The sequence below is a fragment of the Phyllosticta citribraziliensis genome (assembly GCF_038025025.1).
Source record: "Phyllosticta citribraziliensis strain CPC 17464 chromosome Unknown J3D65scaffold_13, whole genome shotgun sequence".
Classification (NCBI taxonomy): domain Eukaryota; kingdom Fungi; phylum Ascomycota; class Dothideomycetes; order Botryosphaeriales; family Phyllostictaceae; genus Phyllosticta; species Phyllosticta citribraziliensis.
The window spans coordinates 58,445-978,261 of record NW_027117350.1 but is presented as its reverse complement, the minus strand read 5'-3'; the positions used below and the strand labels follow the sequence as shown (position 1 = coordinate 978,261).

General features: G+C 55.0%; 330 protein-coding genes and 6 non-coding genes across 336 annotated transcripts; 179 read left to right on the top strand and 157 right to left on the bottom strand.

The window, feature by feature from the left end:
- Positions 1-2,403: 2,403 nt before the first annotated feature.
- Positions 2,404-3,013, bottom strand: J3D65DRAFT_141220 (uncharacterized protein). Its single transcript, XM_066793993.1, has one exon. It carries the CDS (start codon positions 2,894-2,896, stop codon positions 2,546-2,548), a length of 351 nt encoding a protein of 116 aa, XP_066650970.1. The 5' UTR covers positions 2,897-3,013; the 3' UTR covers positions 2,404-2,545.
- Positions 3,014-3,070: 57 nt separating this feature from the next.
- J3D65DRAFT_648288 (uncharacterized protein) lies at positions 3,071-6,057 on the bottom strand (the record flags this gene model as incomplete). The annotated part of the gene is made up of 6 exons (XM_066802379.1): positions 3,071-4,561; positions 4,620-4,759; positions 4,806-5,333; positions 5,380-5,707; positions 5,761-5,786; positions 5,967-6,057. The coding sequence occupies 6 exons, from the start codon at positions 6,055-6,057 to the stop codon at positions 3,071-3,073; spliced, it is 2,604 nt and encodes an 867-aa protein (XP_066650969.1).
- Positions 6,058-6,901: 844 nt separating this feature from the next.
- On the bottom strand, positions 6,902-7,589 carry J3D65DRAFT_141323 (uncharacterized protein). Its single transcript, XM_066793997.1, has one exon. The coding sequence runs from the start codon at positions 7,465-7,467 to the stop codon at positions 6,988-6,990; it is 480 nt and encodes a 159-aa protein (XP_066650968.1). The 5' UTR covers positions 7,468-7,589; the 3' UTR covers positions 6,902-6,987.
- A 3,210-nt stretch (positions 7,590-10,799) lies between these two features.
- On the bottom strand, positions 10,800-11,999 carry J3D65DRAFT_560491 (putative chromosome condensation protein; the record flags this gene model as incomplete). Its single annotated transcript, XM_066797471.1, has 1 exon — positions 10,800-11,999. The coding sequence occupies one exon, from the start codon at positions 11,997-11,999 to the stop codon at positions 10,800-10,802; it is 1,200 nt and encodes a 399-aa protein (XP_066650967.1).
- Positions 12,000-12,850: 851 nt separating this feature from the next.
- J3D65DRAFT_639913 (uracil phosphoribosyltransferase-domain-containing protein) lies at positions 12,851-14,044 on the top strand. Its single transcript, XM_066801759.1, has 2 exons — positions 12,851-13,227; positions 13,396-14,044. The coding sequence occupies exons 1-2, from the start codon at positions 13,051-13,053 to the stop codon at positions 13,909-13,911; spliced, it is 693 nt and encodes a 230-aa protein (XP_066650966.1). The 5' UTR covers positions 12,851-13,050; the 3' UTR covers positions 13,912-14,044.
- A 1,212-nt stretch (positions 14,045-15,256) lies between these two features.
- On the bottom strand, positions 15,257-17,920 carry J3D65DRAFT_560733 (regulator of chromosome condensation 1/beta-lactamase-inhibitor protein II; the record flags this gene model as incomplete). The annotated part of the gene is made up of 2 exons (XM_066797480.1): positions 15,257-15,469; positions 15,959-17,920. The coding sequence occupies 2 exons, from the start codon at positions 17,918-17,920 to the stop codon at positions 15,257-15,259; spliced, it is 2,175 nt and encodes a 724-aa protein (XP_066650965.1).
- Positions 17,921-18,047: 127 nt separating this feature from the next.
- On the bottom strand, positions 18,048-19,231 carry J3D65DRAFT_639908 (uncharacterized protein). The gene has a single exon (XM_066801758.1). It carries the CDS (start codon positions 18,980-18,982, stop codon positions 18,359-18,361), a length of 624 nt encoding a protein of 207 aa, XP_066650964.1. The 5' UTR covers positions 18,983-19,231; the 3' UTR covers positions 18,048-18,358.
- A 674-nt stretch (positions 19,232-19,905) lies between these two features.
- J3D65DRAFT_671812 (uncharacterized protein) lies at positions 19,906-21,026 on the bottom strand (the record flags this gene model as incomplete). Its single annotated transcript, XM_066803423.1, has 4 exons — positions 19,906-20,456; positions 20,509-20,671; positions 20,717-20,953; positions 21,006-21,026. 4 exons carry the CDS (start codon positions 21,024-21,026, stop codon positions 19,906-19,908), a joined length of 972 nt encoding a protein of 323 aa, XP_066650963.1.
- A 922-nt stretch (positions 21,027-21,948) lies between these two features.
- On the top strand, positions 21,949-24,310 carry J3D65DRAFT_648287 (pH-response regulator protein palH/rim-21; the record flags this gene model as incomplete). The annotated part of the gene is made up of 4 exons (XM_066802378.1): positions 21,949-22,020; positions 22,085-23,499; positions 23,557-23,943; positions 23,983-24,310. 4 exons carry the CDS (start codon positions 21,949-21,951, stop codon positions 24,308-24,310), a joined length of 2,202 nt encoding a protein of 733 aa, XP_066650962.1.
- A 755-nt stretch (positions 24,311-25,065) lies between these two features.
- On the top strand, positions 25,066-28,106 carry J3D65DRAFT_141090 (sorting nexin Mvp1). The gene is made up of 5 exons (XM_066793992.1): positions 25,066-25,783; positions 25,843-26,565; positions 26,615-26,760; positions 26,810-27,403; positions 27,464-28,106. The coding sequence occupies exons 1-5, from the start codon at positions 25,312-25,314 to the stop codon at positions 27,671-27,673; spliced, it is 2,145 nt and encodes a 714-aa protein (XP_066650961.1). The 5' UTR covers positions 25,066-25,311; the 3' UTR covers positions 27,674-28,106.
- Positions 28,107-28,221: 115 nt separating this feature from the next.
- J3D65DRAFT_639893 (Cullin binding-domain-containing protein) lies at positions 28,222-30,283 on the top strand. The gene is made up of 4 exons (XM_066801757.1): positions 28,222-28,440; positions 28,506-28,549; positions 29,120-29,368; positions 29,431-30,283. Exons 1-4 carry the CDS (start codon positions 28,354-28,356, stop codon positions 29,879-29,881), a joined length of 831 nt encoding a protein of 276 aa, XP_066650960.1. The 5' UTR covers positions 28,222-28,353; the 3' UTR covers positions 29,882-30,283.
- Positions 30,284-30,783: 500 nt separating this feature from the next.
- J3D65DRAFT_140862 (uncharacterized protein) lies at positions 30,784-31,294 on the top strand. The gene has a single exon (XM_066793990.1). It carries the CDS (start codon positions 30,867-30,869, stop codon positions 31,164-31,166), a length of 300 nt encoding a protein of 99 aa, XP_066650959.1. The 5' UTR covers positions 30,784-30,866; the 3' UTR covers positions 31,167-31,294.
- Positions 31,295-31,440: 146 nt separating this feature from the next.
- J3D65DRAFT_560996 (Bestrophin/UPF0187) lies at positions 31,441-32,559 on the top strand (the record flags this gene model as incomplete). The annotated part of the gene is made up of 2 exons (XM_066797495.1): positions 31,441-31,809; positions 31,906-32,559. 2 exons carry the CDS (start codon positions 31,441-31,443, stop codon positions 32,557-32,559), a joined length of 1,023 nt encoding a protein of 340 aa, XP_066650958.1.
- Positions 32,560-32,875: 316 nt separating this feature from the next.
- On the top strand, positions 32,876-34,418 carry J3D65DRAFT_140860 (uncharacterized protein). The gene has a single exon (XM_066793989.1). It carries the CDS (start codon positions 33,193-33,195, stop codon positions 34,183-34,185), a length of 993 nt encoding a protein of 330 aa, XP_066650957.1. The 5' UTR covers positions 32,876-33,192; the 3' UTR covers positions 34,186-34,418.
- An 829-nt stretch (positions 34,419-35,247) lies between these two features.
- Positions 35,248-36,002, bottom strand: J3D65DRAFT_639887 (uncharacterized protein). The gene has a single exon (XM_066801756.1). It carries the CDS (start codon positions 35,775-35,777, stop codon positions 35,556-35,558), a length of 222 nt encoding a protein of 73 aa, XP_066650956.1. The 5' UTR covers positions 35,778-36,002; the 3' UTR covers positions 35,248-35,555.
- A 1,316-nt stretch (positions 36,003-37,318) lies between these two features.
- Positions 37,319-38,292, bottom strand: J3D65DRAFT_140856 (NO signaling/Golgi transport ligand-binding domain-containing protein). The gene is made up of 2 exons (XM_066793988.1): positions 38,040-38,292; positions 37,319-37,993 (listed from the first exon to the last, which is right to left on the bottom strand). Exons 1-2 carry the CDS (start codon positions 38,267-38,269, stop codon positions 37,486-37,488), a joined length of 738 nt encoding a protein of 245 aa, XP_066650955.1. The 5' UTR covers positions 38,270-38,292; the 3' UTR covers positions 37,319-37,485.
- Positions 38,293-38,374: 82 nt separating this feature from the next.
- Positions 38,375-39,764, bottom strand: J3D65DRAFT_662363 (WD repeat-containing protein-like protein). The gene is made up of 2 exons (XM_066802625.1): positions 39,572-39,764; positions 38,375-39,522 (listed from the first exon to the last, which is right to left on the bottom strand). Exons 1-2 carry the CDS (start codon positions 39,656-39,658, stop codon positions 38,533-38,535), a joined length of 1,077 nt encoding a protein of 358 aa, XP_066650954.1. The 5' UTR covers positions 39,659-39,764; the 3' UTR covers positions 38,375-38,532.
- A 297-nt stretch (positions 39,765-40,061) lies between these two features.
- J3D65DRAFT_607105 (putative mitochondrial oxaloacetate transporter) lies at positions 40,062-41,205 on the top strand (the record flags this gene model as incomplete). Its single annotated transcript, XM_066798478.1, has 5 exons — positions 40,062-40,078; positions 40,135-40,209; positions 40,266-40,395; positions 40,429-41,064; positions 41,119-41,205. The coding sequence occupies 5 exons, from the start codon at positions 40,062-40,064 to the stop codon at positions 41,203-41,205; spliced, it is 945 nt and encodes a 314-aa protein (XP_066650953.1).
- A 513-nt stretch (positions 41,206-41,718) lies between these two features.
- Positions 41,719-43,684, top strand: J3D65DRAFT_639874 (uncharacterized protein). The gene has a single exon (XM_066801755.1). The coding sequence runs from the start codon at positions 41,953-41,955 to the stop codon at positions 43,312-43,314; it is 1,362 nt and encodes a 453-aa protein (XP_066650952.1). The 5' UTR covers positions 41,719-41,952; the 3' UTR covers positions 43,315-43,684.
- J3D65DRAFT_639873 (mitochondrial 37S ribosomal protein mS47) lies at positions 43,451-45,507 on the bottom strand. The gene is made up of 2 exons (XM_066801754.1): positions 45,215-45,507; positions 43,451-45,163 (listed from the first exon to the last, which is right to left on the bottom strand). Exons 1-2 carry the CDS (start codon positions 45,317-45,319, stop codon positions 43,778-43,780), a joined length of 1,491 nt encoding a protein of 496 aa, XP_066650951.1. The 5' UTR covers positions 45,320-45,507; the 3' UTR covers positions 43,451-43,777.
- Positions 45,378-47,727, top strand: J3D65DRAFT_140697 (elongation factor Tu GTP binding domain-containing protein). Its single transcript, XM_066793986.1, has 5 exons — positions 45,378-45,891; positions 45,944-45,972; positions 46,020-46,282; positions 46,329-47,008; positions 47,057-47,727. Exons 1-5 carry the CDS (start codon positions 45,729-45,731, stop codon positions 47,242-47,244), a joined length of 1,323 nt encoding a protein of 440 aa, XP_066650950.1. The 5' UTR covers positions 45,378-45,728; the 3' UTR covers positions 47,245-47,727.
- A 1-nt stretch (position 47,728) lies between these two features.
- Positions 47,729-49,581, top strand: J3D65DRAFT_140698 (uncharacterized protein). Its single transcript, XM_066793987.1, has 4 exons — positions 47,729-47,876; positions 47,927-48,406; positions 48,454-48,773; positions 48,821-49,581. The coding sequence occupies exons 1-4, from the start codon at positions 47,805-47,807 to the stop codon at positions 49,509-49,511; spliced, it is 1,563 nt and encodes a 520-aa protein (XP_066650949.1). The 5' UTR covers positions 47,729-47,804; the 3' UTR covers positions 49,512-49,581.
- A 48-nt stretch (positions 49,582-49,629) lies between these two features.
- On the bottom strand, positions 49,630-52,165 carry J3D65DRAFT_579007 (uncharacterized protein). Its single transcript, XM_066797690.1, has 3 exons — positions 51,696-52,165; positions 50,211-51,631; positions 49,630-50,161 (listed from the first exon to the last, which is right to left on the bottom strand). The coding sequence occupies exons 1-3, from the start codon at positions 52,095-52,097 to the stop codon at positions 49,651-49,653; spliced, it is 2,334 nt and encodes a 777-aa protein (XP_066650948.1). The 5' UTR covers positions 52,098-52,165; the 3' UTR covers positions 49,630-49,650.
- A 523-nt stretch (positions 52,166-52,688) lies between these two features.
- J3D65DRAFT_639857 (uncharacterized protein) lies at positions 52,689-53,494 on the bottom strand. The gene is made up of 2 exons (XM_066801753.1): positions 53,187-53,494; positions 52,689-53,128 (listed from the first exon to the last, which is right to left on the bottom strand). Exons 1-2 carry the CDS (start codon positions 53,473-53,475, stop codon positions 52,833-52,835), a joined length of 585 nt encoding a protein of 194 aa, XP_066650947.1. The 5' UTR covers positions 53,476-53,494; the 3' UTR covers positions 52,689-52,832.
- A 2,771-nt stretch (positions 53,495-56,265) lies between these two features.
- Positions 56,266-57,590, top strand: J3D65DRAFT_639856 (uncharacterized protein). The gene has a single exon (XM_066801752.1). It carries the CDS (start codon positions 56,455-56,457, stop codon positions 57,379-57,381), a length of 927 nt encoding a protein of 308 aa, XP_066650946.1. The 5' UTR covers positions 56,266-56,454; the 3' UTR covers positions 57,382-57,590.
- Positions 57,591-58,042: 452 nt separating this feature from the next.
- J3D65DRAFT_140684 (uncharacterized protein) lies at positions 58,043-59,070 on the top strand. The gene is made up of 2 exons (XM_066793985.1): positions 58,043-58,363; positions 58,416-59,070. Exons 1-2 carry the CDS (start codon positions 58,268-58,270, stop codon positions 58,977-58,979), a joined length of 660 nt encoding a protein of 219 aa, XP_066650945.1. The 5' UTR covers positions 58,043-58,267; the 3' UTR covers positions 58,980-59,070.
- Positions 59,071-60,741: 1,671 nt separating this feature from the next.
- J3D65DRAFT_639850 (uncharacterized protein) lies at positions 60,742-64,832 on the top strand. The gene is made up of 8 exons (XM_066801751.1): positions 60,742-61,621; positions 61,671-62,497; positions 62,546-62,797; positions 62,854-62,974; positions 63,021-63,091; positions 63,139-63,329; positions 63,385-63,882; positions 63,941-64,832. Exons 1-8 carry the CDS (start codon positions 60,919-60,921, stop codon positions 64,539-64,541), a joined length of 3,264 nt encoding a protein of 1,087 aa, XP_066650944.1. The 5' UTR covers positions 60,742-60,918; the 3' UTR covers positions 64,542-64,832.
- Positions 64,833-64,840: 8 nt separating this feature from the next.
- J3D65DRAFT_139842 (uncharacterized protein) lies at positions 64,841-65,741 on the top strand. The gene has a single exon (XM_066793979.1). It carries the CDS (start codon positions 64,903-64,905, stop codon positions 65,629-65,631), a length of 729 nt encoding a protein of 242 aa, XP_066650943.1. The 5' UTR covers positions 64,841-64,902; the 3' UTR covers positions 65,632-65,741.
- A 4,439-nt stretch (positions 65,742-70,180) lies between these two features.
- Positions 70,181-71,426, bottom strand: J3D65DRAFT_560538 (G-protein alpha subunit; the record flags this gene model as incomplete). Its single annotated transcript, XM_066797472.1, has 4 exons — positions 70,181-70,224; positions 70,274-70,830; positions 70,914-71,256; positions 71,309-71,426. The coding sequence occupies 4 exons, from the start codon at positions 71,424-71,426 to the stop codon at positions 70,181-70,183; spliced, it is 1,062 nt and encodes a 353-aa protein (XP_066650942.1).
- A 4,570-nt stretch (positions 71,427-75,996) lies between these two features.
- On the bottom strand, positions 75,997-77,774 carry J3D65DRAFT_139880 (uncharacterized protein). Its single transcript, XM_066793981.1, has 2 exons — positions 77,105-77,774; positions 75,997-77,034 (listed from the first exon to the last, which is right to left on the bottom strand). The coding sequence occupies exons 1-2, from the start codon at positions 77,624-77,626 to the stop codon at positions 76,162-76,164; spliced, it is 1,395 nt and encodes a 464-aa protein (XP_066650941.1). The 5' UTR covers positions 77,627-77,774; the 3' UTR covers positions 75,997-76,161.
- Positions 77,765-79,062, bottom strand: J3D65DRAFT_139927 (uncharacterized protein). The gene has a single exon (XM_066793982.1). It carries the CDS (start codon positions 78,605-78,607, stop codon positions 77,924-77,926), a length of 684 nt encoding a protein of 227 aa, XP_066650940.1. The 5' UTR covers positions 78,608-79,062; the 3' UTR covers positions 77,765-77,923.
- J3D65DRAFT_140167 (uncharacterized protein) lies at positions 78,969-80,462 on the bottom strand. The gene is made up of 4 exons (XM_066793983.1): positions 80,194-80,462; positions 79,940-80,136; positions 79,288-79,887; positions 78,969-79,208 (listed from the first exon to the last, which is right to left on the bottom strand). The coding sequence occupies exons 1-3, from the start codon at positions 80,284-80,286 to the stop codon at positions 79,410-79,412; spliced, it is 768 nt and encodes a 255-aa protein (XP_066650939.1). The 5' UTR covers positions 80,287-80,462; the 3' UTR covers positions 78,969-79,208; positions 79,288-79,409.
- Positions 80,249-81,277, top strand: J3D65DRAFT_139858 (uncharacterized protein). Its single transcript, XM_066793980.1, has one exon. It carries the CDS (start codon positions 80,640-80,642, stop codon positions 81,180-81,182), a length of 543 nt encoding a protein of 180 aa, XP_066650938.1. The 5' UTR covers positions 80,249-80,639; the 3' UTR covers positions 81,183-81,277.
- Positions 81,278-81,587: 310 nt separating this feature from the next.
- On the top strand, positions 81,588-84,581 carry J3D65DRAFT_560475 (uncharacterized protein; the record flags this gene model as incomplete). Its single annotated transcript, XM_066797469.1, has 4 exons — positions 81,588-82,154; positions 82,203-82,956; positions 83,128-84,271; positions 84,431-84,581. Coding segments are annotated over 4 exons (2,616 nt in total), but the record flags the coding sequence as incomplete, so codon positions are not given.
- Positions 84,582-84,789: 208 nt separating this feature from the next.
- Positions 84,790-87,309, top strand: J3D65DRAFT_639816 (uncharacterized protein). The gene has a single exon (XM_066801750.1). It carries the CDS (start codon positions 84,814-84,816, stop codon positions 86,899-86,901), a length of 2,088 nt encoding a protein of 695 aa, XP_066650936.1. The 5' UTR covers positions 84,790-84,813; the 3' UTR covers positions 86,902-87,309.
- Positions 87,310-88,752: 1,443 nt separating this feature from the next.
- On the bottom strand, positions 88,753-91,788 carry J3D65DRAFT_671787 (pheromone-regulated membrane protein; the record flags this gene model as incomplete). Its single annotated transcript, XM_066803422.1, has 1 exon — positions 88,753-91,788. One exon carries the CDS (start codon positions 91,786-91,788, stop codon positions 88,753-88,755), a length of 3,036 nt encoding a protein of 1,011 aa, XP_066650935.1.
- Positions 91,789-93,830: 2,042 nt separating this feature from the next.
- J3D65DRAFT_140657 (uncharacterized protein) lies at positions 93,831-97,252 on the top strand. Its single transcript, XM_066793984.1, has 3 exons — positions 93,831-94,020; positions 94,072-96,103; positions 96,284-97,252. Exons 2-3 carry the CDS (start codon positions 94,084-94,086, stop codon positions 97,063-97,065), a joined length of 2,802 nt encoding a protein of 933 aa, XP_066650934.1. The 5' UTR covers positions 93,831-94,020; positions 94,072-94,083; the 3' UTR covers positions 97,066-97,252.
- Positions 97,253-97,782: 530 nt separating this feature from the next.
- Positions 97,783-98,890, bottom strand: J3D65DRAFT_671785 (uncharacterized protein; the record flags this gene model as incomplete). Its single annotated transcript, XM_066803421.1, has 3 exons — positions 97,783-97,803; positions 98,575-98,724; positions 98,828-98,890. The coding sequence occupies 3 exons, from the start codon at positions 98,888-98,890 to the stop codon at positions 97,783-97,785; spliced, it is 234 nt and encodes a 77-aa protein (XP_066650933.1).
- Positions 98,891-100,664: 1,774 nt separating this feature from the next.
- J3D65DRAFT_139810 (uncharacterized protein) lies at positions 100,665-103,441 on the top strand. The gene is made up of 2 exons (XM_066793978.1): positions 100,665-101,258; positions 101,308-103,441. The coding sequence occupies exons 1-2, from the start codon at positions 100,831-100,833 to the stop codon at positions 103,154-103,156; spliced, it is 2,277 nt and encodes a 758-aa protein (XP_066650932.1). The 5' UTR covers positions 100,665-100,830; the 3' UTR covers positions 103,157-103,441.
- Positions 103,442-105,160: 1,719 nt separating this feature from the next.
- Positions 105,161-106,023, bottom strand: J3D65DRAFT_139775 (uncharacterized protein). The gene has a single exon (XM_066793976.1). It carries the CDS (start codon positions 105,888-105,890, stop codon positions 105,240-105,242), a length of 651 nt encoding a protein of 216 aa, XP_066650931.1. The 5' UTR covers positions 105,891-106,023; the 3' UTR covers positions 105,161-105,239.
- A 589-nt stretch (positions 106,024-106,612) lies between these two features.
- On the top strand, positions 106,613-108,925 carry J3D65DRAFT_139783 (general substrate transporter). The gene is made up of 2 exons (XM_066793977.1): positions 106,613-108,078; positions 108,161-108,925. Exons 1-2 carry the CDS (start codon positions 106,805-106,807, stop codon positions 108,489-108,491), a joined length of 1,605 nt encoding a protein of 534 aa, XP_066650930.1. The 5' UTR covers positions 106,613-106,804; the 3' UTR covers positions 108,492-108,925.
- A 1,384-nt stretch (positions 108,926-110,309) lies between these two features.
- J3D65DRAFT_139252 (uncharacterized protein) lies at positions 110,310-114,098 on the bottom strand. Its single transcript, XM_066793974.1, has 3 exons — positions 113,568-114,098; positions 111,702-113,518; positions 110,310-111,658 (listed from the first exon to the last, which is right to left on the bottom strand). Exons 1-3 carry the CDS (start codon positions 113,664-113,666, stop codon positions 110,569-110,571), a joined length of 3,006 nt encoding a protein of 1,001 aa, XP_066650929.1. The 5' UTR covers positions 113,667-114,098; the 3' UTR covers positions 110,310-110,568.
- A 696-nt stretch (positions 114,099-114,794) lies between these two features.
- On the bottom strand, positions 114,795-115,897 carry J3D65DRAFT_139250 (uncharacterized protein). The gene is made up of 3 exons (XM_066793973.1): positions 115,575-115,897; positions 115,413-115,524; positions 114,795-115,354 (listed from the first exon to the last, which is right to left on the bottom strand). Exons 1-3 carry the CDS (start codon positions 115,695-115,697, stop codon positions 114,876-114,878), a joined length of 714 nt encoding a protein of 237 aa, XP_066650928.1. The 5' UTR covers positions 115,698-115,897; the 3' UTR covers positions 114,795-114,875.
- A 303-nt stretch (positions 115,898-116,200) lies between these two features.
- On the bottom strand, positions 116,201-116,879 carry J3D65DRAFT_578979 (uncharacterized protein; the record flags this gene model as incomplete). The annotated part of the gene is made up of 1 exon (XM_066797689.1): positions 116,201-116,879. A coding segment is annotated over exon 1 (363 nt), but the record flags the coding sequence as incomplete, so codon positions are not given.
- Positions 116,880-117,635: 756 nt separating this feature from the next.
- J3D65DRAFT_139247 (uncharacterized protein) lies at positions 117,636-120,198 on the bottom strand. Its single transcript, XM_066793972.1, has 4 exons — positions 119,362-120,198; positions 118,406-119,125; positions 117,989-118,349; positions 117,636-117,929 (listed from the first exon to the last, which is right to left on the bottom strand). Exons 1-4 carry the CDS (start codon positions 119,942-119,944, stop codon positions 117,755-117,757), a joined length of 1,839 nt encoding a protein of 612 aa, XP_066650926.1. The 5' UTR covers positions 119,945-120,198; the 3' UTR covers positions 117,636-117,754.
- A 595-nt stretch (positions 120,199-120,793) lies between these two features.
- J3D65DRAFT_139467 (uncharacterized protein) lies at positions 120,794-123,157 on the top strand. Its single transcript, XM_066793975.1, has 2 exons — positions 120,794-120,973; positions 121,028-123,157. Exon 2 carries the CDS (start codon positions 121,121-121,123, stop codon positions 122,969-122,971), a length of 1,851 nt encoding a protein of 616 aa, XP_066650925.1. The 5' UTR covers positions 120,794-120,973; positions 121,028-121,120; the 3' UTR covers positions 122,972-123,157.
- Positions 123,158-124,088: 931 nt separating this feature from the next.
- J3D65DRAFT_560599 (phospholipid-translocating P-type ATPase) lies at positions 124,089-129,388 on the top strand (the record flags this gene model as incomplete). Its single annotated transcript, XM_066797475.1, has 3 exons — positions 124,089-128,285; positions 128,336-128,993; positions 129,045-129,388. The coding sequence occupies 3 exons, from the start codon at positions 124,089-124,091 to the stop codon at positions 129,386-129,388; spliced, it is 5,199 nt and encodes a 1,732-aa protein (XP_066650924.1).
- Positions 129,389-131,577: 2,189 nt separating this feature from the next.
- J3D65DRAFT_639772 (nucleoside phosphatase family-domain-containing protein) lies at positions 131,578-134,228 on the bottom strand. The gene is made up of 3 exons (XM_066801749.1): positions 133,532-134,228; positions 132,096-133,473; positions 131,578-132,029 (listed from the first exon to the last, which is right to left on the bottom strand). Exons 1-3 carry the CDS (start codon positions 133,857-133,859, stop codon positions 131,969-131,971), a joined length of 1,767 nt encoding a protein of 588 aa, XP_066650923.1. The 5' UTR covers positions 133,860-134,228; the 3' UTR covers positions 131,578-131,968.
- Positions 133,970-136,388, top strand: J3D65DRAFT_639765 (putative thioredoxin). Its single transcript, XM_066801748.1, has 5 exons — positions 133,970-134,291; positions 134,343-134,357; positions 134,407-134,494; positions 134,544-134,712; positions 134,762-136,388. Exons 1-5 carry the CDS (start codon positions 134,256-134,258, stop codon positions 136,221-136,223), a joined length of 1,770 nt encoding a protein of 589 aa, XP_066650922.1. The 5' UTR covers positions 133,970-134,255; the 3' UTR covers positions 136,224-136,388.
- J3D65DRAFT_639764 (mitochondrial PGP phosphatase) lies at positions 136,261-137,478 on the bottom strand. Its single transcript, XM_066801747.1, has 4 exons — positions 137,169-137,478; positions 136,885-137,037; positions 136,652-136,837; positions 136,261-136,562 (listed from the first exon to the last, which is right to left on the bottom strand). Exons 1-4 carry the CDS (start codon positions 137,397-137,399, stop codon positions 136,476-136,478), a joined length of 657 nt encoding a protein of 218 aa, XP_066650921.1. The 5' UTR covers positions 137,400-137,478; the 3' UTR covers positions 136,261-136,475.
- A 61-nt stretch (positions 137,479-137,539) lies between these two features.
- On the top strand, positions 137,540-138,501 carry J3D65DRAFT_639760 (LSM domain-containing protein). Its single transcript, XM_066801746.1, has 4 exons — positions 137,540-137,710; positions 137,817-137,877; positions 137,940-138,069; positions 138,134-138,501. The coding sequence occupies exons 1-4, from the start codon at positions 137,663-137,665 to the stop codon at positions 138,237-138,239; spliced, it is 345 nt and encodes a 114-aa protein (XP_066650920.1). The 5' UTR covers positions 137,540-137,662; the 3' UTR covers positions 138,240-138,501.
- On the top strand, positions 138,441-139,998 carry J3D65DRAFT_639757 (uncharacterized protein). The gene has a single exon (XM_066801745.1). The coding sequence runs from the start codon at positions 138,813-138,815 to the stop codon at positions 139,662-139,664; it is 852 nt and encodes a 283-aa protein (XP_066650919.1). The 5' UTR covers positions 138,441-138,812; the 3' UTR covers positions 139,665-139,998.
- A 1,061-nt stretch (positions 139,999-141,059) lies between these two features.
- On the top strand, positions 141,060-141,994 carry J3D65DRAFT_139124 (uncharacterized protein). Its single transcript, XM_066793971.1, has one exon. It carries the CDS (start codon positions 141,306-141,308, stop codon positions 141,906-141,908), a length of 603 nt encoding a protein of 200 aa, XP_066650918.1. The 5' UTR covers positions 141,060-141,305; the 3' UTR covers positions 141,909-141,994.
- Positions 141,995-142,612: 618 nt separating this feature from the next.
- J3D65DRAFT_529327 (uncharacterized protein) lies at positions 142,613-143,113 on the bottom strand (the record flags this gene model as incomplete). The annotated part of the gene is made up of 1 exon (XM_066796658.1): positions 142,613-143,113. A coding segment is annotated over one exon (501 nt), but the record flags the coding sequence as incomplete, so codon positions are not given.
- Positions 143,114-144,012: 899 nt separating this feature from the next.
- Positions 144,013-145,358, bottom strand: J3D65DRAFT_639749 (60S ribosomal protein eL32). Its single transcript, XM_066801744.1, has 4 exons — positions 145,268-145,358; positions 144,721-144,845; positions 144,498-144,619; positions 144,013-144,442 (listed from the first exon to the last, which is right to left on the bottom strand). The coding sequence occupies exons 1-4, from the start codon at positions 145,305-145,307 to the stop codon at positions 144,334-144,336; spliced, it is 396 nt and encodes a 131-aa protein (XP_066650916.1). The 5' UTR covers positions 145,308-145,358; the 3' UTR covers positions 144,013-144,333.
- A 1,375-nt stretch (positions 145,359-146,733) lies between these two features.
- On the bottom strand, positions 146,734-148,758 carry J3D65DRAFT_138975 (2-methylcitrate dehydratase). Its single transcript, XM_066793970.1, has 2 exons — positions 147,599-148,758; positions 146,734-147,482 (listed from the first exon to the last, which is right to left on the bottom strand). Exons 1-2 carry the CDS (start codon positions 148,404-148,406, stop codon positions 146,944-146,946), a joined length of 1,347 nt encoding a protein of 448 aa, XP_066650915.1. The 5' UTR covers positions 148,407-148,758; the 3' UTR covers positions 146,734-146,943.
- Positions 148,759-149,120: 362 nt separating this feature from the next.
- Positions 149,121-151,660, top strand: J3D65DRAFT_138881 (serine palmitoyltransferase-like protein 2). Its single transcript, XM_066793968.1, has 2 exons — positions 149,121-149,186; positions 149,352-151,660. The coding sequence occupies exon 2, from the start codon at positions 149,507-149,509 to the stop codon at positions 151,577-151,579; it is 2,073 nt and encodes a 690-aa protein (XP_066650914.1). The 5' UTR covers positions 149,121-149,186; positions 149,352-149,506; the 3' UTR covers positions 151,580-151,660.
- A 1,049-nt stretch (positions 151,661-152,709) lies between these two features.
- Positions 152,710-154,147, top strand: J3D65DRAFT_138969 (uncharacterized protein). The gene is made up of 2 exons (XM_066793969.1): positions 152,710-153,777; positions 153,843-154,147. Exons 1-2 carry the CDS (start codon positions 153,107-153,109, stop codon positions 153,895-153,897), a joined length of 726 nt encoding a protein of 241 aa, XP_066650913.1. The 5' UTR covers positions 152,710-153,106; the 3' UTR covers positions 153,898-154,147.
- Positions 154,148-156,212: 2,065 nt separating this feature from the next.
- On the top strand, positions 156,213-157,738 carry J3D65DRAFT_639731 (triosephosphate isomerase). Its single transcript, XM_066801743.1, has 4 exons — positions 156,213-156,654; positions 156,733-156,803; positions 156,894-157,102; positions 157,220-157,738. Exons 1-4 carry the CDS (start codon positions 156,617-156,619, stop codon positions 157,643-157,645), a joined length of 744 nt encoding a protein of 247 aa, XP_066650912.1. The 5' UTR covers positions 156,213-156,616; the 3' UTR covers positions 157,646-157,738.
- On the bottom strand, positions 157,691-158,357 carry J3D65DRAFT_639729 (mitochondrial 54S ribosomal protein mL43). Its single transcript, XM_066801742.1, has 2 exons — positions 158,279-158,357; positions 157,691-158,209 (listed from the first exon to the last, which is right to left on the bottom strand). Exons 1-2 carry the CDS (start codon positions 158,315-158,317, stop codon positions 157,832-157,834), a joined length of 417 nt encoding a protein of 138 aa, XP_066650911.1. The 5' UTR covers positions 158,318-158,357; the 3' UTR covers positions 157,691-157,831.
- A 138-nt stretch (positions 158,358-158,495) lies between these two features.
- Positions 158,496-160,199, top strand: J3D65DRAFT_138617 (U1 small nuclear ribonucleoprotein 70 kDa). Its single transcript, XM_066793965.1, has 4 exons — positions 158,496-158,926; positions 158,979-159,106; positions 159,153-159,255; positions 159,351-160,199. The coding sequence occupies exons 1-4, from the start codon at positions 158,671-158,673 to the stop codon at positions 159,980-159,982; spliced, it is 1,119 nt and encodes a 372-aa protein (XP_066650910.1). The 5' UTR covers positions 158,496-158,670; the 3' UTR covers positions 159,983-160,199.
- Positions 160,200-162,178: 1,979 nt separating this feature from the next.
- On the bottom strand, positions 162,179-163,968 carry J3D65DRAFT_561046 (Metalloenzyme, LuxS/M16 peptidase-like protein; the record flags this gene model as incomplete). Its single annotated transcript, XM_066797499.1, has 2 exons — positions 162,179-163,792; positions 163,849-163,968. 2 exons carry the CDS (start codon positions 163,966-163,968, stop codon positions 162,179-162,181), a joined length of 1,734 nt encoding a protein of 577 aa, XP_066650909.1.
- A 350-nt stretch (positions 163,969-164,318) lies between these two features.
- Positions 164,319-166,958, bottom strand: J3D65DRAFT_138741 (FHA domain-containing protein). The gene is made up of 2 exons (XM_066793966.1): positions 165,605-166,958; positions 164,319-165,558 (listed from the first exon to the last, which is right to left on the bottom strand). The coding sequence occupies exons 1-2, from the start codon at positions 166,573-166,575 to the stop codon at positions 164,670-164,672; spliced, it is 1,860 nt and encodes a 619-aa protein (XP_066650908.1). The 5' UTR covers positions 166,576-166,958; the 3' UTR covers positions 164,319-164,669.
- Positions 166,959-167,051: 93 nt separating this feature from the next.
- Positions 167,052-168,874, top strand: J3D65DRAFT_680921 (uncharacterized protein). Its single transcript, XM_066803722.1, has 7 exons — positions 167,052-167,448; positions 167,513-167,671; positions 167,748-167,903; positions 167,965-168,078; positions 168,130-168,300; positions 168,365-168,519; positions 168,614-168,874. The coding sequence occupies exons 1-7, from the start codon at positions 167,305-167,307 to the stop codon at positions 168,831-168,833; spliced, it is 1,119 nt and encodes a 372-aa protein (XP_066650907.1). The 5' UTR covers positions 167,052-167,304; the 3' UTR covers positions 168,834-168,874.
- Positions 168,875-170,528: 1,654 nt separating this feature from the next.
- Positions 170,529-171,606, top strand: J3D65DRAFT_671762 (cell division protein Cdc14; the record flags this gene model as incomplete). The annotated part of the gene is made up of 4 exons (XM_066803420.1): positions 170,529-170,736; positions 170,793-170,843; positions 170,905-171,011; positions 171,091-171,606. The coding sequence occupies 4 exons, from the start codon at positions 170,529-170,531 to the stop codon at positions 171,604-171,606; spliced, it is 882 nt and encodes a 293-aa protein (XP_066650906.1).
- Positions 171,607-172,094: 488 nt separating this feature from the next.
- Positions 172,095-172,826, top strand: J3D65DRAFT_138807 (uncharacterized protein). The gene has a single exon (XM_066793967.1). The coding sequence runs from the start codon at positions 172,259-172,261 to the stop codon at positions 172,715-172,717; it is 459 nt and encodes a 152-aa protein (XP_066650905.1). The 5' UTR covers positions 172,095-172,258; the 3' UTR covers positions 172,718-172,826.
- Positions 172,827-173,995: 1,169 nt separating this feature from the next.
- On the top strand, positions 173,996-175,041 carry J3D65DRAFT_639712 (EF-hand superfamily Ca2+-modulated protein). The gene is made up of 2 exons (XM_066801741.1): positions 173,996-174,107; positions 174,159-175,041. Exons 1-2 carry the CDS (start codon positions 174,105-174,107, stop codon positions 174,816-174,818), a joined length of 663 nt encoding a protein of 220 aa, XP_066650904.1. The 5' UTR covers positions 173,996-174,104; the 3' UTR covers positions 174,819-175,041.
- A 122-nt stretch (positions 175,042-175,163) lies between these two features.
- J3D65DRAFT_561043 (translation initiation factor eIF 4e-like domain-containing protein) lies at positions 175,164-175,931 on the bottom strand (the record flags this gene model as incomplete). The annotated part of the gene is made up of 1 exon (XM_066797498.1): positions 175,164-175,931. The coding sequence occupies one exon, from the start codon at positions 175,929-175,931 to the stop codon at positions 175,164-175,166; it is 768 nt and encodes a 255-aa protein (XP_066650903.1).
- A 1,585-nt stretch (positions 175,932-177,516) lies between these two features.
- J3D65DRAFT_687449 (uncharacterized protein) lies at positions 177,517-178,332 on the top strand (the record flags this gene model as incomplete). Its single annotated transcript, XM_066803846.1, has 1 exon — positions 177,517-178,332. One exon carries the CDS (start codon positions 177,517-177,519, stop codon positions 178,165-178,167), a length of 651 nt encoding a protein of 216 aa, XP_066650902.1. The 3' UTR covers positions 178,168-178,332.
- A 546-nt stretch (positions 178,333-178,878) lies between these two features.
- J3D65DRAFT_687445 (AAT family amino acid transporter) lies at positions 178,879-181,527 on the top strand. The gene is made up of 5 exons (XM_066803845.1): positions 178,879-179,561; positions 179,614-179,785; positions 179,834-180,150; positions 180,218-180,368; positions 180,416-181,527. Exons 1-5 carry the CDS (start codon positions 179,346-179,348, stop codon positions 181,216-181,218), a joined length of 1,659 nt encoding a protein of 552 aa, XP_066650901.1. The 5' UTR covers positions 178,879-179,345; the 3' UTR covers positions 181,219-181,527.
- A 514-nt stretch (positions 181,528-182,041) lies between these two features.
- Positions 182,042-184,090, bottom strand: J3D65DRAFT_138556 (uncharacterized protein). Its single transcript, XM_066793964.1, has one exon. It carries the CDS (start codon positions 183,748-183,750, stop codon positions 182,302-182,304), a length of 1,449 nt encoding a protein of 482 aa, XP_066650900.1. The 5' UTR covers positions 183,751-184,090; the 3' UTR covers positions 182,042-182,301.
- Positions 184,091-185,109: 1,019 nt separating this feature from the next.
- Positions 185,110-186,491, top strand: J3D65DRAFT_639694 (Translin). The gene is made up of 8 exons (XM_066801740.1): positions 185,110-185,321; positions 185,387-185,423; positions 185,475-185,528; positions 185,579-185,712; positions 185,764-185,872; positions 185,928-186,013; positions 186,071-186,220; positions 186,270-186,491. Exons 1-8 carry the CDS (start codon positions 185,235-185,237, stop codon positions 186,336-186,338), a joined length of 726 nt encoding a protein of 241 aa, XP_066650899.1. The 5' UTR covers positions 185,110-185,234; the 3' UTR covers positions 186,339-186,491.
- Positions 186,492-186,575: 84 nt separating this feature from the next.
- J3D65DRAFT_639691 (GPI biosynthesis protein family Pig-F-domain-containing protein) lies at positions 186,576-188,145 on the top strand. Its single transcript, XM_066801739.1, has 3 exons — positions 186,576-187,038; positions 187,230-187,516; positions 187,666-188,145. The coding sequence occupies exons 1-3, from the start codon at positions 186,589-186,591 to the stop codon at positions 187,781-187,783; spliced, it is 855 nt and encodes a 284-aa protein (XP_066650898.1). The 5' UTR covers positions 186,576-186,588; the 3' UTR covers positions 187,784-188,145.
- On the bottom strand, positions 187,968-190,437 carry J3D65DRAFT_639689 (complex proteins associated with Set1p component shg1-domain-containing protein). Its single transcript, XM_066801738.1, has 2 exons — positions 190,211-190,437; positions 187,968-190,163 (listed from the first exon to the last, which is right to left on the bottom strand). Exons 1-2 carry the CDS (start codon positions 190,403-190,405, stop codon positions 188,181-188,183), a joined length of 2,178 nt encoding a protein of 725 aa, XP_066650897.1. The 5' UTR covers positions 190,406-190,437; the 3' UTR covers positions 187,968-188,180.
- A 111-nt stretch (positions 190,438-190,548) lies between these two features.
- On the top strand, positions 190,549-191,294 carry J3D65DRAFT_639686 (uncharacterized protein). The gene is made up of 2 exons (XM_066801737.1): positions 190,549-190,706; positions 190,806-191,294. Exons 1-2 carry the CDS (start codon positions 190,673-190,675, stop codon positions 191,030-191,032), a joined length of 261 nt encoding a protein of 86 aa, XP_066650896.1. The 5' UTR covers positions 190,549-190,672; the 3' UTR covers positions 191,033-191,294.
- A 304-nt stretch (positions 191,295-191,598) lies between these two features.
- On the top strand, positions 191,599-193,141 carry J3D65DRAFT_648244 (uncharacterized protein; the record flags this gene model as incomplete). The annotated part of the gene is made up of 4 exons (XM_066802377.1): positions 191,599-191,794; positions 191,843-191,860; positions 191,910-192,189; positions 192,238-193,141. 4 exons carry the CDS (start codon positions 191,599-191,601, stop codon positions 193,139-193,141), a joined length of 1,398 nt encoding a protein of 465 aa, XP_066650895.1.
- J3D65DRAFT_138386 (Alpha/Beta hydrolase protein) lies at positions 193,034-194,550 on the top strand. The gene is made up of 2 exons (XM_066793963.1): positions 193,034-193,041; positions 193,172-194,550. Exon 2 carries the CDS (start codon positions 193,487-193,489, stop codon positions 194,516-194,518), a length of 1,032 nt encoding a protein of 343 aa, XP_066650894.1. The 5' UTR covers positions 193,034-193,041; positions 193,172-193,486; the 3' UTR covers positions 194,519-194,550.
- Positions 194,551-196,767: 2,217 nt separating this feature from the next.
- Positions 196,768-198,680, top strand: J3D65DRAFT_671750 (uncharacterized protein; the record flags this gene model as incomplete). Its single annotated transcript, XM_066803419.1, has 4 exons — positions 196,768-197,285; positions 197,364-197,475; positions 197,522-198,323; positions 198,388-198,680. 4 exons carry the CDS (start codon positions 196,768-196,770, stop codon positions 198,678-198,680), a joined length of 1,725 nt encoding a protein of 574 aa, XP_066650893.1.
- Positions 198,681-199,218: 538 nt separating this feature from the next.
- On the bottom strand, positions 199,219-206,208 carry J3D65DRAFT_138231 (polyketide synthase module). Its single transcript, XM_066793962.1, has 3 exons — positions 205,623-206,208; positions 204,386-205,565; positions 199,219-204,332 (listed from the first exon to the last, which is right to left on the bottom strand). Exons 1-3 carry the CDS (start codon positions 205,910-205,912, stop codon positions 199,455-199,457), a joined length of 6,348 nt encoding a protein of 2,115 aa, XP_066650892.1. The 5' UTR covers positions 205,913-206,208; the 3' UTR covers positions 199,219-199,454.
- A 1,288-nt stretch (positions 206,209-207,496) lies between these two features.
- Positions 207,497-208,205, top strand: J3D65DRAFT_639675 (EthD domain-containing protein). Its single transcript, XM_066801736.1, has 3 exons — positions 207,497-207,687; positions 207,755-207,951; positions 208,008-208,205. Exons 1-3 carry the CDS (start codon positions 207,535-207,537, stop codon positions 208,072-208,074), a joined length of 417 nt encoding a protein of 138 aa, XP_066650891.1. The 5' UTR covers positions 207,497-207,534; the 3' UTR covers positions 208,075-208,205.
- A 2,273-nt stretch (positions 208,206-210,478) lies between these two features.
- On the top strand, positions 210,479-211,770 carry J3D65DRAFT_639669 (ERG4/ERG24 ergosterol biosynthesis-like protein). The gene is made up of 2 exons (XM_066801735.1): positions 210,479-211,372; positions 211,421-211,770. The coding sequence occupies exons 1-2, from the start codon at positions 210,620-210,622 to the stop codon at positions 211,484-211,486; spliced, it is 819 nt and encodes a 272-aa protein (XP_066650890.1). The 5' UTR covers positions 210,479-210,619; the 3' UTR covers positions 211,487-211,770.
- A 748-nt stretch (positions 211,771-212,518) lies between these two features.
- J3D65DRAFT_639664 (adenylosuccinate lyase) lies at positions 212,519-215,115 on the top strand. The gene is made up of 11 exons (XM_066801734.1): positions 212,519-212,739; positions 212,815-212,828; positions 212,878-212,897; positions 212,969-213,230; positions 213,415-213,577; positions 213,626-213,641; positions 213,689-213,718; positions 213,770-213,839; positions 213,892-214,711; positions 214,773-214,836; positions 214,884-215,115. The coding sequence occupies exons 1-10, from the start codon at positions 212,722-212,724 to the stop codon at positions 214,800-214,802; spliced, it is 1,443 nt and encodes a 480-aa protein (XP_066650889.1). The 5' UTR covers positions 212,519-212,721; the 3' UTR covers positions 214,803-214,836; positions 214,884-215,115.
- Positions 215,116-215,319: 204 nt separating this feature from the next.
- J3D65DRAFT_639655 (ATP-NAD kinase-like domain-containing protein) lies at positions 215,320-217,729 on the top strand. Its single transcript, XM_066801733.1, has 6 exons — positions 215,320-215,627; positions 215,698-216,122; positions 216,178-216,322; positions 216,374-216,716; positions 216,792-217,068; positions 217,137-217,729. The coding sequence occupies exons 1-6, from the start codon at positions 215,589-215,591 to the stop codon at positions 217,303-217,305; spliced, it is 1,398 nt and encodes a 465-aa protein (XP_066650888.1). The 5' UTR covers positions 215,320-215,588; the 3' UTR covers positions 217,306-217,729.
- Positions 217,730-218,060: 331 nt separating this feature from the next.
- Positions 218,061-219,653, top strand: J3D65DRAFT_662308 (uncharacterized protein; the record flags this gene model as incomplete). Its single annotated transcript, XM_066802624.1, has 1 exon — positions 218,061-219,653. The coding sequence occupies one exon, from the start codon at positions 218,061-218,063 to the stop codon at positions 219,651-219,653; it is 1,593 nt and encodes a 530-aa protein (XP_066650887.1).
- Positions 219,654-219,808: 155 nt separating this feature from the next.
- On the bottom strand, positions 219,809-225,109 carry J3D65DRAFT_639652 (histidine phosphatase superfamily-domain-containing protein). The gene is made up of 4 exons (XM_066801732.1): positions 224,389-225,109; positions 220,637-224,339; positions 220,484-220,588; positions 219,809-220,393 (listed from the first exon to the last, which is right to left on the bottom strand). The coding sequence occupies exons 1-4, from the start codon at positions 224,753-224,755 to the stop codon at positions 220,159-220,161; spliced, it is 4,410 nt and encodes a 1,469-aa protein (XP_066650886.1). The 5' UTR covers positions 224,756-225,109; the 3' UTR covers positions 219,809-220,158.
- A 234-nt stretch (positions 225,110-225,343) lies between these two features.
- J3D65DRAFT_680901 (WD-repeat protein-like protein) lies at positions 225,344-228,929 on the top strand. The gene is made up of 3 exons (XM_066803721.1): positions 225,344-225,583; positions 225,636-227,456; positions 227,507-228,929. Exons 1-3 carry the CDS (start codon positions 225,452-225,454, stop codon positions 228,704-228,706), a joined length of 3,153 nt encoding a protein of 1,050 aa, XP_066650885.1. The 5' UTR covers positions 225,344-225,451; the 3' UTR covers positions 228,707-228,929.
- A 61-nt stretch (positions 228,930-228,990) lies between these two features.
- Positions 228,991-231,379, top strand: J3D65DRAFT_137963 (regulator of chromosome condensation 1/beta-lactamase-inhibitor protein II). The gene is made up of 2 exons (XM_066793961.1): positions 228,991-229,560; positions 229,617-231,379. Exons 1-2 carry the CDS (start codon positions 229,275-229,277, stop codon positions 231,152-231,154), a joined length of 1,824 nt encoding a protein of 607 aa, XP_066650884.1. The 5' UTR covers positions 228,991-229,274; the 3' UTR covers positions 231,155-231,379.
- Positions 231,380-232,358: 979 nt separating this feature from the next.
- J3D65DRAFT_607046 (glycine dehydrogenase-like protein) lies at positions 232,359-235,635 on the top strand (the record flags this gene model as incomplete). The annotated part of the gene is made up of 2 exons (XM_066798477.1): positions 232,359-235,476; positions 235,532-235,635. 2 exons carry the CDS (start codon positions 232,359-232,361, stop codon positions 235,633-235,635), a joined length of 3,222 nt encoding a protein of 1,073 aa, XP_066650883.1.
- A 2,902-nt stretch (positions 235,636-238,537) lies between these two features.
- On the bottom strand, positions 238,538-239,280 carry J3D65DRAFT_639642 (uncharacterized protein). The gene is made up of 4 exons (XM_066801731.1): positions 239,150-239,280; positions 238,897-239,036; positions 238,660-238,785; positions 238,538-238,573 (listed from the first exon to the last, which is right to left on the bottom strand). The coding sequence occupies exons 1-4, from the start codon at positions 239,219-239,221 to the stop codon at positions 238,549-238,551; spliced, it is 363 nt and encodes a 120-aa protein (XP_066650882.1). The 5' UTR covers positions 239,222-239,280; the 3' UTR covers positions 238,538-238,548.
- A 2,403-nt stretch (positions 239,281-241,683) lies between these two features.
- J3D65DRAFT_137791 (uncharacterized protein) lies at positions 241,684-242,552 on the top strand. Its single transcript, XM_066793960.1, has one exon. It carries the CDS (start codon positions 241,778-241,780, stop codon positions 242,402-242,404), a length of 627 nt encoding a protein of 208 aa, XP_066650881.1. The 5' UTR covers positions 241,684-241,777; the 3' UTR covers positions 242,405-242,552.
- A 559-nt stretch (positions 242,553-243,111) lies between these two features.
- On the bottom strand, positions 243,112-244,325 carry J3D65DRAFT_137789 (uncharacterized protein). The gene has a single exon (XM_066793959.1). It carries the CDS (start codon positions 244,068-244,070, stop codon positions 243,267-243,269), a length of 804 nt encoding a protein of 267 aa, XP_066650880.1. The 5' UTR covers positions 244,071-244,325; the 3' UTR covers positions 243,112-243,266.
- A 5,359-nt stretch (positions 244,326-249,684) lies between these two features.
- Positions 249,685-250,868, top strand: J3D65DRAFT_137609 (uncharacterized protein). Its single transcript, XM_066793958.1, has one exon. It carries the CDS (start codon positions 249,775-249,777, stop codon positions 250,618-250,620), a length of 846 nt encoding a protein of 281 aa, XP_066650879.1. The 5' UTR covers positions 249,685-249,774; the 3' UTR covers positions 250,621-250,868.
- Positions 250,869-251,352: 484 nt separating this feature from the next.
- On the bottom strand, positions 251,353-252,117 carry J3D65DRAFT_639622 (uncharacterized protein). Its single transcript, XM_066801730.1, has one exon. The coding sequence runs from the start codon at positions 251,903-251,905 to the stop codon at positions 251,456-251,458; it is 450 nt and encodes a 149-aa protein (XP_066650878.1). The 5' UTR covers positions 251,906-252,117; the 3' UTR covers positions 251,353-251,455.
- A 4,374-nt stretch (positions 252,118-256,491) lies between these two features.
- On the bottom strand, positions 256,492-257,459 carry J3D65DRAFT_671737 (uncharacterized protein; the record flags this gene model as incomplete). Its single annotated transcript, XM_066803418.1, has 2 exons — positions 256,492-257,114; positions 257,225-257,459. 2 exons carry the CDS (start codon positions 257,457-257,459, stop codon positions 256,492-256,494), a joined length of 858 nt encoding a protein of 285 aa, XP_066650877.1.
- A 231-nt stretch (positions 257,460-257,690) lies between these two features.
- J3D65DRAFT_639611 (Tom37 C-terminal domain-containing protein) lies at positions 257,691-259,418 on the top strand. Its single transcript, XM_066801729.1, has 3 exons — positions 257,691-257,867; positions 257,928-258,066; positions 258,126-259,418. The coding sequence occupies exons 1-3, from the start codon at positions 257,717-257,719 to the stop codon at positions 259,309-259,311; spliced, it is 1,476 nt and encodes a 491-aa protein (XP_066650876.1). The 5' UTR covers positions 257,691-257,716; the 3' UTR covers positions 259,312-259,418.
- Positions 259,419-260,383: 965 nt separating this feature from the next.
- On the top strand, positions 260,384-260,472 carry J3D65DRAFT_t146. Its single transcript has one exon. It is a non-coding gene; the product is annotated as a tRNA-Asp (tRNA).
- A 578-nt stretch (positions 260,473-261,050) lies between these two features.
- J3D65DRAFT_639609 (luciferase-like domain-containing protein) lies at positions 261,051-263,561 on the bottom strand. The gene is made up of 4 exons (XM_066801728.1): positions 263,072-263,561; positions 262,671-263,022; positions 261,750-262,554; positions 261,051-261,694 (listed from the first exon to the last, which is right to left on the bottom strand). The coding sequence occupies exons 1-4, from the start codon at positions 263,163-263,165 to the stop codon at positions 261,167-261,169; spliced, it is 1,779 nt and encodes a 592-aa protein (XP_066650875.1). The 5' UTR covers positions 263,166-263,561; the 3' UTR covers positions 261,051-261,166.
- Positions 263,562-271,780, bottom strand: J3D65DRAFT_639606 (uncharacterized protein). Its single transcript, XM_066801727.1, has 3 exons — positions 270,014-271,780; positions 264,178-269,964; positions 263,562-264,128 (listed from the first exon to the last, which is right to left on the bottom strand). The coding sequence occupies exons 1-3, from the start codon at positions 271,470-271,472 to the stop codon at positions 263,797-263,799; spliced, it is 7,578 nt and encodes a 2,525-aa protein (XP_066650874.1). The 5' UTR covers positions 271,473-271,780; the 3' UTR covers positions 263,562-263,796.
- Positions 271,781-271,938: 158 nt separating this feature from the next.
- J3D65DRAFT_671733 (uncharacterized protein) lies at positions 271,939-274,657 on the top strand (the record flags this gene model as incomplete). The annotated part of the gene is made up of 5 exons (XM_066803417.1): positions 271,939-272,139; positions 272,188-273,405; positions 273,462-273,534; positions 273,596-274,371; positions 274,562-274,657. The coding sequence occupies 5 exons, from the start codon at positions 271,939-271,941 to the stop codon at positions 274,655-274,657; spliced, it is 2,364 nt and encodes a 787-aa protein (XP_066650873.1).
- Positions 274,658-275,284: 627 nt separating this feature from the next.
- Positions 275,285-276,546, bottom strand: J3D65DRAFT_639602 (uncharacterized protein). The gene has a single exon (XM_066801726.1). It carries the CDS (start codon positions 276,223-276,225, stop codon positions 275,569-275,571), a length of 657 nt encoding a protein of 218 aa, XP_066650872.1. The 5' UTR covers positions 276,226-276,546; the 3' UTR covers positions 275,285-275,568.
- Positions 276,547-278,832: 2,286 nt separating this feature from the next.
- Positions 278,833-282,751, bottom strand: J3D65DRAFT_639593 (WD40-repeat-containing domain protein). Its single transcript, XM_066801725.1, has 2 exons — positions 281,842-282,751; positions 278,833-281,751 (listed from the first exon to the last, which is right to left on the bottom strand). Exons 1-2 carry the CDS (start codon positions 282,286-282,288, stop codon positions 278,932-278,934), a joined length of 3,267 nt encoding a protein of 1,088 aa, XP_066650871.1. The 5' UTR covers positions 282,289-282,751; the 3' UTR covers positions 278,833-278,931.
- A 1,655-nt stretch (positions 282,752-284,406) lies between these two features.
- J3D65DRAFT_639589 (uncharacterized protein) lies at positions 284,407-285,245 on the top strand. Its single transcript, XM_066801724.1, has 2 exons — positions 284,407-284,789; positions 284,837-285,245. The coding sequence occupies exons 1-2, from the start codon at positions 284,455-284,457 to the stop codon at positions 284,928-284,930; spliced, it is 429 nt and encodes a 142-aa protein (XP_066650870.1). The 5' UTR covers positions 284,407-284,454; the 3' UTR covers positions 284,931-285,245.
- Positions 285,245-288,572, top strand: J3D65DRAFT_680889 (HORMA domain-containing protein). Its single transcript, XM_066803720.1, has 11 exons — positions 285,245-285,527; positions 285,579-285,601; positions 285,651-285,837; positions 285,891-286,149; positions 286,203-286,368; positions 286,423-286,951; positions 287,003-287,275; positions 287,322-287,547; positions 287,597-287,772; positions 287,824-287,911; positions 287,969-288,572. The coding sequence occupies exons 1-11, from the start codon at positions 285,339-285,341 to the stop codon at positions 288,298-288,300; spliced, it is 2,448 nt and encodes an 815-aa protein (XP_066650869.1). The 5' UTR covers positions 285,245-285,338; the 3' UTR covers positions 288,301-288,572.
- A 117-nt stretch (positions 288,573-288,689) lies between these two features.
- On the bottom strand, positions 288,690-290,691 carry J3D65DRAFT_639583 (RNA polymerase II-associated). Its single transcript, XM_066801723.1, has 2 exons — positions 290,223-290,691; positions 288,690-290,156 (listed from the first exon to the last, which is right to left on the bottom strand). The coding sequence occupies exons 1-2, from the start codon at positions 290,476-290,478 to the stop codon at positions 289,063-289,065; spliced, it is 1,350 nt and encodes a 449-aa protein (XP_066650868.1). The 5' UTR covers positions 290,479-290,691; the 3' UTR covers positions 288,690-289,062.
- J3D65DRAFT_639581 (uncharacterized protein) lies at positions 290,670-293,743 on the bottom strand. Its single transcript, XM_066801722.1, has 4 exons — positions 293,542-293,743; positions 293,393-293,471; positions 291,578-292,838; positions 290,670-291,527 (listed from the first exon to the last, which is right to left on the bottom strand). The coding sequence occupies exons 1-4, from the start codon at positions 293,582-293,584 to the stop codon at positions 290,742-290,744; spliced, it is 2,169 nt and encodes a 722-aa protein (XP_066650867.1). The 5' UTR covers positions 293,585-293,743; the 3' UTR covers positions 290,670-290,741.
- Positions 293,744-294,095: 352 nt separating this feature from the next.
- Positions 294,096-296,398, top strand: J3D65DRAFT_671726 (amidase signature domain-containing protein; the record flags this gene model as incomplete). The annotated part of the gene is made up of 2 exons (XM_066803416.1): positions 294,096-294,678; positions 294,732-296,398. 2 exons carry the CDS (start codon positions 294,096-294,098, stop codon positions 296,396-296,398), a joined length of 2,250 nt encoding a protein of 749 aa, XP_066650866.1.
- Positions 296,399-296,763: 365 nt separating this feature from the next.
- J3D65DRAFT_137261 (putative ADP-ribosylation factor) lies at positions 296,764-298,231 on the top strand. The gene is made up of 6 exons (XM_066793957.1): positions 296,764-297,202; positions 297,258-297,296; positions 297,400-297,483; positions 297,556-297,585; positions 297,734-298,027; positions 298,100-298,231. The coding sequence occupies exons 1-6, from the start codon at positions 297,128-297,130 to the stop codon at positions 298,124-298,126; spliced, it is 549 nt and encodes a 182-aa protein (XP_066650865.1). The 5' UTR covers positions 296,764-297,127; the 3' UTR covers positions 298,127-298,231.
- Positions 298,232-301,852: 3,621 nt separating this feature from the next.
- Positions 301,853-302,277, top strand: J3D65DRAFT_560842 (nucleosome binding protein; the record flags this gene model as incomplete). Its single annotated transcript, XM_066797489.1, has 3 exons — positions 301,853-301,934; positions 301,976-302,071; positions 302,129-302,277. The coding sequence occupies 3 exons, from the start codon at positions 301,853-301,855 to the stop codon at positions 302,275-302,277; spliced, it is 327 nt and encodes a 108-aa protein (XP_066650864.1).
- Positions 302,278-302,686: 409 nt separating this feature from the next.
- J3D65DRAFT_137210 (uncharacterized protein) lies at positions 302,687-303,699 on the bottom strand. Its single transcript, XM_066793956.1, has one exon. It carries the CDS (start codon positions 303,568-303,570, stop codon positions 302,935-302,937), a length of 636 nt encoding a protein of 211 aa, XP_066650863.1. The 5' UTR covers positions 303,571-303,699; the 3' UTR covers positions 302,687-302,934.
- Positions 303,700-304,059: 360 nt separating this feature from the next.
- J3D65DRAFT_648225 (uncharacterized protein) lies at positions 304,060-305,230 on the bottom strand (the record flags this gene model as incomplete). The annotated part of the gene is made up of 2 exons (XM_066802376.1): positions 304,060-304,802; positions 305,038-305,230. 2 exons carry the CDS (start codon positions 305,228-305,230, stop codon positions 304,060-304,062), a joined length of 936 nt encoding a protein of 311 aa, XP_066650862.1.
- A 197-nt stretch (positions 305,231-305,427) lies between these two features.
- J3D65DRAFT_639556 (uncharacterized protein) lies at positions 305,428-306,918 on the top strand. The gene is made up of 5 exons (XM_066801721.1): positions 305,428-305,519; positions 305,573-305,599; positions 305,675-305,711; positions 305,772-305,849; positions 305,987-306,918. The coding sequence occupies exons 1-5, from the start codon at positions 305,511-305,513 to the stop codon at positions 306,496-306,498; spliced, it is 663 nt and encodes a 220-aa protein (XP_066650861.1). The 5' UTR covers positions 305,428-305,510; the 3' UTR covers positions 306,499-306,918.
- On the bottom strand, positions 306,877-308,983 carry J3D65DRAFT_639554 (uncharacterized protein). Its single transcript, XM_066801720.1, has one exon. The coding sequence runs from the start codon at positions 308,844-308,846 to the stop codon at positions 307,209-307,211; it is 1,638 nt and encodes a 545-aa protein (XP_066650860.1). The 5' UTR covers positions 308,847-308,983; the 3' UTR covers positions 306,877-307,208.
- Positions 308,984-309,018: 35 nt separating this feature from the next.
- On the top strand, positions 309,019-311,582 carry J3D65DRAFT_137071 (WD40-repeat-containing domain protein). Its single transcript, XM_066793954.1, has one exon. It carries the CDS (start codon positions 309,136-309,138, stop codon positions 311,419-311,421), a length of 2,286 nt encoding a protein of 761 aa, XP_066650859.1. The 5' UTR covers positions 309,019-309,135; the 3' UTR covers positions 311,422-311,582.
- Position 311,583: 1 nt separating this feature from the next.
- J3D65DRAFT_137052 (uncharacterized protein) lies at positions 311,584-312,931 on the top strand. The gene is made up of 2 exons (XM_066793953.1): positions 311,584-312,513; positions 312,581-312,931. Exons 1-2 carry the CDS (start codon positions 311,883-311,885, stop codon positions 312,649-312,651), a joined length of 702 nt encoding a protein of 233 aa, XP_066650858.1. The 5' UTR covers positions 311,584-311,882; the 3' UTR covers positions 312,652-312,931.
- On the bottom strand, positions 312,755-314,513 carry J3D65DRAFT_639550 (uncharacterized protein). The gene has a single exon (XM_066801719.1). The coding sequence runs from the start codon at positions 314,409-314,411 to the stop codon at positions 313,212-313,214; it is 1,200 nt and encodes a 399-aa protein (XP_066650857.1). The 5' UTR covers positions 314,412-314,513; the 3' UTR covers positions 312,755-313,211.
- Positions 314,514-314,601: 88 nt separating this feature from the next.
- J3D65DRAFT_639548 (uncharacterized protein) lies at positions 314,602-316,217 on the top strand. Its single transcript, XM_066801718.1, has one exon. The coding sequence runs from the start codon at positions 315,081-315,083 to the stop codon at positions 316,083-316,085; it is 1,005 nt and encodes a 334-aa protein (XP_066650856.1). The 5' UTR covers positions 314,602-315,080; the 3' UTR covers positions 316,086-316,217.
- J3D65DRAFT_639543 (uncharacterized protein) lies at positions 315,792-317,691 on the bottom strand. Its single transcript, XM_066801717.1, has 6 exons — positions 317,617-317,691; positions 317,522-317,567; positions 317,350-317,453; positions 317,183-317,296; positions 316,896-317,126; positions 315,792-316,841 (listed from the first exon to the last, which is right to left on the bottom strand). The coding sequence occupies exons 1-6, from the start codon at positions 317,683-317,685 to the stop codon at positions 316,260-316,262; spliced, it is 1,146 nt and encodes a 381-aa protein (XP_066650855.1). The 5' UTR covers positions 317,686-317,691; the 3' UTR covers positions 315,792-316,259.
- Positions 317,692-318,651: 960 nt separating this feature from the next.
- Positions 318,652-321,087, top strand: J3D65DRAFT_136992 (uncharacterized protein). The gene has a single exon (XM_066793952.1). The coding sequence runs from the start codon at positions 318,759-318,761 to the stop codon at positions 320,868-320,870; it is 2,112 nt and encodes a 703-aa protein (XP_066650854.1). The 5' UTR covers positions 318,652-318,758; the 3' UTR covers positions 320,871-321,087.
- Positions 321,012-322,157, bottom strand: J3D65DRAFT_671713 (uncharacterized protein; the record flags this gene model as incomplete). The annotated part of the gene is made up of 1 exon (XM_066803415.1): positions 321,012-322,157. The coding sequence occupies one exon, from the start codon at positions 322,155-322,157 to the stop codon at positions 321,012-321,014; it is 1,146 nt and encodes a 381-aa protein (XP_066650853.1).
- Positions 322,158-323,644: 1,487 nt separating this feature from the next.
- On the top strand, positions 323,645-323,733 carry J3D65DRAFT_t147. Its single transcript has one exon. It is a non-coding gene; the product is annotated as a tRNA-Tyr (tRNA).
- Positions 323,734-324,311: 578 nt separating this feature from the next.
- J3D65DRAFT_136946 (uncharacterized protein) lies at positions 324,312-326,946 on the top strand. The gene is made up of 2 exons (XM_066793949.1): positions 324,312-325,125; positions 325,190-326,946. The coding sequence occupies exons 1-2, from the start codon at positions 324,551-324,553 to the stop codon at positions 326,721-326,723; spliced, it is 2,109 nt and encodes a 702-aa protein (XP_066650852.1). The 5' UTR covers positions 324,312-324,550; the 3' UTR covers positions 326,724-326,946.
- A 701-nt stretch (positions 326,947-327,647) lies between these two features.
- On the bottom strand, positions 327,648-329,781 carry J3D65DRAFT_136941 (putative adipose-regulatory protein-domain-containing protein). The gene is made up of 3 exons (XM_066793948.1): positions 329,593-329,781; positions 328,622-329,475; positions 327,648-328,560 (listed from the first exon to the last, which is right to left on the bottom strand). Exons 1-3 carry the CDS (start codon positions 329,662-329,664, stop codon positions 327,948-327,950), a joined length of 1,539 nt encoding a protein of 512 aa, XP_066650851.1. The 5' UTR covers positions 329,665-329,781; the 3' UTR covers positions 327,648-327,947.
- A 509-nt stretch (positions 329,782-330,290) lies between these two features.
- Positions 330,291-332,640, bottom strand: J3D65DRAFT_136988 (HEC/Ndc80p family protein-like protein). The gene has a single exon (XM_066793951.1). It carries the CDS (start codon positions 332,539-332,541, stop codon positions 330,433-330,435), a length of 2,109 nt encoding a protein of 702 aa, XP_066650850.1. The 5' UTR covers positions 332,542-332,640; the 3' UTR covers positions 330,291-330,432.
- A 285-nt stretch (positions 332,641-332,925) lies between these two features.
- J3D65DRAFT_671709 (uncharacterized protein) lies at positions 332,926-333,295 on the top strand (the record flags this gene model as incomplete). Its single annotated transcript, XM_066803414.1, has 3 exons — positions 332,926-332,944; positions 333,016-333,111; positions 333,198-333,295. 3 exons carry the CDS (start codon positions 332,926-332,928, stop codon positions 333,293-333,295), a joined length of 213 nt encoding a protein of 70 aa, XP_066650849.1.
- Positions 333,296-333,676: 381 nt separating this feature from the next.
- Positions 333,677-335,540, bottom strand: J3D65DRAFT_136916 (uncharacterized protein). The gene is made up of 2 exons (XM_066793947.1): positions 335,277-335,540; positions 333,677-335,056 (listed from the first exon to the last, which is right to left on the bottom strand). The coding sequence occupies exon 2, from the start codon at positions 335,044-335,046 to the stop codon at positions 333,964-333,966; it is 1,083 nt and encodes a 360-aa protein (XP_066650848.1). The 5' UTR covers positions 335,047-335,056; positions 335,277-335,540; the 3' UTR covers positions 333,677-333,963.
- On the bottom strand, positions 335,489-337,443 carry J3D65DRAFT_136743 (uncharacterized protein). The gene is made up of 2 exons (XM_066793944.1): positions 336,270-337,443; positions 335,489-336,150 (listed from the first exon to the last, which is right to left on the bottom strand). The coding sequence occupies exons 1-2, from the start codon at positions 337,308-337,310 to the stop codon at positions 335,815-335,817; spliced, it is 1,377 nt and encodes a 458-aa protein (XP_066650847.1). The 5' UTR covers positions 337,311-337,443; the 3' UTR covers positions 335,489-335,814.
- An 863-nt stretch (positions 337,444-338,306) lies between these two features.
- Positions 338,307-338,939, top strand: J3D65DRAFT_607017 (cytochrome b5-like heme/steroid binding domain-containing protein; the record flags this gene model as incomplete). The annotated part of the gene is made up of 3 exons (XM_066798476.1): positions 338,307-338,322; positions 338,378-338,408; positions 338,465-338,939. 3 exons carry the CDS (start codon positions 338,307-338,309, stop codon positions 338,937-338,939), a joined length of 522 nt encoding a protein of 173 aa, XP_066650846.1.
- A 1,082-nt stretch (positions 338,940-340,021) lies between these two features.
- J3D65DRAFT_136812 (acetyl-hydrolase) lies at positions 340,022-341,907 on the top strand. Its single transcript, XM_066793945.1, has 2 exons — positions 340,022-341,789; positions 341,904-341,907. The coding sequence occupies exon 1, from the start codon at positions 340,113-340,115 to the stop codon at positions 341,700-341,702; it is 1,590 nt and encodes a 529-aa protein (XP_066650845.1). The 5' UTR covers positions 340,022-340,112; the 3' UTR covers positions 341,703-341,789; positions 341,904-341,907.
- A 1,332-nt stretch (positions 341,908-343,239) lies between these two features.
- J3D65DRAFT_136815 (acyltransferase) lies at positions 343,240-345,475 on the bottom strand. Its single transcript, XM_066793946.1, has one exon. It carries the CDS (start codon positions 345,243-345,245, stop codon positions 343,512-343,514), a length of 1,734 nt encoding a protein of 577 aa, XP_066650844.1. The 5' UTR covers positions 345,246-345,475; the 3' UTR covers positions 343,240-343,511.
- A 4,319-nt stretch (positions 345,476-349,794) lies between these two features.
- On the top strand, positions 349,795-351,340 carry J3D65DRAFT_136707 (uncharacterized protein). The gene is made up of 3 exons (XM_066793943.1): positions 349,795-350,627; positions 350,677-351,020; positions 351,070-351,340. Exons 1-3 carry the CDS (start codon positions 350,178-350,180, stop codon positions 351,101-351,103), a joined length of 828 nt encoding a protein of 275 aa, XP_066650843.1. The 5' UTR covers positions 349,795-350,177; the 3' UTR covers positions 351,104-351,340.
- Positions 351,341-351,442: 102 nt separating this feature from the next.
- Positions 351,443-353,006, top strand: J3D65DRAFT_639504 (uncharacterized protein). Its single transcript, XM_066801715.1, has 3 exons — positions 351,443-351,997; positions 352,068-352,390; positions 352,449-353,006. The coding sequence occupies exons 1-3, from the start codon at positions 351,612-351,614 to the stop codon at positions 352,874-352,876; spliced, it is 1,137 nt and encodes a 378-aa protein (XP_066650842.1). The 5' UTR covers positions 351,443-351,611; the 3' UTR covers positions 352,877-353,006.
- On the bottom strand, positions 352,965-353,527 carry J3D65DRAFT_639502 (uncharacterized protein). Its single transcript, XM_066801714.1, has 3 exons — positions 353,396-353,527; positions 353,207-353,303; positions 352,965-353,080 (listed from the first exon to the last, which is right to left on the bottom strand). The coding sequence occupies exons 1-3, from the start codon at positions 353,461-353,463 to the stop codon at positions 353,012-353,014; spliced, it is 234 nt and encodes a 77-aa protein (XP_066650841.1). The 5' UTR covers positions 353,464-353,527; the 3' UTR covers positions 352,965-353,011.
- Positions 353,181-356,012, top strand: J3D65DRAFT_639499 (biotin-protein ligase). The gene is made up of 4 exons (XM_066801713.1): positions 353,181-353,633; positions 353,686-354,325; positions 354,370-354,978; positions 355,030-356,012. Exons 1-4 carry the CDS (start codon positions 353,597-353,599, stop codon positions 355,868-355,870), a joined length of 2,127 nt encoding a protein of 708 aa, XP_066650840.1. The 5' UTR covers positions 353,181-353,596; the 3' UTR covers positions 355,871-356,012.
- A 2,718-nt stretch (positions 356,013-358,730) lies between these two features.
- Positions 358,731-359,634, top strand: J3D65DRAFT_136275 (uncharacterized protein). The gene has a single exon (XM_066793941.1). The coding sequence runs from the start codon at positions 358,935-358,937 to the stop codon at positions 359,400-359,402; it is 468 nt and encodes a 155-aa protein (XP_066650839.1). The 5' UTR covers positions 358,731-358,934; the 3' UTR covers positions 359,403-359,634.
- Positions 359,635-361,269: 1,635 nt separating this feature from the next.
- Positions 361,270-362,217, top strand: J3D65DRAFT_560979 (glyoxylate pathway regulator; the record flags this gene model as incomplete). Its single annotated transcript, XM_066797494.1, has 3 exons — positions 361,270-361,785; positions 361,836-362,074; positions 362,124-362,217. Coding segments are annotated over 3 exons (849 nt in total), but the record flags the coding sequence as incomplete, so codon positions are not given.
- Positions 362,218-362,278: 61 nt separating this feature from the next.
- Positions 362,279-363,291, bottom strand: J3D65DRAFT_136569 (uncharacterized protein). Its single transcript, XM_066793942.1, has 2 exons — positions 362,943-363,291; positions 362,279-362,887 (listed from the first exon to the last, which is right to left on the bottom strand). The coding sequence occupies exons 1-2, from the start codon at positions 363,031-363,033 to the stop codon at positions 362,340-362,342; spliced, it is 639 nt and encodes a 212-aa protein (XP_066650837.1). The 5' UTR covers positions 363,034-363,291; the 3' UTR covers positions 362,279-362,339.
- Positions 363,292-364,246: 955 nt separating this feature from the next.
- J3D65DRAFT_671697 (bola-like protein-domain-containing protein) lies at positions 364,247-364,731 on the bottom strand (the record flags this gene model as incomplete). Its single annotated transcript, XM_066803413.1, has 4 exons — positions 364,247-364,418; positions 364,465-364,475; positions 364,529-364,624; positions 364,654-364,731. The coding sequence occupies 4 exons, from the start codon at positions 364,729-364,731 to the stop codon at positions 364,247-364,249; spliced, it is 357 nt and encodes a 118-aa protein (XP_066650836.1).
- A 506-nt stretch (positions 364,732-365,237) lies between these two features.
- On the top strand, positions 365,238-367,127 carry J3D65DRAFT_560425 (uncharacterized protein; the record flags this gene model as incomplete). The annotated part of the gene is made up of 3 exons (XM_066797466.1): positions 365,238-365,460; positions 365,517-365,812; positions 365,859-367,127. The coding sequence occupies 3 exons, from the start codon at positions 365,238-365,240 to the stop codon at positions 367,125-367,127; spliced, it is 1,788 nt and encodes a 595-aa protein (XP_066650835.1).
- Positions 367,128-370,582: 3,455 nt separating this feature from the next.
- Positions 370,583-370,984, bottom strand: J3D65DRAFT_639481 (uncharacterized protein; the record flags this gene model as incomplete). The annotated part of the gene is made up of 1 exon (XM_066801712.1): positions 370,583-370,984. The coding sequence occupies one exon, from the start codon at positions 370,979-370,981 to the stop codon at positions 370,598-370,600; it is 384 nt and encodes a 127-aa protein (XP_066650834.1). The 3' UTR covers positions 370,583-370,597.
- A 1,715-nt stretch (positions 370,985-372,699) lies between these two features.
- Positions 372,700-374,721, bottom strand: J3D65DRAFT_648216 (multicopper oxidase; the record flags this gene model as incomplete). Its single annotated transcript, XM_066802375.1, has 2 exons — positions 372,700-374,447; positions 374,589-374,721. 2 exons carry the CDS (start codon positions 374,719-374,721, stop codon positions 372,700-372,702), a joined length of 1,881 nt encoding a protein of 626 aa, XP_066650833.1.
- Positions 374,722-375,239: 518 nt separating this feature from the next.
- J3D65DRAFT_560819 (phosphoesterase-like protein) lies at positions 375,240-376,666 on the top strand (the record flags this gene model as incomplete). Its single annotated transcript, XM_066797485.1, has 6 exons — positions 375,240-375,426; positions 375,476-375,590; positions 375,642-375,738; positions 375,784-375,865; positions 375,916-376,038; positions 376,086-376,666. 6 exons carry the CDS (start codon positions 375,240-375,242, stop codon positions 376,664-376,666), a joined length of 1,185 nt encoding a protein of 394 aa, XP_066650832.1.
- Positions 376,667-377,173: 507 nt separating this feature from the next.
- J3D65DRAFT_662265 (uncharacterized protein) lies at positions 377,174-377,982 on the top strand (the record flags this gene model as incomplete). The annotated part of the gene is made up of 3 exons (XM_066802622.1): positions 377,174-377,250; positions 377,339-377,397; positions 377,438-377,982. 3 exons carry the CDS (start codon positions 377,174-377,176, stop codon positions 377,980-377,982), a joined length of 681 nt encoding a protein of 226 aa, XP_066650831.1.
- A 661-nt stretch (positions 377,983-378,643) lies between these two features.
- Positions 378,644-379,630, top strand: J3D65DRAFT_687309 (glutathione S-transferase; the record flags this gene model as incomplete). The annotated part of the gene is made up of 2 exons (XM_066803844.1): positions 378,644-378,973; positions 379,022-379,630. The coding sequence occupies exons 1-2, from the start codon at positions 378,911-378,913 to the stop codon at positions 379,628-379,630; spliced, it is 672 nt and encodes a 223-aa protein (XP_066650830.1). The 5' UTR covers positions 378,644-378,910.
- A 333-nt stretch (positions 379,631-379,963) lies between these two features.
- Positions 379,964-381,516, top strand: J3D65DRAFT_671692 (nicotinate phosphoribosyltransferase-like protein; the record flags this gene model as incomplete). The annotated part of the gene is made up of 3 exons (XM_066803412.1): positions 379,964-380,016; positions 380,068-381,245; positions 381,296-381,516. 3 exons carry the CDS (start codon positions 379,964-379,966, stop codon positions 381,514-381,516), a joined length of 1,452 nt encoding a protein of 483 aa, XP_066650829.1.
- Positions 381,517-382,070: 554 nt separating this feature from the next.
- Positions 382,071-383,635, top strand: J3D65DRAFT_687299 (t-SNARE; the record flags this gene model as incomplete). The annotated part of the gene is made up of 4 exons (XM_066803843.1): positions 382,071-382,179; positions 382,242-382,705; positions 382,790-383,072; positions 383,125-383,635. 4 exons carry the CDS (start codon positions 382,071-382,073, stop codon positions 383,187-383,189), a joined length of 921 nt encoding a protein of 306 aa, XP_066650828.1. The 3' UTR covers positions 383,190-383,635.
- Positions 383,636-384,191: 556 nt separating this feature from the next.
- Positions 384,192-385,108, top strand: J3D65DRAFT_687289 (uncharacterized protein; the record flags this gene model as incomplete). Its single annotated transcript, XM_066803842.1, has 3 exons — positions 384,192-384,223; positions 384,285-384,460; positions 384,523-385,108. 3 exons carry the CDS (start codon positions 384,192-384,194, stop codon positions 384,762-384,764), a joined length of 450 nt encoding a protein of 149 aa, XP_066650827.1. The 3' UTR covers positions 384,765-385,108.
- A 340-nt stretch (positions 385,109-385,448) lies between these two features.
- On the bottom strand, positions 385,449-387,474 carry J3D65DRAFT_136178 (uncharacterized protein). The gene is made up of 5 exons (XM_066793939.1): positions 387,321-387,474; positions 387,033-387,267; positions 386,881-386,976; positions 386,710-386,826; positions 385,449-386,621 (listed from the first exon to the last, which is right to left on the bottom strand). Exons 2-5 carry the CDS (start codon positions 387,084-387,086, stop codon positions 385,761-385,763), a joined length of 1,128 nt encoding a protein of 375 aa, XP_066650826.1. The 5' UTR covers positions 387,087-387,267; positions 387,321-387,474; the 3' UTR covers positions 385,449-385,760.
- A 3,882-nt stretch (positions 387,475-391,356) lies between these two features.
- Positions 391,357-396,887, top strand: J3D65DRAFT_135586 (uncharacterized protein). The gene is made up of 11 exons (XM_066793938.1): positions 391,357-391,890; positions 391,939-392,910; positions 392,957-393,248; positions 393,296-393,680; positions 393,727-394,342; positions 394,393-394,500; positions 394,550-394,893; positions 394,940-394,997; positions 395,048-395,622; positions 395,673-395,990; positions 396,047-396,887. The coding sequence occupies exons 1-11, from the start codon at positions 391,778-391,780 to the stop codon at positions 396,730-396,732; spliced, it is 4,467 nt and encodes a 1,488-aa protein (XP_066650825.1). The 5' UTR covers positions 391,357-391,777; the 3' UTR covers positions 396,733-396,887.
- Positions 396,888-397,041: 154 nt separating this feature from the next.
- Positions 397,042-400,306, bottom strand: J3D65DRAFT_607000 (ankyrin repeat-containing domain protein; the record flags this gene model as incomplete). The annotated part of the gene is made up of 7 exons (XM_066798475.1): positions 397,042-397,243; positions 397,291-397,541; positions 397,595-398,826; positions 398,867-399,431; positions 399,588-399,914; positions 400,021-400,226; positions 400,252-400,306. The coding sequence occupies 7 exons, from the start codon at positions 400,304-400,306 to the stop codon at positions 397,042-397,044; spliced, it is 2,838 nt and encodes a 945-aa protein (XP_066650824.1).
- A 1,566-nt stretch (positions 400,307-401,872) lies between these two features.
- On the bottom strand, positions 401,873-403,869 carry J3D65DRAFT_560874 (uncharacterized protein; the record flags this gene model as incomplete). The annotated part of the gene is made up of 2 exons (XM_066797491.1): positions 401,873-403,064; positions 403,112-403,869. The coding sequence occupies 2 exons, from the start codon at positions 403,867-403,869 to the stop codon at positions 401,873-401,875; spliced, it is 1,950 nt and encodes a 649-aa protein (XP_066650823.1).
- Positions 403,870-404,077: 208 nt separating this feature from the next.
- Positions 404,078-405,671, bottom strand: J3D65DRAFT_639436 (uncharacterized protein). Its single transcript, XM_066801711.1, has 3 exons — positions 405,453-405,671; positions 405,295-405,396; positions 404,078-405,244 (listed from the first exon to the last, which is right to left on the bottom strand). Exons 1-3 carry the CDS (start codon positions 405,545-405,547, stop codon positions 404,215-404,217), a joined length of 1,227 nt encoding a protein of 408 aa, XP_066650822.1. The 5' UTR covers positions 405,548-405,671; the 3' UTR covers positions 404,078-404,214.
- Positions 405,672-405,835: 164 nt separating this feature from the next.
- J3D65DRAFT_648210 (pseudouridine synthase) lies at positions 405,836-408,011 on the top strand (the record flags this gene model as incomplete). Its single annotated transcript, XM_066802374.1, has 4 exons — positions 405,836-406,068; positions 406,117-406,317; positions 406,369-407,781; positions 407,828-408,011. 4 exons carry the CDS (start codon positions 405,836-405,838, stop codon positions 408,009-408,011), a joined length of 2,031 nt encoding a protein of 676 aa, XP_066650821.1.
- A 353-nt stretch (positions 408,012-408,364) lies between these two features.
- J3D65DRAFT_135553 (uncharacterized protein) lies at positions 408,365-409,658 on the bottom strand. The gene has a single exon (XM_066793936.1). The coding sequence runs from the start codon at positions 409,527-409,529 to the stop codon at positions 408,549-408,551; it is 981 nt and encodes a 326-aa protein (XP_066650820.1). The 5' UTR covers positions 409,530-409,658; the 3' UTR covers positions 408,365-408,548.
- Positions 409,659-413,017: 3,359 nt separating this feature from the next.
- On the bottom strand, positions 413,018-413,368 carry J3D65DRAFT_639424 (uncharacterized protein; the record flags this gene model as incomplete). The annotated part of the gene is made up of 1 exon (XM_066801710.1): positions 413,018-413,368. Exon 1 carries the CDS (start codon positions 413,319-413,321, stop codon positions 413,019-413,021), a length of 303 nt encoding a protein of 100 aa, XP_066650819.1. The 5' UTR covers positions 413,322-413,368.
- A 549-nt stretch (positions 413,369-413,917) lies between these two features.
- Positions 413,918-415,392, top strand: J3D65DRAFT_560620 (velvet factor-domain-containing protein; the record flags this gene model as incomplete). The annotated part of the gene is made up of 2 exons (XM_066797476.1): positions 413,918-414,438; positions 414,741-415,392. 2 exons carry the CDS (start codon positions 413,918-413,920, stop codon positions 415,390-415,392), a joined length of 1,173 nt encoding a protein of 390 aa, XP_066650818.1.
- Positions 415,393-416,076: 684 nt separating this feature from the next.
- Positions 416,077-418,460, top strand: J3D65DRAFT_639419 (CTP synthase N-terminus-domain-containing protein). The gene is made up of 6 exons (XM_066801709.1): positions 416,077-416,147; positions 416,200-416,232; positions 416,300-416,340; positions 416,410-416,471; positions 416,524-416,995; positions 417,056-418,460. Exons 1-6 carry the CDS (start codon positions 416,123-416,125, stop codon positions 418,178-418,180), a joined length of 1,758 nt encoding a protein of 585 aa, XP_066650817.1. The 5' UTR covers positions 416,077-416,122; the 3' UTR covers positions 418,181-418,460.
- Positions 418,411-419,798, bottom strand: J3D65DRAFT_135407 (NUDIX hydrolase domain-like protein). The gene is made up of 3 exons (XM_066793935.1): positions 419,580-419,798; positions 419,463-419,497; positions 418,411-419,254 (listed from the first exon to the last, which is right to left on the bottom strand). Exons 1-3 carry the CDS (start codon positions 419,619-419,621, stop codon positions 418,642-418,644), a joined length of 690 nt encoding a protein of 229 aa, XP_066650816.1. The 5' UTR covers positions 419,622-419,798; the 3' UTR covers positions 418,411-418,641.
- Positions 419,799-422,330: 2,532 nt separating this feature from the next.
- On the top strand, positions 422,331-424,101 carry J3D65DRAFT_560433 (putative carboxypeptidase S1; the record flags this gene model as incomplete). The annotated part of the gene is made up of 6 exons (XM_066797467.1): positions 422,331-422,632; positions 422,681-422,805; positions 422,856-423,527; positions 423,580-423,650; positions 423,738-423,933; positions 423,995-424,101. The coding sequence occupies 6 exons, from the start codon at positions 422,331-422,333 to the stop codon at positions 424,099-424,101; spliced, it is 1,473 nt and encodes a 490-aa protein (XP_066650815.1).
- Positions 424,102-424,822: 721 nt separating this feature from the next.
- On the bottom strand, positions 424,823-426,357 carry J3D65DRAFT_639406 (putative extracellular polygalacturonase). The gene is made up of 3 exons (XM_066801708.1): positions 425,962-426,357; positions 425,441-425,903; positions 424,823-425,387 (listed from the first exon to the last, which is right to left on the bottom strand). The coding sequence occupies exons 1-3, from the start codon at positions 426,229-426,231 to the stop codon at positions 424,951-424,953; spliced, it is 1,170 nt and encodes a 389-aa protein (XP_066650814.1). The 5' UTR covers positions 426,232-426,357; the 3' UTR covers positions 424,823-424,950.
- Positions 426,358-430,019: 3,662 nt separating this feature from the next.
- On the top strand, positions 430,020-432,767 carry J3D65DRAFT_639400 (uncharacterized protein). Its single transcript, XM_066801707.1, has 7 exons — positions 430,020-430,314; positions 430,394-430,487; positions 430,534-431,028; positions 431,077-431,507; positions 431,667-431,878; positions 431,932-432,200; positions 432,254-432,767. The coding sequence occupies exons 2-7, from the start codon at positions 430,398-430,400 to the stop codon at positions 432,293-432,295; spliced, it is 1,539 nt and encodes a 512-aa protein (XP_066650813.1). The 5' UTR covers positions 430,020-430,314; positions 430,394-430,397; the 3' UTR covers positions 432,296-432,767.
- Positions 432,768-433,329: 562 nt separating this feature from the next.
- On the top strand, positions 433,330-435,547 carry J3D65DRAFT_639395 (uncharacterized protein). Its single transcript, XM_066801706.1, has one exon. It carries the CDS (start codon positions 433,601-433,603, stop codon positions 435,047-435,049), a length of 1,449 nt encoding a protein of 482 aa, XP_066650812.1. The 5' UTR covers positions 433,330-433,600; the 3' UTR covers positions 435,050-435,547.
- J3D65DRAFT_639388 (40S ribosomal protein uS14) lies at positions 435,525-436,520 on the bottom strand. Its single transcript, XM_066801705.1, has 4 exons — positions 436,482-436,520; positions 436,270-436,365; positions 436,032-436,131; positions 435,525-435,919 (listed from the first exon to the last, which is right to left on the bottom strand). Exons 2-4 carry the CDS (start codon positions 436,329-436,331, stop codon positions 435,911-435,913), a joined length of 171 nt encoding a protein of 56 aa, XP_066650811.1. The 5' UTR covers positions 436,332-436,365; positions 436,482-436,520; the 3' UTR covers positions 435,525-435,910.
- Positions 436,445-437,396, top strand: J3D65DRAFT_134834 (uncharacterized protein). The gene has a single exon (XM_066793930.1). The coding sequence runs from the start codon at positions 436,678-436,680 to the stop codon at positions 437,251-437,253; it is 576 nt and encodes a 191-aa protein (XP_066650810.1). The 5' UTR covers positions 436,445-436,677; the 3' UTR covers positions 437,254-437,396.
- On the top strand, positions 437,362-438,150 carry J3D65DRAFT_135053 (Apc13p protein-domain-containing protein). Its single transcript, XM_066793933.1, has 2 exons — positions 437,362-437,543; positions 437,615-438,150. Exons 1-2 carry the CDS (start codon positions 437,541-437,543, stop codon positions 438,011-438,013), a joined length of 402 nt encoding a protein of 133 aa, XP_066650809.1. The 5' UTR covers positions 437,362-437,540; the 3' UTR covers positions 438,014-438,150.
- Positions 438,151-438,362: 212 nt separating this feature from the next.
- J3D65DRAFT_135252 (uncharacterized protein) lies at positions 438,363-440,475 on the bottom strand. The gene is made up of 2 exons (XM_066793934.1): positions 438,537-440,475; positions 438,363-438,483 (listed from the first exon to the last, which is right to left on the bottom strand). The coding sequence occupies exons 1-2, from the start codon at positions 440,184-440,186 to the stop codon at positions 438,454-438,456; spliced, it is 1,680 nt and encodes a 559-aa protein (XP_066650808.1). The 5' UTR covers positions 440,187-440,475; the 3' UTR covers positions 438,363-438,453.
- Positions 440,476-441,200: 725 nt separating this feature from the next.
- On the bottom strand, positions 441,201-443,060 carry J3D65DRAFT_639377 (uncharacterized protein). Its single transcript, XM_066801704.1, has 5 exons — positions 442,942-443,060; positions 442,687-442,829; positions 442,320-442,379; positions 441,665-442,271; positions 441,201-441,618 (listed from the first exon to the last, which is right to left on the bottom strand). The coding sequence occupies exons 1-5, from the start codon at positions 442,990-442,992 to the stop codon at positions 441,391-441,393; spliced, it is 1,089 nt and encodes a 362-aa protein (XP_066650807.1). The 5' UTR covers positions 442,993-443,060; the 3' UTR covers positions 441,201-441,390.
- Positions 443,061-443,541: 481 nt separating this feature from the next.
- On the top strand, positions 443,542-445,184 carry J3D65DRAFT_134948 (guanine nucleotide-binding protein-like protein subunit beta 1). The gene is made up of 4 exons (XM_066793932.1): positions 443,542-443,920; positions 443,983-444,695; positions 444,744-444,833; positions 444,881-445,184. Exons 1-4 carry the CDS (start codon positions 443,806-443,808, stop codon positions 445,046-445,048), a joined length of 1,086 nt encoding a protein of 361 aa, XP_066650806.1. The 5' UTR covers positions 443,542-443,805; the 3' UTR covers positions 445,049-445,184.
- Positions 445,185-446,148: 964 nt separating this feature from the next.
- J3D65DRAFT_560884 (thioredoxin-like protein) lies at positions 446,149-447,025 on the top strand (the record flags this gene model as incomplete). The annotated part of the gene is made up of 2 exons (XM_066797492.1): positions 446,149-446,727; positions 446,786-447,025. 2 exons carry the CDS (start codon positions 446,149-446,151, stop codon positions 447,023-447,025), a joined length of 819 nt encoding a protein of 272 aa, XP_066650805.1.
- A 1,305-nt stretch (positions 447,026-448,330) lies between these two features.
- Positions 448,331-449,471, bottom strand: J3D65DRAFT_133618 (uncharacterized protein). Its single transcript, XM_066793922.1, has one exon. The coding sequence runs from the start codon at positions 449,164-449,166 to the stop codon at positions 448,366-448,368; it is 801 nt and encodes a 266-aa protein (XP_066650804.1). The 5' UTR covers positions 449,167-449,471; the 3' UTR covers positions 448,331-448,365.
- Positions 449,472-452,549: 3,078 nt separating this feature from the next.
- Positions 452,550-453,900, bottom strand: J3D65DRAFT_639357 (uncharacterized protein). Its single transcript, XM_066801703.1, has 3 exons — positions 453,858-453,900; positions 453,334-453,796; positions 452,550-453,082 (listed from the first exon to the last, which is right to left on the bottom strand). The coding sequence occupies exons 2-3, from the start codon at positions 453,422-453,424 to the stop codon at positions 452,925-452,927; spliced, it is 249 nt and encodes an 82-aa protein (XP_066650803.1). The 5' UTR covers positions 453,425-453,796; positions 453,858-453,900; the 3' UTR covers positions 452,550-452,924.
- A 1,831-nt stretch (positions 453,901-455,731) lies between these two features.
- On the bottom strand, positions 455,732-457,699 carry J3D65DRAFT_560789 (serine/threonine-protein kinase-like protein DCLK1; the record flags this gene model as incomplete). The annotated part of the gene is made up of 2 exons (XM_066797483.1): positions 455,732-457,150; positions 457,238-457,699. The coding sequence occupies 2 exons, from the start codon at positions 457,697-457,699 to the stop codon at positions 455,732-455,734; spliced, it is 1,881 nt and encodes a 626-aa protein (XP_066650802.1).
- A 1,257-nt stretch (positions 457,700-458,956) lies between these two features.
- Positions 458,957-461,365, top strand: J3D65DRAFT_133801 (armadillo-type protein). The gene is made up of 7 exons (XM_066793925.1): positions 458,957-459,112; positions 459,163-459,248; positions 459,308-459,428; positions 459,492-459,605; positions 459,659-459,904; positions 459,968-460,717; positions 460,763-461,365. Exons 1-7 carry the CDS (start codon positions 459,064-459,066, stop codon positions 461,089-461,091), a joined length of 1,695 nt encoding a protein of 564 aa, XP_066650801.1. The 5' UTR covers positions 458,957-459,063; the 3' UTR covers positions 461,092-461,365.
- Positions 461,366-462,793: 1,428 nt separating this feature from the next.
- On the top strand, positions 462,794-465,316 carry J3D65DRAFT_671668 (uncharacterized protein; the record flags this gene model as incomplete). Its single annotated transcript, XM_066803411.1, has 5 exons — positions 462,794-463,358; positions 463,514-463,649; positions 463,941-464,470; positions 464,534-465,105; positions 465,269-465,316. The coding sequence occupies 5 exons, from the start codon at positions 462,794-462,796 to the stop codon at positions 465,314-465,316; spliced, it is 1,851 nt and encodes a 616-aa protein (XP_066650800.1).
- Positions 465,317-465,459: 143 nt separating this feature from the next.
- Positions 465,460-466,816, bottom strand: J3D65DRAFT_639341 (uncharacterized protein). Its single transcript, XM_066801702.1, has 3 exons — positions 466,614-466,816; positions 466,106-466,533; positions 465,460-466,055 (listed from the first exon to the last, which is right to left on the bottom strand). Exons 1-3 carry the CDS (start codon positions 466,683-466,685, stop codon positions 465,746-465,748), a joined length of 810 nt encoding a protein of 269 aa, XP_066650799.1. The 5' UTR covers positions 466,686-466,816; the 3' UTR covers positions 465,460-465,745.
- A 44-nt stretch (positions 466,817-466,860) lies between these two features.
- On the top strand, positions 466,861-469,050 carry J3D65DRAFT_639336 (uncharacterized protein). The gene is made up of 5 exons (XM_066801701.1): positions 466,861-467,335; positions 467,393-467,536; positions 467,588-467,635; positions 467,694-467,991; positions 468,043-469,050. Exons 1-5 carry the CDS (start codon positions 467,183-467,185, stop codon positions 468,897-468,899), a joined length of 1,500 nt encoding a protein of 499 aa, XP_066650798.1. The 5' UTR covers positions 466,861-467,182; the 3' UTR covers positions 468,900-469,050.
- Positions 469,051-469,263: 213 nt separating this feature from the next.
- J3D65DRAFT_639332 (Oxo-4-hydroxy-4-carboxy-5-ureidoimidazoline decarboxylase) lies at positions 469,264-470,996 on the bottom strand. Its single transcript, XM_066801700.1, has 3 exons — positions 470,528-470,996; positions 469,793-469,892; positions 469,264-469,681 (listed from the first exon to the last, which is right to left on the bottom strand). Exons 1-3 carry the CDS (start codon positions 470,914-470,916, stop codon positions 469,622-469,624), a joined length of 549 nt encoding a protein of 182 aa, XP_066650797.1. The 5' UTR covers positions 470,917-470,996; the 3' UTR covers positions 469,264-469,621.
- Positions 470,997-471,703: 707 nt separating this feature from the next.
- Positions 471,704-475,619, top strand: J3D65DRAFT_133891 (uncharacterized protein). The gene is made up of 5 exons (XM_066793926.1): positions 471,704-471,884; positions 471,952-472,139; positions 472,191-474,871; positions 474,921-474,992; positions 475,093-475,619. Exons 1-5 carry the CDS (start codon positions 471,811-471,813, stop codon positions 475,294-475,296), a joined length of 3,219 nt encoding a protein of 1,072 aa, XP_066650796.1. The 5' UTR covers positions 471,704-471,810; the 3' UTR covers positions 475,297-475,619.
- Positions 475,620-477,925: 2,306 nt separating this feature from the next.
- On the bottom strand, positions 477,926-480,031 carry J3D65DRAFT_133665 (P-loop containing nucleoside triphosphate hydrolase protein). Its single transcript, XM_066793923.1, has 4 exons — positions 479,026-480,031; positions 478,683-478,975; positions 478,540-478,614; positions 477,926-478,491 (listed from the first exon to the last, which is right to left on the bottom strand). The coding sequence occupies exons 1-4, from the start codon at positions 479,627-479,629 to the stop codon at positions 478,390-478,392; spliced, it is 1,074 nt and encodes a 357-aa protein (XP_066650795.1). The 5' UTR covers positions 479,630-480,031; the 3' UTR covers positions 477,926-478,389.
- Positions 480,032-480,430: 399 nt separating this feature from the next.
- Positions 480,431-482,496, top strand: J3D65DRAFT_133771 (glutamate-rich WD repeat-containing protein-like protein 1). Its single transcript, XM_066793924.1, has 3 exons — positions 480,431-480,780; positions 480,833-482,075; positions 482,126-482,496. The coding sequence occupies exons 1-3, from the start codon at positions 480,579-480,581 to the stop codon at positions 482,148-482,150; spliced, it is 1,470 nt and encodes a 489-aa protein (XP_066650794.1). The 5' UTR covers positions 480,431-480,578; the 3' UTR covers positions 482,151-482,496.
- Positions 482,497-482,841: 345 nt separating this feature from the next.
- Positions 482,842-484,656, bottom strand: J3D65DRAFT_606975 (uncharacterized protein; the record flags this gene model as incomplete). Its single annotated transcript, XM_066798474.1, has 1 exon — positions 482,842-484,656. The coding sequence occupies one exon, from the start codon at positions 484,654-484,656 to the stop codon at positions 482,842-482,844; it is 1,815 nt and encodes a 604-aa protein (XP_066650793.1).
- Positions 484,657-485,109: 453 nt separating this feature from the next.
- J3D65DRAFT_134260 (uncharacterized protein) lies at positions 485,110-486,704 on the bottom strand. The gene has a single exon (XM_066793929.1). The coding sequence runs from the start codon at positions 486,663-486,665 to the stop codon at positions 485,562-485,564; it is 1,104 nt and encodes a 367-aa protein (XP_066650792.1). The 5' UTR covers positions 486,666-486,704; the 3' UTR covers positions 485,110-485,561.
- Positions 486,705-486,742: 38 nt separating this feature from the next.
- On the top strand, positions 486,743-487,825 carry J3D65DRAFT_639316 (4-carboxymuconolactone decarboxylase-like protein). Its single transcript, XM_066801699.1, has 2 exons — positions 486,743-487,040; positions 487,097-487,825. The coding sequence occupies exons 1-2, from the start codon at positions 486,889-486,891 to the stop codon at positions 487,536-487,538; spliced, it is 594 nt and encodes a 197-aa protein (XP_066650791.1). The 5' UTR covers positions 486,743-486,888; the 3' UTR covers positions 487,539-487,825.
- On the bottom strand, positions 487,708-489,394 carry J3D65DRAFT_639313 (iron permease FTR1 family-domain-containing protein). The gene is made up of 4 exons (XM_066801698.1): positions 489,159-489,394; positions 488,982-489,106; positions 488,492-488,934; positions 487,708-488,447 (listed from the first exon to the last, which is right to left on the bottom strand). Exons 1-4 carry the CDS (start codon positions 489,349-489,351, stop codon positions 487,958-487,960), a joined length of 1,251 nt encoding a protein of 416 aa, XP_066650790.1. The 5' UTR covers positions 489,352-489,394; the 3' UTR covers positions 487,708-487,957.
- On the top strand, positions 489,267-491,791 carry J3D65DRAFT_133537 (putative ferrooxidoreductase Fet3). Its single transcript, XM_066793921.1, has 5 exons — positions 489,267-490,000; positions 490,050-490,544; positions 490,608-490,828; positions 490,875-491,236; positions 491,313-491,791. Exons 1-5 carry the CDS (start codon positions 489,653-489,655, stop codon positions 491,648-491,650), a joined length of 1,764 nt encoding a protein of 587 aa, XP_066650789.1. The 5' UTR covers positions 489,267-489,652; the 3' UTR covers positions 491,651-491,791.
- Positions 491,792-492,698: 907 nt separating this feature from the next.
- On the top strand, positions 492,699-494,383 carry J3D65DRAFT_133531 (uncharacterized protein). Its single transcript, XM_066793920.1, has one exon. It carries the CDS (start codon positions 493,143-493,145, stop codon positions 494,229-494,231), a length of 1,089 nt encoding a protein of 362 aa, XP_066650788.1. The 5' UTR covers positions 492,699-493,142; the 3' UTR covers positions 494,232-494,383.
- A 688-nt stretch (positions 494,384-495,071) lies between these two features.
- On the top strand, positions 495,072-497,701 carry J3D65DRAFT_671656 (ferric reductase like transmembrane component-domain-containing protein; the record flags this gene model as incomplete). Its single annotated transcript, XM_066803409.1, has 7 exons — positions 495,072-495,244; positions 495,295-495,622; positions 495,673-496,055; positions 496,104-496,336; positions 496,383-496,435; positions 496,482-496,603; positions 496,648-497,701. The coding sequence occupies 7 exons, from the start codon at positions 495,072-495,074 to the stop codon at positions 497,699-497,701; spliced, it is 2,346 nt and encodes a 781-aa protein (XP_066650787.1).
- A 724-nt stretch (positions 497,702-498,425) lies between these two features.
- Positions 498,426-500,119, top strand: J3D65DRAFT_606969 (uncharacterized protein; the record flags this gene model as incomplete). The annotated part of the gene is made up of 3 exons (XM_066798473.1): positions 498,426-498,462; positions 498,516-498,885; positions 498,952-500,119. 3 exons carry the CDS (start codon positions 498,426-498,428, stop codon positions 500,117-500,119), a joined length of 1,575 nt encoding a protein of 524 aa, XP_066650786.1.
- Positions 500,120-500,532: 413 nt separating this feature from the next.
- J3D65DRAFT_639301 (Cullin family-domain-containing protein) lies at positions 500,533-503,860 on the bottom strand. The gene is made up of 5 exons (XM_066801697.1): positions 502,933-503,860; positions 502,420-502,885; positions 501,306-502,364; positions 500,879-501,239; positions 500,533-500,812 (listed from the first exon to the last, which is right to left on the bottom strand). The coding sequence occupies exons 1-5, from the start codon at positions 503,779-503,781 to the stop codon at positions 500,752-500,754; spliced, it is 2,796 nt and encodes a 931-aa protein (XP_066650785.1). The 5' UTR covers positions 503,782-503,860; the 3' UTR covers positions 500,533-500,751.
- Positions 503,861-503,938: 78 nt separating this feature from the next.
- Positions 503,939-507,465, bottom strand: J3D65DRAFT_639299 (P-loop containing nucleoside triphosphate hydrolase protein). Its single transcript, XM_066801696.1, has 4 exons — positions 507,427-507,465; positions 506,886-507,379; positions 504,623-506,835; positions 503,939-504,571 (listed from the first exon to the last, which is right to left on the bottom strand). The coding sequence occupies exons 2-4, from the start codon at positions 507,214-507,216 to the stop codon at positions 504,329-504,331; spliced, it is 2,787 nt and encodes a 928-aa protein (XP_066650784.1). The 5' UTR covers positions 507,217-507,379; positions 507,427-507,465; the 3' UTR covers positions 503,939-504,328.
- A 456-nt stretch (positions 507,466-507,921) lies between these two features.
- On the top strand, positions 507,922-509,272 carry J3D65DRAFT_648188 (nucleophile aminohydrolase; the record flags this gene model as incomplete). Its single annotated transcript, XM_066802373.1, has 5 exons — positions 507,922-507,936; positions 507,984-508,079; positions 508,132-508,864; positions 508,916-509,096; positions 509,122-509,272. The coding sequence occupies 5 exons, from the start codon at positions 507,922-507,924 to the stop codon at positions 509,270-509,272; spliced, it is 1,176 nt and encodes a 391-aa protein (XP_066650783.1).
- A 712-nt stretch (positions 509,273-509,984) lies between these two features.
- J3D65DRAFT_133401 (uncharacterized protein) lies at positions 509,985-512,152 on the top strand. Its single transcript, XM_066793919.1, has 2 exons — positions 509,985-511,209; positions 511,254-512,152. The coding sequence occupies exons 1-2, from the start codon at positions 510,070-510,072 to the stop codon at positions 512,130-512,132; spliced, it is 2,019 nt and encodes a 672-aa protein (XP_066650782.1). The 5' UTR covers positions 509,985-510,069; the 3' UTR covers positions 512,133-512,152.
- Positions 512,153-512,732: 580 nt separating this feature from the next.
- Positions 512,733-513,516, top strand: J3D65DRAFT_606964 (O-methyltransferase; the record flags this gene model as incomplete). Its single annotated transcript, XM_066798472.1, has 2 exons — positions 512,733-513,246; positions 513,311-513,516. The coding sequence occupies 2 exons, from the start codon at positions 512,733-512,735 to the stop codon at positions 513,514-513,516; spliced, it is 720 nt and encodes a 239-aa protein (XP_066650781.1).
- A 171-nt stretch (positions 513,517-513,687) lies between these two features.
- J3D65DRAFT_639291 (uncharacterized protein) lies at positions 513,688-514,227 on the bottom strand. Its single transcript, XM_066801695.1, has one exon. It carries the CDS (start codon positions 513,970-513,972, stop codon positions 513,745-513,747), a length of 228 nt encoding a protein of 75 aa, XP_066650780.1. The 5' UTR covers positions 513,973-514,227; the 3' UTR covers positions 513,688-513,744.
- A 1,584-nt stretch (positions 514,228-515,811) lies between these two features.
- J3D65DRAFT_596575 (uncharacterized protein) lies at positions 515,812-516,526 on the bottom strand (the record flags this gene model as incomplete). The annotated part of the gene is made up of 2 exons (XM_066797841.1): positions 516,496-516,526; positions 515,812-516,434 (listed from the first exon to the last, which is right to left on the bottom strand). A coding segment is annotated over exon 2 (606 nt), but the record flags the coding sequence as incomplete, so codon positions are not given.
- Positions 516,527-516,732: 206 nt separating this feature from the next.
- Positions 516,733-520,049, bottom strand: J3D65DRAFT_639285 (uncharacterized protein). Its single transcript, XM_066801694.1, has 3 exons — positions 519,769-520,049; positions 519,339-519,719; positions 516,733-519,011 (listed from the first exon to the last, which is right to left on the bottom strand). Exons 1-3 carry the CDS (start codon positions 519,911-519,913, stop codon positions 517,192-517,194), a joined length of 2,346 nt encoding a protein of 781 aa, XP_066650778.1. The 5' UTR covers positions 519,914-520,049; the 3' UTR covers positions 516,733-517,191.
- Positions 520,050-521,511: 1,462 nt separating this feature from the next.
- J3D65DRAFT_133327 (uncharacterized protein) lies at positions 521,512-523,069 on the top strand. The gene has a single exon (XM_066793918.1). The coding sequence runs from the start codon at positions 521,672-521,674 to the stop codon at positions 522,827-522,829; it is 1,158 nt and encodes a 385-aa protein (XP_066650777.1). The 5' UTR covers positions 521,512-521,671; the 3' UTR covers positions 522,830-523,069.
- Positions 523,070-524,182: 1,113 nt separating this feature from the next.
- Positions 524,183-525,480, bottom strand: J3D65DRAFT_671648 (transcription initiation factor-like protein subunit; the record flags this gene model as incomplete). Its single annotated transcript, XM_066803408.1, has 6 exons — positions 524,183-524,271; positions 524,338-524,476; positions 524,560-524,834; positions 524,970-525,121; positions 525,361-525,401; positions 525,472-525,480. 6 exons carry the CDS (start codon positions 525,478-525,480, stop codon positions 524,183-524,185), a joined length of 705 nt encoding a protein of 234 aa, XP_066650776.1.
- A 375-nt stretch (positions 525,481-525,855) lies between these two features.
- On the bottom strand, positions 525,856-527,324 carry J3D65DRAFT_639271 (putative Ran-specific GTPase-activating protein 1). The gene is made up of 4 exons (XM_066801693.1): positions 526,907-527,324; positions 526,563-526,827; positions 526,379-526,507; positions 525,856-526,326 (listed from the first exon to the last, which is right to left on the bottom strand). The coding sequence occupies exons 1-4, from the start codon at positions 527,186-527,188 to the stop codon at positions 526,235-526,237; spliced, it is 768 nt and encodes a 255-aa protein (XP_066650775.1). The 5' UTR covers positions 527,189-527,324; the 3' UTR covers positions 525,856-526,234.
- Positions 527,325-527,453: 129 nt separating this feature from the next.
- Positions 527,454-530,509, bottom strand: J3D65DRAFT_639268 (uncharacterized protein). Its single transcript, XM_066801692.1, has 2 exons — positions 530,066-530,509; positions 527,454-530,005 (listed from the first exon to the last, which is right to left on the bottom strand). Exons 1-2 carry the CDS (start codon positions 530,068-530,070, stop codon positions 527,740-527,742), a joined length of 2,271 nt encoding a protein of 756 aa, XP_066650774.1. The 5' UTR covers positions 530,071-530,509; the 3' UTR covers positions 527,454-527,739.
- A 629-nt stretch (positions 530,510-531,138) lies between these two features.
- Positions 531,139-532,897, bottom strand: J3D65DRAFT_671645 (mannosyltransferase; the record flags this gene model as incomplete). Its single annotated transcript, XM_066803407.1, has 5 exons — positions 531,139-531,480; positions 531,537-531,957; positions 532,006-532,092; positions 532,141-532,548; positions 532,617-532,897. The coding sequence occupies 5 exons, from the start codon at positions 532,895-532,897 to the stop codon at positions 531,139-531,141; spliced, it is 1,539 nt and encodes a 512-aa protein (XP_066650773.1).
- Positions 532,898-534,104: 1,207 nt separating this feature from the next.
- J3D65DRAFT_671644 (uncharacterized protein) lies at positions 534,105-534,818 on the top strand (the record flags this gene model as incomplete). The annotated part of the gene is made up of 2 exons (XM_066803406.1): positions 534,105-534,135; positions 534,229-534,818. 2 exons carry the CDS (start codon positions 534,105-534,107, stop codon positions 534,816-534,818), a joined length of 621 nt encoding a protein of 206 aa, XP_066650772.1.
- A 1,573-nt stretch (positions 534,819-536,391) lies between these two features.
- Positions 536,392-539,622, bottom strand: J3D65DRAFT_133039 (uncharacterized protein). The gene is made up of 2 exons (XM_066793916.1): positions 537,010-539,622; positions 536,392-536,960 (listed from the first exon to the last, which is right to left on the bottom strand). Exons 1-2 carry the CDS (start codon positions 539,453-539,455, stop codon positions 536,599-536,601), a joined length of 2,808 nt encoding a protein of 935 aa, XP_066650771.1. The 5' UTR covers positions 539,456-539,622; the 3' UTR covers positions 536,392-536,598.
- J3D65DRAFT_133030 (SNF7 family protein) lies at positions 539,622-540,930 on the top strand. The gene is made up of 5 exons (XM_066793915.1): positions 539,622-539,792; positions 539,848-540,062; positions 540,117-540,177; positions 540,229-540,486; positions 540,551-540,930. The coding sequence occupies exons 1-5, from the start codon at positions 539,787-539,789 to the stop codon at positions 540,683-540,685; spliced, it is 675 nt and encodes a 224-aa protein (XP_066650770.1). The 5' UTR covers positions 539,622-539,786; the 3' UTR covers positions 540,686-540,930.
- An 898-nt stretch (positions 540,931-541,828) lies between these two features.
- J3D65DRAFT_578713 (protein phosphatase-like protein 2C) lies at positions 541,829-543,924 on the top strand. The gene is made up of 3 exons (XM_066797688.1): positions 541,829-542,843; positions 542,904-543,244; positions 543,296-543,924. Exons 1-3 carry the CDS (start codon positions 541,886-541,888, stop codon positions 543,683-543,685), a joined length of 1,689 nt encoding a protein of 562 aa, XP_066650769.1. The 5' UTR covers positions 541,829-541,885; the 3' UTR covers positions 543,686-543,924.
- A 296-nt stretch (positions 543,925-544,220) lies between these two features.
- J3D65DRAFT_561120 (uncharacterized protein) lies at positions 544,221-545,635 on the top strand (the record flags this gene model as incomplete). The annotated part of the gene is made up of 6 exons (XM_066797502.1): positions 544,221-544,415; positions 544,503-544,650; positions 544,687-544,836; positions 544,889-545,245; positions 545,295-545,404; positions 545,453-545,635. 6 exons carry the CDS (start codon positions 544,221-544,223, stop codon positions 545,633-545,635), a joined length of 1,143 nt encoding a protein of 380 aa, XP_066650768.1.
- A 634-nt stretch (positions 545,636-546,269) lies between these two features.
- Positions 546,270-547,095, bottom strand: J3D65DRAFT_132951 (uncharacterized protein). The gene has a single exon (XM_066793913.1). It carries the CDS (start codon positions 546,862-546,864, stop codon positions 546,415-546,417), a length of 450 nt encoding a protein of 149 aa, XP_066650767.1. The 5' UTR covers positions 546,865-547,095; the 3' UTR covers positions 546,270-546,414.
- A 522-nt stretch (positions 547,096-547,617) lies between these two features.
- Positions 547,618-550,072, top strand: J3D65DRAFT_639233 (AAT family amino acid transporter). Its single transcript, XM_066801691.1, has 5 exons — positions 547,618-548,073; positions 548,135-548,166; positions 548,217-548,471; positions 548,562-549,091; positions 549,202-550,072. The coding sequence occupies exons 1-5, from the start codon at positions 547,895-547,897 to the stop codon at positions 549,892-549,894; spliced, it is 1,689 nt and encodes a 562-aa protein (XP_066650766.1). The 5' UTR covers positions 547,618-547,894; the 3' UTR covers positions 549,895-550,072.
- A 199-nt stretch (positions 550,073-550,271) lies between these two features.
- Positions 550,272-551,815, bottom strand: J3D65DRAFT_132964 (putative UPF0676 protein). The gene is made up of 4 exons (XM_066793914.1): positions 551,310-551,815; positions 550,944-551,224; positions 550,738-550,895; positions 550,272-550,664 (listed from the first exon to the last, which is right to left on the bottom strand). Exons 1-4 carry the CDS (start codon positions 551,667-551,669, stop codon positions 550,396-550,398), a joined length of 1,068 nt encoding a protein of 355 aa, XP_066650765.1. The 5' UTR covers positions 551,670-551,815; the 3' UTR covers positions 550,272-550,395.
- Positions 551,816-552,048: 233 nt separating this feature from the next.
- On the top strand, positions 552,049-554,477 carry J3D65DRAFT_639227 (permease for cytosine/purines, uracil, thiamine, allantoin-domain-containing protein). The gene is made up of 6 exons (XM_066801690.1): positions 552,049-552,276; positions 552,342-552,936; positions 552,986-553,611; positions 553,662-553,721; positions 553,790-554,079; positions 554,148-554,477. The coding sequence occupies exons 2-6, from the start codon at positions 552,511-552,513 to the stop codon at positions 554,429-554,431; spliced, it is 1,686 nt and encodes a 561-aa protein (XP_066650764.1). The 5' UTR covers positions 552,049-552,276; positions 552,342-552,510; the 3' UTR covers positions 554,432-554,477.
- A 518-nt stretch (positions 554,478-554,995) lies between these two features.
- J3D65DRAFT_606949 (uncharacterized protein) lies at positions 554,996-555,921 on the top strand (the record flags this gene model as incomplete). Its single annotated transcript, XM_066798471.1, has 5 exons — positions 554,996-555,031; positions 555,056-555,210; positions 555,266-555,425; positions 555,465-555,611; positions 555,664-555,921. The coding sequence occupies 5 exons, from the start codon at positions 554,996-554,998 to the stop codon at positions 555,919-555,921; spliced, it is 756 nt and encodes a 251-aa protein (XP_066650763.1).
- A 3,136-nt stretch (positions 555,922-559,057) lies between these two features.
- J3D65DRAFT_687186 (uncharacterized protein) lies at positions 559,058-560,804 on the top strand (the record flags this gene model as incomplete). The annotated part of the gene is made up of 3 exons (XM_066803841.1): positions 559,058-559,282; positions 559,335-559,545; positions 559,604-560,804. The coding sequence occupies exons 1-3, from the start codon at positions 559,165-559,167 to the stop codon at positions 560,802-560,804; spliced, it is 1,530 nt and encodes a 509-aa protein (XP_066650762.1). The 5' UTR covers positions 559,058-559,164.
- Positions 560,805-562,573: 1,769 nt separating this feature from the next.
- J3D65DRAFT_639220 (uncharacterized protein) lies at positions 562,574-565,227 on the bottom strand. The gene is made up of 4 exons (XM_066801689.1): positions 564,888-565,227; positions 564,786-564,821; positions 563,602-564,733; positions 562,574-563,553 (listed from the first exon to the last, which is right to left on the bottom strand). The coding sequence occupies exons 1-4, from the start codon at positions 565,027-565,029 to the stop codon at positions 562,983-562,985; spliced, it is 1,881 nt and encodes a 626-aa protein (XP_066650761.1). The 5' UTR covers positions 565,030-565,227; the 3' UTR covers positions 562,574-562,982.
- Positions 565,228-569,883: 4,656 nt separating this feature from the next.
- On the top strand, positions 569,884-571,414 carry J3D65DRAFT_132813 (anticodon-binding protein). Its single transcript, XM_066793912.1, has 3 exons — positions 569,884-570,044; positions 570,096-571,172; positions 571,239-571,414. Exons 1-2 carry the CDS (start codon positions 570,039-570,041, stop codon positions 570,984-570,986), a joined length of 897 nt encoding a protein of 298 aa, XP_066650760.1. The 5' UTR covers positions 569,884-570,038; the 3' UTR covers positions 570,987-571,172; positions 571,239-571,414.
- A 1,093-nt stretch (positions 571,415-572,507) lies between these two features.
- On the bottom strand, positions 572,508-573,797 carry J3D65DRAFT_132780 (uncharacterized protein). Its single transcript, XM_066793911.1, has one exon. It carries the CDS (start codon positions 573,531-573,533, stop codon positions 572,793-572,795), a length of 741 nt encoding a protein of 246 aa, XP_066650759.1. The 5' UTR covers positions 573,534-573,797; the 3' UTR covers positions 572,508-572,792.
- A 10,824-nt stretch (positions 573,798-584,621) lies between these two features.
- Positions 584,622-588,128, bottom strand: J3D65DRAFT_560698 (uncharacterized protein; the record flags this gene model as incomplete). Its single annotated transcript, XM_066797478.1, has 1 exon — positions 584,622-588,128. One exon carries the CDS (start codon positions 588,126-588,128, stop codon positions 584,622-584,624), a length of 3,507 nt encoding a protein of 1,168 aa, XP_066650758.1.
- J3D65DRAFT_653643 (uncharacterized protein) lies at positions 587,931-588,817 on the bottom strand (the record flags this gene model as incomplete). Its single annotated transcript, XM_066802470.1, has 2 exons — positions 587,931-588,412; positions 588,525-588,817. Coding segments are annotated over 2 exons (522 nt in total), but the record flags the coding sequence as incomplete, so codon positions are not given.
- A 160-nt stretch (positions 588,818-588,977) lies between these two features.
- Positions 588,978-590,072, top strand: J3D65DRAFT_687183 (uncharacterized protein; the record flags this gene model as incomplete). The annotated part of the gene is made up of 1 exon (XM_066803840.1): positions 588,978-590,072. One exon carries the CDS (start codon positions 588,978-588,980, stop codon positions 589,836-589,838), a length of 861 nt encoding a protein of 286 aa, XP_066650756.1. The 3' UTR covers positions 589,839-590,072.
- A 5,193-nt stretch (positions 590,073-595,265) lies between these two features.
- On the bottom strand, positions 595,266-596,552 carry J3D65DRAFT_132549 (uncharacterized protein). The gene is made up of 2 exons (XM_066793908.1): positions 596,545-596,552; positions 595,266-596,442 (listed from the first exon to the last, which is right to left on the bottom strand). The coding sequence occupies exon 2, from the start codon at positions 596,158-596,160 to the stop codon at positions 595,330-595,332; it is 831 nt and encodes a 276-aa protein (XP_066650755.1). The 5' UTR covers positions 596,161-596,442; positions 596,545-596,552; the 3' UTR covers positions 595,266-595,329.
- A 1,902-nt stretch (positions 596,553-598,454) lies between these two features.
- Positions 598,455-599,462, bottom strand: J3D65DRAFT_639180 (uncharacterized protein). The gene is made up of 2 exons (XM_066801688.1): positions 598,671-599,462; positions 598,455-598,614 (listed from the first exon to the last, which is right to left on the bottom strand). Exons 1-2 carry the CDS (start codon positions 599,351-599,353, stop codon positions 598,551-598,553), a joined length of 747 nt encoding a protein of 248 aa, XP_066650754.1. The 5' UTR covers positions 599,354-599,462; the 3' UTR covers positions 598,455-598,550.
- A 780-nt stretch (positions 599,463-600,242) lies between these two features.
- On the top strand, positions 600,243-601,499 carry J3D65DRAFT_132458 (uncharacterized protein). Its single transcript, XM_066793906.1, has one exon. It carries the CDS (start codon positions 600,491-600,493, stop codon positions 601,208-601,210), a length of 720 nt encoding a protein of 239 aa, XP_066650753.1. The 5' UTR covers positions 600,243-600,490; the 3' UTR covers positions 601,211-601,499.
- On the top strand, positions 601,500-603,372 carry J3D65DRAFT_132473 (HAD superfamily hydrolase-like protein). Its single transcript, XM_066793907.1, has 2 exons — positions 601,500-602,141; positions 602,190-603,372. Exons 1-2 carry the CDS (start codon positions 601,789-601,791, stop codon positions 603,091-603,093), a joined length of 1,257 nt encoding a protein of 418 aa, XP_066650752.1. The 5' UTR covers positions 601,500-601,788; the 3' UTR covers positions 603,094-603,372.
- Positions 603,373-606,710: 3,338 nt separating this feature from the next.
- On the top strand, positions 606,711-607,773 carry J3D65DRAFT_132442 (uncharacterized protein). The gene has a single exon (XM_066793905.1). It carries the CDS (start codon positions 606,866-606,868, stop codon positions 607,565-607,567), a length of 702 nt encoding a protein of 233 aa, XP_066650751.1. The 5' UTR covers positions 606,711-606,865; the 3' UTR covers positions 607,568-607,773.
- A 5,159-nt stretch (positions 607,774-612,932) lies between these two features.
- On the bottom strand, positions 612,933-614,730 carry J3D65DRAFT_132435 (mating-type alpha-pheromone receptor PreB). The gene is made up of 3 exons (XM_066793904.1): positions 613,577-614,730; positions 613,206-613,529; positions 612,933-613,128 (listed from the first exon to the last, which is right to left on the bottom strand). Exons 1-3 carry the CDS (start codon positions 614,337-614,339, stop codon positions 613,094-613,096), a joined length of 1,122 nt encoding a protein of 373 aa, XP_066650750.1. The 5' UTR covers positions 614,340-614,730; the 3' UTR covers positions 612,933-613,093.
- A 710-nt stretch (positions 614,731-615,440) lies between these two features.
- J3D65DRAFT_560783 (putative RING finger ubiquitin ligase) lies at positions 615,441-617,946 on the top strand (the record flags this gene model as incomplete). The annotated part of the gene is made up of 3 exons (XM_066797482.1): positions 615,441-616,111; positions 616,161-616,978; positions 617,042-617,946. 3 exons carry the CDS (start codon positions 615,441-615,443, stop codon positions 617,944-617,946), a joined length of 2,394 nt encoding a protein of 797 aa, XP_066650749.1.
- Positions 617,947-617,956: 10 nt separating this feature from the next.
- Positions 617,957-619,396, bottom strand: J3D65DRAFT_639156 (uncharacterized protein). The gene is made up of 2 exons (XM_066801687.1): positions 618,267-619,396; positions 617,957-618,199 (listed from the first exon to the last, which is right to left on the bottom strand). The coding sequence occupies exon 1, from the start codon at positions 619,087-619,089 to the stop codon at positions 618,331-618,333; it is 759 nt and encodes a 252-aa protein (XP_066650748.1). The 5' UTR covers positions 619,090-619,396; the 3' UTR covers positions 617,957-618,199; positions 618,267-618,330.
- J3D65DRAFT_639155 (Alpha/Beta hydrolase protein) lies at positions 619,386-620,481 on the bottom strand. The gene has a single exon (XM_066801686.1). The coding sequence runs from the start codon at positions 620,415-620,417 to the stop codon at positions 619,530-619,532; it is 888 nt and encodes a 295-aa protein (XP_066650747.1). The 5' UTR covers positions 620,418-620,481; the 3' UTR covers positions 619,386-619,529.
- Positions 620,482-620,638: 157 nt separating this feature from the next.
- Positions 620,639-622,578, top strand: J3D65DRAFT_639153 (uncharacterized protein). The gene is made up of 3 exons (XM_066801685.1): positions 620,639-621,300; positions 621,792-622,147; positions 622,205-622,578. The coding sequence occupies exons 1-3, from the start codon at positions 620,691-620,693 to the stop codon at positions 622,208-622,210; spliced, it is 972 nt and encodes a 323-aa protein (XP_066650746.1). The 5' UTR covers positions 620,639-620,690; the 3' UTR covers positions 622,211-622,578.
- Positions 622,579-622,685: 107 nt separating this feature from the next.
- J3D65DRAFT_639148 (uncharacterized protein) lies at positions 622,686-623,176 on the bottom strand. Its single transcript, XM_066801684.1, has one exon. It carries the CDS (start codon positions 623,058-623,060, stop codon positions 622,713-622,715), a length of 348 nt encoding a protein of 115 aa, XP_066650745.1. The 5' UTR covers positions 623,061-623,176; the 3' UTR covers positions 622,686-622,712.
- Positions 623,177-624,425: 1,249 nt separating this feature from the next.
- Positions 624,426-627,442, top strand: J3D65DRAFT_132271 (uncharacterized protein). The gene is made up of 5 exons (XM_066793903.1): positions 624,426-624,762; positions 624,905-624,988; positions 625,091-625,144; positions 626,006-627,049; positions 627,104-627,442. Exons 1-5 carry the CDS (start codon positions 624,430-624,432, stop codon positions 627,272-627,274), a joined length of 1,686 nt encoding a protein of 561 aa, XP_066650744.1. The 5' UTR covers positions 624,426-624,429; the 3' UTR covers positions 627,275-627,442.
- Positions 627,443-628,012: 570 nt separating this feature from the next.
- On the bottom strand, positions 628,013-628,527 carry J3D65DRAFT_639137 (uncharacterized protein). The gene has a single exon (XM_066801683.1). It carries the CDS (start codon positions 628,330-628,332, stop codon positions 628,117-628,119), a length of 216 nt encoding a protein of 71 aa, XP_066650743.1. The 5' UTR covers positions 628,333-628,527; the 3' UTR covers positions 628,013-628,116.
- Positions 628,528-629,090: 563 nt separating this feature from the next.
- J3D65DRAFT_132210 (uncharacterized protein) lies at positions 629,091-630,980 on the bottom strand. The gene is made up of 3 exons (XM_066793902.1): positions 630,626-630,980; positions 629,790-630,572; positions 629,091-629,740 (listed from the first exon to the last, which is right to left on the bottom strand). Exons 1-3 carry the CDS (start codon positions 630,854-630,856, stop codon positions 629,195-629,197), a joined length of 1,560 nt encoding a protein of 519 aa, XP_066650742.1. The 5' UTR covers positions 630,857-630,980; the 3' UTR covers positions 629,091-629,194.
- A 316-nt stretch (positions 630,981-631,296) lies between these two features.
- On the top strand, positions 631,297-635,210 carry J3D65DRAFT_639128 (P-loop containing nucleoside triphosphate hydrolase protein). The gene is made up of 6 exons (XM_066801682.1): positions 631,297-631,474; positions 631,524-631,544; positions 631,611-632,542; positions 632,631-634,181; positions 634,232-634,967; positions 635,040-635,210. Exons 1-5 carry the CDS (start codon positions 631,412-631,414, stop codon positions 634,929-634,931), a joined length of 3,267 nt encoding a protein of 1,088 aa, XP_066650741.1. The 5' UTR covers positions 631,297-631,411; the 3' UTR covers positions 634,932-634,967; positions 635,040-635,210.
- A 199-nt stretch (positions 635,211-635,409) lies between these two features.
- On the bottom strand, positions 635,410-637,758 carry J3D65DRAFT_680778 (uncharacterized protein; the record flags this gene model as incomplete). Its single annotated transcript, XM_066803719.1, has 2 exons — positions 635,410-637,079; positions 637,131-637,758. 2 exons carry the CDS (start codon positions 637,756-637,758, stop codon positions 635,410-635,412), a joined length of 2,298 nt encoding a protein of 765 aa, XP_066650740.1.
- A 1,693-nt stretch (positions 637,759-639,451) lies between these two features.
- Positions 639,452-641,419, top strand: J3D65DRAFT_606927 (uncharacterized protein; the record flags this gene model as incomplete). Its single annotated transcript, XM_066798470.1, has 1 exon — positions 639,452-641,419. One exon carries the CDS (start codon positions 639,452-639,454, stop codon positions 641,417-641,419), a length of 1,968 nt encoding a protein of 655 aa, XP_066650739.1.
- A 392-nt stretch (positions 641,420-641,811) lies between these two features.
- On the bottom strand, positions 641,812-643,199 carry J3D65DRAFT_131686 (uncharacterized protein). The gene has a single exon (XM_066793899.1). It carries the CDS (start codon positions 642,942-642,944, stop codon positions 642,204-642,206), a length of 741 nt encoding a protein of 246 aa, XP_066650738.1. The 5' UTR covers positions 642,945-643,199; the 3' UTR covers positions 641,812-642,203.
- J3D65DRAFT_131766 (PLAC8 family-domain-containing protein) lies at positions 643,198-645,084 on the bottom strand. Its single transcript, XM_066793900.1, has one exon. It carries the CDS (start codon positions 644,861-644,863, stop codon positions 643,454-643,456), a length of 1,410 nt encoding a protein of 469 aa, XP_066650737.1. The 5' UTR covers positions 644,864-645,084; the 3' UTR covers positions 643,198-643,453.
- A 285-nt stretch (positions 645,085-645,369) lies between these two features.
- Positions 645,370-650,222, bottom strand: J3D65DRAFT_578676 (armadillo-type protein). The gene is made up of 3 exons (XM_066797687.1): positions 650,042-650,222; positions 646,699-649,978; positions 645,370-646,650 (listed from the first exon to the last, which is right to left on the bottom strand). Exons 2-3 carry the CDS (start codon positions 649,915-649,917, stop codon positions 645,853-645,855), a joined length of 4,017 nt encoding a protein of 1,338 aa, XP_066650736.1. The 5' UTR covers positions 649,918-649,978; positions 650,042-650,222; the 3' UTR covers positions 645,370-645,852.
- Positions 650,223-650,374: 152 nt separating this feature from the next.
- J3D65DRAFT_639109 (uncharacterized protein) lies at positions 650,375-651,750 on the top strand. Its single transcript, XM_066801681.1, has 3 exons — positions 650,375-650,671; positions 650,808-651,258; positions 651,309-651,750. Exons 1-3 carry the CDS (start codon positions 650,478-650,480, stop codon positions 651,483-651,485), a joined length of 822 nt encoding a protein of 273 aa, XP_066650735.1. The 5' UTR covers positions 650,375-650,477; the 3' UTR covers positions 651,486-651,750.
- Positions 651,751-653,678: 1,928 nt separating this feature from the next.
- On the top strand, positions 653,679-654,773 carry J3D65DRAFT_131851 (uncharacterized protein). Its single transcript, XM_066793901.1, has 2 exons — positions 653,679-653,867; positions 654,006-654,773. Exons 1-2 carry the CDS (start codon positions 653,865-653,867, stop codon positions 654,495-654,497), a joined length of 495 nt encoding a protein of 164 aa, XP_066650734.1. The 5' UTR covers positions 653,679-653,864; the 3' UTR covers positions 654,498-654,773.
- On the bottom strand, positions 654,602-657,832 carry J3D65DRAFT_639100 (uncharacterized protein). The gene is made up of 3 exons (XM_066801680.1): positions 656,826-657,832; positions 655,697-656,669; positions 654,602-655,637 (listed from the first exon to the last, which is right to left on the bottom strand). Exons 1-3 carry the CDS (start codon positions 657,346-657,348, stop codon positions 655,049-655,051), a joined length of 2,085 nt encoding a protein of 694 aa, XP_066650733.1. The 5' UTR covers positions 657,349-657,832; the 3' UTR covers positions 654,602-655,048.
- A 762-nt stretch (positions 657,833-658,594) lies between these two features.
- Positions 658,595-660,087, top strand: J3D65DRAFT_131619 (uncharacterized protein). Its single transcript, XM_066793897.1, has one exon. The coding sequence runs from the start codon at positions 658,702-658,704 to the stop codon at positions 659,755-659,757; it is 1,056 nt and encodes a 351-aa protein (XP_066650732.1). The 5' UTR covers positions 658,595-658,701; the 3' UTR covers positions 659,758-660,087.
- On the bottom strand, positions 660,087-662,210 carry J3D65DRAFT_131601 (uncharacterized protein). The gene is made up of 4 exons (XM_066793896.1): positions 661,589-662,210; positions 661,446-661,541; positions 660,954-661,354; positions 660,087-660,885 (listed from the first exon to the last, which is right to left on the bottom strand). Exons 1-4 carry the CDS (start codon positions 661,763-661,765, stop codon positions 660,417-660,419), a joined length of 1,143 nt encoding a protein of 380 aa, XP_066650731.1. The 5' UTR covers positions 661,766-662,210; the 3' UTR covers positions 660,087-660,416.
- On the top strand, positions 661,581-662,597 carry J3D65DRAFT_131622 (uncharacterized protein). The gene is made up of 2 exons (XM_066793898.1): positions 661,581-662,352; positions 662,419-662,597. The coding sequence occupies exons 1-2, from the start codon at positions 661,807-661,809 to the stop codon at positions 662,536-662,538; spliced, it is 666 nt and encodes a 221-aa protein (XP_066650730.1). The 5' UTR covers positions 661,581-661,806; the 3' UTR covers positions 662,539-662,597.
- Positions 662,598-663,616: 1,019 nt separating this feature from the next.
- J3D65DRAFT_t145 lies at positions 663,617-663,701 on the bottom strand. The gene has a single exon. It is a non-coding gene; the product is annotated as a tRNA-Glu (tRNA).
- A 559-nt stretch (positions 663,702-664,260) lies between these two features.
- On the bottom strand, positions 664,261-666,798 carry J3D65DRAFT_639082 (DNA polymerase alpha subunit B N-terminal-domain-containing protein). The gene is made up of 4 exons (XM_066801679.1): positions 666,345-666,798; positions 666,134-666,295; positions 664,718-666,086; positions 664,261-664,665 (listed from the first exon to the last, which is right to left on the bottom strand). Exons 1-4 carry the CDS (start codon positions 666,665-666,667, stop codon positions 664,489-664,491), a joined length of 2,031 nt encoding a protein of 676 aa, XP_066650729.1. The 5' UTR covers positions 666,668-666,798; the 3' UTR covers positions 664,261-664,488.
- Positions 666,799-666,841: 43 nt separating this feature from the next.
- On the top strand, positions 666,842-668,349 carry J3D65DRAFT_639079 (CRAL-TRIO domain-containing protein). The gene is made up of 2 exons (XM_066801678.1): positions 666,842-667,815; positions 667,862-668,349. The coding sequence occupies exons 1-2, from the start codon at positions 667,038-667,040 to the stop codon at positions 668,158-668,160; spliced, it is 1,077 nt and encodes a 358-aa protein (XP_066650728.1). The 5' UTR covers positions 666,842-667,037; the 3' UTR covers positions 668,161-668,349.
- Positions 668,350-668,718: 369 nt separating this feature from the next.
- J3D65DRAFT_560902 (uncharacterized protein) lies at positions 668,719-670,244 on the top strand (the record flags this gene model as incomplete). The annotated part of the gene is made up of 2 exons (XM_066797493.1): positions 668,719-669,282; positions 669,330-670,244. 2 exons carry the CDS (start codon positions 668,719-668,721, stop codon positions 670,242-670,244), a joined length of 1,479 nt encoding a protein of 492 aa, XP_066650727.1.
- Positions 670,245-672,156: 1,912 nt separating this feature from the next.
- On the bottom strand, positions 672,157-672,774 carry J3D65DRAFT_671608 (uncharacterized protein; the record flags this gene model as incomplete). Its single annotated transcript, XM_066803405.1, has 1 exon — positions 672,157-672,774. One exon carries the CDS (start codon positions 672,772-672,774, stop codon positions 672,157-672,159), a length of 618 nt encoding a protein of 205 aa, XP_066650726.1.
- A 902-nt stretch (positions 672,775-673,676) lies between these two features.
- J3D65DRAFT_131532 (uncharacterized protein) lies at positions 673,677-674,586 on the top strand. Its single transcript, XM_066793895.1, has 2 exons — positions 673,677-673,771; positions 673,835-674,586. The coding sequence occupies exon 2, from the start codon at positions 673,886-673,888 to the stop codon at positions 674,561-674,563; it is 678 nt and encodes a 225-aa protein (XP_066650725.1). The 5' UTR covers positions 673,677-673,771; positions 673,835-673,885; the 3' UTR covers positions 674,564-674,586.
- Positions 674,587-675,041: 455 nt separating this feature from the next.
- Positions 675,042-675,967, top strand: J3D65DRAFT_639069 (uncharacterized protein). Its single transcript, XM_066801677.1, has one exon. The coding sequence runs from the start codon at positions 675,200-675,202 to the stop codon at positions 675,815-675,817; it is 618 nt and encodes a 205-aa protein (XP_066650724.1). The 5' UTR covers positions 675,042-675,199; the 3' UTR covers positions 675,818-675,967.
- J3D65DRAFT_131466 (uncharacterized protein) lies at positions 675,964-677,526 on the bottom strand. The gene is made up of 5 exons (XM_066793894.1): positions 677,291-677,526; positions 676,941-677,243; positions 676,556-676,849; positions 676,432-676,500; positions 675,964-676,370 (listed from the first exon to the last, which is right to left on the bottom strand). The coding sequence occupies exons 1-5, from the start codon at positions 677,381-677,383 to the stop codon at positions 676,143-676,145; spliced, it is 987 nt and encodes a 328-aa protein (XP_066650723.1). The 5' UTR covers positions 677,384-677,526; the 3' UTR covers positions 675,964-676,142.
- A 2,268-nt stretch (positions 677,527-679,794) lies between these two features.
- J3D65DRAFT_639063 (uncharacterized protein) lies at positions 679,795-681,223 on the top strand. The gene has a single exon (XM_066801676.1). The coding sequence runs from the start codon at positions 679,863-679,865 to the stop codon at positions 680,871-680,873; it is 1,011 nt and encodes a 336-aa protein (XP_066650722.1). The 5' UTR covers positions 679,795-679,862; the 3' UTR covers positions 680,874-681,223.
- Positions 681,224-681,914: 691 nt separating this feature from the next.
- Positions 681,915-684,649, bottom strand: J3D65DRAFT_606913 (alpha-1,2-mannosidase, putative subfamily; the record flags this gene model as incomplete). The annotated part of the gene is made up of 5 exons (XM_066798469.1): positions 681,915-682,772; positions 682,820-683,198; positions 683,246-684,258; positions 684,311-684,453; positions 684,508-684,649. The coding sequence occupies 5 exons, from the start codon at positions 684,647-684,649 to the stop codon at positions 681,915-681,917; spliced, it is 2,535 nt and encodes an 844-aa protein (XP_066650721.1).
- An 806-nt stretch (positions 684,650-685,455) lies between these two features.
- On the top strand, positions 685,456-689,082 carry J3D65DRAFT_639055 (glycoside hydrolase family 3 protein). The gene is made up of 6 exons (XM_066801675.1): positions 685,456-685,717; positions 685,976-686,041; positions 686,093-686,144; positions 686,189-686,585; positions 686,643-686,886; positions 686,947-689,082. Exons 1-6 carry the CDS (start codon positions 685,525-685,527, stop codon positions 688,851-688,853), a joined length of 2,859 nt encoding a protein of 952 aa, XP_066650720.1. The 5' UTR covers positions 685,456-685,524; the 3' UTR covers positions 688,854-689,082.
- Positions 689,083-689,129: 47 nt separating this feature from the next.
- Positions 689,130-690,510, top strand: J3D65DRAFT_578650 (uncharacterized protein). The gene is made up of 3 exons (XM_066797686.1): positions 689,130-689,439; positions 689,506-689,757; positions 689,818-690,510. The coding sequence occupies exons 1-3, from the start codon at positions 689,155-689,157 to the stop codon at positions 690,220-690,222; spliced, it is 942 nt and encodes a 313-aa protein (XP_066650719.1). The 5' UTR covers positions 689,130-689,154; the 3' UTR covers positions 690,223-690,510.
- On the top strand, positions 690,408-691,968 carry J3D65DRAFT_131337 (S-adenosyl-L-methionine-dependent methyltransferase). Its single transcript, XM_066793892.1, has 2 exons — positions 690,408-691,133; positions 691,211-691,968. Exons 1-2 carry the CDS (start codon positions 690,592-690,594, stop codon positions 691,689-691,691), a joined length of 1,023 nt encoding a protein of 340 aa, XP_066650718.1. The 5' UTR covers positions 690,408-690,591; the 3' UTR covers positions 691,692-691,968.
- A 193-nt stretch (positions 691,969-692,161) lies between these two features.
- J3D65DRAFT_131231 (small GTPase superfamily) lies at positions 692,162-693,286 on the top strand. Its single transcript, XM_066793891.1, has 7 exons — positions 692,162-692,275; positions 692,329-692,382; positions 692,466-692,561; positions 692,616-692,795; positions 692,847-692,891; positions 692,941-693,043; positions 693,094-693,286. Exons 1-7 carry the CDS (start codon positions 692,246-692,248, stop codon positions 693,201-693,203), a joined length of 618 nt encoding a protein of 205 aa, XP_066650717.1. The 5' UTR covers positions 692,162-692,245; the 3' UTR covers positions 693,204-693,286.
- A 678-nt stretch (positions 693,287-693,964) lies between these two features.
- Positions 693,965-695,331, top strand: J3D65DRAFT_561041 (uncharacterized protein; the record flags this gene model as incomplete). The annotated part of the gene is made up of 3 exons (XM_066797497.1): positions 693,965-694,054; positions 694,114-694,473; positions 694,582-695,331. The coding sequence occupies 3 exons, from the start codon at positions 693,965-693,967 to the stop codon at positions 695,329-695,331; spliced, it is 1,200 nt and encodes a 399-aa protein (XP_066650716.1).
- Positions 695,332-695,767: 436 nt separating this feature from the next.
- Positions 695,768-697,491, bottom strand: J3D65DRAFT_662169 (pseudouridine synthase). Its single transcript, XM_066802621.1, has 2 exons — positions 697,370-697,491; positions 695,768-697,316 (listed from the first exon to the last, which is right to left on the bottom strand). Exons 1-2 carry the CDS (start codon positions 697,455-697,457, stop codon positions 695,875-695,877), a joined length of 1,530 nt encoding a protein of 509 aa, XP_066650715.1. The 5' UTR covers positions 697,458-697,491; the 3' UTR covers positions 695,768-695,874.
- A 122-nt stretch (positions 697,492-697,613) lies between these two features.
- On the top strand, positions 697,614-700,199 carry J3D65DRAFT_596479 (uncharacterized protein). Its single transcript, XM_066797840.1, has 2 exons — positions 697,614-699,511; positions 699,589-700,199. Exons 1-2 carry the CDS (start codon positions 697,722-697,724, stop codon positions 699,722-699,724), a joined length of 1,926 nt encoding a protein of 641 aa, XP_066650714.1. The 5' UTR covers positions 697,614-697,721; the 3' UTR covers positions 699,725-700,199.
- Positions 700,200-700,418: 219 nt separating this feature from the next.
- J3D65DRAFT_662167 (uncharacterized protein) lies at positions 700,419-702,972 on the bottom strand. Its single transcript, XM_066802620.1, has 2 exons — positions 701,999-702,972; positions 700,419-701,949 (listed from the first exon to the last, which is right to left on the bottom strand). Exons 1-2 carry the CDS (start codon positions 702,669-702,671, stop codon positions 700,760-700,762), a joined length of 1,863 nt encoding a protein of 620 aa, XP_066650713.1. The 5' UTR covers positions 702,672-702,972; the 3' UTR covers positions 700,419-700,759.
- Positions 702,973-704,892, bottom strand: J3D65DRAFT_639036 (myo-inositol-1-phosphate synthase). Its single transcript, XM_066801674.1, has 2 exons — positions 703,314-704,892; positions 702,973-703,261 (listed from the first exon to the last, which is right to left on the bottom strand). The coding sequence occupies exons 1-2, from the start codon at positions 704,772-704,774 to the stop codon at positions 703,124-703,126; spliced, it is 1,599 nt and encodes a 532-aa protein (XP_066650712.1). The 5' UTR covers positions 704,775-704,892; the 3' UTR covers positions 702,973-703,123.
- Positions 704,893-706,847: 1,955 nt separating this feature from the next.
- J3D65DRAFT_606904 (uncharacterized protein) lies at positions 706,848-709,612 on the bottom strand (the record flags this gene model as incomplete). The annotated part of the gene is made up of 3 exons (XM_066798468.1): positions 706,848-707,221; positions 707,285-709,285; positions 709,345-709,612. The coding sequence occupies 3 exons, from the start codon at positions 709,610-709,612 to the stop codon at positions 706,848-706,850; spliced, it is 2,643 nt and encodes an 880-aa protein (XP_066650711.1).
- Positions 709,613-709,822: 210 nt separating this feature from the next.
- Positions 709,823-710,650, bottom strand: J3D65DRAFT_687095 (uncharacterized protein; the record flags this gene model as incomplete). Its single annotated transcript, XM_066803839.1, has 1 exon — positions 709,823-710,650. One exon carries the CDS (start codon positions 710,648-710,650, stop codon positions 710,033-710,035), a length of 618 nt encoding a protein of 205 aa, XP_066650710.1. The 3' UTR covers positions 709,823-710,032.
- Positions 710,651-711,320: 670 nt separating this feature from the next.
- On the bottom strand, positions 711,321-712,095 carry J3D65DRAFT_131099 (uncharacterized protein). The gene has a single exon (XM_066793890.1). The coding sequence runs from the start codon at positions 711,977-711,979 to the stop codon at positions 711,506-711,508; it is 474 nt and encodes a 157-aa protein (XP_066650709.1). The 5' UTR covers positions 711,980-712,095; the 3' UTR covers positions 711,321-711,505.
- Positions 712,096-713,404: 1,309 nt separating this feature from the next.
- J3D65DRAFT_639023 (uncharacterized protein) lies at positions 713,405-714,465 on the top strand. The gene is made up of 3 exons (XM_066801673.1): positions 713,405-713,885; positions 714,014-714,169; positions 714,197-714,465. The coding sequence occupies exons 1-3, from the start codon at positions 713,815-713,817 to the stop codon at positions 714,438-714,440; spliced, it is 471 nt and encodes a 156-aa protein (XP_066650708.1). The 5' UTR covers positions 713,405-713,814; the 3' UTR covers positions 714,441-714,465.
- A 2,481-nt stretch (positions 714,466-716,946) lies between these two features.
- On the bottom strand, positions 716,947-718,298 carry J3D65DRAFT_131024 (arylamine N-acetyltransferase 1). Its single transcript, XM_066793888.1, has 2 exons — positions 717,620-718,298; positions 716,947-717,559 (listed from the first exon to the last, which is right to left on the bottom strand). Exons 1-2 carry the CDS (start codon positions 717,976-717,978, stop codon positions 717,001-717,003), a joined length of 918 nt encoding a protein of 305 aa, XP_066650707.1. The 5' UTR covers positions 717,979-718,298; the 3' UTR covers positions 716,947-717,000.
- Positions 718,299-719,067: 769 nt separating this feature from the next.
- Positions 719,068-720,062, bottom strand: J3D65DRAFT_131078 (uncharacterized protein). Its single transcript, XM_066793889.1, has one exon. The coding sequence runs from the start codon at positions 719,686-719,688 to the stop codon at positions 719,191-719,193; it is 498 nt and encodes a 165-aa protein (XP_066650706.1). The 5' UTR covers positions 719,689-720,062; the 3' UTR covers positions 719,068-719,190.
- A 1,537-nt stretch (positions 720,063-721,599) lies between these two features.
- J3D65DRAFT_639008 (general substrate transporter) lies at positions 721,600-723,702 on the top strand. The gene is made up of 4 exons (XM_066801672.1): positions 721,600-721,927; positions 721,986-722,618; positions 722,671-723,007; positions 723,061-723,702. The coding sequence occupies exons 1-4, from the start codon at positions 721,690-721,692 to the stop codon at positions 723,461-723,463; spliced, it is 1,611 nt and encodes a 536-aa protein (XP_066650705.1). The 5' UTR covers positions 721,600-721,689; the 3' UTR covers positions 723,464-723,702.
- A 2,622-nt stretch (positions 723,703-726,324) lies between these two features.
- On the top strand, positions 726,325-727,405 carry J3D65DRAFT_606900 (signal recognition particle 9 kDa protein-domain-containing protein; the record flags this gene model as incomplete). Its single annotated transcript, XM_066798467.1, has 3 exons — positions 726,325-726,753; positions 726,816-727,152; positions 727,236-727,405. 3 exons carry the CDS (start codon positions 726,325-726,327, stop codon positions 727,403-727,405), a joined length of 936 nt encoding a protein of 311 aa, XP_066650704.1.
- Positions 727,406-728,429: 1,024 nt separating this feature from the next.
- On the bottom strand, positions 728,430-730,815 carry J3D65DRAFT_130840 (kinetochore protein-like protein Mis13). Its single transcript, XM_066793887.1, has 5 exons — positions 730,432-730,815; positions 729,701-730,318; positions 729,470-729,631; positions 729,237-729,402; positions 728,430-729,182 (listed from the first exon to the last, which is right to left on the bottom strand). Exons 1-5 carry the CDS (start codon positions 730,694-730,696, stop codon positions 728,474-728,476), a joined length of 1,920 nt encoding a protein of 639 aa, XP_066650703.1. The 5' UTR covers positions 730,697-730,815; the 3' UTR covers positions 728,430-728,473.
- A 631-nt stretch (positions 730,816-731,446) lies between these two features.
- Positions 731,447-734,979, bottom strand: J3D65DRAFT_561062 (phosphatidylserine decarboxylase proenzyme; the record flags this gene model as incomplete). Its single annotated transcript, XM_066797500.1, has 5 exons — positions 731,447-731,611; positions 731,660-732,411; positions 732,459-733,964; positions 734,015-734,642; positions 734,731-734,979. The coding sequence occupies 5 exons, from the start codon at positions 734,977-734,979 to the stop codon at positions 731,447-731,449; spliced, it is 3,300 nt and encodes a 1,099-aa protein (XP_066650702.1).
- Positions 734,980-737,847: 2,868 nt separating this feature from the next.
- On the bottom strand, positions 737,848-740,541 carry J3D65DRAFT_648151 (quinate repressor; the record flags this gene model as incomplete). Its single annotated transcript, XM_066802372.1, has 2 exons — positions 737,848-740,294; positions 740,412-740,541. The coding sequence occupies 2 exons, from the start codon at positions 740,539-740,541 to the stop codon at positions 737,848-737,850; spliced, it is 2,577 nt and encodes an 858-aa protein (XP_066650701.1).
- Positions 740,542-740,927: 386 nt separating this feature from the next.
- Positions 740,928-743,748, top strand: J3D65DRAFT_130753 (fungal-specific transcription factor domain-containing protein). Its single transcript, XM_066793886.1, has 2 exons — positions 740,928-740,994; positions 741,051-743,748. Exon 2 carries the CDS (start codon positions 741,171-741,173, stop codon positions 743,589-743,591), a length of 2,421 nt encoding a protein of 806 aa, XP_066650700.1. The 5' UTR covers positions 740,928-740,994; positions 741,051-741,170; the 3' UTR covers positions 743,592-743,748.
- A 472-nt stretch (positions 743,749-744,220) lies between these two features.
- On the bottom strand, positions 744,221-745,859 carry J3D65DRAFT_638984 (3-dehydroshikimate dehydratase). The gene has a single exon (XM_066801670.1). The coding sequence runs from the start codon at positions 745,362-745,364 to the stop codon at positions 744,300-744,302; it is 1,065 nt and encodes a 354-aa protein (XP_066650699.1). The 5' UTR covers positions 745,365-745,859; the 3' UTR covers positions 744,221-744,299.
- Positions 745,860-746,449: 590 nt separating this feature from the next.
- J3D65DRAFT_680748 (uncharacterized protein) lies at positions 746,450-747,951 on the top strand (the record flags this gene model as incomplete). The annotated part of the gene is made up of 2 exons (XM_066803718.1): positions 746,450-747,497; positions 747,596-747,951. The coding sequence occupies exons 1-2, from the start codon at positions 746,747-746,749 to the stop codon at positions 747,949-747,951; spliced, it is 1,107 nt and encodes a 368-aa protein (XP_066650698.1). The 5' UTR covers positions 746,450-746,746.
- Positions 747,952-748,491: 540 nt separating this feature from the next.
- On the bottom strand, positions 748,492-750,404 carry J3D65DRAFT_560747 (general substrate transporter; the record flags this gene model as incomplete). Its single annotated transcript, XM_066797481.1, has 5 exons — positions 748,492-748,780; positions 748,830-748,929; positions 748,985-749,340; positions 749,453-749,529; positions 749,583-750,404. 5 exons carry the CDS (start codon positions 750,402-750,404, stop codon positions 748,492-748,494), a joined length of 1,644 nt encoding a protein of 547 aa, XP_066650697.1.
- Positions 750,405-750,821: 417 nt separating this feature from the next.
- J3D65DRAFT_638977 (uncharacterized protein) lies at positions 750,822-752,624 on the top strand. Its single transcript, XM_066801669.1, has 4 exons — positions 750,822-750,946; positions 750,999-751,246; positions 751,359-752,002; positions 752,229-752,624. The coding sequence occupies exons 2-4, from the start codon at positions 751,054-751,056 to the stop codon at positions 752,382-752,384; spliced, it is 993 nt and encodes a 330-aa protein (XP_066650696.1). The 5' UTR covers positions 750,822-750,946; positions 750,999-751,053; the 3' UTR covers positions 752,385-752,624.
- A 241-nt stretch (positions 752,625-752,865) lies between these two features.
- On the bottom strand, positions 752,866-754,658 carry J3D65DRAFT_130568 (inositol monophosphatase). Its single transcript, XM_066793885.1, has 5 exons — positions 754,183-754,658; positions 753,960-754,011; positions 753,428-753,880; positions 753,156-753,359; positions 752,866-752,998 (listed from the first exon to the last, which is right to left on the bottom strand). The coding sequence occupies exons 1-5, from the start codon at positions 754,367-754,369 to the stop codon at positions 752,890-752,892; spliced, it is 1,005 nt and encodes a 334-aa protein (XP_066650695.1). The 5' UTR covers positions 754,370-754,658; the 3' UTR covers positions 752,866-752,889.
- J3D65DRAFT_638971 (catabolic 3-dehydroquinase) lies at positions 754,616-755,519 on the top strand. The gene has a single exon (XM_066801668.1). The coding sequence runs from the start codon at positions 754,948-754,950 to the stop codon at positions 755,398-755,400; it is 453 nt and encodes a 150-aa protein (XP_066650694.1). The 5' UTR covers positions 754,616-754,947; the 3' UTR covers positions 755,401-755,519.
- A 247-nt stretch (positions 755,520-755,766) lies between these two features.
- J3D65DRAFT_638968 (cathecol 1,2-dioxygenase) lies at positions 755,767-757,240 on the top strand. Its single transcript, XM_066801667.1, has 3 exons — positions 755,767-755,982; positions 756,039-756,793; positions 756,846-757,240. Exons 2-3 carry the CDS (start codon positions 756,075-756,077, stop codon positions 757,114-757,116), a joined length of 990 nt encoding a protein of 329 aa, XP_066650693.1. The 5' UTR covers positions 755,767-755,982; positions 756,039-756,074; the 3' UTR covers positions 757,117-757,240.
- A 339-nt stretch (positions 757,241-757,579) lies between these two features.
- On the bottom strand, positions 757,580-757,678 carry J3D65DRAFT_t144. The gene has a single exon. It is a non-coding gene; the product is annotated as a tRNA-Leu (tRNA).
- A 538-nt stretch (positions 757,679-758,216) lies between these two features.
- J3D65DRAFT_638961 (uncharacterized protein) lies at positions 758,217-760,668 on the top strand. The gene is made up of 14 exons (XM_066801666.1): positions 758,217-758,297; positions 758,352-758,436; positions 758,487-758,594; positions 758,643-758,785; positions 758,841-758,858; positions 758,911-758,977; positions 759,025-759,085; positions 759,142-759,235; positions 759,287-759,389; positions 759,437-759,536; positions 759,586-759,994; positions 760,046-760,116; positions 760,169-760,240; positions 760,290-760,668. Exons 1-14 carry the CDS (start codon positions 758,257-758,259, stop codon positions 760,364-760,366), a joined length of 1,449 nt encoding a protein of 482 aa, XP_066650692.1. The 5' UTR covers positions 758,217-758,256; the 3' UTR covers positions 760,367-760,668.
- Positions 760,669-760,837: 169 nt separating this feature from the next.
- On the top strand, positions 760,838-762,936 carry J3D65DRAFT_638956 (P-loop containing nucleoside triphosphate hydrolase protein). Its single transcript, XM_066801665.1, has 3 exons — positions 760,838-761,294; positions 761,370-761,785; positions 761,841-762,936. The coding sequence occupies exons 1-3, from the start codon at positions 760,978-760,980 to the stop codon at positions 762,494-762,496; spliced, it is 1,389 nt and encodes a 462-aa protein (XP_066650691.1). The 5' UTR covers positions 760,838-760,977; the 3' UTR covers positions 762,497-762,936.
- J3D65DRAFT_671579 (uncharacterized protein) lies at positions 762,730-764,328 on the bottom strand (the record flags this gene model as incomplete). The annotated part of the gene is made up of 2 exons (XM_066803404.1): positions 762,730-764,015; positions 764,073-764,328. 2 exons carry the CDS (start codon positions 764,326-764,328, stop codon positions 762,730-762,732), a joined length of 1,542 nt encoding a protein of 513 aa, XP_066650690.1.
- An 811-nt stretch (positions 764,329-765,139) lies between these two features.
- Positions 765,140-766,588, top strand: J3D65DRAFT_560867 (ATP-NAD kinase-like domain-containing protein; the record flags this gene model as incomplete). Its single annotated transcript, XM_066797490.1, has 1 exon — positions 765,140-766,588. The coding sequence occupies one exon, from the start codon at positions 765,140-765,142 to the stop codon at positions 766,586-766,588; it is 1,449 nt and encodes a 482-aa protein (XP_066650689.1).
- A 267-nt stretch (positions 766,589-766,855) lies between these two features.
- J3D65DRAFT_130512 (putative serine esterase-domain-containing protein) lies at positions 766,856-771,170 on the top strand. The gene is made up of 2 exons (XM_066793883.1): positions 766,856-767,360; positions 767,418-771,170. The coding sequence occupies exons 1-2, from the start codon at positions 767,179-767,181 to the stop codon at positions 771,052-771,054; spliced, it is 3,819 nt and encodes a 1,272-aa protein (XP_066650688.1). The 5' UTR covers positions 766,856-767,178; the 3' UTR covers positions 771,055-771,170.
- Positions 771,171-771,694, top strand: J3D65DRAFT_130513 (uncharacterized protein). The gene has a single exon (XM_066793884.1). The coding sequence runs from the start codon at positions 771,286-771,288 to the stop codon at positions 771,649-771,651; it is 366 nt and encodes a 121-aa protein (XP_066650687.1). The 5' UTR covers positions 771,171-771,285; the 3' UTR covers positions 771,652-771,694.
- On the bottom strand, positions 771,527-772,644 carry J3D65DRAFT_638951 (uncharacterized protein). The gene has a single exon (XM_066801664.1). The coding sequence runs from the start codon at positions 772,604-772,606 to the stop codon at positions 771,737-771,739; it is 870 nt and encodes a 289-aa protein (XP_066650686.1). The 5' UTR covers positions 772,607-772,644; the 3' UTR covers positions 771,527-771,736.
- Positions 772,645-773,156: 512 nt separating this feature from the next.
- J3D65DRAFT_638949 (uncharacterized protein) lies at positions 773,157-775,668 on the top strand. The gene is made up of 2 exons (XM_066801663.1): positions 773,157-773,313; positions 773,366-775,668. Exons 1-2 carry the CDS (start codon positions 773,268-773,270, stop codon positions 775,330-775,332), a joined length of 2,013 nt encoding a protein of 670 aa, XP_066650685.1. The 5' UTR covers positions 773,157-773,267; the 3' UTR covers positions 775,333-775,668.
- A 1,242-nt stretch (positions 775,669-776,910) lies between these two features.
- Positions 776,911-782,040, bottom strand: J3D65DRAFT_648138 (Phosphomethylpyrimidine kinase-domain-containing protein; the record flags this gene model as incomplete). Its single annotated transcript, XM_066802371.1, has 15 exons — positions 776,911-776,957; positions 777,035-777,193; positions 777,243-777,371; positions 777,801-777,908; positions 777,964-778,078; positions 778,118-779,120; positions 779,348-779,540; positions 779,980-779,993; positions 780,035-780,060; positions 780,115-780,410; positions 780,480-780,654; positions 780,699-781,363; positions 781,413-781,532; positions 781,616-781,797; positions 781,988-782,040. The coding sequence occupies 15 exons, from the start codon at positions 782,038-782,040 to the stop codon at positions 776,911-776,913; spliced, it is 3,285 nt and encodes a 1,094-aa protein (XP_066650684.1).
- Positions 782,041-783,399: 1,359 nt separating this feature from the next.
- Positions 783,400-783,492, bottom strand: J3D65DRAFT_t143. The gene has a single exon. It is a non-coding gene; the product is annotated as a tRNA-Lys (tRNA).
- A 1,658-nt stretch (positions 783,493-785,150) lies between these two features.
- On the bottom strand, positions 785,151-788,205 carry J3D65DRAFT_671571 (uncharacterized protein; the record flags this gene model as incomplete). The annotated part of the gene is made up of 5 exons (XM_066803403.1): positions 785,151-785,197; positions 785,297-785,567; positions 785,636-785,704; positions 785,751-785,881; positions 787,059-788,205. The coding sequence occupies 5 exons, from the start codon at positions 788,203-788,205 to the stop codon at positions 785,151-785,153; spliced, it is 1,665 nt and encodes a 554-aa protein (XP_066650683.1).
- Positions 788,206-788,782: 577 nt separating this feature from the next.
- Positions 788,783-790,095, bottom strand: J3D65DRAFT_648137 (cyclin-like protein; the record flags this gene model as incomplete). The annotated part of the gene is made up of 3 exons (XM_066802370.1): positions 788,783-788,925; positions 789,214-789,745; positions 789,793-790,095. The coding sequence occupies 3 exons, from the start codon at positions 790,093-790,095 to the stop codon at positions 788,783-788,785; spliced, it is 978 nt and encodes a 325-aa protein (XP_066650682.1).
- Positions 790,096-790,472: 377 nt separating this feature from the next.
- On the top strand, positions 790,473-791,575 carry J3D65DRAFT_638920 (mannose phospho-dolichol synthase). Its single transcript, XM_066801662.1, has 2 exons — positions 790,473-790,732; positions 790,791-791,575. The coding sequence occupies exons 1-2, from the start codon at positions 790,629-790,631 to the stop codon at positions 791,410-791,412; spliced, it is 726 nt and encodes a 241-aa protein (XP_066650681.1). The 5' UTR covers positions 790,473-790,628; the 3' UTR covers positions 791,413-791,575.
- J3D65DRAFT_638918 (ribosomal protein S5 domain 2-type protein) lies at positions 791,490-793,459 on the bottom strand. The gene is made up of 3 exons (XM_066801661.1): positions 793,143-793,459; positions 792,636-793,093; positions 791,490-792,587 (listed from the first exon to the last, which is right to left on the bottom strand). Exons 1-3 carry the CDS (start codon positions 793,305-793,307, stop codon positions 791,636-791,638), a joined length of 1,575 nt encoding a protein of 524 aa, XP_066650680.1. The 5' UTR covers positions 793,308-793,459; the 3' UTR covers positions 791,490-791,635.
- A 1,381-nt stretch (positions 793,460-794,840) lies between these two features.
- On the bottom strand, positions 794,841-796,537 carry J3D65DRAFT_596399 (major royal jelly protein-domain-containing protein; the record flags this gene model as incomplete). Its single annotated transcript, XM_066797839.1, has 2 exons — positions 795,186-796,537; positions 794,841-795,134 (listed from the first exon to the last, which is right to left on the bottom strand). Exons 1-2 carry the CDS (start codon positions 796,164-796,166, stop codon positions 794,841-794,843), a joined length of 1,275 nt encoding a protein of 424 aa, XP_066650679.1. The 5' UTR covers positions 796,167-796,537.
- Positions 796,538-799,252: 2,715 nt separating this feature from the next.
- On the top strand, positions 799,253-802,441 carry J3D65DRAFT_671566 (uncharacterized protein; the record flags this gene model as incomplete). The annotated part of the gene is made up of 1 exon (XM_066803402.1): positions 799,253-802,441. The coding sequence occupies one exon, from the start codon at positions 799,253-799,255 to the stop codon at positions 802,439-802,441; it is 3,189 nt and encodes a 1,062-aa protein (XP_066650678.1).
- A 2,410-nt stretch (positions 802,442-804,851) lies between these two features.
- On the bottom strand, positions 804,852-806,762 carry J3D65DRAFT_130227 (uncharacterized protein). Its single transcript, XM_066793882.1, has one exon. It carries the CDS (start codon positions 806,597-806,599, stop codon positions 805,148-805,150), a length of 1,452 nt encoding a protein of 483 aa, XP_066650677.1. The 5' UTR covers positions 806,600-806,762; the 3' UTR covers positions 804,852-805,147.
- Positions 806,763-807,100: 338 nt separating this feature from the next.
- Positions 807,101-807,898, top strand: J3D65DRAFT_606871 (DASH complex subunit Duo1-domain-containing protein; the record flags this gene model as incomplete). Its single annotated transcript, XM_066798466.1, has 2 exons — positions 807,101-807,367; positions 807,431-807,898. 2 exons carry the CDS (start codon positions 807,101-807,103, stop codon positions 807,896-807,898), a joined length of 735 nt encoding a protein of 244 aa, XP_066650676.1.
- A 655-nt stretch (positions 807,899-808,553) lies between these two features.
- Positions 808,554-811,192, top strand: J3D65DRAFT_638904 (fungal-specific transcription factor domain-containing protein). Its single transcript, XM_066801660.1, has 4 exons — positions 808,554-808,739; positions 808,807-808,881; positions 808,934-810,068; positions 810,129-811,192. The coding sequence occupies exons 1-4, from the start codon at positions 808,722-808,724 to the stop codon at positions 811,046-811,048; spliced, it is 2,148 nt and encodes a 715-aa protein (XP_066650675.1). The 5' UTR covers positions 808,554-808,721; the 3' UTR covers positions 811,049-811,192.
- Positions 811,060-813,539, bottom strand: J3D65DRAFT_638903 (uncharacterized protein). Its single transcript, XM_066801659.1, has 6 exons — positions 813,329-813,539; positions 813,050-813,274; positions 812,853-812,995; positions 812,651-812,801; positions 811,667-812,604; positions 811,060-811,497 (listed from the first exon to the last, which is right to left on the bottom strand). The coding sequence occupies exons 1-6, from the start codon at positions 813,505-813,507 to the stop codon at positions 811,457-811,459; spliced, it is 1,677 nt and encodes a 558-aa protein (XP_066650674.1). The 5' UTR covers positions 813,508-813,539; the 3' UTR covers positions 811,060-811,456.
- Positions 813,540-813,705: 166 nt separating this feature from the next.
- Positions 813,706-815,311, top strand: J3D65DRAFT_671562 (Rad9-domain-containing protein; the record flags this gene model as incomplete). Its single annotated transcript, XM_066803401.1, has 6 exons — positions 813,706-813,819; positions 813,878-814,015; positions 814,067-814,205; positions 814,253-814,468; positions 814,527-815,242; positions 815,294-815,311. 6 exons carry the CDS (start codon positions 813,706-813,708, stop codon positions 815,309-815,311), a joined length of 1,341 nt encoding a protein of 446 aa, XP_066650673.1.
- Positions 815,312-816,279: 968 nt separating this feature from the next.
- J3D65DRAFT_671561 (uncharacterized protein) lies at positions 816,280-817,217 on the top strand (the record flags this gene model as incomplete). Its single annotated transcript, XM_066803400.1, has 2 exons — positions 816,280-816,449; positions 816,506-817,217. 2 exons carry the CDS (start codon positions 816,280-816,282, stop codon positions 817,215-817,217), a joined length of 882 nt encoding a protein of 293 aa, XP_066650672.1.
- A 445-nt stretch (positions 817,218-817,662) lies between these two features.
- Positions 817,663-819,819, top strand: J3D65DRAFT_687005 (uncharacterized protein; the record flags this gene model as incomplete). The annotated part of the gene is made up of 3 exons (XM_066803838.1): positions 817,663-817,713; positions 817,765-818,399; positions 818,452-819,819. 3 exons carry the CDS (start codon positions 817,663-817,665, stop codon positions 819,401-819,403), a joined length of 1,638 nt encoding a protein of 545 aa, XP_066650671.1. The 3' UTR covers positions 819,404-819,819.
- Positions 819,820-820,616: 797 nt separating this feature from the next.
- J3D65DRAFT_638885 (uncharacterized protein) lies at positions 820,617-822,842 on the top strand. Its single transcript, XM_066801658.1, has 2 exons — positions 820,617-820,753; positions 820,803-822,842. Exon 2 carries the CDS (start codon positions 820,833-820,835, stop codon positions 822,621-822,623), a length of 1,791 nt encoding a protein of 596 aa, XP_066650670.1. The 5' UTR covers positions 820,617-820,753; positions 820,803-820,832; the 3' UTR covers positions 822,624-822,842.
- A 198-nt stretch (positions 822,843-823,040) lies between these two features.
- J3D65DRAFT_129932 (uncharacterized protein) lies at positions 823,041-824,667 on the top strand. Its single transcript, XM_066793881.1, has 4 exons — positions 823,041-823,426; positions 823,480-823,664; positions 823,723-823,905; positions 823,956-824,667. Exons 1-4 carry the CDS (start codon positions 823,243-823,245, stop codon positions 824,286-824,288), a joined length of 885 nt encoding a protein of 294 aa, XP_066650669.1. The 5' UTR covers positions 823,041-823,242; the 3' UTR covers positions 824,289-824,667.
- Positions 824,668-825,045: 378 nt separating this feature from the next.
- Positions 825,046-828,172, top strand: J3D65DRAFT_596376 (glutamate carboxypeptidase Tre2; the record flags this gene model as incomplete). Its single annotated transcript, XM_066797838.1, has 4 exons — positions 825,046-825,668; positions 825,716-826,717; positions 826,768-827,509; positions 827,564-828,172. The coding sequence occupies 4 exons, from the start codon at positions 825,046-825,048 to the stop codon at positions 827,894-827,896; spliced, it is 2,700 nt and encodes an 899-aa protein (XP_066650668.1). The 3' UTR covers positions 827,897-828,172.
- Positions 828,173-828,543: 371 nt separating this feature from the next.
- J3D65DRAFT_129620 (uncharacterized protein) lies at positions 828,544-830,700 on the top strand. The gene is made up of 8 exons (XM_066793878.1): positions 828,544-828,729; positions 828,949-829,077; positions 829,135-829,140; positions 829,199-829,359; positions 829,759-829,835; positions 829,883-829,979; positions 830,040-830,488; positions 830,534-830,700. Coding segments are annotated over exons 1-8 (972 nt in total). The 5' UTR covers positions 828,544-828,677; the 3' UTR covers positions 830,535-830,700.
- An 843-nt stretch (positions 830,701-831,543) lies between these two features.
- On the bottom strand, positions 831,544-833,372 carry J3D65DRAFT_129670 (ATP-grasp domain-containing protein). The gene is made up of 5 exons (XM_066793879.1): positions 833,215-833,372; positions 833,051-833,134; positions 832,927-832,999; positions 832,780-832,879; positions 831,544-832,719 (listed from the first exon to the last, which is right to left on the bottom strand). The coding sequence occupies exons 1-5, from the start codon at positions 833,269-833,271 to the stop codon at positions 831,699-831,701; spliced, it is 1,335 nt and encodes a 444-aa protein (XP_066650666.1). The 5' UTR covers positions 833,272-833,372; the 3' UTR covers positions 831,544-831,698.
- Positions 833,324-834,270, top strand: J3D65DRAFT_129845 (uncharacterized protein). The gene is made up of 2 exons (XM_066793880.1): positions 833,324-833,649; positions 833,695-834,270. Exons 1-2 carry the CDS (start codon positions 833,474-833,476, stop codon positions 834,098-834,100), a joined length of 582 nt encoding a protein of 193 aa, XP_066650665.1. The 5' UTR covers positions 833,324-833,473; the 3' UTR covers positions 834,101-834,270.
- On the bottom strand, positions 834,128-835,573 carry J3D65DRAFT_638857 (beta ketoadipyl CoA thiolase, TH2). Its single transcript, XM_066801657.1, has 2 exons — positions 835,337-835,573; positions 834,128-835,271 (listed from the first exon to the last, which is right to left on the bottom strand). Exons 1-2 carry the CDS (start codon positions 835,481-835,483, stop codon positions 834,177-834,179), a joined length of 1,242 nt encoding a protein of 413 aa, XP_066650664.1. The 5' UTR covers positions 835,484-835,573; the 3' UTR covers positions 834,128-834,176.
- A 97-nt stretch (positions 835,574-835,670) lies between these two features.
- On the top strand, positions 835,671-838,171 carry J3D65DRAFT_638855 (voltage-dependent anion channel-domain-containing protein). The gene is made up of 3 exons (XM_066801656.1): positions 835,671-836,334; positions 836,400-836,715; positions 836,765-838,171. Exons 1-3 carry the CDS (start codon positions 836,025-836,027, stop codon positions 837,693-837,695), a joined length of 1,557 nt encoding a protein of 518 aa, XP_066650663.1. The 5' UTR covers positions 835,671-836,024; the 3' UTR covers positions 837,696-838,171.
- A 320-nt stretch (positions 838,172-838,491) lies between these two features.
- Positions 838,492-839,539, bottom strand: J3D65DRAFT_129602 (uncharacterized protein). The gene is made up of 2 exons (XM_066793877.1): positions 838,843-839,539; positions 838,492-838,751 (listed from the first exon to the last, which is right to left on the bottom strand). The coding sequence occupies exons 1-2, from the start codon at positions 839,367-839,369 to the stop codon at positions 838,559-838,561; spliced, it is 720 nt and encodes a 239-aa protein (XP_066650662.1). The 5' UTR covers positions 839,370-839,539; the 3' UTR covers positions 838,492-838,558.
- Positions 839,078-839,174, top strand: J3D65DRAFT_t148. The gene has a single exon. It is a non-coding gene; the product is annotated as a tRNA-Arg (tRNA).
- A 523-nt stretch (positions 839,540-840,062) lies between the features above and the next one.
- Positions 840,063-843,290, top strand: J3D65DRAFT_638847 (kinase-like domain-containing protein). The gene is made up of 4 exons (XM_066801655.1): positions 840,063-840,981; positions 841,029-841,246; positions 841,295-842,556; positions 842,604-843,290. The coding sequence occupies exons 1-4, from the start codon at positions 840,332-840,334 to the stop codon at positions 842,811-842,813; spliced, it is 2,340 nt and encodes a 779-aa protein (XP_066650661.1). The 5' UTR covers positions 840,063-840,331; the 3' UTR covers positions 842,814-843,290.
- Positions 843,291-844,828: 1,538 nt separating this feature from the next.
- Positions 844,829-847,246, top strand: J3D65DRAFT_606856 (uncharacterized protein; the record flags this gene model as incomplete). Its single annotated transcript, XM_066798465.1, has 7 exons — positions 844,829-844,989; positions 845,049-845,131; positions 845,309-845,658; positions 845,714-846,154; positions 846,306-846,743; positions 846,811-846,920; positions 846,970-847,246. 7 exons carry the CDS (start codon positions 844,829-844,831, stop codon positions 847,244-847,246), a joined length of 1,860 nt encoding a protein of 619 aa, XP_066650660.1.
- Positions 847,247-848,313: 1,067 nt separating this feature from the next.
- Positions 848,314-850,086, bottom strand: J3D65DRAFT_560825 (cytochrome P450; the record flags this gene model as incomplete). Its single annotated transcript, XM_066797486.1, has 3 exons — positions 848,314-848,841; positions 848,890-849,656; positions 849,705-850,086. The coding sequence occupies 3 exons, from the start codon at positions 850,084-850,086 to the stop codon at positions 848,314-848,316; spliced, it is 1,677 nt and encodes a 558-aa protein (XP_066650659.1).
- Positions 850,087-850,360: 274 nt separating this feature from the next.
- Positions 850,361-851,348, bottom strand: J3D65DRAFT_638836 (S-adenosyl-L-methionine-dependent methyltransferase). The gene has a single exon (XM_066801654.1). The coding sequence runs from the start codon at positions 851,193-851,195 to the stop codon at positions 850,461-850,463; it is 735 nt and encodes a 244-aa protein (XP_066650658.1). The 5' UTR covers positions 851,196-851,348; the 3' UTR covers positions 850,361-850,460.
- Positions 851,305-853,361, bottom strand: J3D65DRAFT_129098 (cytochrome P450). Its single transcript, XM_066793874.1, has 5 exons — positions 853,090-853,361; positions 852,796-853,044; positions 852,575-852,743; positions 851,847-852,511; positions 851,305-851,785 (listed from the first exon to the last, which is right to left on the bottom strand). Exons 1-5 carry the CDS (start codon positions 853,241-853,243, stop codon positions 851,415-851,417), a joined length of 1,608 nt encoding a protein of 535 aa, XP_066650657.1. The 5' UTR covers positions 853,244-853,361; the 3' UTR covers positions 851,305-851,414.
- Positions 853,362-854,594: 1,233 nt separating this feature from the next.
- Positions 854,595-855,914, bottom strand: J3D65DRAFT_560586 (peroxisomal membrane anchor protein conserved region-domain-containing protein; the record flags this gene model as incomplete). Its single annotated transcript, XM_066797474.1, has 4 exons — positions 854,595-855,317; positions 855,370-855,454; positions 855,533-855,776; positions 855,881-855,914. 4 exons carry the CDS (start codon positions 855,912-855,914, stop codon positions 854,595-854,597), a joined length of 1,086 nt encoding a protein of 361 aa, XP_066650656.1.
- A 721-nt stretch (positions 855,915-856,635) lies between these two features.
- On the top strand, positions 856,636-858,846 carry J3D65DRAFT_638821 (major facilitator superfamily domain-containing protein). Its single transcript, XM_066801653.1, has 3 exons — positions 856,636-856,946; positions 856,997-857,221; positions 857,268-858,846. The coding sequence occupies exons 1-3, from the start codon at positions 856,701-856,703 to the stop codon at positions 858,612-858,614; spliced, it is 1,818 nt and encodes a 605-aa protein (XP_066650655.1). The 5' UTR covers positions 856,636-856,700; the 3' UTR covers positions 858,615-858,846.
- Positions 858,847-859,368: 522 nt separating this feature from the next.
- On the bottom strand, positions 859,369-860,941 carry J3D65DRAFT_129134 (uncharacterized protein). The gene has a single exon (XM_066793875.1). It carries the CDS (start codon positions 860,779-860,781, stop codon positions 859,453-859,455), a length of 1,329 nt encoding a protein of 442 aa, XP_066650654.1. The 5' UTR covers positions 860,782-860,941; the 3' UTR covers positions 859,369-859,452.
- Positions 860,942-862,922: 1,981 nt separating this feature from the next.
- Positions 862,923-863,826, bottom strand: J3D65DRAFT_129371 (uncharacterized protein). The gene has a single exon (XM_066793876.1). The coding sequence runs from the start codon at positions 863,607-863,609 to the stop codon at positions 863,019-863,021; it is 591 nt and encodes a 196-aa protein (XP_066650653.1). The 5' UTR covers positions 863,610-863,826; the 3' UTR covers positions 862,923-863,018.
- Positions 863,827-865,362: 1,536 nt separating this feature from the next.
- Positions 865,363-867,180, top strand: J3D65DRAFT_686975 (kinase-like domain-containing protein; the record flags this gene model as incomplete). Its single annotated transcript, XM_066803837.1, has 2 exons — positions 865,363-865,945; positions 866,000-867,180. 2 exons carry the CDS (start codon positions 865,363-865,365, stop codon positions 866,725-866,727), a joined length of 1,311 nt encoding a protein of 436 aa, XP_066650652.1. The 3' UTR covers positions 866,728-867,180.
- J3D65DRAFT_128697 (uncharacterized protein) lies at positions 867,181-868,161 on the bottom strand. Its single transcript, XM_066793872.1, has one exon. The coding sequence runs from the start codon at positions 868,015-868,017 to the stop codon at positions 867,289-867,291; it is 729 nt and encodes a 242-aa protein (XP_066650651.1). The 5' UTR covers positions 868,018-868,161; the 3' UTR covers positions 867,181-867,288.
- Positions 868,162-868,356: 195 nt separating this feature from the next.
- On the top strand, positions 868,357-869,161 carry J3D65DRAFT_638805 (uncharacterized protein). Its single transcript, XM_066801652.1, has one exon. The coding sequence runs from the start codon at positions 868,390-868,392 to the stop codon at positions 868,762-868,764; it is 375 nt and encodes a 124-aa protein (XP_066650650.1). The 5' UTR covers positions 868,357-868,389; the 3' UTR covers positions 868,765-869,161.
- An 11-nt stretch (positions 869,162-869,172) lies between these two features.
- Positions 869,173-870,669, bottom strand: J3D65DRAFT_638801 (uncharacterized protein). Its single transcript, XM_066801651.1, has 3 exons — positions 870,468-870,669; positions 870,243-870,411; positions 869,173-870,107 (listed from the first exon to the last, which is right to left on the bottom strand). Exons 1-3 carry the CDS (start codon positions 870,584-870,586, stop codon positions 869,460-869,462), a joined length of 936 nt encoding a protein of 311 aa, XP_066650649.1. The 5' UTR covers positions 870,587-870,669; the 3' UTR covers positions 869,173-869,459.
- On the top strand, positions 870,647-872,263 carry J3D65DRAFT_128870 (hemolysin-III related-domain-containing protein). The gene is made up of 4 exons (XM_066793873.1): positions 870,647-871,448; positions 871,513-871,743; positions 871,794-872,168; positions 872,223-872,263. Exons 1-3 carry the CDS (start codon positions 870,936-870,938, stop codon positions 871,983-871,985), a joined length of 936 nt encoding a protein of 311 aa, XP_066650648.1. The 5' UTR covers positions 870,647-870,935; the 3' UTR covers positions 871,986-872,168; positions 872,223-872,263.
- A 742-nt stretch (positions 872,264-873,005) lies between these two features.
- J3D65DRAFT_671540 (glycoside hydrolase superfamily) lies at positions 873,006-873,890 on the top strand (the record flags this gene model as incomplete). Its single annotated transcript, XM_066803399.1, has 1 exon — positions 873,006-873,890. The coding sequence occupies one exon, from the start codon at positions 873,006-873,008 to the stop codon at positions 873,888-873,890; it is 885 nt and encodes a 294-aa protein (XP_066650647.1).
- A 99-nt stretch (positions 873,891-873,989) lies between these two features.
- J3D65DRAFT_638793 (uncharacterized protein) lies at positions 873,990-875,254 on the bottom strand. Its single transcript, XM_066801650.1, has one exon. The coding sequence runs from the start codon at positions 874,919-874,921 to the stop codon at positions 874,229-874,231; it is 693 nt and encodes a 230-aa protein (XP_066650646.1). The 5' UTR covers positions 874,922-875,254; the 3' UTR covers positions 873,990-874,228.
- Positions 875,232-877,505, top strand: J3D65DRAFT_662106 (Abscisic acid G-protein coupled receptor-domain-containing protein). Its single transcript, XM_066802619.1, has 2 exons — positions 875,232-876,269; positions 876,323-877,505. Exons 1-2 carry the CDS (start codon positions 875,538-875,540, stop codon positions 877,202-877,204), a joined length of 1,614 nt encoding a protein of 537 aa, XP_066650645.1. The 5' UTR covers positions 875,232-875,537; the 3' UTR covers positions 877,205-877,505.
- A 377-nt stretch (positions 877,506-877,882) lies between these two features.
- On the bottom strand, positions 877,883-879,775 carry J3D65DRAFT_638789 (uncharacterized protein). The gene is made up of 3 exons (XM_066801649.1): positions 879,202-879,775; positions 878,669-879,062; positions 877,883-878,617 (listed from the first exon to the last, which is right to left on the bottom strand). The coding sequence occupies exons 1-3, from the start codon at positions 879,447-879,449 to the stop codon at positions 877,907-877,909; spliced, it is 1,353 nt and encodes a 450-aa protein (XP_066650644.1). The 5' UTR covers positions 879,450-879,775; the 3' UTR covers positions 877,883-877,906.
- Positions 879,765-881,592, bottom strand: J3D65DRAFT_596332 (ribosome associated DnaJ chaperone Zuotin). The gene is made up of 2 exons (XM_066797837.1): positions 881,265-881,592; positions 879,765-881,212 (listed from the first exon to the last, which is right to left on the bottom strand). Exons 1-2 carry the CDS (start codon positions 881,562-881,564, stop codon positions 880,166-880,168), a joined length of 1,347 nt encoding a protein of 448 aa, XP_066650643.1. The 5' UTR covers positions 881,565-881,592; the 3' UTR covers positions 879,765-880,165.
- A 53-nt stretch (positions 881,593-881,645) lies between these two features.
- J3D65DRAFT_128666 (leucine zipper protein 1) lies at positions 881,646-885,410 on the top strand. The gene is made up of 5 exons (XM_066793871.1): positions 881,646-881,851; positions 881,936-882,389; positions 882,438-884,841; positions 884,999-885,121; positions 885,174-885,410. Exons 1-4 carry the CDS (start codon positions 881,843-881,845, stop codon positions 885,012-885,014), a joined length of 2,883 nt encoding a protein of 960 aa, XP_066650642.1. The 5' UTR covers positions 881,646-881,842; the 3' UTR covers positions 885,015-885,121; positions 885,174-885,410.
- Positions 885,411-886,526: 1,116 nt separating this feature from the next.
- J3D65DRAFT_686965 (serine/threonine-protein kinase SRPK2) lies at positions 886,527-888,718 on the top strand (the record flags this gene model as incomplete). The annotated part of the gene is made up of 5 exons (XM_066803836.1): positions 886,527-886,705; positions 886,766-887,622; positions 887,654-887,780; positions 887,833-888,076; positions 888,132-888,718. The coding sequence occupies 5 exons, from the start codon at positions 886,527-886,529 to the stop codon at positions 888,570-888,572; spliced, it is 1,848 nt and encodes a 615-aa protein (XP_066650641.1). The 3' UTR covers positions 888,573-888,718.
- Positions 888,719-919,817: the final 31,099 nt, after the last annotated feature.

Genomic DNA, 919,817 nt, shown 5'->3' with positions numbered 1-919,817 from the left:
GTAGTAACTTCATCGGCACCACCATCGTCGTCGCTGTCGCTGTCATGAAGCAGATCCTGAACAGCGACTCTCTCTTCAAACGAGCAAACAACATGATGTGATCAGAACATGACGTGATCAGGATAATGTGTAAAGTGAACTGAAAGGTGTGTGCTAAAGCGAAACTGCAGGCCAGGAAGTACCAGAGGATGGGAATTCACTAACATATCCTATCAGCAGCACAGTGTCAAAAAAATGTCGACATGCGTGAGAGGTGCATGCTCAATTACGCAACGTGCGCTGGGCAGAATCAGTCTCCCATGCAAATTTAACACCAAGGGTAAGACGAACAAAGACATTTGCTTTTGAGCCATGACATTGACTAGTTTCTACTCTGCTTTCCGACAATAAAGACAGCATCAGAAAGACTAAACCAAAAGGAAAACAAGCAAGTCCAAGAAGCAGTCCACACTCTTCTCAATCCCTGAACTCCTGACAGCCTGAGGGCTTCCACTCGAAAAATTCAACAACAGTCGAGAGTATAAATACAGCCAGCACGTCGGTACCCCCCTGTTTCGTCGTAAGCAGGCAGTACGGGATAGGACAGGAAATTAGAAAGTCTCACCACAGGACAGACCCTCCTCGTCTTCATCCTCCTCCTCCGCTCTAGGCACTCTCAGTGGAGTCCGAAGCAGTCTCCTCATCGTCCTCCATGGGCGCAGCCTCCAGGTGCGCAAACTGCGCCTCCATCTCGCGAGTGCGCATGTTGAAGCGATGAAGGTCCTCAAACCACTGCAACACGTGGCCGATCGAGTGCGCAAGAATGGAAAAACGCTCGTCGCCGTCATCTGCGTCCTCATCACCATCAACGCCCTCAGGACCTTCGAACGTGGCGTCGCCCTCGACAACCGCGCGGGCGAGCTCTTGGTTCTCGGGGCTGATAAACTCGAGGTTCACCACGCCGGAAGACATGAGTGCTCGCAAGGCGGCGAGGGCTTCGAACTTTGTGGTGTGCTGCTTCCAGTCAGTTTTGGCGCAAGACATGAGTAGTGGGTGGGGACGCGACGTACCTTGTAGTCCTCGGGCTCACCATTGAGTTCGCTCGCTGTGGCGCTGGTCACCAGGGGAGCGTCCTACAGACACACGATCAGTCTGAGCTCATGGCACTGTGGCAGTGGGGAGGGAGCAGTGGGCAGAGGAGAGAGGCAGTGCTTACTTCGGTCTGCTTGTGAGCGCGCGGGGTCGCGACGCTGCCGGCCATGGGAACGGCTGCGTTGAAACGGGTAGACGTGTTGGATTCCATGTTTGAGGAAAGAAAGAATGGTTCGAATATAATAGTTTTTGAAGCAGTGGGTGTGGATGTGTATACACTGAGTAGTAACCAGAAGAAGCTTCAGGGCAACAAGAGGGAGGCGTGAAGGAATCAAAGTCTTTGGTAGAACAGAGAGAAAGCGACGCGACGAGTATTTATACTCCCCAATCAATCGGCGGGGCTGCTCCAAATCACACAATCACAACAACTTGCGAAGTGAACTGATGGGAAAGTCTTGACTTCTTCTTATTCGCCCTGATATTCCGCCACGTGTGGCGTTTTGGGGACTCTCGCGTCCACGCACGCGTCCGCGCTCCGGAAGTTTCAATCGGGTCATTTGGCAAGACGCGGCGCGGTTCGAGACAACACTGGTGGATTTTGGAAGAAGCAGTGATGAAGAGAACTGTATATAGAGAGAAGATGAATATTAAGAAGAATTGGAAAAGGGGAACGCCCTCGCTCGTGAAGTCTTGATGCTGTGGCGAAGGGTTGGACGAAGCGCCGTCCGAGTCGTCGTCCGTGTCAAGGTCCTCGTCGAGACGCTTCTCCAGGACCTCGATACGGGCCTGAGGCCGTGTTTCACGATCTTCTGCCGGATGGACCGCGTCAGAGACGTTTCTTTGGCGGCCCTCGAGACCTCTGATTCTCCAACTCGGCCTGGGAGCTTTTGCAGACAAAGACGCAACGCAACGATAAACGCGCAATGTTTCAGCGACGCAATGTCTGCCGAATCGCCCTCCTCTACCTCAAAAGCAGATGATCGTGGGAGCTCTGCAATTTCCGTGTCCGTCAGCAAAAACATATAGGAGCAGGTAGGTAGGGAGGAAGGATAGAAAGGGGGGGTCGGGTCTGGCAGACGGGGACGGAGAAGGAGGAGGAGGAGGAGGGCAGGGATGGACTTACATAAGGTATGTACATACGTCGCCAGCCAGCCAGCCAGCCAGCGAGGACCAGAGCAATTGCCAGAGTAATTGTAGTTGATTAGACTAATTGATGATTAGCAAAGCAATCAATCACGCAAGCAAGCAAGCGGGCCCGCTTGCTCTCGACAGAACAGAAGACACCAAACAAGCAGCAATGACGATAGCGAATCCCCCCCGGCGTTGGTTGCTTCTCTGCTCATTATCATTGTCAGCAAACAATCACACCAAACACAGTCAGTCAGTACGCAGTATGGTCCACGACATCAAGCATCAGAGTCGCACACCATTTTCAGCGAAAGAATTACAACCAAAAAAGAGGTCTCCCTTGACACTACTGTACTGATGATGAATGTCTGCCTGCCTTACCCATCCCCGCCCGGCACCCACCATCGGCTCGGATATTCCACCACATTACGCTCGACGGACACCAACACGACCCATCACCACCGCCGCCACCACCATCAGCATTACGGCCAAATCGCTGGGAAGCGACTTCGTTCCTCCATCCATAGTGAGAAAAAGCGAGAGGAAGGGAGAGGGAGAGGGAGAATCGAAAGAAAAAGAACAGCAATCCTGTGTACCTTTTTCGCGCTCGTGGTATCAAAAATAAGAAGCGGCAAGACCAACATCGAGAGGAAAAAGCGACGAGGTAAAAATGAAACAAAAAAGGGGGTGGGATCATGAATAGTACAAAGGAAAGAAAAGTGAGAGAGGTTGGAGAGGAGTTGTGGAAAATGAACTACAAAAGAAAGTCTTGGGCAGGCCAGAAGGGGTATTTTCCAATCCGTCACCCGTTCATCTTCCTTTCGCCGTGACGACGCATCCTCTTACCTCATCTGTCACTCGATCGCGTCGCTCAAGGCTTGCCATCAGTCGGCAGTCCGTTGACACCGCCCTCAAACGCCTGATTGACCTCCTTAGAGAATGAAGACTGGCTCTGCACACCAGAACCGTTAGCATTGGCTGCGCCACTCTCGATCTTCTCTGCACCGGGGCCGCGAATACCGCCAGTGTTGACGCCGTGCGGCTTGCGCGCGACAGCCTGGATCTTGGGCAGGTTGGTAGTCTCCTTTGCGTTGCCGATGCTGAAGACGGGCGACTCCCACTTGTCACCCTGGCTGGCAAGGTCCCTGAACTCGGTGGCCTTGTGCGAGATGCCGCCTGGCAAAGCAATGTCCTTGAAGATGGACTCGTGCTGGGTCATGGCGATGTTGGCCTTCTTGTCCGACGTAGCCTCCTTCAGCTGCTCCTTCTTCGCCTTGGCCTCGGTCATGTGCTTCTGCAGGACCGACAGATAGCGCTTGTACATGTTTTGCGCGTTCTCGGGGTCAGGGTTCTTCTGGAATTCGATCTTGGCGCGTTCAGCCTCCTGGTGGACCGAGTAAAGGACAGCGTCGGCCTCGATGAAGTTCTGGCGAATCTGCTGCTCAAGCACCTTTTGCAAGGCGGGGCGGATGACCTTGAACAATAGGGGCTTGACGAGGGTGAAGAGCAACTTGTGGCTAGACTTCTTGAGCTTGATGTTGAAGTTCTTGACATCAACATCGACCTTGGAAACCTTGAAAAAGTGCTGCTTGTCGGACTTGTCTGCAGTCTCTGCCAAAACCTTGAAGCTGAATCCTTCACCACCGAGGAAAATGTCCAGCACACCCTGGTCCTTGAGCGAAGGGAACCCTTGCTTCTTGTTGACGTAGTAGCTGACGTCGCGAATGTCCATCTGAATGCCAGAGACGGACAACATAATCTTGTTCTTGTTGGTGTTGCTAATCTTCTTACGGCCCCAGCGCCAGTGGTTGTCGGTGGCAAACTCGAAAACGTTTGGCGCAAGGTTGTCACCCTCAATGACCAGGTTTTCGACAATGGCATCAATCTGGGGGTCAGAGTATTCGATGCGCGGCACGGGAATGTAGCGAATGTTTTCAAAGATGCCGGGGAGAACGACCTCGGACAGATCCTTGAGGAGGTGCGGCTTGAATGAAGCGTTGCCAGACTCATCCTGGCCCAAGTCCTTGAAAAGCTTGTTCAGGGAGTTGACAAAGGCCTTGTTCTGCGCATCAGCGTCGAACTGCTGGCCGATGAACTTGATCTCGTCGAGGATGCGGTCGGTGTGGTTCCTGTAGCGGTCGCGCAGCAAAAAGCGGCCCTTGTCGTAGATCTCGTTCCACTCCTCGGTGGCAGCATCTTGCATGATGAATCCTTGCTCCTTGAGGCACTTGCGGATGTACGTGTCGAGGTGCTTGAACCAGCCCCTCAGCTCGGGGTCCTTTTCAGCGTCCTTGTAGATTGTGTTGAGGGCATCGAAAAAGTCGTCGAGGGAGGTACTGTTGGCGAGTCGCTCAATCAGTGTCTTAAGGTCTGTCAGCCCGGCTTTGATATTCTCGTTTGAAGTGTATCCTAATACGCACCCGCAAGTCAGTCTCAGCTAATTGCAAACTGTCGTCAGAATGGGCACCTTTGACGGCTCCACTACCCTGGCTAGCAACAGTCTTGCCATGGCCAGCATACTCCTCAGCCAAACGAAGAAGGGTCTCGATGGCGCGCATGTCTTATCCAGTTAGCATAAAACTCGTGCGGTGCAGGACGAAACTTACAGTCTTGGTGAGCTTGAACCTCGACGACCATCTTCTTCAAACGCCAAATGGTCTGCTCGCGCCTTTCCTTGGGCATCTTGCTCTTCAGGTAGTTGGCGCTTCGCTCACGGTACTCCTTGGCACGATCCTTCTTTTCGTCTGGAATCTTTTCCTTCGCATCTTCCGCCACGGTCTGCGCTGCTGCAGCGGCACCCGAGCCGGCGTCGAGTCCAGACTCGCCTCCAGTCTGCTGGTCTTGGGCAGCCAAGTCAGCAGCGTCAGTGGGGTCGCGAGAGCCAGCCGGGTGAGCCTCCTGAGTAGCGTCTCCAGCGGCCTTGTCGGCCTCCTTCTTGCCAAAGGTCTTGGCCTTGTTGACGCGCTCCTGAGCCTTCGCCTTGATGGCCTTGATGTCTGGGGCGTCATGCCAGGTGTTGTCGGCAGCAGCCTCGTCAATCTGCCTCAGCTGGTCTTCCGTGGGGTTGACCTTGCCCGCAGTCTTGGTGGCCGCGTCGCCAGCCATGGACCGGATGAGGATGGTGGCATCGTTGACTGCAGTCGTTAGAAATGATTGACGCTTTCAGGGTCGAGTACTCACGAAGCTTTCTGAATTGGCCGTTGGTGATGAGGAGCTGGCCAAGGGTCCTCAAGCCTTCCAAGGCTTCGTTGTACTGCTGCTTGGCGCTCTGCTTGTCAATGGGAACATTGGGCTTCTCTGCAGTACCGCCGCTGATTTGCTGAGTTTGCCAGATGAAGTCTTGGAAGAGGTTGCCGTCATTCTTTGTGAGAATCAGGATTTTGGCGGCCTCGATGACGTCTTTGATGTCGGCAGCAATCTTTTGTCCCTCGGGCGACAGCTTCTTAGACGGCGTCGCAAGCACCTTGGACTCGAGAGCGCTATTCAGTGCAACATCGACTTGCTTGTTCTGTCGACCATGTTAGCGTCGGCAAGTGCAGGGCGATGTTTGTTTGTACTTACCGAGGGGAGCTTGCGCTTGGTAAAAGCTGAGATGGACTGTCAGTCTAGGCTCAATTGAATTTGCAGAAGGTGGTGCGACGCAAAAACAGGTGTTTGGCGCCGGGGCAAACGCGTTGGCGCAGGTTTTGGAGGAATGCGCCCTCGCGTGACATGAGAATGCGACGGGGAAGTCGCACGGGTTGTCGCATTGCGTCAAGGAAACTTACCTGAGTAGATGCCGTACAGCTGCAGCTTGTTGTTGACGTCCTTGTCGCGCTGCTGGGGGTCGGTCGGCCTGTTGACAGAACTGGTTGCCATGATTGCCGTATGAATGGAGAAGGGGAGGGGAAAGAGGTGGAAACGGGTGGGACTGGGGTAAGGTTTGGCTGGGGTATCTGGGTATCTCAAAATCCAAAACGCAAGAACAACAAGTGGAGATTCTCGGCGATGGCGATGTTAGTCGTCGGGACGAGAGTGGAGGGTGTAGAGTAGAGTAGAGTAGAGTAGAGCAAGAGAGAGAGCGGGCGACGGGTGCGGGAGGCGGTCGGTAGCTTTAATGCGGGCGCAGGGTGGCACAAAGCCTCTCCCAGCCACAGATGTAGCGTGGGAAATTGCGAGCAGGCGATGACGGAAGCAGGCGCGAGAAACTGGAAACCAGAGAACCGGAAGTCGATGTCCTGGAGCTGCTGCTACCACCAGACAATCGTCGACACCAGACCTTGCGCGCGGCCTACGTCATCATGGTCCAACGCGCACCCAGCTGAGCACCACCACCACCGCAACAACTGAAGCAGACCCCCTGACTCTGCTCTCGCCCTTCTCATCTCCCATTACTGACGACGCGTTGACGACATTTGGATTCCGCTGCCGATCGCTTCCCCTCCTCACTTCCCTGCTGTCGGCCAAGACACGCAAGCCAGCAGACGACGACAACAAGACGTCCACGGTACCTCAGGTCTCTCACATGAGCCCGACCTTTTCCTTCCCTCCCCATCTCCGTCTCCCCCACGCGGCAGAGCAGAAATCCACCACCGCACCTCACAGCTCCGTCAGGTCGACCAGAGTCTATTGCCATTGCCCCCAGCCCGTGCGCAACCGGACAATTGGGATCCCTTCATAGCTGGCGCCGAGCCGTCACCTGGCGAATCGAATCCGTTTTCTGTTCCGTTTTGTCTTTCTGACTGTGCGCACTTTGTTTCCCCTGGCGTCTCTGGCCCAGGCTCCTTCGTTGGCTGTCATGCCGTCACGCTACGCCTTCCTGCCGGACGGTACTCTACCATAGCGCAACCCGGCGCAAAGGAGATGAGCGTCGGTCACGCTCGCAATCATTGTTTCGCAGATGGATACAGCCGGCCCGACAGCGCTCACATCGGTACCGGAGGCAGTGTTGGACATCACCAACAGGTATGACGGGCCGTTGCACCGGGGGGTTGGGGATCCCGGAAGGGAGCGAGCGACAAGAGCAGAGAGCACCCAGCAAGCATTGCCGGTCCCGACCAAACACGCTCCAAGACCAGCCCAGACCCTCGACTCGCCGTCCCTTTCCCTGCCCGCCTCTCGCTCGACCGACATGAAGACCGACCCGTTTCTGTCTGTCATTCGGTAGTCACCACCTCCCGTCGACGCCCAAGGCACTCCGATCCAGTAATCCAACCCTCGTCCTCCCGCCGTCGATACGATTTGATTTGTCCCATCACTCGATGCGCGACCCCGCCTACGCCTCCTCATTGGCTGCCGCCGCCATGTATGGTACTTATTCAGTCGCCCAACCGACGGCACACGACCGGGAATCAGCCACAGCACCACCACCAGCCGTCATGAGAAGATTTCCGTTTGCGCGTGGCGGAGCCTGCGAGCGGTGGCGCTGCTGCCGCCCCATCATCATCATCACCATCATCGTTGTCGTCACTGAACAGACACCGCCACGCAGCGCAAACTACTCCTAGCACTGTCTGTTGCCTTGCTCTGTGCATGCCGCGCACCGATCTGCCAGCGTGCCGTCCGCGTCCATGTTTTCTGGGCCAATTGGCGCGCCGCGCCCCGCTTTTGCGGGAAGGCTATCGCGCGTCCGTCCGGCGGCCTGGCGTGCGTGCGTGCGTCCGTGCGTTCGCGATTATTCTTGGAGACTACGGACGGCAGCACTCTCGCAGCGAGCTTCCTTCCTTTGCTCAGTTGCAGCAGCAGTACAGTACGCACACACCAAGTCACCGCCTCAATTCTCGAGCAGAGCAGTCAGCCAACATGGTGCAAAAACCAAGCGCGACTCCTGGGCTAGGCGCACGCAATCCCCCGACGTCGCCGCGCATTATCAACGAAGCGACTCGCCCTCCGCAACTTAAGCGCGCCGTCAATTTACCCTTATCCGCACTTTGACCCAGCGAGCCCAGCCCAGCGCGCGCCCACCAGATTAGGTTGGCCGGCTCAATCAAGATCGAGAAAGAGGGCGCACTGCACCGCTGCCTTAAGCGAGAAAGCAAAAACGCTACGGAATATCGAAGGTTGGTTCGGCTTCGTCGCTACGCCGAGGGCGACGGTACAGCACAGCTCGACGAGGTAGGTCGACATAGTGCGGCTGATCAGGTACATACATGTAGGTAAGGCAGGTAGGTTGAAGAGGACCAGCAGCCGCCGCCCGCCGCCGCCGTCGACGCACGCGCGCACGCGTCAAGTCGAATGCCTGACGAACTGACAAGCAGCCTTTCCCGTTCAGCTGCGCAGGGAGGCAACCAACTGCCTACTTTCTGGGCCGACGCCGGACTGAATCGCGTGCGCACGGGTGCTCTACACCATGCGTACATGGCTGTCAGTGCGGCCGTCGCGCATAGCCCTGGCCAGATGGCTTTCTCAAACCACTCGTGGCGCTCGCGCTCTCGACGCACGGCTTCACTGTCTATCTTCCAATAATGCGCAAGGCGCTCAATACTGGAGCGCGTGGGTGCGCGGGCGCGCGGACGTGGCTTCAGGAAGCGCTACACACACTACGGCGATGTCCCGGGGGGAGTAGCGCGTGGGGTTGCTGGAAGCAGTTGTCGAGGTAGGTAGGTGGACAAGTGGACAGGTAGGTCGGCAACCAGATTGAAGGAAGAGGAGAGAAGGGAACGACAACTGCTCGTACGATACGGCGGCTCATTCCATCACTATGACGCTCTTCTCAAGTAGCATCGACTAGGTAGCAACCTAGTACTCAGCCAAAAGTACGTCTCGAGTGCTGAGGTAGGTACCTAGGTAGCTCTCTACCTCGATAGACTATCCGTCTCCTTCTCTCTACACATAAGTACGGTGGTTGATGGATTATTTCATAGACAACGCCTTTAGGCAGCAGTGCTCTTACTTCTTCCCCTCTCCCTCGTTCGTTTTACCCTCGTGCTTTCTACACTCCATGTGCCTTCAGTACATCTTCTATCTATGCATCTATCTACCATCATGACTTTGACCACACCGTCGTCCCCATGGCGTGCTGTTTTAGGAATTTGTCCTGAACACGGTAGGGAGGGCATAGGCAATGTAGAGAACATGTCGCACGCACCTCGCTAAGGTAGATGGGAGACAGACAGACAGACAGACACACAGCAGAGGACAGCCGTGAGATAAATAGGCATGCGGCGGGCTGGACATGCCCCCCCACCCCTCGCCGCCATGTACGCACGCGTGTACGTGCAAAGAAAATAACAGGAGAAACGGCAAACGCAAACGCAAACAACAGGGCGAATAACGAGGTACGCAAAGTACCATGAAAAAAAAAAAAATTTGAAAAAAAAAGGAGCTGTGTCTATCTATCCCGTCATCCAGTCACCACGCCATACGAACATGGTGGATGGAGCGTAGGTAGGTAGAGAAGATGTCACACGTGCCTAGATAGTAGACAGACGGACAGACAGCCGTGGAATAATTTCAAGCACGGGACCAAGTTGGGGCATGTATCGCCACTGCCGCGCTACGCGCGAGTATGTATGTATGACTACACGTATGTACAGGAGACGCGCGAACCGAACCAAACCAAACCAAACCAAACCACAGGGGCGAGTAGTGAGGCACAGGGAAAGAAAAAAGAAAAAAAAAGGGAAAGGAGGCGCTCCGTCTTTTCTTACATTTCACCAGCCATCCAGCCAGCAAACGGCGTCAAGAGATCAGCCGTCCACCAATATGACACTAGAAGGAGTCGCAGCAACACCACCACCACCGAAGAAAAAAGAGAGAGAGAAAGATAGAAAAGTAGAAAGAAGGAAGGGAGGAATAACGAGACAGAGGAGCAGAACGGGGTATGATGCGAAGCAAGCAGCGAAGCAGCAATAACACTAAACGAAACAGAAAGAAACGGGAATGGAAAACTGCGCAGGAGGTATCCACAGTAGATAGACAGATTGTAAACAGACAGCAGCGACAGTAGCGGCGGCAGCGGCAGTGACGGCCAGCGAGGAAGTGGGTGCGTGGCGCCGTGTCGGTACGTGAAGGTGTGTCCGTATCCATCGCTTCGATCGACCGACGCGTCAATGAGGTCTGTTGGTTTCGTGTCGTCCGGCTATGACGGTGATGGCGATGGCGAGGCGAGGCGAGGCGTGGCGTGCCATTGGGCTGCGTCGAGGATGGCTGTGGAAACATAACACAAAGGTGTTGCTTCCTCGCGCCACCGTCCGGAGAAGAGTGGCAGAGCGAAGAGAGTTCTGTTGTCGCTGTTGTGTTGATGCGTATATGCCAGAATGGATGGATTGACGGATAGATGGGTGGATGGAGAAGGCAAGTCCTTTGTTTTTTTTTTTTTTTCCTCCCGCCGCCTCTTGCGCAAACATCTGGCTTCTTCGTTCGATCCTCTCTCCATCCATCTGATGGTGATCATGGATATGCCTTGGTGTGCGGCCTCCTCTTCTACTCGTCTACCTCCACCTGATTGCGCCAGGCCAGACCAGACCAAGCCCCTGGCCGCCAAATACAAAGATCCCACCCCGTCCGTCCAAACCCAAAAGATGACAATCCCAATCGCGCGTGCTTTTAGTGACCTATCAACATCAGCCCACATGTATATTTATTGATAAACCCTTGCTCTTCCCACTTCCACAGCATCATCACGACCACCGCGTCGTCTTGCACACGGCGCTCTCGAAGCCCGTGCTCCACCTGACGCTGCCCATGACGACAATCAGCACGCCCAGCCCCGTGAGCACGCTGGCGGCGGCATACAGGTACGCCTGCTTGGTGCGGAGGCCGCGCAGCTCGGCGACCCACGTGGAGACGGTGGTGAGGCAGCCGCAGAAGCCGTCCATGACGCCCTCTAGCACCTGGCAGCCGACGCGGCCGCCGCCGACGACGCCGCCGCCCCCTCCGATGCGCGCGTGCTGCAGGTCGAACGCCATGCCCAGCACCGCCGTGCCGAAGATGTTGACCGCGTACGTCCCCAGGGGGAACGACGGCACGCAGGGGTTGAGCCGCGCTGAGAGCCACCACCGCAGCAGGCACCCGAGCGGCGCGAAGACGCACGCAAAGAGCGCCTGCCCGCGCCACGACTCCGATGCCCACGACGACGACGTGGCGGCGGGTCCGCCGGGCCGGTCGGGCGGCACGGCGGCCATGATGACGGCGGCGAGCCAGGAAAGAATGGCAAGAGGGACGAAGAGGGGGTCGATGATGCGGCGGGAGACGCGAAAGGGAAGGGTGGGCATAAAGGGGTGCGTAAACATGGCAAAATGGCAGCCGACGGTGTAGGCCGACGTGCAGAGGGCAATGGTGGTGAGAATGACGCCAATCAGCGCAAGAAACGAGTAGCCGCCGTTGCGATGCACCGTTGACGAGTAGGATGGGCGCGGCGACCCCGTGGGATAGGGGTGGTTGAACGGAGCGGGCGCGTCGTTGGACAGCGCAAGAAAAACGTCGCGGAGAAAGGACGAGAAGCTGGTAAAGGAGCCGCAAAAGCCCGTCGCCAGGCCAATGTACAGCGGAATCGTCTTCTTGACCTTGGAGTGCTGGACGGCCATGTCGGTCACGACCGCCGACTCATCTTTGGCGTTGCGCGGCAGAGGCGCGCCGTTCCCCCATTCCTCGCGAAAGATTTGACGGTCTTCGGCGAGGAAGCCCATGACAAAGGAGCCGCCAACGTTGGCCCACAGCTCACTGAAGACGACGGGGGCGCCGGGGTAAAAGGTGAGCCATTGCAGGCCGAGACGCGCCAAGGTGCCGAAGATGGAAAAAAAGATGAGGTAGGAAATGGTGTAGAGGCGGGTTGCGAGAGCCGAGACGGGAGCGGCGCGCGGACCTGGGGGTGGCGGCATGGCATTGAGGGCGTAGCAGGACGAATTGGCAGAATAGTCAAAAGGACCCTCTTTATTGGCGTGCAGGCTGGTCATGCGCGAGAGGCGCGAGGCTCTCGACTTGGTGTCGCGGCTTCGGGGTACGACGGGGGGGAGGGCGCTGAGTTCTTCGTCGTCCTGGTAGGCGGTAAGTCTTTGTCGTTCTGGCGGTAGGGCCGCTTCATGATCCAAAGTGCGATCTCTTCTGGATCGTCGGTCCGGACTTACGACTGGCGCGGGGGCGGCGCTCTCGTCCAGGTCCAGGTAGCTCAGCGGCAAGGAGCACGAGTCGTCCATTTTGGGCGTGGGCGTGGTGCCCAGCGAGCGCGCAATGTGGATGCCGCTGGCCTGGCCTGAGAAGAGGCGGACGGAGGGCTGCGTGGTGGAGCTCCCGGCGCTGGCATGCTTGCTGCGGTCGTCGTCGGAGGGCGAGTCGGTGGTAACAAAGTACGAGTCTGGGTGCGACAGGTGGGATTGACGGTGTGGGGTCGGTGTGAAGGAGGCGCGCGCCGAGTGGAAGCTGCTGGCGTCGGCATCGCTGCGGGAGTAGGACGAGGATTGCAGGTTGAAGCGTGAGTCTCGTCTGGAGAAGCGCGCGGCTTGGCCGTCGGCCATGATCAGCAGAGACGATGGCGTCGAAGCAGAGGGCTGGGCATGGAGTTGAGTCTTGGGTGAGAGGTTAGTGGTGAGTGGTGAGTGGCCTGGGGATGAGAAATTCGAATTGCGAAACGCCGCAGCAGGCGGTACCTGGGGCTAAGGTTATTGTAAATGGGCATCTGGCCTCTGGTCTGGGGTGTCTCGTCAATAATTTGCACATCTGACGCTGCTGCTGGGGCCATGCCTGATCGCCGCCAGGGTCTCCCGCCGCCGGCCAGACCTCCCGACCTCACCTACGCCGTCGCCCATGACCTTATCTCGATGCGGCGTCACCACCACAGCTCACCAAACAATAAAGCCATCGCTCTGTCTCGCAGTCTCGTTCCAATTCAACCTCAATTGACCACTTTCCCCGTCGTCGTCCTCCACCTCCGCCATGGCTCTTCCCCACAATGCCCACGTCTCAGCGCATCCCTGCCTGCGGGCCAAGCTCTCCCAGCTGCGCTCCAGCAGCACCAACGCCCGCGACACCAAGGCCTTGATTCACGAAATCGCCACCATCGTCTCCGTCGAAGCTCTGGCCAAGGCTCTCGACGAGAAAGAAGCCGGCTCCGTGAGTTTCACCCGCTCACTTCCCGTCTCTCACGTCGTCGAGAGCTCCTACACTCCGCTCAGCTCAGCCCCACTACCCCACCACGACCCAACCACGCCTCGGCCTTGCAATTCCACCACCACCAAAAACAAAAGACACGACAACTGACAAACACCATCATTATCGCAGGACACGTCGCCGCTCGGCTACTCCTTCCCCGTGAGCTCCATATCGCCCTCGCACGTCTCGCTCGTCCCCATCCTGCGCTCCGGCCTCTCCATGACCGACGCCGTGCTCTCGCTGCTCCCAGACCCGGTCCCCGTCCACCACCTCGGCCTGTACCGCGAAAAGACGACCCTGCAGCCCGTCGAGTACTACAACAACCTGCCATACCACGGGCCGTCGGCCGCGCACCCCACCACGGCCCCGGGGCCCTCGGACCTCGCCATCGTCGTCGACCCGGTCATCGCCACGGGCGCCACCGCCTGCGCCGCCGTCGACACGCTGCGCGACTGGGGCGTCAAGCGCGTGCTGGTGCTGTCGGTGCTGGGCAGCGAGGAGGGCGTCGCGCGCGTCGCCGAGAGCTGGCCCGAGGGCGTCAGCGTGTGGGTTGGCGGCGTCGACAAGGAGACGGACGGCCACGGCATGATCAAGCCCGGCTTGGGCGACGTGGGCGATCGGTTGTTCTTGACGCTGGGGAAATGATTGATGCGTGCCGTTCACATGGGCAGAGCGAAGGGGAAAGAAGAGCATTTGGCGTTTTGTTGTATCCATACATACCTTACTAAAGCTAGAGGCATCCATCCATGCACACCACCACCACCACCACAATAACCATCATTTCTCTTCACTTCTTCCCATCTCTTTTCCACTTGATGCTCCATGCCCATAGCAGACTGCTGAGCACCGTCCAAGCCGAACGACGCCCTTCAGCCGCCACCCATCGATACCCCTGCCACAGCCCGAGCCTCTTCCCCCTATCCCGTGCGCCAGGAAACGTCTATTCCTCCCTCCGTCCCTCCCTCTCAGCCGCAACATCCTTCAGTCTTTCTCTCCCCAACAGCGCGAGCGCGCACGCGAGTCGTGCATCTCTACGCCGACGCACACCAGGGCCCACCGCCGCCGCCGCCGCGTGACTCGCGGACACAAAGCTTCGCTTATATTTAGATATAGAACATGCGGCGGCTTCCCGATAAATGTTGGCCGCACGCGGCTCGACTAGGTACCTGTTTACCTGCCTTACTTTCTCTGCGAGGCGAGGGGGGAGGCTCAGCTGCGTCAAGAAGGTTAAGTTACAAACGAACGAACGAACGAACGAACGTATCCGCCGCGAGCCAGAGTGGCCGGTATGGTTTAGCTTTGGTGTTGCTTAAGCGTATCTCGATGCTATTTTTCTGTTTTTGCTTTTTCTTCCTCTTTTGATTTTGGTTTTTTTGATTGTGTGGGGGGGGCTGGGTGCATGTATGCGTGCGTGGTTGGGTTAAGCTTTAGAGGCTGGCTGGCTAGCTGGCTGGCTGGTCATCTGGTCTACCCTTTTGCTTGTGTCTCTTGGCTACTTTGTGTTGATATGGCTGCGTTGAGGAGAGGTAAGTGTGTGAAAATGTGTGTTATGTGCATCCGCACCTACACGACCTGCTCAGACCTCGCGTGTTTTATCTATTAATCAGTCCATCAGTACGTCAGTTCATCAGTCCGTTAGTTAATTCGTCAATTAGTTCGTCAGTCTTCATCAGCACGAAATCACACAAGATCTGGCGGGATGTGTGAGAAAGTGTGGTTAGTATCGCAAGAGACCACGCTCAGTACTGCAATTAGTCGCCATCCCCGTTTTTTCGCCCACGAGACCGCACACGTCACGGCGAGTTCGCAGTGCTCGCGGCGTGTTCTCCGCTTATCCGTCCTCTCGTCCGTCAGCGTCAGAGGAGAGAGGAGATCGCTCGTGAGCAGGAGACCAAGTAATCATAGTTCATACAAACCACGCCCCTCTCAACCGCCTCCTCACCAACCCCACCCCTTCTCCCATAAGAGACCCAGAAGCAGCCAGCACCCCCTATCTAAACTCCTGATCCAGCACCCAGTTCGGCCTGACGCCGCCCTTCCACTGATCGATCGGGACGCCGCGCTCGCTGGGCAGCACCACGCCATTCGACAGCTGGAGGCGCGGGAAGTGGTGGTCGGCCCAGCGGTACCAGAAGCCGGGGCCGGGGGACGCGCCGTGGTTGACGGGGTCGACGAAGGCGGAGGGATCGATGCGCGGCGTGGTCTGCGAATTGTTAACGTCACTGATGCTGCGGCGGAAGCGACGGCGCGGGACGAGGCCCTGCGCTTTTAGGTAGCGGAGATAGGATGGAGAGGTGGGAGAGTAGCGCGACGAGTAGTTGCCCGCCGCCGAGAGTTGGATGTTGGGGCCGGTGCGCCTGCTGCTGGCGGTGAAGAAGAAGAAGGAGCGGACGAGGAGGAGAAAGGGGGAGAGGGTCGTGGACAAGATTGTGCTGAACATGCTGCTGGCTGTGCTCAAAATGCGGCGAAACCACAGGCGAAGGAAAAACTGAAAGAAAGTACTGACTTTCTGGAAGACCTTGGCTTTCTTGCCTTTGTCCAGGGCAGGAGCTTCGTCGTTGGTGGTACTAGCGTCGGCAGGGTGTGCAGCGGCGGAGATGTCGTCTTCGTGGGGATCGACGTTTTCAAGGGATCGTTCACGGGCGTTCTCGTCTTCGATGTCCTCCTCTGCAATGATGCACTGCTGCTCAACGCGCTTGGCAAGCTCTTCGTTGACGAGCACAATAGCACCGCTGTGCCAACCAGCCGCCGTCACGGTCAGCGCAAAGTGGGAGCCGAGACCGTCTTCGTTGGCGTCTGCGAGATCAGGGTGCTTGTCCCAGTCTCTGCCTTGCTGTTCGATCCACTCGCTGACTTCGGCGAGGGCGAGCGAGCGGGGGTGCGCGGTTTCGCGGATGCGGGCTTGGGCGTCTGCTGGGTCGTATCCGCCAGAGGAAATGTACGTTACCCACTTACGCTTGACCTCGTCGAACCAGACTTGACGGCCGGTGGTGTAGGCGTGCTGGACGAGAAGGTTGTCAATTCGGTTAGTGTCAAAATACTGACCACGGAGGCGCTTCTCCGCCTCTCCTTCACCACCAAGGCCGAGAGAACCGCAGGCCTGAGATTCCCTGCCAAACGAAAAGATCGATCCATCTTTCTTGAGCGCGTGGTAGTGATGGTCGCCAAAGGCAAGAGAGATGACGCCGCTGTTTTGGAGGGCTGGGATGCGCTTGAGTCCATCGATATGGGCATTGTCGGGGCCGTGATCGAAACAGGCGTTGAGGTAGTCCTGGGAGCCTGTAATGACTTCATCATGTCGAAAGGCTGCAAAAGACCTGAACGAGCCTTGAATGTCAACCCTGTTCCTCTTATCGGTGACGGTGCTGAGAGCAGCGAGCTCAACAATGCCCGTGCAGTTGCCGCCATTTCCATCCGCATCCCATTCCAATTGAGCAGCAAAAAACTTGCCAATGTCGGTGACGAAGACGACAAAGTGCTCAAGAACGACAAAGTTGATGACTTCGCCGACGTTCAATCCGAGCTCGCGGGTCGCGTCGTCAGGCTCGCGGGCAGTGCCAAGTGGGCGGGTGTACGTAGTGTTGGGGACTTGAACCGAGTCTGCAATTTCGATCGTGTCGGCAGTCCTGTCGTCGGTTGCGTTGAAGCTGCGGCTGTGGGGCTTCCACAAGATAATGCCACTGCCAGTAACATAGGCGGAGCTGGCGTTCCATCCTGCGACCACCTTGCGAACGACGCCGCGCTTCTCGTGCTTTAAAGAAGCATTCTTCGTCTCAATGGTGTCGACGTGGAGGAATGTAATGCGGCGACCATGCTCCTTCACAGAGTACCAGGACCAGATGCGGCCATTGTCCGAGAGACCAAGAATGTGTGACCGTCCAGACGAGAATTGGCGAATCGTCACAGCTTCATCTTGGCGCTCTGTGGGCTTAGGGTATCCAGGAGGGTAGTTCAACGGCTGGAGGTTGTTGTGGGAGACGAAGTCGTTGCCAATGGTTCCGGAGGTGTGGAGGGAGCCGCGTGATGTCAGCAGCGTGGTCGACCATCCGCCGCACTGCATGTCGGAAATGACGCCCAGGTCCTTGGACTTGACCATCTCGAAAGGATAAGCACGATGATCAAGAGGGATGCGCATAGGATGGCGGCCGCCGCGTCGAAGAATGGGGCCTCTCAGGCGTGGCCATCGAGGGCGAGGGGGCTCGTCGGTCTCGTTGTCGTTTTCTTGGCCCAGGGCGCCATGGTCATTGTTTCCCCACGTGTATACATGAGTCTGGGTAAGGAGGCGCTTGTAGAGGCTTTGCCAAAGCGGGCCGTTGAAATCGACCGCAGGCTGGTTGGGCAACCTGAACGTCTCGCGCGTGATGAGGGCCCAGTACGCGGGATCAAGGCGGAAGCTCTCGTCGTAGAAGACCTTGCACGTCCTCGTGAGGTTGATGAAGCTGCTGGCGTCAAGGTGCGGTACAAGGAGGAGGAGAATGTCAAGAGGCCTCTCCGTGAGAGGCGTGATCTTCTGGGTCGACGGCGGCGCGGGGGCCGAAGGCTGCTCAGACGCCTGGCGGGCCGGCGAGAGCGGCTCCTGTTGTGTCTGCGGTGTAGAGGACGGATGCTCCCGGTCTGCTGCTGGCGCAGCGGACGACTGCTCCCTGTCAGCCATCACGAGTCGTTTGTGGTGCTGTTGCGGTGGTGCGGGTGGTATTTGGCCGAGGTTCTGCCGCGCTGTGACGTAGCTGGCGGTGTGTCGGGGATGCTGGCGCTGGTGTTGACGGGAGCTTTTGGGGCCAGCTAAGCGGACCAACTCCAGGCTACCGCGACTGGCAAGCACCGGTCCACGCCAGACCCTTACCAAAACGTGGGATGACGTCGCCCCACGTGTACTTCACGCAGAATCCCCATTCACGGTGGCTACGACCTCAGGGCTGACGTGAATTTCATCAAGGACCATGCGGATCGATTTCTGGCATCGCGACGGACCAGACGGACCTTGATGTTGTGTGCAACCTCTGGAATTGGAATGCTGAACGACACGCGAATCACCCAGGCACCCTTCCAAACCTTCACGGAGAACATCCTCAGCCTCGGGCCACGGTCAAACTCAAGGTGCTCCAGTCTGCGCGCAGTCTTCGCTGCATTCCACCTTTGGATGTCCTTCGTCTTTCGCATACTTCAAATTTACACACGTACACACTTCAACCCCCCAAAACCCATTTCCAGACGCGTCCTTCCTGGGCAGGACAAGAACCCAAGTCGCGCCGTCTTGAAGGGTGTCGGACGAAAACTCCCCGCCATCGCATTTGTCGTTGGGTCCCAGCTTCTTCACATGTCCTCTCAACCGGATCATGGATGGGTAGACCATGAGACTACAATGCCAGCGGCCGACGGGACACGTTAATGAGCCTGTTTCGGCAATCGAGTCTGTGACCGTTTCGGCGACGGAAATGCTAATGGCAGCGGCAGCCGACACGATGTAGCTGATTCCGATGCTGAGTTCCTTGCCCTGCTCCCAGGTCGTGCCGACCTCGTGCTGCTCTTGGACTTGGATGGCTTTGGAAAAATCAGTGGCAAGTTCGACGTATGAAAGACGCTGTGGAAAGGGAAGCGCTTGGTCGAGCATGGGACATACATCCTCCGCCGGGAACGCTGACCCCGACTTGCCACGCCTTTCCCGGTATTTCCTCCTGTTTGTCGATAACGGGGCAAAAGTGCGGCGGCTCGTCATGATGAGAGCCGTGTCCAGGAATGATGTTAGGGATATTGATATGGGGATGGGGTATATTGATGGCGAGTGATGGTAGCAGACTAGCCAACAGAGAGACAAGAAGAACGACCATTTTGTTTGGTCACAAGAACCAGAATGTGGGTTGGCAGGCCCAGAGTCGAGCTTTGAAGAGGACTTGGTCTTGATGCTGTGGGAAACAAGGTTTCTAATAACTTCACGACAGACTCTCGCAATTTTAAATGTCTGACCACATGGTTATAAGCGCGCGCGGTGTAGCTACGCCGAACGCCTAAAATGAGAATAGAATCAGTGCCCCAAAGGTGGAAACAGTTATCCAACGGTCTCATCTCTGGTCTTGCGGAAATTTCCATACTCACCCTTTCCCTGAAGATCTCGGTCTAGACAAGAATGTGGTTCAATTACCTGTTGCCGCCCTATTATGAGCTCCTCGACGAGAGGCGGCTCGGAGGAGCTTGGGAATGATTTACGTTGCCGATTTAGGACCAAACTGTGATGTTTTTGAAGCAGACGCACAAATGCAGAAAGCTAGAGCTAAACGTTTGCCATTGGTCTGTGTAGATACTCATTGGGGACAACTAGTCTTCGAGAAAGCAGATCGAATGGTTTTCAATATCGCACAAGAACAATTGAAGAACAGGAAGCGCGAAGGTGGACGGAAATCTGATCTACAAATATGCGCTTCTAGTCTTTGACAAGCCTGCAGAAGACCGTGTTGTTGCAAATGGGGCCAAAGATGCAAAATAGACATGACAAGCAACGCCTGATGACATGATTAGTACATGGATAGGTAAAAAGAATGCTGTCTTGCTAAGGGGTGATGGGATGAAGGATGATATTGCCGACTGCGGACCGTAATGTGGTAGAGCATTAAACGTACCTGGTGATGCAACAGTGTCCAACACTCACAGCTTGCTATTTCCAAGCTGCTGTTCAACAACCTCCGAGACAGCCTCTTTCCAGTGCCTCCATTTCATGCCCAGAACTCGTTCAGCCTTGGAACCATCCACCGGGAAAATCGCCGGCCCCGAGGACGTCCCCACCTGCACCGAAGGATACCGCTCCTTGACAAACTCCTTGACCTCGTCCCAGTCCAGGGCTCCAGCGTTGGCAAGGAACTTTTCGCCGCTTGCAATGTCAGGTCTCAAGGCCTTGATATGGGCCTCGGCCACATCCCGTACGTGAACCCAGGCAGCCCCAGGGAGCGATTGATTTTCGCTGGTCAACGATTTCCAGAGGCCGGCGTTTGTGCCGGAAATAGCATCCGGGGAGGTTTGCAAGAGGTTGCGACCCAGCACAGTGGTGGGATGAATGCTGGTCAGACTGAACTGCGGTTTTTTCTCGGCCAAGAATTCATGCGCTGCTTGCTGTGCGAGGACTTTGGAGGCGCGATACGCCAGGAAAGAATCCTGGAATTCCTCGTTGGGGTCGGCCGTGACTTCTTCTTCGGGGTCCTCTGTTTCGGCATTAGTTTATATGAGACCAAGGACTTTTCAAGTAAGTCGTACCGACAATGACACCGGGATTTGCCATAAATGAAAGGGGGACAAGATCAATGACAGAGCCCGTAAGGACCACTCTTTTGATGCTGGGAATTTTGGAAGCAGCCTCAAGGATGGTCGTGGTACCAAGCACCGCGGGTTCGATCAAGTTCTTTTTGAAGTCGGTTGCCTGTCTTGGATCAGCAACAGTCTTATTTTCAGAAAAACGACTGACCTGCGAGGGCAAGGGAGAAGCGACGTGAAAGACGTAATCGACGCCCTCGAGAACTCCATCGTAAGCACCTGGCTTGGTGATGTCCCGAACAATGACAAAGTCGGCTGCTTTGGACTTGAAATGGTTCTGGAGTTGTTCGATTTGGGACTCTCGACGAACACTGCCGCGGACGCGGAAGCCGGCTTTGAGCGCAGCATCGACGGCATGCGTGCCAATAAAGCCAGCAGCTCCGGTTACCTTTTGGAGGTAGTCAGTAACCCGTGTTTCTGGAAAGCTGACATCGGCTCACAAAGACGAGTTCTCCAGTCATGATGACACGTTTCTTTCAGTAAGGGATGATGGATTGAAGTTGATGCCGTAGAAGCTGTTGATGCTATTGCAGCTATTTTTGCGCCAGCTCTTTATACCCACGAGCGCCATTTTGCATTACTCATAATCGCCATTTCTCGTGTCCATATGGTGATTGCAATCCGTGCGGAACATTGGTCCGGATCTCGGTGGTGCCGAGTGCGACGAGCGCATCTTGTGGGGTAGTAAGCTGCCTGAACCGAGAGGGGGATAGTGGTGTTGGCATCCAAGCCAGGACGGAGATATCAGTAATCTTGGCAACGTCTCCGCGAGAGCACAGCAGAGCACGAGAAGCATTCCGTCGGGCTGTGTACATTATCTGGGTGGTGAGAACGCCAGGGATTAGTGAACCGTCACGACGTCAATCAAGTCCCCAAGCTGACCGCAGGCAGACGGCTAAAGACGCTGGCGCCGGACAAACCAGTTCCTCTTGCACATTGAAATAGACCGAGTCTGACAAACGGCGGCCCCAGACAGGATTGAAGCAAAAAGAGTGGCGGTAGGCGGCTGCGGCTAACTGTGGCGGGGCGCGGCTTGCGAGGCGGTAGTTGTCTTTATGGGCTGGCGTGGGAGCGGTGTGGAAGGCTAGACAAGGCCCTGACCAACGCTTGCACCAGCTTGGCTCCGAAGCTTGCTCGTTGGCGCGAGCCGTGTGTCTGAGGCAGAGGTCAGACATCGTGAGGCGGCTTGAGGGGACTTGACCAGGTTCCGGGCCTGCCGGGCAGCAGATCGACGCGCCTCTACTCTCGCCTCTCAGCCCAAGCATTCTCCCCCTCAAGCCTCGCATTCTCTCCATCCGCAAATGGCCTCCAACAACACCATTGTCCTGCTCTGCCTGCACCGGCCATGCCTTTGCCTCTGAATCTCGTCCGACGTCCTCCAAGATGCCGTGGCGCGAGTCCATGTTTGGCGACGTGACGTCGACTTCGACTCCGTCGGCCTCGATCGCCCCATCCGTGAGTCCACCAACCTCTCCTGTCTTCCCTCTGCGCCTCTCGTCACTGCTGACTACGACTGCAGCTGTGCACCCCGTTTACTCTGCCCTCCGACGGCGTCATTATCCTGAACCCCTCGTCCACCATCACCCTGACCGCCGATGCCCTCTTCACGCCCGCCTGCACCGCCGTGCCGACCGACGTGCGCGAGAATACCGATGTCATTGACATGCAAGACCCGTTTTACGCATCCGTCACTCCCCAGGTCTACGCGACCGGCGCCGCGACCGTCATCGCCTGGATGCTCGTTATCATGCTCCTCATCACCCCACGGACCTTTTTCCTCGGCGGTCCCGGAGGGCGGTCCGGCCTGATGGGCAGACGCGGAATGATTAGTGGCGCCTCGGGCGGCGCATCCCTCATTGGAGTCGGCTCGCGACCTTGGTTGCAAAAGGTCGCTGCCTTGACCGTCGCCATTTCCATGACCATTGCGACGGCCGACACCTTTCGCGTCGCCGAGCAGCAGTATCGCAATGGCTACATGGACGCGACGGCGATACGACAAGAGGTGGTCGGCGGCCTAGAGATCAAGATTTCCCGCCTCATTTCCGACATTTTCCTCCTGCTGGCACAGGTCCAGACGTTGATTCGACTGTTTCCTCGACACAAAGAAAAGGTCATTATAAAATGGGTCGGTTTTGCGCTCATCATTCTAGACATGACATTCAGCTCCATAAACAACTTCATGGGCGGAGACGTCGGCCGGCCTCGTCAATTCAAAGATGCGATTCCCGCGCTCAGCTACCTCTTCGAACTGGCCTTGAGCATGCTCTACGCTGCTTGGGTTCTTTACTACTCATTAACCAAACGACGCTACGCCTACTATCACTGGATGATGTACAACATCACCCTGGTCGCGCTACTTTCCATCGTGGCCGTCATGACACCGGTTGTCTTTTTCGCGACGGATATTTCGGACTACAGCGTCGCCGGATGGGGTGATTACTTCAGATGGGTGGGAGCAGCCGCCGCCAGTGTCATTGTGTGGGAATGGGTAGAACGCATCGAAGCTCTGGAGCGCGAAGACAAAAAGGACGGGATCCTTGGACGAGAGATTTTTGACGGCGACGAAATGCTCGACATTTCGCCATCGGAAGAGGTGGCTTGGCCTGGGCTGCGCCGGAACTTTCACGACAATGACGGAGATGGCAAAGGAAGCCAAGGAGGCCGGGCGTCTGGCAACCGTGGCGTCAACCTTGGAAACCTTTCGAATCGGGCTAGCCGCGTGCGGTATTCGCAAATCGTGGACCGCAGCTACGTTCCCCTTGGACTAATCCACTCGAAGCGCAAGACTCCCTCCGAAACTCCGATAGTAAATCCCCCAAGAGATCCGCAAGCGCCACCACCAATTGCGACGCCAATCAGCAGAGCAGACACTACCAGCGCCGACAGCACCGTGTACGCTGTTCGCTACCACACTGCTGCTGACGAGCGTCCAACGTATGCTCCTTCTGTGAGTACGCTTGACGACCGAATCCAAGTCGACACATCTTTCAGGGAGAGGTCCACAACACTAGGACCGGAGGAACATCCGCTGCCAGCCAATCACTACGATGTTGAAGATCAGGCTCCGCCACAACACACCGTCACCATGTTTGGTCGTCTCAGCCCGCTCTGGAAAACAGTGCTCAACCCTTTCAAGAGACGGAGAACCACACCGCCTCCGGAATTGGTGAGAGCCCAAGTGATTCAACCAGCAGTCAAGGAAGACCCCTCGGACCAAATACCTCCACACAACTGTTCTCGATGGGACTTGAAAGGCCGGCTAGGCGCATTCGTCGCTGAGCACAGCGAGAAGCTCTTTGAAGTAGTCGGCAGTCAACATGCGGACACACACGCGCCGGTTACTATTGTCCCGGCGCAGCCTCGTGGCGGGCGAACGTGGTCACCAGATACCCTCACTGCTTTTTCAAATGGGCCTAGGGGGAATCATTCCGTCTCTCACCACACGTCCATCGATGACATGCTTCAGAACCAGGGTCAACCGGGTGAAGTAGAAGACCTGTCATCACGGCGATCAAGTCCGGCTCCCACGCCTGGTGTAATTGTCATTCCTGCACCTCCTCGATCCCAGTCCCGATTACGGCCACAAACTTCTTCACCAGCCCCCAACGTTCACGGTCCCTTTGACACACCCAGCAATTCAAACATGTCGGGGGCGGTGACCACACCAGGACCATCGAGTGGTGCTGTCAGTGGTGCTGGTAATGCCCGCAGTGAGGCCACCGCATCAGAGGCTGGGAACGAGTGAGGAGCGCAATGCATTTCTGGAACGAATCACGAATAGAAACGAGATCCCACGACCTTGACGAGGGCGGTTCAATCACGACCCTCGGACACTATACCACAACACGCCAGCGGAGTTTTTGGGGTACTTTTTCATCGCTTGCAATTGATGCAAAACGTCCTGGCCAGCGTCCAGGAGCAACAAGGTGGCGCAAGTCTTTGCTTGGATATGGAGCATTTTATTCCTTTTTCTGTTTTTTTGCAAGTAATGATACCCTTGGATTGGCTTTGTATGTAGGGGGAGAATCTCTACACGGAAATCGGCGCGACACCGTGGTTGGCTGAAGTCGTTGAAAAGGCGAGACGCTGTTCCAAGCCGTAGTTGAATTGAAAAGTTAGCCTCACAGCAAATTTTCGGCATGAGTTTGGTGATATGCCCTGCGGCGTTAGTGGTTTCAGTTGTTTTCTTGAACACGTGGACCCGCAACATGTTGAAGCGGAAAAGCAGAGTTGTGGTGACGCAGAGTATGTGTGCCGTCCGGGTCCAAGGGTAGGGGACTTAAAAAGGTACGGTACCTTGATGATGGCAAGACAGGACGAGTAGGATTGCTTGGCTAGTTGTCGTCGCGTTGAGGGTAGCGGCGCTATTCCACCCAAACCGCATTTATACCTGCTTGATGAGAGGCTTGATCAATCAAGCAATGCGCAAGACTTTGACGTGGAGGTAGCGTTGCCGTGCGGAGCGAGTCAGCACGTCAGATGGACGTTGGGTTGGGTCGCGACAGACGTGAGCTTGGAAAAACAACTGGCCCGAGCTTCCTAGCGGCCGGCGATTGCGTAGGACCCTCAAGCCGGTCGAGTGCTGCGCCGCGCTGTATCTCGAGCACACGACCCTTGACGAGCCCATCTGTTTTGCCCTTGGAGGCTGGAGACTCTCCAGAGCCTTGATTTGTTCATCCACACATCAATCTCCATTTTCACCACCCAAACCGTCGTCCCTTGGCCATCGACCCCGTCCTGACCGCCATGTCGCTGTTCGGCTCGTCACCGGACGAACTCCCGCCTGCGAAACAGTCGGCGCTGTTCGACGAGGAATCAGCGCGTCAAGACAAGAAGGGCTCGAGTCTTTTCGCCGATGACCTAGATGGTTCCGATTCTCCTTGGGCTCTGCCTACCCCCAAGAGAGCTGCTCGAAACAACCTCGTCAAGACCTTGCTATCCAACAACGAGGTGCCCGAGAGATATGCCGACGTTTACGACGCGCTGATCGAAGACGACGACGAAGGAACAGTGAGCTTTGAAGGCGTCAAGAAGCTGCTGAGCGAAAGCGGCCTCGGCCCCCAGTCGCAGGGCAAGATCCTAGAAACCGTGTTCCCCAATGGACAGGAGCCGGTCGAAGGAGTTGGCCGCGGCGAATTCAATGTAGTGCTGGCTCTCATAGGGCTGGCGCAAGAGGGCGAGGACATCACTCTTGACGGGGTCGACGAGCGCAGGAAGAGTAAGTCCTTTCAATTTCGCTTCTGAGACAGCGCAGTCTCACAGTGCACCCACCTTCAGATCTCCCAGTACCGCGCCTCAACGTCCGCAAACCAACAAATGCCCAAGAAACAGCCATGGAAACGGCTCCTCCGCAGTTCCCCGCCACGCCGCCCACGCCAGCTGCAAAGGCACCGCCAGTGACCCCTCCCAGTCGCACCAGCGACATGCGCAAGACCTCCTTTGGCCTAGACGCAGACCCTTGGAACAGCCCTGAGATGCACAAGTCCCACGATCACTCTCACGTCACGCCCCCGAGGCCCAACGGCGCGGTCAAATCTCTGCCCGTGAGGACCACGAGCGCCTTTACGACGGCAGGCGGCGACGATGAACATACCAGCAACGGCAACCAAGCCAAACATATAGGGTCCAACGGGAATACTGGGAACGCGTGGAGTGGCTACGGGGGTGTTCCTGAAGGGGGATTTGGCGGCGAAGGCCTTGGTCAAGGTTTTGGTGCCCCCGCGGGATCTGGCCAGGGGGACGACGATCCCACGGGCCTGGGGAGGTCTCTTGGAGGAAACCCAGTGGTGAACATCGGAGCAGACGACATCATCACCATCACCACGATACCAGAGAAGGAGGGGATTTTCCTGTTCCAACACCGCAACTACCAGGTCAACAGCGCGAAGAGGAACAGCAGCGTGGTCAGGAGATATAGCGATTTTGTTTGGCTTTTGGATTGCTTGCACAAGAGATACCCCTTTCGTCAGTTGCCGTTGCTTCCGCCAAAAAGGCCTGCCAGTAAGTTGCATTCCGCGAGGCCCAAGTGTGAGATGCTGACGCAGCCCAGTAAACGGAAATTACATTGGTGCCGATGCGCAGTTTGTCGAGAGACGGAGAAGGGGCTTGAGTCGCTTTGCCAATGCGCTCGTCCGGCACACTGTACTGAGCCAGGAACAACTCGTGATAATGTTCCTCACAGTCCCTACGGTAGAAGTCGGACGCATTTAGTTCCCTCAACGCACTTGTGCTAACTGATGAGTAGGAATTGGCAGTCTGGAGAAAGCAGGCGGCCATTTCAGTCCAGGACGAGTTTACCGGACGAATTCTGCCACCCGAGCTCGAAGAGAATCTGCCACCGCAGCTGCAGGACATGTTCGACACGGTCAGGATGGGCGTACGCCGTTCTGCCGAAATGTACATCAACCTTTGCCAGCTCATGGAGCGCCTGTGTAAGCGCAATGAGGGCGTGGCTGCCGACTACAAACGCTTTGGCCTCGCGCTGCAAGCCATTACCGAGGCTTCGAGCGACACGTATGCGTACGACACCAATGAAGTACCTCTGCTGAATGATGGCCTCAACTCGACGGCAAAACATCTCCACGCCTCGCAGAGTCTTTTGGAGGATGAGGCTAGGGCATGGGACGAAGGTGTGCTGGAAGACTTGAAGAGGCAGAGGGACTGTCTGGTCAGCATGCGCGACCTCTTTGACCGCCGGGATCGTCTCGACCGCGATAACATCCCGCAACTGGAGCGTCGGATCAAGTTGAACGAAACCAAGCTGCAGGGGATCCGCAACAAGCCTGAAAATTTGATCAAGCCGGGGGAAATAGAAAAGGTAGAGGAGGCGATTGTGAAGGTGAGCATCATCAACACTTTGGCATGGCGTGTTCAAGACTAACGGGATATTGCCTCGCAGGACAAGCAGTCGATTGTCAACCAGCACGCGCGCGGCGTCTTTATCAAGGAATGCCTCCGCGATGAAATCACCTTTTTCCAGACGTCCATGTACCACGTCAGTCGCCTCCACCAGGATTGGAGCCAGGAGCGCGTCAAGTACAGCGAACTGCAGGCCGACAACTGGCGCGCGCTGAGCGAGGAGGTCGACGGTATGCCCTTGGGCGACTAAGGAGCGCATGGCGAAGTGTGGACGTCTGAGCAATGTACGATTTATTGTGGATACCACGAGGCAAAGGCTGTTTTGAAGTTTTGACCAGCGAGGAGGGCAGCGTGATGGAGCATTTCCCTGCCGCCACAGCAGCACTCCTCTCTCCATTCTCTACCAAGTCCCTACACGCACCCTTGTGCCGTCGTTTCCCCATCTCGTTTCTGTCTGCTGTATCCTTTGTACGTAGCTAGTCTCCTTGTTTGGTTCTTGACGCAAGCACGCTTGCACGGCTGACTGGAGGAAATTGCATTTGGTGGTCGGTCTGGGATGGCATTGCAAGAGGAATGTTGGTTGGGCTAATATCTGCTATTCTCTCCTTGGGCATGATTGCTTTGTCTGAGCATTGGTAACGAGGAACGCATGCCGGGCGAGAAGGAATGGACTGTCGTTTATGAATGGTTCAGTTCTTGTAGATGGACCGATCCTTGTGGGGCGAGCTCGGAGCCGATGGTATCTTATCAAAATACCAGCAGCCGGTGCGTCACCGCCCGCGAGGGGCAACTCACTGTCACCACCAACCCAACTGCCGCTATCCCGGCAGCCCTCCGCTGCTCTGTTGCGCTGCGTTTCTTCGTCCTTCTTCTCCGTACCGCCTGCAGAGTGCTCTCCCCAGTCCTTTCCGCAGCCCCGGCCAGCTCACCATGCCTCCCGCATACACGGCCGCGCAAAAGGCTGCCATCCAGCAGGTCGTGAGCTTCACAAACAGCGATCGGACCACGGCCGCTCGAGTACGCCTGCCCCTCGGCGGATGCCCACCTCACGACCGTGTCGAGCCCGCTGCTGACCGTCGCAGATTCTGAGGAACCACAACTGGAATGCGGAGCAAGCCATCAACGGGTACGTGCCTCTTGCTTCGTAGTAGCCCACACATACACACACACTGCATTGGGGGGTCGTTTGGAGATGGCCGCCGCGCACAGCACGAGGTGAATTGGACGTGGACAGGTTCATGTGGTGGGGAGATACAAGAGCGTATCGTAGGCACCTTGGTGCTTGCTCTCTCCACAATTACAAAGCTCCTGCATGCGCGGCGGTTGCCACCTATTCGGGCGCACTTTTCATTTCGAGGAAACTGCAGCGGCGGGCTTTGGTTTGGGTGCTGGTCGCGTCGCTCCTACCGCATCGCCAACTGCACCACACCACGGGCAAGGCAAGGCAAGGCAAGGCACCACGTCAAGGACAGACCAACACCACGACAAGCACGCCTCCGCCGTGGTGCTCCTCCTCGCCCTACCCGACCGCACACCACCACCACCACCACCACTGCTCGCTGCACCTATCTATCCACCTGCCTTCACTTCTTCCCCAACAGCAACACCCTCCTCCACTCTACCCCACCATGTCTCGACCGCGCCGCAAGGCCACCAACTCGCTGTCGACGAGCGGCACTAAGAAGATGCGCACTAGTTACTTCAACCAGAGCGGCAGCGCGAGCAACAAGACTCTCGAGACGAACCTCAACCGAATATTCGACACATACCTCGACAACCCGGCCGAGAAGGAGACGATTGGCGTCGATGGCACCATGCAGTACCTCGAGGCGCTGGGCGTGCCGCTGGACGACATTGCCGCCCTGGTGGCCATGGAGCTGGTGCAGAGCCCGACCATGGGTGAGATAACACGCAAGGGCTTCGTCGACGGGTGGTCCGCTCGCCAGTAAGTAGTAGCTCGAGGCGTCGTCCAAGTGTGATCTGTAGCTAACCCTCAAAAATCGCCAGAGCCGACACGCTCGACAAGCAAAAGTCGGCCATCTCGCAACTGCGCGGCTCCCTCAACGACCCGTCCTCGCGCTCCGTTCTCAAGCGCGTCTACAAGCACACGTTCGTCATTGCGCGGCCGCCGGGCCAAAAGGCGATTCCGCTCGAGCAGGCCATCGAGTACTGGCGGCTGCTCTTCTCGTCGAGCGGCCTGCACTGGACGACGGCGACGACGCCCTGGCTCGAGTGGTGGATTGAGTTCCTGGAGAGCAAGTGGCGGCGCACCGTCAACAAGGACATGTGGGAGCAGCTGTTCAACTTTGCAGAGAAGAGCCTGCAGGACGAGACGCTGGGCTTCTGGAGCGAGGACGCGGCGTGGCCGGGCGTCATCGACGAGTTTGTCGACTGGGTCAAGACGGACAAGGGGAGAGGGGCCAAGGCTGACGGCGACGAGGACATGGAGGAGTATTAGGAATTGGTTAGAAGATGGAGGCGATGAGTGTTGGTCAAGAGGGTGGATGCGAATACCCGGCGAGTGTCAGGGGTCAGAAATGGTCTACGAGGAGAGGTCGTGGTGGCTGGAGGGATTTTGCTTCTTACATTTATCGGGCATGGGCACCTGGACGACGAAACTGCATCATCAGGGACAAGAGAGCAAAAGCGCTGGGGAGAATGGTAAGGTTAGAAGGGAGCTGCTGGGCGCGTGAGGTACAGACAGTTGGCCAGGGCAGGAGTCGAATAAAGATTCAAGATTATCCAAAGCTGTAGTGACGTTCGTCGAGTGATGTTGTTGTTGCAGAGGAGGCATGTGTCGTCGTGTCGTGACGTGCGGTTGGTGGGTGCTGTGCCATGCAAACTAAACTTTTTAGAGGGGGGCTTACAGGCTTGGCTGCTTTACAGCATTCCCTGCCGCGCGTGGCGCCACACGTTCTTTTTGGGTAGCGGTGCAGCAGACGGAGGGATGGCGAGTAAGTACAGTATAATGTACCGTCTGCGATTGCAGGGGTAGGGGGCCTCGAGGTCATTGTGTGAGGGCTTTCGGTGGCTGGCGGCGGCACACAGTATTTTTTCTTGTTTTCTTTTGCTTCGATTTCTTTATGAATGTCTTGAGCTGGATAAGGGTACGTAGAGGTGATTGAGAAGGTGAAGTAGGAGAGAGAGAGAACTCTTGGGTGATTGGTAGGTATATGTAGACGGACGGGGTCTCCAACTCGCAAGCATTGCTGCAAATGTTTGTCTGTTCGAGGAGGAGAACAACCACAGATGCAGGGTCAGGCACAGCCGTCAGCTGCACGCGCCGCATGGCTCGCACACGACGCACAAACATCAAGCATGAGTTACACCAGACAATAGCTTCAATTCTTTTGAGAGAGGGCGAGAAAAGACATGGCGATCATCACATGCCGGCGCGGGGCACGATCCGATGCTGAAACGTCTCCGGCACCGCCAAGTGGCCCATGTTCCCTTTCCCTCTCCCCCACGTTTCCAAACATTCTTCGGTGCGCTGCTGTGCTCTGCTCTGCTCTGCTCTAGGCTTAGCTGCTGCTGCAAGCTGTGGGCACCCTTATCGAGGCGTCTCTCTCCATCGTCTGCCTCTTCAGCCTGAAGAACTGATCATCCAACTGACTCGACCGACGATATTGTCTCGCCTGGTTGGCTTGCTTCTCTGTCGCTCACCGCTCCTCTACCCAACCTCCATCTCTCTCGGCTCCTGTCCACCAAGACGACGGCTGTGCTGCTGCGAGCTACTGACTTGACTGGGTTGCTTGCTCAAACAGACTGGGGTCGTCAGTAGACGGACGGGACGACCTGGGTACTTACATACAACGTTTCTGCTTGTTTTCTGGTTGCTTTGACTGCTCTCTGCTCGACGTTTGCTTTTTGCTTTTGCCTCTCTTTCTCTATCACACGCAATCTCAGTCCCGTACTCTCTGCTCTCATCCATCCCATCCCCCCTTTCAATTGTCTACCGCCCAGAGCAGCAACAACAACGCCAATTGCTCGAGCAGCATCATGTCACCCCCACCAACCATGCTCCCGCGGGACCTACCGCGCGACCGTCCACGACACCACCGCCGCACCTCAACCCACCCGCTCTTCCACTCGTCGCGAGCCAAGCCGCGGCGCTGGCCGCTGGTGCTGCGCTTCATCAAGGGCGCCATCCACGGCAACATCTTCGTGCCCGTGTGCCTGCACGCCCTCTTCACCGCGCTCATCGTGTACCTGGACCGCTACGTGGGCGAGCTGGGCCTGCCCAGCAGCATCATCCCGAGCATCAGCATCGTCATCTCGCTCATGCTCGTCTTCCGCAACCAGACCAGCTACGACCGCTTCTGGACGGGCCGCAACTTGCTGACTGAGTGCACGACGGCCGTCCGCAATTTGACCCGCTCGTTTCTCGTCTCGGCTACTGTGGCGAGCTTGGATTTGTCCAGCAGCCAGACCACCACGCTGGTTTCGACCACCCCGACGACGCCGGGAGGGGGCAATCAAAAGGCAAATGGCCACGCGCCCTTCCTCGCCGGCGACGCCTCGTCCCCCGAGCGCGCCGACACGGAGCGCGCCGTCCGCATCCTGCTCGCCGTGCTGTACGCCATCAAGCACAACCTGCGCGCCGAGTACGCGCTGTCAGGCTCAACACCAGCCGCACTCTACCCGGACCTCTCGGCGCTGCTGCCGCCGGACCTCTATGCACACGAAGACCGCGGCCTTGGCCTGCCACTGCAGCTGCTCGTCATGAGCGAGGCGTACGTGCGGCGGGGCGTTGCGCGCGGGTGGTTCCACGGGCCGCAGGCGTCGCAGCTGTCGGTGCAGCTCAACAGCATCACAGCGGCGTACGGGCGCATGGAGACGATCCGGCACACGCCCATCCCCGTGGCGCACCTGATCCACATGAAGCAGGTGCTGGCGCTGTACAACACGATGCTGCCGTTCTCGCTCGTCAACGAGTTTGGCTGGTGGAGCGTGCTCATCGTCGCCCTGATCGCCTTTACGCTGTACGGCATCGACGGCATCGGCCATCAGCTCGAGGATCCGTTTGGCTATGATCGCAACGACATCAAGATGGATAGCATTGTTGAAGATGCTGCCGTCGAGTGCATGGTGTTGCTTGACGAGTGGAAGAGGGATGGTGCCGACATGTTTCAGTAGGAGGCGGTCGAAGAGGGGGAGTGCTTGGCAGGGGAAGGGGTCCAAGGGGGACCTATCCCTTTTTCTTTTCATCTTTTACTTTTTACACCTCTGTGTCCTACATGAGCCAAATCAATTGTTCCTCTTTTGATTTGTCCCTCTGGCGTCCTGGTGGTCACGAGTTTTCCCTTATATATATTTCCTTAGATCAGTCTGTACAATTTCTTTCAACCCCTTTGTTCAGAGGATACTGGCACGAATGGCTCTCAACAGAAGATGGACATCAAGAAAGACCTGCTCGGCAGAACGACGGGAGAGATAGTGAGAGAACAGAAGAGCCTTGGTGGGATCGTGGCGGGGATCGCAATGGGGATCGCGGGATCGCGCGGATCGCACTCCACACACTGACGACGTTCTCGCGGCGGAGAAGAAGACTTGAGCAAAAGAGCACAGAACATGAAAGGGAATACTCCAACCCATCCGCACACACAGCAGCACTGTCTACCTTCCTGGTGGAGGTGTCTGGGTGGTGCCCGCCGTGCGCTGCCGTTCTGAGCGCTGACCACCACAACGGACGTCCCAAAGTGGACGAACGACGACAAAGATGCCGTCGACGCGACAACCACCAGGCCTCGGCGATGCGGCCTGTGTGTCATGCCCTGCATTTATTTCTCCAGCCGATTCGATCTTTTGCTTCCTCTTCACACTCGCACCTTTCGTCTTTCAATCGTCATCTCTGCGTTTTTCCCCCTCGGCCCCCCTAACTTCGCACCTTTTTCGACCTCAGACACCATGTCCGACGAACGCAGCGCCGCCCGTCGCACCATGGAGACCGCCTTGGTCGTGTTCAAGGACCCGCGGCTGGAGCTGCACCACCCGGTCCCCTCCCAGCCGAAGGAGATCGTGGCCATGAGGCACCTGGCGCGCTACGAGCAGCCGGACGACAATGCCACGTCGTCCTCAACCTTGACCGCCACCACCGCCGCCCCCGCCACCCCCGCCCAGCACCGCCGCGCCCCTGACCACGGCGAGCCCCCTGCCGCCGGCTACTTCGCCCATGACTTCAGCTGGCGTGCCGAGTTTGGCGCGCGGCCGGACTGGTGCCCCGGCCAGGACCCCGAGCCCGAGCCTGAGCCTGAGACCTCGTCGGTCCCGCTGCCCCTGACGCCGGACGCGGATCTCTTCGACGGCCTGTACGGCGTCGGCGAGCTCCCCAAGCGCATCGACAGCGCGGCATACGTGAGCCAGGGTGGCCAGCAGCACCAGCAGCACCACCAGCAGCCGCAGGAGCATGAACGCTCCCAAGTGTACGCCAGCGGTGGACAGGGCCATGGAGCCTCCCAAACGTACGCCTACGCCGGACAAGCACACGGAGCCTCCCAGAGCCGCCCCCGCCACCACCACTACGAAGAGTACCGCCCGTCGTACTCCGACGGTGACTACGAGTGCTCTTTCTTCTCCCGTCGCTCTGCCGCGCCTCCGGCCGCCACCACCGCCACCTCCACCTCGCACCACCACCACCAGCAGGACGCCCGTCGCCACCAGCCCTCCAACTCTCTGGTGCTGCGCAACGTCCATGGGCAAGACCGCCTGAGCCCATTCGAATGGCGCGTCTTTAACGAGACCAGGATCCACGAGGACGAGTGAGCGTCGAATGAGATGGGATGGGATGGGATGGACGCTCGGCTCGGCTCGGCTCGGTTTGGTCTGGTCCGGTGTCTGCTCTTCGGCTGGCTCTCTCGCTGTTCGGCTGGTTGCTGCGCTTGTTTGGCACGTCGGCACGCCCCATGGGCTTTTTTCTCCGTCTTTTGCTTTGGCTTTCCGTCGGTATGTTGGCTCTACTCGCTGCTCTTTGCTGCGTCTCGGCGTGCGCTTGCTGACTTACGCATGGCTGGTACAGTGCAGTACCTCAGTGCCTTGCTTAGGACCGATGCATACTCCATTGGCACGCCATGGCAAACGAGCGGGAGAGAAAGGCGGGTGTATCACGTTTGGCCTCTGGCATGCCGGGAGGGAGTGCACTCACTCAATGTCTGGCTGGAAAGAGAGATGGTGGCTTACTTCGTCTCTAATGGCACGTGTGTGCGTGCGTGGATGATCGGATGGGATGGGACAGAATCGACAGACAGACATGGCACCCACGGTACGGTCGCCACCATACCATAGAACAGAGCCAGAACGAATTTGACAGCAGATTGCGGAATGCTTGCTTCGCTTGTGAGGAGTGAGCAATTGAGCGCTGGAGAGTCAGAGGTACCGTTGAGATGCCGGCGGAGTGCTCTGTGATGTAAAAGTCAGTGAGCACGGATGACGGGAAAATATGGAAGGGCACCGCAAGGGGAAGACTTGGAGGACATGGTGTTAGGTTTCCCTTCTCCCTCTCTGTAAGGTCGATGATTGGTTTGGCCATGACGATGCACTCTCTACACTCAGCACATCTCTCTGCTCTCCTCGCCACCAGCTCGTATGTATCAGAGAGAGACGGTAATCGGTACATCTGATGGATAAGGTATGTACTGGTGGCAGGACACTGCGTCATACTAAACTCCATCCATCTCGCTCGCTTGCTTGCTTGGCCGAATGATTGATAGCTGACGATTGACAAGCAAGCAAGTAGTTTGCTTTGCTTTGATTAGCTGCACACAATATTACCTTGCCTTGCTTGCCATCACAACGCCTGTTCACCTGTCTTCACTCCCTCCCTCCCTCCCTCCGTCATGCCCATCTCCATCCCGTGCAAAGAGAGTTGTTCGTTGGTAGGCACAGGCAGGCAGGTCGTCGCTCAATAACGGCTCTACTCTTTGTTTCGCCCGGCAACGCTTCTCTTCGCCCCGCTCCGCTTCTGGTTGATTGACCAAGGAATCGACCGCGTGTGTGCGTCTCTCTCGCGCCATCACAAACCTATGTGTCTAGCATGCCGCAAACCGCTGACCGGGACGACAACAAAAGCAACAATAGGCTGGCCCACCTGCCTCGACTGCACCCGCCTACCTCCACGTCCGAACACACCCGGCATCTCAGCTACAGCGGCATCGTCGCGCGCGAGATAGACATTTCACTGGCGGCACCACAACCCGCACCACGACCACGAATGCACTCCCAAGCCGCAGCACCGCCCTCAAAACCTCTCCTCTCACCGTTACCGTTCCTGCCCAAAGCAACGACACCAATATCTCTACCCAAAGCAGCAACACCAACACCAACCGCACAAACACGTCCAATGCCTCCACGCCCCCCATTCACCCCCTCACCAACCTACAGCACAATAATCGCCACCGAAATCGCCCTCTCGCTGTGCGCCGCTACGCCGTTTTTCCTCGTCCCGGCGCTGCATCAGAACCCGACGCCCGGCGCGGTGGGGTATTGGGCGCCGCTGCTGAGAGGTGGGGAGGGGTTGTATCCGCTGGTGCCGACGGGGAGGATGATGGAGGGGATGTGGGATGGGGAGGGAGAGGGAGAGAGGGAGGGGGAGGGGGAGGAGGAGGAGGTCATATTCCACAGCGACACGGGCACGTTTGAGGTCTTGCGCCACGGCCATCAGCAACACCACCATCACCAAAACACCGCCGCGCCGCCAGCTGCCTCAGACGAGCCGTCCGCACGGTCGACGGAAAGAGAAAATCGCCTCGATGTCAATATCGATGCCTCAAACACCCTTCTCGCCGCCAACACGCAGCAGCAGCAGCAGCAGCAGCAGCAGCAGCAGCAGCAGAAGGACAGCCCGCCGTCGCCGCGCAAGCACCATCGCCGTATATCGAGGCTTTTCGCGTGGGGACGCGACGGCTCGTCAAGGAAGGAGAGGAGCGGGAGGAGGAGGAGTGTGGTGTGAGCGGCTTGTCAGGCACGTTTCGCCCGGTCATTCAACAATTTGACGATTGACTGACTGTGACAACCGCAGAAACAGAGAGACGACGCGATGGAAGAACGAAAGATGGATGGCGCAATCGATCCGGCTTCCGAGCTCTTTCTTCACACTTGCGCGTCTCGCCGCTTACCACAAGACGTCTCGTCGCTAGAACGACGGCGGGCGCTTGTTCTGCTCTTACGCTTGCTCTTCAGCGGTATTCCTTTCTCGACACCGGGGAATCACTCGGACGAGAGGGAGAGACGGGACGGACGAGGGTGGATTGGGCGAGAGATGCAGCTTTGACGACAGACAGACGCGACAACGTGCCGGGACGGGATGGGGGAAAGATCAGGAACTTAAGAAACTCGTGTCTTTTTGGAAAGCATCGAGCGATGTTTTAAAGCACCTAGGGTGACAAACGACTGTTGAAGAGACGCGTATCAGATTGGAAAGAGCTAGGTCCAAGGGGCTCGGCTTGACAGGTGCTTTGGGAGCGAAGACTGGCTGGCCGTTGGATGGTAGTGGAGCTGGATGAGGGATAGCACATGCTCGCCAGCAAGCGGTTCCTTTGGTCTGGGCGATCCTAGGGAGGGCTCGAGAGGGCCAAATCTATGCGCGTAGATGTCAATTCAAGTCTTTGTCGGAGGAGGCTTCATACTCTCACACTCCGTAGGGTCCTCGTCCTTTCAGACCTGCCGACACCTTGTCCTGAGGTTTGTTCCGTCATAGTGACAATTTCCTGATTCTTGCAACCCGTTGAGCTCATGCCATCCCATTCTGGCTTCCCGGAAATCGAAGACCAGCCAGAGACCACGTGTTTTGAGTCGTTCAATTCGTATGTACGTGCTGAATTCAATGATTCAAAATGCCCAAGCCCATGGCAGCCCGCGCGCTCCGCAGAGCGTCCGGCAAGGTAAGGTGAAAAAAGAGTATCAGATGGCACGCCCAGAGGCTGCTTCGAACCAGAAACCAACCGTAGCCGCCCGCACAGGCGTAGGTATGTATGACCATAAACGCCGAGAATCGTGATAACGCCAGCCCATGCCCTCAGCCGCCCTCGCCTCGCCCTATCATCTGTCCGTCTATCTTGACCTTGTGTCTCACCTCCCCCGCTCCAAGAGCTCCTCCCTCTCAATGACCCGCTCGTCAAACTTGATCAAGAAGATAGTCTTGCTGGGCCACATGTCCTTAACCGGGGCAGCAGCCTCACCGGGTGCGGCTGCCGCCGCCGCCGCCGCTCCGTCTTCTGCCCAGTGCGCCGTGACCCCCTTGGTCGGGAAGCCCGCGCCGTCGCAGACGCCCTCGACGATGCCGGCGACGAACGCGGCGACATTGAGGCTGCTCATCTCGCGCGGCGTGCTGACGTACTCGACGACCAGCGGCGCGTTGTCCGTGATCATGTAGTCGGTGACGGCCGACGTGGAGCGCTCCAGCGCGTCGGCCGGCCGGTTGAACAGGTGCTTCCACAGCGTCGTCGTGATGAACTGCAGCAGCGGCAGGATGCGCGTCGGGCGGGTCGGGTTGGGGTTTGCGGTGAGCGACGACGGCGAGCGCGCTGAGAGGAGGTCGAGCAGCTTGAGGCCCAGGTTGTAGCCCTGCGAGTTGAGTCTGCGGGCGTCAGAGGTGCTCCATGAGGCTGGTGAGTGGCAAGTACTTCTTTTCGAGGTCCGCAATGCCCGTCACCTTTCTCTGGGCGTACGATATCATCTCCACGAAGAGGTACGCAAAGGCGGCGCGACTGAGCTCCGCATTCTTGCTCCTGCCCAGGTTCCGGTCGTAGATGGTTTTGCGATTGGATGGATAGCGGAAGCCCGTCGTCATGGACCGCTGCTGCTGTTGGAGCCCGGCATTTGGAGCACCTTTGTAGGATTGTGAGGAGCTCATGGTTGTGGAGTGGACATGTGGTGGGAAGCTCCGAGCCAGGAATCGTCGTCTAGCACGGTGTTGGTTCCCACCATGGGTACCGGCAACAACTTTCCACCCCGCAATCCAGCTCCACACCTCAACTTTCTTCGTGAATTTGCGTCTGGCCCTTCTAGGGTATATATTATTCTCATATTTGCTATGGATCACTCCTTTTAAGCCTTTGCGCCCCATTTCCAAGTCTCCAAACAATGCACCGTGGCTCTGGACGGCCATCCCTCAAATCATGCAGCATCAGGATCTGGCAGCCACATCATAAAGTCCTTGTCCGCCGAGCACAGCAAATTCATTCGCTGGTTGTAGCCCACAATGGCGGCCCTTCCGCGGCCCGGGAGATCTGTAAAAGGCCTCAAGATTCGATTGTCCGGCTGTCTGGAGTGAATATCCCAGACGAGCAATTCGTCGCTGCCGCAGCCACCAATCACGTACTGACCGTCGGGGGAGACGCAGAGATCGCCTTGCCCAGCAACTGTCTCTGCGGACGAATACTCGCCAGCAGCACGGCGTCCAGAGGGACCCGAGTCCCGCGCCAAAAAGTATGAGAGGGTGCCTTCAAACGCATCTAGCACAAAATGACCGACACCAGTGGTACCCAATACCAAGTGTTTGCCGTCATTGGTAAATTCCAACTTGGACCAATTGTGGCCCCCTGCGCCAGGGGTGTACTGCTGTTCAATGTCGTGGAGATCAAACGTGGCAAAGGGCGCCTTGTCAAAGTTGCGGAGGTCGTAGAGGAGAATGCTCTGTGTCGGGGGAGAAGCAATGGCAAGGACGCTGGCCGAGGGATCGTAAGCTGCCAAATGCGGCGCGTGCAGTTTCAACAGACCCTGAGCATGGGGGGAATTGAGCGCCCATAAGCGAACGGTGTTGTCAGTGGAGCACGAGACAAAGGTGTCGTTGGACGGGTTCAAGGAGAGGCAGGTGACGGTGTCGGTGTGGCCCTTGAAGTAGCGGATGAAGGAGTTGTCGTGGGAGGAGAGGTAGCGGATGCCGTCGTCGACCTTTGTGCTGGCGTAGATGATGCTCTGGGCATGATGGGTGAAGCGCGCCAGGTGCACGCCGTACTTTTGACTCCTCAGCTCCTTGGCGTGCTTGCCTTCCTTGCAGTTGTAGATTTGCAGCGTGTCGTCGTCGCGGGCGACGACGGCGAGCTCGCCCGAGTCGTCAAAGTCGAGCGATGTCACCGAGGTCTTGGGGCTTTCGGCGCGGAAGAGCTGACAGGTTAGCGCGAGGTCGCAGATGGAGACGGGCTGGCGGGCATACTTTGGTGGGACGAAAAGAGGCGACGACTTCGCTGACCTTTTGCGTCTGCGGAGCTCCGCCGGGAGTGGAGGAAGCGCCAGCGGCCATGATAGGATTGGCGTCAAAGAATTCAGATCATGGCGGAGACTGGGCGAGCGCGTGGTGGAGCAGGGGGACGCGTTCCTCGGCCTGAGGGCGGAAAGTTGAGAGTTGCGACGGGAATGACCTCACGGCTGCGGTTGATCTGCGCATCGATTCTGCACAACCTCACCGCCCGGCCCGCCGCTTGCCGAGCACCCAGCTCCGACATCGGCCGTCCAGCTACCAGGCCCGCTCCGCTGTCATAGATCCTCTCTCCAGCACCTATTTGGTAATCAGTCAATTGAATATTATCCGCCGCCTTGTCGCCGTCATCTCTCCCCCTACATATTTCCGCTCTCTCGCCGGAGGACAGCCTGACGTGTCAAGTTCATCCAGTTCTCCGGCGTAGAGCATTCAACTGTTCTGAGCCATGTCGACAACTGCTGGGTAAGCGCCTGCGCGCCCAACTGCGACATCATTCGACACCCAGCTGATGTCTCTAGATCCTTCATTGCTGGCGGTATCGCCGCTTGCGGTGCCGTCACCGTCACCCACAGCTTCGAGACGGTCAAAATCCGGTGCGCCGTGTCCTTTGCCCGCCGACGACGACAGAGGAGCTGACGAGCTCCAACAGCCTACAATTGCAGGGAGAGCTCCAAGCCAAGAAGGATGCCCCCAAAATGTACCGCGGCGTCTTGCACGGAATCTCCGTAATCCTCAAGAATGAAGGACCCAAGGGACTCTTTCGCGGAATCAATTGCGCCGTGAGTTGACCGTCGCACTCGATCCTCCGGCAGCTGACGGAAACCACCCAGTACATATACCAAATTCTGCTCAACGGATGTCGGTTAGGCTTCTACGAGCCTATTCGTGGGACCCTTACGCATCTTCTCTACCAGGACCCAAAATTTCAGTCTTTTGGCATTAACATCTTTTCTGGCGCGTCTTCCGGTATCCTAGGCGCAATGGCTGGCTCGCCCTTCTTCCTCATCAAGACCCGCCTGCAGTCCTATTCCCCCTTCCTGCCTGTGGGAACGCAGCACAAGTATAAAAATGGTTGGGATGGCATGAAGCAGATTTATGGACACGAGGGAGTTAAGGGTCTGTATCGCGGAGTTGGGCCCGCCATGGTTCGGACAGGCTTTGGTAGCTCTGTCCAACTCCCAACCTACTTTTTCGCCAAGCGCCGTCTCGTGAGGCATTTGGGCATGGAAGAAGGCCCGGCCCTCCACCTCGCCAGTAGCACTGCATCCGGCTTCGTCGTGTGTTGTGTCATGCATCCCCCAGACACCGTCATGAGCCGCATGTACAACCAGACGGGCAACCTGTACAGTGGCGCGTTTGACTGCCTGTTCAGGACTGTCAAGACTGAAGGTCTTTTGGCAGTGTACAAGGGCTTCTTTGCGCACTTGGCCAGGATCCTTCCTCACACGGTCAGTCTGCTCTTTTCCGGGCGGACCGGACCCTTTGACTGACGTTTGTTACAGATTCTGACTTTGAGTTTGGCTGAACAAACCAACAAGGTCATGCGGAAGATCGAGGCTCGTTATTTCTTAAAGGACGACGGAGCATAGAATCATACTTGAAAGCCGCATTGCCGGGCGGCCAATAGAGCAATTGGTGTTTACATTACGCTCCCCATGACTGGATGAGGTGGGTTGGTATCGATACCCCAGACCATCTTTCTTTGCTATTTACGGTGGCTGCAAATGCTTGTTTCCCCTGAGCTGAAGAGCAATGTCGCCCAGATGCTAGAAATGGCATGGAAAAAAATTCTCTGCATTGCTTTCTTTTTTGACACTTACTTTTCCTTGCGCCAGCTCGCGTTTGACCACAGAGCACGTCCAACGAGCATCAAGCGCGAACTGTTCCGTCCAACGTCAGCTTTTTCGAGCCGGGATCGTCCATGCCCAGAAACTCCTTTGAGTGGTCGAAAAGGTTGCGCCAGCAGCGGTTGCGCGCCGGTCCAGCTGGTGTGTTCCCCGCATCTTCAGCATCAAGCTTCTCCGCGACCAGCTTAGTCCGGGTATGTGCCACCTGACAGCCGTGAGTATAGAGCCTCGCCACACTGCTGCCGTGTTGAGACGTGCATCCTGTTTCCTTGACTTCCTCATCGTCCCGTTGTTCCTTCTTCTCCTACTGTGTCTCAATATCTCAATATCTCTATATCTCTCACACGTCTTCTTCCAACCTGCCTCTTTCCTACTGAATTGCGGCTTCGTTTGCTGCAGGAATGACTTTACATCTCGCCACCATCAAATGCAAGAGCTCTCGTGACAAAGCTCGACGTTGATGTAGCGAAGCCCCACCGGAGAACAATCATGTCTTTCTCAACGTCGTCGTCGCCCATGGCGTTTACATTCGGAACACATCAATCAACTCCGCCATTTGTCTTCTGCCGCGAGATCAACGGCTCATCCACGCTCTCCCGAAAGCGCGCTCTCGCAGACCCGTCACCCAGCGGTCCCAGCCGCAAGAAACGGCGCCTTCGTCTGTCCCTAACGACATCGCCCCTATCCCTCCCTTTCTCAACACCACGCGCCTCGTCCCAGCCGGACCGCACCAGCAACCACCACCGCAGAACCGCCATCTTAATCTTCCGTCCCTCGCAGCGTCTGCCACAGCCACCTATCTCCGCATCTTCTCCATCGCCGTCGTCCTCCTGCTTGCTCCTGCGCAAAGCCGCCGTCCTCAACCGCGTCCAGCAGCGCATGGACGCCGCGTGCCAGCGCAACCCCAACCTCCGCTGGGAAAAGGAGCAACGCCAGGAGCGCGAGCTGCTGCTGAAAGAGGGCGTCCAGATGCGCCGCATGGCTGCGCTCAAAGACGGGCTTCTGAGCCCCGTCACGTCGACCCGGCCGGTGGCAAGTCCTGTCAACGACGTCGTGCCCGGACATTACTCAGACCCGCGCCGGCGCCTAGCTGCCACGAGCCACGACGTCGAAGACTGCGAGCGCCGCTGCGCCGAGGAAAAGGAGTGTACAGGTGGACCACAGGCCGCCGCCGCCGCCGCGCCAGTGTGGTTCTGTAGCAACACCAGCTATCCATCGCCGCCGCCCAGTGCCGTCGGGCTGAGTAACTACGACGCGCTGGACTCGGAGGAAGAAGAGAAGGACGACGTGGCGGCACCGCTGCCATCGATGCCGCAGCAACATGGCGACGCTGCTACATCCATACCCGAATCTGCCGGCGTGGTTGACGAGGGCATGCGCGATATTTTCGACTTTCTTACGCCGCCGGCGATGCACCGGTCGTTTCTCTCGGATTTTGATGACGGCCAGAGTGAGGATGATGCTGCTGCTGTCCCTGGCCCTGCTTCCGTTTCCAGGTCCGTCCACCCCGACGATGATGCAAACGACACCGACAACGACACCAGTGCCGTCGATGAGTCTGCTGGCAACGCGGACAGAGATGAACTTGTGCATGTGGATGCGCAGGGCCGCCTGGACCAACACCACGCGCGCGCCGTCCCGCTCAAAGCCGGACCACACTGCACTTTCCAGCGCTGCCAATCTGCGCCGCTGGTGTCTCGCCACCTCCAACACCACATGCCGCATTATCATCATCACCATCATCACCATCGCCGTCACGATCGCCAGCACCACTGCGCGATGGCGGCGTCGGCGGCGGCTTTTGTTGCGGTGCCGCGTGCTTACCAGGGGAAGAGGAAAGGAAGAGATTAAGCGGGCGATGGGTAGGTGTGTTGATGGGACAGCGTGTTGGATATGTGTGCGTGTATGTTTTGTATGTGTACGTGTAGTGCTGTTTTATTTGCGGGTTTGGCGGCTACGAGCAACTGCGTCCAACGTAAACTCTTCTGCTTCTGCTTCTGCTTCCGCTTTGCCATTGCACTTGTTCGTCTTGCTTTCGTCTTGGGAATGAGGGCTGGACCATACGTGAACAGTAAATGAGGATCAAGGGAGCAAAAGGGGATGGTTTGGATTGGCCTGTTTCCCGCCGATCGAGTAACAGGTGGGAGGTTGGGAGGCGTTGGCGGTTGCCTGTGATATATACACGCTTGAGCCAATTGAAAAGACGTCCTTGTCATGTGGAATACATGGATAGGCAGTCATTGTGTTGGTTATTCCATTTCTTGATGCACCGCGCTCTTAATCGGCTCTATACACTACAAGCATATTTCATCTTTCATCTTTCTTCCTCGGGCAACAAGTTCCTCCTCTCCAGCACCTCCAGCACCTTCTCCTTGACTCCAAACTTGTAGTTGGTGCTCGCCAGCACGGCCCTGAGGCACTGCTTGTCGGAGTCGTGCTTCTTCCTCTCCTCCATGATTGTCTTTTCGCTCGGCAGACCGAGCCACGCGTGGGGATACTCGGAGTAGTCCTGACCCGCAGTGTTGAGCAGCGTCAGCTCGGGCTGTTGGGGGAATTTGAAGAACGCGGCAATGTCTTGCTCGGCGAGGTCGGCGATTTGCGAGGGCTGCCACGACGGGCGCTCCTTGGTCTTGCGCACCAGCCGCGCATTGACGCCCTCGACGAAGTCGGGGTGCTCCATGAATCTGGAGGCGATGGAATGTTCGCGCTCAAACGTCTCCGCGATGCTCCAGCGCTGGCTAAACCGGAGCTGGGCAAACGTCACGGCCAACGAAGTCGGCGAGCGCTCTTCCATCGTAAACAGCGTTCCCTTTGCCCACTGGACGATGTCTGGATGGAATTTCGACGACGGGTCCGCCACCCGGCGCAGCGCGTCCATGATCTCCGCGACACTGCCCATCTTGGGGCCGAAATATGTGTCAATGGCAAAGCGGATGTAACCAGATTGATTCGGTTTCGGAAGCTCGGATTCGGTGACGTATTCCTCGACGGTGTTGTTGATGATGCGGTAGCGCTCGTCGTTTGAGGCGTAGTCTTTGAAAATCAGCTCCCCAAGACGGCTCTCGAGGTCAGGAAGTTGGGCCGAGTTGATGTAGTGCGTCGCAACGCCGTGATATAAACAATCCCAGCCGTTCAGCGTCTGGCTCGTAAGGGCGAGGTACATGCCCATGCCTCCGTCCATCTTGGGGAGAAAGAAGCTCGCGCCAACGTCGGGGAAGAAGCCAATGGTCGTTTCGGGCATAGCAAAGACAGTGTTTTCGGTTGCGATGCGGAAAGGTGCGTGGATACTGAGGCCGACTCCGCCTCCCATTGTGATGCCGTCCATGAAGGACATGTAAGGTTTCGAGTACGTGGCGATGAGATGGTCGAGCTTGTATTCGAGAGCAAAGTAGTCCTTTGATTTCTGCTGGCCCTCAGGACCCTCGCTGTTCTGCTGAGCCAATGCCGCAACGTCACCTCCGGCGCAAAGAGCACGCCCCTTTCCCTTTACAATTACGACGTTGGTCATTTGGGACTTGCTCCATTCTTGCAGTCTGGGAATAATCTTGCGGGCCATGGAGCCGTTCAACGAGTTGAGTTTCTTTGGTCGGTTGAGCTCAATTGTGCGCACGCCGTAGTTTTTATCGAACAGAACATCGTCGGGGTCGTCTTCGGGCTGCGGCTGCAGGAGAGGGTCGTCGGACTGCTCCATGGTGGAGAACTGCAGGGCGAGTTAGCTCTGCGAAGATGCGACGGAGAGCTTCAGTAATACGGGTCTCATAATTTTCGCCCTCAGCGGCATCGCGGTACAAGGCCAGGTCCGCAAGCTGCAGCTCGTCGGAGAAAAGGCGCGTCTTGAACAAGCTCGGAGGAACATGGGTGCTGGTGTTGACGGAGGACAAGATATGGCAGACGGGCTGCGGGAAGCGGGACCTCGGGTATTCGGTAGGCGTGTGGTGATGACGAAGACCAGGGCGCGTGCCGATACAGGGAAAGATGGAAGCGATTGGAGGCGAAGCGTCAGCTAAGAGCTCCGTCAGAGGCGGGTTTCTGGTGGAATTGAGGTTGATGGGTTGGCACCGGCGGTGGATTATTCTCCGCATGGCTCTTCCGTCGCCGCAGACCTGATCACGTGTCGCCATCGCGCTAAGAAATTGTCATGTTCGAGTGCCACCCAACGACTCTCTGTCCGTCGTCAAGCAGCTTCTTGCATCCCCGTCCCCCAATTCCTCTCTCCGCTCCTCCACCGGCAAGCTCGAGGCATCGCGGCCATCGCCATTGCAACCATGTCGGCCTTTGCACGCACTTTCATGCGCTCTTCCCGCGCCGCCCTGCGCGTGCGCTCTGGCGTCAACCCGCTGCAGTCGACTCTGGGCCTGAACGGATCGTCGCAGTTCGTCAGGAACTATGCCGCTGCCTTTGAGCGTAACAAGCCCCACGTTAACATTGGTGCGTAGTTTCCTAGACTCTAGTCAATATTCTAGATGCTGATTTATCTCAGGTACCATTGGTCACGTCGATCACGGCAAGGTACTCGACCTTCAATTCCACCCATGAGCTTGCTCTAACAACACCAGACCACCCTGACCGCTGCCATCACCAAGCGTCAGGCCGAAAAGGGCTACGCAAACTTCCTCGATTACGGTGCCATTGACAAGGCTCCCGAGGAGCGCAAGCGTGGTATCACCATTGCAACCGCCCACATCGAGTACCAGACCGACAACCGCCATTATGCACACGTCGACTGTCCCGGTCACGCCGATTACATCAAGAACATGATTACTGGTGCTGCCAACATGGATGGTGCCATCATCGTTGTCGCTGCTTCGGATGGTCAAATGTAGGTGGCAAAACAGCTCAGGGTGGACATTTTTTGACAAACGCAGGCCTCAGACTCGTGAGCACTTGCTGCTTGCCCGCCAGGTCGGTGTCCAGAAGATTGTCGTTTACGTGAACAAGGTCGACGCCGTCGAGGACAAGGAGATGTTGGAGCTCGTCGAGATGGAAATGAGGGAGCTTCTTGGCACCTATGGCTTCGACGGTGATGAGACCCCCATCATCATGGGCTCGGCTCTTTGCGCTCTCGAGGGCAAGCAACCCGAGATTGGTGTCGAGTCGATTGACAAGCTGCTCGAGTCCGTCGACACTTGGATTCCCACCCCCGAGCGCGCCCTCGAAAAGCCCTTCCTCATGGCCGTTGAGGATGTCTTCTCCATTGCCGGCCGTGGTACCGTCGTCTCCGGCCGTGTCTCGCGTGGTGTCTTGAAGCGTGACCAGGAGATCGAGCTTGTCGGCAAGAACAAGATCCCTCTCAAGACCAAGGTTACCGACATTGAGACCTTCAGGAAGTCCTGCGAGCAGTCCCAAGCCGGTGACAACTCTGGTCTTCTCCTCCGTGGTATCAAGCGTGATGACGTCAAGCGCGGTATGGTCGTTGCTGCTCCCGGCACTGTCAAGGCCCACAACAAGTTCCTCGCCTCTCTCTACGTCCTCACCAAGGAGGAGGGTGGCCGTCACACTGGCTTCCACAGCAACTACCGTCCCCAGGTTTTCATCCGCACAGCTGGTAAGACAAGATCCCTCAAAGCAACTTACTCGTCACTAATGTTTGTAGACGAATCCGCATGCCTGACCTGGCCTGAGGAATTCCCCGAGCAGGACAAGATGATCATGCCTGGCGACAACGTCGAGATGGTTTGCGAGGTCCACCACCCTTCCTGTGTCGAAGTTGGCCAGCGCTTCAACGTCCGTGAGGGCGGCCGCACTGTCGCTACCGGCCTCATTACTCGCATCATTGAATAAGCGAGAGTTGGATCGATAATACATATACCAAAATCTCCGCCGCAATGACTAACGAAAGGGGTCCGCGCTGCGCCAACGATTGGCTTCGCCACGCTGCTCCACTGTCCGGCCTGTTCAAATATCAACCCATCGAAAGTTTCCTCTCCCCTCTTCCTCTTTGATCGGATATTATCCGTACTTTGCAAGGCGTCGTAAGATAGTGGACACATGGCATTCAAAGGCGTTTGATTGGCGGCGGCTTGTACCAAACGTAGAAAGGAAATCCAGCTCATGATTCTTCGGGAACTTTTTTGGAGTTGATGTCAAAGCTTCTCCGCCGTAAGAGAAGCTTTGCTAAGACTATTAGCATGGCTTAGCTTCATGCAACCCTGCACCCCGCTCGAGATCCGACCAAGATGATCCATGTACGGACTCATCGGATCGAATCGCACGTGATCTGTTTCGAGAGCCGTTGGTATGGCCAAGTCGACCGCCAGGCAACGACGCCGACTTTCTGTCTTCGCTACCAGAACATCTACGCAATGTCCAAGGAATGATTTGACTTGGCCAAATCTGATCCCATGCCTTGTGGATCTCGTGATGGTCGCCGCGGTGGCCACCGCTGCCTGCGCTGCCACAAAGACCACGTCAAGGTGAGTATCTAGACACACCGCCCGTCTTTTGTTTGCTAAAATTCGACCAGTGCGATGGGCAACGGCCCTGTGCATCTTGCAAGACGCGAGGTGTTGAATGCGTATCCCGTCCTTCGGCCCAGAATGCCATCACAATCATTGAATGCGGGCCCAGGAGGTCAACCAGCACCGCCATTCAAACCGTTCAAAAGAAAGCCATTCAAAAGCCTCTTGTGCAAGCATCGTGGCGCTACAACACAGTCTTTTTCCAAGCCATCGGACTGGCTCCTTCTCCCATGATATCCATTTTCTCCTTTGGCTCCATTGGCCGTCTGTCGCAGCAAAACGAGCTCGTCAGCAAGACCGTCTCTGTCGTTGGCGGCGTGTATGCCAGCCGGACTGGAAAGCTGTTCCTCTCGCTCGACGAGCTCCGCCAGCTGCGCAAGTCGTGGGAGGAGATGAGGCAGCTGATCACAACCGAGATGTGCGGTGCTCGTCCTGCCAACTACAACACTGTGCTGCTGTGCGCTCTCCTGCTCGAATTTGCCGAGGTAAGTGATGCCGAAACCGTAGCTTGCTCCAACTCACCAAATTCTAGCTCTTTGTGGACAAAAGTGGCGATTCTTGGATGCGCATGGTCCGAAATATTTCAGAATACATTCGGCTCAGTGGGAGAAGCACGCATGGCCAAAGTGCGTTTGAGTCGTCGCTGTACAAGTACTATCGCTCGAGCGACACGATTGGCGCCATAGTTTCATGCAAAGATGTCGTTCTTCCGACTACATCTGATTGCAGCTTCTTGCGCCCCGAGCCGCCGACTGGCATTGAGTTGGAACCTGGGGACCTAGACTTTGCCTCAGACAAGGACCTAGATCGACTCCTCGACATTTTGGAGCAGTGGGCCAGGCTACAATACCGGTAAGACTCCGACCTTGACAACTCCACGTTTCACTCACTCGGCATAGGGCACTCGGGTGGACATGGAAGAGCGACCGCATCAACTTCGAAGACGCCGTCTCCAAGAACTCGCCCATCCCCGACGACCAAGTCCTCGACGGCGCCGACCTCCCCTCCCACGTCGCTGCCGGCATCGAAATCATCTGCACGGCCTGCCGCCTGCAACGCGAAATTATCTCCATCATCCTCTCGGCGACCAGCTCTGCCCAGCTCGAGTCGGCCATCACCATGATGCTGCCCTACTACCACTGGGCGCTCATGGGCATTTGTAGATTGTTCATCCACCCCGCCTGGTCGCATCTGCAGTGCGAGTTGCCCGTCCTACAGGACGACATGATTCAGGGGCAGGCTCTGGCGGCGCTATCGCATGCCGAGGGCATCATCAGCCGCATCGATCTGGGCTCCGTGCTCTACATGCCGCTGGCGTACCTGATCGGGCTGGAAATGACGGACGAGGTCGAGCGACAGCGAGTCATTACCTTTCTGGAGACGATCAAGGCCAAGGGGTTTGACGTGGCGTCGGGCTTCATCACTGAGCTGAAGGAGTCGTGGGTCGAAATGAGCAAGACGGACAATCGGCAGACTGGCCTCACAGCCCTCTTGAGAAGCCAAAGTCAGCTGGTCATCGGCTCCCAGGTCGACGGCTTCGACATCCCGCTCAGGCTCGGAGACAGGGGCAGCGGACAGCAAGCTGAATAGACAAAATTGTGCTTTCCTGTTTGGCGCGCGGTGCACTGGCGTTTCTTTGGAGTTGTTGAGGAAAAATGGATTGATTTTAAGATAGAAGGGTTTCTGGCTATTCCAAGGATACAATGCTCCGCTCTTCTTTTTCTTCCGATCACGGCACCATGTATCCATTCTTCTTCAAGTTCTGCCCTCGCAGATCCGTGTACACGTCCAGGGGGTAGTCATCTCGCCTCGCCCGCTGACGAATCGGAACCGACTCGATTACAGCGGGCCGGCTGTACCTACTGGCAACATTTGCATGCATCCGCACGGTCGAATTGGTCTTGACGCTGCCTGCAACACACCAATCGGTGCTCCCCCAAGCCGAATCGGCGACCGCCTTCCACGCCGCAGTAATATCGACTGTCATGTCTGGCGTCCAGTAGATGCGGCAGTCGGCCGGCTCGTACACAAACTGCAGCGGCGTCTGTTCCTCGAAGTCGCCAATCTTAATTCCGTCGCGGAAATTGATGTTGTACGCCGTGTCGTTGGCGGCGCGCAAAAAGGGGATCTGGTCGTTAAAGTCGGCGAAAGACGTCGTGTTGTAGTACGTCTTTTGCGTTGCGTTTGCGTTTTCGTACGCCAAAGCCACCAACTCCTGTATGTAATCCCAGCCAAAGTCACTAAAGATTGTCAGCAGGTCTTTGAGCTATCGTTGGGAGCGAGGCGCACTTGGTTCCTTTGACGCCGCCGATGGCTTGGGTGATGCCTGACGTTGACCGCCCGCCCATTGCGACATACTTGACCCCTGCGAGATCTGTCATGAGTCTCGAAAAGATTGTACACGTCGAAGCGCAATAGCCATCAGTGAGAACGACAACATTCTCGGTGGCGAACGGCTGTGTCAAATTCGTTCTGTACCCGTCATACCCCTGAATCTGGATTCCACCGCTGTTGATGGGCGTGAGCACGTCGCTCAGGTTCCAGCGGAAGAGACTCGAAAATTGATCACCGTTAAACTCATGTGGGCCAAACTTTTCAGCCCACGAGTCAAAGGATTGGCCTTCAGGGGTCTCATCTGTGCGATAGTTGAAGTTGCTGGAAACAATGTCTCCCTCGAGCTCCTCCAACGTCTCGTTTTTGCCCCAGTCAAGCGTGCGAGGGACGGTGCTCGAAATTTCGGAGAAGGACTGGCCGAGCAGGTCGATCGATTCGAGCGCCCGCGTGCGGTCTGCCGCCGCGAACGCGTCCATGGACGGGAAGAGTTGCTTGAACAGATCGTAGCCTTGCAGGATTGTTCCGCCGCCGTTGGCACTCAGGTCGATGACGAGCTTTGTCTTGCCTGCTGCGACTGCCTCGGCCAAAAATCTCTGGCTGGTTTCTTGGAAGCTTATCTCGGCGTCGGAAGAGCCGACGAAAGAAGGAACGCTCAGAACTGCAATGTCTGCGTAGTCTTCACCGTCCAGGTAGTAGCCGCCTATGAGATTGTTCTCCTGGCGCACAACTGGGGTCGGGTATCCTGGAGCTGGTGTACTCTTTGAACTGGTTGAAGTTGAAATTGAAGTCGGAGTCGCCGTTGTTGTTGTGGTGGTGGCGGTAGTAAGTGCTCCATTTTGAAAGTAATGGTCTGCCGGGACAGTAAACTTCTTTTTGTACAGAGCTTCGCCGCTGTCAACACCATCAAATTCGGTCAACACTTTGGCAAAGTTCTTCAGGACAACACTGGTGCCGTTCTCGAACTGGAGAGTCGTGGTCGCTCCTGGATAGATCCACCTTCCGCGGCCTCCGCCAGTAAAGGTGCCCATACCGGCACTGGAACTTCCCAGGGCGACAATCGCGAGCTCGTAGAAGACATTGTTGTATAACGCGTCTCGATCTTGGAGGGATCCATATTGGCTCCAGTGTTCAAGCCAAGAGGTGGCGGGTTCTCCATCTATCTTGACGATGGGTGATGGAGTAAAAGAAGAGTCTCCGAGGGAGGCTTCCAGAACGTCTGAGTAGGCGTAGGGTTGAGGGATGGCTTTTCCGTCCAAGGATACTGACACCAGGGGAAGCGTGCGTCCAAAATTAAAGATGCCTCCAACGGAGTCTGGTACGTAAACAAAGTGTCCGTCGTGGGTTGATTGGAGCAGTCGGTATATGCTGAAACCAAACTGATTGAATCATTAGTATAGTTGAACAGCGTAGAAGCTGGAAGCGCCTTCTAGCTCCTCTTACCTCATATTCGCTCGCGAAACTTCCGTTTTTCACTTTGGACTCTATGATATCCAGCTGGCCAAAAATATCGACAGGATCCTGAATTTTCTCAACATACTCTGCCGGAGGATTCTTGAGATACGCAATCGTGCTTTGCCACCCCCAGTATGGCTTCACCGTCTCAATGAGATCCAACGCAGCGCTGACGTTCAAAGGGACGCTATTGATGCATTTGTAAGCCAACTCTGCGGGTACAGTCGCCGTTGCACTGGGAGAAGCTGATGTCTGAGAAGCTGCCAAGTAAGAAACAGATGCGCAAGCAGAGCCAGTATTGTTGTTCAGGGTCTTCCAAACTGGATCAGAGTATCCAACGGCCGACTTGGTGAAGCCGGCGACCACGAACAAGAATTGAAGAAACGGCATCGCGCAAAGACGAGCATGGCGACACTACGACCGTTGACGTCCACATTATATCGCGCACAGAGTGGGTGCGGTGTGTGTGGCGCGAAGCCATGTCGCGATAAGCACAAAGACTGGAGTATTTCTGGATGAGGAAGTTGCAGCAGTCAGGCGTTCAGCAACTCGGGCAAATAAATTGCACTACGGAGTGGATCTTGCACGACAGATGCCGGGTGGGACGCGGCGCGGTTGGTCGTACCTTCCCGATCGGGTAAAGCGAGATGGAGATCTAGGTGTTTGCAGGCCTCTCTCGGGGTCACGCATATCATCTCCGTCCCCATTCCGTAAGTCTGGTCTCACAGAGCGATAGGCTGGTTGTTCCAGATCTGTGAACGGGCAGATTGTGCAATGCGGCGGATTTTGCACGCTTCAGGTACGCTCACCGCCTGCGGCTTTCACGAAAAGACTTACGCGCACCTGAAAGACCGACTGGAGCACAGAAAAAAATCAGAATGTAAAGAATCGCCGCCGTCAGTTTGGCGTTGAAAGTTGTCATGCTGATGAGATCATCAAAATTCGTTCATCAGAACCGTCACACGGCACACCCGGTACGAGTCGCTCAAAGACATTCCATAGATCTGTTGTACAATTTTTGACGACATGTCCACGTGGAAACCAAACGCCTACCCGAACGCTCCATGAACAGCGCGCAACACGCAAAGACACAGTCACCAGCCACGAGTAATCCGCCTCCAGATGCTACCTGACAACATCAGACGACCCCGTCTCGGCCATATTCTGAATAAGATTTTTGCTCGCGCTGTCCACCGGCATCACCGAGGTCCTCGGAGAAGGTCCAGAGTTCATGGATGCAAACGACAGCCGGAAACTGGATCTGTTCGCCCACGACCGCCTCGATCTTTTGGGAGGTCGGATGTCTTCAGTCTGCTGTGGCGCGGCGGGCTGCGAAGGCCCGTCCAGCACCTCGGAGACATTTGGCAGTGCGAGTTTCTTTTGTTCTTCCGAAGTGTCTGGCGTGGGCGGGATCACAGACACTGCATGCAGTCAGCACAAGCATTTCCAAAGAGCTCCCTCCCCCCGGATCATCCTCACCTTTTGGCGCGAAGGAGAAGTTTGCAGAGAGACCCGCTGGCAGGATCGAGATTTCGGATGGACGAGGTCGAGAGGCATCGGAGCAAATTGAGGCTGCCCTCTCTCTCTTGTATGCTCTGCGACGGATATATATCCAAATGAATATGCCAATAAAGATGGAACCACTGATGCTGCTCACGACAACAGCGCCGATGACCCTCTGGATATGACGCTCGTCCTTGTCTGGTGGGTTTGCCGGGTGCACTGAAGGGTGGACTGAGTTCTCAGGGAAGCCTGTCGTAGTCGACATGTCGAAGCTGAACGTGTACTGCAGGTGTGGAGAGTAAGTGTGCTCAGCCGCGATTGGAGTCTTTTCATCCCTTCACTTTGTTATTCAGCAATGGTCTATTGAGTTCCAGCTGTGGTGGCAGTAAACAGCTTTGTTTGGAATCAAGGGTTTGTTGTGGCGTCGCCTAGCAGTAAGTGGCAAAGCACTGCATTTCCCAAGCTACTTTCGTCCCTAGTCGACTGTCAATCGGACAGTGTCTAGATTTCAGGGCGATTTGTCTATTTCTTGGAACCACTTTTGCTTTGGGTCTCCAAATAATTACTAGCCGTTTTCCGCAAGTAAATGCAATGCCCAGGTCCCAGACTTGACTCCATCACGTCCTCAAGTTGTCGCTCTGGGCCAGCTCTGGACGTTGGAACAGTGCAGACCTGCTATCCTCGCATGCAACTCTAGAAAATTGGAGATTGCGAATCAAATCCTACTACATGTTGGCAGCAATGTCTTCGACCAACGGATCGTTACACTCCTTCCACACGTCGACAGGGCAACATTCACGACGGCTCAGTCTCCAATGCTTTTCGGCCGCATTCATTTTTCTTCACTAATGCATTGATTAGGTTGACTGGAACAATGGACGTCATCCCAAGAGCAAAATGTGACGGGTCGATGGTGGAAGTGGAAGGATTCGGCGGATTTCGGTCAACGCTTGGCGTGCTCGCTTGATCCTAGTACTCACTGTACGGTGCCTCACCTCCAAAAATCCGCAGCTGTTTGAGGCCGAGCTGCGATGAAAAGAATGGCCACTTTGTAGACCACTTCGGGATGAACTTCTCCTATAGAGGCTTCGACGATATGCAACTCGGATTTGACTAGACACCAAGGCCAGTGTCAGCATCACGATTTGATTTGATTTTCTTGTTCTTGTTCTGTTCATCAGCCACTTCAGCCCAGTTGGCAGACTGAGGATCGCTACTAAAAGTCACTCCATACTGAAACACAGAAGAAAAAAAGCTGGCTGCGAGGATTCCCATCACAAAGGGGACGCAGATGGTGAATTGTTCCCGAGCTCATCTGAGACTCAGTGAGCATCCACGCTCTCTAAGCACGAACCCAGGGACCATTAGAGTGGTCCTGCGTGGCCCGACTGCCTTGCTTTGGAGTCTTGGGCTAACCTCATGTGCGCGGGAGGAAAACTAGTCGGGAATTTATCAGCGGCTGCTTACATGCAAGCACAACGCTGGTTCCCATTCAGCCATCATGATATTCCATTTTGTCAGTTCTTGTCCGACGCACATTCACGTCCGACTGGAATTGACTGGGGTTCAGTCCATGTCTTTCACTCCGCTGTTGCTTCACGCAGGGAAAAAAAAAATACACCAATCGCCGCTACGTGAAAATTTGAGTAAACTCAGGAGGCTTCCTGAACGTCCGTGTGGGAGCTTTCTTGCAAATGTTGACTCGCTTGGATCACAGTAGTCCGGGTTCTCATGGAATTATCGTGACTTGAAGACCCAAGGCGGCGATGGCTCGATCATGGACCGAGTGGCTCTCAGGAGCTTCCAAAATCGAAGCGAAGGAGAGTATCTGCGTCGCTGCAGTACATTGCGTTGACGCAATCCAGATCCGCTGATCGACCTGATCATGAGTTCCCCGGATCCAGGGGAATTGCAGGTTGTGGGTTCCTTCAAGGCGGAGGCAGCGTGGGGGACATTGGTCCGTCTCCAATTTCCGCTGGCCTGATAAGTACTACACGATTCTGATATGCTGCTAGATCAACCTAGGAGAACTGCTGCGCATGGGCTATCAATACGAGACGGCCGTGGGCCTTGAGGCGGGGCTCTGGAACTCCACCCAGTGCGACTACAAATAGAACGTCGTGCTACACTCTCTTGATTTCTTCGCGGACCGCATTCAGCAACGGATTGCGCTTTCGGGTCTTGATATGCCCGCCAGATTCGACCAGATTCACCAGGATAGCTCATGAGTTGAACGCTGCAAACTGGGCGTGGTCGCATAGCCGCGGCGTTCAATTCCAGAGGAGCTTAGTGCTGAAACTCGAGTGCGGTAGATTGCCCGTCCGTGGGAGACCTGGGATGATCACTCTGGGGCCACTGACTGCTCGGACAAAAACGGATGGGCTAGATAGATACAAAATATGTGAACATCTGGTAGCGCGTGTCAGCCGAGTGTGGGAAGATAGACGACGGAGCCGTGCAGGTCTCAAAAAGAATTGGCATGTGGAACGTTCTTCGCGGAGCCAAAGGCGATTCAAGCTCAACTGTAAAGCTTGCATGATGATTAGTAGATGCCCTCGGAGCCTAAGTAGATATAGAGATGAAGCTTAATTGGTGATTAGTATTCAACAATAGGACGTGGGGAATGGAAACTTACCGACCCGGTTTTCTTTCAGCGCTCCTTTCCTATCGGCCGGTACAAGTGTCGTTTTGAAAATTTCGGCAATTTTGTTTTTGAAGCTCCCGTCTTGTTAGAGAGCGATTGAGCATGAGCAAAGCCAGAATGCTGCAGAAGCACTCTTCAGGAAAGAATGACGTCTGAGTCTCCAAGTTGCAGCCCTGTGGTGAAAAGTACCCGAGGCACTTGAGGAATTGACATAAAACTTCAACTGTACAAGTACAATAAATGAATAGACTTGATGACGCAGTTGGAAACCCAAAGCACAATTGTGCAACTGTTCGGCTAGTTAAGTCGTGGCTTGCCGGTCAGCTTACAATAGTGTCGCACTGTTGGCAGTCCGACAGTCCGACGACAGAACTTGCTTGGATAATCAGCACTAGGGCCGTGCGTCATAATGGACTCTGCGGCGACTGACTCCCGTATGTAGTTAGCATAAAGACCTTTGATTTCCCAGCTTGTCATGTTGGGTGAAATAGCAAGCAACCTAGTGGCTCCTTTTGTCCCGCTCTCTTCCAACCCCGCATTCACCCCCAGCCTTCTCAGTATCTTGTCACTTTTCAAGTTCAAAAATCGACTCTGTTCATCATGCCCAAGGCTCTTCTCATTACTGGAGCGACTGGAAAGCAAGGCAGCGCGGTGGTGGACGCGCTCCTGGCCCAGGGCTCCAAAGACACCATCTTGGCTGTCACCCGCGATCCAGAGAGCGCATCGGCCAAGCGGCTCGTCCACAAGTCGCCGATAATCAAGCTCGTCCAGGGCGATCTCGACGATGTGCCGGCAGTCTTCGAGGCCGCAAAAAAGATGGCCAAGGGGGAGCAGATCTGGGGCGTCTTTTCCGTCCAGCTCGCCCTTGGCAAAGGCGCAACCTCTGAACGCGAGACCAAGCAGGGCATTGCGCTGGTTGACGAGGCGCTCAAGAACGGTGTCCAGCACTTTGTCTACAGCAGCGTGGACCGCGGTGGCGACGAGGTCTCGTGGAACAATCCAACAGACGTCCCCCACTTCGTCACCAAGCACAACATCGAACACCACCTCAGGAACTCCGCTGGTAGCAAGATGGGTTGGACGATATTGCGACCCGTGAGTTTCATGGACAACCTTGAGCCCGCCTACCCAACCAAGGTTTTCCTGGCCGCATTGAAAAGCTCGATGAAAGACAAGCCGCTGCAGTGGGTCGCGACGTCCGACATTGGCTGGTTCGCCGCCCAGGCCTTCTCCAAGCCGCAGGAATACAACCACAAGGCCATCGGCTTGGCGGGCGATGAGCTCACCTTTGACCAGCTGAGCAAGGCCTTCGAGAACACAACGGGCCAGCGCGCGGGCACTTCGTTCTCCTTTATTGGCAGCACCCTGATGTACCTGATGCCCGCAATGGGCAAGATGATTACTTGGTACGCAACGGAAGGTTACGGGGCGGACATCAAGGCGCTGCGGAGCAAGCACCCCGAGCTGCTGGATCTGGAGTCGTGGATTACGCAAAAGAGCAGTTATGAGATCAAGGCGGACAAGTGAGGGACACATTTCCCCAATTAAATGTCGAGAGATGTCCCGTCTTGTCGCCGCGGATGGATTCCAGGAGCAAGTCATTCCAAGCTCCTAATACGCTCAGAGATCTTTGAAAACCACTCTGCCCTCACTTTGTCGATTTATGTAGTGGCTTGCTCCTTTATTTAGCACTCGACGACAGTGACAAGTTCCATAATCATAATGTATTACGTCTTATCTAGCCCGCTCGAAGAGCGTCTCTGCGCAGGATCTTCATGACAGCGATAACGATAGTGGCGATATTTACACTGTGGGCATCAGTGTGGAGAGCAGCATCGCTTCGACCGAAGACAATTGAGATGCCAAAGTTCTTTTGCGCTTGAAGTGAAGTCGGACGGTGACAACGATTTCGAGGATGCCAAGTACGAAGGACTGTTTTTTTGTCTGCAAGAGCTCCGACATTAGCCTGCGAGAAAGGGAGCAGTCTATTGACTTGTGGTCTTGTGTTCTTCGGTTCTTGAGCCAATTGGCGGGAGCGCCTTGAATGTGCAGGGGGTGCCTGGGTCTTCAGGTGGCTGCTTTGGCTTGACGGTTTTTGTTTCGGCTTTCTTCCCTTGTTGCGGTAAGATTTATTCCGGAGGTCAACTCGGGTTCAGAAGGGGATTGCGGAGGCAAAATGGAAGGGGAAGATGTGGGTATTTGGATCTTGCGCAAATGACGGCTGCGTTGAGCAAAAGCGCGCGTGAAGCGAGAATGACCAATCTCATTCGCTGGCATCGATCTTTGTCCGACACCCTCGGCTTCGCTGGGTATTGCGTGTTTAGTGAGTACTTTGACACTTAGAGCATATCACAGTGTTAATTCCGTTGCGTCCTTCAGTTCGGTCGTCTGCAGTGCACAGGCCTCTGGTCCAATGCTGGCGGACTTCCTTGTATCCTCCGCTCAGCTTACCTTAACCCATACTGTAAATCGTCCACCTCAGAGATCAACCACGTCCCATGTGTCCAGAGTAAACGCTGTCAGCCATCTACAAGGTGCAAGCCAGGGCTCACAATCTGCAGGAAATCCATCGCTGTTTGCACACAATGGCTGCAATAAACCATTTTCCCGCGAGTCAATTGGGTGGAAAAGCTACGACAGTCGACGAGAAAACGAGTTTTTTTGCCACCGAAGACCTCGAGAAGGAAAGCGCGTCGAATTTTTCTCTCGGCCGCTCCCACTCGGCCTCGGTGACCTGCACTCATGAGGTCGAGGGCCAGGGAGACGACGCGGACCTGACCACAACATTGCAATCCGGCACGTCTCACAACACAACCACGACGACTTCGATCAATGAACGCGACGAGTCTGACTCCAACTCCGACGACGAGACACTCGCGACGCCAAACTGGCTGTCCGACGAAGACCTCGTCGAGATCGTCCAAGCACTCATCGAAAGCAAGGCAACAGATCTCCTCATCGATATCTACACAGCGCAGCGGCGCTGGGAGAAGCGGCAGCGGCGGCAGCAGCAGCAGCAGCAGCAGGTCTCGACGGCGTACGGCTTCGAGATGGCCACGGGACGCCAGGTTGCGATTGACGACGATCGAGTGGGTGGAGAGGGCTGGCGGCTGTGCTGTGAGTAAAGGTGGCACAGCCGGCGACGACGAGGGGTGTAGGCGAAGGAGCGCAAAAGCATGGAATTGGCGTTGGTACTGTTGATAGTTGATGTTGTTGTTCCTCTTGACTCAATGAGTGCTGATGAGAGGACACGAGTCGGGGCTGGAACGATTTGTAGCGGGCAGGATCTAGGACAGCCGCTCTGAAATGCGTCGTCTTCCAGTCTCATCCGCTTGCTTGCATTATGAGGCAGTGAACTACCACTGGCACCCGGGTTGCCTCGTCGCGAGGGCTGGCTCACCAAGCATCAATTCAACACCAACGCCCGACTACCCGTTTTGTCTGCCGTCATCCCGCCAGCGTGATTCTCTTCCGCAAAATCGTCAGCATCCACCAACGATCAAGATACCTCCTACCACACTTGCGAGGCCTTGCATCCTAGGGAAGTAGGCCTTCACAACAGGACGTGGATGCTCAGGTGCTGGCAAGATTCCTCTTCAACCCATCCCGCTCTGCAGCAGCCAGCCAGCCAATCGGCCACCCTCCATCACTCAGTCCTTCAACCAAGATCCAGGTCGGCCAGCCTTCGGCCAGCCCACTAACCGGTCTGCGAGCACTGCCAAAAGCACCGCGTCTTGCTTGCCGCAACCGAGGAATCGACGAGCCCGAGACCCGGCGCAGTGGGTAGAATAAGACAACGTCACTTCCTGGGTCTATTTGCGGTGGTGAACGACGGCTCTTTGGGCTTAGCTGTAGTAGCAAACGAAATCTCCCTAGCGATATCCATTGTGGGTACTGCATGCTCTCCCTGAGCGCAGCAGTGGCGCCAAACGACAGCTCTTAAGCGCGGCCACCGTGGTGATCAATAATACTTGAATGATTGGGTACCATGCCTCTTCGCTAATTCAAGCGAGGAACATGTGGAGTTGGAAGTGCAGTTCGTTGCTGGCCATGCAGACGCTCGGTCCTTTTCGTCGTTTGCACATATCAGTCCTTCAACCTGCGATAAACAGAACGTGGGAGGAAAATTTTCAATTCCACTGAGGTCGTGGAGTCTGGAAGACCAACAAGCGCTGAGAAGACTGTGGCATATGCGAAGACGATCCATGGGGCCCACATGAGTAACTTCCAGCCCATTCCAGACGGTGACCAAGACCTGTGCTTCCACGCTCTTGACGCGTCGCGGCGCTTTCTCAGACATGATTCAGCGCGATTGATCTTGAGCCATTGCAAGAGCCAAGACTCGAAGATGTGTCGCACATTTCTGGCCTTCAGCGAGGCCACAAACACGACGTCGTGAATATGAACACCTAAGACGCCTTATCGCGCGCCCCGTCCGAATGTGGGGTTGTTTGGCAAAAAGTTTCTTTTTCTTCGCAGCGGCAGTCGTAGGACTCCGAGACACGCATTGAAACAAGGCATGTTTGGTACTGCTAGGACCCTGCTCATGTGGTCTTGGACGTGCATAGTGTCGGTGACTTGTGATGGCGTTGTAGGAAAAGATTGACGGCGCTGTCAGAGGCTTTGGTCATGAGGCGCTGCTATCGCGCCTGTCGAGATGCGTTTGCAGAGCACCGAAAATTTTTGCGACGCGGCATGGCCTGGGCGATTCGACGAGCAGCAATCTGCGGGACGCGCGATGAGTTGTTGTTGTGATTGAGTGCAGTCGAAGATGGAGCTGTGGGGAAGAGAAAGCGATAGTAGGGCTGAGGCGGGCTACGTCACATGGTCTTATGGCCCTTGCGCTCGAGTCTCGACGCCCAACTGAGGCCAAAGCGCAACGCTCCTCTCCGCCTTTTGTCGCCGCGTTTTCCTCTGACTTGCGCTGTCGACTCATTCTTCACTTCCGCGCCCTTCTTTTTGGCCTGTGCAACCTCGAGACCATGCTGGTCACACCGTCGTCCTTTTCATCTTTCGACGCCCCTTGAACTCCCCGTCCGTCTTCTCCATCATTCCTCCGCCAACATGGAAGAGATTGATAAAGTCTCCACCGCGACTGCCGATGCCGCTAGCCAATTAGGCCCCTCACGTGCCCGGAGGGTGAGCACCATCGGCTCCTCGTTCCGCAAACAAGAGAAGAAGACCTTCACGACCAGAATCAAAGAGCTGTATAAAAAATACGGTCCTGATCTTGATGTGCCGACAGTATTGCTCATGGCCAAAGGCGGCCTTCCACCCGTCATTGCCATGGCCATGTATCAAGCCGACGATGTTTCCGAGGTTTACACCACAGTGGGCTATCTCATAGCCATCATCTCGATTTTTGGCTTTGCGGTAATGCCCCGAGCAAAGTTCATGCAAACAATGTTTTTGGATATCATCGCCACGTGCTTGGCGACCTGTCTGAACTTGCTCATGTGCTATTGCGCAGTCAAGGCTCGTCAGCACTCGGGCGTCGATGCAACATCGAAATATAATTCCTCGGCGTCGGCCGTTTGTGGTGTCTTCTTATTCTTCCAGACATATTTCGTCAACATGATGAGAGCAAAGTACCAGCCTACCCTTCAATTCCCTGGCATCATTTACACCGTGTTTGTCGTGGTTGCGTCGACGAATGCTCCTCGATTGGTGACAATGACCGCATCCACATCATTCATAATGCGGCTCCTCAAAACGTTCATGACCGGCTTCGGGATAGCCACCGGAGTTTCACTCTTTATTCTTCCAAGTGCGTCATCAAACTCTTCCTCGGCTCCCTTTTCCTAACATGACAACAGTCACGTCGCGTAAAATAGTGCTGGGCACTATGAATGGCTACATTGGGGCCCTCAGGAAGTCTCTTCAAGCCCACTCTGATTACTTTCAAAGTATGGAAATCAAGGACATGTTCTACCGGGTCTCCACAGGCTTGTCTGGAGACAAGCAGCGCCAGCCCGAAGCTCAAACAGTGAAGAAATCCGTTGCCGCCATTCAGGCACTCCAGGGCAAACTCCAGCAAGATCTACCGTTTGCAAAGCGCGAAGTGGCCTACGGATATCTCGGCCCTGATGATCTTCAGACCATGTCGAAGATGTTGCGTGGTGTCATGCTGCCGCTGGCCGGTCTGAGCTCCGTAGTCGATATATTCGAACGCCTCACCGAACTCAACGGCTACCAAGATCCCAATTATCAAAATTTCGAAATCGGAGCTCGCGAAATGGATCGGAGGAGACTAGTCGAAGATTGGAACGACATCATGAGGACGGTTCACGAGCCGTTCCAAATAGTCTTCAAGGCCATGGACGATGGCCTTGCTCACGTACAATTACAGACCAAGATCAAGAAGTTTTCTCGAGAAGAGAAGAAGGCCAAGAAAAAAGCAGCTGGAGACGTCGAGTCCAAGGGGAATCATGTCCGACCTGGAGAAGCTGGCTTCAGCGAGTACCTTGAACAGCAGATTCAAAGTTTCTACGAAGGGCGACGGATTGCTTTGAGCGAATGGTGTCTTCGCAAAGGCATTCAGGTTCCACAGGGAATGTTTGACGACCCGAACAAATTCGACATTTGTGGCGACAAACTGAAAGCCGGCGAAGTAAGCCAAAGGTCGCTCTTCGCTCTGCTTTATGTGGGTAGCCCAACTTGAGGGAATTTGTACATGCTGACGTCTTCTCAGATGGAATACCTCCTGTATTCGACGGCCAAGCAAGTTCTTGAATTTGTTCGGTGGGCCGACGATCGAGTGGCCTATGGAAAACTTGATCACAAGCGTATCATTGTCCCCGGACACAAGCGGCTCAGGAAATGGTTCCGCAACCTCCTCAAGGACGAAGATGCCGAGCATGGCGCAGACAACATGATGGGCGACGTCAATGGCGGAACTCAAGTCCACTTGGGCGACGCATTTAAAAAGCGAAAGGATCCCGAGGTGCGTGCAAGCCAACGTCCCTCTGATTGCGGTTCAAGACTAATCCAGTGCGGCAGCATCTCCCTCCTGAGAACACTGTGGAGAAGATTGGGGATAAGATCAGAGCCATCCCTAACTTCCTAAGATCAAGGGAATCCGTCTTTGGCCTCCGTGTGGCTTGTGCTACAATGACTATTGGTACGTTTCTTTTGCTTGAGCGGGATGCTGTTGCTGACGGGCTCAGGTATTGTGAACTTCTTGTCTACAACCCAGACATTCTTTATTAGGCAACGTCTTTTATGGGCAATGATGATGGTAAGGTCAAGTCCTTGAAACCACTGCGCTCTGCTCACCCGCAATAGGTCGCAATTAGTATGAGCCCTACGGCCGGACAGAGCCTCTTCAGCTTTTCGCTGCGAATCATTGGGACATTCGGCGCCATGTGCGCCTCGTTTATCGTCTGGTACATTGTCGACGGCCGCATTCCTGGTGTGATCGTCTTTTACTGGATCAGCGCCGCCAGCTACTTTTACATAATTTTGAAAAAGCCGCGGTATGTGCCCCGGACCTCGTTGCTACGTGTAGCATGATGCTAACGACAATTTCAGATACGTCATCATCGGTTTGATCAGCGTAATGACGCTGACTACTATCATCGGCTACGAACTCCAGGTCAAAAAAGTCGGAAAAATCCAGGCTGAGAGCAACGGTCAGCCCTACTACCCAGTCTACTTGCTTGCACCCTACCGTCTCGCCACAGTCTGTGGTGGTCTGGCAGTGGCTTTCATCTGGACCTTCTTCCCCTACCCCATCTCGGAACACTCTGAACTTCGCAGCCAGTTGGGTTCGGCGCTCTACCTTTTGGCCAACTACTACTCAATAGTTCACGAAACGTTCAGGGCGCGCGTGCGGGGCGAAGAAGGCGACTTGACTTCAAAGACCAGTCCCGGACGGAAAATGCAAAAACAGCGTCTCAAAGTGTATTCAAAACAGCTTCTTTTGCTAACGAATCTCCGTGCGACGTCGGAATTCCAAAAGTGGGAACTCGCAATCGGTGGCAAGTTCCCGCGGGAGAGATATACACTGATTTTGAACTGCGTCGAAAAGTAAGTGCCCCTGGTCTAATACAATATCATCGCAATTTCTGACGCTTCTGCTTTGCAGCATCACTCGCTACATTGCACTCCTGGCATTCGCCTCACAAACCTTCTCCAACCCCGTCACAACATCGGAAACTGCCTGGGCCCACGACTTCCGCCGTCTCCTATCCAACGTCAACCTCACAGCGCACGAAATCACATCGCTCCTCGCACTCCTCTCGGCGGCCATCAAGAACGGTCAACCCCTGCCCCCGTACCTCAAACCCCCGCAACCATACGCGCTGTCCAACCGACTGGAAGAACTGGATCAAGACATCCTATCGCTTAAGCACGTCATGGAGCCGGGCTACGCGGCGTTCGCCGTGATCCAAATCGCGACGCGCTGCGTGACCATGGACATTGAGAAGCTTCTGCGCGAGGTCAAGGGCCTGGTCGGCGAGATGGACTTTAGCTTCCACGTCAACTCGGTGGCCAGCTCGCGCACGAGCATGGCCATGCTGAGTCGCCGGACGTCGTTCACCGGCGCGGCCACCGAGGCGGAGAGCGAGGACGAGAGTGACGAGGAAGACGAGGAAGACGAAGACGGAGATTCCGATGCTACGGATCGGGAAGGCGATGAGATTCAGGTGCACAAGAGCAGCAGCGGCAGTGGAAGCGGGAAATAGCGCCGTCTGGACTAGGCGGCGGAACAAATTGACAATCACAGCACGCGTGTATGAACAAGAGGAGGGCGGTTTTCTCTTCTGTCTGGGTGGAATATCTTCTTTTTGGTTTCTGGCGGCGTCTTTGCATGGCTTGCACGATCTCACGAAAACTGCACAGTTTCAAAAACTTTCTTGTAATCTAGTTCTCGTCACTGGCCTTATACCTATTCGGCGGATTATATAATGGGCCTTTTTTTTCCGATCCACTGTCACTTTGTCATCTAGCTATCTTCAAGTATTGATTTTTCAGCGCAATGAGTATCTATTGCAACAATGTCTCCTGAGACTGCGGCTGCGCCTATGGAGAATTGAATCACTGTCCATGGATGGAGCGAAGGAGCTGCCGTTATCACGGCAGACAGCCCTGGTGAGCATTGTTTCTCTCACCACGCACTTCAAAGAAACATGCCAACGCCATGGCGCACCAACTTCTAGTACCCATCCAACATCAGACATCTTCACTTCATACATCCTCAGCGTCGAAGAAACCACAAACCACCTCCATCAGCCAGGCCAAGCGCCATTCCCCCAGCTACGCGCCCGTGTAACCACACATAGCAGTCTCTCGCACCCATCCGCACCAGCCAATCAACTCGCAACCGCGCCGCGGCATTTGCGGCCAGCATTTCCGCCTTTTTCCCCCTTCGATCGATCCCTCTTCCAGTGCCGAAGAAGGGAGCGCCGCGCCCGCCACGCCGTCGGCACCGGAAATCCAGCGACCCGACCCGACAGCAGAAAAAGCCCCGGTGATGCCGGGGGTGATCAGCAGAGACCCATGTCCGCCCGCATATGTATGTATGTATGGTGTGTGATGTATGTAGCTGTGCGACACGCGCATCCAGCCACCCCACCGTGCAGAGAGCACCCAGCGTGTCTCTCCCGCCGCCCATCATCTTTGTCCAAGTGCCGGCCGTGTGTGTTCGTCGCTTCGCCGACCTGGGCCGGGCAGCCATTCGTTTCAGCCATGTGTGCATCGCAAGTTGGCAGACAGGACTGGACAGTGCAGTATCTCACCACTTCCAGACAGGCCCAGCTCGCTTGCGCCCCGTAGCATCGGTAAGCGTCTAGTGTAAAGTAGTTGGCCATTCATCCACTTGCTCTCTCTCACAGGTCTCGCTCGCGCGCCGTCTGTCAATCAATCCGACGCGCATGGAGTCCATCCAGCCAGCCCAGCCGCCTAGCCAAAATCCACCCCATCAATCCAGCCATCTGTCTGTCTGTCTATCTGTCCATCTGTCGTGCCCGCCGCTCCAGCAAGCCGTCAGCCCGCATGCCTGCACGCACGCATGCACGTCCTATACTCGCCGCCGCTGGGGCCTGGACGCTGCCGCCGTACTGTATGTCCTGTACTGTACATGACGCACGAAATAAAATGCCCTACCTGCATGTACAGTACACACACCCATGGATACACCCACTGATACATAAATATGCACGAAGCCCAGACGGCGATCTCGGCGTTTGGGATGCGTTTGGGGATGTGTGCCGGGTTCGCTGGGGAGTTGCTTTTGCTGGGTAGAAAGACAAGGTGTGTAGACATATAGGTGCTGCTTGTGCTTCTCGGTAAAAGCGCTATAGGTGCAAGAAGGGCGTGCAATATAGTAAAGTACGTGTATATTGGTAATGGGGGGTATGTACCGGTAGTCAGCCAGTCGGTCAAAGCAGTCGGTCAAAGCAGTCAGCAACGCGATGTCGAGCTACCTCGGTACAGGCACAGCAGTGCACCTGTACATATGTAGGTGTGTACACCACAGTAGCCAGCCAGCCAGCCAGCCAGCCACTCGGCGACACAACACCACGCATGTACTGTACAAACGGGCGCGACTGCCGTTTCCAGCACTACTTACCTAGGCACTCACCTACTGACCTGCCTCCTGGCCCAAGGCACGCGAGAAGGAGAACTAGACCGCGACGTCTGTGTGTGTGCCGCACGACACCAGTACATACGTACATAGTCCAGCTCAGCATGCAAAATCGGGCGAGTTGAGCTGCGTCGCGTCCGGCTGTCTGCCCGGCTGTCTGGTTGGTTTGCTCCGTCTTTCTGTCTAACCTAGTTGTCGCGTCCAGCTCGCGTAGGCAGGTCGCCGCCGCCGTCGCCGCTGCTGTCGTTGCTGCTGTGCGCACCGAACGGATAGGTGCTGGCTGGCAGGCTGGCAGGCAGGCTGGCTGGGCAGTCGTCGGTCAGATACATCATGCCGCTGACCGCCTCAGAGCAAGCGAGCGTATGCAGAAGCCAAAACCAGAGCGCGCGGGCGTGGGATATTCTCCGCGCATAGTACCCGTAGCCATAGCGTCGTCGTCGTCCTGGGCGGTGATGGCACATATGGTGGTCAAGACCGGCCGCCCACGGGCAGTCAGCCGTCCACTCGGGCAACAGAAGCAAAGACAAAAGACGGCATAGCGTTTGGTCCGTCAAGTCCCTCGTCGCCGGCGATGACTCGCGTGAAATTGCATGGCGGCGGTGGCGGTGGTGTCGTGACGAAGGAGCGCCACTTTCCAGGGAATGAGCGAACTGTAGGCGAACCTTTTCTGGAGAACGGCGGGAGAGGGAGACAGACTGGTATGGAGCGAGACGTACCGGATGAGGGGATGTACGAGGGTATGGTTTTAGACAAGGTACGCCAGGGACCGGTGGGTAGGGTTCTGGGGCCTGGGGTGCATGTGCGGCGGACAGACAGACAGCGTTGTTGACTCGCTCAGAGCGTGAGCGGCGTTTCAGCTTTCAACACCACGAAACGGCCATCACCATGTTCGGCCCTGGGCATCATGATCGCCGTTGTCGCCTCCTCCTTGCCGTTCGACGTTTATTTGGTTGCTTATTGCTGATCTGCTGGTGGTGGTATACGATGTGTCGCTTCCTGGTGGTTGCCCTGGGCAGCTTCTCTCAGGAACCGGGGTTCCATGGTCGCCCATCTTTTCTCTTCTTCTTGTTCCTCTTCGTCATCGTTTTCCTCGCGCGCCGCAACTTTTTCCATGCCATTGTCAATCCGCTTCTACTAGACCAACACACCCATGGTTTTTCCTCTCCCACCCCTCTCACCCCTCCTACACCTCGACTTGCACAAACGCACTTCTTCCTCCCCGGACACCCCCATCCTCTGCCCTACCCACCACCGCATGCCATCCAAACGCTCGCACCACGCAGCGCCCCCCTCCCCGTCCATGCAACCGCAACGCCAGGGCAGAAGAAAACCAGCAAGCCGGACCGACCGACCGACAAACGGCGAAGAAGGAGCCCGCGGCCGCCGCGGACCCTCGCTTGGTCTGCCCTGGTCCAGCGCGCACGGATGAACCACACGGGCGCTCACCAAGCTACTGCTGGCGGGCTGGGGGCGTCCCCTGGGCACGGTAGGGGTCTGCGCTGCGGCGAGGCGCTGATACGAAAAGACGAGCGACGACGAGCGACGGAGCAACGAAATGCTCGTTCGATGCGACGAGACGAGACGAGGCGCTGATAACTGTTAGATGTGGCCGCCGGGCAGACTTGTCTGGCCACCCGCCCACCGCGTTGTTCCTAGACAGATACGTGCGTGCGTGCGTTTGTGCGTGAGTTCGCCCTTGGGCGGTTGGTGCGTCGATGGAGGAATGGAGGGGTGGTGATGGGTGCACAATGACGGCGTCGCGGCGCGGGGCAGACAGAAGAAACGGAATGGGATGGAGAGATGAGACGAGTGGAGCGGACGGGCAAAGAAAGAAAAGAAGGAAACATAGCAGCGGTAGGTGTATGTCCCATGGCTTGGCATGACAGGAAAGGAAGCGGCGCAGATGAACCCATCCGATGGATTGGACGTCACAACCAACGCATCGGCCTCTCCGCTCCGCCTGCCCGCCGCCAGTGGACGGGTGGGTAAGTTACGGTAGACATGGGAGATACCTATCAATATTTACGTACCTAGCTAGGTACCTGTAGACGGGGCAAAAGGAGCATTCCTTTAAATCCGAAAAGACATCCGCACCGGCTGTGCCGAGTGAGTGAACTCATGAAGCCGTACATGTAGGTAGCTAGAACCCAGCAGCATCACCACCAGACAGACAAACGTATGTACCTTGTAGCCACACCACAACACACCAACCACCACAGGTCTCTCTGCAGACACCAGTGCCGCATCGCATCTTCGTACCATGAGACGGCGAGTGGCGCAAGGCGCCAGCCAGCGCGGCGGCGTCAACGCGCTTGCCTGAAAGTTGCAAGTTTGAGGTTTGCACCGCAGGTTTGAGGTTTGGCCAAGCAAGCAAGCAAGCGTCTGAGACCGCCCACACGGACGTGCCTCCTCCTTGCTGGGCTGCCTGATTGTCATTGTCGTCGTTGTCTTCTTTTTGTGTCTTGTCTGCTTGTGAAAGGGAGAACAATGCCTACCCACGTCAACGACCTGACGACGAGTAGGAAACAGAGGGTTGGTGCATGTGGCTGCGGCTGCGTTTGCTTGGGCGTCTATGTAATTGAACGTAGCAAGCGCGACGGACGGAAAGGCACTGTATGTAGCTGAGAGAGAAGAACTGAAGAGCGATAGAAGCCGATGCGGCAGACGACGACACAAGGTCGCGGTAGGTGGTCGGTGGGAGGTGAAGTACAGGTACAGGTAAGGAAGTAGGTAAATAAGTACAAGATAAACTCGACTTGCTACGAGCTCCTGGGTAGCTCAAGTCCAAGCTCCAAGCTAGTAGCTACCTAGGTACCTGCCGCATGGTACGTAGCCAGTGTGGCGGCTGCAGGGACGGAGCAAAAAAACAAGCCTGGCTGGTATAGCTAAGGCAAGATAGCTGCGGTACAGGAGGTCGGTGGGCTGTCTATCCGGCTAGGTACTTCAGCTGACGCCACGCCCACACACACTTCTGGGACACCAGACTGTGCTGCTTCCGCCGCCACCTCACCACTGCCAACATTGCTGCTACTGCTGCTACTGCCGCTACTGGTGCTGGAGCCACGTCGAGTCCAATTACCAACGACACAGAGAGTCCAACAACAGCACAATACCACCACCATCACACCGCGTCCATCAGTATCGTCCTTCCTTTTTGACCCTTTCTCCTCATTCCTTGCCGCCCTCCGCTGTCCGCTGCAACGAAACAAAAAAAAAAAAGAAGCGCCCTGCAAAACAGAGTACAGTAATAGTAGAGTAATAAGAGTAATAGTGGTGGTGGTGGTGGTGACGGCGGCGGTGAGTTTTACGCGAAAAAGGAAAAGAAAAAAGAGAAGCTTTGAATCGGGGATAAGAGAGAAAATAAGAGAGGACGGAAAGGAAAAAAAAGAGCTGGTATCAACCGCCTCTCTCCACCGCTACTGACAGAACCACACGCACATTGTGCGTACTTGCTTGCTTCGCTTTGCTTTCCTTCGCCCCCATCGCCTTCGCCATCCCTTACTTTGCCCGTGTGTGAAAAAAAAAAAAAAAACACTGTCAGCCAGAGAAGAAAATCAAGAAAAGAAACCGAAGAACCCCCAAAGAGTCGCGGATGCCGTTGTGGGAATGAAGCACCTCCCTCCCGCGCACTGATCAAACGCCGTATATGTGACATTGCAGATGCCCTTTCATACAGGGCGTTTCCTCCATGTCTACTTTTATAGACTACTCATTTACCCGCCAGGCTGGCTGCGCCTCTCATATTAAACCACACATCCGGAGGTTCTCTTGGATGATGATGTCTGCACGCAATTAGTCGCCATCTTCACACAATAATTGGATCAAACGTACCGTTGACGGCCGCCATGACGAAACGGATTTGCATGGTGTCCGTGGCGCACGTAAAGTGCGTGTAGATTTGCTTCGTCTCGTGTTGGTTGAGCGACACGAAGCGGTTGAGGATGTAGTCGCATGCGGCAGCATAGTCGGAGCCTCCCTCGTAGTCGGGGAAGTAATTCTTCATAGGCGACACGGGCAACTTCTCCTTGAAGCGATCAATCTTGTTCAGGAACAAGATGATTGACGTCTTGACAAACCACCGCGAGTTGCAAATAGAGTCGAAGAGGGTGAGAGCTTCCTGCATACGGTTGACCGTCTCGTCCTCGAAAAGCAGCTGATCGTACTCGGAAATGGCGACCAGGAAAAGAATGGTGGTGACGTTTTCGAAACAGTGGATCCACTTCTTGCGTTCCGAACGCTGACCACCAACGTCGAACATGCGGTAGGTGAGGTCGCCAATGATGAAGGTGGTTTCGGTGATACCGGTCGTCTTGACACGAGAGCGGAGGACATCTTGGTCGTTGGGGATGTAGTCGGGGGATGAGATCCTCTCGATCGAGTCAAAGTAGCTTGGGCGAGTTAGCAGACATGGATGACCAAAGCCGGCGCGCCTGAAACAGGAACACCCGGGCAAGACAGTGTCGCTACTTACTACTTGGCCGAGTCGTTCAGCTGGTACTCGCGCGACCGTTGGAAACAGGCCTGAACACCGGCATCCTTCCAGAGGGTTGCAATGGCGTTGCCGACCTCAGGGGGGAGGGAGTCTCCCTCGATTTGGGCGGGCTGCATGAAGATTGTTTGGACGTGGTACTCGGAGCGCTGATCCTCGAGCGGCAGCTCTAGCGACTCCATAGCCTCGAGGATGACGCGCATCGACTGCACCGTGTTGGAGAAGATGATTTCCTTGAAGCTTTCGCGTTCATCTCGAGAGTAACCGCCCTCGTGGATGAGCTTCATTTGCTTAAGAATGGTCGACTTTCCCGATTCACCAGCACCTGCGGCGTGTTAGCAACCCATGCCGAAGCCCGTTGCGGGTGGCAAGCTCACCGAGCAGGAGCATCTTGATTTCGTTTCGTTGCATCATCTTGTCCCTCTTGAGCTGGTTCTCAATCTCCTCGTTCCTCTGCTTGCCCTCCTTTTCCTCGGTTGACATTCCACAACCCATGGTGACGGATGCGAGGCGAGCTCGACTAAACGGCTAGAAGGTGAATAGGAGAAGGTTGGCGGCGAGTCGACGCGCGACGGCTAAGAAACAGCTGGTCGGGAGAGACAGGTCAGCAGGGTCTCGGGCGGGTGAAGCGGCGACGCGTGACGGGGGGCAGCGACGAGGGCGGGTGCGACGAGAGGAGAGCGGGAGAGGGTGTTGGAGTAGAATCAATGGGTCCCGCGAGAGATGGGGCAGGGCGCGGAGCAATTGAGGCTCACCTGACGGCCAAAGGACGGACTGAGCGAGTTTGACGAGGCGGGCGACTTCGCTCGGGTTGTCGAGGGCGAGGGAGGAAAGAAGTGGGTTTCAGAAGGGACGATCCTTGCCGCGAGGTTGAGCAGAAGGGAGATGAGGCGCGGTCGAGCGTGTCCGAGGCAGCCGAGGGGAGAGAAGAGAGGAGAGGAGAGGAGTAGATGGAGGTTGGTGGATGGAGTCGAGTAGAGTCGAGACTGGCAGCAGCTGCGCAGGGCGGGCGGCGGGCGGGCGGGCGGACGGGGCGGGAGTGGCAGCGATGGAGTGCCCTGGGTCGCGGTAGGTTGGGAGATATATCACAAGCACAAGCTGCAGGCTGACTTGTAGAGACAGCAGCTGGCGCACAATGGAGACGCGGTGCGACGGCGAGAGAAAAGGGTTGGGGGGGGGGGGGGGTGGTGTGCGGTTAGGGGTGTCAGGCTCAGGCTCAGGCTCAGGGCTCGGACTGACTTGGGTGTGACGGGAGTGAGGACTGGCAGCGGGCGGCCAGCTTCTCGACACCTCTCTCTCCCTCCTCTCTCGCGGCCCACTAACAGGCCCGGGGCGTCGAATCCGGGTAAAGATCAGACAGCAATCAAACCACGCTGCCCTCATTTCGCTCGTTGCCCGCGAGCTGAGCTGCCTGTGGCACAGGCACAGGAGAGTTGGCGGCTCGAGACGGGGAGACGGCCATTGTCACGACTCCAAAGATGAAAACACCTACCTACGGAATACTGGACAAACATATATCGTTGCTCGTCAGCTACATGACATTACTGCAACACCGGCACTCAACCCCATCACCCACTCAGCAGCCGGAAAAGGGGCCCCCCCCAATCGCCGCTCACCGGGGAATCCCTCCTTCGGGCTACACACGGTACAGTCAGAACAAACGTCAGAACCACGACCATCACCACCACAACACCACCGTCGCCCGCTTACTCACCCTCGTCACCCTTCGACGCGTCTTCTCTCGCTCGCCCATTCGGCTCGTCTGCCGGCGTCTGCGCCAATCACCAGCGCTGGGCCTCGTGGTTTCAATTTCCGCGGCTCCACTCTGTTCGCCATCCTCTATTTTGCCTCTTTTCAGTCCTCATCACCTTTGCGCCTGTTGATCCCCAGCCACCGCTCTCTGCTTCTGCTGAAAACATCCGCCAGGCCTGCCTGGCTCTGTCCTTGCATATGCTCCCGCTGCCGCATCGGGTAAGCTGTTGGCTCGTTTCTGGAACCCTTCCTTGCATCACACGCCCACGCTGCCCGCAAGGGCCGACCGTCCACACAGAGACATGGCACACTCCCACTGTTGCCCCGAGGACTGGTCCATTTCAACAACAACAACGCCTCTCTCTCTCTCTCTTCTCTCTCTCTCCCCTTTCGCCCTCGTCACAGTCACGTCGCTGTCGTTGGTCGTGATGCTCCTCCTCCCATCTCCGCATGGACGTCGCCACAATCCGGGGCAGGGTCGATTTTATTTCGATAGTCGCTTAGCACAACCGGGATCATACTGGACCGAGGCCTGTCCCTTTGGACTTTTTGGAGCTAGCTTTGCATCTCTCTAGCCTCACGTGATGCCAGCACCCGCCGTATTCGGACAAGCGTCTGCGAAGCCGTTCCTCGACAAACGCCCTGATCACCCCAATCCGGCATTGACCCTTACGAACCACCACGCTTCGTCCGTCCCCTGGCCACTTTGTTGCCCCGACTCTCGTGGGTTGCGTCACGGGGTTGCCATGCTTTTTCGACCGTCGGATCTGTCGGCACTCGCTGTCGAGCCAAAAGAAAGGAGAACAGAAAAGAGAAGCATTGGTGTCCCAAGGAAAATGCGAAACCAACCGCTGCATCCAAAAACGCTCCCCGCCGGCCTCTAATGTGATGAATGCCAACGTCTGGCTGCGCCCCGCAATTGCCGAATCCACCTCGTCCCGCTTGAATGGACGACGGCATCAGTGCTCAACTTTGACTGACTTGCCATGACTTGTATCGACTTTATTTCCGAGCGGACTGAACTACTTTCGAGCAGGATGCCTCTCGCTGTAGCTACCGACATTGTCTTGGCCACCTTTGACCTGGCTGACGGCAATGACCGACGAGAATAGCGATGAACATCCAGCATGCATCCTGGCCAACGAGAGGCTAGCGAGCGAGCGAGTCTTCGCCAAGCGCCGGCCATCCGTCTCTTTTTCTCCGTCCAAACTCTACCTTCGACCTGTTTGCACCGAGCTCACGTCTCCGGCGCAACATTACCTTGTTTGGAACTCGCTACGTCAACCTCCTTATCCGCACCACCGCATGAGAACACTGTGTAGAGCTTCCCGGCCTGATCGACGTGCTCACCTCATCCCAATACCATTGACAGTCCGGGAGGGTGATGGCCTGCCATTTCATCCACGCCCTGTCCAAGGTAGGCACGGCACTCCGTTCTCCGCACATGCGCGTTCACATCACACTTTTCAATATCATGCGACTTCCAGGAGGCATGACGGAGGCAGAATTGGCATCGTCAAATCGCTGCCGAAACCACAACTGCTGTGCGCCTCTTGCGCTGCTCTCCCGCTTGTCGCCGTCGTACGACCGTTTTCGGAGATCTACCTGCACGTGGGTGTATTAATAGCTGCAGCTCAAGATCCGGTATCCACTGAAGACACTTGGGTGCACATGACGGACGTCTGACCATCGGCCTCACAATGTCCATCATTCTCCTGTTTCGCCAAGGGTGATCACAGGACAGGGGTACTCGACCTGACCTTTTCTGTCCAAGCAACCTTTGGCCCTAGAAAAGGCAAGCAGGTAGGTGAGATGTTTGATGGTGCTCATGCCCACAACTCCAATTGCCCAAGTTGACGACACAGCTCGACCTGATGAGCCTAGACAAGAAATTTTCAAACTAGACTCGCAGCATTTCTACTGTGTTCAATGGGTACTCGGACCAAAGACTCGAGGGTGCCCAGACAACTACTACCGGTTTCCCTGCGATCTCGATTTCTTTTGGGCCGTCTAGATGGACCATGTTCGTCACCCGGGCTCCAGGAGAGTAACACAAAAAAGATGATTTTCAAGCAAGCATCCGACAAGAAGAAGCGATCCGCCTCCTGCAAATGACCCATATATGCCCCGCAAGGATACAGGTGGCGCTGCCCCAGTCTATCATCATGCCCGGGTTCATCGATAAGTCCTCCCAGAGTTCTCAGGGCACACACATTGCAACGATAGAGTCGACACAACGACCAAGCACGAGCGGCATTGCAAGCAATTTTGAGGACATTGTCGTCAAAGCAGCCTGCGCAACCGACCGCATCCCGGTGCTCCAGCCCTACGGTCCGGTCTGGCTACCATTATGAAGTTCAGCGACCGGCCAGATGCCGAAAAAACTTGGTCGCCACGCCGCTCAATCAAAATGCCAACAGCCACAGAGCAAGGGAATCGTGGGTTTGCGTCAGGGGCCCCAAGCATCCATTCGCCGCAGGGTTGAGTAGCGTCGACCCTCGAGATCGCAGATCGCAGCAACAAGCGCAAACGTAAGAGTACAGGTAACCTCGACTGCAAGAGCTACGCAGCAAACCCCCTCCCATCGACTTGCCTGATCGTTGATTTTCAGTCTAGCTCGTCCCTTGTCGTCCTTGGCATGAGATTCGGCGATCCTTTTGGAGGAGACATGACTGTTGAGGCTTCCTGGGCGCTTGCTCATCAGTCTGAACGAGCGCCTCTTCTATGGTTGCTTCAGTCAGTGCCATGATGTGAGTTTCTCGTTGTTACTGTCTTTGGCGTCCTCATCGCCTTGCACCACCATCTCCCAGACCGTCCGCGCTGGCTCCATCTGCAGTATTCGTGTACGCGGAGATCCTGTCTTCCTATAGCAATCCCTTCAACTGCCAATTTACCGCTTCAACGAAAAGACAAGGGAAGCAGACTAGGAGACCACGTATCTTCGTCAGCCGCCCCAGGGTTATCTCGAACCAGCCCGCTACGATCGTTCAGTCCCTCGAGCAGAAGAAGACTATATGACTTCGGACGCCTGATAGCCAACTTCCCAATGCAAAAAGTCCAGCAACCTCGGGATCCAAGCGCAACCCGCGACCGCAAAGCAAACCCCAAAGATGTCTGTCGGACCCAATGCGCCTAGCCACAACGCCCATGCGCCGCCATTCAGCCCAGAACGACGTCGACAATGCAATCCATCTCAACCTTGCGCCGCGCCTCCCTCAGCCACAACCACCGCATCAGCAACTGCTCTCCGTCGACTTGCAGACCCCGCGGCCTGGACGTCGTCGACCGCAGGGCTGCGGTGGTCGCAGAGTAGTGAGGGGAGGGGAGATGCTGGCGTGCTGGGCGTTGGCATGTTAGACGTCCGGCTTGAGCACAATAGCTCGGTGTGCGTCTGGACAGTGGCTAACAAATGTCCATTGGAGACCAACCCGCTCAAATCTAAATCACATTTCGTAGAATGGATGAAAGTTAAGACAATTTACCCTGCATGAGGGAAATAACTGCTCCACTCGGGAATACGATATGTATCGACAGGAGGAGATCTGAGACTGACGAAACTTTCCACAAGCATGAACAAACGCCCATAGCCCCAGCCGGCCGTGGCGACGAATCCAATCACGATGAGAGGCAACTCAACAAACATGACCAGCATCAACCTCGCGACTTTGGCAATCCAGAAGAGCCATGTTGCGCGCACCCACTCATCCCTCGGTGGCACTCTGGCTCGGTCAAGAAGAGGCTCGACGAAACTGTGAGCTTGGTACAGAGACGGCGCCACCACCATGCACAGCGCACCCACGCGCCACATCCAACATTCGGCCGTGGACGGGAAATGTTCGTTCCATGCAGACAAATGGAGAGTGCCATAAATTGCGCTGATGATGGAGAATGCCTTGTCAAACCTGCCGAATTCTTTGTCTTTCTTTGCAAACGCTCCCTCAATCTTTCGATTGCTCCGCTCGTTCACGATGTATTTCCATTTTGCGCTCGACGATGTCCGCTCAAAGTATAGTTGTGGCTCGGGAGGCATCTCGCCGTCGCCCCGACAGGCCACAGCTTGGAGGTATCGGTTGCGCAAGTAGTCGAGGCCGCGGTTGACCCGTTTGTGGTGTTCTTGCATGCGGGCGAGCTCCTGCGGTGTGGGCGGCTCGCGCTCGACTTCAACTGCTTGCTCATCGTCCGAGACTTCGTCGCTCTCCCCGTCGGCGCCGTCATCGATATCGGAAGGCCAGTCCATCTTGAATCTGAATCGCGGAGCTTTGACGCTTGGATCTCTCACCCACTTTCGCGGCCTATGTCGGTTCCGAATTTCGCTCATCGGGATGGGCCGAACGAGGCGGTCTAGCACGGCCTTGAGAACTTGCGCGTTAGAAGACTATCAGGGCTTAAGGCTTCCAGGTTCCTAAGGCAGATTGACTTACTTTGCTCCCCCCAGCGTCAAGCACAAACAGCGAAACCAAATCTTTTACTCGCTCATCTCTGACCACAACCGGCATCTCAACATCGTACGGCTTATCAACCCAGCAAAAATACATCGCCAACGCGCACAGCACGTGGGCCAAAACATGCACCTCGAGCAGCGTGAGCGGCAGCTTCTGCGCCAGTCGCGCCACGGCCTGCACGAGGAACCAGCCGGCCTGTATGCAAACCAAAATCTTGGCCGCGGTGTTGGCCTTGCTTTTCTCTGTTATCTCTTCGTCCGCCACTTGCGGCAGCAGGCCGGCCCTGGCGAGCACCAGAAGACCCCGAGGCGTCAGCGTCACTTGAGCGGCGTCCCAGAAGGACGACGTGTCGACGGCGATGCCGCCACAGACGGCGAACAGGCTCTGTTGAAGCGTCCAGGGCGTGAATGGCGGCTCGGTCGTGCGGCGATGTGGCCTTGGTTGCGCGGATTCTTTGTGCTGCCATTCGGTTCTGTCTGACTCTTCGAAACTGAACCTCATGAACGGACTTTGGGGTTTGCCGTTTGCACTTCCTGATTGCTGTTCGCTCTCCGGACTTTTTGATGCGCTGGATTCGAACGGGAGGGAAAGTACCGAGCGCCTGTCGTCGTACAGGGTTGAAGATGGACTTGCGAATGTAGGTGCACTCGCACATCTGGTCAAGGTATGTTCGTTTTCCTATAACCACGACACTTAGTACAAGAACACAAAAAGGGGGCCGAGACTGGCTCTGAAAGATCGGGGTCGGCGGCGGCGGCGGCGGCGGCGGCGGGTCAGTCCAATCTTGAAGGTAGGTGGTCAAACACTTCTCATCTCCCGTCTCCCAAGGCCTCGCATGCTGCTCTTGTCTACCCCCTTTTTCCCGCTCCACTCCACTCCACCACACTCCACTCCACGTCCGAAGAGACGCAAGACCCGCACGCCCCAATCCAACTCTTCCTTGTCTCCCACCCACAAATCAATCTCTCCCTCACCAAACCTCAACCCCACAAAGAAGCAAAACACACTTACCTCCGCAGCAGCCCTCGCCCTCGCCCTCTCACCCCCAACCGCAAACCCACGCACCGCCCTCCCCCCCAACCTCCCAACTTTCCTTCTCAGCAACGCCGCCATCCACCGCTGCTCCCACGCATAATACAGCACAACCTCGGGCGCGACGACGGCCGCCAGCATCCACGCGCCGCGCCGGCCCAGCGCGCGCGCTGCGCCCCTGCTGGCCCGCACGTTCGGGTGGTACGCCGTCCAGGCGCACAGCGAGAGCGTCGTGAGGCAGCCCAGGAGCAGCTGGTATGTCCCGCGCTGCGTGGGGGAGGCGGCCCATGCGGGGTCCGCGGTGGGAGTGCTGGTGTTTGGCGATGTGGAGGTGGAGGTGGAGGTTGCGTCGAGGCCGGAGAGTGAGAGGCCGGTGGGTAGGGGTAGGGCATTCGTGGTTGCGGCGAGAGAGAGGAGGATGGGGATGTGCATGCAGAGAGCGAGAAACATGCCGCCAACTACCAGCTAACACACAAACAACAAACAAAACCAGCAAAAGAAGAACAGAAAACGATGAGATGCAGATACACGGCAGCAAATGCAGCGGCTCCAACCCTTTTCTTTCTTCCATTCAACTCCCCGCCGAAGTGCGCAACACGGGCTCGCTGCTTGGCTGGATGATGGTCGACAGGCATTGTTTAGCCCCATAGCCAGACAGACGGCCAGCTACTTGGTACGGACGGGCGGGCAGTGGGCCTGCATGTCGTCGACTGCGCGAGCGCGCGCTTCGCCGCAGCCTTGCGCGGCGGCGCTTAGCATCTCATTCGTTCGCTTCCAGCCCTTCCCCTGAAGCACGCGGTATGCAGGGCGACTGTCCGTCAACAAGCGCTCGCTTGGCCCCTGCTGGCAAGCCAGGCATGGCAGAGGTGCGCAGATCGCAAGAATGATTGTTTGCGTATTGCCTACTTCAGCAAGCCATTGAGCACTGAGGAAACGGAGAAATTGAATGGATCAAGTCCACGACTCGCATTGCTACGAAGCTATGTCTACAGAAGAAGGGAAAATTTTCGAGTGGTGGGAGGCCGTTTCAGCAGACACACCAAGGGAATCACTGCCGTACGCTATATGAAAGAAAAAGAGGCCCCGGTACAAAGGAAATGCTCAGACCGATCAAGGACCGCGGGAATCACTGCCGTGCGCTATGAGGAAAAGCAAAAAAAAAGGAAATCACAAAGGAAATATCTCTGACCACCGAATCATTAGTGTTGTGCAGTCTCTACTGCATGTCCATTGTTCAAGGGGTTGTGTCGACTCAGTATCCCCTGCGCCTTGAGCTGCGCTGGGTGTCGCGTCGACCGAGCTCTTCGTCGGCGTAGCGGTCGCGCCTGTCCACATCACCACGGCGAGTTATGTCTCTCGAAGTGGGACGAGATCGATCATAGTCCAAAGAATCGTATCGGCGGCCCCTCCTGTCATGACGGCGTGGTGGAGTCGAGGCAGCGTCGTCGTCGGAGTAGTAGTCATCGCCTGCCGACCTCTGGTGCCTCTTCGATTTGGCGGTGGCGCCGTACTTCTTCTCGAGGTGCTTTTCGAGCACCTTCAAGTTGCGGATGTTGGCCTTGAAGGCCGTGTCGGCAATGTCGCCAATGATGGGGACTAGGCCAATGGCGCCGTCGATGGCAATGTTTTGCGCCATTTTCATGTGTTCGGATCCGGAGAGGCCGCCGTCGACCTTGGCGCACATGTTCCAGATGTACATGGCGAGGAGAACGTCGCTAACGTCACCGACACTGCACCGTGTTAGTTTCGTGGTGCTGAAGGGCAGGAAGCGGCGGGACTTACCCAGGAACGAGCCCAATGATGCTGCTCAGGCCGGCGCGGGTGATGCCAAGGTTGAAGCAGCTGTCGAGCAAACGCGCGCGCTTGCGGACTTTCCTGAGGATGGCGGCATCGTGCTCGGGAATGTAGCTGGCGACATCTTTCTTGACCTTTTTGTGCTTTCCTGATTTGGGATCCCTGACCCACTCGTAGTAAGGATCCTGGACGCGAGTTAGTTTTGGATCATGACGAGCGCGCGAACTGAGGTGTGTGCTCACCCATTCTTCGTACGGGTCCCTTTGATTCTTTGAGTTCTTCGTCTTTTGCGTGACAACCCTCTTGAAAGCGTATTTGCCAATGGCGGTCGTCATTGTGAGGGCGGAATTGACCAATGAGGTTGCGCGCCAAGGTGTTGGTGGCGCGGTGAGGGATGACGGGGTAGAGGGTCGGCGATCGCTGGTAGGGTTCGGTGAAGTTGCGAGAGAGGGAATGTCGCTTGGTCGAGAAAACGGTCGACAGGGTTCTTATACCGATCCGAGAGATCTGGCAAACGCACGGGAGCGGCCACGATAGAAAAGGGTCGAAGGGAGCGTTTGGTCGGCCACGATTGTCTTTGAAACGGTGTCACTGTTAAGCGCCGCGCAATGCAGGACACGGCGCCCAGAATAAACAAGAGGTGGAGCGGGCCGGGGCGTCGTGGCAGAGGGTGAAAGAAGATGGGTGGATGGCGAGGGAATGGGTCAGAAGAGGCCGCGCAAGACGAGTATTTAGATGGCTGCCAGCAATGGTGGGTGGGATTCCAGTGCAGGCAAGGAATGGGAATGATGAGATGAATGACGTAGCTTTTAACAGCAGGACATCCGATGAGGAGGAGCTGTCGCGCTTGTCGCGCCCAACGTCCAGTGCAGCAGGACAGCACAGCTCACCCCGACGACGGGATCCTGTTCGCCACAGCCTAAGCATGGCGCCGACTCGACGGTCAGGATTGGGGCGGCCAGGCGGCCAGATGCGAGACCATGAGCACGAAGCTGGCGGGACTGATTGGCGTCGAGCACCAGTGACGGTCACGCATCATGCACGGCCGTGGGCACCGCAAGTAGGAGGCTGTGCACAGCCACGCCACGGCCTCCAGCCTCCAGGTCGCGAGTCTGTGGCTAAAGCTTCCCGGTCCGCTCTCGCCGCCGCGTCCGTGTGCTGTGCTCCACTGTGGCCGCCGCCAACGACAACACCCGACGTTGGTCTCTCCCGCTCTCCTCCACCACCCTAGACCTGCCCGTCAGCATCGCCCGAGCGTGGCTGTACCCATCCATCCAGACCACCCCGTCGACCCCTCGCCCTCGCTCGCTGAGTTTGATCTCCCACTTCTGCGGGGTAGACTCGCCTGCCCGCGGCTGTGTCCCTCCATCGCTGCCCACCATCCCGTTTGGCGCGGATATGCTCAGAGACACTGGTCAATATGGCAGAGACAAAGATGCGGCTAGTTGACTGTAAGGATATCTCCTCCTCTTCCACTGCCCGCTCACAGCCACCCCGTTGGCCATTTGCACCCGTCGCCTCTCCCGCTGCTGCGCCGCCTCGGGGTGAAATAAGCCATCTTCACCTTTGCACATGCATGCCGTTTAGCTTTTCCGAATGGAGAAAGTCAAAATGCTAATGCCATTGTCTACCAGGGCTCGATGATCTATGCGTTCGCTTCATTGTTAACCTTCCCCAAGAAGAACTCGAATCGGTAGAACGAATATGCTTCCAGGTCGAGGAAGCCCATTGGTTCTACGAGGATTTTATACGACCTCTCGACCCCTCGCTCCCCTCGTTGAACCTTAGGCAGTTTTGCCTCCTCATTTTCCAACACTGTCCGCTTTTCTCCCAATTCTCGGAAAGCGACCACCTGGCCGCCTACTCCGAATTCCTCGCATACAAGACGCGTGTTCCCGTTCGGGGCGCAATCCTTCTCAACGATGACATGGATCAAGTTGTCCTCGTCAAAGGATGGAAAAAGGGCGCCAGATGGAGCTTCCCCAGGGGCAAGATCAACAAGGACGAAAACGACCTGGACTGTGCGGTTAGAGAAGTCTACGAAGAGACTGGCTATGATGCTCGACAGGATGGTCTCGTCAAGGAAGAGTCGCAAATGAAGTACCTTGATGTTTCCATGAGGGAACAACACATGCGACTTTACGTCTTTCGCGGAGTACCCATGGACTATCCATTCGAGCCACGCACGCGCAAGGAGATTAGCGTAAGGATCGCGGCTCCATGTCTTTTGCAGACTGTTGACTAGCCACAGAAAATCTCTTGGTACAAACTCTCCGAGCTCCCGACGTTGAGAAAGTCCAGACAAGCTCAAGGAACTGGAGAAGGCTTGCTCAAGGAGAACATGTTCTACATGGTAGCACCATTCTTGGGTCCACTCAAGGGCTGGATCAAACAGCAAAGGAAAAATGAAAGACGAAGCGCACAAGTCAGCATGGTCGAGCAATCGGCTGCAGACATTGAGGCAGACGAGGCCACCGAATCTGCTGCTGAGCCGGTACCACCGCTGCCCGCTGTTCCAGACGGGCACCTTGAACGACTGTTGGCTGGCCTTCGGGGCAACAAAGCACAGTCAGAAGCAGCGAATTCTGCGGAAGTGGCCGCAAGCCCTCAGCCGGTGTCTGACGCAGCCTCGGAGCTCAAGCGTTTGCTGAGCGTCAATGGACAAGGCCCTGCTGCTACAATAACCTCCACATCAATGTCTCTGTCGACTGCAACCGCCACAGTCGAACCTGAAAACCCTCTGTTGAAGATTCTCAAAGGCAATGCTGGTCCATCGTCAGGTGTCTCAGCCTCTGCCAGCATGCCACCGGCAACGCCCTTTGACCAGATTACTGCAACGCCTGGAGAGCCAGGTACTCCTCATCATCAGCATCCTCGTCCCCCACCTTTCCAAAGCATGCAACCTCCACCATCGTTTCCATACTCACCAGCGCATCTACCCCATGTTCAACATTCATCACCGCACCCGGGAGGTCCTCAACATCGCATGCCGCCACAAGGACCACGTCTCCACCCCCATTTTGGACAAAATCAATTTAGGAACAACTTGCCCATTGGGCCCCTGAATCAAATGATGTCCCCTGGTGCCGGTTTCCGTCCTCCTCAGGTCAACTTCCCCAACTGGCAGCAGCATCAGCGTCCTCCGTTTTCTCAGCCGCATAGGGCTGTACATCCAGGATTCCAACAGATGCCGTCGCACGCAGCTAGGCCTTACCATATGACGGGAGATCCCAAGTTTGCTCCGGTCCCACATCAGACAACTGCTCCTCCAATCGTCCCCCCTGCTTCCAAATTGCCGGCTCCTCGGGCGAATCCCCAAGGCGCCGGGCTTTTGCACGAGTTCAGGAGCGACAAAGCAGATGAGAAGCCAGAGTCTCACTCTCCTGTTCCGCCTACCATGAAACCATTCACCGCTGCCGCTGAGATCTACAAGCGCCCTGAGGAGCAGCAGTCGCCTCTGCCGCTCAGATTGGCACCTCAGGGTCTGGAAAGCGCATCTGCACAGCCAAAACCCAACGAAGGCATCATCGATGGCCAACCACCACCTGTCCTGATAGCAACCAAGCCAAGGAACGAGCAACAGAATGCTTTGCTGAGTCTCTTCAGGAAGCCTTCACAGACTAGCCCGACAGCATTGCCGCAGCAAACACTTGCTCCTCCGACCGGCAGTGAGCCAGCCGAACTCTCCGCTGTTAGCCCCAGCATAGAGCGACAAAATGCTGCTGAGCCTATCCAGAAAAACGTTCCTCATCTCGACGTCCAGCAGACAAGACAAGGAGACTTGACCTCAGCAACCGTTTCGGGTCCCTTGAACACACCCAGTTTCGAGGCTGTGCGCAACAAAAATGGCAAGATGGGACGTGCCAATGGTCGCTCATCGCCGAGGGCATCACCGAAGCCGCGTAAGAAGCAGGAAAAGGCCGCGCCGCCGCAATTCTCCATCCTGACTCGTCCCCGTCCCGACGTGTCGGCCACTCCGAGTCCAAAGCACGTCCCTGGCCCTAGCCCCGGGCCATCGCAACAAGCTCAGTCGCAACCGCAGCCCACTCTTGAGACCCCCAAGGCGGAAGCTCAGAAGCCTTTTGCCCCTCAGATTCTTCGCCGCCCTCAGGCCGACGCGAAGTCTTCAGAGGTCAGGTCCACTAGGCAATCATTTGACCGGAGAGACAGCATGCCGAGCGACCAAAGGAACAATCTGCTCTCTCTTTTCGGAAAGACGGCAGCCTCGAATTCAAGTCCTCCGCAGGTTCACTCCGGCCTTGTGAGCCCGGTCAGCCCGTTCCCAGAGAAGCAGGGGAATCCAGGGTCAGGTCAACAGCGGTCGAGGATCAGTAGCATTGCCTCTACCGATGCAGCTGTTAGGAGTGCAAGGGCAAGTGTGAGCAGTTCGAAGAATCCGGCGGACAAGACTTTCTTGCTGGGTTATCTCAATGCCGTGGTTAAGGATGCAGGGAAATAGGATCATTCCGGCCACAGAAGCCCCGTCAGCCCGTTTCCCAAGCAGGCAAAACCAGGGTCAAGTCAACAGCGGTCGGGTGCAAGGGCAGGTGACAGCAGCTTGACGAATCCGGCGGACAAGAGTTTCCTATTAGGTTATCTCAATGGCGTGGTCAACGGTGCTGGAAAATAGTGCCGCTGGATTAGAGACTTTACGGGCTTAGGGAAGCCCTTTTTACTCGCTCAAGAGTGCGAAAAGGTAGAAATTATTCGCGTCAAAACATTGACACTGGAAACCAATGTGCTGTGAGGTGTGAGCCAATCGGCGTTTAGATGTGCAAACTCCGAGCTAGGACTTCGGGTTGAGAAGTAGTGCTGGACCAAAGTACTTCGATAGCTTCCACCATTCCACTCCCGGGCACAAAATGCCAGCGCGACTTCGCCCAGCGGGCGTCCGATCGCTGAACGCATCCCTCATTCGCCCGCCGCGCCGACTTTGGAGTTTGAGCACTGCGTGCCCACTCGCACCTCGACAAGGTTCGGCCGCAGCTTTCATCGCGTCACCGACCACCAGCTTCCGCAGCTTCGCCACCACCACCACTACCACCACGAACGACTCTGCTACCTCCGACACCTCTCCCACGTCTCCAGAGCAACATGGATCGATCACTCGCGATCCGCCCACTTCGCCGGCACCCGCCGGCATCGCGCCTCTGCCGCACCGAAGAATCATCTGCGTCGCCGGAGAGATGGCGACGGCATTCCTAAACGGGCTCACGACCAACAGGATACCGTCGTGGACCAAGCAGATAGAAGAAGGGTTCCGGGGACTATACACGGGGATCCTGAACGCGCAAGGGCGCGTCATGTTCGACGCCTTCATCTACCCGACGACGGTGGTGGACAAGGACGGCGTGCCGGTGCGCGCGTGCTACGTCGAGTTCGACGAGGCGCTCGGCACGCAGCCCATGTTCCTGCTCAAGCGGTATAGGCTGCGGGCCAAGGTGACGCTCGAATACGCGCGCGACCGCGGCGTCTTTTGCGCCTGGGGCCCCGGGTTCGGCGAGGAGGACGACCAACGCGGCGGCGGCAAGCGTCCCCATCTGCCCAAGCCGGGCGAGCTCATCACCATGGCCGACGCGCGCATTCCGGGCTTCGGCACGCGCTTCGTGGCGCCGCTGACGGACGAGTACAAGGCGTCGCCGGCGTGGAAGGGCCCGTCGAGCACGACGGACTGGGCGCTGCCGCTGCCGCTGCAGGAGATTCACGCGCTGCAGTCGCTCCCCCGCGTCTCGACCGACCACTATCACATCCGCCGCTTTCTGACGGGCTTGCCCGAGGGCCCGCACGAGGTCCTGCTCGGCGACTCGCTGCCCCTCGAGTGCAACATGGACCTCATGCGCGGCATCGACTTCCAGAAGGGCTGCTACGTCGGGCAGGAACTCACCATCCGCACCAAGCACACGGGCGTCGTGCGCAAGCGCGTGCTGCCAGTGCGTCTGTACAATCTCGACGCTGCCACGGCTCCCTCGACTCTCGAGCTGGTCAAAGAGGAGGGCGGCTTCTGGGCCGCGCACGAAATCGGCGAGCAGGACAATCGCAACGTCGGCGGCATCCGGCCGGCGGCAGGTCTCTTCAGCGAACCCGATTATCCCAAGCCGGCCGAGGGCGAGGCTGAAGGCGAGGAGCCAGATCCCAAGCAGGTGGCCAAGGCGCTGCGCGCGCACCGCCGCGAGAACCGCGCCGTCGGCCGCTTCCTCAACGGCATCGGCAACATCGGCCTCGCGCTGTGCCGGCTGGACGCCATGACAGACGTGCGCACAGCCGACTGGGCCGAAGAGCAAGCTGCGCTGGGGCGGACCTACGCGGCCGACGAGCAGTTCGGCTTCACGTGGCGCAAGAAGAAGTACGACGAGCACGAGGTGGGCGTGGGCGTCAAGGCGTTCGTTCCGGCGTGGCACCGCGAGCGCATGGCGCAAGAGCAGGCGGCGCGCGCAGAGGACCGGCGACGCCGTCGCGCGGCCGTCGAGGCTGGCCACCGCATCGCCGAGCAGGCCGAGTTCGACGGCAACACGACGACGCGCCACAAGCGCCGCGAGATCCGACGGAAGGCCAAAGACGCCATGAACGCGGCGCTGCGCGGCGAAGCGGTGCCCGAGGCGTCGGTGTGGGACACGGTGGACGAGACGGCGGAGGAGCGGGCGGAGCGGCTGGCGCGCGCGGCAGAGGAGGAGAAGTACCTGGCGGAGCACGCGGACGACGAGGACGACGACGACGCCGACTACGACGCTCCTTTCGAGAAGGGCATCACGCACCGCCTGAACAGAGAGCAGCTCAAGATTCTGTCCAAGGAGCGCAAGAAGCGCTTGAAGGCCAAGCGGGGCGAGGAGGAGAAGCATAAGAAAAGGGCTAGGGAGGTCAAGGCAAGGCAGGAGGAGATGAGGGAGGAGAAGCGGAGGAGGCAGGCTGAGGAGAAGAGTTGGTTGAGGGATGATGAGGAGGAGACAAGGTAGGGGAGGATAGGACGAGGTAGGGTAGGGTAGTAGGATACATGTGTAGCATGAAGACAAAAAGACAGTTCTTCGCTCGCTCTCTCCTATTTTCTCACCCGTTCCCACCTCATGGTCAGGCGATGTACGACGGACGAGCTCGCTACACTAGCTATACCAACAGAGCGGAAAACTCGAAGTAGGCAAACAAGTAGAGGAGCGAGCGGGAGGCAGCAAGTGGTGATGGCGCAATTACGTATCTGGCCTTGGTAAATCCATGTCTAAGTCTATGGCTATAGCTATAGAGATGCTGATGCTGATGCTGATGCTGATGCTGATGCTGATGCTGATGCTGATGCTGATGCTGATGCTGATGCTGATGCTTGAGTAGGGAAGATTTGAAGATTAGAAGATGGTGGAATAGTAGTAGAGTGGCAGCAAAAAAGGGGGGTTCGGTAGCGGCGAAGAGGGATTGGGTAGAGGGGTGGCCAGGGGTAAGGGGCAGGGGCAGGGGCAGGGGGTAGTAGAACCAGCCGACGCGCTTTTCGGGGACGAACCAAACAAACACAACTAGAGCAGATGCATTCGCCTGTGTAGTGGTGGAATGCACTACACTATAGCAATGACGCAAAGGTAGTAAGGCAGCGTAAGGCAGCGCTATGCAACGCGAGATGCCGATGCAGTGATTGATGGCAGACAGTGACGATAACGGACGGACGCATCTATAGTGGTAGCAATAGCAACGTCAATAACATCAACGCTTTTCTGTCAAGTGAGTAAAGCAACGTGCCGCGCATGATGCCATCTACCACAACAGCGCAACAACACAACGCAGCAAACCGAACGCTGCACGAAATGCCGACAGCACTACTGTTTAAAACAGCAAAAGGCAGCAACAACAAAAAAGACAACGGTGTTTGAGAGGTAGGAATGAATGCATGTATGTATGCTTCTTCTGCTTCTTCTTCTTCTCTTTCTCTTTCTCTTCCTCTTCTGCGATTGAATGGACAAAACGACACACGCACGCATCTACGCACGCTTCTTCTTCTTCTTCTTCTTCTTCTTCTTCTTCTTCTTCTTCTTCTTCTACTTCTACTTTTGACATGCCAAACAACAAACGCAAACATCCAACAAGCCCAACGCAAACGAACGCAAACCACTCCATCCATCTAATCTACGCACCCAATCAACAAAGAACGAACCATTGTACCGAACCGAAAAGGAATGAATCAAACAAAAACGCCCCGCTTGCTCATCGATCTATGAATGGAATGAATGGAGGCAATGCTGCAGAAGGCGAGTAAACGAACGAACGAACGAATGGACGGTCTATGGGCGTTACGAGAGAGCGAATGTGAGAGTGAGAGAGAGGGAGAGAGAGAGAGAGAGAGAGAGAGTGGGCGGGGAAAAGAGTGTAGGGTATACAAGCAAGCAGGCAGATAAATCAGGCAAAGAAGCAAACAGGTAAGCGCAGCGCTTTGAACGGCAGAGAGAACAAACAAGCAAGAAACAAATCGGACAGAGGAGATCTGCGGCGGGCGTGTCGTTGCAAAAGGAAAGGAAAGGAAAGGAAAGGAAAGGAAAGGAGATGAGATGAGACAGATGGTGGTGGTACAGTGTGTGTGCGAGCGGAATCAATCTCCAAGGCAGGAGGAGGAGGAAGGAGGAGGACGGGAGAGAAGAGGAGCGCAAATTCTGAAAGAGAATCAGATGAGAGAAAAGAGGAGAGAAGATAGAAGCCTTGGAGCGTCGTCAATTTTGGAGAGAAAGGAGGAGGTATGAGAGTGACGAGATGGGAGGAGAAACAGAGACAAAACGCAAACTCAATCGGCCAGCGACGACAAGAAAAGGCAATCGGAGGAAAGAAAGCGGCCCTTAGAAACTAAACAAGCCGCTCCTCCGCTTGCCAAACGGATAGATGACCAGCGCGCTCAGGAACAGGCCGACCGTGATGCCAATGGCGACCTGGATGACCGAGTATCCGACGCTAAATGCCGCGCTGTTGAGCGTCGACGAGTCGGACCCGCTGGCCACGGTGGTGACGCCGCCGCTGGTGCCGTTGTGGACGATCTGGTCCGCCGACGTGATGCCCGACACCAGGCTGCCCGACACGGCCAGCCCGGACGGCACCTGCACGAAGATGGCCGGCAGCATGGCGGCCGCCGCGACGCCGTAGCCGACCTTGCGCGCGCGCGGCGTGTAGATGGCCGACGCCGCCGACGACCCCGGCGGCGACATGTCGTCCGAGTCGTCGTCGACGCGCTTGTTGGGGAACGCCGACATGATGGAGCGCGTCTTTTCTTTCGCCGCCGCCTTCTTGCCCAGCGTGCGGCGCCGCAGGTGGCGCCAGCGCGGCCGCAGGTGGTTCTCGTACAGGTCGAGGAAGAAGTTGTCGGCCTTGGTGCCCAGGCGCGAGTAGAGGTTGGCCATGGCGCCGATGGCGAGGGCGCCCAGCGTGCTCGAGATTTGCGTGTTGTTCGCGAACCGCTGCGACGAAAACTTGTTGACCAGGTAGCCGAGGAACGAGATGGTCACCATGATGGGCATTTGCTTCCACTTGGCTTGGTTGATGATGCAGAGGCAGATGGTAAAGGCCGGTACGAAGAAGAATGTGTAGCCCATGGGCATCTGGTCGGTGCACGTCGTGTCCGACGTTGCCTTGTGGTCCATGACGCCATACAGGACGATGCCTATTGTCATGCCGAAGCCGAGGAAGAGCGAGTAGATGATGGCATACACCATGCGGACCGAGCCCGCAACCAGGTGCTTGGACTGCAGTTCCGAGCTGGCGCAGAGCACAATGTATCCGGGAAGAATGAGGGCGATGCTACTCTGCGCCAGCGCCGAGAAACAGAAAAGTTTGCCGCCCTGGATGGAGCCAAAGGCGCGAGCGAAAAAAGACGTGAGAACCGCGGCGCTAATTTCAAACACGTTGTTGAAGAGATTCGACTGCGCTGCTGCAATCAACTGCAAGTAACCCACCATGCATCCGAGAAAGAAGGCTATCGGGAGGTCGATCAGCCGCGCCTCAAAGGCAAACGGCCCCACGCAGGCGCTGGCCAGCCCGTACACAGGGACTAGGGTCCAGGGCTTGAACTTTGTCAGCCGCTTAAGAATCTCCTCGAGGCGCTGCGTCGCCTCCTCGACGCCGATGCGGTCGTGGACGACGTCCTTGTAGCAGGCGTGCGTGTCGCGCAGCTTGCCCAGCTCGACGCCCTGGCTCACGCGGACGAGCTTGACCTCGGTCGTGTGCGTGGTCGAGTCGTCAAACGAAATAATCATGCATCCGGGAATGTAGAGAAACTGGCTCTCGATTTCGAGCACGCGAGCCGACATCTTCATGCAGTCCTCGAGACGATGCGTCGGGGCGCCAAACAGCATAAGCGCCCGGCACAGCTTCAGCAGATAGCGCTGCCGGGCCATGACCTGGCTAATGTGCACCGTGATGCGAATCTCGTCCGCGAGGCGCGGCTTGCCCAGCTTGTGCATGGCCGTGGAAATGGCGCCGCCGCTGCGAGTGCGCTTGCCCATGCCCGGCCGCGGCGCAGACTTGAGCTTCTCACGCACGTCGTCAAAGCCGCCCTGGGCTGACGGCGCGGCCAGCATGGCCGACGAGCCGACCAGCTGTGCCAGCGACGATTGCGACTCCTTGGCTGCCTGGTGGTGCCCGTGGGGATGGTGGTGGCCACCGTGCCCGGGCAGGTACCAGCTCCGCCGCGACTTTTGACCGCCGGACCCGAGAGTCGGGGTCGTGGTCCCGGAGGCCGGCGGAGATGTCGTGGGCGTCATGGTATACGGCGTTCCGCCGAGTGTGGGACTCGCCGTTCCGCTCGTCCCGCCGCTGTTGTTGCGGGAGTGACCGCCCCATTGATGATGACCTTGATTCTGGGCGCTGTAGAGGTTGAGCAGGGCTCCAAAAATTCCACCGCGGTACTTGTCGGGCTCTGCCACGTAGTCGTCCATGTTCTTTTCCATGGTGGGAGTCGCAGGTCGTGAGATGAGGTCTTGAGAGGGTGCGAGCATTTGGCCATTTCTCCGTTCGCGAATGGTATGTGAGCGGACGAGCTTCTTGGCCTCTTCGAGAGTGCCATTGTCCACCGGTTTCCTTTTCTCTTCCTCTTCCTCGTCCTCGGAATTGATGCCATCGAGAGCGCCGTGGTGGGTCTGCCGGCGAAGTGGTTGCAGTTGGTGCATGGGTATGTCGTCTGCTGTCGAGGCGCGTTTTTCATTCTTCAATTCAAAAGAATTCCGTCTGGACGAAGGGGCCGAAGCGCTGCCCACGCTCATGGCCAGCCTGTTGGCACGGTCGCGAGCCTCATTGCGCGATCTCTTGGCACGCGTGTCCTCCTCGTCCGACTCTTCAATGGCGCCAGACTCGAGCTTCAACGAAGGGGCCTTTCTGATGGCCGGCTTGGGCCTTTGCGGTAGCGGCTGACCAAAGGCCTTGTGGACGGCATTGACCAGCTCCTCGGGAGCCGGCGGGCGGTCGAGGCCACTGGGGGTGGGTGAAGCATATCCAGACCGTGGCGTGGTGGCTCCCGAGGTAGGGTTCGACGAGGCTCCTCCTGGTCCGTAGGCGCCGCGGGGGTTCAGGCGGTCGTTTGCGCTGGGCGACTCGTTGGACGAGGTGGTGAAGCCGACACGCTTGCCCTTTGGTTTTGTTTCTGTCGTGGTGCCAGTGGCCGGGGGCGAGTGGAGGAAGAAGGAGGGGCCACCGGTGGCGTCAGTGTTGTCATTGTCGGACTGCTCGGTGCGGATGGCAGGGACATTGAATGTCGGCGTGGTGGTGGAGTTGTTGCTGCTACTCGAACCACTGGGGTCAAGCAGGGCTTCGTCCCTTGAGTCTGGGCCGGACATGTCCGCAAATTGGTCGTCGTCGAAGTCGGGGAGGAGGTGCCATTGAGGGTTCATAAGTGTAAAGTGGGTAATGGTTGAAGCTATGACGTGCGCAGGGCCTGGACCAAGGAAGCTGGAACAGCCAAGTGCTTTCGGGGTGATCTACGCCGTGAAGATGGGTCCCGCGGACACACGTGGACGGTGGTTGCCAGCACAGATGGCGGGTCGAACAAAGGGAAATTGGAACTTTGCTAGTTGGAGAAGGGTTCCGGCTTTGGTTGGGCCTCAACGGCGCGTCTCGTGCCTGCTTTGACTTTTTTGCAGTGGGTTTCGCGACGGGCGGCGAGGCGAGATTCACAATGGACGGTCGGTGTTGGAGTGAGATGAGCAAATCAAAGCGACGGGCGCGGTGGGGCGTCGGTGCGGGTGGGTGGGATCGGATGGGAGCTGTTGCGGTAACCACGGGTAGGTTGATCAGGGCGAGACTAAAAGGCAGAGGTGAAGGATGAATGTATATCAGTCGTCCCCTATGTTTTCGGGGGGGTGGCAGGGAAGCGCAGGGCAGGGCGGGAAGGCGAGGCGAGAATCAAAAACAAAGGCGCGAGAGGCGTGAGAGGTGTGCGAGGTGAGTGGTTGAGGTTTTGCAGCATATCACAGCAGCCACGGCTCCCACGCCCGCACACACACACACGAAAGATGCAGAGGTGCTTGGCTGTGGGAGGCGACGGCGGCGGCGACCCACTTATTCCCTGCTTATTCTTAGCAGGACGGCGCGCGTCTCCCTCTCCCCACGGGTGAACAGAGCAGCAGTCGGCCACCATCGGTCGTGTTGAGCTGAGGCTCAGTTTTGCTTAGCGGGTGGCCGGCGAACCATCCGCAAGACTAGTCGAGCTAACGGCGTGCCTGAAGACGAAGGGGTCCGATTGCGAGCATTCCGGACGGGAGCCGCGCAATGCCTAGCCTCTCGCTCGCTCGCTCGCTCTTCGGCGTCGTGTGGTGTTGTGGTTTGGGCGTCGGAAGCATGCTGTCGTACGCGGCTGCAAGGTACATGTGCCTCGTTCGCTGGCCTGATCTGACCTGACGTTGTGGCCGACGAGACGAGACTAAAGTCCGAGAGTTCCTTCACATGCAGGGCGTGGGGGGACGTGGACTTGGATGTGGACTCGGTCGAGGGTGGAGGCGGGGACTGCAGTGGACTGGACTGGCGACCGGTGTGCTGGAGCGAAGACATATGACGACAGTGGATTCTTTGTCGCTCGCCGCTCTCGTCGACCCTTCCCTCGCCCTGATGCATCCCTTCCTGGGCTGTCTGTCTGTCTGTCTGCTCTGCTTATCACGGGATTTTAGCGCTGAATAATGCCATGGCCATCGCCATCGGATGCCCTGGCCACCGACGACGACGAGCTTATCTCTGATCGAAAAGTCTCGACACTGGAACGAGGAGCCACTCACCAAAAACCACTCACCAGTCACCACACCACCCGACCCGCCGCCCTCGATTCGTCGCGCAAGTCGCCACCCGTGTTTCTGCGCTCGCGATAGTTGCCGTCCTGTCTGTCGTCGCAACAGAGTCACATCACGCCAAAAGCCACGATACAGCCACTGCTGCCGTGTTTCGAGCCAAGGCCGCCTCTGCCGACGTGCGGAAGGAACGCGCCGACGGCTGCGCTGTGGGCGGAAGGCCTTCCGTCGCCAGGATCCCCAGCCTCAGGGCTCAGGCTCAGGGCGCGGGCTCAGGCCCAGATTCGAGAAGCCCAACGAACACAACCATGACTCTCGTCCATCAACACCACTCACTCACTTCTTCACTTCGTTGCGTTGGCTAAGCGCCCGTCCATATTGCACCAATTTTGTGCAGATGCAGCCATGCCCGCCATCCATTGGCTCTCTCGCCTTGGCTGCACCTCGGCGCTAAACACCAGCCCCGGGACACCTCTCCACGCCCAGCGAATGCACCCTCTGCATGCCATCACCTAGCCGCTGCTAATTTTGTCCCCCACCATGCATCTCGCCAGTATAGACAGCTCACCTCTGCTTCCCGAGCGCGTGCGAGGGCGCTTGCAGTTCACTTATCATCATGGGCCTCTCTCCGCTGCTTCTCACCCTCCATGCATGCTCGCTGATACGACAAATCTCACCATCTTTTCCATTCCTCTTTTTTAGTTTCCTTGTGTTTTCGTCGCCGCTCCTTTTGCTTTCGCCCTCGGCCGTTGACCGGCCCAACCATCCAACTAATTTTTCATATTCGAATACGAAAACTTAATCGCCTTTCCTAGCCCAATGTCGTAATACCCAGCGACTGCACTGGTGAGTCCACGTCGGCCTCGGCTCCTATCCATGCTGACCATTGACTCCTAGTCCTGTTCAAACATGCTTCTTGGCTTGCCCCAGACATTACTCATTCTCTTACCGTCTTTCGCATCGGCGTATCCAAGAGCATCCTCGACACGTGCACTGGCCATTGAGACATCCTTCCCTTCGTATCTGCACCCAAACGTCCCCGAGTGCGCCCAGCCATGCCTGCAGACCATCCTTCTAGACGACTATCCTTCGACATGCTCCACTGCAGCTGACATTGCCTGTTACTGCACTCAGTACAGCTCCTCTGGACTGACTCTGGGCGAGGCCGCCTACGAGTGCGCTGTTGCTGCTTGCGCTTCTACCAGAAATTTAGCTTCCACTTACTCCATCTGCGATGGAATTGCAGCGGCCGTTGCGCCAACGCACACAATCCTTACTTTTACCGCCCAAATCACCAGCACTGCCTCGACGTCTACCAGGACAGGCTCCTTGAGTACTTCGGCAGTTGCCCATAATTCCACCATCCGGAGCACTTCGACTCCAGCAGCGAACTCGACAGCCCATGCAAGTGGTTTGTCGACCAAGCAAACTCCCAGCTCTACCTCGGCACGTGCCTCATCAACCATTGTTCCATGGACGACGGCCACAGCTGCAAACTCCAACAGCACCGCCTCGTATGGTCAAGATGGTCTTAGCAACTCTGCGGTTGCTGGCATCACCGTTGGAGGAGTTGCCGGCGCTGCTTTGCTTATTGGCGCCGTGTTTTTCCTTGCGTGGTTGAGAAAACGCCACAGGCGCAAGAACGAAGACGTGCTGGAAAAGAGAGACAGGGACATTTGGTCGGTAACGCCTCCAGCAGACCAGGGACCGGACAATCTAGAGCCATCAGACCTCGCCGCCTTGGGATCCCTTCCTCGCGATCCGAACGCAAACCGAGGACCTCCCAAGGATGCCAGAGACCCTCGATCTGGTGGTGGAGTGGGCGTATCGTTGCCCCAGACCACAGTTGACCGCGGTTGGACAATCAGACTTCGGACCCCATCACCACCGGCAGACCAAATTGGACTTGCCATCAGTCAAGATCCTGTGGCTGTAGATGCTGCCTTGGCGTCCGCATCAAGTGAGAGAACCGTCTCGCAGCTCTTGCCAGATAAACCTGAGCCCGCGCACTACGCAAATGGATCCAGATCGGAGACGATCCAGCCATCGGCTGCCGTGGTGGCTGTTCGACCTCAACTGTGCCGCGAGAGTTCGCAGACTGTTTTTGAGGAAGATTCGGGGCGTCAATGGAGAAGAGATTCAGTTCCGTCCCGCAATCCTCCGCCGCTCGTCCCAATGGCTGCACATCATCGTCCGCAGTTTGCAGAAGACTACGTACAAAGCCCCGAAGCTATGCAGGCAACGGGGCTGCCTATAATGGCACCGCCAGCCCCAAATTATCATCGCTCAACTTGGCCCTCTCCGCCTCCGATCCCGTCTCCTTTGCGAATCCAAAGGCCCTCAGAAGTCACGGCAATGACAACAGACAGATCTGTTCAGGATCCGTCGACTTTTCATGCTCCCGTCAATCCCTATGTGCACGTCACGCAAGCCAGCTCTTCCAGTGGTGGGACGACCACCATTTCCAGCTCTGGCAGCGTCTCTCAACACCCAGCCCAGTACACCACCAGCCCATCCAGCATGACAAAGACGCCACCCGAACACTACACGCCTTATTTAGCCCAGCCGACAATCCGTCCAGTAACTCAATGGCCAGCGGGCGCCTCGCCGCCACCCCCACAGGCGCCAACGACGGCCCGCATCCCCACGCCTCCGCAATTCCTCCAACACTCGCCATCCCGCTACCAACAGCCGGCCCGAAAGCCCGTACCCCAGCGCCGGCGTGCGTCGACGGCATCTCTAACGTCAATCGAGTCCGCATCGCCAAACGACCCGTCGCCTCCCGAGGAACCGGCACCCGCAGCAAAACAACTCACCCCCCCTGAATCCCGTCCAACCGCGAGCTGCACGCCACCCCCTCCCGCGGCCGCCTCGCAGTCTCCGCACAACTCGTCGCCCATTTCCGATCTCCGCTATCCCAAGGTGCCCCGCTCGAGCAGCCAGGCCGTGCCGCGTGGTGTTGAGCACTCTCCCAACGCGTCATCTTCGTCCGAATCGACGCCCATCGCCGTCCCGCCCTTGAGTCGCAGCCAAGCACCCAGCCCGACTCCCACGCCCCAGACGCAGACGTATGCCGGCCCAACATCCTACGCAGCCAACACGTCCAAAGCGCTCGCAGCCCGCCGTCTCGGACCAGGAGCGGCCGAGCATCTGGCAAAGGGGATGCTGTTCAGCCAGGCGCAACAACCGCAACAGTTGCATCCCGCGCCGCCCCAACAGCAGCAGCACCCGCCGTCGCAACACTACCCCTACCCCTTCCCCTTCCACTACCAGGGCCATCCTCCCACCACCACCAATGGCGCACCGCCCGACACGCTGCACGCCCCCGCGCCGCCCTACATGACCGTCTTCCACAACGGGAGCAGCGGCACTCTGAGCGCGGGGCCGCCCTCCTCGCAGCAGACGGGCCGCACAGACCGCAGCAGCCATGCCAGCGGCGGCGGCGACGCCGTCGTGCCGTGGAAAGACTACCCATATCCTCATCCGCATTCTTCTGGTGGCGGTGGTGCGAGTGCGAGGGGTGCCCGGCCGCCGCCGGCTGCCGGACGCAACGACAGCTCCGACAGCTGCGGCAGCGGCAGCGGTAGCAATGCCTCGGGCGGCAAGATTACGCTCGCGGGCTCCATCGTGCTGCGGGAGGGCCACCACCACCACCACCATGGTCGTGGCCAGCAAGGTCAAGGTCAGGGGCAGGCGTGGGAGCGATATCGTGCCCCAGCGCCGCAGTCACAGACGCAGATGCAGCCACCGGCACCCGGCCTCTACGAAGGATACGGGTACGGCGGCGACGAGGAGCTCTGGTCCGCGGACCAGGCGGCGGCGGCGACGCAGCGCCTCACGCCGACGCGCGATGGTGGCGATTTGGTGTTGAGGGTTGGACCGATGAGGTAGGGTGGGCTAGCTTTCTTGCTAGCTCGCATCTCACGACCCGCGCACCTTCTTTTCCATCTTTCGTCCTTGTTTTCTGTCTCCTTTTCATTCGTTGTGGGGACTGGACCGTACAGGACAGGGCAGGATAGGGTTGCAGGCAGCGTTGATCGTGCCGTCCCGCCGTGCCGTCCCATGCGGGTGCTTTGTGTCTTGCATCCAACGTCGGCACAAAAAGCAGTGCGCCCCTCTCGTTTCTTTTTCTTTTTCCTTCCCTTCATTGCTTGTGTTTATGTTTACGCATAGCGACGGCGTTGAGTGCTTGTGGTCTGGTCTGCTTTTGCAGTCAGTCGGAAAGTCAGTCAGTCAGTTAGTCAGGAGGTGCATTGTTGCATCGTATGTGTCACCGCACGTACACATACACACACACATCTTTCGGTATATCTGTCTGTCTGTCTAGAAACCGGCGCGAAGTTGGTTTGGCGGGTGATGATAGACGCCACGTCTCGTTATCTGATGATGGGATGGGGAGAGGTCAGAGCGGTGATGGTGGTGGTGGTGGTGGTGGGGATGTGCCAGGTCAAATGCAGCCAGTAATCTATCATTCAAGCAGCAGCCAATGTAGCCAGCCAGCAAGCAGCCCGTCGTCTGTCCACTTCGTTTGCGTTTCGCACGGTTTATCTCCCCTCTGTCTGTCTGTCTGTCCATCCGCGTCCTCATTCTGCCATTCCTCCCTCTCCCTCACTCCCTGCCCATTCGCTCCTGTCAGGTTAGTCTCCAACCCCAGCCTGACTGCTGCTACTGGACGCAAGAATAAACTATCACGCCTTTTGCTGCTTCCCCTTCCCCTTTCCTTCTGCTTCCCTTCTACCTGCTCTTCACGCCGCTCTGCTGTGTGTCGCCAGCATGGCATGGCTGATACGACAACAACAAGAACAACAACAACGGCGACGATGAGCAGCATCAGCCCGTCACTGTCATCGCTGGTCCATCCATCTATCGGTGGCACCAGTCAGTCTGTGCAAGAAAGAAAGAAAAAAGGGGGGCGGCAGCCATCACCTCAATTTGGCTTTTTATGAGTGTAAAGGTTTACGAGTATAAAAGTCCGTATGAGTCCGTCGTTATCATTTCAGGGCGGGAAGAAGAGCAGGAAGTGAATCCACCTCCACCTCCCTCCTCCATCCCTTTCCATTTCCACTCGTCAATTGCCGTCCTGACGCTTTCGTAGCTTCACATTTCCAGCCACTCAGCTTCCTGCATCTCCACTCCTATCCTCCATCGTCATATCCTCTACGTCAGACTGATGCCGATGCCGATAAACCCCCCCCCCCCCCTCGCCCGCTCATGAGTGTGTGAGTGACGGAGTGAGTAAGCAAAGGCTACACCACCCCATCCAACACGCTCCCCTTGCCCGCGCAGTTTCCCAGAATGAGCCCCGTTTTCATGCACGTGCCGCCCTGCTCGCGCGCGCGGAGAGAGGGAGTGTCAGCGATCAGCTTCGACTGTACATCAACCAAGACTTTGGCTGCTTACCGAAAGAATGCAATCGCCGTCGTCGAAGCACGTCGCCCCTGTCGCAGCGGGCGTGGCGGCGGCGGCGGTGGGCGTCGAGGCGGCGGCCTGGCGAGCGCGCGTGCGGAGGGTTGATGGGAGGGCGTTGGGGATGGGATTGGGTGCGGCGGTCTGTCGTGGTCAGAAAGACACATTACATTACATTGCCGAGGCGAAGAGGAAGGGAGAAAGAGGCGAGAAGGAAAGGAGGGGGAGAAAATGAGACAGGACGCACAGCAAACACAGGACTTGCTGCCAGCACGGTGGCGCCAGCGACGAGGTAGAGGATGTAGCGCATGGTGGGGGGTCGTTGGATGATGATGATGGGTAGGTAGGTTGGAAAGCAGGAGCAACTTTGGTTACGGCGTTGGGAGTGTTTGTGGAGGAGTTCTGGTCTGCGATGCAGCATGGCGTGGCATGGTGCTGCTGCGTCGTCTTATACCCATCTATCGTCTGTCGGCCGTCACAATCATCAGTGGCATTCTACGCACGCCGCGGTCCACGCTACGCCGTGGTCCACGCTACGCCGTGGAGCGGACGGGTGGGCAAACGTGATGATGGCAGGGAGGGCTGCGGCGGTGGGATGGATGGGATGGATGGGATGGATGGACGGATGGATGGATGGATGGATGCGTCGTGTCACAATTATCCTGTAGGTCTGACGATGACAACGTTGACGACAACGACAGCAGGAGCGGCGGCGGCTGAAGGTGACTCATTATGCGTCGCAAAAAGCCAACTCTGCTTGTGATTTCCCCCCTCTGTAGGCGGTGCTCTGAGCAGGTTCGGCGGCGAGGAAATAGTCTTCTGAGTTGCGCTTTCATTCGGCGCCAACTAGATTGTCTTGCAGACGTTTTCCTGCGTCTGAACGTGGAACGAGGTTTTTCTCATGCTGAAGATTTGATGGCTTCGAGCCGTAAGCTTTGCGTGGCTTTTGCAAGCGCCGGCGATTAAACTGTGCAGTGGAAAAGATAGGAGAGGAAAGGGGATAGCATTGCTCAGCTGTATTTCGAAACGGAGGTGGCCAGACATCTTACTGATGCGGTTCCGAACGGCCAAACACGTTCAGGAAGTGTGTCCTGGACGAGCAGACATCTCGAATGCTGGCGACTTGACGAAAAAGTGTCAACGTTGATAGATGCATATGAAACAGTGTTGCCTGTCGCCAGTTTCTGTTCACTGCTCGACCGTGACACAAATGAAAGGGGGATCGAAAGGAGATGGCCAGCACGAGAAAAGTCTGAGACTGTCAGAGAGTTGGAAGCGGGAATTCGTACTTTCATATTCTGAGCTCGGCTTGACAAGTCAAATAGTCGACATACGGCCGCAGCGCTCACGAAACGAAGTAGCGAGGTGGCCCCTGAAAGGCCGTCATGTTTCCCTTTGTCATGGGCGTTGAAGAGGTGCTGACGACTTGGAGGTGACGGTGAGACGGTCCTCATCCGTGGGATGCCGTTGGAACGGCGGGGCGAGCTCAAAAGATGTTTTCATGGCTTTCGCTCCGTCACGTCCCGAACCTTTTTGGATCCTGCAACGCCAGAGCAATCGGATTTTGTGGATGGGATTCTTCGACAAAACTCTTGGGAAATTCGGCGCAGACGTTCGACCAGAGATCTTGCTCCTTACGGCCCGACGGTCGACAGGGATTGAGAGTATGTTTGTTTGATGCCCAGGAGTTGATGTTGACGGGCCGCTCCACAAGAATGGCTGTGGTGGACTAGAGGTGCGTTGTGTTGAACGGTTCACGTTGTTGATGAGCGGGAGGCGCCAGTGGCTGGCTGCAGTGGCGGTGCGACAGCCGATGGGATTGGATGCCTGAAAAGCCCACCCACGCGCTACACGCTCACGACGACGCCCATCCGGCTTTCCTTGCAAAATGTCGCCCACGCAAACAGCTGAGTCCATTGCGACTCTCCTCGCACCCGCGTTGGAGGCCCAACATGCTGGCCTGCGCACATGATGAACAAGCTTTCCGTCCCGACCGAGGCAAACGCCATACGCACGGGAAGGGCAGGACTTGGCCTAAAGAGGCGCGGGGTTGCTGTCACTGAGGCCTGGACTAGAAAGAATGAATACATTGGCCCTACACACGGCGACCCCTTGGAAACTCGACAGCGCCCAGACTGCTTGAATCTACGCACCCGCTTCCAACTTACTGGTCCTCTGCATCGATTGCTGGACCGAGATTGATGTTTCCGCCATTCTCCGCTCCAGTGGACGACGACACAAGTTGGGAACATGGAGTTCGCCGCCGCCGTCATCAGCCTGTCGTGTAAAGCCGTGAGCGTCAGCAAGGAGCTCCACGATCTGCGCGCCAAGTACAAAGACGCCGCGGCCACCATTGACGCCATCTGCAACGAAACCGAAGTCGTGCGGGCTTCCCTGTCGCGGGTCCAACGGCTTTTGGAAAAGGACCACGCCAAGGGCTACCAGTTTGACGACGAGCTGCGCGACATTTTCGACACGGCCGTCACGGGATGCAATGTCGCGCTGTCCTGCTTGGAGCACGAGACGAGCAAACTCGCCAAATCGGCCAGAGACGGCGCGAACTTCGGTTGGAGGGTCAAGGCGAAATATCTGTGGAAGGAAGACATTATGAATGACTTGCTGCAAAAGCTGCGTGGACAGCAGGGCGCCATTGCGCTGCTGTTGCAGTCGCTGCAAATGTAAGTCTCGAAACGGTTTGAACATCCAACACTGACAGACGCGTGGCAGGGAATCGCTGTCAGACCTGCGTCACTTTTTGCACGACAAGTCGGGCGACGTTGTCAAGTCAGAGGCCGAGGCCAACGCGCTCCGCAAGGCGCATCCAGAAGTAGACGTGCCTGAATCGGTGCTAGGACACAAGGAGGATGCCGACAGCGCACTCGGCGACGGAGCCTCCGTCGTCAGTTCCACCGAATTCTCGTTTGACGATGAGGTGGTCAATTCCAAGGCATATCGAAGGGTGCTGTTGAGCGCCGCAGGCCAGAAAGCTCGTCCAAAGTCGCCGGGCTTGGACGACGTCCCAGAGAATGAAGGGGACGACTCTGTCAAGACGGCGCGAGGATCAGAGAAGGAGCCTTGCCAAGTAGTGGAGAATGCTTCAACCTCAGCAGCTGTAGAAGCAGACCAGGAGGCTTTGGGTACCCATCAAGGGGGAGACGGCGGATTCGTTACCCCCACGTACACAGATCCACCCCCAGCATACGAGCCGCCTCTGCCACCGCACTCGCAAACGCCTTGGTCTTTTCCAGCCGACGAGTCCATCACTTCTCGATCCCCTAGCTCCTCTCGTTCTCCCAGTCCTTTTAGTACGCAACCCAACATCTCGCCCAGCGGCAGCCCAACCCTCTCAGCAGACCCGTCCTCTTTTGCCTCTCGTTCCCCTTCACCATCCCCATCGCCCCCGTTCCCCTCCTCGCGTACCCCGTCTCCAGACCCCCTTTCTGCAGCCATGAACAAAGCATTCAGCTCCTTCACCAGCGCCCGGCCCCAGCCTGACCCGCGTCTGGAGACGCGTCCGCCGATCCCCTCAGTTCCATTACCCCGTCTCATCGACGAGCTGGGCAGCGAGCAAATGGACAGCGCGACGGACCGCGAGAGCAGCGCGACAGACACGACGGGCCGCTCCACGCCGGACCCTAGCAAGCTGCCAACATCAACGACGGCAGATACGACGCCTACAGATCCCGCTCCTCGTCACTCTGCCTCGTCGACGCCGTCAACCCCAACACCCAGAGCGCACAGTCATCTCCATCACCAAAAGTTCCGGCGCGAGAGGGGCGAGTCGCTCTCCAAGCGCAGCGCCAAAGCCGAAGCGCGAGCCGAAGCGCGCGCAGCAGCGAGAGCCAAGCGCGCCGAGAAGAGAGCCATGAGGCGCGGGTCAGCGCACTCGGGCGCGTCCATCCACAGTCCAACATCCCCATCCGCAGCCGGGACGACGACGACGGGCGAGGACGACTCCAACGGCAGTCCGACGAGCCGGCACGCGGCGCGGCGGCGCTGCAGCAGAGGCAGCGCGCGGAGAGACAGAGAGAGAGACAGAGGCAGCTCCAGCGCTAGCAGCTCGACCACGACCATCTCGGCGCCGCAGAGCCTGCTGCCCCTGGATCTGCCTCCCCTGCCGCCTCTGCCGCGCGTGGCGTCGCTGCCGCTGCGTCCTGACGCCGCGCCTGACGCCGCGCCTGACGCCGCGTCTGACGCCCTCGCTGCTGGGGCTGGAGCGCCGCCGCCACCGCCGCCATTCCCGCTCGGCCTGGCGAGGCGCGCGACGAGTCTCGGTGTCGGTGTTGCCGCGGGCGATGTGCCGTGTCCAAGAGACGTTGTGCGCGGGCTGGGGCGACGGCGGACTGCTGGCAGCGGCGAGGCGAGGGCGTGGACGGGGTTGAGGAGGGGGAAGGCGCTGAGTGCGAGAGAGCGGGGTGGATTGTGTCGTGGACGCGGTCGCCGCGACGTAGAGACGGAGTTGGATCTGGAGAGTCGGGGTGAGGGAGGTGACGAGGAGAGAGAAGAAGATGAGCAGCAGCAGCAGCTGCAGCAAGAGACAGAGGGCACGGGTACAGCGCAAGCAGGGCCGAGGTAAGACGGGGGCAAACCGACAGGTTGAGCAGTGGACGACGCTGGATTGCGAGGTTCGAGAACTGAATGTACCAACCCGTCCAAAGCAAACTTTAGTCGGCAGGAAACATGCCAGGGAGGCGGCTCACCCTCTCACGTAGAGAACGAATGGCTTGTCACTGCCTGTCTTCACTTCCGTATCAGCGTTGCAGTCATGGCAAAATACCAAAATTGCTCTGCTCGCCCAGCTGCTCGTCCATCCGCCTCCAAATCCACCACCACATTGCCGTCCACGTCACTACAGCATCATTCGTCTCCGGTATCAGGAGAATGCACAACGCCGCCAGCGCTCTCCGCAAGCATCAATGAGGAGGAGAAAGAAAGACAGGCGCGGGTAACCAATCCAACGGAGCAGAGAGGAAGGGGCACCACGCCCGACCGTCCCGTCACACCCGAGGCTGAACTATGAAGCGAGACTTCACCATCACCACATGGCTATGGCTATAATGGAGTGGCAGTGACGGGCGGCAGAGACGCCCATTGTCGATCCACCACATTGAGAGAAAGAGCAGCGATGGCCACGCAACGCAACACATGCATGAATATTGTCGCTGCACGCGAAGAGGAGAGGAGAGGAGAGCAGGGAGCGAGAGCACACTACACCACACCACACCACACCGACTAGGCATGTACAGCGAGCACGTACTCGACGCAGGAGAACACGCCGCCGGCGGTGGTGGTGGTAGTGGTGGGGCTAGCTGGTGTCGTTATTGTTTCATCCCTCTCTCACCGGCCATTGGCTTGCGTCAACTTACATCAGACCGCTCACTCGCTCACCCGCTCGCCTACACACAGCCCAGCGCAGTCCCAGTACATACTGTGAAAGCAAAATCAGAAGCAGGAGGTTTCAGGAGCTCGGTCGTTCGTGCGCGCTCGTACGTACCACTATGCGAAAATCAACGGCGTAAAACCATGCTTTTTTCTTTCTTTTTCTGATGGATTCCAAGCATGCGCCAGCTCTCCGCGCCCAATCACGGGCCAGATGATGCTATCGAGCCAGGGCAGTCCACTTGTCTGCATATATGTATGGGTCTACACACATACGCAGCGGAGCATTGTATGTAGCGTCGTCGTCACCTCGTCTGCGCGTCGCGTGGAGTCTTCGCTATCTTCATATCTCTCTCTCTTTCTCTCCTTGTCTGTCAGTCTGTCAGTCTGGGTGGCTGGCTGGCTGTTTGTCAGCTCAGCCAGCGCCAGCACGCCAGACCTTGCAAAATACTCGTCACAAAGCCGGGCAGGGACGGGAGGATGATGAGGAGAGCGATGATAAGGCCCATTGGTCGCGACATGTAGCCTTGTAGAGACGAGGGCGATTGGTAAGACGCGCGGTATGTATGTATGTATGTATGTATGTATGTATGTGTATGTGTGTGTGTCTGGAAGTACTCTGTGGCGCTTGGTTGCATGCAAGGCAGCTGACGGACGGAATCCTAGCTAGCTCAGGGCAGGGCAGGGCAGGACAGGGCAGACAGGGCGTACAGTAGTTCAGTCCACACGGCACCGACTCGGCCCGAGCCGTCCGTCAAGTTGCTGTGACTCGAGACGGGGCTTGTTGGTTGGTACGACCCGAAAGGCATCATCGGGCTGGCTGGCTGGCTGGCTGGTGAGTGTGTTTTGGGCTGAGGTTATTCACGCCGACGACCACCCACCGTAGATAGCCGAAAGAAGCCAACCGAACCATAGCACAGCACAGCGTCGTCAGCTTATTGTTGACACACACAGTTGCGAATTTTGCCTTCTTCTCGACTGTTCTGGACGTCGCCACAACAGCCAATGCATAGGAGCCGGCCAAGACGTCTTGGCTTGGCTCATCCAAATTTTTTTTTTTTTTTTTGTCCCGCTGGTGCTTCTCGCACGAAAGGCACATGTATGTATGCGGTCTGCCGATGAGCTGGTGACTAGATATCGGGGCGGCGGGCAGGACGGTGCTACAAGTCCGAGGCCGAGACGGACGGACGGCAAACCGGCACTCTGGATGCGCGGTGTGCGCGTGTGGAGCACGACAGCACAAAAAATATTGAAAAGTCAACAAACAGAAATTGGGGGGGTCAACAAGAAGCTTCGACAGAGGAGAAAGAAACCAAAAGGAGCAAAAGATAAGGAGACGGCGTTTCGGCGTGGTAATAAGTAGGAGTCACGGCGAAGCAAAATTTTTTGTCACGGCTTGTTTGGCGCGTCTGGTGGGTGGGTGGAGAAGCAAAGGGTCCTGGCCAACAAGGCAGGACCTGGTGGTGTTGACGGCCGGGCCGAGAGATGGCCGACGGGGGATGCTCGTCAGTCCGATAGCTGTAGTCATAGTGTGAGGGAGTGACGAGAGGTGGTGACTGGTGAGTGAGGTGGGATATGATTTCCACGTCAGGCGTTAGGTTGTCTACCGGCAAGCATTTGCGGCAAGTATTGGGGTGGTCATATCGACAGAGTAAGCGCGCGGCTGAAGTGACGTACGTAGTGGTGTTATGGCAATGGATGAAAAAGAGGATGCCGACGGCCCAAGCCCAAGCCCAGAGCAGGCCAGGCCAGGCCAAATCCGCTTCCGACGTCGGTGGGCCTGCCTCTTCCACCATCTCCATTGACGTCGGCGGGCTCCCAGGTCGCTGGTCATGACGGCGCGGCGGGATTGCCAGAGGAATCTGGGGATTTCTGGGGGGCCCTTGGCCGCTTTTGACGCTGTTTTGCAACCCCGCGGTCCTCCTCCGCATTTCTACCCCGTGGGAACACCCCAAGTCCCCGACTGCTTTTCGTCGCGTTTTCGTGGCCTGGGCGGCAGCATTTCCGCTTCGAGCGGCTGTGGGTCCGCCAGGAATCCGGAGACGCCCGCCCCACTGCGACGACACCGACGTCCCATTTCCGCCCAATTGCCAGCGCCGCGATGCCTCTGACGGTGGAGAGCCGCTTACCCCAGCGCCGAATCAGGAAATCCGAGCGCTGCTCGAACCACCTGATGACATGAAGAAGACGACGCCTTTCACGCACGGTACAAGGTTGCACCCGTCCAGCAGAATCCTTCCCGGAGCGCCTCATGGCTGCGCCGAACCGCTGCTGCCACCAGCCCGTCGCCGCCGCGCCGTTGGAGCGCGAAAACATGGACGAAAAGCTTCATCAACGACATGTGTTGTTGACCGTACGTCTGCCGTGCAGTGTCGCCAATGTGCAGGGGACCCGCTGATTTGCCGTGCGTGAAGCTTGTCCGGCCTTGGACTGAGCTTGTCGCGCTTGGCAGGTCCATCATTTTACAACCACCGTCGCAGTCATCACCCCTCCCTCAACACTCGCCCGCACATGACGGATATGCGGCTCCAAGCCATCCGAAGAGCCACCGATCTCCCCTTGGCCGCCCATGGACCTTCATCCCATGCCCGCCCCGTGGCGTGGCTGCAGCCATGCCATGCTTCAAGAAGGGACGCCGGGCGTGGTCTGAGCTGCGATCACGTTGCCCTCTGTGCGGGCTTGCTTGCATGCTGCCGACGCTGATGGCCCAGATGACGGCGCCCTGGATTGTCTGTCCCTCGTCTGGGAATCCTATAAAAAATGGCTCCCCAAGTTGACCGCCGTCTCTAGCTCAGCTCTTGTCCCTTTCCCCGGCTCCCTTTTCTCCCCCATCACTTCCACCGCAATGGGCACACACACCTTTATGGGCATGCAGGGCAAGTCCCTCAGCACCGCCCAGATTGCCTTTATCGTTGCCCCTGCTTTCATCATCTTTGGCTACAATCAGGCCGGCCTCGGCGGTCTCATCACCGAAGATGACTGGAACAAGACGTTCCCAGAGATTGACACGACAAACACCATAGGCTCCACCAAGAGCCAGCACTCGACCATCCAAGGTGTCGTCGTGGCCACGCTGACCCTCGGTGCCATGGTCGGCGCTCTGTCGTGCAGCTACACTGGAGACAAGTTTGGCCGCCGCCATGTCATCTTCTGGGCCGCCGTGTGCTCCCTCATCGGCTCCATCCTCGAGGCCTCGTCCTTCTCGCTGGCCCAATTCATCGTCGGTCGCATCGTCCTGGGCTTCGGCGTCGGCAACCTGTCGGCCTGCGTGCCCGTGTGGCAGAGCGAGACGTCGGACGCGCAGAACCGCGGCCGGCACGTCGTCCTCGACGGCCTCTTTTGCATCCTCGGCTACGTCCTCGAGTCCTGGATCGACCTGGGCTTCTACGAGTTCAAGACGGGCTCCGTCACCTGGCGGCCGCCCATTGCCATTTCCATCTTCTTCTCGCTCGTCCTCATGGCCTCCATCTACTTCCTGCCCGAGTCGCCGCGCTGGCTGGTCCGCATGGGCCGCGTGTCCGAGGCGCGCGCCGCCATCTCGGCCGTCAGGGGCCTGGACGACGACTCGATCGAAGTGACGTCGGAGCTCCAAGGCATCGAAATGTCGTCGGAGCAGACGGCCAAGAGCGCGGCCAAGCTGACCGACATGCTGCGCATGGGCGAGGACAAGCTGCTGTACCGCTTCGGGCTGTGCATCATGCTGCAGTTCTACCAGCAGCTCAGCGGCACCAACCTCGTCTCGGTCTACACGACCATCCTCTTCCAAAACAACCTGGGCATGGGCGCCGAAAAGTCGCGCATCCTGTCGGCGGGCGCGCTAACGTGGAAGTTCGTCGCCGCCTTTGTCGCCTTTTACTGCATCGACCGGCTCGGCCGCCGCGCCTGCTTCATGATCTCGGGCGCGGGCATGAGCGCGTGCATGGTCGCCCTCGCCGTGGCCACGTCGTTTGGCGCCGAGAACCGCCCTGCCCAGATCACCGGCGGAGTCTTCCTGTACCTGTTCAACTTCTTCGTGCCCATTGGCTTCTTGGGCGCCAACTATCTGTACTGCACCGAGGTGGCGCCACTGCGCCTGCGCGTCGCCATGTCGTCCATTTCGACGGCCAACCACTGGCTCTGGTAAGCCCTCCCTCCTATCTCCACTCTCCTACCCTACAACCGTCATCCAAAACAACCAACTAACCACCCTCGCCCCTCACAGGAACTTCGTCGTCCTCATGGTCACGCCCGTCGCGCTCGACAGCATCGGCTGGCGCTACTACATCGTGTTCGCCGTCATCGGCGCGTGCATCCCCATCTCCATCTACCTGTTCTACCCCGAGACCATGGGCCGCAACCTCGAGGAGCTGGACCTCATGTTCCGCGAGAGCCCCAGCGTGTGGGCGACGGTGCGCTTCGCCAACAAGCGGCCGATCGCCATGCCGCAGGAGTTCAGCGAGGCGCACAACGAGGAGAAGCTGGGCGTCGAGCGGAGGAGTAGCGTTGAGGATGAGGAGGGGCGGTTGGAGAAGGGTGGCGCGGTGGCGGGGTGATGGCTGCTGCTGCTGCTGCTGTGGTGTGGGCTGGATGGATGGCGTTGGTGGCATAAGGTGACGGTGCATATGTTGTCGATGAAGTTACGACCTGCTTTTTTCTCTCCTTTTCTTCCATTTCACTTTTCTCTAAAAGCTTCGCGCGTGCCTTAGATGGTATTTGGCGTCATCAATCTCTCCGACTATACGGACCCTCGCTTTCCTTCCCCTCTCCGTCTCCATGCTACCTTGCCTTGCCTTGGCTCACCTCTGCCTCGTCTTCTTCTGCTTAGTGCTGTTACCCGAATGACTTGCCTGCCCACCTACCCATTTAGATCCGTCCATCGTCATACTCATTGCGGTCTCTACTGTTGGTACATTGATGACCAGGAGCGTGTGTGTACGTGCGTACGACGGGGCTAGCTAGCCAGTACGGTCGTTGTGAGAAGTCAGCCACTCACTCACTCACTCAGTGCGTGCCACCCAATGCCACCCAATGCCACTCTCCTCCCCTCCCCTCCCCTCCCCTCCCTCCGCTACCTACCCTCTTCACTGTTCCTGACCCAGGGCATCGCCTCCTTTGTGTCGTCATGCGATGCCATGTCGTACATGACCAGCAACAGGGGGGCCGCGATCTATACAGACGGACGGACAGACCCACAGTCCCTGGTAGGCATAGCATAGTGTGCCCCATCGAATCACCGGGGGACAGTGAAAGGTGAGTTGACAGGGATGGACCGAGTCCAGTGTCTATTCGTGTACGTGCGTCGATGGATGGACAGACGAGTCGACGAATGGGGAGTTTGGATTGTGGAGTGTGGAGTGCCCGTTGACGGTGATCTGGGGGTCGGTGGCGGCGCAGCATTGCCGTATCTCGTACGTCGTGAATTTACTCCGAGGCGAGGCGAGGCGAGGCGGGATACTCCAGTCCAGTGCATTCCAGTCCAGTCCAGGGGAGGCGTATAGTGTGGAGAAAATGCGGAGGCGAGTGATGGAGGTCAGTCAGATGGCGAGGACCACCTAGGTATGCAGCCGCTCAGTCAGTCAGGGGGTCAGGTCAGGACACGACGACGACGGGCGGGGTCAAAAGAGTAAGTAGGTAGGTAGGTAGGTACGGCATGCAGGGAGGGAGCGTAGACCAGGCAGTTGCTGAGGCTATGTATGTCCATACATACATCAGCGGACTGAAGAGGCAAAAGAAGAACATCATCATATGCCTGCCGTTCACCCGTCCGGTTCATCTTTGACGCCGGACGTGCTGTCTCACTACGTCTTCATCGTCGAGCGGTTGGTGTGGAGAGCTGGCGGTTGAACTTTGACGCTGCCTGCCTGCCTGCCTGCCTGCTTGCTGCCAACGACGCAATCGGTTGAATCATCTAGCTGCTCACCACTGTATGTAGCGGCGTCGTACGAGTCAAGTGAGCGAGGCAAAGGAACTCGGCAGCAGCAGGAGCGGGTGAAAGATGAAGCGTGCGCGCTGCGCGCATTACGGGGGCATGTTTGGTCTGGATTGAATGACTGAATGACTGACTGACTGACTGACTGAGCACCAGCAGGAGCATTTTTTGCTGCTCTGCCCATCAAACATCTTCTACAAGCCTGATGAGCAGCTTTTCCACGCACAGAAGAAGAGTCTGATAGTGTGATATTGAAAGCCCACAGTTCTTCTTCCTAGTCATATACACTCACACAAACACTTACTTGCAGTCTACCTCCAGCAATCCAGCCCCCTCTCCTCCCTGAAATCTAAATCACCTGCAAAGAAGAAAAGTCATCAGAAAGGAGAGCGAGTTCGAGTATGAATTCATGCACGCCTGCCTCCTGCCCGCTTGCATTCACACTCAACTGCAAACATGCTAGGTGTCAACCCAGGATAAGCAGACAGCTCAAAAAACAACCGACTATCAAAACAAAAATCAAAATCTCTAAAAGGCAAATACCGAAGCAATCCACAACGCCAACGCTGTGCACCCACCACGCCACGCATTCTAAATCTCAGAACACCTTTCTTGACTCTCGTCGTCGTCGTCATCTGTCCATACAGAAGAAGAGAAAGACAGTGGACAAGATGCTTCTTCTACTACTGCTGCTGCTGTTGCTACCTCGCTCTCCTGCCTCTAAAGAAATCATAGCTCGTCTCCTCACCCGCCAACTCGGCCCCGGGCGTCTCGTCCAGCGGGACCTGCCTATAGCCAGCGCTGGCCGCCAGGCCGGGGCGGGGACTGACGCTACGCGCCCCACGGCCGCGACCACCGCCGGGACTGGGATCGCGCAAGCTGCCGCCCATGGGCGCGGCGCCAGCAACGAGGCTGACGTCCGAGAGCGACACGTCGTTGGAGACGGCGTTGGAGAGGGGGCTGTAGGTGCGCGACGCCCCGGCGACGGGCACGGGGTGCTCGAGGTCGGTAAAGGTGCGCTGCGAGTCGTGCGACGGACGCGGCGGGCCGTACGGGTTGTGTAGGCCCGACGGGCTGTCCGGCCGGCTGTTGAAGGCGGGCGATGACGGGCGACTGTTGCTCGCGTAGCCCCCCGGCGCAGGGCTGCCTGTCCGGCTGTCGAAGCCGGTGCGAAACGTCGTGGGCGTGCTGGGCCGCGAGTAGAGCTCGCCGTCGCCGCCAAACTCGTCGCGGAACTCGGGTCGGTTCTTGTAGTTTTCAAAGTCCATCTGGGCTTCGGTGACGATTTCAAACGGCGAGGCGCTGGCCGCGGCCTTGCCCACCTTTGCTCTCGACATCTTTGTCAGGTCGTACGTGTCGCTGTAGGCCGTTGCAGGCGCTCCATCCGAGTCCTGATCCAGGCGACCACGGTAAATTTCGCGCAGGAGGTGCTGGGATTTGGCGTGCACCATTGGCGTCATCAGGGGCTTGTACAGCGCTGGGTGGCCGAAGCGCACGCCGACGCGGTCCGAACGTTGCTTTGGCCGTTCAGGAAGGCCCTCTTCTCGTCCTTTTTGGCTGCCTTTGCTGTAAAAGTGCATCGCGTCGTCGTACCTACGCTTGCACCACCACTTGAAGGCGATAAGGACCAGAGGAAGTGGAAACATGCAGGCTGCTTGGGTCATGTTCTGCTTACGAGCCATGACGAACAAAAAGGCTATTAGGTTGGCGAAGCCGGCGGCGAAAATGAATCTGTTGAACAAGACGCGCCAGTATGCGCCGCCCGATTCATGCTTGGTGATGAAGACGTACCTGAATGGTCAGCAAAGGGTCGCCAAAAGGTGAGCAGACATACATCAAGAGGTACTTCTTCAAGTAGCTGTCCAGGGTAAAGTACAGACAAGCGACGGGCAAGACCAGAGGCTGAAAGGGCGCAAAGACGAGCGCAATGGTCGAGTAGAAAAGAAAAAAGTTGTAGTAGCACGCATAGTCAAACGCCGGAGGCGCACTCAGCTCAATGAGCCGTCGGGGCGTGGGGTTCGAAAAAGTGCGGATGGCGTAGTTGATGAACATGTTTCCAAGCTGCGAAAGATCCCACGCCGCACCAAAGTTGCGCTGCAGCAGGTAGTTGAGCCAAAAGGGAGAGACTTGACAAAAGGCCGTCATGAGTCTACCATAGAGATCCGTCGACTGAATTGCGGTCCAGGCATCCATGTTGTCAGTCTGTTCAGTGTCGATGATGGCCACGGCATATCGCCACGCCGTCGAGAAGAGGGAGAAGACAATCAAGTTGTTGAAGATGAAGAACGAGTACAGCTTGTGCATGACATGCCGCTCCCGCGAAGTTTTTGAGTAGTCGCCCGCATTGATGGAGATGCGTCGGAAGATGATGGGCAGGAAAAAGTAAACGAGGGTCGTCACAAGCGGCGCCGCAATGCCTTGAACAGCTCCCCAAAACTTTGGGTTTGCCGACAGCGTCACTTGGAAATCGTGCCAAACTGCACCCAGGTTCGTCAGGTTTGCCAAAAACACGGCAATCATGGCGTTGGGTACGATCCAGACCAAGGTGAGCAGCACGACCCAAATGTTGTTGAAGATTCCTCTCCACACCCGGGTCTTCTTATCCAGCGGCAAATTCTTCCAGATGAGATCGCTCGGCTTGGGCGCCAGACGGACGCTGGATCCATGGGGATGCTTCCTCTTTGCGGAATAAGCCACACCGTGAGCTTCTTCGATGCTGTCGTAGCTGGCAAATCCATAAGAAAGTGCGTTGCGGTTGTCGACGGACAATCTGACTTCGGTGATTTCAAGCTCAAGGCTCTTGATCCGGGATGTGAGGTAGTCGATGGCGTCCACTGTCTGAGGCTTGGTGTACGAGCGGTCGTTCTTGTGCGTCTTGCAGGTCGGGCGGTTCAAGGGAAGCTTGTTGGGATTCTTCAGATATTTGGCCAACACTTCTTCCAAATGTCTGACGGCGGCCTCGTGATCCTCAATCAGCCGGGGAAGGTCCTTGACATTGCGAGCAATGACACCACTGGGAGCATCCGTCGCAACCTTGATCTCTTCTGTGATTTTGACAATGCCGTCGTCCGTGCGGTAGCCTCTCGGGACGTCCGTGACCATCAGGGTGCGCGAATGCAGGCTCTTTTGGTAGTCGTTGCTCTCAAAATAAGCCCTCCTGAGCCTGGCCACGGCGCGGTAATTCCTCCACAAGAAGAAGAAAATGATGCCATTGAAAATGTACGACAGCAAGACGTGGGCCCAGCAGCTTGCGCCCCAGACGCCGAGGGGCGTCAGTTTCATGAACAGGGAGTTGTCGCTGGTGGCGTTGTTCTGGGCGTTTTGGACCAGGTTTATGGGAATGTAAACTCCGCAGCCGAGCAGAGACAGGATGATGAAGATGTTGCGGCACATTTTGGTGAAGCGCAAAAAGACGGCGGCGTCCAGGCCAACCTTTTCCACCAGCAGCTGCTCCTTGGTCTTGAGGACGGGCTGGACCCAGTCAAAGACGCCCTTCTTGACCGGGGGCGGGGCGTGTTTCTCGTCGGCATGCTTGAGGCGCGGGGCGTATACGGTGTTGTTGTAAGGTCGGAGCAGACAGAATAAAAAGGCGAAGATGGCGGCGGCTCCGAGCGAGTATCCCAGCGAAGACCAGAAGGCTTTTTCGTCGAGCTACGAGCGGTTAGAATGGCTTGGAAGCGCAGCAGCAACAAGCTCGTACCTCGGTGTTGAAGGGCGACTGAATCAGATCCAGGAACTTGTCAGCGCTGCTCTCCTCGGCGCGGGTGCGCAGGGTTGCGACGACGAGACGCGGCGACATGGCCGGTCGGGGTGGGGAGGGAGAAAAGATTTCGAGGGGAAGAGGATGAGCGAGTGGCGAGAAAAGAGAGGTCGAGAATTACGCGGCCATTGAGGAGAGCCCCTGCCAGCAGTTGTAGAGAAAGAGCGAAGAGAGGGCGTGGCGGCGGCGGGTAGCACAGGCAGGATATTGGGGCGCAGGGAAATTCTGGGAGAATGGAGGTTGGAGTTCGGAGCGGATGGCGAGGGCCTTGGCGAGCAAGCTGCAAGGGCGCGTGAAGAGGAAAAGGCCACGAGTAGAATGAGCGACAAGAGTTTGGTTACGTAGGTGGGTGCGTAGGCGGAGGAGGAGTCGGAGTCGGAGTCGGTGGTGAAGCGGGACCCCGGACGTCGGACCAGGGCGTAGGGCAGGGCCAGTGCAGGGGAGAGAGAGAATCAAGCCGGGCCTGGACAAAGCTGTCTCGACTGGCTGGTATAGAAGATGCCGTGGTGGGCTCGTGTCTTGTCTGCTACAGACCTACACAGTTCCCTGTCCTCCCAACGGTCTCCTGTCATGGTACAGTACCGGGTTCCAGTTGCTGAGCTCTGCTGTGGCTGTCTGCCGCTGATGCCAGGCGCCGTACCGTCCGTATTCCCTCCGCATGCCATGCCATAGTTAGCCGTACATAGAATAGACCATGCTAACTATGGCGCCGTCTGGAGCACATGCCGCGACATCATTGATCAACAACCGTTTCCATTGTCGCCCTTCGCTTGTTTTGTTTCTGCTTGGCACTCCTCCTCTCTCTCACGCGACCACCCTGCTCCAGTCCGCTCTGCTACCTGAGAGGTCGTATACTGGCCGTCACCTGTCAGACCGACTCCTTTCCATTCCCTCCAAATGCCGATCAGCAGCACTCGCATCCTTGAGACACGACGTGATCTCCAACTACATTCGACGTTTTCCACAACTTGCACAAAGAAACAGAAGCCTCTGGAACGGCAGGGTGCAGGGTCCGACCTAGCCCAAGCCTTCGACAACCACCACCACAAGTGATTGGACACTGAGCCCTCGACTCGGGCAGTCCCATTTTCAGCCCATTTTTTTGATTGGTGCCACCGCAGTCTTGGTCGCCCCGTTGCTATTTTTACCTCAAGCCTCCCACAACTCGCCCACCACCTCATCAGGCAGGCCGTTTGTTGTTGAGCGCCGCCGTCAAAGAAACCTCTCGCTTATCCATGCAACCTCGCTCTAGGAGCTTCCCTGCATCCACGCAGCGTCCGCATCGGGGTGAATCTGCGGCTCCTCAATGTGCGCCCTCAGCTCCCTCTTCCTCTTGAAGTCGGCGCCAAACCGCTGGTCGCGCTCGCCAATGACGGCCTCCATGTGCGCCATCTGCTCGGCCTGCGTGAAGCTCGTCATCAACTGCGGCTCGCCTAGCGGCACCTTGTGTCCCAGGTCCGTCTGCCACAGGTGGAACACCTTGCCGTACAGCTCGACGACCTGCTCCATTTCTTTGGTTTCGGCCGCCTCCCACGCCGCCGACGGCACCAGCGGGTTCGGCTGCGGCATGATCAGCATCCCCGACTTGACCTCGAACACGTGCGAGTGCCACAGCCGCCGTTCCTCGGCCGCCAGCTCGTTGTACAGCTTGGGCGTAATCATGTACTCGATGCCAATGAGGCGCGCGTTTGGCTCGGGAGAGTCGTAGAGGATGCATTGCCGCACGTCTGCTCGTCTCGTCAGTCCAGCTCCCTTCTGTTGCTCTCGTAGACGGGGTTCCTATACCTTCATTCAGATGCGCGCAGTAGTGATTCGCCTCGACAAACCGTCCCGTGTCGTTGGCGTAGACGTGGAACGCATTCAAGTGCGCGCAGATGCTCTTGACGGGGCGAATGTCCTTTTCTCCCGTTAGCCAACATATAAACCTCGCAGCGAACCCCAACTTGCCTGCGTCATTCCCGCGCCCGCCTCTAGCACCTTACTCTCCACGGTGCGCGGCTCTCCCGCCGCCTTGTTCGTCTCTGGCAGCTTGTCGAGACCGCCGCCGGTCGTGCTACAATGGGCACTCATTGCATCTGGTTCAAGTCGAGAGGAGAATCAAAGAGTCGAAGCCGAATCAGGTCGAAATTGCGAATCGCCAACGACGTCTGAATGTACAAAAGCAGAGGAGCGCAGTGAGTAGAGTTGTGTTGTATTCGATGTTGCCGACTGTCGTCCACGCTGCTTGCATCTCCAACTGGTAAGCGCGGCAGCCAGCCAGCTTTATACCCATCCGGACGCACCTCTCCCTCCACTCCGTCACTGCAGTCCCGCCTCGGGGACCACACAAACACACACACACACACACACACACACACACATAATCAACGCTCACCAACGTCCCACCGCCATCCCACACCGCGCTCGGTATCCCACCTCACCCAACTGAGTGGTCGCCGTCCAAGCAGCTGTCCACGCAACCGTCCGCGCATTAATCATCTATCACACACGGCGCCTGGCCCTTGGCTTTGGCCTGCCTGTTTCTCTTCTTGCTCGGCCCAGGAGAATGACATGGATCCCGAGAGACGCGCGACGGGAGGGGCGGACGCGGCGCGGGGCATCCTCCAGACCTGAGGTGAGAGACGGCGGGGATGTCCCGCGGTGACGTCATTGTGATGATTTCCGTCTGTCCCGCATCAGCAGAGGGACGGGAGCCGTCCTCAACCCGTGCATCGCTTCTGGCATGTTTTCTATGGGCGGAGTAGGCGGTACAGCTTTCCCAGCTTCCGCCTCTCCATCTGACATGTCGTTGAAAAATACAACGTGCGGAGCCGCCATCACAGGCAGCTCGCACCTTATAACGACAACGATAATAAAATAAGCTTAAACACACAAAAGTAACTGCACGCACTCGACACCAGGATGCAAGAGCGTCGCGCGCTACACCACCCTCCACCATGCCAGACAAACTTACCTACGAACGTCTCTAAAAGCCTGCACGCACAAATAGTTAACCTGAATTCTACACACGTAAACGACACATGCCATATCCAACTACATGCCTTCCTACATACCAGACAGCACTGTAGAAGCGCCAGTCCACACATCCCAACCCATCTTAGCTTAGCTCATCTTGCCTATCTCCGCTTCCTCGCAGCACCGCCAACGCCCACGCCAGCATTTTTAGTACTCGCCGACCACTCTGCATCAGCGGCGCAGCAAGCGGCGCTGAAGTTCGCGTGCATGCAGTGTTGGCGCGAGAGATGAAGAGTGTAGTGCGTGGGTGGGATGGATGGGTAGCCTTGCTACGGCCGCTGTCGCTAGTGGTGCGCGGGCGCAGGGATAGCGGTATAGATGGGGAAAGACAGGGCCTGGGGTAGAAGGGGATGAGGATGGAGTGGAGGGCGTAGGTGAGTAGTCAGGGTGAGTGGTGGGGTGCCAAGCTTTGTAGATTTGCTCTGCTACTACTGCTGTGAGGGCATTACGAGTGTAGTTGACGAGGAAGTATATATAGTCTGAGAGGCAGCCAGACATGTAATCACAAAATGCCCTTCATCACTCTTCCCAATCGTAGATGCTTTGCATGGCGTCAGCCAGACTCACGCACGGCGACAGAAGCGATAGAAGACGGACTGCTGGACGTATATATATCGTCAACGTTTCCGCCACGTGGTCGCCGAACAAGTGTCGGGTCCCACGCCGTCCAGCGCAGGCCGATCGTGCGATGCGCCAACCACCCACTACTCCTACCAACAGTCTGCGACACACACATAGCCAATCAGGGGGCGCGTTTTACCAACACGAGCACATGGCTTCCAGATTATTTTGCGCACTGCCAGTGCTACGTACTGTACACCTCGCGCGCCAGGCTGACTATCCAACGACTCCATCCGTCCGCATCGCATATGTGACAAAAACAGCGCCTTCAACCAACAACAACAACAACACCGACGCCAGAGAAATCAGGGGCAGGGCAGGGGGGTATCTCGGCTACGCAACACACACGCAAGCAAGCAAGCAGATAAACACCAACAAGAGCTTGTAGGGTACATGAGCAACGAACCAAAAGAACCAAACACGCGGGCGGCGGAAAATGGTGGTGGCGGCGGTTTACGGTTTTTGTCTTGATGGGATCAGATCGGATCAGATCAGCGCGTGAAATCCGGGTTGAAGGATGGCTCGCGCCACACCGTGTCGCGGCGCTTGATGGCTCGGCCCCTGGCTTTCCTGTCCCGCGACCGCGATACGCCTCGCTTCTTACGCGACTGCGAGATCTGGCGGCGCTGGAAGGCGCGCTGGAACCAGCGGAGGATCATGCCGCGCCTGCGAAGGCCAAATTAGCCGACGAGACGAAGACTAGGTACATGTAGGGAGACACTCACATCAGACCGCAAATGGTGACGACCATGACGGGAATGGCAATGTACCAGAAGAAGCGGTCGCTGTTGGTGATGGCCCAAAAGTGCTCAAAGTTCTGGCCAAAGTAGCCCGTCAGGAAGGTGAGCGGCAGGAAGAAGATGGTGACGGCCGTCAGCTGCTTCATCGACTCGTTTTGGTACGTCGACATGATGTTGAAGATGAGCGAGATCATGTCGTCGGCCGCCTTGCACATGGCGTCGACGCTCTGCGTGATCATGATGCAGTGGTCCTCCGTGTCGCCCAGGTACGTGTGCGTGAGCGGGCTGACGGTCACGTTGGACGCTGATAGCCGCGACGGCCTGCTCTCGAGTCCAGCATGGCGAGCTGGAGTACATGGGGAGTTAGCTACCATCCGTTCTTGAGGCTCCAGAGGGACGTACTGGGTTCCACCTTGTGGTCACGCAACGCATTGATTAATCCTATGATGGGCTGAATGCGATGTTTCAGAACCGAGAGCTCTGTAGTCATAATGTAGAGCGCTTTGGAGTGGCCAACGCTCGGCTCGGTCAAGACGTCGAGTTCCAGGTCGCTGATGACGTCTTCGTAGGCCGCAGTGACTGGAATCGCCAGGTCGATGATGGCGTCAATCAATGCTTGCACCATCATGCTCGAATCCGCGCTGCGCCTCAGGATGGTGTCGGGCGTCTCGAGACGAGTAAGGATGGGCTTCTCGACATCCTCGGCCGAGTGTTCGAAGAAGCAAATGACCGTGTTTTCGCTCGTGAGGAACATGGAAACCTGCTCGACACTGACGGCGAGATCTTTTCGCGAGAGGGCCGAGTGCCTCTCCATGTACTCTGTCCTCTCCACGTTGGGCCCGCCTCGGTAGCGCTGCAGCGTACGAAACTTTTTGGGCTTGGATTTTGCCAATGACGCAGGAGGAAGACTGGAATCCATACGCTCCAGTTTGTAGCGAGATTCTTTGTCCGGATCATGGCCGTTGACAGCGTGACTCTTGATCTTTTGCCGGCGCTTCAGAAGACGTCCAAACCACTTTTTATCTTGCTTGTTGCGATACTCGTCATCATCTGAATCGGAATCGCTCGATGAGCTGTCGGAATGGTTGGAGAGCTGCACGAGTTTCTGGAGAGTCAAGAGAACTTGGCAATGTTAGTATCACTCAATGGGCCAGTTGTAGGCACACACAAGTGGGCCTGCGCATAAGTATACATTGGCAGCCGGAGCTTATCGTGACATGACAGTCCGAGACGTACACCAAACACTCGCCAAATACAACACACTGCAGAGTCCAACGGAGCGCCAAAGACATGTGGACTTGAAACGCCGCGGATCTCTTCCTTTCCCAGCGCGAGCAAAGAAAACGGACGGAACTTACAAAATGCGTGGTCAGAATACCAATCGGCCTTTGTTCTGCCCCTGGTGTTCATCAAGTCCTCGACAGCAAGCCGATGCAGTCCATACTGCTTACTCAGAATCTTGATCACGTCCCAACTCAAGCCGTTAACGTTGATCCAGCGGCAGGTGACCCATTCCTGCTTGGGGCGGTCCAGGAATTCGGCGAGGGAGTCATTTTCCAGTTTGTGCTGCTCCATCTTTTCGGCTGAAAAATCGACAACGGTGATGGCCACGTCGGCGCGCAGGTCGTTGTGGCGGGCGTCAGTGTCTGCGGCCGTATAATCGACACCTGGCTCAGCTCCTGGCTCGGATTCCCATACAGGCCGCGTGGGCGAATGATAGTGCGTCACCGTGTTGGAACGCGTGGGGCGTCTGAATAGCGTATCGGCTGAACGCCTGTTGTTGCGATCAGTTCCCGTCGAGATGCTGGACACGGCGCTTCCCCTGCGCGCTCTGCCACGGCCTCGAGGAGACCTGGAGGGCGGTGCGTCCTGAGCCTCGACGTCGTACGGGACTGAAGGGCGGCCAGGGTCTCCAAAATCGCGCACGGTAGGGTCTGCCATGGTAACCAAGGATCGGTGCGATCAACTTCCAGGGAACGGTAGCAGGTGGGAGTTGATTTATGTTTCGAGAGAGTGGCCAGTCAAAGTGTCGCGGATAGAAATGTGGAGAAGCTGCCGTGCCGCAACAGCGCAAGTCGGTTGATCTTCAAGGACAGATTGGGTACGGGACGCATGACAAGAAAAGCACGAGAAGAAGAAATAACACGAGATGCACTGGCGGTAAGACGATGAAGTGTTAAATGGAGGAGTGGTAAAGGGGTCCAAGGCTAACTGAGATTGTCGAGGCACGGGGCGGGGGTTCCGTCAGGTCGTGTCTCTGCTCTGCACCGCACCACGGTTCGCCACAACCAGCTGTCGAACGACCCTGACAGATGGAGGACGAAGAGGTGCAAAGACACAGCGCATCTCAGGCGCACCAACAGCTGAGAGTGGAGGACACAGAGCAGCGCTGAGCCTAAAAGATTTGGCTGGCCAAGGCGGGTCCTTATTAATCTCGCCAAGCCGCTGCATGAATTGGCAATTATCGACTTCGGGCGGCTGCCGACGCAAGCCTCCTCCTCACCAACCCTCCCCATCCTACCTCGCTCGACCGTTCTCCAGCATCACACGACTACACCGACGCTGCATCTCCTACGCTCCACCCACTCCACCCCGCTCGCCTGCTCCATCTCACGCCCTGCCCTCGACTCTCCGTCCGCCTCTCCACCACCCTCGACAGCAGTCGATCACCAGCCCATCGCCACGGCTCGTGCGCCCACCTGCCCGTCGCGGACCCCCTCAGGAGAGCAAACACCATCACCAGAGCCCGCTGAGCATCAACCCGTCGTCCCAAACGGCCCTCTCCATCCTCGCTCGACCGCCCCGTCCGCTTCGCATGTCGCCTTCGACCCCTTTCTGATCGCCCGCTCGGACCCGACGCCCTCGACTGTGGCGCCGTCGACTCGACACTCAAACACGATTGGAACATCTCACGCGCTGTGTTTGCTTGGACCCGTCACCTTTGTTCTCCTGCATTGCTGGCGTTAGTGGGTGTGTGCACCTGTTGCTCTCGCCACCGCGTTCCGCTACTAATTGTTGGCCCAGCTCTTTCACCCCGGTTTTGGTACCGGATTCCCGTGGTTTCCCCTCAACCACACGCCTGCATCGACCTGTCTGCTCCGCCAACCCTCCTCCATCATGCGTGAGGTCAACTTCAGCATCCCCAACTCGAACAAGGCCTCCGTGGGCATCACCACTGCCCTCTATGACCGCCGGGCTCTCGACTGCACCTCGACTCTCCCCCTCATCAACTCTCTCAACCATTTGGCCTACCTGACGACCTCGTCCGCCCGGATTCGTGACATTTTGACCGTCGATGGCGGCGTCGAGCGGCTCGTATGCATCCTGAAGGAGGGAAGGAGCAAGGACATGATGGACATCTGGAAGTGGAATCTGGCCTTCCAGTGCGTCGTCAACATTGGCATCCGAGGCTCCGAAGCCGTCAGGACGCGAGTCGTGGAAGCCGACATGGTGCCAGTCATTGCCACGGTCCTGGACAACTACATCCGTGTCATTGACAAGTGTCGAGAGAGGGCAGAGGCCGAGTACAAACGAAGCAACCCTCGATTCGGCATATCTGGGAGACAATATGGGAGGGCCGGTGATCCTCTTGGTCCTGGGCTTAGGTCAGACAGGTCCCGACGTCATGCTCCCCCTCCCATCGAGATACCCCAAGCCCTTCCGTTCCCTCAACCCCGGATGGAGACGCAGCTTATTGAACCCGCTCCGGCTGCACCGTTTTCTCTCAGTTCGCCGCCAGAACGACCAACCTTTGCCCGCCCGCTTCCTCCTCCCCATCGCAGCGACTCGCGAAACCATGGACTCGCCCCCCGGTCCAGCGCCAGTCGGCAACAAACCTCGCAGCCTCTCCCCCCAGCTGGTTCCTCGATCGATACTCAAGACAACTTTGCCATCCGACCTGTAAGAGATGCCGACCGTCTCCCCTCCATGCTCCCGGCGTTGCAGCGTGAAATGACTTCACAGCCCGAATCACCCACCACACCCAATGCCGTTGTCCACGTCCAAGCTGAATCATCACGCTCCCAGGCCATGGCCTCGAGGGCTCGGAGAAGACCGTCGATTCGGCACCAACTATCGACCTCGGGTGATTCCGACAACGACGCCCAAGCCGAAGAAATCGCCTCCGAGGACAACGCTGCCGCAGGATCCGCGAGCGAGCCCATCGTCGGTATTCAAAACGAAATCAACATGCAAGACATTGTCGACAACGAGGAAATGCTCAACGCTGGCGCAACCCCTGTTGGACTGACGGCTCCTCCTTCCGAAGGCACTGAGGCGGAGACCTTTAACATCACTCATCGATCGGCCATTGATGGCAGTATTATTAACCCAGTAGCAACACCCGCGGCGGGTCCCTTGGGCTTTTCACCTGTACAACCTACTATCAACGTCGCCAATGTTACACCACCGACTGGCATGCAGGCCCCTTGGTACTCTCGCTCCGCCCAGGACCGCAACGCCACCGCTGGTGTTCTTGCTGCGATGCCCCGGGACGAGGACGTCTTGATGTCACTGCAACTCCTCGCCTACGTTTCCAAATACTGCAACCTGCGGTCATACTTCCAAAAGTCGCACCTGGTGCCGAGGCTCAAGATTGGCAAGGAACTGGATCTTTTGGATGCCGAGCCAGGCAAGGCTGTGCCGGTGGGAGATGAGGACGAGTGTGAGGAGGAATACCTCCTCCCCGACGACTTCAACATCTTCCCGTTGGTCGAGAAGTTTACGGTGCGGCACCACTCTCAAGACATGCAATACTGGGCCGGCGTGGTGATGCGGAACCTCTGCCGCAAGGACGACTCGCGTGGGGGGATTCGGCAGTGTGCCTACTACCAGTGTGGCAAGTGGGAGGAGTACACGAGGCAATTTGCTAAGTGCCGCCGGTGCCGCCGCACCAAGTACTGCAGCAAGGAGTGCCAGAAGAGTGCGTGGGTATACCACCGGCACTGGTGCGTCGCAGCGCAGCAATAAGGACCGAGTATTTTCTTTACAGTCTCCGTCACAGTCACATACCCATTTAACTAGCATATGGCAAGGCGCAGGGGACCTATCAGTTTGTTGCATCAAAGACCTAATGACATGGCCGACGACTCATTCGTGTTTTTGGAACAAAGTTGGCGGATTTTACAAGTATTGGGCGTTTGGCGGGTCTGCTTTGCGTTGGACGGTCTCGACACTAAAACTTCAAGTGTAGGAATTGGTCTCTCTTTCGTTATTCTTCCTCTTTTGCGACGAGACAGGCGGCAGCAATCTCGCTGTACCAAACATGCGCTGTGCTGGTCTGTAGTTAGCGTAGGCGGCAAGGCACATAATGGATTAGCTCTCGGAGACACATGAAAAGAGTCAAGCAGTCAAAAGCAGCGGCGATGATGTGCAGCAGAGGACAGGACCAATTTCCACAAGGCTGAGGACTGATTGCAGGCCGGGTGTTTCCAACGCACGGCAGGGGATGCGCGCGAGCCTGGCCGCTGGGAGAGAGGCTGGGTTTTGGGTTTCTGCAGTTGGGTTAGGTTTTGAGTCGCATATCGGTATCCGATGGCAGCCACGGCTCGGCGGCTCGGCAAGGCCCTCCATGGGTTGAGATGAAGGCCAGTCTCAGGACTCGAAGCCATGAGACAGGCGTGTGAGAGGACCACGGGCGGTGCAGAGAGTTTAAACAAAGAAACGGCTGTCGACACTACTCAGCTGCGCTGCAACCTGGTCAGAGGGAGGCCAAGGACAGTTGAGTACGTCAGCGGGGCGCATACGAGGGCGGAGGGATTGCCTGCATGAGACGGTGGCACCGAGGGCGAGTCGTCGACAAGGGAAACCCAAGCTTGTAAGCCGCTTTCTGTCCTTGCTCCCCATTCCAGACCTGCGCTGCGCCTCAATCTTTACGCGACGTCACCTACGACTTCGACTGCCCTCTCCTCCCTCTTCTTCACTCTCGACAGTCTGTCGTTGACAAGCGAGAGTTGCTCGATCCTTACCTACCTGTACTCTGCCCTCCGCCAGCCGACGTCATTCGCTCTACCGACCTGACCCTCTCCCAGCCGCACGCCCTCCTCCTCTATGAATTCGCTGCCGGATCCCTAGATCCACAACCGTCATGGCCGGCAGTCCCGCTCCAGGTTCTCCGGGTCGGCCTGGCTCAGATGGACCACCTCGCCGGCTTTCATCTGAACTTGACCAAGAAGCTACCCGAGACAACGTGGGCCAGGATTCTCCCGTCGACCATGGTCCCAGAGACACCGCAAATGAACACTCGTCAACGGTACCGCTTCAAGAGCTCGCACCCAATGCCTCGCAACGCCAAAGCACCGATCGCCCCGGCGTCCAAAGAAATGCTTCTTCGCAACGTCCACATGCCCAAAGAGTTAGATTCTCGGCAGACCTAGACAGAAGGAACGCCCCACACCATGGTGGAAAAGATTCGACATCATCTGTGCACTCGCAATCCGGTCAGGCCGAAGATGATCACGCGACAAACCACGCGCGAGCGGCACCAAATCTCACCGTGGACACAACATCTGCCAACCTCGCATCTTCGCCCCCAGGCTCTAGCCCCGAGGCTGTAACCTCACCACCGGCGAGCTCGCTCCGGACTGCTCGAACAACTCTGTCGCCAACTTCCCCTGGTACCCGAGCTAGGGGCTACTCACTACGCAGTTCCCTCTTCCGCCGCAACTACGAAACCTCAAATGTGCCCTCGGTATCATCTCCGACAGGAGGCGTAATTGAACTCCAAGATGCTGCAGGATCGTCCACTGGTATTCAGTCGCCAGAATCATCTGAGGCGGAGAAAAAGTCGCGCGACAGCGCAAGTGTCTTTGTCGAGCCCGTGGCGGAGGCATCATCGCAGAGGGAGTCTCTGGTCACCAAAAATTCCGAAAAGCAGAGCTCGCTGCGAGGTATTTCCGCTCTTCCACATTACGAGTCTTGGGTAGCAGCAAGAGGGAAACGGCGCACCTTCGTCAAGCACATCGAGGACCAGTTTGAAAGAGCGCGGAAAATCATACTTCGAATTCAGGAGATTCCGCCAAGCAAGGACGGCCGGCACATTGACCTCGACGCGAGCCGGAAAAAGTCGCTGACAGACGAACGTACGGGAAAGCCCTACGTGCCCAACACGATCCGGTCAAGTCGCTACAATGCGTGGAATTTCTTACCGCGCCAACTTTTTGCTCAATTCTCCAAGCTCGCCAACTTTTACTTTCTTTGCGTTTCTATTTTACAAATGATACCCGGTCTCAGCACCACTGGAACATATACCACCATTGTTCCGCTGCTTTTCTTTGTTAGTATTTCGATTGCAAAAGAAGGATATGATGATTTGAGAAGATATCGACTCGACAAAGCCGAAAACAACCGTGACGCGTTGGTGCTGCATGCTTACCAACCTACTGTCAATACTGAGAATGGGGAAGAAGAGATGAAAGATGAATCGGCTTCACGCGTCTTGGGTCCCATCCACTGGGCGACGACGAAATGGAAGGACCTCAAAGTCGGCAATGTCGTCAAGCTCAAGCGCAACGACACTGCGCCTTCGGATCTGGTTCTTTTGCATTCCACGGGACCCAACGGCATTGCATACGTCGAGACGATGGCATTGGATGGCGAGACGAACCTGAAGAGTAAACAGACGACGCCATTGATAGCCAAAGGATGCCATTCCGACGAGGATATCGCTGCTTGCAGGGCTCACTTCGTAGTCGAGGACCCAAACTTGGACCTGTACAATTTTGAAGGACGCGTAACTTACAACGAGGAGACTGCGCCCTTGACGAATGCTGAAATCATTTATCGTGGAAGCATCCTGCGAAACACCGAAGAGGCTCTCGGCATGGTCATCTATACCGGCGAAGACTGCAAGATTCGGATGAACGCAAACAAGAACCCTCGTATCAAGGCTCCTGCGCTACAAGCTTTCGTCAACAAGATCGTCATCATCATTGTCATTTTCGTCATTGCCTTGGCCATCTTCAACACGGTTGCCTACCAGATTTGGTCCGCAGACAATGAGGCTGAGGCATTCTATTTGACGGATGCTGGCGTTGCCTTCTTCCCCATTCTTGCCTCCTTCATCATCATGTTCAACACCATGATTCCGTTGTCTCTGTACGTCAGTTTGGAAATTGTAAAGGCCTTCCAAATGTGGCTTCTGAACGACATCGACATGTATCACAAGGAGAGCAACACCCCCTTCGAGCCTCGGACTTCTACCATTAACGAGGAACTCGGCCAAGTCAGCTACATCTTCTCCGATAAGACGGGCACGCTCACAGACAACACAATGAAGTTTCGCAAGATGAGCGTCGCTGGTACGGCATGGCTGCACAACAAGGACATTGAGGAAGAGGTTGCCATCAGCAAGCGTCCGACTCGGAAGAAGAGCAAGGGCAAGAAGCCAATTCGAAAAAGTCTGGCGTCAGTTCGTCAAGCCCTTCGACGTGACTCCGAGGCGCCTGGTGATGCCGAGGGCGAGGCGGCAGTCGACTTGGCACCTCGACCCAGCGGTGACGTCGGATGGAGCTCAAGTGCACGCCCATATAAGCCTCAAACCGAGCTTGCGACTGGAGACATGATTCGTTATATCCAGAAGAAGCCGTACACCGTATTTGCCAAGAAGGCGCGCATGTTTCTACTTTCTCTTGCTCTTTGCCACACCTGTCTGCCAGAGACGCAAGAGGATGGATCCGTCGACTTTCAGGCTTCGTCGCCCGATGAGCTTGCGCTGGTCAGAGCTGCTCAAGAGTTGGGATACATGGTCATCGATCGCGATGTTGGCACCATTACTCTCAAAAGCACTCCCGGTACCGAGAATGAGCCCGTGGAAGAGATTTACGAAGTCCTGGATGTGATTGAGTTCTCATCCAAGCGCAAGCGCATGTCTATTGTCGTCCGCTTTCCTGACGGACGCGTCTGTATTCTCTGCAAAGGTGCCGATTCTATCGTCATGCAGCGTCTCAAAATGGCCAACCTTGCCAATCAAAAGGTCATTGAGATTGAGCGTCGAGCAAACAAGCGCAAGAGCATGGAGGCCCAAGCCGCCATCGCCCGAAAGAGTGAGCAACTCGAGAGAAAGAGCTTGAATAGACCCAGTTTCTCAATCGGCCGTGCGAGCATCGGTGGTCTCGGTCGTCCGAGCACACAAAGTACGAGGCTACAGCCGGTGCGTGATGAACTGAACAACTGGCTCGACAACCGCGAAAGAGATATTGAAGTCAGTTCGGCTGAAGACAGCAGCATCTACTACTCGCCACGCCCATCTGCTCAATTTGGACGGCAGTCGATAGCAGTGTCAGAAGCGCGGAGCTCCATGCAACTGGAGGAAGAAGAGGATCTCGTCGAAGAATCACTCGTCGTGGACGAATCGGCCGTGATTGAGCGCTGCTTCCAGCACATTAACGACTTTGCAACCGAGGGTCTGAGGACCTTGCTCTATGGATATCGCTTCCTCGATGACAACGAATATCAGAGCTGGAAAAAGATATATCACGACGCTACGACAAGTCTTGTGGACCGCCAGAACATGATTGAGCGAGCTGGCGAGATGATAGAGCAAGATCTCGAACTTGCTGGCGCGACCGCCATCGAAGACAAGCTGCAAAAGGGCGTCCCTCAGGCCATTGAAAAGCTCCGTCGTGCAAACATCAAGATGTGGATGCTGACTGGCGACAAGCGAGAGACTGCCATCAATATTGGACACTCTTGCCGGCTCATCAAAGACTACTCTGCCACCACTATTCTCGATTTCGAAGCAGGCAATGTGGAGCAGAGTATCGCTGGAGCCATTGTCGACATTAGTGAGGGCCGCGTCGCGCATTCAGTCGTTGTGGTCGATGGACAGACCTTGGCTATGATTGAGAGCGACGCGGGACTCCACGCGTTATTCTTCGACCTTGTCGTTATGGCTGACTCTGTGGTCTGTTGTCGCGCCTCACCCAGCCAAAAGGCGGGTCTCGTCAACATGGTGCGCAAACGCGTCAAATCAGTCACTTTGGCCATCGGCGACGGCGCCAACGACATTGCCATGATCCAAGAAGCCCATGTCGGCATTGGAATCACTGGTAAAGAGGGCTTGCAGGCGGCCAGAGTCAGTGACTACTCGATGGCGCAATTCCGGTTCCTGACCAAGCTGCTGCTGGTGCACGGACGCTGGAACTACAATAGGGTTTGCAAGTACACTGTGTCGACTTTCTGGAAAGAGTTTGTGTTCTATCTCACGCAGGCTCTCTACCAGCGGTGGGTCGGGTACACGGGAACCAGCTTGTACGAGAGCTGGAGTCTCAGCATGTTCAACACGGTAAGCTGTTGTCCACCATCACTGGCAAATATCCTCATCTGACTCTGTAGCTCTTCACCTCATTGCCAGTCATCGTCCTCGGCATCTTTGAGCAAGATTTGAAACCCAGTACTCTCCTTGCTGTCCCAGAACTCTACACCAAAGGCCAGCGGAATGGCGGTTTCAACTTCAAAATCTACCTAGGCTGGATGTTTATGGCGTCTTCAGAAGCCATGGTCATCTTTTTCTGCATGCTCGGACTCTACGGACAAGCTCTCTTCACTGAAGACCAATCGCTCTTCGCCATGGGCGATCTGACCTTCACAGCAGCCGTCATCCTGATCAGCTTCAAGCTACAAGGCTTGGAGATGCACACCAAGACGGTCACGGCCGCCTTCAGCTTCATTTGCTCAGTGGGCGGCTGGTTCCTCTGGAATATCATTCTGTCGGCAACCTACCAAAAGAACGGTATCTACGACGTTCGCGGCTCCTTTTTCGACAACGACCGCTTCGGCCGCAACGCGCTGTGGTGGCTGTCGCTCATCATGATCGTCACGACCGTCGTCGTCTTCGAAATCGGCGTCGCCACGCTCCGTGCCGCCTTTTGGACCACCGACGTCGACGCCTTTCAGGAACTCGAAAAGGATCCCGCTGTGCGCAAGCGTTTTGATCAGGCGGCTGCGCTTGAGCTCCAACAAGGCTGGGACCGCGGCGACGCTACTGATGCCGGTCGCCCATCGTTTGCTGCTGCCGGCACCACGCCGCGCTCTGGCGCCGAAGTCACCGGGCTCCTGGGCGCGCACCACGAACGCGACGCCGCCGAGCAAGCCAAGCGCGAAGTCGAGGTGCGCGAGATGCTGCGCAACCGGCCAGACGCGCTGGACGGCGACGGCTCCACGAGCGCTGTCAACGTGGCCAGCGGCGGCGGCGGCAAAGCCGCGGCCACAACAGAGACAGAGGTGGCGACTGCACTCGAGGAAGGCCGGGCTCCGGGCGCCTCCAGCGCTGCCAGTGGCGCCAGTGCGGGAGAGGTCGGCGTCCGCATTCCCCGTGTCAGCCTGGATATTCACGATGTGTTGAGCCGTCGGTTTGGCAGCGTTAAGCGGAACGATACGTTGCGCTGAGACGAGTGAGATGTGAAGCATCAAAACGCAAGAAGAGGATGCCAAAGAAGAAAGAAGCGCGGTATCTTTTCGTCAAAAGAGAAGGTCGATGACGTCGCACTCGCACACTCAAAAGTACAGCTAGTGTCTTTGCTCTTGGGCGCAGCTCGCCCTGATGTTTGGATGTTTGGACGGTTGGTTGATTGTTTTGGGTAGCATCGCGCCTGCAGGATTCCGCTTGTCTCTGGCGCATTTCCTCTCTTCCTCTCTTCCTTCCTCTCTCGATTGTTTGCTCTTTTGCTCTGCGTCAATGGTAGGAAACAGTTTGGCATCTTCAGTCGGTCGGTCATGCGTCGGGTTGGTCAAACCAGCCACTCAGTCCTTTCAGCTCGCTCTCTCGTTTTCTTTTGGATACTGTTGTCCTACCTATTCCCTATTCCCTACTGATGCTTCTCGTTTTCTGTTTTCTGCTTGGGCGCAAGGTCGGGGCTAGGGTCAAACGAGCGATGGGAGATGAGAGATGAAAAGAGAAGATAAGAAGAAGCATGTGTTGGCATGCGCACTGCGCGTTGATGGCGGAAGTTCAAGGCATGAGCCCTGGCGAGGAAAGGAGTTAAAGAGAGAAGATGATGAGGGGAGGCGGATACCGCAGTATTTGAATAAATATGTCATGTATATATCCATAGTACTTACTTGGTATGTACGCATCTTATGCATCTACTAGTTAATCAGCCGCATCATCTCATACCAAAGCCACTCTGTTCAGCCCGTCATGATCCAGCTCTACGCATGCAATGACGCAGCAACCGGCCTCCTCTTCCCACTGACTGATGTCCGTCTCACAAGTACCGCCTCATCGTTTTCTACCATACCTAGAACACACGCAAATGCATTAGCCAGCCTCCTAGCCTCATCAACCTCCTCCTATCTTGGTCTGGTCAGGGTGTTTATTGCTCTTAAGGAGTGATTGATGGTGGCGGCAGCAACAGCAAGGCAGCCCTCGTCGTTCAGATTCTGTGGATGGTTCAAAGGTTTTGGATCATCATATCACCGGGTAGTGAGAAAACATCACTACGACGAGTGCTTCGCTGCTGCTGCTGTTGGTGCTGCTGCTGAGAAAGGAGAAACGGGAGAAATGGAAGAGGGTGGGATGGGATGGGATGGGATGGGATGGGGCCATGGGTCGGATCGTGCTTTACTTACCGTCTACCGTACTATGGAATCCACTTACTCCTCTATGTGTGCTTGTGGGTGGGTGCCTGCCTGCCTGGCTAACCCACCCTCATGCGGGAGATAGCCATCCGGCTATACCACTGCCCATCACGCTGTCTGTCTGTCCCTTCTCTCTTGAGACAGTAGTATCATCAGTCCATCACATGGAGGGATAGCGCGCGAGCGAGCGTCGTCGGTCAGCCAGTGATCAAGCTCGCGTCTACATCGATCGGTGCGTGACGGCGGGGGGAAGCGGCGGCTAAGTAGACGACGAGCGGCGGCGACGTGACGAGATGAGATGAGTCGAGATGAGTCGACGGATACACGGATGGACAAATAGATAGATCATGGACAGACAGACAAACGACTGGAGACGGCCGGATGGACAAGACGAGAACAAGGATACGTGACACGCACGCAGCGGGTAAGCCCGGAGTGTCAATATATATGCGCGACCAACAAAAAGATTTCGCCGCTGCAAGGGGTGATGAGAGTAGATAAGCTACCGTGGCACCGACAGCATGGCACGTGAGCCCGTCCGTCCATCGATACCTTATCGGGGCGAATATTGTCGATTCGTACGACCAGGCAGCTTGCCATGTGTGGCCGCGCTCCTGAGTCGGATTACGAAAGTAGCCAGGTAAGTAGGTATTGCGTGCCTGACGTCAGGAGCCGACCAGGGCAGCACGAAGAGGGACCGGAAGAGCAGGCGGGCGGGCTTGCTTCGGCGGTACTAGGTAAGTTACTGGAACTTGTGCAGCGGTAGCAGCAGCAACACTGGACGTTTGATCTAGGTGTCTACTTTTGTGAATATATCAGTACAGTAAGGGGCGGGAGGTTGGAGTTAGGAAATAAACCAAAGACGGCGGGGCAGGGCGACTTTGCTACAGCACACGGCACCGTATACAGCTCAGAAAGAAACAGCATGCGTCGTCGTCTTCTGGATCTAGGTACCTCGATAATATCATTACTGCTGCTGCTGCTGCTGCTGCTACTCTCACGTTCCGGCGACGAGTACGATCGGACAAAGTGGCGAAGGAAGGAAAAGACGAGATGGCGGTGTTTATTTTAGATGATCAAGATGATGATGATGGTGATGAGACGATGGCGTGGTAAATAGGTAAGATGGATAAATGCTGATGCTTCCACTCGCCCAAGAAAAGGTGTTGTGGCCAAACAAGAAAAAGATCCGTCCTCTTTTAGCGCCTGATGCCTGCAAGGGCTGGTTGCCTGCCTGCCTGGCCTGCCACCCACCCAGCCGCCCGCCCCAACCAGACCGAGTCTATAATATTCTTACATTGGAAAAAGGGAAGAAGAGAAGAAAGAGGGACAGAGAAAAAGTAGGAAGAAAGGTTCGTCGACGTTGGTTCTGTGGCAGTCGTCTTTTTTCTACTTGGTGACCTCCTTGATCTTGCACTGCCAGCCCGAGTCCTTGCTCAAGAGGGGAAGACTGGACGAAAAGGGTCAGCAACAAAACGCATGGAGGTGACGGGGGGCAACGTGATTCGGTGCTTACCTGGCTCCCAAACACCATCCCAGCTCGCGGTTGCGAATCTTCTTTGCGATCTTGACTTCGCGCTCAATAGGCATCTCGTAGCCCGTGTGCAGCAACGCGAGCATGAAGCTCAAGTCCAAGCACGTCTCAGCGCGGTCGTTCAGCTCCTCCATTGCGCCCTCGACGCCCTTGAAAACGTCCCAGGCGTCCGGTCCGTTGCACACGCGTGCCGTCAGGTCCTTGAGCTCGCCTATCGTAAAGCTGGTTGGCATGCCCAAGGGCTTGGTACGGTCGTAAAAGTATGAAAATAGGTACGCGTCCTCGCGCGCAAACGTCTTTTCGAGGCTTGGCTGGTGGACTCCGTTGAATGCGCATGGCGCCAGCTTGCAAGTCTCGTCCTTCTTGAGCGTCTCCTCGGCGAGCGCGCGGCATTGTGCTGGGGAGCCGTCTGTTGGACCCGTCATGTTGACCTTGACCGAGGGACTCAGGGGGTGCGACTCGCCGAGTTGGATCTCGACTTCGCGGGACATTCCAGGGATCAAGCAAGGGTTGGTAATGGGCTTCTTCAGCCAAGCAGTAGAGGTTGAGTCGGGGTATGCCTTTTTGTGTTCGGCATACGCGCCGTCAAAGACGAGCTTGTGCAAGTTTTCGCGCGCAGCCATCAGACCGTAACCCAGGTAGGAGTGCTGGTAGAGGGTAAAGTCGCGCCCACCGAAGCTTAGCTCGTACTTGTGGTCTCCATCGGCCAGCTTCTCGGGCATGCCACCGTCCTTGGCCTCTTTGAAGGTAGGCTCAAAAACAATCTGGGTGGAGCCGCCACCGAGATCAAATACCGCGGCGGTTGGGGTCTTGTCGGGGCCTCCAATCTTGCCCAAGAGGTAGTTGGTAGTAATCCAGGCGTAAACACCCTCGTCGGTGCCGTCCATGACCTCGACGCCACCCTTGTCAGCAGCCAAGACCGGGAAGGGATATTGTGTCTCGAGGCGTTCGCGCACGGCGGCGAGAATCCTGTCGCTCATCTCGGGGCCCAGCTTGCGTAGACCAGCCGTCGCCTTAACGGCGATGGGAGTGCAGCCTTGCAGCTTCTCGGGAACGTTCTTGACCGCAACCTCCATGAGCGGATCCAAGCTCTTTGCCGCACCCTCGGCATCGCCCTTGTAAGAACTCAGTCCAGAACCACCGGGCTTCTTGGCCGTCTGCTCGAATATCTCATCCTCCAATTCGGGCGTGGGGCCGCAGTTGTTGAAGCGGTAGACGTGGATGCGGGAACCGGTGCTGCCAGCATCAATCATGAGGGCATATTGAATCAGAGGCTTGTCGGCCGAGTATGAGCGTGTGCATTGTGTCGTCGCGACAGAAGGATCTGATGCTACGTCGCCACCGGGGAATTTGCCTTGTTCTGCCAATCAATTAGAAGGTAGGCCTCCTGCGGCGAGGATTTGAGGACAGATACTTACCAACCGTGGGTTGCTGAGAGGGCGAGAGGAAGAAGAAGACGATGAGGACAAAGGCAATTATGCCGCCCGCCTTGAGGTAGCGGGTGCGCTGGCCCTGATTCATCGTACTGCCGGGGCCAGACTTGAAGTCGTTCATCAAGGACGAGGCGTTGGAAGACGAAGCCGAGGGGCGGACAGAGTGGCGGTCGGCCTTTTCAAAGGGGTCAAAGGTGCTGTTGGTCTTGAGAGGCAAGGAGAGAGAGGTGCGACGGCGAGGGCCGGTGTTGAAGAAGGAGAAGTTGGACCAAAAGTTGTTCTGACGCCGTTGGACGTCGACGCTACTGGACATGTGGTGTTGCTGCCCGGACCGGTTGGTGGCGCGCTATGCAGCGGTTGAGCGATCGTAATGGGCGGCGTCGCGTCAGGACAGCAAGTCGAGTCAAGTCAAGTCGTGGGGTCGAGGGAGGTCAAGGTCTTCTCCCCGTGCCTTGCAGAACAGAGCAGTCCCAGACTTCAGCGCTCAACGTCGATGCCCCCCTTAAACTCTGCTTGTTTAGGCCCAGGGCCAGGGGAGCGACCAGGGCCGGCCTTCGTACCTTAGCCGCAGAGCCCCAAAAAGGTCCAGATCTGGTCAGATGGTCGCAAAACAAGTGGAACCTTCTCGACGTCATCCATGCCATCCTTAACAACTCGCTGAGCGCCGCGACGCGCCGTCCAGCCGTCTTTCGTTGCTCGCGTATGGATCATGGACGTTGAACTCTACGTCTACGACCTGTCCAAGGTAAACAACCCCCATCAAATTTGACAGCCCGAATGCTAATGCGTGCTGTAGGGTCTCGCTCGACAAGTACGTTGCCCGCTGGCCCCTTGCCAACTACGCTGACCGTGATGTGCAGCTTTCGCGCCAGTTTCTCGGGATTCACATCGAAGCCGTCTATCACACCTCCATCGTCTTTGGCGGCATCGAGTACTTTTACGGCGCAGGTAAAGTGGCCCGCACCGTTCCAAACGGCAGCCTGCTAATTCCCCGCAGGAGTCCAAACTTGTTATCCTGGAACAACCCACCATGGCGCCCCAGAAGAGATCATTCCGCTGGGCAAGACCCAGCTTGAGATGGGCGACATTTCGGAGTATCTCGAGTCGTTAAAGAAGATCTACACTCCCGAAACCTATGACCTCTTTGCTCACAACTGCAACAACTTGTAAGTTTTTGGCCATCTTTCAAACTGCCCAGTATCCCTGACCACTTAGCTCCAACGATTTCGCCATGTTTCTCGTCGGCAAGGGAATTCCGGACAAAATTACCTCTCTCCCGGAGCAAGTATTGCAGACTCCCTTCGGCCAGATGCTCAAACCGCAAATCGACGCAGCTATGCGTTCAGTTACCCAGGCACCTGTGCCGCCGCAGAATATCCCCGGACCACAGTCCCAGTCTCAAGCTCCAGCTGAAAAGGCGTCCAACGGCGCTGCAGTCGAAGCTGTCATCCACGATGTAACCTCGCTCAAAGAGTTCGAGAAGCTGTTGGAAAAAGCCAAGGATTCATGCGCAGTCATCTTTTTCACTTCTTCCACGTGCGGACCTTGCAAGTCGATCTCTCCCGCCTTTTCTGAGATGGCAGAAGAAGCCGGATCAAAGGGCATCTTCATCCGAGTCGACAAGAATCAGGCCCCTGACATTCATGCAAAACACAATGTTCGCTTAACGCCGACCATCATCACTTTCCTCAAGGGCATGAAGGACGATCAATGGTCTGGAGCTGACGAAACGCGACTGCGAGGAAACGTGCGACTGTTACTACAGCAAGCCAATATTGCCCACCCGCACACACGCCTGGATCTGCCAAAGCTCCTGGGCTCCAGCATGCGACCTGTTATTTACGACAAAGTTCCCCCGCTAGAGAAACTAGTTCCCAAGATGGGCGAGCATGGCAAACATCCCATAGTCGTCATGATCACCGCCTTTATCAAAACGCGAGAGAGCTCCGGCTCACGAGACGCACCTCTACCGGCTCTGCCCGATTTCTGCTCATTTCTCCGCGAGGCCACAGCGGCGATTCCTCCCGAATCGCTCTTCGCGGCCTACGACCTCCTCCGCATCGCGCTTACCGACCCCCGGCTGTCTGGGTTCTTCGCTGAAGAGAACAACGCAGAGACGCTCATCAAGCTCATCTCACACGTCAACGACCTCAAGGATTGCCCATACAGCCTGCGCCTCGTCACGCTGCAGCTAGCCTGTAACCTATTCACGACTCCCTTGACCCGCACTCACCTTTTGTCCAACACCACCTTCACCAGCCTCCTCACTCACCTCTTGTCCTCGTCGCTCCTTGACGACTCCAACACCTCTGTCCGCATCGCCGCTGCCAGTCTCGCCTTCAACATCGCCTCGGCTGTGCACCGCTCGCGGCTCGATACGGACAGCGCCGACGCCTTGCCCGAGTCTGATCAGACGGAAATTGTCGCCGCGCTGCTCGAGGCCATTGCTGCAGAGGAGGACAGCAAGGAGGCTGTCTTAGGCATGGTGACGGCCTTGGGCCTGTTAGTTTACTGCTCGCCTGTGGACGGCGAGTTGTTGGATCTGTGTCGCGCCATGGATGCGAGTGGAACGGTGGTTGGCAAGGAGGCCATGTTTGCGGAGAAGCAGGATGAGGAGGGGCGGGGTGTGGTGGTAGAGGTAGGGAAAAGAGTGTTGGGCAAAGGGGTAGAGAATTGAGGCAAGAAGAACGAAGAGGCGGTACTGAAGTGGTTTTCTTATGAGATTGGGTTTATCCGGCATAATATTTGGCATGGAGGCGTCTTTTCCGCATTCCCTTTTAGAACGTTCATGATAGAGTAGACCATGAGTACAACTTCTGTTAATCTTACATCCAGACTGGCCACCGATGTACTCTTCGTGACTCTGGTGCGAACGCATAGATTTGAGCTCCCGTCGACATGAATCCGGGCGAGCCCCCAAGGCACCCCACTACTTCCTCACTTCCTCCACCGGCGTCGGCGCCAGCCAGCCCCTGCGAAGCAAGAAAGCTGCCAACCCCTGCTCAACTTTCGCAAACTGCATCAACAAACAACTGATTAGCGAGTGTTTCTTCTCTGCCTTTCCACAACAAACCAGCAAACATGAAAAGTCAACGGGACGCGTACCAGAGAAGCCCGCTCCCTCCCGACAACGCCATCACGGATCCAGACTGCCCTCGCACCCATCAAGTTGGCCGTCATGACGTCGGTGAACAGCCTGTCGCCGACGACGGCCACCTGCGAAGGCGCCGTGACGCCTGATTCGGGCGTTGACAGCAGGTGCGCGAGGACTTCGGGCGCGCAGCCGGGCTTCTGTTTGGAGGTTAGTCTCGGCGTTTTGCTGGGTTTCTTGCGCTTGCCTTGGTGTTGTGCACGAGGACTTGGACGCCCGTGTCGCGCTCGAGCTGTGCTGCGTGCGCTCCGTCGGCGTCGAAGCTGCGCGTGCCGGCTGTGTTGGAGACGATGAGCAGCTTGGAGCCGGGGTAGGCGGCACGCAGGGCGGCGAAGTGGTCCTGGAGTTGGCGGAGGGTATCAGAACATGGACAGTAAATAAATGATAGGGTTTTTAGTTGAGCAAACGAAAGAAGGAAAGTTTGAAGGCCAGACATAAAATGGGGTGAAGGACGGAAGGGAATGCTTGTACTTTGTATTTGGGGTAGACGTGATTCGTATGCGGAGTCGCAAAGCAATTGTCCTTGTCGAGAATCACGGCTCTGATATCAGCATCCTTTTCTCCATTCTGGGCGGGGAAGGCCTTGGATAGCGGAATGGGTAAATTGTTGAAGGTGGCGCATGTGTAATGGGGCAAGCAAAGCGCCGGGTCTCTCAGCAGCCTGAGAACATTGAGAGTCCCCGAGAGGTTGAATTCCCTCATCAGGGCGAGGTTGATGTCTTGGTGGGCGGAAGTGACGTGAAGGCGCGCGGTGGTGCCCAGAAGACATGATCGACGCTAGCGCGGCGGAGCTTGGTTGGTTGCTGGTCGCCGCGCACGAAGTTGACTTGACGTCCGCCCATCCCACGTCCAACACGCCCGCCGACGCGACCACGCTCCACCTCTATCTTGTTCTGTCGACCGCGCCGGTCAAGCCTGCATATCCCTCCTCCACCCATCCCACCGACCAATAGCGCATTCGCAAGATGACCAGCACAATCGGCATCCCGATCAAGCTCCTCAACGAGGCCATGGTACGAAAACTCCCGCGCCCGCTCCGCCTTCCCTCTCTCTTGTATGCGCGCTCACAGTCGCTGCTCAAGGACCCGCCTCGCTGACGATGCCATTGTGTGTGCATAGGGCCACGTTGTCACGCTCGAAATCACCTCTGGTCAGGTTTACCGCGGCAAGCTGCTCGAAGGTGCGCCTGCTTCTCGCCCAAGCTTACAACTTCGACGTTGCTGATATATGCGCTCTCTGCAGCCGAGGACAACATGAATGTCCAGCTCAAGGATATCACCGTCACCGCTCGCGACGGCCGCGTCTCCCATCTCGACCAGGTTTACATTCGCGGCTCGCACGTCCGCTTCTTCGTTGTACCCGACATGCTGAGGTATGGCGCCAGCAACATTGGAAGTAGAGGTTGATTCGGAGCCCACGGCTGACACTGTTTTCAGAAACGCTCCCATGTTCCGCTCAAGAGGCACCCGCGGCCGTGGTGTTGGTTTGGCCCGTGGTAGGGCAACAGTCAACAGGGCTCGTGGCGCGAGGGGTCCCCGTTAATATGGGCTAGAGTAGTGTGGGGCATCCAAGAGACCGGCGGACAAAAGTTCATGTCCAATCATTTGGGATCAAATCGGCAATTCGATTCAACAGTCGATCGAAAGCACTTCGAGTCGCCATGAGGAGGCCGCGGCGAAAAGGAGGCATCCGAGCGCAGAACCACGAGACAGGAAAAGGAGCCGAAGAGACGACGTTGGCTGAAGGATATGACCGCGTCTATGAGGTTGGAACAGGTCAATTACAATGCCAAAATGAATTCCTTCTTTGCGGCTATTGGATCACGTGTCAGCCCTATGAATTTCCGGTCGCAATTCCGCTCCGCTGCCAAGCGGCGGAACGCTAATGCTAGGAGGCGGCTTGTCTCCGTTGCTTGTCTCCGTTCCCCACGACACCATTGCTGTTCACGATTCAACAACGCACAATGCAGAGCAAACCACCGACGATGCAGATTGCTAACCCGCGGCGCATCATTTGCGTCAGCGCGCCTGATTCAGATGTACTTTCCTTCCTCAAAGGTACGATGCCTCGGATTGCCAATGACAGCATCACCGGTGTTGCGCAGCCAGCAGCTTCATGATTCAGGTCCGAAAGCGCAAGCTAACAGACACCCCAGATTTGACCGGCACTGAGCCCCCTGCCCCTCACAGCGACTCGTCCGTCGCCGGCCTTTCGCACGCCCTCTCCATTTCCACCTCGTACTACGACGCCACGGTGCCCATCTGGATTGACGAGATCCGCTCCCTACCTGAGTGGCGCACCGACTACCTCTCCCCAGCGGCCGGCGAAGTCCTCTCGGCGCTCGGTGCCTGGATCTACGTGTTCCGCGCCCCGCTGACGCAAGACGACGTGCAAGCGGTGCGCGACACACTGCGAGCGATTCGCGAAGCGGTCGACGGACAAGACGGGCTGGGCATGTGGGACGGTGTTAGCCTAGCAGTGCGACTGGGTCGAGGGGAGACGGGGCGCGTGGGCGAGGCCGACGAGTGGGATGAATGGTGCTCGGCGGAAGGGTTCGAGTTTGTCGACGTCGGGTCACAGGATCGGCCGGGCACGCGCAATGCGTTTGGGGAGAAGGTCGGAGTGGAAAGAGTGCGGGAGGCGTTGGAGGCGAACGACTGGGACGGCGATGACGTTGGCGCTGGGTTGGATTTGGGGCTGGGCGATGAGGATGGCGACGAGGGCGACTGGCACTCGAGCTTTGCGGCGGAGGAGGCCGAGATGGGCTTCGAGCTTGCGGGCATGAAGGCTGCCATTGGCGGCGGTGCAGATGACGATGGAGACGACGACGATGATGCGGACCAGGCGGCTGAGGTGGAGGAGTTGGAGCGCATGATGAGCAAGCTGCAGGGAATCAAGGGTAGGTCTTTTGCACTATCTTCCTCTTCCTCTCCACCATCTCTCCGTCCTCCAAGACTACGGAACTGACCACGCTCCGGGTCGCGGCTAGACACGGCAGCCGGTATGCCGGAAGAGCAGCGCAAGCGCTTCGCCGCAAAGGCTGTGAACGACCTGATGAAGTCTCCCTGAGCAATGCCTGGCTCCGGGTCTACCTACACCTCCAGATTCCGGCCGACCTACCAAGCAGCCCGCCCCGTCGATCCATCTTACCAAGCTCCCCTGACCGTCAACATCCATCCTCCATCGCCAACGCCCGCCAACGCCCAGCTTCCTCTCCGCCTCACCGGAACCTCCGCCTCACGCCGCACCGCCCCGGCTGCAGTTCCCGGGACGAACCCCAAACAAACAAAGCATCCGCATTACCAAACCAAATTCTCAGCCCTACCCTGACGAAGGCTCCGCGACTTCAACATTCCAGGCCAGCGGCATTTGAAACCAGTAAACGGGCGGGGACACACCCAATCACGGCACTCCTTTCCCCTCCCCCGCCCACGGAAACACGCGCCTTCCCTACCAAACTACCGCCCTCTCTCCTCACTCACAGTTTGCCCTGCATATATTAATTGCTCCCACCCTTGCTCAGGCGCCCGCCTGCAAGCAATAAGGCACTTACATATTTACTCTCGAGTAAGTGTATGTAGCAGCAAGGCATTCAATTAATCCCGCAGATCTCAGCGAACGGGCGGCGGCAGCGTCTCGGCCCCGGCCAGAACACACCAGGCTAAACAAACCCAAACTAAACCAAACACCACCTACCGTTGTCCCGGCGCCTTGTCGCACGCGCCGTTTGAAGGCGGGTAGCGAATGGCATGGAATGGAAGTGGAGGGAAGGGAAGGGTCAGAGAGACAAGGAGTGCGACGGGATGCGGCGAGATGAGGCTGAGCTTGGTTTGAGTATGTCAGGTACCCAGTAGCCAGTGAGGATGCGCGGGCCGCGCGACTTTTTCTCTCGTTGGTTCGATTTGTTGCGTGAAGGCGATGCCGGGGTTGTGTGGGATGGATGGCGTGGGTACGTACATAGGTACGAGTACTCTACATGTGGGTAGCGGACGTGTTTCAGGGTCGTCTGTAGCAGCCCGGCTCTTTTTCGCTTTCTCGTTTCGTCTTGGTATGGTTTGGGTTGGGGTGTTTGCTTGAGGCTGGCTGGCTTGTTTGTTTGGAGGCGCTGAGCAAGCATGGAAGGCAGGCAAGTGAGTGCTGCGAAGGCTAGGCTACATAGACGAAATCGGGAGTAAGTAGGGCGAAGCAGCAGCTACAGGAGCGATTGGAAACACCCCAGTCCTCACAACAGATGGCAAACCACGAGAGCGAGCGAGCGGAGAGCAGCAACCCCGCCAGGAGGCACACGCAACCAACCAAGGCACCAGCACCGGCAGTTGTGGCCAGCTGTTTAGAGAGGCAGAGAAGCAGGCAGGCAGGGAGTCGCCGGATGTGCAATTAAGCTTTGAAGAGCTGCATTGGCGCCAATGCCGGGGGCGCAGTGCCCCTCCACACATCACAGTTCGCCTGGACCGGTGAGGTCATTGTCAGGCTCGGCGATAGGGCTGTGCCTGAAAGAACCAAGTGGCTTGGAAAAGCCGCAATCGAATTGATCTGATCAGACCTGACTCGCTTCTTTGTGAGTTGTGAGGATGGGAAGATGTGGTGGATTTGATCTGAGATTTGGCTATGGAGCGCGAGAGAGGGTTTGAGATTGAGAGGCAGAAAAAAAAAAAAAAAAAAAAAACCAACAACGCGTGTTTGAACAGTGTCTATGTATGGTACATGGGAAGAAGCGAATTACAGACGATAGCCAGCCTTGACAGACAGTTGGAAGACAGACGGACAAACAGACAACCAATCATCCGCCCACGTTGCCAAACTTTTCTTGTAGAACGGAAAAGCAAAATCATAATCAGACACCCTCCGTGTCCCCCAATCTGTAGTGTGTGTATGTGTGCACCGAACACCTGCCCACCGGTGCACCGAGCGAATTTCCTAAACGCTGCAAAACGAGGGAAAGCAAAGCGAAAACAAAAAAAGAAAACCGGCCCCCGTGGCCCCCGGGAAATAATTGACAATTGGCACCACCCCCCCAAAAAAGTAAGAAACCGAGAAATGAGACCAACCAAAGTGGCTGCCAGACGACCCAGAACAATCAACCAAGCAACCGATTCCCAATCCCCCAACCTGCCAGCGTACATGAGTCTCGTGATGCGTGAACCGACCAGTTCCTCCTTCTTTCTTTCTTTCTTTCTCTCAAGTCCTGCTGAGCGACCCAATGGGGTGTGATCTAAGAACAGTCGAGGGAGCAAATATGCCGATGCTGCGGAGATCCAGTCCAAGCGAGCGAGCGAGCAAGCAAAACAAGAAAGGAAATGGTAGTAAGGAAAAGAGGCACAGCCACGCGCGTCGCGCGTCGTCGTCGTCGTTGCCAAAAGGCCCAGCCACCAAGCCTTTTCGTCTTAGTTGACGGGCTGCCCTTGGCCCTCGTCCTCTTCCAAGCGCTTGGTCACGGCCGCAGCGAGGCCCCGCTGATTGCCGTGGGCAGCCTGCTGGCGCGGCGTCGACGCGCCTCCGGATTCGTTGCCGCCGCCTGCTGCTGGCGGTGGTGGAGGTGCTGTTGCTGCTGCTGCTCCTCCTACAGCAGGAATGGCGTCCTGCTGTGAATCTTTCCGAGCTCCGCACGACGTGCAGGCGCCGTTGGAGATGCTGGGAGCGCGGCTGTTGACGCGCGTGGCGCCCTCTGATCGGGCAACATCGCGGCGACTCGAGCTAGGGGGCCGCGACGTCATGGGGGACATGACCATGTCGAGGGTGCTGGCGGGCCGCGAGAGGCCGTCAAGGGGCGACTCGAAGATGCGCGACTTGTCTTCTGAATTGCTGGAGCTGGCGGCGCTCTCGGCCGACTTCTGGCTGCTGCTGCCGTAGCTCTCGTGCGAGGATTTGCGCCGTGCTTGCTGTTGTTCTTGCTGCAGGAGCAAATGCTTCTCCACGTCGCGGTCTCTGGTGCTCTTCCTGTTGCGCCATGCTGGGTCGTCGCCCTTGAGCATGGGTCTGAATTTCTCGGTGCGCTCGTCGATGCACCACCGTTCGTAGGGACCGGCCACGAATTCGCCGTGGTGGTTCCAGCAATTCACCCAGCCCACGCCGTCGTCCAGCTGGAAGAAGCCCACTTCGCGCCATTTGCCATGCTTGTCCTTGATTTCGCCAGACAGTTTGCGGCGCTCGTACTCTGCTTCGAAGAGGTAGCGGCGGAGGACGCGCGAGTATTTGACCGGGCGCGGTTTTTCCAGACGGGTGCCACGCGAGCCGTCTGGCTCGTCGGGTCGCACGAGGTACCACCCTCGACCGGGAATGTGCTCGTAAATTCCGGGGACGGGGGACGTCCAGTGCTCTGATTCTCGAATGGATTTTTCTGGTCTGCGGCTACGGTGGCTAAACCATCTGCGAGGCGTGAAGAGCGTCTGCGTTGCAACAAAAAGATTCGGCGCCATGAGAGAGGTGCGAGGCGAGGACGATCGTCGGGGATATGTTTTGTTTGACGTGGGTTGTGCGCAGGCAGGGTAGCGCGCGTGAGGGAGGGAGCAAGCGCCAAGGGGAGCGTGGCTTTGGGCTTGCTGGGTTAATTTGGAGGAGGCGGGACAATTGGGGAGCGGGCGTAGATATATGCAAATGAGCTGGGAAGATGGATCACGAGAAAAAAGTTCAGCGAGCGGGCGGAGCAGAGGCGTGGTGCCGCGCCGTTTCGTTGCAAGCTTTTGAGGAAATGGGACCAGCCTGGCTGTTTAAATCTCGGCCAACGGAAGTGCGGTTGCTGAGCGCGCTCTACCAGGGGTGCGCTCTTTCTGGCCTGCCCTGATTACCCTACCAGACGTCAGATCAGAGTACCGACTGTGTAGCGGTCAATACTCGAAGCCAAATCACACTTCCGCCCATGCGGTGCCCTGCGGTGGGTGCGGTGCGTGCAGGGGGTTTTGCAACATTGATCCGTTTCGCCGCCTGGCCTGGGGTGTGAGCAATCTGTCCCCCAACACAACATGTTGACCTGCATGGCCGGCAAGACCCAATCGACGAGGTCCAGGGCACACCGTGGACTCGTCGGGGGCAATGGTGCGCCACGGGTGCAGGCATGCTGAGGGCTGGGATGTGACCACAGTTGCGGGTGTTGAGGCGGCGAGGTGTTGTTTCTTGGCTAAAGGTCCGTCCGAAAGGAGAGCAGAGGCTATGCTAAGCGGGCTAACCGCATGCTTCGCAGTAAGCTGCTGGCTGGCCCATCACATGCCCGTCGCTGCTTCATGCGCCCGAGTCTACATACAACCACCACACCCGCTCGCTCTCCAACCCCGTGCGACACGTCGATTCTCACGGCATGGATTTCAACATGTCAAAAAAGCATAGCCTGAACGACTCCATTGCAGATCTGAGGGGACACATCCCGATTGACTTCTGCCGCACCTCGAGCCCCAGTCACGTTTGCTGTTCCGGTCCAATTGTAGCCTTGGCCCATGCCGCAATCTCCATTGTTGATCTTTCGACTGCAACCGATGTACGGCATTGGAGCTACAGCACTGTTCCCGATACGCCTGGCCAGCCATGTGAAGTGAAGCTTTTTTTCGTCATGTGGTGTGCGTACACACTGCTCTGCTTGCTTATGCCTCAATCCGAGCAAAGACACCTAGACCTCATATCCGCGCCCCGCTGAAAAGAAACCCCATTACGACTGGGTCGTGATCTTGGCCTTGGCGTTCGTGACCTTGACACCGAGCTGCTTGGCCCTCTGGACAATCTCGACGCGCTTGCGAGCGGAAACGGCGTGGGCGATCCTGGTGCCGCGTTAGCAACCCTTTCTCCTGGACTTCTCATTGTGATTCAACGTACTCGGCGGCGTAGGTGCGGTGGTGCATGAGCAGAATGTCGACGTCACCGACGTTGTGGACGAGGAAGACCCTGTGGCCCGAGGGGATCATGTGGCGGGTCTTCTTGTTGGAGCCGTAACCGATCTATTGCAGATTCGTTAGTCTCTGCGTCCTTCTTCCGTGCTTTCGTGTGTATTCTCGATGCTTTTGATGTCCGGGCTCGTGGGATTTCCAAGTTTTCGTACCTTGGGCATGACGGCCTGGCCGCTGAAGCGACGGCGCATGGCATTGTCGATACCCTTGGGCTTGCGCCACGAAGGGGCGACACAGTGGAATCTGTCAGACTGGTGCCTGTTGAAGCGCGCAGTGCCTGTTGTAAAGTTGATTAGCGTTGGGTCGACCGTGGGAGTTGTCCGGAAGGTTGAGGAGGTGGAGAAGCATGTGTGAAGGCAAGTCGTGCCATCCGCCCGAGAGACTTGAAAAGCGACTCGGAACAGAGTAAATGGGCAAGAAGAGTGAACAGAAGCCGAGGACAATCGCTGAGAAAGAGGCCTGGGCGCAAGTGGTCATGAGACCGTAGGCACCCATCACGGGCAAGTATCCCTCCAGAACCACGCAAAAAGACCATCTTTCAAGATCACAGTCCCAGGCCTCGAGCGAAACGCTTGTCCTACGGCTTCCAAAGGTGTATTGAGGGGTCGCAGTGTTCGACTCTCCAGGGCATCGGTTCAGGGCTCCTCTTCGAGATCGCAGGGCAGGGCGACAAGGCGTGGAAAATGGCATCAAACGTACGCTTCTTGACGATCGGAACGTGCTTCTTGGCGGCAACCATCTTGTCGACTGGGGGGTTGGTGTCGTTGGGTGGTGAGGGAGGTCGTCGTCGGCGTCGTCAATATCGAATATGGGCCGCGATGCAAAATCCAAGTTTCGTGGGGCGACGCGAGCCTGGTCGGAACAACTATCCTCCGCCCATGCGCAGCTGCCCTGCCAAGTGCGAGCACCGAGACGTCCACAACACCAAGCACTCGGCTTGCTTTTACCATTGCCCTCGCCTATTGTTTATGCGTGCCGCCTCAATGCTCGATCAAACTGACACAGGTACCCTCCCATGCTCTGAGGTCGCCAATTGAAGTCTGCGCACCCAATTACAGCGGAAGACCAACGCCCCGGACTTTTGCAACTTGAACAGACCATTTCAGCTCTGTCGAGGTCTTCTTCAACAGCGATCCACATCGGAAGTCTAGAAAGAAAACCCACCAGAACAACACATAAGCCTGCGCAAGCAGCCAGGCGCAGCGCAACTTGGTCTTCAAACTCCTGCACCACAACAAGACGTAGAGGAACGTTCATACGCTTCAATAGTTGACTGACAAGCAGTAGCCAAGCTACCTGAGGGCATACATAGGAGTGTTTAAACAGCAAGTCGCGGAGGCTTTACTTGTACGTGCCATGCACGACATTTTGTATACTCCCAAGTGTCAGACCTTCAACACGACAAGGCAAATGACGCCACAATGAAAATCACTATTCTCCTCCTCGACCCCTTCACAGTTCCAGCAAAGGACCATATTTTCTTAAACCTTGCGAGATCAATACCTTCAAGAACATGTCCGCAATTCTCCGTCAAAACGGCCGACTCTGCGATCTCCGGACGCTGAATAAATCAGCAGTGATATCCAAACGCAGAGCATCAATTCTTTTCTGCGCAAGTGAGCCGATTCTATTGAGTTGTCAGGACATGGACATGTCTTCCATGACCAGATGGTTGAATGCTGCCCCACCTCCTGATTGACAAGTGCGCCCTATTTCACAAGCGCCGCCTCAATTTTTGCGGCAGCCTCGCGGATGGATCGAGCAGACAACATCCGGGTGATGCTGCTGGCTGGCAGTGACTCGACACTTTCCGTTTTTGGGTAAATCTTCTGCCTTCCCAAAGCAGACCTGGGTTGTCGAATCTGTGGGCGCGGGCATGACCATTGAAGCATCAGGAGTGCAGCGATTTCACATCCACCGAATTGTGTCTGGTGTTTTGTCTCCTTACGCTCCATGATACACGTAACCAAAGGTTGGTCCCTGGCACACAACCTGGAAACAAGTTTCACCCATGACCAAAGTTTGTCCAAAAGCAGGGCCAGCCTCCTGTTAACCAACGACCAAAGCCCGCCGGAGACTTTTCAAAACTGCAGGGGAAGCCAAGAACATTAAGAGAATCGCAGTTCCTGCAGTAGCGGCAGAATCACGCCGAGACGCGCCGCCACCACGATGCGAAGCTTCCTACTACAGTCAGACGGGAGCGGCTCGGAGTGTGGGCTCCAAACTGTAAAGTGGTGCAATTCTGACCTGAGCTGACTGCACTTACGCACGCAACCGCTTTGCCTGATGGGAAGTTCATGCAGGGACGAAAGACACGCGAAATCACAAGAAAAGAAAAAAACCACATGAAGCACGCCTCGCTCACTATACACCTCTCAGTGCAGGGCTTCGGCAATCACACCCACATTTTTTGCATCTTTCAAGCCCCAACAGACACGCGAAGCGTTCCTGGCGCCCTCATCTCCCAGGACAGGCGCGCACTGCTCAAGAAACTTAGCATCAAGCTGCTCGTTGGTCATGGGGACTTCCAGGCTGCCCACGGCGTGGCGCACATGCTTTTCACTGACGGCGCCGCTACCGAAATCCACGCGCACGCGCGCCTCGTCGGGGCGCAGAGACGCGTCGGGGGTCGCGCTGACCTTGTCGCGCAAGTGGACCACCGTCGGATGAGTGGCGACGTCGTCGGCGAACTGAGCGAGTCCGGCGCGGCCGAAGAGCAGGCCCACGGCGGCGCCGTGATAGACGCTGAATTTTGCTTCCAGTCCCGTCCGCGGGTTGCGTTTGCCCGTCAGCTCGAGGACTAACGGGTGCACGGAGAGTTGGACGCTGTGGATGTTTACGGCGTCGAGGTCTTGATGCTTGGTTTCGTTGTGGATTTGGATGGCGCCGTCGATGGCGGGATGGATGACGATGCCTGTGGGATTTCATCAGCGTGTTCGGGGATTATTTCCGTCGCACCTTTCTCTTTCGCTTTTCGCTTTTCGCTTTTCACTTTGCCAAGGGGCGAGAAAACAATGGTGTTGGATGTACCGCAAGGAAACGGCTTGAACGTGTTTTGTTCAGTCTCCCACGTGTGACCCAGCCCCTGGAGCACCGTTTCGAGCTTGTGTGAGGCGCTCACGACGCTGGCCCAGCCGCGCTTAGCCTCGAGCGACGCGAGGGAGCTGTCGTAGCCGTTGGTCGCGAGCATTGCGGCCAGCAGGCCGTTTTGCGCGGCGCGTCCCGGATGGAACGACTTGGTCATGCTTCCAAACTGCTCCCGCAGGCCTGTAACTTGGGTTGCCGCGATGCCAATCGCCCACTGCATGGGCCGCACGTCGAGTTTGAGGAGTTTGGCCACGGCGACAGCGGCGCCTATGGACCCTGCCGTGCCTGTAATGTGCCAGCCCACGTCGTAGTGGTCGGGATAGACTGCAAGGCCGAGTTTGCAGGCGGCCTCGATGCCCGCGACCAAGGCGACGATGAAGTCTTTGCCGCTGACGGGAGCGAGATTTTGCATTTGGGCGGCGGCAAGCAGGGCCGAAGCTACTGGGCCGGCCGGATGGATGACAGTTGCCAAGTGGGTATCGTCATAGTCGTAGACGTGGCTGCTGATGCCGTTGACGAGCGCGGCCGTTTGCGCATCCGTCTTGTCTGGGGAGCCAAGCATCGACGACGTGGGAGCTCCGGCGAAAGTGGCCAGCGTCTTGCGCGCGATGGCGGTCGCTGGGTGGGCGCTGCCGCCTACAGCGCAGCCGGCCCAGTTGTGAAAAGAGCGGGCGGCGGCTTCGACTACGGAGGCGGGCAGAGTGTCAAAGTCAAGGTTGATGGCCCACACGGCGAGGGTTTTGGTTGCCATGTCGTCGGCTGCCCGAATAGGCAAGTCTCGTTGGAGCAGCAGAAAAAGAGGGGCCAAGCCGGCACACGGCGGAAGGGCGGCGGTGAGGCTCCAGTTGAGAATGGGGATTTTGTCAGGATCAATGTAATTGATTGATTTGTGTGGTGTCGTGGATATGATGGCATGACGCAGTGGCGAGCGGGGATGGCTACGGTAGGCAGTGGCAGGCTCTAGGTGATAGGGCGCAGCCAACGAGCCAACGCTGTCGCTGTCGCTGTCGAGCCGAGTGGAAGCCTAAGGTAGGGCGCTAGGTTGAGCCCTGGCCCCGGGGCGGTGTGCCCCTGACAGCCCGGCCGATGCGAGAGACAGACAGAGACGGACAGAGAGAGAGAGAGAGAGAGAGAGCGGAACGCGGCCGGCTTATCACTACCCGGACGCCCGCCCGGCCCAGACGTGCAATTTCCATCCTGCGCTGACCTGGACCTCTCTCTTTCTTACAACTCGCCCTGTTGACTTGATTCTCGTTCCTCGCTCCCATCTCGTCTCGTCCGGCGTGCGTCCGGCTTCCGTTCGGCTTGCCCGCGTGCGTCCCTCACGTCTCCGAAAGAGCTCCATTGCAACCACTTCTCGTCCCGGCCGGCACACTTCCGTACACGCACCGCAGCACAGGGAACGCAGGCACCGCACCACGCCACATTTGCCGCCTCTGCCCCAGCTCCGTACCACCCTCAACGTGGCTTTCCTTTTTTCACTCAAGCGCTGCTCACGACCTTCGCTGATTGTCGCTGGTCTGGGGAAAAGGTATCTCCTTACTTCCTCTTTCCCCCGTGCATTCCGCTCTTGCCTCCGGCGCATCCGGCACAAATACATGCTCCTCCGCCAGACTCCCGTTCACCACGACCTGACCTTTTCCCTTATCCACGACCAAGCCCTGCATCACCGTGCCGTGTTACTGACATTACACAGTCGTCAGGGGAATAGGCGCCACTGCTGCAAATTTCACGCGCCTTGATCAACTCGGCCGGCCCCCTCCCGTCTGCACCTTCGACCCCAAGAGCCAGCACCCGGAGCTTCCAAGGAACCGCTCTCCGCCCGTCTGGCCCCTGGAATAATCTTTTGCAATGCCTACCCGCTCGATAAACCTCTTTTCAAACAACTCCTCCATCTCCTCGCTCGACGAAAAGGCCTCTGCCCGCTCGTCCGTCTCCAAGAACAACAGATTCAGCGCCTTCTTCTCGTCGCCAAAGTCAAAGAGCCCCGACGCTGCTGCGCTCCAGGCCGCGCTTGCAGCCCAGCAGCAGGCAATCCTCAAGTCTTCTTCGCCCCAGCACATCAATTCCTCGACTCTGTCGCTACCGACCATCTGCCTGTCTACGGCGACCGGCGAAAAGCACGACGGCACCAAGATGGATGATTCGGCGACCACGACAATGACAACAACTACCGTGCCCATGACAACAACCTTGTTCCAGCCGCCTTCGCCAGAGGAGGCGCGCCGCATCGCCAAGCAGCACGCCGAGTTTGCGCCTCTTGCCTCCAAGGACCATTTGTACTCGAGCAAGTTTCTAGAGGATCATTTCCCCGATCCGATAGAAGACGAGCCGCCGTATTACTTTCTCCTCACGACGTACATTAGCTACCTGATCCTGATCATCTTCGGCCACGTCCGCGATTTCTTCGGAAAGAGGTTCAAGCAAGACAACTACAAGCATTTGCGGGCTCAGGATGGATATGCGCCCTTGAACAGCGATTTCGACAACTTTTACGTCAGACGCCTAAAGATGCGCATCAACGACTGCTTTGCTAGACCAATCACCGGCGTTCCGGGACGGTACATCAACCTGCTCGATCGCACCTCGGAAGACTACAACAATACCTTCAAGCTGACTGGCACCACCACCGAGACCCTGAATCTGAGCTCCTACAACTATCTCGGCTTTGCTCAGTCCGAAGGCCCGTGCGCCGACGCTGTGGAGGAGGGCATCAAGAAGTACGGTGTGAGCTTGTGCAGCCCGCGCTCCGATGTCGGTACCAACAACCTGCACCTCGAGGTCGAGGACCAGATTGCCAAGTTTGTGGGCAAGCCGTCAGCCATGGTGTTCTCCATGGGCTTCGTGACAAACGCTACCACTTTTCCGGCGTTGGTTGGCAAGGGATGTCTGCTTATCTCTGATGAACTGAACCACTCCTCGATCCGGTTTGGTTCTAGACTGTCGGGAGCCATGATTATGGGATTCAAGCACAATAACATGAAAGATCTCGAGCGCGTCTTGAGAGACGCTATTTCGAACGGACAGCCCCGAACACACCGTCCCTGGAAGAAGATTCTCGTTGCCGTCGAGGGACTGTATTCCATGGAAGGCACCATTTGCAATTTACCATCGATGATCCAGCTCAAGAGGAAATACAAGTTCCACCTCTTTGTCGACGAGGCCCACTCGATTGGCGCGCTGGGACCCAACGGCCGCGGAGTCTGCGATTACTTTGGTGTCGACCCTGCCGAAGTCGATGTTCTCATGGGCACTTTGACCAAGTCATTCGGTGCCAATGGCGGTTACATTGCGGCTGAGAAGCACATTATTGACAAACTGCGTGTTTCCAACGCGTGCAACGTTTACGGAGAAGCGCCTTCGCCACCAGTCATCATTCAGATTCAAAGTGCTTTGAAGCTGATGAACGGTGAGCTCATGCCCGGTCAGGGTGAGGAGCGTCTGCAAAGACTCGCTTTCAACTCTCGCTACCTTCGTCTCGGTCTCAAGCGCCTCGGATTCATTGTTTATGGCCACGACGACTCGCCCATCGTCCCAGTCATGCTCTACAACCCTGCAAAGATGCCTGCCTTCTCGCACGAGATGCTGAAGCGCAAAATTTCCGTCGTCGTCGTTGGCTATCCTGCCACTCCGCTCGTATCTTCTCGGGCTCGCTTCTGTGTCTCTGCCGCCCACAACAAAGATGACCTGGACCGCATGCTTGCGGCCTGTGACCAGGTGGGCGACATTTTGCAGCTCAAGTTTTCCAGCGGCATCGCGGGCGGTGCTGCACCCATCCCTGACGGCATGATCAACGAAGAAGAATATCAGATTAGGCAGGAGATGGAAAGAACTGGCAAGATGCCCCCGGCAACCCCGCCGAGGTGGCCTCTTGGGGAGGTAATCAAGCGGGGTGTCGAGGACGTCAAGATGCCATTGAGATGAGCGAGCTCCTCCGAGCAGACCTCTCCCATAATACCTCCCCGCCTACTGCATGGCATCATTAGACCGACACCCACGCTGGAGCAAATTGGCTCGCGCTTTCACTGGTTCGGTCGTGCATCATCTGATTCAGAATAGACAGCGCGCTGCCTCATGTTTGACGCATGTTCCTCTCTTCTGTAACGATAGCTTTTTCCCTCCTCCGATTGGCGAAATCTTTTGAGAGGCGCGGCCCCCTTTTTTCTTCGTCGCCGTTTTTCCCATTCGTCGTCGTCGTCTTTTCTTCTGTTCCGCCATCAGTCATGATACCTGAGGAGCCCCCCCAACCCCACCACCGCACGCATGGAATGCATTCGTCAGGTTAGCCACCCACTACACCACCACTACAAATTAATTGTAGCATTCGAATTTTTAATCCAGCCTCTGTTTTTTTTTTTTTTTCCAACCCACTTTTGCATTGTTGCTCGACGTTGATTGGTGGTCGATCGACTGCGGCATCTTGGGTATTGTTAATGTGGGGATTTCTTCACGCTGGGCTACTGCTGTTGAAGGATGCGACGCGATGGAGTTGGTGCAGCTAGGGCGGGCGGGCGAGCGAGCAAGGCCATCAATGTCACTCTGTTTATGAAGGCCTCGTGTGCGTTTATACTGCCGTGCATGTACTTTTCTGGATACCGCGCCGGGGCTTTGTGGATCTATTTCGAAAACACCTCCCGCATTGCTTCTCCAATCTGATTCTCTTCTTTTGCGGACTCGAGAACGAGGCTAATGCTCTACTCAACCTCCCTTGTCAACTCCACGCGCCTCGAGAACAGCGTAAAATTGCTGGAAGAAAGCATTGCTCAGCCGCCGCGCAGTCGGTCTTCCCGCAAGTAGCCCGCCAACACCTCCGCACATCCTCACAGCGCCTGTGCACACCCACGACCGAAGCCAGCCAAACACAACGCAACGCCATCGCGCTCCATCAAGCGCGACGCAGCCGCCCCCAAGCCCCCGCGTTGCAATCCGCCGCCTGGCTATCTCGCAGAGCGCGTCTGACACCCAGCCCTGCCTGCGGTTCTGCGGTTCTGCGGCGAAGCAGACACCGTCCGACGCCACACATACCGACCATTCGCGCTTTTACCCGCATGCGTGACCGGCCAAGGTCTCCGTTGATTGGCAGTGCGAGTGCGCGGAGAGTGCGAGGCGGACTGGACTGCACGTCGGCCAAACAGCTTGGACGTCTATTTTGCGGGAACGCGGCCTGCTGGGACTGATCTGATCTGATCGGCCAGCCTTGCACCATATCCATTCGCATCTCCGCGCGCTGTTTTGTTTTGCGCGGACGTGAGAACGCGTCTGTTCGGCGGCTGCTGCTGCTGTTACCTGGCCGTCTGTCTGTCTGGGTTGTGGGAAAGGTAGGGCGCGCAGTCATCGCGCTCACCGGGCACACCTCGACGGCGTGCGAGGTGGTCGACTGGGCTCTGATTCGCCGCTTTGGCTCGCTCTCGTCGTCGCTGTCCGGGTGCGTGGGCAAAAAGACAGGGCGAGATGTGCTTGGTTGCGGGTTTGCTGCTGTGGGCTTTGAGGAGATTGTGGAGAGAGCCCGGCGGTTTTGCGCGCGCGATCTCGCGGTCAGAGGTGGTGAGTTCGCTGCACAGCTTCCGTGCAAGTGAAGTACTGCGGCACCTGCGAAAAGACGGCGGCCGAGTCTTTAAATACCTTACGCTGGACTGGACTGATGTGCTCGTGCCCAAGGCCTCACGTCCTGCACTGTCGAACTCTATTTTTCCCTGGCAGGTATATCACGCTGCATGGCAGTCCACTCGCCTTTTGTTCCTTGAGCTTTTGCTTGGTCGGTTACGCCACAATCACACACCCATCACAGCCCAAAGCCAATTCCAGGCCGGAGCAAACGACTGCCTCCTGCGACCAAAAGAGAGACACAATCCACCCAGCATCCATGGCACCAATCACCCACCCCCCTCCCGATGCCAGGGGAAACGTGCGGCCCCAGGCCAACACGCATCTCCCCCTGACCGCCGCCCACCCCATCCAAAAGACGTTCCACGGCTGGTACTTCCGGCGCGCGAGCTCGCCCGGGGAAAACGCTTCCTGGACACGCTACCACAAAGCACCCATGGCCTACAGCTCCGACGAGCTCGGCCGCATGGCGCGGCACTCCCTCGCCGCGACGGCCAAAGCCAAGCGCCCGGCCAGGAGCGCCGCCGAGCAGTACCGGCTCCTGGGCGACCGCAAGAGGGACATGGTGGATGCGCTGCTGGAGGAGGTGCGGAGGCGCGAGGGGAGGGAGGGGGTGGTGTGGGTGCTGGCGTGCGTGACGCAGGATGCGAGGGCGGTGGTGAAGAGGGGGTGGAGGGGTGCGTTGGTGCGGGCGGAGGAGGTGAGGCAGGTTGATGTTATTTTGAAGAGGGAGGAGGGTTTGGGTGATGGGTTGCGGAGCGTGCGGAGGGACAACTCGGTCGTGGACGCTGCAGTGCTGGTTGCGGGTCCAGTCCGCGCAGCCAGTCCTGTTGACATCGACGTAACCATCGGCGCAGCACCCGCTGCGAGACAAACACCTTGGCCACCGCTGGACAGCCATGTCTCCAGACCAACGGGAATCTTGAAGGCGTCGAAACCGCCGGCTCCTGTGCTTCCTCCCTACCCAACCGATGAGGATGGTAGAGGCCACTATCCGTCAGTCTTTCCGGCCGCCGTACAGCCTCCCCCTCTCGTTCGAGTAGACTCGAATGACGGATATCCTCCGCCTCCTCCGACGCCGCCGGGAGCCAGACACGCAGTCCCTGTCACAAAAGCCCCTGAATCACCGCGAGGCAGAATGCCGAGTCCCCCTTATCCTGCCTCGCCACCCCCCATTCTCTCTGCGCCGGTCACCAGTAGAGCGTTCGCAGGCCAGGCCGAGAAAACACGACAAAGAGCAAACGACCGGACGAGGGGCCCGTCAGCTGCAATGCTCGATCTCGTCGACACGGATTCCTCCGAATCTGAAGTCGACTTGCCTCCACCGCCGCCGCCGATGCCACAGCCCAAATCGGCAAAGAACAGCCGCTCGTCGCGGTCTGCGGCATACGACGGCCGTGCAAAGCCAGGCAAGCCGGCCAGACACTTACCGCAGGAAAGGGTATCCGCTTCAAAACACGGAAGTACCAATCCCAACATCATAAACATCACCGTACCCCACGGCCCCGTCCCCATCCCCATCCACAACCGCCACACCAACTCCCCACAAGACCAAGCATCTCGCCCACGCGATCGTCGCCGCGGGCGCAGCCGCAGCCGCAGCCGCAGCAGAAGCGTCGAGGCGCTTTCTCGCGGCAGTAAAAGGGCGTCGTCTCGTTCGCGCAGTAGTAGCCGCCGTTCTTCGTCGACGGTCAGCACGCGGGTCCGGACCATCTTGTCGTCGGCCGCGAGCGAAGGTTACAGCTCGCCACCGTCGTCGGCGTCGCGCTCGCCGCGTGATGAACGCTGGGTGGTTCGGGCAGAGGCTGGACGCAGGACGTCGCCGCGAGAGCGCAATGACGGCGCGTTCGTCCCGCGCAGAGAAGAGGAGCGACGGAGGCGTTGGCGCCGGAGCAGCAGTAGAAGTCGTAGCAGAAGTCGAAGTCGAAATAGGGATGTGTACCACTGGGCCTCATCCTCACGGCATCGCTCGCCGTCTCCATCGCCGCGGCACGCCCGCCGGTACGACCACGACAATGGCGTTGGAGCGCTTTACGCCGTCAACTATGGCCATGATAGGCGGGACTACCCGCCGCTGCCACCGCCGACGCAGCATGGCAGTGCGATGCTGCGGTCACAGCCGCTCGTGCGGTCTGAGCGGTACCACACTGCTCACCGTGGGAGGCCGGCGCCGCAGATGCTGGCGCTGCCGGTTCCAGCACCGTTGCCGCCTCATGGCCATTCGCGTCCTCGTCTTCAGACTCAGCTTGCACCCTGCGAGGAATGGGTGTGGCAAGTACCGCCGGCCGGTCGAGCCAGTGAGCGAAGTGGTGGGGAGAGGAGTGATGCGAGAGTAAACATAGTCCGTGGCGTGGCACGGGAGCGGCCAGCTCGACGGTCCAGATCTAGGTCTGGGAGCAGAAGTCGGAGTAGGAGTAGAGTGACATGTGTACGGCGGCAGCGCCAGCGCGAGACGAGATCGCGGTCGCGGTCGAGATCAAGAGGGGGGAGGGATGGCGAGTGGGTGGCGTACGTTGGTGGTGAGCAGGGGGCAGTATGGCCGTGGGGGGTGAGTGAGCAGGGGCAGGGGCAAGGGCGGTGGAGAAGAGAGGACGGGATGAAGGGTCTGCGCTATTTTCGAGGACACCGGGGTGCGTGAAGTCTCCTACGTACAACTACCTCAGGTATCGTTTCTGCTCGCCATCAACGACTCATACAATCGCAACCGTCTTCTCGTGAGACGATGAGACGAATCGTGCCCATTGGCCGTGACGGATTGGTTTAAATGATGGGTTTCTTGTCGACCACTCGATGCCCTATTTGCGTCGGCGACGGCGTCTAACGAAAGTCCGTCAGCATATATCGTTTGAGCTCGCATGACGATATCGGCCACGGTTGCACAACATGAGTCCACTGAGCTCGTGCCAGCTCAGCTGCTTGGGCGCTTGGCCGTAGGTGTACTGCACATGTACACCGACGGGCGTTGCAGCTGCAGGGGAAGAGGTACCAAGAGGCCAGCGGACTTTGTTGCGCGGCTGGCTACAAGAGACAGCGGCATGACATGAAGCAGCAGAGGCGCAGGAATGAGTGAGTGACGCTAAACGCGGGAGCCGTCCACTCCAGGTCGCCGCGACTCGGCCGTGCCCCTCTTGTCCGCCGTGCCCCGCCTATGACGCCTGCCTGCTGAAAAGAGCTTCCTTCCTGTGCCCGGCCCATCTCACATCATAGCTGGCACCGTGTCCGAAACTTCTTCGTCCTCTTTTAAACCCTTCGACCTGCCGTTCCATCGTCTCGACACACTCTCAAGATACCCCAATCCCTCTTCTCCACACTCACACCAACATCAACCCCCCCCCCCCCCCCCCCCAAACCGCCATCATGCCTCGCCAATTCTTCGTCGGTGGAAACTTCAAGATGTACGTCGAGTGCTGCTTGCTGCCGTGGCAATTGACCCAGCTTCATCTCCCTGGCACGAACTGACGTCTTCCTCGCAGGAACGGGACTATCAAGTCCATCACCGACATCATCAACAACCTCAACAACGCCAAGCTGGACCCCAACGTCGGTGAGTTTAGTCCAACGACCCCTCACCGCATTCCTGACACCGTACGACGGTGCATTGGAGGGACAGAGTGAGCTGACTGGGACGAAACAGAGGTCGTCGTTGCCCCGTCTTCGCTGTACCTCTTGCTCGTCCGCGAGCACCTCCGCAAGGAAATTGAGGTTGCGGCCCAGAACGTCTACGACAAGCCCAACGGTGCCTTTACCGGCGAGATTTCGGTCGAGCAGCTCAAGAGCTCTGGCATCAACTGGACGCTGCTGGGCCACTCGGAGCGTCGGGTCATTCTCCAGGAGGACGACAAGGTACGTGACGATCACTTCCCCGCCCCAGACAAGCTCGGATCAAATGGGACGGCTGCACCAGCAAAAAGACGGGAGGTTTCGAACGAACGCCCTGGCTAACCAATTGATTGCACGCAGTTCGTCGCCAGCAAGACCAAGGCCGCTCTCGACGGCGACGTGAGCGTCATCCTGTGCTGCGGCGAGAGCCTCGAGCAGCGCGAGGCCGGCAAGACGATCGAGGTCGTCAACAACCAGCTCAAGGCCGTCGCCGCCGAGATCAAGGACTGGTCCAAGATTGTCATTGCCTACGAGCCCATCTGGGCCATTGGCACGGGCAAGGTCGCCACGACCGAGCAGGCCCAGGAGGTCCACGCCGCCATCCGCGAGTGGCTAAAGAAGGACGTCTCGCCCGAGGTTGCCGACAAGACCAGAATCATCTACGGCGGCTCCGTCAGCGAGAAGAACTGCAAGGAGCTTGCCAAGCAGCCCGACGTCGACGGCTTCCTTGTTGGCGGCGCCAGCTTGAAGCCCGCCTTTGTCGACATCATCAACGCGAACCAGTAGACGGGCAATTTTTGCATCGATAGTCATGAGACATGTGTAGAGAAACGGCTTTGATGGCATTTCAAAATACCAATACATTTCCTTGCAACCCTGCTTTGCGACTCTTTGCGAGCCATTGATCCATGATATTCGCGAACCCTGTAGACGCCGCCCAACCCAATGAACAATGCCCTGCTTCCCCGTGGTCTAGATTTTATATCTCGCCCCGTGGAACGGACTCCAAATGCCTCTGACGTTCTCGTTGATACTCTTGACGGGCTTGTTGGTGTTGCGCTTGTTGATGGCACCAGACGAGTCGCGCAGCAGTTCAGCCTTTCGCAGAATCTGCAACGGATCCAGCTTCTTGACGCAAATGGCCCTGGTCTGCTTGTTGACGTAGTGGCCCTTGATGACGGGGTGCTTGTTCGGCCGCGGCGACACGGTGATTTCGATGTGGGAGTTGGCCTTGGCGAAGTCGGGCAGCGTGTGCTTGAGGAAGGCAATCATGCCCTTGGACGATCCGGCCCAGTCGCAGTAGTGGAAGTCGAGCCGCTTGCACTGCTTGATGAAGGCGCCGACGCCGTTCTGAGCACACGCACACACACGTCAGTTGGTGGCGGACTTTGCGGTCGTGGGCGAGGCGCAGCGACGTACCTGGCTCTGAGCCACGGCCTTGAGCGCACCGAGAGGCATCTTGACGGTGATGGGCGACGCGACTGGTGGCAATGGTGCTGTCTGGAGAGGGCACCGGGCGTGGTGTTTTCGAGATCCTGCCGCTGGTCACCGCCTCGAGCCCCATCACGTGGTGGTTCGCGCGACCCCGGCCGGGCAAGAGCCGGCTGTGCTGAGCTCTCGTCTAGGTGCTTGGATTCCTTCCTTTCGCCGGAGCGCGCAGGGCAGCTTCCCACACAACAACGTCAACACCATCCCAACCATCTCCTCCGCTCGTCCCTCGCCGGCTCTCAAACCGCGGACGCACCTTCGCGGCCGCCCCGACGACGACCATTGCCTTTGATTCGAGACGGAGCACAGCATCTTGACCGACCATGACGGACAAGCTGCCCCCCAACCTGCTCGCGCTCTTTGCGCCGCGCCCTCCGCTCCGCTACCTGCCACCGTCCGATCATGCGCCTGAGCAACGCAAGACGGCAAACATTGATGGCGTGGGCCAATATCTGCAGGCGCTCAAGGAATACGACGACCATTACGTTCCAACCGAGAGCTGGCTCCAGCGCAAAGATCGCCTCAAGCAAGAGAAGAAGGAGAAGGTGGCCAAGACACTGACTGATGGCGTTGCCAACTGTGTGTCTTCCTTATGGCCCTCTGGATTCGAGACGTAGACTAACCTTTACAGTCAAACCTGTAGATGATCCAAACGTCAAGGGCGACCCTTTTAGGACGCTGTTTGTGGCGCGCCTTTCGTACGACGTCGAGCCCAAGGATCTGGAAAGGGAGTTTGGACGCTTTGGCCCCATTGAGAGGGTACGCACAATGCACCTCCTCCATATCGTGTTCTGACGCGTCGCAGATTCGCCTCGTCCAAGACACGACCGCCCCCGAGGACGCGCCCAAGAAGAAGAAGAACCGCGGATACGCCTTCATCGTGTATGAGCGTGAGAAGGACATGAAGGGTAAAGCATCCTCAATCATCCCCCCGTTTTTCCCCAGCTTCCCAAGGTAAAGGTCTTTTGTATCACTAACCCAGTTGCTTTACCAAACCTTACAGCCGCCTACAAGGAAACCGACGGAATTCGCATCAAAGACCGCAAGGTATTGGTAGACGTTGAGCGTGGCCGCACCGTGTCCGGCTGGCGCCCGCGCCGCCTTGGAGGAGGTCTCGGAGGACGTGGATACACCAAGGCCGTGCCGGCAAGGCCTTCTGGTCCAGGCTTCGGCCCGCCAGCTGGACCGGGTGGCTTCAGCAGAGGTGGATTTGGCGGCGGCATGCGTGGTGGTCGTGGCGGCTACCGGGGAGGATTCGACCGAGGCGGATTCCGTGGTGGCTATGGCGGCCGCTCTGGAGGAGGAGAGCGTGGTGGATACCAGTCCAACGGCTGGGGCGGAGGCGCTCCCGAAGGCGCACCTGCTGGTCCTCGCGGAAGGTCGGGTGGATTTGGCTCTGGTGGGTATGGAGGCCGCGACGGAGGACACGGCGGCGGCAGTCGGTTTGAAGACAGAGACCGCGGCGCTAGCGGCAGCAACCGCGAGCCGGTGGGCTCGAGACGCGAACACGGCGGATACCGTGACCGTGATCGCGATGGTGGGTATGGCAGGGACAGCAGAGACGACTATCCTCGCAAGCGCGGCTACGAAGGAGGCGACAGCTACGGCGACTCGAGGAGCAAACGCCGCTACTAAAGGAAGAGCCACCGCATTCAACCAACCACCAACCAACCAAACCAAACCGAAACAAGCCCAAACAAGAGCCTACCTATACTTAAAATCAAGGGGGGGCTGTCGATCAAGTAGGGCGGCCTCCCGTCCTCGTCCTCTCCGTCTCTCCACGGGCCAGCCACACACCGGGGATGGTGGAGTGAGGTCCTTTCCTGTCTTGTGGGCACGGGTTTGTTGCAAAAAAAGGTTACCTAATTTTCCTCCGTCGTCGTCGCCCTCTTTTTCTTTTTCTTTCTTCGCTTAAGTATCAAAACGGCCCTCCCCTTCGTCAACAAGGGTAAGCTAGCTTCTCTACCTTTTTTCTACGTGTGTGCCGATATCCCCATCTTCACGCACCACCGACGATGCGCGTATGAGCTGGAGGCAAGCAGCAGCCTCGACGATGCAAACAATCATGCATGCTGCCGCCTGTGGTTGAATCCGTCAACGACCTGAGTACCTACCACCCTGGCATGCTCTCTCTGGTGACTCGAATGGATGGATACATGGACGGACTGGAACGAACGTCGTCTTGTTGGATTGGTCTGGTAAGCGTGCCGCGCCGCGGTGGCGGCGTATTCGTGTGCTCTTGTACCTCTTCTTCTTTCTCGGCTAAAATGACGTTTGTTTATGCATTGACTGCGGCGGCGGCGGCGGCGGTGGGAGTTGAGCGGCTGTTGTAGCAGTAGTAGTAGACAGCGGTTAGGCAGCGATTAGGTATGTAGTAGTGGCATTGTATCATAGGCTAGGTAGGGCAGGGTAGGGTAGGTTTGGGTACGGGAGGGTGAAAATGGGATGTGTGTTTGGCTTGCTGATGTGGTATGCCATGCGCCGCATGATGTTGTTGCATCGATTACCTGTTCTTGGCTCTTGTCTATCACCTGTGTTGATACCTATGATTCAGACGGGCAGCGACAGCTATGTACCTACATACCATAGCCTAAGGCAAGGCAAGGACAAGGGAATATGGGTGGGAATGGGATGTAAGTATAGCGATGGATGAGACTTGCTGGCTCTCAGATGCAAAGTAATATGCCAATACAGGCCGACGTGGGCGGTAGGGTAAGAGAGGTGTTGTGGGTAAAGTGCAGTAGAGTGTTCTTTCTTTCCAGTAGTCCATTCATTTCCTCTCCTTTACAATTGTAGACTTGATGCATAGAGTATATCAATCTCGTAGCGGCGGCTCTTTCCGTTCTGTGTCACTTTCTCCTTCCATGACTAGTTTTATTGGTTGTTGGTATACACTTCCCTTACGTAACGCGAGCTAAACATGGGCTACGTAGATAGTCATAGGAGGGTGGATATAGTAAGATAGGCAATTGAAGGTGAAGTTGTAGGTGGGTAGGTAGGTAAGCCGAGAAACAGCGTATAGATATAGTAATCAATTAATCAATAGGGCGTAGAAGCGTAGCCTCCACGCCCTCCCCCTCCATTCCTTTTCTTCCTCTCCTCTTTCTTATTCTCTCACATATGCTTGCACTGAGCCGTCGCTTCTCTCCAAATCAATGAGGGAGTTGAAAAGCAAGACAAGAAGCGAATGAGCTCAGGTCAAGCGAGTGAGCCTCAAACACACAGACGCAGAGCTTCGTACACTGGCCTGGCCATCTGACGAGCGACTTGGCTAGTGATGTCCAGTTCACTCCAGTCAAATCGAATCATATCTAGACATCTGTAGCAAAGCGAGATAGCCTTGCCGCGTGAACAACGAGAGATGAAATCAAGAAATATCTGTCACTGGAGCACGAGAGTAGAGTTATGCTGAAAGGAAGCAGTCATATGGTGAAGCAGAAGTGGAATATTGAAAGCTTTTGAGCTTTTCGGCTTTTACTTGTTTTATTTTGTTTTGTTTGGTTGAAGGCGGAGAGGGTGGTGTCGAGTGAGTGGGCGAGTCTATATAGGAAAGGAGCTGAAGGGGAGTGGTGCAGGATAGGAGAGAGAGGGTTTGCGCTTCGGTCTCCCTAAGGAAGGGCCTGGATGTTGACGACGACTTCGCCGAAGTCTTCTCTTTTTTCAAGTCCTGCTGTTTTGTGATTGAATGGTGCATGTGCCTGCATCTGTTCCTCTGCCTGCCTCTGTCATACCATCCTATAGTACAGCAACACTAACACCACGCCAGACAGACAGAGGGAGAACAGACAGCAGACCAGCTCGCGCCACCAGAAATCAAGTCTTCCAGCAAGTCTACCGCCTCCCCAGCTTCCACCGCGCAATCCTCTCCTGAATCTCGCCCCACTCCAAATTCTTGCGGCCCTCGGCCGTCTCGCCATCCAGCAGGCCCTCCTGCAGCACGACAGTAGGCGCGCCACTCCCCTTGCCCGGATTGCTCACGGCACCACCAAAGACGAGCTTCGCGACGCGGCGGACCTCGGCGACGTCGACGGCGTCGATGCGGTCGCACATTTCGCGCGCGCCGACCTTGCGGCCGTGCATCTGCACCTGGCGGCCCAGGTCCTCCAGCTCGACCATGCGGCTCTCGAGGTTCATGAGCAGCGAGCTCTTGAGCTGGTTCTTGGCGCGCTGCACCTCCGAGCTCTTGACGGCCGCGTAGCCCGAAGTCGCGCTCAGCGTCGCCAGCTCGCGGCACATGACGTCGAGCATGCTGGTTGCGGAGCGCGGGTCGCATGCTGCGCTGATGCCGAAGAGCCCGCTGTCGCCGTACGCGTGGTTGAAGGCCACGCACGACTCGACCCAGCCGTATTGGTTTAGGACGTTGGTGTAGAGCCGGCTGTACATGCCTTTGCCTGGGCCGCCGGCGGAGAAGGAGCCGCCGCCGCCGAGCAGCGTTTGCAGCGTCGCCAGCGCGTAGACGTCTGGCGAAGAGATGCCAGGCGTCTCAAAGGCGATGTTGATGTGCGTGAGGCGGGGGAGAGCGAGGTTTGGCGGTGGTTCGAGGAGCGGGAGGGACACGAAGCCGCCGGTGTATTGCGCGGGACGAGTGAGGTCGGAGGATGTGGGCAAGGAAATAGTGTCGGGGGAGGTTGCGGGTGAAGAGCGCGCCGAGGCGGCTGTGGTGAGGTTCTTGAGAAAAGGAATCTTGTTGAGGAGCTTTGAGGGTTCTTGTGGCGCACTGTATGGTACATTCGAGGTGGCAGCTTCGGGTTGCGCTGCGGCATCAGCGTTTAATGTTGCCTCTGAGCCGGTCTGTGAGAGTATGGGTTCGCCCTTCATGTCGCCAAAGTACTGCTCGGTAAGCTTGACGGCCTCTTGGTGGTTGACTCCAGCGTATGCCACAACCATCCTCTCTGGCCGGTAGAATGCCCTGCGATACGCTTGCACCGTTGCGCCATTTATCTCACCCAGGCGGTCCTGCGGGCACAAGAGTGGATTCCCCAGCGTGTTGTCCTTGTACGCGGCCATGTGGACCAGCTCCGGCAGAATGAGCTCTGGTTTGCTCCAAATCTCACTAATCTCGTAGGCCGCCGTCTCCAGCTGCTGTTCCACCTCCTCGTCGGTAATGAGGGGGTCGCGAATCGTGTCCGCAAAGAGGCTCACGCAATCCTCCACTCTGCTGTTGAATGTGGCCGACTGGTACATGAGCGACTCCCTGCTCGACGCACAGGAAATGTTGCCTCCCAGCGACTCGAGAGTCTCCAGCATTTGGTCCGACGACCTGTTCTTGGTCGATTTGAACGCCAGCCGGTCGATTATGTGGGACACGCCGCGCAGTTCGGGAGTCTCGTACCGCGAACCGGCGTCGACGTAGACACCAATGCCGGAAAAGTGACCGGGAAGCGCTTCGGTGGCGACGCGGATGCCATTCGGGAGTGTGGTTATTTGGTCTAGCTCAGCGGGGTCCTACAGCGCGTCAACAAGGTGCTGGTGGAATCTGTCATGGCAAGCTCTAGACCAACCTTCTCCTCCGCTTTGACCGAGGCGAAGCGCTGGGCGGCGCATGTTTTTGACGCTGTCCGTGGGGTCGCGAACCGTGTGAGTGCCCGCGATTGGAGTCTTGACGGGGCTGAGCGGAGCATGGTAGATTCTGTGGTGGATTGTGGTGTGAAGGTCGGCCGTGGACCTGCATGGCGATTTCTCGACGCTCGGTCCCATCCGGATGACGTTATGTAAGCCCGAGCCCTGGTACACGCTCGGCAAGGGCCCAGGGCGCGCAAAACTTGCCCTTTGGAACACCAGGGTTTGGTATGGGTAGCTCTGGGGTTTCATATGACAAAGGTCAAGTACGAAGTTTGCAACAACTGCGTGTACTTAGCAGGCAGCCGTTATTTCGCGTCGGCTACAGCCTCAAACACCAACTACTCTCAAATTACCAAACCTGCGGAGAACATGAGCTCATAGATTTTCTATCTCGTGCAAGCCTAATGATTGCACGCAAGTAGTACAGCCACACCGGATGGCCTGCGTTGGGCCAGCGCGTGGGGCGTTGCCTTGCTCCGCTAGGAAAACAAGAAAAAAGAAAAGATATTGCGCCAGCGTCACCGAGATATCGAAGTTGGCCACTACGGTCCACATGCTAGGGGAGAACAGGCTAGTAGCGAGAAAAGGAAAGATGAAAAGAGACCGGGTAAAGGCGAACAGCGGAAGGAGAGTTGTGGTCATATGCTGTCCTCCGCCGCCACGACAACGCTGCCGCCCGTGATATCAGCCGTAAACGCCATGCTCGCCTATTTCCAAAAAATCTGCAGATGGAGGTATCGATCGTGTGTGCCTGTTTTTTTCAATTGCCAACGCCTGCGTTTTCATCGGCGCCGCGTTCGAGAACCTCTGCCGCCTCGTCCATGCTGGATCTTCGGTTGGAATTCCTGGTTCCACTTCCGTCGAGCACAAACGGTCCAGCGTCATTCCTTGGAGTCATGGGGCAGTCCAAACCTGTCGAGGCGGCTGGAGTTGGCGTAAGTGCATATTGCGTCCTCGGATTCGGTGTGTTGAGGATCGTGCTTGACCCGAAAGGCGTAGCCCCGGAAGCGCCGTTGCCTGGCGTTGCGATGGGGATCGGCCCCGACGTGGCAGAAGATGAGCCAGCAGTGTCGTCCTGAGAATCTTCGTCCGGAGGAGTCTGAACGCCTCCATCTGATGCTTGATCTGGATCAGATGATGGCCCTGATTCCTCACCAGCAAGACCGACTCTTTCAAGCGCTAGCGAAATATCATCGTCTTCAGAGGTAGAGACTGGCACAGCCCCACTCATAGCGGCTTCTACCACATGATTTTGAGTGACGCCACTTGGACGAGGCGTTGCAGTCCCCTCAACCTCCTCTTCGATTCCCAGTCCATTCGTGGTTGTAATCCTTGTCTTTGCCAACACCTCGTCCAGGCTTTCGTCCAATTCGTCATCGAAATCCTCGGGCTCGCTGACGTCCGCATCCAAGTCATTCACCATCCGGCAATTGGGACACATGAACTGGGGGTAGCTAGGGCCGTTGATGACTCTCGAGATGCACTTGTAATGCCAAACATGCGAGCACGGAGCGACGAAGAGAGCCTGGCAAGGGCGAATCGACATGAGACAGATGCTGCAATCGGTGCTGTGCACGCTAGCGGTGTCCGAGTCCTTGACTTTTCCTGTGCCCTGGGCTAACCTCCTGAGGGTTTTGTGGGTGGATTTGCTAATTTTGTCAGCATTGTCTCACACGACAAAATCAATGCACTTACTTGAAGTTGTTCAGGGACTTTTGCCAGTTGCGGTTGCACTCGATCCTGATCTTGACGCAGCGAAAAATCATCTCCTCACCCCCTCTAAAATCAATACCAAGCTGAACCACGTCCCCATCCCCGACCTTGAACGGTTTGCTCTCGACGCCAGGCTGAGACAACCTGATGTGGTTCAGAAACGTGCCAGAGCTCGACTTGACGTCCTTGATCCACCATTGTCCGTCCTTGCACCAAAACTCGCAGTGGCGCCTCGAAACGACTTTGGACTTGAAGCCCACGGGGGCGGCCGAAGGAATGTTGGCGGGCACGTCAGTCGGTATGGAGTCCTTCTCCGAGTACCTACCGACCCGGATGACGCTGTCTTCATTGAGCAAGGTCCTCGAGATGACAGGAAACTGGAGACTCGGCCGAGTAGCGCGGGGATCGTCATGGGGTATGAAACGAATCGAAGGCAGCTGCTTTGTCGGAGTAGCAGCGTCTCCCACAGCACCATTGCTGGCTGCACCCAGGGCGGGTGCGGCGGATTCTGCTCGATTGCGAGTCATTGATGCGGGCCGCGGGGAAGTGGCAGAGGTGGTCGAGGGTTCGGCAGAAGAAGCGACGCGCGATAAACCACTTCGACCGACGACTGTAGGGACCCAACCAGCGGAAGCGCCGTGATTGTTGTTGCTTCGTGACGAGGCCAGGTCAAGCTGGGGCGAGGGGTCGCTCGAAGTCGCGGCGTGATTTCTTGCGTTGCGAGCCGAGTTGGGGCTGGACTGCGACCTGGATCTGTGAAGGGATGGGCGGCGGATAGAGGCGGCGGGCCCGCTCGAAGAGCGATCGCTCGAATGGGAATGGAGGTGGTTGTGTGTGTAGCTCCGCAGATAGCTCAGCCCACGAAGCCTGCCAGAGCGAGAGGGAGAGGTGGGCTGGGCGGAGGAAGTCGTGGTGGACAGCGTGGGTGCCGAGGGCGCAGGCGTTGTGAACATGATCTGCCGGACAAGGCTGAGTGAGGGGCGTGAGGAGTGAGGGTGCTCGAGGAGAGTCGAGGCCTCTTTTCTCTGGCGGAAATGTCGTCGCTCGCTCGCTCAGTTCAGCGCTTGTCGGCGGTGGAGGCGAAGGCGACAGCGCCTTGGTTGCGGCGGTGCCAGGATGGGCCCAAGTGACACGGACAACAGGGATCTGTGGCCGGGACAAAACGCCTAGCGACACAGGACGACAAGAAGACGTAGAGGGTCAAAGTCGAGTCGCGGCGGGTCGAGCCCAGGGGAGGGCGCCAGGAGCAGCGAGGGGGAGTGAGGGCTCCGGCTGACCTGACGATGGTCGCGAGCAGGAGCGGCCCGGCGGAGCAGAATGGGAAGCGGTAGCGATGTTGGTGGTGTTCGGCTGGTGGTGGTAGTGGTGGTGGTGGAAACCGGTGGTTAGGTTGCGGTGCAAGGAGGAGCGTTTGCGGCGAACAGACGCACGTCACGTCTTGGGCACCACCCCCGACCTGGACGGGATTGCAAGACGGCCACAAGCAGAGAGGAGAACTGGCAAAGAGGTGGCGCTGTCGAAGTCATCTCTCTGTCAAGTTTTGACAATCGACCGGCCGACCGGCGCGGCGTCAACATCACGTGGGGTCCCTCGCCCGGCTCCCTCACCTGCACCTCACCTGCAGCACCTCACCCACTGCATCAAGCCAGCGCGGCGGCCTTCGTTGCGACTGACACATTATCATGATGGACCATGACGCCGCCGACAAGGTCCACGCTCTCAGCAACCTCGAGCTGGCGGCGCTGCTCTGCCTGGTCGCCGAGCAGCACTGCATCGTCGAGGCCGACCCGTCGCAGCTCGACGCCGTGGCTCGCGAGCTGCAGGTGGTGAGTTTTGGTTTACGCAGCATCCGCACCAGGCGCCAGAGAGGACGCTTATGCCTGCGCGCAGTTGACGGCCGGCGTCTTTGGCCTGTCCAGCGTCGTCCTGGACTGCTCCGACAAAACCACCGTCGACCATTTCGGCAACGACCTGCTCGTCCCTGACAACAACACCGCCCACGACGAATCCTACTTTTCTCCCCACGTGCCCCCTCGCCCGCATCCTCGCGTAAGCTTACCTCCCGGCTCCCCCATAACGTTCAGCCTTGGCCGAACCCTTTGTCTCACTGCTCCTCCATTGTCAGGACGACGCTGGCCCCGTGAGCCCGGCCTACCGTCCGAACAGTCGGGCCCTCTTGAGCCCCAAGTCGCCGCTCGAGGCCAACAAGTCCATTGCCAACGTTGTCATTGCCAAAAACTTGAACCAATCACGCAGCCAGGTCCACATCCAGGCGCTAGAGGTACATGCTTTAGACTGCTCCGATTACACCTCCAACACGAAGCTCTAACTTCTGCCTGTAGCTAATTAGGAACAAACGCATCTACACCCGCAATGCCGTCCATGCCGCCCCAAAGCGCTTCGTCTTCATTGTTCTGTTAGCACCTGACTCGACTGACGAATTGGACGTCCACTTGGTACTGAGCCACGCACTGCGCTTTGCAGCTCCTGAAACTAACTGTGCTCAGCGAGACCAAATCTTCATTTCCCATTACCACCAGCCAGAAGATGGCCTGCCAAACCTAGACGAATTTGGCTCCGTCGATAATGGCGACGACTTTGATGCCGCATCTCTCTCATCAGTCGTGCGTCCATCGACGTCTAGAGTGGGCCGCAAAACACCAACCTTTGGCCAAGACGTGAGCTAGCAACAAACAGAGACGAATCACATGATGCGTAGCATGCTGATCTGTCTGGGTGCAGGAAATCTCGTCCCTGACGAAGCGTATCCCGCATATTCGCCTCAGCTCCGAGGTGCGGGCATACCTGCAAAACATAGTCGTCTTCATGCGTCTGCACCGGGCCGTCGCTGGCGGCGTGTCACCGCAGGCGACGCGCCACTTTGACCTGCTTGTCCGGTATGTACAAAGGCGGGCGAATCGAAACATGGCCGTCAAACGACCAATCAAGCCAGTCTTGACGGTGATGGCACCCCTGGCTAACACGCAGTAGCGCCCTGGCCCCGCTACATGGACTCGATTTCGTCACGCCGTCGCTTGTGGCGCTGGCGGCGCGCAAAATCTACCCGCACCGCATCATCTTGACGACGCCCGAAAATGAGCGCAGCTTGCAGTGGGGGAGCGACATTGAAGCCGTGCGGCAGGTGCTAGAAGGCGTCGTTGTCGAAGACGTCATTGACGACGTGCTATCGCAGGTCGAGGTGCCGTTATAGCCGAAAGAGCGGTTACGTGGGAGACTAAAGAGAAGAATCAGGTAAGAGTATCTCCTCTCTACAAATGAAGATGCGAGAGATTTCGGTGGCTATGCGCCACCAGTGAGTGTGAAAATGGGGTTGACAGAGTCAGAAATAGTCAGCAAAGCTGCTGCTGTTTTTAGACGGACGAGTCCGCAAACCAGGGCAGTGGGTGAAGGATCGCAAGGCCCTGGCTATCTGCGGGCGGCGGGGATCCAATCCATGGCGGATGACGACGGTTGTGGACGTAGATCGTCAAACTGGTCGGCAGCTGTGGGGGCCGGCCGGGCCATGTTCCTCTTCCCCTCTTCCACGACAATCCCCACCTCTTTGCGGCAGGCATAATGGTCTTGAAAAAGGTACACTTGTGGTGGCTACCATTGTCTCGGCCCAAGGCAGTCCAATGGCATGGGCGGCTCCCGCGGCCACGTCGAATCGGCACGCGAAGCCTGTTTCTGATGGTCGATTTGGCACCAGTGATTGGCGCGTCTGGCGCCGACTTGTTGATGGACCTGCGCCGCGGCTCGGCTAGAGGAGGAATGAAATGAAGACGAGGCATCACGCGACTTGGGCCATCCATGATTGCAGCAGGCGGTGGGTCAGGAGAAAATCAAGGCAGCGACAGAGAGGTTGAATGGTTGGATGATGGCTGTGATTGGGTTCGTTGGGGCGATGAGAGAGGCTGAAAGTGCGAGGCGAGGCTGTCGACCTTCTGGGATGTGCCCTGCTGGCTGAGGCATCGACAGGCGCTATGATTCGTCCGGGCAGCGGCTGGGTTTGGGTTTGCAGCCGAACATGTGGATTCTGATGACGGCAGCGGTGCGTGAATGCAAGAGGCGCCATGTTGCGAGGGTTGAGAGGCGTGAATGCACTGCCGCAAGGATTTACGGGTGGTGATGGTGATGTTGATGATGATGGACCAGCCTGCACGCAAGGCAGCAGACGCGGTGCGGGCCGGCCAGCCAGAGGACGAGGATTGCAAAGGAACGCCAGACTAGGGCAACCGGCACGTATGTAGATTGCTGTAGAATAGAGGAGTCGACACGTGGGTGGGTTGGTGAAGAGGGCGTCGATCTCGACAATCGCAGCGCAGAGGGCGGGAGGTGGCTCGTTGTTGGGCTGGCGGCTGCCATGGCGGGCTGTGATTGGGGCCGCGCGGGAAACACATCACGACCGTCAGTCGAGACTCCGCCGACACGCAGCGCGACCTTCAGGAGAAGACGGAGCGCGAAGTCGAAAGAATGGACATGAGGATGGAGAATGAGAGAAGAGTCGGTCATGGTGTTGTCGTCGAGGCTACTCTCTCGCAGTACTTCTAGCCGCTGCCGTGTCCCCCTGCCAACAATAGAACACCCGTCAGCCACCCACCATCCATCATCGCCGTCCACTGCCTGCATGTGCCCGGGCAGCCGTACACGGAACGCTAGAGGCAGACAACCCAGTCATTCCCCCAGTGCAGCTGAAGACTGCAGCAGTTCCCACCTCCACAGCCCAAAACCTGCAAGGGTGCCAGCCCAGGAACCAGGCTTCTGCGCGCCTGTACCTCAGGTCTCACAAAGCCCTCCTCCCAGCCAACCCTTTAAACACAAGCCATTATTTACCTACCGTTGGCGCCTCGAGTTGCAACTTGCTTCTGCTGCCTCGACGACTCCCGACTCGGTCCCTCCCCCCATCATGGAGGCGCTTCTCGACCTCTCCTTCGACAACATCACCTCCAACGACGTCGCCAAGATCCGCAAAGGCTTGCGCCAAATCGAGGGCCTCCTCGCCCAGATCTGTCTGTCCAGGGCCGAACACGTCCGCCAAAAGCCCCTCAAGGCCCTGCATCATGATCCCGCCTTTCGAGAGTTTTTCCGCCTGCAGGAAGGCTTCGAGTGGAACGGTACGTCGTATACACAGTGCCAACCACCAAAACGCCTCCAGCTAACGCCCCGCCAGTTGCCACAAGGCTGACTGCCTGTTTGGAGCACCTTCTCGGCATGAGGTCGAGTAAGTCCCATCGAAGCTCGCAACCCCATGGACCCCCTGACTAACCGCGAACCCACCCCAGACAGCCAAAACAACATCCTGGTCGTGGCGGCCCTGGATCTGCTGCAGGGCATCCTGCTTCTCCACCCGCCGTCGCGCTCCATATTCAAGCAAGAAATCTACATGACTGTACGTTGATCGCCCCGGCAAGCCGCCACCCGAGACATTGCGGCAACAATGGAACTGACAAGCCATCCGTGTGACACAGTTGCTCCTCGACCTCCTCGACTACCAAGAATGCCACAAGGTGCAGTCGCGCACCCTCTTGGTCCTCGTCACGGCGCTCCTCTCGCATCCGGCCAACACGCGCACCTTTGAAAAGGCCGGCGGCCTGCAAAACATCACCTCGCTGTTCAAGGCGCGCGGCACTCCCAACGCCCTCAAGCTCAAGATCATGGAGTTTCTGTACTTTTATCTCATGCCTGAGGCGCCAGTCGGCGACGTCAGAAGCAGCAGTGGCAGTAGCAGCAATTCTTCTTCGACCACTGCCAACGCAAACGCCAAGGGCCCCCGCAAAACAACGAGTGCTGAGCACCGCCGACGGACTAGCAATGACGCGCAGCCTCTGCCCGGCGCGACGCGCAGCACCGAGGAAAAGCAGAGGTTGCTCGGCCAATACCTGAGCAACGTGCAAGACCTGGTCCAGGACCTGCAGGAAAACGCGCCCTTCATATGCGCGGGCGGCGGAGGTGGCAGCAGCGACAGCGTCGCCGCCGCTGCGTAGATGACGTCTTCTCCTTGTTCTTGAGACAGCATTGTCTTGCCCTGGTTCGAGTTCAGACATCACATTCGGTCTGCCCGCAGGCAGGCAGACAGACGAGCGGCCAGCCCGCTCTTGACGACAGCAGCAGCGCCGCGTCGCATCCCGTGGATCCGTCGCCTGCTCGATTACCGCGATGGCAGCGCCATTGTGGCCACCGATTGGGGCGTCTTCTCTTTCCTTGCATTGCTCTGCGCCACAGTGTGCAGTCGCAGCACTTTCGGGCGTCATTTTCGGCATCATTTTTACCATCAGCATTATCAGCATCATCAGCATCATCACTAGCATACCCAGCAGCAGTGCAGTGCAGCCAGCTCTGCACCTCCGCCTCGTGGTGGCCGTCTGCTTGCGCGGTCAAGCTCAACGACGCACCAAAACGGCGACGCTGCTGGCTCGGCTCTTTTCATAGACTGTCTGTCTTGTTTTCCTCCCGTCTTTCGTACGCGCATCATCATCATCATCATCCCTTCCTCCCCTTCGTCCTTTTTCCACGCGAGCGAGCGAGCATGCATTCTCCGGTCATTGTTTCCCGGCCTTTTCCTTGATTTCCTTGTCTGTTTTCGGCATCACGGAGCGAGCGAGCGAAGCATCATGGCATACACGGACGGACGGACGAATGGGTCAGGTGTTCATGGGGCGGCGGCGCTTGGTTGGGTTGAGATTTTGTTTTTGGTTTTGTTTTTCCTTTTCGGGGGGTTCGTTCGTGGCGGCATTGGTGGTCTGTCCCTGGCTGGAAGGCACTGGACGGCACCGGACGAGATGCGGAAGGGACGCGGAAGGGACGCGAATGGTGGTCGGGTCAGACTTGGGTCGTGGTTCTTCTTTGCGCTTATTCTTTGCCGGGCGGGAGGGGGAAGGGAGAGAAAGGGACGGAATAGGAGAGAGCGAGAGAGAGAAGATGTGCGTCGACGGCAGGCAGAGTGAGCAGAGTCAATGTATGGGCGGCGCGACTGGCATGCGAGATTGTCGACCGAGAGTGCTTCGCTTATGCGCGTGTGCGTGCTTGTCTATTTATGCGTCGGTGTTGGCCTTGTCGTCGTTATTGTTTGGTGCCCGCCTCTTTTTGAGTGAGTGAGTGAGTGAGCTGTGGAGGGAAGTGGAGGCGAGGATGGGAAGGTACATGTAGGATACCTGTGGGGTGCTTTGGTGGACGAGTGGTCGAGTACTCTCGTCTTTGGAGAAGGTCGCGTGGCTATGTACATGTAGGTACGTACATGTAGGGGTGTAGTAGCAGTACCACATCATCGAAGCATGTCCTACTCCTTCACATAATCAATGTCACAACCACACAATCAGATTGCAAACACCAACTCGAAAAGTTCCCTTAAAACAATCATCATTTTCAAAGATTCTACATAAAAAAGAACGTCACGCATAGATATATGTATATAAATGTAGCCCCCCACACCCCATCCGCCAGCCCCTCTCTCCTTTTCAAGAGGCGCATAGCCGGCAGAACGAGGTGGGATGCAGGGGGGTCCGCCACAGCACGTTTTGAAGGTGCGTGACGAAGGGTCGTTGCTCTTGCTTCTCTGTCCACACTCGCTCATCCTGGAACATGTAGATGGCGGGCTCTAGCATTTTCGAAGCGGGTGTTTTCCTTTTTCCTCCTCTTGCTCTTTTTCCTACTGCTGTAGTAGGCATCAAAGCCATATCCTCTGCTGGGAGCATGTTCTGTGTTTGTGATGTGTTGAGGTGGGGAAGAGAAGGGGAAGGGGGGGCGTGAGAGACGGGAGGGAATTTATGTCATTGATGACGATGGGGAACGGGAGAGCTGGGTGTGAGAAACAACCTGAAGGGCCTGACACCGGCCTTGTCGCCGCGTCTTGCCAGCGATCTGCGCCGTTGCTGCTGCGTTGAGCGTGTAGTCTGTCCGTCTGCTGGGCACTTGGCAGCGCAGGCAGGTAGGCAGGCAGGCAGCTGAGCCCAGAAATGTGCGGGCGTCCATCCACCCGTCCATCAGGCGTCAGTCGTCAGTCTCTGGTGTTCGCCTCCGGACGCGACGATGTAGGCAGCCGTTCATGTCGGCCGGCTACACGTACTGCACCTAGCCGCGTCCGCGGGAGGGCTCGGCATGTGAGCGACGCGGACAGAGACGCAGACGAGGGGATGGGAGTGGTGCGGATGCAAGCAATGATTGCGACAGACCGGCGTGCGTTGCGCGGGGCGGGCGTGTCAAGAGTGTCTGAGGGGATGGAAGAGCGAGAAGACGGGAGGAGAAAAAAAGTTGGAAAAGGTGCCTGGTGGGCGGGTGCGCTAGCCGGTTGCGGCGTAGTGGCATGGGGACCCAATGATGACGTTATTGGTCGGCGATTTTGTGGTCCGTGCTGTCGCGGACTGCCGCTTGTGGATGGAGCTCTGCTTGGTTCGGTATGAGGATCTGAATAGGACATGATCAAAGACTCCCGTATGCCTACATCTCTCAGCGCTCACTCGCCCGTCCGCTCAAACATCCAGTCGCCATGGTATGCTACCTCCGCTCGCTATCCCACACATCGCTCACACCTCACCCGCAGCCTCCACGCCGCCGTCCCGCCAACACCACAACAACGACGACGCCAACACCCCGCCGCAGCGCCCTCGCCCGCCAACACTCGCTCTCCGCCGCCCAAGACACGCTGATCCGCGAAGCCTTCAGCCTCTTCTCGCTCTCCCACCCCTCCTACAGCCCCGGCAGCACGCAAAACATGGGCGTACTGCGCCGCGGCGACGTGCGGCGGTGCCTGACAGCCTTAGGATACAACCTGTCGTCCGCCGACGCAGCCGAGGCGCTCGACATGCTGGATCCGGCGGCCGAAGGCTTCGTGCCTTTTACCGCGTTCTACGGGTACGCGGCCGTGCTAATGCATGAGAGGGAGGCGCAGGGCGGCGACGGCGGCGGCGGCGACGACGACGATGGCGAATATAACCAAGAAGAGGGAGAGGGCGCGGTGAATAGGCGCGAGGTCAGGGAGGCGTATCGCTTGTTCAAGGGCGCCGGGCAGGCGCAGGGTCCCATCACCGTGGCTGATTTGAAGCGCGTTGCGCGTGAGCTGAGAGAGGACGTCGACGACGACACGCTGTGGGACATGGTGCTCGAGGCGAACGGAGAGGCGAGAGGCAAGGCCGGCGTGGCCAGGGGCGTCACGTTGGAAGAGTTCGAGAGCGTCATGCGGCGCGCTGGTGTTTTCGGCTAGCCTGTGACATCATGTCGCAATGTTGGTGTTTGCTACCTTACAAAGGTCACGTACAGCAAGGCGTTGGGGACATACGGGTCACGGTGTTTTCAAAAGCGGTGTTTGGGTCTGGGGGCTTTGTTCTATCGGTTTGCAATTTCATGCAGAGGCCGTAAACGGTATCCGCTTCGCTGCTTAACTGTTCTGCCTGTCGCTCCGGACGCCGTTCCACCAAGAATCAGAGCCTTAAGTCAATTTCTCCATGAAAAACCTTCGCCATTGAGGTCAACGCCGACGTCGAATGGCCGTGATGAAATCGATCCTATGTTTGCAAGCCCACAAAAAGCAGTCGAACCAGATCTTGCCTTACTTCTCACCACCCGCCATCGGAGGCCTGAAGCCCGTGTGGTCGGAATGCTTCTTGTAGTAGTGCTGATTCTCCCTCAACGCAAGCTCGGGCGAAATATTGTCCAGAACAACCTTCTTGAGCTTCTCGACGCCCTCCGTGTTCTCGCAGTCGCGGTTCCAGATGCTGATGAGGTGCGAGTTGAAGCGCACGCTGTACGAGATGCCGCAAATGTCGTCGATGAAGGTGAAGCGCTTCTTGCTGTTGTCGATGGCGTCCTGCAGCTGCGAGCCAATCGCCATGCACGCCACCTCCTTCCAGAACTGCGCCGCCTTCTCCTTGGGCACCCGGAACGTCCACGCCCCGCCCTTGACGTTGCGCGGGTCTTCCCACACCGGCTTGACTCCCGTGTGGAACAGGTGCACGCTGTCGCGCAGCTTCAGGTCGCCCAGGTCGAAGTTGTTGAAGAGGGACCAAAACTGCTTGGCGTCGGAGATGGTCTCGAGCTTCACCAGCCGCGACTCGTACTCGACTGAGTCGTCCCCGCCGTTGGTGTTGTCGCTGCTGGGCGCGTTTTGGCCCTCGTTCGCCCACGATGGCTTCTTGTCACGGCCCTGGCGATCGTGCCAAAAGTCCCAACTGTACTCGAGCGGGGGCGGGCGCAGCTTTTGCAAGAGGGCTTCCTTCATGGCTTTGCCACGGGCCGGGGAAGCAGTGTCGGCGGCAACATCCTGCGGTAGGACGGGGAGGCCATTGGTGGCGATTCCGGGGACGGTAGGGCGCTCCATGGCGGGGAGATGATAGCGCTGCTGTATGTCCTCGTGGATGGTATCGGCTTTGAAGGTCAAGTAAGAGTTGACCACGGACTGTAGGACGGTGCCTTGGTTGACGGCGTTTTCGGCAATTGGACGTGGCGGATTCTTCCTGAGGTCTCCAAGATTGTCGATGACCTCTGCGAGACCCTGCGATGTAGAGTTACTATGCGTCTTTTGCGAATGCTTCTGATGAAAGACGGCAGTGGTGCGCCGAGCATGCTTTGGAAATGACGCAGAACGAGAAGAATAAGCAGCAGCAGAAGCAGTAGAGAAAGTGTTCGTGCGGGCCGTGTGATCTTGAGCCGGAGCAGCCGCGTCTTCGAGGGGGGCTGTCACAACGATCGCTGGGACAGCCGTGGGAGCGGAACAAGGAGAGGCAGACGTGACTAGAGCCGTGGGCTTGGGTTTCTTCTTGAACATTCGTTCGAGGTCTTCAACTGTGAGGGTTTTGGGGGACTTGGGACGGTGCTCGAGGTGCGCCATGGTCGATGTAGTTTGAAGTTTGCAATGAAGAATATGGGGATGGCTCTGAGGAAAAGAAAGAGGAGAGAAGAGTAATGTGGAAGCCGAACATGATGGGAACTTGAGGTTTTGCACGCCGCGAAGCAGTGCAGCGAAGTGAAAGCGAATCCCTATGACCGCGCAACGACGAAGCGAAGGAAAGCGAAGAAATACAAGATCATAGTGACAAGAAGAAGCGAAGGGAAGATGGACAAGTCAATTAACCACACTCCTGATCGGACATCCTTGCACCATCCATCGGGACAAGATACATGGTGCGTGTTGAAGCCGATATACTTGGTGTTGATTTTTGGTGCACGCCAAAGCCAGCAAAGCAAATACGGAACAGGAAGCGAAAAACGAAACATGGACAGACTAAAGAGACGGCGTGTATAAGCATACGCCACGTACCTGTCTTCAGGGTGCCGTTGAAAGTCCGGATAGGCTTAAGGAGATGGTCCCAGGGTTCAGGAGTTGATGATGCGACGGGAGTGGAGGAGGAAAGAGAAGAATAGGGCCCGGTCAGAAGCGCAGAGGAAGAGTAGAGGAGACGGGCGCGGACAAAAGGAGAAGGGAGGAGAGAGAACAATGAAGTTGAGAGTGTCTTTGTGGTTGATGCGGGCGCGCGAACCCCTGCCAGCCCAGCGGCTCAGCCCTGAAGTGGCGGGGGGGCCATTGGACAAGGAGCAGTCGTTGTTCGAAGCCTCAATGCGTCGTGTTTCAGCTGTCCCTCGCGGCACGGCACACCCGTCGCTCGCCGCAGACGACAGTCCATGGGCGACACGGACGCTCGCTTCGAAATTGTCGGATGTGTCCAGCAGAGCGAGCGCGTGTGTTGGGGAGAGGAAACATGCCATCGTCTCCACCGCAGTCGCCAAACCATGTTCCTTGAGGCAGGCGGCAGGCGGGCGCGGACAGGCCCGACAAACCCTCACCGCCTTGGCAGAACTAACCCCGGTCAAAAATAATCGTCCAGGTCCCTCCAGTCCGCCCGCTGCTGCACTCCTCACACGTCCGCCATCACCACTGCATCGCAACAAGCCGCATCGACGTCGTCATGGCCGACAACCGCCCATCTTCCGACCCCCTCACTCACGAGCTTCCACGAAGAACTCGCCCTCAATCGACTTCGACTTCTGCTCCCAACGCCAGCAACCCCGCCACCGAGACCAAACGCAAACCTGAGGATGCCAGCGACGCCGAATCAGACAGCAGCGCGTTGAGCACATCATCCGAAGAACCAAGCTCTGACTCCGAGGATGATTCGCTCAGCCAAGATGAAGATTCTGAAGCCGACGTACCCACCCTGCCTCAACCACCAAACGCAGAAGCTCGGAAGAATCTCTACAAAAAGGCCATGCCTCGAACCTCCCTGCTCGGCAACCGTCTCAAGGAATTTCTGCCTCAGCTCGCTGCTGCAAATGAAGAGCTCGAGCGTGATCGTGCCGCGGGAAAACTGGCCGAAAAATCCTTGGACCAAGTAGACGAAAGTGGGCAGTACATTGAAATGGACCTTGGCTTGGGAGTCTTGGAAGAAAAGGATCCAAACAAAATGGACCAAGACTCGGAAAGCAGTGACGATGCCGAGGATGAAATGGAAGCCGACGCGGGTGCCGCAGAAGACCAGGAGCGAGATGTTCTGGGCAAACTCATGGGGAAGAAGAGGACCAAGTCAGGTGCCGGAATCCAAGAGGTGCCAGAGACGTGAAATGTCTGCGCCAAGTCATGTCACTGGCTCCAAAGTCTCCAGAGCTAGTCCTGAATGGCCTTTCGCCGATGCAGGCTCGCGTCTGTCAACTTCTGGTTGATTCAGGGCTCTATCATAGGCACGTCACAGGCGCAAGGAGTAGACTCCATTGCTCATTCTCAAGAGCCCCACTCCGACGCCTCTTTGAAGGCGATTTCGAGGCGACTTCGAGGCGACTTCGAGGCGACTTCGACTTTCCCAGAGGGTAGCTTGATCCGAGGTAGGAGGCATTGACTGTTCCTGGCAGCAAAAGCAACCACGACTCCCGGCTAACCCCAAAGGCACACCTGGCAAATTGGAAATCGCCTCACCATAACAAAGCCATGGTGCGCAATGAACTCTGTCAATGGAAAGCGGCCTTTCTCAGTTCAGACCCTCTTACTCAATCCTTTGGCTTCGGATAAGGACCGCTGGGCACGATGACTTCGGCTTGAACAGCTGCTTCCCCACTTGTATTCAGCACTCGGAATACGTCAGCTCTAGATCTTCATGGCATTCAAAGAGCTCGGTTCCGGGCGAAAGGGTGATTTTCATACGTCAGGTCGGCCTCGTCCAAGGTCGGGGCTCGGCATCTTACCTTACCGCAAACCCGTGTGTCTGCGAGCTTATACTCGGCGAGGCCCTCCGGGGGAAAACATCTCTGTAAATACCCCAATCAGACTAGCTCGATCTGACTAGGGTATTGATTTTCTTAGACTCTACTGGCTATCAAAATCCTGAATTACAATAACCGGCTTCGCAGCTCTTGGACCGCGTCGTTTCAGTCTGCTTTGATTGCCTTCCCTATCACCCCCCCTGCAGTAGAAACCTTTCTTTAGTGGCTGTGGAGCTGCAGGAGGCTCATCATCGCCTCTACAAAGGCGCGCCTTATCCATGACAATTGACCCGCAAACAGAAGTGGGGTACATGATAATCAGGGCATGGTTCCTATCTCCGCAAGAGACCAACAATGTGTCCAAAGCATTCTGAGATCCACCAGTTTGGGGTAGCGTCCATTCGGACTTGTGGTTATAAGATGCTCACTTGATATCTCGACTTTGGCTGCACACTCACACTGAATTCATGCCCTTATCCTACCCCAAGCGTTGCCACAGAATAACGAGCAGCCGACAAGTTTTGACCTGATTGCTTCAATCGCCATGGCTGACGATTCCGATTTTGAAAAGGCTTCGGCGACCAAAGCGTACTCGGCGGACTCGATCAAAGAGGGGGAGATTTTGGCTGATGGGCCCGAGTATGCTGGAGCGTCTGAGGCCCATCAGGGCCAGCTGAAGCGCAACTTCAAACCCCGGCACATGGCCATGATCTCCCTAGGCGGCTGTCTAGGTAGTGGAGTCTTTGTGAGCAGTGGCAAGGTCAGTTGTGCTACTCGTCTGAACTTGGAGCTTGACACTGATAAGTCGTTAGGCGCTCCGTTATGGAAGTTTCCCGGGTTTCCTCATCGGATGGGTTCTCATAGCTGTCACCATGATTCTCGCACTACGCGTCTTGTCTGAGGCGTCCATTTTGTTTCCAACGTCTGGATCTTTCATCGACCACGCTTCCCGTTTTGTTGATCCGGCGCTTGGGTTTGCATGTGGTGAGTTTGAGCTCCTTCATTCAAGATGCAAGACTAACTGGTCGTCAGGATTCTGTCTCTGGCTTGCTTGGACTGTGTCTTTAGCCTCCGAAGGCGCCATCTTTAGCATTGTGGTATCGTACTGGACGGATGCCATTCCAGTGCCAGCGCTCATGACCATATACCTGCTCGTCGTTTTCTTCATCCACGCCATGCCAAATACCTGGTTTGGAGAATTCGAGTTTATCGTCAGCACCCTCAAAGTGGGCATTTTGCTGCTGATCATCTTTGCCCTGATTGCCTTTTTGGCTGGCGCTGGACCTACGGGGACGACACAACACTATCAAAACTTTACGGAACTTGACGCCTTTCCGAATGGCTACAAGGTAAGTCCACAAGGCAGACTGATATTCCTCGGCCTAGCTTCCAGGCAAAATCAATTGACTTTCCCAGGGAATCGTGCAATCGATGATTCTTGCGGCATGGGCCATTGCTGGCCTAGAGCTGATTGGCATCACCAACGGCGAGGCTTCCTCCCCCAGGGTGTCTCTCCCTCGGGCTCAGGGCCTCCTCATGACGCGTATCATCGTCCTGTTGACCCCAGGTATTCCCGCCTATTCGTCTTCACCGATCGCGTCTGACTTTCAACAGCTTTTGCATTCGTCCTCATGCTAGTCCCCTACACATCCCCATCCCTCCTCGGCACATCCAACGCCGCCTCCTCCCCCTTCGTCGTGGCCATGAACCAAGCGGGCCTCGTGCGCGGGCTCCCCGACCTCATCAACGCCATCATCATCCTCTCGCTCTTCGCCATCGGCGCCGAAGCGCTCTACCTCTCCTCACGCATCGCCACGGCCATGGCACGCATGGGCATGTTCCCGGCCTTCATGGGCAAAGTCGACAAAGCGGGCCGGCCCATCTGGAGTCTGGCGACCGGCGCGACCATCGGACTCGTCCTCACCTACGTCAACTGCAGCTCAGGCGGCGCGCTCATGTTCACCTGGCTCAGCAGCCTCACGTCGATCGTCTTCCTCATCGACCCCATCGTCGTCGGCGTCACCAACCTGCGCATGCGGCGCGCGCTGGCGCTGCAAGGCGACGCCGGGCTGCAGGGCCGCTACGCGTACACGGTGCGATGGTGGCCGCTCGAGCCCATCCTGCTCATCCTCGCCCTGTCCTTCTGCCTCGTGTCGGCGCTGTACCTGGCCGTCGCGCCCATGGACCCGGCCGCGGACCGCGTGCAGAGCTTCTTCGAGCTCTTCCTCACCGCGCCCATCTTCGTCGTCGCCTTTGTCGGCTACAAGCTCGTCTTCCGCACCAAGCTCGTCGATCCCGCTACCGCCGACTTGGTGTCCGGCCGCCGGGCTGTGTCTGAGGCTGACATGCTGGCGCTCGATGCGTATGCGGCGCTGCCGTTGTGGAGGCGGGTGGTGAGTTATTTGCAAATGAACTAGGTGGGCCGAAAAGGAAGGACCATGGACGTCATCACAAAAGCATTTCCATCTCAATGGATGGCACAAACACCTGACCAAAACATCATCTTCGGTAGCATGCCTACGTAGCACATCCCCAGTTCCCTACGACTGAAAAATCAAAAGCGGAAACACTGGTTCAATCGCATTCCCCTCTTTGACATCCTCTTCCGTTCCAGCGTGGAGCAAGATGTATGTTGTTATTTCCCGCATGCCATGCAGGGGACTGACTGCCAGCTCTGCTCATGGCCTTGCTGCGGCCAGCGAGAGGACGAGTGGGTTATTTGCTAAGTGTATGTGTTGCAATTTTACAGATGGACAGGCTGTGTTTCTCAATTGATGCTGTGAGTCGCGATAAGAGCAGCGAGCGGATCGTTTACTTGATGTGGACAGGACGGGTGGAAGATATATGATTGGAGCAAGATGGACGCACCGATGTCGCGATCCACCATGCAGATGAGTTGAGCAATTGACACGAGGGGGGCGAAGGCATTTGATGTGTCCACCGAGAGAAAAAGGCACAATGAGGAGGTAGAAAAGTTCATCACACATTAATCGTCCCCTCCGCGCTTCTCTGCTCTACGTCCACCGCCACCGTCCATCAAACAACCACCACCAGCACAGCCAAGGGCGAAGAACAAGGCAGGTCACCCACGGGAGGGTCGGCCGGCTTGCCGCGCGCCCCACGCGTCCGCCCGCTCTTCGAACCGTCAGTTGTCAGTGTGCCAGAGAGCAGCGACTCAGTTGCGTCCCGCAGCCCCTGCCGCTCAACCGCGGCGTGCCCTGTCCTGCCCGGCCCTGCCCTGCCCTTCCCGAGCCGTGTCCGTCCCAATCTAGGGTACTCCACAATGGTTCCCTCGCCGGGACGAACCGCCAAAACGTGTGATGAAGGAGGAAGTATGGTGCCCAAACAGACAGATGCACCCACCACAGCCGTTACCAAGTAATGCCCAACCAACCCCATGCTGCCTCGCGTCATGCCGTCATAATATGGTATGTGCAATTTTTAGTCTTCCAAGCGCGAAGTTTGGAGCACGTCCTCCCGCCGTCTCTCCATCTCTCTCTTCACCTCCTCCGCCTCTTGCCGTACTCCCCATGCGGATCCAGGTACGTCCCGGCCGTGCTCGAGCACCGGCTGCCGGCACGCGGGACTCGCCGGTCCAAGCTGCCCGCGAGCAAGGCGTCGCGCGCGATGAGCTGATCGCGCAGTGAGACTGGCTGGGCGATTGGAGCAGCAGGGACTTGCATTGAGACCGGAATTGGGACCGGGACCGGAGCAGAGGCTGCCGCTGCCATGGCGGGAGCGTTGGGTGGTGGAGGAGGAGGAAAGTAAAAGACGCGAGGCTGTCGGTCTGTCTGGGGTGCAGGTACATGCTGGGGTTTTGGATGATGCAAGTTGCTATGCTGCTGCTGATGCGCATCACGACTCGGGTGCAACACATAATCGCTGCTTGCCACACTGCTGGTGCTGCTCCTCCTGCTACCGCTACTGCTGTCGATTGGCGAAACCGGAGACGCCGTGCCCGAAGAAAACGAAGAAGCGTGTGCAGAAGAATTGTCGGAGCTGGCGGGCCGATGGGCATCATGCCTACCGGGGTGGATGTGGCTGGGACGGGGGTCCGACGGCAGGCGAGAGGAAGAATTCGTCGTAACTTTGCGCGTGTTGGAGCTCGACAGGGAGCTGCCGTGCGGGACGGGACGCGGACGCCGATACGCTGCCGCCAAGCTGTTGTTGCGGGAAGTATTCGCTGCAAATGAGGTGTTACTCATGTTCGGCGCGACAGTGGTGCTGACTGAGGCCCCGTACCTGGGCATGGCATAGCCGGTTGGAGCCACTCCAGCGCGCGGATCTTCGTGGACTGGCGGAGGGGGAGGGGGAACCGCAGCGGCAGTGTGGAATGCCTGTAAGTTCGTGAGCAAAATGTCTCTGCAAACACCACCACTACTTACAGGTCGGCCATATCCGTAGAGCTGTCTGTTTTGAAATTGACTTGGAAGCGCAACTGGCATGGGCGGAATGCCTCTTGACTGAGGAACTAGTCCTGCGTGCGGATCCTGAACTGAATGCGAACGATTCAAGGAACGCCGCGCATCGCTGAAAGACTCGGAGTGTAATGTAGGTTCAGAGCTCCGGCGCTGATGCCGCCTTCTCCTGCGAGACTTGTGGCCGCCTTCGTCCGAGGTGTCGGACTCATATTCGGAATCGGCGAACTCTTGATCAATGTTTTCAAGCGCCTCGATGAAGTCGAGTACCTGGGCTTGTGCTTCAAGAGGTGTTGCTTCGGCATCGGCGATGGACTTTTCAACCTGAAGGCAAAATGACGTCCACTCCTTCCTGGTCAAAACTCCGCGGTCGACAAAAGTCTCGAGCTCATCCAACAGTTGCTCGACCTTTTGTGTTTGTCTGGATTGCCTCCTCTTGTTTCGAACCATTCGTGTGAGCTCCCATAGTGATCTGGTGGCTGTGAACAATGAGCCCGCCTGGGCTATGGTTGCGAGTTGTGCCAAAGGCATGATGCATCAAAACAGTGGTTTGGGATCCAAACTGCAGAATGGGAACAGGGCACAAATATGAAAAAAATCAGCCCGGAGATGCAGGGAATTTTCGGGACGGTTGGAAAAAGGACGGCTTATCACTATGGTCGTGGAAGTATCATCTATCAAGGCCAATCGGTCCAGCTACGGGGTTCCAGGATGGATCAGAGTGCACGTGGAGCCAAGGAGGGCGAGGCCGTTGGTTCATTTGCTCTCGTGGACAGGGAACAAGTCCGCAGCGACCCTGTGGTTGTGACAGTAACCGCAGGTACTTGGGGTGTTTGAAAATTTCTTGTGGGAAGCAGGCTGTCAGATGTCCAGGAGGGCTCAGCATGGGCTAGAGCGAATGATGGAAAAAGATGACGCGACCTGGCGCCTCCACGGAGTTGACTGTAGGTCTTTATGCCTGCATACCCCACGCGAAGCAATAGCAGCTTCACATCATTCGCAGGCCAAGTGATGGAGCTGCAGTGCTTGACTCGTCGGCAGCGGAGATGTTGGCTCTCATGTTGCATGACGGCAACGCGTGACAGACGACTTGCTCAGGCCAGACGCGGTCGTCTGGGAGGGATGCCAATCCTGGCAAGCCGCAATTAAGGTTGAGGATCCGCCGAATGCAATCGTGATTCTTTTTCGTGGAGTAGATTGAGACGTCAAGATGAAGCCGTCAAGTCAAACAAGGCGCACGGTAAGACGAGAATTTGGGCCGCTTGCATGGCGATGCATGATTCTGGGTTGGGCTGCAGACTGCGCGGTTCCTGCGGTTGGAGGCCTGGTGGTGAGATTATCCAGGTCTGGCCGTGACTCGAGTGTGACTGTGGAGGGTGGTGCCGTTGCCTTGTGTGAGGTGAGTGAGACTGCTTACATGGTCAGAGGCGGTGCACCGCCATATAACCCACAGCCGTCGCTAACCTGTCTCTCGCTCTCTTCAGTGCCTTCTTGCGACTTTGCTATGACCAATTGTAGTCTCTGTTTTCCTGCCAGTCTGACCGCTGGTACGGGAACGGGTAGCCAACACCTTCGTCCCTCGCAAAGTCGGCCGCTGGACTTGTGTATTTGACTTCGCAGTGTCGCCCAGAGAGCACAATTCTGGACCGAGCGGCCTATTGTGCCTCATCGAGACACTTGCCTGGCGTGGGTGTTCGAAGAGGATGTCAATTCAAGATGGATGTTTTGTCGTGGCATGGTGCTGCAGTTGGGGCTCTCGTTTGGCAATCCCTGCGCTAATCAGGAAGCAAGCAAACAGTGTAGACATTTTGTGCATGGCTTTGTCCAACGCCAGGACCGCATATAATACCAGAGAAACGTCAAGCGAATAAAATGGGAGTCAATTCGGGAATTCCACCTCGCAACAGTGCACCTCGTGAATACATGCAGTCGCGAACCACGCTTCCAATCTCGCCTGCCGACGCAAATTCTGCCGCGTCCACGAAACACAACACCAACAACAAACCTCAACCACCATGGCAGCTGAAAGATCCGGCGTCGTTGATCCCGCTCTCTTCGAGCAGCTCCAGGAGCGTGTCGACCAGGACGGTGCTGTCCGTGAGGTAAGGACCGGTCTTTTCGGTCAACATGTCGCAGCAATCTGACGTCTTTTCGCCACCGTGCACAGGAACTCCGCGACATTATCCAGACTCTCGAGAAGCACGGTATGGACCAGGAATTTTCGGCCAGAAAGTTTCCATGTTGACTCTCTGCAGGACGGTCCGCCCAATCGATACTCTCGCGGGCCCATTCCACCCCGCTTGCTCAGCGTGCGTGCCGCTCCCGTCATGCTGCATGACATTCAGCTAAACCAATCTAGTTCCCACCGTCATCACCGCCGCTGAGGGTGCTGTTCGCGATGAAGTTGCTGCCGTTCAAAAACTCTCGGAAGCGGCTTCCAAGCACCCCTACTACAAGTTCAATGGCATGTGGAGCCGCCAAGTCCAGGACACGGCAAGTCGACCACGATACGTTTTTTCCGTTCATTTCTAATTCCAGGTGCAGGCCTTTACCATTCTCTACTGTGGCTACTTGGGAGGCTTTGCTCCTGAGGGCGGCAATGCAAAGTCTGGCCGTCTCCTTCCAATTGAGGAGGTTGGCGCCATCATGAACGGTGAGTCCCAATGTCGCAGATTTCAATGGCCTTCTGTACTGACCACACTCTGCAGTGCCGGTAAACCTCAAGGAGAAGGACGCCTTCCATCTCACGATTGAGGAATATCTCCAGGCACTCATTTCGCTGATTGACGAATTGGTATGTCATGTTTTCTTCCCAATTTTCTTTCTCCAAGACCACCCACTGATTCAACAGGCCCGTCTTGCGAGGAACTCGGTCACTCTCGGCGACTACAACCGCCCCATGCAGATTGCTCAGTTCATCAAGGACATCCACGCCGGTTTCCAGATTCTCAATCTCAAGAACGACTCGCTGAGAAGGCGGAGCGATGGTATCAAGTACAGGGTATGTCCAGCGCTCAAGACCCAGCCCAGCTCTTCTAATAATCGAACAGGTGAAGGAGGTCGAGGATGTCGTTTACGATTTGTCTCTGCGCAACCTCGTTCCCACTGAGACTGCCTAAGCCGCGGAGATGACGGATGATGTCAATGGATTGCTGAGGTGCCGTGAATGCGATGGTGCTACACTTCTTCAAAAAGCATGAAGCCAAGGGCGAGGAGCTCCAAAAGGATCAAAATTCAGGAATAGAATACTCCAATCAATCCATCTTGCTGCCATGTTTGCAAGGGTGTTCAGTTGAATCCTCATGGTCCCGACAATGTGGATCAATGCCCCGACCATCTCCCGCCGCAACCCAAACCTTGCCGTTGGATATGTACCTTGAAGCTAGCTCCAACCTACCTCCAACTCCAGCAACCTCCCACCACAGCCCGCATGGCTCACCGGTAGCAGCAATGTCGCAGCAGCCGCAAACAATCTTCACGCGCATCGAGGAGCCGGCGGCGAAACCTGCAGCCCTGGCAGCAGCAGCGCCGCCCTCGTCCAAGCCCATCGAGCCCCTCGGCACCGACCTCGCCCGCATCTACACGCACCTGCACCCGGTGCTGCTCCTCTCGCTCTACGCGCTGCAATTCAAGGCCATCGTCGCCGACCCGGTCGGTGCGCTTGCGTCGGCCCTGCTGCCCCTCGCCGCGCTCCAGGTCCTCTACGCTGCCGTCTGCTTGCCCGCCGCTGGGTCGAGTGCCGCGGCGCCGTCGAAAGCTGCCGCCGGCAGGCGCAAGAAGGATGGCAAGGGCGAGAAGGGCTTTGGAGGCCGCATCACTGTATGCTGAATTGAATCTCTCATTCCACACTCTTCCTGTCAATTCTGCTTGCGCTGTCGTCTTCCATATACCCACGGCCTGCACTACCTCCATCACGACACCACTCCCAACACCAGCAAGCAGCAGCAGCAAGCAGCAGCAGCAGCAAAAGCAAGAGCAAACCCCAAACTAACCCCACCACCTCCAAACAGACGGCCATCCTCGCCCTAACCCTCGCCACGATCGCCGGCATCCCGCTCCTCTCAATCCTGCTCGTCCTCTTCGGCGCGCCCGCGACCTCGCACCTCGCACACACGGCCCTCGCTGCCGCGCACATTGCCTACCTGGCCAGCGTGCCGCTCATCCACGCCTGCGGTGTCGACGGCGCCAAGTGGCGCGCCCTCGCCTCCCTCAGCGTGCCCGCCGACGAGGTGTTCGGCGCCGCCGTTGGCGCCGTCGTCGGCGCGTGGGCTGGCGCTGTGCCCATTCCGCTGGACTGGTGAGTTCTGCTTTCTTGCTCTTGAGCCTTTGTATACACGTGAAGGGGCGCACGGGGTGCTGTCGTGGGATTGGCGTTGGCATTGGCATTGAGACAGGAACACGCCTGTTTTGAGGATTGATGGCTAACTCTTTCCGTTGCGCGCACAGGGACCGCGAATGGCAAAAGTGGCCCGTCACCATCGTCTGCGGTGCGTACGCCGGCTACGCGGTCGGCAAGGTTCTGGGCGGCTCGCTGCTCAAGGGCAAGACGTTCAGGTTCGATTGATTTGCTCGTTCGTTTGTCGACCCGTGTCGGAGCCTGTTGCCGCATGGCGATGCGTGTATGGACACAGGCAAACAATTAGATACAAGGCAGCCGGTAGGCGGACAATGGCTGGAGATGAGTGCAAGGGCGCGGTTGTAGCCCGTCAGGAATTCGCTGTAGGAATGGGAAGAGTTGAAACGAGTAGGTCATTTTCTTGTAGAATTGATCGTGCAAACGAATCGCTATACTGCGCCTTGCTCTGCCTGAAAGGAGGTCGAACGGGGAGAGGTCTGCACAAAAGGTGAAGTTGACTGGTAGCTCGGGATGCGTTTTTGTCAAATGCTCAATGACATATTCAGCTGCACTGCTCTCAACTCTACCCCTCTCTTCTCGTCTACATGCCACACCACGAATCCACCTACCGCCTAGACCCACGGCTACGGCTCCTACTCCTCCGCCTCTCACTTCGGTCTGTATCCCTCTCCCGATCTCTGTCCCTCTCCCTATCGCGATCCCTATCCGACGGCGCGCCGCCGGGAATGTAGCGGTCGATGTTGTCCGAAAGCCTGGAGGAGCGCGGGGGCGGCGCGTAGTCGCGGCTGTCGCGGCGGCGATCTCGGTCTCTATAATCGCGGTCGCGGTCGCGGTCTCTGTCTCTGTAGTCGCGGTCGCGGTCGCGGTCCCTGCTGTCTCTGACGACGTCACGGTCCCTTTCACGGTGGTGGTGGTCCCTCGAATCGCGGTCTCTGTCTCTGAAGTCCCTATCACGCGTCACAAATCTGTCATCCTTCACTGCTCTGCTGTATGCCGGCGGTGGTGCTGTCGTCGAAAAAGGAGCAGGATGAGGAGGAGGAGGAGCCGCGGCGCTGCTTCGATTGACGATGCTGCTGCTGCTGATGATGCTGTTGCCTGGGACGTACCGGTCAATGTCTTTGGGGCTCCGGCTGCGGGAGCGCGGCCGGTCGCGGTTGTAGCTGCGCCGAGGAGCTGCAGACGACGTCGCTGCTGGCGCTGGCGACCTTCTTCTGCTGCGGCTGCGAGAGCGTTCTGGCTCGCGGTCACGGTCGTGGTACCGACTAGACCGCCGGTCGTCGTATCGCCGGTCAGGTGATCGTCGCGTCCGGCTGCGCGAGCGCTCGCGGTCATAGTATCGGCTTGACCTCCGGTCGTCTCGATCGCGGTCGTAGTAGCGGCTGGAGCGGCGGGCGTCGGGTGTAGGGCTGCGGCGGCGACGATAGTGGCTTCCGCGCGACAAGGAGCGCGAGCGGGCGCGGTAGCTTTCTCGTTCGGCGCGCGAGGAGCGAACGGATGGGGCGGCCGAGGGTTCGCGGTGGTGGGTACGCGGCGGGGCGTCTTCGTGATGATCTTGTCTGATGGGTGTGTTTTTGCTCTCTTCCTTGGAGGGAGTGGGAGGCGGCACGAACTTGTAGTCTGGCTTGGACGAGCGTGACGCTGGGTCGCGTGGTTGGATGGATTTGGGCACGAGGGACCTGCGAGCAGGCGGGTCGAGAGATCCGGATCGTTCGAGTTCTGGACGTTGAAGAGACTTTTCGAGCGCTTTGCTTTCCTCGAGGAGAAGCGCCAGGGCGTCTTCATCTGTAATCTTTTCCTCGGTCTTTGGCTTGGCCTCCTCCTTTTTGTCGCTGGGAGCAATGCTCGAGCGACGGTCTGGACTGCGTGAATGACGAGGCACTCTGGGCCTATCCCGCTCGCGGTCTTTGCTTGGAGACCTCTTCTTGTACCGCTCCTGGCGATCGCGTTCTCGCTCTCTCTCGTACCGTCTGACCCTTTCACGCTCATACTCTTCCTCTTCCCGCCGACGTTTTTCACGACGTTCCTCCCTCTCCCTCTCCCACTGCCGCTCTCTTTCTTTCCGCTCTTCACGTTCTCGCTCGTACTCACGCTGCCTCTCCAACTCCCTCTCTTCCCGCTCTTTACGGCGCCGCTCCTCGCGCTCCTCGCGTTCGCGTTCCCTCGCTTCTTCTTCCTCCTGTCTGCGGCGCCTTTCTTCCTCTGCACGCTCCTGCTCCTGCCTCTCCCTTTCGCGTTGTCTTTCCAGTTTTTCTTCTCTCAGCCTTTGCCTCTGTAGTCTCCGTTCTTCTGCTTCTTGAAGATAGTCCTCGTCTGTCTTGCTGCCTCTTCGAGCCTCATCCAGGGCAGCATCATCGCCAATGTCAATGCGGCGGATGTCTCGCATCTTGGACTCTGCTTGCTCATCGAGAATTGATTGAATGATGGTGCGAATGTGTGTTTCGGCGGCGCGGTAAATCTCACTACGTTCTGCGGCACCTTCGAGGAGCGGAGCGGCTATGCGGCGGTCTTTAGACAAGAGTGTTGGGTTGCGCGTTGTTTCAAACTCGCCCAGTTCTTCGAGCGAGGAGAGCAGCTTCGCTTTGGCGTCCTACTTGCACAATTAGCTGGGATCTGGGAGACGCACGGCGGACGTACCCCATTTTCAAACTGGGTAAAGGCCTTTTTGCGCAAGACATCAAACTCGCCCTTCTTCTTGAATGTGTGCAGAATGGACTCGATGGCGGATCGTTTGTTTTGAGTGAGAGGCAGGTCGGAAGTCCTGAGTCTCTTGCGCACCTCGACGGGATCAATGGTAGGGCCATCTCCCGCGTGTCGCTTGCGGACGTCCATGGTGCGGTGGGAAGAAGGAGTTGAAGTTGACGCGCTCAGGTTGCAGTCGCGAATCGCAAGGGCGCCGAATGCCATCACGCTCCCTGCCCCGGTCGGCCAAGAGCCGGTCCGAGCGCCTAATCGCAGCTCCCCCAGCACCCACCCGTTGCTCAGCACCTTGAAACCACACAAAAACCCAGACCTGCTCTATACAGACATTGCCATCGCTGTGCAAAGCTCAGCGTCCTCCTTCTCTCTCTCACGACACCCGCGCAAAGACGCATCACCATGGTCCACAAGATCCTGTTCTGGAGCGGCTTCGGTAGGCCCGTCCGAACACCCACCACCTCCGCCGACTCCACACCGAGTGTCTCCAGACGCCCCAGACGGCAAATGTGCTAACGTGCGACGTCTCCTCCAGGCATTGCCGTCCGCATGTGGCAGCTGGCCATCGAAATGCGCCCCCTGTTCATCCGCAACCAGCTGTGGGCGTACCCGTTCTTTGCTACCATCGGCGGAGGGTTTGGCTACTGGCTGCAAGGCGTCGAGGCGAGCCAATTCAGACTTTTGAAGGAGAGGAGAGATGCTCTGATGGAAAAGCGCCAGCGCAGAGCTGAGGCAGACGCTGCCGCCAAGGAGGAGGCTTAATGGATGAGCTCTGGAGGATGCATGACCATCAGAAGACCTGCACCGCGATGAATTGGGAGCAGTATTTTGACGACGGTCTCTGAAGCACACGGGTGCGGCTCACTGCAAATGCATCGAGGGGACGTGAATACAATGGAAAGGCCAGCAAAAGGCCAGCCAGCTGTTGGCGGATGCGCGACGGGACGCATTGTGCTTCACTAGAAATAGAGAGGACGGAGATGTATCAGTCCCTAAGCTGCACAAGTGCCTCCAAAATGACCAGAAATGTGTTTGATATTGATCTTCCCGTGATGTGAATTTATTAATAGACGGGCAACGGCTGGCCAATGGCGTTGCGCTTTGGGCGATGACTGTTTACTACGCGTCGTCGCGACCGCTGAATGCTCTTGTACTCCGCCACTCTGTCATTGCCGTCGCGCAGAGGATTGCATGGTCGATTCCAACTCGGGCAAGCCACCATGCTCATGAAAGGTGTCTTTTTCGACATTTTCAGCACTACTTATTGGAGTCTCCTCTCTTGAAGCCATCTCCCGACCGCGGCGCTCTCTTGATCTCCACGCAAAACCATGTCTCTTTCCGTCGCTCGAACCACCAAAAACCCAAAAGGCATCGTTGTCTTTTCCGGAGGAAGCGCTGCCAACAGTCTGGTCGATGTCTTCAAGACTGTTGCAGAACGAAAGCACTGCGCTTTGAGCTGCGTCATCCCCATTAGCGACAATGGTGGTAGTACCTCTGAACTGATTCGCGTCCTTGGAGGACCAGGTGAGTACTTTTTCGCCACACTGCAAACTTGATACTGACTTCGCACAGGAATTGGCGACTTGAGAAGTGCGGCTCCAATATCCGTTCTCGAGAATATTCCTAAGTTTGTCCACAGGTCGCCTGGTTCGCTTGATCCCCGAAAATGGCAATGCTGAGAGAGCCGCCATCAAAACCTTCTTCAATCATCGTCTCCCCAAATCGGTCAATGAGGCAAGGCATGAATGGCTTGACATTGTCGAGTCACGTCATGCTCTGTGGCAAGGCATATCTACAGAGAAGAAAGAGTTGATAAGGTCATTCCTCAACCTCTTCAACCTCGAGGTCGTGAAGAGAATCAGGCCAACTTCAACATTTGACTTTTCCAGTGCCAGCGTCGGCAACTTGTTCTTGACTGGGTGAGTGCTTTTGCTGGCATATTAACCTACTTTGCTCAATAATGGCAGTGCTCGCATCTTCTCTGGATCCCTCGAATCCGCCATTTACCTCCTAAGCAGCATCTGCGGTGTTCCAGAAAATACTGCAGTCCTCCCCGCTATCAACACCAACTTCACGCACCACATCTCTGCTGGCCTCCTGGACGGCACCATCATCACTGGACAGAATTCCATCTCCCACCCAAGTGTGCCCACTGCGGTCCCAGACGTGTTGTCCCCTACCCGCGAAACCGAGGAGCATGATGACATTGAAGACGCAAATCTTCCCGGTTCCTTGCCTACTCTTCGAAAGCAGAACATCGTCTTTTCGAAGGAGGCAGAAGAAGATTTCCCCGCGCGCGTCGACCGCATCTGGTACATCAATCCCTATGGTCAGGAGATTCGCCCTCCGGCAAATCCAAAGGTCCTTGACGCCATCGCTTCGTCTCAGGCAGTCGTGTACTCGATCGGTTCATTATACACTTCCATCATCCCCAACTTGATTCTCCGCGGTGTTGGCCAAACCATTTCCAGTCCCGCTATCAAGCACAAAATCTTGATTCTCAACAGCACGCTCGATCGCGAGACTGGCCCATCGTCATCCCCGTTCACGGCACTGGACTTTGTTGCCGCCATAGCCAAGGCAGGTGCATCCTCGTCGCAGGGTGAAGGCTTTGTGGACGTGCCACCTTTCCAGTACAAGAGCTATGTCACGCACGTTTTGCACCTGGATGGGCCAGGTACACCCAAGGTTGATCGTGCCGAGCTGACAGAGCTCGGGATTGAGACAGTTCGTTTGTACGGGAGGAGGACGGATGGAGAAGGCTTCTTGAGGTACGATGAAAATGCTCTGACCCAGGCGCTTGAGGTGGTCATTGGCGGTGGCAAAGACTTGCGACCGGACAGGAGCAGGAGGAACACGCTTGACAACTGAGAGACAAGAGTGACCAGAAGCCAAAGATAGATTAGACATGGAAGACGAGTTGGAAAGGTGCGAATGCTCGAGGTTATATATTCGAAGTGCTTGGTATGTGTCCAGACAAAGCTTCCTAGAATTGTCTCTAATATCGATGCACGCTTTTTTTTGACATTAGGTTTCTCTCTTGTCAATGGAAGATGGTTGAATTCCTTCCCCGGCAGGGCATTCTCCATTCTCTCTTCCCCATGACGTCATATCTCGCTTACCCACATCAACCTTGAACCACCCGACCTGCCCTATGCACTCCTCAACCGCCAACAACAACAACAACCCCATGATCACGCCCATGGACCGGAGACAATGACAACTATCGTCTCGCTCACCCTCCACCGTCCTCATCAATACGTAACCAGTCTACGTCCAAAATCATGGACACGAACGTTTTCTGTCCTTTCCCAACCGAATCAAGCTCCGTCACGCCCTGTGGACCCTCGCATCACCGATCTTGGAAGAGAAATCAAAGATGAATATGCCGAGATACGCGCAAAATATGAAAAGCCCAAGCACCCCGTAGTCCTTGCCCATGGCCTTCTGGGCTTTGACGAACTGCGGCTTGTCGGACAATACGTCCCAGGAATCCAGTACTGGCGCGGGATCCGCGAAGCACTTGAAGCGCGAGGCATTCGCGTCATCACAGCATCTGTGTCGCCCTCAGGAAGCATCGAGGCCCGCGCTGCTATGCTCTCTGAGCGCATCCGTACCGCACTGGCTCCAACCCCAGACCAACCAGGCCAACAGGATCAACCTCAAAGCGTCAACATCATCGCACACAGCATGGGCGGGCTTGACTCGCGCTACATGATCAGCCGCATGAAGCCCGCTGGCATAGCTGTCAAATCTCTTACTACCATCGCAACGCCGCACCGTGGCTCCGCTTTTGCGGACTACGTCATGGATGAAATTGGCGAGGCGAATCTTCCGCGCGTCTACGGTCTCATGGAACGCTTGGGGTTTGAAACAGGCGCGTTTGCTCAATTGACTCGCAAGTATGTGTGCGAAGATTTCAATCCCAAAACCCCGGATCGAGAAGGAACGCGGTACTTCTCTTACGGCGCAAGCCTGGAGCCTACGCGGTGGAGCGCATTCAAACCGAGCCATGATGTAATCAAGAAGATGGAAGGAGGCGCACCGAATGACGGCCTCGTGAGCGTGTCCAGCAGCAGGTGGGGAACGTACAAGGGCACACTTCTCGGCGTGAGCCACCTGGATCTGATCAACTGGACGAGTCGCTTCAAGTGGATGCTGTATAGCATGGTCGGCACACGACCAAACTTCAATGCGGTGGCGCTGTACCTGGACATTTGCGATATGCTTGCAAAGGAAGGCTTTTGAAGGGCAGGCGTTGAGTTTTGGTTTCTCCGTCAATGCACGTTTGATACCCCTCCCCAATCTCGATCATATCCAATGCTCTTTTGTTCGACCAAAAAAATTCCCTCGTCTTCTCAAGCAAAGTTTCGAGTCGTTTCCAGATTCGACGCTCTTACAACCACTGTCCAATCCTTCGGTTTGTCTGGGAACAACCCCACTCCAGCCGACAAACACACCACACGACGTCGAATTCATCCGAATGGTCCAAAGAATTTGAAGGTCATGAGACCAACAACGGCGTGTAGAACGTCAAAGGGAACGCATTCCCGCCAGGCCAAGGTCATTCAGGGCGAATCTTCAAGAATTTCGAGCGCTCTGCCGACGATATATCCGGATGGCGCTTGAATAGCACCTATAAGGAGGGGCTGTTGATCGCCTTAGACCTCACATACCACACCATCACAATCACCAAGACTTCGTGCATGGAAAAGTATATCCGCTGACCTCTAGGAAGATTCCGCCAGCTTCAAGTCGGCTGGAGCCTTGGCATCGTGCTCGTCTGAATCGAGCAAGCCTGTTCAAGCTCAAGCGGGAAAGCTTCCGTCATGCGTTGGCCGATGGTGGCTAGCGTGGTGACCTGAGGAATCATGAATGCCAAGTTCAAAACGGATAATTCGGACAACAACAATGATTACTCGCTCCGAAACCGACATGTATCGTGTTTGAGGTGCTGTGCTGGCAAACAATGCTCTGCTGCATTCATAGACCTTTCATGCTCTTTGAGTATGCGGATTTCTTAAATCCGAACAGATTGCGACATGCAGCTTCAACTCAAACTCTCTCGTTGCCGCCAATATTGTGGATATTCGCCCTCGCAGCTCGGTTGTAGGGATGACAAATTGGATGCGCCCTGTAAGCGTTTACAGTTGCCGACAGAAGTTGAAGGACAGCATAAACCTACCTCTGACCTCGCTAGGGGTGTTACTTTGGATGGCTCATGCAGATTTGCCGTTTGAATTGAAGTTCTCCCTCGAAACGCGAATGGATCAATGTCCATCAGAGATCTTCGTGGTGGTTAACTAGCGCCCAGAAGATGGCGGACAAATTTTGAGAGCTTGGCCGATCACACATCTCGCAGCGCCAAAACCACCCTCTTGTCAACGTGTGCCAGACAGCCCAAGGCGAGCTTCACTGAGTCAATGTTGGGCTAAGGAAAGCTTTACAGCGAAAGCACCCGAACAGAGGTCGTGTTCGCAGTCCATGTACAATTGCTACGACGTTCATTGAATGCGAAACCGCCGGGTCCCTGTCAGCACGGAGACGCGGTGGTAAGCGAGCACGCGTCGACCTTAGCGCTGTGAGTGTCAACGTCGTCTCTCAACTCTTGCATCCTCCCGTCAGCTCTTTTCCATCACGGCTTCCGCGGTCCGTGCCTTATCCCTTGACTTTCCGCAACCATGCACGGCACCTTCCAACGCCTCCTCCGCTCTCCTCGTCCAGTCATAGCGCACCCGCCTTCAGCCAAATTCTTCACCTGACTCGAGGCTAAAAGCGCGGTCGAATGAAATCGAAGCTGGCTTGCTTGGCCTTGACAACTCGGCTCCTCACCGACCACATATCTCTTTCGCGAGGGCACCAAATAGCACCGGGAAAGATGTGGAGGAGTCACAAGGTCGGGCGAGGCCTCCAGCTGTGATGTTGCTGCTCGAACTGACGTGCAGATGCGCTCGTCGACCGGCCAAACCCTGGAAAAGCACGCGAAATGCAAATTTAAACAGGCAAATTTTGTGTGTCGGCCACAAATCTTGACGGGTTCATGAATCCGCCAAAAGATTCAGTTCCCTCGCAGCATTGCAATGTTTGACTCGTGGATGAGGTACAGTCTTTTTGATTCCTGCGATTTGTACCGTGACTACTGCTTAGCCTTCCGCTCCCTTATCGCGAGGTATATATCGTGCCATAGGGCCAGCCGAGCTGAATAGTATATACCTGGGCCAAGCGAGCCGCTCACGAAGATTCTAGACCACGCACATCTCTCAAAACCACGGCCAAGGTACAACAGCGGGTCCAGTGGATCTTCAAGTACATCAAACGGCCAATTCTCCCCGTGGGGCCCCGCACGCGTCGGAAAAACTGAAGAAAAAAGTATATAAGTGGGGACAAGATCGGCCCCTGCCCTACCTTTGCCCGCCTGTCCAACACCACCTCTCAACGCACCTTCATTCCCAACCTCCACTTGAAGTGCCATAACTTTGGCAGACGAGCCTGGCAAAATGGCGCCCCACTCGGCAGACAGCGACATTACCGCCCACCATGGGCCTATACACTTTACGCACGAGGATCGGCTCGAGCACTCCAAGAGGATGGAGGCCGTTAAGCATAACGCCAAGGCCGCAACCGAAAAGGAGCAAAGCATGACCCTTCTCGAAGGCATTCGGCTCTACCCCAAGGCCATTGGCTGGAGTGTCCTGATCAGTACCTGTATTGTCATGGAAGGCTACCAAATCTGTTTGCTGGGCAGTTTTTACGCCGTCGACGCTTTTAACAGGAAATACGGCGAGCTGGCAAAAGATGGCTCTTATCAAATCCCTGCGCGGTGGCAGTCGGGTCTCTCTAACGGAGCCTACTGCGGCGAAATCATAGGTCTCATGGTCAACGGATGGGTGTCTGAAAGATTCGGATATCGGTACACCGTCATGGCCTGCCTAGCTCTTCTGACAGGCCTCATCGCCGTCTTCTACACCGCCCCGAGCGTTGTCGAACTCCAGGTCGCCGAGGTTCTGGCTGGCATGTACGTCCCCATTTTGTCTCTTCCTTTTTCGATCTGTCTCGCTTAATTTGTGTGTGCTGACTGATGCGGTGATCACAGTCCCTGGGGTGTCTTCCAAACGTTGACTATTACCTACGCGTCCGAAGTCAGTCCCGTTGCCATGCGTGGTTACTTGACCACTTATGTCAACTTTTGCTGGGGATTGGGACAGGTCGGTCATCCAACCATTTCGTGACGCAGCAACTAACCCAAACCAGCTCATCGGTGTGAGCGTAATTAAAGCGAATCTTCACCGCGATGACCAGTGGTCTTACCGCATCCCGTACGCCCTGCAATGGATGTGGCCCGTTCCCTTGTTCATAGGCATAGCCTTTGCACCCGAATCACCCTGGTGGCTAGTCCGCAAAGGTCGCACGGAAGACGCCAAAAAGAGCTTACTGCGGTTGACGAGTTCCAAGAAAAACAAAAACTTTGATCCCGACGAAACCATTTCCATGATGGTTCACACGACGGCGCTTGAAGACCGAATCACCAAAGGCGCAAGTTACCTGGACTGCTTCAAGGGCTGTGATCTTCGTCGAACCGAAATCGTCTGCATGTGCTGGGCGATGCAGAACTTGTCTGGAAACTCCTTCTCCAACTACTCGACGTATTTCCTCGAGCAAGCCGGCCTCTCATCCTCGTCCGCATTTGATTTCACCATGGGCCAGTATGCCATCAACATGGTCGGCACCGTAGGCGCGTGGTTCCTCATGAGCTGGGGCATCGGACGCCGCAGCCTGTATCTGTACGGACTGTGCGGCCTGTGTTCGATGCTTCTGATCATGGGCTTCCTGGGATTGGTTCCAGATGCCCACAAGAAGTCGGCGTCGATGGCCACGGGGAGCATGATGATCTGCTGGGCCATGGTGTACCAACTGACCGTCGGCACCGTGTGCTACTCGCTCGTCGGCGAGCTGTCGACGCGCCGGCTGCAGATCAAAACGGTCGTGCTGGGCCGCAACCTGTACAACGTCGTCGGCATCATCTGCGGTGTGCTGTCGCCGTACATGTTGAACCGTAAGTTCTCCCTCCCCTCGAATCTTCAAACTCGGAACAAACATGCTAACTCTCTTCTCAACAGCCGACGAGTGGGACTGGAGCAACTTCACCGGCTTCTTCTGGGCCGGCATCGCCTTCTGCTGCATCATCTACACCTACTTCCGCGTGCCGGAGCCGCGCGGCCGCTCCTTCGCCGAGCTCGACCTGCTCTTCGAGCGCGGCGTCAGCGCGCGCAAGTTCGAGTCGACCGAGGTCGACGTCTTCGACGAGGAGGTCGATAGCTCCGTCGTCGACGACTACGGCCGCCAGCTCAGCGTCAGCACGTCGGGCAGGGATCTCAAGACGCAGTATTTGGCGTCTGAGAAGGCCGTGTAAGTGTGCGTACGTGGCGTGCGGTGGGGTTTTGGGGGGTGTAGGTGGAGTTGGGATTTTTCCCCCGGTCCTCTTCTTTTCCTCTTTCTCTTGTCTCTTTGCGGCTCGATTTGTTTGACTACGGTTACGGGCTACGTCGTTCACGGTTGGACGACTTTGGACGCTGGGGGGTGGCGGCTTTTGGTGTGGAGTATTCTGTCTGTCTCTTATACTATAACCAACCAATAATATGACTTATCTGAGCATGTGTGGCCCAGTCATGTTTGTTCGGCGTGTCTCTCGTCCAACTAGATAGCCATTGCCGATTGGTCTCTCCGGGGTAGATTCCATCACAAGAGTCCAGGTTGAATGTCCAACCACGACGCGGAAGTGGAAATTGCTGGCCTTGGGAGCGGGGGAAATCATTTCTGGAAAGCGTTTACTTTGCGACAGAACTTCTTTCCACCCTTTTCATGTATTTAGCCCGCACCTGTCGATCAGAATGGCTAGCATGAGGACCACATCACGTACTGATCTCCCGTGTTTGCACAACTTGAACGGCTTGAGTTGAGCATCTCTGAATTTGTGTACGAAAGAACTAAGTACAAAAATGGGAAGTCATACAGTCTACCAAGATTCTAGAAAAAGAAAAGTTCCACCAACTCCAAGCCAATCATCCGAGCGAGAGCGAAAGTGAGTATTCGTAAAAGATCGGTGAAAAGAAAACGAAAAGCGCTCCAAACTTTCCAACCAACGGAAAGAGACAATGCAATAATCATAGAAAACTTCAATGTCCACCTAAGCCATGGCGTTTTTGATGAAAGCGCCCAGGTCCTTGACCGGCTTGCCATGCATCATGGAGAAATGGTTCGCGCCCTCCAAAAGCTCGATAGCAATCTTGCTCTTGGGAACGAGCTGGTCCCAGCCGTTGGGGCCGTGCTCAGTGCGGTCATTGAGCAGCCACTTCATCTCGCGGGGATCGTCGTCGCGCGGGTCAGGCATGGAGATGCGACCGTCGCCGTCGCCGCAGACACCGTCGAGCGCCCACACGATGCGCGTGTCAGGCGCCTGCGCGGCGTCGGCAAACGGGACGGGATCGTACGTGTCAAGGACGTCGATGAAGGCGAGGAAGTGCGGCAGCAGCCACGCGGGCGCCTTCTGGCCACCAGTGCTGAACAGGTCGACGCTGTCGAAGAAGTCGTACAGCCGTTCCGGCAGCTTCTGCAGACCGATCGGGTTCGGCGAGTCGAGGAGCAGCAGCCGCTCGACCTTCTCGCCGTCCGCAAGCAGCCGCTGCGCCGCGTCGTAGGCGCAGATGCCGCCTGCGGACCACCCGCCGAGGAAGTAGGGGCCGTGTGGTTGCCGCCGACGGATCTCAGCCAGGTACGGGTTGGTGAGCTCGCGCAGCGTGCAATTCATATCCTCTGGGCGCTTGAGGAACGGGCAGTTGAGGCCGTAGACGGCGATGCTGGCGTCGAGCTGGGGGAGAGACATGTAGGAGGTTGCGCTGCCGCTGCCGTCGGGGAAGAGAAAAAGGGTTTTGGTAGCGGTGCTTGGGCGCCCTTGGAGTAGGACTGAAGTCGCAGGCGGGAAAGGCTGCTCTGTGAACGCCGGCTCTGAGCTTTTGGGCGCAAGCTTCGCCCTAATGGACCCAAGCGTGGTGTTGGTCATCAAAAAGTCCGAGTCAACATCGATTTGCAACTCCTCACGGATGCGACTGGTGATTGTAAGTGACATGAGGGAGTCGAGACCAAGGTTTGAAAGCTCCTCATCGTCTGTGAGCTCCGAGACGGAGACACCAATCTCTTCGGCAAGTAGCTTGGTCACAATTTCCATCAGAGCAGGAGAGTTCTTGCAGTCGGTGCTCACCGGGCTCTCGGTTTCGCTGACTGAAGTCTTGGAAGATACAGAGGCCAAGTCTGACTCGTCGTCCGCATCGCTAAAGGAGGAGTCGGACGTGTAAGGAGAAGGGTCCTTTGCTTGTGCTTGTTGCTCCTGCTTTCCAAGGTTCAGCTTGGAGAACAAGTCTTTGATTGAGGCGGCCTCAATGATGACAGACGAGTCAATGTCAATCTCCAGGTCCTCGCGGAATTTGCTAGCAACGTTCAGGGCGAGGAGCGAATCGATGCCGTACGCTGCGAGCTCTTCCTCGAGGTCCAGTTCAGGGACGGGGACGCCAATCTCTTCCGATAGGATTGCGAGGGCCTTCTGAGACGCAGCAGAAGCTCCTGATGTCTTCGGCGGCGCGGCTCTGCGGGAAGCTGAGGCCTTCTTTGGCTTCGACTCGGCTGCCTTCGCAGCCAGGTTGGCCTTGGTGACAGGAGCGATCTTGGGGGCAGGGGCAGAAGCCTTGACTGCGCCGCCTGTAGCTTGGGACAAGGCCATTTCCATGGCACGACGGGGAACCTTGATGAATGTGACACCCTCGTACACGGCGACGATGACACCTTCGTGGAGGACGAAGACGTCGCCAGAATATTCTTTGTCGTTCTTTGGCTGCATCTTGACGTAGGTGTGGTACTCTTTGCTGGCGTCGAACGGAACCGCGATGCGCAAGTTATCCCAACTGTGATTGAGGTAGACGAATTGCTTCGAATCCGTGGCCTCGTTTGCGTTCATGGTGAACCCAGTAATCTGGCCGATGCTGTCGATCCAGTACGGGCTGACCGTCCACTTGCCGGCATCGGGACCGACTGCTTGGAACCTGACACGACCAGTACTCTCGTGGTCGTCGCTGCGCATGATCGCTTCTTGATGTCCCTTGAAGAAGTTATCATACTCGACAACGGCACCAAAGAGTTTGTAGAACATGCCGCTCTTGATGAGGTGAGCGCTGTCTGAGCCATTTGTCAAGCCCTGGCGCATGTCGGTAATACGGCCTTGGATCAAGTGCGCGATGCGTTTCCACTCGTTGAGCCAAGACTGCTTGTTGCTGAGCCTAACAGTGCACTTGGCGTGGTCGATTGTCCTGCGGCCTTCTGCGTTGACGCTGTAAATCTTGACAGCCATGGTCTTGTCAGACCAGTTGGCAGTTGCAGTCATCCGGATAAGCTGCGAGGGCTGCCCGTTCGCGATCAGTGGCCTCTCGACAGCCATGTCGGTCACCGCAGCACCGAGCTGCTCCTTGTCCGCGACAGGCGACTTTTCAAGCATATACTCCGCAAGAGTCAAAGCAACATCTGCCCAAGCCGACGAGGTGCAGATGGCGATTCCAATGACCTTGTGGGCATGCAGCAGCCTCTGGAGGTCGGGGTGAGCGATGTCCGATTCGGCCAAGACAGTTGCTTCGTGCTTCGAAAACTTTTCCTCGAGGACCCTGTGAACCGACGAAGAGAGAATGGGAGCAGGGGCTGGAGTCGGCTCCGGCGGAGCTGGGAGAGCCTGCACTGGCGCATCGCCCTTCGTCAGGCACCAGTCGTGGACGTAATCGATCCAGTAGTTCTTGAGGTCCCAGTTGTAAGAAGGCAGCCTCAGCACAGTCAAGCCGTTGCGGAAGCAACGGTGATACTCGTTCCAGTCAATGTCAAGACCACGCTCGTACAGGCCCGTGAGAGCAGCAGTCAGAGTCTTCCAGGCATCTTCGCCGCGGCGGAGCGTTGCGAGAGTGGTGGTTTGAGTGCCAAGGGTAGCCTTGATCATGCCAGAGCAAACAGTGTGAGGACCAATCTCAACCCATACTGCCTTTTCAGAGGGCGTGATGCGCAGAGCCTCTTCAAAGCTGACTGTCTCCCTGCAGTGACGACTGAGGTAGCGTGCAGGAGAACCGAATTCCTCTGCCTTGGTGATGACTTTTCCAAGAAGGGGGGAAACCAGGGGAATGCTGGGATCCTTGAACTGCACGTAACGAGCAATCTCCTCATAGGCATCAAGCATGGGTTGTACCTGTGCCGAGTGGAACGCAAATTGAACATTGAGCTTGATAGTCTTCATCGACTTTGTCTTCAACTCTGCTTCAGCAGTGTTGATGTCGGCCGCCGGCCCGCTGAGCACCGTAGCACTCGGTCCGTTGATACAAGCAACCTCCAGAGTCTTGTGCGAAGCGAGGTACTGAGACAGGCCCTGGACAGAGGAGTCGACCGAAAGCATGGAATGACTTCCGACAGTGCAATGCTTCTCGAGAAGCTGCGCCCTCTTGCCAACCAGGTATATGGTGTCCGAGTCTGACAAGACGCCAGCCAGGTTGAGCGCAGCATATTCGCCAAGTGAATGGCCGATGACTGCTTGGGGCACAGCTCCTAGGGTTTTCATGAACTTGCCAAGAGCCATTTCGAGACACGCCATCGCCAACTGAATGGTCGAAGGAGGCAGAGTAGCGAGATCCTCCGTACAGGTTCCATCGACGATTGGCATGATCTCTTGGAATCCGTAGCTCTTGATGATCCCGTCGAACCTCTCGATGTCCGCACGGAACTGGGGCAAACACAAAAGCTGTTTTCCCATTCCGAGGTACTGGGAGCCTTGGCCCGTAAAGGCAAAGATGGAACGCACGCCAGGGGCGACAGCGGTGTACTTGTCTCTGCTTCCTGCAGCTAGCAATGCATTCTGGACAGCGCTCAGGTCTGATCCAGACACCATAACGCGGAAGTTGTGGTGAATGCGACGAGCTGTGGTAGTGTAGGACAGAGAGGGCAGAGACACGGACGGATTCTGCGCGATGAACTGAGCCAAGGTCTGAATGTTGTTCTTCAGCGAGCCCGGCGTTCTAGCAGAAACAGCCACCAGGTGTTGAGAGCGAGCATCTTGAATCGACTTCGGGACCAAAACGGGGGCATCTTCAACCAGGACGGAGGAGTTTCCTCCGGCCGCAGAGAAGTTGTTGACAAAGGCCCTGCGGGGAAGAGCCGCGGGTCTCTTCCAGTCCGTCGCCTTCATCGCGATGCGAATGCCGCGCTGTTCCAGATCAGTCGGGAAGTTGTGATTGATCTTGGTCTTGATGCCACAGTGCGGAGGAATAGCGCTGTTCTCCATCATCAGCAAGACTTTGATGAGCGAAGCAACGCCAGAAGCCGACTCGGCATGTCCAATGTTGGACTTGGCTGAGCCCAGGTACAGAGGATCAGACCGAGGCGAAAAGACGTTGAGAACCGAAGTCATCTCGACAGCATCGCCATGTTGCGTCCCTGTCCCGTGCATTTCGACATAGCTGACGCTGGAAGGATCAGCACCTGCAGTGTTGAGAATTTTGCGAAACACCGCTTCCTGGGCACCCGAATGCGGTCTGGTGATCGAGACGGATTCTGCAGAGTGGTTCGTACAGGCACCAAGGATCGTTGCGAACACTGGGTCGCCGTCCGCCAGGGCATCGTCGAGGCGTTTCAGAATGACGGTACCGACAGCGTCTGCTCGGCAGTATCCGTCCGCACCATCGTCGAACGTGTTGCAGTTGCCGGTGCGGGAGAGGAAATGGCCACGGTCGAGCCCGGCAAAATTGTCCGGATTGGTGATAACGTTTGTTCCGCCGGCTATGGTCGTATCACATTCCCCTCGCCACAGAGCATTGCATGCCAAGTGGATTGCTGCGAGACTGGAGGAACAGGCAGTGTCCACACTAAAACTGGGACCGCTGAAGCCAAAGTTATAGTTGATGCGACCAGGAATGAACGCGCGATTTCCGCCAGGGATGAAGTAGGTGTCAATGCACTGCCCACTGTTCACCTCTCTGTAGTCATCACTCGTCTGTGGGAATTAGTCGGATATCTTTCGAAGGGCACAGGCGGTTCTGGACTTACCACTCCATAAAATACACCAACTCTGTCTTTCTGGGTCGAAGGAGAGCCATTTGGAGTGATGCCCGCCATTTCGATAGCTTCATAGGCGGTCATGATGACCAATCGTTGAGCGGGGTCGGCTTGAGATGCCTCACGTGGAGACATGTTGAAGAAACGGGCGTCAAACCAACCCGGATGAGGGATGAAACAGCCGTTCATGACGCCGCTGGTGTTCTTTTTCTTTCCAGTCGGGTCGAAGTAAAGCTTGGGGTCGAAGCGATCCTTGGGGATCTCCTTGTGTACATCAAGACCGGCCATCAGAAGTTCCCAAAAAGCTTGGTTGCACTCGGACTCTGGGAAGCGGCCTGAAAAGCCGATGATAGCAATCTTGGACTGCTCGCGAGGTCTCTTGGCTTCGGACTCGGGAACGACTGCTGGGTTATCCACGTTGACCTCGCTGAGGCCAGAACGCTTCAGGGCTGAAACAAGACCCTGGATTCCACTTGCGGCGAAAGGAACCACGGAGCATCCGGAAAATATGGACGCTGCGACAGATCGGGAGACACCTTCAAGCATCCGGTCCCATCTCAACTGCTTGAGCAGGGACTCGGACAAAATGGCACGGAGCAAGCTTCCATAAGTTTCTTGCTCAAATGGAGCTCCGGTTTCGTTAGAAATCAATGGGATCGTTGGAACTGACTCGAAAACATCAGAAGACAGATCCAAGAGGTTCTCGATGTCCTTGGCAGAATAGAGATGGCTTGCGTGGAAGGGGCCGTTGATCGGCGTTGCGGCCGGTTTGAGCTGGGAGTTTTGAGAGAAGAATTCCTGGAGACTGCTTGGTGGTCCAGTCACGGTGACACTTCCATGGCCAACCGAGCTGATGTAGGGACGAGAAGTCACCGGAAGACCAGACTTGTCGGAGAAGTCCCTCACAAGCTCAGAAGCCTTCTCTTCGGTGGTTCCAACGACCATAGACCAAGAGGATGTCTTCTCGAGGTCAGGAGTGAGACGACTCTTCATTTCCATGACAGCAAGACCAAGCCGGAATGCAATCTTGATCGCCTCAATGGCAGTAGAACTGAGGTCAGATACGCTCTTGCTGCAGCTGATTGCTGCAGCTGCAAGGCCTCCAATGCAGCTCCCCAAAGCATAGGTGTTGGCTTTGGTAGGGTAGGGACGCTTCTTCTCACTGTAGTGTCTGCAGCAAGTCAGTTAGCGAAAGAGAGAAGGAAGGAGTGGATAGCAAGACACTTACGCAATGAAAGATGCAACTTGGTATGTACAAACAAGTGCAGAGTCGATGGCACAATTGCCATTTTTCGATTGTTGGTGAGCAAAATGGAGCTCCTGTAGTGTCGAGAAGCGCGAAAAGGCCGTTCTCTGACTGGCTGGGAGTGCGGAAGTCTCGATCTTCAAGGCAGTGCACACTTCGTTGATGAAAGAGGTCAACGTTGGGTTGTCTCTCTTTGAAAGTAGGCGCTTCAGGCCAGAGTCGTAGGGGACCGCGAGGTCACCGAACACAAGGATCTGCATGGTGTTGTCCATTGTGGTCTAAATGCGGGGAGTCTTTGGAAAGTCTAGTTGAGAAAGACAATTGAAAGAAGAGTAGAATAGTCAAGACGCTCAATCAATTCGAGATGCTCAAGAGAGTTGATTGAAGTCGAGGAGTTAATGATCTGGATGATGGAGAATTTTCCGAGTACCTGCCGCGACACTTATATCGTTTGACGTTCGCTCTGGCTGTTCGCAAAGCACTGTCAAGACTGCATAACATAGGTCTCTATGTTCGCGCTGCGTGGACCCCTGTAAGCGTGCCTTCGGTCCCCGGGGGGCTTACGCAGGATCCGCCACAGCGTCTACCAGAGAAGCCTCATGTGATGACACGATTAGGCGGGAAGCGAACTAAACTCCTGTCAGAAGGGATGAAAAGAAACGTCAATCTGGTCGAGAAAGCATCGCCGAGAGACATTGCATGTCGGCTATAGTCTCCGGAGGACCAAAGTTGACGGACGATGCATAAGCGAGAAGGGCGGAAACCGTCGCGCTTAGCGAACGCGATGAAAACGTGTTTGAAGCACACCTGAAGGGCCGTTGCACAGCATGAGAGGCATACTGCGCAAACCTACAGAGGTGCCACTATGGATATCCTCCATGGTGCCGTTGAGAGGATCCGCAAACCGACCATCAAGGTCCGCATGGAGCAAAAGGCAGGCGCATTTTTAGGGATACATGCGAGAGCCATGTCGTCACTATTGCTGCCTTGGTTGGCGGGCCTGTGGGCAATTGATGTTGACCTTGGTAAAGCGCGTCAAACTTGAGAATGGTCCGGCCAGTCTTGGACGATGAGATGATACCGTTCCAGGACTTTCCGCAATAGGTAACCCAAGACTCCTCGCTGTCAGTGGCTGGGCAAGGCTTGATCGGCCTGGCTTGCAAAGTGACGAAAGGTCTGCGGTACGGCAGATAGACCCTTGAAACCCGGTCCCAGACTTCTGGACGTACACCGGTTTTTGCCCGCTTATTCAGAGCACCAAGAGGTTCTCGTCCCTCGGCCCACGGTATTCTTCCTGGCCAAGTTGCCTAATGCAGCCATGTTACGTGCTCAATAGTGAGCACTTGCCGCGGTAAGGTGTGACCGTTGTGGTTGAGGACGAATAATCAACGCCCAAGTCGATGTTATTTTGGGACCTTGTGAACTGAGACTCCAGCTTCAAGGGATTGAGGTTGCACCTTGAGACCAGTGGCTCGCATACAATCCGAGGGCCTGCCTGTCTGATCCGGAAACTGATTGATTAGATTGCTCGGTTTGAGAAAACGCTCTGCGTAGCATAGCCCCAAGTGTCAGGTACGTCGGACGACGCTCCTGCGCACGAGCCATCCGCATAGCGTAGCGGCTTGGGGGCGGCGCGTGGTCTCCTGGGACGTGCCGGAAACTTAGCCGTGGCGGCATCTGGGAATGCAGGCCATGAAGTTCGGTCCCCGTACCCGAGTGGATTCCAGAAGTTATCGCCTCGAAGAGCTCCGTCTTGGGCCATCTCGTGGCAGTCTTAGCTCTCATGCGCGCGAATGCTATATTTACAGCAACAAGGTCTGGTTACTGATATATAGCGGCTTGGGTTCCTGGTCTATGATCAGCATTGCACTTCGTTCTTACATCCTTGAGAAAAATGGAACACGAATCACAATTACTTTGCCTTAGCATCCTGGGCTACAAGAAGGAGGGCATTTCTGAGGACGAGTACAGGAACCACATGGTCAACACCCATGCTCCCCTTGTTCGCGGCTTGATGGAGAAATATGGCTTCTTGTCCTGGTCAATGGTATGTCGCCAGCCGCCTCGTCTCACCGCAGTGCCTGGCAAAGATGTCGGAAGGCTGATTGGCTTAGACGCACAACACTAGCAAGACTCGGCCCCTGATGGGAAAGTTGTACGATCCGCAGTTTGCAAATGTTGCCGACTATGACGTCTGCATCCAGATTGTCTTCCCAGACATTGACTGCTTCGTCAAGATGAAGCAAGATCCATTCTTCAGGCAAAACGCGGGGCCAGACCATGAAAAGTTCGCCGATACTAAGAGGTCGCAGTACGTGCTGTTCATCCACAGTAGTACATTTTTTTTCTGTGCTGACCTTATTCTAGGATGACCATTGGCTGGTACACTCCGATCCTGCAGGACGGAAAGGTTGTGGCGTTGAGCTCCATGTAGGGGTGGTGGGAGTTGGGTTAGCGGCAGCCGCTTTGGCAACATAGCCCCACAATGTCGTTACCGGATTCTGGCTCTCGTGGCGGGCGTATTTTTGGGTAGCAGATACCGCAAATCCAGATGGATCCTCATCATCACAGTCTTTGCAGTGTAGCCTGGTTGTGCCACGTGGGGGCAGCGTTGTACTCGACAGGTGAAAGTTTCGTTTTGACCATTGTGTCGTGAGCTCCGACTTGGTGCGTGAAGAACGTATTTTCTGACATGCATGAATTCGAATTCTCCCTATTAATTGCCTGTTGAAGCGTATGGATGCTCCCAGTCTAGTCAGAATATTTCGTGGTGTCGGATTTCCTTCTTTTGAAATACACCTTGAGCGTCCAAAAAGAGAGCCCCATCGGGTCATTGACAATGGCTCAAAAGGAATTCCGAAAATCGAGAGTCAAATGTTGCAGGTAGGCAGGCCTCGATGTTGGGTGCTTAGTGGTCATCGGGCTCCGTTCCAGGTTGGCGATGTCTCCGCAACCGACCAAGCCGGTGTGGACGCGCGGGGTGTCTGAAATCTTTTGAAAGTTCCGAGTGACATGGTCAAGTGTCGTAGACTGATTGCTTCCAGAGATATGCCAAAGTTGCTTCATGATCCGGACTAACACTGCATTGCTTCAGACCGTTGGAACCCCCGCGCTGTTCCCACTAGTAGTGGACGGGCATTGGCCAAACCCACCGATATTCAAACAACGGCAGAAGAGACAGCATACTGCTTGCTCAGCCAGGCATCAGCCGTGCAAACGACTCTGGTCGCCGCCTTTGAAGCACACGGCCAACGGAAGCACCGCCGTCGGAACCCCGACATGAAGTTGCAGGATCAAAGGATTCTCAGCGTAGAGAACGTGAGAGGAGACTGAGACTCGCAGGCCGCAAGTACATCCGCGTGTGCTGTCTCAGTCCGCCATGTTCTGAGCGGTAAACATTTCCAAGGCCAGGCCCGTTCGCCGTTGCTGAAAGGGAGGGAGGTTGGTAGAGGTCGGGCAGCGCGCCGAAGAACGATGGGTGGAGCGTTGGCAGTGCATGTCTGCTGACGGGCGCGTCTCACAGCCGTAGTAAGCAGAGATTTCGGACAAGCAGGCAGCTCGGAGTACGTAGCGGTGATGGTTACGCGCAGCGAGTGGAAGAGGGCAGAGGTTGCGGCGACGCGCGTGGGGTCGAGGAAACAACCTAACGCGACAGATTTCGCGCTAGGCTGGTTTAGGCAATTAGGGTACTGTCATTCACCACCAACACTTCCGTCTTGTCCGACATTTACATCAACTCTTTTCTGCGTTTGACATGTTTCAATCCGGACAGCATGGACGGAGTACTTTTGCCTTAGTGAGTGCATTATGGCTAAATTCATTAACAAAACCTAACCATAAGTACTGATGAGAAATAACTTACATCAGCGTCGTCCCCTTCAATACATTACTGTTTGCTCATTTCTAATTATCGAGAGATACAATTTGACGTACAGCCCCACTTGACGATAATGTAAGAATCTCAGAATACCAAGGGCCCCATCATGCAAGCGTGCCCATCCTCCGCAATTCCATTCCTTTTCCGCAATTACGTGAGAAACCGCATGTCGACAATCAAGGCAAGTACCACAAACCTGTCAAAACAACATGAAACAATGCCGACAGCTTTCGGCAGCCACTCATGCAACTTCCAAGTCCTCCGGTCCCCATCCACTTCGGATTCGGAGAGTCTAGCGCCTCATCCAGCTGCCTCAGGGAGCTTTTCTTTCGGAGCTCGGGGTACCGCACCCGACCAGCGCTCCGAAGCGCTTCGGTGATGATGTCGAATCTTGAGAATGCATCATACTTTCGAGTAGAATCCAGAGGTCGTGCTCCCATAAGGGATTCATTAGAGATAAGTGAGACATGCTGAACGACACAAAGCACTTTGATTTGGACAGGATTGTAAAGGAAAGGGAATGCAGCACAGCACAAACCAGGTACCTCAAATTTTTGGAAGAGGTCTCGAGCGTGCCTGGCACAACAAGAGCCCTGGGATCGCGGGTCCACCGTCCGCGCGTGGCCCCCAAAGTCCACCTTGACTGCTTGCTGAAGTCAGACGGAACTCGCTGGCTCGCGCAAGCGGGCCCCTGCGCAATGCAATGGGTGGGAGTCTTTGCCTCAGATTCGACGAGAGATTGAAGGATGGTACTGTTTCGCACGTCGTCTGTGGGGCATTGTCTGACGCCAGTGACGACATGAGAGACCGCTGTGCTCGCTCCCCGATGAACCTTCGGCCTCATCTCTTGCAGCGTAGGTCAACCGCAATACCTGGACGTGGAAGGGAGCGGAAGAAATAGCTGGCTGGTGTGCGCGAAAATCGTGGTATAAAATACTGAAGAGACAATGCTGCCAGGAGGTCAGTCAAACCACCATCAGTCCAAACATCAATCCTTCCTACATTCCCATCAGCATTTCGCGCCTCATTTCAGCCTTTCACGCCCCCGCCAAGGCAAACAAGCTTTCTCATCACTTCCCCAAGCATCCAGAAACTGCCAAAAATGGCCGACTCCAAGACCAACGAGAAGACTGAGCTGAGCTCCAAGGATTTCGTGCCTCGCGGCTTCAAGTCCTCTTCCCCGTTCAATACAGCACTTTTCCTTGGCCTTCGGACTTTTGATTGCGTCCTTCAATTCGCCATTCTCGCCAATGGCTTTGGAGCCGGGCTCATCAAACTGCTTGGAGGAGAAGTCATCCCGGACGGTCCAGCGCTCTCCAGCGGCGTCGGCGCCATCGACGCGCTCGAACTTTCGGCTTACCGACTCACGATGCTGGCCATGATCACTGTGACGGCCATCAAGCATTGGTGGTTCGTACTGAGCGTATCTCAAGAAGCGTGGACGGTGACAGGGGCCCTGGGCGTCGGCTTCTTCAACATCTTCTGGAACACGACCAACAACCTTCTCTTCCTGTGCGCGGCCACCTCGGCCGCTTCTGGTCCCGGCGGCGAGACGCTATCGAACCCACGCCTGCTGGCTGGTCTGACCTTCTTCGTCCTCGGCATCGGCGGCGAGTGGCAGTGTGAAATTCACCGCAAGGCCTTCAAGGCTGACCCGCGGAACAAGGGCAAGGCGTTTACTGGCGGCCTCTTTGCTCTAGTCCGCCATCCCAACTACAGCGGCTACTCTCTTTGGCGTGCGGCTTGCGCCATGGCTGGGTCGGGAATGATTTGGTCTGTCGTTGTTGGAAGCTTCTTTCTTTGGGATTTCGCGAGCCGTGCTATCCCCGCGCTTGATGAGTACTGCACCAAGAGGGTAAGTCTGTATTCTCCCGGTCTTGATTCAAAGCTGACTTCGTTGTAGTACGCGAGCCAGTGGTCTGCCTACAAGCAGAGGACTCCTTGCAAGCTAGTCCCTTTCCTCTGGTAAGGCATGGTCACCTGCAATTCAAGTTCCATTTGGACAACCTCTTCGACTCTGGAGGCAACGAGCAAGCTTGCCTAGAGCCACTCGAATGGGCTCATCATGGCCAAAGACCCCGAGATTTCTCTTGACTCAATCTACCGGTATATTCCAGGGAAGAACTTTTATTTAGACGCGACTGCGTGCTTTCGGTTTTGGAGAGTTTTGGGATGTGAAATTGACGAATTTGTGTAAGCATTAGCGAGCCTCTGGTTTATAGATTTTTTAAATTTAAATTTTGGAGCCCTGGATTGTACGTTGTGCATTTGTGTTGGAGGCGAAACGAATCAACACATCGTAGGATTTAATCTCTGGTAATATTATCATTGAGCAACAATGGCGTCTCTCATGAAGAGGAGACCTGATGATGTTGGGAGCTCGGACCGGTCCGCTGTCTCGTCCCGTCGTGGGGTGTGGAGGAGGTCCGTTCGTCCGTCCTTACGTATTGCCATGCGGGGCGCGGCCCTTTCAACACTCGTGTTCGTTGTTTAGCGAGGAGGGTCTCCGACGGCGTGCGGAGGACCTGATGGGTGGATTAAGGGTCTGTCTATCTACTCGCATGCTGGCGAGGTGAAGTCGAAGTGGTAGACATAGATGACTTGCATCGGAGGTGGCGAATGGGCAAGCTAGAACAAAGGGCTGCCGTGGATGCAACAGCTCTGCAAGCTCTTCTGCAATGTCTTTGGAATCCCTGAACAATGCAGGAGTTCGTCGCTGATTTTGAATTTGTTTTGAAGATGTCTCAAAGCAATCAAGGGTCGACGTTTCCAGCTTGGGTCGCGTTATTGCTAGGGCTCCACGCTCCAGTACCGATAGTCCAGGCTGACATGAACCAAGGAGTGGTGGGAACATCATCCAGACCCAAGCAAGGCCATCTGGATCAACGACAGCGATGAGGCCGAGAAGGGCAAAAGGATACACAAGCAGCGGAGATTTTCCACTTGTGCGGGTGCAGATGCATGCCGTCACGGATCAATAATTGGAGGTGTCTGCGGGAGCCATGACTCGCGCGTGTCGATCCGGAGAAGGTCGGCTGGAGTTTTTTTGCCCGCTGCTACGCGACCCCACCAAGCCATTTCTTGTCCGCGGGACTCACCTCTTTCTCCAGCTTCGAGGTCTCGTTTCTTCTCCACAGCTCCAATTCTCGCCACCTGATATCTCTATCTACTTTGTGTCACGCTCTCGTCGTGCTCTCGTCCAAAATGGCCAACGAAAACAGCGTGAGTCTGCCGCTGTGACTGCTCGACCATCACGAGCTACATGACCGCTCTACTGACACATGTCTTGCCTTGTAGATATACCAAACTCCGTAAGCGTCTAAGAGACTGCTCTCCATATCTGCTGCTAACAGGAGATAGGCTTAACTCGCGGTACTCGAGTATGGCCCTCCCGCATCACGTAACCTTCCCTCCCACCGACGCGAGACTGATATCTCTCCCCACAATCCAGGCCAGGCGATGAAGGAGCTCTTCTCGCCTCGGACTCGCTTTACCACCTGGCGCAAACTCTGGCTCTCGCTCGCCGAGTCTGAGAAGGAGCTCGGTCTGGACATTTCGGACGATGCCATTGAGCAGATGCGCGCAAACCTCACCATCAAGGACGAGGAATTTCCGATTGCGGCCGAGGAGGAGAAGCGCCGGAGACACGATGTCATGGCGCATGTGCACACTTTTGGCCTGGCAGCCCCTGCTGCCGCTGGCATTATCCACTGGTACGAATTTCCTAGACTTTACATGTGGACATTTGTGAGAGGGAGGGGAGCGCACGAGAAATCGCTGGATTGGTTTCCAGAGCGCGTCCAGGGTCCATGGGGTGATCAGAGCATATATATGAAGGAAGGGAGAGAAATGTGTTGACGGGTTGTCACCAAGCGAAGTGCTGACCAGCTAATCTAGGGGAGCCACGTCGTGCTACGTTACCGACAACGCTGATCTGATCCTCTACCGCGATGCTCTGGACCTCCTCTGCCACAAGATTGCCAGTGCTATCCGCAAGCTCACGGAATTCGCCCAGGCCAATGCATCGCTGCCTTGCCTGGCCTACACCCATCTTCAGCCTGTATGTACAAATTCGACAATGTCTGGACCATGCTGACACCTTTTGCAGGCACAATTGACGACTGGTATGCTTTGAAGGAAGTCTTTCGTTTCTTAAGCTAACATTGCACAGTTGGAAAGAGGGCATGCCTTTGGATCCAGGGCAAGTCATTTATGCATCACTCTATGTTTCTAAACATCTAACGGAATACAGATCTCCTGATCGACCTCCAGAATCTCGAGAGGGCGCGCGATGACATGCGCTTCAGGGGTGTCAAGGGAACGTAAGGATTCGCGCAAACCGGTTCAAGATGGGTAAATGCTCACGCCTTATAGGACTGGTACCCAGGCTTCTTTCTTACAGATCTTCAACGGCGACCACGACAAGGTTGAGAGGTTGGACGAGCTCGTTACTGAGAAGAGCGGTTTCAACGATGCATTCATCATTACATCCCAGACTTACAGCCGCAAGGTCGATGCCGACATTGTCAACGTCGTGGGATCTTTCGGTGCCACCTGCGAGAGAATTGGTGGCGACATTCGTCACTTGGCCTCGTTCAAGGAGCTTGAGGAGCCATTCGAGAAGGACCAGATTGGATCGTCTGCCATGGCCTACAAGCGGAACCCGATGCGCTCTGAGCGCATGTGCAGTCTCGGCCGCCACCTCCAGACCCTTCCTCAGAATGCTCTCCACACCTACTCGGCTCAGTGGTTTGAGCGTACGCTCGATGACAGTGCCAACCGCCGCATTACCCTTCCCGAGACATTCCTGACTGCCGATGCGTGCTGCCTGTTGCTGGACAACATTTCTTCGGGCATGGTCGTCTACCCCAAGGTCATCGAGGCCCGCGTCAACCAGGAGCTGCCTTTCATGGCCACCGAAAACATCATCATGGCCATGGTCGCCAAGGGTCACAGCAGACAGGACGTTCACGAGCAGATTCGTGTCCTTAGCCACCAGGCCAGCTACGTTGTCAAGATGGAGGGTGGCTCAAACGATCTTATCGAGCGCATCAAGAACGACAAGTTCTTTGAGCCTGTCCACGGCGAGATTGACCGCCTGCTTGACCACAAGACTTTTATCGGAAGGGCGCCGCAGCAAGTTGAGAAATTCACCACAACCGAGGTTGCACGCGCTCTGTCCAAGTACACGACGGTGAGTTTGGTGTCCTGCAGACGCCCACACAAGCCATGAGGGTTCTAATTTCCATGTGCAGAACATCCAAGCCGCCGAGCTTCACGTGTAAAAGATCGAACCATGAGGAAACGATTTTTGAAAAGGTCAGCGTGGTCAATTGATGGTAGACCTTGACTCTTACATGAAGCAGGATCGACAACGATTGAGCGTTGTCATCGGTACAGAACGGAGTGTCGCGGGGAAGATGTCTAAAGCTTCTCGGCATGAAGATGGCCAACCGCAATGACCCGACTTCAACACAGCGCGGTCGGATTCAACCCGATCAAAGGGGTTGACAGTGAACAGGTTGTACATAGCATTTAATTGGCGCTTGGATGGATGGAACTACACTGCGAGCAATAGGATAATTTCTCAATTCGTGGATCAAATGCAGCAAAAATGATTGGTGAAGCTGGCGGCGGATCTCCTCATGGCTATTCTCAGGCTGTCAGGGGCTCTTGCTAGAATTGAGTACACACATCGAAGATCAACCGCGTCTGTCCGTCCGACTCAGCCAACAGTTCCTGAGATTCAGGGATCGTCGACTTATTTTTTTGCGCGAGTCATTCATACGTCATCCGACTGCACCACATCACCGCACACATGCCGCTTAAGATGCCGAGGACTGCAGAGTAATCTGTAGACGACGCCGAATAGCAGCTAGACAAAGCCGCCAACGCGCATACCCTAGACCCTCCGCTCCCCCTCCCTCCTCGCCTGCAGAACATGAACTCCATGTCTTTGTTGACGGGTCCTCCGAGCGACAACCGCTCAGACGACGTACAGTTTGCTCCCCGCTCTGCCCCTCCAGGATGGGTGGTCCAGTGCTGACGCTGCCTTTGAGAGTGACAAGGAGATGAATCCCAACGATCCCGAGTTCCAGCACGCGCTCGAGGTGCATTCCAACCCCTGCCGCTGGTCGCGCACGCCGTGGCGCACCCAGCAGTCGCTGACGGAGCCCTCAGGTCGTCTTCGACAACGACAGCAACCACCGCCGCAAATCCTCCCTAGCCCCCGGTTCTGCCCATCGCCCGACCTACCTGCGAAGACCGACCAATTGCTTCGTTCACACGCTCATTGAAGCGCACAAGGATGCCGAAATCCACTCTGGAGACAACACCCCGAGCTATGAGGGCCTTAGGTCGGAAAAGGCGGCGGACAAGAATCCAGACGAGCACAACGACGCCGTACAGTCGCGGCTGTTGACCAAAAAGCAAATATCAGACATGGCGTTTGGGATCCGAGAGCTGGCCAAGAAGCTCGCCCACATTCGGCTGCGGATGAGCGTCAAGAACGTCTTCGTCCTCGCCAAGGCGCACGACGAGTCGCTCATTTCCAACACGCGGGAAGTTGCGGAATGGTTACTGAAGCAGGATGAGAACTACAAAGTGTAAGCCAGGCGAAGGATAGCTGTGGCCTGATTCGAAGGCTGATGGGACTTACAGCTACGTCGAAAACACGCTGGAGGACAACAAGCTCTTCGACAAGGATGGCCTCATCGCTGGTAACGAGTCGTACCGGAAGCGATTAAAATTCTGGACTATAGAATTCTGTCATAAACGACCCCAGTCGTTTGACATGGTCCTGGCGGCAAGTAATTCCTCTATTGCGCTGAATTGTCTACTGACTTTCGACGTCTAGTTGGGCGGAGATGGCACGGTTCTGTACGCAAGTTGGCTCTTTCAGCGCATCGTTCCGCCTGTCCTAGCCTTTTCCCTCGGGTCGCTCGGCTTCTTGACAAAATTCGACTACGAAAAGTATCCCGAGACGCTCTCGCGAGCATTTAGAGACGGCATCACCGTTAGTCTGCGACTCCGCTTCGAGGCCACAGTGATGCGTTCGCAACGGCGAAAAGATGTCCACTGCACCAAAGACCTCGTCGAGGAGCTGATAGGCGAAGAAATGGAAGACGCGCACACCCACAAGCCGGACGGCACACACAACATCCTGAACGAGGTGGTCGTGGACCGCGGGCCGAATCCGAGTAAGTTGGTCGACCACCACCAGCAGCTGGGAGATTGTTGGTATCACCGTGATTCTAACTTGTGGGGCCGTCAAGCGCTGTCGTCGATTGAAATCTTCGGCGACGACGAGCACTTTACCAGTGTCCAGGCCGACGGCATTTGCATCGCAACACCGACCGGCTCGACCGCGTACAACCTCGCGGCCGGCGGCTCGCTGTGCCATCCGGATAACCCCGTCATTCTCCTCACGGCTATATGCGCGCACACGCTCTCTTTTCGCCCCATCATTTTGCCAGACACTATTGTCCTGCGCGCCGGCGTCCCATACGACGCGCGGACGAGCTCTTGGGCGAGCTTCGACGGCCGAGAACGGTAAGTATTTCCTCAATCCACAGAGCAAACAAACTCTGAGTGGTACTGATTGCTAACGACGACCGCAGCGTGGAGCTTCGTCCCGGAGACTACGTCACAGTATCTGCTTCGCGTTTCCCCTTCCCCTGTGTGCTGCCGCTCGAACGACGCGGCAAAGACTGGATCGACAGCATTTCGCGCACACTCAATTGGAACTCGCGGCAACGGCAAAAGGGCTTCAAGGAGTGGGATCACTAACCACTGCAGCCATTCTACTGCCCCTTTTGGCTTGCCCCCTTTTCGTTCAGGCTTCGTGGAACAGCTTTTGTACATGATTGCGCTGCCGATGATGATCTTTCGCCATCGTCGCCGTCCGGGACGCTCCCTTTTTCTTCTTTTGCTTTTCAGTTTGGATGCAGGTTTGGTCGCATGCATGGCATGGGAATGGGGTCAGGTACGGTAGGAGTTTTGTCTGAGTCTGGAAAGAATGGGACTTTCTGTCTGTTTCTGTCTCTCGCGCCCTCTCTCTCGTTGGATACCTCTGAAACGGAGTGTTTTTGGATGTGTCCCTAGTACTCTTTGCAAACAATGACCTGGATTCTTAGCCAAGGACTCCCACTGTGGCATGATTAGAAGAACAGTCTCAGAGAATGTGTATCGAAACGACAATGGAACACTTTCGGGCGTCGCCTCAAAGTACAGCCATTTCCGAGACTGCCTTGCCCCATCTATATTTTGCCTTCTTTGGTCCACTTTGCGTGTCCACTCAAGGCCTTGGAAGGTTCTTTGCGGTCTCTGGAAAGCACTGGTGGCTTTTGTGACATCAGCCACTCAACGTGGCAGGTGGAAACTCGAGATCATGGACGGGCTGCTCCTTCTATTTTGGCCCAACCTGCTAATATGAGGAGCTGGATGTGAACATCTTACATTCTCAACCACCGCCTCCTTCTGGCCAGCTTCGAAACTCTGCGTCATTCTTTGTCGTTTCCTTCGAGTCCATGGGTTATGCCACAATGACATCCGATAAGGGCCCCACTGTCCGCAGCGCCATCACGGCATCTCGATATGTGCAGCGGGATTCGACTCTAGCCTTATCCAACAGTCCATTCGGAAAGCTACCAAACGAAATCATTGAAATCATTCTGGAATACGTCGAACGCAACACCCACTTCTCCGAGTACAAGCAGTGTCTTCTCGCATGCACCAACAGTCCATTCGGAAAGCTACCAGACGAAATCTTTGAAATCATTCTGTATTACGTCGAATGCAACGCCGGCTTCTCCGAGTACAAGCAGTGTCTTTTTGCATGCAGTCATTTCATGACGCTTGGATGCAAACCCTTGAAACTCAAACGCTGCCTGAATCGTAGTGGCTTTCTTTCCTTCGCCTGGCGTTTCCCAGCACAATTATACGTCGCTGTCGAGTCTCTCACCATCGGGCTTTACTACCCCAGCTGGACGTATCCTCTACCGAGTGACAGAGAGACATTGTCGATTCCGCCCAACGTTCACTGGAACCCCAGTCAGCAGTTCCTGGATATCCTTCCAAAGCTGACCAACCTACGCACTTTTTCGCTACAAGTCGAGGCTTTCGATGACTACCCGACGAGTCTCCATTTTGTGGAGGAGGTTTTGAGACTGCTGCCAGATTCAGTGACGTACCTGGAGCTTGACACCGGATGCAGTCGGCGGAACCGACCTAGGTTTATACACTTCCACGTCTGCGAAGCTCTTGGAAAAATCATGCCTCGTCTGAAAGCCCTCAGTCTCCGGACCAAATACGTCTGCGAAGCGCTTTTCGGAATATCGAGGCCGGGAGATGAGCCCCATATGCGCTTCCCACGGCTCGAACAACTCCTCATCGAGATACCCAACGTCCACACGCCACAGCCCATGCGCTATACAGGATTGGATTTGTGGTGTGGCTACCACGCCGGATCGCACACCCCGCGCGCTTATCTGCCAGACATACGTCGCATGAAGGCGCGCGGCGCCTTTCCCGCTCTCCTCGAATGCGTCATGTACTTCCGCAAACGCGTGCCGCCGCCCGACGCCCAAGGCGTCCTCTCTAGGACAAACAGCGGCTTCCACCTACTGATCAACGTGCTGCGCGAGGAGTCCCTGGTCGTCCCCTACCAAACACCCGAACAACGCCACGGCGCGCGCGTGCTCTGCGCGCGCGGCTACGACGGCGACGTCGTCGCGCTCGATGACGAATTCTCGCGCCTGTGCTTCTTCGGCTTCTGGGCCACGCTGCGCAACGGCGTGCGCTCGCACGCCTGCCCCGGGCCGCCGTGCTGCAGCTGTCACATTGCCGCCCTCTTCCTGTCTGACCGTTTCGAACCAGGTCTCATCTTGCACGAGCTGCGGCCGGACGAGCGCTGGGGTGGGCTCAGCAGGCGCAGTGTCCTGTTCGAGGGCGCCTTTGAGCTGCACTCTGAGTACGGCTTTGTGCCGCTGGGATACGACGTGCGGTACAGCGGTGGTCTTTTCCGCCTTGTTAAAATGGACCAGCGGAGTACGTATTACCGGTCAGACAGGTTTCGTGTAGGCGGTGGAGGGCTGCATGAGCACGACGACTGCTCGTTAGGTGATGTTTGGTATTAAAATGGCCGGGGATCAAAAGCGCGTTTGGAGAGGTGGATGATGCCTTGGTTCACATTATCGAAGCGCCAGAGTTGCAGATGCTTTTGATGCAATCGACGACGTAGTTACCGCTTTACTCTTCCTCCGTCAGTGCACGATGTTTGTGATGATGATGGCACGACTCAAAAACACATGCATGCTCGTTTTTATGGTACGGCCGCGTACAAATACACAGAAAGTGAAAGCACAGCCAGACAGTCGCAGCGTGGCAGACACTGACCAAGAATGTACAGGCGAATGGACGAACGATGTGCGCGCAGTGAGCGGACGCGAAAACCTGAGCAATAGACGCCGACGATTGCCTTCCCCTCCGTTTAACGACCTATCCACCTATCCCTGAAGCGAGACGTACCTACTTAGGTATGTACGTAGCAAAGAAACGTGTGTGCGATGAAGCAATGCACGGAAAAGAGAGGAAAAGAAACGACGAAGACGCCAGCAATAACAGCACAGGCGATCAGTGCTCCTAGTACGCCTCCGGCTCCTGAAAGCGTTCGACAGTGACTTCCTCCTGCTCCTGCTCGACAGAGGCATCGGCGTTGCCGCCATTCGCCTCTAGCTTCTCCAACTTGTCCAGCTTCTCGAACTTCTCGATTTCGTCATCAACGGTAGTGATCTCATCCGATGGCGCGTTCTTTCCAAAGGCTTGGGGAACTTTCTCGGACAAGTTGATTGCAATGAATGATTTGGGAAGTTTGACGCTACGGGATATCGTTAGTGCTGGCCAAGGAAGAGAGGGAGTGGGGGAGCAGTGTGGACGAGTTGAATTCGGGGGGAGTGAGCATTCGTACCTGTGGAATTTGGCGCGAAGCGTGCCAATGACGTCTTTCCAGTCATGATGCGAAGTGAGGGAGCGGCGCTGGGCGATGCCGATGCAGTGTTTGCTGTCGAGTTGGCTGCAGCGGATCAGTCTGAATATCCTTAAAGTCTTGTGAGAAACTTACATGTCGAGCGGGTCGAACGTGTGGCAGCCAGGCGAGAGGCTGATCCTGATCGAATAGTTGAACGACGAAGGTTCGTCCTCGGCCGTCGGATTCTGGGACTCAAACAGCTCGAAGCAAATTTGCGACAGATAGTCGAGCTCGGGGATAGCGTTGCGCTTGATCTTGGTCTGGATGCCACCCTCGAGGATACAGTTGAGCAGCGTATAAATGTGCGACTCCTTGGTGAAGTAGAAATAGGCCTTTGCATCCTCCGAAGCCTGCACTTCCTCGAGGTCCTTGACAATCTCCTTGAGCAGCGGCAGAGACGTCAACAGCCCAATCTCCAGCTTCTCCGCGTCCGTGATGCCGTACTCCTGGGGACCAATGTAGTCGAAGAGGACCTTGCAAAGTTTGTACAGCTCGCGCAGTCGCTCCAAACGAGCATCCGTCTTGGCTTTCGAGGGTCCTTTACCGACTCCTTCAAAGAGGTTGAAGTACGATTCTGGCGCTGGACTGGCTTCTTTGCTCCGGACGGGAGGAACCGCCTCGGACCGTCTCCTGAAGCCGATGCGGTGGGAAATGCTTCCCTTGTCGTAGTTGTGCTCCTTGCTTTCGTGAACCACCTCGGACGGACTCGAAGGCTCGGTAGATTTAGCACTGCTCGTTGCCGTGTCCTTCCATGCAGTCTCGTCGAGAGCCTCCTCTTCGAGCATGCTAGAGTCGGGAGTGAATACCCACTCAAGGAATTGACGGTTGTGCAGAGCGTCAAACTTCATCGTGTCATACAGCTCTGAAATCTTGCTCGGATCGACCTTTTCCTCGTCACAAAACTCCTTGAATAGCTTTTCCCAACGCTCCCTGAAAAGCTGAGGGTCCTCGCCACTGCACCAACGGGCCTGCACAGCACTTGCTACGGTAGGAGTTCCTGCCGAGCTTCCATTCGTGCCGTTCGTTGGATCAATCGGCCCCTTCGAAACTGCGTTTAGCGAGGAGACAGCATCGCTTCGCAGCTTCGTGAAGTTGTGACGCATGACCTCGCGGTGGAACTTCATGAGCTCCACGACACGGCGGACGACGATAAAGGGCTCTGGCATGTTTTCGGGCCAAGCGAATTGAGGCGGAGCCTTGTGTCCCGACCGGAGGAGGATCTTGAGTTTCTTCTTCACCTTATCCATCTCATCCTTGGCTGCGTTTGAATCATCAAGAAGATCCTTCCGCACCGTGATGAAGTCGGGGGCGAGCTCTTGATTGAGAAACGTTGTCGCAAATATCTGGGCACTCGTTGTTGAGCGGCGCTCCGAGCTGCTGAAGACTCGCACGTCGTCCAAAGCTTCGCGGTTCATCAAGAGCATGTCGTTTCTGATATTCTCTCCCAAATCATGTGCCTGGTAGCGGGCCGAATGAGTAGGCTCTCCACCCCATTTGATAATCAGCTGAAGCTTGTCGAGGACGAGATTGTTTTCGGCGGCTGCGATTCTGGACATGGTGACACCGGACAGGGAATCACTTCTCTTTTCTCTCCATTCTTTGAGTTTTTCGGGATCAGTTGGTGGCGGGTTTTCCTCCTTAATCTTTTCGTTGTCGCTCTCTGCTTGAATCTCAGCTAGAAGCTCAGGAGACATCTCCTCCTTCTTGCGCTTGCGGAACATGGGCTTTATCTGGACCTTGGTTCCAGGCCAACCAATGCGTTTGTTCAGCGCGTTTCTCAGGCTTGAAAGCTTCTCATGGTCTTCCTCGCCCTCTTTAAACGCTCGAGAGACTGCATCTTGTACACTTTGCAGAGCAGCCTCGCCCGTCAGAAGAACCTCCTCTTGGTGACCTTTCAAAAGTTCGATAAAAGGCTTTGTGTGAAAGCTGTATTTGATCTTTTGCTTCGGAGTCCTGTCCGCGTGGCGAATAACCGAAACCAAACCTTTGAGCTTCCACTGGGCTTTTGACGCCGGCGCAGGAACAGGAGCAGTCTTGTCCTTGTCGTCATTCGCAGTCGCAGTCGCAGTCGCAGTCGCAGTTGCTGGAGCCACGGCAGGTGGTGGAAGCATCTCTTGGGCTGCGAGGCCTGGAGAGTCAGTCCTGAAATCACTAATCTTCTCAGCACTTGGAGATGAGGCTGTGGGTGTTGGTGCCGAAGAAAGATCCGGTGAGGCAGAAACATGCCCATGCCCATGCTCCTTGTGCTCCCTGTGGTGTACGTGGTGAGCAATTCTTGAGACACTAGGGGACTTTAGAATTGACTTGAGCTGGGCGCGGTGTGCCGACAACGTGTTCTTGCGCTGCGAAGACTTCTCAGATCCCTGAGGCTCCAAGGTCTCAGAAGGTGGCAGTTGAGCCGGCGGTTGCATTCCTTCACGGCGCTGCTTTTCGCGAATAAACATTTGTTTGAGAATGCTTGAAGACTTGTCGTAATAGTCGTTGTTGTCCTTGACAAAGCTCCATCCATTCACGTCGATGACGTAGCTCTTATCTCCCGTCCGAAGCAAGTCGAAGCCGCAGACACGCTGTCCAAATCCTTCAGAGATTCTGGATGCAATGGCTGCCTCTTCCTTGGTGAGGCTGGTGACGTATCTAATCTCTTTGCCGTTCGGGTTCCTCTTGACGATGCCATCGACAACTGGTGACTTCCTGGTCTCGGCGTGACAAAAGTCTGGTCCGACAGTGTAAGCCTTGACATCCTCGGCATTTTCGACCCGGAGAAACTGTTCGTAGATATAACTGCTGTGTTGATCGGTGATTGATCTCGGCACGTTGAGGGTCTCATCCTTTTCCGAGCTTTTGTTGTTGACCTTTCTGAAAAGTCTCCTACCGCCACCGCCGCTGGCCTTGGGAAAGTAAATGTGAATGTTGTGGTCCTCTCCGCTGACTGGTTTCTCGACAAATGGTTTCTTAAGCTCTCGACCGTCGACGCAAATGACGTCATTGTCCTCAAACATTTCGACCTTTTGAGGTGGCGGCAGACCACCGCCGGTGCCGTCTTCAGGGCCCTCGAGCCTCACGCCGGTCTTTTCGTACATCAGATGGGCCAGCTCTGCGGAGGGGAGGCTTGGACCGCCGTCTCGGTTGACCTCGACTCGTCTGGGAGTTGGCACATTCAGCTTGTCCAGGATTCGGAGACAAATGCGGCGGTCCCAAAGCACAGTCTGCATGGGTAAATCGTTGACACAGAAGGGCTTTCGCAGCTTTGCATAAGCTATGGCTTTATCCAGAGGGAAGCCGTCGGAGAAGAAGGAGATGAGAAAATCACAAATGGGCCAATTCTCAACCTCTTCGTCCAGAATAACCTTGTCTCCGAAAATGATGACCTCGAATTCTCCATTTGCAATCAAACGGTTCAGAATGTTCCTACTGGGCTTGCTCCGAGCCTTGGTGTCCAGGGCACAGACTCCTATGATTCCGATGGGAGGTTTCTTGGCCTCTGTGTCTCTTGCGTCTTTGCTACCCATGACGCTCCTCTCGCTGGCCGGGCTACCACTACCGCCTACGCTCGAGCCGTGATGGCTCGCCCGTCTCGTCGAATGGTTGTTCCTGCTTCGAGATCGGCGGTGCTGCAGAAGTGGAGTGTGGCCATGACCATTCAGGCCTTGGATCGTGGGAGATCCGGGAGCGCCGGATGATTCTTTGGGAGACAGCAACGGTGACTGCGAAAAGTTGTTTCCGTGGTTTGACGCGGTGGTGACGGACAGAGCCGAGGTTTGAGTCGTCGTCCCGAGTGACGGGCCATCGTACTTAGCTGGGCAAGGGATTAGCACATGTAGAGCGTGGCTTTGTGGACGACATACCGTCTGGCTCTGAGCCTGCTACCGAGCTCGGTCCACCAGAGTTTCTAGCACTGTTGTATATCTGAGAGCCCAGGGAGTACAAGGAAGAAAAGGACATTCTGTTCGACTCTTTGTCTGGGAGCGAGGCGGCAGGAGCAGCGTCATCTTCGATGGCAGAGGTGGCCTGTGGATCGGAGGATTCGACGTCGGAGGGGCCTGAGGGCGAACAGATGTCTGAGGCTTTTGAGGGTCTGCGGCCGAGGCTTTGACGGGTGATTGGCTTTGACGTAGGCGGAGGCATGGAGTCTAGGTCCTGGGCGGGGAGCGAGTGTGATGCATGTCGGGGTCTGGTGCTCTCAGCACTAGAGGTGCGCGCCAGCGGATTCATCAGAGGCAGGGCCGATGAGGCGGCAAAGATGGGATGAGAGTGGCTGTCGCAGGTGTGAGGGTTGCTTTTTTTCCAGAGGGTGCAATGGCTGCATATGCACCGCAGCACGGACGGAACCGAGTGGCAGCCGCAGCGGAGCTTGGTTCCTTGGCGCGCATGACGTCCACTTTGGTCCTTGGGGTGAGAGTTGTTCGACGTTCGCGGGGTCTATCCTGGCGTGCGGCCTGCATTCCTCATATCCGTTCGTCTGTGATTTGCATATCTCCAGAGCCATGCCATGCGCCGACATATGCGGGTGCGGCGCGGCGGACAACCTCATGACTCCCATGTGCATCGCATCCCCGAGCCCGTTGCCTTGGGTCCATGGCCTCTCGCCTCTGTTCAGACGACCAACCTCCACCGAGTCTCAACCCCTCAGCCTGTCAGCACCCTAATCATACAAACTTCCGCTGTCTCACGTCGGACGGGCCATCTCGCCGCGTGACGTTCAATCATCCAATCTCCACCGAACTGGACCCATCTCCGTCTCCGTCTCCGTCTCCGCCCCTGCCCTGCCCTGCCCTGCCCTGCCCTGCCCTGGTGTAGATCCCGCGCCAGGACAGATAAGATAAGATCCAGATTTTTTCCACCGGCGCGTCCAGCCCTCTCGGTCCATCAACTCAGTCCTCGACCGCGTCGACTACCCCATCACTCGCCATGTCTGCCACGACCGCAGCCACCCAGGTCGCTGAGGGGCCGGTCGTCAAGCGCCAGAGGCTCAATGCCACTCTCGCCCGTCCAGACGCCGAGGCGCGGAGCCGCAAGTCGAGGCTCTTTGCGCCCTACAGAGTATGTCCAACTGCAGACCCAAGCTTTCCTGGCTAGACACTGATCCGGACAGACTGTGGGATTGATCTCGCCAACCGACGTCCCGTTTACCTCCATCCCGCTGGGAAAGACGACTTTCCAGATCACCACCTCCGTCGGACGTAGTCTGCAAACCTACGATTTGCGCCGTGGCCTGAACCTCGTCTTCATCACTCGTCCACAGACACCAGAAAACATCACCGCAACTACGGCATGGAAAGATCGCATACTCGCTGCCTGGGGAGCCAAGGGCAAGCAGGCCACAAGAGGCGTCTGGATCTTCAAGCGCGGCAAAAAAGTAGACGAGCTGGAGATGCCCAAGGGCTGCGAACAGAACATTAAACAGATTCTGGTTTTTGGCGCCTGGATCGTAGGCTGTGGCTCCACCAGGATCGAAGTGTGGAAGTCGGATACGCTGGAACACTACACAACCCTGACCGCTCCCCGCGTTGGCGGCGTTGGAAGTAGGCTGACTGGCGGCATTTGCACCATGCCGACTTATCTGAACAAGATTCTGGCTGGCAGAGAAGACGGCAGTGTCGAGATCTGGAACATCAATACCGGCAAGCTGCTGTACACTCTTCTGCCCGCCGCTGCAGAGTATGGTGCAGTCACAGCACTAGAGCCTACACCTGCTCTGTCAATGATTGCCATTGCATACCGCAACGGGCCCGTCGTCATTCATGACATTCGTGCGGACAAGGAGATCTTGAGCGTCAACACCGGAGCTTCTAAAAGATTTCCCGTATCCTCAATTTCTTTCCGGACCGACGGCCTAGGCGCTGGAGATGACGGGCGTGCAGACGGTGTCATGGCGACAGCTTCCAAGGACACGGGTGACGTTACGTTTTGGGACCTCAATGGCGGCGGCAGAAAGATGGGCGTGCTGCGAGGCGCACATGCTCCTCCATCTGCCGAGGCTGAGGGCGTCTCTGGTGGTATCAGCAAGGTTGAATTCCTAGCTGGGCAAGCCGTGATTGTCACCAGTGGACTGGACAACTCCCTGAAAACGTGGATATTCGATCAAACGCCCTTCTCGCCAGTGCCCCGCATCCTGCATTCCCGCAGTGGCCATGCCGCGCCCGTTTCTTCGCTGGAATTTCTCCCTTCTGATGCCGACGGTGCCGATGCCGGCGGCAAATGGTTGTTGAGTGCAAGCAGAGATCGGACTCTTTGGGGTTGGAGTTTGCGCCGTGATGGTCAGAGCTCTGAGCTCAGTCAAGGCAACATTCGCAAAAAGGCCAAGAAAATGGGCATCCTGAGCGAAGGCCTTGCTTCTATTGACAGCAGCTTGTCAATTGAAGATTTGAGGGCGCCAAAAATTACACAAATGGCGTGTTCACTCAACAGGGATGGCGGCATGGGTGCTGCACCTGGTGTGAATACCATCTGGACCAATCCTGGCAAAGGCAAAGGCTCTGGTACCGACGCCACGTCTCTCACCGGATGGGAAAGTGTTGTCACTGCTCACGAAGGCAGCAACACGGCGAGGACATGGTTCTGGGGGAGGAAAAAGGCCGGACGTTGGGCTTTTGCCACCGGAGACTCCACCACGGTTCGAGGCGTGGCCGTCTCACCATGCGGAACGTTTGCCGTTGTCGGATCTGAGGGTGGGGGCATTGATACTTTCAACCTTCAGTCTGGTATCCATCGTCAAAGATTTCCCGCGCGCCTGACCAAGGAGCAAGCGGCACGTCTCAGGCTCCATCAGCTTGAGCAAGAAGGCCAGGAAACGGACGATAAACCCAAAAAGTTTGCAAGGGGCCAGGGCAAGCATACAAAAGCCGTCACTGGTCTGGTTGTCGACAACTTGAACCGCACTCTGATAAGTTGCGGCGACGACGGCAAAGTCAAGGCAAGTCTTGCACCTATATCAAAATGACTCTTGAACTGACCTCTATACAGTTCTGGGACTTTTCCAGCGGTCTCCTCTTGCATGAAATCGATTGGTATCCGATGGTATCGATCAACAATCTGCGTTTCCACCGACCCAGCGATCTTGTCGCCCTGAGCTGCTCAGATTCCTCTATTCGCATCATCGACGTTGAGACCAAGAAGCTTGTCAGAGAGCTGTTCGGCTGCCAGGGCCAGATTACGGACTTTACCTTCTCCAACGACGGCCGTTGGATCATTGCTGCATCCGCCGACTCTGTGATCCGCGTGTGGGACATTCCTACAGGACACATGATCGATGCGATGAAGCTTCGCAGCCCGTGCCACTCGCTGGCAATGTCTTATACTGGCGAGTATCTGGCCGTCGCGCAAGATGACACGGTCGGAGTGCACATTTGGACGAATAAGACGCTGTTCACCCACGTCCCGACGCGCCACATATCCGACAAGGACATTGCCGAGGTGGATGCTCCGACGGCGTCTGGAGAGGGGGGCGAAAACCTCGTGTCCGCCGCATACGACACGGACGGCCAAGAAGATGAGCAAGAGGACGGAGATGCCGGCATACCATCGGTCGACCAGCTTAGTGAGTCCATTACGACGCTGAGTCTGGTTCCCAAGTCTCGTTGGCAAAATCTGCTGCACCTGGACCTTATTCGCGAGCGCAACAAGCCAAAGGAAGCCCCTAAGGCTCCAGAGAAAGCGCCCTTTTTCCTGCCCAGCCTTCAAAATGGAGCAAACAGCTCGGTGGCGGCGGACGCCATAGCTGGGGCGTCTCAGAATGAGACGACGGAGAAGGCGGGGCCTCTTTCTAGAATCTCAAAGTCTGGCGCGTATCAATCGGAGTTCAGCAAGCACCTGGCCGAGACAGAAGAGACGGGCAAACCCGATGAGCTTCTGGCGTATCTGTCTTCGCTGCCGCCCAGCGCGGCAGACCTGGCGATTCGATCGCTGGAAGCACCGCCATCGTTCGAGTTTCTGACGTTCGTCCAGGCTCTCACTGGGCGATTGAGGCAGAAGCGTGATTATGAGCTGGTGCAGGCATGGATGGCAGTCTTTTTGAGGCTACACGGAGAGTCGGCGACGGCGAATGAAGAGGTGGTTGAGGCGCTCAAGGAATGGAGAGAAGAGGTAGGAAAGGAGAGGCAGCGGCTAGGTGGGCTTGGTGCATACTGCGTTGGTGTTGTTGGATATCTCAGGAGCGCACGGTGATAGGCACCGTTAGACCTGTGTAAAAAGGCATGGTTCAGCATTTAGTCGTTTCTCATTCAAGTTTTGACACGAGGCCATGGTTGGCGAAGAATCATCAGATGTCTTTGGAATTCACTTTGGGCGGGCTGAGCAGGCGCGCTAGGCTGCAAGCGAAGCTAGGCGTGTGAACTCGGGAGCTCGGGCTCGGGCGCACATCTCATCACCCTTGCGAAATCAACAAAGCCGCTCGCTCGTCTGCCCTCTTGCTCTCTGCATCTGCTCCCCATCATCCAACTCTCATCGCCGACTTCATCAGCGACTCTACTCTCAACACATCCACCTCCTCTCCACCACGCATCGACCGTTGAACCCCAGAACTCCATCGCCGTTTCGCGACATCGCGTCGAAACGCGCCTCTCAGCTCGAGGGAACGACCTTGCTACCATCTAACGGCAGCCTTCCGCGCTCGCGCTCGCGCTAGCGGCTACTCCACCTCCATCCATCCCAGCGACGCGCTTCGGCGAGCTCATCTTCACCTTACACTCTTTCCTCTCCGGGCCCTCACCCTTTTCTCCAAATCAAATCCAACATGCCTCCCAAGAGAGCTGCGGCTACGGCTTCGGCTTCGGCTTCGACCGCCAAGAAGGCAGCCCCCAAGGCTACGTCGACCAAGTCGAGCACCAAGGCGAAGGCTCCCGCCACCAAGACCACCACCACCAAACCCACCACCAAGTCGACCACCAAGGCGACTACCAAGACGACTACCAAGGCTCCCGCCACCAAGGTCGCGAAGCCTGCCGCAAAGGCCCCAGCGAAGAGACGCACCACGAAGAAGGCCGAGCCCAAGGAAAAGCCTGCGGCCAAGGCTGAAGAAGGTCAGTGGCCCTCTTTCTCGTCACGACACTCAAAGCTCTTACTGACACAGCAACAGAACCCATTGTCGACAATGATGCCGAAAACGCAAAGGAGTCATTCTCGACTGTAAATACGAATCCGGCAACAGACGCCAGCTCTCAAAACGCTGAGTCTCAGCAGACCAACATGACCACGCCCGAGCCCGAGCCCGCGCCGGCCAACACCTCCAGGAAACGCAAGGCCGTCGAGACCGTGGCTGAAGTCCCTGTCGCAAAGAAGATCAGGGTTGCGCGTCTCAAGGAAGAGGACAAGAACAAGGCGCCCACCCAGAAGCTCCATGTCTATGTGTTCGGCGAAGGAAGCTCTGGTGAACTTGGCTTGGGCACTGCAAAGAACGCCGTCGATGTCAAACGCCCTCGACTCAACCCCCACCTCCAGGCAGACAGCGTTGGCGTTGTCCAGCTCGCCACTGGAGGCATGCACGTACTGGCTCTCACCCACGACAACAAGATCTTGACGTGGGGTGTCAACGACCAAGGCTCGTTGGGTCGCGACACCGCCTGGGAGGGTGGCCTTGTCGACATTGAAGACAACAAGAGCGACGACAGCTCCGATTCTGGCTCAGACAGCGGCATGAATCCCCGCGAAGCCACACCCACCGCCATTCCTAGCGACGCATTTCCCGAGGGCACCAAGTTTGTCCAGGTCGCCGCCGCCGACAGCGCTTCCTTTGCGCTCACGGACGACGGGCTCGTGTACGGCTGGGGAACGTTCAGAAGCAACGAGGGCATTTTCGGGTTCACCAAGACGATTTACGTGCAGCGAACTCCCATGCTCATCGACGGCTTGAAGAAGATCAAGCACATCTCTTGCGGCGCGAACCACGTCCTCGCCCTTGATTCCACCGGAAACGTGTTTGCATGGGGCAGTGGCCAGCAAAACCAGCTGGGACGTCGCGTTGTCGAGCGCACCAAAAAAGAAGGCCTTATTCCGCGTGAGTTTGGTCTTCCGCGCAAGAGGATCACCCAGGTGGCATGTGGCAGCTACCACTCTTTTGCGCTTGACAACAGCGGCAACGTTTGGGCATGGGGCCTGAACAACTTTGGCGAGACCGGCATTCCCGACAACGCCGGAGAGGATGACGCCGTCATTCTCAAGCCGACCAAGGTCGACAGCCTGTCCGGCAAGGACATTGCAATGATTGACGGCGGTGGTCACCATTCTGCTGCCGTGACTGAGGATGGCGACTGTCTTGTCTGGGGTCGCCTGGACGGCAATCAGATGGGCATTGCAATGGACACTCTCAAGGCTTTGCCTGAGGACCAGGTCGTCAAGGACGAGCACGGCCGCCCCCGTATCCTCAAGGTTCCCACCGCTCTTCCCAACGTCAAGCCGGCATCCCACGTTAGCTGTGGTGCCGACCACAACATTGCCATCACCAAGGAGGGCAAGGCCTACGCCTGGGGCTTCTCGGCCAACTATCAAACTGGCCTTGGAACAGACGACGATGTCGAGGTCGCGACCATGATCGACAACACTGCCGTTCGCGACAAGAAGCTGAACTGGGCCGGCGCCGGCGGGCAGTACGGCATTGTGACTGCTCCGGCTGAGTAGGTCAACGGCACCGACTGAAAAAACCGCTTGTTAGCTCATCGCGTCGGGCGACATGACTACACACGAACACTCAGGCAAAGTTTCGCGTCGCACATTCCGGTCTGACAGCAGTATTGTTTATGAAGAAGCACAGACTGTGGGAAGTAGCAAGTTTCTCGATACTGCTCTTGGGTGCCCTTCACACAACGGAGCGGTTATATTTTGGGTCATGGCACAAAAGCTGTGTTTTTCAAAAAGCTCGGCATTGATTACAAGTTTGAGTGCATGTGGTTGCAGCGAGCAGGTTGCGAGCGGGAGCATTGAAAATGCACAGGTGGAGTTTTCGAGTTTGTGGGGTACAGCATAATATGGCACGGCGCATGGCAGGGAGGATTGATTGTTTTCGGATCTTGAATCGAGGCGCACAAGACACGGAGGTGGTTTTCCACGGGTTACGAGTGCAGATGGAGCTATAAATGACGATGAAGGTTTTGACTAAAGAAGAGTGGACAAATTGTGATTTGTTCGTGCGGCCAGCAACTGAATTGCCAACGTGAAAGCATCGAATAAGACGGGGCGGCGATCAAGGTGTTCGGCGTCGTCGGCGGGTTTTGTATGCGGATATGGCAAGATGTTCGTATCTCCCCGGCGAGGCACCCTGCCACTAGGACAACACACGGACCGTCTGGTATAGCCGGCCGTGATAGCATTCCAAAAGTAATGACTGTCAGAGGGAAAGTACTGACGACGCGCCAATGATGGTGAGCCAAGGCCGACGGCCGGATGGCGATAGACCCTTGCTAGTATTGTCCATTTGCATGTGTGAGAGTCTTGGTTCTGCGCGCGGCCGACTTCGCCCATCCGTCGGCCTAGGGTCCGAGAGCCGTTGATAACCACTGCATCGCGCCTTGCCTGCTCATGACAAGTGCAGGTTGACGCCCTTGTCGCCGCAAGAAAAAAAAGGGCCAGCTTGGTCTTGTCCTGTCACAACATCGCCGACTCTCCTTCAACCACTTCAACCACCTCCCGCGCCCTCTCAACCTTCTCCCTTCTCCGGGATCGTGCTGTAAGACCTAGGCGCGCGTCTACGTCACGACCAACCTTCCGGAACACACATCCCAAACACGACTCCGACACGTCCTCTCTTCTGCGCTTTCGAACCGATCTGCTGTTTCTGCCTGCCCGATAGGGCTTCACGTCTTTTCTCGGTGCGACATTTGCCAAAATGCAGTCTCAATGCGCCAAAATAGGTTTCCGCGCATCTCGGCTCAAGCTAGTGCAAGATGCAGCTGTCCGGGTGCCGCGAAGCACGCGCGTCTGGAGCTCTCGAGGCGGACAATCTCTGGTGTCGCTCCAGGGAACAAGAACCTACGCCAACCGGACATATCACTCGAGCACCGTGGCCGACTCGAACGGCAGCAGTGTCAAGCGCGGCTCTGCCTTTGCGCCGCTCGACACCTTTGCGCGTCGCCACATTGGACCTTCGAGCAGCGAGACGGAGCAGATGCTCAAGGCCCTCGACCCACCGGCAAACACGCTCGACGACTTTGTGAAGCAGGTCGTGCCTGCGGACGTCCTTTCTGATCGGAACCTCTCCATTGCAGGACCTATCGCCAAGAATGGGGACAAGACGAAGCTCAGCGACGAAGGATACACTGAAAGCGGGCTCCTCGCGCGCTTGAGGGAGATTGCGGGCCAAAACAGCGTTTACAGAAGCTACATTGGTTGCGGATATGCTGGCACACGAGTACCCGAGGTCATCAAGAGAAACATTCTCGAAAACCCAGCCTGGTACACGAGCTACACGCCCTACCAACCGGAAATCAGCCAGGGCAGGCTTGAGTCGCTCTTGAACTTCCAGACCATGGTCTCCGACCTCACGGCGCTGCCCGTATCGAACGCGTCCTTGCTGGACGAGCCCACGGCGGCTGCCGAAGCCATGACCCTAAGCGTAAACGCGCTCCCAATTAGCCGCCAGAAGAGACCAAACAAGGTATACTTTGTCGACGAGCACTGCCACCCGCAAACCCTCGCCGTCTTGCGCTCCCGCGCCGAAGGATTCGGTATCACAATCGAGGTTGGCGATGTGCTCCAAGACGGCAGCAAGCGCGTTCAAGAAATTGGACAGGATCTCATTGGTGTCTTGGTCCAGTACCCAACCACCGAGGGCGTAATCGAGGACTACAAGGGCCTGTCAGACACGGTCCACAAGCTTGGCGGCACTGTCAGCGTCGCAACGGACCTGCTTGCTCTGACGGTGCTCAAGCCCCCTGGAGAGTTTGGAGCCGACGTTGCGTTTGGAAACGCGCAGCGTTTTGGTGTGCCGTTTGGCTACGGCGGTCCTCACGCGGCCTTTTTCGCGTGCAGCGACAAGCACAAGCGCAAGATCCCGGGTCGTCTGGTTGGTTTGTCCAAGGACAGGCTGGGCAACCCGGCAGTGCGGTTGGCGCTCCAAACTAGAGAGCAGCACATTCGGAGAGAAAAGGCGACCAGCAACATTTGCACGGCGCAGGCCCTGCTTGCCAACATGAGCGCCATGTTTGCTGTGTACCACGGCCCCGAAGGCTTGAGGGCCATTGCGGACAAGGTCATGGTGACGGCTGGTGTTGTGCGAGAGGGCCTGGCGCAGCTTGGTTTCGAAACACGGCAGAAGAAGGGGGATGTCCTGTTCGACACTGTCGTCGTCGACACCGAAGCCAACTCGGACAACATCCTCGCTCAAGCGCTCGACAAGAAGCAGATCAACTTGAGAAAGATTGACGACAGCTTCGTCGGCATCACCGTTGACGAGACCGTCTCGAAGGAGGACGTTGAAGACGTTTTGGACGTCTTCCGGTCTTTTGCTGGAATCAACGACATCCCCAATGTCGAAGCGCTTGCCGAAAAGGTGACCAAACAGTCGATTCCTGAAGTCTTCAAGAGGTCGTCATCCTACCTCACCCACCCTGTTTTCAACACGCACCACTCTGAGACGGAGCTGCTCCGCTACATGCACCACCTCCAGTCCAAGGACCTTTCTCTTGTTCATTCCATGATACCCCTCGGCTCGTGCACCATGAAGCTGAACTCCACGACCGAGATGACTCCCATTTCGTGGCCCGAATTTTCCTCTTTGCATCCCTTTGTGCCCAAGGACCAAGCCAAGGGCTACGAGACTTTGATTACGGAACTGGAAAAGGACCTGGCGGAAATCACTGGCTTCTCCGCAGTCTCTCTGCAGCCAAACTCTGGCGCTCAGGGTGAGTTTACCGGCCTTCGCGTCATTCGCAAGTTCCACGAGCAACAGCCGGGCAAGAAGCGCGACATTTGCCTGATTCCCGTCTCCGCGCACGGCACCAACCCGGCCAGTGCTGCCATGGCGGGCATGCGTGTCGTTACCATCAAGTGCGACATGGGCACGGGCAACCTCGACATGGAAGACCTCAAGGCCAAGTGCGAGAAGTATAGCGACGAACTCGGTGCCATCATGGTTACCTACCCCAGTACGTTTGGTGTCTTTGAGCCCAAGATTAAGGAGGTGTGCTCTCTGGTCCACCAGCACGGCGGCCAGGTCTACATGGACGGCGCCAACATGAACGCTCAAATCGGCCTCTGCTCTCCTGGTGAAATCGGCGCCGACGTCTGTCATCTCAACCTGCACAAGACTTTCTGTATTCCCCACGGCGGCGGTGGACCAGGTGTAGGACCTATTGGCGTTGCCAAACACCTTGCGCCTTTCTTGCCCGGCCACCCGCTCGTTGCCACTGGCGGCGAACAGGCAACGTACCCAGTATCAGGAGCTCCATGGGGCTCCGCTTCGATCCTGCCCATTTCCTGGTCATACATCAAGATGATGGGAGCCCGCGGTCTGACGCACGCAACCAAGATGACGCTGCTCAACGCCAACTACATCCTGTCGCGGCTGCGGCCGCACTACCCTATCCTCTACACCAACGAGGCGGGACGGTGCGCGCACGAGTTCATCCTCGACGTGCGGGGCTTCAAGGAGAGCGCGGGCGTCGAGGCCATCGACATTGCCAAGCGTCTGCAGGACTACGGCTTCCACGCGCCGACCATGAGCTGGCCCGTCGCCAACACGCTCATGATCGAGCCGACGGAGAGCGAGAGCAAGGAGGAGCTCGACCGCTTCTGCGACGCGCTCGTCAGCATCCGCGCCGAGATTGCCAAGGTCGAAAACGGCGAATGGGCCCGCGACGGCAATGTGCTCAAGATGGCGCCGCACACGGTGCGCGATCTGCTGTCGTCCAAGTGGGAGCGCGAGTATGAGCGCGAGACGGCGGCGTTCCCCCTGCCGTATCTCAAGGAAAAGAAGTTCTGGCCCAGCGTGGCGAGGCTGGATGATGGTGAGTCTTGCTTTTTGCCCTCGTTTTGACTACGTACTAACGCCGATGCGCACAGCCTACGGCGACGTCAACCTCTTTTGCACCTGCGCGCCCGTCCAATCGATCAACGACGACAGTACGGGAGACATTACGGGAGCTGCGGCACCGCAGCCGACGTAGAAGGAGAAGAGAGCGGAAGAATTGCTTTTGGATGAGTGATTGTGTGGACTTCAACAACGACGACTTAATCATACCCCGAGACTCATGATTCAACCATGGGTCGCTGTTCTCAGTACGCGGAGGAAGACGAAGCAAAACACGAGTAATAAGAAAGACAGAGATGGCGCGTCTCTGGTTAAAGCATGACTGATTCGCGGGGAAAGGGGCATCGGCATTGCGCAACAGCAGCAGTAGCAGCACGGGCAAGGGATGAAATGGAGCAAGCAGGAGAAGAAAGAGTAGAGCGCCGGAGCTAGAAGAGGTAGATGAGACAGGCGGATAGACGGGCAGTGCCTCAACTCACTGCCTGCATCGCTCGCGACCCATTGCATCCCAAATTCGTTCACATACCCAACCCAACTACCTACCTAACTACCTACTTGACTCTACATCCACCGGCAATCGATTCGGCCACCTACATACGCACCTCTCTCACCTGTCCGTCAGTCGAACTAATGTAATTCAACATTCTAGAAAGAGAAAGAGGATGGAAGACAGAATGGCGCTCGCTGGCTGCCCGGAGCTGCTTGTTTGGGATCTGTACCTGTGTTTTTGTTTGAGGTGGGAGTTGGTTGTGGTGTGAAGGGGTTTCGTGAACTTTGTGAAGTATGAATGGATTCCTGAATTGGATTCGTGTTTTGCAAAAGAGCACTCTGTCCACGGTGAAGCTTGCATAATTCCAAGACATCATCGCAGCTCCAACCAGTATCGTTATCCCCCGTCACACATCCAAGTCACACAAAGACTCTCCAGCAGTGTCACGGCCAATCCAGGCACGAGAGACACGGTACCTGCATCCCCATCCACCCACGTCCATCCGTCGGGCCATCGGTCAAACCAACAAGGAGCGCCAGAAAATTTTCCATATCACGATGGTCAGCCAGCTCCACTGCCCGGTCCTCTCCGCTCCCCGCACGCACACTCCCCCGCAGCGCAACCCAAGAAAGACAAGCATCGACGCCCACGGAGGCTACCTCCCCAAAAGAGTAACTATCTACAGATATCAAGACGCTCCTCATCAGCCAGGGACCGACGGAAAACATGAAACATGGCTCCGTCTCCCTCCCTGTCTGTCTGTCTGTTGGTCGCTGTGGTTGAAGCTTTCGCCGTGTATGCTGATCGCCATGAGACGTTGTTTCAGCTGCGCAGCTCCTCACGTCATGATCACCAGTACCTGGCGTTGCGGTGGTGGTGGGTGGTTAGGTTCGCGGAAGGGGTAGGAGTAGTCTTCGCAGTGGTGGTGGCTGGGTCTCCCCTGTTTCTCTTTCCTGGTCGTCGCTTGGACAGACGCCACCGTCAAGCGACGCCACACCGCAGACAGCGGGAACCCGCCGCCACACCGTCACCAACCAAACCCAAACACCACCATCATCAACGTCAGCGGCCCCTCTGGCTCCCGCGCCCCCATTTTCGTGCGCAGTCCCTGACGATCCCAGCCAGCATTTGCTCCATCTTCGCTGCCCTCCGTCTCTCTCTGCGATGCCAAACGGAACCGCCGCCCCCGCTAGGCACGGCTCGGCGGCAGTTGTACGATCAAAGTGCCAGGGGGAAAAAATGCGAAGGCTTTTAGATTGCACCTTTGCGTCATATGGCTGCCCGCCGCACAAGATGATCGTCCGCCCATGACGATCGCCTCGACTGATACCTTGCGCACGCTCACGCTTGCTTGCTTGCATGCGGCCGTAGTTGCGTACGGCTATTGTACGCGCCTCTCTCTGCGCGCGCGACGCCAGCCACCCACGCCGGGCGCGAGGAAACGTCTGGTCGACCATTATCCGTGCCACGGCTGCCGCATGGCACATAGGGAGCTTTCTGTCTGGCTGTTCGTGCAAGGGGCAATCAACGAACCCCACCTCACTCCACCACCGCCACCCACCGTCGCTCCTCGCGCAGCCTTATCACGACGGTGGAGAGCTCCGTCCATGCCCTGCGGTTCCCTTGTCTCTGGCTGAGCTACATACGCAATGCCACGCCATGGTGTGCAGCGCAAGCAAGCCAAACCCTCGTATGTGGCAAGGAGCGAACCGAGGCGGTTGGCAGGCGAGCTGCTGCTGCGTCGCTGATCCACACCGGTCGACGTTGGCGGATTGATTGATCGGGGGTTGCCTTGGTCAGGCGGATGCATTCGGTTCCATGCGAAGCTGCCCTGCCCTGCCCTGTTGTCGCCGTCGTTCGTATACGAGTGCGTGCGTGCCCGTCTCGGCTAAGGTAGGTAGCGGGATGACGAGGTGGAAAGCTTGCTGGTGGAGCGCTCAGTGGAGTGGGCAATCAACCGCCTGCCTTGTCGATGACGATGTTCTGTCTCTCCGCCTGTCTGGTGCCCAGCGGCTTGGCTGTGCAGATGGGAGACCTGGTGGCGAAAAACCTGGGGATCACGAAGAGCTGGGATGGTGTGCTAAGTTTGTGAAGTTTGTGGGTTGGGCGGGTGGCCGTAACCAGAAAGTAAGTCGTTCTTCATGCATACGTCACGACGCGAGCAGGCGCGCCGGCGGGCGGAGCGGGGCGCGGGCATTGTGGCAGGCTGGGTGGCCGTATATTCCTTCGACGTACAACGACGACAACGACGAGGGGAGGAAGAGGGGCAGGGGGAGAGAAAGGTAGGGAAGAGGGGGGCGGGGGAGTGTCGATGGAGTGGAGCATGCAAGGTACTGTAAAGTTGGCCAAGTCGTTTCGTGACGCCATTCTCTGTCAAGTTTGACGACGTGGAGTTGGTGTTGTGTACACCACGTGGGAACAGAGCGAGGCAGGTGGCTCCTTGTCTTTTCGCCAAAGAGCAGCTCATGGACACGGAAGGCGCGGAGACGACGAGAATTGCGACTGAGGGGGATGGCGGAGTCGTTTTCGACCAATTCGGTCTGATTTATTCGAACCAAGCTAACCACAGGCACAGCTTCCCTTCCTAGCAAGCAACGTCCGTCAGTTAACTGGTGTTCACATTTGGCATGGCTTGATTGTCGAGACAAGTGGTACAGAGATGTGACTTACCATTTTCCCGGCCCCAAAATCAAAAAGCCCTCGTACTTGTTCAACAGCTTGCGGCAATTCTGGTCAGGGCAGGCGTTATTGTTCCTCTTGCCGTCGGTGCGCTGGAGGCACAGGTGTGGTTGCTCGCTGCAGCACATCAGCCACAAAAACACCAGAACAGATCGATGTCCTTCCTCTCTGCAAGAACGACTGCATCCATCCAGCAAGAAGAATCCGTGTGCGAGGAGAACGACGTACATGATTTTGAAGTTTTGCACGATGTTGACCACGGCGCACATGTCGCCGCCCTTGATCTTGTCGCCGCAGCACGGCAGTAGATATGGGTCGCCGGGCGGGTCTGGCGAGTCGATTGCGAAGTAGAAAGGTCCTACCTCGTCCTACAGTAACACACGCGCGGTGAGTTGCTGGACGTCGGGACGCGCCTGAGAAAGCCGAGGGGCTACACAATGGGAGAGTTGCAGTGTCGGAAACCATGGGATGGAAGACTTACGGCTGCTGCGGGACGGAACAAGTGGAAGAAGACGAGAAGGAACAAAGCCGAGTTGATGCTGGCTGGCCACATTTTGGCGGCACTCTTTCTGCGCGCGCAGGCTACGACGTTCAAGAGAGATTTATTTGAGGACTGACTCTCAATGGAGACAGTTCGCAGTGGCGCCTCGGCCGACAATATATACCATGGAAAGCAGAGCGCGATCGTTCAATCTCAAGGGCCGCAGCAAGCAAGTGAACTGCGAAAGACTGCAGGTGCAGAACACAGCAAGCAGTCGTTGGAACTGGCGTGCAAGTACCGAACATGCCACCTTCGTGTTCTAGCCATGTTGCAGGCGACGATAAAGATTGCGTGAATAAGGTTCAGCTCGAGTACCTAGGTAGATGTACAGGTCAGTATGTAGGCAATGACATCTCAGCTCGTATCATGCCAAACGCCGAAAGCATACGAGGAGAAAGCAAGCAAGCAAGCATGTATACACACGCAGTCTTCGTATTCGTGTATAAGGCGTGAGCCTATGTTCAAAATCAGCAGCATCTCCCTTCTCCCCCTTCGTCCAGTGTCTGCCTCATCCTCATCCTCCTCCTCCTCCTCCTCAGTCGCCCATCTTTCGTTGTTCGTCGCAGTACACGGCAAACGCTTGGCCGCTCAGAACTTTAATCATTCGCTCGCTGGCTGGCAAAGAAAACATTATCCCCCGTCCGTCCGTCCGATTCAGAGGGCGACGACACATGGCTAGACTGGCTGGCTGGCCGGCTGGCTGGCTGACAAACAGTAAAGCACACTCCTACGATATGAGCCAGACAGACAGACAGACAGACAGACAGACAGACGCCTCGCGAGCAAAAACGCCCGAGGACCTGGCGGCGGCGTAGGCATTTGCCGCATACGTACACGTAAGGTAGTCAGCGGACGAGCGTCCGCGCCCGCTGGTGGTTTGGATGGCTGCTGGGCTGGTACGAGAATTAGGTGAGTGAGTGGGCTTGTTAGGTTGGCTGGTTAGTTGAAGACTGAGTTTGGGTTTTGGGTTTGGATCAAGAGTAAAGCTTGTTGCCGCGCGCGTAAGTAGGAACCTTGATTTCGAAAGTGGTGACATCGGCGCGTCGAAAGTGAAAAAGGGGGGGGGAGAGATATTGGAAGCGCACCATTGTCGAAGAAAATGGGAGTTTGACAGCAAGGATCAAGAGGCAGGCTCGCTCCTCTTCCCCCCTCCCCTATTGCGAAATACTCTGCCTGATGATTCCACTTGCTGCGCGTAAATCCTTGCCACTTGGCCATCGCCATCGCCGTTGCCGTTGCACCACACCCCGTAAACTAAACAGTATACGGTAGAGGACGACGGTGCTTGAACAGGACAAGCACGCCACACCTTACAGCAGCCCCGCCGTAAAAGCCTCCCTAGGTAGGGTCGAGAAGAACGCAATGTAGCCGAGTATAAATCAAACAAGCTTTACGAGCCCGATAACGATACACGCTCACCTTTTAGGAGTGCGATAGACGAACGGCAATTAACTGGAATGCAGGTATAGGCCCTTGGAGCGTTGCCTACTTGTCTAAGGTACTTAGTGTCTGTCAATTCTTCTGATCGGTTGGCGGATTCGTTGTCGACTTTCTCGATGTCCCAGTACGCCGGATGAATGAGTTGTTGCGGCAAGTGGCAGATCGCGTCCAGACCAAGCTAGCTCCCTAGGTATCCAGCAAAACTTAAAAACGACGCCATCTGCCAGCGGACGCCCGCACTCGCCAACCCATCGATCGCGATTCCATGACATCAACGGCACCGCATTCTGGGCAGCGAAGCATTCACGCCTAGCGGCCGCCGCGGGAGGGGCTTCAAGAGACAGCCAGCGCCCCTGTCAGGCAGCGGGAAGCGGTTTGAGTGCTGTGACAGCCGGCGGCCGCGTTCGCTTCCCGACCGAGCACGACGACGGAACAAAACCATGGGACGGCGGGCTGTCAGCGTACCAAAGAGGGCAGACAAAACGACCACGCCGCGCATGCATGACGCAAACGTCTACGGGCCACGCTTGTACCGGACATGCCACCCACCACTCACACCTCACCTACCTGTACCAGTCCGCGCAACAGTGAAGGCACCGTCAAAAATAGAAAAAGGATGCGCGGTGCACGCAGGGGGAGGGAGGGAGAAAAAGATTCAATCCAAGACACCAATACCTCCAAGGCAGGCAGGCATAAATGCCCACTGGGAAAGTAATGGGAGGCCTGGCCTGGCGTGTTCCGCCCTGCCCTGTTCAATCATTTGCTTGGTGCGCAGCAGCGGCAGCCATTTTTTTCATCATCGATTGGTGAAAAAACCCGCGGCAGCGCGCCTGGAATTTCATGCATTGCATCGCATCGCATCGCATCGCAGGGCATTGCGCCGCGTTGTTGGCGGCGTGTTCAAGGAGCGGACGACGACGCACGCGTGCGCGCGTACATGACGCAGGGCAGCGAAGAAGACGACGCTGAGCTGAGGACGACGAAAGGCCAGCATCGAGCGACGGAAGTCTTTGGCAGCCATGGAGACGACACGACACGACGTGTTCGCCGACGAAATCGTGCTGTCGAGGACGCGTTAGTAATGATGGTGGTGGCGGTGGAGCAGCGGCGTCAGTCTGTTACGCCGTGATGGCTGGCGGACGGGCAGTCAGTGAGTATCGAAGAGATCGAAAGCCTTCGGAGAAGAGAGCCTCTAGAGTGTGGGCGTGGCGTCGAGCCCGTCGCGGAAGGGTACCAGAGAAAGGGATGGCAGGGCAGGGCAGGCAAAGAAAAAACGACAGGCAGGCAGACAGGCGTGCCAATGACCACGAATCCAGCCTGCCTGCCTACCAGCTAGACTGGGCCCAAGGTCCAAGGCAAAGTCCAAGGTACATGCCGTCAGGTAGGCAGTCAGGCTCTCCTGGTGGTCGAAGGCTGGCTTGCCAATACCAACCCAACCCGGCGTGGCATCCACGCACGCACACCACACCAGCAGGCAAGTACTTCGTTGCCTCCGCTCTCCCTCGTCCTCCCTCCCGCCTCTGCTCCCAAAAAAAGAAGACAGACGCCACAGCCGGCAGCGCCAGCGCCCGCCATCAACAGACGCCCCCCGTACTTCAAGGACAAAAATACTCCGCCCACCGCGTGCCCGGGTGCTGCACTCGACAAGCCTCAAAAGGCCAGGGTGGGATACGACGCCATGGTAGCGGCATCGAGCTTTCGGTCGTGGTCGTGGTGGCGGCGTACAGTATATTTGCAAACCCGGGCTGGTGGTGAACGATGACTGTCGGGGCGCGCGGGGAGGGAAGGCGCAGACAGGCGATGCCACTCCGTCGAGACTGCCATTGCATTCCGAGACTGATGCGCGGTATTTGTTGACAGACAAAGAACACAGTGTTACGACTGGCGACACCAAACCGCTCACCAACGACGCAGCGGACTCCTGCGTGCCCGTCTGTCAACAACGGATCGCGATGGCATGTCGTACAAAAGCCGCCGTGTCCCAAGCGCGCATCTCTTAGTTTCCCCAGCTGACCCGCGGATGGGCAAGCGAGGCGGGCACCGACAGCCAGGTTATCGAGGTGCAGCCCTAGTGGGCTGTCGTGGAATGGAACGAAAGAGAAGGGACGTGGCGCGGTGAGTTTCTCTTCGCTCGGGACGACCGGTGAGTCCAAAAAGCAAGGAAAGAGGGTCGTTTAAACTTTTGTCGTTTCTTTTTCTGCTCGCTTCCGGGATACTGGATGCATGCGGAAATGGTGGTGGTGGTGCCAAACCTGCGGCTGAGCAACCACCACAACCACCACCAGAGACGCCACAGTATGACGGCATACATGCAATGCGCCGTCAATCGATCGACGACCCGGGGCGGTGTGAACCGGGTAGGTGGGATTGAAGGGCTCTTGCGGCGCCGCAAAGACGCGTTTGATCTTCGTTCAAAAAGCAAAGCGGTTGGCCTGGGACGAGTCAACCCGTGGTTCTACGCGGGAGTTTGATGAGCAAGAAGCAAAACCCCGTGCGTGTGCTGTGCATCTTCTGCTGTCTGTGTGCGTGTGGTCTGTCTGTGCCTTGGTGGTGGTGTCGTCAAGTGAGGCTTTGCTTGCCCGACGTCCTTTGCATCAGGCGTCCCGCCAGTGCCAATTCAGCCTCCGTCTGCTGCGTGCACCCGGGATAAAAAATCTTGTCTGGCGGTAGCGAGGGTAACGGACTTGCGACACAACAGGACACAGCCTGCCTGGTCGCAGTCCAGCGGTGAGCAAATGCTGCGGTCAGGTCCATGGGCATAAAGAACGAAAGACGGACCGGACAACGCACTTGGGCACCGTCTGCCGTAGGCGCAGTTGAGCAAGGCCTGGGAATAATGACGATGAGAAAGAGGCAGCAGCAAAGCTCGTCTGTTGGAGAAGCGCACGCCGAGATAAGCGATGCTCGGTAGACGACTCAAGTCAGCAAGTTTGGCCGCCAATCCGGAATCCTCCATGATGCGTGTGGAGACTGGATCAACACGTTTGACCCGAAGCGATGCGTGTAGCGAGGAGCAAGTCAGAGGTAGTCGCGGTGTACAGAAACAAAAAGTCCAAGGCGAGCTTGTTGGGACGCCCATGGCTGCAGCTAGAAAAGAATCGAAGAAGGGTGAGTTTGGTGTTGTCTGCGCAGGGCTGACGGGTGCAGCGTTGATGCTTGCAGCGCGATGAAGATCTCCGTCATGGCGCTTTCGGCTGGCACTTGGCACAGACAACGACGATGATAACAAAACCGACGACGATGATGATGCGAAGAGTTTTGCTCCTTTGCTTAGCTTTGCCAGCCGATGGCTCTTGACACGCCGACGGTGTGGAGAAGACTGGCGAGCGACGCGCCAGTCCACGATGACGCTGATGATGATAGTGATTATACCATTGGCTCTCGTGTTGACATTCTTCTCTGCTCTCGGTGTCGTCCACATTGGGCGCGTGGTTGCGATGCCCGGCGGGCAAAGCAGTAATATCGAAACATTTTTTTTCTCGCCCCGGCCGGCGCTTGCTTTTCTTCACGCTTGACCGACCGACGACAAGAAAATTGCTGCCGTCCGGTCCCAACAATGATCGTCGGCAGGCATGGACGAAGCTCCCAATTCATCCTTTCGCTCGCTTGCCGAGCGAGACACCGCAAACACCGCTCCTTCGACAGCGCTGCTGCTGCCCGTGACGTCGTTGGTTGTCGGCGTCCCCGGCCATATCAGCCTTATTTGCTGGGGGCTTGTTTTTGCGGAGCAAAACGGAGCGAAGCGAGCGAGCATGAGGCCGCCGGAGTCGTTCATTGGCCCGTTGGGGTTGACGATCCAGCTTCACTTTCAACACCTGCCATCCGCGTGAACCGTTGCCAAGCGTCAGATCCCACGATGTATGAAGTCATCGAATTTGTCAAATTCGACCCTCTCACGTCCAACACCCGGGGCTAGCGACGTCTGTAGCGGTCATGGTCTTCCGGGAATAAACCATGGCTCCAGACGAAGCCCAAACAGTCGCGAATAGACGATACACGGTGTGGCTGTGCGCGCAGCAATGGCAGAAAAAGCGACTGAGAGGACGGAAGCAACCGAACTTATCCGTCCAAAGCCCCGCTCGTATCTTAATTCCGTACTGTTGACTTGGTTCGAGCGCACAAAGAGCCGGACACGCACAGCGAATAAGTCCGGGCGTGCCCGATGTCCGGTGCATGTCCTGCTGCATGAATCTGGCACCGCAGTGCCGATTGACGTGCAAGATCCTCTGGTCCACGTCTTGATGTCGAGCAAAGCGACACGGACAAGGAGGAAAGCGCTTCGCGCTCCGTGGCAGCGACCCTGTGACGACATGGATCGCCACGTCTCCTGGAGCAGAGCGCCGGCGAATCAATGCGGATGGACGTCTTTGAAGCTGCTCAAAGCGCGGCAGGAGGCAGGAGCTTCGGTCGGCCGTGGTGTTGACTTTGTGTGCCCTCGTCCGCCCAGGGTTCAACCGCGCCGCTTTCCCTCTCTCCACTTTGGCCACAGATCTCTCTGAGGAGGAGGTGTTTTTCTGCAGCTCATCGAGCTCGGGAGGTCCAAGTGCTCTTTTCTCGCTCTTTCAAACACAGACCACGCCACCTCTTCACCGCCCCTAGCCCCCTCCCCAGAGTTTTCGGCCCCTGACATGCCGAGATGACATTGCTCAAAGGGTAAAATGTCAACATTCATCGGCCCGCGTCGGTGGTCGCCACCCGAACGTGCCTCCAAAGAGCCCCAACGCGTGAGACGTTTTGCAGTGCGTCAAAAGGGTCTCGTAGAGACGTGTTTGCTCCGTCAGAGCGTCCTTCTAGCGTCTTGGCAGGAACATTCTGGAATATTGCTCCTTCAGGAGACGTGGCCGCTGCGCTGCGCTGCGCTGCGGCTGGCGGTGGCAGGTGGCGTTGGACTGGTCGTGGTGTTGGTGTCAAATCGTACGCTCCCCACTGGCAATCCCCTTATCCCTGCAGCCGACGGCCACGACTGTGCCGCAGCGCAACACACTCCAATCACGGACTTGTCCAGGCAGCGAGCTTGGCAGTCTTTGTTGATGGCGAGGAAGCAAACGCCTGGACGTAGCGCGCGGCAGAGCCTCAGAGGGCGGCGGGTCAGATTTGGGGGCGCTGAAGCAACGGCACCTGTTTGGTGGGAGGCGTAAAACGGTTGCTAAAACAAGGGTCGGCGGCAAGGATGAGCTAGTGGAGAGCAGCCAGGAACGCGCCCCAAGAGGCGCTGCGCAATCAGGCACACGCAGGGCAGCGAAGCGCAAGTCGCAAATGAGAATTGGCCATGATGCAAGCTGGGCGGGATGCCCGGGGGTTTGATGAGCAGCGGGTGAGGTTTCCAGGGTCCTGAAGCAGTTGGACGAGAGGAGCCAAGGGAGCAGCAGCATGAGACGCGGCCTGGCGCTCGCGAGACGAACGCGCCGTTTCATCCATTGCGGCCAGCCTCCTACGTTACCTTGCCTTTTGCTGCTAATGATAGACGGCTGTGGCGAGGATGATCAGCTTGCATCATGTTTGGCCTGTCCGCGTTTCAGAATGGGTCGTTGCGAGGAATTTCCGCCGTCGTCCATGTGAGGTGCTGACGACAGTGGCCAACACGTGGGTTAGGTTCACGGCGAGCTGATGTGATGCATGATGCAGCGCGCGTCGGACGACTGGCCTCGTCTTCGCAGCAACGTGGCAGCGCCCACTGTTCTGCCGTCGTGCGTACTGTACCGACCCTTGGCAGCCGGAGCCGTTCGGAGACGATTGTTTGCGCGGGCGCGTGATTGATGGATAGGTAGGTCATTGTGCCTCGGGCCATGAGGTTGCCGGACGAGCGGTGAGACGATGAAGAAGGGAAAAAAGGTGCGGCAACCGCGGAGATGCAGTCACGAGGAGAGGCAGACGGAAGGCCGGTCGACTTGGTTCCTTAGGGCAGGGGTGCAGCAGGTTTGGACATGAAGAGAGGCAGCCCACGTCCTTTCCCCACAGACAATCCAATGGCGATCCATCTTCACAAAGTCAAGGCAATGCTCTGACTCGGACGGTGGACGAGCATTCCATCATCTTCTTGCAGCCCTGCAGCCCATCTCAGAGTCAGTCGGCCGTGGCCCCTCTCCCCCACCAGATCAGATCCCCGCGGCATGCAGCTGCATGACTGAATAACTGCATCGAGCCGCCTCAGCCTGCCTTGCCATTGGAATGCGGCTATCGCGCTCGTGAGGTGCGCGCATTAACAATTGGCACGCAGCTCGGTACGGATTGAGCAAAAGACCCTGGTCTGGAGAGTGGATACTTTTTTCGCGTCGGCCGTGAGGAGCAGTTTTTGTGAAACGACGGCGCCGGGGTGCCACAGAAACTTGATCAAGATGATCGTCACGAGGCACAGTTCTGTACATGAAGTATCTGTTTGGAACGATTGATATTCAGTTACTAGGAGTGGGCGCGTACAATCTGCCCGGGTATGATCCTCCTCACGAGAGTGTTGCTATGAAAATGAAAACCACATAACCCCCCAAGGCGCATGAAGCGCGTGAACAAGCCATGATGGAATGATGCAGCATGACAGAAAACCCCCCACCCAACCGGCGCCGATGATGCATTACAGTCGCCAATGGCGCTCGTTAATTAGAAAAGAGAGAGAGGTGTGGCGAAGGCGTCCAGGGTCGCCCGAGGTCGACAATGCCGGACCTGCAGCGAAGTCGAACTTCGATGGAGAACAAGGTTGAGGGTAGAGTCTTGGAGCAGACGGGCCAGGGCAGCGCAGAGCATGCCCGACGCAAACGTCTGGGAGGCGCCAAGAGAGGCCGGCCATGTGACGGAGGGGTTGCGGTTGCAGGCCCATATGATATCGGCGAGAGGCACTCTTGCGGCGAGGCGCATGGCGTGGAGTAGCGAACTCGCGCCTGGGACCCTTGCAGTTGCGGGTATCAGGCATGCGAGGTCCCGCAGAGGCCGCGCAGGGCGGTCATGGCCGTTTTGATATTACCGAAGGCCATTGAATGAGCCAACGTGATAAGAATGATTGGCCGGGGTCGGCGTTGGTAGATGATGGTCGCTGAAACACCAGATGTGGGGTCGTGTAATGTCCATTAGGGTGACAAGGAGATCCGAATGTCAAAAGGCGGTCATGTGGATAGCGAGAGAAGCCGAGACGGAGGAGAGAGGTTGGTCGAAGCCGGATTGAGACGTTGGCTTAGTTCTTGGGGAGAGGAGGCAGAGGCCTGGTAGGAGGAGGGCCGGGGCAGGGAGGCAGGTGAGCGGTGGCCGGCATTGTGGAGGAGGAGTGTTGGTGGTTGTTGGTAGAGGAAGAGTGTGGAGTGGAGCAGAAGATTGAGTCTTGTGTGGACGAGTGGAGTGAAGAGTGATGGTGGTGATGATGGAGATGTTTCAACCGTAAGCGGCAGGGCGGACAGATGGTATTTATGGCTTTTTGGGCTTGGAATGGTGTGAGGCAGGCATGCCGTTTCGGACAGTGGTGTAATAAGCTCTTGGGGGCCCCTGCTGGGCGACTACTGGGGCCATGCTGGTGAGGCGGCCAAGGGCTTGCGCAAGGCACGACACGGGCACTTAGTTCCTTCAGCGGAGGTCAGTTGTCGGGCTGACCGGCACCGCAGTGCCTGAACCGTGCCCGTGGCCGGGGTCCTTGTCGGGGTCCTTGTCGGGGTCCCTGTCCAGTGCTGCGCTGCGCTGCGCTGCGCTGCGCTGCAAACAATCAAACATTCGACTGCATGTTTCAGCTGCAGATGGGTCGTCCACATGCATGCACCGTAGAATCGACTCCAAAGCCAGTGACATCAGGTTTCACCACGACCGGGCGAGAATGATTTGGATACTCGTCGGACCGACTCTAGTGGCTTCATGGCTGGCGCCGAGGGCAGTCAGCTTCGAGAGGTTGTCCTCTCCACACTGCTCGTGCTCTCCTTCTCCCGCCCTTCTGCAGGTTCGAGATCTTCGCGCACTGGGCATGCCCGGAGATTGAGACCGCTACTCGCTGTCGGCCCCTACTTCGGGCCAAGCTCAGCTCAGCTCAGGTTGGTTCATGTTCCTCTCAACCATCTGACGTGACCGCCACACGTCGACGACCTCTCTGTGACGCGTCGGCCGACAAGCTGCCATCAACTCCAAGTCTTGTTCGATTCGACTCTTGACTCATCGTCGCATTCTTCCCACACAGCCTGTTTGTACATGACCTACCTTGCATACTTTGGCGACATGTCGCTCACGTCATGCTTGCCCCTGCCCTGCCCTGCCCTGCACTGCCCAGAGCAGATAAGCTCCCTGCAGAGCCGTCGTCATTGCATCAACTACAACATCATCTTTACACGTCCAAAAATGCTTTCGACCTGGATTGCATCTCGTCGCTAAACGGTCCTTCAGGGGTCGCCTTCCTTTCCTCCTGCGCCCCCACGGCACTCTGTTCCTTGGCCCCGCGTGAACGGCTACTAGCCTCAACCACCGCCGTCCGGTAGCGCCGCCTCCAGCAATCTGACATGCAACTCCAAGATCGCCATGTCACCCTCACAGGCCATGTGCCCCGATTCGATTCTGGGGGATGAGCACAAGGCATTTCCACGTACAGCACATCAGCCTGCCTCAGCTACTTCCAACTCGATACTCGATCAACGCTTTCGTCCAACTGTGCTCATCTCCGTCGTTCGATCCACTTCAATCCAATCCAAGGCCCTGGGCTGTGCCTCTGCAACACGTCGCTATTAGTGGACATGCAGTCGTCAGGACATGGGCCGCATAACCAATATCTCGGTCAAGCTTCACCCTCCGCCCGATCGGGTACCCCAGAAGGGGCTCTAAACCACATTGGGCCGCCGCCCATGCCGTTTTGGGACGAACACCTCAAGACCCTGGTCGGTCTCCCCTCCAGGCCCCACCTGGACTACCGTTTCAAGCCCCAGCCATCTCTCCACGCGCTTCTACAACAGGTCACTCACGTCTGCGGGCACAGCCGACTCCATTGTTGATGCAGAAACCGCTGCCCTCCGTTTCGTAGAATTGCGTGGCTCGACCGAGACGACGCCTGCCCAGCGCCTTGGACGGCTGTTCCTGACTAGCACTACGCCCTGGACCCTGGCCCTTCCAAGGAAGCCGCTACGAAAAGCCCGTCTCCAGGCCGTGAGACGTCCCAAGAACGTCGCAATGCCATGTTCGAAACCGCTCTCCAGCTCAGCCCGTCGACGCTGCTGCAGGAACGCGGCACACGAGCCCTCTTGGGCATTCTTGGGCACTCGGGTCTTGACTCCAGCCGCTCCCCTCAGGGTCCGCCAGGCACCATCCGTCTGCCAACCCTCTCCGCCGACTCGGCTTCTCTGCTGCTGCTCTGTTGCCCGGATGCTGCAGTGTTTCAGCGTGCCCGCCCAGCTCGGCATCCGCAAAATGCACCTTATCCCAAACCCGACCTTGGTTACCTTGAAGCCAACAGGCCACTGCGCGCATTGACTGTCGATAGGAGTTGCGGCACGGTACGGATCATCTGCTCTAGGATCAATGCTTTCATGACTCTTCGTCTCTGGCCCAGCCCACCAGAACCGTCTTGTCTTATCTGTGGCCGACTTCATCAGCATCCCCACAGGCCATCACCCCTGCATACTTCTCGAGCGCTCTCCCCACCACGTGGGCTTGTGGCTTTGTTCGCCATGCTGCCATCGACTTCGACCGCAGCTGCTGCCTGGCGTCACGGGGCATGTGGCGCGCCTTGCTGTCCTATTCGTGGCCTCGTGAATCTTCGACAGGATCGCTGTTCGCTTCCGCTCATGTCCAGTCGGCGGCGCCGAAGAGCGGTTGCTTGCGGGGGCCGTTTGACTTCCAGATCTTCTCGGGTCCGCATGTGCGGCTATCTCCCATCTCTCCTTGTCCCGTCCGCCTCGAGCATGTCCGGGGATTTCACCTCGTCTCCGCCCGTTGCCTTTTCGTTCATCCATGCTCTCGTCCCGTCGGCTGCTGTCATCAACGAGTCCCGTCGGCTTGGTTCTGCAACACCATTCCAATGACTCCTTTCCGTTTCTGCGCCCAACCCCTTTCGGGCACAGTCAGGTGGCCTTAACCCGTAACCGTGTCGCCAAATGCTAAAGAAAGTTTCTTCGCCGAGAAAGACGACAACGACGCGTCGAGAGATAAGTCGAGTGGAGCAGAGGGGGTCATCTGAGCGGTAAGCTTTGCACTTGACGTCTTTTGTCCGTCGCGACAAATCAGACAGCGCTCCAGCGTCATGCACGCAAAAGGTGTGGTAGGAACAGGTGTGTGTACACAGACTGCAGCGGCCAACTAAACATGCAGCAAAAAAATTTTGCGCATCATCGTCAGTCTGAAACGTGCTCTCTCCTCGGTTGGGCAAGCTGGGTTTGCCGTTCCGTCTGATGCCAGCCGCCCAACCGCTGCCAATGGGGTTCTGAGCTGAGCAGCTCTGTACGACCAGTACGTACCGCGTGCCTGCGGCGGCTTCACCCGGGCCTTTCGTCAGTTGTCGGTCCCAGCAGCGCGAAAATCCTATTTGAGAGGTTCTGTCGGGTGATGTTCGAGTATCGCCCCCAGTCGGTCAGGAGGAGAAGGAAAAGCCCACCATGGACGGTCAGTCAAACAAAAAGTCTGAGCAAGCGCGAACCGGCGGACGTCCTCGCAAACCGGGGAATCATGAGCTAGCTCGCCCGCTGCCGTCTCCATGCTCGCTTACTCTGGCAGGTGAATGCAAATCCGGGGTCAGCTCGGACACCAGTTGGCCCTTTCGCCCTATGCTTTTTGTCGCGTCCCAAACGCTGACTGAATGCCTTTCATCACGTTTGGCTCTGCTGTTTTCCTTGCCTGCTCTTTCCGTGTGTTTGCTTCCCTTTACAACGCTTCATAAACCCCAGAAACTCCTGAGCTGCCCCTGTCTGCGGTAGATCGCCGTTGACAGATAAAGTGCACCCACATGAAGTAAACAGCCGCCGATATGACAACAATTTCACTTTGGCTGGACCGCCGTCTCGACGAGCATGTAAACAGACGACAACACTCTGATTCCCCGACGCTCAATCTCACTCTCATCAAAACAACGGATAGAAGGACAGATAAACAATGGCAAGGAGGTAAAATCCTCATACCATCTTCATCACCTCTCCTGAGCTCATCCCTACCTTGCCGCGGAGTTTCGTCTGGCGCTGTCAGCTTGCTTTCCTCGGGCTGCTCATGGGCTATCCTTTGGCGGCGAGCAGGGTTAAGCTTTTCTGGACGTGAACTTTTTTCTCTGTCGTCGCCTTCTGCTTCTTCATCCCTTCTCCTTTTTGTCGTTCTCGTCATCGCTCGCCGCGTGTTTGCTGGCTATATGGTCAGTATACAGTACGCTGCCGCAGTTGCACTTGACGTAGTGGTAGTGACTGCGCTGCCATCGTTGTCATCGCCCGGCAAGAAACACGCAGACACCAAAGCCAAAAATCGACGAACAGGCAAGAGCATACGTAACCTCATGCTCTTGCTCTTAACCCCTCCCCTCGCTCCATGCCACCCATCCCTCCCCACTTCCAGCCATCTTCCCTGCCCGCCACGCCCACAGCGGCGGGTACGAGCTTGCCACGGGCGAGAAGGAGAAGAAGCTTCCTTGCACACCGCCTACAGTGCCTACCCAGCTTGCCCATGTGGTGGCTACCGTAACGTAGCTTGTCGGGTGGTAAGTGGCCAGGAACAGCCACTACCGCTCCGCTCCGTTTAGTCATTTGCTCGTCGGTTGCTGCTCTTTTTAGCTGAAACGGCGTTTCAATCGCCCGCCCGCCTGCCCGCCCGCCTGTTTGGCCCTGCCTGCCTGCCCGGCCTGGTTGTTTGCCCTGTTTTGCCTGTCGCTGCCACATGCTGGTGCTGGTGGTGCCTGACGACGTTTTTGTTTCGGCTGTTTATTTTGTTTGGTTGTCTGCACGGCCGGAGCTGATGGATTTGTTTCTATTGTTGCTTCTGTTGCCGGAGGCGGGCGAGCAGGCGGGTTTGGTGAGCATGTCCGTGGTGAGCGGAAGGTGTTGTGGCCTCTGCTACACTGCAACCCCCACCCCCTGACAGCACAGGCACAACGACATGTCTCGATTGCCTTCACCTCCAGCTTTGCAAAGCAACGTGCGTGCTGTCTAATCGTAGTCCCAAACTGGCTGAGCAAGTTGTTGACGCAGAGCAGCAACAGCACCAGCAGCTCACCTCGCCCAGCCACACACACACCACTGCTCCATCCACTCTGTAACTTGTCACAGAATCAAGAGTCATCCATGCCCAGCGCAGCGCTGTCCAGCCTAGCACAGCCCAGCCTTCCCGCCCCGCCGGCGCCACAGCCTCCCGCCGCCGCCGCAACTGCTGCTGCATTGTTTCGACCCGCCGCCCTGTTTCGTCCTGCCTCCGGCGACGTTGTCGTTTGGTGTCGTCTGATTTCCTCGTTTCACCGCGGCAGAGGCTACGCACGGTACGGTACGGTAGAGCAAACGCGAGGCGGGATTAAATCAAATCAAGTCAGATGATGCTGACGTAGGTCTATACATCTTCGCAGGTTCGTCGGGTCCATCTGTAACGAGGAGAACCGGGTTTCGATGATAACGTCACCGTCACTGCCACTGCCGCGGCGGCCATGGCGACGCTTGGGGAAGCTTGAGGGGTGATGCCATACGATGCGCTGCTGCGATACGATGCGATGCGGCACGATGCGGCAAAGACGACGACGAGGTGGAGGGACAACGCCGAGGGACAACCACACGAGCTAGAGAGAGGCTGTGCTGCCTGCCTGCGGATGCCTCACTTGCAGGCGCGCGCCGGGCGTGACGCGTTTGTTCTTGCCAGCCTGTCCGCCTGCTGTTGCTACATACGCAATTCCACAGCATCTTTCAATCCAACATGTTTCGCAATGCTCGCAATGATTTGAGAGAGGATCGAAACCGCGACACTGGATTCAGTTCAGCTTGCTACTGTTCGTTCGGTGCGACAACCGCCGCCGCAACGGCCGAGACAGACTGGTGGTTTCGTTTCGTTTCGTTTTGCCCACTGACACGGCTGCACCGCTGCACTGCCCTGTTTGAGGTGCGGTAGCGGGAAAGTTTGGGTTTGGCGAAACAGACGGCATGCGTGAGGTGACAAAACCGACACGACGACATAGACGTCAACGTCAGTACCGAGCTTGACTCGGTTGCCCGCCACTGTCCGGGGGCGTGAGGGAGGCTGGTTGATTGGTTGGTTGTTCGGTTCGTGATGGATGGGTGGGTGGGTAGTCACAGCTCGGCTCGGCTGGGTGTGTGTAGGTTCACTGGCGGTAGTAAGGTGTGATGCTTGGCAGCTAGGTAGAACGGCTCAGGCACATACTGTCGTCATGAGAGGGGAACCAACGGTTGGCAAGGCTGACTGGTTGGTTGGCTGGCAGTCGGCTCGCGGCACCACATGCAGAGAAGGTGGGTGGAAAACCTTCGCGCTACTCGTACCTTGCAGTGGTTGGCTGGCTGGGCAGGCTGGCCCGTCGTGTCCGCGCGTATCCGGGTGCGTGGATTCTCGGGAACTGCCTGGTCTCATGATACTGTCTCTGCTCGGTCCGGTCGTCCTCGTCGCAACAGGCTCGCTTGCATGTGTTTGAGTGGTGAGCCACCGGCCCAGGTAACTCAAAGAAGAGGGGTCGCTCAATGACAGGGAGCGAAGACGAGAAGATAGTCGCTCAAAAACGCATCCAGTCAGAACGCTATCTCGTCTGCTGCTCGGAAAGTGCGGTGAGTGATGATAGACTTGAATTTCCCATGCTAATTATCTTCCGCATTTTCTGATTGGACCATACGCTTATTCAACTGCTCTTGCTTCACATTCTGACTCTGAAGCTGCTTACTGAATGTTGCTGAAGTCAGTCTTGACTTTGACTTTAGACATGCTTATGTTGCTCCGTCCTTTACACTTTGGTGCTTCCACGAACGCCTGAGAAACCGGTTTCGCGAGATAACTTCCAGACTTTTCGTTGGTTCTGCCAAACTCAAAGCCATCGTGCAATTTTGCCGTTGGAATGGAGTGTGGTTGACGTTGGAGCTGACTGATCAGCATGCACCGCACCAGCCACTTCACCCGCATAGAAGACTCCACTTCTCCGCATTCATCTCAGCCGCAGAGAGAAAACTGCCGCGCCAAGAGGACAGAGACGCAATTTCGCGCAGAATCATCGTTCGAGCGTCGTTCGATTGTCGATCTGCTTTCCTGTTCAGACGCGTATGATCGCCTTCGTCTGTGTGAAGGCATGCAAGTCATCAAGAGCACGCGTCGCCAGAGCAGCCTTGCCGACGACTCTGAGGATTCATGTCAGATTGACGACAGTCCTTAGGCATCCAGTTTGATGGGCATTCTTGAGATGCCTCACAAGGCATTCTCTCAGTCGTGGGTTTCAGCTTCCCACAGACAAGGACGTACCGGCGCCTTGCGAATAAGGCATCTCGACCGATGTTTGTCCGCACCGCGTTATTGCCACGACACCAGGCACACGATCCGGATCTCGCGGACAGGCGGTCAGTCGACCTGCCGTCACACCAACGTCAATGTTTATTGACAGGGCAGCGAGTTTCCGAGACAACTCCAAACATCAAAAAACTTGTTGAGTTGCAGCTTGAGCAAGGTTCTGCACATGCTCCAGCTTCACCGCTCCCTTTGCTCGAACGAGTCCTGCCGACGCCGAGAATAATCATGAAATGATTGGACCGCGCACACAGATAGCGGCCTCACTTTTCGAGCGGTGTGCAACTGCTACGTAGGCCACGATGAGTCACAAACAGACCGCTTCCGTGGCCCTTCCAGAGCTCATTCGAACTCCGGCGAAGCTTTGCCGCAAACGAGTCAAGGATGCCTTTCAAAGGACGTTCGTCGGCGTCCAGGGCATTCAAAGTGAGATACAAAGGGGGTAAGGACCAAACAGTTCGAGTTGGCCAACGCGTGTGCGCGTCTCATATAATGGCTACACGCGTGGAGTCGCCTAGCGACCCTGAGTCTGCCTTCCAGAAAATTCTTCTACCGCGCGGCCGGATTGATCGGCACAGGCGTCTTGAGCGTTTGGTTGAGACACGGTGTCGTTACTCGGTGAGAGGAATTTGATGCCCTTTTTTGCCCGTTCATCTGTTTCGGTGAAGACACGAGGCACAGGAACTGACCACGTGTGGGCGTTGCAACAACAAGAGACGCCGAGCGGTAGAGCCTCGCAAGGCGAACACAATCACGAGACCCACTGATCGTTGGCCGTTGACCCGCTGGTGGCGGAAGAGATGAGAGGTGACGAAAGGATTGGCGTTGATGGGAGAGGAAGCCTTCCAGAAAACTTCTCGAAGCAAGGATGAGCGCGCATCGCCTCGTCCCACAGGCGTGTCAAGCGAAGAATCTCCAGATGAGATGCGTAGGGCCAAGCCGCACGGACAGTATTGCCTGACGGGCAACAGAGGGCATGTTTGGACAGGGATGTGCCTGGTGGAAGACATGGGATCCCAACAGCTGCTCAAGGCATCCCCCTATAATCTCGCCCGTTGTTGATGTGAGACGAGGTTTTCAAGGCTTAGCACGAGTTCGGCGCTCTGTACCTGCATATCGGAAGCGATTCGTGGCATCGGATCGAAAACGTTGTGCTCTCAGCGCGGCGCCAGGAAATGTGAAATGAGATCCATTTCCCAAAGGCTTCTCTGGCCTGAAGAACTTGGTCCTAATGCCTGGCAAGGATCGCCTACCCTTGAGGCCGGCTGTGCTCTTGGACATTCGTATCGCAAGGGATGTCTTTCTTCAGCACGAAGACACAAGCGTGGTCATTTCGCTTCTGGTGTACCTGAACCTGCTGATTTACGAGGCCAGGGTTCGCAATCTGGCCCAGAAACCGGTCAGGCTCTGATTGAAAGCATGTTTTTCGAGATCTTCGATTCTCAATCATCGCCATCTTCTTCGGCTCCGATGTTGGCGGCGGCTTGCGTGGAAACCCAATTCTCCATCATCTGTTGGCTGCTGGGAGCCTGTGCCGTCGATCCGGCGGTGCCAGATCCCTTTGCTGCAGCGCCTTTACGTTTGACGACCAAGCACAGGATGCGGCCATAGATACTGAATCCGTCGTATGATGTATTGAGCAAAAGCTTTTTCTTGTCTTCTTTGGCGCCCTCTATTTCATCATCATCGGCCAATGCAGATTGCTTTCTCTTTCCTCGACGAGATGAGGGTCCTGAGGCATCCTCGGATTCGCTGGAATTTTCGTTTACAAAGAGCCCCTCAGGGCTGCCTATGGGTTGCCCATCGCTTCCTTTGGTTGGTGCTTCTGGTATCTCGGAGAGTGAGAGCGGCTGACCTTCTTCCTCGTCCATGATCGTAATTGTCTCCTGTGGTTTCTCGACATCCAAATCAACCGGATTTTCAACCGTCTTGCCAGTAACGAGCCAGCCGGTCAACTTGCCAGAGTTGCTCTTGAGTCGAGGCTTGTCGTTGAATTTCTTGTTCTTCGTGAGCAATGAATGAGGCGTGGAATTATCTGTGAGGAATATGGAAACTTCAAAGTCATCTGCAAGACTTTGTCAGTATTCGGAAAAAAAGTTGCCAGTCATGAACCTCCAAGCATTGCCGCCCACCTGGGATATGATGTCATTTGTCATGGTATTGTTTTATGCTTACCTCCAGTTACCACGTCCTTGACACCTTTTTTGCCTTTACCTCTGCCTTTGGCTCGTTCCTTTTCCTCCCACAACTTGGGGAGTACCAGAGGCCTTACGGCATCGATTATGCGTGGCAAGGCTGGATCGGTTTGGCGAAGCAACCAAGTATCGCCGTAGGCAGGGTTGTCCAGGTATATGCGCACTTCCAGGGCAGAGTGCCTTGTGATTCGGAGGTAGCGGCGGATAGGCGCCATGCCGACTTGCGGGCCGGGACAACGTAAGATGCGGGATGAAAGGCTTTGAACTGTTTAGCTCGAGGAAGAGAGAAATTGACGAGGCTCTCTGTGTTTGGATTCGTTGAGTTGCGGAGTTGATGAAGGCGAGTGGTAGTTGCGGAGCTGCGATGACGTTCGGAGGTTTCGCGGAGGATCTGAGCGTCCCGCAAAATGGAAGCTCCCGCCCCTGCAACAGCACTCTTGCTTCAACACCACATCCCGCATCCACCGACATTATGGTTCTGGAGCTGCACGTCTGGGGTCCGGGCTTTGGTCTGCCTTCAGTGGACCCAGAGTGCATCGCCGCCATCGCGTATGCGCAGCAGACTCTGCGCGATGGAGCCTGGGCAGTTGTTGCCGCTCACGATGTTTCGCTGAGCCCGAACAGTGCGTGCGTCTCAGGAGACTTGCTTTGCCAGAGAGCCCAATGCTAATGCAAGAAACTAGAAGCCTTCCCTGCGCTACGTAACGGACCAACCTGGATCAGTGGATTTCATGCCATTGTGCAATACCTTCAAAAGCACAGCGCCATCGAGCGCAAACTTGATGAAGAGCTCAGCGAGAGGAGACGCGCCGACATCATCGCGTACGTATCGGAGTGCTTTCTCTGACCAGGGGATATTATTAACACGCTGTCTTTGCTAGATACACCTCGTTCCTTCGCGCCAACGCGCTGCCTCTTGTCGACCTAAACCTCTACGTCTCATCTGCCAACTACTACTCGGCAACCTCCCCCGCATTCACAACCCTCCTTCCGGCACATTTGAATTATACTGTCCCTGGGGCTCGTCGGGAGGCTGCGCGGTTGCGAACACAGCATTTGGGACTGAACGACCTTGACTTGGATACTTTCGCGGACAATGAGGGTGTGGTGGAAGACAGCTTCTCGGCTGCCAAAAGAAATGCTGGCATCCAGGAGCAGGGACCGGCACCATATCGCAACAGTCTGATCTTTGGCAAGGGTAGAGGTCTGAGGGGGTTTCTGCGTCAGCCAGAGTACGCGGAGCGCTTCAAGCTCGCAGCAGTTGCTGATGACTGTTTGGCACCGCTCGACGCCCTTCTCGAGGAAAAGGAGTTTTTGGTCAAGAGCGACCACCCAACCACCCTAGATTGTCTGGCGTTCGGATACCTTGCACTAATGCTGTATCCCGACATGCCATCTCCGTGGCTGTCAGATCACATCAGGACCCGTTATCTGCACCTTGAGGAGTACATCAATCGCATGCGCTCGCTGACAGTCGGGGCAGAAAGTCCAAAGCCCTCGGACTTTATGGCGCTGAACGACCTTCGCCGTAGCCCCGAACTCATCACTCAAGGCCGCAGGGAGCTTGGCTTGCTGCTTCCATGGGCACCGTCTGCGCCAGTCACGGCAACTGGTGCAATCTCCAACATTGCCCATAACATCACGGCGATGATTCCTGGATTGAATCGCTGGATTCTCCCCTCTCCGATCATTCCACCACCAGGCAAGAAGTTGTACGCACCTTCAGAGCCACTGATTCACGGCTTTTCAACGTTCCTGGCTTCAGTTGCCGTTGGGATTCTCGGTGCCGCATATTATGTCCAAGCTCATCCAAATCCATACGATAAGATTTTCCGAAATGAAGAAGTGTTTGAAAGGAGCATGAACAGGTTCGGCGGGTTGGGGAACGCCGAGGGATTTCTGTCGGCCCTTGGAACGCAATATACCCAGGAGATGGAATGGGAGAGACAAGCGGAACTGCAAAGTCGAAGCGAAACGGCCCAGACGGAGCCAGTTGTCGAAGCGGGATTCACGTACAGTGGTGTTGAAGGAAAAGTTGGCGAGAAGGGGGAGCCAGGCATTCCCTAGATCATTTGGCTTTCTCTCAAAATCATGCATGCGCTTGGCGATATTTTCAGGTTGCATCTCTACTCATTGAACAGTAAATAAGTAATTACATGGGCCGCTTGACTGCTCTTTCTGATGTTCATCGCTTCAGGGAATTGAATGCTCCTGATCCCCTAGTCTGCTCAAGAGTTGTATGCTTCCTGACAAAGCTCCTATGGTGACGCGAATTTCCTCTAGTTACCTATCTTCTGCATTTTTTGGTGCCATGACTTCAAATACCTGGTCTCACTCTATCTTCCCTACTGTGTGATTCCGATCCGGATCCTCCAAAGAGACGTGAGTGATCCATCGGGTCATTGAGAGATTCCCCAGACCTTTTCTAGTTCATTCATTCCAAGATGGCTCTGCTGGACCAATTTGCTATTCTGAGTTGCGCTTTGCGTGCGAGACTTTCAGGCGCGAGGCCCGCCCTCTGCTTTAGTTTTTGTACTAATTCTCGTTGATCGATCCTTCTCAATAGTAAAAACAATTTGGCTAACGCGCAAAGTGATCTCACCGTCTAGATTGCGGACGCACTGAGTATATCGTCTGCTCTGGGAGGCGGAATTAGTGAAGCTGGTCGAAGACTGTAAACTGTCCATCGCGCACAAGTTGCAAAAGAGGGATTACATGAGGTGTCTAGGTTACAAAGAAAACAAGAAAGCCGACAGGCTGCTGCTACCATAAAGAAGGTCTGGATGTTTAGTAAATTTAATAACGCTAGAATAAGGCTGTGGAAGTGAGCAGTAGAAGAAAGCAGAGGAAGACCTTGGTCGTTTGCATCAGTAGAAGGTGCGCATGCAGATTCGGGATCACGCGGAGACCACGCAGTTTCCTGATTCGAAACCTAGCCCACACCAGATTTTGTGAAGTCAGATATGTCCACACAGAGTACCCAATAAATCAAATCTCTCTATAAGTGCTCAAAATAAGTTTCCTATATTCTTTGGAGTTCTAGCATTCTTTCTGTATGGTCAGCGGACAGTTGTTCCTTCCCGAAACGTCAGAATTTTGCAAATTATAATAAAATCTATCGAGGTCTTTCTCAACAACATCTTCGATGGTCTAGTGGTGATGATTTCCGCTTGTCATTACAGCGTAGTGCAAGCGCGGGAGACCGGGGTTCGATTCCCCGTCGGAGAGTACAACCATGCCTCGTCTCAGACGAGAAGTTTCTTTTGTTTTTGGTTGGTGTTTTGTCAGTCATGTGGGCTGGGTGCAGAGAAGCGGAACTTTTTGGACCCCTGGCGCTTCTCCAGGCTGGAAAGTACCCCTGGGAACCCTGATTTATCTGTAGGAAAGCTTGGATGAGCTTTGGTTGAAGCTTTGGCATGTTTTCCATCCTACAAACACTTCTTTTTACTGGGGGCAGTTTGCACTCCAAAGTTGCCTCACACTATTTAACCACTCTATTACACTTAATCCACGCCTTGAACAAGTCAACAAGTGATATGTTGACCCACAAGTAAGCTGGGGCCGCCGTGGCTACAGTGCGCACGGGGCAGAGGAACGATACAGAAGTACTCCACGACTATTGCCACTTACATCCATTGTCACTTCAAGAAGAAAGAGCATATTCTAGGATGCGGGGCAAGATTCAGACAAGATGCAAAAGCTCGAGGTATAAGCAGACCCGGTTGAACCGTTATTTCGCTCTCGCTTACAGTGGGCTGTTGCATACGTGCACAGACAAAATGTACCACAGCAGACAGGGTAGAAGCATCAAAATCACAATAACTCCCGTATGTAGTGGTGCTTTCTGGCAAACTATCTTTTTTTGCTACCAAGCCTTGCTCTAATCATTACTACAAGACTGACTACGTGACTTCCGTTCCACTCAGTCGATCCGGAGAGAAAGAGAATCAAAGCCAAAGTCAAACACATTGTTGAAGCTCTTCTTCCCTCCAATGCCGTTGGTTTGATTCGTCGACTGCGTCGGTGCAGCAGGTTTGACCCCATTAACTCCGTTTACTGCGCCGACCCCGTTGACCCCGTTCGATAAACCGCTGAAAGCTGCAGAACCGTGAGAGGCACCATTCACATATGAGCTGCTGGCACTGCCAGATGGGTGACTGCCGCCGGCCAAACCTTGAGCCAGGCTCGAGAACGGTTTCGAGCTTCTTGTAGGCGATGCGGCTCCAACGGAAGAAAAGGGCTTCGAGGCATTCTCTTGACTCGACGGCGCCCTCCAGAGATAGTTTGATGCTGGGTGGTCTGCCGCTGGCAGGTTCTGACCCTTTTTGCCGGAAATGAATTCGCGAAGAGTGCCGCCCTGAGGGCCTTCATGGAAGATGCCTCGTCTGCGGAGCTCGGGAATCAGGAGCTCGGCAATGTCGATAAAGGATTGCGGCAGAATGGCGTACGCCTGTGTCAATGGTCAGTTGCAACTTCCACGAAACTCTTCTTGATAGGAGACCCACAATGTTGAAGCCATCCAAATCCGACTCCTCGATCCAGCGCTCCAGCTCGTCAGCGACGTGCTCGGGCGAGCCGACTATGGTGCCACCCAGTCCACCAACCGAGACGTTCTCAGCAAGCGCCTTCTTGGTCCACTTGCCAACCTTGGGCTGGTGCTTGCCGAGCGCCTCCATGTAGCTGCGGATAGCGTTGGTCTCGACGACGCGCAGCTCCTCGTCGTCCTGATACTGGGCCATGTCGTAGCCGGTCCAACCGCCAAACAGGGCCAGCGCGCCTTCCGTGTCGCCATACGACGCGTACTCGGCGTACTTGGCCTCGGCCTCTTCTTGCGTCCGCCCCACCACGATGACAATCTTGCTCAGCACCTTGATGCTCTGCGGGTCGCGGCCTGACTTTTTGGCCCCCTCGCGGATCGTCTTGACAAAGTTGGCGCAGGCCGCTGGGCTGTGTCCTGACACAAACACCATTTCGGCGTGCTTGCTGGAAAAGGCCGTGCCGGCTTTGGACGTGCCCGCCTGCATGATGACGGGCACGCGCTGTGGCGACGGCTGGCAGATGTGCGGCCCTGGGACCGTAAAGTGCTTACCCTCATGGTTGATTTCGCGGACGCGGCTGGGCTCGGTGTAGATGCCCGTCTTGCGGTCGAGCACGACGGCGTCTTCGCGCCATGACGACTGCCACAGCTTGTACACAACTTCCATAAACTCTTCTGCCAGGGCATAGCGGTCGTCGTGGTCGGGCTGCGACGTCATTCCCAGATTGCGTGCTGCGGCATCCAGGTAGCCGGTTACCACGTTCCAGCCAACTCTGATTCACGTCAGACATGTGTCCATTCCGTGGAACCGCATTCCGGAATCCGCAGTAAGAATTTAAAAACGACAACGACTCAAGAAGAGCCATTGTAAAAGAAAAAGCCGACTCACCTTCCCCCGGTCAGATGATCCAACGTACTCAACCTCCTCGCCAGATGATACGGCTGCTCATACGTCGTCGCCACGGTGACGCCAAAGCCCAAATTCTTGGTCGCCGCCGCCATGGCCGGAATGACCTGGACGGGCTCGTTGACGGGCCACTGGGCGCCAGACGCAATGGCCGGGTCGAGGTTGCGTGGCCCGCGGTACACGTCGTATCCGCCCAGCACGTCGGCGATGAACATGGCGTGGAACCCACCTTCGTCGAGCAGCTGCGCCAGCTTGATCCAGTGCTGCACACTGTTGAAATTCATCGACTCGTCGTCTGGGTGCTTCCAGAGCCCCGGCGATTGATGTCCGCTGCCTGGTTTGTGGTGTTGGGAATAGTCCTTCTGTTTGGAGTGCAAACTTACACATTTCGACAAAGGCGTTGAGAATCATCTTCTTTTTGGGCTTCGCGCTGCCATTGGCAGTCCCGTAAGAGCCATTTGTTGTTGGCGTGACCATTGTCGTGAGGCGGTTCCAGATAAGAGTTTACTGGCAGCAAGACAAGCTTCCACGACTAGTCGAAGTTTGCAATTCTCGAAGAAAATACCACCCGATTCCCTGAGTCTGTAACACGCCAACAATTGATTGTTCTTCAAATCAAAAGCCATGAGGTGTTCTTAAGCCGTCTACGGTTGGTCGTGATGACGAAACACACGTGACCGCTTGCACCATCGCAAGTTGCGGAGCAGACAGCAACGAACGCCTGTCACTCGCAGATACCGGTACGCCCCGCTAAACCCGCTAATTGGCAGGATCCAAAGGTGGGATGCTGCAAGCACGACTGACCAGAGTTTGGATAAAGTTTCGCGTCGCAGCTTGACGTGGTTTGCCTTCCTAATTAGGGAATCCGCTCTTGGGGCAAGAAAAAAGTCGTGCATTATTCACTCCCCTAAAACCATTATCATATCTCGAGCAAAAGAGCTAGCAGACAAGTCAATCCTCCCAAATGATGCGCCTCGCTATGCCTGATCCCGTGATAAATCCAGGGCACAAAAGGCCGAATGTGCTCGTCAAAAGGCCGCCATCTACGTTGCATCGTGAAAGACAGGAAAGAAAGAGCAAAAGAAATCGTCTACGCTGCAGTCTTCACTCACTCAACTTGGACTGTCGAGCCATCTTGCGCCTGCAAAAGTTCCTCGCCACCAGTTTGGTCCCTTCCCTTGTTGGAGTCGACGGGCTCCAGATGACTTCCACCTCCGTGCAGCAGATTCGACTTGCTCTGTTCGTGGGCCTGCGCCTGGGCTTGAACAGCCGTCGTGTTGAACGCATGCCAAAAATCTGGGGCCTGCAGGATATATGTTGACATGGCGACACGGAATCTCTGCCTGTAGTCCTTGGGACTGGTGACTGTCGGCTTATTCTTGCCGCGATCTTTGATCCACGTCTCCAGTTTCTTGTCCCAGGTGTAGGTGCGGATGCAGTCTGTCCAAATGTTAGTACCAAACACCTGAGTTAGCTTGGAAGGGCTTACCTATGATGCCAACAACAATCTCCCTATCTGCATCGTTGAATCCAGCCATCAGACTGTAGTCCATGACGTTCTGCTTAGACAAGAAAAGCGTGTCGTTGTAGACACTCAAAGAGAGCGTCTTCTTGGTGTGTTCTCGAACGAAAATTGGCTTCTCGAAGATGATGTCAACCAAATTTTCGTCAAGAAGCACCTCATCTTGCTCGCCCGTGCTCTGGATCTTTCTGTTGCGCATCGAGCCCTTCAGATCAAACCGCCGGAGATCATTGCCACGGTCGTAAAATAAATTCTCCATGACCAACATGAAGCAGTCAAAGTCGCGGCCTGATGCTGGATTCTTAATGGTGACTTGGAATAGGCCAAACATTTTGGCAATCACCGACGGCAGGTTGTTGAATAGGTTTTGATGGGTGAAAGAAAAGTAGTCCGGGGCAAACTTGAAAAAGGCATTGACCTCCACCGATGACAGCGACTTGAGCACAAATCGGTCGTCTAGGGTCTTGAGGAAGAGGGACTTGGTCTTGCCGCCCTTGGAATCCCATTTCAAGCAGCGAGACAGAGACTCGACAAACCGGTCGGCAACGCCACACTTGCGGCGCAGAGCGTCAAACGACTGAGCATAGAAGATTTTGCACGTCGCCCGTACGCCCCTATTTTGAAAGACGTACTTGATGTTGGTGTTGGACTTGTGTCGGAGGTTCCGCTCAATGTTCTCGTCTTCGATGATAGCCGGATCGTACTCGCTAGCTTCGCTCAAACTTGGCTCAAACCGAAATTCTTTGAGCTTGGCCTGGTAGTCTGCACTCGAAAGGGCCAGTGCTATGATGGAGCTGGGTTCGTCCTCACGCACGATAATGTCTGAATCTTCCCATACGTGCTCGATGGGAGCGAATGGATAGTCGAGAGGGGTCCAGCCGCTAGCAGAGCGTTCCGACCAAAAGTTGTTGAGCATCTTCATCATAAAACTCTTTTCGTGCTTGGGAAGATCCACACTGAGATCCATGGAGGAGTCCATGGTGGGCAGACTCTGTGAATCATCGCCGATATCCGGAATGCCAATGTCTTCGAGGAGGCTGTGATCAACATCACTTGCCTCGGCCTCGGCGTCAGAAGTGAGATGAAGACTTGCAGAGTCGGTGACACTCTCACCACCATCAACAGGCCTCACAATTTCGGTTGAGTCAGCAGGATGCTCTTCAGCCGAGGATCGTGATTCATTCGTGGGCTCTGTTGCTGAAGTGTAGCCACTCTCGTCGAGAGCACTGGTATCAGCACTGGATCTCTGTGGTGGACTGGTGCCGGACAAGTCTTCATCAGTCTCCCTTTCTTGAGCGGCATCGCGGGCATCTCTATACACTTCGACAATGGGTTTCGACGATGCAAGAGGATACGCCCGTGCCTGACGACTTTTTGCCGCTCTTTGGTGGCGTTCCCGCAGCCGTTGTCTTTCAAACTCTTTGCTCAGCTGCTCAAAATGCTTCGCAAGAGTCGAAACCTTGGTGTTTTGCTGCTTGCTGGGAATCGACCGCGGAATCATTGATGACTTGTTGGCTCTCAAGGTACCACCGAGACTACTGAGTCGCTTCGACATGCGTTCCTCGAGTGTGCGGGCAGTCTCTACAAAGCTTGGCTTTCCCGTGTCCGACTTGCCATCCGAAGAGTTGGCTCCATTGCTTGAAGGCGCAGCTAGGCCTTGCTGCTGGATTCGGGCCATGCCTGTTGCTGATTGGGTCCGGTTCAGAAGAGTTGACCCCACGTCACGCTTGGGAATGTCCGACAGTCTGGGTATGCGAGATTCAGGCGTCGTGTCTGACGAATCCTGAATATCGGAATGCCCTCGCATCTGCTCGACAATGTCGGAAATGCCACGCGATAGCGGTATCGGCGGAATGACGGTCGACGCAGTAGCTGATGTTCCTGAACTCCGTGACAGGTCGCCTGCCGCGGCAGAAGCTTGTAACTCGGGATGAGCCGGCGTGGGTTGCCCTTGACCACCTTTTGGCGAACCCGGAGAGCCGGCAGACACAGCCAGGTCTAGATGACGTACGTCTTCTCTATCCACGGCTTGAGACTGGAACCCAAAAGTTGGATCCATGTTGGGTGCTTCGTGCACCTTTTCAGATGGCGTCTCTGGCTGTTGCTCGGCTTCGGGAGGCGAGTCGGCATCCCTCTTTTCAGCGGCGTTTTCCTGCTCGACCACCTCTTTTAACATGTCCGTTGTTTCTTCCGGACTCATGCTGCTTGGCGTGGGTTGGATTTTGAGCTTCTCGTCGTCAATCTTCTCGCCGCCGTCGAGCACAACCGGGGCCTCCTCAACGCCCTCTTCAATGGAGTTCACCGTCGTCTGGCTTTCGTCGCGGTCCAGGAAAATCTTCTTGAGCTGCAACACGGCAAGCCTCTGAATATCCTTCTCGCTTGGGAAGAATGTCTTTTCGAACTTGACAAAGGTATCATCCCACGCCAGTGCTTTTTCGTGGATTGCTCGGATCGCTCTGTTCAAGGGGATTATTTCGTAGTACCTGCTTCCCATGTACTTGTCTTGGAGCTTACTCCTCAAGAAATCCTGCTCTTCATTCGCACGCTTGATCAACTTTTCGACTTCAGCTTTGCACGCCTCGGCTTTCTCAGGCACCACACTTTCAACGCGGATGCTGCGGATGCGAGCTTTGACCGAAGTCATGAAGCGATCCAAACGCTCCTCAATCTTGAGAAATTGCTCGTTCTTCAATTTGAGATCACGGTCGACTTTCCATGTGACTGTCGGTCGCGGCACAATGACCTCGTAGAGTTGGATAGGGTCATATTGAATGCGAAGCGCCGTGTTGGCAAAGCCAAAGTAGCGCACGTGATTGCGATGAATGTCGTGAGGGCATATATCTGCCCGAGGATGCAAGTTGGTGCTCCAATAAGTCAGCTCAAGGTACTTGGCGAACGAGTATTTCCACGTGCTCTCAGACATGGGAATCGTCTGAGTTTCCTGGCCGCAGATTCGGCAGCTACTCCACATGAGGATGGTGTTGTGAAGGCCGCGAATCTTGGATGGATACTTCTCAACCACGACACTCATCTGGCCATCGCCGTGAATGTAATGTCGGTGGTGGTCGACCATTTTCTTCCCGCACCCGTTGGCAGTGCATATTTGAGTCGCCGTGTAGCATAGATCCTCGACATACTGGCCGAGTGTGCAATCTGCAGCAAACCCGGGTTCGAGATCATGCTCCTTGTAGAATTCGAGAGAGATGATTTCAGGGCCAACGCAAGGAGTCGACGTCATCGAATTGACGACGCTGTACAGAACGGCAATCTTCTGGTGCGTGTATGGGTCGAACAGGTCGTTATTTGCCGCGAGATACATTTCCCACTGTCGCTTCTGTGTCAGGTAGTTGTGCATGGCCTTGTCGTATTCGGCATCGTGCACTGCATGCAAAAAGTCCCGCACTTGTCTGGAAGCCTTGTCAACGAGAGAGTGCACCATCTCTGGCTGGACAAGCTCAAAGACTTGATTGGGCTCAATCTCTCGCTTCTCGTCTTCTGGGTCGTCTTCTTCGCCATAACGGTCCCGCAGACGCTTCAGATACTCTAAACGCCGCTCTTGTTCACGCGCTTGCGTCAAGAGATAAGGCTGAGAGAACTGGATGAAGGGCGAGGCGGAGAGAATTTTGGTTTTGTGCTTTTCGACCATGTCGCCGTAAAATGAGGGCATGGGTACATCTTCCGGGACGGAAATCGCCTCACCAGCTGACGCATGCGGCACATCAGCTTGCAGCGCAGCCTTTTCCGGATCTGTCTCGCTATCAGTAGACGCAACCATGTTCCTCCCTTCGTTGACGCCAGGAACTTGGAGAAGGTCTTGTTTCTTTTCCAATGCAGCGGGCTGCTTGACTTGGGCACCGGCGCCGGTAACCTGCTCGCGGGCCTTGAGTTCGGTGTGAATCGTCGAAGGAATGAGGACAAATTCATCCCGCATCAGACAAGTCTCCAACTTGAGGTTGTAGACAACGTAGCACAAGAACTCTGTGATTCCTTTGAGCTTCCTGAGCGTCGCAACTTCGGCCCCGCGGAGTGCAATTGTACAGCCCAGCTCCTTTTTGCATCCTGACAGATAAATGTACGTCTTCTTGACACGACCGTGGACGTAAGTCTTGACGTCGAAGCTCTGACACTGTCCTAGGTGTGACGGATCTGTGGCAAGCTTGTCGATTGACGAAATCATGCGAATCTGTAGGCAACGGGCGACGGCGTTCAAGACTGAAGGCTTGACGTTGTAGACGACGGTTATGTTGTTTTCTTCCAGGTACTGAAGAGCGAGTCCAGAAACGTTGCGTTGGACCAATAAGACCTGAGGGTTGAGAGCTGCGATCCTGCCTACGAGGTTACGCAGGAACTCTCTTTCCTGAGCAATCACGGGCTCCAGGCTCATAAAGTGTTGCTGATGACGTGCATACTCTATAGCAAAGGTAACAATGAGCACACGAGGCTGAGGTATGCTCCGGGGCATGCTCTTGAGAGCAACATTCTTCGTGAAGACGACGCCCGAAATGTACGAGGTATCGCCAGGTCTGCCCCCGGGGATTTTCTTGAGTTTGATGTAGTGTCGGATATCAATGTCGTCGCTGCGTTGAACGTCGGGATTGACATCGTCGGTGCACCTCAAGAGAATGGGCATGAGAGCCTTTTCCCAGCTAGAGACATTTGCAATCTTGGCATCTTGGACCATCTGTCGCAGCAGCTTGCGGACATGCTGCAGGCTGGCTCGGTTCAGTTCCACTGCAGGGGCGTGTTGGCCATGCATGGAAGCGCTGCGAACCATCTTGGACCCGCCACCACTGACCTGGGCAAGCGTTTGGAGAGCTCCAGATTGGCCCCCAACAAAGTTTCCGAGGCTGATGCTGAACGGCTTTAGCAGGCTGTTGCTCTTGGCTCTCCTGGGTGACGGCCGATGTGTGACACTGCTCACGCTGAGATTGCGCCGTCGGTTGAAGCGGGTTGCGTGTCGACTGGAGATGCTGAGCGAGTCCGAATCGCGTGCGGGCGCAGCCAACTGGCTTGCGATGCTCCGGTCACCTGCACGTGACTTTCCTTTCTTGATTGCGGCGAGCAAACCACCTAAACCCGTCTCGCTGTGGCCAGCATCGTGGTGGTCGTGACTCAAGGTTGCAAAAATGTTGGGGTGCTCCTCTTCGCTTGATTCCTCGTCTGACATGAAAGCGGCCAAATCCGGGTCAATGATGCTGTCGTTGTGGAACGCTGGCAACGAACGCTTGTCAAGCTCCTCCGTCTGGTGGCGATGGAACGGCGCCCGATCATCTTTCATGCGCATATGTTGGTGTTTGGAGTGATGGCGCCTGTGGCCAGACGAGGAAAGCGGCCTCATACTCAGAGACCGCAAAGATCTGGACGAGCTGGGACGTGGCAGCATCGTTTGTCCTGCGTTAAACTCGATAACGGCCGAACGCATGCGCTTTTCTCCAGGCTTCCGAGAGGTGGGTATCCCCATGGTCGGGGCACCAATTTTGGTGTGATCTCGTCCCTTATAATTCTCGTTGCCGGGTTGAGCACCTTTGAGAGCATCCGTTTCTATCGAATCCCTGCGGTCAATTTGTCTTGATATTGCCTCGCTTTCGAAAAGTGAACTCTGGTCTGCATCTTCCGAGTAGTCTGAGGAATCATCGTCGTTGCCATTGATAATGGCCTCGCAAGGCTTGCACACGCGAATGTTCCCAGACTGCCCAAAGACTTTACCTGAAACTAGCGAAGTGCACTTGGAATCAAAGATCTGACCACACGTCCCTGTTGATCGTCAGCAAGCTTGCACCCGCAAGACTCCAACAAAACTCACGGCAATGATGCTTGCGCCTAAATGTTGAAAAGACCTCGCCACAGTAGAAACAGTCCTTGGCATTTTCATCTCGCATCCAAAATTCTTTGCCCAACACCCTGCGCTTCATCTGGGCGAGAGTGGTACCGCTCCGGAATTCAGGCTGCTTGCTCTGAGGAGCCGAGCGAAGCGCTTCCTCGGAAAGCTGTGCTGAAGCATTTCGCGCCGGAACTTGGGTAGTCACAGAGCTAATTCCATCCGAAGAAGAAGCACGCGAGGGACGATATCCCGGGAGGTGGGATGGACCTATCGACACCATTGGTGGCCGCTGGGCGCTCTGCTGAGCAGACGAAGGGATTTCGATCGGACCAGAGGCGACAGTCTCGTCGAGGGAGTCGTTAGGAGTGTTTGGCAGCTTCGGAGGGGCTTCATTGGGCTGATTCAGCAGCGCTGTCTGTGCGACTTGACTGTTTTTCCTTGTGAGAGGTGCACTGTGGACGGCTGGGGGCGGCTGGCCCTGTGTTACGTCCAGGCGATTGGACCACGTAGCTCCTGGTTCGGTCGGCAGCGGCTCGTCGACGAGCAGGATGTCGTCCTCCCCAAATACGCTCGAGCTGTCATCTTCCGAGACGCGGTGTATGAGGCTTGGCCGTGAAGGATCCAACGACTCGGGTGCATGGCTCCGGGGAATGCTCCGGCGGAGATCAGCAGGGGAATGTGCATGCCGGTCCAGTTGCGATGACGTTGTAGAGTTGCTCGCACGCCTGTTGTGGTGTAGATCTGAAGTCGACTCGGACCTCGAACCAGTACGCGATTGCGCGGCCACATGTTCTACAGGAGCGAGAGCAGAGAGAGGCTTAGCCTTGGTTTGAAACATCAACGGAGACTGAGGTGTGTTTGCAGACGTGGAGGAAGACGCAGCCGCTTTGGGAGTATTCAGGTTCTCAGAGGGATGAGAGGTTGGGGCATCTTTGAAAGAGGGCACAAGAGGAGACTGCAGATGAGAGGTTGGTGTCGACAGAAGCACCGGCGAGGACACGGCCGTCCCTGCTGCGCTCTTGGTTGATTTCCTTTTCCCATCAGTCCTCGTGCTGGAGATGGAGCCGTCGCTATCGTAGCCTGTTGAACTCGGTGGACCGCCGCCACTATCCCTCCGTCTTCCCACCGACGTTTTGAACCTATTATATAACCCACTCAGGCCCCCTTGTACCAAATCTCCTGCTATGCCCTTGCTCTCGTGTACTGCTGCCGGCGGCGGGGTAGCAAATTGGTCAAAGGTCGTCAGCGACTCTGAGCGCGAGGCAGATGTGTGGATCTGGTCCAAGGCTTCGCGGAGGACCTCTCTGTCGACGGGACCACGCGAAGAAAGCGAGGCTATGGAGCCTCGTCGAGAAGCTGTCCGACCAAGGGGACCGAGAGAAAGACGGAGAGTCGAGGTCGAGGGGCTCGAGGACATTTCCTGAGGTTGGGGAGCGGCCATGGCTGTTGGCAGAGTTACGGTGAGGGCATCAGAGAGCGATCGGAGCGCTGGGAGGGCCTGAAGTGAGTCGAGATGCGGACTGGCTGGTTGTGTGCAGCTGAAGACGGGCTGGGAGGCAGCGCAGAGAGGAATGGAAGGCCGGAGAGCACGAGGTTGCAGCTCACATGGTTCGGCCTGAGTAGAGGAAGCGCGGACACGGTCATGGAGAGCGGAGGAGTTGAGGTGGACGGGACAGAAGCTCCAGCAAGATGCAGGTCGGTGCGGAAGACAAGAGTCCAGTCCGGTCCAAGGACGATCTCCGACTGCCTTGTTTGGTCGACGCCGCGGGCGGGCGGGACTCCCGTTCGGCCCGACTTCTCCGCGACCACGTGTGGACGCGTTCACCCGAGACGCGCAGCTTCATCCGCTTCCATCATTCTTCCCCACCCGGACATGCACCTCCAACTCACCCTCGCACAACATAGCCATGAACCTGTTCAGTGACTGGCTGGGGCCCGAATTGGAGAATGAGATCGAAGAAGGTATCACGTGGTGCAATGAAACCCCCGAGTCCAAAAGCAAGGTCGAGCACTCGCAGACCCTCGAACAGATGTACAGCAATGACGGGAGCAACCTACGTTTCACCCACGAGCCGGACCACAGCAAAACTGCAGTTCAAATCTTCAAGGTCAGACTCGGAGACACCATCTGCATATTCCAAACCTGACTCCAGTAGCTCCTTCAGGACCACCGCGATCGCAACCAGAAATTCGTCGATGCTCTTGTCTCGGATACCCACACCTCCATCAAGATCCGATTCTCTTCGGAGTACATTCAAAGTCTGCGCAAAGAGAACGAACGTATCCTCGACAATTTAGGGGGCGCAGTATTCCTCCTCAAACAATTTGAAATTGTTGTAGCCTACGTCGGCGCTCTAGGAGTAGACATAGTCTGGCTACTTGTTAAAGAAGCGAAATATAATGGCCAAAGTGGACTGGGTATGCTCGGGAAGCCCAAACCGATCCATAAACGCCCCAGAATACAACATCTCCTCACCAGGCTGAATCAAGATCCCGCCGACGAAGACATGGAGAGTCAGTGCGCAGGTTCCCCAAGTCGGAAGACTCCTCTCAGCGACCATGATCCCGAGGAAGAGGCTTCAGCCATGACAGGCACACAATTTGGGACACAGGTGGTTACGAGTGCAATACGACCGAGGAAGAACCCGGCTATGGGCATGTCCAGAGACAGTCATCCTGGTCATGGTACTGCGGTCCCCGGAAACGTAGGCCCTGTTGTCTTATTGCAACGGCTGAGAACGACAAACGACCCACGTCGACAATCTGGCAAGCCCGTGGAGCCTCCAAACCGAAACGGAGCGCCCGCTCAAGCTCCTGCAATCGCAAAGAAGATAAAAAAGGAACCGACTGATCCAGTTCCACCTCGAGAGCGAGAGGCAACGGATGAAAATGCCAACGTGGGCTCGCACTCGAACATTGTCAAGGATGGTCTCAGTGCCCCTGCCGCAGTCCCAAGCGTCGAGCTGCCAGGTGGTTCTCGGAAGACGAAGGAAAACACGCCGGTTGCGAGTGGTCCTAGTCCGCAATACAGAATGCTTGATCAGCCTTCTGATGCAGTGGCATCTTTCCGAGAGTCACCTCCAGTAGATGCTGCTAGACCACCCCAATCACTCCCGTCAATGATCGAAACAGATTACGCCCCAACCTCGTTCCAGGCACCCTTGCCCGAAAAGAGTACACAAACTACCTCGTCGGCTTCCACCAATCTTGCTCCACATGACGGTTTGGATCGCGTACTTCAAACAGATGGCTCTCAACTAGTAAATCCAAGTATTCCAAGTTCGACGAGCGGCCCAGCGCAAAGTAGTGGAAGCAACGCGCAAAGTGCAAATTCCAAAGCTTCCAAATCCATCGCGAGCGCTGGTCCATGGAAGGTAAGCGAATGACGTGAGGATACCTGACGTTTGGAATATCGCTGACTCCCAAATAGGAGACGCTGCTAGTCTCACGAGCAATATGCCGCGTCCCGGAAGATCAGGAAAAGATTTTGAACGAATTCCAATGTAAGCAAATTGTGAGGCATGTTCATGACATTTTCTCGGTGCTGACACGCGCTCTGAGCAGCCTGGCTGCCTCCAACTTCTGGAAGGACATTTCCTGTAGCGAGATTGCCAGCATCTGTCCTCACTTCGATGAGCACTCGAACTGAGGAAGCTACCAAAGCTCGCCAGGAAGGGCAATCGTCAAGCAGCAACCCTACCGCTGTAGAAGGCAGCGATTCTCAAACAACGTCTGTCTCCACAGCAGACGACGAAGATGGCGACGCTGAAAATGAGGACGACCCTAGCACTGCGGAACCTGCGTCAAGTGCTGGAATATCGTGGTCCTCATCGCCAGCGGACCACCATGGGCGCGTAGCGGACTATGAGCTCCCTCTTAACAGCAGCGCTAATCAACAGTCACCAGAACGAGCAACTGGGCGCGCTCCTGACTTTGGAGACTTTTCTGTCCACAGCAGTGCTGAACATCAATCGACCCCACGGCCGCCCTCTTCACGAATACACAAGAAGGCAAACGTCGCCGGATCTGGGCCCCCAGAGTCGATGAAAACAAAAGGCAGTCAAAATCAGACCACATCTGCTCGACCTATGGAAAATGCTCTGGATGAAGAGAGTGCCGACGTGCGCTCCTCGCCCCCAGAATCGCGTCAAAATTTGGCTGCAGTCAACCATACATATGATCACGATGATGATGATGATGATATGGAAGTGACGAAGTCTCCATCGCCGTCCCTCCGTTCAGAAACATCGAGGCCCTTGAAGCCTAGTGCTGTAACACCGCTTGAAAAAGATGATGTCTCACGGGTAGAGGAGACGCCTTACATGAGAAAAGAACGACCTGTGAGTGGCACGAGAAGTTTGGGTCGAAACTTCATGGACAATCACCAGGTATCATCTTCCCATCCACCACCTCGGTCGACTTTACTGCAACCCTCAGCGTCTACCCTTCCAAAGGTGTCTTCTACATCACCCTTGTCTTCCCGTGCCCAAAGCTCGTCGACTCGGCAAAATCGAGTTGATCGCAAAGTAGGCGCAAGCAAAATGGGGTTCCGCTTTGACGGAGTTGCCGAATCTCGTCCTTATTCCTCAGACAATGAAGATTCTATGGCTCAGAGACAACTCCTGAATGAGATGGAACGTCAAGCGTCACATCAGAGCATGAAGAATGATACGAGAGAACGTAGTGACAACCGTCGACGCACCCCCTCTAGTGATGTCGAGCTTAGGACATCATCGAAGAGAGGAAGGCACTCACCTTCTCCCAAGGAGCCGTCTAGCAAGAAGCCAAAGTCGCTCCACACCAGTTATGGGTTCAGTCAGGAGAGCCCTGTCACTCGAGATCCAAAGGAGAACGGTTTGAATCAGAAACGAGAGTTCATGAGGCAACAAAGAAAAAAATTGGATGCACAAGATGCAAACACAGGACTAAGCGCGCCTCCCAATCAAACTGCAAACGCTCGGGCTAGTCCGTCGATGTCTAAAATGTCCGATGAAGGCATCGTGGCAGAACTCCCGGAAGAGCCGCTTGACATTCATTCACACACACCGACCAAACCCCACGACAGGCTCGGCAATTTGGCCGGATCCGATGCAGGCACCTACAGCGGCACAACAATGATTAAGCAAGAGGGCGGACTCGACGCACCGAGCACTCCGACCCAACACCAGGCTCCTGACCTCAACCTTCAAACCTTGCCAATGCAGTCGACTGAGGCGGCGCATTCAGAAATGTCGCGATCGTTTGACCAAACATCCCTTGAGGACTCCGACGACGTGTTTGCTCAGTTCAGGGCGGCATATCCTGAGTACAACGGCGACCGCGAACATTTTGAAAACCTTTGCCACCACCTGTACTGCTTATCCCAGAGCTTTCCCTTGTCTGTGTGGGACGATTACGTCGGAAGACACAAAACAGACTACATTCCGTACATGGGAAACTGCGCACACAAGGGACTGGACCCTTTGCCCTACTCGGAGTTCTACATCAACAAAGTTGACGAGGTCAAGCACACGAAACGGATTCTCAACAAATCGTCTCTAGCCCCGATTTTCGACCGTCTCAACAATCAGACGAGCAACCGACAAGCAAGAAATCGCAGCCGCTCCCCAGTGTTTGAACAAAGACGCCAAAGCAAGGCTCTCGGAGCGCCGTCCAGTGCCTATCGCGAAAGGTCGCCCGTACCTAGTCGTTCCACCAGCCCAACTGCAAGGCAGCCAGGCTCTGTGGCCGTCCGTCCGTGGGGCTCTGAGCGTAGCCAGCGCTTCCCAGAGGCCGAGAAAAGACAGAGCAGAGTTTCGCTGGGAGGACACGTGAGCGAGTATCGCGAAAGGTCGCCCTTTGGCCGCCCTAGTATCCCAATTTCCGCAGATTATGGCGCCCCAAACCGCAGACAGTCCATGCCCGTCCGTGCGAGGGACTCTGGAGACAACCATCGCTTTCGCGGAGACAGCTACCGACCGCCGCCTCGTTCTGAATATGACGCAACGCTGGAGCAAAGTCTGCCGGCACGGCCATCGCAGGCTTTGCCGGACGAGCGCCAGCAGCAGCCGCAAGTCCACAAGCGACTTCCCGAAGAATCGACCCCGGAAGTCCAGCGTCTTCCTGACCCCGATCCGTCTCCCAGTGGCCGTTCGCCATCCTCGGCCTCGTTCCAGAGGGTTCCCGAGGCACAGGCGTCGTCCTCGTCGCAACATCGACCCCAACCAACTACCACCAAGCTCTCTGCTCCCGGCCCATCAAAGCCATCCGTCGCGCTCGACAAGACGAATGCAAAGCCCGTCCCTTCTGCCAGTGTTGGGCAAAGCAAGGCACCGGTCGCCACAGCCACGAGAGTTGAAAGGTCTTCGTTTGACACCTCCACCCCGGCATCTGGCTCAAACACACCAGCCGGCACTCTTACGAAGAATCTCGTTCGTCGCAGCGGCGGCGGCGGCGGCGGCGGCGGCGGTGGAGGAGGAGGCCGAGGACGAGGCGGATTCAACCGTCCCAGCCATCGTGGTGCCGCAGCCGACGCGTCGACCATACAGACCTTCTCTGACGCCAGCAGAGCGTCTGACACCAACCCACCTGCAGCCCCAGCAACCACGAAATCCGCAACACCCTTCGTAGACTTGACGAGCTCACCCCCAAAGAATCCCGGCGGTCATGGTCGCAGCAGTGGGGCAGAACGCGGTCGGGGTAGCTTCGCCAGTAGTCGCGGAGGATCAGGAAGCGGAGGAGATGCTAGACGCGGTGGCGGCGGCGGCGGCGGCGGTGGTGGTGGTGGTGATCGTCCCAGAAGCGTCTTTGGCCACAAGACGGCCGATGTCCAGGCTGCTGTCAACGCCCGCGTCGATGCCACCCTCGCAGGAGTTCAACAAGCAAAACAAACTGCAAAGTCGACCACCACGACGGCCTCCCCACGTGTCGCCACCGGCAGCAGCACTCCCAACATCAATAAGACTGCCAACACCAACAGCACTCCTATGAACAAGACCACCACGGCTCCAGCGACCGTGCGCTCCCGCTTCCCTGCCCCGCCGCCACCGTTGAATGCGGCGAAAACATCATCGCGGGCGGGCTCGACCGCCAGTGCAGCGAGCAGCCCACAGCAGACCGGCAAGGAAACGAAGAGAAAGAAGAAGAAATCGATGGAACTGCCTGGCATGCTCAAGGAATTGAAGAAGACGTGGAAAGAGCAGAAGCGGGAGAATCAGTCGCCGGATGCTGGTGGCGCAGGTGCTGGTGGCGGTAGGGCGCCGAGTCGTGTGTCGTGAGGATGTGCATGAGGAGAGGAAGTGGGGCTATGGCTTCCGCACCAACGCGGTTGGCTTTGTTCAACGCGTTGGTCGTGCTGTTTGTGCTGGTGCTGAGGGCACCAGCATGACCTTGACGCCACTGGGAAGATGAGGAGAGAGTATGAACGGTTTGGCAGAGCCGTTAATGTTGACATGGCAGATCGAGAGATACACGAGAGGAAAGGTAGGCGGGAGGGAGAGATGGGTTGCTCGTGGACATAAAGGTGTATTATACACATTGCTGGGTTGCTTTTCTCAACGCTGCTGCGAGGGTCAATCGAAGTTGACCATTGAAGACGGACGGAGTCGTTGCAGAATCAGGTGGAGGAATGGATGGACGGACGGAAATACGGGAATACGGGAATACGGTCAGACGATAGTCACACTTGCTTCCATACATACTCGGGTCTAGTCGCTTGCTTGGCCGCCCACCCGAGACTTTCCTTCCTTGTCTAGAGAGCCATGCATGCACATGATGGTGCGCCAATATGGCAAAGGGAAAAAAGTAGGTGGTTGTACACACCAACAACAAACGGCAGCATAGAGTCAGACGTAACGAAGCGAGTCCTGCCTAATGAACAATACTCGATAATCCTTGGCTGGCCGTTTGCAAGTCTGTGAACGAGACAAGCCAAATATTTGCACCATGGACAACAAAGACCATGTACTCCGTCGCCGGCAACCAACCACCATTCATCAAGGAACCGTACCAAGGCTCGAGAGCGAAAGTCGTGGCAAACACACAACAACACACACTTGTGACGTTTCTACGAACTCGCACCGTCACAGAGGCAAAATTCAAGGACAGCATCAAAGCAAAATGCAACGCAATGTATTCGTCAAGTCTTTAGTTCAGCCCGGATGGAGAAAAAGCAGAAACCCAACCAATCGAACGACCCTCATTCCGCTTAACCGCAAGCCGCCCATCGAGCATGTCGAATGATTCGACATCCGCTCGACCTCTCCGCTGATGAGAAAATCCACTCTGCCTGCCTGCCTGTCTGAGCGACTCGCCCCTAGACAGTCATGACAAGGCAAGGCTTTCCTCGAAACCGTGGTGAAGACGTGCAACGCAGAGCTTTTCGCCAATCCAGCCGCATCCGCTTCATCGCCCGCTTGTTGTGCCGTACAAATTCCTTGTCGCCTTGAGAAACAAAAAGGAAAAGAAAGCCTCGTTTGTTGCCCAACTCCTGAAAAAGAGGAGAGTGCCACCAGTGAGGCAGCAACAAGGAAAAACAGAAAAGATTTGAAAACAGCGCAAGTGTGACTGAGGCTGAACATAAGCATGTTGGGTATAAAGGGTATTGCCCCAAAAAACTTTGAAGGGAAAATAAAACACTGTTGAGACGACGACGACGACTCAAGAAGCGCAAAGCGAGAAGCGTTTTGAGGCTCATTCCTCGAAAAAGAAAAGTCGACCAATGGGGTTCCAATAACGCCGTCATGTCGGTACTCGCGAAGATGACGAGCCCTAGAATCACAACTGATCAGCCTCGGCCGCCAATATTTCGGGCGTGTCGTCTACGTCTTCAATCTCTCGTCCACGTTGATCGACCACGATGCGGCGGCCGAGTTGCTCATCAACAAAGCCGTCTCGGCAAGCGCCAAAGTCGAGGACCTACGTTATACAGTCAGTTTCATGCCGGAATCAAACGTTAATCGAATGGAAGGGGCACTGACCTCGATGTAAGTCATGCTATTCCTCTGGACCGCAGCAACGCAGCGTCTTTGGTCGAACTTGACCTGCCAGACTCCACTAAGATCGGTCAAAAGGTCCTTGATGCACTCGCCCGTCTTGACGTTCCACATTTTAAGCGTTCGGTCGCTGCCGCTGATGACCTTTTGGGAATCGTGCTGAAAGCAGGTGATGGCGCCCGTGTGAGCGGTGAGCGTCGCTTTACACTGACCGTTCTCGGGATCCCAAATCCTAAGGGTGGAGTCGGCGGCTGCAGAGACTAGGCGTTCATGCGAGAGGTCCAAAAGACCTACGAGAGAGGTGTGTCCTTCGAGGTTGAACAGACACGCTCCTGTGTCGAGAGACCAGACCTTGACCAGATTGTCCATTGAGCCCGAGATGCACCGGTTGCGCTCGTGATCCAAAACCACGCTGTAGACCTTTTGAGTGTGGCCGTTGAGCCGGTGCACGACTTCACCCGTAGAAATCTTCCAGACGCGCACGCTAGTATCGTAGGAGCCGCTAACAAGCGTGTCTCCGTGAGCGGCGATTGCGCGAACAGAATGGTGGTGTCCGCTGAGGGCGCGAATGAAGTATGGATTTTCCCTGTCGTTAGCCGGTGCCCCGGTTTGGAAGACAGAAGGATCGTCAAGACTTGGAAGCTTCCAGACGCGCAATGTCGAGTCCCGTGAGCCAGTGATGATCAGAGGACGTTCCGGCATCACAATGGGCTTTCCATCAGCATCTGTGCCAATTTCGGTCGGCTGAAGAATCACAAGACACCTCACGGTTGAGGTGTGACCCTGGAAGACCTGCAGACACCTGCCTCGCTCGATATCCCACACCCGGACAGAACGGTCTGTGGATCCAGATACGAGAGTGTTGCCCCAGTACTGCAATGCCCAAACGCCACCTTCGTGACCGATCAGTCTGTTCCGCAACACGCCGGTCTTTGTATCGTAGACATTGATGTTGGTGTCATCGCTGCCGGTAAGGATTTTGTCCGTGTCGAATTGCAAACAAGTGACGACATGACGTTGATGCGCTCGAAAGGCAATGTGTTTTGGCTTGGCGTGGACGTCCATCCAGGACTTGCGGATCAGGTGATGGCGTTGGTAGAGCGACTTGTACAGGTGGAGCTGTCGTAAGTCGGGCAAGCCAATATTGGGTTGTGGAACCGCTGCAGCCGCAAGGCTGGCGTACGTGCTTGGGCCTGTGGAGTGCAGCGCTCCCAGGATCCGACCATGAGCCCTGGAGGGCGAGGCAGTAGGGCCTTTTCTCTTCTGCCTTTTGTTGGTGCTTGCGTATTTGGTCGTAGCCTTGCGCTTCCCCCGCGTGGAACCGGTAGCTGCAAGTGGGGCTGTCAGCGGCGACGACGCCTCGCTGTCGGAAATGGTTGCCGAACTGCCGCTGAGGTCCTTCTCATGGCTATCTTGCCCAAACTGCCAGCCCCAGCCCTCCCTGATCGCGCGGTCTAACTCCCCCTCGGGAAGCTGGTAACCATCCTTGTCCAATAGGTTTTTCCAGGCCCTCTCGTCTCGGTTGATGACATCCCTCCACTTCCTCGACACTTGCGCGGATCTGCACATGCTTTGCGCGTCTAGGTTGGAAGTAATGTTCAAGCTCAACTCCATCGGAAGATGTGCCAGAAAGTCAATTTTCAAGGCCGGATTGACCACGTCTGCAACGAAGTGCAAAGTCGACTTGGCGCATCGTCGAAGGAACTGGTACATAACGTAGGTTTTGAGATCGTCAGGCATGGCATCGAAAGCATCAACCATCACGGGGAGATCTCTCAAAGTGGGGGCGGGGGGCTGAGAGTCAGCAGTGGATTTTGTGACACTCCCAGCGCCTTCGGAAGCCCGATGACCAGGTATCAAGTCCCGAGTTTTCCTGCCGATGGCTTCATCATCCTTTTCCCTTTCAATATCCAGGCTGGACACATCGTTCTCGTCATCTTCTTCCTCAACACCCAACAGTCCAGGGAGAGCAGCGTGTTGTGCCAAGTTTGCAGCGGCAGTGATGGGCGAAAGGCTGGGACTCGGGAGACTCGCGTCCTGGTTGGCGATACTCTGTAGCGAGTTTGGATGTGCGATTCGGGGGCGTGTTTCGTTCTCATCTTCCACGGGCAAAATCGGCTCCAGATCTGTCTCGGCAATCGGTGGGGTTGCGGACACTCCGCTTGCTTGGTTGTCAATGCCAATGACGGAAAATTGAGATTCTCTTGAACCAGCAGATCTTCCAGTACTCGTCAGGTTCCCAGTCTCCTGAGGCTCCGTAGATTGACTGTCGCCATCATCTTGAGTCGTTCCCTCTTCAGAGACGTGCTTTAGATTCGACAATCTCTTCTCGCCTTGAACGTTCTGCACGCCTGCCCTCGAACCAGGCCTTTTCGACGCCCTCCGCACCTTTTGTATCTTGGTTTGCCCTGTGCTTCCAGCATCTGTATCCGGAGTGGCTGGGGCAGTAGTGTCGAGGTATCGTGATGCTTGGAAGGAGCTGTTCCGAGTAAGAGAGGGGGGATACGCCGAGCCAGCAGCAAGCGTATTCACACTCGGACGTGGTCGCTTGCGTTGGTAGCTCGCACGCTCGGCAGCTTCAGCGATAGACACGGGTGACGCAGATCTCTTCTTTGGATTCTTTGCTGCCTGGACAGAGGTGTCAAACGCCTTTTGGAATCTTTTCGGAGCTTCGAGTTGCGGTATCGCGTCTGCCGACTTGATGATGGTGCCACTCGAGGCTCGCAAACCAGCTTGCTGCTTTTTATACTAGACTTTGTCAGCTATGGGCCTCAAAGAAGCGAGAAGACAGGCGATGATGCCCTTGCATGACGCAGTCGAGGCCTGATTTGGACGCACCTCGTTAAAAGTCTGCTCGGCGTCATTTGCTTCCCGGAAGCGAGCCTCACGGCCGCTGATGGTGAAGCTGAAGTCTTTGATGGATTGAGGTGTAGGTGAGGCGGCCAAGGGGTACTGCTTGGGATCACGTTGATGCAAGTGGCGAGGGGGATTGAGGATCAAAGGCGGAAAAGAGGTCGTAGTTGTGGTTGTGGTCGTCACGACCGTGGTCTGAGTTGCAGGGCCGTAGGATAATTGGCCCAGGGATGTGTAGGGGTCCAAGACTTGGGTCTTGACAGTTTGGGAGACGTCACGTTGATCCGGCATGGTGTTTGTGGACGAGGCAGGGTTCGAGGTTTTGGAGGGCGGAACTGGCGGAGGAGCAGTGGTGTTTGTCGAGGCAAAGGAGGGATGTGTCGAGAGGTCGTGTGAGGAAGCAGAGCCGCTCGCAGTGGACGAGCGGTCCATGGTGTGGGCGTGGGAGGAGAAATGGAGGGTGGTAGCGGCGACGCGAGGGTGACACGGCGGAAGCGCGGCGAGGAGGGCTCAACCAAAGTCAGGGCCGCACGCTCGGTGATGGGCCCGCACTGATCATCGACCCGGACCCCTTCGAGGAGCGTGTGCGGGTGCAGGACGTCGTCGGGCGAAATGGGTGGACCAAGAGAGATGCGGCCAGCCGTCGAGTGCGAAGGGAAATAGGCCAAGGCGATGGGGTGCGGCGTATCGTCGAGGAACGAGCGAGAGAGGTGCAGCAAATTAAGAGGTCATGGCGCCAACGCAGCCGGGGCACGCAGGCAACGCACAAAAAGCTGCAGCAACTCGGGCACGTCGAGACAGGCGTGGACGGAGACCGAAGAGAGACGAGACGAGGCGACGGAGGCGTTGGAGTGCAAGCAGAATGGCAGAGATGGTGGAGAGGGGTTGGTAGGTGATCGGTAGGATGCGAGCGAGAGAGGGCGGCAAGCTTCCACCACCCCGAGCCCCCGACAACAGTGAGAGCTCCACGTCCACGTCCCTCCCACCTCTCCACTCCCGTCCACTCCACTCCCCGCCTCACCCTCGTCCATCCCGTCGCCTGTCTCTACCTCTGCCATTCCGACTGCACGCAGGTGCCCGTCACATGTCGTCTGCTCCGCTGCGAGGCTCAGCTTCGTCTCGTCCGGTTTCAAGAAAATATACACGGTACCTATCCTGTCCGCTCCCCGGTTGAGCGCGGCAGCTATACCCCATTCCCCCCAAAGCTACTTTGGCCTCGCAGGCCATCCTGTCCCTGCACCTCTCTTAGTCAGGAGTCGTCCCCTCTTTGGCCAAGGCCATTCCCGTCGAGGAAAACGCAAAACAACATTGTGCATCACAACAATGCCGCCATGTGTCATCTGCTCCTCCGCACAACTCTGTCGCTCCACAATGTCCATGTCACTCCAGCCTGCGAAAAATGGATGAAGCAAAAGCAAAAAGAATGCACTCTGGGCCAGGGCAAGCTTCGGTCGACGCAGCGTTGGATTTGTTTGAGAAGCATCCTTCGTCTTGCACAGGTATATGTAGCGAGGCATGAGACGAAACCCAGCGGCCAGAAGACCAGTGTTGGAGTGCCAGCTGCGGACAAGACTGCGAGCTGGGAGACACGCTAGCCCGCCTTCGGCTTTGGCAACACGACGGCTCCCGTGTTTATGTCAGCCGCTGCCCGTTGTCAACCCCTTCGCGTCCGACGACAAACACAACCAACGCCACTTTGACATGACGTCGGCCAAAAGCGACCTGACCATCCATTCTCGCTGATGACGGAATAATGTAATCCTCTCCCGACGTCGCGGCTGTGCCTGAGCAGCCTGACGGCCCTTGAAACTAACCGCCTTGGAGTCTGTGCGCTCTCTTAGACTCGAGTTTCCTGCCATCGCCCCTTTTGCCATCACTTTTCATCGGGTATTTAGTCATTCCGTCTCCCCCTTGGCAATCGTCTCCAAGTGCTATCCCTGCTCAAGTGCTCTTTGGTCCACGTCAAGGCCCCCTTCCAGTCACGAAGCCTTGTGCGAATTTCGAGCAACGTTCAGAATCTGGCAGAGGGGTTTGGCATCTGGCACATCGCAGTTGCATTGCGACGAAAAGCTCCGGGAGTTGGTACAAGTGAGATGGTGCGGTTGAGAGATCCTTCTCCCACAGGTTACCACGCCGACAACTGTCCGACAGTCGACGGGCTTTGAGGCTAGGAAGGGGCGACTGCAAGTCCTGTACGGTTTGTGGCACGCTTTCTTCGAGAGTCCTGATCCGCCTGATGGCCGGGAAGTAGGTAGGGAGTCTTTTGTACCGCAAATCGTCAAGGTCCTCGTGCGAGCTCCTTCAGGTGACAGTACAGAAGCTCTTGCTAGAAATCACGCGTGATGGGGGCTCCTGCTGGTGCTGCGCTTCGATTGGAAGCTGCTATACATGAACGCTGCTCAATTCCACCCATCCGCTAGGTAGCTTGTCTGTCCGTTTCTCTCATCCAACCCATTTCCTCAAACCAGTCCAAGAACACCATTCCAAGCATCGCTTTTGAAACATTTTTTCTATCGTCAACATCAAACGCCCACTGGTCCGCATTCGACTTGAAATAAACGGCATCGGATTCGCTCACCGCACAATTCGCTTCCCAAGATGAATCCCTTCGTTGAACGGCACCGCCGAGAATGGGCCCAACGTGTATCAGACGCTATCGAGCATGTCCGCGAATGCTCTTTCGTTTGGTCCACGACGGCCACGCTTTGGCTGTTCATCGTCGGCATCCTGTGGTCCTTGCTCCAAGACACGTCGGAAAATAGAAGAGACTTTTGCAGGACGCATATCCAAACCTTGAACAGACAGGTGGTCGCCTCCTGGATAATGCTCGTTGGGAACATGCTGGGCCGGATAAACTGTCAGCGGAGATGCAAATGGGCCCTGTACGCCACTTGTATCCTCCTACTTGCCATCAGATCCTCAGCAATCGTTTAGTAAGTCTGTCAAACATTGTTCCCATACCAAGCTGCTAACTGGACAGTGCTCAATCCATTGACGGCGAAGTACCCACCGTGATTGAATCATTCAGAGCCTTCAAAGCAGTCATGGGCTCGATTTGGAGGAAGCGGTGCTGATTCTGAATGCCGGGAACACGGTCAAAAAGCAGGGGAGTTGGAATTCGGGAGACAGAATGTTCTTTCATTTGCGCGGGGCTGGTTGGACGGCACTTGGTAACAAGGGCAGTGATTTCTACGTCCGGCATGGGGACTTCTCAGTTTAGATTGTCTTCAATTGTGGGAATAGGACCTGAGCCAGGCTGAAGATGTTGCGTCTGGTGGGGGAGCCTCTCAAGGCACCGCATGTCGGGTTGCTCTTGCCATTTGCGTCGCGCCTTCCTCCACAGCCCCGACACCACCCACAGCCTTTTTCTGCCACATCCACTTCTCCCACTTCACCATCGCTTCATCACTCCTACACCTCAACTCTCATCTCAGAGAGCAGCACTTGTCTTCTCATCGAGGGTGAAGCACCCCACCCATTCCATGCCTGCGAAAACACGGCACCGCTCCAAGCAGGCTGCTGCGGCCGCGAAGCCGGCTTTGCAGAATGCGAACGAATCAACCGCGTCTTCGTCAGAGCAGCGACCAGAGACGTCGGCGGCCTCGAACGTCAGCCAGCCGATAAAGCTTGACCAGAGCACCCAGCTTGTGCAGTCGTTGTTTCATGCCGGGGTGAGCTTCACATCTACCAATTCACAGCATTTTTTGGCTAACCTGATGTAGATCAGCTGCGTTGCCTTTCTCAGGTCAGACCGTCACATGGCATGCACGCAATCGCGAGACTCACTGCTACAGGCAACTTTTCCCAGACAATTGTTTCACAAGACGCACGTACGAGAATCGTCATGATCACTGGGATTATGATGAATGGGCTTCTGGCAAGAAAGGCCTCCAAAGCTCAAAGCAGCAGCGTCCTGGTGCTGCTGTGTCCATTTTGAAGCGTGGGGAAGACAAAGGTGTCGACCACCTGCTCGACTGGCTGGTAGGACTTCCATCCCATTCATCTCGATTTGAGCTCACAAGTTGAACTTGCAGGAGAAAGGCGTCTTCCACGCTCTCAAGAAGCGTTATCTGGAAACCTTCCAATTCATCATCATCGAGAACGAGGGTCGGCCTTCCGAAGTCCTGGAGACATACGACTTCAGGGTCCGGTACACGGAATCCCTAGGTGCTGAGCTGGTGCAAATCAGCATGCCGGGTTTGAAGCCCACCTCCATCTGGAATGCGCGTGTCGGCTTCACACAGATGATAAAGAAGCTGTGCATGTATTGTCCAAATCTTGCAGACTTACCAAGTCAGAGTTTCCATGTTCAGAGTCTCAGCACTATTTACTGACTCATTTCTCAGAGCAACGGTCGCTAAAGATTCAACTCTCTTACAACGCCACATGCCCGAACGATTACGAACCTCCTGGATTCATGACAGGAGGAAGTGATAGCCTTGCTTTCCCGAGCGGCGATGGATGGACTAGGAAGACCGTTTCTATGGGAGAGATGGATACCGGATACCACAGGTGAGTCGTTGAACACATCAACAAGTTTCTCTCACTAATGGCACCCTCAACAAGCCTGGCTTTGAGCGTCAATCACCTGGAACACGAAGACCCTTCAATGGAGGCCAAAATTCCATCAAACCTAAACTACACCGACGTTGCCTCCATCATAGACAACGCCGACGGCGAGTTCTTCGAGCTTGAGGAGACGACAACGGAGGCCAAGAAGGAGGCCAAGAAAGGTTCGAGCAGCGAGGTTGCAAACCAACCGAGCGATGCGCCTCAATCCTCGGGTGAGGCATCAAAGACTGGCAACCCAGAGAGGAGTCACAACAGGCGCGAAAACCTGCAAAGCTTGGATTCCCGATCGCTTCGACGGGAACAACCTGGAGTCCAACCGTCCAAAGACACAGAACATGCTGGTGGATCGTTGGAGCCTTCGGCGCATTCCGGCAAAGTCGACAAAGCAGATCGATCCAGCGTTCAAGATGATCTTCCGCAGCAAGTGGGCGCTCGGAACCAAAGCGAGACGCGGGTGCGGTCATCTTCTACGATAGACCATGAGTCTCCAGACGTATCCGAGAGAAACTTCTTGAGGAATATGGTAATCTTCGCCCAGAATTCCCTCCTCTGGAACCTACTAACTTCCCTAAAGCTCCAAGATACGCCCGCAGATGAAGGTTCCTTGGATACACAGCCTATCATGCTTACTCCTGAAGAATTGGAACCACAAGCAACCTCAGCGCATCGCGAAATTGGCTTGCAGCTGTCAGAGGAGAAACTTTCCGCGCTCGTGCGTGAAAGTCAACGGGGAATGACCTCAAGTCCTCTGAAGCGACACAGCACCGGTCTTGATCTCCAAGGACTGGGCAGTGTTGATCGCATCAGATGTGAATGTGATTGGAGTAGAGAAGACCCCGAACAGATGGTATGGACGGCCCCTTTACATTCTGGACCAGGATTGACAAGAACAGCTTCAATGCCATCTATGCGAGAATTGGCAGCATTCTTACTGTTACGGATATCGAGGTCGCTCCGACAGGCGGGTACCGAAAGACCGTATTTGCTACAGGTGTCTCACGGTCAAAGAAGACCCCAAGATGTTTCCTGCGTTGCGGAGCCTAGCCCTTATGCGATGTGGCATACGCTACATTGAGCGGTTCGGCTTCATTGATGACTCGAAATTTGCAGCAGGCCTCGGTATGACATCAGTCGCTGTTTGATCGTATCATCTAACAATTTGGCGCAGAAATCGACAGGCAGACTGCCTCGAGACTGTCAGGCCATCTTCGAGAGAAGGGGTACCTTGTGCCAGTTACAGGACAGAAGAAGCACTCAAGAGCTCACCACATTGTCAAAAGTGGACCAGCCTACCAGAGGATGATTGACGAATGCTTTGCACCCTTCAAGTGGATCGAGCATCTGGTAAATCGAGACATTCCAGAACAACAGAAGCTCCGACTAATCGTTTCGAAGTATGTCCCCCAAGAAAAAGCCAACGAAATTGAGGCTCCCATTTCGGCAGCACCTTCAAGGTCAGAGGCACCGAAGACACTCACTCAGGGTAAGACACCAGCCCTTCCCAATGTCATAAAAGGGGGTTCTTGCTCACATTTTGCAGCAGGACCTTCTTCACAGCCTACCCTAGCAACGTCCAGCTTGCGCAAGGGCAAACAACGGGCGACGGCGACTGCCACCGAGCAAGGATTCTCTTCGGCATCCAATCAACAGTCTTCCTTGACGCGCGCCAAGGCCCCTGTCGCAAGTCTCCAGACACCAAGTCGGAAGAGGCGAAGCCAGGAATCGTGGTTGGAGGAAGTGGGCCGCCGAGTCACTCCGAAGCGTGCCTGCAAGAGTAGCGTCAGCGCCGGCTTCATCAAGGCCACCTACCTGACCTCTCCTGCTAGTGTTGTGGCGAGTGTCAATCCAGATGATGACGAAATGGAGCTGTGAAGAGATCACAGACGGGCTGGATAGTCGTGGGTGTGTGTCATCCCATTTTATGTGGTTCCAGAGACATGTGTTGCCGGTTGACGGATGGCGCGTCTTTTGCTTGGCCATGTATGGTCGCTTGCTTTCAGGAGATGTTGCTATTTGACGCGTGGAAAGCGTAGCTGGGGACGAGTCTTCAGAGCTACTTCGTTTGTCGCTCCGTCTTCGCTCAGTCTCAGGGGAGAGGGAAATGAATAGCGTGGAATATGTCAATTAGCTAGCTCTCGACGGGGAAGGAGGACCAGAACGAGTACAGTACCTACCAGAAGCCCATGTCCGTGTCATGAACCGGTGAAAGTAGAGTCCCGAGGCGTGTAATCACTGAGAACATTCGAAGGAGAGACAGTACGTGGAGTTAGAAAGTTCTTGAAGTTTGATAGCCTTCCGTCCGTTGCCAATCCAAGCCCCGGCAAGAGGGACGTACTAACTACCCATCATCCGCATCGAGTGTCGTTGTTTTGTTTGTGATAGAGTACAAGGAGCACCACCCACCATGGCAACGGGGTGGGGAGGCTGTGGTGGCTGGTGCCGAAGCAGATCAACTAGAAAACGACGACAGCGTGCCTCCCCGGAGAAAGAGCAGCCACAGAACGGCCGTCATGCCCATGGCGTCCATCCAATCCAATCCGCAGCATCGGAAAGGCGACAAAGATGAAAAAGGGAAAGAGACAACCCAACCCCACCAAGGCCCGTGTCTCAACAATCGCCGTGCTCAGTTGCGCCTCAGACCTCGTCCTCCGCCACCAGTCTAGCCTTGACGTCTCTCCTCAACTCCAACTCGCCCTCATCCAGATCGCGCACCTCAACCTCCAACGCGTCGACCCTATTGTCTTCTTCCTCGTCCGGCCTCGCCATGGCCATGGCGCCGCGCGTCTGCTTCCTCTTAGGGCGGATGAACGTGCGCTGCATGACCGGGTAGAAGTACGCCGCCTTTGTCAGATTGCTGCCGCTCTTGTCGTTCGCGTCGTGCAGAGCCAACGCGACAGTATCGTCGTACGGGTCCTTGGCGTTGCCCGTCTGCTGATACGTCTCGTAGGCGCGGAGGCGGTCGTAGCGGAAGAAGCGCTTGCCCGTCTCGGGGTTTTCGCTGTCGTACAGGTCGGGCTCGTCGCGCTGGGGGTGCAGCACGTCGAACTTGCGCTTGATGCCGCGCACGCTGTCGGCCGCGCCGGGCAGGAAGAACTCGTAGTCGAACTCGGGCATGGGCGCGTCCTTGGTGGCATCCGCCTCGGCTTCGGCTGCTTTGCGCTGGTACTCTGCTTGTGCTTCCAGGTCCGGCTCCAGGATGCGGAAGATGCCCACGTTGACGCGCTCGTCGTACTTGTCGCTTTGGCTGACGGGGTTGGTTTGGAATTTCGTCACGATGTAGCTGCCGGGCTCGGGGAGGGCGTCCAGGTCGGGAAGCAGAGGGTAGCTGTCGAGAAGCTTGAGGCCAGGTTTGCTTGGGTGCCGGGGCGTCTGCCAGGCGCGCTTCTCTTCCGCCGTGATCTCCTCGGCGCGCAGGTTTGACGTCGTATCGTGGCCCTTGTAGGCATCTTCTGGGTATTGAATGTCGAAGCCCTTCATGATATTACGCAGGATGTTGATGGGCTCGTTCTTCTCCTCGTCCGTCTGCACACGCCTCTTCGGTTTGCGCACACGGTTGCTATCCCGGAACACGCCCTGACCGCCTCCGCCCGACGCCGTGATGTACTCTGTTCTGCGCAAGAAGGTGGAACCGCCGCTCGCGGTGGTCGGCTTGCCGAGGGTTGACAGTGGACGCAGAAGCGGCCTATCTTTTATGTCGACTTGATCAGGGCTCTCGGATGCCATAATGGCTATTCAAAGTGTCAGCAATGTCGCGCTGAAGCTGCGCATCGGCAATGAATCCGCCTGCAACGTACCAGCGTCATCGCCTTCAAACACGCCGGGGAGACCGATGAGGTCTATGGGCATTCCAAGCTCTGCATCAGCCTCAATGTTGAGCGGCTGCTCTCGCGCAAGTCTCGAAGCATATCCAGCTGATGTGTACTCTCCGCTGGCAAGGCCGGTGTTTGGGATCTCGAGGAGCTTGGGGGGGATCGGCGGAGGAGGAAGCGCATTCGAGTATCGTACACGGGCAATGTAGTCCTGGTGGTAGGCGCGCGCACCGCTCGCCATATTGACGGATTGTTTGTGGAGGCTCTGGGTGGTGGAAAGAAGAGTGGTTTGGTAGATTTTGGGTCAAAGGTCAAGTTGAAGCTGCGGCGCGTCGACGGCAAGGTCCGTGCGCAGACCATGAGTGCCCGCGGGCGTGCGGGCTTTCGGAGGCGTGCCACGTTCACGATTTCCAGCGAAGAATAAGGTGAAGGGAATATTCGTGTCATGAGTACAGATGCTGAGGTTTTTGGACCGCAGACTGCCGCAAAATTGATCCGCCCAATCTACCAAGGAAACATGCACTTGCTAATCAGCAACCTGCTCCCCAAGACGTCATACTCCTTCTGGCTGATCCAGCTGTCATTCCCACTAGGACTCAGCTTGCCAAAGACGCTGCCTCCCTTCCAAACCAAAACCTGGGGATCGAGGTCCCTAGGCGGGGTCCCGATCAAGATGTCCTGGCTGATGCCGGGTAAGCGCTCTTTGAGCTTTGATTCCAGGAACGCCATCAAAAGCGGGATTTTGCTGCCTCCGCCAGTGATCATGATGCCACCGTAAAAGTCGCGGGCCTTGCGGTCATCTCCACGGGCGCCGTTTTGGATTGAAGTCATTATTGCCGTGTCAAGAGGTGCAAAGGGTAGAATCCTGTCGCGCGCTTCCGCAGCCTTGATTTTATCAAGAGTCGGGTGCTCAAAGATTCCCGAAGTGGCTGCCCCGGGTTCTCCTCCCATGGGGGTTTCTCTCGGAGGCTGAGGAGTGCCCTCTGGCCCAGGCGAACCAGCCACTGAAGATCGAGGCGTGCCTTGTTCCTCATTGAAGCGACCGACAAGTCCTACTGGATTGGACCGACTTGGTGTGGAGGCTACTGGAGGAGGTCGTGAGGGAGGTTCGGTAGGAGCTTCCCCGTTGACCCCGGGCTGACTTTGTGCAGCTATTTGCAAGATTGCTGATTGTGCTGCTGACTGCGGGTCGTTTGGTGATCCATCGTAGAGATCGAATGACGGTGGGATGAGCTTCCTCCGACCCTTGAGTTTCTCGGAGTGGTCAAATATCGTTGGGACGAAATAGCCCTAGAAGAGTTAGATGGAAGAAGCCCAGGTCCTGGGATGGATTGACTTACCATGGGTGCAAGCATAGTCTCGTCGTACGTCTTGAAAAAGTACTTTTTGGTATCTTTACCGAACGCCCTCAAGTGGAAATCGTAATGCTGAACGCTAATGTCGCCTTCGTTCATCGTGCAAAACTTGTGCATGAGCTCCTCAGCGAGTAGGAAATCGTACCTCCTCCTGAGGTTGATGTCGGAGTACGGGAAGTAGTCATGCAGCATCATTCGTATAAATGTGTCCATGACATCCACATCGCCGTATTTCAAGTTGACGCGAGAGTCTTCAATGCACAGGCCTTCCTCGACACAGCATATCGATGTCTTTTGTGCTCCAATGTCAACAATGCAGGAGCTCGAATACCCGGCTCCGAACGTCGCTGAAAGACTTTCTTGCTGAAAGCACACACGTCCAAAACCAATGTCCCTCAGCAAGATGTCAAGCATTTGGCAGACGTAGCGTTTTTCGTAGAGATCTGGAATGACACAGACGCATCCGTACTGAGACCAGTCCTTTTTGTGCTTTAGGCCCAGCTCAGAGATGACGGCATGCTCGATGATGAGCGCAATGTCCTGGAAAAGCATCGTCTTGGTCGAGTAGTCTTGCTCGTTGAACCAGCCATGCTTGATTGGCCAGAATAGTTTGTAGCGCGGATTCGATTCTTCTGGTATCCGAAGAGCAGCTTGGCCGAGGAGGTAGTCTGGCGCATCTCGTGAATTAGGAGGAAGCTCCGTCCATTCGATGCGGTGAGGATCGTTGTGCTCCTTAATTATCTCAGGGGATGAGCGCTTGTTGTAGTTAACGACGAGTTCCTTGGAATTTGGAAGAACACGCCGCTTATTCGCTCTCATGCGCAATTTCAGCTCCGTAGACATGGCACTGAATTGAGATGAGAACTCGGGTCCAAATAACTGGTCGGGTTCTTCAGGTTCTTGGCCATCGACCTTGACGCGCTTAGGCTTGGGCTCCCCCGCTTCCTCTGCCTCGTTTTGTGCCCATTTACGAGCAATCACCATCGGGACAGTCTTTGGTAGAATGTCACTGGCCAAGCCTATCCTCAGGTTTTGACTGCCGGGATGTATGACAACAATCTTCGAGCCGAATGCCTCCTGTGTTGCCACAGTCTGACCGTTCTCATCCGCGTTCTCGTCCTCGGGTACTTCAACGCCTTGCGCAAGTGCACGGTCTTTGTCACGAGCTTGCTGGACCATGCGATTTGTAGCCTCCTCGTTCTGAGTTCGATACGCAAGAAATTGGTCATCGCGCTTGAGATATTCTCTGTTCGACAAAGCCGTCAGTAAGGATCCCGGAAGAAACGCAAAACAGTAGCCAGGAAACATTATCAAGTCGCTATGGTTTCGGAGCATAGTGTTCTGACATGGCGACCTCGAGGACCTGGCAAGATCGGGTTGGCGCATTCTGAGCAAAGATGATGTCGCTTGAGCCATTGCACTGAACCAGTTTGCCGCCAAGCAACTGGATTCTGAATCCTTGCTCTGGTCCCAAGCTCCACTGATTGAGCATGACTCTGTAAAGCGAGACGAGACTATTGCCCGCCAGTCCCCAGATTGGCATGGCATGGCTAACGAACCGCCGTCCGAATCCCACCAAGCGACATCTCGCGATGATGTCCCGAGGCCACTCGGTCGTCTCATGCGAGCCTTGTTACGCCTCTTGGGGTAGGACATTCGCAAGCGCTCTACCACGATGTTGTCCTGGCATGACTTCACACCATGAATTGTTCCGGACGTCGGTCCCACCGCTCGGAGGAGGCCAGGGAGGCGATGGATGGAGCGCAGTCGGGGCAGAACTATGGAAGGGGGATTACGGACGTGTAGTAGTTTTTCTGATTGATCATGTTGACCTGAGGCCATGTCGTGAGGTCGAGGTTGTTGTCCGTCCGCTCCAGGCCTGTGACTGAGTGTCAGCGGTGCGCTTGCTAGAGCTTCAGCATTGATGAGGGCAAGCTTGGAGGACAAACCTTCCTCCCTCATGAGGGTGCGGCCAGACTTCTTGCCGACCATGATGTGCGGTTACTCGAGAATGGATGATGTGAGGGAGTGGGGTGTTTTGGTGAAGTAGCGCCTCGGAAAGTTTAGGTAGGCAGGACGAACATGCATGTGGAGTGGTAGCGCACCGCAAGCCCAGGCGCCGCGGGCGACAAGGAATCATGTACCTTGGCCCGAGCTTGCGACGGACTACCGACGACCGCTCCCTCGACATCTTCATGGTCCAACCCCACCTCTCCACGGGGCAAGCCATAACAGCCGTTTTGTCAGCCTCATGCCTGTCGCTCCCGGGCCCCGCAATCATGTCAGTGGTGGCTTGGTTGTCTGGTTTGTTCCCGGTCACGCTTGCCCCCGTAAGGTAGCCAGGAAGACGCCAGCAGCTGTGCGCCGACGGCCAACGTTATTGGGGCCGCATCCATGAGTCTATCTGCTATTTGACCCCAGCTGTAGCCTTTATCAACCGCCATTCCCACCGTCTTCGACATTCTTGAAAGCCGCCAATCCGGACTGGACGCTCCCCTCTTCAATGGCCACCACTGGAAGTGCTTCGCCTGGCCACAATATAGAAGGAAGGCCTCGCTCCTTTACGTTCTTGTATCGTCACACTGCTCTGCTTCTCCTAAACACGCAAAAAGATTTTGTCTACGAAGATGGATACGCGCGCACCCTAAACGCAGATGTGTCTGCGGTCGAATCCGCCATCAAGTCGTTGCGAATGCTTCTTAGACAATGCCGAGACGCAGGCTTGACCATTGTTCACGCAAAAGAGTGCTACGCGCCGGATCTCTCCGACTGCCCCTCCTCGAAATTGAATGTGTATGGCAGCAGCATCGTTCTTTCAAAATCATCAGCGCGGACTGTTGGCGACACTGGTCCTCTAGGGCGGTTCTTGATCAGAGGCGAGCCCATGTCGGACTTTGTCAATGAGTTGCGGCCTATTCCAGGCGAGATCATCATAGAGAAAAAAGGAGCCGGGGCATTTTGGAACACTGAGCTCCTCCACAAGCTCAAAGCCAATGGCATCACGCGCCTCTTGTTGGCTGGAATCACGACTGAGGGATCTTTGACTACTACTCTTCGAGAAGCTAGTGACCGGGGCTTTGAATGCTGTATGAATACTCCCTGGGCCCTAGCTTGAGATGAAGATACTAAGACCTTGCAGGCACCATCGTCGATTGCACGGCAAGCTATGATGCGCAGCTGAAGCAGTCAGCTTTGGACGTCATCCGATACTACGGATTGTGTGGAGTTGTGACCGAAATGGGCAGTCTGTTGCCAGCACTAGTGCAGGATGCACTTTCTCTCAAGGGTCGCGATGAGAGATATCGCCAAATTTCAGGCTGTCGCATCCGGCGTTTGCAAGCCGCATACCGCTCAGGGGTATCACCAGAGACCGTCATGGAACAATTGTATTGCAAAATTGAGGAATACAAGGAGCATTCGTCGGCAGTTTGGATCCATCTTGTGAGCAAGGATTCCGTACTCAGACAAGCCCAAGCGGTGCAAGCCAAATGGCCAAACCCCAAGGAACGACCACCTCTGTTCGGAATTCCTTTCAGCGTCAAGGACTCGATCGATGTTGCTGGACTCCCAACGACAACAGCGTGTCCTCCAATGGCTCACGTGCCATCAACTTCCGCCCCGGTATACGACAAGATCATTGATAGCGGAGGTATCTTTATCGGCAAGACCAACATGGATCAAATAGCGACGGGCCTGACGGGATGCCGTAGTCCCTACGGAATACCGCATTCGACTTATAGCAAAGACTACACGTCCGGTGGCTCCAGCAGTGGCAGTGCTGTCAGTGTCGGGGCAGGGCTAGTGTCCTTCTCAATTGGCACAGATACTGCAGGATCTGGAAGAGTGCCTGCCTTGTACAACGATGTCGTTGGTTACAAGCCCACTCGAGGACTTGTGTCCATGCGCGGCATAACGCCGGCCTGCCTGTCTCTTGATTGTATCGCCGTCTTTGCGCGAACGGTCAGTGAAGCACGAACTGTATGGCAGGTCCTCGAAGGCTACGACCCGCAAGACCGGTACTCGAAGCCTCCTTGTACTCATGAGCGGCACGTTGAAGCCAGTGGCCCCCGACAAAAATCGTTCCGGTTTGGAGTACCGCCTCCAGAGGCTCTCGGGGCATGTCACCCTCTCTATCGCAAGATATTCTCCCACGTCATTCGAAAGCTGATGTCCATCGGCGGGATCCTTCGTCCGATTGACTGGGCACCATTCGACAAGGCAGGGAAGCTTCTATATGATGGCACACTTGTCAACGAGCGCCTAGCAAACTTACCAGATGACTGGCTGGACAGGAATCGTTCGCATCTCCACCCAACAATCGTAGAGCTGATGGACAAGGTTGTCGCCCGGCAGGGCACGGCAGTTGAACTCTTCCGCGACTTGCAGGCGAGGGAACTTTACACGCGCCAGGCTGCTCAAGTTTTCAGCGCAGATTCCAGCGGAGTGGATGTGGTTGTTACACCAACGGCGCCGATTCACTGGACCATTGAAGAGGTTGTCGCAGATCCAATCCGCAAGAACAGCGTCTTGGGCGAATACACGCACTGCGCAAACGTGCTAGACCTCTGTGCAATTTCAGTTCCTGTAGGAACTTTCCCCTTGAGCGACTATTTAGGCAAGCCAGACGCCGAAGGCAGCTTGCCGTTTGGGGTCCAGTTCGCCAGTGGCTCGAGAAATGACGCCGAGCTGTTGGAAATCGCACGCAGGTTTGAAGCGTCGATTCAGGTTGGGAATACCGAGGGCAAGATCAGGGGTGGTTCATCAAACAAGGGGACACCCGAAGATGGGCTATCTGAGGTAGAGTAGGAGTGTTGACTAGGATCCGGGCTTGTTGCGGCACACCACACCACTTGACCGCCCCCTGTCTCCGGCGTTTAGAGATTCCCCGATTCTCTGCAGACTGAGGCTATGAATGCTTCGTGTCCGTTTGTCTATCAATACGAACTCTCCCCTTTTCGACTCGTAGGTACCACGAATTTTGACACGATGCCTCGATTGATGGAAATTCGCTGGGTATTCAGTTAGATGGAATAATGTGGAGGGAAGAACTATGAGAGGTGCAGGAGCTTCAGCCGCATTCAATGTTCGACACGACCAAATGCAACAGGACTGAATGGTGTTGACGAATTGAGTCGGCATGATCTGCGCGGTGCAGAACCCCCCGTTACTCGATCCGGACGGGGCAGGGACCGCAAGCTCGGATCATCGCCCACTCCGGCGCCAGGGCGTCCATCGTCAGCGGGCACCTGCAAAAGCCAGCAAAGCAACCCCAGACGCTCCTCCCATTCAAACACCAGCCTTTCTCCTGGAACCGCGCTCTTCGATCCTCTCACCACTCTCGTCCTTTGCCTCGCACACCCTCCTCGGATCCGCCCGCTTTTAGCACCAAAAACCCGCCCCTCCTCCCCCGGCCGCCGCCACAACGGACCCGCCTTGTGCTGCTTAACAATCAGTCCTCCTCCTTCTCCTCCTCCTCTTCTCAAGTCCTGCGGATTCTTCGTCTTCTCTTCGCTACGACACGATACTTGGATAACAATGGGCGGCTGGCTTTCGCGCTTGACATCGCTAGTCTGGGCCAAGAAGGAGATTCGCATCCTGATCCTGGGGCTCGTACGGACCATCTTTCCTTGACATGGAATCAACCAGCAATGCTCACACGGCTTAGGACAATGCGGGCAAGACAACTCTACTTTACAGGTTAAAGGTATGGAAGAGAGCAGAGCTCACCCGAGAAGCGGCCCTGAATCGGGCCAGAGATGTGTCTATTCCTCAGGGACCAGGTTGCTGATGCTGGCCCCGGAGCACAGATCGGCGAAGTTGTGACCACGATACCAACCATCGGGTTCAACGTAGAGAGCGTGACGTACAAGAACTTGAACCTCAATGTCTGGGTATGTTTTGCGCCTATTCCCCCGCCCTGCGCTGCTTTGCAGACCTGCGCTGACGTCAGTTACTACTTCTAGGATCTTGGAGGCCAGACATCGATTCGTCCGGTACGAAACCCCGTTCTGTCGTGAACTTCGACTCGTCCTTTTCCCCGCCTCCTCCGCCCCCACTCATCCATTCATTCCTCCTTTCCCATCGCGACGAGCCAGGGTCGCCGTTGCGGACGACGACGATGATGCTAACCGCGTCCCGCAGTACTGGCGCTGCTACTACAGCAACACGGCGGCCGTCATCTTCGTCATCGACTCGACAGACATTGACCGGTTAGGCACGGCGTCGGAGGAGCTGGCGGCGATGCTGTCGGAAGAGGAGCTGCGCGACGCGGCGCTGCTCGTCTTCGCCAACAAGCAGGACCAGCCGGGCGCTAAGGGCGCAGGCGAGATTTCCGAAGCGCTCAAGCTGGGCGAGCTGCGCGATCGCAACTGGAGCATTGTCGCGTGCTCGGCGATTGACGGCCGCGGCATCGACGAAGGCATGGACTGGCTGACGGTGAGTTTCCGCCAGCAGGACACCGCAAAAGGCGGGCGATCCTTCAAGGCATAGATGTGCTGACGGCCTCAGACGACTATCCAGGCAGACAACGCATAGGACAAGGAACCATGACTAGCGCAGCAAAGGGTCCGACGGCATATTCGAACAACAATGACCAACAAACCCTCCGTTAGAAGTCACCCTTTTGCTTTTTCTTTTTGGTAATACCCGCATGATGGAGTTTTGGGCGTCATGATGCACGGACGCATGGACGAGCTGCCGCCGCTCCCACGGCTACTGCCGACACGGACGCCGCCACCAGTGGAATGATGGCGGGGTGCGCGGCGCGGCGGGTACACGGTCGTCGGAATGCCCGTGGCAGCAGCATGCGACGGGAGACATGGAGGAATGGAACGGAATGGAATGAATGGAAGGAATGCAAGCATCATAGCGTCGGTCACACGTGCAAGATGGACAGGAGGTGGGAGAGACGGCAGCGGAAGAATATGATTGAGGGAGCTGGCGTGCGTCCCGTCGTTGGATGGGCTGAGCGTGGTGGATGGATGGATGGAGCAGAAATCACTGGAGCACAAGACATGGTTGGGAGGGGCAGCGGTAACATGGGCGTCATTCCTACGTGCATGCGTGGGGACGCTGGTAGCATGGCTTGGGTGTTTTGATTGATTCGTTTCCAGAGAAAAATAGCAATAACAGTCACGATCAGAGCGACATTTTCAAGCTTTACTAATGGTCCCATCCCAGACCAGCCTTGATACCGCCCCGGCACTCCTCTTTGGAGGGGTTGCCTTTGGTACCCCGTGACCCATCGTAGAATAATCCATCAGCAGTCCGCGTAGCTTTTCTCTGTTTCTACACGGACGTCACATGCTGCTACTGCTGCTGCTGCTGCAAGTGGATCTGGTGCCAAGAATGAGGCTCAAGTTGAGGCTGAATGGAGAGGGCACCAGACGTGAGGAAAGGGGAGGGGAGGGGAAGGAGGAGAGGCCAGAGCCGTGGGCCTTTCTGATAGTCAGTCAGTCAGTCAGTCGGTCGGTCGGTGGATTGATATGTCGTCAACCGCATCGTGGGTCTAAGCAGAAATGATGGCCCTGGGTCTTCCTGCAAACGAACGACAGCTCCCCCCCGGCCCAACTCGCAGCCGCAGTCCCAAAAGCGTCGCTTCTCGTGGCATCCCCCATGATCCGGATGGGAGGCGCTCGCTGTCCAAGGAGTCGTCGTCGTGTGCCGTGAGCTGCATCGGTACCTAGGTAAATGCACCTACCCCCTGCGGAAAATTCTGGCGGTGCGAAGGACAAGAAAAAAAATCAAAAAAAATCGACGGAACTAGAGAATGTCGAGTTCAGTTCCACCTGGCACGGTCTTCCGTCTCTTCACATTTCTGCTTGCAATCTCAGTCCCTTGGGCGACCTTGAGCTGATTCGTACAAGCGGGCGCATCAACGTCCGCGGTAAAAAGGGCTCGCTCAAGGCACGTGGAAAAATTACAGAGAGAAAATGAAAGCCAACAAGAAGCATTCGGACAGTGGTGCTGACGGTGATGACGAGGAGCTGGAGAAGAAGGAAGTGGGAGAGCCGTTGCGAGCGCAGACAAGGGAATCCGGACGAATTGGCAGCAGGTACTGCAGGGAGCCGGTTGGCAGCGGCGGCGGCGGCGGCGGCGGCGGGCGGCGGTGGAGGAGAACGGAAGCTGGTCGAGTGGAAGTTCCGCTCGTTCACCATTTGAAATGCGTGGCGAAGGGCCCCATTAATCATCCGGGAGTACTCGGTCAATCGGAAGAGCATTTCCTTCTCTTTTGGACCATGTTACATGCACATATGAGCAGAGAAAATCAGCCAGCCAGTACGGGGCCCGAGTGGACATGTCAAATGTGGCGCCGTGGTGGTGTGTGAGCGGTTGCAAGGACAGGCAGGACTGGGTGGGTGCGGTGGTGCGGCGGTTGCGGCGCTGGTGGAGGGGTAATGGAAGGAAGGACTGGACTGCGAGACAAAGAAACGGCGCGCGTCATTTAACGCACCGTCTGACTCGTGATGCAACGAGAAGTGCTTGAAGGAGAAGGACAAGGCATTACGAGGTCAAAGCAAACTGTTGCCGACTTGTGGAGAGACGAAGAAAAAATACAGTGGGCTGAGAATTAATGATGAAGGAAGGCAATGCGGTTGGCAGGGCAGGGTTTGGACAAACACGTGATGCAGTACCGCACCATCCATCCGGTCAATCCCCCACGGCACGCGGACCTTGGTCGGAGTTAGACTGGAGCAAGGAAAGCTGCTGTGGTTGAGGGCGAGGGCGAGTGGATGAGACGGCTGGATGAGAAGCGAAGGGCCAAAATAACGCGTAAGCGGCAAGCCAAAGGCAGAAACAAAGCCCAAGCAAGTATCCATCCAGGCACGGCAGCAGGTACCTAGGTAAACAGACGGCAGCAGCAACGCGTTTGGGTTTGGACTTGTTCCCTGCCTGCGGGCGCGTCGACAGCACAGCACTTTGAGGTACATGTAGGTATGGTACGATGGACCGAGGGGATTGGCAGCTGAGGTGTGACCAGCGACGCATTTCGCCCGAGTCGACGCGTGCGTACAGTGAGGAGCAGCTTTGCCCTTGGCTCTTGTCAGGCGGCGGGCTGGCGGGCTGGCGGGCTGGCGGGCTGGCTGGCACTGGCCGGCCCTAGCCTGGCTGCTGCGTGTGCGTGCCCTGCCTTTCTTTGGCTTTGGCCGGCAGCCCTGGGCCAATTCCAGTTGCGGACGGGATGCTTGGCTCACAACAACGGCAAATGAGTAAACAAGAGCAGGGTGGGTGTGAGAGGGACATTATGGGCTGTACTGTAGAAGTGCAGAAGATGATGAGGCGACGGAGAGTGAGTGAGGGAGGGAGTGAGGGCTGTGATGAGCTGCTTCCAGTCTGGTGTGGGGTGGAGTAGTGGAGTGGAGTGGAGTGGAGTGTGTGTGGTGGTGCCGTGGTGGGTGGTGGGTGGTGGTCTGGTCTGCACTGGCTGTCGGTCGGTGGGCGGCGGCGCTTGCTTGCTTGCTTCAGTTCAGCGAGAGGACGGAAGGCAGTGACGCGGTTAGGTAGTGTCTCACGTGACGCTGGCCCAGATTACGGCAGGCCCGCCGGCTCCCAAAACCAGCCGTGCGCCCGTTCCCACCCTCTGGTCTCTCGTAGAGCTGCTCACCTACCCTCTGCTCTCTCTCACAAATCTTCGCCCGCCCACCACCGCACACACGCCCGAGTAAGTATCCAGCTGCCCTCTCGCTCCCCCTACCTCCATCACCCACAACCACAACTACTCACGCGTTTTTTTCGCTTCTCCACGCGACACCTGCCTCCCTCTGCCCTCTTTTGCCTGCTTTTCACCAACTTCGCCCTCCACCATCGTCCATCCACAGCTCCATCAACTCTCTCATCCACTCCGGCAAACAGCTAACCCCAGCCTTTCTGGCCAGTCCTCTCTCAGTCTCTTTGATTCAATTGAATTCCGTCAAGTAAGTCCTGAACAGCCCCTCTCCTCGCCACCGCTCCTTGTTTCCTGTTGTTGTGCTTTGCGACCGCGCCTGCAACCCTCTGCCCTTCGCCAACGTCAACAACGTCAACAACGTCAACAACCCCCCTTACACTGAACACCACCCTTTTCCTCGCCGCGCATTGTGTCAAGTCGGTCGCATACCCTCATCGACCCCCCATCTCACTTTGCACTCCATTTGGTTTGCCCGTTGCGTTGCGCGACCATTTCTCGTCCTCTGACACCCTGTCCGCTGCTACTGCGCGCCTCGCTACCAGCAACCTCTCTAACATTCGCCCTCCAGATCTCCTCACTACACACTCGCAACCATGCCCAAGGAAAAGTCCGCGCCCCGCAAGGCCAAGGCTACCAAGGCCGACGGCGGCAAGAAGAAGAAGGGTAAGCACCACTGTCCATCGCGCGTCCAACCCCAGCTAACAACATGCCTCCAGACCCCAACGCGCCCAAGCGTGGTCTGTCTGCGTACATGTTCTTCGCCAACGACCAGCGTGAGAAGGTCCGCGAGGACAACCCCGGCATCAAGTTCGGTACGTCGTTCCCATCTCACCATCAGACGACTCCCCGTTGCTAACGCGTCGACGCAGGCGAGGTTGGCAAGCTCCTGGGCGAGAAGTGGAAGGCCCTCAGCGAGAAGCAGCGTGCCCCCTACGAGGCCAAGGCTGCCAACGACAAGAAGCGCTACGAAGACGAGAAGGCTGCGTACGCCGCTGTGAGTGCCCTTGAAACGGATTGACTCTCCCCTCTTTGGCTTGCGAACACGTCCTAATGTTTTTGGCTAACCTGCAGAAGGGCGCCGATGATGAGGACGAGGCTTCGGAGTAAGCAACTCCGCGGCTCCCTCGCACGCTCCTTCAATGATCCTGTTCCTGTCCCTTGATCCAGCCGCTGAACATGCTCGTGCTTCCTGCTGCTGGGGCGCCTCGACCATCGAACACGGGTCATTCTAGTCGTCGCACGACAACCAAACAATACTCGGTATCTGCAGTCCTTTCCTTTGCTTTTGCAAGGCGGGTGTCCGGAGGTGCTGGCTGGCTTTGCTTGCCTCCGTGTGCGTGTGGACGACCGGGCGCGCGGTCCATCTTCTTTTTCGAAAGGCCAATGATGAGTTTTAATGCTATGAATGCGGGCAATGGGGGTGATGGGCTTTCAGAGACTTTGCGCAGACATGCCATGAGCTAGCTTAGCTACCATACTACCTCGACGCACCCCTTCTCATGCTTTAGGGGGGGTGTTGCAACGAGGAAAAAAGGAATGAAGCCAGGTGCCCACGGCTGGCCTTGTTCCACACCACAACTGCTGGCTCTGCTCCTGTTTTTTCTTTCTTTCCTGTTTTGCTGTTTGTTCTCTCTCTGGTGGTGGTGGTGGTGGGGGTAGTCAGACTGGGTGTTGTTCAGTTTTTCCTTTGTCTGTATCTGCTACATGCTCTTGTATCTCTTCGTGGTTCTTTTGCAACATTCCGATTAGCACTGGACTGGCTGGCTGGTAGGAGCTGGTGGGTTGGGTTGGGTTGGGTTGGGTTCATGGGGTCGGTTTTTCCTTCGAGGCAATGCAATGCAATGATTGATCCTTCTGCTCGTCTACCACTACTACCGTCCACGTTCACTCTATCAGGTGGTCTCTCATCGACGTGACTCGGTTCGTATGCATCCATGTCCTCCTCTCTCCCCTCTCCCCTTTGTCCGACCTCTGTGCCTGCGCGTAGGTCATCGCTGCGCGGTGCTGCTGTACGCTGGCTGTTCACGCCTCTCCTCCACTGACTGCGCCGAGTCCCTCCGCTCTTCTGCCTCTTCATCTGATCACGCATCGTTTGCGCTGCCCGGCACTTGTAGCAATCTCCTCCTCTCCTGCTTCCCCTGTTGGCCATCTTGTCCGCCTTCTCTGTCTTGCACCCATCTGACTCTCGCTCGCCTCCTCGCTGGCGCACTTGGCTCGTTGGGTGGATGACTGACTGGCAACACGCACAAAGACTGACGAACAGAGAGACTGGCTGACAGGCCGGCGTTGAATTGCCACTTCGTCGTGGCATGGTGATGATGCTGCTGGTGCTGATGCTCTTCCTACCGACCAACTAGCCCTGTTTCTCTTACTCGTCGCCGCGCCCCGTCTCCGTCCGCCTGGCAGTGCAGTCATCTGCTGCTCGTTCTCGGCGGCGACGACGACTCTCCCGAGGCTCGATGTCCACCTGTCAGTGTGCGAGCGGGAGTGGGGGCAGTCATGTCTCTTGATTTCATCTACCGTCGTTGCCGTCGTGGTCTGTATAATTGAGCGTCGTTTGTGGGTTGAATGAGGTCTAGTCGTCTGAGAGGGTACAGTAGGTGGATGGGGTGGTGCGTGAGAGACACACATATCCACCGCGTGTCTTCTGTCTTTCGGTCGTCAAGCAAGCAAGCAAGCAATCCCGCCACGCCGTCGATGCCATGGGAAAAGCACGCCCGGCCGTTCTTTGAACAAATATAAGCTCTTCTCTCTTCTTTACTCTTTGTCGTCCCCACGTCATGGCCATAACCTTCAGTCTTTACAGCCACTGCCCCACGAGTGGTATGCTCTTGAACAGGTTGTCATAGTCTCTCGCAACCCACCCCGTCGCCGCTCCGCCCTGCCCAACCACGCCCAACCCACCCGCCATCCACAGGCCCGCGAGCGCCGCCGCTATGCCATTGATGACATACCACCTGCGCTTGCGCCTGATCTCGCCCTCGTAGCCGGGGCGCACGAGCTGCGCGGGCGTCCACCCGTTCCACTTGGCAGCGCCCCACACGCCGTGCCAGACGGCGACGGAGACGAGGGCGCCGAACCCGACAAACGACAGCACGGGGTGCCGCGCGAAGCCGTGGCTGACGTACTCGAGCCCGATGCCCGCGCTGCTGCCCTCGACCAGCAGCGGCACGCCGCGGTTGACGAGCGCGTGCCCGCCCACCAGCGCCGTGCTGGCGAAGCCGAGCGCCGACGTGCCGCTCACGGCCGGCCAGGGCACGCGGCGCCGCTCTGACCGCGTCGACGCTTCGCCCGCGTAGCGCCGCACCGTTTGCCGGCGCCGGTACAGCCGCAGCGCGAGGCCCGAGAGGATGTGCAGGGCCAGCGGCGCGATGACGAGGAGTTGCTCGAAGGGGAAGTCTTGGTAGTAGGGCCGCGTCAGGAGGAGGTAGGTGTCGGAGGCAGGGAGGGACCGCGTCGTCAGCGGGATGAGCGAGGTGTTGGTTATGTGGGCGGCGGCGAAGAGGGTAAAAGCGTAGGATGAGTATTTTTGGATGCGTGTTACTGGGGGCATGGTCAATATATGCTAGCTGGAGAAAGTGATAGGGTTGGCATTTGAAGTCCGTCCATTGCTCATGAAATCCTGGTAGGGCAATTGTGCTAGTCGCGTGTGTCTTCCTTTTGCAAGAACTCCCTTCCCGAGGAGCTTCAGACTTGACAAAGAATCCCAAAGAAGTGGACATGACGAAAGATTGGAAAAAGCTGTGAAATACGAAAGAGACCAAGCAAAGGTACTCACAATAAAAGACAGGACTGTGTCCACTAAGTCCCAGCGAGCTCATGCGCGAGGGCGCGGGGACTTTGGCGGACCATGATGACGATGGGCGGGCACCATCGGCCCTCGTAGAGCGGAAATCGTCGTCGACGGGAGCCGGGTCGAGTTCGAGCAGACTGAAGACTTCGGAGGCGGCATCAGGAGCCGGAGGACCCATGGTGGGAGGTGTGGAGAAAGACGGGGAGGGCAGATGGTGAGGATCAATCCGGGGAAATAAGGTGCCTTTGATGTCAGCGGAATCGGGCGCCGTCTGATGCGCTCGGCCGATGGGCGCACGGACGCTTCTCGGCCCGGAGACGCGGCATCCTTCCATTATTCGGCTGGGCTGCCGTCCCGTCCCGCCAATCCAGAAACCAACACCGCATCATCAATCCGCCTGTCTATCCTCGTCACTAGCTCGAGCACGCCCCGCAAACGTTGCCCAAAATTGGCCAGCTATGCCTCCAGTCAGTGCATTTCCCATTTGCCCCTTACCACGCAGAATGCTAATTGGTCTCAGCGCGCCTTTACCAATCCTGCTCCTCTGGTAAGCAGCTCCGCCGTGGTCCTATGTCCTCCAAGCAGCATATCTGGAACTTTGAGACTGACGCATGTCAACCAGACCGACAGCGCTCGCGAAGCCGCTAAGAACTTCTTTTGTATGTCCAAACTCTGCTGCTCAGCAACTCGAAGCATCCAGAACTAACTCACGGCAACAGGCGAGTTGTGCAACAAGGGCTACAAGCGTCACAATGAGTTTGAAGCACACATATCCTCATACGACCACCAGCACAAGAAGGAAAGACCATGAACCCCACCACCTTCTTCTCAGCTTTCCATTTTCCGTATTTCATCTTCACTTTTCACCCCATGGCAAACTCGTCGCCGCCACCACCCTCTGTTGTCTCCTTCACGCTCCTAACGCGGTCAAAACAGCGCCTCAAAGACATGAAGGAAATGTCCAAGAACCCGCAGGCCGCCGAAAAGGCGCGCCGCGCCGAGCGCAAGGCCGACGAGGAAGCCGGCCTCATCTCCATGGACCCCGTCAAGCTGGACCTGCCGCCCAGCAAGAAGGGCGGCTTCAAAAAGGGCGGCTTCAAGAGCGCCTTTGGCAAGGCGTCTGCCCCCGCCGTTGATGAGCAACAGCAACCGCAGCAGCAACAAGCGACCATTGACGCTCCCACGCCGCCTGTGCCGGCCAAGGGAGGCTTCAGAAAGGCCTTTGGCGGCGGCGGCGCGGAGGAGGAAAAGGGCGACGATTTCGCAAAAGTCGAAGTCAAGAGTCTTGCAACCGCCGAAGTAATCGAGGACGTCGGCGACGAGACGGACAGCGACGAGGACTTGGGCTACCCCAAGTACGACCCCTCGCGTCCGACTGGTTGCCGCGATCTCGGCTGCCACTGCCACAGCATCAGCAGTCCGCCGCAGACCATCTTCCCCAAATGACGGCCTGGCGGCTCCTTTTCAGCGTAGCATGTCATGTCATGGGACGGCGTTTGGGACGGGATGGCAATACCCATGGAGTCTGTTGAAGCATTTTTCTTTTTCTGTTTAGGATTGCGGGAGGGAAATAGTGCTGTCGTTTTGAATGGTATCTGTGCTTCAGTTGTTTATTTATCTGCACGGCGTGATGGGTGGACGTCTCATTCGTGGTGAAGTGTAGCGTTGCATGTGCATGGCAACATTGAACACGGTGGGATGCTCACTCGCATGATGTCGCAGCTGCTCCACCGCTGTCTGCAGGAGGAGTGCAGCGGGTGCGACACCTACCTTACCTTACCTACATACGTAGGCCGGAAGCGCACGCAAGCCCCAGCGACCTGTCAGAGCTGTGGTGCCGGTCACAATGGATTCATTCAATCTGAGAGAACTGAGCTTTTCTTCATAGATTCGATACTCTGTTGGGTCGGCTTGAGGACATGCCTGCACAACCCCCGGCAGACATCACAGCCATACCGATTCCAGTATACTTGAGACCCCGAAGAGTGCCATTGTCACGGGACTACCTAGACTCAAGGCGGAATTGCGCCTTTGCGCGCCCAACACCGGACACCATGCCAACATGCCGGGTCCAATTGAATGACCTCCCGCTAAAGCGACCAACGGCCGCTACGCCACAGATCAAAAACGTCCATGCTTCCATAAGGTAGCCCTGCCTAGACCTCGACGACCCTACCCTTCCTCTTGTCGTAATCCAGCACCTTCCTCCGCCGATGGCTCTGCGCCATGCGCCAGCGCACATAAAGCATGACGGCATCCTTGACAGCGACGAACAGACACCCGCCCACCAGGCTGCGTGCCCATCGCTGCTGCATGAGACCTGTCGGGCGGCTGAGGAAGTAGTTTGGCGGCGTCGTCCAGCTCTTTGGCAGCCCTAGTCGCAACAGCTCACCCACGGCCGCGGCGATGGAGGGGAACACGAGGGCGCCGAGGACGGTGTCGGCGAGATTGGTGCCTTGCCAGATGAGGTTGCGCTCGCGGGCTGGACGCGCCCGGGGGCGTGGTTGTGCGTTTGGCTGTTGTTCTTGCTGCGGCGGCGGCGCATCGTGGCCGGGAACTTGACCGGGCTGGGCGGCCGCATGTGCGGCGGGATCGTTGTCGGCGAGAGGCGGGGCATCAAAGGGATGAGCAGCATTGAGGTCGACGGGCTCGCCTGGAAGGACGTGGAAATCGTCGTGGAAATGCTCGTCCGCGTCATCCTCGTCAACGAGATCAATGCGCACATCGAGGTCAAGGCCAAGCATGCCGTCGTCTTGGCCATGAAGGTTGTCATTGTCATGCAGATCATCGGTGGCCTGCGCATCGTCCGTCTCGCCCGCGCGTGGCTGGATTTCCTTAAGCCATTGGCGCTGCTTCTTGCCCCAGACCTTTTCCATGTACTTGTTGTAAGCGGCGCGGATATATGGGAGAAGAGAAAAGCAGAGAGAGGCGCTTGGGGGCCAGCTCCCGGTGCGGAAATCCAGGAGGTCCTCTGGTCCCGATGATGCTAGGAAAATAACGGGCAGGATAGGGAGAATAGAGTCGGCGATTGACAGACGCGAAGCGATGAGAATAGGAGGGATACTCGCCAGGCCAAAATGCAGCCGCGCGTGTTGGAGAAAGCGAGACATGGCCGTCAAGGCCACCGATTCGTGGTCCCTGCGATCCCAAAGAGGGTTCCGGTATAGCGGCTGGAGGATCCGAATGCCATCTCTTAATCCAAAGACAGCGTAAACCGTACTCACGCCGTGCATGAAGCATGCTTGAAAGACTGTGTAGCCCAGTACGCCCACCGTGCCAGGAAGAACAAAGTATCCTGCGAACTTTTCCACCCCCCTCACTCCCTCCACCACCAAGCTTCGGGGCCTCTTGAGGTGAATCTCGCTCTTGCACTGGGGACAGGTAATCTTGCTCCCCGACCCAGCCTGTCGTCGTGCATTCGGAGCCTCTTGGCTTGCAACCCAGTCGAGCAGACAATCCTCGTGGGCGACCAGGGCGCAAGGACAGGGACTTCTCCAGGCAGAAGATCCGGGTCCATCTTCATTCTCGTCATTGAAGCATATCCAGCATCTCCGTAGGTCCTCGTCGTCGGCGGCTGGCTGGCGGGGCGCTGCCGAAGCTGCCTGGGCTTGGGGGGACGAAGCTTCTTGTCTAGGAAGCTGCCGCGCGCTATTGAAGAGGATGGTATCGGAGTCAACAGAGGTGGTCGAGAAGGCTTCATGATCGGCTGGTGGCACAGTGGCGTCGGATGAGGAGCCCGGTTCGCGGTGCGACGATCGCCGCTGAGAGGCGGGGTGGTGAGGCAGAGAGGCCATGGCAGACGGCTTCGGCGGCGATACGCGGAGTGGGGGGAGGGCGAAGGCGGCTAGGTCGTCATGGAAGGGGCAGCGGCAGGAGAGGTGGCGAGGGTGTTGCAGGAAAAGCGTTTGATGATGTGGACTTGGAGTTGGAGTTGGGCGGCGCGATGATGGCATCTGCCGTTGGCCGCACCGACCCACGCGGCATTCGGCGCTCGGTCCAATTCTGTTCCAAGCCCCAAACCAAACCCAGTCCAGGTCCCTGTTTCCGTTCCTACTGGACTCCGCCGTCGACTCTCGCTGCGCCATGGCCTCTCGTCGTACATCGACAAGGGCCCGCACAGTAAAACGCTACACCAACGATGCCTTTGAAGGACTAGACCTTGACGACGACGATCCGACCAGCAGTGAACCGCCCGAGGAAAATGATTCAGACGCCGACGGTGAGTTTGACGGCGCTGCCGGCGGCGACGCTGCAGAGGATGACGAAGATGACGACGCTTCTGTTGCCGAGAGTTCGAATGGCTCGGCTCCAGAAGAAGAAGACGATGACAGCGTTGTCATGATGTTCAGTGACGATGAAGAGCTCGTTGGCGCCGCCCCAGGAGCACCTCGCCGCAAAGGCAAAAACCAAGGCAAGAAACCCTTCAAGCCCGGCTATCTAGAGCGCGCAGAAAACTCTGCATTCAAAACTGGAAGCTTTGCCAAGTTTACTGGAAAAGGTCACCAGGCAGAAGAGAGTGAACGCAAATTATCATCCCGAGGAGTTCCTGAAATGTACCACAACACCGGAAAAGACACGCGCTTCATGAACCTCTTTGGCCCGGCTGAGGAGGACGTCTGGCCGGCGGTGGAAGCCCGGGACAGATGGCATGACCGCCCGACTTTGCCCACGCGCAAAGAGCAGAGGGGCGAAGGCGGTTTTGCGTATAACCGGTACTACACCGACCAATGCCGCCAACATGAAGCCTCCAAGGGCTGGGAGTGGTACCACGACAAGGGTGGTTCCTTTGCATTCAAATTCAAGCAAAAGTCCAAGCAGCTGTCGGCCAGCGAGGCCGCAAAGTACATGCCACAAACGGATGGCCCTGACCGAGAGGTGCTCTTTGGCCCTATAGCCAAACCGAGGCTGCACACTTTGAAACCAGACGACGCAATAAACATGGCACAATTTTGGGATGCCAAAACCTCCAGTAAGAAAAGCTCAGGCAGACAGGCATGGACTTTGAACCTGTGCAAAAAGATTCAATGTCTGGAATGGGCCCCGTGGTTAGATGGTACTCAACGTCTGGCAATAGCAGCATTGCAACGATCCAAATTTCCTGCATTTACAGAACCTCACAGCGCGCCTGCATTCGTGCCTCTTCCCTCCACTCCTGCTCCCGTCCAGATATGGGGATTCGCGTCGAAAGTGGAACCAGGAAAGGGCCTCACGATGGACATGGGCATTCCCCCAAGAAAAGAGTTGGTTATCTGCATGGATTGGGGCCCTGTGAGGCAACTCAAGTGGTGTCCGCTACCAAAAAGAGACTGTAAAGACGAGAGCGAAATCTGTCTCGGACTTCTGGCGGGCATTTGGGGCGATGGCAAAGTCAGAGTGCTGGATGTCAAATACCCCAAGAAGGCATCGACTCAGTACATTTACATCACCAAAGCGGCGTTTGAGTCGAGACCACCAGATACTGTTTGTACGTCAGTGACATGGCTCTCCAGTAATCAAATTGCCGTCAGCTGTGCCAACGGAAGCATGGCCGTCTGGGATATTTCGGAATCTCTTCTTTCTTCGGACGTCGTGGACACACCTCGCCCTTGGTTCTACCAAAACGTGCACAGCAGCTACATTCTGTCCATCGCCAGCGCCTACCCCTCGCATCCCTTTCTAGTCGCCACCAGCAGCATGGACGGCTACTTGCGACTGATTGACCTTCGCGCTCCGCTCCAAGACACTCTCTTCTCCCAGCGATCGCGCACCGGCAGTGCTCCTCTCCAATGGCACGAGGTCTCCCAGTGCTTCCTGACATGTGACGAAAACTACACGCTTCTCGCCCTCTCGGCTCGACGCTTCCACGTCAACATGAGCGTCGGACGCGCCAACAGCAACATCCTCGACTTGTCGGCAAGCCCGGTGCATCCCTTTGTCCTCGTCGCATGCGCAGACGGCATGGCTCTGTCGACCAATATTATGCGCAAGGTACTAATCGCAAAGGCCGAGATGTGGCACCAAACGTGGTTCATGCACGAATGGAGACGCGCCGTGGACGAGAATGGAGTCGTGACAGGGGCGTCAGGGGCCGCCAACTCGCGGGAAGAATCCAAAAAGCCACCACCAAGGATCGACCAGGCGAGACCGGACAAGATCATCAACCACCCGGCCCCGTTGAGCAGGATGCTGGAGGGATTCCGAGCCGAGGTCTACAAGCTGTGGGTGGAGGCGGGACTGCCTAACCAGTATGAGGGCGTCGTATACAATACCATTTACGAACAAGAAACGGGCGTCACTCAGTGTGCTTGGAATCCCAACATCAAGTACGCTGGCTGGGCTGCGGCTGGAATGGGAGATGGGTTGCTGCGAGTGGAGGACATTGCTATTTGACGGCCGCCGGTCATGGATATGGCATTGACTGGAAAATCGGCTAGGAAATCACATACTGAAATCATTACACCTCATCGATATCTGGGCATTGGAAGCCTCTGCCAGAATCTCAAAATCGATAGCGTGCAATAGCAACCCCGTCTGAGCACACAAGCGTGGGGGGCCCAAGCTCCAGAAGCTCAGGCCTCAGCCCTACGATGGACGTTCCGTCCGGCTCCTTGGCCCTTTCCCCGGCCACACCGCCTGCACCGTGACACCAGGGTAAATGTACCGGTAGCATCCTCAAACCACTCTCATGTTTCACTTTCATTCGACCTCTCTCCGACCATTCTGTGCCCTCCAACGACCGTGACGACAAGCAGCCACCGTCTGCGATCTCGACGCGATAAGCCGTATCACCGTCTTCGGCGTCCTGCGCATCTACATTGGCACCCACGGCATCTCGACTTGACATCACAACCATGGCTACAAACTTCGCTCCCTACCAGGACGCCGCTCCAGAGACGGCACGCGCCTTCTCACCACCTCTGCGCGTCCGCTCGCCCGCCCTCTCGTCTCCGCGCACCTCGTCGCAGCAGACGCGTCCCAAACCCGGCCCGCGCACCGCCAATGGCGTCACATCGCCCGGCATCACCACACCACCCATGACCGGCAGCGGGTTGCACTACAACAACACGACGACGGGGTACTTCGACAACCCGGACCAGCCACAGCCACAGCAGCAGCAACAACAAGCACAACAACGCGGCAGCGCAGACGTGGAGCGCGGCGGATGGGGCAGCCCCGGCGGCGGGTGGGGCCAGCGCTTCGGGCGCGAGGAGGTCGACCTGTTCGAGACGCGCCTGGGCTGGCGGATGGACGTCGAGGCGTGTGCGGCGTACGTGCTGCTGCCGCCGGCCGGCGCCGTGCTGCTGCTCGTCCTCGAGCACCGCAGCGACTACGTGCGCTTCCACGCCTGGCAGAGCGCCCTGCTCTTCTCCTTTGCCTTCGTCCTGCACGTCATCTTCTCGTGGACCGCCTTCGTCTCGTACTTGCTACTGCTCGCCGATTTGGCCGTCATGGCGTGGTTGACTGTCCGAGCGTATAGGGACGGTGAGTGTCCGATTCTTGGTCTTGTGTCGCTGTGTCGTGTGGGTCAGCTAATGCGCGTGCAATGCAGCCGAGACGCTGGATAGATGCGAGGTTCCCTTCTTTGGCCCGCTGGCCAGTTCCATTCTGGATGACGAATAGGTCACGATCTTTCTCACGCTTTGCTCATGTCGCTATGCTTTTCATGTCGATTCAACGTTTTACGGGAAATATTCTGGAATATATGGGCTGGACTGTAATGAAATTGGGTTTTTGGAACTGCTTTATTGCTTCGAGGGGGTTTCTATACGCTATACCCCGTGCTTTGCTAATCTTTTGGTTGCCATTCGTGGCACGGTTTTTTGGGTGTATCAAGAGTGGTGTGGCCTACTGGACATAGTTGAGGGTTTGTCATTCCTCCTTTTCCCTCTCAATTCTATTGCCAGACTCTTTTGTGAGCCTGTGGCTGATGGAGAAATGCGCCGGCTGCTGCGAGTTGCTCCACGTTCATGGTCGATTGCTGTGTTGTTCGGGCACCATGAGCGAATCTCCTGAAAGGTTGTCAACGGAAGCTGCTCAAGAGACCGGAGCTTCGTCCGTACGCAGATATCGTCTGGAGACTGCCATTCGACGTGCGTCCGGTGGGAACGTTGTGCCTCTGCTGTCCAGAGTTCCAGCTACTCGACGATGCCAACTCCTGCATCGTCAGTGGCGTAATTCCTTCAATCTACAAAGATCCGGAAGCTCTTAACGCGTCCTTGTGGCTTGTTTGGTTGTGGTCTCTCCTTTTTCGGCTTTTTGTCCTGTTTGTTCTTCTCCGTCTCCGGCCTTTTCTCTTGATTGCTCTTCTCCATCTCCAGCTTTTCAGCGCTCCTAGCCATGGAGTAACGCAATGGCAGTCGCTTTGGATTCTCCCGCTTTTCGAACCACGATTCCCGATTCCAATTTTGGCTGACCTGATCTGCCACATTGGACAGCCAGTACAGGGGTTCACGTACGCTCTCGATCGGCGTTCGCGGCCTCCATTTTTGCCTGTCCTCCTTGGTCAAGCCTTTCAGAGCGCCCGTCTTGCCATCCCACAGCACGCTTGTCCAGACGAGCCGGTTGTGTGATATTGCCCATAGAGGATACTCCTGAGTCTTCTGGGTATACAGCTCCACTTGCGGGAGCCACCGCCACAAGTCTCTGGAGTCTCTGGCATGGTAGAAGTAATCCTGTCCAAATGAGATTTGTCGATCTTCTTTCCATTCTAGGTCGTCAGGGATCTGGTCGAAAGGGTTGTTGGGCTGCTCCGTGTCCGACGCAGCTAAGGAATCATTGAAGAGGCGATCGCAGACGCGCGCCATTTGTATGTCGCTTTTGGTAATGCAAGTGTTGTTGTACGATGTCCATCGTATGAACAGTCGGTTGCCCCAGTTTGAAGACATGGGAAAATGACCGGTGCTCTTTCTGCATCGTGACCCCAGCAAGCACATGTACTTGAATGCCCTCTCAAAGTCGCGGAAGACGTATCTACGCTCTATGGCGCACAAATTGTTGCTTATCTGCCATTCGGTCTCGGCAAGCTCAGCCTTGACGTGAGCAATGGATAGCGGCGGTGGTCTCCGCCCGGGTTTTGCCTGGACTCCATCTTCTGACTTGGGTCCATCTTGGGGCCTGCGCCTGTTTTGTGACTTATGTCCCACTTGCGACTTGGGCTGGTCCGGCTGATTGTGCCAACCCCAGACTGGACGTGATGGCTCGTCTGGGGTCTGGATTTGTGGAAGATCTTCCTCGAAAATAGAGAATTGGTCGGGGCCGTCGGGGCTGTCGTGGCGGGAGCGGCGAAAGTGGAGCGGAAGCGGCGAGGCAAGTCGGAGAGGAGCGAGATGTACGATGGCAGTGCTTTTTGAAAAGATGGAAGAGCGCCTGGTGAAGGCCATAATGCCTGTTAAAGGAAGGCGCAATTGGGCATGCAAACTGGGTGTGCGCGTGTTGCTAGAGCTGTGCGGCGCATCTGGACGTCGGTTGGAGTTGTTGGTGTCTGGACCTGATTGCCGCTGGGAAGGCGCGCGCCGCTAGCATGAGGTCAAGATGGCCCAAGCGCAGCCTTCTTCACCACCTCACTCGGCTTCAAGCGCCTTGCTCACTCCCAACCAGCTCCTATCATGGTTTCCAGATTATGACACTCGCTTTCAGCATTTTATGAATTCTCTATCATTGACAATTATAGCCAGCATCACCGTTGCAACCTTGCTCGTTTCTTGGTCTTGTGAGAATGAAGCTTCTCGCACCAGCATCTTGCACACGTTCCTCACGCACACTCCACCAAATGACCGTGATTGACATTTCATGCTGACATGAAGCATCTTCAGAACCTATCACACTCAAGGCTCGCCGGTTGAAAATATTGAACGCATACGGCAGTCGGCAGATGCTAGAGGCTGAATTCAACCACGAGTTTGAAGAGATGGAACAAAGACCCTTTGTTGTGCCCGCGCCGCTCTTGAGCAACGACCACGGCACGCCGGCAGCGTCTGACTCCATTGTTGTCACTTGCTGTTTAAAGACTGGTCGGGCTAAACGTGAAGCCTTTTAGATCTCTCGCAAGCATGTTTTCCCAATCTCTTTCCATGGACCCTCAAACTCAGATCCGTTCACTTCCCACAGAGCTTCTCCAGATTATCAACGACGAGCTCTCGCCCGCAGACTCCAGGCGTTTGCGCATGACGTGCTCGAACCTTTGGAACAGAATCAAACCTGTACCTTGGACGGCAGCGGACCAAAAGGCCTGGGTTTCGGCCAGAGAAGAAAACTACCCAGACGGACTGCTCTGCCACAACTGCTACCGTTTTCACCATTTCAGCCGCAGCATGGACAGCAAGTTTCCCAAAAACCACTATGTCGACGAGCCTCATTTGGAGTGCGGAAGGAAACAAGGAATGGTTCTGCTCGGTACCCGCTGGTTGAAATTCTGCCACGTCCAACTCCTCATGAATCGACACAGATGGGGGAAGGAGCATGGAATTCCGCTTGACGCCTTGAGTATGCCATACGAATCGCCTCCACCCCCTGGTCTGGAGCGGCCGGATCAATTCAGGATGAGGCAAATGTGGAAGGCAAAAGTAGTCCAAGGTCAGCTCTATCTCAAGGGCGAGTACACATTATCTGGCCACTTTCCCGACATCATCGCCACGCTGGAGACCAAGAAACCCATCCGACTCTGCAAGCATCGCACGACGGAATTCGGAATCGTAAAGCATTTGTGCCGGCGCATCAAGGAGCAGGTCTGCAGCCCCAGGATCTGGCCAAGGCAGCTGGGTAGTCGCGTGTTGAACCTGGATAGCTGCGATTTCTGCTATATGGACTATCAAATCACACTGGGATACCTGCCAGACGGGGTCCACTGCGTACAGTTTGAGACGTGGCATCGGGTGGGCAATTGCGCCTCTCCTGGAGACCGCAATTGGCTGGCGCTTACTTCCGATGACGTCATGAAGATAATATCGCACAACGCCGATGCACGTGGTATTAGAAGTTCAGGTTGCAACGAGTCGGGCAGCATACGTTGGAGCTTTGAAATGGCCGAGTATTCCAAGAGGCTCGGGCTTGTATGATTTTTCTTGTCGGAATATTCTGTATTGAGCTGTGGAAACCACAAGTGCTTTCTCCAAAATCCAAGTCTTTCCCGTTCTCATGTGAAATCCTTTGGTCCCCGAGGACTCGGGTACCAAAACCGTCATCGAGCATGGGGGAAGTTTTGACGGCTGCGTCTTTGCTGCGGCGAGCCTCTACAAAATCGACGTAACCTGCTCTTCCTCGTCCTCCTCTATCTCTTGGACCCTCGACTTTGGTGCTCCCTCGGGAATGTCCTCTTCCTCACCCTCCTCCTTGCGCATCAGCATCTGCACAATGCGATCACAGCGCTCGCGGACCTCTTCATCCTCGACGTGCAAGTGGCACTCGCGGACAATGGGATACACCTTGATCTTGCGCATCTCGTCGCGGCCCGCCTTGGTGGTCGTCAGCAGCAGCAACGTGTCGAGGTGGATGCTCATGATGTCGGGCTGCGAGTCGCGCGCCTTGTCCGGCGGCAGCAGCTGCACCTCGTCGAGCATGCCGTCCATGTCTTCGTCGTTGTATTCTTCGCTCCCCATGAGTGGCAGCAGGATATACGGCATAAGGTTGACCTTGTCTGTGTCCATGAGCGCCGGGTGCGCCTCGACGTCGAAGCACGTGTTTTTGATTGTGGACGCCACGCCGCGCCGCCGGATGGCCGACTTGTGCTCGGTGAAGACGATGAGCTTTGTGATGGGGATGATCTCCGCGTCGTACGGCTGCGGCGTCGTGAGGTATTTGCGGCCTTCGGCGTGCTGCCGGCGGTGTTAGACTTGACGTGTACTCTTGGATCGCGGTGGAGCTCGTACCTTGGCAATGTCGGCAAAAAGATAGGAGAGGTAGTCGTAGTCGGCGTGCTTGTTGTAGCGGCCCTCGGCACCCTTGACGAAGCAATCCATGAGTTGGTCCATGGCCACCTTGGACGTGGAGAGCTCCTTGGGGACGGCTCGCTCCAACGTCAATATCCGCGTTATCGAGTCCGACTTTCCAAGGTTGGCCAGCAGCATGGCAAGCTCGTTTGCATGGGGCTCTTTCGAGCTCTGGAGTGTGCGTCAGATGGAGGGTCGACTGTAAAGATCATGGTGAACCGACATACGGTTATGCGCAGCAGCAGTGCCTCGAGGAAGGCATCGTCTTTTGCCAGATTCTCGCGGACCTCTTCGTCATCGGTCAAGTTGATGAGCATGAGGATGGCATTTTTGGCTATGTCCTGTCGGATTTCTCAGCGTGCGCCGACAACTGTCCCCACAGCGACTTCCATACCGTGTAGTCTTTTATGAGCAGCTTCAGATCTTTTATGGGCTCCAATTGGTTTCGCTTGAAGAGAGACGGCTGGGCGGTCGTGTATCCAACCAGGTTCTCGGCCGCTGGTGTTCGATCGAGTCAGGATGGAGCTGTAGAGGAGCCGGCGCATTGCGTTGGGAGGTGGGTATACCAATCTGACGGATCTGGGAGTTTCCGTGGTGGAGAAACTCCACGAGCTGGGCATGATTAGCTTTGGCTTTGCGATCAGACGTATGTGAGACTCACCTCTTCGAGTTCTGTGGCCATGATGTCTTTGGTGATGAGTGGGTGTGGTGCAGTCTCCGCGTGCGTCATGGGCCAACTTTTTCGTGTGTGCGGGCCTATCGATAAGCCCTGCCTATTTTTGGTTTGAGGTCGTAGTCGTAGCCCGCATGCCCGGTCCATCTTACACCTCCCACCGAGCCACCTTCTTCCGAATCCAATCAACGCCCATCGCCTCGCATCGTCATCTAGCCAATTGAGACTACCTACCTTGAAGTCGCCTCATCTTTGGTCTCTTTCTTTGTCTGATCCTCCCAGTATGACCATCCGTACTCCAAACCGTTTGGCCTCACGTTCCCTGCCGTTGGCTTACGCGAAGTCTTGGATACTGCCCTTCCTACGATTCAGAGACGCGTGTCTACCGACAAGAAGAGATGAAGTGGTCATAAATCCATCACTTTTTGGATTCGGTTGATGCTGTCCTCAGGCTATGGAATCGCGAAATCGGCTTGCCTTGGAGACAAACGCATGCTCATGTTCGTGTTGGTCCCGCAGCCGTAGATACATCCACCTTAGGGATTTGACGATAAGTCGGTCTAAAATTGGACTTGCTATCAGAGACTGTTGCCTCGTCAGCATCTGCGCGACTAACAACCACCAAGCCGGCCAAGAGCCTGAATGAGTGCGATGCCGGCACCCATGAGCCTGGACAGCTATCACGCGGTGAACGAGGCCGTCTGGTCTCCACATCTCATGGTAACCAATAGCAGAAACTGAGCCTTCTCCCGGCTGAATCACATCTTCTTCTGGCGAGTCCCGCGTTGCGAATTGTGCATGGGCAAAGCCGGCGCTTAGGGACAACGTCAGCAGCCAACCAGCATCCATCACTGAAAATTGGTCATTGGTCCATCTTGCATTCAACTGCAGGAACACGACCTTCACAGGCGCCATTGCCTGAGGGCCGCTGAGCGGTCTCCCTCCATAAAGCTAAGTTCGCTATCTCGCCTTCTTTGTCGACTGCCATGCCGTGTTTTTGATATTGCAATTGCGAACTCTACTTCTATCGTCACTCATCGCAAGCTGGATCTTGTGAGAAAACGCCATTCTTCAATACCTATTGTAATCACTTGACGCTCCCTTCTGTGTTCGTTCTCACAGCGTTCGTCATGTCGTTCCAGCTGTTTCCAGCTCCGCCGAGGAAACCAAGAAAACAGGCTGCGTCTTTTGTTGCGCAGAGCCCGGCCAGTCCAGAGCCAGCCGTCGAATTGGCAGAGCGTGCAAAGGCTCCTGGTGAGCTTCACGAGCTCATCATCAAAATCAACCCTGAGCCAACAGCTCAAATACAACTGCCCGGACAGGCTCACACTACGGATACCAAAACGTACCAGGCAGCAGCTGCATCTGATGGCAGTCGACAAAGGCCAAGGATCGAGACGTCGTGCGCCTCAAGTGCCGACACGAATGCTCCAAGCTCTCGCAAACGGTCGCAATCCAATGCGACACAATCCTCACGCACTTTCTCTCCCAAGAGCGCTTCTTCGTTGTCCTCCAAGGTGGATCCGAGGACAACTGGCTCGCCGGCTCTCTCAGAAAGCGCTACACTGATCGGGACCATCAACAACAGCAGTCCTCCGGTCATGAGATCAATCTTTCCTCGGTACAACCCCAATATCCGACTGTCTCAGCAAGCATACAAACCGACCCAGGCATCGCCGACTCACATTCCCAAGGAGAAGATTAGCAAATCGCCATACTCTCCGGAATTTTACATTCCGCATGGCAAATGGACTCGCAGCGAATCTCCGGAAGCTCCCTATTACACCCCCATCTTCGAACTGATCCACATATGGACTGCAGCAAACAACAAACTGGACCCAGAAGCAAAGAGAACCTTCAGCCTTCAGCTTCACGGTGGTAGCTCAGCAGACAAAGATTCGGATAAGGCACTGGGATCACGAGATTTGGTCTTTGGTACCTCACCCGTCAAGCCTTTGTATATGCTTCAGCAATCACCCAATTCAACGGGAGAGCCGCAGCCACGTTCGAAGCACGAGGTCCTCATAAGTCGACATCACCCAACAAAATCCGAAAAACCAGCACTTCCCGTCGCCCATTTGGACTTGAATACGCCTCCACCTCATCGGACGTCTTCTGAAATCGACATACAAGACACGTCAGCGGTGCATGTTACCAACATTCACTCGAAGCTTGCAGCCCTGTCTGCTCTGGAAGCGGCTGCAAACAGCCCCGAAGCATCCAGCATCGCACTCGTCGACCCCACCGCATCATCTCCTGCAGCTGCACAATTGGCTGCCACTGCAGTCGCGGAATCCGAGTCGAAATATGGCTGCCAGCTCTTCTTCTGTCCGATTTCGGAGAAGCTGATGGAACCATACGAGACGAACAAATCAGCAACCTACGAGCTCAGGCATCCGCAGGTCGGCGCTCTGCCTGTGGTCGTCCAAGGAGATGTCAAGAAAGCGCTCCAGAGCCTATGGGAAGGCGAAGGGCCGATGGAAGGCAGCAGATCCGGCAGCCCTCACTACTATCGACCGCTCCCGCCCATACACACCACCATCAGCCTCCTCAACCCGTTTGCAACGCCTCGCAGCAGCTTGTACGAGGCTGCCCCTGAAGTATCTTCGCCTTCGCAAAAGTCTCGCGCCAATGACCAGTCCCAGCAACCTCATTCTCCTGCTCCAGATGAAATCTTTGTCCGACTTGACCTGACGACTCATGCGCTGACGATCGATGCCGCTGCACTGACGGCGGTTTCTTCGAGCAAGGGCGCAGACGCCCACAAGTACATCATCGACACTGCAGTATCAGCCGTGCTGGCCGTGGCCGTGGCGGAAAGCAAACGGGAAGGCCAATTCGCCACTCTTTCGCGCACAAACAGCGAGGCAAGCAGCTCGAAAGAGACGCAAGGGGTCGGTGGAGGACAGCTGCCGTGGGTCGACGCAGAAGGCAATTTCGTCTTCGAAGGCCCGCCTACGACGGCAGCCAGGGAAAGGGGCAAAGTCAAGGTCAAAGGGTGGTTTGGCGAGAGGAGCAAGGCGGCGGCGAAGGGCAGTCGGAAGCAGGGCGGCGACTTGGAGGCCGGCACTGCCGGACAGGAGGTGAGCGGGAAGAAGAGGGACGAGTTGCCGTTCGTGGCCGAGCTGATTCTGTGGGTCGTCGAGTCGGCTTTCAAGATTGTCGTTTTTGTGCTGGGGATGCTGTTGAAGGTTATTGCGAAGATTGTCGTTGGTGCTTGCAAGTGTGTCGCCAAGGCGTAGATACTTTGTTCTTCTGGAGTTACGATTATACGTGTGTAGAAATGATTTGAATACGTTCCCCTTGTCAATCCTCTGCTAATAAAGTATGCCATGTCCAGAACTGGAGCCCCTCGTACGTTTCCCAAGCGCTTCACTACACTCTTAAGCTTCCTTCTCGGGTTCAAGGATTGCTCGCACAAAGGCATCAAGACCCGCCCTGCCTGGCCCTTCTTCAAACAACCAGAGCCACGGCTCAATCAGCTCCGCCTCCATGATAACAAACTGGCCATCCAGACCCAGCACGCCATCAACGCGAGCATACAGCAGCTCAGTGCGTCCCTCAGCGGGCCCACCCCTCTTCAAGCTCTTCTCATGCTGAACCAACCAGCGCCACAGCTCCTCAGCGACAGCCCTGCCGGCCGCAGGCACGCGCGAGTCCGTCGCGGCCATGACCTCAGACCTGCCGCCATACGCCGAGTTGACCCTCCACTCGCCGCCCACCGGCCGCTTGCGCGCGACCTGCGCCACCGTGCCCGCGATCACGACGAAGCTCCACTCGCCCCACCGCTCGTCCGTCTCTCCCGCCGTCGGCTGGATTGCCGGTAGGAACTCTTGCACCATGACCATGGCGCGCGTGCCGCTCTCTTTTCCCGCCTCGTCCGCCACCACGGCCGCTTTGGTTGCGGCAGCCGCCCCGATGGCCTGCAGCGCCGCACCGTCGGCCTCGCTGAGCGCGCGCGGCGCCGCAATCAGGTGCGTGCCGACGCCGCTGGCGGCAATCGAGGGCTTGAGGACCAGCTTTGCGGCGTGGGGGTGCTGCGCGGCAACGTGCTGGGCCAGCGCTTCCATCCCCGTGCCGGGCTCGACAAACGTGGTGCGCGGGACAGCGAAGCCGGCAGCTGCCAGCGTCGTCAGGTACGTCTTGTTTGCGTCCCAGGCGACGAGGGCGGGCGGGTTGTGGACGCGCAGCGAGGGGTTGAGGCGCTGGGCGGCGGGCAGCAGCGCCGTCAGCAGCCGGATGAAGGGCTGCAGGTACGCGTGGTACGAGTCGACGCCGAGGAAGATGATGTGCGTTTGCGCGGCCAGGTAGGCTGGCGTGACGGTCGGAGAGAGCAGTGAGGCCATGGTTACTGTGGTGTTGTTGCTGCTCTCCCGCAGGTGCGTGATGGGCATCTGAAGGTAGGATTCCATTTTGGTGTTCCAATTTTCGATGACGGTGGGGGTGGCCGTTTCTGCGGAGGCAGTCGGCGGCCCAGCCGTGATGAAGAGGACCTTGGATGTTGTTGTTGATGGTGGTAGAGAACCCATTTTGATGGCAGTCTTGATGGAGCGATGCGGAGAAAGGAAGGCCTTGATGCTCGAGTTGAAGCAAGAGACTCCAGAGAGCTAGAAACCCCGCTCTCGAAGAAAAGTCAGACGGAAGAACTACGCCGTCGCCTGAATGAGGTGGAAGTGATGCCTCCAAAGGTATAGCCCCCGTTTCCTCCAAAGGAAGCCTAGCCGATTTTTGGAGAACAAGTCTTTTTCTTTTTCTTATTCTTTTTCCTTTTCTTTTGATTTTTTGTGTCAGAACCAGACCACCGGAGGTTCTTTCAGCAAAGCGCACTCTCGAGCAAAAGACGATGGACGTTGTCGTTGTTGTTGTCTTCCAGATGATCAGATATGATATTTGAGGCCACCGGCCTGAGGCGAGGTTATCCGACATGGTGGAGCCCGAGATAGGACATGTCCGACACTTGGCTCCAGAATACGACTGCGTAAGCTGCTTGGCTCTACCCCTGGATTTCCGGTCAAATACAGAGCCATATTATTGCGCTCTTATTCCGTGGGCCTGCTCGTTGTGTGAAGGGGGCACCAATGGCGAGTAGTAATCTCTTCCTCGTCGACGTTGTGCGCTGTCGCGACTGCATAGACTCGGAGAGAACTCAAAAGCCCTAACACTGTGTTTTGCGTTTGAGCATTGCTGTCGATACGCTAGGATAATTCTTCTGGCTGAGCTTTGCAAACCGCGTCGGTACGGGTAAAAAGCAAAGTCAAGTTCACGAGATCGAGGTCAGGTGTAAAGGCATTCGCCGATGCCATTCAGATGACCCACTAGCTCGACGGCTCGGCGCGGCGCGGCGCGTCTGTTGGGCGTTTCACGCCCATGACTTGGGGGTTATTTTTGGCTGTGTTGGGAATGAGGACGGGAGACAAAGTATGGAGTAGACATGCTGTTGCCGAGGAAGAGTTGTATTGGGGGGGCACGGTTGTCGAATGTGGATTGCAGAATCAAATGTCGATAGCGTCTCTATGCATGTTCTGCTGGTGCTATTGCTGGCAGGGCAGACTGAATCCAGTGGCCGCGATGAAAGGAGACGGTTTTGCGACTGCAGGATGAAGAAGGGCTGCATTAGTTGTGGCCGTCCCGACTTGCTTTAAACGGCGCCTGGACACGCATGAGATGCATCCCCACTGTCTATGAATGCTCTTCAACGCATAATACCATTTCCAGCCGAATGTAGGAGCAGATTTGTTTACTGCACCGTTTAGCAGTTATTCGCCTTTTGGCCCCTGTCCGCCCAGAGGCTACGTTGTTGTGCCCAGCAGCACCAGCAAAATCCCTCCGACTCGCACCACGCTCGGTTCCGTCATTCGCCACAGTCCATGATCGGTTCCATGGTTGTTCTTCAACGGATTTTGTACCCACATGAGTGTCAGCACAATCGCAGAGGCGAGATCGTCAAAAGTGTTAGGTATATTTATTGCAACAGCGGGGCGCTTCTTCAACCAAGACAGCAGTACAACTGCTGTTCCTCCTCTTGGTGTAGTTGGTTTATCACGTTCGACTGTAATGGAATTCAATGCCATCGAAAGGTCCCTAGTTCGATTCTGGGAGGGGAGAAACCACTTCTTTTTGCCGTCCGCAAGGCTGGAGATCAGATCCATTTGGGCATCTATGGGGCCGAGGAGCGGTGGACGGACCGGAGAGTGCATCCCGGGCCGGCAGAATCCTTTTGCAGACTGAAAGCACGAGGTAAGCGGTTGCCAACACATCAAGCATGGAATTGGAGAATCAAGAACGAGAGTTGCATTTTTGCGCGTGGGATGCTAAGTATCTCGACGTCACTGTACAGGAATCGGGGCAGCCATGCCTCTGGCCTTGTACATGACGGTACGTAAAAGTCAAGGTGGCCGGTGCAGACGAGATGGACTGCCTATAAACTGGAGCAAGGGATCGACTAGTCTTTGTTAGCGTTGTGGACCCAGCGAAACGGGCCTGGAGGAGGAACTTGCATTCTACCGTACTCGTCGGTGGTAGGGAATCCCAGCCCTGCTCTCGATGGATGCCCGACGGGAAGCAAGCCGCTGAGGTAAGTAGAGGCAGAGTTCAGCTGACATGGCGCTACACGCGCTCGGCGAACCGGGAGGAGTGCCGTAAGCTGGGATGAGGTGGGCGGGATGGTCTACAGTAGTCTAGGGAAATGTCACGTCCAGTTTCATTCATGGTGCATCAACTAAAGAATTTTCTCCCAGCAAAAGACTGTTGGGAGGCCGTTGCCCAAACCACCGACAAAGAACGACGGATTGCCGATTGCTATATGCCCGACCCGATGCTGCTGCACGCCATTGCTGTCATAGTCCTGGCACCGGGTCTGCATCTGCAGCTCGCCTGCTCACCGCCCTGTTCCTGTTCTCCAACTGGCTAGCACCACGCATCCATGGCCCATCACCGTCACGGCCGTCGACCCTCTGCCGGTGGCCTGTTTGGCGTGGCCTCTCTCTTTGGCCGCAAGGAGCATCCGCATCCTCCAAGCTACTACGACGACCTCGACCTCGACCACCGACCCCATCGCCGCCGCAAATCCAAACGCGAGCGCCACTCTTACGACCACAAAAGACGCCGCCGTGACCAGAGTCCAATTGTCGATGCCCCGGACCTTGACCAGCTGCGTCGAGCGAGGGCCGAATACTACGGCGCAACGCCCTCGGAGCGGAGACGAGAGCAGCCCGCCGCCGCCGAAATGCCAGACAAAAAAGGCCGATCGACGCGCCAGTACGCCTACACCCGGAGACGGCGCGACGACGACAAGGACAAGCGGCCCAGCAAGAAAGAGCGCGAGGAAAAGGACAGCGCCGTCTATGTCTACAGCACTCCAGCCAGCGGCAACCAGGGCTCCAGCCGGAGCTCCCTGCGCAACAGACGACACAATGTCGACGACGGCCTGGACCAGGTCGACATTGTCGAGGTAGAGCGGGAGCCTTCCCCACCTCCACGGGCCGACCCTCCTAGACGGTATGTAATGGACCGCATGCTTTCCCCAACATGAAGCGAATTGCCTGGCTGACTTGTGATCCAGAACCGTCTCGTCTCGCAATCCCCAGCGTCCTGTCATGGCCAAAGGCACAGTCCGCAGAAGTAGCACCACCAAAGTCCCAACCGTCGCCCACGACGCCGCATCCTCGGAATCCCCCGCCAACCAGCGGAGGAACAGCGGCCTGTTCGGCCTCTTTCGCCATGTCCCGCCAGCCCAGCCCAGTCCCGAAAAGAAGCACGATTGTGTCATTTGCATGGACGAGGTCCGGACGTCACGATGTCCCAAGCTCACCTGCGGCCATCGAATGTGCCACTCGTGCTTGAAGAGACAGTTTGATCTATCAGTCAAAGACCCGCAACACATGCCGCCCCGTTGCTGCACATCAGACCACATTCCACTCAAATATGTGGATCGGTTGTTCGACACCAAGTTCAAGATATTATGGAACAAAAAGTACCAAGAGTTTACGACCAAGAATCGCCTCTATTGCCCGTCGCGTGGCTGTGGCGAATGGATCAAACCCTCCCATATTCGAATGGACTCTGTTGCTGGTCGCAAGTGCGCCAAGTGTCCGCGTTGTCGCACAAAAGTGTGCGTACTCTGCAACGGCAAGTGGCACACGCGTCGCCAGTGTCCCCGAGACGAAGAGACGCAACGCTTCACGGAACTAGCCAAGGAAGCGGGGTGGCAGCGCTGCTACAACTGCAAAGCCATGGTGGAATTAAAAGAAGGATGTAACCATATGACCTGCCGCTGTAAAGCGCAATTCTGCATGCTCTGTGGGGCCAAGTGGAAAACGTGCGAATGTCCCTGGTTCAACTACACCAGTCTGGAAGACGATGACCGCCTCCACGATATGCGAATACCGGAGCCGTACGTCGTCATCGAGCACGACGAGCCTGGCCGTGGAAGAGACCGCGCTGTACGAGCGGCAACAGGGGAACGGCTCTCTCCGGAAGACTACCAGGTCCCTGCGCCACGGCGACACCATCCCATTTACGACGCGGAGCGCTCTCCTATCCGACGGCTACGTAGCATGCGAGAGCGTGAGCGCGAGCGCGCCGACGAGATGCTGGCGCGCCGCCTCCAGACGCAAATCATTCTCGACGCAGCCGACGACATCATCGCGCCGCGACGTGCCCACGGCGGCCGCGTAGCCCCGCCTGCTCCCCGTGCTCCTCCCACCGAAGTCTCGGTCGAGGTCATCAACGTCGGCAACGCTGCCGACCACCACATGAACGACTTTGGCGCCCCTGCCCAGCCTGCAGCCCCGTCGCGCCGGGAGCCCGCAACGCTCCGGCGCACGACGACGACGACGACGCGGACCCGCCGCGCGACGGACTCGGAGACGGATGCTGCGCCGTCGCGCCGCATGGGGTACGCGCGCGGCATGGCCGGCGTGACGGGGTCCGGCGGCGAGCGACGTAGCAGCGTCATGGCTGGCCTTGTCGACGACGGCGCCGGCACTGCCAGGAGAAACGGCCTCGGACGCATCGGCATGTGGCTGGCGCACGTGGAGAATGACCCGGCAGAAGTTGAAGGGAGGTATGCGAGGGCGAGTGGGGTGGCGTACTGAGCACGCAGGCTGCTGCTCTAGGTCGGCGACATCGTCAATCTAGCCCACGGTCTCCCGCGGGGATAGCCATCTTAACGGCGCTGCGCATCGGGGGATGCGTCAAGAAGGCTTCATATCATGCAGCAGCGTGGCATGCCAGCATGAGGGGAGACATCATCTCAAGAATCCACGGAGCCCTTACCCTTCAAGTACATGCCCGCTATCGCGCATACACCAGGAGCATACATCACCTCGTACTCCTCAGATCTTTCCCCCCTCTCCCCTCTCACCATACCCCCCTTACATTTCCATCAACCCGTTCGTTCTTCTATTCCTGCATCATCCGCCCCAGCAGCAGCAGCAGCAGCAGCCCCACGACGGCACGGCAGACACGAAAAACGTACAGACACGAAGTTTACGACACGAGATGACCACCAGCAAGCTAACCACATACATAGCTCAGCCACATGTTCCGGTTCTTTTCGCTTCTTTTTCTCCCTGTTTTCCACGTTCGACAGAGTAATCCGGGCGGCTTTGGTGATACCCTGCTTTGGCCTTTTTTTCCCTCTCTCTTCTCTCTTCTCGTTTCTTTTCTCATTTTCTCTTTCGTCGTCATCGCCAAAAACTTTCGTTGAGTTGAAGTAAGCTGACCATTCTGGCTTTCTTGGATCGTTTGCGCCTTACATTGTTGGTGGACGGGACTGGACTGGACTGGACTGGCAGGTGAGTCAGTCGGGAGGTGTGGAATGGCATTGCGTGTTTTGGAATTGTTCGGACAGAGGATGCGGTGCGGTGCGGTGTGGTGTGGTTGGAGCTGTATGTAGCTACGTGTGAATGTTCAGACGAGAGGTTCCATCAGAGTTGAATTTTGGCAGAGCGAGGCGTAGAAATGTGTTGTGGTTGTGTGAATGGTGAAAACTGGCAGCTATCATCCTTTACTTTGCTGTACCGTCTTGGTTGACCTGTTTGTTGGCTTCCTCATCGCGTCGAATTGCATAGTAGTAAGGACATATAACAGAGCAAGTGAGTGACTTAAAGTGACGGAAAATGGCTTGTTTGCACCTCTCTACTGTTATACCTCTCTACTGTTACTGCCGACTGGGTATCATGCTACAAATACATACACAACGAGACGCTTGGTTCTTTCGTCAACGCGGAACCAATTACAAGCATTAACTATTGCAGTTCATCATCCCGCCCTCTTCTCCCCAGACCAGCCAGCCAACCATTCCATCTCCCATCCAACTACAACGCCCCACCAGCGCCAGCACCACCACCAGAGCCACTACCACTAAAACGCCCCGAAAGACGCCTTCGGATCGACTCTCTGCGCTCCACACCACCAGCACTACTCTCCATGCTGGTGCCGAGTCCGGAATCGCGCTCCATGAAGCGGCCCGAGGGATCAATAAAGACGTCGTTGTCCTCGTCCTCGTCTTCGTCGTCGGCTTCCTGCGCCGTTTGCGCGAGAGGTGGAATATCGGCGAGACGGGTAGAGGAAGAAGGGCCGGCGGAGGCGGTGGTGGTGGTGCCTTCGGCGTCGTCCTCGCTCTTGACGCGCGGCGACGTGTAGCGCAGGGTGGGTTGGCGGCCGTACGAGGGAAAAGTGCGCGGGGTGTCGGAGAGGTCGGGGGCGTCGGTGGTAGCGGTGGCGGATTCGTCGTCCTCTGCTTCTTTCTTGACAGTCGCCGTGTCGCCCTGCCCGTCCTCCTTTTTGATCTCGGGGGTTGGATCTGTCGTCGAGGAGAAGTAGTGGGAAAGGGCAAAGTAGGCGATGAGCATGAAGATCATCTCAAAGGCCCAGAAGACGAGGGAGAAGACGACGACGGAGATGACGCGGTAGTTGTACATGATGTACCTGTCGCAGAGTATCAGCACGGCATTCACTCTTCCACCTGCGCCCAACTCTGGAGACATACCGCAAGCCCTGCAACCGCGCCTCAAACACCACCGCACACCCATACACCTGCACTCTCTCCACAGCCTGCACCTCGACCCGCACCACCTCGGGCAGATTCCTCCAGCCGCGCTCAAACCGCACCGCCTCCATCATCGGCACCTCGAGCGTCTCGGCCTCGCGCCGCCACCCGACGAGATACATGGGCAGCTCCAGCGCCTTGATGACGTGCTCCACCGGCGGGCTGTAGTACGTCAAGATAGCCGGCCGACGCTCGCGCGCCAGCGCATCGCGGCCCTCGACAGCGGGCGCGCCTCTCGCACTGACCGCCGTGCCCCAGCCGCCGCCGCTCGTCCTGGCGCCGCCTCCTCTGCCACCCCACCCTCCGGCCCCCGAGCCTTCCGTTTGTTGTTGTTGCGCCTTGCTGTCGACCATCGGCGGGCGCACCGGGCCAAACAGCTCCACCTCGACCATGAAGTTGCCCGCCTCGCGATTCCGCCGCGTGCGCGGCATGCGCAGCTCGATGCGGACGTCGTATGCCTGCTGGCTGACCAGCCGATGCCCGCCGTCTCCTGCAGGGCCCGCTCGCAAATGCGCCGTGCCAAAGGGGTGGTGCATTAGCTGCCCTTGGTTGTAATTGTTGTAGGTCTCATCGTGCTGGTTCTGATACGAGGGGCCGCCAGGCGAAGGATTGAATTGCAAATGGACAGGTATGCTGAAGCCGCGCGTGGGTATGTAGGCGTAGTAGAAGAGGGTGTAGGCGAGGAGCGCGGTGACGAGGAGGAAGGTCGATGTGATGAGGGTAAGAGTGGTGGTGAGGTAGGCACGGCGCGCGGGCGGCGAGAGGGCGATGTGAAGGGGTTGGAGGAGTTTTTCCTGTAGAATGTCATGTCAGCTATTATGTTTGACATGGACCCTGTGTTTTGACGTGGTTGATGCGGTTGAGCATGGGGTCAAAGGATGGTGGAAAACGACGAGGTGGGAGTGGTGTACCTTGGCGATGGTGAGAGCGCCTTTTTGGTACTCGTATTCGTCCTCCTCTTCGGACGAGCCTGACGATGTCATGGTGGACAGAGGTATGGTGAAATTGTTTTACATGTTGAGTGGCAGGTTGTCGGGCAGGACCTGGGAGCTCAGGGCAGCAGGGAGGGCGGCCAAGTTCCGCTGTATGGGTTTGTGACGTCGCCGGCCCGCGCCGTCTGGGGAAGCAACAACGGAAAACGCCACCAGCAGACCATCTGCTCCAGGTCACGAGCAAACGACAGTTGTTTTAAACAAAGGCATGGAAGAATGAAAGCTCTCAATGCCATGATGAGAGAAATCGAAAAGAGGTATCGTCAAATCCAAGTCCACCCACCCAATCCCTTCCGAAAATTCCATCCCTACAACGCCAAACCCCCAGCAAAGCAGAGATCGTGAGAGACAAGCCGTGTCAAGGATCCATCCATCCATCAAACAATCAAACAAAGACCACCAGCCCACACACCAAGAAAACAAGAGGCCAGCAAAACGAGAACGCTCACGCTGACAAGAAAATGCCCAGAGACATAAAAGGGTCGTCACAGAGCGAGAGTCAATCACAGCTCCTCTTCGACACCTTCCATGTCCTCTCCCAGCTGCTGCTCCTCGCACTCTCTGTCCACCTCCTCGGCGACAAACTGCTCGTAGTCCTCGAGGCTCTTTTGAACGTGTACCTTGAATTTGATGATGTCGTTGAGCATGCGCTCAATCTCCGTGTGCAGCTGCTCGCGAATCTCGGCCGCGCGCAGAGTCAATTGCTCGTACCTATCGCAGACGTTAGCCCTTATCTCTACAACCCATACGCGAAACAACTCACTCGATATTGGTGTTCATCTCTCGCTGCTCCAAAATCTGCAGACTCGTCGTCAACGAGTCCCGCAGCTTGGCCAAATCCTTCTCGAAGCGCTCAATCTCGGCGTCACGGCGCATCTTCTCGGCCGTGGTGAGTTCGCGCGTCTTTTCAAATTCTTCCTCGGCAGTGCGGACCCGGTGTTCGAGTGCGTCCACTTCGGCCATCTTGTCATCAATGGCTTCCTTGACCTTGTCGAGCATCTCGTTGTTTTCAAAGTCGGCCTCTTGCGCGGCGTTGATGCGGTCACGAATGTCGTTGCGGAGAGAGAGGATCTTGGCCTTGAGGTCTCGTCGAGGGTCGATGTTGAGAACGTCAGGATATTGGTACCCATTCCCGCTCTCATTCAGGAGGCGATCCGCTGAGCTCTGCGAACTGCCAAGCTGCGAGCCACTGAAGTTGTTGGAAGTCTCGTTGATGGTGAGAGTGAGCTCAAAACTCTGGCCCTTGGCCTGTGTTGCTGTTTCGGGCATGATGCCAATCGAGTATCCGAGCGTGTTGTACTTTTCCACAGTCCGCTCAAGGTCATCGAGCTTCCTGGTAGCCTCATACTCCTTGTCGGCAATCCTCCTCTTAGTCTCGTCCAGGCGCTCGCTGGCAGACCTGACGCCTCCTTGCAAACGTTCACGCTCGGCATTCATGCGGTCGATGTCCTGGATGGTGATGCCTTGCCTGTCAACCATCTCCTGGAGACTGCCCTTTTCTTGCTCCACCTGCTCAAGCTCCGCCTCGATCTTCTTGATTTCCTCGTCCAAAACTTGGACGCGGTTCTGGCACTTGTCGACCTTGGTCTCCATCTTCTTGTTGTAGTCCTCGAATTTGATGCGGTCCTCCTCGAGAATCTTGATTTGCTCGTCGAGCCTAGCAATCCGGGGTCCGTTCTTTCCCAGCTCCTCGATTTGATCCTGCAGGGCCTTGTGCTCGGCTTCCATCATTTCGACTTGCTTCAGGTGTTCTGCGTTGGCGTCGTCGAACTTGGACGCCATGGTGGAGACGTGCTTTTGAATGATTCGGTCGGCTTCGTCTTCGGCGTCATCCTCCACTTGGAGCCAGTCGCGGTACGCGTCCGTGAGGAATTGAAAGATGATCTTGTCACCCGTAACGTCGAAGCCGGCTTCCATGCAAGCCATGTCGTATTCGCCGGCAGCATAGCGCTCCATCATCCGCGCCAGTTGCATCATCCAGTGCAACAAGCCGAGGAACGTTGGCCAGTTGTTTCCACCTACAGCTGCAATTTGCGACTTCATGATGCTCTTCTCGAAAGGGTATCTCATTTGCTTGAGCAGCGGCGGGACCTCCTGGTCAATGTTCTTTTGGAATCGATAGCTTGGGTCGATGCGGTGGTAGAGCCATTGGAACATGCAGTTGAAGTCCTTTTGGGTTGGTGAAGTCATGCACTTTTGCGAAAGCGAATGCTTCATTTCCATTTCAAAGTTGTACTGCGTCAGGTACTCCATGAGTTCCTGCGCCATTTGTGCGCGAGTGGCCGCGTCCTTGAGCCTGCGCGGGTCCTGAGGAAGCGTCGCAGAGGGGGGCGCAGTCGTGAAGAAGCTCTGGTGGCCTCCCATCTGGCCGGGCATGCTTGAAGAAGGCCTAGCACTGCTCCACACACTGCTTCTTCTCTGAGATCCTTGGTCCATTGCGCCCATGCTGTGAGCCGGGGTCGCGCTAGGCGCATAGCTTTTCCGGCCACTTGCGCTGCCAAACGCGTTTGCGTTGGAGTTGCGGTGGACGCTGGAGAAACCCATGTCTGCGAGATTGTTGCCGGAAGACGAGCGATGAAATGTGGGTTGAGCGGGACGACTAGGTGCCAAGGACATGCGGCCGCCGGAGGAGAGGTTGCGGCCATGGGTTTGCGCGAGGTTCGAGTTGGAGCTGGAGCGCTTCATCGCGGAGCTCGGCATGGGGATGGCGGACAGGTTGTTGGCGAGGCCGCCGAGGGTCTGCATGTTGTCGCGATCAGTATGACGATTTAGAGTGCTGCGCTGCGGCTGTTGGGCGCTGCTCGTGGCGGTTTGTGACGGTACCTCTCGCGGCCTGCGAACTGAAAAGAGGCCAGGTTCTTGCGACATGGCCGCAAAAGTTGGTGTGGTGGGCTTGGGATGGTGAGGCGGACGCGGGACGGTGCGGGCGGGTGGTGATGGTGTTGAGTTTGGCTGACCTGGTTGACGGAGAAATGGCTGTTTGTTTTGATTATGGCCCAGATAGGAAGGCTGTTGCCCGCCGACGCTGCACGTGCGTGGACGCCGAATCCCCGTCACCGCCGGAGCGGCAGAACTCGGCGGAGGGAAGAAACTGCGGGCCGGGACCGAGACCGAGAGAGACCCTTTGCCGTACGGGCTGGAGGGGGCCGCCTGCTGATCTCGAACATCAACCGCAACACGCCCGCGCTACTTTTGCCTTGCCTTTGTCGCACACTCTTCTCACCCCTCACAACCCAACAGACTACCGCAATCATGCCTTCTGGACAAGGAGGTCAGTACCATTTGCTCCACCTTGCTAGCCACTGCTCCCGACAGACACTAACCCGGTCGCGTTTCATTTAGCCGGCACCAACCCCATCCACAACAAGAAGCCCAAGAAGAAGGTTGCCGACGACGACGACGAGACCGACATTGCCTACAAGCAAAAGCAGATTGCTGGTGTGTACCATCATCTCCGACTTGACGGGTCCCAGTCTTCGGTCATGCGTCGTTGAGAAAGTGTGCTGACAGAGCTTTTCTTGCAGACAAGAAGGCCCGCGAGGAAATGGCGGCCAAGGCCAAGGGCAAGAAGGGCCCGCTCAACGCCGGCCAACAGGGCATCAAGAAGTCTGGCAAGAAATAGACGTCGAACGAGCGGCACTGAGCACGAGAACCACGACCGATCCAAAGTCGCGGCCACAACGATAACAGCAAGGGCGAGACACTTGCATGATGCATGAGGCAGGAAGGAGCATCTCAAGTAGCGAGACGTCTCCTTCGTTGGCCTGCTATTGGACGGAATGATATCCCACGAAATCAAATGCAGACTTTATTCTTCAAACACAGGTTGTGAGACAAAGGGTCTCGGACCGGCTCGCTGGTATCATGCACACGCCGACTACAAGTCACCTTGGAGCAGTTCCTGGATTCAACTTCTTGCTTTCGATTTTGCTTCAACGCACTAGGTAGAGTACCAGCTATCCTACATCGGTCCTTCGCTGTAAAGATGAGTTTGCCCCGCATTATCCATGATCCTGGTTGAGAGCAGCAAATGTAGAGACCAAGCAAAAATGACTAGGAATGACGCCCGCAAAGTGAAGACGACATCTGCAGCTCAAGCAACGCAAAAGGGGGTATGAAAAGAAAAGAACAAACCAAGAAGCAGATACGCAGTCAGCACGCTTCGCCAGGAATTGCGCAATCAGGCCACTTCAGACCACTGGGTATCCTACAGATTACTCCTCCCCTACGATCATGGCCGGCCTTCAAAGACGAGTCCATGTCGTCACCAACTTTTGCTGAGACGGCGGATCAGTGTGTTGTGACGCGCCTGACCCACAAGGCCGTCATGCCTCCATCGTTGCCCTCTTCCCGCTCCTGTCTCTTCCTTATGCGATGCAGCTTCATGCCAATGTCGTGCTCCTCGCGAATCACATCTGCCAGCTCTGCCTCGAGTTTCTTGACGCGCCGCTCGTTGGCTCGCTTGGTGGCAAAGTCGGTCGTGAGCGGGTTCGTCAGCTCGGGAGACTGCGTGAGGTCTTGGATGATGCGGGTGATGTTGTGGCGGCGGCGGTATAGCTCGTCCATCTGCACCTGGTACGTGTCGATGGTCTTGGGGCCGGAGACGCTTTCCTCTGAGCTGCCCGTGGCGATGGAGAGGTTGCGAAAGGCGGGCGTGGGAGGCAGGTTCTTGTTGGTGGTTGGAGTGCCGGCGCGCGAGCTTCCCGAAGGAACAGGGCTCGACACCTCGCGCCGCACCGGACCGTATGACGAGAGCTGGTACGGATTCGGGACAGGGCTCACGCGGGGAGAGGGAAAGCTTTCTTGGCGCTTGACGTTGGCAACGGGACCTCTGGGTGACGGGACGGGTTTGCGCGTGGTGACGGCGCTTGCGATTGTGGTGTGAGTGCCCTCGGTGTCGACGGTCCGGATGCTGGGAGCATGGCGCAAGGTCGAGCCAAAGACTCCGCCGGAAAAACTGCCCGTGTCTGGACCAGAGGGCAACCTCGGGGGACCCGTCATGTATCGTGGAGGAATAGCCGGCGGCGGACTTGGGGGTGGGCTGGGCTGAAATTCAGTGGCTCGCGTGGACCAGCTGAAGCGGCTGTTGAGGCCGTTGGGATCTCTTGTTGCCGGGTGGTCGTCTACTGGTGGGACATGATAGTCGCCGTAGTTATGCGCCGAGTAGAGGTCCTTGTGATGATGACGAGGAGAGGGCTGAGAGTAGATTGACGACGAAGCCTTGGAGTGCGAACGGTTGTGGAAGGGTTTGAGCGGAGGAGGGCGCAGGCTCTGAATGTTGTCGAAGACGTCTTGGGGTTTCAGTTTGTGGGAGGTTTGATGATGTGGGGGCTTGTTCTCCTTGTCGCGGGCGCGAAAGTGCTTTTTCCACATGGCGGCTTTCCTGAGGGCGACCATGTCAGCGGTATCGTCTGCTACTGGTGCAGAGAAGTGGGTCAGGTCGGCGAGGGAGGATGTGATGGGCTGGTTGCACAGACGGACGGCGGTTGGGCAGCAGTACCGGTAAAAGTAATGCACGACGAGGCCGTTTTCAACGTCGGTCGAGGAAACAAACAGTGCTTGGTGGTCTTTGTTTATGGGCAAGGATTTGGGCGGAGGCGTGCCTTCATTCCGGGGGCGGAGAGAGGTCCGGCACGAGCGACGATGCTGTAGCTCGTGCAACCGGGAGCTTAAGCAGAAGAAGGTGACGGGAAGCGCGAATGGATCAAGGTCAAGGTGGTGGAGGAGGGTGGCTTACCTGGGAACCAACGGGTGCCTGTCGCGGATGTTTAAGGTAGCGAATATCCAGATATAAGGCTCGAGGGCAGAGGATGCTGGACTTGGAGGAGGAGGATGGAGCCGACGGCGGCGCGAGCAGCAGAGGCTAGCCCGGCGGAAATGGCCAGTGTTTCAGGACCGCGGTGCCCACTGACCACGGCACCACTCTACTCTCTGCCGTGCTCAGCTCACGCTCCGCTCTGCACCCCTCGACTATTCTTCATATGACGACGATTGATCGAGTCCCGTCGTCGACGCTGATCCTGCTCCCGTCGTGCTCCACCCCCGCCAAGCTCCGACGCCAAAAACATCACCATCTAGCCGCATTCGGCAAATTTGGAGCAGCCTCTTTGATCCTCCATTTCAACTACAGTCCCTACTACTTCATCGAACTGCCCACCAGCCATTCGAATAAACGTCAATATGCACCTTTCCACGAATTTGGCGTGCCAGCAGTCTCCCGACATGCTCGTGCATAATGACCCACTGCGTCGCCTTCTTGCCGTCAATTTTCATCACATTCTCCTCATTAATCCTCACCCACCATTGCCGATCGCGATGGTACGTGTCGCAGAGATACAGATGGCTCCGTTGAACGTGCGAGGCGTTCCTTTTCCGCAGCAACCACTTTTTGCTGACACCAGTGGAAATGTGGCCGACCATGATGTCTACTCGGCCTTCGTTTTGCTTCAAGTACTTGATGATTTCGTCGGGGGCTTCCTACTCCGGCGATTAGTCTGGAATGGTTTCAAGAGAGCGCAGCAGGGCCAGAAATGGACCCAGAGAATCGAGGCTTCCATGTGGGACGAAGCTGAAAAGAAAATCCATGGTTGACTTACATGTCTGCTGTTTCGGCAATACCAGACGTATTTTCCCCAAGTTGGAGAGAAGAAAAGCTCCTCCTTATTAAGTCGCGAAGAGAAGTCTTTGGAGACTTGGATCCTAATAATCCAGTGGTCGCTGGCAGGCACCCGTTGCCGAGCATACTCTCTGTACCTGGTGGCGGTCTCCAGCTCAGGAGTCCAATACCAGCACTCTTGCAGCGACCGGCCGTTGAAATCTCCTCTTCCTAAACGATGAGTAGAAATGGCCCGCATGTCAAAGGAGCTGTGTGAGGTAATGAATGGAGTCAAGTAACCCATCTCGTCGACGGCGGTTGCCATGTAGTAGACTTCGTGGTCTTCGAGCAAGGGCTCCGCGGCTCCAACTTTGACATGCGGATGGGAAAAATCCCTGTTTGCGCTTGTCGTCGTTTGCAAAGAAGCAGGAATTGAAGCAGCTGCCCTGCTGCCCTGCCGCCTTTGCTCGACGTAGGCCTTGAGCTGGTCTTGCATGCGGTCCAGGGATAAGAAATTGGCTCGGAGTGACTTGTCGAGCCAGAACCTTAGAGTGTTGGTTTGGAAGATGTCTCGATAGTTTGGATCGAGAATTGCGTCTTGAAGCCACTTGGCGATTCCGATCCGATTCATGGCCGCCGTGTCCGAATCTGCCAAGGGACGATGGTTCAGCTGGGCGGTGTCACCACAGACATAATCTATCAGATCGTCTGGATTTGGAAGTGGCCGAGAGTCCCAGCGACTGAATATCCTCGCTGCGGCGTCGGGTGTGAGCCCAATGAATTCGAGCCCGGCGGCACTTCTGACCTCTTGCGGAATTTCGAGGTCTGGTTGAGTTGGGGGCTGATGATGGCAGACGGAGACGACGGTAGGTGGACTGGATCCCTCTCCATTGTCGGGAGGCAAAGATGGGACCGGACAACCCCAGATGAAGGACCCAGAAATTTTGCGCTTGCCGGGCTGAGAACCTGGGAGGAAGATGCCATCATCTGCTAAAATGTTGCACTCTTCCTTGTTGAAGTGAATGTTCAAACTATGGTCCATGGCTTTGAAATTCACTTAAACCTGACCTTGGTGCGCTTTTAGTTCTCAGTTTGCGAGCTGCTGGAGGTTGCGGGACTGACTGCAGTTAAAGTCCTTGGTGGTCAAGCAGAACCTCATGTCTTATACACAGTAAGGCGGTCAAGTCCCAACTTGAGTCATTTGGCGGAACCAAGGAAAGGCTCATCCCCAACAGCTTAATATGCCCCACGTTGCATTTAAGACGTGGATATACCGCACTGTGAGCCTGGTCTCTGAATGAGCGGTAATTAGTTCCAAAGGATCCCAAAGTTGGAGCTCAACCATTTTGATACCCAGGCTCTTGATTTGAATGACGCATCAATACCACAAATGTAGTTTGGATATTCAGTCAAAACAGGGGAAGCGCAAAACATGCTTGAGTGCGTGATGATGGCGGAAATGAATGACGGAGGGAAAAATGACAGTCGACAATTGTTGTTTCTTGAAGCCAACAGGCAGACCGCAACCATCGGCCGGGCTGATGAGGGCTCGTCCATGGTAATAGTAAGCCATGGGCAGGCCTGGAGGTGACTGTCGATGGTGGATGTTTTGAAGTGCACTCGGATAGGAAAACGTGTCAAACGCTCGCAGGCCGTTGTGGTTATCCGGTAATCCGGGAACAGAAGAGACTAGCAGCGTTCGATGACCGATCGCGCCGTAACGGACATGTACGAACTGCCGATGGCTTTGTCAAATGCAAGTCGAGGCGTTCAGTTGTTGTTGGGCTGCTAGCTGCAGAAGAGAAGGAGGAGTGCATGGCCACAGCTTGTGCCACACGGACGATCCGCCACAACCCCGACTCCTCCGCTCTGGCAGCTCCAGGGCCCGGTTATGCTCCGGCCACGACCCTACTGCTCACCTCACCGGACCCCACACTCGGCCCATTTATCCACCACTACTTCAACCTTCTGTCCAGCACTCCTTCTCACCATCTGTCCCGCTCTCCCATTCCTCCTCGTCCACCCGCCCCGCGACACCATGGCTGACAGCTCTGGTGAGCCCTGCCCCATCTTCTAACATGCGTCATGCTCATACCCGCGCGGCAACAGATTCCCATGCTGCTCCTCCGGCCGCTGAAGCGTGAGTTGCTCGAGCTCCAGCACTCTAGCTCAGCCTTCGTCTGACCCACCACCCAGCCAGTCCGTCATGACGCCCATCAACATGATCCTCCTCTCGCTCTTCGTCTTTCTCGTCTACCTGCGCCTGCGACCGAAGACGCCTGCGGCCCTTCCCAAAGCTCCCGCCCCCGTAGTATTTCGCACATTTACGCCAAAGACACTTCTCCCCTTCAATGGCGAGGAGGGCAAGCCTGTATACCTGGCGGTGCGGGGTCGCGTCTTTGACGTCACTCCAGGCCGCAACTTTTATGGTCCCGGCGGTCCTTACGCCAACTTTGCCGGCCGCGATGCCAGCCGCGGTCTAGCATGCGGTAGCTTTGACAGGAGCATGCTTACGGAAGACTTGGATGCCCCACTGGACAAACTCGAAGATCTCGGCGACGAAGAGATGGAGGCGCTGATGGGCTGGGAGGAACGCTTTTCGGAAAAGTACTTGGTCGTCGGCAAGTTGGTTCCCGTGGGGAGCGACGAGGCAAAGAATGCCGAGCCTTGAGCGGGGTGGTACAGGGCCATTACAGCATAAAGGATGTGATATGAAGCAAGCGTACTCGGCATTCGTTGGTAGCAGGCTGTTACCATAGCTTTGGTCCGGTGGGTCATTTATGGTTTTTTGAGAGCCGCTCGCGCACCTTGACGGTCTTCCGTGCTCAACACTGGTGATCAGGCTGGCGATCTTACTGGCCAGTTTACGAGCGATTTTCCACCTTGGGTTGCCGCGAATCGCATACTCGTTGCGATCTAACAACTTCCAGTATTTGTGCGTTCGGCAACTCGCTATCCGGCATCACGTAACACAGAGCGAAATTTCCTATGATTCACGAGCACTCCAACCAAGCCATGGCTTCGAAGCATTGGAGGCACTTGGATACCAACGTGCGTAAGGCGCATTGGCGTCGGAAAACGAGTTTCCGAGACATCTGCAACGGTGAAGCTTTCTCGCCTCTTTTGCCGCAAAACGCACGCCATCTTTACACCGAGTGAAATCAGGTGGACTGAGCTAGGCCGTCTTTCTTTTGTCGCCGTCCGGCTCCTTGCCTCCTTGTGGTGTATTCTTTTCCCTAGCATTCCCGTTCCCGTGGTCATTCTCGGCGCCACGTGTAGCGAAGCTCTAACAGTCGCTTTCTTCGAAACCGCCCCAATCCTATTATTGTATCAAAAGTTGCAGCGGTAGGCTGAGGCTGAAATCGCTGACAAAAGCGTTCAAGTTGTCAGCGGCGCCCAAATCTGGTCAGCGCCCCGCCTGACAGAGCCTCCAAAGTCATCACCAGTCCGGAGCCTTATCTACGTGCAGAAGCTGATTCAAGCGTGGTGCGCCTGCCATGGGAGTATAGAAAAAGCAACCAATAACTTGCAGCCTGGGCAAACACACCTTTGCATTGGGTTCGCGAATGCCTTGCCCCCGAGGGCGCTGGGCACTCGCCGAGCCGAGCCGTCGATGATGTAGTCGGTGGCCTTTCTTTAACTTGGTTCGGCGACATGGTCATGCCCCGCAACCACACAACTTTCTCCCAACTTAACCATTCGCCGTACGCACGTAGAGAAAAGCTTCGCCGCCCGGTTGCTCACATATCATTACATGTTTCCCTTCGCGGGCCTATCTTTGTTGACAGTTCTTAGGTAGGCTGCCTAGCTCAGGTGTCCACCAAGACGACTTTGAGCCTCAAAAATGGGTACTCTCCTGACTGTTGCTATCACCTTGCCATCAGTGGTCAAGGCGACTCTGCTTCACTCACTTTCGCTCTCCTCGACATCTTCCAAGTGGGACATAAAGACCGCGCTGCTCGTCACCTTCCTCCGCTCTACATTCGACAGTCCGGTCAAAAAGTCAATCACCGACCTACAAAAAGCATGGGGGAGGAAGATACCCATCAAAGGCAATATGTGGTGCAGCCGCGCAACCATCAAAGCACCGCCCGAAGACCACGCCCGCCAAAAGCTGCTCCAGGTGGTGGAGGAGCTCAAAATCACCGGCAACGAGACATATACGGTGCCTGACTCGGTGGACATTACAGGAGAATGGCATGGTCTTCGGGCAGGCGTCAAGTCCGATACTCCTGAGCCGAAAGACCTCTCCGAAGAAGCCAAATATGAAAAGCTCATGGCAGAGACAACTTCTGAAGCCGTGGTGCTCTATTTCCACGGCGGCGCCTTCTTCATCATGGACCCGTCAAGTCACAGAGGCATCACAGGGCGACTTGCCCCCCAAATTGGCGGCCGTGTCTTTTCTGTTCGCTATCGTCTAGCTCCGCAGAATCCGTTTCCGGCTGCTCTTCTCGACGCTTTCATTGCGTATTTGGCGCTGCTTCATCCGCCGCCGGGTTCGATGCACAAGGCTGTTCCGGCTTCGAAAATCATTCTGGCGGGCGACTCGGCTGGCGGAAATCTGGTACTTGCCCTCACACAATTACTGCTTCAATTGCATCGCAAAGAGCGGGAAGAGCAGGGCAGCGCTGACGCCGTCCCCTCCGTCCGTTTCCACGGCGAAATGGTGTCTGTTCCCCTCCCCGCTGGCATATCTCCCTTCTCCCCGTGGACAGATCTATCACGCTCTCTGCCCTCGCTCGTTGAGAATACGCAGTACGACTACCTGCCCCCGCCAGACGAGCTATCGCAGCCCAAAACCGGCTCCGAAAAGAGCCCTACACAGATGCTGAAAGAGCGCCATCCTTTCCCCAAAGACGAGGCATGGCCAGCCAATCCACTGCGCACAGATCTCTACGTCGACGGCAGCGCGCTGCTGCACCCGCTGGCGAGCCCGCTTGCAACGCGCACGCAAAACTGGGCCGGCGCGCCGCCCACGCTCTTCGTCGTCGGCCAGGAGCTGATGCACGACGAGATGAGCCTCGTGGCCAAGAAGATGGGCGCCGGCGCCGGCGTCAAGGTGCGCTGGGAGCAATGGGAAGCCATGCCGCACGTCTTCTGCTTGATTCTGGGCGAGCTACACCCGGAGACGATTGGCCGCGCGGCTTTTGAGCGCTGGGGCGCGTGGGCGAGGCAGGTCCTGTCGCTCCCGTCGACACAGGTGATGGAGGTAGGAGACGACGACATTTTGACTGGCGCCGTTGAAGTCGCTGCAAAGACGTTTGCCGTGCGCGAGTTGCCGGGCGGATTGGACGGCTTGACGAATGTGAGTGAGGAGCGCGCTTGGGAATTGATGCGCGCGGCCCAAGAGCGGCTGGCTGCGGCCAATCCTCCCACCAGAGGAGTGGAAACGCAACAAGGGGGTGGAGGGGGTGCGGAAGTGCCTGTGCCGTAAGAGGCTGAGAGTGCAAGGCAAGCGAGCGTGTTGTCTCACCACACCGAAGATGTACTTGGAACGACGTTATGTGACAAATGCCCTACTGTATGTATCATATTTTGTTCGTCTATGGAGGATCACTGTTTCCCATTCCATAGTTTTCCAAATGCCAAAGTGTTTCCACGAACGGACCCGCCTAACTACATTCTTCGGTCTTAGGAGTTCAACACCGGTGATTTTGCGCATCCTACGGCTGTCACCTTCCTCTCGGCCTCTATCAAGTCAGGCCCTATTGCAAGTCCGCCGCACTCCATTCACAGCCAGAGATCGCTGCATTCTTGGGCACCGCCCGCAACACAAGTCCTCAAACCAAACCAGACCGTCGAGCAACAGAGACACGCACCATGGACGTTGATCAATCCCTTCGCATTCGCATTCATCCACCCATTGTTTTTATTTGTCTGTACTTTTGCATTCATCCCTCGTCTTCGAGATTTCCATGCCACACCATTGAGAAATTCCATCCCAAATGCATCTCATGTCGGCGATGAGAATGCCACGCCGTACCCTGTCCGTCCGTGGCCATGAATTTGTCATGTCCGAAATGCTGACCATGCCTTGCCACATGACATCGAGACAATGGTGCAAGGTGACCGGCCGGATTAAGGCCCTGCATCGCCACTGTTGCCCCCTGAGCCTCCTTCTCGTCAACGGGTAGAGAGTCGCGCGATTCGGGGGGGGGCGAGATTATGACGTAGCTGCATGTCGCGCTCTGGAATTAGGTACTACCCATCAACCCAAGCTCAAGCGATTCGATCGTCGGAGCGAATATGGAATGACGACGGATGGAATGACGACGGTGCTGCCTGCGTGCTCGACTGCTTGCCTGCGAACCTCGACTCCTGAGCACTGATGGACAGGCAGAAGGCTGATCGGCGGCGGATTGGCAGGAGAATTGGAATCGATTGACCGTTGGTGGCCAAAGTAGATGCGTTTGTTGCCCGTCTGTTTTATTTGCCGAGGGGGGATTGATTGGCTGCGTCCGCCAACGTGGCGAGCTTTGTGCGAAAGTGAGCGTGTCTCGACAGGCGATGCGGCTGCGTCTTCGGTCTGCCAATGAAGTGAGCTGTGCTGAGAAAGACGGGAACACACACGAAAGTACAGGGGAAAAAACTGATCAAGATGTTTGTCTTCGTTTCTTCTTTAATCGCAAAAAGACACTATCGAATAGAAAGCTCCCTCCCAGCAAAGCGCCGTCGGACTACCCCACACTAATACTATGATGTTAATTGGCAATATCCAAAACTACCACTCCCCCTCTTTTCAGCCAGTCGACGAGTTGCGCGCAGTGAGTAATGGCAGCCAAGTAGGCAAGATGTTGTGATGTTCGAAGTCCGGTCCGGGTATGTATGATGAAGAGGTATTTTCGGGAAGAAACGTCGACCCCCCAAAAAAAGGCAAGGAGAAAAAGAGCAGGGTTAAAACAAGTTGCCGAATGTAGAGGACGGACCTGAATAAAGAAAAAACAATTGAGACGCCAGATTGATGCATTGATTCTTCTCTTTCGCCCACCATCGCTCGCTGCTGCTCAATCATCATCATCTCACTCTTGCTTGCGTGTCCTTTGGACCGCAGCACGCTGCTCCACCCATCATCATGAAACTTTGCCAACTCTTCTTTCATCAACCCAAAAAAAGCAAAACCCAAGGAAAAGAGACTTGTCTAGGAACGCTGCGACATCCAACGGAATGATGATGAAAAGAGATCGGAGAATCTGGCGCCGCCTCGGCGCGGCGCGTCGTCGTGTCGTGTCGTGTCAAGTACGGCTCAGCCACGCCCCGTAACCTTATTTTCGACCCACCGCGCAAACTTGACGCACGGCACGTCGACGAAGCGCCAGAACAAGTCGGCCGCCCAGATGCTGATGGGCAGCACCATGGCCCAGCCCAGGAACAGACAAAAGGCGAACATGTGCGGCCCGACTTCGCCGCTGTCCGTCACCTTGATAGTCTCGTCCGGCCGGTCCGGAGGCGGAATCACATCCTCCTCGACGTAGCGCCCAGCCATTCCCCAAATCCAGCGCATCAGAATGTACCCGAGACTGTGCAGGATCGGGCCGTGCACGAGGTAGAAGGCGTAGCTGATCTTGCCGAGATATTGGGCGAGTGGGGTTTGGAACGGGCGGCGTAGTACGGGCGTGTTGTTGATGGCGTACAAGGTCAAGACGGCGCCGACGCTGTGCCAAAATCGGTAGTACACGAGGCTGTTGCGCAGGTTCTCGGGGATCCAAGTTGCAAGGTACATGAAGCCGGGAGTGTAGGCGCCGAATTCGTCCGGGAAGGACAGCACGTAGAGACCGGCCACAAAGACAGCGAAGTTGAACCAGACGCGCTCACGAGCAAAGCGGTCGAACCAGGAAATCGTCTCGGCTTCGGCGCTGGTGCTAGGCAATGTGGGGTTCGGCGGAGGAGTGCTTCCAGCGGGAGCTTCCCAAGCGCGGGTAATGAGGTCAATCTCGGCAATCAAGGTGCCACTGAGGAAGAGGACGATTTCGAAGCGGTTCCAGCGGCTGCAGAAGACGATTAGGGTGGAAATGAGTGACAGTCGCCAGAATGTCTTGGCTCGCGCAAGGCACACCAGAGTAAGGAACAGGACCATGCTGGCGCGGAACTCGAGTGGGATCGTCCATACGTGCGGGTCGTATAGGTTGTACCATTCTTCCCAACGGGTAAAGTCAATGTAGTTCCGGACAAAGTTGACATAGTGCCACCATTGCTCCCAGAGAGTGGGGAACCAGACCGGGTGGTGCTCGACAAAGGACAGCGTAACTCCATCGAGTGCTATGCGTGTGGCCTTTTTGAAGAGATCCAGCCGAAGCGCAATGAAGACCATGAAAGTGCTGATGACGGTTGGGATGAAGAGACGCAGTCCACGACGGAACACGGACGAGGACAGTCCTTGAAGCATCGAATCATACTGTTTGGTGCGTATTGCGATCAGTGGCTTTCGTGATAGGACGTATCCGGACAGGACGAAGAAGACGGTGACCATGGCGCGCCCAGCGTATAGGAGGCGGATGAATGGGAGCTGGTGAAGCCATAGGTTGGTCTCTCCGGTCGGATCGACGCCGTAGCCGCGGTACGAAGTCGGCGTGTAAGTGAAGAGAAAGTGGAAGTTGAAGACGAAGAAACACGCAAAGCCACGAACACCATCGAGGGTCGCTAGGCCGGTGGCGTGTCCCGCGGGGGCCTCGGCGTGGGGGAGAAGGAAACTCGGGAGAATTGGACCAAGGCCTTTGCTGGCGAGAAATCTCGTCATGTCGTACAACCGGCGGGCCCGCGACCTGAAGAAAGCGCGGAGCTTTGCCTGGACGGTGGGGGAATCGTACAACTTTTCGTTGAAGGAGAACTCGGACGAGTTTTGGAAAGGAGAGGACGGCCAGTGATCGTCACCAGACTCTGAGCCCGAAGGCACACGGCGGTAGTCGTGCAGCATTGGGGCTGCTTCCTCGCCAGTAGGTCCGCGAGGGTTCGGCGGGCGATGAGGCGAAGGCGGGGACATCTGGGAGCAACAGGCTTTAATCGAGAGAGGGTGAGGTGTTATGGAGCGGGACGAGAGACAAGAACGTGCAGAAGCAAGGAGGAGATTGATTCATGAAGGGATGCGCAGGCTTGGATTTGCTCGGGTGGCTCGACGGCGACAGTGATAACAACCGACCTCAGGGTTGCCGGATCAGGGCACAAAAATTACTGGCGTCCCCCTGGTCGCGAAAATGCAGCAGTTGGAGAGGGCAAAAAGGGGACTGGAGGGCGCCGCGGGCGTGCGAATAAAGGGCAGCCAGCAGTCAGCTCTAATTGGTGGTGCAGGCACGGATTCCCAGCAATGCATCAGATACAGGCGGCCGGCGGGCGATTTGGGTCATTAACGTTTTGAGCTTGAGGCACACCATTCAATGATGCGTTCCTCGGCAGGGCTAGAGCCATCGTCTGCGTCCGTCCGTCCAGGTCCAGCGACGGGACAATGGTGAAATTGACCCAGGAATGGCATGCCGCGGGGGAATGCGAAGAATGCTCGTCAAAAACATACCAAGTCGAGGACGGAGCTGGCGAGACGGTCCTTGCCACAGACCGGGAGATCGACCGACAGGAGGGGCGCACCATGGCTCGTCGTTACAGCAGCGACATGGCACGTTTAGCACGCTCCTGGGCTTCCCGGCTCACTAGGATGCGCCAGTTGCCGGGGCGTCGATTGAGTTGGCCGCGGGCCCACGGCGGCCGAACTGTCCTGTCTTTTCCTGTTCTGACCAAGCCAAGGGGAAAACGGCGCGCTGGCAGCCAAGCGGATGCCGGTCTGGGCACAGGCGGGTCGTGGTGTTGATGACAGTTTGATGGTCCACGTCCACGCAGCGCAACGCCTGTCGTGGTGTGGTGTGGTGTGGTGTGGCGCTGACTCAGCTCGCTTCGGTGCGTCCGGTGCGCCCTTGACCTTCTCCCGTGCTCCGGGCCCGACAGCTTCCTATCCTTTCCTCACTCCCCCCGTCGACCTCTTCTGGGTATCCCTTTCTGGCCTGCATTCGCCTTTGCTATGCGCCCAGAATTCTCAACATCGTCGGCGAAACGCTGCCATCACCGGACTCGTTCTGGCCTACTCCGCCACCGCTCCTGCAGAAACAACAGGGCGAGCGACGGCTTCAGCAAGCGACTTGACAGTTTCTGTCATGGCAAGATGTGCATTTGGAGCCATACCTGTGATTGATACATCACGTGGCTTCATCTGAGACACTGTGCCACGTCTCGACGTCCTGAACAGGTCTCGAGCTTCTTTCAACCGCGTCCACATTTCACCATTTCCCGGGTTCTGGCCAAGCGACATGACACCGACTGGTCACGTCTCATCCGGCCTGTACCGAGTCCAATCAAATCAGAGAGACCCGAGTCCACTGCACACTCAATCGTGCTCACTTTCCAACGCCTCTGTCCTGCCTTACGTCACAAGTGGGCTGGAAAGCTCCGGCTTAATTCAAGCTCACAACGGCTCGAGGCTTGCCGTACCGCTGGATGCTCAAATTGCCTACTCCGAACAGCCCAACAAGCCATGTCCGTAGCTTGGCAAGCCCGGCATTGATGGACCTGGACTGGACTGGACTGGTCGCCATTCCGAGTCGAGTCCAGCACCTTTTCAGCTCCTCGGATTGTTTCTCGAAGTTCCCCTTTGTTTCTAATTCTGCTTCGTGGAATTCACGCCTACCAAGCTCAAACATTTGGCTCTGCTTGGGCTGCGAGTTTGAGAAACCTTTGCTGCCGTGCCTGCGTCACCCTTTGGGCAAAGCCGCTCGGCTCGAGCAAGCCACATGGTACGCTGATATCAAGGTTATGGCGCCGCTCCCATGCCGCCACCTTGCAATACGCCTGGACTGTTCGATACCCCGTCTGGTGTGCTTTCTTGATTGACGACAACTGTCACAGTCAGCAAGAGCTCCTCTTACAAGCCTCGGGCAAACCATCTGCAAAGCACCCCGTGTCGCGGCCTGGAATTTGGTCCCCAAAGATGCACAATTGCCCAGGCTGTCACACGAGGTCAACTCTGACCGGGTGTTTCTTCGCGTGTTCGTTTGGTCTCTTCATTGTTTGAAAGAAATTTCAACCAAGCATTTCGCTTGTTGGAGCTGACAAAACGGCATGCATCAAGGGGTGTCAACCTCGCTTGGCCATCCATTCCTCATTCTTGTCTCTCGCTATCTGGATGCCGAGCACTACCGCCACACAACCCCTGTGCCCCTGATGGAGATGATGGGACACCGGTAGTATTGCTGCATTAACCCCGAGAAATTCAACTGCCGAATAGGAGAGTCTTGACGACGTCGTCTCGATCTACGAATTTGTCCGCTGTTTTGCACTGGCTTTTCGCACCGACGATGCAACACCTCCCCAATTCGCCTGGTGCGAACTCTCAACTGATGGTCCAGCTAGCTCCGAGTCTAAGCAATCTGATTGGCCCTCTCCATATCGTGATCGACATCGCTGATTGGCGAAAGACTCGCGAGTAAGCTAGACAAAGAAGCGCAAAACGTGCTTCTGGCGCGTTCCATGTCTGCATGCTGGGAATCTGTGTTTCAGATGGTGCATCGAAACAACGTCGAAGGTCAGGCCTCATCGTGCCAAGCCAAGCAGACAAAGTCGTGGTTTGCTGGCAAATTCAGGATTTGTGAGTTGAAAATCACATTTTTCAGGCCACAAATCTGAAGACGGGAGACCGTTCGTGCATACCCCGCGCTGAATGGGCACTTAGAGGCTCGTGTCGGCGGGATCGATCACGGACCTCCATCTCCACCGCCGTTGGAACATTTCGTTGTGGTGACAAACGTCAACGCGAAGCATCTTCCACACGTCGCCATCATGCGCGTCTTTGGACAGTGACCGACTTTCGACACTGACGATCCATATTCAAATCCCCGAATGAGTGCCCCTGAGCAGCCTTCTCTCTTGTTTTCAGTCGGTCGAGCAAATACCCCTCTCAGTCAATAACAACGCCAGCGCTAAAAGCTTCTTTCTGTCCGATGGACGCCGGCTTCGTCGGGACGTGATACGACATTCAAGAATCCTGCAACGGAGTCTCTACCTTATTCCTAATCACGAATGTTCCCTACCCTCATATGATCTACTGTTTGAGATCAACTCAGTATGCTCGCCAGAATGGGTACGTCCCATGCGCATGAGCGACCAAAACTTTTGGTCAGTCTTTGAATAGGACGAGCCTTGTTACGAGGCCAAGAATCGGAAAGGTTAGCCGTGGTCCCACATGCTGACGTTGTGGCCTCCACACCTGGGTTGCATTTTCACCATGCCCAGCAGCAATTTTTCGATGAGATGCCGAAACTTGCGAGTCGAGGGCCACGAGTTCTTCGTAGGGACTGGGAGACTAGGCAAAACATTTACTGATGTTACCGCACGATCCGACGTGCGCGATCGGTGCTCCCACAGCATTGTGGTGTTACAAAGGCAAAGCCGCCTTTCATGTGGTCGCGGGGTATTTCAAGCTTCAGATCCTGCGCCCAAGTCACCAAATCAGCAAACAAGATTCAATGTAGACAGGTCTGCCAATAGCAACTACGGAGCAGCTCACACCTCGACTTCGGGGACGAAACGTTTTCCAACTCGTTTTTCAAAACATCACGACACCAATACGGCAGCATGAATTTCCGGGATGTTTACGTTCACCAGCCTTTGACTTACCGATCCTCTGTCGTGTTTCTTTTGCTCGGCTCGAGAGCGACTTTGGGGTATCGTTACCCGATGCCACCGAATAGCTCCTGTCGTCTTCTTTTCAACTCTGTCGGAACCGAAGTCGATCAGGTGCATTGTGCCAATGTCAGTCCAGCCAAGTCTGTTGCCGAAGAAATGGTATAGGCATTACCTAGCAGATAAAGGGCAACTCGCCCTATACAGATGCAACCTCACCGTCGCTAACACAACGCCTTTCGGCTAATGTCCCCGAGGAAAGCTTATGACAGTCACAATGGACTCCGCGACTGTCACTTAGCACGATGCTACAAACAGCTGGTAATTCGTACGAGAACGGGCAAGATAGCACGACACTCAAACACGTAGAGCAGTCGATTGTCGCTCCAGACTACTTCTTTTGGATGAAAACACCGAAAATGTTTCAACGCCGTACACTTGACCCCCAAATCCCGACGATAGCGACGTACCCACGGTAAACGGCTCATAGAGTATAGCGCCACTTGAAACGCACCTCTGAGGCTTAAGCAGCCACCACCAGCGACCAGGTGGAGAAGGGTCTGGATGGCTGCTCCAATGAATGAGGCTGTTCCTGCGGCTAAACAGATGTGGAATATAACCTTCTTTGGTGCGATTCCAGCTGATTGGGTGCTGGTAGCCACAGCAGAAAGGCGGCCGGCGTACCTGGCAGAATCCCTTCCCTAACTCGATTGATTCTTCAATCGCGCTTGACAGCGTCGCAAGCCGAATTGCGGGGGACGACCTGAGCGGACCACGTGCGCACTTCTCCGCCTGTGAAAAAGGAATATGGTAGCATTCACAATGATCTGGCGCTCGCAAAGTAGGAAGGCGGTCGAAACGCCGAAGTGACGTTGGTGCTGCCCCTCCTGACGGCAGTGAGTTCACGACGCAGGGAAACCTTGCATTTGGAACCCGCCTCCACAATCGAGGAAATTATTGCAGTGCAGGGCGCCTAGGAGAGAGTTAGGATGTTAATCTGCATGACAGAGTCGCGCGGCCTTTTGCCTACTCAGCTGTGCGCAGCTGGTTGGCTGCTGGATGATTCCACTTATGTCAGAGTGCGCAAGAGCGGGTATTTCTAAAGGCTTTGGAAGCCACATCTTTCAGGCCGTTAGCCGACAATTTGCGCAGCATATATAGTATCTGTCAACTCTCTCTCTTTTACCTCAAAGCCTGGTGTTGAACATCGCAAGTCAATCCTTTATACCGTCATTCCTTTCTACATTCCTTCAACATGATTTTGAGCAGAGCAGTCTTTGTGCTCATCCTCGCCCTCCTGGGCTACGTCAGCGCTCAATGCTACGAGCAGCCCGGCGGCGGTGATCGCCGTCCTGTTGTGCGAGTAAAAGACAATGAAGGTGGAGTTGTTCGATCCAGGCCTCAAAACAAGCAACCCCCGCCCGAGCAGAAGCCGCCCCCACAGCAGCAACCTCCCCCTCAAGGTGGTGGAAACCAAGGAGGCGGAGGCGGTGGCGGAGTCCGAGGCGGCGGCGGCGGCGGCGGAGGAGGAGGGCAAGGTGGCGGCGGAGGAGGAGGTCCAGGACCAAAGGGAACGAAGGGGAAGAATGAGGGACCAGGCTCCGATTTGGGACGCATCAAGGTCACCATGACGGTATACGGTTCCAAGGACCAGAATGGCTCCGGCAATTGTGTTAAGAAGCAGGCCTGCGGAATCTTTGCCAGCGTGAGTATCACAAGTTCTCCAGCACTTCAAACTAAACTAATGATCACAGTCTGGATTTTCTGCCGCCGCCTCCCAGAACATTTACGGTGCTGGTGCTGGACAGGGTACTGGACCAGCCTGCGGCAACTGTTGGAACGTCACCGCCGAGCAGGACAGCTCAAAGAACCCGCTCCCTGGTGGTCCCAAGACCATTACTGTCGTCGTCGACAACCTTTGCCCACCGGGTGGAAACCCAATTTGCGCCATGCCCGACCTCAAGTCTACGAACCAGTACGGAGCCAACGCTAACTTCGACCTCTGCTCGGACTCTGGAGCTCAAGACGCCATGTTTGGTAGCGGCAGCAGCATTGGTCTCGGAATTGGCTTCGCTGAGAGGGTGGACTGTGCGCTCTGGTAAGTCTTGACAGTCCTCTGGCCGGGGTTCTCATCTAACAATGTAAAGGCAAGGAAAGATTGATGGACAGGCATGGAACTGAGGTGGATAGCGGCATCTGGTGGTAGTGATGATTTTCTTCTCGTGGTTAAAACGCTTGATGCCTGACGACTGGTTTTGTTCACTTCTTGACGCCGACTCCCACTTTCCTGTACATTTGAAGCATGTCTCGTCAGCGCAGGTTGCCGCTGGTGTGGACCAATGTTAAACTTTCCCCCTGCTCTGGAAACGAAGTGGACAAGACGTACAATACGCGGACTTCCAGACTAGCCTATGACGTCAGCTGCTTGACGGTCCAAAAGTTACACTACAGCACGGTCGATGTGGGACAGAGTGAAAGCCGAAGTAGTACACTGGTGTCTGCAAGGTACACTCTACATGAAGCAAGCCGATTTTGAGCCTTGACTGAAGGAAGGAGTTGTGCATTTTTTGCACCACAAAATTGTTAGTTCCGTCAGCGCCAAGCTTCTTCAGGATGCCTTCACGCCCTGAGTATCCACCACCTGTGTCCAAGCTCCTTGCATCCAACTTTGTTGCAACTCACGGCCAAGATGCCGTCCCATAGCTCGGCACATGCTTCGCGACACCATACACACCGATCGCGTTCGCGCTCCCCGCACGCGTCTTCGCACCACCGACATCGTCGCGACCGCTCGCGCTCTCGCTCTCCCCATCGCCGTCACCACCACCGCTCCCACCATGCCAGTCGCATCGAAAAGTCGTCCCGCGACAGCCATGGAAGACATGGCAACCCCAGCGGCGTCGCGCCGTCCAAGCCTGTTTCTCTCCCGCTCAACGCGCGAAAACTATCAAAGCACGACTACGCCGCCTACAGGCCCATGTTCGCGCTATACCTAGACATTCAGAAACAAAAAATACTCGAGGACATGGACGAGGCGGAGATAAAGGGGCGCTGGAAGAGCTTCGTGGGCAAGTGGTGAGTGCAAACACCTCGACCGCGCATGTAATGCCGCTCGGCGTGTCGGGACGACGGCTGACGCTGGAAGGAATCGCGGCGAGCTGGCAGAAGGCTGGTATGACACGAATACGCTGCAAAAGGCGATTGATTCATCACCTATTGCCGAGGAGGCTGCGGATCACGGCGCTGCGACGCGCTCGTCGGACCAGGCGCGCAGAGCTTCGCCTGATTATGGCGCGGGTCGAGCGGCCGCTGCCGCCGCGGTCTCTTCACATGGTCAGGATTACGACATGGATGAGGAGGACAGCGAAGATGAATATGGACCTGCTGCTTTGCCTGGACAGGTGAGCACACGAGCCAGCAGGGTGGGTCCTACTGTGCCACGGCTGGATGATTTGGAGATGCAGAAAGGTAGGCCAACATCATATATACGGATTTAAGAGCGTTGAGGCTGACAACTGGGACCTAGAATCGCGAGAAGAAGAGCAAGAAGCCCGCATCGAAGCACTCCGCGCCCAGCGCAAAGCAGACCGCGCGCAGCAGAAAGAGCGTCTCGAAGAGCTCGTCCCGCGCGCAGACCCCGGAAGCCGCGAGCGGCAGCTTGAGAAGAAGATGGACAAGACGGCGGCGGTGCGGTCGTTCCGCGAGGCCAAGTCGCCCGGTGCTGAAGAAATTCGCGAGTCGGACCTCATGGGCGATGACGTGGATACGTTGAAGGCACGGAAGAGGGAGGAAGAGCGCCGTAAGAGCGAGAGGGAGCTGAGACGAGAGGAGATTATGAGGGCCAAGGCTGCGGAGAGGGAGGAGAGGATTGCGGAGTATCGGTCTCAGGAGGATCAGACTATGGAGATGCTCCAGACGCTGGCGAAGCAGAGGTTTGGAGGAGGCGGTTATTGAGATTTATTCAGAGCACCTGCATGGTGGCCTGATGTGAGGTACCCGCTTTCATTCTGAATCTTTTCAAAGCGGACCAGTATTAGAGCAATAGAAATCCATCCTCTGGATTGAAAAGAGGTTTTGCATTTGGAATCTCTAAGTATCCTTTGATGAGGTCCTCTGCTCATTGCCATGCCGCTTCCAACATTCCCTAAAGGCCTCCATCTGTTGACCGAGTTAGCTAAAGACGTCGTGGTTGATGCTTTGGTAAGCAGGAACCACAGCTCCCCGAAAACCGCAAGCGATTGAAGCCGGAAAAGCTGCAGCCCCAACAACCCGCACCCCGCGCACCTCGTTCTTGCAGGCTCGCCAGTCCTTCTTGTCGTAGTAGCAGTCGGTCATCTTTGCATTCTCGACCGAGCAGCCCGTGGAAAAGATTCGTTTGTCCCTGTAGGGGCCAAGTCAGTGTCATCAAGAGCTCGGGGACCGTGAGCGAGCAACGCGGCGGCCGCGGAGAGGAATTGATCGGTTGGCACGCACCAGTCATCGGGCTCGTCATCGTCGTCGACTTGCGACGCAGCTTCCTGTCTCTTTTCCTCGTTGGACATTTCTGCAACGTGTTGCTCGAGTCTGTTGTTTGCTTTCCCGTCGTTGTCCTGCTTCGTCGACGCGGGTTTCGGTTGAGGTTCGGAGCCGTTTCTGTCGCCACCAACGTCGTCTGCTTCTCGTCGGTCACGCACCATGGCGAGCAAACGTACAAATGTGCTCGTTTACTCCGGTGAGTACTAGTCTACAGGTCTATCGAGTACACCCAGCTCAATTTTGACCAGGCAATGGCAGTACTATTGAGTCTGTCCGCCACTGCACGTGGACTCTCCGCCGGCTCCTCTCCCCCAACTATGCCGTCATTCCGGTCGATGGATCTGCCATCGTCAAGGAGCCTTGGACCGCCTCGTGCGCTCTGCTAGTCATGCCTGGCGGCGCGGACCTTGCCTACTGTCGCACTCTGGACGGAGAGGGCAACCGCCGAATCAGCCAGTACGTCAACCGCGGCGGCAACTTTATCGGCTTCTGCGCCGGTGGGTACTACGGTTGCAGCAAGTGTGAATTCGAGGTTGGTCACAAGGGAATGGAAGTCGTTGGTGATCGCGAACTTGGATTCTTCCCTGGCATCTGTCGCGGACTCGCCTTTCCCGGTTTCGTCTACCATAGCGAGGCTGGCGCCAGAGCTGCCGAGTTGAAGGTGAATAAGGATGCCTTGAGTGCGGGAGGTGCTGTGCCCGAGTCTTTTCGATCCTACTACAATGGTGGTGGCGTGTTTGTTGACGCTGAAAACTTCAAGGACCGCGGCGTTGAGATTCTTGCTAGCTACACGGATGACTTACACGTTGACTCTGGAGAGGGCAAAGCAGCAGTTGTGTATCGCAAGATCGGTGATGGAAATGTGATTCTCACTGGACCCCATCCAGAGTAAGTCTAAACCATTCAAGCAAGATTGTGCTCTAACGTCACAGATTCGCTGCCGCAAATTTGAGCAAGGGGGAGGACGTCCCTGAATACGTCAAAAAAGTCATTGAACCCCTGGCGCAAGACGACAAGCAGAGGGTGGACTTTCTCAAGGCTTGCTTGACAAAGCTAGGCTTGAAAGTCAATCAAGAACCACAAGCGGTACCGTCCCTTTCCCGCCTGCATCTATCATCCTCCAAAGCATCAGATGTGGCCGAGATTGTGTCGTCATGGAACGATATAATCACGCTTGAGGACGGCGAGGAGCACATCAAGGGGGAAAATGATACGTTCCACCTTGAAAAGCCATCTCAGTGGTCCATGAGCTCGCTGGCCAAAGCCGTCACATCCATCCTCCCCGGCTCAGGTGATGAGAGCAAGACTGATGAAGAGTCTACCGATGCCGACAGAATCCTCGACTATGACAAGGTCGTCAAGCGGCTCGTCGCCCACGAAACGGAACTCCCATCTACCAAAGAAACGCCGTATTGGAACCACCATGCATTTTTCGCCAACCTCGAGAACTACAATCGCATCGATAAGAATCCAGACGCCGCATTCGGCAAGTATCTCCTTTACGGTGAAGTCGTCACCAGCACCAACACGATCCTCGAAAAGTAGCTTGCCTGACCCGATCCCTTGAGCTGGCTTGTACTGACTGAAGGCAGAAACCCCAAACTTCTCAAGCACCTCCCGACTGGCTTCACCGCCACAGCCACAACTCAGGTAGCCGGTCGCGGGCGCGGTTCCAACGTCTGGGTCTCGCCGCCAGGCTCGCTCATGTACAGTGTGGTGCTCCGACACAGCGTCGCGCTCTCATCTACGGCGCCCGTCGTCTTCGTCCAATACCTTGCCGCGCTCGCCACGGTTCACGCAGTGCAAAGCTACGAGCCGTCCAACGCATCCTACAGCAAACTCCCCATCAGGCTCAAATGGCCCAACGACATCTACGCCCTCGACCCGGCGTCACCATGCTTCCCATCGCCTGGGTCCGGAGCCGAAACGCGACCCACGCCCAAGCCCAAAGACTACGTCAAGATCGGCGGCGTGCTGGTCAACTCGTCCTTCCAGGGCTCCGAGTACACGATGGTCGCCGGCATCGGCGTCAACGTCGCCAACGCGGCGCCCACCACGTCGCTGAACGCGCTGGCGCGCGCCGCCGGGCTGGCCCCTTTCGCCACGGAGAAGCTGCTCGCGCGCATCCTATCCGTCTTCGAGGCGCTGTACGCGCGCTTCTGCCGCGAGGGCTGGGCCGGCTACGGCGGCAACGGCGGCGGCAATAGTCTCGAGGCGCTGTACTACGCGGCCTGGCTGCACGGCGGGCAGGTCGTCGAGCTCGAGGCCGAGGGCGGCGCGCGCGCTCGCGTCAAGGGCATCACGCGCGATTGGGGCATGCTTGTTGCGGAGGAGTTGGGGTGGGAGGACCGCCCTACGGGGAAGGTGTGGGAGTTGATGAGCGATTCGAACAGCTTTGATTTCATGAAGGGCTTGGTTAGGCGGAAGACGTAGTGTGCGAGGAGAAGTGCGAGCGTGGCGAGCGAACTAAGCTTGCTAGAAAGCAAATGGACGGATAGATTGGTGGATGTATTGGTGGGGAGCGACCGTCCTTGTTTCTGTAGTCAACAAAATGTATCATTCATGAATTATGCACACAAGATGAGCTGAGAGGAGCATCCCAGAGCAACATGAGAATTAGCCACGACTCACTTGGCCTTAATTCTCCATCAACGACATAGCGCAGCACACACAAACAACAAAAACCACTTGCGCTGCCGCACTCGGGTTCGCTTTCCAGTCTTTGCTTTTTGCGGTTCGCCGACGACGTGTTGTCAACGCAGTCGCAGCCACACAGCCACGCCCGCCACACCTGCAGCCTCGAGCAGTCTTCACGCAGTGCAGTGGCTCTCGCTGCTGCCCGACCGCAGCCGTGGCCGAGGCAGCTCGAGGCAGAAAAAAAAAAAAAAAATCAGCAAAGGAAGCGCCGTCATGTGGTTGATTGGTCGTCTATTTCCCTGTCGAGTGGGCGTCTGGCGCCCGGAAAGTGTCTCTTCATGTGTTCTTTTACGAGAGGAAGAGAGGGCCCTGGTACCTGGTTCCTGGTACGTGGGCAGTGGGAAAAGACAAAAGACAAACATGACCCGCTGATTGGGCGCGTGAGGCGGGATTGCGGCTGGGCGGGCCTGTGGTGGAAGGAGAGGAGAGGAGGGTAGAGAAAACGAACAAGAGTTGTGGCTTGGGGGGACAACTGGCAAGGCGGAGGGAGGCGTCCTACTCGTGAGTGTTTTTGAGCCAAGGGCGAGTGGTGAGGCGCCGGGCTGCGGCTGCGGCTGCGGCTGCAGCGGCGGCGGCGGCGGTGGTGGAAGTCACGCGAAGAAGCAACGCGCAGCAGCCAGCCGAGCACATCATGCCCAAAGGCCAGACATCGATGCATCCAGACTCTTCATGGTGGAGGGACGGCAAGTGTGAAAATTGATTTTCGTGATTTGAAGTCGTCCGAAGACGACGACGATGATGAGCTCTCTAAGATATGAGAGAGGAAAGCGAGTGGAAACAAGTGAGCCAGATCCAGTCGTAAGTCGCGTTCCATCCGCCCATCCAACCAACCAATCCGTCCAATCCGACCAAACCCATGCCATGATAGTGAGATGATGATGATGATGCAATGCAGTGCAAAGAGCTGCGGGAATACAAAGAGAGAGCCCCCATCCATGCCGCCCAACCAGATGAGAACGAAAGCATAAAAAAACTCCGCCCATGATGCATCCGTCACCTATACATGTCAAAGAAATGACTGAAATCCTTGACCCCTGAGGTCCTGCTCTTCTAACTCCCTAGCACAAATAGGAAAAACATCCACGGGTCGTGGAAGGCAGGAGATGCTCGAGTCCTTGGTCTGAATGGTGTCAGGAAAGAGCTCTCTCATCCTGCCGTGATGCCGCCATAGCTGACGTGGGCTTGGTTCCCAGCGTGGTCTTGGAGCTACGACGTCCAAACTTGATGATGGAGGAGTTTACTTCCAGTAGCCGCTGTTGGCGCCGGAGCTGGTGGAGGGGTCCCTGGTGGTGCCGCCAGTGTTGTGCACAGTGACGGGTTTGCTGCCGTAGCCCCTGGTGGGCTTCATGGTTGAAGAGGCCGTGGCAATGGTCGAGCCGGAGTAGTTTGTGGAAATGGTTTGGCGGCCGTAGGCGGGCTTGGAGCTCTTGAGGTATTGGCCAGACATGTTGGTTGATTTGATTGTAGAGTGCTTGTTCTTGGAGGGAGGCAGATTGTGTGAGGTACAGTCAAAGTGATGATGTGGCTGCGGGAGGAATTGAGGATGATGCGGGTGAGGATGTTGGACTTTTATATGAAGAAGCGTAGAAGGCTTGTAGGATTGTTAAAGTGATGAGTGTTGGTGATGATGACGGTTAGACAGAGGGGGCTGGGTTGGGGGATTTATAGATATGGAGGAGGATATGGATGAACAAGCAGTAGAGAGGCCTCTGGCAGTGCTGCCTGAGGTGTGAAGGCCGGAGGCAGTGTCAAGGTGCGAGCGTGGGCAGCGGCCCCCAAGGAAGCCCCCAAGACAAGGCAGAGTTGGCGATGACTGCGAAGGAAAGTCGAGCATTGTTCAAACTGGGGAGTCATGGCCACGGAACAGAGGCAGCAAGGCCCCAAGCAGAGGAAAAGAAGAATGCAATGACGCAAATTCAATGACTGGAACATGAGGCTTGAAGCTGTCAACGCCAAATGGCCGGCGAGAGACACATTAGCTCAGGCTCCAAGGCGGAGAAGGATTCCAACCGCTGCGAAACCGACGCACTGCCCCGGCTGCTGCCTGAGGAGGCTCTTCGTCGTCCATGGCATGGCGAGATGGGTCACCGCGGTGAGCGGTAAACTGAGGATCTAGAGTGCGCGCACACCGGCGGCAGACCGAGCAGGCGTGGAGGTGAGGTGAGAGCGGTAAGGTGGGTCGCAGGGCGGTCGTCGTCGGCGGGCTGAAAGAGACGACGGGAGGCCAAGGCTGAGGCCACCGCAGTCCTTTCCCCTTCGGGCCAGCGGTCGGCCACCAACACCACCACGACATGGACAAGCACCGCAACCACATGTACCCGTTTGCTATTTCCATCGCGCAGGAAAGACGTCTTTTGCGCCTTGCTCGTCGCTTGACCCCATTCCCACCCATCCCATTCCCGCCCAAGCCCAGTGCTATTTTTGACGTGGCCCTGGGGCCAAAAGACCCAAATAGCCCGCATTGGGAGGTACATCTGCCGATTCAAGCCATTTTGCGGCCCGCTGACTCGGCTGACGCGACTAATTGTCTCGAATCCAGACCTGACTGCCAGGCCATCTCTCGGCTCGGTCGACGTTCGGGCCTGGGGACGGGGGCTCCCCTTGAAGCATTAAAGAACTGCTCCACGCGCCGGTAACGGGTTCCAGCCTCCAGGATCCTTTCGTGATCCTCTGCAACGGCCCTTCGCTTCCTCCGCATTTTCCTCTCCAGCCCTTGGGCGGATCTGCCGTGCGGGGTCACTCAAATCGAACCTCACATCCCCGCCTGGAAAGAGCTCTGACGGACTGGCCGACTGTGTGCATGGTTGACTCGTTGCACCACATGATTCATTTGGACTCCCTTCATCTCTGGTCCTCTTCAAGCCTCTTGCAAGCTTTGCTTGTCCCGGCTGTCCAAGCCACTTGTTTCTGGCGACAGCCTTGGGTATGCCTGCCAGAGCAGCTGCAATGGACCACAAGCCACGACCATACAAATCGCCTTCCTTTTTCGAACAGCCCAACTCTCAGATTCAGCTCCAGCCATCCACGAGCACGCCTCGGATGGACCCACGATTTTTTTCTACAAATTTTGTCTCCTCGGGCTTTCAACGTGTCACGGCTTGCAAGCGAGCCCACGTACATTTTGCACCAACTTCCCGACCTGACATGCCGCCATGGCAACGCAGCTAGAACCATCATTACACGTGCATCCAACAGTGGTGCCAGCATGGTCCAATCCGTCCCCTTTCTCAGCTGTGCGACTCATGCATGCTACGCGCCGCACACCTAACGATGCTCGCCGAAAAATTCAGCAGTTTGCGCCGCCTCGGTTCAACAGAGACCCATCCTGATGCGCAAAGGGGGAGCCAGCAACCGCACCAGGCACGCCGGAGACTTGCGAAATTGCGACAGACGAATCCACGGCGGCAGTTGTCCGCATCTCATCTCGGGCCGCGTCTACCAAGATTCCGTCTCGACAACGACTGTGGTGCCTCTGACTAGCAGCATCCCGGAAAAAGTCCAAAAATCATGAGAGCAGCATCGGCGACTTTGTTTGCTGGCGTTTGTGAGAGCCTCGGGGAGAACCGAGCTGGTGGTGGACCAGCAGCGCGGGCTCCGACGACCTGAACAACAGCAGGTCGGGCCGGACGCATGAAGCGCAGCGCAGTCTGCACGCCGGCCGGAGGCTTTCGACTCGAATCCCACCATGTTGGTATTTGCGGCCGAGCACATTACTGGCTGTGATGGCTTCGTTTCAAACATCATGTCCTCCAATGCACAACAAAATGTCGGATAGATTGAAACCGTTGTCCCGAGGACGAGGAGAGCATGTCCCCCGAAGATGCTTGCAAGGGATGGGCGGGCCGCCGCGTGCACTGCACGAGGAGAATATTCTACATGCGTGTTCCGCACATGGCCCTGCACATCTTGCCTGATTCATGGCCGGACCCAGACATGCGGAGTGGAGTCGACTCTGCATATCACAAAAAACGTGACCGCCTCCGCTGCTTCGGCAGCGATCTGTCGAAGACCAGAATGGATGGTCCCTGTCGCTGGTGGCCCTTTTAAGGGGTCGAGCAGAAGCGGTCCACATTGGAATCGTCATGCAGACAATCAGTCCAGTCGAGCAGGTGATTTGTAAAGCTGTGCCACCACCCAATGATTTTCACCGCAACGACATGGAGGTACGATCATTAATCAAAGTGAGAAATCGCCTTGCCGGTCGCTGTGATTGGCAACGGCGTTGGCTGCGTGGGGCCCGGCGCAATGTCTAGCAGAGAACGACGACGACGACGACTACGAAGAGGGCAGCGGACCAGCGGAATAGCGGACGCCAAGCCCGTCCCATGCTGGACCCCGAGGGCTCGAGCCATCAAACGGCAATTGGGAAAAAGACGACGACGACTCGGCCAGGCGGAGCCACAGGCGCGACGGAGGGTGGGAACAACAGGGCGTGGGAGAAGAGGGGTGTGTGTGTGTGTGGTACGCAAGGATTGGCATGACAGCTGTCATCCGAAGGTCCATCCATGATGGCACTCTGGCAGCCATGACGATTCTCGGCAAGCCCGTTTTCCCCAGACTGAAGGCAGCGCGGTCGATCGAGGGCTTCCGTGCGCCCGGGGGGCGGCTTGCCTGAGAGCAGCAAGCCTGATGGCAACAAGTCTGCTTGTCGTTCGTTTCGTCGTCGCAGGCGTCGAGGGGTAATTCTTATCCGTTCTGACCGACTCGAGTGCCGTCCGGGGGCGCCGCTGAGGTGCGGTGCGGTGCGGTGCGCAACGAACGTGGAGCCCGTGTACCGACGCTAGCTACATAAGCCTGGCCCTGTGTGGAGCTGGCCTGCAGCAAGCAGCTTCCCTCTATATATTGCACGACCCCACCGTCCAGGTTACCCATCCTGGCGTCACCTCCGTCAAAGCTCTTCTAGGATCAATTGGGGACTGCTCTGAATCGCGGGACCACCCCCCTTGCAAGCATAATAGTAGTGCCCGCTCCTTATATCGCCCTGCGTCCTCCTACACCACCATCCTAGATCACCCTTTTCCTCGCAAGCCAATTCTCGATACAATGGCTACCGATCAGTCTGTATGTTGTCCCTTTTATTTATATCTACATTTTGCTGACGCACGCAGTCCATTCCCGTCACCAAGGAGACCAACGGCAGCAGCGCCATTGACCACGCTGCCACCACGCCGCCCAAACAGCGCTCGCCCTACGACTATGGCGGAAACCCGCTCGCTCACGTCGTGACCAACGACCCAGAGATGCGCTTGCCGGCCTTTGGCGGCGAGTTTCAGCCCGGCCTGTACCGCGCGCCCAAGAAGAACTTTGCCAACCCGGCGCCGCTGGGCCTGTCGGCTTTCGCTTTGACGACGTTTGTCCTGTCGCTCATCAACCTCAAGACGCGCGGCATTGCCGAGCCCAACATTGTCGTGGCCCTGGCCTTTGGCTACGGCGGCCTCGTTCAGCTATGCGCCGGCATGTGGGAGATGGCCGTCGGCAACACTTTCGGTGCCACGGCTCTGTCGTCGTACGGCGGTTTCTGGTTGTCTTTTGCCATCGTCCTGACTCCTGGCGGCTTCGCAATTGTGTCGCAGCTTGAAGGCACGTACGCCGACGCCGCAGCGACACCGGATACCGCGCAATTCTTGAACTCGTTCGGCCTGTTTTTGATGGTGAGTCGACTTCCTCCCTTTCGACCGCTTTTACTGACTCGACATCTCAGGGCTGGTTTATCTTCACCTTCATACTCCTCATCTGCACGCTGCGTTCGACCGTCGCCTTCTGCTTCCTCTTCTTCACCCTCGACCTGGCTTTCCTCATGCTGGGCATTGGTTACCTTCACAACGACAACGGTGCCGGTCCCAACTCCAACTGCATCAAGGCCGGCGGCGTATTTGGCCTCCTTGCCGCTTTTGCCGCCTGGTACAATGCCCTTGCTGGTATCGCCGATTCGAGTAACAGGTACATCTCCTTTGATCGGAAGAATGTTTCAGGGGCTAATTTTTCAAAGCTTCTTCGTGATACCCGTTGCGCACTTTCCCTGGTCCGACAAGGGCCGCGAGAGGCGCCAAAAGGTCAACAACGCCGCGGCGCGCGCCGTCTAGGCACTTTGACGCATCGATGGGGTCTTTTTTGATGTGAAAGCATGGTAGTCAGCAGGTTGAGCTGGTCCGTCTTCAGTCCATTTCCTTGATCTGCCACGGTAGATTTGTAATGTATATTTTTTTCACTTGATCCATTGTTTGCATATGTTCCGTTTTACCACCGTTGAGCCGAATGGTGGACAACAATGGAGGAACCTTTTTACTCCTTTGGAATTGCGCAGGCATGGACTGGATTGGATGACGTGAACCAGGGGTGGTTCCGTGGCGGCGCGGAGAATACGACCGGCCAGGTTAAGACTGGATGGCGGATGCGGGGGAGAACCGGAGCCAAGCTGCGCGTAGCGCTCGTGGTCGTCGCTGATGATGTCAAGATACCAAACTCTATCGCCGTAAATCTTCCACGTTCGAGTCAAACCATGTACGCAACGGAGCGCGCCGACGGAAGTGCATTCGTGGTTCCGTTTAACCAGTCTTTCAGTCGCGACATCCGCAGGCGCCGCACGAAAACGGTGTCGACGAGATATTCGTTTCTCACGTTCTCGCGTGCATGCACACGCTCTGGAGTAGGATTCTTGTCCGAGCCGTGGCGGAGGTGTCGTCCTTTTTGGCCCCTTGGGTGAGGTCGAGTCGCTCAAGCGAGGTGGAAGGAAGCCTTGCCAATGCTTGATTGCTTAGCTGCAGCTTAGCACCTTGGCTACCCCATGTCGCCTCCGCCCGTAGCGTACCGAATTTGTGGGCCCCCCACAAATTGACGAGACTGACTGAAGCCGATGGCTTGCTGACAGTTTTCGTGCTTACATACTGCTGGACATCCATTCTCGCGTCATTAAGAGAGGCCAGGCACGTTGGCTTTGTCGCATGTCCAGTCCAGTCCGTTTCTCCTCTTCGGGAAGCCAACGACAAATTAGATCTGGTCTTGTCGAAGTACGAGGTACGCTAGGGTGGGTGTTTCGATGGAAACCAAAAAGATGTGTACATGGGGCTGTCTGACTCTACCCGCAGACCGAGTGCGTGTGGCCCGCTGACAACTCATTGGCATTCTTGACGTTAATGCTGACACTGCCACACGCCCGACGGCGGCGTGACAAGCGTGGCGGGCGGCTCCAAGGACTCGCTGCGGTGTTGCTGCGGTCAGATTCTGACTGTTGACCGAGACTTATTTCCTCTGCTTGGCTGCTCCCTAGGATCCGGGAGTCACGAAACAAACATGGGAGTTTGGCCAAGCGAGCCGTCGAGTAGCGGCCATACTTGCGCAGAAAGGAGAGCGGGAGCGGGTGTCATGTTGCTGCCCGCCCAAGCAGATTGTGTAGCATTTCATACTCGGCCCACAGGATGAGTGCACCTGTTGGTGAACGCCACAGTCTTGGATTGCGGGGAAGCCCAGCCAGCCAGCCCTACGTTCCCTACCAGGATCCATGCAGGCGCATGCGGAAAGAAGCGTCGTGTGACTTTTACAAGCCCCTTGCGTTTGTGTACATTGAGAATAGGAGAGTCGTGGGCGCTAGAGTACAGGGGCGGATGCGGGGTGAAAACCAATATCCAAACATACCAGGCCTGAAGCGATCCGGCGCAGCGCATGGCGAACGGGTGAACGGGCGGACGGGCGGACGGCGGGCGGCATGTTCAAAAGCCTGGTGGATGATCTTGAACGGTAGTATTGAAGATGCGTGTGGTCCCTTTCTCGATAATATTTCTTTCCTTAGCTCCTGTACGTATCCGCAAGGGACAAGTATTTCGGATCACACACTGATTTGTCACTGGTTCTGCCACGTCGCGGAGTACACAGGAACTGGACTCGAGCCAATGTCTGGAGTCCCTGAACCGTCTCGGAGGGTTCCGACGTTCGGACTCTTCGACAGCCATAAGGTTCAAATGTTCGATGCCCGGCGTGTTTGCCCATCTCCTTGACCCCTACCGCGGCGGAGGGGGACTCGGCCAAGGGACTCTCCACATGGCTGAAGTTGCGGGAGGACTGCTGTCCATTGTTTCTCCTTTCGCGTCGACTCTTTTCCCAGTTCCAAAGGCGGCATCACTTTTGATCGCGCGCCGATGCCCTTTCCTCTTCCTCTGGTGTCCGCGTGCTCAGCTGGAGGGCGTGAATGCCACCTTCCCTAGCCATCTCTTCCTTCATCAGCCCATACACCATCCGGTGCCGCGCCGGCTGCATCTTTCCTTTGAACGCTTCGGCGACGATGTTGACTCTGGTATTGATGAGATGGGCCGGGTCGATGCGGCAAGGTTTCTTACCGAAAATGTGTCTGTGTGACAGTTGTTAGCTTGGAAGGAGAAAACGGAATCTTTCGTACGGTACCTCCTTGGAAGTGCTACCCTGCATGGCCTTGTGGTGCGCATGGAGGTGCGAGTCGTTGAAGACATCAAGCTTGGCCGGTTGCAACGCCTCGGTGATCTGTGGTGGGAGCCGTTAGCTGGCTTGACAAGGAAGCTGAGCGGCGACGTGGTGGTTGCCTTTGCACGCAGCGTATCCTCCATCGGGGTCATTAACGGCTGGGACATGGTTGACAGGTGCCTCAGGGCGGTCGAGCGCAAACGCAAACGCAGAGCGCGGTGGAACATGGGGACGAGAGCGATGGATCGGCGGAGGGTGATGGTGGTTTGATGCGCAGGGCAGGGCACTCCAGCGGAGCTCGGAGAAGATCCAATCAATGGCAATGACGCACACCGGCGGCCTGCACTTTCTTGTCCGCCCAACAATTTTGCTCCAAGCAACCCTTTTCCATCTTCTCTGGAATGCGACAACGGAACGCTGTGCTCCTCGGCCTCTACTTTTGAATCCGATATCTGCAGCGCGGCCCCAACAGACCCACTACCATCGGTGAAGCAGCCATGGCGCCGATGGTCTGCACGTAATCTTCGACTATCCCTTCCGCCTCTTAATCGCGTTTCACCCCCGTCCCGTCGCCATGTTTGGGCGCGTTGCTCGGACACTTGCGCATTCTTCCACTCGCATCCTCACCACTCAGTCTCGCTTGCGCCCAGTCAATTCGCTCACAGCACTCAGAATGGTGTCGACTCTGCCCAAACTTCCCGTCTTCCAGGCCCTGGCCACCCACGATCCCTCAAGTACCGCCGTCGTACACTCGCTCTCCGGACGATCCTTTACCTATGGCCAATTGGTTCACGATGTCGCCCAACAAAAGGAGCGGTTACAGCAGCAGGCCAATGGCAAGAGTTTGGGTGGTGAAAGAATAGCGTTCCTTGTCGAGAATGGCTATGACTATGTGGGTGCGCTTTCCATGGAATCGGATCAGCTGTCGTTGTACTGTGCTGACTCGTCGCAGTAACGCTCTTGTCAATTCTCGCCAATGGTGCCATTGCTGTGCCCATGTCTCCCGCCTTTCCTGTGCACGAACTGCAATACATTGTCAACCAGAGCGGTGCTCTCATGCTGCTTTCGTCGGTCAAGTTCCAGGCTACTGCACAATATGTTTTGCAGGATGGCTTGGAGCATACTCCAATTTCAGTCGAGGTGGAGAAGCGCTTCCAAGGTTCGCAGACCTACGACCGTGTAGAGCTTGAAGTGGCAGACCCCAAGGGCGGCATGATGTTGTACACCTCTGGAACGACAAATAGACCCGTATGTGTTGGCCAGGATGGGAAAGACGCATCTAACGCCATTTCAGAAAGGAGTATTGATTCCAGTGTCGACATTGACGGCACAATCGCTATCCCTCTGTAAAGCCTGGGAATACAGCCCCCGAGACCGCCTCCTACACGCCCTCCCTCTCCATCATATTCATGGCACGGTCAACGCCATCCTCGCGCCCATGTTTTCTGGCTCGAGCATCGAATTCATGTTCCCCTTTAATGCGAATCACGTCTGGGAGCGTCTCGGCGCACCATTTCTACCGAATCAAACCTCGCACAAAGAGAAAATCACTTTCCTTACCGCCGTCCCTACCATCTATAACCGTCTTCTCCACACGCACAAGTCCCTCTCTCCCGAATTGCAAGCCGCCACGCGCACAGCAACGCAACCTGCACACCTACGCCTCAACATCTCTGGCTCCGCGGCGCTACCAACACCGACCAAGGCGGCATGGTCAGATCTTTCCTCGGGGAACGTCCTGCTGGAGCGCTATGGCATGACCGAAGTTGGCATGGCATTATCCTGCGGTCTCGACTTTGCTGACCGAGTCGACGGCAGCGTGGGATGGCCACTTCCCTTTGTTGAAGCGCGACTCGTCGACACCGAGACTAATGAAATAATTCACGATGGCGAAGAGCTGACGGCGGATGGCAAGGAGCGCCAGGGCGAGATTCAGCTGCGTGGACCCACCATCTTCCAAGAATACTGGCGCAACCCAGATGCAACAGCCAAAGAGTTTGTCGAGGGCTCAGATGGCAAAGGACGCTGGTTCAAGACGGGCGACGTGGCTGTGCGGCGAGCGGTGGAGAGCGCAGGCAAGAGCACGCGCGCCAGTCAGGCCGACTGGTGCAGGGGCAAAATGTACTTCATCCAGGGGCGCAAGAGCGCCGACATTATAAAGACTGGCGGAGAAAAGGTTTCGGCGCTCGAGGTGGAGCGCGAAATGCTCTCACTGCCGCAGGTAGCCGAGTGCGCCGTCGTCGCGCTGCCCTCGGAGCAATGGGGCCAGCGCGTCGCCGCCGTGGTCGTCCTCACCGAAGAAGGCAAAACGGCTGGGCGTGACGGACGGCCCTGGAGTCCGCTCGACATGCGCAAGGCCCTTCGGGGGCGCCTCGTCAACTACAAGATGCCCACCGAGATGAAGGTTGTTGAGAACATTCCGCGGAATGCCATGGGCAAGAGTAAGTTCCAGTCTCCGCCTCGTGGACCTCGTGGGCGCTGGCTAACCTGTGTCTCAGTCAACAAGAAAACGCTTGTCGCAGACGTCTTTGCCGGACGGCCCAAAACCCCGCCCCCCTCATAGTAATTGGTTTTGAATCAGCACGTAGCAAGTTTGGCATGAGCGTGAGCGTAGAGGAGGAAAACCTCATCATCAATAGAACAAGACACAACCCGCAAAAAAACTTAGAAATAGATGTTTCCACTTTGATGCATGAGATACTCTATGCCCCAGTTCTGATCTCTTCTGTGCGCTTCTTCCCCCGCTTCTCGTTCTTCTTCCCTCCAACGCGACTCTTTGCGGTGGACATGGGACGAAGTCAGTGCGCAAACTCGCACAGCTGTCCCGATTCGGACAATGTTGTCTGACTCGACTCGACCACTTGCCCATGCGTTCGGCTTCGCTCCGCGGCGATACATTTCGCGCTGCCCTTCCAAAGGACTGTTGCAGAATATCTGATTTGTGGAGATGGACCGATGACTGGCTGAAGGAAACAGGCAGTGCGTCATGCAAGGTGGGTCCAACGAGGTCAGTGGTGATGGACTGCGACGCGCTGAGATGGATTCCCAGGCAGCTGGTTGAACGGCTAGGCGGACAAATGGACACACGAGGAATTGTTGGTCCTACACGTCTGCTGGTCGAGGTGGTCAGTATGGAGTATACGACAATTTCACGTTTTAAGTGTTCGTCATCAGGATGTCCAACGCAAGACCAGCCACGAAAGCACTTTGGAAGCTTCATATTCTACATGCTCAAATCATGCAAAGAAGTAAACGCCGTCATCTCCGTCGCGACTGGCCTGGGAAGTTGATGACTGGCGGTTGGACCTGTCGAGGCGTAAACGCCGGCGCCTCTACCTCCTGAAAACTGTTGCACGTCAGTACTGAAAACCCCCACAAGCCCATTCCACAACTTACTAGAAGATACCGAACGGCGGCGGGCCCCCAGCAGCCTTTGCAGCCTCGCCGCCATTGACTTCCTCAAACCCTAAGAGCTTGAATTTGCCAGCGAGTGACTCGTGAAATAAGACCTCGTGATAGTAACCACCGTCAAAAGGCGGGATGTATCGTCCAGTCTCGGAAAGGATGCAAAAGCGGTAGGGAGCCGTTGAAGTTTGGAAAACTAGCAGGATTTAGCAGCGCCAACCGGCGGCCATGGGTCTTGTAGGACTTACCAGGAAACATCCCAAGACTCGTCGACAGACCGATGGGATCCTCTGCCTCCATGGGAGCGGCGATGTAGGTGGTGATGTCTGCAGAAGTAAGCATTGGGTTGCCAGACTAGCATGTTTTGGACCGTTTACCTCGCGCTGTGTATATGCCAGGGGGGCCTTTGCTTGGCCCGGCAGCACCAGCTTTCAAAGTCTTGAGCAACTCTTCAGAACAGTGCTGCGTGCTTATAGTCCAGCTCTTGACCGGGTTGACCTTTCTAAGGGCCGCTTCGAGCTCAGGCGTCATGTTCTCATATGCGGCCCAGACCCGAATGGCCTGGGCATCTTCTTCCACAGTTCCCCACGTGCGCTCCATGGCATTAAAGAGTTCTCTTTTCCAAGCTGGGTAGACGTTTGGGTTGCGAGAAATCTCGGTGTAAAACTCGTTGATCTTCTGGTAGAAGACCTGGTTGGCTGAGTCAAGTGTTGGGGGTGGGGGTTTCCCGTCGATGTAGTAGCTTCGATACTGCTTTGAGCCCTCGCCCAACAGCCTCAAGCCATCGCCGTCTTTCGCGATTGGAACGGTTTTGGCGATGGAGCGCTGCGCGACCGGAATGGCTTCCTCAATCCTCGTCATGGCCTCGCCCGCTCTTTGAACCGAGTAGGCTTCTGCCTCTGTAATTGCTTCAGAACTTTCCAGCACAGCTTGGCGTCTTGGTCTGGAAACACAGCAGAGAAGTTTGGACAGGCCGCCGCCTTGTCGCCTAACCAGGCCCTTGCAGTTGTGGCAGTTGCGGAAGCCTCCTCGAGGTTAGCATTTTAGCAAAAAGTGCGCAGCGGGTCCGTCTCACCAAACTGTTCAGTGGTCTCTTTGACGTCCGTCACGGCACCATCAGTGAAGAACGTCACTGGTTGCCTGTTGCCGTAGTCGTTGAAGATTTGAATCGTCTCCCCGGAAGGTGATTTCGCTTCGAGGATTTTTCCCTTGCCATAGGATCGTGGGACGAACTTTGATATGATTTCACCCATTTTGCCAATGTATTTGGACGCCTGAACGGCTTTGGCAAGGTCTGCGACAGCGAAAAGGATGGAAACCACGTCGGCAAAGATGCTGCCGGCCTCTTCGATCTCGCCATACAAGGGAAGCGTTTTCACTGGCTGCTTCCAGTTAGCTCTTGTCAGTGAGACGACTTGGAGCTGGACTACTGACCTCTTTGGGTTGAAACACGTCCGCACAGCCTTCACGTATTTTGTTGAGCTCTTCTGGATTCCCCCCTAGTCGGACGGTCATGCCGTAGCAATTCATACGAGCCGAATACACCAACCCTTCCCTCAGAAGGTTCCAAATTTCGATTGCAGAGTTGATCAAATTTTTCATTATCCCTGGGCAGAAGTCAGCTGCATGCTTTGGTAACTATCGAACAATGAGGGCAGATGGATTCGTAGCTTTCACGAGTTGCGACAAAGACTCGATGCCTTGGGCCATGGCGTATCGAAGAACTCACCGACATAGAACTGATCAAGAAGTGGAAGATTGTTCGGCTGATCTCCAAAAAGAGGATCGTTGTTCGCCCTCTTGACCAACGCCCCATACTCGGGCTGATCCAAACTGCGCTTGGAGACACTGCCACCCCCAGAAACCCACTGGGCGATTCCTGGAAACTTGCCGCAAGCGCAGGCAGCTCCACCAGCATTGGCGAGGCAGGGTCCGCCAGCAACATTTCTGAGGCAGAATTCGACCTGGGCTTCGGCAACTGCAGGTTGCTTCAAGCGACGTCCGGGCACGTCGAAGCAGAATGCTGGGGCCAGGAATAGGACGCATCTCATCGTAAACGGGTTTCCCGAACATTCCTTTGGGTAGCCGTTGATGGCTCGCGCAATCAGACAGTCCATGCCCGACCCGGTTTTGCATCCCGGTAGTTCTTCTTCCCTGGTTGGTTGCGAAGCGGGAGGAACGTTTTGACCAATGAGTGTAGTGATTGCGCTCGTTGGGAAGTGGTAGTTTTGAGCCGGTGCAACCACAGGGTTACCACCTAGCCTCATATGAGCTCCTAGTTCCTCGTTTTGGTCCCTTTGACTTACTTTTTGTTTCGTAAACGCAAATGTTAGCTTTTACGACTCCTGTATTGGCCACCAATCGCGCCTTTTGGCCGTCGTTTTTGACTTGAGAGATGTCGGCATTATACATAATGTGCATTCCGCCACCGCCATAAATCTCAGTCTCAAGCTGCAATGTGTCAGAAGTCGAATCTTCCGAATGCATGGGAAAAAGCTTACGTAGAATTGCGACAGTCTATCTGCACCACAATCACGGGCCTCAATCTCACCTCCGGCGCCCGAGAACCAACAACCACCACCTGTCGACGCGGGCTCGGAGGCCTGCACCAAAGTCTGCGAATTGGAATCAAACGGTCCCTGTGCACCAATCCAACCGTTCACCAGTCGGAATGAGAGCGAAGTCTTTCTGGCTGGCACCGGGAGGGCTGGCCTCGTGGTGATAATCTTGCCGTCGTTTTGCCAGATGGGAAAGACTCCTCCATTTCTTTCTGCCTCTCGCACGCTTGGTGGGCAAGTAGTGACTGTGTCGTCTTTGGCCACGAACAGACGCAAGTCCATTCCCAGTCCCTATGCGGTCCGAATCAGCACGGAGCCTCTTAACTGATCGAGGTTTGGAACTCACCCATGTTGCAGTCGTGCCCTGGCCGTAGACTAACGCGGGGTGCAAGAGAAGAGCAAAGAGTAGGTGCAGTAGGAAAGAATTTCCGAGCCAACGGGTTTGGAGACGCATCTTGGCACAATACTGGATGAATCACAGATGCACTCCAAAGAGCTTTTGTCTTGCGACATTGGGGGCCTAGGGCTTGGTTAAGAACTGCCAACGCTTGGGTTTCTGATGATCACGAACACAAATCTTAACACTAAATTCACTCTTGAGGACCCTTTGTCTGGCGCTTGGGGATCTTTACACATGGCAATTTGCTCATAGAACGCATGAACGCTTCCTATTAGCTCATCGACTTGTTCGTGTTGTATATTCAGACTTTGCAACTAGAATTAACCTTTCCTGCGAAGGTAAAGCGTAGAAGCTGCTGGCCGACCTCGAGATTTTGCTCTTCGAGTGATTGGTAGCACTTTTGCGACCCTAAGCGGCCACAATAACCCAGTCTGGCTGGCTTGGGATTTCTCATACGTGGGAATCGGTATAGGCGTTTGGCTGGAAAGCGTAACAACCTAATTAATGAGGACTACCATGCAGAGAATTAGGCGGAACGGTTTTCCGACTACTCTCCGCACTTTTAAGGCTGATAACAAGGGCTTAGTGGGGGGGTCGCGTCTCGTAGAATGAGTAGACGTTATTTAAACAAGCGCAAAGGTTGAGTCAATCTCTTATCGCCGCGTTATAGGAAGATTTTAAGTAGTCGGAAGCTTCGGTTCCCCTGTAGAGACCTGCGCTGGAAATGGTTCAAAACGGGCGGCGGCTGGTGGAGGGAGGACGGGAAGCCGGATGTGGCTAATTTTCCGCGACCCGAAACCTTGCTAGGTCAAATCCTCTGCAGGAACCAGTGACTTTGCCTTTGTTTTCCAGAAGAAGCGTGAGATTTTTCGCCTGAGGATCGTCATGAAATCCCCGGACCAGGTATGTCAGAAGACCCAAGGTTAATCATCGGCCTCGAAACCGGAGCACGAAGCGGAAATGCTCATAAGCATGAAACAGAAAAGAAAGAGGCAACGGACGATGAAACCTTAAATTGCTATCGAATCAACCCTAGTCAACCACTGTAGCTTTCGGTATCTATGGCCAGCTCGACTCACATTTTGGTATTCTTATATCTTGGCGTCTTGGTCGGACCAAAAATTTCGGATTTGGAACAGATGGGCATTAAACAGCGATGCGCGGACGGATGTGAGAATCAAGCTCGGAAAGGATGGAAGCCTTTCAACCGTTCGAGAGAACAACAACGAAAGCGATCGACCGCTATGATCTTAGCCACAACCTGGTGCCGCGCTGCATTAAGCTTTCCTGTTGGTCGATACGTGAGAGACACTCGACAGTCCGTTCCCGTACCGGTCATAATGGCTTTTGATATCCAAGTTGCTTCCGCCACCTCAGCCTCTTTATTTCCACACACTCGTCGTAGTCGTCATCGTCACCTGGTGAGAGATCCAGGGACCTCGTAATCGTATTCCTATCTCAAGGCCTTATACGAGCGAGATATATTCTTGACGAGCCCGCGCAGATGCCTCAAAATGAGTCGACCAGCTCAGGTTGGCCGTTACAGTTGTGATGGACACAACAATGGGAAGCAGGAGAGCGACTTAAGAACATGCGTGGTCTTTGACAGAAGCTTGACTAGAAGTGTTCCAACTGCTCTAGACCAGAGTGGTTAGGGGTTTCCAATCCCCATCCATGAAAGCACTTCGTGTGCGCCACGAATCTGAACAACAAGCGTCGAACGCTGGAGGGTTGGGCATGCGGATGATTTCTGCCAAAGCTTGTCGTTCGCGTTAGCTCTTCCCTTTATGGGAGTCCCCAAAGTTTCCAAACCAAATCTCATCCTTTGGTCTGTCCCCTCTCTCCACACCATCCAAATCGCACAATGCGCGCTGCTCGTCTGGCACTCTCCAGCCTGCCATTTCATCTGTCCGTGCTGCAAACAGCATCATCATGCCCGCCTCTTGATGGAAAGAAAGATGGCAGTGAAAGGCATGAAATCCGGGGTTGTCCAGAACGACTCGCAGCATGATCCAACCGAAACCTTCAACGGATGTCGTGTCCCTGCGCAAGGGGTTGGTTAGGTTGAGCGAAGACTGCAGGTCCGCCGGCGGATATCCATGGCCGGACGCGAGAACGAAGAACTTGTGGCCGTGGAGATGCAAAGGATGATTGCCGTCGTCGAAATTGCTGACAAGTATGTCAATGGTGCGGATGCCCGTTGTTTGGTAGACGAATTCCGTGGCAGGGTCAAAGGCGACTGAGTTGATGCCGTATTGCGGTTGCGGGGATTGGTCGGGGAAGCTGAAAGAGGCGTTTTGGGATACGATGCCGTCAATCATGCGGTGCAGCGTGGGGGATTTGAGATTTCCTCGGAAAGAGGAACTGTTGAAGAGTCCACGGCTGAGGCGCCAGGCGCCGATTTCGAAATTGGCGCGCAAGTAGATTATACTGTCGGCCAATTCGGGGACGGCAACATGGGTGACAGGGCGAAGCTCAGTAGTGTTCATGTCAAGACATGTAACGTCGAGGGCGTCGGCCCAGTCTTTGCTTGATGGAGTCTCCTGTAGCTGCTCCCCGCCACGAGTTACGTAACGGACCACAGCTCTGACTTCGTCGACAAGGGCTGGGTTTTCTTCCTTGAAACAGGCGGTGACCATTTTCCCACGCAGCCAAAAAGCGTCCCCACTGGTTGCGTTTGCGCTGACCACAATACTGTAACGCTGACCTGGATGTATGTTCAGTCTGTGATAGAACATGGGCAGCACATCAGTGCCATCAACTTCGGTCACCGCAAATTGGTGCTCGTCGAGCTGCACGTGGAATTCTGCAAAGGCACCCACGTGTATCACACGAATACGGTGGTTCTTGTCCTTTTCAAAATCTAACGTGGCGAGTTCTGCAGTGGAGTTGTTGCAACTTCGGTCTTGAACGGTGCTGCAATCGCGAATACTCTTTCCATTGATGAGCCCACCATCTGGCACCGGTTCTACATTCTCCCTACCAGGACCAAGGTATTTTGGGAGAAGGGCGCTCGACAAGTCGTAGTAGTAGTCTTGTACCATCAAAATTTGGTCAGAAGCATAGTCCAGTTTTTGCAGGCTACGCTCATTCGGCGAGTGGACAATCAAAGGACCGTAGAGGCCATCTGCGGTCTGCATTCCCATGTGCGCATGGTACCAATATGTGCCCGACTGCCCGCTTACTTCAAAGCGGTAGGTCATGTTGGCATTGGGCGCTACTGGACACTGCGTGACTCCAACAGTGCCGTCCATCCAGTTGCTTCCATTCATAAAAAGCCCGTGCCAGTGGAAGGAGGTTGCGTTGCTCGCTCGGTTCTTGACGTTGATCACCAAGGTATCGCCCTGGTTGCACTCGACCAGAGGCCCGGGGAATTCATTGTTGATCAGGATGAGAGGCCGAAAAACGCCGTCAGGATTGAGAGTTGCATCAGTGATTGTCCAGTGATATTCTCTTGTTTGTGCAGGAGCTTGAAAGTCCCAATCAGGGTCGAGTAGGTACTTTGGCCCAGGCGAGGTGGCTTCGGCCTGGTCACCAGCATTCCCGGCGGCAGCTACGTGGGAATGATGCTGCCGCAAAAAGACGGCCGACATGGCTATGGCCAAAACAAGGAACATGATGAAGAATTCCAACAAGACCAGCCATATTCGGGCAAACCCACCACTTGGCGGTGGGGCTGGCTCGTCGGCGATAGCTCGATCATCTTGCTCGAGTAGGGAAGACGTTTGCTCGGCGACTTCGGGCTCCTGGGAAAGTTGATGATATCCGGCGGGTTCGACGCTTTGGAGAGACATTTCTGTGGGACATGGGTCGAGCAAAGCGTGTCGCGAGGGTGGAGAGCAGCACGAGTCGGCGGTGATGGGGCAGGACGGTACCGAGCGATGCGGCCCGACGGCGTGGATGGACGGAGGATGAGAGACATGGTTGCAGCGGGGTGAAAAGGGCCAATTAAGACGAGGGGGATTTGTTTGTCGTGAGGGAAGAGTGGCAAGCTGAAGCTGACGACGTGCTGTGCATCTCGGCTGCGTCGTGGCCGCAGATTGCGGGCCCCGTCGCCCCAGAAGCGGCCATGAGATTAGAGAGGAGCCAATCAAAGGGAGCCAAGCAAACACATGGGGCCTTCTCCCTCAACAACACCTGCCTGTTTGGACCTTCTAGACGTCGTGCCTCTCTACCACCACGGGAACCCGGCACCCTTACACGTGCATACAAAATGCATCGCCTGCTGACCCAAGGGATCATGCCTTTGCCTCGACCTCCAATCGCAAAGGCATCGCTTTCTCCTTCACCAACTTCACTCATTTGACGCAGCATGCCGTCCTTTTCAGTCGCTTGTCTTTTGGCCTTGAACGCCCTTGTTGGCGTTGGAGCGCTCCCTCATATCCCTACGTCCCATCGCCTCCACGCTCGCAACACCACCTGGGTATCTGGCAAGGCTTTTGATCGCATCGCCATTATCTGGCTTGAAAATACCGACTACGACAAGGCCTTTGGAGATCGTAAGCTGCCTCTAATCTGTATTCAAACACAAACCTCACATGGACTCAGCAAACCTCGCATGGCTCGCGGCCAAGGGCATCACTCTTGACAGCTATCATGCCGTCACCCACCCAAGTCAGCCAAACTACCTCGCTTCCATCTCTGGCGACTACCAAGGCATGAAGTTAGTCAAAAGTACCGCCGAAGAAATCCGAAATACTGACAGGTTTTCCAGCCACGATGATCTTTCCAACTTTCCCTCGAATGTTTCGACTGTTCTCGATCTTCTAGAGGCCAAGGGAATCAGCTGGGGCGAGTACCAGGAAGACATGGTGAGCCAATCAAATCGGCTGCTGGTTCTGTGCTTACATGAGTAGCCCTACACGGGATACACCGGATTGGAGTACCTGAACCAGGTAAACGGTGCCAATGATTATGTTCGCAAACACAACCCCGCTGGTAAGAATTCGCGACCGGCTGAGAAGTTGAGGTGTTGACTACGTGTGCAGTGAGCTTTGAAAACGTCAATCTTCACGAGGAGAGACTGGCAAAGATTAAAAACACAACCTTGTTTTGGGAGGATCTTGAGGCCGACACTCTTCCTCAGTGGATGTTCATAACACCCAACATGAGTACGTCGTCTTGGAGAAGGGTTTCTTTCGTCCGCTGACACGCACAGCGTCCGATGGTCACGACTCCTCCGTCACTGTTGCTGGCACCTGGACCCGTACTTTTCTCGAACCTCTGTTGAACAACACCAAGTTCATGAAGAATACGCTCGTCCTCGTGACCTTTGACGAGAACGAGACGTACACGATCCAGAACCGCGTCCTCGCAATCCTCCTCGGCGACGCCGTTCCAGAAGAGCTCGTTGGCACGACCGACTCCAACTTTTACGACCACTACTCCGAGATTGCCTCGGTGGAGGCCAACTGGGGCCTTGACACGCTGGGTCGCTTTGACGTGGGCGCCAACGTCTTTTCCTTTGTGGCCGAAAAGACGGGCGACACGCTCCGCGAATGGTCCGGAGCAACGGCGCTCGACCAGCACTACTTCAACTACTCGTACCCCGGATACTTCAACGACATTGCGGGCAAGAACCGCTCCTTCATCGCCCCCAACGTCGCCGCCACGTACGCCGGCCGTCAAGTCCACCCGTCCATCATCGCCACCTGGAAGAACTCGACTCTGCCCACGTACTACAGCACGGAGCTCGAGATCCCCGACGGATACAACTTGCCTGAAGCAGAGGGGTACTGACCACCTCCAGCATTTTTTAGATTTTGAACAAAATAAATAGAGCTGATGAGACTGCGCAACAGCGCCTCTGGACCCACCGTTGCCAGCAGCGAAAGTAATGCTCCCACACTTGCGATACCCCGGTTCCTGAACCTCTTTTTCCTCCTCTTTTCCGTTCTTTGACGTCCGGCCCGCAACTGAGACAACCAGCTGAGACTTGGCCGCGAACGTTTTCTCGTTTCCGTCTTTCCAAGCCGCATGCGTGATGAATTGATCGTCTCTCACACTGCAGTCTGTGCTTTCAATATTTTTTGGTGTTGAGCTGCACTGCGATCGACATGGCAGGGCAGTGAAAGTGCATGAGGGCACTCAGTGAACGGGGAATAATTTTGCGATACGACAATACGATCGCAGGGACCGAATGCGCCTGCAGCGACCACTTGCAACTGGATCAATGCGCAGAGGGACGCACCTTTGGGTTTAAGATCGACATTGGAGATCAACAATGACATTGTAGAGGCTGCGTTGATGTGTGCGGGTGAGGCGGAAGTCCGCCCACGTATCTACTCGCTATGCCGTGCTGCAGGTGATGGAGGATGCGGTAGGTAAGCCAATGCGCCGCGGGCGGAGTGACGTATGGGTTCTTTGGACGCGTCTTTTGTCGCGCTTTCTAGGCACGTTTCTACTTTTCAGATACCTACCTTACGAGATGATCAGGGCACACAACAAAGGATCTTCCATACCTCCTGCAGGTACCTTCTGTCAGTTCCTTCCTTTGCAACGCTTTCACAGCGCACAGGCTTGGAGTCCGCGACAGGCACATCGCGCGACTGGGTCTACCAGATCAAGGCTCCACGACCAAAACCACCTCAGCCCCGGCCCACAGCGAGGACATGGTCGATCCGGATGCCAGCAAGAAGAGCGCCAGAGCGGAAATACTGGTGAAGGCCCAGCTGATGAGTTCGCATTCTCGCATCCTCGGAAAGCGTCAAAAGATATCACGTTCGTCGACATGGACAATGCCGACCTGCATCACGGCTGTGGACGTGACAATTGGACAGACACCCGACGAGTCTGACAAGCAGTTGCACGTCAGAATTGCTGATACTGCCGCTCTCCTTGATGGCTTCGCGAAACTGCGACGCTTCTTGGTGGTGTGGAAGATGATGCGTGTGCAGAATCCCGCGTCCCGGTGTTGTCTTCTCTGCCTGCGTCAGGTCTCTTTACATCGTCGCAGGCTCTTCGCCGCGATTGCAACGTGCACTCTCTTCGATGCCATGGCAAAGTTGAGCCTCAAAAGAGAACCACAAATACCTAGCCCTCCAGAGATTGATTGAAAGGGGTCTGACCGGTCGCCCTCATTGAAGATTGATGACCGAGACGTGGATGAGAAGCGAAATGCATGCGCCTCGGCTACTGCAGCGACCTCCCTGATGCTCCGTGTGCGCTGGCAGTCTGGTTTAGAGAAGGAGGATACCTGGTGAATGTGGCATCAAGAACCATGGCCAATGGCCACAAAAAAGAGAAAGTATTCCACCCAAAGCAGGCACCTGCTGGCCTGCGCGCACAGCGTATCAATCCCTCTTGCCACCAGATGGTGGAAAGCTTTCCACAAGCGCCAGTCGACGAGACGATCCGATCATGTACGTCCAGTCCAACAAGGAGCGCAGGTTCAGAAAATGTGGAGAGACAGTCTGTGTGGTTTGTCAGGCACTTGTGGTTTGTCAGCCGAAACCAGTGGGGCCACCACACAGCGCTCGGGAATTCTCAAACGATCTTCCCGCCGCTGCGGAGAGGGGTTTCACAGGGGAAAAACTGGAGAGCGCTTCAATGTTTTGGATCCCTTTGAAGTCGTACGCAGGCGATTTCTCAGCGGACAAGGAGCGGCGTGTCCGGCTTTTGCAGACGCGGAGATATTTTGCGGTTGATATAGTCAGCGCCCAGGCATGAGTCGTGGCACAGCAGGTGGATGTGTGGACACTCTGTCTCATGTGTGGCCAAGGGGAGATGCTGCTTGATGTACGGGAGTACAGTGCTCGTCAAAGCGTTAGGCCAAACTCCACTCGGCGGGCGGGAAGACGACTGACCGCTTGAACGCCCCGTCGGCTACTAAGCTTCCGGATTTAAGAGTCGAAAAACGTCGAACATGTCAGAAGGTGGCTATAAAGGAGCTGTCAAACGCATCAGTGCAGTAACAGATCTGTCTCTCTTCACACCAACCCTCTTTGACACTTTAGATCCATCTCTTTTACGATTACGAGCAAAATGGGCAGCGTGGCTCCTTTCGGCAAGCTTTACAGCTACGCCCCCTCTCCCAAAGTTAGCAAGGTAAGTCGTTCCAGATGCTTGGAAAGGCATGCAATCTCATAGACGCAGATTCTTGCTGTTGCCAAGCTCAATGGCCTCGACATTGAAGTTCCCGCCGACTTCAAGATAAACGAGACCAACAAGACGCCCGAATTCCTGGCCAAATGGCCCGCCGGCAAGGTGCCCGCGTTTGAAGACGCCGACGGCAACCCCATTGCAGACTCGGACGCCATTGCGCAGTACGTCGCCGAGTCGGGCCCCAAGGCGTCGCAGCTGCTCGGCGAGAGCGCGCTGGAGCGCGCGCGCGTGAGGCAGTGGATCTGCTACGGCGAGGGCGACATCTTCATGCCCTTCATCCCCCTCATTGCCTGGCGCTTCGGCATTCGTCCGTACGACGAAAAGGTGGAGAACGACGGCGTTGCGACGATTGTGAAGGGACTCGTCGGGCTCGAGAGGCACCTCAAGGGCAGGCAGTGGGTCGCGACGGACAAGTTCAGTCTGGCGGATATCAGCTTGGCGAGCTCGCTGCTTTGGCCGTTTGCACACGTCATCGACGAGAAGCAGAGGACTGAGTGCCCCAATGTTGTGAGCTGGTTCGAGCGGGTGTTGGCTGTGCCGGAAGTCAGGGAGACGTTTGGCGAGCCAAAGTACATTGATTTCAGGAAGGTGCCGCAGTAGAGATGTTGGGGGATGGCGCATTGGTACGATGCACAAGAAGAATAGCAATGTTGAATGATGGATGAATGGTTTTTATATGAAGTCGAGTTTGAGTCGAGCACGCCATCCGTGGAATTGAGCCTCGAATGGACCTGCATGGCGACATGCCGCCAAGACGGGACAGATAACAGATCTTATCTCCGAATCCCGCTGGGCCTGAGGTGGGATGTGGATACCAGATTTCACATTGGACTGTTGAGATACCCCTCCACCATTACGCGGCAGCCCTCATTCTATAACTTCTACTCCTCCGCCTCCAGCCTCGTCCTCACCACCTCACAACCCGCCATCACCATGGGTTCCGACGCCGATACACTGCCCGAAGGCATCATGTCCCTCCTCGATACGTAAGTACCGGAGCAATGAATCCGAGTGAACAAACCTTGACTTCCGAGTAGCGACCTCTACAAATTGACGATGCAATGTTGCGTCCTCAAGTACTTTTCCCAAGTCCACGTCACATACAGCTTCACAAATCGAACTCCTCATATGCGCTTCACCCGCGAAGCTTACCGCTGGCTGCAGGCGCAGATTGACAAGCTTGCCAATTTAACACTCTCCGCCGACGAGCTGCGCTACCTCGAGACGACGTGCACCTACCTCACCAAGCCGTACATCGACTACCTGTCCAAGTTTCGGTTCCATCCCGACCGGCAGATCCAGCTTTCGTTCCAGGCGGATGACGACACCGGCGCAGACGGTGACGTGGGCGATCTGGGACTTCACACGGAAGGATTGTGGGTGGAGACGATCTTGTATGAGATTCCGCTGCTGGCTCTCATCAGTGAGGCATACTTCAAGTTCTGCGACAAGGACTGGAACTATGACGGGCAACTAGAAAAGGCGCGCCACAAGGGCGTCCAACTTCTCAAGAATGGGTGCATCTTTTCCGAGTTTGGAAGCAGGAGGCGGCGGGACTACCACACGCAGGATACTGTGCTCCAGGGCTTGCTACAGGCTGCCAACGAGGGGCAGGACAAGGGGTACGAGGGCAAGCTGTCGGGCACGAGCAACGTCCATTTTGCCATGAAGTATGGCATCCCTCCGGTGGGAACCGTTGCGCATGAATGGTTCATGGGCATCGCGGCCATCACAAACGACTACGAGCAGGCCAACGAGACGGCCTTGCGGTATTGGGTTGGTACCTTTGGCGAGGGCGTGCTCGGCATCGCCCTGACCGACACGTTTGGTACGCCAGCGTTCCTGCGTGCCTTTGGCAAGCGCATACCCGCCTACACTGCTGCCGAGCGGGGTGCAGCAACCACGAGTGCCTCATCAGACGCGACAGAAGTCTGCGACACCAAACCACCGATTGCGGCCCCTGCTGCGGATGAGCAGAGGGATACGAAGGATCTGCCATCCTATGCACGCGTCTTTACCGGAGTGCGCCAGGACTCGGGCGATCCGAGGGGCTTCATAAAGACGATGCGAGAGTTTTACGACAGCCAGGGCATCAAGGAGAAGAAGGTCATTGTGTTTTCCGACTCGCTAAACATTGAGTTGTGCTTGGAGTACAAGAAGCTGGCCGAAGCAGAGGGCTTGCAGCCGACATTTGGCGTCGGGACTTTTCTGACCAGTGAGTGCCGCGTTTGAGGTTGTGGAGAGTAGGCTGACAGGTTGGCGCAGACGATTATGAGCGCGTGTCGACGGGACAAAAGTCGGTGCCGCTGAACATTGTCATCAAGATCGCGTCGGCGGAGGGCAGGCCGGCGGTCAAGATCAGCGACAACATTGGAAAAAACACGGGCGACAAGGACAAGGTGGCGGAAGTGAAGCGGCGGCTAGGATACGTGGAGAAGACGTGGGAGGGCGGCGATGAGCGGACGCGATGGGGCAAGTCGGCGTAGGTAGAGTAGAATAGCGGTTGGGGGCGGTTAGGATTGGACGTGGGTGGTTGGTGTTGCGGAACGACGGGGAGCCAAAATTAGGGGCATCCTTGGCCTCGTGTGGCACGGGCACCGCCGACCGGGGGCGACGTCTGGATGGAGCCGGAGCCAGGGGCTTCCTACACAACAGCCTGAGGCAGGCAGCGCCTTCCATGTCGCCAGTCGAGTTTCGCCGTCCGGGTCCCTCTCCACTGCAGTCAACTAAGCCAACCTGAACCAACCAACAGTGAACCATCCTACCACACCCGTCCAGTCGCTCTTTAGCAGCCCTTCTCAGCCGCACTACCCTCTTTCGTCCGGCGCATCATCACCCCACGCTCCTTTCCTCTTTGTCTGTTACCGCTGCTGCCTTCAAACCTGGCCTCGACCTAGCCGCACAAAACCGTCCTAATACCATACCTGCCTCACAACCGCCCGCCGGCTTCTTCTATCCAACATGAGTGTGAGCTCTCCCAACCACCGACGCCGACATTTATTCCCTCCCATCCCCCCATCTCCTCGCCAATTCTAACGACATGTCTCAGTACGGCGGATACAACCAGGGCGGCGGCTACGGCCAGTCCAACCCCTACGGCGAGAACAACGCTGGTGCTGGCTACGGCGCCCAGAATGGCTACAGCAACCGTACAGTGCCCCGATTCCTCTCCACTTGTCGGAACCGTCGACTAAGAGCGTAGCCTTCACAGAGCCCGACTACGAGATGCAAGCCATGAACGGGCAGCAAGCCCCGGACCCAAACGCCATTCTGAACGAATGTCAGCAAATCGACCGCGCGCTCGACTCAATCGACTCGCAGCTCGAGCAGCTGCAGCGCCTGCACAAGTCGGCCGTCAACGAACCCCTCGTCTACAAGAACCAAATCGACTCGCTCAATAACGATGTCATGACGGGCAATCGCGGACTGGTGGATCGCATGCGCAAAATCAAGGGTCTGCCCGAGAGCGGCAATCCGCGCAACAAGCCGCAGGTCGGCCGCGTGGACCGCCGCCTCAAAGCCACCATCAACAAGTTTCAGGAGGTCGAGAGCAGGTTCCGCAAGGACTTGCAGGAGAGCCAGGCTCGCCAGTACCGAATTGTTAGACCCGACGCTACCGAGGACGAGGTCCGCAATGCGGTTGAAGATCCGAACACGCAGATCTTCCAGCAAGCGGTACGTCTTCCCGCCCGTTTTTCCAACGGCCGTTGTGCCATCCTCGCCGAGGTCCACGTGCGCTAATGTGGTTTCGCGACACAGTTGATGCAGAGCGATCGTCGTGGCCAGGCTCAGTCGGCGCTCCGGGCCGTCGAGGGCCGTCATCTTGAGATTCAAAAGATTGAGCAGCAGATGATCGAGCTGGCGCAGCTCTTCCAGGACCTCGAGCAGATTGTTGTCCAGCAGGAGCCCTTGATTGAGAACATTGAGCAAAAGGGCGAGGAGGTGCGCGAAAATGTCGAAAAGGCAAACGACGAGATTGGCCAGGCCATTACCAGCGCCCGCTCGCGCAATCGCAAAAAGTGGTACTGCTTGGGAATCTGCAGTAAGCATTGTCGCCAAGACTCCTTGTTGTTGCATGCTGACTCGGCTTACAGTCTTGCTCATCATCATCATTGCCATCATCATCGGTGTTGTCGTCTACACGCAAAGCCAGAAGTAATAGCTTGCATTTTCTGGTATGTACAACTTTTCCCGCACTAGTCAGCGTTCATCCCAACCACCCAATAACCTTAATCACTAACTCGAGCCTAAGGCGCGGCCCGCCAGTTGCAGTCCGCTCGTTTTCCCAATACAGTTACTCTATGCCCGACCGAACGCCAGGCTGGCATGTGTCTAACGGCGCGCACCCAGGCCAAAGAAAATCACCAGGAAAAGTTGAACCGATGATCTGGGGTCGGGATCATCATCGAAGACGTTTGTGCGCCATGTGGATACACAGCCCACGTGGCCAAGTGTACAATGTGGGGCTCGCAAGGCAGTTGCGTGTTCGTCCGCCCCATCGGCTTGGTTCCGGCGTCGATGCAGGAGCGTCCATGGCTCAATTCCCCTTTCGCCCCTACTTCGACAGATGAGGTCGCGTCGAGATCGTTGCTTGTAGATGGCGTCTCGTCCTAGTCTCTTTTTTCCGTCCCAGTTTCTTTAGTACTCTTCTGGTCTGAGGCCCAGCGCGCCGGTCATGGCATGCACACACGGCCATTGCAGTTCCCTTTGGCCTTGTTCTCTTTCTTCTTCTTCTGCTACCGCATCGCCTTGCCTCGAATGCTCCGCGCTTTGCTCTGAACGGGCGACGCGGCTCAATGCTCGGCGTGCGCGCGTGTACATGACGCTTTTCGATCGAATGGGATATTGCTTGATGGCATTTTCTTAGTAGTCTTTTAACACCGTTGGGCTCTTTTTTTCCACTTTACTTGCTTGGGTCGTTGGTGTTTGGACGTTGGCGCTAGAGGATCCGCTGTCTCCTTGCCGAGTCGAGTATATATATACCTGGCACTTTTCTTTCTCCGATGCTGCTTTGCCGCGTGTGCCTGTGTCCGTTATTCGCATCGCACCAAGTGAAGTGATATGAACAGTCACAATGGTACTCTGGTCCTGGAAAGTCTTCTCGCTTTGTCAGGTCAAGAAAGGATCACGAATCTCCCACCATCTCACTCCCAACACCGCCATGCCTTCCACTCCAAAGAGACGCACAAGCCGGTAAGCATCTCCCACTCTAGAACAGTATGGACACGAAAGAGGAGTGCTGACAGAAGTAAAGGAATGCGGCCACTCCTCTGAGCAGCGCACGCAGGCGCAACAGTCGTGAGGCTGCCCTCAATGACGACGACGAGTACTTCCGCGCCCCAATCTTGACCGGACGCAAGATCACCCTTGCCGGCCCGGCGGGATATCTCGACGACCTCATGCGCGAGGACACTGCACTGCCAACAAGGGGTGCGGAAAGAGTGAGCACGCCCAAAGTTTCCATGAGCTTACTAAGGCTTTGGTGTCCACAGCTGAGCCCGGCACTTCGTCAAAGAAGATGCTGAATCTTCGAGCTCTCGTCTGTTTTGTCCGGCACGACATCAACCCCGAAGACATGAACGCACTCCTGCACAAGTACCCGAAGCACTCTTTTGGCTACAGGTGCAAGCAAAAGACCAACACCGAGGTAGGAGGAAAAGAAACCCGCGAGCGCGTCGACATCGCCCGCCTCACGGCCGAGCAGAGAGAGACCCAGATCTGGATGCGCGTGTAGCGCAAGGCCGGACTCCAGCTCACGCGCGACATACACGGCACGATGCGCAACGGCATCGACTTCCACAGCATCATCGAAACCCCCCGCCGACGTCGACGAGCGCCTCGCTCGCACCCTCAGCGCCTGACGCGCATATTTCGTGGCGTGCTTTGTCCACGCGGCCGAGGCTTCTGTGGAGTTGGAGTTGCTTCCTGCGGTCTGGCCTGCAGCAGCGCAAGGCGACCATGTTCCAGAGAATGAGACCGTCGGTTCGCGGTGGAAGCGTCTGCCGCATGAGGCCTTTGTCGCTGTCCCTGACCTCGCTGACTTGCCTGTCACTGCTGGTGGAGGCTGTGCGTCGAGGCGCCACAAGGTCGCTCGGCCTACCGGTCATTCTTTTGTGGAAGTGACAGGTGAGAAAGGCTGGACTTTGAGTCGGACTTTGACCTCTGAAGTGGAAGACGCCGGCATGGTAGTCTGCGTTCGGATGAGGCAGTCTTCCTGGCTTATTCCGATGGAGCTCAGATGGTTGAAGGGTGGAACTACACTGCGCTGGATGCACGCGGCTCTGCAGGAGATCTCCACCAACCACATTCCGATGCTCCTGCTCGCCTTTGACTCTAATATGTTGTCAAGTGATCACTCATCACGAAGGGGAAAACACTGTCAAGTCAAGTCGAGTCCGTGGACTGCGGTGGTAATTATGAATCACTAAGCTACCATTCCAAATCCAAGCTCCATTTTTTATGTGGAACGAAGCAGATAATTCATCTCCCAAGAAGACACCCAGTCCTGCTTCCCTCTCAACCCTGCCCTGCCTTTTGTGCAACTTCCGGCCCTGTCTATTTCACCGGTTTTGGGGTACTGTCCGACGACAGCTCAGTCCTGCTTGTTGTGCACCTTTCTTTCACACCCCATTTACCATTTTTGGGGCATTGTGCAGTGACAGCCCAGTCTTGCTTCCTTGTGCACCTTTGAATGTGTCTCCTTCATCTTTTAGGGGGCATAGTTCTGTGATCAACCCTGGCATACACCTGTGGCCGTTCGCCTGCTGTCTGAACTCATCGCCATCTTGTCTCGTTGATGTGTGCTGCGCACTTCGTCACAAGATTTGTCCTCCTCCTTCACTTTTGGCGGAGGCTCCACCGGCTGTCCAAGGCGGAAAGGCAAGTCGGAACCCATTGCTTCCACCATCCTGTTGCGGTCCTCGAACATGTTCTTGACCGCGTGGAGGAGATGTTGGACGCCAAATTGTGAATCCTGACCAAGCCAGATGCGTCGGATGATTGTCAAGACATTGGCCACCTCATAATCCTCCTCCGAACACTCATCCTCCGGATCGGGATCTATCAGCTTGCGAAAGCTCGCTTCCTTGTTGGGAAAGCCGTCCTCCACCTTGCAGATGGCACGGTAAAGCTCGTAGTCTGTGTTTGAGTAGTGGGTGCGGTCAATGAGCTCCTGCTGCTGTTGCTCCAGCTTCAACTGTCGTTTTTCTGCTTCCGCTCTCATCTTTGCCATGATTTTCAAGGTCGAGCTTTCCTTGAGAAGGGACCAAAACTTCTCTACGACGGCGGGAAGCTCCTCTTCAATCTCGTAGTGGTTGGTGCAACACCAGACAGATTTCAGCATTTCCTCCGATTGAGCGATATCCGGGAGCTGCCAAGCGAATTCGATCGACATGGCGTCGTAAACCTTTGCGCTGAGTGCAATCGTCTCGTGTTGGATGTTCAAGGCTTGGATATTTGTCTCGAGGCGACGAGAAGCATCGCTGGCTTTCTCAATCACCTTCATGTCGCGCTGGATCTGTTCCCGAACTTGTACAGCATGGTGCTGACGGGCCGCTTCAAGCAGTATGTTTAAGCGTTTTTGACCATCCCACTGCATAGAGCAGGTTAGCAATATTTGTGTTTCGGGTACACATCCACATAATGTCGAGCAGGCGATGAAAAGCAGTATCCCCACTCACATCTTCATGCTTTCGCTGCCAATCTTCATTGTGCTCTTCAAAGAAAGCTTTGACATCGAAACTCACCACAGAATCGTGATGTTTTCCTTTAGATGGTGTGGTTTTGGAGGTGCCGGCCTGTTGCGTCAAGTCAGTTGAAACGTTATTTGAAGGAGCTCTCCGCTCGCATACCTCTTTTCTCTCTGTCTTGACACGCTCTTTCTCGTCACTCTCTTTCTGGCCGCTCTCTTTCTTGACGCGTTTAGATTTTTTGACGAGGACATCGCCCTGACATACAATCAGCATTAAGTTTACACGAGGTGCAGGCGACAGGCCGAACATACACTACGCTTTTTGGTCTGCGCAGCAGCAGGTGCAGAAGCGTCAGATTCAGCCATGTTGGCTCCTGGTCTTGGCGGCTGGTGTGATCGGAAGCCTTAGTGGATTGTTGGATGTTCGGACGAGCGATTGAGGGACGGAGCGAGGAGTAAGATGGCAGTTTGAGGGAGTATGGAATACCAGGGCTGGCCCGTGCGGTCGAATGGTCTTCGGTTCTGATTGGCGAATCACCGTCCAAACCTACCCGATCAGGTTAGAAGACCCGTCGTTGGCGACCATCGCGTTGTGCATACCTATGAGGCTCAATGGTAAATACAGCCACCTCACCCACAAAGAGTGAACTTTGGGACGTGTGAGGCTGATTGATCTGCTGAAGTTTCAAGCTGCAGGCGCAAACCAAGGTCCTGATGTTCAATGTGAAGTGAAGCGGGAGTATCGCTGCATCAGGAGCAGAACACACTGCTGAAATTCGATGGGTCAGTACATACGGAGGGCGGCGAGCGACGGGTTGAGAGTGGTATACACAGCTGGCTCACCTGAAAAGCCGTGGTCGATAGCGGGGCTCAAATTTTCGAGCCAAGGGCTGATGTTGCAGTTGAAGTGGACCGCGGGCGAAGATCTGACGACGGTGACACGGGTAGGCTTGAGGGTGCGAGCTAGTAATTGAGTGCAGACCTGATGAAGTCTGCGTATGATCTGGGCTGTGAATGACCTGGGCGGCGGCCACTGTGGAAAGTGTGGTGGTAGAAGGTGGAGGTTGCAGGGCGGAGGGCGGAAGGCGGAGGACAGAGGGCAGAGGAAGGAGTGGGGCAGAGTGAGCAGAGTGGAGTGCTGGAGGAGAATGGCGCCGACGATTTCACGGGTTTAGTGGTTGAGAGACAGAATCCTGGTGGCAAAGTTGGGAGCAGTACTGGAAGAAACGTGGACTCCAAGATACGGACGACTGCCAGGAAGCATTCGAGCGTCGCAGGGGAGAAGCAGAGTCATTAGTCCCACGTCTGACAAAACAACACGTACCTGCAATATTTTGGCTTCTCCATATCATGAGCGCCTGAGCAAGCTCTACAACCATCTCCAGCAAGTATTCGTGCGAACTCTCGCACCTCGCACCTCGGACCTCGCACCTCGCGCACGCCGTGACTGGTGCCTGCGCCGGCTTCGCTTGCGCTATTCTCGAAGGATTAGCGCCAAAGCTCGACTTTCTCTCGACCACAACCTAGAATGAGGTCTTGAGAAGCAACCGTGGATGATTCTGTTCCAGAGCACTGGCGCGGCCAAGTCTTCAACCCTGAATCTAACCGCTTCGAGCAGATGGGGGTGCCTTTTAAGCCGCTCTTTTGCATTTGGATTGTCCGCTGGTATTCCAAAGGGCATGGAGTTTCCACGACCAGAAAAACGGGTGAGGGTTCCGGTTATGCGCTGAGCGTAGTCTGCCACCGACGGATGTTCCGTGCGAATGGTCAGTAGCCAAAAGGCCAAAGGCTTCGCGACATCGCATCGCGTTCAGCACGTCGTTTGCCACGCTATTTGGGCAAGTCACTGTTGTCTTGGCTCTGTGGTTTTGAGCATACCATGCAGATTGTGGAACGGCGGAGCAGGTAGATTTTTCGGCTCCAGCAAGCAAGAAGACACAGTCGAGTATGTTCGGGTCCGAGGCGTTGTGCCCGCCGTGACACCTTGTGGATCGAGTGAGACTGTCTCCCGGTCAAAGGAGTTTCCCTGGTGCTCACTTGGCCTGGTCACCGTGGCAGACTCGCCTGAAAGCGAGGTTTCTTTTTTCTCTCCGGCCTGACGTCTTCAGGAGATGTCAGAATGACGCCGCCAGGCCCTGGACCGAGATAGCTGCAAACCCTTCGAGCAGACTGTGTGGCATGAGCATCCTGTCCTTCAAATGAGTTTTTGCATCCCCAATAAAAGCCACGAAGCACTCCAGCATTCAAGACGGTACGATATGTCCAAGGCCGAGCAGACGGGGAGCATTGCGAATCGTGTGAGCGTCAACTTTGACCCTTGCACTGCTGTTGGGAGTTGACGATTCGTGGTTGCTAGGTTGGAGGTTTCTGCGAGATCAGCACCCGTCCAAGTCTCGTTGGCAACGCCATCCAGGAAGGCACCGCCGTCGCGCCCCGAGTTGCTGGCAGAAGCCGGTAGACCGACCACGTTCGAGGAAGCTTTCTGCGCGCAGTCCTCGCTCATCAGCGTGGATGGATCATTGGCAAGGTTGACCTCTGAGAGCGGAGAAGAGCACGCCATTGCCCTGACACCAAACAGACCGAGCTGCCCAGTTTGGCTGATTCGAATCCATTGCGAACGACATGGTAGCATGCGGGTCGCGTTGAAGAAGACTGGAGGAGAAGACGGGGTGGGGCATGTTGACGTCTGGGGTCGGGTCGCGGATGCCCGTGCGGTTGGAGCAACATGCCGGGCCGAAGCGGTTCCATTCTTCGCTCGGGACCTGCCTAGGGAGTGAGCGGCCGAGTTTTTGGTAGCCGACGCGCAGCAGGTTTTCCGTTCGGCTCCTTCCTTTCGTAGGCCCTCCTGGCCATCCTCCCACTAAGCGAATATCGCAAGCGTAAAATAACAGTCTTGAGATTAATTTTCATAAGTCTACTGCAGCAGCGTGGTGACGATAGGTAAATTTCTGGGTTGGTATCTACCGCTCTTGCCACAAACAAGATTCGAACACGCGACAACAGTTTTAAGCGATGCGTGCCGCCTGGGGCTGTGGTTACTAAGTCGTAAACTAGTCGTAAACTATAAACCCAAGTCGAACCACAGGATGTGCACCATTTTTGGTCATGCACAAAATTGCAGACCCAGGCTGAGCACTCTTTGGCAATTTTGGCATCCTCAAGTCTACTCTGGTGCTAACTTTGGTCCTCTATCACATCGCCCTGTGGCTTTGTAAGCGAGAGGCCCCGAATTTCGCTTCCCCGCAGCCTACCGCTCCGCAGGCTCAGCAAAAAGCCTGCCCGCTGCCTTTCGAGAGCAACGGACGGCCAAAAAGATAAAAAACTTGTAGCTTTCTTTACTGTAGCTACATAGAGAGTTAGTGGTTGTCTTTTGGTTGTTGTAGAATAGTTGGATTTGGGGATATGTTGGAGTTGTGGAAGGCTTACCGTGTCATCCTTAGTGCAGGGGCCATGCTAATCTTCTCTGTATCGTTTCAAATTGACCAAATGCCCGAAGGCGAAAGCTTAGCCCGTTTATTGAATATATATAATGGGGGCCCCGCCAATCCCCACCACCACAAATGCCAGTGTGGGCGCAGCGCAGCCGGACTCATGGCGCCTGCCCATCGCGCCTACCGCTTGCGCCCACAACCAGCAACCCAAACCCAACGTCCACCCTCCTTTGTCGTCCCTGCTGGCAGTGCCATGCACCAACATCGCTCGAATGTGCCGTGCCTCAGCGCCTTGGTCCGTTATTGTCACGGCTTCCACCCAGGAGTGGTCGTGGCATCAGGCCGCTCGGGAAGTTTCTTCGCATCGTTTCGTGGAGCTCGTTCGTCGGAATCCGTTTCGCCCACACCAGAAATCGACACCGCGGTCGCGCGCCGATGGCATTCGAGAAGCAACAAGAGATGCTGAAGACGGTTTGTTCGGTCAAGGGGCAGAAGGATCGTGCCGAAGTTAGTTTGCAATGTGGGGATATGATGCTCGCTTAGGACAGCCTGGATGCCCCCGCTGGAATGTCACCGATTCGTGGTCTCCGAAGGAGCTTCCAGCATCATCTTGTTCGAGCAGCTCGAAGCCCACGAGCCCCGGCGTTGGGGCACAGCGACCAGACAGCTGGATGACGGATTTGTTGTGTGCGGGACGCGTCGCCCACGATTCGAACGCGGCCATCCAACGCGGCTCCAGAAAGGGCAATGGCCCATCAACGTCTGGACACAGCAACGGAGCCATTATTCACTCCAGACCATTGCTGGAGTGCGGTAGTAGGATGAGAGAGAAAAGAGAGTGCCCATCAGCTTCCTCGCCGTTCTCTAGGTCCATCCATCACAGTCGAGCCTCGTCAATTTGGAATCAGCCTCCAAGGCTATCCATGCCACGATGCAAGATTCGCTTTCACATGCAATATAACACCACCCTACAGGCTGAATAATCTCCAGTATGCTCGAAGACCACGCGTCTTTTCAGCTGACGTATCTGTGTGCATCGATCCAAAGACACCTGAATCCACGAACCTGTTCCATTCAGCCTCCCGCAGGTACAGCAACCTTCGAACTCTCTACCGATTTCTCCCGGGCCATGGATCTTGCGGCAGTCAGAATATCGCAACACTCGCCGGTGCTATTTTCAAACGCGTTCAATCGGGGGCGCAAGTGGCAGTGCTCTGTTTTGGAACACCACGGCAACGGTTCTCCAAGGGTGCCACAGCAGTCAGCCGCCCGCGTGCCCGCGTGGCTTGGAAGAAAAGGGGCGATCAAGCTGCGCCGCGAGGTTTGGCCCCCTCGATGCAACATCCCACCACCGACGCCTGCCATAAAAAAGGAGAGTGCATTGGTCTTGACTGGTCGAGGTCGCCCCGAGAGGCCAATTGCTGCAGTGGACGCAACCAACCTTCTGCCTGAGGCGGAGACTGCAATTCGCCCCCACTTGACGCCCCCACCTCTCAGCTTTCTGGTTAACGGGTGCTCTGCTACATAATGCTGTGTTTTCCTTGCCAGCCTGACCGCCAGTCGGCGTTCGTCATTCGTTAATTCAGCAGCGTCGTTTGCCCATGTGCTGAAGAACGATCCGCCAGTATGACAGGCGACCCAAACCCTTGGAAAGACCTGCATAAGCTGGATACAAGCGGGATTACGGTCAATCTGATTGATTTCGATGGTCCCGAAAATGCAGGACCCACTCCGCAAGTGCAAGTGCCTCAGAAATGGACAACCTGAACATCACTGATTTTGAACAGGGGAGCGTTCAAGACTATCCAACGCCAGAGTAGCCTGCTTGATGTTGATTTAGCGCCATCTATAGGAGGAGCAAGTCGCTACAACCAAGAATTCTCGGACAAGCAAATCGTTGGTTACGGAGGGTCAGATGACTACGGCGACAGTTGTGAAAGTTGCAACGCAACCAGCCGCGACCTCGATTTCTGCAACGTATGCAACTTTGTCTTCTGTCCAGTATGTTGGAGCCAACAGCTTGCCCACAAAAGGGGCCGTCTCGCGTTTGGAGGGATTCCGCACGAGAGAACAAGAGCAGAGATTGCCATGAAAGTGATCAAGACCTTGAACCCGCCAACAGATCCGCGGCTGAGGCAAAAGTTGCATCTCGACGACACTCAGACTGCTTGGTTCGGCATCCAGCGTCCAGAGTTTGGCCGTGCTGTTTTTCAGGACTATGGTAGGTTTGCAGACCTCATGAGACGCACAAAGGCATCGACAACCACTCCTGGAAGCACGCGCCCGCATAACCAAGATGACCGCGGATCCAACGACCAACGGACTCCTAGCCTGGTTTCCTTCATTGGAGAAACTGGCCACGGGAAGAGCACACTCGTCAAATTGCTTATTGATCTTCAAGCGGGCGAAGCCGATGTTGCTGTTCATCCTACACCCGTCGTAGGCGAAGCTGGCGTTCTTGACCCGACATCATCAGACGTGCATCTGTATTGCGACCCCTCGACAAAATATCAGGACGACCCCATCGTTTTCGCCGACTGTGAAGGTCTGACAGGAGGCTCGCGGCCGCCAGTGAGTGCCGTGATGAAAATGAATCTCGAAGCCAACGACACACAAGGAGGATTCAATCACGCAATTCCCCTTTCGTCCAGGGAAATCACTTGGGATTGTTCCAGCAGAGAAGCTGCCGTCGCCCAGCTCTATCCCCGTCTACTCTACACGTTTTCAGACGTTGTGGTGTTTGTGTTGAAAAACCATCGGTACGCATGCCACATTATGCACGTTTCATTTGCTGATATTCTGAAGCGTCGTTGAAAATGTGCTTGAGAAGCTCGTGGCTTGGGCTGCTGCAGCTTTAGAAGCCTCGTCGAACCAGCCGGTCCTACCTCACGCCATTCTCGCTCTGAACGCTGAAGACTACAACATAAACGAATCACTGTGGGAAGTAGAAGCAGCCACGGCTGATATGCTGAAATCACTGGCAAAGACGGTCGACCAAAATCGCACATTCAAACAAGCGGCGCAGTACTGGCTTGAGCGCGACAGAAAAATTGAGACTGTGGAACAATTGATGCTCTGCTACTACGGCTCCATCCAGGTATGCTGAGCGAGCGCGTCCGCTTGCTGCAGGTCTGACAGATCTAGGTCATCCGAATTCCAAGGCAAGGACGGCCGCAGCTCATCCAGCGGCAGGTGGGAACTCTGCACAATGCCATCCGCGAAGCTTGTTTGGCAGCTCGTCACCAGAGGGCGGACTTGCGCATGCTCCTTGACGTGAATGAGCTCCAATGCTATTTGGAATGCGCGTTTGATCACTTCGCCCGCGAGCTGTACAAACCGTTCGACTTCGTCCAGGCATCGCGTTTGCACAGCCCGATTCCGCTCAACTTTGGAGGAAATATACTCAAATTGGCTCTTCAGGTGGCAGAATTGTGGCGCGACAAGGCAAAGGCCAAACAAATTTTTGACGAAATCAGCTATGTGGTCGCGTCTGCGATAATGTTCGATGTAACCCGCCACAAGAAAAGAGGTTTGCATGCCGCCTTTGAACATCTTTTGTCTCTAACGGTTTGTAGGTCACGTCGACACGATATTCCCTCAGTACATTGAGCAGTTAGACAACGCCTTGGAGACCTTTTGCAGCAGTCATTGGCCTTGTGAGTACATCACAGCCAGTGGTGCGCGCTGTGTCAATGTACGCAGTGGGCATTCAAAAGGACACCAGACCAGAGACGGCAAGGTTCTGGCTGCTGGTGACTACGTGTCGCAGTTCACTTTTTACGCCTATCATCATCAGTTCAAAGCTCAAGTCTACTTTGTTCTCAAGGAGCTTTGGGAAGCCCTGGATGCGGAGAAAAAGCGTGGAAATGAAGAGAAACAGGCTGCTGCGTATATTCACCAAACACACACCTTGGCGAATTTCTACCGACGATGTGCGCAACAAGACACGGGCTGCAGCTTCATCAGTCATACTGCCTGCTTTTGTTGCTTGTTCGAGATGCCGGAACATCCCTTGCCGTGCGGGCACATATTGTGCACGTCTTGCGTCAAGACCTATGGATTGGCTTCGGGCAGAAATGAGTTCACAATCCAGACATGTCCACTCTGCGGCAACCATTCGCATCCTCCTTGGTCTTATAGGATCGCTTTGAAACCCAAGACTGCCGGCGTCCGCGTTCTGAGTCTAGATGGGTAAGTTATATACCTTTGCAATTTCGAGGTCGATCAACTGACTTTTGCAGCGGCGGGGTGAGAGGAATCATCGAACTTGAGGTGCTCAGGCAGATAGAAGTGGCCCTGGGGGGAAAGTTGCCCATTCAAAGTTTTTTTGATCTCATCGTCGGAACGAGGTTTGTTGAGTCGCCGCCGGAGAATGCCTATGCTGACTACTTGACGCAGTACTGGAGGACTGGTCGCTCTGGGACTAGCCGCCAAAGAGTGGTCGGTCACCACTTGCATCAGCCGCTTCGAATCCTTGTGCAATCAGGCTTTCACGCGCCGCACTGGAGGAAATCTTCCACTGCTTAGTTGGTACATCGAAAACCACTACCAATCAATGTACGAGACACAGCCTCTCCAGGTCGCCTTGATGGAAGCTTTCGGGGAGGATGAGTATCTCTTTGGTGGCCGCCGTGCGCCCAATCAACGCAGCTCAAACGTAAAAGTTGCAGTGACAACCACGTCGGCGGTCACGGGGGTACCAGTAGTGGTTTCAAACTACAACAGACCCGTTTCTGGAAAACGTAAGACATGAAGCTGCCCGCAAGCGTGCATGCTGACGATTTCTAGTCTTGTACCATTTCCAGCGGCCGGAAGATTTACAAGCAGAGCTCAAAACATGGGAAGCGTGAGTAGGTCTACCTGAATGAGTGACGCAGACTAAACATTTCATGCTAGGGCACGCTGTACGTCTGCCGCTCCTCGGTACTTCAAGTCTTTCGACCACAAACCTTCGGAACAAGTCTACCTGGACGGAGCAATCTATCACAATAACCCGATCGCAATCGCGGAGCGTGAGCGCAAGCTCATTTGGCCGACGCGACCATCTGAGCCCCCGGATGTAGTTCTTTCCATCGGCACTGGTAGTTCGCTGAGCATGAGTCGACAAGAATCACCTGTCTCGCCTTCAGTTCGCCATGGCGGAGTGATAGAATACCCAAAGAGGCTGTTCAGAATCCTTCGAGGGGTTCTCAACACATCCTTGGATTGCGAGAGAATTTGGAATGAATTTATGTCAAGCCTTCCTGACTCCTCCTTGGAGACCAGGTTCATTCGCATCAACCCGGAGCTCAAGGGCACTGTGCCCCAGCTTGATGCCGTTGATCAAATGAAGCCGCTGCAAAACTTTGTGCGAAATCAAGCATTGGTTCCGGAGGAAGAGCTCAAATACAGACGCATCGCCATGCGTTTAGTCTCCACATGCTTCTACTTTGAACTCGACGGAGAAATCGACAGCAACAATATTGCTCGCGGTACGTATCGAAGGACTGCGCCATTACAAGTCATATCTGACTTTGTTCAGGAGACATCTACTGCCGTTTCGAGGAAGGATCCAAGGAGCTTTTGCAGCTGGGACAGCTCATTGCGAAGTGGTCCTACTCAAGAGAACAACCCCTCATGTTTCTTATCAAGGAACAAAACTCGGCAGTGGTCAAGAGGGAGTTGAGTATCAACGAAAAGGTCATCGAACGTATGACGAAGCAGTTGCAGTTCGAGATGCCAAAAGTGGTGTTCCATCTGTCGAGCAAATGGGCAATTACGGAAATGGACCTCGACTTTGGCGAATGGGAAATTTATCCCCTTAGTGGATTCCCACGACTACTGTTTGAAGAGCAACAAGGTATGAAACTGACCGTCTAATGCAACAACGGACACTGATATGAGATTCTGAAATAGTGTCGAGAAGCTTGACTGTGCGCCGGCCTGCAAGAAACCGGAACCGTCCAACGGAGGAACAAAGGCCAGCAGATTGGAGGCCGCCAATGGCCGCAACAAGAGAGCATGAGTCTCTTGCAAGCTACCGGGATACGAAGCCGCAGATAGGGACCCAGACGGAAGACGAAAATGGCCAAGCCCGAGAATCGCCAGTACTTAGCCCACGCGACTATCTACAGCGCGCACAACAACTCCTTCGGCACCTGATTCACCGGAAACCAACGACTGGCAATGGTAGATATGAAAAGGAGGTAGTGGGCTTAACGCCTGCAACTCCGATCGTCCCCGGCTTCTACGAAGCTCCCACCACGCCGCTGAGACAAGCAGCGGAAGAGTCGCGCGCATACTGCCAGTGGTGTGCCCAAGAACTCGAGGCCCCGGTGCCGCAGCAACCCGTGGAGCTTGACGTCCCCTACCCATCGGCTCATGAACTGGCTTCTGATCCGCCGCGGGTGCTCACGCCGCGGTCTGCTTCCTCCCAGGTACAGCCAAACTGGCCTCTCGGCTCCGTAAATGGTCAAGCACGTCGCGATGGCCCAGATGGTGCTGCGGCCTTGAATGGCGATCCTAGGCGAACCTTGACAACGCGTCCTGCGCCGCCTCCGTCATCGTCCTATGGCATGTCGTCGAACACGTGGTCAGGCTAAGGCGAACTCCTGATTTGGGATATTGAGCAGCAACAAGCAGGGGGTTGGAAGCGCAATTAGAATGACACTTTTACGAAGAAGGACGGGGACCTCTCCGATTAATCAGACACATGTACAATTTCCAATTAGAGCTCAATCGGGGTATTTGAAGACTTCTCTAGCCTGCTGTATTTTGCTGACTGCGCAGAGAACCAATTTTGCCTTTGCCGGGGAAAGGGGGTCAACGAACCTGAAAAGGGAACGGAACATTTCACATCACCTTCCTGTGTTCGCGACCGAGTTAATTGCTACGATATACCCGATTACCGCTTACGACTCGCGCTTCTCTGGACAGAACTGGATTGAATTGATGGAGACAGAGGAGGGCCTCCTGGTTCGCCAAGCTTTTGTCTTCTCATTCCTAGCCTCCACTCTCCGTATTCGGACCATGGCGCAAGACGTGCAAGGCCGCGCCATCAAGACCATAAACGAAGCGAGACGACCGACTGGCTGCTTGATACTGCTAAATAGCCTGCCATCAAGACAGAAGGGTTCAGTGTCAGAAAACCTTTCTCTTACTCTTCTTCCGGCTTCCCGCCAGTCTCCGCAGCTTCCGACGCTGGAATTTCGCTTGAATCGTCATTGCCACCATCTTCTGATTCGTCGTCGCTGGTATCATGATCTGACGTGTTGGAGCCGTCTTCTTCGAACTCAGGACCCATTTCTGTAAACGGATGGCCAGGATGCAATGTTTCAAAAAGTTTGAAGCAGACATAGCACAAGTCATAATCATCACACTCAAGACAGTGGTACTGACAACCATGAATATCCTATTGAAAAATGTCAGCTCAGTACAGAAATCCAAGACATGAGGGGTGCTTACAAATAAGCAGCAGCTACAGTACGCGAAATGACGCGCTGCCTTTCTCGACCGATGCTCATCCTCGTCCCAATTTTTCGCTGCCTTGCTCTCCTCTCCGGGCGTTAATAGCTTCTGGATCTCTTCTGGGGCTCCGTGATATCGCGCCAGTTTCAGTGGCGACCAGTCCCCTTCATGGCCACGACCAACCACGCAAGGGTCTGCACCTTTATCCAGAAGTAGTTCGATGACTTCTACACTCCATCTTGCCTTCGACGAAGACGGTCGAATGTTTTGCGATCCTCTCGCTGCGAAGAGTAACGGCGTCCATCCATGAGCATCCGCGTTATGAAGCAGTCCATCTGTCGCCTCGATGACGCACCTTACAAGGTCGACGTCTCCGCTCTGGACGGCATAATGGAGAACATTCCTTTCCGAATTGTCCAAAATGCTCAATTTCGCGCCTGCTGTGCAGAGTCTTTGGAAATTTTCCTTGGTTGAGCGCGCAGCAAAATGGACGGGGTAACGTCCGAAATCGTCGCAAATTTCGACATCTGCTCTGTTGTTAAGTAGGACGTCCACAGTTGCAGTTGAACAATAAGCACAGCCAACGCTGAGGGGAATCCCGAATTGACCCCCAACTTGATTTGGGTCCGACTTTCTTTCGCATCCTGTCAGGAGGTATCCCAGAATTTGCCTAGCAATTTTGTCTTGCTCCGCCCAGAGCTGCTGCTCTTCTGGCATATATCCTCTCAGTCGCTCGCATGTGGCGTGCAATGGCGAGCCTACGTCTGGGTGGGTCCTGTTGATATCCGCCTTCGCTTCAAGTAACATCCTGACCCCATCGAGGGAGCCGTACTTGCATGCCATATGGAGCACCGGTATGTAGCCGTTCGAAGCCTCCACGTTTGCGCCATTTTTGAGCAAGAAACGCGCCACGTCCAGTATATCTGTACTCACGGCCATAATGAGCGGTATTCGGCCTCGGTTGTTGGCATGGTTAACATCGCTCCCGCCATGGACGAGAATTTTGGCGCAAGACAATTCAAGCGGTCTGTTCAAAGCAATGTCCCCTAAGTCATCCTGCACCGCCAGGTTTGGACAGAATTCCATTACTGTGCGCAGCATCGCCTCGCCACTCACGGCAGCGCTGTGCAAGATGGCGTTTAGTTTGTGCTGAAAGTTGACATCTGCGCCAGCTTCAAGCAGCTTTCTCGCAACGTTGACGTGGCCATAGGATACAGCTGCATATAGCGCTGTGATATCGGGTTGGTCTTCCCCTTCCAATTGAGTGACCACGGAGATTGACGTCTGCTCCGAACTCGAGGAGAGTGTCTACGACTTCTGGCTTATCGAACGTGGCGGCAAGCATTAGTGCAGAGTGGCCGCTTCCTTCAATCATTGAATCGATGTCAGCGCCAGCGTCAAGGAGCATCCGTGTTATCTCGGGATGTGTGTCGACCGCGTGGAGAGGAGTCCAGCCACGTACGGCGGCCGAGATGTCCACCCTTGCTCCTCCGTCGATTGAAAGACGTACGAAGTCGGACCTTTCCTGGAAGACTGCTTGATACAGCGGCGCTCCCCCAGGAGTACGGATATTTGGGTCCGCCCCGTTGTCAATCAAACACTTGATGACCTCCAAGCTTGCCAAATTGCTAATTATTTGATTTAGAGCAGTATAGTCCTCTTCGGTTGCGCGAGCCTTCAAATCAGCCCCGTTTTCGATGAGGAATTTCACCAATTCGAGATTGTTCTTGCCTGCAGCAGCAGCTACAATTGATTCTCCTCTCCCACAGTAGTTCACATTTGCGCCTTTTTCCAGCAGTACGCGACAAATTCTGTTACGCTCGTTCCAAACGGCCTGGTAGAGTGGAGTGCGTCCTCAGAAAGTGTCGGCTTCAATGTCTGCGCCATGTTCCAGGAGCAACTGCACGCAGAGAGTGTAGTTCTCCCTAGCTGCAATCAGGAGTGGTGGCCACCGTCCGCTTGGGCCTGGAAGATTTGGGTCTGCTCCTACCTCCAACAAGACACGGGCAACAGCATGTTTTCTGTTGAAACACGCAGACGATACGGGCCTAAGAGCTTTCGGCGCGGCAGCGTTCTTGTCCGCGCCGCATTCGAGGAGCAATTTCACCATCCTCGGGTCTCCGTGCCGCGATGCTAAGCTCAGAGGGAGGTCTTCATCTGCGGGCTTAGAGACAAGACTCCGGTTGTGGTCGATGATCAACCGGGCCACTTCACAATGTCCATGTCGAGCTGCTAGGAACAGTGGTTCGCTTGCAGCTTTCTCTTCCTCGTCTGCGACAAGACCAATTTTCCGTGGGTTGGAAACGTGGGTTGTCAACTAATCGTATTTGTCGCTTGTGGGGATGTCTGTAGTTTATCTGCACGGCTCTGTCCTTCTAGTCATCAGAAACCCATCTCTCAGGCAGTACCCATGGATACTACACCCTATAAGACTCTCGAGAGCTCCTTTTCCGGCCCAAGGAGAAAGAGAAATTCTCGAGGATGGTTTTCGGCCAGCAGTAGTAGCCTCGAGGGCGGGCGGAAGGGGTCCACTGGGCGGGATCGACGTGTAAGCTGAACCCCTTGTGGTGCATGTGCGCCAGCTGCAAGCCACTCTGATATTTTTGGTCCCACTCTGCTGCCTTGTCGCCTGCGTGTTGGCGGCGTGTGCTTACCTGCACGCTGCATGCTGCATGGGACTGTGTCAAACTTCGTGACACATCTGCGCATTCTGCGCTGAATGCTCCCAAGTCTTTGTCTTGTGGGTGTTCCAATGCTCTTGAAATCGGCTTGAATAGCTACTCCCCATCAAACCAACTAAACGCTCCCACTACTCGTAGTCATGTGCTCCGCCACTTTCGGGACAGGCCTCGGTTAGTGACAGTAGACGAGCATATGACCAAATCAGGCTGGGACGCCATGCAGATGAAGGCTTCTGCTTACGGTGGTCTGTCTGAACTGGCGACAAAGAGAGCGTTGGGCCGGCGTACTTGCCAACTCATTCACAAGCAACGCCAGATATCAAGCGTTGTTGAAGCCCCGGTCATAGAGGACTGAGTTTCGGGTAGGTACCGCAATTTGCCCTGGAAGATCGATGGAAGCTTGAGTTGGCTCTGTGGCTGAGAAGAATATATAGGTATTTCTCAACGGCCAGTTTTGATCATCTTCGAGGTCTTTCAACCCTTCAACACATCCAGTTTCTTCGTCTTTGTGAGCCTCCTGGCGACTTGTACAATGGCTTTCCTCTTGTCTTCATTATGAGGGGTATTGCCAGCCTTTGCTGCAGGCTCAAAAACATTCCAAACCACCAAGTACTTAGCAGAAGTCGTGCTGATGGCTTGGAAAGCATCCTCCATCCCCTGCCGAGTTTTTAATCTGTCCAGATCTGCTGTCATAGTTCAATTGACCTCAATGGACGGAAATACGGCCCACCAAACTCCGTGTCGTGGACGCTTCTTGAGAATGAGACGAAAGAGACTGGCATCACGACCGCTATGCGCACGGCAATCCTGCTCAAAGGCAGAACAAGGCGAAGTTTCAATGTCCTGTGAAAATTGACGCAAGAGCAGACTTGAGAAGCAGTCTTGAAAAGATGTTTGGAGGCAAACCAAAGGATGACCCGGTCTTGTCCGATCCAAACATGGAACCAACCAATCGGCTTCGAACTTATGACGTCCAGAATGTTGCAGCGGTGGATCTGGAAGAGATGTCAGGGATTTCATTCATGAAGATTTATGATGGTGCTATTCAATATGTATGATACGGTAGTCAAACTTTCGGAATGCAACAGGAAGCATTCAAGCCCCTACCACCATTCAGTAGTCTGTGAGTGATTGTTGTAATGTGTGGCTTCACAAGCGGTGGATCTTCATTTCTGCGGCGACTTGTTGCAAGAAAGCGACGCGACTCTGAATCGACTAGTGAGGCTGGCATTGACGACAAGACAGTCAAGGCTTGACGATGACCTTGCAGCGTAGACGTCATGAGAGGCAGTGACATCGTGGGTGCCCAGAGAGGAAATTGTCCCTGGTGTTGCAGCAGGATTCCAGGGAGCAGTCGTTCACTACACCAGTGAGGTTGCACAAAAGCTGGATTGCGCTGAGTAGGTCCAAATTCTTCCACGGCCAATGGAGGGTTCCATGGTCGATTAGGAGCCATCCATAGAGCCGCTGTGGCTTTTAATCTGCATTCGAGTCGAAGTACATTGCAGAAAGCCAGGAGATAGAGCAAATCTCATTTTTCATCGACTGTGTGATCCCGATCTTCCATCGCAAGCCGACACAACTTTTCAACCATCTATTTCTTGCCCTTCTTCTTCTTCTTTCCTTGGCCGCCACCACCGCTGCCGGTGGCCACTTGGGCCTGATTCGTCTTCGGCTCCTCGACAAACCCACCTTGCGTGAGTCCTGCATCTCTCTTCTTGCCCTTCTTCCCCTTCGGACGGTAGTAGCTCCTGTCCTTCATCGGCAGCCACCTCTCGGGGTCCACCTTTTTGTTCGGGTCAAATTCCTTGGGTATCCGGCTCTGCCTGACCTTCTTCTTCTTAGCCGGTTGTTCCTTTTCCTTAGGGGACGGACGCTTGGCGGCGGCTTGGTGCTGGAGGTACGGCGGCGTCGCGATGCCGGCGGATTCCAACGCGTCGACATCGACGTCGGCAATGAGGCGGGGGACAGGCGTCAGCTTGTCCAGCTGGGCCGGCGAAAGCTTCTCCGGGTGTGTAGTGGCAAAGGCAGCAACCAGACCAGCGGCAGCGGCGTGGTCGTTGGGGTCATTTTCAAGGAGGCTGGAGAAAATTTCTCCTGCCTTTTCGAGATCCTCGGGCTGGTGAGACTCAATCAAGTGTATTCCTGCGGCCATCAAGAGGGATATCGGGGGGTTCTTTGTCTGTTGGCGCCAATAGTCTGTGGCCTTGGCTAACTCGCTGCGGACAGCGGCTTTCCGGCCTGCCTTTGCATAGAGAGCAACCTGTGCGGCCACGAGGCCCGGCGAGAAACGCACATCATGGTCTCTGGAGTCTGCCGAGTCCTCAAGGCGCTTGAGAAAGTTTTCCAGTAGTGGTGTTGCGGCACCATAGTTTGATTCTTGGCAGTAAAGTTGCACGACTGTTAGAGCCAGTCCGACATCTCGTGGTCTTCTGTGAACTAGAGGAAGAAGTTGCTTGATTGCTGACCTGCCGCTCAGACCCTTGGTGTTTGCAGCGGCATTCAAGACGGACAGGGCGTTGGTAGCAAAAGAGGTCGTGGACGTCGGCTGCGTTGAAATCTTGGACAAGGTAGAGCGTGCGACACCCTCATGCTTGTTTGACTGCAGTTCAGAAATATAGTTGTTGTGGTCCATGAGTGATTGCTGAAAGGCAAATAACCTGTCGTTCCGGGGGAGGTGGGAGGTGGAATCCAGCTTGCGTTTGGACAGGTAGGGGTTTTCCGTCTGGCCCGACGACGCAAATCCGTTCATTTGCGCAATATGTCTTGTTGATGCATCCGGCACCCTGTCAAGTGTTAGCACCAAGAATCAATACATCACCAAGTGACGTACTCTGGAATCGACACTTCGGTGGCCAATCTCTCGGCCTCTTCTGTCTTGCCCAGCTGATTCAACAAGTATATTTGCTGAATCACAATGGGCATCAACTCAGCCTTCTTGTCCTCCTCGCTGAGTTCAGAGGCCAAGCAGAGGTCCCTGGCTCGTTTCAACAGCACCTCGGCCTGCGCCAGCTCCCCTCTCGAAATGCTGAAGCATGCGGCATTGTATGCAGTCTCAAAGGCCTCCATGTCCTCCCTCCCAAGCTTGTTCTTTTTTGAAAGTGCGCCATTCGATTGCCAGTGAAGTTGAGCGTCGACAGCAAGGCTGTTGATGTTGATGTCATTGGGGCTTTCGAAAGCCTGCCCGTCTTGCGGCCGCGATGCAAGCTTGTGGTATACGTCGCTAGCGAGCTGGAAATTCTCCGAGCGATAGGTCGCCTGTGCCAGGACGTGGTTGATTCCTCTTCCGCTGTTGCCACTGGCCACCTTTGACGCCTCTTCCAGCTTGCCCGTCTTGTAAAGCGCATACGCATACTCCAGTGGGGCCTTCTGCTTGAGCTTGTCTCCACCTTGCTCAAACTGCCGCAGGGCATCGTCGAATCTGTCGAGCTTGAGGAGCGCGACGGCGCGCATGTGCTGGAGGTTGACATCGTTCTTGGACTTTGCGAGATGGGCGTTTAGGGCCTGGAGGATTTTGTCGTGGTCGGCGTTTCCATCGTCGAGGTCCAGTTGCGCCAGCAAGGCCGATAGATCGCCCGAATTTGCGGCCATGCTAGACGGTGGGAGGGGTCTTCAATGGTCCAAGAAAGCAAAAGGCCATGCAAGAACAGGGCGGTGGGGTTGTCGGCGCAGTCGACGTACGTCTGCGGTTGATCGCCGGAGAATTGACGCGGCGGGTCGTGGGTCAAGGGAAGCTTGCTCCCGTCGGCGCACGTCGCGGGGAGCTCTCTAAATTCACAGCAATGACCTACAAATCACACGCGCAGAGGAAATGCCAAATACGAGAGGTTGACGCTCTCAACTGGCATCAATTACTCTAGCTTGATCACGCTGTATCGTCTATTCCATTTTCCCAGTTCCCCAGCGCCAGCAAATGCAAGACTCTATCCCATGCAGTTAAAGAGCATCTTCGAATTCATCCGCGTCAGACTCGTCGCCCGAAGGCTGGGCTGAAGATGCTGCAGCGGCCGACGATACCAGTGGTGTTGGGGCGACCGATTCCTCCGTCTTTACCCGCTTCGAATCTGGCTGTCCATCAGTCGCTGGAGCGGACGGGGTCACGTCTTCGAATTCATCGTCATCGTCGTCCTCATCATCATCGTCGTCGTCCTTTTGAGCCGCCCTCTCCTGTTCTTGTTTCAAGGCGGCAAAGTACGCATCCAAGTCGGCGTTGCTAGCCTTCTTTTCCTCCGTCTCTGCGCTCCCATTCAGCGGCTCACTTGACGAGGCATTCGCGCCATTAGTGCCAACAGGAGCTGCTTCGCCTGCGACAGTCGAATGCGTGGCCCAAACAGGAAGCTCATTGGAGGCTGCAATTTTCGCCTTCTGCTCCGCAATCTTGGCCCTCTCCGCTGCCGTGTTTTCTTCTTCAGTAGAAATGGTAATCTCAACCTTGTCGGGCCCTGTCTGTAGACCCTTGACGGCAGTTGGTCGCAGCTTCTCGTCTTGCACCACTTCCGTCCTCTGAGCGGGATTGACTTGCTCGTCGCGGGGAACAGGCTTGGCATTGGCGATGGCTTCCTCGCCAGAAACCGCCGGTACAGTTGCGGAATCTATCTGCTGAAGAATGTCCAACAAAGGCTTGAACTGTTTGTTGAACTTGGCCGGCGTGTCGTCTGCCTCGGGCTCGGCCTCTTCATCGTGTTTCCGCGACTGAAGCGGGGCATCGCAGCGCTTGCAGAGGAAACCGCTGGCTCTTCCCAAGGGATCAGGATGGTCGATGATTTCCATCATTGTCCATTGTGATCCACACCGAAGACAATTGAAATCCTTCTTTTCCTGCGTTGGCTTGGAAATGGCCTTGATCTTCTCATCAAGCATGTGGATGCGGTATTTGATGCAGTCGACCGCGCGCCGATAGTCGATGTAGTAATATTCTCGATTAATTGGCTTCTGTGCACCTTCGCGGGTTTCCGAGCGAACGTAGCTACCACGCATGTCAGCTTGGATTCCATGGCAGAGTTCAAGGTGTCATACACAGAGACGAGGCCTCCTTCTCTCAGCTTCGCGCAGTACTTCTGGACCTTTTTGTGATTTTTGCCTTCGTCCATGACGAGAGAGAGGTCAACCGCAGAGATCCTGCAATCCGCATAAGCGTCTAGTCAGGTGGCCCGGAGCATGCAGGCTCCACGTACGCGCCATGGTTGACCAGGGCATCGACGACAATGATCTGCTCAGTGTCGTAGAAGACGCGGGCGACGGTTCGGACGAGGACCTTGGCAATCTCCATGGCCAGATAATCAGCGCTCGCAGTTGGCAGATGCGCCCAACATCTGTCAGCCAAGGCGCGAAGGAGGTAGTTGGCGGCGGCGGGGCAAGATTGAGAGCGAGGGAAGAGTCAGGTCGCGACGGTGATGAAGAAGAGCTGGAGATCCACAAAGCCGGGGAAGTTCGTCCCGTTGGCGCGTGCGCACGTTGCACGGCGATCCCGGCGATTAGCCGGCCGTAGTTTCTGAATTTCACGACAGTCCAAATCCTGGCCCATAACTTTCGTCTCCATGTCCTTCAAAGCCTCGCCATGGCCCAAGAATCTAGCGAGACTCGCCCCTCGGCCCCAATGGATGCTCAACCCCCGAACCAAATTTCCCAGGGCCCGGCTGAGCCCTCTGCCAGCACGCCAGCAGACGAGGGCAAACAGCAGTACCGCGACGGTGGCACCCGAGGCAACAAGCGCAAGTGGCAGCAGAAAAAGGGCTCTGACAAATCTGGTCAACGAAATAAGAGAAAGGATATTGGTAGAGGAGAGTATTTGTACGTTCTATCACTCCACCGACGTGCGCGCAACTAACTGATGACAAGTCGCGAACAACCAGACAAGCGCCAGCGCAACGATGAGGCCCAGGCGAAGCGCCAGAGATTAGAGGCGGAAGGCAAGGCTGATGATCCCGTTTACGCCGTCAAATTCTCCAAGGATGAAATCGACGAAGAGGAGCGGAGACCAAAGAGAAAGGTCGCGGTCATGATGGGATATTCGGGTTCCGGTTACAAGGGGATGCAGGTGTAAGTCTGATGGATCGACCTTTACTCAAATCTGGACTGACATTGCACCAGCATGCCCGACCAAAAGACGATTGAGGGTGATCTCTTCGCTGCCTTCGTTAAGGCCGGAGCAATCTCCAAAGCCAACGCCAATGACCCCAAGAAATCAGGCCTTGTTCGTTGCGCGAGAACCGACAAGGGCGTTCATGCCGCTGGAAACGTCATTTCCCTGAAGCTCATTATCGAGGATGGGAATGTCGTGGAAAAGATTAACAGCCACCTCTCCTCTCAAATTCGAGTGTGGGGCATTGAGCGGACCACGGGAAGCTTCAGCGCATACCAAGCTGTCGACTCGCGTTGGTATGAGTATCTGATCCCTACCTACTCCTTCCTTCCACCGCATCCAAAAAGCTTCATGGGAAAGAAGCTGGCCGAGTTGGCCGACGAGGTCGGTGACCGGGAGGGATATGAGACTCGGCAAGAAGAGGTTGCAAACTACTGGAGCGAAGTGGATGCAAAGTACATCAAGCCTGCACTCGAGCAAATGAAGCCGTGGGTGCGGGAGCTCGTTGAGAAGGCGCTGTGGGAATCGGACACTGACCCAGAAGCCCCCAACGAAAAGACCAACGAGGCGGCCGCAGAAGACGCGGCGGACATGGGACAGCCTGTCAAGATTGCCGGCGAAAAGAGCACTGCCGTGGATCCAAACGAAAAGACGGAAGAAGCAGCCATTGTGATAAACGGACAGGGTGTGAAGGAAGCAGCAGAACCAGCGCAAGACTCTACTGAGTCCATGGATGTTGACGTAGCTCATGAGGCTGTTGAGACATCCAAGGACGAAGTACAGGTTGCAGATGACAAGCCCAACCCGTCTGCGGAGGACGACTTGCCACCCGTGGACCCCAACCGCTTGACACTGGCCCAGAAGCGTGCTATTGAGAGTGCAGTCAAAAAGGTCAAGAGTCTCTACATGGAAGCGAAAAAAGCATATCGGATTCCCGAGAAACGCCTAGAACGCCTACGTGCAGCGCTCGACGCCTACACTGGTACCCGAAACTACCACAACTACACAGTGCGCAAGTCATTCAAGGACGCCTCCGCAAAACGTCACATCAAGAGTTTCAAGACCGCTGAAAAACCAATCATCATCGCGAATACCGAGTGGATCAGTCTCAAGGTCCACGGTCAGAGTTTCATGATGCATCAGATTCGCAAAATGGTTGGAATGGCCGCCCTTGTCGTACGCTGCGGCTGCCCCGTGGATCGGATCCATGAGTCTCTGGGAAATGTCGAAGTGGCCATTCCCAAGGTCCCAGGCCTCGGTCTTTTGCTGGAGAGGCCTGTCTTCGATTCGTACAATGCCAAGGCGGCGGAGAAGTTTGGTCGCGAGAAGATTGATTTTTCCAAGTGGGAAAAGGAAATCCAAGAGTTCAAGCAGCGGGAGATTTATGACAGAATATTTCGCGAGGAAGAGGAAAGCAACCAGTAAGCGCAGACCTGTCCGAATGACGTTCAGTACTAACAGACGTAGGTTCAATGCTTTCTTCGCCCACATTGACGGTTACAGAGAACCCTTTTTCCTGTACTTGAGCTCCAAGGGCGTTGCAGCCACCCAAGGCCCGGAGGCAGACGCTGCCAGGGCAAAGACGCGGAACAAACCAGTCGAGTACAACGGCGATTCGGGCGAGTCGGACGCTGAAGGTGGCGAGGGTTAGGTGGAGAGCTGAGAGCATCATGGACGAATAGAAAACGAGCGTGAGCACAATCACAAGCGTGTCCACGGGCAAGCGCAAACTTTGTTCAACCAACCTTGCAGAGCTGCGGAGCTTTGTCCCGGTTCGTGGTAGCTCTTGATAGTTTGACTGATGCAACGCCGTTTGTCCATTGATGCAACAGCGCTGATGTCTTTCCCTGTCCACAACAGGTCACATTTTCCATATTCCTTGTCAGCCCAGCCACGCACACACTCCTGGCATGAACCAACAGATTTCGGTTCATCAAGCACGACAGCATTGACTTCCATCCCCATCGCATCCAGGCCAGCGCACAAAGAACAAGTTCCCTTGCCCATCTCCCACAAGTTACCGAGGGGCACCCAACCGCCCTCCTACAGCGGGGGAACCCACATGCCCCAGGCCACTTGCAAAAGCCAAAAACATCTAAAAAGTCCCGGCGTTTGTTCAACTCGGAAAGGAGGCAAGTGAGAGCGCTCTGATTGGCCGTCGATGGCTTGCTTCTTTCAAAACTCTCCGCTACCACCAATGCACGCTGCAAGCGTCCGCGCAAACTGGCTGGCTGACCGTCAACCACGTCGCCCGCTTACGCCCCTGGATCGACATCACAACACGCCACTGTGCGTTTTGGGCTTTACGAACGAGGAAGTGAGTAAATTGGCTTGGTGCACGGTTCTCCAACTTATGAGCAGAGATGCGACGGAAAGATGAGAAGATGCGCGATGCTGCCAAAGTAGCAAAGACGCTCTCAGTCGTTTCATTAAGTCCAGTTCGTGATAAGCTGAGCGGACGATCGGGCGAGCAGATGAACGGACGAAGAAGCAGCAGGAAGGCAACTTGGAGGGTGTTGATTAGAACCGGTGGTGGAAAAGAGCTAGGGAGGTGTGGACTTTTGCTACAATTGTGGGGCTCTCCCCGGTTTCTGCCGTCACTGGACAGCATAGTGGCAGATGAAAAAGGCGGATCCGCTCTTCCTTTCCGATAAGCGCGCAAGCGCGCGGTTGCGTGGTCCCGACAGAATCCGAATCGACCCCCAAAAGTTGTCCTCAGCCCCGGGAGAATGAGGGAGCCAGATGAAAAGAGGAAAAGAGGAAAAGAGGAGGCGAGAGGAGAACGAAAGCTTGGAGAGCCCGCCGACTTCGGCCTCGTAAGCAAGGTTGGCTCCTCGGTCATGGACAAGCTATGGAACTTGGCACTTTGGTCATTCCATTGTCTTGGTCTTGTGCTGTGCCGCTTGTGAGAGCGGAGGTGCGTGTAGTCAGTATCTGCATTTGGCGAGTGCGTCGACGAGATAGACCAGGTGAGGGAGCAGAGGAGAAATCGGGTCCTTGTGCTCACATAGAACAAAGAGGAATTTGGCGCCGTGTGCCGTCGGTAGACCCAGATCTTGATATCACAGAGCGGATCACCAACCGTTGGTAAAGGCGGAAGAGAATGCGCTGGGGTCAAGTCTTTGGGGTGCTTAACATTCCCAGTATGCTGTTTTGATTCATGGAGCATCGGTCGGATCTAGAGAGTCATCTCTTTCACACCTGCAATGTCATCACTTTTCTTTCGTTAGACAATAGTGAATCGGCTGTCTGCTTCTGCATCACCTTTTGCACACGAGGTTGGAGGCGCCTAAACTGCGTTGCTATTCATGAACACGGTCGTATTGCAAGAGCTCGTCTCATGCTGCTCCGCACAGTAGATCTCAGGATGATATTGGCAGGATACTTCGTATTTTACCCCGGCGCTCGTAGCCGCGTCTCAAAGATTGGTGGAGAACTTGACCAGAGAACTTGACCATCTTTGCATAAGGCAATGAATAAGTCTGTACGAGAACGGAGATCGAGTTGATGGAGGAACGGTTCCGGACTGCAAAACAAGATACCGACATGAGGTTGGTTTGAGGGGATAGTCAGTAGGTGCGGTAGAAAGTAAGTGTGCGCACAAGCGAACACATCGAAGGATCGTGATTGACACCACAATACAATCCCCTCTCCAGTTACCATGACATCAAGTTCGGTAAGCAATTGCAAATCTCTGAAGCGTCAACAGCGGGATTTGAATCGGCATTCGAAAAGGGCATCAAAGATGTAGTCAGAGTTTTGAGACAGAGTAACCGACCTCCAGGAACCTACGAAGGGGATGTCGATCTTTTCTGCGCATGATTCTTAGTTGCGGATCCTTCTCCCTCGAGCCTTTTTTTGACTCTCGTCGCAATCGGCCAGCATCGAGGGCCTCAAATTGAAGGCCAAGTCCAGTTTATCGGACAACGTCTTCCAAAAATGCCGACCTGACGGAGCCCCCACCACAGCAGCAGGCGCGGGTAAAATTCGCAAAGCCAGTGCCAAAGATCTAATATATTGGATCGGCAGCAATTGTTTGGGTTGATCGAGCCCGCAACCCCGACGGAGAACCTGGGCGGAAAGACGGTACGTTGGGCCGAATTGCGTCGTCGACGACGGACGGGAACTCGACAAAGTTTTTCTTTTTGCTTGGCCGACGTTTGGTTGTTGCCCGCGCTCCCGCGTCATGGTAGTTGACGTGCTGCTCCCGATCCGCGATTTCCTGCCTTGCAAGGAGCGTCATTGCGCTTTTTTGGATTTTGTTTGGCAACGGGACAAGTTGATTCGTCGATTTATGGGCAGGCGGGGTCAGTTTGTCAAGTAAATGAATTATGCTCGATATCAATATTCAAGAAGCGCGGAATATGAAAAATTCAGAAATATTGCGCAACAAACACATTCAGGAGAGAATGGAGAGCTTGGCGTTTGTTCGGTTAGCCATGCCACAATCGAGATGCAGACGAGGCAGCGAGGTGTGCTCAACCAAAAAATGGGTTGACAAGAACCCGGGAATCGGAGCAGCGGCATGCTGATCCTACGGTCATTCCCGACATCTCCAGCCAAACAGCGCGCTCGAATCACCGCTGGTCGTCGAGTCGTCGTGGCCAGGGTTTGTAGCTAGTTGCACCCAGAGAGCGGCCGGAACTGGCCGCGAAAACCAGGTGTCAGGGATCGGGAGATCTGAAGCAAGAGTGATCGACTCGAGTCACGACGGTGTCTTCGCGAACGAACGAGACAAATATAACCCAAGGATGCGCAACATGGCTTCCCAAGGCACTTCCAGGCATCGGTTTACAGTTACCGATTGCCGACACCATGCTCCACGGCCATAGCCAAGCCAGATCCAAAGTTGATTCTGGAAATGCCAGTTTTGGCATTCAAGATGGTACCATCCGTGACGGCCTGAGATGAAAAATCTCTCATGTATTGGATCTGCCGTTTCAGTGATTGACTCGTTCTCGAGGTGTCACTGATTACTGTTTCGATGAAGCGGACACATTCAAGGGCTTTATATCCGATGATGGCTGAAGGGGACCGTGCCGAATCGCGAACGGGACTCGACATGTGCAATATTGACTTTGCGAAGAGATGTCATGCGAGGGAACTAAAGAGTGTTGGCTCACGTTCGTGTGGGACCGAGGGCGTTCTCGAATGCCAGTTCTGGAAGAGCAGTCACATTAGCTTTTAATCAAGCGCAAAGAGCAAAATGATTAAGCACCCAAACGCACATGGTGGACGGGATGCCAAGTGTCTCATGGCGCTGATGTCAGCATGTCCCTGCCGGGCAGCGGTTAGGAAATGGTCGAGTGATTGGACGGGCGGTGACTTGTCGGTGTGGACGTCTCTCCACTCATGCGGCTCTCTGAACAAGGTGGTCGGCAGTCGGAGGAGGACCATGTCGCGGAAGATGCCATCCATGGGGTGTCAAGCCTGGTTCCTGGTTTTGGTCGGATGGGATGTGGGTGATTCATGACAATAAGCTCACGCTAAGGTCGACATGGCCCGAACGCCTCGCCACGTCCCGCACCTCCACCAAGCCAAACCAAACCCGACCTGTTGACCTGACGTCCCCGCATCACATCACAGCCAGAGAGTCGACGCCCATCCTTGGAGCCGCCCTGATCCGGCCCGATCGAGGTCAACATGTCGACGCGCCGTCTATTGAAGCCAGGGACATCGGAATACGCAAGCGGAGAAGCTTCCTGTTACTGTCGGCTGGTCCCCGGTTCACGTCTTGGGCTTGCAGCTTCTCCCGGGTCAGGGATCACGGAGATGATCAAGGGAGGGATCCTCACATGACAGACTCGTCGAGTCGTCGTCAAGTGTTGCGGCAAAGGCGTTGATCGTCGCCGGGCCTCTGGACGCAAGCGAAACGAGCAAACGCATGCATCAAAGCTCCACCGCCACACCCGCCCGCGTCACACAAACGCTATCGAGAGCTTCATTCCAGTCGTGGCGCCCTCGCCGCATCCGGGACGAGGGAGAATCGTCGACGGCGGGCATAAAGCGAGACGAGCTGCATCACCATCCCCAACTTTTCCCCCACAAGGCGGGCTTCCGCGCACGGGTCGCGCACGACATGGCGACTCATCAGGTTCGAGACATGGCGGCAGCAAACAGCAGACCGCCAGTGTTTTCATGCGCGCTTCGGTGGGCCGCCTTATATAAGGCTTGGGAGCGGGTGCCGAGGGCGACACCACAGCTCCCAGGACATGGGTGTGATGCGGGCGTTGCTCAAAGCATCTGGTGTGGCCGTTGACGCCGAGGGAATCAACCCATCAACGGCAGCTAAGGGGGCCCGTTGACAGATGCAGCGATTCCTGGTTGCCAGTCGCACACTTGTTGACCATTCCATCATCCCTCGCATGTCTCGTCTCGTCTCTCGGTCGGTCTTGTGTGTGTGCTGGCAGCCTCTCTGCCACCGACAGCGACACCACACGTCGACGACCACCACCACCACCATCGCAGCCGAGTTGCATGCCAGATCAATTGGACGTGACACATGCAGCGCCTGTCGATCCGAAACACCGCCCAGTGCCTGCCCGAGGGCGAGAGGGACGAACAAAAAAAAAAAAAAAAAAAAAAGGACAGGACCCCAGCGCAGGCGGTGTTCGATGATGCGCGACGAAAATGCGCTTCTGCACCTGCATGACAGGTCTTAATGGAAGAGAAACGCCGGCTCCTTGCGCCCTCTCTCCCGGCCGGCGGGACAGGCCACAGGCCCACAGGCCCAGCAGCGTGTGCTTCTGTAAGGTGCGAGTAGTGCGCCCCCCAGTCCCAGCTCTCTGCTGCCCGGGCGGTGCCCCCAAGTTTGACGCACCCCCGGCACCCGTCCTGGCCTGGCTGTACCAAGCAGCACCGACTCTGTGCTGGAGCTGCTCAGAACCCAGAGCAGCAGAAGCAGCATAAACCGAGTTAAAAATCCTGGCCTGCCGCCGGAACGCCAGGCAAGCCATCCCATCCCAATCCCGTCCGTCCACCCACCCCCCACCGCCCACCACCCTCGACTCTCCACCCTCTCACACAACGCACTCTACTACCTACAACATCCGCCGACGCCGCCGCCGCCGCCCAAGCCCCCTCCGCCTCTCGCCTGCCCCGGCCCTGCAGTGGCCATCACGGCAACCGGTGCCACAGCCGGTCACTCGCTCTACCAGGTTGTCGCAAATGTCTGGCGTGAGGCTTTGGCATCCCTGGAACAAAGTGAGCGTAGCGGATAGCCGAAGCTACCACTGATCCTGAATCGCTGCTCAAGGGGCGTCGACTCGCTCGCTGCCCATGTCGATCCAGAGACAACCTTGACACCGCGGCCCGTTCGTGCCTTTTTAACCTCCGTATCCGCCACGCTGGGCCCTCGCGCTGGACGATTGTTTCGACCTCACCGACTCTGGCATTTGGTCTGCGCTCGCCGTCGTCCCAGCTGTTGCGACGCGGAGCTCCCAATGCGGCTTCGTGCATCGCCTGCTGCTGCCGACTCCTATTAACACACGTATGTCCCGACCTCCAGCACCGCCGCCGCTACATCCTCCCAACTCGTCCGACGACTCTACCATGGCCATGACCGAGACTCAAAACCTCCCACATTTCCCGCCGCCGCCGCACTTTGGCGATCCCTATCGCCGTCTGCCCCAGCCTGTCCAGCTTCCTCCGCTCTCTATTCCGAGAGACCCTGGCCGGCCAGACATTCCTCCATTCCTCTCTCCCTCTCAACGTTCGCTGCCTTCTATCCACTCGCTGCCCACGACCACGGCCGCCAGGCCAGAGCCACGGACACAGACTCGCTCTGCAGCTCCGGTCGAAAAGTTGCTTCTCTCCAACCCTTATTCCCCGCCTCGCTCGGACCCTCCCTTCTCTCCACCTCGTCACCAACCAACCCACCAGCACCACGTGCACCATCAGTATGGACGCCAACCTTCGCCGAGGACCATTCTGGATAGCAAGCCGCTCCCAAGGGACCCAAGGGACCCAAGGGATCCAATAGGCCGTTACCCGCCGGAGCCCGTCAGGCGTGCTCATCCAGAGCCGTCATATCTTCCACCGGCCAACCCTTTGCCTCCACCCCCGAGGCAACACCAACAGTACCAAGCGCTTCCATCACCTAGCTACACCTCCAGCTACTCTTCTGGCAGCACGTCCTACCGTACTTCGATAGATTCACATCGCAGCCCAGGTCCACCATCCTACGGTCCTCCAGTTTCATACCCTGAACCAGCTGCTCCAGTCCCAGTCCAAAGACAGCCACCGCCGCCACCTCCCAACGCCATTGCAAATCCTGGTCCAGGAATCTCGCCCAGCACACCCTACCGCGGGCCACCACCAGATAAGATGCAAGTTTCGTCTCATCTGTTGGCCTGGCCAATGTTGCTAACGGAACCTGCAGTCAATACGAGTATAAACTCATCGTGAGGCAACAGCCTGTCGCAGCACGAGCCTGTGGCTTTGGCGAACGCGATCGACGAGTCATCGACCCCCCTCCTATTATCCAGCTCCTGGTGACAGATCCAAAAACTGGGCAGTCGGATCCAGACGAGCTGCGGTACTCACTCAACGTGGTCCACTGCACCCTCTGGAATGCCGACGGTACGAGCGAGGAGACGGCTCTTGTTCAGCCTGACCGACGGACAACTAGGCGGCTCATGGGACAGCTTGTTGCATCACCCTCGGTGGCCAAGGACGAGCACGATGTCGAGGGATGCTTCTTTTGTTTCCCAGATCTTTCTTGTCGAACCCACGGGCGATATCGCTTACGTTTTGTCCTCATGCGCATCGATCCAATGAATCTCCACGTCGGGGGGCTCATGCCTATTCTGACCGAAGTACTGAGCGACGTATTCCACGTCTACACTGCGAAAGATTTCCCAGGCATGCGCCCGAGCAGTGCGCTTACACGGGCCTTGAAGCTTCAAGGGTGCAACATTCAAGTCAAAAAAGGAAACGAGAAGGCGCTGGCACGACGGCGAGTCAGCAACATAAGCGAGGAAGAGCAAGACGACGACGAATCCAATGCAGGACGAAAGAGGCGTCGAGAGTAGAATTTTGATTGAATCACGGATTGCCCGTGGCAAAATTACGGTCTGTCTGAATCACGAGCATTATGGGTTCATTTTAAAGCTGGCATGGCATACCCACTTCGTTGGCCCTCTTTTGAAGCGACGTCTGTTTGAAGAGAATCGCCTTAGTGTTTTGAGTTTCTCGGAAGGTCGTCAGGCAAGTTATGCAGCAGCATTTTGCCGACCGTGTACGGCGGCGGGAGCATTCTTTGAATCTTCTGATGAGAAATTTTGTCTACGACTTATGGAAGGGGACTTGACGACCGGCACGTGCATGAATTTATGGAGGAATGCGGTAATAGTGACGGATAGTCTTGTACGAAGAGATGGGCGAGAGAATCGACTTGATATACTGCTACGTTGACCTGCATCGACTGTTGTGATCAAGAGCGGCAAGCGACGACGCGAACTGCTCGACGCGAACTGCTGCAGCTCAAGACACGCCAAGACATGTTGGACGGCTAGACGCTTCAATTCCGCGTCGCGCTAGAACATGTCAACAGCGGCATATTGATGCGCGTTGGCGGACTGCAAAGGGACGCGTTTGGTGAGGTGGTTAGAGTTTGGACCGGCTCTCTCGCCTCCCGCGACCTCAGCCCTAGCCGACTGGCCCCACCCAATATTTTTTCTCGCGGCCGGCTCCATCTTGCTCTTTTCTTCCTTCCCCCTGGCAAGAGCCAGGAAAAGGCACAATAACCTCGAGACAATCATCATGAAGTACGTTCTCGTGTCTGGAGGCAAGTCTCGATCATCACCTGGACCTCCGACGCGCTCTCTAACTCTTTGCAGGTGTCATTAGCGGCGTTGGCAAGGGCATCATCGGTGCGACCGTCCCTCCATGAAATGGCCGCGAGTCGCGTGAACTCTAGCTGACCCGACGCGTTTGAAGCCTCGTCGACTGGCCTGCTGCTCAAGACGATTGGACTTAAGATATGTAGCCCGCCGCAACGCGTCCACTGCGCGAGTGATTCGGGCTCAACATGCTGACCGGCTATGCACGTCTCGTCTATCAAAATTGACCCGTACCTCAATGTCGACGCGGGTACCATGAACCCCAAGGAGTATGCGCTTCACTCGTTTCGGGCCCCGAGCGCCTGCTGACCAGATATCAAGGCACGGCGAGGTCTTTGTGCTCAGCGACGGCGGCGAGGTCGACCTCGACCTCGGCAACTACGAGCGCTACCTCAACATCACCTTGACGCGGGAGAACAACATCACGACGGGCAAGATATACCAGCATGTCATCGAAAAGGAGCGCCGCGGCGACTACCTGGGCAAGACTGTGCAGGTGGTCCCGCACATCACCGATGCCATCCAGGCGTGGATCGAGCGAGTCGCCAAGATCCCCGTCGACGACAGCAACGAGGAGGCCGACGTCTGCATCGTGGAGCTGGGAGGTACGGTCGGCGACATTGAGAGCATGCCCTTTGTCGAGGCCATGACGCAGCTGCGGCACCGGGCTGGCAAGAACAACTTTCTCAACATTCACGTCTCGTACGTGCCGACCATCAACGGGGAACAAAAGACCAAGCCCACCCAGCACGCCGTCAAGAGCGTGCGCAGCGCTGGCCTGATTCCCGATTTGGTATGCAATGAGCCGCTCCGCACACCCTGGCGCAGTTCTACTCACGCGCCGCTTTTTTAGATTGCCTGCCGATGCGAGCGCCCGCTGGAGCGTAGCACGATTGAGAAGATTGCGCACCACTGCCAAGTCGACGTCCAGCAGGTCGTCGCGGTGCGCGACATGCCCACAATCTACCAGGTGCCCGTGCTGCTGGAGGAGCAAGGCCTGATTCCGCTGCTCCGCGAGGCCTTCAAGATCCAGGACGCCATTCCGCCGGCCATGGTGAGAAAGGGGCGCAAGATCTGGCAGCAGTGGAAGAGCTTGACCGTCACGCAAGACCACTACTACGAGCAGGTCAACGTTGCGCTGGTGGGCAAGTACATTGAGCTCCACGACTCGTACCTGTCGGTCATCAAGTCGCTGGAGCACTCGGCGATGCGATGCCGGCGCAAGCTCAACCTGATTTGGGTCGACGCGGAGCACCTGGAGCCAGCAACGCGCCAGAGTGACCCGGCCAAGTTCCACAAGGCCTGGCACGAAGTCTGCACGGCATCTGGCGTTCTGGTACCGGGCGGCTTCGGCCAACGCGGCACCGAAGGCATGATGGCAGCGGCAAAGTGGGCCCGCGACAACCGTACCCCGTACCTAGGCGTGTGTCTGGGCATGCAAGTCGCCGTCATCGAATACGCTCGCACCATGTGTGGCATCGCGGACGCCACGTCGGAAGAGTTCAACGCCAAAGCCACGGACAAGGTCATCGTCTTCATGCCCGAAATCGACAAGGCCACAATGGGTGGCACGATGCGCCTGGGGCTCCGGCCCACCGTCTTCCAGCCCGGCAGCGAGTGGTCGCGCCTGCGCGCCCTCTACAACAACGCCCCCGAGGTCCTCGAGCGCCACCGCCACCGCTACGAGGTCAACCCGACGTACATTGAGCGCCTCGAGCAGGCCGGCCTCACCTTCATTGGCAAGGACGACAAGGGCGAGCGCATGGAGATCGTCGAGCTCAAGGACCACCCCTATTTCGTCGGTGTCCAGTACCACCCCGAATACCTCTCGCGCGTCCTCGACCCCTCTCGTCCCTACCTGGGCTTCGTCGCCGCCAGTGCCGGCTGCCTCGAGCAGGTCACGGCCAATCTCAACACTGACGGCATCGACTCGCCCGTCAATGGCGTCAACGGTGCTGCCAACGGCAAGGACTTTTAGGAGTTTCTACGAAATCCACGCGAGTGAATCATTTCGGACAGGGGAGAGCTTCGTTTTTGGCACAGGATGAATTTGGCTGCCCTGAGTGATGACATTAAATTAAAAAAAGATGGGGGGACGGTTGGGACACGGCTACATCTCACCAGGCGGATGTAAACCTTTCGCTTTTGCGGGGCTTTCTTTTGGCGTTGAGGATGGGACGGGCGAACAGGGGGAGCACTACCATTGGCAGGAAACTGAATGGGTTCTTGATGATATGAATTGAAAGTCTAGGTCTTGGATCTAATGGTCCATGTGTGTCTATGGACGTGTGCCCGAACAGGACGAGTTCTGTCTCATCCTGTCACAATCGTGAAAGCAATATGGGATGGCGCGAGAGTGGTTAGCTGCCAAACCTATCCTCTTGACAGACGTCAAACAAGCACCAAGCTCCCGTCGTCTCCATCTCTTCTCACCTACCTCTAAGCCGAAAAGGGCTCGCTCGTGTTGAGGACACCAGCCCATTTCTTGGCAGCCTCGATGCCCTCAGCCAGCGTACCCACCCTGGCATCAATGGCATAGCCCTCCTTCTCCAAGCGCACACACTCGGCGTATAGGTTGCCCAACTCGACGCTAAAGCACTCGATGAATTCATTCTCCTCGAGCTGCGTTTGCCTGACGCCATCGGCATTCTCGGGGGCCGTGACGTCAATCTCGACGTGCACCATTTGCAGATTGCAGTTGCAGAAGCCCGGATCGTTGTACATGATGGGCGAGACGGTGGCGTGGGCAGACGAGCCGGGCGACGCAATGGCGCGGCCTATGTAGCCCGTCTCTTCGCGCAGCTCGCGCAGGGCGCACGTCTCGGCGCTCTCGCCCGCGTCGATGAGGCCGGCCGGCACCTCGATGCAGACCTTGGCGACGGGCGGGCGGAACTGCTTTTGCATGAGCAGTCGCGGCGGCGCCGTTGGCGACTTGGGGTCTACGAGGAAGGCGAGGATGCCGACGCCGTCGATGGCGGCGCCCTCTGGACGTGTTGTACGCTGTGCGGACTCCCAATCGCGGGTTTGGTTCAGAGGGTCGGTGTAGGTTGTTCTGGGGCAGAGAGGATGCGGTTAGCGGCGAGGCGGGGCGAGGTGAGCGGATGGAGTGGAGGCGAGGTGGAGTGGACGAGGGCGTGTTTCGAGCAGTATTCGGGGAGAGAGGCGGAATGGCGGTGGGCGCTGTCTCGTTTTCCAGCCGGCAATGTGTGAGGTAGCAAAGTACTGGAGAGAGGCAGAGCAGGCGGTGAGAAGGAGCTTACTTGACGAGGCGCGTCCAGCGCGCTTCCCGGGGATCCTGTGCCGAATCAGCGTTGTGGTCTGGTGGTCATGATTCTCTTTCCTCGGTCCGTGGGTCGGCGTGGTGGTGGTGCACGTACAAGAGGCTCCTCCTTGATGATCTTTGCGTCGGCGGCAGACATGATGGACAGGGGCGCTGGGGGTCTTGTCTGGTGGTTGGATAGGTTTCTGGTGGTAGAGGGGGAGAAGTTTGGTGGGCGGTGTCGGTGGTGCAGCTGCCCCGCGTGTGCTGTGAGCGGATGACGTCCGGTCCGCCAGGGTCCGTCAGGTCTGGTCCACCGTTCGTTCGTTGCTCCTTGCGCGGGCGGGCACTCTACTCGGCTCCATCAACATGCGGTCAAGCCCGTGTTCAACACCACTCACTGCTTCTTTGCCTTGCTTCAAAGTCGTCGTTTGTCTTTTCCACATATCCCGGTTCACGTCGCCTTCATTTCATTCCCCCATGTCCGTCCTTGCTTGGGCCACAAGTCCCGGGTCTCAACAGTCGCACTGATTCCTTCGCCCGCGCGGTTCCGCTTGATCGGTCATGCCTCTGGCAACGACACTTGAGGCCTTTCTCTTTCCCGACACTGCCCTGCAGCCATCCGGACTCACCATTCCAAGTGGTATGAAATTACCTCGTCGGCGTCCAATCACGGCGGGCCACGGTCGTCCGTGTTACTTGCGACAGCTCGTACGCTCCCCAAGGGTCCCGATGGCCCAAACTAGACGTGGTGGAAAGTCGCAACATGCAAACTGCCGTCACCAGATCTCGCTGACCCGGTTTCCTACCTATACTAATCACAAATACCTTGGTGCCGTGTCACTTGTGTGAGACATGAAGCAGCCGCACATGCTCCATCGATTGTGGGTGCCACAGACGGTAGCGCTCGCCTCTTGGCCGACCGCTAGAAAAATTAACCTGCGCTGTGTGGCCCAAACATTTACTCCATTTCCACCCTCTCGGATTTTTCTTCTTTCATCCTCACAGCCTCGCTGCAGGGATTTGTATATCCTCCGACGTATCGTTTTCCATCGAATGGGCTCCTTGTCTCATGCTTTCACCGCCAGTTCTGTCGGCGCATCTGGGTGGTTGCAATTCAAAGCGCGTCCGATGCCCATGTGTTGCCGCGCACAAGGCACACTTGGCTGCTGCAGCCCGTAGCACATCTAGTAAATGCGGCTCCAAATTTCCAGGTGGTTGGTCTGTTTCGCCAGCCACTTTGACGCATGGAGACTTGGTCCGACACACAAAGTCATCCGAATCCCAGGGGTCCGTCGTTGGTCATCTCTCCACAAGCAGCATTCCTTCAGAGCGTAAGCCAATCCAACTCACCACGGCTGTCCCACCCTTTTCTCGTCACACTGCCTTGGTTCCAAGCTCTTTTCTTTCAAGCTACCAATCGCTGTTTAGGACATTTGACCCTTTTGGCCAGCCACAACCTTTTTTCTTTTGAGTGGTCCAGGAACGGCCATTGAGGAACTTGCCGACGGGCTCGAATATGTTTTTCTCATCATCGGATGACTGCTTGTCTTGGACCTTCAGGAAATCTGAGATTGTTTGGCTTCGGCAGTGACGTGGTCGGTGCAGAGCAACAGTCATGTCAGCAGCACAGCCAGAAGCAGATGTTCATCGTCTTGGGCGGCCTGTCACATGAATCCGATGAAAAGCATTTGAAAGGTGGCCAGTGAAAGTTTGGACTCAGCAAAGGCGTTTGCTGTTTGCATTCCAATACTCTGGGATGTGTTCAGCAGCTGCAGCCGAAATGTATCGAGGTACCGGAAGGCCGGATTCAGGGGAGGAAACGCAAGCGAGCCACCTATTTTCAGGAGTCGACTGATGAGTATGGGAGGTAGGCTTGCCGTGTACACGACGCACGCTTGGCTTGGATTCGCAGTCCCTTCAACGTGTTGCAAACGCAACTTCAAACCAAGCCCTCCATAGCGCGTGCCCACGACCGAAACGACTGGAACGATGCGGACGTTTTCTTGAGCCAGTCCAGCGGCCAGGCCTTAGTTCAAACTGAGAGCACTGCATTTGGCGCGAACGGAAATGTCGCAAAAAACGACCAGACTTGGAAGATGAAAACAAATCTTGCAAAGCAGTCTAGCAAGCAGTCCTTTTGTTTCTCTGCCTATGGTGGATGCACCTTGAGCGCAAGAAAAGTCATCCCGTTGCCAGACGGCACCCACGGCGGGCATCACCCGTCGCGTCCGCGCTTGCTTCTCTGCTAAATCACGTTTGATTTCGCGACATTTGCGTGCCTTTTCTGCAGGTGCTCATGGACGATGGGTTTAGGATCGGTCCGCACGTGGACGGCGTGTCGTCCGGAGGCCAAGGCGGATGAGGCAGGTCGCCTGTCAACGAAGCTAGCCTAACGGCTGCCACCTGCCACCTCTTATCGCATCGCGCTCCACAAGTCGACGGCGTTGGATCACCTTGCGCCCCTGAATCTAGGCCTCCATCTGCCATTCGCTCATCATAGCTGCCAACGTCTGATCAGCTCCGCATGATTGGACTTGGTGCCGCCCAGGATCGCGGCCCACAGTCCGCTACAGTCCTCCAAATGGACCGTTCATTCGTTGCTTGGCCGCTAAGGCCGTTGAAACCCCCACAACATGTCCTCTCGTGCTGTCGGGGCAAAGATGGGCCTTCCCGTTACATGCGTTCTCCTTGCTTTCATTTATCCTCACCTGCTTCTCATGGCATAGCACATCCGTCCTGCAGATCATACGCCTGACGGGCCCAGCGTTCAAAAAGACCTAACGTCGTCCTATTTAATCGTGTGCTTTGACGTCTCTCGTTGTCCCAGTGCAACCACTCAAGTTCGACATCTCTGGAGCAAGCCACCATGAGGTTCAACGTTGCTGCTTCGGCCTTGTTCCTCGTCCCTTGCGCACTGGCTTTGGTCGCGCCCTCCCCTCACCTTCAAAACAAGCGCTCCACAGTGCTTAAAGAGGGCGTCGAATACAATGTCTTTGAGCACGCTGCAACTGGCGCTAAGCTGGAATATGTCAACAACTCGGGCATTTGCGAAACGACTCCGGGCGTCAACCAGTACTCTGGTTACCTCAGCGTCGGCGAAAATATGAACATGTGGTTCTGGTTCTTTGAAGCACGGCAAAATGCTTCCACTGCGCCACTTGCAGCATGGTATTACGATCCAAAATCGTCCCCGGTGATTGACTCACAATTTTCCAGGTTCAACGGAGGTCCTGGTTGTAGCAGCATGATTGGGCTGTTCCAAGAAAATGGCCCTTGTCACTTTGTGAATGGCAGCACCGAGCCCTCTCTAAATGAGTACAGCTTTAACGAGTATGCCAACGGTATGTTCGTCGCGGCAAAAAGCAGACGAAAATTCACTAAATTTATGAAGTCATCTACATTGACCAGCCCATCGGCGTCGGCTTTTCGTATGGTGATGACCAGGTGACTTCTACGTATACGGCTGCTCCGTACGTATGGAAGCTGCTCCAGGCCTTCTTCGACCAGTTCCCGCAATACGAGAGCAGAGATTTTGCCATTTTCACCGAATCCTACGGCGGTCATTACGGTCCCGAATTTGCGTCCTACATTTTGGACCAGAACAAGGGCGTTGCCAACGGATCCGTCACGGGAGACGCAATCAACCTTGTTGCCCTTGGAATCAACAACGGCTGGATCGACGCCGGCATCCAAGAAAAGGCGTACATTGACTTTGCCGTCAACAACACTTACAAGCAGATCCTCAGCTCCAGTGATGCACAGTCGTACTACAGTGCCTACAACGACGAGTGCTTGCCCGCCGTCAAGCAGTGCGAAAGCTCCGGCACCAACAACGCATGCATAAACGCCGACAATGTGTGCTACGACTCCATCGAGGGCCCAATCAGCGGAGCTGCCGACTTCAATGTCTACGACGTCCGTCTATCTGCCAATGCCGTTGATCCTCCCGAGACCTACGTGGATTACTTGGCTCGCTCTGACGTCAAGAAGGCGATTGGCGCCAAGTCGAATTACTCCGAATGCCCTGATGCTGCGTACTATAAGTTCTCTAGCACAGGAGATAGTGCGTTCCCGCTTCCCCTTGTATTGGGGGAGAATTTCACTGACTGCGCTAGACCCTCGTTCCTTTGTTTCGGAGCTGGAAGCTGTTATTCAAGCTGGAATCAGCACGATTGTCTGGGCAGGTGTAAGTCAAATTTTCAATCGTGGCCCTCATCTCACGGGGCATCAGTAAAGCGAGCATAGAATACATGATTGACATATCGGACAACAGGACGCCGACTGGATTTGCAACTGGGTGGGCAACTACGACGTCGCGCAAACACTCGACTTTTCCGGCGCGAGCACCTACCGCAACGCTTCGCTCGAACCCTACACGGTCGACGGCGTGGAAAAGGGCACTTTCAAGACCGTCGACAACTTCTCGTTTCTGCGCGTCTATGAGGCAGGCCACGAAGTGCCTTACTACCGTAAGTCCTTCCCGCAGCAAAGGTATCTCGCGAACAAATGTGCTGATTTTGCTTTCCGCAGAGCCCGAGGCCGCCCTACAGGTCTTCAAGCAACTCATCAGCCAGGGCAAGATTTCTTCGACGTCAGCGGTCAGCGGCGCTTCTGTGGTTCGTTCGGTCTTGGGGTGAGCGAGAAGCCAAAAAGGGCATGTGTGTAAATTAGGCTGCGGCATCCAAGAGTCAGGCCAGCCAAGACGCCCCGCGCTGCGCTGAGCACGCAATGATTGCTACGACAAAATAATCCGATTCGATAAACATGAGGACCGGGCTTTTTGTCTTGCTTCCTTGTCTCTTGCGACGGCGCGTTAGAGCTTGATCTTAAGCTTAAATTTAAGCTTCGGAAGCTATTTCCACTGGCACCATCCCCGCTCTGTCTACCACGCCATGATACGTCAACGTCCCGCAACCCATTCTCTCCGTCCCTCTACGACATGCTTCCACCGTCTCTGTTGATAACATATCATCGTCCATACTCCTGTCGCTAAAGGCTTTGCATCGCCAGCAAGAACGTCACTGTCCCGTACCATCTCGTCCTGGTGCGATAGGACCAACCCGCCATCTACAATGACAGGAAAAATTACGCTCTCAATTTTTTGACGCGCGTACACAAGAACTGGACATTCCGAATCATTCCCGACGCTTTCACCAGATCAAGGCGAGCGGAATTGAGGGAGTGCGCTCCGAGATCGGCGGCCGACGAGCGGAGATGAGGTTTGGGATGGGTTGCAAGAGGAACCAATGCGGTGAGAGACCGATCAGGCTTTTCCAAGAGCTGACGAAGGTTTGGATCAATGTGGTCGATTTGACATGAGCAGCTTTCACAACTTCAAGCGCATGAAGAGAAGCGCATTTCCACCAAAGATTGCATTCATCGGACAGGCTGTCAGAATATATCTACAAAGAAGGTCAAAGTCGTGAACCACAACATCGTCGCGTCCACCTCGTCCAAAGCACCATCACCCCAAGGCATGAGCGCACTTAGCAAGAAGCGCCGTCGGGGATGCCAGAGCACTCATCGCTGGCTTCACCACCGGTGATGGAAACGCCGCTCCAGGTCCAGTCGGAGCAAGAGCCGTCGCCGCAGAGGATGTAGACCTGGGTAGCATCGTCGGAGACGGAGCCGGTGACGTCGGAGACGCTCAGGCCGGTGATGGGGACGCCGGTGGTGGGGTCGCCGGTGGGCGAGCCGTTCTCGTAGTCCTGCTCGATGACGATGCCGTACTTGGTGATTCCGGAGAGCGTGATGCCCGAGTAGGTGATGTCGCTGACCTCGCCCGTGGCGTCGTAGACGGTCTTGATGCGGACGCCGTTCTGCGAGTCCTTGACGGTCGTGTCGGAGATGGTCACGTTGGAAACCGTGTTGTCGTCACGGCCACCGACGGAGCCGATGGAGAGACCGTGGCCACCGCTGCAAGCTGCGAATTTGTTAATTATTTGCAACAGGAAGCGGACTTTCTGGAGAACTTACTGCCGCCAGTGAAGATGATGTTTTCACCAGAGTTGACAGCCAGGCAGTCATCCTGGTTGTAGACGGTAGCACCCTTGATGGTAACTCCGGTAGAGGAACCGACATCGAAAGCGTCGGTGTTGTGGCCGAGAGCATCGCCGTCAGAGTTGGTCTCGTCACCGTCGGTGTTGTCAATGGTGACGTTCTCAATGACCAAGTTCTCGGCGCCGTTGACCGAGAAGCACTGGACAGGGGTATTCTTGATGTTGAGACCGGAGATGGTCGAGTCGGTCAAGTCGTGGGCGTAGAAGAACTTGGGCTTGGTGACGCCACCGTTGGAGCCCTCGCCGTCCCACCACTTGGCACCATTGCCGTCGAGCGAGTGGCCGTCAGCACCGGTGATGGTAAGACCGCTACCAGAGAAGCGGACAAGGGGACCCTTCCACTCATCGTACTCGAAAGTGGTAGTACCCTGGAACTCGACCTGCTTTGTGTTAGCAATCTTCCATCCGGCATTTGAAATTCGACGAGTGAAAACATACGTAGGTGTTGTCATTGAGGTCAGACAGGTCAAGGGTCTCGCCAGCGGGAACAGTGATGTCGCTCAGGATGATGGTAGCGCAGCTGGCCTTGGACTCGGAGGCAGCACTGGCGTCGCTGAAGGTGCAAGAGTCGCCACGCTTGTTGATCTGGGCGTCCTTGAGGGAAGGAGCAGCAGTGACGGCCGGGGCAGCAGGAGCAGCGGCAGCCATGTGGGCGCCAGCGCCCAGGAGAAGACCAGCGATGGCCTTCTTGTTGCTGAGGTAAACCATTTTGGCAGGTAGAGGATGTGGTGTTTGGATTCAAAGAATGTAGAGTAACGCTAATGCCAGATTAGGGAATGAATGATGGTGGAGTTTGTTGGTGAGGAGTGCCTGCCGTCGAAAAGTGTCTTCCTTGGCCAAGGCCACCGATATATATACAAGGCTTCAATAACAGAGCCGACTACTCGGTCCCACACCTGTTGCCGGGCAAGGGCAGACGGATGTGGGACCGTGACCAGGTTGTCTGGATGGCGGGACTGGCGCGATCGGTGTTGGACTGGAATAGCAAAGTGATGAAAGGAGGTAAAGATGTGTTTCGGGGCGTCAATCCACATTGAGCGGGAGGCGGACCGAGTTGGCAGCGATTTAGGATTCACAAAGTGGTGTTGATGGAGCAAAAGAGCAGTGGTTGGTGGGAATTCGGCCACAGGCCTGGGAAGATCCGCTCTCGGCCCACCTCCGAAATGCTCAGGTCGGTTTCAACCGCGCAGCCGAAAGCGCAGAAAGGACGGCAGCCCCTGTTTGAGCACATGGAATATCTCTCCGCCTTCTCTTTGGGCAGCTGACGCGTACATCGCACACTCTTACGCCGGTACAGCTGCTTCATTACTTTGCATGCTATACACGACCAAAGTCGCCCTGACTTCTTTCAATCGACCGAGTCTGCGTGGGACAGCTGAGTGGTCGACCTGCGCCGATGTTAGAGAGGAAATTGCCTTTATGAAAAAATCCTTCGTCAGACTTGTCGGAGTTGACGCAACGTCTAGAATCTGGATTTTGCAACAGGGACAGGGTAGGCACCGGTATCGTCCGTGGTTGTGGTGCCGCTTCTTTGCCGTCCGTGTCTTTTGGGGGGTCGACACGGGACAATCCTCCGCGGCTAGACTCCACATCACTTTCGCCAACGCGATTCCCTGTCCGCCATGTTCTGCCACCTGCTGCATGAATCAAACAGCCCCTGGATACCAATCCTTGTCAGCCAGCCTTGTCAAACATTGATGCGTTGGCTTCGAGCGTCGTTCGCGAGTGGTTGTTGACAGCTGCAGTTGATGTTTTCCAGATTGCGGACTGTAGAGGATGGCATTGTCTTTTCGCGAAAATGCCACTGTCCGACCAGGAATGGAAAAAAGGAGTTTTGCGCAACTCGAGCTTACTGGATACCCAGCGTCAAATCTGGTCAAGGAGGCTCTTGTCACGATGGCGCTACACCAATGCCCATCATTACCTGTTTCATGGAACCCCCGGTCTGGAATTATCCGCAAAGTCAACGGCACTTCGATCCGCCGCAAGAGATGCTCGCAGAACAAACAGCATTGCCTGGACATTACAGGCGGTTCGGTCCGTACTGCCTCATCCCTTGTTGTGGTTTGAATGATTCAGGGAGACTTGGCCAAAGTACCGACTGCCTCGCAAGCTTCCATGGGTCGTCGCTGCGGTGAACCCGCATCACCGGTCGCCTTTTCTTTTGTTGGCAGGCGCCAGTTGGTGGCTTCTTTTGACAAGGCCGGTTCATGCTCTCCTGATCGGATTTGCCAGCTCAAAGCTCGATAAAAGTCCTTCGACCCGAATATGGTCCGATATCTAAGCCGAGGCTTCGCCTATAGTGGCAAGGTAAGTAGGTGGGAGAATAGTCCTACAGACGCTCACCATGGTCTCGTCTTCTCTCCCATTGTAAAACAGAAGGCTCTCGGATAGAACGGGAGACTCCAAAATCTTTCGCGGTGCAACGAGGAAACTGATAGCGGGACGTCGTCAGCCCAGCGCACACACGGTCCAGTTTGCCATATAGCTGTAACATGCCAAGATCCATCAAGCATTCTGGCCAAGCCATCGCTCCGCCCGTCCACGCAAGCAAGAAGCTTGGTTTTATGCCAAGAAGTACCAAGAGAGCTTGTCACTGAGGTTATGGAGACTCCTTGTCTCCCACGTCGGTGTCAGTTGTCCAGCCAAAAGACGCGTGCAATATCAAGGAGACTGTTTCCGCGCATGCGCTGACGACTCCTACACGCCCTGAATTTCCGCATGTCTTTGATGCGAGACTTTCGCATTGCTGACCGCACCTGCTCGTCTCGTCAAGTCCCGCAAAGTCTCGGAGGCGATCCTCGATTTCAACCGCACAAAAGTTGTGTATTTTCAGGGACCATCGCAGTGAGCGCTTGTAATCGAAGTCTTTCTGGCCAATCACTCTCGATTGTGATTCACGGAAGACCAGAGTGCCGGCGACAGCAAGAAAGTTGGCAATCGGCCCGCGAATCCGTCTCAAATCCGATGTCAAGATCCGTGCAGGGAATCTCCGACCAGGACTTTTGAGCTGCCATTCTGGGCTTAGCAGCTTACCTGAATGGGCGATCCACTTACACGTGGGGGAGAAGTCCAAGCTATCGACCATGACTCTTTGCGTCCTCTTCCCCCATTTTCGAGTCGCCGCAAGACAAAACGGGTTGATCAACGACTTGAACCACTCATGTAGTCAACCTTGATCAGGATAGATGCCTCAAAGGAGGGATCTTGGATCGGCAGGCAAAGCAGCTGCGATGTTGGGAAGAGATCATCTTCAATATGCTGTGTGCCAACAGCTCGAACGTCTGGGAATGGTGCTACCTTCCTTCTGAGAATAGAAGGTCACTCTCACAAGTCTCGAAGATCCGGAGTGACTGGAACCAGCATAGGATTGATGTAGCTTTTGGCGAACGAGATTCGTCGCCGTCGTCAAGACGAGCACCTGCCCGTCTTGTCTCCGAGATCTCCTCTTCGTCTTTTCCGGGCCCTTCCTCGACCTCGCTTTCGTAAAGGCCCAAACTCACTTGTCAAAAGGCTGCTTTGTCATCTAATCAATAGCGGTGTGCCGACAAGAAAGACTTCCAAGTGCTGCGGGTGTCCAACTGATTCGAGTATTGTGAGCGTAAGCGAGCATCTGCGGGTGTGGCCGCTGTCCGTGGCCGGCTGCAAATCCGCCTGCGGACATTGCGATCGACCAACGTGCAAGAGGCGGGGCGACATCGATTTGGATTTCGTACTCTCGAACAACGTGGCTCTGCGATTCATTTGAGGGCGTCGTTTCAGGTCTGACCGCGTGGTGCAACTTGAGATGGCTGGAGCTTCCTGCCTGCGGTGGATTCGTGATAAACACCACTGCGTCTCGTTCGAATGCGGCCGTCGGTCCAATTCTACCAGCCTCCGGACCTGGGTCAAGAGTCCTCCGAGCATAGTCTGATCTTGCAGAGATGTTGAGAGATGTCAACGATGTCAGCAGGACTGACTCCTGCCTGCTCAAACAACGCCATCGCAGGCCAAGCATCTGGAGACTTTGGCGACAAGAACTTAAGTGGAAGAGCCGCATGGTTGCGCAAGGTGAGTAGAGGGGCTACCAGCACAGAACATTCAAAGCAGCAGATGCGAGCGCTGGAGCGAGAACCTCTTCGAAAGCAAAAGAGACGGACCAGAGAGCCCTTTCGTTCTGTTCAACTCGTCGTAGCCGCCTTCAAAGTCTCAAGACGAATATTGAGGGCCAAATCGCGAGAGGGTTGATTAACAGGGCGTCGGACGTGGGCGTTGGCAGCAAACACCAAAGGTCTTTCTCGGCTCGAGGATTGGAGGGTTGAGAGACACTTTCCGTGGACAAGTCTTGAACGCAGGCACAGCAGGACGTCTTGCTGTTGATGATTTGCAGTGGAACGGACGAAGAAGCTGCCGACGCAAGGCCAACGCAAACGACTAGCCTCCTTTTGGACAGAGCGCCGCCTGGGGTTCGCGGGGAATTGGTTGCCGCTCGGGTCACCGACCACAAGCAGCCACAACTCCACCTCACGACTCGCCACACAAAAAGATCGCGTTCGAGCCTCGAGCCTTCGAAGCTTCTGCCAGGCCCCCGGTGATGCGAGGATAGGCCGAGTGCGATCAAAGAAGATGGTGTCTTCGGTGAAAAGGCAGTCTTTGACGACGACTCGAACTCCTCAACCCAGCGCGTGATGAGCTTTCATTCAACAGTCCAGTCCCACTCAAAGAGGAACCCTCCAGACAGCTTTGTCGCCAAGAGAATGGGGCCAAAAGCCCAGGTACGGTGAAGATGTTCAAGTACGACTTCTGAACAAGGTACTTAAAGGATGGCCCCCAAGTACCCCAGGCATGGGAGACTTTCTTTCTCGCTCTGAAATTTGTTTTTTCTTGTCAGAAATATGAAACCAGGCACACTACTGGCTCAAGCTGCATTGAGCGCATTTGCTGCGCAAGGAGCACGAGCGGCGGAGACTGAACCGTCCTTCTGCGTAAGTGGATCGGGGTGCACAATCAACAAGACTGACACGCGCCAAGTGCGATGCTCTTGAGAGCGCCGGATTTGGAGAAATAATCCACTACCCAGGTGGAGATGCGTACGAGGCAAGACAACAAGCCTACTGGAGTCCACTGGCCCGACTACAACCAGGATGCATCATCCAGCCAGGACGTGCCGAAGAAGTCTCCACGATTGTGAAAACGCTGGTCCTGGCAAACAAGACCCAGCCTTGCCAGTTTGCCGTGCGTAGCGGAGGACACACGACGTATGGAGGCGCCGCGAATATCGACGGCGGAGTGACGCTAGATCTGGGATTCATGAACTCGACGACGTACTTTGCCAACAATCAGACTGCAGCTATCCAACCCGGAGCGAGGTGGGGCTCAGTTTTCAGAACCCTCGACAACGCAGGTGTCGCATCCGCCGGAGGACGTGCAGCTTCAGTCGGTGTAGCTGGTCTCGTCCTCGGCGGCGGCAATTCGTTCTACTCGGCACGCAAAGGTCTTGTATGCGACAATGTCGCCAACTTTGAGGTAAACAAAAAGTCTTTCCTAGGATACCAATCGCTCAACAGGTTCTAGGTCGTCCTCGCAAATGGCGAAGTTGTCTTTGCAAACAGGGAGACAAACGCCGATCTCTTCCAAGTATTGAAAGGCGGCTCGAACAACTTTGGCATCGTTACCCGAATCGACTTGCAGACCTTCGACCGCGAAAACGTCTGGGGAGGAATCGTGGGCTACCCAATCAGCACCGCCGGCTTGCATTCGAAGGCCCTCGTGAACTTTGGCGAAAAGCTTGCAGATGACCCTTACGCGTCTACCATCATGATTCTTCTGTATCATTCTGCCCGAGGGTTTCCTTTCATTGCAAACGCCTACGAGTACACGAAGCCAGTGGAACGACCTCCAATCTTCGACGAGTTTATGGCAATCCCAGGGAACTTTTCGAGCACGATGAGAATCACCAACATGACCGATATTACTGAAGAGCTGGAGCAGCCAGTGGGGTTCAGGTAAGAGTTTTGAAATTGTCATATCACAGCTTTCAAAAGAAATGGCCGCTTCCCGGGCTCACCGGCAGTCTGACTACGTCTAAATTTGGCGCCAGGACTTGCCATTTTCCCTGCCACAGACTGTTATCCTTGTCTGTGTTTGGATGCTGACACGTCCAGGTGGAAATTCATGGCGCTCACGTTCCAAAACGATGAACGTATTATCAAGAAAGCGACCGAACTCTTCCACAAGATGATTGAAAGCATCGGCGATGCCGACGAGTGGTACTTTTCGCCCATGTTCCAACCAATGCCAGCAAGCTTTGCGAAGCATTCCGCAGCCAACGGAGGCAACATCTTGGGCCTCGATCGATTCACCGAGAACAACATCTGTAAGCTCCCAAAAACCAAGATAAGAATCTCCTTATCTAAAACTTTGGTGTAGTGTTTCTTTACGACGTTGGATGGATGAGCGAGGAAAATGATGAGCTGTTCCACAAGCTCTCTGAACAGTACGTCGAGGACCTCGACTCATACGCCAAGAGCATTGGAAAGAGCAACCTGTTTGTCTACTTGGACTACGCGGATCCCACACAAGATCCCCTCTCAACATACGGCCATGCCAACATTCAGAAGATGCGGGCGGCTGCGGCAAAGTATGATCCCGACAGAGTCTTCCAGACCATGGTGCCCGGTGGATTCAAGCTGTCAAAGGTAGCGCATCATTTTCGTCACGAGCATGTAAGATATCCGCTGACTTGGCTTAGGTTCGGGTTCCGGAAGATGAGGAGCAGCACGACGAATTATAAACTCGAGAGAGCCACGGATTCCAGCTTGCGGCGCAGTCGGATTATATATGCTCTAGTATGCTCTACTATGGTCCATTTTGTATCTTGCTAGTTGATCTGTCCGTTGGGTTCTTTCCTGTCACAGTGAGTGTCAAGAGAAATGACCACTACCACACCAGTATGAGTGCAGCTTAGGGGCTGCCTTTTCTCTTGACATACGTTTTCTTGTCAAAGCTCCCAAGTCTTTCTTCCCCTCGAGATGATACGGTCGCTTGTACTCACATATAAGCAGCAGCAGTCTACCCACACACCCTGGCGTCATGAGTGACAAAAAGTTTTGAAATACAACAATGCCGACTTTTTCCAAACATAGAACGCGGCGCCGCGAGCGCAATCCCAGCACAATGCTTGTTCCCCTGACCACGCTAACCTGATTGGAGAATGCAGTCTCTTGCGCCCGCCGACTACTTTCGCTAGCTCACGTCGAGGGAACAGCACCAAGCTCAATTAGTACAAGCAAGGGGAAAAAGACGACAACGTCAGGGTCTAGCAACACGAGCTCCACCATTCGCAAACGTTCCCGCCACCATGCCCCTCGACTTCGCAGCAGAGAACGAAGAATCTCAATGGCGATGATACAAGCTTCAGGACCAACGGCAGCGAGCAAAGTATATTCTGGCAGAGAACGACCGACGTGACCAGTGACGGCAACGCGAGCCGTTTGTTTCCTGCAGTCCCTGGAATGCAGCGAGCGGCGGCACGGCGGGGCTCGCCGTTCAAAACGCCATCCGCGCGTCCGATAAACTTCGTTCCCCAAACGTTGATCGCAACAATGGAAGAGGGCGCTCTTGACACGTCATTGACCCGCTGGACGGGCGACGTATTCGTCACATCTCCCTTCGCCGCTACATCTCACTACTGCCGTTGGAATTGCAGATCGACAAGTGACTGCGGCCAAAAGCGCGAACTTCGTCCGCCGCCCGCGAACACACATTGTTTCAGCCAGGTTGGGTCCGTTGAGCGGCCGCTGGATCCTCGCCGTCTAATCCTCCTCCGCAGTCGTCAGCCGGGCGGGCGCCCCCGGGAGCGCCGCTGCTGGACTGCCTCGCACGCGTCGAGGGAAGACGCCGTTCGCTGGCCTACATGGTGTAGTGCGCTGCCAGTCAGCCAGAGCTACGCCGCCAACTCACTCCCGCTCGAGGCTATGTTTGGCCCGCTTGTTTCTTCTAGATCCATCAATTTCTTGTATTGACGTCTTCTTGTCGTGCTGGTTCCTTTCTTCCCAAGTTGTCCACTGTTGTTCAGTGCGTCGTCCCCGTGGTCAACATGCTTATGCAGCGACAACAGCGGGGCGCGACGGTTCTCGTGTGCCTTTCTCTTGTGTCGTTTGTCTACATTCTCTACAATTTGGCGTTTCCGCATCTCGTCGGCCGCTATGGCGTCCAGCGCGAATCACTGTTTCTCGAATCGACGGACCGCGACGTTGAATGCCACTCCGGAACGGCCGCGCGCGGCGCAGGCAAAGACGTGCTCGTCATCATGAAGACGGGGGCGACGGAAGCGCGAAAAAAGGTGCCCGTCCACTTCGACACGACGTTCCGGTGCATCCCCAACTACGTCATCTACTCGGACCTGGAGGAGAGCATCAACAACGTGGCGATCCACGACGCGCTGGCCAACTTCTCGGAGCCCATCAAGGCGACGAACCAGGACTTCCACTTCTACTACAAGCAGCGCAAGTACCGCGCCGAGGGCCAGAACGTGTCGGACCTGGTGGCGACGACGGCTGGCCGCGACCGCGCGTGGAATCTGGACAAGTGGAAGTTTTTGCCGCTGCTGGAGAAGGCGCTGGCGCACAGCCCGCAGGCGAAGTGGTTCGTCTTCATCGAGGCTGACACGTACCTCGTCTGGTCCAACCTGTTGCGCTGGCTCGAGCAATTCGACCCGGAAAAGCCGCTGTACATCGGCGGCCAGAATTGGATGGGCGACACCAAGTTTGCGCATGGCGGCACTGGGTATATTGTCTCGCGCAAGGCCCTGCGCATGGCGGTCGACGAGTACACCAAGTCGCGCGAGCGGTGGGATGAGCAGACGGCGTCGGAGGCGGCTGGGGACTGCCTCCTCGCGAAGCTGTTCAACAGCGTTGGCATCGGCCTCACGGAGACGTGGCCGATCACGCAGGGGGAGACGCCCTTTTCGCTCGACTACACCTCGCGCCATCTATGCTACCCCGTCGTCACATATCACCACATGCCGCCCGACTGGGTGCGGGCCATGTGGAAGTTTGAGCAGATTTGGTTTTCTCAGGCGGTAAGTACACGCTGCCAACAATCAGCGCAAACGAAGCGAATGCTCACCACGCGTGTTGCGAGCAGGGCAAATCGGCCATCCTGCGCCACCGCGACGTCTTCAATCACGTCGTGGCGCCGCAGCTTGTGCAAGCCAAGTCGGACTGGGACAACCTCTCGGGCGACAACGAGGAGGTGGTCGTGTACCAGGGCGGGCCGGACAGCTGTCGGCAGGCGTGCCAGTCGCGCGCCGACTGCGTGCAGTGGCACTACAACCCAGCCAGCTGCAAGACTGGAAATGTCATCAAGCTTGGTGCGAATGAGTCGTCGGCGGCGCCTGTCGAAAACGTGTCCGGGTGGATGTTGGATCGTGTTGCCAAGTACGTCAGGCAGGTCGAACCTTGCACGCAAGGTTGGATCACGGCATAACGCAAGCCCAAGTCCCGCGCGAGTGACAAGGACTATCGACACCGCAGCTGTCTTGTGAGCTCATGGATCAGCCATACGGTTAGGCTCGTTTTGTTTGCAAGGCTTACTGGGGAAGGGATGCAAAAAGTGTGCCTTGGAGCTGTAGTCCCAAGGGTGTAAATAAGAGCCGTCTGCGGGCAGTGCTTGTACATACGTCTGCCACGATATGAGCACGAATATGGATCTCGAATGTATCCACACAGCATTCAAGAAGATGAGCCGCATACTAGGGAAGGTTTGTAAGAGAGTTGGTCGCGCCCTTGGGTTAGTGTCTACGTCAATGTTAGATTAGTGTTTCGAGGAGCGCGTTCTTGAGGCAGATGATCTACAGGGCTCATGGGATGGCGAGTTGTGTAGATACTGCCTGCCAGCAGGTGGAAGACGCGAGGTTCACATCAATAGAGGCATGCCGGGGCAGAGATGCAAGGTGTCGGCTATATCGGATTTCTGGTTTCTTTCGCTTGATTTTCGACCATTGATTTGGTTGCAAAGCTTCCCAGATTGAGACAGGCCGGTGGATGGTCGAGAAAAGCGCTCGTGGCATGTTATTGCGGCAATCGAATTGTGGAAGCTTGGTGGATGAAGACTTGAGCTCTTCAATTGGGCGCATTGAATGCTTCACCCCCAGAATACTTGGACACGAAGACAGCCAATATCCTTCATGCTTGTCTGGCAAGCGAGATTCGAGGTTCCGATTCAGCTTTTGGTTCATCTACCTCACTCGGGCACGGCGTCACCTCGTAGGTCGTCAAGCAAGCTCCATTGTGAAGAGATGCACTCGGCATAGCATTTGGCGTATGTCTCAAAGTCCTCGACCGCTCATGACCGGCCCAAAAAGAAACCCTCGGTTGAAGAACTCCCCTCCTTTTCGACGACGAATTTACCGGTGCTGTGACAGACGTCAGCGTTGTCCATTCATAGCTTCCTCTCCATGATTCGTATGCGCAGATGCTCGGCTCTCGCGTGTTTGGCAGGTCCAACGTGGAAGGGGTGATTCGTACCTTGACGAAGCCAATGTCGGTGGACTTCTCACGGAAGCACTGACGGCAGATGTTGAGGCCGTACTTGCGGATGAGACCGGCCTTGTGGGTGCAGACGCGGCTGGAGAAACCCCGTTAGCAAATGTTCGAGACGCCTCTTGAAATCCAGCTCTCCATCTCGCGCCCCATGTGTCGTGTTTCCCATCTACGCCGTTTCCTTGTCCTCCCCTCGCTTCCTTGATGAGACGGTCAAACGTACCAGCCGCGGGAGCCCTTGCCGTAGGTACGGGGGCGGGAGAAGTAGAGGTTCTCGTGGGCCATGATTGCGGTTGAGGGTGTCGTAGGACGGCGGAGTCTGCAGCGACGGGGGGAAAACAGTCAGCCTGGGCGTCGCAAGAAGAGCAGGACTGCAAAAACACAGAGGGCGCGCCTCACAGTCTGCAAGAAGCTCGTCCGGGGGGGTGGCTGTACCGTCGTTGGGTCGTCTCGGTTGTCGTAGTCGCGGTCAGTCGCTCTCAGGCCTTGGGAAATCGCCCGCGCTATCCACAGTGCGAAAATCTAAGCGAGGTCGGCCCGCGGCTTGGCGCGCCCGCTCTCCGCGGCGGTACGGCAGGCGCGGCAGACCGAACGCGCAGCCTCCGCCTCGCCTCCGCCTCCGACGCACCCGATGGATCCGAGTAGGGCCGTCGGGGCTGCCACAAGCGCAGGTGAGTCCAGTGGCTGGCCTCATTTGCTTGTCGCCCAAACGACGACAGCCACCCTGCGCCGAGTCATAATAGCGTCGGCTCGGCCTCGTCGTCGTCGCCATCAACTGCCTGCCCCTCAGGGAGGACTCGCAATTGCTGCCTGCCTGCCTGCCTGCCTGCCCTGCCGTCTAGCCGTCGGATCAGGTCCGCCTCTGCCAGTTCGTGCCTGCTCGCCGTGGGTATCCCAGCCGCGTAAGTACATGTACAAGACAAGAGTCTTCGTCACGAGGCTGCGCCTCGGAAACAGGTCTTCTTCGCGCTATCGCTCCTGTGCTTCGACCGGCCGCTCAGTGGCTGTGACCAGTATTACGTATCTCGCGCAGCATCCACAGCACACAGCCAGCACAAGACTAGCTCAATTGCTGCCTGTACATATAATACAAGAACCCACCTACCCAGCAGCTCAGCTCAGCTCAGCTCATCTCACAAGCCCAACTCCGCTTTGTTTTTCTTTTGTCGTTGTTGGTCCGCCGCCGCCGCCGCCGCCATGGGCTTGAGCATCCGAAACGGCCTCATTGGCGCCTACATCTGGATCGTCATGCTCATTCAATTGCAGCCGCCGTGGGCCATCAAGCTGCGCCTGCGCGCATACCTCGACAACCGCAAGAAGCGGAAGGACGACATTGCTAAGCGCAGTTGCTTCGGCCGTCGCCAGCACGCCCATTGATCTATCATCCACTCCGTCGACCGCGTCCACCACTAGCGAGAACAAACACCATCCATCTTCATTAAACCAAACACCAACCCAACAACACCAACAACATCAACAAAACATACCTCCACAATGGTACGCCGCCCCTCCCCACACACACACCCCACCCACCAACCAACCCCACTAACACACCCACCCACGCGCAGTCCCGCGACTCCTCCCGCACCTACATCCACCTCGCCGCGCCGCGCTACGCCGACCTCTTCGAAGACTTCACCCGCACGCCACTCCTCCCCGAAGACATCTACGTGCAGCCGCAGCACCAGCCCGTCAACCCGGAAGACGAGGACGACGTCGTCCCCGACCAGCACGCCGCCTTCGGCATCCAGCGCGCCACCCAGAAGCAGCGCCACCCCGCCTGGCGAGATTTGGGCCTCGAGGACCTGCTCGCGAGGGGCCCCGCTGAGCCGGCGGCTGTGGGACCGAGTTTGAGGGGCGGCGAGGCGAGGAAGAGGGCTGCTGTTGCTGGTGGTGGTGGTGCGGCTGCTGCTGGAGGGGGAGCAGCCGTGGCGAGTGCTGGGGCGGGCAGCGGGCTGCCGAGGTGAATGAGCGGGGACATGTTCACGATGAAGGAAGACCGGGAATCTCGGGAACGGCGCACATTTTTTCGACAAAATGTCAGTCGGTGAAGAAAGGCTTTGAACCAGGACTGCAAGAAGAAAGGCAACAGGCGCAAGTTAGGACCATGTCCTTTTCACGGTCCCCATTCATCGCAAAAAGACTGGAGATAGCCCGACTATCTAAAAATTCTTCGAGCAAGCTCGTAAATCTCGCAGTCTCGTCAGCTTCATAAGAGCTGGCCATTCACTCAAAGGCAGATTAACCCATTCTCCCAGGTCCATCAGCTTGATGCTGGACTGGGAGATTCCATAGACCCAGCGGATCGTCATCGAAAAGAGAGGCTTTCCAAGCATAGAAGAATAGAATCCAAACGACCCCAACACCATCCCCGCTGACCCTTCGTCGTGAAATCATGACCGCAAGCTCAGCGATTGTACCTGCCCCATCCAGCTTGCTGCGCACAGTATTAGCACGACGATCAAACGCCTCAAACACGCAGACACTAACCTTGGCATTCCTCGCGCTGTCAATCTCGAGCCGGAAGTGATGGTAGAGAAGCTTGATTTCGCCCCTTTCAGCCATGTCGTCGACCACGTCGTTGGCGTAGCGCCTCCGCTGCTTTGTCGACATGTTGTCGCGCTCGACAATCTTCTCGGCCGTGACGTGGCCTTCGACCTTGAGCCAGTCGACGACCCACTCGTTCAGGTGGTAGCGCCAATGCGCGAGAGCGTGGGCTGTCTGGGCATTGGTCTTGCAGTGGACGCCCGTGTGGAAAACGTGATCGGCCGAGGGAATCGTGTGGCCCTGGCTGTTGTATGATTTGTCGTCGTCGTCCTCCTCATCCTCTTCGTCGTCATCGTCGTCAATCTCCTCGAGAGTCTCTCGATGATACGGTTTGCCCGTGAAACGAATGTCCCAGGTGGCAGGGTGATTGGTCCTGTTGCACGCGCCGCAATGGGCGGAAAGGAGGCTCCTGTTGATGCCCGTGATTTCCGTCACCTCGATGAAAGGCCGAGCGTGGAGCGCGTGGTGGAAATCCCTGGTCCACGCAGATGACGTGAACTTTGAGCCGGACAAGGCGCGGACTTCATCATCGAGCTTGTGGAAAGTCAGAGTGTAGATCTCGTCTTGCATTGAGAAAGCCGGATTGAGCTTCTTTTGCACCATCCACTCGACGGCATATTTGAATAGGTCCTTGGCCTTCATGCGGCTGGTGCTGCTGAATTGCAAAGGAAGACTAACTTCCTCGTCCGGGACTCCGAGGGGTTCGTCTTCGTCTTCGACGAGAAAGTCCTGGTCATCATCGTCCTCCTGGAACATTGCCATGGACGATGCCTGGTAGATGGCAGGGCGGGTTTCGTTTTGATCAATGTCCTCTCCGTCATCTTCTTCTTCCTCGTCGTCCAACTCTTGAACCGTTTCTGATTCCGACTCTGATTCCGTGTCATACAACGCCCGTCTTCTGCTCAGCTGCGGCTGTTCCTCTTGAACAGGATCAACATTCTGGCCAGCGCGACTGCGCTTGAGCCTCTCCAGGGCCAGCTCGCGTGCAGTCTTTTCCCGGGGAGGGCTTCTCCGGGAGCGCGCCTTTTTCGTTGGTGTTCCAAGGAACTCGAGATCTTCTTCAAGATCCTCCTGTTCTTGCTGGTTCCGTCGGTGCCTGTTCGACTCGTCTTCCTCTTCGCTGTCAGAAGCAGCGTGCTTTCTCTTGCTCAGCCGCCTTCGGCTAGCTGGCGGGTCATCCTCGTCCGTTTCTGAAGACGAAGCTTCCTGGGGTTCTCGACGCAGCCGCCTCCTGTGCGCCTGTTGGCTTTCTTCGCTTTCTTCCTCTTCGCTGTAGACCTCGACTGCCATTCTTCCTTTGCCTTTCCTTGTACGAATACCAGGTGAGCTCTCCATAACCTCGTCACCACTGGACTCAGCTTCACCAAGATCATAATCTACGGCCTCGGCACGAGGTGAAGCGTCACTTTGGTCCTCGTCATCTGATATGACCATTGGTTTGCTTTTGGAGCCTCTTGATAGCCGTGAAAGTCTCGGTTGATGGCGTTGCGACCGCGGTGAGCCATTCGAATTTCCCTGGGCCCTTGCTCGTGCCATCCTCGTGCCTTGCTTTTGTGCAGGAGTTTGGCGCCGTCGAGCCGCTGATGTCGGCATCTCATCTTCTGAAGAGCTCTCATCTGCAGCTTGCGAGGGAGAAGCTTTATTCTGAGGTCCTGCCCGGTTCAATCTGCTTTGTGTCTTTTGAGCGCTACTGTTGAAGAAGGTCTTGCTTCGCCGCTGGCTCGTAGGCAGAGGCTCGTCTTCGCTGCTATCTGAGGTATCGATGACTTCGCCCTGATCTGAGTGGATCGGGAGACCTGAGTTGGCTTTCGTGGTGGACCCGAAGACTAAATCACGTTAGCACACATGACGATTGCGGGGAAGACGGTCTAGTCAGACCAACCTTTTGGAAGCGAGGACCTGGGCGTGAGCGGGCCAAAATTATCTATTTCCATAAATCAGCAATGCGCCGCTAATGAAAGCGATTTGTAGAGGGCAGGAGCATGGTGTTGGCACGGTAGTCGAAAAGGCTCGAAGCATTCCAAGACTGCAAAGCCTCGTCTCTTGGAACTTGAGCGTTGTGGAGACTGTAGACCCACAGCCACGTGCAACTTGCGTTTGCCCAAAGCCATGTGGCCATCCGGTCATTCGAAGCGCGAGTGATGTGGAAACATACTTATTCCAGCCAGGTCTTGGCCTTGCCTCGTCCTTTGCTTTTTGCGTGGCGATTCGTCAAAGTCCACCAAAGCAGCTCGGTGGCGGGCGTCGGGAGACAGCTGTGCAGCAGCCGGGGACGAAGACGGGACCGGCGTGAAGTCGAGGCGACTTTGTCGCGTTCGACGAGGCGGGCGGAGTGACATTGCGTTGGCCAGCCTCCGGAAGGGCGGATCGTTACGGTTGAGCTCGGAGTCTGACGTGGCGGTCTTAAGTAAAGAATACGGGCAGAGAATGAGGACGGAGAGACGTTGTTGGGTCAAGCGCAGGGTTGTGCGGGGTGGTGGTGTGGTAAGTGGTTGCCATCAGAGACTCGCGATCGTCAGAAATCCGACATCGCGGTGTCACGTGATGATTCCAAATCCGGCAATGTAAGGCAAGATATTCATCGTCGACCTCGACCACGTAGTATATGGGGAATTCAGTGCAGACGATGACCTCCATGAGCTATCCTGTGGTTGTCACATGGCTAGAATTTTGAAACGTCATGTTTGCTTGCCGTTTGAATGCAAATGAAGGGTCTGGCTCGTTCTCTACAAACTGACTGCCGGGCGTAAAAACAAGAAGACGGTGGGTTTACTCATGACAAGCCCATTGGGTATGCTCAATATCTTTCAGTAGTTCCATACTTGGGACTGTCGTGATCCCCTTGCCATCCATCCCACTCGAGATATAGCTTACGCAGGCGCTCTTTCTCCTCCTCCTCTCCAAACGAAATACGCGCAGCGCCTAGACAAAGTTCGCAGACATCTTCCACGCTGAGTCCAAAGTGCTTTATGGCCAGCATATACTCTTGGGACAAGGTACTGCAAAAAACACCGACGTCGTCGGTCTGCATGGGCGTCAGTCTGGCAATGACACAGCAAAGGCAGACCCACCGAAAGAGCGACTCCGACACCAGACGTTCTCCACATGCCAAAGTGGTGGTCCTCAAAGGATCCGGTAATCATCTTGGCATGTACATTGCAAGAGAGACAGAGCTCGACACCAATGTTCTGCCTCACAATCTCTTCTTTCACATCATCATTTACGTGGATGACATGGCCGATTCTGTCAGGTTTCCAGCTGAGCAACGTCCACAGCTCTTCGTCCGAAGATGACACAGGAGCCTCCGCAAAGTGGAGGGTGATTTTCAGGCCAGAAGCTTTGGCCCGCGCGAATGCTCCGGAAAAGATTCTTATATCGCCTTTGGCAGGGTCACCGCAAAGATCAACCCCAAGCACGCCTTTGGAGCGAAACTTGAGCGCCAGACTGACGACTTGCTCGGCTTCGATCAGAGTGTTGCGGCGGTCCACAGACAATATAAGACCAGTGCGCATTTGGTTCCCCGGCCGCGCGTGATGCTCATCAATGCAGGCGAGCACAGTTTCCACATATTGCGATTTGGAAATGGATTCACTTGGAATGGCCCTTGGAGTAGTGCGGAGTTCCAGATGCACGACATTGTCCTCGCGGAAAGACTCGAGCACAGCAAAAGTCGAATGTCTGCCGCATTAGATCAATGGTCCGTGCGGGTCAGGATGCCCAGCGTACTTGATGCTTTCCAGATCGCTGCACAGCTTGTAGATGTACGATGAGAACAGAGGGAAGAAGCTTGGGTTTCATCAGCCAAGAGAATTGAGAAAAGGAAAAAGTTAGACATGGCTCGATGCAACGACATCAAAACAGCCAGACGGGATCGAACTGGTGGCGTGAGACGTATTTGACGTGAACCCCGAGACGGGTCGATGCGGCAACTTCAGCGTCAAAATGGCCCTGGAGCACCGGAACGAGGAATGATGGCCCCTGATCAAGCTGGACGAGCAAGGACTCTTATCAAAGGAACAAGCGGCAAGACAGCAAGAAACAAGACACGATGGACGGTTCGGGTCTGCGGAGTGCGAATCGAAGATGGACTCACGTCTCGAGGTCGTAGTCGACTTTGTTTGGGGGAATGGCCAACAGAGGGTCTTGCAGATCAAAGGAGGGCAGCGCAGTCTTTTTCTGGAGCCAGATGTCGTGGAGGATGGCGCGATTGATGGAGCCACTGAGGTGGGCATGGAGCTGAGGGAGGGGTTAGCGCAGAGTCTAATGAGCCGGATGCGGCAAGGCTTTTGAGCGGGTGGTTTCCTGGGACGATGACGGAGTGGATTTGGCGAGGGGGCATTGGAAGTACCTCGACCTTGGGCAGGCGGAGGGCAAAGGTAGAGGAGGGCCGGCGGGCCATGGCGGAGCGGCGGTGATGCAAGACGGAGGACGGGAGCGGGTGCAGGTGAGGTCGGGTGGTGGTGTTTGTTGGAGAGGCGAACGAATGGACCTGACTGAGCACGGGCTAGAGCGCAAGGTAGCCGAAGCCCCGACGGCGCTTGCCCGTTTCGGGGGCCTCATTTCCAGAGCCACGGCTGCTGCCACTGCCACTGCCACTACAGTACTGGAGTCTTGCCCTGTACTCCTGCTACTTCCCTTCCCCTTCCCTTCCCTGCGCTCCACTGCCTGCACTTGTCCCGACATCACCGCACCGCACCTCCACTCCACTCCAGCCCTCAGCTCCCCTCTCGTCTCGTCTGTCGCCCCGTCTCCGTCTCCGTCTGCACGTCAGCCTGTCGTGTCCTAGCCGTCCAGTCGTCTGCTTTTCGCGCGCCGCTCCGCCATTCGCCAATCGCAGCCATTGCAGGCCCGAACCACCATCTCAAGCCATAGCGCCAGGGCCGTGCGCCAGTCTCCGTTCGGGTTGCGGCCGAGGGCTGGGAGCTGTTAGTGAACTTCATCCACCTCTCCTCCGCGACCACACCTCTAGCCCCTTCACCACCAGCTCGGCTCGACTCAATCCACCCCATCCCCAGTCCTCTCACATCTGCTTTGCGCTCGTCGCCGGGTCCGCGGACGTCTCCTCAGCAGTCACTCATTCACTCGTTCCGGCCTCACCGCGGCAAGCCCGCCGCAGACCCCTGGATCCTCCTGCCTGTCGCAACCTCTCGTCGCGTCCACGCCTCCCCCTTCCCACACCGACGACACCGCTCGACGACGACACTCCCTCACCATGGCCGACTTGAATGCCGAGAGCATTCAGCAAAAAATCCAGATTGCGAGACGGGATGCCGAAGCCCTCAAGGACCGGATAAAGCGGAAGAAGGACGAGTTGGCCGACACGACCTGTATGCCCAATCCCACACACGCCATTGTCTTTCCGAGTCCTCCCCTGCTGATAGATTTGCAGTGCGCGATGTCGCCAAACAGAGGGTCGAGCAGCTGCCGAGGCTGACCATGAAGACCAAGCGCACTCTGAAGGGCCATCTGGCCAAGATTTACGCCATGCACTGGTCGACGGACCGCAGACACCTCGTCTCGGCTTCACAAGACGGGAAACTCATCATCTGGGACGCCTACACCACAAACAAGGTCCACGCAATCCCCCTCCGTTCGTCATGGGTCATGACTTGCGCCTACTCTCCCAGCGGCAACTTTGTTGCCTGCGGTGGTCTCGACAACATTTGCTCCATTTACAACCTCTCGGCGCGTGAAGGTCCTACTCGCGTGGCTCGCGAATTGTCGGGCCACTCCGGTTACCTCAGTTGCTGTCGCTTCATCAGCGACCGCAGAATCCTTACTTCCTCTGGTGACATGACTTGTGTTTTGTGGGATCTCGAAACTGGCTCCAAAATCCACGAGTTTGCAGACCATTTGGGCGATGTTATGAGCTTGTCCATCAACCCACTCGACAACAATCAATTTGTGTCTGGTGCATGCGACGCGTTTGCCAAGCTTTGGGACATTCGTCAGCAAAAGTGTGTGCAGACCTTTGCCGCACACGACTCGGACATCAACGCCATCCAATACTTCCCCAACGGAAATGCCTTTGGTACTGGCTCGGACGACGCGTCTTGCCGTCTATTCGATATTCGCGCCGACAGGGAGCTCCAAAGCTACACTGTAAGAAGACCCGATTTGACCAAACGAGCCCCTGCTGACAAGCTGTAGATTGGAGAGCCCGTCTGCGGCATCACTTCCGTCGCTTTCTCCGTATCTGGTCGCCTTTTGTTTGCTGGTTATGACGACTTCGAGTGCAAGGTTAGTTGAGCAAGCCCGGATGACTTGAGTATTGCTAACCAAATTAGGTCTGGGACACGCTCCGCGGCGAAAAGGTCGGGACTTTGCAGGGCCATGACAACCGTGTGTCCTGCTTGGGCGTGAGCAATGATGCCATGAGTCTTTGCACGGGCTCGTGGGATTCGATGGTGAGCATCGGCATTACTCGTCGAAAATGTTTTTTGTCGCTAACGTGATTTGCTGCAGCTCCGCATCTGGGCTTGAGATGATCGGCCTGGAAAGAGAAGATCCAAATAGACGCCAAATACCCCGGACGGCGGCGCGCAATTTCACAGCGTCGCCAGGTCCACCGGGCGTCTCCCATGAAACCCAGCTCGGCTGGCATGGGCTTTGTCTAGTCAGCGCGGGCATCGTCCTCGACTACGCATGATATACAGCAGAGTAACCCGGCGAGGAGGGTGGTTTCCGCTTGTACACTCACACACGGCTCCTAATATTTTCGTTTCCTCAAGATGGTGGCAGGTCTGGCCGGGTCATTGGTTTGTCTTTCAGAAGTCTACACAGCCGAGCGGCCAAGTTCTTTTTTTCCTCTTCCTCTTCTCTTGTCGTCTGCTTTGGAATAAAAAAAGCTGATTCCCTGTAACTTGCACCGCGGCCCTGGCCATGGAAGGGTGACCGGCGCCAGCCGCTGGGCCACGAGCATGATGCTCGGCGAGTTTGTTTCTTGGGGGGTGTGTTTAGCGGTAGTAGCGGATAGCAGCGGCCGCGTTTTTTTCTTAGTTTTTCGTCTTGTTCGCTCGAGTGTTCGTCAGATAGTGGGTTACGGTGTTGAATATTTAATTGCCCGATTCCAATTGACACGGACACTTGCACACGAGGACTGAGGTCATGTAGGGGTGCCGGGATCCAAGCAAGTGACGTCTCGCGCATTGCACTGGACATGGGCGGCAGGGGGGCAGCAGAAGAGGGCGGCCAGGGCATAAGAGAGCCAACGGGCGGACCAAGTGAACCAAGACGCCGAGTTTCAAATGCGGCATGGTATGATGCAACACGAGCCTCTCGTAGAGCGAGTTGGGACGCGCGTAGGGCGACTTGGTTGAAACGCCCCTATTGTTGCTTTGGCGCTTTGGTCACAGCTGCGGCGCTCAGCCTTAACTGGCACGTGGGGATCCCGGCCGTCGGCGCGACACGCTGCCCTTCGACTTCCACACACTGATCCTCGTGCTGTCACCTCTGAACCCTGCTCCCCCGGGCCCGCTCCTTCTCGTAGCGCTGCCATTCTACTACATAAGCTCCAAGCCCACACGCTCCAGCAGTCGGTTTCCTCTCTTTCGCCATGAACCCCGCCCAGGAAGAATTCAACCAGCTCTTTGGCGACAAGTCCCGCTCCAGCAGACACCCCGAGGACCGCGACGACTCTGACCTCGACTCGGACAAAGAGTCGACCCGCGAGCAATTCTTCGAGAAGGACGACTACGCCGACGACGAGGACGACTTCCTAGACGACGACGACCCTGACCAGGATTTCAACATGCGCTCCCGCTACACAATCCCCCAAGTCCGGTCCGACGCAAACACCGGCCCCAAGGGTGTCATTGCAGACGCCCAAGCATACGAACAGGCCAAAAAGTCGCAGCGCTTCTCCCTATTCACGCGGGGTAAGAATGGTGGCGCCAAAAGCGACAGCGAAAAGAGCGGGAGCGAGGACGACTTCATGGCAAGATGGCGCGAAAACCGTCTACGGGAGCTGCAGAACGGCCCCAAGCGCATAAGGTCGCGGTCCCGGTCGACGACGGGCAGCCCAAGCGCACGATCCTATGGGCGGCTGGTAGCTGTGGATTCTGACGGCTATCTCGAAGCCATTGAGAAGAGCCCCTCGGCCACCACCGTCGTCGTCTTCATCTACGACGACCAGGTAAGCTTTGCCCTGCCGTGCCACCATTACTACATGCTGACATACGCAACCAACGCAGTCTGAAATCAGCAACATGGTCGAGGAATGCCTGGCCACACTCGCAAGGCGCCACGGCATGGTCAAGTTTATCAAGTTCCACTACGAAGACGCAGAGATGAACGAGGCCGGCATACCCGCCATTCTCGCATACAGAGGTGGAGACAAGTTTGCTGGACTGGTTCCAGTAACCGACGAGATCCCGGACGATGCTGAGTTAAGCGACATCAGTCTGGAGGTGGCACTCAAAAAGTCAGTTTGAACATCCAACTCTGTCAGAGATTCGACTGCGGCTGACTCTTAGCGTGGGAGCAGGTACCAAATCGTCTTTTAGGGAAGGGCGGCATCCCAGCGTTTTCTGAAACGGGCCACACCGACCCTCTACCAAAAAAAGGAGCGCCAACCCGTCATCCTGGCCCTTGAACCTCACACCTCTCTCTCCCTCTCTCGCAGCCGCCTCCACGCCCGCCGGTTTGCTGCGCCCCGCAACCTTTTTTGATGTCATGGGCGGCGCTGCGCTGCGCCCCCTATGCTGGACCCCCAACGGCACGACGCCCACGCACGCCTTGGCCACGCGCGTGTTTCGACCTCCCGTCACACTTGCTGTTACACCACTGACCTGTTACCGGCCGCGGGCCTATCCCGTCCTTCTCCCTGTTCCGCATTATCCACTCTACTGGCTCATGCTCTTCCATCCGAGACATCTATCCACTTTCCGTCTTTCCATCCAAATCCTTCGAAAATAGCACTGCCAGGAATCAGGGATGGCAGGTCAGTGGCGTATTTTTGGCTGTCTTGACTGCCGCTGTTGAGCATCACGTCTGCTACCCGCTGTGCCGTGTGGCACTCGCAAGCATTGATTCAGTTGGAGCCCTGTCTCCACTCCAAAGGCTTCCTCGCGCGTCTCGCGTCCCGTCTCCTTTATCCACGCATAGTTGTTGGCGTTGGTCGTGGCGGGTGGAACTGTTTCCTATCATGGGTGTTGTTGCGTGGCGTCTGGCGTGATGCGACGGCCATCCTCTAAGAGTTTCAAAGAAGGGAGGCAATGGCGAGCAAGCCGTTCGGCTTCCCTCAGTTATCTAAACACTATACGGATTACGATTTTAGGCGCGTCGGATCGGATTGGAGTACTTGGGTTCCTTATCAGACGGTTTGTCTGCGAAAGATATACATTGTATTGTACATTGTATTGTACAACTGCAACTACCACTGCAATGCTTGCTGTGTTGACGTATGGATGCTAACTGCAGTTGAACAAACGCGGTCAATGTCCTATCCTGCTCTGCACCTAACGTCTACTACAGCCAGCAGCTCCGTTCAGGTCCCCAAGGAACGCTCGCACCTACACGACGCACCCATCCTCCAACACCACGACGTCACCGCCGTCATCACAATCAGCGACATCAAAAGAAAAAACCACAGACCACACCCTCCAGCCCATGCACCTTGACCGGTCAGTCAACCGGCCACTCACTCACGCATTCAAACAATCAAATCAGTCAATCGGCCGGCCGGCCGGCCACTCGGTCGGTCCGTTTCGCAACCCTCACTTCCTCACTGCGCTCGCCCCTCCCTCCCCATCTCCCTCCCTGCAATAACATGCTAAATGATAAACCGCCACCGGCCGCAAGCGACCCAAGCAACCGGTGCGGTGCGGTCGGTCCGGCCTTGTGATTGTCTCCCCTCTGTCTCTCTCCGCACGTTCCCACGTGGCATGGTGCGTGGTGGAGACGCACGGGTTCTGGAGAGCGTCCTGCGTCCGCGCGGCCGGCCCTTCTCTGTCTCTCTCTTCTTTTTCTCGAAGTCCCTTTGAGTGCCCGTGGTGCTGATGATTTGATATAATCTCCGGACGGACGGACGGACGGACGGATGGTCTGCTGGAACGGGCGCGACTTGGGCTTGGAGATGGGGTGGCCATGCTGCGGCTCGCGAGAGGGAGACAGAGAGAGCAAGAGAGTCGCTGGGACTGTGTGTTGACTGTCTACGATTTCGCGTGCAGCGTTGACGAGACGCGGAGCTGTAGAGAGAGCCCTTTGTGTCACTCTCTCTCTCCTTCCTGATTTTGGTATCTGTCTGTGTGTACAGGTACCCGCTCGTAGCTTCATCACGGTACGTAGCCGCAGGGTCAGCTAGGAGCCGTCTCGTTTGACGTCCACAGAGTGCGGCGCTTGCGCTCAGCGGCTTCTTGTTCCTTTTTCTCTTTCCTTTGTTATTGATCCCGCCGCATCCATCCCTCACGCTCCACTGCCCGTCACCATCTCCCCATAGCAACCATATCAATGACCGAACCGCGCCATCAATACCCAGATTACTCGTGGGAACATGTCTAGCAGCAAACTCGCCAGGGAGTCCATCAACGGACATCCACGTCTCCGACCGCGCTCCCCTGTTCACGCGCCCCATCGTCCTCAGACATAGGTACACCCTGTTGGCCACGCAGCGTAACGCCGCCAGCTAGCGCGCCCAGCCAGTCAATCTTTCCCATCAACGACAACAATCATCACTACAGGCAGTACCACGGTCCCTTGCTAGTCAGTGTAGTACGAGAAGAGCAGCACCCTGAATGCGACACGAGTCGCGAGCACCCACGCGACGCTGCCGCCGCCGCCGCACGTGGTGGACGGGATGCCTGACGCGCTGGGGACAATGGTGCATCCATGCGCGCGTTGGCCAGACTGGGGTGGGAGAGACAGCTCACCATGTGTGGTGGACGATGTCTGTGCGTTGCTTTTGCGTTTGGAGTGATCGACGACCACCTCGTTTGCGTTTTGTGGTTGCGTTTTTTGACTTGTCGCTGGCTTGAGGATGGTTGGATGGGTGAAGAGTCGGCACTTGTAAGGCCAATCTGGTCGACGGAGGGCAGGGAAAGTTGTGAAGCCCACCGCACCACTGCTACGCGTGATGGGGCGGACTGACTAACGCAGTAAGAGAGGCTGAAGAAAGATGACGGGGCTCCACTCACAGCTGTCTACAGTGCTGCGCTTACTTCCAGAGACAAAGCAGAGCAGAGCAAGCCGACGGGCATCGAAACGTCGTAAAGCTAAGCTTCGCCAGCCAGCGAGCGTCATCTCCAACCGAGAAGCAACCAGCAACCAGCGCATGCTGATGACTCCAGGACCGACTCTCCTCGTATGCACGCACGCACGCACTCACGCACGAGCAGAGCCACAGCACCCACCTCATCATTCGGATTCCAGCTCATCCGCTCCGGTTCCATTGTTGACCACGGTACTGGCCATCCGACCGGCCTCCGAGGAGCCAAACTGCACAAGCGTGAGTCAAACCGCAAACCAGAGCCGGCTATGTGTGGATGATGGACATTCTGATTGCGAAGGTAGGTAGATACGTAGACCGCGCTGCCGGCACCGTGCCGCCGTACGACCAAACAAAAAAACAAGGTTTGTTTTACGAATGCAGGGGAGGCAGGGAAGCGTCGATCAGACAGCAGCTCAATACGACGACGCGACTGACCAGCGATGTGGCTGCGGCTCATTACGGAGAGAGGATGCGCAATGAGCTGAGGAAGACTTGAGACCAGCGCTGATGATGATGGCTGTCCGCCTGTCTTTCTGAAGACGGCATTTTGGCGGAGGAGAGAGGATGGGTAGACCATGTTTCGAGGTCGACGCGAACGAGCGAGCGCAAAAGCAAGGCGGATGCGAGCTTAACTGTTAGCACCAAACCTAGCTACTCTCTTCACTTCCCTACCGTACCTAGCAGCAGAAACGCCGAGCCACTTGCTTCATGGGCGCCGAACAGGGGTTGGCCTGGGTAAGTTTTTGGTGTTGCGCCGCTTCGTAAACATATCTGGTTAGCCTGGTCGATGCGTGGGAGAAAGTGAGGTCTGGATGTATCTGCGAGCCGTGGGTTGATTCATGAAAGGGGCAGAAAGCTAAGGGCTAGAGAGGCGATCTCGCTTGTGCATTTTCTGTCCAAGTGAAGGAAGGACAATCGCAAACGGCGCGGCGGTACGGTGTTTGGGAGTGAGTACATTGGCTGTGCTCTGTACGAGGGCATGACGCGTTAGAAAGAGGCGGTGTGCTTTGACTCCGAATTCTCTCTATAGTAGAGAGACGACACCGCTGGGCGTTGAGAGATGGTGTCATAATCCGGTGTTAGGCAGTCTGTTGGCGCCTTGTAGCGACTTTCAGAAGGTCTCAATGTGGAAGCGCTGGAGCTGCCCGTGAGACCCTTTTCCATTGATATCAAATGCCCCAGTTAAGAAGAAAGCTGCGCCACCATGTCTGGCTCGCTCGCTTCTCTCCAAGACCCTTTCAATACCAGGGTCCACGAGTCGGATATATATAGGATGCGGAGATGCCGTGGAGTACACAATAAAGCGGGCCACGGCAGCGCGGAACGTGCCGCCGTTAGGCAGAGGGCCGTTGTAGATTGAGTAGGAGGCCGGGCTAGGACGGTTGGATACAGGCTATGGTGATGCAGCCAGGTACTGTGGCTGAGGGACGGCGGCGTCGAATGACGTATGCAAAAGTGCCACCACTACTGGCCACTGTAAGTTGGCGACAAGGTGTTCCAAATAGAAGCCGGTAGCAAATAGGCGGCTGAGCATGGTATCCCCAAAAGTCGACAAGAGGAAGTTAGACTCTTCCATGGCCCACCGAGGAATAATTCACGAACGTTACCTTGCAGACCTGATGCTCAACATGGTGTTGAATAGAATTGGCCCGCATGCTGAAAAGGACTTTGGAAGGAATTGATCCAAGCCCTTAGCTTACCAAAAGGCCTTGCGTGCAGCAAGACAGACGAGTCCTCCACCACGCGCGTGCTCCAGGTTGCCAGCACTCGACGCATCACACCTGCGGCGCAGTCCCGGCGGAGCACGCGTCGAGCGGCTACGTAAGCCCAGAAATAGAATCCATCCACACAATTAAAACCACACACCTTCTCAGCAGGAGTGGCTCAAGTTCCCCCGGGCGGCGTGCTTGAAACAGCGTGCGGACCACCTGCTGGAGAGGGCGGGGCCAGGGGGCTGTCCAGCAAACGGTGCGGATGGGGGCGACGTTAAAGACCTGAGCTTTGGCATCCACGGCGGACATGAGCACGGGCTCGCGCAGCGTCGTTGGTCGGAGTTGGTTGCGGGCAAGGTGGGCTGCTCGCTCACAGCTGCCATGAGCTACGAGCCCAGGCGAGATGTGATACAGAGAGTGAAGCAGGACATGCGTGACGGCGGATGGAGTGGTGATGTGCGTCTGTGGGAGGCGCCGTTGCGCATCGAATTGTGGGGTGTCATGTTTTGGGGAGCAGGTGAAACGGCCGAGGGAGCGGACGGACAAGCTGCTGGGTCCGTCGCGAGAGGGTCCGATGCTTGCTTGACCGGTCAGAGGTGGAGAGGTGCGCTCCTGGGAGAAGTTGAGCGCATGGCGCGTGTGCGTGCGGCGCCCAGTCTGTCATCAAGGTGAGAAGTTTGTGGAGGCATAGAGTTGTGGAGTGGAGACTGAAGGGGAAGAGGAATGGATGTCACAATTACAAGTGAGCCGTCATGGCGAAATGGAATGGAGGCTGTGAGAGGCAGGTTAGCAACGAGATAGTGGCGGCGTTGGGGAAGCGATGTGAGGCAGGGAGAGAGAGAAACTCCACCAGCAGCCTTTCGCTGCCCGCCACACAGAGTGGAGTCCCTGCAACCACGCGACCTCCCGCCACATCAAACACCACTCGGATTGTCTCTCGCCAATTTCCCGCCCTGCGCAGCTCGCTCTCTGCCAGCAGGAGCCTAAGTCAACCATCGTGATTGCGCCAAGCAGCAATGTCCGGCCGTGCGACCCTCTGCAGCAAGTCAAGGACGTCAATTTCATCATCTCGATTAAACAGAATCAATTGAAAGCTCATCACCCGCAGACCGCCAGACCCATATGGCCGCCAGTGCCAGAGCTCTGCCCGAGAGCGAAGGACCGACCCGGCATGCCGGAGATGGTCTGGACGTGTACCTCCGGACCACCGCAGCAAAACGAGACGACCTTATTCCCGTCGAGCCGTCGACGTGAAGACCGCCGGGTGAGTGCGTGCGGCGCGCAAAACGACAAACTCTGGCCTCCAAATTGGTATCTCATGAATCCCCTCCGCTCTTGAATCCCTCAGCTCGGCATTACCAGCACGCAGGCCTCTTCCGTCTAAACCCCCCATAACGGCGTCTTGTTCCGAATCTAAGCGCCCTCGCCGGTGCCGAGGCGGCTCTTCTCGATCTCGTCCAAGTGCCCGGAAGCGCGCAGCGCCGCGACGCGGTCGGCTTCCTTCTGGAGGCTGCGTCTGTTGCCGACGTTCCAGGCGACGGCGTAGACGGACATGCAGACAATCATGAGGCCTGTGATATTACGGTCAGACAGGACCGAACAAGAAAGAGGAAGTAGGTGCTGATAGGACGGGTTCCGATCATATCTGGAATCCAAGCCTCGAATCAAGAGCCAACACCAAGCCAAGACGGGCGCTCTGCGTCCAAGAATTCCCAAGGACGATCGCCAGCGGACAAGCTTTGCGGCGCTCCAGGCGACCAGCCTGGCTCTTGAGAGGCGAAGACGAGGGTGCGGCAAACAGTGGGTTAGATGGACAACTCACCTAGGAAGCCAAACAAGATACCAAGCTCATGCCTCGTGCTCGGCGCGGGCACGTAGCAGAGGCTCTTGTCGTCCGAAGTGCATTCGCCCATTTTTAAAGCGTTTTACTGGTGGAGTCGGGGGAATTCGCCGCAGTTGTGGACGAATTTCCATTGGACAGTCAGTCAAGAGTTAACGCCATCGTCGCCGCACAAGCGACAGAGCGGGAAGCAGAAGGGAAGGGATTGAGATGGGTAGACGAGGCTGAGCTGACGGGCAGTCTGCCAGCGGACGGCCAAGTCGCTCAGCATCGCTCGTCCCGTCTTGACAGCGACAAGCATCGCGAGCTGGCACGCGACGAGAAGGCGACAGGGCTGGAAGACCATTCGCACACAGCGCAGCCGCCGTCGCAAGAACGAAGCTCCACAAACGAAGATGTGTAAACTTACGATGCTCACTCAACGCACGAGTGGGATGGGCGGATACTTGGTAGCACTGTGAGTAGGAGTATGACGAGAGCAAAGGTAGGCGAACAGGTCGACAGACGGAATCTAGGGCAAGACGACAAGAATCGACAAGCCAAAGCCAAGGCTGTATATCAACGGCCACGACGGGGCCCCAGGCCAGGTATTTAATCCGAGCGCGCACGCATGCGGCATGGACGCGGTTCAGGCAAGCAAGCCATCCGACCACAGATGACGGCGGCGGCGGACAGCGAGCCAGCAAGAGCCAGTGAGCGAGAACGAGTCAACGAAACACAGCGGGCAGAGCAGCAGCAGCAGCAGCAGCCCATCATCAGCCAAGGCACTCCACAAGTCAGTTTTGTCGGTCAGTCGCAAAAGTAAGCTTCAATTCGCCGCCGGCAAAATACACGGACCCCGGCCAATGGGCGCATGGGCGTATGGGGTGTTTGCGGGGAAAGGCGGGAGAGAGCCAGAGCGTGGAGCAGCCCAGCTTCGATTCGAAACGCAGGCAGAGAGACTGCGGACGCCGTGTGCGGTGCTGCTGCCGTGCGTGCCTATGTAATTTACCCCAGACCGGAACGTTTGGCGGGCTGCCTGCCTGCCTGGGGCGTTGACATTTTGGCCGCCGTCTTGCTGCTGGCTGTCGCTTCCCTTGGTTCCTTTGGCAGAGCAGACAAACAAGATGGCCGGATGCGGCTAGACCGCGCGACGCCCGCGTCGTCCTCACTGACCATCGCTTTGCCGACAAGTACATAGGCAAGCAAACAAGCAAAGACACTGACTGTTCACATCCTGCCAACGTTCGGTCCGCCAACCCATCTTCGAAACCCGCGCTCGAGTCATGGCGACGCATCCATTGGTCGATTTGGTCCGCTCACCCCATCCTTGACCCCGCTGCCCCCACCCCCGGTCTACTTTCTCACCCGCAGCATTCCCCTCCCAATCACACGGCGCTCCTGGGACAAGGCTGTGTGGGAGCAGACGCGCTTCAACGAATTCGTAGGATTTTGGTGTGAATGTGTGTTGAGATGTTGATCAGATGTAATGAAGCCAGCGGTGGTCCTAGTCGCCAGTAATGCCGACCTGAATTGTATAGGTCGTTTGCGGCGTAGGTGTATCGAGCAAGCATAGTACAGTTGACAGACGCATGCTCATGATTCAATACATGGTTGATATGTATGTAGGTTGTATGTATGTGCCAGAAGTCCGGCACGGCTAGAGACAAGGTGGGTGAATGCCTTATACAACCCCCCAGAACTGTGATGCCCAAAGCAAGCGATACAGGTAATGTCGCAGATGAGAGAAAATAAAAAACAAAACATCCAGGACGATAGAGAAAATAACACAAAAAGAGCGCAAGAAGGGAAGGTACAACAAAACCTTGATGGACAGAGAGAAAGGAAAAAAAAAAAAAAAAAAAAAAACTTCCACCCGAAACGTGTCGGCAGTAGAGTTGGGCAGCGATTTCCGCTTGTCAGTCATTCGTCAAAATAGGAACAAAAAGATGAAGAGAAGACACTTATAACCACATTTCGCCCGCATCCCCGAAGACTCCTGAAGCATGACAAATTCCGGCCAGCAGCGACAGTAGAACAGGCAGCGGAGAAGACGAGAATTTCATGACCCGTGCGTGTCAATATCGAGAACAAAAAAAGGCAAGATGTGGTTTGAGGTGGGAAAAGTGCCAAGCAGAAAGATGGAGGAATTGTTGGGTGGATCAAAAGGTAGCTAGGTAAGGTGGGTATCGAAGTGCAAGTCGCTGGGGAACAACAACCCACAAGACGAAGAACGACGAAGAGGGTATCTGACTGGCTAGGCGTGCGTGCGAGCGTGGGTATCGATATTTTTTGCCCTCCGATGCTGACTCCAAGATTTTGCAACAATGAACAAGACACAAAGGTGAAAAAAGATGGAAAGAAAAGGAAAGGAGATGAGTCGATGATGCTCCAACAGCATTCAAGCCGAATCGATCCAATGCCGCTGGACATCCTCGTACAGCTCGCGGCAGCCCTCGAACCATCGACTCTCGAGTACATCTGCAATGGACCAGCGCAAATCTGAATCCATTTCCAAGCAGCCGCGGATGAGCTCAATGGCGTCTTCATCAGCGCCGACGTCGCGCAGTGCTTCCTCGTCCCACTCGCCCTTGGTGATGAGCATCACAAGAGCGGGCTGGAAACTGTGGCTGAAGGGACGGTGGCCCGTGAGAAGCGTGTATGCGACAACACCGTATGCCCAGATATCAACAGACGTGCTGTACAGTGGTGATCGCGAGTGGAGCAGCTCTGGCGCGGCGTACTCCATGCTCCCTGCAGGGCATGTGCTAGTCTCCGAGGGCCCCATGCTCGGGCTTGGTTCTTCCATGGGCGATGGAAGCGAGCGGTTTTCGTTTGTGATGAAATCGGCCATGCCAAAATCGCAAAGCAAGACATTGCCGCCTTCGGTCTCTGCTGCCGGGTCCGACATGTCGAGCAGGCAGTTTTCCAACTTGACGTCCCGATGTACCACATGAACGTCCTCGTGCAGGTACCGCAGCGCCGAGGCCAATTGATAGAGATATCGCTTAGCGAGGCGCGAGGGGATGCCCTGCTTCTTGAGCCTACGGTTGACGCGGATCAAGTCGAAAAGCGTGCCGCCAAGGTTCAATTCGGTGATACAAAAGGTTGCAAAAGGAGTGTCGTACACGGCCAGCAGCGGAAGAATGTACGGGTGTTTGAGATATCTCCAGATTTCCACCTCGTGCTCAAACTGCGTTTGGAGCTTTTCGTTTTCAGCTTCGTTCTTGCCCGTCACTTGTTTTCGCACAATCTTCACAGCGCGAACAATCTTGACGCCGTCTTCCATGGTCGACACCTCTTTGACGACGCTGAAGCCCCCGAACCCAATCTGCTTTCCGATAAAGTAGCCGCTGTGATCGGGGATCTCTTGGCCCTCCTCGTCGGGCTCGATTGCCGACTCGTCTCGTCCCCACTGCGAGAGGAATGCGCTCGCGGGCGACATGGAAATTCCTGAGCGGGTAGACGTGCGTCTAGCGCTTCTGCGAAGACTGCTCGGCTGACTCGCTCTGTCCGAGTAGATGCTCTTTGACTTGACGCTGCTGTTTTGCCGCGAACGCCCTGGTGGGAATTCAATGGGTGACGAGGCAGCAAGAGGCGACTGTAGGTATTCGATGGAAGAGTCCAGAGGCGTAAACGTGCCATCGTTGGTCGACAGCGTGGTTCCAGACGTCAACGAGGCTATCCTGTCACTCTCTTCCAGTTGCGCAACTTGAGCCAAATCGTCAACCGTTTCTTGCAAAAGAGGATGCCGTGACTCGCCAGTCCTGTAGGGAGTCATCTCTAGCCGGCGTCTGCGCTCCTCGACCAGCTCGCCCGTCTGCAAGTCGTAGCGGGCCTTGTCTGATTCGCTGTGGGTCCGAAAGTGGTGGATTTCGTGGTCCTGGCCATATTCCTGGTCAACGACGATGTTTGCGCCATCATAGTGTGGCCGGCTCGCGTCTTGTTGGGAATCAGCACGAGGAAGCGGGGCGTCCATGGGCAGCGAGTTGCCCGTCTCAAGCATGACTTGGGGGGCAAAGCTGATTGAGGTTTGACGGTTGCGAAAGGATTGCTCAAGAGACGAATTTTCTTGGAGATAAGGCCGACGGTGGCCGTTGGCTGGACTCTGCGAGTGGGCCCGGATTCCGGCAACATGAACATCTGGAGCAACACGGTCGAGGGCAGACCGGATCAAGTCGGCGCTGGTCAAGGTGGAAGAGGCGCGGTTGTGATGCCACAGGTCGTCGCCCAGCTCTGGAAATGGACTGCCGGGAGAGTCGCCTCCATCATGCCGTCTGATGGAGGCGAAGGTCGAAGGTATAGGCTTCGACGCGCGCGTATTGAGGCGGAGCTTTTGGAAAGAGGGAGAGCGCTCCGCGGGGGCCATTCGACCGCGCAGAGCTGGAATCCGGGATGTGGTGTTTGTGGTGGAGAAGGCCGACGGAATTGATTTCACAGGGCTATAAGAGGGCACTGGAAGCCCACAGGTCGGTGGAGGCAGACGGCAAGAGGAGTGAGTGGCGCTGGAGGAGTCACCCAAGTCGTCAAGGCAGGGCCTGCTTGGCGCTGCAGGCCAGCAAGCTCCGTCTGTCAGGCGGTCGAGCGGGGTGCGGTGCGATTGGCGGGCCGCTCTATTGCGGCTGCATGGACGGGGACCAGGCGAGCTGCGAGGACGACGGCGATGGCGATGGCGATGGCGCTGGCGAAGGGCGAGGTGAGGCGGAGGGGCGGGATGCGGTGACGATGCGTTGTCGAGGAGGTCGAGGAGAGTGGAGGGAGGACTTGGACCTGTCTTTGTGGGGGAGGCGCCTGGGGAAATTTTCTAGGGAGGAGCGGGCGAGACCAAGCGTCTGTGCCTGTGCGAGTGGTAGTGGTGCTGTCCGTCGAGATTGACCCGGCCTGCGGCGGCTCCCGGGAGGCCCAACGTCGAGGTCAGCAGGCTGTCAACGGTGAAGTGCCTGTGCCTTGTACCAGAACAGAACAGAAGCACGCCGCCGAGCGAGTGGCCACCGACGGTCGTCAGCCAGTCAGTCGAGCGTCATGCTCGAGAGTCCGCGAAACCAACCAAGCAGATCCTCGACGTCAGCCCTGCAGCAGATCCTCAAAGCAAGGACCGATTCCAAAGGACCCTGGCCGCCCGAAGGACAGCAAACTCCAGCACGGCCGGCGGGCACGAGCTGAGGCGAACAAACGGGCGCCAAAAAGCAATTACATACAGCACAATAACTGACAGCCCGTGCTGGCCGTCGGGTCCCGTCGTCAGTTGTGGCTTCACGTGGCCTGCGCGACGTCACCACTGAGATACAATGGGATGGAATACGATACGATCCGACCGAGAGAGCCACGGTAGACACGAATCAACTGCACTGCATGTGCTACATCCATCCATCCAGCATCCAAAATAAAAATAAAATAAAAAAAGTCGACTGCTGCCCTCGCGCCTGTGTGCGTGCTCTCTCTCTCGCTCTGCTCTGCGTGCGTCCCGTCGCCTGCTGCTGCTGCTGCTGCTGCTGCCGCCAAACCGCCTATTCCTCATCTGGGCACTTGGCGGCCTCCAGCCATCGATCGCAAGCCTCAACGCCCTCTAGCTATCCCCATCCTCCACCCAATCTCACCGCCCTATCTGCACCCTCCCATCTCTTCCGCCCCGTCCAAAACTCTGCTCCCTCGACTCGTCCAACTTCCCTCGCCGCCATCACCCCCGACTCCTGCGACCCGACACGCCCTGCCTGACGCCCCAGACTGGCGAGGATGGGTCTGTCGACCTACTGCTCCAAGCTCTTCAGCTCTTGCTGCGGCGGTGCGTCGACAAAGCTCCACCCGACCCGACAACGCTGACTCGCTCGACAGGTCGCTCCAAAGATGGCCTCTACGACCCTGTACTGGCCGACAGCGAACGCGAGGCCGTCGCCGAGCTCTTGGGCTATCTCGAAAATGTACCCGCCCAACCTCGCTCCATCATGCTACCTCCTGCTTATACCCTTCTTCTTCGCAGAGAGCCGAGACCGACTTCTTCTCCGGCGACCCCCTCCGTGCCCTGAGTACCCTCGTCTACTCGGACAACATCGACCTTCAACGCTCCGCGAGCTTGACCTTTGCCGAGATAACAGAGAGAGGTGTGTCATTGAGCTTGCTTCTGCCCGCCGCCGAGCGCGCCTCGACTGACAGCTGTCATCCAGACGTCAGAGAAGTCGACAGAGACACTCTCGAGCCCATCCTCTTCCTCCTCCAGAACAGCGACATCGAGGTACAAAGGGCGGCTAGCGCGGCACTGGGTAACCTCGCCGTCAACAGTATGCCCCCCTCCCTCGACCTTACTCCTACTACACGTGCTAATGTCTCGCAGCCGAGAACAAGGTCCGCATCGTCCAGCTCGGCGGCCTGGGCCCCCTCATCAAGCAAATGAACTCGCCCAACGTCGAGGTCCAGTGCAACGCCGTTGGTTGCATTACAAATCTTGCCACGCATGAAGACAACAAGGCCAAGATAGCACGTTCGGGCGCCCTTCCTCCGCTGACGAGGCTGGCCAAGTCGAGGGACATGCGTGTGCAGCGCAATGCCACTGGTGCCCTCCTCAACATGACCCACTCGGGTGAGCCAATCCCCCCCACGCTGCAGGTACTATATACCCTGTCGGCTTACTGACATGGCCCAGACGACAACCGCCAGCAGCTTGTCAACGCTGGGGCGATCCCTGTGCTCGTGCAGCTGCTTTCCTCGCCGGACGTCGACGTACAATACTACTGCACCACAGCCCTAAGCAACATTGCCGTGGACTCGAACAATCGCAAGAGGCTGGCGCAGACAGAAGGCAGGCTGGTCCAATCGCTGGTACATTTGATGGACTCGTCTTCACCCAAGGTCCAGTGCCAGGCGGCTCTGGCTCTGCGTAATCTTGCGTCGGACGAGCGCTACCAGCTCGAGATTGTTCGCGCCCGCGGTCTGCCCTCGCTGCTGCGTCTCCTCCAGTCCTCCTATCTCCCATTGATCCTCTCGGCCGTCGCATGCATTCGTAACATTTCGATCCATCCTTCGAACGAGTCTCCCATTATCGACGCTGGCTTCCTCGGCCCCCTGGTACATCTCCTCGGCTCAACGGAAAACGAAGAGATTCAGTGTCATGCCATTTCTACACTTCGCAACCTGGCCGCAAGTTCGGATCGCAACAAGCAGCTCGTCCTCGAGGCTGGCGCCGTACAAAAATGCAAGCAGTTGGTGCTCAATGTTCCTCTGACGGTGCAGTCGGAGATGACTGCCGCAATCGCGGTCTTGGCCCTCAGCGATGAGCTGAAACCCCACCTTTTGAACTTGGGCGTGTTTGACGTGCTTATTCCCCTAACCGAATCCGAGAGCATCGAGGTGCAAGGCAACAGCGCGGCTGCCCTTGGCAACCTTTCGTCCAAAGGTACGTCAAATCATTCTGGAGAAATTTCATGGCTAACAAATGCAGTTGGCGACTATTCCATCTTCTTGCAAAACTGGAACGAGCCCAACGGCGGCATCCATGGCTACCTTCAGCGCTTCCTGGACAGCGGCGATCCGACCTTCCAACACATTGCGATTTGGACCTTGCTCCAACTGCTCGAATCCGACGACTCGCGCCTCCTAAACCTCATCGGCAAGTCAAACGAGATTGTCAACATGGTCAAGAGCATATCGGAACGCAACATCGAATCAGACGACGAGGACAATGAGGATGGCGAAGGCGAAGTCGTCAGCCTGGCGCGGCGATGTCTTGAACTTCTTGGAAAGAACCCCAAGACCTTGATGGAGGGTTGAAATCACCCGCCAGTCGACACGAAGCAATCTTGGTACAATATCCGTTTAGCGCGATGATTAGGTCTCTACTCTTTCCTCCAAAACACGACCAGCGCGAGGGCTGGGTATTTTTCCCCAGCCGACGGAGCCGCAGTGCTCCGCGACTTCTACCCTTACCATTTCCTTTTTTCCAAAGCGAGCATGGGTGGAGCAAGGATGCTAATTTTGAACTTTTCTTTTCTTTTTCCCATTCCCAGTACTGTCGTGTTAGTTGCTTAGTTTGGCAGGTCTCATTATACCACATTGATGCGCACGAACCGGTACACCCTTCATTGGCATTTGGGGGCTTGCGGATGAGCAAGAGAAGGAAGAAGAAAAAATCGGAGGATCACGGGCTGTAGTAGGACTGTAGTAGGGATGTGTAAAGCTGTTTTCTTTGCTTGGTCTCTTTCTTTTTATCCCTTTTGTTCTTTTCACCCTTTGTTTCTTATGTTGATGTCGAGGAGGGGTTTTCTTTACCGGCCGGGCGACCGACTCTGGAGAGGAACACCAGGGTCCGTCTATTCGTGTTAATGCTTCGGCTCTCTTTCTACTTCTTTTCTTTTGTGATTGGTGGGACGATGGGAGGAAGCGGCAGCAGCTTCACATGGCTGCTGGGGCGGGTATTGTAGTATGTCTCGCTCGAGTACAGTACAGGCGGTTGGGTGCTTGTTGATCATGATAGACTTGAGGTAAACTTGCGTATATCCGTATGGCATTGTTGCTTTTTTGACATGCCTAGGTATCTTGTATGTGCCGCTGTGACATGTGCAATGCAGCTCATTGGTTGAGATGGTTGGGTTGAGATGCATCTAGCCGGCAGGTGTCTCTGCCAAGTCTCTTATCGTTGACAGGCTACTGCTGTCGCTACATAGACCCTGACGAGATGGCTATCTTGTCTAGTTTCATCTCTCAGCCGAGCTTGGATGAACTTTCAGTATTGCTGTGAGAAAGCACCGGTCACATGCCCCCATTCGCTAGCTGCCCGTCAGGTCAGTTCGCTCTAGCGTCCGATGACTGCTCATCACTCACAACCAGGTCAAAGACAAGACGCCTACCTGCATGACTTGTGCACCACACCCACTCCCTCTCGACATTTCTTCCAACGCGTCAGCGCCCATTCCGAACGGCACTCAGCCCTTCTCTCAAGCATCGTCGGGGTCAACGACCTGACTCACGACTGACGGACTGATTGAGTAAAGCAATAATTGCGTTGCCGCCGCAGCCTCCCGCCGTGTCGCCGCATCGCCTCGCCTCGTCAACGCTCCGGAGGCTTGTCTGTTGATCTGTCTGCACGGCATCGCGCATCAGACGTTCGGACCGCTTGACTCTGCGGCTGAAGGGTTGGGTTGGTTCATTGGACGCGTGGATTGTCGCTTGCCTGGGTAGTTAGGTAGGTGGGTGGATTGATAGGTAGGAGGGCGTCTACCTTGCCTCCTTACGGCAGTTTCTCCGTCCACTTCAAAGCCCACACACACACATAGCTGGGCCGGGTTTCATCGTCTGCACGGCAGAGCTTGTGTATGTGTGCGTGGTCTAGCCTCCTTGAGCTGCCTTTTCCGCTCCTTTGTATTTCCTTTAACTTTTCCTCCGGCATCTGGTACACTGCAGTCATCTGAAAAGTCAAGAGCGCCGGGACGGTGGATAAGGTAGTAGTACGTACTGCGCGGCGAGGGGAGCCACCATGTACAATGACTCGCTGCCCAGCGCAGTCGACGGAGCAGAGGGAGAATTGCGAGAGACTGGCCACAGCACAGGCAGCGGACGAGCAAGTAGCAGCGGAGCAAGAGCACGGAAACAACCTCACTGGCGACCAAAGTTTGCATCTTCGTGGAGAAACGCGTTTTCTGGCGCTCGCAGCAGTAACCGCGGCACCAAATCCACCAAATCCACCACCAAATCCATCACCCCCCTTCTCCTCCTCCTGGCCCTCGCAACACTGTCGACACGCCTCTTCTCGCTTCCCCTGAACCGCGTCATCGAGTCGCGTTACTGCGCTGCTTACTACCACTCCTCGCCTTCACAGCCACCCCCGCCCGAGGAGCAGTGCAAGATCGACTGGGTGCAGCGTCGGCTGGCGTGGCTGCAGGGCGTCATCGAGACGGCCGTGATTGGAGTCGATTTGGGCGTTGCGGTGCCCGCGGCTTGGGTCGGGGATAGATGGAAGGAGAGGGGCAGGGGCAGGAGGGTCGTTTTGGCGGCGAATTTGCTCGGGTGGGCGGGTGTGGTGCTGTGGGTTGTGATTGTTGGTAAGTGGATACTTTGCATTGCCATTTGCTTCGACTTGTTGGATGAATGAGTACGAGTCTATGGGGTGAGGAGAAGAAGTACGAGATGGATGAAAAGCGTTCGTCCGTGGCTTTCCTACGTCTCATAAGTTCTAACGCCGAATCTAATGCGACAGGCCATCTCGACGGCGTCCTCCCTGTCTCGGCCATGGCCGCCGCCCCCTTCTTTGCTCTCATCGGCGGCCATGACTGTGTGCTCAACTCGGCCGTCTTCGCCATTGTGACGGACCTGACTGATGACTTGGTACAGCGGTAAGTTGCATCACCCACCAAACACTATTGCTTTCACACTTCGAGGCTTGGTAAAAGTCACCGTGGCACGGAAGACGTGAATCAGGCGAGCAGATGGAGACCATTCGTCGCTTTCAAAAGGGAATTCAACATAGCCCTAAGCCAGAGTCCCTGGAAGCTTTCAAGAGTATCCAACAATCTCAAAGGGGGACAACTCACAAGTACATGCCACGACTTTTATCACCTCATGGTAGCATTCACAGACCGAGTCTCCATCCTTCACTGGCTCGCTGACCCAATCCATCCTCACAGGACGTCCTACATCGCCTACGTCACGTCAGTAAACTACGTCGTCTCCCTCTTCGGGCCCTCGCTCGCATCGGCCGCCATGACGGTCAACCTATGGCTGCCCTTTTACCTCAGCATCGCGTTCCTCATTGCCGCGCTGCCCGTCGTCTACTTCCTGCCGCTGGACAATGGGCAATCGCACGCTTCGTCGGCGAACAAGGCCTCGTCCTCATCAACAGCGGCAAATCGCGACGACGAGGACGACGACGACATCGAAGCCGCGCCCCTCCTGCGCACCGCGTCCTCCTCATCTCCCCCCTCCCTACCCCTACCCCTGAAAGCCCGCCTCACCCAGCTCATCCAACAGCGTCCCCGCTTCCTCCTGCTGCTCGCCTCCTTCCTGCTCACCTCGCTCGCGTCGTCCAACACGCACCTGCTGCCGCAATACATGTCGGCGCGGTACCAGCGGTCCTTCGCCAGCGTCGGCCCGCTGCTGTCGCTCAAAGCGGCGACGAACATCGTCTTGCTGACGCTCGTCGTCCCCGTTGGGATGCGTGTGTTGTTGCGGCGGCGGGAGAGACGACAACGACGACGACGACGCTGTGCTGCCGTTCCAGAACTTGACCGTCGAGACCGAGATGAGAGTGAAGACAGGGACGGTGGCAGTGGCAGAGCCAAAGCCAACACCCACACCCACACCCACACATCCCAAACCATCGCCCTCAACATCGACGCCGCGCTCCTGTCCCTCCTCATCTCCGTCTTCGGCGCGCTGTGCATCGCCGCCGCGCCGACCGTGCCGTTCCTCGTCGCCGCCCTGCTGCTGTACGCCCTCGGCTCCGCGCTGCCCGTCTTCACCATGGCGCTGGTCGACGCCGTTGACCATGACGACGACGACGACGACGACGACGACGGAACGGCTCCGCGTGAGCGGCGATGTGGTCGGCCACGAGGTGCGGCCGCCGGCGGCGAGCAGGACGCAGCGTCATCCGCGTCGCCGACCCGCAGAGTATCTCATAACAACAACCACAGCAGCAGCAGCAGCAGTGCCACAGCGCGCGTCTACACGGTCGTCATGGTGGTCAAGACGGTCGGGTCGCTGGTGGGCGCGCCGCTCATGACGGCCGTCTGGGTGGCGGGCATTGGCGTCGGGGGCGCCGGGTTGGGCATGCCGTTTTGGGTTTCTGCAGTGAGTTTTTCCCTTTTCCCCTTCTTGCTTCGTCTTTTGAGTAGTTGCCGTCTTTTGGTGTTTCACTGGCTCTTGTTTTGCTTGGTTGGGACGGGACGGATTGGCGGGTGTTTGGCTGGCTGGCTAGTTGCGAGACTGGTTGCTGACGGGGGTTTTGATATAGGCTCTGTATCTCTGCGCCATGGGCGTCATTTGGTGTCTAAAGCTGTGAGCAGTGGTAGTGAGTCGACTACAAAAGATCAGGGGAGGCTCCCGTGTCTCATCTGGGGCTACACCAGTAGGAGCGTTACTTGTTCTCTCAACTGAGGCACGTTAGAGTAGACTCAGAATACCTCAGGAGGCAAAATCGTTCAATGACAAGAGCCACCTTTTCTCCAAAGTGTGACTGCAATCCAAACTCCATTAAATGCGGAATTTTTGTCAATGAATGTACACTCATGTCAATCCCAGTGGCCGCCTTCCAGTCCTTCATGATCCGTTCCTTTTATCAAAACTTTTTGGAATCGTACATGGACGTCCAGATCCACCTAACCAGCCCTTAGAAATGCAACTGGATCTGCGCACACAAAATTTCCCAATGTGTCGCTCCCTCGGAAGCCCAATTCGCAAGTGGCGCTGGCGAGAAAACAGTCGTTTCTGCTTAACCGCGGTTCTTGGTCTTGGGGGTGCCGCTCTTGACGCGCCTGGCTTCGGGTCGCTGGAGATGCTGGACGGGAATCCAGCTCTCGTCGTAGGCCTTGGCTCCAGAGGTGACGGCGGGGCCATCGGCACCGGTGACGGCAATCTGGTCGCTGGGGTCGACGCTCTTGGTGCCCGAGGTCGACGTCTTGGCGCGCTGTCCGCCCTTGCCTCCGCGCTTCTTCTGGGGGAAGAGGGTGGTGATCCAGGTGTTGTAGATGAAGTAGCAGGTACCGGCGAAGAGCGAGGCGAGGACGAAGTAGAGGAACAGGCTAGCGCGTGTCAATTGGATGCTGATGCAGGTGGCACAGGCGCAACTTACATTTGCGGGTCAAAGATGCTGGTGGGAGCTTCGACGATGCTGACCGTCTCGTTGTAGGCCTGGAAAGTGTAGAAAGACTCGTTGGTGTCACGGATGACAGCAATGAGGCTCAGGCGCAGGTCCTGGGGGTGCATCTCGGTCTGGAAGCTGTAGGTCAAGCTCACGCTGCCCTGGCTGCCGACGGCGACATTGTACTTGGAAACGCTGAGGTTGCGGACGTTGATGCCCGTGTCGGGGGTGTACAGGGCGCCGCCAATGAATTGGACGTGGACAGGGTCCTCTTCCTCGTTCTTGAAGTCCAGGATGGCGCGAGTGGGGTGGCCGTTGACGAGCTTCACACCAAAGACCTCGGCGTCCGGGAACGAGGCGCTGATGGAAACATCGAGGGTGGGCTGTTCCTCGACTTGGGCCTCAGCATCTGCCTTGACCTGGTCAGGGTATTAGCGGGTGTCGTTTGGTGGATGCAGGGTTGGCGGGGGCTATTGAGATGAATGTTTCGGGAGCTTACAGAGTCATCGGCCCAGGCATTGGAGGCCAACAGCGACACGAGGAAGGAGGCGGCGAGCTGGGCAAACCTCATGGTGACGGAACGGGGATGGAGATGGAGAGTGGGTGGGGATTGCTGGAGCTGGAGCTGCGAAGGAAAGTTGAATCGTGGCTTCAGGGCCCAGGCGATCAGCGGGCGGACTACCCGATGGAGCTAGCGGGAGGGAGCAAGCAGACGACGAGCGGAGGGTTGCAAACATCAACAGACCAAGAGACGCATCCATCCATCATGAATTCACTGCAGATGCATGTCCCCGCTGCGAGTCGCTCAGGACGTAGGCCGGCGCTGGAGTTGGACCTGGAGCTGGAGCTGGAGCGGTCTGGCTCAAACAGGAAGCCGCGATCCCAGTGACCACCCACATTGTATGCCTTCCGCCGCCTGTGTGACTTTGGAGACGCAGCTTTCCTACCACCATTTCCTCCAAGCCGTGACTTGATTCACGCTCGGAGCGAATATTCGTCCCTTCCTTCGTTCTGCTCCTCACCTCTCCGCCGCGCTGCACCACAACCCTCCACCTCCACACTGCACTCATGCCAAAGCTTCCTGCGCCGAGCCAAATGTCTGACCACGCCAGCATTCCCAGTATTGCTGGCGACGGCGTAGGCGAGAGCGCCTCGGCGCACTTGTGGAAACGCCATCTCGAGCTCAAACGCGTCGACAACGCTAAAAATGATCTCGTCGAGGTAAACCTCTCACTCCCTCGCCGCCTGCTCAACCTTCTAACCTTTCAACCTTCTCAGGAACTGTTGCATCGCTATGACAGCCTCAACGACGTCTTTAAACAAGAGTGTGAGGATCATGAGCGTGAACGTGAATTCAATCGCCGCTGCCAGCGTAAACTCAAGGAGCTGGGCAGCCTTGTGCACCGCTACGAGGGCGATTTGGTGCAGACTCACTCCTCGCCCTCTGCCGCCAATCAGGCTCACACTCTGCAGGACCTCGAGTCTTATGTTTTGGTCCTCATAGACGGGGACGGCTTGATTGTATGTACTCGGCCACTGTGCGCCGGCGCCCAAGACCTAACTTTTGTTTGCTCGACAGTTCAACGACAGCCTGCTCTTGGACGGCACCCCCGGCGGCCAACGCGCCGCAGGCCTCCTCGAGCAGTTCGTTTACGACTATGTGCGCGCCGAGCACCCCGAAATCTCTTCCGCCGTCAAAATCACTGCCCGTGTCTACGCAAACGTCAAGGGCTTGAGCGAAACGTGCCGCCGCGCGAGCATCACCTCAAAGACATCGGACCTCCGCGAGTTCGTCATTGGATTTAGCCAGGGCAAATTCCTCATGGACTTTGTCGACGTCGGCGCTGGCAAGGATAGGGCTGACCAAAAGGTGGTTGGTCAGTGTCCCCTGCGCTGACCACAACCACGGTAGCACTAACGTGGCACAGAGCAACTTAAATTGAACCTTCGCAACCGCCATTGCCGTCAAATCCTGCTGGGTGGCTCCCACGATAATGGATATACCCGCATCCTCGGCGAGGTCGTCAACTATGAGCAGGCAGTCCAAAAAATCACCCTGATCGAGGGCGTCCCGTTTGCCAGAGAATATGGCGCGCTCCCTTTCAGAGTCCACAAATTTGGCGATCTCTTCCGCCCGCAAAAGATCAACTTGTATGATCAGGGATTTCCGACGCCTTTTCCGCCTGGCTTGGGCCCTTTCCAGAACCGGATGCAGTCGCCCATTTCGACCAGCAGCATTATGACAGTCAACGACAATCACAACATGTCTCCGTCTAGCGTCGCATCGCCAACAGCCGCCAGCACTGGATGGGCCAACGTCGCCGCCAAAGCAGCAAGGCTGCCTGCCCCCATCAACCAGACGCCTCCGATGCGCGACACGAGCGGCATCCCGCGCAACCGCAAAGGTCAGCGAATCGACCCACCCACGTCCAACTCAGGCATCGACGAGGTGACGCGGGTCAAGCGCATGAAGATGTGCAACGTCCACTTTTTGCGCAACGAGTGCCCCTACGGCAAGGCCTGCACCCACGTCCACGACTACAAGCCGAGCAAGGCGGAGCTCGACACGCTCAGGCTCGTCGCACGCAGCCAGCCCTGCATCCACGGCACCGGCTGCAACGACGCAAAGTGCATCTATGGTCACCGCTGCCCGCACCCCAAGGCTGGCAAGTCTGGTGGCGGCGCTGCTGGAGGCAAGAACTGCCACTTTTTCGACGAATGCAAGTTTCCGGTCGAGATGCACAACATGGATCTCAGCGTTGTCCAATTTCAGGTCGTCCGTTGAGAGGGGTTGGAATGGCTGCGAATCAAGGACGAGATGACGAGGGAGACGGAAACAAAAAAGGAGTGAGCTGTGTAATGGAAAAATGGGGCCAGGTAGTCTGCTCGCTCTCTTCTAGAAGGGAGGAAAGCAAATAAAACACAATCTGCTCTCTATCCCTCTCTCAAAACTGTGGGGTATGCGAGGTGTTGACGCAATCGCGCAATGCCTCACCACTCTCCAAAGGTGCATTGGGGCGTGTAAGCGATTCAGTTGGACTCGACTTGCCTTGCTCGATGTCTGTCTCGACTTGTTGGTGGTGAGGGCATTGTTGCTTCGCCAGTCTCCAAGGTCGGCTTCCTATGTAGCCACGTCGTCGGACGGACGGACGGACGGACGGACGGACGGACGAGTCGACGTCTCCAACACGAGGGGCAAAGAAAGTAAATCATCTGAGACAGACATGTGTGCATATGGCCCAGTGCAGTCTTCATCGTTGACTCGTTTTCTGACCAAGGTCTTGCCCCCAGCAGCGGCAATGTCTGTATAACTTCCTACCTGCCTACCCCAACCTATGCACGTCATGTATCCACACCCTATTAACAAGAAGCGGAAGAGGAGGGCTCGGTCGTATCGGCACATGGTCCGCTCCGTCATCTCCAAGCACCGATGCGTCTAGTGCGGGCGTGGCGCGAGGGTAGCTAGGTCGTCCTCGTTTCTTTTTTCCTCTGTTTCCTTCTTTCTCTCTAGCTCAGGGCCGAGCCAGCCAGCTTGCTCGCGCGGTCGTTGGCAATGGCGCACATGGCCTGTCGATGCATCACATGTCAGCCAAGGGACGCAGCAAAATGACCGCGTTTCCCCGTCCGTCGTCCCATTGAACGCGGTACCTAGGCAGACCGGCGGCGGGTGAAACCGACCTCGATGGCGGCGATGCGCTCGGCGGCAATGTCGCCCCGCTCAACGCGGCTTTTCAGTTCGACGGCAATGACGCTGCGCGGACGGGCGTTGACGAAGGTGCTGTGTGAAGGCGGAGAGGTTGCGTCAGTCAGTCAGTCATTCAGGCAGATGGATGAGATGAGGTGGTGGTACGTGTATGTGCCGGACGGGAAGGTATGTAGGTAATGGGTACGCTAGGTAGGTCGTCAATCGGGCACCACGGCCCGATGGGACGAACGGGAGGGAGACCTGATATGCGGCCGGAGAGGAAAGCCATGGCGCATGGAGGATGCATGCAGGATCTGGCAGATGGGAGCAAAGGGAAACAGGGAAGAAGAAGCAAGAAAAACGGGAGCGAAGCATTGCCGGACGGGGGATGGCAGGGGAGCTGGGAAGGGGGTGTGTTTGATCGGCGCGGGGGGAGGTGGACGGGAAGGCGGAAGTGGCTTGTGGGGAAAGGTAGGTAGGTAAGAAAGCTAAGGGGTTCTTTTGGGGGTGTTGCTTTTTTTAGGTGCGATGTGAGATGGAGGGGAGTTGTGGTCCTGGTGAAGGGGACGACGAGAGAGGCTATGCAATGCGCTGGAAAAGGAAATTGGAGGCCGTAGTGCAGGCCGCAGACACGACGCGCAGCATGCGAGTATTTGTAAGGGCAAGAGAGAGAAAAAGAAGAAAAAAGAAAGAAAAAAAAGAGGCAAATGTAAAAAGATGAAACTCACACAAATCTCAAGCCGGGAAACCTCTGCTCGTACATGGCATTTAGCGCGGCAAAGTCGTTGGCTTGGTCAGCGTCTTGGCCCATGGCGGCCTGCTCTTTGCGACTCAAAGCGCTATCGACCTTTTTTTCTCCTAGGCGTGGATGCGAGCCTAGAATGGTGTCCAATTGCTGCGTGTCGCCATTGGCCGCCAGGGCCTTGAGCTGTGTCTCGACGGCCCCAATCAAGTCGGCATATGTGGCAAAGGGAGGTGAGGCGCCTTGGATGATGGGCAGGGTTAGAGCATGGAGGATAGGCGACGGCTCGAATAGCAGGTCGAGTGCGTTTGTGATGTCGGAAGGGGTCAGCGAGGGGTCACTGAGGGCCGAAGGTGGGGGTAAGGAGGGGTTCATGGCGGGTTGTTGTTGCGGATGGGACAGAGTAGATTGATGTCATGGACGGATGGATGATGGATGGGCAGACAAGGATGCAGACACGGTGCGGCTGACGGTATGGTCTGACATGGGCGTGCGCCGTCGGTTTGGCTGGCTGGTCTGGCTTCGTCCATGTCCAGCGTGATGTGGCGGCGGCACCCTGGGCAACGCGACGGGAATTATTATCATCATTTCTTGTCTGCATTGGATGGGTACGCACATGTATGTATGTATGTATTATCGACCTGTACAGTCCCGCAGCTGCATGCCCAGACGGCGACGACTCGCTCAGCTTCTCCAAAACAAAAGCAAAAGCGGCCCGCCAGTGCTCTCCACTCGACTCCAGCCAGTCCAGTCGTTGAACTTATTTTCCATCTCTCCACACACCAGACCAGACGGCTCCGCTTCCTGCCTGACCGCCAAACGCCTCGATTCCCTTGCATCTGCTGCCCATGATCGGCGACGCGCTGACACTCGACGCCGCTCCCGCCGTGCCGCCCGCATCCTCTTGCAAAAGAGAGACAGCCTGCGACTCGGCCTAGCTACTCGCTCGCTCCAACGCTCAACCACCTCGACTCGCCCGCGCCCTCCAGTCCCCCAATCAATCAATCGTCCTCCAAGCCCCGGTCCCGTCCATTCTCTGACAACAAGCCGCTGACCGCTCCCGCCCACGCATGACCACGCCCAATCGACGCCGCGCGCCCGTCAAGCTTCAATGCTCAGCCTTATTGTGCCTGAACCCCTGAGGGCCCCGATATAGCGCGCCCTTGCCTGAAGCAGCGGTACGCCGCCTAAAAGTCCAAAAAGAAACCACCTCCCTCCCCTCTCCCATCCCGTCGCACAAGCCATCGCCCTCACGCGCACGGCGGCGCAATGTCGTTGAATGGCCTTGATCAGGGCCCTGTCCAGGAAGCCTACCAAGCCGCCCTGGCCGACGCGGGAGCATGGTAAGCTCACCAGGCCCAAGTGGCTGATCAAGTTGGCAGGGGTAAGGCTGACTGTTACGCCGCACAGGTTTCTCCTCAAGTACGCGTCCAGAGATGCCCTCGACGTCCTCAGCCTAGGAACCGCCGGAGTCAACGAGGCCCGCGCCGCCCTGCTCCAACACGAAGAAAACTCGCCGCTCTACGGCCTGTTGCACCACCGCCGACGTAAACTTCTTCTCAAGTACATCCCGGAGGGCACCTCGCGCCTGTTGCAAGGTACGCGTCTCACCTTAAATCGACCAGGGAATCCGACACTGACTTCTGCAGCGCGCGTCACCGTCCACTTTCAAGAAATCGAGGAGCGATTCTCACACGATACGATATTTTCCTTTTCTTCGCCACAGGAGCTGACCGAAAATGCCCTGGCCGCGACATCATCCTCCCTCCACACCGAAGCGCCGTCGAATGCGTCGACGGGTTCAAAGTCGAAAAAGTTGGATGGTATTAGCGAAGATGTCGAGGACGTCACAGATGATGGAGCGGGCGCAGAGGCACCATTGGCAAGGACAGACACGGGACTATCTTCATTACAACGGGAGCAAACCAAGGAGGAAGCCCCGACCAACGCGCGTCCCTTTTCACCCACGGGGCATGCAGACACGATGCCGCAATCGCCGGGAGCAGCTACCATCGACTCCAAAATTGGAAGCCCCAGGGCCTACGCACAGTCGGTCAGGTCGCTCAATGCCTACGACTATTTATCCAACGACGACCCGCATCGCCGCGCCTCGTCGCAAACCGCCCGCCCAGAGTACGACTTTTCGTACCTGTACAAACCCAAGGTCAAGCTTGGCCCCCGGCCCATGGATTCTCGCCCTCACACGGCAGGCGATGGAAAGAGCGCCAAGTTGCCGGCGAGCCTCAAGGCTGCAGTGCGCAACAAGGCCAACTTGACACGGCCAAAATCGCGCGAGTCAAGCACTGTGCCCAGCATCGCGGTCCCTCCGCCCGTTCCCCAGATGCTCGACATGCCGTCATCAGCGCCAGACCGACCCACTTCCAGCCCCGGGCTGAGGTCGAGCAGCGCCAGCTCTGCCAGGTCGACAGGCATAACGCCGGAGAAACAGCGGCTCTTGAGGGCGGTTGAGCTGCGCAAGAGGCAAATGATGGCCGCTCAAGCGGCAAAGGAGAAGAAGACGGGGCCAAAAGAGGCTGCCAGTGCTGATCCAGAGAGAGCAGCTGATGCAACGGCTGGTGCGGAGGCCAAGGGGGCTAGCGGAGAAGGGGTCGAAGTGCCGCGAGAGCAGACGCCTAGCACGGATTCGGCGGCGACTTTAAATGCTGCCTCGGGTCTCGATCATACAAAAGCGGACTCTGGCGTCGAAGTGCTGATCAGTGGAGCCGGAGATGAAGAAGAAGAAGCACGGCCTCCAACTCCTATTGTCTCTTCGTCCCCCATTTCCATCCAAGAGTCGTCCAAGACGCTGTCGACGCGGCCGTCGTCGGTTTCTGAAGGCGGCGAGCACAAGGACGCGGTCGACGGGGCAGAGAGACGGCGACGTGTGGACGGGGGCTTCGACGGTTCTTCGCTCGGTGTTCCATCGGTCGACGATCCGTCGACGAATCAGGATGTTTCATCTCCTGACAGGGATTCTTCGGGAGACCATCAAACGGAACCCACCCAGGGACCGCGCCCGAGTGACGATAATACCACGGCCTTGCCTGCTGCTGCCGCTTCTCCAAGTCCCAACCCCAAACGCCGTTCCACGCAAAAGCGCCGCAGTCGCAACGTCGACCCCATCCGTGTCGGTGACCCCAGTGCGGAAATTTCCGACGAGGACTACATGTCGGACGACTCGTTCATGGAGGAGCTCCAGAGCGCCACCGTCGAGGAGGCCAAGCCAATGTCTGTATCCGTGTCCAAGTCACCCATTACGTCCATCTTTCCCAGGCGCAAAGGATCCAGCACCTCGACCATATCCATCGAGCAGCGGGTTAACTCGAATCCTCTCTCCAGCAGCAGGGGCAACAGCCAGCGCCTGTCGCCCGATGATGCGGCGTCCCAGCGGTCCCTGTCGGCTTCGTACGTGGGTTCCAAGGAGAACGCCCCTGCGACAAGAAAGACTGGCGTGTCGTCTGGCATTGCACAGCGCATGAAGGCTCTCGCAGAAAAGTCGAACCGCGAGGCCATTCACATGGTCCCCCGTCGGATAGGTAACGACCACCCCGGCTCCAACTCCCTCATCGCCCAGCGGCAAAACTCCCTCCGCGCGTCGTCTGCGGATGCCTACCTGAAGAATTCGCGGCGTCTCAGTAAATCTTCCTTCATCTCTGTAGCTCCGTCCGACCGCCCCACGTCGCGCGGCTCCACCTCCAACGAACCCGTTCAGGCCGTATACAACAAGGGCGCAGACAGCAAGACTGAGTCTGTGACAGTCACGGCGCGAATAGTCCGGACTCCGGCTCCAGGCCCCCGGACACCCCAGCAAGAACACGAGACGCCGCCGCTGGACTTGCAGCCGAGCCCCATTACAATCGAGACCACAAAGCCAGAGGTCCAGCCCTCGCCCGTCATCCAACCCTCGCCTTCGAAAGAAGTCACTTCGCCGCATTCCGCAACCGCTTCTCCCGTCACATTCTCGCCACAACGGGAGGCTCTCCCACGATCATCATCGGAGAGTAGCTGGCGCTCGCTCGGACGCAGGCGTAGTGAAATTTCGTCGCCTCCGCAGTCGATGCCTCGCAGCCAGTCTGTCGCCAGTTTTGACAGTGTAGCGGAAAGCTCGGAGACGAGAGACGAGAGGAAGGGATCACGGACGAGTAGGTTACTGAAGCGGATGAGCACCGGCTTCTCCGCCACAAGCAGGAAGAGCCTGAATCAGATGGTTAATGGTAATCCAACAGTGCAGGAAGAGGTTCCTGAAGAGGAGCTCCCAACTCCAAAGCCGACGCCAGTCCCGGCAGGATTGGAGATTGGCGATTTGAACGTCCAATTCCCAGACACTCTTGTACGAATTATGATCCTTGATTCAGCGCATGGTTGCTAACGGCATGCAGCTCTGGAAGCGCCGACACGTCGAAATCGATGCCCAAGGAAACATAGTCTTGTCGCCATCCAAGGCCAACGACGTAAGCATCCCCAGAACTTGGTCCCGTGCATCCTTGCATTCCGCTTAGCGGCAGACCCCTGTCCCCACAGTCCAACTTTGTTCTAACATCTACTCTGCAGACCAAGGGTCTCGTCAAGCGCTATCATCTTGGCGAATTCCTCGCGCCGTTCGCCCCCGACGCCGAACGCCAAGAGATGCCCAACAGCGTGCTCCTCGACTTTCACGACGGCCGGACGCTGCAATGCGCATGCGAGAGCGCGGCGGGGCAGGTGCAGGTGCTGGGCCTATTGAGGACGGCACATGCGGCGTGGACGCAGAAGTAGACTGAGGGAGAGCAGCAAAAAAAGAATGAAGGAGCATGTCGGGCGCTTTGTTTGGAGCTGCGTCCGCGCAGCGCCTTTTGTTGACCTACGCCGGTTTTTTTCTCTTCTTCCTCCTCGTTTTCATCCATTGATCCGTGGATCCCCATTCATCCATCCGTCCAGCGACTGGCGATTTCTCTTTTGTCGTTACGTTGTTTCTCTCTTCTTGTTTTGCATTCCCGTAATTCTCCTTTTCGACCCGCGAGTGGCACCCGAACCGAATACCCTGTCCGCACCAACAGCTTTCCAGAAGCAAGCAAGCAAGCAAGCAAGCAGCAGCATCCGATTCTTCATCTTGGTTTACCTTTCTTTTCCTTTTCTTTTTTCTCCCCCCTTGGGAGCAGGGTGTCGCTCTGTAGGGTTTAGGTTTAGGGCGGACGGCGATTGGCTGGGTGGTGACTGGGCGCGGTGGGTATGATACGTTGGTAGGCGAGACCAGGATGGATGGACGGCATTGATGGAGACAGGCAGACAAGGCAGGCAAGCACAAAAATACGTTGTTTTTGGTTTTCCTACTTACACTAGCTCCTTCCCTCCCTCTAACTTCTTTCTGACCCTCCGCTTCTTCTCCCTGTTCGAATAAACTGTAACGTCTTCCTCCTCTCTCTACTCTCTCTCCTCTCTCTCTCCCTCCCCTTTGACTTTCTTGGTGTAGAGCCCCCCGCTCTGTTGGTGCTGAGCTAAAATGGCATTGTTGGAGTGTGCCGCCCTTCCTTCTTTTTCTCTATGTTCTCCTTGAAGCGAGCACGGCAGGTAGGTCGGTCGGTGTGATGGCGATAGCGGTAGCGGTAGCGGTAGCAGAGTGCTGTGTTGGAAACTGAATATGGAAATGCGCCGCTTGAATTGATGGCCTCTTTCCCCGCTCTTCGCCCTCATTTCACGCATGCGAATTGAAAAACAAGATTCCTACGCTGACGTTATTCGTTAAGCTGAAATGCGAAGTTAGGTATCTAGCACCGAAATCGCAAAAGATCGAGACAACAACACCCTGACTCCGCGTGGAACCAAGTCCCGCCTCAACGGCCCCAATGCTATCACATCCTTATGCTGTCATCTGCTGCTGCTGCTCATCGGCGTCCTCATCAAGCCGCTTTATAAAGCGCTCCAGATGTCCCTCTGCCTCGAAAACTCACCGCCAGACGCAACGAGCGACTGTGGGTACGCCTTCCAAGCCGTCGCGGCCGGTTGCGAGATGACGCGATGATCCCACGATCGACGGCCTCGGGATGCCATGGTGATGGCGTGGTGAAACGAAAACTTGTTCGGAGGGGGTTTGGAGGCGGCGGCCCAAGTTGATGGAGTGAGTGGAGTTGGTGTCTTTGTCGGTCTGTTGCATCTGGTCTGGACGCCCGCGCTCGACGATAATCGGGGGAGCTCAAGACGACTAGAGTCGGATTCATGGCTCGACCTGGTTGCGGACTCGAGTTCGTCTGTTGTGGCCTCCAGCTTGTTCAGACCTGCCTTCTGCGTCTTCTTTTTTGGTCCGAGTTGGGGCTCGTCTACCATCCGGCGCCGTGAGAAGCTTCCGTAGACGACCTTGAGGCGCGGATTACGAAGTGCCTTCCTTCTCTTTGACGAGCGACTCTGGAAGTGTCGTGCTGGGCCCCGCCAATCATCCTCTCCTCTGGTATTGAAGTTAGGCTGACCTTTTCCAGGTCTGAGTGCGCAGATCGCATGTCCTGCGGCACCTTTTTCGACAAAGCTGGCACTACAAACAGCCTTCCTGCTGCCCGCCCTTGGTGTTCAGAGTTCCTTAACAATGAGGAGCCGATCCAAAATTGCATTCCGGACAGCCACAACCAGTCAGATCTTAAACCCCACAACCGGCGAGCTATGAGACGATGTCCAGCGCATAGAGCCGTTCGACACCTGCCATCAATCGATCCTCTTACAAGCCTCTCTGTCCCAGCACTTTGAAGTCGATCTCTCCACCACGCTCCTCTTAGAGGCACTTCGAAGCTACCATTGGTCCGCAATATCCAGGAAGCATGATTAGTTTGCGGGAAAGCCAAGTAAGAGACGGGAATTACTGATTAGCTGGTTAACGGACCAAGTCGCATATCTCGACGACGGGGGACTGGTGAGATGACGGACCGGGAGGTGAGCAGACGTCGATACGTACCCATGTAACCCACGGCGGCGGGGGCAGAATCAGGCAGGTTTAAGCACTTCAACAGCCGTAAACAGGCATTGACAAGTCAGATAGATGCCTCGCCTCAGCTCCGCCCAAACCAATCCACTAGGTCTGATTCAGTTCAATTCGATTTGACTTGATCGTCGTGGACGACGACATAATACTCCATTTCCACCAGTAGCTCCGCCTCAGCCAGCCTGCGCTGCGCCTACGCCTGCGCCGCTCACAGTCTAGTCGGCCCCTTCAGCCCCAATCAACGTCTATCGCCAATGGCACAGCCCCCTGAATCCCCAATACTGACTGACCTGACCGTCTATCCCATCGTATCCGCGGGCGGCACTCATCCGAACGCCGGCCTGGCGCAATCATCAAAACAACGACATTAACCCTTGATCAAAACATGTAGCGAGCGGAAAAGGAAAAGTGGACAATATGGCTGTTTGTGGCAAGGAGAAAGGAAAAAAGGGGGCGAGAGAGTCTCGGTCGGATGGTATTGTGAGATTTGAGAGAAGTAAAGAAACAGCTGGAAAGGGAGGGATTACAAGGGGTGGATGATGACGACAGATTTCTTTTGCTTCTTCTTCTTCTTCTGCTCAAAGACGTTCTTCCTCCTCTGCTACTGTAGACAAATCCACGCCGCCACCGCCGTCTCCTGTCACTACTAGGAAAGCCGTCTGCGCTGTTTGCGTTGGGAGCGTCCAATCGTTTGGCCAAAAATTGTTTCAAAACGAGGAAGGAAAAGAAAATTCCGGGGATGCATCATAACACTCGCCCAAGAGACAAGGAGGGGAATCAAGAAGTGAAGGAATTGACAAAAGGACTACCGAGTGCACCGAACTGCATGCATGGAAAAATCTCATTCGACGGGGAGGGCTTCGTTTGTGGCAAGGAAAAAGTTGTTGGTGTCGTGAATTGGCCGTTTAGCCGACGGATTGGTAGAGAAGGAGAGGCTCTCCCACGTTCTCGATTTCCGGAATCGTACATCTGAGATCGAAGGCTTTTGAGAGAACGATTTTGAAAATCTAAAGACAGGTTAGCTTGGATGATTTGAGCGAAAGAAGGCGAATTACCTTTTGGACATTGATGCTGTGGCTGGTGCTGCTGAAGATCAGACTTGCCTTCATTGCCTTTGCAAAGCGCTTGGCCTGCGTCGTGTTAGTAAATACGAGATTGTTTAGAAACCAATCTTGGCAAATTCCAGTGAGTCACTAACCTGGTTGGAGATCTCCTCTTGCTCTTCGCGCGGGAAATTGACAAAGTGGTCGTACTTTGTGCCAACGAGGAAGGGTATGGCCGTCTTGTTGAAGCCCCGACCCTGCCTGTACCACTCCTTGATGGAGTTGAGTGTGCTTTTCCGCGTGAGGTCGAACATGAAGAGTATGGCAACGGCGTCATTGCAGACCAGCGGGAGCATGTTGACGAATTCGCGCTGGCCGCCTAGATCCCATATCGAAAAGGTGATTTCAGTGTTGCGGATGGATATGGTCTTTTCCATGAAATTTACACCTGCGGCATGTTAGAACCGGAGTGTGGCCAGATAAAAGAGTGCCACGTACCCAATGTTTGAATGTAGTCCTCGTCCCAGCTGCCCTCGACGTATTTGACCATCAAGCTCGTCTTGCCGATTTGCGCATCGCCAACCATGCCCACCTTTATGACGACGCTGGTATTCTGGCGGTCGGCCATGGCCTGGCCGGAACCTCTGTGGTTCTGGTCCTGATAGGTTGTGGAGCGACCGCCGTCGGATTGTTGGTAGGCGAGACCCGAGGAGGGTCTCGACGGAGGCCGCGACGAGGGGCGAGGGTTGTTGTAGCCGTTGTTGTTGTTGTGGTTTTGGTAGCGTGGAGGAGTGTCTTGGTCCGAGGTGGACGAGTACTGGTGGTAGCCGTGCACGGGGGTGTTGTTGTCAGACAGGTACGAGGGACGGCTGTAGGCCGTGTCCGAATGAGAAGTCGAGGGGCGGTGATGCTCGGGAGATGAGGGACCGTAGGTAGCACCAAAGGCGTTGGAGGGTTGGTGGAAGTCTGGCATCTGGTTGAAGGTTGACGCGGTGATGGTGGTGCTGTTCGCACTGTCGTCGGCGGCATCGATCGCTGGAGCTGACGGAGGATTGGCGGGTGGGTCGTGGTGCTCGTGGGCGGACTCTGCTGGGGCGTCCATGCTGTTGGGCGATGGGATCGTCTGGTGGACAGAGCGAGACTAGAGTGAATCAGCCGGGCTGACGATGGGCAAACAGGCCCAAGCTGGCGGCGGCGGCAAGGCAACGAGCGGGCAGCGGATGAGTCGTGCAGCGGTGCGATGGGGAGAGGTGATGTGCGGATGTGCGGGATTTGCCCGGGGCGGGAGAGAAGGTTGTTTGGTGGGTGGAGGGATGTAGGCGCGCGCGTTGCGACGGGGGGGGAAACGGGCCAGCAACGCGTTGAGGGCGCGTGGAAGAGGGGATGGCGGCGATGGAGGATGAAGCAGAGAAGTAGATGCAGGTCAGTACATGTAGTCAAGAGTCAGCAACGAAGAGGCGATGCAATTGTGAGGCTGCGAGGTGAGCGGCAGGCAGAAGGTCGAAGAGTGGGACCCTCAGCCATCATATCATCACAACCATGCCAGGAGCAGAGCAACAAACGCCAGCCTCAGGCACACCCACACCCATACCACACTACACCACTCCCTCCCGGCAGGCCAATCCCCAACCGACACGACGGCCCAACCACCACTCTCCTGTGCCTGACGCTGTACAGGTACATACATGTAAACAACCCGTCAACCGTCACAACAGCTTCAACTGCTCCGACCCACCGATGGCAAGGTTGAAATGAGCAAAGTCAATTCGAGCCCGAGGCTTCTGTCAAGCTTTCTTGGACCTCTGCTGCCCGCACCTGGCGACGTGGAGACGTGAATCCGGACCCCGCACTCGTCTTCCGTCAAGTCCCCTGGACGTGCCCTGAGTCCTGACACTGCACCCTGGCCTGGCCTGGCCTCCGCGACACGCTCCAGGTCTCGGCCTCTCCTCGGCACTTCTCCCGTCGGAGCTTGGATCCATGACCGCCGACAAAAAAGTTGCGACGCAGGGCTGTTGCTCGCCCACTGTACCTAGGTAACATCCACATTCGCCATGAGCAAACGCCCCGCAGAGCCCGCCGACGACGAGCGCGAGACCCTCAAGCAGGGCGAGCGTCCTGTCGACCCCCAGAACCTCGACGACGCCGGCGACTTTGAGGACGAGTTTGAGGATGAATTCGAAAGCGAAGACGAAATACTCGAGGCTGGTGTAGATGGCAGGCCAGACGAGGAGCGCGAAGCTGAGGAGCGTGAGAGTAAGTCGCTGCTGTCCCATCTCTCCGTCCAGATTGCTAATCATTCTCCAAGACGCCATGGACGTGGACCAGAGCACTTTTATACCCGGACGCCACAAATTGAGTGCCGGCGAGACACTCTCTCCCGATCTGTCCACATACGAAATGCTGCACACTCTCGACGCCCCCTGGCCCTGCCTTTCCTTTGACATCATCCGCGACCAGCTCGGCGACAACCGCACATCATACCCCGCAACCGTTTACTCAGTGGCCGGAACCCAAGCCGAATATGGTCGCGAAAAGGAAAACCAGCTCATGGTCATGAAGATGAGCAGTCTGAGCCGAATGGAAAAGGAGCCCGAGGAGGACGACGAGAGCGACGACGAAGAGTCGGCCGACCCCATCCTGGAGACCAAGAACATCCCGCTGTCCTCGACGACGAACCGCATACGGGCCCACCAGTCCCCACAAGTCACGTCTGCCCAGCCGCCGACAACACTGACGGCCACAATGACCGAGTCTGGCCAAGTCTTTATCCACGACATTACGCCCCACCTCGCCAGCTTTGACACGCCAGGCGCTACTCTTACCCCGCAGCAATCCAAGCCTGCTTGCACCATTCGCGCCCACGGCAAGAATGAGGGTTACGCTGTTGACTGGTCACCGCTGGTGGCCGAGGGCAAGGTGCTGACTGGCGACATTAGCGGAAAAATCTTTGCCACGACCCGGACCCAGGGTGGAGGTTTTGTGACCGACACGACCCCCTACACTGGCCACGCCGAGACGGTCGAGGAGCTGCAATGGTCGCCGACGGAGCGCAACGTCTTTGCGTCTGCCGGCAACGACGGTACAGTCCGCATCTGGGATGTTCGCTCCAAGTCTCGCAAGCCCGTCATTACGGTCCAGGCCAGCAACACCGACGTCAACGTCTTGTCCTGGTCTCACCAGACTGCGCACCTGCTGGCCTCGGGTGCCGATGATGGACGTTGGGGCGTGTGGGACCTGCGCCAGTGGAAGCCTGGCGCAACGACCAAGCCCAGCCCAGTGGCATCCTTTGACTTTCACAAGGAGCAAATCACCTCCGTCGAGTGGCATCCTACCGACGACAGCATTGTTCTCGTCGCCGCGGGAGACAACACCCTCACGCTGTGGGATTTGGCTGTCGAGTTGGATGACGAGGAGAGCAAAGACACTGGCGGCGTCCAAGATGTGCCGCCCCAGCTGCTGTTTGTGCATTACATGGAGCAGGTCAAGGAGGGTCATTGGCACCCGCAAATCCCAGGTACCGTCATGGCAACTGGAGGAAGCGGATTTGGGTACGTGCGCACACCACTTTTCCGACGACAAGTTGCTAACGAGTCTACAGTGTTTTCAAGACAATCAGCGTCTAGATGCATCGAAACGAATCAATCTCTTGTACAGGCCATGATTGACTGCCCGTGACAATAATAGGACATACTGAGCAAGTGCCAAATAAGCCATCGCCCCCACCCAATTCTATTCTAGCCCATCTTCCGCCCCACGCTGCTGAGCCGCATCGTCCGAGTACCTGCATCACCAGCTGAGAAATCCAAGTTGAGAGTGGCTTTGAAATACTCGTGATATTGAACCGTCTGAACAGCACTGCCCATCATCTCTCGGACATATAGAGCAACAAAGCAACTTCAGCGCCCGACAGCTATCTGATGGAAAGCGCGCTCCCTGCCCTGCCCTTCCTGGCCTCTTTGCTGCAACCTCCTGCTAGATCTATTTCGAGTTCCCGGTTTTTTTCTTGCTCGCAGTCGCACATTGTAAGTCTTCCCTGATCGACGCCTCGCCAAGCCATGGTAGCTTCCTCTCAGCATTGCAATCCACACCCACCCTCGACCCCACGGTGCCTTCTCTTTGAATGTTCCATTGCTGTTCCGCTGCCACTCCTGTCACTTTTTCCTTTGTGCTTCCGTCCCCGTCGCCCATTCAAGCAAGAAAGCAAGTAGGCACCCTGGCGCTGAGTGTCCTTCCGTCGTCCGTCACCCGCCACCTGTCACCCGTCACCTGTCACCCGTCACCTGTCACCCGTCACCCGTCGTCCGTCGTCCGTTCTCACCACGTCATCCTGAACAGCTTTTTCTTCGCACTGCTGTCTGCTCCACCGCGAGCTCGAGGCTTCATGTTCTGCAAGTCTTGCTTCAGTTTCGCCAACCGCTGCGACCTCTGCTTCCTCGCGCCCTCTTCGTACTCCTCCCTCAACGCCTCGATGGCGCCCACGACGATCTCATCAGTCTCCGGAGGCACAAACATAGGCACAGGCATATTAGCAAGCGCCGCAGCGTAAACGCCATCGTCGTCTGCGTCATCGCCGTCCATCAGCACAGCCGAAGCCGAGGCGCTCCTGGGGTTGTCCAAGGAAGCCAGCGCAGCGGCGTACGCGCCATCGTCGTCTTCTTCGGCGGCACTCATCAGCGCGGCAGAGGCCGAGACGCTCCGCCTCCTCGTCTTCCTCTCTTCCTCGGCGGCGGCCTGCTGAGCACGCTGTTTCGCCTCGCGCCGCTCCCGCTGCCGCTTCAGTGTCAGAGTCGCCAGGCCGGGGCGGAACGGCGACGGGTACGGCGATCCCGGTTTCGACGCCTCCCAGCGCAGCAGTGCGAGTGACGAGGCGTACGAGTCCGTCCGGCCAGGTGCGGGTCGTGTTTCCCGTGGCCATGGCGTTGGGTCGTCGTCGGCGGGCCCGTCGAGCACCATCGGACCTCCTGTGTCGTCATTGTTGGCGCGGTCAGCCTTGTCGGCCTCCTCGTCGTCGTTGCGCCGCGAACAGCACGGGCAGCCCATGGAAGAGCACGTGTCGTCGACACTGCCACTCCCATCCGAGTACACGGAGGAACTGGGACTTGGAATCACGCTGCGGCTGCGGTTGGGCACGTGGCTCGACGACGCATGAGGCTGCTCCCCGGACCTGGACTCCTCATTGATCATCGCTGTCGTCATCGTGGAATCGGCGCGCCGACGACGCGGTGCCGGGCCATGGATGCGTGGCGGCGACTGCATCTGTACGCTCCCGCTCCCGCTTTCACCGCGAGGCCTCGAACTGGAGTCTGCATTGGGCTCCCTCTCTCTCTGCGCTGCTGCTGCCGCTGCTGTTCCCCATTCGCCTCGCCGTTGCCCTTGCCCGTACGCGTACCCGCGTCCGTACTCCCTCTCATACCCGTAGCTGGACAGACCGCCATCATCACGCGCCGGTCCCACGCCTGGATTCGGCGACCTCTGCGACCTCCACTGGCTACCCTCGCTGCCGGCACGGAGCCGCCGCTGCTCCCCCTGGCCTGGGCGCCAAAATCTACTCTCCTGGCTGGTGAGCGAAAAGTCGAATGGGCCGGCCAGCGGAGGCGTCGTGCCACGCACGGTGTACGGGTCGTACTCGAAAAGAGCTCTGCCGTCAGATGAGTAGACAATACGCGTGTTCGGCATTGACGTTGACGACGACGAGCCGCGGTCGCGGCGCAGGAATGAGAGGCGCGAGATGGAGATGTTGGGGAGGAGGCGCAGGCGCGAAGTTGATTGAGAGCTGGGCTGGACTTGCGCGAAGAGGCGGCCGATGCGGGAGCGGATGGACGTGCTGGTCCCCGTGGCCTCCGAGCTGTTTCTGGCATTGGTGCTCGTGCTCGAGTCGTTCGTGCATGGTCCAGCTGGGGCGGGTTGACTGGCGTTGAGATCGTCCAGTGCGATGGCGTCGGCTGTGGTGTCGGTGTCTTCGTTGGTGCAGGAGAGGTTTTCGTAGACGTCTCTGAGTCGCTCGATGTGGTACGGGCGTGGCGACGGGCTGGCTGGATTTTCCAGTGGATCAGGAGTCGAACGTGCTGGTGGCAAGATAAAGCTGGTAGAGCGATCGCGCCGGCTATTGGGAGGACCCATCTGCTCCATCTTGATGTTTGAATGGAGCGGAATCGTGGAATGAGGCTTTGAGTGAAGGAAAATCGAACGAGGCGTGGAAAAGGCAAAGACACAGGGTTTCAGTGAGTACAAGAGCGGGTTGCCGTTGAGTGCTTGAGCGGACGACAAGACGCAGCACTCTGAGTTTGAGTGTCTGAGTCTGAGATGGAGAAGAAGAGAAGATTGTCGTCGTTCACATTATGAGCGCGTCTAAGTACCCCCCCATCAATTGAGTCCACCTCACAGCCCTGCCAGAAAGCCAAACGCCAGGAAGTCGCGGCGCCCGTCCACCCCCCAGCCCACGGCGTTTGCGACAACAGCGCATCCTGGCGCAGACGACATCGTGGAAGGCGGTGAGTGCGCAGATGGAAAGGGAGAGCAAGTTAACGAGTAAACTGCGGTAAACTAGGCGAAGACGGGGCCCTCGTGACACACGCCGGGGCCGCCTCCGCCTCGACAGGTCGTTCTGGCGGACACCAAGGTGGCCGGTCAAAGAGAGTGGTTTGGGGGGTTTTGCGGTCGATTGCAGTTGCGCAAGTTGATGTCGTCATTTCGGGGTTTGCTGCTTTGGGTTGCCCTGAGGCTGAGGCTGGACGGATGGGGCGCAGCGATCGCCCGGCGGGGGCCTATGAGCGATCGCTCACGTGGACCGGGGGAAGCATCGTGAGTCCTTGGCCGACCTATGCAGGTACGCGTATGCGGAGGTGAGGGAAGGAAGCGGCGGTTGCTGCCGGCCGAGATCCGTATGACTCAGTGACCAGAGAGTGACTGAGGTGGTCCATAGGTATGTGCCAACAGCCACCTCATGTCAACCGCAAGGCGCCGTCGTTTCCTCCTTGCTGTTGTCCTGCCCGTCGCAAACCATGACTGCATCTTGTCTGTTCGATCCGGTAACTTCAAGGGACCGCCGCCGCTTGAGGGAGCCTCTTGTACAGGTGGATCTGATAGCGCATGTTCTCCAGCTCAATCGGGTACTTCAATCCCTCGGGCAGCCGGAACCAGCGCGACTCGTCCTCGAGCGTCTTTTCCCACTTGGGCGCCTGCGTCGTCGACAGGAGCGTGTGGTCCAGGATCCAGTGCATCGGATACTTCTTCTCTGCGCCGTTGAGCGTCACGGTCGAGTAGCTCCCCGGGCTGTCGACGACGAGCAGCTGTGCCCCGGGGGCTAGCGTCTCGGTCAGCATCAGCAGGAACCGCTGCGTCTTTGCCATGGATGCCGTGTAGAGCTCGTTCAGGGTGAACATGATGGTCACCAGCGTTGCATCCCTGAGCTCCACCGAGAGTTTTTCCGGGTCCATGGAGAGGACGTCTTGCTGCAGGAACCTGGTGTGAAAGGCCTCGGGCGTCAGCAGCTCCTTGTTGGCCTCTTTCGCTGCTGCAGACGCGTATTTGGAAAGCGGAGGTGGGCTCGTGATGGCGGCCTGCAGGCTTGTGACGACCGACGACCAGTTGGCAATATCAATCGCGGTGACGTCCATGCGTGATATTGGTCCATTGTTGCTCTCCTCGATGAGATGGTGGGAAAATCCAGCGAGGCCTACGATTTCAGCTCCAGCGCCTCCACCGAGACAGACGACGCGGAAAGAATCGACCGCGTCCTTGGTTCCTGGGGCTCTCTGGAGGAGGCGGTCTTGCAGGTCTTCAAAAATCTGCGCGTAGCCCAGCGCTCTGCTGGGGCTCCATCGCACCGCATATGCCTCGAGGTAGTCGTCCCTGCCAAAGGCTTCAAGGAAATCCCTGTTGTAAAGATGCTGTTTCACCTGTTGCAGCAGCGGCTTGACATCAGAGGCCAAACGCTCTTCAAAGGCATTGCGAAAAGTGTTGAGCAGAGATTGCAGCGAGCCGAGCGCAGACTTTGCTACAGATTCGCCAGTCTTCGGGGACGATATGGATGGATGTTTTGTCTTGTCCTGGTGCTTGGAGGCGGGACGGCCACCTTCCTTCTTGGACTTGGAGGGTTGCTTTAGTCCCCTGGCGGGCGGTTTGCCGGCGGGGGCCATGGTTGGTGGGACGGGAGGACGGGATGAAACGACTTGGGCAGAGAGAGCCGACAAGGGTCTGTCTCCAAAGGCGGTCACCCCGCCCAGCTCCCCCAGCTCCCCCACTGCACCTCATCCACTCACACTCCCTTGACTCACCGTCGGCTATGCGGCTCCAAAGTCCTTTTACAACCTCAGCCTCGTTTGCGCTGCACTTCTCCCATCTCCATCCATTGATTCCTCCATGATGCGTTTGCCCTACGTCTCCAACCCGCCTGAGTTTGAGAGCCCGGCCGACCAGGCTGTTCTCCATCGCGTCCAAGAGAGGCGTGGGGAGAGGGGTCTACTCAAGCTCGACCTTGCGCTGCTCCACTCGCCCCCGGTTGCAGATGGCTGGTGAGCCACACCACCCACGGATCGTTCACAAAGTACGTACTTACGTCGCCCGTCAGGAATTCCTTCATTGGCGCCATTCGCCAGCGCACCTCGCTTCCAACGTCCGTCCGCGAATTGGCCATTTGCCGCGTGGCCGTGCTCAACAAGGCATGGTACGAATGGAAGTCCCACTCGCCCATTCTCCGCGACGCTGGCGATTTGAACGAAGAAGCCATCCAAGAAATCCTCAACTCCCCACCAACTGGACGTGACGCTGGGGCATCAAGCAGCTCTACCTCGAAACTTCCGGAAAAGTACCGCATTGTCATGGCCTTTACCGACGCTTCGACAGTCGACGTGGCCGTCCCAGATGCAGTCTTCGAAAAGCTCAAGGCCCATTTCACCGACCGGGAGATCGTCGAGATAACCGCGACTGTGGCTGCTTACAACTGCGTCAGCCGCTTTCTGGTGGCTTTGGACATTGGAGAGCAGAATGGCCAGCCGAAGCCCGACTCGTGAAATGGTCGGAACGGCATGCGATTGGCTGGAGAGCTCATGACCTTGGAGGTCAAACAATCGGCCAAGGCGATTCATTCGGCGGGGGAATCATCACTTGATTGGACTGATGCCCATATCTATCGCATCTGTGAATCTTGTTCAAAGATGCATACAGAAAAAGAAACTTTTTCCTTCGAGAGATGATTCAATCACGTCGATAGCGCAAGCCCATGTGCGCGACGCTGCAACTTCCTCCGCCATACAGCTACCGTATAGGAACCGCAAAGGAATACAAACTAGTCAAGATACATTACCAAGCCCGTCAGATCACTCCCCGCTTGATCAAGATGTGAGATTTTGCCTGTTCGCATCGTCATAGAGTCAGGCTTCCGCCGCGCTCCGAAGAGTACCGATTCTGTCAATCTGTTTCCCGGCTCGATTCAAACACCAAGCTCCTTGACTTGGGGAGCGACATCGGGTATCTTGCCGTGCACCTCTTCAACGACGCCTTCTTTGCGCTCAAAGTGGTCGGATCCACTGTCCTGGCTTCCTTTTTGGCTTCCCTTGTCGCCTGATTTTTCTTTGAAGCGCATCGTTACGAAAACGATGATGATGACCAGCCAGTAGAGGTTGTACGAAATCACGGAGCCATAGGTCGCCGAATTCTGCCACCCAAAAATGGAGTTGAAGATGCCCCAGCCGCCACCTCCGTTGATTGAGGGGTTGCAGCAGTTGACGTGCCACACGCTCTTCCGGATATCATACGACCCAGCACCGGATCCTGTTTCTGACGCGTCGCCGCCGATGACTTTGTTCCACTTGTCATTCTCGAAATACCACACGGCTTTCGAGAACAGACCAGCGGCGACGAGGTACAGCGCACAGGTCGAGATGATCAAGAAAAGCTGAAGCGAAGTCGAATTGCCAGACCTATCACTGGTTAGTAACGCCAGAGCGAATGTTTGCCAACATACCGGTAAAGGAGGTATCCAATGGCACAGCCGGCTCCTATTCCACAAATGACGGCCAATGGGAACGACGAAGCGGGCAGTCCAAGAGCCACTCCACCAATGTAAACGACGGCCTCGAGACCCTCTCGCAGGACTGTGACAAAAGGTAAGAGAAACATGGCGTATTTCTCGCACCAACGCTTGAAGCCAGAGGAGGTGTCGGTGGCTGCCGTTCTTGCCTCAAAAGACTTTTGCAGCTTGACCCGCCACTTTTCTTGCATCTTGTTGACTCGAAGCAGAGCTGCGCCCATGATGGAGATGATGACGGAAGCAAGCAGTCCGAATGTGCCCTCCCAGATGTCCTCTGTCTTGGCAAAGTGGTTTCTGCCGACTGTGTACCAAGCGCCAATCATGCCAGCTCCGATACAAAGACAGATGATGAACCCGAGGCCCACTCCTGCCCAGACCTGAAAGTGTCAACTTTGTCCTAAGTGGTCTATTTGGGGGGAATTACCTGTCGTAAGAGCGATCTATACGCCGCAGCCTCACCCTCTTTGCCCAAGGTCTGCTTCAAGAAGGCCAGCAAGACCGACACAATGATGCTGGTCTCGAGGCATTCTCGAAAGACGATGAAGAAGACTGCAGTTGTCAATACTGAGCAAATCCTCAACTCGTGGCATGGGCAACGCACCGGAAACTGCAAAAACGTTGACCGTCATTGTTGATCTACTTGTGCGATCCGGAAGGCAAAAAGTTTTGGTTTCCGGAGAGGATGGGATGCAGAGGATCAGATAAGTAAAGCCAGACTTGACATGCGGGAAAGCCCTTGACCTCGACAGCAAAAGCCGGCATCGGGAACTAGCTTGCGGGCGAACCATACTCATGGAATAGCAGGGCCAGACCTGCCAAAAAATGGCGCGATACTGAGCTGAAGCCCCGCCGGACAACGCCGTGTGGTCATCAGTGGTCGGTACGACGTCGACGGACCCTGGCTGCACTACCGCTTGCAGCAGTCACTGGTCCATTAAGCTTTTTGGCGCACACCTTTGCCGATAATCGCACCGCTTTAAAACCTAGATCCAGTGACCATCTTGTCCCCTCGATCTTATCTATCGCATCTCTGCCTGTGCTGCCGTAGATAATCATCGATCCATATCCCCCTCAATTCAGCTCAGTGCTGGCCTCATGGCGTTCTTCAAGCTCGCAGTCGCCTCGCTTGCGCTCTTCTTCCATGGCTTCGTCGTCAATGCTGATACTGTCATCTACGACTGGAACATTACATGGACCACTGCGAACCCCGATGGCATGCTGGAGCGGCCAGTCATTGGCATCAATGGCCAATGGCCGCTCCCGGTGCTCAACTTGACCAAAGGTGACCGTGTTATTGCCAACGTCTACAATGGTCTTGGAAACGAGTCTACATCAATTCACTGGCATGGTTTCTTCCACCGTGGAACCAATGACATGGATGGTCCACCGCACGTGGTTCAGTGCGAAATATCGCCAGGGTCAACCTTCACGTACAACTTTACGGTAAGGACGCAAAGAGGAAAACGGTGCTCCTGTTGCTAAATGATTGCAGTTGGAACAATCGGGTCTCTACTGGTACCATTCTCACAGTCGAGGACAATATCCAGACGGTCTCAGACAAGCTCTCATCATCACTGATCCAGAAAATCCATACCGTGGCCAGTATGACGAAGAGCTTGTCGTCACCTTATCTGATTGGTACCATGATCAGATGCCCGGTCTACTGAAAGACTTCATTAGCGTCAGCAATCCAACCGGTGCTGAGCCGGTTCCCAACTCTGCACTTATGAATGAAACGCAGAATTTCGAACTTCCGGTACAGCCCGGAAAGACTTACCTTTTGCGCCTTGTCAATATTGGCGCATTTGCAAGTCAATACTTTTGGATCGAAGGCCACAATTTGACAATCGTCGAGGTCGACGGCGTCTGGACGAAACCTGCTGAGACGAAAATGATTTACCTTACCAGTGCTCAACGCTATAGCGTACTTGTGACGATGAAGAACGATACGACCAAAAACTATCCAATGGTCGGCAGTATGGACACGGTATGTTCCTCGCTGGCACTGTCATCGACCCTTCAACTCTTGCCCGGAAGCTGACAAAAATAGGATCTTTTCGACGCGATTCCGTCCGACCTGAATTACAATGTGACTGGCTTTTTGGTATATGACAAAAACGGGCACCGGCCGCAGCCGTACGTTCTCGACACATTCGATCCATACGACGACTTTGACCTCGAACCGACTGATGGTATTGCACTCTACGAGAACCCGGACCAAGTGATTGTGTTGAACATGAGCATGAACAATCTGGGAGATGGAGCCAACTAGTGAGCCTACCATTGCCATGGACCGATCGGAAGCTGACATATGCAGTGCTTTCTTCAACGACATTACGTACACGGCGCAGAAAGTGCCCACCCTCTACTCGGTCCTCAGCTCTGGCTCGGCGGCCACCAACCCCGTCATCTACGGTCGCGACACCAACTCTTACGTCCTCTTGAAGGACCAGGTGATTGACGTCGTCCTCAACAACATGGATACGGGTAAACATCCTTTCCATCTCCACGGCCACAACTTCCAAGTCTTGTACCGCAGCCCGGACGACGAAGGGTTTTTCAACTCGACAAACACGACATCCTTTCCCGCGGTCCCGATGCGGAGAGACACTTTCATGGCGCGGCCGACCGGTAACTTCTTGATCCGCTTCAAGGCCGATAATCCCGGCGTTTGGCTTTGTAAGTCCCCCTGACCCCCCTATCTCACCCCGCCCACCATAATATAACTTCTTTTATCGTGCTGAGCTTCGAACAGTTCATTGCCATTTAAATTTTCACCTCGACGCTGGTTTAGCGATGACATTCGTCGAAGCGCCACTTGCCATCCAAGAAACAGTAAAGATCCCACAAAACCACTACGACGTCTGCAAGGCCAGCGGCGAGCTTACTGCCGGCAACGCGGCCGGAAACACAGTGGATCTGTTCGACTTGACTGGCGAAAACAGGTCGGTGGATCCATTGCCAGCCGGCTTCACAACAAAGGGCATCGTTGCTCTCGTCTTCAGCTGTATTGCCGCCTTTTTGGGCATGGCAGCGGTCGCTTGGTATGGCGCGGCTCCAATTGGCGCACCAATGATACCGAACACGCAGTGACAACACCAAGGAAAAGGAACGCAAGATTGCAATGTTACGAAGGGAAAAGAAGAGAGAGTGGTTTGAACGATATCCAAAGAGACGATGAAGTGGCGTTGTGGTGCGCGCAAGTCCCCCAAAACCCTGTCCTACAAGTCATGTTTTCGTGTAATAGCACTTGTAACTCCTCACTTAGTTTCAATTCATGTTGCGAGACGCTCTTTGTCACAATCTGAGCCTGGCTCTCGTCTTTCGGTATGCCGATATTCGAAACTTGACCACACCTTCCTGTTTGGGATGCCGCTTCGCATCCCGCTACCTTCTTACTTGATGCGGTTAGACTCGCTTGGTGCCCACATCGCCCGTTTGCCTTGCCTTGCCCTCCCCCCACTTCCAACACACAACCCTCCGTCTCTTCTCGCTCATTTTGCGCCTGTCGCTACGAACGCGCTTCGACGCGGCCACGTCCCCTCCGCTCTCACTCGCAGCATTATTTTCCTCGCCAAAGCCGCCCCAAACGCATCAGAGCTCGCTCTTCATCATGCCCAGGCGCCGGCAAGACCCTGACCTTGGCGTCAAGGAACGGCAACGCGGCGACAAGGAGCATTCATACCGCTCCCGAATGGAACGCTGACAGGGTCCAGGGAGCATTCGTTCGCCCGCGGGCAGCTTTCTTTCTGGTCACCGCTTCCTATCCGCCGGCCAAGACGCTTCGTCCCGTCGCAGTGCACGCCTTCGAGCGGCGTGCGAAAGCTGTGCCCCAGCCAAGCACCAGCAAGCTCGCCCAGGGCCCCAACGGCAGCGCGCTGCGGCCTTGCGAACGCTCCATCCCACCTGCAAGTCTTGGGCCCACGTGCGAAGGTGTAAGAGTCGGCCCACCACTAGGAGGCCAGACCAAGGAACAACATTCAGCAGCACAGATCCATTGTTGCCGGAATGGCAAAGAGGTCTCGGCGACTATGATCGACATCGGCCAGCACATGGACTTCTCATCATCACCCACTGCCACTGAAACCACCGCGCGTAAAGCAACCTTTAAGACCAATACTGGCGACCTTGTCTCCCGCCTCTGCGTGCATGGGGTTGACTACATGCCTGGCAAGGCTATCTCCCACGCCATACACGCACTCCTCGGCTCAATCCACCACCACGACAAGCTATCAGAAGTGGTAGAGTTCATCACGACCCACGCGCCAGAAGATGTCCACGTACTCCTAGGAAGGCCGGGTTTACGTTTGAAGACCTTCTCCAGATCAACCCGTGCGACACGCGAAATGGTGGAATCTATGTTGATCTCCTGCGTTTGTCGACACACATTGGAGAAAAGAATTTCAATTACACCGGATCAGCAAAGTGCTTCGCCATTAGATGGTTGACCTATGATGAGGTTCTAAGGACGGGCAAGCCTGCCGAAAAGGGCGTACACCAGAGTATACTCGCTACTGCTGGATGTCATGCCAGCATCCGTCCTCTTTTGGTGTTTAAGCCAGACAGCCTCCCATCACCAATCGTCATGTTGCTTGCTGAGGGCATCTTTATGATCTACTTGCAAAGTCTACGCGACTTCGGCACCCGTGGCCCGCACATTTCGCAGGAGATGCTCGACATGTTTGACAGATGCATCCCGGAAGAGGTTGGAATGCCAATCGCGCAGGGCACGAACATGGTTTGGTGCTTGCGACAGCCGTTCCGTATGAAGGGTATAGAGCTTGGCTGTAAGCACTGTGGCATGGCTGTTGAAAAGAGAGCAGCCTGGAACCCTCGGAGCCTAGGATCCATTTGGTGCCAAGCGTGCAAATCCTTCTTCACCCACCACCACGAAGTCCGACCCATAGGAAATATCCAGCAGCACATGTCCATTGCCGCTGGGATCGTGGTACCCTGCCCAGAACCAGACTGCAAGTACCTGATGGTACGAATTCAGCGGCACAAGCTTGAGTACTCAGAGGCAACGAGGCCCGCCCGATGGTCTAAGACCAGGGGATACCACGTCTGCGAACCATGCGCCAACAACCTCAAGCGGAAAGAAGATATGAAGGCAATAGCGGAGAGTGAAGACGAAGAATTCTGCGGCCAATGTTCGAAGAAGTTGTCAGACTCAGAGCGAGTCTTGGTCCGTGGTCGCACTGAGGATGGCAATAAGATATGCGTCACATGCTGCCACCAAAAGCAGCTGGAATCAGACTTCGCCCTTCCCGAAGGCACCCGATGCCCCAACGACCATTGCAAGCGAGTTCTCGCCCCGACTGATAGACTGCCCAAACGGAAAATTCCGGGTGCATACGGGCAGGTCATCGGCTACGGTTGTCAGAGCTCAAGACCACAAAGCCAAAGAAGTCGCTCCCAGAAGGCACGGCCTGTTCTCGATGCTTTGAGGTATTCAGCGAGGGAAACCACAAAGCTAAGCTCAGAGACCATAATGATCTCGGTAAGAGACACTCTCTGGCCGGGGTTGTTCTCCGATGGCACGACCTATTCCGTGGAAATGATGTGCCCAGCGATGGAGCTCGAAGTTCGAATTCCAAAGATCCTGAAGATTCAACATGACGCACACCATTTTCGTTGTGCCAGGATTGAAGCGCGAGATAACTTCTGGTTGTGAGGGTACTTGATGCTAGGGATTTTCGACAAGTTAGCGTCCTCTAGAGGGATCACTACAGCTCTTAAGTGCGTTGGGCAAGAATTCAGGAAGATCACGACGCTAGCACTCTGATGATAGACCTTAGGATGCGTTTCTAATGAGACAGTGACAAGACCTGACTTGGACTTCGATCGATGGTGAGGATTCAGTCAAGGAAGTGGCTGAGCAGAGTAGTGACTCGGTCACTGCAGTATTACCTTGGATTGTTTCGTGGACTTCATCCGCCAGCAACGGGGCTCAGCTAGTCCTCCGACGGACTCATGCATGAAGTGCAAACGTTCCAGGTGGATCGTCAATTTAGGCGGCTTCTTCCCCCGCCAAGACGTCTCTAGTCAAGTAAAGAAAGCAATGGCTAAGCTAGACCAAGCAGCTCCAAGACTCAGCACTCGAGGTGATCAAGACACCGTGAAGGCATCCCAAGCATTTGCGAGATTTTACTTATCAGGCGGCATGATCCCAGTAGCGATCAGCAATATTGTCACTTACTCGACAACGTTTTGTACACTGCCCGTCGCTCGGCTAGATGCGACTGTTGCGGACTTCTCTCCTGACGTTTGCATGAACAAAAGTTGACTTTTTCTTGGCCAGTCCCTTGTCATGCAGCACGACGGTTCCGGACGCCCGTATTGACTCAAACGATCGAGATCGGAGCCCACTTATCTGATCGTTTCCTACATCAAGCCCTCTTTGGGCCTTGGTTTTTGAGAAAGATCCGAGGAATCGTCGAATATCAGACCTAAAAGACAACCTTCGGCGTCGATTGCTTCTTTTTTTGTCCATTTTCTTGCTTCTTGTGCAATCATGAGGAGCTGGAAATACAGCTCTGCCATTTGGGCCTTTCTTTTTCTGACTGTTCTTGCGAAGCCAAAAGTTCCGACACCGAAAGAGACAAATCAACATTGTTTCTATGCCATCTATTTAGGATTGAGTCCTCTGAAATGGACTCAGCATGCTGCTAGAAACTCGTCGCAAAAGTAAGTCGACTCTGTCTTGAGTTCAACTACCTTACTTACAGAAAAACCAGATCAGACCATCCAAATGGCCAATCCAACTCTTCCGTACCAAGTCAGTCTGGCAAAGGCTCCAACATAACTTCATGCACCGTTGCAATCGAGATGACGTCCCTATATGCTTCGGCCAAAGCATATTGTTCAGACGACCAAATTGCCGCAGGAATCGAATATTGGAAGGACATATGCAAGGACTTGGATCTTGGAAACATTACTGGTCTCGTCACAGCACCCTATGTTCAAAGTCTTGAATCAGTTGATCCAGAACGAAACAAGTCGTCGACCATCAAGGAACCTTCTCTGCTCACAAAAGGATATTTTGACCGGGCGTACAGAACCGCTGTAAGTCATTCTATTTCAGACCCACTTGTATACTAGCTGACGGGACCAAGAACGCAAGAGCCAAATTCGATCCAGACTCGGTGCGATTTGGCTGGATCGTTATGGCGTACTGGGGAGCCATCGTCTTCTTCGGAATTGTTACTAATGTTGTCCGCCAAATACGCTCCACATATATTGAGTCGACGACTGATGACACGCAAGGAGACTTCGAGACAGGCAAATCCAGTAAGATAGCCGAGTCCAGTTCCGCTGTCTATGCGTGGCTACAAAGCCATGTTGTTATTCCTGCGGCAATCGGAACCTACCACAACCGTCTGCTTTGCTGGTGCACCATCCCCAAGCGACTCGAACTGATTATTCTGTCTGGATTCTGGATACTGACCTTTGTACTGTGCTGTGTGAAGTACCCTGTTGTCTTCCATGGAAACGTCATGTAAGTCCACTGTCTACGCCTTGGACCTGCTTACTCACATGGTAGCAGAACAACAAATTACGCACAACAGATCTGGTTGTATACCGCAACCCGAACGAGCTTCCTGGCCCTTGCTCTGCTACCCTGGATCTGGATGTTCGCCGGACGGAACAACATCTTCATCTGGGCGACAGGATGGAGCTTTCGCAGATTCAACATCTTCCACCGGCACGTCGCAAGGGTCGTAACGTTATTGGCCATCTACCATGGCATCGGCGAGACTATAGTTCGGGTTCAATATTGTAAGTCAGGTCCTGCACCACGATCACTACCTAGCTGACTTGTCAGTGCATAGATGGAAGTTGTCTTTGGAATTAGACTGGTTCACATTTGGCATCGTGGTATGTATCCCTTCCCAATGGATTCATGTCAATCTAACTTCCGCAGGCCCTTGTCGCTATGTGTATCATGGTGGGCACTGCCAACGCCTGGGTTCGGGCAAAGTTCTACGAGGCGTTTCTTGCCATTCACATTGCGCTCGCTGTACTGGTCACGATTGCTCTATTCGTGTAAGTTTGTGGCTCTATTCCCTTGCTTCATCTAATGCCGTTAGACACCTGTCAAAGATGGAAGATGAATATACAGATTATCTCTGGGCCGTCGTAGCCATCTGGTGCTTCGATCGTTTCCTCCGCATCGTTCGCCTCGTGTACTGCAATCTGCATGTGCGTTCCAGCGCGAAGATTGTCCGAGGCCCCTCGGCCGTGGCTACATATAGCAAGGATACCGATGTGGTGAGAGTTGACATCAAGCTCGGGTCTGTGCTATTCAAGCCAGGCCCAGGTCAGTCGTACTATCTCTACGAGCCTCTTCGGTTCAAGGGGTGGGAATGTCACCCCCTGAGCCTTGGCGCGTACAGTACATCTGCCGGCATTGTCTCTCCCAGCACGACTGCAGAGAAAGACCTTGCCGTTACAACTTCTCGTCCCGAGTCAGACGCCAATTCAACATCTTCTACGGCCGAGCCTACCTTCACATTTTGGATCCGGCCATACGCCGGTTGGACCCGTCGTCTCCGCGACCAATGTCTCGCTGCTCCTTCCCACACCATCACTCCTACGATGCTCCTCGAAGGACCTTACGGCCACGCTGCTCCCCTCCACACTTTCGAGAATGTGCTTTTGATTGCCGGCGGCACAGGAATCTCGACCGCTGTGCCGTACATTATCGACCACGTTCAACGAGCCTCAGAAGGGCGCACGCGCACGCGCTCGATCAAGCTGGCCTGGGTGGCGCGACAGTCGGCCTTCATCCACGACCTCTGCCAACATGAGCTGAGGCCAGCACTGCGCCGTCCAGAATTCGAAGGCCTTTTTTGGGCTTCGCGGAACAAAGTCGCAGCAGATGTAGAGAGCGCAGACGTAGAAAAAGACGGCATCTTTGTCAGCGAGCAGAGACAAGTCTCGATTGAGATACGACAGGGTAGACCGGACATTCAAGCTCTGGTAGCGAATCTTGCGCGCGAATGGGAACAGACTGGTCAGCGGGCTGTCGTCCTTGCTTCGGGGCCCGGCGACATTGCGGATGAGGCTCGAGAGGCGGTTCATGTTGCGCTGAAGAATGGGTGCCGTCATTTGAAGTATGTTGAGGAGGCTTATGGCTGGTGAAGACAAACGTTTGGGTAACGGTGCGTCTGGTCAAAACTCGAATTTGTTGCTGATGTTGGAAGATGGAACAAGAATTTGCTGGTTGATTCGGGGGAGGTGTGGTACTACCATACAACTGACAAAAAGCGGTTGGAGCTTGGTTGCTAGAGTCGAGGTAGACACAACAGCTTGACTCCTTTTCACGTCTGACCTTTGGGGCGCCCGAATACTGCCTCGATCTTGAAAACTTCCTTCCTAACTGCTTGCGCCACGGGTTTTGCTGTCGACCTAGGCTGCGACTTCTTGTTCAGGACACGAAAATGAGAATTTCGCTCCCGCCTCTAGAAACCCATCCGGGGAAAGAGGAAAGTGCGACTACCTTGGGACACCTGACCGATCATTGATTACCTTTGACAACTGAACGTTCACTGGTCACCCACAGATGAGGCCCATCACAACCGTGTCTTTACCATTAATTTTGCTTCCCCAACAGCGAATCAAGCATCTCAATTCGACAGACCCAACAGCATTATCATCTGGGCGAGGGGCGTGTTCGAACCAGATCCATCCTGAGAACCATCCCCATTTGTTGCGCTTCTCCAACGGTGGTTCAGGTGGCCCCGGCTGACCAGAGGAATACTATATAACTCATCAGAGCCATTCTGTCGTACGTGGAAATTCCCTTCCTCTGTTCGGAACTACCCCAATCACAAAACAAAATTCTAAACCTCTAACGCGCGGCATCATGAAGCCAGTACAGACGAACTTTGAACCCTCGTGGAGTATGTACCGCAAGTGCCTCCCGACTTGATATCACACGCTGAAATGACTCCAGCGCGCCAATATTCACCCACCAGTGGCAGCCTGGACCCTCTGACCTGTCTTTATCAAGAGTCGGACGAGCAACTACCTCAGCACATCGACCCCCAGCTGCTCCAACGTACTGACAGGCACGATCAATCCAATATGTCGTGCTCAGATGGGCACTATATCGATCAACTCTGTAACGGAGTCGAGAGAACTCAACTGGCACTGTCGGCAGCCATGGATACTGCTCAAACCCAGCCCGAAGATACGGATCATGGTATGGATAACCATGCGGAGACAGGCGCAGGTAACAACGGGGACAACGATGCGGATAGCCTTCCGGCCGAAGTTGCAAAGACGCCAGACGTAAATGGTCGCAGCCAACAAACCACTTCGGAGTAAGTACATGACCTACACAGAATGACCATGTGCTTGTCAAACCATGAGCTGACTGACAAATTCAGTCTATTGGACAAGGTCATCATAGAGACCAAAGACAGAGAGTGTCTCATCGTCCGCAAAGAAACGCTCAAGACCTGCTCATCCGTTTTCCTCCGCAAAAGCGTGGAGAACATGAATCCAAACGACATGATAGTCTACATGACACGAGACAGCCTAGGACCAGTAAAATTCTACTTTTCATGGTTCGAAGGAGGAAGCGCAGCGCGCAATGATAACTTCCTGCGTCCCAGATCCGACGGCAGCCCCGGATTCACCGCCCATTTCGAGACGCTTTTCGACTTCTACATGACGGGCTTCCACCTGAGCGACGTTGACTTCATGGACTGGGTCGTGGACAAGTGGATCGACCTCCTGGACCAAGGCTACTACCCGTCCCACATGGCAAAGCGCATCTACGAAGCGAGGCCGCTTGATCTGCCCCTGAAGAGACTCTACGTCGCCACGTGGGCCATTCTCTCGGACGAAAAGTGGCTGGCCGACACGGTCGATGGCCAAAATGCTCCAACCGAGTTCTTTGACGACGTTTGCACGGCCAAGAAGAAGTTTACGGAGCGCTTGAAGTACATTTTGAAGCCTGGTCAATTGTGGATTCCGTGGAGGGCTCGCTGGGCCTATTACTCCAATCCGAGGCCGAAGATGGCGAGAGCGAATGGTGGTACGATGGAGGCGACTGGAAATACTGCTCCAGGAGTCCCAGGGGCCACTCACAGCGGCCAGGTTCCAGGTAACATGAACAACGTCGCCATGCAGAGTACCTCGACCAATACTTCATGCGTTCCAAATGCCACTCACAGGGGCCAAATTCCAGGAAACGTGAACAACGTCGCCATGCAGGGCACCTCTAAAAATACTCCAGGCGCTCCAGGTGCCATTCACAGCGGCCAAATCCCAGGAAACGTAAACAACGTCGCCATGCAGGGTCCCTCGAGCAATACTTCAGCTGGTACATGTCCCACTTGCAACGGCCAGATTCCAGGTAATACGAACAACGTCGCCATGCAGGGTACCTCGAACGCGCCTCCAGGCAACGCAAAAGATCAAGGACGCAAACGCACAGCAGCCAATGAAGAGGATGAAGATATCGAATGCGCCAAGGTCGTAGCTAAATGGAAGGCACAATACGCCAAGCGCTGGACAAGTCCGGAGCTCCAGAAGAAGTACGGGTTTTAGAGGAAGTGAGGCCCAAGAGAGGTCCGATGCGTGGTGTGGTGCAGATGGACGGAAAGGAATAGGGGCTTGGAGTCGCTTTGTGTAGATACGATTGACAGGGTGGTTTTAGTAAAGTGAGGGGTGGGAGGGTAGATTCAGTAACAGTGTGTGGACTCAGTCGTTGATAGGGGGAGAGAGGGTGGATTCAGTAACAACACAAGTTTATTCTTCGAAAAAATTGGAGCTGTTGAATCCGCGCCTGCAATGAGCCAGTGGATCGGGAGCGCAAAGAGATAACGGCGGTCTGTCTCCTTCACTTTTTTGGTGCCAGGCAGAGACGTGCTGTGCTGTCCCCATTCAATTGGAAGGGTTTGCACCCTGTACTTTTGTACTGTCAGATGGCAAGTGGTAGCAAGGGCGAGAGGAGCGACGTTGTCATCGAAACAAGAAGATTCTATTTTCGTATCCAAGGGCTCTACCACGGACCCGAGGGCGAGCGCAACTATGTCATGTCCGTCCGAGAATTGAAATTCTTCGCTCCGCTGCGCTCCCGGTGGCCCAACGGATCAATCGAATTAGTAAAGGGGATAAGAAAATCTGTCATTGCCCTTATAGACACGTAGTTCCCATAATGCCGCGCCTCTTCCCTCTCTCTACGCAATGTAACTGTACTCGTTGTTCTCCTCGCGTTCCATGTAGTCCTTGTCGACGAGCCTGGTTGTCAAGATGTGAGCCACGGTTGCATTTTCCAAATGACGGGGAAAGGAGGCGCAGTCATACCTGTCAATGTTCTTCTTGATGTCCTGCACGCTCAAAACGCCCCTCTTCTTGGTCGCGTTGATGACTTCGGCGACCAACTCGGCGTGTCCGATGCGCTTGCGGCTCTTCATGATGCGAACAATCGCCGCTTGGGTCTCAAAGTTGCGGTCGGCCGCGACGCGCTCGTGCGTCTCCTTGTTCTCTTCCTTTGTTTCTTTGAGTTGCACCTGGTTGACCTTGAGACGATACTTCTCGTGGGTGAAGGCCGCATTGTAGCTGAATGTGTCGTCAGGGTTAATGTCGCGGCCCTTGGGATGCTTCATCAATGGACGAAGCTTTGCGCAGGCAAGAGACTGCAGTGTTCGTTTGAGCTCGCGCTCAGCTGGACGTCATTAGCATTGCACCGTTGATCCCGATGATTGAAGGAACACTGCGGAAAAATACTTACGCAAGCCCGTTTCCGCCTTGAGAAATTCATAACTCAAATGCTCACCCGTCTTGACGTTGTTGAAGAGAAGCAAGACAATCGCCTGGAACCCGCTGACCACCAACTCCTTGTTGCCCTTGGGAAAGGTTGCCTTGAGCTGACAGTGAGCAAGCGCGTGCTTCCAGTCCAACTTCCTTCCCGAATGCTTGCTCTTGTAGTGGACCGTAAATTTGTCCAATGCTTGTTGAATCTCTGGAGGAATGATGACCGGGACATCAGGGTAGGTGGGCCAAGAAGATGCAGAGAGAATGTTGACAGACAAATCGACGGACGGTTTTTCACCGCGCTCTTCAAGCAGTGATTTGTAGGACGACATTTCCTCGCGGGCGAGCTCAATGTCTTTGAACATTTGCTCCAGATTCTGTGTGAATCCAGCACCACACTCCGTCTTGAGACGAGCAAGCATGCTACGCTCGGCATCCGCGCTGGCACTGCGGCCCATCAGGAGACGCCGAGCAAGGTCCTTCTTGTAAAAAGCCTCAAAGACGGCCTTGCCATGGACAAAGCGAAACAGGTCCAGGACTTGATCAAGCTGACTATTGATCTCGGCATCCTCGTCGAAAACATTATCGTCATTCTCATCACGCTCTGCTTCGCCAGACTTGACGGCAGAAAGCTGGGCCGGAATGGCTTTGGCACCACCGCGGAGCAGCATGTCGACATATTTTGCAATCATCTCTCCTGGCTTGGAATTATCTGTATTCCAGGTCGCGTTGGTCTTTTTCGATTTGTTGATAAACGCCTCAAACGACTCGCGCAGGCCATGTCCAAGCTCGGTATTGCGGTGAAAAGACACTCGCCAAATGGTGTCGAGCTGCTTCTTCAGTGTGAGCAGCTTGACAACCATACTTTCCTGGTCCTTTTCGTCAAACACAACGGCCGTGCCCGTCAGATCAATCCACTTTTCAAACGCTGGCCGGAGTTTGGCACCTAGGCGACGACTATCGAGCAGCATATACACCCGCTCGAGCTCGGATACCGCATTCTGATCGAGCAAATCTGCAACAGCATCCTCGTTGACTACACATTTGTCAGCAAATGGAAACGCGAAAAAAGGTCGGACTGGGCGACGCACCAAGAAGTTCTACTTGTCGTACGACAAGATGCTCTTCAAGCAGAGACAGGAGATCTCGCTTGGTGCTCGAATCCAGGCCGAACTCGTCGCAGCGAGACATTTCTTCGTCAATGAGTGCAAAAACACTTTTGGTGTATTCTGCCAAATTCATCTCTGAGCTGGCCTTTGCAGCCCAATCGGAGACGAAATGCTGGGAAATTTCCAACAGCTTGGGTTCAAAGATGTTGGTGTATATTGCGAGGTCGTGAAACATGGAAATCGTGCTTCTGAAAAGGTCCTTATCGAATCGCTCTTGGGTTCTGTCGGTTTGTACTAGCTCGCACGCCCCTTGTACAATCTTTGGTCTCAACAACGGATCCTCGCAGATGATTGTGCGGAAAAGAGAAAAGGCCTGATCCTGGAGGGTATCTCCTCTTCCTATGAGGTAAGATCGGTCAAGAAACATGAAACATCGCCCAATGTCTTCCTATAAACCAGTCAGTACGGTCAAATGCTACGTTTGGGATACTGTACCTGTTCGTTGGACCATGTCCGCCAAGCGTCAAGGACTGCTTTCAAAGTTTCTATGTCGGCCCCTCCCGCCTTGTCGAGCAACGGCTTCTTCAATTGCGTTTCCATGTACGTTCGACATCTCTCCTTGAGCTTCCCAGAGAGTTCGGCTGCAAAGCCCTGCCTGCAAACATTTTCCACACCACGATACATGACTTCCAGAGAGTCAATCTTCTTTCCGTTGAAGATCTTGGAGAGGGCATCTTGTAACGCGTTCCAAGTCTGGTCGAAATACTGCCTCGGATCCGACCTCGGTTTCTTTCTGAAATTCTTCACCACCAACTGCTTTGCGCCCATGTTTGGGTTGAAATTGGGTCTCAGCATCTTGGCGCCGTCCGATTTGTGTGACCAGGCGGGAGATGACGACGAGCCTGGAGACGGCGTTCCGGTGAGGTCAACGATATTGGAGGTGGATCCGTTGCTGTTGCCGCTGCCATTGGTCCTCGAGCTGGGAAAGTGGTACATTTTGGAGGGCGGGAGGGCCGAAGCGGTCGAGGAGCGCGACACGGATGTCGCGTCGCTGGACAGTGGCGATGGCTCCGACGTCGAGGCCGGCGGGTTGGGCTTGAGCCGCTTGCTTCGGGGAGACACGGTGCCGGCTGGTGGGTGCCCGGAGGCGTCTTTGAACGGGGGTGAGGAGTGCTTTGCCTGGGATGTGGAGAAGAGGTCGGAAATGGTTTGCTGTTTTGTGCTTTTGGAGGCGTCGTTGGCGCTGCGGTGGACGTGCTGGAGCTTGCGCTTGCGGTCGGCAGAGACAGGTGGATCGCAGTCGTCAGAGTCTGATGGCCGGGCCTGTTGGGCCGAATGCTGCATCGATGGATGCTTCTGCACGACGTTCCGGGTGCAGATAGCGATGTGAGGCTGTCAGATGTGGAGTAACGGAGGTGGAGCTATGTACAGGGCAGAGTAGAGGTGAAGCTGCGGCATGACGCGACGACCCGATTCGGATTTACGCCGGCTTTAAGCCCGTGACAGGACGGCCCTCCTCTTTTGCTCACATTTCGACCTCCTCGAAAAGTCTCGTGGGAAAAAGCAAAAACCTACGTGTATCCACCATTGTATTGCCAATGAAGATCCATCGGCTAACTCTCGTCCTCTTGTGAGTCTGTTATGTATTCGCGTCTATGACTAGCTAAGCGCTGAGCAGCATGCCGCCATCCATCCAATGCATTCATCCTGTGTGTCCTTGACCCTAATCGAGCAACATCATCGACAAGAGAAGCGAGTCAACCCCAGTCACCAATGCTCCCGACCAATCTGGTATCATCGCGAGACAATTCATTATAACAAAACGCCAACCCTGTCCTTGGTACACGCATGATTCCGTAACCGATGCACCTGTCCCTCGTTTCTATTGCGTTCAAAACAAACTCCACCCGCGACCGCCACTGCTGTTGCTCTTTGCTACCGCCCGGGAGCCGTACCTCTTTTCTCTTGCTTCCAGCTGTCGCAGCGATTCCATCTCCTTGAGCACGTGTTCAAGCAGCGTCTTGCGGCGTACCACGTCGAGATGGCGTCGGACCTTGGGGTCCTCGCGGGCAAACCGCTCTATCTCGGCCTGGGAAAGATTGCGGCCAAGGCGCGCTTCGAGCTCTCGGGGGAACTGCTCCAGTTAGAAAGTCCATTATGCATGGCAGACAATTAGTCGACTCACCAGGTAGTAGAATTTTGAAAGCAGCTCCGCATCCAGGAATAGATCCGCCGTGGTCGTGAGCTTGTCGGCCACCGCATCGAGAAAGACCTCCGGACAGTAGTACTTGTTCTTCTTGCTGGCACACTGCTTCGACTTGACGGCCAATATCCGCATCTTGATCAAATCAGCGCGGTCACGCAAAAAGACGGCTTGGCGTCCTCTTTCCAACAATGCGGCACTGAAGCCGCCGGCGCCGCCGACGCCACTGCCGTCAATCTGGACCTGTCCGCCTCGGACGCGGTCAATGAATGTCATGACGTCTCTCAGCTTCTTCCTCCCGCCAACTTCAGATTCAATGTTCTTGAAGGCGTCATCGCACATCCTCTGCTCCTCCTTGAGCACCTGGGCAATGTTCTCCCTGCCCTTGGCCCACTCGTGATCTTCCAGTTCGATCCTGTACTTGTAGGGTTTGATGCAAATCTCCAGTTCATCGCTAATGTCGTAGGAGAGCTCCCTCAGAATTGACGTCGACGCCTCGGTAATAGCCTTTCTTGCAAAAGGGTGCGCCGCGAAAGTGGAGTTGGCAATTAGACGGTCAACATGAGCTTGCAGGGCACTAGCTACAACCGTGGTCGCCAGGCGTCCAATACCCAGCTTTGTGAGGGATGAGGTTGAAGCGTCCAACTTGAGGTGCCAGAGTGGATTCTCTGGATCGGCTTTGGGGAGGTCGCTCAGAGGATCCATTTCGGGAAGAGGCTGAGAGAGGTCATCAAAAGGCCTGTTCCAGTACCTCTGAGCGAGAAGTGTAAGGACCTGTTGGTCCAGCTCGTGCTTCAACATCTCTCTGACCTGTTGCCTACCAAAATGGTCGGCAAAGTCCTTGAATGAATGTTTGAAAGCATCGAGACTTTCGGCAAGATACGACTCGGCGCTGAGTGGACGATCATTGTACTGAACCTTGAACTCGTACGAGGCCTCGGCAAGTTCACGTTGGATAGCTTCGCTAGTCGTCTTCAAGCTTGAAGCCATGGTATTTTCCAGCACGTGCATAAGCTTCTTGCGCAAGTTGTTCATGCCGACATCAACGTGGGACTCTGACCCGAACTCCAGGGGATGTGCGCCGAAGTAGGCGTGCTCGTTTTTGGCGACCGCTTTTTGGATGTTGCCGCTGCCGCGAGCAAAGAGAACCCCGGTACTTTGGGGAACGCGGCACACGACGCCGACATAACCCAATCGCAGGGGGTATTTCTTGTCGGTTAGCATGCTAATGCCCTTGTCAGGATCGACAAGATCCATCTTGGTGATTACTCCGATGGTCCTCTCGCCTCGCGGATCCACTTTCCTGGAGGCCCGCAGGGCCGTCGAGTTTGCAAGGTCGACGTCGGCAGCGGAGATGGCGAGGATGATGTTCGGGGGCTGGATGTACTTTTCGCACAATTCGGCAATCTTCTCCTTGAGCTGAGCGGGCTGGTCCTCTCCAACGACCTGGATGTATCCGGGCAGATCGATGAGAGACAAATCAGGCACGTTGGGGGAATAAATTCGAAGTTGAATAGGCTCATCCGTGACGCACTGCTCCTTGGGGACGGCCAGATTCAAGTCGGTCAACGTTCTCTGAATCTGAGAAAAGTCGGTGATCTTCCCAAGTCCTAGTGCAGGAAACTCGCCGTATTCCGCGCGAGCGTCAGGGGTGTTGACGAGGGTCAACTCGATGGGTCTCCTCGTGACCATGTTGGAACCTTTGGGTAGAAACTCATGGCCAACGATAGCTTCCAAGACCGAACTCTTGCCCGAAGACTGTGACCCGATGACGACGATCGAGGGCAGGTTCAACTGATCCGATTGTCCGACAGTTTGCAACAGTCCCCGGATTTCGATCATCTTCTTGGTGAGCATCATCATCTGCTCGTCTCGGGCAATGCGCTCCTCTGATCGGTCATCGTCCTTGTCATCATATCCCATGGCAGCCGCACCGGCGGCGCCGGCAGCAGCAGCACCTGCTCCACTCTTTTTAGGACCGTCGCCCTCGGGTCCTCCAGAGCCGCCTTCACCACCTTCTTGACCTGACAAGATGTTCCGAAGCCATTCTGGCACGTCCATGTCCTCTTTTGTCTTCTCCCAGCCCAGTCGTATTTGACCAGCCACATCGCCGGCGCTCGTGTACGCGGTCCCAAAGGTATTGCTTGCGAAATCCTTGCCGCGTGACAACAGGTCTATGGCATAGTCGGCGCCCTCTATACCGTCGCGTCAGCGAGATGTGCAGCGATCCAAGATTCCAACTTACTTTGTGCTTGGTTCTGGAGGTATACCAACCCTCCGACAATGGTTGCCCCTCCAACAGCGCCCAGAGTAGCAAACTTTTGAAAGAGCCTTGGGAGAATGCGGATGAAGGATATGGAGCGGACTGCGGGGACATTATGCAGGGCGTATGCTCCAGGCGGCCATGATCGCAGGCGCGAGGAGCGCAGGCTCGATTCGGTTCGCAGGAGACCGCCGGCGTTGGTAGATAGGTAGTGAGTAAACCTCCGAGGTGGGGTGGATGCGGATGCGGATGCGGAGGAGGCAAGGCGGCGGGCAGCAGGAGCTAAGCGCGCGGACAAAAGCCTCGCGCTCATGCTGGCGAGAGCGATATCAGCGTAGTCGCGTGGTCGTCGTTTGCATGTGGATTGGTGTTGAGTGGTTCTGTTGTGGTGGAACAGGGTTGCAGGTGGGTTGGCAGCGGTGACGGTCGGGGGTCTGGTCTGGAGGTGCAGGGCAGCGGGTGCGGCCTTGTCGAGGCTGACGTCGATCAGGACGGGAGAGCTCCACGTGTTGGTCTTCTTTACCTTCTGCTCCTCGCAACTCCAACACCGCACTCGCTATAGACCATTCGCATCCTCACGGACAAATTTCTATCCTTTCAATACGTTTCTGGCTCGGGCAGCGTCTTTCGTTTCTCTACAATCGATTGATTTTCACGCTATATCAAACCTCGTCATCGAACCCTTTCGACAGTGACTCCCAGACGCACGGCTGGTCTCTCCGAAAGCCCTCCAGAAGCATCTATTCTTCGCTCTGCCGCGCAAAAAGCTGCGCGCAGCAAATCCGATCGCGTGCTCAGTGGCAATTATTGCCGCTCGCCCTGCGCTGCGCCAAACGCCTGCACAGATCACATGGGCCAATCGCGTCATCGCGATATTTCAGAGTATCCAGCCATTCGGCGTACCTGTACCTCTGAGATGCGCCTTAAACCGTGATACATTACTCCCCCACCGCTTTACCCTCCTTTTTCCTCTCCCTCCTGTTCTCCTCCTTTGATCGACTCTACCACCTTATCAACTATGTGTAGATTCCTGGTACGTGAATCCCCGAAGCGAGATCGGCCGCAGCTCACACGACACAGGTCTACAAAGGCAAGGACGAGATCCTGTTGTCCAAGCTCATTCTTGACCCTACGCATTCCATCTTGACTCAATCTTACGACTCTCGTCTTCGCCTGGTACGTGCCCGACGCTTTCTGGAGCCCCTCTACCACGTCTGACGGAGAATAGGACACACGCCGCCCACACAATGGCGACGGCTTCGGTGTGGGATACTACACGTCCCCCGACCTGGGCCCCGAGCCTTGCATCTTTACGTCGACCATTCCTGCGTGGAACTGCATCAATCTAGAACGCCTCGCCTCCAAGACCACCTCCAACCTCATCTTTGCCCACGTCCGCGCCACCACCTCCGGAAACCTTTCAGACAGTAATTGTCACCCATTTCGGCACAAGGGTCTCATGTTCATGCACAATGGAGGCGTGGGAGCTTGGAATCATGTCAAGAGGAGGCTAGCAACGTCTCTGGGGGATCCGTGGTTCAACTTCGTCCAGGGGAGCACCGACAGCGAGTGGTGCTTTGCATTGTTTTTGGATTGCATGGACAAGATGGGATGCTCGCCGAATACCGAGGTTGGTGAGAACGGCTTCGGACACACAGTGTTGAGAAAGGCCATGTTGAGGACGATAGAACGGATCAACGAGTTTACCAAGGACGTGCCGGCAGACGTGAGCGAGAAGGACAGGATAAGTTTGCTCAACTTTGCCGTCACCGATGGGCAGAGCGTGGTGTGCACGCGATATGTGAGCAGCACGACGGATGAGGCGGCGAGTCTGTTCTTCTCTTCCGGCACGAGTTGGAAGGAGCAGAGCTCTGGAGAAGCAAAGGACTACAAGATGGAGCGCAGGGACAAGGGTGCCGACATTGTGCTCGTGGCAAGCGAGCCACTGACGTTCGAGCGAGGTGGGCCTCGATCTCGTCAGGGTATTGGCATACGAGCTGACTGGATGACAGACAATTGGGTTACTGTGCCGACCAACTCGACAGTGACAATCCACAAGCAAACGGTCATGATTCACCCAATCAAGGACGACTACTACAACCCAGATCCGGCACATAAGCGTTCTTCGCAGCTTGCCGTCAAAAAGGGTCAGACGATTACCGGACCGGACAAGACGGCCATCTCACCAGCCCTGTCAGGCCAGAGCTCGGGGGTGCAGACGCCGTCAGCGTGCTTTGCATGCGGATGAAGAAGCAATGACGAGGTTGCATCGTGGTCGCGGTGGAGCTGGACTGGAGGTTGTTGACGACGGGACGTCGAAGGAAGAAAAGCAAGCTAGGCGTAAGCGAGCGCATTGGGAAGGAAGTTAGGAATATGCCGACGGAGCCACGGTACAGCAGGTCAGCTTTGGACAATGGTCGACGACGGAGCGCGGCCGCCAGCGTAGGGCTGGCGCTGGGCTGAACTCTCGAAATGGCGAACCCGCGGGGGACACTCGGCACTGGCACCGGGGGCCCTACTCTTGCTACAACGTCGCTGGTGCGTTATACGAGATTCTGACAGCAAAAGGGGCGCGCAGGATTCGGGCACTGCAGCATGCCATTTACCAGATGCGATGCGATGCACAAACAAGCGTGTATATAAGCTTGTCACGTCTATTTTGGGCCACTTCTGGCCCAAAGCCGCTAGCCCGAGTCGTCCACATGGCTCGACGTCGTGCTGCAAAAACCCCCCGGCCAGCCCTCTTCCGCCCTCCAGCTCCGCCCCCGACCTATGGCTGGCCGCCCAGCTGCCTTGCGCAACCTGTCTGTCAATGTAGAAGTCATCCGCCACCGTTAGCGTTGTCAAAAATTCCCTGGATCGCGGCCCTCTCCGCCGCCTGGCGCTCGTCTAACGCCCGCCATGCCTTCGTGTTGTCGGACCTTCAGCGAGTCCGCGCTGCCTGGGCTTGGACATTGCGCCGCCTCTGCTCCAACATTGACCCTTTGTCAATCTAATTCGATCGCTTGCTGCTTTGCTACTCTTGACTACAAAGACCCGTGATCCCCTGCTGTTGACCATCATCATTCTTCACTTCTCCCGCTTCTCCACTTCTAATTCCCAGCCGAGCCCACCACTTCAGCTTCTCTTCTACTCAGTCACTCGCCTCTCGTCCGTCTCCGACTACATGACCATGCTTCGGTCGGTCCTGGCGCTCTGCGCCTTGTCCGCCGTTTGCAATGCTATCCCTGCCCCTGCTGCAACTAGCAGCAGCAGCTTAAAGATTTCTCGCGATGGTACCTGCGGCGGTAGCACCGGCAACACCTGCTCTGGGTCTTCATTTGGGCCTTGCTGCTCTCAATACGGATGGTGTGGAAAGACTACTGATCACTGTGCTGTCGGATGCAACTCTCTTGCTGGCACTTGCACATCAACCCCCACCTCGTCCCCGCCAAAGTCTTCCTCGTCGACCATCAAAATATCCTCCTCATCAACGACTTCGTCAAAGGCGGCTTCTTCTTCCCCAGTCGTCAAAGACAGCGGAAATGTCTCCAAGGACGGCAGCTGTGGAGGCTCAGGCAAACTCACTTGTTTGGGCTCCGGATTTGGTGATTGTTGCTCCCAATACGGCTGGTGTGGGTCAGGAACAAACTACTGTAGCAACGGATGTCAGTCTTTGTTCGGAACCTGCGGTTCATCAGTTTCGACCTCCAAGCCGGTCTCTTCTCCCACCACTAGCACAACCTCCGCTTCTACATCCAAGCCAGCCACTTCTACGCCTACTGGCTTGGCCGACTGCTTGGGAGCCAAGAACGTCCCCGTCAGCTTTGCTTCTTCGTCCAACTTTGCGCAGCTGTCCAAGCCGTACAACCTCCACCTTCCTTACACTCCCGCCGTCATTGTCATTCCTACCACTGTCCAGCATGTCTCTGATGCCGTGGTTTGTGCTGGCCAGTACAAAGTCAAGGTCCAAGCCAAGAGCGGTGGCCACTCTTACGCTTCCTTCAGCTCCGGTGGCAAGGATGGTAGCATGATCATTGATCTCCAGAGCTTCCAAAACATCACCTTGAATGGTGACGTTGCCGTTGTGGGTGGTGGTGTCAGACTGGGCAACCTGGCTCAAGGTATCTACAACCAAAACAAACGTGCTCTTTCCCATGGTACCTGCCCCGGTGTCGGAATTGGTGGTCACTTTACGCACGGTGGCTACGGATACAGCTCCCGTGCATGGGGTCTTGCCATGGACCAGATTGTCGGATTGGATGTTGTGCTAGCCAACGGCACTGCCATCAAGACGACTTCGACCGCCTACCCTGACATTTACTGGGTAAGCCTCCTTTTCAAAGGTTAAGAATTCCGCTAATTGAATAGGCTCTCCGTGGTGCTGCTGATTCCATTGGTGTCATTACAAACTTCTACCTCAAGACTCAAGCCGCTCCGGCTACTGTGATCAACTGGAGCTACAGCCTCCCCAACATGTTTGCCGACGCCTCCAAGACGGCCAGCTACTTCCAACACATTCAAGACTTTGCGCAAAACAGCACCGTTGTCGACCGTAAGCTCGGCCTCGGCATGTACATGGACGGCGAGGGCTTCAGCATCAGCGGCACGTACTTTGGCACGCAGAGCGACTTTGAGTCCAAGATTGCTCCCGAGCTCCTCCGCACCCTGCCCAAGCCGTCTTCCAGCAGCGTCAAGCCGCTCGGCTGGATCGATTCTCTGACGGCTCTCGGTGGCGCAAGCACCATCACGGTCCCCACCACGGGCTACGACTCTCACGACAACTTCTTCGCCAAGTCGGTCGTCGTGCCGCAAACCACGCCCCTGACGGCCGAGGCCCTGACGTCCTACTTCTCGTACATGATTAACACGCCCGCGCCCACCTCGTGGTACAGCATCATCAACCTGTACGGCGGACCCGACAGCCAGATCAACGTGCGCGACTCATCGTTCGCGGCCTACTCGGACCGCAGCGCGCTGTGGGTCGCGCAGCACTACGCCTTCACGTCAGCGGGCGCGGCGCTGCCCAGCGGCACGCAGGACTGGGTCGCCGGCCTCAACAACGCCATGGAGAGCGCCATGCCCGACACCGACTTCACCGCGTACCTCAACTACGTCGACCCCAGCCTGTCGGCCGCCGAGGCCCACGACCTCTACTACGGCGATGACGTCTACAGCCGTCTCACGGCCATCAAGAGCCAGGTCGACCCCCAGGCTGTCTTCTGGAACCCCCAGGCCATTGGCAACTAAGCGCGGCGTCGAGAGGAGTCGGCGACACACACATCACACTTATTCTTTGTAAATTTCTAATTGGGAAGAAGCGATGGACTGCAGAAACTTCCCCGAATCATTGTTCTTCAATCGTTCGCACCTTAAGGGGTCAGGAGTTGACTGCAAAAAGCCTCTGAGCGCATCGCGCCTCTCATTTGTATTCGAGCGATCATTGTCGTCGCTTGACACACATTCTTGTTGATATACACTAGTTGCCGGCTTCCGGCATAGCATAGCATAGCGTTCCCGCGGAGAAACCTTTTTGAGGCCGCGTGGACTGCCCTTTTTTGGTTTGCAGTCAAGAGTCATAGGGCGCATCATCATTTTTCTTATCAATCAGGCCATGAACGCTGCCGCATTATGACATGCCTTGGTTTCAGCGCTTCGATTCCCCACTGCTCCCGCATGTGACTCACCAACAAGGGGTTCTGTCAAAGGACATATAGGGAGCGAAATGCATGGCAGAAAACACAGAATACTCTTCTCCAGCAGCAGTCCTCAGTCACTCAGTACTCAACCACTCACTCACGCACTCTCGCCCTCGCTGCCCACGCAAACACTACCACCACCACCACCACCATGGCCACCACAACCCCTCAGCCAACCATCGAAACGGCCCTCTCCTCGCTCAACGCCCCATCTCACACCCTCTCCACCCTCCGCACCCTCCACAGCGCCGCCCTCGCCGAACCGCCCTACAACTCGGGCGACGGCCAACCCGTCAGCGTCGCCCTGACGCGCTACGTCGCGCTGGACCCCGAAAAGTGCGCGCTGGTGTACCTGCTGCTGCGCGCCAGCGCCGCGCGCCGCGTCGTCGAGGCCGGCACCTCGTTCGGCGTCAGCACCATCTGGCTGGCGCTGGCCGTGGGCCAGAATGTGCAGGCGGCGGTTGCGGCCGGAGCCCAGGGGGAGGCCGCGCTGGGGAAGGTGATTGCGACGGAGAATGAGCCGACCAAGGCGCTGCGCGCGACGGAGAACTGGAAGAGTGCCGGCCGGGAGGAGGTTGAGAGGTGGATTGAGCTGCGCGAGGGCGATTTGCGCGAGACGCTCAAGAGCGATTTGCCCGAACAGGTCGACTTTGTGCTGTTGGATAGTAAGTCACCGCGAGATATCGAGGTGGAGAGTGGAGGCAAGACGACTGACTTGCGTACGTGTAGTTTGGTCGCCGCTCGCGCTGCCAGCTCTGAAGCTGGTGCAGCCGCGTTTGAAGACGGGCGCCATGGTCGTCGTCGACAATGTCGTGGTGAGCGCAGAGGAATACCGAGACCTGTTGGCGTATTTGAACGATTCCGGGATTGGCTTCAGGTGCACGACGGCGCCGTACACGGGTGGGCTGCTCATTGCTGTGTACATGGGCCAGTAGGTAGATGATGACTTCTTCATTCAATCGAAAAACTGGACCGTAACTGTCTCTCCGTGGACGAAACACCCCTTTACCCAAACAAAGCAGAAAACATCCCACCCTTCTCAGCGCCGACGGCTTATTTGTCATGCCTTATCATAAGCCTTGTACACTCCAGTTCATCAACAGAATCCCGAGTCTTTTGGGTAGCCGCCTCAAAATTCGTATTACAGCACCCTATCGCCAGGCTCAACCGTAAGCGACACCAGCGCCCTGGTTCGCCCACGACTCCTCCAGGGATTTTTCGTACTCTTCGGCCGACACGCCGGCGCTCTTCTTGCCCTGATATCCCTTCTTCATGACAAGGCCACCGTCCTCCTTGACGTGGGCACGGCTGAGATTGGCGTAGAACTCTCGGACTTTGTCGTGAGCAACGACCTTGCGAGGGTCAAAGTTGAGAACCTGGAGGCCTTGCATGCTGGTGGCACGCGACAGGGCGACATAAGCCTGGCCCTTCTCGAAAACGCGTCCAAGGTCGACTTTGACATGCTCGAGGGTCTGTCCTTGCGCCTTGTGGATGGACAGTGCCCATGCAAGGATGAGAGGGACTTGCGAGCGTGAGGCCTGTACCTCGCCGTTGGGAAGCTCAATCTTCCAAGATTCGCGTTGGCAGAGCAGGTCGCGAGTGGTGCCGTCTGGCAGTGCAAAACGGACGAGAGGCAGAAGCTGCTGGTTGCCGACGTTCAGAAGCGCACTGATTTTGCTGCGGCGTATTTGCTCTCGCTTCATGTTGGCCTCAGGATCGTTTTCGTTGACGGAAGCTCCGGCGACAAAGTCCCCCTCGTTCTCCATGTAGCTGTCGAACATGGCATCGTTCATGAAGCCAATTACAGTTCCCAAGCTACCATTTACAAGTGTGTCGTCGATGTTTTTGATGAGCATGACTTGAGACCCCTTCTTCAGATGGACCTGTTGGGGTGCCATGCAGTTGGACAGTAGTTTGCTGCGTTGTTCGGCATTGGTAACACTGCCGCCGTCCTTGGCCTCGTATGTTTGCACCTCGCCATGGAGTCTTGTCATCCTGTTCCTGTTCGCATTGTCGACCTCGTGGCGGAGAGGAAACAGCTCGGTTGCCTGCAGTCCCTGGCCAAGGACAAGGGGCCGGTTCAGCGAGCGGAAGGCATTGACCGAGGAAGGGGTCAAACGGCCCTCACGCATCTCGTTGAGCATTCCCGCAAAGACAGGGTCTTTTTGACGGAACACGTGAGTAAGACCGATGGTGTGGTCAATGACCGTGGTCCAGGTGTTTGCTTCGAAAGCGAATTTGGCTACCCCGCCTTTCTCGGGCACTGGGGGCAACTGGAAAAAGTCGCCTGTAATGACCACTTGCATGCCTCCGAATGGGCGACCGCTGTTGCGTACCATGCGTGCGATGCGCTCAAGCTTGTCGAAGAGTTCGCCGTCAATCATGGAGACTTCGTCGATGACGAGAACCTTGCATTTCAACCACCTCTGCTTGTGTTTCACGTTCTTCTTGATCTTCTTGACGAGTTCTTCTGCCGGCTCCTTCCCAAGTCCAATGCCGGCAAAACTGTGAAGAGTAATGCCACCAATGTTGCAAGCTGCGAGGCCAGTAGATGCAGTCACAGCGACTTGCTCGCCTTCCCGCACGTACTTTTTCTTCAGGGCAGCGATGATTTCGCGCAGAAGGACGGACTTTCCCGTACCCGCAGAACCGGTGAAGAAGACGCTCTTTTTCTTGTCGACCACCAGGTCCAGAACATGGTGCTGCTCTTCACTCAAGAACACCTTGGACAATTTGCCCTTTTGCTTTTTGGCAACGTCGGCGATGAGTCCACTATCTGCACTGTTGGTTTTGCTCAACTTTTTGTGCTTGTTTTGCATTTCCTTCATGGCACTGGCAGAAGTATTCCAGAGATACTGCTTGTCCTTGGAAGGGGGAGTGGATTCCTGGCTCTTCTGGTTGGCCGCTTGGCTCTCCATCCACGGCAAGTGACGACGTTTCCTTGGCTGATCGCCTTCATCATCCGCGCCAGAACCGGAATGAAGAAACTTGCGGATGGCATCTGCCTGAGGTACAGCTTGGACATGCTCCACCGGCGAGGATGACCATGGAATTTGATCTTGGCTTTGGGGCGGCGTGGCCTCGCGTGGCGGGACGCTTTGTGTCTTTGATGGAGAGTGAATGTACGAGGCTTCCCTAAAGCTTGGGACACGAGCAAGCTTGGCGGACGACTTGACAGTGGCGGAAGATTTGACAGTGGCGGAAGATTTGGTAGTGGCGGAAGATTTGACAGCAGTGAACGAAGTAGCAGGTCTCGATTTCGGGCCCTCTGGGGGCGCAGAGAGCGATGGGTATTGGACGGATGCCTTTCCAGCAGGATCCTCCACATCCAAGTCAAGGTCATCGTCGAAATCGTCATCGTACAACTCGACGCCCAGCACGGAAGAGTTGTTCTCCTTGGACGCACTGTCGATGATGTATGGGCTCCTCCTAGAGCCATCCGCGAAGGCGTTGGGGGGTTCGCTCAATGATTTTGCCAACCCAGTAGAGGTCCTCTTGACTCCGGTATTGGGGTTCTTCAATGCGTCGATAGTCGGCTTGGAGACATTTCCAGAAGCAGAAGAGAGCGCGCGGGCTTGCTGAGACGCGTTGGTTTTGCTTGGGAAGAACTGCTGCGAGGTGGTGGGAGCCTTCGACGTCTTGTCGTGGCTGTCAATGGCCTTTTTGAACATAACTTGGGAGCGTCTCAGTGGTGATGGGGAGGAAGCGGCGTGATAGGCAGAGGCCGTGACAGGGTAACGAGAAGAGTAGCGAGGCGAGGGCGAGACGGCAGGACTGGCGCGTGGAAGGCGGCGGGGGCGCAAGGAAGCTCTGCAAGCGCGCACCACGGACAGCATACAGTAGGTCAGGAGTGCTGCGAGAAGAGAGACAAAGAGGGTCAGCGTTGAGGGTGCCGTCGGCATCGGGATACGTACGGCGTGTTGTGGTGGGAGTGGAGTCGTGGGTAGGATTGGACGCGACGCGGTCGCGCCGTGGTGGTGATGATCCCAAAGTTCAGGTTCGGGCAAGCACGGACCACTTGACGCCCTGACCCAACCACCACCCACGGCACCGCATATTGTGCCATTCATCCAACCATCTCTCTCTTCCAGTCAGTTTCCCCCAAGACATCCACATGCAGCTCATGCCGCCCAAACATTGGAGACGACATTCTTCTTCATGCCAAGAACCACTGTTGGTAAATCCTGGACTACTTCACAAATCAAATACAAGGAGCAGAGCGCCCAAGGCTCTGGAACCCTGATTCCAAGGGATCCATCCCTTCGCCTTGTACCTCCATGTCAAGACAAGTTCATGCGATCCCGAGCAGTCGAGAGCAGTTTGGACGATTCCACCAGACTTCTTGTCAGGTAGGCTTGAAAAATACGATTATTTGCGTAGACAATATACGCAGGTCTGTGCAGCGAGTGTATGAAACAAAAAGGTGTTCGACAGCCAGAGTCTAAAATTACAACATTTTGCAAGCCGAATCCAACAGTAAGTCTTCCAACGACCCAACATTTGAACACGCGAGATCGCCAATTCGCGCAGACGTAGCGTTAAGAAAAGCGTAACTCGTAACCACCCACCCCACATCGCTCTTCATCCCATCCCTACTCTACTCAACCCCTCTACAAAGCCGGTGCGTTCGGGTCCTCCATACACTGGTCAACACGCATCAGATTCTTGCCCGTTGCCTTGGCAATCTGGATGAACTGCCGCAGGTAGCCAACAGTTGAGGGGTACAGGTAATGCAAGACGACCAGGTTTCCGCCCTTGTTGACATCGCGGTTGAAGGCCTCGAGTTGCTTCTCGGGCGTGCTGCTCGTTGCCCACAGCCAGTCCTCAACGTCGACGCTCCAGTTGACAATGTACGGGCTGTCGGTGATGTCCGAGACAGAGTTGGCGAGGCGCTGGCGCATGCGAGCTCCCTCGTTGCCGAAGGGCGGGCGGAAGTATGGCGTGTGCAGGCCACCCATGGCCTTCTTGACCGCAGCAATGTCTTGGTTGTACTCCCAGTCGATGGCGTCGTACGAAGGCAGTCCCTCCATCTTGGGATGCGTGTAGCTGTGCAGGGCGATCTGGTGGCCGGCCGACATCATCTCGTTGTAGACATTGGATAGGTTGGTGCTGGGGTCCAGCAGCGGCGCACCGACAGTGAAGAAGGTCACTTTGATGTTCTCCTCCTTGATGATTTTGAGGACCTCCTGGGCCATGGTTGGGTCGCCGTCGTCAATTGCAAAGGCAAAGCTGTTGGCGCGCTTGCACGCGAACATCAACTGTCCAGATGGCAGCTTGTTCGGGATCGTAAAGCCAGCAGGGACAGAGGGCACGATTTCAACCTTGGTAAAGGTGGTAGGGTTGGTGGTGTAAAAGCCCTTGAAGGCAACACCAATCACGCGGCCCCTCTGGATGTTGAAGTGCGACATGGGAATGTAGATGTCACTGGCAGTGGCGTAGCGGGCAGCTTCGAGCGAATCCCAGGTCTCGGGGTAAGGGGCGACCTGCTCGTTGCAACTGGGGTTGTGCTGCTGGAGGGCAATGCTGAAAGCGTTGGATCCAGAGTAGGCAATGTGGAGGTAGTCGCCATCGTAATTAGTCATGTCGCGGCAGGTGGCCGAGACTTGAGTATAAAAGGCATAATCAGAGTCCGGGCTGGTGATGGTCAACTTGTTCGTCTCCCACTTCAGGGTCATTCCATCGTCGGCGCCGTGGAAGAAGTTGAGGGCGTTGGTATCCTTCTTGGAGAAGTTGTCAATAACCAGGGCAGCAGCAGTGCCGGTGGGAGCGGGAACGGTGGCCGTGACGGCAGGGTTAGACGGGTTCGTCGGCGGAATGTACTCGGCCCCTGAGTCTCCACAGTAGAGCTGCATTGGGCCGAAAGTGACGGCAGACTTGAGATTGGAGAAGAGGACAGTCTGCAGAGCCGACGTGTCCAAGCCGGAGAATTTGCTGAAGGGAATGGTGTAAAGCTTCTCAGTGCCATCAAAAGACCAGCCCAATTGAGTCGTCGTGAGGGTGATTGCCTTCGGATTGGTGCCACAACCGGAATCGAGCTCAATCGCGAAAGAGGATCCAGCGGTAGCCTTGATGCGCAGAGAGATACCTCCATGGTTCTTGGCGTTCATGCAACCGAGCTGGCTGTACATGTAAGAGGCGGTGTTCTTGGGAGTCAATGTCACACGGTTGCCCGGGTTCACAACGACAGACTTCATGGTACCGTCATCCGAGCTGGGGTTGAGCATGGCGTTGTAAAACAAGAAGGTGAGACGCGACTGCGAGGTCCAGTCATCGATCAAGGTGTTCGTACACTGACCAGGAGCGGAGCTGGGTGATGAACCGACCGAAGTGACCAGGGTAGACGAAGGAGTAGCAGACGATGCGGCAATGACGGAGCCAGTGGGCTTGGAGGATCCGGCAACACTGGACGAAGCCGGGGTGCTGGAAGACGCTGCGACGACGTTAGACGAGGTAGGCTTAGCGCTCGACGAAGTGGCCTTGCCACTCGACGAGACGATGAGAGAAATAAGTCTGGAGCTCGTCGAGGCGACGCTAGAAGAAAGCTTGCCGCTCGACGAGACAATGCTAGAAGAGAGCTTGACACTCGACGAGACAACGCTGGAAGAGGGCTTGACACTCGACAAGACAACGCTGGAAGAGGGCTTGCCACTCGACGAGACGATGCTGGAAGAGGGCTTGCCACTCGACAAGACGATGCTCGAAGAAGGCTTTGCGCTCGAGGAGACGGGGTTGACACTAGATGAAACGGGTGCTTTACCGCTGCATCCAAATTGGATTTGGCTGAGTTCCCAGCTGAACGTTGTGCTTGAAAAGGCACTCCACGAGAAGGCGAAGATTGCGCTCGGATTGGCCCCGCCAAAATTGCTCCATGGAACGGTAATCGTCTGGGTTTGGCCGGTGAGCCCCGTAACCGGATAGAAGACACTCTGGTATTGGCCAGTAGCAGTGCAAGAGGCCTTGTATTGGAGTTCCAGGGTCAAAGATCCACCAGCAGGCCCCTTGACGGAGAAGGAAAGCGAATCATATCCGTTCTGAGCTGCGGCCTGGCAAGCAAAGCTCTCGTAAAAGTAAGAGTTAGACTTGGGCTGGAATATGAGCGTCTTGCTGGCCGCAGAAATCTTGCTCATAGTTCCATCATCTATTGCTGTCAGTAGTGAACACCGGCACTATTTTTCAATCAGGCGTACCGCTAGTCCATGACTTGAGGGCGTTGTTGTTAGAAGACCAGTTGGAGAAGTCGTCAATAAGGAGAGGAGAGTTGCAAGCAGCTTCGACTTGCAGCGCGGTGCTGGCAAGTGTGGCAAGGATGCCAGAGAAGTGGAGCACACGCATATCGTACTGACAAATTACACACAAGCGAGTGGTGAGAACAAATTAGAGAGTGAAGGAAAGGGCTCAAAACCCTTGTGTTCCTGGAGCGCAACCCCGAAAAAGACTGTGCGGTAGTGAGTGATGTGGTCGGTGGCTCTGCGGTGTATAAGGCCATTGTGGGGGAAAAGCATCGTTATTGTAGCCCTGAGTGGCATGACCCCCATCGGTGCATTGTCGTTCCACAGGTCTATTTCGAGGCAGGCAAGACTTGGCGTTTTCACCAGAAGGTATACGGCACTGTCGTGGCGTGCATATGGCGTCTTCGAGCCCGGTTGTTTACACTCATGAGTATGTCCAAGCATCCTGATGGGGTTAGCAAAGGATCAGAGAGGGACTCTCCCCTGACCCTAGTATTGCGGGCTAGTAGATCAGCCAGTCCAGAAGAAAGACGACGGACCAATGGCGAGCTGCGCCCATTACCTTAAATGGATTAAAAGAGCTCGGCGTGGTCTGCCACGTGCATGGGGACCTCGAAGCGACCCCGTAAATCGGTCTTGGTCGCTTGTTGTGGCATCTGGCCGGGGCCCCAACAGCGCGCCTTCAGCTCAGCTGGATTTCTCCGACCCCAAGACGCCACATTGGTCCGTGGTTCGCAAGCGATTGTGCAACCTGAAGCGGAAACTGCACTAGAGGATCCGGAGTAAGAGACTTTGATGAAGATGGCGGCGGCCAGGACCAAACATTGTCGCTGGACTATCTCCAAGCTGGTCTTGGTGTTGAGCTAGAATGCCGTTTGCGGAGAAGTTCTGGCCAAGATGTCGACTCTCCAAGGCCGACGATGGTGTTTTGGAGAGCAGAGGGCGTGATTGCGGTTTTCAGGCCTGGCTTGCTGTAACGTGGTTGAAATTAAGGTAAGATTAGCCGCTCCGCAGCCGAGACGCCGCCGGGGCGTCCCGAGCAATCCCCTCCTAACCTTAACACAACACGAGCACCGTCAGCTTTTCATCTGCTTGCTCTCGCCACTTTCCATGGCCTACATACACGAGAGGCTCCACGAATCCAAGCTCATCTCCTGACAAGATTCGCTGCCATCAACTCTCATTTTTGCGGGAGAAAAACGCCTCGGCGAGTTCTAACAAAAAGCAATGGGTGAAGAAGCAGAGTGGCCTTCTGCATGTCGGGGCCAGACATAAGCTACCGCTACTGTCGAAAGCAGTGCCAGCAACCAACCGCTTCAAAATTGAGCCAAGGACTTGGAGACACCCTTGGCTCAATTCAGAGTCCCACGCCAACCCCGCAATCCTCTGTGCTGACGACCTTCGGTTTGGGACAAATCTCCTTGGTGGCAGACACGAATCTAGCCTGATGACTGCCTGCGACCACGCTGGCTCGCTTCTCCCTGTATTGGTGAGGTGATTTTTTTCGAACCAGTCTCTGCCGATTGCTTCTGACCCTCTCATTTCCTCTCCAAGAAACACGAAAGGGGAAGATGAGCGGAGTTTGGAATATTCTGCTTACCGTCGCTGCTCATCGCTGGCAGATTCTTTCTATTTCGGAATTTCGTAGACATCATTCACTCATAGAGCCATTGGCGTACCAGTCCCCTTCCAACAACATCTTCTCTCTGCAGGACCATGGCCGCGACGGCGTGTGTTGATTCACCACCAGTGTCCTTTTACTGCTGCCAGTCTCCAGTCTGCGTTTTTCTCAATGCCCCTCCAGCACTTCATCCCCGCCGAACGTGTAAATTCTGCGCCAGCGCCGGCGGCTTCTTAAGCCATGGCGCCTCGCCGTTCCAAAAAGAAAACAAACTGGACCTCCGACACAGAGTATCGCGTTCGTTTCGAGGACGATATACCGCAACTCCCTCTACGCAAAATATTCGTACCACACCCCAAGTTGACTTTCAATATGGGAAACAGTCGCCCTGCAGATTCCAAAAAGAGCCGGTCCATTCCCACAGCGATTTGGCTTGAATTCATCAAGAACGCAGTGCCGTCCATGATGTCTGTTACCAAGAAATGTCAAACTGGAATAGAGAATCACGGATTCAATTTGGGCCTTCGGGACGGCTCGCTTTCATTCATCATGACTCTTGCCCGGCTGAGCAAGACGTGGTACTCGGAAGTGAAAGAAGCGCTTTACGCGCAGACCATATGGGAGTTCGATGGCTCGTGGCACGCTCTTTACCACTTCCTGAACCCTTTGTTTTTGGGAGGCTCCCATGACGACACCTTTTTTGCCGAGTACGACGCTGCTATTTCGCGCATTAGACGTGTGTGCCTCACGAACACGGAGTCCCGGGACTACACCCAGACGCGTCTATTGACAGACGTGCGCAAGCTGGACCTTCTGTCCCCCCTAAACCGCTTGACGCACATCACCATCAATAGAATGGCCATAACGTATCAAATGGAGGAATTCGCAATGTCGATTTTCGCTGCCACTGGAGCCATTCTGTCAGGCGCCTCCAATCTCACTGCAAAGCTTGGGAACAGATTCTCGAAGGTTTTCTCAATTAAGACAGAGGTTTGCTGTAATTACAGAATTTATTCGTGGGATAGTCGCATCCCAAAGCTTGAGTTCGCTCGACAGCATGGGAAAAGCCTCTCTTCGGCATCCGACAAAGCCGAACTCCTCTCACTCATCCCCAACCACATCGCCGCCGTCCTCTCCGACGCCCCTCTCCTCGCCTCGGCCCGGGCCAAAGAAGTCCAACTGCTCACCTTCCGCCGCCGCACCTGCACCAACGCGCGCAACGCCGCCAAAGTCCCCAAAGCGCACATCAAACTGCGCATCAAGCCGGTCGACAAGTTGATTTGGGGCCTGTGGACCAAGGCGCCGGAGCCCATGTCGTCTAGGCTGCCGCGCCGCGCCAGAAGCGAGGCCGTCTGCCGCATAGCGGTACTTGCCCGCAAACGGCCGAGGGTTGTCTAGGTGCGGAGGCTACTAGAGTGGGTGCGGAGGGGGATGGTTGGCTGCGGGTGGCTTGGGAAGGGTTTGCAGGAAAGAGAGCAGCGCGTCTGGCCTTGTATGTGCGTTGAGCGGTTGGCAGGGCTCGATTTCGCGGTTTCTTGTTACCTTCCCAGCTTCTTTTTGCATCTCAGTTCGAATTTGGAGTAGGAGCTGTGGGGTTTATTTGGGCCAAAAAGTGCCAACGACCGGGGCGGCACCAGTTATACCAACTCATCCATTCTGTAACTTCGAAAAATCACATCATCTACATGACCCTCGCTTTTCCTTGCCGGCGATGCTCGAGCGAACTTTTGTATGGGCGGCATTTGATCTACACGGCACATTGGACCAAATCTCCTACCATCACTGCCGCAAAGCGTTTCGAGCGCACCTCTTCAGTCTGCACTGCTTACAGCAACGAGGACATCAACAGACGTCACTGTTCCCCCCTCCTCCACCGCTCTTACCCGTCATCCCTTGCCAATTTATTCAAACGAAGCAACCAATCAACCGAACAACCAAACGCGTCACGACCACAACAACCACAACCAGCACCACAAACCACGCACAACCCAAAATCCGGCAGCGACCGGTGAAAAGGTAAAAAAGTATCGTTGAATTTTTCCCTACGTCCTCTACCCTGCATCTCCACTCACCATCCCACATCCACCTCTCCTCTCCCCTCTAAGCACCATCAAAACGCAGAAAAAAAGAAAGAGAGAGAGAGAAGAGATAGAGCAAAAAAGAACTTCAGGATTTGGTTGGTGTGGTGGTTGTTTGGGGGTGGGGGTATCCAATCGAAGCAGCAGCGGCTGATGTGTTTGGTTGGTGGTGGTGGTGGTAGTAAGCCCCGTAGGAGGTTTGAGCCGCTGATGCCGTTGTGAGGGATGTAAGGTAGGTAGATAGGTACCAAGGCCAGGTACCGTGAGTGGTTGGGCAGGTGGGTGGATGCGTGGGTGTGAGGGAGGGTAGGTAGCTACGGTCATGATGCTTGCAACTCCACATCTCTCCTGCAATTGAGGGGATACTGTGAGTGTCGAGGGGTGCGTGCTGCAAATGGGGTGTTTCTGGGTGCTCCCGATAGACGGTTTCTTCCTCTCTTCCTCCATTTGCCCCCTGCTGCTCTCCCTTTTCTGTTTTTTTGTTGGTTTTGTCGAGCTTGTTTTTTTGCTTCTCCTCCATTCAATCAAGACTGCTTCCTCCCTTGTTCGGCGAGCTCTGGTTGCTCATGCAGCTCAAACTGCGCCACTGCCGCCTTTGGACTCGCTCGCTCGTTCGTCCGTTTTTGTTGTCTCTGTTCTCCGTGGAGTGGCCGCTGCTTCTCCTGCTGCGCATTTACATATCAACGCGCGCCGCCGTGAAGTCCCAGAGCATCTTGACGAGCTGATCCGGGAGGGTGTAGAGATCGACGTGGAATTCGCCAGCTGTAAAGCCGCAGGTCAGCTACATGGGCACCAATCGCGACAACCGGGGAAGAGTGGCAAGCTTACCCTCAACATCGTTCTTGGTGTACGTATCATTCGTCTTGTTGTCGTGCACCATCTGGACGACCTGGAGCAGGTCGTCCTCTCCAAGCTTCTGCAGGCCGTCTGCCAGCTTCTCCATGTCGACCTTGTTGGCGTACGCGCCCTGGTCAGCGAATATATCCAATTCTGCATGCCCACAATACAACGCGCGCAACCCGCCTGGGAGCGCAACGAGGGAAAACTCACAGTCTTGTCCTTCCTCTTCTTGCCGCTCGGCAAGGAGCTGCGACTCCTAGCGCCATTCTCCTCGCCCACGGGGCCCGACTCGCGCAGCGCGGCCAGAAGCTCTGGCTTGGGGCTCTTGAAGACAATGTTGTGCTTGGACTCGTAGCGCTCGGAGCCAAAGTTGAGGTCGTGCTCGACCGTGTGGTCGCCGCCCTTGCCGACGGCCGTCAGCGTGATTTGCATCTCGAACTCGCCCCAGCCCTCCTCCTCGATGCGGAACGGCGGCTGCTTTTTCGCTGTACACGAGCGGTTAGCTTCATGTTTCCAATAACAGTGGCAGAAGGGTAGCCTGTCAGACCCATCCGGGCTTCTGCGCCGGCTGACTGCTATCCGCCCTCCTCTGCCGTGCTTGTGCGGTGGTGTCAACGTACTCTGAACGGCGCGCTTGTCAAACGAAGGGTGCAGGCGGTAGACGGCCTTCTCGAAGCAAGTGGCCGGAACCTCCTCGCCCGCGTCGTTGAGCAGCCATATTTCGATATTCCACTCGCGCATCGGGAAGCCTTCCATGACCTGCGGCTTGTCCCTACAAAGCGACAACCACAGCTGTTAGCCAAAGCCCTGCCCTCGGCCACATGTTGTACGCATCCAAGGAGACGCATAATGTTTGTTCCCGTCGAGTGCTTGGGGTTGCGCCAAGCCCTCTTCCCCGCTGGCTGCTGCGAGCTGCTCTGTGATCCGGCGCGGAGGGAGGAAGATGGGCACGGACAGCTTCCGGCGTCGGGCATGCGAGCGCGGCCAGCACGACGGGCGCGTGGGACTTACGTGGTCGTCTGCTTGGTGATGATCTTGATTGTACGTTTAACCTGACGCCTGGCGTTAGCACCCATATCGGGGTGGTACTGCTCAATGGGAGCTCCGGTGCGCGCTACTCACGTCGGGCATGATGGCGGTTGTGCTTTTGTTTTGCGATGTGGAGAGTCGAAATGGACGAGAGGGTTGATGAAAGGTGAGAGATCTAATCGCGTGACTGGTCGCTGAAGAGGGGCAATGCGGTTGGTGGTGAGGAGAGGTACAAGATCTGGCGGCGGCAGAGTTGGTCGCCGGTGTGGTCGTGGTGGGGTGGGCGGTTTGACGCGCGCGGATTCATGGTAGCACGGACGCTTCACGATGGTTGCCAAAGCAAAGGCCGTTCGACGCCACGCTTTCCTGGCAAACTGCTGCCGGCATGCGTCATGCTTTCACGAAAAAATCTACCATGCGCTTCCGCAGTTTCACAAATACGAGCACACATCACCAGCGCCAGCAAATTACAGCATTCTCCGTCGATTTGATTTGGTTCATTCATGGTATGGACAGCTCTCTATCTACCGTGCTTCCCAAGCTGTCATCTCCCGACACCAATGACCATGCTTTCCAGCAACGAATGTAGAGTTTGATTTGGCCCGCTCCATCCTGGCAAGAGCGCAAGCTTCGAGGCTGTAGGATGTGCGACATGGCGTGAGATTGGGGCAATTGAAGGTGCTAGGAGGGGATTTGTCGAATAATAGGAAACCAGCAACTGGTGGGGAAACGGGGTTACGGGAGAATTCGCAGCACATTTGCGCTACAGCTGGCTGCAGGCCGCGTCGGAGTGAGGAACGGTGGGGTCGTCGCGTGGAGCTGGCGTCTTCGGGCGAGATGCAAATCTGCGGTCGATTTACTCGGCAGCGGGCTGCTCGAGGCCGGTCTTGAACAGGGTCTCATTCTCCTGCTGGGCCTTGATGAATGCCTCCTTGAAAAGGTTGGCGTCTGTGGAGGAGGTCAGCCGGAGCGCATTTGGTGGGAAAATGTTGCTTCTTACTCTCGCTGTTGGCAAAGCGAATGGCCAGAGTTTGAGCCTCGGGCTCACCCTCGCTGACGTCGGCAGCAGCATTCCAAACCCAAGAACGGTCAGAGCCCACATTGGGCGAGAGCTTCATGTCCGGAACGACTACAACACGGTCAGCATCTTCTCGCGCGCCACGCAAGCCTGAGATGGCACATACCGTAGTGGTTGGCGCAGACCTTGAGCGTCTTGTCACGGCGCATCACAAGACGAGTCTTGCCATTCTCCTTGTGCTTGAGCAGGCGGACGTCGCCAGTTCCGCGCTCCTTCCACTCCTTGCTCTCGCGGTCAAACTTGAAGAGCTTGGCCCGCATCTTGAAGACCTGCTCCTCGAGCTCCTCGTTGGTCTTGGTCTCGACCTTTTCTGTCAGGCGGACGACGGGCTCAAACTGGACGTCGGGCTCGTGGTTCTCGGGCGAGTCCTCCTGCTTGGCCAAGAAAGAGGAAGAAAGTCAGCTTGTGAGTCAAAAGGTGGGCGCATCGCGACCTGGACCCAAAACTCACCTCGTCGTCCTTCTTCGCTTTGCTCGACCCAGAGGGCTCATCCACAACCTCTTCCTCCTTCTTCTCCTTCTTCGGGCCGCCACCAAACATGGAGAAGACGTTGTCCTTGACGGTCGAAGTGGCAGCCGAGGCTGCGCTCGATGCCTTGTCGGCGACAGAGGCAGACTTGTCCTCGGAAGCGCCAGCAGTTAGCTTTGCGGTCTCATCCTTGGCAAGCTGCGGCTCGGTTGCGGCCTTTTGCTGCTCGGCAGGGTCGAGCTTGGTCGACGACGGCTCAGCCATTTTTTGTTTGACGGTAAAAGTCGGGTTCGACGGAGGTGAGGACGAGGTGGTCGAGGTGGAAAGTCGATGGATGGCGTGGTGACGTGCCGCGACGCGTGAAAGGCGAAGAGACGATTGAAGGTATGGTGGGAGAGGTGGTGGTTTGCAGGATCAGATGGGACCCCTCGTTAGCCAGCAAAACAATGTGCTTGGCGGCGGCGGGCGCGGCACGTGCGCTGGCCTATCGCATTGCATCTTATCAGTCACATCATCCGCCACCGCGACGCTCGGCTTCAATGGAGAATAGCATTTGACGACTGAAAATCTCTATGGTTGTTTGATGCCACCCCAGGATCCATCCGTTGCTTCCCCGTCAAATCCAGCCGTGCAAATCTCGATCACAATCAACGCTCTCATGGGAAGCTACAGGCCGTAGTCTTTAGCACCACCCATGGTCCTTGTCCTGTCAGAAACTCCAGCCAGTCCCCCCAAAAACACCTCGAAATGACAAAATGCTCCGTTCCGATACGCCTGACCTTGCAATATCGCGAGCCACCAGCCATGGTTGGTCCTCACGGCTTGGCCTGGCGACGCGCCTTGCCCCGAGAAGCCCTTCTGCCCTTTTGCTCGGCACGAAGGCGATCCTTCTTGATCTTCTTCTTCACTTCCTCATACCTCGACGCCGGGAAAATCTTGTTGTAGATTGCCGCGGCATTGGAGCGCGCCCTCTTCACATTCTCTCTGGCCGACTCCTTGACTTCCGCAATCGCCTCTGTGGCGTGTTGGACAAGCGCGCGATCCTCGAGGACCTCGCCGGCTTGCTGCTGGGCACGCATGACGCCTTGGTCGAAGAGCTGCAGAGCCCTGTCCTTGACAACGAGGAGGGACTTGGCGGCGTCTTCGGTCACATTCTTGGTGATGCTCTTGAAAACCTCGAAACCCTTGAAGAGTTGCAGAGACGTATTCTTCGCATTGGACTGGGCAACAGTCACGTCACTCCTCAGCACGCCGAGAGCCTTTTCCGTGACGCCAGTCCAGCGTGACATTTTGAACCACGACGATCCAAAGTCGACTTCGAGTGTTTGCTGGATTCGAGGCTTTGATGTGGTCGCGATGGAGACGTTGAGAATGCCGTGTGCCTCGTTGCTCTCGACACTGACGGCGTAGACGCCATCTACGAGCTGGTCGTGTTCATGGTGAATCTTTTGGTTGCCACGAGAGACCGATATCGACAGCACAGGCGGTCTCTTGAGGCTCGACCATACCTTGGGCGGCGTAAGGACAAAGTGGTAGTCTCCAATAACGTGAATCTTGAATTGGTCGGATTCGTTTGCCTTGGGTGAGAAAGGGTGGACCATGGGAGCCATACGAGAAGACTTTTCGGCATGTTTTGCGGCGATGGCAGCTTGGTCTGGCCTCATTGATGGCACAGCGCTGCTCCAATCCGGAGTGGCGCTGCGTCCCGAGAAGGCGTCAATGGCTGAGCTGAGAGCCGTGGCATCGCTGGTAGTAGGACTGGGATTCTTGAGTTCAAGGCTGCTACCCACGAGTGAATCTTTCAACGTTGCACAAGTCCAGAGCAAGAAGAGGCCCAAGACGACAGCCCCCAAGGTTGGCATGTGCGCCCGCCTGTTGGCCCAGATGGATCGCGCGGCCTGGTGAGCCTGCCGGCGGATGAAGTTGGCCTTGTCCGCGATTCCTTGAAGCTCATCCTGGACCCTAGAGCCCTTTTGTTTCTGCTCGCTGCCCAGACCAAGGAAGGCAAGATGGCGGTTGAGGTATACGGGATGCAGGTCGAAGAAAGCTTCAAGGGTTGCGGGGATTGTTGACAGTTCTTGGCCATTTCTCACCAGGATACGCAAGCTGCCCTTTCCAGGTTGGAATTGCTCATGGCCGGTGCTATCGGGAACGTCGAAAGCCAAGTGCAGGACTGGAACCTTGGAATTTTGGTCTGCCGTTTGATCACTGACATATCCCGCGTTGTCTTGGTCAGCAGCGTGGAAGACTACTTCCAAATCTGGCGTTTGCTTTTCCGAGGAATCAGACTCTTCAGGAACCATGTAGATCTCAGAAGTGGGAACGAGCTCGACGTCGGATCCAGGAATCCTCACAACGGCAAGACGTTTTGGCTCGTAGTCAGAGTCGGGGCGTCCGGCATCGAGAGCAGATGCTATCTTCCTCTGGATGAGATCCTTGAGGTTGGCGGAAAAGCCCGAGTCCGGCGGGAAGCCAGTGAACTGGATGCGGAAAGGGCCAGTCCAAGTCATGCAGTTCCGCGCAGTTCCAAGTCGAAGTTCGGCGAAGCTTCCGAGGCCGAAGGGACCATTGTTGCCCCGCGAGATGTAGTTGAAGCTGCCACTCAGAGTCAAGCATAGGTCTTCAGTGTTCCTGTCGGATTGCGCGTTGTCAAAGGGAGGGGCAGATCCGTGAAACACCGAGTCGCTGGGCGTACGAATGTCGGCCCTGGTGGTCGCGTTGGAGTCTGAGGGCTGAAAGACTGGTTCATCCTCCTCACCCCCGGAGAGATTGTCCTCGGTCGAAGTGTCGGTGTCAACGTCGACGACGCTGCAGACATCCTCACCAGTTGGGCCAACGTTGGCAAAGTCCGAGGAGGAAATGGTGTCGGCCTCATCGTCCGAGACGGCAACTGACTCGCTCAGCATATCGTAATCATCTCCTCCCAGCTCGTTTGGGCTCTCTCGGCCCGTTCCATGGTCCATTGTGGGGTCGGGTGCGGTGTGTGCCACAGCTGTGTTCGAAGGGGAATGAGTCTTGCTGAAACGTTGAGCGTTGGACAGAAACGTCAAGATTCGATCATTCGAAGAAAGGTCTTGATGTCTGATGTGGCAGCGTTGGTGTTAGCGGGGGTTCTTGGGATGCCTGCTACGAGCGTCTTACTCCATGGGGAAAGCGAACGGACATGGGCACGGCCGCTGTCGGTGGGGGCGTTGAGTGTATGGTGAAGCGGGGAGTTGAGGAGGAGCCAGCAGAAAGAATGTGGGCGAGGACGAGGAGCGAGGAGAAGAGGTGGAAAGGTTAGTCGGCTTACCGAGAGAGGGATCCGTGGTTGAGGTGGTGATGTTCCTGTGCTTGGAGCTCCCGTCGCTGCCTACCGGAGTGGGTGGTGATGTCGTCAAGCAAAGGACCGAGCTCGCGGGGGCAGCCGCAGTTGATCCGCCGCAACAATCAGAGTTCTTTGTGCAAGCGGAGAAGGAAAAGGATGAGCGAGGACGAGAGCGGCAGGCGGGTCAAAGAGGCACTGGACAGGAGAGGAGCTGCCAAAGGTGAGTGGAGTGTAGTGTTCCAAGGAAGGGATTGCGAGGGTGAGGTGTAGGAGAGCAGTTTCGGGGATGCAAGGCAGATGGTCACTCGTAAGGTCCAGTCATGCTTCGCGGGGCTTGGGCGCGGGTGCGGGCGCAGGGTGGGCAAGTGCAGGCGCACAGGTCACCTCGAGCCGTTATCGCCCTGCCTTATCGACCTCGCTGACGCCCGCCAGCTTGGGTGACCGCAGTGGAGGGTGCTCTCGGTCTGTGTCCCGCATCTCTCTCCTTGGCATATGCCATGGACGGGACTTGTTGTCCTTCATTGTACATTGGTCGTAGAGTCAACATGCCTCGCCCGTGGGTGGCGGCACTCATCTGGCTGGTGATTAATTTACAGGTCCCGTGCGCTGCCAAAACCAAAAACCTGACCTGACCCTTCCCATCGTCGTCATTGCTCTCTCTCCCACATGCAACAACTCTTTCTCATCGCTTGCAAAAGGCGCTCCAATCGTGGCTGGAGGGAAGAAGAAGAAGAAGAAGAAGTAGAAAAGGACAAAAAAAGAGGCGGCAGTGCACCACTCCGCCATCGCCCAACACTCGCAGTCCCAGAATCCCTCCTAGTCTCGTAAAACGTGTTATTATGCCGCAAATAATGGACCCGCATGACCTTCATTCGCAAAACGCCTTGCCCTGAATGCCTTCTTACAGCTACGGACTCGCCCACCCTCCGGCGACATCAACCCACTCGGCCAGACAGCTGCCCTGCTTGCCCTCGACGTCCACAATGTCCGTGTCGCATTTGCACCTGCAACCAACGCCGTTTTCCTTTTCCGCGTCCGGCGTCGCCCAGTACTCGTCTTCCTCGATGCGTTTCTTTTCGTCAAGCGTCGTCTTCTCGTAAAAGGGTATGTGGTCGAGTTGGCGCGCCGGGGCGTTGGCAGGACAGTGCTGAATCGTCGTGTGTCGATATCCAAAGTCGCGGAAGTAGTGAATGTCCCCCGGTCCGAGAAGTGCTCCAGCAGCAAGGGAATGGATGGGCGCGTCTCCCCACTGCATTCCGTTAGTAAGCCTTCCTTGTGACGGGGTCTTGGGATTCTGTGACGTACCCGCTCCATCCAGAATCCTCCGCTGCGATCCATCATGTCGAAAAAGTCGTTGTATTCCTTGCTCCTGAACCAGTCCAGCCTTGCGATTTCAAAGTTGCTCCAAAAATGGCACATGTTGTACGTCTCGCCTTCCATGCTCTCCGGGTCAATGTCGGGGAGAGAGCCAGACCCGGGTTCAGTGTTCATGATTTCCTCGGGCAGCGGCTTCTTGTACTTGGGGTCCTCCTTGGGAAGATCTTGGTCTTCCTTGGCTTCGGGCTTCTCGACAAACATTTCCCAGAGACCCTTGGACGTCAAGTTGTTCGTGCGTTTGTAAGCAGAGGCATACCGAAAGATGTTGGGCACAGTCTCCTTGAGCTCCTTGACAGCAATCGTGAATCCGTACGTCTTGTTGTTGCGCTCCATGTGGATGAAGGGATCGCTGCCCACGTCAGTTTCGTCCCCGAGTGCCCAGACTTGCAAAACATACTAGGTGATGTCGCAAAAGTACTTGATCTCGGGCTCAAGACGCCAGTACCAGGTATACTTTTGCAACAATGGGTGCTTGTAAAAGTGGCTAGGTTCTGTTAGTCGCCAGGGACAATATCGCAGAAGAGGATCCTACCCAGAGTAGAAGCGACACATGTGGTGGTAGCTTTCCATGCCACCGTACATGATGGCCTGATCACCTTGTTTCCTGATGCCCTCTTTTGCGACTTCCTCGTCAACCCAGTCAGGATAACCCCACATGGAGTCGTCGATTTTACCCCATTCGACCGTGGCGCTCGTGTGATTCAGAACGGTTTCCTTGAAAGTCTCGTTGAACTCGCCGTCGTTGAGGAAGACGTAGGGGTAGTGGAACCAGCGGTTGAAGTGCCTTTCGATAGACTTGATGGACTGGATGACGCCATCCAGCTCCTTGTTTCTGGCCAAGACGACAAAAGCGGCGTTGGCTTTGGGGCGGTCCTCGTCCGGCTTCGGAGGTTCTATGCACCCAGACACGAATACTCTGTCATACTTGTCGCTGATTTTCCTGTTACAAGGGCGCACGTTAGTTAGATGGGCCATTCAGCCGTCTTGGGGGAGGGGTTTGTAGTGTACCTAATGGACGGCGGTGCGCCGGCGGGGACCAGTATTCTTCCTGGCGAGGACGGATGCCGCACAAACAGAACGGTAATGACGCTGATGACAATTGCTGGAAAAAGCAGAACAAGACCAAGGGGTATCGAGACGGACGAGCTCTTTTTTAGGCGTATGCGGCGGCGGAAAAATGCCAAGTGCGGCGATATCTTGTCGGCCTTGGAGTGGATGTCATCGACGGTGGGAAGATCGTTGCGCGAGGTGGGTATGCGCTTCGATAAACGTTGGATAAACGACGACATTGAGGCGGTTCGGGACGGAGCTATGGCAGAGTTGGTGTTTGGAGGTGCGGCTGCGGGCTCCGCCGCTCGTGTGTCGGGAGCCCGGCTTGCGACAGCTGTTCAGATCCTCAGCGCCGCAGCCGGAGAAAGACGAGGTTGTCCAAGGAGTCGTCGAGGCGCGGGCTAGGGGAAGGTTGGCCGTGGTCGCGGGTGATGGAAGGACGGCGACAGGACGCGAGATTCCTGAGACGACGACGACGACGACCAAAACGAACGACTGGAAGAGGACGCGGGTCGAAAAGGGAGGGCGAGGAGGAGCCTCTCTCTAAGGGGGCGGTGGCCTCGCGCGGAGAGAGAGGAGGTGGTGACGGGTTGGACGGGCAGGCTTGTAGGGGGGGAGGTGGTAGGGCGGACAAGAAGAGAGAGAATAGTCTCTGGTGTGGGTGGAGGACAATTGGCGGAGGGATGGGAGCGCAGCGCGGCTGGTGAAGGAGAGGCGCCAAGGTCGAGAGCGCTGAGCGACGTCTGTGTCCTGGACGCTCCTGCTCTGCGACAAGGATAGCAAAGTGCGGAGCGTGTGGCTGCCTCAGCGACAGGGCACGAGTCAGGGGGGGACGCCAAATGTCTGTCCACGACGACTGACGAGAGAATGGCAATGATTGTGCGTGTGTGTACCTGTACCTGTACCTACGCCTTATCTACACGTACAAGTCCATGCCGCGAATAAGCAGCACAGCACGTCAATCCGCCGGCAGCTGGTGCTGGCGTCGCCCACACCTCAGCCATGGCCGGCCGCTTACTGCACTCGCTCTAGGCGTGCGGCTAAAGACCCCTTGACAGCGACATGGAACCGCCAGAGGAGCATTTGCGTGCCCATTATTGTTCTTCCTTCTCTGTCCAAAAGCTTGGCCCTGGCACAATTTTCACCCTGCGCCTCCGCTTCATCGTTGCCGTTTGGACTTCTTTACCAATCCGACTCCATTCCCCAGCAGCAGGCAGTCCGTTCTGCAGCTCCACGTGACCCCTGCCTGCACTACCTACGAAGACCACCCATCTCTCCCTCTCCGCTCCCGTCCCTTCATCCACGCCCAGCTAAGAATAGCAACCCGTCGCGCGCCCAACGTCCAACGGTGCTGCAGCTGCTTCCCCCCGAACTCGTTGCCGCCCGCCCGCCACCCCACACCCCCTCCCATCGGCAACCACCTCGCACCCAAGACCAAAATCAATAATGGCCTTCAATGCAAAGAACCTGAGCTACGGTACGTGCGCACAGCTCAGCTATACCACCCCTGGACCTGCCAGCATTCAACTTCATGCGACTAACCCATTGCCCACGTCCACGTGCCTCACAGACCGCAGCGAGCCCGCCTTTCTGCGACGCCTCAAGGGCGAGGCGACGGCCGGGAGAGACACAGACCGGCACGAACGCCCTGCTATCCGTCCTCGAGGCCAGGCCCGACAGTCCGCCAACGACGACGACGACGCGCCGACTTACGTGCTCGAGGAGAGCGGTGATGCTCTCTCCAAGGCAGAATACGAAGCCCTGGGCAACCCCGGCGCTGGCGCTGCTACCGGTGCAACAGACGCCACCGCCGCCGCCGCCTCTGCAGACGGCAGTGGCCCAAAGCAGGAAGACGGCCAGCAGCTCACAAACGCGAGCGCCAAGAAGAAGCCTCAGCAAGTTGCCTCTGTCGGCGCCGCCTCGAAAAAGCGCAAAGCCGTGAAGATTGGCCATGACGACGACGACGACGACGACGAACAAAACGAGGACGAAGCATCCAAAGCACCCTCGTCGTCGTCGCTTGCTGGCGTTGGCGCCGCAAACAAGCCCGACCCCAAGCACGCCTCGTCCGCCTCCAAGCAACCCAAGCCCAAGAAAACAAAGAGGGCCAAAGCCAAGGTCACCCTGTCCTTTGGCGACGACGTGGAAGCAGCCGAGTGACGATGCAGACAGGGGGTGGCAGCGGGGGGGAAAACCAACCACCCCGTTCAATCCAAAAAACCAATCATGATGCCAGACGGCACGGCATTAAGGTAATCAGCAAGAGAGAAAATCAAGACCCATCATCGCATATGCACCATTCCCACCCCGTCGTTTGGTCCTCCGTTTGGAACTCGTCGCCAAGAAAACAAGCCAAACAGGGCCCATCCATAAATCAGTCGATAGCAAACTAGGCTCAGCACCGCGCTGAACGGGCGCTCCAGCAAGCGAGAATCTCTCCTCGCTCGGTCGCCGTCGCAAACCGACCGACCGACCGAGTCGACGCGCCGGCATGCGTCCATCCGTTGGACGGGCCAAAACAAATCCAAGGCCGATGCCGACCGACCGACCGCGGGAGCGAGCAGGAGTGACGCGCGTTTCGACCGGGACAGCCGCTGTAAACATCGTCGCTATCCCAGCTTTCGACCGCGGGAAACCCGCCTCACGCTGCCATGCGCCCTCGCGGGGCGCGCGGGAGACGGGCGGGCTGCCCATGGGATCCCGCATGCGCGAGGATGTATTGCAGGGATGAGACGGCTGCGACTGCGAGTGGTGCTTGTGTTTGCGTGGGTCAGTTGGGGAGCGGCCATGGGGATTGGGCTCGGTGGGTGTTGTGTGTGCTGTTGTGTGGGCTGAGTGAGTGAGTGAGTGAGTGAGCTGGACTGCCAGTGGTGCTTTGCTGGGCTGGACTGGACTTGTACCCTACATACGTCCATTCTTTGTCCAGAGGCGCTGGCTGATGGAAAGGCTAGTAGATGGATGGTGATGATGCACCACCCCTTGCAGACTGAGAGGCAGACAGCGGCGGTGGTGAGACGTGTTGTGAGCAACGCTCGGCATCATCTTAGTCTAGAACACATCCATGTCACGCCCAAAAAACAAACCAAAGACTTGGGTAGAATACCTTTTACAGAAGAAGAAATGGGTCGCCCACCAGCTCGCCCATGTACCTTTGTACCGTGTATCAAACCTCGCTGACCAGCCGCTCACTCCGCAGACAAATGTCCAGGCAGCAGCGAGGCAGCCTACAGACCAACTAGATCAGTAACCGTGAATACACGAAAGCAGAACGCACGCACGCACGCACACACTTCCTCAAAAAGCGCTTTCAAAGTCTTGTGATTGATTGAATTGGCGTCATTCTACATAACATACAAACATGGATTGTCGTGTTCAATGCGGGGAGAGGGCAGGCAGTTGTGGGGGTGGGGGAATGGTATCGATGCAAAAGAGAAAGAGAGAGAAGCAGCAAAGAACAGAAGGCAGAGCGACTGGGGGAGGAGGACAGCGTACAGTGATTCGAGCGGGTGCGCCTGTGGTATTTGTGATGGTAGTGATGGTGCTGGATGGGGGTATGCTTTGGTTGGTGGTTGGTATGTACGGAGACGGGGAGCGGTGTACCTACATGGAATGGGAGGACGAGGGAAAGGTGGTTCGAGAGAGAAAGATATGAGAGAGAGGTAGAGGACGAGATTGAGGGAAGAGCAGCCTGCGCGCATGTTCATGCGGGCAGGCGGAAAGGGGGGGGGGGGGGGGGGGGGGGGAGGGGGGAATGCCGGACGAAAGCGCAAAAGAAAAAGCAAAACGCGCGACAGCATGAAAAGGGAGGAAAACAGAGAGACCGCCGCAAACTTTTCCCCAAACGACCGTCCAGATGCAGTACTTCCCTGGTCAGTCTGTCTGCCGACCAGAAGACTATTAGCCACCATCATCGCCACCGGGAATCCAAACTGTCGTGATTCTACGGTTGATACACGCCGGCGACGCCCGGCGCGGGGCCCTCGAGGTCGACTCTCTCGACGCCCGCCTTGATGTCGCCCGCGTCCCGGACCAAGTTGCCAAAGTACTTGCGCGCGACCTCGGACTCGTGCTTGCTCTTGATGGTGCTCTCCTTCTGGCCCTGCAGCTTCTCGACCGAGCGCTGCAGGCCCACGCGCAGTTCGTCGGCGGGGTGCTTGAGGGCCTTGCGCACCTCGTTGGCGATGCGTGCGGCGTTGGCGTGCGTGTAGTCGAGGGCGTCGAGTTGGGCTGAGAGTTTGGTTGAGAGACGGCGGGGAAGAGACTTGGGGATTGATTGAAGGGCGTAGGTGATGCCGAGGCCAACTGATGCGAAGTTAGTAAAGTGCTGACATATCGAGCCTTGGGAACTTACCAGCCAGCATGAGACCAGGTATAAACATCCTCCGCAGGCCGTTGGATCCTAGCAGTCTCATGGCACCCAATGTTCCGTCAACCCAGCTGACGCCACCGACCAACCGCGTGCCAACAACACCGGCGACCGTGACGGCCATGCTGGTACCGGCAACCTTCTCCTGGCGCTCCCAAAGGTTGGCGACGTCGAAAAAGTCCCACACCTCCACGTCAAATTCCACAGACCGAGACAGAGCGTCCTTCCTCTTGCGGAACATCTTCTCGGGGTGGAACGTCAGATGGCTCCAATCGTCACCAAGGTGCAGTATACCGAGACTTGAGATTCTGCGGAATCCAATTGTGGTCTGTTCACGGGCATAGTCCTCGCAGACGTACACGCTTTCGGAAATCTCCTGCAGCATGGCGGCTTTGATGTCTTCGGCATATTGGAACGCACTCAGGAGGCCAGGGTATTCAAGTCCCAGGTCGTGCTCTGCGACCCGAGAAATCGTGGTAGCAACCGTTTCTCGCGTGTAGTCGTAGACTTCGGCCGCAGTCTCCTCAATCGTATGTTCGGCGTCCTGGCTGGCCTCTGTGCGCGACTTCTTGGACTGTTCAAATGCTGGCTCCAACTCTGACAGTTCCCTGGTTACGCGATCGAGTTCTGATTGAGCGACATTCTTGTTGATCGAGGCTAGATTAGAGAGGTCCGACAACACGTTGAGAAGGTATGTCTTTGCCGGAGCCAGCTTCGATCTTGCCCGTTTCTCCAGAACAAATCGACGGAGAGAACTTTCCAACTCCTCAAAGTCTCTAATCTTTTCGCGCTCCTTGCCCTTGCCCTTGCCCTGTGGCGTCCCTGACGAGTCGTCGTCGTCGTCATGAGGATCACCACCAGGTCCAGAGCCTGAGCCGGAGCCAGAGCCGCCACCACCTTCGGGAATTTTCAGTGGTGCTACCGGAATAGCTTGGCTTGACACGAAATGAACCAACTCCTTGGCTTCCTTGTGGGTTGCAGGGCTCATCTTGGCAACCTGTTTAAGAATCCCGTCCTGACAGCGGTTCTTGTCTCGAATGTTGTCGTAACCATTGACCACCATGAACATGTAGGCCTTTTCCCGGGCGGCATTGAAAATGAACTCCTTGGCCGAGAGGGTAAAGTGATTGGCGGCGGAAACAACAAAGACTACGACGTCGATTTCTTCCTGGCGTGCAAAAACCGCAGTCGTCTTGAGCGAGTCGGCGTTCAAACCGGGTGCATCGATGAGCGCGATGTCCACCACGCCGTTGTTGAGAAGTGATTCGTCGACGGCACGAATGTCCTTGACGTAGATTTTGCAGGAAGAGTAGCGTTCATTCTCGGTGACAATGTCCTCGAGTTGGGGAATCGTGTAAACGTCGTAGCTTGCTTCGTTGTCGCGGTTGTAGACGGATCCAATTGGAATAGCATGCACTTCTTCTACGCCGCCATTCTCCCTGACGTCCAGGACTTCGCAAAAGATGCTAGTGCAGGGCTGCTGATCTTCGGGTAGAATCTTTCTCCTCAGCAGGGCATTGCAAAATGTGGACTTTCCGGCGTTGAGATCTCCGGTAACCAGTACTTTGCTGGAGGTATCGTCGATGCGGTCGCGAAGAGTATACAAATGCCTGATGGACTTGGTGATCTGGCCATCTAGAAGCTGCGCAACGGCGCCCTTTTCTAGAGAATGAACGAGTTCTGTCTGCGACAATGCGCCCATCTTCAGATCGATCTTGAGGACCGAGAAATCTTGCGCCAACTGGGGAGTAACCAGACGTGGCTCGGCAACCGGCCTTTGCGTCGCAGTGGAGCTTGATTCAGCCGCTGAACTGCTCTCCCCCAAAGACGTCTCTGCTCGTCTCAAGGGCGCAGGCCTCGTTGGCGATTCGCCGCGATGACTGTCCAATGTGGACTGAGTGTAATGGAGGCCGGGTCGGGGATCGTGCGGGCTGGCAGCGCGAGCGGGTGAGGCCGAACGCTGGACTTGCGGATAGTGGGCGGGCCAGTCCTTGTTCATCTCCTGCAGCTTCTTCAAAGTCTCGACGGTCCTGCCGATGCTTCGTCCCAGCGCTGTCCGGTTTTGGTTGTAGTATAGTTGGTGGATATGGCTAGCAATAGTGCGGCGCTCGTGCTCCGATGCAGCGTTGTTCTCTCCAGGCAAAACAGGCGTATGTGCAGGCGTAGGGCGGTCTTCGGTGAGGCCCGGATGCCACCCAGACGAGGCGCTTCCCGAGTCGGCGATGCTCCCCCCGTAACCAGAGTCATCGTTCAGCATGGCCGTGAGGTTTCTGGCGCTCTCGGAGACGTTGCCAGTGCCAACTGTCATGTAGCTCGGGCGGCGAGCGCCTTGGTTCGCAAGGTAGGATTCCGAGTGGCGGTTGGGGGTCTGGCGACCAGAAGGCGAGACATAGCCGCTGCCAGAGGACGAGGATGAGCTGTTAGGATCCATTATTGAAGCTTGTTGGAGTCGTGAGCGTATCTGCGCATGTCGCGCAATGGCAGATCGAGGTTGAAGCAGGTAGGGGTTGATAGAGTTTCAACGGGTGGTAGGAGTCAACGTCCGTCTCTAAGAATTCTGGCGCGGTCTCGGCGAGATCACGGGCACTCCCGTTCGAGCTATGACACCACCCACGCTCGGCAGTCGGTCGCCTACCTTGACCACGTCTTCCTCCCCACACTTTTGCCCGCTTCTCTGCTGCGTCCACTCTGGTGGGTTTGCGGAGAATTGTCTTTGATCTCCCGTCCAGGCTCGCTATTTGCTTGGCAACACGACCGCCGCCATGAATGTGCGTAGACACCAGACCCCGCGTTCGCTGGCCCTGTACTGACCGTATCTCGCAGATTGTCGAGTGGGCCTTTGGCAAGCGGATGACGCCGGCCGAGCGTCTTCGCAAACATCAACGAGCCCTCGAGAAGACGCAGCGTGAGCTCGACCGAGAGCGCGTCAAGTTGGAGAATCAAGAGAAGAAACTGGTGCAGGACATCAAGAAGAGTGCCAAGAATGGGCAGATGGGCCCTCTTCGCATCCAGGCAAAGGATTTAGTCAGGACGAGGAGGTGCGCAGTGGATACACACGGGCTGGTCGGAGGTTCAGGCTAACGGTCGGCCAGGTACATTCAAAAGTTCTACCAGATGCGGACCCAACTGCAAGCCATCTCTCTGCGGATACAAGTACGTACATGGCATGCACAGTGTAGACGATAGGCGCTCACAGTCAAGTAGACGGTACGCAGCAACGAGCAAATGATGCAGTCGATGAAGGGGGCTACGGCGTTACTGGGCAGCATGAACAGGCAGATGAATCTTCCTGCGCTGCAACGGATTGCCATGGAGTTTGAAAAGGAGAATGACATTATGGATCAACGACAAGAGATGATGGACGATGCCATTGACGACGTCACGGGGGTCGAAGACGAGGAGGAGGGAGAGGAGGTGGTCAACCAAGTGCTGGATGAGATAGGCGTGGACCTTGGCCAAGCGGTATGTGCAATCAGGCGAGAGGCTTGGTGTGGAGTACGTTGTTGTGCTAACGAAGCCGTCGCAGCTGGGCGAAACACCGTCTGGGCTCCAAAAGTCTGCGGTTGGCGAAGGGCGGATAGCGCAGGCAGTGGGAGGAGGAGCAGCAGGAGATGCAGATGATGACGATCTGCAAGCACGACTTGATAGTCTCCGGCGATGATCAAGTGCAGCTGACGGGTTGGTTGGCATGCACAGCTGTCCGGTTGGCGTTGGAGGAAGGGCGAGCAGGCGGTTCTCATGGCTATCCCGGGCAGCAGCACGGCAGACGACCATGTGTCGGACAGAGGGGGATTTGAGTCGGTCGAGCCGGAAGCGGTAGCAGTCGGTGGAGGTGATGCACAGTGTTTTCAAGTTTCAAGCGGACCGAAAGCAGAGGCAGCAGAGGCAGCAGAGGCAGCAGAGGCAGCAGAAGTCGGGTCAGTTGGCGCGCAGTAGTATGTGTGTGAATGGTGGGCAGATGACATGGATGTATGGGAGCGCGTGCTCGGCTGCCAAAGCCAAGGCAGACGCATACGATAGACGCTGCAGGCGCAGATGAGGGTTACCGCTTTGGCTGTCGTGTTGGTCGAGTCGAGTGTTGGAGTCGTGAAATGGAACGAGGTCTACGTCATGCGTTGGCCGTGCCTGACCGTCGGGTGCGATGATATGAATGCAAGCGTCGTTGAGTCGTGACGCGAGCCTCAAAGACGGCTCGACCAGACTCAAAGACAGCAGCTCGACGACCGAAGCCAGCGACGAGACAGGCGTAGCACCGCACTCCTCAGCGTCGCGTGCATCACCAACGACCTGCGGTGACCTGAAGTCCGCTCGGTGTCTGCCCAGCCCCGCCCTGGTCGATCAGTGGGTACGCCATCTCGCGGCCGCCTGTCACAGCTCCCGTCCACACTGCAGCAGTCTGTCGCCCGCATCCCCAGCATCCGCCATCCGCGTCGCCTCTCTACTGGACACCTCTCCTCCCTCCCCCCCTCTGTTCCACTCATCGCTCCCCATCACACGCTGCCCATCCCTCCCTCCCTCTTTCCTTCCAGTTCCCGCTGGACTCGCATGACAACAACGTGCCTGTCCCTCGACCACGCCTTCCCGCCCCTCTCGCTACCGTACCACCCACTCGCGCGCGAACCACCTCAGGCACTCCCGTCGACCTCTGCTCGCCTCGCCTCGCCCCGCCCCTCCGCCCTCCCGGCCTTTGCTGAAACTGCACTGCGCTGCGCCCCCTCGCCCCGAACTCCACCTCACCACCAAGCCGACTACCGCCTCTCCAACTCCCCCACCGCTGCGCTCGTCCGGGTGCCCACCACTCATCAATCTGGCAGGAGGCAAGCGGCGGAGCTTTTCCAGTCAAGGAGGACTGTTGAACAGAATGTTCGGCAGCTCTTCCACGCCTGGGAAGGACACCAAGGAAGACGAACACCAGCCCGAGTCCCACTCGCCCACCGAGAACTCCAAGTCTGCCTCGATTGACATCCCTGCCCATGGCTCCTCTGCTCCCGACAAGCGCTCCAGTGCCTCCGGAAGCCCGCCCAAGCCCAATGCCCACGGCAATGGCAACGCCAAGTCTCCCGAAGACACCAACCAGGGCTCCGACAAGAAGCGCCGCAGCAGCGGCGTCTCGCGCGCTCGCGACATGTTCAACAGCGCCAAACAGACCCTGCACCTCCAGAGCTCATCCCCTACATCGTCGTCTTCGGAAAAGAGCCCCCAGACGCCCATCCAAAGGCTGAGCAAGACCGACCCCGCTCTGAGCGTCCCACAAGGCTCCCAGAACAACTCCGCCGGGGACTCGTTACCGGGTGCCCACTCCACTTTCAGGGTTGGCGTCACCGAGGACAAGAACAAGAAATGCCGTAGGACCATGGAAGACACCCATGCCTACCTGTACAACTTCCTAAGCACTCCCCAGCCGCTCCTGGATTCGACGCGCAAAGGCTCCATTTCCACCCAAGACTCGAAAACAAGCGCCTCTGATTCGGCCGACCAAACCGTCGTCGAGACCGACAATGGCTATTTTGCAATATTCGACGGTCACGCGGGCACTTTTGCCGCCGATTGGTGTGGCAAAAAGCTCCACCTCCTCCTCGAAGACGCCATTCGAAAGCACCCCAACACGCCAATTCCTGAGTTGTTGGACCAGACCTTCACCAACGTTGATCAGCAGCTGGAAAAACTTCCATTGAAGAACAGCGGCTGTACTGCTGTGATTGCAGTATTGCGCTGGGAAGACAGGGTACCAAACTCGCAGTCTGCAACTGGTTCCACCTCCATCGCACCTCTCGCCGCCGCAGCTTCGGCAAAGGCGGCAGCCGACGCCACAGCAGACAGTTCCGCTGGCCCGGATGCTGCAGGCGCCGGACAATCTGCAAACAAGGATGGCGCGCCAGAGAATGCGGACGCCGCTCCCACGGAAGCAAAGCTTCGCGAAGTTGCCACGCGCCAGCGTGTGCTCTACACGGCAAATGTCGGCGATGCGCGCATCGTCTTGTGCCGAAAAGGAAGAGCTCTGAGGCTGTCTTATGATCACAAGGGAAGTGATGAAAACGAAGGCAGGCGCATATCGAATGCGGGCGGCTTGATTCTCAACAACCGCGTCAATGGTGTCCTTGCTGTCACCCGCGCGCTTGGTGATGCGTACATGAAGGACCTGGTCACGGGCCACCCCTACACAACGGAGACCGTAATACAACCGGACCAGGACGAGTTTATAATATTGGCATGCGATGGTGTAAGTTTCCGATTCAGAGCGAGGCGCATTGGACGCTAACAATCTTTGCAGTTGTGGGATGTTTGCTCCGACCAGGAGGCTGTGGATTTGGTTCGCAACATCAAAGACCCCCAGGCAGCGTCGAAAACGCTTGTCGACCATGCGCTCGCGCGCTTCTCCACGGACAATTTGTCTTGCATGATTGTTCGCTTTGACAACGAGGCACTCCTCGCAAGGCAAAACGAGTCAAATATTGGCGTGGACGGAGACCCCTCGACCAAGAAGGGCGGCATCAGCGAAACGGAATCAATTCTTGGTCAAGCCAAGAAACACATCGGGGACATTGGAGAGGCCGATTTGGACCAGGTCAGCAATGAGATGATTCTAGAAGAGGAGGAAGCAGAGCCAGGACCCGAGTTGAATCCGGAAGCTCTGAAAGCTGCCCGGAAAGACAAGGTCTAGGAGCCGAAGATTTGATGGCGAACAGACTTTATGATCATGGTGGCACAGCTAAGAGGAAGTGGGCATGGTCACTGATCCGACATGGAGTGGAAAGGGCAATTCTGCTCAGGTGCAGTTCTTGAGCGTTCGACCAAGGGGTACTTGCTTGCATGATGCTGGGTGGCGTTTGCATTTGTGATGGACAACAGGAGTACCGAAGCTTCTCTAGCTGAATTCAAATGACGAGTTGAAACAGAAGAGAGCAGAGCCACCAGAACAGAAGTTTCCAGTACCTACGTAATAGGGGACGGACGTTTTTGGAGAAGGACGTCATCCCCAATGCACGTGACAGGTTTGTATAAGCGAATGGAATGGTGGAGAGATGCAGATCATTGCCGCCCCACACGCCCGCGGTTAACGCAACTTGAACACAACACCGAAACATTCTATCGTGACCACGCTCAGCGACGTCCTCCGGGTGCGACTTTTGTGCGCGCAACAGCTCGCTCCTCTCCACATCCAAGCTCCATGTGGCTTCGTGCTTGCAAGAGCCGCCATGTCCGCCGGAGCAGAGGCTGCGGATTCCGCCAGGACCTCCTCGCCCCCGGCTGCTGATGAGCAGCTCTCCCCAGCTCCCAACGGCCCCGGATTCGTGACGCCAGCCTCTTACCTGAGGCCTCTGGCGCAGGCAAGGCACGCCGCATCGCCACAGCCCCTCACTCCAGTCGACAAGGAACAGATTGAAGCTCTGGTGCGTCTAGGTCCCTACGCCCCGGCACTTGCCGTGAAGAAGATCGGTCCCTGGCGTGATTGCACGCGCTAACAGTCCGTGATCCAGCGCGCCATTCGGGCTTTTCTAAAGGTCCGCACGAGTTACGACGTTCTTCCTGTATCCTTTCGACTCATCATATTCGACACGGCCCTTCTCGTGAAGAAGAGCCTGAACATTCTCATCCAAAACGGCAAGCCACTCCGGGCGCGGCAACGTGCATATGACGTCTCTGACAGCCGGTAATCTTCAGGTATTGTCTCAGCACCGCTATGGGACTCGAAGACGTCCACGTTCGCCGGCTTGCTTACCACCTCCGACTACATCAACGTCATCCAGTACTACTGGCACAACCCAGACGCCCTCGCCCAGGTCGACCAGTTCCGCCTGAACAACCTGCGCGGTAAATCGACTCTCGCTTTGAACACTCGTGTGGATATTGATTGGAAAGACAGATATTGAAAAAGCTCTGGGGGTAATGCCGATTGAGACGGTCTCGATCCATCCCGAAAAACCACTATACGAAGCTTGCCGCCGCATGCTCGAGTCGCGCGCCAGAAGGATACCCCTCGTCGACATCGATGACGAGACACAACGGCACATGGTGGTCAGCGTCGTGACGCAGTACCGCATTCTGAAATTCATTGCGGTCAACGTGAGGGAGACGGAGAACCTCCGAAAGCCGCTGAAGGAAATCAATGTTGGCTCGTACGAAAATCTTGCCACAGCATACATGGACACACCCGTCATGGATGTCATCAATATGCTGGTCAAGAAGAGCATTTCGAGCGTCCCAATTCTGGATACGGACGGTGAGATTGACGGACCTTCAGCTTGAGATTTTGATGCTAATGTATTCAGGCGTCGTCATCAACGTCTTTGAGGCAGTTGACGTGATTACACTGATCAAGGGCGGCGTGTACGACGACCTTAACTTGACCGTCGGCGAGGCCCTGCTCAAACGCAATGATGTACGTTGAGCGTCTCGGACCCGTCAACCCAATGCTGATGCCTTTCAGGACTTTCCGGGAATTTATACATGCTCCATGTATGATCGATTAGATACGATTTTCGACACCATTCGCAAGTCAAGAGTGCACCGTCTCGTTGTCATTGACGAAGCGAATCGCCTCAAGGGCGTCTTGACCTTGAGCGACATTTTGGAATATGTGCTCTTGGAAGGAGAAGGCGAGGAGCACTAGCGTATGCGTCTCAAATTGGATTTCCGTGTTCGACACTGATCGATGAAAACGGCCTTTTTGTGTGCAACGCGGTTGTATCATCTGGAGTTTAGGTTGGGATTGCATCCATTCGCACGATGGAACTAGAGGCGTTTTCGACACTGGGTGAATGGGGGAACTGTGCTCATACATGGCGTTGAAGGCATTTACGGCCTCTTGTGGTCGATATCCCAGCTGACTGACTGGATGTAATCAACAGATTTCGGTACAACCTTCCGCCTTTGCTCGATGGTCTCTTGTCTTGTCGCACTCTGCACGTCATACTTCAATGTGCCCCTGGCCCTTGTGCTCAAGTCGAAAGGAGAAGCAATCGGTTTCGGGATGGGTGTTCGAGTGACCGCTCTTGATGTCGCTCGGCATCCAGCCACCTTGCGAATTTGGCGTGTTGAAGGAGTTGAGAAACCGATTTCCAGCAAGGCGAAATTTCAACAGCATCTGACCACTGAGCAGGCATATGCAGTGCTTTCAAGAGCTAGTGCACCGTGAGATTGAATAGGCAACCTGGAAAATTCCCGTCATTGACAAACCGCGTGACCATCCGCGGGGTCTATCTTGGATCAACTTTCCGAGCGTACCACCACACTAAATCTCCCCACTCTGCCTTGGCGGAATCATAGAGCATTCGCGATTGGGGTCTGATCGCGAGAGCAGCAGTGCGGCTGAAGTCAATTCCTGGTGCCTCCACGAATCAATAGTCCTGACGCTGTTCGAGAAGGCTGCACAAAGGAGAGAAAATGTACCTAGGCAAGGCGGACGAAAATGGTAACGTATCGCCATCTCTGCACACGAGTAACACTGAATCGACACAGGGTTCTAGAAGTCTCCCATCCAAGCCACCCGCCTCTTCTTGAAACTTGTCCACCGCAACTCCGCGTGCAAATTTTCCAACTCTGGCGTTGCCGCGGCTGGTGCGGCGTATGCTCCCAATTGACTTTTTCTGGAATTACATCGCTGTCTTGATCGAATCTCGCGTTGGGTGACAGGATCAAACTGCATGATGCAGCCAGACAGCCGCGCGCGCTGCAGACACCACAGCATCGTCGGCCCAGCAGACTCGATATCAAACTTCGGATCAGTCGACACGAGTTGGCCTGGCTGTAGAAGCGTTGACGCTTGACAAGGTGCGAAAGCAAACGCGTCCAACGACAGCAACAGCCACTATCTAAGCTCTCGTTTTTGACGCAGCTCATCGCAATGTTCCGTTCCCAACCGCATCGTTCCGGCGAGCACGCAACCTGCCTTTTTCAATCTAGCCCAGACCATATTTGGGTTTTCGCGACTACTCCTTTTTTTGCCGGGCGGCAGGCAGCGGGCGTATTCTCAGTGCAGACACCGCAGCCTGACTGGCTGCCACGTCTATCTCTGCAAAGCTTGTTCACAGCAAGCCGCAGCCACGGCCGTCAAATAGGCCGGTTCGCAGCCTTGGCGCCACATCGAGACCAGATCCGAGAACGAACGACAACAGAGAGTGTGGTATGTGGTCTGCACGGTCGCTTCTCCGCGTAACAGTCAGCCTACGAGCACACCCAGCGTCGCACACTACACAGCCCGGTGTGTTTGCTGCTGTTGGTTGCAACCTGTCTAGAATCACAGCCACTCGTACGCCTTTCTGCCTCGCTTGCCTATTTGCGAGCCCGCGTGCTGTACAACACTCATGGTGCCTGCCAATATGTCTCGCGACAAGGCGGAATAACGGTGAAATTTTCTGCCCCGGCGCATCCTGCGCTCAGCTCTGCTGTGTTACGGGCGCTTCCCCGGTTGGGCCAAGCGGCGGGACGTGGGGGGTGGAGGGTGGAGGAAACATGGAGCATTTTTCCGTCGGTGTGGATGGAAGGTGAGGAGAAAGGTTGTGATGTCGCTGTCTGACTCGGACAGCAGGCAGGGAACAGTCGATATAGGCGTAGATTGGACAGGTGATTACTAGCAAGCGCTCTTTTTGGGAAGTCGAGGGCTGACTGACATTGTATATAGGAAGCCATGACACCTTCCTCTACATGACCTGCCTGCAGAGTCTCGGCTATCGTCTTTACCATCGACGTCTGTGACAAGTTGACACAAGTCAACGGCGATATCTTCCTCAACTACGTTTGATAAGGGGAGTAGGCTCTTTAGCTTTGCGCGATAGTCGGACCCCCGTCTCGTGCCGTCAAGTCTTGCCGTTTCTTTTCCGCTCCGCCCTCACCTCCAACTTTTGGAAACATCCCCCGGTGCCTAAACAAGATGGGGAGCGAGAAAGACGTCCACTTTGTTGGCGATGGGCCCATTGGGTCTTCTGGATATGACGACCACAAGAAAGATGTTCGAGACCTCGTGCAGAACAAGGGATACCACACTGGCGAGGCAGCGGACCTGTACGGTGATGTCCAGACCGCAGAAGAGTTTGGCTATGTGCATCGCGGGTATGTTGACCTCGAATGCTCTCGGGGAAAAATTGAATGCCAGGTGCTGAAAAGAAGTCAGATTGAAATCTCGACACATACAGTTCATCGCCCGTAAGTCACGCCTTCACATTCCATAGTCGCCAATTGATGAAGCCTCCCAGTTGGCGGTACTATTGGCACCGGTCTCTTCCTCGGCATTGGCAAAGCGTTTGCAACTTCTGGTCCTCTCTCCGTCCTGTTGGGTTACACCTTCACCGGTCTCGCCGTGTTTGGCATGATGCAGTGTCTCGGCGAGATGGCGACGTGGTTGCCTCTACCGGGCGCTTTGCCCCAGTATTGTGCTCGCTATGTCGATCCGGCCTTTGGATTTGCCGTTGGTTGGAACACTTGGTATCAAAGTTCAATCACACTATGTGGTAAGTGCCCAGAGCGTACATGCGTGGCAGCTTTTGAAGAAGAATTCTCGTAATGGGGGATGGTGCACGAATTTCGACTGACTTCCCCAGCTGAAATCTCCGCTGCCGCCGTTGTCATTGGGTTCTGGAACGACGAGATCAATCAAGCTGCCTGGATCACAATGATCATCGTCCTCATCGTGGTGCTCAACATCTTCGCGGTTGCTATATACGGCGAGGCCGAGTTCATCTTTGCCAGCATCAAAATCATAACAATCATAGGGCTCTTGATCATGGCCCTTTGTATTGACCTGGGCGCCGGCAAGCAAGGCCGTCTTGGATTCCGTTACTGGAACAGTCCTGGCGCGATGAAGGAGTACATTGGATCGGGTTCCACAGGTCGCTTCCTTGGACTCTTTGCGACCTTGGTCAACGCCGCCTTCTCGTATGGCGGCGTTGAAATGGTCGCTGTGGCTGCAGGAGAGGCTGAGAACCCGCACGTCAACATTCCCAAGGCTGTCCGCCGCGTTTTTTGGCGTATCCTGTTCTTCTACGTCCTTGGCTCTCTCGCCATCGGCGTTCTTGTGCCGTACGACGACCCGCATCTCCTCGACAAACATGCCGTTGGTGCTGCCCAATCAGTAAGTTGTGTTTTGGTCTTTGATTATGTGGCAGCTTCCTGGCTGTGGAATGACTGCTCCCTGTGGCAGGTCATGAACGCTCCTTAGGCCACGGCTGACACGTTTCCTAGCCCTGGGTCATCGCCATAAATCGAGCAGGTATCAGCGCGCTCCCCTCCATTATCAACGCTGTGATCCTCACATCCGCCTCTTCGTCCGCCAACGCCTTTCTCTTCACCGGCTCCCGCTACCTCTTCGCGTTGGCACAGAACAGGCAAGCCCCGCGCTTCCTGCTCAAGTGCAGCAACACAGGCGTGCCCTACTACTGCGTGGGCATCACGGCTTCCATCTCGCTCCTTACCTACATGAGCGTGTCCTCCGGCGCCGACACCGTCTTCCAGTGGTTCCAAAACCTCACCACCATCTCGCAGCTGTGTTCGTGGTGCGCCATCCTCGTGTCGTACCTTCGCTTCCGCTCCGCGCTCATCGCGCAAAATGTCGACCGCAGTTCGCTCATCTTCCGCTCGCGCGGCCAACCCTACCTCGCCTACGCTACCCTCGCCTACTTCCTCATCATCATCTTCTTCAACGGCTTTGCGGTCTTCACGAACGGCAACTGGCTCATTGATGACTTCATCACGGCGTACATTGGCATCCCCATCTTTGCCGGCCTCTGGCTGTTTTGGAAGATTTTGAAGCGCGATCCTTTTGTCAAGGCGGCCGAGGCGGACATTTGGAGTGGCAAGGCGGCGTTGGATGCGCAGGAGTGGCCGGAGAGGCGCCCAAGGAATTGGCTCGAGAAGTTTTGGTTTTGGCTTGCGTGAGGAGAGAATGGGCGGCAAGTGTGGTGCTTCACGCACTCACCGGGTTGGTGGGATACGTCCGGGCTCTTTGCTAATATTTGTAGAAATGGGCAGAAATCATACCCTTTTGCGGCCAGGGAGTTACGATTCCTTGCGTGTTGATTGTTGGTTCATTTGTCATGGACAACGACGCCTCCGGAGTCTGAAGAGCTTTCATTCGCACCAAAGACTGGAGAAAAAGCGTCTTGATGACCGCCCTCGGAATGATATCCATCGCCCAGCGCGGCTGTCATGGCGGCTGACAGTTCCCTGAGTGCAACTATTGCATCGCATGAACGCTTCCGGCACGCAGCCACATCGCCAGGGGGTCCCATTTACTTTCTGTGCCTGATGTGTGGCTCCTGATCTCCAATCAATGACCTGGTCTCCAACTGATAACAAGAGATGCACGGCAGTCTGAGGTAATGCGATCTAACCAAGACTCAAGAAATTCGCCGCACCCATTCCCGCAACGCCGCTTCGTTACGCCACTGATACGGTCTTCGGCGCAGGCTGCTTCTCCGAATACTGCAACTTGGCCCTCATCCTGCGGTACTCCTCCTGCACCACCGGCCCGTACTTGACCGGATTTTTCTGATCCGTACATGCGGGCAGACACTCGATCACGGCATCCGGGTTGGGGCTCACAAAGTACGGGATCGAGTAACGCGCGCGCGTCATGCTCTTGCCGTCAAGCGTCTTGCTTGAAACTGGCGGCGACGTTACGCGGTGGAGTGTTGATTTGAGGAAGTCTGCGGCAACAGAGATGGGGTGTTAGTGGAATGATGTCAGAAGAGGAGGGAGGAGGGAATGGGGCAGGCGCACCGTTGCTCCACCGCATCAGCAGATCGCCAACGTTCATGCAGATGGCGTTTCGCACAGTCGGCGCATTCATGAAGATGCCTGGCTTGCGCGGGTGCTCGACTTGCAAGCCGCCGCAGTCGTCTTGGAAGAGCATGGTTATTGAGCCCCAGTCCGTGTGTCTTGAAGCGTGTCAGCATACACCACACTCATACGGGGGCCAGACTCACGCAGGCATGCGGGCAATCGCGTCAGAGGCCAGCTTCTCCGCCTCGACTGGGGGATAGTGCAGCAAGCGCAGCTGGTTGTTGTGGCCGTCGTGAAACTTGAGCAGGAAGTCTGGGTCGTCGAGACCGATTCCAATGGCGAGAGCGCGCAGCAGCTCTTGAGCGGTGCCGTAGCACTGCCAGTAGAATTCCGTCATGAAGGGCCGGAAGCCTGGGAGGACTTCATCTGGCAGCCATACATTGGGCATGTTGGGGCAGTTGTCGCTGCCGATTTCATAGCTTTCCTGGTGAGGATGAGCAATTTGGGTATGGCAGGGGGTCAGGGGTAAAGAGGATGGCATGGGTCGCAAAAGCTTCATCCCTGCTTACCTTGACGTCACCAACTTTTCGCAGTTCTTCATCCTTCGCGTCCGCATCGCCGTCTTCGTCTTTGTGAATGTATTGCGAAACCTTTTCGAGGCCGGGCCAGGAGTACCCGCGGTGAACATTGGGACCAGGGGGATGCGGCGCGAGCATCTTCCTTTCCTCGGGTAGGTCGAACAACTTCTTGGACCATCCAAAAGCTTCATCTAGCATCTCGTCCGGAATTCCATGGTTGACGACGTACACAAACCCAACTCTTATGCAAGCGTCCGTTAGTTCTTTGGCAAGCGCCTTCTTTTCTTCGGACGAGGCCTTTTCCCAGCGACTGAAATCCACAATGGGGATGGAGTTTTCGTCTGCGGTCATCTTGTCTCTTTGATGGCGCTCTACCGCACGCGCAGCTGTCCGTCAGTACAGACTTTATCATCTCTGCCACCCTGACCGGGTCCGACGCGATTCTCCGACTTACAAGCTCGGCACGCGCCCTTCGCGCCAGTGAGAGCAACCTTATCACGACACGTTCTGCTTCCTGATCAGATGCGGCTCGCGACAAAGATAGCCCATTCATTGGCGAGCTGATGCTTGGCCATGGAACGGGACCGTCGGCGCCGACCTCAGTTGCTCCAAACGGCGTCTGTATGCTGATGTTGCCCCACTCTTGAGGGGATACCGAACGCGGGGTCGCCGCTCTGACTGGTGGTCTCCCGCGATACGCTTTCGAGACTGGATCTGCGCGCTCCTTTGAGCCCATCATCTCTTATCACGATGACTCGCATGCTTCACTCGGCTCAGCGTTCTGCCCACCGGCCGGGCCTGGAGTTTTCCGTATATCAGCTCGTCCGCGCGAGAGCCGTTTTGTTGAGAGAGATATATACAAAGTCCTGGTCGCTCAAGGATATTAGAAGTTGCTTCGTTGTCTCGCGACGAGCGAGGTTGACAAAGACAGGTCCAGAAGCGCGTGTCGGAACAAAGAGTGAGTGTCGCAACTTGTGGAGCCACTGATGTTGTCGCACAAGCGCGAAACGCTAACCTAATCAGGAAAACGGTTCTGCGAATGCTCGACCTCTTCGCAACCTCCGCCACCGCATTCTTCTAATATCTCGTCTTCTCTCGATTTGCGCGACTATCCACTTGCAATCTCCGATTAATTTCCATCCAAGGGCTCATTCTGAGTGAATCGTGGGGAAACAAAACAAAGCCAAGAGCCATGTCGCCGCGGGTTGACAATGAGCGTGTGGAATATTGGGCCAAGAGGCTCGAATGCCCAGTCGATGAAAACTCCAACTACGTCAATACGTACTGGGTCAATCGAGATTTGATTCCCATGCCCGAGGACAGACGAACATGGACTTGGCAAGGCTACGCTGGATACTGGACCATTGCCGGCATTAACACGACCGCCTGGACTGCCGGGTCAACTTTGCTGTCTCTCGGTCTGTCAGTGTCGCAATCGATAGGTGTCATGGTTGGTGTTGGCATTCTTTCGGCTCTGCTTGCAGTTTTGGCTGGTTGGCCTGGCAGTCACTTATACCTCGGATTCACTGTGCTTTGCAGAGCTTCGTGGGGAATGCGCGGCGGCTTTTGGCCAGTCCTCAATCGCATAATGACTGCCTGCGTGTGGATGGGTATCCAAGTAAGATTCCTGCAATTTGACATGTGAAGAAAATCTGATTTCTCTGTAGGCGTATTGGGGTGGTCAAGCCGTCAAAATCATCCTCCGCGCTCTGATCGGGCCCAAATTCATTCACATAAAGAATACTCTACCCGCCGGCGCAAATCTCGACACTGCCAGCTGCATCAGCTTCTTCGTCTTCATTGTCATTTTCCTGCCCCTCCCAATGATACCCCCTGAAAAGCTGCAGCTCCCGTTCCGCATTACCTTCATCATGATCACTCTCACAATGTTTGGGATGCTCGGCTGGGCAGTCCATGCAGCAGGCGGGCCTGGCGAACTGTTCTACACCGGCTCCACCAAGCATGGCTCCACGCTGAGCTGGAACGCGATATTTGGCCTGCAATCAATCATCGGCTCGCAAGCGTCTGGATGCTTGGGCCAATCGGACTGGACGAGATATGCGCGAACTCCCAACTCTGCGCTCTTTGGCCAGCTGTTTTGCGCGACTATATTGATTACCGTCACGGCTGTGTGTGGAATCTTGATCACTTCGGCCGCAGCGACGGTTTACGGCGAGTATATTTGGAATCCGTTTGAACTGCTCTTGGAGATTCAGCTGCGCGATCCTAGCGGCAGTGCGCAGAGGGCTGGAACGTTTTTTGCGGGCCTTGGATTCTTGGTCAGCCAACTTGCGTATGTTCTCCCCTTAAATTTGGTGTTTTTTTATTACTGACGAAATGCAGGTTGTGCCAGATGTTGAACGGTATATCTACGGGCATGGACATGGCGGCGTTGTGTCCCAAGTGAGTGATTTCGAGATTCTCCTGAATCGGTCAAACACCAAAAACCGCATGGAACTAACGTGGAGCAGGTGGATCAACATCCGTCGAGGGTGCTACATCCTCACGGTCATCGCTATCGCCATCTGCCCCTGGAACTACGTCGTCAACCCCGGAACATTCATCACTGTTCTTAGTGGCTGGAGTGTCTTCCTCAGCCCAATGACTGGCATAGTTATTAGCGACTATTTCTTGGTGCGCTTCGGCGAATACCACATTGGGGACATGTACATGGGCAATAAGAACAGCTGTTACTGGTACTGGCATGGCTTCAATTTCCGCGCATTCACAGCCTGGATCCTCGGAATGGCTCCCCTTCTGCGTGAGTTCATCCTTTCCGGCTCAACAAAGTTCGCTTCGATTTGCGATTACTGACCTTCTCTATTACAGCCGGCTTCGCGCGTGCAATCCAAAAGACTTCTTCAGGGAACGGATGGGATAAGATTTACGAGATTTCCTATTTTTATGGTTTCTTCATGGCTTTGACGGCGCATGCGGCTCTTCACGCCATTTTCCCGGCTGAACGGCAACGGGGTCGCTCGCCGTTCGTCCTGGAAGGTGTCGCGGAAATGATTCATGGAGGGGACAAGAGCCCGGATGGAAGCACCCAGGGTAATGAGAGCGAGGTGCACAAAATCGGAGAAGTGGCTGTGGGTAAACCTTTTACTGTGTAATCATCCTGTCTCTCCAGGCAATGTCAGGTTCAATCTTAATGCGCGTAACGTTCCATGAGGCTGCGGCTCATCGCCAGTGTGTAATGTGAAGGTACTTGCCATGGACTTCGCCGCTGGGCGGAAAGGACTGGAACGCTCCACGGCCTCCTGCAGGAAACACGAACTTCAAGAAATGACTGTAGGAAGCCTTATCCAAAAAAAACCTACCTTCCAGTAGGATATAAGAGTTGTACCAATTCCAGGACTGCGTTTGCGATGACAAGGGGTTTTATTAGCATCGCGCTCAATTTCCACCAAAGCCATCATCGGAAATCTCACGAGAACCAGCAATATTAGTCGTGCTAGATGCCGCTCTGAAGAGAATGACTAGGTCGAAACTGTTGCGATAATGAACGCTTCGGGCCGCTCCCGAACGTCGCTAGCCTGGATGCAATCGTGGACTGACCAGGTGCAACTGGTCGGCGCAGACATCAAGTGATGGAAAAGCCCAAGCGAGTTCGACTTGCATATCATAAAAGACTGGGAACACAAGGTTGGCCGAGGGAGATGCGCGTTTTCCCCTAGATGCATCGACTTCCTTGTTCTGGTAACGCGGGTGAGGTGAGGTAACTGTTGAATGTCCAGTGGCTGCTTGAACACCCTGAAAATCTATCACAGGCTGTCGCAAGATTTGCGAGCGAGCGATGGAATCTCTCCGGTGGTCAATTCGGATTCAGTATTGAGGTCCGAATTGCTGGAGCTGATGCACATGAACTCGATGAACCAAATTTGGATTTGCTGTGAGTGAAGAATGCGGTAGCGTACGCGACTCATTCCTGCTTGTACACTTGACAGCAACATGGACTGGGTGTTTCTGAAGGCGAGGAACATTAATGGATCGTTCAAATGGCGTCTGCCAGCTTCTTCGACTCCACGCAGTCAAATTCAAATAGACGAAGCAAAGGCGATTGCTAGAGTGGTAGAGACCGAGGTGCGCGACTTCGCAACGGTTCAGGTAAGTTTCTGGCAATGACACCATTTAAACACCTGGAAGGCCTGGACTGTAGAAGAACTGCCTGCTGTTCTGTTTGATAAGGCGCAGCGATTTCGACTTTCACAAACAAGACAACCCGAAGCATCTAATGCTCTCGGCGCTGTGGCAAAAAAATTGGGAAGGTCAGCAATCCGGCAATCTCTCGCAGTCCACATCACACTCACCTCCCATCACCTTCCCTTGCCATGTTGACCCGTAGCGGCCGTTTGATCACGCCTGCGTCCAAATGCTTTTGCTCAAGCATGTCCCCGGTGTTGTAGAGAGAAAGCAGGAACTGCTCGTGGCGATCATCAAGCCAATTGAACGCGCGTTTTCTCAGATAGTTGAAACACTGCGGAACTCGATCGAGACCCACAAGCACTTGCATTTGTCGCTGGACTACTCTTTTGTTTCACAGGCGTGGGGGAAAGCCTGGAAAATTGGCCTCCTGAATCAGTTTTGCGTCATCGCAGACTGATGCGAAGAAGCCGCGTGAAGACGGCTTACAAACGTCGGAATATACTTGCGTAAGATGGTGAGACAGAGTCTCTGATTCAAACGTCGCCCATGCGAGTCGAGAGAGGCATGAATGAGGCGAAGTCTTTGCGAGCGGAAATTCGGAGAGCGAGAGAGGCGAAAGGCCGCCTCGCCGCCAAAGGCAAGAAAACTGCGACAACAAGAGTGCAGGCCACAGTGTTACTTTGGATGCAACACATATCTCCGCTTCATGGACTGCTGGACTCCTGTTTCTTAGTCTCCAAGGCGTGTGTAGTAAGCATGGCTTTGCAATGTAGAGAAGTCCTTACTCCACGAGAAGTTGGCCTGACAATCCCGACCTACAAGACCCAGGGACAAAACAGAAGTTAGTTCGGCAGCTTTCACGAATAGGCTGACTAGAATCTGCCAATTATAAGCCGGGTGCCATGCTCAAGCAGAGAGTGCCAGTCGTGATAGTCAATATGGTGTAGGTCGCAGTGCCGCGCAAGCCTCCAAGACGATCGATCGTTGGCTCGAGTCTTGAAAGTTACTTCGCGGCAGAGGGGAAACACTTTGCTTTCAAGGTACCTGTCTTCAGAACCTTAGTTGCCAAGTAAAAATAGTGAAATAGTCGCGCCCGAAAGCATACGACAGCAAATCGGAGTCAGCGATGGTGTGCGTCGGCAAACAGATGCCCAAAACAATGCCTAAGGACACGATTCGAGGGACAGAAACCAAGGTCTCCACCATGCCGGTGAAAGCAAAAGTGGAGTTCTTGCGCCGCGAGTTTCCCGGCGAGTCCCATCCAGCCACCGTCCGTCGAGCGACAGGGAAACCAGAGCGCTGCAGAATGAACGGGCGACCATCCAACGCTTTCCAGTTTCATCACAACGACGAAACTTCCAACACTGCGCCTCAGGCTCGTGATTCTGGAGTTCAAACCATCGCCTCCTCTCCCAATCAAACGTTAGGATTGGTCGATTCAGTGCAGGTAAACAAAACGCAAACCGTTTTTGCGAATCCGAATCGCATTCACCCTGGGGAAAAGCTTTATCTCCGAGTTCAAGCGCAACGTGCCAAGTGTCCGAGCAAGCCGCTGGTAAAGACGATTCATCAGGCCCATTTTGCCTTGTAAGGCAGAGCGCGTGCCCGGTCGTTGGGAAAGGGGACAGAGCTTGACTGAAGTCTGTGTCGTCCCGCGCGGTGTCAAATGACAGGCGCGGCTTTCGGATATTTAGGAAGGACACCAAGTTCCGCGAACGAGCAGACAGCCCAGGCCAGCGTCCTGCGGTAGCCGGAGTGGGCGTTCTTGGCCCGTTTGTTTCTTCGGTCCGCTCTACAGAATTTGACTTCATCTTCCTGATCGAAGGTGGGCCATGCAGACCTGGCGCTCTTCAGCCACGAAGTATGGTCTTCATCCGTGCCTGCGCTAAATTTCGGAGATGCATCGTTGCGAGGCCCCATGCCGCGAGCATAATCGGGATACTGTCACGCTCTCCGGCTCGTGCGTGCTTGCGGCTCTTTCGGCTTGCATCCGAATCAGATTTGCGGTAAACTTCTGTCCTATATTGCTATTTTGCAAGCCTGCTGTAGCTATTATCTGATATATCCGAGACACTTGTGCATTTCATTGGCCACTCACTATTGGGAATGCTGTAACACTTGGGAAACAATGGCGACAAAACCATGACTTTTTAGCTCGATGTGCCTGCATTCCATGACTCGTCGCTGCTTTGAGTTCTTCAGGCCTTTCGTCGAGTGACATGTCATCGTTGTGCGAGAGATTTGTGGATCGGGGGGAATCCCGCAGCCTTGCGCGAGCGCTTGTGTTTGAGCGTCCAGCCACTGGCGTTGGGGTCGTGGAACTGTTGCCACAGTGTGAGGACTCTTTCTGCTGCCTCGTCTGCAAGTAAAGAGCAGCAACGGCACACAGCTAATTCTCTAAAGCGGAGTTTAGCTTGAATTTTCTAATAACGTTACCTACCACTGTAGATGGCTAACAAGAAGGACGCTAGCTCTTTAGTTAGCAATTACCGTGGTTGTGTTGTGCATGCAATTGTGGCATACCTGGTACGCTGGTCAGGCAACCCCATCGTAATATCAGAAATCGCCGCGCGACTTTAAGCATAGCTAACCGAGAACTAAGGTTCTTAGCAATAAAGTTCTCCTAAGACCGGCATCAAATCGCCGTGGGCTGGACCGTGAAGCGGTCACAAGTAGCATCGTGAGGTCAGCAGAGGCGCCGCCGACGTTGAAAGAAGTTCTGGAACCAACGGCGAGAATGTCTGACATGCGCGACGTTTCAACGACTGCGGCTGAATTTTCCACACCTTGTTGACTTTTTTAGTCACTGCCACAAAGGCAAAAGTGGCGTCTCCCAGGGATCGAATGTCCATGAACCCTTTGTCGTTGAACGGGGTTATCGCGGGGTTGTCGACCGACGATGGCTGTCTCCGCCCTGGGCTGGTGGGCCACCAAACCCTGGCGTGTCATGTCCATGAAGTTTCCTCCTCTGGCAATGTGGGGGTGTTCCTGAAACCGGGGGTTTGCAACTCTAAATGGACACGGCCCTACGCGGATGTGAAATTTGCCACAACTCCTCGATTCTTCTCGCGGTGAAAATAGGAGAGAGCAGTCGGGAAGTTGAGCGGCTTGCTTTGGACCCTCGAAGTGCATCGACAGCGAAGCCGTCCAAAAAAAAAAAACGTGCGATGTGTAAATGAGGTTGACTGTTGCTTGCGCCACTGATGCCGTAACGCCGGTCCTTCTTTTCCGACAACGAGATGGTTGTGTCGACGCTCAGCCCGAACGATCTCACGCCTCATCGAAGAGCAAGTCGTATATGAGCCAAAACCTCGTGTTGAGCCTGGGCAAAATAGCCTGTGTGAAGTCGGATTGCGTTCCTGACAAAATAGGCATGCGCGCATCTTGTTTGTCTTTAAGGTGAAACAGCGACCCTTCGAAAGTCAGAATCCCTCCTGTAATAATTCTGGGCACATCCCGTCAATGCAGCGGACGGCGGCTACCCGGAAGCCTGGTTTGACATGACGTTTTCCCGATCAGCCCAATTTCTTGCCCTGCGTGAGGGGAGATATAATAGCAACGATGCACATCTTGCACCTAACCATGCTTCGCAGAGGACACGACCTCACACTTTCCTTTTTCAGACATTCTTTGCTGATACAGGCTGAGCCTGCCGGATACTCGCTTCATTCCTTACGAAAAAAACATTCCTTTCACCACCATGGTGGCCTTCAAGGCGCTCGCGGTCTCACTCCTTTTGGGCCTCGCAGCGGCGGATGAGTGTCCCGCTCTCAGTAACACGTTTGGCTTCAAGCCGAAAAACATCTTCGAACTTACAAGTATGCTGATGATCCCCACTTGTGGCAGCCTTGGTCTGACAACCTTTTCTAGCTGTCGATTGCCGCGTTGGTATCCAGGCCGGCGAGTGTTCCACCAACTTGAGACAATCCTACGGACAATCATGGGCAGCCTTCCGTATCAACCACAACAAGGACTGCAACCACGGTGCGCCCTACGGTGACTGCTGTTGCTTCAGCGGTAAACCACCCGTTGACCCCGGCAACCTTGAACCGAACCCTAACGTTTGGTTGTTTTTCTGGGAGTAAGTCATCGACGACACGGAATCGTTCACTTGAGGAATTTTACTAACCTCATCATAGCGACGTCAAAACTGGTGAAAACCCGGGTATCGGTGTTGATTGCAATCAAGACCCGACCAACGGATGTTGCGGACGTCAAGACGCAGGCAAACTTACAGTCACTGGTGGCTGTCCTTATGGGCCCAGCATCGTCAAGTACCCGTTCGACGACCAAGGCAAACGCCTCCCACCAGACCAGCTCAAAAATGCTCCACGCGTCGTCGACCTGTTTGGCCGCGTCGGCGACGGCTGTCCCAGCGGTAGCAAGGGCAACGACCAAACGACAGACCAGACCGACCCGACTCAGCAGACCACGGGCGGCAACGTCAAGCAGAATGACGCTTCGCTTCAGTCAACTGATGGCAGCGGCGGCGGCGGCGGTGGCGATGGTTCTGGCAGTGGTGTCGGAGGTGGAGGTGGAGGTGGAGGTGGAGGTCGCCTCGCCCGCTTCCGTCGTCTCCGTCGTCAAGGCTCCAGCTCCTCCAGTAAGAAAAAGGGTGGCAGCGGTGTTACTCCCCAAAGCGAGAGCGGCGGCGGAGGTGGTAGCGGTGGAGGCGGTGGAGGTGGCGGAGGCGGCCGTGTTGTCAAGAGCGGCGCTGGTCCCGGTGGCTTCCCCAAGTGTGGTCCCCTGGGCAAGTTTGGTGCTGCGAAGCAGTGTCAAAAGGACATCAAAGCGCAGTGCAAGCCCGGTGTCAAGAACAAGGGCACCGGTGGCAACATGGGCAAAATGCCAAAGGGTGGCACTGGCGATCTTGACGGCACGACATGTCCCAACGGAAAGAACAACGCTGGCGGTCTCGCTGGCGGTGGCACCAAGACGCCGCAATCTACGACAGGCGGTGGAGCTGATGGCACCACTGTCGACACGCAGCAGGACACCCAACAAGACACTCAACAAGCAAGCGGCCGTAGGATGAGGCGCTGGGCGGCTATGGACTCGGCTGCCGACCTGCTGAAGCGATGGCCCGGCGGCGGCAATCAATTTGACAGCGGCAACTCAGGTCAAAAAAATCCCAAGGGCAAGTGTTGTTGGTGCCAGCCAGAGGGAGGTGGCAGCGGTGGCGGCGGCGGCGGCGGTGGTGGAGGAGGTGGAGGAAGTGGAGGAAAGAAGAAGCCTCCTGGAGGCGGTGGTGGAGGTGGTGGACTTCGCGGAAGCGAAGACAACTCCGGTGGTGGTGGTGGTGGATCCGGAGGCGGAAGCGGTGGAGGTCGTCACCGGTAAACGCCGTCACTTGTTTGTTTCCTTGTCCCTACGCTTTGTCTATCTCTTGGGTAGGGTGTGTCATGGCCCAGCTAGACTAATGGATACCGCACCGGCCTCGATGGTTGTCACTCCTTTACCACAAAGTCCCAATTGCGGGTTGTTGATGAGCGTTGCCGGATAGCAGAATTCCTTCTGTGAGCATACTGTATAACTAGTACAAATTATTGCGAAGTTTTGTCTGTTCCACCATGTCGACATCTTCTACGCTTGTGTGTTGACTGCTAGATTCCAGTGAGTCTCTTGAAATGCTGGCGGAAAACTTTCTCCATTCCACTCATCCGCTGGGGCAATGATGGTGTTGTGCAAATTTCCACTCCAGATAAACTTCACGCTGACTCCATCGCTGAAGTCGCCATAGACGCGCACAACAATCTCGGCTGCTCTCCCGCAGCTGCGGTCCCTGTCTCGGGTCGGTAGCGCGGGAGGGAGAGGTTGCAGTGGTCGTCGTGTGGCGGTCGCACGTCTTTCGATCCAGGATGATGTCGGCTAACGCTCTTTTTTTGGCTAGCAAGTCTTCTGAGGTCCCTTCTTCCCCTCAAGAACGACCGTCCGAGCTCCAGGGGAAACGGGGGGCTCCAAGTCGTCGATGAGAGGAGCTACCGCTAGCGCTGAAACAACCCGACTCCTATGCTGCGCATAGAAGAGCCGCGATAATGCTTTCGCGCCATGGCTCCCTTGTAACCACCTGTAGCTGGGGACCTGCCTGCAATCTTCAGCCTCGGTAGAGCGATGGTGGGCAAACGGCACCTGAAAAGCTCACCCAAGACACAAGTGCCGTTCTCGGCTCCGTCTTGGAGTCGAGATCCCCAGAAATGTCCAACCAAGAATGAAACGCCCTCTCGTCCCGCTCTCGGTCGCCAGAAACTTGCCTAAAAATGGTAGATCAAGACAGAGAAGCACCAAAGACAAGCCGCTAGGAGAGCAGACCCCTGAGGATGACTTGGCCACGTTTCGCAACATCTGCAGACGCCATATTGCTACCAAATCAGGTAATGAGGCATGCCTCAAGTCTTGAATTCCACATGTGACTAGACGGAAAACCTTGAAACATTGGGATACCGAGCCTTGCCTGTGAAAAGAAGCGGATACTCTCGCAGGCTCATTTCCATGCCCGACAAGGCAATCACCCAGCGAGTTGAGAAAGGCAAGCGAAGTTGCAACCTTGATGGAGGCGCTATCATAAGACTGGAGGGCTTTGTTGTAACGCGCGAATTCGAACCTTTCATCAGGGAAGTACTTGACGGCTTCGTAGTTGACGAGTGAGTCGACGGCAACGAGATGTCGTGCCGCCCTTACTCGTTTCACAACTCTGTCAGCTTGCTCCTTTGCTTACTTGACCAAAAAGTAGAGACCCAGCAAGTCAACCAACTCGAAAAGAGACGACGAGGGTAAAACAACATACCAAAGTACGACAATTCTTCTTCCAGAGAGCAATAGAAGATCGACGAAAAAGTTCGAACTTGGCAAAAATGCCGAGTGGATCACCTAAAAAAGCCTGGAGATAACAAGAAGTGTCTGTACCACACAAGTAGAATCTCCCGGTCAATAGGAGAAAGTACGCTGCACAGGCTGCACAGGCTGCACAGGCTGCACGCAGCAACTAGTGTTTCTTCTCTCATTTTCAAGGCTTGCGTGATTCTCCTACTGAAAGCCCGGCGACCAGGCAAGTCAACAAAGCCCAAAGACACAAACAGACAGCAGACAGACTTACCAAAACATGAAGGACCTTCTAGAGCCACAGATCCCCATCGAAAAGACCCGCGTTTCGTGATAGCGCCAACGCAGCACATTTACACGTCTTACTTACCGCATGCGACTACCTTCACTGTCGACAACGTCAAGATTCGAGGGCGGCGAAGCAGTCAGAGAAGTCGGTAATTCTCATTGATTCTCCAGTATAGAGCTGCATGCTTGCGTCTCAAGCTACATGAGCTAGACCGCCCACGGACTCCAGGTTTGAAAAGCAAAAAGGGAGACGAAGGTTCGAGTTTTGTCCTTCCGTCGATGCCAAATCCTCCCAGCCAGAATATCTGCAAATGAATCAAGAAGAATCTCCCCTAAAATATTGACAGTAAACGTGCTCCGGATATCGCTGCTCTTGCAAACCACTTCCTCTTGCATCAGACCGGGCTCCGATCACTTGGACTTCTTTGGGCGGCCTGGCCTGCCAGCCTTCTTTCCTGATTTGGCCGATCGCAACTTGAACTCGTTGCTGTCAAGGTCTAATTGTCCGCGGAGAATGGTCATGCTGATGAGCTCCTTGCTAAAGCAAGACCATTCGTCGCCGCTATCGGAGAGCTTTGCAACATCGGCATCGTCGTTCTCAGAGCCGATGACAACCGTTGTGCTACTAGGATCCTGGGAGCGCGCCTGCTTCGAAGCCACTGTAGATGCGCCGGTTTCCTTGAGGAGTTTTTCAATGTCCTTGTAAGCCGCGCCGTAGTCCTTCTTGAGTTTTGGAGTGATGAAGATGTCCAACCCCTCGAATAGTTTCGAGCGGTCGCGACGCAGGGCTTTTGCAACGTCTTCCTTGGTTTTGCCCCATCGCCACTCCGACGGTGCGTTGGTTGTGATGAAGTCATCTGGATCAACCAGTTTCTTGGCATTGAGGCTTTTCAGAACCCACTCGTCACTAATGATGGGTTTACCCAAGATGACGCTCATAAGGAGCTTGAAGCTCTTGATCAACTGGCCCGAAGCATTGACACTGGCAGACTGTTAGCAGGCTGTCTTGGAGACTATCGAGGGAACTAACCAAAGATAGTCGCAGCAATTCGTGACGCTATCCTGAATCTTGACCCCTTGGCGAGCGAGGAACTTCAACGTCGAGGGTCGGCTGTTAACAGAGCTGTTGCTGAAAGCCACATAGACGGCTGATCGTTGGGAGCGTGCCGACGACGGTGGAGTCTCTGGTGCAATAGATTGCCTCTTGCTAGCTCGAGGAATATCTTCCTGAGCTGTTCTTTTGTATCCACGTGTAGCAGGAATCTCGACGCGAGGGGAAAGCGCCCTGGCGCGGTTGCCAGAGTAAATTTCGGTTTCCTGGTTCGGATTCGACGGCTTGGAAGAATGGATCGGACTTGGCTCTTCGTTGAGGTCATCGTCATTCTCACTCTCGGACACCGTAGCGTCGTCTTCTTCTTCGTGATCCTCAGGAGCGTCCATGTGGTCATTCTTCGCTGAAGTACTTCTACGCACAGAGCTTCTGATGCCTCGCTCTTCACTGGCATGCTCCTCGGGAGTATTCGTCCGTTCATTCATCGTGGAAACGTTGCCGTCATCTTCGTGTTCCTCGGGAGTGCTCGGGCGGTTGTTCTTCATTGAAACGTCACCGTCGTCTTGGTCTTCCTCGGGAGTGTTCGTGCGGTCCTTCTTCATGGGAACGTCGCCGTCACCTTCGTGTTCCTCAGGAGCATTCGTACGGTCGTCGGTCGTGGAAACGTCGCCGTTCAAGGAGCGTCCATTGCCTCGCGCTTGTTGTCTGCGTCTGGAAGCTGGGGTCTCATTGACCACCTGAGAGGTTGTTGAAGCCGCCAAAGGTGTAGCAGCCGGGACCTTCCTCTCACTCCTTCCAATGCTCTCGTGCTGAGATCGTCTCTCAATCTGGCCAATCCCGTCGGGAAGGGACGACTCGACTTGGACGTTGTCGATCTGAACCTTCAGAGTGCAGTCTCGGGGTACCCTCGGGGCTTTTGACCAGAATACGATCCGGTCATCTGGCCGGAGGACGACGCTGTATTGGCACTTTGGAGTGCTTTGTTCCAAGGCGATTTTTGTCCATCGCTCATCGTCTGTGGAAGGGCTAGGGCTTCCCAGGTCCACACTTGGCGGGACGACGGCGCAGGATTCGCAAGCGGATTGGAGCACAATATGGGTGTTGTGGATGGCTGAGGGTGTTAAGTACGTGAGACCAAAGGCGAACGAGCAAGAGATCCTTACCAACGATAGCGAGACACTCTGGGCGTCTGAGGTCAGCTAGAGACAGTATTAGCCTCGTAGTCCACAACTTTTGTAGGGAAGAGGTCAGGGTCTTGCACATACTCCATCCGGGACAGCGGTCGATATCTATGCTGACATCGTCGGCACACTTCGTTATGGCGTAGTAGCCATCTTTCTCGATTGGGAAGGGTCGGCGCGGTACAGACTCAGCGAAGGCCTCAAGGACGAGTGAGACTTTAGCCATCGTTTGGTGCGGTCATGAGAGGTTACATCAGAAGGCGAAGTGTGGGCGTTGAGAGAGATGGGTGAGAAAGGTAGAGAGAAGTCCGCAGGCAAGACGAGAGGCTGGAGGTGCGACGACGCGTCGCGCTTGCCGCCCAGCGTCGCGAGGTGACGCGCACCCCCGTGAGACGCTATACCCAATCGGGAAGGAATCGATTCGTCCGGGTCGGGAATTCTGAGGTGAGGTTTGAATGCTCCCCATGACAATACCTCATGAGCGCTTGAATGCCTGAAAGTGTCAGCTTCACGGTGGCTTGATTGAGTACCACCCATCAGGTGTCTGGTAAGGCTTATGGATGCTTCCCGTGTACTCCGCACCATTTTTTGCGTGCGACTTTCGCTGTCTTTTTTCTACGTGGCCCGGCTGAAAAATCACGTCTTGATTGAAAATTAGCAGACAATGATCGAGCTGGGTTCGCTACAAGTATGCAGAGCACGCGTAAGAAGCCTCCCGAGTCACAAAGCGGTCTTGAATTTTCCGGAAAAAGGCAATCTTTTCTTGCATCAGCTGTCTGTCTACTGGTGTGCAAGGCACAATTCAATGCACCTTAATCAGAAAGCTTCAAAGCAGCCCAGTGTGCACAAGAAGTCGGAGGGCCAGTGTTCACCATCTTAGCATTCTGCCAGCTGTTACTCCAGCCCTCTCACCACCCGGCATCTAGATCACTCTTCAAGTTCGGCCCATGAGCCCCCAGTAATGATGTTCTTGGCTGCTGGCGGAGAAAAGGCTCAATCCAGTGGGCATTGCGGGCATCCCGGCGCCAAGTAGGTTGAACAACCCAAGTCTAGCGCTGGAGTACAATGTTGACATAACTGAGAGAAATAAAAGAAGAGCTCTGGCAGGACGATTGGCGTGTTCGTCGGCAACGACGTGGTGAGTACAGGTCCTGAAACGTGCTTTTTGTCTGCTCTTCCTCTCTCAGGCGCAAGGCAGTAGAGGCGTGGTTGATTACTGGATCGGTCGGAAGCGGCCGCGCACAATCAATGGCCTGTTCATGCTTCTTCTGCACGCGTGCTGGCGTATCAGAGCAGGTAATCGACCTTGTCGTTTCGTGGCTGCTCATACTGATGCTGCTGCGGCGTTGTTGACAGGCACAGGCGCCAACGAGGTTTGAGAATCTCGAGGCTGCTCAGCAAACAGTTTGTACTGCAATCAGTCGTAAGAGCCCAGGCCGATCTGGCTCGCAAATGCAGTAGAAACGCTGCGAACGTCGTCATCATCGCCGGGAAAGCCGCGAGCAGTCTGACCCCGGCCATATCCGACAGGACCAGGCTGGCCACTGCTTTCGACATAGCGCTTCAGGCGGTCGGACTGAGAAAAGCTGGTTGGCTTCGCCAAGTCGTTCAGACTAAGACCCGCCAGACTGACACCACCCTGGCCGACTCCGCCCTTGTCTGCGACGCTGCCGTTGGTGTCTGTAAGCTCAGAAGCAGCGACAGACTCGCCAGCAACGCTTCCAGCGATATTAGCCTTGGGCTTGACATTGGCATTGGGTCCGTTGCGTGCACCTGGCAACGAAGGCCAAGCTTCAGTGAAGTTGGAGAACATGGGCGGGTAGTTGTTCGGGACACCGACGCCGCCGAGTGCGGAAGAGTGGACGGAGGAAACATCGTCCGGAATGTAGCCCACGATGGAGCCGTTGTCGTTGTACTCTTGCCGGGGCTTGCCATTCATGGCGGCGCGGCCCGAGGTCATGTTCGAGGCATGCTGGAAGGCCATCTGGAAGCGCTGCGGCTCACGGTATGTCTGCTTGGGTCGGCTGAACTGCATGAGAGATGGCTGCAGGTTGTTGAGCGGGCCTTCGACGAGGCAGGTGCGCTCTTTGAAATGCAAGAGGAGATAGTGCCACAAAGGATGCTTCGACAAAACCTTTGGATTGCCCAAAATGACGAGACCGTACTTGGCACGAGTGAGCGCGACGTTGAGACGACGGGGATCGCTCAAGAAACCGATTCCCTGGTGGTCGTTGGAGCGAACGCAGGACAGGATGATAAAGTCTTTCTCACGGCCCTGGAACGCGTCGACCGAAGCGACCTCAATCTCCTTGTAGTTCTCTTTCTTGAAAGTTCCGTGGGCTTGCATGGAGCTGACAACGTAGCTACGCTGTCCCTCGTACGGGGTAATGATGCCAATGTCCTGGGGCTTCACACCTGCCTTGAAGAAACGGGTGACAATCTTCTCAACGTTTACCGCTTCAGTGCGGTTGAGATATGATGTGCCAGAGGCCGAGATTTCCTCGCTGCCCAGGTTAGACCAAAACATCATGGGACTGTCAACAATTGGCCAGGGAAAGTCAACATCCCTCCTCATACGCTGCTGCATCGTGACACCGTTTTGCAGGGAGCCTTCGTAAAACATGTTGGAAGGAAACTCTGAAAGACAAGGATGCATGCGGTACTGCACCTGCAATCGGATGGGGTTGCAGCCGAGGATGACGAGGCGTTCAAACAGGGACTGGTTCAATCCAGCCTTTGCAGCCTTTTTGTTCATAATGACAGGTCCCAGCTGCTGATGGTCGCCGACAAGGACAACCTGCTTGCAGCCCAAGACCAACGGAATCATACACTCGGGCTCGGCAGACTGAGTAGACTCGTCAATGAGCACAGTGCGGAACTTGAACTTGGATAGACGAGGATCACCCGCACCAACGCAGGTGCAGCATATGACGTCGGCATTCTGAAGAATTTCACGCTCGGCGGCGCGCGTCAATTGCTTGAACTTCTTTTCGTCCTGACTTGAAAGCTCTCCAAGTTCGGTCTTCAGCTGGTTCAACTTGTTGAGTTCAATGTTGGAGTCATTCATGCGGACTTGCTCATGGAGCGAAAGAAAGCGGACTGGCGACTCGACATCCTCTCTGGACTTTGCAGTAACACGAACCGTCTTCAAGCCCGTGCGGTGGATGCGCTCGCAGAGTTGGTCGACGGCAACGTTGGAAGGCGCGCAAACCAAGACTTGGCCACTGGTGATTTTGGCAAGATGGTAGATGATTGTGGCAGATGTAACAGTCTTGCCAGTTCCTGGCGGGCCTTGGATCAGGCTCAGTGGCTGGCCCAGGACAGCCTTTACAGCACTGATCTGGGAGTTGTTAAGGTCCGGGAGGCCAGGCACGCTGAACTTTTTGGGCATCTGAATCTTCATCGGGGCTGCAGCAACCTCGTTGCCTAAAAGGCGATGAAAAATGTATCCAGAGACACTCATTTCATCAATGGCAAACGTCTTCATGGCGTGCTGCATACGGTCGAAGGATGTGGCCTTCCAGACGTAATCGGCAGAGAAGTTGTGTGTACACTCGGTAGGGACGGACTTGTGGTCGCCCTTGGTGCGCAACTCAACCGTGACTTCGTCGGACTGGTTGTTGGGAATTTTGATGACGTATCCAACGCCTTCCCAGTGGGGTCGAAGTTCGCCAGTGTAGCGCAGGCGCATCTCATCTCCCACGGCGAGTTTTACATCTCCAAGCTCCAGCTTTGGCAGAACAAAGCTCGCAAGGTGCTTGGTGTTCAGACCGACATCCCAGCGCACAACCAAGCCATCTTGGGATTGCGACTCCTTGAGCTTGCGGTCGTAGTCGGCTTCGATCTTGACGAGGGGGCCAAAAACATTTTGATACTGGTAAGCGTCATCGTAGCGGAGCAGCACAGGCGCAGGGTCATCGTCCACTCCGGCACCCTTCTCGAGGTCTTCAATGGTAGCAGAGCTGTTGTCTTTCCACATCTCCTCCAATTTGGCAATCATTTGCGGGCTGAGGTGTCGAGCTCGGAGCTGCTCCTGGTCCGAAGGCTGACTCACCAGCCAGGGCAAGAAGGATCGGTCTTCAATCAAAGGCTGCCAGCGCGAGGTGTCCCAACTCATGTCCTTGTTGGAGGGCATGGCCGCGCAAGGTTGGCGGCAAAGAAGAACCACGACCGTATCAGATTTTGCTGGGATGAAACCGAGCAAGAAGACATTCTTGGTACCACAGTTATAGCACTCCAAAACAGTGTCCCCGAGCGAGGACGACGGGTGGAGCTGGACCTCCTTGTGGCGGGCGCGGACCAGGTGGTTGATGATGTGGGACGACGAGGTATTGCCGCGAGCACTGCAGAACCACTTGTTGCAAGACAAGCACTTGACAACACTGCCAGGATTGTGGATGCCGCAGTAACTGAAGGCGAGATTGGGTTAGCAGAGATCAGATGCGCCGGCGAGACCAAAAGTGCTTACGCGCAGGCGTGGGCGGGCAGCTCGACCTCCTCTTCGGTCTTCTGGCGCTGCTTGCCTCCTACAGCCATGCTGGCCATGCTCTCCATGTCATCATCATCGTAGCCATCTGCGTCCTCATCTTCGTCAAGGCGGCGGCGGCGGCCGTTCAAGTTGGTGCGGCCAAGGTCTCCGTCCAGGATGCTCTCATCGTCGCCGGCGTTGATGGTGGAAGCCGAATCAGACACCAAGTGGTTGCCCAGATGCGTAAAAGCGCCCTCCATGGTGGCCACCAGAGTTGTGCAGGGCGTGGCCAGTGGGAGCGTTGTTGTTGTCGGGGGGTAGGGTGGAGCTGTGTTTGGGCGAGGCAAAATCCCAGTTGCGGGCGGTGGGACGAGGTACCGTCAATTCAGGCTCCGTGCGCAGGCCCAGCAGTCGGTGTCGCTGGCTGGTTGCAGTGGGCAGAGCGCAGCGATTTGGCTCTGCTTGTCGAGGCGCGAGAAGGTTGAGAAAAGGGATGCGCAAAGGCCGACGGTGTTTGTGCAGAAGAGGTTGTGTTGCGTGGGTACAGTAATGTAGGTATGATGGAGGCACAAGACCCAGCAGCCAGAAGTCGCCGCCGCCGCGCGCGGAGCCGTGTCGATCTTGCGACGCTCTCTCCCGCAAAAACTACAACCTCCGCCCAAAAAGTTGCACCCACCACCACCACTGCCACCACTCTTGTCCCCGCTGCCGATTGTGCCTGGAGAGAACTTGCGCCGCCCACCTGAAAATACACAGGACCGACAACCATGATTGTACGCACAACGCTCCCTCAACACCAACTTCCAAGCTGACCCATTGCCCAGCGCCGACAAGCTCGCGAGCGTCGCGACTATCTTTACAGACGCGCCCTGACCCTTCGCGATGCTGAAATCGCCTCAAAACGCGCCGCCTTGAGAAAGTCTCTCGCGACTGGCAAACCCCTCGACCCTTCCATCGCCAACGACAAGTCTCTGCGCGAAGACTACAAGTACGACGAGTCCGCTCCAGACCGCTCCGTGGACGAGGCCCTCGACTTGGATGACGAATATGCTCAGCTATCTGGTATCGTGGATCCTCGCGTACTGGTAACCACCTCGCGCGACCCATCAACGAGATTGTCGGCATTTGCCAAGGAAATCCGACTGCTGCTGCCCACGAGTATCCGAGTCAACAGAGGAAATCTGATTTTGCCCAACATTGTATCTTCGGCCAAGTCGGCCGGCTTGTCCGATGTCATCCTCCTTCACGAGCACCGCGGAACGCCCACCGCCCTCACCGTCTCACATTTTCCACACGGCCCAACTGCTTCCTTTTCGCTTCACAATGTCGTCCTGCGTCACGATATCCCCAACGCCGCACGTGGCACCGTATCCGAATCATACCCGCACTTGATTTTCGAAGGCTTTACCACGCAACTCGGCAAGCGTGTTACCAAAATCATCAAGCATCTCTTCCCGCCCCGGCAACCGTCCTTGACGTCCAAGGACGTCGGCAGTCGAGTCGTCACATTCGTCAATCGGGAGGACAGTATTGAAGTCCGCCACCATGTGTTTGTGAGAACGGGCCACCAAAGCGTGGAGCTGGCCGAAGTCGGTCCCCGAATGACGATGCGGCTTTTCGAGATCAGGGGAGGCACTCTTGAGAACAAGGACGGCGATGTCGAATGGCACATGAACCAGTACACGAGAACGTCGAAGAAGAAGGATTACTTGTAAGGCTGATTCTACAGTCTCCCAAGATATGGATGCTTCACCAGAGGAGTTTCGGGGATCATCACACGTGAAAAATAAAAGGCGTTGGGACATCATTCAAGGCACTTGCACGATTTCAAAATCAGATACCACTCGGTGCGGAAGGGTTTGAAGACTGGACAATTCTAGCACTTCCAAGCGAGGATAGAGGTTAGTTGAAAAAGACATTTGTTGAACAGTAACTTGGAGTATTTGAGAGAACGCTGAGGTCTACAGACACTCGGCTCTCTTTGCGGCATCTCGTGATGAGTCCGCAGCATCACCCCTTGCTGTACAAAACTCCCTCAAGAACCAACAAGTCAAAGATCGCCGTCCATGGCATCATCTCGTCTTGGATCGCTAAACGCGGTTGACTCCACCTCCATCAGCATTCGGCGACCAATATGCTGTGTTTAGTATTCGGCCACCTGCGTTAGCTTGCAGATCCACGATGTGGCGGCAACAGGGGCACGATGGCACAAAGTCCGCACCCTGCCCCTTGTCGACAAAACCAAGGCGCAAGTTAGGCCGGCAGTGAGGGGCTCCTCTTAGAACGACCTCCTCCAAAAGTGTATATTCGAAAGAGGAGACAATGCCTCCGGCCCCGCTTTTGGATCGTGGTAAACCGCTCTTACGCGCACGCAAGACGGAAGGACAAGCATCCACGTTGATCGTGCCATGATTCGGAGCAAGAGGAGCATGAGTCCTGGAAGATCTAGGTACGTACAGTACTGTACGCGGCGGTACAGTGGCTCAGCATCTTATCTTGAAGCATATGATGTCACTTGCATGGCTCAATGGCACGGCACGAAAGTCAATGGAAAGATTCAATCTAATCAGCCAACATGACTGGCTGGAATTCTTATCCTCCAGACAAAATTTCTGGCTAGTGTCCAACAGATCTTGGGAACACGCGGTTCCTACCGAAATAAGCAATCTGGCGGGGCAACATCGAGACATCCGCTCATCTATCTCCATCACCAAACAAGCCTCAGGCATTCAACTTCCATCTCCACCGTCTTCAAAACACTCTCACAAAGGCAAAACTCGCGACGATTCGGAACTTCGTCGTTCAAATTATCCGTTCCTAAGTCCATTGTCCCTGTGTCGCCGCCAGGCTACCGTTATCAAAGCGAGAGCGAAGATCCGTATGCGAGCAGCCGAGTACCAAGGCCGTTTCTTCTCGTTTCTCGCTCAGATTGTCGTTGGTTGGCTCGCTTAAGCGGTTGTCTCCTCAGCATCCAACCTACATCCAACCTATCGTCTGGCTGCAGTGTATAGTAAACTGCCAACACCAACCCGAAGTCTCCCCACCTCTTCACGCGCCTCTAAAGCGCAGCGTCATCGTCGTCGCAAGCAACGGCAGCCTCGGCTTTGCCGTGGACTAATCATTGCACCTCACCTCACCTTTGCGTCCGGGTCGTTCTCACCAAACCTAAACCTTCTTTCACCTTTGCGAGCTTTTAGGCATCCAGGCATCAGACGGATTCTGCTTCCTCAGTTCATGCTCCCTCCCAGCCAGCCATGTCCTCTCCCTATCCTTGCCATGAGCGCTCCTAGCAGCTCAAAAATTACCATATCAACGTTCGGAAAGACTGCAAACAAGACGAGTCTGGCACCTTTACCAACCGCATCCCGCACCTCTCCACCCACATCACTACACGCACCATCCCAGCCACGGCCCCTGATTGGCCTGCGCTGGCGTCACTCTTCCCCGTCTCTTTCCAGTTCTTGTCCTGCCCAACCCTCTTTCTCTCGCGCTGCTCAACCCACGTTCCTTACTCCACACTCTCAAGTCCCACGCAACCCAACCCAACCGGTTCTCCCCCTCCCCCCGTCTCCTTCGCCAAACTTCCCTCTCCCTGTCCCCTTCCCATCTCCCTCCTCGCCGCGCAGACATTTTCTCTCAGCGAAAACTCCCTCCCTGTCAACCCATGCCGTTATCCGACCGAGCCGACAGAGCCGTGCCGTCCGCCGTCTCCCCCGTGGGCACCGCCCCCGTCCGTAGATCCCGCCTGCCGTGATGGTGTGGTGTGGTGTTGCGTACTCTAGCGGCTGGCTGGCTGGCGAGCTGGCTGGCCAAGACCGTGCGCTCGCTGCGTTGCGACCACAAGCAACAGGTCGGCTTGGATAAGCCGTGCACAACTCGGACGACGCGACCCGAAGACCACTACTGCTGCTGCTGCCGTCTTGTCGTCGTTGTTGTAGCCTGCCTGCCCGCCTGTCTTGACACCTACGTGCCCCGACAACCGGGTATCCACGGACTGGACGTGTGCGTGGACGGAGCTGAGGCCGGCGGCTGCGCACCACGATAGCGAGACTTTTTATTTTGGTGGTGGCGGGGGAAAGGTGTGGGGCGAACGGTTGGTTGGTGATAGGGGTCGCTGCTGCGAGGTCGTGATGGGCGCTGATGGTGTTGTACCTGACCTGTGCCTGCCGCCGATGGGGAAGGAGGCAAGACAGGCTACCACATCTACCTAGTGCGGGCGGCGTCCTGTTGGTGGTGGTTGGTGGAGGGGCGGGAGCACCCATATTTACGAGCGCGTTGAGCGGGAGCCTTGCGAAAATTCGGCGTCGTGATTCGCCGTCCCTGCTGCGCTATGGAGTGGTGTGGTGGGAGTGGCCGCTCTCAAAGCAGATAATATTTGGCTCTTTGGGGTGGTCTAATGCCTAGTAGGAGTCATGTCTGCTCGACTCTTTTGGTGGCCTGGTCCACACTGACCAGAGTCTAGACTCGACGATGGAGTCGAAAATCTGCTCGCCCACCATCTTAATGTTGGAAGTTCAGCATGGGGGGTCATGCTGGCGCAAGATATTCCCATCGCTGGTTGGACAGGAAAAAGCGCCCTTTGTCTGATTTTTCGGAGACTTCCTTACAACGCCAGCACTGCCAACTCTCGCCACCTCGGATCATTTCGCCCAGCTTCTTTCGACTCCAGTGGCTTTTTGAGAGTGCGTCTCCCTCGTCGAGCAACAAGGCGCATGCCCCTAGCGTACTATTTCCATCAACCGCTCAAACAAATCAATGGCGGGTCTATCCTTGATCTACAAACAGTTCCAATTACTCCCGGCGCCGTTGCATCGGCAGACAAATAAACGCATTCCGGTCGGACCTGGATGCACGCATGCATGACCAAGAAGCGGCATACAAAAAGTCAGAGGCACATTGGCAATACGCAAGGAGAAGGTGATGAGGAGTAACTGGCGAGAAGCCGCAGACTGAAGTTTGACAAATACAGTTACAAACGAGGCGGCAATAAGGGCGGAGGAATGCTTCTGCGCTTGGTCGGCGTGTTTGTTTACTCGACGTGAACATGGCTAGGTTTTCGTGCGTCTGCACCAGATGGGGTTGTTATTGCACGACTTCCCTGGGAGGTCAGCATCCCGTTGATGCTTAGTACCAAGACGCATCATGGATTGCCATTGAGGCAGAAGCTAAATTGAGATCGTACAGCCAGTATTCGCGACGTGTGCTGGAAGTTCAGATCTTGAGATGAGCAGCAACACAGTGAAGGCGAGGTGGCCGAAAAGTGGCTATGCCAGCATCGCAAGATCGTGGCTCACAATAGATCGAGGCTTGGTCAATCCGGTCGCAGCAAAAGGAGTAGATACAGCCAGAGCCCAGTGGTAGACTGCTGCTGCGGCCGTGACAGCGCTGAGCCTTGGAACGGTATTGGTACAGTGCCCAACGGCAAGATTTTGGTGAAAGACGGCGTTGGTTGGCTGGCTTTGCATGCACAGAGAAAAAAAAGAGCGCGCAAGGAACAGGCAAAGAGACTGCAGAGCACTGCGCAAAAGAGCAGGGAGCGGGGGCACTGAAGCTGCATATAGGCAGCAAGAAAGAAGTCGAGAGAAGAAGAGGCGGGAATAATGGTGGTTCCGCACTACTACCACACGGCTCGAGCAAGCATTACCTGGATGCGAATGGCCATCCGCAAGTGAGCCGAACCCAACTCGCTTGGCCCGGGTAGCGGAGCCATCTGGGCGCGAGGAAAGAAAAGGCCAGCCAGCCTGTGCAGCCAGCCAGCTGCTCGTTCTAGGCGTAGTAGCACAACGGCAAGAGGCTGAACCGAACAGTGTGCCGGTCCCGTGCTGGTCCGGTTTTTAGCGCGAGCGTGGGGTGCGAATGGCAGGTCGTGAGACGGTGCCCGCGCCGACTGCGAGAGAAGAACAAAGAAGGTCTCACACCGCGGCCGCGGTGCCTCCACGAGACGTTTTCCGTATGATGACGGAGAGGCGGTTTCGACAGACCGCGGGGTTGGCTGGGAGGGTGATGGGTGTTGGTCAAAATCAAGGCCATGGCAACCCGAGTGTTTGCGATCGCTCTGGCCAAGATGCCGTGCCCGGAGTCTAGCACAGCATCAAAACTTCTTCCACTCATCGTGCTCTCGCGGCCTCGCCGACTGACTGGACAACGTTATACACGCACGGCGCGGCAGCAGCCGACGCCGCCGCCGCCGCCGCCGTAACCAGTCGACGCCCGCGGAAAAAGCGTCGCGAATCTTCCACCACGCAGTCCCGCCACGCCATTCGATCATAGCAGCCGCGTTAATGGCAGCTTCCCCGGTGTTGGACCTGTCATGAGCGCAGCACGAAGAAGAAGAAATTTCCAGGGCGGAGCAATCGCGTGGCGCTTCAGTGCCCTCGCACCCTCTCAGTCAACGACAACGACGGCGCCGTCGTCGCCCCCTGTCCCCGCACCAGGCGACTCAGAGCCCAACGCAACCAGGTCGGGGGGCGGGCGCCGGCAGAAAAGGGAGGGAGCGGCCAGAAGCTAACCCGCTCGAGAGAGAGACACAAAGACGACGTCAGGGCAGGAAAAGCTGGCTCGAAACAACACAGTCTGTTTGCTGAGGGAGGGTTTGCTGCCCTGTCTATCTGCCTGCCTGCCTGTCTGCCTGCCTGCGTTCTGGGCAAAAAGCATCATGGCAGGGAGCAGCAGACGGCGCCCTGGTCCAGCTGAGCCATGCTCGGTATCGTCTGCTTGTTTTGTCCGTTGGGCTCGCAGCGCTCGCCGTCCCGCTGGCCATTGAAGTGTGCAGTGAGCGAGGGCATTGCGCGGAGTTGCTGTGGGTGTTGGCGTCGCCGCACGGCAATAAAGGAAGAGAGATGACCTGAGGCACACACTGCTCAAGCCAAAAACCCTTGGCTCCTCTAACAATAGCTTTTCCAGCCTGTCAGCCAGCCCCGCCATCGTTGCCATTGGAAGACAACAACATACTGCGCATCTTGATCGCAACGCCCCGCTGCTGTCCTGGCTCAATCTTCATCATAACACTGCTCTTTTGAACCACAGCGCGCGCTCCCGACAGATAGATACGATACTGTACTTTCATCACTTGCGCCGGCAAACAGAGCAAAGAAACTTGCGCGGGCAGCTGCCGCGCTGCCTCAGACCGTTGGCCGTGACCCCGCTCTGCACACCCGCCGCTCAACCAAGCAAGGCCAAAACCGCCAGACGGACGCACCCATCATCGCATCCATCGGCCCTTCTGACGCCTGCCCCTCTCCCACGTGTGCAATTGCCGTCTTGCCGACTGTCTTACTCACAGGGCAGAAAGTAAGAAAGTAAGAAAGAGAGAAAAAAAAGATGGATGTGGCGCCTTTTTTTTTTTTTTTTTCTTCCTGCATGCATGCATGCCTGCAAGGAACTCTGGTACCGTGGTGGTTAGCTACTGGCTGGCTTTGCGTGATACCTATGTCATGGCTGTACCCCACATTTTGCTCTGACATGTATGTGTATGCGCGCGCATGTCGTGTGTGCTATTAAAAGAGGAAAAGTTTAAGTGGCGTCAATTCTCGCTGTCTTGGTTGGCTTGAGGAGGAGCACCCTATGTTCGTTCGAACGATGGGGCCCAGTTGACTGAAACTGCAGTCAGTCAGCGAGTGACGCCTGGAGCACGTGGGCGAGTGACTGACTGGCTGTGTCGTAGCCGCGGTAGGAGTAGCAGTGCGGTGCAGAGCATGACGGACAGGGCGCAGCCACACACTGCTGCGTCCAACATCCCCATGCTGACGCGGCGGCGGCGGCGGCAGCGGTGGTGGTGCGCTCAGAGACCCCAAAAGGCAGACCGATGAGATAGAACAGGGAGCGCAAACACCGACGCGCAATCAGAGAGTCGAACAGAGATATCCCAGGATCATCAGGAACACTAGGAACAGCATTCAATCAGTCGGCAAGGTATCAGTAAAAATGAGCGTGGGTGTGCCCGTTGTAGCCTGGTATGGCTGTGCATCTGCAATGCAGTACGAGTGAGTGGTGCAGCGCAGCGCGGCAACGGCAGCGCGGCCGACTGCTTGACTGGTTGACTGCGGCAGCGCTTTGCGCGCGCACCATGGTACTTGTAGATTTCGTTTATTCAGCGATTGACGGAGAGGTGTGCATGGAGCGCAAGGCCAACCACAAGGAGGCAAGAGTTGATCTGTCGAGGACGCCTATCGTCGTCGCTAACTCGTCGTCGTGGTCAGCACAGCCACCGCGCATGAGAGCTACTAACGAGCTGTTTGGCTACCTGGATGGCTGAAATGGAGAAGGCAAACGAGAGAAGAGGGCCTTGCATTATCTTTCAGGCACGCTGCAGCTATCCAACTGCCGTGCGTGCGTACGCGCATGCAAGATGGATAACGACGCCTTTGGGCGGGGAGATCGAAATGCCGGATTCGCGAGCAGATTGGACGACGTCGGACGAATTGTATGGTGTTGGTGGTCCAGAAAAAGACATAGGATCAAGGCGTGCGTGTGTGTAGAGATATGCTTTCTTGGGATGGCAATGATGCTGCCCACCACCATTCCACGACGGCCATGCTAGACCACCAGTGGCGAGCTGTCAGTTCGTCTGCAGCGTGCCTTGCATCGGCCCATCCATCTCGACGACATGACATCCCCCAAGTCGGCGTAGATCAGTCCAGTCCAGTCCGCTAAGTCCAGACGCGCAACGAGGATATTGCGATCAAACTTTGCGGCAAAAGAGACGATGGTGTCGAGAAGGCGAATGGATTGGACAGCCCGCGACGAATTGGACGAGAGAGATGGGAGATGGACGAAAGAAGCTCTAGGCCGGGCTCGACGTGGTGCGCTCGATTGCCAATAAAGCGGATGGGGCCTTGCATGTCCTCCGCGTCTTGCTTTTCTTCAGGCACGCTGCAGGTACCTTTGAATCGCCGACGACTTGCAGCTCTGTCGATGCAAGGCCCGCGAACGCTCCCGGTGCTATGCTGCAGTCTTCGAGAGACTGGGGCGGGGACTGGGAGTGGGAGTGACGATTTGGACTTTTGGGGGGGAGGTTATGGGGAAATCGACAGCCGCGTTGGAGATGGTGTGATGGCGAGGGCGAGAGACGGAGGGACAGATGGGGGGCGTCAGGATTTGCAATGCCACTGTCATGGGGAATGCGTGAAGGTGAATGCCAGAAGCAAGAAGTGACTGTCTGACCCTCCATCTCGTCTCTCGCTCGCTCCCTCCTATCTTTCCCCCTTGTTTAGGTAGAATGCCGGTTCTTGTGATTTTCGATTACGCAGAGATATGGCAGAAGAGGATGCGACCAGAATCGTGGCAAGCAGATTGGACAGAGGACGACCAAGGGGGATAGCAGGCAAGAGTTAGATAGGCCTGGAAGAAAGGGCCTTGCAGACACTCAGATGCTTCTGGCCACGCGATCTGGCGATTTCTCAGCAGACCTGGGGCGTGTCGATCGATCCTTCCGACCTCTAGATGCAAATGCAGAAGCGAAGCGAAGCGAAGAGATTGGACGTCGAGAGAAGAGATGCGACGAACCAGGTGGAAGAAGGATGAGAGAAGGAAACAAAGTCAAGTGCAGACAGGCAGCGAATCGCGTCGAAGTACGAGAGACTGGGGAAAAGGAGATATCGAGACCTACCAGAATACTCACCGCACGAATGCTTCTTCTCCTTCTTTTCCATCGCCTTGGCACATTCCCAGCTGCACCAACTAACCACCATGACTTTAGTGCTGCTGTTGCTGTTGCTGCTGAGTTCAGCTCCTGATGGCCATCCTACGCTAAGAAACGTACTTGGTGCCCTTTGCCTTACCATCTTACCTCCCATCCACCAAGGGAGCTGACCCAACCTCCTAGGAAAAAGCAATCCCGGAGCCCAATGCCCGAGCCCGACTCCCGAGCTCCGTGACGTCCGCTCCTGCCCGTCCACCGCTTTCCCATCCTCCCGCCGCCGTCATCAGCTGCAACCTTCCAGAAGGGCAGTCCGTCACGTCAGCTTTCGCTGTCGTCGGGCGCTCGGGCGAGCGACGACGCGACCCGGGGAGCTTGACGTCAGGCCGCATATCGTCTCTTTTCTTCTTTCTCCCAAGGCTGTGAAGAATTGCGTGGCAGACTCGAGCGACAAACGAGGTTGGAGGACAGGTAAGGAAGACAACAAAAGCAATAGCCTCTACGTAAGGTAGACAGGGAAAGAGAGATGCGCTCCATGTTCCATGCCCGTGGCATTGAGACGGGGCATGCTGGGGCTCTCCCAACGTCCTCACGAAACGGCGTTCTCTTCCTCTCGTCCCTCTCTCGCTCGACCCAGGAAAAAGACTTTGCAAGCCGCAAAGTTTGACCGACGAGTCTCCTGACGTGGCACGACGAACGACGAAGCAACAAGCCACACAGTCACGCGCAGTCAACTCTGTCGGCGACCCGACGGCTCTTCTCTCTTGTTGACAGACGTTGCCTCGGTTTTTGTCGTCGACGTTGTTGTCGTTGCTCGTATCAAGAAACAATGACTCACCTCCTCCTTACCCGTCCGCCCGCCCGCTCTTTCGCAAGCAGCAAGGAGGCCGTAAAAGTCAAATCCGAATCCGAGGACCAGGGCCAACAACACAACGACAGCGGTGCGCACGAGACAGCGGCGCGCAACGTCAGCGAACGCCGCACCCGCGACCCAAAAGCGCCGAATCTACACTTCAATCGGGCTGAATGAGTGACTAGTGTGTGAAGGAAAAATATGGCCGGGCAACGAGAGACGGGCGGACGGGGCATGGGTTGCGAAGTAGCGGAGCGCGAACAAATGAGCAAGACGAGAGCACAATACCCAGAACGAAAGCAAAAAGAAAGGGTGTCGCTTGACAGCTCACCGTAGCGCCAGCCCGGCAACCAGCCAGGCATCGCGTTCGGATTGCCAGTCGCAGCTGCCGTCCGATGACACCAATCGAACTCGGCACGCAAGATCAAACAAAACGTCGACCAGCCTTGCGCAACGCGCTTCGCCCCGTCGTCGTCGTCGTCGTCGTCGCTTATTTCAGCAGCAGTCAGCTAATATGCGCTACGGTATTCCGCATGTAGTCCCTTCATCTCGGCTTTGCCGGGGCAGGGCAAAACGAGCGAGCGAGCGAGCGCCCGCCCCTCTCGCTCCCTTGCTTGGCGGCGGAATGGATGCCCTTCTTCGCTCGCTCACAGCTCGGAGCGCTCGGGGAGGGCAAAGAAAAGGACGATGCGACGCCAGCGAACGGACGGACGGACGGGCAGGCGGGCGGGCGGGCGGGCAAAATAATGGCGCAGGGGGAGCGAAGCGAAGAAGCGAAGGGAAACGAAGAGCTGTTGATCGCATTCTTGCTCGCTGGCACACTGGCTAGCGCAATCAGATGGCATACGAAAAGCCCAAGACGAGGCGGCAGTTTGGTTGGCGGGATGGGATGGAAAGAGGGGCGGGCAGGCGGGTGGGTGGGGGGGGGGGGGGGCGTGGGAGCGTGTTGGTGGTTAGAAGGGCAGGCGGCTGTGGCGTCTCGGCTTCGGCTCCCTCCTTGGCCCGCCGCTGGGAGGCTAGCTGTTTGTGGTAAGCAGCGTCGGGAGGGGGGAGGGACGGTGTGGAGGGGTAAGCCCGCCCAGGCACACCAAGACCAAGGTACCTACTTATTGCTACACGACCAAAAGGACTGAAAGACTTTGAGCATTTGTCTGTATGCCTTGTGCGGGAGAGGGAGAGAGAGAGAGAGAGAGAGAGAGAGAGAGAGGTGATGCTTAGCTCGCTGTACGCTTGGTCAACGAGGCTGCCCGCAGGCATGTGCCGGTAGGTACCAAAACTCATCCACATTCTCCCTACATACATCGGATACCTACCATACCAAGTTCAACCTGCCGAGGCGCCGGCCAAAACCACATGGCCTCGCACCCGGCCATCGCATCATCCGTGCCGGTGTAGAAGAAGAGTCACAAGGCTTGGGACAACATTGGCATACGATTGGCAGGAGACGGTGTGCTTCTTCGGTGCTGCGCCACAGTGAAACCACAACAAAAAACAAAAAAACCATTTGACAACAACGACGACGACGACGACAATGACAATGACAACGCAGCGCGCAGCAGCAGCTCTCCGTGCTTGCTTGCTTGCTTACCTTTGCCCCGTGTTTCAGGACCTGCAGCCGCGGCATCTGAGGTATGCGGTTGTTGGCATTGCATCCATTGTGCGTCGTCGTCATCGCCCATCATCTTCGAAGCCTAGGTACTGCAGTAGTTACCGCCATGTGTGTAGGCTCTGTAGATGGGTACTGGCTAGGAGGGCATGCACGCACTAAGCATCAACCAAGTAAGGCACTCCCACCTTGTTCGCAAGACATGCCGTCAAAGTTGTAGAGCGAGCGCAAAGAGCACGGTCGACGCTACGCATCATCGCGCAGCAGTAGCACCGACACAGGGCGACATGACCGGCGCCTTGGCGCGCTTGTCTGTTGAGGTGCCGTGTCGCGCACTACTTGTACTGGAAGGAAGCAGCAGCAGCAGCAGCAGCAGCAGCAGAGTGGAGCCCTTGGGGTGCATGTTGTGCCAGTCAGTCAGTAGTCAGGAGGGTCGCGGGGGCGATGAGTTGTTAGACCTGGAGTATGGCGGCGGGGAACGAAGCGAAGGCCAGAAAATCAAGGCAGGCCACGACGACGCCGTTGATGCTGCCGATGATGGTGATGATGACGATGACGATCCCAATGGCCTGACCTTTCGCGCACCCCGCTCGCTTCTCGCCATCATGCGATCCAGTTCGCCCGCTGCACGTCGTGGGCGATGAGTGAGATGAGATGAGATGAGAAGCGGCGCCGCGGTCATGATGAGGTTGGTTGGACACACAGCGTCGTTGGTGGCACCACAACGCAGGAACCAAGCATTGTCTGGCAGACAGACAGACAGACAGACAGACAGACAGACAGACAGACAGACAGACTGCCCGACGACAGCCTGCCTGCTCGCGCGTGCCTGCCTGTGTGGCCCTCGCAACAGCCACTACTGGTACCACCCTCAGACATCAAGATTGACCATCCGACGTGTGGGTGGCGAGTGACGGACCTGAGGGTGTGCACCGGCAGACAGCTCCGTGGCTGGCGGGCGAGCGAATCGGAGCTCACGGCAAACAAGGCGACGTACGAGAGCGCGGGCACGCCCACAGGGCAGAGCAGAGCAGCTACCATTCCATCAACGCGATCAGCGCAGCCCACGGCGTGAAGAAAGAATGCAAAGGGAACATCGTCTTCAGACGCCTGCCCTCCCTCCCTGGCTTGACCGTCTTCCTTCACCGGGGAAGGGCAAGATGGGCGGGTCCAAGCAAGGCCAACGTCACGTCCTCACACCGCACGCGCGAGATCGTCTCTCTAGGAGCCGGGGCACATGGGTGGACGTGGTAGGACGAGATGGATGTGCTCCCAGTGGTAGGGCAGAAGAAGAAGACGAGGAGAACGAAGGACGTGGGGGGCGGGCGCGCGCGATGGAGGGGCAAATTGATCGTCGCTTGCTCGGTTGGTCAAGTTGTCTTGGTTCGAAATGCGAAACCAAAAGGATCAGCAGTAGCTTCGCAGCGCTACGGTACCCCAACGCAGGCCCCCGTGACGTGCGAGTGGGACGACGACGCTTCAGTGGATGATGATGATGATGGGGATATGCGTGCTGTACAGCTTTCGATTGCGATTGAGATTCCAACAGAAAACCTTCCCTTTGCGGTAACAATTCCTATGTAGCCGGTCCAGCCCGCCAATCACAATTGCGCGCAAAGGAAAATCGCCTCCTGTCGTGTCTGTCCTATCTTCCTTCTGTGTCATCGTCATGCCCCTTCTTCCCCTTCCCCTGCAAATCAGTCCGTCCGCCGAGCAACCAGCCGAGAGACACGCGCTGCTGCAGCTGTTTACCCTGGCCGGCTCTGCTCGTCTCTCCCCCTGCCAATCCCCTGGCCTCCTCCAAGGTTCCAACCGAGGGCAAATCAAGGCCTATCGACATGGAAAAAAGGAAAATCTCTTTCGCCTGGAGCTATGACGTCACAATCTCTCCACAGGCGACAAACCAAAACATGGACACAATCAAAATATGAGATAGGAGAGCCACACACACACACACACACACGTCCAGTGGGTGAGGTAAGAAGAAAGAAAAAAGATCCGAAATAAGTATGGATATGAAGAGAGAAAACAAGGGGGAAAAAATGAGAACCCCCACGGGACTCGTTTCGTTCTGAAATTTCCAGTCCAGTTCCAACCTTGCTCATCACAGGAAGCATTTGTGCGATGCTGCTACAGCGGCAACACCCCTGCAAGAGCAAATTCAACGGCCGGGGGTATAAGAAAGACAAGATCGAAAGGACAACGAAACCTCAACAATCGGAAGCCTTTCCATGCCAAAGGACACTGAAACGGTTGCTCCACCCAATGCCCCATCAAGCGGCTGACTCGACCAAGATGGAAAGAATAAAACACAATTCCGAAATGCTGTACTGAGGGTGGAAGAATGAACCCCGTTCCAAGTAATGCAACAACATGCCTTTGGCCTCTCGGGACTTGAAGCGAATGTCTGATGAAGAAGCGAACGAATTCCATCCAGCGTGACGTAAAGAAAGACGTGCGGATGGAGGTATGACTTGTTTTTCATGCAGTGCGGCCGTGATAGGATGGCGGAGAGCCCCCTGTGGTGATATTTTGGAAACGACAGAATGACTTTTGTGATGCAGCAGCGCCGATATGTCAACCTTGAGCGAAAGAAAGGAGGTGGGTGTGGGCGGCTATCCAGGCTCTTGCCAATATAAAAAACAAGGACCATTGGGTCCTGATGCTCGAGAGGCCAAGGCAAAAACACCAAAAGAATACGGTGAACCAAATCTATAACACAAGGGGATCGAAGCCAAATAACACATGGTGTACTCCAATGAACGCTCCTTCTGATGAATGTTTGCGCCGTTCCCAGAAATCCAGAAAACAAGGAAAAAGAAAACTTGGGGGTATAATCGAAACTAAAGTGTGAGGTACGTAGCAACGAATCGGGGTCTCTTTCAAGTCTCTTTCTGACGTGACAATGGGAACTACAACGACGCAAGACAAAATGGTGTAACAGACCCCTGTCACTACGTGCGATTCAAGTAATGCGAACGAAATACTCGGTTGTTTCAACAGAGACCCCGTGGTGTTTCCTTTCCAATGCGTTTCTGATGTTCCCCAAAGTCGAGACGTCTGATGTTGGCGACAATGCGGTGCGCCAATGGTCAACCCAATCGAGTATCAACAGGGAAGATGAACTTTTATCGGTCGTGGTGGTCATGACGCTAGGCCCGCGGTGGTGCTCTGAAGGAAGCTCGGCTTGTGGGTTTTCATCAGGCGGCGACCCGGGAGCGTGCGTCTGCTGATGATTCACGGGTAGACCATGATCACTTGAAAGATGTCGAAGACTCCATGGTCGAACTGCGGCTGAAAGATCCTGCCATGTCTCCATAGGCGTCGCGCGACTCGCGGTCTTTGCGCTTGCGCTCAGACGGCGTCCGGCTAAAAACGCGTTTGAAAAAGTCGCCTTTGCCCGTGCGAACAGCTTCCAGGGGAGGACTGGGAGGCTCCGAGGTGCTGGCAGGGGTCGGAATCTCCTTGATGCTCGCAGTGCTCGCGTAGTGGTGTGGCAGCTGCATGTTCTGCTCGATGCTGACGTGGTCTTCTTTTCTGATTTTGCAAAACAACGTCGAGAACATGTACTGGTCCCCGTTGGAGTTGTAGAGGGGAATATGACGATAGCCTTGCTCAAGGCTGCTGAGCTTGGCCGTAAACGTTGCTAGCGGCACATTGCTCGAGCTCATGGTCTTGCCGTCGGCCGAGTTCCAGACGGTCCACCGAACAAAAACCAAGTCCGGAAATCGTGTTTCGAGGGTCATGGAGAGGGGCGCGTTGAAGTTGGGGTCGTAGCCGTTGCCCTCGATGATCTGGGTACGTTTGCGAAGTGGGACCCCAATTCCGGAGACGCCGTTCCGCGCTGACGCGTCCGTTCCGCCCTCGCCAATGGCGGCGCCCCGTGCCTTGTCGTTTGCGCTGTACATTTCAAACTCGACGTACGGGTTGATGGAAGCATCGGGACGCATGCCGCTAGGGCGGGGCAGCTGCTGTGCCGAAATGATGTCGACTGAGAACTTGACCAGCTTCTTTTGCTTACGCTTCGACTTGTCATGCCCGTTGGGTTCCCGGTTCCTCGGTTCGCGTAGCTCCTGTGGCTTGAGGACATAACCGGTTCTGTCAAGACCTGCAGCGAACATGGCATCGTTGATTTGTTGGCCGAGGTCATACGTCTGCCAGTTCAATGCGGCCATCTGCACTCCGCGTCGCCAAAATTTGATTGGGTCAAAGTTGGAAGAGTTGATCCGGTAGCCTGAAGGGTACACGCGCATGAGATAGCGCATGTTATGCTCTTCGAGCAATTCCTTGCAGTTGGAGTCCTTGTTGCAGAGGCTATCAAAGGTGCGCTCGGCGAACGAGTAGATGTGGTTGTAGGTCTTGGCTTCGGGCAACCTAAAGTCCGAATACTTGATGCCTCGAGTGTAAACGCCAAGGTCTCCAAGTACCCGAATGATCTTGCTCGTCTTTTTTCTCTTCGACTTCTTTTCGGCAATGGTTGTCGGCGGGCTGTCGCTGTCGTCTGCCGAGCTGTGAATACTCACCCCGGTCGACGTGACCGACGTCCTCGGAGTGGTCCAAAAGGTGCTCGCACGGTCAGGTGGGGTCATGGACGGCGGGCTCGAGAGAACAGGCGACTCCGGAATCGTGTTGTTGTCGATGATAATGGGCTTGGAAAAGGGGGAGCTGAGACTGCGGGCGCGACTGCGCGCAGAGCTTGCATCGTCCTTGGGGTGGATCCTTTCCTCTTCTTCTGAAGCCTTGACCTTGATCAAGATGCGGTGTTTGAGATCTTCGGGGGAGGGAAGAGTCATGGTCTTGTCCAGAGGCTCCAAAAGCAGCGCGTCTCCGAATTGGTTCTTCATGATCTCGGTCATGGCCGTCTGCTGGTCCGGGCTGCAGTGCACCTCGAGAGAGATGATCAGGGGGTAAGGCGAAGACACGAACGCGTACTTGTGGATGACCGATATGCAATCGGCAAATAGAACGCTCGTGGTGAGAGTTCGGCCATGAACGACAATGGGGCGGCCGTCGCTGCCATCCCAGCAGTCAATTTCGATACATCGGCATCCCTTCTGAAGAGCAATGATGTACGCTTCGGTGCTGGAGTGGCCGGCAACCTGTCGTCCGAGAAGATAGGTGTTGTGAGAACTGGAGATGAAGTACTCGTTGAGCGGGCGATCAAGGCTCAGGTCCGTCCTCCCGGGAGTCAGGACATGGTTTGCAGGGGAGGTCAAGAATGCCTGAAACCCCTGAAATGTCATGGTGGAAACGGCGACGTCGGCTGCAGGAGAAGACGCCGAACTGTTTGCTCGAGGTTTCCGTGCGAACTTTTCAAACACGCTAACCCAGTAATCGAGATCGGCGGCAACATTGACACCTTGCTTTTCCTGGAGGAATTTGAAGAAGCTGCTAATGTCCAATTCGTTGCCGGTACCTTTGGTCGACTCGTAAATTGGTCTCAGTTCGCGGCGCTCCTTCAGTCGCCGAACGAAGGCCAGGAATTGGTTGAATCGGAGGTACCCCGACTGCTCGCCAGCCTTGTCGAACTGGGCCTTCAAGGCGGACTCGGAGCTGTTGATTTGCAGGCTCCGGCAAAGCTTGACCGTGTTGGGAAAATCGAGCTTCTCATCGTCTTCCGTGTGCTCCACTCCCTTGAAGTGCTTGTCAAAGTTTCTCCGCCAGAGAGCTCTGGCAGTCTTTTCGCCTGTTCCAGCGAGGCCTGCCATCATTTCGATTCTGCTCCTGGAGACCGTCTCCAAGGTGCTCGTCCACAGCTGGAAGAGAAAATTGTTGGGCGCGATCAAGTGCATAGTTTTGATGGACCGCCCTTTTGTAGAGTCGGGGTCCGAGTAGATGATGGTAAACCAGCGATCTTCGACATCAGACGAAATCTGGAACTCCTCGCGGTAGTTCTTTGCTTCCGCACCAATGCGAATTTCGCGCACATCATCAATGTAAAAGGTTTTGGACGGCCGCGAAGGATCCCAAGTGACTTTGGCCGACTCAAAGTCGAGGCGGAACTTCATGTTGTGCCTCTTCTTTTTGGTCACCTTGGTCAGGAATGTGCCGCCCTCGAGGATGGAATTGCGAATTGGAGCCACGGCACCCTCGGGCGTAGGAGCGCCACTGGACCGGCCGGCGGCAGCGATGCCCAACGCATTGACGATGCTTTCGTGGGAGATGGTGGGTTCGACCGAGTCTTCAATGGCCTCCTCGTTCTCGGGGTCGAGGTCGTAATCGGAGACGTCCCACGCCGACGTCTCCCTGGGATCATTGTTGGCCACTCTGCTGTCGCTTCTCCGGCGCATGATGACAGGGCCGGCGCTGTGGTCTCGTCTGGTGTTCGCGCCATTGCCGCGTTGGCGGGTGAGGCGGGTGTGGGCACCTCTCGAAATGCGGCGTATCAGACCTGGACTCTTGCTGATGGCGACGGCCTCACCCATTGCGGTTGGGGAAGAGGTTGGCGGAGGCGAGTGTGACATGGCCGATTCGGGGAGGGAGAATGGGGCGCTCGGAAAGGACGCAGGATAGCGCACGGGTTGGAGGCTCTCGGGGGTGGTCGAGGCCGAGTTTGTGTCGACCAGCGAAGGCGCCGAGGTGGGCGAGTTGCGCGACGAAGGGTAGCTGGTGAAGGACGAGGAAGGAATTGAGAGCGGCAAGGTGTATCCAGTATGTGAGGTGAATCGATAGAAGGAGCTCTTTGGTGTTGGTAACCGAGGACGGGCGACTCCATTGTGGTCTGGAGAGTCGTAAGGCGAAGGGAGTGGTGAGGAGATCATGCTGAGGGATGGCGATGAGAGGGCCTACTGGCGAAGGGGACGGGCCAGCATGATATTAGAAGAGTTGCGGGTGGGCGAGGATGGATGAGAGAAGATGATGGTCGTGCGACCGAGCCAGCTGGTCTGCGAGTCGGTGGTGAAGGCGCGTATGGCTGTCGTGTTTACCGCATATTGAGAAATGCGCATCGAGCGCGAACAGGCAGTGATGCGGCAGGTCAGCTGGATACGGATGGGGTCGAATTCGGGGTGGTGCTCCAGTGCGAGGGAGCTTGCGTTTTTGGGGCCTGCAGCTTGGGTCAGATGCGGTAAGCGTGCATGAGCTCTCCACGCGCGACGCGCGGGCAACGAAGCTGAGGCGAGAGCCGGGGGGCCAGGACAGGACAGGACAGGACGTACGCAGCGGTAGGGGAGGCAGGGTACGGCAGGAGAAGCAGGCAGGGCGCGGCGTGCGATGGTGGGATGACGACGGCGAGGTGTGGTGGAGAGGGAGGGTGCGGTGAGGTCGGGCGTAGTGTGGTGTAGCGTAGCGAGGGCGCGTTGGCAGCAGAGCAGAGATGGAGTCCGAGGAAGGGAATGAAAAAGCCGGCGGCGAAGGGATAGACGAGTTGGGGATGGATTAAAGGAAGACGGGACTGGCACAAGGGCGACGGTGGGATCCCTGCGGATCGCTCGCTCTCCGCAAGTGTCAGTGTCGCAGAGATTGCAGACTCCCTCCCTGAAGATGCTGAGCCTGAGCCCGAGCGGGCCGGAAATGGGGAAACGCTCTGAGCGGCAACCCTAGCGCGTTCGTTTCAAACGGCTTGGGCTCGAGGCAAATTGCACCGCCCGCGCACGTCATGTTGCAGCGCAATGCCCGTCGCCGTGGTGTGTGTGTGTTGTTCTGCCCGCCGGGCATGCCGCAAGTTTTACTGCCCCGCCCTGCTGCCCTGCTGCCCTGCTGCCCGCCTGCCCTGCTGCCCTGCTGCCCTGCTGCCCTGCTGCCCGCCTGCCCTGCTGCCCTCCCCTCGCTGCCTGCCCTGCCAGTGCCTCAGCTCAGCACCCCCGGCCTGCTCCCACTCCTCCCTCGGCTGCCCTGGGCTCGCTACAGCCCTCTCCCATCGTCTCGCCGCCGCATCCGGCCGTCAACATGCAGTCACTCACTCACTCACCTCGCTCCCTCTCTGTCAGGATTCCGGCGGCCAGCGGATAGCCCTCGACTGCTGCCTTGGCTTGACTTTGTCCTCATGCACACACGTGGCGCCCGCTAGTTGTCGAAACAACGACGAGTTGCCGCCGCTGTGGTTAGGCTCGTGGATCGCCCAGGGGGAAGCCTCTGCATGGAATGCCCTCGACTGCCCGCCAGCCCGGCAGCCGCAGGGCAGGCCCCCCCAGCACGACACGCGAAACACTCCCCTTGGGGGGGCCAAAAGGAAGCGTGCCGAAGCGTCGTCGCTCGGCGAGCACGAGGCTGCGTTACCTCGCGCAAGATTCCTTCGCCCGTCTTCGAGAAGCCCCCCTGGATCTCTCCAATTAACGCTGCAGCGCCGCAATCCCCACATAGAGAGCGCAGCGCGTAGCCCTGCCGCCGCACTGGCCCGCCGCGAAACGAGGCCCAAGTCGAACAGAGACGCGAACGAGGGAAAAATCTTGACTCGTCCGACGAATCCGACATTCCTTCCTTCCACCCCAGCCCAGTCTGGCCTGCTGTCACCAGCTCACCGTGACCGTTGACGAAGCGGTGTGCGTTGTTATCTCGTGACTCAAAGCGTCGGTCACGAAGCAACATGGGAAGCCGCCCAATGGCGCCGCTGCTTTGTTGTGCGTCATGGACCAAGCTACGCTCTCAGACGAGCCGAGAGGAAAAACAAAGCAGCCATGCCATTGCCCTCCACCCGCCGTGGCACCACGTTGGCTCTTCTACCCGCCCACCGTGCTCCTCCTGACCAACTTGGTTCTCGACAAGGCGGGTTCCCCAAAACGTCGCACGGGCGCCAGCTGCAGCTGCGCAGCTTCATGACTTGCAGGACAAGGCGACGAGGGGCGCAATTGCAACCCCACTCTAAAGACGACCAACAAAAGCAAAGGTTCCATCGCTACCACCGCGCTGGACCCGAGCAGTGCCTCGCACAGTAGTCATGGAAGACCTTCATCATCATTCTGAAGGACATGTCGTTGGCGCTCAATCTTCCATGATCTTCAGGGCTTGCGATGTGCGGTTTGATCTTCGTCTCGTTCGAGCTGCGCCGCGCACACAGGCACACCAAAACTGCCCAAAAGAGCACCGAAAGCGAAAAAAATTCCATTGGGCGGCCGATGTCGCTGACTAGCGGCGCGTGCACTGTTCGCTGTGGCCATGGCTGTGGCTTTGCATCCCGTCCGATTCAACGCCCCCTATCATCGTGACAAGGAGAAGAAACACAGGTCAAAGAGTGACAGGACGAGACGTGCTGAGCGGGCAGCCAGCGCCCCCAACGCACCTCCTCTGATACTGCATCCCCGGGCAGCCAAAGCCTTGCGGTAAAAGAGCCGAAGGCCAAGATGCTTAGCAACCAGCTCCCACCCCCCTCCTCTTGTTCGCCCCCTAAAAATCGATGCGACCTTGCACCGCCATCTCCGTTCCCGTCATTCTGCGGCGCAACCGTTGGCAACGGTTGGCCCGCTGCGGATGAGGGGCGCCTCAAGGCCGTCGCATCCACCCCAGTGAGTCAGGTGGCTTCTGATTATTCCTCTCTGCTGCTTTGATTGTTTTCCAAACCGAGAAATGCCTGCCGGTTGCACAGGGCTGCTCCGAAAAGAGCCGCACTGCTGCATACCGCAGCGTGCAGTGCGCAGCTGCATCTCCACGCAAGTTAGGTCCGGTTGGTTGGTTGGACAGGCCTCCAGCGTTGCGCGGCGGCGGGGAAGAGACGACGAGCACCAAGCAGGCAGAAGCACTCTTTTCACAACCGGAGAAACCCAAAGAGCTTGGAAGCCAGCGGGGACATGCATCAATCAATCGGCCGTTTGGATTGGTCGTATAGAGCGGAGCAGTGCGAGCGAGAGCCACCATCCGCCGACCAACCTCCCGCCTTGTGCTTGTCTGCCCCCCATCCAGCAATCGTGAGCGAGCGAACCCAACACGGATACGACATTCAATCTCGACGGATCGTGATAGCCCCGCGTGCGCAATTCATCTCACAGTTGTCGATAGTCTGGTCCGTCAGCAGAGGAGCAGCAGCAGCAGCATCATGCCGACCAACTCTAGGCCCTGGTTGCCCACGAGCTTCCTCACCTGCCCTATCACGACGCAGCATCCCATCATCATCAGCCCCCTCCCGTCTGTCTGGTATCCAGCCAGCCAAGCGAATGCACCCCAGCCCCTGCGCTGCCATGGCACTGGTAGGTAGCATCAGTCGAGCAAGAAGCAAAGCAATCAGCCCTGCCCGCCCACTCGCGCCATGCTTCCCTCGGGATTTTCTGACCCACCGACATTACCGGTCCCTCCCTACCTACATTTTCTTCCAACATCCAACGCCAAGCATCCTTCTTGTTCGCTTCGATCATGGGAGGAAGCCAGACTGGACCCCACGCGCCCTCGCTACATGTCTTCGCAGCCAAGCACGAAGCACAGCAGACCATCACGACTGTCAGTCTGTCGGCAACATAGAAGCCGTGCAAACCCGAACCGGCAGAGACGGGCACATGCATCGCCGGCTTGCCTAAACTGGACCAACCTGCTACTACTATTACCACTGAAGCTAGCTAGGTAACCAACTAGCGAGCTATTCTGCTTGCTCCCTGCTGCTGATGTTGTTGCCCCGCAAAGACGACTAGCAAGCAAGCAAGCAACGACCCGACGTCTGTCGTCCTTCTGGCTCGCCCTGCATGCCATGCACTCTGACCTCACCTCACGTTCGCCTCTCGGCTCTCTGTCGCTCTGTCTTGCCTTGCCTTGCCTCGTCTTCTCGGCGCCCAAGAGTACGTACAGTGCGGCCGATTACTCGGTACCTACTTACCTGCCTTACCCATAATTTGCCCTAACCCTCTAACCCCGTGGCCCCCGTTTCCCCCGTCTTCTGGATACCGCTCACCGCAAACGTAGCTGTGATCAGTCCAGCCCTGCTTTTGGCCCTATCTGCCTGCCTGCCTGTCTGTCTGCTGCTGCTACTGCTGCTGCTACCACCCCACACACCTGACCCACCCCACACTGCACCACGCCATCCCACCTTGTCGGCTTCGTCCGACTGGCCCCCCGTTCGCTGGGTTGTCCACCCGTCCATTCTGCGATTTCTTGGACTCCCAATTGTCCACTCAGCACGAGAATGGAAGTGTCTGCGCCTGCGGGTAGTTGCTTGCATGCATGCAGGCATGCTTGCGAGCATGTGCAGCCCTCCCTCCTTGCCAACAGTCGCTGCTGCAGCCGCAGCGTGAATCGAGAGAACGACAGACACAGCGCCTGGTTCCTTTCATCCGTCCGTCGTCGTCGTCGTGCCATGGCACGAGCCAAGCATCTCGTCGCATCTGTCCGTCCGTCCGTCCGTCTGTATGTGGCCCTTGAGCATTGAGGCACCGCGATGTGCATTGCTGCCGCCGCCGCCGCCGCTGCTGCTGTTGCTGTTGGGTTGGCTGTTCCATGCGTGCGCCACTGCCAGTGCCACTGCTGCGCGCGCCGGCTTTCGGCATCGTTGTTTCACTCACTGACTGGCTGGCTGACTGACTGACTGGCGTGAGAATTAGCTGTGTGGCGTGGCGTGGCGTGGCGTGGCGTGGCGTGGCGTGGGAGAGTTGGGCAAGGGAAGAGGGAAGGTTGGGCGAGTGGGTGAGTGAGCAAATGAGCTGCATGTCAGGAGCATTCGGTGGAAGGATGGATACCTGGCTGGCTAGTTTGGGGTGTCGCGTTGGTGTGCTCATCTGCCTGTCATTCAGTCAGTCAGTCAGTCAGTCAGTCAGTCAGTCTGTAGTCGCGGACTTCTGAATCATCAACTACCGTACCAGGCTTTTTTTTGTTTCCGATGGAGGCCGCCTGTCTGAGGTGCTTTGCTTGCCTGAAACAGGGAACAAAAAGACGTCTGTCGTCTCGCGTTGTACAGTGCGCTGCTATTTGACACTGATGCTATGGCGACTGTCTTTTCTCCTATTTTGCCCCCTTTGCCAGAACAGAAGGAGGTCGAAGGTAGACCTGCTTCCCCATGCGTCTCATCAGACACTCCCAAGGACGGAGAAAGGGAAAGCAACCTATGGCACAGGGCTCTGGAGGGGTTTGGTGCAGTGGCTTCGAGACTTCGAGACTTGCTTGTGTTGCAATGGATCTGTTTCTGCTGCTGCTGCTGCTGCTGCAAGTCCGCTTTCTAAGGTATGTGAATAAGTTGGCTAATCCAGCAACATCCCTCCTCTCCGCGCATCACCGCCCTCTTGTCCCCTCCCCCCCCCCCCCCCACCAACTAATCCACCCCCCTCCTCCTTCTTCTCTCTCAACAACGCCACCAGCGCCACCACAAACAACGCTGCCAATGCCATTGGCAACTGGCCAACGTGCTTAATTGTGTCAATCAGTCAGGGGGCGGCGGCGGCGGAGGCGGCGGCGGCGTTAGGGCTATCTGGCTGTATCAGGCAAGTGGCTGCCTGCCTTGCCTGTTCCTGACACCGCCGTTTAGGCTCGAGGGCTTTGGTGTTGCTGTGGCGTTGGCGGTGGCGGTGGAGTGGCGGGTGTGGTGCGCCGTTACATGTACCTACGTGCCGTGTGTTTCTTACTTGTGCATGTGGAGGAAGGGGGTGAGTGCAGCGGGTTGGGATGCCTTGAGGGCTAGACAGGCGGACAGAGAGATGGGCCAGACACGCCAGACACGCAGGCGTGAGGGTGGCCGGTCGTGTGCCTGTGGCCGACGTGGTGCTGGATTAGGATTGGGGGCATAGGACGTTTAGAGTGGAGATGCGCGGCCGTGCAGGAGGAGGTGTAAGAGAAGTGCAACGAAGGGACAATGGGTGTCGAAAGAAGTGGGTAGCTGCTGTAACGAACGACGGTCCCCTAAGCGCTTCTGTTATGGCAGACGACAGCTCCGTAGATGCAGCCGCAGTGCTGTGTTTCGATTCTTTTGACACCCACCGTGGGAGAGATCGAATCCAGGCTGCTCCAAAGTCCCGTACGCTTGCTTTCCCTGGCAGCGCCCAAGACGTCCTGCCTCCTGGCCAACATACATACCTCTTTCTGTGGCAGCAGACTGGCGTAGCCATTGGCGGACCAGCGCAAGGCTCGCTCCTCCTCACCAAGACATCTTGCCTCAAGATGTGCCGTAAGCCCTCAACAATGTCAGCATCCGCCTCTCGGACGCCATCGATACACACAATCGTCGCATGAGTACCAACAGACATGCGGGCCTGCTTCGACCACCACGCCAGCACAGCGTCAGGGCTCATCGAGGCCGGCCGGCCAGCCAGTCAGCCGTTCGGCCGTTCAGACCGACAAATGCGGTAGGCAGCCCTGACGCGAAAACCGAACACAGAGACCCGAGCATGATTAGGAAGGAAGGCAGGGCAGCGAGTCTGAAACCGGACGCCGAGTGGAAACTGGAAAACAGCCAGCAGCAAGGGGCGAAGAAAGCGAACGGGTAGGGCAGGACAAGGCAGGGCGCGAGAACGTGGGAGAGGCATTGAACAGACGTGCCCGCGAGGGCAAAGAGCGTACCTACAGAAAGGGTAGTCAGTTAGGCTGATGGTGGAGTGTCTCTGCTCTGCGTGCCCTAACCAAGGACGAAAAGCCAACGAAACAATCAATCTGCCGTGCTACACATGGGCAGATGTGGATGGATGTGGAGACAGGCCTGGGCGCCTGCCCCACACGAACAGTACTGCTGCTACCAACAAACAGGGTCGGTCGTCGCTCGACAGAGATAGGCGCAACAGTAAAAGAAGCAAAGAGACTGCCGGCGGTCCATGGCGGGATTCGGAGTCGTCTCCTGGTGAGCTTGTCATGGCAGACAAGAAAGTCATCGATGAATCAGTTAGTCAAGACAGCCTGCCTCATCCATGATGGTGCCGTTCGATGCCCAGTCTCCCGGCGCTGGCGCGGCTGCGTTGGCTGCCGTAGGAGAACCAGCAGGTGCTACAGATGCGGCTGATGGTGAGGCGCGGCTCGTGGGGGGGTTTGGGTTTGGGATTGGAAGCAGTCGACGGCGGCCCGCACGGTAAAGCAGACCCTGGACGCGGCAGTTGTTGAAGTTTGTCATGAGTCCAGATGCAGAATGAGTCAAAATAGTAGTATCTGGTCTCTCGTCTTGCAACAGCAGCATACTTCGTGGCAGAAGCAGATGCAACAGCGACAGGAGCTGGGATGGCGTGGTGGCCGGAGGTTGGACCGCTCAGCTACACGGGTAGGGCAGGGCGCCTGGGACGTGTCAACCAGAGTGTGTGTGTCGTGAATTGGTCGACGAAAAGATATCGATTGCCCGCGCTGTTTTGACGAAACCTTAATGCGCATGCTGCCCGGCGCCGCTGAGCAATTGGCGTCAAAAACAGCAGAGACATCCAAGGGCAGCGAGTGCGCGACGCATTGATCGGCCACGGCTGCGAGAAGTGAGGGTCCACACCGAAGCTCTGAAGTGACAGCTGGCAGGGCATGGCAGGGCTGGGCAGGGTCCCTCAAGCAGACAAGGCAGATCCAGGATGACATCTGTAACAGGCAACAGAAACGGCTGCGGTTGCGGCGTTGATTTTGCGCAAGGAAGAGGAGCAGGAGGCGGACGCATTGCGAGTTTGGAGCGGGCGATGCAGCAATGCGATGCGATGCTGGCCTGAATCTGATTGATTGAATGATGATTGATTGACTGCTGATCGATTGATTGATAGATTGGTGCATTGATTGCGTGGAGCCGTGGTGACACGGAAACAGAGAGGTTCTGATGAGGTGAGGTTGAGCCCTGACGTGGGAAGCCTGGCAGTAGTTCGACTTTGACGAGACACAAAACGGCGCCCGACGTGATTGGTCCGCCGCCTTGTTTCGTTTTGCTTCTGTTCTTGCACCACCGCCACTCTCACTCACCACTTCTTCTCCCCACAGTTGCGCCAGGGAAGCATTCATTGTCTTTGGTCCAGTGCCGTTGTGTCGCGGTCTGCCCACTCAATTCTCAACTTTAGCAACAACCCTCCAGCAAGCCATGCCCCGCGCCGACGTCGAAGCTGAAACCGCCTTCTCTAGACCATAACTTCTGACACATCTGGCCTGAGGCCTTTTGCTGGTCCGCATAATCAGGCCTGCCCGTGATAGGTTCGCGGTACGTACTTGAACATGTACAGTGCCACTGCTTGCCTTGCTGCCTACTGCCGTTCTCGCCTTGCATCAGGTGCCTTGCCCATCTCACACCTGCGGCCGGTCCGTCAGAGACGAATGCGTGCAACGCAGAATTGGGGCCCTCGTCGCACCGCCTTGTCCACGAGCTGACTTGCAACATGTCACCGTACTTACCTGTCGTCGTGTCCAGGCCCTCTTGGCTGGGCGCGGTACGTAACCACTTCAGACTCCAGAAAATGTTTCTCCCCCGCCCCTCCGTTTTTTCGCGATGCGCGTAGGGTGCCCTTTTGGCCTGCAATTTCGAGCTTCCCCGGCCATGGCCCGCTCCCGTGAAAGTTTCCAAAAAACTGCCCTGGCTCCTCCCCGGTAAACCGTTTTTTAGGCTTTGGCTCTCGAGTCAACTGCGGCAAAAAATTTCAGCGAACGCCGATGGCAATTCATGGTCCTCCAGTCGTGTGGTGAAGGACATCAGCTAGTCTTCCACCGTCTCTATTTCGGTCAGTTTCTTGAAGCTTCGTGCGTATCTGCTCAAACTCCATTCACGGCTTCGATGGGCAGGCAAAGGGCCGATGTGAGGTGCGCTGCCCGTTGACGAATTTTCTTGCCCTGCTTTGACGTATTCGGTCGTAGAAGTAGCCTTCGAGCCTACAAAGGGCTTGGGCTTGCTGAACATTATCCTTATGCCATGCCCGGGCCAATGTCCGATGGAGTCGCTAGCCCCCGCCTGGTTGCTTTGGAAGTCGACGTTGGATGAGCCTGGATCTCCAGCGTCATCCAGCGTGGATCCGTTTCGGGAGGTCCCACCTAACGACGCTGTTGCATTTCCAGGCCCTTCGACGGCCATTGACATTGGTGACTGGTCTGTGCTGTCCTCGACCACCTCCCTTGCTGCAGCTCTCTCCGCGCGCTCGTGATGTCCGTCAATGGCGCTATGCAAGCAAGCTTCAGGGGACCGAAACAACGCATTGGCAGGCGCAGAGCTGAGGGAGGTTTGGACAGAAAGCGACGAGAAAGATCCGTTTTGGGAGGCTCCAGTTGACGCCGCTGTCGATCTTAAGGCTGTTTTTGGCGACTTGCACTCACCGTACTCTGCTTCAGATAGATCACTCCCCAATACAAACTTCTTCCATATTGTCTCTGCTGCGTCATCCTCTGTGTCGGAGATCATTCCCCTGCGCGGTGTTGCATTTTTGGCGAACCCGTCCATTTGGTGAGATGTTGCAGCTGCAAAACCTGTCTTCGCAACAGCGGCAACGGCGCTTGAGACGGGCATTTGCAGACGCAGGTTGCTGCTACGTGCCCTGTCGGCACTGCCTGCAGCTGCACCTTCAACGTTCCTGACTGTGGGGTGATACTCATGCTCGAGCTCTCCGCTGTGCATGCGGCGACCATCGCCGATCGGACGCGCTGCCAACTCTGTGAAAGTAGGTATACCGCCCGAGTGAACATGATAGCTCTCATCAATCTCACGGTTGTGTGATCCTTGGATTCCGCCGTGAGCTCCTTGGTTTCCACAATGGGATCGATGCATATCCAAGGGCTGGTCGGCCATGTCCGAGTTGACCTGAACGAATTTCCTCCACGCAATGTCGTCGTCGGCATTTCCATTCGCTTCGTATAACAAGGCCTGCGCCGTTGAGCCTCTTGACCGCATGTTGTTGTCCTCTTCCAGCAAAGTTGCTCTTGATCTTTCTGCATTGAGCGCACACGGGCTCAATGTACCTTCGGGGTGGTGGACAAATGGTGGCGACAGAATGCTCTCAACGGTGACAGAATCCGAACTGCCTTGGCCATACGCTTGACATGGGTTGTGGCCTGTTCCCAAGGCCTCGTAATCTGGAGATTGCATGGTCACATTGTCATCGTGCATCCTACAATAGTTGACGTTGTCTCTTTCCAATTCGTGGGGCGATGCATGAACACTCCCGAGTGCATGCGCGGCGTTGAAACTAGATCCATGCTGAAGTGGAAAGCGAGATGGCGTTTCTTCCAGTTGCTGCAACAATCTATCAACACCTGCCAATGGGGCGTCGCTATCATTGGGCTGAGTGTTGTGGAGAGGAGGATGCTCTGCGTCACAATAATCGGCCACATATTGCGCGTTCGCCTGTTCGTCTTTTGAGCTGCGTGATTCGATTGTGTGGCCCCGAAATACGTCGTCCTGGGACCGTAGTGTTTCCCTACGAGCCTCCACATCGAACAGCATTTCGTCTGAAGAAGGGGCTGGAGGGGAATTCTTTCCAGGTGAGTCGTTTTTGTCCACCAGCGACTGAGTTGCTAACGCGTCTGTCCCAATCCTGATGCGGATGTCATCGTCGTCCAGAATTGCCCCACTCATATATGGGCCGTCGTCCTCTCTCTCCTGGGCCCGCTTCAAAGTTGTTGCATGGAGCCTCTTACCCTCGTGGCCGAATCTTTTCTGTCGTTTGACCTTGTGTCTCTTGCCAATGCCTTCTTTCTCTCTACCAGATGCAAAGGCCAAGTGTAGAGGACGTGAGGACGCCAGTCCAACCCAGTCGCGAGATTCGAGAAGCCGCGCCTTTTCTGCTTTGAGCCTGGCGGAGGAGAGTTCAAGACTCGAGTTGTCCAAAGACTCAACCTTTTTGCGAGTTCTATCATCATCATAGCGTTGATGTCCATCGTCAGCAACGTCAGCAAGCTTTCTAGTCGTGGACGCTTTGTAGTGAGCCGGGCTTGAGCGCTTCGCAGGGCTTTGGTGATGCGCAAAAGTCACCGCAGTCTCACGTTGATGAAGGGTCCTTGGAGGCTTTGTCAACGTCCGTGTGTGGTATGCGTTGGCAGGGCTGGAACAAAAGAAATCCGAGGGTCCGGGTTCGAGCAAGTGGGTGTTCGGCTGGCCGTGGTAGATTTGCGTGCGCGCTTTGGCAAAGTGAAGTCGTTGACGATGAATCAGGTCGCCTTGGCCTTTGGTAGGACCAGAATGGCGTTGGAGGCGTCCACCGGTCCAGTTCATGGTGGACATGCCTGGGCGGAATGTAATTGGATCCGGAGCAGAGGCGCGTCGTGCGTTTTGTGCGACCACATCCAATTCCACTTCTCACCTGAGAGGGCAACCGCGACCCGACCCACGTGATGAGCCTCACGATCCGCATCCTCCATAATTTGTCCAAGGCGAACGTCTTGTTGTCTTCCCTGTGCCTCCCCTCTTCCTCATTCTCTGTTCCTGCGCTGCCACTTCAATTTGCGCTCCCCAACCGCCGACCCTTTTAGCTGCGCGCCCGCCCGTCGTCCCCGTCCTCCTCGAACCTCGACTCTGCTCTTTTGCCACCAGCCCCTCCTCTGGGCGTTGCTCGACAAATGCCCGCCATGTGCTTTTGGCACGAACACAGGCCATCCACTACCCCACGGGCGCCTCCGATGCCTTTGCTGCGCACAAAGTCTGCAGTCATGCTGGCTGCATGAAACGGCAGGGCCGTATAGCCAGTCCCATCACCCCGCCTTGTCCCCAAAGCGGACGACGCCTTTCAACCGGAAAAAATGGCGACTGTGACAGAAAAGAGCAAGGCACTGAGGGGTTGAGGCAAAGAATTGGACAACTGGCGGTCGAACGAGACACAGCTTCTGGCCGAGCGAGCCCAACCTCTCGGCCGGAGAGTGAGAACATGATGACGCACGTCACATTTCAGCAATCGAGCTGTGAGACGCGCACCACTGCTCTCTGACCTCACCCGGTTGCGCGTTCTGCAATCTCCATATCTTTGTCGTCTTGAAAGCGTCATTGTTTGGAGCGCGCTCTCCGCGGTGGGACTGCAACGCCAGTCCACTGCGCAAACGGCCTAACGGTCGCTAGAGTGGCAGTGACCCATTTCTAATATGGGCCGGTTTGCACCAAAGGCAGATCTACGTCACAAGTCTCGATCAAGCCGCCGTTTGACGCACTGGCTCCCGTCGAAGAAAGGTGCACATCCGGATTGGGATCCAAAACTACTGCTCGCAACAGGCGAGGGCCGCCGGCTGGTCGGAGCAGGACACGGCAAACGCGGTTGTCCGGTGGGCGGCTGACGAAGGTGGGATCTAAGGCAGGTTGAAGATAAAGAGCCGGCGCTTACCTGCAGCTGTCACGCCGTGACGTCAACGGCGAGGCGGAGGGGTGGGTCGAATGCGATTGCAAAGATGTCAACAGCGCACCAGCAGGTGCAACAGGCTGCTTGGTGTGGTGGGACGACGGCACAGCATCCTGAGGCCTTGCCAGGACGACAGCTTCGCGACATGTGAAAGCGCCGCCCTCTGTGCCTTGGGGGATGGATGGCGACGACAACAACGAAGCCAAGCGCCAAGGGCCCGATCTCGGCAGGCGACTCGTACGCAGCATTCAGCTGCACCCCAGGTCTGTCGGGCGCTCAATCATGTGCGAGGGGGGTGCTTCGGAGTCTCTCATCGAAGTCGACGAGTGTTTAGGCGTAGAGCGAGCCCGGCGACATGGCGGGGTTCCCCGGGGCCCCCGGTACGGCGGGCACCCCCCGGACGGGCCCCTTTCGAGGAACTGGACAAGAGTCGTCAGTCAGTGGTCGGTCCTAAAATTGAAACAGCGCCGACGAGAAACAATCGGGTGCGTCCAAGGATTACTGCGACATTTTCGATTGGAAGAGCAGCGCGCGCTGGAGTGGTAAAGGAGAAGACCCATGTCGGCGTTCCCAGGCTCAGCCCGGCCAGATGCGGTGAGCTACGCGAGAGCGGCACACGTCATTGTGGATCCGCTCAACACCACGGCTGCACACTTTGTTCCTCTCTCTGCACCTGCACCGACCAGGGCCGCAGCGTCCCAAACCTAACTTCGTTCCAGGCCAAACGTCGTCATCTTGACGGCCTTGACTGCTAGCGCCGATCCGTCTCCTTTGGACCATCGGATGGCCCCGTGGCCCCCGGCCCAAGTGTGCCACGAGGAGCTCTGCTGCCATTTCCATGCCGGACCAGCCTGGTTACGCGCGCTGTGAATTATCACTGCCACAGCACCAGGGTCCAGTATTCCCGCCTCAGTCCAACATCATCCTGCTCTGGCCCGATAAGCCTAGCCGTGCTCATGGGTGCCGACTAGATCCATGTTGGATTAATCACGCACCAGAGGCGTTTAGCCCACTCACAGGGATCCTTGAATACGCTTCTTGACGTTGCATGACATGCTGGCATTGCTATCCTTCCTCCATGCCTCTACTCATATAATAATCCCCAAGACCTCCCGTTCTTGGACCTGCATCCTTCTTGCTCAGACATCTGGCTCCACTCGATCCACTTTTCTCTCCGCACTCCAGACCATTTGCCCGGATCCTAGGCCCGCTGTCATCATATAAACAGCAGCTTCCCACCGCCTTCCCCTCGACATCTCCCTATCAACTCTGCTGGCCTTTGTGGTTATCGATTACTAAACTTTACGACCATCGCTCCTGCCCTTTGCCCATCATGTCGGCATCAACACTCCAACCTCCCAGGCGCTTGGAGCGCCGCATCAGCTCCGACGATGTTACCAGAGAGGACCTCTCTCGTCGCCAAGGCGCAACTGTCGTTGTGCCTCCCAGGCACCTAATGGCCCCCTCCTCCGCGAACGAGACTGCCGCTGCCATGGATCATGCCAGAAACGAGATGCTCATGACCCGTTCATCATCTCCCGAGACACCACCAGCGACGACAGTCACGGACAAGTACGCCTACGCCTTTGATATCGATGGTGTCCTCATCCGCGGAGGCAAAGTCATCCCCGAAGCCATCGAGGCTATGAAGATGCTCAACGGCGAGAACGAGTACGGCATCAAAGTGTAAGCCGTCTCCTCCACTTTATCGGACTTCGATCTAATCCAATACAGGCCTTACATTTTCGTGACGAATGGTGGCGGCAAGACTGAAGCCGAACGGTGCCTGCAGCTCAGCAAGCAACTCGAGATTGAGGTTTCTCCCGGTCAATTCATTTGCGGCCACACCCCCATGCGGGAAATGGCCTCCAAATACGGCACCGTCCTTGTGGTCGGTGGCGAGGGAGAGAAGTGCCGCCACGTAGCTGAGGGCTATGGATTCAAGGATGTCATCACTCCCGGTGACATCATCAAGACCAACGAAGACACGACGCCCTTCCGCAAGTTGACCCCCGAAGAGTATGAGCATTCCAGAGTTCGCGACTTTTCCAACACCATCATCGAAGCAATTTTCGTCTTCGCCGACAGTCGCGACTGGGCCTCGGACCAGCAAATCATTCTCGACCTCTTGATGTCGAAGGGCGGCCGCCTTGGGACTCGATCCGAGACCTTTGACGAGGGTCCTCCAATCTACTTTTCCCACAACGACGTTGTCTGGAGTACTTCGCACGACTTGACCCGCATTGGAATGGGTGCTCTGCGCGTCTCACTCGAGGCCATGTTTAAAGCTGTCACCGGCAAGGAAATCAAGACGAACGCCTTTGGTAAGCCTCAGATGGGAACTTTCCAGTTCGCCACGCGTCTGTTGCAACAGTGGAGGAAGGATACCCACGGAATCGACCAGCCTCCTGACACGGTCTACTTCGTTGGGGACACTCCCGAATCTGACGTCCGGGGAACCAACGAATTCAACAAGCAAGCCGAGAACACTTGGTATTCCATTCTGGTTCGCACTGGTGTCTACCAGGAGGGCACCGAGCCCACGTACCCTCCCAAGGCCACGGTTGACAACGTCCTGGAGGCCGTGAAGCATGGCATGGAGCGCGAATACCGACGAGCCCTCATGGTTGCGGAGTAGGAAGGACAAAGATTAGAGTGCATGATCCGGCACCTCATCATAGTGGATGTCTGACGCGGGATGACAAGGAGTTGCGACGGGTTGGCGTTTGGTTTCCTCCTTTCCATTGATATTTGTCTTTTATTTGTTTTGCGGTCACGAATACCCCCAAATCGCGTTCTCAACAAAAGAACGCAAGGCGCGGCCAGTCAAGGCCAAACAACGACAAATCTCGAAGAGCTTGATCATCAGCGAATCAGCTCTTGCAAATCCGCGCAATCAAACAAATTTCATATTTACATCACCTATCCCTTCCCTTCAACACCGGCAGCGTCTTGCCTTCTATTGCTGCTGCGCATTGCTCTAGGGTAACAAGGGTAGAAACGAAAAAGAAATTTTCTCCTTGTCTTCGATGTTTGTTCGAGCTTGATAAATCTCTGACAGAATCAACTCAGGTAACAACAAATGTCACGACAGATATGTATCGAAGAAACAATGAAGATGTTGTCTTTCCCAAATCAACTATCTAGATTGCCAACGTGTATGGACCGTTCGTGTGCGTGCTATGCTGACAGGTAAATGCGCAGCTGCTCTGCGTTTCTCGCCGAGGCTAGGTCGCTGGCTGCTGTATGCATGCATGTCTGCACCCCAGACTCCCTTCCAACCCTAACCCCATCTCTTCCCTGCTGTCACGCATACGCTCTCACGCACAGTCCTGCCGCTGACCCACTCCTTTACACTCCGTCGCTGGCTGCTGGCTGGGGCCCCGCATACTCGCTGCAACAGCAGCTGCTCATACACCTCATTCACGTCCGTCCTCGATGCAAGGCACCCAACGCCCACCACCCCATCCAGGCGCCCCTAACTACCAGCTACCCTTGGCGCGTCGATGCGATCAGGAGCAAGGTACCTATCTGGTTAGTCGTAAGACGCGCGCGCGTGCCGATGGTCTGATGGTGTCTACTAGCTTTTGTGGCCTTCCTCTTGTCTTGCCTACAGGTACTTACCGTTCATCTTGCGTGGGCGCAAACTTTATTGATAATACTGAATTTACTTTGTACGTTCTTTACCTGACTATAGGTACTTGCTGGGCACACGCTTTAGGTAGCTGGTAGCGCCCGCCGCGCCGCGGCAGTTTTCGCATCCGAAGGCCGCGCCGGCGCAGCGCTTGCTCGGTTATGCTCGATCTTTCATTGATTGATTGATTGATTGAATTTGCAGCGCAGTACCTGACCTTGGCGGATTGCTAAGATGTGCTCGCTGCTCCATACGAGCATCTTGTCTGGGGAGCCTCACGCGTAGGGGAGCAAACAAGCGAGCCACTTTTCCTCGCCGCCGCCGCTGGCCTGCCTTGCTGCGCCTCGAAAGTGGATACAGTCTGCGCGAGCGTAGATACTCAGCCGCTCAGCGCGTGCTAGGCAGTCATCATCAGTCGGACCTCGTCTGCGATACGATCAAGTACGACGCGTGTGCAAAACAAGCAGCCAGCCAGCGTGTTGACATCAAGATTTACTTGTCAGGCAGGGCGGCAAGCGGCCAACATGCCGAAACCCTGTGCCTGGGTCCATGTCAAACAAAGATACGTATTCCGTGCAATCGACGGCGTCTTGACTCGAACGGCACTTCCGCCTGGTGGCTCGGCAGGCGCAATGCGTGGGATGGCGGCAGTTGAGATGGTGGGAGCGTGGGCACCACTAAGGGAAGGTAAGCAACCAAGCCGGCCGCGGGCCGGATGATTGCCAGCCACCCAAAGTCTGTTTGAGATGATGGTGGGTGTGCGGCGGCGACGGCTTGGGGATTTGGACTTAGCCAACAGTTATGGTGATGTGAACGAATTCAGCGCGCGTAGCTGTTGCTGCTGCTGTCATCACTTCGGTCTTCTTTCACTGATAGATGCGTCCTCGGGGCCGAATAGCAGCACATCATCGGCCCAGGAGATGCCGGCAAATCGAAAAACAGAGTTGCCAAGCAGGATATAGTCTGGTACGCGGGTACTCCTCTCCTGAGCATTACGCTGACCCAACTGACTCGGCGTCATCCAGTAGTCAGCCAGGAGGCAAACGACGACGACTGTGGCGGCGACGGCGTTGGCGTCGGCGAAGCGGCGGCCTGATGTTGGATTATGGCGACATACGGCGCCGTTCAGCAGCAGTCTAGAGCTCCATTCCATGGATCCGTCCACTGCGTCCTTTTTTGCAACTTCCAATCACCAGAGTTGCGGTGCGGGAATAAACAAGACTGGGCGTGGGACGAAATAGACTGCGACTGTGACAAGCCCGCGGCTGCGCCACGGCACCGTTTCAGCAGCCTCGGTGCAACGCCACGTTTTGTGCTTCGGCACTTGCAACGGAAGGGGACTCTCCCCATTCGCTATTTTTGTTTTTTTGTGATGCATCAGGTGTGCAGTCAGACAGCAAACACAGTCATGCTGTCGGGAGTGTATCTTGACCGAGTGACTGGCGACCGACCATACGTCCGTACAGCCAGACGTGGTGCTCCACCAGGGTCATCAGCATCAACAGTCGCAACTCAGTCCAGCCAAGCCGGACGCGGTTGAGAAGCCGCCGAAATTCGCGCGCCGACTGACTTCACACGTATCAACCGCAGCAGCCAACCAGCGATGTCAGCGGTGTACCATCAAGTGCCCGCCGTAGCATCTTTGGCGTGTTCGTCGTCAGAGACGTCGACAAAACAAGAAGAAGAAACAACACGGCTACTGCCTTCGAGCTCCCTGCAAAAGCCAAGGCTCGCGCCATCGCGCTAGATAATGGCCAAAACACTCGAGCAAAGAGAAAAACGGATGCCTGTCCTGGGCCGGTCCTTTCCGAGATGAGGTGGGCGGGAAGGCCGCGCTCGGCGAGCGGTCCAGGACGAGTGATAGGCCGGCGGTGTGCTCCGAACAAGACAGATGTGCCTTTGCGACTGGAGAGTTTGCAGCGATGGTAGTGGTGGGTGTGGATACGTCCTGGGCAAGGAAGACGCCGCGGCCAAGATGCACAGTGTCGACTCGGGCCAAGCGCCGTACCCGATGTCCGTAGCAAGCTGCGCGTACTCGGTATCGGTCAGGCGGGTGTCGATTCGGTGGGTTTGACATGCTCGAGGGTGCTTCCTGTCAGGCGCGCAGACAGCTGTGGGGCCGTGCTGCGCAATGGTGTGGGGTGCCCATGGGGAAGAAGGCCTGTCTGTCTATCAGTGAGCGAGTTGGGAAAAGAGGTGCAGTACAGGCGGCCTGGGGTTGCGCGCCTGAAGGTGAGTGATTGTTGGTCAGCTCTGAGCGTGGCATGACGCTGCCAGCTGGTTGGACCGGGACTAAATGTGACAGGTACTTCTGCGTGCCTATGTATGGATGAGTGTAGGTGTGGTGGAGTGTTGGCTTGAGAAAGGGTAAAGGCGGTGCGCTGTCCGATTAACCACTGGATGTGCACGAGGAACATGTGCAAATGTTGGAATCAGCAGCAATCCTTCGCCGCCGTCTTCTTCCTTTTGCATAGGGACAGGTGTTGTTCTTCTTCCGTTTTGGTCAGCGTGCAGGATTCCCCCACACTCTCCGCAAACCGTCAGCCACAGGGACGGCGACGAAGACGTCACGATGGTCCCCTCCCCCCTCCCCCCTCCGCTGCCTTCGCGCCGCCCCATCCGCCCTCCCTTCCTCCCGCCCCTCCACCCACACCCTGTCCGTCCTTCCGCTCCTCCATCACCGCCATCCGCCACCCTCCGACCGCCGTTGCGCACCTCATCGACCCGTCTCTCTCCAGACTCAAGTCCTCTGGCAGTCTCCAGCATTCGATTTTCCATGCATCCCCCAGCATCGAGAACGCATCCAGCACAGACGACCCAAGTCTACCCAACGAACTTATCCGCTCAACGGAACGCGACTCATTGTCCACTACTGCCTCTGATCGGATCGGACCAAGGCCCGGGATGCGTGCTGGCTTCCGACTTCAGCTCTGTCCTTGGGCAGGGCGGACGACATCCATGGACTGGATGGAACGCTGGTCGAGGTAACCGGACATCAAGCTCCATCATCGCAAACAAGGCGCACGCCAGGCGCGTTTCGTCTCGCTGTGGCTTGATTGGCTTCCGTGGGACTGCGATGTGTCCCTTTCTCGCCATCTTTTGCTATGTACTCATCTATCCTTGTGTTGCATTTGACGCTTCCGCCGCCGATGCGGCATCGGCACTGCTCAACAGAACGCAGATACGCTTGGGCCTGTGGGCTGCTGGTGTTTTCGTCGTCGTCTCCAACACAGCATTACCAAGGTCGCTATCCGGTTCTAAAATTGGTTTGCTTTTCTATTTGTCAACCAGTCTTTTGGTATTCCTTTTCCAGTCCACTTTTATTTTCACTCTTTTTGCTGCCACGACACAACGCAGTAGATGCAGATGCGACCTGCAAGCGCCGCATCTTCAAGGAGCGCGCTCAGCAAGCGCTCGGTTGCAGGTTCAGCCATCGGATGCTTTTTCCCGCCATGCTGCTGACGGAAATCGTGATTGACGATGATTTGCACCCGGACGGGTCGGGGCGCGCGTACAGTGTCACAACCGGCGCAAGCGCGATGCGGTGACAGAGTGGGCGGAAAGCCACATTGCATGATATTTGGAAAAGCCTCGAAAGTGGAGACATTTCTGCCTTGACACTGATTTGCTAAAAGACAGGACGTGCAGCGTGGCCATTGTTGGTACCGCAGATTACATGTGGGGACCAAGAGCCTGCCCAGCGACCCCAAATATCTCGCATGAGAATTTTGGTGGAATCATTGGATGCTCCCAGAGCTCTGAGACTGACTGGACAGACTATGCCAGCTGTATCTGTGGCTAGGGGTCGCCGGCTATCTACATACACGGGAGCGGCTCTAGTGGTTGGGAAATTTCTTGCTTTTGACAGGCCTGCCGGCGCCGTGCGACGATGCAAGAGGCGGAGACGCATGCAGGAACGGAAGATCAACACCTGGATGGCCGGCCATCACACCACCCGTCCCGCCAAAAGAAACGTGCCTATGTGGCACTATGGAACAAATTCTCAACCTCTGCAGGCGGGCAACTAAACAGAAAAAGAATGAAAGCAACAAGACGAGGACACAACAGACGCACCGACGCATTCAACGACTACACTACTCTCCGCTCATCATCCAAATTTACCTTCGAGGGCGCGACTTTCCTGCTGTATAGCGTGATCGGTACCTCTCGAATGCCTTGGCCGCAGTTCAACAGAGATTCCGACGCTTTGACTAATCACCACAGCATCTGCGAGTATATCCTCAACGCCTCCATCGTACGACATCTGCACAAGTCGCGGATAGACAGCAAGAAGGCGGACGCAGCCGCCGGACCTTCGTGCCGCCGCATCCTGCTTCCCGTGCCCAAATCCAAGTTGTCGGGTCAGCGGTCTACGTACCACCAGTGGTGCTGTTTGACTGCATCCGTACAGGGAGAGAACTGGGGGACAGCAGAAGCTCATGGAAGCAGTACTCTGAAACTTCGCACCCTACATTGACACAGTGCCCTTTGTTCGTGCTCAAGTTCGCCCCTTCGCAAGCAGCACACAGCACAGCTCCAGCACCGCAGCGATGGTGCTCTTGTCGCAGCCCAACAGTGCTACCTCCTGAGCCATGTACAACGACTGCAAGACTCACACCACTATGGCCTCAGATCAGCATGCGCAGTCGCAGGCAGACGCGAAACACAGGTCCAGCACGCCGCGATCGGCCTTGGCTTTGGAGCAGGCTCAAACTGTTCCAGTCCCAACAGACGAGAAAGCGTCTATCAAAGAATTGTTTTGGTCTCAGAATCCATAGTTTTCACAGCAGGAGAGACAGTCAACTGCAGCAAGGTCTTGCTGTCGTGTTTCCTGCTAGACCACCCCTCGAGGACGGGCAAGGTCAGACATTCGAACAGGCAGACGCCTGATACCGTGGTGTATCAGCTTAGAGTTGCGGTCAGACTCAAAGTCAGCTCAGCTGTGTCTATTAAGTCTGTACACGCCATTGTGAGTCCACACACTGTGCGCTCAATGCGTTACTCTGGCAGTTGGATGCCGCAAACGTTGGAGCAAGGCACGTTCACCAGGGGGTCAGACGGCGAAACCCAGGGGAGCGAAACACTATGAGACGAGACGAAACGAAACAGGGCGCAAACCCATCCAACGAAACGGGACAAGCTGTTGAAACGTGTGCCATTACTCGCGTCCGTCTGAGGAGCATCCCAGCGTAAAGCTTTCTTTAGGTTCAATGCTGCTCCGAACACCCGCTCCGTACCCGCCCGCTGGTGCCTCGGTGGCGGACTGCTCCGCTGCTGGCATGGCTCACCAGCGTTGGCGAATTTCAGCCAATGCGAGAATAGGAGATAACAAGAAAGAATCGAAAGTTATTTGTTGAATGCCATCATCAATAAGGGATTTCATGCAGACTGAGAAGAGCAGGGTCTGATGGCGCTCTCGTCGAACGCACCGGCATTGGCGAATCCCATTTGGCCGGCTGGCTCCACACGTCAAGGGAAAATGCGTAGGTGCTTTGCTACGGGCTAGCATCGATCTCCTTTGTGCACAGTCAATTTCGCTTTCCAGTCTTGTTCAAAAAAACGTCTTCATCTCCGTCTAGGTGTTTCCTTCGGCGAGTACATGGTCGATCACTTCCTCGCCACACGCTTCATCTGCCCGACTCTCCGCGGACAAATCCGAGAGGCACTTGAGTCTTTGACAGGAGAAGATCACCATCTTATCGAGCAAGGGCAGCCAAAGAAGTTGGATGTTCTCCCCCAGCTCTGCTTCTCCCCCAGCTCTGCAGCAACACCGCTCCAGGCAACGAGTTGTACCTCTGCCAGTCACTCATGGCCGTGCCGCTGCCACATATGTTGGCGACGACCCTCCCTGACCTGCTGGCGTGCCTCTCTGCAACAGCGGAGCAGCGGGTCCGCGTCGCAGACTGGGCAGAGGGCCGAGAGCGAGAGATGACCGAAGAAGAGGGGCTGTTCTTCTCACCGTCGGACGTAGGAAGATGTGGGATCCTCCGCGTCGTCTCTGATGAGCCACTGAGGGGACGATGCATACGGAGACGCCAGAACGAGCGCGGTGCACCTTCCTCGCATTGCCCATGGGGAAATTGTGGGTACCGTGGGGCCAGGCAGGGCCCACGGAGCAGCAAGCAGCTGAAAGAGCGGGGTCACCAACGGCGAGAGCAACCAAATGAGCTGCGCTGAGATGGGAAGATGAGACGACATGTCTTGGCTCCTCGCTCTCTTCCCTTGGCTTGATTAGGAGAAAGTAATTGCTCCGCTATCTCGGTCTAAGCACGCCTCGCTTTGCCGCAATCCGTCTGCCCGCCGACGTACTGACGTACGACGAGAAGCAGTACGGCATGGCACGGCGTCCTTTGTCAACTCAGCCACGCAGCGAGGTGCCTGACGAGAGCAGCTCAAGTGAATCCGCTGGCATACACTTCGTCAAAACGCTCATCACGCCAATGCTTTCCGCTAGCGCAAAGCTGGGGGAGGAGCCGATTGTTCCCGGCGGATTGTCGTCGTGCTGCAATTGGAGAGACGCCGACGTTTTGATGTCGTCGATCCGCAGCCATTCGCTGCGGCGCTGTTTCCCAGCGCGGTGCCGCCGTTGACAAGAAATGGCTTCCCTGCTGCCAGACCTGGCATTGCTACTAGCAGAGGGCCTGTACGCGTAGGCTTGCGTGCGTGCTTCGGCCAAGGCTCTTCGGGGCCATCCGCAGCTAGCCATGTCGCCATTCCCAGACCTACCGTCTAGCTTGCGTTTGTGTGCATTAGTCTGTCCACCCTCATCGCTAAAGAGCAGCGGGACAGACCGGAGCCTTTTCTGCTATCAGACCAAGAAACATACTGGAGCCTTGGTCCTGACCCAACTTGCCATGTTCGGTTAGTAAAACTGTCGGATTTACTCAGTCGGGCAGGCCGCCATGTGCGCGGCCACGTAGACTAGCCATTTCGACAGCTGCGTTTGCTTTCGCCTTTTCGGAAACCAAAACCACATGTGCTTTCCGCCGGCTTGTCTAGTTGGTGGCCGCCAGTCTATGCAAGTGATCACGTACGTCCTCAGGAACAAGCCAACGCCATCTCATGCCACCTGCCTACCTACCCACTTACCGAGACATCTTCTGTTGCTCCAAAATGGTCATGAACGCTGGAGCTGCTGGACTATGGTACCACCGTCTCTCATTCTACACTCTTTGCTCGTCATCACACATCCTCCATTACAGCAACCGGACAGCCTACAAAGCACAACACATCAACTCAACAGACGCCATGTGCATCACATTGTCACCTCGCAGCCCACCAGTCAGTTCCTCCGCCGTCTAAAGCCAGACTAATACACCACCAAAATCAATGACTTCCCAAATATACATACGCGTAGCCAGGGGCAGGGCTTTACGACCAAAAACCGTGCAGAAAACCGGGTCGTGTACGCGCATCTATTCGCCAAGTGTCAGAATAACACAGTCTCAGGTCGCCTCGGCGAACTGAGCTACCGCGCTCTAGTCGCTCTGGTGGGCTTCGATTTTCGTTCGACAGCTAGCTAGCGTTGTGCGGTGGTGATGGTGTCTTCTGGTCTAGGACAGGGGTGAGATTCAGTCGCGGTCTCCTCTCTGCTGGATGGAGGGATATATTGCCTGGTGGCTGCTAGCGCTCAGTCTTCAGAAGCATACGACTACACCATGCTACGCCAGGCTCCCATGCTCCCACCTCCGCTACGTGCGTTGTATATGCCTCTTTGTCTCGCACTCTCGAGCCGCGCTATGCTGTGGCAAGGGTCTGGCAGTACTTGGCTTACTGATGGAGCTTCCCCTGTCTATGCATGGCCGTCATGGCTAATCGACGCAAGTAGCCATCGCGCCACTCGCCCTTTGATTCGGGTATGTACGCCAGCGCAGACGGCCGCACCAACCGGTCCACCCGGTCTGCAATGAGCCAGCTTGCGGCATTGGTCGGAGGGACTCTGAGAAGACCTCCTCGCTTGCTGGCGTGCGCTGCTCTCCCTCCCTGCATGCCTACACGTATATCTGCGATGTTAACGTGTGCCAATGGATGGATGCGCTCTGTCATTTTTCCTCCTGTCCCGACGTCTCGGTAGTTTGCCGTGGCCTACTTTCGCTGCTTGCTCGGGGATGTGTCTGGCTGGCTGGCTGACTGAAAGACAGACGGCTAACGACGGGCGTTGGCTGCCTGCGTTGTCGTTTGGATGCTCTGCTGCGTGTGAGCTGTCGACAACGACGCAACGTACACACAAGACAGATGCATTTCGCATCTGCATCTCGCGTCCGCGTGCCGAATGCAGGGAGAAGGGAGTGTAGAAGACCCTGAGTCTGACTGCCAGCCAACCAACATATCACTGAGAAGGCGTATGGCTCTGACTGGCAGGCTGGCAGGCAGGCATGCAGGCCGGTTGGTTGGCGGAAACAACCTAACCACGCGCCACGAGCTCGGCTCGGCACTGCCTCCGGCTGCCCATTCGAGCAACGCACAACCCAACGCCGCGTCCCTGGGTCTGACGGCAGAAAGACGAGGAGGTGGACTGGAGTTCTGGTGGCTTGCTGACTCGCTTTGTATTCATCCTAATTACCAACATACGAACGCCTGGTGCCATGTGTGTTATCCCGCTGCCTCGCTCCTTGCCCCCCATAAACTCCCCTTGCTTACTCGCTCGCTTTTGAGAAAAGAAATGGAATCGTCGTGTGTTTGATCACCTTCCTGAAGTGAATGCTGGACTGTAATTTGCGTCCAATGCTCGGTTTGTGTGTGCCAGTGTCGAAGAAGAGAAGGTTTGGCGTTGAGCGAATGGTTGTGCTGAGAAGACAGGCGCTTTGAAAATCGAATGATGAGGGGCTTTGCATTAAGCTGTCCAAGATGGAACGACAGGTGAATGAAACGCTTGCTGTTTGAGAAGAAGAAGAAGAAATGACCAGAGAAGGGAAAATGCAAAAGGACCATATTGCCGGAAGGCTCTGGATGCACCATTGGCCCAGACTGATGGTGACTCCGTGCGGGCTGGGTTGCAATCCCATCATGGGAAGAGTCGATTAACCTTGTCGGCAGTGGCTAAACGCCAGAAACGGTCAGCTCATGCTCGCTCTTCTCGTCTATTGTCTGGAGCCTCCTGGTGATGATGTGCATACCGTAGACGTGCGTCTCATTTCCAATTTCGAGATCGACCTGGGTCGTCTCCGAGTCGGCCGTCTTGTGCGACATGGGCGACGTTGGACCCCTGAGTGGCGCCGTCGAAGTCGACTCCGAGACCGCCGACGGGTTGCGGTCGCGCCTCCATCCGAAGCTACCGAAGAGCTTGTGGTGTGCGTCGTGGCCGCGCGATGCGACGCCTTCGCCTTCGACCTTTGTGGAGGCCCAGATGGCTGACAGGGGGAGGAAGATGGCCACGAGCGTCAGCGCTTGCGAGCCCAGCATCGGCGTAGAGGTAAAGTATTGCAAGATGGAGAAGATGGCTAGAAGGGTCAGCCGTTTGTACGCTTGTTGGAATAGTGATTCTTACCTGGAATGACCAACGTGTTGCAACCCATGACGAAGATAATTTGCATCGGGCCAAATTGCTTCAAGCCGAGCCTACGGCGGTTTCGAATTGCAAGAGCCAGTTTACCGACGAAGACGAGGGAGAAGAAGCAGATGCTGATCGTGATGGTGATGTTCGAAGCGTTAGCGACGTCTGGTGCCGTGGTGTGCACGCCCAAGATTGACTGGACGTTGAGCACTGTCGCAACGAAGCGAATTGCGACGGCTGTGAGAGCGAAGAGAGATGACAAGACGACCAAGGCGTATCGCTGCGTCTTTGGGATTGTCACACAAACCACCCGGACCTGGAGGACCAGGGATATCTCGATGCAGATGACGAGAGCAAGCGTCAGGATCGTGGCGGCAACCGAGCCCGCAATGTCAGCGTTGGTGATGGGCGAGTAGTCTCCAGAGAAGTAGGAGTACGGATCCCACCAGGCTCCTGTGAAATAGAGGCACGAGAATACTGTACGCAAGATGTTGAGGATCAGGGACAGGGTGTTGAAAATGAAGATGGGGGAGCGGCGTTTTTCGTGCTTCGTCAAGACGAGCAGGATGGCAAGCAGGATGATCGAGGCTCCAATTTGCGTGGCGTAGTTGATGCAGGTCCGGATGGCGTACTGAGCGTAGAGTCTGAGGCCTGCCATGTCGACGGGGATCTTAGTTCCATCAGCCATCCGGAAGAAGACGACCTGGTCGAAAGGATTGAACGAAGCGGAAGGAACATCGCTGGCCAAGTCCGCCATGCTTGCGATCAGAGATGATTCCCCAGGTGTTGAAGCTGAGTTGGAAAGGGAAATGCGACTCCTGAAAGGTGATTTTTGGCTGATGGTCAGAAGGTAAGATTTGACGACACGGAATCAACTTTGTCCTTAAAGAAGGGAGAGAGATGTCTGTGAGGATCGTAGGAAAGGAGCTTAGATGTTCAAGTGGCGTTACAAGCGCGGTAAGAAGAGGCGAAGCCGACAATACGAAGAAGAACAATTGCCATATGGCGGCCTGGTGCAAGACAAGGTGAAAACGAAGAACAATATCAAGGTCCATTTCAGGTTAGCGCGCTGAAAGCCGCCCGCGAGAGTGCACATGGAACAATCGGCTCTGGCACCGCCTTTCGATAATCCGACGTCTGATGGCCTGCATCTTCACACTGTGATGCTGTATGTTGCCGGCTGATGGGCGGCGCCAGCCTGGTAAGTCGCTGCGCAGAAATTGAATGTTTTGAGACTGAAAGTTGACCCGCACATGTCCTCCAGTAGACTTGCACGCCTGACGGCCGGTGTACACTGTCAGGGCTGAAACTAGAAGCTCTTAGTAGCTGGGGGCGCTCTTGGACTTTCTTCCTGTTCACCAAGGTACGGGGTGGTTGGATACTGGCATCGGTTCACCAGAGATTAAGAAGAGAGCGCCTCAGATCTTGGATCCAATCGGTCAAATGACGTGAATGATGATAGATGAGACTACCAGAAAAGAAAGCCGGCAAGTACGTGTCGATGGAGATTCATTGACATTGTCGAGTCGAAAGCGAGGATTACTGTAGGAAAGCGCCTAATATCTCGGGAATTCCCTTTGGAATTGCCCAAATCGACGTCGAGATGAATGCCGTCTCGTGCGTTTCTGCTCTCGATAACTTGATGTTAATAAAGGTCGGCGATGTTTGTGCAGACATTGATGAGCGGAGACGAGAGGGCGGTCGGCGGTGGTTTCGTAGAGCGCGGCTTACTTCCGCCATCGGCTTCGCGACCAGCACCGCGTATCCCCATCTCCCAACTCAACACCCCCACACGACCCAACCTCACAAACTCCTGCAGTGCCTACTCATGGAGTTCCGGCCTCCCCCCGATCGATAGATGGCCAACAATCCACCGCCGTTCGCGATACTCCTGGTCATCCTTCTATTCCTCTATCTCACGCCTGATCCTCCGTCGCCAGGCGAGTCTCATCGACAGCAGCATGCCGTCGCCCACGAACGCGGTGCGCTCGAGGCGCTGAATAATTCCACCTATGGGGACTTACATCTTGGGAAAGAGGAGGACGCAAGACCGCTGAACCTGACCGGCTTTAGACCAGAACACGGCTTTCGCTGGGAACTTCTGGAATCAGCACAGGACAAGGCGCGGGACCAAGCAAGATACGCTCTCGGAGAAACTGCAGATGGCTTAATAGAAGGAGGCAGTGATCAATATCCTCTGCTGTATCACAACGTCACCGGTTTTGTGGAAGGAGAATGGAGGCGCACTGGCGCCTACGATGGGCCCCACGTCAACCTCTCCGCAATCACGCCGCACGGCACCTACACATCCGAAGACTGGAAACGAAATGTCACGGCTACTAGCGGTGATGTTCGAATCCATTTTAGGGAGAAGGAGAATGGCGAGGCGTGGAATACCTCTGTACGGCGTATCAGCGCCCGAGCCACAATTGGAGAAGAGACGTCGTTTGGCACATGGTGGGAAATGATACTCTATGGCATTCATTTTGTAGACTTTGGCGAGATAATTCTCACCACTACTAGCGAGAAGTAGGTACCAGTTTTGGAGGCTCTGGAGATGCGCTGACTGGTTCAAAAGGTTCGATGGCATTTTTGGTCTTCCACATCTGGCGCTTTCAAACCATACCTTCAGTTTGGGCAGAGACCTCCTGAACAAGACGCTGAACGAAACGATTGAGAAACAAAAGGAGGGCATTCTGGAAGATAGTGCGCCGTGGTCGTCAACCATGGAAGGCGAAGATTTATTCTCGGTGCCGCACTGCGAATATGTCTTCTATCTCCAGCAGCATCCTGTGCCGTTGAATCTCCCTGGTGGTGCCGCACCTGGAAATTCTTTGGTCTTACACCATTTGGAAGAGGAATTGCGCTTCCCGCATCGACCATTCCTGCCGAAAACACCCGACATGACCATGTCCATGGTTGCCTTTTCGCCAGACTGCGGTTTTACAATAGAGTCCAAAGGCCCGCCGGACCTAGCGCCTCAAGAGGGCAAGCATCTGAAAGGCCCAAAAACAGAAGCATATGCATTTGTTGCGCGGCGTCACGTCTTGCTTTTCACGGTCATCATTGCAGCACAGCTTCTCCTACTCCTCCGACAAATGAAGGAGGCGTCAACTCCGTCAACAAGAAGCCGCATCAGCTTCTACACCATTGCCATCTTGGCCCTTGGAGATGGCTTTGCTCTTCTTGGCTTCGCTCTTTTCGGGATGCAGATTGAGTCCACAACCATGTTGCTCCTTGCAACTGCGTATGTGGCCTTCCTATCAGTAATATTCTTCGGGATGGGCTTTTTGAAAGAAATCTGGACAGTCCAGTCAACGGAGCGCAGTAGAGAAGAAAGGCAACAAGCCGCAAACTCGCCCCAGGCGCCTAATTCTCCCGAGACCACCCAGCCAGGTTCCCGGAGCCAAACTCCCTCTGCTCCACCATCAGCCCCTGTTCTGTCGGCAGCCGGTGCAGAGACTCTCCCACTACCTGTGACAGCCCGGCAAGCCATTAACAGTGGGGCTACTCCCATCATCATTCCGTCGGATCAGGATATCGACGCGGAGATTGCTGAAAACCAAGACGGTGACGCCAACGCCAACAACCAAGGGTCTCCGCGTCGCGGCTTTGGTTCTGTCTACTTGCGTTTCTACCTTCTCCTCTTTGGCCTAGTTTTCCTTTCGCTCCATGCAACGACATGGCCAGCATCGGTGCAGTCTGTCTACAGCTCCACCCTCACTTTCGCGTACATGTCGTTTTTGGTGCCTCAGATCTACCGAAACGTCATGCGAAACTGCCGCAAAGCGTTGCGCTGGGACTTTGTCATCGGCCAAAGCATCCTCCGACTCCTACCTTTTGCCTACCTCTATGCGTACAAAGGAAATATCCTCCTCATAGAGCCAGATCTGAACTTCCTGGCCGTGCTTTGCGGATGGGTCTGGCTGCAGGTGTGCGCGCTCCTCAGCCAGGAGCATCTCGGCCCACGCTTCTTTGTCCGCGACACCTGGGTGCCCCCAGCATACGACTACCACCCGGTACTCCGCGCTGATGAAGAGGGTGCCAGTCTGCCGTCTGGCGCAAAGGTGCTCGCGGGCGAAGAGGCCGGCATGACGACCACGACCAAAGCGGGCGAGTCGCGGGACAAGAGCAAGAAGATCTTTGACTGCGCAATCTGCATGCAGGATCTGGAAGTTCCGGTCATTGCCAGCGCCGCGGACGCAGATGGTGCTGGTGCGTCTGGTCTCTCGGGCGGGTTGCTGGCTAGAAGGGCGTACATGGTCACGCCGTGCAGGCACATTTTCCACTCTGTCTGTCTTGAAGGTTGGATGCGGTACAGGCTGCAGTGTCCAATCTGTAGGGAGGTCCTGCCTCCGCTTTAATTCGATATATGTAAGCACTTTTTGGTCTCATAGCGCCAATGAACTCCTAGTCCAACAACTTTCCTTTGAAAGCACGAAAGCATTCTGCGGCCCAGTCTCTCACCTGATTGTTTCCTCAAATCGCTTGGTCGTCACTACTCGGCTCAATCTGCGGGCTCAAATCATCCGTCGCATAAATCCTTGCCTGTTTGAAGCAACTTGTTGAATACTCGCGGTCCCAAATCGGCCTTGATGCCGTCCAGAAATTCATCCGGTGCGTCATCCTCCTCGTCAGAAATCTGGTGATATAGCTGATGAAAGCTGAACAAGAGCATCGCCAGCGCCTTCTTGCTTGGTCCCTCGCCATTCGCAAGTTTCTCGAGCTTCTTCTGCAAAGCAACCTTTTCACGCTGCAGGCTCTCGATCTGCCCTTTGTAGGAATCGACATCGTTCTGTAGCTCGGATTTGACATTGATGTGTTTCTGTGTAGCCGCGCTCTGTGCGTTGTTCTCCGTCTGGAGTCTCTTCACTTCTTTGCGCAGTTCCAGCTCCTCGGCTAGCCGCTTCATGAGTTTGGTAGGTCCCTGATAGTGTTTTAAGTTGACGTTCTTTTTCACATTGGTAGCTCGGCTCACCTTTGATGAAGACGCGCTTGCGGGAGGAGTAACGACGTGGACCTGTCGATTGGGAATCTTGTACACGTTCCCGAATGAAGCTCCTTGGTGACTGAGTCAAGGCTGAAGAGCGGCTCCCGCAATCACTCGCATCCGCAGCAGCATCGGCGCCCTCGCAGTCCATCTCATCTGTGTTTTCCGAGGGCATGCGCGGCTCCAGAAGAAGATCTTGGTGGTTTAATGGGAGGCTGTCCCAGTCGAGACCTGCAGTGCGGCTGACGTCTACAACGTAGCCCTCCGAATCAAAATTTCGCACGTAGTGGCGAACCAAGCCCCTTGGGAGTCGAAAGGGAAAGTCCTTCGGCGTAAATCTGTCGAGCAATTTGATGGTCTGGTTTCTGTCGAGTAAGACGAAACGCGGCCAGTTTGTGGGGGTTTCCCGGAACGGACTGCTCCGCGGCTTAGGCATTTTCCCTTTAAATGGCGACCATTCGGCAGGTGGTTTGTTTGGGTCGCCGTCGTAAAGAGGCAGATTATTGGCCCTCTTCATTGAGAGGGATTCTTTTCGGTTTTGGGTGGTCCCACCTTGTGCGCGCCATTTAGATGGGCAGAAACTCGGGCTTCTGCCTTTCAGCGGCTGGAAGTCTCAGAAGTTGAAATTTTCAAGGTTTTTGAGCGAGAATTGGAGGCAATGGAGAACTGGCCATGAAGCTCTAAACCGCAACCCGCATGGAGAAACGATGAGGTAACAGTGAGGGGAGATCTAGGCTTTAGGCCAAGGAATCCGCCCACGACGTGCCGATAGACATTCAGTAGCAGGACATCGTAAAAGCATGTCTTACAAGGTTCAAGTCTCAATGGATCGTCGTAATTGCTCACCACGAAAGAGCTGCTTCAAGTTCACATCCAACACTAGGTACGGATTGAAGCTGGAGCTTTACTCACGCTGGTGGGTGTTACTTCAACAGCTGGCGACGGGCACATCCAAAATCAGACGCCAGACTCCTGGAGCCACTCGAAAACCAACCGCCCAACCTCGTCACTATTGCCATCGCACATCAGAGCGTGAGAATTGCCCGTTATGCCGACACTCGGCAAGTGCAGTAGTTTCTCTGTGTCCAACCGCTGACACCGCTCCATCAACTCTTCTGCCAACCAATGCCCCTCGACATGATCCCCTACGACTACCAAGGTCCTCGGCATCTTCCTCGCTGAATTGAGCATCACCGGCCACGGCTCGACCAACACCAACCGCTCAACGAGGCGCTTCGCCTGCTGGTCGTCGCCATCCAACAATTTCAGCATCAGGGCGCCCCCGTGGCTATGCGCGACGACATGGCACGGCCCTATCTCACGGATGGCCGCGGCGATACCTGCACATTCGACCGCATCACCGGTGCGCCGTCTGGCCGCGCTCATCGCAAGCAAGTCGTCCATGTGGGCAAGGGGGAACTGGCTGTTGGGGAACGGCTCGCGGGCGTCAAAGCGATCGAGAGGCCCGAAACGGAAGAGCTGCCACAAGTCTTTTGCCGTTCGATGCTCAGTCTCGCCAAGTCTAAGGGCGTCGGGAGCGCGTTGGGAGCGGCCGTAGTCTACAGCATCGATGAGATAGACGGGATGGTTGAAGGGTTGCTGTGTGGCTAGGTGGGCCCAGCCTGGGCGTCTATCGGGCGTGGCTTCCCACATAGCACCTGTCAGGCCGCCGCCGTGGATGAATAGGACGGGCAGGTTGCGTTTGGCGTTGGCATCTTCAGAAGAGAGGCTGATTCGCGGGGGAATATGTTGGACGTAGCATTGGTTGATGACAATATGACTGTCGCCATGTTGGGCACGCTGTCCTTTTGTGAAGAAGGATGTTTGTGGAGGATTGAATTTCATGCCTGTCGAGATTGATAAGCGTCACTCCAACAAAACACTCCTGGATGCTGCGAGTGTAATTCCTTGACTGTCAGAAGCCGTCGACATGAGGGAGCCGTCGTCTTGGGTGGGGGCACTGCGGTGCAACCGGAAGTGTGGCGCATCAGTCCGCGCGAACGCCACAGTCGACGCGAACAGTCTCTCACGACCCTTGCATCCCGACCGCGTCCTTCTTCTGTGCCAAACCATCGCCCCCAAACACAACACACTCGCCGCGCGACCACCCCGACCAAAATGTCCAAAGACGACGTCAGCGACGAGGCCAAGGCCCTCGTATCCACCGACATCAACCTCTACGAACTGCTGGGCATCGAGCCGACAGCAGACGCCAAACAGCTCAAGTCCGCATGGCGCAAGACGTCGCTCAAATACCACCCGGACAAGAACCAAGACAACCCCGAGGCCGTCGAGAAGTTCTACCTCGCCAAAAATGCCACCGAGCTGTTGTCCAACCCCACGCTGCGTGCGCAGTACGATACCTCTCGCGAAGCGCGTGCCCAAAAGGAACGCGCCAACTCGCTCCTCGACGCGAAGCGGCGCCAGATGGTGGCAGACTTGGAAGCAGGGGAGCGCGGGGCAAAGCGGAAACGCGCCGAGGAGGTCGATGCGGAGGAGCGACTGCAGCGGGAGTTGAAGCGGCTGGCGCAAGACGGCGAGCGCAGGCGGCGCGAGCGCGAGGAGCAAAAGGCCAAGGAGCGCGAAGAGGAGGCAAGGCGCGACTACGAGCGCGACATGAGACGGCGATCGGGAGTACACCAGGCCAACGGCACGGGCAACAACAGCAGCAGCAGCAAGAGCGGAGGAGCTGAGGAGAGGGCGACAGCAGCAGCGACAGCCACGCCGGGTAAGCAAAAGCAGCGGCCGTTTGATGCCGGATCCGGGTCCCAGAGCGCACCGAGCACGCCGGCGGCCACCAGCAAATCCAAACCACCTGCCTTTTCCTTCAGTCCCAAGACGCCGGGCGGGTCGAGCAAGTTTGAGCAGGACACGTTGGCGCGGCTGCGGGCCAAGCAGGCGGAGAAGAAGAAGTTGGAGGAGCAGATACGGCAGCAAGAGGCGGACAAGGCACAAGAGACTGCGGCGACCTGAGGGTATGCTACCTACCTTTTCCCAAAGGCAGAGACATCGCAGGGAGAGTCTTTTTGGGTTGTTGCTCTGGGAGCACGAGTGAAAAAAGGAATAGAGATATGGAGTTGGTGAAATATACCCCCGGCGGAAGGCCATCAAATCGAAGACTGTTCAAGATGTTCTACCTCGACGTCATGTATTGTGCTCATCAACATCGCTGCGATTTGCTTTGCCGTCCACGTTAGTCGTCAGGCTGACCGTCTGCAGAACCAGCCGACACTTTACTTCGCGACCACGACGGCAACGCAATCCGCCCCGACTGGGCACGCTTCGCATGGGAAGCCTACCAAGAAGGCCTAATAAAGCCACCGCCACGCCCACACTGGCTGTACGCGGCCCTGCGCTCCTACTCCCGACGGTCGCTGCGCCGCCGAGCGCGCGACGACTGGAAAAACTCGGCGTCCCTGGCCTACTTTGCCGGCGTCTTCAACATCCCGCTGCAGGCCAAGTGGGTCTACGCCGTGTGGGAGAAGCATTCGGCCGGGTCGATCAGCAAGGCGGTGCGCGAGGAGTGGGTGCACGCGATTTGGATGGCCTATTTCGCCGGACGGAGCTATCACAAGGTGGGTGATGGACGTTGTTGACGTGTTGCTTTGGCTGTGTTTGCTTACTTGGTCTAGACGTGAGTCGCCGCGGTACGAGACGGTTCTCGACTTGGTTGAGTTCTTTGCGTTTGTCACTGCCTGCATCTGCATTGTACGGAGTGAAGAGTTTCTTGATTATTACGCTGTATTATGTGCCTCTAGAGCATCCTGTCTTGCCCATCCTGTACCATTACTCCTCCGATTGATCACAACTCTCGAAGGGCATCTGTTTGCTGCCTTTTTCAACAGCGTCGTTGAGGGAAACCAGACATCTCCCATTCCCTTGGCCTCGTCAACTGTAGCGCAAGCCTGCATCATCATCTGTTAGCACATACTCCATCTTCTCTTGCTGGATGGAACACATACACAAGGCCACAGCGGCTGGATGCTCCATGCGCGTTACACATGGCCTTGAGAGTACATGGTCGAAGCCTCCCTGCGTGAAGACGGAATTGCCCCCCAAGCACATCGACACTGATGTCTGCCGCGCGCCAGAATGCTCCTTCATCTGCCCTCTCATGCCATCACAGCTCCTCACAGCTCCTCACCCAGCAGTGACGGTCGCAGTGACCCCCTCCCTCCTGCCCTCCATCCTGCCCCTCTCCCGGGCCATCTCCAGCTGAGCCTCCCTCTCGGCCACAAGCCTGGCCTCACGCTTGTCCCAGATGCAATAGGCGGCCTGACTGATGACCGCGAGGGTAAACATGGTCGAGATGATGACCAGAATTATCCACGTGTTTATGCCGTCTGGGTGGTAGAAGGCGGCGACGGTGGCGGCCCAGAAGGCGAGCATGATGCAGGTCAGGATCATGAGAAGGACCACCGGGAAGCTGCAGGGGTGACGCGTGAGGGCCCGGTCCAGCGCCTGGCATGGGTTCTTGAAGTGGCGCATGTGAAGTCTGGGGCGCGTGCTGGGAGCGGTCGGCCTGTGGGCGTGGGGTTAGCTGGTGAGGTTGATGGAGGGTGGTGGTGAGGTGACGGACTGGGTGCGAGCGGCGTATGTTGGCATCTTGACGATCCGGCGCGTGTTGTGTAGAGTAGTAACTGTCCAGATCATCAGCATCTCTCATGAACAAAGCTTCAAACCAGCATTAGAACTTACAGAGCGTGAGGCAGGTTGATGAAGAGAGACGAGACTTTCACGATGGCTTTTGCAGGTGTGGAGAGTGGTGAGGAGTGTAGAGAGTGGTGAGGAGGAAGAGGAGCAACATCGCCAGACGAAATTTACATTTATATTCCTAATAATGTGCGCTCCTGGACAAGCTTAGCGTCGCCCGTTGGCGGAAGGGACAGGACTTTACAGCAGGCGGTCCGGTGTTGAGGTAATTGACCGAGCAAACTAGGCAAAGGGACTGTGGGCCGGCGAAGCCTCTGGTAGAGGGAAGACAGCGTCGACACGCTTCCTCGGTGCCTCTTCTTCATCTTTGGTAGAGAAGCTGGTGGTGGTGAGCTGATGGTGGACCCGTTGCGCCGGTGTTTGTTGGATGGGTGAGTTGAGGGTCCTTTTGCCTTGCTCTTCGATTCTTAACTGACAAAGAAGACTGCGCTGTGCATGAGGTCTGTCCGATGCCGCTGCTGGCGAGAGGCCGCAGGTATGTTTGCGATAGAGCCTCGACGTCTAGACTTGCGTCACCTCTCACTCGAGAAGATTTGACCGCCGCGGGCTGGGCAAATATGCCTTGTTTGCTACGAGAGTCGTCTTGGGCATTGGGCGGCCACAAATCCTACTGTATCGCATCTCGTCGCGCAAGGTGGACGTATTTGTCCTTGACGTCTTTGAGCATTCTCTGTGACGACATTTCTACTGCTACGTTGGCCGTGTTGACAATGGAAAAGCATTATTCTTGGGGGCCACATTGACAGCGGCGGAAGAAAGTCGCAGTCGCAGAGGTAGACATATGGGAAATCGGCCAGGTCTTGGGGTAAGATTACAATCCAGGCTCTTCAGCGTCAGGCCATGCATGTATCTAAGCGCTCGACGTGGGAGCAGCGGGAAATAAGCGCTGGCCAGGAGACCAACGGTTGTTGAGGCGGACATGAGGAGTCGTTGGTCTTTATACCTACCGTATGGAGTTGAATCCTCGAACGAGACATGCAGTCAGCGCATCGGACCCCAATGGCGGAGGAGAATGCAAGCTCTTCAGCCCGTTGGCCATGGCTGCTAAGCGCTCAGCCTGGCAGCAGTGGCACAGCAAATAGGGGGCGGCAGTTTGTCTACAACAGAGTGCATGTGCAGACTACAGGTCTGGTGACAATCATGTATGACGCTGAGTGGTGGGAGGCGATGCGGCTGGGGATTGGCGCAGGTGTGGCGGTGCAGGGGCGTTCCACACACACGTACTCATGTTGCCGAATGCAGACTAGCGGCGGGAGAGCATGGGCGTCATGTCATGGCGACAGGCGACAGCGACCCGACGGCTTCATCAGCCCAGCTCCCAGCTCCCAGGTCCTCCCTTCCATCATATAACCACCCACCATTCTCCACCGCCGACTCTTTCTTGCCCTCGCCTCTGCTTTCCGCTTCCTCCCACGATCCTCACTCAATCCACTCCTCCAACCTCCAACCTCCAGCCTCCAGTCGTCCAACCATGGGTGTAAGTGTCGCCGCCCCTCCGAGCTCGGCTGGTCCAGGGAGCTTGGATTTGTCCTGGGAAGGGAAGCTCCTCCGTCTGCCCCTCGTTACCCCGCTGCGGACGTCATCAAGACCAGCCAGGCTGACTCTTGGGTTTCGAACAGCTCGCTTCCAAATTGGCCGCTGCCGGTCCTCCTGCTGCCGGTGGTGGTGGTGGTGGTGGTGGTGCCGGTGGTGCTGGCGCATATGTGAGTTGCCACTCCTGTCCTGCTTTTGCTGCTAGCTATGTAGTCACTGCTGCCTTGCTGCTGCCATGCGCGTTGCAACACGTACGCTAATGTTGAACACAGCCTGGCGCGCCCGCTTATCAGGCCTACCCCGGAGCATCCGGTGGCCCTCCTCCTGTAAGTGAGCTTCCCGCTCATTTTTTTCCCGCGGCCCTTTTTGTTTGCTCCCGCCCCTTCACCTCCGGCCTTTCGTCATCCCGCCTGCGACGTCACTGCCAAGCCGCCCTCTCCACTCATCCCTCTTCGCAAACCTTGGGACCTTGCCGCACCTGCAACTAGACAGTCGACTGCCTCTCTGGAACGCCTTTCTGCCTGACCCATCGACCACTGGTCCCGACTTCATCCATGGCGGGCTATCAGTCGTACCCGGGAGGTTATGCCTACGGCGCTCAGAATCAAAATCAAAATCAACCTCCGTACCCTCAGCAGCCGCAGCAGCCTGGCTACAACCCGTCCCCATACTCACAACCTGCGTCCTACCAGAGCTATGCCGCTCCCTCGCCTTCTCCTTACGGACAACCCGCGCAATCTCCTTATGGCCAGCCCCCACAATCGCCCTACGGCCAGCCTACACAATCTCCATATGGCCAGCCTGCACAATCTCCATATGGCCAGCCTGCACAGTCGCCCTACGGCCAGCAACAAGGAGGATATTCAAGGCCACCGCCTCCTCCGCCGTCGGGGCCCACTGGGCTGAGACCTTCAGGGCAGACTCCGTACGGCCAGCCTTCAACGCCGCAGCCTGGTTACGGACAGTCTCCAGCGCAGTCCTATGGACAACCTTCCCATACACCTCAGCCCTACGGCCAACCTCCGCCTCCACCTCGTGCTGGTCCCTATGGCCAGCCTTCCCAACAGCAATCCTATGGACAATCACCTTTCAACGCGGGACCGGGATATGGACATGTTCGTCGGGCGCAAAGATACCACACAGAGATTTGAGGAGATTTTGGCTAACCCAACAACTCACAGGGTCAGCAGGGCTATCCTCCTCAAGGTCCGCCCCCGGGCCAAGGCTACGGCGCGCCCCCGCCGGGAGGCCCTCCTCCAGGCCAGCAGGCTTCCCCGGCCCAGCTCCAGGCTTTCAAGCAGATGCTCGGCAGTGCCATTCAGGAGAACCAGCTGCACAACTTTTACCCGCCCAACTCTCCGGCTCTTGACCAAATTGCGCAACGCGCAAGCGTCCAGGTCGCGCAGCTCTGCCAGCGCTGGCGCCTTCCTCAGGAGATCGGAAACGATATCGTGAAGCTCGGTCTCTTCGACATCATCCTCTACATCGATGACAGTGGCTCCATGCAGTTCGAGGAGAATGGCGAGCGCATCAAGGATCTTAAGCTGATCCTCGAGCGCGTCGCATTCGCTGCCACTCTGTTTGACGACGATGGCATTTCCGTCCGCTTCATGAACTCGATGCCCCCTCCGCAGGTCACTGAGCACATTAGGACTGAGCAGCAGGTCGACCAGCTCATGTCGCAGATTCAGTTCAAGGGCCTTACTCCGATGGGAAGTCACTTGAAGGAGCGCGTCATTGATGAGGTCCTGCGCAATGCGCGTGCTGGCCAGCTCAGGAAGCCAGTCTTGGTCATCACCATCACCGATGGTCAACCCGCTGGCGAGCCGCAGAATGCCGTTTTCGAGACTATCAAGAATGCTACTTCTGAGATCGGCCGCATGCCGCAGTACGGACCTGGCGCAATCAAGTTCCAATTCGCTCAGGTCGGCAACGACGAAAAGGCCCGCGAGTTCTTGTCCAAGCTTGACCAAGATCCCATGGTCGGTCATCTCGTCGACTGCACGTCCAACTACGAGAACGAGTCGGCCGAAATGGCACGCGCCAACCCGCCCGTCGACCTCACCCCGGAGCTGTGGCTCGTCAAGCTTCTCCTCGGCGCGATTGACAAGTCATATGATCGCCAGGACGAGAAGGGCAACGCCGCTCCGCCTCCCGGCGGCCCGGGCGGATATGGTGCTCCTCCAGGCCAGTATGGCGCGCCCCAAGGCGGATATGGTGCTCCGCCTCCGGTAAGCATGGACCAAACCTTGTTCTCATGACGATGTTGCTAAACTACTTCGCAGGGCCAGTACGGCCAGCCTCCTCAAGGTTACAACCCTCAGGGCCCTCAGGGCGGCTACGGTGCTCCGCCTCCGGGCCAGTACGGTGCTCCGCAGGGAGGTCAGTATGGCCGTCCGCCTCCTGGTCAGCCCGGCTACCCGCCCCAGCAAGGTGGATACCCGCCTCGCTACTAAGCTGCAGCGTCTCTTAGCACGCAGGCTACCTTGAGACAAGCTCTTCTCCAGTAGCCTTGCAGCATTAGTGGCGGCATTTCAGACATGAGTTTTGGGAGGATTCTAGGTTACGGCACGGCACGTGGTGGTGTGCATTGGTTGGCTTTTCTTTGGGGCCTCAAAATTGGTGCTGAAATCTGCTTTCCCTCTTTTTTTTTCGACAGACGGACGGGTGCATTATGGATACGGATTGGCTGGCAGGCAGGGGAACTGGTTGATATCCTGCAGTGATTGCGGTTATGGATTGGATTGCATCAGATTTCTTTTTCCCCTTTGTGCTTTTGGAATAGGCACCGATCAATGAATAAGTCCGATGACTGGGTGTGCAATGCGTGTGGAAAGATGTGAGACTGACTCTTTGGGTCTGGCTGCAGCATTGAACGACTGCTCCCTGAGGGTGACTGAAGTAGCGATCAAATGCTCCCTAAGCGCAACTGTAGTGGCAAACGAATGCTCCCTGTACATTATGAAGGTATCGATTGAATGCTCCTTAAGATGCACTTGCATTGCTAGGCCTTCTCATTTCTTTCGACACCTGCTGAGGTGGATCTGGCACGTTGTATGGAGCCTTCCTATGCGCTCTGCAAATCACGACATCCTGTTCGCATGATGATGACGGTGCCAGCATGACTAGGTGACGGATCAAGGTGCATCCACAAAGTCAGTGAAGAGCTGAAGGGTAGAGGCAGAGAGCAGGTGCGGTGTGTTACGGTTTCGATTAGAAATTAGGTACCATGAAGCCTCTCGACATCACTTTGCCTCCAGCTGCGTTCCCAAGGGGCGCTCTGTTGCTTTGCACCACACTAGTGAGTACTCACAAGACGCACAAGATGCACGAAGCGCATCGAGTCATGAAGCCAGCATACACGCACACAAGCAAGCAAGCAAGCAAGCACCAAGCACCAAGCACTATTAGGCAAAGCAGGAATGAGGAGGTGCGGTGTTGACGCGAAGAAAGCGAGTAAGCAAGTGAGAAAGGAGCACAGACAAACTGAGCTGCCCTTGTTCCTTTTTTTCATCCTTGCGTATAGGCCAGTACAGACCACAAAGGTGTCCCAGACAAGTGTGCTAGCCTCAAGGTACTGTGGCCACTGATAGTGTGTATGTGTGCTGACCGCTCTGGTCCGGACAAAGCGGCAGTGGTAGCAGCGAGCGAGCGTATGCCGATGAATTGATGAACAGCTTAAGCTGATCGAGCGACAAAAGCGGTAACGACAGGCGGAGGCTGTACGGCAAAGGCAAGACTTGAGCAGAACGCCGGGCAGAAGACGCAGAGGAGCGAACCAATAGACGACACAGACAGACAAACAGACAAACGAAACGCGACAGGACGCAACAAGAGAGATTCAGGCGCTGGCGCAAAGACACAATGAGGAAATGAGAAAGGGGGTAATGGTATCTCTATCGTACAAGTGTGCCACGCCAACAACGATGGCAACAAGGAAAAACGACCAGGGGAGCAAGGAAAATATCCAAGGTAAGAGCTTTGGCTTTTGCGCTGATGGATGATGGGGAACGCTAAGAGACGCTGACAGACTGACAGACGGACGGACGGACAGAGGGAAGGCCAATGGAGAGGCTCTGGCAGGCGATGTTAAAATGATATGAGACAAGTGTTGGTATTGCCGAAAGGGCAGTGAGAAGGTAGGTAGTCGGGAATAGAGGCTGAGCCATTCAATGCGATGCGCGAGACGGAATGGTGGTGGAGAGGGTGCTGAAGGCGCATTGGGCTTTGCAGCCCCAAGAACTTCGTGTCGATGGTAGCACGCAGATATCGATGCTGGGAGCAACGATTTCGTTGTGGAAAGGGAATTTCCACATCGATTCCCTTTACCCGCGTCTTCTTCAGCATCAACCCATCACATCAACCGCCTCGGCGTGTCACCGCACAGGTAGAAACCCTTGGGTGGATGTAGGCGGCGCACTCGGCGCGGACCCTGTCATTGCCTTGATGCTGCTTCCACTGACGCTCCTCCTGCCATGGTTTACCGGCGTACCAGCGCCACTGGACGGTAATGTTGCCGTAGCCGTACCTGCCAAGGGCCCTGGACTGACCAAAACGTTGATCATTGTCGTGCTGGCGCTGGCACTGACCGGGCCGCTGGCCACCCCGACGCTGCTCCGCTGCTGCGGACTTACTACACCGGCGGCCACAGCCGTCGCAGCAGCAACAGCGTCGCGTTCTTTTTCCTTTTCGGCGGCGGCGGCAGCGGCTTGCCGTTGGAGCTCAACTTCCTTGCGCTTCGCCAGGAGCGATTTAAGAGCGCCGAGCCACTTCGCTAGCGCATCTTCGTCGGGGGCGCAGAGTCGATAGTTGCGTTCTTCGGCGATGAGTTGGAGGCAGAAGCGCTTCGACTTCGAGATTGGGTCGATTTCAACGGCATTGAGAAGGGATGGGAATGGCAGGATGAGGGTCGCAGAATACTCCTATGAACGATTAGCTGGATACGGGCGGGGGAGTTGGACGGGTGCCCACCTCCTCATTTTTGTAAAGCCCAAGGGCTCTCGGACGAAGAACCGCCCAGAGCTTCTTCCACTGTCGCACGCCGCCTTTGGATTTGAGAATGTAGAGCCATCCTTGACAAATGACGCGCTCGTCATCCGGTTTTTGGTTTGATTGAGGGTTGCAGTAAATGGCGCTACTGATGGTGCTCATCTGGCTAACGTTTTGCGCCAAGCTTGGTCTCCCACCCGAACTGTCGTAAGTGGTGTTTGGATCGTTGGGCTGCGAAAACGAAAGCGTCGAGTCGCGGAAGCCCGATGGACCAGGCGTGTCTGAGAAGTCGGAGAAGGAAGCTTGTTCATTGCCGGAATAGGCGAGGTTGTGTGATGGTCTTCGCGCACTGTGCAAGCCCTCAGGTTTCACGGAGCTTGATGGTCGCGCGACGCCCTCTCCCTCAGAAGAGCTCGAAAGCATCTGCTCGCGCAGCTTCCTGTGTGTGCTGCGACCTCTCTCAGCGTTGCGACCCTGCGGGGGGCTCGTCTGCATCATTTCCTCTTCCTCCTCGTCGATCCGCGACTCGCGACGGATAAGTTCGACCCAGTCCTGCGCATCATTGTCCGAGAGAGCTGCGAGGTGGAAGTTTCGCGACGGAGAGAAAAGACCAAAGACGTGCTTTGCCCTCTTTGCTGAATCTCGCTGGCGAGCGACGGCGGTAAGCTCGGAAAGGGCAATTTGATGGCGTAGGCGTGTCTCATCGCGATCCTTGTAGATGGAGAGTGTGTGCGGGCGCAAGACGAGGTAGACGGTCTTCCAATTCTTTTCGTAGCCTAAGTCAACGATGATGCCAAAGAGGTTGGCCGTGTACGTACCTTGGTCTTCCTCGTACGCTTCATTACTTCGCCGGACTTGAGAACCCGGTCGAACTCGAAACTGCCGTTTTGATTGACAGGCGAGAACATGCCGAGGCCTAGGTGATGAGCCTTGGATTTGTCCTTGGACGAAGACGAAGGTCCAGCGACCTGCGCTGTTGTAATCTTCATGATGGTGGCATTCGGCGGTGTGCTCGGTCGTACCGTGGAAGGGGCGATGGTATTGGCCATGGTGGTGACCAGGGTCGATTCTTATTCAGGAGAGGTCGACGTTTGTTCTTGGGGGCGAACAGGGACCGACGTAGAGCTACCAGCGCACTCCCGGTCGAGGTCGTCAAAGTGAATCTGTTCCTGAGCCTGCGCGGTGGGTGCTCGACGAACGGGAATTGAGCGGATCCAGGGGCGCGGCGCGAGGCATGGGCTGGGCGGGCAGGGCGCTTAAGCTTGGAGCTTGGCTGGCGAGCAGGCCGCCGGCAGCTTCAATCGTCGACGCGCGCAGAGCAGAGCGCAGACTGGCTGACAGAGTTGGGGAGTGACGGTGGTGGTGGCAGTAAATGGGCACTGTACTGTAGGGGGGATGGATCCGGTGGTTGTCGGGGGGCGGTGACGGCATTACCCCAGGCCGAATAATTATTTGTCGAATGACTCGTCGCGCCATCGACGACCGCTGCCGTCATTCCTTCACCTTTCATTCCCGCTCCTCACCTCGACCCGCAACTGCACTGCACTGCACTACTGCTGCACCACCTCCGCATACCCCACTTCCACACTATCGTCTCCCTCGCCATGCCCGTCGTCGGCCCTGAGAGGCTCGTGGCCCTGCAGCAGGCCCAGGAAGGCATCCGAAACGTGCGTCGGTCCCAGTCCTCGACAAACTTCTCGCCGCTGACATGTCCAGATTTGCATCCTTGCCCACGTTGTACGTTTTTAGAAAACAGGCTCGCCATCCATTGCTTGATTCACGCTGACATGACTGGAATCAAAGGACCATGGCAAAACATCCCTCACAGACGCCCTCATCGCCACAAACGGCATCATTTCGCCCAAGCTGGCTGGCAAAATCCGCTATCTTGACTCGCGCCCAGACGAACAGCTGCGCGGCATAACCATGGAGTCCTCCGCAATCTCTCTCTACTTTTCGCTTATGCGCCGCCAATCCCCAGACGCCGAGCCCGTGAAGCAAGAAAACTTGATAAATCTGATAGACTCCCCCGGACACATCGACTTCAGCAGCGAAGTATCTACCGCATCGCGACTTTGTGATGGTGCCGTTGTCCTCGTAGATGCCGTCGAAGGCGTATGCAGTCAGACTGTAACGGTGCTGCGACAGTCGTGGGTAGAGAAACTCAAGCCGCTCCTCGTCATCAACAAGATGGACAGGCTAGTCACCGAGCTCAAGATGAGCCCTTCAGAGGCGTACACACATCTAAGCAAGTTGCTGGAACAGGTGAATGCTGTCATGGGCAGCTTTTTCCAAGGTGAGCGTATGGAAGATGACTTGAAATGGCGAGAAAAGATGGACCAGCGCATCAGCGACAAGGCACAAGAGCGCGCCGATGCTGCTGATGACGCCGACATCCCGTCCGAGGTTACCTCCGAGGCTGCTTACGAGGAAAAGGATGACGAGGACATTTACTTTGCTCCCGAGAAGAACAACGTCATATTTAGCAGCGCCATTGATGGCTGGGCCTTCACGGTCAAGCAGTTTGCCGCTTTATATGAGCGAAAGCTTGGTATAAAACGAGCTGCCCTCGAAAAGGTGCTTTGGGGAGACTATTACTTGGATCCCAAGTCCAAGAAAGTTCTCAGCTCAAAACACTTGAAAGGGAGATCGCTAAAGCCCATCTTTGTCCAACTGGTGCTCGAGCAAATATGGGCCGTGTACGAGGCCACGACAGGTGGTGACAAAGGGAAGGGGTGCGTGGACTTTCCTTTCCTCTTACATGCGCTGCGCTGTAGATATGCTCTTGAATATAGAAACACGACGCTTATTCTTCTTATCCAGTGACCCTGCCCTGCTCGAAAAGATCACAAAAGGCCTGGGGATAAATCTTCCTCCTCACGTACTGCGCGCTCGCGATCCACGCGCTCTCCTGACGGCCATCTTCGCCGCATGGCTCCCTCTGTCTACCGCCGTCCTGGTCTCCGTCATTGAACATCTCCCCTCGCCTCCAGTCGCGCAAGCAGCGCGGATGAAGGACATTATCGACCAATCCCCCGGCGGCGATCATGTCGATCCAAAGATTACCGATGCAATGGTCAACTTCAAGAAGGACAAGAACGATCCCGTCGTGGCCTACGTCAGCAAAATGGTCGCCATCCCGCAGTCCGAACTTCCCGAGAACAAGAAACGCTCAGGTGCAACGCTGTCTGCCGAAGAAGCTCGCGAACTTGCACGCAAGAAACGTGCGGAGTTCGCACGTGCTCAAGCCCTGCAAACCGGCGCCGACGACGATGAAGTATCTGCCATGACTGAAGCACTTGGAGTGACATCCGTCATTAGTGCAGACGGCCCTCAAGGCGAGGTCGAGGAAGAAGAGAAGAACGAGGACCCTGAACATCTGATTGGATTTGCTCGACTCTACTCCGGTACTATCTCTGTCGGTGACGAGATCTATGTTCTGGGCCCAAAGTCAAGCCCTGCGCACCCGAACGCGACTCCCGAGCCTCAGCGTGTAACCATTACTGCGCTTTACCTCCTCATGGGCCGCGGCCTTGAGCCCCTCACATCCATCCCCGCTGGCTGCGTCTTTGGAATCGGTGGTCTCGCTGGACACATTCTCAAAAACGGCACGCTCTGCAGCCAGCTCCCAGGCGCACCCAACCTTGCTGGCGTGAGCTTGCTGGCACAGCCTATCGTTCGCGTAGCGTTGGAACCAGAGATCCCGACGGACCTTTCGAAGATGGTGGCCGGATTGAAGCTGCTGGAGCAGGCGGATCCGTGCGTCGAGTACGAGGTGCTCGAGTCGGGCGAGCATGTCATTTTGACGGCTGGAGAGCTGCACTTGGAGCGCTGCTTGAAGGATCTGAAAGAACGCTTCGCCAAGTGCGAAGTGCAGGCCGGCGCACCCATTGTGCCGTACAGAGAGACCATTGTTGCTGCGCCCGAGATGAATCCCCCGCGGGAAAAGGACTTGCCCAGAGGTACCGTCGAGGCAGTCACAACGAGCAAGCAGTTGACCGTTCGACTCCGGGTCAGGCCGCTACCAGCCGCCGTGACGGAAATTTTGGCCAAGAACGTTGGCGCGGTCAAGAAACTGTACGCCGAGAGGAGAGCCAAAGAAGAGGAGAGGAGAAAGGGCCACGATGCAGATGTGGCAGAGGGTGTGGAGGCGGATGCAGGTGTCGAAGAAAAGGCCGGACTTGAAGATGTCCTCGCCGGTGGTCAAGTTCTCAGTGAGAGCGAGCTGAAGACGCAGTTGCAGGAGGCATTCAAGAAAGTCCCTGAAAAGGACAGGGAAGCGTGGAAGGGCGCCGTGGACAACATTGCCGCGTTTGGACCTCGCAGAATCGGTCCCAATCTGTTGATCGACCAGACTGGCGCGCTGCCGCATGTGTAAGTGTCTTCACACAATTATGTCTCACTGCTGTTGCTGACAATTTTAGGCTCAACCCTGACGCCGAAGCCCCCGTCCCTTCTTCCATTGAAGAAACCGTCACATCCCATGATTTCAGCGACAAAATCGCCTACGCCTTCCAGCTCGCCACGTCCCAAGGCCCACTCTGCAACGAGCCAGTCCAAGGCATCGCCGTTACCATCGAATCCATCAGCCTCGCATCCGACGACGCGACGCTCAACCGGGCGGCGCTGGGTCGCCTGACGGGCGAAGTCATCAAGGCGGTGCGCAGCGGGATCCACACGGGCTTCCTCGACTGGTCGCCGCGCATGATGCTGGCCATGTACAGCTGCGAGATCCAGGCGTCGACCGAGGTGCTGGGCCGCGTCTACGGCGTCGTGACGCGGCGGCGCGGGCGCATCGTGTCCGAGGCCATGAAAGAGGGCACGCCCTTTTTCAGCATCACGGCACTGCTGCCCGTCGCCGAGGCGTTCGGCTTCTCCGAGGAGATGCGCAAGCGCACCAGCGGCGCGGCGCAGCCGCAGCTCGTCTTTGTTGGCTTTGAGATGCTCGACGAAGACCCGTTTTGGGTCCCGTTCACCGAGGAGGACTTGGAGGATTTGGGTGAGCTTGCGGACAAGGAGAATGTTGCCAAAAAGTACATGGAGGGTGTCAGGAGGAGGAAGGGCTTGTTTGTCAACAGGAAGATTGTGGAGCATGGTGAGAAGCAGAAGACATTGAAGAGGTAAATTAGCAGGTCTGCTGGTTAGGAAGAAAGGTAGCAGGTCAGTATTCTGTTCGGGATCACGTCAAAAGCCGTAGTTTCTCCGGAGCGCCGCTGACTTGCAGTTCACTAGACGCAATTTGGCGTTAATCAGAGCTTTTCCTAGATCTTTTCACGGTGTCAGAATGCTTCCTGAATGTCGCCATGGATGGTGTCATAAGGCTCCTCCTGAGGCTCTGTCTCATTGTCTCTGAACATCTCCCGAAACAATGCTGATTGTCACAACAGATCACTGGAATAGCGGATCACATCTGTGCTTTTCAACTGTATTTTTTATTTTCTGAACTGACTACTAGGACCAAAGGGGAGAGTTGCCAAAGCGACTGAATGCTCCATGGGGGTATCAAACAAGGGGACCAGAAGAGAACCAGAGACCAGCGGACACCAGGAGAGCGGAGGCGTCCTCCGATCCAACAAAAGGCCAAACCCCATCACCCCCACCCTCACAACCAGGTCTCCTCCTCCTTCGCACCCTTGCGGCTGCGGTCAACGTCGTCCAGGAACTCCATGAAGGTCTCCATGGAGGGAACCTTCCGGAGGAACTCCTCCATCTTGACGAGCTGGGGGTCGCGGTGCTTGTACAAGACCTCCAGGTGCGCCGAGTTGAGCTCCTTGAGCCTGTCCTCGTACTCCATGGCGAGCATCATGTCCTCCCACTTGTCCTCCTTGTCGGAGTCGCCGTCGTCCGAGGCGAAGTCGAGCATGGGCTCAGGGTTCTCCTCGTTCAAGTTGGGAAGGCACGCCGGGTACTTCGGGATCAGCTCGGGCGGCGCCACCCACGCATTTTCCCAGTCAAGAATGCCAGTAATCTCGCCACGTTCGTTCACCAAGATGTTATCCTTCGACAAGTTGAAGTGTCCCAGACGCGTCTGACCCGGAACAACCTCCTTGCTGCTGGTGAGGAGGTACAGGATGCTCTGAAAAGCATCGCAGAAGGTGGGCAGGAGCTGCAGGTCGTCAAACGTGTAGGTTGGTGGAGGCAGGAATTCCCAGGGTCCATCCTCTTTGGGGTCGCTCGACTTCAGCTTCTTCTGGACCAGGTCCTTCATGGTACCATTTTCCTCGGTCTTCTTTGGCTCGGCCTGCGAAGGAAACCAGTGCTTCAGGCGCTCCTTCTGGCGACGGTCTTTGGCCTCGATGTTGAGGACCGCAATCTGAGCAGTGTAGAAGTCGTAGAGGTTTCTGTACGGGCCTCGAGGGACTGCGTAGTCGACGCGCATGTCTCGGGTCAAGTGGGGCTCAGTGCAAATGTCGACGAAGTACGAGTTGAAATCTCCGTCGGGCTTCGTGAAGTCGCGGTAGAGGCTGCCAATGTCGCTGAAGGCCAGATTCGAGAGCTGGTCGACGCAGTCGGCGACGCCGCGGGCAAAGGTCTTCTTTGCTTCAAAGCTGAGCTCCCTTTCGACCATGGCATAGGGCCTGCCCCCGCCGCTCTCCACCATCATATACTCCATACCAAGAGGATTGTTCAGGTTGACGTCGTGGCAAACAACCGCCGGGACAGGAATGTTGGTGCTCTCCTTCACGTACATCATGGTCGCGACCACGGACTTGAGCTTGTACTTGGGAAAATGCGGGAGAGCGCAACAGATGCGCCACTCTCGGTAGGCGTTGGTGTCGACATGGAAAGCTCGGACGATATACGAACGCATCCACGAGTCGTCGCCACCAGGGTAGACCTTGACGTAATGACGTTCCAAAGCAAAATCGGTCATGAGAAATGCATTCATGGCGACTTTCCTGGCATTTCCCAACTCCGGCTCGGCCTTCCACACAGGCTCAGCTCTGTCGAGGCCGCGGTGGTACTTGTAGGCCAACTTGGACTTCAGCGCCCAGGCCGTGTGCGGTGGTTTTTCGAACTTGGGGCGAGCAGGCTCCGGCACGCGATACTCTTCGGGTTGAATCAGAGGGAGCTTCCTGCCATCATCGTACGCTGGCTTCGTTCGTTCCAAACTCCACTGTCCTGGACTCTCTTGGACGATATCCCACCTCGCTGGACGCCATTCCGCGGTCACCTCCGGCGGACGATGGGAACGCTTCATGTTGGGCGGGAGGAAAATGTAAGCAACACCCCGGGTGGCCTTTGGAGGAGGAGTCTGGTCGAGAGCTTGACCTGAAGCAGCATTAGCATCTTTGTCGCCGAAAGAGTTGCAGATTCACTGACCTTCAGCCAGGTTGGGAAGCCTGTTCGTCTTGGATGGGGTCGCCACGCTGGTGTCCGGGCGGTAATAGCAGGATGTGCGTCCTTGCTGTGGAGAAAGCTTCCAGTCTTCTTGGTAGGTGTTTCCCGAGACGATCTGCCCTGGCATGGGTGGCATGGGAGGAATGTCTGCAGTTGTGGCCGCGTTGCGAGCGTCGGCGAACAGTGATTTGCTGCTCTTCTTGCTGAAGAGGCCCTTGACCTTGGCCTTGAACTTTGAGTGGCCGGCGTCCTTCGAATCTTGGCTGAGTCGACAGTCCTCGCAAGAGTCTGTGATTTCACTGGGAGCGTTCTTGCGCGTGCATGCAGGGCAGCGGTGGTAACTGTCGACACCTGTGGGCGGCGTCGAAAAGCTTGGTCTACCTGTGTCAGAGGTCGGCTGCGAGTAAGCAGAGCCAGTGGTCTTTCGACTCAAGGGCGCCGCGGCGCTGGTCTCGGTAGACTTGGGTGTCCATGGCAAGTCGTTCGCATAGAAGGACGTCTTGATTGGGGTTTGGTGCTTTGAAGCTGCTGGCGACTTCGCACTCGCCGGAGAGCTGACGGCGTCATGAAACGACGCGTCCATCATCTTGTCAGGCTTCTTCTTCGACATCGCGACTTTGACAAAAACGACAACAACTGGAGGCCAACGACTGTACGCAAAATGACGCGTCTATCTTGAACGGTTGGGTGGTGGTGGGGAGAGCAGTGTGGAATGTTGGTGACGGAGAAGTAGAAGGAAGCTCACTTGCTCACGACGATGTGATGAAGAGGTGCAGACCAGATGGGGGAATCAGATGTCCCTTCAACCTGCACGTGATCAAGCATGGTCCTGAGATGGACTGCAGTCGAAGTGTTTATTTCCCACGGTGTGAACATGGTCCGTGCCCTAGGCGGGCTGGGTCTTTGGGGTCAACGCAGATGGGACTTTTGACAACTCTGACTGGAATCAAAGACGACGAAGTCTCTCTGGATTGACAGCTTCTAGAGTACAAGGACTTGTCGATGCTAGCTGAACGAGGTACGTACGCCGCGGAAGACTCTTTTGAATACCCTGGAACTGCTTGACAGGAATGATTGACTGGGCAAGGTACACGACATGCAGGAAACGACCGAAGATCCAACCAAATCAGGGACCGCCGAAACAAGAAACAACGTTGTGCTCTCCATGAGAGCTCTTGTAACTACCGCCCGGAGAGGCTCCAGGAGCTAGCTCTGCGATGCTTTCGAAGGCGTCGATTTGGAGGGTCCTGTTGCCCTGGGCACGGAGTTCAGTGGGGTAAAGGATCACGGGTGGTATAGAATCAAAGTATTTTGGTAAAGCCCTCATGATTTGCAGTCCAGACTGACCTGCGTTGCAGATTCGCAAGAAGGGCCCGAGAGAGAAAGCCCGAACTACCAAATCATCAACCTTGGACCTGAAACTTGTCAACCCGGCTTCTAACGATGTCTCCAGAGCATTCTGCTTCCTTTTAAACAACTTCCACGGGAATAATCGTCGCAGTTCGGAACTGACAAGCTTCAAACGAGTCTCAGAAGATCCATCCCTAGAGAGCTGTACAGGAAGCAAGCTAACAAGATATAGCGCGAGATTGCCAAAACTCTGGACATTGTCATGGCCAAATTTGGTTGGTGGCCCTTCGAGAACCGTGCAGGTGCCTTGCTTTGCCTGAAAAGGCTGACATTCAAAGTCAAGGACCGAGGTTTTTCACTGTCCAATCGCAAAGCAAGTTGTACAAGAGCGGATCCCCGCAGCCTTGCTCAACGCCTCAAATCCCCGGTCTCTATGCGATGTCAACGAATCAGCTAAGAATCGTATTTCTCGGCATTCTGAATAATCATTTGCGCAGCGATCCACGCATGCCCCGGCTGAGGATATTTGACAAGGCTGAGATTTTGCTTACCGACCTCGACGAAACCTTTCAAGTCTTCATCGCCCAACACCTTTCTGGATGCAACTTGTCCCTGTGCGGAATGTCGGCTTCCACAGAAGGGCACTTACAACCGCCATCCACGTACAGCTTCGTCTCCACCAGGACGCCATCGCCCACTCCATCTTCGACGGGCTCGGGCTCGGGGTCAGTGCAGCCTCCAATAGACGAAACCGAGCTCGAGACCTTGCCTCTCAACCGAACCAAGGGCTCTGACGATCTCAAACATAAAAGGTGATCGTTTCCGCGAGTTGAGTAGTAGCATGAGCTGAAGTTCAAGTGCTTCCTAGGCCAAATGGGAAAGGATGGCGTTGGTCTACTCCCAGCGCCCTGAGACTCAAGGCCTTGCTGGTGGTTTTTCTCAGGAGTATTCGAATGGTGTTCCTGGCAGCCATCGGCCCTTGGAAGAGTACACAAGAGCAGCCAAAAGTCGCAATTTATCAACAGTGGCTTCCAGCGTTCCTGGCTTTGAGCGTCCACGTCATACCTCTTGCCGCTGCATTGACCATGCTGTCAATCAACTTTCGCATCACGGCGTCAACAACGGAAGTCTCAACCACATCACTACAGTACCTCGCAAAAGCCTTGGAGTTGGTGACACAAGCATCAATCAGCGCAGTGGCATTGACGTATCTCCAGAGAGATTACACAAGTAGCGATGGTGTGCCGTTTGGCGCAATCACGGCGGGACTTCAACTCAACAGCCTGAGCTATCTTTGGTCACTTGATTTCTTTGGGTCACTTTGGTCTCCAGCCTTTCCTCTCCGCCGTAAACTTACTTTTGCTGTCTTCATTCTCTTCGCCACGCTCCTCACTGCGACTGTGGGCCCCTCCATTGCAACATGTTTAATCCCCAGGCCAGTATATCTCTCTGGCAAATACTACCCCCTGGATCCCAAGAGCACCATTTATCCTCAACGGATTGAAACATCAGGCTCGCCAGATCACTGCGAAATTGTCAATCAGACCTTAACTGTTGCTCAAAGCTACAACCGTTCCAACATCATTTGTCCTTCCGAAGGATGGGAATCTCTGGGCCAGCTCATTACGACCGCGATCACCAAAGACAGGACAGATGAGGAATACTTGGCCTCGTTCAGCACAAAGGCTTCGTACAGATACAAAATCAGCAGTCAAAAAGCCAACTCGACAAGACTGGGGCCTGAACTTCAAAATATTTCGAACAAGTTGGAAAATTTACGCGGTTACAGTGTAAAACAGTTTCCTAAACGCTCCATTCTTTTGGCTGCCCCTACATGGTTCACGCTTTCCGTCCAGAACACTCTGCGCTTGTTTTCTCCGGGCAGCGGACAATTTCGGAAGAGACTACCACTCAAAATTTCGCTTCGAGCACTCTCCCCCGTCGCGGTCTCTTTCTGTCAAAAACCAGACAATTCGACGCGCCAGGATGGCTCACTGCCAGCTGATTCTACATTATTCCAATTCGAAAACCCTTTCACGAATGAACCTTCCACTGTGGGGTTTCCAGAAACAGCAGGCTACACAGCAAACGATCGCACTTGGAAGATCAGCTGGTCTCATGCCAATGGATCCAACATTTCAATCATCGCGTTGCTCTCCAACTGGACGGAGTCGGGCTACAGAAGGCACATGGTGTGTCCTGTCATTGCTGGATGGGCCGATAGCACCCAAACAATTACAGAGAATGGGTATCCGGATGTCAGCGATGTACACTGGGCTAGAGAGGCTGTCGAGATCTCAGAAGACTGGGCAAGTCTCTTGGCTCCCAGCTTCGGTGATTCAAATTCCTCCGTCATTGATCAGTTGGGACAGATAATATCCTTTGTTCCATATCTCCAACGTTACAATGGGGGCGACCTTGGATACTCGAGCTACTTCTCTGACACTCACAGTCTAATCGTGTCAGGAATGGTGGTAAATGGTATGAGTGGCCATGGTCACAAGCAATTTTCCTCAATAGGTTATTGGCGAAAGTCGAATGCCTCAACATACAGCATCTCTTACCAAAGTTACTACGACGGGCCTGCCGCGTACTCCAGTCAAGGGCTTTCAGTAAAGCTATCCCTCGCAGTCCTGGTCAGCTACGTCGCATACACACTGGCATTTATCATCTTCTCGATCGGGTTCAACAGAACCGCATCTTCGGCCTGGGACTCCATCTCCGAACTCACTGCTCTGGCGCTCCTTTCAAAGCCACCCGAAAAGAGTTTGAAAAACACGAGAGCTGGAATCGAGACAGTGGAATTGTTCAAACGACAAGTCCACATTCGGGTCGTCGAGAACGACAATCTGGAAATTGTTTTCAAGGAGGAGGACCCCAACAGGAAAACCGAATCGATTGTGAAGAACAAGGCGTATTGACCGCTTGGGTCCAGACTTTGGTCCTCTTGTCGGACTGAGAGATTTAGAATCAAAATCATGGAGAGAGCAAGCACTGGTGCGGAATGAGGCAGTGTGTGATCTGTTCAAGTTTTCGAAGGACCGACATGCGACTACACTGCAAGTAATAGAAAGAAAATGAAGCTTTGCACGGTTCCAATACCTCCATCCTGCCGCTTCGTCACTCAAGAGATGACACAAAGCCAGACACAAGTTTGGACAAGCACAAGAGATCAAGGGCACATTTACAACATGGTTCCCTACCAAAAGAAGGAATGGGACCCGTACTGAACATCATTTCGGTCCTTCAAGTCCAGCAAAGACTTTGGAGGCTCTCTCCTCTTTCATCCAACACACCGGGGACAGCCTCACACCAACCCAGCGATCAATGACTCCCACAGCCTGCATCGCGACAAATGGAAACTCCGACCCCTCTCTCAAGCCCCCATAGCAGTAACACATCCATCGCATCCCTACAAACAGCAACCGCAGTCTCTCACCCTTCCCTTCCAAGCCCCTCGGCTCCCCAAAACGGCAACCAGGTAGGCAGGCTAATGGGCAGCCACGACCCAAAAGCGACAAAGCAGCAGCCTCGACATCGACCGTTGCAACCCCGCGTAGCACGAGTGTCTTTGACGCAAGCACAGCAAAGCCCCACAGCGCGACTGTAACCGCAAAGACCAATTTCGGCTCGTCTCTTTACTCGCGTGCTTGTCCAGGCCGTCGCAGTAGCAAGGTAAGGCAAGGCAAGGCAAGGCTTCGCACGTCATCGCATCACAGACCGTCCAGTACAGCCCCCGCACGACCTATCCTTCCTGCCTGCAACACAGCCAAACCCTCCATTTGCCTGTAAGCCTACTGTGCTCACCATCCCTCCCTCAATCGACCCAGTCGCGCCTGCGCAGCAAGGCCCAACAGCATCGTGTGCGACAACAGGCGACGAGCAGAGACCAAACGCGTGCGCGTGCGCAGCCTCAAAGCAGCAAGCGAGGGCGTGCCGAGCCGGACGGAGCGGAGGGGAAGGGACACATATGCATGTCAGCAAGCAAGCGTGGGCTCTGTGCGCTGACACCGGGGATCTTAAGAATAGCGATAGCGGGCGCTGCGGGTTGCGTGTGTGGGGCGGTGCAGGACAAGGCGACAAGGCGGGGCTTTGGTGTTTGTCTTTTGTCCCTCGTTTTGTGTCGGTCTGTTTTTGTGTGTGGCTGGCTGGCTTGCTGGCGGATAGGTAGGGAGGTAGGAGCGTAGGTGGGGGGCGTAGGTCGTGCACGCTGTGGCAGGCTGAGCTGGGCTGGGCTGATCCGTCGGAGAATTTGGCGTTGTGCTTTTGGCGTTGTGCTTTTGGCGTTGTGCTTTTGGCGTTGTGCTTTTGGCGTTGTGCTTTTGGATGTTGGGCGTGTTGTACAGAAGGAACCAGGCTGATGGTGACAGTGACGTAATGAGTGCGCTGAGAAAGGAAGCAGCGAAGTGAGACCAAGAGTTGCGAAAACGATTCTGGAACATACATAGGAGAGAACCGTCGCTGCACTGTACTTGGAAGCGAGAAACGGAGATGCGTCTTTCGTGTGACTCTGTGTCTTATTGATCTAATCTGCAGAAGAAAGGATTTAGACGAGTAGAAGTTGTGGGAATGAAATCGAGGGTATATAAAGAGAGATGATGGGCTCCTGGCTGTGAGGGGAGCCGACAGACAATGAAATGAGAAGCTTTGCGCTGTGTGGTGCGGTATCGAGTATTGGAGTAATCTGTAGAAGTGCGTGATGAATGAAGTGGCAGCTCCCTGAGCGGATCTGGCCGTTGTGAGAAACGAAAGCTCCCCAAGTGCGGCCGCGGTGACGAACGACAGGTCCCTGGGTCCGTTGGCGGTGCCAGAATTCTTCTTCTTTTTCAATACCCGCTGCGATAATAATCGCGGTTCGTGTCTGATATTTGTTTACCAGCTATTCATCTTGATCCTGGCTGACATCCGTATCCTGAAAAGTCGTTGCTGAGCCATGGATTGAGTCTTCCGTTGTATCAAGGGTGTGCATATCGCATCATCTCTTCCCTCTCGTACACAGTCGGGCCGCTTGCAGGACCAGCCCATCGCCGATTGCTCTCCTCTCGATCTCTGACTTCCCTCTCGTTTTGTATAACGGCGCAGCAACAACAGCAGCACGCCTTGACCGAGTCGGAGAAGACATTGCCTTCCAGATGGTAAAGGTGCCGTAACCGCGTGCGGTGGAAAAGTGGAAACATGCCTTTGGGCATATTAGAACCGCGAACAGGGACCATCAAGGGAGGATACGTACCGCAAAAGGCGCAAGCAATAGTCGCAGCCATTGCCGCGCATGACCCGTTGAAGCTGCTCCATCCAAGCAAGTCTGTAGGATCCTTCTTCTCGTTCTTGCGGCGCAGTCGGAACGCCGTTTTGCCAAACAGGATACACGGGCAAAAAACTCCGGTCAGACATGTGCCGCAGTCCGCAGAGCACTCGCACATCGAGTGCTTCCACTCCTGTTGGCTTCCTGGGTTTGAGAGGTCCATGTTAGGATGCATGATTTGACCGGGTTGGTGCAGTTGCAGCGGCAGACCATTGGGGCCCACAGGGTTATCTGGCGAGAATATTGGCTTGGGCTGTGACATGGGCTGGTATGTGCCATACGGATCTGTTGGTGATTTTGGGGCTAGGTGGGGCGCGTCTACCTCGTCGTCTTGTCCGTTCTTCAGTGGGATTGGTCCTGGAGAGCTGGGTGCCGCGCCGTACGGTGGTTGTTGTTGGTGTGGTGGAGGAGACTGCGGCGGCGGCGGCGTGAAGACATTTCGAGGCGAGGTGGGAGCCATACTACTCGTTTGACTGCGCGATGTGACTGAACCCGGGGGAGACCGAGTGCGATCCACGACCGGCGCAAATAATGCTGGGTGCGGTTCCTGAGGTGGTTCCCGGTCGTACTCCTTTGGTAGGTTCACTGGACTCAGTTCTGCGGCACCTGTCTCTTTACACAAACTCGCCGAGAGTCTTTGCGGGGCAGTCGTCCTGACTGGTGTTGGCCCTTCAGAGTCCACAGGCGAGGTTGGTTCGGATTGCGGGATTGTAGGCTCAGTAGGTCGTCGCGCGTGAGAAAAAGATGGCGTCTGCGCAAAAGTAGGTTGCTGATACTCGACAGGGGTTTTCATGTACGAATAGCGATTTTCTCGTGGCGGCACGTCCGTCCGAAGTGAAGGAGATTGCCTTGAGGCCTGTGAATACGCATATTGCGGTTGGTTCGGCTCCTGCAAACGCGGAGACGCCGAGTCGAGTCGAGTAAGCGGGAGGCTTTCATCTTGCGTCAGAGGCAACTGCCACGAGAATCGCTGATTCGATGTTTGCTGGCCGTGTGACTGCAAAGGTATCTGAGGTGCGGGGCCTGGCTGGTAGTAATACTGCTGTCGTTGGCGCGTATCCATTGGAAGAGAGGGACACCCGCAGCGCACTGCAGGAGAGCAAGACCCTGGGAGACCTGGATGATCTGAAGTCGGTGAAGATGGATGGCGCAAGAGACGGCTTTCAAGCAATGACGGTGGATTGTAATGGGGTGTGGCAGCAGACGGGCAAGTCAGCTATATTATGGACGCGCAACCGGAAGTGGCAGCGTTGAGTTGAACCATAGCCAGATAAAGCAAAAGACGTCAGTATAAGCACTAAATCAGCTTGGGCTCAGCCTCATGGTGTTTGAAGAACTGGGGTAAGTAGAGAGAACGCGATGCAGCTGCGGGCCAACAGTCATAAGAATAGCTCAAGCAAGCTTCAGGTTTCGCCCTTGCACCGGCCGAAGCTGCCGTAGGCGTTGGGCGGGCCTTTTTACGGGTCGTCGGACCCCCGAGGCTGTGCCCCCCCTATCCGTCGGCATGTTGTACGGAGTGCGATTGGTGTGCATGAACGAGGGCCCGGCAGCGAGAGAGCTGAAGAGCGGCGTTGAGTGGTGGATGCTGTGCCGCGCACAGCTGGGGGATGTGGCCCGCTCGTTGCTCGTCACGGCGCTTAAGCGCTGCAAGGGAGTGGTGGTAAGTCGTGGCCGGGTTTCCAGAGGGCTGGCACTAGGAACGTGGCAACGCTTCGACCCCAGTCAGGCGCGAGTTTGTCGAGTCGTCATGGCTGCATCAAACAATCTCCAGAGCCTGCCCGTGTCTCGTGAGGCAACCTGATAATCATTGGGAAATTTCCATGGCGCGCGTGTACTCGCCTCGTCCTGCCTGTACCAGAATCAGTAGCAACACAAGTCACATCGGTTCTGTAGCCAAGACAGGTGGGATTTTGTGATGTGAAAATCGCTGTCTTTTGAATCTACAACTGACCCCGTTTTGTAAGTTCTGCCCACTTTAACCCGCAGAATAGTCGCCGATGCTTCTTTGATTCTGATCATGCTCGTTCCTCGTGTCCCACGTGTCGTACCGCCTCAGCGATCCCTCTCAGCCCGAAGCTCGTCCTCGACCGTCTTCAAGTGCAGCGGGTGCTCCTTCCTCACCCAGTCCCAGTAGCTCTGCCAGGCCTTTGCGTACGCCTCATCGGCGTCCTTGCCCTCAATGGTGACTCCTCCAAGACTTAGCTGTTTGTTGATGTCCAGGCTGACTTTGAGGACGCCCTTGGCGCCCTTCTCAATCTTCTCTATCTCCTGCTTGACGGCATTTTCCTTTGGCTTGGTTGAGATGATAGTCTTGAAATGTTCGGCAATCGTGCCCAGACGAAGCTTGGTCTCATCGGGAGCAATGACGACCAACTTGGTCAGCATGAGGTTGCAAAGAAAGCGCACGTCATGTTCGTCCGCGATGCCCGCAATGATGCGCTCGTAGAAGTCGGGGATGTTGAGGCGTGCGGCCGCAGTCTCAAGCAGTGTGTACAGTGTCTCGTACGCAGACTTGCGCACCTCGAGGCCATCGTCAACCTTGTGCTTGAAGGGACCCATTTGAACTTCGCGAATGAGGTCTGGATTGACAAAAGTCTTATTCATTACCAATGGCAGCAGTTCGTTGAGGTGTGGCAAGATAAGCTCTGGCTTGTTGTGGACAGCAGAGCTCATCGTCGTTAGAGCAAGGCGTTGGTTGTCCAGATCCTTCTCTTCAAGCATTTGCGATAGGATGGGAATAACAATGGGGCGAAGAACGTCGTCATAGGCTTCCTCCGTGTCTGCAAATGTGTAGCGGAGGGCGGAAATGACCATGGCTCTGACTTGGCGGTCGTCCAAGGTCATGAATTCCTGGTCTCATGTCAGTGTTGTCCAGCAACATTGCGTTGACTTTCTCACCTGAAGCTTGGGGAGGAACGTCTTCGGGTCGATTATGGTAAGCCTGCCAATGCATTCCGCACCGATCGCCCTGTTGTCCTCTTGCTGAGCTGCGTTGAGGATCTGGGCCCACAAATCTTGGGCAAAAGGCAGGATCTCGGCGTCTGAGGTTCTGTGCTGAAGGATTTCCTTGATGGAATGCAGAAGGAGGTACTGTTTGCTTGAGGGCTGGCCCATTTGAGAGATGATGAAGGGCAGGTAGCTCCTCGCATTGGATGAACCAGCTCTTCCAAGCGCTATGGCAGCAGCCAATGGCACTTGGTCCTTGTCGTTGAAGTGAGCGACAAAGAGTTGGGGGTCAAGAGGCGAATTTGGTCCCAGACGCATGCCAGCCTCACCGAGAACACCCAAAGCTAGCGACTTTCTCTTCTCGTCCACAGCAGTATTCAGTTCATTGACGAAGTCTTGCAATTTGACGTCGATGCCGGCCTTGCTGTAGACCAGTAGCGTGCCAATTACCTTGCCAACCAAGTCAGGGTTGCCAGAGAGTCCAACCTCGACAAGGAGAGCCTTCATCAGCGCACCGCCAGCATTCTTTTCTGCGATGGCGCGCACGAGAGAGAGGAGAGCATCAAGAGCGCTGCCACTGACGGTTACTTTAACGACGCCTTTGAGAGCATCCACCAATTCCGAGTTGACAACGTTGTTCGGATCATTAGCCACGAACGTCGCGAGGATAGTCAGAGCAGGTCCCATGAGGTGCAAGTCATTGGCCTTGATGGGAGTGAGCAACATGTCCTCAATAGCACGCGTGGTTTTGGAGTCGAGAAGTGCTCTTGTGGCTGGGTTGACGACAATTGCACGCAGAGCGATCAAGCTAGCACCACGCAAGGAGCGGCTAACTTTGCGCAACTGAACACCGAGCTCCAGAGAAACGTCCTGAATCCATTCTGGGGAGAAACCGGCGCTGTCCTGAGCGCAACTCACAGCAGCTTCGATTGCACGAACCGAAGCCAAACGGGTGGTCTCTTGCTTCAAACGTTGACTCAGAAGTGCCAGACCTTCTGCTTTTTTCGAGTTGGATAGGAAGTTTTCTGAACCAGAGCTGCGGCCGATGAGGAGACCGAGGACGCGGATCGCACGCTGGCGAGCCTCCAGAACAGCATCGTTCGCAGAAATTCTGTCGACCAGGATGGCATAGAAATGCTCCAGATCAGATTTGACCTCGCCTGAACCGGCAGGGGTCCGAGGAGGCGTAAATGCCTTTACCAGACTCTCAACGGCTGCAAGAGATTCGGCAGAAACCTTGCTGTATCGTTCCTTTGCTGCAGCATCAAGGGCGGGAACAATCTTGGGTAGGAAGGGCCTCAGCAAATCAGCGGCATGAGTGTCAGCAATTGCCTGGATCAGCTGCAGGGCCTCAATGCGAAGAGTGTTCGCCGTCGCAGATGACGCGGAAGAAGCGTTGCTGTGTACACTGCTGGCTTTGGAAGCGTCGACAACTGGGGGGATGATTTGGTCGACATAACTTGACAGGCCGCCGCCTTCGGTTATGACGATATCCTTGAGTAGAGCCATGGAGGCTTGCTTAGAAGGGAGAGTACCCGTCCTGAGAAGTGGAATGACGCCCCTGACAATGTCTGGAACCAGCGCAGCCAGACTCTCTTGTGGCCCAGAGAGAGGTTCGCTCCTTGATGCCTCGACACCGCTGTACAACGCAACATTTGTGCCCATGTCCAACATGCTCGCATCACTGCCCTGTCTCCTCCTCTTCCTAGAAGGAGGGGGACCCATGAGGCCGAGGTTGGATGCTTCTCGTTTGGCGCGAGCCGTCGACACAGCTTCAGGCTTCGATTGCTGAACAAGACGTCCAAGAGTGGCAAGGACCTCGAGACGAACAGTTTCTTCCCTGTCTTTGAAACGTGCTATCAGGGCCGGAGCCACGCGCTTGTACAGTGTGCCATCTTCCAAAAGGTCGCCTTGGCCTCGACTCAGGATCAGAGTATGCAACACCTTGGCGGCAGACTTGCGAACCTTCCAGCTCGTGTCATCTTCGTCGTCAAAGCCACCTTCTTCCTCAAAGTCCTCGTCGTCCAAGTCGGCCGCATCATCGTCGTCCGACTCCATGTCCTCGTCGTCGTCGCTCGCCAGATTAGGGTCGTATTTCAGAAAACGGATACCAGAATCGATGCATTCTTCTGTGAATATGCGCATCTCTTGAGGACACGAAGAAAGGAAGCTTTCCACGGCAATCAGTGCGGCTTCGCGCACTTCGTCCGCCTCGGGGTCGCGCTCTTCCTCGTCGTCGTTGTCTTCGTCGACTTCTTGCAATTCGTCATGGCCCAATGCACTGAAGACAAAGGGAGCCAGGGTCTTGAGGTAAGGGCCGAATCTTTTGGGGTTGGCTCGCGTCAGCGAACTGATGAGGTTGATGTAAATCTTCTTTTGGCTCGGCTCGAGGTGAACATCCTTCAGGGATTCAATGATGGTGGAGACCAGGCCACTCAGACTTGGGTCCGAAAAGTAGCCCGCGAGCGTCGCGATGGCCGTGACGGCCTTCTTTTTCAGCACTGATCCGCTCCGGCGAGTCTGGACGACTTTTAACGATATGTTTTGCAACGCTACAAGTTCCGACTCGTGTAGCATGGGCCCGAAGCATCTTGCAACCTCAATGAGGAGATCAGCAGCCGTGCTGTCGGTTCCCTTGTCGATGTCGTCCTCCAACATGCTCCTGGGAGGCGATGGTAGGGCCTTGTTACCGGTAGGAATGACGACATATCCTGTCAGTCTAGGAATGAGCGCCTTGCTAACCGCTGAGTATGCGCCGTTCACAGCGTTGCTGCGCGGTATGCCTTGCACAGGTCTCGGTAGCGAAATGACAATGTTTCGAAGGGCGAGAGCGGGGATGGAGTTGTCCACGGAGTGGTCGATTGGGACTTGGGAGACCTTGTCCAATAGCGGGGTGATGATCTGCTCGGGCACCTTGGAGACGAACGGTCCAAGACACTTGACGGCCTGGTTCTGGACTGCGGCGCTGGTGTCGTTGAGTGTGTGAAGGAATCCGTCAATCAGCCTGGCTGAGACATTGTAGTCATGCTGCAGGAAAGTCGAATGTGGGCTGGTTATGACATTGTAGAGGTCGCTCAGGGCCATGTACCGAAGGTCGGGATCGGGGTCGTAGAGCTTCCCCAGCAGCTTGCCCGCGTCCTGGACGGAGGGCACCTTGGCGTCGTAGGACATGATGGGAAAGGGCGCGAGAGGCTCGGTCTGGGGGGGTTCAAGGCTCGCGTTCGTTGGCTACCTATGTGTGGTCTTGTCAGTCTTGCCGTGGAGTGGAGCTCGGAGCTGCTCCGGGAAGCTTTACCAACTGCGAGAGGCGGCAGCTCTGGCGCCTAGACAGGCGAGCTGGCGGTAGGGCAGGAGAAGCAGAGGAGGGGAGACTGTAAAGACGGTGTCTGCGTGGATAGTCAGAGTCAGACCCTTGAGCGGGCTCTGGTCAAGGGCGTAATAGATAGAGGTAGAGTAGGTAGTGCGGGTGCTGGAGGCGGCGAGCGCAGCGGGAGCGGGAGCGGACGCGGGCGTCAGAAGGCTTGGCAAGTTCGTCATTCTGGCATGGTCCGGGCGTTCCTGGACGCTCCCGGTCCCTTGCAATAGCCGAGCCAGCCATGACATGATCAAGACGTACCGTACCGATCAGCCTGCTCGTCCATCATCTTCCACGCTCCCGCCCTTCCCATTGAGCACTCATCTCCTTCAGATTTCGTCCCGTCCCATTCAATTGGTGATCCAACAGCTTCATCATGGTCTTCGCCAGGTCCACTAGCTTCCGCGCCTCGTTTGCGTCGCAGGCTGCCCGCTCCGCCAGGAATAGCTTCCGCTCCGCCGGCCAACAGTCTCAGAGATGGCAGCGTTTCGGCCAAAACGCCTCTCGTCGCGCCTACTCCAGCTCTCATGGCGGCCAGTCTGAGAGCAAGCTCAAGAGCGATCTGCCTTGGTATGTATTCATCCAGGAGCGGCAAGGAAAAGATTTATCCGATGTAATCGTCGCTCCGCGCCTCAACGCCTCTGCGAAATCCCGATGTCGGACCCATCCCTCTCGAATGCCCCCAACTGATCATCGTGGACTCCAGGGCCCTCGCTTCCATTGCTGTGACGGTTCCCGGCACCTACTACTTGCTGCAGCCCTCGGAGAGTGGCCACGGTCACGACGAACACCACGGCGAGCACGAAGAAAAGCACGAGGAGGCTCCTGCTGAAGAATCCGAGGAGTCCAAGGAGGAGCCCAAGCAGGAGTCCAAAGAAGAATCCAAGGAGGAGCCAAAGGCCGAATCCAAGGAGGAACCGAAGGAGGAATCTAAGGAGGAAAAGCCTGCCGAGTCCAAGGAGGAGAAGCCCGCCGAATCCAAGCCCGAGCCTCCTCAAGAGGTCAAGGAGAGTGACAAGCCCAAGGAGACTCCCAAGGAGGGTGACGCAACCAAGTCGGAGGACCCTGGCTTGAAGAAGAACACCGACCAGTCCCCCGGCGTAACCGTTGGCGGCGGCGACGCAAAGCAGGACAAGGAGGGCTCCGCGAAGGACACTGTAAGTGTTTGAGAAAGCGCAACGAGAATCAAAGGCTAACCTCTCCACAGCCCACCTCCTCCAAGCCTCCTGTTGAGAACCAGATCTCAGACAAGCAAGAGGGCGTCGCCAACGCCGACACCAAGCACTCCACCGACCCTTCCTCCCAGCACTCCAAGAAGCCCGAGGGCACCGTTGACTCGGCAAAGGACAAGGGAACCGTTGACCCCGAGAAGCCCGCCGCATAGATTTCCTTCTCAACCAGCACGCAGGCAGGAACTTGGAGTCTGACTTGATCGAAAATCCTATTCCGTTGACTGGGTCAGACAGGTCGTTATTCCAAGAGGAGAGGCTGAGAAGGAGAGAGCATCCAGATTCAAGGTGTCAAATTTACGTGCTCCAGAAATCTCACTTGGATGTTCATCATAATCTCTAGTAGCATTGCAGCAGCGTTGGTAGCACAGCTGTCTGGCCGGGCAATGTCTCAATCCGAAAACCTTTTATATCTGGACGAATACCGCGCCTATTCTACCCTGACAGTGATATAAGTCAAGTAAATGCTGGAGGCTAACACATTTTCAGCCTGCAAAGCGGTGTCAAATCAGCCTCCATGGCTCAAGACAGTTCAAGAAGATTTCCATCGCCTGAACGAGGGCCTGCCAGTCACGATCACACCGCTCGAGTTGAGTCAAAATCACCATGCAGCAGCACGGTCATTGCCAACTGCGTCCACCTACCACCTAGGTACCGCAGAAAGAACCACCACGCGACGCCCAGAACACCACGCCGCACCGCCACAGATAGACAGCTCATCTCACCTCCCCACTCCACAGTTATGTGCTTACCCCTAGGCACCCATCTCCAACAAGGCCCACCGCGAATCCTCCCGCCTTTCCGCCCCCCGGCGTCTCCGCCAACCCCCGTGCAACTTTTGTCTCCAAGCGGTCACCGCGGCCGCTGACCGAGGGGATGTGAGGGGAGGGCTGTGACTCATTGATGCTCGTTGCGGCTGACTCGCCAGCTGGCGCTCAGTACGTTGTACGAGGTACGGGTTGTTTGTTTCGCTGGGTGCGGAGGCACGGTAGGTAACTGAATTGCGGACATGGGGGCTTGGTGGTGTGGGAGCCGTGAGTGCATGCCTCTTTGACCGCAAGTACGCTGGACAGTCGCTGACAATACACAGAATCGACGGTGAATCTGTTCCGGGACGGGGAAGCTTAACGCCTCGTACCTATCCTTGAGGAGCCTCCGTGAGCAAATTCGCCGTTTGTTTAACGTGCGAAGGCCTCCCATGACGCGAACAGCTTGTTGGCTAGCCGGTATTCAATGACCTGCTAAGCTGCCTCCGATCGAGCGATGCAATACGACACGATACGCCTGTGGGCGGTCGACGCGAGCGTGGTGCTAGGCTGCAGCGCGTCGGCACGTGTGTGCGCGTGGGGGCGTCTGTGTCTCACCAAGCTGCAGGTTAAATTTCTTGCATGGATTAATTGTGACTGGCCTCTGAAAACAATGTGGTCTAGAAGAGAGGTGGAAAGAGGCATCCTGTTTGCCAAGATTTGCCTATGTAGGCAGGCAGAATAGTTGACGAAGCAAGGAGGCATAAGAGAAGAGTGAGGCAAAGAAAGGCGCACCCATCTACCAGTCGATTTGCCTATGCCATACCTGTACCAACCGATCTCCCCAATTACCCACCAGCCATTATTGCCGGTGTTCACAACCGCACCTTTCCCGCCCGCATGCATACTTACAATTATTTTTATCACGGCTAATCCCAAATCCCGAAGGCGGAAAAAAAAAAAACTAAATGCGAATAGAGACGGCTAAGAGATAAACGGCGCGGCGCCCGCGTCATATTCCGGGACGGACGCTCTGAGCCGCAGCCCAGCCACTGCCATCACCACTGCGTAGAAGAGAGTATACATAGACTCTATATTAGCCGTCTACCTATTTGCTCCGGCCACCTAGCGAGCTAGGTAGCTTTTTGGCTCCACACACACACTTGCACACAAGCATTTAGACAATTTCGTCACACGCATACGCTCATGTGCGTCGCGTGCTTGCTTGCATGCATGCAGCACATACTACACACTATCTTCCTATGCTCTCGCTCGCATACCTTGCATGATCATACTATACATACATTTGCACTCTGTGCGGGCGGCCGGCAGGAAAAGTATTGGCTGCCTGGCATCCACACCAGGCGCCGTGATGGCGCCACGCTGGCGGTCGCTGGCGCTAATCGAGCGGGTTAAGGTTGGTTCCTGACGGGGTGGACAGGGATGATCGGGGTAGGGAGGGTAGGGTTGGGTTGGGTAGGGAAAGAAAAAAGAGGAAGTGCAATGGAAAAAGGGTTTGGATTGCGGCTTAGACTGACAGACGTATGGGGGGGGGACGGAGATAGTGAGATGCTATTGTCCTTGCCGTGGGAGGTGGGTTGAGTGGTGGGGCGCGGGAGCGGGATGCTTGGTGGATTGGTTGGTCGGTTGGCTGGTTGGTTTTGCTCTTGTGCTTAAGTTGTTCTCGTCAAGACAACAAAGGTAGTGGAGGGAGGTGCACTGGTGCGGTGACCGGGCGGCTGTACAGTAAAGCGGGCGTGACGGGACAGGGAAAAAACCCGGTGACAAATGGTACCGTAATCCTTTACATGCGGCTGGAAGGTGGTGAGATCGTGGTGTATGTGTGGGTGTACTACCAGCCTGCCATGCCAGCCTGCTCAAAGCCGCCGCAGCCTTGACTCACTCACTCACTAATCCACTCGATGACAGTCAGCGGCGTACACCACGCAGGCAACGTCCGCAGCAGCGGCGTCAGCATCACAGCCATCCATCGTATCATCCAACGAACACGCGAGAAAGAAACCACCGAGATGGAAACGTGGGATAGATAGATGGGAGCCTCCACTTGGATTGGGTAAGCAGGCAGGGATGTCTCAGGGCACGAGGCGCCGAACGAAGAAGTTCCCAACGACGAGCGGAACCATAACGTCCGTTCCCTGGGGGAGGGAGCTGCCCGGTCCGTGGAGCTGGGGCTATGGCCCGGCGGCGGCTGAACAGGGGCATGTGGATGGGGGTGGGCGCGGTAGACGAGAGCCCCCCAGCACAACGTGTCGGCCGGCCCTCGGCAGTCGCATAAAGTTTAATTATTTAAGTTGCCGGTCAAAATTGAAATGGGCAGAGGAGCAGAAGGAGAAGGTAGAGGTGTGTGGTTCGTTGGTGGGGAGACGAGGAGATGATGACGGTCGACACGGGCAGATTTGATTTGATGCGGTGGTGGTGGTGATGATGATGCTCAAGCAAATGTCTGGATGGGTATCTACGTGCTACGTAAACAAAAACGATGGAGCCAAGTCGCTGTATAGATACTCGCGGGGAAACGACGGGATTAGAACAATGACGACAAGACGTGTGCCGTAGACAAGAGGGAGAGAAGGAAAAAAGAAAAAAGTCAAAGGTCTAAATGGTGGGTGCCGTGCGCTATGGTGCTGCTGCTCTAAAAATGGTAGCGAGAGTTGGTATCTTGGAAAGACTGGAGCTGGAAACAGAAATGGAAACGTCGATCGTGAGCATGAGAAGAGAGCTACTAGAAGAGAAGAGAACATGAGTTGTAAGGAAAAAGACAGTCGAAAAAGACACGCTCTTTGCTGGCTAAACTCGCTCAAATCCATGCGCGACCGAAACAACCGAGACACCACCGCATCTCCAATCCAATCCCAACGCCGTTGCAATGCTGTTTGTTGTGATGGTGAGACCCTTCCCGCAAAACCTTTGATCCAAAAATGGAACGGGCGGCAGAAAAGTAATTCGTCGCCTCACACGGGGACGGAAGCTTGACCTGCGCTAGAGATCTGACCCCTGGTTAGCGCCTCGACAGTCGCTTCGAGCTTCTTGAGTCGTTGGTCCTTTTCTTCGTTTTCACGTCGCAACCTTCGAATCTCTTGGCGCAGATCGTCCGTCTCCATTTCTGCTGCTGCTCCGCCGTCTCCGCCCATGCCAAACGGCGACGTGATCGAGGGTCGCCTCCGCTTGCCGGATGCGCGCCGGGCAGGTCGGCTGCTCATGGCAAAGGGACTTTCGGGATCAGCTTCGGCGTCGGGACTGGCGCCTTCGCTGGGTTCGTCATGCGCCATGACTGCTGGCGCCGGGTCTGCAGCGTCGCCGGACGCGTGTCGGTGAACGCGGCGGATATGCTCGGCAAGGTTCTCCTTGCGCGTAAAGCCGGTACCCATGCTCCGCTTGCAATCCTGGTGGGGGCAGAAGAGGGCTTTTTTGGTGCCGCCATGCATCTTGTGCACTTCGCGCTCGTGGCGCAGCAGGCCGCCAGAGTAGGTAAAGCCTTGGAGTTTTTCGCAGCCCTTGTGTCGGCACACGTAGGGGCGGTCGTGTTTGTCCATGTGTTTGCTGTGAGAGCGTTAGTCATGTGGTTTCGTGTTTGACCATGTGGACGGGACGCGACTTACCTCCACTCGCACTTGCGGTCAAAGGTGATGCCAGCACATTCGCTGGAATAGGTACAAATCATCTTTCCCAGGGCGTTTTTCGGAGGTTCCTGGGAGCGTTTGTGGGAGTACTTTCCACGAGGGGTGAAGATGGGGTCATGTTCTTCAGAGGAGGCCCTTTCTCTCGGGGCGGCGTGAAGCTGGGCGGTGACGTCGGAAAACTTGCGCTTGCGGGAGGGTTGTTCCATAGCGGTCTCTGGGACGCTGTCTGGCGGGGACATGGGACGGGCTCCAGGGATCGAGTGGGGAAGGTTCATTCCTAGGTTCGGCTGGGGATAGTACACATCCATGGAGGAGGTTGAGAAGTCGAAGGAGTAGTCTGGGGTGGCGGAGGCGGAAATGTAGTCAGCGTGTGGCGGCGGAACCGGAGAAGGCGAGGGCGAGAAGACGGGCGCAGGCGCAGGCTGCAGGGCGGCGGAATAGTCGTCGAGAGTGATGAGCGGCACAGGGAGGCTGTCAGGCGAGGCGAGCTGGCTGGCGGTGAGGTCCGGGGGAGGAAGCGGACTGGCGTGGGTTGATAAATGGGAGCCGTGGTCCAGGTCCAGGTCCAGGTCCAGGTGGAGGGCGTGGAGCACGAGCGCGGCGGCGGATTGACCGGGTACTAAATACTGACGGCGGGATGAGTCACTGGTACGGTATTGGAGAGAGTGGGCCTGAGCCTGTGCCTGTGGTTGTAGGTTCGGGGTCAACGGGTGTGCCTGGTGATGGGTCTGTTTTTGTTCGTCCTCGGCGTCGGCGTCGGCGCCTGGGCCTGAGCCTGGGACAAGGTGACCGGGAGCTGCTGAGAAGTCAAAGTGTGGCGCAGGAGCATCCACGTGATGCATTGACGTCGCCTCCGGCTCCCGACCGGCCCGTCGATTTGTCTTGGACGTTGCATCATTTGAATTCCTACCACTCTCCACCGTTCCAAGAGCCTGCTGTCCATACTGCAAGTCTGCGCGCCCGTCTCAAGTTAGCCACCGGGTGTCCATCTCCTCTCGCCCTCTCCCTCTCCCTCTCCCTCTCCCTGGTCCTCGCCGTGTTGTGCCGGATCCTCGGCAACCTCCTTGCACACGCACCGCAAAACAAACTCAGAGATTCGAATACTCACAAGCTCCGTCCGTCGGCCCTTGCCATCCCAGCCATGGCTCAATCCGAGTCGCTCGCACCCGCGGCCCAGGGTAAAACATCCAGCAAACCCCCCACAACACCGCCAGAGCCGGCCTGATGGTCCACGGCCAAGTCGTGCTCGTGGGCCTCACGCCCCCGGGAAACTCGCTGAACCACGACCTGGCCAGCACCGCCCGTCTCTTGTGCGCCCGCTCCAGCGCCGAGCCATCTGCTTGCCTGATTGCATAAACCAGTCGCTGCTGGATGACCAAGACCAAGTGCTCCAGATTTGCCAGCGCCGTCTCACTCCAGTCTTGCCCGCCTGCGTGCCTCAATGCCGCCAGCAACCACTCGACCGCGGCCAAGCCTGCCCGCATCGCGCCCGCCCGCAGGTCAATCCCGGCTTGTGCTGCAAGGAACAGGCCGTTATCCCGAGCAACCTCGCTCAGAGGCACCGACCTTTGTGGGCCTGAGCTAAACTTTACATCGACCTCAGCAACAAGCCTAGTTTTGCACCGATTCATGAGTCGTGTTCGTAAAAAACAGAGACGAAACAGAACGCAAAAAAGAGTAACGACGATAACGTCACACCACCACCACCACCGAGAGCATGTAAGAATAGCGCGCGCTCACTGTGTAAACCGATGATGGCCGGGTTCCTCGGAAGCCTTGATCATCTTGGTTGTTGACCGGCTGCATTGTGTCGTCGCCAGCCTGGAGAGCCTCGTCGCCCGCCCGCCTGGGAATCCCAGGCACCGACGCGCCCTCGTTCCGTTCTTGGAAACATGCTGCCTACAGACTTTGCACCTCTTCCTCTTGTCGCGCTGGCACTGGCCACGCCTTCTGCAATGTCGGGTGGTCGTGGTGATGGAGGGCGAACGCACGACCCGCACGATCGACGCAGAGCTGCTTGGCAACGGCATCGGTGGGGGGGGGGGGAGGGGCACTGCCCAACGGCAGCTGAAGACGGGAACAATTGGCGTCGACGTTTTGGCTGGAAATAGCAACAGAGCAAAAAAGACAAAAGGGGGGGTGGGTGTGTGCGTGAGCAAGAAAACGCGGCAGCTCGTGGCAAAGGAAGCTTCAGCCTCATATAGTACGTCAAATTTCAAGCCTCATCCGACTCGAGCAGCCTCGTGCGGCGTTGGATGGGTGACGTCGGAAGATGCCTTGGGGCCTGCCTGCCTGCCTGCACCAATGCCCCAGGCTTATCTCGACGAGGTGAACACCCAGGGTCTCTCTGCCAATCCACACGCCTACGCTAGCTGTGGCTGCTGTACGCGCTTGGAGGTGCGCTGAGGCGCAGCAGTATTGGCTGTGCTGTGGTGCCAGGTAGGAAATACTGCAAACACATCACTTACACAGCCCAAGGCTCTCCATCCGACGTTGTGTTGTCAAAACCACACACAGCCTAGGTAGCCCAGAGCCCACCCCAGCCCACCCCCCCCCCCCCCCCCCCCCAGCAGCCCGTCCGTTCGTTCAGGTAGGAGGGTCGTCGTCATTCCGTCAAGGAACCATGCAACCACACACTTTATCCATTGACAAGAAGATGGTTTTCTTCCTGTCGGGCTCTTGCGCGCGCGCGCAAGAGCTTGAACGGCACATCTCCGAACGTTACCGGTGTCTGCCGCCCGCCCTGCCCCTATATGAAAAGAGAGCATAAACGATATATATGGTAAGCTTCCAGAACAAAATTTTAGCCACACACAGATGCCTTTCGCAGCCGGGGCCTCGCAGAGAGCCGCCTCAATCTGTTATGCTTTGGCGTTAGCGAGCCGCCCGCGTCAGCCGAGGCCGAACAGGGCAGCCACACGATCCGTTCTTGTGCGACGGCTTGAGTATGTACCTTGGGTGTGTGTGTAGGTAGGACGGTGGTGATGATGGCGCTTTTCACGGATTTCCTTACATACCTAGCCAGCCGGGATGGCTTCCTGTGCCCGAGAGGTGTGTGCGAGCGGCCAGCACCGCCTCTCCTTCCTTCCTTGTCATGCGCCGCCCCCGCGACCAGGATGCCGTGCGAGCGTCCAACGGCCGTCCGGACGTCTGCCTGCTGGCTGCATGTGTGTGTCTGTCTGTCTGTACCTTTCGGGGTTCCATCGCCAGACCTCCATGTCCTTGTCGAACGACCTGTTAGAATTCGGCCATGCTCTCGTCGACGGCCTTGGCAGCAACCGCCGCAGCCGTTTGGCACCCATCTTCCACCACCATGCGCGTCAGGTTGTTATTCCTCCGCGAATATCGCTCGGCACGCCGACAAGCGCTCAACCGCTCTCATCATCACAACAGCGGCAGCGGCGGCAGGGCGTTTCACGTCAATTGCGCATGACGGGCCGAGACTAGCCATTCGCACTGTATGCCCACTCGGGCCCGTCGAAACTACATACATGCATGCTGTCGAGCATCGCAGTCTGCCCGTTCCTTGGCGCAACATCTTGACTACATCGTACCGTTTACGCCAGCCCGCCGCCCGGGTAACAGCAACAGCCATCGTCAGAAGCACTGGCGTTGCCAAAAGTCTTGTCCGCGAAACAAGCCTATTTGCTTTCCGCACACGCCCCTCTCTTATCTGGGCGCTCAGTCCCGTAGGGCTCGTAGGGCGTGGAGGTATACGAGGTACAGTCCCGTCGCAGTCAACTTTGTTGTTTACGAGCGGTCGTCGCGTCGCGTCGTCTTGCTCTTGCGACCCATGTTCTCCCCTCCGCCGTTACCAGGAACATTTCCCAAACGTGCTAGGGATCGGTACAAGCTTTCGACGTCTTCCGGTCGTTGACGTCTACCTCCTACCCTGCCTGCGAAACGGCCGTGTCTTGTCGTCTTGGTCTAGCGCAAGTGCCGACTCGCCAACCGCTTCTTGCCCTGCCCGATACTGCCCAGCCCTGCGTTGTTTCGTTCTCGCGCGCATTGAAAGCGACCTCGTCTTGCCTAAGGCATGATGAGACTTGGTGTCCTCAGATACAAGGCTGTCAGAGATATGGCTGTGCGCGAAAATGCGCCAATCGTTGGTCGAATTGGTCATCCCAATGAATAGTTGGCGAGGCTTAGTGCCTGAGGTGCATGCAGCTGGAAGCGAGGCTTGGTAGAAAAAGTCGTGGCACACACAATGCTGAGGCTCTGCGTATCAGGGCTCGAATGCTCCCCATCAGTCATCTGTCGAAGCGTGTGAATGCTTCTTGATTGGCCCTGCCACGATTGTGTGTGCCACGGCTTTTCTACCAAGCCTCGAAGAGACGTGGCACACTAAGACTCTCGCCGACAACTGTTGCATCATCGAGAGGATGGAGACGGTTTGCTCGCGAGCGGTTGGGGAACGAGGCTGTGTCAGTGGCTGCTTGGATCACGACATGCCCACGGCATGCTGGGTGGAGCCCGTCGGGAAGAGATGGTGAGATTTAGACTTGGAATCCGCTGATGCGCCGCAGATGCGAAAACGATTACGACGGTATCGAAACAGTGGATAAATGTATATTTTGACAGCCAGTTCGAGCTTTGTGCTGCCAGTCTGCCCATCTCGCGCCAGCCTTTCATTAGGTCTAAATGACATGCTTGCTTCGTACCTTTCTCTCGTCGCGACACGGCGCGACGACAGCCTTAGTCATGCCGATGACAACAAGCTCAACGCGTCTTTTTGCTTCAACTCGATGCAGCTATTCTCTCGGCGCGCCCCAGGATTCATGTCCCAGTGCGCGACCGTCGAGGTGGACAGTATTGTGCGCGTGGCGAAGCTCTCTTGCCGCAAATCCGCCGTTGACGCTGAGCGCCATGTGTGGTCGTTGTCGTTATTTCGCCATGAGGGCAAGACGGCACCCGTGTCGTCGTGATCGCCGGCACCGTGGGCGCGGTTCTTGTTGCCGCACCAGGGCAGGCAGCAGCAGCAGTACTCCGATATGAGTCGCATCAGTGGACGGAACGTGTACAAACACGCCGCGCATATGCCAGATGCTTGCTCGATCAGCGACCAGGTAGCTGTCTTGTCAAAGTTTTCGAGCAGGTCCCCGCTGCCGTAGAAGGCTTCCATATATTTGATAATGTAGTAGAAGCGGACGATGGTAGCGATGCTGGCGCTGCCGGTGCGAAGTGGACGGTTAGCTGTGGCGTTGAGTTTGAGGCTCTCGCAAACGGACAGACTTACACAATTCCCAGGCCGAGTAGAAAACAAGCCGAGAGCTTGACGCGGCGCTGAACCTGCTGCAACCTCCAGATCATTGGTACCATGGCCAGCGCGTAGTACCAATCCAGCAATACATGGACGCAAGAGTAAACATAGATGCCGACGGTGATGCCCTGGCGGCCGAGGCAGACTGCGTGATCCCACGGCAGCGCAAACGGAATCCTGACACCGGCATACTCCACGCACTGGAATAGCGCCCAGAAGATCATGAAGAGTCCCAGTATGATGTTGATAGCCATGGAAACGTAGTGTGCGTACCGGACCGAGCTGACCAATCCCATGACGCGCAGCTGCAGCGTGGCGATGCTCAGCTTAAAGAGCATAATGTCCATCCCGTACATGATTTGGGCGATGGAGAAGAGCTGTGTACAATTAGCTGCCACTCCTCATAACCAGCATCCTTTTCCTGGAACAGTGTTCCCTGGATTTGGCGAGCGAGGAGGGTGATCATACCCTCAGGCATGTCCTGATTTTCTCCGTGTCGATATCATCGTGGCCCCAGTGCCTTAGGCTGCTCAGAGCAAAGACGGCCTCGAGGATAAATGCCACCTGGTCCAAGTCAGCAAGACCACCGTCGCATCGCAAAAGAGCCTCACCATAGCCGCCGCCATCAAGTAGTCGTCGACGGTGAACTGCCTCTGGAGGCCCAGTCGCACGTAGCATCTTGCCGCAACAAACGCAAAGGTAATGACGAGGCATGTGAGGGTCGAAATGTAATAACTCTTGCGCTCGGCTTTGAATTCTGGGCTATCGAGATCAAAGTCGGCGAACATGGTGATGATTGAGCAGCCGTCCCGCCTGGCGGGTGAAGGGGATGGCTGGCTGCTGGGACAGACGTCAGGATATATGGCCGGGGCCAGAGTGGTCGCCCACGAGTCCTGGGGCTGAAGCTATCCCCAGAACGACTGCCTCACCCCCAGGCTGTCGGCTGCAAAAGGGCAGTTCTGTCAAGATAAGTACGCCTTGCCATGACATGACGAAGGCGGAGTCCAATCAGTTGCGAGCGGCAGTTGTGTGTGTTGACTCTCTGGATCTTGCACTCTCGCCTTGCAGCGTCGCTGCGCTGTCTTCTCTGCCGGCGAAATCATTGTTTCAAATCATTGTGAGGAAATTGAAGTCGAGCTGCGGTAAGCTAAGGGAGACTAGCAAGGGGACAACGCAAGGGGTGAGCAGACGGCGTAGCTCCAGAAACCGAGGCTCGGTGCCAAAAGTCGTTTCACACACAAAACAAGACTGGAGAAGGGCGACGATTGAAGAACTTGGAGAGTTCAGGTTTACTGTTCCAGGAGAGTGTGTTGGGTTGTTGGGAAGGGTCCAAGAGAATCAGGATCGTTCTACTCCACACAAAAGGCGCAGTCCGGTGAGCCACCACGTATGGCAGCGAGTCCTGAATGCTGACCAGATTGGTTCTGCTGTCACTTCACAGTCGGAAAGCTTCACGCGCAGCCCGTGGAGGCAATGTCGAGTCTTGAAGCAGACTTCTATCCCGAGGTCAAAATGTCAACAAGGCGCTATCAACCAAAGCCTTGTAGACCCGCAAAAGTGAGCAAAGTTGGGCTGCCGCTCTCACCACCTCTCGTTGGGCATCGTTCCTGCTGGCGCTGGCGCAGCGAGCGGCTTGGTCCAAACGGCGGGGCAGTCCAAGGCGCATCCACCTCACAGGTCAGCTGGCAGCGGTACCATCCGTGCTGACAGGAGTCGTCGGCCAGCGACCAGCGGCGGGCATCAAGGAGAGACTAGCGGTGAGGCGGAGGGATTCGAGAGCGGCGACGGAAAACAGCCACACCCGGATCTTGCGTTGCGGCCCGTCCGTCGCCAGCCACGCCCGACGCTGGCTCAGCTGCTGACGCCGGCGCGACCGATCGGGCGGCATGACCCGCGCGCACATGCGTTGCGACAGATGGAGATCGGTCAGGGCTGATGCCTTTGGTGCTTGTGCTTTGAGGATGCAGGAGATGGTGTTGACAAGGTCGTGGAGTCGCATGTGGAAGGAAGAGGGTGCCGGTGCTGCGGTCGGCACACGGACCCCATTAGCCTATAGGGGACTAAGTTATTTCTCACTAAATTCCATCGACAAACCTTCGGTAAATTCCTCTACACAAACACTGAGAGTAAGAATAGCAAGCAGCAAGGGTTCGTAAGAAGTGAGATGCTGCGAGGAAGGGTTTGATTTGCAGCAATCGGCTGTACCCTACTGAAAACCTTTGCAGCAGTAGAGCTCCAACTCTACCTACTTAGCGCAAGTGTTGAAGACAACAGTCAGTTCTCCCGCTGTCATTCTCATGACCTTGATAGTAGTCTACTTTACTCCGGAGTTGACTCTTTCATTCCAAGTACTGTCATAGTTCAGTTGCTTTCCATAAAATCAAGTCGTGTGGGTCACTGGTTAGCTCGGTTGGCGAAAAATGCTCGGCCCCAAAAGTTGACCAATCACAACTCTATCCCGCAGCCGAACAAAAGAATAGCTCTGTACTCCTGCCTTCTTTACACATTCCTGTATATATCGCTTGCCACTTTCTTGCTTGGTTGGCCTATGGTGCAAAAGTGAAGCCGATTTCTCACCAAAAAAATCTCTTGATGAAACAACTTTGTGTTGAAGCAAAAAGAATTGCCTTGAAGGCGTATTCCATCACCGGGAATTGAACCCGGGCCTTGCCGGAGCTTTATGTTAATGAAAGCGGCAAATCCTAGCCACTAGACCATGATGGATTGATGGAAAAAAGTTTACTTTACACATTTATGTAGCGCAATTATTTTCCCTGACGACAACAACAGTCCAAGACCGACTTCAACCACTCGATCACTTGAAAATATGCTGGAAGAAAACTAAGGCTTTAATGAAAAGGTCTTGGTGTGGGGAAACAATCTATGGTGCCGGGTGGGCATATCAACGGCTCCAAGCATTCCTACCGGAAAGAGCTAGAACAGACTTGACCCTTTTCCATCACGTATCAAGGGAAGTTACCACAAACAGTTGTCAGCAGTCGAACGAGTGGTCTGCCCGAAACATCTGGCGGAGTTGATGGTCATCAGTGCGGCCCGGCCGACTATGCAATACCTTAGTTTGCGATGCCAATTCACTTCTGCCACAAAGTAGAATGTAGGAAGACATCTTACCGCAGCCTTAAAGGACTCGACCAGTGCACATAATGAGCCAGTCATGTCTACCAATTGCTCAATTCGGTACTTAGTCACCTCCGGCGTCCAGCGCAATAGTGTCTCCTAGCACTGCAGCTCATTTACTGCATTGGTGTACTCTGGATGAAGTCAGGGAACATCATTTCTTTTGACACCTACCTAGGTGCTAGGTAGTTGCGGACGGTATTTACGTCGTTCCTTCGGAAATCAGACGCCCAAAATCGACTGCACCAGCGTCTGCGCTTATCAATTGCATGCCAAACCACCCAACGCCCCAGTACATGTAGTAACAATCGATTCAGCCACATCGACCAGGACTCGTACTTTTCCAAAAGATCCAGAAACGGAAGAAGCGAGCTCAAATATGCACAATATCCACCCGTGCCCTCTCATAAACTTTGTGTGCCACAGGCTCTTGCTTCTCCCTCTCTTCGTCCGTTATTTTAGCAGGCAGGACCGTCATACGAGAGTAGGTTCCGGGGCCCTTGCGCTTGCTGAGCGTGCCAGGATTCAGCACCAAAACCGAGTTGATGACCTGATAGAACGTTAGTGGAGTTGCCCACGACACGCAATGGGAAAAGACTTGCCTTGGCGAATGGCATCAGTGCCGAAGGCGTGATCAACACATCCGGTTTGACATTCAACCACTCTGCCAATTTGAGGAAGCTGGTATCCAGACATGCGCCCAACGGCACGTACTCTATTTCGGCACCTTCCCCCTCGACCTCACCTTCCCGATCTGCGTCAATCGTCGGCATCACCTCCCGTGCTGTAGGGGGAAACACCGGACAAAAGCTTCGTTGCGATATGAGACTCGAGGCCCATCTCACCATGGCGTTGGTAGTTCTGGCCTTGTCGCTGGCGCATTCTTCGCGGCGCAACATATCGAGCACGTCGAGACTGGAGATACCAAACGTGATCTCGTTGATCGAAAGCATGACCGGATTCGTAACAATTTGGGCTTGTCTTGGCAGACCAAACTCGGGCTTTTTGAACCTGTCTTGAGGGAACGACACATGCTTGGATATGGCGTCTCGCACCGAAGGTTGCAAAATCATGGTGATTGTTGGATGTTCCTGCGCAAGCCGTACAAGTGGAGCCGAAATATAATGCCGGAAGACGTCTTTGACGGTTGCTTTATCAGGGTTAGGGATTGCAGATGCAGGGAGGGAGAAGTCGCCGTTGATGACAGAAGGGTGCTCTATGTCGAGAAAGGGACCAGAAAGGATGAGAACGTCGGGACGTGTTGTTGAGGCTGTCTCGACCAAGGCATGAAGGGCCGAGTAGTCGAGAACGTGGCCAGGGGTAAAGGGACCTGAGGCGGATAGAATGCTGAGTGGCCGAATGCCGGCGCTGTCGCCATCATCGATGTCCATGTCTGATGTGGTAGACAGCCGTGCGTTGTGCATGTCGAGCTCGAAGGCAGTGGTGCCAGAGGACGGGAGGATAGGAATTTCGAGGAGCTCAGTAGCTTGAAAGAATGAGCCAGACGCATTGGATCCCCTGATGGCTACTATTTGACCAGGGAATAAGCTATAATTGGAGAGATTGTCGACCCGCAGGGGCACCCGTAGGCCTGCTCCTGTTCTCCTCGAAGTCTCGAGCACAAGAGACGCGGCGTTGAGCCGTCCCTCGCTAGAATCGGAAGCGATACGGCCCACCGCGATTATTTCGCTAGTGCTCTGGCTTGCCGGATTCCCAAAAGCGCTATCCTCGAGTTTATGGTGTTCCTGGACTATCTGCAAGAATTCGTCGATGCGGTCATCAAGAATCTCGGAGGCCTCAGACAACTTCATTGCCATGGTCTTGTAGGCGAATTTGGGTATCTCGGTGTTGGCCTTGAGCTTGATGCGTGGTTCGGTTGGGGACTCGGCTGGTGGTTCAGGGAGCGGAATATGAGCATTTAACGTCTCCATCGTTTCACCGGCATGTGGTCTGTCGGCGAAGGACAAGAGCCTATCCCAAGTCAGCATGTTGTCTTCATATATTGGAGGGTCCCTTACGGAGCGGCGTTTTGTAGCTTTGCGCTCGGAGTCAGGGGAGAGCTCGCGGCGTGTGTCTTTGCTGCCTTTGAGGCGGGTGTATCGTAGGTCGACTTTCGTTTGGAGTTGCCATTGAGGTTGCTGCGAGCGCCTCCGGGGGTGTTGGGAACAAGACCATCCAGCCTGTACTAATCAGCGTCGATCCAAGTTGAGGGCGCGGTGTTTTGCATACATGCCAAAAACATCTGCAGTGTGTGCGCCAGCGCGAGGGCCTGGACCAGCAGTCTTCTTGTCCCCCTTGGCGTGGGCAGCTTTTGCCCGATTGTCCCTCTCTAAAGTGTCTTGAATGTCTTTCTTGAGGTCGCGAGCAGTCTTGAGGTTCAAGGTTGTATCCGGACCCATTTTGATGCTGTAGGATTCCCATTTGTAGAACAGCTCTTGCGGCGAGATGGAGTGCAAGCGCAGCAAGGACTGCAGCTCACCGAGCACATCGGGCGACAGCTCGGCAGCGGGCGATCCGAAGAGCTCGTTGAGCTCGGCCGTGAGGTCTGCCATTGTGGGCGGATAAGGCGGTGGTGTTGTCGAGTTGGGTGATGGGTGATGGTTTGGTCGACGCGACGGTCGACGCGACTTGACGCGCGCGGGCGGGTTATTAGCTTAGCGAGCACCAAGCGGCGGGATCTCCCAAGTGCGGATCCCGGACCAGCCCGCTGCATGCCAATCGTTGACCTACAAGGGACTCTCCCTGACTGGAGCTTACTTTTTTGCTGCTGCTCCAATCCATGGCCCTCATTGTCCGCCTCACTCGCTGCTACCTGTCCAGACCGCTCATGAATCAAGTCGTACATACCTCCGTAGTCGATGCAAATCGAGACATTCCCCATTTCGCTTGCGACACGACAATCCTCCTGCTAATCAGTGCACCATGACCCCCGCCGAGACCGGCCAACTTCCACCTCCCTCTCCCTCTCCCGAACAAAAAGAAACGTTACAGGATCCGTCTGGACAAGCACAGGATCCCTCCACATCCGCCCCGCTCACATCCACCGACATGGCCACCAATGGCGAATCCAACGGCCCGGTCAAGACCCCTTTCCTGCACCCCCTTCCGCAGAGCAAACCGGCCTCTGCTCCGGCATTGAAGTCCGACCAAGATGCAATGTACCAAGAGCTACTGGCAGCCGTGCAGAAATGGGACAAAGTGCCCAAGACGTCGGCCAAGAATGCTGAGGAGGAGCCCCTGTCCGACGACGAGCGCATGTGGCTCACAAAGGAGTGTTTGCTACGCTATCTTCGCGCCGTGAAATGGGCGTCTGCCGTTGCAGCCGAGAAGCGTGTCCTCGACTCACTCGTCTGGCGCCGCGAATACGGCACCAATGCCTTTACTGCCGACTACATTTCCAAAGAAAACGAGACTGGGAAGCTCGTCATTCTCGGCTACGATAATGACGGCAGACCGTGTCTGTACATGGACCCATCGAAGCAAAACACGGACAAGGGCGACAGACAGGTGCATCATTTGGTCTTCATGTTGGAAAGGGCAATTGACCTGATGCCCCCGGGAGTTGAGAGCGTTGCGCTCTTGATCAACTTCAAGAACAGCACCGCCGCCAAAAACCCGCCCGTGAGCCAGAGCAAGCAGGTTCTTAGCATTCTCCAAGGTCATTACCCGGAGAGGAACGGAAAGTCTCTGATTTCAGAGCGTGAGTTCTCCAAGCACTCTGTTCGCTCTACCACTAACAGCCCTAGTTCCATGGTACGTGACTACCGTCTTCAAGCTCATTTCGCCATTCATCGACCCTGTCACCAAGACCAAAATGAAGTTCAACGAGCCGTTTGGCAACTTCATCCCGCCTCCGCAGTTGATGAAGGCTTACGGCGGAGAAGTCGAGTTTGAGTACGACCACTCAGCTTACTGGCCTGCCCTCAACGAGAATTGCAACAAGCGTAGGGCAGAGTACAAGGCGCGATGGGAAGCAAGAGGCAAGCAGATGGGAGAGAGCGAGTTTGTGCTGAGGGGTGGAGAAGAGCAGCCGACCGAGGCATAGATACCATATAGACGTACAGGATGTACACGCAAATGGCGTTGGTGAGGTTTGGGCATGGAACTTAATTGGGATACCTTCGTCCATGAGTCAAATCATGCAGAGTGATTCACGGTGCATGTGCGTCTCGAGGATAGTGTGCTGGCAGTCCTCCAAAGTCTTGGATCGCGAGAGCAAGTCGTTTCTAGCCCCATTTGAAGCCATGAATTTTCTTGTCCAGGTTGAAAAGCCGTGAACATGCCCAGCAGTTTCATCGGTGTGAGCGGGAGTAGCAAGGCGGGGATGACGCAGGGCAAGAGCTCCTCCCCGGCCGGCCACCATTTTTGCGCAACACATCGAAGGCACGTTTGTGACTCCAACAACCTCAACGGCCATTCAACCGACGACTCTCCCACACCCCCGCTGCCTCGAACTCGAGCATACGCCAGCTCCTGGCTCTTTCACCTTCTCGCTCTCCTTCGGAACGCAGCCGTCGTCTCTCTATCGCAACCTGTTTGGCTGCGCAAGGTCCTCGACGTGACCACCAAGAAATTCTACTCAGGCTCTCAAGCTCCGACAACAATGGCCGACTCGACCGCGCCCAAGCATGAAACAGCCCAACCAGCCGCTGACGCTCAAAAGAAGCAGAATGGACCATCTCCGAGTACACAACAAGCCGCTCCGGAATCTGCAGAATCGAAGTTGTCAGGCGCAGAATTGAAGAAACGCGCCAAGGCAGAGAAGGCAGCAAAGCGCGCAGCGGAAAAAGCATCCAGAGAAGTAGGCGGCGGTGGCGCTCAGCAAGCATCCGGCAAAAAGCAGGACAACAAGCAGAAGGAGACGAAGCAGGGCCAGCAGCAAGCCGGCAAAAGCCAACAGCAGGAGCGGCCTCTTCCTGTACGAAGACGCGGCTCACAAACCACCCCGGCACAGCCTGCGAAGGAGACGAAGAGCGAGAAACAAAAGACATCGGGAAAGAAAGTGGGCCTGTTTGGACATCTCTATGGCCAACCGAGACGACAGACGATTGAGAATGCGCCAAAGGATGTTCACCCCGCAGTTCTGGCTCTGGGGCTTCAAATGAGCAATTACGTGGTCTGTGGTAGCACTGCACGCTGTGTTGCCATGCTTTCGGTCTTCCAGCAGGTCCGTCGAAACATCAGGAGCGTCAAGCTGCAGCTAATTTGACATAGGTTATCGAATCTTACACAACTCCCTCGGGCACATCGCTTGCGCGCCACCTAACCTCACATCACCTGTCTCCTCAAATCTCGTATCTTTCGAGCTGCCGTCCGCTCTCTGTCTCTCAAGGAAACGCCATTCGTTGGCTGAAGGACCTCATCATCAAAATTGACCCGTCGGTTCCGGAGAGCACAGCAAAGGAGCATCTGATTTCCTCCATCGATACTTTCATTCGCGAGCGCGTGACTGCTGCCGCCGAGGTTCTTGCTGATACTGCCTGCTCCATGATTGTCGACGACGACGTCATTGTTGTCTATGCCAAAAGCAATGTCGTCTTGAAGACGCTCCTCCGCGCTCACGCTGACGGCCGTAAGTTCCGCGTCATTGTTGCCGACTCGAAACCTTTGTTCGAAGGAAAATACATGGCCAACAGTCTTGCCGCTGCTGGAATTGACGTCACGTACTGCCTCATCGGTGCCATTTCCCACGCAATTAAGGATGCTACCAAGGTCTTCCTCGGTGCGTCGGCCATGTTGAGCAACGGTCGTATCTACTCGCGGGTGGGTACAGCAATTGTAGCCATGCAGGCGCACGTTCGCGACATCACCGTCATCGTATGCTGCGAAACCATCAAGTTCACCGATCGCGTGGCGCTCGACTCGATCGTTCACAACGAGATTGCGCCTGCCGAGGAGATTCTGGGACAGGACGAGTGGATTGGCGAGAGCCTGTTGAAAGGCGAAGACGGCCTGAAAAAAGGACGCGATGGCGCGCTGCAAAAGTGGATCGACACGCCAAACCTTCAGATTCTCAACATTATGTACGATGTCACGCCCGCCGAGTACGTCAACATTGTCGTCACAGAGAATGGCAACTTGCCGGCAAGCTCGGTCCCGGTCGTTCATCGTGCCAGTACGAATGTCTGAGCATCCTGAGCATCTCACCTAGACAATAGACATCATACTACTGATTTACTGGATAATGATGGGGTTCGCCGACGACCTCTTTCAGCATTGCACCTGCGACAAACCTTGGCGAGAAGGTCGCTCGCGTGCCTGAGGCGCAGGATTCAGAGCCAGGGCCTGAGGAGGCGGGGAAACTTTGTACGACTACGGGCTGGCGCGAAGGATTTTCAAAAACGGCTATCATATCATCAAGGAGTTTCTTTGGGGAAGTGCTGAAGATGAAGGATTCGAAATTTTGGACGCCGAGTCGAACGAGCGGCTGCATCGATGGAACTGCGGCCGTTCGGCGCAAGACGCCAACTGAAGATCAAATCAATCATGGTTCTAAGCATGGAAAGTGCACAGCGTTGGCTTTCGGGATTTTGAATGTCTTTGGAAGGCTGATGCTGACGTTGCTACACCAGGAAGAAACAAGACCGCCGGACTGTCAGGAACCACTGAAATGCCAAATACCCAAACTCTCTCAGTACAGCCTGCTTCAATTCAGAGTTCGGACCAAGCGATTCCACCCACACCTGATCATCCGAGTTGGGCCTGAGGGTCGTCGCGCCTTGTTGGTACCTTCCGATTGTAAGATCGTCCGTTTCGTAACTCGATGAGCTGCCGGCGCAGGTGTTCTATTTCGCCGCCAAGCTTACTGATCCCCTCGTCGCGTTCTTTGACCTCCCTGACGGTCTTGTCGTGCTGCAACTTCAATCTCTACGAACTCTCAAAGAGTTCCGGCGCGCCAAACGATAATACGAAGCCAGGTTGGCTTTTTTCTTCGCCAATTCGCTCACCAACGCCCCCATCTTGTTCTGATAGGCCAACGCATATTTCTCCGCCTCCGCGCGGCTAGTATACAATGCGGAATCCAGGGACTCTAGCTCAGCCTTCGTGACGATGGTTCCTTCTTTGACTGCTGAACTGTGTCGCTTGAGCAGCTCAGGGCTACTCGGATTGTCGTAAGCCTGTCGACTTCCTGGCTGATTTGTGCTCGAGCCTGGACTCGCAAGTCGGATACACGTTGGTCTAGCAGCTTGCGTGCACTTTGGGATGTCGTTGGGCATTCGGGGACAAATATCAACGTTCTCCTTTTGCTTTTGTCGGCTTCGCCATCGATTTTGGAAGTCATACTGAAGAACGTGAAGGCGAGATTCAGCGAAAACCAGCGAACGGCAACAAAAAATACTTGCTGTAAGGCAAGAAAGACGCGATCCAAGCAGCCATTTATACAGCGTCCGCCCATTTCCTGTTGCTGTCACGCAAACAAAAGATACCCACTTGGAACATCCAGGAATTGCCGGAAAATCAAACATATCAACCTGAAAACCAGGCAGCAGACTGATTTATGGGAACCCCGAGAAAATGCTCTGGTCAGTAGTACACCGGCCCAACAGGATCGCTTCGACAGCTCAGCTCATAGTACACAGCGCAGAACATAGACCTCCAAGATTTTGAAAAGTTTGAAGTCTGATGCTATTCTTTTGCGATCACAGGAAGGCTACATCTCCACAATCTCCGGGAATCCACAGCAATGCAACAACACCGCCCGACCTCAGACTGGCTCAGACTTGTGAACTTCTTTCCTTTCCGCGCATGTCGCTCAAGACCGTGGACCCAATACCCCTCTTCGGTGCGGCTCTTTTCCGTTCAAGAGCAGAGTTTCTCAGCCTATCACTGTCAGCAGTCTCTTCTCTTTCAACTATGGGTAAAATAACCTCTACTTCCTAACTGCTTCGATCCCATGCAGTGCCCGGCTCCTTTTCGACCTCCTCAAAACCTCCTTCCCAGTGCTCCTTGCTCTCTCACTGAAGAGACTTTGGATTCGTTCAACACCCTTCAGGACACTGTCAGCGGTCTTTCTTCCCTTTCTTTCAGGTCATATGTACCGCTACTTGCTGATCTCTTTCGAAATTCCCAGTGCTGAGCTCATTCTTTCGAAATACTCGGTGTATTTATTGAGAACCTTTTTGACCATGTCCTTTTCCTTCTCCAGATCTTCTCGCAGCTTCGTGATCTCGCTTTCGAGCTCTCGGATTCGCTGGCCGCGTTCGTCAACTGTCCCATCGCGTCCCATGTCTCCCTCCTCAACTTCAGCGCATCGTCGTTTGAGTTGGTTGATTTGATCGCACAGCATCGACCCAACAGACGATGCTATGAACGCGAAGTTCACTTTCTCCCTGGCCGTGTCGCTCACCAACTTTTCCATTTCTTGCCGATGAACGGACTGAAGCCGCTCCACCTCGGAGCGACGAGGCCCCAGATTGTTGTCAATACGGAGCAGCTCATCCTCGCTGATTGCGATGCCCTCCTTCAACAATGTCATGTTGAGTTCGAATCGATCGGGCAAGACGGTCTCATCAGCGAGGTGATCACAGAAAGCTTGACTCATTTCGTCTATCTTCTCGCTGATCTGTGTCCTCACTTGCTGGTAAAGTTCGGACACGCGCTTGTCAGACGGGTTGTCTAAGTCTCCAAATCGTTCAGACGAACAAGGGCTGTATGACATGATGGAAAAGCACGTGTGGGCAAATTAGAAGATGGACGCGACAGAGAGGAGAACTGAACAGATCCTGAAGCAGCAAAGTCGGGGCTCAAGCAGCCATTTATACAGCATCTGCCTGCCATCGCGGGCAAGCAAGCAAACCAGATCCTCTGGAAACATTACAACTTTCGACGCTCGAACTCGGGAATCAGAAAAACAAGCCGCAGGACCATTCTGGAAAAACGTAGACGGTTTTCGATCGAACCATTTGATGACTGTCAGCCCGACAGCACAACTTTATTGGTCATCTCCAACTCCAAACGCGTTTCAGAGCGGGTGCCGCAGCAAACTTTGAGTATATGAAAGCTGTGACGACAGTCGGGATTCAATCAGAGAACCACTGGCCGACAAGACCACAGTCGTCTTTGTACCACCAAATCTCAACAGCTCGCTTCGCGCACCTAAGATGGCATATTCAACAAGTCCCCACACGCCCTTGCATCAAAATCACCAGACTACCTGCGAGACCGCGAAACTTCCGAGCGCGTTACCCCTGACGCGTCAACACAACTCCTCCCTACGACGAACACATTGAATCGATCACATCAATCATTGTTGACGAGCCGGCCAAGAAGCGTGCGAAGTTGACGGAGGACGACCCACCCGTGGCTACAAAGCCTCCTCCAGATCCCGCCGCCGCCGCCGCTGCTGCTGCCCGCAAGCTGGCGAAGAAAATACAACTTGACATACCGCGCAAAATTGAAAAGCTCAAACATCATCGAGAGCACGAGTGTGTTTCCAATCGCTTTCGAATCCAAATGAACGAGTAAAGGCCTACCTCAGCAATCCATCTAGCAGTGTGAGCAGCGTCCAACATGAAGCGTCCCCTGGGTATTTCCCGACTGGCCAGTACTCCGACGTGACAATCAAATTCTCCGATGACCAGGAGCTGCGGGCCCACAAGGCAATTATCTGCTCTTACAGCGACGTCTGGCGCAAAGCGTGCAAGGGGAAATTCGCGGTAGGTCGTGTCATCCTTATCATCCTAATTATTGGGAACAAAGGACTGATATTGCCCTGGAAGGAGTCGAAGACAGGCGTCATCAATGTTTCGTACGATGACACCGAGATAGTCATGTACATGATCCAGTGGATGTACACGAACAACGCAGTCGCTCCCTCAGGCCAAAAGCCCTTGATCTTCGATATTCGTCTCTACGCTGCGGCCGAATTCTACCAAATACGCGTGCTCCACAATGAGATGATGCGGTTCGTCTTGCACGACGTACGCGATCAACTCAGACGTATATCCGACGACGTGACCTTGCCTAAGGCTGTTGAACTGATCTACTCCTCAACACCAGAGTCAGATAGGGGATTGCGCGATGCCATAGTCGCCTTCTGCGCCAAGAATTATGCCTACTGCGCAAGAAACAAAGGCTTCAAGAAGATCAGCGTGATGGAGTTTTGGCGTGATCTTTGCCTGGGAGTCAAGGAGGACCTATACGACAAGGTTCACGATCCGCACAACTCGGACTACAGCCGTCGCGACGCCGTCATGCTCAGGACTTTCAGGGAGTACAAGTGCGAATTGTGTGGTGTCCTATTCATGGTTCCAGAGGCGGCAGCTAAACCTGAAAATTGTGTGTTTTGTTCTGAAGATGAAGTAGAGGGCTTCCAGCGCTTGGGATCAAGCATTGTCCGGCGGCTTCCGGATTCACTGCACTCCTTCGAGTCGGAGCAAGCCGGACACAAGTATGAGCCCATCATAAACTGCGCACCTCCACATATAGCAAGGTTATACCCTGGTTGAGACACGTCGACCCAATGTTCCTCAGGAAGACTTCGACAAATATAATCACCAGATACAGACACATTCAGCGGAAGAAACCAGCAGGTTGGGACAAGTTTCGAATGGCAGGCGGGCGGTTATGTTTTTCTCTTTGTTCTCACTCCCCTTGTAATTTTCTGCTACCTCCCCCTTGTTCCTCTTTTCGGAATCATGTTGAAAGAGGTGGAAAGTGCTCGAGCAAGCAAGGAAGTTGGAGATCTGCAAGACTTTTAGCAAGCAGACGACAGACGTCCTTTGAAGCAGCTCCAAAGAGACCCTGCATGTCTTACTCCTGAACTGAATTCGGTTTCTTCGCATCCTCCAACGCAGTGATATTGTATCCAGTTCTCTGATTGGAAAGCTGCGTCCATTGTCTACTCCGGCATTGTTTACAGGTTTTCATTGTTCTCAGACAACACAAACAATACCCACTCCTAGCCAACCGCCTTGAAGAACATCCACCTAGAATCCAGCACCTCGTCGCATAGTACACAAACAATTTCATGCGCCAAACAGAATCTCCAAATATTAAGACGAGAACGCATCCTCACAATCCTCGACCAGTTCGTCATCACACCAACTCATCCAACCATCACAGCAACAGCAATTACATCAACCATGTACAGTACCAACACCTTCAAGCCTTTCTCCGACTGCAAGCTCCGTGGGCCTTGCAGCCACCCCAAACCCACCCTTTACATCCTCATCCCAACCAACGCCATGGTACTCAGCCAAGCGCGTCCTCGCTCCCCCTCTCCCAACCACCAGCCGCTGAACATCAACGCCGCCACCCCCTCGCCACCAAGCTTCGATTACTCGTACGCCTCGTGGGACGACGAGCTGGCACCGGGCATTGCCCTTCGGGACGCGCGGTACACGCAAGCGCTCAAGTTGGCGCGCGCGAGGAGCGCGTGGGAGCAAGAGTGCCAGATGAGATGGTGTCGGTTTATTCGGTCTCCCCTGCCGTCAATCTTCCCTCGTGATGCTGCTTGGTTTGCGGCGTCTTGCTCGGCTTCTCGTCCTCGCCAGACCGACTCGCAGTGGATATTGGCGGGTTCGACACCGGTGATTGGACCGGATGGGTTGGTTGTCACTCCTATTGCTGCCCCTGCTCAAGGTAAGTCTAATGCTGGTCGTAGCTCTGGCGCTGGTTCGACGGGCTCGGATTCGGATGACGGTGGATGCCTTTTTGGCTGCTATAATCCTTTGTACCCTGGCTGTTTCAAGTGCGGGTAAGCAGCAGCTGCATGAGCGAGGAGATTTGCTCTTGCTCGTTGATCGAGCGAGACGTCAAGCGAGCACCGGATGCGCGCAGTAGGCCGCATGGTAAGAAGTAGAGATGGTAAGTAGAACGCCGCGAGTTATTAAATCAATGTACATTGATATGGAATCTGTCAGCCTGGTATGTGAGTGACTTGAACATGAAATGAAGGAATTAGTTGCCTGTCAAAAGCCCAATGGGACCCACCAACTCCGCCTGTGAACCCACGATTACAATCTGGAAAACGTTCGTAAAGAGCCCTACCGCACGAATATAGCACCTCGTGGAAAAATGGTTCGCTCACACATGAGCTCTGACTTGCTGATCACACCAATCCCAGAACCGCTCCGCCACGCCTAATCCGCCGTCCTTTTCGCTCTTGATCGCTTGGAGGAGCTGCGAGCGCGGCGTATGAAGCCGACCCCAGGGGATCACGAAGGCGCCGTTGTTCTCGGCGGTAATTTCGGGAGACCAGCCAGCATAGAGCTCGACGTACGCGCCGATATCTGCCGGGAAGAGGAAGAGCGGCTGCGGATGGGAGCAATTAGTCACGACTTTCCTGGTGCTGTTTGAGGGACGATGAACGCACCGCAATCGATCCTTGAATGGCTCCAAGATGCCGGTACAATTCGGTCTTGAGATTTCCTGGATTCCACGACTTTCGAACAATAAGCTAAATGCAATCTGAATGAACGGGTTTGACAGAAACGTACCACGCTGAGCACACCATCCTTGCTATACCGACGCGCATACTCGGTTCCAAGAAAGACGTTGGCGGCTTTGCTCTGGCCATAGTCGGTCTGCACGTCGTGGATCTTGGGGGCACCTTTCTCATCAAAGTCGACGCCGTGGTTCGGCGCTAGAGTGTCGATTGCGAGCGAAGCTGCCCAAGTCACGCGGACTGTACCGGGCGGCGAAGATGCGGCTGTCTTGTTGAGCAGCGGACGCAGCAGTTGCGTGAAGAGGTAGGGTCCGATGCAATTGGTCCCCATGGTGAGCTCGTAGCCCTAGTTTTGTCAGATCAGATTAACTGTTTAACTTGGCACGGGATGCGATTGTGCACGTGTTTTCTGGCGGTCAAGTAGGCAGATAACTCACGTCTTCAGTCTTGGAGCCTTTGGGCGGGAACATGACACCGGCATTGTTCGTCAATACATCCAACCTCCTCTCCTTTCCCATGAACTCCGTGGCAGCAGCTTTGACCGATTTCAAGCTCGCGAGATCCAGATGAAGGAATTCCAGGCGTCCCTTTGACTCCTTGGTTCCATCCTTGATGAATTCGATTGCTTTGCTGTACTTCTGTTTGTCGCGTCCGGCGATGTAGACCGTGCCATGCTTTTCGTACAGGATCTTGCAGAGATACAATCCCACGCCAGTGTAGCCGCCCGTCACGATGAAGACCTGTGCGCATGAGATGGGAAGACAATAACGTCATTGATTGGACTTACACGTCCATTCTGATCAGGCAGAGCGGTCTCCGTGAATGTTGGCTTGGGAATCAGCATCGACTGATTGAAGAGATTGCGCAACTTCTCCGTCATATTGATGTTTCTTGTCCAAACAAAGGGTATATAGTACTCGTGTAATGCTCTGGTAGCAGCTGTGGCTGGTCACGCAACGGGAGCAAATGTTCAGCTTCAAATGGTCGCTCTCAAGGGAGGTCTCATGGAATGCCAGAGTGATGAAAGCGTTCAGGTTGAAGGCAGTTGCGAAATCCTGGCGTTGCGACTTTCTACCACGTGAACCCCCACCTGCAGCCCCAGACGGCATCTGAAACTCAAAGTGGTGTTAATAATCACTGGTTGAACATGCTTGTCTGTTTTGGGACATGGCGCCGCTAGACTGGAGCATTAGCATTAAAAGTGGTATGGAGGTATTTCTCAATATGAGAGAGCAGACTTGTTGCACAAAGAACTTTTCGCAGCGGTTCCCTGAGACCACACCTTCAATCTTCAGAATCGCGACCTTCTGGACACGCATAGTCGGACGTAACAATCCGAAAAATTCGTATCTTCTTCCAGCCGAGGTACATGAGTCTCCGCTTCAGCAAGGATAACCCAAGGCGAAGGAGCAGAGTGCTTCGCCAGCGCTGCGGTCGTTTGATCGACCAGCAGCTATCCCAAGCTCATCGGTCCGCTGGTCTCAGAACCGTGTGATGTTCCTCGAGGATCTACGCCGTTGGACCGCTTGTGCCCTCCCCAATCGCTCGAAACAGGCGCCCGTCATGATCTTCTGCTTTGAGCTGGGGTTCCATGTCGCAACAGGACAGCTGAAGTCGTGGGGTTGTCAAGGCATCGTTTCCTTTGCGCATTGCAAGAATGATTGAAAGTCGAAAAACCTGACGAAAGTCTCGTTGGTTTCGGACGCCGAGAGGTAGGATGCGTCCGGGCGGCCAAGATTGGGCGATGCAAGTGGACATGGACAGATGTCGTGGCGGGACGACGTTTGGCAAGAGACATCGCGTTCTCAAAATGGGTTAGGCTGCGCTGATGGTCTGTGCTGAAACAACCGAGCCGAGCCGCTCTCTGCTCGCAACACCAAGCTGGAATAACGTCATCCTCGCTCTCCCTCTACGCTCTGATTTAGCAGATGCTTCATCATGACTTGGCCCACTTGACTCTATTCATTACGGCCCTCTTGCAGCGACAGCCATCGCCGTCATCGTGTAGGCTCCCCTTCCACTGAGCCCGCCAGGTTATACCATATGCAACCAACGGGCCTCCTTGGCCTCTTGGTTTGGCCGAGAAGGAAACATCATGATGAAATCTCGCCCCTTCGACGGAGAAATCCACGATGGAAAGGTGATGAACAAAGAATTGTCACGGTTCAACAATGGTAAACGGCCAGCTGCGATGACTAGACTCTGCTGTCCAGACTCGACCAGACCCTATCACCAACACAACCCGGAATCCCCGTCCTGACTCTAAGCTTGGCACACCGGGATCTGCAAAGACAAGAATACTTGCCGTCAATCATGCTGTATCCAAGTCGTCGGATCAGGCACATGGGGGCCATTCCGCAGCTTCGAATTTTCCGTTTGCGGACATGAGCAGCTAATCTGAGGAACAGAGGGATTTTTCGCCTTTCTTCCTGACAGCAGGTGACCTTTCTTTTCATTGAGTCTCCCAAGCCTTCCAATCCCATTACAGTCCGACAAGCCGCTGATGCTTGGACTCGTTGCTCAACCAGCAGCCCTAGGAGTCTCTTTGCCAAGTGTCGGAGCCCCTACTGTAGTTGGAGCTTCAGGGTCGGCAGTCTTGCGTCGGACCAGGTTTTTGAGTCAACAGCTGTCCGACTTCTCTACTCGACCAACCTATCCACCGTGCCACCTGAAAGATCCCGGCAAATGTGCGGGCTTGGGCCTTTTCGAGTTCTTTGTTTCAAAACAGATGATAAGAAAACAGATGTTATCGTCGCCATGTCCAATCATCGCCATTGTTCAGCCTGTCCAGAACGACGATGATTGAATTTTCCCAGAGCTTGGCCTTACAAATTCGATAACTTCCAAGCCATCTGAGGCTGGCGGACCTTGGCGAGATGTATGCTGCCATCGCCATTCCATGGTACCACTTTTCCCCATTTGGAATGTAAAGCAACGTTTTCAAGCCTCCGAGGGTCTGGTCTGCCTCCACATTCCGTTGAAACCATCTCAAAGATGGTATGGTACGTCGAAATTTTCCATTTTTGGCACCTTTGAGAACCGGGATTCTGCCTTTCCAATAGAAGCCAGCGCGGCACATGATTTTTCGCCCTTTGTTACCGGTTGTCTGGCAAACCCGTCGAGGGACGTCTGTTCAAGCTCCGGAAACTCCTTGGCTGCGGGTGTAATCCAGATTGTCGGAACCAGGGTCCTCAATTTTTCCTCTATCTCGAAGAACACATAAAAGTCGCACATTCCAGCTGCGAACATTGTTTTCCATCAGCATCCACTCTCAGTACACAGCTTCTCACTTCAAACTCAATCAACTTCGCTTCGGTTTCCATTTCCCTCTTCTCCTTTTCCTCCTCCAAAATTTCAAAATGCACACCTTCCAGACTTTCACTACCATTCTTGCCTTTGGCGCTGCGACCTACGGTGCGCCGGTGAAGAGACGCGATTCGACCATCTCCAATGAAGACATCCAAGCCATTGAGGAGCGCGGAACAGGACTTCAAGTCGACGCAGTCGCCCAGGCTCAGGCTGCTGCTGGCCTTGCTGTCGGCGGAACTGCAGTGCAAGCTGGCGCCAACGCCAACTTGGATGCGTCTGCCGGAGTCAACGCACGCTCTATCGTTGCTGGCGCAGGAGCAGCTGCTGGCCTTGCTGCAGTCACCTACTCGGACGTCGCAAACCTCGTCTACCTTGCCAGCGCTGTCGCCCTCAACGTCTGTACGAGGGTTGAGCTCGACACTTTGGGCAGGATTGCCGCAAACCTCGGAACTGGCACCGTAGTCGCTGTCGGTGCCTCCAACCAGCCTCGGGACCCTACTCTTGGACTGGCTGGTGGTCTGTTTGCTGGCTTGGGCGCGGCCATCGCTGCAACTGGCTCAGACATTGCCAACATCCAGAAGATTCAGGCTTGGATCGCCGCGGACACCGTCGTCCAAGTGGACCTCGACAACATTGCCAGACTCTGTGTTGCGATTCGCACTCACGCCGGAGTTGTGCTCCACGCCCGCGATATCTCCACCATTGCAACAAGTGTCAGCTCCGCTACCGGCGCTGCCGTGAACGTCACCACCGTCGACACAAACAACCTTATCAAGATCGTTGGAGCTGTTGCGTCCGAATCTGTCACACAAGCCCAGCTGGACTGCCTTGCTCAGATCGCTAATGGCCTGCGCTCCAATGTCCGCTACGCCGTCGCTGCAACCACCAAGACTGCCGCAAACACTGTTGCCAACACTGTGACCGTGGTTCTGAAGGACTTGAACAACCTTGCCACCATCAACGCCGCTGTCCGCGCGCGCGCCATCACGCAAATTGACCTGGACAACATTGCCGGCCTCGCCGCTTCGATCGACGCCGAAGCGCACTTCAGCACATACTAAGATCTTTTCCATGGCCTCTTTATTCACGAAAACACGTTCGATCTTATGTTACGATCTGTTGCCAAGGGCACGACACGATCCTTTGCTCTGAGAGCTACGACTTTTGACTTCTTTCTTACTTGTTGACTTTTGCTTCTTCTGAAAATCACGATTTGCTGCAGCGTATTTTACTTTTTTTTTTTTTTTTTTTTCATGACCCTCATTCAATCCTTGAGGAGGAAACACTTTCACGACGACGAAACGACCTATACACACAACTTGTCCAACTATCTTTGATGACAACCCAGACAAGGCGCCTAGACGGCTGCGCACATAGTCTATCTAATAGCAATCCAATTCCTTCTGCCGAACCATCTCACTAATTCCATGACCCCATTGCTGCGAACTGACTTGATCAATTCCCATCCAAAAACAATCCCGCCAGCCTCCATTACTCAAATTCCACTCACGATGCACTCTACCTGCCAAATTCTTCGGCTGCTGCGGGCAGATACCACCCGCAACGCATTTATGCATGCCGGATGCGCGCAGAAAATTAACCAGCCCCCCCGCATTCCGCCACAGCAAAAGTCGCGCTTAAACGAAATGTGCACAGACGGGAGAAAAACTGCCCGTTGCGGACCGACATCTGCGAGACGGGCCAATTAGCAGCAGCTCGCTAGACCAGAGGCGGCAGGTTGGCTAACTTCGAACGCAGCAAGAATTCGTTAACCGGTCAAAAGTGTTTGCGATTTTATACACGCGCGTACAAACAACGGAGATGCGTTGACACAATTTGCAGTCGCGGAATCACAGTTTTTTCTCGCTATGCTCGTTGCAGCTCTGTATCTTTCTCGACGAAGAGGATTGATTGATTAGCTGGACACTTTGGCACAGGCATGTGACGCAGTGAGCCAGTCAGTTTGCGCGTAGTTAACAGGCGGGTGAAATTAGTGCTCGTCAAGGAAGGCGGCGCTTGATCATTTTGCATCCCACAAAGCATGTCAATTACAACAACCACAGCCAACATAATTAAGCTTCTCTGCCTCATGCGCTGCACACTTACAACCCAAACGAGCCAAACTCCTGCATCCCGCCTCTAACTTTGAGCTCGTCTGCACTCCTCTTCAGCGCGCCTCCGCTGCCACCACCACCGCTGCCAAAACTCGTGCTAGCGCTCGGCGGCAGGTCCTCCGGCCGGGTCCCCCAATCGCTCTCGCTCTCGCCCAGCTCCAACTCGAGCAGGCCGCCCTCGAGAAAAAAGCGATGGCCAATCCAATTACGCGTGTAATTCTGGCCGTCCAAGCGGGCACTCTGGACATATCGCGCGCGATAGGACGGGTCGAAGCCGATGTTGCGGACAGTCGCGACCTTGCCCGTGACGGGCGACGTGACGTTGATTTCGGGGAAGAAGGGCGGGATGATAAGGTACACGTCCTGGCCGGCGACGGGGAAGAAGCCGAGCATGGAGAAGGTGGAGAAAGAGCCCATGGCGCCGCTATCGTCGTTGCCGGGGATGCCGATGATGGAGTCGTTGAATTGCGCGGGGATGTAGAAGTGCGCGAGGTCGGACGATACGCCTGGGCGCCCGGAGTAGTGGCCCAGGTAAACGGTTAGGAAGGCCTGCTCATCACCAATGTAGAGCAAGTTGTATGTGTAGTGTAGGTACTGTAGGCGCCGCGTGAAGGCTTCGGGTCCACCGAGCGTTGTGATGAGCGTTGCCATGTCTTGCGGGACGTAGAAAGTGTAGAGCCAAGCCGATCCTTCGTACGTCTCATGGCCTTTGGAATTGAGATAACACGATGTGAAATTGAGAAGCGACGAGCAAAAAATTGGATCCTGAAATCCAAAAGTCCCGTTGAGAAATCGTGGTTGTAGGAAGCCGACGAAGCCGGTGTTGGTTTCATTGATGAAAGAGACCTGCTTTTGTCAGATGGTATCGTATGGGTACGGGTTTGGGCACGTACCTGGTCTGCTTTGAACATGTTCTTCCAATACGTCGAGCGCTCGAGGTATTTTTCAAAGTCGGCTATGTTTCCAAGCGCTCGGGCGAGAAGTGCAATGGTGAAGTCATTGTATGCATATTCTACCGTGCGAGAGATGGATCTGGTGAAAGGGCCTACTCCGTAAGGATCGTAGTCGTCTGTGGGAATGTACTTCAATTCTTTCCAGCTTTTGAGACCGCCGCGGCCTTCAACAGCCCAATTCAGGGGCTCAACTTCGGCGTCCTTGACAACAGCTTCATACCCCTTTTGCCAATCGACTCCATCTGTAATGTTCTTCAAATAAGAGTCTGTCAGGACCACATCTGCATTGGAGCCGCCTTGCGTGAAGCCTTTGCAGAGACTGCGGACAATCAGTTTCTGTGTGAAATTCATGATGGAGTGGCTTACCTCATGCGACAGTCTGGAAGATATCCCTCGTGAACATAAATATCAATCAAGCTGCGTATCATCAGAGTCTGGGACTGCGGGTCCGTGATAGTCAAGAGCGGGTGGATGCTGCGGTAAGAGTCCCAGATGCAATAGTACGAGTCGTAGTACGGTTCGTCGCTATCCCAGAGCGGATTTTCTCCAGTGTAATCCTGCGGAGAGAGAAAAGTTCTGTACAATCCACTCCAAAATGTGGTTTGGAGCGATTCGTTGACACCAGTAGCGTCAATCGAAATCGGGCTCAACTTTTTCCTCCAAGCATCCTCCGCGGAAGTCTGGACGGCCTCAAAGTCGAATGATGGAATCTCTTTCTCAGCGTTCTGGCAAGCCTTCTCGGTGCTGATGAAGCTCATTCCAACACGGACAAAAATCTGGTTGTTGCTGTCAGGCTTGTTGAACTGAACAAAGGCGCCGACTGGCAGCTGAGTGTCGCCGCCGTCACTGCCGTCGCCGTTGACGCCATCTTTTACAACTGACTGCGATTTTGGATCGTTTCCAGCTCGATTGTTTTTGAAAAGTCCAGTATCTCGCAGCTCGGCGCCTCTGAAGTCGGCACAGACATACGCATTGTATGAGCCTATTCCGAAACTGGGATTGAAAGTCCCAAATCCGCTGATCCGGCCGGAAGTAGGATCGACTGCGATAGTACCGTTGCTCCTTGACCTTGGCAAATCAATCAGGTCAATCAGCAGCACAGGGCTCAGTGGAATGGTTGAGCTGCCAATTGACCCAAATCCATTCTGAGGGACTGGGTCATCAGGAAACGTGAATCGATAAAGCGCCGTGTGGTTGGTGACCGTCACTTCACCCTGAATCGAAGTATTCAGAGTGACTGCAAAATAGCCCGGAGTTGCCTTGGCTGTGCCGTTGATTCTTTGCACGCGACGATCCAGATATGCCCACTCGCATCTGTTCAGATCGTCGTCTGGACAGCCCGATTGAGGAAAAATGGGGAACAGTCCGAGGGAGGGGCTCTGATATCGGTCAAAAAACTGCTTGCATCATAGAAACTTGGAAAGGTCGTACTCCACCGGTGCCGGAATCATGCATGTGGCTGAACCCGATAATGGTGCTGTTGTCGCTGGAAAACCCTCCTTGATTTTCGCCGTACACATCGGCCGATGCCTTCACCATGCCGAAGGGAAGTGTGGCACCGGGGTGGACATGGCCTTATCAAAATCAGCTTCTTACGTCCCTTTCAGTTTGAACGCAGGGATATTCACCTCCATTGTCCGTGCCAATGAATGGATCGATAAAATCAAATACGTCGAAGCCAGTATCAGATACTCCTTGCCCTTGGACCCGTGTCGCAGCACCAACCAGGTATATGGCCGCTACAACGACCGAGAAACCCCTTGCAGCCATCGTGGTTCTGCCTCGCATGTGAAGAGAGGATGGATAGGTCGCAACACAATGAACAAAAATGGACGACGAACTTGTGGGCGTATTTTAAAGTGTCTACCCCTCTCCAAGGCGTCTATGAGCGCGCGAAGGCGAAAAGCTTCTTAGCCTACCCGGTTTAGTTGACGGGTACATCCCAAGTGCCAAGTAGAACACTGCGGCCCAGGAAGGCGCTGCAGCGGACGGCAGACTGCAAGATGCATTGGCAGGCCTGGGCGGGATGCCGCGTTACCGCATTGCCGGATTCTGGAGGACGTCATTTTGGCAGTCGCGACCAGGCGGTGTTCGACAACAGGACAACTGCATGAAGCGGGGAAGACCTGACAAGTAGCAGGATATGGCGATGGATATGGATGGTTGAGAGAAGATCCCGCTTTGGTTCGCACTTTCGGACTCGGACGGTTGAACGGCTTGGGCAGGTACCCCGCTCCGCCTCCGACTTTCAAGGTGCTCGTTCCGTCGTCTGCTGTCACTCTGCTTTACCACCCTCTGATCAGACAATGCCACTCTTGTTGGTTCCAACGTTAAACGCAAGCAGCCTGTTGGCTATTGGTTCGGCTATGGTGCTTTGTCCAATGATGAGCTCGTTCTCACGTACCTTGACCCCCGCCCATCATCACCACGAACCATGATGGCGCACGGTTTACTCCGTTGTCTCGCTAACACTCTACTCCATTTGGTAACAGAGTTGGAAAATATGGGGATGCGAGAGGGGTAGTAGAGCCTCTAAAGCTTCCCAAGAAGCTTATCTGGTCCGTGGTTAGCGAAACCCTGTTATTCATTAGTTCGAACAACGCGCTCTCTGTTTTGGTTTTCGTCGCCAGTGACCATTTTTTGTCATGATGGAATTTCCAGGACTCTTCCTGGTTGTGTTGTTGAGTTCTTTCTTTTTTCCTCAGAACACAGCAGCAGCCTCGATATTCAGCGGGACCTCTCTCGGTGGCCCCAATTTCCAAAATGAAGCCACACCAGCATCCGACAAATCCATTTTCCTCGACTCTCTGCTTTCGAATATGACGGTTGAGGATTTAGGTAAGCAGGGCGAGCCATTACGCTGCACAGCTGTCTCCCTCTGCATTACTGCTTCCTTGCTTTTCTAAAACATGCCGAGGCTTGATCCGAGTGGTATAAGGTAATCCAGGCACACTGCCAGCATGATTGGTCCATTTGCGGCGGGAGCTAGACATTGGCTGCCGTTGCAGCCGAGCTTGACTGTTTCTGATTCTCAAAATCCCGGCCTCGCGGTCACAGTCGAGCTTTGAGATGACGTGTATGCTGATGCTTGAATAGTTCTCCAACTCCATTTGATGTTCGGAGACGGGATTGTTGGGAAGGACTCGGACAATGCCCGCTACGGTGAGAGTAAAGCCAGACATGTGTGGAAACACCAGCTCACTTTCCACCAAGACGAAGCAATGAGCTTTTCTCCAAGCTCTCCGGTTGGAAACATTCACGATTGGTCCGTTAGACCTGACTCTGGTTACCTCAAACTGACCGCTTAAGGTATCCAATGAACAAGTCGCGATACAATGGCCTACAGAGACTCGACTCTGAAAAAGCCAGGCTGAAAATCCCGTTCATGCACTTTGCAGAGTGTCTGCACGGGGTTGCGTCGTACAATCAGTCTATGTTCCCGCAAGCCATTGCGATGGCTGCAAGTTTCGACGCTGATCTGGTCTACCGCGTCGGCCGAGCGATTGGCACTGAGGCCCGGTCCATTGGTATCCACGCCTGTCTTGCTCCTGTACTTGACCTCGGAAAGGATCCTCGTTTTGGAAGAGTTCAGGAAGCTTGGGGCGAAGACAAGGTCTTGACTTCACACATGGGCGTAGCCTTTGCTTCTGGACTCTCCAAGAACGGCTCATGGGCAGATCCGGATGCTGTTGTGCCATTGGTCAAGGTCAGTTCTACCCCGCTGCAACTCATAAGCCTATCATAATCGCTGATTGAGATGTAGCACTTTGCAGCTTATGGCGCGCCGCAGTCGGGTATCAATGCTGCGCCATGGATGGGACATGGGAATCGAGAGATCCTTGGAGAGCTCCTGACACCCTTCAAAGCTGCCATCGAACTTGGTGGTGCTAGGGGAGTAATGATGTCGTATAATGAGGTTGATGATGTGCCTGCACACGTGAGTCCGATGCTATATGAAGCTCTTTCGTCATGGGGGTTCGACGGATTCGTCATATCCGACGATGCCGGTTAGTCTTCAAACGCCGAACCTGCTGTTGCTGAGAACTGATCCTCCCGATTTGAGACAGCACTGGAGATGCTACATGAAAGACACTTTGTGTCAAAGAATAGAAACGACTCTCTCCAGCAGTGGTTGAATGCTGGCGGAATGATTCAGTACTACGACTATTCGCTGGAAGATTTTGGAGAGATCATTGTTGATTCTGTCAAGAACCACACAGTACCCGTCGAAAAACTCGTGGCAGATGTGCGGAAGATCCTGGGAGTAAAGTATGACTTGGGGCTTTTCTCTGATCCGAACATACCAGATGAGATTGATCCTTACTCTTTAACAGCGGAGCACGTGCCGCTGACTCTCGAAGCAGCGCAGAAGAGCATCGTGTTGTTGGAGAATCGCAACCAGACGTTGCCTCTGCAGCTCATAGAGAAGCAAAAGCTGGCAATAATAGGGCCTTTTGGCGACACTTTGAACTATGGCGATTACTCTGGAACATTCGGCGCGTATCCAATCTCCAATGCCGTCACACTGCGGCAGGGTATTTTGGCGAATCTGGCGAAGGAGTCGGATGTCCAGGTTGTGTCCAGTTGGGGAGCGAATAGCTGGGTCTACAACGCGCAGTACCCAATACCAGGATACCTTTTGTCGACAAATGGCTCTTCCGGAGGGCTACAAGCGACATATTTCGCGGACACAGAGTTCCAGGAGCCTGCCGTCTCTAGAAAAGAAATCCCGGTTCTCGACTGGGGACTCTATCCGCCGTCGGGTCTGCCGTCCAACAACTTCAGCGTCATCTGGGAGGGCCAGCTCCAAGTACCGGTAGACGGCGAAATTGAGGGGTGGCTGGGCGTGGCAGTCAGTCCAAACACAACGGCAAAGCTGTTTGTTGACGGCCAGCTCTTCGCCAACTCGACCCAGTCCAAAGATGGTAACATCTTGTCGAATATCGCAAAAGGACTGGATAACACAGCTGCGCCTCCAGGCTCGTCGCCATTGTTGTTCAGGCCGGGGGCTGAACACAGCATCCGGATCGAGTACCAGGCTTACAACACCTTTCGGAAGATCGCCAACCAAAACTCGATCAATGCAGAAGTGATTCTCTTCTGGAATTTGGTCGACAGCTCATCTCCCGTGGACAAAGCGGTCGCCACGGCAGCGTCAGCAGATGTGATTGTTCTCTCCGTTGGTGCAGCGTGGAATTCCGACGGCGAAGGCGGGGACCGCGGAACGCTGGGCCTGTCACCAAACCAGACTGTGCTTGCGGATGCCATCTTTGCACTCGGCAAGCCAGTCGTCCTCGTCTTGCAGGGCGGCAGGCCCTTTGCCATTCCAGAGTATTACAACAAATCCAGCGCGGTGCTCACTGCCTTTTTCCCAGGACAAATGGGAGGACAGGCAATAGCTGACGTCCTCTTTGGTGAAGTGAATCCGGGAGGCCGGGTACCTTTGAGTGTACCTGCGGAAACGGGGCAGCTGCCGGTCTACTACAATTACAAGAAGACTGCGCACAACGTAACATTCGTCGACATTGATTGGAGGCCCACATACCCCTTTGGATACGGCCTTTCTTATACGGGCTTCAAGGTCACCGGCTTCAAAGCTGTGTCGACATCGGCTGCTGTGTCGGGTGGTGGCGCCGGCTCGTCAACCTTTACGAATGGCGATGCCATCACATTCTCTGTCGAGGTGGAAAATACCGGGTCTTTGGTTGGCAGCTACGTCGCTCAGGTCTATCTTTTGCAGCGAGTCTCACAGATCACTCAGCCAGTGAAGCAGCTCGTGGCTTTCCAGCGGGTGTATTTGGAGGCCGGAGAGAGTCGGACTGTCGCCATGAACCTGGATGTTGACCGGTTTTTACCGATACTCAATCGGCAGTATGTCTTTGAGTTGGAGAAGGGCGAGTATGTGTTTGCTTTATTGGAGCATGGAGGGTCAACGGCAGACCAGAGCTTGAACCTGACGATGGCCTCGGTGTAGTGCGCAAAGTGTACCGATGAGGCCGGATGCTGTGAAACTTGAGACTTGGTGAAGGTCGAAATCGGAGAGCAAGTCTTTTAGAAAGACGGGAAATGTTACCATGTAACCATGTAATTTCGAGGAGGATAGGATCGAAAATAAGCACCAGTCGAAGTCAATGAACCTAAGGGAGGTGTTTGGGAATGGAAAAGCTATGACGTTGATCGGAGTAATGGTCAATTTTGCGGAGTTTAGCCGCAGGGGTCTGCGAACTGAGCTCTGAAGAACAACAGCCACGACTCATCCGTCATGGACGGCAACAATGCCAGCACCAGGTGACCCTGATTCAAAAAGTCGCGAGACACCGTCGCGACGACCCTCCCAACAAGATCCACCAAAGAGCGGCAATATCTTCAGCCGTCTTGCGACTGTTCCGCGCCCGATCAAGGCCCTCTTCGACAAGTTCCCCCTCGTCACCTATCCCGCATGCGACCTCCCTAGTCGCGCCCCGCGAAACCGGGACCAGCATGCCCTCTACGTGTTCTTGACTGAAGATGGAGCTCTGGACGGCGGAGCCTCGTTCAATCCAGCCTGTCTAAAGTGGCAGGTAAGCCATCCTCCGTCGCGCTGCGATTTCGCAATGCCCTGAAACTTCGCTGACTTTGCATCCCAGGCGTATCTGAAGTTCAATAGCATTGACTTCCACACTGTCGCCTCAAGCAACCATGCCTCCCCTAGCGGTGCGCTTCCATTCCTCCTTCCTGCCGGGGCGTACAACACCGTCCACGACCAGCCCAAGCCAGTCCCTTCTGGAAAGCTGCAGAAATGGGTGGAGGAGAACAGCGCCAACGCTGTCGAAGAGCCAGAGGACGTGCGCTTAGAAGCTTACACGTCTCTCATTGACCGCAGCATACGGCGCGCATGGGTAAGCACGATTGGCCCTGAGACAGTCGCCATGCAGCAGCTAACAATTTGTCTGCTACAGCTCTACACGCTCTACTTGACACCCAACTTCGACTCCATAGCGCATCCGCTGTACATTGAATCAACCTCGACCAACGCCTTTGTCCGGGCCTCGATAGCGCACGACCTGCGCCTGGCCGCCGAGCGCGAGCTCCTCAAACACGGCGCCGTTATCGACGCGGAAGCCATCTACACAGAAGCCGAAGACGCTTTCCGCGCGCTCGAAACCGTGCTAGGCGCGGATCAGTGGTTCTTTGGTGCTCCACGGCCCGGCCTACTTGACGCCGCCGTCTTCGCCTACACGCATCTGCTGCTGCTGCAGGATCTGGGCGCGGGATGGAAGGAGAGCAGGCTGGGAAATGCGGTGCGTGCGAGGCAGAAGTTGGTGAGGCACCAGGAGCGCATTTTTGGAGCATTCTTCAAATGAGATTGCAAAGAGGAAAGATACACTAGACGCTGTGATGTGAGCGCGGGCTGCGGACACCTCGCGGCAAAACCAATTGCATCCCACGGATCCTGTTGCCTCCTTCGGCGCCTCTCATTCGTCGTTGACGCCAGACGCTGCAGGAGGAAACGCAAAGAGAGTCGGTAGTGAGTCATGAGACACTGCAGGACGACGCCTGGCGTAGTGCTTCACGCTGTGGCGCGCGGTCACGAGCGGAAAGGAGATCGTAGTATTTACCCTGTTGCCCCTCCTCTAAAACTCCTCTGGAGTCGAAACTGTTACTCTTCTCTCCAACAGACAAATAACAACCAATCAATACTCTATTAATAGACTGCATCCACCACTTGCAAGATGACCTGTCTATCTCTCAATGCCACATTCGACGCATCCTTGGTCGACCTTTCCGCACATCAGACGCAAGACTCGGAATCATTCTCCACGACGGAAACTGAGATTTACGACATGAGTGCGATGCACGACCGCCCCAGTGACCCATCAACCGCTCCCAAGACTTCATCATCATCAGTACCAGCTGCGCAGAAGTCAGTCTGGAAGGAACCGCACATGCCAGTCCGCTACATGGACACCACCTCAGCCTATGACGCATGGGCATCAGTTTACGACACGGACGGCAACGTTCTACAGGCCATAGACGACATGGAGATGGAGAAGCTACTCCCACAGTTTCTCGACCTGATATGCCCAAGCGCGTTGGGCGAGCAAGCAGTAAACGAGCCGCTCAGAGTAACGGACCTGGGTTGCGGCACAGGGCGCAACACGATGAAGCTTCTGGATTTCCCCTGGGACCAGCATCTACCCGAAGCAACTCAAGTGGACGTGAGGGGGGTGGACGCATCGGCCAAGATGCTGGACGAGGCGCGCAAAAAGCTTGGGTATGTCTTCGCAGGGCTTAAATTCAGGGTGTACTCGGCCTGGAGGAGGAAAGATGTCTGACACGCACGCCTGCCAGCACCGCAACCAAATCAGCAACGCGAGTCGAACTCAGACTTGTACAGCATGATATCTTGCACCCGAATGATCCCAGTTCGTCGCCGCATGCTTTGCCCGGTCCGGCTCATGGCGTCATTTCCACGCTCGTCGTTGAGCATGTTCCGCTGCCGGATTTTTTCCAATCTCTGTCGCGACTGTTGCGGCCGGACGGGTACGCACTGGTGACCAACATGCATCCGGCCATGGGTGCAAAAGCGCAAGCAGGATTCGTCTCAACCGACGAGGAAGGGAGAAAGATCAAGGTGAGGGGGAAGAGTTGGGTACACGGGATCGAGGAGACGGTGTACGCGGCACAAAGGGAAGGGTTGGCGGTTGTTGGCAACGTGCTAGAGCGGGCGGTCGACGAGGAAATGTTGAGGGACGGCCGGATCAGCGAGAGGGGTCGCAAGTGGATAGGCTCGGAAGTGTGGTTCGGCGTCGTACTGCAGAAGAGAAAGTGAGAGAACGGCGGAGGGCGAGTCGTGGGAGGTGGCTTTCCCCTCTGCCAGCTATCCGGATGGGGGAGTGCTTGACGTCACTTTGTTGTGTGCTGCGGGTGCCAAGGCTGTCCTTCCAGCGCAGTTCGAGCGTTCATGCGACGACTTTGAAGGAAATGAAGGAGCAAGTAGCGAGAGGGCTTATCAAAGAAGATGGTGTCTACCGCAGAGAGGTACCAGCGAGTGAGCGACGGCCTGAAAGGGCTCGACTGGGGTGGCCGTTCGCCGGGCCAACGAAAGCGGAGCGCCGTCAGCCAAGCTTTAGCTTCACCGACCTGACGTCCACCGCAGTCCACTCTCCCTCGTGCCCGCCGCCTGCAGCTAGCCCACCTCAGTCAATCAACCCTTGACCAACAACGCCCACATTCTGTCCTGCAAAACACTCGACCTCCGTTTGCCTGCAGATCGCCCGGCGCATCGCTCGCATCGCCTCTCGCCTGCCATTCCAATCTTGTCGCCCCATCTCAGACACCCTATACCACGCACCTAGCCACCACCGACAGGTCGACTCGCCGACCATGGCTTCAAGGAGGAAGGTCCTGCTCAAGGTTTGCCTCCGCAGTCTCAGACCTGCTAGCCTGCATACTGACAGGCTTGACAGGTTATTATCCTTGGTGACAGCGGCGTCGGCAAGACGAGCTTAATGAACCAATACGTATGCATCCCTTTGACGCTTCCGACCGCGTTTCCTACGCGCCCGCCTCTCCGCAACGGAAGTTGACGACCCGCTCGCTATAGGTCAACAAGAAATTCAGCGCAAGCTACAAGGCGACGATTGGTGCCGATTTCTTGACGAAAGAAGTCCTGGTTGACGATCGCCTGGTTACCATGCAGGTGTGTGGATATACAAGACGAGCGCAGAGCACTAAAGGCTGATTTTGGATACAGTTGTGGGATACTGCGGGCCAGGAACGCTTCCAGTCTCTCGGCGTGGCCTTTTATCGCGGAGCCGACTGCTGTGTGCTGGTCTACGACGTGAACAACGCAAAGAGTTTCGATACGCTCGACAGCTGGCGCGACGAGTTTCTTATCCAGGCCAGTCCTATGGACCCTGAGAGCTTCCCATTTGTACGCCGTCTCCGTTTTTGGTTGCCATGGTCGTGTACTGATTTGGAGCAGGTCGTCATTGGCAACAAGATTGACGTCGAGGAGAGCAAGCGCATGGTATGGTCCATCGTCGCTCAAATTTGGAGCGTGACTAACTGGGCTCTAGATTTCAACCAAGCGCGCCATGGCCTTCTGCAACTCCAAGGGTGGCATCCCCTATTTTGAGACTAGCGCCAAGGAGGCCATCAACGTCGAGCAAGCTTTTGAAGGTGAACACACTGCAGCGGTCGCCAGTAAGACATGACTAACGGCGGCGCAGTCATTGCAAGACAGGCTCTTGCACAGGAAGAGGCCAGCGACTTCAACCAAGACTTCCCCGACACGATACCCATCAACCTCGACAACGACCGGGACGGCTGTGCCTGTTAGCATCGGTAATTGGCAAGCAGCTGCATAGGTTCTTGTATAGAACGCGAATACAGCAAAGGACATGTTACATGACTGATTGAGATTCATGGCCAAGGCGTTTTCAGGCTTCATTTGTTTCACGGTTTCCCAGCAGTGCAGGAGGGCCGCATTCTTGGCTGGTGGACGGTTAGGTAGTCGAGCACTGTACATAGTATCTGCAACACGTCGTCAACAGCAGTGAACCCCCAAGCGTGACAGCTACACATGACGAGATGGCCGCGCGGGGGCGGCATTCGGCGATCTGTGGCACGGGGTTTGGTTCGGTTCCGTTGGCGTCGAGTTGGCGCGAGGAAGAGCCCCCAGCCGAAAGTGCCGCCGCTCGTGCTCCTGCGCTGCGGACCGGGACCAGGCAGATCAACCCGACTCTCCTCGCCCACTGCACCACCGCAGCTGAACATCGCAACTCCTTCTTCTCCCCCCCCATGCGCTGGATCCGCATCTGGTAATGTTCATTCGGAGACGCCCTCTTCTTAAACCCTGGCCCCGCGGACACAAGGCCCATGTCGGCAAACCACATCGCTCCTTATCATCGTGCATTTTCCGTCCTGTTACCCCGGTCGTTCCTTATCCCCATTCCCACCAGTCGCCCTCTGCGGAGCACAAAGCGTTGGTAATCCGCCATGGACGCCGCAATTCCATTCCGCCCCGCCGGCCCCGCGCGCTCCTCGTCCGCCCTCTCAACAACATCCTTTGGAAAGAGAACGTGGAGCCGTAGAGGCAGCATGCTGCCACACGCATGGCGTCACACGCTTGGGATCGCCCTACTGCTAGTGACTGTGGTGCTATGGACAGCGTCCAACTTTTTGGCCAGCGTAAATGCGCCGCACCGCTCGTTGCACTTGTTGGGAAATTTGCTAACAACCACACGCAGACCATCTTCGCGGACAATACGTATTCGAAGCCGTACTTTGTAACCTACGTCAACACGGCATTTTTCATAATCCCGCTAGTGCCGGTACTCGCGCGGCAATGGAAGCGGGACCCGGCCAAGATTCAGGCCCTGGCGAACGTGGTAAAGAGCGGCTTCAAGCTGCGGCGCACTTCGCCCGCTGAGGAGGAGCAGGCGGAGGAGCGCGAGCGGTTTCTGACCCCCGGTGTGTCATCGCTGGAGGAGGAGGGCATGGCCAACTCTGGGACGCTGCTCACTGGGGACAACGAGGAGGTGGATGCCAAGTTGACGTTAATGGAGACGGCGCGCTTGAGCTTCGAGTTTTGCTGGCTGTGGTTCGCGGTATGTGATTGAAGAAGAGGTCCGCAGCTACTGGCATCGCCATGGGCTCCTCTTCGGGACGGAAAAGAGAAGGGCACCGCTAATCGTACGCCGTGTGCGAATTTACAGGCAAACTACTTCACCGCAGCGTGCCTCGAACATACGACAGTCGCCTCGTCCACAATCCTCACCTCGACTTCCAGCATCTGGACGCTGCTCTGCGGCGCCTTCATCGGCGTCGAGCAATTCACAGTGCGCAAGCTCATCGGCGTCCTAGCCTCCCTCATGGGCATAGTCCTAATCTCCACCGTCGACATATCCGGGACCAACAACTCGGACGCCAACCGCGGGACCTTTCCCGCTAAATCCGGCGCTGAGATCGCGCTCGGCGACTTCCTCGCCTTCCTGTCGGCCGTCATGTACGGCTTCTACGCCGTGCTCATGAAGAAGCGCATCGGCGACGAAAGCCGCGTCAGCATGCCGCTATTCTTCGGGCTGGTCGGCCTGTTCAACGTCGTGCTGCTGTGGCCGGGCCTCGTCATCCTGCACCTGACGGGCATCGAGCCCTTCACCATGCCGCCGACCGCGCGCGTCCTCGCCATTGTCCTCGTCAACAGCGTGTCGTCGCTCGTCTCGGACTTCTGCTGGGCCTACTCCATGCTGCTGACCAGCCCCCTGATTGTGACCGTCGGCTTGAGCATGACGATTCCTTGCTCGCTCATCGGCCAGATCTTTATCAATGGCCAGACGAGCAACTGGATTTACTGGCTCGGCGCCATTGTCGTCCTGGGTAGTTTCGTCTTCATCAACCACGAGGAATCGAAGGAAGAGGAGCTGCCCGGCGACGCAGCGACGCTTGCGGGCGACTCTGCGCACTAAGTGCGTCGCAGGGTGCTGCAAGGCAAGATAAGGAGACTGGCGGTTCGGTTGCAAATCACGCACATTGATACCCGTCGGCTTAAACCTCTCTCCCGTCTTCTATTCCATTTCATTTCACTTGTGAATCTTTCCGGGCAGCCTTTTATCTCTTGGCGTTCTCTCCTAGACGGACATCCATTCAATTTGGCGTTTTGCGGAGCGCTGCACATCAAGCGTCCTCCCTGTTCTTATCTGGGTCATCTCATTTGATCGCGCTTTGGAATCTCTATACATAGCGTTGGATTGGACTTTCTTTGCATAGCTGAATACCTTGGCGCCATAGCAGCTGCGCGTTTGTGCGCGCGCGGCCGAAATGAATGCTTGATATGTTGGATCTTTGCTTGGTTGACTGAGCGGTGTTACGTGCCAAGTCATTCATGATGTCCCGGGTTGCATGCTGGGAAATGAGTTTTTATTGTCATGTCCGAGCCCGCTGGCTGGGATGAGAGAAGATGAAGAAGTGAAGCCAGAAGCCCCCAGAAAACAAAGTGCAGCCACCCATGCTTACATGTCACCCCAATCGTCGTCATCGTCCAACTCCGTCTTGGAGCTCCTCTGCTGCGTCGTTGTTGCCGGTGCCTCGCCCCTCTTTTCCGGTGTCTTCGACCTTCTCTCACGACTCTGGTTCCTCGGCGGAGACGCCGCCTTCTCCCAACCCCTATTTCCCCTCTCCCTCTCCGGTTTCCTCTCCTCCTGCGCGGCCCGCTTCCTCTCGCTCTGCTCTCCATTCCACGGTCGTGACGCGCCCTGCTCCCTCACCGTAACATCCCCATTGCTCTCCTCAGCATCCATCCACTCCCAAAGATACTGGCGCACCTTGGGGCCCCAGACCTGCTCGCCGGCCTTCAGTTCGTCCCACTCGAGGACGTTCTTGCCGAGCTCGAAGTGCGCCTGCTTGGTGCGCTTGAGCGCCGTCATGACGGCGATGCTGTCCATGGCGACGGCGAGCTCGTGGATGAAGCTGCGCACGTAGAAGCCCGAGGACGCAGTGATGCGGATGCGAGCGGCGGGGGCTTGCGTGCCGTCGGTGAGGGGCGAGGAGGAGGCGGATGTTGTGTCGGGGGCGGCGGTTGCGGAAGCGGAGTCGTCGGCGTGTGTCTTCTTGGTCGGAAGCTCGCTGTCTTGGTCTTGCTCGCCGTCGCGTTTCCTCTTGAGGTCCTGAGACGCGGCAGCATCGTCGGTCGACTTGTCGGCCGGCTCCTCCTGCGCGTTCTGCTGTTTCCGCGCAGCGCGGTATTCCCTCGTGATTTTGGACAGCGACGCTTCGACCAACTTGTCCGCGTTTGCCTTCATCTCCTCCGGGGCCTCGGGCTCCGCCGACGCGTTCTCCAAAACGTACTTCTGGCCGTGGGTGCCGCCGGGCATGAATTCGAGCAGCTCCAGCTCCGACACCTCGACGGGGCGTTCGTCCAGGTCGGGAATCTCCTTGCCCTCGCGCGCGTACTCGTACATCTTCTTGCCGTTGACCTTGATGGCCGAGAAGATGGGCGGCTTTTGCGTGAACTTGCCGCGGTACACGTCCAGCGTCTTTTCAATCAGCTCCTTGGTGATGTGGCCGTAGGGTCCGCGCTTCAAGATCTTGCCGCACACGTCGAACGAGTCGGACGTTGCGCCGAACAGGACTGTCGCCTCGTACGTCTTGGAGCAGCCACCGAGGAACTGCGATAACGATTTTGTGCCATTGCCTATTCCGACGACGAGAATGCCAGTCGCTAATGGGTCCAGTGTGCCGCCGTGTCCGATCTTGACGTTTTTGGTGCGGTTGGGGCCTTTGGGTCGGCGGTTGTTCTCCCGCCTCCACTCTTTAACGCTCTTTTGCTGTTCTTTGAGGAGGGGTTGGAAGGTGGATGAGCTGTTGAATTGCGCGCTAACCTCATCCAGCACCTTTTGCGAGCTCATGTGGTCCATGGGGTCTTTGGGCTTTTCAATCGTCGGCTTGTTGATCGCTGCAGTCTGTTCATTAGCTCTGGCGCATCTTCTGGTTTTGGCCTTTACATACCAAAGACTCCTTGGAGCACATGGGGGGCGTTGACGCGTGCCATAATCAATCGCGAAGCAATCACTCTCTCAAGGTAGTGTGATGTCATGGAGAGGAAGTCCAGCAGGGCAAGGAAAAGAAGCTGGACTTTTGGGACGAGAAAAGGCGCCGGCCAATCACCGGCCGCTGAACCCAATGATGGCGCGCGCACAGATCCTCGCCGCGGAAGACGCGCCCGCGGTTCAAGTTCCACCAGGCGGTCCATCTCCGCTTCACCTCCGCTCTCCATCATCGCCTTTCCTCTTTGCGACGCGCGCTACACCAGCATGTCAATGTCGAATGTCGCGTTGATACACGACAATCTTACACCAAGATGCCCGTTCACGAGTCCGAAGTCCTGAGGCCGCGACACCCCTCCATCACCAACGAGAACGACTGGGAGGAGTTTATCCTCGAAAACGCCAAAGTATGCGATGATGAGACAAAGAGCCTAACGACGCTATTACACACAGACAACCTCTCGCCAGTTACTGTCGTCGGCCGCCTCAAGACCGTGGCGCCGGAACAGGCCCACCTTCTGCGCAACTCCCAACCCCGCAATACCGTGATTGAAGTTCGCAACGTTACACGCTTTGCATATGGCCAGTACGCAGACGGCGAGGTCGCAGTATGGGCACTGGGCGATGCTGGCTGGTTTAAGTTGCACCCGTCGCGCAGTTATGAGAGCATCTTCGAAGGCATGGTTGCAGCAATCAACTTGCTTTACCACATTGGGGACCTCTACCAAAAGGGCGTACAGGACGGCAGCGCCAAGGCGATATTCCAGCGCGTCGCGAAAGACATGCCCAAGGAATACCAGAGCGCGAAAGCGGTCCAGGAGACGATATACGAGCATCGAGACTTTTTGCTCCTATCTATGCTCAACGCGGATAATGGCCCGCCGTGGATGTACACGGACATCTATTTGCACCTCAAGGCCAAGTTTCCGGACAGCCATGCGGACATGGTGCGCAAGAAGGCGGGAAAGAAGCGCATCGAAAGAAAGCAAAAGACACAGCCGGCAAGCAAGCCCAAGGTTGCTGAGGCTGCCCCAGATGTTGAGATGACCGATGCTTCAACCGCGCAGACTTCTTCTGCGCGGCCAACTCCCATAAACGCCGCACCATTGAACAAAAGCAATGGACCGCCAAAGAAGGATAATAATTGGTGGGAAACAAAGGTGCTGTGGGAAATGGTTCAAAAGGCCCACGCCCAGGGAATTCTGTCGCAAGACGACCTCACTGTCGAAAATTGCGCCAAGATCATGACCAGGAGATACGAAGTGGACGATGAGAGTTTGGCGGCAGATTACATACGGGCTCATGCGTCCAACTTGGTGTGGATGATGGCGCACAAAAAAAGGCCAACCGTGCCGTGGACCGAGACTACGGTCTATGCCGAATTGTTGACAGCTCGCCTTTCCCCGGTGGCCCTGAAAAGGGCTTCAGAGCTCAAGGTCTGTCGGAGAAGAGAGCCGTTGCCAGACCCGCAACCAGTCCTACCAACCAGCCAAGGAATAGAGTCAAGCTCGGAAGAAGACATTCAAGAAGTGCGCCGACGCGCAAGAAAAGGCAGGTCCTCAATCCTGCGGCCCAAGAATAGTGCAAACTACTCCGGAAAAGGCGCCAGCAGCGGCGGCAAATCACACCACAGAAGCAGCGGAGAAGAGGACAATGACGAGTCGGAAGATCAGGATCCCCTTTCGCCACACAAGCGCAAACCTCAGGCTGACTGGGAAGTGAGCCAACGCAAGCGCTCGACAACTCGGGATCGGGTACAGACGACCCAAGGCCTCTCCCCTCCGGACTCGGATCAGGAAGATAGCAAAGAATCACTGCCGCTGCGGTGGAAAACGCCCGTCACCAACCGCAGCTCGCGGGTCAACACACCACTTGCAAGCTTCTTACCGTCCATCAAGTCAGAGGCGCCGCCGTCCATCGAGGCGAACTCGCCGGGTGACATCTGGCGCTGCACCATCGACGGCTGCGTGCACAAAGTGTACGGCGCCAGCACCGAGCCTTCGCAGGTGCTGATTGCCGAACACTTGGATCAGCACGACACGAGGAGGAAAGAGGCGATTGAGCTGGTCAAATCGGAAGAGTCTAGGAGCCACTTGCCGGTGACGTGAGTCTCCCCCCCCCCCCCTTTTGTCTGAAAAATGCCACGAAACTTGGTGAGCTGACTTGTATTTTTTGCGCCAGCAATCTCATCAAGCGCATCCGCGAAATGGCAGACTCGCAGCAGAGCTTGCTACAACTGGGCCTGACCGAGCCTGGCGGCGCGGGCGCCGGAAGCACTACGCCGCCTTTCCCCCGCCCCATACGAAGACACTACTAACCCTTTCTCCTCCCTCTTCATTTCCTGCTTTGCGGCCGTTCTTGAATTGACAAAAGTCCCCTCTCCCCCTCATATTCTCTCCGTCCCTCTGTTCTCCACTACTACTCTCAGATTCTCCCCTCCTGTACCAACAGTACCGTTTTGCCACACCCCTTTCTCTCCTCACCTTTGACCGTTTTGGCGTTTTGCGCGGAGAGATACAGACAGACGGCGGTGGGCTCTTTTGCGGGATTATACCTCTGACTGGATCGGCGCACTTTTTGTTTTCCACGCTTCCTTGACTCTCCCCGATTGGGAGTGACGGCGGGAGCAGATGTTGAGTTGAAGTCCTTGCCCCCTCTCCGTTTCTAGTTGTTTTTCTGTCACCTTTCTTTCGATGCGCTTGGAGAGAGGAATTGGGTGAAGGAGAGTACTCGAGCCGTCAGATACGTTGTTGTCTTTGTGGACACATCAATGAATGCAGATGAATCAGTGTGTTTGAAGGATGTGTATTCCTCGGGAAAGTTGATAAAACCCGCCTTTGAACCCGCCCATAGGACCCCTGACACCCGCACACACAAGCTACAGTAATCTTGTCTATTCAAGTGATGCTCCACTCTTGTTCTTCCTCCTCTCCATCTTGATGCTTGTCCTTCTACCTTCGTCTCACTTTCCACGTAGACTGTATGCACGCTTCACGTACTTGACAGGCCAGTTGGATGGGTAGAGCAATTACAAAAGCTAACTAGCTATAGACGAAGAGAGTATCTAGTAAACATCAATTGTGCAATGCGATTGCGGCAGCAAGTAGAGAAGCTTCGGTGTTCGTTGGCAAAGCGATTTGGAGACGATGGAGCTGGGAGTCGGGAAAGTGATTGATGCGTGGTTGAAAAGTTGGGTGTAGTTGTTCCAGTATATCGGCGAATGTTGCAAATGTAGCAAATGCTGGGGTGTCGTGTGTCGTCGGTTCGATGGTTCTTTCGGCGGTGGGTTTGTGTGCATCCTCGCTCCTCAGCTCTGGCCCTCTCCGCCTCATCTCCCTCCGCCCTCTCCCTCCTACAACGAGACGCCCAAAACATACAACCTGACAACCTCCTCTCCCTTCTCCTTCTCCTTCCCCACCATCCCCATCCCCTTTCCCGCTCCCCGCTCCCTCTCCCCCTCGTCCACACCACCATCACCTTCGTCCCACCCCTCTTCTCCACACAGCCCCACAAACAGACTCACCCGCACCCACGCACACCTTGCCTCCAGCGCCCGCAGCGTCTCTCTATCCAGCGTCGCCAACTCCCTCGCGCAGAGGCCGAAGAGCTGCGCCCATGCTTCCTCATACCAGATGAGCTTGCCCGATGTCATGCTGCCTGTTTCGTCGTGTATGGTGCCGATGGCGCGGGGGTTGAGGCGAAGAGGCACCATCACTTTGTCACCGTAATCATGATCACCATTGCCCTGTTCTCCAGTATAACTGTTGCCGTTGTTGTTGTTGACGCTCAAGTCGGAGGTGCCATCTGGAGAGGAGGTAGAGGAGCAAGAAGGGCACGCAACGCTAGGCACATTGGCGAAGAGGGGATAGTCGCACCGCGCGCACTGCCCGCTCAGCAGCTGGCCGCGCTGGTGCAGCGAGACGAGGTTGAGTGGCGCCAGCAGCACGGAGAGGTAGCCTGTCAGTGTGACGGAAGGGTGGCGCCGCGCGAAGGCGTCGAGGGATGCGAGCGTGTGGAGGATGCAGTTTGCGGGCGTGAGGATGGTCTTCTGCTCTTCGCGCCTGCCATTGGCTTTGGTGTCGGCGTTGTTGGCATTGTTGACCGCGTTGGTTGCAGGGACGCTGCTGAATAGCGACGCAAAGCGGCTCATTGGGAACGCCGGATTGATGTGGCCCCTCTTGCGCATACGCGCCGCGTAGGCGCGCAGCCACAGGGCATCGCGGACGGGCGGGTCGACGTCGACGGTCGACGACGACGTGAGGTTGAGCCAGAGCTTGGACGCCGCGGCGTTGGAGCGGTTGCCGGGGTTCGTGAGGAGGAGGATGGTGCGGCCGGGCGACCAGGCGGCGGCCGAGTGCGTCGAGTAGTCCCAGAGGGTCAGCGTTGCTTCGGTGGCTGTGTTGTCGAAGAGGTGGACCGTGAGGTTGGTCGTGGGTGTGTTATCCTTGCGGGTTACTGCGGGTGGGGAGTGTGAGTAGGTGAGGAGTGTCTTTGTCTTGTGCCTCTTCTTCTTCTCCTTCGCCTTGGACTTGGGGTTCCTTGCTCTTTCGGGGCACCAGAGCGGGTGATGACAGGAGGGAGAACGGCAAACCTTTCTTCCTCACGCCCACACTCTTAACGCACACCACAACCCTGACCACCTCACCCATCCGCTCATCATCAAAGCCCCCCTGGGCAAATCTCTCCAGCGTCATCAGCTCCGCCTTCACAGCCTCCCTCCTCCACGTCTCACCAGAACCCCTTGGCCTCTCTTCCCCGCCGCTGTCCTCTTGAATCACCTGCACATGGCACCCACGATCGCGCTCAGGGAACACGCTCGCGCAAAGCCGCGCCACCGGCGGCGCCAACTTGCCGTCCTCGCTGATGCCGACATGCGTCGTCCACACGGCGACTCTCGTACCCAAGCGCATCGGGTAGGCAGTGTCAGCATACCAGAGGCGCACAGTAACGAGACCGGTGCCATCGAGGCCGCGCAGGATTAGGCGCAGGCAGCCCGTCGCCGCGCGCGGTGAACTACCGCTGCTGCCGCCTCCGTTGCTGCTGGCGTTGTTGGGGTAGTGGAAGACGTTGACGACACGTCCGGAAAAGGTGACGGCGGCGCTGCTGGGCGCGAGCGAGGCAATGGCGACGGCGGTGTAGGGGCGCGTGCCGGGCGCTGCGGCGAAGGGCTGCGTGTACTCTGTTGCGTATCTTGGCGGTCTGGGCTTCGTGATTATGCGCTCGCTGGCGGTGAAGCCATCGCCGGGGATGTACGTTGAAGGCATGGAGGAGGACGGTGTTGGGAGGGTTGCGCTCGATGAATTGCTGCTTGTGGGTGGTGGTGGCGGCGCGCTGGGCGAAGAGGACTTTTGGGGGCTGAAGTAGGATGGATGGATGCGGATTGGGAAGGCATTGGGTGGTGGTGGGGTGAAAAAAGAGGATGAGCGGGGTGTGGATGGAGGAAAGTGGGAAGTTTCTCGAGACCTGCATGCTCGATGTGAGGGTGAGGTTGGAGCGTGGGCCGAGCCTCGACGAGTGAGTTTTGCACCTCATTTACCATGGCGCACAGCAACACAGGCCAGAAATTGACTCGGGAAGTTTTGTATTGAATGAGCGACTGGAGTCAGAATTCAATCCATCGCGTTGCGTTGAAGCAAGCTTCCTCCTCGACCACAAGCACTCATGTTGAACTCAGCGCGCAGCCCTTGCCATTACCTACCTTACATAGCGATGCAGCTCAAGCAAACAGCTTGTGCTCCAGCGTCATGTCGTTTTCGGGCTCGAGGCCGACACAAGCGCGGAAAATGTTCAAGACGGCGTTGCGCTGCTTGCCCAGCGCGTTGACGACGGGCGTGCCGGGCGGCGTAAGCGGAGCCTGGGCAGGAATGTTAGCAAACAGCTTTTGATGATGGATGAAATCGACTGACCTTGAGCATGAAGCTCAGAACGCTCAGCACCGAGTGGAAACCCTTGAAATCCTCGTCCTCGCGCCTCCACTGTATGCGCGTCATCATCTCCGCCACGAGCACCAGATCAATGATCAAGGGACTAGCCAGCAAGCTATCCTCGCAGACATTGAAGATGCTAATGGTCTGATGGCCGCCCATGAAAATTTGGGCGTAGTACTCGTCGAGGGCGCGCTTGTTGTCACCGACGGCGGGCATGTACTTGATGACGACCGTGTGGTCCGGGTGCTCGTCGGGCTCGTACAGCAGATGGTTGGCGGCCACCATGTCATCGACGACGTTGCTCTTGCTGATTTCCTTGCTGCGGAACTGCTTCTGCGAAGACAGGTTCTTGCCGTCGTTGTTGCCCAGGTGGTTGTAGGATGCAATCGACGTCAGCTTGATGCCCGCGTTGATCATGAACTCGACCAACGCCGACTTCATCTTGGTCTGTCCCGACTTGAAGTCATCGCCGCCGATAAAAGCGGAATGCTTGTCGGCGAGCTCAAGAGCACCGGGCACAAAAGTGTTCTGAGGCGAACCATTGATGAACGGCGTGCCTTCGAGAATCGACGCCACAGCGAAGACGGTCGAAGGCGACACCTCGGCATGGCCAGCCTTGATGGACGCGAGTAGGTTGTCCGCCGTGTCGTTGACGCCAGGCACAATGTCGGCATAGCGCTCCGTGTTGGCAGTCCACTGCACAATCACCTTGTCAAGGCCATTAGCGGCCTTGAAGTCGCGAATGTCCTGGCGAATCTTCTCAACGTGCTCCCAGCAGGCGACAGAGCCAGGGAGCACATTGTCGGCGCGGTCCTCTTGGTTGGCAGCAATAAAGTCTGGGTAATAGACGCTTGGAAGCGGCTTCATGCCAGTCATCTCCTTGCGGACGAGCTGCTTGAGGGCCGGCTCGAGCACGCAAGCCCGGTCCATGGCTTCGGCGAGGTTCATGCCGCTAATGTCCCATCCGCCAACCACGAGGTCGTTGGGGTGGACCATGGGCACGAGCTTGTTGAAGGGAATGTTGACGTCCTTGCCGGTCTTTGCGTCGGTGCCAATCTTGACGGTCGAGGCCATGATCAGAGAGCCGTAGTAGTTCGCAGCTTGCTTGCCCTCGCGAGTGTCCCAGACAAGACCGCGCTTGTTGGCGATGATGCCCGCCGTGACGGTGGTGCCGTTGTTGCCGCCCCATCCAACGAGCATCATGCCGACCTTGGGGACCTTGCGGTCGACCTTGAAGTCGTACACACTCTCCTTGGGCGTGGCGAGAAGCTTGCCATCCTCGGCCGTCTCGATTGCCGTGGTGCGGTAGGTGTACTTGGTGTTGATTTCGTTGTCGGTGTAGGACACGTTGGGCGAGTTCACCGCAAAGATTTCGCCGGCCTGGGCAGAAGCCGAGCGGCCATTGCCGTTGGCAACGTCGCAGTCTGCGTGGGGAGCCATGTTGGATGTGTAGAGATTCGGGGTTGGGTGGTTCAGTGCACTAGTTTATCTGATGTAGGGGGAATCCGATGCTCCTCCAGCAGGGGAAGTGCGTCGGCCGGCGAAAGGATGGTGAACACTGCGTACGCCGTCAAAACATGATACACACAGCATTGCAGCCCTTGAACCACATCGAGTCCATGGCGGGCGACAAAAGACGACTCACGAGTTGAGAAGGTTGGAGAAAATGTTTGGTTCTGGGCAATGGCCCCTGAGTCTTTGCGGCGAACGAGATGGAAAGGCGCAGGAGGTGCAATGGCAGCAAAGACTGGGCGTTTGGTACAGGAAAAGGAGACGGATGGGAACGGCGCAGAGGCAGCTCTTTATACGCTGCCGATGGCTCCCGTCGACCGCCCCCCATCAGCTCATCAGCGTGCCGACGCAAGCACAGCGGGGCTCCCACAATTTGCTCACAACGGAGGACAGGCAGTGCATGTGCGCGGACGGGCAGGATGCAGCCACCCACCAGGTCCCGATAAGAGGCCCCGGCTAGACCGAAACCGACGGGTAGTGCAGTTTAGCTCATGTAATGGCAAGCGGATCTCGATGGGCCAGAGACCGAGTCGCTCCCGGAAGCGCGGTGAATGGGCACGGCACGGAGCCGTGTGAGCCTGGAAGCCGCGGGAGGCCATATTGGCTTCCCATCATGGTGGCCGTTTGCCTTTGGACGATAGGAGGCCGTTGGCCAAGAAGAAGCTGTTGGCGTGCAGAGAGTCGGGCGTGCTGGTGCAGAGTGGTAAACAAGACCCCTCATCCCCTCGTTCCCGCCTGTGCGGTACTCCTCGGCCCCGTCACGCGACGTCAGCGGCAGCTTGGCACCGTCCCCTTTCGCGCCGGAGCACCGGAACAAGACGCAGCCTGTCGACCATGCGCAACTCCACGCTCTTCGCATGCCACGTATCCTCATCAGGCCTGCCGCTCATATCAGCGACCCGGTGTGGGTAATGCCAATTAGCCAACGCTTTTGCCGTCGCCGGCGATTGCGTCGATAACCGGACGCCCTGCGCCAGCCGCCGCCGCCGTCGGTCGCGCGTTTTCCGAGGGGGAGCCACCGCCCAGCGTGAGGGGCTGCGAACACCAACATGTCGGTGGAACAGGTGGTCGTTGGGAAGGACTCTAGAAGCCGACTGGGTCGGAAGAGGCTTTGGAAAGGAGCTTTTGATCTTGTTTTTCTCGACTTGGAAAGGAGAATGACTTGAAAGAAACGTGGTAGAGAGGGGTCCGCTAGCCGCGACGATAGCTTCTAGCGGACCACCTTCAGCTCTCCAAGACACCAAGGTATCAAGCAGACGACAAAGGAAACAGAGAAAAGAAAATTGACCGTCTAGAAGCATGTCAGCAACATCATCGTCTTTCTCATCCATCAGCGAAAGACCGGTCGTGGAGGACGAGCGAACAAGACGGCGAAGTCGACGGGAGTACCAAGTGATCCATTTCACGTGTTGGGCGACAAGAAAGCATGGCAAGAAGCATCGACATCCTCATACGTCTGATGGCAGGAAGAGGTGAGGTTGCGGACGATATATACATTAGCTGTTGCCGTCGGATTCCAGATTCCGGCGTCGCTCGCTAAACTCGATCCTGCCCTCCAAGGGAACCAGATTCCGAACCGCCTCTCTGGCCGACCCTATGCACACCACCACAACGACATCCATCAAATCAACCCAACATGCCAATGACACATTAAACAGAATGAAATTTTTCAGTCACATGATGGTGCAGTACATGACATAAGGAAATGGTAGGGCAAAGAGCTATGGTGTGGGTATAGCAACACAGAAGAAAAACGAACATTCCAACCGCAGTCTGCAGCTACTGCTGCTGCTATTGCCATGCAGGGCGTCGCGCGCCGCAATGGTGGTCCATCGGTAAGAAATAGGGTATAAGGCATTTACAAAAGAGGAAGAGCAGTTGTAGTAGGAAAAAGATCGCTCCGGAAAAAAGGCGTATCAAAACATTGGGATCCGTCCGTCGGCAGTTTTTCGTTTGCTCCAGCGGCGGCAGTAGCAGTCGCCCACCGCGTCGTCAAGTCCCTCACATCATCATCAACCGCGTGCGCCTCCTCTCTGGATTTCTCCTGGCGCCACCGGGCATCAGCATGCCGCCTCTGCCCGGCCCGCTGTTGGCCTGGCGCGCAACGTGGAACGCGTGCCTCTCGCAGTAGGCAACTCCCATGAACTCGAAATAGTCATCGCGCAGCGTCACGCGGCAGATGCCGCACTGGAAACACTGCGGGTGGAACTTGGCGCGGCGCTCCGACTCAACATACTGGCCTTCGATCCCCGTGTCGCAGCTGCAGCACAGCGATCCGTTGAGCTCGTGGTAGTGGCGCGCACAGTACGGCTGGTCCTTGAGCACATAAAAGTCGGTCGTTACAAACGGCGCGCGGCACGTCATGCAAACGAAGCCTGATGTGGGTCAGCATTGCGCGGGTATGAGGTGTGAAACAGGAGCAGGGCGCATAAACTTACATTGCTTGTGCCAGCGCCCGGAAAGGCTACCATCAGCCGCCTTGACGCTTTTACCGACAATTGCCTGTCCGCATCCACGGCAGTTGCCCTTGGTCGGCCTGCTGGGGCGCCTACCAGCCGAATCAGCCCGCGGCCTGGCTGGCGATTTTGGTGCTGAAACGGGCATGGGAGGAATTGGTGGCTTCTCAGCGGTCTGAAACACGGTCGAAATCTCAGGAAACGCTGACGAGTCCGACGGTCTCAGGGTGATTGGAGTGAAAAGACCCTTCTGGATCGCGGGGTCCATTGGGGATTCCGGAGGATCGTCGGCAGAGGGAGGAGGATTGACTGAAGTGTTGATGGGAGGAGGAGGAGGAGGTCGTGCTGCTTGCTGCAGATTCTGTCGGCTCGGGCTCTTGCGAGGCACTGGAGGCAATTCCTCAGCACGAAGGTTTGGACGAGAAGTCGAGTTGGCCAGGCGGGGGCCGTTGGAGGTGTTTGGGCGCTCGATGGGTGCGTCGAACCGCTGCAGCGGAGAGCCCGGAGCGTCAAACTCGTACGGCATCCTTGGGCGCTCATTTCCTGGCCGACCATTCGAGGTACGCGGACGTTCGTAGGACGAATACTCGGAACGGTCGCTTCCGTATGGTGACAGAACCGGAGGTGCTTGACCTGGACGGCTGCTCACAGTTGCGGTGCGGCTATGAGATGTGCTAGGTCGGCTGCCCCGGCTGCTTGAAGTTCCTGGACGGCTGTCCGAAGTACCGGGTCTTCCACTCGATGTCCCTGGACGGCTACCGGAAGTGCCTGGACGTTCAGTGGAGGCCACTGAGCGCTCAGATCCGGTACCCCGTCGACCGTTGGCTGTCCGTGGCCGTTCGATGGAGTTATCAGCGCGGTATGGCTCGTACAACTTTCCGCTGGACGGCTTGCGGTTGACGAACGGATTCTTGTCGGTTGCCCGAGTCGAAAAGTCTGTGGTTGGCGTGGAGCCAGCCGAGGTGGGAGGGGTAGAGTTGGTGCTGTCACGGCTGCGTCCATCGAATCCGGAGCTTTCAGACGAGGCGGAATCAGAAGGGGCGTGCGACAACGCGGGAGGCCGACGAAGACCGGTGGGCAAGGGCGGAGCGTCTTCGTAACCAGGGCGCATGTTGTTGACGCCTTTGCTCGAAGTTCGGCGAGGAAATCTCCTGGCGTTTTCACTCTCGAGACGCTCGCTGGGAACATAGATTTCTTTGGCCTGAACTTTGGACGGGCTTTGCCACCACTCCGGAACCGAGTCGTTTGATGGTGGGGGGGATGAAAATTGAGGAGGTGATTGAGGGACCTTGTCAGAGGGCCTGCGTGGTAATGAGATTGGAGTCTTGGACACGGACTCTTTGCGGATTGTCAATGGCCTTGGAACAACGGGCGTGGGCGTCTTTTCCTCCTGCAGTTGCTCAAGAAATGCATCGACATCTTGGGGCCGCGCTGGCCGGGCGGGAGCTGGTCTTGCCTTGGGCCCTTGTGGCAATCCAACTGGAGGGGGCTTTTCAGAGCTTACTGTAGACGCATGGCGACGGTGGAAATCTCCAAATGAGCCGCGCGTGGACGGACGAGATCTCGAACGATTCCTCAAAGAACTCAATGTTTCGGACCTCTTGTGGAACCGGCTGCGAGACTCTCGAGATGGCTCATCCTTCTTGGGAAGAGGCGGCGAGGGTTCCTTCGGAGGCGGTGATGGTCTCCTCTCGTACTCATCAAACGGACTCGCGCCAAGCGATCCCACGGGAAATTGATCACGAGACGTTTTTGTTGGTGACGGTCTGGGGGACGGCGATGGTCTCCTCTCACGGCTATCAAATGGACCGGGGGCAATGGCGTTCATTCTTTCCAATATATTGCCACTTTTGGGAGGCCTAGGGCTAAGAGGAGTGCGGCTTGCTCCGGATCTTGGTGTTCTTGGCAGCAATTCGCCCTGAGGATTGAGGGACTTGGTCGGAGATTCGAGATAAGATCCTTTGGTGTCGAGAAATGGAGAGTCTGGGGCGAATGGTTAGGATTCAAGTGGGTCTGACCTGGGCCTCGGGACAGGTACTCACTGGCTGCTTTTGAATCAATGTTGGCCGGTGGCGCTGATCGGCCTCCTTTGAGCATATTGGTGGATAGCTCAGCTGCGCGGTCAAAAAAGCTCCTCATCGACTTGAGACTGGCCTCCTGAGCGGGTGGTGGTGGGTCGGAGGCGGCTGATGGCGCAGCTGGGTTACCGTCGCAAACATGGTCGGCCAACATTGAGATTTCCACCTCGACGCCACAATCCGAACACTTGATGCCGGGCAGGAAGCTGACCGGCCTCATGGTGTCGGCCATGGCTGGCGCTGTCGGCGGCTGGCGCCGTCGCTAGTGGTAGGGCCTCTGATGTGCGGTTCCTGGTATGGCGAATTGGATATGTGTAATGCTGGTTGGAAGGGAGCAAAATCACGCCTTGCCGGCATAGACGCAACTCGCGCGAGAGAGCAGAACCGGGCGGCTCGGTTGCTGGTTTTCAAGTGGAGCAAAATACGGAAGCCTGGAAAGGCTGGCGAGACGGGGGGAGACCGAGGCGGTGATTTTGTGGGTGCAGGCGAATCGGATATAGAGTCGGAGAGAGGTATCAAGACACGTCGGGGGAGGAGAAGTAGTTCAGAGAGCGAAACAGAGATGCAAGACAAGAAGAAAGCACAACGTCAGCGGGGGATGGGATGTAGCAACAGAAGGGGATAGCGGATTGGGGTGCAGGGCAGAGCATTATTAGAGAGGTGCAAAGGCGTTCGGAGGAGGCTTGAATGGGGCAGGGGACGAGCCATGTGGGCATGGAGCTTGGCCTGGCATGCGTCTTGTGCGTACTGGAGCATTCGGTGCTCGAGGCACAGATGGTGCCGTGGCTGCAGTCTCGTTGGCGTCTCGGGATTGAAACTGCGAGTCAAGAGTCGGTCGTCTGGCGGGCGAGGCATGCCCGTGAGTGGACGACGGTTGGACCGTCAACAGCAGAGGGAGAGACCAAGTCCGGCCGTTGTTGATGGTTGAGGTGCGCTGAGGCCCCGATTCGGGCGCCGTGCCTCCGGATGCGGAAGCCCCTGATGATCCCCGGGGGCCGCCTGAGTCAGCGGCATACATGTTGGCAGGACCCTTCGATTCCTTATCTCTTCCTTGTGATGATTCCAGTCGTCGGCTGCGACTTGGCATTCCTGTTCGACCATGGAATCTCTCGCTTGTGTTGTGCCTCTCTCGCTTCACTTGCTTCACTCGGCCTGCGTGTGTTACGTAAGGCTGCCCCACCCCCCAATCAACACCGCCAAAGCGTCGCGGGAGATCTCCATCCATCATCATCGTCATGCTCTCCAGCGTCAGCTTCAATTCTTCCTTCATCGCCGCACCAATCCCAAGCCTACCGTGAAACTCGATCCACTACCCACGCACCCAGCTCGAGCCTGGCTCCCCGTCAACCTTGGGTCCCAAAATGCAAATGCGCCCTGGAAATTCAACCACCCGCCTGAGGCTCTTTTTCTGCCGATTCTCTTAAACCAATTCCGTCTCCTGTCAAGTCTCAGTTCTTCTTTCACATTCCTGCATTCCACCAGCCTTCGGCCATGATCCAACGTCTTCTTCGTTCTCGACGCAGCTCCGTCACGCCCGTTGCCACGACACTCCATTGATTCCCAAACGTTTGTATCAGCTGCCAACTTGGACCGACCTTTGTCCATCGCGTGGCGGCTGTGAGTCGCGTTTCCATTCAGTCGACAAAGTCGCCGTCGCATCAAACGCTCCAGTGTGGCTGGTTGTATGCGAGCTAAGCTTCCAGGGACCAGCGGGCCGCAACCTTGGGCCAAATCGACTTTCAAATTATGGCGCATTAGCCTGCTCGACTGTCTGCCGAGACCACTGGCACAAAACCCGCGAGCCTGAAATTAATAGAGCTGTCGCAAAATTCCAAAAGAGCCCCGTCCTCATTCGCCATGCTTGCTCAAAACCGGCCGCTATCATCGCAATCCCGGCAAACATTTGGGATGCGCCTGGATCCAAGACCGGTTCTTACCGGGATATAATTCTTGGACTCGCCTCGACGAACTTCCTCGTCTTCATGCTGATTTCTCACACGACCTCGCCACCGAGCTTTGTCCGTCTCCAACGTCGCGAAGAATTCCAGTGCCTGGCATCTGACAGCAGTTTTGACCTTTGTCAGCGCCGGCATTTCTCATGCGCTATTTCGAAATACCCGCGCATTCACGCCGTTCTCGATCCAGCTCCTTCCGGGCCTCTTGTCCCATCACTCGGCGCAAAGATTTGAATTTCCAGAACATGAATGCCTTGCATCAAGACCCATATACCAGGACAAAACCTTGTAAATCCGTGGCGCTGTCTTGACATGCCGATATGCGGCGCTGCTCGCAAACAGTAGGCGGCCCCTTGGACAGCCGATGCCGTTACTGAGGCGCGGAAGCTCGACTGAGAAAGCCACAGAGATCTACACGTGAGCGCTACTGTTCCTGCTCTGCCCCAATGCCTTGCGGAAATACCAATTCCGGTGGAGAGACGTACTGTGATGCGCCTCCAAGCCCGATCATCCCATGCGTCCGAAAATATTGATGCGTCTGTTGCACGCTTACCTTCTCTACATGGGCACCAGCATTCGCTTATGCAACAGAGAAGATAAGCAGCGGTGCGCACAATGGCAAGATGTGCGACCGAGAAGAGCATGATTCCCGATGCTGACGCCAACGCCGTGGATTGACTATCGCTCGCAACTTTTGGCCAGGTGAGTTCTAGACGAGTCGAGCTGTGCCTTGTACTTTTGGGGGCGTTCCTGCGCCGCAAAATTGGTGCGCTGTTTTTCCGCAAATCCCAACTCAACCTGTCTTGGGGCGAAGACCTGACATTGCATACTTTGTCTTGCTCTCTGTCAAGTGCCAGGGCTGTGCAAATCCAGCGTATGAATAGGCAACCACATTGCTCTCCCAGAGAGACATCGGGGGATTTCCCTTCTATTCAACAGTCCGATTACACAAGCCGTGATAGAATCGCCTCCAGCGATGTTCTCGCGTTCGTTCGAATCCAAACGGAATGTTCCTGCGGGCTCCACACCACGCCTGCAGACAACTCAGATGCACTTTTTTATCCACCAGAATCCAGAGTGCAACAGCATACCCGACATCCCGTCCCCACGACCCACTGCATGCTCGCGTCCAGCATCCCCACAGACATCTCCAGTCTCCACCACGACGTCGTCTCTCCACCTCCCCAACAAAACCCTAAACACCGGGCCGACGCATGCAGACCAATAGACAAAACGGCAGCAGACAAGCGAACAGACACAGAAAGACAGAGACCGGCGACAGATCCGTGCCACCAATGACGTACGATCGACCTTGCTTCAGTCTCCACCAAAAGCACGGCACGCGCACCGACCCGCTATGCGACCATAGACCAACAACAGGGGGTCGGCAGAGCAAGATTGAAATTGTCACGATGAGGGGTCGGGGCCGGGCTCGATTGCTGATGTGCGCTCTGTGCTCCTACCACCGCGGGCAGCGTACCTTGATGGGCTGGACAAAAGCCTCATCGTATATGGCGTGCGCTTGCTATAATTGTCGACACTTACGATTGGTCATCTCCGACGAGAGTGGCGGCGACGATGCTGGTTGATACAGAGACTCCCTCTTTGCTGCTGCGTCCATGGACATTGTACTCTTGCCCGTAGCAGGACGTGGTTGTTCACAGGCCAGCCAACGACTGCACTTCGCACGCCCCCCACGAACGCACGAACGACATCCCTCTCGCTCATCCCATCGTGGTCCCTGAGCCCGTCGTGTCCATGTCGTGTTTCAGACCCTTTGGGTCGGCCGCATGCCGGCTGTGCTGCTGCTGATGCGCTGCGCTGCGGTGATTTGATGTGGAGAGCGCGCGCTTGGCATCGTGTTGCTGGGCGTAGCATCGAGGGTAACTGAGTATGGTACGTACCTGCAACCTGCGTAGTGTCTTTCAGGTGGAGGAGGCACTTTGGAAGGCGTCGCGGCAGAAAGATAGCAGCAATGCTGAAGCGCACCAAGGAATGGAGGCGGACAGAAAAACAGACTGAGAATGCAGGAACGTCGTCCGCTCAGCTCCAACTCACCACCATAACAGCCACCGAATCCGACAGCAAGCGCCATTACCCTCACCGCCATCATCATCACGATCCAGTCCCATCATCACAATTTCCAAACACCAACCCCGCCGGTTCCTTTCTTTCCTCTCCGCCATGTTATCCCTCCTCGTATCAAAAGCGCGTCATTATTCGCCCGCCCGTAGGCGGCGGCAGCAGCGGCGCTCATCAGCATCACCGGCACGCGCACGGACGCGCTGATGGTTAGCGGTTGGCGTCGGCACTGGCTGAGGTCGTGACTGCGAGCGGACAAGCGAACGGGTCGGCGAGTGAGAGAGACAGCGAGTCAGAAGAAGAGACGGGCCGGAGGAGCAGCGAAAGATGGGACTTTTGGTGGTTTGTGTAAACCCTGAGGCTGAAGCCGACGCATGTTGGACCCTTTTTTACCCTGATGGGCCTGACGACTTTCTCGCTTTCTCATCTCATCGCTTCATTTTCAACAACATCTTCTGCTCTGTCACCGTCCTGTTCATCTTCACACCGTCCTCTGCGCGTCATTCCTCTTCCATTCCTTCCACCAACCTACCAGCCTTCCCGTACACCAGATCCATCAAAAACATCACCATCACCACCACCACGACGAAAAAAAGCGCACCGCAATCTTCCCCGCTCGCATCTCCTCGCCTCTTGTCGCCTCACTGGGATGGCGTCACGGCTGTTCCACGGCCCGTTTCTTTCTCCACACAGGCACACCCGAGTCGGTTGGTTTGCCCGGCTCTTCGGCTCCTCTCCGCCCTCTTCGGTCCGTTGCGGAGACTTGGTTGGCCAAGTAGCCGGTGCCGGCGGGATGCGGAGCAGAGCGGCGTGACTCCGCTTTTTAGCCGGTGGGAGGAGAGGAGGCGCGGGCGAGGACATCGGCTTGCTTGTCGTCGGCTGTTGGTTGTGGAACTGGGGATTGAGTCTTTGATGGCTGTGCTGGGAAAGGAGGAGCTACATCCCGTGAGGATGGCGAAGCGAATGACGCTGTTGCCGACGTGGAGTGTGGAGAAGCGCCAATGCAAAGGCAAGATCAGTTAGTGAGTTGAAGGGTCCTACAATCACGGAATGCGCGCCATCGCTTGTGCGCCGACAATGACGAGAGCGCGCTGGCAAAACGGGGATTGCAAGGAAGGAGCGCAAGGTGAGTGGGTGAATCAACGACGAAAGGGAAAAGCAGAGTGCTCGGCTTAAGCACCATCTGCGAGGCGTGTTCCAGCCTACCAGCCAGACTGCGCTTTGCTGCGCCGAGCCGTGCAAGAAAGATGGGGCGGGCCTTCGAACCAAAGCTTAGGTGAGGATCAGGAAGCACCGTCCTTCCTCAAGAATGAAACACCGTCGGCGAACGAGGATGCTCACAAGAACGATCAAAATTTCGACAAGATCAAGAAATGGTAGTAGACTAGACGTCGAGAGAATCCAAGAGACAATAAAAGCAGAAGGATCGAATAAGCAGTGAACAGAAAGGAGGCCGAGAAAAACTCAATCCTAAAACAGGAAGCGAGAGCGCGAAAGCAACCACCTGAACAACCCCTATCCTTTCCAAACTCCCTCCTCTCCTGAAATTGCACAAGATGGGGTACCTCAGCGGCCAACACCAATCGCAACGTCGGTATACAACTTCTATCAACCACCCTTCGCTGATTCCTTGCCCCTTCACCTCAGGGCCGTTACTGCGGGCGATGTACGGACAAGCAGTAAAGCTACATGTACCTTACTGCGGCGGCACAAGCAACGCCGCGGCGACCACCTACCAACCTAGGCACCTTACCTTTCGCCGCCGCGCTCGTCTCGTTTCATTTCTCCCAGCATTAGCCATGAGCGACTGGAGCTTCTCGTTTGCTGCAGAGACAGCGCGCACGCATGTCTCCTCCCCCATGGCAAGCCAACGCAGTCCGCTGCTACACTGAATACCCAGGCAAGTGAAGCGAGTAAAAGCCCAGACGCCGGCCTCGAAGCGGCTAAACGCCCATTAGCTTCAAATCAGATTGCTTGATTAGTCGACTAATATATAACCTTACTTTACTTCTACCGCGTTGCCTTTTTCCCTCTACACCTAGGTTCGCTGTTGTTTTTTGAATTGAAGTATGCACGGTATGGCGGCGGGTGGTGTCAGATGCGGCGGGGAAGCTTCCATGGCCGACGTGTTTTGCGTACGGGTTTCCTCGTGTTGTGCGCCGCGCGTGGCTGGCTATGTGCTGCAGTAAACTTCGGAGGCGGAGGCGGAGGCGGAGGCGGAGGCGGAGGCGGGCGGAGGCGGGCGGAGGTGGGGGTAGAGGGGGGAGGTGGGAAATAGGAGACGAGTGGTGGGCGGAGGAGAGCAGAACGGAGCGGTCCGTAATTCCCGTTGCGCCCATCCATCCAACAGGGGAAGAAGCGAGCGGATTGAGGGCGTGGCCAGACAAGGAGTACATGGAGGTACTGATGGGGGCGACTACCAGTTGCATGTCAAATACAGCTACAGTTCATCCGTCTCCAGCTGCTCTAGTTATAATAGGTTGGTCACTGGCGAAGGAAGAAAAATTCCTGTTGCTACACGGCGGCAGAGAAACCGTGCTAGGCACGGTAGGTCGCGCCTTTCCTGACTGTTTGGGAGAAGTGCTCGACAGGGATGCGTCGTCCGGACGGAGGAAGTGAGGAGCCAAATTAACCCTAATTTGCTTCTGTGTGTCCGCGTCGTCTGGTTACATAAAAAAGGTTAGAGCTAAAACGCTGGTTATGAGATACTCAACGGCTCCTTTTGGCTGATGCTGCGCGCCCACCACCCCGCGGCGCCATCTGCACATATGGAAATAGCTGCTCGTCGACGCCATAGGTAGGCTATACGGTAGTGTAAGTTGGACGCGGCGGGTGGCATCGGATTCTCGGGTTCGCATTGGCATTGAGTTTGCAGCAGCAGCTCTTGGGGGCCCTTGGGGGAAAGAAGGTTGTAGCGCAGTAGCCGTCGAGGTGTTGAAATGCGGGCGCTGTTGCACTCAATTGGCCAAATGGTCAAGTCAAGGCTTGTTGAATCATTGAAGCAACTCCATCTCCCCGAGAGACGACAGAATCAATCCGATATGCGTGCGCTCATCCATCTCTTCTGCGCACTCCTCTTCGCATTCGTGTCGGCGACGTCGGGGCCGCCTAAACCCCCATGCAACAAATACGGGAAATGTCAATTCCCAAGCGTGCGTCTCCCCTTCTCCTACCGATACCAATCGTCATCAACATCCATTGCTAACACAACGCGTCTCGCTGTCCAGGGCAGCACCAAGATCTCCGACCTCGGCGAACAGCCCTACAAAGGCAAAGCAGCGGACGAGACGTTCAAAAACTGCATCCTGCTGTGCAAGCGCTACACGACCGACGGCTCGCGCCACCCGGGGTTCCAGACGGTGGCGTGGATCGAGGATGACGGGTGCTATTGCGGCGTCGATTCGATTGGGTTTGTGCTGGGCAAAGAGGGGCCGAAGTGTCGTGCTAGCGACATTACGTGCGAAAAAGGTGAATGAAGGCGGTTTGCACAATGCTTGGATTGGTATATGGAAGGAAGAGTACAAGGAGAAGCCTGCTGAGTTAGCACTCCATGAAAAATACAAGGGCCTCTCACGCTCCAGTCTCAGTTTCCCGTCTTCAACTCCGTCAAACGCCCCCTGATTCCAGTGACTTCGTCGGCTGTCAGCTCGATGCCAAACTCACTCTTCAGCCAAGCCAAGCGCTCGCTCTCCGTCTCGCACGTAAACAGCGTTTTCGTCTTGCCGCCCTCATTCCTCTTGACCACCCCATCCACGAGCATGCTCTTGCCGTACACATGATTACCGTCTCTCAGAAACTTGACGACGAGCGCCATGCGCGTCTGGAAGCAGCGCGGGTCGCGGCTCGTGTGGAAGTTCAACACTTCCAGGTCCTGGATCAGGAACTCGGTTTCGGTGAAGCAGAAGGCGGCGTTCCAGGGGTCCGAGGGCGCGTTGCGGTATTCGTAGATCCAGACCGGGTTGTTGCTGAGAGAGACGGGGAGCGGAGCGTAGTTCAGACGGATCTCCTGCGTGCCGATGTTGAGAGTGGATGGGCCAGACTCCAGAGGGAGCGGCTTGGTGGGCATGTCACCGCCGAAACCGACATCCATCATGTACTTGGCAGGAGCGTTGGGGAGTGTGATTATGTTGACGACGTGCATCCTTACTTCAGATCAGCTGTTTTCTCTTTTGCCTTCTTGACTGGTACCAATACAAGCTCACCATCCAGTAAAGTCCCCCTGTGGCACGCCATTGACGCGCGGCCGCGCGCGTGCACCGGCGAGGTACGCAGAGAAGCCTAGGCTGCGTAGGACGGCGTTGAAAAAGATGCTGTTTTCCATGCAGTAACCACCACGGCCATTTTTGGTGCACTTTTCGAAGAGAGAAGGCAGATCGAGCGGGATATGTGCGTCTCGGGCGTAATGCAGACCAAGGTTATCATACGGGATTGCGCAGATGTGATAGGCCTGAAGAACCGCAAGAAAATCGTAGTCGTGCTTGATGTTCTGGCGGTAATGCTCTGGGAAATCGATGCGGTCAAAGTAGACGGCGAGCTGCTCGGCCGTGAGAGTCGACGCCATCGCTTTTGACGTCGATCGAACTCGTCAACTAGGCGATGATGGTGCCAGGAAACGACCTTTCTTGATTGGCCGAAAGAGTTGCAAACGGTTTAATCGAGATGTTGTTGAGGTGCGGGTTTTAGGCTGTAGTGGATTGGAATTCAGGACCCACTGTATGACTCACGTTGCGAGAGGCCCTGTCGGCTTCGCCAATCATCAACTGCAATGAATGTTCTTGAATCCATCACGTCTTTGCCAGGCCTCTTCATTTGACTCAATTAGCTCTTGGGGACCTCTGCATTGAGGGTGCCCATCCAAGTCTGCCCAAAAAATTCCTGCAAAACCTACGGCTCAACATCAGCATTCCCGTTCTTCAATTTCGACTTACCTTATTTCTGGCCCACTGCAGATTTGAAGCTGGCCGATTGATCCAATCGAGAAAGTGTCGAAATAAGCGCCTCTGCAAGCACACGACAGGGGGCTACGCTTGAAAGCCCCGGTCCCAAGCAAACGCCTTCCACAAACAATGGCGGCTTTGCGCCCCCTCGTCATTTGCGACGGGGCAAATGTACCGCGGCATGTGGGAACAAAGAGCAGCCTCTTTGTAGCAGAAGCCAACCACCAGTCCGCAGCCTCAATGACGACAGCGGATCATCCGGAGTCACTGGACGACGGGCCGGTCCCGAGAGCCATCCAGTCGGTGCCGTGGGCTTGGATCGCGGGGATGTGGGAATGTGGGGTGTCGTGGGTAGTAGTGGGGGGCCCGTGGAATCACGAGTACTTGAACGGATTGTACATGATGATAGCAGGGTGTTGTAGGGCTGGAGAGGTCCTGATTCTTGCTGCCCTGCGTGTTTCCGGCTGGTCTGATAACCTTTGATAGAGTCAACTTGAGGCATAGTAGCCATTCCTCCGGAAAGATTTGTATTCCTTGCCGCAGTAAGTAAATCCTTCTCGACTGGATCAGCTTCTGGACTGGCTCACGGTGGTTTCGCTGCCCTCTCTACCTGGCTTACATGCTGTAGAGACAGGGGCATCACAACGTGGTCTTTGGCGCTAGACCTATCTACGCGCCACACAGTCTAGATTGTCTCAACTTACTCGATGACTTGACAGTGCAACCCTCGTCCAGTCTCTGTTTCGCGGCAAAATCCATGCATCAGGCGTGACATTCCAGCTTGCGGGGGGGTTCGCATTGGCTCGACCTGTTGCTCTCTTCTAGAACAACAGTTGTCAGGGATGCTCGAAGCAAGACGGCGAATCGACTGCAGATCTCGACGGGGCCGACCCGGGATATTGCAACGCCTGCAGCGATCCGGTCCATTCATGTGGGAGAGGCAGCCGCATTGTGCCGGGCGGAGACGCCGGCCGGCCGTTGGTCCCTGTCGTTGCTTGGCTGCTCCCGCCCGAAAGGTAACTGACGCCTACAGCGGTCCGAGTGGGCCTGGATCTTGATCTGACGCTGGGATACGACAGCGTCATGCGACTTGGCAGACTCTTGATTCGACTCGAAGGCGATTTGGATGGAGAGCTGAGAAGTGGTGCACAAGTCACATATCGAGATCGGAGAATGTTCACGGACACTGCAACGAGGCAACGGCAGGATGTGTCACTAGCGCATTCTAGCTCCTCAGGCCGCAAGTGACGAAGATGAAGCTGGTCATCCAGGCAACACGTGGATTGGGCCTTGGCCTGGCCAGTCACGCGGGTTGAGAGGATCAGCAATGGCATGCAGGCGAGCTAGACAAGCAATGCCAATGATGAGGGGCGGCCAACGGTTTGCACAGTGGACTGGACGCAAGCAATGCCAACGCGCAGCGTGTTGACACCTCGGAGGCACTGCCGTTCCCGAAGCCAATTAGTCGGCGTGCGGCTGGACGAGGGCAGCAGCAAGGGGCATCGTGGCTGGTGGTCACAACCACGGCAGCTCGCCCAGCATTCGGGAGCGGTAGCCGGACCGCTTGTCAAGGGGATCGCCGCAGAAATTTGGATGAAACGGAACGACTGAACGTCACAGGAGCAGTCGCACGTCAGGGATGTCGGAGCGCATCGGCAGGCGTTTTGTTTCGCTGGGAGGGGCCGTGCGGAGAAAGGGGCTGCGGTCAGTCAGTGTGTCGGTCAGGAGAGATGAGGAGGGTGTTTGGAGGAATTATTGATGGCGGGCGCAATGGCTGGGTGTCGTGGAGAGAGTGTTGCGAGGTGGTGTGGTAGTGAGCAGTGATGGGCGGCGGGGCCCCGTGGAGGCGCTAAGCGAGGGGCAAAATCCGGGGTAGGGCGGCTCGACTGGACTGGTGTAGGCCTTCCTTCGGCGAAAACGGCGTCCTCGCCGCAAACGGGGCGCCTGCCTGTCGAGTTGCTGACCCGCATGCCCATGGCCACACCTCCCATCATTTGCAAGGCCGGCAATTGGCGTGCCGGTCGCATTGGGATCCGATGGAATGCGAATATGCGGTCGAGGCAAATGCCGCTGGACCCACTGTCAGTTCTCCACAGTTCCATGGCCGCAGAGGTGCCGTGTCGAGGTCCCGACGGTTGCTCGTCTCGAAGTTCGGTGCATCCAAGACCGACGTTGCATCATGGTTGCTTGCGGAATGCGCAGTGCCAAAGTCACCCAGAAGACGAGGCTCAGCCGCAGCAACAGACGATGGGGAAGCGTTGTATTCGGGGACCAAGGCCGCAGTTGGCGAAACTCTGAGCGGCACCTGACAGCTGACGTGCCTTGTCCTCTGCTGAGGTGGCGGCTGCGATTGGACGTCTGGGCCCAGCTGAGCTGACTCGAAGCATTCCACAATGGCCATGCGTCGGGATTGCCATGTGTGGAAAAAGAAAGCTCCTCATCGGACTTGCGTCGGGCGTGGCGTTCATGCTGCCGCGGTGCGGTGCGGCGTCGAACGGGCGCGCCGAGTCGTGAGCTTCGCCGTCGTTTGGACCGTACAGTGCAGGCCATGGGCTCCCGCCGGCCGGGGCAGACGACGGCTTGCTGGCGCTGGCGGCGAAAAAACCTGGTGTCTTCCAAGAACCAAGGTAGGTCGCGCGACAGCAGGGCTGCGTTGGGCTGCGTCCCCCGCGGGGAAGGGTGTTCCGAGCCTCTGTCACTGCTCGCACCGTCGCCCAGCAGCATGGCACGAACGCGGACGGGCAGCTGACGGACAAGCATCCCCGGGAGCACGGCATGTCGTGTTTCCTTTGTTCGAGTGGCACGAAGGATGTCGTAGACGCGGCGGCCGCGGCGCCCTGTGCGGCGGCGGCTGTGACGGTGATTGGAGCAGTGGACGGGGCTTGATGCGAAAGCGGGAATGAGGAGGACTGGTAGGAAAATTCTGCGGTCGGGTGCTTTGGCTAAAGTCGGCGGGCGGGCCTCGCGTGGTAGTGTGTGGTGGTGGTGGTTGTGCGTCGACCCATAGGTACCCCAGCTTCTCCGCCCTAGCCCCCAGCCGAAAGCAACTGGCCAAATCTGGGGGGGGACCGGGGACCGGGGGCCAACTGGCTGACTCGTCATGTGAGGACCTACAGTACGGCTACGCGACCAGGACGGACCTGACGACGTTACAGACGGCCGGGGCCAATCCTTTGACGCCTGCCATCCATGGCCAAGCGCCTTCTTTTTAAATGCCCCCGACTCCCCATCGCCTTTCCTTGACCGCCGCCGTCCCCCGCCAACACCACAACACTGCCAACTTCCTCGGGGCTGCAATTGATTGAGCAATCAATTCCCACTCTCGGCTGCCCATCATGCCGTACTACATCAGCAACATCTACTTCATCACGGCCATCGCCGTCGTCGGCGGTGGTCTGTTTGGCTTCGACATTTCGTCCATGTCGGCCATCATCTCGACCCAGCAGTACCTCTGCTACTTCAACCAGGGCGGAATCAATGACCAGGGCAAATGTGCCGGTCCCAATTCAGACGTCCAGGGCGGCATCACTGCCGCTATGCCTGGCGGCTCCTACCTCGGCGCCATCATCTCTGGTAATTTCACCTCCAAACCTTCTGTCACGGACCTCTCGCGCTGACATCACTTGCCCAGGTTTCCTCTCTGACAATCTCGGCCGCAAAAAGGCCATCATGATTGGCACAATCATCTGGTGCGTTGGCTGCATTCTCATGGCCGCCTCCCAAAACATTGGCATGCTGGTCCTCAGCCGCTTCATCAACGGCCTCTGCGTCGGCATCTGCTCTGCCCAAGTCCCCGTCTACATTTCCGAGCTGGCCCCGCCCAGCAAGCGTGGTCGTGTCGTTGGTTCCCAGCAGTGGGCCATCACCTGGGGTATCCTCATCATGTTCTACATTTCCTACGGAACCTCGTTCATCAGTGGCACTGCCGCCTTCCGCATCCCGTGGGCACTTCAGTCTATTCCGGCCATTCTGCTCTTCGTCGGCATGATCTTCCTTCCCGAGTCCCCTCGTTGGCTTGCCCGCAAGGACCGCTGGGAGGAGTGCCGCAACGTCCTCGTCTTGGTCCACGGCAAGGGCGACCCCAACAGCCGCTTCGTCATGACCGAGTTTGAGGAAATCAAAAACACTGTCGAGTGGGAGCGCAACAACGCCGACGTCACCTACTGGGAGTTGCTCAAGCCCCAGATGATCAACCGCACCCACATTGGCATCATGACCCAGGTCTGGTCGCAGCTGACTGGCATGAACGTCATGATGTACTACAGTACGAAAAGCCCCACCCTCTTGTCCGAGTGCAACGCTAACAGTCTTTGCAGTTTCCTACGTCTTCACCATGGCTGGTCTCGATGATACGCTGCTCGTCTCCTCGTCCATCCAGTACGTCATCAACGTGGTCATGACCATTCCGGCGCTGCTCTACGTCGACCGCTGGGGCCGTCGCCCAACGCTGCTCATCGGCGCCGCGCTCATGATGACCTGGCTGTTCGCCAACGCCGGCATTCTCGCCAACTACGGCCACGCTGCTCCCCCCGGTGGTGTCAATGGCATCAAGGAGGCTTCTTGGGAAGTCGAAGGCGCTGCATCCAAGGCCATCATTGCTTGCTCGTATCTCTTTGTCGCATCCTACGCTCCTACCTGGGGTCCCGTCTCTTGGTTAGTCGACACTTCACGCACCTTGCCGATTACACGCGCTAATAAGTCTTTAGGATTTACCCGCCTGAGTTGTTTCCTCTCCGCGTTCGTGGCAAGGCCGTGGCCCTCGCCACCTCGGCCAACTGGATCTTCAACTTTGCCCTCGCCTACTTTGTTCCCCCGGCGTTTGTCAACATCCAGTGGAAGACGTACCTCATCTTCGCCGTCTTCTGCGCAGCCATGTTCTTCCACGTCTTCTTCATGTTCCCCGAGACGGCAGGCAAGCCTCTGGAAGAGATTGAGGCCATCTTCACCGACGAGGTCAACGGCATCAAGTACATTGGCATCCCGGCCTGGAAGACGCAGGCGAGCATTGCCCGCGCCACGGCCCTGGAGACGGGCGAGATTGGTGCCGCCGAGAAGATAAGCGACGAGCACAGCCCGGTCAGGGTTGAGGAGGCGGCGGAGAAGGTATGAGAGACGCAGAGCAGCAGGTAGCCTTTGTTTCCTTTTTCGTTGTGGTGCTTCTTGAAAGTAGTTGATCACACAGCATGGGAGAAGCCAAGATATCCAAACCAACAGTTTCCCTTTTCTTCTTCTACGATGCATCATGTTACTATTCCCTTCACTGTACGAGTACCACGACCTTGCTCGCCCTCCCCCTCCCGTAAATACTTCTAATACCAATCAATCAAAGAATCAACAAATCAAACAGACTTGGATTGAGCAAACTGCGTGATTATCAAGTTGCACTCGCTGTTGGTCGATGTTTGCCATTGTCACATGCAACCGTTTCGCAGCAGTTGTTCACGCACGCATGTACGCTCGCTTTGCCGCGTGCCATGTGTCTCTTCGTGTTCCTGCTCATCTGCTGTGGCAGGTAACTAGCGCGCGCAACACGGATACGAGCGAGCGAGCGAGCGAGCGAGAAAGGCGGATGAGGTGGTGTGGTGTGGTGGTGTGGTAGGACAACACGCGCGCGCAAAGAAAAGAAAGGCACAAAATGAGAAAAAACAGAGACGGAGAAAAAAAAAAAAAAAAAGTGCTAGTGCAGCCGGTGTGTTCGGTGTCGCATGAACGCACCTAGAGTGGTTCCCGCTGCTAATGCAGCAGCGCCGCCGCCGCCGTCGTCAACGCTCTAGCTTAGTGCTGGTGGGCTAGATGGTTAGTAGTGTGTTTTTAGACGATGGGGGAGGCGAGGGGGACGGGGAGGAAGGGAGAGGAGGGCAGGTTTGCCGACTGATGCTTTTGTTATGGCTGGCTTCATGGGGGATCTTGTTCGCTTGGTAATCTGTGTGTTTGGTAATAAGATCTGCTTGCCTGGTACCTAATAAAGCGGAAGAAGTGTTTCGCTATTGTATTTTGCAGCGCTTTTATCCATAGGGCAAGCAAGTGGATAAGTTCGACAAAGATAATTTAATTTCTCATGAAGTGAGGGGGGAGGGATAGGGCAGACAGGGCACTTAGTCGAGCACAAAGAGAAAAGGAGAGCGTTGCAGCTTCTTCGAGGTTTCTAGAGCGTGCATGGCTGCATGGCTGCATGCCTACATGAAATGCGTGGGCACGGCATAGGCGCTCCGCTCTGCATGCGTACATGGTGAAAGATGGTGTGTGAGTTGCTAACGGAGGGCTGCTTTGCCTGCTACGGTGGTCGGCCTGTTTAGGTGGGTAGGTAGGTTGGCAGGCGGGCGGGCGGATGGATAATGTGGTTGAAAGTGGTACTAGTCCTGCTGAGGGAGGGGGTGTTTTGATCTTTGTCGCTACGGGTCTCCAGCAGGGGTTGTGAGCGGTGACTTCGGCTGTTGATTTGGTTAATACCATGCTGAGATCTCCTTCACTCCCTCATCCCAACTGAGAATAATACCATCTGCAGCATAGGCAAACCGCAGGTGATAGCGCACGCCACGTCGTAGCAATGACGTCCGAACAAACTCAACTCTAACTTTACCCCAACATCTCTATTTTTTTGCCTTTTCTCTCCTTTCCTCCGCTTTCTGCAGCGGGCGCGTCCTTTTGCCTGATTGCTTTAAACTCTGCGCCCCGCCCCCGCGGCCCGACTGGGGATCTCCTTACTTTTATCTCGCGCTCATCCAATTGTCGCGGGTTATTTGGGCATGGATCCCCTACGTTGCTGCGACGGCGCGTGGGCTAAATGGACGAGGGCCAGGAGTTGAAAGGAGGCTAGTGCTGTAGCTTGTAGGGTAGGACAGGTAGTTGGCAGTCCGCGGTGTACCACGCGCCGGCTTAGGTTTGCTGCTGCGACGCGTTTGCGAGATCGTTCGCGTCGGCCGGTGCCGGCGCTGGCGTTGGTTTCTTTCAATCTCGAACGCTTCGCGAATGCGTGCCCGTCGCCGCTAAGGAGACTGCTCGAGGGGCGCAAACGGCTGTGGCTTGGATTGTGTACAAAAAGTACTCACTTGCAGAGGTCGGCTTGCAACAGGCTACCGAGGCGAGGTGGACAAGACGGCAGGGAAACGGCGGTCGAATGCTTCGTGTATGCAAGTCTAAACTCGACGTTTATATTTATGCATGTCTTCATGGGTGTGCCAGCCCGCCTGCCCGTCCCGTCCGCGAGCCAGCCGGCCAGCCGCTTTGCGCTCTTCCAGCCACTGAGCACGCGCTTGGCTAGGAACGACAGTGTCGCTCTGCCACTGGCTGGGAGGCCAGGGCGTCTGCGGTAGTGGCGCAGCAGGAGTGCGGCAGACTGACAGACTGCCGGACTGTTGTTTTGTTGTTGAGAAGCTTCAGCCTGTAGTGGTATAGTGCGGCATGGTCCTGGCTAGATCTGGCGCAGCCATTGGCGCAGCCATTTACCATCCACTTGTTGCGAGGTAACGGAGAAGTGTCAGTGTGGTGGATGCTAAGCACAGGTCGAAGACCGTGTCCCTTTCGCCTCCAGTCGGTGCCAAGTTTGGTGTAGACAGGCCATTCAAACGCACTTGAGCTGTTTGGATGGGTTGTTGAAGCAGAGAGCTTTGTAGAAGTAAGCGAATCAGATGGTGCTTTTCGCGGTCGTTTGCAACGAGGTGGGAATAAAAATGGAAAAGGCGGAGGACCATGCTGCACTTCAGTCATTCGCTCAAAGCATGCAGGCACCGATTTCAAGAATTTCCTCGCTCTTCATCTTCTGGGCTTGATGCTTGACTGGTGGGTCAAGCAATGCGGCAAAGCAGGGGATCCTGATGCTGAAGACGGCAGGAAACTCAGCGGCATGATTTGAGGCTGCACTGTGACTTCGGTTTTCGTGTGTAGATGGCGACGAGACGACAGAAAGCCTTCGATACAGCTCATGCAACGTAGCCAGAACAGAAATACGAGACACGAAACAAAGATTGCCGATGCAGACAGCGCTGCAGGACAGTTGTGAAGTTCAGGTCAAGAAGGCGGCGGAAGCGAGAAAATGGAGTAGGTGTACATCTCATCTCCGACCAATCGCCGCTCTCGGTCCCCCGCAAGGAAGGACCATCAGCCGGCCGGTCGGTCCCCTCCACGCCAACGCCAACCCACAACCACGCTCGGGGAACTTAAGCTGTCACCACCACCAAACAACGTTTCCACGACCGCCTCACCCCGTCTACGATCCACGCCCATCCACCGATGCCGTTCTTCGAGAGCTCGGCCGAATGGCTCGAGCAATCCGCGCTGCTGCTGAAAGCGCGACCAACAACCGTGCGCAAACACCACCTCCACCAACACCACCACCATCACCTCACCACTTCCGCACGGCACCGGGCAGCGGCGAATCGACGCGCAAAGCCCGCTCGCCAGTGGACGGCAGCACTCCACTGTCGCCAGAAGAGTCCACCCACCGACTAACCAAGTACAGCAGGCACGCATCGTAACCAAGTACTCGATCCTGCAACGGCACGAAGGCAAGCAAATCAAGCGGCGCGACAAGGCAGCCGAAAAGGCAGCAGCGGGATCCACATCGGCAAATGATGCCGACAAGGACAGCGCCGCGACCGAAGCCGCCGCCGTCCAGGACCGCCGCCAGCAGCCCGCGCAGCCCGACCGCCCCAAGGCCGTCCTCGTCATCAAGACGTACGACCCGGCCAGCGGCGTGTGTCTCAAGTACAAGACGAACAAGGCGGCCGAGGTGGGCCGCTTGGTTGCCAGTTTGGAGAAGTTGGCGCGGACGATGGCCGCGTTGCCTGACAAGCCGGATGGTGAGTTGCTCCTGCGTTGTGTATACGTGTGTGGTTGTTGGTGGTGTATTTGATTTGGTTTCGCGTCACGGTTGTTTGATCAGATAGGAAGCTGACGCGTGGTTTCTTTGCTCTGGCAGATGTTCCCATGCTCGATGCCCCCGCTGAGCAGGGCACTGGCACGAGCACACCGAATCCGGACGCCAAAGTCGAGGCGAAGCCGTCGCAAGGTGGCGGTGGCGGTGGTAAGAGGAAGAAAAAGGGCAAGAAATGAGATGCGTGCGGTCATAACGATTGATCTTGAAGGAGCATCAGGGTCGCAAAAGACAGTCGGGAACAGTGGCGAGATTGGCCCACAGAGGATAAAACAGGCAGAGGAAGAACAGGGAGGGCACGCACGCATGCATGCGCGCTTGCTGTGTATAAATCGTGTTTGGAATCAGCAGGATGAAAGACAAGCGGGAGAAAAAAGCATTGGGAAGAAGCACGAAGGGAAATAAGGAGCGTAATGAGCAAGCCAACACCTCACGCATGGCACCCATTCGGCCACCTATAGACGCTCCATAGCGCCTCTCCCCATCCATCCTCGCAGGACAAAGGCCGCTTTCCACCATCGGAGTCGCCTGCGTATATCTGCAGAGGTTACCATCGGCGGCTGAACAGAGTAGAAAAGGGGAGGCAGGAAGGCGTTCAGGCCATGCATATGCGCGCCCGGTGTGGTTGCGATGGCCAGAGGGTGATGACCATCATGTAATGACAAAACTCACCCAAATAAAGAACATTTCAAGTCACTTGCATGTTGATGCGTGCCTGCTTGCTTGCAAAAGGCTTCGTCGGACCCGCTCGCTGTCCAGCCTTGATTCATTCCATTTGGCATTCTGGTCTGCCCGGCTTCTGTCTTTCTGTCTGTGACCGTCCGTCCGTACGTCTGTCCTCCTTTCTCACCTCATGCCGTGCCATGCCATTTCGAGGCACTGTCGTCCTGCTCTGCTCTGCTCTCTCTGTCCGACTAGGACTATGCCGTTCTGTACAAGAAGAAAAAACTCTTTTACATGCGTGCATAAGGTATGCAGATGTCTGTCGGGGGAGGGAAGCTGCGGCCGACTCTTCTACCAACGTAGCAACATGGCTCAGGGCTGCATCAATGAATGCTGCGATGCGATGCGATGCGGGGAGGGCTTCTTGTTGCTCCTGTCTCATCACAAGTCGTCTTTCCCTAGAGGTTTGTCGGGTGCACGAAAGCCGCGCCAGCTGAACGGAGCACACCCCAGATGCCTCAGAGCCTCAGAGAGCAAGAGCTCGACAGGGTCAAACAAACACGTCTCATTCTTGTCACCTCTTCTCATCTCTTCTCGCTAGCCCCTTCACCGTCCCCATGACCATTGCCCGTGCCTCCACTGAGCACACCAGCCAAACCCCTGAGAACGTCAAGTCCTCCAACGGCCGCCGTGCCAGCGCGCTCCCGGGCCTCGCGGTCGCGCTGTTCGAGACGTTGCGCAGCGGACGCGAGGACGGCGTCGGCGACGCGGTCGGCAGCGGCACGGTACTGGGCGAGCTTGTGGACGCCGTCGGCGAAGAGGTCGGCTTGTGCAGGAAGGGAGACAGCGATGGTGCGCAGGCGGGTATGGATGTCAGATTGTTGTTGTGTGGAGGGCGCAGGGGTTGTCGAGGTGGTAGGTTGCGGCGCAGTCGAGGCTGATGATGGGTCTTGCGAGGAGGTCGATGGTTGGGCTGGGTCGGCAGCAGTGGGTGGTGCTGTTTCGGGAGGCTCGTCTGGTGATTCTGGTTTGGAGGTGGAAGGTTCTGGTGCTGAGGCGGCGGGTTTCGAGGATAATGCGGCGTCGGCGGAGAGATTCAGGTTCAGGCTGAGATCTTTGAGTTGCTGAAGTATGCTTGCTTGCTCTGGATCGAGCAAAGATGGGTTGATCTCGAGGCTGTTGCCCGGCGCAAGATCTGAAGGCGGCGCGTCTGGCAACGTCTCCGTATCTCGCGATGATAGTGCTTCTGGTTTCTTGAGAAGCTTTTCCCAAGACTTCTTTTCTTCTTGCAATCTGTTACCCCAATCAGCATCCATGCCGCCCAGTCGTTGTCACTTCTCAACTTACCGCTTGACCTCTGCCTCGAGTTCTTCCAGCCTCTTAGCATTGTCTTCGTTCCGTGGGTTTGGCTTCTTGACAATGGCAGTTGGCTCGACGTCCTCGCGATCAAACCAATTCGACATTTCCGACTTGCTGGCAAAATCATTGAGGAGCTCTTGTTGTATTGCACGTGCTGCGACTCCGAGTTAGCCTCCGCGGCCCGCTCCGCTGAGCCGCACAGAGCCCGCCAAGCCACTTACCTGCCATGATGGCGCTCGAATCCTGTACATCGCCGCTCGGCTTTTCTGGTAAAGCTCTTGTTCCGCACCATACCAGCAATTGCTTCATTCGTCGAGGTTCAGGCAGGCTGTCTTCGATGAGCTTGTAAAACTCCTCCGTGGCCACCTCGGCGTGCGGGACAGCTGGATCATCGTTAGCATCCTGAGTTACAAAATCCAACTTTCGGCTCTCCTGGAGCAAAGGATGCTTACCGTTTGAAGTGCCGCTGTCAATTAGAGAGCTGGCCCGCCTACCGCGTAGACCGGTGCTACTCCGCCGGTGCCCCGAACCTCCACCTTTCCGCAGCTCCTTGTTCCGTTTTATAATGGGTGTGTCGGCGAACGGAAGCGCAATTTTCGTACCCTCACGGCTGGGCTGGTCCGATTGGGGTTGCGCGCCGTTTTCGCCCACAAGAGCTAAGCCCTCTTCGTCCTCCGTACGGCTTTTGGGTGTTTGCGCCCCCTTCTCAACGGCGCTCTTGCGGGTCCTCTTGGGCTTTTCGGCAGCTGGCGTTGCGACAGGGTGGGGTTGATTTGGAGCGACGTTATCACCGGACAGCCTTGCCGACCTCCGCCTCTTCGGACCTGGCTCAATCTCGTCCGCTACAGCAGGTGCAATCGCGGCCAGTGACTTTTTTGTGGTCTTCGACTTCTTTGCGGGCTCGCTTGGGGCGGGCTTGGCCGGGGCGGGTTTTGCAGCGTTGGTGGCTTTCGGTGGTGCAGGTTCGGGTTCGGGCTCTTCTCGAACAGGCGCGGTTGTTGGTTTCTTCGCCGTTTTCCATGAACGTCCTCTTGAAAAAGTGAAGCCATCGTCTTCCTCTTCATACGACGCTGCTCGCGATCGTCAGTAAATGTATTCCGCACCCAAATCCAAGCGAGCTATCGCCAGTTTCCCAGAGCACTCTTCCCACAAGGAATTCTCCGTGATGGAATATTCGACTCACCACTCTTTGCCGCCCTTCCTCGTGCCGCACCAGCTTTTCCCTTGCTCTCCACCTTATTCCCCACTCCATTAACCCCATTCACCTCCTCCGATTCATTCAATTTTGCACCCCCACTCGGCCCAGTCTTTGCCCTCTTCACAGGGGCCACCACCACCGGTTCGTCATCCTGGAAAGCGAGGCGCGCGCTGCGCCGTCTCCCCGATGCGCGCTGGGTCGACGTCATGCTCAAGGACTGCAAGGGCGAGCGCACGACCAAGGCAGTCATGGACGCGGCGCGTCGCTCCGAGGGATCTATTGCGCGCTCGGGCGGAGGGGGCGGAGGGCGATTGCGTCGATGGCAAGGTCGGTATGCGAGCAAAGGCTGCTCGCCGCAGCGCGGGTAGGCTCCGTGGTCGTCGCGGTTGGGAAAGCCAAAGACCGACACGCGGTGTTCGATGCACCGCTTCGATGTTGTCCTGGTGTTGGACTAATGTGGTGCTCCTGGGCTCGATGCGCGCGCTGGAGCTATCCTTGACGCGCGTTGCGGGATTCGGAAAGGTCCTCAGGCGTCGTGGGGAAAAGGGACGCGTTGGAGATAATGATTGCGAGCCCGCGGCTAATGGATAGAGGTTGTTGGGCGGTTGGGCGTGGTCCGAACGCGATATGCGCTGTGAGGGAAGTCGGTGTCGGTGCTTTGGTGTTGACCGGCTTGCATGCGCACCCCGCCAAGAAGCGGAAAATCAAAACAACAAGCACGTGACCATTCCGAAAGTGGCATCCCCGCTCCTCCGCTTCCAGGGACATTTATACATCCACGAACATTCACACATCCACGGCACAATGCAATGTTGAAATTTGTACATGGAGCGGCTCATCATTCTGAGCTCCTGCTCCCCAAGCAATATGTCTCTCAGCTAGTATGTGTAGTCTAGTTCCCGTACAGGGTGAATCTCGCTCGATCAAATCTTCCAATCGCTCGCTCAAGGCACAAGCATTCGTATCATCATTATGCATCCATGGCTTGAGACTCCCCTATCTATTTGAGGCTGGGGCCCAACGGCAGGTCCATTTGCGGCGCCAAGTTGCCTTCAATGCGGCGCTTTGCGTCCTGCTTTTCGTCCACGGTTGGGTTACTCTTACGCATGTCTGGCGTGTATGGGGCACGTCCAATGCTGTGACCTATTGACATGCCGACGCGAATCTATACATGTCAGAAGGGTCGAAACTAAGATTGAGTGGCAAGACTTACCAGCGTCTCGAGCGCGCCATTTGAGTTTTCGGCAAGATCATCATCCCACTGCATCACACCTGGCTCGAAGAGGAGGAGGATCGTGCTGCCTCCAAATTTGAAGTAACCCAGCTCCTCTGCCCTTGAAACGTGCTCCCCAGCCTCGCGGGTAATGACGGTGCTGCCAACCATCATGGCGCCAACGCAAATGACCATGACTCTTCCATGACAGACAGAATCGATGGGGACGCATACTCTCACGTTCTCACCGTATACGTCGAGAGCTGAACGGATGGCCATAGGGTTGACTGTGTAGTACTCTCCCTCAATTGTCTTGGGTTCGCCCATGACGCCATCAACCGGTATATGGAACCTATGGTAGTCTTGGGGCGCCAGTCGGAAGATTCCAAGAGCACCACCCTCGAACCGAGACACGTCCTCTGGGTAAGCCTTGCCGAGCAGGCGTTCAATGGTGAAGCCACGACCCTTGACCCATACTTCCTGCGCGCGCTTCATCTCGTTGAATACTACGCTCCGGCAGTCTGCGGGCGATGTGATGATTTGCGGGTCGTCAGGAGCAGAGCAAGGTCGTGCTTCCGGTTTCAGAGCGCGGTAGAAGAACTCGTTGAAAGTCTTGAACTCCTCGATGGGCTTCAAGACTTCTGACATATCCAGTTGATGGAAAGCGATAAAGCCGGGAATTTCGGCTGCAGAAGCAGGATCGTCGTACTTTTTGCCTTGTTTGATACTCAGAGACTTGAGAAGCTTTCGTGCTGTGGAAAATTAGCATGTAATCGTTCGGAGGTCTTGTGAATCCTACCTTTTTTGCCCTCCATCTCTCCCCTCTTCAGGCCCTTGTAGAGCAATCGAATGCCAAGTCGTACATAAACGCTCATACGCTCCTCATTTATCTGACCAGTAATGCGATCCTGGACAAGAATGTTCGCTGAGTTGGCACCCAGCTTGTAGCCACCGTAGGAGACCTTGGTGATGACCTTGGAGTACCACTTGCGCTGTGCTTGGCTGGAAGTGACGAAGCCGGCCATGACGATGTTGTTCACCTGTCTCCAGTCCTGACTGGCGCAAGTAGCGACATGGGTGATAATATCAGCCTCTGTCCTCTTGTTCAGGCGCGGCTGGTGACAAATGGGACATTCTCGAATCTCCACCACGTGCTCCTCGCCCTTGTCGTCGGCGAGATCGTCCTTGTCCAAGAAATAACCCTCTTCGCCTTCTTCGCCCATATGCTCTTGCTCTATGGTCGGGATCACAGAAGTGTGGGACAAATTGTTGAGCGGAGTTCCGGAACTAGACGACATTGACGGCGTTGGCGGGTCAGATTGTTGGCCGATAGAAGACGAAAGCGTTGGAGTCAATTGGCCCCGTACTCTTGCCGCGCGCTCCTGGGTCTGTTGGATCTGATCCTCGAGGCAAATGACTGCCTGGTCAAAGGTCAATTCGTACTCTCCGTTGTTCTCCTGGGCGAACCGCTCAAAGAAACTGTCAATCGTAGCGTCGTGCAGAGTAGAGCCCAACGTGTCCAGCATCGTGCTGAGCTCAATCTTGTCGATTCGGCCACTGTCGTCCGCGTCATAATGCTTAAGCATGGCGCGCCAAAATTGCTGCCTCAACGCCCGGTACGGCATGTACTTGGCCTTAATGTAAAGTTGTGGAGAATGCTTTCCCTCCCAACGGTCACTCTTCTTCAGTTCCAGGGGTATCGTGTAGAGCCGGAAGCCGTCGTCGTCTTGCGCAGGCCCTCCCTGCGCCGGCGACGGGTCAACATTAATTGCAGGGATGTCCCTTTGACTTCGGTTTGGAGTGCTTCCAGATGGAGTGCTGGTCGCCGCATCCGCAGTAGGCCTGACTTCGGAACCGTTGAGACTTGATGATAATGATGTGAAGGAGCTTTCCTTTTTCAGCGGCGGTTTAGCCGCACGCTGCAAACTTGCGGCTGAAGATGATCTAGACAATGGTAATCGGAATCGGGACTTTCGAGGTCCATCTTGCACTTGCGCCACAGCTGAGCCAGCTTCCTGGGGCTCCGGCAGTTTGTACAGACCAGTGGCCGCATCGGCTTCGGGAGCGACCAAAGTGCAGTTCTCCAGTGGAAAATTCGCCGCACCAACGTAGTCGTGGTTGGACAGCTTATCCTTGTCCACGACTTGGAAATTGAGAGAGAATTTGGTCTCGTGCTTCATGACCTGGAAGACCAGCTTTTCGTCGAAAACGGGGTTCAAGTTATGGCGGATTGCGCGAGTTCGGTACGTTCGCTTCCCCAGCGAAGTGACGACAAAAGGGTCCATGTCAAATCCGGTTCGGGTCACTATGTTCGTGTTAGTTCATGGCCCATCGCGTATGAACCACGGAACCTACGGTTCTTTTCTGGGGGTAGATCCGTGATCTTCTGAATCTCTAGGAAGAGAACGCCGGCAATGTCCGAGTTGCCATTGAACTCGTAGGAGCGCTGCTTTGCCTTTCTCCGTAGCTTGGCCATTCGTAGGCGCCGCTTCTTCTTCTCCTTCTTGTCCGACTTTTTCGAGTCGTCAGTCTCGTCAGACTCGTCCTCGGACTCCTCGTCCAGCTCGCCGCTACTCAAGCGCTCCAGTTCCTCGTCTTCGTCGGAGGAGAAGCCCAGCGTCCCCATCAGCTTCTGTTGCAGCTGATCCGGCGTGGCGGAAGGATTGGCGAGGTCTAGAATCTGGAACTGCAGCAGCACCTCACCAGTGACGTGACTGCTCTTGCGACCGCTTCTCCTACTTTCGAGAGCGAACCATCTGGGTTCTTGTTCTCCAAAGCCGGCGGCAAAGATGTCCTCGAGGGCAACTCCGAACTCGCCCATGTAGTCCTTGCTGAAGCGGTCCTTGTCCCAGCACACGCCCTCAAGCAACAGGCTCTGGGAGCCCGCGATGGGCAGGTCGAAGGTCTGATTCCATTCCGGATTGAGGGTCTTTGTGATTGCGGGAGTTGCCTCTTTGGCGTCGCCGAGGGTGAGGACCAAATACTGTGCGGTTATGTCCGTCAGCGAGGCGGTTCAGCAATCTGGCGTGGCCGCAGGCGCGGGCCACCCCCTTGACGAAGGCAGCACTCACCGGATCGCTAGTGCCGCCTTTATCTTTGGCGGCCAGGTTGTGGCCTTTGAGCACCTTGACGCGCAGCACGAGGTTCGAGTTCTTGGCGTCTCCGGCCATTGCGGGTCTGGGGCTGGTGCTGCGACTGGTCTGCGGCTGCGGCTGTTCCGTAGTGGGGGCGGTAGGAGCGATGGTAGCAGACGACGAGTGTAGAGAAGCGGTGCTCTTAAGGCGGTTGGGGAGGCTGAGTCGGGAGGAAAGGTGGACCATGGTGAGGGGAAGGCCGGCTGCAGCGAGCGAGGTACAACAGGACGAAGAGCAGCCAGCGGCAGTGGATGGCAGAGGACAATCGAGGATCTAGATCAGGGAGCTGGCGACTGGGATGCGAGCGAGTCAGAGGCCAGTGGTGCGAGTGCGAGCCAAGTGCGGGAAGCCCGGACCAAGGAGCTTGATTGCGGCCACCAGTTCCCGCGGCGAGCGTGTCGGGACTCGGGAGGAGGGAGGGTGGGAGGAATGCGTACGAGTAGGCTGGTAGGAAGAGCAGGAGAATTGGTGTTGAAGGATGGCGCGTCGAAGGGATGGATGGATGTCAAAGAAGCAACAGGACAGGACAGGGGGGGGCAAATGAGAGAGAGGGCTTGGCAAGGGTCCCAGTCGCAGTCCCAGGCTCAGGCAGACGATGGCAGATGGGGGTTGGAACGACTGAAATGGATTGGATGCTTCTGTTGCCGGATATGGGCACGTCACCGGCGCAACTGGGTGCACTAGGTGGTCGTCAGCACGAGCAGCGCCTCTCGTACTCTGCTGCACAGCCATTCTCTGCTCGCTCCCATTTTATTTGCATCGCCCCAGGCCAACTCCAACCCCATGTCGGCACTCGTCCATCCGACTTCCGACCACACACATGTGCGGTGCGGGGATGCAGCTTGTCCATCACTCGTCCTGCGCACTCTGCTCCAACCAAAACAACCACTACCGCTCCCATCTGCACGTCATCACTAGGTGGATCGTCACCTCCACTCTTCTCCGTCCGTCGGATCCGCTGGCTGGCCGGTCGGCGTGCCTGAGCTGATGTGCCTACCAGGATACCACTCTGCATCGTCGAGGAAACGCCCATTTCTTGCAACGTGTATAACATGTTTCATCGCCGCTGACCACTTGCGTCAACCAATTCTTTTCCGCCCTCTGTCCTTTATTCGCTCAGCTCAGGAAGCCGACGGCTGGAATGGCCATGCTTGACCTTGTCCAATCACGCCACAGCTTGCGTCTGCATTAGCACCAGGACCCCCCTCAAAATCGCTCAACATACATAACTACAAAAAGAAAGGCATGGCAGCGAAGCTTCCGCCAAGTCCGGAGCTAAGACTTGCCTCCAGGTGCCTTGCACACCACCAACGCCGTCCTGGCTTGTCAAACAAAATCCTCCGCCCTGTCTCCTCTCGGACACAAGGCTGCGTCGCGGCAGGAGCGCCAGAGTCGCCAGTCCATCCTCAACGCCACGGCTTAGCGCGCTTGCACCAGCATTTGGTCCGCCAAGACGCTTCCGCCGCCGCTGGTCCGCGACGCGGCTCGTTGTTCTGACGGGATGACGTCGTTGCCAACACTTGTCGTGCGTGTTTCGCATCGCCGTGTCTCTTTCCTTCAAATACTTGTGCTATATTATATGTACACCTCACGGCATGCTCTCGTCATCCGTTCGAAGAGGCAATCGACTGCCGTCTTTGACGTGGAACCTTCGCCGTGGAGACAAACCTTGCACTTCGACGGAATTCTGCCGAGGTCGCACGACCGGTCTCCAAACATGGTTCCGCGAGCATTCCCAAAAGACCCACGGCCGACGGCCCAGGCCTCGTTTGCCAGTCGCCCTCTCCTCCGCTGTCTCCTGCCACCGCTGCCGCTCCAAGGCGTCATCATGACTTGAAACAGTGCGCTTTCGCATCCGGAGAACAGCACGCCGGCATTTGCTCGCTTTAGCAACCAGAGCTTGGTTGTCTCTCCGGTTGAATAAGTGGCCGCTTGATTGGTCACGATCCCCACAGCCAAGGCGGCAGGCGGGTGCGGATGCATTCAGGAACACTGCGAACTTTCCTCTGCGTTGGGAAAGTTTATGTGAACTCAACCAGCCGTGTCCCCCCCCCTCGTATTCGCTCATTGGTGTTTGAGATCAAGACCAAGGGCGTTTCGGCGGCAGGCTCTGCGGAAGAATTCGTTTGGCATTTCTTTTTCGTGTCACCGATTCTTTGCGCTTCAGCTGCCCAAGGTTTTCAACAAAACTCCAGTGGAGCCGTGGGCAAAACAAAACATGCTATACCAATTGACTCGAATGCGGGGAACTGCAGCATGTCCGCGGGGCTAATTGCTTAAAGACTCTCTTCGTCATCTTTGGCTCCAATGAGCACAGGCACATCGACCGCTAGCAAGGAAGCAAAACGTCCCACTGACAACAAGATATCCAGCATGCCTCATCTGGCTAGCGTGTCAAGCTAACTCCCCTCAAGTCCTTGCTAGCTTTGCGACTCTACCAGCGGCTTCCGCCGTGCTCCTTGTTCACACAACGGACTCATGTGGACCTTACCTTCGCTGGTTCTGTGGCGTGGAATTGTCCAGGTTGATAAATTGGCGCTGGTGGACAGTAACCAAGCGAGTCGCCTTCTGTCGCCCCTCTCGGCCTCCAACAACCGAAAAAGCACGGGATACAAGTGGCACGTAAAAAAAAACAAAAAAAAAGGCAGGGCTAACTCACGATTAGGTCACTTCAGGCTATATTCATGGGGCACCGTCGGAGGGCTCTGATAAGAATGAGTACAGCAGAAGGTGAAGAAGGAGGAGTAGGAGAAGTCTTCAACACAAGCATCTACTCGCCCTCGTTCAATTTTCGGCAAAGGAGACTGGGTCCTCTTTCCGTTCCAAATACTCGGTACAGTGACGAGGCGTCTCCGAGGATTTTGCAGCATCCGACCGTGTCCAGGGTAGAAATAACCAGCATCGTTTGACCCCAGGGACACAGTTGAGGAGCTTCCAGGCGCATCCAAGGATGGTTTTGACAAACTTCCGATTTCATTGGAATGATGAAGCACACGCCTCGCCTCCTAGGAATGCAAACTCCAAAACTTGCCAAAGACTGACTTCGCAAACGCTTCACCGTGATTCGAGCTCCAACAAGCGCCTTTTGACCAAATCGAATGCCTCATCGTTCTCGCTCATCCTCTGCATGTAGCAGTTCAATACCTCGTAACGCATCAGTCTGCGCGGTGCCCTCCTGCCAGTGAATAGCTCAAATTGAGCGAACCCCTGTTCGGGAAGGAGGTCCAGACCATCCATGGCAACCCAGTTGTGGCGTCTTGAGGCGCGTATCTGTTGCAGCAGCGGCGTGTTGAGCGTCTTGTAGCCTAGTTCGAGCACGACACCGCCCGTCTTGGACCCCATCCACTGCTGCGGCAGCGTAAAGTAAGGCGCCGGAGAGTCGCCCACGGCGTGCGTCGGAATGCATGAGACGACGATGGTGGGCTGGCTGTGGTGCGATGGCCAGGGTTGGTCGACAGACCGGAGCAAGAAGAATGTGCAAGGAGGCGTGCCATCTTTGGACTTCTCGACGAAGTGGTCGACGAGGCGCCCGGCGTTGGCCTGCGTCCGGTTGTAAATGCCAATTTTTCGCACGCCCATGTGGATGAGCGCATAGACGGCAGCTCTTGCCATGCCGCCTGCACCGATGATCAAGGCTGTCGTTGAAGGTCCGACGGCGTTGGCAGGAGAGAGGCCATTGCTGATGCAGGCAGTGATGCCGATCCAGTCAGTGTTCTCGCCATAGAGCTTTTTGACTGGCCCCGCCACGCTGCGTTCGGCGAACAATTCGACGACGTCCGGGAATTTTCCATCCTTGCTGAGCCGGCGCACTGGAAGGACCGTGTTGACTGCGCCAATGGCTCGCGCATGCTGGCTCAGATCGTCCAAGTGGTCCATGATTTCGACTTTGAACGGCTGGCTAATGCTCGAGCCTCCAAAACATTCGTCCTTGATGACGATTCCAACGCCTTCCAGTTCCGGAATCTGATGGATGTCATAATGATGAGGCAGTCCCAAGGCGCTGTACGCCGCATTGTGCATGGCAGGTGACAAACTGTAGTTGGCGCTGGCTCCAATGATGAAGAATCGTAAAGGGTCGAGTACAAAACTGCTGTAAAGCGCTTGAGTAGCGGATTTGGCGGTTATGACAGAGAAACCAGCCCTGGACTGATTTGTCTGGTCCGCAGATACTGTGACTGCGGTGAGAATTCGATTGAAACATGCAGAGGTCCGTCCGCGTTCATGGGTCGCATATGCAATAACCGGCAGCTTGGGACCAGGTAGGCATTCGAGTCTACGAGTAAACTCATGGATGGCGAAGGTATCATCCAAGGATTCACCCTTTTTCGTGAACCGCACCAGATCGCATCCAACGTCCTGAGCCCGTTTGTAAGCTTCGACCAGACTCTCGTCATTCCATGGCCTTCCTTCCATGTCGTGCGCACCAACATGCCCAATGATTTTTGTCTTCTTTTTGGTTGCACTGAGTTTTTTGAGGTGTTTCATACCGCCCCTCAGCATACTTGTCTGTCCAATATCGAAGGTGATATATTCGGGGCAACCTCTCGTAGTACTGGTAGCGAACCCGAAATAACATATCGCGTCGTGTGTGAGGATGGCTGGATCGACATGAAAGAGTATGGGGAGAGGATTGCTGCTCTTCCGGATGCGCGAAAACGCTTTCACAACAGGTTTTACGAAGTCGTTGAGGCGTTGTATGTTTTTGGGGTCGTGGCATTCCCGATAATTCTCGTCCACAACGATCTCCACGGCATCAGCGCCTACGGTCAGGGCATCCAAATCCAGGATATCCTCAAATGCTGAAAGTCGGACAGAGGCAGCGTATGTCCATGGCCGTAGGTGGACGGGGACGCTGGAGAGGGGGTGATCCATGTGATGTGATGTAGCTCCAGGGGTGATCAGCGAAAGAAATTTCAAAAAATGCGTTTCCACGTTCTTGAGCGCCAGAAATGGTGGAAGAGAGGATCGAGCAGAATGGGAGGTTGCGACGGCTCTTGGTGGTTCCGCGTGGAAGTCACCGTGGTGTGGAAGGGGTGGCAGTTGGGAAGGTGCGTTGTAGAACTCAAAACTGGAGCAGGACCTCATGACTTCCTCTGCAGCACGGAGAATGTTTTGGAATCTCGCATTGTCCGAGATTGACAGGTATTCTTGAATGCTCTGCGAATCTCTGACGACGTGGATGACGGGGTGGGTCGTCGCGTATTGCTGCAAGTATTTCTGAACATTTTGTTCCATCGAGCTCATGCTACAGACGAGGATGCTCTCTTTGTCGTAGGCTTCGAACAGAGACGTCATAATTTGCAGATATAGCAGGCCATGCTGGGAGGCGCCATGTCTTTTTCTGTAGCTAGAGCCACTTTCTCCGGTTGCATCGTGAAAGGTTTGGTCGACGTCAATGACTCGTCTCTGATACGCACGGGAGGCGATGACTGCGAGAGTAGATTTTCCTGTTCCCCGGAAACCGACAAGAACGATTGAGGCATCTAGAGAGAAACAAGTTGCTGGCGGCGTCGACGTCTGCTCCTTGAGAGCCTCTGGTGGAGTGCTTGGAGGTCTGCTGCTGGGCACTTGGCGGGGCTGTTCTTGGCTATGTTCCTCGACATCGTCTTCATCCTGACCAGACTTATGAGGGGTCCGTTGGTACACTGGCGAGTGGTGGTGCTGCAGTCCGAGGCACTTCTTTTTGGTGGGCTCGTTGCTCAATGTTGTTGAATGCAGCCGCTTGGCGCCAGTGCCGATGGCGTCCATGGTGAGGAAGCAGTTTGAGTCGGAAACTTGTGCGCGAGGTCGTCGGAAGAGAAATCCGCATGGTCTACGGCCTCATTTCCAGTCTGGCGTAACAAAAGGCGCCCAGTCTGTCGGTCGCAGCTGTGGTCACCTGGGGAGCAAGACGGGGCATTCGGCAAAGCAAGACTTCGTATGGAGCATCAGGGTTGGCGATGGCACAGACGCAAGGCCTGTCAGAAAGGTAAGGTATGCAGAGCAGAAAAGGGAAGGCCAGGCGCGAGATGGAGAGCTGAGGGGAGCTGAGTGGGTGGAAAAGACAATAGCCGCCGGGGGTGGCCGTGGCGCACAACGGCCCGTCCAAGCAGCGTCGGCTTCCCCAGGTCTCCACTCTTCACCCCGCATGATGGAATCACCACAGCCAAGCTGACCCCGACTCTCCACCATCCCCGTGATGCCCACTCTCCTCAACCAATGGCAAGCCGCGTATCTCCAATTGAGCCCAGGCAAATCTTGCTGACCCAGTCCACCAGCATCCAACATTCTGCCAGCCGCCCACTTCTGAAAAGCTGGGTAGAAGGCCATACCACAGCAAACACCCGCAATTGCAACCGCATGTTCTTGGCGCCTGTCATTAGTATCACAGGTGCACCATGGCAGGCACTGACGGCGTGGAAAGAGGGAAAAGGAAAGGCACCAATGCCACTGGACCCACGGATGCACAAGCCAGGCAAGAAAACCCAGCTCCCGCAAAACGCCAGCGCGTATCAAGAGCCTGCGACCAGTGTCGAGCTGCTCGCGAAAAGTGCGATGGCATCCAGCCCATTTGTTTTACTTGCGCATCTTCAAACCGCAACTGCTCCTACACGGCGAATCCCAAGAAAAGGGGCATCCAACCCGGATACATACGAACACTGGAGCTAGCCCTGGCCTGGACCTTTTCGAACAATCCAAAAGCCGAAGATTCTCTGGTATCCTTCCTCAACCAGTCCGATGGGCGCGCCCTCCTCCTCGGCAAAGACAGTGACAGCTCCAATAAGCTGCATAGAAAATGGAGAAGAAGCAGCTTTTGCAAGAACATCGACAAAGTCTTGTCTGGCACAGACGTGGCCCCGGACACAGATAGACCGCTTTCGCCGACATCGCCAGACGACGAAAAGCCAGATGACGACGACTTTGCAGCCGACAATTCTGTTCAGTCGCCGAACGGAGCAACGCAGAGCCTTTCTTTGAACCCGGCGGCCCCAAAAAACTTTGGTGATGCTGCTTCGCATTTGGGGTCCCCGAGCAAGTATCAGGGGTTTGAGATTAGGTCCTCATTTTCACTCACCAATCCCACCAAACTCAGGTTACCATCCAACTTATGGAGACTCTTTGATGTTTATTTCGCATACACCCACAGCTGGTTTCCTATCGCCGAAAAGCACGACATACTCAAGATATCTTATTCCTATCCGGAGGAGGGGCTCGAATTGAGCTCGAAAGGAATGGGGACGGGCGACCACGCTGAACTTTGGGCGATTCTTGCAATAGCTTCAGTCCAGGAATGCGCTGCCACTTCGAACAACTCAAATCCGGAACCGACAAACGACAACTCCCAGTTACAACCCAACGACATTTACAACGCAGCACGAGACTTGATTCCCACCGAGCAAGGGTCTCATGAAATAGGCCACGTCAAAGCACTTTTGCTACTTGCGCTGGTCAACATTGGAGCAGACCGGTCACGAGCAGCTTGGTTACAGATTGGATATGCTATTCGCATCGGAATGCTCCTCGGCCTGCACAACAGCACTCAACGGGCGGACAATTTCCCATTCTCAGAAGAGCGGAATCCTCGGGAGAAGCACGTCTTTCTGGCATGTTTCGCGCTTGACACAATCGTATCGGCGCACTTGGGCCGAGAGCCAATTCTGAAGAGAGAGCATGTCACTCGCGTAGGCCTTCTTGCTGAAGATGGCCTGGAAGAATGGCATCCATGGGTGGGCTGCCCTGACTTCAAACCAAGCACCTCGAATCCAGCTCAATACAATCGTAGTCCTGTCCACACAATCAGCACATTCAACAACATTGTCAGGATTTTGACTGTCATCAACGACGTCCTCAGGGGCTCACTGGATGGCCACGCCGCATCAATGCACCTGCAACAGTGGATTTCCAGCATACCTCCATCTCTGAAAGCTGTCTACACGAACCAACAGCTTCCGGCTCCCACTCCCACTCTTTTTGGTCTCCGCCTCATTTACCTTTTGGCTAGCATGGCCTTTGCCGTTCCCACAGCAGTACCGGTCGAAGCAGTTGTCGAGACCTTGCTCAGATATGCCAACGCATTCGGCACGCCGGCGATGCTCCCCATCTTCAGTCCCATGATCAGCTTGGCTGGACGGAGCGGCGCTTTCGAGGCACTTCCACCGGAGATTAGAAGCAAGTGGACCTCGCTCTTGACCAACTACAGAAGTCTATGGCGAAGTTACGAGAAGCCACGAACAAACCCTAGAGGCAACAACACCCAAGCTCAGGCTGCAAACGACTCAACCTTGAGCGCAATTTCATCAACATCGCATGCCTTTCCCTACCCCTCGCCCGCCTCGCAGAACCAGTCTTCCATATCCGCATCGTACAGTCCGCAGTCGTTCACTTTGAAGAACAACGCCGTCGACCTCATGAGCCCCGAGTACACTCAAGTCCTCGGCAACGTCCAGCAGCAGACGGGCTTCCCAACGCGCCGCAACACAATCCAGTCCCTCGCTCCGCCGGACAAGCAGCCTGCAGCCAGCCTCACCAACGACCAGCCATCCAGCATGGAGCGCTTTACCGCCACGAGCCCAAACGACCTCGACGCGCTATTCGATGAGCTCGCCACGCTCGAGGGGCCGGAGCGCTTGGATCGACAGCCGCAGTTCATGCAAAATCTCGGCTTTGCGCCAGACATGAGCCTGTCCGACGTGTTGACGCCGGATTACAGCGGCCTCGATTCGGTGTTCGGATCTTTCATGGGACGCGGTAATACGTCGCACTCCGGCAATCTGGAGCCTCCCGTCGGTGATCAGAGAAGACCGTCTGAGTCGACATGATTTGATGCCGCCGCCTGAAGCTAGAACTAAAACCTAATCCAACTCAATTCACGACAACTTCAAAAGTCTGGCGCAATTCGGAATCTTCGCCTATGGACTCTTGTATTCATGAAAGAAGTGATGACACATAGACCCCAATAGTTTCGAACGATCTCGCGAGTGAGCTTGACGGAAAGACTCAGAACATTCGACCGTAATACACCTCAGGATTTGGGTGGCTGCTCGTCGAGCTGGAACGCTCCTCATCAGCCCCATCCTCGACAATCAAACCCTGCTCATCATCATCCTCCTCATCCACTTTCCACAAATCTTCATGTTCATTCAGTCTTCCGAGGATGCAGCATTTCTGGCCCACGAAGGTGCAAGGTTTCCTTGTGTGGGAGTTTCAGGACTGTGTAATTTTGCAGTTGTAACGGACGCATGGTACCCCTTTGAGATATTGTCTGCATCAATGCCTTTCGGATCAAGTCATTTTGGCATCACAGGAGATCGTTTGGGTTGCATTGCTTGTAATTCGTCTGCATGGAGCGGGTAGGAGAGTCTCTGAGACATATTTTCTGGCGTTTCTGGATGATCATGAGCACGCACAGCAGTTGATGTCACAGACAGGGAAATCATAGCCGGCATGAGTTGAAAGTGTGCTTGCTTCACGTGGTATCTTGTAAAAGAAAAGAACGCTAAAATTGCCACAGCCATACCACAGCCCTATCACAACCGATGATGGGGCTCAGAAAAGTGATGTGTCGGTACCGCGTCGCCGTCCTCGATGCCCAAGTCCCGCACAAATTTCTTCCACGACACGGCCGCCCTCTGCGCAAGCTTCGCAGGCGTCTCTGGGTCCTCGTACGCCATGCAACGGTTGAAAAGCTCCGCGCTGACCCAGCCCTCGTACTTCAGGCCGTGGATGATGGCTTCGGCGATCTCTTTGGCAGGCAGATAGGCGCCCTCGTTCTTCTCGCCGTAAAAGAGGCGGCAGTTTCGTGACCAGCTCATGCGGGCCGGCTGCTCTGCATTGTAGAACTCGTGCCCTTCGCGTAGCGGACTGGCGAGTCTCTCGGCGTCGACCAGCTGCACCATGAACAACTTCCTGACGTCGACGTCGGCGACGAGGCGCTGTATCGAGGCATGCACCTCGGCATCGGCGTTGGGCGTCTTGCCACTCTCTGCCGCCGGGTCCGCGTAGATGCGCGCCGCAATGTTGAACGTGTCGAGGCAGAGGCCAAAGTTGTGGCGGTCGACGCGCTGGACAATGTCCCAGCTCTGCTCCCACCTGTCGACGCGGGTGCCCCAGCCGAGGGCCTCGTAGCAGAAGCGCATGGGGGGATACTCGCGGGCGCCCATGTCGGCGACCTCGCGCAGGTCGTCGACCATGAGGTCCACGTCGCCCGAGACCTGCGAGGCCGGCAGGAACGAAGACGGAATCGCTATCAGGTCCGTTTCCAGCACCTTGGCCAGCCGGATCCACAGCCGCATCTGCTCGATCCGCGACGCGTGCTCGCTGCGGTCTCGGAGCCCTTCGTAGTGCATGAACGGCTGGAGGCAGATGATGGTGATGCCGCGCACGTCGCACCATTGGCGGATCAGCATGGCGGCGCGCAGCTGGTTGGCGGCAGTCGCGCCGCCGGGGAATTCGCGCGCCAGATACTCGAGGTCCTCGTAGAAGAATTCGATTCCTTTTATTCCGTGGGCCGCGCATTGGTCGAGTTTGGCGTTTAACGAGTGCACCCAGGCGCGGCCGAGCGACATGCTCGATATGGCGGCGCGACACGGCATGGTTGGTGAGTCGTGATCGATAACTGAAAGAGCAGTGATGGCTGGTGGTGGAGAGGTCGATGGTCGAAGAAGTGGAGCTCTCTTTTCGATGATTTGTTTGCGGAATGTCTGGACGTCGGGTGTTTTTTAATGCTTGCGTTGGATGGAATCTCAAGAGTCCAGATCAGCTCGGTGGATTTCGAGACGTGGTGTCTAGCTGGCCTGGCTGAATTGAAAAAGGGGCCTGAGTACTTCTTTTTTTTTCCCGTCGACAAATCAAGTGGCCTTCCTCTTTCCCAACCAAGAGGCGAAAGAGCTGAGAGATATATCTGCGCCAAAAGTATGCTGTAGAAACACGAGCTCAGCGGAATGCAGCCTTTGGGCCGTTCCGGCTGGCAGGAGCAGCCTGGCAATCATTACTCCGCTGCGCACACAGGTCCATCATCCAGGGGCAGACAAACCGTAATTCCAACGACCTGGAAAATGTCATGGTGTTAGGTGTGCAGTGATGTCAGCAGGCACTGCGCACTTCAGGCCGGGGGAGGTGCAGAGGGTTAAAGATTGTTCCGAGATGTCAGCCCAATTGGTCACATCCCGCTCGGTCCCCGGATGCCTCGCGTCGGTTGCCGGTCCGCTCGGCCCAATTAGAGGTCATTAGCTACTTGGACCCACTGACAAGAGACCTTACGAACTGTCCTAAATTGGCCTAGTGCAGAACTCTTGGCAGCTAAAATATGACCCTAAAATTACAGGGAAAAAAAGACTTTGGGTGAAATATTAGGGGTATTAAAGTATATTATGTGTCTTACTTTTTACTTTCAGAGGTGCTGGTAGGTGTAAACTACTAGAATAGTAGTTTTTTAACTATGTAGAGTTATACTAAGCCGCGTTTAGCTGCGCTAAGCCTGCTTAGGAAAGTTTTTTGGCGCTAAAAGTTGTCGGTGGGTCTGACAAACTTGTCGGACCCACCGACAACTTTTTTACGCTTTACCTGTAAAGGTAATGCGCTAGTGCCTTGTTCTTGCCTAATTAAGGGATAATCGGCGTTGTCAGGTCCTGATTCCAAGTAGCTAATGACCTCTATTACCCAACTCCCTTCATGATCACCTCGCGGCCCCGCAAGCAATAGTCCTGCACTCTGGGGAAATGGGAGTCCTAAAGTTGATCACTTGCTTCCCCACGATGAGTCTGCGCGCATATAATAAAGATGAGTAATTTCTGCAATTCCCGTGGAGTCCGCGAAATCTCAACTCCACACACTTGCCTATTTCGGTCGTGTCGGGTGGATGTCACTTTTGGCTTGTCAGCTTTCTTGGCGCAATCATCGACGGAGACACAGAGTTGCTTGGAGTAGACATACAGAATTGTCATCTACTGATTAAAGTTTCTTGGAACAAGGATTCATGCAGCCTCTGAAGATGCCTTCACTAAATCCGTTTCCTGTCGCCGTTGTGGGGACTGGGTTGATTGGTCCACGCCACGCCCAGTCGGTCATATCCAACACCTCGACCACGCTCGCCTGCATCGTAGACCCCAATCCGTCGGCGGCCAAGGTGGCCTCGGATCTGGGCGTCCCACTTTATCCTTCGATCCAGGCAATGGTCTCGTCTCAGGACAAGCCAGTGGCCGCCATTGTGTGCACTCCCAACCACACACATGTGGCCGTGTCGACCGAGCTGCTCGACGCTGGAATACACGTCGTGTGCGAGAAGCCACTGTCAATCGACGTCGCCAGCGGCTCAGCCCTAGTCCGCCACGCAGAACAACTCAACCTGCACTTGCTCACAGGGCACCATCGACGCTTCAATCCGTTCGTCACTGCAGCTCAGCGCATCATTGCGTCTGGCCGGCTCGGCCGAGTCATCGCCGTGTCCGGTCTGTGGACACTGTTCAAGCCGCCAGGCTACTTCGACCCGCCAACCGACTGGCGCCGCAGCGCTGGCGCCGTTTGGATCAATCTGATCCACGACGTCGACGTGCTGCAGTACCTGTTTGGCCCGGTTGAGCGCGTCAGTGCGGAGGAGACGGCGAAGACGAGGGGCTTCGAGGCGGATGAGGGGGCAGCCGTGCTGCTGCGGTTTGAGAGTGGGGTCGTTGGGACATTTGTGTGCTGTGATGCCGTCGTCAGCGGACATGGGTTTGAGATGGGCACGGGTAAGTGTCAAAAATCCTTCCCTACGCGCGTCGTCAATGGTGGATTGCAGCGCTTGAGACAAGAAAGTGACGACATGATGTTGATTATGTGATTGTAGGCGAAAACCCGCTCATCCCACGCACGGGGAGAGACTTTTACCGTATTTTTGGCACCGACGCCTCGTTGAGCGTTCCGGATCTGCGCATGACGTCGTATGCGCCGGCCGTGGAGAAGTCGTGGTCCAGCCCGCTTACTGAGAAAACGATTGCGCTTGATACCCTGCTGTCTGAGGCGGAGGCCAAGGCACCGTTCGACTTGCAAGTGGAGAACCTCGTCAGCGTGTTGAGAAGGGAAGGGAAAGCGCGATGCACAGGTGCAGATGGTCTCTCCGCCGTCAAAGTTGCTGTCGCTATCAAGAAAGCTTTGGGGTCGAAGGGCTTGGACAGGACTGTGGAAGTCCGCAGCATGCTCTGAGAGCTTTTGAGTTTAGTAAAAATTCAATTTCGAACATTTTCTAGAAATGACTGACTGTCAGCGATTTCCGAAAATTTCAAGCTTTGTCTTTCTTACATCTGATTCCAACTGTGAAGCAAGGAGGATGCATATGCTTGCCATCATTGGAGAATGGATGTCTTCACTGCATCTTCAAATGTGAAGACATGGAGCTTTCGTCGTGTTCCAAGTACCGGTAAGGGGAGTTGTAGAAACATGCATGGTGTTTCCAGAGCAGCAGCTAATCCTCGTCCGCTTGCGACTTGGAAAATCAGGGGGTTCCTCTCAGCTTGCTCATCGACTGGGATGTATAGGCTTCGTAGATTTCTTTTGAATGAATTTGTACATTTCGTGTCGTAAAAGCCGCGCTGATTTACAGAGGGCGGCTGAATCTATCATCCCAAAGTATGAAACACAATCGACTGTACACATCTGTCACCCTCCAAGCTCTTCCGAGCTTGATCCTCCTTCCTATTTCATCAACGTTAATTTCGCGTCAAAATCGTAGCGTGGTGATTGTTCTCAATCTTCATCGTCGCGCACCTTCTCGATGTACCTTTCCTCCGGCTTTTGCACCGAGAGTCCTGTGTCTTCGACATCGTGTCGGAGCCTCTCGTCGGTCTCGCGCAGCTCGCCCATGACAACCTTGTTGGCTTTTCGGACTGGCTTGATCTCGAACAGTCTATCCATGAACTCGAGTGGGACAGACTTGGTTTCTGGCACAAGAAACCATACGTAGACGACAGAGAAGATCATTAGGCTGGCGAAGAAGAAGTAGACACCATACTCCATCTTGAGGAACATTTGGGCGCTGAATAATTTGTCAGTGGCGATTCTTTGACTTTGGGAGGGCAACTTACGTGAAGCGGGAGATGATGAAGTTCCAGAGCCAGTTGTTTGCGGCAGCTGAAGCTTGACCAAGAGACCGAACTTCTTGTGGGAACATTTCAGAGTTGTAGACTGGTGGTGTTGTTAGCCGTTGATCGGAAACATTCGATCATTGATTCCAACTCACCCCAAGGAGTTCCGTTCCAGGAAGGCGTGTAAAAGACGGTCCAAAGGTAGAAGAAGAAGATGGCTGCAATGCCACCGCTGTCCAGTCCCTTTCCGGCATTCTCGCTTGCGGTGTTGCCGCTGACGTTGGCGATCTTGATGTAGGCACCAATGAACCACATGCAAAGACTCCCGCCGGTTGCACCGATGAGGAGCATATTGCGTCGGCCAACGTTGTCGATGAGGAAAAAAAGCCAGATGAAAGTTACGACCGTTTTGACGACTCCGAAGATTCCGGTCGTCAAGAAAGATGAATTTTCTCCTGTCAGACCGATAGATTTGAAGACAGTTGGCGAATAGTAGTTGATAGCATTGATACTAGTATTAATGCAATTAATAAAACGTTGTAAAGGTGATGAGTGATAGTGGTTGTCGTTGGGGGAGGGGGTGTGGGGAAGAGGGGGTGGAAGAGGGGGAAAAGGGTGCATACCCAGATCCATTTTGCCACATGAACAACGATCCACCGAGAATAAAGCGCCACTGGATCGAGCGCGAGCGGCCAACAGCCTGGAACAATAGGTCAATATGGAGCGGCTCGTATGCGACAGAATCCGACTTACCTTGAAGGGCTTCCAGAAGCCACGACCAAGATTGGCACGTTGCTCCTCAATGGCATTCTCAATAAAGGTGACCTCTTCGATCATGTAGACATCATCGACAGGAAGGTTGCGAATCCAGCAAAGGTTTTTCAACGCTTCGTCCCTCCTGTACTGAGAAAACAGCCACCTGGGTGACTCCTTGAGCCACAAAGCACCCAAGAAGAGCATACCACCGGGAATGAGCTGAATGGCAAAGGGAATGAGCCATTGCGTATGACTCGGGGCCATGGTCTCGGTCAGGCCATAGTTGATCCAGAAGCCGACGAGACCGCCAATCTGCCAGCCAACCTCGTAGATTCCAACAAGACGACCGCGAACAGCAGGCGGAGCGAGTTCGGAGATGTAGATGGGCGTCATGTTCGACGCACCACCAGTACCGATGCCAGCGAGGACGCGTCCAGCGTAGATTAGCCCGAGGCCTCGGTCACCGTTGGCGCCGAGCATCAGAGCGGAACCGACGACGAAGACCATCGAGAAAATCTGCAGCGAAATTTTGCGGCCGAAGTAGTAGCTGCTGACGTAGGCGAAGAGGGATCCGAAGAATGCGCCGGCCTGAAAGACGGAGACGATGTTTTCCTGGACCATGGCGAGGCGCGAGGAGCTCAACTTGTCCAGTCCGAATTCAGACTTGAAGGAGGAGAGGCTGATCGTGGTACCAATGAAGGAGCTGTCGTAACCAATCATGCATGATGCAAAGGAAGCAACGGCGGCCAATGCGTAGACTCGCCAGTTGTAGACGGCGGACGGCGTAGGGCGGTCCTCGACGACTTTGAGGATGGCCATGGTGGCCTAGGAAGACTTTTTTTCAAGACTCAACGAGGTTCCGTGGTTGGCGCCAGGGTGGACAGAGATCTCGCGCAGGTCGAGGAGAATGAGTCAAAGAGTGGACTGAGAGGCCTGGGGCGGGGAGCGCAGAGTCTTTTTTATCCCAAGGCCGGTGGGTTGGAGAATGAGTAGGTTGACTGTGTTCTTCCTGGCGTCGGGCCCACGTGCGGCGCCGGGGAATAGTCCAGGGCAGCGTGTGGGCCAGAGCGTCGCCTGGGCGGCGCCCTTTCGGCCATCTGGGGCGCATGATGCATGTTTGTGGGGAAAAAGACGAGTTGGAGACGTTGGAAGCGGTGTCGGAGTTTGGTTTTCCGAGGGATGAATGAAAACCCCCCCAGGTCGCAGCCCTCGCCCACCGTCATCTTCTACCCGAGCCAAGCGATTGGCGAATCCTGACCAGTGCTACTACGCCAGGGTCCAACCTGTCAACCGTCGTCAGAGTAGTTATACACGGCAGAATCCTTTTGCTGCTTGCTGTGCCAATTCCCTCCAACGCACAGGTTTGTCGGGCCCTTTTTCTAGGCGCAATCGCTCCCGCTAAACGCGTCCCAGCATTCTTGATATCCCCTCTCTCTTGGATATTTTTCTACAGCAATCTACAGCAGTCATGACGATCACTCCCATTCCTGACCATCTTGAGCGTCATGGCTACCTTTTTGGGCACCCAATTGCCCATTCCATGTCTCCTTTGCTGCACCAGACCGTCTACAACGACCTTGGCCTGAATTGGTCACAACTACCACTCGACTCGACCGACATGGCCGACTTTCTCGAGCGAATCAAAGACCCCAAATTCTACGGTATGTAGGGCAAGCTGCGCTCCCGTATCTCCTCCATGTAAAGTGGAAGGTGCCCCGGTCTTGGTAAAAGAATTGGCAAACCAAAAAGCCTCCCATTGGTAACACCGCGTAGGCGCATCGGTCACCATGCCCCATAAGGTGGCCATTCTCAAGCACCTCGACGCTGTCACACCCGAAGGCAAGGACGTAGGCGCCTGCAACACGCTCTTCATCCGCACCGACCCCGACACAGGCCGCCGCATCTTCACGGGCACCAACACGGACGTCATCGGTATCCGCGACGCCTTTGTTCAAAACGTCGCCTCGCCATCAACAGTCTACCATGGTCGTCCAGGTCTCGTCGTAGGCGGCGGCGGCGCGGCCCGCTCCGCTGTCTACGCTCTGCGCAAGTTTATGCAGGCAACCCAAATTTACCTGGTGAACCGCGACGCCAGCGAAGTCGCGGCCGTCATTAGCGAGTGTCAAGCGCGCGGTTTTGGCGACGGTTTGGTGCACGTGGAGACGGTTGAGCAAGCCGAAGCGCTCGAAGCACCAGGAGCAATCGTCGCATGCGTTCCCAACTTTCCCCCCATCACTGTAACCGAAAGACAGGCTCGCGCGGTGCTTGAGACGTTTCTGCAAAAGCCGCAAAAAGGCGCAATGCTCGAAATGTGCTACCACCCTAGTCCTTGGACCGAGATTGCCGAGATAGGCCAGCGAGAAGACTGGCAAATCGTACTGGGCACCGAAGCAATGATTTACCAGGGGCTAGAGCAGGTACGTTGAAAGTTCCATGTAGCCAAGAGATTGCACCATGCAGCCGCGGCCCTCCAGGTGTGGCGCACTCGACTCGGTCCTTCCGTTGCTGGGCAGTCTTGTGGACAAGCCTCCAGCCTTTCCCCAGTTTCCCCGCGGAGGCTCCACTGCGCTGTGCGGTGTCAGGGCCCCGGATCTGAGCTTTTCCCCAGATGTCAGCAAGCCACCGCCTTCTGACAATCAGCAGGACAAGTACTGGACGGGCAAGGCCTTGGCCGAGCTTCCTGTGGAGAAGGTCAAGACCGTCATCGCTGCGAAGCTGGCCGAGTCAAGCAAGCCGGCTGTGAATGGATCCAACGGATCGAATGGGTCCAATGGGGTCAACGGAACAAACGGCCATTGAGTGTGGGGCTGGAAGAGGTCTCTAGAAGCTGCTTGTCATTCTCGTCAACAGCTTGCAACGTTGACCAGCGGAACTCGGCATCCGATTGTTGAGGACGCCAGAGCACAACAAACGAGACGATTTCTCCATGACGCGTACTGGAAGAAGCCAGGCGACGGAAAATTCCAGACACGACAGTCGGAACGACCTGCACAGATACTGCACATTTCGTATAGATAGACTTGAAATGGATTTCTAGATGATGACGCCTGATGATAAGGCTCCCCTGCCTGTCTTCCGTTTAGCAGATGCAATCCGATGCTTACGAACCGACGCACAGTGTGTCAAAAGAAATGGGACCTCGGTCACTGCGGTGTTTGCGTCTAGGGAGCAGTCCTCTGCTCTTGCCGTGACACCTAAGGAGCAGTCGCCTGCCATCGCAGATGCGCGCAGAGCTGTGGTTTGTTGCGGCAGCTAGACCTGGAGAGCCTCATTCCTTCCCACACCCGCTGTGGACGTGTCCTACTCATGCACCAGGTCGGGAATAGTCCAGTTCCATGACCCGCTTCCACACTTCTCGGACAGTGCGCTCCTGGCTCTGTCTGCCAGTCTCATTCTCGGACGGCCCGGCGGGTCTGATGAACGTCAGCTTCCACGTCAAAGAATCAATAACTCCACTGTTTCTCCACTGCGTCTCCATTGGGCGCTCCCCTCCATGGCAACCGAGCGGGTAAAAGCTCGCCACATCTGCTTTTTGTTTTTGAAGTGGATGTGAGAGTCGTCGTCACTTACCTCACAGCCAAATACAGTCTGCTTCCCAAGCGAACTTCCTCGATCGGCGCGGTGGCAGGGTCTGCAGGTGGATTGGCGGTGGTGACCAAGCCGCCCGCTTCCAGCAAGATGCAGATGCCGGCTGCAACGTCCCACTCCCAACAGCCGCCCTCCCACCAGATATCAAACGAGCCCATGGCACAATATGCCAGGTCAAGTGTTGCGCTGATTACAAGTCAGCCACGTACAGCAAGCTATCGGAACAAGTTCCGTCGGAGTTGGGCTCTACTCACCTCCCCAAGCTCCTCACGCCGTGCACCATGCCCCCCTTGCCACCCCTGCCGCCTCTCTCGGCTGCCAAATTCACAAAACTCTCAACCTTGCGCCACATGTTGCCGTCGGGGCGGTCGCGCCGGTCCTTGCCCCACTCGCAGCTCAGCACGCAGCCCGAGGGCGCATTGGCCGGCATGGGCGGCACCGGGTTACGCATAAGCGGCAGCTGCTGCGTGTCGTTGAGCCAGGCGCCGCGCCCGCGGCACGCGGTGAAAAGTTGGTTAAGAAATGGAGCGTAGATGACGCCAATGGTCGGTTTGTGATCAACCACGAAGCCGATGCTGACGCAGAACATGGGGAAAAGGTGGATGTAGTTGACGGTCCCGTCGAGCGGGTCGACGATCCATGTGGGCGATTTGTCGACTAGATAGTCTTTTGATGCGCCCTTGGAGTATGTTTCTTCGCCAATGAATCTGGATAGCGATTTAGTTAGTTTTCGGGTGAGTTTTGTGTCGACGAGCCACTAAAGGTGACGAGAAAGCTGCAACTGACTTGTGCGAGGGATATTTCTTGACAATGCTCTTTTTGACAAATGCTTCGACGTCTGCTCGAGCATTTAGCAACAAAACCACTAGCGACAGGGGCAAGCGTCAAGGCATGGCTTCCAGGGCTGCATGTTTCTTCTCGTCGCAACGACCAACACGTGTAGCTGTGCATCCAAAGCCATTTCGCCAGCAAGCCTCAATTGCCGTTTCGAGGCAACAAACCGACGTACCTTCATCCGTTTGAGTTACCAGGTCGACGGCGTTCATCTTCTCCACATGTTCCTTCTCTTCCGGTCTTCCAGCCGAGCACCTCGACATGGCCGCGTCGAGCAGCATTTTACCGGCATCTTTGCCCAGTTGCACAGCAAAGGCATAAATGTCGTCCAGCTCCGCCTGTCCGATTTCGATTGCTGTCATGTTGGTGTCTTGTGAGCTGTGAAGGGGACTCGGAGGAGGCTTGATAAGACGAAGAGAGCCCTTGCAGTCATTGTCGCTTCGGTTATAGCTGTCCCCCTGCTAGGTACGCAGCCTCGCAGCTCGAATGAATGTCCTGACCCGCATCTGACCGCCACAAAGCGCACAGTTCGCCGGGCATGTCCCGCAGCGCTCTGATGGCCGCCAAAGAGCCCGTGCCAGGCTGAAAAGAAGCTACCTCGCCATCTTCAAAACATGCTCGGAGTGGACCGTCATGCAAACGCTGCGAGAACTGACTCTGGGTCTCAAAGGCGCTATTGTTTGCTTCTTTGATAGAATGCCCGTTTCTTCAAGGCCTCAAACAAGCATGAAGTCGTCGGGCTTTATTCCAGTCTGGGAAGAATGTTTTCCCTGAGTCGTGAAGATGTGCAGTCTGCAGGATGCTTTTCTTCGCCGTGTCCGCACATCATGTTTGAAAGCAGCAGCTCTCTCGACTCGACAACCGACAAACATACGACCACCCACCGGTCAAGTATTACCAACCCTCTCTCCGTGAAACCACGCGATTCGAACAAGCAGCCATGGCCAAGCGCATTCTCCTCATCAACGGGCCCAACCTCAACCTCCTTGGAACACGAGAGCCGCATATTTACGGAAGTACCACACTGAGCGACGTGGTCGACCTCGCGAAACAACAGGCTGCGGAGCTCGAGGTCGAGGTCGAAGATTACCAATCCAACTGGGAGGGCGCCATTATCGACCGGATTCACGAGGCCCGTGGGAGAATTGACGCCGTCATCATCAATCCTGGAGCCCTGACACACACGAGCGTTGCGCTGAGGGACGCGCTGGTGGGAATCGACGTGCCGTTTTTCGAGGTGCACATTTCAAACGTCCACAAAAGAGAGCCGTTTCGGCACCACAGCTACTTGAGCGACAAGGCGGAGGCGGTGATATGTGGGCTGGGAACGTATGGGTATACTGCGGCGATTGATTTTGCGGCGAAGCATTTGAAGGTGAAGAGCAGGTTGTAGGAGAGGGAGGTCGTTTGGTTGAGCAGCGAGGGGCACAGTGGGTGTCGAAAGAAATGAGACTTCCTGGCAACAATTCAAGAGCAATACCTAATCTGCTATTACAGCCACGCTTAGGGAGCATCCATTCACTGCTACAGTCGCGCTTAGGAAGCATTCATGCGTGCGCTGCCACATGTGCTGCTGCCAGACCTAGGGTGTCTCCCTCATTTCTGTCTACACCCACTGTGGGGCGGAGGCCAGAGCGGAACGGTTCCGGCGGGGTCGCAGCGGGCCCCCAGCCCCAGCCCCAGCCCCAGCCCCCAGATTCCATCGCATAGAACGAAATGTCTCGTTCGCCATTGGACCATCCAATTCATCAGCATTTATCATCTCCTGACGTCCTCTCATCATCATTTGACTTTGCACTCTTCGCCCGCCCCAAGTGGACCCATGCCGAACATGTTCAACCACACTACTCCCATGTACCGACCAAGCTCGCCGAACCAAGTGCCAGGTGCGGGGAGGGTGATCGCGGGGTCGAAACAGCCTTTAGGACGAAGCCGTTTAGTACGCGTCCCGCTGCGAGTGATAAATCAATGACAAGTCCGACCTCTCCAGCTACTTATATCCGATTGATAAACAACTGAGCCCGTCCAAAGTTGCCAAATCAGTGCGCCTGTTCGTCAATCTGCACAATGGATCCCTCTGCCGTCGACATTCCGCCTCTCAAGGACTTGACAATCGACAACATCACTGAAAATGTCCACCTCATCAACTCGCGCGCTCCAGACCCCCGTCTCAAGTACATCCTCGAGCGCGCTGTCGTGCATCTCCACGACTTTGCGCGCGAGACGCGCCTCAGCACCAACGAATGGATGACGGGCCTCCAATTCCTGACCGAAGTTGGCCAAATCTGCAGCGACGTGCGGCAAGAGTACATTCTGCTGTCCGATATACTTGGGCTGTCCCTCCTCATCGACTCGATCGATCACCCCAAGCCGCCGCTCAGCACCGAAGGCACCGTGCTCGGCCCCTTCCACACCCTCGATGCTCATGAGGAGCCCGGCGGAAGTACCATTTCGCATGACCCCCAAGGGGAGCCCTGTCTGGTGCTTTGCACCATCAAGGACACGGCGGGCCGGCCCATCCCCAGCGTCAAGATTGACGTCTGGGAGACAGACTCCAAGGGCTTCTACGACGTGCAGTACGCAGGGCGCGAAGGGCCGGATGGACGCGCGATATTGCGCAGTGACGACGACGGCCTTTTCTGGTTCAAGGCCATTGTGCCCGTGCCGTACCCCATCCCCCACGACGGGCCGGTGGGCAAGCTGTTGAAGGTGTTGAAGAGACACCCGTACCGCCCGAGCCACATGCACTTTATGTTTGCAAAGGAGGGCTACGACCATTTGATCACGCAAGTTGCTCACTGCCCAACCGCCTTCAACCCGCTGACCGTAGAACTGCAGTGCGCTGTACCTCCGAAACGACCCCTACGAGACGTCCGACGCCGTGTTTGGCGTCAAAGAGTCGCTCTTGATCGATCTGGGCACCGTGTCCAAAGAGCAGGCCGAGCGCTACGACTTTCCCGAGGGCGGCAAGCTCATCACGTATGACTTTGTGCTGGTGTCGGATAAAGAGGCGGCTGGACTGCGCGAGAAGAAGGCCATGGAGGCCATGGAGGCTCAGGGACGTCACATGAAAATGTACAATGGCTTGCCCGTGCCAGACGTGGATTGAGAATGTGGCTGGTCGCAGAGGTAGGTACAGAGAAGTGGTCTTGCGTAATCTTGATGTTTTATGTAGGGCAGTTGATTGATAATGACGCAAACGTAAAATCATTCCATAAATTCATCCTTCAAACCTTTTCTGGAGAACTTGGATGCTGCGGAATACTCGTCCCTTCACACCTCGCCAAAGCAAAAGGGCGAATGCTCTCTTCATTTCCGTGGTCGGACCATGGCGGGCTTTGAATTTCAGCCAATAAAGATGGCACATGACAAAACAGAAGACTTAGACTGAGACGGCACAATCAAGGCAAGTACGGTACGCTCTTACAGTACTCTCCTCGTGGCCGAGAGAGCCTCGCGCCGGGCCGGGCGCACGCGACGCACGCGACGCACGGACTCTATCAATTTTTCAACACCAGCCTCCCAGCCTCTCCACAGCGACAAAACGATGCGGGAAAAGGCAAAAAAGATAGTGATGAGGACGAGACTCGAACTCGCGCGGGTTGCCCCACCAGGAAACAGATATTACGGTAACCTTAACCTGGCGCCATAACCAACTCGGCCACCTCACCGGTGTAACGGGGCAGAAGCTGCTTGGGAGTAGCTGCGCTTGTATTGGAGATGGAGGTGCACTGTAGTCATTATATACCTAAGAACGTGTGGTTCCTTGTATGCCGGGAAATTCAAACGTTACTTTTGAGACCACAGTAAGCGTCAAAAGAAATGAGACCTCCTGGAAGTATGAGTGCGTCTGGGGAGCGTTCATTTGCTCCCACGATTGTCCTTAAGGAGCATTTGTTCGCTGCTACGCCTGCGCTCAAGGAGCATTCGTGAAGCGTAATACTCGCGCTTGGAAGCCGTCAATTATTACTGCAGATAGACCATGGGAGTCTCATTTCTTTCGACACCCACTGCGAGAGCACTAGATTCAGGACTTGTGCTTTCTCGCAACCGAGTGCCTGCTTCGGCATCAATGGACGAACAGCAAGTCCTCGTCGGCTAGCAGGTATCCGAGCATCAGCGCAGGACCGGCACTAGACCACTTTTGGCTAGCTATATCCGGGGTGTGGGGTGTGACGGCAGTAACCTCCAACTGTTTACTTGTCCGCTACTGCTCCATCAACGCGACTGGAACTTTTGCAACCTCATCATGATACGGCGCGCGCTCCGTCTGTCCACAGGCATTCCATGGCAAGTCTTTCCACCTGTTTCCTACGCGTCGGAATCTAACATTTTCACCCCCAGGACTGCGATAGCTTCAGCGGCACAGCTGCCACGTCTCACGCGATCTTATGCCGGGGATGCGTTAGCTGCGACAAAGGCGAGCTTTGTATGTTCGCTTCAGGTCGCCAAATTTCTTGCAACCTGACACGATGATAGAATGAACAAGAGGATCAGCCCAGCCCTAAAGTTGAGCACGACCTATCCTTGCGTAGAAGAGCACAGCCCAAGAAGCGCGGGCAAAACCAGAAGAATCACAATGAGCCGGTAAGTTCGCAAAACATCACACCACCAGATCAACTTTGACCGAGCTAGTGGCACCCCATTGTGCATACCCCCAAACCCAATCCAAACGCAACCAAGAAGTTCGCCTTCATTCCCAAAAGACCCGAGGGCTCAGGCGTGAGGCTGGAATTGACAGGCCCCAATGTTGACGGAAACGAGATTTGCCGGACTATGTGAGCCTCTTCCGTACTAGCACTCAGTTTTGAACCCAGAAACTGATCGAACAAGTCCTGCGATATGGTTAAGGTAATGCCAAATCCGACCGGACTCGACCAAGGTCAGAAATTGAGTGTGCCAGGGACTCTTGCCAATGCAAGCAATGCGTCCATCCCGTGACCAGGCAGCGCGAAGTCGACACTTTCTCGGTGAGGCTTATGTTTCGTTTCTTGGAGCTTTATCTGACTGGTCACAGATCCCGAAAACAATAACCATAATCAAGGCCGATGTAACCGACGATGAAATACGCGTGCTCTGTAAGAGCCAAGCGCCATCCATTCAAGCCTTGGGTGTCGACTGATTGATTTTGCAGTTAGCGATGGCCATGAAAGCACGTTCAAGCCCGAAGCTCTAGTTGCAAGACTGTTGCCTGACCACGAGTGGTCAGCAAGACAAGGCGACCACGAGTGAGAACATACACCTCAAGCTTTTCTCTCATGTGCTGACTATATGTTCAGTCCAATACTGTGGGGACGCGAAATCAAGGAGAAGCCACCGATGGTGGACTATGACAAGGTTATGGCTTCCGATGAAGGTGTCAAAGAATGGACCTATCTGATTGTAAGCAAAACAACTCCTGGTGCAACCACAGTGTTAACCATGCACAGAAACGCTACGGCTTTTGCTATGTTGACGGCTGCCCAGTATCGCCCGAGGCGACGCAAGAACTTCTCGAAAGAATCTCCTTCATACGACACACCCACTATGGTCCGGATCCTTCCCTTACTGGCCTTTGGACTGACTGACACAAGCGCAGGTGGTTTCTGGGACTTTACGGCTGACATGGCTTCGAACGACACTGCATATACTAACCTTGGGCTCGATGCCCACACCGACACGACGTACTTCACGGACCCGGCGCGCCTGCAGATGTTCCACCTACTTTCCCACGAAGGGGGCGAGGGCGGCGCTTCGCTGCTCGTAGATGGCTTCAAGGTTGCCATGGACCTGCACAAGAGGAATAACGCGTACTACGAAGTCTTATCGCGATACAAGTCTTACGGTCACGCCAGTGGAAACAACGGAAATAGTATTTTCCCTCTCGAGCCCCAGCCTGCATTCACACACCACGGCCGCCAGCTGGTTCAAATCCGATGGAACAACTATGACCGAGATGGACTGCAACCACCGGTGGAAAGCTGGCCTCATTGGTACATGGGAGCCAAGTAAGTCCATCTCCACCATGATCAGACGAGCCGTCGACTGACGATACGAAGGAAGTGGAACCATTTGCTGAAGAGTCCTGTGAACGAATACTGGGAGCAGCTCAAGCCCGGACGGCCACTGAGTACGACTTCACTTTCTGGCTTGTCTTCCTTTGACTTTGCTAACTTTGGCAGTCTTTGACAATTGGCGCGTTCTCCATGGTCGATCGGCGTTTACCGGTCAGCGTAGACTGTGTGGCGGCTACAGTGAGTTTGTAATCCAGAATCGATGGGCGACAATTGACACCATATGCAGTCAACGGCGACGATTTTCTGGCGCGGTACAGATCCCTCAACTTTCCGAATAATGGCCTAATGCATTGGCAAATGTGAGAGACGGTAGCCATGGGATGGAGATGACAGCGGCAAGTATCCTACAGAAGTCGAATCGAAAGGACGTGGATACAGGAGGTCGAGTTGTGGTCCACAAACTTTGAAAGTGCGACCGAGTCTGCTACTTGTAGATGCATACAGTGCGCATGAAGTTGATGGTTTTGCTGGCTTTTCCGGCAAAGCCCACTTAATAGGTGCCGTAGAATGCATTGAGTTGAAGAAGTCTGCGTTAAACGGGAGTGTAATCTGCGGAGTATCGCATGTAAATTGTGAAACCCAAGAAGGGCAGTAGTAGAAGGACAAAGCCTGAATGCTCTTTGTCTCTTCGAAATTCCATTCGACATAGACCATGGATGCGAAATACATCCTTAAGCGTTGATTGACACGCGGACCGGAGGGTGATGACATAATCGCCGTGCGCCGCTAGCGCCATGCCAGTGCCGGGGAGCTTCTATCCACCAGCAACCATCAGCACCAGCTGTCAACCTCACACCCTTCCACCTCCACCATTCGTCACATCCCTCAACCTCTTCGAATCTCATCGATAACTCGGTCGGAACGACGCAGTTGCAAAGGCTTCCACCCCGCTTTACCGACATCTCTACGCCACCATGTCGACACTAGAGGACCTCGACGACATTGAGCGCTCCGGCAAGGACGAGGGCAAGAAGGATGGCGACAAGGATCAGGACGGTGGCAAGGGCAACCAGAATGGCGATGCCGACATGAAGGATGCAGAAGATTCAAAGGAGGATGACGTTCTGGACGCCGAGATCCTGGGCCTGAGCACGCGCGACATCATCGCCAGAAGGCGGCTTCTCGAAAACGACATGCGCATCATGAAGAGCGAGTTTCAGCGGTTAACGCACGAGAAGGCAACCATGCACGAGAAGATCAAGGACAACATGGACAAGATCGAGAACAACAGGTAACGTCACCATCGACACCACTGGCTGGCCGCTTCGCGGCACGCCTCTTGCTCCCGCTAACCATCTCCTCACAGACAACTACCCTATCTCGTTGGCAACGTTGTCGAGATCCTCGACTTGGACGTGGCTGCGGAAGCTGCCGAGGAGGGTGCTAACATCGACCTGGACGCTACACGCGTGGGCAAGTCTGCAGTCATCAAGACGTCGACCCGTCAGACCATATTCCTTCCTCTCATCGGCCTCGTGGACCACGAAAAGCTCAAGCCTGGCGACCTCATTGGTGTGAACAAGGATTCCTACCTGGTCTTGGATACCCTGCCGGCAGAGTACGACAGCAGAGTCAAGGCCATGGAGGTAGACGAAAAGCCGACGGAAAAGTACACGGACGTTGGAGGCCTGGACAAGCAGATCGAGGAGCTGGTGGAAGCAGTCGTGTGGCCGATGAAGGAGGCCGAGCGGTTCAAGAAGATTGGAATCAAGGCGCCGAAGGGTAAGTTGATGCGGGTTTGGCAACATCACGGCTCTGTCTGACTGATTTGAAACAGGTGCTCTCATGTACGGACCCCCGGGAACCGGCAAGACTTTGCTCGCCAGAGCTTGCGCTGCTCAAACCGACGCAACCTTCCTCAAGCTCGCCGGGCCCCAGCTCGTGCAAATGTTCATCGGAGACGGTGCCAAGTTGGTTCGAGACTGCTTCGCTCTCGCCAAGGAAAAGGCCCCGTCCATCATCTTCATCGACGAACTCGACGCCGTCGGCACTAAGCGTTTTGACTCGGAGAAGTCGGGAGACAGAGAAGTGCAGCGCACCATGTTGGAGCTGCTGAACCAGCTCGACGGTTTCGCCTCGGACGACCGCGTCAAGGTTCTGGCGGCCACCAACCGCGTCGACGTGCTCGACCCGGCCCTGCTGCGTTCGGGTCGTCTGGACCGCAAGATTGAATTCCCGCTGCCCAACGAGGAGGCGCGCGCCCAGATTCTGCGCATCCACAGCCGCAAGATGGCCGTCGATGACAATGTCAACTGGGGCGAGTTGGCGCGCAGCACGGACGAGTTTGGTGGCGCCCAGCTCAAGGCCGTCTGCGTCGAGGCGGGTATGATTGCCCTGCGTTCCGGCCAGTCCAAGATCATCCACGAGCACTACGTCGACGCCATCTTGGAGGTGCAGGCCAAGAAGAAGGAGACGATCAACATGTTTGCATAGAGGGATGGAGATTGGAGGTTGCGTTGCACGGGCATGATAGGCAGACAGGCTACGAGCGTTTTAATAGATGAATGGGCTCGTTGCCATGAATCTTGGTTGAGGGATAGAGAACCTTTGGTTGCGTGCCACACTAACTTTTTGTTTACGTTGGATTTGAAGTTTTGTGGACCGTCGCTCGCGCAGAGTAAATGTCTTTGATCCACGAGCCCAGCGCCCTGGACAAACAGCAAGACTTACACCTCGACACCCTCCCTCTTGTGCACTAACCGCCCCTTGACCCATACAGCCAGCGTGTTCCTGTCGTCGCCGTTGAAGACCCACTTGTCGACTCTCTCGGCCCAGCTCTCCCACCCAAAGATATCCACGGGCGAAGTCTCTACATCTTCGACCGTCTCAGACTCTGCCCCCTCAGCTTCCACGTCCTCTGTGCTATCTTGGCCGTGGTTTCCTCCTCCGACGAGCGCCCCCAGCCCGATCATCTGCGCATCCCACTCCATGCCAACCTCGAACGCGCCAATGCGGTCAGCCAGCCCAACGACCTGCGCGCCGCCGCGCGTCGCCAGGAACAGCGCCTCTTCAGTCGACAGCTTGGCGTGCTCTGCGTCATCGCAGCCCTCCGTCTCGCCCTCTGCTCCACTCCCCTTCTTCTCCCGCTGCTCGCGCTCTCTATCCGCAGCGACGATGACGCTGCGCAGCCGCGAGACGAGAACGGCCTGGCGCGCGGCCTCGAGGACGCTGGGGCTGTACCCGCCGCTGACGTCGGTGCCGAGGCCGACGTCGATGCCGTGGTCGAGCAGCGCGCGGACGGGCGCGACGCCGCTGGTCAGCGCCGAGTTGCTGGCCGGGCAGTGGGCGACCTTGGCTCCGCGCGCGCGCACCAGGGCCGTCTCTTCCGGCGTCAGGTGCACGGCGTGGGCGAGGATGGTGCGCGGGTTGAGGAGGCCGGCGGCGTCGTAGACGTCGGCATACGATGACGCAGACGGAAACAGAGATGCCACGAGCTCGACTTCGGACGGGTTCTCGGAGATGTGGGTTTGCGCGAGGAGGTTGTGTTCGTGCTGGAGGGCACCGAGAAGGGAAAGGGCGTGCGCGGTGCAGGATGGCGCGAAGCGCGGCGTGATGATGGGTGCGATGAGGGCGCCTTGCGGGTCCAGCTGCCGAATGTAGTTGATGACGGCAAGCGTCGATGTGACGCTGTCTGCGGCCGAGACGTCCCGGTACGTCGGCGGGCTGAGGTCTGCGTCCATGCATACGCGCCCGATGAAGGCGCGTTGACCGTTTGAGAGGCAGATGGAGGCCAGCAGGTTCGTTGAATCAACGTGGATGGTGGCGTAATAGGCGGCGGTGGTGGTGCCATGGGAAAGAGTGCGGCGTACAACGCGGTTGTAGATCAGGCGGGCTTTGGAGAGGGACGAGAAGGACGACTCGGTGGGAAAGGTATAGGTGTTGAGCCAGTCGAGGAGAGTTGATTTGCCAAAAATGCCAGCATTGGGATATTGCGGGGCGTGGATGTGTGTATCTAGATATGAAGTCAGTTGAGCCGTCTCTTGGATCTGGATTCTCGTTTCAAACAAACCTATGAAGCCGGGGAAGAAGAAGCCGTTTTTCTGTCCCTCGATGACCTTTGCGCCTGACCAGCCCTCATGCTCTTTCAAGACAGCTTCCAGGTTGTCGAACCCTCGGCTTGTAAAAGCAATTCTTCCATTCTCGTCCACCCCAACAGCTCCCTTTGCACAAATATCCAACTCTTGTAGCGACTTGGATTGGACGAAAGTACCAACGTACACCGTCTTTTGCATCTCTTGAACAAGACCAACAGAGCAATCTCCCATGACGGAAAGCAAGGGGACTGTGGACCAACCAAAGGACAGAAACTGACGCAGGACGTTAGGACCAACGACGAAACGGAAGACGCAGAATTCCGAATCCAAAGACCAATGTACGAGAAGTGAATGCGGCTTATATGTACAGGCTGAAGGTTATCTGGCACCAACAGCCCCTGTCACACAGCCGTCAAACTGCGGTTCACGTAGGCGGTCCGGGGCGGCCCAACTGGGCCTCATTGGCGGAATGGGGCTTTGTTCGCTCGCGCCGCCTCGGCCACCTCCGAACCCGCCGGCGGCCAGAGGGTGGAGACGGCAGGACTCGGGAACGGAGCAGGGTCTCTGATTTGAAAGCTTATCGTCGAGCAGCAACACGGGCAGTTGCAATGTAAATGTGTGGATTCGAAGACAGCGCAGTTCGTCGAGAACGGAAGCCGAGGCAAAGGGCAAGACGCGGGCAGCTAGCGCGCATTCCGGGGTCATGAGGGCCAGGCCATGGGTTCTTGGCCAGAGGGCCAGAGATGCGTGAGGCTGGTGGCTGTTGAATGCTCACCAGGCGGCGCATATGACACTGGAACAAAGTCTGGAGGACGCGGCCGGCACCGCCGTGGAGTTGATTGACAGCGGCCACGACTTCCTGTCAGATGCCCTGCACCCGGACCTCTCAGCCCTCAGCCCTGGCACGGGCACGTCAGTTCAGGCGCAATGGTGCTTGCCCCTCTGCCACTCCTTGTCTTATATTATCAACAACCCCACCGCCTCCGCTCCATTACCATGATACGCTCCCGTCGACATGACGCTTGTTTTCGAAAAACAAGCCATGGGCGGCTCTCAGTCTCACTCGCCATCCCTTGAGCCCCGGCCCTCCAAGTTCAACGGCGAGATTGCCGATTTCAAATTCACCCGGAACGGCGATAAGACGGCCCTCCATTGTCAGCTCAACGACAGCAAACGAAACCTAGAAATCGACGGGGATAGCGTCATAGGCTGTGTTAAGCTGCGCGAGACTGCTGGCCACAAGCTTCTCTACGTCGACGACGCCAACGAGTCACCAGAAGCAAAGACAGACCAGAGCGTGCCACTCTTCAGGTCGGCCGTAGCGGAGAATCTGCCAGATGCCTTTGTCTCCGAGTATACCGTCCAACATGGCAACCTTGTCCAGCCCGGCAGTCGGAGCAACGGGGACGGTCTCGCAAGAATCCACATCATCATTTCGGTGCTGTCTGGGATGGGCCTGGCAGAGGACTTCTACAAGAGCAGTTTGAAGCCGCTCTTGGACAGCCTAGATCTCCGCGAAGACCAACACTTTGACGTCCATCGAACGACTTCTGCAAAGACCATCTCCGAGCTCACGAACGACATCTTTCTCCCTCGCGCAAATCAAGGCTTGCCCCAATGGATAATACTGCTCTCGGGCGATGGTGGGATCGTAGACATTATCAATGGACTACGCATCAATCAGAGGACCGAGTTGTTCGTGGCTCCGTCTGTCTCACTCATACCAATGGGCACTGGCAATGCGTTGGCGCACTCTTCCGGGATTGCGAGGGACAAGACGCTCGGATTGGCAGCTCTTGCGCGCGGAACAGCGTCCAAGCTACCGCTATTCAGGGTTCTATTCTCACCCGGCGCCAGGCTGCTCGTAGACGAAGGCAACAGCGAAGAGAAGCTGCCTGACAAGAACGGTGGAGGCACCCCGGTCATGTATGGAGCAGTGGTGTGCAGTTGGGCGATGCATGCCAGCCTGGTCGCGGATAGCGACACGACAGAATATCGCCAATACGGCGTCGAGAGGTTCCAAATGGCGGCCAAAGAGGCCCTGTTCCCAGCGGATGGGACCGAGGCGCATCGGTACAAGGCAGAAGTCAAATTCATGAGGGCCGACGGGAGCTGGCAGCAGATTGACAGGGATGAGCACGCGTACGTGCTGGGAACCATGGTCTCCAACCTGGAAAAGAAGTTCAACATCTCGCCAGCTTCGCGACCACTGGATGGGACCCTAAGGCTGGTCCATTTCGGGCCAATAGCCAGTGACAGGATCATGCAAATCATGGGTCTGGCGTACCAAGGCGGCAAGCACGTGCAAGAAACAGAGGTAGGGTACGAGGATGTCGAGGGATTTCGCATAGACTTGGACGGCGCGGAAGAGGCTGAAAGATGGCGGCGCTTCTGTGTCGACGGCAAGATTGTGCGGGTAGAGAAGCAGGGGTGGGCCGAGGTGCGCAAGGTCAAGGAGCACGTTGTGGAATTGCAGAGGCTTGGGAGTTAGGCAGCTGTGTTTCCCATGTTGCGAAAGGCGAGAAGGAGTGGACAGAGTAGACCGAAACACGGACGAGAGTTTAGAGGTTGAGGACAAGCTTAGAATGGCGTTTCCAGTAATTCTGGGAGAGCATTTCGTACCGGAGCTGGTTGAGTACATGTACTTTGGGCCAGAGCACTCGTACAGGGAGCATTCAACCATTCCGGAATGTGTATAGGGGCGCTGATTTACAAATCCCATGGTTACTCTCTCCCTAGGGTCCGGCCAGTGACGCAATGGCGGCGACGCGCGTGACGGCCGGGGGCCCCCAGGGCGACATGGACCTGGACGTCGAGCAAAGCTTCAGGGCATTGCAAGCCTCACCCCAGCCAGAGCGGAACCCGAGTACTGCTGCCCGCTCTCGCATCACCGCCGTCTGCTCCACCGTTTTACGAGAAATGCTGCCGTTGACGTCCGGGCCTATCGGCACCTGAGGATTGTTGCCTTATTCGTCGTCCACAGATCCATCCATGCGTCGCGGTAGATGACCGCCACGCGCGCCCTCCGCCCCCAGCGCCGCTCCTCCGCCCATCATCGCCGTCCAAAAAGGTCGCGCGTGAATGCTCCTCCCACCCCGAACCTACAGACTCTCCCAGATCCCCGACCGCGGCACCACCCATCCAGTCTCGCCCTTTTTAGACTGGACTCCGGCGTGGAACGATTCGCCCGCCGCGGAGCGCTCCGCCCGCAAGATGCTGCTCGTGCACCAAGCCGGCAGTGTAAAGGTCGGAGAGGTTGTCCGGTATGCTGCCACCCTTTTCCGCCTGCCCACCTCACGAGACTGACTTGTTGGGCCCAGCTACACCCTCACCTACACCCCCTCGGCTGACCGCATCCTCCCTTCGCCGTCTCACCTCCACCTGAAAATCAAAAACACCTCTGCCATTCCTCTCCGCGCCGCCTATCTCCATGGCCCTTATACCCTTCATGTCGCCGCGTATCCTTCCACCTTCAACCCGAACCGAAAGGTCGAGAACCCGAAGAAGGAGGGAATACCAGACTTTGAGCCGTTCCTGAAAGCCGGAGGCTCCTGGACGACCCAGCTGTTGATACCAGAGGATATAAGAGAGTCCGGTGGCAAGGCTAGCGTCAGCCCCAATTCCGATGGCCAGCCTGAGATCGTCACCTGGATTATCGAGGTTCACAGCCAAATCCTCTTTTCGAATTCGGCGTGCGTACACTTCGAGGTTCTCGTCGGCAGGGATGAGCGGAGTCTAGAGTATGGATTTGCCGCCGCGGCAGCGCAGGGGCAGTCGGCTCCTGGACAGGTCGAGGATCATCAGCAAGGCAAGAATGGACACGAGGGCCGGCATCGTGCGCAGCACAAGGGCGTCTACTCCAAGTCTGTCAAGCTGGTGGTGGAAGACACCGAGGCACTGTGGAACAAACCGGCACTGCCCGAGTGGGAGGAGGATGAAGGCGATGCTGGCGAAAACGAGGCTGAAGTCCCGAAAAGGGCCAAGACCAAGAAGCAAAAGAAGTTGCACCTAGTCATTCTGACCCATGGTTTGCACAGCAACTTGGGTGCTGATATGCTCTACCTCAAGGAAAGCATCGATGCAGCCGCAGCTCAAGCGCGGGAAGAAAGAAGAAAGGAGAGGAGAGCTGCAAGAAAGGCGGCCTCAAAGGCGGCATCATCTGAAACCACCACCAACACCAACACCACACAATCTGATAACGGGGAAGCGGGAGATTACTCGACCGCCCCACTCTCCGGTGGCCAAGCTGATATTGATGAGGGCGAAATCGAGGACGATGACTCGGATGATGAAGAGGTGGTTGTAAGAGGCTATCCTGGAAATGCGGTCCGGACCGAACGTGGGATCCAGTTCCTAGGAAAGCGATTAGCAAAGTACGTGCTCGGACTAGCGCACCCGGAACCGCCCTACTTTCCTGTCAAAAAGGGCCTTAAGAAGGCCATGAGCGATTCAATCCAGAAAAAGGACAAATCCCCCGTCACCGACGGAATCCCCGTGCATGCTGGCAGCAGCGTGCATTACCAGCCCGATGCGGCAATCAAGAAGAAAGCTTACCGATACACGAGCATAAGTTTCATCGGCCATTCGCTGGGCGGTTTGATTCAGACATATGCGATCGCGTACATCCACAAGCACTCTCCAGAATTCTTCTCCAAAATCAAGCCCGTCAATTTCATCACCATGGCTTCGCCTCTTCTTGGACTCAGCAACGAAAATCCAATGTATGTCAAGTTTGCTCTGGACTTTGGTCTGATTGGACGGACCGGGCAAGACCTTGGTTTGACGTGGAGAGCGCCGACCCTTGCAAGAGGTGGGTGGGCAGCCATGGTCAATGGTTTGGGAGGTGCAAGTCAAAAGGAACAGAAAAAGCCACAGGATCCCCGGACGAAGCCGCTTCTGCGAATACTACCATCAGGTCCTGCGCACCAAGTGTTGAGAATGTTCAGGAACCGAACCGTGTATGGCAACGTTGTCAACGACGGAATTGTGCCGTTGCGGACAAGCTGCCTCTTATTCCTGGACTGGAAAGGACTTGGGAAGGTGGAAAAGGCAAGACGAGAAAACGGTCTTGTAGGCACACTAGCCAATTGGGGCTATGCCGAGTTGACCGGACAAAACTCATCCCCTATGCCATCCAAACTTGCCCTACCCGAAGGCGAAGACAACAATGGGAACAGTGGCACTAGTACACCTCTATCGGGAAGCACCGAACATACCGTACCACAGCCAGGCGAGAACGCTGTCAATGAAGATACAACGGCCCAGACATCCAGCGAACCACAGGTGACTCAATTCCTATCCGACTCGCAAAGGCAAGCGGTCCAAGCCGCAACAGGCGCGAAGAAGTCGCCCAAAAGCCCGACGAATGTCAACTTTCTCACCGACTTCTTTAATTATCTGAAGGGAGCGACGACAACACCAAAGGACAAGAAGATGTTCAAAAGAAGCCAAACTTTGCAAGCTTCATCCAACGAGGAACCCCCAGCGGACACAAGCGACTCCCTGGGACAGACTAATCATTCTCGGGAGAGCTCCATGGTGGACGACCATGACCACCCGCCAAAGACTTCGTTCTTCGAATCTGCTGGCGACCTACTCAATCCGCCTATTCCCCCAGTCTCATGGATCATCGATCCTTCAGTCCGCGCACGCACCATTTTCCATGACCGAGTTTACCACCCCGAAGACATTCCTCCGCCTCCCATTCGCCGCCCCTCAAAAGTTACTCGGACGGGCTCTAGCGATCAAAGCGTTAAGAGCGTCTCAACAACGGAGACTGTCGACTCGAGTAGTATGCGTGTCGAAGAGAAAATCGCTCGTTCCTATCACAAAGACCTCTCCTGGCGCAAAGTTCTCGTCCGTCTCGAGCCCGACGCCCACAACAACATTATCGTGCGGCGCATGTTTGCCAACGCGTATGGATGGCCGGTCGTCAAGCACTTGTGCGATACTCACTTTGCGGATACGTACACGGCGCACACGCGAGACGAGCGTGAGTCGAACCGAGACCGTGCTCAAGGAGTCAAACCAGGCGTCACCGCCAAAGGCGAGGAGGTCAAGGACCAGAGTTCCAAGGATCAACCAGCTGTCAGCCCCACAGAGCTGCGCGAGGCGGCAGACGAACTTGCACCTCTGCGTCCACTGCCTGTGCGGACGGGCAGTGACAGTGGAACAGGAAGCGGCACCAGCAGTGCTAATGGCTCTCCTCCACGGACAGAAACTCAAGCGGAGGCCCAGCAACGGATCAGGCGTGAAGTGAGCACTGTATGGGACGACTCGTACTTTGAGGGCACAGAGGACGATACGGACGAAGACGACTCGCTGAGCTCGGGTAACGAGGGAACCAACAACCGTTGGTCCCTCCAGCGCTTCCTCGCCCCAGCTCCCAAAGGAAAAAACAGCGCGAGTGGAACAGCAGGAGATGCTGCTAAGCCTTCCGCTCACGCTCCCAAATCAAGCTCAGGCAGCATCGACCTCAACAAGAAGCTACCTCCTACCCCTGCTGCCCTTGCTCAAGCTGAAGCTTTGGGTCTCAACTACTCGTACGAGGACTCATCCGCCTCCTCGTCGCCGCTGGCCTCTCCCCGCTTTCCTCGGCCTGTAGAGTATCATCGCGGCTTGGGGCCCACCAGTGTCCCGGCTGAGGACTGGGAGCCTTCGAAACCTTCAAAAGGCGAGACTCACGCTCCGGAAGCGGACCCGACAGACTCGCCTCCGCGTGTACCGGCCAAGAATGACGACAGCACACATAGCTCACCATCAAAGTCCGTTGGCCCGGGCACCACGGGAACCGAATCCGTTGGCCTGCGCAACAGTCTCGACGTCCCGGTCGGCGATAGCAACAGTGCTGGTGTCGTGGAAGAGGTCGCGCGGTTGAGCCTGGGAGACGCGTCTGCAATGAATGGAGAGAGCAGTAGCACTGCCAGTACAGGTGAGGTGAAGTCCAGCAAAGTCTGAACATGATGAGTCGCCATTTCAAGAACATTCATGGCTCGCCCTGAGTGCCGCATTTACGATCAGTATGGAGCTTTACTTTCGTTCGTACTTGTATCTAATACTCTTTGGTGTCAGCGCATCGATCTTTCGACATCGCTGAACACCTTTTTTCTTTCCTCCTTTCGCTTCCTCATTGCGCATCACGGCTCCCAGCATCTTCTCCTTCTTTAGCTTGCATGCATTGCGTGGCGGATGGCGGACGGATTGGCGAATTTCCTCCTCTTCACATTTGCCCTGGGTCATGTTGTTTTTCTCCTTGTTTTTTGGTTTCGGCGCACCTTTATTGGCCTGGATGGAATGGACGGCCGTTGTTCAGATTCTACAGCATCTCAAGATTGCATGCGCTTGGGTTTCATCATACTGGATGCGGATGGGGCGCGCTTGGGTGATACGGCTGCTCCTTGCATGTACTGTACATGTCCCGGCGTATATTGTGCTGGGAAGAGTAAAGAGAAAAGAACAGACACAAATGTAGATATTTACTGTGCACAAAGCTACATGCGGGTATTTGAGGTGCGTGTCTGGGTTGGTAGTCGCTTGTATTACGTCTGGTGTTGAACATCTGAGATAGAGCTTGATTGGGTTTGAAGCTAGCGTTCAGTCCTCAGAAAGGGTGTCAAGGTGACGTTGATTTTTCAGCAGGTCAAACGACTCTTCCCCTTTCCGGCCACAGGCCAAAGTGCCGCCAAAACTCTCTCCCATCCAGCACCCTGCCCAACATCTTAGTATCCCGCGGCAGAGCCCTCACGTCCTGCTCGTCCATCAACTCTCTCACCCACCTCCTATACTCCAGCCCTGCCGCCTCCTCCGCACCCAACCTCTCCCTCGCCTTCGCCTCGGCCTCGGGTCCCCACGCGTACATGAGATCCCACCAATCGTACACATGCAAATCGGTAACCAGCCAGCGGCGACCTGGCGTAAACGCCTCGTGCAGGGCGACAATGGCGCGCGCAACGTCGTCGCCATGCACAACGTGCAGCGCCTTTCTGCCCGCAACCTGCTCCTTGCTACGGGCCACGCGACTGATCCAGCCGCGCGGGTCGCGCGCGCCGCCGTACAGCCCGCACAGGTTGAGCACGCTGCCATTGAGCGGCGCGGCGAGGAGCTCCTCTTCCGCCACGACCCGCGCGATGCTGGCATCTACGGGGGTCGCCGAGGTGACCCAGTGCGCGTCGGAGGCGAAGGCGCCGGATGAGCCCAGTTGGATCCAGTTGGCCGCGCCGTCGTCACTGCTGCTGTGCGCTTTGCGGTACATGTCGACCAGATGTGATGACTGGCCGCGGCCGAGCAGGGGAAACGTGATGAGCACGGTGCGCGCGCGCGGCAGCGCGGCGTACGGCGCCTCGTCGTCGCTGTCCGGGTCGAAGCGGAATAGTAGCGTGCCGTCGCGGCCGGTGGTCGTGGTTGCGGCGTAGGTGATGCCTCTTTGCTGGAGCAGCGGCGTGAGGAATGTCGATGTCCAGCCGGCGCCGAGAATGAGGATGTCGACGTGTGAGGGCGCCATTCTGAGCATAGCGTGTGAAAGCTTGAGGCCTCGGGTGGTGAAGACGGGTTGGAGAGAAGGCGGGAGGTTTGATGCTGCGAGTCGTGATGAAATAGAGCATTACCATCCGCGTTAGACTGTTTTGGGAATGGTCGAGCCCGTTTGGTGGCTCGTGCTGAGGTCTATCTGCACTTCAACTTCAACGCTCGTTTTGCCGCGGCTCCTTTGACTCAACTCGAGTGCATTCATGACTTTACTGCTGGAATGACTAGGATAACATGACTGACGGCAGTCTGATATGCTCTTCCCAGCATATGGACGGGACTGCAACTGTAGCGACGTTGGCTGTTGACACTTGGTCTCATTCTGCTCGAAAACAAGGCTTTCCAAGCCAGCCATATATTTGAGAGTATAACTATGAAAAGAAGTGTTTGTCCGCCAATTCCGCCAATATATCATCGGTTGAATGCTGCAGTGTAGTTCTAAAAGAATTCATCTGCAGTTTACAGATCTAATCTTATCGGACCGCGCTTGACTCACTGAGCGACGGAACTTCGTACTCTGACATATTGCCCAACAGCTCTCAGCCACAACCGATCTCACCTCTCGCCTTGCTCCAGCACAATTCTTTAAGCGCTTTGCAGTCCAGTAATCCACCTGTGTTCCTCCTTTCCTTTCCACATTCTTCGTCATGGCGCACAAGGAAGAGCATCCTCTACTTCAAAAGCCGCTCTACGGTAAGCAAACTACGACATGCAACACGACATCGAGACGGCTGACCTGGATCAGTTTTTGATCTCCCCCGCGAACTCCTCGACACGATCACGCTACGACAGCAGAGCAGTGCACCCGAGCCCGCCGACGCTGAACCAGACTCCGGAGCGCAAACGCCGTCATCTACCGACGCCGAGAAGCAAGACAGCGCTCCGGCGACAGCGACATCATGCGGCCTCTGCAACCTCACGTTCCCGACCCTGCAAGAGCAGCGCGACCACGTTCGGTCAGACCTGCATAGCTACAACCTCAAGCAAAAGATGCGCGGCGTGAAACCCGTAACAGAGGTCGAGTTTGAAAAGCTAGTTGGGGAGCTGGACGAGAGTATCAGCGGTTCAGAATCGTCCGAGTCAGAATCTGATGACGAGGTTGATGGCGAAGGCAAGAAAGGAGATACCACACTGAGCGCACTCCTCAAGAAGCAAGCCAAGATCGCGGGGCCAGAGGAGGCCGAGGAAGTTGGGAGGAGGAGAAAGAGGAGAGGCGGCGGAAAGGCACCGATGCTGTGGTTCAACAGTACCGTGTTGCCGGAGGAAATCAATCTGGGAGTCTACCGGGCCATTCTTTCGGATGCAGAGCAAGACAACGAGGGAGGCATAGTCGATGCGCTCAAGCAGAAGCAGCTGCCTCCACCTGAAAAGAATGCAAAGAAGGCGGCGGATGAGGAGGACGAGGGCGGTGTCAGGCTTCCATCTGCCCCGGAAATTGGACCGCACTACTTTCTGTGCATGATTGGTGGTGGTCATTTTGCGGCAATGATTGTTTCGCTCAGGCCCAAGGTTGGAAAGAAGCACACAGGGGTGGATGAAAGGCAAGCTTCGGTGGTGGCACACAAGACTTTCCACAGGTATACAACCAGGCGGAAGCAGGGTGGTTCGCAATCAGCAAACGACCAGTCCAAGGGCAACGCACATTCCGCTGGTTCTTCTCTGAGAAGATACAACGAGGCTGCGCTTACGTCCGAGGTGCGAGCTCTGCTTGCGGAATGGAAGGACATGATTGATACTTCCGAGCTGCTGTTCATCCGGGCAACTGGCTCGACGAATCGGCGCACGCTTTACGGACCGTACGATGGCCAGGTGCTTCGACACAACGACCCGCGCATCCGGGGATTTCCATTCAGCACGCGCCGAGCCACGCAGGCCGAGCTCATGCGCTCTTTCATCGAGCTCACTCGCGTAAAGGTCAGCCGAATTGACGCTGCGGCCCTGGCTGCCGCCGCCGAAGCAGCCCAAAAGCCTACAGAAGCACCATCGCGGACACCGGCACCCGCCAAACCAGCCAAACCGAAACCCTCGCCCGAGGAAGAAGAAGCAACACTCCACACCTCACAGCTCCAAGCGCTCATCCGACGCTCGAAAGCGCCTGGCGTCGTCTCATACATTCAAAGTAACAACCTGCCTCCAGACTTTCGTTTCTATCCAAAGGACGGCGAAAAGAATTATCACGCGCCAACTCCACTGCACCTCGCCGCGCACCTCAACAGTCCAGCCGTCGTCCTCGCCCTCCTCTCCAAAACTAAGTCAGACCCGACCCTCACGAACCTCGACGGCAAGACAGCATTTGATCTTGCCGGCGACCGGGCCACCCGAGATGCTTTCCGCATCGCGCGCCATGAGCTTGGAGACGCAGCCTTCGATTGGGACAAGGCCAACGTTCCCGCAGGGATCTCGCGCGCTGATGTGGAAAAGCAACAGAGCGCGGACAAGGCATCCGAGGCGGCCAAGGAGTCGGAACGCAGGAAGAACGAGGTCGAGCGGCTGCGGAAGGAAGAGGACGAGCGGGCACAGGAGCAGCGGGAGAAGAGGGTTGGAAAGGGCAAGACGCTGGGGCTGGGCGCTGCCGGGTTGGAGAAGACGGCAGGCGAGAGGAGGGAGGACGAGGCGCGGGGCTTGACGCCGGAGATGCGGCAGAGGCTGGAGAGGGAGCGCCGGGCGAGGGCTGCCGAGGAGCGCATCAGGCGGATGCAGCAGGGGAGCTGACTGTCTGGGTGGGAGCTGAATAGGGTACTCAGGATGCTGGAGGATAGGTAGATTTGATACCCCCTGCGAGCGTGTTGATGAAACAGAAACCTTGCTTGCATTTGCTGGGTTTGCAAATTCCGCAAGAACTAAGGTCTTCTGGCACTGTGAGCGCGCTTAGGGAGCGTCCATTCACTGCTACGGTTGCGCTCGAGGAGCATTCATTCACCGATCATTCAATCCATTGCTGCAGCTATGCTCTCGGAGCATTCATCCGTTCCTGCTCATACGTCTGTCCCAGAGAGGTCGAATACTGCTCCCTGACCGCAACGAATCGGCAGGACCGATGCACTCACCATCTCCCCGGCTCCACGAACATCGGATGCACCGTTTCCTCCATGTCCTTTCCGTCTGCCGTTAGCCACATTAAAGCTCTCCGACTCATCGATTCGAGAAGCCGTCGTACCCGGCCGGCTGCTTGAAATCGGAAGAATGCCCCAGGTGGATGGGCGAGCGGACCGTGTGTAGTGTGCAAGACACATGGGATACCGTAGACCTGGCGAAGGAAGGTTGCACAGAAGAAGTGGTGGTGGAAGTGGGAGAGGGAGCAAGCAGTGGTTTGGCAGACTAGCAGACAAACTGCCCTGGGAAGACTGGCAAGTGGTGAGGCAGTAGATGTAGTGAGCGACAGCTTGATGATGCGGAAGGCGAGGCGAAGGGACGAATAGACTAACGGGGAAGAGGGACATGTAGCACAGATGTCCAGGGCGATCGGACAGACGCAATTATCGTCAAACCCGCGAAACGAAGCAAAGCGCGCGCACACCGAAAACAAGAGGCACTTCAGCAGCAAAATGTCGGTTCGATTCTATTCCCAGAGGTCCGTGTGTTTGCCGTAACAAAGTTCATGTGCGTATGGTGATGGTGGTGTGGTCGTGGTAGTAGCAGAGCCAGGCAAGGAAAAGAGCAACAACGAAAACAAAAAAGCGTCAAGGAAATAATGCAAGCCCATACTGTAGCGTCAACCGCCGTCTAGCCATCATTCTCTCCGATAACAAAACAAGCTTCCCGCCTCATCGCAGAAATGATTTTTTTGGGGGGGCATGTGTGTTGTGTTGTAGTTGTATGATTTTGTGTGCACCGAGACCGAAACTGGGCTCATGATTTCTCCGACACGTCCACCTTGTAGTAATTAAGACTCAAGGGGATGGGAAAGGAAAAACGAAAAGTGAAAAGTGAAAAGGTGATTCCGTCCGATCCAGGACCGTTTGATGCTGCCCGCTGGTAGTAGTAAACACCACCCATCTTTTTCCCCATGACGGCCGCCCGATCTTGTGAAAAGGGACACCCACTCACGTGAGTAGGACTTTGAAAAAAAGAAAGAGAAAAAGCAAAGAACAAAGCAGACCGCCTATCTATGCCTGAACACCATCACTCCGACGCCGTGATTTTTGCCGTAAAATCGAGGCCTACCACCGTCGTCTTGGACGCAGAACCCGCAGGACATTTCAACACAAAATGTTCGAAGCCTACGTGCAGTCGGCACCGGTTGCGGGCGTCGCAGACGGGATAGCCATGGACTTGATCATGCTGGGGTGTTTACCACCTGTTGCGACCAAGAGGCTGAGAGTTTCCACCGGAGTAACCTGTAAGCATCGCCCCCACGGTAGAGGCTCTGGTCATTCTCTGACTCTTTGACCAGCTCAATACCTGGAAAACCTACCATGGCCACCACCACGGCCGCCACCTCCGCGTCCACGACCGCCCCAACCACGGCCGCCGCCGCCGCCACCTCCGTAGCGGGCCATTTCGGAAAGACGAGGATCAATCTGCTGCTTGCTCTCAATAAGAACCTGCAAGAGATCACGAGCCTGCTTGGCATCTGCGAGGGGTTAGCGTCTGGACAAAGGCGAAGTGCAAGGACAACTTACTCTCAGTGGTGAAAAAGGTAATGGCGGTACCCTTTGCACCAGCACGACCAGTACGACCAATGCGGTGAACGTAGTCCTCTGAGTTGTTGGGGTAGTCATAGTTCAGCACGTGAGTGATGTTCTTGACGTCTTGACAGCAAGTTAGCTTTAGCCTTGAGGTAAGTCTCGGAGCGAGGCAATCTTTGATCGCGTGAAGCTGCAGTATGTTGCATGCACTACTCTCTGTGCGCAAAGGAGTCACGGCATCCTTGGTGCGCCGGCAAGGCTAGGGAGTCCTCATCTGTGGGTTAGGAAACCTTGGAACTACAATTCGAGCAAGTCAAGAGATCATCCGACTCCGCGTCCGGGCGGCACATGGAGAAGCGGAAAGTGAGAGAAGCAAGCTTCGCCTCCTTGACAACCAAGGTTCCCGAGAGGAGAACCGGAAAAAGCAAGCCCTGGACGTCATGAATGCAGTAAAAGGCGCACAAGAGAATAGAGAGCAGAGCATCACACAGATCACGCAAAAGAGCACAGGCAGAGGGGTAAGGGGAAGTGCAGGAACAATCGCAACCATACCGATACCACGAGAAGCCACATCCGTGGCAACCATGATGGGGCTCTTGCCCGTCCTGAATTCGTTGAGGACCCAGTCACGCTCGTTTTGCTGCTTGTCGCCGTGGATGGCTGTGAAAAATGTTAGCCTAGTCCATTTGCGTATCCGAGTGGCGGTCAAACTTACAGAGCGCCGGCCAGCCGTCCTGGCGAAGGAAGCGAGTAATGTCGTCGGCGACACGCTTGGTACCTGTGAAGATGAGGACCTTGTTGGCCTTGTCGTCCATGATCCGCTCGAGGTGCTTGCTCATCTTGTCGCGCTTCTCGAATTCCGAGACAACCTCGACAATCTGGGTGATGCGGTGGTTGGCCGAGAGGTCCATCGAACCAATGTTGACCTGGATGAAGTCGGTCTGGTAGTCGGACGCAAGCTGGCGAACCTCCTTGGGCCAAGTAGCAGACCACATGCAAGTCTGACGGTCGGGGCGAATCTGGCCAATGATCTTCCGGATCTGGGGCTCGAAACCCATGTCGAGCATGCGGTCAGCCTCGTCGAGGACGAGGTAGGTGACACGCCTGAGGTTGGTCTTGCCCGACTCGAGCATGTCGATGAGACGACCGGGGGTGGCAATGCAGACCTCGACACCGCGGGACAGGTCGCGAATCTGTTGGCCCTTGGGGACACCACCATAGACGCAGGTGTTCCTGATGCGAGACGACTTGCCGAACTTTGAAATTTCTTGTTGAATCTGAACCGCGAGCTCACGGGTAGGGGCCAGGATGAGGACGATGGGACCGTCGCCAGGAGCGAGGAGCGGCTGAGCGTTGATGTGGACAATGGCCGGAAGGCAGTAGGTGAGCGTCTTGCCGGAGCCGGTCTCGGCGATACCGACGACGTCGCGTCCAGAGAGGGCCATGGGCCAACCCTGGCTCTGAATGGCGGTGGGCTTCTCGAAACCCTGGGCCTTGACCTCGTTCATGACATAGCCGGGGAAACCAGCCTCGTCAAAGGTGGTGACGGGCTTGGGGACATCTGAACCCTGGATGGCGATCTGGTGCTCCTTGCGGAAAGCGTCGACTTCGGCCGGCGTGCGGGCGGCGACGTCGGGGTGCTCCTTGTAGAAGGACTTTTCGAACTTGGGGAGGGAGTTGAGGTCGTAGTTTTGCGCCTTGAGGCCAGCGCCCAAGTTGGACATTCTGTCTCCACCACCACCGAATCCGCCGCCGCCGCCGTAGCCACCACCGCCGTATCCTCCACCACCACCACCGCTGTATCCGTTGCTACCGCCGCCGTAGCCGCCGCCGCTGCTGCCGCCGTTGGAGTAGCCGTTGGAACCGCCGTATCTGTTGGGGTAAAAGTCAGCGCGTTTCTGAATGCGTCGTAGGCGAGGTGAGCTGGAATGTTGGCCGCTACCGCCAGAGCGTCGCCAAACAGCGCGTGTCGTCAAGGACAACGAGACGGCGTTGGCAAGGACGCTCTCGCGAGCAGGGAGATGGGGTGAGGGGATTGAAGGAAGGAAAATGGATTGTCGGCGCAGCCGGCCATATCTAGACCTGTGGGTTGGGCATACCCGCTGGAATAGTGACTGGAGTTGCTGTATCCATAGCGCGAGCTATCGTACCCGTTGCTACCACCACCGTAGCCGCCGCCGCCGCCGCCACCGCCGCCGCGGGAGCCGCCGTAACCACCGCCGTAGGACATGGTCGCAGGCGGGTTCAGTAGGGACCGGAGAAGGGTGATAAAGAGCGTGAAATTAGGCGCGGCTTGAGAGCAGCGTCGCGCGAGAGAGTCGGGATGGAGATGAGAGAGGGAGATGAGGATTTGGTCGCGTCAGAGGCGATGAGAGGGCGAGTGGAGGGAGTGGGATGGAGGAAGTGGTGAGGGCGATGTTTTTGAGAGAAAAAGCGGAAAGCGCAGACCTGGGCCTTCTACGTCCGCTAGGAGGCAACTTCGGGCCGAGACCAGGCCGCGCTGGGTTTTTTGCGCGCCACGGCCATTGGTCCGCCCTACCGCCAGGAAAAATTGTCTGCGCAGGGTTTCCTGGCCACCCGCCACCCACACGGTCGCATCGCCGCCCGATCATGTCGACCGTGTGCAATGATTGACCTATTCACATTGTCTCTCTCTGTCCTCTCTGTCCTCTCTGTCCACCCTGTCCACCCTGTCCTGTCCATCTTCTATTCCGGACGAACCATCGCCTACTACAACCGCCATCCCTCGGTTCATCTCCCTCAGCCGCATCCCTTTCTACAGTGACCCCATGTCCCAGAACCCCGTCTCCATCTAAACTCTTCTCAGCATGCAAACTCCATCCATTACCACAGGACGTAAACTCACCTTGGTCGCGTGGATGAATATCCGCGCCAGCTCCTCGATCCGCGCCGGCGACTGGCGCTCCGCGTGCTTCTCCAGCAGCTCCGCGCCCGTTCGCACCGCGGCGGTGTAGTCGTCTGCCACGTATTGCAAAACCCAATCCCAGTACGGGTTGCCCTCGCGCTTCGTTGCCGGATCGTCAAACAGCCTGCGTGCAATGTGTCCGTAGCCGAGCAGGCACGGCGCCAGCGCCACCTGCAGCGCAAACCAGTCCTCCGACTGCCCAATGTCCAGCACGTACCGCGTGTACGCTGTGCACGCTGCCGGCACCATCGTCAGCAACAAACCGCTTGACATGTCGTACCGCTCCTTGTCTCTCCGTCACTCACCTTGGTGCTCCTCGTGGCTTTCAATGTCCTCCTTGGTCAGCCCGAACCCCTGGCAGTACCTTACATGCAACCCCATTTCCTCCTGAATATGCAACACTATCCTCGCCGACTTGTTGATGTCGTCCAAGTCCTTGGCCTTGTATGCTGCCAGCGAGTTTGCTCTCGAGAATTGTATCTGCCAAGGTCAGCGTCTCTCTCGTCTCATACGCATCCACGCACCAAGAACAAGTAGTCCTGGACCAAGTAGTTTTGGAACTTGGAGAGAGGAAGCGTCCCGTCTGCCAATTGCTTGACAAAGTCGTGATGCGTGTGCTCTCTCCACGGCCCCCGCACGTCTTCTCTGTCCAGGAGATATTCGATGAAGCGGCCCGGCGCAAAGGGCAGCATGTATGTCGAGTGGAAGTGGTTGATTGGGCCGCTCCCGCTCCCGAGGTCCTTGCTCGTTCGGATTCCGGCTTCGATGTAGTAGTTGGCCGTCTTGACTGCCTGCTCCATGGTCATGCCCAAACCCAGCCGCGAGGCAATGGCAGATGCGAGCGAGCAGCCGGTGCCATGCGTGTTTCTGCTCTTCTGATACCCAGTCTCCATGATGATGGGCTCGCCCGGTCCTACCAGGACGTTGACCACCACGTGACGGTCCGCCTCGCTGGCCGGAGCAGTGTGGTCTTTGCTAAGGGGGACATGTCCGCCCTTGAGCAGAACGTACTTAGGGCCCAATTCGCGAACGGCTTGGGCGATGGCAATCAGCTCTTTCACCGTCGTTGGTTCTGGCCGTGGGGCTCCCTGGCCGTCCCGATGCATGAGTATCATCAGGGCCTCTGGCACATTTGGCGTCACGACGGTGGCGAGCGGCAGGAGTTGAGAGATGAGCGTCTCCACGGCATCTTCATGGAGCAACTGTGCCCCTGACGTTGCGACCATGACCTGGCGGACGTGAGAAAATGTTTCCCACGGACAAGGAAACGCTTACAGGATCGATGACGGAAACGGGCACGTTGTACCTCTTGAGCGCCTCGGCCACCACCTCTACAGTCGAGGCCGAAGCCAGCATGCCTTGCAACAAGTCGAATCAAAACCCGGCCATGATGACGCTGACGAAAAGGAAAAATGGCTTGGAAAGAGACACTCCTACCTACCAGTCTTGACCACATCCACACCCACATCGTCTAGGCATGCTTCAATCTGCTTGCGCACAAAGCTAGACGGTGTTACATGGATGCCGTGCACTCCGAGCGTGTTTTGTGCCGTCAGCGCCGTCGTTGCCGTCATTGCATAGCATCCATGCGACGCGATAACTTTTTGGTCTGCTTCCAGCCCGCTACGCACAAAACATGCTGATCAGCAAACTCGAACTCAATCCCGGACAAGGCACAATTCAGGAACATGCAGCACCTCGTTGCATCTACTTTTGCAGAGCGGGGGGAAAGCAGGCATGCACGTGGAGGGGCAGGTACGAGTCGAAGCTGCTGTGGTTGCGCTGTGGGAGTGCCGGATTTGGGGGGACTTACGCGCCGCCAGAGCTGTCCGAGCCCGCTATCACCAGAATTCTTTGTTGGCCCATGGCGTGGAATTTTCTTTTCTGGCGGTGCTGGAGTCAAGCTGGCCCACGCAGCAATTGGTCGAGGAATGGTGATATGGAAGAGAATGGTGGCATGGGGTGAGACGCGCACGCGCCTGCCTGCCGCTGCCGGAGCCAACTCGGAGACGTCACCAGTTGCTGGCTTGAGACGTTGCTGTAGTCATGGGCGACCTATTGCATGCTCTGATTCTGGCAAAGAAACAGAGTCGAATTCGTCGACATTTTGATGTACTGATGAACATCTTGAACCCTTTTCTCTCTCTTTGGCTTGCGTCACGACTTCTTTCGCCTCGCATACTTCTTCCAGCACCACAGTGGGTGTCGAAAGAAATTACAACTCCTGGCAATACAACAAGTGTGTCTAGGGAGCGTTCATTCGCTGCTTCGCCTGCGCTCAAGGAGCATTCATTCGCTGCTTCGCCTGCGCTCAAGGAGCATTCATTCGCTACTCCGCCTGCGCTTAAGGAGCATTCATACACCTATACATGCGCTTAGGAAGTGGTCGTTTATTGCGGCAGACAGACCAGGAGAGCCTCATTTCTTTTGACACCCACTGTGGCACCGACTTGAAAGTAGTGGCCGCATTTCAGCAACCACTTCTTTCAATGTGCAGTACACAGATCACATCCATCATCTCCCTCCAGACCTCTGCCCGCAATCCCTGAATCTAGTCTTTTCAATGCAAGAGTAGCCGTCGTAGCCATTTCCCTCCAAACCACCACAAAAGATTCTCTGCTGCCTCGTTGCAGCGCAACCCCAGTTAGGCATCTCAAAAATTTCCGTCCCCCCGTGTCATCCCACGCGACGTTCGAAGTTGGCGCAAAGCCCCGCCTCTGCGCCGTGCGCTCTGGACAGTCGTTGAAGCGAGCCAATCGTATTTTTTTTGTGCGGAGAAGGCTCGATAGTAAAGGTAGCGGCACACAGTAAAGTCGATGGACAGTGTTCGTCCGCTGGAACAAGTAATCAATCTGACACCGTTGGGGCAGAAGGCACTGGAGAATATTTAAAATCTTCGAAGAACGGTGTTGAAGAGCATTCGAAAGCGCGAAGTAATGGATGCCGAATTGTGTATGCCACTTTGCAGCCAAGTGTCGGAGGTAGAATTCGACGCCGACAACTCTCGCCACGGCCTGCCAAATTGTCGACTGGGCTTGTCTTTGCAAAAAGAGGCAGTCGCGACGCGTGGGATTGGCCGGGGATTTGCGTCGGCGGAGCCGCGGCACGTGGCCCGATGTATCTCCGTCGTCACGTGACATTGTCAGACTCTGCAACAAAACACCAAAAAAGCTTCTCCACGCCGCCACAAACAGTATAAAACTGATCCAAAAGATGAGGGAATTGAGCCCAACGCGGGGGTCGAACCCGCAGCCTTGAGATATCGCCTTTTGGAGGTGATTTAAGAGTCTCACGCTCTACCGATTGAGCTAGCCAGGCAGCTGTGTTGTTGTTGGGATTTACTGAGCTTTTGCAAGTTATATACTTATTAAAAAAGCTTTCGGAAGGCTCAGTTGCATGGTTCGACCATTCTTTGATCTCTCATGGCCATCAAACTGTAATTTTGGATGGTTGTTGATCTACGAAAAATTATTTTAGGCCGAGAGCGAGCCGTTTTTTGCCCCACACTTTGTCAAGGCCGAAAAGACATTTCAATAGCCGCACTCTAAATTCTTCTTTCTCAAGACTGGTTTCATCCAACCTGATCGAACTACGTCTTGCTTGAGTCCAAAACTATTGACAATGGAGCTCTCACTTGAAGTGATGTCACGCCAACACTTGTGGAAACCTTCCAGAAAAGCCACACTCAAGCGCCGCAGCATGTGCACTTTTGTTTAGCGCCAATCTCTAGAAAGCTTCCCTGATCAATTCAGAAAGGCATGCATCCTCTGTAATTACGACACCAGTTCTGTGGAGACAATTTTCCATTGAATTTTGGATCATGAGTAGCTGTCCGAAATGCAGACTAAAGGACTATCCAGTGACCAAATGACCCTTTTCGCAGCCCCCCGCCGTGGTGAACTTTTGAAGAGTGCCCCCAACCGTCTTGCAGATACCCAAAACCAAAGACTTTTGTGTGAAGTCGTGCCTTCCAATCCGAAACCTTCCCAACTTGAAAGACCATGTGTAAAGAAATCATCGAGACCACTCCTGGCCTATCTCTGTTCAGGCTCATAATCCAAGGAGACGCCCGCAGCTTCCGCAGCCTCATCGAGAGCTGCAAACATTTCTTGGATCTCTTCGTAAAGGTCGCGAGGGCAGCCTGCTTTGCCGTCGTCCCACAACTCTCTGATCTCGTTAAGGTACTTCCGGAAGAGGGCTGCGGACTTTGGATACGGGTTCTTCCGCAATATCGCCACGAACCACCTTTCGCATTCGTCCAGCTCGCCTTTCACACCCTCAAGAGTGGTCAGATTGTGGAAAGTGCGGCCAATGTCTGCCTTCTGCTGCTACGCCAGTCTGATCTTGTTGTCATTCGTGTCTCTCCTCATCTCTGCGACCTTGATTTCCTTGGCTTTAAGCTTGTCAAGCTTCTTGCGGTCCAGCTCAATTTGTTTCCCCACTACTCGGAGTTGCTTTCCAAGCTCTCTGTTTATCGCTTTCCAAGCGACCGACATATTGATAGGATAGAGCTCTCGTCGTGTGTTCCAAAAGCAGCTAAGAAGGTTGTCAGCCATGCGGTCGGATTTCACTTAGCAAATCAGACTCACAATGAAACGAGTTGCCAGATCAAACTGATCAAGGATCTGTCGTTGAGGTGGAGATCCTTCAAGCGTGTGGATGTGATGTGACTGAAACCGTTAGTCATATTGCGCGGATTACCGAAGATGAGAGTTTCTCACTTTCAATGGCGTTCAGCGTGAAGTGTCCAGAATCGTTCACCTTTCCGGAAGTGACATGTGTTTGGGAGATTGCAGGGCTTGCTCGAGTGAGATGGGATGAAGAAGGATGAGAATGATACAAGATCAAGGATTGAGGCGTTGTGATGTTGTATTTTGCAGATGATGGGTGACCCGAAGATGTGCTTACATGGCCAATCTTGGTATGTGACTGCCTGATGGCCTGCTGGCGGCGCCCTCAGATGATGCACCTGCACTTTACTCCCGTTTGAGTTCACTGTCGGCTGTCCAAGGCTCTAGAACACCTATGAAAATGCGAATATCAGCATTGAAGACTGCGAGCCAGCCTAACGCTCCGAGGAGGACATCCATTCATAAAAGGCACATTCTGTTTCTGTACTCACCTTCCTCTACAAGTTCTGCGACCATCTTGATGCGGGGAATGTCGTCTCGAATCTGGAAGATCCTTGCGACACCTGCATCCAACATCTTGCTGTAGTTTTCACTGCTCTTCGCATGAGCTTCGCGCTGGAGCTTCAGTAACTTGATGTCTGCCTCCAAACGACGGCAGGTGGCAATGTCCTCATCCATCGCCTTGACATCCTGCCGAACCCGCTCCCGCGTGAGGCGGTACGCCCGCTCGTAGCGCCACTTGAGGCGGAGCTTTTTCTGAAGCTACGCGCAATTGATCAGCAAAATCTCCATCTTTGACAGACCTCTCCATTGCGACTACGCGCACTTACCTCGCCAAGTTTCTCGTAGTATTCCTGCTCATCTCTGCTCGATGCACATGAAACAGAGTTGCCGACCTGCTGCGCCTGGTTAGAATAGAGCGTAGCACTATGGCAAGAACCTCACGCTGTTGGTGTTGTCGCCATCTTGCTTCATGGCGATTGCTGGACGATTGATGCTGGCAAGGATGTAATGTCGATGATCTGGCAGATTCGAAGGGAGGATGGTTGTGAGGCTGAGGGAGAAACGAGAAGCGCCTGGAGAAATAAGTAGGTAGTGGAATCGGTCGGTGATCTCGCGGCTGTTGAAGAGGTAGGTGCCTGCGACACTCGGGCGAAGGCTTTTTTGCACCCACTTCCGTTGAACACCGGCGAATATCGCAGTCTGTTGCTGAAGAGGGAGAGTCCGGGCAGTCACCTCGAATCCTCCGCGAGTGGCTCATGAACAAGTTGTGCAAAGAAATCGTGAAAGAGCTTGAGGGCGACAAACAGACAGACAGACAGACAATCCAACAAGCGAACACAAAAGTCGAGTAATCAAATTTTCAGTTCCCATACCTACTCCAGCGCTTGCCCACGACAGATACTCCAACCAAAACACCTACCAGCTACTCCCACCTCCCGCTGCTTGAATGACAGCTTCCTATGCGTAGCTATGGCAGCGCATGAATGCTTCTTAGCCGCAGCTGTGGCGGTAAACGAATGCTCCTTGAACGCAGCTGTACCAGCGAATGACTGTTCCCTAGACGCACCCATATTGCCAGGAGGCCTCATTTCTTTCGACACCCGCTGCGGTCTCGCTGTCCCAAGGTAGGGAAGGTATTTAGTGATGAAACCGAAACAAAGACTCGAAGAGCAGCGTTCCAGAACGGAAAACAAATGCCTGTCGCCGCGTTTCTGGCTCCTCTTCCTCCCCTAGCCGCTGTCGCTAGACCAAAACCCGACATACGGCACAATGAAAGGGCGGAGAGTTGTGAACCAAGTTCAACGACACCGACGCCAACGCATTGCATCTCATCCGGACCGGACCGACTTGCCCTCGTGGGTGGCAAGTGAAGTGCGGTCGAACCACCTCGAATGATGTGGTACCACTTCTCCACGAAACGCTGCGCACCGTCCAATCGACCCCGACATCTTCCTCCGCTTTTTTGGTTTGGGAGTTCCAAACTTTAAATCGACCTCGCTTCTCTTGATTCCTGTGGGTGGTGGGTTTGTCTGGTTGCTGTGATCTTCGCTGAGGAAGAAGACACTTCGACAAGGCCACCCGTTCTCAGTAGACATGGCGCTGGCATGTCTTTGACAGGCATGCAGATAGACAGAGAGACACTTGTTACCTGGCTCTCCGTCCATCTGCCCGCCGGCCTGCCATTACACATTACGGCTTGAGCAGTCTCCGCCTTCCCCCGCTTTCTTTTCCACTACGCCACCATCATACTCCTCAACCACACACGGAATGCGCGCTCGACGCTCTTGCTAAAGCTAACCCAAAAGGCCACCATCTCGTTGGCGCCGGGCGGCGCGCAGCGCTCGACGACAGCGCGCACCCGCACGTCGCGACAGCCGCGCAACGCGACGACCAGCTGCTCAACCCACTCGAAGTCAATGCCAGCCAGAGCCTTGAGGCCCAGCCCGTAGACGAGATGCGGTTGGAGCTGCTGAGGGGAAGAAGAGGGGGAGCTGCTCCTGCCGCCAGCCTCCGAGACGGGTGACGTGGGCGTCGCGATGCCGCTGTCGGCTCTGCTTGCAACGCGACGCGGTTGCACGAGGCGGAAGTGGTCGACGGACAGCTCGGGCACGCCGTCCCAGCCATCGCCCCCGCTGTCGCCGTCGCCGTCGCCATCGACAGCTCCATCATCGTCGTCTTCCCCCGCGTCTGAGTTGCTCTCCCTGCGCCCCCTGCTCTCAGGCTTCCCCGCGACGACGCCCAGCTCGAGCACGAGTTCCTCGCGGCGCAGCTCGCGCGCCATGTACTCGCAGGCGCTCTTCCACTCGGCGCGGTCCCACTCCTTCTCGCCGGGCAGCGCGCCCTTGACGAGCGCGAGGCGCGTCACGCTGCGGCGCGCGATGGGCGTCAGCGCCGACAGGAACGGCTCCACGGCCTCGATGTGCGTGTCAAAGTCGAAGGCGTAGCTAGAGTACAGCACCGCCGCCGCCTCGTCGTGCACCTGCCGGCACGCCCCCAGCAGCCCCGTCGCGCCCTGCAGTCCTGGGTTCGTCCGCAGCGTGTATGTCGTTGGCTGCGTGCCGCTGGTGGAAAAACGCGAGGCGCCAATGGCGGTGCTGCGCGCGTGGTACGCGGGCCGGGTGGAACGCGACCTGTTGGTGTGGACGTGCTTGTGGAGGTGCTGCGGATCGATGGTGCGGATTTGAAGGGTACGGGGAGGGACGAGGGGGTTGGGGTCGTCGGCGTTGTCTTGCGAGTCCTGGGCCGTGGTGGTGTTTTTGTTGCGCGGAAGAGGCATGTCGGCGGTCGCTGGCAGCAGCAGGAGCTCGTAAATCATGAGGCGGATTTCCGTGGGCAGGCGGAGGAAGGGAGAAGGGTTTGGAGAGGCAGCCATGGAGTCTTGGGCAAGCATCGACATGGTGGAGGATTTTGCAAACTCACCACGGCCGACAGCAGCAGCAGCGAGCGCGGGCAGTTTTACAAGAATCTGTCTGAGCGATAAGCCAGCATAACGAAAACAGCAGAGTGGATCTGAGTGGGCGGAACGAAGAGCGAACGGAAGTGGAACTACTGCGGGCGAGGCCGCGACCGCGACCCGGCCCCTGTTGCTCCATCAGGGTGCCCCAATGACGACAACCTCTCCACCCCCATTGGTCGGTGCCCCTGGCGCATCGGTTATGTAGGTGATGCTCACCACCAGAGTGACCGACTGCATCCAAAAAGCATGGAAATCAATAATGAGACCATACTCACTGCTCGCCATCCTCGCCAACTGTCGCTCCGTGCCTCTTGCATGGACGCCAAACCCATCGCACCCATCCCCCCCCAAAAAAAAAGACAAACGCCAGCGCTGATGCCAAAATGTTGACTGATCCTGATAACTCATCGCCCGACACCCCACGGAATCGCTGACAAAACCCTCAACACCTTGTTGTCTGGATCTTGTCTTCCATCCAAAAAAGAAGCTTCTTGCACCCGTACCCCGCGGGGGAGCACTACTCCTCCACTTCGCCCTCCTCGCTGAGGTCATCGTCCGCTCCGGCCGTCTTTTTCGCTGCTGCTCCTGCAGAACCCTGCGTCCGTTCGACCGATGCCCCGTTGGACTCGGCTTGGTGATGTTTCGGGCCCGGCTCGCCCTCTGCAGATCCACCATTCGACGCCGTCTTGAGACGTTTCGGCCCTGGTTCTCCTTCGGCTGCACCGTCATCCTTCCTGTCCGTCTCCGATTGGGCGTGCCGCTCCTTTTCGCCATTGGCCGCGTTGTCGTCGTCTCCCTTGACGTGCTCCTCGCGCGACCTCTTGACCCCCTGCTCGCTGCCGGTGAGGTCGACGCTGACGGAGCTTGCTGCAGGACTCATTGGCGTCTGGGATGTCCTTAGTCTAGTTGCTGCGCTCATCGAGTCGCCGTGTTCGGGGGTCCGTAGACCTACGTAAATGTTCTCCATGCCCTCCTTGACCGGTGCCTTTTCGTAGATGCTTGCCATGTAGTTGCATGCGCGCCTCATGTCCTTGAGCTTGACGTACTGCGACTCCCACCACGGTCTGCCGTCTTCGTCGGGAAGGCTGACGTCACACAGCCGGGCACCGCAGTAGAGCGCTGCCGCCGCGATGGTGCGCGAGGTGAACAGGAGGCACAGCTGTGTTGCGTGACTGTCGTTAATGAATGTCCAGGCAGCATTTCGTACCCGCTTGTTATGCTCCAACCCAAAGTACTTGAGCATGTCGAACAGTAGTTTGTAGGGTGACTCGATCGTCAGGTCGAAACAAATCGTCTCCAGCAGCACGTCCTCGTGGTACAGAATCGTATCTCTCCAGCGCCAAAAGTCCTTGGTCTGTTCGTCGACGAGCAGGTTGGGGTTCTTTTGCGCAACCCTGCAGCAGGCAATGACTAGCTCCTTCATTTTGCGACAGTTCTCCTCAACTTTGGTGGCGAGGAACAGCGATGTCGCGGCGATTTGCTAACGTCGCGTTAGGTGCGCCGACAAGAAGCATTGGCCCAACTCACATAGTGGTGTAGCGCCTTGTGTCCATCCTTGTTGACCAGTGATTTGCGCGTTATGAAGCGGTGGAGAAAGACGCCGGCGGTGGAAAGCGTGAGTTGCGGGAGCTTGAGCATAACGCCAACCTGGACAACAAAGTTCATGCCTTTTCGGCGAAGCTCCCGCTCGTCGGCGGGCGACATTCCATCCTCAATCGACGGCGTGTGCAGCAGCTCCTCCTCGGTGAAAATCCATTGTTGTTCTGCTCGCGCGGCGACGGGATTCGGCGGTCGGGGGCGTTCAACTCGTTCGCGCGGGCGTGCGGCCATGGTCTGCGTCGAAGGCATGTCGAGTTTAAAGTGGAGAGAGATGGCGCGTTGGGTCGCGAATCAGTAAGGTTGCGGAGGTGTTGGCGAAGCCGATTGCAGGGAAATGTTCGACGCGGACATTCGTGTTTGGCGGTGGAAAGATCAGAGCGGCCGATGAGGGCGTGTCAAGGCATGTGGACGGGGGGCGTGTGAATCAAATGAAGAAACAAAGTGAAGTGAAGATGGTTGTGAAAGTGGTTCGCAGTGGACCGTTGCGACGGCTGGATGCTATCCGACTGGGCGACTGGCGGGACCCTCCGGTGGCTTGGCACGGACACCTACCAAGTCCATCACGTGTCGGGACACCTTGCTCCCGTCCCTCGCTGCTTGAGCTCAACCCTGTCCAGCTCCAACACTTTTGGATGACCATCCAGCCAGTGCTCCTCCTCGCTCCTTGACCGCAAATCCAGTCGCCGTCCGCTCCTTGTCCTCCGCTACGCTCCTTTCAAACCACGCCAGCCCGCAGCCACTCCTTCACACCCAACTCGCCCGCCATGGCCTCCAAGAGCAACAAGTACTCCATCATCCTGCCAACCTACAATGAGCGCCGCAACCTGCCCATCATAACCTGGCTGCTCGCCAAAACCTTTGCCGAAAAGTAAGGGCGAAGCCAACGCAACATTTCGCATCTCCAACGGCTAACACCAATCCCCCAGCGGCCTTGACTGGGAGCTCATCATTGTCGACGACGGCTCGCCCGATGGCACGCAAGAGGTCGCCGTGCAGCTTCAGGCGGCCTACAGCCCATCGCGCGTCGTGCTGAAGCCGCGCGCGGGCAAGCTCGGCCTGGGAACCGCGTACGTGCATGGCCTGCAATTTGCGACGGGCAACTTCGTCATCATCATGGACGCCGACTTCAGCCACCACCCCAAGTTCATTGCCGAGATGGTGCGCGTACAAAAGACGCGTAACTACGACATTGTTACCGGCACGCGCTACGCCGGCAACGGCGGTGTCTATGGCTGGGATCTCAAGCGCAAGTTTGTTTCGCGCGGCGCCAACTTGTTTGCCGACACTGTCCTGAGGCCCGGCGTCAGCGACTTGACTGGAAGTTTCAGGTTGTACAAGAAGGAGGTGCTGCAAAAGGTCATTACGAGCACTGAGAGCAAGGGATATACTTTCCAGATGGAGATGATGGTCAGGGCAAAGGCAATGGGCTTTACTGTCGCCGAGGTCCCAATTACGTTTGTGGATCGTCTGTACGGCGAGAGCAAGCTGGGTGGCGACGAAATCGTCGAGTACGCCAAGGGCGTGCTCAGTCTGTGGGCCAAGGTTTGAGTAGGTGGAAAAAGGGAAATGTCGCTGGCATTGAAAATCGGCGTTGGGGCTTAAGGAGGCGCGGCAAGGCCTGAATCATCAGAGAATACCAATTTTTGACATGCGGTGGTGCTGCCGCCATCCTATTTATATGAGCAAGTTTAATTATTTACTATGCTGGAGCAAATCCAAGAGTAGATTGATGCAAAGGGGATTGCTCGAGGGTATTTCAGGAGCCAGTGGTTCAGAGCACACTATCTCCGGTGACCTTGAACACTGAGCTGCCAGATCCGGGCTTGCTGACCACGATGGCCTCTTCCAACTTCTCGTCTGTGATGTTGGGGAACTTCTTCTTGTAGTACTTGTTGATCCACGTCTCCCTAACCTTCTCCACCTTGTCCTTTGGCACGAGGTGTACACTGCAACCACCCCAGCCAGCACCAGTGAGTCGGCTTCCCAATGCGCCAGCACCGACGGCCAGCTGGCACAGCTCGTCGAGCTCCGGACAACTGCACTCGTAGAGGTCGCGGCACGATTCCTGGGTTTCATTCATCAATGCTCCAAGATCTTGCAGCAGCTCCTTCGTGTTGCCATTCTTGGGCTCCGGCGGGTGGTCGAGAAGTGTCAAAAACTTGCCCACGCGAACAGCCTCGTTGAAAACGTGGAGGGCGCGCTGCCGCAGCTTGAAGCGCTCCGCGCGGACGGGGAATTGGGAAGTGAAGCGTTGGTTCAGCTCGTCGACAGAAACGTCCAAAATCTCTGCGATTTGCTCACGTGTGTATCCCTCCTCTTGCGGCAGGTATTCCCCGGTGATGCGGACAAGTTCCTCAAGCTGATTCTGGAATTCTTCGAACGGCGTTGCAGTATTGTTGGCCTTGGGTTCCTTTTCCTCGAAGAACACGTCGTGGAAGCCACGGAGACTGACGCCCAGAGGGGACGAGTCTTTGGGAAGGGGCTTTTTCAGCCCAAAAATCTTGGCCAGGAAGGCTGCCGCCAGGGAGCACTCGACCACGCGCAGGTTGTAGCAGACCGGCGCAGTGACATGCTTGTCCGCGGCCACGAAAGACTGCGCAATGACAAAGGTAAGCTCCGGGTTGGTATGCGGGAAAGAAATGGCCCTCGCAGAGAGCTCAGGCTTGAAGGAGACGTAAAGAGCGCTACCACGATCCGAAAAGACAGAGGCAGACTGGTCCATGCTGCGTGGCACGTTAGTATGATCCAAGTAGGAAATCTAGAAGACTGACCCTCCAGAGTTGACGCCAACGGCGCGCTCCGACACTATGGCAAGCTCCACAAGCTCCTTCTTGTCCACCTTTTCTTCGCCATTTGCCTTCATGACAGCCAGTGCACTCGCACAGACAAAGGCGGCGCTACTCGACAGGCCTCCACCTGCCGGTACGGTTCCATCCATCAGGATATCCATGCCTACCGAGGCGAAGTCTGCCGTGCCCTTCTTCTGCGCCAGGAGCTTGGATGCACCGCGCAAGCCAGACTTGAAATAGTTGGTCCATTCGTGTGAGGTGGCGTCAATTGCGATCTCGCCTTGTCTCGGTATCTCAAACTCGCGCGTCCCGAACTTTTCGGGATTGACATTGGCTATGCGAACCAGAGGGCCTTCAGAAGCGGGACGGACAGCGACAGCGAGGAGGACATCGGCAGTCACAGCCATAGGAAGCACCTCGTAGAGCGAGTAGTCAATGTGCTGGATCGAATCAGCATTGTTGGTTGCTACAGAGGGAGCGCGGACCCACCTCGCCGATGATGTTGACGCGTCCTGGGCTACGAGACACAAAGTCGGCAGGGCGTCCATAGTTGGTCTTGAAGGCGGCGAGCAGGTTTTCCCAGCGCTTCTGCTGCACAGGAATGGCGTCTTCAGGATAAATGTCCTTCAGCGAACTCGCAGTCGGTACTGCCATGGCGATGGTGGGGCGGTCGTGCGACGGGACTCAAAAACTGGACGGGCGGTAGATTCTTTGGCAGCAGCACAACCATCAAGGTGCGGAGAGTGCAGGTGAAGTAGTAGGAAAGGCCCACGGGGAAACGAGAGAGAATGTGGGGAGGTGGGTGGTGTGGGTGAGCTGTCGGCGTGACATCAAACGGCTGCTTAAAAGGACTCGGCGGTGCCCCGCCTGCCCCGCCATTCACAGCCCGGGGCTCATGGCTGCTCCGAACACTGTGCCGCATCATGACCTTTGGACGAATGGATCAATGAGGCGCCTTGTCGACAGCCCCGAATGATGTTTGGCCTTTGCGAGGACGACATTGATGAGACTTGATCGAGACTGGCGTCTGAAGCGGGTGAAAAAGGTTTGACAACATCAAAACCTTGGAGCGTGCAATGCAACACAAGGCCGACTACCGTACACAACAGTGCGATCCTGCGCTCGGGACGCCGTATCACCACGTGTTCGATGAGGACGACATTCCTAGGCCCGATCAGAGTAGCGTGGGAGACGTTGAAAAAAGGGAGCCCATTTTTGAAGGGATGAGAACGGCCACGCCAAGTCAAAAACAGCCACTCCAGTCCATGGCTCGCTTTGCGTTCCCGCATACCGAAGGGCATTCGACGATTCCAGGCGCGGCGGCTCAAGCTGGCAAATGGGCAATGACAGACAGGAGGAGCATTCGTGCGCTGTAACTGCAACTAATGGGGAGCATTCTTACGCTCTAACTGCGACTGACGGGGAGCATTCTTACGCTGTAACTGCGACTGACGGGGAGCGTTCAAGCATCAACTACATACGGAATAGTGATTGGGGGACTAAGCCTCGTGTGCTGGACACAGACACACCATCCATTTGCGGGGAGGAAAAATGAATGAAAAGAAAAAAGTCTCCGGCAATGTTCTTTCGCTTGGCTGGCTGCCCGGCTGGCTGCCCGGCTGGCTTTCTCGCTGGAGGATGCAGTCACTTTCTACTTGCATCGTCACTCCTGTCCCATCCACCCCCCAGACCCCATCAACCTCGCACAGACCAATCCAAAGGCCCTGGTGAGATTCGTTCCCGCGTAACTTGCCGAACGCAAACGCCTCAACAACCGCGCCAAGGACCTGGGCGCTGCCGACGACGCTCACGAAATCGCTCCTCTGACTCGTGCGATTTGATCTGGACGGATCTGACCGACTGATCTGCCATCGCGGATGTGACATCGGGGGAGGGTTCGGCGTCGGATGATAAGAAGGTTCGTTCTGTGATCATTTCAGGAGGTAAGAGGTGAATGGAATACCTAGAGTGGCTTCTGGAACTTATGACTTCTGCTAAATGCCATGCCCAGACGGAAGACAACAAGGTGATTTATCTCTATACGAGACGATCTGTTCTCTGCAAGTGCTTTCTAGATGCGCCGGCGTCACTCCGTCTTACTTTTGTTTTTATCTATCCCCTTCTTTCCAGTCTAAGAACCCTCCAAAAAACTCAACTTTCGACAGCTCCCTGGCCCCAACATCACTTCTATGCCGGCGCCGGGCCCCTCCCAATCCAATACCTGAAGCTCCTGAACGGGCCCACCCGCTTGTCAACATTCTTGTACTGCGACCACGGCCCCAGGCCCTGCTGGTTCGTATTGAAGTACAGCCATCCGTCGAGGATGCACGCCGTGTCGGCATGCTGCACGAGGCCGCTGCGCACGAGCGTCTTGAGCAGGTAGTTGGCCGTGGGAACTGGGCCGGATCCGCCCGCTGCGACACCGTTGATCTCCTGCGTGACCTCGGACTGCTGTGTGTCGACGTAGAGAATCGCGGATTGCTAAAGAGGCATGCGTTAGGAGGCAAGAGAGAGAAAGGAAGAAACACTCACGGCTGCGGCAGTAATGTACAACCTCCCCTTATCATCAGCCGTGTACCCAGCCGTCTCGCTGGGCAAGTTTCCGGGGACCTGGATCAGTTCCGCGAGCTCCTCGTCGGAGACGTCATTTCTGACGAGCGCCTCCTGGCTGACAAAATACCACCGATGACTCGCCTTGACGCTCCAGTACACATTGCCTCCGGCGAGGGCAATACCGTTGGATCCCGAAGTGATGGGGCTCCAGGTCGTGCCATTCCAGTTGCGGAGCGGCTCGCCGTTGTAGAAGCTGAGGAACTGGTCGTCGGGCGTCGTGAAGGTCGTGTTGTACAGGTGCCGCACGACCTTGCCGCTGTCCAGATCGATGGTGCTGATCGACCCGTACTTGGTGTCGTCGGTGATGAAGGCGTACCCGCCTGTGCCGATCGAGTTGTTGATGCGCAGGTCGTTGAGCTGGAGCTTGGCGTAGAACTGGTCGGCCGGGAAGACGTAGGTCCTGATCAGCTCGCCCGTCGTGCTGTTGAAGGACAGGATCTTGGGGCCGTAGGTCAGGGGGTACGACGCGCCGTGTGGGACTCCCGAGTCGATGACCCAGAAGACACCGTTGTCATCGAGGACCAGGTTCTGCACATTGACAAAGCACTCGCTAGCATTTTGGCCAGTTGCGCAGTTCTGCCACGCCTCGCTCGGCCAGGGCTCCTCGTGCGTGAAGTTGACGGCTTTGGTCAGAGTCCAATTTTGGGGCTCCGAGTTGCGCGCGTAAGTAAAGAAGATGTTTGCCGAGGCGTCGACAGCGATTCCAGTTGGCGCTTTCGAGCAGTCGTGGACCGGTTGGAGCTCGCCGCCAATCACATCAAAGTCCGTGGGACAGAGCCCGATCGTAGTGTCGTTGGTCCGTAGCGAAGAGAGGGCAACCGGGCAAGAAGACCCCTCAGGATAGCCAGTTGCCGCCGTGGTAGCCGCGAGGGCAAGACCAGTGGCGAGAAGGCGGAACATGTTGGAGAGTTCCGGAACGGGGTATCTGAAAGAAACAAATCTTTCGCTGTCTTGAAAAATTGCAGGAATGAGAAGGGCGAGAAACCCGGCTGATATCGAGTTTTGTAATCGCGAGGAAATGCTCAGGGGGCTCCGTGAAATGAGCTAGATCCTCAAAGACTCCATATGCCAAGGCCAAAAAGTCGCCCAGACGCACGACGTGTACCGAGATCGGGCAATAAAAAATAGGACTCGAAAAAGTGAAGAAAAGTTGAGCCAGTTTGGCATATCTGACCCACGGCTAGCTGGTGACGCGGCTCCAGAGCATCAACCTTGGAACTGCGGGATTCCGACAGTCAAAAGTGAAAGAACGGCAAGAGGGAGGTAGTAGGGTAAGGCAATGATATTTGGTAGACGCGTCGTCTCTCTATACGAATCCTTTTTACTTTCTCTTCGTATCGTCAAAAGGGTCTCCTACCTCGCCAACACTGGTCAACGAACGACCAGAAGCCAGTTGATGGCGACATTCGAAGTGATTAGCCTAGCCTGTGGCAGAGTAGACAGCCTCTTCAAAACTTGGCAGAAGCTCAATAGTCTTGTTGTCACCGCCGGGTATGAACTGCGAAAGGAAAAGCCCCGCAATCTCCCTAGCCCTATCAATCCACTAATATACGAGAGGTAAGGGATCAAAACTCTCTTCTCTAAGCTAATTCTTAATCTGGTAGAAATAGTGCAATTGGCTAGAATTTGGAAAATGGTTCAGAGAGACGGTGACGTCGTTGGTTGCCGTCGGACTAAGGCTTGGTTACAAAGGTTGTGGTACACACAACAAGAGAAGTTTACTCAAGGTAGTTGATAACTAATGGGGAGCATTCATACGCTATGACTGCAACTAATAGGGAGCATTCATATGCTATAACTACAACTAATGAGGAGCATTCATACGCTATGACTGTGACTGACGGGAAGCATTCAAGCGTCGAGCATCATGATGGGGGTTATGTGTGCCACGACTTTCGCTACCAAGCCTCGGACCATTTGTGCTGTCAACAGGCCAATGAGGACTAGTTCCGTACAGGCGGTTCGTGATGCCGACCGCGGAGAGGCATCATCCTTGCTACTCGTGTCATTGTCGATGTACTGTTCGCTTTGGTACTTTGTTGATGTCTTGAGACATCTGGAAGCTATTGCTGGGCTGCAATGATCTCGACTTGTCATGGTTGAAAGTAGGCGGAACAGATAGCAGTAGTTGCTGAGATCTTCACCGAGACGGCTCTCCAGCCAGACCGCAAGAGCTCTGCAACAACTCCCCATCACAAGAGCCTTTCAATCCGACATTCCGAACCCAAAGCAAAAAAGCAGCTCGATGGGTATTCAAGACCTCCAAACACACCTTCAGACAAGCCCACATCGCCACAGTCGTGCACCAGGTCCATTGCGACCGCAGCCATCTTGACCCTTGGCTAGCGAATGAACCCACCCGGAATCGCCGATCATGGGTGTTTGGTTCGCCAGCAACTCTCTTCAGCCCGCTCTACCCACGATATGCCACGAACGCTTCCCCTATGCACGTCACCTTTTCATGCCGCGAGGCGGCCGGCTAGCTACAGTGACAGGTCTTGTCCTCCACGTGCTCGATGCCCAAAGCTGCAAGACAGACCTCAGGCAGCCGCAACAATGTTCCACTTAAGATGACCCATGCCTTTCGAGTCTCTGCTCTGTCCTCCCTCCGACCTTTTGAATCACCGGCAGCCTTGTGTCCAACCTAGCCGCCATCATGTTGCGGCACCCGTCGACCGCCCTTTGCCGTCCGTCATTGTGCAGGGCCCGGAGCACAGCAGCCCATACAGACGGAGCCCGGCAGCCGAGGCGGAAACGAAGAGGCGCCGGCCACATGGACCGTATAGGTCTTCTAAGCTCCCTTAATGGCAACCGGCAAGAAGAAATGGCAAGAGCTTGGGACCGAGGGAGCCGGTTACGCGTGGAAATGCCACGACCGATGATGGACGGAGGCGCTCCTCGGCTCAGCCCTACCGAAAAGACGACGACGCCGCCAGACAAAAAAAAAAAGCGTCCAGGGAGAAGAAGCAAGCAAATGCTCCATTCAGGCTGTGACAGAGGAAGGGGGGTTGTGATGAATGCAATCCCCCGCAGCCATGGGAGCGGCCATCAAGTCAGAGCAAGGCTGCCATGCACATCTTCTGCCAGTGGCGCCCATACAAGTCACCTGGCCTACGACGAACGCCGATGGGTGGCTGCTTATTAGTGGGAATGCAGGGCGAGAAGCAGGCTGTCAGAGGCACAGAGGAGCGGTAAAGGCTGACCTTGACTGGCTCGCCCGCAGCGAGGCACGATGTGCTGCTGTACGACCGTGTGCTTCCGGCTCCTCCTTTGCATCGCTGCTCGGTACGGCATTCTTCCCTTGTCCACCATGTGCGCTGCGCTTCGCTGCGCGGATCTCGGATGACTCAGCCTACATGGGTGCCAGAGCCCGTGCGGAGCAACTGTCCACCGGCCATTCGGTCCTGTGTTGGAATTTTCGAAACCGACTTATATACACGGTCGACTCCACTCGGCAACCAGGAATTCGTTGGAGCCCTAGCTCACTGGACATTCGGCCATCCTAAGGCCTTGTTCTGGCTGACCGCACACTACTGGACCCCAAAAGCTTATACCTCGAGGCGTTTAGGCGTCAGGGGCTGTGCCTCTGCCCCAGCTCTCCGGATTAACTGCAACTCTTGACCTCGGGCGTCGTTGCCTTCGACGCATGCCAACGCCGCTGTGGCAAGCAAAAGAGAAGTCTCTACCGGCCCTGTCGCGCATGTGCTTCTGCAGCTGCCCTTTCCCGCGCAGTCACCAGCCCTGAGCCTCACCTCATATCGAGGACCACCGAACCCTCGCCGCAATCCTTCTCCTGACTTGATACCTAACCAACTCTTACTCGCTCCATACAGCCCTTCTCGCCCGTGTCCAACCAACCCATGTTTGCCGCTGTCAAACAATTGACCTAACAACCTCCCCTTTCTTTTTTGTCAAAAAACTCCGGTCCTCCATCACCGGCGCGACCACCCGCGCGGCATTCTCGACCGACTCAAGCACACGTTACCATGGAATCTCTTTCCAACGAAGCTCAGGCCTTGGGCATCATCCGCCAGCTCTACCCTTTTCTTCTGGTGATATGCTTCTTGGGACTTATCATTTTCGATTTTGCTCTACGACTGCCGCCCAAAGAAGGAGCGGTGCAGCCAAAATGGCGCTTCCTCGTCCAGTCACTGGTAGTCTTGACCATCTTCACATATGTTGGTGAAGCAGCGGCGTACATCATCCGCAGTCTGGTCCAGCATGGCTGGTGGGCCGGACAGACCAAAGTCATATTTGTCCTCTCTTCAATTCTCGTGTGGGGCGTCATATCCCTCATTCTGGTCGATTCGACTTCGCCAAGATGGCTACCTTATACTGGGACTTGGGCTACTGCACTTGCGCTCGAAATCACCATTTTTGTCTTGTCGGCCACTGCCGAGACCGAGAAGAGCACTTTTCACGTCATCGAAAAGGCTGTTGCAATCCTGCGAATCTCGATGGTCTTCGCGCTGTCAATACTTGGCATCAAGATTGAGTGGACCTGCAAAAGAGAATTTTCCAGTCCCGATGAGGAAAACCAGCCTTTACTTGGAGCCGACGCAAACGGCACGGCCGAGACACAGAGAGACTGCAAGAATTATGGAACGACCGAAACCACCGAGGAAACCGAATCGGAAGAGCGGGGAGACAGTTATATGGACGAACAGGAAGAACAAAAGAAAAAGACCCAAGAAAAACTGCGCCAGAGAGTGCTCGAGCAGGGAGGTTGGTGGGGTTATACCAAACAATTCTTCATATTTCTCCCCCTCATTTGGCCAGCCAGGAATCGGAAGATGCAATTCTACCTCTTCATTATTACACTTTGCATACTTGCAGAGCGTGTCTTCAACCTCTTGATACCACGCCAGATTGGAATCATCACCAACAAATTGACCGAGGACCGCGGCACCCACCACGTTCCATGGAAGGAGATTTCCATATGGATCGGGCTACGCATCCTGAAGTCAAGAGCTGGTGTTGACGGTGTAATGGTTCTGGTTCAGTGTCTTTTGACACAATTTGCCTACTCGCGGCTGACCGTGGCTGCGTTTCGACACGTTATGGGCCTTTCCATGGACTTTCACAACGACAAGAGCTCTGGCGAGCTGCTCAAGTCGGTAGAGCAAGGCCATTCTCTCACTTCTCTCGTGGAATACTTGTTCGTTGACACGGCACCTCTCCTCATCGATCTGGTCGTCGTCTTTCTGTACCTCGCCAATCTCTTTGACGGCTATCTGGCCTTTACCGTGGTCGTGGTCGCCGTTACTTATATCTGGACAGCGATCAAACTCACGACATTAAACCGAACAGGGCGACGACGCTGGGTGGACAAGTACGTCAAGGAGAACAAGATTCTGTACGAGTCCGTCAGCAATTGGCAGACTGTCGCCTATTTCAATCGCGCCAGACACGAAGAAAGCCGCCTCACTGTCGCAATTGACGAGCACATTGACGCATACGTTCGGTACATTTTCTTCTACAACATTGTATTTGCGGTCGAGGGTCTTATCATGCTCTTGGGTCTTCTTGTCGTCAGCTTCCTGGCCGCCTACCGCATTTCCGAGGGTACCGCAACAGTTGGAAGCTTCGTCATGCTCATGTCGTACTGGGCCACCCTCTCAAGCCCTCTCTCGAGGCTTGCGAGTTGCTACAACAAGCTGTCATCCGACCTCATCGACGCCGAAAGGATGCTTGAGTTATTCCAAACAAAGAGCAGCGTCCCGGAGTCACCAGACGCACCCGATCTCCACGTCAGCAAAGCGAGAGTCGAATTTGAGAAGGTCAGCTACGCCTACGACGAACGTAAACCGGCAATCAAAGAAATCAGCTTCGCAGCCGAACCAGGCCAAACAATCGCTCTTGTTGGCGAGACCGGTTCTGGCAAGTCCACGACACTTAAGTTATTGATGCGATTCTACGATGTGAGCTCAGGCAGCATCAAAATCGACGGTCAAGACATTCGCCACGTCAGACTCGACAGTCTTCGCGAGAGCATGGGAGTCGTTCCTCAGGATCCGTCCATGTTCAACCTTTCCATCATGGAAAACATTCGATATGCCCGTCTTGACGCCACGGACGAGGAGATTTACGATGCCTGCCGCGCCGCCGCAGTCCACGACAAAATCATGACGTTTCCGGACAAATATCGAGCAAAGGTTGGCGAACGAGGAGTAAAGCTATCCGGTGGCGAGCTTCAGCGCATTGCCATTGCTCGTGTGCTTCTGAAGAGCCCTCAAATTGTCCTTCTGGATGAAGCCACCTCTGCCGTGGACTCGGAGACTGAAGTTCAAATTCAAGAGGCATTTCAAAAATTGAGCAGAGGTCGTACCACCTTTGTCGTTGCCCACAGGCTCTCAACCGTCATGGATGCGGACCTCATCTTGGTTATGAATGAGGGAACCATCATTGAGAGAGGCACACACCAAGAACTCTTGGCTCACGGTGGCAAATACCTCATGCTTTGGACAAAGCAGACCTCTAGCCGGCGACATGCGGACTCGGAATGCACAACAGTGGAAGCATCAGACGACGAGCTTCTTCTCAAGGCCCCCGAATCCTCGAATGGAAATGAGGAGAACAACGACAACCTCCTTGATCAAGTGGATGGCGCTGGAGACTCAAAGCCAAACCACTCAGCCCACTCAGCAGCATCCAGTAGCGACGAATCCGCCACATGCTGCGCGCGAAGAAAAGGAAAGACGCGGAAAGGCAGCAATGCTTCGTCCCACTCAGGCTCCAGCGCAGCTCCAGTAGGCAGACATCGAGCGCCGAACGCGCCCCTCAAGACAATAACGCCCAAACCGACATGGGGAACACAGAGTGGTGCCACAAAAGCCAAAAGCCCAGAAGAAAACACCTCGTCGGAACATGGGCAAAAACTTCCTGTCACAGGTTCCCTCATGCCGGCATCCGACGGAGGGCAAAAATATCTGACTCTGACTGGTGGCGGCGCATCTGAACCCTCGAGCAAGATGGACGCGTCGTCGTCGAGCTCCCAACACAGCCACCACGGCAGCGACGAAACTGGTGCAACGACGTTCGTCAGCGCAGCGGAATACGCCGCTGCTGAGCCGACAACATCCACGACAGACGCAGCGACCCGCAAAGACGACGCACAAGCGTCCAGACAAGACCAGAAGCAGCAGCAACCCGATCGCAGCCGCGACAAGAGCTGAATGAAGCGGTGACAGCAGTGGCAACGGCAGGGAGTCGGGAGCTGAAAGCTTGGCTGGTGGTGATTCTTTTTTGTGCCACAACACATTTCGACCTAATGTTCCAAGTTGGTCTGTTGGCCACTCCTCCTGCCTGATTGGGCCGCAATCGATCAGCAGCCAGAACTCTAAGCGCGAGCGAGTAGGCATGACCGACCGGAGCAGGCGGTTATGATGATATGGGCGGTCTCCTGAGACAGAAAAAGAGCTTGGGCTAGTCGGAAAATAACTCTGCCGTTTGGTGCGACTGCCACGCTGTCCGGAGCATCTTCAGTGTGCAGCCTCATTGGGTGTGTGGCGACGAGGGGGGGCGCTGATGACGGTTCTTGTGACGGGCGAACAGTGGTGGTGGCGGCGAGAAGGAGAATGGAAGGAAGGCAGGGAGCAGCAGCAGCATCTGATCTGACATGATGCCTGGGCCAACACTGCTGCTGACCAACCAACGCTCTTAACCGCCCATTGCCATTGCCTAATCCAACGACCATCGTCGCCAGTCATGGAGCGCAACGGAACGCCACGCCCAGGGCCAGTGGCACACGCACCGCACCCTACGCCGTCGAGAAAAGCAACAAAAAAAAAAAAGCAAAAAGCCACGGAATCCTCCACCTCACTCACACCTTTTGCATCTGGCGGGCACCTCCTGTTTGTCTCTTTACAGTTCGGCTTCTTCGGCTTCTTCTCTTTCGTCACTGTTCTCTTTTGCGCTGCTGCATCTTTTCTCCCTCGCGCATTCCTTTTCCTACCTACCTATCTAGTACCTCGTAGTGCCATCATCATCTCATGTCGGTCTCGTGCTCGGTTCAGTCGAATATCAATATCCTCCTACTCGCGCATTGTTCGGTAAACAGACCGGCTCGAGAGCATGCGGTTTGCGTGGACGAATGGACGGACGGAGGTTGTAGCTCGATGAATCACTTAATCAATGGAACGAACGCATGGCGGTCTGTCATATCGTTTAGCCCGCCCGCCCGATGCCTCAAGGGCTAAGAGGCTCGTGTCATGTCATGTCATCGTCGTCATCGTCAACGCAGCAGGATCGTGGACATTTCAAGGCAGCCTGTCCGGACGAATGCTCGGTGTAGCTACACGGCGCGCATGTCGCCAATCCCTTGTCTTGCCCAGTCTGCTTTCCAGTCAGTGATTTTGTGAGTGAGCAGGCGGATTCCTGATACCTTGCCGTGTCATGTTCTGCATGCACCCCAAAGATTCAGTCGAGAAGAGCTTGGTTCACTTTTCACCGCTCACGAGCCTGCTCTCTTCTGCTGCTACGTCGAGCGGACTCCACCGCACCACTACAAGTGCACACAGGGAGCATTCATGGCCTGTCTCAGATGCCCCCAGCAGTCATCACCGTGGGCTTATCTCGGAGCTTGGATTCAATACCGCTATGGAGGGTAAAGTGGTGGTTTGAGTGAGATGCCCATTGAGCGGCGCCAAAGGCGTTGAATAAAGCGCTCACTATTTGAGCAACGCCGGTTCAGAAGAAGGAGAAGTCGTCGAATCTTGAAAGGAATCTTGAAAGGAATCTTGAAAGGAATCTTGAAAGGTCGGAGCTATTGCCCATGACCACGCGATACGTATGTAAAGCACATCAGCAATGTCAAAGCGGGACGCGCAATTGTTGTGATGTCGAGTTTTGATTTCGTCTACCTACTCGCCCAACCGGCATTATCTGCGCCTGGGCATTCTATCTACTGTCAGTCGACCGCGCAGTCTGGTCCCGAGTAGGGCGCCACTTGATCCGAACGAAAGCCTTGCATTCGACTCCTCCTGTCCAGTGGGTCCGACCAATCTCTGAAAAAGCAAAGGGGTAGTAGTGGTAAAACAACACGAGGGAAGAAGTGCGCCCTCTGCCGTCGTTCCCAATCCATCCATCCATCCGGAAGAAATCACACGAAAGAAGAGAAAAGCAAATTGATTCCTGGAGCAAGAGGTGCTCGGTAATGTCGTGCAGTCTGTGTTGAAAAAAGTTTGGAGGGTTCGGGTGCTTTTGTCGTGCTGTATGACTGAGTGCAGACGAAGCCTTTTGTTGACGGCTTTTTTGCTTTTCCAACGCGCATCCAACGCGGATTTGCGCATGCCGACCGCTTGCGAGATCAAGACTTTTCAAGCCAAGGGAGTCGTAATGGCGCAATTTGAAGAGAACGCGATCGACCAACTTCGGCCAATGCGACGACAAAGGAGCAAAAAAAAAGGGGAAATGGTTACGCAAGGGAAGCAAAGTGCTGTGTGGGGAATCCTTTGCAGAAGGGTATGACGGGGTAAGGAGTATCCAGTATGTGGGTGACGGTGCAGCAAAGCAGGGGGCAAGCAATCAAGGAGATTCGTTACACCAAAGAGAGCCTGTCGGGAAAGACCAACCCAAGTTGAACTGGATCCTGAGAAAACGCCGGACCAGTGCTGTGCAAATGACAAGTCGAGAACGCTCAGGTGTTGGGTACCAAGACGGCGTCGGTGAGAATGGTTTCGCATGGATGTGACCTGTGGTGAAAGTCACGGCCGTTTTGGATCAAGCGGTTGTGCATCGGTCAAAGAAGCACCATGCAACAAACATTGATGCCATTTTTGATGAGACGTTGTTGGGTGTTGAGAGTGAAGAGTATATAGTGCGGCGATGTAATCTCCCGTCTACACACGTCTCCATTTGAAAAGGGCTTGTAGGATCAGAGCCTACTGCGTCGAACTAGAAGCTTGCGCGTGCGTTGCGCTTCTGGTTCTCTTGGCGCCAGCGGGCTCGAGAAGGTCGCCCTCCCTCTTGGTCGTGGTCGAGCCAGAGCCCGACTTGGTGCGACGCCAGGCGTCGAATGGACTGCGCTTCTTCGGCACGGGAAGCGCGACATCGAGGGACTGGACATCCTGGCGAGAGGTGCGGCTGGGCGACGGCTGAGGAGATGGGCCTTCGTCGGCGACGGCGTCCTTCTTGGTCGAGGCACGAGTTGAACGCGTGGGCGGAGGCGTGGCAAAGTCCATGCAACGCTGCTTTGCCGGGGTTTGAGACGTAGGAATGTCCTGCTGAGGAACAGCCGAAGTCGCTTCTTCGTGGAATGCGGAACGGTGGCCACGCGAGACTTGGTAATGCTTGCCGGAGTCGGTGTCGAAGGGAGCTTCGATGTCGGTGGTGTCTTCTTCGCCGGACTTGGACGAACCAGGCTCTCGAGCGGCTTGCTGCTCCTCAGTCGGCCAGAGCAGACGAGGCTTGATCGAGGAACGGAGGATGCGACGGGGAGCCGTAGAGGAGGCGGCTATGCGACGGATGGGGCTACCTCCCAGAGGACTTTCGGTTTCGTCGACTTCGCTGTCGTGGTCGGTGAACTCTGAGAAGAACTTTTTGCCACGGAAGACGTGGATGACGCCCTCTCCATTGCGAGCTCGGCGTTCCATTTTCTCGTCGCGCTCGGATTTGGGCTTGGTGGAGCTAGGGCCGGGCTTGGGGCGTGCCTCGCCAGGCTTCGTGACGAATGGATTGTCCTCCTCTTGGTTGTAGCTTGGGACCCTTTCTTTGCCATCGGTGTAGATTTCAATCTTGCTGGATTTGTCGCATTCGAATGATTCGGAGTAGCCGGCCAGCGAGAAGCCGGCGCGCTTCTTCTTGCGAGAGGTCTTGGGAGGCATGACTTCGTCAATGGTTGCCGGACGGTCGTGAAACAGCACGCGGGCGGTCGAGCCAAATGCGGCTTGGGACACCTTCCGTTTGGCGGGCGTTTTGGCGGGGGTTGGTAGAATGGGACCGGCCGTTAGGCTAGAAGACTCTCCCTTGGAGCTTGTGGTGAATGGGTCCGAGTCGGAGTCGAAGCTGCGGCGGATGTCGCGAGGTTTGAAGGCGCCGAGGGTAGTGCGCTTGATGGGGGAGTGTGGTGAGGATGGAGGTGAAATGGTTTGAGCGGTGGAGGAGGAGTGTGGGGAGGAGCGCCTGCCGAGTGGTGTCGAGGCGCGGGCGCGGGCGCGGGCAGATGAGGCGGTTGACTTTTGAGGAGGAGAGGCAGAGTGATTTTGCAGGTGCCTGTCGCGTTGTGCAGCGACTCGGCGTGAACGACGGTATGGCTCCCAGTCATCCAACTGCGGACCGCGGGCTGGCGCAGGCGGCGTAGAAATGCGCTCAGGAAGTGGAGGAGTGGCAGCCATTCTGGGGAGCGAGTCGGCGTGATGGCAGTGGAAGAATGGCTGCGCCAACTGACGGACCAGCGGTTTGCGGCCGGGATCTAAACAAACGCGGTCGGGTCTGCTAGCTAACGGGGTGCGGTGCGGTGCGGGCTACGGAGGTGTGGAAGCGACGAGCGGGACTGCCTGAGCTTGACGCCGTAAAGGCAGGAGGAGTCGAAGTGAGGTGAGGTGAGGTGTCGGCGGAAGGTGAGATGAATGCAAGGATGGATGGATACCTAGGTAGGTAGATGCGGAGATGGATGCCGGGCGTGGTGTCGCAGCCCAGGCAGGCTGGGCGTCCGGACGGGAATGTGGGAGGCTGACCTGGCCCGAGCGCCTCCAAGACCCAACCTAAGACCGCGCCCCGGCGTGTTATTTACGCGACCGTGCTTTCAACCTCTCCCCTCCACGAGCTGCACCACCCAACAATCGCCCTCTCTACTCTCGCCAACTCTTCGCCCTCTGTGCCAACATTGCCCCACCATGGCCGACACCTCCCTCTCCGACTCGGAAATCGACTTTGACACTCCCGCCCCCGCTGCGCGAAAGCCAAAAGCCGCGCTTGCAGACCCACATGCGTCACCCTCGGCGTCGCCAGACCAACCAAGGCACCAGCGCTCGGAATCGCGTTACACTACCCAAGAAGCTCGAGAGGCCGCATTGAAACGAGAACTGGACCAGGTCCGCTCAGTCAACAAGGTCATCGAGGGTGTCGTCGAGAGCCTGGAAAAGGCGCGCAACAACATGAACGTAGGGACAATCCATTGCACGGCTATAGCTACCAGGGGTCCAAATTGCTGACCTCCCCAACAGACCGTCAATCGCACCGTAAACTCCGCCTCCACCCTCCTCCACACCTGGACCCGCATACTCTCTGCAACCGAGCACAATCAACGTCTCATTCTGAGCCCCAATTGGCAAGGTGCTTCGCAAGATGTAGCCGATCTTGAAGCCGACGAAATGGCTGCACGACACGCCGCAGAGCGCCGCGAGCGCGAAGACGCGGCTCGTCGTGAGGCCGCGCTACGCAAGGCCGAAGAAGACGAAAGGCGGAGAGCAGAGGCAGCGGCCAGACCTACCAGTGCAACCGGAACAAGGGGCAGGAGAGGCGGACTTAGAGGTAGAGCTGGCGCAAGCAGTACTTCGACCTCTGGACGGCCCACGACGAATTATGTTGGGGTTGGTGGACAGGGCGGCGTCCGCGGCACAGCAAGACAGACAGCGGCATCAAGAGCTGGAAGCGGCATTGGTAGAGGTCTGAGGGGTCGCGGCAGGGGTTGACCGGAGTTTTGGATTTCATTCCACACCCGAGAAAAGCAACCATGCCTTACCCAGGGCTCGTGCTGCGTTACGTCATTGAGAGAATGCTGCGACCTGACGTCCGGAAGCGAAGATCCAAAGACGCCGGGCAGCTTCTGGAGCCACAGTGATTGTCGAAAGAAATGGTAGTTCCTGGCACCATGCAATAGTCGTCCACCGCATTACTACAAGTGCGCACCTAGGGACTTGGAGCATTCATGTCCTGTCGCAGACAACCCCAGAGAGTAGTCATGACCTGTCGCAGACGCCCCCAGGGAGCAGTCATCACCAACCCCAGAGAGTAGTCATGACCTGTCGCAGACGCCCCCAGGGAGCAGTCATCACCGTGGGCTTAGCCAGGAGCTGGCGTTTGATACCCAGTGTGGATGACAAAGTACATGCGGTTTTTGTGAGATACCCATCAAGCGGCGCCAAAGACGCAAAACAAAGCGTTCGCTATTTGACCTACACTACGTTAAATCTTTCATCGAAATATGCAGACGCTCTTTATTTCTTCAGTGCACATGTTCACCGCAGATGGCAGTATCTTTGATTGACGGCTCTAACGCGGCTGACGGCCACCACATGTAATTGCCGAAGCTCGCTTAGCAATCACTTTGGCTTCTTTGGGTTAAGCGCAGTCCAACCCAACACGTGCTCTTTGACGTCGCTCCTTGAAGCCTCCATTGCTCATTGCGCCAGTTACAGTGCTTCAGCACGTCAGATTTGAAATGCCGCAGGATTCGGAAAGTTGGGCGCTGTCATGTCATGATTGAGCACCAAGCCTGATTTGATCCGTCTCAACATGTCGAGCATGATCACTGTATGTGCGCGAATCCTTTACCAAGTTCGAATTACCCAAAACTGATCTAGGGCTTGCTCGCAACCAGTTTGCCGCAAATAATGAGTTTTTCAGAAAACGCAAGCGTGTCCACAAGGCCTGCGACAGCTGCAAGAAACGCAGAGTGAGTCTGCTGAATGAACCTCGGCTCGACCTGCGTGCTAACTCTCTCCCAGAAACGTTGCATCCACACCTTTGATGACGACGACGATCATGCATCCATCAACCCAACAAGCACGTCTACCGAAGATGCACCACCAGCTGAAGGCTCAAGTGCTGCCGGACCGTCACGTGAGCTCCTTCCAGGCCATCACGTCGGCCACGACGATGGCCGTCGCGTTCCGCCTTCAAGATTCATCGGCTATCTTAGCCCGGAGGCTGTTATGAGTGGGCACATCCGGGAGCCCATCTCGGGCGAAAAAGTAGGTGGTTGGGTGACGGCTACAGATGAAGCTGAAGGATCCACCACCGAGCGAGATCGAAACGGCACGCCTCCCAACGTCACAGGTCAGGATGCCGAGGAATCACTCATCAAAAGCACCCTGCAGGCTTATCTGGATGCCGTTGGAGTCTCCACTGTCCCAGACGCCCAAGTTGTTGATGTATTGCTGGCTGTGTATTTCGAATATGTGAATCCACTGCTTCCAGTAGTTGACCAAAAGACCTTTTATGATCGCAAGCACAGCGGCGATGGGTCAAGAATGCTCCTTCAAGCCATGTGTCTCGTCGCGAGCAGACATGAGGGCATCGCACATCATCTTTACCTGTCAAACAATCCAAACCTCCTCGCACCACGAGAGTTTGCAAAAAGGCTCTACGCGGCCATCGTGGCTGGCCTACATGCTAATCTAGAAAAAGACCGCATTACGGTCATCCAAGTGTTGACACTAATATCTCTCTACAGCGAAGGCGTCGACGGTGCCGACGCAGCGTCCATGCACCTGGTCCAAGCCATACACCACGCGCACACAATCGGTCTGCAGTTCGGGCGTCAGCAGAACAACGAGAAGAGCGAGGCCATGGAGAAGCTTTTCTGGTGCCTTTGGTCTCTGGACAAGATCAACGCGACAATCCACGGAAGACCGCAGTACATGCACGAGCGGGACAACCAGTTGGAAAACTGGACCGCAAAGCCGGAGCGAAGGCGAACGCCTTTTGCGATTTGGTTGGTCTTGGCTGCCATTCTCGACCGGGTCATCGAGTTGTACAGACCGGGCTGCGACCCATCAGTCACTGGCCTGGAAGACGCGTTTCCGGGTTTCGAAGACATAATAGGGGAAATTGGTGACCAGCTCAAGGGTCCCATTGTAGGTACAGTCCCCCCTAGCCATGGTCAGCTTCCAAAACGGACGATGCTCACACATGTACCAGCTGCCCTTGAGCTCTTCTACCACGCCGTCGCCATGGCCTCGCACAAATCCAGATCCATCACCGACCCGGTGCGATCCACGCCCTCCTCGGTGCGCCAGAGTCTCTCAGCCGTGCGCGTGATATCAATACTCAGCAACGAGTTCCCCAGCGACCTTCCTCCCCTCCCCATAGTCCCCTACTCGCTAGCCCTCGCCATGACCGTCGCCTACCGCCAATTCCGCCGCAGTAAGCTCCAAGGCCACAAGAATCGGGCCAAAGAAGACTTCAAGAATTGCTGTAAGCTGCTCGAGAAACTACGCGCCACGTGGTGGAGCGCCGGCTGCATGGCCGACCTAGGCGCCGCAGCGCTGAAAAAGGCGGATCGGTCTACCAACCGGCGGCAGCAGGAGTCCAAAACAGCCTCCTCGAGAAACGCGTGGAAGGCTGGCACCGCATCGCGTCCTCCTTCTAGCGACGTGGGTGCCAACTGGGCGTCGACAACGCTGCCAGATCCATCTGCGCCCACGGCCGTCACTGGATCATCTCATCACAGCGGCGCCGCAAACCCCAACGCCAACCCCTCGCAGAGCGCGGGCACCTCGCCGTCCGTCCCAACACTTACCCCCGTCTCCGTCCCCTCGATGCTCGCCGCCACGCCCCAACCCGCCATCAGCAGCGAGCGCGGCGGCGGGCCCAACACCGGCGCGCCCCTCACCTCCACGACCGCATCTGCTACGGCCGCCGCCATGCCGGCGGGGACGGAGCACACGCCATCGACGGGATCGCTCAGCGGCGAGTTCAGCAACGAGTCTCCCGACTGGCTCAACTTTGACAATGCATTTGAGAATATGGACACGTTGCTAGGCAGCGGTGGCGCGGATCTGTCGACGGAGCTGCTGCGGGGCTTGGATTGGGACTGGACGCTTGGGCCGGGAGCGTAGGAGAGTTTGCCCGCGGGAGTAGTGAGTACAGGTATGAGAGTGTGGAGGCGCGGCTTGATGGGAGAGAGAAGAGGAGCCCATATCGCCATTTTTTCATTCCGTATCCAGTGGTATCACGAAAACAAAACCCTGCCTGACTGCCTGACTGCCTGCCTGCCCGCCCACCCACCGCCGCCTGACGCAAGGAGAAGAGTGTTGGACGATCTGATGAATGCTCCCCAGATGGGCAATGCTCAATCCCATCATGACCGCCAGTCGAATATGGCCTGTCCCCAAGTACGCCGGCCCCCATTGATAGCCTAAAACCAGCCGTCCCAAGTCCATGGCTCCTCATATTAGTAATTCAAAAGGGGAGAAAGAAGTCGAAGTTCGAGGGTAGGCTCGCGATTCTCGCTCAAAACAGCCGAACTAGTCGGAATCGGAGCCTTCGAAGTCGGTTACGTCGGGGTCTGAGGCACAAGGCTCATGACGATCAGCCAGTGTCTTTTTGGGTCTCTCAAAGTTGGATGATAGCCAAAGGGTAGATGTAGACGAGGCCGCGGTGGTTGTCGGCCAATGGAACTACGTGGCCGACCAAGAGATGGTTATGATGTGCATGGTAGAGATACCGCAACTCACCTCTGAAGAGCATAAACTCAAGTTTGCCGTCGACCCGCTTGCGCAGCACGTCGTTGATGCGGCCCAGGGAGCATTCGTCAATGTTGTAGTAGGGGTCGGCCGAGTTGATTGCAATGACGATGCCGCGGTTCGACGGGCCCAACTGTTCCGCAAAATCAATAAGTCCTTCGCAGCTGAACTTGCTGATGGCCAATATGTTGAGAACACGCAGGTTGCTAATCTTGGCGAGGGACGGTAGGATGGCGTCGCTCACACCCACTCCCGTGAAGTAGAATTCTTCAAGACAGGGGAGATTTTCGGCAAGGGTGATGAGATGCTCGTCCTGGAAAGAGTCGCACACGCCGGAGAGCCTGAGGCTCTTGAGGTTGTGGAGCTGAGCGATGGATTTAGCAAAGGCGTTAAGATCGTCACGCGTCATGTTGTCTGGTTCGCCATCGAGGCGCAGCTTCTCCAGATGCTTCTGGCATGCAAGTGCCTTGTGAAACTGTTCTTGTGTGCCGCCGTTGTACGAGTCGAGGTCAAGAGTGTGGAGCTTGAGGCTTTCGTTGACGAGGACGGGCGTCATGATATCGGCGGCCGCATCTACTCCATTGATGGTAAGCGTTTTGAGCCGCTTACAGTTTCCGAGCCAGTCGCTCATCTCATGGCGGAACTCGTTGAAGTTCTCCATCTCCGACTGCGGAGGGCCTCCGCGAGCCGGGGTCAGCTCAAGTCTCAAGTGCTCAAGGGCAGTACAGCCTTTCAGCAAAGGCAAGTGCGGCAAGTCAGTCGGCTTCAGGTTCATACTAAGGTTGCTAAGGGATAGGCCGTGGGAGTTCAGAGCAAGGTAGGTACTGGCACTAATGTCGGAGCTGCCAATGACTTCGAAGCTGCGGAGACTGGGAGACGTGAGGCCGCTAACGAAGTGACTCATCTTCTCGTCGACATCCTTGTCAAACCTGCGAGGGATTAGTGGCCGAAAGCCTACAGGCTAAGGGTCCTAACCATTTGTAGAAGCTCAGTGCAGTGAACTTGGGACAAGAGGCAATGATGGCCTCACGGGCTTGCGGATCATCCAAGGCAGCACCAGACCAAAGCTCCAGGGCACGGAGATTCGACAGCTTTGGGGCCCATTTGATGAGCTCGCGGCTGTTGACTTGATACTTGTTAGCGGGTTGTCGCGTTTTTGACACGAGCATGTGCATACCATCTCCAGAGACAATCTCCAACGATGGGGCGTGCTCGGTGATGGCGTCTCCGACTGCTTCCAGGACGGCAGCCGTATCGATACGAGGATTGGGCCGGGGCTTTGTGATGCGGAACTTGGACATGGATCCACCGAAGAAGTACCTGAGTACACCAGTCAGACTAATACCAAAAGTGACGGAAGCAAACGTGACAAACTTGGCAACGTTGGTTCCGGCAAACTTGGGGTCCTCGAGGAGGTAGGAGAGATTGCGGAGGTCCAGGGATCGGACGTGTTTCGCATAGGGGTACATAGTCTCCTTCATGGTAGACGCGATGATGGAACGCCACAAGATTGCCCATCGCTGAACCACCAGGCGCTGCTGGGCCAGTTCAAGATTTTCGGTATCGCCGCCACCAAAGGAAGTGCACACGCTGTGCGTGCTGGAAAGGATTGGATCAGTTGTGCCCCCAATGCCGGGGTGTGAATTAACTTACCGGTAGAGTTGCTTGATTGCAGGCGAGGCGAGCCGCTTGCCGGCAAGCACGCAGTTGAACAAGGTCGCGAAATCGTGCTCCTTGGCCAGAGCCTCGCAGATTATGTGAAGGACGTCATCTACCATGTCAGGAACCCTTTGAGGCACACGGGCAGCGCGGCTATGATCCGGCACAGCCATGATGGTTGGAGAGGGCGAGATGGATGTTGTTTTGGGACGAGTAGAGGCCGGTGGGCGGAACGAACGGCCATGACATGGATGACGTACCGATCCGATGCACTGGGGCGCGGAGGTCCGTGCGTTCGACGCGTCTTCCGGTTCCCACGCGGGGCGTCCTTCCAACCCACCAACCACGACACCATCCCTTTGCTCTCCAAAATGGTCTCTCTGGCGTTTTCTTTACAACCTGAGGCCTTGGCCATGCTGCACGACGCCCTCACATGCCTCAGCAAATTCAGCGAGTCCGTATCTCTCGAGGCAAGACGTGAAAGAGTACGTCCTTGTTGCTGCCAAAATTTCAATGAATCTCGAATAATTTCCTTGTCGTCAGCTTTCCCTTACTGCTCTCAATTCGTCCAAGACTGCCTTTGCTTCCTTTGCGCTCGATTCTCGGTTCTTTTCACGCTACGATTTCTCCCCTAGTCAATCCAGCATCGACGGCCGCTTCACGTTCAGCATCTACAACAAGGTACGATCGACTCGGCAGATTCCCTGTATTTTCTGTCCATAACAAGCCCAGGCGTTGCTCTCCGTCTTCAAAGGTCGCATGCTGGATCCCAAAGGCAAGGATACGACCGTCGACCGATGTCAAGTCAGCCTGCAAGATCGTCCTGACGAGGCAGAGTGTCGGTTGATCATCAAGATGCTGTCCAACCAAGGTGACCGCATCCGCCCCCTTGACACAGCTTTAGACTAATCCCTCAAGGCGTGACAAAGACATACAAGCTCACTTATGAGCCAGTTGAGGTGGTGCATGCCTTGTTTGACAGGCAATCGGCCAAAAACCACTGGTCCATCCACTCGGGGGCACTGAAAGAAGCCATTGAATTCTTTGGCCCAAAAACCGAACAGCTTGATATCTACGCAGAAAATGGACGTGTTACGTATACCAGCTTCACGGAGAAAGTCACCAATGGCAGAGGTATAATATGCCTACATCATCAAAGTCCACACCGCTTCTAATTGTCCCTGCTGTCCAGAAATCCTAAAGGCGCCTCTCCAAACCTCCGTTTCTCTCAGTACCGATGACTTTGAGGTCTTCTCCGCTGCCGAAAAAGAGCACATAGTCATCAGCGTCAGGGACTTCAAGTCAATTGTTCTACACGCGGCGCAATTACGCAGCTCTATCCACGCCTTCTATTCGCAAGCTACGCACCCACTGCAATTAAGCTACGGCATTCAAGGCATTACTTGCGAATTCACCCTCATGACTATAGGGGACCCTTCCCTAAGCACAGACACCCCTGCACCTTCAGCCAGTCGCGCCCAGACGCGCGCAACAAGTGCGACGGCTTCTGTCGCCGGTGCCAGAGGCGCGTCTGAAATGCCTCCTCCACCTCATGTACCCTCTCGCACTGCAACCCGCCAGCGCCGTGCCCCAGGCTCCGCTGCGCGGCCATCGACTCATCCAGACGAGCAGCAACAGCCAGCCCAACGGCGGCCACAGCCGGAGGAGACCGGGTCGCTCTTCATACCGCAAGATGAAGACGAGGATGCACGATGGGACCCAACCGATTATGACGAAGAGGAGACGCTTGGGTGGGACGCCAGTGCTGATAATTCAGCCCCTCGAAGATTTCGAGACAGCGCATCAACTGCGTCAGCGTCAGTGTCGATACCAAGGCAGGACACGGGAACGGAGACACAGGCTAGAAGTGATGGTGATCCGTTGGCACCTACCCAGCGGCTATCGCAGGTTTGTGTGGCCCTGGTAGTGGGCTCCTCCCGAAAGAGCTAACAGAAGCAGATTCGAGGACTTTGGTGATTCTTTCACCTTATACGATATTCCCCCAAACGCCAAACTCGCAGGAAATAAATCACGTTTCCAAAAGCGGAGAATCCGCCCGTTTTCAGGTACGATACCGAGGGATCCCAAATGTCAAACGGCACTTCTTGCTGAATGATTCGAAAGTCTCTGTGTAATACAAAAAGAGAAGAAGCGCCAGCTCCAAGAAAGATGAGACGGAAAGATCAATAAGATATTGGAAAACTTACAATGATCTCGTGGCATACAGGCACCCTGATCCTACAAGCATGATGTTGACTGCTCACTTTATTGTCCGGTCAAGGGGATGAGTTATCACCATCTGCTCTCCTCTAATCCTCAGTGGTTTTCCTCTGTACAGCCACAGCTTTCGCTGCCCACGGAATTCTACAGCAGAGCGCGGCCATGCACGCAATCCCAGGCTTTCATGCAAGAGCCTGACGAACAGAGCAGCAACAGCTCTCAGTCAAGCTGATCATATCACTTCTCAATTCGGTGCTGTTCTCTATTGAGTAAAGTAGTGCTTTTCATTGCTCCAACGTTCGCCACATCAATTGTGATAAGACCTTGCTCTCCTGTTCTTCTCTCTGTTCAAGCCTAGTTCTTATCAGCACATTGCATTCCTTCTCGCAGATCTGGAGTCATTCACGGTAGCCTCCTCTTTCATTGGTATTCCGTTGACCTAAACTATCATTTTGCGAGCGAGATGACATCTGAACTTTCTCCCTGCGCTTAGTCGTCAATTCCCTCCTGCCTTGTGCAATCTTGAACAAGACGATGGCCTTTGGTCATCCTTGTCTGTGGTGAATCTGCACAAACCCTCCTCTGGCGCTCCCCCTCCGGCGCTCATCCTCCTTCCGCACTCCACCTTCTCGGCGGTGCCCACCCTCTACTCGTCAAACTCCACCACTTCACAGAGTTTCTACCCCACACCTTCGACCTTCCAGCAATTCGACCGGCCACCGACAATGACTGAAGAGCGAGATGCGAGCGCGCAAGCGTACGTCATGATCTGCAAGGGTGGCAAGATGTGGCCAGCAGTCAAATGCAGACTGCCCATGGAGGTGCCACCAGAGCTGAAGCGAGAGCAGCCGACGCCTTTCCATGCCTGCGTCTTCATTCCCGTGGTCTACGAGTTGTAAGTTCACTCCTGCTACTGTCACGAGTCGAGCAAACATCTCACTTCAACTTCAGTCACTGGAAGATGGAAACAGAACTTTCAGCATTCGACAATGGCGAGTTGGGCAAGTTCACCAAAGCCGACGAGCCGAAGCGTTTTGAAGCATTCTGGACCATCATCGAGCGCGTGGTAGACGAAACCGAGCCAGACTACGGATGGTGGGCCAGCGAGATCCTCGCACACCAACTTCACAAGGACTTCCACAAGGACGAGCCCGTCGACCATGCAGATGACAGCTCCCTAGGCGCTGCTGTGGTGGTGAGTGACTCTAGTGACTCTGAGCTAGAGATCATCTCCGCTACCAAGGCTGCCCAAGGTCCCAAGCCTCGCGCTTCTGGCAGCATGAAGCCCGTTGGAAAAGATCCCCAGAGCCGTATGACAGGCACGGCAAAGACTGGCAAATCAGATTGGTTGAACCTGATCAACTCGGAGGCGACCAAGAAGCTCGAGGAAAAAGACAAGAGGAAAAAGAAAAGGTCTATATATATACCTGACGAGATCGACGACGAGCCCCCGCGCCCTCGGAAGAAGATTGTCAAGTCGTCGCCGGCAAAAGCTTCAAAGAAATCTGGCGACGTGCTTCCATGGGCCACGCCATTGGAAGGAGCCGCAGGAGACAAGTCACTGTACGTGGACGAGGACGACGAATACATCGATGGCTTTGAGGAGCTTATGACGAAGCGGGAGGAGAAAGAAGAGACAGAAGATGGCTCAAACCAAGACTGAAGGCGCAGCTTCGGCTGCAGGACTGCAGAACGATTGGGTTAGAGTTAGGATGCTATTTGGGAAGAAAGGTGCATCTAGGAAGTTGAGTGCAGGCCAGAGAAGGTCATTAAAAGAATTTGAACTTCGTGAGGTGATGAATTTAAAAGGTCAAAGATAATCTTCCTGTTCCTATGGTTGCGCACGGACTGCGCATCACGGCCTGATCGCCCTCTCGCTACCCCACGTCCGCTCTCCAATCACCTCTCACCGATTATCCACATCACATCAAGCTCACCCTTTGCTCCAACCTTCTTTTTGTACCGCTTTCGCTCGTATAAACGGACAGCTCTCTCCCACTTTTCTTTCAATCTCCGATACTCTCTCAAGCAGCTGTGACAGTCTCCACTTCGATACTAATCATCGTATTCCGTCCAACTATTCCAACAACCTCGTTGCCTCCACCAGAATGCCGCATACAGCTGACACTGCGAGCGCCGTAGCCTCGGACGCGTCGCCTGTTCATCCTCCAAGCTCGGCCTGCTCGTCTCTACCGCTGCGCCCCAAAAAGCTCCTCTCATCGTCGCCCTCGCCGCCTCGCATTCTCATCATCGGCGCTGGCTCGCGCGGCCGCGCCTATGCCAAAGCCATCGCAAGACACACGGCCTGCGTCATTGCCGCTGTTGCCGAGCCCATCGATTACAAGAGAAGGAAGTTTGCGCGCGATTTGATTGAGCCGCCACAACGCGAGGGCCATGAGCAAGGAGACGAAGCGCAACACCGGAGCAGGCAACAATTCAGCGACTGGCAAGACTTTGTGGCGTGGGAGGAGCAGCGAAGATCGCGAGTCGATGCGGGAGAACAGGGTTGGGCGGAAGGCGTCGATGCGGCTTTCGTGTGCGTCCTGGACGAGATGCACCGGGAGGTGGTGGAGGGTCTGGCACCGCTGGGCTTGCACGTCATGTGCGAGAAGCCGTTGGCGACGACTTTGGAGGACTGCGTCAAGATTTACGAGGCGATGCTCGGCTCTGACCAAGAGACAAGATGGCAGGAGAGAGTGTTTAGTATTGGCCACGTCTTGAGGTATTCGCCGCACAACATGCTCTTGCGAAAATTGGTGAGAGAGGACAGGGTCGTGGGCGACATCCTGAGTGTCGAGCATACGGAGCCTGTCGGATGGTGGCATTTCTCCCACAGTTACGTCAGGTAAGCTTTTGCTTCTGCTCGCTCGGTAATGATGCTGTTGACAGTTTAACAGGGGAAATTGGAGACGCGAGTCGAGCACTGCTCCTTCGCTACTCACCAAGTCGTGTCATGATATTGACTTTATTCTGTGGATGATGAGTGAGCCAGCCAAAGAGGATGAAAAAATCCACAAGCCGGCATTTGTGACTTCAACTGGGAAACTCAACTACTTCCGGAAAGCCAGGAAACCACAGGCTGCGGGAAGCGCGACCAACTGCCAATCATGTCCTTTGGAAAAAGATTGTACATTCAGTGCCACCAAGATTTATGTCGAGCGACATTTGAAGAGTGGTAACGCGAAGTGGCCCGTCAAGATTGTCAACCCTGAGAACGAGGACGTTCTAATCAACGAGGGGATCGAAGCAGCTGAAAAGCAACTCCTCAAGGACTTGGCCGAGGACTATACTCCCGATACGCCAGATGATGAGATACGTAAACGTCCATGGTTCGGGCGATGCGCATGGGAATCTGACAACGACGTCTGCGACGATCAATGCGTAACAATCAGCTGGGAGGACGACCCCGCAGCCAATCAATTTGCCAAAACGGCACAGTTCCACATGGTGGCTTTTACGGAGAAGATTTGCGAACGCCGCGGCCGCATCTACGGCACCGAAGGCGAGATTGAGTACGACAGCACGACGATCAAGGTGCACAATTTCGCAACGGGCAAGACGGAGACGCATCATCCAGAGCTAAGAGGGGGCGGGCACGGCGGGGGTGACGATGGGCTAGCGACGCAGTTTGTTCAGGCGGTCGCTGCCGTCAAAGATGGGCGCTTGGGGGTTGAAGCGGCACAGAGGAGCTTCATCGGGTGCACTTTGGAGGAAGTCTTGCAGAGCCACGCCATGGTATTCGCAGCCGAGGAGGCTAGAAGGCACAGAAAGGTGGTCGATTGGCCCTCTTGGTGGCAGGAGAATGTTGAGGCGAGGCTGCGCAAGAAGGCGGCAAACGGACACGCCTGAGTGTCCAAGGCAGACTCGCAAGGCTCACTCGTTGACATCACGGACTCTTCTTCTGTCAGGCTGAATTGATTCAGATCGCAAATGACACCCAATGTCTTGTGCAAAGGCTCTGTTTGGAACCTCCGCTTTCTGCCTTGCGGATTGCAATGACCCTCGACCGGGCGCTTAAGACCTTGGAAGAGATCTCGACAAGCCATCGGAAAGAGAAGCGGTAATCCTTGGTTGGGTTTCGCGGAGGCCGAGACCAAAGGAATATCCGGCGATGGTTTCTCATGATTTGCCAGATCCAAGAATCGCAACCATTACGACGTTGAGATTGGTGGGCGCTAACGCAAAATACGACGACGATCCAGTAGGAAGAGGCGGATATTTTGGGAATCTGCACATCTGCACGTCTACCAAACCGGTGATTGGCACGGTTACGCCGCGGTGCTAGGAGGCTCTAATAGCCGCCGGATCGTGGGTCTCGCAGGGTTCATGGATGGACCTGGCGGCAGCGGGAGCGTTCGAGTGCAACGGTCGAGATGGAGGCCAGGATCCATCATATTAGAAGGGCGACCATGGACGGCATTGATGGTGGTGACAACCCGGACAATGAGACTAAAAGTTCGGCAGAGAAGATCCCCCAGAGTGAGTCACTTGTGCAGACGGCTAAGCATCTTCGAAACGGACGCTGCGCAGATAGCCAGTGAGCTGGCCGTGCAGTAGTCGACGTCTGCAACCATTCGACCAATCAGACGCGTCGAACGCGTTGTTGCTTTAAGCGCCCACTGCAACAACTCCAAGGACTGCGCCGCCATCCACGCGCCGCCACGCCCCATTGCAGGCGCCCATGGCTCCAAATGATCCCGAACGAGTTGTTTTTGGGGCCCACCATCAGCACGAAGCCCGACTGCCACGACAATCATACGTCCCCACCGAATGCCAACCGATCCTGTCGGATTTCCTCTGGAGGCGGACCGCACGAGCTCCAAGCCCGCAAAAGCCCCATTCTGGGTTGCAATCGCGCATAAGCCTCCACAGAAGACGGCCGAGTTTCACAGGGCTCATTCTGCGGATCCACAGTCCATGACACTCGGCCTCGGAGTCCTAAATCGAGCATCTGTGTGTTTCATCTTGTTTGCCGCCAATCCTTGTCTCTGGACATGACGGCCTCGTGCCCGTGGAATAAGTACCAACATTCTTGCCGCATACCGTCTGCATTCTCCAGTCACTTCTTTCCAGTCTCAGGCCCTCTCATTCTTCTTTCCTTTGCTCTCCCTTGTTAGATTTTCTCTTTGGAGCTGGTCTCCGCTTTTCACCAAAAGTCCACCAATAATCCTTCTCTAGATCTTTCTTCTTTGCTGTTGCGTAAGTCGATTCCTGCTCTCTACAGTATGCCTCGAGCTCATCCATTTAGTCAGGAAGCACCTACATCTTATCCCTGGCCATGTACGCAAGACAAACTACGCCGCCCTCGTTCCCGGTGCATCTGTACCCGGAATATCTTAATCAGCCTTCTTTTGAGATGCCGTATCTCATCACCCCGGAGGCATCCCCAGACGCCTGCGGCGTCAACTCTGCAGCCTCCAGGTCTCCGATACGTCAACATGGCCCCTTATTGCTGCCAAAAATCAGGTCTCAAGACCAAACCATGGAGCCGACCAGCAGTGGCCCCGTGAGACACCGCAGGACGGCGTCTTCTGCCAGCGGTACCAGCCGCCAAAGCTACAGTCCCTACACACGCGCATCTCTGGATCGCCGCTCAATGAGCCCTCCCGAGAGCCACTGCTCTTTTGGCTCTGGTACTTCGACATCTCTCTTTTCAACTTCCGGTCTCAACTCAAGCCTCGGGTCTCCCGTGAGGCTTGCAAACTCTCGCTGCTCTTCTGTGGCTGCTCGACATGCTCGTTCTCCTTCTGTTTCTTCTACGCGAACGCATTCTCGCTCCGTGTCTTCCACTACGGTCGACGAACCTGTGGCCAGCCGTCTTGCGTACAATGCCTCTCGCCAGATGCCACAGTACGTCACTTCACATCCTTCGATTGATTTGACGGCTTCGATGCCCTCCAATCACTTTCAAGGGTATTCGTATGACGAAAACATCCCTACCATCCAGCAACCGGTCCAGCAGTCACTTGCTCATGGGCTTGCTGTTGAAGCATTCGGTGAACCCCTGGCAACTACGACGCTCATGGACTACCTGACCGCCCCGAATCCTTCCCCGGCCCTTGTTCAACGAATCACGACTGGAACTCGCAATGTGTGTGGTACTCACTACTGGTGGGACATTCGCAACCTCCGTAGTTGGACCGACTTTTCTATCGACACAGTCACATCTATCCCGGGCTTCATGCCCCTTTTGAACATTCCAGTCGACGTGCAGTCACTGCCGACTCCCTCGCGGCCCAATCTCAGGCCCGACAGCGAGTCGGACCTGCACGACATTTGCCGCGACTTTTACAACGTCAAGATCAACGCAGCCCTGCAAGTAGCGCAGGGTAGCTCGCACATGGTGATGCGATCACACAAGGGGACGCCGTCGTCGCAGACGCCAGTCGATTTCGTGTCCAACTACATGACGGACTACGAAAAGACGATCTACGGCGACTCGCGGGGGCGGGTCGTGGGCGTCGTCAAGGCCTACGATCAGTGGAACACGGGCATGCGGCGCGAGCCGCCCAACAAGCAGGTCTACTACCTGGCGGGCCTGGCGCACCTGCACCGCGTGATGCGCGAGCATGGCTGCCGCTTCGGCTTCATCATGAATGAGATTGAGCTGCTGTGCGTGCGGTGCGGCGGCGGCCCAGAAGACGCTGTCGCTGCTGGCGGCAGCGCAAACGGCCGCGCCGCGACGACCAACACGGTCGTTAGCGCCGACGCAGGCTCGGGCGTGCCGTTGTTTGGCTTTTTGGAACTCAGCGAGCCGATTGAGATTTCGAGGCATGGCAGCCGCCAGCAGCAGCAAAAGGCGCCGCAGATGACGGCAGGCCTTGCCTTGTGGTTCCTCCACATGCTGGCAAAGGAGAACCCGCTGCCAGGCATCCAGGGCAGCTGGCGCATGGAGGTGGGCGGACCTGCTGCCTTGACCAGACAATACTGCTTGGACAAGGACTCGTGGATCCCAAAGCCGAACTTGAGTGAGAAGAGGGAGGCGAAGCGCTTGAGAGGGTGGGTTTTCCCAGAAGAGCCGTTGAACAAGAAGGAGTGTGGAAGGGGAAAGAGGAACAACAGGGGTTAGAGACGTTTCTTTCTTGTCTTTTGGTTCCTTGTGCACAGTTCGAGGCGGGACATATGGTCGAGCTGCTGGTTCAGCTCTTGTTCGTTTGCGCTTTCCTTTGGTTGTCACAGCGGCATTTCTCGGCGCAGGTCTGTTTGAGCATTGGAAGGGCAACGTGAAATAGCATACCCAATGGAGCATCGCTCCTGTCTTAGAAACAATTCGAATAAGTCCAAGCAACCTCTGTCACAGTGGGTGTCGAAAAAAAGAAGACCTCCTGGCAATGTGGGTGCGTCTGGGGAGCATTCATATACAGCCACCTTTACGCTCAGGAAGCAGTCGTTCATTGCCGCAGATCAACCCAGGGAGTCTCATTTCTTTCGACACCCACAGTGCTGTGGAGGTTTAGTGTTGCGGGATGGACCGCGGCAGGGTGCAGAGGCTGCAGGCGTCATCCTCGGTAACTCGCTCAAGCTTCCCCAGATTTCGCATCCTTCGCGTGCTCCACCTTTGGCCGTCTGGTGCCCCCCGCTCGGCTTTTTGGACTTGATCTTGGTCTTCTCACGGCACCCCTCAATCCTTTCCATCCCATTCACGCCTGTCAAGACTCATTGTCATTTTGCCTCAGTTTCCTATCGCCATGTCTTCGTCGTCTTCGTCCGCGGAGCGCCTGAGTCAAATCGCAGGCCACCTAAACTTTCCAAATGGCCTGCTTCAGGGTCAGGTCGCCATCATTACAGGGTCTGGCCAGGGAATCGGCGCCGAGACGGCTAGACTTTTTGCCAACGAGGGCGCCAAAGTCGTCGTATCTGATATTGATGCTAGTGCGTGTTTTCCATGTGCCGTCTGTGTGGTCAAAAGCTGATTCCCGTCGAAGAAAAGGCCAAGGATGTTGCAGAGAGCATCAACGGCAATGGCGGCCGCGCTTTAGACGTCCCAGGCGACATGCTTGACAGCAACTACATCGACGAGTTGGTCAAGAGGGCTGCCGAATTCGGCAATGGCAAGATACACATCATTGTCAACAATGCCGGCTACACTTGGGACGGCGTCATCCACAAGGTCGAGCATGCCAGGAAGGATGCAACAGAATGTGCCGGCCCGCTGACTTTGGTATCAGACAACCGACAAGCAGTGGGACACAATCATCGCGCTGCATAACACGGCGCCCTTCAAACTCGTCCGTGCGGCAGCACCATTCTTTCGCGTGAAGGATAACGAACCCCGCTGCATAATCAACATCTCGTCGACGTCCGGGCTGCACGGCAATGCGGGACAAAGCAACTATGCCGTTGCCAAAGCTGTCAGTATCGCAGAATCTCCTCAAGTACAGCAGATGCTAACTATCTCCAGGGAATCCAGGGTCTGACAAAGACAATTGCGAAGGAGTGGGGGCCCGTATTTGGTGTGAGGTCGAATACTGTGGCCTTTGGCCATATACTCACGCGTCTCACGGCTGCCAAGGAGGAGGGGGCCTTCGTCACGACGCCGGATGGTGAGAAGGTGGCGCTGGGCATCCCCAAGGCTCAGGGGGACAGCAAAGCCAAGGCGGGGTTTGAAGACATCCCCCTGAGGAGGCCCGGGTCGGCGACGGAGGCGGCGAGAGCGATTCTGGCTGTTGCAAGCCCGTTGTTCAGCTATGTCAGTGGGCAGACGATTTCGGTGACGGGGGGCAGGAACATATAGAGATTGAATTATTGTGACGGGACGCAGAGCATGCATAGGGATGGGTAATATAGGTCGGCAGCTAAGACGACCATGTGTCTAGTTCCTGGCTAGGTGCGACTGCAACGGGCGACTGGAAGCAACGGTTTCTTCGACACTAGATAGTTGAGAAGGTCGGAGAGGGCGTAGTCAAACTGCCCTAGAACCGAAAGACGTGTTTAGCGCTTCCAGAGCAAAGGTGGCGTGTGCTAAGATGGGACGTCTGTCTGCACAAGGGCGATAAGGTGTCGATCTACCGCAGCAAGTCGACAACCAAGCTGTCCAGGGGCCGAGGGGCAACGTTGCACCGACCGACAGCACTCGGTTGACAGACCTGGTGTCTGTACAAATTCAGAGTGAGGTCAGTGGCAAGGAGTCGAGTCGAGACCTGACGGCATTCCACACACGAATCAAGTCCCCGGGCCACGGATCGCCGTCAACTCCCTGCGCCAGATGCACCGCCGCAACGCCTTGGGTGCTGAGTGTGCGCGCCATCCGTCTGCCATCTCCCTCGCACCGTACCGGCATCCTTCTTCCCCTCCCCCAGACTTCTCTCCGTCTAACCTACCGTCACCACATTCTACGCCTTCCACCGGTAGCGCTCCCGCGACCATGAGCCCCCATTGACCGCAACATTCGATATCCCCTTGCTCCAGCCCACCGACGTCGCCCTGTCGCCGCGTCATAAGCCATCCGGCCGGGACCTGGAGTCCCGTTACGCAACACCTCGCCCACCGCAATGACCGACGAAAAGCACCCATACGATCCGCAGGAGAGCGTCCCCATTCCTACCTATGAGGAAGCCACCTCGTCGCGCCCGCCCTCTTCCGTTTCCCGCCTTGGTCCTCGCGAAGTCAGCGACGATGCCGAGCGGCAAGGCCTGCTGGATAACACCAGGAGACACGCCGCACCAGCCCGTCCCGATGGATATCAACAGCCGACGGTGGAGTCGGCGCGCTCCAGCATGGACAGCGACCTGTCGCTGCCGGACATGGTAGGAGAGAGCGAGGATGAAGAGGCCGGCCTGCATCGCGAGATGGAGCAGCTGGACGTGATTGACGGAGACGGCGACGAGCGGGCTCAGCGTAGACGCCGCGTTGCCATGAGCTTCTCCAAGCGCATCTCGAGCATAGGAGCAAGCCTATCCGCCATTCGATTACCACGCTTGCGCAAACCGCTGCGCTGGCCCTCCTTCTCAATCATTACATCCCGCATACCTACATTCCCCGAGCAGTTCCGCCCCGGCTACTCGGTTGTGCTGCGGCTGTTTGGCGTCCTGCTGATAGCATCGTTCGTCTACGTCGTCCTCGTTACGTCCGTATTTCCCATGGGTCGCCACGGGATGGCTCCTTTCAATCCTGAGTAGGTCACTCACACGTCAATATATTGATACATACTAACCTTCAAAGATGGGCCCGTTCGTTTGTACAGTCGAGCATATCAGCTGAGCGCATCCGCGAGAACCTCCAACATATTGCTAGCGTCGATCACGTTGCGGGCAGCAAAGGCGACAAATTCTTGGCCGATTGGATCGAGCGCTTCTTCAAGAGCGCGGGCATGGACGAAGTTGCGCAGTTGGATTATAATGTCTACCTCAACTACCCCATAGAGGGCGGCCGGAGAGTTGCCATTGTTGAGCCGAAGGAGTTGGCTTGGGAAGCTGTTCTGGAAGAGGACCCTGTTTCCCCGGACATCAGAAAGGAGCAGCAAACCATGGTCTTCCATGGCCTGTCTAGATCAGGAAACGCTACCGGACCCCTGATTTACGCCAACTACGGCAGTCGTGAAGATTTTCGGGCGTTGAAGAGTCGGGGCATAGACTTGAAGGGCGCAATCGTTTTGGTGCGGTATTACGGGACCATGTCTGATCGCGCCATGAAGGTCAAATTCGCAGAAGAGGCGGGAGCCGCGGGCTGTCTGATTTACTCGGACCCGAAAGATGATGGGTTTCTCAGGGGAGACGTGTATCCGCTGGGGAGATGGCGGCCAGAGGACGGCGTGCAGAGAGGCTCTGTGGCACAATCGGCGTGGATCGTGGGGGACGTGTTGACACCCGGCTATGCCTCGACGATCGACGCGGAGCGCATCAGCAAGAACAACAACTCTGCCCTGCCAAATATTCCCAGCCTGCCGCTTGCGTGGAGAGACGCAAAGAGGCTGCTTCAGGTTTTGAAGGGTCACGGAGTCAAGCTGGAAAGAGATTGGATCGGGGGAGTGCCCCAGGTCGACGAATGGTGGTCTGGAGACTCATCTTCGCCTCGAGTGCTTCTCCAGAACCAACAGGAAGAGAAGGAGAAGCAAGACATTTGGAATGTCATGGGTGTCTTTGAAGGTGTCGAGACAACGTCAAAGAAGATTTTTGTCGGCAACCACCGCGATGCTTGGTGTTTTGGGTCGGCAGACGCCGGAAGGTTGGTAGTGTCACAGTATCATTGGATCCCCAGCAGCTAACATGGTCCAGCGGCACTGCTGTCATGATGGAAGTCATCACGGCACTCGATTTACTCGTTCAACAGGGCTGGCGGCCCTTGAGGAGCATCTACTTTGCGTCGTGGGATGCCGAAGAGTACAACATGATTGGATCTACGGAATACGTCGAGGACCACATCAAGGATATTCGCGATAATGCCATTGCCTATCTGAATGTGGATGTCGGCGTCGTCGGAGACAAGTTTCGTGCATCAGGATCGCCGCTCTTTCAGCACGCTCTGACCCGCGTTCTCAGCCGCGTCGCTGATCCCATCAGGAACCGGACGCTGGTCGATGTTTGGACCGAGAATGGCGGGAGAATACAGGGTCTTGGTGCCGGGAGCGACTACGTTGCGTTTCAAGACCTGGCGGGCGCCTCATCGCTGGACATGATGTTTGACGGACCCGAAAACGGCATGCCATATCACAGTTGCTACGAAACCTTTGACTGGATGGACCAGTTTGGAGACCCGGGCTTTGTTTACCACGCCGCACTGGCGCAAGTCTGGGTCCTCCTGATTCTGGAGATTGCGCAGGAGCCCATCTATCCATTTGATTTGAAGGATTATGCCTTTGCACTCAGCGGCTACGTCAAGGACCTAGAGAAATGGGTGGTTGGCAAGGACGCCTCGCGAGGCGCAGCGCTCGACCTGTCGGCATTGCACCAGGCGGCGACGTTGCTGCAGAAGAATTCGCAAGAGTTTGGCAAGTTTGACGACGAGTGGTGGGGACAGGTAAGCGCGCAGAGATGAGTCCCTGTTTGGTCTCGATGCTAACAGTTGGAAAAGTTTAGGGCCAGGGGCGGCTTTGAAACCAACAAGATGGGCGTGGACCGGATATCGCACAACGCGAGGCTGTCCAACTTTGAGACGCATCTATTGGACCTGCCGGTGAAGCGGACGGACGGCAAGGACGACCCCAGCAAGGAGCAGCACGGGGTGCCCGGGCGCGAACAGTTCAAGCACGTTGTTTTTGGGCCCGACGCTTGGAGCGGCTACGACGAGGCCTTTTTCCCTGCGGTTAGGGATGCCGTCGAGCTGGGCGACTGGGAGCTGGCGCAGAAGCAGGTCAACAAGGCGGCGACCATCATTTCAAAAGCGAGCGACAAGCTGTTGCATTAGTGACGACACTACCTTTAGATATACATGGGCCGGCGTTTGGAGCGACGGAGGGATGTAAGCATAGCTGGATTGGACAGGGTGGTGCTTTGGAATCCTCACGGTTGAATAATAATGGCACATGTACGTTGGACGTGGAGTGTGTGCAGCAATGTTGACTCGTATTCGCCTGGACTGGACTGCTGATGTCATGACGTGTGGACGGTTCCATTGGTCGTGGGTGTATGCAAGCGGATCAGACACGGATCGTCAGGTCAGAGGACAGACTCGAGACCAAGGTAGCGGGTGGCGCGCGACAAGGAGCGGGCGGGTGGACGGGTGCGGCATTCCTAGACTGAGAGGGTGGATGGGTGAGGTTGGGTTGGGTTGGTGTCAGATCGGGTTGCGGTTGCGATCCAAAGCAACGGCAGAAGCCCGGGTTGCCGCCGCCTTCCTTCCCTCGTTGACGCGGGCGCGGGCGCTGGCGCTTCCTGGGGCTGGTTAGGTCCTTCCCTCGTCAACTTCGACCTGCCCTGACGACCTCTCCACTCCACTCCCCGACGTCTCGTCTTCCTCCCACTCCACTCCACCCACCCACCGACTCCTCCTCTACCTGTTCTACTCGTCCGCGCCCATCGCGGTCCTCCATCTCATCTCCATCGGCCCGTGTCTCTGGTCCGACTTCTTCTTTCTCCACGCGCCTCGCTCGACAGGCGCAAACTCAGAATCCACTCGTGTGCCTTCGCCCTGCCTTGCCTTGCCTGCGCCGCCGGATAGCTGCTGCCTCGTTCGCGGATCGCACGTCATGACTGAGGTGTCGTCCACCCGCCTCTACCTGGGCAACCTTCCTCGCCACGGTACGCACACTCCCCAGAAGGCCTGGATGGAAAATTGGCCACTGCTCTTCTCCGCTGCCACCCACCTCCGACTGCTTTTTGGTCGAGACTTTTGGACCGCCGGCGAAGTTACCATGATCCCGTGGCCTGCCTGATGATGCTACTGCTGCACCTGCCTGTTCTTGTTCGCTTTCCTGGATGTTTGGCGCCTCGCTGACTAGCAATTTCCGCTGCCTACAGCCACCAAGGCCGATGTTGAAGCCCACTTTGCTACCCATGGCACTGGCGAGATCACCGAGATCAAGCTCATGAATGGCTTCGGCTTCATCGAGTACAAGGATGCCATGGACGCGAGGGATGTCGTTCCTGGTAAGTCGCTCGCTCCTCCAACTCGATGATTGCGACCAATGCTAACCCCAGCCACAGCTTTCCGTACGTTGTCCCACTTGCGCCCACGCCACTGTCCGTGCTGACCCTACCACCCGCCCAGATGGATCCGACTTCATGGGCGAACGCCTGATTGTTCAGTTTGCCCGTGGTTCGCGTCGCCAGAACGACGGCTTCACCAACCATGAGCGCGCCGTCCCGCGTCCCAGGCGCACTCCATTCCGCATGTCCATCACTGGTCTTCCGGTCGACACGAGCTGGCAGGTTAGCAAACTCCCCATATCAGTTGGTTGAGAATCTTGGATGCCCTTGCCCTTCTCGCCATGTGCTTTCCCCGTCATGTCTTCTACCGAGAGCCAGCATCATCCACGTGGTTCGCATCTCCAGGTTGCGCTGGACCCGATCGCGAGATGCTACTCTGGACGCTGGTCCTCTGGTGGCTTTGGCCGTTCTTTGACAAGCTTTTGAGGCCGTTTCATCACGCGCTCCAGCAGCCGCCATTTGTTTGCTTGAGTCTCGCTTGTCCCCGGAGCGCTGTTACTCGGCCTTGTTTTTGCTGGCTTGCTTTCTGGACCCTGCCTGGCCTGGACCTCCCTGTTTGCCCTTTTGCACCTCGTCGTTCATCCATTGTGCAATTGGCCGGAACTTACACTGGACCTACAGGACCTAAAGGACTTTGCCCGTCAGTCTGGATTGGACGTCGTTTACTCCGAGGTTGGACGTGATCGCGATGGCCGAGGGTACGTATGCGCTTCCCGCGATTCTGGCGCGACGCTAACTGCTTCAGTTTCGTCGAGTACGAAACCGTCAACGACCTCCGCAACGCTGTTGAGAAGCTCGACAACCGCGAGTTTAAGGGACAGGCGGTCCGATGCGTCGCAGATGTCAGACCTAAGCCTTCCTTTTACTTTGACGACTACCCGTATTCTGACTACCCCTACCAGGTCCAGGAGGAACGTCCTCGCGAGCGTTACAGGTCGCGCTCCCCGACTCGTGGTGGACGTGGCTACGGTGGTCCTCCGGAGGACGACTACTACCGCCGCGGCCCTCCTCGTGGTTACAGTCCTCGCCGTGACGACTACCGCCGTCGCTCTCCGCCGCGGGACTACTACGACCCTCGGGACCGCTACCGCTCGCCTCCCGCTCCTCGCGTCCGTGGTCCGCCTCTCGATGACGCCTACCCACCTCCACGCGCTCGTTACCCCGATGACCCGTACGACGCGCGTGGTCCTCCTCCTCCTCGCCGTGGTGGTGCTTACGAGCCTGATCCCTACTTGAACGGACATGACAGGCCGTACGGAGGTCGCCCACCTTCGCCCCGCGGCAGACCTAGGAGCCCTGTCGGCGGTGGACGCGGTGGCGGCTACGACGAGTACCCACGCCGCCCCTACTGGTGAATACCAAAATTGTCTTGTCCAGATTTCGCTTACCCGTCTAGAACCTAACTACCCACCATGATCAACATGTTCCACCCTGCACGTCCGGTGCGTCAAGAGACCAAGGGGAACTGGAAATGGTGATGAGTGGAGGGGGGGGGGGGGGCGGTAAGTCGAAATCAGCAGGACCGGCATCAAGGATTTGATTGTACGATTGACGGATTAATGGGATGAAGAATTGGTTCTGGTCAATCAGGGGAAAACAAAGAAAAGGGGCAAGATACGACTGCCGCGCAGCAAAAGCGGCAACACAAGTGCGAGGCATCATCCGTAGGTAACGACATGCAAAGGGTGGACCTCGTGGGTCCTTGATGAACGGGTTCCAGCTGGTCTCTTGTTTCTTCTCTTTCTGGTCAAACGCTCTGTCTGTCTTGATTCTTGTTGTTGCAACGTATACGGATAGTAAGTAGAGAGAAGTATCTGAGTCGTCGGTTCTTTATGACGGGGGAGGATGGAGCTCGGCAACCAAAAATAACTGGGTACTCTTTTTTTCTTTCTTTCTGGATTTACTCTTACGACCTGAGTGGGGCGGTAGCCATGTTTGGTTGGGAGCGGAGAGACAAGGGCAGATGTGTTATGCGGGTGGCTAAGTTGGCATTTTCTAGCTGTAGCAGGCACGCAATGAGCAACGAATCTTGACCAATGCTGTGCGCCTTCTGTTACTTTATTTCAAGGCTTCAACAAAAGTGTAGAGAGCAGGAAGTAAGCAAAGTGTCGTGATATGATTCTTTTGCTACCATGTACAAGAGGGAATGCTGGTTCCACATACTCATACGGTGGGTGGTTAGGTATGATGGTACGTGGGCACGGGGTGAGTATGTACACAGTCGGTGTCTCTGCTGTATTCTTCAAAGTCATGTCTCGTCATTGGAATGCCATCTTGTCGCGTCCCCGGAACGACGAGCAATGGAGATCGGCGTCCACATGGCAGCCACCATATGCCTCACTTGTGGTGGTAGGAAGGAATAAATGCCGGTCTGGGTTACGGAATTTACAAGCCATGTATAACGCTCGCTCTCGGCGCCGACCAAAAAGAGAAGATAGGGAATCTAAACAACACCCCAATCCCGCAAACAAGCGATCCTCCCAACCGGAAAGTGTTGCCGCCACTGCTGCTGCTGCCGCTTGCCGCCGCCATGGAAACCCCAGCAACAACTACTGCTGCGCTTAGATGCCGAGGGTGAACTCGACGCCGACGTCAATGTCGCGCGCCATCTTGACAACCTTGGAGAACTGGACCGACTTCTCGGCGGCGCTCTGCAGGTCGTCGATGGAGAAGATCTTGAGGCCGGACTCGTTGATGAGCTTGTGCGCCGCCTCCATGTTGGTGCCCTGCAGACGGGCAATGACGGGCGTGCGCAGATTCATGCTCTGCACGACGGAGATGAGACCCTTGGCAATGGCGTCGCAGCGGACGATACCACCGAAGATGTTGACAAAGATGGCCGTCACCTTGGGGTCCGAGGTGATGAGGTCAAAGGCCTGCTTGATGGCCTCGGGGGTCGCGCCACCGCCGACGTCGAGGAAGTTGGCCGGCTGGCCGCCGTTGAGCTTGATGATGTCCATGGTGGCCATGGCGAGACCGGCGCCGTTGACCAGGCAGCCAATGTCGCCGTCGAGCTTGATGAAGTTGAGGCCGGACTGGGCAGCCTTGACCTCGTCGGGGTCCTCCTGGGTGACGTCGCGCCACTCGAAGACGTCCTTCTGGCGGAAGTCGGCGTTGTCGTCAAAGTTGAGCTTGGCGTCCATGGCCAGCACCTGGTGGTCAGTCGTCTCGGACAGGGGGTTGATTTCAATCTGAGTGGCATCCTTCTCCATGAAGACCTGGTACAGCTTCTGGATGGTGTTCTTGGCGTCCTCGATGCACTGCTCAGAGAAACCGAGCTGAGTGGCAATGTCGCGGGCCATCTCGTCCGTCACACCCTTGTGGATGTCGACCTTGGTGGTGATGATGGCCTCGGGGTTCTCCTTGGCTACAGCCTCAATGTCCATGCCACCCTGAGACGAGGCAACAATGACGGGGCCCTGGCTCGCACGGTCCATGAGGACGGCGAGGTAGAACTCGCGGCGCGCAAACTTGCGCTCCACAATGTAGACGGCGTTGCAGAGACGGCCACTGGCACCAGTCTGCTTGGTGATGAGCTTGTGGCCGATCATTTGCTCCGCAAGGATGCGGGCTTCGGTGGGTCTGGAGAGCCGTGATATCAGCTGATGTGTGCGTCTGGACATTTCTCGGAGAGCGTCTCACGAGTATATGACCCTGACTCCGCCCTTGAAACCGTTGTCAAAAGTTCCCTTTCCTCTACCGCCGGCAAGGACCTGGGCCTTGATGACCATGTCATCCCCCCCTTTGAACGTCAGCCATGTATTCATCTTGCGCATAGACAACACCAACCGATGGACTTGGCGACAGTCTCTGCCTCTTGCGCCGTCTTCGCGACGGCACCCTTGGGAACACCAATGCCATACTACGGGATGTTAGCGGTGGAGGAGGGACGGTCTTGTCTCGGGGATCGTACGGTCTCGAGGAGGCCAGCAGAGCGGTACTCGTGTATCGAGAGGTTGCGGGTCTGCTGGATGACCGAGCGCTTGAGGGGAGTCTCCTGGGCTTTGTCAGTGGGTGTTCCAAGCTGAAGCTCCATTGACAGCTTTGGCGGGAGCAGCCTCGAGGCGGGGAACTCACGGCAGAGGCCCTGAGGGCCGCGGCCATGGGGCGACCGGCGCGCGCAAGCTTGTACATGGTTGCAAGAGGGGAGAGGAGAGGCGGGGAGGAGGGGATGAGAAGGAGGGTTTGCTTTGAGATAGATGCTTGATGATAGGGTTGCAAGTGTTGCGGAGCTTTTGCGCCAAGACGAGGCTCGAGCGCCGCGGCGGGCGTGAATCAAAGGGCCGGGATTTGTCGTCACTCAGCCTCCGACACCAAACCACCTCACCACCAAACAATGCCTGCCACGGTGCGCCCAGACGAGGTCGTCTACAACAAGGCGAACGTCGCGTCGGCGCGCAGCCTAGCTCTGATTTCGTCATGGCTCCCCTCGCGGCCCGCTGCAGAAACGGAAAAGTCGCAGGAGCCGATGCTGCAAGACGACGCAGCCCTGTTTACGCCTGAGCCCGAACTGTGCGTCGACTGGGGTTTCGCGTGGATTTTGCTGACTCCGGACAGTCACGGCGTAGGTGCTGAGATTCCAAAAGAGATTGCAGACGGAAGCTTCAGACGACAACACCTCTCCTCCAACAAGGAATTGGCGAAGATGCTGTTACCCAAGGGTGCTCTACGCGCCCAGGCGATGGACAAGAAGGCTCCGGTACCACGACCCGCCCCGAAGAAGCCAGAGAGGCCTGCTCCCAAGCAAGACGATAGCGACGATGAGGAAGGACGCGCCGCCATGTTCAAGTCGAAGAGGCCAAGGAAGTCGCCCGTCGAGACACGAAACGCCAACTCGGACGAATCTGACGACGAGGTCAAGGGCAAGGCATCACAATCGAGGACAACACCAGAGCGCAAAAAGAAGAGAATGACCTTTTTGGACGAGGTCCTGGAGGAGCGGGCGAAGAAGAAGAAGAAATAGCGGGGAAGACAGGGAGTATTTCTGGTGGTCTGACATGATTTGATTTCCGAGGCCTTGCTTTCTAATAACCAACGGCCTACTCGCGCACTATCAAGCTCGCCATGCCCATGCCTGTGCCTATGCACATGCTCACGACGCCAAACTCCTGGCCTTGCCTCTCCAACTCGGGCAGCAGCGTCGCCAACTGCCGTGCTCCCGTGGCACCTAGAGGGTGTCCTAGCGCAATGGCACCGCCCTTGGGATTGACCTTTTCTTCGGAGATTCCTAGCTCGCGGATGCAGTACAAGGCCTGGCTGGCAAAGGCTTCGTTGATTTCCCAGATGCCGATTTCTTCCGTTTTCACGCCCGTGTAGTCGAGCAGCTTGGGAATGGCCAGGGCAGGACCGATTCCCATTTCGTCTGGGGCGCAGCCAACGACTTGAGTGCCTGCCCACTTGCCAATGATGGCGCCGGACAGACCCAGGGCCTGAGCAGTGCTGCGGCGCATCATGAGAGCGGCTGCGGCACCGTCCGAGACTTGGGAGCTGTTGCCGGCTGTCGAGGTTCCGTCGGGCTTGAATGCGGGCTTCATGGTGGACAGTTTTTCGACGGTCGTCGTCGGCCTGATGCCGTCATCTTCCCTGACTATGATGTCTTGCGTGTCTTCCGGGACTTCGGGGTTTGGAATGGTGCGCGTCCTGACGGGAACGATTTCGGCGTCAAACAGGGACGATTTCTGAGCCCTGGCGGCCTTTTGCTGCGAGTGGGCGGCAAAGGCGTCTTGGTCTTGTCTATTTACTCGATACCTCTCGGCGACGTTTTCTGCGGTAAGACCCATGTTCATAATGCAGTCTCTGGCATCCTTGACGGGGCTGTCTCTAAGCTCGGACCACAATTGAGTCGGAATTGCTCTCGAGCCGTAGTTGCGGGTCATGCTCTCCATGCCAGCGCCAATTCCCACGTCGATCTGGCCGACGGCGATGCTGTGGGCTATGCCGGTGATTGCTGCCAGACCGGAACTACATGCGCGATTGACGGTCTGGAGAGATGTGGTGGCGGGGTAGCCGACGTGATTGAGGGCCATGCGTCCCGCCTTGGAGCCGCCCAGCTCGGCCAGAACGGTTCCGACGTGGACATCTTGGACCTTGGAGGGATCGAGATTGGGATGCTTCTCGAGGGTTGCCTTGAGGACCTGTGCGACGAGCCGTGTCAGCGCAATCAACGGCGGGCCACAACGGACGGGCGAGAGTATAGTACGGCGGCTAGCAGTTCGTGGTCGTGGGCATCTTTGAGGGCGCCCTTCTTGGCGCGTGTGACGGGGGTGCGCAGAGCGGACAGGAAGACGACGTCGTTGGGCGACTTGGCAAGGATGTTTTTGGCACCTCTTTGAATGAAGCCAGCCATGGCGGAGAGAGTTACGGGAATAAGCTGGGGGAGTCGGGGCAATTTGTATGGGCCATGGTCGCGGGCATCGTATCGAGGGTTGCGGATGGGGTCCGCGGCGGGTGCGGGATGCGGAGAAGAGGTCGGCAGTTTCAGGGCGTGCCTGGCTTGACCTCTTCCGGGAACGCGGCTCTGTGTGCTCGTCCGCGAAAACTCTCTTCACCCATCGTCGACGACAGCTCCAATCGTCTTATTCCCAGTGGCGTCACACTCGACCGGGTTCCCCGTATGACTGACAATCATCATGCTTCTTGTTGCACGTCCTCCAGCTCCTCTCCCTCTCTCTTTCTCTCTCTCTCTCTCTCTCTCTCTCTCTCCACATCTCATCTCCGCTTCCCCATCCTCTCCCATCCTCTTCCTTCGCCTACCGCTATATACTCTCGCTCTCTCTCTTTTCTCCGACTGGCGGCCGGCCTTTGATCCGCCAACTGCTGTCCGCATGTCGGTCTTCTCTCGCTCCACCACTCGCCCCACTTGATTGCGAGCAGGTCTGATCCGTGATATGGCCGAGCCTCTGCAACCATATCCGAGTCTGAGCGCCAACATGACCCTCCGCTCCAACCCTTCGGCTTCTCGCTCCTCCCTCCATCATGACAACTCTCCGGCCATTTCCAAGTCCCCTGGATCCCATCACAGTTCTCATGCGGCCACGCCAATGATTCTCCGGAACGGTTTCCAAGTCGGCCAAGAGGCCAACGAAAAGGCCCACTTTGACCAGAAGCTCGGCTTCAGAGAACGCATCAGACACTTTACATGGACTTGGTTCTGCATGACCATGGCCACTGGCGGCATTGCAAATGTCTTGTATTCAGGTGCGCGGGTTGTGTGATTTGCGTGCATCCGCGAGCTTCATTGTAACTCAACTGACTGCCGCTAGTCCCCCTCCGCTTCCCTGGTCTTTTTGCCATTGGCTGCATCTTTTTCATTCTAAACATATTTCTCTTCATATTCAACATCGTCATGATTAGTCTTCGCTTCTATATCTACCCCCACACCTTTCGAGCCAGCTTCTTGCACCCGACCGAGAATTTGTTCATCCCTGCCTCCATCATCAGCTTTGGTACAATTTTGGTCAACATTTCCCAATATGGCGTCCCGGCCGCTGGTCAATGGCTGGAAGATGCCATGGTCGTACTCTTCTGGATTTATTGCGCTCTTGCCATTGTCTTTTCGGTCGGCATCTACCTCATCATGTAAGTCACTTTGGCTCTGCTCGTTTGTAGTATCAAGCTGACTGTTCAGGTGGTCGACGACGACCTTTACCATTTCCCAAATGACGCCCATATGGATCTTCCCCGCCTACCCCCTCCTCATCACCGGTCCCCACGCTGGCAATTTGGCTCAAAAGACTGGAGGCCTCCGCGCCCTCGACATCATCATTGGTGGTACCATTCTCCAGGGCATCGGCTTCATGGTATCGACCATGATTTATGCCGCCTTCATGTACCGTCTGATGACGCAAAAACTGCCCCGCGAGTCACTGCGTCCCGGTATGTTCATCAGTGTCGGTCCCTCGGGCTTTACCGTCTCTGGCATCGTCAACATGGGCAATATGCTTCCCAAATGCGTCCCGGCCGACTTCATGGGCGACGGCCATCTTACTGGCCAAATCAGCCGTGTCCTGGCCAATTGGATCGGCATCTGGCTCTGGGGCCTGGCCATGTGGTTCTTCTTCGTCTCGGTCGGCGCTCACTGGGCTCCCGCGACGCGCCGCCGCATGGACTTTGCCATGACTTGGTACTCGTTCGTCTTCCCCAACACGGCGCTGACGACGGCCACTTTTGCCGTCGCCAAAGCCCTGGACAACAACCGCGCGCTCCAAATCATCGGCTGCGTCCTAACCTGCGGCCTGATTGTAACCTGGTTTTTTGTTTTTTCGATGATGATCCGCGCCGTCGTGACGCGCCAGATTTTGTGGCCGCAAAAGCAGGAGGATCGCAACGAGGGCGGTTTCAAGACGCTCGCTGCCCACAGCGAAATGCGCGACCAGCGCAAGCTTACTCGCACCAACACCTTTGAGATGCCTGCGCACCCTCCGGACACGCCCGACCCTGAAATGCATCCACCCGCCCCGACCCCTTTGATGCGCACTCCCTGCCACAGTGATACGGATCTCACCAAGATTCAAGGCCACAATGACAATGCCTTGTTAAAGCCCTCTACCTGTGCTTGAGTGTCGCTCACTACTGCCCTTGCAAATCTGCGACAAAAAAGAGAACCGAAAAGTTTCCATTCTGAAAATCCAGCCAGTAATGATCGACTATGGACTTTGTGGCTGTGTCACCAGCTTGCTTTACTCGACCGACTCTTGTTTTCGGCAAGTCACATCTCGTTACTAGCTGCTGTGTTAGGGGACGAAAAGTTCCACTGTCTTTTTGTAATTCGGCGTCGTGGCATGACTTTGGTTGGTTGGCTGGTTGGCGCACCCTTTGATTTCGATACCACTGTATAAATACACCCGCGCGTCGTTGAGTTGACTGGAGGGGCACCATCCGTTTGTTTGAATGGTCCGTTCGGCAAGTCCAGCGTTCGTCAGCAATTGCTCCTTCTGCCTATGGGGAGTACACAAATCGAGGTTTTCGAAGGTTTTCAGGGTTGGTGCGGTACAGTTTACTCTCCCTTCGTTTACAATTCCAGTTTTTTCGGTAAGATAATCCCATGTGCTGTGTTCGCGTGCTGTGTTCGCATGCTTGCAGCCGGGCAATGCTATCCTGGACTTCACTGACTTGCATTGATGGAATACTTTTTCGGATTATGATGAGGCGGCCGGGAATAATCGAATACTCACACCCGCGTCATACCCGCACCTGAAACACAACTTCAACCTTCCCCTGCAGATTCTGGGTTGATAAGACCTTGCATGGTTTCTGTTTCAGCAGTGCATGTCTACCAAGCGATTTGAAAAAAGAAGAAAAACTGGTGTCCCTGATTGGTCCACTCGACCTCCCGGAACTTGCCAGTGGTCTACATGAATTGATAGAGCGGGACAAGACAGGGCGAGCTCCAAATTCTTGTCCTAGTCGCTACTACATGGTTCTACATCAAGTCCCCACAAGCGTCAGCGCCGTGGTCGAATGCTCCCGAAGAGCCACAGTTGAAGCAAAAAAAAGAGCAATCAAGTGGAGGAAAAGCAATTTTTCCGCGGCTTGTGAGACGAGGCACGCAATGCAACGCCCTCTCCGGATCTAGAGCATTTGCTGGACGTTGACGATTGGCTGAGGGACGCGAACTGCATGCTGATGAGCAACGGCGCCGAAGTGTTTGACATCTTCATGGTCGCGTCGCGTCCCTGGATTTTGGATGCGGGGTAGCTCACATACCTTGGTGGGGCTTCCCCGCGCGTCCGAAAACACGCGGAAGTCAGCTTCAGATCGAGCAACTGCTTGTCCACCCAAAGCTGAAGTCCGTTGGTTACTCCACAGGATGGGAATGATATTTCAGTGTGCGCGAGGGGAATTGCAAAGAGCTCCGTCAAAGTGCAGTGCGGGTCCCAACTTTTCCAGATCAAAAATAGATAGCCATAAACACTATAAGTTGGAACCTTCTCCATAAATCGGCGCGGTGGCCTAATGGTAAGGCGTCGCTTTCCGGCCACGGAGAGCTCCCAAAGAGTGTTTGGCGAAGATTGTGGGTTCGAGTCCCATCCGCGTCGCGGTTTCTTTTTGCGCCCTTGAACGGCATCGGGATGTCGCTTTTTGGTGTTCTGGGTGATGTAATGGCATGGAAGGCCATGCCAGAGGAGTTCCAGACACCGGGGGTGCGTGGTGGTGGAGATCTTTTGAAGTGAAGGACTTGGGCGTTGCAGGCCATTTGCCGGTGAGCGCTGTTTCCCTACTCGGTGGTTCATTTCCGGTAGTTGGTGTTTATGCGATGTGAAGATTCTCTGCAAGCTCAAACAGAGCGTCGAAGTTGAGGGCCGCGGTTGCCCGCATCTGCATCATTGTTGTAGTCCATGTCGTGAGCAGCGTAATGAAGGACGCGTTTTGTTTGACAGATTGAATACAGGATGCTCGGAGGCACCTGTCGCTGTGACCTTCTCCTTTCCATGATGGATTTTTTCTTTGCATGAGTATCCGCCGTTGCTTTGGACTAGCAATGGGTTGGCGTGTGGACCCAGATTCGCCTTCTGCACTTTGATCTCCAACCAGCTTTTTTCCTCAATCTTCACACCGCCCAACTTGAACTTGTCAACGAATCTTGACAGCTGGCAGCTGGCTTGAAAACACCCCATCCCCAAAGAGTCCATCTTCACCTGCAATATGAGTATCTTCGCCCTGCGCGCTTTGCTTGTCAAATCCTTGCTCACTATTTTCACTCAGTACTTTGCTCTTGCATCTTTCTGTTAAAAAGCTTTGAAGTTCAACATGATGAGCCCACGAGGATGGTTGTTCATCCTGCCAAATTGGGGAAGCTTGCCTCTCTGCACCATGTTTCGTAAGGCGCTCGGACCACCACCATCGGAACTTCGGCATCTGAGGCTCCGACTGCGAGGCCATTCCATTGGGTCGCGTCTTGGGGCAAGAGCTGTGTAGCCGTTCCACATCTTCAGCAAACGTCCTCCGGCAGTCCTTTGCTCCTTCACACCACTTGTACCTTACCTACCTGAGCTTCTGTGGCGCTTTCGAGCAGCTACCCTCGTTCGTCCTTCCGTCTCTTGTGCCGCGATCGCGATCGCCTTGGCTGTCGCTCAGGAGCAAGGAGAGGGCTATCATCGCTGGTTCGACTTCTGTCAAGCCTGCTTTCAGAGTGGAGACGCAAGCTAACCTGCCTCACCTACAACCGCCTTCCCACAGTTTCCCCACTCCTATCATGAGCTCGAGATCCGAATCGGAGGGAGAAATACACGAGCAACAGGTCGACAAGGCAACTAGTTCGACAATGCCATCCTCAAGGGGCGTCAGCGTTGACCGTCAATCCAGACCCCGCGCCTCAGCTTCGCTTTCTCCCAGGGGACCACATGAAAATGGCTCCCAGCGTCGCCGCTCCCGCTCCCCTTACAAAGCCCGGTCGCCGCGCGGAGAAAAGCGCCGTCGAGAGGACGACTTTTACAGTGACCGTGAGCGCCAGGACCCGCGCCGCTTCAAGGTCCGCTACGAAGATAGGCGCCCATACAGCCAAGACCGTCGGAACCGCGTCTCCTACGCAGACATCGATCGAGGAGACACTTCGCGACCTGCGCCCAGGTACGACGACCGCGACCACAATCGGTACCGGGGACATCGAAGCCGCTCTCCGCCATCCCGCCCACACATGAGAGGCGGACAGCCCCCCTCCGACTTCCGCAACGGCCGGTACGATTCGTATGACAAACGAGACCGTAGACGTCACGACCATGAAAAAGATGCAGAATGGCGCTCGCGCGAGTTTCCAGGGACCAACAGGCCACCTCAAAGAGCAGACCATCGCAGTGCCGCGGGACGAGACGTACCCTCGCAAGACATGCGATCAGAGACAGACCGGTAAGTGCCCTTTGGATGGGTGCCAGAATTCAGCTAACAGAGCTCAGGCCGACTGAAGAGCCAGCGAATGACCAAGCCCCAGCTCAAGTCCAGCCCGTTGATGAAGCAGCCCTGATCGAAGAACGTCGCAAGCGGCGCGAGGCCATCAAAGCTAAGTACAAGGGTCAATCCACGCCTTTGCTTGTTCAAGCCCTTCATTTGGGAAATGAGTCGAATCCAGCAACTCCGAAAGACGAGAGCTCTGACAGCCGTCCGGCGAGATCAGGTCGGTACAAAGCAGGAAACAGACGGGCGTGGGTGCTGATTTTTACAGTTTCCCCAATGGACTCATCGCCCATCACTCCCGACGGCTCTAACCCCGGCTCTCCGCCGGCTGTCCAGGTGCAACAGGACGAAGACCTTGCAAATCGCAGACGCATTGAGGATAATTCGACCGACAGGGACGAGCCGTCGGCGGCCGACTACGACCCGACTGCTGACATGAACGAGGACCGAGCTCGCGTCGAACAACAGCAGCATATCCGCGAAGCCCACCAAAAGGCAGAAGCTCAAGAAAATGAGCAGCAGCCTGAGCCCAAGTCTCAGGAGACTTCGAAGCCCAAGCCCAAAGACGAGTTCGACATGTTTGCCGAAGACGACGATGACGACATGTTTGCTGAAGAGACAACCTCCAAGCCCATTGCCAATCCTAGCGAGTCTGGCAAGGCACCGCAGGTAAAGAAACTGGACAGCAGTATGCTTGATGTCTGGGACGACCACCAAGGCTATTACAAGGTGATTCTCAATGAGCTGCTCGACGACCGCTACGAAGTCCAGGCCAGACTTGGAAAGGGTGTGTTTTCCGAAGTCGTGCGCGCGAGAGATGTCCAGACCAATACCCTCGTTGCCATCAAAATCATCCGCAATGACGAAGTCTTGAGGAAGGCTGGAGTTAAGGAGATCGAGACGCTGGAGAAGTTGGCAGACCACGATCCGGACGACAAGCGCCATTGCATCCGCATGCTGCGCTGGTTCGATCACAAACATCACTTGTGCATGGTATTCGAGCACTTGAGCGTCAATCTTCGAGAGGTGCTTAAAAAGTTCGGTCGTGACGTCGGGCTCAACCTCAAGGCTGTCCGCTCTTATGCGCAGCAGATGTTTGTTGCTTTGAGTCTGTTGCGCAAGTGCACCGTTGTCCACGCTGACATCAAGCCCGACAACATGCTGGTCAACGACACACGTAATGTTCTCAAAATCTGCGATCTTGGCTCCGCCATGGACATTTCCGAATGCGAAGTGCCTGCCGGCCTACTGGTGAGTCGCTTCTATCGCGCGCCTGAGATTATGCTCGGGATCCCACACGACTATGGAATCGATACTTGGGCCATTGGCTGCACCCTCTTCGAGCTCTACACAGGCAAAATCCTCTTCACCGGACGTGACAACAACCAGATGCTTCGCTCCATCCAGGAGTGCCGTGGCAAGATGAGCGCCAAGTTGCTCAAAAAAGGCTGGGCGGACTACGTCTATGAGCATTTTGACGAGAATCTGAACCTCTTTAGGAGCGTGGAAACGGACAAGATCACAAACAAGGTAAGCACCAAGAATTCTTTCGTTGATCCTGGCTAATTTTTGGAAAGGATGTCATTCGCATGGTCAACTTCACGAAGCCAACCAGGGACCTCAAGTCTCGCCTCATTGGAAGCTCCAAGGGGCTGACAGATGCTGAACTCAAGGAAGTCAACCTCTTCCATGATTTCTTGGATAAGTGCCTTTCCCTCAATCCGGAGAAGCGCATCACTCCCTATGAGGCCCTGCGTCACCCGTTCATCCACCGCACCAAGCCTTGAGTCGGCTCTGGTCCTTTCATTGTATCATAGTTGGTTTAGTGAGGCACAGCTCTGCTGCAGGCAGAATCATCCCAAATGCCAGAAAAGGCACAAAATGGCGAAATTCGGGGTTGATGGTCTGAGTGGTACATTGCGGAGGTCATCTCGAGTACTCCTCTTTCACAGCATTGGGTTTGGGTAATGGGAGTTGCTACTGTAACATAGATAGCGGATAGCGTCAATGGCGATTAAGACATACATACATGTACAGTTGGTTTGCTCAGGCATTGAGATGGGCATGTTAAAGCAACGAGAAGGCCTTACGGCAGGCACTTTCGTCTAGCAGACCACCAGTTCCGCGTAGCAGTCGCGTTGATGCCCCGCCCAACAACGACATTCCTTCGTTGCAAGTCTTCGCATGTGCATAGATTGTATCAGCCAAGATAGCAACCAAGCACTGCCACATGTTTAACACTCCGTCTTCGCCCAACCACGGCCCAACCTTTGACTGTTCCTGGGCAACTCTGAACAGAGTCACTTAATGGCGAGAGTATTGGACACGGATGGTTGAGACTTAATCTCAAGGTTTTGGTCGGACTGGACAATAATATCACGTTTGTTATGGTCCAGGTGCCTGGAACAACTGCCAGAAAGGTCGCCATGCCACGGGTGACTAGTATTGGGCAGCAGCAATTAAAGAGTTTCTCCTGGCACGCTCCCCGGATTGCTGGAGCGACTGTGCGTCTGGAGAAAGTCAAGTGTCTGTGTTTACTGAAGGGCCCATCTGACCTCGCCGGGTTCTCGCGCTGGTCCATGGCCAGAAGCTAAGGTCCGAACGAGGTGGATCATTGTGGATAGATTCGTTTGCTTATCGGCATCGTGTTTGCCTGCAGCAAGATTCTCGCCACCCGGATTGCGCTAGTCACTTGTGTATCTACTCGTGGGCGCAGGAATCCTCAAGGTCCCGGCAGAAAAAGAAACAGTTACTACGGAGATCTGACAGGATAGATTGCGGTGTTACAGCAGTATCCTTTAAACACACATCAGACCAAGCCTCACTTTGTAGATGGTTTAGAGAGAATAGCTGGGCTTAATCGCAGAAAGATTTCCTCAACAAGCACAACAGAAGAAACGTAGAAATCTTCACAGCCCCCCATATGCAGGGACTTGTCGCTCACTGGGCTAAAGTTAGTAGCGCAGCTGCTACTTTACAAGCTCAGCCAATCACGTCTTCTGAATCCGAGACTGACGGGTCGGCTGGACATCGACCGCCAGTGCCGTGGGGGACTCTCGTTGACCGACTGTGAAAAGGTTGCTCCAAAGCCAGGTCGCGGGCTCTGACTACAGCCTCAGGGTCCACGGGGAGCAGTGATAAGTGATCACAAGCTTTCTGGCCCTTGGCGCACCAGACCAGCCGACCCACATCAGCTCTCATCACGGTGCATGGCTGTCGACTCGCGCCGACCAGGGCGAACGGACCCCGATGGCTGCAAAGGACTTACTCGATGAGATGACAAAGCGCGCGCGGGCGTGGACAGCGCAGGCCAAAAACAAAACATGGTGACAGGCCGGGACGGGGTCGGCCAGGCGGATAGAGTTTAGAGTTTGACCGGCGGACACGACTTGGCACAGAAGCCGACCATAGAGGTCGGAAGACGACGACATCGGCCATCACATGTAGCAGAGGCCAAGGCTGAAAGTGCGAAGCTGATACTGCAACCGCGTCATGCGGGCCCGAGGCAGCGGAGGCGAGGCGACGAAGAGGGAGCGAGTAATGGACAGGCAGAGACAAAGCGAGAGCAGAGCAGTTGATGCTCGCGCTAGACCTGTGCCCAGGCGCGTAGCGGGCAGCGTAGAGCAGCATGCCGTGGTAAGGCGGGAGCGACGCTGGAGCTGGACTGGAGCTGCTGTCAGTCTGCTACCTATACCTGGCTGCCGCATGTTGAGCTGGAACGCGGTAAGGATCTAGGTCCGGCAGAAGCGCGTGGCCGTTTGTTTTTAAACCTCTGCCCCCTCTTGGATCCCGTTGCCGTCCAATGCCGCCATCAACCTGTCTTGCCATTGACCGCTCCTGGCCGCCGACGCTTGGTAGGAAGCAACTCCGCGACCCATTCCCTGCCATCGCTCTCGACTCTGGTGGTGAGCGCCTGACCGGCCGGTTGGCTGCTAATGTTGACAGCGTGGGCGGCGCAGTCTTGTGTGTCGTGATATCGCAATTTCCACGCAAGGGCGCGCGGTCGCAGTCGCCGCCAACAGCACCTCCTCTGGCGGCAGCAGTCAAACCCGGGCTACGCACCGCGGCACCGCCCTAGACCACTCCGACAGTGGCATGGTCCCAGGTAAGAGGTCCAGAGCGCAGTGCCTGGCTTGTTGGCTTAGCGTGAGCGAGCCGTGCCTGTACGACGCCCGATGCTCTGGCTTCGTGAGGCGCGACGCTGGGGACTGCCCGCGTCCGCTGGTGCCCAATACATGGCCTGCTTGCTGTCAACTCCAAGTACTGACGTGAAAATGCGTAGAACTTCCCACAGACTCAGTGCTGCCACCGTCGTCGGCATCTGTCCCTCGGCATCTCCTCGAGCACATCAGCATCGCGAACCGGTTGGCCGCACGTCTCCCTTCGACCTCCTCCATCCACCAGGACCGAGTCAGCAAAAACTCGAACTTTTCCAGTCAGGGACGCGACATGCCCGCGTACCACCAGCGGCAAATGTTTAGACCTATCCTGGTCGGCCCGTCGCCTCCGCAGCTGTCCTCGCAGTCCTCGGACAACACTCCGTCTCCAACCACCACAACACCCAAGCTCGGTTCCAAACGAGGCCGCATCACCGCCATCGCTTGTGTGCCATGCAAGAAGCGAAAGAGCAAGGTGCGACTTGCCGCGTCCTTTTTGCTCTCGTGTACTGACTGACCACATCTCACAGTGCAATGGATTGCAACCCGTCTGCAACACATGTGCCCTCAAAGGCTCCGCTTGTAGCTACGACATGCGGCAGGAGCACAGATGGCAAGGGACGCTGCGCGTTAATGTAAAGAAACTTGAGCAAGAACTTGAAGAGGTCAAGTCGGTTCTTCCTCTGCTCGCAACCTCGTCCCAGCGTGAGGCAGCAACAAAGCTCGCTTTCGAAATCTCAAAACGCGGATTCTCTGAACATTCGGCCGATGAAATTCGCAAAATGCTTGGAGGATCCAAGGTGGATGCGCCGCAAGCTGAAGGCTCAACTCCCACAGCCGAATCCGCAGGAGAGAATTCCGACAGCAAGAATGACCTCTCCGAAAGCCCCGAAGATGTCACACAATATTACCCAGAATTTGATCAGAATGTCAGCCCCGGGTTCGAAAACGCTATTCCAACGGCGAGCGAGGTGTGTTGAGGCCTTGGAAAGATTGCGAAATCGTCTAACAGTAATCGTAGAATCACACCTGGACGGCTCATTCTCTCCTTGGAACTGGTGATAGCGGCGTTTGGATCCCCGACGGCACTTTCTCTCCAAATCCAAACGTCTCTCCATACAGAGAAGACTCGGCTGGTCCAGCGGTGTTGTCGGCAGAAAGGTGATTGGAGTTGACAGGTCGAAATTGGCGGCTGCTGACGAGAGCTTCAGCAGCAAACAAAACATCATGGCATCCAGTGCCGCTGATCTTTCGGCCCACCATTCAGTCATGGGCTTCGACACTCCCGTTTCGCCAGGCACGACGAATGTGAGCCCGATCACGTACGTGTTTGCCATGTATCGAGACAGCAAGCGAGCGCAGAGAGCCGACGGCGACTCGTCTCAAAAAGTGTTCGGCTCGGACAGCAACGAGATTGATGCGATCCTGGGCGGTGAAACGGGCTTTTCTCAAGAGCAATCGCTGACAACTTGGGTCCCCCGAGTGGTCAACGTCTTCTTCTCCGCCGCCGGACTGGCCGAAAAACTTGCGGTAGCTGAACTCGTAAAAGACTGGATGCAGGTGAGTTGATGATAAGTCGGGGCTTGGAAAAGTGCTGTCCAAGCGCATGGTGTTGACCACACGACAGTGGCAAATCTGGCCAAGTCGGGAAAACCTGGAAAGGCTCCCTCGATGGATACAGCCGACTCAATTCCAGAAAGTGATACCACACGATCTCACCATCGATATTTTGCCATGGTAAGGTCCAAAAGTCCACAGGAAGGAGGTCCGGGCTGACAAAGAGCAGGCCAGCAGTTCGAGATTTTTTCCTACACAACCCCGAGCTATACATGTCTGGAGATCTTTTCAATCACCTCTCCATCAACTGGACGTTGGAGGACTCTCGTATGTTTTACTGTGAGCCAGAGTCAGGAAAGTTCGTCCTTTCGGCGGCCTTCAAGGAACACATTGGCAACCTCAGTAATTGGTCGTTTGCTCCCGAAGTCTTTGAGCAGATGCCTTATCTCATTGGGAAGGACACCATGGGAATGCTCAAATCAGCGCCTCAGAAACGGCCGGAATGAGCAATCAGCGTGGGGGGCTGTGTGACTCCAGCTCCTTGCAGTTTCTCCGGTCCAGTGTCACATGGCGCAAAAACAGGTTCTTCAAGGACTCTGCGTTACCCGCCGTCGGGACCGGACTAACGCAGTCGAAGGAAAATTCCACCGTCTGCTTTGTCGCCCAAAAAAGAAGCGGGAATCGATGGTCAAACACATCGGTCGGCTTTTAAACCCACGAAGTCCAGACTGTCAAGGTTTTTCTCTTCTTCTCCGGAGCGAGCATTGTCAGACCAGCCAGGCGACGGCCACCGTGTAGCAATGAGTTGGTGGAAAAGCCGGAATCGATTTGCGTCGAACGCTTTGTTTCATCATGGCATATCTAGCCATTAGAAGGGGATTCGGAGTTTCCTAGCATTAGAAGTGCGCCTTGGTATTTACAGGACAATGTGAGCGACGAGTTGTGACGTGAAGGTTTTCCGATGCGTGAGGGTAGAGAAGAGCTGCCACGACAAAGGCGAGTGAGCGGCTTGGTGGTGGGGGCAGAGAAGGAGGGAGGGAGGGTGTTTGCAGGTCGGGAGAGGCGAAGAAATCATCTTCAAGCAGGCAAGGCAGGGCCATTTGTATCACACCGGCCTAGGAAGGAATTGCCAAGGTACCCGCTCTTCGGCTGCGGCCCGCCCGCCGAAACATCATCGACACCCATCACCCCGACACCAACACCCTCGCTCGCTACATGTACCTGGACAACACAGCTTTCCGTTTCTTCTTGTCCTTCACAACTTTCTCCATAGCCAGCTCAATGCCGTCTCCTGCTCCCAGCGCAACATGAGCCGTATCGACAAGCCGAAGCCATCAACAAGCTCCCCTGCCGCGTCCACGACATGCTCAAGGCCTGCCGTCGCCGTGATTACCGCTGAGGTTCTTGGCCGGTCTTCTCCCCATATTTGCCATATCGTGTCATTTGCCTGACAACCTGACGCCGACCGGCCCAGACGATTCCCATAGCACCGAGCATATTGATCCTAGGCTGACTTTGCCCGAACGTGGCTCCTCTCCCACAGCAATCAAGTCATTGCTGCGCCATGCCAACATCACACATGATCCCCTGCCATGGGATTTGCTTCCCCCGAAGCTGCTCGCCTTTCCAGAATTTTAAAAGCAACCCTTTCAGAGTTTTCCACCTTTAAAGTCAAGCCGCTCTCAGTTTTGTTGACAGCCTTCCACACCCTCTCTCTGGCATCCTCGGCGCTCTCTTCGCCTTCAGGTACGGCTTCAATCTTGTAGCGCGAAAAGATACAAGAAATGACTGCGACAAACTCCACTTGCGCAAACTTTTTTCCCGGGCAGACTCGTGAGCCATCGCCCCACGGTTCAAAAGAGCCTTCGACGGGTGTTCGCAGCTGGCCATCGTCGGTATCCAGCCACCTTGTCGGTCTCCACGTCAAAGAATCTGGGCCCCAGACTTCTGGAAGCACCTGGAGTGCCGGAAGGTTCGGAGTAATACTCGTGTGGGGCGGAATGATGAGAGTGTCGCCTTCCATGGTCTGCATCGGAACAGGACAGTCGCCGGTTGCTTTCGAACCGGGGGATATAGTCGGAAACATACGCAACGTTTCGAGCTAGGTGATATCAGCAGCAGGTTCCACAGGCGTGCCTCTTGGGCTCACCATGACGGCTAGAGAACGTTTCATCCGAGGGAACGATTCGTAATCTAGCTCGATGCCGTCAAGTTCCTCAAAGAGCCATTCTTGGACCATCGGAAAGGCCGCCAGCAAGAACAGTGCAAACAACAGTGTATTTGCAGTCGTTTCGTGACCTCCAAGAGTCCATACGAAGAGATTCCCGTACAATTCGCGATCACTGAGACCCCCAGACTTTGATGTCGTGGCTTGATTTTCTTGGACCAAGGACTCCATGAAATTCATGCTCTTGTCCGGACTGGACTTCAGAGTCTCCCTGCAGGCTACGACAGATTCGATTAAATACTTCTCAAGCTCCCTGGAACTGGTTTGGAGACTGCGCAGCCGGCGAGGTGCCCAGGGGAAGCTGAAAATGAAGCTAGGCACAATGTTGAGAAGGACAATATTACGCATGTCCATCACTTCACGCAAGCAGTCCCGGTAGGTCCTGTTGTGGCCTTTTGGTGGAACTTTTTCTGATGAATCATGGAAATCGTACTGGACCCCGTAAGCAGCGCGCATGAGGACGTTTAGGGTCAACGTCGGAAAGTCCCTGGCTGTCGATCTAAATCCACGTTCATCTTGGGACCACAGTTCGACCATCTGTTCGGTCTGCCGCACAGCTTCTGGCCATGCAATACGGTGGACGCTCTCTCCGAAGGACCGCGTCGTGATTCTGCGGTGGCGCTGCCACTCGTTACCGTCGCGCGAAACGACGCTGGGGCCGTAGATATCCAGCATGTCTGTCACGTCAGCTATGCAATGGCTGTTAACAGCCTTGGCGCTTTACTTACATACTGCACCAAGAGACTTCACAAAGGCTCGTCGGTCGCTGAGCACCCTATGGACCATGGCCGGATCCGCAGTTCGAATGACGAGCTTGCCGGGCATGACATGCGCAAACACCTTGCCGTACTTTCGGAGGACCTTAAAGTCGTTCTCCCTGTCGTTCCAGGTCCAGTCGATTGTACTGTAGTCTGTCCAGTCACCAAAAGGCAGCCGTCGTATGTACGGCGCCACCTTTTTACTACAGATGATCCATATTGGGTTTTCTGGCGATACTGGACTCCATACGACAGGAATACCAATAGCACGCGCTTTTCTTATGTTTTTGATAATTCCAATAAGGTTCCATAGAAAGTACGAAAGCACGGGAACAAGCAGAGTGTAAAACAAGGACGACATTGTTCGGAACGGTTGCAAGATATTCTGTGGCGGTCAAAGCTGAAAGCGAATCCGAGGATTAGAGGTATGTAAATCGAGCGGACGCACCAAGGGTAGAACCGCAAAAGACTAATCATAGACGGCCGAGACACCGCGGGGCGGCTTTAGTGGGGGAAACCACATGTTTCTGAGGAGCGGGTCGTCAAGACATCCGGGTCCGTCAAGCATAACCTGATGACTAAGTTAAGCGTCTGTAAGGTCAACCTAGAATCCTTGAGCGCAGAAGAAATCAATTCGATTTTGTTTCAGTCTTTTATTCAAATTGACTATGCTGGAGACACCGACCGCAACGCATCTCCTCACACGAAAGACTTGCCAAGTACAGCCGCTGGTGGCTACAGCTTCGGCTTTCTCGCCTCGAATAGCAAGGTTCGCCCAACAATTCTCCAGTTCACACTTTCAAAAGCGTCCTCAAGCGGCTTGATAAAACTCGCAACATCATCTTCGTAATTGTCGAACCCGCCAATCCTGTTGATGTGCCACAGGAGGATCTTCCCGAAGACGTTGTGCGTGACGTCTTTACCCAGCACTGTACTTCCCAAAAGCACGCCGTCTTTGTTCAGCAAATCCCTAAGCCGTCTCAACATGGTGCCCTTGCGAGATGGAGGACCTGGGAGACAATGGAGCAACAGCATCATTGAGATGGCGTCGAAGCGTCCGCCGAGCTTTTCGGCAGAGATGGGTTCAAGAATGTCGGCGTGAAACGTGGAGCATTCAGTCCGAGGGTGAGCCTTGCGGGTGCGAGATGCGGCCGCGCTCAAGCATTTGGCGTTGAGGTCGAGCAGAGCGACTTCTTTCACGTCATCGAGAGGTGCCTGTTCCAAGAAGCATCCAGTCCCGACCCCGATGTCGAGTAGACGGCAAGTCTTTGGGGATGACAGAGATATGGCAGTAGCGACGCGGCCGTTGAAGAACGCAGCAAGTTCTGCGAATGTGCAACCCCAGGCATAGGGGCAATAAAGTCCGAGTACGAGGCGATCGTAGATGAAGCGACGGACGAAGGACGAATAGAGAGCTGCACCGGCAGACGTATCAGAGGTCGTCGTTATGGATTTTGAGGCTGGCTCCATAGTGATCCGCTTGATAGATCGTAGACGAGGGACAGCGGAGGCCAAGGTAAGGGTTGTATTCGGCACATGTCAACTGCCGGAACGCTTTCCTGCCCTTTCCTGCCGCGGAAAACAGCGGTAAGTTACTGTGGAGGAAGAGCTGACGCAACAAAACCTTGACTATTTGCTTGTTTTCAAACTGGTATGGCAGAAAGAAGTAATTATTGGCCGCGTGTACAGCTACTCATGAAAAGCCAACTGAATGCCAAATCGTGGCGCCATCGTGATTTCGGTTGCCATCTGCGGGCTTCTTTGGGCAAATTTTTCCGCAAGCTCAGGACCATCGCCTCTGCGCACCCATTTGTGAGTTTTCGGCGTCTCCTGGGGTTCTCTCATCTTCAGTTCAATCCGACTGTACTGCTGCAGGATTCGGACAACGACGTAACTCATTTCGGTAATGGCGAACTGCTGTCCAACGCAGATGCGTGGACCGGCGTTGAAAGGAAGATAGCTCCAATTATCCGGATACCAATCGTCCCAGCGATGAGGCCGCCAGAGATGTGCTGGAGGAAATGATTCGCTTTCGGGAGGGTGCAGTTCCGGGCTCAGGTCTGAAAATAAGGTTAGCATAACCTTGGTAAAGCTGGTGGTGAGCTGGTCAAGGACACTGACGCATCACATGGGTTGACCAGACAACATAGCCTCCCTCGGGGACGCCGATAGGATCTTCTCCTTGTGGACCGCCCCCGCGTGGCAGACTGGTGTCTCGCAGCGCAGTTCGAGCATTGAACGGAACACTCGGGTAAAGCCGAAGCGTCTCGTTCAAAGCATTGTGCACCAGCTTCAGGCTTCTGAGTTCGGCGTACGTCGGTGGACGGTCAAAGCCAACGTGTTCCTCGATCTCGCGGCGCATATCAATGACATACTCCGGGTATCGCGACAGCTCAAAGAGGCAGAGCGCAATTGTCTGGGCGGCCGTGTCTCGTCCAGCGGTCACAACGGTCAAGATTTCGTCAATCAGGCGCGTGCTATCTCGGATCGAAGTGAGGCAGGCGTGCAGAAACGTGTAGTCCTTGTCTTTCTTGTCGCGCTCCTGCAAATCTTCAGGAGAGAGGGCCAACGCTTCCTGGACGTAGTGTGCGATGAAGTCTTTTGCGACTTTGACCTGACGTCGAAACTCTCCACGCCGTACCAGAAAGTTGAACGCCCCGGCGCGTTCAATCAGTGCTTGGGTGGCGCGGATGGTCTCAAAAGCCTTCGCAAATTCAGTTTTGGGCTCGTGAAGCGAGTTGATATCGATGCCAAAGGTAAACTCCGCGGAAGCATCGAGAGCGAAGCTGCAAGCCGATTCCTGTTGGTAATTCTAATTCGTCTCAGGGGCCGTAGGTCGATCGACTTACCGGGACAAGAGGTCTTTGACATCCACGGCTCCACCTTCACTAAGCATCGGTAACAGACGTTGCATGTGTCTCTCGAAGCATTCTAGGTCGCTGATCCTTTGCTTGGTAAAGTAGGTGCGCACAATCTGGCGTGACTTCTGCCAGCTTTGCCCATCTGCAGTCAGGATACCTGGCGGGTTTTTGTCAGTCGATGTAGTTCGCGGAAGAATCACAAAACGTACTCTCGCCCAGCAGGTCATGCCAATCTTGTCTCATTTTCTCCCCCTTTCCGTAGTCGTTGAATTGAGTTGATAACATGGCTTTAACATTTTCAGGGTCGGCAGTAAAGATGAGCCGCGTTCCACACAATCTGACTTCATAATTGTAGGGGCGTTTTCTCCCGTGAGAACTGAGACAAAACTGATCGTGGAAAAATTCCAGCGTCTCATCTCGGAGAGAATGGGACGTGAGCCCGTAAATGAATGAAGCTCCTGTTGCCCGTCAGTTCAAGGTTCCTCAGGGTGGAACAGAATTACCGAGAGGATCCCACCACTTTTGCATGCTCGGTGCATGTCCACCGTAGCGCCTTATCTTGATTTCCTCATTGGCAAGTCTGTATATGAAGTAAGCCACCCACGCGACAACTGCCGCAAGTACAAATGTGACTGTGACTGGTATGTCTTGAAACATTGTGAAAGCTGGTACCGAAATTTTGGAGTGAAGGTGTTGTGCGTGTTGCTGTTAAATGTGTTGTTTGAAGAGGCGGATACCTGTGGGCCGAGAATTTAGCTTAAAAGCTTATAGCAACCCAAGCCGCTGTCCCTTGAGCAAAACCCCGCTAAGTATTCGTACCCGCCCAAATATTTCGTGCGTACGAGCCCCCACCTCTGAGTAAGAGAAAGTTTGCACGCCTTGTTCTTTGATATATGCGGGGGGCAGACTAACCCTGCAAGTTAGAGGATACGTCATAAGAGGAGGCTGTAGAAAGTGCAGCTTCTAGCTCACTACGCTTAGATTCCCAACGCGCTTACAAGTAAATTCATCATGTTCCACTGTAGCAACAACAAGCTCCTTTTGCTGTTGTCGGAGGCAGGCAATAGTCCAGATTTTTCAAAGTCCGTTGTGAGAGTAGGCCGACAACGAATTGTCGACCTGCCCGAGAGTCCCAGGACTCTTCCACCGCCAGATTTTCCGGTGATATCCGCCACCGGATGGTCCGAGGTTATTCGTCAACCCGTCTTCATGAAGCGCAAAGCAGGAGCCTTACCATGTTGCAACTAAGTATGCTTTGTAGATCTATCGCCGCGCGGATATGGACGGACTTGGAAGTGCCAGAGAACAGCTTCGTCCAATCCGAAGACAACTAGGAGACGATTAGAGTGTTCCGCTGTTGCAATGAGCCTTGGGATCATGTCAATAGAAACCGCCCAGTTTCAGCAGCGTATCAAAAGAGCCTGGTTGGACTTTCAAGAAAAGAGGAGTTCTTGAACTGGCGTCCAATGCGCAACACCGGATCGAGGATCCGTGCTCTTGACTTGCACGGTGGTGATTGGGCGTACATCAGTGATAAGGAGTTACCGACAAGCAGCGTCACAGCAAATTGCCGTGACTCTCTTTGCATCAGCTGCGAACGGAGAGTAAGTCCCTGCGAAAAGCACTGCTGTGTTCTTCAAGAATCTTTGCCAGAGGTGACAGATGATCTTCGCTGATTTATGGTTTGGGTGCTTCGAGCGCATTTCCAGGCAGGTCAAGTTGTTTGGCAAAGTACTGCGTAAATTCATATTAGCGAATTCCAAGACAAGACTACTCTCCACGGGGGTGAAGGATAGAAATGATTCCAACTTGGTATCTGCCAAATGTCTTGGCTAGCGTGAAAGTGGCGGGCGTGTTGTGTGTCGGCACGATATCTGCTGATTTCTACAGCATCACTTGATTTGTAGTTCTTGATCCCAAAGTGCATTCCATTCTGAACGGTGGTTCACCAAACGCCAAAACGTCCCGTGCCGCAAAAAATCCCAAGTTGACTAGAACCACGCATTTTTCAAGTTCCGGGACTAGCCTCAGTAACAGTTCCGCTTTCGGATGTGTCCTTCTTTTCCTCGTTTTTCTTCGAAGCCGCCATCTGCCATGCGGGAATTGATGCTCTCCCACTGGTAAATCTGTTACTGTACGGAGTAGATGCAGTTGTGTTGGCAGCGCCTGGAGTCGGGGCTGGCGAACTTGTTTGCGGAGCATCTTGGGGAATGCCCAAGCCGCTGCCACCAGGAACACCGACAGGCGAAGATGTACCCGGTGAGCCGCTCCCGTTGGTCGAAGGGATGCCTGTTCCCCCATACGTCACAGAGCCAGGGCGCGAGGGAGGCGCTTGGATGCTGGCAGCGCCTCCCATACGGTTGCCTACCAAGGTCTTCAGGCTCTTAAGCTCCTGGGATAGATCCTTCAATCTATTGTCGGTGCTTTCCTTGTGCGATTCGAGAGCCTTGGGAATGAGGTCGCGGAGGCTTTTGACGTCATCCTCCAGCCTTCGACTGTCGCCATCCCGCCGCCTCAATGATTCTTTCAATCCCTCCATGGCTGTCTCCATGTCGGAGATGGAGGAGTCGAGGCGCTTCGTGCGGTCTTCTTCGGCAGACTTGAGGGCGGAAGTATCCGTGTTGAGCTGCTCGAGGAGTGCAAATGCCTTGTTGAATGATTCATCGACGGCAGTCTTGTCTTGTTCGAGTTGGGGTGGCGTAGGCGGCGCAATAAGCGGGTAAATGTAACGCTGGATGGAATCAGCGCATGTCCAGCTGTGCGCAACATGCGAGGACGCGTACCTTTGCAGTGAAGTATAGTCCATATCCTACTCCACCCATGACTGTAGCCATTATGAACCAGTCTCGCCAGTCGCGCTTTGGCACCCTATCATCCCGGCATGTCAGCCATCTGAATTTCCAGACCGCAAAATTGGGCGACCACTCCAACAGGTCATGGACCTACGGTGGCGGAGGTTGCTGCCAGTAAGACGGATACGCGCCATAGCCAGGCGGCGGTGGCGGAGGTTGCTGGTAGGCATAGCTCTGTGGTGGTGTGCTCGACGTATTCGGAGCTGGCCCCGACGCTGGAGCGCCGTCGCCTGCGCGGGCTAGAGCGGCATCAATCTCATCTTGGGTGAGATTTTTCGACTGTAGGAAGGCGATTCGCTTTTCGACGGGGGCGCTTGCGACCGAAGGGTCCTGAAGGACTGCGCAGAGTGAGACGGCATGGAAAAGTGGGTGGGAACTAGCAGGTCTTACAAGTGACCTATGGCGGGTTAGAGGGGTAGAGCTGGTGCGGAAGAGGTGCGACTCACAGCGGAGCTGATGAGGTCCTCGCGGACCATTTTGATAGAGGGCGCAGGTCAAAAAGTCATGGAGAGAGATGGTGGTGTTGGTCGCGCGCAGAAGCTATGATGTGACGACCATGTCCATCCAACTGAACCAATGTCGGGCTGGGCCGCTCGCTGGGCCGAGGCTCTCGCTCGCACACCTCAGGCACTCAGGCACTCAATTCAACGCCGGCATCGGGTCACGTGGGCTCTCCATCAACTTCCGGTTCCTCAGGTCTGGGCAGCCTCCTTGGTTGCTTGGAACACCGCTACTTTGCCATCTTTTTTGGAAGTTCCACAGCCACCAGAGCGGCGACTCTTCAGCTCCTTCGAGTCTTTTCTCCGCTGAGAGCTCGTGATGAGAACAACACGGCCCAATCAGCAGCGACAGTCGAGTCGAACATCAGCCCCGAGAGCAGCAACAAAGTTCCGCTCGTCGGCCACGCCGAGCCCTCATCCCGCGCCTACGGACATTTTCTCTGGGCATTCAGGGAGCATGCCTGCCGAGAGACGTGGAGATTGGTCGATTAGATCAATCTAATCAGAGGCTGCATGAGGGACTTTCCCTTCGCGGGTCTGCCATTCTCCCGTGTGTCTGTGTACGGCCTCACGCTCATGCGCCATTGAACAAGGTCATGGCAATGCCCAGCCCGAAAATTTTGAACTCAGTCGACGCATGGCGTTCAGCCTCGCCCTCGTCCGTCGCTGCTCTGACACGTCATAAACCTACCTAGCGGAATGGATTGAAAAGGCCATCCAATTCCCTCCTTCCTTCGCCCTGCGTCTTGGTTGCACTAGAACATGGCCTCCGACCCTGCCCCTACCCCTCCCGACTTCGTCGACCACGACTCCAAGCACGTCGACGCCAAGGCCCCCTCTTCTGACCACCATGAGCTCCAATTACTGGGGGCGACGAGTCCTGGTGTCAAGCGCATCGAGGCCATATCTGCCCACTTGACCCTGTTTGACCGCGTCTTCCTCTTCATTGGCGTGTTCCTGATCGCATATGCATACTCCCTTGATGCTTCCGTCCGCTCGACATATCAAGTAAGTCGGACATGATCCAATTCGAATTCCACCCAGCTGATTCGACGTAGACAACTGCAACTGCTTCCTTTAGCCAACACAGTCTCCTCGCATCCGTCAATGTTCTCCGAAGCGTCATTGCTGCCGCAGGCCAACCCACCGCATCAAAGATTGCCGACGTTTTTGGCCGTGTCGAGCTGGTGCTCGTTTCCATCTTCTTCTACGTCCTTGGAACCATCATCGAAGCCGCTGCCACCAATGTTTCCACCTTTGCCGCTGGCGCCGTCTTTTACCAGGTGCGTCCTGCCGATCTCAAGTGTGAATACGAGCTGACGATTCCAGATTGGCTACACCTTTGTAATTCTCCTCGTCGAAGTGATCATCGCTGATGTGACGTCTTTGCGTTCTCGTCTTTTCTTCTCGTACATTCCAGCAACTCCAGCCCTCATCAACACGTGGGTCAGTGGAGACATCACTTCATCAACTCTCAAGACGACGACTTGGCAATGGGGCGTCGGCATGTGGGCCATAATCTACCCAGTCAGTGCCATTCCCCTTATGGCCGCCCTGCAGATAGCTCATCGGCGAGCTACGAAATCTGGAGACCTTGCCGGCTACAAGACGCCGTTCCAAATCCTTGGCGGCCGTGGTCTTGTCAACGCCCTCTTTTGGCAACTGGACACGATTGGCATCGTTCTCATGATTGCAGTCTTTGCTCTTCTGCTCGTCCCCCTGACGCTGGCCGGAGGTGTCTCGAGCAAATGGCAAGATGGCCACATCATCGCTCCGCTCGTCGTAGGCTTTTGCTGCATTCCCGGCTTCGTTTGGTGGGAGATGAAGGCAGTCCACCCCCTGATCCCATTCAAGCTCCTCAAGGACCGCGCCGTCTGGGGCGCTCTCGGCATCGCCCTGATGCTCAACTGGACCTGGATGATGCAGTCTGACTATCTCTACACGGTCCTGATAGTTGCCTTTAACGAGTCGATCAAGAGCGCCACGCGCATCATTTCGCTATACAGCTTTTGCTCAGTGCTGACGGGATGGCTCCTGGGTGTCGTCGTCTTCAAAGTGCGGCGCCTCAAGCCCTTTATCGTCTTCGGAACCTGTCTCTGGATGGTCTCCTTCGGGCTCCTCATTTACTACCGAGGCGGCGAGAGCGGGCACAGCGGCATCGTCGGTGCGCAAGTCCTGCTAGGCATCGCTGGCGGGCTATTCCCGTACCCAGCGCAGGCGTCCATCCAGGCGGCCACGCGGCACGAGCACGTCGCCATCGTGACGGGACTCTTCCTGGGCATGTACAACATCGGGTCCGCGCTGGGCGCGTGCGTCTCGGGCGCCATATGGTCGCAGATTCTGCCCAGCGAGCTCAAAAACGGCCTGGGCGACGCCGACGCGACGACCGTCTACGGCGACCCCCTGACTTGGGCCGCAAAGTACCCTCCCGGCACCCCCCAGCGCGACGCAACCATCGCCGCGTACCGCACCGTCCAGCGCTATCTCTGCATCGCCGGCATCGGTCTCTCGGTGCTGCTCATCTTCTTTGGCCTCGTGTTGCGCAACCCCAGGCTCACCGACGAGCAGTCCCTCCCCGATGCCGAGCAGTTTGACAGTGATTCGTCTTCGCCCGAGGTGCACGGAGAAAAGAGACCGAATGGTGGTATTCGTCTCAAGTTTTGGCGCAGGGATTGATTAATGCAATTTGCCAACTTGGCGGAGGGGTAATGAGGATTGAAAAATGCATTTGCATAGTGTAGCTTCGTTCCTAGTCTTCCACCGTAAATATTTCGATCGCTGCAAGCTGGTACCAAGGGAAGAGTTCGCGGTGCCATGAGTGCCGACACAGTGCCATCTTTCTGACGAGAGCAAAGGACATATCCCACTCGAATCACCATCATCACCACAACTTACAAGTACTTTTGGCGCCAGCTGATGGCTACTCCATTGGATGCCCCGGCCATGTGATTGTTCCAGCATGAATCGAAACGCGACCTTCTGCAAACTCCCCCACACCCCTTGCTGGACTCGAGCAGGACAGGAAGCCGCGAAACAAGAAAATCATGCCTCTCAGAAGCGGAGGCAACGCAAGACCTCACACGAGGGCGGACGGGACGAGCGAGAAAGAAGAAAGATGCAAGAAATCCTCGTTCCATGCGACTTCTTTGCTTTTGAGCAATGTCTGCTTACGCTTTGCAGCCCAAGCTCGCCAGCCCTGTCTGTCCTTTGTGGAAGGCGCGCGGGGTTCATGCTGATGCCGAGAGTCCGTCGAGACTCCCTGGACGTCCTCACACATCTGCGGGTTCCGGTCAGTCAGTCAGTCGATGGTTACTTGCTATTTGCTTTTGGGGAGCTGGCTGATTGATCGTGTTGCCGTGTCTGAGTACAAGACCGTTGACGCGGCGGCGGCGGCGGCGGTGGCAATAATCAGACCATCATGTCAGGTCATGGCCGGCACCTTGAATCGATTCCGGTCAGTCGAGTGTTGGGTGGGCGCGTGGCGGAAAGGGCCGTCGATATGACTAAAGAACACCTACTCTCCAGAGTTCAGGTCAAGATTGGCCTCTTGATCCGCCATGTTGCTCTTCGGGCTAGCGCGCCTGGCCTCGACCGGATGCTTTTCCAGGCTCTCATAGTACTGCAGCAAACTGCCGACTAGAAACGCCCAGCTGCCCCAAAAGGTGCTGCATGCGGCCTGGTACTGTGGCCAGGTAGCCGCCATGTCGTAGCCAAACGCAGGGCTGAGCGTGAAGCCGACGCCCCCAACCATGTTCCACGCCCCAACGTGCCACCCCAATTGACCGAGGGCTGACTTCCACCAGTGCGTCTGCGTATCCAGCATGAAGAGGAACCCTGAGGCGACGAAGCCGAGGCCGCCCACGACTTGTGGCGTCCAGTACACGCCGTCGATCACGCCGTCGGACATGTGGTTGTGTACGCCTGGCAATGCCGCGAAGCCGGCAACCCAGAAAATGGTGGCTGCCACGAGTTGGATCAAGCACGCCCAAAAGCCCAGCTCGTACGCGTAGTGAGTGCGCAGTTGGGTGCACGAAGGGAACCAGCACCAAGATTTTTCATTTTCGAGTTCGCTGTTGGTTGAGGCGCCATGCTGATCCTGACCTACCAGGTTACGGCTATTCGCGTGGTGATGCTCACATGTACTGCGCTTTGGAGTGAGCTGCACCATGTGTATGCTTTTCTCACCATCCAAAGCTGGCTGAGAAGAAGAATGGTTGGGACCATGTTGATCCAAGACAATCGACAGTGCCCAGCCGAAGCAGCCCGTCCGATTCTCATTGACAGCTTCGAGCATCAGCAAGATCGAGCTGATTTCAAAAATAGTTGCGCCTGTGAATGCAGTAATCCCACCGCCAGACAGAATTTCGTTGTGGAATTCGGATGACGGCATGATCAGCGGGAGAAAGACGAAGAAGCCGTTGATGACCCAAATGACCCTGCCGGCGGTGAAGATCAATGCCACCAGGTACGAAATGTCCCAGACTGGAAACATACAGCAGGCGCGAGCCAAAGCACAGGCGACGCCAGAGCGATGGCCCGGTGGCTGTGGCAATAGTCGTAGAACTTGCACGCCTCTGGCATCCTCCAAGGTGGACTTGTCTAGACGCAAGGCATGACGCCCCTTGCGATTGTTGCGAGAGGTCCACTTGTAGTAGACCGCGTCAACGGCGCCTTGCCCCTGGTGCTGGTTGTATTCGAGGGCAACATGGACGCGCGTTGGATTCAGGAAGGGCAAGGGACCTGGGAGGCGATGGCGGCGGAGATTGAGATTCTCACCGTGGCGCAGCAGCTCCCGATGATTGTGAAAGGCGCGCTTGCGGGAGGGTCCATTGTGTTGCATCATGAAGGGTGGCAAAGAATGAAAATCCCCAAGGCCGGCTCAGTGGGTTGCCCGGCGGAGCTGAAGGTTGGGCGCCCACGGCATGCTCACCTGATGATGGAGACGACTTCCCACAATGTTTTGGCAGAATCCAACTTGCGGGAAGCTGAGGTGGGTGTGGAGCTGACTGTGTGTGAACGGGATGACAGGCGACTGATGATGACGTGTGGAGAAGCCAGTGCTGCTTTGTCGAGGCTGATGTTGTCGAAGACACGGAAAAGATGTGCAGTGCTGTAGAATCTGATTCTTTGCCCGCGCGCTTGATCTTTGCCACGGATGAGCGATGACTGCAGTTGTGCTGCTGTTGGCTGCCAGGCAGTGTGATGGATGCGGTGACGAAGATGAGGTGCAGATGGAGTTGCGGGTGCGATGCGACCCGGAGACAAGCCGAGAACGTCATCGTCACCCCCCAACTCGCACAACGGGGGGCTTCTCTCACCTTCCTCGATCGAGGACGCGCCAACAGGCCTCCATCCATCCACTTTTTCCCCGCTGCAGCAATCTGTGTCACTATAATTACATGTCCACCAACGACGAGGCCGCGCAGGATCGAGGACCCCGACTTGGGTTTATGCGGATCCTTGGAGAGGGTGGAGCAAAGGAAGCGTCCCACCCGCTCCACGAGCAGATCGTCGACGCTTGCATCAGGCGAGAAGGTGAACGGAGGTTTTTGGTTCGGCCAAGAGGATCAAAGATCTACCCGGCTGCTTCGCTAGGGGCAGGGGTAGTCGTGATGTTGGCACCGCGTGCGTGGAGGTCGCTGGCCGAAGGAGGCTGCGAGTGGCGCTCACCACGCTTCAGCAATTGCGGGACCGTCTAGCACCCGCTATCGATAGAGCGCTTCCACTTGTTTGATCAGAGCCGTCTTTGCCGGCGGTGACGACTGACGGCACTCCTGGCGCCTATTGACGCACACTGGGTATGGCAAATGTGGTTGCAGCTGGAATATTGCATGTTGGAACACGGTCGAGACGTCTGACGGGAGCTCCCGCAACATTGGTTCGATTGAGACATCTCATTGGCTCGGCGGTCGTGAGCACAGGGTCTGTCATCCAAGCAGTGGCATGTTGGTAGCAGGTTAGGTAAATATGCTGTGGCAAGTGCACTTCTGACAAGTCGAGTCGATATTGAGGCTCTTGGTAGCCCCGGCCGATTGGCCTTGGCTGCCCCCATGCCCGGCTTCGACGTCGACGGCTGATGTTGGTCGACTGTGGCCTTCCGGATCGTTTGGAGTCGTGAATGGCACCAAGCAGATTCCATGCCGAAGGAACACCAGTACCCCTTCCACCCAAACGGCTGATCAGGAGCGCACGCAGGAGCGCAGGATGCTCCTTTCACATTGACGGCGGTAGTCTCTGCTCTCTCGGGTCCCCTAAATTTGGGTCAGTCTAATTTCGGTGCCGAATTTATGGTTTCTTGGGGTTCCGTAGTTAACACGACGCCAAATTTCGCCGTGTAGTCTGTGCAAACTTTAATTCATCCTCAGTCCGCTCGGGAAGCTTGACGATGACACGCTTGCTTGGGACGGCCAAGACAGCAAGCACTGGGAGTCTTGGTAAGGGCGGCACTGCCCGTAGAATTGACAACGTGACCTTTGATCAATCGCGTTCAAAGACGAGACATTCAATAAATGGCGCGCGTACAGTCGACATGCTCCAGGCTGGTGATGACCATGACTACGAGCGGCTCCGGCAAGCTCAGCGGCATGATCTGGCCTGACGAGAACGAACCACCCAGCAAGCTTTTCTCACGTGATGACGTTGGTTGATATTCCCTCGCCGATGAGAGGGAGCGGCCGCCGAGATGGATGGTCACGATTTGCACAGTGAGGGTTGGCAGCGGCGGATGCCGGGCAGACTCACACAAGGCCATCAGAGGTGTGAGGACACGGTCAGCCTCGACGACTACATACATGGCGGTTCCGCAGCGTCTGACAGGTCGGAGAGTTGGATGGAGCATAAGGGCCGATATTGGTTGGGGTGATGAAAGTCTAAAAGACAGCGAGCGCATCGGCGGAAGCTGAGACGTATCGCGAGGCGCGTGTTGGCAATGACGGAAGGTGAAACGGCAGGTCTTGACTTTTCCGTACCGCAACTCAGTGTCGACGGTCGCCAATCAAAACGTGGAGTGGCCGGGCAGGTGGGCAAGCTTTGAGTAATAGACACGGTGCTGAGTCAGGGAAGCGGCAGTAGCAGGGCAAACTAGATAGACGAGCAAACTCTATTCGGACGGATGGTGGGAAGCTGACCGGGTTTGCAACGCGCACTCCCTGATGGTGCAGGTGGACCGGGACAAAATCTCACGATGACTGGAAATTCAGGGCCGTCTTGCTCAGGGTGGGTGGACCTCGGGCATGGAATGCGACACACGGGAAGCGTCGTCTCTTTGGCGGATGTCAGACAAACCGCATGAGGGTTGGACCGACTCAGCCTCGTGTGGGAGCGTCTGCTTGGACTTGCGAGAGATGCAGCAACAGCAGCAGAGTGTTCACAGCCAAGGCGAATCAGCCGCAAGGCGCGGGTGGGAGGGCGTGGCAAGACATGACGTGAAGTTGTAGGGTGCAGAGTGCAGAGTGCAGAGTGAACGGACGAGTCGCTTCCACCCGCCACCTGCAATGCATGGACGAGTCGGGGAGAAGAGACATGGAGGTACGTTCCAACCTCTTGCTGACTCTTGACCCTGTCGTGACGGGGCGCACCATTGGCGGCGAAGCAATTGGGGGCAGCAATAGGCGCAGCGAGAGCCAAAAGCAAAAGCAAGAGCAGCAGGCCTTTTGTTTGCGATGGATGCATGAGAAGAAGAAGAAGGAAAAATTAAAAAAAGAGGACCCTTGGTTGGAAGCAGAATTTTAGGTTTTGGCGACGGTTGGCGTCAGGCCTGGGCGGGGGTGCAGCTTCAGAGTGGGAGGACACCATGTTAATGCGATGGTGGTTTGCGATTGCGACGAGTGAGTAACGTCAGCGGGCATGGCAGTGTGGAGGGGAGGGGAGGCGAGGGGAGGGGGATGGGGGCAACCCTGGAGGCGAGAGCAGCAGTCGTGGCAGCCAAGCACGCAATGGGGCAGAGTCAAAAAATAACGATGGACACGAGCCGGTGGCGAAGCGTAGGTCCAGAAGAGGACACTCGACAGGTTGAGCGTGTTTCGCGCGGGTCCACGGCAATCTGTGCGCGGTGAGGCTGGGCTCGGTTAGGTTCTGTTGGCAGCAACGTGTTTCGATGGCAGAGTCTAGTCGCGACGGCGGCAAGTGACGGACCCGCCCGAGTCATGTACTGTACGAAGTGCACAGTACATGTATCGATAAGGCGTGGAAAATTCGAGAGCGTCGCGTCGGTTCCGCTGGGGGGGCGATCGGTGCCGGATTGGGGAGGGGGGCTAGTCATGCGGCCGGTCAACCACGTCGACGGCCAGTCCACGTCCACGTCGGCCTGTCGGACGGAAATCTCAGCCGCCCGCATGACCAGACCTGCCTCCCTGAAACCCGCTGCCCGACGTGATTGGCCCCACGTCCCACAATTTCCCATATTATCTCGTCTCCCAATTCGTCTCTCTCTCTCTCTCCCAAGCTGTCGTGTCGCCCCAGCCAATCAGTCACCACGACCTGACCTGACGACTCTCTCTGCACGTCCAATTTCGGCCTGACCGCTGCGCATTCTCTGTTGGCCGGGCGAGCAGACCAGAGCAGAGCGAGACTTGACAACCACCACAGTAGAGAGGGTGCAGGGCCATGGCCATGGGCCTGCCAGCGACTGGTGCGATGCGATGCGATGCGATGCGATGTGCACTGCAGCTGCCATGCACGCCCGGAAGCACACAGCAAAGACGGTTGAGACGAGACGCAGACGCAGACGCAGGGCCAGGGTCAGGCAAAGGGAAAGGGAAGCCAGCCAGGGCCAGGGCCAGGGCCAGGGCCAGGGCCACGACGTGACGCACGCCAGGGATGGATTGCAAAGTAACCTGCAACCTGCACGCTTCAAAGAGGCTTGGGGGCTTGGGCCGGCGCCGCTTGGTGCTTGGTGCTTGGTGCTTGGTTGGTGCTTCTGATCCTTCGTCAATCCACATCCCGCCGCCGTAAGCCTTTGTGTCTGTGTGCTTGCTTGCTTGCTTCCTTGTCCCATTGCGCCAGGCCATGGCCCGCTGCCTTTCCGTCTTCGTCATGGCCGCTGCATGCGCTGAACCCAAGAGCCCTGTCTCGCCTTGCAACCGGTGCACGCCCACCACTTATCACCCACTGCCCGCACCTCGGCTCTGCCCTTCCCTGTCAAGACCACTGCCTTCACTTCCTTCCACCTCTCCTCAACCACTACCTCTCCCAATACATCTCTCCCGCAACACCGCCTCATCCGCCTCGCCCACCTTTCTCCACTCCACCTCCTACATCTCTCCCTCCACCGCTCCACGCTCCCTTCCTCGGGAATCCTGGCGTTTTCCTGTCCCTCCAACAACAATCCTTTTCTTCTCCTACTCTCTCTCTCTCTCTCTCTCTCTCTCTCTCTCTTTTCTATCCAGTCTTCTCGGACCCCCAGGCCGTTGCTTCCTTCCGCATCATGTTACCGACCCCCCCGGCATCTCCGACCCTCAATGGCTGCGTTGCTCCCCACTCCAGGCCCGACCACGTCCCCAGCCTGCAATTCACCGGCGTCCTCGGCGAGGGTGCCTACGGAACCGTCTACAAGGCCGTCGACGTCCACACTGGAATCCAGTATGCCGTCAAGGCCCTGAACAAGCTCAACCTGGAGCCCCGCCAGAGGAAATTCCAGCAGCGCGAAATTCAGCTCCACCACCGGGCCAGCAGCCACCCCAACGTTGTTTCCTTGGTCAAGATCATGGACTCCCCGGATTGCACCTACGTGGTTCTGGAATACTGCCCGGACGGCGACCTTTTCTCCAACATCACCGAGCGCGGAAGGTATGCTCGTAATGAAGAGCTGGCGCGGAGTGCCTTCCTTCAGATCCTCGACGCCGTGAGCTACTGCCACTCCCTTGGAATCTACCACCGGGACTTGAAGCCCGAAAACATCCTGGTCACGGACAACGGCAACACGGTCAAGCTGGCCGACTTTGGCCTGGCCACTTCTGACCCCTTGACGTCCGACTTTGGATGTGGCTCCACTTTCTACATGTCACCAGGTTCGTACATCAACCACAGCAACCTCAATGCATCTCCGACTAACCCCGCGCTAGAATGCCAACAACCAAACCCCAAGGCCTATGCCTCGTATCAGTCCGCCCCCAACGACGTGTGGTCTTTGGGCGTCATTCTGGTCAACCTCACGTGCGGCCGCAACCCGTGGAAAAAGGCCTCTCTCGAGGACTCCACCTTCCGTGCCTTCATGAAGGACCCCAACTTTCTCCGCTCCATTCTGCCCATCTCGTACGAGCTGGATGCTATCCTGCGAAGAATCTTCGACACCAACCCTGACACCCGGATAAAGATTCCGGAGCTGCGCGACGCAATTCTCAGGTGTCCTCGTTTCACGAAGCCTGCCGCTCCTCCCGTCTACGCTCCGGCTCCTCTCCCATCTCCTCCCCTGCAGCCGTACGACCAATGCGCTGCCGGTTACCAGCCTGGTCTGGTAAACCTCCCCCAGCAGTACATTGCCAACTACGTCCCCCAGGCTCCAATCTCCCCTCCTCCTTACGCTCTTCAGTTTCCTCGCTTCTCCAATGCGTCGGGCAACTCTGGATCCGATGCTGGTTCCGTCTACTCCCATGCTTCCTCGGCCTCGTCAGCCTCTTCTCACTCGGCTATCCCGTCCAATGCGGCTCAGTGTCCAGGAGGCATTGGTTCTCAACACTCATACGTCGCCCCGGCCAATGCTTGGATAAGCCCCTTCTTCCAGCACGCCGGAAACCTAGTCAAGCAGTTCTCGCAGCAGCTATCCTTCCAACGACCCCTTTGCGCCCACTAGATTCCACTCTTCCCAGGAATCTTACTCCAGCGCAATCTTGGGATGCTTCTTACGCCTTCACGACACTGTTTTACCTTCAACTATTACACTTTCAACAAAATCACGACGAGACGAGGACTTTTACCATAATTTCTTCCTGTTTGGTGTTTTCAGGTTTTGCGAATGCGAGGCTGCGAACCATTCAACGGCGTCTCCGGAAAGGCCGGTGCGGGTGTCTTCAATTTTTTTTATTTTTTTTTCTTGCTACGAATAGGAACTAGAGGACTGGGCCGGCTCCAACTGCATTTCGTCTCGACTTTCTCCGGTTCGGTCAAGCGGTGGCCGAAAGTTTTTCCTTCGACTTGAGCGAAAGAAATGGGAGCGGATCCTTGCTTTACTTTTTTTCTCCAAAGAGTCTTTCTTACTGGGCTGGCTGTTTTTCTGATGCGTCACGGGGGAAATGGGTTCAAAATGATGGCATTTCAGGGAGTTCTCGTGATACAGCTGGAACCTCGAACTACGTTCGCTTCTATGTCCGGGTTTAGGACGCCGACATTGTACGATTATGCGCAAGCGTGGCTGTTAGATAGCCTCGAAGTTGTTGAAGCCAAGCCAAGAGGCATGGCCAATGGAATCGACTACAGAGTCCAAAAGAGAGACGTCGCACACTTTGCCACATGCCGGTACCCATTGAACACAATTGGACGGTTGCCATGAATGACGAGGCTGGCATGCACGGAGCCCGTGGCAAGGCTGGGCTTTGCATGGCGGCGGTTGGGGCCGTTTGGCTGAAGGCCAGTCAAAGACATGTTCACACGCGTCGTCGCCCTGGCTACATGGAAGGGGGTGTGGGGGTGGGGGGGAGTGGATTGCATCAAGGGGCCCTGAGTCAAAGAGAGAGAGAGAGAGAGTGAGAGAGAGAGAGGGTGCTGGAGTCCCACGCGGAGCGCAGCAGAGCTGAGGCGAGGCCGTTGTCATGGACACGCGGTGGATTGCACAAGAGGGGAGGCACACGCGCGAAACCCTCCCACTCAGCGCCTGACACACGGCATGCTCCCGTGGGCGTGCCGGTCCTCGCTCCCGCACAACAGCAGCCAGAGAGAGCGAGAGAGAGCGAGGCAAAGAGATTCGGAACCCTTGCTGTTGCCAGTCGCCAGAAAGGAAAGGCTGCAGCGGCGTCTGCGGCTGCGGGATTCCCCCATCTGTGTGTCCCCCCCATACGACGACGTGCAGCAGCCATGCGCCATGCGCCCAGCCCAAAACATCATCATCCAATGCCAAAATAAAAGGGCGGCGTCGTTGCGTTGCCATTGTCTTTCCTCGCCACCCCTTTGTGCAATGGTGGCAGGGCACACGACAACAATTAATCAATCAATCAAGCAATCCAAACCGTTGCGGCGGCTGCAGCTGTTTCCCATGTGTCCGTCTTCAAAGCCTCCCTCTTCCTTTGGTGCCGCTGATGCGTCCGCCTGCTGCTGCGTCTCGTCTCACTGCACCGCGCGCCTCCGCTTGCCTGCTTGCCTTGCGCCGCCTCCCTCGTTCGCAATTCTCCGTCTGTCCGTCAGTCTGTGGTGTCTCTGTCCGTCAGTTCTCCATGTATGCGCGTGTCCGTCAGACACCACCGCCCACCTGCCTGCTCCCTCCCTCCCTCCCTAGATAATCTCACCTGGACTCCATCCTTACATGCTCATGTCTTTTCCGCGGCTGCTGCGCAAAACAGCGGTGACCTCTCTTCTCTTCTCCTCCCTTCCATTCGCATTCTCGTCGCGTTTTCGCGCCCCGTCTTCTCCGCGCTTCCCGCGCCCCGTCCGTCCGTCCTCCGTAGCATGCCGACCTCCCCCTACGCCATCTGGCTGGCTCGCAGGCCGGTCTGTGAAACGGCCACCGCCGAGGCGGCCGCTCTGGACGTCGCTCATCAATGCCGCTTGCCTCCCGTCTTCCGTCGAACCGTCGAACTGCTTGCTTGGTTGCCCGTGCTACTCCCCTCACCGCTACATACATCGACGCTGCTGCTGCTGCTGCTGCTGCTGCTTTTCGTTGTGCATGTTTGAGGGTTAAAGATGTTGCAGCCCGCTCCCGACGCGACGCGCCTCTCTAGTCGTTGCCCGCAGGCCTCTCTCACTTTGTCCGTCTCGGTCGTAGATCTGGCCTCGGAAGACAACGTCGTCTTCCAGAGTACCCCGTCGCCTTGGAAAGTGCATGGCGGCGACGACGATCCTTTGGTGCAGCTAAGGGGGGTGCTCTGAGATTGATCGGCACATTCACACCCTCAAGGTGCTGGTGTTTCAAGTCTGTTGGATCGTTAGCTTCATTGTTGCCAGTAGTCTTCTGTCGGTGTGCTTCCAAACCTCGTCTCCTGGACCTCAGGATCACCATGAGACCGATGACCTTGACATGTGCAACACGCGATGCGACAAGACTTGTACAGATGCAAAACACGTCGCGCGGCCAAAGGGAAGAGGGTGGGTGGGCATGGTGCTGAGACGCGCGATTGAAGATTGCTCTAAATCCATATTCTCGAACAAGTCTCTAAGAGGAGGTCGGGCCACGGTGCCCCCTCGTCCAATCTTCGTGTTTCCATCACTCCTGTTTCCTTTGTCAACTGCTGACATGGACAGTCTATGCGAGGACCACCCGTAGCGCCACCGGTTAGGAATGCCAATGCCTGATGAGAAAGATCCAAAGCGCCGAAACTCCACCAACCTCATCGACCGATGTGCGTTGTGCCAAAAACATCACCAAGACGCCTTGCTTTATCGTCGCAGTCTGGGTGTCCTGATGGTCACTTTTTCTCCGTCATCTTGGAGCTCCCAGCCGACTCCGTTCATCTTGACGAGCTGTTCCCAGGACCTTCCGGTGCACTTTTCGATGAAGCTCCTCTCAGCATTGAAGTAACTTCGGCCGATGCACTTGAGAGCGTGCAGCCTGATCTCCTCCTCTTTGAACTCCATGATCCGCTTCTGGTAGCCTTCCACCCTCTTGGACAGTCGCCAGAAGGTGACCCAGTCGTCCATGACCAACGCTTTGAGTAGGCTGTCCACCCTCCCTGTCGGATCGTGGTAGCCATATTCGACCTTGCTCTTTTTTCTGAATGCCGTGGCCAAGTCTCCTTGCCGGCAAGCAATGTCAAGAATGTGCAACCCGGCGAATTCGTTAAACTCGGATGTGGTCAAGGGCGTGTGCTCATGGATGGCCTGTAGCAGGTGGAGTAAAGCAGGAAGGTATGATTCCCAGGCCCTACTCAGGATGGAGGCATGTATTATGAATATGTAGGCCCGCTGGGCGAAACGGTCAACACGATGCGAGGATAATATTCCTTCTCGAAGCTTGCGCATGGCAGAAAGAATCATTTCCAACTCGACATTCGAGCTCCGGCTGGCTATCGAAGGGGACTGGAGAGTCTGCGACGGGTCACGCTTAGTCGATGGATTCATGGTTGACATGACCGAAATAGGCGCGCTCTTCGACATGTTCAACGAAGGCCGCACGTATTTCGGCACACTGATGTTGGCAGGCTTGGGAGGGACGGTGGATACTTTTTTCGCCGCTGCTCCAGCAGCCGGAGTCGCAGAAGCGTCGTTTGCAAGGTACAGCGCCTCGAACTGCTTCTCCAGCTTGTCTGCGCCGCCAGCTCCAGCGCAAAACTTCATGTAGCGCTCCACAATCTTGTTGTAGTAGATTTCCTGGGCGCGAAAGTCGTTCAGCCTGAGCCGCTGTTAGCATCCCGCCGGACCTGGGATGACCAGGGGTGCTGGGCGCGCCTTGTCTCTCCCTTGGACGGCAAGCCGTAGGCCTCGAGAGGATCGATGGGGGCCGACTTCAGCCTGCTCCATTGCATCGAGGGGCCTCGCCGCCCAGTGGGCCGTTGTTGAGCAGTCATTTGGATCCACAGAGGCGTGTTGGTGGCGCGAGGGTGGTGGTGGTGAGGATCCGAGGTGCTCTGTTCCGTTCAGTTGGTGGGTGTGGAACCGAATGAGGCATCGACGTCACACGTCGCCAGGCCGGGCGGGCCCGAGTCATGTGCCGGGCTCAACTTCTTCGGCCTCGTGTCAGTGCCTCCCTCCTTCCGGGTCCCGACGCATTCAACGGCTTTGGCCTCGGTTTCTGTTGAATCGGACCATCAGGGAAACACAACGGGACGACTCTTCGTCTCGTTGCCCTCGACCTCCAAATCCCAGCCTCCCTGCCTTTGGTCGACTTGTCGCACTTGGCAATACGGCACGCACAAAATGGACGCCGTCAAGCATGCTGCTCGCGCGACTGCCGACGCTGAGCAACGCCTGGAATCGCGTCTGACGTTGCTCTGGCACGAGATTCAGCCATGGCAGCAGGACAATCACTACATCCGCAGCGGCTATCGGCCAATGTCCAACTCCTACTTTGAATCAATCAAAAGTCTTTTCTACATCCACAACGAGACTGTAAATGTGTACAGCCATCTTCTCGGCGCCGTGGCCGCGGCCATTGGAAGCTGCCTGCTCTACTCGGCCCTCAGAGCGCGTTACGAGACAGCCAATCAAGAAGACATCTTGATGTTTGGATGCTTCTTTGCTGGTGCTGCCATGTGTCTTGGTATGAGTGCCACTTACCACCTCTTGAGCAACCACTCTCCTCGCGTAGCCAAGCTGGGCAACAAGCTCGACTACATGGGAATCGTCTTCTTGATCTGGGGCAGCTTCATACCGAGCGTCTACTATGGCTTGCTCGAGCATCCTGGCCACGTCAGGTTCTACTGGGTCATGGTGAGCCACATGATGAAATCTGTTCCTTTGTCAAGATCGAGCCAGTGCACTAAGTCAGCAACAGATCACCACCAACAGTCTGGTCTGCGCCATTGCTGCCGTCTCTGAAAAGTTTCGGACGCCAGCGTTCCGACCCATCCGGGCTGCCATGTTTGTCGGTCTCGGCCTTTCAGCAATATTTCCCGTCGTTAGCGGCCTCAGACTATACGGTCTTCACAAACTTCGGGAAAGAATCGCCCTCGACTGGCTCGTGTTGCACGGGCTGTTGTACATCGTCGGTGCAGGCATCTATGCCGTGAGCTTCGCCAGCACCCCAAAAAGGTCGATCAGGGCTAATCCTCTCAGGCTCGGTTTCCTGAAAGACTGTCTCCTGGAAAATTCGATATTTGGGGCAGTTCTCACCAGATATTCCACGTCTTGGTTCTGTGTGCTGCGGCCACTCACTTGACCGGCCTCTTGCAAGCTTTCGATTTCCAACACAGTCAACCCTATGTCATGCACGACCGCCTTCAACTCCTGGATCTGAAGTGGTATTGAAATTTGAAAGCCTCTGTAGAGGAAATGAGCCCGCTATCCGAGATCATGGATGCTTCGCGCTTGTGGAGCTATGTATAGGGTCAAAACATCCACTTTCACGGATTCCTTCCGCACGTCGTCCATGAATTCAGGTGTGGGCAGTTTTCGGCGCTGGTTGCAAGCGCTGGATTCCGATGAACAAAGGTACGTTATCAACGGTCTGGAGTTAGACAAGACAATCATGTATAGAGTCATCAGATATTGAATGGACACAAGTCCGAGCCCGCAAGCTCCGCGTCTTTGGATCAATCCTGAGGCTTTTAATAGCGAGAAACGACGGCCTTTCCAAGGACCGCGTGCCCGTGCGCCTTATCGACCCTGTCATCTCTGGATACAGGTGCAACAGGAAGAAGACAGCGTGCTATTATTGACCTTGAACCCCAGATCATTTCTTCTTCCGCGTGGGTTCGACGTCGGATTTCCGCTGCGCCAAAGGCATCCCTACCGCCCCCTGAAGCAAAGATGCTCCGGTCAACCGCCGCGGGTCGACGCCTACGGAGGCAGCCTTACTCTGCCCAGTCCAAGGCCCAGACTCGACAGTTGGCACGGGAGGACCCGCCCAGGTTTGCAAACGTCGCTCATCGGCTCGCGTCACGGTGGAGAAGGTGGCGCTCCGGTAAGCGGCGGTGCCGACAGCCACACCACCGGCCATGCGCCGGCGACAGTGCCTGGTCAAGGCACCTCCGGCGCTCGTGTCTCCTTGTCGCGCGACTCCTTTTCCACCCTTTTTCCAGCGCATGCGTTCGCCTTTTACGAGATTGGTCCCCATTTTTCCCAGCAGGGCCCCCTGCTTGCTTGCAGTTGACAGCCGCCGTTGACCATGGCTCAACCAGCCAGCTTCTATTTATTCAAAAGCCATGGACCAATGTATCCAGGCCTCCACACTCTCCAGTCAACAGTCGTTTGCACCATCCCACCATAGTCCTTCTTTTCGATAGTAATCCACGGTCTTTACCACAATACCATCATTCGACATTCGACATGAAGTCCGTTCAGGCCGCCGCCCTCATTGCGGGAGCGCTTCCCTTCGCCGCCGCCGCCAACGCGAGGGGCTTCAACATGGCCGCGCAGAAGCCCGACGGAAGCTGCAAGACCCAAGCCGACTGGGCATATAACTTCAAGAACATGAAGTCCCTTGGCGACTTTACCGACGTGCGCGTCTACGCATCCAGCGACTGCAACACGCTGGCGCTTGCTGTGCCGCCCGCAGTTGACCAAGGCATCAAGCTCCTGGTTGGCGTTTGGACCGAGGACGAGGCTCACTTCCAGGCCGAGAAGGACGCCCTCGAGGCGGCCATGGCGGCGCACGGCATCAACTGGATCTCCGGAATTTCAGTCGGCAGCGAGGATCTCTACCGGGGTGACGCCAATGCCGACACTCTTGCCCAAAAGGTTTACGATGTTCGCGGCATGGTGAGCCAGGACAAGTACGGCGGCTCGAACATCCCCATTGGTCACGTCGACACCTACAACGCCTGGAACGCTTCCGCCGCGGCACTGTTCAAGGCCGTCGACTTTGTCGGCATGGACGCCTACCCCTATTGGCAGAGCGTCGACGTCTCCAAGGGCAAGGAGACTTTCCAGCAAGCCCTCACCGACACTCAAAACAACATCAACACCTACAACTCGGCTGCCAAGCTCTGGATCACCGAAACCGGCTGGCCCACTGCTGGGCCCGACTACGGTGCCAGCAAGGCCACCGTCGCCAACGGCAAGACCTTCTGGGACGACGTCTTCTGCGGCATCAGTCCCGACTACCCTACCTGGTGGTACATCAACCGCGACTACTACGTTGCTCCGGCTTCGCAGGCTTTTGGCGTTCTCGATGAGAACTTCAACCCCCTTTTCGACCTCACTTGCCCGTAAATCAGACGTTTCGTTGCAAGGAGTTTTGGGGATCAGGGGCATCCAGGCACATGCATAGACTCGAGCTTTCAATAGAGACTATAATCGGTAATGGACGACGACACGGACTTGCATTATAGCTGTATCAATGAACCCTTTCGCGCCTAAACCTGTCGCTCATGGCCTTGCTGCATATCGTTCTAGCGTGACTGTCTCGATTGGGGAATCAGCTGTGTAGTCTTGCTCGTAGGTCGACTTGATCCGTTGTTTCGGCTTTCTTCATGACATCTTTGGTTCGCGAACGAAATCTTGGGTTCCCTTGCTGTAATGCGTGCATCCTGACTGGCAACCCCTGCAATTCACATAATTTCAAGGTGACTTGGGCGGGGAACGGACGATGTGCCCTCCTTTGTGTCCACTGATCCCTTCAACCCGCATTCGCCTTCTTCGCAGGTCAAGCTGCGCTCTTGAACACGGCATTTCGACAACATTGCTGTCATTTTCAAAAACAAAATGGCATCCAACGCCCTCAGCAACCGAAAGTGCTTCTCATAGACCACATCCAGGGGTACTGGATCCCAAAAAGGGACCGCAAAAAGAGAAGCAGCGACCCGGGATCGAACCGGGGACCTCGGGATGGGATGCTGTCTCACAGAAACTGCAATCCTACACTCTACCACTGAGCTACCGCTGCTATATGAAAGGGGCGGGGAGATAAGGGGGTTATGATCCAGTAATGATCCCGGGACTCGTACCCAGGAATGGAACCAAACCCAGACGCGGACGCATCTTGTTAGTTGCGGAAGAATGAGACAAGGCGCATACGGTGCGCCAAAATGCAACAGATACCAAGAGTCTTTTTGAGTCGACAAAGTTTGAGTGGTAGGTGTGAATAAAGGAAATTTCTGATAAGTCCCCGCGGCCATCTCTGAGCGCTCGGCCGAGGAGGAAATGGGAAAACAAAGAAAAACGCGGAAAGCATTTGTCGGAAGGTTGCAAACCTGGGTGAAAAGGAGGTGCAGAGTGTTGAAGTCAACGTTGAGACTGAGCATGCGAGAAACGGCTTGGCGTCGCAGTGGGTGTCAAGAAATGAGTTCCTGATCCTTTCAGCGGTAGTCGATGACAACTCATGGAGAGTACATGTAGTTAGTGTAAAGCAGTGGTAGCGAGCAGCAAGTCCCAAGGCGCACTGCGACAGCAAAAGACGCTCAGCTCCAATCCCTCCCTGGCTGCAGCCGCGGCTTGTGGCGTGGGCGTCGTCAGACGGGTGGCGGTGCACAAGGCAGGGCGTGTAGTGACGTATGCAGAGGCGGAAAACTGACGTGAAGACTTCCATTCATGTCGTCGGTTTGAGGTTTGACGGTCAGCATTCTGTAACGGCTACGGCTGAGGACTTGGGTACAGTGGCAGCTTAGGCACGCTTAGTCAGGCAAGGATGCTCCCCGTCGTCCACCGCTGCGAGGCCTCCGGCTCGACGCAAGGTCAATCCATGGTGACAGCGACACCCGCCCTTTGCTTCACTCCCTCGCCCTCGCCCACGTCGTCGTCCCTCTCCACCTGATGACTCCCTCTCTCTCTCGCTTCGTCAGAGTGCGTCCACGCGACAACTCCTTCGATCCTCGTCAACGCTAGCTCCTATATCCCCAGACTCGACTCTGACCTCCGCCCATGCTCCCTTACGATCATGACTGCGACGACTGTGTCCCGGACTACTTGCGCCGCTCAATGTCGACCATCGTCTTCTCCTGCTTGCCATTCTTGGCCACGTTCGTAGCTGTCGCCGTCGCCGTCCAGCACCGCATCTTTCCTCTTCTCTCCCGCACCCCACATTCCAAGCTTCAACATGAATCGTTGGGATCGCCAACCTCCCAGGTGTCCTTCCGCGATTCGCTACGGAAGAAGTGGACGAGACTCGCTCTGCCGTGCGTCCCAAGGCTCGCCGGCCTCGTCTTCTCGTCCAACATCGCCCTCAGCGCAGTGCTGGTCGAGCTCCTCCTCTGCGAAATCTCGGGCTCCGTGAACCCTGTCGCCCGCGGCGTTGCTCTGCGCGTGACGCTTTCGCTGCTCCTGCTTCTCCTCATTGTCGTCACGCCTGCTCTGGAAATCCATTCGGTCATTTCTGCTGGAGGATGGAAGTTTACCGACTCGGCCAAGAGCAAGATACGCGTTGCGTGGCTCCTAGAAGGCATTGGGCTGGCTCTATGGCTGCTGTGCTTTTGGGGTGTTGGGGAAGTCCTGCTTGGAAACTATCTGCATGAAAAGAGCTATACGGACAAACACAGTTTCAGCGAAGGCTGTCTCGAACGTATCGGTGTGATTGGCGTTAGCTTGATGGCTAGCTTGGCTGGGTTCGCCGCCATATCGTCACTCTGGCAAAATTTTGGCATCAAGACTCGCACAGTAGGTTATACTCGGCCAAAGAATAAGGAGCATTTATGCTGATCGAAATTAAGGTGACCGAGGCAGATATTGCTCGTAAACACGCCGGACTCGAAGCGACCCACGACATGCTCCAAGCAAAGCAGAGCCGTTTGCGCGCAGTCCAGCGCAGAATCTCCGACAACCCACCAGAAGGATTCATGTCGCGCATCATTGGGTCGATCCGGACAAACGCCGAGCAACAAGAGCGCAATGGTCTCGAACTTGAAGTTTCTGGATTGCAGACCATGGCTGCTTCATTGTCGACCTCCCTGCTAGCCCTCCAGAATCGCCGACAGGCTCAGCTGCGCTCAAAGACACCCCTTGGCCGCCTTTTGAATTGCTTTTCCTACGGCTTCTCCATCTACTGTCTCTATCGCATCGGCGCCACAACATTGACCACCTTCCATCGGTTTTCGTCCCCGAGCACCACCTTTTCAAACAGCGACCCAGTCAACAACATCCTCGCTCTGCTCGCCAAGCACTGGGACCCTTCCCTGGATCGCGCGGCCTGGTCTCGACAGATCTCCTTCCTTCTCTCTGGCGTCATGCTTCTCGCTTCTTTCAACAGCGTAGTACAGACCTTTTTGATCTTCAGCCGCCTCGCTCCCACAATATTGCAGCACGCGCAGTCCAACATTGCGCTCATCATCTCGCAAATCAGTGCGACGTACGTCATCAGCTCGGCACTTTTGCTGAGGAGCAATCTGCCGCCTGAGTACCGAGGTGTCATCAGCGAGGCGCTCGGAGCTCCACTCGAACCACACTTTGTCGAAAAGTGGTTTGAGGGGTGGTTTCTCGCTGCCGTTATAATATCGTCAATGGTGATTTGGCTCGGAAGAAAAGTTGGTGTAGGAGAGTGGGGAGAAGATGATGATTTCGTCGAGGCAGACGTCGAAATGGGGAAAATGAATTAATAAAACATGGGGTTTCACTCGCCATCGGACGTGGTGCGAGAGGAGCAAAGGTCTTTGGGAGGGCGTTAATGCGGCGTCGTATCGTTGTCTTTTAGAATTAGATCTCTTGGTGGCGTTGATGCTGCTGTTCCTACGGGGTCCAGGAGTAGAGACCTATTTTACAACCACAACAGCTGACGACAGCTTGTATTTAGTAGCAAGAGAGAAAATCCTTAACGGACCTCACGATAAAAGAGCGGATCATCATCATTGAAGCGTCGAGAGCAAAAGAAGCTTCGTGGGATTCTTTTGACAAGCTGTGGATGGAGAAGTAAGTGTGAATTCTGTGCTGGCTACTTTAACCCTGCCTCTCGAGCGCAGTAAGGGGTAGTGCTCGATGCCGAGTATATGCTCCGCGGGCGTAGCTGTGGTGATGAACAACATGTAGCTACCCTAGTTTTCAAGGTCGAGCGGAGGTGTCTTTGAACGGGTGCTCCCTCCCGCGGCCGCTTTGCCGATGAGTTGCGATTCCCCTTGACACTCTAATGAATTGTACTTCACTAGCTGGATGGTCAAGCCAGCGATGCATGCAGAGACACATGGCCACGATTGTAAGTGGAATAGCACGTCATCAGGGGATTTGTCAAGTCGTGAGAGCTGCGCAGTCGCCAAAACCCGCGAGCTTCAGGAGTAGTATTTTGGGTCTGATCCGACTCGTTTGTTTTATTCTGCAGAAGTTTTGGGGCTTTTGGGGGGGCTAGACTCGTCAGACATCGCCTCCATTTCCACATTGGCTTCTTTTTCCTCCTCCGCATGTTCATCTTCATCGCGCGGGGACTCGTTCTCCCGCGACATGCTTTCCGATTCAGCAGGGGAATCCATTGGTGGAATCATCCGAACGCCTCCCTCCTCGTCATCGCCATCGTCGTCGTCATCGCTGGCCTCGCTGTCAACTGGCGTATCTAGGTTTCGTAGTTCCGGACTTTTCAGGACAGGCCCAATGTCTCTCGTGTCATCAGGAGAGTTCTCGCCGCTCAACAGGCCGCTGTTGATACTGTCCGGGGTCTTCGGTGGTAAGTCTTCATCCGGGGGCGGTATGAAGCCAACTGCCTTTGCCACTGCAGCCGCCTCGTCCTCGTTTCCGGCCTGCTGGATCTCGTCCAGCATGAGGCTGTGTCTGTGATCTGTGTCGAGGAGATGCCCGCCCGCTGCCCCACTTTTGTCGAGTAGGTCTCGGTAGCCAGTTCTCGAGGGATCTTGTAGGCGCTTGCGCTTCGTTTTGGCTCTCTTACTTGTCGGACGGACAACGATCACTGGGACGGGAGAGTGTTGCAAACAGTACTTGGATACGGATCCGGGAAGGAGACCTTGGAAACCGCCTAGACTCCGACCTCGAGTGCCCACGATCAATATTGCAGGCTCGTGGAGGTTGATCTGTCTCGACAATCAGATTGGCACGTGGACAGGTCCTTTCGAGCAACTTACCATTTCATCAATGACTTTGTTGACCTTGCCGACGGAAAATTCGAGGACTACGTTGATAGCCTTATTTTCAGTGTTCTTGCTTTGAATCCGCCCCATCAATTTTTCTGCTTCTTCGCGGTATTTGCCATGGTCGACGCTGCTCTCGGCGGCGACCTTGTCATCTTTTTCAACAACTCTCAGACACACAATCTCGTCGCCATCATCCACGAGCTCATCTATGAGCCACTCAAGGGCGTATTCCGAGTAGTCGTTTGAGTCGAGACCACAAAGAAAGGTGCGCGACCGCTTGGTATATTCGTAGTCCTTGTGCTTTCGGATCAAAGTGAAGGAGTTTTCCTCGATGAAATCGGCAGGCCTGTCAAAAGTGTCGAAAGACACGCGCGGTTGGAATACACTGTCAAGCCTGTTAGCTTTGGGCCCCGCCGCACAATCGCAATAGGAGTTCATGGCATGTGCCGTGCAGCCGTGCTGGAACTACTCAAACAGACCAACGTCCTTATGATTGAACAAGCATAGCTGATCGCGACACTTACGGTGGCGGGGGAGGCGACGAAAGGCGACGTCCCGGCTTGACCTTGGGACTGCCACTCCGTTTGGGCAATCCATTGTTTGCCAGAAATTGTATGGACGGGCGGCGGATATCGTGTGCTTCCTGGGCCTTGACGGCTTCTAGCACTGGAGTAGGCTTTGCGCCTTGCGCCGCAGGGGCGGCTGCATGATCGACTGGAGATGATGGCGACGGCGATCTGTCGTCTAGTTGGCCCGGTGTAGGATGCGGCATGTCGACGGCTGAGGTCGCAAAGAGACAGTTGAGCGCTTGCCAGTAGCGCGAGCTTCAGCGGCTCGTGGTGCTGTGGGATAGAGAGGTCGGGGGTCGGAGGACAAGAGAGGCTGCCTGGCACAGATGGAACCAGCGGGACGGGGAGACGGTCACACGCGCTCGTCCAAGCCTGGTCAAGATCGAGCGGGGTGAGAGCGAGGGAATTCGGTGGGTATAAGGCGGATGGTGGGCCGAGTTGCAGACGAGAGTTGGTCGGCGACAGGTTTGCAGCAGCTAGCAGATGGCTGGAGTGTGGAGTTGGGTGGAGGAGTTCCCCATACGGCAACAGAAGAAGGCGTGCGGGCGGGCGGGAGTGGAGGGCTTGGCTGGTGATGCAACCAACCGAACAACCAACGGAACGGGTTCGCCGGGGCGGGGCTACTCCCACCTCGCAGCCGTTCTACGTACATTGCATGTTACTTCGATTGGGTATCAGTCGTTGACCAGAATCCCACTTGAACCATCATGTACGTGGTCGCCGTTCGTCAGGCAGAAAGTCACTATGGCACGCTTCGGTTCTACCTGAACAAGTGGTGCTCAATTGGAACCTTCCCTGTCAATCTAATCAACCCCATACTCTGTTTCTACTCTCTTTTGCTCTATCCTTAACCTCTAAGTCTTCGATTCCAAAACACATAGCTTTCGATACGTCTTGGCCCGCTGTCCCACGCAATGCTCTACGCCTCGAGCGTCTTGAGCTCGCCCTCCTTGACCTTGCCAGCCGAGATCAAACGCTTGACCTCTTCAGTGTAGATTTGCTGAATGTCCTTGGCATCCTTCTTGCCATTCAGCTTGGCAACCACGGCGGCCAACTCTTCATTGTCCAGCTTGGTGATCAAGACATCGGTCTCGTTGAGAACCGCGTCGATCTGGGACGCAGGGGCATCCCCGCCGGCGTGGAAGTAGTTGGCGTCCTTGACAGCGCTTCTGATGACGCGCTTGTTCTTCTTCGCGGCATTCTTTGCAGCCTCCTTGGCCTTCTTGCCCGCCTCTCTCTCAGACTTGGCCGCGGCCTCCTTCTCGGCCTGTTGACGAGCTTCGTCTTCCTTCTTCTTCTGTGCTTCTTCGGCCTGGCGCTTGGCCTCGGCCTCCCTCTCGAAACGCTTCTTGTTCCTCTGTGCGTGCTCCTCCTGGCGGAACTTCTTGATGCGCTCGTCGGTTGCCAGGCAGTCGTCGACTAGCTTCCGGAGGCGGGCAGTGTCCTCAGTCTTCTTCTTCTTGCGAGCGTTGAGGTTCTTCTTTTCAATGTGACGCTTCTGGTCACGGCTTTCCGTGTCGTCGGGCACATCCTCGTCTTGGTATTCAAACGACCTCCAGCTGTCAAAGTTGTACCAGAAGTTGTAGAAGGTTTCCACGTGCTCCTTGCTGCTCTTCTCGTCGCCTAGTTGAGGAACGGGTTGAAGCTTGGAGAAGCGACCCTCTGACTCAAAGACTCTGCCCCATAGTTTGTAGAAGTTGCCCTTTTGAGCTTCCTTCTTAGTGGGCGGCTCGACGTCGGCACCCTCGTCGACCGAGTCGAACTGGCGGCGCTTGATGGGATCGAGCAGGACCTCGGTGGCTTTTTGGATGCACTTGAAGAAGTTGTCGTCTTGGGCCTGGCCAGCAGCAGCCTTCTTGTCGGGGTGGTGGCGGAGGACCTTCTTGCGGTGGGCACGCTTGACCTGGTCCTCAGTGGCCCTCCAACGATACTTGGTGAGGCCAAGGACAGCGTAGTGGTCTTGGTTCTGGGTTGAAGTTAGGAGAGTGCCAGACCATGTTGATTGAACAAAGACTCACCTTCCAGTCCTTGGCATCGCGCTGGAACATGACGGGGTCTTCCGGCTCAGAAATATCGCCATCGTCCTCTTCCTCTACTTTGGTGGCGGCCTTCTCAGCCTGGATGCGGTCATCCTCGGAAAAGGTGCGTTTGTGACGCTTTCTGCGCGCGTGGGCCAGGAAGTGAGGGCCGACAGGCTCGACATTGCGCTGGGTGGCGGCGGCAAGGGTGCCGACGGCCTTGAAGTCCTTGTCGGCAGCCCAGCCTGCAGGGAGGATGGGGAGCGGGAGGTTGATTTGAACGGACGCCATGGTGGACATGTGTGTCTGGAGGTTCGATGAACGAGCGTGGTGGACGGAATAATGTGGTCAGATTTTCTGCCAGTGGTTGCCGCCAACAGAGCCGTCGGACCGAGAGCGGGCCCGTGCCTGAGCGCGCCAAGACGGGGCCGAGATGGGGGCCTGCCGCCGGGATCTACGTCGTTCGAGTTCCAACACCTGCATGCGCGACTCTCCTTCCCACTCAACGGAATGCGCCCAATCTTCGCCCTCGGTCTCTCCTCGTAGACTCTCCTCCCTGACATACAAGGGCTACTACCATGTTCCAGGTACGCTTTCTCTTCTTCTGTCAACTTCTCCCACGCTCCCCGCTTTGTGTCCACTCACCGCGCGTCATGTTAACCGTGACCCAGCGTCTGAAAGGCGCCATAGACTCTCGCATCGCCGAGGAGCAGGCGCGCCAACGCCAGGTCGCAGAACAATCCAGATCCCAGACTCCGGGACGATCGAATTCCATCCGCCGCTCAAACTCTCGCACGCTCTCGCCCGGCAGGCGTCCTGCTCGCCCTCGCACTCCCGACCTTGGAGACAAATCCAACGCCAAAGGCCCAGATCCCGCTGAATTCGACCCGGAGTTCGTCGTTGGCGAGGATGAGTTAAGCCGAAGCACGACTCCAAACCCCGCCGATGAGAAGGACGAGACTGCCCAGGCAGTAGCCCCCACCGAAAATGGAAACGTCGCCATGGGAGAACAAGAGGGCCCCGATGGAAAGCAGGAGGCCGGTGATTCTACGACCGCGGCCGAATTGCCGATGGAAACCCGCATGCGATTGAGGAAGCTGGAGAAGTTGGAGCCCAAGTACTCTGGTATGGCTCCCTACTACCTGAACATTCAGGCGGAACTGACCTAGGAAGAATTGCTACGATCTTACAGAATTGCACATGCCCGAGTGACAGCAATCGAACCTTTTGAGGCTGCTCTAAGAGAGCACACTCCTCTGACGTCTGTCAATGATCCCGGTGCATTAATAGAATATCTGGACCAAATTAAGATCAAGGGCGACATGGTGATGGACGAACTGAAAAGACTATCTGCAGAACGAGACTCCCTCAAGCAGAATTTGGACGATGCAGAGAAACGCGCAGCGCAAGCTCAAGAAGAGATATCCACACTCCGTTCTGGAAGCACCTCAGCACCATCTGAACAAGCTGCTGGGAAAGGCGACGCGGATGCCAAGGATAAAGAAAGCCAGGATCACAGAGACGGTAAGGGTGCCTCGGACGAAACCGAAGAGTTCTTTTCGTATGACAGCGAGCTCCCTCGTATTCAAAAGGAGCTCCACGAAAAGGAAGGCCAGGTCGCCACGCTTCAAACCGAGAATCAAACATTGAAAAAAGAGCTTTCATCAGCCAAAGAATCAGCAGAACAGCTCGTCCAGAGTCTCGAGACTTCAACTCGGGATATGCAATCTCTTCGGGATACAAAAGAACGATTCGAGAAAGACACGGCTGAACAGGCAAGATCAATGGAAACTCGGGTCAATGAGTTGAAGGAGAAACTGGAGCACGCCCACGAGGAGCTAGAAAATGCCGAAAAGGCCCGTGGAACCCTAGAAACCTCCAATGCTGATTTCAAGTCTCGCATCGAGTCTGCTAACAAAGAGCTCGAGGAATTGCGAAAGAGTTCTTCCCTGCGCCCAGATGATCACGCGGAAAGCGAACGTTTGAAAGACCAGTCGGGGGCGCTTGAGCGTGAACTTGCTGACCTACGCAAGTCTCAATCTGAGGCTGAAACCCGAACCGACACTCTGAACAGGCTTGTGGAGACGCTGAAAACTCAGCTCAAGCAGGCCGAGAATGAAAACGCCCGACTTTCAAAAGCTTCTGACAATAAGAACACGTCTGCCAAGACAGAAGAAACGCCAGCCGCAAGCGAGAAGATTCCCGCACCTACCACGGCCAGCACGGGAGCCGCCAAAAAGAAGAACAACAAGAAGAAAAAGAAGGGAGGCAAAGGCGTCGCTGGTGGCGCTGCAGCTACGAGCCAAACGCCAGAGAGATCTAGTACTCCTGCGCCATCTGAATCTACCCTTGTAGCTGCAGCTGACGAGAAAGCCGAAGGAGGGGAAGACTTGGAGACGGCTCTCAGGGAAACACTGGAAGAGACGCAAAAGAGCTTGACAGAGAGGGAGGAAGAGGTCGTGCGGCTGTCCAGCAAACTCAAAGATCAAGAGGCGCTTCAGGAAGAATTAGATGAGTTGAGGCACGAACTTGTTGAAGTCGGCCAGGGTCACGTTGAATCGAAAGAGAAGCTGAAGGAGCTGCAGGCTGAAAAGTCATCTCTGCAAGACACGGTTGAGAAGCTGGAAAAGGAGATTGCGGCACTCAAAACAAGCCATGTTTCGAGCATGTCGTCAGAAAAGGAGCGACAGGCACTGGCAGAGGATTTTGAGAAGTTGAAGAGCAAGGCCGACTCGCTGGAGACCGACCTCAGCGCAGCGCAGCACTTGGCTGCCCAAAGATTCAAGGACCTGTCGGAATTGAGAGAGGTTCTGCAAAAGGCGCAGCCGGAGCTTAATTCACTGCGCAAGGAAGTGAACGAACTGAGATCGACAAAGGAAGAGCTTGGAAACAAGGCGAGCGAAGTGCGGAAGCTGGAGGCAAGAGAGCGGGAGCTGCGCTCTGAAATTACGACGTACAAGTCGGAGATTTCGGCCAAGGACAGTGAGGTCAGAACCCTGTCCGAGAAGTTCAAGCAGGAGCAAAGCAAGAACATGGCACTGGACCAGACGTGTAGCAAGACGCAGAGGGATCTAGAGAGGACAGAAGGCGAGCGCGCCGAGGCTGTCGAGGCACGAGAAAGACAAACCAGGGACATGTCCAGGATCCGAGAGGAGCTGAAGACGTCACAAGCCAACGCCAAGGACCTAGAGCACCAGGTCGAAAAGCTGAATCGCGAAGTTTCAACCTTGCGCGAAGAAATCCAGTTGAAGAGCGCGCAGTACGCAAGCGCGCAGAGCCTGATGAACAGCATGCAAGACCAAACTCAGGAGATTGGCACACAGATGAAAGAGGTGCGGGAAAGATGCGAGAGCCTCGAAGAGGAGCTGGCAGATGCACACAGGCTCCTCAGCGAACGCAGCCGCGAAGGAGAGACGATGAGGCGGCTCCTGGCCGACGTGGAGAGCCGAGCGGAGGCGCGGGTCAAGGAGATGCGGGAGCGCATGGACCTAGCCATTGAAGAGAGAGATCGAGCGGAGGATCAGGCAAACACAATTGGCCGCAGGCGCGCAAGGGAGCTGGAAGACGCCAAGCAAAAGCTGCGAGATGCCGAAAAGTCACTGAGCCGAATACAGGAGGAGAAGGACAAGTTGGCAACGCAAGAACGTGAAGTGAGGAAGCAAAAGGAGGAGCTGGAACGAAAGGCTGCGCATGCCGGGGAAGAGGTTGCCGAAGTCAGGTCGGCCATGAATCAGCTGCGAGATGCGCTAGACGAGGGCGAGAGGCAGACGAGGGAGTTGGAGAGGGAAAAGATGGAGCTACGGCGGTCAGTGGAAGAAGCGCAGACGCGGCTGGAGAAGTTGCAAAAGTCAAGCAAGGTAAGAAATTCGTCAGGCTCGATTGCAGGCATGGCCAGCTAACGAAGAGCAGTCTCTCGCTGAAGAGCTTCGCGGCGCGCAAGCCAAGGCAAAGTCGCCAACGCAGTCGGGAGAGCAGTCTTCGCGGTCGTCAATCGAGTCGGCGGCGCGTGGGAGAGTGTCATCACCGATCATGGCCAAAGGAAGATCGCCCTCGATTGCGACAGAGTCGGGCATGGACGTGGTGTATCTGAAAAACGTGCTGCTGCAGTTCTTGGAGCAGAAGGACAAGAAGCACCAGATGCAGCTGGTGCCGGTGCTGGGGATGCTGCTCAACTTTGACCGCAAGGACGAGCAAAAGTGGATGTCGGTGATTACTGCCAGGTAGCGAGTGTACATGTAGGGAGTGTAATGGGGGTGACGTAAAAGTTTTGAAACACAGACGGAGGGACGTGTCTTGGCCAGCGTCACGCAGCGGAGTAGGCACTGTACGATAGGGAGGTTTGGAGTGTATGTAGTCAGCCAGTGTGGGGGTGAGCAGACTGGACCAGCGGGAGAGGGGAGGTGATGGGTGCTGATGTCATGGCGCGCGAGCCCTGGCCTGGCCCTACTACCGTACCCTGCCCTGCCCTGCCCTGCCCTGCCCTGCCCTGCTAGCTGCGCGGTGCTGAGGTGGTTAGTACACACATGTATGTGTGTGTGTGTATGTATTGCCATGTAACCTGCTGTGACCTGGACGTCAACCTGTCTTGAACCGCTCCCTGGTACCTCTCTTCTTCGTCTTGGTTGCCGCTCAATTGCCCGCAAGCAAGCAAGCCAGCCAGCCAGCCAGCCCGCCTCTCGTACCCTACCGCTGCTCTGCCCGCCACCTCGTCCATTCCACACGGAGACACCACCACCACCACCACCACCAACTCCACCAGCTCCTGTCTGCAACACCTCTTGTCGTTGTCGGTTCCCGGTACCCTTCTTGACAGGCGTGGCGCTACCGCTGCGGACCGTTGGGTTCAGTCGTCGTCGTCGGTTCGTGCCTGCGCACACGCCGGCCGTCGCCCGCGCTCCGATCACCCACTCAGGTCGCCAATCATTACAGGCACAGGCCTGACACCCACGACCACCCAAGGCCCTCTCCGCCAACAATCCCACTCCAAGGCGCCGCATCCATCACCACCTCTTCCTCTTCCGCCGCCGCCGACCCTCCACCGTTACACCACCGCTCGAGTCCCTCTACCTCTCCGCGCTCCTCAAGCCCCTGCCGTCCGTCTTCGCGCCCGTCTTCGACCGCGCCCGAGCTGTTCCATGACCCTCGCCCGACTTGCCTCTACCGCCTCCCGCTCGTCGGTCGCACCCTCCACATCCACGTCGTAACGTCACTGCCCCCACCCCCTCTTCCGCCCCTCCTTTGATGAGTCCACACTCTGCCGACATGAACGGCACCGACATCAAAAAAGCCGCCATCAACAAGGCCAAGGCCGTTGCTCAGGCCGCCAACGGCAACGGAGGCAAGAAGCGGAGGAAGGGAACCGACCTCAAGCCCATCATCACCTCGGAGCAGCAGGCCAAGGATGCCAGTCCTACAAGCTCCAACAACAGCTTCCAGTACAAGTTTGTTTCCCTGCCCTGCGACGCCTGTCGCTTCTTCACCGCTGACCTACCCACCTCTAGCGTTCAAAACACCGCTTCGCCCTTGTCCCACCAAAAAGTTTCACACTCCTCTCAGCTCAGCCGGTCGCCGTCTTCCACCTCGTCGTCCGACGGCGACCCCGCTGAGAATACCGCCGACGAGGAAGACTCTGAAGATTACTGCAAGGGAGGCTACCACCCTGTCCAGATTGGCGAGCAGTACAACAATGGCAAATATACCGTCGTGCGCAAACTCGGCTGGGGCCACTTTTCTACCGTGTGGCTGTCGCGGGACAACACCACGACCAAGCATGTGGCATTGAAGGTTGTGCGCTCGGCTGCTCATTACACCGAGACTGCTTTGGATGAAATCAAGTTGCTCAACAGAGTGGTCGAGGCGAATAAGGACCATCCTGGTAGGAAACATGTCGTCAGTCTTCTCGACTCCTTCAACCACAAGGGGCCCAATGGTATACACGTCTGCATGGTCTTCGAGGTGCTGGGCGAAAATCTCTTGGGTCTCATCAAAAAATGGAATCACCGTGGCATTCCCATGCCGCTCGTCAAGCAAATAACAAAACAAGTCTTGCTCGGCCTCGATTACCTGCATCGCGAATGCGGCATCATCCACACCGACCTCAAGCCGGAAAACGTTCTCATCGAAATCGGCGACGTGGAGCAGATTGTCAAGACCTACGTAAACGAAGAATCCAAGAAGAAGGAAGAAAAGGACGATAACAGGAACGGACGCCGGAGAAGGAGGACGCTCATCACAGGCAGTCAACCTCTGCCGAGTCCACTCAACGCGAGCTTTAGCCAGTCTGAATTGCAATCATTTCCCGGAAGTACTGCAAGCCTGAACAAGATCGTCAATGAGGGCTCAGGTAAGTTCTCCTGTGGTCGGATTCGACATTGTGTCGACAATAAAAGTGAGGCCTCTGACGCACTCGGGTGTAGGCTCGTCATCATCCCCTCCCTCGGGAATGTCGATGTTGGAGACGCTGGGAGTCAAGAAGCAGGAAGAAGAGGACGCGCAAAAGCAGCGGGAGAAGTCAGCGTAAGAGAATCTGTCTGGTGTGTGGCTCGGCTCGTTGATTGACTTTTCTCAGGGAATTGTTGACCAAGGAGGTCTCCGGAATCAGTCTTGACAAGTCAAGCAAGCATTCAAACGAGACATTGAAGGACGATGCTGGCTTTGAGACGATTTCAGTCAAGATTGCAGACCTTGGAAACGCTTGCTGGGTCGGCCACCACTTTACAAACGACATTCAGACTCGGCAATACCGTTCGCCAGAAGTCATCCTTGGCGCGAAATGGGGTGCGAGCACCGATGTGTGGAGCATGGCCGCAATGGTACGTCTAGTCCTAACAAGGGCGCTGTTGGTGACGTTGCTCTAACTTCTCGCAGGTCTTTGAGTTGATCACTGGTGACTATCTATTCGATCCTCAGTCTGGTACCAAGTATGGCAAGGACGATGATCACATTGCGCAAATCATTGAGCTGCTGGGCACCTTCCCCAAGTCGCTCTGCCAGTCTGGCAAGTGGTCTCAAGAAATCTTCAATCGCCGCGGTGAGCTTCGCAACATTCACCGCTTGCGACATTGGGCACTGCCCGATGTACTTCGTGAGAAGTACCACTTCAGCGTGGAGGATTCGAAGAAGATCGCGGATTTCCTACTGCCAATGTTGGAGCTTTTGCCCGCGGAGCGCGCCAACGCTGGTGGCATGAGCAACCACTGCTTCTTGGATGATACGAAGGGCATGGATGACATCAAGCTCGACATCCCCGTGGGTAGCAAAGGCGATGGCATAGAAGGCTGGGCAAGCGAGGTAAAGAAGCAGCGGTAGACGGAGGATTTCAGCGTGCTTTGAACCGTCTTTCCTGCGTTCGTTATCATGAATTAGAGGAGCAAACTCGGTGTCTACGGCTTGGGGCTTGCCATGATATGATTCCTTCTTCGCTTTGTCCTTTGGTGAGAAAAGAAAAATTGGTCTTGAAGAAGACTTGAAGTCGGTCAACACCGATCCGGTTATCGGTCTTCTATGATGATGTATGGAATGAACTCTTTCAATGCTAAGAGCTCCCTTCTTAAGATGCTCTAAAGTAGATATTGTATCTTATAACATCTATATTATATATATTCATTGAACAATATATAAGACAGTTGTTGCGCGCGACGCGCCGCTGGCATTTCATGGTGTTCGGCGTTCGGCGCCTATCGCTCACGTGTATACTAGTCCAATCTAGTTAGCCTAGAAGGAGAAGTGATTTATTTAATTATTTAGTTTGATATCCCTGTTAAGTCTAAGACTATAAGAGATAAGGATAGCTATTCTAGTAGTTCTATATAGCTTATATATTATATATCCTATTAGGTTATAACTATATTAGGAGTGTATATATATATATTATAGTCTTTCTTAGGGATTTTTTAAGTAGTTATAATTAGACATTTTAGGCCTAGCCCTTATAGGAAAATTACTAAACTAGTAATATAAGTAGAAATAAGTAAAAACTAAAGGAGTAAAGGTTTATAAAGAAAAAGGTTAGGTTTAACAGGTAGGAGAGTAAGATATATAGAGATATATATATATATATATATATATATCTATAACTCCTTAACTCCTTAACCCTACTATATAGTAGGTTCTCTTTTAATATACTACTATTTAGTAGCTATATTAGTCTTTTTAATAAAGGCTAAGGTAGCCTTTATATTATACATCTATACATCTTTACTTGGTACCTAGTGTATTTAGGGCAGTAGCCCTAGCATAGGTAGGGGCCCCAGCCTATATAGTTAGCCCCTAGCCCTAGCTAGGGTAGTTAGTCTAATTAAGATATATTTAGCTTATATACCTATCTATAGGATAAGTTATAAAGTAGTAGCTAAAAGTACTATAACCCTACTAATTAATACTATAGTATAAGGAATATATATAAAAGTACCTACCTAGAATATTATAGTATACTAGTACTATAAAGTTACTTCTACTACCCTACCTAAAGGCCCTAGTTTATAATAGTAATATAGATATATAAGGCTAGCCCCTTACTAAGACCCTCCCCTAACTAACTAAAAGACTAGTAGCCTACTATAGGATTAGGATAATATATTACCCTAAACTATAAAATACCCTTCTAATCTTTTACCTAGGGTATTAACTATAAACTACCCCTATATCTACTAGGATTCTACCTTACTACTATAAATCCTACTATACCTAACCATCCTTATAAGGATAATATAATTAGTAACTAGGATATACTACTAGCCTAGGAGCTTAAAGCCTTTATAGACTATAGGAAGAACTAGACCTATAAGGATAAGCTACTCACTCCTAAGATCCTATAATAAATAAAATAGATTACTAAGCTCTTTAACCCCCTAATAGCTTAGGGCCTATTAATATAATAAAATATCACTAAATAGTACCACCTAGATTACCTATTCTAATAGGATAACAGTAGTAATTATAAGAAAGGTATAGTTATTCACACTATTAAGTAGGTAAGCAAGGTATATAATAAGCTATATAAGCTATTACTAGTATCCTATATACAAGTTAGTATAAGTACCCCAGTCACCCTAGGTATAAACACCCTAATAATACTAAGAACCAGTCTACACCTCTAAACCCTAGCAGCCCCTTTAATAGCCAGGTATAGCTCCTATTTTAGTTAAGGCTCAGTATATTTACTATTTAGCTAAGCTATAAAGAGCTAGCTAAATTAGACTCCTATACCTATATAAGTCTTAGGATTACTAGATTTATAAGTACCCTAGTCTAGATAAGGATCCTTATATAACTAGTTTAGCCTATATAAATAATAGTCCCTAGCTATTATAGATAACCTAGTAAGTACTACTATACTAAAACCTAGAAGCTTTAGTTCCTCTATATAAATACTCCTAGACTACCTAATAACCCCTAACTCAGGCCTATAATAAATAAATAAGGCCCTAGGAATAATAGGTATCCCTAAAGTAAAAAGGGGAAGTACCCTAGTAATACCTTAAAAGTTACTACCTATAAGACCTTTAATAACTAATCTAATAACCCTAGGCTAGATATTAAAGTAGTTAAATAATTATCCCTTAGGTAATACCTACCTAATTAGTTAAGCTACCCTAACTATATACTTAGCTAATCTACTATCCTTATTAGCCTATACTCCTATCACCACTCTTTAAGGATACCCCTTAACTCTTATACTTAACTCTCCTACCTATAAACCTTATATAGAGTATACCTTATAACTTAATATTCTAGCTTAACCTAATAATTTAACTAAGACTACTCTACCCTAAATATTATAAGGACATAATTATAGTTCTCCTAGTTTTATAAAACTACTCCTACACTTTTAATTAAGAGCCTAGCCCTTAAGTCAAGTTAGCTAAACCTTAGTTAGTACTTATAGATAGAAGAGTATATATTTATATACTAGTTTAATTATAGCTTTATAGGTCCCTATTAATAAAGGTAAAGGATATTATACCTCCTTAATAGAGATAGTTAAACTAAACCCCTAGTATAATAGTAATAAGAATATAGAGGAGATATTACCCTATAATAAGGAGAACCTATATATTAATTATAATACTAAGTAGTATAATAACCCTTATAATAATAGTCTTAATAATTATTAAGGGGATAAAGATAATAAGACCTAGTAAAGGGACTATTTAAATTTCTTAAATACTTAGAGATCTAGAATAATAGTACCCCTACTAAAATTATATATCTATACTTTTAATACCTATAGTACTAGTATAAAGTAGGTATAGGCCCCCTTTTCTACTAGAGCTACTATATTAATAATCTCTATAGTAGGAATCTTCCTACCTCTACTAGCTTAAACTATAGGAACCTTTATATTATCTATACTAATATAAGGTATGCCTACTATAGGCTTTAATATTAGTAGCCTTAATATTTAGAGGTTTATAGCTAGGCTAGGCCCTACTAGCTAAAGAATAGATACTTAGGGTAAGGAAAGATAGTACTATAATACTATAAATAAGATAGAGGAGATCCTATAAGGCCTAGTAGGGTATACTACTTTAATAAGCTAGATTACTAGACTCTAGGGGCTTATCCTTAACTAGTAATAGGTATAAATAGAAAGCTTTAAGAGTATAAATAATAGTATTAATACCCTTTATAGCTTATTAAGTAAGTACCTAGCTAGTCTTAAATCTATTAGTAATACTATAAATAATACCTACTACCCCTAAGATAATATAGGTTACTTTTACCTAGATATAAAGGTATAGTATTACTAGGAATACTATACCTAGTCTAGTTTTCCTCCTCCTAAAACCTATAATTATAGAGGACTATTAAACCTTATATAATTATAACTATTATTATACTTCTAGTTCTATTTTCCTAATAGTATAATATATAAGTAGTCTCTACTACTAGTAGTAGACTAATAAATTACTTAGTATATAGATAATAATTATAACTACTCTTATACTTTCCTATACTTCTACCCTAATAATATTAGCTACTTTAACCCTAATCTAGGTAAAGATAAGGTTAGCTAGGGTAGTAGTACTATAAAATATAAGAAGGTAGTTTACTATACTATAGAATAATTTATTAATAGTACTTAGATAGCTTATATAATATTTAGTACTAGGATAGTATAACTTAATCTATAGAAGTATTTTAAAGGAACTACTAATATATAGTTTACTTTATAAATTATAGAGGAGGACTGTACCTATGTATATACTAGGGCTAGTATTAAATACTAGGCTACCTTACTTTAGGAGGATTTTGGTATAACCTGGTATAAAGTAATTAATATTTTAAATACTATTAGTTTTAGTCTTAAGGAGGTATATAATAAGGGTACTAGGGACTTTATAATTACTTATATCTATTTAGGATATATAGCTAGCTTCTAGACTATCTATAATTAGCTTATTAATACCTTTACTAAAATAGATCCTTTCTACTAGTAGTAGCTAGAGGAGCCTATACCCTAAATAACTATATAGTCCTTTATTAAAATAATTAAGAGCTATTACTAAATTTAGGAGTACCTAGTATAATACTATAAAGTAGGTAAGGGAACCTTCCCCTAGTAAGGCTAGAGATAGATAACTAATTAAAGTTACCCCTATAGCTAGGTAAACTATAAAAGGACTAATAGAGGATATATAGCCCCTTAGGATAATATAAGTACTAAGGGACTAAGTAATAATAAGTAGGTTACCTACCTAAAATAACTTATATTACCTACTCTAGTAAATATAGGAGTAGGATTAAAAAGAGAGTTAGGTTTAGGATCCTAGTTATAACTATTTAAGGTTAATAATATAAGGGGTATTAGTAAGAGATAAACTACTTATAGATAGTACCTTATATAAGGTAAGGAAACTAGAGAGGAGTCTAGTAAGGAGGAGAAATCTACCCTAGAAGAGCTAGGTTCCCCTACCTCTAAGATTATAGGAGAAAAGAAAATAGAATCTATTAACTAGCCTCCTAATATATTAGTCTATAACTATAGCTAATACTATTATTTAGTAGCTTTTAACTAATCCCTAGACTAGCTAGATATAGGTCCTAGACTAGCCCCTATATACCTAATAGTATATAATAGTTATTAGGAGAGATTCTAGTTAAAATAATAGTTATACTACTATTTATAGGGTATAGGTTACTAATATAGATCTTTAAGAGCTACCTATAATATATAGGGTAAGGATATATTTATAGCTACTATTAATAATAAGTAAGAGTCCCTAAAAGGACTTAGGGCTATATAATAGGATAATATATAGCCCCTTTTTAACTATAACTTATTCTAGTAATCTATATATTAGTATAGAGCCTACTCTTTCTATTTAGCTTAGCTATATATACTATGCTATACTAGGATTAGAGGAGTAAAGCTAAAGGTAGTACCCTATTAATAGGTAGTTTATTTATAATAGTAAGTATAATAGATCCTAGAATTAAGGGAACTAATAAAAAGGCTTTATCTAGTAAGGATCCCCCTATCTTAATATCTAAATAAGTACTACTAGGGTTACTAGTAGATAATAGCTTATTAGGATTCCCTTATTACTAGTCCCTTAAGTATAGCTTTTAGCTCTATATATTAGGACTTATAGATATTATATATCTTAATACTAGGGTATTATCCTTATTAATTACTAGAGGCTTCTTATAGGAGTAACTACTAGATATAAAGATCCTTATACTTCTAAAGCCTATATAAATTAATAGTATTAGTACTATAATATTATATATAGACTATATACTCCTACCCCTCTACCTACTAGGGTATATAAAGGATAGTAAGGCTATGGCCTATATCCCTTACTATATATATATTATTAATTAAGATATATTAGTCCTACTATTAATAGGGAATAACCTCTTATATCCTAAAGTAGTAATTATAGACCTTAGAAAGGATTAAGTAATTTAGCCCTACCTTAGTAAGGGAGGCTTTAGAATCTTAGTAATAATAAAGATATATATAATACTAGTATATTAATATATTATAGTAAGTAAGTATACTATAATACTACCCTATAGTACTATAAAAGTACCTATCTATATACCTAGACTAATATTACTAATCTAATACTATAAGTTCTACCCTAATTATAGTATAAGACCTATTCCCTTTCTATAAAAAGGAGGATTCCTATATTCTATTATAGTAAATACTAATATAATATAGATTATTATATAAAATAACTCTAACTAGACCCTAACTATCTTAAAGAACTTATAATTAGGTAGTCTAATAGTAGTAGAGTTTAATATAAGCTACTAGCTTATTAATAGAGACTATAGCCTAGTAGCCCTAAACCTATTACTCCTAATAATAGAAAAAGGAAGGCTAAATAATAGTATCCTAATCTTTAGCCCTTCTAAGACTAGGGAATATTACTAAGCCTTTATAGACTAATTTAAGGACCTATTTACTAATTAAAAGGGGTTTATTAAGGTTCCTAAAGAGGAGTAGATATATATTCTACTAGTCCTAGATTAGAGAGATAAATTCTAATAAATATAACTATATATAGCCTTATAATAAGATAAAGAATTCTAAGATAATACCCTTAACCCTATATATAAGTAAGGTAAGGCTAAATAGGCATAAGGTAATATAAGTCTAGGGTTCCTAGTCTTTATAGTATAGAGATAGGTCCCTAGTAAGAATAGGGAGTTTAAATAGAAGGATTATATTATTATTAATATTTATATACTAAATACTATTATAGAGAAGGATAGTTACCCTCTACTACTAATATCTAATATTATTTTAGAAATCTAAGGGTACCTCTTTATTTTAGTAGTTAATATAATAGTATTCTTCTACTAATAGAGAGTATATATAGAGGACTACTATAAGCTAGTAATACTTACCTATTATAGAGTAGAATAAAGTAATATTACTCTTATAGGCTACTATAACAGCATTTAATATATATAGTAATAATATAATATATTACTCTAGAATTACTAGGCCTTTATATACCCCTATATTAATAATATTATTATCTTCTTATAATTACTAGATAAGTATATCTAGTACTTAGAGGCTATCTTTACCATATTAGACTAGGTTAATATAAGCCTATCTATTAAGAAAACCTATCTAGGATACCTATTAATTATACTCCTAGGCTAATAGGTATTAGGGCTAGGAATTACTACCTCTAATACTAAGATCTAGGCCTTTAAGGATATAGTTTTCCCTTATATACTATAGGAACTTAAAATATTTATTAGTCTAATAGGATAGCTATAAGATAATTACCCCTACTATACCTAACTAGCTAAGCCCCTAGAGGTAATTAAGATATTATATCTATAGAAAGCCCTAAAAGATAAGTAAGTAAGGAGATACTTTATAGTAGCTAAGCTAATACTACTAGAGCTATTACTAATAGTAGTATTTAATATAATATATAATATACTTTATAAGATATATTAAAGGTTTTACTATAATCTATTATAACTACTATATATTAATATAGATACTTTAAAGGAGTTAGGATTTAGAGTTATAGTATACTATATTACTAGAGACCCTAAGCTAGAAATAGAAGACTAGTAACTAAAGGTTATAGTAGCTAATACTAATAAGGAGAAACTACCCCTATAGCTAAAATAGATAAAGGACTTCCTATATTAATTAATTAAGCTAATTATATTCCTCTTATAATAGCTATCTAATATAGAAATATAGTACTAGATTACTAAACTCAAGATAACTAGGGTATACTAAGTAGTTAAAAAACTATATACTCTAGTATAATTAGTAGCTTATATAATACTTTTTATAGACTATACTATAGTAATAGTACTAGTATAGTAGAAGACTTTTACTACTTCTTAATCTAATAAGTAATTAAATCTATACCTAATATAGGTATTATAGTATCTCTTATAATTTCCTTTAACTATAAAGTACTACCCTAGATAGAATTATATTATACTAGATACCTTAAGCTAGTTATCTTTAAAAGCTAGCTATAATAATAGGGATATTATAGATAAGGTAGAATTCCTAGATAATATAGATCCTATATAGTTTATAGTAATATATAACCCTAATCCTACTAGGGCTATAAGCTACTTCTATATTATATTAGTAGAGATAATTAATACTTTTAAGAATAAAGTATAGGAAGGCTATATAGTAGATCTATAGTAGGCTTATATATTATAAGTACTTAAATAAGCTATAGCCCTAGAGAGGTAGTTTAAAAGCTAGCCTATTAAGGTAACCTAAGATAGAACTAGGGTAGATATACCTATATTAACTAAGGTAGATATACTAGCCTTAACTAGGGTAAATATACCTAAAGGAAGTAACTTACTAGTAGAGGCCCCTTAAGAAGAAGTAAGTAATAGGGGATAGCTATAGAGTATAGAGATATACCCTAGTAAAGATAATCCTATCCTAAGACTATAATTTATCCTATACTATAGGCTTATCTACTTTATTAACTATACTAAGAAGAATAGGGAATACCTATATATCCCTTTAGCCTATAAGAAGGAAATCTTCTAGTTTATATATAATACCTATAGCTACTAAGACCCTAATTAAGCTATAGACTTTATCTAAGCCTTATTTTATATATACTAGTTATATAAGTAGCTATACTTATATATAGAAAATTACCCTAACTATAAGTATATAACTACTAAATAGTACTACCCTTATAATAGCTTAATACTAATTACTATAATTAAGATCCCCTTCTTTATATTATATACTAATTTTATTATAAAGCTCCTAGCTATTATAGATAGTAGTTTTAATAGTCTCCTTACTACTATATATAAGTTCTCTAAAGTAATCTTACTTACCCTAGGGCTAGAGATATAGACTACTAGGTAATAGGCCTTAGTTTAGTTTAAGGACCTATATAGTTATAGCTAGGGCCTATCTAATATATTAATCTTAGACTAGGATATAAAATAACTATCTAAATTTATTATATAAGTTTTTATAATACTAAAGGTATAATTCTATAGTACTATAGTATATTACCTATAGGCTAATAGATAGTCTAAATATACTAATTAGATAGTAGAATATATAATATATTATTTTATATTTACTAATTCTAATTATATATAGATAGATATACTTCCCTATATATAAGGGATAATAAATATATCCTATAATATATCTACTAGGTATATACTATATAAGATTCTATATAGCTTTAACCTATAGACTACTATATTTAGTAATCTTAAGAGTATAAGGGATATTAATACTAAGGTACTATATACCTAGTACTAGGTAGAAGTCTAGGAAGCCCTAGCTTTTACTACTATTACCTAGAAGGAGTACTATAACTCCTACTATAAGCTAGTCTAATTTAAGATTAGAGATAAGGTACTTCTATACCTATATTTTAGGTATAAGGTTTATAGTAACCTACTAAAAAAGCTATAACTACTAAGAATAGGGTCTTACTAAGTAAAGAGAGTTATAGGCCCCTTAATATATAAGCTTAACCTCTTAGAGCTAATAAAAATCTACCCTATTATATTAATTAGCTAACTTAAGTATAATCCTACTAATAACCCTTATAGTTACTAAGTACCTCTAGACCCTATACCTATAGTAAATATTAATAACCTAGCCCCTAAGTATAAAATTAAAACCTTACTAGACTACTAATATAACCCCTTTATAAAATAGCTCTAGTACTTAATTAAATAGAGGGGCTATAGCCCTTAGTATTAAGTCTAGTATAATATTAATAACCTTAAAAATACTATAGACCTTATTAAAGAGTATAATAAAAGACTTAAGACTAGTACCACCCTATACTCTATAAGAAGATAACTACTATATATACTAAAACTACTAGCATATACTATAGTTATATACCCTACTAATAATTATATCTTAGCTAATAGTAAGGATACTACTAAGCTATAGGGTAGCTACTAAACCTATTCCTAGGCCAGGTACTCTAGCCCTTTAATAATAATCCCCCCTATATAAGGGCCCTCAGCCTATAGTATTTATAAATATAGTATAGTTAATATTAGTATTCCTATTCTTCCTTATTTCCTATTATTATTTTATATTATAGTTTATATAGTAATTACCCCTCTATATAATAGGGAGAGTAATAGTTTCCTTTATTTAATAGAAGGAATAATAGATAATAAAGAATAATAGAGTTATAAGGGAGTTTCTTTATTTTATTCCTTTATTTAGAGGGGTATAGAGGATATATAAGTAATATAGAGGGCTAAATAGATTTTCCTAAGTTAGTTATTTTAATCTAAGACTATTTAGGGCTTAGTACCTACTAACCTAGGATCTACTATTTTAATATATAGCTAATCTTTACTATACTATTAACCTACCCTTATAACTAGTATACCCTTTAACTTATACTATATACTATCCTTTATACTATACCCCTAAAGAAGAAAGGTACCCCTAGTATATTAGTAACTACTTTAGCTACTAAAGCTATTAGTACCTAATACTTTACCTACTTAACTAAGGCTAATAAGCCTAACTTACTTAATATAGTTCCTTATTATACTATAAAGCTAAAGAAAGGTACTAAAGGTAGTACTATAGGCTCACCCCTAGCTATATTAACTAAACCTAAGGGTACTATACTAAAGGCTATAGTTATACCCCTAGAGATACCTAGAAGTATATCTTTACTCCTACTCCTATTAGAAATACTAATAATAACTAAGTAGGGTATACCTATAAGTAGCTTACCTACCATTACTAAGTAACCCTAATATACTTAAAGTAATAATACTAAGGAAAGTAATAAGGAGGAGGTTATAGTTATAGGATAAAGTAGTAAAGGTAAGACCCCTAATATAAAGAAGAATAATAGCTAGCCCCTAGACTATAATAGAAACTAACTAAATAGTACTTTACTAATAGCTATAACTACTCCTTTAGAGTATAAATAGCTTCTTAAGCTAATTAAAAAGGCCCCTATTATACTAGATACTAATAAAGTAGCAGGGTTTATCCTAATATCTAGTAATAATAAGGCCCTAGTTATAACCTACTATAAGGGTAAGGATAGAGCTACCTATAATATTAATAAATATAGTACTATAGATAATAATACCTTAATACTCTATAAAGATAATAATAATAACCCTAGTAAAGGTAAGGTAAGATTAATTATAGCTAGTAACTAGATATATCTAAAGGAGTTATAGAAGCTAAAGCTATATAATATTAATACCTTTAAACCCTCTAATTATAGAAAGGGTTACTTCCTCTAAAATACCTATAAATAGCTACTTTTTAAGTATATAGGGGCCTATTACTATATTATCTATAATAATACCCTACTACTAAAAGGAGTCTATTTATCTAGTTAACTTATTATTATACTCCTAATAGTTATTTAGCTTTACTATACTAGTTATAATCTTAAGGATTATAATACTAAGAGCCTATATCCCTATTTCCTTATAGAAGGTAGTATAAATAGACTATATTACCCTATAGGTTTTAGTTTACTAATTATTAATAAGTAGGGATAGGTCTATTTTAGCTATCTTATTAAGCTAGGTAGATACTTATTCTATAGAGACTAGGGTTATTAATAGTTCCTAGGCTATAAGAAGGAAGGGGACCTAGATATTAATTCTACTATCTTATAGTATACTATTATAGTTAACTTATATAAGTACTATAGTTTATTTCTAATCCTAGACTATACCTTTAAGGTCCCTAAATTTATATTAGATTATATATACTTAATTTTCCCTATAGAATTATAATTCTACCTACTAATATTAGATCCTACTAATTTTTACTAGTTCCTAATACTATAGCTCTAAAAGTTTATAAAGTACCTAGTAGAAAAGGATAGAGAGTTTATTATTAGTAATAAGTACTATACCCCTTAGGTAGATAATAGAAAGAACTAGTAGGCCCTAGTAGTCCCTATAAAAGATAAGGACTTTATCTACTACTTATATACTTTATCTAATATTACCTTAGAAGATACTAGTAATATTATAAGGGACCCTAATTTCCTTAAGATATATAATAAGGGTATATTAGAAGTATAACCTAACTACCCTATAGCTATTTTAGGTACCTATAGTAGCTAGCTTAATTATATCCTTAAAGAGATATTATAAGAGATATACTAGTAGAATAAGTAGGCTAATAATAAAGCTAATATATAAGCTACTATATTCCTTATATAAGAAGAAGCCTACTATATAGCTAGTAGTAGCCCTACCTATATAAGTTAGGGTATAGTTATATCTAAGGTACCTAATAACTACTTTACTACTAGGTTTAATAATAATAAAGCTATACTAACTAGGATCTATAATTACCTAATAATAAGAACCCCTAAAACTATAGGTATTAGGACCTATACCCTATAGATAGAGTATAATATCCCTATACTATTAAGTATTATAGACCCTACTATAGTTACTTATCTAATTCTAGGTAGTCTCCTTACCTAAGCTTCTTAGAATAAGATAATTATCTCTATATTATAGTTTAAACTTAGTATAGGTTACTATATTACCCTACTCCTAGATTATAACCCCCTTTAGTATAAGGATGACTAGCTTATATGCCTAAGATATATACCCTTAGTCTATTACTACTACCTTACTAAGTCTAAGGCTTTTATTAAGGGTTTTAATATTAGTATTAGTAATAGTATGGTAGTATGGGTGGCTTTTATAGTTATATATAGACTACTACCCTAGACTTTCTAGGAGGACTATAATATTAATATTTAGTATATCTATATTCTACCTACTAATAATAATATTAATTTTAAGGCTTAGAATAACCTACTTACTAAGCTTCTTAATAATTAATAATAGTATGAAACTAATATTAACTATACTACTAATTACCCTGCTAGATAGGTAAGTCTTATGGCCCCTAATATTAGTATTGCTAATATTCTATATTAGACACCTAATGATTAGCCCTATAAAGTATTAGACTACTTAGGCTTAATAGGGAAACTAGAGTTTTATATATAGGAGGATAACTGGACTTTATGATAAGGATATTACTAGTATATAGCTACTATTTTATTATATATCTGTATATCTTTGCTTAGTGCCTAGTATATTTAGGGTAGTGGCCTTAGTATAGGTAGGGGCCCTGGCCTGTATAGTTAGCCCCTAGCCCTGGCTAGGGTAGTTAGTCTAATTAAGATATATTTAGCTTATGTGCCTATCTATAGGATGAGTTATACTTTATAGTTTCTAAGTTTTTAGATAGGTTTTTAATACTTAGAGAGGGGATATCTTCTCTAAGTATTATAGGTTAGCTAAAAACCTATAATTATATTAAATACTACTTAGTATTAAGTACTAGGTATACCTATACTATAACTACTAGCTATAGCTATAAGCTATATATACTAAAGTTACCTAACTCTCTAAGAGCTATAGCTACTTAGATAATTTAACCCTAGTACCTATATATATAATACTAATATAATAATAGAAATAAGAATAGAACCTCCTATACCTATTATAGGGACTTAAATAAGTAGTTAGTTTTAAGAAATATATTACTATTAATAAGCTAGTAAACTACTATATAATATAGGGTTAAGATAAGGTCTTATTCTCTTATAGTACCTTCCTTCCTTCTATTATAATTCCTAAGGTAAGTTAGGTAATAGAATATAAAAGGACTTTATTATATAGATACTATAGATAGCTATCTTTATTTTCTTATAATTAATACTCCTAAGTAGGCCTACTACTAATTTAACTTTTACCTTATTTATATACCCTCCTTACTTAGCTTTATCTCCTATACTTATATGCCTTAGTATTAGATAAATAGTTACTTAGAACTAGCCTACTAATTAGGTAACCTATTAGCTTATAATACTAAGTAATTTTCTTTAATCTCTATACTCCCTATAAGATAGTAGGAGGTATATAGGAGTTTCCTTAGAGCTACTATATCTATATATACTAATAGGAGACTATTTAATATATAATAAGTAGGCTTTAAAGTATCTATATCCTATTTTTAGCTAATAAAAAGTAAAGGCTATAATTCTTAGTATTTCTATAGGTACCTTAAGCTTATAGCTAGGTCTAGTTATATAAGTACTATAATAGGAGGAGATATTATTAGATTTAGCTTTTACCTTATTTATAATAGTCTACTAGTCCTATATAATAGTATCCTTTATATCTAGGCTTATAAGTACTAGAGCTTTAGGGTAGGGTTTAGGATCCTTATTAGTTATTTCCTTAGCTAAGGAATTAGCTAATTTATTTCTATATATATCTATATAGCTTAGTACCTATTCTAGTACTATAGAAGTACCTCTAGATATAGCTAGTTTAGCTATATCTAGGACTTTTAATTACAAGGACTATCCTAGGTTATTAGAAATATTAATTATCCTATATATAGTAGCCTAGTATTAGGCTATAACCTAAAGGACCTAGGTACTAGAATCTAACCTAGTAAACCTATTATATAATCTTATAAGCTAGGCTTACTAAGCCTAGCTATTAAGTAAGATAGTACTTAGTTCTCTCTCTTCTCTTTCCTCTATCTCTTCTTTTCTTCTCTAGTTTAGATTTAAGATAGCTGAATATATTATTTACCTCTTTAAGCCTCTTACCTAGTTATCTATATATATATATATATATAGTATAGATATCTATTTTTTATATTTCTACTAGTATATTTAAATACCTTAGTAATACCCTCTAATTCCCTATTATATACTAGGTTAGAGTACTCTATATTTAAGGACTTAGACCTACTATTAATAAGGTTATTAGGTAGTATAACTAAGCCTATACCTATACCTTTACTACTAGAGAGACTAGAGGTATTAGTATAAATATAAGTAGTATTAGAACTCCTTCTTTAATTATTAAGGTCTAGGTGTTCCTAATAGGTGCCCTCTATTATAATAGGTATTATATACTATTATAAGTACTAATACTAGTATAGATAAACCTAGTATTATATAATTATAAGCTACTAGCTACTATAACCTTAGGCTAATATATTATAATAACCTATTAATATCTTACCTTTAAGATTAACCTAATATTAACTACTAACCCTTATATAAAGAACTAGAGGTAGATATATATAAAGGAAAGGTTAGGAAATAGATAGAAAGTAAATATCTCTTATATTTTATTCTTTTAATTTTTTATATTTAATTTATTATATTTAATTTATTATATTTAATTTATTATATTTAATTTTTTATATTTAATTAAGATATATATATATATATTCTCTAGTAGTTACCTTTAGCCCTAACCTATAAAATAAGAAACTTATAAGTTATAATAGATATAAAAAATTATTCTAAGTATTAGCTCTATCCTATTTTATTACCTATAAAGGTATTATAATACTTAACCTAAGTAATATTATATATAGCTATAATCTTATATAAGACTACTTATTACTTTTCTCTAGTAAACCTAAGTTATCCTTATTAGATATATTAGTATTATCTAATAGCTAAGAAGTATTAACTATATATTAACTATAGAAGTTTTTAGTTAAGACTATAGGGTAGTATATAAATATTTAGGAGGTATCCTATCTATACCTACTTAAGGAATATTCTAAGTAAAAAACTATTAAAGATATATAGCTAAGAATAAAGCTAATATATCTAGTATTACTAAGGGTACTAATACTAGTTAATCTATCTAATAAGATTTATATAAAGGAACTAAAGACTTATATAACCCTAGATAATCTTTAATTAAGAAAAAATAAGGACCTCCTCCTATTTTCCTCTATAAGTTCTACATAGTTAGATTAGTAGAAGTAAAAGAGTATACTTAAAATCTAGGACCTACCTATATAATAAAGGCTCTAATTATAGAAGCCTTTATAAAGGTACTATATTAAGATATTAAATAATTTAAGATTAAGGTAGCTCCCTTAAATAAGCTTTAAGTATAGTAGTAATTAAATTATATATAAAGATAAAATTAGGCTCTTAAGTAAATACTCTTAAACTATACTAATACCTATAAGGAATCTTTAAGGGATTTAGTTATAAGGCCCTTAAAAATTAAAGACTAAGGCCTAAAATTTATTACTATATCCTAAGATCCTTCTACTAGAAGAATATAAAAGTCTCTTAGCCCTCTAACTATCTATATAAGGGAAAGTATAGCTAAGATATCTACTTCTTTCTCTAATAAGAAATATTAAAATAGAAAGATTCCTAATTCTCCTCTTCTTACTAATAGAGAAGATCCCTTATATAAATACTAGACTCTCCTTATTTAAAATAAAATTAAATAAAACTATAACTATTTTACTAAAGGTATACTAGAAGAAACTAAGAAGAATATTATAGGATATATTATTTCCTATATTAGTAGAGAGGTCTTATAATACTTAACTCCTTTCCTTACTTCTTATATAAAAGCTAATAAGATTACTTTAGATAAGGATATCTTTAAATTCCTAGATAATCTTCTATAGAGTCTATATAAGTATAAGGATACTAAGAAATAGCTATATATACTTATATACTATATTTATTATAACTTATAAGATTCTTATTTTTTAGGTTAGGGCTAAAGGTGAACTACTAGAGAATATATATATATCTTAATTAAATATAATAAGTTAAAAGAATAAAATATAAAATATACTTACTTCCTAACCTTTCCTTTATACCTATATACCTCTAAACCTTTATATAAAGGTTAGTAATTATTATTAGGTTAATCTTAAAGGTGAGGTATTAATAGATTATTATAATGTATTAGTCTAAGGCTATAGTGGCTAGTATTAGCCTAAGGTTATAGTAGCTAGTAGCTTATAACTATATAATACTAGGTTTATCTATACTAGTATTAGTACTTATATAAGTATATAATACCTATTATAATATTACCCCCCCTAAAGAGAAGCTAAAATTATAAGAATTAGTAGCTATAGGCACTTATATAGGTATAGACTTATAATATATAGTAGTAGTATTTAGTAATTTAGGTATTCTATATAGTTATAAAGTATAATTATTAGTCTAGCTTTATTACTATACTATCTTTCTCTATTACTATCTTCTATTACTATATAACCTATAAAAGGTTACTATCTACCTTAGCTATATTCTAAGCTCCTTACTAAAGTATATTATTATCCTAGCTAAATTAGCTATAATCTAGTAAACTAATAGTTATATAAAGGCTTAAAAGAGCTATATAAGATAGAAACTAACCCTAATATCTCTTTAAGTCTTTTATCTCCTATTACTATAGCTACTACTTATACTAGTAGTTAGAAATCCTTATATACTACTATTCTATTATATAGTATTATCTATAATCTATCTTAGTTACTACTTACTTAGAGAGCTATTCCTACTAGTAGTATCTACTAGGACTATTATATAGAGTAGTACTATAGTAAGAGAGCCTATCTTACTTAAAGATTATTACTAACTTATCTAGTTCTAATAGGACTAATTTATTACTAGGTAGCTTTATATATCTAGGTTTTACTACTTTATTACCCTATCTTACTAACTGATATAGTTATAGAGGGATAAAATACTAGGGTTACTTATATAACTATATAGTTAGGCTAGGCTAGGCTTATTTAGCTAGGACTATTACTTTACTAGTACTATCCTATAGTATTAGGTCCTATATAATTAGTATTATTGGTTATTATATAAGGTTTATTGTTATTATTAGCTTAGCCTATTATTAAGTAGTTAGCTTTACCTATTATTATACTATATTATTATTACTTTACTATTATATAGATAGTATTAGATAAGGAAGAAGAGGAACCTATTTATATATACTATTATTATAATCCTATAGCTTATTAGGTCCCTATAGCTAAGTACTTAATGCCTATTACTTTATATAATAGTAATAATAGTAAGATTTATATTACTATATTACCTATTAGTTCTAAGGAGGAGCCTATTAAGTAGGACTTTAAATAGGTACTTAACATACCTTAAGAGAATATTAAGAGTATTATATAGGTAAGTTTTCTTTACTAATATAAGAATACCTTAACTAACTAGTATAGGCTTACTTAGATAGCTATAAAGTATAAGAGTATACTAGATATATATTAGCTCTAGGAGATAGTCTACTATATTTATATATTATAGTTTTAGCCTAAAATTTTAACTATATATTAGTAGAGACTTATACTAGCTTATATAATACTTTTCTTATCTAGTATACTAGTATTAATAACCCTATTAGCTATACTAAGTATTATAATAATACTAATACTTATATATTTATTAATTATTATTACCTACCTAGTTTCTTATAGGGCTGCTATACTAACTATATCTAGGATATAAGTAACCTTAACTATATAGTTAGTAACTTATAGGGGGTAAAGCTACCTATCTAGTATAAGATATAGTAGTAGATCCTATAGGGATCTAGTAAAGCTATTAGATACTAAGGGTAAGCTTAGTAAGCTTAGTAGTTATAGGGAATAGGTACTTTAGCTATATAGATAGTCTAAGAAATAAGATAACTCTTATACCTAAATTAATACTATAAATATCTAGTTAGATTATTATATATAGTAGCTAAAAAGAGTTATTCTATAAGTTAAAACCCTTTTTATACTACTTCTACTACTACTATACTAGCTACTTAGATCTAAATATATAATATATCTTCTACTATATTAATAGTATATTAATATCCTCCTATACCTAGAATCTAACCTAGTCTATCTTAATAACTATAGAGTAATAAGAACTACCTATAAGACTTTAACTACTTACTTAGTAATTATAGACTCTCTTAGATACTAGCCCTTAGTCCCTCTAAGATCTACTCCTTACCTTAACCTATTAGTTAATCTTTATCTTTATATAATAGTTTAATCCTCCTAAGATCTAGGCTAGTATAAGAAATCTAGTTAGTAGGGTACTTCTTAGATACCCTATTACTAAGAATTCTATAGCTAAAGGCTAATAGGCACTCTTATATACTATATAGGAGTTTATTAATAAGTATACTACTTAGGTTACTAGGATTAGTATACTAGCCTATAAGAATTAGTTATAAGGCTCTATCCTACTATCTAGTATTATAAGCTTACTACTTAGTTCTTCTAGCTAATCCTAGATAATTATAAGCTAGATACTAGTACTAATAAGCTAATCTATAGATACTATATATTTCCTAGCTAGTATTATAAGTATACTAGCTATACTAGTACTCTTATCTTTAACCCCTACTACTTCTTAATATATTATAATACTATATACTTTAACTCCTATCTACTCTTTAATACTATAAGTACCCTTAGTATAATAGTCTTCCTAGAGTATAATTAAGAAGTATAGTATAATTACCCTCTATAGGTTTAGCCTATATAGATCTACTAGTTATAAAAATAGTATATAATAACTAGGTACTATAGTAACTAAATAACTATAATAGTAGTTATTATACTAGATCCTAGGCCTTAATATAGGTATAATATACCTACTATTACCTACCTAGGAATCTACTAGTCTTTTAATACCTAGCTATATCTAATAATAACTATTTAATACTTCCTCCTTTAATATATCCCTTAGATATTTAACTTCTCCTTATATACCTTCTAATCTTTTTTACTACTCTTATATATTAAGCTATAAATCCTACTCTATAGATCTAAACCTATACTAACCTAGTTACTATAGAGCCTTTTATTTTCCTAACTATTATAATATAAGTAGTAATAACCTCTCCTTAGATATATATAGTAGATCTCTTAATATAATTATCTAGTATAATACTAAGTACCTAGATACTTAATTTAATACTAACTACCTAAATACTTAATTCCCTTTATTAAAACCTTCCTAGTTACTATAATATAACTAATATAAGCTACTTCCTATACTCCTACCCCTAGGAGTACCTAAATACCACCTTATAAGCTAATTAAATATAGGTTCTTAATACTACTAGAGAGTTATAATATCTAGGGGTAGAGGAACTAGTAAGGGATCTAGAGATAGTAAATAAGGTAATATAGAGGACCTACTAGTATTTATAGGGGCCTAAGCCTAGTACCTTAAAGCTAATCTTAGTACTTAGGATATAGCTATTACTAACCTAATATAATAGTTAAAGGACTAATCTAAGTTACTAGGCTAGTAGGGAATAAGACTTACTATAATTAATACTAGTATAGCTAAAATTAATATATAATTAGGTAAATTATTCTAAACCCTAGAAATATACTAGTAAGCCTAATAGGATACTATCTAGGAAGCTTAAACTAACTAGGAGAGCCTAAGGGCTATAATCTAGTATATAAATTATAAAAGGAAGGCTATAAAATACCTAGGTAATACTAGTCTATAGACTACCTCTAACCTAGATTAGTAGTAATTATTTCCCCTATATTAATAGTAGTTACTAGTACTAAAGTCTAGCCCTAAGAAGGTAGGCTTCTTTAACCTATACCTCCTAGAAGCTAAATTTAAACCTAGTAATATTATAATTAAAGGAATATAGACCTATTACTAAAATATTAAATAATTTATTAAAGCTATAGATATATCCTTATAATATATTCTAGTATAAGTTATATATAAAAACTTAGGGTAATACCTTAAAGGATATATCTCTAAATAGTATATCTAATAATTAATAAAGGCCTACTAGGATATACTCCTAGATAGTAATAGTATTAATAACTAGGTATAAGTACTATAGGAGTAATAGGGATTATTAGTCTATAAAGCTATAAGGTAGCTAGATAAAATAAAATTTAATAAATATAGTATATATAATAATACCCTAATAGTAGATTTTATATTAGATTATATCTATTATAATAAGGTATCTAGCCTTACTAGGGTATATAGCTAGTTAATATAGGCCTAGAATAAGATAGAAGTATAATATTATATACTTATCCTATACCTATAAGTAGATACTACTATAGAAGATTTTATCTAGGATATTAAATTATACTAGTATATATAGTATAAGCTATATAATAAGGTATATCCCTAAGTAAGTAAGTAATCTTTTATATATAATACTAATTAGTAAGGAATCTTATAAAATCCCTATAATAATACTAATAACTTCTATTATAGGGGCTAGGGTTATATAAATAATACTATAGCTAAGAAGTAGATTATATATCCTATTAAAAAGGCCCTATCTACTCTACCTAAGTATACTAGAAATACTACTAATTTAAAATCCTAATACTAGAACTAGAAGGATAAGGGCCTAGCTAAGGTATAGCCTAATTACTATACTAGTAGCTTAGATAGTAGTAATAATAAAGAAGAAGGAGATACTTTAGATAGTACTCTAGATAAAGGTAATAAGGTATTAGTAGATAAAGATATTATAGAGGAAGATATAGCTTATTACTATTATAAGGACTTTATACTCTTTATTACCCTTACCCTATTAGGCCTATTAGCTAGTACTAGTAATAAGACCCTAGATAATACTTAACTAGTCCTACTATATAGATACTAGTTTTATCTAATATACTTTATATTATATAATAAACTATTTATATATTTAAGGGACTATCCTACTAGAGTATATAATAGGTCTAAGAGTAATAAAACTAAATAATCTAATTATTAGCTTAACTAGATATCTAAAGTACTTAATACTATTTTAACTATAAATATTTAGGATCTATAGATAATTAGTTCCTTAGTAAATATAATAGATATCTAGGTACCTCTCTATTTCCCTATATACTAATCTATAGAAATAAGTTTCTAGCTTATATCTAAGGGATTCCTTAATATAGCTTACCTAGATATAGGAGTATCTTTATCCTTAGTAGTAAGAAGCTTCCTATATAATAAACTACTAAATATTAAGATCTAGACCCTACTAATAGTAGGTACTATATATAGAATAGTAGGTAAACCTATAGTATCTAATAAGTATATCCTCTTACTACTCTACTTACTAGGGGTACTACCTAATAGCTTATAAGCTATAGGGATAGTATAATACTATATAAGAGTAATTAATAATATACTAATCCTACTAATTATTAGTATAAATATTATCTAACCTTAAGGGGTCCTAATTAATAGCTTATAAAGTATAGTAACTTAGCCCTTCTACTATAATCTATAGACTAAGGTAGTACTATAGAAGTATACTACCCTAGTATATAGGGTTATTAAGGCTATATAGTATATAATTATTAAGCTATACTCCTTAGTACTAATTAGTATAATAGCTAGTAAGGATCTCTCTAACTATCTCTATAAATTTTAGCCTAATTAGTAGACTAGCTAGATCCTATTCTTAGTTTAAGGTAGTATCCTATATTATATAGTATATAATTTAGATTTTAGTTAGCTATTTACTTATAATAATATAGATAAGCTACTTATAACCCTATAATAAGTAAGGCTTAGATACTTAGTAGCTATAGAAATTAATAGCTACTACTAGGTATCTAACTACTCTATAATAGGTATATTCTATAATAGAATCCTACTAGAGCTAGAAACTACCCTAGATAATGGTATTTATATCTATAGTCTACTAGATTATATTAATACCTTTTAGAAGATCCTAGAGAAGTATCTACTACTTTTTATAGACTAATATACTATAGTTAATATACCTAAAGAAGACTAGATACCTATTAATCTAGTAGATAACTAATAAGATAAGCTAGGATACCTCCTACTAACTTAAGTATATAGTATATCCTATAAGGGTAAGTAGGTACTAAATAAGACCTTTAAGGACTTATATAACTAGATTACTATAGATAGGATACCTAAAATATTATAGATAGATAAGCTAATAGAATTTACTTAGCTAGCTTTTATTATCTAGAAGAATAAGTACTACTAGCTTCCTAGATTAGGAGATAGGCCCCTATAGGTTTAGTATAAGTATAAGGGTTATAGAGTTATAGATATTTAGGGGTTAAATACCCTAATATACTATAGTAAGTATACTTTAAAAATAATCTAGGACTTAGTAAGCTATTTATAGGGATATTTAGATACCTTACTTATTAATAGGTAATCTTTCTTCTATTAATAGTTAGTTAAGTAAGCCTACTAGTACTATATAATAATCTAGAGTTACTATAGCTAGGAAACCCTAGTAGTAGCTCTTATAGGATTCTATAATAGTATACTATATATCTAGTACTAATTTAATAATATCCTATACTATATTAGCTACTAGGATTTTACTTTTATATATATTAATAATATACTAATATACTCTAAAACTTTTAATAAATATCTTATATACCTAGACTCTATACTAAAGGTACTAGATAATAGATAGATCTCTTTATTACCTAGTAAGATACTACTTAGATACCCTTTAGTTTTATACTTAGATTAGTATATCTATAGCTATAGAGTAATTACCTATAAAGATAAGATCTATACTATTAAGGACCTTACTTTCCTAAATACCCTTTAGAAGCTTAAAACCTTCTTAGGGCTTATTAGATAGTTATTAATAACTAGTTGCGCGCGTACTTATTAGTGCTATAGGTGACCCCCTTATAGGTACCTTCCTTAGTAGGCCCCCCCTTCTTATAGGTCCCTATTTAATAGTTAGCTTAGCCTAATTAATAAACCTTACTTATAATACTTATTCCTATTAGATAAGAATCTACTATCTCTATAGGGTGACCTATATTAAAATATTAGCTAAAAGTATAAAAGTACTACTACCTACTTTTCCCCTTTAGTTAAATATATAGTAAAAGCTATACTAGATCTAATAATCTTTCCCTTAAATAAGCCTAATAGTAAAAGCTACTACTATTTTAACTCTTAGCTCTAAAAGGTGCCCTTTATAAATAGCTAGGATACTATTCCTTGATACTTCTACTTTATATCCTAACTAATTACTCTAAAAAACTTACTTCTATATAATTTAGTAAAGCTCCCTAGGGCGCTATACCTAATATAGATAGACTACTAGATAAAATAGTAAAAAGAGTATAGAATTTAGTTAACTAGAATAATAACTTTCCTTAGTATATATATATATATTAGAAATAGCCTATTTAGATATCCTTAACTATATAAGATAGTATAATTATCTAGTTATATATTTATTATCCTATACTAGTACTAGCTCTTAATAGTCTAAAGAAGTATAATAAGTCTATCTAATTATATAGTATAGGACTAGGAAGGATAGTTCCCTAACTAGCTTAGCTAAGAAAGTAGTTAGTTATATAATTAATAAGTAGTAGTAATAGTATATAGAATACTCTTATATATCTTATAGCTTACTAATTTAACCCCTATAACTAACTCTAACTATATAATTATCTACTATACTCCCTACTATAAGTACCTCTACTTACCCTTAGACTCTAGAAAAGTAGCTCCTCCTAGGAGGATTTAGCCCTTCTATATATCCTAAAGAGATAAGGGTAGTTACTATAAATATATTAGAACTAGTATATCTAAAGGATCTATAGTTTTCTTTATAGTTATCCTAGTTATTATATACTCTAACTACTTAATAGGGTAGTAATATATAGATAATTCTTTAATATACTATTTCCTTAAGGTTACTTAGGCACCCTACTATATCTCCTATCTTACCCTTATTTACTCCTACTAGTTATCTAATAACTCCCTTAACTATATTTTATACTCCTAAATAAAGTATTAAAATAATATTAGATTAATACTAATTACCCTCTACTCTACCTTAGCCCCCCTTCTTTATATTAGATTAGAGCTAGGGTAGTCTCCTAGCTATTAGCTCTATTAAGACTAGGGTTTATTCTAGTACTCCTTATAGAACCTCTATAGAGTAGCTATACTAGTACCTTAATACTAGCTATATTACCTAATAAGTATCCCCTCTTTTCTATAGCTAATCCTACTATCTAGTTATCCTAATTTTACTTCCCTTACTTAACTTATAACCTACTCTATTATAACCCCTTCTAAGATCTCTTATTAAGGCCTACTTTATTTATAATAAATCTTTCTAGGTAGACTACTCTACTATTAGTATAATTAAGCTAAGTATATAGTACTAGTAACTTAACTATAGTCCCCCTTAATCTATCCTTCTAGCTAGGCTATAGAGTATCCTATACTTAAGACTTATTATTAACTAAAAGAGGATATAACTATATTACTAGTCCTAGTTTATTAGGCCCGCGCCTATATAAGGACTAGTTTACTAGAACCTAACCTAGTATAAGTAAGTATATAACTATATACTTACTTAGTAGGCTAAGTAATTAGCCTATTATAACTATATTTCTACCTTCTTCTTAGTACTACTTCTCCTTTTTCTCTTTATCTTAGACTTTTAGTTAGCTAAATATAGTACTTACCTCTTTAAGCCTTATATAAGTCTAAGGTCTCTTTAACTTTACCTAATAACCTTATTACTATATTTAAAGTAGCCTCTATTTTCTATTTTAAAAATCTACCTTACTAATTAGTACCTAGAATACTATATTTTCTAAAGCCTCTAGCTCCTACCCTTACTACTTTATAAAGTACTTATACTATATCCCTATTATCTACTCTTAATTAGTCTTATTCTAAGCTTCCTCTACTACTAATACTCTAGTAGATATTACTTAAAATACTTTAAATAAATTAGCCTCTTAAATCTCTAATATACTTAAATTTAATATTAATAAGGCTAAGGTAGTAGCCTCTAGCTATCTACTCTTTATTAATAAATAAGGACCTTAACTAGATAAGGGTAAAGGCCCTTTTATTATATATCTAAATATAAACCTAGCTAATATCCTACTCCTTAGCTTAGAAACTACTAGTATTAATAATAATAGTAACTTCTTATCTAATTATACTACTATTCTAGTTATCTATTCTAGCTTAAACCTTACTAGCCTCTCTATCTATAATAGAGGAGCCTACTATTTATTCCCTTTAAAATAGAAATCCCTATATATCTTTAAAGATTTTATTACTAAAACTCTAAATATTACCCCCTCCTTATTTACCTTTCTCTAAGACCTTATTAAAGACTACTATTAAATACTTTACTATATCCCTATCTCTAGAATTCCTTTATTTATTATAAAAGAAATAACTACTTTTAAATACCTCTAGGCCTCCTATAATAGTATAAAAAGTATCTTTAATAAACTTAGGAAAAAGAACTTTAGTCTTAGCTATACTATTAATAGGCTCTATATTAGGATAGAAAGATAAGATACTACTATATTAGCTTAGAAAGTAGACTATTAAACCCTTATTAAGGAGATTTATACCTTAGAGGTTAAAGCTATCTCCTTATAGAACTAGCTCTCTAATAAGGTTACTAATACTCTTTATATTAAGGTTATTAATAATAATAAAGACCTCTCTCTCTATTACTTAGTCTAGCCTCCTTACTTTACTATAATTTAAGAACCTATAAGCTAAGCTCTTAGTAATTATATAATTACTACCTAACCCCTAATATATAACTATAAAGAGACCCCCTTCCTCTATAAAGACTCTACTACTACTTAGGTTAACCTATTTAAATCCTTCTAGAAATCTAGTATATATCTATTAGAGAAATTTAATAGTATAAACTCTAATAAATATATCTAGTAGTACTTTACTATTAAAATTAAGTTAAAAGTAGATATACCTCTCTACTTTATAGAAAAGAGGAAGATACTTTATACTCTTTACTTTCTTAATAATCCTCTCTTTATCTTTATATAAGAATAGTTTACTTATTATAATTAAGAAGGCTACCTTATCTCCCTTTTTAACTTCTTTTATAAAATTAAATACTAGTCTAGTATATTAGATCTAGTTAAAAGGGCCTATATTAAACTCTACTCTATTTACTAGAGAGGAGATAAAAATACCTTCTAGTTCTATATAAGACTCCTTACTCTCTAGTCCTAAGCTAATTATATAAAGGACTAATAACTCTATAGCTTTATTTACTCTCTTTACCCCTCCCTCTCTTATTATATTCTCTATTTAATCTTTACCTAGACTTTTAAGGCCCTTAAAATTCTCTAAAATATTAAAAGAAATACTCTTAGTATTAATACCTACTAGCCTTATATCTAGTCCTCTTACTAGTAAAACTAGCTAGCTAGAAGTAACTCTATCTATTCTACTTTTTATATACTAGCCTTAACCCCTAATACTAACTCTAGCCCTAAATAGAAGCCTATAGCTATAAGGCCTCTAGATTAGATTAGAGCCTAGTATAAGTCTAAACTATCTTCTAAGAAGCTTAATTTAACTAGCTATATAAGGCTTACTACTTAGGACTACTACTTCTACTACTAAGATTCTAGATACTATACTAATAATACTATCTATCCTATTTAGAATACTAGCTCCTATCCTACTTATATAAATCTTATAGATATTAGTTTATTAGAATATTCTTCTATTAATAAGGAAACTAATATTAACTCTAAGTTAAAAGGTTAAACCTAGGGGATAGTTACCCTCTAAATTCTTAGCTAATATAGCTTATATCCCTTTATTCCTTTCCTATTAAATAAGATTTAACTCTTAGCTTACTATTTTATAAGATTTTAATACTAGATATTACTTAACCCTAAGTTAGGGGCTACTTAGTCTTTTACTCTTTAATAGATAGTTCCTCTATAGAGATCTTATTTAATAGTAGTACTAAAGTAAATATAATTAATAAGAATTATATATAAATATTATATTAATATATTCCTACTCTAGTTACCTATAAAGCTCCTTAATACTAATAGGTTAGTTAACTCTATCCTTAAATATACTACCCTAGTAAATATAGTATTAGAAGACTATATTAATTAGGTCTTCTACTATATTACTACTATTTTATAAATTCCTCTTATCTTAGGAGACTCCTAGCTCTTTAAGTATAATACTACTACTAATTATAAGTAGTACTTAATTACTCTCTCTTTTAAGAACTACCTCTAAGCTAGTTATCTTATTAAAGGAAAACTAATCTAAATCCTTATTATAGATACCCCTCTATTATAATAAGGTATAAAGTAATTAGTCTTTAATATAAAATTTATTAATACTATATCCTTTTACTAAATTATCTATAAATAGGACTATAACTTAGATATTCTCTTTTTAACTAACTCTACTACCTATCTCTATTCTATAATAATAAATACTATTACTCCTAAAGACTTTAAGAAGTTTAAGAAAGGAAAACTTAAGCTCTTATCTTCTAAACTTAAATTATAAATCTCTAATTACCTCTATAACCTTATCTCTATCTTTAATTAGGACTAGGCTAAATCTCTACCTAATTACTCCTTTAAAGACTATAAAATTACCCTTAAAGCTAGAAAGGATCCCCTATTTATTTATAACTACTAACCTTTTAATCTATAAAAGATAGAAGTAATCTACTACTATATTAATAACCTTATATATAAAGGATATACTTACCTTAACTCCTCCCTAGCTATAGTTCTAGTACTTATTATCTAAAAACCTAGTAGAGGCCTTTAGGTCTATATTAATTATAAGGGCCTTAATAAGATTACTATTAAGAACTAGTACCTAATTCTAAATATAGTTAAGACTCTCTAGTACCTCTAGGGTTATAAGTACTTTATAAAACTTAATATTATTACTACTTTTAATAAAATTTAGATTACTATAAGAGATAAATAGAAAATAGCCTTTACTACCTACTATAGTTAGTTTAAGTATCTAGTAATACTATTTAGACTCTATAATACTCTTAGAATCTTTTAAAGCTATATTAATAACTCCTTTAAGGACTATCTTAACCTTTAGGCTATAGCCTATCTTAATAATATTATTATCTTTAATTAGATACTAGAGGAATATAAGGAATATATCTAAAAGATTATTATCTACCTACTTAACTAGAAACTCTTTATTAATATCTATAAGTATAAGTTCTATATAGAAGAAGTTAAATATCTTAGCCTTCTTATTAGTATTAATAGTATCTATATAGACCCTAAAAAGATAGAAGTAGTACTAGACTAGTAAACCTTAAAGTCTATTAAAGATATCTAGGCCTTCTTTAGCTTTATTAACTTCTACTATTATTTTATTAAGGATTTCTCCTTACTTACTTAACTACTTATAGAACTTATTAAAGGGGAACTAAAGACTACCCCCTTAGAAAAGAAATACTATATCTATACTACCCTAAATTAGACCTCTAAATATAAATATACCTTTTAGGCTCTTAAAACTATATTTACTTCTACTTTAATACTTACCTACTTTAATCCTAAGTAGGAAATATAGATTAAGATAGATACCTCTAACTTTATTATTATTAGAGTTCTCTTCTAAGTTATTAATAGATAACTTTATCTAGTAGCCTTCTTCTCTAAGAAAATATCCCTAATAGAGTATAACTATAAAATCTATAATAAGGAGTTACTTACTATTATTAAGGTACTAGAGTCCTAGTACCCTATAGCTATTAGTATAGAACTAGATAACCTAGTAAAGATCTTCTTAGACTATAAGAACCTAGAATAGTTTATAACTACTAAGAATCTTAATTACTAATAGGCCTACTAAGCTAAGTTCCTATCTAAGTTTAACTTTAAAATTATATATTACTCTAGTAAGTAGGGTAAGAAACCTAACTCTCTTATTAAATACTCCTAGGACCTTTCTTAGGATAACTCTAATATCTATTAATTTTATTAATACTAAACTATTCTAAAATAATACTATCTAGACCCTACCTTATAGTTAGCTATCTCCTACCTCTCTACTATACCTTATATTATAGACTAGCCTATCTCTACTACTCCTAATCTATCCCCTCTATCCTTATTAACTACTCTACTAGAAGAAAGCTATAGAGCCCCTAGTACTACTTACCTATAGGAACTTATTACTAAGGCCTATAAGACTAATAAGGATATATAATACCTTATAGTAGCTATATAGAACTAGGATCTAAAGATCCTAGTACTCCTTATTAAAAAGGGCTATTACCTCTATATAGGATACCTAAAGGTTAAGAATAGCTATCTTTTTATAAAAAACTAGCTCTTTATCTTTAATAACTCTAAATTATATCTTAAGATTATATAGGCTTACTACCTCCTACTATACCTTAATTACCCTAGCTATAAGTTAATAAGTAAACTTATTAGCTACTCCTACTACTAGCCTAATCTAAAGAATAACTACTTAACCTTTACCTATACTTATACCTAATACTACTAGTCTTCTACTAATAACTAAAAGAAGTAAGGTTTCCTTTAACTATTAGAACTACTAGCCTATTACTAGACTAGTATTAGCTTTAACTTTATTAAGTACCTCCTAGGCTCCTATTTCTATAATTAGAACTACTCCTATATCCTTATTATAGTTAACTACCTTATAAAGGCTATTATCTTAGAAGGACTCCTAGATAATAGGGTTAACTCCCTATATAAGGCTATTACCTATTACCTCTTCTATATATAAGGTTTCTATATGTCACAATAGGCGTACACGCGCCTATATAAGTACCAGGGCCAGCACGGATGAACTTAGCATTGTGCGGTTATAGGAAGCACAAGCCTTACCTTAGGTAGCAGCCTACTATAGCTTAGGCTAAAACCTACAGGCTAGTACTAGCTACTACAGCCTAGCACCAGCCACTACAGCCTTAAGAAGATACCATGTAATAGCCTATTAATACCTTACCTTTATAACTCACCTAATAATAACTAAGGACCCTTATATAAAGGATAAGAGGTAGAATAGTATAAAGGAAGGACTAGAAAATATATAGATAGCAAGTATCTTTTATATTTTATTCTTTTAACTTATTAGATTTAATTAAGATATATACACATTTTCTAGCAGTTTACCTTTAGCCCTCACCTATATAACAAGAAATCTACAAGTCATAATAGATATAAAAGATTATTCTAAGTTTTAGCTCCATCCTACTTCTTCACCTATAAAGGTATTATAATATTTAACCTAAGCAATATTATACACAGCTATAGTCTTATATAAGACCACTTATTACTTTTCCCTAGTAAACCTAAGTTATCTTTATTAGGCGCATTAGTATTATCTAAGGACCAAGGAGTATTAAGCACGTATTAACTATAGAAGTCTTCAGTTAAGGCTACAGAGCAGTATATAAATATTTAGGAGGCATCCCATCTATAACCTACTTAAGGGACATTCTAAGTAGAAGACTATAAAGACAGTATAGCTAAGAATAAAGCCAACGCGTCTAGTACTACTAAAGGTGTCAGTACTAGTCAATCAACCTAATAAGATTCACATAAAGGAACTAAAGATTCACATAATACTAGACACTTATTAAATAATAATAAGAGAGGACCTACCCCTATTCTCCTATATAATTTCTACTTAGTCCTAGTAGTAGAGGTAAAAGAACATACCTAAGACCTAGAGTTAACTTACATGGTTTAAGCTCTAGTTACAGAGGCATTTATAAAGGTACCGCGCTTAGATATTAATTAATTTAAATCTAAGATTACATCCTTAAATAAGTCTTAAGTACAGTAGTAACTAAACTGCGCGTAAAGGCAAAACTAGGCTCTTAAGTAAACACTCTTAAACTATACTAATAGACTTA

What these genes read in the sequence shown, in the direction of transcription:
- J3D65DRAFT_639857 (XM_066801753.1), bottom strand. Translation starts at nt 53,475, where the DNA reads ATGTCGACTACGACAGGCTTCCCTGAGAACTCAGTCCACCCTTCAGTG. An exon ending in CTTCTCCTTCGCGCCAAAAG is followed by an intron (nt 53,129 to 53,186) that starts GTGAGGATGATC and finishes GACTGCATGCAG; the next exon opens with TGTCTGTGATCCCGCCCACG.
- J3D65DRAFT_138617 (XM_066793965.1), top strand. Translation starts at nt 158,671, where the DNA reads ATGACGGACAAGCTGCCCCCCAACCTGCTCGCGCTCTTTGCGCCGCGC. An exon ending in GACTGATGGCGTTGCCAACT is followed by an intron (nt 158,927 to 158,978) that starts GTGTGTCTTCCT and finishes TAACCTTTACAG; the next exon opens with TCAAACCTGTAGATGATCCA. An exon ending in GCTTTGGCCCCATTGAGAGG is followed by an intron (nt 159,107 to 159,152) that starts GTACGCACAATG and finishes GACGCGTCGCAG; the next exon opens with ATTCGCCTCGTCCAAGACAC.
- J3D65DRAFT_639316 (XM_066801699.1), top strand. Translation starts at nt 486,889, where the DNA reads ATGATGCGTTTGCCCTACGTCTCCAACCCGCCTGAGTTTGAGAGCCCG. An exon ending in CCCCCGGTTGCAGATGGCTG is followed by an intron (nt 487,041 to 487,096) that starts GTGAGCCACACC and finishes GTCGCCCGTCAG; the next exon opens with GAATTCCTTCATTGGCGCCA.
- J3D65DRAFT_138969 (XM_066793969.1), top strand. Translation starts at nt 153,107, where the DNA reads ATGTGCTTGGTTGCGGGTTTGCTGCTGTGGGCTTTGAGGAGATTGTGG. An exon ending in AGCCAAGCGCCCGGCCAGGA is followed by an intron (nt 153,778 to 153,842) that starts GCGCCGCCGAGC and finishes GCGCTGCTGGAG; the next exon opens with GAGGTGCGGAGGCGCGAGGG.
- J3D65DRAFT_638805 (XM_066801652.1), top strand. Translation starts at nt 868,390, where the DNA reads ATGCTCATGTCTTTTCCGCGGCTGCTGCGCAAAACAGCGGTGACCTCT.
- J3D65DRAFT_639694 (XM_066801740.1), top strand. Translation starts at nt 185,235, where the DNA reads ATGGCAGCTGAAAGATCCGGCGTCGTTGATCCCGCTCTCTTCGAGCAG. An exon ending in TTTCGCTGATTGACGAATTG is followed by an intron (nt 186,014 to 186,070) that starts GTATGTCATGTT and finishes CTGATTCAACAG; the next exon opens with GCCCGTCTTGCGAGGAACTC. An exon ending in GCGATGGTATCAAGTACAGG is followed by an intron (nt 186,221 to 186,269) that starts GTATGTCCAGCG and finishes ATAATCGAACAG; the next exon opens with GTGAAGGAGGTCGAGGATGT.
- J3D65DRAFT_131622 (XM_066793898.1), top strand. Translation starts at nt 661,807, where the DNA reads ATGGCTGGCTGCTGGGACAGACGTCAGGATATATGGCCGGGGCCAGAG. An exon ending in CACACAAAAGGCGCAGTCCG is followed by an intron (nt 662,353 to 662,418) that starts GTGAGCCACCAC and finishes GTCACTTCACAG; the next exon opens with TCGGAAAGCTTCACGCGCAG.
- J3D65DRAFT_138881 (XM_066793968.1), top strand. Translation starts at nt 149,507, where the DNA reads ATGCCTACCCGCTCGATAAACCTCTTTTCAAACAACTCCTCCATCTCC.
- J3D65DRAFT_638801 (XM_066801651.1), bottom strand. Translation starts at nt 870,586, where the DNA reads ATGACTGCTCAACAACGGCCCACTGGGCGGCGAGGCCCCTCGATGCAA. An exon ending in CCGTCCAAGGGAGAGACAAG is followed by an intron (nt 870,412 to 870,467) that starts GCGCGCCCAGCA and finishes ACAGCGGCTCAG; the next exon opens with GCTGAACGACTTTCGCGCCC. An exon ending in CTGGAGCAGCGGCGAAAAAA is followed by an intron (nt 870,108 to 870,242) that starts GTATCCACCGTC and finishes GACCCGTCGCAG; the next exon opens with ACTCTCCAGTCCCCTTCGAT.
- J3D65DRAFT_639419 (XM_066801709.1), top strand. Translation starts at nt 416,123, where the DNA reads ATGAAGTACGTTCTCGTGTCTGGAG. An exon ending in GGTACCATGAACCCCAAGGA is followed by an intron (nt 416,472 to 416,523) that starts GTATGCGCTTCA and finishes CCAGATATCAAG; the next exon opens with GCACGGCGAGGTCTTTGTGC. An exon ending in CTGGCCTGATTCCCGATTTG is followed by an intron (nt 416,996 to 417,055) that starts GTATGCAATGAG and finishes CCGCTTTTTTAG; the next exon opens with ATTGCCTGCCGATGCGAGCG.
- J3D65DRAFT_128697 (XM_066793872.1), bottom strand. Translation starts at nt 868,017, where the DNA reads ATGGCAACGCAACGACGCCGCCCTTTTATTTTGGCATTGGATGATGAT.
- J3D65DRAFT_639299 (XM_066801696.1), bottom strand. Translation starts at nt 507,216, where the DNA reads ATGAGCGCGAGGCTTTTGTCCGCGCGCTTAGCTCCTGCTGCCCGCCGC. An exon ending in CCTCCAGAACCAAGCACAAA is followed by an intron (nt 506,836 to 506,885) that starts GTAAGTTGGAAT and finishes GCGACGGTATAG; the next exon opens with AGGGCGCCGACTATGCCATA. An exon ending in TTTCAAAATTCTACTACCTG is followed by an intron (nt 504,572 to 504,622) that starts GTGAGTCGACTA and finishes TAACTGGAGCAG; the next exon opens with TTCCCCCGAGAGCTCGAAGC.
- J3D65DRAFT_131619 (XM_066793897.1), top strand. Translation starts at nt 658,702, where the DNA reads ATGATGGCGCTTTTCACGGATTTCCTTACATACCTAGCCAGCCGGGAT.
- J3D65DRAFT_639583 (XM_066801723.1), bottom strand. Translation starts at nt 290,478, where the DNA reads ATGGCGAGCGGTGCGCGCGCCTACCACCAGGACTACATTGCCCGTGTA. An exon ending in GTTTGAAGGCGATGACGCTG is followed by an intron (nt 290,157 to 290,222) that starts GTACGTTGCAGG and finishes CACTTTGAATAG; the next exon opens with CCATTATGGCATCCGAGAGC.
- J3D65DRAFT_639271 (XM_066801693.1), bottom strand. Translation starts at nt 527,188, where the DNA reads ATGGCTGAGCCGTCGTCGACCAAGCTCGACCCTGCCGAGCAGCAAAAG. An exon ending in AAGCGAAGAAGGACGACGAG is followed by an intron (nt 526,828 to 526,906) that starts GTGAGTTTTGGG and finishes TTGGCCAAGCAG; the next exon opens with GAGGACTCGCCCGAGAACCA. An exon ending in GGTCTGCGCCAACCACTACG is followed by an intron (nt 526,508 to 526,562) that starts GTATGTGCCATC and finishes ACCGTGTTGTAG; the next exon opens with TCGTTCCGGACATGAAGCTC.
- J3D65DRAFT_129602 (XM_066793877.1), bottom strand. Translation starts at nt 839,369, where the DNA reads ATGAACCACCGAGTAGGGAAACAGCGCTCACCGGCAAATGGCCTGCAA. An exon ending in CGCGGGGAAGCCCCACCAAG is followed by an intron (nt 838,752 to 838,842) that starts GTATGTGAGCTA and finishes ATCAGCATGCAG; the next exon opens with TTCGCGTCCCTCAGCCAATC.
- J3D65DRAFT_135586 (XM_066793938.1), top strand. Translation starts at nt 391,778, where the DNA reads ATGACAGGCGACCCAAACCCTTGGAAAGACCTGCATAAGCTGGATACA. An exon ending in GCTACTACGGCTCCATCCAG is followed by an intron (nt 393,249 to 393,295) that starts GTATGCTGAGCG and finishes TGACAGATCTAG; the next exon opens with GTCATCCGAATTCCAAGGCA. An exon ending in CGCGTTCTGAGTCTAGATGG is followed by an intron (nt 394,343 to 394,392) that starts GTAAGTTATATA and finishes TGACTTTTGCAG; the next exon opens with CGGCGGGGTGAGAGGAATCA.
- J3D65DRAFT_639180 (XM_066801688.1), bottom strand. Translation starts at nt 599,353, where the DNA reads ATGTCCACCATGAACTGGACCGGTGGACGCCTCCAACGCCATTCTGGT. An exon ending in GACGACGATGACATCCGCAT is followed by an intron (nt 598,615 to 598,670) that starts CAGGATTGGGAC and finishes AAAACGACTCAC; the next exon opens with CTGGAAAGAATTCCCCTCCA.
- J3D65DRAFT_639609 (XM_066801728.1), bottom strand. Translation starts at nt 263,165, where the DNA reads ATGGTCACGCCAACAACAAATGGCTCTTACGGGACTGCCAATGGCAGC. An exon ending in CAACGCCTTTGTCGAAATGT is followed by an intron (nt 263,023 to 263,071) that starts GTAAGTTTGCAC and finishes ACCACAAACCAG; the next exon opens with GCAGCGGACATCAATCGCCG. An exon ending in ATTTGGATGGCTTCAACATT is followed by an intron (nt 261,695 to 261,749) that starts GTGGGTCTCCTA and finishes CCATTGACACAG; the next exon opens with GCGTACGCCATTCTGCCGCA.
- J3D65DRAFT_639581 (XM_066801722.1), bottom strand. Translation starts at nt 293,584, where the DNA reads ATGGTCGGCAAGAAGTCTGGCCGCACCCTCATGAGGGAGGAAG. An exon ending in AATCAGAAAAACTACTACAC is followed by an intron (nt 292,839 to 293,392) that starts GTCCGTAATCCC and finishes TTTGTCGAACAG; the next exon opens with AGAATATCTCAAGCGCGATG. An exon ending in AGACTATGCTTGCACCCATG is followed by an intron (nt 291,528 to 291,577) that starts GTAAGTCAATCC and finishes TAACTCTTCTAG; the next exon opens with GGCTATTTCGTCCCAACGAT.
- J3D65DRAFT_639593 (XM_066801725.1), bottom strand. Translation starts at nt 282,288, where the DNA reads ATGGACCGCTCGTCCACTGCGAGCGGCTCTGCTTCCTCACACGACCTC. An exon ending in CCGAGCAGACTTTTAACGAG is followed by an intron (nt 281,752 to 281,841) that starts GTGCGTCCAAAT and finishes GACAAAGTCTAG; the next exon opens with TATAAAAAGCAGCAAGCTGG.
- J3D65DRAFT_639850 (XM_066801751.1), top strand. Translation starts at nt 60,919, where the DNA reads ATGGAAGAGATTGATAAAGTCTCCACCGCGACTGCCGATGCCGCTAGC. An exon ending in TTGTGCTACAATGACTATTG is followed by an intron (nt 62,975 to 63,020) that starts GTACGTTTCTTT and finishes TGACGGGCTCAG; the next exon opens with GTATTGTGAACTTCTTGTCT. An exon ending in ATAATTTTGAAAAAGCCGCG is followed by an intron (nt 63,330 to 63,384) that starts GTATGTGCCCCG and finishes CGACAATTTCAG; the next exon opens with ATACGTCATCATCGGTTTGA.
- J3D65DRAFT_130568 (XM_066793885.1), bottom strand. Translation starts at nt 754,369, where the DNA reads ATGACAGCAATCGAAATCGGACAGGCGGAGCTGGACGACATTTATGCC. An exon ending in GGCGTGAGGAGCTTGGGGAG is followed by an intron (nt 753,360 to 753,427) that starts GTGAGTAGAGCC and finishes ACTTGTAATCAG; the next exon opens with CGCAACACTTGACCTGGCAT. An exon ending in AGACTGTATTTGGCTGTGAG is followed by an intron (nt 752,999 to 753,155) that starts GTAAGTGACGAC and finishes GACGTTCATCAG; the next exon opens with ACCCGCCGGGCCGTCCGAGA.
- J3D65DRAFT_131601 (XM_066793896.1), bottom strand. Translation starts at nt 661,765, where the DNA reads ATGTTCGCCGACTTTGATCTCGATAGCCCAGAATTCAAAGCCGAGCGC. An exon ending in AAATCAGGACATGCCTGAGG is followed by an intron (nt 661,355 to 661,445) that starts GTATGATCACCC and finishes AATTGTACACAG; the next exon opens with CTCTTCTCCATCGCCCAAAT. An exon ending in CTACTCGGCCTGGGAATTGT is followed by an intron (nt 660,886 to 660,953) that starts GTAAGTCTGTCC and finishes TCGCACCGGCAG; the next exon opens with CGCCAGCATCGCTACCATCG.
- J3D65DRAFT_638903 (XM_066801659.1), bottom strand. Translation starts at nt 813,507, where the DNA reads ATGGCTGTGCCGGATCATAGCCGCGCTGCCCGTGTGCCTCAAAGGGTT. An exon ending in GCACTGAGCTTCTACAAATG is followed by an intron (nt 812,605 to 812,650) that starts GTTAGGACCCTT and finishes AATCCCTCGCAG; the next exon opens with GTTTGACAAGGATGTCGACG. An exon ending in TGAGTTTATGCTCTTCAGAG is followed by an intron (nt 811,498 to 811,666) that starts GTGAGTTGCGGT and finishes CTTGTGCCTCAG; the next exon opens with ACCCCGACGTAACCGACTTC.
- J3D65DRAFT_130512 (XM_066793883.1), top strand. Translation starts at nt 767,179, where the DNA reads ATGCTCCTCCCACCCCGAACCTACAGACTCTCCCAGATCCCCGACCGC. An exon ending in AAGGTCGGAGAGGTTGTCCG is followed by an intron (nt 767,361 to 767,417) that starts GTATGCTGCCAC and finishes TGTTGGGCCCAG; the next exon opens with CTACACCCTCACCTACACCC.
- J3D65DRAFT_131024 (XM_066793888.1), bottom strand. Translation starts at nt 717,978, where the DNA reads ATGGCGTCGACTCTCACGGCCGAGCAGCTCGCCGTCTACTTTGACCGC. An exon ending in CAGGGGGACTTTACTGGATG is followed by an intron (nt 717,560 to 717,619) that starts GTGAGCTTGTAT and finishes ATCTGAAGTAAG; the next exon opens with GATGCACGTCGTCAACATAA.
- J3D65DRAFT_133039 (XM_066793916.1), bottom strand. Translation starts at nt 539,455, where the DNA reads ATGGATCCTAACAGCTCATCCTCGTCCTCTGGCAGCGGCTATGTCTCG. An exon ending in ACCTGGTCTCATGCTGGCTG is followed by an intron (nt 536,961 to 537,009) that starts GTAAGTTCCCAA and finishes ACTTCGCATCAG; the next exon opens with TTGGCCTCGGCATCACCTAC.
- J3D65DRAFT_134260 (XM_066793929.1), bottom strand. Translation starts at nt 486,665, where the DNA reads ATGGCCCCCGCCGGCAAACCGCCCGCCAGGGGACTAAAGCAACCCTCC.
- J3D65DRAFT_639764 (XM_066801747.1), bottom strand. Translation starts at nt 137,399, where the DNA reads ATGAGGGAATTCAACCTCTCGGGGACTCTCAATGTTCTCAGGCTGCTG. An exon ending in ACGTCTACCCCAAATACAAA is followed by an intron (nt 137,038 to 137,168) that starts GTACAAGCATTC and finishes CGCCAACTCCAG; the next exon opens with GACCACTTCGCCGCCCTGCG. An exon ending in GGAGGGAGCGGGCTTCTCTG is followed by an intron (nt 136,563 to 136,651) that starts GTACGCGTCCCG and finishes TTGTTGATGCAG; the next exon opens with TTTGCGAAAGTTGAGCAGGG.
- J3D65DRAFT_131078 (XM_066793889.1), bottom strand. Translation starts at nt 719,688, where the DNA reads ATGCCATTGCTGATCCTCTCAACCCGCGTGACTGGCCAGGCCAAGGCC.
- J3D65DRAFT_136992 (XM_066793952.1), top strand. Translation starts at nt 318,759, where the DNA reads ATGTCGTTCCAGCTGTTTCCAGCTCCGCCGAGGAAACCAAGAAAACAG.
- J3D65DRAFT_662363 (XM_066802625.1), bottom strand. Translation starts at nt 39,658, where the DNA reads ATGGCCGCTGGCGCTTCCTCCACTCCCGGCGGAGCTCCGCAGACGCAA. An exon ending in CCTCTTTTCGTCCCACCAAA is followed by an intron (nt 39,523 to 39,571) that starts GTATGCCCGCCA and finishes CTAACCTGTCAG; the next exon opens with CTCTTCCGCGCCGAAAGCCC.
- J3D65DRAFT_639675 (XM_066801736.1), top strand. Translation starts at nt 207,535, where the DNA reads ATGGAACACGAATCACAATTACTTTGCCTTAGCATCCTGGGCTACAAG. An exon ending in GCTTCTTGTCCTGGTCAATG is followed by an intron (nt 207,688 to 207,754) that starts GTATGTCGCCAG and finishes TGATTGGCTTAG; the next exon opens with ACGCACAACACTAGCAAGAC. An exon ending in GCCGATACTAAGAGGTCGCA is followed by an intron (nt 207,952 to 208,007) that starts GTACGTGCTGTT and finishes ACCTTATTCTAG; the next exon opens with GATGACCATTGGCTGGTACA.
- J3D65DRAFT_139880 (XM_066793981.1), bottom strand. Translation starts at nt 77,626, where the DNA reads ATGAGGTTCAGTTTCGAAGAGTCAGACAGAACCGAATGGCAGCACAAA. An exon ending in TTGACGCTGGGGGGAGCAAA is followed by an intron (nt 77,035 to 77,104) that starts GTAAGTCAATCT and finishes CAAGTTCTCAAG; the next exon opens with GCCGTGCTAGACCGCCTCGT.
- J3D65DRAFT_638918 (XM_066801661.1), bottom strand. Translation starts at nt 793,307, where the DNA reads ATGGCAGTACCGACTGCGAGTTCGCTGAAGGACATTTATCCTGAAGAC. An exon ending in GCGTCAACATCATCGGCGAG is followed by an intron (nt 793,094 to 793,142) that starts GTGGGTCCGCGC and finishes GATTCGATCCAG; the next exon opens with CACATTGACTACTCGCTCTA. An exon ending in GTTGGCGTCAACTCTGGAGG is followed by an intron (nt 792,588 to 792,635) that starts GTCAGTCTTCTA and finishes CGTGCCACGCAG; the next exon opens with CATGGACCAGTCTGCCTCTG.
- J3D65DRAFT_141323 (XM_066793997.1), bottom strand. Translation starts at nt 7,467, where the DNA reads ATGAGGAGGCGTAGGCGGGGTCGCGCATCGAGTGATGGGACAAATCAA.
- J3D65DRAFT_638836 (XM_066801654.1), bottom strand. Translation starts at nt 851,195, where the DNA reads ATGGAGCCAGCCTCAAAATCCATAACGACGACCTCTGATACGTCTGCC.
- J3D65DRAFT_639220 (XM_066801689.1), bottom strand. Translation starts at nt 565,029, where the DNA reads ATGGCTAAAGTCTCACTCGTCCTTGAGGCCTTCGCTGAGTCTGTACCG. An exon ending in CGACCGCTGTCCCGGATGGA is followed by an intron (nt 564,822 to 564,887) that starts GTATGTGCAAGA and finishes TACTGTCTCTAG; the next exon opens with CTGACCTCAGACGCCCAGAG. An exon ending in AGAGTGTCTCGCTATCGTTG is followed by an intron (nt 564,734 to 564,785) that starts GTAAGGATCTCT and finishes TAACACCCTCAG; the next exon opens with CCATCCACAACACCCATATT.
- J3D65DRAFT_138231 (XM_066793962.1), bottom strand. Translation starts at nt 205,912, where the DNA reads ATGGACAACACCATGCAGATCCTTGTGTTCGGTGACCTCGCGGTCCCC. An exon ending in CAAGTTGCATCTTTCATTGC is followed by an intron (nt 205,566 to 205,622) that starts GTAAGTGTCTTG and finishes GACTTGCTGCAG; the next exon opens with ACACTACAGTGAGAAGAAGC. An exon ending in TTGGTGTATTTTATGGAGTG is followed by an intron (nt 204,333 to 204,385) that starts GTAAGTCCAGAA and finishes TAATTCCCACAG; the next exon opens with ACGAGTGATGACTACAGAGA.
- J3D65DRAFT_639622 (XM_066801730.1), bottom strand. Translation starts at nt 251,905, where the DNA reads ATGACGAGAACGACAAAAAGGAGAAGGGATGAAGAAGCAGAAGGCGAC.
- J3D65DRAFT_638920 (XM_066801662.1), top strand. Translation starts at nt 790,629, where the DNA reads ATGGCCTCCAAGAGCAACAAGTACTCCATCATCCTGCCAACCTACAAT. An exon ending in GCCAAAACCTTTGCCGAAAA is followed by an intron (nt 790,733 to 790,790) that starts GTAAGGGCGAAG and finishes CCAATCCCCCAG; the next exon opens with CGGCCTTGACTGGGAGCTCA.
- J3D65DRAFT_639137 (XM_066801683.1), bottom strand. Translation starts at nt 628,332, where the DNA reads ATGAAAAAAAGGAACAAGGGCAGCTCAGTTTGTCTGTGCTCCTTTCTC.
- J3D65DRAFT_639156 (XM_066801687.1), bottom strand. Translation starts at nt 619,089, where the DNA reads ATGAAGAGGGCCAATAATCTGCCTCTTTACGACGGCGACCCAAACAAA.
- J3D65DRAFT_639548 (XM_066801718.1), top strand. Translation starts at nt 315,081, where the DNA reads ATGTTTTCCCAATCTCTTTCCATGGACCCTCAAACTCAGATCCGTTCA.
- J3D65DRAFT_638951 (XM_066801664.1), bottom strand. Translation starts at nt 772,606, where the DNA reads ATGCTCAGAATGGCGCCCTCACACGTCGACATCCTCATTCTCGGCGCC.
- J3D65DRAFT_639377 (XM_066801704.1), bottom strand. Translation starts at nt 442,992, where the DNA reads ATGGCCCGCCGGCCCTCCTCTACCTTTGCCCTCCGCCTGCCCAAGGTC. An exon ending in TCCGCCTGCCCAAGGTCGAG is followed by an intron (nt 442,830 to 442,941) that starts GTACTTCCAATG and finishes CCCCTCCCTCAG; the next exon opens with CTCCATGCCCACCTCAGTGG. An exon ending in GTGTCGGAGTCGCTCTTTCG is followed by an intron (nt 441,619 to 441,664) that starts GTGGGTCTGCCT and finishes ACGCCCATGCAG; the next exon opens with ACCGACGACGTCGGTGTTTT.
- J3D65DRAFT_135252 (XM_066793934.1), bottom strand. Translation starts at nt 440,186, where the DNA reads ATGCCGACATCAGCGGCTCGACGGCGCCAAACTCCTGCACAAAAGCAA. An exon ending in ACAGCGCGAGGAATGCCAAG is followed by an intron (nt 438,484 to 438,536) that starts GTTAGTGTCTGC and finishes TACTGTGCGCAG; the next exon opens with CAAGCTGGATGGGGCAGGTA.
- J3D65DRAFT_638968 (XM_066801667.1), top strand. Translation starts at nt 756,075, where the DNA reads ATGGATCCCTCTGCCGTCGACATTCCGCCTCTCAAGGACTTGACAATC. An exon ending in GGCTACGACCATTTGATCAC is followed by an intron (nt 756,794 to 756,845) that starts GCAAGTTGCTCA and finishes GTAGAACTGCAG; the next exon opens with TGCGCTGTACCTCCGAAACG.
- J3D65DRAFT_133030 (XM_066793915.1), top strand. An exon ending in GATTTAGTCAGGACGAGGAG is followed by an intron (nt 540,063 to 540,116) that starts GTGCGCAGTGGA and finishes ACGGTCGGCCAG; the next exon opens with GTACATTCAAAAGTTCTACC. An exon ending in GCGTGGACCTTGGCCAAGCG is followed by an intron (nt 540,487 to 540,550) that starts GTATGTGCAATC and finishes AAGCCGTCGCAG; the next exon opens with CTGGGCGAAACACCGTCTGG.
- J3D65DRAFT_639504 (XM_066801715.1), top strand. Translation starts at nt 351,612, where the DNA reads ATGCCGTCCCATAGCTCGGCACATGCTTCGCGACACCATACACACCGA. An exon ending in AAGAGCTTCGTGGGCAAGTG is followed by an intron (nt 351,998 to 352,067) that starts GTGAGTGCAAAC and finishes TGACGCTGGAAG; the next exon opens with GAATCGCGGCGAGCTGGCAG. An exon ending in TGATTTGGAGATGCAGAAAG is followed by an intron (nt 352,391 to 352,448) that starts GTAGGCCAACAT and finishes ACTGGGACCTAG; the next exon opens with AATCGCGAGAAGAAGAGCAA.
- J3D65DRAFT_132951 (XM_066793913.1), bottom strand. Translation starts at nt 546,864, where the DNA reads ATGAGCTGCGTCAAAAACGAGAGCTTAGATAGTGGCTGTTGCTGTCGT.
- J3D65DRAFT_132435 (XM_066793904.1), bottom strand. Translation starts at nt 614,339, where the DNA reads ATGGCGGACTTGGCCAGCGATGTTCCTTCCGCTTCGTTCAATCCTTTC. An exon ending in CAACACGTTGGTCATTCCAG is followed by an intron (nt 613,530 to 613,576) that starts GTAAGAATCACT and finishes TGACCCTTCTAG; the next exon opens with CCATCTTCTCCATCTTGCAA. An exon ending in AAATGAGACGCACGTCTACG is followed by an intron (nt 613,129 to 613,205) that starts GTATGCACATCA and finishes TCTGGCGTTTAG; the next exon opens with CCACTGCCGACAAGGTTAAT.
- J3D65DRAFT_596479 (XM_066797840.1), top strand. Translation starts at nt 697,722, where the DNA reads ATGCCCGTTCACGAGTCCGAAGTCCTGAGGCCGCGACACCCCTCCATC. An exon ending in AGGAGCCACTTGCCGGTGAC is followed by an intron (nt 699,512 to 699,588) that starts GTGAGTCTCCCC and finishes TTTTTGCGCCAG; the next exon opens with CAATCTCATCAAGCGCATCC.
- J3D65DRAFT_139810 (XM_066793978.1), top strand. Translation starts at nt 100,831, where the DNA reads ATGGAGTTCGCCGCCGCCGTCATCAGCCTGTCGTGTAAAGCCGTGAGC. An exon ending in CTGTTGCAGTCGCTGCAAAT is followed by an intron (nt 101,259 to 101,307) that starts GTAAGTCTCGAA and finishes GACGCGTGGCAG; the next exon opens with GGAATCGCTGTCAGACCTGC.
- J3D65DRAFT_133537 (XM_066793921.1), top strand. Translation starts at nt 489,653, where the DNA reads ATGGCGTTCTTCAAGCTCGCAGTCGCCTCGCTTGCGCTCTTCTTCCAT. An exon ending in CCTTCACGTACAACTTTACG is followed by an intron (nt 490,001 to 490,049) that starts GTAAGGACGCAA and finishes AAATGATTGCAG; the next exon opens with TTGGAACAATCGGGTCTCTA. An exon ending in CTGGGAGATGGAGCCAACTA is followed by an intron (nt 490,829 to 490,874) that starts GTGAGCCTACCA and finishes TGACATATGCAG; the next exon opens with TGCTTTCTTCAACGACATTA.
- J3D65DRAFT_133801 (XM_066793925.1), top strand. Translation starts at nt 459,064, where the DNA reads ATGGGTCTGTCGACCTACTGCTCCAAGCTCTTCAGCTCTTGCTGCGGC. An exon ending in TGCCGAGATAACAGAGAGAG is followed by an intron (nt 459,429 to 459,491) that starts GTGTGTCATTGA and finishes GCTGTCATCCAG; the next exon opens with ACGTCAGAGAAGTCGACAGA. An exon ending in TGGCAACCTTTCGTCCAAAG is followed by an intron (nt 460,718 to 460,762) that starts GTACGTCAAATC and finishes TAACAAATGCAG; the next exon opens with TTGGCGACTATTCCATCTTC.
- J3D65DRAFT_132442 (XM_066793905.1), top strand. Translation starts at nt 606,866, where the DNA reads ATGCATCCCCCAGCATCGAGAACGCATCCAGCACAGACGACCCAAGTC.
- J3D65DRAFT_136941 (XM_066793948.1), bottom strand. Translation starts at nt 329,664, where the DNA reads ATGACATCGTCAGGCTCGTCCGAAGAGGAGGACGAATACGAGTACCAA. An exon ending in GCGCTCTCACCATCGCCAAG is followed by an intron (nt 329,476 to 329,592) that starts GTACACCACTCC and finishes GACATTCTACAG; the next exon opens with GAAAAACTCCTCCAACCCCT. An exon ending in GCGCGGTTGCAGGGCTTGCG is followed by an intron (nt 328,561 to 328,621) that starts GTATGTCTCCAG and finishes ACTCTGCGACAG; the next exon opens with GTACATCATGTACAACTACC.
- J3D65DRAFT_140698 (XM_066793987.1), top strand. Translation starts at nt 47,805, where the DNA reads ATGCCTTGTGGATCTCGTGATGGTCGCCGCGGTGGCCACCGCTGCCTG. An exon ending in GCCACAAAGACCACGTCAAG is followed by an intron (nt 47,877 to 47,926) that starts GTGAGTATCTAG and finishes AAATTCGACCAG; the next exon opens with TGCGATGGGCAACGGCCCTG. An exon ending in TCCTGCTCGAATTTGCCGAG is followed by an intron (nt 48,407 to 48,453) that starts GTAAGTGATGCC and finishes ACCAAATTCTAG; the next exon opens with CTCTTTGTGGACAAAAGTGG.
- J3D65DRAFT_680921 (XM_066803722.1), top strand. Translation starts at nt 167,305, where the DNA reads ATGATGGACCATGACGCCGCCGACAAGGTCCACGCTCTCAGCAACCTC. An exon ending in ACGAATTGGACGTCCACTTG is followed by an intron (nt 168,079 to 168,129) that starts GTACTGAGCCAC and finishes AACTGTGCTCAG; the next exon opens with CGAGACCAAATCTTCATTTC. An exon ending in CACCAACCTTTGGCCAAGAC is followed by an intron (nt 168,301 to 168,364) that starts GTGAGCTAGCAA and finishes GTCTGGGTGCAG; the next exon opens with GAAATCTCGTCCCTGACGAA.
- J3D65DRAFT_596332 (XM_066797837.1), bottom strand. Translation starts at nt 881,564, where the DNA reads ATGTCCACCATGGCGTCCGTTCAAATCAACCTCCCGCTCCCCATCCTC. An exon ending in GCGATGCCAAGGACTGGAAG is followed by an intron (nt 881,213 to 881,264) that starts GTGAGTCTTTGT and finishes ACTTCAACCCAG; the next exon opens with AACCAAGACCACTACGCTGT.
- J3D65DRAFT_639301 (XM_066801697.1), bottom strand. Translation starts at nt 503,781, where the DNA reads ATGCAGCATTCGGCCCAACAGGCCCGGCCATCAGACTCTGACGACTGC. An exon ending in GGACATGGTCCAACGAACAG is followed by an intron (nt 502,886 to 502,932) that starts GTACAGTATCCC and finishes ACTGGTTTATAG; the next exon opens with GAAGACATTGGGCGATGTTT. An exon ending in CAAGGCGGAAACGGGCTTGC is followed by an intron (nt 501,240 to 501,305) that starts GTAAGTATTTTT and finishes AATGACGTCCAG; the next exon opens with CTGAGCGCGAGCTCAAACGA.
- J3D65DRAFT_639749 (XM_066801744.1), bottom strand. Translation starts at nt 145,307, where the DNA reads ATGGTTGCCGCCAAGAAGCACGTTCCGATCGTCAAGAAGC. An exon ending in CGTTCCGATCGTCAAGAAGC is followed by an intron (nt 144,846 to 145,267) that starts GTACGTTTGATG and finishes ACTTTACAACAG; the next exon opens with GCACTGCGCGCTTCAACAGG. An exon ending in CACCGCACCTACGCCGCCGA is followed by an intron (nt 144,443 to 144,497) that starts GTACGTTGAATC and finishes ACGCGGCACCAG; the next exon opens with GATCGCCCACGCCGTTTCCG.
- J3D65DRAFT_638971 (XM_066801668.1), top strand. Translation starts at nt 754,948, where the DNA reads ATGGCCAAGCGCATTCTCCTCATCAACGGGCCCAACCTCAACCTCCTT.
- J3D65DRAFT_136275 (XM_066793941.1), top strand. Translation starts at nt 358,935, where the DNA reads ATGGTTGACTCGTTGCACCACATGATTCATTTGGACTCCCTTCATCTC.
- J3D65DRAFT_140697 (XM_066793986.1), top strand. Translation starts at nt 45,729, where the DNA reads ATGTCGGCCTTTGCACGCACTTTCATGCGCTCTTCCCGCGCCGCCCTG. An exon ending in CAAGCCCCACGTTAACATTG is followed by an intron (nt 45,892 to 45,943) that starts GTGCGTAGTTTC and finishes GATTTATCTCAG; the next exon opens with GTACCATTGGTCACGTCGAT. An exon ending in GGTTTTCATCCGCACAGCTG is followed by an intron (nt 47,009 to 47,056) that starts GTAAGACAAGAT and finishes TAATGTTTGTAG; the next exon opens with ACGAATCCGCATGCCTGACC.
- J3D65DRAFT_129098 (XM_066793874.1), bottom strand. Translation starts at nt 853,243, where the DNA reads ATGTTTCAAGACATACCAGTCACAGTCACATTTGTACTTGCGGCAGTT. An exon ending in GTCAAAGACCTCTTGTCCCG is followed by an intron (nt 852,512 to 852,574) that starts GTAAGTCGATCG and finishes ATCGGCTTGCAG; the next exon opens with CTTCGCTCTCGATGCTTCCG. An exon ending in CTGGTCAACCCATGTGATGC is followed by an intron (nt 851,786 to 851,846) that starts GTCAGTGTCCTT and finishes CCTTATTTTCAG; the next exon opens with ACCTGAGCCCGGAACTGCAC.
- J3D65DRAFT_639543 (XM_066801717.1), bottom strand. Translation starts at nt 317,685, where the DNA reads ATGACGCACGCGGAGACTGCACCACACCCACTCATCACCAAAGACATC. An exon ending in TGGCCACAGAACTCGAAGAG is followed by an intron (nt 317,568 to 317,616) that starts GTGAGTCTCACA and finishes AATCATGCCCAG; the next exon opens with CTCGTGGAGTTTCTCCACCA. An exon ending in TGCTCATAAAAGACTACACG is followed by an intron (nt 317,297 to 317,349) that starts GTATGGAAGTCG and finishes GAAATCCGACAG; the next exon opens with GACATAGCCAAAAATGCCAT.
- J3D65DRAFT_638904 (XM_066801660.1), top strand. An exon ending in ACAGCTGCAAGAAACGCAGA is followed by an intron (nt 808,882 to 808,933) that starts GTGAGTCTGCTG and finishes ACTCTCTCCCAG; the next exon opens with AAACGTTGCATCCACACCTT. An exon ending in GCTCAAGGGTCCCATTGTAG is followed by an intron (nt 810,069 to 810,128) that starts GTACAGTCCCCC and finishes CACATGTACCAG; the next exon opens with CTGCCCTTGAGCTCTTCTAC.
- J3D65DRAFT_639887 (XM_066801756.1), bottom strand. Translation starts at nt 35,777, where the DNA reads ATGGGGGGCGTGGAGGCATTGGACGTGTTTGTGCGGTTGGTGTTGGTG.
- J3D65DRAFT_140860 (XM_066793989.1), top strand. Translation starts at nt 33,193, where the DNA reads ATGCCCTGCATTTATTTCTCCAGCCGATTCGATCTTTTGCTTCCTCTT.
- J3D65DRAFT_135553 (XM_066793936.1), bottom strand. Translation starts at nt 409,529, where the DNA reads ATGCTCCATGAATCAAAACAGCATACTGGGAATGTTAAGCACCCCAAA.
- J3D65DRAFT_139775 (XM_066793976.1), bottom strand. Translation starts at nt 105,890, where the DNA reads ATGCGGAGGAGGACCGCGGGGTTGCAAAACAGCGTCAAAAGCGGCCAA.
- J3D65DRAFT_639873 (XM_066801754.1), bottom strand. Translation starts at nt 45,319, where the DNA reads ATGTTCCTCCGAGCTTGTTCAAGACGCGCCTTTTCTCCGACGAGCTGC. An exon ending in GGGCGAAAATTATGAGACCC is followed by an intron (nt 45,164 to 45,214) that starts GTATTACTGAAG and finishes CTCGCCCTGCAG; the next exon opens with TTCTCCACCATGGAGCAGTC.
- J3D65DRAFT_639556 (XM_066801721.1), top strand. An exon ending in AGCCGCTAAGAACTTCTTTT is followed by an intron (nt 305,712 to 305,771) that starts GTATGTCCAAAC and finishes TCACGGCAACAG; the next exon opens with GCGAGTTGTGCAACAAGGGC. An exon ending in ATACGACCACCAGCACAAGA is followed by an intron (nt 305,850 to 305,986) that starts AGGAAAGACCAT and finishes CGCGGTCAAAAC; the next exon opens with AGCGCCTCAAAGACATGAAG.
- J3D65DRAFT_639285 (XM_066801694.1), bottom strand. Translation starts at nt 519,913, where the DNA reads ATGCGTGTGCTCCACTTCTCTGGCATCCTTGCCACACTTGCCAGCACC. An exon ending in CCTCAAGTCATGGACTAGCG is followed by an intron (nt 519,720 to 519,768) that starts GTACGCCTGATT and finishes TGACAGCAATAG; the next exon opens with ATGATGGAACTATGAGCAAG. An exon ending in AATCCAATTTGGATGCAGCG is followed by an intron (nt 519,012 to 519,338) that starts GTAAAGCACCCG and finishes ACGTCGTCGCAG; the next exon opens with CGTCTTCCAGCACCCCGGCT.
- J3D65DRAFT_578676 (XM_066797687.1), bottom strand. Translation starts at nt 649,917, where the DNA reads ATGTCCTACGACGCCAAGGTGCCCTCCGTCCAGGACGCGGGCAAGCTG. An exon ending in CGTTCCTCCCCAAGCTTCAG is followed by an intron (nt 646,651 to 646,698) that starts GTGAGAAAGTCA and finishes ACATGAGACCAG; the next exon opens with GAATTCATGACCTTGGACGA.
- J3D65DRAFT_140856 (XM_066793988.1), bottom strand. Translation starts at nt 38,269, where the DNA reads ATGAGCTCCTCACAATCCTACAAAGGTGCTCCAAATGCCGGGCTCCAA. An exon ending in ATTGCGGACCTCGAAAAGAA is followed by an intron (nt 37,994 to 38,039) that starts GTACTTGCCACT and finishes TGACGCCCGCAG; the next exon opens with ACTCAACTCGCAGGGCTACA.
- J3D65DRAFT_132780 (XM_066793911.1), bottom strand. Translation starts at nt 573,533, where the DNA reads ATGGGTGCTCCCGCCCCTCCACCAACCACCACCAACAGGACGCCGCCC.
- J3D65DRAFT_638821 (XM_066801653.1), top strand. Translation starts at nt 856,701, where the DNA reads ATGGCCTCCGACCCTGCCCCTACCCCTCCCGACTTCGTCGACCACGAC. An exon ending in CCGTCCGCTCGACATATCAA is followed by an intron (nt 856,947 to 856,996) that starts GTAAGTCGGACA and finishes GATTCGACGTAG; the next exon opens with ACAACTGCAACTGCTTCCTT. An exon ending in CTGGCGCCGTCTTTTACCAG is followed by an intron (nt 857,222 to 857,267) that starts GTGCGTCCTGCC and finishes TGACGATTCCAG; the next exon opens with ATTGGCTACACCTTTGTAAT.
- J3D65DRAFT_131532 (XM_066793895.1), top strand. Translation starts at nt 673,886, where the DNA reads ATGTACATGATCCAGTGGATGTACACGAACAACGCAGTCGCTCCCTCA.
- J3D65DRAFT_139252 (XM_066793974.1), bottom strand. Translation starts at nt 113,666, where the DNA reads ATGTCGCCGCGTCTCGTCGTCGCAACCCTGCGCACCCGCGCCGAGGAG. An exon ending in AGTCGCCCTTCAACACCGAG is followed by an intron (nt 113,519 to 113,567) that starts GTACGAGCTTGT and finishes AACCGCTCGTAG; the next exon opens with CTCGACGAAAAAGCCTTCTG. An exon ending in TTGAAGAAGTACCTCTTGAT is followed by an intron (nt 111,659 to 111,701) that starts GTATGTCTGCTC and finishes CTGACCATTCAG; the next exon opens with GTACGTCTTCATCACCAAGC.
- J3D65DRAFT_639893 (XM_066801757.1), top strand. Translation starts at nt 28,354, where the DNA reads ATGCCTCCCGCATACACGGCCGCGCAAAAGGCTGCCATCCAGCAGGTC. An exon ending in ATCGGACCACGGCCGCTCGA is followed by an intron (nt 28,441 to 28,505) that starts GTACGCCTGCCC and finishes TGACCGTCGCAG; the next exon opens with ATTCTGAGGAACCACAACTG. An exon ending in GCGGAGCAAGCCATCAACGG is followed by an intron (nt 28,550 to 29,119) that starts GTACGTGCCTCT and finishes GATGCGCACTAG; the next exon opens with TTACTTCAACCAGAGCGGCA.
- J3D65DRAFT_638855 (XM_066801656.1), top strand. Translation starts at nt 836,025, where the DNA reads ATGGCCGAGCCTCTGCAACCATATCCGAGTCTGAGCGCCAACATGACC. An exon ending in TGCAAATGTCTTGTATTCAG is followed by an intron (nt 836,335 to 836,399) that starts GTGCGCGGGTTG and finishes GACTGCCGCTAG; the next exon opens with TCCCCCTCCGCTTCCCTGGT. An exon ending in GTCGGCATCTACCTCATCAT is followed by an intron (nt 836,716 to 836,764) that starts GTAAGTCACTTT and finishes CTGACTGTTCAG; the next exon opens with GTGGTCGACGACGACCTTTA.
- J3D65DRAFT_130513 (XM_066793884.1), top strand. Translation starts at nt 771,286, where the DNA reads ATGGCGGACGGATTGGCGAATTTCCTCCTCTTCACATTTGCCCTGGGT.
- J3D65DRAFT_139858 (XM_066793980.1), top strand. Translation starts at nt 80,640, where the DNA reads ATGGCGAGGGAATGGGTCAGAAGAGGCCGCGCAAGACGAGTATTTAGA.
- J3D65DRAFT_132549 (XM_066793908.1), bottom strand. Translation starts at nt 596,160, where the DNA reads ATGAATGCTTCCCTGGCGCAACTGTGGGGAGAAGAAGTGGTGAGTGAG.
- J3D65DRAFT_578650 (XM_066797686.1), top strand. Translation starts at nt 689,155, where the DNA reads ATGCCAGCACCAGGTGACCCTGATTCAAAAAGTCGCGAGACACCGTCG. An exon ending in CAGCCTGTCTAAAGTGGCAG is followed by an intron (nt 689,440 to 689,505) that starts GTAAGCCATCCT and finishes TTTGCATCCCAG; the next exon opens with GCGTATCTGAAGTTCAATAG. An exon ending in GCAGCATACGGCGCGCATGG is followed by an intron (nt 689,758 to 689,817) that starts GTAAGCACGATT and finishes TGTCTGCTACAG; the next exon opens with CTCTACACGCTCTACTTGAC.
- J3D65DRAFT_137963 (XM_066793961.1), top strand. Translation starts at nt 229,275, where the DNA reads ATGCCTCCCAAGAGAGCTGCGGCTACGGCTTCGGCTTCGGCTTCGACC. An exon ending in TGCGGCCAAGGCTGAAGAAG is followed by an intron (nt 229,561 to 229,616) that starts GTCAGTGGCCCT and finishes ACACAGCAACAG; the next exon opens with AACCCATTGTCGACAATGAT.
- J3D65DRAFT_578713 (XM_066797688.1), top strand. Translation starts at nt 541,886, where the DNA reads ATGTTCGGCAGCTCTTCCACGCCTGGGAAGGACACCAAGGAAGACGAA. An exon ending in AGCCGACGCCACAGCAGACA is followed by an intron (nt 542,844 to 542,903) that starts GTTCCGCTGGCC and finishes ATGGCGCGCCAG; the next exon opens with AGAATGCGGACGCCGCTCCC. An exon ending in TAATATTGGCATGCGATGGT is followed by an intron (nt 543,245 to 543,295) that starts GTAAGTTTCCGA and finishes CAATCTTTGCAG; the next exon opens with TTGTGGGATGTTTGCTCCGA.
- J3D65DRAFT_639436 (XM_066801711.1), bottom strand. Translation starts at nt 405,547, where the DNA reads ATGGAGATTGCCAAGGTCCTCGTCCGAACCGTCGCCCGCGTCTTCTAC. An exon ending in GCCCTGGTCAACCATGGCGC is followed by an intron (nt 405,397 to 405,452) that starts GTACGTGGAGCC and finishes TGCGGATTGCAG; the next exon opens with GATCTCTGCGGTTGACCTCT. An exon ending in GAAGGAGGCCTCGTCTCTGT is followed by an intron (nt 405,245 to 405,294) that starts GTATGACACCTT and finishes CATGCGTGGTAG; the next exon opens with CTACGTTCGCTCGGAAACCC.
- J3D65DRAFT_131466 (XM_066793894.1), bottom strand. Translation starts at nt 677,383, where the DNA reads ATGACGGAGAAGTTGCGCAATCTCTTCAATCAGTCGATGCTGATTCCC. An exon ending in AAGGCTCCAAGACTGAAGAC is followed by an intron (nt 676,850 to 676,940) that starts GTGAGTTATCTG and finishes TGACAAAACTAG; the next exon opens with GGCTACGAGCTCACCATGGG. An exon ending in CCATTCAAGGATCGATTGCG is followed by an intron (nt 676,371 to 676,431) that starts GTGCGTTCATCG and finishes TCCCATCCGCAG; the next exon opens with CCGCTCTTCCTCTTCCCGGC.
- J3D65DRAFT_133891 (XM_066793926.1), top strand. Translation starts at nt 471,811, where the DNA reads ATGTCGTTGAATGGCCTTGATCAGGGCCCTGTCCAGGAAGCCTACCAA. An exon ending in CTGGCCGACGCGGGAGCATG is followed by an intron (nt 471,885 to 471,951) that starts GTAAGCTCACCA and finishes TACGCCGCACAG; the next exon opens with GTTTCTCCTCAAGTACGCGT. An exon ending in CACCTCGCGCCTGTTGCAAG is followed by an intron (nt 472,140 to 472,190) that starts GTACGCGTCTCA and finishes TGACTTCTGCAG; the next exon opens with CGCGCGTCACCGTCCACTTT.
- J3D65DRAFT_133771 (XM_066793924.1), top strand. Translation starts at nt 480,579, where the DNA reads ATGAGCAAACGCCCCGCAGAGCCCGCCGACGACGAGCGCGAGACCCTC. An exon ending in CGAAGCTGAGGAGCGTGAGA is followed by an intron (nt 480,781 to 480,832) that starts GTAAGTCGCTGC and finishes TCATTCTCCAAG; the next exon opens with ACGCCATGGACGTGGACCAG. An exon ending in ACTGGAGGAAGCGGATTTGG is followed by an intron (nt 482,076 to 482,125) that starts GTACGTGCGCAC and finishes ACGAGTCTACAG; the next exon opens with TGTTTTCAAGACAATCAGCG.
- J3D65DRAFT_133531 (XM_066793920.1), top strand. Translation starts at nt 493,143, where the DNA reads ATGTTGCTTGCTGAGGGCATCTTTATGATCTACTTGCAAAGTCTACGC.
- J3D65DRAFT_133665 (XM_066793923.1), bottom strand. Translation starts at nt 479,629, where the DNA reads ATGGACGCCCCAGCAGAGTCCGCCCACGAGCACCACGACCCACCCGCC. An exon ending in GGACTACATTCAAACATTGG is followed by an intron (nt 478,976 to 479,025) that starts GTACGTGGCACT and finishes AACATGCCGCAG; the next exon opens with GTGTAAATTTCATGGAAAAG. An exon ending in AAGAGGAGATCTCCAACCAG is followed by an intron (nt 478,615 to 478,682) that starts GTTAGTGACTCA and finishes AACACGACGCAG; the next exon opens with GCCAAGCGCTTTGCAAAGGC.
- J3D65DRAFT_639069 (XM_066801677.1), top strand. Translation starts at nt 675,200, where the DNA reads ATGTACAGTACCAACACCTTCAAGCCTTTCTCCGACTGCAAGCTCCGT.
- J3D65DRAFT_638847 (XM_066801655.1), top strand. Translation starts at nt 840,332, where the DNA reads ATGAGCTCGAGATCCGAATCGGAGGGAGAAATACACGAGCAACAGGTC. An exon ending in CAGCCGTCCGGCGAGATCAG is followed by an intron (nt 841,247 to 841,294) that starts GTCGGTACAAAG and finishes TGATTTTTACAG; the next exon opens with TTTCCCCAATGGACTCATCG. An exon ending in CGGACAAGATCACAAACAAG is followed by an intron (nt 842,557 to 842,603) that starts GTAAGCACCAAG and finishes ATTTTTGGAAAG; the next exon opens with GATGTCATTCGCATGGTCAA.
- J3D65DRAFT_638793 (XM_066801650.1), bottom strand. Translation starts at nt 874,921, where the DNA reads ATGCTCAGTCTCAACGTTGACTTCAACACTCTGCACCTCCTTTTCACC.
- J3D65DRAFT_129620 (XM_066793878.1), top strand. Translation starts at nt 828,678, where the DNA reads ATGACTGAGGTGTCGTCCACCCGCCTCTACCTGGGCAACCTTCCTCGC. An exon ending in CGGTCGACACGAGCTGGCAG is followed by an intron (nt 829,360 to 829,758) that starts GTTAGCAAACTC and finishes CTGGACCTACAG; the next exon opens with GACCTAAAGGACTTTGCCCG. An exon ending in CGGTCCGATGCGTCGCAGAT is followed by an intron (nt 829,980 to 830,039) that starts GTCAGACCTAAG and finishes TACCCCTACCAG; the next exon opens with GTCCAGGAGGAACGTCCTCG.
- J3D65DRAFT_639642 (XM_066801731.1), bottom strand. Translation starts at nt 239,221, where the DNA reads ATGTGGCCAGCCAGCATCAACTCGGCTTTGTTCCTTCTCGTCTTCTTC. An exon ending in GTGCAAAACTTCAAAATCAT is followed by an intron (nt 238,786 to 238,896) that starts GTACGTCGTTCT and finishes GATGTGCTGCAG; the next exon opens with CGAGCAACCACACCTGTGCC. An exon ending in ATTTTGGGGCCGGGAAAATG is followed by an intron (nt 238,574 to 238,659) that starts GTAAGTCACATC and finishes GTTGCTTGCTAG; the next exon opens with GAAGGGAAGCTGTGCCTGTG.
- J3D65DRAFT_137052 (XM_066793953.1), top strand. Translation starts at nt 311,883, where the DNA reads ATGGCTACAAACTTCGCTCCCTACCAGGACGCCGCTCCAGAGACGGCA. An exon ending in TGTCCGAGCGTATAGGGACG is followed by an intron (nt 312,514 to 312,580) that starts GTGAGTGTCCGA and finishes CGTGCAATGCAG; the next exon opens with CCGAGACGCTGGATAGATGC.
- J3D65DRAFT_132458 (XM_066793906.1), top strand. Translation starts at nt 600,491, where the DNA reads ATGCGATTGCAAAGATGTCAACAGCGCACCAGCAGGTGCAACAGGCTG.
- J3D65DRAFT_579007 (XM_066797690.1), bottom strand. Translation starts at nt 52,097, where the DNA reads ATGCCGTTTCTTCAATTCTTGTTCGTGGTCGCCGGCTTCACCAAGTCG. An exon ending in GTTTCGCGAGCGAATATGAG is followed by an intron (nt 51,632 to 51,695) that starts GTAAGAGGAGCT and finishes TGATTCAATCAG; the next exon opens with TTTGGTTTCAGCATATACCG. An exon ending in GGCGGCGTCAAAGGAACCAA is followed by an intron (nt 50,162 to 50,210) that starts GTGCGCCTCGCT and finishes GACAATCTTTAG; the next exon opens with TGACTTTGGCTGGGATTACA.
- J3D65DRAFT_639291 (XM_066801695.1), bottom strand. Translation starts at nt 513,972, where the DNA reads ATGCAAGGCCTCCAGGTTCTCAACTTTGACCCTCGCAAGGTCGTTGCT.
- J3D65DRAFT_638789 (XM_066801649.1), bottom strand. Translation starts at nt 879,449, where the DNA reads ATGCCGCATCCTACACCGGGCCAACTAGACGACAGATCGCCGTCGCCA. An exon ending in TCGTCGCCTCCCCCGCCACC is followed by an intron (nt 879,063 to 879,201) that starts GTAAGTGTCGCG and finishes CAGGCTTGACAG; the next exon opens with TGTATTCCAACCGCGCGTGT. An exon ending in ACAAAGTCATTGATGAAATG is followed by an intron (nt 878,618 to 878,668) that starts GTAAGTTGCTCG and finishes TTGTCGAGACAG; the next exon opens with ATCAACCTCCACGAGCCTGC.
- J3D65DRAFT_130753 (XM_066793886.1), top strand. Translation starts at nt 741,171, where the DNA reads ATGGCAGGCACTGACGGCGTGGAAAGAGGGAAAAGGAAAGGCACCAAT.
- J3D65DRAFT_132210 (XM_066793902.1), bottom strand. Translation starts at nt 630,856, where the DNA reads ATGGCCAATACCATCGCCCCTTCCACGGTACGACCGAGCACACCGCCG. An exon ending in AGCGTACGAGGAAGACCAAG is followed by an intron (nt 630,573 to 630,625) that starts GTACGTACACGG and finishes GGCTACGAAAAG; the next exon opens with AATTGGAAGACCGTCTACCT. An exon ending in GGCTTTACAAAAATGAGGAG is followed by an intron (nt 629,741 to 629,789) that starts GTGGGCACCCGT and finishes AATCGTTCATAG; the next exon opens with GAGTATTCTGCGACCCTCAT.
- J3D65DRAFT_131099 (XM_066793890.1), bottom strand. Translation starts at nt 711,979, where the DNA reads ATGCTCTTCTCGGTCGCACATCTTGCCATTGTGCGCACCGCTGCTTAT.
- J3D65DRAFT_139247 (XM_066793972.1), bottom strand. Translation starts at nt 119,944, where the DNA reads ATGGCAGACCCTACCGTGCGCGATTTTGGAGACCCTGGCCGCCCTTCA. An exon ending in GTATTCTGACCACGCATTTT is followed by an intron (nt 119,126 to 119,361) that starts GTAAGTTCCGTC and finishes AACATTGCCAAG; the next exon opens with TTCTCTTGACTCTCCAGAAA. An exon ending in GTCACCATTTGCGGTCTGAT is followed by an intron (nt 117,930 to 117,988) that starts GTGAGTGTCTCC and finishes TGGCCTTCGCAG; the next exon opens with GCGCGGCATGATCCTCCGCT.
- J3D65DRAFT_128666 (XM_066793871.1), top strand. An exon ending in GTTGGAGCCCAAGTACTCTG is followed by an intron (nt 882,390 to 882,437) that starts GTATGGCTCCCT and finishes TGACCTAGGAAG; the next exon opens with AATTGCTACGATCTTACAGA.
- J3D65DRAFT_639816 (XM_066801750.1), top strand. Translation starts at nt 84,814, where the DNA reads ATGCCAGCGCGACTTCGCCCAGCGGGCGTCCGATCGCTGAACGCATCC.
- J3D65DRAFT_132473 (XM_066793907.1), top strand. Translation starts at nt 601,789, where the DNA reads ATGTCGGCATCAACACTCCAACCTCCCAGGCGCTTGGAGCGCCGCATC. An exon ending in AACGAGTACGGCATCAAAGT is followed by an intron (nt 602,142 to 602,189) that starts GTAAGCCGTCTC and finishes AATCCAATACAG; the next exon opens with GCCTTACATTTTCGTGACGA.
- J3D65DRAFT_638949 (XM_066801663.1), top strand. Translation starts at nt 773,268, where the DNA reads ATGGCGCACAAGGAAGAGCATCCTCTACTTCAAAAGCCGCTCTACG. An exon ending in ACTTCAAAAGCCGCTCTACG is followed by an intron (nt 773,314 to 773,365) that starts GTAAGCAAACTA and finishes GACCTGGATCAG; the next exon opens with TTTTTGATCTCCCCCGCGAA.
- J3D65DRAFT_639008 (XM_066801672.1), top strand. Translation starts at nt 721,690, where the DNA reads ATGCCGTACTACATCAGCAACATCTACTTCATCACGGCCATCGCCGTC. An exon ending in CCTCGGCGCCATCATCTCTG is followed by an intron (nt 721,928 to 721,985) that starts GTAATTTCACCT and finishes TCACTTGCCCAG; the next exon opens with GTTTCCTCTCTGACAATCTC. An exon ending in GAACGTCATGATGTACTACA is followed by an intron (nt 722,619 to 722,670) that starts GTACGAAAAGCC and finishes CAGTCTTTGCAG; the next exon opens with TTTCCTACGTCTTCACCATG.
- J3D65DRAFT_141090 (XM_066793992.1), top strand. Translation starts at nt 25,312, where the DNA reads ATGTCGCTGTTCGGCTCGTCACCGGACGAACTCCCGCCTGCGAAACAG. An exon ending in GGTCGACGAGCGCAGGAAGA is followed by an intron (nt 25,784 to 25,842) that starts GTAAGTCCTTTC and finishes ACCCACCTTCAG; the next exon opens with ATCTCCCAGTACCGCGCCTC. An exon ending in TCACAGTCCCTACGGTAGAA is followed by an intron (nt 26,761 to 26,809) that starts GTCGGACGCATT and finishes ACTGATGAGTAG; the next exon opens with GAATTGGCAGTCTGGAGAAA.
- J3D65DRAFT_639731 (XM_066801743.1), top strand. Translation starts at nt 156,617, where the DNA reads ATGCCTCGCCAATTCTTCGTCGGTGGAAACTTCAAGAT. An exon ending in CAAGCTGGACCCCAACGTCG is followed by an intron (nt 156,804 to 156,893) that starts GTGAGTTTAGTC and finishes GGGACGAAACAG; the next exon opens with AGGTCGTCGTTGCCCCGTCT. An exon ending in TTCTCCAGGAGGACGACAAG is followed by an intron (nt 157,103 to 157,219) that starts GTACGTGACGAT and finishes GATTGCACGCAG; the next exon opens with TTCGTCGCCAGCAAGACCAA.
- J3D65DRAFT_639332 (XM_066801700.1), bottom strand. Translation starts at nt 470,916, where the DNA reads ATGAACCCCTCCTTACCCCCACCTTCGGCCCTCAGTGACCCCTCGCTG. An exon ending in TTTCCCGGCTTGAGATTTGT is followed by an intron (nt 469,893 to 470,527) that starts GTGAGTTTCATC and finishes GCCTTCACACAG; the next exon opens with CACCTTCGTCAACGCCCGTC. An exon ending in AGCGCATCGCCGCCATCGAG is followed by an intron (nt 469,682 to 469,792) that starts GTCGGTTTCACC and finishes ATGCATCGACAG; the next exon opens with GCCATGTGCGCCATTGCCAA.
- J3D65DRAFT_639772 (XM_066801749.1), bottom strand. Translation starts at nt 133,859, where the DNA reads ATGTCCAGTAGCGTCGACGTCCAACGGCGTCAGAACAACTTTTGGTCC. An exon ending in CTCTCAGCAACCCACGGTTG is followed by an intron (nt 133,474 to 133,531) that starts GTAAGTATCTGT and finishes ATTGATTGGCAG; the next exon opens with AACAAGGCAAATTCCCCGGT. An exon ending in GGATGGTGTTTGGGAGCCAG is followed by an intron (nt 132,030 to 132,095) that starts GTAAGCACCGAA and finishes CTTTTCGTCCAG; the next exon opens with TCTTCCCCTCTTGAGCAAGG.
- J3D65DRAFT_136707 (XM_066793943.1), top strand. Translation starts at nt 350,178, where the DNA reads ATGATTTTGAGCAGAGCAGTCTTTGTGCTCATCCTCGCCCTCCTGGGC. An exon ending in CCTGCGGAATCTTTGCCAGC is followed by an intron (nt 350,628 to 350,676) that starts GTGAGTATCACA and finishes TAATGATCACAG; the next exon opens with TCTGGATTTTCTGCCGCCGC. An exon ending in AGGGTGGACTGTGCGCTCTG is followed by an intron (nt 351,021 to 351,069) that starts GTAAGTCTTGAC and finishes AACAATGTAAAG; the next exon opens with GCAAGGAAAGATTGATGGAC.
- J3D65DRAFT_131766 (XM_066793900.1), bottom strand. Translation starts at nt 644,863, where the DNA reads ATGGATACGCGCCAACGACAGCAGTATTACTACCAGCCAGGCCCCGCA.
- J3D65DRAFT_639606 (XM_066801727.1), bottom strand. Translation starts at nt 271,472, where the DNA reads ATGGCCGCTCCCCAACCTCAGGAAATGTCCTCGAGCCCCTCGACCTCG. An exon ending in TAGGCGCAAGCATCATTGCC is followed by an intron (nt 269,965 to 270,013) that starts GTGAGTTTTGTT and finishes GACGATCAACAG; the next exon opens with GGACGTGTGGTCAGATCTTT. An exon ending in GATTGTTGTTGGCATCATAG is followed by an intron (nt 264,129 to 264,177) that starts GTAAGCCCTTCC and finishes ACATTTGGACAG; the next exon opens with ACTGCATCCGCACCTACACC.
- J3D65DRAFT_639082 (XM_066801679.1), bottom strand. Translation starts at nt 666,667, where the DNA reads ATGGCAGACCTCACGGCCGAGCTCAACGAGCTCTTCGGATCGCCCGCT. An exon ending in ACTGCAGATGTTTTTGGCAT is followed by an intron (nt 666,296 to 666,344) that starts GTATGCAAAACA and finishes TGATTAGTACAG; the next exon opens with GCTGGATGGTCTTGTTCCCA. An exon ending in AAGCTACAAAACGCCGCTCC is followed by an intron (nt 666,087 to 666,133) that starts GTAAGGGACCCT and finishes GACTTGGGATAG; the next exon opens with GCTCTTGTCCTTCGCCGACA.
- J3D65DRAFT_130840 (XM_066793887.1), bottom strand. Translation starts at nt 730,696, where the DNA reads ATGACTGCCTTGGTCGTGCGCTCGCCCTTGCAGTCCTTGAGCATGACG. An exon ending in TGACAGCGGCACTTCAAACG is followed by an intron (nt 729,632 to 729,700) that starts GTAAGCATCCTT and finishes ACGATGATCCAG; the next exon opens with CTGTCCCGCACGCCGAGGTG. An exon ending in TTCGAGCGCCATCATGGCAG is followed by an intron (nt 729,403 to 729,469) that starts GTAAGTGGCTTG and finishes TCGGAGTCGCAG; the next exon opens with CACGTGCAATACAACAAGAG.
- J3D65DRAFT_639128 (XM_066801682.1), top strand. Translation starts at nt 631,412, where the DNA reads ATGCCCGTCGTCGGCCCTGAGAGGCTCGTGGCCCTGCAGCAGGCCCAG. An exon ending in TTTGCATCCTTGCCCACGTT is followed by an intron (nt 631,545 to 631,610) that starts GTACGTTTTTAG and finishes CTGGAATCAAAG; the next exon opens with GACCATGGCAAAACATCCCT. An exon ending in ACTGGCGCGCTGCCGCATGT is followed by an intron (nt 634,182 to 634,231) that starts GTAAGTGTCTTC and finishes TGACAATTTTAG; the next exon opens with GCTCAACCCTGACGCCGAAG.
- J3D65DRAFT_639388 (XM_066801705.1), bottom strand. Translation starts at nt 436,331, where the DNA reads ATGGCCCACGAGAACCTCTACTTCTCCCGCCCCCGTACCTACGGCAAG. An exon ending in GGCAAGGGCTCCCGCGGCTG is followed by an intron (nt 436,132 to 436,269) that starts GTACGTTTGACC and finishes GGGTTTCTCCAG; the next exon opens with CCGCGTCTGCACCCACAAGG.
- J3D65DRAFT_140167 (XM_066793983.1), bottom strand. Translation starts at nt 80,286, where the DNA reads ATGACGACCGCCATTGGCAAATACGCTTTCAAGAGGGTTGTCACGCAA. An exon ending in GGGACCCGTACGAAGAATGG is followed by an intron (nt 80,137 to 80,193) that starts GTGAGCACACAC and finishes ACTCGCGTCCAG; the next exon opens with GATCCTTACTACGAGTGGGT. An exon ending in ATCATTGGGCTCGTTCCTGG is followed by an intron (nt 79,888 to 79,939) that starts GTAAGTCCCGCC and finishes AACACGGTGCAG; the next exon opens with TGTCGGTGACGTTAGCGACG.
- J3D65DRAFT_639313 (XM_066801698.1), bottom strand. Translation starts at nt 489,351, where the DNA reads ATGAGTATGGTTCGCCCGCAAGCTAGTTCCCGATGCCGGCTTTTGCTG. An exon ending in CAACGTTTTTGCAGTTTCCG is followed by an intron (nt 489,107 to 489,158) that starts GTGCGTTGCCCA and finishes TGACAACTGCAG; the next exon opens with TCTTCTTCATCGTCTTTCGA. An exon ending in ATTGGATACCTCCTTTACCG is followed by an intron (nt 488,448 to 488,491) that starts GTATGTTGGCAA and finishes AACCAGTGATAG; the next exon opens with GTCTGGCAATTCGACTTCGC.
- J3D65DRAFT_131231 (XM_066793891.1), top strand. Translation starts at nt 692,246, where the DNA reads ATGGCTTCAAGGAGGAAGGTCCTGCTCAAG. An exon ending in ACCCTGAGAGCTTCCCATTT is followed by an intron (nt 692,796 to 692,846) that starts GTACGCCGTCTC and finishes GATTTGGAGCAG; the next exon opens with GTCGTCATTGGCAACAAGAT. An exon ending in CGTCGAGCAAGCTTTTGAAG is followed by an intron (nt 693,044 to 693,093) that starts GTGAACACACTG and finishes ACGGCGGCGCAG; the next exon opens with TCATTGCAAGACAGGCTCTT.
- J3D65DRAFT_639874 (XM_066801755.1), top strand. Translation starts at nt 41,953, where the DNA reads ATGTCTTTCTCAACGTCGTCGTCGCCCATGGCGTTTACATTCGGAACA.
- J3D65DRAFT_639036 (XM_066801674.1), bottom strand. Translation starts at nt 704,774, where the DNA reads ATGGCTCCCCACGCAGACTGCGACGTTGCCAACGGCAATGGCCGCTCG. An exon ending in TTCTGAGCTTCATGCTCAAG is followed by an intron (nt 703,262 to 703,313) that starts GTCAGTCGATTT and finishes ATTCCTGCCCAG; the next exon opens with GCTCCGCTTACGCCGCCCGG.
- J3D65DRAFT_140657 (XM_066793984.1), top strand. Translation starts at nt 94,084, where the DNA reads ATGCTTCTTGGCTTGCCCCAGACATTACTCATTCTCTTACCGTCTTTC. An exon ending in CCGCTATCCCAAGGTGCCCC is followed by an intron (nt 96,104 to 96,283) that starts GCTCGAGCAGCC and finishes ACACGTCCAAAG; the next exon opens with CGCTCGCAGCCCGCCGTCTC.
- J3D65DRAFT_135407 (XM_066793935.1), bottom strand. Translation starts at nt 419,621, where the DNA reads ATGTCTGCCGCCGACGCAAAGATCATCAAGGAGGAGCCTCTT. An exon ending in TCATCAAGGAGGAGCCTCTT is followed by an intron (nt 419,498 to 419,579) that starts GTACGTGCACCA and finishes GATTCGGCACAG; the next exon opens with GATCCCCGGGAAGCGCGCTG. An exon ending in CGCTGGACGCGCCTCGTCAA is followed by an intron (nt 419,255 to 419,462) that starts GTAAGCTCCTTC and finishes TCTCTGCCCCAG; the next exon opens with AACAACCTACACCGACCCTC.
- J3D65DRAFT_662167 (XM_066802620.1), bottom strand. Translation starts at nt 702,671, where the DNA reads ATGCCTTCAACGTACATCCCCGGCGATGGCTTCACCGCCAGCGAGCGC. An exon ending in TGTGGGCGTGAGGAAGAAAG is followed by an intron (nt 701,950 to 701,998) that starts GTTTGCCGTTCT and finishes GCCCCGAAAGAG; the next exon opens with CAAGGAACCCCAAGTCCAAG.
- J3D65DRAFT_639611 (XM_066801729.1), top strand. Translation starts at nt 257,717, where the DNA reads ATGGTTCTGGAGCTGCACGTCTGGGGTCCGGGCTTTGGTCTGCCTTCA. An exon ending in TGTTTCGCTGAGCCCGAACA is followed by an intron (nt 257,868 to 257,927) that starts GTGCGTGCGTCT and finishes GCAAGAAACTAG; the next exon opens with AAGCCTTCCCTGCGCTACGT. An exon ending in AGACGCGCCGACATCATCGC is followed by an intron (nt 258,067 to 258,125) that starts GTACGTATCGGA and finishes TGTCTTTGCTAG; the next exon opens with ATACACCTCGTTCCTTCGCG.
- J3D65DRAFT_687445 (XM_066803845.1), top strand. Translation starts at nt 179,346, where the DNA reads ATGGCTGACGATTCCGATTTTGAAAAGGCTTCGGCGACCAAAGCGTAC. An exon ending in GGCGCTTGGGTTTGCATGTG is followed by an intron (nt 179,786 to 179,833) that starts GTGAGTTTGAGC and finishes ACTGGTCGTCAG; the next exon opens with GATTCTGTCTCTGGCTTGCT. An exon ending in CATCGTCCTGTTGACCCCAG is followed by an intron (nt 180,369 to 180,415) that starts GTATTCCCGCCT and finishes GACTTTCAACAG; the next exon opens with CTTTTGCATTCGTCCTCATG.
- J3D65DRAFT_139124 (XM_066793971.1), top strand. Translation starts at nt 141,306, where the DNA reads ATGGAGCGCGAGAGAGGGTTTGAGATTGAGAGGCAGAAAAAAAAAAAA.
- J3D65DRAFT_639729 (XM_066801742.1), bottom strand. Translation starts at nt 158,317, where the DNA reads ATGCCTCTCGGTGCGCTCAAGGCCGTGGCTCAGAGCCAG. An exon ending in AGGCCGTGGCTCAGAGCCAG is followed by an intron (nt 158,210 to 158,278) that starts GTACGTCGCTGC and finishes GCGTGTGCTCAG; the next exon opens with AACGGCGTCGGCGCCTTCAT.
- J3D65DRAFT_131337 (XM_066793892.1), top strand. Translation starts at nt 690,592, where the DNA reads ATGACCTGTCTATCTCTCAATGCCACATTCGACGCATCCTTGGTCGAC. An exon ending in GAGGCGCGCAAAAAGCTTGG is followed by an intron (nt 691,134 to 691,210) that starts GTATGTCTTCGC and finishes CACGCCTGCCAG; the next exon opens with CACCGCAACCAAATCAGCAA.
- J3D65DRAFT_129371 (XM_066793876.1), bottom strand. Translation starts at nt 863,609, where the DNA reads ATGCATCCATCGCAAACAAAAGGCCTGCTGCTCTTGCTTTTGCTTTTG.
- J3D65DRAFT_139250 (XM_066793973.1), bottom strand. Translation starts at nt 115,697, where the DNA reads ATGAGTGCCCATTGTAGCACGACCGGCGGCGGTCTCGACAAGCTGCCA. An exon ending in CGGGCGCGGGAATGACGCAG is followed by an intron (nt 115,525 to 115,574) that starts GCAAGTTGGGGT and finishes ACGGGAGAAAAG; the next exon opens with GACATTCGCCCCGTCAAGAG. An exon ending in CTGCGCGCATCTGAATGAAG is followed by an intron (nt 115,355 to 115,412) that starts GTATAGGAACCC and finishes CGAGACGAGCAG; the next exon opens with ACGTGCGGCAATGCATCCTC.
- J3D65DRAFT_639655 (XM_066801733.1), top strand. Translation starts at nt 215,589, where the DNA reads ATGAATCCCAACGATCCCGAGTTCCAGCACGCGCTCGAG. An exon ending in AGTTCCAGCACGCGCTCGAG is followed by an intron (nt 215,628 to 215,697) that starts GTGCATTCCAAC and finishes CGGAGCCCTCAG; the next exon opens with GTCGTCTTCGACAACGACAG. An exon ending in CGTTTGACATGGTCCTGGCG is followed by an intron (nt 216,323 to 216,373) that starts GCAAGTAATTCC and finishes TTCGACGTCTAG; the next exon opens with TTGGGCGGAGATGGCACGGT.
- J3D65DRAFT_639148 (XM_066801684.1), bottom strand. Translation starts at nt 623,060, where the DNA reads ATGCGCCACTTCAAGAACCCATGCCAGGCGCTGGACCGGGCCCTCACG.
- J3D65DRAFT_138807 (XM_066793967.1), top strand. Translation starts at nt 172,259, where the DNA reads ATGGGTCAGGTGTTCATGGGGCGGCGGCGCTTGGTTGGGTTGAGATTT.
- J3D65DRAFT_133401 (XM_066793919.1), top strand. Translation starts at nt 510,070, where the DNA reads ATGACCATGCTTCGGTCGGTCCTGGCGCTCTGCGCCTTGTCCGCCGTT. An exon ending in CCTACCCTGACATTTACTGG is followed by an intron (nt 511,210 to 511,253) that starts GTAAGCCTCCTT and finishes CTAATTGAATAG; the next exon opens with GCTCTCCGTGGTGCTGCTGA.
- J3D65DRAFT_137261 (XM_066793957.1), top strand. Translation starts at nt 297,128, where the DNA reads ATGGGCGGCTGGCTTTCGCGCTTGACATCGCTAGTCTGGGCCAAGAAG. An exon ending in ACTTGAACCTCAATGTCTGG is followed by an intron (nt 297,484 to 297,555) that starts GTATGTTTTGCG and finishes TACTACTTCTAG; the next exon opens with GATCTTGGAGGCCAGACATC. An exon ending in AAGGCATGGACTGGCTGACG is followed by an intron (nt 298,028 to 298,099) that starts GTGAGTTTCCGC and finishes TGACGGCCTCAG; the next exon opens with ACGACTATCCAGGCAGACAA.
- J3D65DRAFT_639652 (XM_066801732.1), bottom strand. Translation starts at nt 224,755, where the DNA reads ATGAATCCGCTGGCGCGCACCTCTAGTGCTGAGAGCACCAGACCCCGA. An exon ending in AGCAGGCTCAGAGCCAGACG is followed by an intron (nt 224,340 to 224,388) that starts GTATGTCGTCCA and finishes TCCCTTGCCCAG; the next exon opens with CTAAGTACGATGGCCCGTCA. An exon ending in CTTCGCGCCAAATTCCACAG is followed by an intron (nt 220,394 to 220,483) that starts GTACGAATGCTC and finishes GATATCCCGTAG; the next exon opens with CGTCAAACTTCCCAAATCAT.
- J3D65DRAFT_136988 (XM_066793951.1), bottom strand. Translation starts at nt 332,541, where the DNA reads ATGTCGCAAGAACCTGGCCTCTTTTCAGTTCGCAGGCCGCGAGAGGTA.
- J3D65DRAFT_639109 (XM_066801681.1), top strand. Translation starts at nt 650,478, where the DNA reads ATGGTCTTCGCCAGGTCCACTAGCTTCCGCGCCTCGTTTGCGTCGCAG. An exon ending in CTCAAGAGCGATCTGCCTTG is followed by an intron (nt 650,672 to 650,807) that starts GTATGTATTCAT and finishes CGTGGACTCCAG; the next exon opens with GGCCCTCGCTTCCATTGCTG. An exon ending in AGGGCTCCGCGAAGGACACT is followed by an intron (nt 651,259 to 651,308) that starts GTAAGTGTTTGA and finishes ACCTCTCCACAG; the next exon opens with CCCACCTCCTCCAAGCCTCC.
- J3D65DRAFT_639055 (XM_066801675.1), top strand. Translation starts at nt 685,525, where the DNA reads ATGATGGAATTTCCAGGACTCTTCCTGGTTGTGTTGTTGAGTTCTTTC. An exon ending in TATGACGGTTGAGGATTTAG is followed by an intron (nt 685,718 to 685,975) that starts GTAAGCAGGGCG and finishes ATGCTTGAATAG; the next exon opens with TTCTCCAACTCCATTTGATG. An exon ending in CTCGGACAATGCCCGCTACG is followed by an intron (nt 686,042 to 686,092) that starts GTGAGAGTAAAG and finishes CTTTCCACCAAG; the next exon opens with ACGAAGCAATGAGCTTTTCT.
- J3D65DRAFT_639589 (XM_066801724.1), top strand. Translation starts at nt 284,455, where the DNA reads ATGAATCCCTTCGTTGAACGGCACCGCCGAGAATGGGCCCAACGTGTA. An exon ending in AGATCCTCAGCAATCGTTTA is followed by an intron (nt 284,790 to 284,836) that starts GTAAGTCTGTCA and finishes CTAACTGGACAG; the next exon opens with TGCTCAATCCATTGACGGCG.
- J3D65DRAFT_139927 (XM_066793982.1), bottom strand. Translation starts at nt 78,607, where the DNA reads ATGTTTCTCGCTCTCTGCATGCACATCCCCATCCTCCTCTCTCTCGCC.
- J3D65DRAFT_638984 (XM_066801670.1), bottom strand. Translation starts at nt 745,364, where the DNA reads ATGCCGTGTCGCGCCGCCATATCGAGCATGTCGCTCGGCCGCGCCTGG.
- J3D65DRAFT_639669 (XM_066801735.1), top strand. Translation starts at nt 210,620, where the DNA reads ATGGCCGACTCCAAGACCAACGAGAAGACTGAGCTGAGCTCCAAGGAT. An exon ending in ATGAGTACTGCACCAAGAGG is followed by an intron (nt 211,373 to 211,420) that starts GTAAGTCTGTAT and finishes ACTTCGTTGTAG; the next exon opens with TACGCGAGCCAGTGGTCTGC.
- J3D65DRAFT_137071 (XM_066793954.1), top strand. Translation starts at nt 309,136, where the DNA reads ATGGCCTCTCGTCGTACATCGACAAGGGCCCGCACAGTAAAACGCTAC.
- J3D65DRAFT_137791 (XM_066793960.1), top strand. Translation starts at nt 241,778, where the DNA reads ATGGCTGGCGGACGGGCAGTCAGTGAGTATCGAAGAGATCGAAAGCCT.
- J3D65DRAFT_639100 (XM_066801680.1), bottom strand. Translation starts at nt 657,348, where the DNA reads ATGAATCGGTGCAAAACTAGGCTTGTTGCTGAGGTCGATGTAAAGTTT. An exon ending in AGGGCCGACGGACGGAGCTT is followed by an intron (nt 656,670 to 656,825) that starts GTGAGTATTCGA and finishes ACGGGCGCGCAG; the next exon opens with ACTTGCAGTATGGACAGCAG. An exon ending in GACCGCAAGTGCGAGTGGAG is followed by an intron (nt 655,638 to 655,696) that starts GTAAGTCGCGTC and finishes ACGCTCTCACAG; the next exon opens with CAAACACATGGACAAACACG.
- J3D65DRAFT_639765 (XM_066801748.1), top strand. Translation starts at nt 134,256, where the DNA reads ATGGACGTTGAACTCTACGTCTACGACCTGTCCAAG. An exon ending in CGAGTACTTTTACGGCGCAG is followed by an intron (nt 134,495 to 134,543) that starts GTAAAGTGGCCC and finishes AATTCCCCGCAG; the next exon opens with GAGTCCAAACTTGTTATCCT. An exon ending in GCTCACAACTGCAACAACTT is followed by an intron (nt 134,713 to 134,761) that starts GTAAGTTTTTGG and finishes CTGACCACTTAG; the next exon opens with CTCCAACGATTTCGCCATGT.
- J3D65DRAFT_138386 (XM_066793963.1), top strand. Translation starts at nt 193,487, where the DNA reads ATGACAACTATCGTCTCGCTCACCCTCCACCGTCCTCATCAATACGTA.
- J3D65DRAFT_639686 (XM_066801737.1), top strand. Translation starts at nt 190,673, where the DNA reads ATGGTCCACAAGATCCTGTTCTGGAGCGGCTTCG. An exon ending in CCTGTTCTGGAGCGGCTTCG is followed by an intron (nt 190,707 to 190,805) that starts GTAGGCCCGTCC and finishes CGTCTCCTCCAG; the next exon opens with GCATTGCCGTCCGCATGTGG.
- J3D65DRAFT_129670 (XM_066793879.1), bottom strand. Translation starts at nt 833,271, where the DNA reads ATGTACAAGCTTGCGCGCGCCGGTCGCCCCATGGCCGCGGCCCTCAGG. An exon ending in GACTGTCGCCAAGTCCATCG is followed by an intron (nt 832,880 to 832,926) that starts GTTGGTGTTGTC and finishes TGACGTTCAAAG; the next exon opens with GGGGGGATGACATGGTCATC. An exon ending in GGAGTCAGGGTCATATACTC is followed by an intron (nt 832,720 to 832,779) that starts GTGAGACGCTCT and finishes ACGGCTCTCCAG; the next exon opens with ACCCACCGAAGCCCGCATCC.
- J3D65DRAFT_639499 (XM_066801713.1), top strand. Translation starts at nt 353,597, where the DNA reads ATGGCGAGCAAACGTACAAATGTGCTCGTTTACTCCG. An exon ending in AAATGTGCTCGTTTACTCCG is followed by an intron (nt 353,634 to 353,685) that starts GTGAGTACTAGT and finishes AATTTTGACCAG; the next exon opens with GCAATGGCAGTACTATTGAG. An exon ending in CTCACTGGACCCCATCCAGA is followed by an intron (nt 354,326 to 354,369) that starts GTAAGTCTAAAC and finishes CTAACGTCACAG; the next exon opens with ATTCGCTGCCGCAAATTTGA.
- J3D65DRAFT_639395 (XM_066801706.1), top strand. Translation starts at nt 433,601, where the DNA reads ATGCTTATGCAGCGACAACAGCGGGGCGCGACGGTTCTCGTGTGCCTT.
- J3D65DRAFT_662169 (XM_066802621.1), bottom strand. Translation starts at nt 697,457, where the DNA reads ATGACATCACACTACCTTGAGAGAGTGATTGCTTCGCGATTGATTATG. An exon ending in TGTGCTCCAAGGAGTCTTTG is followed by an intron (nt 697,317 to 697,369) that starts GTATGTAAAGGC and finishes AACAGACTGCAG; the next exon opens with CGATCAACAAGCCGACGATT.
- J3D65DRAFT_639760 (XM_066801746.1), top strand. Translation starts at nt 137,663, where the DNA reads ATGACCAGCACAATCGGCATCCCGATCAAGCTCCTCAACGAGGCCATG. An exon ending in AGCTCCTCAACGAGGCCATG is followed by an intron (nt 137,711 to 137,816) that starts GTACGAAAACTC and finishes GTGTGTGCATAG; the next exon opens with GGCCACGTTGTCACGCTCGA. An exon ending in GTTGTACCCGACATGCTGAG is followed by an intron (nt 138,070 to 138,133) that starts GTATGGCGCCAG and finishes CACTGTTTTCAG; the next exon opens with AAACGCTCCCATGTTCCGCT.
- J3D65DRAFT_639757 (XM_066801745.1), top strand. Translation starts at nt 138,813, where the DNA reads ATGATTCAGGTCCGAAAGCGCAAGCTAACAGACACCCCAGATTTGACC.
- J3D65DRAFT_132271 (XM_066793903.1), top strand. Translation starts at nt 624,430, where the DNA reads ATGACGCTGAGTGGTGGGAGGCGATGCGGCTGGGGATTGGCGCAGGTG. An exon ending in CATCCGGTGGCCCTCCTCCT is followed by an intron (nt 625,145 to 626,005) that starts GTAAGTGAGCTT and finishes TCACAGGGTCAG; the next exon opens with CAGGGCTATCCTCCTCAAGG. An exon ending in GATATGGTGCTCCGCCTCCG is followed by an intron (nt 627,050 to 627,103) that starts GTAAGCATGGAC and finishes ACTACTTCGCAG; the next exon opens with GGCCAGTACGGCCAGCCTCC.
- J3D65DRAFT_639550 (XM_066801719.1), bottom strand. Translation starts at nt 314,411, where the DNA reads ATGGCCTTCACCAGGCGCTCTTCCATCTTTTCAAAAAGCACTGCCATC.
- J3D65DRAFT_139783 (XM_066793977.1), top strand. Translation starts at nt 106,805, where the DNA reads ATGGGCACACACACCTTTATGGGCATGCAGGGCAAGTCCCTCAGCACC. An exon ending in ACGGCCAACCACTGGCTCTG is followed by an intron (nt 108,079 to 108,160) that starts GTAAGCCCTCCC and finishes CGCCCCTCACAG; the next exon opens with GAACTTCGTCGTCCTCATGG.
- J3D65DRAFT_680901 (XM_066803721.1), top strand. Translation starts at nt 225,452, where the DNA reads ATGTCTGCCACGACCGCAGCCACCCAGGTCGCTGAGGGGCCGGTCGTC. An exon ending in GGCTCTTTGCGCCCTACAGA is followed by an intron (nt 225,584 to 225,635) that starts GTATGTCCAACT and finishes TGATCCGGACAG; the next exon opens with ACTGTGGGATTGATCTCGCC. An exon ending in GCGACGACGGCAAAGTCAAG is followed by an intron (nt 227,457 to 227,506) that starts GCAAGTCTTGCA and finishes ACCTCTATACAG; the next exon opens with TTCTGGGACTTTTCCAGCGG.
- J3D65DRAFT_133327 (XM_066793918.1), top strand. Translation starts at nt 521,672, where the DNA reads ATGGCGCCTCGCCGTTCCAAAAAGAAAACAAACTGGACCTCCGACACA.
- J3D65DRAFT_133618 (XM_066793922.1), bottom strand. Translation starts at nt 449,166, where the DNA reads ATGGGGCGCGTGAACAGGGGAGCGCGGTCGGAGACGTGGATGTCCGTT.
- J3D65DRAFT_639023 (XM_066801673.1), top strand. Translation starts at nt 713,815, where the DNA reads ATGGGCCTGACGACTTTCTCGCTTTCTCATCTCATCGCTTCATTTTCA. An exon ending in ACATCTTCTGCTCTGTCACC is followed by an intron (nt 713,886 to 714,013) that starts GTCCTGTTCATC and finishes GACGAAAAAAAG; the next exon opens with CGCACCGCAATCTTCCCCGC. An exon ending in CTCTCCGCCCTCTTCGGTCC is followed by an intron (nt 714,170 to 714,196) that starts GTTGCGGAGACT and finishes TTGGCCAAGTAG; the next exon opens with CCGGTGCCGGCGGGATGCGG.
- J3D65DRAFT_639689 (XM_066801738.1), bottom strand. Translation starts at nt 190,405, where the DNA reads ATGGACGTCCGCAAGCGACACGCGGGAGATGGCCCTACCATTGATCCC. An exon ending in TTACCCAGTTTGAAAATGGG is followed by an intron (nt 190,164 to 190,210) that starts GTACGTCCGCCG and finishes TTGTGCAAGTAG; the next exon opens with GACGCCAAAGCGAAGCTGCT.
- J3D65DRAFT_129932 (XM_066793881.1), top strand. Translation starts at nt 823,243, where the DNA reads ATGTCTTCGTCGTCTTCGTCCGCGGAGCGCCTGAGTCAAATCGCAGGC. An exon ending in CGTATCTGATATTGATGCTA is followed by an intron (nt 823,427 to 823,479) that starts GTGCGTGTTTTC and finishes TTCCCGTCGAAG; the next exon opens with AAAAGGCCAAGGATGTTGCA. An exon ending in GGGACGGCGTCATCCACAAG is followed by an intron (nt 823,665 to 823,722) that starts GTCGAGCATGCC and finishes CTTTGGTATCAG; the next exon opens with ACAACCGACAAGCAGTGGGA.
- J3D65DRAFT_639691 (XM_066801739.1), top strand. Translation starts at nt 186,589, where the DNA reads ATGTACCTTGAAGCTAGCTCCAACCTACCTCCAACTCCAGCAACCTCC. An exon ending in GCTTTGGAGGCCGCATCACT is followed by an intron (nt 187,039 to 187,229) that starts GTATGCTGAATT and finishes ACCTCCAAACAG; the next exon opens with ACGGCCATCCTCGCCCTAAC. An exon ending in GTGCCCATTCCGCTGGACTG is followed by an intron (nt 187,517 to 187,665) that starts GTGAGTTCTGCT and finishes TTGCGCGCACAG; the next exon opens with GGACCGCGAATGGCAAAAGT.
- J3D65DRAFT_680889 (XM_066803720.1), top strand. Translation starts at nt 285,339, where the DNA reads ATGCCTGCGAAAACACGGCACCGCTCCAAGCAGGCTGCTGCGGCCGCG. An exon ending in AGTCGTTGTTTCATGCCGGG is followed by an intron (nt 285,528 to 285,578) that starts GTGAGCTTCACA and finishes AACCTGATGTAG; the next exon opens with ATCAGCTGCGTTGCCTTTCT. An exon ending in GAAATTTGCAGCAGGCCTCG is followed by an intron (nt 287,548 to 287,596) that starts GTATGACATCAG and finishes AATTTGGCGCAG; the next exon opens with AAATCGACAGGCAGACTGCC.
- J3D65DRAFT_139467 (XM_066793975.1), top strand. Translation starts at nt 121,121, where the DNA reads ATGCGTGAGGTCAACTTCAGCATCCCCAACTCGAACAAGGCCTCCGTG.
- J3D65DRAFT_638961 (XM_066801666.1), top strand. Translation starts at nt 758,257, where the DNA reads ATGATACGGCGCGCGCTCCGTCTGTCCACAGGCATTCCATG. An exon ending in AGAAGAATCACAATGAGCCG is followed by an intron (nt 758,595 to 758,642) that starts GTAAGTTCGCAA and finishes TGACCGAGCTAG; the next exon opens with TGGCACCCCATTGTGCATAC. An exon ending in CATTGGTACATGGGAGCCAA is followed by an intron (nt 759,995 to 760,045) that starts GTAAGTCCATCT and finishes GACGATACGAAG; the next exon opens with GAAGTGGAACCATTTGCTGA.
- J3D65DRAFT_638857 (XM_066801657.1), bottom strand. Translation starts at nt 835,483, where the DNA reads ATGGCTGGCTTCATTCAAAGAGGTGCCAAAAACATCCTTGCCAAGTCG. An exon ending in ACCACGAACTGCTAGCCGCC is followed by an intron (nt 835,272 to 835,336) that starts GTACTATACTCT and finishes CTCGTCGCACAG; the next exon opens with GTCCTCAAGGCAACCCTCGA.
- J3D65DRAFT_137609 (XM_066793958.1), top strand. Translation starts at nt 249,775, where the DNA reads ATGTTCGAAACCGCTCTCCAGCTCAGCCCGTCGACGCTGCTGCAGGAA.
- J3D65DRAFT_639063 (XM_066801676.1), top strand. Translation starts at nt 679,863, where the DNA reads ATGCACACCTTCCAGACTTTCACTACCATTCTTGCCTTTGGCGCTGCG.
- J3D65DRAFT_638956 (XM_066801665.1), top strand. Translation starts at nt 760,978, where the DNA reads ATGTCGACACTAGAGGACCTCGACGACATTGAGCGCTCCGGCAAGGAC. An exon ending in GACAAGATCGAGAACAACAG is followed by an intron (nt 761,295 to 761,369) that starts GTAACGTCACCA and finishes ATCTCCTCACAG; the next exon opens with ACAACTACCCTATCTCGTTG. An exon ending in TGGAATCAAGGCGCCGAAGG is followed by an intron (nt 761,786 to 761,840) that starts GTAAGTTGATGC and finishes GATTTGAAACAG; the next exon opens with GTGCTCTCATGTACGGACCC.
- J3D65DRAFT_662106 (XM_066802619.1), top strand. Translation starts at nt 875,538, where the DNA reads ATGCTCCCTTACGATCATGACTGCGACGACTGTGTCCCGGACTACTTG. An exon ending in TTGGCATCAAGACTCGCACA is followed by an intron (nt 876,270 to 876,322) that starts GTAGGTTATACT and finishes ATCGAAATTAAG; the next exon opens with GTGACCGAGGCAGATATTGC.
- J3D65DRAFT_138556 (XM_066793964.1), bottom strand. Translation starts at nt 183,750, where the DNA reads ATGCCTTTGGCACAACTCGCAACCATAGCCCAGGCGGGCTCATTGTTC.
- J3D65DRAFT_639664 (XM_066801734.1), top strand. An exon ending in GCCGCTGGCATTATCCACTG is followed by an intron (nt 213,231 to 213,414) that starts GTACGAATTTCC and finishes CAGCTAATCTAG; the next exon opens with GGGAGCCACGTCGTGCTACG. An exon ending in GGCATGCCTTTGGATCCAGG is followed by an intron (nt 213,719 to 213,769) that starts GCAAGTCATTTA and finishes AACGGAATACAG; the next exon opens with ATCTCCTGATCGACCTCCAG.
- J3D65DRAFT_136812 (XM_066793945.1), top strand. Translation starts at nt 340,113, where the DNA reads ATGGGTACTCTCCTGACTGTTGCTATCACCTTGCCATCAGTGGTCAAG.
- J3D65DRAFT_639227 (XM_066801690.1), top strand. Translation starts at nt 552,511, where the DNA reads ATGTCGCCGCGGGTTGACAATGAGCGTGTGGAATATTGGGCCAAGAGG. An exon ending in GCGTGTGGATGGGTATCCAA is followed by an intron (nt 552,937 to 552,985) that starts GTAAGATTCCTG and finishes ATTTCTCTGTAG; the next exon opens with GCGTATTGGGGTGGTCAAGC. An exon ending in CGGAATGGCTCCCCTTCTGC is followed by an intron (nt 554,080 to 554,147) that starts GTGAGTTCATCC and finishes TCTCTATTACAG; the next exon opens with CCGGCTTCGCGCGTGCAATC.
- J3D65DRAFT_136946 (XM_066793949.1), top strand. Translation starts at nt 324,551, where the DNA reads ATGGCCCATCACCGTCACGGCCGTCGACCCTCTGCCGGTGGCCTGTTT. An exon ending in CGGGCCGACCCTCCTAGACG is followed by an intron (nt 325,126 to 325,189) that starts GTATGTAATGGA and finishes CTTGTGATCCAG; the next exon opens with AACCGTCTCGTCTCGCAATC.
- J3D65DRAFT_639908 (XM_066801758.1), bottom strand. Translation starts at nt 18,982, where the DNA reads ATGACGAGCCGCCGCACTTTTGCCCCGTTATCGACAAACAGGAGGAAA.
- J3D65DRAFT_639502 (XM_066801714.1), bottom strand. Translation starts at nt 353,463, where the DNA reads ATGTCCAACGAGGAAAAGAGACAGGAAGCTGCGTCGCAAGTCGACGAC. An exon ending in GATGACGAGCCCGATGACTG is followed by an intron (nt 353,304 to 353,395) that starts GTGCGTGCCAAC and finishes TGGCCCCTACAG; the next exon opens with GGACAAACGAATCTTTTCCA. An exon ending in GGCGAGCCTGCAAGAACGAG is followed by an intron (nt 353,081 to 353,206) that starts GTGCGCGGGGTG and finishes CTCGGTCAACAG; the next exon opens with ATGGAGGCCTTTAGGGAATG.
- J3D65DRAFT_639856 (XM_066801752.1), top strand. Translation starts at nt 56,455, where the DNA reads ATGCCCAAGGCTCTTCTCATTACTGGAGCGACTGGAAAGCAAGGCAGC.
- J3D65DRAFT_639336 (XM_066801701.1), top strand. Translation starts at nt 467,183, where the DNA reads ATGCCAAAGCTTCCTGCGCCGAGCCAAATGTCTGACCACGCCAGCATT. An exon ending in TAGACGGGGACGGCTTGATT is followed by an intron (nt 467,636 to 467,693) that starts GTATGTACTCGG and finishes TTTGCTCGACAG; the next exon opens with TTCAACGACAGCCTGCTCTT. An exon ending in GGCTGACCAAAAGGTGGTTG is followed by an intron (nt 467,992 to 468,042) that starts GTCAGTGTCCCC and finishes AACGTGGCACAG; the next exon opens with AGCAACTTAAATTGAACCTT.
- J3D65DRAFT_638977 (XM_066801669.1), top strand. Translation starts at nt 751,054, where the DNA reads ATGACGATCACTCCCATTCCTGACCATCTTGAGCGTCATGGCTACCTT. An exon ending in CAAAGACCCCAAATTCTACG is followed by an intron (nt 751,247 to 751,358) that starts GTATGTAGGGCA and finishes AACACCGCGTAG; the next exon opens with GCGCATCGGTCACCATGCCC. An exon ending in TTTACCAGGGGCTAGAGCAG is followed by an intron (nt 752,003 to 752,228) that starts GTACGTTGAAAG and finishes GACAATCAGCAG; the next exon opens with GACAAGTACTGGACGGGCAA.
- J3D65DRAFT_639357 (XM_066801703.1), bottom strand. Translation starts at nt 453,424, where the DNA reads ATGGGCGAATGCACTTCGGACGACAAGAGCCTCTGCTACGTGCCCGCG. An exon ending in TATCTTGTTTGGCTTCCTAG is followed by an intron (nt 453,083 to 453,333) that starts GTGAGTTGTCCA and finishes GTAATATCACAG; the next exon opens with GCCTCATGATTGTCTGCATG.
- J3D65DRAFT_128870 (XM_066793873.1), top strand. Translation starts at nt 870,936, where the DNA reads ATGGACGCCGTCAAGCATGCTGCTCGCGCGACTGCCGACGCTGAGCAA. An exon ending in TCAGGTTCTACTGGGTCATG is followed by an intron (nt 871,449 to 871,512) that starts GTGAGCCACATG and finishes AGTCAGCAACAG; the next exon opens with ATCACCACCAACAGTCTGGT. An exon ending in TCGGTGCAGGCATCTATGCC is followed by an intron (nt 871,744 to 871,793) that starts GTGAGCTTCGCC and finishes TAATCCTCTCAG; the next exon opens with GCTCGGTTTCCTGAAAGACT.
- J3D65DRAFT_639406 (XM_066801708.1), bottom strand. Translation starts at nt 426,231, where the DNA reads ATGGTTTACCTCAGCAACAAGAAGGCCATCGCTGGTCTTCTCCTGGGC. An exon ending in ACCTCAATGACAACACCTAC is followed by an intron (nt 425,904 to 425,961) that starts GTATGTTTTCAC and finishes AACACAAAGCAG; the next exon opens with GTCGAGTTCCAGGGTACTAC. An exon ending in CATCATCTTCACTGGCGGCA is followed by an intron (nt 425,388 to 425,440) that starts GTAAGTTCTCCA and finishes ACAAATTCGCAG; the next exon opens with CTTGCAGCGGTGGCCACGGT.
- J3D65DRAFT_136743 (XM_066793944.1), bottom strand. Translation starts at nt 337,310, where the DNA reads ATGGACCATAGTTTGAACATTCACTTCAACAAGGAAGAGTGCAACATT. An exon ending in ATTGCCGAAACAGCAGACAT is followed by an intron (nt 336,151 to 336,269) that starts GTAAGTCAACCA and finishes TCGCCGGAGTAG; the next exon opens with GAAGCCCCCGACGAAATCAT.
- J3D65DRAFT_639341 (XM_066801702.1), bottom strand. Translation starts at nt 466,685, where the DNA reads ATGAGGTTTGCCCAGCTCGCCGCCTCCTTCCTCGTGTCGCTGTTGGCC. An exon ending in ATGCCTGGGCCGATGACTCT is followed by an intron (nt 466,534 to 466,613) that starts GTAAGCTCCCGA and finishes TACCCTGACCAG; the next exon opens with GTCAAGGCAGATGCTGAGGC. An exon ending in AGCATCTTTGACCCGCAAAT is followed by an intron (nt 466,056 to 466,105) that starts GTAAGTTGCGCC and finishes GACACGCGCTAG; the next exon opens with CCTGTTCCTCTACTTCGTCC.
- J3D65DRAFT_129134 (XM_066793875.1), bottom strand. Translation starts at nt 860,781, where the DNA reads ATGATGCAACACAATGGACCCTCCCGCAAGCGCGCCTTTCACAATCAT.
- J3D65DRAFT_639153 (XM_066801685.1), top strand. Translation starts at nt 620,691, where the DNA reads ATGTCCAAAGACGACGTCAGCGACGAGGCCAAGGCCCTCGTATCCACC. An exon ending in AGCAGCGACAGCCACGCCGG is followed by an intron (nt 621,301 to 621,791) that starts GTAAGCAAAAGC and finishes GACCGTCTGCAG; the next exon opens with AACCAGCCGACACTTTACTT.
- J3D65DRAFT_639233 (XM_066801691.1), top strand. Translation starts at nt 547,895, where the DNA reads ATGGGGAGCGAGAAAGACGTCCACTTTGTTGGCGATGGGCCCATTGGG. An exon ending in ACACATACAGTTCATCGCCC is followed by an intron (nt 548,167 to 548,216) that starts GTAAGTCACGCC and finishes GAAGCCTCCCAG; the next exon opens with TTGGCGGTACTATTGGCACC. An exon ending in CCGTTGGTGCTGCCCAATCA is followed by an intron (nt 549,092 to 549,201) that starts GTAAGTTGTGTT and finishes CACGTTTCCTAG; the next exon opens with CCCTGGGTCATCGCCATAAA.
- J3D65DRAFT_140684 (XM_066793985.1), top strand. Translation starts at nt 58,268, where the DNA reads ATGCTGGCGGACTTCCTTGTATCCTCCGCTCAGCTTACCTTAACCCAT. An exon ending in CCACGTCCCATGTGTCCAGA is followed by an intron (nt 58,364 to 58,415) that starts GTAAACGCTGTC and finishes CACAATCTGCAG; the next exon opens with GAAATCCATCGCTGTTTGCA.
- J3D65DRAFT_141220 (XM_066793993.1), bottom strand. Translation starts at nt 2,896, where the DNA reads ATGATCCCACCCCCTTTTTTGTTTCATTTTTACCTCGTCGCTTTTTCC.
- J3D65DRAFT_138741 (XM_066793966.1), bottom strand. Translation starts at nt 166,575, where the DNA reads ATGTTCACAACGCCTGCGCCCTCGGCACCCACGCTGTCCACCACGACT. An exon ending in AAGTCCCTGAACAACTTCAA is followed by an intron (nt 165,559 to 165,604) that starts GTAAGTGCATTG and finishes TGACAAAATTAG; the next exon opens with CAAATCCACCCACAAAACCC.
- J3D65DRAFT_639913 (XM_066801759.1), top strand. Translation starts at nt 13,051, where the DNA reads ATGGCTCTTCCCCACAATGCCCACGTCTCAGCGCATCCCTGCCTGCGG. An exon ending in ACGAGAAAGAAGCCGGCTCC is followed by an intron (nt 13,228 to 13,395) that starts GTGAGTTTCACC and finishes TCATTATCGCAG; the next exon opens with GACACGTCGCCGCTCGGCTA.
- J3D65DRAFT_134948 (XM_066793932.1), top strand. Translation starts at nt 443,806, where the DNA reads ATGGCCGACTTGAATGCCGAGAGCATTCAGCAAAAAATCCAGATTGCG. An exon ending in CGAGTTGGCCGACACGACCT is followed by an intron (nt 443,921 to 443,982) that starts GTATGCCCAATC and finishes ATAGATTTGCAG; the next exon opens with TGCGCGATGTCGCCAAACAG. An exon ending in ATGACGACTTCGAGTGCAAG is followed by an intron (nt 444,834 to 444,880) that starts GTTAGTTGAGCA and finishes TAACCAAATTAG; the next exon opens with GTCTGGGACACGCTCCGCGG.
- J3D65DRAFT_129845 (XM_066793880.1), top strand. Translation starts at nt 833,474, where the DNA reads ATGCCTGCCACGGTGCGCCCAGACGAGGTCGTCTACAACAAGGCGAAC. An exon ending in TTTACGCCTGAGCCCGAACT is followed by an intron (nt 833,650 to 833,694) that starts GTGCGTCGACTG and finishes GACTCCGGACAG; the next exon opens with TCACGGCGTAGGTGCTGAGA.
- J3D65DRAFT_639400 (XM_066801707.1), top strand. Translation starts at nt 430,398, where the DNA reads ATGAAACCAGGCACACTACTGGCTCAAGCTGCATTGAGCGCATTTGCT. An exon ending in AGACTGAACCGTCCTTCTGC is followed by an intron (nt 430,488 to 430,533) that starts GTAAGTGGATCG and finishes ACACGCGCCAAG; the next exon opens with TGCGATGCTCTTGAGAGCGC. An exon ending in ACAATGTCGCCAACTTTGAG is followed by an intron (nt 431,029 to 431,076) that starts GTAAACAAAAAG and finishes AACAGGTTCTAG; the next exon opens with GTCGTCCTCGCAAATGGCGA.
- J3D65DRAFT_136916 (XM_066793947.1), bottom strand. Translation starts at nt 335,046, where the DNA reads ATGTGGAAAAAGCACTTTCGCGCCCGCGACAAGGAGAACAAGCCCCCA.
- J3D65DRAFT_136815 (XM_066793946.1), bottom strand. Translation starts at nt 345,245, where the DNA reads ATGTCCCCGCCTTCGCCTCATCGCCCGCCGAACCCTCGCGGACCTACT.
- J3D65DRAFT_140862 (XM_066793990.1), top strand. Translation starts at nt 30,867, where the DNA reads ATGTTCCCTTTCCCTCTCCCCCACGTTTCCAAACATTCTTCGGTGCGC.
- J3D65DRAFT_138975 (XM_066793970.1), bottom strand. Translation starts at nt 148,406, where the DNA reads ATGGCAACCAAAACCCTCGCCGTGTGGGCCATCAACCTTGACTTTGAC. An exon ending in GTTCAAGCCGTTTCCTTGCG is followed by an intron (nt 147,483 to 147,598) that starts GTACATCCAACA and finishes GAAATCCCACAG; the next exon opens with GCATCGTCATCCATCCCGCC.
- J3D65DRAFT_136178 (XM_066793939.1), bottom strand. Translation starts at nt 387,086, where the DNA reads ATGGCTGAATCTGACGCTTCTGCACCTGCTGCTGCGCAGACCAAAAAG. An exon ending in CGCAGACCAAAAAGCGTAGT is followed by an intron (nt 386,977 to 387,032) that starts GTATGTTCGGCC and finishes ATTGTATGTCAG; the next exon opens with GGCGATGTCCTCGTCAAAAA. An exon ending in GGCAGCGAAAGCATGAAGAT is followed by an intron (nt 386,622 to 386,709) that starts GTGAGTGGGGAT and finishes TGCTCTATGCAG; the next exon opens with TGGGATGGTCAAAAACGCTT.
- J3D65DRAFT_638885 (XM_066801658.1), top strand. Translation starts at nt 820,833, where the DNA reads ATGTACGCAAGACAAACTACGCCGCCCTCGTTCCCGGTGCATCTGTAC.
- J3D65DRAFT_132964 (XM_066793914.1), bottom strand. Translation starts at nt 551,669, where the DNA reads ATGACCGCAGACGAAAACTCCATCCCCATTGTGGATTTCAGTCGCTGG. An exon ending in GAAAAGTTGGTGACGTCAAG is followed by an intron (nt 551,225 to 551,309) that starts GTAAGCAGGGAT and finishes CATCCTCACCAG; the next exon opens with GAAAGCTATGAAATCGGCAG. An exon ending in GCTGATGCGGTGGAGCAACG is followed by an intron (nt 550,665 to 550,737) that starts GTGCGCCTGCCC and finishes CTGTTGCCGCAG; the next exon opens with ACTTCCTCAAATCAACACTC.
- J3D65DRAFT_639554 (XM_066801720.1), bottom strand. Translation starts at nt 308,846, where the DNA reads ATGGCCTCTCTGCCTCACCACCCCGCCTCTCAGCGGCGATCGTCGCAC.
- J3D65DRAFT_137210 (XM_066793956.1), bottom strand. Translation starts at nt 303,570, where the DNA reads ATGCCACGACGAAGTGGCAATTCAACGCCGGCCTGTCAGCCAGTCTCT.
- J3D65DRAFT_139842 (XM_066793979.1), top strand. Translation starts at nt 64,903, where the DNA reads ATGGATGGAGCGAAGGAGCTGCCGTTATCACGGCAGACAGCCCTGGTG.
- J3D65DRAFT_136569 (XM_066793942.1), bottom strand. Translation starts at nt 363,033, where the DNA reads ATGGATGTCCAGCAGTATGTAAGCACGAAAACTGTCAGCAAGCCATCG. An exon ending in GTGGGGGGCCCACAAATTCG is followed by an intron (nt 362,888 to 362,942) that starts GTACGCTACGGG and finishes GCTGCAGCTAAG; the next exon opens with CAATCAAGCATTGGCAAGGC.
- J3D65DRAFT_639155 (XM_066801686.1), bottom strand. Translation starts at nt 620,417, where the DNA reads ATGAAATTCAATCCTCCACAAACATCCTTCTTCACAAAAGGACAGCGT.
- J3D65DRAFT_639602 (XM_066801726.1), bottom strand. Translation starts at nt 276,225, where the DNA reads ATGTTGCGACGAGGACGACGCCTGTGCCTCGGGAACCCTCTGGAACGA.
- J3D65DRAFT_134834 (XM_066793930.1), top strand. Translation starts at nt 436,678, where the DNA reads ATGGATCCGAGTAGGGCCGTCGGGGCTGCCACAAGCGCAGGTGAGTCC.
- J3D65DRAFT_130227 (XM_066793882.1), bottom strand. Translation starts at nt 806,599, where the DNA reads ATGGCTGCCACTCCTCCACTTCCTGAGCGCATTTCTACGCCGCCTGCG.
- J3D65DRAFT_137789 (XM_066793959.1), bottom strand. Translation starts at nt 244,070, where the DNA reads ATGTGGACGACACCGAGAGCAGAGAAGAATGTCAACACGAGAGCCAAT.
- J3D65DRAFT_131686 (XM_066793899.1), bottom strand. Translation starts at nt 642,944, where the DNA reads ATGTATGTTCCAGAATCGTTTTCGCAACTCTTGGTCTCACTTCGCTGC.
- J3D65DRAFT_639079 (XM_066801678.1), top strand. Translation starts at nt 667,038, where the DNA reads ATGACCCCCGCCGAGACCGGCCAACTTCCACCTCCCTCTCCCTCTCCC. An exon ending in AAAGTCTCTGATTTCAGAGC is followed by an intron (nt 667,816 to 667,861) that starts GTGAGTTCTCCA and finishes TAACAGCCCTAG; the next exon opens with TTCCATGGTACGTGACTACC.